Source organism: Macaca mulatta, chromosome 15 (assembly GCF_049350105.2).
Source record: "Macaca mulatta isolate MMU2019108-1 chromosome 15, T2T-MMU8v2.0, whole genome shotgun sequence".
NCBI classification, from domain to species: Eukaryota; Metazoa; Chordata; class Mammalia; order Primates; family Cercopithecidae; genus Macaca; species Macaca mulatta.
Window position 1 is genome coordinate 122,789,091 of NC_133420.1, and position 984,178 is coordinate 123,773,268.

The 984,178-nt window shown below is 46.0% G+C and overlaps 16 protein-coding genes, 1 long non-coding RNA gene, 1 other non-coding gene and 1 pseudogene across 56 annotated transcripts; 6 read left to right on the top strand and 13 right to left on the bottom strand.

Annotated features, from left to right (window-relative positions):
- The first annotated feature begins 31,217 nt into the window (after positions 1–31,217).
- Positions 31,218–39,742, top strand: LOC716322 (spermatogenesis-associated protein 31E1-like). The gene is given in 8 exon segments (XM_077966429.1): positions 31,218–31,455; positions 32,252–32,309; positions 32,849–32,909; positions 33,171–34,191; positions 35,314–38,149; positions 38,152–38,226; positions 38,439–38,620; positions 38,987–39,742. Coding segments are annotated over 8 exon segments (5,217 nt in total). The 5' UTR covers positions 31,218–31,227.
- Positions 39,743–79,297: 39,555 nt separating this feature from the next.
- On the bottom strand, positions 79,298–86,194 carry SPATA31E1 (SPATA31 subfamily E member 1). The gene is made up of 5 exons (XM_077966430.1): positions 85,967–86,194; positions 84,369–84,510; positions 84,195–84,255; positions 82,924–83,933; positions 79,298–82,209 (listed from the first exon to the last, which is right to left on the bottom strand). The coding sequence occupies exons 1-5, from the start codon at positions 86,192–86,194 to the stop codon at positions 79,334–79,336; spliced, it is 4,317 nt and encodes a 1,438-aa protein (XP_077822556.1). The 3' UTR covers positions 79,298–79,333.
- Positions 86,195–110,664: 24,470 nt separating this feature from the next.
- LOC100428605 (putative UPF0607 protein ENSP00000383144 pseudogene) lies at positions 110,665–112,041 on the top strand (annotated as a pseudogene).
- Positions 112,042–121,724: 9,683 nt separating this feature from the next.
- PRSS47 (Putative serine protease 47) lies at positions 121,725–135,340 on the bottom strand. The gene is made up of 6 exons (XM_015117254.3): positions 134,984–135,340; positions 134,682–134,708; positions 133,728–133,890; positions 131,968–132,245; positions 128,766–128,932; positions 121,725–122,227 (listed from the first exon to the last, which is right to left on the bottom strand). Exons 1-6 carry the CDS (start codon positions 135,195–135,197, stop codon positions 121,916–121,918), a joined length of 1,161 nt encoding a protein of 386 aa, XP_014972740.2. The 5' UTR covers positions 135,198–135,340; the 3' UTR covers positions 121,725–121,915.
- A 9,616-nt stretch (positions 135,341–144,956) lies between these two features.
- IARS1 (isoleucyl-tRNA synthetase 1) lies at positions 144,957–221,336 on the bottom strand. Of its 2 annotated transcripts, none has more exons than XM_015117255.3 (34): positions 221,231–221,336; positions 216,724–216,849; positions 215,563–215,719; positions 215,232–215,351; positions 213,983–214,065; positions 213,162–213,279; positions 208,125–208,272; positions 205,608–205,695; positions 205,272–205,332; positions 201,469–201,564; positions 197,838–197,960; positions 197,296–197,387; positions 196,199–196,297; positions 194,508–194,634; positions 191,843–191,916; positions 191,299–191,493; positions 189,301–189,387; positions 186,505–186,588; positions 185,212–185,356; positions 183,069–183,189; positions 179,668–179,759; positions 178,130–178,207; positions 177,043–177,164; positions 176,516–176,618; positions 176,184–176,267; positions 173,693–173,867; positions 171,601–171,713; positions 169,560–169,655; positions 168,484–168,660; positions 167,167–167,272; positions 156,412–156,537; positions 151,851–151,994; positions 151,060–151,212; positions 144,957–145,615 (listed from the first exon to the last, which is right to left on the bottom strand). In XM_015117255.3, exons 2-34 carry the CDS (start codon positions 216,840–216,842, stop codon positions 145,533–145,535), a joined length of 3,789 nt encoding a protein of 1,262 aa, XP_014972741.2. In that variant the 5' UTR covers positions 216,843–216,849; positions 221,231–221,336; the 3' UTR covers positions 144,957–145,532. The 2 variants fall into 2 exon arrangements, with proteins under 2 accessions (XP_014972741.2, XP_014972742.2); XM_015117256.3 differs by having other exon boundaries at positions 221,193–221,336.
- LOC114672939 (small nucleolar RNA SNORA84) lies at positions 220,114–220,246 on the bottom strand. Its single transcript, XR_003723462.1, has one exon. It is a non-coding gene; the product is annotated as a small nucleolar RNA SNORA84 (small nucleolar RNA).
- Positions 221,337–224,979: 3,643 nt separating the features above from the next.
- NOL8 (nucleolar protein 8) lies at positions 224,980–253,712 on the bottom strand. Of its 6 annotated transcripts, none has more exons than XM_015117260.3 (17): positions 253,668–253,712; positions 252,379–252,544; positions 251,792–251,854; positions 250,044–250,122; positions 247,651–247,786; positions 247,051–247,119; positions 242,708–244,582; positions 239,549–239,656; positions 238,950–239,072; positions 238,568–238,658; positions 234,963–235,101; positions 233,925–234,002; positions 229,101–229,372; positions 227,470–227,596; positions 226,466–226,536; positions 225,837–225,919; positions 224,980–225,462 (listed from the first exon to the last, which is right to left on the bottom strand). In XM_015117260.3, the coding sequence occupies exons 2-17, from the start codon at positions 252,515–252,517 to the stop codon at positions 225,412–225,414; spliced, it is 3,504 nt and encodes a 1,167-aa protein (XP_014972746.3). In that variant the 5' UTR covers positions 252,518–252,544; positions 253,668–253,712; the 3' UTR covers positions 224,980–225,411. The 6 variants fall into 6 exon arrangements, with proteins under 6 accessions (XP_014972746.3, XP_077822460.1, XP_014972749.3 ...); XM_077966334.1 differs by having other exon boundaries at positions 252,379–252,564; XM_015117263.3 differs by having other exon boundaries at positions 225,837–225,916; positions 253,540–253,712.
- A 572-nt stretch (positions 253,713–254,284) lies between these two features.
- Positions 254,285–527,045, top strand: CENPP (centromere protein P). Of its 2 annotated transcripts, NM_001194801.2 has the most exons (8): positions 254,285–254,469; positions 261,413–261,594; positions 268,914–269,002; positions 278,085–278,173; positions 307,986–308,082; positions 524,983–525,062; positions 526,176–526,267; positions 526,691–527,045. In NM_001194801.2, exons 1-8 carry the CDS (start codon positions 254,363–254,365, stop codon positions 526,819–526,821), a joined length of 867 nt encoding a protein of 288 aa, NP_001181730.2. In that variant the 5' UTR covers positions 254,285–254,362; the 3' UTR covers positions 526,822–527,045. The 2 variants fall into 2 exon arrangements, with proteins under 2 accessions (NP_001181730.2, XP_077821091.1); XM_077964965.1 differs by lacking the exons at positions 254,285–254,469; positions 261,413–261,594; positions 268,914–269,002; positions 278,085–278,173; positions 307,986–308,082 and adding an exon at positions 514,010–514,257 and having other exon boundaries at positions 526,691–527,025.
- OGN (osteoglycin) lies at positions 312,181–332,949 on the bottom strand. 3 transcript variants are annotated; one of them, XM_077965198.1, is made up of 7 exons: positions 332,755–332,949; positions 331,495–331,662; positions 329,341–329,434; positions 320,985–321,143; positions 318,123–318,325; positions 314,463–314,558; positions 312,181–314,058 (listed from the first exon to the last, which is right to left on the bottom strand). In XM_077965198.1, the coding sequence occupies exons 1-7, from the start codon at positions 332,932–332,934 to the stop codon at positions 313,888–313,890; spliced, it is 1,071 nt and encodes a 356-aa protein (XP_077821324.1). In that variant the 5' UTR covers positions 332,935–332,949; the 3' UTR covers positions 312,181–313,887.
- OMD (osteomodulin) lies at positions 341,940–351,934 on the bottom strand. The gene is made up of 3 exons (XM_001103677.5): positions 351,665–351,934; positions 344,047–345,009; positions 341,940–343,151 (listed from the first exon to the last, which is right to left on the bottom strand). The coding sequence occupies exons 2-3, from the start codon at positions 344,984–344,986 to the stop codon at positions 342,826–342,828; spliced, it is 1,266 nt and encodes a 421-aa protein (XP_001103677.1). The 5' UTR covers positions 344,987–345,009; positions 351,665–351,934; the 3' UTR covers positions 341,940–342,825.
- Positions 376,635–404,253, bottom strand: ASPN (asporin). Its single transcript, XM_015117270.3, has 8 exons — positions 403,987–404,253; positions 396,093–396,375; positions 392,124–392,236; positions 387,417–387,630; positions 385,978–386,088; positions 381,075–381,168; positions 380,217–380,355; positions 376,635–377,917 (listed from the first exon to the last, which is right to left on the bottom strand). Exons 2-8 carry the CDS (start codon positions 396,346–396,348, stop codon positions 377,720–377,722), a joined length of 1,125 nt encoding a protein of 374 aa, XP_014972756.1. The 5' UTR covers positions 396,349–396,375; positions 403,987–404,253; the 3' UTR covers positions 376,635–377,719.
- On the bottom strand, positions 416,970–458,580 carry ECM2 (extracellular matrix protein 2). 2 transcript variants are annotated; one of them, XM_015117266.3, is made up of 10 exons: positions 458,523–458,580; positions 444,593–444,911; positions 439,182–439,370; positions 436,127–436,636; positions 433,513–433,628; positions 431,359–431,494; positions 427,039–427,196; positions 424,031–424,170; positions 422,250–422,576; positions 416,970–418,136 (listed from the first exon to the last, which is right to left on the bottom strand). In XM_015117266.3, exons 2-10 carry the CDS (start codon positions 444,882–444,884, stop codon positions 417,968–417,970), a joined length of 2,037 nt encoding a protein of 678 aa, XP_014972752.3. In that variant the 5' UTR covers positions 444,885–444,911; positions 458,523–458,580; the 3' UTR covers positions 416,970–417,967. The 2 variants fall into 2 exon arrangements, with proteins under 2 accessions (XP_014972752.3, XP_014972750.3); XM_015117264.3 differs by having other exon boundaries at positions 436,127–436,702.
- SUSD3 (sushi domain containing 3) lies at positions 485,919–885,499 on the top strand. 8 transcript variants are annotated; one of them, XM_015117275.3, is made up of 7 exons: positions 859,578–859,707; positions 868,345–868,394; positions 869,374–869,487; positions 876,125–876,313; positions 878,190–878,337; positions 879,516–879,647; positions 884,906–885,499. In XM_015117275.3, the coding sequence occupies exons 3-7, from the start codon at positions 869,439–869,441 to the stop codon at positions 885,114–885,116; spliced, it is 729 nt and encodes a 242-aa protein (XP_014972761.1). In that variant the 5' UTR covers positions 859,578–859,707; positions 868,345–868,394; positions 869,374–869,438; the 3' UTR covers positions 885,117–885,499. The 8 variants fall into 8 exon arrangements, with proteins under 8 accessions (XP_077822471.1, XP_014972761.1, XP_077822474.1 ...); XM_077966345.1 differs by lacking the exons at positions 868,345–868,394; positions 869,374–869,487 and adding an exon at positions 485,919–485,922 and having other exon boundaries at positions 859,608–859,707; XM_077966348.1 differs by lacking the exon at positions 869,374–869,487.
- IPPK (inositol-pentakisphosphate 2-kinase) lies at positions 528,235–590,324 on the bottom strand. 2 transcript variants are annotated; one of them, XM_015117268.2, is made up of 13 exons: positions 590,101–590,324; positions 578,521–578,568; positions 576,025–576,120; positions 572,113–572,179; positions 568,914–569,035; positions 567,498–567,587; positions 561,904–561,962; positions 559,849–559,921; positions 557,151–557,430; positions 554,313–554,463; positions 553,534–553,636; positions 533,112–533,191; positions 528,235–529,734 (listed from the first exon to the last, which is right to left on the bottom strand). In XM_015117268.2, the coding sequence occupies exons 1-13, from the start codon at positions 590,179–590,181 to the stop codon at positions 529,509–529,511; spliced, it is 1,476 nt and encodes a 491-aa protein (XP_014972754.1). In that variant the 5' UTR covers positions 590,182–590,324; the 3' UTR covers positions 528,235–529,508. The 2 variants fall into 2 exon arrangements, with proteins under 2 accessions (XP_014972754.1, XP_077822469.1); XM_077966343.1 differs by having other exon boundaries at positions 528,235–530,413.
- BICD2 (BICD cargo adaptor 2) lies at positions 642,817–691,178 on the bottom strand. Of its 4 annotated transcripts, none has more exons than XM_015117247.3 (8): positions 690,755–691,178; positions 660,415–660,627; positions 654,115–654,267; positions 651,772–652,227; positions 650,011–651,054; positions 649,272–649,423; positions 646,734–646,944; positions 642,817–644,918 (listed from the first exon to the last, which is right to left on the bottom strand). In XM_015117247.3, the coding sequence occupies exons 1-8, from the start codon at positions 690,992–690,994 to the stop codon at positions 644,913–644,915; spliced, it is 2,475 nt and encodes an 824-aa protein (XP_014972733.1). In that variant the 5' UTR covers positions 690,995–691,178; the 3' UTR covers positions 642,817–644,912.
- On the top strand, positions 748,571–837,006 carry FGD3 (FYVE, RhoGEF and PH domain containing 3). Of its 14 annotated transcripts, none has more exons than XM_028835335.2 (18): positions 748,571–748,745; positions 778,517–778,684; positions 779,474–779,975; positions 803,577–803,666; positions 804,687–804,823; positions 806,407–806,563; positions 810,746–810,884; positions 811,627–811,685; positions 813,975–814,121; positions 815,855–815,947; positions 818,206–818,285; positions 819,915–819,945; positions 820,401–820,508; positions 822,389–822,451; positions 830,688–830,810; positions 833,598–833,738; positions 835,316–835,456; positions 836,110–837,006. In XM_028835335.2, exons 3-18 carry the CDS (start codon positions 779,523–779,525, stop codon positions 836,359–836,361), a joined length of 2,214 nt encoding a protein of 737 aa, XP_028691168.2. In that variant the 5' UTR covers positions 748,571–748,745; positions 778,517–778,684; positions 779,474–779,522; the 3' UTR covers positions 836,362–837,006. The 14 variants fall into 14 exon arrangements, with proteins under 14 accessions (XP_028691168.2, XP_014972757.3, XP_077822464.1 ...); XM_015117271.3 differs by lacking the exon at positions 748,571–748,745 and adding an exon at positions 748,900–749,240; XM_077966338.1 differs by lacking the exon at positions 748,571–748,745 and adding an exon at positions 748,900–749,240 and having other exon boundaries at positions 835,319–835,456.
- Positions 820,682–823,272, bottom strand: LOC144334761 (uncharacterized). Its single transcript, XR_013404954.1, has 2 exons — positions 823,149–823,272; positions 820,682–822,517 (listed from the first exon to the last, which is right to left on the bottom strand). It is a non-coding gene; the product is annotated as an uncharacterized LOC144334761 (long non-coding RNA).
- Positions 885,500–896,574: 11,075 nt separating the features above from the next.
- On the top strand, positions 896,575–914,982 carry CARD19 (caspase recruitment domain family member 19). Of its 4 annotated transcripts, NM_001260938.1 has the most exons (6): positions 896,596–896,672; positions 908,735–908,877; positions 911,784–911,937; positions 913,275–913,334; positions 913,605–913,676; positions 914,379–914,514. In NM_001260938.1, the coding sequence occupies exons 1-6, from the start codon at positions 896,666–896,668 to the stop codon at positions 914,492–914,494; spliced, it is 552 nt and encodes a 183-aa protein (NP_001247867.1). In that variant the 5' UTR covers positions 896,596–896,665; the 3' UTR covers positions 914,495–914,514. The 4 variants fall into 4 exon arrangements, with proteins under 4 accessions (XP_014972734.1, XP_077821673.1, XP_014972735.1 ...); XM_015117248.3 differs by having other exon boundaries at positions 896,575–896,672; positions 913,275–913,676; positions 914,379–914,982; XM_077965547.1 differs by lacking the exon at positions 913,605–913,676 and having other exon boundaries at positions 896,575–896,672; positions 914,379–914,982.
- An 8,738-nt stretch (positions 914,983–923,720) lies between these two features.
- Positions 923,721–948,126, bottom strand: NINJ1 (ninjurin 1). 2 transcript variants are annotated; one of them, NM_001194415.2, is given in 5 exon segments: positions 923,722–924,450; positions 927,190–927,353; positions 928,671–928,899; positions 936,465–936,571; positions 948,116–948,126. In NM_001194415.2, coding segments are annotated over 3 exon segments (459 nt in total). In that variant the 5' UTR covers positions 936,540–936,571; positions 948,116–948,126; the 3' UTR covers positions 923,722–924,450; positions 927,190–927,198.
- Between the last annotated feature and the right edge of the window lie 36,052 nt (positions 948,127–984,178).

The following is a 984,178-nucleotide window of genomic DNA, read 5'->3' on the forward strand; positions in this document are numbered from 1 at the left end:
AAGAATTTGGTTGTAAGACAAAGGAGAGAGATGGGAGACATGAGCATAGGAAGAGGGATGTTGAAAAAAGATGTTGTGTTTATTCTGTGGTTGTTTTGATGGGAGACATCTTCACGCTAGGGGGTTGAATATTTAAAACCCAGAATGAGCTATTATTAACAAGGTAGAAAGTTCCAAAAATGTTTCTGGGTGGAAGGTTTCACTGCTTTGTTCATTAATTTCATATACTTGTCTAACTCTATACTATTCTCTTTTGTTGTGAGCTGAACTGGTCTAGGAGACACAGATTTTGAAATGTGATGAAATTACTCAATAAAGTTGGTGTTAGATGAAGGTGTTAGAACACATTTTTGTCAGACTTTGACCATACAAATTGAAGATACTGTATCATCTGACTCACGGGCATCACTTGTTTTTGTCTGTATTTATTTGAACTGTGTATATATTCCAAATTTTTTTTTGATGTAGTTTCTGTATGATAATACGAATATTGTAATGGGATTCTCCTGGGTTTCTAATCCAAAGTTTTTTTTAGAAAAATTAATTTGGGCTTAGCAGATAAAATTAATTGTGGGCCGGGCACAGTGGCTCATGCCTGTAATCCTAGCACTTTGGGAGGCCAAGGCAGGTGGATCATGAGGTCAGGAGATCGAGACCATCCTGGCTAACATGGTATAACCCTGTCACTACTAAAAATATAAAAAATTTAGCCAGGCGTGGTGGTGGGTGCCTGTAGTCCCAGCTACTTGGGAGGCTGAGGCAGGAGAATGGCGTAAACCCAGGAGTGAGCCGAGATGGCACCACTGTACTCCAGCCTGGGCTATAGAGCGAGACTGCGTCTCCGAAAAAAAGAATCATGAATACTATATGACTCCATTTGTTAGACCTTTTTGAAATGATAAAGTTTTAGAAATAGAAGTTACTGATTAGGGGTTAGGAAAGCAGGGGGAGGTAGGAAGGAGGGGCAGGGGGCTATAAAAGGGCTTGGGAGGGACTCCCTGATGGTCCTGGAACCATTCAGTATTTTGACTGTGGTGGTGGATACAGGAACTCACACAGGTGATAGAATTATACAGACATTAATACACACACAGTGAAAGTAAAACTAGGAAAATCTGCCTAAGATAGGTAGGTAGATGGAATCACATAATTTTAAGGTCAAATTATCTTGTTGAAGGAGACAGTCTGGGTCCACTCCGTGGAGTTCACATCAAAGATGTCCACTGCATTTTCACTGCGCACCGACCACCGAAGATTTAAGAGCAGTTAACGGCCAGGATATGTAGAGTATGCATAGCATGAGCCACCAAAAAGGAATTTTTAAAGGAAGAGTTAAAATAAGTGAGATTTTTTCCTACCTTCACCAGTATCAGCTGTGGGAAATACTTTCGGAAGGGCTGTCCCACCACATAAAACATTACATTTCCGCTTTTCCAGCACTCTTTTTTTTTTTAAGACAGAATTTCCCTCTTGTTGCCCAGGCTGGAATGCAGTGGCATGATCTCGACTCACTGCAACCTCTGTTTCCCGGGTTCAAGCAATTCTCCCGCCTCAGCCTCCTGAGTAGCTGGGATTACAGGCACCTGTCACCACGCCTAGTTAATTTTTTGTATTTTTAGTAGAGATGGTTTCATCATGTTGGCCAGGCTGGTCTCAAACTCCTGACCTCAGGTGATCTGCCCGCCTAGGCCTCCCAAAGTACTGGGATTACAGGCGGAGCCACCGCACCTGGCCGGCTTTTCCAGCATTCTTAACGTGAGCCAGTCACATTTATTGCTTGATACAATGAATTCAAAAAGGAGATGAGTTATTTCAGAAGAACCTTTTAGTTACTAATGGCTTTTTAAAAGCCATTAAAAAAACTAAATGGCTTTTTATTGAGGTCAGTAATTTCAGATTTTTAAACCCACGATATTTATGTTTTTAAATTTCATCAATATAAATGGTTGAGTTTCTTTGAGACGGGGTCTTGATACACTGCCCAGACTGGTCTCAAACTCTCGGGCTCAAGCAATCCTCCCACCTCGGCCCTCTGAGTAACTGGGACTACAGGTGTGCGCCAGCACACCCAAGACTCAATATAAGATTGTATTTCCACTGGATTGATATTTTTCTTTTTTTTTTTTTTAAGGCTACACTATTTGAAGGATGTGTTTTAAATAGAACTCTTAATAAAGCATTGTATATAAGCAAACATTATTGTAACAAACTTTTAAAGTATTTGTTGAAACGGTAGTCTTGTTTTTTGTTATTTTAGGCTGGACCCTTGAATAGTGAAGGATCCCTCAGTATTTTACATTTGGAGACAATCAGACCGATATATTTCAATAATAAGACGGCAAGTAAGAAACAACTTCTTCCTAGTAGAACCAGTTCTAAGAAACCGTTTTTCTAACTGACCATCCAAGGTCACAGAGCCGGCACGTGGAGACGCAAGATTTCAACCCAGGAGTGTCTGGCCTTAATATCTGTCCTCTTTACCCAAAGTCCCCCATGCACTCAGGGCAAATGTGGTTCTCCTGCAGCTAGCAGAGTTGTATAGATAAAAGCATTTACCTGTGGCACACTGCAGTCATTTTTCAGTGGGACTTCTCTCGGCGTGGAAGGACAGAGGCTTCTGCAACCACCGCTCACCATTTACAACGCTCATTCCTCTCCCAGCAGCACCTGGGTCTAGCAGTGCCCCAGGCTACAGCGCACAGGGAGCCCGCCCGGGCCCGTGCCACGCCCCGCTCCAATTTCTCCCACTGACAGTTCAGACTCTAGTAGATCTGGAGTGGGAAAAAGCCACAATAAACTCATTTCTTTTCTCTTTTTTTTTTTTTTCTGGTTTTATTTATAGGATAGAATATCTAGCATTGGTGTCCTAGGGCTACTGTAACAAAAGGCCACAGACTGGGTGGTTTAAACAACAGAAACGCGTGGTCTCACAGCTCTGGAGGCCAGAAATCCGAGATCCAGGTGTCAGAGCAGAGCTGGTTCTCCCGAGGCTGTGAGGGAGGACCGGCTCAGGCCCTGCCAGCCTCTGTGGTTGCAGCCGTCTCTGGCCTGCCCTGGCTTGCAGAAGCGTCCCCCGATCTCTGCATTCTTCACACGGTGTTCTCTGTGTGTGTGCCCCCACATTTTCCCTTTTTATAAGGACACAATCATCGTGGGTTGGAGCCCACCCTAACGACCTCATCTTACCTCGATCACCTGCAACGACCCTGTTTCCAATTAAGGTCACATTCACAGGTGCTGGGAGTTAAGACTTTAACACCCTTTTGGGGGACAGAATGCAACCCTGTAATAAGCTGTCTTACTTTCGTTTTGGAGTCTAAGATGGTTTTGAGGTTTCTGGTTGACGGTTTTGTTTAGGTCTAGAAATTAAGACCTGAAACAGAGTGGGCCCCAGATTCGGGGATCCAGAGAAGAGTCCAGAATCAGGAGAGGGGCCAGGGGAGACTCAGCCTTCCCTCCAGCAGGGGGCGGTGTGGGGCGAGGAAGCTTCAGCCTTAATGCCCCTGCTCGCCTCCCTTTCCTGCATTGGGTCTCAGAAACGCTTTGCTGCCTTAAAAGAATGACAGCTGTTTTCATTTGTAAAAAGCCTTGCCCTTTATGCTTAATTACCCTGCAGCATAACTGAATGCTCTAATACACTTAAGCTACAAAAATCTGGTAGGAGAAAAAAGTTAGCCTAGAAATGTGAGGGCAAATCAAAGTGGAAGCCCCAAGGCAATTGCTTTCTGCTTCCAGTGGAATGAGGTCATTTTGTAGGTACAAGCAGCAATAGATTTATTTTTAAGTATTCCTTAGGTTGAACATTAAACCACCTATTAATGCTGTGTTTATGTTCTCGCTAAATTTTCCATAACAATTCACTTTAACTTTTAAAAACCACAACAGTCTAATTTTTGTGCAGTTCACAAACAACTGGAGATTAACAGATGGGAGGCATTTAACAATTTAAAGAACATTGCCGTTTTGTTTTAAAATTTATATAAATGAAGATGAGCTGGTATCACCAAAAGCAAATGGCCTGGAGAGTCCACAGCAGGCGGTGTGGCGTCAGCCTGATTCCCAAAGGGACAGGGACTCTGTCCAAGGGTCTGAGACCACCGTCCCTTCACTCGGGGGCCAGAGGACAACTCACAGGCCACATGATAACTGTTGTAATTTAGAAGAAAAAGAGAAATCTCTGAAACTCAGGCAGAAGCACCTGTTCCTTGCACTGAGCTGTCTTCTCCTTTTATGGTAGTGACTGAATTTAAGTGTAATACGTTGATTCATTTCTCTGTGAATGTGGAATAATTAATTAATTTTTTTTTTTTTTGAGATGGAGTCTCACTCTGTCACCCAGGCTGGAGTGCAGTAGCGTGATCTCGGCTCACTGCAATCTCTGCCTCCTGGGTTCAAGCGATTCTCCTGCCTCAGCCTCCCAAGTAGCTGGGATTACAAGCATGTGGCGTCACACCTGGCTAATTTTGTATTTTTAGTAGAGGCGGGGTTTCACCATGTTGGCCAGGCTGGTCTCAAATTCCTGACCTCAGGTGATCCACCTGCCTCTACCTCCCAATGTACTGGGATTACAGGCATGAGCCACCACACCTGGCCTGGAATATTAACATTTGCTATGTAAGCCTCCACGTGATGCAAATGTAGAACAAATGCTCACATGCAATGTATGTCCCGTAATCATTCTGTGAACACATGAATAGCACTGAGTATGCACAGGGCTTGGTTCCTTCCTGACCCTGGGTCTGGAATCCTTTAAGATAACCTTGAGTCAACAAGCCATTAGTAGAGGGTGGTATTCTACAACTGACTAGGCAGAAAAATAGGCTGATCTTCTTTTGAGTTATAAATAAAAACACTTTGAAATAGTAGAAATTCTTTTAAACGAGCCATAACTATATGAAAAAATAATGGGGAAGAACTTCTTTGGTGTCTGTGGCTGTTAAAGACAACATGATTTTTACTAAAAACTAAGATAATTTTTAAAAATCCGTTGAGGAATGAATATTCTTAGCCATTTACCAAGTTTGTAATCAGACGTCTTCCATAAGCTACTGTTGAAAAAGTCACCAGTGCAATTTTGTCTTTGTCAAAGTTGATTGCAGTAGCACGCTATTTGTTTATTCATATCTAGAGTCATAATGTTCTTTTTTTTCTTTTCTTTTTTTTTTTTTTTTGAGATGGAGTCTCGCTCTTGTCGCCCAGACAGGAGTGCAGTGGCGCAATCTCGGCTCACTGCTACGTCCGCCTCCCGGGTTCAAGCGATTCTCGTTACTCAGCCTCACAAGTAGCTGGGACTACAGGTGCCCGCGACCGCGACCGGCTAATATCTGTATGTTTTAGTAGAGACGGGGTTTCACCATGTTGGCCAGGCTGGTCTCGAACTCCCTACCTCAGGTGATCCACTCGCCTCGGCCTCCCAAAGTGCTGGGATTACAGGCGTGGGCCATTGCTCCCGGCCCATAATTTATAATAAAGTAGCAATTCCCAAAGTGCAACAGAAGCTCGTCTAATTTCAAACATGAAAATTACTGAAGTGTTTGTTTCAGCTGGTGCCTTCTGTTGTTTTCCTTTTCCATCTTCAAAGAAGACCTGGGACGGGAGCCAGCAGCCCTGCCTGTGCCCTGCCTCCACCCTGCCCTTCCTCATGCCCAAAGACGACAATGCCTTTGTTTCTCACCATCTATGTTATGCTGAGGTATTTCTATGCATATAATACCTCGTTCTGTTGCTTTTGAATTTTTTTCTACGAAAATTTCCTGGTTTTACCTTAATAATAAAAATAGTAACATGAACACCTCGAATCTGTTGTAAGCCTCAATTAGGATAAGGCGGTCCTAGGGAAATGGAAGCTTTATCTAGAGAAATGTGGGCATGGGGAATGTAGTCATTGTCTGGGGCAGTGGTTCTCAAAGTGAGATCCTTGCATCAGTAGCATCTACATCACCTGGGAATGGGTTAGACACAGAAACTAGGAACTCCGGGGGAAGGCTCAGGTGTCTGCGACTTCACAAGCTCCTTAGGGGATTCCGTGCAGGCTGCCGTTTGAGAACCACTGATCTAAGAAAATGGAGATTGGTTTTGGTGTAATAATGGAGATTGGTTTTGGTGTAGTATCAGCCTTGCTAGTAATTTAAGCCTTGTTTGGGGCAGTGGCTCTCCACTGTGAGCGATTTTGGCCAGTGAGGGTCACGGGCAAGGTCTGGAGACGAGTTTGGTTGCCACAGTTGGGCAGGTGGGCAGAGGCTCCCCAAACCGAGGAGTCAAATAATTCTCCAGCCCAAACTGTCAATAATGAGAGGGCTGAGAAATCCTGATCTAGAATAATGTGGGCCCAGGATAATTTAAGCCCCATCAGCTCCTATATAGGGGAAATGAGGCTGTAGTTAGGGTGACATAGGCCTCATCTAGTTTGACATAGGTTTTCTTTATAGTACTTTGTGCCTTACTCTGGGCACTGGGCCTTCCTTCGAAGCTTATCTAGGGAGACCCCTCTTTAGGGAAATTCACAAGGTGAGAGGTTCCTGTCTAGTCCCAGTGCCCTCGGTGAGGCCTCTGCTTCCGGAAGTCCGGCTGCTCCAACCTCTTTCTCGGTGGCTGGGGCGGCTGCTGGACATTCACGCCACCTTGTGGCCACCGGTGCCACAGCAGGTGCATTGCCTTCTTTGTGTCTCCTCATCATAATTGTTTATCAATAATGACTGATAAGAGTAACACCAACCCTTGTAGGATCCATGTGTTTCTTGGGAAGTGTTTTATAGAGAGTGGTTATTTATGAAAGGACGTCATCGGTAAAGTAACTTTGAGACTTTTATAAGTAAATGACCTACTCTTGCTCCCTTTTAAAAAATATTTACAAATACAATGATAATAAAACTCATTGCATGAAAGGGTTATGTCTGTTTCTAGGCAAGCACCTTATTGTGAAGGATTTAGTGAAAGGCAAAGATGATAACAAAAGTTTGAACATTGCTTATATAAATTCCTAATGTTTTATGGGACAATTTAAGTCAGAATAATAGTAACACCCAATCATTTTAAAGTACGTTTATTTCTTGCAAATATTTACTGAAAATAATTCATATGAAAGAGCTACCATTTTAGCTATTTTGGGATTCGTATGACATAAAACTGTGACATTATAATTTTTTTTTTTTTTTTGAGACAGAGTTTTACTCTGTTGCCCAGGCTGGAGTGCAATGACATGATCTCAGCTCACTGGAACTTCTGTCCCCTGGGTTCAAGTGATTCTTGTGCCTCAGCCTCCCGAGTAGCTGGGATTACAGGCACCCGCCACCGTGCCCAGATAATTTTTGTGTTTTTAGTGGAGACGGGGCTTCACCATGTTGGCCGGCCTGGTCTCGAACTCCTGACCTCAAGTAATCCGCCCGCCTCGGCCTCCCAAAGTGCTGGGATTACAAGAGTGGGCCACTGTGTCCAGCTGGCATTATAATTTTTAATAAACTTTATTGAGGTTGTATCTAAACTTTAAAATGCATCTATTTTAAATGTACACTCAGTTGAGTTTTGAGAAATACATACATCCTATGGAAGTGGGACTGTGTTGAAGACACGTGGCATTTCCATTGCCCGAAAGGGTCCTTCCCACCCCTCTGTGGTCATTCTCCCCCCACTGGCCCCAGATAATACTGATCCTGTCACCACAGATTACCTTGCCTGTTCCGGAATTTAACATGACTGGAGTCATCAGTATGTATTGTGTTGTGTCTGCCTCATTTTGCTTGGAATAATGTTTCTGAGTTTCATTCATCTTGCTATGTGGCAGTAGTTTCCTTTGACTACTGAGTACCATTCTGTTGTATGGAAACACCAAAATTTTGTTTTTATTTTTACCTACTGATGGACATTTGAGCTGTTTCCAGTTATTGGCTGTTATGAGTAAAGATGCTATGAACATCTGTGTTACAAGTATTTATAGAGACATATGTTTCCACTTCTCAAGGGTAATTACTGATGAATAGAATTTCAGGTCTTATATTTACTATATATTTGCTTAATTACATGAGAAACGTTCAAATGACTACCAATTTATATTTCTACCAGGAATGTGTGATAGTTTCCATTAAATATATGACATCCTTGCTTTCTCATACAGAAATGTATGCTTGTCAATATTTGGTGTTTTTCTGGTGGTTTATTTTGGTAATTTTTGCTATGTTAATGGGTATGTAGCAGTATCCCATTATGATTTTAATTTGCATTTCCAGAGAACTAATGATGCTGAGAATCTTTTCATATGCTTATTGGTCTTTTTTATCTTCTTTTGTAAAATATCTGTTCAAAAAGACGATTTTACCTAGTCTTTTACAACTAAAATTGTGTGGATAATTATAGATTTATATCACATGCAGTTGTAAGAAATATCCCTTCGAATAAACTTTCCACCCCTCTCTCTCTCTCTCTACCTCAGTAACTCTTGGATTTGCCACTTGAAGGGTATTTTCTAGATCTTCTAGGCCTACTTCATTCTTTTTCATGTTTTTTCCCTTTTGTCTCCTCTGTGTATTTTCAATTAGCCTGTCTTCAAGCTCACTAAATCTCTTTTTTTTTTTTTTGAGACAGAGTCTTGCTCTGTCGACCAGACTAGAGTACAGTGGCCCAATCTCGGCTCACTGCAACCTCCGCCTTCCAGGTTCAAGCAATTCTGGTGCCTCAGCCTCCCTAGTACCTGGGATTACAGGCGCCTGTCACCACACCTGGCTAATTTTTGCATTTCTAGGAGAGATGGGGTTTCACCATGTTGGCCAGGGAGGTCTTGAACTCCTGATCTCAGGTGATCTGCCTGCCTCAGCCCCCCAAAGTGCTGGGATTACATGCGTGAGGCACTGGGCCTGGCCCCAAGCTCACTAATTCTTTCTCCTTCATGATCAATTCTGCTATTAAGAGATTCAGATGCGTTCTTCAGTATGTCAGTTGCATCTTTCAACTCCAGAATTTCTGCTTGATTTCAAAAAATCATTTCAATCTCTTTGTTAAATGTGTTGATAGGATTCTGAATTGCTTCTCTGTGTTATCTTGAATTTCCTTGAGTTTCCTCAAAACAGCTATTTTGAATTCTCTGAAAGATCACGTATCTCCGTCTTTCTGGAATTGGCTCCTGGTGACGTATTTATCTGGTGAAGACATGTTTTCCTGGAGAGTCTTGATGCTTGTGGATGTTTGGTAGTATCTGCGCATTGAAGAGTTAGGAAGTGTCATCTTTGCCGTTGGGCTTGTTTGTATCCATCCTTTCTGAGAAAGCTTTCCAGGTATTCCAAGGGACTTGGGTGTTGTGGTCTAAGCCATATCTGTATTAGGGGGCACCCCAAGCCCAGTAACTGTGATTCTTGCAGACTCATAGAAGCACTGCCTTGATGGTCTTGGGTAAGAGCCAGAAGAATTCACTGGATTTACATTTTGCATTTTAAATTTATCACCATTTAATTTCATGTAATATGATGCCAATTCAAGTATATTGTAAAAACTTTGTAACAATATATTTCCATTTCCTCCTCCCATATTTTGTGCTACTGCCATTCTTAGGAAAACCCCGAACTGTGTCTCCTCTGCATTCACACCAACACAACAATCCTCACAGAAGAGTTCTGAGACCCCAAGTAGGTGGGGCTTTCTCCTCACCAGCAAGCGAGCAGTCACCTCTGCAGCGGGCACCAGCTGGACATCCTCCAGTTCAATTCCAACTCTATCTATCTGGAGATGGCATCAGATATGCCACAAACAGGGCCCAGCCTGCAAGGCTGCCACTTCCCCACCCCCAGACACCAGTTGTAAGTCCAGGCCTCTGGAATTTCTAATCAACTGGCTTCAAGCTGGGCTTCCCACAGCCCCTCTATGGGTTTGATTAATTTGCTGGAGTGGCTCACAGAACTCAGAGAAAGGCTTATGTTACCAGTTTATTATGAAGGACATTTTAAAGGACGCAGATGGGCAGCTAGATGAAGAGGTACACACGGGATGAGGTCTGGAAGGGTCCCAAGTGCGGGAGCTTCCGCCCATGTGGAGTCAGGGAGGGCCCCCCTCTCCGCACGTGAATGAGTTCTTCATTTTTAGTTACCCATCATGTGTTCAGCTCTCCAGAAGCTTCCAAACCCTGTCTTCTTGGGTCTTTATATGGGGACTTTGTTGGATAGGCCTGATTGAAGCACGGGCGACTGTGTGGAAATGTGATTGGACAAAATGGTCCTAAACCCAGTAAGGCCGGTGTGTTCAGATTCTTCTTGGCCTCTCTGCAGCCTTCCTTCCTCCAGGGCATGGGACAAAACCCTCTTTGGAATGAGGGTCTCATGACCCACAGTCAGAGTCCTGCCGTGGGCGGGGGAAGGAAGGGCAGGAGAAGGTGTGAGAGAGAGATTCTGTTTACTGTCACAAGTGCTATAAGAGTTATGAACCAGGAACTGTGGATGAAAACATGTATGTGTGCGTTTCAATGACATGTCACAGCCATACTTTATTCATTCAGTTGTTTCTACATATGTTCTAAACACCATCATACTTTGTTATTATTTTTGCTTAAACAGTAAATTATTTCATAAAAAAAATTATGAAAAGCAAGACAAAAATATTTTATTTTTATCTGTATATTTGCCTTTTCTGTCACTCTTTTTTTTTTTTTTTTTTTTTTTTTGAGACGGAGTCTTGCTCTGTCACCCAGGCTGGAGTGCAGTGGCCGGATCTCAGCTCACTGCAAGCTCCGCCTCCCGGGTTCACGCCATTCTCCTGCCTCAGCCTCCCGAGTAGCTGGGACTACAGGCGCCCGCCACCGCGCCCGGCTAGTTTTTTGTATTTTTAGTAGAGACGGGGTTTCACCGTGTTAGCCAGGATGGTCTCGATCTCCTGACCTCGTGATCCGCCCGCCTTGGCCTCCCAAAGTGCTGGGATTACAGGCTTGAGCCACCGCGCCCGGCCTTTTCTGTCACTCTTAATTCTTTGGTGTTTGGTAACGTGTTTTGTTTGTTTTATCTAGTGATGTACATTGATTTTTGAAGGGATAAGATAAGTTGCCTTGGGAAAAATTTCACTTTCTGGATTTGTTTAATGATTGTTATGTTCTTCTTCCTCTGTTGAATATTCTAGAGCTGGGAGAATATATCAGACATCTATTGTATATACAGTCGTCATGAAATAGTTATTTATATGCAAATGCCAGCTTTTCAAAAGCTGATGCCCATTTGTATAAATTTATGCTAGAATTTGCTAATACATTTGTTTCAGAAAGATTTGTGAAATCAGATAGTGATCTCATTAAATCTTAGTATCAGCATGGCACATATTAGATGCTAAATAAATGCTCCTGAGGTCAGTTTTACGATGAGAAGAAACGATGGCTTGGTAGGGCCCCATAAGGAATTTTGATTTCATTCCCCGTCCCTGACATTCCCACTGGTAGAATAGGTCCTTGGCTTTCACACCTATTTCCTTTTGGCATTCGAAATCAGAACCTCAGAAGCAAAATTAGGCTCCAGCTTTGGTTTAGAGTTTATCTTAGTAAACACAAAATATTGGTGTCAACATCTCCATAAAGGAACATGTTTTAATTGCTGTTAACATGAGAGAATAAGATGAATTCAGTTCATTCTTTGAACAAACTTTCCCCAGGCGTGTGCCTTGCTAGGATCTATCCCAGACAAGGAGGGCACAATTAGTGCCATTTCTCCTGGGCACTAATAGGCTAGGGAAAAGAAAGATACTTCCAAGCAAAAGACTCCAATATAGTGAGATGAGCTTGATTTTAGAGGTAGTACAAGGAACCCTGGCTTCACAAGGAAAATAAGGCTTAGCTCTGCCTGTGCCTGAGCAAGGAGGTCGCCAGAGAAGAGATGATTGGGTTGAGTTTTGAAGGTAGGGTAGGAGTTTGGTATAAAGGGAAGGTTATTCCAGGTAAAATGACCAGCATTTGTAAAAGCAAACAGCAGCTGCTTTCAACTGGGGATGATTTTTCTGGGGCACATTTGGTAAAGTCTAAAGGTGTTTTGGTTATCAAAACTGGGGGGTGGGTATGCTATTGGCACGTGGTGGGTAGAGGCCAGGTCTGCTGCTAACATCCTACAGCGCACAGTCCAGGCCCCTACAACACAGCTCTCCAGCCCCGAGCGTAAATAACGCAGAGACTGAGAGACCCTGATGGGAGGCATGAAGCACTGTGGCTTGTTCTGAAAACTGTGTTTTGTGTGGTTGAAGTGTGCGGTGGATTGGTGAGGAAGGAGAGTCCGAGGAAAACTGGAGGACCTGAGACCCAGCAAATGGACTGGGTGCTGCAGCTGCTGCTCCTCGGCTCGGATCTCACCCTGAAGGAGACAGGAGTCACCGCAGTGCTTTTGGAGAACCAACATCAGCAGCACTCACACATGGCAAGGTTGCCCTGACAGTAATGCCCAGATGGATGGCAGAGCAGGGAGGCAGCTGCGGTAATTCAGGGCAGAGATGGGGAGGGTTTTAAAGAAGAGCAGTGAGACTTGGTGACCCTCTGACTGCAAGAAAGATGAAGTCACGGATGGCTGCTGGGTTCCTAGCGTGACGGCTGGGTGACTGTCCCCACGCACTGAGGCCAGCAACACCGCACAGAGGAGCAGGCTTCTGGCGGAAGGTGCTGAGCTTTGGAAGGTGAAACACATCTTGAGAATGAATAACGTGTCTAAGGTCGCCCGTGTGTGGACGACAGGGCCAGGAGGAAAACTCAGGGCTCTGTTGTTCTCTCTCTCGCAGTAAGTGACCAGAAACTTCGTAACAAAAGATTCACTGGGAAAATCCAGAGGAAGTTAGAGCCCAGCATCCAAACGTAGCTTGCTTTCGGCTTCCTCATCCCCTTTTCGGAGTCTTGCCTGGGTGCTCCCAAAGTCTCGACAGCACTAGTGGGAATGCGGCCAAACAATAAGGCTATTTTTTCTATACCACCGTGTTTTATTCTTTGGCTACTCTAATCTGTATCATCAATTCTCTGATTTTTTTCCGTGCAAAGGAGAAATAGTTAATAAGTCGATGGACAATGAAGTTGGCATTAATCCTCTGCAAAACTGCAAATGTGAGCTCACATACTCATGAGGCTTGTGCGTGGACAGGCTGTGCTGCCTCTGCGGGGCCCTCCTGCTTCTGCTCAAGGGCCAAGGAACAGTGCACCCCAGGGAAGCCTTCACCTGGCCCGGGGCCCGGGGTTTCAAGTGTGTGGATGTAGGAGCGGTAAGACCGTTGAGGTCTCACTCAACTCCACTTCTTGCTCCCCGCTCTGTGCCACCTTCCAGTCTTCCACACTCCTTTGAGAACAACAGAACAGGAGAAGGTCTCAGGTGAGCTGTTTAGGAACCACCTTGCTTTACAATGGCTTTTATAAGGGATTTCAAGGTCTGTACGTCCAAATGTAGACACAGAAATTGATGGGAATTAACCAGAGAAAACATACAACTGATCAATCGCAAGGCAAAGTTGCCACGTAGACATACACAGGTCCTCTTGGTACCAAGCTATTTGTGAGCATGATGATAGCCAAGGCCGTGAGGGATACTATGTGTTTAAAGATGTGCCTTGATGAGAAGCATAAACCTGACTGATTCCTCGTGGGAGAAAAAGAAAAGTGAAATCTGAAAAACGTCTTTGTGTAAGTCATGTAGCGACCGCCTTGCAGTGACGACCCTGAGCTCACACAGGCTGCTGTCCCTGCCGGCTCTTCAATGGAAGGGGAAGGCAGTGTGGCAGGCCAGAGCTCAGTACTGGCTTCCAGAGGTGGAGGTCGATGTCTTTATGATGTTCTTGCCTCTGGCGGGGATAAAGTCTAGACCACCTGCAGGGAGAATAGATGTCCATTAAGGTAGCAATACTTGTGATCTGCAAGTCTCTCGACAGCTTACGATCGTGTTCTCTGCAAAATGTTTCCACGCTTATCGTTCATGTTCCAAATCCCTGTGTGGTGGTGCATTTTCTCTCGTGGAAATTCCATTCTCACAAATGGAAACCATTTGCCTATGGCTTCTACCCACCAGTGGCTTGACTACAGACAAGTGTATTACCCATGTTTTTATTTATTTCTGTGTTCTTGGTGCTGTCGTATCTGGGGCCTCTCTGGCTGGGGACAGACTGCTCCTCCCAGGGCCAGCCAATTCTTAGAGGTGATAAACATGCCTTTCACAAGCAAATTAACTGCTCCTATAGGCTCCTCCTTCAACTACCTTCTTTATGTGGATGTTATCCTGCAGGCCAATATTCCCTCACCTGGTCACCCCAGGGCCAGGCACCGGACTGCTTGGGGTGGTGGCTCCCATATCACATCCATCCCCCTGCTCCCTGTAGGACGATGTCACCCTAACCCCCCCTCCCGCCCTCTCAGCTCCTGCCACGTCCAGTTGGGCATCAGGTCTTTCTAGTTTTGCTCTTTTTAGGTCAAAACTACCAGTTTTTAACATTCTTAAATATGTTTCAAAGTTTTGTTTTCTCTCCCGAACCAGTTCAGCTGCCTCTTGCCCTGCTCAGCACATCTTTCACCTGAATGCTGCTCCTTCTGGAAAGCTGTCGCCTCCTCCCTATACCTAAGTGAGTATCTTCTTAGCACCAAATAGAGGACTTTGGGGACATGACTTCTTCCCATGTCTCCTTTTGAAACTCCTAGCGTGCTTCTATCCAGCAAAGATTTCCTGATAGCAACACAGTCCTCACTTTGCATAGTAGTCTGTGACCAGAAGATTGACCATGCAAGTCAAAACTATAAAGTGATCTTAATAATCAGTGGAAAAAATTATGAGTGTTCTGCAACCTTTGAATTTTTTTGTCCCAGCATTAACAAGTCTCTTACCATTGCATATTGTTTTCATACGAACACATGAAAACAAAACTCAGGAAAACGGATATTCATTTCGTATGTTGTAATTTAAAAGCATTAGACACATTGAGAATTAAAGTGTTTTATTTCTTTATAAAAAGGTATAATCCCAGCACTTTGGGAGGCCGAGGCGGGCAGATCACGAGGTCAGGAGGTCGAGACCATCCTGGCTAACACGGTGAAACCCTGTCTTTACTAAAAATACAAAAAAATTAGCCGGGCGAGGTGGCAGGCGCCTGTAGTCCCAGCTACTCGGGAGGCTGAGGCAGGAGAATGGCGTGAACCCGGGAGGCGGAGCTTGCAGTGAGCCAAGATCACGCCACTGCACTCCAGCCTGGGCAACAGAGTGAGACTCCGTCTCAAAAAAAAAAAAAAAAGTATCAAAAGCCAGGCTTGGTGGCCCCAGCCACCGCCTCCTGACCAGCAGTGTCAGCACCCCCAGAGGCAGCGCCACAGTGCCCTTTCCCTGAGGTCTGAACGGTACTTCCGGGGCTGTCACTCTTCCTTTCTTTCCTGCACTTTCATCTTTGTTGGCCAATCTGCTCTTCCAGTTGTTTATTTTTGTAACTTTCCGAGTGGGTTTATTACTGGGAACCTACGAAGCAAGACGACTACACGTGGTGTTTCCCCTACAGAAGCCAAACTGTGCTTGGGGAGGGGTTCTGAAGGGAGTGATGTGGTTGGTCACCGACCGCCATGTGCTCCTGGTGTTCATGTAGAGGTTGGCGGGCAGAGGCGCCAGCACCAATGTGTGCACTTTGAAGGCACGGTGATAACTGGAGTTTGAACTGTTACTAAACTAAACTGTGAGCATTCAGGGCAGTGAAATCTCTCCAAGAACCCCCTTCACGTCCAACCAACAGCCCCCGGGCTGCAAGCGGCCCAGGACAGCTTTGAATGTGGCCCAACACAAATTTGTAAACTTTCTTAAAACATTATGAGGTTTTTTTGTGGGTTTCTTTTTTTTGCCATTTTTTTTCCTTTAGCTCATCAGCTTTTGTTAGTGTTAATGTATTTTATGTGCAGTCCAAGACAGTTCTTCTTCCAGTGTGGCCCTGGAAAGCCAAAAGATTGGGCACTCCTGATAACGTGTTTTGCTGGCATCACTGGGTGCTGGGAGAATTGGGATCCTGCAGAGTGAGGACTGCCCAGGGGTGTGACATTTGCACAGTTACAGCTGAAAAGAGTTTCCTACAGTGGGGTTTACTGTCCACTGGGGACAGTGATGAGAAGAGTTCACCATGTAACTTTATTCTCAGGTGCAACTAAGTCCTGGACACATCCTGCTGTTCTGACACAGCTTCACTTCATGCTCTCACTGGGGCTACATGGACCTTGAACCCTGCCCCGTCAGTTTCTCCATTCCTCCTGACCTGTCGTGAGTCAAATCTGATGGCCTCATCCACAAAACCGATCCTTTTCTCTTTCCACTTGTCCTTCCTCATCTCAGTCCTCAGAGCCCGTGCTGCCCCTGCCTCTGCATTTCACCGATTAGTGAAAACTACCATTTCTGGATCTTTCCAGTTAGACATAAAGTTCTACAAGATCCAGAACTACCCTAGAATCTTCATTTATAGACTCTGCCTTTGCCATGTTTCCCACTTTGCAAATCTTAATACTATAGATGGTGCGAGCATCGGCCCAGCTATTCATTCAGGGAAGCCACTCAAGAAATGGATGACAAATTCTGTTGCAGCTTCTGCTGTGGGACTAGTCCCCGATTCCTTTCCCCATTGCTGTTGCTTTAGTGAAGGCAGTCATCTCTTTTTCAGGTCTCCGGTTCTGGCTTCCCTTTCAGCCACTGTCCACTATTCTGAAGCATTGCTTCTTTGACCTAAGTCTGATACGGCACATTCAGGCCTTACACGGATCGCTGTACAGACTCCCCATTAGCACAGCAGGGATCTTCAAGGAGGGTGTGAACAGCCCAGGGAATGCCCGGGATTATCTATTAAGGTGTGGAGAGGAAATTGTGGGAACTCTAATTACATTGATTGTCACCTAAACAATAAGCGTTTTTAAAAAATTACTAGTGTTATATTAGTACACGATAGTATATGTGTCTAATGCATGCACATGTACAAATGAGCTATGATGTCCAAAATATGTTTACTGCTTGAGTTATCCCCAAAGTATAAGGCAAAACTAGAACTAAAATAGGCATACCTTACAGCAACTTGTTTAAATTTGCAACAATAAACATAGTAAGAATCACATCCTAAATGTGTTTTCCATGTCCTGTTTCTGAACCCCGTGAGTGCTGAGAAATGCACAGTTATAGGCATCAGTGTCATTCAGGGACGTGGCTGGGGTCCCCCAGGAGGAGTGGCAGCACTTGGGCCCTGTTCAGAGGACTCTGTACCACCATGTGATGGTGGACAACTGCAGCCACCTCATCTCGGCATGAGGGACTTGACGGCGTGCATTTCCTTTTTTTTTTTTTTTTTTTTTTGAGACAGAGTCTTACTCTGTCACCCAGGCTGGAGTGCAGTGGTGTGATCTTAGCTCACTGCAATCTCTGCCTCCCGGGTTCAAGTGATTCTTGTGCCTCAGCTTCCTGAGTAGCTGGGACTACAGGCGTGCACCACCACACCTGGCTTTTTTTTTTTTTGTATTTTTTTTGTATTTTTAGTAGAGACAAGGTTTCACCATGTTGGCCAGGCTGGTCTCGAGCTCCTAACCTCAGGTGATCCATCCACCTCGGCCTTCCAAAGTGCTGGGATTACAGGCATGAGCTCATACCTGGCTGCGTTTCCTTTTTAATTGCAATGCATGTAGACCCATTTCTAAGCTCAGGGCTGTTCAACCCTGCAGCTTCCCCCTGCATGGTGTGGGATTCTCCTCCCTGGGGTGTGAGTCTATCTATGTGGCTAATAAACGGGTGTTCACCTCCTCCATGCAGTGTCAGGCATGTGTGTGCAGCCATCCCCCTAGGCCTAGGGCAGGAATCCTCCTGCCCCAATGGGGTAAAGGGGAGGCACCTGAAACACTCTTCCCTCAGCAGCCACAGAGAGCCTGATAAACTTCAGAGCACGTGCTCTCCCGAAAATCCTCCAGTGGCCATTCCTCTCACCCAGCAGAGACACCTCCCTCGCCCACATCCATAGGGCCGCACACAGCCTGGCCCTGTTACCTCCACTTCAACCCTCTGCGCTCACCTTCACTGACACTTGAGCCACAGTTCCTTCCTCCTGGGAAATAGCAGGCATTTATCCCTGCTGACCCCCCGACCTGACATGCCCTTTCCACACATAGCCACGTCACCATCTTCACTCCCTTCACAGCCATATCCCAACATCAGCCTTTCCACAGCTTTTGCCATCACTCTCTCCAGCCCCCAGCTGGCACTCCATGTCCCTCATCCCGCCTTTCTCCTGCTCCATTTTCCTCCATAGAACTCCCTGCTGATGTGCCATGTACTCTACCGATTCATTTTGCTTTTCCTCTGTCTGCCCAACTGGAGGGAATTTTCTGCTCAGCAAAAATGTTTGTGGCTCACAAACAGTGTGGCCGTGTTCTAGCCTCCCTGCCCCATCTGGACTGCGCATCTCCCCTTGCCCCTCCCGCGGCACAGCCGGGTCAGCTGTGGTTGCAGAAGGCTGTCCTTTGCATGTTGGCTCAGCCTACCCTGGGGCTGGGCCCAGGAAGCCCCAAGCCCAGAAGTCATTTTCACTGCCAGTGTGGACTTGCTGGATTAGCTCACCTACCAGAACCCTGCTGGATCATCTCCAAGAGCCAGTCTCAGGGACCCTGAGGCCGACTGTGGAGCAGCTGTCAACATGGTTTTGAAACGCTCAGCCATGTGAAGAGTGCTGGCAGCCGCTGCCTGCTGAGGCGCACGCGGCTACGGTATCTCACTTCTGTTACAGTAACATGGCTTTGCTTGAGGACGGGATGAAAGAATAAAGATGCAGCCTGGGCAACATAGTGAACCCCATCTCTACAAAAAGTAAAAAATTTAGCCAGGCATGCTGCACCTGTAGTCCCAGTGACTCGGGAGACTGAGGCGGGAGGATGGCTTGAGCTTGGGAGATCAAGGATGTTGTGAGCTGTGATCGCGCCACTGCACTCCAACCTGGGTGATAGAGCAAGACTCTGTGTCAAAAAAAAAAAGAAAGAATAAAGATTAATTCTTGTACTTAAAAAAATATTTTCTTGAGTGTTACTCAGATGTGTTTTTACTTCCTGCCCTTCCAATAAAAATACGAGTGATGGTTCTGCCTCTTTCAGCTTGGAGAAGACAACCATGCCCGTAAATACGGAACAGTTAGGTCTGAGCAGGTGTAAAGAAAATCTCCATTGTGTGGTGTTCTCAGCACAGTTAGTCTGGAATGAGTAAAGGTGTGTGAGGTAATTGCCATGCTTTGTGGCAATCAGACCTACAAAGGGGAAGGTCACAAATCACCCAGTAATACCACTTTGCACAAAGAAATTGGGAGTGTACATTTCTTTTTCTTCTTCTTTTTGCTTTGTTAGAAGTGGGTGTTCACTTTATCTCTGATGGCATGTGATTGTCATGAAGTCAGTCGTGATGATAGCTCTCAACTCCAAACTGCTGAGACCAGGGACTACCTCAGCCATCTATATCCTGCACACGGTGCCTAGCACTGGCTGGAGCTCAGCGAGTATTTGTTGAGTGAGTGAATCAATCCTATTTCGCCTTCTTGCCAGTTCTGGTCTGGGTGGTCGGTACTTTCCTTCCTGAGTATGGTGCAGACCCAGGTTTCTGGCGTCTGGGCTCATTGGCTGATGTGGGAGCAGCCTCTTCCTTTCTGTAGTGGGAATTACTATCCAGAGCCAGGTACAGGCCCCGGAGGAGGGTCCTATGGGGCCACAGGTCCAAGGCCCTCCAGTTCCCTTTGCCTGGCTGGGGTTTTGTGGAAGAGGAAAGCCAGTGTCCTGAAATGATTCCTTCCTCACTGCCATCAATACCGGAAATACTCCCAAGGGATTTAGAATCAGAAAAATCACATTTCTAAATTTTCTAAGATGAACATGTATAGCTTTTATACACAGAAAAACCATAGTAGAACACAAACACACATACAACCTCCCCTGAGTCTTGGGAAAGCTTGTCACTGGGGAGGTTAGCGGAAATTGCACACTTTTCTCTGCTAGCTGGTTAAAAGTCTTCAAAAACCCTGTCTGAATTTAATCTTAGGAAATGGAACTTCATAGATGGTTCAGGAATGTAAAGATTCACACATCACAAAATATTTCAATGTATTTGATGCCTGATAAACATGTAAATATCAGAGTGTTGTGTCTTTGCTTATGAGTTGTATATTTCTATTCGTTTTAATGGTTATCACGATTTTTTCAAAAGATCTTTAATGTAACAGTGATTATTTTGGGTTACTGTGTAAGAAAGCTATTTAGCCACTAGAGGGCAATGTGACACAGCACAAAGTAGGTCTTGGTTCAGCTGAAACCTTTACTTTTCAAAATGGGAACATACACCAGCCTGGCCAACATGGTGAAACCCAGTCTCTACTAAAATAAAAAAAAATAAAAAAAAAATAAAAAAAAAAAAAAAAAAAAAAAAATTAAAAATAATAAATAAATACAAAAATTTGCCGGGCATGGTGGCGGTCGCCTGTAATCCCAGCTACTCAGGAGGCTGAGGCAGGACAATCGCTTGAACCGGGGAGGCAGAGGTTGCAGTGAGCTGAGATCGTGCCACTGCACTCCAGCCTGGGCGACAGAGCGAGACTCTGTCTCGAAACAAAAAACAAAAACAGAAACAAAACACAACAAAATGAGAAATCAAAATGGAATTTTAAGGAAGCAGGCACTTTTATATATGTCCATGTTAAAGTTCTAGAGCTGTTGATAAATATAAAAACAATAATTCTAAGTTATTTCAGTAGGATTTATTCATTGTTTTATTAATGCTTAATATTTTCCAATTCACCTTTCATGTATATGTATTCTATATAAAATTTGTATAAAATGGAGAATGACATACTATCTAAAGTGTAAAAAACACATATACATGTATACATACACAGATATATAGATTTTGCTGTTGTAATTATAGAAGAAAACAATGACCTCAGTGCCATTAAAAAAGCACTGGATTTTTCCACATATGTTTTTCTCTTCCTTAGGGACACAGAGTTGCAATGAGATGACTTTTGAAGGTTCTGTCTTGTAATATTGTTCTGCTGTTGTGTAAATTCAAAAAGCCTTTGTAACAACAGACTATTAGAATTAATTTACCTGCATTTTTACTTTATTTTTGCTGAAGACCAGAGTTTTATTATTATTCAAATCAGACTTCCTGAGCATTTGGGGATCTAAGTGGTTTTTTTTGTTTTTTTGTTTTTTTTTTTTTTTGAGATGGAGTCTCACACTGTTACCTGGGCTGGAGTGCAATGGTGCCATCTTGGCTCACTGCAACCTCTGCCTCCTGGATTCAAGCAATTCTCCTGCTTCAGCCTCCTGAGTGTCTGGGATTACAGGTGCCTGCCACCACTCTCAGCTAATTTTTTGTATTTTTAGTAGAAACAGGATTTCACTATGTTGGCCAGGTTGGTCTCGATCTCCTGACCTTGTGATCTGCATCCCTCGGCCTCCCAAAGTGCTGGAATTACAGGTGTGAGCCACCGTGCCTGGCCTAAGTTTTTAAAGATAATTTGGTGGGAAGGGGCTAGGGAAGTGGGGAGTGCTGATTGATCAAGTTGGAGATGGAATCATAGGGGGTTGAAGTGAGGTTTCCTTGCCGTCTTCTGTTCCTGGGTGGGATCTCAGAACTGATTACCAGTCTAGGTGGTGTCAGCTGATTCATCTAGTGCAGGGTCTGCAAATTCCTTCCCGAGGTTAGCTAGGCCTATGCCCAGGAATGAACAAGGACAGCTTAAAGGTTAGAAGCAAGATGGAGTCGGTTAGGTCTGATCTTTCACTGTCATAATTTCCTCAGTTATAATTTTTGCAAAGACTGTTTCAATCCCTCCCTTAGGGTTTCATAGCACCTCATTTTTAAGGTGTGGGCTGTGAAGATGGGAAAAGGCCATTGATTGCTCTGGCTTCTTCCCACTGACAGGGACATAGTAGGCTAGGTGTTGACCCCAAGGTGAGAGGAGTGGAACTGCTTCGCAGCTATCTGAGCTGTTTAAGCGTACTCACACAGGCCAGGCTGAGGTTCCAAGGCTTTCATGACAAAGGCACTCATATTCTCATGTACAGTTTTAGTATGACATTTAAGCAAACAGTGTACAATAAGGTAAATAGTGAGTTCTAAAACAAAGAGTGCAATTACCAGCTTTAAAAGTAAAGATTTAAAAGCATTAGTTTGGGCACTTTTAGCCTCCCAAAATTTAGGATTCAGTCTAAATTGCAGGAAAAAAAAAAAAAACAACAACAGATGTACTGTAGTTTTTGAAACATAATTTTTCTCTCTTCAGTCCTTATTTTTATTAAATAAGGACCAATTTGTTTGTGAAATAAACTTTAGTTTTATTATACTTGGCATGATTATTTAAAAGCACAGCAAGAATAAGTATTTTTCACATAGGCCTTTTAAATTGGCTTTGATGTAACTCTGTATAAAGAGTCTCAGATAAGACTTTAAAGCCCATCCCAGCCATGGGTTTGTACCCTCAAATGCCTATGAGTTGGGTAAATTCCTCTCTTTTTGAGATACCAAGATAACTTAAGATTCCTGGGCCTGTTGGAAAGTGACATTCTTTACTTACCGTAGGTTAGGAACCCTGTACAGGGATTGTGTAGACAAAGTATGAGGCCAGTTTTCCCTAGGGGTTTTTATTGGCTCTATAAGTCAAGTTTGATTCCTTAAACAAAAGCATGCCATTCCAGTCAAAGCCTTTGTAAAATAACCATTTTCTCCAGTTGTGTCCTGTTGCAAAAGAAAACATTCTTAGTGCACTTATGCAAACAATTATGTTGCCATAAATTAAGAATACTTGCAAATAACTTCCAGATTCTGGAGAAATCAGGTAGAGAGAAACAAATATGCTCTAAAATTTTGTTCACAGGAGTATATTTTACTCAATTGTTAAAAGCTGTAAGTAGCTCAAAAGAAATGTTTTCTTGGCTCTGAAAAATGAAAAGAATCAGCCACGTTTTAAACAAAAAAAAAAAAAAAGAAAAAAAGCAAAGGAAAAGATTAGTTCAGTTTTCTATTAGCTCATTCCATTCAGTAAACTCCTGTTCTGCTTAATATTCATGAACATTTCAGCTTTCTATGAGAGTCCTAAACATTTTTTCCTTTATTCTAATGTTGCAATCTCCAAAGCTAGCAGAAACTTGCATTCAAGAACACCTGTCAAAGTTTTATAGCTGATTATAAAACCATCTTCTAAAGAGGATCAAAACAAGACAACAATTGTCTGTGGATGAGAAAACATTTTAGGGCAGCCACAGTCAAACACAATTGACAAGAAAATTTGTAACCTCTGTGGCACACAATAATTTAAAATAGCAGTTGTAATTATTACTGATAACGTATGCTAAGGCATATCAGAATTATAGGAATCTTACACAATTTTGAAACACATGCTAATAACATATTAATATGAATATAACCCAAAGAAAGTTAAATAGCATCTTATAATTGGCTGTATTTCCTGCATGATTTTAATATATTAAATAAGCAGACTATGTCTTTTTGGACTGTAGGGGACCTATTGTTTTTTTTGTTTTTTGTTTTTTTTTTTTTTTGAGACGGAGTCTCACTGTGTCGCCCAGGCTGGAGTGCAGTGGCCGGATCTCAGCTCACTGCAAGCTCTGCCTCCCAGGTTTTTACGCCATTCTCCTGCCTCAGCCTCCCGAGTAGCCGGGACTACAGGCGCCCGCCACCTCGCCCGGCTAGTTTTTTGTATTTTTTAGTAGAGACGGGGTTTCACCTTGTTAGCCAGGATGGTCTCGAACTCCTGACCTCGTGATCCGCCCGTCTCGGCCTCCCAAAGTGCTGGGATTACAGGCTTGAGCCACCGCGCCCGGCCGGGGACCTATTGTTTTTTAACTTTGAATTTGATCTTGGCAGCTTTGTCAAATATCAAGGGTTTAAAACACTGGATGTCACAAAATAGAATCCTAGGTCACCATAAGTCATTTATTTAGCCAAAATGATAACTCACAAAGTTTTAAAAAGGAAAAAACCCTTAGTTTGATAGAAAAGAGACTCAGCTTCTCAAACTACAAGACCCAGTGAAGACAGCATGAGGCCAGTTGAATCGGTCCCTTCTCTCTCCCCTCCCTTTTTTGGGGTTTACTTAAAGGCAAACAAAATTTTTTCATTGTCTCTCAATATTACATAAGAATCTTTTTCAAAAGAAAAAACAAAATTTCATGTTTGCATTAGTGCATCTTTAATGCTAAAGCTAGTTTTTAGTAAAATTTTAAAAATCTATCCAGTTTTAATTAGTTTGACCATAAGTTAATGTTTTTATAAACCTTTTTTTTGAGACAGAGTCTCACTCTGTGGCCCAGGCTGGAGTGCAGTGGTGCAATCTTGGCTCACTGCAAGCTCTACCTCCCAGGTTCATGCCATTCTCCTGCCTCAGCCTCCCGAGTAGCTGGGACTACAGGCACCTTCCACCACACCTGGCTAATTTTTTGTATATTTAGTAGAGACAGCATTTCACCATGTTATCCAGGATGGTCTCGATCTCCTGACCTCATGACCTGCCTGCCTCGGCCTCCCAAAGTGCTAGGATTAAAGGCATGAGCCACCGTGCCCGGCCTTTTATAACCCTTTACAATTTAGTTGTTGTTGTTGTTACAGAGCAGAACCATATTTTAAGAAAACTCTGTTGTGCTTTTATTCCAATGTTCAACTTATGGTAAAACTAACAAATACCCCTTTAACTTTAGCCAATATGTTTACACACAGAATCTCTTTTACAATTAATTTTTTATAAACCTTTCACAACTTGCTTAAACCTTTAGATTTTTCCAATCTCACTTAAAACAATACCTTAACCCTCTGAACTTGGGCAAGAAATCCATATTCCCATGCCTTCTTATAATCTTTTACCAAAAGTACATTCTCCTTTTCTTACACACCTTGCATGTAGAACTTCCTTCAGCAGCCTCAAATACCTATTACACTGTTAACTCTGTGCAACTTCTATTTTTGGTGAAAAACCTGGTTAGTAAGCCATTTTAATTATGTACCAGGTGTGGAGCTTACGACAGACCCAGGACAGAAGTGCAGGTAAAGTCTGACTTTTTCCAGCATAGCTACGAGGTGTGGCTAACTCCACATGTACCCAGCACTTACCTAGCAGTAAAGCAGGTAAGTGTATAGTTATGAGTCATAGTGGCATTTTTATGAAGCATTTAGGCAGCCTAATAATCTTTAAATTGTACAACATTTCTTGCATAAATTCCCTTTCATGAATCCTTTCATGACTTAGACCATTTATTACATGCTTGGACTTTCTGACTTGTTCTAAACATCTCTCTTTTTAAACAACCAGTCATTTCACTTTAGGATGAAAATTTACCATACAAGATCCTTTCTTATACAAAATATCTTTCCTTTATAACCTTCTTTGCATAGCTAGGGGGCTAATTTCACATGTCACCAGGCCTTATCTAGAATTTAATGACTCCAAGCTAGGTAAATTGAACAACTTTCAAAAGTTAAAGAAGTAGTTTATGATCTTAAAGCATTTAGCAAACCTAATATCAGACCCAATTTAGACTACATGTCTAAATTTTGAAGACATTTTTATTTTACCAATAATTTTTAAATCTGTCTTTATCACCAAAAGATTACTAAAGTTAGGTGAACTAAAGGGCATTAGTTTTAATTTATCTGGCAAAATATTTGATAAGTGCTTACTTTTCTTTAAACCAATTAATTATAGCTCTTTTATGTAAACATCACACACACAACATATATAAATACATAGACAAACAGGATCCACTAGTTGTAAGGTTTTTCATTTGCCAGTTCTTAAGTTTCCTAATGGGATTACTGGATTCAGGCTAGAGCCCTGTGAAAAACAGGGCTGGGAAAGCATGCAATTGCTAGGGCCTAATAAGCTGGCACAGCTGGAAGGCAAAACAGATCCCCCAAATTAAGGGTACCACTTTATACGGGATCCAGGATTCCCCCCAAAAGAGGGAAATACTACAGAAGAAGCTAGTGTAGTACTTCTACCCTGCATTCTTTTTTTTTTTTTTTTTTTTTTTTTTTTTTTTTTTTTTTTTTTGAGATGGAGTCTCACTCTGTTGCCCAGGCTGGAGTGCAGTGGCCAGATCTCATCTCACTGCAAGCTCCGCCTCCTGGGTTCATGCCATTCTCCTGCCTCAGCCTCCCGAGTAGCTGGGACTACAGGCGCCCGCCACTTCACCCGGCTAGTTTTTTGTATTTTTTAGTACAGACGGGGTTTCACTGTGTTAGCCAGGATGGTCTCAATCTCCTGACCTCGTGATCTGCCCGTCTCGGCCTCCCAAAGTGCTGGGATTACAGGCTTGAGCCACTGCGCCCGGCTCTACCCTGTATTCTATTGTAAGACAATCCAAAGCCAATCAGCCCATTTTGTAGTCAGCCCATCCCCCATGGAATTCTCATCTCTCAGTCAGTGTAGGGATGTTTTCATACCTTCTAGGTGGACAAGAGCACACTTCTCTGACCCAAGCATTCAAGGAGCCAAGTATCCCTCCTAATTGCCATTAGCAGTCCCTTATAGTATATTTCCTATATGGCTATTACAAACCATGGCTGAAAGCTCTCCCATAATGTGAAGCAATTTTTGATATACCCAAAAGTTAAAAAAAAAGTCAGTTAACATGATGTAAAATTGAACCGAGACTTAGATTTCGAGGGAGATCTATCAACTTTCAGTTCCTGGGGTTCCATGAGGAAAACGGAGGGTTTTCCCAGAATGGGGGTCTGTGGTGCCTCCTCTGTTTTTCCCTATGAATCCCAGGCTGTTAGAATTTATCTAGGTTCTCTCATGTGGGCTTCAAGAGTGGCAAGAAGAAAAAAATGGAGAAAAACAATTCAGAAGAAAAAAAACTTTTTCCAGAAAGACATGAATCAAGAAGAGGAAAATATAAAGGCTTTTTACATAGATATTGTTTGGATACTTTATTTATTTATTTATTTTTGTGATCTGGTCTATGTTTTCCAGGCTTGTCTCAAACTCCTGAACTCAAGCAATCCTCCTGCTTTGGCCTCCTGAAGTACTGGGATTATAGGCATGAAAACAGATATCCAGGGTTACGCCACCCAACCCTGGATGTCTATTTTTAACTAAGCAGCTTTTAACCATTGAACTCTTTTGTTTAAAAAAAAATCTTTAAAAATCTCTTATTACCAGACTCTAGTGAGGACAGCCAACATTTCTGGCTTTTGAATTCTATACCAGGTAACCTCTCACATGAAACTAATAAGTTTTAACTAAGGTTATACTTAACCATGAACTCACAAAGTGTTTCAAAGAGATGGTAAGCAGTTTTTTGTTTTTTTTTTAAACAAGATTTAGAATTTCCCCAGGGTAGTTCAGAGAAAGGAAAATTCAAGACAGGAAATCAGATGCTATCCATGGGCGGGGGGTGGGGGAGAATCCTCAAAAAATGGCAAAGTTACACAAATAACAAACCAGAAAGGAATCATTTCCAAAGCCAAGAACTGAACCAGGGGCAGCCACTGTCAAAAGACAAAAGCCTTGGTTACTGCATTAGAGCATTCAGCAGGTTCTGTTGCTCTTTCTAGAAGTAGCCTAGAGTAGCCAATTTCGAGCTTGCAAAGACTTTAAACTGCTCAAGATAATTTTTAGGGCTATGACATGAATCCCCAAATTCCTGTCTGTTGGATGGCAGAGACCAAGAGAAAGTATCCCCACATGGTCACAAGGTTAAGGTCTCAAGCACATAAAGCAAAAAGAGAGAAACATCATATGGCACTGGTCTCAGGGACCCCCAGCAAAGTTTATAAATTACCAGCTGCTAGGCTGGCTTAAAAAGCAGGCTTAAAGGGGTCCTAAGCCCACCTTCTCTCCTGTGATACCTCTCTCTCCATTAAAGAACAAAACAGAAAGACAAATTCTTAGCACAAAGTGCTCCAGATTTGCTACAGCCTAAGACTAGTCTCACAAATCCTTTTTTCTATTAATCAAACCTTTGCAGAGGAGACAAACAGTGATGTTTACCATTTGCATTCACCACCCCCCCAACAAACACACAGAGGGAGAAGGAGAGAGAGAGAGGAAGAGAAAGAGAGAGAGAGAGAGAGAAAGAGAGAGAGAGAATTGCTAAGAATTTCTTACCCTTTTTGTTTGCCAGCATACCAGGTTTCTGGATTCCCTTTCTCTGCAGCTTTCAGAAGAACAGAGCAGCTTTGATGACCCTGCTCACTGTATTACAGCTATGGGAGCCAAGCCCCATTACAAAATAAAATCATCCTTTTCTGTTTGATGGAACCATAGGCAAAAGCTTCTCAATTTTGCAAGATACTGCCCAACAGGCTGCATAGGGAATCAAATCAATATTTTCCATCCCAGCCAAAGCAAAATACGTATAACAAAAAGACACAAGTTACCTTGTTCAGCACCAATTTTGACCTGGCAAGGCTCAAACTTTCTCCTGTTGGCCCCTGTTATCTTTGATCCACTCCAGGTGGGGAGAGATGACTTTCAAATGGTAATTCAATGTGTAATCTCTGAGCAAGACAACAAACCTGACAAAAACAAGCAATGGGGAAAGGATTTCCTATTTAATACATGGTGTTGTGAGAACTGGCTAGTTATACACAGAAAATTGAAACTGGATCTTTTCCTTACACCCTATAAAAAAACTAACTCAAGATAAATTAAAGTCTTAAATGTAAAAGCCAAAACTATAAAAACGCTAGAAAAAAATCTAGGCAATACCATTCAGGTCATAGACATGGGAAAATATTTTATGTTGAAATCGTCAAAAGCAATTGTAACAAAAGCAAAAATTGACAAATGGGACCTAATTAAACTAAAGAGCTTCTGCACAGCAAAGGAAACTATCATCAGAGTGAACAGGCAACCTACAGAATGGGAGAAAAATTTTGCAATCTATCCATCTGACAAAGGTCCAATATCCATAATCTGTAAGGAACTTAAGGAAGTTTACAAGAAGAAAACAAACAACCCCATTAAAAAGTGGGCAAAGGACATGAACAAACACTTCTCAAAAGAAGACATAGATGTGGCCAACAAACATATGGAAAATAGCTCAACATCACTGATCGTTAGAAAAATGGGAATCAAAACCAGAATGAGATACCATCACATGCTAGTCAGAATGGCAATTATTAAAAAGTCAAGAAAAACTGATGCTGGTGAGGTTGGGGAGAAATAGAAACACTTTTACGCTGTTGGCAGGAATGTAAATTAGTTCAACCATTGTGGGAGACATTGTGGCGATTCCTCAAAGATTTAGAACAGAAAATGCCATTTGACCCAGCAATCCCATTACTGGGTATATACCCAAAGGAATATAAATCATTCTGTTATAAAGATAAATGCATGTATATATTCACTGCAGCACTGTTCACTGTAGCAAAGACATGGAACCAACCCAAATGCCCATCAATGATAGACTGGATAAAGAAAATGTGGTACATATACACCATGGAATGCTATACACCCATTAAAAAGAATGAGATCATCTCCTTTGCAGGGACATGGATGAAGCTGGAAGCCATTATCCTCAGCAAGCTAACACAGGAACAGAAAGCCAAACACCACATGTTCTCACTTATAAGTGAGAGCTGACCAAAGGAACACATGCACACAGGTAGGGGAACAACACACTCTGGGGCCACTCAGAAGCAGGAGAGAGCATCAGAAAAAATAGATAATGCATGCCGGGCTTAATACCTGGATGATGGGTGGATAGGTGCAGCAAACCACCATGGTACACACTTACCTGTGTAACAAATCTGCACATCCTGCACATGTATCCTGAAAGTTAAAATAAAATAATAAAAAAATTAAAAATACACGAAAGATCTGAATAGACATCTCTCAAAAAAAGACATATGAATGGCAAACAGGTATACAAAAAGGTGCTTAACATCACTGACATCAGAGAAAGGCAATCAAAACTACAATGAGATATTATCTCAACCCAGTTAAAATGGCTTTTATCCAAAAGACAGGCAGTAACAAATGCTGGCGAGGATGTGATGGGAACCCTCACACACTGTTGGTGGAAATGTGAGTCAGTACAACTTCTATGGAGAACTGCTTGGAGGTTCCTCAAAAAGTAAAACTAGAGCTACCACAGGATCCAGCAACCCCAATGCTGGGTACATACCCAGAAGAAAGCAAATCAGTATATTGAAGGGATACCTGCACTCCCATGTTCCTTCTAGCACTGTTCACAATAGCCAAGATTGGAAAGCAACCTAGTTAATGTCCATCAACAAACAAATGGATAAAGAAAAGGTGGTGCACATACGCGGTGGAGCACTCTTCAGCCATAAAAGACAGTGAGAGCCTATCATTTGCAATAGCATGGATGGAACTGGCGGTCATTAAGTGAAATTAGGTAAAGAAAAACAAACAACCATGACATGTTCTCTCTTATTTGTGGGAGCTAAAAAGTAAACAGTCAAACTCATGGAGATACAGAGTGGAAGGATGGTTACTGGAGGCTGGGAAGGCACAGGGCGAGAGAGGTGGGGATGGTTAATGGATAAAAAAGGTAATTAGAAAGAATGAATAAAACCGAGTATTTGTAGTATTTGACAGCAACAGAATGCCTAGAGTCAATAATAATTTAATTGTACATTAAAAAAATAAAGAGTATAATTGGATGGGTTGTAACACAAAGGAAAAAGGTTGGAGGTGATGGACACCCCATTTACCATGCTGTAATTATCATGCACTGCAGGCTTGTATGGATCTCACATACCCCATTAACATATACACCTACCGTGTGCCCACAAAAATAAATATTAAACTTTTAAAAAATTATGAAAATCATCATCATAATTCACAACGATCAATAAATATAAAAAATGTACATTCTATGTCTGAGTTGATGCAGGGCAAGAATGTATTAAGAGAGAAAGAACTGCAAACAAACAACATCCTGAGAGCAAGAAACCGGAGAAATAACAGAAACTCCAGGGAGAAGCCTAGATCTTAAAGAAGCGAGAAACTGAAGGACTGGCACAGAGATCTCCACAAAACCAGGTGACACTTGTGTTCCAGGAAACAGAATAGAAAAGGGACTCAGGGCTGTCTCTGACAGGTGAGCAGCTAGAGTGGGAGGGAGGGATCCGGGGGACCCAGGAGGGTGGAGGGACCCAGGGCTGGGAGCTGAGGGCGGGGCTGTGCTTCAGCCTCCTCCTCCCACTGCCCCTCCCCCTGCCCCCAGGAGCCCTTTGTGAGGAAGAGGCCCCAGCTCTGTGATGCAGGCCTGGGCCCCACTCCCTAGACCCAAAGGGGATGCCCAGCCCTCAGTTGCTTGAAGGCGACATTGCACTTCAGATGGAGAAAATGCTCTTTCCTCTGAAGAGCCCTAGTGCCACATGGCTGAGCCCCAGCTCCACTCCCTGGATGATGGATTTCATCCTCACCAGTGTGTGTGGCCTGGTGCTCCTCTACCTGTTACTCTCCTACCTCCACAGTGACCCGCCCTCACCCCCGCCCGGGAGGAAGAGGAGCAGCAGGGAGGTAAGGAGCCCTCAGCCCAGCCCCACAGAGAAAGAGTCTCTCTTCTTTTCCTCCCCTCATTTCCACTTTTCCCAAACAACGAGAGACGCTCCCACGATGGGAAATCTCGTCATCCCTCTAGGGCAGGGCAGGGCAGGCAGGGGTGAGAGTGGGCGGAGGATACCACCCCCAGCTCCCAGACCATCTGTGGGGTGCGCAGGGGGCGTCAGGGCAAAAACCAACACCAGACTCAGTGGCGACGACCGGGTCAGGAGAGGAGTGAGGTCTCTGTGGGAGGAGAGGCCCCAGCCCTGCCTCATCACCCCCTTCCTGGGCCAGGTGCCTGGGGGCCCAGCCTCCTCTGTGTGATCTGGGTGTGATCTGGGAGCTGTGCTGAGCCCCCGAGAGCCTCCCACAAGAGCCTGGATTCACCTGTGGCTGCACCCCGGCCACAGCTGCTGCTTCCTCCTTCACCACAACCCCATGGTCCCGGCCTCCTCTCCATTCTCTTCCCAAGCAGAATCCTACCGGCAGCTCAGAGGCGCCTGCAGACCTGAGCCTGGGTGTGCCTTCAGGGGAGGAGCAGGGACTGGGAACAGCCGGGGCGGAGCCACACAGAAAACCCCTCCTTGCATTTTCCTAAGAAGGAAAACGGAAAACATTTCATTCACGATAAACATGAGTAAAAAGCGCACACAGAGCTCCCTGAGCTAGAGGCAGGGCGCCGTGTCCTTCATGAGCACTGCATGTGTGCAGCTGGTCTGGGGAGAGGAGACTGAGAACTGGTCCCAGCCCCTCATCCTTTCTTGCCTCTCAGCCTCAAAGGGAGAGAAGGGGGAGGTCCAGGAGCAGAAAGAAGATCTCAGCTCTGAAAGGTGAGGCTCTGCTGCTCCCCGGGACTCCCCAGAGGTGACAGCATCGCCTGTGCCCGAGGAAGTCATTTGCAGAGGCCTGAGAGGGAAACTCCTGGGAGGGAAATCGGAACCTGGGGCCTCAGATTCCCTGTGGGAATGAAGCTGGGGGCCTGGGACCGGGATTGCCCATAAGGGGGCGGTGTGGGGAAGGGACCAAGGCCTGCGGGGATATGGGCGGAGGTCAGGGAGGCTCCAGGTCCATGTGGACAGCTGTGTACCTTGGCCATGGCTGACTCCTCTTTGAGACCACCCGTTTGCTCTCCCAACACGATGGTTGTGACACCCATGAAGGGGTGGACGTGGAAGCGCTTTTTGCAAATGACAAAATGCTGCACAGTGGACACCTTCCTGTCACCATCAGGGCCATGTGTCCTTGGACACAGATGTGTGGGCTTCAGGGTCTAGTTCCCTGTGGTGTCCCCTAAAGAGACATCCACTCAGCCTCCGTGAGGTTCCCAGGCACCGCCCTCTCCACCATAACCCTGTCTCCTGACTTCCAGCTTGCAGAAACCTCCTGAGGGAGCTGGAGGAGACTCGGGACCTGAACAACCTTCTGGAAAGGTGAGGAGCTTCCCCCTTCTCTCCATGTCCTCCTTCCTACCAGGGCCTCTGATGCAACCCTAGGGCCTGCTGGTGATCTGGGAGGGAGAGGTCCTGGGAAGAGGAGAGGGGAGGACTGAAGCCCTGGGGCAGGCTTAGGCAGAGCTTTGTGAAGTCAGCAGTGGGGGAGGTGGAGGAGCTGTAGGCCCCAGGTGCCCACCCCTCCTGGCTTCCTGGCCCCACCTGCCCCTGGCTGCAGCTTGTGCCTCTTGTCTCCTGCAGCCACCTGAGGAAGCTCGCTGGCGAGGGCGGCTCCCATCTGCCATTAGGTGGAGACCCCCCGGGTGACGTGTGCAAACCAGCGCCTGCTAAGGCCCACCAGCTGCGTGGGAAATGCATGCCAGATCTGTCTCCCACCAGCTTGTCCCCAGCAGCTCCCCCAGCTCCTCTGGCCTCCACCCAGTCACCAGGTCCGATGACCTTCTCAGAGCCTTTTGGACCACACTCAACCCTGAGTGCCTCCGGGCCTCCAGAGCCCTTGCTTCCCCTAAAACACCCTGCATCCCGGCCACATGTGGTTTTTCCTCTTTCAACACAGCCACATGGTCCCCTGACCTCTCTACCTCCACCCGACTCCAGCCTGGCTGGACTTCAGTGTGGCTCCACAACACGCCCCGTCCCCAAGAGCTCCCCTCTACACAGCCAGTTACTGCCTTCTCCAACCAGGGTGATCTCTGGCCTTGGGCGCTCCAGCGATCCCATCTGGGACCTCTATTGCTGGAGGGAGGCTGCCACCACCTGGGGCCTCTCCACCTGTTCACATGGCAAATCCCAGCCACAGCATCTTCCCGACCAGCCCCTAGAGGCTTCCTTCTGGGGAGACCCCACACCCAGGCACGTGGAGGTAGGTGTGTGCACATTCATCCACCCTGACGTGCAGAAGCTGCTGGAGACTCTCATCGCCAAGAGAGCACTGATGAAGATGTGGCAGGGGAAAGAAAGGGAACGGGCCGACCACCCGCAGATGACATCGCTGGGGAAGGAGTGGGACATCACGACTCTAAATCCCTTCTGGAACGTGTCAACCGAACCACAACAGCTGCCCCGTCCTCAGCAAGTCTCTGACGCCACAGCGGTGGGGGACCACTTGCAGCAGAAATGCAGCCAGCTTTTCTGGAACCTCCCATCTTTCAACAGCGAGTCCCTGGTAGCCACAGCCTGGGTTTCTAGCAAGCCTTCCTCACAGAATGCGCACTCCGTATCATTGGATGAAGCCTCCACTTCTCTTCCAGGTGAACCTGAGGTCGAGGTATCCTCACAGCTTTCCCAAACACCGTCTTCCTCACAGAATGCACACTCTGTATCACTGGATAAAGCCTCCACTTCTCTTCCAGGTGAACCTGAGGTCGAGGTATCCTCACAGCTTTCCCAGGCACTGTCTTCCTCACAGAATGCACACTCTGTATCACTGGATAAAGCCTCCACTTCTCTTCCAGGTGAACCTGAGGTTGAGGCATCCGCACAGCTTTCCCAGGCACCGCCTTCCTCACAGAATGCACACTCTGTATCATTGGATGAAGCCTCCACTTCTCTTCCAGGTGGACCTGAGGTCGAGGTATCCTCAGAGCTTTCCCAAACACCATCTTCCTCACAGAATGCACACTCTGTATCATTGGATGAAGCCTCCACTTCTCTTCCAGGTGAACCTGAGGTTGAGGCATCCTCAGAGCTATCCCAGGCACCGCCTTCCTCACAGAATGCACACTCTGTATCATTGGATGAAGCCTCCACTTCTCTTCCAGGTGAACCTGAGGTTGAGGCATCCTCAGAGCTTTCCCAGGCACCGCCTTCCTCACAGAATGCACACTCTGTATCACTGGATAAAGCCTCCACTTCTGTTCCAGGTGGACCTGAGGTTGAGGTATCCTCAGAGCTTTCCCAGGCACCACCTTCCTCACAGAATGCACACTCTGTATCATTGGATGAAGCCTCCACTTCTCTTCCAGGTGGACCTGAGGTCGAGGTATCCTCAGAGCTTTCCCAAACACCATCTTCCTCACAGAATGCACACTCTGTATCATTGGATAAAGCCTCCACTTCTGTTCCAGGTGGACCTGAGGTTGAGGTATCCTCAGAGCTTTCCCAGGCACCACCTTCCTCACAGAATGCACACTCTGTATCACTGGATAAAGCCTCCACTTCTGTTCCAGGTGGACCTGAGGTTGAGGTATCCTCAGAGCTTTCCCAGGCACCACCTTCCTCACAGAATGCACACTCTGTATCATTGGATGAAGCCTCCACTTCTCTTCCAGGTGGACCTGAGGTCGAGGTATCCTCAGAGCTTTCCCAAACACCATCTTCCTCACAGAATGCACACTCTGTATCATTGGATGAAGCCTCCACTTCTCTTCCAGGTGGACCTGAGGTTGAGGCATCCTCACAGCTTTCCCAGGCACCGCCCCAGCCCCACCACATGGCCCAGCCCCAACCTTTCACTCCAGCCTGGCCCCAGTCCCAGCCCCCGCCTTTGGCTGGGATCCAGACCCAGGCCCACCTCTCACCCCCTGTCCCAAGCCTACCGTGCTCTTCTCCACCCCAGATTAGGGACTGTGGGGCATCTCACCCGACAACCCAGGAGAGGACAGAGTCTGTCATCCCCGCTGGAAAGGAGAATCTTGAATGGACCTTGAAGAAGCGACCAAAGTGGAAGAGGGTTTTGCCCTCTCTCCTCCAAAAGTCTCCGACTGTCCTGAGCCAGCCCACTGCCCACCTTCCCCAGGAGAGGCCAGCCTCCTGGAGCCCCAAGTCAGCCCCCATCCTTCCCGGGGTTGCCACCAGCCCTGAGCTCCCAGAGCACCGGTGGCAAGGAAGGAGTGCCATCCACCAGGAGCAGTCCTGTGGCCCTCCCAGCGGATTCCGGGCATCTGGGGACCTGCCGCCGCCTGAGGGGGAATTCCCAGGGAGGCCCCAGAGTCGGGCAGCAGACACGCAGGAGGCCCTCTTGCCCTCCCAGGCTTCTGGATTTGCAGGGAAGGGCAGGAAGGATGTGCAGAAGGCCGGGTTCAGGAGCTCCGGAAGGTTCTCTGGGAAAGGGTGCTTACGGTCCAAACTAGGGCCAGACCCAAGCCGGGATCGAGGCTCAGGAAGGACCTCAGTGAAGTTTCTGGAGGAAGACAAGGAGGAGGCGGAAGGTGACATGTGGAGGCCCTGGAAGTACCAATCAGTAAATTCTGCACCCAAGGACCCAGACAAGAAGCATCTGGAAAACAAGCTGCAAACCCATCTGGCCAGGAAGGTGGGGGAGATCAAAGAGGGCTGGATCCCCGTGCCTGTGCGTCGCTCCTGGCTCATGGTCAAATGTGCTGTTCCCCAGTGTGACGCCCACAGGAAACCCGGGAAGCTGGCATCCTGGAGGGGTGGGAAAGCCCACGCGAACACCTCCCGCGAGCTTTCCTTCCTCCAGCCCTGCACCCAGCAGATGCTGGAAGTGCATCTTCTAAGGTTCCGTGTGAGACACAGGTGGGGTCCAGACCTCCAGTCCCTGGAGCCCATAAATGTCTGGTCAGGTGAGGCTCAGGACCCACCCTTCCCACAATCCACCTTTCCCCCCTGGGCCTCCTGGGAATCTCGGGACGAGTCTGCAGCCAACGTTCCCATTTTCCTGGGAAAACGTCCTCAGAACGGTCCAGGAGACAACAGAACAACAAGCAAGTCAGTCCTGATGGTGAGTGGCGCTCTCGCTTCCGCAGCACCTGAGCAGGAGGAAGCCCAGAGGCCCCTGAGAGGGTCCCAGTCAGCTGACACCCATGGGCGATCAGAGGCCTTTCCAAGTCGACATGAGGACAGGGGGTTTTCTCAGCCCCCCACATGCAGCCTTGTGGGCAGAACCTGGCAGAGCAGGACTGTCCTGGCATCCGGGAAACCCAAACCCAGACTAGAGGGGAGTATGGGTTCAGAAATGCCTGGGAACGAGGCAAGGTTTGAGAGTGAGAGCATGTCCCCAGGAGACGTGTGTAGTAGCAGAGCCCTGCAAGAGCTCAGCATAGGGTCCCAGTGGGCAAGGGCCGAAGATGCCCTGGAGGCACTGAAGGTGGGGGAGGAGAAGCCCCCCGCTTGGGACGTCACCGTGGGAGCCAGTGTGAGGACAAGTTCAGGAAGCATTCAGGTGGATCTGAGGAGCACGGGGGCTCTGGGGACCACTGATAACCCCTCAGGGTCTACAATCTGTGTTGCTCAGGATCCAGAGCAGCTGCGCCTGAAAGCGCAGGTGGTCAATGAGATTGCGCTCCTAGTTCAGGTGGATTCAGAGGAGCAGCCACCAGGCCGTGCCTCGGGCGTCCTCCTCCAGGATGGAGCCATAGATCTGTGCCTTCCAGGCTGCCACGTGGACATGCTGCCCGCCACAGACAGGCTGCCCGCTCAGACCCCTCTGTCCACCCCCCAGAGTGTGTCCAGTAAGAACACGACAGTTTCCCAGGGGCCATGGGCCCTCCTATGGAAGGGAGGGGACAGCTCAGGGCAGCGGGAGCCTGGGAGCCCGAAAGCAAAGGCCCCACAGAAGAGTCAGAAGACGCTGGGCTCTGCGGACAAGGGCGAGGCCCGCAGGAGACCCAGACCAGAGGAGCAGGGACACGGCTCCAAGGGACCAAGGACCTCTGAAGCCAGTGGGAGGAGCCACTCTGCTCACACCAGGGAAATAGGCGACAAACAAGAAAGGAAATACAACCAGCCTCAGCCGGAGAAACGAGAGACGCCACCTGAAAGCCACTTCCGGAGAAAGATTGGTCACCATCCACGGGGTCTACACCCCAGGAAAACAGGCGCAGGGTGGGAAGACGTCCTGGAGAAAGGCAAGCCTGGGGCAGATGCTGTCCAGAGCTGGGGGTCTGGCCCAGCAAGGCTGTTTATGGACTGCATGGTTGATGAAGCCTGGACCATCAGCAGAGTTGTGGGGCAAATCCTGGTGGACAAACTGGGGCTTCCGTGGGGACGTGGTCCCTCAGACGTCAGTCGCCACAAAGGTGACCTCCACGCCCAGGAGAATGTGCCTTCCTGCGGCCACAGGGGTCACTGCCACCAGGAACATAGCAGAGAGATGAGAGCTCCGGCCTGCAGCCCCAAAGCCACCCCCAGGGGCCACCACTGTCCTGTCAAAAACAGGAACATCAGGGACAGAGACAGCAGATGGGCCCCACCTCCCCGGGAGCCTGTGTCCCCAGCTGGCCCCCACCACCACAGGCCACGAGTGGCAAGCGCCTCGGGTGGCCCCATCCACGGCCACAGGAACTGAGGTCTACACAGGGGTCTTGCCTCCTGAACCAGAGAAGGCTTCTTGCACGTCTCCTGGGGGCGACGGGGTTCTACTCAAATAAAACTGACACCTACACGTTAAGCCTGTCCTGCCTGGGTGATCACAGCCATGTGTTCCCGACTTTGACAGAGAAGTTCCCAATACACTTGGTTTCCCTGCAGAGGTGGTGGCTTCTGTCTGTGCCATGCTAGGACACAGGAAAGGGCTCAGCGTCCGCTCCTTCTGAGTGCGGCTTCCAGAATGGCTGGGCCTGGAGGAGGCTGGCAGGGACGTGGAGGACCCCCTCTTCTCCCTGTCCAGGGAGAAACCGTGTCTGGTTTCCAAGCTGGATCACGACCCAGAGCCTTCAGGACGTGTAAGGACAGCAAACCCTATGGCGACCCCACCGGGTCTGGCTCACTGCATCCCCGTTCTCACTAAGGTAACTTCTGTACTGCTGTAGGGGCTGGGTCTGCAGGGGCCTCACAGCCTGAGGGGCTGGTAGGCTCCCCTGAGGCTGGAGGAGTGATGGATCCCAGCAGCCTCCCTGCCCCGTGGTAGCCTGGGAATGTGGGAGTGTCCTGTACTGGCCCTGGGTCAGAGGCGGGACAGCTCCTTCCCAGATGTCCTGGTGGGGAAGAGGTGACACCCTCCCCAGACCCTTCCCTGCCTGCTGAGTTCCGGGACGGACCTGGGCCCCGCCAGCACTTGGCTCAGCCTTGATAACACCACTGGGTTTGCGTCTGGTGTCCCCTGCCTCACTCTCCAGAGCAGTCTCCCGGCCACTAGTGTGGGGTGTCTGTTTCAGGAGGCACCCAGGGCTGCTGCCTGGCCCCCTGGCGGGACTCTGCGGTCAGGAACCACAGGAGGGGACCTAGGCCCAGGGCGGGAGGTGGGAGAAGAATCCGGGAAGACGAACATAAGTTTGCAAGTGCAGGATCCACAAGCTGCCCACAGCTGTAACCAGGGTCCTCACAGTCCGGTGATCATTACAAGTAAAAGTGGTCAGTGCCACTCCCAGGGCAGAGGGACCCAGAAGTCAAGGGCTGGCCTGGGTGACACAGCACATCTATGGCTCCAAGCCCAGGTGCTGGCAGGGGACACACTGGGCCTCAGAGGATCTGGTCACATGGTTCACAGGGAGAGTCCCCACAGGGCACGGTCCTGGGCTCCTCCGTCCTGGTGCTGGGTCCCTCCTGGCCATCCCCAGGGAAGGCAGGAGCAAAGGCAGGAGCTGGTTCCCCAGAGGGCTCTGCCCAGAGAGAGGTCTGCACCTGCAGGGGTAGTGGAGGCTGAGGACAAGGGGACAGGCCTGTACCCAGGCGTGGCGGCACCCATGCTGGAGACCTGTTTGGAAAAGGCCCTGGTGTCACTCTGGGCGCCCAGGCTACTGCTGGAGCCAAGTCCTGTCTGGGGTGGTGACCTGGGCAGCCCCAGTGTGGGCCCAAGATCTATGGGACCCCGGATCCTGGGACCTGCAGCAGAGGAGCCCCAGAGAGACCCCCATGTACACCCCACACTCAAAGATTCTCACATTCATAGAGATTTCAGAGATTCCCCATAGTGACCCCCAGAGACCCCAACAGAGAATCTGACTGCGATCCCCCCATGAAGACCCCCCAGAGGGACCTCCCCACAGAAACCCCTGACAGACTCACACAGAGGCCCTTCAAAACTACACGGAGACCCCCACGGAGACCCCCACGGTGACTCTAACAGAGACCTGCACAGAGAAATATATCAAGGTCACTTTGCCACCCCCTGAAATCCCAAGCACTGCACCTGGTGAAAACGAGCGGCATCTACCTCATTCCAGCAGCGCTTTCTCCTGGCCGCCCTCTGCCCTCTTCTAGAGAAGATTCCGAGAGAAACCGAACAACAGAACAGCCTCCTCTGTCAGAGGGCATCGGACTCAGAGCGACCCCCGACCCGCCGGCAGACCCTTCCCCAGATCACCCAGGCCCAACCCCCGTGCTGATATAAAGGTGCAAGCGCTCCTGACAGAGCGGTGGGAGTTTCTCTGACGCTGTGCCTCCCAGGCCGCCCTCAGCCCCTCAGGCCGGGCTCCCCTCACTGCCAAGGAATCCGCCCGCTTGTCTGGGTCGGTCTTGCTCACGGGGTCCTCCTGCGGGCCTTGTGCTGGAGCACATGGAACAGGAAGGATCTCGGCTTGGACACAGCTTCCTCCGAAACCCTTCGACTCCCTGCGAGGCCAGGCTGCCTGTGCTGGGTTCCCCGCCCTGGCCCTTTCCCCTGTGACAGCCTCTGCAGGCCTGGACATGTTTCTCCCAGAACCCTGAAAGCCTCTGGTGGGCCCGGTGAGGAGGGGGCGCGCCTGACCACACTCCCGCTACTGTCCTCTGTTATAAATTATTTCATAACATCTTAGTTAACGGGCACAGGGATCCATGCTTCCTTATCTGCCTCATATATAAGTTGCATCACTAAAATCATATTTTCATAAAGGGTCTTAACTCTTTTCAGTAGCTAATATAATGTGTCAAGGAAAATCTGTAAAAATAAAATGGCATTGATAGTTCTAATTTAGTGGTATAAATAAATTTCCAGATTCAAATTATTCCATCTAAGTTACTTATTTTATAGGTCAAATATGAATGTTCTAGTAAGTCTTTTAATTCTTCAAAGTAAACTTCTGACGTTTAGAGAATACAAACTAAAAAGCAATTTTGCTTTAAAACATTCTTTCTAATGTGCCACAAATTCATTTTAAAAAACTATTACCAAAGAGGATATTTTTTAAGTAATTTAAATATACAACTTGCAACAGACACACATACTGTAAATCCAGTCTTCTGCAAATGAGGAGCAGCTATATGTTTACCTTAACATCCAAAATGCTGAATCTATACAACGGGTTGCTTATTTACAACCACATGTAAAATAGGGTATTGATAAATAATTCTGCATGCGTATTTGTTCTGTTTGATCATTTTTAAAAATTATTGAAAAGAATTGAAAATCATCCAAAACATCATCTGTTTGAAAGGTGTTAGAAAAGAGAGTGTAGAAAAATAGGACTGCATTCTTATTGCCTAATGGTTTAACCTCAGTTATAAATACACACATATTACACATATCTATGTGTGTATATGTGTGCACATGGCTGTATCCCCATACATACATATGTGTGTGTTGTAACATCATTCAATTAATATCATCCATTCTATCTTTTGCTGGAATACACTGTTTTTATTATTCTACAGAGCAGGGCACATCACAATTAATCTCTAGACTTGAAGCCCGAGTAACTATTCTCTCTCCAGCAGTTTCTGCCAGTTCTTGGGTTTAGAAATTTCCTCCCTGCTCACCTCCACTGGCAGCATGTCTATCTCACCTAAGGCCCCCTGGTTCCACTCCTAATGCTCCGAAAATGTGATGAGCATAAAGAGAGTTTTCCTCTCAGGAAAACAATAATGGCTTGATCACTGATTCATAAAGAAAGGTTAATCTATTTCATTTGTCTATTAACCCGGAAAAGCATATTGAATATTTTTCTTTTTTAGAATAAGTACAGGTACACATTGGTCTTTTACTGAAAATTAAAAAAAATCATTAAAAAGTACATATAAATAAGAACAAAGTACTTTTATCTAGCCCTAGATCCCAATAATTTTTTAGAACTGTCTTTTCCTAAAAGGTTTATAGTAAAATCTTTTATATTTAAGTTTGCAAACCATTTCAAGTTAATTAGTGTATAAAGTGTGAGGTTTATACTGAGATTTTGAGCTTATAAATGTTTATTTGCTCCAGTAACATTTATTAAAATGACTATCCTTCCTCCTTCAATTGCTTTTGTACCATTGTCAAAATGAGTTGGGCATATTTGCTTGGATCAGTTTCTGAGTTCTTTATTCTGTTCAGCTGACTTATGTGTCCATCTCTCCACCAATATCATGTGCCTTTTCATATAAACTTAAAATAGGTTTATCTATATGCGTAAAAAATATGTGGCTGGGGTTTTGATATGAATGTCATTAAGTCTACCCATCCATCTGAAGACAGTTGACATCTTTGCTATCTTGAGTCTTCCAAACCATTAATAAGGTATGTGTGAATTTATTTAGTTCTTCTCTCAATTCTTTCATGTACATTTTGTAATTTTTGCCATCTTGATTCTGCATGTCTTGTCAGATTTATGCCTAAGTGTTTTCTTTAGAGCAATTGTAAAGGTATTTTCAGTTTCCACACACTCATTGTTAGTTCATAGAAATATGATGAATTTTGGAGGATGGATCATTTATCCTGTGAACTTGCTCAATATTATTATTTCTACAAGACTTTTTTAGTTTCTCTGAGACATTACGAAGACAATCGTGTCATCTGTAATAGAAGCCGCTTTCCTTCTTTTTTTTTTCAGTCAGTATGCCTTACTTGTTTGTTGCCCAATTGTGCTGACTAGAACTTTCGGTGCTCTGTCAAACAGCAGTGGTGAGAGCAGACGTCTCTGCCTTGTTTCCACCCTCAGGGGAAAACCATTCAGTCTTTCACCATTAAGTATGACATAGCTGTTTGTTTTTGATAAATATTCTTGATAAAGTTCAGGAAGTTTCCTTCTATTTCTATGTTTCTGGAAGTTTTTAATCATAAAACTGTGCTTTATTTTGGTAGATGTTTTTTCTGCATTAATTGAGATAGGTAGCATACATATTTTTGAATCATGTTTCTTTGTCCCAGTTGATATTCCTTGTGTTTTAATTGACACGTGTACATAATTTATATTTAAGATAACTGTAATATATATGTTAATGCCTAGATGTTCTACTTTATTTTCTGCTTGTTCATTCTCTTTTTCTTTCCTCTGCTGTCTTTCCTTACCTTCTGTGAGTTACTCAAATAGTTTTAGTATTACATAATGATTTCCTTATATAATTCTTTTAGTACATCTCTAAATAATTTTCTTACTATCTTTACCTTATTATCATTATTCATGTGTAACTGACCACAGTCAACTGGTATTGATGTTTTACCACTGTAAATGAAGTGTAGAAACCTTATTTCCATTTAGGTCCTTTTACCTGCCTTGTTTTTAAAAATAGAATTGCACTGAGTAACACATCTAATACACTGGATGCTGCAACAGGCGGTGTTATAATTTTTGTGCAAACATCAAATATGATTTTTAAAACTTCTGAGATGATGCATAACCTATGACATCCTTTTACATTTTTCCCATTCTCTTATTGTTTTCTTTCTGAAGTTCCAATCATTCTTCTGATATCATTTACCTTCTGTTTAGAGGACTTACTTTTCACCTTTTTACGAAAAGTTTTGGTAAAACACAAATTGTGTCAGTTTTCCTTCACATAAGGATGCCTTTATTTCTCCTTCCTTTTTGAATGTTATTTTTGCTGGACATAGAATTTGCATTTGACAGTTCTTTTCTTTCAGGACATAAATGTTGGGACACTTCCTTGTATCCTACACTGTTTCAGATGAGAACTCTATTGCCATTTGAATTTGTATTTTTATAAGTCCGTATTGTTTTTTGGCAGGTAGGCTTTCAAGAATTTTTCTTTGTCTTCTGTTTTCAGAAGTTTTTATATAACACGTTTTAATATGCATTCCTTTAGGTTTATCTTATTTAGTATTTACTCAGCTACTTGATTCTATAGGTTTCTGTCTTTGTCAAAATTAAGATGTTTTCAGATATCAGTTTACTGACTCTTTTTCCAGTCCCGCTATTTCTTTCTACTCTCTTTCTTGGTCTCTGATGATACATAGACTCAATATTGTGATGCTGCCTGACAGGTCGCCAGCGGTGTTCTCTGTTGTTTCGTTTCGTATCTATTTTTTCTCTTTTGTTCAGAATAGAATCAGTAAATCCTACTGATTTGTCCTCAAGTGTACTGATTCTATCTTCTGTCTTCTCCCCTTTACTATTAAGCTTACCCAGTGAAGTTTTATTTCAGTTGTCTTATTTTTTAATTCTTTAATTTCCATTTGGTTAATTCTTATAACTTCCATTTTTTTTTGGTGGAGATTTTCAAGATTTACATGTGTTTCAAAAGAATTCCTAATTGCCTGCTGGTACCACCTCACTCAGTCTCATTGCAGCTGTGTCAGTGTGGAGGTTTGGTTCACCCCCGGTTCTACTGACACCAGAAGTGAGGGGGCGGGAATTGGAGATGATGCCACCTTGTCAGTGTGGTTGATTTGGGTGGCAGCAGAGGCTCAGCTTCCTGATGGACTTCAGTGACACCCGGTTAGGAAGGCGACACTAGCCTGCCTCACCCTGCCTCAGTCTCATTGTTGCTGCATGAGTTTGAGGCTAAGCTTACCTCTGGCACCTCCAGACACCACCTTGGCAAGGGAATTGTAGAACTGTCTGCTTTTGCCAGACAGGAAATGGAAGAACAGCTTCTTTCTTGGTCTGTTGACACCACCTTGATAGAAATACCGGAATGCCACCTTCTTTTGCAATGTGGAAGAGAGAAGATTTACCTCCCTGCTTGGCCCCCCGGACACCATCAGGCAAGGGAATCAGAGCACTGCTGCCGCCTTCCACTCCGTGGCAGTGAAGTGGATCATCAGCCCCACACTGGACTCCACTGAACTCTGGTGTTTGGGGGGTTTCCATAGATGTTTGGCTATAGTCAGGTGGGTATTCCTTGCTAGGCCATTATTTTCCAGGTTCTTTGGCTGAGACAACTGGGTTTTTGTTAGGTTTGGTTTTGTTGTGTGTGGTTTCTGGTTGGAGGCTTCTGCAGCATTCTCCCCAGGGCAGATGAGAAGAATAGGAAACCGAAGGAATGTACCACTGTGTCATTCCCCAGGGAGTCTGTCTTGCTTAGTATACTTTTCCAACATTTCCCGTGCTCATTTGTTGTTTTCTGTGCAGGGTTTCAGTTAGAACACAAAGGATGTGATAGTAATGAGGCTTCTCCAGCTGGGCTGAAAACAGATGTGTTTTTGTCTTAAAATCATAAGAGCAAGTATTTTTTAAAATACTTGAATAGGTTGGTGAGAATTCTGGGGAGAATTAACACACCACTGGGAAAGAAACATTTCTCAACACTGCAAGAAAAAGTCATTCCACAGCAGTGACAACTCCAGCTCACATAATCTACAACTGACTTACTCATTTGTTCTCACCTAGTGTCAGAATTATCATTTGTCCCTGTGATAAAATTACCAACCAAAGTGGAGTGTTTCTATGCAGCTTGTTTGGTCTTAACCTTAGAGAATCCAATCAAAATACCATTTTCCAAAGTGTCTTTGATCAGTTTCTTTTTCCTCCTGGAACCCTCTGACTTCCTGGTGGATTTTTTTTTTTTTTTTAATTTGCAAAAAATAAGGTGAGGTTTTGTGGTGTAGCATTTGGTAGGTTTTGAGAAACCCATAGAGACAGGTGTCCACCATCCAGCGCTACACACAACAGCTGCATCACCCTCAAATTCTCTGTGTGATGCGTTTGTGATCCACTCTTCCCTTTCTCCTAATTGTGGGCAACCTCTGATCTGTTTTCTCGACCTATAATTTTGCCTTCTCCGGAATGGTGTACAAATGAAGTCATACAATATGTAGACATTTGGGGCTGACTTCTTTCACATAGCAAAATACATGTAAATTCATCTGTACTGCTGTGTAAGTGAATAGTCTGTTCCTTTTTATTACTGAATAGCAGTTGACGGTATTGACACAATAGTCTATCTGTTCACCTGTTGAAAATGTCTTGGTTAGGCCAGGCGCAGTGGCTCAGGCCTATAATCCCAGCACTTTGGAAGGCCAAGGCAGGTGGATCACGAGGTCAGGAGATCGAGACCAGCCTGGCCAACATAGTAAAACCCCATCTCTACTAAAAATACAAAAAATTAGCCAGGCGTGGTGGCGGGCGCCTATAATACCAGCTACTTGGGAGGCCGAGGCAGGATAATTGCTTGAACCCAGGAGGCCGAGGTTGCAGTAAGCCAAGATCCTGACATTGCACTCCAGCCCGGGTGACAGTGTGAGACTCCATCTCAAAAAAGAAAAAAAAAAAGAAAGATGTTTCCATTGTTTCCAGGATTTAGAGATTATAATTAGAGCAGCTAAAACATTTGCCTAGCCTATAGGCTCTTATGTGAACTTGTTTTCATTATACATTAATACATGTATAGGAATGGAATGGCTGAACCTCACACTAGACATCTGTTTTTCTTTATAAAAAGCTGCCAAATTATTTCCTAAAGTGACCGTGTCATTTTACATTCCCAACAATAATGAAAGAGAATTTGTGTTGCTGCACATCTTCAGGAATACTTGATATTTTAATTTTTTATTTCCGTTCTAAAGGCATGTAGTAGTATCCCATTATAGTTATGATTTGCATTTCCCTATTAATTTATAACAATAAACATGTTTTCATATGTTTATTTGCCATATGTCTGTCTTGAGATGTATGTGCTCAAGATTTTTGCTCATTTTAAATTGGATTGTTTGTTTTGTATTGTTGAGTTTTAAGAGTTCTTTATACATTCTGGATAAAAGCTTGTGTAAGATACGTGACTGATATGGTTTGGCTGTGTCTCCACTCAAATCTCATTTTGAAATGTAGTTCCTATGATCCCTATGTGTTGTGGGAGGGACCTGGCAGAAGGTAATAGAATCATGGAGGCAGGTTACCCCCATGCTACTGTTCTCATGATAGTGAGTGAGTTCTCATAAAATCTGATGGTTTTATATAGGGCTTTTCTTCCTTTGCTCAGCACTTCTCTCTCCTGCCACCATGTGAAGAACAACGTGTTTGCTCACCTTCTGTCATGATTGTAAATTTCCTGAGGCCCCCCCAAGCCATGTGGAACTGTGAGTCAATTAAACCTCTTTCCTTTATAAATTACCCAGTCTCATGTAGCTCTTTATAGTAGGGTGAGAACAGACTAATACAGTAACTTAATAATATTCTTCCCTGTTTGTTTTAGTTTTTTGCTCTTGTAATGGTTCTTTCATGGAATGAGCATTTTTAAATATGATAAAGTCTACTTTTTATTTTTTCTTTTATGGATCTTGTGTATGGTGTTTTATCTAAAAACTCATCAATGACCCCAAAGTCATACCTAATTTCCCCTGTTTAATGATAGTATTTTATTACTGTATACTTTACACTTTTATATGGTCTATTTCAGTCCACTTTTGTAAAAGGTGTAAAATATGCATTAAAGGTTCCTTTTTTCTTAAACATGGAGAGATCCCATTATTACATCCCTATTTATAGAATAGGTTATACTTTCTCCTTTTCCTCTGCACCTTTTTCAAAATGCAGTTGAATATATTTGTGTGAGTCTATTTCTGGGGTCTCCATTCATTCTGTTGGTCTATGTGTCCAGTGTTTTAACAATATTTTAACAAAACCACAATATTTTGAGAACTGTAGCACAATAGTAAGCCTTGTAATCAGTAGTTTATGTCTCTAACTTTGCTTTTTTCAGAAGTGCTTTGACTATTCTAGTTATTTTGTTTTCCATGTAAATTTTAGAATCTACTTGGTGATAGCTACAAAAAAAGAAAAGAAAAAAAAAGTACAGGAATTTTCATTGTTAATACAGGAACTCTACAGATAGAAATGGAAAAGACTGGCATCTTAACTATATGGAGACTCTGAATTCATAAATATTTCATTCCCCTCTTTTTACTTAAATTTTCTCTTATTTATTACATTTATATTTTGTAGTTTTCGGCATACAGATCCTGCACTTCGAAGTACTTAATTTTTGCTTCTATTTGAAATAGTAATTTAATTTTTTCAACTGTTAATTCCTGACACATCGGAAAATTATTGACATTCTTTATTCACCTTTGAAAATGAAACATTGTCAATTTCATGTATTTGTTATAGAAGCTTTTTGTAAATACTGTAGGATTGTGTATATTAACATTTGTTTTATCAGCAAATAGAGGCAGTTTTACTTCTTCCTTTGCAATATGTATGTTATTTGTTTCTTATTCCTGTCTTACTGCACTTTGCAAATCCTCTAATACAATACCGAATAGGACTTGTCCCAAGTCTTAAGGAAACAGTCATTCAGTCATCACCATTTAGTATACAGATTTAAACATATATCCTAAGTTCTTTTATTCCTAATTTTATGAAAGTTTTGGTCAGAAATAGATGTTGGATTTTATTGAGTGCTCTTTCTGCATCTCTCGAGATGGACATTGTAAAAATAGTCTTTCTATAGCAGATTACTTGGATTGGATTTTAATAGTGAATCAGTCTTATTTTTATTGGACATAATGAATCATCCTACATGGGTAGATGTTCAATTTGATGTCACAATATTTTGTTGATATTTTTTCATATATGTCCATGACTGATATTTGTCTATAGTTTTCTTTTCTCTCAATATCATTTTTTTGTTTTGGTGTTAGTGTAATGCTGGCCTTATAAAATGAATTAGGAGTCCTCTCATCTCATTTTCTCTAAAAGATTGTGTACAGTCAAAATTTTTTATTCTTCAAATATTTGATAGAAATCAGCAGTGAAACAACATGTGACTAGATTTTTTGGTAGATTTTATTTACAAATGCAATTTCTTAATTAATACAGGACTATTGTTACCTGTTTCTTCTTCAGTGAGGTTTGGTAGTATGTGTTGTGTCTCTAGAGGAATTTTTTTTTAATCTCATCTGTTAGATTTGTGTGTGTAAAATTGTTTGTAGCATTATTTATTTATGGCATAGTGTGTATTGATAGCTTGTCTTTCAGTTCTGCTGTTAGTAATCTGTACTCTCTCTCTTCCCTTTCCCTTTCTCTCTCTTTGGTTTTCAATTTCACTTATTTCTGCCCAAATTGTTATTAGCTCCTTTCTTTAGTTTCTTAGATTTAAGTTGTTCTTCTTTCTCTATGTTCCTAAAGAAGAATCTTAGGCTACTGCGGTGAGATTTTTATTCTTTTCTAATATCCACATTTAATACTCTGCATTTCCGTCTAGGCACTTTTATACAGCAACTCACAAATTTTCATAGGAATTATTTTAATTTTCCTTATGTTCAGAATACTTTTTAATTTCCTTTGAGACTTCCTCATTGTCCTGTCGGTTATTTACAAGTATGTCACTGTATTTCCAGAATTTGAGAATTTCCCAGAAATATTTGTTATTGATCTCTAGTTTATTATGCTCCAAGAATATCATGGTTCCTATTTTTAAAATTTATTATTGTTTACATAATGCCCTAAAATGTGGTTTGTCCTTTTGCTGGATATTTCATGTTTATTGACTATCATGTGTTCTGCTGTTCTGTAGAGTGTTCTGGGCATTTTTTTAGGTATCTTTTTTCTATCTTGTTACTCAAATAATCTTATTTGAGTATATATTTGAGAAATATATAAGAAATCTTATATATAATATAAGAAACATATAAGAAATCTTATATGTTTCTTATATATTTCTTATTGCTTTTCTGCCTACTTGTCCGATCATTTATCAAATGAGAAGTATTTAGTCTCTTATAACTGTATTTGTCTAATTCGCTTCCAGATTGATTAGTTTTTACCTGGTACGTTTTAAAGATCTTTTGTGAGGTACATTAGATTGTTATGTCTTCTTAGAGAATTGACCCCTTTATCATTTTGTGATGTCAGTTATTATAATCTCAAAAGGTCAGGTGTAATCTCATTGTGATTTCAAAACAACAACTTAAGATTGCAAATTAATATACTACCAATATGTAATTTTGGCTGTTTCTGTATTACTATCTGAAGGGAAGTGCAGTCAAGCAAGCCTCCAGATGTCTACAGAACATTAGAAAAAACTAATGGTAACTCACATATAGTAGTAGGCTACGTAGTTGGCTACTATGGAAATAGTTGTGTAGTACATTTGAGTTGAGCTATTATATATTTTCTTGTGATAATATCACTAATATGACTCATTATGAATGCACACTCACACATTTGAAGCTTATAATTTTTTGTTCAGCTCTACTGGTATTCTGAGCACTGTCATTAGTAAATCTTTTTGTTTGTTTTGACTTTGTTTTTAAACCAGAGTCAAACACTATTAAGATTCAATTTTGCATTCACAAAAGGATAAGAAGTTGTTCTGTGTCTCCAATTCAATTCCACAGCAATGTTTTTATGTTGGGATGAAAGAAGAAAAGTGGAAAAAGAAGAAGATGGCAAGGAATAGACATTTATTCATCTCTCCTTTCCTTAAAAGTAAACATTCTGGGATGATAAGCAAAATTCAAAATTGGAATTATGTAAAAGTTCCTCCAGACATTGAAGTGGTATCATTGTCTGGGGTAAATACTCAAGGCTCGTTGTCTCACGCTGTGGAAAATCAAGGGCACAGACACCCAAGAAGTGAGTTTAAGAGTGGAAGTTTAGCTGGGCGCGGTGGCTCAAGCCTGTAATCCCAGCACTTTGGGAGGCCGAGGCGGGCGGATCACAAGGTCAGGAGATCGAGACCACAGTGAAACCTCGTCTCTACTAAAAATACAAAAAATTAGCCGGGCGCGGTGGCGGGCGCCTGTAGTCCCAGCTACTCAGGAGGCTGAGGCAGGAGAATGGCGGGAACCCGGGAGGCGGAGCTTGCAGTGAGCCGAGATCGCGCCACTGCACTCCAGCCTGGGCGACAGAGCGAGACTCCGTCTCAAAAAAAAAAAAAAAAAAAAAAAAAAAAAAGAGTGGAAGTTTAATAGGTGAAAGGAAGAGACGGGAGAATAGCTCTCTCTCCTGCAAAGAGGGAGGGACCCCCTAGTAGGTCTTCTGATTTTGTGGTGAAATGGTTCTTCCAGTTTTTTGTGGTGAAATTCACAGGGTTTTATAGACTAGCTTGAAGAGGCAGTGTCTGATTTACATAGGGCACTAGAGATTTGTTGAACCAGGTGTGCCATTTAAATAGTACACGAAGAAGCTGGCTGCCCAACCCTATCTTTTATTATGCAAATGGTTCTCTACCTGGCTGGCACCATGTTACCTGCTTCTTTACTGCACGCGTGGTTGCAAAGAAAAGGGAAAAGGGAGCTGCCATGTAGAACATACCTAGCCCCCAGGTAGCCCTTTCCTATTGGCACAGCTGCCGGTATTCACTTGTGTAAGCATCCAGCTTGCTTATCTATGTCTGCAGCTGGATTTTACAGGCTGCAGAGAAGCCTGTAAAATCTCTTTGTTAGAGAAGAAATGACTTTGGGGCTACTTTTTATTAAAAGGGAAACCTTGCCGAGGACTCCTTTTCCCTCACTAACTGCCCAAATAATTTCTTTTTAGCTCCTGTGTCAATATCATTCTTTAGAAGAGGTTGAAGAAATGACAAGCATGGCAGCAATAATGACAAAATGTAAACCCTTCCATCAAGCATCCAACAGAACTTACGGAACCCACAGCTCCTGCCCTCTTCGGAAGGTGAACAGAAGTGGAAAGTAAACATCAAACACCAGTTGCCTAGATCCATCACAGCTAACATAATATTGAGATGATTATCAATATATGTATCATGGGAGAGGAAAATGAATTGGGTTTATAAAGAAATCGAAATTCCAGTACAACTCCAAAATGGAAACCAACTTTTTAGGACTAATTATGGCAGTAGAATTGATGCATTATGAAAAATATAGTGAGAGCATTAGGGGAATTTGTCAATTGTTTCTTAATAAAAAAGTATTAAGTTTAAAAATCATCATCAATATTTTAAAAGGATAAAAGAAAGAAAAAGAAATTCACCTTAATTTTAAAATCATAGTGACTAGGAATATTAAGTGTGGAAAACGTCTCCAGATGGTGTCTCTAGGAAGGAATTTAGAAATAGTTTGTCTGACTCTGTGATTCTTTGGATGAATAAACCAAACCCAAAAAGGGGCCTGCATACACATAGTAAAGGTTCTTTCAGAAGTCTTATAATTTTCTATGGCTTTATTATAAAACTGTATTTCATGAAGTATCCAACTCCATAAATCATAACATTTCCTCTCTAAATCCCCTTTTATTAACTAATGCCTTCAGGTGCATTATATTATAAAATTCACAGCTATAAAGGATAAATTTATGATTTTTCACACTGAAATCTATACTTGCCCACTTATATTCTTTACTTTCCCACATCCTCCTGTTTTCTTCTGTGCCATCCAAACTGTTCCAACCTCTGCCTGTTACCCTCTGCCTGCTAATTGTTTCCACATTTTCAGGTTATCTCTGTAGCAGTACCCCATTATCCTGGTACTAATTCCCCGTATTAGTCCGTTCTCACACTGCTATAAAGACATATCCAAGACTGGATAATTTATGAAGAAAAAAGGTATAACTGACTCACAGTTCTGCATGGCTAAGGAGACCTCAAGAAACTTAACAATTGTGGCAGAAGGCGAAGGGCAAGCAAGCAGCTTCTTCACAGGTGGCAGGAGAGAGAAAGAGTGGAAGCGGGGAAGTGTCACAATTTAAAAACCATCAGTTCTAGTGATAACTCACTCACTATCAGTCAGACTTCAGGAAGGGTATAACATTAGCAAGAAGTGACATGGGACACAGTCTGCAAGAGATGATGACCCATTCCCTGGGAACACTGCCTGACCAAGAAAACACCAGTGAGACACATCCACCACAGGCTTCAGGAGCAGGAGCCAACTCACCTTCAGGGCTAAGGCTAGATAAAGCACCCGTCAGCAGACAGCAGCAAGCTGAGGACCTGCACGAGGGGCCAGCATACAGCATACAGCATACAGCATACAGCAGGAGGTCTCCTCTCATCATCGAGGTCCTCAAGGGCAGGAGCCACTTATGTAAATCCAGATCCATCTTGGAAAGAAGCAGGAAAAACACAAAGAAATCTGAGCACTCCTAGAAGGTGCTTGCCCATCCAATGGGGGCTACCAAATCTGACAGAGAAAAGGAACTACCTTGTCTGGGGGTGATTCTATAATTTGGTGTACTTGGTAGATTAAACTCACTGATGACTCCACCTCCCTGAAGGCTGTTGATAACACTGAAAACACATCTGGTTGATTCTAGTTTGTTTCACCTAGTAACTTGGGATCTATACAGGGGCCTGGAGACTTCTGAAGCTGGAGAGGACCATGAGGGAGTCAGAGCAGAGGAGTGCTTTGATTCTACATGATGACTCTATGGCAGCATCTGCACAAATCTGGTTTCAGAGCTTCTCCTCTCACATGCAACCATCCTGTATTTCAGACAAACTTTGATTTTAAAAAGTTACATGGCCACCAAGACAGTGTTTTGTGCATTATTACATGGGCATATTTTGCATAGATACTATGATGATTGGTATGTCCCATAGCACTGAACACTCACAGTGCATCTGCAGGGTCATTTGAATTAAAACAATCAGAAAACAATGGTGGCTTAAAAATAGAACATCTATTGGCCCTAAAAGATCTAGAGCCTTTTAGGGAGTACAAGTAAACAATTCAGGATCTGATGTGCAGATGCAAACATTTCCCTGGACTTCATGCACCTTTATAAAAATGTGGTTTTGAAGCCACTTCATTGTGATTTGAATTTCATGGTCTATTACTTGGGAACACAGGCCAACTCCATCAGGCTCCTGGCCTGTGAATGAAAGTTAGGAATACACAAGAACTATGATTTTGTTTTTTAAAAAATGAAGAAAAAGTTTACTATTATCACAAGATTTGCATCAAATGTTTTTGTGACATTCTGACTTGTATCAGGAGTATATATGCTTCCAGATATTTTAAATTATTATTTGCTCTTTGCTCATATTTGTTGATAACAGATGAACACAGTCCATATTTTGGGGAAACATGCTCAATGGCTCAATATTAGAAAGGCTGAGAATTACAAGGTGAATAGAAAAAATCCAATCAGTTCCATTTGTCTGCATCCACCTTCTGTTGTGCAATAAATGATATAGTATTCTAAAATGTAACATTTGATAAAATTAAATTAAAAGCAATCTTATTTCCACTGTCTCCAATGGAGTCTTCCATCCATTTGGGCATTTTTGGCATTTTTGGGCATTAGAACCCATGATTTTCGGCATCTGACTTATGAACAGAGTAGCCCCTGTGTCTGGAAATGAGTGCTTCTGCAAGCATTTTTGGAAAAAAAAAAAAAATCTATATGCTTTTTCCTAGTCAATTTCTAGCAGCTTCTGGTAAGACCAAGCATCTCACCACGAAGCCTGCACTTACAGATCATGTGACTAAAGAGAATGTGGTACTGAGAGCTGGAAAACAGCATCATCTGAAATGCTGCTGAGCAAGCAGGATCAAGGATTACCAAGAGTAAAAATAGTTGTAAAAACAAAAGACTATCTTCACAAGCAAAATGTAGAATAAAAGCTCAGCATGGCTTACTCCAAAATAGTTTGTTGTGGTTTTACTTTTTTATTTTTATGTCTGTGTTTTTACTTTACTTTTTAAAAGATCTTTTTGTTTTAAAGATCTTTTTAATTGTACTTGGCATACAAAGTTTCTTAAGGAGATATTTGAAAAGAAAAAAATGAAGATCAATATTATATAGCATGTCCTTATTTAGAATGCATGGATTTCAATAATCTTACTTTTGTAAGATAAATATTAAGTATCTTTAATCTGAGGAAATACTGAGGATAATTTAAAATACTGATGAAAACACCCTGCATAACAATGAAACCCAATTTTCAAGAACTTTATATTTATATCTAACGGCATCGATTTTTTCAAGTAGCTTATATGTTTTACTTGTTAAAATATATGTTCAGGCATTTTCAGATGCTATATTTTGAGCAATTTATGTTCCTTTGTATAAAAACGTAAGACATATTACACCAAGGTGGATGTTTTCTTACACATGTTATCTGGAACCTAACTTCAGACTTCAAGGGGGGACTCTGGAGGAATCATAGATAGAGATTTCAAAAATAAACTCTGTGTTCATTTAACCCTATGTTGAGTGATGAAGGCAACCCATTATTATCTCTACAATCACCAGCTCTGTCATTAGGAAGCTCATAAAGAACAGTGAGGAGACCAGGAGTCGTAGTGTCCAGAGCCCCTCCGGCCCTGCCTCTCTGCTCTTGGTCCCTGGAAATGCCTGAACCTGCCCAGACTTCATCCCTATCGCTGCCCTCCACCTGTTTCTTTCTTCTATTTACAGTAGTTCCCACTATCTGCAGTTTTCTGTGGTTTCCCTTACCTAAGTACAGTATGAGATATTTAGAGAGAGACCACATTCACCTTACAGAGTACTATTACAGTTGCTCTGTTTTATTATTAGTTATTATTGTTAGTCTGCTACTGTGCCTAATTTATAAATTAAACTTTATCATAGGTATGTATGTATATGAGAAAACATAGTGTATACAGGACTTGGTACTATTCCATGTTTCAGGCATCTACTGTGGGTCTTGGAACTTACCTCCATAGTAAAGGGATGCCTAGTGTATTGCTATTGTTTTTCTTTTTCTTTTTCTTTCTTTCTTTCTTTCTTTCTTTCTTTCTTTCTTTCTTTTTTTTTTTTTTGAGATGGAGTCTCGCTCTGTTGCCCAGGCTGGAGTGCAGTTGTGTGATCTCGGCTCACTGCAAGCTCCACCTCCAGAGTTCACCCCATTCTCCTGCCTCAGCCTCCCGAGTAGCTGGGACTACAGGCGCCCACCACTGCGCCCAGCTAATTTTTTGTATTTTTTAGTAGAGATGGGGTTTCACCATGTTAGCCAGGATGGTCTCAATCTCCTGACCTTGTGATCCACCCGACTCAGCCTCCCAGAGTACTGGGATTACAGGCGTGAGCCACTGCGCCCAGTCTGCTATTGTTTTTCTAATAAATATTTTATTATGCTTCATAAATCATAGAAAAAAACATAAAAATGTAAATACATAAATAAAGTGCATAGGTAAAAATATAAAATAGAAAACATAAAATGTGGAACACATTCTACTTGATTAATATTTGATGTGTGTTAAATCAGCGACATACTTTAAAACCATAAAATACCTTAAATATTAAGTTATTTTGAGTTTGAGGGGGTTATAAAGTGGCTAAATTTCTATATGTATGTAATCTAAAATCATATACAGACTTTTGTCAGTTTTCTGTGACAAGTATAATGTGTGATCAGCTAAAATTCTTAGCAAAAGTTGTGATATCCAGAACAATTCTAATTCTTAATAAAAATTCTAGAACCTCAAAGACTTTCTGAATAAATAAGAAATTAAGGTGATAAGAGAGATCACCTTCTTAAAACAACCTACAAATACTATAGCGTAGACCAAAACATTTTAACCATATAATCATGCATTCTAATATTATTTTCAGCACTATATCACGCTCAGAATTTTCAAAAAGGCTGAAACTACTATATCTGAGGAGTCATCATCATTATTATAATCATCCACATTTTATACCCTCCATATTTTACTCCATAATAATCTAAACTGAAGAGAATTAATGTTAACCTTTGATTACAAAGCCAAAGGAAATGCCAATGGTTTCTAATAGGAAACACACACAGATAATCCTTCAGAAAAGATACTGATAAAGTATGCCATCTAAATCATTTTTTAGAAATGGGTATGGAGTCTGATAGTAATATCAAGGAATATTTAATGAAATGCACATTATATTTCATCAGAGCAGCAACACATATAAAAAATAAATGTCATCAACTGACTGCCATTCTCTTACAAAAGCTAATTTAAATTTAAATATGAAAAGAGTATTTATAGGTTAAAAATTTATTGGTCTGTGCAGCCTGATACAGAAGAAAAACTTTGAACTACCTTTTATAATTACTTCTTATCATATTCAGAGTTATTAATTTTTTAAATTAAATATAATGAGAATCAGATGATCTTATACTTTGGGATATGTTTTGTTCTTAGTATGTGTAAACTTCGCAGTGCCACAGTGCTGACTGCAGTAGAGCCTGAATCACAAGGGGATCCTCTCCCTGCAAATCAGGAACAGGCAAGTCCCTCGGGCTTGTTTAAACTAATGAAGTGCAGTGCTTACTTAATTTTCACAATCTTTTAACAACCACTGGAAAATGTGGATGTGAAGCTGATATTAGAGTAACTACCAGACCAAAATAGTTAATTTGATAATGTAACTATAGTGGAAATATGACTTCAATGACACTATATTTTTACTGGGATATTAGAAATGATTTGAGCAATGCCTTGAGCAGAAATCTCAGGCCACAGATTGCTTCTTTATGATAAAAGACCTTGTCAGTGGACAATATGGGCATGATCTCCATCCTAACTCAATCTGTCTCTTCCCTACTAATCTATTTCATCATTTACTCGGTATGTGCATTTGATTTTTAAGTAACACAGTAAAATTCAAGCTATGCTGAAACTCTTATCTTTGAAATAGTATATAAAGAAAGAAAAACAATTCCACCGTGATATCTCTGTTATTTACAACAATGTATTCACATGGGGCACAGTTAATTTAATTAATTAATTTATTTATTTTTATTTTATTTTTTGAGACAGAGTCTCATTGTGTTGCCCAGGCTGGAGTACAATGGCGGGATCTCAGCTCACTGCAACCTCTGCCTCCTGGGTTCAAACAATTCTTGTGTCTCAACCTCCTGAGTAGCTAGGATTACAAGCACATGCCACCATGTCTGACTTTTTAAAATTTTTTTCCTTTTGAGGCAGAGCCTCGGGGCACAGTTAATTTTAAATGATATTTCCTGAATTGGTCAATCTTTAACAGAAAAATGAATCTACCCCTTTAAGTAGTGATTTTTAAGTGTATTAACTTATTTAATCCACTGAACTATTATTTATGCAGTAGAAAAAGTAATTTACTCAATGACACTTGAGCAGCATGAAATGGTTAATACGTCTCCAAAAAGTAAGCCATCATCTTCCTTCTCACTCAGTGAAGGATGGACATCCTTATTTTCAGCAGTAGCCTTCTCCTGTTCTCCAGGTAAAGTCTTGGGACAGGTGTCATTTTCCCAGGGTCTGCCATGGCATCTTCACATCCGTAGATGCTACATGGTGGCTTCTTTAGTTCTCCCAAGTGGCAATGACACTGGCTCATCTAATGGTTGTTTTAGCAATTCATCATCAGCTCACATGACTAGCCACCCTTCCACAGCCTGTTCTAAAATGGAAAAGGGATGGTATAATTGAAAATCATCTATAGCCTCCAATAATAACTCCCTTCTGACTTAGATCTCCATTATGAGCATTTACTTGCAATCAATAGAAAAGGAAGATATAAAAAAATGATTTATAGTAAAAAAGAAGAAAGCTAGCAAACAATAATATGATGAACCCGCTTTCTTCAGTTCCATTAAAATGCTATATAATTAATTTTGAGCTATAGGAATGAAGATTAAGAATGAAAATAATTCTCTCTGAGAGAAAATCATGATAGATTAACAAGAAGACAATAGAAGACTTGCCGTGTCTTCAATTAAGACTGGAGGCCAGGCACGGTGGCTCATGCCTGTAATCCCAGGCATGGGAGGCTGAGGTGAGTGGATCATGAGGTCAGGGGTTCGAGACGAGACCAGCCCATCCAATATGGTAAAACCTCATTTCTACTAAAAATACAAAAATTAGCTGGGTGTGGTGGTGTGCACCTGCAGTCCCCGCCACTTGGGAGGCTGAAGCAGAAGAATCACTTGAACCTGGGAAGTGGAGATTGCAGTGAGCCGAGATCATGCCACTGTACTCCAGCCTGGGCAATAGAGCGAGACTCCGTCAAAAAAAAAAAAAAAAAAGGCAAACCCAGGTCCATGGCTGCTGGACAGCTTCGAGAGGATGCAGAAAGAGGAGTGAGGCAAGGCAGAGGTCACTGGAACTTCACAGTGACCTGCAGAGAAGAACATCACATTCAGGTTCACACACTGATTAAAGCATCTCTTTCTTCTCCTCTTTATTTCTCTCTCTTAATTAGTTAACAAGCTAGGAAAATGCTAGAACTTGTAAAATCAGTCTTGATCAGAGATGTGCTAGTAAATGTTTAACAACAGGCTCCTAAGGAAAATAAAACTCTTGATTTGCAACATTTGTCATTTTCTGTGGTGTAAATACTCCCATCATGGCCAATTAAAGCTATCAATTTGAAGTCACTGAACGTAAACTTGGAAAAAGATACACCACACCATCCCATTATACAGTAATTCTTCCATGCAAATACAAGATATGTAAACGACGGAAAGAGTACAGATGGAAGATGTCATAAAGTAAGTAGTAGGTGATGGGTTTTGAGAGTTCATTCCCTTTGTTTTTAATATGACTTACTTAATTGTAAGTTTGTACTTTAGCTTTTAACAATGGCTGTGTTTTAACAACTGGCTTGCAAAATGTATGAAAGGCTAATAATTGGCTCTGGCTAGTTACTAAAAATTGCTGCTAAAAATTGCAGCTAAAAATTGCAGCACATCACTACACAATGGAGAAATATTAGTGATATTTTTCCTTTAAGATCAGGAAGAGGACTTTAACAGGCATCATTGCTTCACTGAACACTGCGTTCAAAGTCCTATCCGTACATAGGAGAACATTTAAAAATAAAAGTACAATAATTGAATGAAAACAAAAGAGCAACAGTCATCATTTCCATGTGATGTGATTGTGTAGGTAGAAAATCCAAAAATAACTGACTAGCTATCAGTTCAACGTACAAAATCACTGTACTCCTAAACTCTATCCATACTTAGAAGTAAATTAAATACAATAGCCAACAGTAACAGAACATATGAAGTATCTAAGAATGAATCTTATAAAACTCTGCCAGATATTTATGAAGATTATTAAAATTGTCCTAAAAGACACAAAGAAGAAACTGGCTGGGTGCAGTGGCTTATGCCTGTAATCCCAGCATTTTGGGAGACTGAGGTGGAAGGATTGCTTGAGCCCAGGAGTTTGAAACCAGCCTGGGCAATATAGCTAGACCTTGTCTCTACTAAAAAAAATAATAATAATAAAAAAGAAACTACATAAATGCAGCCTACAAGAAATTTTTTCATAGGAAGGCTCAATATTTTGAAGGTATCAGTATTCCCTAATTTGATCTAAAGATTCACTGAAGGCCCAAGGAAAAGCCTACAAGGATTTTTTCTATAGAACGCGAAGAAGTGCCCTACATAGGTAGCTCAGAAGTCCTTAACATGGGGTACAAATATCATTTAGGAAGTCTGTAAACAAAAATTTAAAAACTACATCTTTATTTTCACTAACTTCTCCCTTTCTTCAATTATGACTGTAGACAAACCACACACGCGTCGGCAGTGCCTGTGCACTGTGCACCAATATAAGTCACGGACATTTTCAAAGCAATCACTGCCGTGGCTTGTGAACTAGTGTTCAGTGTGTCAGAGCCAAAGCAGAGTCACTAATGTAAAGAAATCTCCGACAGCTGGGAAGGCCATGAACAAAGGGTTCTCACCTTGTATTTCTGATAATGAAAAAGACTACAAAACCACAACTTTGCCCAAAGGTTATCGCAACCTTACACAAAAAACACTTCTGCTAGGACATCTGCCCAGCAACTGCCTGTTCAACCTCAGACTGGCGTGATCCTTGTTATGGGTATGTTATTGATATAAATGTTCCACACATTATACAAATTCATAAAAATCTATGTGATCAGTCACCATTTTGATTGCTATGTTAAATATTTTCTCAAGTAATATCTGTATGGATATATTATTAATGTCAACATCCTAAAGATTATGTAAAATGTATAAAAGTCTGATGGTCATCATGTGATGTTGTCAGTCATAATTTTTGCTATGTTAAAATGATGCATGTAATAGAAATAACTAAATTTTCTTGTTGATTGGGAACTTTCATCAGATTTTAACCACGGTTATTCTGTTTTTGTCATCCACAGATACTGTTTTGAATACTTTTCTAAAAACATTTGCAATCAGGTCTAGTTCCAAAATTGCTTTTTATGGAAATGACTAGCAAACACTCTAAAACACAGACTCATGATAACTTAAAGATTAATGAACTAAATAAAACTTTCTAGAACTCTACTAAAGAAACTACCAGGTTCATAAAACTGCTAATCCAGATCAAGCAAAACAAAAACATTAGTTGCAAAAAATTACATGATGAAGATAAAATTTTTATGACTTTTATTTAAAACATTGTCGGATTTTTACTTAAATGTTTTGTTTTCCATATTTAAGAAAATTCTTTCTTGTTAACTATCTGTAGTTCCCCACAATGTGATAAAGTATACTTTTGTGAAGATGGAAGCCTGTGCTTTTTCTTCCTACTGATTCCTCCCAAGTTCTAAAACTATTTTTGAAAAGTCTTACTTTTGTTTATGTAAGTTCAATAACAGTCTCCTTTGCCTTTATAAGCAGGGTGCAACTGGAAATACTGGTTACATTACCAAGTTTTTGACTGGGATGTCATATTTAAGAAAGTGAGCAGAATGTCTGGCCTCAAGAGTTCCCAGTCTTACGATGAGTGAATAAAAGTTGTCACTTCTTGGCAGGCCCAAGAACCTTAAAACTGTATGTAAAATCTAAAACGTACCTTGGTTTGGCTTCCTAGCATCAATCACATTAAATCTGTGATTCTTCCATGACCAATACAGAGAGAAAAAGTTATGTTTCTAAAGAAAATTTTAATACACCTGTCATTGATTGTAAGCCTGTGTGTGGTTTTCAAGTTCTTATTATCTTCCTGTTGACTACACTAGATCCTAAATTTTCCTAACTTCCTCCAATATTTGCCTGTAACTCTCCAACTCAAAGGCTACACTATTTCTAAAGCCCTATAAGCTGAAACCACATACATTTTAAGCAATGAGCTTCATGCCTGGTGTATAGACCACATAAAAAAGTTCACCAAACCACCCAATGTCATGGCTACAAACCAGGAGAAATTAATGTTTCCACACTGTAGACAGCTTTTCCCAAGATGTCAGAACAAAACTCCTTAATGAGACTTACCCCCTTTATTGCTGCCTTTTTCACTTAGTAGGATAATGGTGTAATTAAATTTCACAATCAATCACTTCCTGTTGGTTACTTCACAGAACCTAACCTAAAAAGATCCTTTAGTTTCCATTGGTTAAATAAAAGTGTCTGTGCTACTGCTAATACTACATGCTGTACCTGGATAATTCCTCTGGGAAAGTTGAAGTCACATACACAAAATAAGCAAACAAGCCACATGGTTACGACGGGTCTCACCTAATTACCTGTGGCAAATGATTTACTTAATTGGTTATCTCTAAGTGTAGGTTCATGGCTCAAAACCATTAGTAAACTAGAACTGTCATATTCCCATTAAGTTTACTTTGTATTTTCCCTTCTGAAACTTTATATGTTATTTGTTAAATTTTCATGGAAGTACAGCTCCTACAAAATAATGCTGGCCCAGAACTTTAAGATGATCACAAAAGACTACAGAGCAGACAAAATTGAGCTTAATAATGAACTCCAAGTAGACTTAGCCGAAGAGCCACTCTCTTCAAGGGTTTGACATTGACTCCTGCTCATCAATCACGCCCCCTACTGTGGCGCAAGATCAGCAACCGAAATGAGTCTGTCCTGGCATCAAGGAGCATCAAAATCAAACCACAGGATGATTGATAATGACGCTTTCAGAGAAATATCTTGATCAAAGAGGAAATATGAAAGTCATCAGATCACAGTGGAGTCATTAATGTAAAAAACACCGTGACAGACAGAGCAGGGAAGGCCATGAACAGAGGATTCTCATGTTTGTGTGCCTAATGATGAAAAAGACTTTACAGAAACCACAACCTTTCACAAAGGCCATCACAACCTATGCACACACACAAACACTTCTGCAAGGACATCTGCCCAGCAACTGCCTAACCTTGGACTGGCATCGCCCTTGTTACTAATCTTTGTAGCCAGTGGTAATTATTTGAAACAATTATGTAATCCTCCTTATTTTTTTCTTTAAAATCTTTTGTCTTCTTTTACCACCCTGACTACACACATAGTTTACTATGGCACATGTATTCCCACTGCAATGTTCTATCCCCAAATAAATATCTTTTAGAGAGACTCTGTTATTTAGGCTGACAGGCTGACAACCTCGAAATATTATTTCTGTTCCTCATTTACTTCAAAATAATAGTAGTTATGAAACATCCCTGTGTTTTGTTATTTAATGTACTAATAACTAAGGATGCCTATTATAATTTCTAATATATTGATATACGCATTTCAATATAATTGCTTTTCTTTGTAATCCTATGTACGTATTTTATGGATTTATAAGCATTACTCTGAGAAGGCACTCACAGGCTTCAGTAAACTCTGAAAGGGATGGGGGCACCAAGAAGGGTTAAGAAGCTCCCACAGCAGGCATGTGCACTGGAAGTATGGAGTTGTTAAGTTATGACCGGGGCATTAAGAGCATTTCAGGAAATTCCAGAAGACTGGGGTTATCTTGAGGCACAGCCAGTGCTAACTGGAGGGTGAACATGGCGACTTCTCATGGGCACCAGCATGCCGGGCAAGGCAAGCTGCATTCTTCTCCTTGTAGGGAAGGAGGTCCCAGGAGCAGAATCAATTTCTTCAAAGCCACACAGCTGGTTGAGGGCAACTGCGGATTAACTGCATGAACTATGTAACAGCAGCCTGCTCCCTTTCCCAGCCTCGCCCCGGCTCTGCTCCTGTAAGAGTCTCCCAGATAGCCATGGCCCATGGTCCCGCCTCTGTCCCCTCTGCTCATAATCACGTCGGTTCGGTGTCCTCCCTTAGGTTACTGAGGGCCGGATCGGGAACCAGGCCTCTCATCTTGGGACATCTGTCAACTTCCCTAAGCCTAAGTTTTCTCATCTGTGTAATGGGAAAAATAATACAACTAATAGAGTTGCTGTGAGAATTAAGTGTTTGCTTTTCTTATTGTTGTTACGGTAAAACAAATCATCACACATTAATTCCCTTCAAATGAGTCTATTAGGAGACTTCCCCGTAGTGAGATACAGAAGGGAGCATTCACAGTTCCAAATCATATTGTCATTCTTTCCTCCAAAGCTTTTGTGATGTAATCTTTCCCTTGGAGGAATTTTTAAAATGATAATTTTCTTTATAACCCTAAGTTAAAGGCTTTAGAATCAATAATTAGTTGTTCCAGTTGACTCTAACAGTCAACTTTGAGAATGCATGTGGCAAAAACGAGGTGGCCACCTCCTACACGGTCCTTGGACAGAGACGTCGTCTCTCGTGTGGACAGAGTTGTCCACACTCCACACACTCTCGGTGTTGCTAACTAATGACATCCATACAGGGGACACCCAAATGCCCTCTAAAAGCCACACTGACTGCTCCTTTCAATCTGAAAGGTCCATATTTTATACTAAGGTTCCTGGATCAAAAAGTCATAAGACCTAATTTAATTTTACTTTTTCTGGAATCATTATAAAATATTTCAAATTCACTACGTGAATATTATTCTTATCAATAATCTGACAAATAGTATTCTACTCCCCCAAAATAGATGAATCCTGAAGTACTTCAAATCTACAAGAATTATTCACGGATCATTTTAAACAAGGGAGATGGCAAAACAATTGTAAAAGATAACTATTTTTCGCTTTGGGAAAAAGCAAGCTGAGTATGAATAAGAAGCTTTTAAAAATTAGCATATGAAAATAGAGAACACTATAGTTAGCTAGGCTAAAGCTATGTTATTCATCTTCTTAATCACTACTCATATTCATTAAGAAATGATTGTATGGAATAATCTCAATTTTGGAATGCATCCAACCTTCAGAGGTTCAAAGGTATTCAAAGTCAGGTTTTCAGAGAAGCTAAAGACTCTAACGAGAAAGCAATGATCCATTATAATGCGTTTTACAGAAAAACAAATATATCACAATTGTTCATGACTTCTCCTTGATTCAGTTAAGATTGTTCGATGCATCCTTGCATGCGTTCTTCCATATACAATTCATGATTAAGAAATAGTCAAGCCTTGTCTCAGTATTTACACCTACTGTAATGCCATGTTAACCCATAGCCTACTGTTTGTCCTGCAAACAGAACAACATTAGACTGAAATAATAAAACAATTCTTCAGTTTTTGTTTTTAAAAATTATGTAAATATATATTTTTTCCCAGGTGAAATCTTAGAAATTTGGAACTTTCCACAGCTGGGAAAAATACAGTTGGCTTAGTCCTCCCAATCAAAGTGAGACAATCTCAGTGTTTTCCAGGCCCTTGATCTCCTTTTAGAACTATTTAATCTACCTTTCCTCTCAAACAAAAACATTTCCAAGCAGGATTTATTGATTAACTACAGCCCATCAGTAATAAGTTTGCTCTTAATTTCTTCAGCACTTTTCAAATCTGTCTATACACGATTCTATATAAATGGTATCTTTTCAGTAAGCATTATGTTCTGAACTGGATGAAAATTTTTTCAACACAGAAAATGCATGGTTTTCAGTCCTCAACACATCATAATGGAACCTATTCCCTGGAATGAAAACGAGTGTGTGTATAAACTGCCCTGCAGCTGGACTTCAACACTAGTTGCTTCTTCCAAGTGGACAGCCTCACGCCACATAATTTGCATTCCTTCACCACGCAGATTCCTGATCCCAGTCTTCACTGCTTTGGGGACCCCAATTCCGAACGTGGCCAAGTGTTCCGGGGCACTGACCAATCTCCAACCTTCAGATTCACTCCCAGGGGAGAGGAGGTGATGACCCCCTAAAACCCACATTACATTCAAGCTCATAAGCATGGTGAGCAGAACCCTCTGGAGACTCTTGCGTGGTTCTGGGCACCCTGGCCTCCCCATCCACCTCTGTCCTCACCGGTCTCTGAGACACACAGAGGCTCCAGTTCATGTCTGCAGCTACCCTACGTGGTTTACACTTAGATGAGCCTGAACAACCCCATCAAACCCGACTCTGTGACCGTCAAAGCCTAGCCCAATATGGTAAGAAGGGGAGGGTAGAGGTGGCCTCTAATTTCTTGTTTGTTCCAGTAAGTTATGGAACAAACTTACTTATTATTCCAGTAAGTTATGGAACAAACTTACTTATTATTACATTCTAATAATAGCACAAGGTTATATTTTTGCCAAAAGAAAGAAACTACACATTGTGCCTGGTTCTTGACTAATTTACTTCGCACATGTAGGTTTATGCCCAACCATTAGCAGAGACCAAACTGAAGTACTTTTGTTTTTACTTCTAGGCTTCCTTTCCTGCTGTGATAGATGTAAGGGAGGAGACCACCCTCATATCGTCTTATGCCCAATTTCTGCCTCCAAAGAAAGAAGAAGTAAAAACTAAAAGGCAGAAATGAATCCACAGGCAGACAGCCCAGCACCGCACCCTGGGCCTGGTAGTTAAAGATCGACCCCTGACCTAATTGGTTCTGTTATCTATAGATGACAGACATTGTATAGAAATGCACTGTGAAAATCCCTATCCTGTTTTGTTCCGATCTAATTACCGGTGCATGCAGCCCCTAGTCACGTACCCCCTGCTTGCTCAATCAATCACGACCCTCTCATGTGCACCCCCTTAGAGTTGTGAGCCCTTAAAAGGGACAAGAATTGCTCACTCGGGGAGCTTGGCTCTTGAGACAGGAGTCTTGCCGATGCCCCTGGCCGAATAAACCCCCTTCCTTCTTTAACTCAGTGTCTGAGGAGTTTTGTCTGCAGCTCGTCCTGCTACAGATGTACTTGTGACTTACTTCATAGGTTTGGATTATGGTAATTGCATTAACTGAGAGATGTTTCATGAATAGATTCAGATCCAGATGTTGCCTGTAAGGTTATTCCTCAGGCTGGTCCTAGTGGCCCATGCCTGTAATTCTAGCACCTTGGGAGGCCAAGGCAGGAGGATGACTTGAGCTCAGGAATTCAAACCAGCCTGGCAACATAGTGAGACCTTGTCTCTATTTTAACAAATTATTCCTCAGTGCTTAAGAATTCACTTTTAATCATAAATCAAATAGTAACACTATAAGAACAGTTTGTCATCAATTTTAAGGTTGCAATGTAGCAAAGTAATGCCCATCCATTGGAATTACTAGATTTCATTTTGTTTCACCCATTTCTTGTTTAGAAAAAGAAAGTGCAGCTCACTGCCAGTGCAGTATTCTTGGGGCAAACGGGAAGTGGGGTAAAGAAAATCATTGTTCTTATCATTAAATTACACCTCAACATTCCCTACACTGGAGTGGATTCATACTGGTAATGTTTCTTTTAAATCACATCATTTGTAAAATGCCTTTTTTTTTAAGTTTAAATTACAAAAATAGCATCTTCTAAATACTGAAATCCAAACAGCAGAGAAAATTTAGTTGGGCACATACTTGTTAATAAAAAGAGCCTTTTGTTTAACATCTAGTCTTGAAATCTGTGACGAATATACACAACTAGTTTTAAACAAAGATTTCTTCTTTATCAGTAACCTTGTGACTCGACTGAGGAAAGACATAAAAACTAAACTTTCAGGTTTTTCTTCCAATTATATGTCGGGAGCCTTAGCTCTTGCACTTAGCCCGGCAACTCGATCAAATGTATTGCTTTGTGGTCTTAAAATTGTGCAAAATCATGTGATTACAGAACCTTGAGAGAATCAAAACTCTGGGGAGAGAATTGTTCCTGTTTCCTTACTGATTGCCCTGCTTCGGTGCCTTAAGAGAAAAAGGATTTAGACCTGTTTGAAAGACAAATTTGTATAATCTCAATCATTAGTCACACATGGCCACTGAAAACATAGTCAGCAAACAGAACAGATTCCAAACGATGGGGGTGGTTCTAAAATCATAACCAGTGCCACTTTAATGAATCATTCTGCTCATCTTGTAGGATCAGCATGTTTTTATAAAGAACCAGTATTTGCCTTTATTTCTTCTGCTTTCACTACACTGCCTGGCACATGATAAACATTTGATAAAAGCCTCCTGAATTAACTTCACCACAAGTTGGATTGCCCTTTGTAACCTGAAATCTTGATATCTAAGTTATATTTCAATTCTGACATATACTGAGCTTAAAGCATTTAAACAGCCAAATTCATCACAGGAGGAGAACTATGCAGTTTTAATTTCCCAGGCTCAGACTGGGGTACAGATATGATAGTGGGAGGCAGGAAAACATAGATTAAGCAAAGCATTCTCTTTCTCCCTCACAGGAAAGGATCCATCAGGAAGCATTCATTTCATAAGACATTCCTGTTCCTGACCTTCAACAAGGTCATTAAATTCCACAATCCATCACAATCAGGGATATTTTTCAGAAAGAATTCACAAGTTGAAAAAACAGAACATTTCTGCACTGGAAGAAAGTAACATTTCTAGACTTATCAAGATTGTCCAGTTCTGTGCCAAGCAATACAGAGAAATAGGCAAAGCTGTGCTCCCTGGACACTGACACCCAAGAAACCCTTTCTCACATATTAAATTATGTGGAATATATGAATGAGATTTCAAGAGGTTCTGGCTAAAGGGAACTGGCTCCTGACGCTGCACTTGCTGGGCTCTCCGGGGCCCAAGCAGGCCTTCTGACCACTTCCAGGGGCATGGAATCCCTGCAGGTAAAGCAAGAGTCGTGGAACTTGAAAATGAATAAAAAAGCAGTGCCTGTGACCTTTTAAAAATTGACAATTCCCCACCCCCACTCCTGAAACTCTGATTTCCTATGTGCAATTTCCTGTGAGCCCCAACAAACCAGAGTATTTAGAATACTCTGACAAGGTATTCTGAATGACAAGGAAATGCACACTTCGGCCGGGAGCTGAGATCTCCAGCTCCATGGTGGGTGTCTCGCCTGGGCTTGGGGTCAGCTCAACGTGGGCCACTGGAGTGTGATCCAAACTGTACTTTCATCCTGGCAGTCCCAGGGTCTCAATTATATTCCGTGGTTGAGATCCCACTACTGGGAGAAAGGTGTGCAGTGTAAAGACACATTCAAGAATCCAAAGCCCCATTTACCTAGTGCTTGCGAAGACACACTGAGGCCACTTGGTGCTTGACTCGTATTGGTATTAGTCTTGCTCTAAATAGTCAGCTTTAAAAGTTTGTTGTTGTTGTTGTTGTTTGTTTGTTTGTTTGTTTGAGATGGAGTTTCGCTCTTGTTGCCCAGACTGGAGTACAATAGCATGATCTTGGCTCACTGCAACCTCCGCCTCCCGGGTTCAAGCAATTCTCCTGCTTCAGCCTCCTGAGTAGCTGGGATTACAGGCGTCCACCACCACATCTGGCTATTTTTTTAAAAAATATTTTTAGTAGAGATGGGGTTTTACCATGTTGGCCAGACTGGTCTCGAACTCCTCACCTCCAGTGATCCGCCCACCTCAGCCTCCCAAAGTGCTGGAATTACAGGCATGAGCCACCACACCTGGCCTAAAAGTTTTAACAATCCCTAACTTATTATCTGGAGAACTGCCTTGACTGCACATAAATCTGAAATATCAGCTTCAAGGAGCAAAATCTATTTTTCTAAACTCAAATTGCTACTGGCTTCTATAGAATTCTCAACTTCTATATTCAAATTGTTTAAAATGGTCACAAAGTAATCAAGTATGTATTATTTATATTTTTCTGCTCAGACATCTGTTAACATGAATTACCAAAATTTTGTAACTTCCAAAATTATATTAATTAGCTTGATTTAATAACTCCATATTATATATATCAAACCATCACAATGTACCCCATAAATGTATATAGTTATATGTCAATTAAAAATAATATTTAAAACTCACAGCTACATTCTATAAATGTTGCTTCTAGATATGTCACCTTCTTAGAGAAACATATATTTCCCTGAGTGAATAATTTATTTTGCAACTTTGGAAAAAATTTTTATCCTGCGAGTATCTCAGTTTTTTCCACTGAAAACTGAAAATGAAATTATTTAATTCCCTCTCTATTATATTATTGTAGAATAATTGAAAATTGCTACACAATTTTTTTAAAACCCTATGAAGGACATACAAGGACTTAATGGTCATTTGTCTTTACAGGAAATATTTCTTCTAAGTGCCCATGTGACTTAAAAAACTTACAAACACTTAAAAACATTAACAATTGCTATTAAATTTGATCCATAAATATAAGAATTGTTGGATTTTCAGGGCAAAACTTAAGTCATGAGAATTTCTTGTTCATTGTCGTGGTAAGAACATTTTGGTGATTTCTAACTCTCTTATCCTTTGGGGATTCCCACAACGCATATGTTGGTCTGCTTGCTGGTGTCTCCTAGTCTTCTTGGGCACTATCCACTTTTCATTACTCTTTTTTCCTTTCCGTTCCTCCAACTCAATAATTTCAGTTGTGGTTTGCTCAGGTTTACTTCTTCTTTCTTCTGCTTGCTCAAATCTGCTTTTGAATCCTTCTAGTATATTATCATTACAGGCAGGATACTTTTTAGGTATATTTTAGATATACTACAGGTAGTATACTTTTTAGATATAGGAAGAATTTTTTGGTTCCCCCTTATAATTTTATATCTTTATTAATAATATGCTTATTTTTTCCAGGCATAACTTGTTTTGTTGTTCATGTCTTCCTTAACTCTTCGAGCATCTTTAAGACAACTGTTTTAAAGTATTTGTATAGTGTGTGTGTGACATCTGGGCTTCCACAGGTTTTGTCCTGATTTATTTGGTATCATTCATGGGTTATAATTTCCTGTTTTGTTATATGCATTGCTTTTTGTTGTAGTTGTTGAAAACTGGACATTAAACCTTATAATGTAGGAACTCTGGAAATCAAAATTTCCCCCTTTTTCTGTGGCTTTATGGGCTTAAAACAATTGTTATATGATGTCTCTGCGCTGGGACTAAATCTGAGTTGAGAACTTAAGGTCTTCATCATTTCTTTTCTGGGCTTGTTTCTTTCCTTTAGCATGCATGGCAGCTTCCTCAATTTCCCACATATGCAGTTGTTTCTGGAAGTTCAAAAAAACAGGTGTAACTGCTTTAAATCTTCTAGGAGACATTTCAGGTGAATGCAGATTGGAACAGTGGTGACTAGCCTCCATGCCCACACCTCAGTGATCAGGGAAACATTCCACGATCTCAACACAGAGACCTGATATTTGCAGGGACAGGATTTTATTGCCCACCCTGGCTCCAGCAAGCTCCCTTGCCCCAAAATGTCAGTTATGACCCCCACAGCTGCCTGACATGGAACTGTGGTTGGTGATAGACAGCTGCCATTGTGCTGAAGGCTGAAATAGAGCAAACATTATCATAATTTAGCAGCCAATCTGTTCCCTGGGAGTTGCAAGTGTTCACATCAACTACAGAGTCCCGAAATATTCACTTCAGAGAGCCCCTTTCAGTATAATTGCTGTCCAGGAGGAAAGATGGATTCCTGGTGGGTGTGTCCTATTCTACCATTTTTCTTGACTTCACTCCCCTAAGGATCAATTTTAATAGAAAAGCACAATTATCCGTTTTTTTGTTTGTTTTTGGTTTTTTTTGAGACTCAGGTGACTCTCCTGCCTCAGCCACCAGAGTAGCTGAGACTACAAGTGTGCACCACCATATGTGGCTAGTTTTTAAATTATCTGTACAAATGGGGTCTCCTTATGTTGCCTAGGCTGGTCTGGAACTCCTGGACTCAAGTTGTCCTCCTGTCTCGGCCTCCCAAAGTCCTGAGATTACAGGCATGAGCCACAGGCCCCAGCCCATAATTAATCTTTGAAGCATATTGCTTTCTTTGTATTAGAGGACCTTATTTACTCCTCTTTTATTAAATTTAGATTTTCTATGTCTCTTTTTATTGGCATCCGGAAATAAATTTTTCTAACCTAGACAAAAATTTTCATTTTGATTAATCAGAAAATTACATTACACTAACATCCTAGTCAGTCAAGTATTTATGTGGTATTTTGGTCCTAGTTTGTGGGGTGACCGTAATCACTAGCTTTGCCATTACTGCCTTTAGAGTGTGAATTAACTATATATGTCTGAAGGTCTTTGGGGAGAGAACCTATGCTCTTGCCATTCTCATTTACTATTAGAGCAACAACTGTTTTCTGGGGACAGTCAGCTCAAATGGCTTCAAATTCTTAGTAACTCCACAGTAAAGAAAATAAGTGGATAAATATAGATTTCGGCGTGAAAATTCATAGATTTACCTTTTGTATTTTTTGCTTTTTTTGAAACAGGGTCTCACTCTGTCACCTAGGCTGGAGTGTAGCGATCACAAAGGCATCACACAGAGAAATTTAGGCTGATGCAGCTGCTCTGTGTAGTGCTGGGCGGTAGACACATGTCTCTATGGGTTTCTCAAAACCTACCACAAGCTACACCACACAAACTCACCTTTATTTTTTGCAAATTAAAAAAAAACATCAACCATAATATCAGAGTATTTCAGGAGGAAAAAGAAACTGATTAAAGACACTTTAGAAAATGTTGATTCGATACTCTAAGACAAAACAAACTTTATAGAAACACTCTACTTTAGTTGGTAATTTTGTTTATCACGGAGGCAAATGATATTTCTGACACTAGGCGAGAACAAATGAGTAAGTCAGTTGTAGATTATGTGAGCTGGAGTTGTCACTGCTGTGGAATGACTTTTTCTTGCAGTGTTGTGAAATGTTTCTTTCCCAGTGGTGTGTTAATTCTCCCCAGAATTCTCACCAACCTATTCAAGTATTTTTAAAAATACTTGCTCTTATGATTTTAAGACAAAAACACATCTGTTTTCAGCCCAGCTGGAGAAGCCTCATTACTATCACATCCTTTGTGTTCTAACTGAAACCCTGCACAGAAAACAACAAACGAGCATGGGAAATGTTGGAAAAGTATATTAAGCAAGACAGACTCCCTGGGGAATGACACAGTGGCACATTCCTTGGGTTTCCTATTCTTCTCATCTGCCCTGGGGAGAATGCTGCAGAAGCCTCCAACCAGAAACCACCAATAGGCACAGAAAAAAACCAAAACCAAACCCAACAAAATCCTAACTCTTTTAACCAAAGAACATGGAAAAGAATGGCCTGGCAAGAAATGCCCACCTGACACCAGCCACACACCAATGGAAAAACCCCCCAAACACCATAGGTTAGTGGAGTCCAGTGTGGAGCTGATGATCCACTTCACTGCCACGGAGTGGAGGGCAGCAGCAGCACTCTGACTCCCTTGCCTGATGGTGTCTGCGGGGCCAGGCGGGGAGGCAAATCTCTCTTCACCTGGTGAAAGAAGGTAGCATTCTGATATTTCTTTCAGGTGATATCAACAGACCAACTAAGAAGCTGTTCTTCCATTTCCTGTCTGACAAAAGCAGACTGTTCTACATTCCTTCGCCAAGGTGATGTCTGGTGGTGCCAGAGGCAAGTTTAGCCTCAAACTCCTCAAACTCATGCAGCAACAGTGACATTGACTGAGGCAGGGTGAGGTAGGCTAGTGTCACCCTCCCCACCCTGCTGTCACTGGAGACCAGCAGGAAGCTGAGCCTCTGCTGCCACTCAAATCAACCACACTGACAAAGTGTCGCATCTAGGCTAACTAGTACTCCAATTTCCCCCCACTTCCAGTGTCAGCAGGGCCCAGTGGTGAATTAAACCTCCATACTGAACCAGCTGAAATGAGACTGAGTGAGGTGGTACCGGCGGGCAATTATTAACAGGAATTCCTTTGAACCAAATGCAAATCTTGAAAATCTCAGCAAAACAAAAAGTAAGTTGTAAGAATGAACCAATTGGAAATTATAGAATTAAAAAATACAGCTGAAATAAAACTTTACTGGGTAAACTTAATAGTAAAGGGGAGAAGACAGAAGATAGAATCAGTACACTTGAGGACAAATCAGTAGGACTTACTGATTCTAATCTGAACAAAAGAAAAAAAATAGATACAAAACAAAACAACAGAGAACAGCCTCAGGGACCTGTCAGACAGCATCACAATACTGAGTATATATATCATCAGAGACCCAGATGGAAAGTAGAAAGAAGTAGTGGGACTGGAAAAACAGTCAATAAATTGATATCTGAAAACATCTTAATTTTGACAGAGACAGAAATTTACAGAATCAAGTAGCTGAGTAAATCCTAAATAAGATAAACCCAAATAAATTCATATTGAAACATATCATATAAAAACTTCTGAAAACAGAAGACAAAAATTTTTGAAAGCCTGCCCCCAATCTGAAACCGTGTAGGACACAAGGAAGTGTCCCAACCTTTTTTATGTCCTGAAAGAAAAGAACTGTTAACTGCAAATTCTATGTCCAGCAAAAATAGCATTCAAAAAGGGAGAAATAAAAGCATCGTTATGTGAAGGAAAACTGACACAATTTGTTTTTTACCAAAACTCCTCTTAAAAATGTGAAAAGTCCTATTAACAGAAACCAAATGATATCAGAAGAATGACTGGAACTTCAGAAAGAAAAGAATAAGAGAATGGCAAAATGTAAAAAGATATAACAGGTTACGCATCATCTCAGAAGTTTTCAAAATCATATTCAGTGTTTTCGCAAAAATTATAATGCTGCCTGTAGAAGCATGCTGTGTATTAGATGTGTTACTCAGTGCAATTCGATTTTTAAAAACAAGGTGGGTAAAGGGGCCTACATGAAAATAAGGTGTCTACACTTCATTTAAAGTGGTAAAACATCAATATCAGTTGACTTTGGTCAGTTACAAATGAATAATGATAATAAGGTAAAGACAGTAAGAAAATAATATAGAGATGTACTAGAAAACAATATAAAGAAATAATTATGTAATCCTAAAACTATTTCAGTAACTCACAGGAAGGTAAGAAAAAAGAGCAGAGGAAATAAAAAGAGAATGAACAAGCAGAAAATAAATTATAAAGTAGAACACCTAGGCCTTAACATATACATTACAGTTATCTTAAATATAAATTGTGAACACTTGTCAATTAAAGGACAAGGAATATCAACCTGGACAAACAAACATGATTCAAAAATATGTATGCTACTTACGTAATTGATGTAGAAAAAGCATTTGCCAAAGTATAGCACAGTTTTTTTTTGTTTGTTTGTTTGTTTTTTTTGTTTGTTTGTTTTTGAGATGGAGTCTCGCTGTGTCGCCCAGGCTGGAGTATAGTGGCCGGATCTCAGCTCACTGCAAGCTCCGCCTCCCGGGTTCACGCCATTCTCCTGCCTCAGCCTCCCGAGTAGCTGGGACTACAGGCGCCCGCCACCTCGCCCGGCTAGTTTTTTATATAGCACAGTTTTATGATAAAAACCTTCAGAAACCTACAAATAGAAGGAAACTTCCTGAACTTTATCAAGAGTATTTATCAAAAACCAACAGCTATGTCATACCTAATGGTGAAAGACTGAATGGTTTTCCCCTGAGGGTGGAAACAAGGCAGAGACGTCTGCTCTCACCACTGCTATTTGACAGAGCACCGAAAGTTCTAGTTAGCACAATTGGGCAACAAACAAGTAAGGCATTCTGACTGAAAAAAAAAAAAGAAAGAAGGAAAGCTGCCTCTATTGCAGATTACACAATTGTCTTTGTAATGTCTCAGAGAAACTAAAAAAGTCTTGTAGAAATAATAATAAGTTATTTAGCAAGTTCACAGGATAAATGATCCATCTTACAAAACTCATCATACTTCTATAAACTAACAACGAATGCATGGAAACTGAAAATACCTTTACAATTGCTCTAAAGAAAATACTTAGGCAGAAATCTGACAAGACATGCAGAATCAAGATGGCAAAAATTACAAAATGTTCATGAAAGAATTGAGAGGAGAACTAAATAAATTCACACATACCTTATTAATGGTTTGGAAGACTCAAGATAGCAAAGATGTCAATTATCTTTAAATTGATGTGTAGACTTAATGACATTCATATCAAAACCCCAGTTCGATTTTTTATGCATATAGATAAACTTATTTTAAGTTTATATGAAAAGGCACATGATATTGGTGGAGAGATGGACACATAGGTCGACAGAACAGAATACAGAACTCAGAAATGGACCCAAGCAAATATGCCCAACTCATTTTTCCAAACCCAAGAACTGGCAGAAACTGCTGGAGAGAGAATAGTTACTCAGGCTTCAAGACTAGAGATGAATTGTGATGTGCCTGCTCTGTAGAATGATAAAAACAGTGTATTCCAGCAAACAATAGAACGGATGTTACTAATTGAATGATGTTACAACACACACATATGTATGTATGCGGATACAGACATGTGCACACATATCACACATAGATATGTGTGATATGTGTGTATTTACAACTGAGGTTAAACCGTTAGGCAATAAGAATGCAGTCCTATTTTTCTACACTCTCTTTTCTAACATCTTTCAAACAGATGATGTTTTGGAAGATTTTCAATTCTTTTCAATAATTAAAAAACTTTTCCAAAAGAACAAATACGCATGCTGAATTATTGTAATACCCTATTTTACATGTGGTTGTAAATAAGCAACCCGTTGTATAGATTCAGCATTTTGGATGTTAAGGTAAACATATAGCTGCTCCTCATTTGCAGAAGACTGGATTTACAGTATGTGTGTCTGTTGCAAGTTGTATATTTAAACTACTTAAAAATATATCCTGTTTGGTAATAGTTTTTTAAAATGAATTTGTGACACATTAGAAACAATGTTTTAAGGCAAAATTGCTTTTTAGTTTGTATTCTCTAAACGTCAGAAGTTTACTTTGAAGAATTAAAAAACTTACTAGAGTATTCATATTTGACCTATAAAATAAGTAACTTAGATGGAATAATTTGAATTTGGAAATTTCTTTATACCACTAAATTTGAACTATCAATGCCATTTTATTTTTACAGATTTTCCTTGACACATTATATTAGCTACTGAAAAGAGTTAAGACCCTTTATGAAAATATTATTTTAGTGATGCAACTTATGTATGAGGCAGATAAGGAAGCATGGATCCCTGTGCCCGTTAACTAAGATGTTATGAAATAATTTATAACAGAGGACAGTAGCGGGAGTGTGGTCAGGCGCGCCCCCTCCTCACCGGGCCCACCAGAGGCTTTCAGGGTTCTGGGAGAAACATGTCCAGGCCTGCAGAGGCTGTCACAGGGGAAAGGGCCAGGGCGGGGAACCCAGCACAGGCAGCCTGGCCTCGCAGGGAGTCGAAGGGTTTCGGAGGAAGCTGTGTCCAAGCCGAGATCCTTCCTGTTCCATGTGCTCCAGCACAAGGCCCGCAGGAGGACCCCGTGAGCAAGACCGACCCAGACAAGCGGGCGGATTCCCTTGGCAGTGAGGGGAGCCCGGCCTGAGGGGCTGAGGGCGGCCTGGGAGGCACAGCGTCAGAGAAACTCCCACCGCTCTGTCAGGAGCGCTTGCACCTTTATATCAGCACGGGGGTTGGGCCTGGGTGATCTGGGGAAGGGTCTGCCGGCGGGTCGGGGGTCGCTCTGAGTCCGATGCCCTCTGACAGAGGAGGCTGTTCTGTTGTTGGGTTTCTCTCGGAATCTTCTCTAGAAGAGGGCAGAGGGCGGCCAGGAGAAGACGCTGCTGGAATGAGGTAGATGCCGCTCGTTTTCACCAAGTGCAGTGCTTGGGATTTGAGGGGGTGGCAAAGTGACCTTGATATATTTCTCTGTGCAGGTCTCTGTTAGAGTCACCGTGGGGGTCTCCGTGGGGGTCTCCGTGGAGGTTTTGAAGGGCCTCTGTGTGAATCTGTCAGGGGTTTCTGTGGGGAGGTCCCTCTGGGGGGTCTTCATGGGGGGATCGCAGTCAGATTCTCTGTTGGGGTCTCTGGGGGTCACTATGGGGAATCTCTGGAATCTCTATGAATGTGGGAATCTTTGAGTGTGGGGTGTACATGGGGGTCTCTCTGGGGCTCCTCTGCTGCAGGTCCCAGGATCCGGGGTCCCATAGATCTTGGGCCCACACTGGAGCTGCCCAGGTCACCACCCCAGACAGGACTTGGCTCCAGCAGTAGCCTGGGCGCCCAGAGTGACACCAGGGCCTTTTCCAAACAGGTCTCCAGCATGGGTGCCGCCACGCCTGGGTACAGGCCTGTCCCCTTGTCCTCAGCCTCCACTACCCCTGCAGGTGCAGACCTCTCCCTGGGCAGAGCCCTCTGGGGAACCAGCTCCTGCCTTTGCTCCTGCCTTCTCTGGGGATGGCCAGGAGGGACCCAGCACCAGGATGGAGGAGCCCAGGACCATGCCCTGTGGGGACTCTCCCTGTGAACCATGTGACCAGATCCTCTGAGGCCCAGTGTGTCCCCTGCCAGCACCTGGGCTTGGAGCTATAGATGTGCTGTGTCACCCAGGCCAGCCCTTGACTTCTGGGTCCCTCTGCCCTGGGAGTGGCACTGACCACTTTTACTTGTAATGATCACCGGACTGTGAGGACCCTGGTTACAGCTGTGGGCAGCTTGTGGATCCTGCACTTGCGAACTTATGTTCGTCTTCCCGGATTCTTCTCCCACCTCCCACCCTGGGCCTAGGTCCCCTCCTGTGGTTCCTGACCACAGAGTCCCGCCCGGGGGCCAGGCAGCAGCCCTGGGTGCCTCCTGAAACAGACACCCCACACTAGTGGCCGGGAGACTGCTCTGGAGAGTGAGGCAGGGGACACCAGACGCAAACCCAGTGGTGTTATCAAGGCTGAGCCAAGTGCTGGCGGGGCCCAGGTCCGTCCCGGAACTCAGCAGGCAGGGAAGGGTCTGGGGAGGGTGTCACCTCTTCCCCACCAGGACATCTGGGAAGGAGCTGTCCCGCCTCTGACCCAGGGCCAGTACAGGACACCCCACATTCCCAGGCTACCACGGGGCAGGGAGGCTGCTGGGATCCATCACTCCTCCAGCCTCAGGGGAGCCTACCAGCCCCTCAGGCCGTGAGGCCCCTGCAGACCCAGCCCCTACAGCAGTACAGAAGTTACCTTAGTGAGAACGGGGATGCAGTGAGCCAGACCCGGTGGGGTCGCCATAGGGTTTGCTGTCCTTACACGTCCTGAAGACTCTGGGTCGTGATCCACCTTGGAAACCAGACACGGTTTCTCCCTGGACAGGGAGAAGAGGGGGTCCTCCACGTCCCTGCCAGCCTCCTCCAGGTACAGCCATTCTGGAAGCCGCACTCAGAAGGAGCGGACGCTGAGCCCTTTCCTGTGCCCTAGCATGGCACAGACAGAAGCCACCACCTCTGCAGGGAAACCAAGTGTATTGGGAACTTCTCTGTCAAAGTCGGGAACACATGGCTGTGATCACCCAGGCAGGACAGGCTTAACGTGTAGGTGTCAGTTTTATTTGAGTAGAACCCCGTCGCCCCCAGGAGACGTGCAAGAAGCCTTCTCTGGTTCAGGAGGCAAGACCCCTGTGTAGACCTCAGTTCCAGCGGCCGCAGATGGGGCCACCCGAGGCGCTTGCCACTCGTGGCCTGTGGTGGTGGGAGCCAGCTGGGGACACAGGCTCCCGGGGAGGTGGGGCCCATCTGCTGTCTCTGTCCCTGATGTTCCTGTTTTTGACAGGACAGTGGTGGCCCCTGGGGGTGGCTTTGGGGCTGCAGGCCGGAGCTCTCATCTCTCTGCTATGTTCCTGGTGGCAGTGACCCCTGTGGCCGCAGGAAGGCACATTCTCCTGGGCGTGGAGGTCACCTTTGTGGCGACTGACGTCTGAGGGACCACGTCCCCACGGAAGCCCCAGTTTGTCCACCAGGATTTGCCCCACAACTCTGCTGATGGTCCAGGCTTCATCAACCATGCAGTCCATAAACAGCCTTGCTGGGCCAGACCCCCAGCTCTGGACAGCATCTGCCCCAGGCTTGCCTTTCTCCAGGACGTCTTCCCACCCTGCGCCTGTTTTCCTGGGGTGTAGACCCTGTGGATGGTGACCAATCTTTCTCCGGAAGTGGCTTTCTGGTGGCGTCTCTCGTTTCTCCGGCTGAGGCTGGTTGTATTTCCTTTCTTGTTTGTCTCCTATTTCCCTGGTGTGAGCAGAGTGGCTCCTCCCACTGGCTTCAGAGGTCCTTGGTCCCTTGGAGCCGTGTCCCTGCTTCCCTGGTCTGGGTCTCCTGCGGGCCTCGCCCTTGTCCGCAGAGCCCAGCGACTTCTGACTCTTCTGTGGGGCCTTTGCTTTCGGGCTCCCAGGCTCCCGCTGCCCTGGGCTGTCCCCTCCCTTCCTTAGGAGGGCCCATGGCCCCTGAGAAGCCGTTGTGTTCTTATTGGACACACTCTGGGAGGTGAACAGAGGGGCCTGAACGGGCAGCCTGTCTGTGGCGGGCAGCATGTCCACGTGGCGGCCTGGAAGGCACAGATCTATGGCGCCATCCTGGAGGAGGACGCCCGAGGCACGGCCTGGCGGCTGCTCCTCTGAATCCACCTGAACTAGGAGCGCAATCTCATTGACCACCTGCGCTTTCAGGCGCAGCTGCTCTGGATCCTGAGCAACACAGATTGTAGACCCTGAGGGGTTATCAGTGGTCCCCAGAGCCCCTGTGCTCCTCAGATCCACCTGAATGCTTCCTGAACTTGCCCTCACACTGGCTCCCACGGTGACGTCCCAAGCGGGGGGCTTCTCCTCCCCCACCTTCAGTGCCTCCAGGGCATCTTCGGCCCTTGCCCACTGGGACCCTATGCTGAGCTCTTGCAGGGCTCTGCTACTACACACGTCTCCTGGGGACATGCTCTCACTCTCAAACCTTGCCTCGTTCCCAGGCATTTCTGAACCCATACTCCCCTCTAGTCTGAGTTTGGGTTTCCCGGATGCCAGGACAGTCCTGCTCTGCCAGGTTCTGCCCACAAGGCTGCATGTGGGGGGCTGAGAAAACCCCCTGTCCTCATGTTGACTTGGAAAGGCCTCTGATCGCCCATGGGTGTCAGCTGACTGGGACCCTCTCAGGGGCCTCTGGGCTTCCTCCTGCTCAGGTGCTGCAGAAGCGAGAGCGCCACTCACCGTCAGGAGTGACTTGCTTGTTGTTCTGTTGTCTCCTGGACCGTTCTGAGGACGTTTTCCCAGGAAAATGGGAACGTTGGCTGCAGACTCGTCCCGAGATTCCCAGGAGGCCCAGGGGGGAAAGGTGGATTGTGGGAAGGGTGGGGCCTGAGCCTCACCTGACCAGACATTTATGGGCTCCAGGGACTGGAGGTCTGGACCCCACCTGTGTCTCACACGGAACCTTAGAAGATGCACTTCCAGCATCTGCTGGGTGCAGGGCTGGAGGAAGGAAAGCTCGCGGGAGGTGTTCGCGTGGGCTTTCCCACCCCTCCAGGATGCCAGCTTCCCGGGTTTCCTGTGGGCGTCAGACTGGGGAACAGCACATTTGACCATGAGCCAGGAGCGACGCACAGGCACGGGGATCCAGCCCTCTTTGATCTCCCCCACCTTCCTGGCCAGATGGGTTTGCAGCTTGTTTTCCAGATGCTCCTTGTCTGGGTCCCTGGGTGCAGAATTTACTGATTGGTACTTCCAGGGCCTCCACATGTCACCTTCCGCCTCCTCCTTGTCTTCCTCCAGAAACTTCACTGAGGTCCTTCCTGAGCCTCGATCCCGGCTTGGGTCTGGCCCTAGTTTGGACCGTAAGCACCCTTTCCCAGAGAACCTTCCGGAGCTCCTGAACCCGGCCTTCTGCACATCCTTCCTGCCCTTCCCTGCAAATCCAGAAGCCTGGGAGGGCAAGAGGGCCTCCTGCGTGTCTGCTGCCCGACTCTGGGGCCTCCCTGGGAATTCCCCCTCAGGCGGCGGCAGGTCCCCAGATGCCCGGAATCCGCTGGGAGGGCCACAGGACTGCTCCTGGTGGATGGCACTCCTTCCTTGCCACCGGTGCTCTGGGAGCTCAGGGCTGGTGGCAACCCCGGGAAGGATGGGGGCTGACTTGGGGCTCCAGGAGGCTGGCCTCTCCTGGGGAAGGTGGGCAGTGGGCTGGCTCAGGACAGCCGGAGACTTTTGGAGGAGAGAGGGCAAAACCCTCTTCCACTTTGGTCGCTTCTTCAAGGTCCATTCAAGATTCTCCTTTCCAGCGGGGATGACAGACTCTGTCCTCTCCTGGGTTGTCGGGTGAGATGCCCCACAGTCCCTAATCTGGGGTGGAGAAGAGCACGGTAGGCTTGGGACAGGGGGTGAGAGGTGGGCCTGGGTCTGGATCCCAGCCAAAGGCGGCGGCTGGGACTGTGGCCAGGCTGGAGTGAAAGGTTGGGGCTGGGCCATGTGGTGGGGCTGGGGCGGTGCCTGGGAAAGCTGTGAGGATGCCTCAACCTCAGGTTCACCTGGAACAGAAGTAGAGGCTTTATCCAATGATACAGAGTGTGCATTCTGTGAGGAAGGCGGTGCCTGGAAAAGCTGTGAGGATGCCTCAACCTCAGGTCCACCTGGAACAGAAGTAGAGGCTTTATCCAATGATACAGAGTGTGCATTCTGTGAGGAAGGCGGTGCCTGGGAAAGCTCTGAGGATGCCTCAACCTCAGGTTCACCTGGAAGAGAAGTGGAGGCTTTATCCAATGATACAGAGTGTGCATTCTGTGAGGAAGGCGGTGCCTGGGAAAGCTCTGAGGATACCTCAACCTCAGGTCCACCTGGAAGAGAAGTGGAGGCTTTATCCAGTGATACAGAGTGTGCATTCTGTGAGGAAGGCGGTGCCTGGGAAAGCTGTGCGGATGCCTCAACCTCAGGTTCACCTGGAAGAGAAGTGGAGGCTTTATCCAATGATACAGAGTGTGCATTCTGTGAGGAAGGCAGTGCCTGGGAAAGCTCTGAGGATACCTCGACCTCAGGTTCACCTGGAAGAGAAGTGGAGGCTTTATCCAATGATACAGAGTGTGCATTCTGTGAGGAAGACGGTGTTTGGGAAAGCTGTGAGGATACCTCGACCTCAGGTTCACCTGGAAGAGAAGTGGAGGCTTTATCCAATGATACAGAGTGTGCATTCTTTGAGGAAGGCGGTGCTTGGGAAAGCTCTGAGGATACCTCGACCTCAGGTTCACCTGGAAGAGAAGTGGAGGCTTCATCCAATGATACGGAGTGCGCATTCTGTGAGGAAGGCTTGCTAGAAACCCAGGCTGTGGCTACCAGGGACTCGCTGTTGAAAGATGGGAGGTTCCAGAAAAGCTGGCTGCATTTCTGCTGCAAGTGGTCCCCCACCGCTGTGGCGTCAGAGACTTGCTGAGGACGGGGCAGCTGTTGTGGTTCAGTTGACACGTTCCAGAAGGGATCTAAAGTCGTGATGTCCCACTCCTTCCCCAGTGATGTCATCTGCGGGTGGTCGGCCCGTTCCCTTTCTTTCCCCTGCCACATCTTCATCAGTGCTCTCTTGGCGATGAGAGTCTCCAGCAGCTTCTGCACGTCAGGGTGGATGAATGTGCACACACCTACCTCCACGTGCCTGGGTGTGGAGTCTCCCCAGAAGGAAGCCTCTAGGGGCTGGTCGGGAAGATGCTGTGGCTGGGATTTGCCATGTGAACAGGTGGAGAGGCCCCAGGTGGTGGCAGCCTCCCTCCAGCAATAGAGGTCCCAGATGGGATCGCTGGAGCGCCCAAGGCCAGAGATCACCCTGGTTGGAGAAGGCGGCCCCTGGCTGTGTAGAGGGGAGCTCTTGGGGACGGGGCGTGTTGTGGAGCCACACTGAAGTCCAGCCAGGCTGGAGTCGGGTGGAGGTAGAGAGGTCAGGGGACCATGCGGCTGTGTTGAAAGAGGAAAAACCACATGTGGCCGAGATGCAGGGTGTTTTAGGGGAAGCAAGGGCTCTGGAGGCCCGGAGGCACTCAGGGTTGAGTGTGGTCCAAAAGGCTCTGAGAAGGTCATCGGACCTGGTGACTGGGTGGAGGCCAGAGGAGCTGGGGGAGCTGCTGGGGACAAGCTGGTGGGAGACAGATCTGGCATGCATTTCCCACGCAGCTGGTGGGCCTTAGCAGGCGCTGGTTTGCACACGTCACCCGGGGGGTCTCCACCTAAGGGCAGATGGGAGCCGCCCTCGCCAGCGAGCTTCCTCAGGTGGCTGCAGGAGACAAGAGGCACAAGCTGCAGCCAGGGGCAGGTGGGGCCAGGAAGCCAGGAGCGGTGGGCACCTGGGGCCTACAGCTCCTCCACCTCCCCCACTGCTGACTTCACAAAGCTCTGCCTAAGCCTGCCCCAGGGCTTCAGTCCTCCCCTCTCCTCTTCCCAGGACCTCTCCCTCCCAGATCACCAGCAGGCTCTAGGGTTGCATCAGAGGCCCTGGTAGGAAGGAGGACATGGAGAGAAGGGGGAAGCTCCTCACCTTTCCAGAAGGTTGTTCAGGTCCCGAGTCTCCTCCAGCTCCCTCAGGAGGTTTCTGCAAGCTGGAAGTCAGGAGACAGGGTTATGGTGGAGAGGGCGGTGCCTGGGAACCTCACGGAGGCTGAGTGGATGTCTCTTTAGGGGACACCACAGGGAACTAGACCCTGAAGCCCACACATCTGTGTCCAAGGACACATGGCCCTGATGGTGACAGGAAGGTGTCCACTGTGCAGCATTTTGTCATTTGCAAAAAGCGCTTCCACGTCCACCCCTTCATGGGTGTCACAACCATCTTGTTGGGAGAGCAAACGGGTGGTCTCAAAGAGGAGTCAGCCATGGCCAAGGTACACAGCTGTCCACATGGACCTGGAGCCTCCCTGACCTCCGCCCATATCCCCGCAGGCCTTGGTCCCTTCCCCACACCGCCCCCTTATGGGCAATCCCGGTCCCAGGCCCCCGGCTTCATTCCCACAGGGAATCTGAGGCCCCAGGTTCCGATTTCCCTCCCAGGAGTTTCCCTCTCAGGCCTCTGCAAATGACTTCCTCGGGCACAGGCGATGCTGTCACCTCTGGGGAGTCCCGGGGAGCAGCAGAGCCTCACCTTTCAGAGCTGAGATCTTCTTTCTGCTCCTGGACCTCCCCCTTCTCTCCCTTTGAGGCTGAGAGGCAAGAAAGGATGAGGGGCTGGGACCAGTTCTCAGTCTCCTCTCTCCAGACCAGCTGCACACATGCAGTGCTCATGAAGGACACGGCGCCCTGCCTCTAGCTCAGGGAGCTCTGTGTGCGCTTTTCACTCATGTTTATCGTGAATGAAATGTTTTCCGTTTTCCTTCTTTTTTTTTTTTTTTTTTTTTTGAGACAGAGTCTTGCTCTGTCGCCCAGGCTGGGGTGCAGCGGCCGGATCTCAGCTCACTGCAAGCTCCGCCTCCCGGGTTTAGAGCATTCTCCTGCCTCAGCCTCCCGAGTAGCTGGGACTACAGGCGCCCGCCACCTCGCCCGGCTAGTTTTTTGTATTTTTTAGTAGAGACGGGGTTTCACCGTGTTAGCCAGGATGGTCTCGATCTCCTGACCTCGTGATCCGCCCGTCTCGGCCTCCCAAAGTGCTGGGATTACAGGCTTGAGCCACCGCGCCCGGCCTTCCGTTTTCCTTCTTAGGAAAATGCAAGGAGGGGTTTTCTGTGTGGCTCCGCCCCGGCTGTTCCCAGTCCCTGCTCCTCCCCTGAAGGCACACCCAGGCTCAGGTCTGCAGGCGCCTCTGAGCTGCCGGTAGGATTCTGCTTGGGAAGAGAATGGAGAGGAGGCCGGGACCACGGGGTTGTGGTGAAGGAGGAAGCAGCAGCTGTGGCCGGGGTGCAGCCACAGGCGAATCCAGGCTCTTGTGGGAGGCTCTCGGGGGCTCAGCACAGCTCCCAGATCACACCCAGATCACACAGAGGAGGCTGGGCCCCCAGGCACCCGGCCCAGGAAGGGGGTGATGAGGCAGGGCTGGGGCCTCTCCTCCCACAGAGACCTCACTCCTCTCCTGACCCGGTCGTCGCCACTGAGTCTGGTGTTGGTTTTTGCCCTGACGCCCCCTGCGCACCCCACAGATGGTCTGGGAGCTGGGGGTGGAATCCTCCGCCCACTCTCGCCCCTGCCTGCCCTGCCCTGCCCTAGAGGGATGACGAGATTTCCCATCGTGGGAGCGTCTCTCGTTGTTTGGGAAAAGTGGAAATGAGGGGAGGAAAAGAAGAGAGACTCTTTCTCTGTGGGGCTGGGCTGAGGGCTCCTTACCTCCCTGCTGCTCCTCTTCCTCCCGGGCGGGGGTGAGGGCGGGTCACTGTGGAGGTAGGAGAGTAACAGGTAGAGGAGCACCAGGCCACACACACTGGTGAGGATGAAATCCATCATCCAGGGAGTGGAGCTGGGGCTCAGCCATGTGGCACTAGGGCTCTTCAGAGGAAAGAGCATTTTCTCCATCTGAAGTGCAATGTCACCTTCAAGCAACTGAGGGCTGGGCATCCCCTTTGGGTCTAGGGAGTGGGGCCCAGGCCTGCATCACAGAGCTGGGGCCTCTTCCTCACAAAGGGCTCCTGGGGGCGGGGGAGGGGCAGTGGGAGGAGGAGGCTGAAGCACAGCCCCGCCCTCAGCTCCCAGCCCTGGGTCCCTCCACCCTCCTGGGTCCCCCGGATCCCTCCCTCCCACTCTAGCTGCTCACCTGTCAGAGACAGCCCTGGGTCCATTTTCCATTCTGTTCTGAAACACAGGTGTCACCTGGCTCTCCTTATACCTTGGAGATCCAGGCCTGAGCCCACCCATTTCATAGCCTTTGAAACTCTGAAATTCTCTTAGCAATCTAGGTGGTTTCCTAAGGATTATTTTAGAATCTCCTGTTTTCGTAATTTTCCCACACCCTATGTTTTCTACTTTCGTCACCCCAGAATAGAACTTTTAAATTCATAAAACTAAAAAATATAATAAAAACAAATAATTAAACCTCCAAATGACATTTTTATGTTAGGAACATAATTGTGAGTTACCAACTTATGGAGCTTGCTGTAACAAAACCTCAAACACTTCGTTATTTTCAAAGCAATAATTAAGCCTTTACTTATTCTCTTTAGATCTTTCATATGTTGTCCTGATCCATTTTTTCTTTCTCTGCCCCAAATACAGTCCTCACTCTCCTAAGTGTTGGAACATGTGTGCTCCACCATAAGCCAGGAGTGGTTTGGGGTGATCTGAGGTCCAGCTCCTTTGGGTGGAGAGCAGGGCTGGGCACTTCATGCCAGGCTGGAGTCCAGTGTTCAGCAGCCTGTTCTGATATCACTCATGTCCTCCGTACATACTCTTTTTTTTTTGAAACGGAGTCTCACTCTGTCGCTCAGGCTGGAATGCAGTGGCACAATCTCGTCTCACTGCAACCTCCCCCTCCTGGGTTCAAGCGATTCTCCTGCCTCAGCCTACCGAGTAGCTGGGACTGCAGGTGTGTGCCACCATGCCCAGCTAATTTTTGTATCTTTATTAGAGACTGGGTTTCACCATATTGGCCAGGCTGGTCCTGAACTCCTGACCTTGTGATCCGCCCGCCTCGGCCTCCCGTTAGTATTCTTTGCTCCACAGTGTGTCCTGTTTTTCACCTCCTGCCTGCTCCAGACCACTGGGGCCTCGTGTCTGGCCCGTACCTGATAGGTAGGGTACTTTGAGCCCTGGAGGAAATGTTCTCATTATACTATTAGACGTCTTTTGGGCATCTGAAACTCAGGATTAGAGATTGCACTTTTTAATCACTGTGTGATACATTTATTCAATACTTGAAAAGTGGCCTTGAAAATCATGTATATCTTTGTCATGCGTTCTATGTAGCCTCAATGGGAGTGAGACCATCTGAGTTTATTTGGGTCTGTTCTCATGAATATGCACCTTCAAGAGCACATCTGCTTTATCTACTGCTGCTTTTATCTGTCTACAGTCTCTTCCTCCTTTGTGAGATTGTCCCTGGGGAGACATGACAGTCCCTAATGTGTTAACTGGGTTAACTGGCAAGAGTGGAGACCCCAGTGACGCCTGCTAGGATCACTGGGAAGTATGGCGGTAAGTTCTGCTTCATTTGCAGGGAGCCTAAGCCTGAGAAGTGGGTCTCATCTTGACCTGCACAACTGGGCTTGGGCATGCAAGGAATTGCCCCACCACAGGCCACTGCCAGGTCAGTAGGTGCGCTCTTTGTGAGGAACAGGAACTGGAGATCAGAGACAACTGGTTCACATCAGCTCCACATTTAGGGAAAAGATTCGTGTTAGGTTCCATTCCTCCTCAAACCTGATGTTCGCCTTTCTGGATAAACGAGAGGACCGTGTGGGTGTGGGGGTTCCCGGTCTCTGGTGGGCTGTGTGCATGTCTCCATCCATGCGCCTCTGTTCCCTCCACAGACTTCACTCTGCAGGCTCAACTCTCAACTGCTGTTCATCCAACCACCCACCCACCTGCCTGCTGCAACGAGGGCGAGGCTTCCCAGTGCCAGGCCCTTGCTCCTACTGCTGCAGGGAAATGAACCTCATGGCCTTGCCTTGACAACCATCCCCCAACCACACACACACTTTCAGACACGGTGGTGCCCACAACAGACCCCTGGGGGCCTTTGTGGGACACCACACCTGCTTGGGAAGAACTGGGCCTCTCATCTCCCCTGGGCCGACCTGGGTGCCTTCTTTTGCCTTCCTGCCTTTGTCAGCCCGTGTTTTACTACAGCCGATTGCTGTTCCTCACGGTGCCTGTAGGACCCTCCTTCCTGCACACCACAACCCCTGGTCCTCAGGCATCTCCAGAGTCCTGGGAGTATTCCTGGGCTCTGGTGTGGACTGGAGTTGCAGCTTTGATCTCACCCCAGTTTTCCACTGCAGGGAAGCAGAGGAAAGGGGAAGAATTCCTTAGAAAATGAGAGTGAGGCCGGGCGCAGTGGCTCACGCCTGTAATCCCAGCACTTTGGGAGGCCGAGGCAGGCGGATCACAAGGTCAGGAGATCGAGACCATCCTGATTAACACGGTGAAACCCCGTCTCTACTAAAAATATAAAAAATTAGCCAGGTGTGGTGGCGGGCACCTATAGTCCCAGCTACTCAGGAGGCTGAGGCAGGAGAATGGCGTGAACCCGGGAGGCGGAGCTTGCAGTGAGCCGAGATCCCGCCACTGCACTCCAGCCTGGGCAACAGAGCAAGACTCTGACTCAAAAAAAAAAAAAAAAGAAAAGAAAAGAAAATGAGAGTGAATTTCTCTTTGGAAGAACAGCTTCCCCCCCCCCCCATAGTCTCTGATCATCCTTAAGTATTTAAAACAAACAAATATACCCACACAGGCACTTCCTATGGTGAAGCTTAACTTCCTGCAAATATCTCTCATGTTGCAAACATATGAAATGCATGCACCTCACCTGCACAACCTTATCATAGTCAATGTCTGTCTGTCTCAGTAGAGACCTTGAGGTACCTTTCCTAGTGTGTTTTGATTGTCAACCTTTGTGGACCCCTGTGCATTCATGCTTCCCTAACTTCTGCATGAGGAAAACAGATAGGGGAATGCGGGCTAGCAGGAGAGTGCTGCGAGTGTGTGTCTGGTGGGCAAGAAAGAATGATCATCCTGCTGACAGTCTTCCTTTGGACTTCATAGTTAATCTGGAAATGTGCTTGAAGAACAGTGGAAACACTTACTGAGTACGGATTGTTGATTCTATGAACTCTTTGGTACACCTAAATGCTTAGGCATCCAAATTTTATAGTTATTATGCAATTATACATGCACACACTTACAGATTATAGGAAGACAATTTTTTATATGATAAAAAAGATAATCTTGGTTATACCAACAGACAAATTGTTCTTATTGACTGGGCGTGGTGGCTCACCCCTGTAATCCTAGCATTTTTGGGAGGCTGAGGTGGGTGGATCACCTGAGGTCAGGAGTTTGATACCAGCCTGGCCAACATGGTGAAACCCCATCTCTACTAAAAATACAAAAATTAGCCAGGCATGGTGGTGGGTGCCTATAATCCCAGCTACTCGGGAGGCTGAGGCAGGAGATTCGCTTAAGCCTGAGAGGCGGAGGTTGCAGTGAGCTGAGATTGTGCCACTGCACTCCAGTCTGGCGGACAGAGTAAATTTATTTCCAATGTATACATATTTTCTTTTCTTTTTTTTTTGAGACGGAGTCTCGTTCTGTCGCCCAGGCTGGAGTGCAGTGGCCGGATCTCAGCTCACTGCAAGCTCCGCCTCCCGGGTTTATGCCATTCTCCTGCCTCAGCCTCCCGAGTAGCTGGGACTACAGGCGCCTGCCACCTCGCCCGGCTAGTTTTTTGTATTTTTTAGTAGAGACGGGGTTTCACCGGGTTAGCCAGGATGGTCTTGATCTCCTGACCTCGTGATCTGCCCGTCTCAGCCTCCCAAAGTGCTGGGATTACAGGCTTGAGCCACCATGCCCAGCCTGCATATTTTCTATCACAGAAGAATTTGCTGCATAGTTAACTCAGTTAGTAATCACCAAACTCAAACAAATACATCCTTAATTAGTTGAACGAAGATCTTTTAGTGGAGCTATAACTCAAACTCAAGGCTACTGTATTGCCAAATAGCAAGTGGTTTAGTGGAACTAAGAAACAGGAGCATAGCAAGGAAGCTGGTGGTTACAGTGGGAAGTTATTTATTCACTTTATACTTACTTATGCAGCACTTATGAAGAATCAAGTACAGTTCTAAGTACCTTTAAAATGTAAATCTTTGAATATTTAAATAAGAAAAGCTGAAGTATGGGATAAATAATGTATACCTGTAGGGTCTGAAGCACAAAGGGCATCACCAGCATGTCTGGAAAACAGAATTACTGTTAGGCGTGAGTCAAACTGTAGCTCTGCATTTTGATGAATCATTCTTACCGGCAAGTTCCTACTATATTACTTTTCACCAAAACACGTTGTGCACTTACCATTTCTGAAGAGGCCATGCATGTCAACTCTTCTTTGCAGTTTTGATCAAATTTTTCCTTCTGCCTCTTCCCCATAGTTCTATAACCTTTAAGCCATGTGTCTTAGTCCGTACAGACTGCTATAGCAAAGCACCATAAATGGTGTTATAGGACCAACAGGTGCATATGCCCACTACACAGTAACAGACCAATTACACCGAGACAGCAAGCGCTGTAGCAGAGAACGAGTTTAATGATCACAGGGATGGAGCAAGGAGATGAGTGGAGACCCTCAAACCCATCTTCCGGAGGAGTTCTGAGCTGGGGTTTTTAAGGAGATTGTGGAGGGTGAGGGATAGAAGATTGGGGTTGTTGACCGGTCCGGGAAAGGAGGGTGAAACCATCAGGGTGTACAAGCTGCGTTCTTTGGTGAGTCAGCTCCTGTGGGGTTCTTCAGACCCACTGGCATCAGTCGTTGCATTTGTATGCAGGACCCAGCAGACTCCCTCACCTGGAAAACAACATTTTATAATGTTCAAGTTGCTGCCTATAGAGCAGTTATGGGGACTGTAATCTCTGTGACGCTGAGGCAATCGGCATGAAACAACTATGAGGAAGGGGGACAGAGAGCAGCTGCCCTCGTGGTTTACGCTGAATGTGCTGCAAGCTTTGCTTATTTTCATTTCTCCCCCTCCCCTCCTCCCTAATTAATTTTATAAAGTTTATAGGGATGGATTCAACAGGGTGACTTATAAACAACAGAAATGTATTTCTCACTGTTGTGGAGACCGAGAGGTCCAGGATGGGGACACCAGCAGATTTGGTATCTGGTGGGGTCCTGCTTTCTAGTTCATACATGACTGACTTTTCACTGTGTCCTCGTGTTGAAGAAGAAATAACTGAGCTCCCTTGGGCTTCTTTCAGAAGGGCACTAATCCCATTCATGTGGGCTCCACCCTCACACCCTAATCACTTCCCAAAGGCCGCATTTTCTAATACCATCACCTTGGGGGTTAGGATTTCAATACAACAATTTAGGAGGAACACACACATTCAGCACCTTGATTCAAAGTTTAGTTCTCTAAAAATGTCTTTGCGGAGAATTTCAGAGAACCTAGAGTAAATTTCCACATGTGCATCATTCCATTTCCCCTTGTAACGTCTGTTAAACCACTTAGTGGCAAGGGCTTGGTGGCAGAATCATCTACTGTTATGTCTAACTCTTTGATGATACGGCAGACCTCTGGAGAACAGAAGCTATTTTGGATAAAACGCCTGTTCAAGTTCAAGCAGCATAGAGGTACCTTGAGTTTCTGTGAACCTAGGCCTTTTTTTTTTTTTTTTTTTCCAGGCAAGGCCCTATTAGGGTTGGAGACCTTTGAGAAACACCTCCAACACAGACCCCCCACCCCCAGCAATCCCTCCAAAGACCTACACGGAGACCCCAAAGAGATACCCGGAGACCCACACAGACAGCCAGAGACCCACAGAGACCTCCACAGACATCCCCATGGAGACCCACACAAACACCTCCGCAGAGACCCCACGGAAATTCACACGGAGACCTTCGGGAGAGACCCACACAGAGATGCCCAGAAACTCACACAGAGATTCACTAGTGACCACACACAGATCTCCACAGAGACCCCCCAGAGACCCACAGAGGGACCCCACCAGAGACCCCTACAGAGATTTCCCCACAGAAATCCGCACAGTGACTGTGAGAGAGGCGCTACAGAGACCCACACAGAGACTTAGAGAGACCCCCAGGGAGTTACACAGAGACCCCCCCACAGAGATCTCCCAGAGACCCATGCAGCTACCTCCACAGAGAACCCCACAGAGACCCTCAGAGACCTCCACAGAGGCTCACATTGAGAGACCTCTGCCTGAGACTCAAACCCAGAGAGAACCCAGAGACCTGGCACTGAGAGCTCCCCAAGGACTTCCTTACAGGAGACTTGGAGATGAGCATGAGGTCTTTCAATGCAGAGACCTCCCACAGAGAGTGCCTCTCTCTGCACCACACAGGCGTCTCCCAGAGCCCTCTTAGGAAGACATCATGCAGCCTCCCGGACCTTCCAGAAACCTCACAGACTCCCTCAGAGACCTCACAAGGAGTCCTCACACGAGAGACACACAGACACCTCCCCAGACACCTTGCACAGAGACACCAGGCAGTGACCTCCCACAGGGACCACACATGGCCACCAGGCACTCACACAGTGACCTCCCACAGGACCTCCTGAGCACAGACCCATAAACCTCTTCACAGAAGCCTGGCCCAGAGCTCTACAGACTTCCAGAGAGTTCCCCACAGAACTCACCTCAGAACACACAGAGGCCTCCCATGGGCCTCCCAGAGACCTGTCACTGAAGCCTCCCTCATTAACACCTGGGGCCTGAATCTCTTCTAATCAGCCACACCCACCAACCGTGGCTTCTGATCCCTACAAGTTCAGCAGTAGGAGGGTGAGGGGGATGGAGTAGAAGGGCAAGAAAAACACCTGTGTTGGGCACTGGGCTGCCAGGAACCCCTGATGGTAGGAGTTTATAGCAGCTGGACTTCATAGGAGCATTCTGTGCCACTGCCAGGGGTCTTGAGCCTACCCTTCCTTGTCAGGGGAAGCACTTCCTCTGGCTAGTTCCCATAGTTGCCCTATCAACCTCCTCATCATCAGGCAGTACCCTATCTGTAGCCATCCTCCTCCCCTTAGAACCTGGCTTTGAAGCTGGGCCCACTTTTGCTCTAACCTGGTGGGGGGTGAGCAGTTATTCCTGATGCAGCCTCTTCTCTGCTGCTGCTGCCACTCATCCAGCCCTATCTTCCAGGATGGCTCGAGGATGTTTCCCCAAAAGCCAGGGGAACAAGGGTAGGTTCTCAAAGTTGGTCCCTGGGTGCCCCTTGTGGAGGCAGGGGCAGAGGTACACAGAACACCAAGAACACGGAAAACCCAGGCACCCCTCCCTTGTCACTCCCCAAGTTGCTGCAAATGCTCCATGCACTCCCCTCCCGTCCAGGTCCTGCCTGGGTGGTCCAGGGCCTCCTGTTTTGTTAAGTCTTCCAGCTGCTATAAAGCAACCTAAATTCATGAAATTTTTCTTTCCCATTTTCAATTAACTTTGTTGCCTGCTTCTACCAGTTTATTTAAAAGAGCATTTGTGGTCCCAGGAAAACAGAACTCAGATATAAGTTTTTAAAATTTTATATAAATTTGGAAATGTAAAGACTTAAGCTTAACTCTTATTACTATTTATGTAATATTGGCACTTGCCTCTACAGATATTTGCCAATTTCTCTCTCTTTCCTCTTCACCAAAATTAGAAGATATGTTTAGAATTAGCTGTGAACATAGTTCAATGTGCTGTGGTAGAGAGTCCCTGCATGCCCCTCTCTGCCTGGACTGCCCCTGCCTTCTCTCTAGGACCATCTATACCTCCCTATTCTCCAGACAGCTAAAGTCCTCTGGGTCAACTCCAGCGCTGCAGACAGCATCCATTCTTAGAGGCTATGGACTATGCCATTCTGGTGGTTAGAAGTTTTGAACAATATCCATGCTGATCTGTCTTTGTTTAAAATTTTGATATTTTGAAGTTCATCATGGAGTTTTTGCCTAAATTTGTGTCCTTGGAAATACTGCATTAAAATATTATTTGTCTTGACTACCAATTTTTTTTACTCCCCTTAAATTATGCACATGACTCTTATTTGAGTCACTCTAGTCTTTGCCCATCCTCATCTGCCTTAGTGTTCAATTTTCACATGGTTGGAGCTATTCACTGTTTCATGGAAACCATTAAAATAGTGAGAATGGTGTCAGGTGCTGCTGGACACACAGACTGTGATGTTGTAAAATATGTATTTGGTCTTTGACCCTGTTTCTTGGCATACAACTCTTAAAATCCTTAGCATCTCCACCGTGATGTCTTTTTGTATGTTAATGAGTTGACTGGTGGCTGAAGGCCCCTAGATAACTTCAGGATGAGACAGGCCCTGGGAAGACTGGGGCTGGATTAGAGGGTTGAGACTCTCAGCCCCAACCTCCTGCGAGGGGAGAGGAGCTGAAGGTGAGGTGATCACCAACGTCCAGTGGTTTAATCATTCATGCCCACATCATGAAGCCTCCGTGAAAGCCCAAAAGGTCAGGACTGGGAGAGCTTCCAAACAGCTAAACCCTTGGAAGTTCCTGAAGGGTGGTGCACCCAGTGAGGGCATGGAATTTCCATGCCCCTTCCTATACTTCACCCTACATGTCTTTTCTCTGTATCCTTTGTAATATTATTTATAATGTTGCAGAAAATCAAGAGAGCAAGAGAGATCTCCGGGTAAAGCAGGAGAATCTTTATTGAGTGCACTCAGACCCAGCGGACTCAACATCCAAAGACTGGACCCCGAACAAAGACAGGTTTTTGCTTATACACCTACTCCTAAGTGGTGTGAACATGAATGTACAGAAGCAAGACAAAGGCAGTTAATCAAACTAAGACAGGTTCATAACTCAGGTCTACATATACTCCTTGCTATTCAGTCCAGATGGTCGTTATCTAGATTGGTTCAAAGGAGTTTTGCAAAGACTCATATTGCGATCCCCACCATAGCACCAGCTGGTTGCAAGCTAGACCTGCTCAGGCATGTCTGGTAACCTTTGCTATACTGCTTAGATGAAAAGGCAGGAACCTACAATCATTAACTATAGGAAAAACAGGAACTCATACAACTTACAGAGCAAGGAGCGAGGTAGAGTTACATAGCAGAGGGGATAGGATTTAAGGGGAGGTTTGCTTATACTCAAAGGAGAGATAGGAGAATTTAATCTCCTCCTATTCTTATGTTAAGGGAGTGCTGGGAGAGTCTTCAGAGCACAATCCTTTGAGCTCTGACCCTTAGATAACATTATTGAAACTTTGCCTGTTATGGCCTTTGAGATGAGCCAGCCTAATACAGGCAGCTTGTTTTTGCCCTTTTAATTTTTATTTCTCCTTTCTTTCGTTAATATCCCACCTCAGTAATAAACCAGTAAACATAAAAGTGCTTTAGAATTTATTGGGGACAGGCTTGCAGTTGCCCTAAAAAGAACTGGCTCCTGCAGAGGCTTGAAAACGCCAGGCTCAGGGCCAGGGGTTGGCCTCCCTTGCTGTTGAGCTGATCTGGGCAGAGTTTTCCCCGGGGTTGGGTTGGTGGAGTGTGGGTGGGGCCCTCATTTTGGGGCACCTGGGGACACTTCTTTGCTAGCCTGCCATATTACCCCATAGGAGCCTGTACATGCCTGGACTCTGGGTGACACAGGGGACATGGGGACAGGCATTGGCAACCACTCTTGCCCACTGGTGCCCACAGGCACGGGAAGCAGGCAGCACATGTCCATGCCCAGCTGCCAGGGTTGCATTTTCACCAAGGTCTATGTAGATGGAAACATTCTGCTCCCCTCCAAATTCATTCATCCATCTTTCACTCATTCATTCATTGATGACCAACAGATCTTCAGAGTGCCTACCATGCTCTGCACCCTATGCTAGGCACACTGCTGAAGCTGCTATTCTAGAACATTCTGATTCTCAGCTCCTTCTGTCTCACCTCCCCCCTGCCTCGCCCCCACCACCCATCACCCTCACTCCCTCCACCAGCTCACAGCACCCTCTTCAGCAGAGGCAGCCCCAGGAACATTTCTGAGAGATGGTGGAGAAAGCTACGGGGAGGTTCCTCCTCCTTCTCCTTCTGATCCCTTTCTCTCTCTCACCTTCTGTTTCTCCCACTCCCTCTCTGTTTCTCTTCTCTCTTCCTCTCTCGTTAACTGGGTCCACCTCCTCCTCCTCTCCCCATCCCTCTCCTTTCTTCTCTCTCTCCTCCTCCTTCCCCTTCTGATCCCTTCCTCTGGTTCTCCCTCTTTCCAGATCTCTGTCCCCCTCCTCTCTGTCTTTCTCCCCTCTCTGCTTCTTCTCCAGTCTTACACACACACACACATACACAGAGACACACACACACACCCCATAGCTGTCATCGCCTGAGATAACTGCAGCACAGACATGAACCTGATCTGAGGCTCAGCGTGTGAGGGGAATGAAGAGGCCCCTAAGATGCTTCTGAGCGTGTGGCCCACGTGCCCATCCCTTCTCATCTCCGTTTGCAGCACCACCCTTTCGGCACCCCCAGCAGCCTGGACCCTGGGGCTGGGAGGAAGGTGGGGCTGTGCTGGTGCAGGGGCTGGGCCCTGCTCAGGAGGCGGCATCAGGAGGAGGCTATGTCAGGAGAGTGGTCTATGTGAGCTTGGGCTGTGTCTAGCACAGCCATCACCAGGGTCTCTAGAGATGTGTGTGGGTGGATGGGATGACATGGCCAGCTGCGTCCTGGCAGGTGAGCCTCACCACCCATCCCCTGATGGCCCAGCTCAGCCACCGACAGCTGGAGTTTGGGAGGAAGGAGGCTCCACTTTGCTCTGACAGACATCATTGCAGGCCTGAGGTTGTTCTGATGAGGGCGGGACCCACATGCAGAGGGCACGGACCCTTCTCCTCACCTCCTGTGGTGAGCCAAGCCTCAGGCCAGTGTCCAGTCAGGGCCTCCTATGGGTTGCCTGAGTGCCAGGCTGGTCAAGGCAGCACCTGGAGGGATAGAGCCTGCCTAGCCCCATGGGGGCAGAGGGGCAGGAGCCTCCACCTGGGAACAAAGGCCCTGTGGGATCCGAGCTGCTGAGCCAGGCGGTCTCTGTTTCTGTTCCCATGGCCACCCCCACCCCCAGACCTAAGTATCGGATGCCAGGATGGACAGCAGCCAGTAAGCATGCCCGGTTCAGCCTCCCTGATGGATCTGTCCAGGCTCACATGAGACCATAAAAGGCAGTCCCAGCAAGCCTGGCTGCTACGTCCTTCTCTACCTTCTTGGGGGCTGCAGGCCCCTGCATTTCATTATCTTGGCATCAAAAAATAAGCGACAACAGCTCTGTCTACTTCTTTTGTGGGGGAGAAAAGTGCTCAGAAAACTGAGCCAACAGCACGGCTTTGCATTTGAGCGGCTCTGCCAACTTCCAATGATTGTTCGAGGAAGCCAGTGGAGGGGAAGTGGGTGCCCTATGTTGAAATGGGATGAGGCTGGGGCCTGGGATGGACTTGAGGGATGGGAGGTGGCAGAGCCAGTAAGGGGGTCGGAAAGCTCCCTCTGGTAGGCCCAGTGTGACCTGTGGAAAGGAAAGAGGCAAAGCAAAGCCGCCTTCGCCGATCTGACTGCCAAACCCGAGTGTTTTATGCTGTGCCCTGCAGGGCTGGCACCATTATCCAATAAAGTCTCCATTTAGGATAAAGCAGTTGACCTGTTTTGAGAAATCTGATACATGGCAAAGCTTTCTGAGATACCATCTGAGATTTAAGATTGGAAATCTCTGCATCAGCCTGTCATTTTGTAACAACGGTCGGTCGTCAGGAAATTTCCCGTAGACCTTCCTTCTGTGATATGTTGAGGTTTCAAACGGAATTGGGTGGCAGGTTGTGGTTGTAAAGATATGTAGCCAGATGGGCTGAGGTAGGAGGCACTCTCTCAAGCTCCTACATCCCCCGGTGAGGGCGAAGGGGAGCTTCCATTTCCCATAACAAAAGAAAAACTTCGGCCAAATTAAATTTATAGGAGTTTAATTGAGCAATGAATGATTTGCCTTATTTGAACATGGTTCGAATAGTTGGCTGCATTTAACTGACCAAAACTCGGTGATTGGCACAAGTGTAGGCTATGATCTGTTTACACCTCCGCTTGTTATAGTTCACAAAGTACAGAGAAACCTTTAGGCCAAACTTAAATATGTAAGGAGGCAGCTTCAGGCTAAACCTCATTTAACACCCACAACAAGCAAACCGATGGAACTCGAGGCCCCAAGGCAGATCTGGCTGGAAATCCAGCCACCTTCAGCAAAGGGTTAAACAAATGAATGGGTGACCGATGCCTGATCAGTTACCAAAGACAATCATGATATTTGGGGGACATCTTTGGTGAGGGTTTCTTGGGAGAGAACAGCCTGATGTCAGGCCCCTGGAGGAAGATAGCATCCTGCATGCCCCGAGGAGCTGAGCGTGCCTCAGTCGCGGGCCTGAGGCTGCTCCGCTCTCCCTGGGAACCTGGACTATGGTTAGGGGCACAGGTGACAGGAAAGGGCCTGACCGTACCCTGCTCTGGGGTCACACGAACCCTCCCCACACCCTCCTCAGTACTGAGACAAGGACACACATCCTCAGCCTCTGCACAGACCTGGCAGCCTCACCCGGCCTGCCCACCCTAGAACAGCGGACCCCCAGGCCTCCCATTTCTCCCTTGGCCGCCACCCTAGCCCTGGGTTTCCCTCCCTAGCTCCAGGTGCCTGCGAGGGCTGAAGGCTCAGGGTCCACTTCTCCCACTGGAGCGGCACCCAGGAAGAGTCTCTGTCCCCCAGCTTAGTTCTCTGCACCTCAGAGCTGGGAAGAGGTTTGCAGAACTGGTGGTTGTCTAGGAGCAGGAATGTGCTTCCTAGGCTGGGCACAGTGACTCACACCTGTAATCCCAGCACTTTGGGAGGCTAAGGTGGGTGGAGCACTTAAGCCCAAGAGTTGGAGACCAGAATGGGCAACATGGCAAAACCCCGTCTCTACTAAAAATACAAAACTTAGCCAGGTGTGGTACATGCCTGTAATCCAGCTACTCAGGAGGCTGAGGCAGGAGAATCACTTAAGCCCAGGAAGCAGAGGTGGCAGTGAGCTGAGATCGTGCCATTGCACTCCAGCCTGGGTGACACGGCCAGACTCCTCAAAAAAGGAGAATGTGCTGCCTCCATGGGAAAGGCTGGGCTCTCTTTAACCTCCCCCAAAAAGTTGTGTATGTGTAGAGAGTGTATGAAGTGTGATGGATGTGGTATGTGATGTGTGGTGTGTGGTGTGGGTGGTGTGTGTGTGGTATGAATGTGTACATGTGGTGTGTATGTGATGTGTGAGGTGCATGTGTGTTGCATGAGTGTCGTATGGTGGCGTGTGGTATGAGTGTGTTGTGTATGGCGTGTGCAGAGTATGTGTGGTAGAGTGTGTGTGGTGGGTGTTGTGTGTGGTGTGTGTGGTGGGTGTTGTGTGTGGTGTGTGTGCTCTGTGTGTGATAAGGTGTGTGTGTGGTGGGTGGTGTGTGTGGTGTGTGTGCTCTGTGTGTGCTAAGGTGTGTGTGTGGTGGGTGGTGTGTGTGGTATGTGATACGTGTGGTGTATGTATGTGGTATTTGTGGTGTGTGTGGTGTGGTGTGTGTTGTGTGTTTGTGGTATGTGTGGTGTGCATGTGGTGTGCCAGTGTGTGTGTGGGGTGTGTGTTGTGTTGTGCCAGTCTGTGTGGGGTGTGTTGTGTTGTGTGTGTGGTGTGTGGTTTGTGTGTTGTGTGTGTGTGTCATGTCGTGTGCCTGTGTTTTATGTGTATGTGTTGTGTGTGTGTGGTGTGGTTTGCCTGGTTTGGTGTGGTTGGTGTGGTTTGCATGTGGTGTGGTTTATATTGTGTGTGATGTGTGTGTCATGTGCCTGTGTGGTGTGTGTGTGTGGTGTATGTTGTGGTTGTGTATGTGTGGTGTGTGTAGTGTGTGTTGTGTGTATGTGTGTTGTGTGTGGTTTTGGTGTGTATTGTGTTTTGTGTGTATGGTGTGTGTGCGTGTGTGGTTTGTGTGAGATATGTGTTGTGTGTGGTTTGTGTGTTGTGTGTGTTGTGTGTTGTGTGTGGTGTGCATTGTGTGTGGTGTGTCTTGTGTGTGTGTGGTGTGTATTGTGTGTGTGTGGTGTGTGTGTGGTATGTACTGTGTGTGAGGTGTGTGTTGTATAGTGTGTGTGTGGTGTGTGTGTGGTGTGCCTATGTGGTGTGTGTGTGGTGTGTATTGTGTGTGTGTGGTGTGTGTGTGGTATGTACTGTGAGGTGTGTGTTGTATGTTGTGTGTGTGGTGTGCCTATGTGGTGTGTGTGTGGTGTGCATTGTGTGTGGTGTGTCTTGTGTGTGTGTGGTGTGTATTGTGTGTGTGTGGTGTGTGTGTGGTATGTACTGTGTGTGAGGTGTGTGTTGTATAGTGTGTGTGTGGTGTGTGTGTGGTGTGCCTATGTGGTGTGTGTGTGGTGTGTATTGTGTGTGTGTGGTGTGTGTGTGGTATGTACTGTGAGGTGTGTGTTGTATGTTGTGTGTGTGGTGTGCCTATGTGGTGTGTGTGTGGTGTGTATTGTGTGTGTGTGGTGTGTGTGTGGTGTGTGTGTGGTGTGTGTGCGGTGTGTGTGCGGTGTGTGTGTGCCTATGTGGTGTGTGTGTGGTGTGTATTGTGTGTGTGTGGTGTGTGTGTGGTTGGTATGTACTGTGTGTGAGGTGTGTGTTGTATGTTGTGTGTGTGGTGTGTGTGTGGCATAGGGTGTGTGTGTGGGGTGTGTGTTGTGTGTGTGATTTGTGGTGTATATGTGGTGTGGTGTGTGTTTGTGGTGTGTGTGTGCAGTGTGATGTGGTGTGTGCAGGTCGTGTGTATGTGTGTGTGTGTCTGAGAGAGAGAGGGAGACAGAAGGGAGGTTAGATTTTGAGGCTCAACGACTCATGTCACAAGCGGTAGCGTGTCCCTGGATGGACATGGCTCTGGGTGTGTGGTGATGGTGGGGTTTGCGTCCTCCTGACCCGCCGTGCTGTGATCCGGAAGTGCTGCGTCAGGGTCCTAGCCCTCTTTGGTGTGGGGCAGCCGGGCCTCAGCCCTCCATGGCATCTCCCCGGGGGGCATGCAGGCGCTGGGAGGCTGAGCTGGGAAGGAGGGCGCCTGGCCTCTGCCTCTTCCCCTTCTCCCGAGGTGAGCTGAGGTTAGGGCCCTGCCTGGCACCGCTCCTCTCCAGCAGCTCTGCCTGTGTGTCTTGCTGCAGAGTCTGGCCCCTGGCCCCGTGGAGGCTCATCTGCTCCATGCAGCCTCTGAGTAAGGCACTCCCTGTCCCTCAGCCATCTTCTCTCTTCTCCTCCAGATGCACCGGTCTGTAGAGTACTGTCTGCTTGACCCGCCCCACCATGGGCTAAGTTTTGAAGGGAAAGGAGGCCTGCAAATTTGCAGATGTGAGTCAAGCTACCCCCAAATCATCTGGTGCCTTGGGCCTTGGTTCCTAAAGAATGATGTCTACAAAAATAACACAGCACTGACTACTGTGGCTTCTGGCACTGGCAAGGCGGGAGGCAGGGGCTTCGTGAGCCTGGCTGGCTATAACTGGGCATGTGGACTTTTTATCTTGCCAGGTCACAGCCGTGGAGCTGGCCTAGTCCATAAGTGGACAGCTTCCTGTACCACGCAAGGTTTCACTTCTAGAGAGGCAGGGTCCTGGCAGAGGGCCTTGGGCCTGGCCTTGGGGAGGGAGAGCCCTCACAAGCAGTGCCATCCCTCAGGTGCCCAGTGGGGTCCGAGGAGGGTCCTAGCCATGTGCTGGTGGGCTTCAGAGGCCTTGGTGGGCAGGTGGGGCAAGGACCCAGTTGTAGACAAAGAGCGTTTTCAGTACCCTTCCTCCCGGCAGGGATAGGGGCCTGCCGAGAATCCAGGTGTGTTACTGGGAGGCCTGATGGGCAGGGCCAGGTCAGCTCCTCTAGGCTCCATTTTACACGCAGGCCGAGGGGGCACGTGGACCCTTGCTCTGGATTCGGGGGGTTCCTGCAGGCTCCACAGCCAAGCCCTCCGCATGGTCTCCAGTTGGCTTGATATACAGGCAGGAGGAGGCTTCCCTGGAAGGTAAGTCTTAGGTCTGAGAAATTCCACAGCAAGGGGCAATGCAAACAGTGAGGGAGATGGGCGGGAAACGGCTGCTCACAAGCGTGTCGGGACCATGTTCTACACAGAGACCCTGCTCAATCCAGAAAGCTCTGAGAGGACACGCCACTTAGGGGCTCTGGAGGTTGGCATGTGCCCTGGCGTTGTAGAGGGCACATTCTCAGAATGGATGTCTTACTCAGGGAGCTTTTCCGCTGACGGTGATCTCAGGTCATGGAGGTGAGCCACAGGCACTGACTGGCTGGCCCTGCTTGAAAGCAAAGCCAGAAGAGCTTCCCTGCCAACCTTCCTTCTCTCAGATCCCCCCAAGTCTGTGATGACTTTGGAAGCACTGAGTCCTGGGTTCTGGAAGCTTGTTGTGCCTGGGATAATTGCTCTATGGACCATAGCTTGGCTTGTTTTCTAAGCCCTGTGGGTTTTAGGCAAGTTTTTGACAAAAGATTTTTTTTTCTTTTTCTTTTCAGACGAAGTCTCGCTCTTGTCCCCCAGGCTGGAGTGCAATGGCACAACCTTGGCTCACTGCAACCTCTGCCTCCTGGGTTCGAGCAATTCTCCTGCCTCAGCCTCCCAAGTAGCTGGGATTACAGGCACACACCACCACGCCTGGCTAATTCTTGTGTTTTAGGTAGAGATGGGGTTTCACCATGTTGGCCAGGCTGGTCTCGAACTCCTGACTTCAGGTGATCTGCCTGCCTTGGCCTCCCAAAGTGCTGGGATTACAGGTGTGAGCCACTGTGCCTGGCCGACAAGGATTTATGCAAATTTGTATTTCTGCTAGCTTTAGATGAGAGCCTTGATAACAGTAGAGCGTCTTGTTAAGTTCTATCTGGAATGTGTGTCATTTCACTGGATTTAGACAAGGCTTTATACCTTTGAATGACAGGGTGGGTTACTGTCAGGTGTCTCCTAGAGCTTCTCACCCCAGCCTTCATTTTACTCTCCCAGGCGTTTATTTTGAGCCAAAGTGCAGCAGTATAAAAATGGATTTTGCTCTTTTGGTGGCTGGCTATGGCTATGAAGGAGCAGAACTGAATAAAAATAAATACTGGTTGGTGAAGAACAGGCATAAATTGCCAAAAATACTTCTATTTGAAATTCAAATTCTTGTTTAGAATCAGTATTTTGGATACAGGTCTTAGATTCTTTATCCTATTTAGGTTAAACACAGAATGTTAACGTTTGATTATACCATTAAGATATTGTCACAAGTGGTATCAAGGTAATATTTTTACCTTTGCATTGCTAAATTCTGAAATTTTTCTTAATCTTGAAACATATCTGGCTGAAAAACATCCAATTATTTTTCTCCCTCTGATTTTGCAGTTCTGTGAAAGGCCACAGATGGGATGGAAGTTACGTGTAGGTTATGACTCAAGAATGTATAAAGGATGAACAAAAACATTGGACTCTTCTGATTCTTTCTGCTAAGCCTGTGGCCTCTCGCACACTGTTTAAGTTGGGTCTTCCTGTTAATTGCCCAGTGGATTTTATTGCTGGAAAACCTGCTTTTCTTTCAGCTGGAGTGAAGACTGGGACATGTGTGGCTACATACAGATGGCCAGAGACCGGAATAACAACTGCAGAGTCGCCACACTGGCCACCCTTCCTATTGTGTGAGCTGATGGACGGTGAAGACGAAGGACTTGACTGGGGATGGCACATACATGGGAGGACTTCATCTGAAATCTACCAGCCCCTGCTGTAGGATGCACACTGGCATCACTGAAGATCCAAGGGTGATTTGAATTCTGTGACATTTTCATACTGGCATATGTTACCACTATTTTGATTACTGCTATAACCAGCTTTGCATTATTGATTCACTGAATGGCTTTAGATTGTTTTTGCTTTAAAAGGATGGATAAAATTTTACCTGTTTAAATAAAACTTAATTTCACTTGGAGTGGAGGGACTTCTTTCTGTTTTTGACGTTTTGACATTCGGTAGTGTAGTCAAGCATGTAACTGGGCTCTAAAGATGGAACTGCTGTGCTGGAGGTTCACTAGGAGGAAGAGTGGGTGGCCTTCTCACTCTTCTACGAACAGATACGCAGATCTCATGTCAGTTGCCCAGTGGCTATGTCTGACCCAATCTTTGATTGGACAGAAAACGGACAAATGACCTATGAGGACAAAGGAAACCTGTGGTCTTTGCAGTGGAGGCAGGACAGGGCACTAAGGCATTGTCAAGGCTGTTTGTCTTTGGGTCCTCAAGGGACACGGGATAAACTCCAGCGTTTGCGGCTGAGCTTCAAAGGTGGTGTGCTGGCTTTGGAAGGTGGAGGACCAGATGAGAGAACCAGAAATGAGGATCTATGGCTGCATTTAAACCAAGCTGCCCTATCCCTGAATAATTTCTTAATAAATAGGAACAACTTCCCAGATTGTACTAGCTTAAAAAGCACATAGTTTCATCATCCGTATGTTTTCAACAATCTCATGTTCCCCCTCAAGAAATATAAACAATAAGTGGAAGTGTTTAGTGAATAGACTCTATATCCCAGAGGAGGGTAACCAGGTACACAGCGGAGTCTCAGCTCACAAAGCCTCCAGCAGGCTCTGCTCAGGTCCATTTGGATTGGACCACGTGCCTTGCTGGGCTCTCCTGGGTGGTCCCTCCTGAGTACTTGCTAAAATTTCACACTTTTTGACCTAAAATGACAAGTGTGGCATCTGAAGTGAAATTCTTTGGATTTTGTAATGAAAATAGCCAGTGTGGTAGCAAGAAGACTTGGGAGACTCCAAAGCTAAATCTATTGTACTGATTGGGACCTAGGTTTGATATAGTTTGAATTTATGCAGCATCCGCTATGTGCAGGTCATCACCACAGTGGAAGAGACAGGCCCTGACCTCAAGGAGCTGCAACTATTAGAGAGAGGGAGGTCATCAGGGAGGGCCTCCAGGAGGAAGGGAATGCAGACATCAGCCAGAGCAGCAGTCAATATGAGAAGGTGAAGAAGTCAGCATCTTAGCAGAGACTAGCACGTCAGCAACCCTGAGTCAAGACCCTGTGGTGAGAGACCCTGAGGAAGTGACTGCATCCAGGGTTTGGGTGACGAAGCTTGCCCAGTGGAGAGTTTGGACACAGGGGAACCACTGAGGGGGCGGACGCAGTGAACAGACTGTTTCAGTTCTTTCTTTCTGTCAAACTACCCAGAAACCCAGTGGCTTGGAAGAAACATCTTTCACATCTGTCTGGACTCAGCTGCGTGGTTTTTACACAGAGGTCTCTATCAGTGCTGGAGACGTCGTAGGCTTGACTGCACTGGACATCAGTGAGGCTCACTCACATGGCTGGCCACAGATGCTGGTGTCAGCTGGATGTTCATCTTGAGCTGTTGACCAGAGCACCTGCTTGGGGCCCCTCCATGGCTTGGGCTTCCCATGCATCAACACTGGGAAATACATGTATATATGTATTCGAGGTCCATAAACTGAAAACACTGAATTTCGGCCAGGCGTGGTGGCTCATGCCTGTAATCCCAGCACTTTGGGAGGCCGAGGCGGGTGGATCACCTGAGGTCAGGAGTTCAAGACCAGCCTGACCAACATGTGTTTCTACTAAACACAAAAAATCAGCCAGGCATGTTGGTGCATGCCTGTAATCCCAGCTACTTGGGAGGCTGAGGCAGGAGAATCACTTGAACCCGGGAGGTGGAGGTTGAGGTTGCAGTGAGCCAAGAATGTACCTTTGCAATCAAGCCTGGGCAAGAAGAGCAAAACTCCATCTAAAAAAATAAAAATAAAAATGAAAAACCACTGAATTTCATCAATGTTAATGATCACCTCTATTGGTAAAAAAAAAAAAAAAAAATTAATCATAAAAAGTATTACCAGGAGATTTGGTTTCATTCCTTTTATATTACATTTTAAAAGTTTCATAATTCACATATTTAAATTTTTTTTTCATATTTACACTTTCAACAAGTATGTATTAAGCACATTTTATTAGGTCGTGCTGTGCTGGGTTTGGGGACATAAAAGTGAAGCGAATACTCACACTCCCTTCCCATGGAGCTCCTGTTCCCAAGTGAACAAGCAGAAGGCAGAGCAAAGCCTGGAACAAACCACGTGCAAGTGCCGCACTGGCGAGGCTCTAACGGGAGCCCAAGGGCAGTCGGGGCACACGCCAGGGATGTGCCGCCCTCTAGGAATCAGGGCAGGTCTGATCAAGGACCATCTGATCCCTTTTTTTTCTTTCTTTCTTTTTTCTTTTGTTTTCATTTTTCAACGTTTACTTTACAGTCAGGAGTACATGCGCAGGTTTGCTACAGGGGCATATTGTATGATGCTGAGGTTTGGAATATGAATGAATCTGTCACCCAGACAGTGAGCATAGTACTCAATAGACAGTTAGTTTTATTTCAACCCTTCCCCCCTCCCTCCTTCTCCCTCTTGTATTCCTCAATGTCTATTGTTCCAATTTTTATGTTCATGAATGCTCATTGTTTAGCTCCCACTTATTAGTGAGAACATGTCATTTTTATTTTCCGTTTCTGCATTAGTTTGCTTAAGATAATGGTTTCCAGCTGCATTCATGTTGCTGGAAAGGACATGATTTTGTTCTTTTTTATGGCTGCGTAGTGTTCCATGGTGTATGTGTACCACAGTTTCTTTATCCAGTCCACTGTTGATTGGCACCTGGGTTGATTCTATGTCTGCTATTGAGAATAGTGCTGTGATGAACATATGTGGGCATGCGTCTTTTTAGTAGAATGATTCATTTTCCATGGGTATATATCAGCAGTTGATGTTGGCTATTTATCTTATATCTTGTGAGCACAATAGTTGACAGGCAGAGACAGACAACAATCAAATAAACAAATGTAGAGTAATTAAGGCCACTGATTTTGAAATGGAAGAGTTCTGGGTTTCAATCATGGTTCAGCTTCTTAACAGCCATGCAACTTTGGGCAAGGCACTTAAACTTGTAGAACTCCCATTTCCTCACCTGCAAAAGGGAAATTTAAAATGTGAGTACTCTGAAGATTAAAGGGGATAACTCAGTGATGCTTAGTATACAATCCCCGGTCCCCAGCATAGAGCCACTACTATTCTTCTTAAAGGTGTTTTGTAACCTAAGAGTGCCCCTATATCATTGAAACACCCTGGTTGGGGTCTTACCTTGAGATAGATCACTGAAGATTTTAGATAGAATTGTCAGAAAACACAGGAAAGTAATATGTCATGTGACAGGCCCTTGAGACCTGGGGAGAGCTGGTCACCTGAGGTCTTAGGACAGAGCAGAGATGGACAAGTTAGGGACACAGGACCATAAACATGACCTGGAGCCATGCTAACACGCTGCCTCTGCTAAGCTCTCTGCTACGGTTTGATGTATGATTAAAAAACCCCTGTGCCTGAGGGTTTCTCAGCTAAACGAGTTCTCCTCATCATTGCATTCTGCCCTGTTTATCCTTGGTTATTGAAACCCATATATGCGTGATGTGCTGTAATAGGTCAACCATGAACACCTTATCCGGCTAAAATCCAATCTTGCCAGCCAGTGACCCATCTAGGAAGCTTGTGTTCTTCCCCACCTTCTTTTGCATTCTCTCAGAAGCACAAGCATGTCAAAAAGCACTTTCTTGACTATTAGCAAGAAAATAACTTTCTCGACTTCTAACGGACTGATCATCGACTGTGTTCTGCTGGCAAACTGGAGTTGAAGCACACATGAATGAACGTTTGCCTTAAAACGTCAGTCACTGAAAGACAGCCTTGGAGCCATGCTGATGACCTGTACCTGGCCCTGCTTGTGTCATTCATGAGGGTTTCCTTGTCCTGATAGAGAAACTGAAACCCCCATGCCAGCCCACATTTGCCCAAAGCAGCAACGGGGATACTCATCACACCATCATGTCCCATCTTATCTTTTTTCTTAGTTTAAAAATGATTCCATTTCTACAGGATCAGTACTTACTTACGAGGGGAGCAGGGCTAATGCCCTTGACTTAGTGGTACTGACTCCTCATTAGATGGGGAATGTGTCAGTATTTTCAGCAAACCTTGAATGTGATGAAACATTTGCTAAACTGTCTCCCAGTTTCAGAACAAGCTAACACACTCAGGGGCTCTATTTACAGCAATTGGGTGGAGTCAGGAGTGGGAACACGTCTTGCACTGTCACCTTGATTAACAATAGCTCTGACTTGTGGGAGGACGGTCAAGTCCTGTCTCCTGTAACATGGGGCAGTGATGGGTCAGGGTCATGGCTCCTGCATTTGGGTGAAGCCTTCTCATCACTTTTAGACAAACAAGTGCAGGACGACCGCAGGCCTCCCCACTTCCATCAGCATCCTCCCAACTCCCCCTGACGTCCCTCATGAAGCTCCCCACTGATTCAGAGATCTCGTCCTGAGGGGCTAAAAGAAACATTCATTAACCCATCTAGAAAGTCATGAATAATTCATGAATTACATTGAATTCATCCCTAGTATAACTATCTTCAGAAATTCAGACTTGGTAACCCATTAAAACATCAAAATAGTCAAAGATATTTATATCCACAATGAGTTCTTAATAAATGCCCAATACAGAACAATATAAATTAAACCAAAAAAGTACAAATTTTGTGCATTGACAGGGGATGTGGGGGGAATATAGCATGTTTGTGTGTGATCAAAACTTTTTATCAGCTTTAAATAGCCTATCATAACTATAAATTTTTAAATGTAAGCTCCAGAGTAACCAAAGAGAAAAAAATTATACCACCAGATATGTCAATGAAATAAAGGAATCAAAGCTTATCAGTACAGAAACTCACCAAACCATAAAGGAAACAATAAAAGAAGAAACAAAAGATCTACAAAACAACCAGAAAATAATTAACAAAATGACAGAAGTAACTTCAGATATAGAGTGGCCGAATGGTTTTTCATACATGTTTCCCTAGTCCAGACACCCAAGAGTATGTCCTTCTCTAGGGCATAAGAAAATCTAGAGTTATATTTAGGATATCATAATGTGTGGGGAAGAGTGGACCGAGCTGGCATGCTCACAATGACCAAATTATGTTGGTCACATTTTAAACCAATACAGTGCTCACGCCAATACAGTGCTCACGCCTGTAGTCCAGCACTTTGGGAGGCTAAGGCAGGTGGATCACGAGGTCAATTAACTTGATCCACAATTAACTTGTAAATAAATAAAGTACTTGCTTTCTAGACACATTCCAGGAAGACCAGAGAAACTGACTTTTATCTATATGGAATAATCCACTGGCAAATTTCTTTTAGGATAGACCAAAGCTGATCTAGAACATAATCTTTACATAGCTGGATCCTTCCCATCAGACGAGAAAGAACATCTGGGTTGAAAGGCTCCATTAGAAGAGCAATGTGGGATGGTGCTGTGCTGACAACTGGTAGTCCCTGCCCTACATCTTTGTAGAGGACTGGAGCCCAGAGTGGGCCATGGTCAACTTATATGTTGAAGTGAAGACCTCCTTCTAGTTGTGCATGTGCTTATTACAGATATGCCACGGTGCGAAGTACCCCAGGACTACAGGAATAAATAAGAATACGTGCTGTATCCATGATCATGAGGCACACAGGCCAGAGTGCCAGCTGTGGAATAGCACAGCTCGGGTCCAAAGCCTGGCTGGGCCATGACCACCTGAATGACCTGAGTAATGATCTCAGACAAATTTGTAAAAAGAAGTGGAGGCCCTGCCTGCCAGCGGGCTATGCGGTAAGAGGCAGCATCCAGTCAGGTCAGGGCACCGTGTCCTCTCCTTGGAAACCTGTGCAGCGAGGCTGGAGGTCCTCAAGGCCACGGCAGCCATGGAGAAGGCGGGCCTGGCTCCAGGCGGCGCAGAGGCACTGGACAGGTCCTCGGGGGGAGCCTGGCGGGATCTGGCTCGTCCTGCGCTCTGCTTCCAGGTTCTGGCCCTGTAAACCGACGTATAGGGCCAAGACAGGGCCATTATGTGTCAGCCAGTGCCTGGGTCAGGCGCCAGGCAGGAAGGACTCTGGCGGATCAGCCCCACAATGCCCACAGCCCTACAGGGTGGCCCATCCAGGGCCACACACCTGCCCCCAGGAGCAGGACGTCCCTGAGGCTAGAGAGTCCAGCTGGACCGGTGGAGGGGCCTCATCCTTTGCCCTTTGACTCCTCTTGTAGGCGCCCTCACTGGGCACCTGCACACTCCTCCACACCCTGGCTCTGTCACCAGTCCTATTGTGATGTCATAAGCTCCCAGGTGCCCAGTGCGCACCCAGCCACAGAGAAGTGGGTGACTTAGGAGTATCCTCTCCACTTCTGACCCCTAGTTTCGTCCGCGCACAACTTGCTCAAAATGGGCAACTCGCTAAGCATATTTTGTTCCTGGTTCCGCCGCAGGTCCCGGCGAGGCCGTCGGCAACGTGCTCGTCTAAACGTATTTTGTTCCTGGTTCCAGCGCAGGTTCTGGCCACACCATTGGCATCGTGCTCGTCTTGTCTGTGAGGCCTTCCCAGCTGGCTGGGCTCACCCTGCGGCTCCTGCACCTATGCCTGCCCCTGGAACCCTGGGCTGTTCCCGATTCCTCTTCTACCCTCAGCGACATCCTGGGCCTTCTTTTCCAGCCAAGTGGGACGGCGCCCCTACGAGGCTGTGTCTTCTCCCTCAGAACAGAGGCACCCCACGGAGGGTCCCGCCTCCTGTGGTCTGGAGCCCACCCTCAAGGAAGAAACCCGTGCTGTCTGCTCGCAACTCCATGATGTTCGGACACCCCAGCACCGTGAGGATCCCTCCTCTCAGATGCAAGTTTAACCTCCAACTGCCTTCATTAGATGAGCAGGTGATCCCAGCCAGGCTCCCGAAGACAGAAGAAGAGCCCGAAGAACCAATGGAAGTGGATCAGGTAGAGACCCAGGGGCAGGAGGATGAGAAAAGGGGCCCCCGTAGCAATGAGGAAGCAGCTTCCACCTCTAGGCCCCTGGAGACTCAGGGAAACCTCACTTCCTCCTGGTGCAGTCCCAGGCCCTTGGAGGGAAATGTCCATCTCAAGAGCTTGACAAAAAAGAACCAGAGTGACAAGGCCCAGGTGCATGCAGTGAGTTTCTACTCCAAGGGCCATGGAGTCTCCAGCTCACACAGCCCTGCTGGAGGCATCCTTCCCTTTGGGGAGCCTGACCCAGCTCCAACAGTGCTCCCTGCCCCAGTTCCAACAGTGCTCCCTGCCCGAGTTCCAGCAGTGCTCCCTGCCCGAGTTCCAGCAGTGCTCCCTGCCCCAGTTCCGGGCTGCTCCCTGTGGCCAAAGAAGGCGGCCTTGAAGGTGCTAGGTAAAGACCACCTGCCCAGCTCTCCAGCGTTGCTTATGCGGGGGAAGGACATGCAGCGCAAAGATCCTCCAGCTCTAGGATCAAGTAGCTCTTCTCCACTCAGAGCTGCCGGCCACGAGTCCCGCAAAAGAAAGCTGTCAAGGTCACCGCTGCCGCTGCCACCGACCCCTCCCCTGCAACTGAGGTGGGATAGAGACGAGCTGCCCCCACCCGCTAAGCTTCCCTGCCTGTCTCCTGAGGCACTGTTAGAGCTGGGTCAGGCTTCCCAAAGGGAAGGACGCCTCCAGCTGGGCAACATGGATAAGAACATGGGGGTGTTAAGTAGAACATCAAAATCCAGGAGACGAAAACAGCCGCTTGGGAGGAGAAAGAAGATACGGCAGCGCAGGCGCCGTGGCTCACGCCTGTAATCCAGCACTTTGGGAGGCCGAGGCGGTGGATCACGAGGTCAAGAGATCAAGACCTGAGGAGCATCTCTGCCTGGTCCCTGTACCATCTGGGAAGTAAGGAGCGCCTCTGCCTGGCCGCCTCACAGTCTGGGAAGTGAGGAGGGCCTCTGCCCGGCCACTGCTGGGTCTGGGAGGTGAGGAGCGGCTCTGCCCAGCGCCACCCCCCCACCCCACTGTATGGGAAGTGAGGAGCATCTCTGCTTGGCCGTCTGACAATCTGGGAGGTGAGGAGCACCTCTGCCTGGCCACCAACTCGTCTGGGAGGTGAGGAGCGCCTCTGCCCAGCGCCACCCCCCGACCCCACTGTATGGGAAGTGAGGAGGGTCTCTGCTTGGCCACCAACCCGTCTGGGAGGTGAGGAGCGGCTCTGCCTAGCACCACCCCCCCACCCCACTGTATGGGAAGTCAGGAGGGTCTCTGCTTGGCAACCTCACAATCTGGGAGGTGAGGAGCGCCTCTGCCCAGCGTCACCCCCCGACCCCACTGTATGGGAAGTCAGGAGGGTCTCTGCTTGGCGACCTCACAGTCTGGGAGGTGAGGAGCACCTCTGCCCAGCGCCACCCCCACCAACCCCACTGTATAGGAAGTGAGGAGCATCTCTGCCTGGCCACCAACCCGTCTGGGAGGTGAGGAGCGGCTCTGCCTGGCCACCAACCCGTCTGGGAGGTGAGGAGCGGCTCTGCCCACCCACACCACCGTCTGGGAAGTGGGGAGCCTCTCTGCCCCTGCTGCTGTGCAACCCTCCAAGTGTGAAGTGACATCCTTGTGTGTGATATTTCTGCCTTCCCCAAGTTTGCATTTTCGACATTAAAGTTTACATTTATTTATTTATTTATTTATTTATTTTTAGACGGAGTCTCACTCTGTCGCCGGGGCTGGAGTACAGTGGCGTGATCACGGCTCACTGCAAGCTCCGCCACCGGTGTTCAAGCGATTCTCTTGCCTTAGCCTCCTGAGTAGCTGGGATTGTGGGCACACACCACCATGCCAGGCTAATTTTTTTTTTTTTTTGTACTTTTAGTAGAGACGCAGTTTCACCATGTTGGTCAGGCTAGTCTCAAACTCCTGACCTTGTGATCTGCCCACCTCGGTCTCCCAAAGTGCTGGGATTACAGGCTTGAGCCACCACACCCAGCTCAAGTTTACTTTTTAATTAAAAAATAAAAAATAATAAAAAACGACAACAAGAAAACAGACAGATAGAGACGGTCCTGGACAACACAGTGAAACACCTTCTCCACTGAAAATGCAAAAATTAGCCGGGCGTGGCGGCGGGCGCCTGTAGTCCCAGTTACTTGGGAGGCTGAGGCAGAAGAATGGCTTGAACCTGGGAGGCGGAGGTTGCAGTGAGCCGAGATTGCACCACTGCACTCCAGCTTGGCGACAAAGCGAGATTCCGTCTCAAAAAAAAAATAGTAAGACATGGGAAACTGCAGTGCCACCCAGCCTGCCCCTGCTGTCTCCACACCTGCTGAGACTCCCTACCCTTGGCCACCTACACTTCACAGATCCCGGCTCCTCCTCCTACCTCTGACTTGACCCACGTGGCTGCTGGGTCCCTCACCCTGCCTGTCCCTCCACCTTTGCCCACACCAAGAATTGAGTAAAATTTGATAGCCATAATTCCTAACTCTCCCCCTGGCTCCTCCTGCTGACCTTACCCCCATTTGGGGGGTTCGGCCTTATGAGAAAGGAGGCTGCTCTCATTCAGCTACAGTTTCAGTGCCTCTGACCTCTCACCCCTGCCCAATACCTCCTAGCCCCGCATCTTTCTCCTTCCAGCCTCCCTTCAGAAGGTAGCCTCCTACACCCATATGTGTGCATTCCTCTCCTCCTCTTTCTTCCCCTACTCCTCTTCCAGCCCCTTCCACTGGGATCCCTGCTATCACCCATCAGCTGTTGAATTCCACAGCAGCCATTTCCACCATCACAGCAAGGGCATCTGACCACCTGACCTTGCAGCCCCCTTTAGGCCCTCAGCTCTTTGCTATGGACATGACTCCCGCTACTAACGCTGTGGCTTTCAGATCTTCACCAAGCTCCAGAGTGAGCAGTCTCTTAATTTCCCAAATTCAATGCACAGTAGAGGCACCCTGGAAAGACATCGGCCTCCGTCTGCCTGGCTACATTCATATTCTCCAGCCCCACCCCTCGGCCCACACTTGGGGCCCCCTGATGGGCAGCAATGAAAAGCCTGTGTCCCCAGTGCCCCTGTTTTTCCGAGCCTTCCCATCAGGGCTCCTCCAGGCACCTCCAGTTTAGGGAGCCGCACCTCTGCAACATCCTCCCCCAGAACAGATGGTAGGGACGGCACCACAACTCCTGCGACTGGACACAATTAGGGTTCTCATTCAGAAAGAGCACCTGAGGCCCACTGGTACACACAGGTGGTACGATGGGGAACAAATAAGAAGCAAGTCTCCCTCCACATATGGTCCCCATGAATGGACATTCCTCCTGGAGGAAGGGGCTCAGTCCCTTGAAGTTAAATTTAAGCTGCTCTCTCCTTATAGAAGCCAGAGGCCCAAAACCTCAAAGTGTGTGTATGTCTGTGTGTGTGCCTGTGTGTGTGTGTCTGTGTGTGTGTGTTGGAGGGTGTGGGACTGATGAGCCCAATCAGAACCACAGTGTATTTGAGACACTCCCCTGTGGGCAGAAGCAGCAGCCAGCTAGTCATAATCAGCTGTGCCCTCCCCGGCTTGACTGTTAATCTGGCTGACCCGAGTCCCCAGCCAGGTCTCTCTTCTTTGAACTGGCAGGATGCCCGCTGCTCTTTACAGGTGCCCGTCTTCCCCTTGCCCATTTACTTTGATGGGCCCTTCTCTCTCCTGATTGTGTGTATTAAAACCTTATTCTTGTTGCTCTGCCTCTGCTCATGTGTCTATATATTTTATAATATATATAATATAGTTTAATTTTTTATTAAATATTATATGTATTAATTATATGTAACCTGAAAACTAGATATAAAGAATGTAGGCATATAGATATCTGGCAACAATGAAACCGAAAGAAACTTGCAGATCAACAAATGTAGGGACCTCATAAAATTCAAATGACAATTTTAATGTAATGGAACAAAGGCAGAACAGTCACTCCCCTCCACAGTGAGAAAATGGAGCTCCCTGCCCACGTGCAGACTCTGCTGAGATCCGCCTGTTGGCGCCATGCTTTGCAGTAACTGGATGCTTCCACCACTTGTTCCTATGTAAGTTACACAGAGGCTTCCTTTGTACATCCTGTAATGAAATCTTTTGGCCTTCACTTGGTGAGGACACAATATTTCATATTAACTCCCTGTGCATTCTTTTTTTAAAAAGAATTTCTCTATAACAAAGAAAATGTCACACCCTGGCATAAAAAAAACGTTAAATAGATTAAAATGCAGGCCTTGAGAGGGTATGGAAGCTCTCTGTTAAGTCAATCATCTAAATGAACCAAAATATGTTGATCTTCATCGGTTATTCACATCTCCAGCAATATGACACTGTAGGCATCTGATCTCCTCCATTAACATTTTATTTACAAAATCAGGCTTCAGGCCAAAGCTGAGTGAGTGCTGCTGAGTGACTCAGCCCCTACAACCGGAAGCATAAACTTCAGCCCTGACCACAGCAGAGGAAAGGCTGGTGCTCCCCTCACCTTGAGGGCTCATTTGATGGAGAAGGGCTGGGCCTGGGCCCTACCCATCACAGTGCTGGTCCTAGTCCCTGCCCACACATGGTCTGATCTTCTGTGATCATGCAGTATAAAGGTACTAGAGCTCAAGGATTGCATCTAACTCCTGCACCCTGGATCCCTGCCAGATGTCTATATGCTGGCCCAGAAGGCTATGTGCCCTGGGGACTTAGAAAGTTCACATGATTCAGCTGGGCGCAGTGGCTCACGCCTGTAATCCCAGCACTTTGAGAGGCCGAAGTGGGCAGATCAACTGAGGTTGGGGGTTCGAGACCAGCCTGATCAATATGGTGAAATCCCGTCTCTACTAAAAATACAAAATTAGCCAAGCATGGTAGCGGATGCCTGTAATCCCAGCTAGCTACTCAGGAGGCTGAGGCAGGAGAACCACTTGAACCTCGGAGGCGGAGGTTGTGGTGAGCCGAGATCGTGTCATTGCACCCGAGCCTAAGCGAGACAAGAGCAAAACTCTGTCTCAAAACAAAACAAAACAAAACAAAACACCAGAAAGAAATTTCATATGATTCCTGTCTCTATGAGCTTCTCCTGATAAACACATCTCCAGTAACCTCAGGGCGGGCAGGGTGGGGGAGTACGGGGCGATCATATTTTCAGGGCATTCCTTATTGATGCAAGACACTGAGAACCACTACATAAAATATTTGAAAAAGTTTACTGCAATGATATTTGAAGAACCTATATAAAATAACTAAACAAACATAAAAACATAATTGAATTTTACTTGAATATGTTCACAGTATAAACTTTAAAGTATATAAAATGAAAATGATAAGAAGAACACGTGCAAACACTTGGAAATTAAAATGTACATTTTTAGGCTGGACACGGTGGCTCACGACTGTAATCCCAGCACTTTGGGAGGCCAAGGCAGGTGGATCACCAAGTCAGGAGTCTGAGAACAGCCTGGCCAACATGGAGAAACCACGTCTCGACTAAAAATACAAAAATTAGGCAGGCATGGTGCCACGCACCTGTAATCCCAGCTACTTGGGAGGCTGAGGTAGGAGAATCACTTAAACCTAGGAGGCGGAGCTTGCAGTGAGCCAAGATCGCGCCACTGCACTCCAGCCTGGGCAACAGAGCGAGACTCTGTCTCAACAACAACAACAAAAAATGAACATTTTTAAATTGATTAAAGAGGAAGTTCTGAGGAAAATTTAAAATGGCATAGAACTGAATTAATATAAAAATAAAATATATAAAATGTGATAAGATCCTGATAAAGCATTGCTAGTGGAAAATTAAATGGCATTGAATGCTTATATTTGAAAAAACAAAGGTCTAAAATCAATAATATACACTTTCACATAAAGAAACCTCTCTAGAAAGGGCGAAATAAAACAGAACCATGAAGAAGGAAGGAAATAATAAAACACTATAACCAAGAAGAATTTTTTCCAGAAACGTAAGGCTGGTTCAATACTCAAAAATTATCAGTGTAATCCACTATATTAACAATTTAAAGGAGAAAACAAAAATGGTCACATCAATTAAGGCGGAAAAAGCATTTGGCAAAATTCAACATGACTTATGTTAAAAATTTTTAGCAGACTAAGAATAGAAGCTCACAACCTCAACCTAATAAAGAACACCTACAAAAAACTAAAAGCTAACATCATGCTTAATGGTGAAAGAATTAATGCTTTTCTCCTAAGTTCCAAAATGAGGCCAGAAGGTCCTTTCTCATCTTCTTTTCAACTTAGGACTGTAGGTCCTAACCAGTGCAGTATGACAAGAAATGGAAATGAAGACATACAGGTTAGAAAAGAAGAAATATTACCATTAATATTGATGGATGACATGATTGCCTATATAGAAAATATCAAGGAATCTGCAAGAAAACTCTTAATAAATGATGATATATTACTTTATCAAAGTCTAAGGATACAAGAGCAATATACAAACATGAATCATATTTCCAAATACTAACAATGAACAACTTGAAACAAAAACTAAAAACAAGGTCATACACAACAGTTCCCCCAAATTGAAATATTTTGGATGTAAATTTTAGTGTGATAAAAGCAAGATAATTATAATGAAAGGAACCAAACAAGACCTAAATAAGTGGAGAGACATACTACTTTCATAGATTGGAAGACTCAGCATTGTAAAACATCAACTCCCAACATTTGTTTTTTTTCAATATAGAGAAGCTTATTCCAAAATGTGTATGGAAAGGTAAAGAAATTAGAATAGCTAAAACAATTTTGGGAAGACAGAATAAAGTTGGAGGATATTAAGACTTGCCATAAAGCTATAGTATAAGACAGTGTGGTACTGTGGAAGAACAGATATATCGTTCAATGAACAGGGTAAAAGAGTGCAGAAACTGACACACACAAAAACAAAAAACTGATATTTCACAAAAGTAGAAAAGCACTATAATGGAAAAAGGAATTGTATTTCTAACAAATACACAAGTTAACTAATATCAATAAAAAGTTTACTGCAATGATATTTGAAGAACCTATATAAAATAACTAAACAAATGAATCATAGATTTAAATGTACACTTTAGTACACTTTTAGTACCTTTTAGTTCCCTTTTTTGGGTTGAAAGCGAGACATGATACACTGGGCAAAAGGAACAGAGGTAAAGAGGTCATTTGTGTAAGGCTCTGTGTTTATCTAGCTGGTAGTTAGACTGTCTTTACTGTTTGGTGTTGCTGTAGGTGTCAGAGGCAAAATTTACTCTTGTATCCTTGTTAGTATCTCCCCTGTTGTCTTTGAGTTTCCCTAGAGACTCCTTATTAAATAAGTGCTGAGACAGTCAATTCCTTCCATTATAATTCCCTTATTATACAAAAGTCCTACTGACGTGGTGGTGAGGTGCTTATATGGGAGAAGAAATGTTCCATAGTCCTGTGATTAGGTCGCAGGCACAGTGCACAGTGAGCCTATGCTCCCAGGCTGTGACCTGCACACGTGCTTCTCAGTAGCCCGTGTCCCTGGTGGGACAGGAAGGCACAGGGAACTGGAGTTTAACACGTCTCTTTCCCGAAGTCAGTTAGGTTCGGATAAAACCCCAATACATTAGGCTCTGCTAAAAATAGTTTCTCTTAAGGATAGGCTTTAGGAAAGTAGAACTAATGTTCTGCTCTTATTTCAAAATGGTTACTTTTCCCATCGTCCTGTCAAAATCAGGAGGGGATTTTTCTCTGATCTACACCCTGAGAATCCGGTAAGGCTACTGAAGGTAAAACTCCTGAAAGTTGAGGCTCTCCTAAGACTGGATGTGGAGTTTTTAACTGTCAAGCTCATCCACGTTGAACCTTCAGCACTTTGACAATTACAGTTTTTAGGTTTTCCTACCCCAGGATTGGCTCCAATGGCCAGCTTTTACATCTCAGCTTCCCTTCAGATTAACTGGGATTCTCTGTATCTGCCTGTCTCCAGTTTTGAGGATCGTAGTTTGCCCTGTGACCTCAATTCTCTGACGGATCTAAGAAGAGTTGTTGATTTTCAGTTTATTCAGCTTTTTTTTTTCTTGGTTTGAGAGTGGGAGTGATGACTTCCAAGCTTCTTATACTCAAGTCGTTCATTGATCTTGGTTCATTTCATTTCCCTCCCATAGCTTGTCTGGGGATGACTTTGGCAACAAAAGTAGCAGCCCATGCCAGGGCACCATCTGGGAAAAGAGGGTGGCCCTGATCATGCCTCTAGGGCCCCTCCATGCCCCACTCCAGTCTCTCTCTTCGGGAGTGGATATCTGAGGCTCACTTTGTGGACAGGTCAGAGTAAGCCTCCCTCAGATGTCTGAGGCTTGGATAACAGGCGTCTTGGGTGCAGTCTGTGGGACTGGAAAGAACAGTGTTTGAGCTCTCTCAAGAGAGATCTGAGTTTCAATTTCTGTTTCACTACATACTACTCACGATATCTTTAAAAAGCCACTCAACCCTGGCCAGGCGCGGTGGCTCACGCCTGTATTCCCAGCACTTTGGGAGGTGGAGGTGGGCAGATCATGAGGTCAGGAGATTGAGACTATCCTGGCTAACATGGTGAAACCCTGTCTTTTCTAAAAATACAAAAAATTAGCCGGGCATGGTGGCAGGTGCCTGTAGTCCCAGCTACTTGGGAGGCTGAGGCAGGAGAATGGCGTGAACCCGGGAGGCGGAGCTTGCAGTGAGCGGAGATGGTGCCACTGAACTCCAACCTCAGCAACAGAGCGAGACTCCATCTCAAAAACAAAAAAAGCTACTCAACCCCTACAGGCTGCAGTTTATCTTTACAAAGAAACTAAACCAGGATAAGGATACTGAGCACTTACGTTGGTTTCAAGTAATAGGGAAACTGTGTGGGAACGGAGACTTGGTTGATCTGTCGTGTGGACTAGGTTATGTATCCCCCTCCTTCGGTTTAGAGGCCTGAAAGCATCCGGGAGGACAGGAAATCACCTAACCCCTGGAATGAGGTGTGTAACAGGCAGGCCCTCAGGACACAGCCAGCCTGCAGCTGCCACAAAGGAGGAGAATAGTGGCTCTGGGGCCAGTGGAGTGGCTAATACTCTAAACAGAACTGCCCAAGCTCCCCCAGCCTCGTGGAGAACATGCGTGGAGCACATGCTGTCTTGGTAACTCACTGACCTCTCAGAGTCCTGAGCAGCCCTGCTGTGAGACCCCATAACTGAGCTTACCACCAGGGGAGGCAGCACTTTCTCTTCCACTTCCAGAGACCGCTGAGCTCCAAGGCTGGACACTATTAGCGGACATATTACTAGGCATAGCAGTACCTCAGTGGTGGAACTCTGATCAGAGGCAGGACTGCTGGAAATGCCCCTACAGGAGTGGATACTTTGCAGACACTTTCTTCAGGCCTTACAATATTATTTTGGGATGAGAGTTCCTGCACGAGTAATAGAGGGTTTAAGCCGTGAGGTCCTGGTGTTGACGTGTGTGTGAGTCCATCTGTGCCCCTTGCCTGTGAGGGTACAGGAAATGTGGCCAATACCAAGACTGGGGACAATGTGCACTGGACCTTTTGGATGGTGCCTTGTCCACATGGACATGTGCTAAATGGGAGCTCTCCCGTTTTCTTGTGGCCTCTGAAGGCTGGGGGTAGGCTGTGCTGAGACTTCTAGGAGTCCTGCTGGCTGCACAGGGCTGTGTCCAGCAGGCTTGCAGGAAGGACGGCCTAGGACACTATTTTGAGGCTTATTGCTGGGGCACTAAACCCTGGGTCAGCTAAGTAAATAAGGTAATACCAGGCCCTACCACCTGGAGGAGTGCAGACTTTCTGGGGCAGGGTTCGCCAAGGGCCTTGGACAGGAAGGAGCAGGTTGATGCGGGACTGGGGGCTGGGGAGATGGGCAGTGGGTCAGGTGCCTGCAGACGTGGGGAAAGCAAGGCCTATGGGACAGGTGAGGAGGAGCAGGAATTGTTCCTAGGAGCAGAGCTCTGAGCACGGCTGACCTAGACCTCGGCTTTTGGCCTGGCATCGGGACCCTTTTCCATCGGCTTCTGTCAGTCGTTCCCAGACCCTCATGTTTTGAAAGCACTCTAGCTGCAGGCTGGAACCCTCTTCTCCTGGCTGGGATCCTGCTCCTCAGTCCTGCTCCATTACTTGGTGCACCAGCCACTTCCCTTTCCTGTCTCCACTGGGAGTCGAACCTCCCCCTCCACGCCCCAGGAGCACTGTTCCTCTGCTTCAGAGAAGCCCTTGCTCCCTGGCACTGTGGACACCAGGTGTGGTTTCAGCTCCTCTGAAGGCCTGGGTGCTTCCTGGGGCAGGAGCAGTGTGAATGCAGACTGACCCCTTCCCTCCCAGCTGGTGGCCTCAGCTCCCTCAGCATCCCTAGTGACCCCCACCCCAGCTTTCCTCCTAGGAGCCCACAGTTGAGATTCTCTCTGTGAGGTCGCAGGTTTCTGCCCTGGGAGTCAGACAATGAATCCTATGGAAAAGGCAAGCACTAAGGAGCAGGAGGGGCCTGGGATGGCGGTGCGGGGTGGAGGAGGAGCAGATGACTTTTATTGGGTTTGGTTTTGTGTTGCCAAGCTTGATTTGGGGAATGGCAGTTGACAGACAGAAAAGCCAGGATTAGGAACCATTTAGAGGGACAGTGGGCTGGGGAGAGGGAGGGTCCAGCATGGACACCCAGGCCTGAGCAGAGAGAAGGGGTCAAGGGGCTCTGTGGTCATCACAGGGTCTGCCATGGGGCCCTGAGAGTAAGTGGCAGCAGGAGCCAGGTGTGTGGCAGCACAAGGGCTGCGCAGGGCCCAGGCAGGCCAGCAGCCCTCAGAGGCTTGGGTGGAGAGCGGGTGTGAGGAGCCAACGCGGGGTCAGGAAGAGGGGTGAGCCTCATGACTTCGTCGATCCAGTTGGTGAAGTAGGTGACCCTGGTGAAGATGCTGGGGTAGGCAGGATGCCAGCAGTCCAGGCCCCAGCTGGCCAGCCCAACCAGGACCCAGGCACTGGGGAGGTAGCAGACTAGAGGCCCCCCGGAATCACCCTGCGGACAAAGAAAGAAGAGTCAGCTTTGGGGGCTGAGTGTGTCTGAGACACCGGGTGGCACAGTCGGATGCTCTGCCTCCGCTCTCTGAGTCAGGGTCCCGCTGCAGACCCACCAGATAGAAATCTCCAGGCATCAAGCTCCTGAGCCGACCCTCAAGACAATCACGGACCTGAATCTATTAGCACGTGAACCCACCCTCTGCCCTCTACACCCGGAACAACACACTGCTTGAGGCCTAGAGGGGACAGCTGGATGTACAGGGCCTGAGAGGAGCTGAGTCTGCTGGCAAAGTGCAGCCAGCTGAAAGCTCTGCGCAGAGCACAGCTCTTGTGAACCCTAAGCTGCAGCAGAGCATCCCCTCCGGGGGCCCCTTCCTTTTTTTGTTCATTTGGGCCTTTGGTTTTCTCTCAACTTTTTGGTAAAGTATCTTTAGAAAGTGCCCATGCCCAGGCCCCGTGGAGACAGTCCACATCACTAGGGAAGCAGGCAGCGGTCTCCAGAAAGTTGCTGGGAGTTACTGGAGTCCTGAAATGCTGTCAGGGTGAGATCATGCAGTTGAAAGCCCCCTATATCATGGGCCAAAAAGTGAGACCCAAAGAAAGGGTCTCATCCAGGCATGGTAGTTCACGCCTGTAATCCCAGCACGTTGGGAGGCCGAGACAGGCGGATCACGAGGTCAAGAGATCGAGACCATCCTGGCCAACATGGTGAAACCTTGTCTCTACTAAAAATACAAAAATTAGCTGGGCGTGGTGGCATGTGCCTGTACTCCCAGCTACTCGGGAGGCTGAGGCAGGAGAATTGCTTGAACCCAGGAGGCAGAGGTTCCAGTGAGCCAAGAACATGCCACTACACTCCAGTGTGGCAACAGAGCGAGACTCTGAAAGAAAGAAAGAGAAAGAAAGAAAGAAAGGAAAGAAGGAGGGAGGGAGAGAGGGAGGGAGGGAGGGAGAGAGAGAGAGAAAGAGAGAGAGAGAAAGAAAGAAAGAAAGAAAGAAAGAAAGAAAGAAAGAAAGAAAGAAAGAGAAAGAGAAAGAAAGAAAGAAGGAAGGAAGGAAGGAAGGAAAGAAGGAAGGGAAGGAAGGAAGGAAGGAAAGAAAGGAAGGAAGGAAGGAAAGAAAGAGAGAGAAAGAAAGAGAGAGAAAGAAAGAAAGAGAGAGAAAGAAAGAAGAAAGAAGAAGAAAGAAGAAAAGAAAAAGAAAAAAGGGGAAGGGGAAGGGGAAAGGGTCTCATCTTCAGGGTGGTGGGAGGCAGGGCCCACAGCCGGCTCTTCCACCCATTAGTCCAGTGTGCATCTGGGGCATCCAGTGCAGGCACTGCTCTTGGGAAACACGGGGAGAAGACAAACCCCCTCCCCATGGTGCTTAGATAAATAAGCCAACCGACCCTATGGAAGTGGGAGGACATTTCATATCCATGGATCACAAAAAGCTTTCCTGAGCTTACACTGAAAGTAGGAAACAGAACCCACTCTGTGAGGTCCAGAAGAGAGGGCCCAGTTGGTACAAACCAGGAGAGGACGGGGCAAGCCTTGCGGTAGGGAGCGAGCGGGCAGAAGGAGGTCCCAGAGCCACAGAGGGGCGGCTTGGAGAACTGCATGTTGGAGGGTGGGGGACACAGCAGCTGTTTAAACCATCAGTCTGGTGCCATGTAGAGAAAGAATAGTTGCTGAGCACCAGGTAGAGAGGAGGGACCAGGGAGGCAACTACAGGAGGGAAGAAATGGTCAGATTTGGGATGGCATTTTGAAGGAGGAGCCAAAGGACTTGTGGACTCTGGCCTTTTCTCACAACCAGGGAAAAGGTGTGGAGACAAAAGGAAGAAGGCTGAGAACTCGGCTCCGGGGTCTCTAGCACTGAGAGGCTGGGAGGCCCAGCCCACCTCAGGCCCTGTACATACAGCTGTCCCCTCTAGGCTTCAAGCACTGCGTTGTCCCAGGGGTAGAGGGCAGAGGGTGGGTCCACGTGTGATAGATTCAGATCCATAATTATCCACTCCGAGGGTAAGCTCAGGAGCTTGATGCCTGGAGATTTCTATCTGGTGGGTCTGCAGTGGGACCCTGACTCAGACAGCAGAGGCACAGAGCGTCCGACCGTGCCACCTGGTGTCTCAGACACACTCAGCCCCCGCCCCCGAAGCTAACTCCTCTTTCTTTGTGCTCAGGGTGATTCAGGGGGGCCTCCAGTCTGCTATCTCCCCAGAGGCAGCTGCTAGCAAAAAGTGGGAGTGGAGTGGCTGGCGCCTGGCAGCAGGAGCTGAGCGCAACACACGCTGATGCGTCAAGGGAGCAGTGACTCTGGCAAGGCAGAGGCTGCGGACAAAGTGGCTCTGGTGGCATGAGAGGGACAAGCCTGGATTGGGTGATTCAGTGCAGTCAGCCCTGGGAGAAGTCGTCAGGGAAGAAAGGTGGAGAAATGGGCAGTAGCTGGGGGAGATTTTTGCCATGGCTTGACGTGGGAGGCATGAGAGGGACAGCAGGGGACACAGGAGCAGGGGAAAGGCCCTAGCGACCCAGTGCTCAAGGATGGGCTGGCCCAGGGTGAGCCGTCAGGGCAAGGGGGAGAGACTGGGCAGATCGGGGTGGGCAGATGTGGGGCCAAGAGGAGCGAGCTTCTCATTGCTTCATCTTCTCCGTTTGATGAGAAGCAAGACAGCACACTGACAGGGAGGGGCCTGGGCTGGGGGAGTGGAGGCCAGGGGAGAGAGAGGCGGTGACATGGTGCCGTCACTAAAGAATGCTCCCGGCCGGGCGCGGTGGCTCAAGCCTGTAATCCCAGCACTTTGGGAGGCCGAGACGGGTGGATCACGAGGTCAGGAGATCGAGACCATCCTGGCTAATACGGTGAAACCCCGTCTCTACTAAAAAATACAAAAAACTAGCCGGGCGAGGTGGTGGCGCCTGTAGTCCCAGCTACTCGGGAGGCTGAGGCAGGAGAATGGCGGGAACCCGGGAGGCGGAGCTTGCAGTGAGCTGAGATCCGGCCACTGCACTCCAGCCAGGGTGACACAGCGAGACTCCGTCTCAAAAAAAAAAAAAAAAAAAAAAAAAGAATGCTCCCAAAGACATCCACATTCTCATCCCTGGAACCTGTGACTGTGTTATCTTACATGGCATAGGGGATTTTGCAGCTGGAGTGAAGACTCTTGAGATGGGAGATTATTCTGGAGTGTCTCAAAAGGCCCAACATCATCACAAAGTTCTTTATAAGGGAAGGCAGGAGGCAGGAGGGTCAGAGTCAGAGGAGGAGATATGACAACAGACACAGAGGTCACACTGACAGCTTTGAAGATGGAGAAAGAGACCACGAGCCCAGGAGTGTGGGCGGCCTCTAGAAGTTGGAAAAGGAAATTGAATCTCCTCTAGGGCCTCCAGAAGAAAACCCAACCCTGCTGACACCTTGATTTTAGACTTTTGACCTCTAGAACTGCAAGACAATAGACATCTGTGGTCTCAGCTGCCCAGTTGGTGGGGATTTGCTCCTGCAGCCCTGGCAAATTCATGCCCGGGGTCTTCTTGGGAGTGGAAAGTGCCTTCGCTGTCTCAGATCCGCCCTCAGTGCTTCCCTCCTCGGAGTACCCACCCAGCTTGTTTGAGGGCAAGAGGAGGCCTGGTCCTCCAGACAATGGTCCCTGGCTACTCCAGGCCTCAGCGATCCATGCAGGTGAACCACCTGCTTGCCAACATCACGCTTGATTCTGGGCCAGTCTGGGAGAGATGGGAAGGACTCCAACGGTCTCCTGGCCCTGACCCCTGGGAGCTCTGAGTAGGCAGAGGAAGTCCCAATATTAATGACTACTGTGGAGACAGAGGAAGCCACGTGTAACTTGGTGGGCCTGGTGGTGAATTCCACATTGAGTGAAAGGGTAGGTCTAAGATAGGCCCAGAAGAATGAGTGCAACTTAGATAGAGGAAAACAGGCAAGGCCAAGAACATGGAAGCCAACACTTATTAAGCACTTGCTTAATGCCAGGCATGGTGCTACATTTTCTACAGGAACCTTATGAAGTGGAGGCTGTTAGCAAGCCCACTGCACAGGTGAGAAAACTTGGCTAAGGTCACAGCACATGCAAGTGACAGAGTGAAGACTGCAACCAGCTCTGTCCTGCCCGCAGTCTGAGCACTGAGTCACCCTGCAGCTCTGTCTCTCCTCAAAGCTGTTTTTGCGTGCCGCATGCAGGGAAGAGAAGAGAGCCACGGGATGGAGGCGGGGACCACAGCAGACGACTCAGCAGGAGATGAATCCTGATGGAATCTCACAGACAGGCAGGTGTGGCTGAAAGGCTCAGGAGATGTCCACCTCAGCGGTGTTCTCAGCCTGGGCAAGGAACTAGAGGGCACTGTGGGATGTCCAGCAGGCAGGTAAAGTGTGCTGGCCCTGAGGCTCCAGGGACACGGCCTTCGCAAGAGAGGCTGCTGGAGAACAAGGCTGGAAGGGAGCTGGACTAAGGACTTGTTGGCTGAGCTCCACCAGGGCTGGGCATTGGGCAGGCTCCCTTCTCCCCCTGGGGTACAGATGACTCTGTGAGGAGAAGGGGCCAGGCCACAGCCAGAAAGGAGGAACAATAAAGTATGTGGATGTGGACAGGAAACCAAGAAGCCTGGAGCTGGCTCCCGCTGGGCAGGCAGATGGGCCGAGCTCCCTCCCACTACTCAGCTAGCCTGCCTGGCGATATTGAAAACAGTGCTGCCAATGAACCCTTCCCATGGGCCGGGGGATTCAGGGCTCAGACTAGGGGGCAGGAGAGACCTGGTGCTAGTTTTCAATCTATAGTTTTGCTAGCATTGTGGCCTTAGACCATTTCCAAGGGCTTGCCATAACACACTGCCACCACCTTGGTGGCTTAGAAGCAACAGAAATGTATTCTCTCACAGTTCTGGAGGCCACAAATCTGAAATCAGCTTCCAGAATGCCTGTGCTTCCAGGGACACACTACCTCCAAAGGCTCTAGGGGAGGAACCTCCTTTGGCTATTCTGACTTCTGGCAGCACACGCATTCCTTGGCTCGTGGTGGCATCCCTGCCCTCTCCATGTCTGTCCGCACATGGCCATCTTCTCCATGTGTATCTCTATGGTCTCTTCCCCTCTTTTAAGGACACCAGTCATTGAATTTAGGGCCCACCCTAAATCCAGGATGGGTTCATCTTGAGATTCTTAACTAATTACATCCATAAAGATCCTATTTCCAAATAAGGTCACACTCTGAGGTTCCAAGTGGATGCTATCCTTCCAACCACCTCATGGAGGAGGCCTTGGAATCCTGACACAGCTGATGAGGACCCAGGCTCAGGAGGTGAAGAGAATATCCCAGGTCACAGGGCAGGCACATGTGGTGAAGCGATGTCTCTCATTCCAGGGTCCCAGCGCTTTCCTGTCTGCCCCACAGTGGTGTCTATGCAAAAGCTCAGCCCACAGATGCCAGCTCAGGAGGCTACAACCTGTGGGAGAGGTTGTGGAGGCAGGGTTGGCCTTGGAGTCACAACACCTGGGCCCAGGTTGTGCTGCCTCACTTAGACTAACCACTTTTCCTCCCTGGGCCTCAATTCAATGAACTTATGTACAGAATATATAAAGAGCTCCTAGAAGAAAAAGACAGACAACCCAACAGAAAAATGAGAGGAGAAAAAGGACTTGAAGGGAAACTTCATAGAAGATATCTAATAATAATAAACATACAAAAAATTTTAAGCCAAAAACCACTACACACTCACCAAAATGGCCAAAATCAGAAAAGATGAAAAAGAATAAATGTTGGTGAAAAAAGAAGCTCTCATCCTCTGCTAGAGGGAAGGCTGTTTGCCATCCTCTGCCACAGCTGAACACACAGACACACCTTTTTATCTAGCAACTCTACTCATGGGCTTCTATGTAATAAAATATATTCCTCTGTGCCCCAAAGACAAATACAAACATGTACATAGCACAGCTACTCATAATACCTCCAACTTGGAAACTACTCACATACTTATCCAGTGTAGAATTCAGTTCACACAACAGCACGCTATAGAGCAATGAGAAGGAACACACCGTAACAACGTGTATAGTATGGACGAATCTCAGAAATACACTGTTAGGACACGAAAGACTGCTGACTGTAAATTCCACTTACAGGAAGTTCAGAATACAAGGTGTTAAAAGTGAAGATGTTTGTTACCCTTGGGTGTTAGTGATAAGGAGGCACTTGGGTGCTTCTAAGGTGCTGGTCACATGTGTCAGTGTAGGAAAGTTCATCAAACTATATACTTATTAATTATGTACTTTCGTGTGTATATATTATGCTTTAATGAAAAGTTTAAAATATATTTTAAAATGCTGTTTGAGGATCCTTCCAGCAGATGTCCCTGCTGCAATGGGCTGGGGAAGGGGCTAGTCTAGGGGAGACTTCTGAGGGATGGAGCCCAGGAGGACACGCAGAGGAGAGGAAACAGGAAGTCCACGGGACTCCACAAAGAGAGCGGAGGCAACACAGAGACCCGTCCCGAGGGAAACCGAGGCCAAGAGAATATGCAAAGGAAGAGTGGAAATGACCTTACTCACTTTGCAGATGGACTTTCCTGTCGAGAAGTCCCCCACACACAGCATCTCCTCATGCACAGCGTAGGTCTCGCCTTGGCCAGTTCTTTGCCCATATAAGGTATTACAGAGTGTGTTCTCAATGAGGCCCACCTTGCCCTCCTGGAGAGAGAAGGGTGGTGACAGTTGCACTGCAGAGATAAGGGGGAGGTCAGTGACATGCCCTGTAGGTTAACTAAGAAAGCTCAGGCTACTCAGAGCCCCTACTCTGCCTGACTGCTAAACACAATCCCCCAAACGTAGGTTTTCTCAGAACTGCTGAGCTTTAAACGCTGCTTCACTCTGCTACCCATCCTTGATAAGCTTCTCTTCTTTTTCTCAAACCTTTGCACATAGTCATCCTATTCCTTCTACCTCTCTCATAGCAATAGATCACACCTCTTATTCTACAAGAGGCAAATCCCACCAACACATGACTCATTTATTGGGACTTAGCAACTATTCACTGACCAACTTATCCTTTCATGAACTGTCCTATCCATTCTCCCTCCATCCATCACTAACCTTTCTTCTCCACCCATCATCCCATCCACTCATTCACCCATTCCTCCATCTACCTATCTTCCCACACATGCCCATTCATCCACTCACTTTTCACACATTTGCCCATCCATCCATCCTTTCATCCATCTCTCCATTGAGCCTTCCATCACTCATCCACCTATCCTGCTCTCCATCTATTGACACATCCATCCACTTCATCCTTCCCCCCTCACCAATCCTTCTATCTACACATCTATCCAAACATCTATCTACCAACTCAAATATCATCCATCCATCCACCCATCCATCCACTTATCCCTCCATCCATGCAGTAACCCATCCTTCTATCCATCTATTATCCATCCATTTATCCATCCCTCCATCCATCCATCCACCCTTTTACTAACCCAATCACTGATCTATTCACTCATCTATTCAGCTATCCTGGTGCTGTCTTTTACATGCTAATGATATAGATAATTTTTAGTAGAAAGTGACAGATTATATGAAATAATAAAGAAGTTTAAAAATATTTTAGATTAAGTGATATGAAGAAAATAAAACAGGAAGATGTGATAGAGGGGGTTGCCTATTTTAGCTCATATGATTAAGTAAAACCGAGAAAAAAAAGCTGAATAGTAAATGCAAAGAAGTGATTCATGCAAAGATTAGAACGACAAGCAAGCTAAGAAAAACAAAACAAAACAAAACAAAAAAAACAGCAGCTAAAGGCCCGAGATAGAAATAGCCTTGAGATATTCAAGGAGTACCCAGGAGGCCCAAGAGGATGGGGTGGGGTATGTGAAGGCTGCAGTAAAAGATGTGGTATGTAATGGCTGCAGTGAAAAATGAAGAATGGAAAGGGTGCATTGGAAGGTGAGATATGTCATTGACTGCAGCAGGAGATGGGGTATGTGAAGGGTGCAGTTGAGATGGGGGATATGAAGGGTGCAGTGGGAGGTGGGGGATGTGAAGGGTGCAGTGGGAGGTGGGGGATGTGAAGGGTGCAGTGGGAGATGGGGGATATGAAGGGCCCAGTGGGAAGTGGGGGATGTGAAGGGCTCAGTGGAGGTGGGGGATGTGAAGGGTGCAGTGGGAGATGGAGGATGTGAAGGGTGCAGTGGGAGGTGGGGGATGTGAAGGGTGCAGTGGGAGGTGGAGGATGTGAAGGGTGCTGGGATTGCAGGCGTGAGCCACCAGGCCTGGCCGGGTGTCTGGATTTCATTCTAGGCACAAATGAGAAGTTACTGTAGAGTATTGAACAGGGAAGTGACATGACTAATATTTAAAGTAACACTGACATCCACGTGGAGCCTAAAGTGGGGGCACAGAAGAATGGAAGCTGGGTGACCAGTTCTGAAGTTAGAGGCAAGAAATGCTGGTCTATCAGTGTCATGCAGCACAATGGTACCAGCCCAGGAGCGCCAGTTGGGATATTAAAACAAGTATATATTGCTTCTACCCTCAAGTCATAACCAGTTGTGTGTGTGAATGCTGGGAGCCAGCCAGCAGATGATCAGGGAAAGCCCCCTCCATCTAGTAGTCAAAGGTCATGGATGCTGGCAGAGCCCCACTCAGTGAAGACATATTCTATCAAAAATACATACAGCACCTCTGTTGAGAAATACTGACCCTACACATAATTAAACATATGTTCTTCCTTTTTCCCCTTAACATCATACCATAAGCATTTCCCTAAACGATAAACACTCCTTTCTTCAATAAACACTCTTGTGTATAAGTCTTTGCCTACATTTCTTTTCTACCCATCTAACAGTGAAAACACACACGACTCTCTCCTCCGTTATTCAGTCACGTCACAAGACTGTGAAGTAGATGAGTGGCCCAGGTTAGGATAAGAGCAAAGTGAGGTTCAGAGGTGGTCAACAGTTCTACGTCGCAGTCATTCTAAGGGGATCACGCAGCCTCCGAGTGCAGAGCCACCACGTGTTTTCTCTCCACTCTTCCCAAGCACCTTCCCAAGCAAGGGACGATCCAAGTGTGTGGTGGTGACCTAGAATGGGCCAGCCCCCAAGCATGTCTTTGGAGTTCAGTCGAGTCATCTCAGACCCATGACTGTTTAAAACCTTACAAGAGTGGCTCACGCCTGTAATCCCAGCACTTTGGGAGGCCAAGGCGGGCAGATAACCTGAGATCAGGAGTTCAAGATCAGCCTGACCAACATGCAGAAACCCCATCCCTACTAAAAAGACAACATTAGCCAGGCTTGGTGGTGTATGCCTGTACTGCCAGCTACTTGAGAGGCTGAGGCAGGAGAATCGCTTGAACCGGGGAGGAGGAGGTTGCAGTGAGCTGAGATCATGCCACTGTACTCCAGCCTAGGCGACAGAGCGAGACTCCATCTCAATAAATAAATAAATAAATAAATAAATAAAACCTTAAAATGAAGAACCACGAAGACTCAAAGAACCCAGATTCTGGATTCTCAAAAGTTTAAGATTCCCAGACTTTCAGAGCCTGGGACTCAAAGCTACGGGATCACACTTTCAGAACTAGAAGGGCCCCAGTGTGGTGGTCCTCACCTTACCGGTCATGGAAATGAGGCACAGAGGGCCAAGTCCAGTGGCTTCCTCTTTGCCTGGCTAAGCCATCCTTCCTTCTTCCCCTTCACCTCCCTCTCCCTCCCACCCCTCCTCCTCCCGCCTCTCCCACACCCCCTCACGGTCTTCGGTGAGCATTCCCCAGCCGGTTATCCAACAGGACACGTTACTGGGCAGCTGCATGTCCTGGGATGGGAGGCAGGCGGGGACAACGTAGGAAGTGAAGTTCACAGGCAGGTGCAGCTGCAACATGGCAATGTCACTCCCAAAGGGGTGGAGCTTCTCAAAGTCTGGATGGGTGATGATCTGGTGCACAGACATCTTCTGGGTGTGCTGGGTTTGATGATACAGTTGGGTGTTTCCCAACAGAACCTGATAGTTCTCCGGGGCCTGGGATTTGCTGGAGGAGGAAGGGCCCATTTTTACCATCCTCTGGGAGTGCGGGGCAGCACTCTCTTCTTACATCCACGTGTAACTGCCCACACACCCCTGGGTCCTTCTCCCCGGACAGGATTCCAGGTAGCTTTGTATCCCCCTTTCTGAGTCAGGAGCTTTTCTTTCTTTGAGGCTAATGGATATTCTACTCACAACCTCAGGACATGTGGCCTCCCCATTACACCCTTAAATCAGAGGAGCAGAGAATCCTAGTGCCAGAAAAGTCCTTGGCAGAGTCATCACATCGAGCCCTTTTATTTTACACAAGAGGAGCTCTGGCTTAATTCTGGCTCCAGCCTGACCCTTCCGAAGGCTACCTATGACCCGCTTCCTGGCCTGACCACCTTTCCTGCCCTCCCCAAGGGTGTGTTCCCCACTGTTGTGAACACTCACAAAGGATTTGTTCAATGTCCAGATGAGTGCATGAAACTGGTGCTCTCCTTGTTCCTGAACACAAGTGATGAAACTTCTGACCTTTGTGACTTTGTTCACATGGGTCAGCCACCAGGAAAGCCCTCGCCACACTCCCCATGCCAAAGCCTCCCCTTCTGGCAAGTGCCTGCAGCTCCTCGTCCTCCCTCAAGACTGCAGCATCTCTCTGGATGCCCCGGCCTCACGTCAGCTCTTCTCACTCATTGTGGGCTTTCTCTCCTGCATCCTGCTTGTTGGAGTTTGTGCCTTGCCTTCCCATAGAGACCCCTTCACTTGGGGTCTTGCCACACCCTGTGCCATAGAGGGTCTTGGGTGGTGTGACACACAGGAGATGCTCACAGCGCCCAGTTGGAACCTCAAAGCCACTAAGTGCCCAAGCTGACTCCATACCTGGACTGTGATGCCTTCCTCTCCCTCTGGGTCCCTCCATGACTGTTGAGAAGCTGGGCACAGAGTCAGGTTCAGGAGGGTCAGAGGAGTTGCACCCCTGACTGTCCACGTCATTCTCCAGGGTCAGGGGGTCCCATTCTTTCCACCCATGCATGCACTCTGGCACAGCTCCTTCCAGGCATACGGTTTTACAGAAAAAAAAGCATTGCCTGGCTGCTGGCTACACGCAGAGTCCCCAGTCCCTGCCTGGAGTCTGACTCACAAGAGCATGGTGGACACTGAAGAGAAACCTGCAGGCGGCCAGCACAGACACTGCCAATGCTCTCAGGCATGTCTCGGTTGAACAGACAGACATAGGGGCCAGGGAACTCCCTGCCAGAGTTGAGGATGAAGGATGAGGAGGATCTGGGCAGATGGAGGGACAGTGGGTGGAGAGTGGGGAGGACAGTCGTGGTGGAGAGGACTGCAGGTCAAAGGCAGGCACTGCGTCAGTTTGGTGGCAGCAGACTTGCCCAGAGCAAAGCCCAGAGGAGAAAGGCATAAACCCCCCAGCCCGCTAACCCTCGTCCCTTGCATCTTCCTCCCCATCAGCCCCTCTGCTGGGGCCCAGGGAAGGAGGACTCACTTGAGAAAGCAGTGGGCTGTCGACACCAGCCAGCGGGAGTCGATGAGGACAGCTCCACAGAGGTGCGAGCTCCGATACAGCAGGCTGGCCTGCCATGGCCACTGACCAGCTGCTGCGTCCCGGCCACCGTAGATCTTCCCCACCACCTTAGGCTTCCCACACACTGTGGAGACACCCCGGTCCACCTGTTAGAGACACTAGTGGTGCCCATGAATGCCACCCCAGTGAGGCCTCTGCTCTCTTCACAGATGGGAAAACCAAGGCCAAAGAATAGGTGACCTGGCCAAAATGACTGAGGGCTTCCCCAGCGTCTGCCTTCTATGGCCACTACCAGGACCAGATGACAGAGTACAACTGAGCAGGCTCTGTGGGAATGAGGGCCCAGGGGTCTGGCAGGCAGGGCAAGGCTGACCCAGGGTGGCCACAGCAGCTCATCCGGACCTGCCAAGGACTGGTGGACTGGAATCCAGCCCTGGGACTTTATTTTCCTCCATCAGAACACCTGTATGCCTACTTTACAGATCAAAGAACTGAAGGTCTCAGGGGTGTCCAAGTGGCTGTGCCCCCTGCATCTCACTCCAGTATCCCAGGGAGAGAGATTCTCAGGCAGGAGTCTGTTGTGCTGTGTGACTTGGGGAAACTTGCTCCCCCTCTCGGATTCCTGATCTTCTATTTTTAGAAGGTGAGGGGATGTGGCTGATGTGGACAACCTTGGTTCTGAGACTCACACCTGGGAGGGGAGCTGTGGGCCTAGACCCCTGAGACCCAGCGTCCTGATCCCTGGCCTACGCTTCCAGGCCTCAAGAAGGGGACATGAGACCCCAGGGCCCACCCTACTCCCAGAGTCCTGGTGCTGTCTCCCTCCACCCAGCCCCCGCACCAGGTCCTGGTGCCCCGTCCAGTTCTGTGGGCCCCACACTCAGTCCTGGGACCGAGACGGGCAGCCTGACCCACCTTGCTTGATGTCGTTTCTGGAGCCACCTGGTTGGGAGGGGAGGGGAGCCAGACAACGGATTCGGTTGACTTCGGGCCCTGGCACCAGGCCCAGAGCCCCGCCCTCCTCCCCACCGCCTCCGGCCTGCGGTTCCCCCATCTCTCCGTGACGCCCGCCTCTCCCGGACACTCCTCACCCCACCCGGTCTTGCCGAGCCCTCGACCCCTGCCCCCGTGGCCCAGTGGCCCCCTCAAATGCCCCCTCCCCCCTGCCCCCTGCCTCCGAGGCCGGCTCGGCCCCACGCCCTCTGCTTCACACGGACCTTGGGCTCTGACTGCGGGCTCCCGGCCCTGCTGCGCCCCCAAGCTCTCTTCGGCCGCCCCCGAGCTCTCCCTGGTCTCCCCCGGAGCGTGCGAGGGGCTGGGGGCGCGGGACGGTGGGGCAGGGGCGGCCTCTGGGCTCAGGAGCAGCAGCGGCAGCAGAGACCAGAGCAGGGGCCCCGGCTGGGCTCCGGTCCGCGTTGACCCCACACCCATCGCCTGACGCAAGGGCAGAAGGAAGGGGAGCTGGAGCCGACCCTGACCCCCGAAACAGGCGGTGACTCCCAGCCCTGGCTCCTGGGAAACAGGTCCTGACCTCGCCCTGACCCCAGCCCCAGACTGGCGCTGAACCCAGTCCCTAACCCCGTCCCAAGACAGCCCCTGACCCCGCCCTGACCCGCCCCGTGTCCGACCCCTGACACCCAGGAAGCAGTCTTTTGCCAGAGAATTCCTTAGGCAGCCGCAGGTCCCAGAACAAAGGAGAGGGTGAAAGCTGCCGGGAGCTTGTCCTTCTCTCCACTACGGAGACAACTCACAGTCTCCAAAACGCATCTCCTTTCTGGGAACTCTTTATCTCGGCACCTTGAAAGCTGTCATCTCGCCTAGTGTTCTGGGCTCCAGTTGCCTTTTCTAGATAGCTGAGGAAGAGGTGGAGAACTGGGGCCAAGACTTGTCAAGAGTTTCCAAGGGCAATTTGGGGAAAAGATGAGAGGAGGACGTGAACATCTGTCCCCAGCTGGTTCATTGACTTACCCCCGTAATCTTAGCACTTTGGGAAGCCAAGATGGGAGGTTCACCTTGAGGCCAGTAGTTCAAGACCAGCCTGGGCAACATAGCAAGACCTCCCCTGCAGTTGAAAATTATATATTTTCAACTCAGAAAAAAATAATAATAAAATAAAATAAAATAAAAACAGCTGTCCCTAGGTGGAAGAGGCTTGGGGTTTCTCTTAGGAATACCTGTTTCATGGAACTGCGGGGACGACACCAGTCCCCTGGTCTGAGTTGGCAGCACAGCTCCACTGCACAGCTGTGCGGGTTGAGAGTAGTTTCAATGTCCACCCTCCTGGAGCCATGCTGCTCAGAAGGAATATTGTCTGAGCCACATATGTAACCTTAAATTTTACAGTAACAACATTCAACTAGAAAGAAATAGGTGAAATTGATTTTAATATTTTTTATTTTACCCAATATGTCAAAAAATTATTGTTTCCACATATAATGCAGGTAAAAATCATCGAGATAGTTCACATTCTGTTTTCCATGGTAAGTCTCCAAAATGTGGTGTGTGTCGTGTTGTCTACTCACAGCACAGCTCAATTCGGCCTCGCCATGTTCAGGTGCACAATCATCGTGTGTGGCCCAGGGCTGCTGTCCTGGACAGCACAGGACAAGTGAACACAAACTCCCTCCTTGCTCTTCTCCTCCCACACCTGCTAGCCTGTGAGAGGAGAAAGCAGCCCTTCCTGGGTTCAGTGTGGTAGTTCATGGTGGCTGAGACGGGCCCGAATCCCAGGGCTGCTCTGAGGGAAGGAGCTCAGTCTGGACTCTGGCCTCCGCTCTTGAAGAAATGGAGATGTGGTCGGGCGTGGTGGCTCACGCCTGTAATCGTGTGGTGGCTCACGCCTGTAATCCCAGCACTTTGGGAGGCCGAATTGGGGGGATCACGAGGTCAGGAGATCAAGACTATCCTGGCTAACATGGTGAAACCCCGTCTCTACTAAAAATACAAAAAATTAGCCGGCCTGGTGGCGGGCACCTGTAGTCCCAGCTACCCAGGAGGTTGAGGCAGAAGAATGGCGTGAACCTGGGAGGTGGAGCTTGCAGTGAGCCCAGATCACGCCACTGCACTCCAGCGTGGGGGAGAGAGCAAGACTCAGTCTCAAAAAAATAAAAAATTAAAAAATTTAAAGAAAGACTGTTAGGGGAGCCAGAGATCATCTCTAGCCCCCCTTTTAGTTCTCAGTGGGCTCTTCATCTGGATCTAGAAACCAAATTGACACCAGGCAGATTGGGTTTTTTTATATATAACAAATCATTTTTATTTCTTTTAACCTATTATTTATTCATTTATTTTGAGACAGGGTCTCTGTTGCCTGGGCTGGCATGCAGTGGTTCGATCACAGCTCACTGCAGCTTTGATCTCCTGGGCTCAAGTGGTCCTCCCACCTCAACCTCCTGAATAGCTGGGACTACAAGCACATACCACGCCCATCTAATTATTTTTATTTTTTGTAGAGATGGGGTCTCACTGTGTTGCCCAGGTTGGTCTCAAACCCCTAAGCCTCAAGTAAGCCTCCTGTCTTGGCCTCCCACAATGTTGGGATTACAGACACGAGCCACTGCCCATCCTGAGAGCGGGTAGATTAACAAAAGAAAAGTATACAAATTTCATTAGTTTTACACGAACATGAGGATCTTTACAAGAGCGTGAAGTCTGAAGAAGTGGCCAAAGCAAGATGCTTTTACACTTTTTAGATAAAGAGCGATAAATTTAAGAAAAAACGACGGGACAAAGATAATCTGGCAACAGGCAGTAAGTTTCCCAGGGGAGTCACTAGGAGGTATGGGGGGTGTCAAACTAGTGAAAGACAAGGGTTATTCATTAAGTATATTTATTTAGGTCCATTGCGGCCTCCGGTTCCCAGTTTCTGGGGATAGGGCTCTTGATTCACCCTGGTATGGCGAGGGTGCCCCTTCCAGAGGAAACTTTATGGCTTGTTTCATGCAAGAAGAGACACGTCAGCTTGCCCTTTCTGAAACTACAGTTTCTCCAATATTATCAACTCAAAATAATCAATATACCAATCTGACATATTTGGGATGGCACATCCTTCACTCCTTCATTTCCTTGGCTTGGAACTTCACTAGACGTTTTTGAACATTAAAATCTGAGTTGGTAGCTGTGGAAAGAAGAGTTGAGTTAGTAGCTCTATCACAGGGATCTGAAAAGGGAGAGAAGAGCATCGATTAGGGGAGTAGACAAACAGAAGAGAACAATCTAAGCACAGTTTCCACACTGCAGCAAGCCAGCCTCCCCTTGCTGGGAGGAGGTTTGTCCAAGAAAATGTTTTAGCCTCACTTATTTCATGAAAAACGTTCGTCTTGTCTTTTAAGACATGTCGATTAGACTCTATATGTCCAGAACAATTTACATGAAGTCAGTATATTTTCTTTTCATTCTTTTTTATTATCATTTATTTATTTATTTATTTTTTTGAGACAGGGTCTTGCTCTGCCACCCAGGCTGGAATACAGTGGCATGCTCATGGCTCACTGCAGCCTTGACCTCCAGGGCTCAAATAATCTTCCCATCTCAGCCTCCCTAGTAACTGGAACTACAGGTGCATGCATGCCACCACACCTGGCTAATTTTTGTATTTTCTGTGGGGATGGGGTCTCACTATGTTACCCAGGCTAGCCTCAAAATCCCAGGCTTCACCAACACTCCTGCCTCAACCTCTCGAAGTGCTAGGATTACAAGGATTAGAAGCGTGAGCCACCACGCCTGGCTAGCCTCTCAATATTGAATAGAACTCTGCCCCATTGGTGATCAGGTGACCACCCAGGTCCTGGAGCCTGACCATTCCTGCCTCCTTGTATGAACAAGGGTAGTGGCTGGCCCCTCTGCTTCTGCAGCCCCCTTGCTGAGACGGCTGGTTGCTCTCAGAGCTAGCTAAGGTCACCAACTTGGTTTTGTGGGACATGCACAAGCCCTAAGTAGCCATGCGCTGCTCTGAGAGGGCTCACCCTGCCTTGGGCCAGACTCCATCACTGGCCAGGGCCACAGCAGTCTTGGTTTCCTCCAAGGTCATGGCTGGAGTGCCCATGGCACCCCTGGTGTCTCTCTCCTAGAGGGGCTTCATTTGATGCTGGGCTGGACACCTCTGGATTTCAGGCTTGGGGCGTTTGAGGGGGCTGTGTCCCATAGGAGGTCAGCATGAGGACACAGGACATGCTGTTGGCTGGCCAGAGCTATGAGGATGACACACACACCCTCCCCTCCAGAGGCCTCCAAGTCTCCAGCTTCCCTGTGGATGCTGGTTTCAGCTGGCTGAGGGGCTGTCTGGGGCTTCCAGGCACTTGCAGGGTAGGCTGCTGTCCTGGCTCCTTCCAGACCACGGAATTCCATTGCAATAACTCACCACCAAACAATGAGTGGTTTGTCCTGGGCTGGGGGCAGGCAGGCCAGACCCTGAGCCCCTAGGGCCCCCAGAGAAAGGCCTGTGGCCCCAGGCTCTTTGGAGACCCCCTGGTGCCACTGAGGGCCTCAGCCATGGGGACAGCCCAGCCAGGTGAGGGTTGGGCAGGACCAGGCTCCTGTTTTCCTGGGACTACCTTTATGGGCTGCTGGGCCAAGGAAAGCCAGCCCATGCTCTCTGGGGAGGGTTTCCAGGCTGGGGGAGGCCAGCAGAGGCCTGGGGGCTGAGACACTCGCTCCAGGCCAAGGGCCATCCTGGGGACTCTTCAGGTTTCCCTGAAAGGAAAGGAGGCTCGGTCAGCTTCTCCACCCAGCCCATCTGACCCTCGCAGGGATGGGCCCCATGGACCTGGATCCCTGGAGTCCTCGTGGTCCCTGCATAGCCCTCCTGAGTGACACTGAGGACACTGCTGTGGGCCCTGATCCCAGAGCGAAGGGTGTGTGCCATCCGGGGATGGGAGCTTTCGGGGCATCTCAGGCTGCTCCTGGGACAGCCCCATGGGGTTCAGGTGGCTCAGTCTCCCTGATTCACACCCTCGCCCTCACCTCTGCTTCAGCCCTGATTCAGAGCAGGTGGGAGAGGCCTTAACTGTCATCCAACCCACTTGCCACCTAACCTGGGGCCTCTCTCCACCGTGGGTAACATGCCCCCAGGGCACTGGGCTCCCCCTGTCCTCTGGAGCCCCCTCTGCCCTCTGTCCTTTCCAAGCCAGGCCTGGACCGTTCCCACACTCAGTGGAACCCTCACTTCTGCCCCTTGGCCCAGGGTCCCACCTCTGCCCTTTCCCTGAATCCTGTCTCTGAACACTGGTTCTTGCTACTCTGTGGCTCAGGGCATGTCCTGACCCCCTTGGAGGGGTGCTCAGGAGTGAGGGGTCCCTGTTGCTCTCTGGGGGGCTGCTGCAGCTCCTGGATGGTCTGAAGGCTCCTGTGCCCTTCAGGTGGCCCTCAAGGGTGTGGAGGAGGGGCTCAGTGGTGTCCGGCCTACATCGCCCATCTCCTCTTCGAGGCATATCCAGTAGCCTCTTGGTCAGCACCTGGCCGGAGGCCAAGCCTGCCTGGTTTTCAGAAGCTTCTTGGAGTACAGGAGGAGGAGGAGAGGAGGAGGAAGGCCTAGGAAGCAGAGCTTGGGGTACCCCAGGCACTCCCCACTGTTTTCTGCTCCAGATGGTGAAGCAGGAGGGCACCTCAGGCTGGAGCCCCCTGGGGGCGGGTTGCACTTTATTCTTTGAAGCTGTGCCAGGGAGGCCTGTGGGTGCCTCAGCACCACGTATCCTTCCGGGCCTAGGCCTGGGATAGCATGTTCTATAGAAACCCATCCAGGGACAGCCTCAGGAGGTGTTCTAGGCATGGGGGTGGGCATCAGGCTGGGAAGGGCCCTCTGGGAGGGGCCAGTGCCCAAACCCTGCTCCCTCCCTGGTGCTTTGCACTGAGCAGCTGCTGGATCACCTGCCCTTGGGGGTACAGTTGTGCACAGGAAGCCACAACTGGTGGGAAGCCTGGCCAGGGAAGCACCCACCACACTCCTTTTATCTGTGTTGTGTCGGTGGTGAGCCTGGTGTCTGGGAGGACCCGTGGTGCCCTGCCCAGCCCACCAAATGGGGCAGGGACAGAAGGCACTATGGCTTTAAGTTCCCATCACTGGGCCAGTGTAGCCATCACCTGGCCCAGCTGTGAGGCCCCATGGGCAGCTGTCCATCCACAGCGTCTGGCAGGTTTTTGCTGGTCAGCAGCTGAGCCAGTGCCAAGAAGGCCTCCTTCTCCTTGGGGAACATCAGCAGGACAACAGCGACCTGGCTCACACCCTGGCAGTAGCCCATCTCCTGCAAGAGTCAAAGTCACTGTGTCAGAACCTCACGTGGCAGGGCAGAGGTCACCTGGGAGGACAGACCTCACCTGAGAGATCTGAGGTCACCTGGGAGGCCTAAGGTCACCTGAGAGGCCCCCACCTCAGGCCTTGCAGGATTTGACACTAGGCACCCTTCTCCTGACAGAATAGACCCAAAGCACAGAAAATAAAGCCTGCTGCCTAGAGAAGAGACAAAAGAATGTTGTGTTTGTTTTGTGCTAATGCTGTTTAATTTTGTAGCAAACCGTGACAGTGCTGGTCTTAAACTCCTGGACTCAAGTGATCCTCCTGCCTTGGTCTCCCAAAGTGCTGGGATTACAGGCATGAGTCATTGTGTCCGGCCACCTGCTCATCTTTCGTTGAGATTTGGGCATCTGAAAAAACAGTCATCTCTCTTAGCCTTTATAGACTGGCTTTGTGAAAAGGAACAGCATCAACCCATTAGTTTAGCTGGAGATCTTGGGGACCTCTTGAATCTTTTCTAGGGATGTAACTTCTCTGGGTTTGTGTAATTTCCTGAAGAGGTTTGCCCCTGTTTCTTTTTAAGGAACTCATAATTTCTTGCTCCCCTTGGTATCTGTTTATGATACTAGCTCCTGCAGTGCTGTAACAAGGCTATACCTCTCACATTTGTTCTCAGCAGCCCCCAGTCATCCAAAGTACGACACTGTTCCTGTCAGTGCTCCGAGTCACATGAACAGAAATCCGTCCTGTGGTCAGCCCCAGTATAAGCCAGAACATGGGACATACATTCCACTCTACTCTTTCCCTCTTGAGAAAGAAGGTGCAAGTGGGAGATACTTCCAGATTGTGCCGCACTGTGCATGGTACTGGGAGAACCTATGGTATGCAAACGTAATGGACTTTCTCACCTGCTTCAAATCAGCTCTTCTTGCTTCTACGTTCACCTGGGGTATTGCAACTTTTTAACTCATTTCTGAAAAGTTCTCACAAAGGCAATTTGGTCCATATAGTGTTAAGTCAGTGTCTCTATGGGAGAATGAGGGTCTGGGGCTTATTTTTTTTAGTTTTTAAGTTTTTGAGACGGAATCTTGCTTTGTCGCCCAGGCTGGAGTGCAGTGGTGCAACCTCAGCTCACTGCAACCTCCGCTTCCTGGGTTCAAGCGATTCTCTTGCCTCAGCCTCCTGAGTAGCTGGGATTACAGGAATGTGACACCATGCTCGGCTAATTTTTGTATTTTTAGTAGAAATGGGGTTTCACCATGTTGGCCAGGCTAGTCTCAAACTCCTGACCTCGTGATCCGCCACCTCAGTCTCCCAAAGAGATGGGATTACAGGTGTGAGACACCACGCTCGGCAGGGCTATTAACATTTTGCCATCTTGCTGATGTCACTCACCGTTTTTTCATCACTTTACTTTCTGTTACTACAAGATGTTCCAGACTCATCTCGTACATTCCCAGCTCCAGCTCTAGAATCAGCGATTTTTCCCAGGGAAACCTAGTTCCCTTCACGGGAAAATTGCTTTAGGAACCACAGTCTCAGCGGGGTTGCTGCCACTTGGTAGAGCACGAGACCCAGTAACTCCCTAAGAGTACATGGGAGATAATTTTAAGACCTAATTCATGTCTGAAAATGTCTTTAACTTCATATTTGTTTGATAATTTGGTTGTGTAGAATATAGTTAGAAAACTTTCCCCGAAGAATTGGGGAGATTCTCTTCTTGCTGTGTTGCTGAGAAATCAAATCCTTACTAAATTGTTCTGTGCTCCCAGAGGTTGAAAAGAAAAATCCTTACTAATTGCTAATCTTTTCTATATCCCTTTTGCTTTTTTCTTTCTAGAAACGTAGTCTTCTCTTTATGTTCTGAAATTTCTGTTATGTGCCTTGGGAGTGAGTCTATTTTCATGCATTGTGCTAGACATTTGAAGGCATCTTTCACTCTGGCTGTAAGTTCTGCAAAATTTGTTTACATTAATTATAATTTTGTGACCTTATTTTTCTTCTTTCTGGAATTCCTACAATTTGGATACTGGAACTCCTGGACTCTAACTTATGTACAATATCTCTTTTCTCCCACCTTATATATTTAATCTATCTAGCATTTGGAAAATTTCAACACTATTTTCCAATGATTTTTTTTCATTTATATTGTCTTATATTAACAGGAACATGTTTTTTCTCCTCTTGAGATTTTCATGTTTTGTAGCATTGTTATTTTATAGATGTAGTATCTTGTAACTCTAAGGATACTAACACATTTGGCAGGGGGAATGTTCTTCTCACTGCATCGTTTGATTCCTCAAAGTTGCTTTGGTTTTCTCTTTTGGTTTTGGATTAGAGGCTTTCACTACATCTCTGGTAATTCTAGATGGGAGTCTCCTGAATAAGAGATTGGGGGCTAAACACTGACCTGAGTATGGGTGGGACTTCTCAACTTCAAAGTTCATTGTTCAGAGTGAGCCTTTTTCCCAGGCAATACTTGGTGTCAATCTTTTATATTCTTCTTTGGTATAGTGGACAGTATATATAAAGCCACTTAATCTTGTTTCCAGTACAGTACTGTGTGTAAAGGAATTAGGCCTTGCCCTTGGGATGTTATGCTACATAGGAATGCCTTTGTTTACCTGGGGATCCTGGGTCATACTGAATAGCCTTGACAATACGATTTATGGCTGGGGTGGGACAAATCTATATAGTCTTATAGTGGTGGGGTATAACACATCAAAAATACCAACGTGATTCAGGGTGGAGGTTTTGGGTCATGCACTATCAGCTGACCTAGAGACTGATTAACCACATGGACAATCAATCATGGATATGTAAAGCACCCTCAATAAACACTCTGGGTTCCAAGGCTTGGGTGAACTTCCCTAGCTGGCAATGCTCTGTGCATACTGTCACACATTGATGCCAGTAGAGTAATGCTTTCTGACTTCAGAGAGACAGGACAACAGCTGTCTTTGGTACTTCTCCTGGGCTCTGCCCTCTCCTCTTCCTTTGGCTGATTTTGATCTTTAACATTTCCCTGTCATTAACTGTAACCATGAATACAAAGCTTTCATTGAGTTCTGTGAGTCCTAGCAAATTATCTAACCTGAGGGTTGGTTTTAGGAATCCTCCAGGCTTAGAAGTACTCGCCTTCCATTCACTCTGACTTCTACCAACCAGTCCCTTTTTACCTTCCAGATGCCAACTGTGGCGGGGTGGGGTTGGGGGTGGGAATAAAGAGAGTTGCTTAGCAACATGGAAATGGGAGAAGCCATAAGGCTTCCCAGTGTTGATGTGATCTTCCCTATTTCTAGGCCTCTTCCACCTTTCATCCCAGGGGTAACTGGTGCTGTGAATTCTGAAATGTAAATAAGTTTATTAGTTTCTCCATTGATTTAGAATTGGGGTTTCCTGGGTCTACCAAGTTAGTTAACACCATCTATCTGCTTTCCAACTCCCCAAATTCTGGTTGTTTCCTCTATTTTCTCCAACTTGTGGGTTTTTGTGTGAATGCATCTGCTGTAGCAGCCATAGGGATGCACCATTCAGATCTCCCTTCAAAGTTATCTGATGTGAAGAGTGCAGTTGGTACTTTCAGATCCATCAGGGCATTTGTGCAAAGGCCACGCTCCCCTTGGTCTCCTCCCAGACACTGACTTGAGGAAGTCAGCGGAACAAAGCCAGGCTATTTCTACCCAATTCTGAACTCTACTAAAAGGAATCCTTGCCTGGGAACTCTCCATTGGCCTGACCGACTTTGTCTTAGAGTTGCACTGCAGTCTGAGTTTTTGCTAATCAATCTTTGTTTTCTCTTGTTACAGGTGTCAGACCCACACTGGAGTCTGAAGGCTCTCTCGACCTACGCCTGCTCCATCTCTGGTTTATCCTCCAGTTGTGTTTCCTCTAATAAATTCTTGCACATCTAACTTTGTCATGTCATCTGCTTCTTTGAGGACTCAAATGATCACCCAGAATTTTGGGAAGAAGTTTTATTAGATATCTAGTCCAGTCTTAACACAGAAACCACTGTGAAGTTTTTACGTTCTTCAAAGATGACACATTTCAAGTTTCATCTATCTGTGGGAGAATGAATTACTTTCAACACATTTATATCTGAGTTTGTTTATTGTTCTGATTTACTGAAACTTAAAATATTCCATCAAATTATCCAGGAAAATCCAGGTGGCAGAAATATATAATATGTCCATTTCATCAAGAGGTCTCAAATTTTAAGAGGCCAGAAAATGATATATATACTATGCCATTTAAATCACTTCTACCTTCTATACTGAAGAACTCAAGTATAGAAATAAACTGTGGTGCTGAGGTAACACTGTAACCTGCTCCCAACATGACTGCATAGGTGTCTAAGTTAAGTTAAGTGTGAAGATTACTGTGAGGTCTCAAGTTACTTAACTCATCAATCCCATTTGTATTTCAATCCAAGCAGCATATTTTACATGCACCTGAAGGAAACATCTTCAGTGTGTTCATGTGTGTGTCTATGTGCAATCAGGGAAAGGCTGACTGAACAACACTGAAAGGGCATGCTAGAAGTCTGCTGTTGTTGGTAATACAGAAACATACACAGTCTTCATATTCAAAGTCTTCACGGGGATGTCTTCTGTAATTTCTAGAATGGAAAGAAAAAGTTGAAAAAAAATCAGTATTTTACCTATTGGGGGTGAATATTTAACTGCTGTGTAGTAAGGAATTTGGCCTTAACCTAAGAGTTCTGCCCTTTGCCCCAGCTCCTGAGTGGAATCTCTAAATCCTTGGAATTTCTTAGTAGGAGTCTTTGTTTCTCATGGTGGGCACATTCACCAAACCTGACAGTTGTTGCTAATGAGGTGATTCAGTGTAGTGTTGGCCACGACAGAAAGACAAAGTATACGATTTAGGATGAGGACGCTGGGTCGCATGGTATTATCAGCTGAGAAAGACAGCAATCATGCCTAGAGAATGAAACCTCAAAAGAAACTGACACCAAGGCTCAAGTGAGCTTCCCTGGTTGGTACTACAGTCTCTGTGTTGTCAGATTAAGGGATGGGAGAAAGAAACATTATCCATGACTCCAGGGGTATCTCTCTCTTGCTCTCACTGGTTCTAATGTGTATCCTTTCCCTCCCCTAATTCAAACCATGAGTGTAATACCTTTCCGTGAGTCTGAGTCCTCCCAGCAGGTTACTGAACCTGAGAGTGGTTTAGGAAAATCCCTGGAACTTGCAGTTGGTGCCAGCAGTGATGGGGGTCTGATGTGGATCCTTTACTGAGTTCATAGAACCCTAACTCTGTGCAGGTGGAGTCAGATTTTGGACAGACTCCTGGAGCCTTCTGGAGGACTATGCCATCACTTCACAGTTTGGCTAACTCTGGGTACTACCAAGATGGTTATTTTTCTTCATAAACAGATACTTCCTATGTCTACAAGAAAAGCCCAGAAGCTGTGCCAACTCAGTATCCCAGATATGTGGTTTCAAAATATGATTCTCTATAATTTGAAGAACAGCTATTTTCTATGTCTGGAGAAATAAGAGTACATAATAAGCCTAGGACATGTTTGCTATGTGAGAAAGCAAGAATTTACCAAAGACAAAGGATCATGTTAAAGAATACATGATCCAATATGGCCAATAAGGAAAACTCTGAGCATCCAAAAATATAACCCAAATGCAATTGATTAAAACACAGTGAATATACCACTCAAAAAGAAAACAAAGAAAAGAGAAAATTTAAAGTTATCTGCCTACTGTGGAGCATTTTGCTTCTAGTCAGATCTGAATTTAAAGCAAACAGATGAGCTTTCTTTAAAAATAGCTCTTCTCCTACCTAGCAGGCAATCCCAGATGTGAGAACACTCTCAAAGCTACTTCCTTAATCGATAATCACAGGACCTGGAGATGATGTTTAGAGTTTAGTGGAGCAAGCAAGAAGACATTTAAGAGTTTCTAAAATGGTCAACATTTTGTGGCTCTTCTAATTTATCAAGTTACTGATACTTTATGAAAGACAATTCTGAGAGAAAAGGCATAATGAAAATGAAGCTACAGACACTAGATTGGAAAGATACTGAATTAGAAAAAGTTCCATCTTTGTGGTAATCTTAGGTAAATCACTAAACCTTTAAAAGCTCTCACCTACTAAACTTTTGCCTAGCTAACATCACAGAGTAAAGAGAATTTCACAGAAAGGCAGCAGAGAATACAGAAAGGTTATGTGAATTGCAGGTAGTATTATAAATACATAATTCACACAGACACGATTCTACCCCTGACCAGCTTCAATCATGCCACTGCATTTACTTGCAAGAACAAGTGAGAGACAAATGTCATCTTCAGCTCCACTGCACAACAGTACTTGGTGACCAATGGATCTGAGAGACAAGAAAAGAGTTATGAATTATCTCTGAAGTTTTATATAAGCTTATCAGAATAGAAAGCTACATTATTAGATGATCTACTACCATACCACAATGAAAGAGCGAAGTGTGTTCGAGGGAGAGTGAAAAAAGCCTTTGATAGAGTGAAAGACTCATGGACAGAATTAGCAAGACAGGAAAGGACAGAAGTGATAGAGTGAAAGACTCATGGACAGAATTAGCAAGACAGGAAAGGACAGAATCACCAGAGCAGGAAGGATCTTGGGTGGAAGGGAAGATTCTGAAGCATAAGAGAATACGGAGCTTTGGGGGCTCTAAGCGAAGGAACAAAATCGAGGCAGGAATGCTCATGAAGACAGCTCCGGCGGAAGAGTACAGCCTGCAGACTCGTGACTTTGATGGACGATGAGGCCCGAAACTAGATGAGAGGGAAAACGACCAAGGAGAGTCACTGAAAATAAACCCAGGGAGGGAAGGAGGAACCCAAGAAGAAACAGAGCTTTAGTATTTAACATTATGACAGAAAATTTACAAGTATGATATGCAACTAAATTAAAAAAAAAAATAGCTGCACAGGAAGAAAATGGGAGAATTCCACAGGCCAAAAATAATGACTCCCATGGGGTCTGGTGGCCTAATGCTTTGGGCACTAAAGAGCTAGGAAAGCAGGGAAAGAAACGCCTCCGGTGTATACACACTGGGAAGTCCAACAAATCTCTGCTGAAGAAACTGGAACTTCCAGCAAAAGGGTCGGTCTGAGTAAGTGCCTTCACCACAAGAGAAAAAGTGAAGAGAATGTAATCGGTTAATAATGGCCTTTCAAAGATACGCCCAGGTTCTAAATTCCCAAGAGCTGTGAATGTAACTTTATTTGGAAAAAGAGGAAACAGAAGAGAAGGAGGCAACGTGACCACAGAGTCAGAGACTGAAGTGATGTGGCCACAATTTAAGGGATGCCTGGAGCCACCAGAAGCTAGAAGAATAAGGAATTCTCCCACAGAGACTTCAGAGAGACTGTGGCCTTTCTGACAGCCTAATTTCAGTGTCTGGCCTCCAAGGCTGTGAGAAAACAAACCTGCTGACTTGAGCCACCCCGTTTGTGGAAATCTGTTACAGCAGCCACAGACACCATACAGAGAGAACCGCCTCACTTAGCTTTGTTTTGCAGTAGGGATATACAGATCCTGTCTCCATCAGAACTCCTGGCCTTTGTGTATGACTGGGAAAGTCATAGCTTTTTTTTTTTTTTGAGACGGAGTTTAACTCTTGTCATCCAGGCTGGAGTGCAGTGGCCAGGCTGGTCTTGAACTCCGCCCACCTCAGCCTCCCAAAGTGCTGGGATTACAGGAGTGAACCACCACGCCTACCCAGTCAGTCACAGCTTTCTTAACATTCTCCCTATGGTCCAAAATAATTTAGTTTAAAGTGGGTCTGGGTTGACAGTGTCTCCAAGGAACTAGACATATGCTTCTTAAAACTGGGCTTCAACAGAAACATAACAGAACAAGCAAAGCAGATGGGCAATGTAAATAGAAAGATGGAAACTCTAAGAAAGAACAGAATGGGCTGGGTGTGGTGGCTCACGCCTGTAATCCCAGCACTTTGGGAAGCCAGGAGTTCGAGACCAGCCTGGCCAACATGGTGAAACCCTGTGCCTACTAAAATTACAAAAATTAGCTGCGCATGGTGGCACATGCCAGTAATTCCAGCTACTCGGGAGGCTGAGGCAGGAGAATCACTTGAACCCAGGAGGTAGAGGTTACAATGAGCTGGGATCGTGCCACTGCACTGCAGCCTGGGTAACAAGAGTAAAACTCGTCTCAAAAAAAAAAAAAAAAAAAAAAAGAAAATGGTAGAAATCAGGAGGCAGGGGTGTGGTGGTTCATGCTTGTAATCCCAACACTTTGGGAGGCCAAGGTGGGAGGATCACTTGAAGCCGGAGTTCAAAAACGATCAGCCTGGACCTTATAGAGAGGCCTTATCCCTACAAAAAAATTTTAAAATTAGCTGGGCATGGTGGCACGTGCCTATAGCCCTAGCTAGGAAGGCTGAGGTGGGAGGATTGCTGGAGCCCAGGAGTTTGAGGCTGCAGTGAGCTGTGATTGAGCCACTGCACTCCAGCCTGCATGACAGAATAAGACCAAGTCTAAAAAAAAAAAAAATTCAAAACACTGTAACAGAAATAAAGACTGCCTTATACCAAAAAATGTACACCTAGGGAAATCACAGTTAAACTGCAGAAGGTAAAAGACAAAGGGAAAATCTTCCGGAAACAGAGAAAAGACGCACCTCACCTGCAGAAGAACAAGGGTAAGATAAAAAAGCCAAAATTATCCAGAATGTAGCATATAAGGACAAAAGGAGGGGAAATAGGAAAAGAGAATAAGAGGCAGGATAGAGTGAGCAAGTCCATCTAAAACATGTCTAAACAAGGTGTTAGAAGGAGAGAACACTAGAGAGAATGAATAAGAGGTAAGTTGGACAAGATGTCTGGCAATTTTCCACAAGTGCCAAAAGACACAAATACTGATGCAGAAAGCCCAATAAATCCCAGGCTATCAGGTGTCACAAATCAAAGGATGGGATGGTAAAAGTTTTGAGTTGAGATGTCAAGAATGGGTATAAACAGAAAAAAGCAGATCCCACAAAGGGAAGCTGTCGGGGGAAGTGATTGCAGTGGCAGCAATATTAAAGTGAAGACGTTTGATGTGTAGCAGGATTACAGAACGAAACTCAGAGGGTAGGCTAAGGATGTCAACAGAGAAGCTGACAGAGCAGCCACAGAAGCTGAAATCTCTGAAGTGAATAGTGCTAAGTGGGAGAACGGGAGGAGGAGAAAATACGCTACCTGATACCAGCAAGTGAAAGTCGCCATCCTTAATTTCTATTTTCTAGATAATAGAATGTGGAATATGTCAACTGATGACCTAGCTCTTCACAGTTATGTGTCTCAAGGAGAAAATGCAGGTAAGCATGTTTTATAAACTGTAGGTAAGCATGTTTTATAAACTCCCTTTATAATGGGAGGTATAATGTCAGCTGTAAGTTTCCTTCAGGCTATTTTACAACCCTGTGATAATTTTGACTTTTGGGAAAAAGAACAGTTTTAGGGTCAGCAAACACACTAATTTAACTAGAAGCATGTATTTTTAATAACATACACATGTAGTTTTTAGATTTAGCAAAAAGTAATTATCCTTTTAATTGCTATTAAAAAATTATATTATTGACTGGGCGCCATGGCTCACGCCTATAATCCCAGCACTTTGGGAGGCGGAGGCAAGCAGATCACCTGAGGTCAGGAGTTTGAGATCAGCCTGGCCAACATGGTGAAACTCCATCTCTACTAACAATACAAAAATGAGCCAGGCGTGGTGGCAGGTGCCTGTATTCCCAGCTACTCGGGAGGCTGAGGCAGGAGAATCCCTGTTGCTGGGTTGAAGCCCCGGGCCTGAACCCGGGAGGTGGAGGTTGTAGTAAGCCAAGATTGTGCCACTGCACTCCTGGGAGACAAAGTGAGACTCAGTCTCAAAAAAAATGGAAAGGAAAGAAAATTATATTATGGTAAATTTCTGGGGAAAGAATAACAAAACAGGATTACAATAGTACTATCTTACACGTATATGCTACAAATGGTTAATGGCATCAAAATCTACTTTCAACAAAAACAAAAAACTTACGGTCCATAATCTCCTTACCTTGCGTTTGGGTCTCATTCAGAAACAGCTTTAGCTTTCTGCTCCGAAGGCCAAACACCTTGGCTGCTTCATACAGAAGACCTTGGTGGGTGAGTCCATTCTGCCCAAGCGGGTTTTCAAGCAGGAGAGTGCCCACTGTCCCCATTAAACACTCTAAGGAAGAAAGAACAAACTGGATTAAATCTCGAGAGTTCACCCTCCATCTCCAATAGAGGTGGCCACTGCGGACAGCTCTAACAGGCAGTGCTGAGGCCAGCAGCGGGTCCAGGAGGATGAGTGTGACCGCTGGAGATGCGGTCCATGCAGACACAGCTCTGAATATTTCATAGAGGTGAAGGGGAAGGGGAAAAAGAAAAAGAAAAACAAAAAACTTAGATAAAAGCCCAGCAGCTTGTGGGGCAGATCCTCAGTACACAGTCAAGTGAGGAGCCCGAAGACTTCAGTACAAATGTGCACAACGAGGATCCTAAAATATCAGGAAAGTATACAAGTTTTCAGAACATTTTCTGCAGAAAAGAAAGTAAAATTAGAGATTAAAATGTTCTGGCACTCAAACAATTTAATTATCATTTTTACCTAACCAAGTTTTTCATTTCCTAACCATGCCAGATGGATGAGAGTCTCTATAACACACCAAAAGAAAAGCCTGTGGTTGCTCCCCAAAGCAGCGGGGGAGCCCACACTTTAAAGCAATACTTTGAAGCCGACTAGAAATATACACATATTTGAATATTAAAGACAACCTCAATGCCCAGCACCCCACAATCTGCCCGCTGTGGGGAGGCACATACCTTGTGGCTCTGCATTCAGGAGCTGTAGGTTGATATACTGACAAAGAAGAGTACTAGAACTGCTGATCAGAGAGGGAGCCGATCCCGCAGTCACACAAAGTGTTTTTCCACTAAGACTCAGTAGGTCGGTTTCGTTTTGTATTTCTAAAAATAACAACAACAATTCTTTCAGGGTTAATGAACAATTCAAAACTGAAGTCATTCAATTTTTCCTATTTAACTATCATGTATCTTTTTACAACAATGCTTTCCACTTAATTTCTGTTTATCAAAAGCCATTGCCTTTTCTATAAAACCAGCCATTAATGATATGCAATGGTAGGAAATCTTAATGTTGTAAAATAAACATCATAATATTCATAATCTGAAATACAGGGCAAATTGTTTTCTCTATTTTAGTATTTTCTCTGTATAATACAGCTCCTCTTAAAATTTCCTCCTATATCAGAATCTCAAGCTTCACCACGAAAAGCTTACATTAAAAAATGCTAGGCCGGGCGCGGTGGCTCAAGCCTGTAATCCCAGCACTTTGGGAGGCCGAGACGGGCGGATCACGAGGTCAGGAGATCGAGACCATCCTGGCTAACACGGTGAAACCCCGTCTCTACTAAAAAATACAAAAAACTAGCCGGGCGAGGTGGCGGGCGCCTGTAGTCCCAGCTACTCGGGAGGCTGAGGCAGGAGAATGGTCTAAACCCGGGAGGCGGAGCTTGCAGTGAGCTGAGATCCGGCCACTGCACTCCAGCCTGGGCGACAGAGCAAGACTCTGTCTCAAAAAAAAAAAAAAATGCTAATTACAGTCAGAAGATGTTATTTGACGCAGGAACAGATGTGGAAAAAAGCATGATACACAGAACATATGCAGCGTAATTTCATTTAGAGAACATTAAATGTTGCTTGGGAATGCATGCACAGGCAGATGACTGCTAATGGTTGTGATACAGGACAAGCCCACAGGGCAGCCTCCAAATATTGAGTGGAAATGGCAAGTATGAGACTAGGCTGGGGCACTGGCTCAGAGGAACCTGCTGCACCAGTGGCTAGATGCCCATTCTCAGCCTAGGCCCACATGGTCTCTTCTCTCAACCACAGGTGTGGCCTTATAGGAAGTCTTCCAGGACTGGCTGGCAGAGAAAGAAGACATTTTAGGGCTCGCTGCGTAGGGCTTACTGCACAATACGCTGTACCATCCAAAGTAGACAATTACAGTCTTACGGCCCTGTTCTGACTCTGGGTAGCCCTGAAGAATAGTGATGGGTGGAAATCCTACCAATGGGCACAACTTCATTCAGTGCAGCCGGCTGGTCATTTTGCTCGGAGAAACAGCTAGGAGTAGATCTACACTGATTCACGGACACTGGCCAATAGCTGGACTAAATGAGAACAGCCAGGGACTCAAAGAACAGAATTAGAAAACTGGTGACAAGGAAGTTAGGGCAAGAGGTATGTGGACAGATCTCTTCAAATGGGCAGACAGAATGAGAATTTTAAAATGGGTGGGGCTGGGCACAGTGGCTCACACCTGTAATCCCAGCACTCCGGGAGGCAGAAAGGGGAGGACTGCTTGAGGCCAGAAGATTGAGACCAGCCTGGGCAATACAGCAAGATCTCCTCTCTACAAAAAAGAAAAGAAGTAGCCAGGCATGGTGGCATGTATCTGTACTCCTAGCTACTTTGGAGGCTGAGGTGGGAGGATTGCTCGAGCCCAGAAGTTTGAGGTTACATTGAGCTATGACTGAGCCACTGTACTCCAGCCTGAGTGATAGAGTGAGACCCTGTCTCTAAAAAATAAAAAAAAAAATTCAGTGGACATGACCTACTCTGCCGCCAGCCACTTCTGCCCTTGCCCAATGGACGGATGAACAAAGGGGCCACCCAGGCATGGGCTCCGCAACATTACTTCCATCCCCTAAGGTTGATTTTCCTACAGTTGCTACTGTGTATCCCAACTACCAACAGTGGGGACCATTACCTGAGCTTTCAATATAGTGTTATTGCCAGGAAAGACGAGCCAGACTCTCGATGGCAGCTTGGTTATACTGCAGTTTCCATTATGGGAAAAGGCAGTGATTTGGTCTTACTGGAACACACTCCTTTTGGACATGGATTTGCCACTGTCACCCATAATGCTTCGGTCAAACCCACCATCCATGGACGCGGAGAATGTCTTATTCACCAACAGAGCACTCCACATAGCATTGCTTCTGACCAGAGAACTCATTTTTCAGCAAATGAAGTGTGGCATGACATGTTAATATATATTAGCCAATTCTTATTTTTCCACTCTCTTATTTCCTTACCATATAACACGAAATATTTTAACAGGTTAACCTTGTATCTCAGTAAAGTTAAAGAATAGCAAAAAGGGGAGGTATGGCTCAGCTAGAAGAGAAATCAACATCACCCAAAGAAGGATAAGGTAACTTTCTATCTTGTTTTGGGTAATGAAATTAGCATCTTTGAAGCAGTACAAGAGAGTTGAAAGTGTGATTTTTAAACTACTAGGGTCTTTATTTGGAAGTTAAATATGGTTTAAAGAGCCATGTATACATGTCAAGATCACAATGAGGTGAACTATGGTGGTTTCATCCTGTGTCAATGCAGCTAAGCTAAAACTATTTCCCAGGTTCTCTGTCTGACCTGGTTCTGGGTAATGGCTTGATCACAGAGAAATCTACACAGGATTTGGAAGGTAGAAGTTTAGTAACAGTCATTATGCTAAACAGGCTAACATGGGGCCCGTGCCCTTGGTTTTCTCAGGTTGCTGTGGATCTGTCGACTTGTTCAGTGCGACAGTGAGCAGCCCATGCTCCTGCCTCTGCTCTTCCAACTTCCAGGCCAGGAATGTGTGCAACTCTTTGGAAAAGTACACCAGCAGTTTCTTCTGCAAGACACCGGACTGTCAGTGTCAGATGCGGTCAGAGAGATGTGCACTCCAGCCTGTTTTTGCTTTTCTCTACTTCTCATCCTACAGTGACTTTAGGCAGAGATCCAGCTTTCCCCTGACTTACACACCACCTTGGTGGAACCCGGTTAGAGATTTTTCTCAGACCTCTAACTTGCTACCTTCTTGTAGACCTTTACTTGCTTTCTCCCACATTGCTTTTGCTTCTCCTATCCAACCTTTAATGGATACAATAGCAAACAGTTTTCCAGTGGTTCCAACAATTCATAATCCAGCAGTGAATGAGGGTTCCTATTATGCAATATCCCTGACAACATTTGAGTCTGTCAGATTCTTCTAGTTTTTGCCAATCTGGTGGCAGTTAATAGTACCTCACTGTGGTACTACCGTGAAAGTTCCTGATTACCATTAAGATGTACCCGTTGTTCCTTAGTCGGCCATTTGCATTTCTTCTTTTAAGTTATTTAAAAGTTTCTGAAAATGAGCATTCAGATTCATAAAATGAGTATTAGTTTTCTGAGGCTGCCACAGTAAAATCCCACAAACTGCAGGGGGCTAGGGAATAAAAATAAAAGAAATTTACTGTCTCAAAGTTCTGGAGGTCAGAAGTCTGAAATTAAAGTGTTGGCAGATGTGCTCCCTCTGAAACCTGTAGGTGAATCCGTTTTTGCCTCTTCCTAGCTTCTGGAGGCTCCTGGCAATCTTGGTTGTTTCTTGGCTTGCAGCTGTGTGTAACTCCAATCTCTGCCTTTGTCACCACATGGCATTCTCTCTGTGTGTCTCTATGTCTTCATATGGCCACCTTCTTGTAAGGACAACTGTCATACCGGATTAGGGGCCCACGCTACTCCAGTATGACCTCATCCTAACTAGTTACATCTACGATAATCCTATTTCCAAAGGTCACATTTAGACATACAAGGGGTTAGGACACATCTTTTTTTTTTTTTTTCCAGAGGTCACATTCAATACATAATAGTGGGAGAATGCATCTATAATTCTTTAAAAAATTTTCATGTTTGCTTTATTGAGAATCCAGATTTAGTGAGATCCAGGCATTGTGTTTAATAAAGTTAAAACTCACGGTTGGGTGTGGTAGCTCACACCTGGAATCCCAGCACTTTGGGAGGCCAAGGCAGGGGGATTGCTTAAGGCCCTGGGTTCAAGACCAGACTGGGCAATACAGTGACTTGGTCTCTCAAAAAAAAAATTAAATAAAATTAGCCAAGCGTGGTGGTGCATGCCTGTAGTCCCAGTTACTTGGAAGGTCAAGGCAGGAGAATTACTTGAGCCCAGGAGGTGGAGGCTGCAGTGAGCCATGACTGCATCACTGTACTCCAGCATGGGTGACAAAGTGAGACCCTGTCTCAAAAACAAAAACAACCTCACAAGGGAGGACTCTGAAGGCTGAAGTCCACCAGCTGGCTAACAGGTGACAGGGAAGGATTAGAACCATTAAGCCCAGGGTTTTCAGTCACATCATACAATGAGAAGGCATGAACAGACACTGCTGGCAGGCACTGCTGAAGAGCTGAGCCCTGACTCAAGAGAGTCAGGAAAAATGCAAAAGTTATATAGTACAACTGACAGCAAATTAAGACCTTCACCAATCCATCTCAAGTCAAAGGACACAGGCTCCTCTCACTTTCCACATACCTGTTTCATCATGGAAGACAGCCAGCTCTGTATTTTTCACACCAAAAATGCTAGTGACAACACTCTTCAGCTTTAAAAGGTCCAACCTATTATCACCTTTTGGATTTTCCAGGAGCAACACTCCACCTAAAAAGTCACAAAAACGACACCTCAATCAGACAAATAAAACTGAAAAGAAAATGTTAAATTTGGAGGAAAAGGGATACAAAGGGGTTCAAGCCCTAATTATTTTCCTTTTCCCCCAACTATACACTATATATATGTGTATATATTACTTATTATATATATAAGAGCATACCAAGGATGGAGATATATATATATGTACAGTGTATATATTGCATATATACTATATAGCATATATATATCTCCATCCTTGGCATGTGTTTTGGCAATCCTTGGTAGACATGGTCCAGGCATAGAACTCTACCAGGCAATCTGTTCTTGTCTTTTTCTAGATTAAAATCTTTGTATTCATGATTCTTATTTTTGATTCTCATTTTTCATTTTGTGCCATTTGTATATCCCCACAGGTCAGGATGGGCCCCGATGTTGATTTATTCCGCACCTTAGATTCATGTACAGATATTTACTTTATTAATATATTGGAACATTTTGAGTTAACTGTAGAGCCAAATGCACATAGTGAGATACCACGGGCCCTTTACCCAGTTTCCCCCAATAGTGACATTTTACAAAACTACAGTATATACCACAACCAGCATACTGACGTTGATGCAATCCACCGATCCTATTCAGACTGCCTCAGTTTTACTTTTACTCATTGGGGCCTGTGTACGTGTGGGTATGTTTAGTTCTATGCAATTTTATCACTCGTGTAAAATCTTGTACCCATCCCCATCATTAAGATAGAGAGTAGTTCTGCCACCATGAGAATCCTTGTGTTGCCTTTTAATATCCATACCCAACTCCCTTCCAGGCTCATTCCCTCCTTAACCCCTGGCAAACAACAGTCTCCATTTCCATAATTTTATCATTTAAAACATGTTATGTAAATGCAATTATACAGTATGGAACCTTTTGGGACTTTTTTCAGTTGGCATCAATTTCTTTTCTTTTTCTTTTTTTGAGATGGAGTTTAGCTCTATCACCCAGGCTAGGGTCCAGCAGTGCGATTTCGGCTCACTGCAACGTCTGCCCCCTGGATTCAACAGATTCTCGTGTCTCAACCTCCCAAGTAGCTGGGATTACAAGCACCCACCACCACACCTGGCTAATTTTTGTATTTTTTCAGTAGAGATGGGGTTTTAAGATGTTGGCCAGGCTGATCTCAAATTCCTGACCTCAGGTGATCTGACTGCCTCGGCCTCCCAAAGTGCTGGGATTACAGGCGTGAGCATCTGTGCCTGGCCTCAGCTGGCATCAATTTCTAAGGATTAAAATAAGTTGCTGTGCTAATTGATAGTTGTTCCTTCTTATTGCTATGTAATGTTCTATGATATGGATATACCACAGTTTGTTTAGCCATTTATCTGCTGAAGAATATCTGGGTTGTTTATAGTTTGGTGCTATTATGAATACAGGTACTATATACGTTGATGTGGCAATGAACATAGTTTTCAGTTCTCTGGGATAAACACCTAGGAGTGCAACTGCTGAGTCATTATAGAAAGCACATATTTAGTTTTCTGATAATGCCAAACTATTTTCCAGAGTGATCATACCATTCTATATTCCCACCAGCAATGTATGAGATGCAGCATTTGGTGCTGTCACTACTTTCAATTTTAGTCACTCTGATAGGTGTGTATTAAGACGTCAATGTAATTTCAACTTGAATTTTCCTAATGGCTAATGACGTTAAATATTGTCATGTACATTTCTGTCATTTGTATATTCCCTTTGGTAAATGTCTGTTCATATCTCCACCCCATTTTCTAACTGGATTTTTCTTTACTGTTGAGATTTAAAAGATCTTTACATATTCTAGAGACATCTTTTGTCAAATATGTTGTTTTATAAAGATTTTCTCCCAGTCCGTAGCTTGTCTTTCATCCTTTTATAGGATGTTCAAAGCAAAACCTAAATTTTCAGTTAGTTAAATGTATCACTTTTCCCTTTTACGGACAGTGCTTTTGTGTCAAGGCTTGAAAACTCTGTTTAATGTTTAAATGAAAAATCTTAAGACATTTCCAAAAGCACTAGTAGAACACTTTGGCCACCGAAGCAAGTAACCTTAATTTATTCCATCTGCTGGGAACATACTTTAGATTCAGCTATTGTTTCATAAAACTAGTGTGTTTTATATTACAGTACCTGGTACATGGCTACAGTTTTCAAAAGAAAGCTAAGAAATCTGCTTGTCTGTATGTTTATATATGCCTGTGCATGTAGGTATGTTACATATATGTGTTCTTTTTCTTTTTTTTGAGATGCAGTTTTGCTCATTGCCCAGGCTGGAGTGCAATGGCACGATCTCAGCTCACTGCAACCTCCACTTCCCGGGTTCAAGTGATTCTCCTGCTTCAGCCTCTCGAGTAGTTGGCATTACAGACATGTGCCACCATGCCCAGCTAATTTTGTATTTTTTTTTTTTTTTAGTAGACATGGAGTTTCTCCATGTTGGTCAGGCTGGTCTTGAACTTCTGACCTCAGGTGATCCGCCTGCATCAGCCTCCAAAAATGCTGGGATTACAGGCTTGAGCTACCGCACCCAGCCATGAGTTATTTTTCTACCTCCAGATGGTATGGTCAAAAATTAATTCATAAAAGATTTCTATTTAATAGATTTAAAGAAAAATAAGCATTTCACATAAATTAAGTATTCTCTCAGCAACACAGAAACCAACACAAATGCTTTTCAAGTTCATGTGACTTGGGTAAGAATACATAATGCAGATATACAACTTTTAAATCCTACCAGGATTTACTATCAAATAAGTTTATGTTACCTCCACTTGATATTTATAATTATAGAACTGAGTTCAATCTATGAACAAATGTGCAAGTGGGTGCCAGTATCCATTACTTTACGTTTACTGAGCACAGCGGTAAAACAAAAAAACCCCATCTATTAAACTTTTTAGGATTCTTGTTTTTGTGAAGACTGCCAAACATACACATGCTGTAAAAGTAGCTAACAGAGAAATAACTTGATGGTAGCTAGCTCTGTTTGTGTTATGTCTACTCAAAAATAGCTCCCCATTGGTAATTTACACCCTTAGGGTTTTGCTAATTTAAATGATGAATATTCATTGGATGTGTGTTTGTTAAGAGAAAAAGACTAATTTTTGCCCTAAAGTAGAATGACTTGTTTCACAGTAAGAGAAAGGAAGAATTTAATCCAAAACAGAACGGATATAAGAAAGTTGTAGTAGGTTTGTGGAAGAGAAATCTTGGAAAAGGAATTTTACGTGTGGTCAAGCTGGCTAAGATCTGAATGAATTTATTTATAAGTTATCAAAATAATAAGCCTTAACAATACCAGCACTTTGGGAGGCTGAGGTAGGAGGATTGCTTGAGGCCAGGAGTTCAAGACCAGCCTGGGGAGTCGTAGTGAGACACTGTCTTTACAGAAAAGAAAACAGAGAAACAGAGTCCCCTCTATTAAAACTGCTCAGGTCTTTTTATAACTGTGTAACTTTCTATATTTGCCTTTGAATACTTTTAATTATCACTCTGGTTAAATGAGTGACTATAGTTTCAGTGACCTGAAATCCTATTAATCAAGTGTTTTAAGCCTTTGACATTTTTTACTAGCTTCCCAAAATCAAACTCTAAACTTAATTCTTTCTGACCTCGAGCTAACTTTGGGAGCTTCCAGAGGCACCCCGAAATATCTCAAGAGAATTCTCTTTCATTATGAAGAGAAATAGTAAACAAGTCAGACTTATTTGACTATGTTAGATCTGCATAGGAAGCACTGTTAAATAAGAAATGATGTTTAACCTTCTTTGAGTTAATTTGTACAAATAATGTGTTCCAGAAATTGTGTGCAATTCCTAGAAATCTGATAGACCTGGTCTAATGTTATCAGTACAATTCTAGTTACCTTAAAATGCTATATACCACAGAAATAACTAAACTTCCTTGTCAATTGCAACATTATTATAATGAACTCTCATCGGATATTTAACCATGACCATTTAAAGTCTTGTCATCCAACGACAGCTAATTGTTTTACTCTGGTACTTTCCTGAAAGCTATTGTAAGCAACTGTGAATCTAAAGTGTTTCATCTCTGAGGAGATACAACGGAAAGCACTCTGACAAGTGCAGGTTTCTGGTGTTACGGTCACACCACTGGACTGGGTAACAATTTCTAGAACTCTAGTGCAGTAATTAACTAATTCATGGTGCTGTCACAATGGCAGTGACATTTTAACCTGAGTTTGGGAGGGCCACTCAAACCACAGCAGGATAGAAGAGACATTTTTACTATACTGAATCTTCTCATCCATAAACGTCTCTCCACTTATTTAGATTTTGTCTGATTTTTTCCATCACTATTTTGTGGTTTTCAGTATACAAGTCCTAACATGTTTTATTAGGTTTACATCTGAATATCTTTTTTTGTGGAGAGAAGGTCTCACTCTGTGGCCCAGGCTGGAATATAGTGGCACGATCATGGCTCACTGCAGCCTCTATCTCCTAGGCTCAAGTGATCCTCCCACCTCAGCCTCCTAAGTAGCTGGGACTAAAGGCGAACACCACCACACTTGCCTAGTTTATTTCTTGTAGAGATGGGGTCTCACTTTGTTGCCCAGGCTGGTCTCGAACTCCTGGACTAAAGTAATCCTCCAGCCTAAGCCTCCCAAAGTGCTGGGAATACACGTGTGAACCACCACGCCTGGCCTAGCATCTTTTTTTAAGTGACTGTAAATGATATCACACTTTTAATTTCATTGCCCACTTGCTCATTGCTAGTATAGATTGCTAGTATGAAATAAAATTCATTTTTGTATGTTTATCTTATATCCTGTGACTCAAAAGTTTTCTTTTTTTATAAGCGATATGATTTTTATTCAATTACTTTGGAAACCCAATTAATGCTTAAATCCAAAGGGTACAGAAAAAGGCCAAACATTTAAAAATAACAGATTTAATGATGATTTGTATGGGTTTTTTTCCTCATAATATGAATGCTTTCAGCAGGACAGTAAATTGCAAAACATATCAAATCATATTAAGGCAGAAGACCAAGCTGTGGCTGCATTTAAAGCTATTCCTAGGAAAATAACCTTGGAGTTGGGAGCTCTTCTTCCCAGATGTCTGGTCAACTGACTCAGGAATGGCCAGTCCTGGAGTCAGTAGATGGGAGAAAAGGCCCTGCCTCTCTTATCACTGCTCATGCTGCTGGCCCTCTGTGACGAGAACACTGTTCTTTTTTTTTTTTGAGACGGAATCGTGCTCTGTAGCCCAGGCTGGAGTGCAGTGGCCGGATCTCAGCTCACTGCAAGCTCCGCCTCCAGGGTTTAGGCCATTCTCCTGCCTCAGCCTCCGGAGTAGCTGGGACTACAGGCGCCCGCCACCTCGCCCGGCTAGTTTTTTGTATTTTTAGTAGAGACGGGGTTTCACGGTGTTAGCCAGGATGGTCTCGATCTCCTGACCTCGTGATCCGCCCGTCTCGGCCTCCCAAAGTGCTGGGATTACAGGCTTGAGCCACCGCGCCCGGCCGAGAACACTGTTCTTGTTTACATTACTCATTCACACCACTGACCATCCATCTGACTCCTTCTACAGGGTAACCTGAGACAGCCAGGATGTTGGCAGGGATGGACCAGCTCAATGCCATACATCACTGAAGTTGCACAGCAGTTCAGGGAACCATGTACTGTCTGAGACATCATCACAGGTCTAAATAAACACACAACCATCATGGGAGCAGCTGGCGTGGGAAGACCAATATGGTGATCCCAGGTCACATCTTAAAACCAGGCAATATGATGTTTTTTTTTTTTTTTTTTTTTTTTGAGATGGAGTTTCATTCTTGTTGCCCAGGCTAGAGTGCAGTGGCACGATCTCGGCTCACTGCAACCTCCGCCTCCCAGGTTCAAGTGATTCTCCTGCCTCAGCCTCCTGAGTAGCTGGGACTACAGATGACCACCACCATGCCTAATGTTTTGTATTTTTTTGACGGGGTTTCACCATGTTGGCCAGGCTGGTCTTGAACTCCTGACCTCAGGTGATCCACGTGCCTCAGATCCCAAAGTGTTGGGATTACAGGCGCGAGCCACCAAGCCTGGTCTATTTTTTTAGGTGTTTGTATGTACACTCCTTATGATTTTCTATAGAGGAAGCTTTATTCCTTTATCTGCATGACTTTTATTTCCTTTTCTTGCCATGGTCCACTGGCTAGAACTTCCAGTACAATGTCGAATATGAGTTGTGATTGCCTTGTTACTGATTTTAGGTAGAAAGAATTCACGCTTTCCCCATTAGGTAGAATGGTAGCTGTAGGATTTTTGCAAAATGCTCATTATCCAGTCTACAAAATTCTCTTCTCTTCCTATTTTTGTGAGGATTTTCATCATGAATGGGTGTTGAATTTGATCAAATGCTTTTTCTGAATCAACTGCTACAGTCATGTAATCTTTTAGTCTGATAATATGATAATTACATTGATTTTTTTTTTTTTTTTGAGATAGAGTCTCTGTCACTCAGGCTGGAGTACAGTGGTGCGATCTTGGCTCACTGCAACCTCTGCCTCCCGGGTTCAAGCGACTCTCCTGCCTCAGCCTCCTGAGTAGCTGGGATTACAGGCGTGTGCCATCATGCCTGGCTAATTTTTGTCTTTTTAGTAGAGACGGGGTTTCACCATGTTGGTCAGGCTGGTCTTGAACTCCTGACCTTGTGATCTGCCCGCCTCAGCCTCCCAAAGTGCTGGCATTACAGGCGTGAGTCACCGCACCCAGGCTACATTGATTTTTATTTTATTTTATTTTATTTTATTTTATTTTATTTTATTTTATTTTATTTTATTTTATTTTTTGAGACGGAGTCTCGCTCTGTTGCCCAGGCTGGAGTGCAGTGGCCGAATATCAGCTCACTGCAAGCTCCACCTCCTGGGTTTACGCCATTCTCCTGCCTCAGCCTCCCGAGTAGCTGGGACTATAGGCGCCTGCCACCTCGCCCGGCTATTTTTTTGTATTTTTTAGTAGAGACGGGGTTTCATCGTGTTAGCCAGGATGGTCTCGATCTCCTGACCTCGTGATCCGCCCGTCTCGGCCTCCCAAAGTGCTGGGATTACAGGCTTGAGCCACCGCGCCCGGCCTACATTGATTTTTAAATACTGAGCCAGCCTTGCATCCCTGGAATAAATCCTACTTGGTGATGGTGCATAATTCTTTGTATATATATATAGCTGAATTAATTTATATTCATGAGGAATATCTGTTTTCTATCTTTTTTTTTCTTTTTTGAGATGGAGTCTCAGTGTTGTTGGCCTGGGCTGGAGTGCAATGGCACGATCTCGGCTCACTGCAACCTCTGCCTCCTGGGTTCCAGCCATTCTCCTGCCTCAGCCTCCTGAGTAGGCTGAGATTACAGGCGCCCGCTACCAGGTTCAGCTAATTTTTGTGTTTTTAGTAGAGATGGTGTTTCACCATGTTGGCCAGGCTGGTCTCCAACTCCTGACCTCAGGTGATCCACCCGCCTCAGCCTCCCGAAGTGCTGGAATTACAGGCATAAGCCACCGTACCCGGTCTATCTTTTTTCTTAATATTGTCTCTATTTGGTTTTGGTAGCAGGTTAATAACCACATAAAATGAGTGAACTGTTCCTTCCTCTTCTATTTTCTGGAAGAGTCTGTATAGAACTGGTATTAATTCTGGTAAGAATTCTCCAGTGAAACTGGGCCTGGAGATTAGTTCAGAGATTTTAAATTACGAATTCAGTCTCCTTAACAGGGCCATTAAAATTATCTGTTTCATATTGTGTGAGTTGTAGTAGTTTGTGCTTTTTAAAACAAGGTTCACTTCAGGCCAGGAACAGTGGCTCATGCCTGTAATCCCAGAGCTTTGGGAGGCCAAGGAGGGCCAGATCACTTGGGGCCAGGAATTTGAGATCAGCCTGGCCAACAGGGTGAAACCCCACCTTTACCAAAAGCACAAAAATTTGTCGGGCATGGTGTGGCATACCTGTAATCCCAGCTACTCGGGAGGCTGAGGCGTGAGAATCACTTGAACCCAGGAAGTGGAGGTTGCAGTGAGCTGAGTTTGCATCACTGCACTCCAGCCTGGGTGACAGGTATCCAAGTTGTCAAACTTACATATGGAGATTATTCACAGTATTTGCATTATCTTCTTGATTCTGGTAATCTGTATTGATAATTCTTTTTATTCCTGATATGCAACTGTGTCTTCTTTTTTCTTTATTAGTCTGACTAGAGGTTTATTAATTTTGCTGAATTTTTTGGTAAGAACCAGATTTTTATATCATTAATGTTCTCTATCGTTTGTTTTCAATTGCACTGATTTCTTCTCTTATTTTTATGTTTTTCCTTCTTCTTACTTTGCATTTATTTTGCTTTTTTTCCTATCTAGTTTCTTGAGTTTAGACCTTAAGTTATGATTTAAAACCATCTTTCTTTCAGTTTTTAGTGCAACAGATTTCCGTCTCAGGACCACTTTAGCCACATTCCACATTTGATGTCGTATTTTCCTTTTCACTCAGTTCTATGTTTCTTTTCCTCTTGAGACTTTTTCCCTAATCATGGATAATTTAAAAGTATGTTGTTTATTTTTAAGAATGTGGAGATTTTCCTTTTATTATTCTATTACTAATTAATAGTTTGATTCTACTGTGGTCAGAGAACACACTGGTTTCAACTGTATTAATTGGTTGGGGTTTGTTTTATGGCCCAGGTTACAATGTATCTTAGCAAAGTTCTGTGAGAGCTCGAAAATAATTTATATTTTATAATTTATATTCTGCTATTTTTGGGTGAGGTGATTACTGAAAAACGTACGCTGAAGTCTCCAACTATAGTTACAGATTTGTCTATTTCTCCTTTAATGTCTGTATCTTTTTATTTCATATATTTTGTAGCTCTTTTGTTAGATGCATATAAATTTAGGATCACTGTTTTCTTTGTGTACTGACACTTCTACCATTATTTAATGCCCCTGGTAATTTTCTTTGCTCTGAAGTCTGTTTCATCTAATACAAACATGACCATTCCTGCTTCTTTTGATTAATGTTTGCATAGTATTTTTCTACCCTTTTACTTTCAACTCACCTGTATCATTATATTTGAAGTTTCTCATAGACAGCATATACTTGGCGAGTGTGTTTTTAACAACCTGCCAATCTTTTATTTGTTCTGTTTGTTTTTCTGAGACAGAGTCTCACTCTGTCACCCAGTCTGGAGTACAGGAGCGCGATCTTGGCTCACTGCAACCTCCGCCTCCTGGGTTCAAGCGATTCTCCTGTCTCAGCCTCCTGAGTAGCTGAGATTACAGGCGCCGCCACCACGCCCTTAACTGTTTCACACATACCTTAACTGACACTGCAGAGGAGGTGCTGGTGGTATGTGGCCTCAATGCTGCCACGCATTTGTAAATGGGAGGGATGCCTTGTTACTGCCCAGAAGGGATGGAAATCTAGGCTTTCCATGTGGCCTCCACTGATGCCGCCAGGCAGAGGGGCTCATTGCTGCCCCCCACTAGAATGAAAGTCCTAGCTCTCTACTTTGTCTTCTCTGATACCCCTGTGACAGGGGAGGGGTCTTCAGCTTGGCAAGGGTGAAGTCCAGGCTCCCCACTTGGCCTTTGCTGATGTGGGTGGTGGTAGGGCCATAGTTTTTTCTATGGTATCTGGCTAGAGTAGAGCAGTTACTGTTTCAAAATTTTCTGTCTTGCTAGGCTGCCCATCTCTTGATCCTTTGTCAAGGGAGCAGAATTTTTGTTGAGGCTTTTTTGGGTCTGTACTTGACACTTCCAGGTTGCCAGCTTCTTAAGTTCCAAGTTTGAGTATAAGAGGCAGAAAAGAAAACCCAGAACTTACTACTTTTAGGTCAGTTGCTTACAAGGTCCTCAGCTGGTCTGCTTTCTTCCTTACATCTGTGAGTCTTCTTCTGCTTGTTTTTATCTATACTGTCCAGGCTGTTTAGATGTATTTAGCAGGAGGAATAGGGAAAACTATATCTGCTTCATGCTTCCACAAGCGTAAGTCCAATCATTTACTTTAGTGGATTCATTTTTCTTTTTCTTTCTTTTTTCTTTGGTGAGACAAGTCTTGCTTTGTCACCCAGGCTGGAGTGCAATGGTGTGATCTCAGCTCACTGCAACCTCCACCTCCCAGGTTCAAGAAATTCTCATGCTTTAGCCTCTCGAGTAGCTGGGATTACAGGTACCTGCCACCATGTCTGGCTAATTTTTGTATTTTTAGTAGAGACGGGGTTTCACCATGTTGATCAGGTCTTGAACTCCTGAGTAATCCACTCGCCTCGGCCTTCCAAAGTGCTGGGATTACAGGTGAGAGCCACCGCGCCTGGCTGTTTTTTTTTTTTAAATTGAGGCAGGGTCTTATTATGTTGGCCAGGTTAGTGTTGAACTCTTGGCCTCAAGCAATCCTCTCACCTTGGCTTCCACAAGTGGTAGGATTACAGGCATGAGCCACTGCATCTCGCCTAGTGAATTCATTTTGATGACAATTAAGAAGAAAAAGTTACCTATTAAATATGATTAAATAATTCTTCCAATTCCCTTAAAAACATCCATAAGTTTTTTGGGTTGTTTTTTCACATCCATAAATATAACTAAAAAAAAGTCATACAAATTATGGAATTTACTCTTACCTTGTTCACTGCCATTTGCACAAATGTTAAGATTGACATATGCACAAGCAGGACCAGGAAGGGAAGATCCTCTGGTGAGTGTAATTTCCAGTTCAGATCCCTTCAACTAAGCACATGAGAACATATGACTGAGTAACTGTGACATCTGACTGCAATGTGCCACACCATCACGTGACACAGTGACTTCTCAGTAACAGCAAGAGCTGTATACAACTCATAACATATTCAATCTCATTACTCAAAGTATCAAAAGCTACAATTTATATCCCATTTTTCTTCTCTTTTTATCCTGGTCTCTTAAAAATATATGCTCACTAAACCAAGTCAAATAATTACACAATATGCAAAATAGAAAATGAAACTACTCTGCAACTCATCTCACTGAAAAAATAAACAGCCACCGTCAGCCCCTCCTTGTCTTGTCCTGCTTGTCTCATAGAATGAGACAGGAGAAAATGATTAAATAAGTGACTGAGATACACTTTAAATGATCAACTTTTTTTTTTTTTTTTTTGAGTCAGGGTCTTGCTCTGTCACCCAGGCTGGAGCGCAGTGATGCGATCTCGGCTCACTGCAACCCCCACCTCCTGTGTTCAAGTGATTCTTCTGCCTCAGCTTCCCGAGTAGCTGGGAATATAGGCATGCACCACCATGCCCAGCTAATTTTTGCATTTTTAGTAGAGATGGGGTTTCACCATCTTTCACCCAGGCTGGTCTCGCACTCTTGACCTCAAGCGATCTGCCCAACTTGGCCTCCCGAAGAACTGGGATTACAGGTGTGAGCCACTGTGCCCAGCCTAAATGATCTACTTCTAAGTTATAAGCCAGTATCTTCCCTACCTTTAATATCATACTTTCATAAGTATATCTAAAATTCCTAGATGTAACAACAGAAATGCTACTGTGATTTTTCTTTTTTGGTACTGTACTTTTATGGAGAACCCACTACCAGAAGAGTTAAATGTTTCTCAAGCCAATTGCTGTTTACTTTTAATGATAATTACCAGAATCCACACACTGCCTTTCCTAGTTTTAGAAAAAACAGGCTCACATAGCCATTTTATTTCCAGGCAAAGCTCATGCACCCTCCTGGCTACGTTCCTCAAGAGAACTGTTGTGAAAACAGTTCTGTCTTCCTTCCCTGCTCCATCTTTTCTGGGCTTCCACTCTCTGACTCTCCCCACTACTGTCCAGAGCAATACTTCACGACTGAGAGCTGTGCCAATCTCTACTGTGGGACAGAATATCAGCACATGAGCACATCAAGTCAAACCTAATCTGAAACTCTTTAGCAGTTCAATGGAGCTCAGGACTCACCTGTGTTTTTTCTTGAATAAGGACTTTATCTGATGGAGAAACTGGATAGGGTTTCAAGGGAGCCTTTATGGTGGCAAATATGAACTCTGTGTGGCTTTCAATAACATTATTCAGATATCTTCCTTCCGACTTCGCTTTATAGTACACTGTGATTTCATCAGTTGGAACCAGACTGCACTGAAAGCACACACAGAAAATCTTAAAAGGGAAGTACATTCTATTAATCAGAACTGAAGGAAGGTACTGTAGAACAAGGGCTACGGATCCCATGCTGAATCATCACAGAAGGGCCCTTCCCTGCCTGCTGGGTGATCTGTAAGACTAACTGCACTGCAGTATACGATTAGCTTTGTGTCCTTTTCACCACTCTTTGGGGACAGGGCATGTTTCTTTTCCTAGCACAATCAGTACCTCATGAATGTTGAAACCAAGAAATAATTTAGAACCCACTTACAAAGCTCTGAACTGATTCAGAGATCATAAGCACCCACTTACCTGCTGGAACAGCTTCCTCAGACCCTGAACTGTCTGGGAAAAAAGCTGTATGGTAGCTGTCACTGCCCTCTGCAGGGCAAGAAATTCATGATTCTCTCACTAGCAGGGGCTTTCCAGCCCCTCTGCTCTCCAGGATGAGCTCTGTGCATATTCCTCAGCTCTCTAGTAAGGAAAAACTACCCAACTCTGTCCAGATCCGGGAACCTCCCCTAAGCTAGAAGCCTGTCTATGCTGACTACACCTCTGCCCTTCTGCAAAGATACTATCACCTCTGATTACCTTCTGCCCCAGCCACAGGGGCTGTTTTGTAGAAGCCCAACGGAGATCAAAAAAATAAAAAATAAAAAAAGGATGGGAAAATGCACAGGCTGGCTGAAAGCTACAATTTGGGAGTGAACACATGGGGAGAGGAAGAGGAGTGCCTTTCCTGCAGAATGCCTTTCCAATCCAAATGACTATAGATTAGCGACTGTCATGCACTGATCACTATGGCTTGTACTACCTGCCTCTCCTATCTTCCCCCAACAACCAAAACAAACAAAAAGCTAAAACGGTAGCTTATTCTTAACTGACTGACTAACCTTTTTGCGAAGTTTCTGTATGCGATTGATGACTTCCCGAGCCATTCCTTCATCTACCATTGACTGGTCAGGAGTGACATCTAAGAGGACCAAAGCCTGTGGGGATGAACAGTGCACACCATGACAATCAAATAAGGAGAAACACTTCTTCCCAATTCAGCAAAATGTTATTTAAATCTTGAGAGTCTATAATGCAGCACTATTCTTTCACACAAATGAGCAAAAGCAATAAAATTAATCTAGTTTATCATTCAGGTACTTCTTCATAATCAGCTAGTCCTCCATTTCTGGAGAAAGGTGTGCAGGTTTTTGTTTCTTCTTTTTTTTGTAGGGCGCTGCTCACAGGAGATGCCCTGGGACCACCTCTTATCAGAGTCCCCTAACATGACTCTGCTTTTTGACCATCTAAGAAATGGTATCAACTCTTCTAATAAGTAAGATCAATAATCATGAAGCCCTTGGAGCAGCACAGCTTTTCAGGCCACAAAAAATGGATCAAACGCCTCAGAGCAGTCAACTCCAAGTGACTTTCTTATACCATGACCCCTGTGATCTTCAGGTTTGTCAGAATGACTCAAAACAAATTATACGATGGACCACGAAACTTTTTATGACTTAAACTGCCATATTTTTGCTAAGGTTAAAGTTTCTATCTCATCTATGCTGAAGGTTGCTGATTATGATGTAGCAATAATGACAGTACCACTTCTGTTACATAGCACATTGCAGAGTAAAATACACTCTACAAAAGACTTGTACATTAGGCCTCATCTCATTTACCTTTGAGCAAACAGAGAAGAAATGACTCGGCCAGGCGCAATGGCTCACGCCTGTAATCCCAGCACTTTGGGAGGCCAAGGCTGGTGAATCACGAGGTCAGGAAGTCGAGGCCATCCTGGCTAACATGGTGAAACCCTGTCTCTACTAAAAATAAAAAAAGTTAGCCGGGTGTGGTGGCGGATGCCTGTAGTCCCAGCTACTCGGGGGGCTGAGGCGGAAGAATAGCGTGAGCCTGGGAGGCGGAGGTTGTAGTGATCCGAGACCACGCCACTGCACTCCAGCGTGGGAAACAGAGTGAGACTCTGTTTAAAAAAAAAAAAAAAGGAAATGACTCACTTCACAAAGGCATCAGAGGTAATGAAATGGATGATAAACTCAAAACTCCAGTCAGTGCAGGGCCACTACAACATGTAAACCATGTCAAGAAACATCACATGATGACACTTTTGTAAGTGTGGACAACTTTTCAGGCCCCTAACATCTGCTGTAACAAGGAAGAACTGCCCACTGTCAGTGTTTAGAAACCCCCTTCTTGCCTTCCCCTGCCTTCTTTCCCAGCTATGATACCTCTGACTCCTTGCCACTGTCTTCCCATGTAGAGTTCTGTACACATCTAACTTAAGCGCCTGGGTAAAGGACTGAGGAGCTCGGCTTTCCTTTATGGAGGTGCTGCTCTACCTTCCCCTGCACATGGTATGCTAAGCACAGAGGGACCCCTGCAACATCCCCAAACCCACATGTGAGATCTTAACAACTATGCTGACTGGGGATGTGTGGTCATGACTGCAAAGCGATAGCCTCTTCTCCAACACAGCAAAAAATAATGACCCCGGAATCTAAAACAGCCTGTATATTCTCTTCAAGGAGTGTTCCCTGACCACTTTCCCTCTATACCAATTTCTGGATAGTAGCCCTCTGTGTACTTATTTCTACCAGATAACTTACCAGGTAGAATACTAAGAACTGGCTTAATTTCAGGTGTCCTTGACTGACTCGTCTTAAAGGGTTCATTTTTGTGTAAGCCCACACTTGGGACAATTACATGTAGAAATCACAAAATGCTTAGGTATTCATTAAACAAATGCATATGTTAAGGGTATAATAATATATTAGTTTAGCAAAGCCAATCTAAACCACGTAACTGGTTTATTTTTACCCTGACACAAGCTGTCAATGCAATCAGGAAAGGCATAGGCAAATACTTTCTCCTCTTAGGCTCTCATCTCTTGGTAAAGAAATGTTCTAGGAAACAGAAAAATACCTGAGCATCTGAGTGTGCTTCAAACTGCGCAGTCCCACCTGTGGCCTGATCAAAGGTGTACATGAGGCGGATGTCTTCATCATGCAATTCATGGCCTTCCACAACAATGGTCCCTATGGAGAAGCCGCTACACTGTTAATCAGCTTCCCCTCCTCTTCAAGCTGCCCCACTACCTATGTATTATGCCCCTTTTTGATGAAAATTTCACAACAGCAAAGCCACAGAGGCTTCAAGAGATCATTTCCCTCTGACTCATGTCATGGTTGTAGCCAAGATAGGACAAACTTTCTTTAGATTACACTATGTTACCTTGAAGACAGTTAAGTCATCACCAGTATCTACTGTTTTATATAAATTCTCAGGTCCAAAGACATGACAAAGCTAAGAGAAGGCACCAAGAGGCAACAAATGCTCACCATACACAGAGCAGCAGGACATAATGAAGAAAACACAGTCTTTACAGAGAAAGTGAACTCAGGTCCACTATTTGCTGGTTGCATGACATGGTGTTCTGGTACCTGCTGAGCAAGGTGTGGGGAGGCTAAAATGAGACGGGCAGTGTGCAGTACTGAACATCACGCCTGTCCAGGGAGGCCGTGCACAGTACTGAGCATCACGCCTGTCCAGGGAGGCAGAAATGTGCACAGCTGCTGATGACAACACCCCTGCCGATAGGGAGGCCCACTGTCGTCACTGATGACGACCTTCTTGGGCTCTGAGAACCAGGGTGTCATTTTTATGTTTACTTTGTCACTGTGTTCTGAAGATGATCCTGTTTTCCATCAGTGCAGAACAGTCCACTCAGAAACTAGGCTTTCAATTTCAAATAAGGTTTATCTCAGGAATTTTTGATGCTTTGGCTATCTGGCGAAACAATTTAGATTTGTGACTTGAAGGCTCGTAACATTGTTATTTTAATATTTTGAGTTGATTAGTAACTAGTAGTAACTTCAGTTTTAGCTGCTAATGTCTTATGTTTTATTAATCCTATCTAAATATTTGGGGAATCCTAGGGACAGTTCCCCCAATTTCCTTAGCCACTCATCTGATTTATGAATCCTCAAATCTCTCTTCTCAAGACATCTCCCAGCTTATGATCTTCAACTTCAGAGGAAGCCCTAAAAATAAATAGCTTGTGCCCTAGGATAGTTACAGGATGTCAGACAGCCACACTCAGACCATGTATGACTCTAATCATGGCAGAGCTGCAAATTTCTGGGCACCCTGAAATGCTCTGTATAGGGGTGGCAAGATGGGGCTGATTTCCCTTTCCTAATCCCATCATTTGGCTAGGTACCCCACACACTGTTTTTATATTACCCTACACTTTCCCTTTATAATAATTATCAAAACCATAATTATTTTCCCAAATCTTCAATGTCAGCAAGCATCATGAGAGTAAGGACAAAATCATCCTAGGCTCCAGGGATCCTCCCACTTCAGCCTCCAGAGTAACTGGGATGGCAGGCGCATACTACCACACCTGGCTAAGTGTGCCCAGCTGTTTTCTTTCTAAACAGTAAGAATTATTTATAATAAACATTTTTATCAACAGGAAAGTTTTATTTAAGAAAAGGATGGCCGGGCGCAGTGGCGCACACCTGTAATCCCAGCACTTTGGGGGGCCAAGGTGGGTGGATCACCTGGGGTCAGGAGTTAGAGACCAGCCTGGCCAACATGGCAAAACCCTGTTTCGACTAAAAATACAACAATTAGCCAGGCGTGATAGTGCACAAGCTGTCAACAGTATCAGGAAAGGCATAGGCAAATACTTTCTCCTCTTATGCTCTCATCTCTTGGTAATCCCAGCTACTTGGGAGGCTGAGGCAGGAGAATCACCTGAACATGGGAGGCAGAGGTTGCAGTGAGCTGAGATCGTGCCACTGCACTCCAGGCTAGATGACAGAGTGAGATTCTGTCAAGAGGAGAGAAGAGAGAAAAGAGAAGAAAGAGAAGAAAAGAGAAGAAAAGAAAAGAGAAAACAAAAGAGAAAAGGAAAGGATGTGAGTGATATTAAAAGTCAAACAGTAGCCTAAAAAGTATCCCTCAGCCTGAGGACATGAATGGTGCCCTTGCCTATGTAGACACCTACCAGTCTTCTGGAATTGCTCCAGTTCTTCATTGCTCAACTGCTTGATGGACGTCATCACTGCCTTAAAGGCTCCCTTCAGACGCTTCCCCAGGACCATGTGATCTGGTTCTGCCCTTAGTCGAATGCCATACTTGTTTTTATCTGTAGACAGTGTAACTTTTCGAACATTCAATTCCTACAGTTAGTGCACAAGAGGAAACAAAACTGAGAAATGGAAACATATGTTACACAAAAACATATGTCCAGAGTAGCATTATTCCTAAGAGCCAGAAAGTAAGAACACCTCAAGTGTCCATCAACTGTGAATGGATAAACAAAATGCGGCATACACATGCAATAGAATATTTGGCAATATGAAGGACCAAAGCACTCATACACATGCTACTACACAAATTAATGTGAAACATTATGCTAGGTGAAATATGCCAGACATAAATATTACAAATTGTATGATTCCACTTATATGAAATGTTCAGAGAAGGCAAATCCAGAGACAGCAAATAGGTCCATGGATGCCGGGAAATGGTCAGATATTGATGGGAAAATGGTGTGTGAATGCTAATGAATACTGGGTTTCTTTCTGGGATGGTGAAAATGTTCTACAACTGTGGTATGGTTGTACAGTTCTATAAATATGTTTAAAAAGCAGTGACTTGTATGGTAAGAAGAAAATGCTTGTTATGAAGATCTATCAAGACAGTTGAGCCTAACAGAAAAAGGACTCCAGAACCAGAAATATAAACTTCAGCCCTCAGAGGTAACCTCTGTGCAAGCAATTTCAGAGAACCACAAGGTTAACTCTCAACTAAGCGGAAGATCAGTTAAACAGAACGCTTCATGCTTCCGTCATGCTACTGAGGATTACTGAGGCGGCAGGGATGGTGATGGTGCAGCAGCAGATGGGAAAATGAGAACAATAGCTTGAAGCAATTAATACGGAATGGTTAGTTTTGCCATGATATTTGGCTACATTAATTAATCTCATTTTAAGTGAAGTAATTAATTTTTAAAATTTTCAGCTGGATGTGGTGGTGAAAACCTGTAATCCTAGCACTTCGGGAGGCTGAGGTGAGAGGATCACTTGAGCTCAGGAGTTAGAGACCAGCCCGGGCAACATGGCGAAACTCCATTTCTACAAAAGCCTGTACTATTATGCCTAATCGCAGCCATTTGGGAGGCTGAGGTGGGAGGATTACCCGAGCCCAGGAGATGGAGGCTGTAGTGAGCCAAGATCACATCACTGCACTCCAGCCTGGGCGACAGAGCGAGACTCTTGTCTCAAAAAAAAAAAAAAAAATTATATTTTATGCATATCCACAGATACTAATTTCAGAATTTACAATCTAACTTTTGGTTTCTAATATTCTCTGGAATTTTCAAGCAACTGAAAACCAAATATAGAAATTAACATTTTCTACAATAATGATTTTAAGTATTACCTGTGAAAAGAATAAACAATGAAATTTTAAAAAATACTTGTTTTGTATCATCACAAAGAAGATAAGGTAAAACATATTTGTTTTTAAAACATCATGGAATAAAGATGTTTTAAAATATCATGGAATAAAAATGTTTAGGAAAACAACTGACACTATAATCTAAACTTTGACCCCAAAACTCCACTTCTGGAATCTATCCAATATCCACACACTGATACATGCATATATATACACACATAGCTTTTGTTTGTAATCAGAAACCTAAACTTCAAACAACAGGAGAGTAATTAAATAAATCATGAAGTAGCCAGGAAGTGAGACTCCAGGGAGAGATGGGGCGGAGAGAGGCTCACTATGCTAGTGCTTCGACTTTTACATGCGAGGTCACTTGTCACTTGCATAATTTGGAGGAACAAAGTTTCTTCGGTAGTTATCAAAAAGTACTTCAGAAGGCCAGGCACAGTGGCTCATGCCTGTAATTCCAGCACTTTGGGAGGCCGAGGCGGGCAGATCACTTGAGGTCAGGAGTTTGAGACTAGCCTGGCCAACATGATAAAACCCCATTCTCTACTAAAAATACAAAAGTTAGCTGGGCGTGGTGGTGAGTGCCTGTAATCCCAGCTACTTGGGAGGCTGAGACAGGAGAATTGCTTGAACCCAGGAGGTGGAGGTTGTGGTAAGGCACCACTGCACTCCAGCCTGGGTGACAGAGTGAGAGACTCTGTCGAAAGAAAAGTAAAGTAAAGGAGAAGGAAAAGGAGGAGAAGGAAAGGACAGAACAGAGAAGAACAGAACAGAAGAGAACTTCAGGGAAGTGAATGAAGATGACAGATGATAGGTAAAGAAATTCATTGATCTTGAAATATTTTTAAAAGAATTATAACAAATTTATGTTGATTCCAAACACAGTGTAAAATATCATGGATTATTACATTTGTTATGAATATACTAATAAAAATAAATTATACGGTCATTATGTACTTTGAGGATTTTTCATCAAAATAATGTTCTAAGTCTTTCTGTACCAAAAACAGACAAATCATCTACCTTACCTCAATGATATACTTCTCCAAAGACTTGATATCTTTAAGAGCTTCTGGATCTTGATGGATAACCACGATTTCTTTCAAAGGATACTAGGAGGAAAAGGGAGGGGAAAGTTCACTCAGGAGCCAGTCCTCTAAACTGAAGAAAAATGGAATATTAAATGTTTATTTGAATCTCAAGCTCTAGACTAGTCAGGCTGGGCTAGTACTAAGTCATTCACACTCTCACTGCAGAAAAGGAAGAAGGCCATTGGTGGAAGCTCTCTATATTAAGAAAGCATTCCAAAGACTTAATTATTCAGGTCTGTGCCATGTAAAATAGAAGTAAAACTTCAAACCTTTATGGGAATGGTTTTTCGGTCCCTGATCACTCTTCCAAGTTCAATCACAGACTGCATCCGAGACATTGCACTCTCTGTTTTCCTGTCAATCAATTCTTCTCTGAGTGGTAGAGGTAGGAATATGAAAGAGATTAGATTTAAAAGGAGAAAATTGAAGGTACTAGGCATGCATAAAAGAGGAAGAGGGTCAGGCTAGAGAAGGGTGGCTAGGCCCTCCTGGTGAAGCACCGGGGGAAGGGCGGTGCAGTACCTGCCGCTCAGCACCCAGCACCTCCCCAAGGGGCCCCCATGGGCCATGCCCACACCCCACCTGCTGCAGCTCTACAAAGGGGTTCCACACCAAGCATCCCTGCTACCATGTACCAAAGTGGGCCCCATCCTGCAGCCTGAGGAGTTCATGTCAGCTGGGGTGGGAGGCAAGGCACAGATGGAGCTGAAGCAGGGAAATGCCTCCTCTCCCCAACATGTCTGAGCAAGTCTCCCCTCCTTGGCACAGGTGAGGCTTATTTCTATTTGATTCCTACCGAACACGGGGCAGCATGAGGTAGTGGATGCTGAGTGTGTCCTTGTCCTGAACAGAAACAGGGTCAATCAGCACCTTTAGATTCTGGTACATCAATTCAGTGAGAAAAGGTGTGTAGGGAGCCTGTATGAACACACAGGACATCATGTCAGTCATCAACAACTTATCTCATTTATACTCAGAAACAACTAAACATGTTAGAGAATGACACAGTAATATGCACCAAAAGGGGCATGAGGCTACAAAACATGCTCTGTGAATGAGAAATGGCCTCATATCCCTGAAGCATAGCTGCAGGACTATAGCTAGAAAAACCCAAAGCACCTCTAGAATTCTGAAGGATGTCTAAAACAGAAAGAGGAGCACCTAATGATGTATCAGCCAAGTCAATATGCACAGAGGACTGACTGTCCCAAACCTCAGAAACCTCATCTGTAAACTGGGGAAAATATCCCCTGCTTCACAGGATGAAGGTGATGAGATCAGGCATGGAGAGCACCAGGCACAGGACTTTGTACAAAGCAGATTTTCGTTCGGTTAAGGAATAAATAGGAGTCTTATAACATGGAGTAGCAGAAACAGGATAAAAAGAACTAAAGTTGGAGCCGTTTCACTTTTATATTATTTAACTAATATCTGACCTGATAGGAACATATATCAAACTACTACTTGCATGTCTTCCTCTCAATGCTAAGTTAAAGTATCGTTTGTGAGATATATATATATATTTACTCAGACAAGTATTAGCTGAAGAACCTCCCCGTTACTCACAATTATGGCAATCCACATTAAGATGAGCTATGTCTTACTTTGAACTGTAGATCCTCGTTCTAGAGCCAAGGGCCCTGACATATATTGTACTGCCAGAGATTGTAAGAAAGAATCTAGTATTTCTTAGTCCTTACTTAACACGTATAAAGCTAACAAGATTTCTGAAAAGGAACTAGAGCTATAAGGTGTTATAAAACTTACATTTCTATTTTTGGCAGAATAATACAGGATAGATATAAACAGAGGATACTGCAGCAAGTGGGTGCCGAAGGCAGCCCATAGGCCAAAGGGTACTAGAAAGAAGGCAATCATCTTACCATAAGTCTGCAAAGAGAAAGCAGGACACTAAACAAGGTTTCTAGGGCCATGACACAATCCTCCATCCCATTTTCACCCTAATGAATAAAAAGCAGACATAAACATTAAACTGCTAAAGTGTTTATCATTAAAAAAATAAGTTTATTAAAAAGAGGCAATCTTCAAAGAGCATGCAGCATACAGACAGGACAAGAGACAGAGAAAGGAGAAAGGGCCACGACCACAGGCCGTCTAGGGTCGGTGCCATCAGGGTGGCCCTGCAGGGCAGTGCAGGAGGCCTGGCCAGGATGTGCACCTGCTGTTCCACTGACTATCCCCACCTGAGGTGAGCTGATAGGAAAGCAAAGCCTAACTGCAGGACCCGAAAGCTGAAGGTAGAATGGATCTACCCACAACAGACAGAAACAATTGCTAACTGAAAACTTTAAAGTACCTTTAAATAAGATTCCTTATATTAAAAAAGTATACACTGTGTATTAAAAAAAAAAAATACCAATTCATTGTAGGAACAACAAAGATAATAAAAAAATTTCAACCATAACTAAGTGATCCAGAGACAACTACTGTAAGCATCTTAGCATATGTCCTTCGAGATACATCTGTGCAAAAATGAAATTACAGTTGTGTTACAGGCTTTTATTAATGCATTTTAAGACATGACTGGCCAGGCACAGTGGTTCACATCTGTAATACCAGTACTTTGAGAGGCTGAGGCCAGTGGATCACCTGAGGTCAGAAGTCTGAGACCAGCCTGGCCAACATGGTGAAATCCTGTCTCTGCTAAAAATACAAAAATTAGCCAGGCGTGGTGGCAGGAGCCTGTAGTCCCAGCTACTCACAAGGTTGAGGCAGGAGAATCGTTTGAACCCGGGAGGCGGAGGTTGCAGTAGGCCGAGATCATGCCACTGCACTCCAGCCTGGGTGACAAGAGTGAATCTCCATCTCAAAAAAAAAGAAAAAGAAAGAAAAAGAAAGACTTATCTAATGGGTAGTGGGAGCCTTCACTGGGCCTACAGTAAAGGGACCTCGCTCTCTCTACTATGCATCATTGTTATTTACGTACCTGGCTTAAGTCCTGAGACCAGGACCTATGCTCTGCTCATCCCAAACCCCCAACAGCTATAGGAGTTCTGTACAGAGCAAATAACTGACTCCCTTGTGGTAAAAGGAAGTACCCCTCTCAATATTAAAGTCGTATCTGCCAATATTTTTATAAAATATTTGCATGATTTTATTTTATTTTGAATTTTAAGAGGTCTGCTTGGTGTAGTCCTGTTTGTGCCCTGACATTCTCCCTCCAATATAACATGTACATAATTGCGTTGTGAAAATAATGCAAATGACTTTTAGAACTTATAGATCCCTATCCCTCAAACGACAAATACAGTTAAAATGCAACGTAAAAGGAAAAGAAAAACAAAGCTTCAAAAACTGAGAGCATTTGAAAATGTTCCTCTCCCTTCTGGCTATTCTCATATTTCTTCTACTTTCAAACTTCATACACTTTTTGCTTTTCCCAACAATAGTCTGCACTTACCTTCAATCTTCTGCGGTTCATTCTAACATACCAATTGGTCAGAATATCCACAAACTTGACCAGGCGAGGCACCACAGTATAAAGCCTATAAGCTAAAAGTAAGACAAGTCAATCAGGCAGCAAGTGGGTTACCAGGCATCTGCGGTGGGGAGAGGGCTGGATACAACAAAGAATGGGCAGCTCCTTCCATCCAAGGGCCTCTACTTACTAAGGAGAAAAGAACCAAAATGAAGCAATCACATAAAGACTGTTTGAGGATGTGCTACACGGCAGTCAGGGTGTTTAGGGGTGCACACAAAAAAACCACCATGTGAGTCACATGCGAATTCCCACTGGTCAGTGAGAAAAGGCAAAAATTCCAGTATGTGTGGATCAAAGTCCAAGGCTGTCCACTACACAACTGTAGGAAGTGCCATTTACACGGAGTTGTGCAATTTGACAGCATCAACAATGCCCAACTTCTTTCCATTGTATTACACTGTACTTCAACTAAAAGTCGAAAAGCACAAATCAGATGTTAAGAGGCACAGCATAGGCCAGTGATTCTCAAACAATAGCAATTTTGCCCTGCGGGAAACATTTGTCAATGTCTGGAGAAACAGTTTGCATGTCACAACTTGGAGGGTAGCATGGTGCTACTGGAATCTAATGGGTGGACCCCAGGGATACTCCTCAGTTACAATGCACAGCACAGCCCCACCACAGAGGATGATCTGGCCCAAACTGTCCACAGTGCGGCAGCTGAGAAACTCTGACACAGGCTATGAATAAAACAGAACTGGCCTTCTAAACATTAAAACAGTTGAGTAAAAACAGCAACAGAGGGAGTGAAGGTCTTGAGGCATTAGGAGGATCTGAAGGGTTCCCTGAGAAACTCAGAGATCAAGTAGGAAAGAAAGGGTGTCTAGCCAATTGTGTCTGAGGCATGGCTTATTTTAAGGATTCTCATTCACCTCCCCTTTAATTAACACTCTTTGTTGCATAAAAACAAACACCAAAAACAAAAAGAATAAGACCAACCCACTTAGAAACAAATACAACTTATAATAATGCAAAGAGTCCAGGGAGTGTTAACGAGGCTTCTGGTCTAGGCTAAGACATGAGAAGTTGCAACAGGCAGAGCTGCTCTCTGCTGCTTTTCACAAAGACCAGAAATCAGGTGCCAGTGGGCTGAGCTCCAGGCCAGAGTTGTTAGTTGGTCACACTTTCTTCCACAGGTGATTTAAGTAACTGAGTCCTGTCTAAATGATTTCTAGGGTTCACGGCACTTTTTATCTTCCAGGAAGCTCAGCATTCCTATGTTCTGGTTTCAACTCTGAGGGAGTAAATGAACCCAAATGAACCCCACATACAAAGAATAAACACACAACACACGGGGCATTCCTATGTTCTGGTTTCAACTCTGAGGGAGTAAATGAACCCAAATGAACCCCACATACAAAGAATAAACACACAACACACGGGGATAACAGCAGCAGCCACTACCCAGGCCACCACCACCCTGTGAGGCAAGTCCTCTCACACCCACAGTGCTGCTGAGGGAGTGGAGGACATGAAGCTGACAGGCTGGCAGAGCTGGGACTTAAACACGACCCACAAAACATGGCTGCCGACCTCTAGTTTCCAGGCAGACCAGGCTCCAGCCAGGATGCACACTCTCCAGACCCAGCTTCACAGGAGGTCATGGCAGCTGGTGCCCAAATATTGAAGGGGCTCGGGCAACAATCCCCACATTTCCCGCCCACTCGTATCACTCAGGAGGGAAAAGCAGACACAGGTGTGCACATGTCTGGGGAGAGTGTGCTGGGCTCCCAGCGCCCTCACCAGGGCAGCAATCAGCCTCACTCACTTCCATCTTCATCTATGTCTATTTGAGCAACAGCTGGACTGTCGTGATCCTTCCACATGTTTAACAAGGTGGATAAATCCTTTAGCAGTCCTTTTGTGCTAAGTGGGGCAGCACCGCCCACTCCAGGGAGCAGCATGTGACCGTATCTAGGTTAATGGTGAAACCCAGGTCTGTGGCGGCCACTGCTCCTGCCCAACAGCAGCAGGAACCACAGGGCCCTGTGAGGGTGGATTTGTCTTGCCCTCTTTGGCCCTCATTGTGACCCAGGGCCTCTGCCCACCCACTTTAACGGATTGTCTGAGGTGTCCCAGATTTCTCACCTGGACCTACGGTTGTGACTATCTCAAACCTTAAGGAAGGCAACGCAACGTACTTTTTGAATCTCTGTAAAATTACCCAACAAACTCACTGTTGTTAGTTAATAGAAATACAGCAAAATGTCCATTTCATTATTGCTCTTCTGACTTTTCTAATTTTTCTGGAAAAGAAGGGGACTATTTAGTAAAGAAAATAGACCTAAAAATAAGTTATAAATGCATTAATAACAAGTATTATTTATTGAGTACCTATTATCTGCCAGCTACTTTATGGAAATCGTCTCTACTCAAGCCTTACAAACACTACTGGGTATTCTGCAGATAAAGAAACTGAAGGTTAAGATAGAATGAGTAACAGTGGCATCTGATGGCACAATGGGGTGATTACAGTCAACAACAATTTCTTGTACATTTAAAAACAACTAGAAGGGTATAATTGGGATGTTTGCAACACAAAGATATGATAAATGCTTGAGGTGATGGATATCTCATTTACCCTGATGTGATTATTACACACTGTATGCCTATATAAAAATATCTCCTGTACTCCATAAATATATACATCTACTATCTATCCATTAAAAAAAAAAAAGGAAATTGATGGTCAGACTTTTGGCAACTCTGTGGATTGGGAACAAGTGGTAGAGCTGGGCTCTGAACCCATGGCTATCCAGCTCCAAAGCTCTTCTGTGGAGTGCTGAGACCGCCAGGACACCCCTAAACACAGAATTCCCCAGGGCTTTTTTTTTTTTTTTTTAAAAGATGGAGTTTCACTCTTGTTGCCCAGGCAGTGGTGCAATCTCGACTCACTGCAGCCTCCGCCTCCCACATGGTTCAAGCAATTCTCCTGCCTCAGCCTCCTGAGTAGCTGGGATTACAGGCACCTGCCTCCATGGCCAGCTTTTTTTTTTTTTTTAAATATATTTTTAGTAGACACGGGGTTTCGCCATGTTGGCCAGGCTGGTCTCAAGTTTCTGACCTCAGGTGACCTGCCTGCCTTGGCCTCCCAAAGTGCTGGGGATTACAGGTGTGAGCCACCACACCAGGCCAGAAGTCCGCAGGGTCTTGAAACAAAGGCATCACGACAATTAACAAGCCTTAACAAAACTATATGAGAGGTAAAAGGAAACAGTTAATTTTCTGTATCTCTCAATATTTCCACTATTAAATATCAAAAGGGCAGTTACAAAGAGAAGAGTCCTTATTCCTGGGAGGACAGACCAAGAGAGACTCACCTGCCATTTCAGTTTCAAAGAAGCCAATGAGAGACTGCATGAAGGACAGGATCCACCGGTCTGTAATGTTGGGGCTTTCTCTAACAGTGTTCTCATTGTAGAGAAATTCTATTTCTTCCTCCTAGGAATGAACAATTAATGAAATACTTGCACACTTGGGAAGAAAGTTACTATGAGGAAATAAACTTCTTAAATCACTTAAACAAAAATAAAAAAATCCCAGACCCTACTGGCAATGTGAATTTCTGATTTTCAGCAATATTTTCAAGATAAGCACCAACGTGGGACATTAACCCCTCAATTAATTAATCATGTTTTTGAGTAAACTGAAGACAGTTTAGGAAAACATTACTTCTCTGCACCAAAGAGTAATTATGAATTGAGAGATATTCTAAAATCTTGTCAGAAAGTGTAGGGTTATTACTTTAAACCTCAGGAAGGAAGGACAGTAAACCTGTCTAGCATTGAATGATTGTCCACAAACTGAAAATGAGTACTGGAAAACAATTTCCATGCTAAGGCTGTTCATTTTACCCAGAAAGTTCTATCCCACTCCTTTTGCTTTGCAAAATCCTCCTTGATCTTAAGTCCTTGCTCCACAAACAGAACTCACGTCCTGCTTTGTTCCTCTGGCAGCACCACAACCAGGCTGGCAGGGCAGTGATAATGTGACTCTTCCTCTGGGTTTAAGCCCCTGATCATGGAGTCTGTGTCTTGCTAGTATGTTCAGATGGGCCCTGGCTGTAGGGAGCTTTGACCCCGCCTGTATTCCTGAGTCCCACACCAGTGGAGGCCTGCAGAGTGCACCTGCCCAAGGACTGTGGGCCCTACTTGGCAGAGAACCACATGCAGGAAAGGTGGCAGGGCTGCAGAGAGGAGGAAAGCTGGGATCCTGGGGAAGATGATAATGCCCTTCTCAATTCCTGGGGAAAGGTTACTCTGAGAGCCTCAGGTGAACAAGATGTGTCCTCTTTAGCAGAACAACCAGAGACCAAGGAGAGGAGAAGGAAGTGACCTGCCTGCTGGAGTGGGATAACAAGAGTTCATTTTTCCAACCAGCTTTTTGAACTGCTCAAGCAGGAATAACATCTCACTTTCATTCAACGGTTATTTACTTACAAGCAATTTTACTTGTAAGGTGCTGGAGATCAGATGTGCAGTATCGGATCCCTGACCCCAAATCAGGTCTTGAAAGCCCACATAGGAACATGTGCAATGAAGGTGATGATGGCCCCTGACAGTGGTCAGTTGTGGGGCATGGAAGGTGGCTCTAGAGCAAGGGCTTCTGAGGTGAGAAAGTAATCCCGCATGTGGAGGTGACTGCCTTTGAAGTACACTTCCACATATCTCATGACTGTTATTTGTGACCCTAACAACCCACTGAAAACTCCATCAAGAACTGCTATCACTCTCAGATTAGCCCAAATGCCACCCCACTGAGGGGGCTTCTCTGACCAACCATCTCAAGTGGCCAGCCCTAGCTAGCCTGTGGCTCCGCCTTCACTGGGTGGTCTCTCTAAAAGTAGCTGACTCTTTACTATCTCTCCCAATTCCCACTCCACGGGTTCCACAAAGGGAGGGGCGTCTCACTCAACATGGTGTTTCTGGAATCGAGAACCGGCTGACTAGGCTTGGCGCAGTGGCTCATGCCTGTAATCCCAGCCTTTTTGGGAGGCCAAGAAGGGTGGATCACCTGAGATCTGGAGTTCGAGACCAGTCTGGCCAACATGATGAAACCAAGTCTCCACTAAAAATACAAAAAATTAGCCAGGCATGCTGGTGGGTGCCTGTAATCCCAGCTACTGGGGAGCCTGAGGCAGTGCCCGAACCCAGGAGGCAGAGGTTGCAGTGAGCCGAGATCGTGCTACTGCAATCCAGTCTGGGTGACAAGACTGAGACTCTGCCTTAAAAAACTGGTCGACTAAACAACTATATGACATAACTCTTTTGCAGGCTAGGGCCCAAGGTCTCGGCATAGCCCGGACCCTAGATCCCTTCCGCGCCTGCACGTATGACCTCCCCATGGCTGTAAGTTACCCCAGCATCAGGCAGCAGAGAACAGCAGCCCTGAAGTCTCTCAGTTTGGTGAAGGGAGCGCTATGGAGACTCGGCAGGTATACGTGCAGCCCTGTACAGCCCATACCTTCTGAAGCCTCAGAACGTTCTGGATTAAGAAGCGATAGGCATTGTACCATGGGAGCAGTACATCCTTAAGGACATCCCGCACACCCTCCTCTTTAAAGCGGAGGTTTTCTGCTCTCACCACAGGGGAGTTAATCAGATACAATCTGGAAGAGGGAGAAAAATTAGAAAAGGTACTTAGACAGTAAACCAATTATTACTACTTGACATATTGAGAGAGCAAGATGAAAATCAGTCCTATTTTCTACAAAAGGGGGAAACTATAAATACTCTTTGAGTGGTCAATTTAAAACTCACAAAACTCACTCTCACTTTCTGTAAGAGACCTACCAAATTATAAAAGGTATATATAATCTGACACCAAAATATGGCACTGTATAGCACACAAATGCATCTTATGCCACTCTCACTGCAGGACCAATGGGGTACACCAGCACTAAGAGGAAGGCTGGCCTGGTCCTTGTCAAAAGCCACTGATTCCCTCCCATGGACACGACCTGCACATCCGCTGCTTGCAGAGAGAGGGACTCACAAGGAGGTGCCTTCACACAGCACAGTCTTGACATCTAGTGGCCAGAGCTTAGGGATACTGCTAAACATCCTACAAAGAATTACCACCACAAAGAATTACCCAGCCCAAATGGCCAGCGGTGCCAAGGGTGAGTCTAAGAGACAGTGGAGAGTTGGGGGTGAGCTCCACTAATGGCTCCTGGGCAACACAGGTACTGTGTGAAAGTGCTGAGTCACAGGCCTGGGCATTGGTCTCATGCCTAGGACATAGGGATGCTGAACAAGATCTCTAGGTCCCTTTCAACTTGAACACTGTGTGATTTCATGATTATAGCTACCTCAAGCAGTGGCTCTAATTTCTCCAAAAGCTTTTTAATATTAGTTTTTTATTACCTCTAGCATAGATATATCTCATATGGCTCTATAAGCACAAAAGTAAAATAAATGATGAAAGAGAATTCTAACATCCACAAGACAGGGAACCTAGAAAGAAAGTAAGGCAGAGGCAATCAGCATCTAGCCTGGGGAGGACTTGGACAACTCAACAACACCCAACACAGGTTCTCTTCCTCAAATAGACCTATAGTTTAAAAATGCCTTTATTATTTAGAAAACTATTTTGGGGGTTTAAAATCAACAACCATACCAACACAACATCCAAATAACAGAGATATGTTGCTAAAAACCTAACTATAAACCAAATCTAAGAATAATGACCAACAGTATAGGAGATGCTTACATAAAAAAACAACAGATACACACAAGGCAAAGCACTGGTTTGTACCTGAGGGCATCAGCACCATACTTCTGGATGATGGAAACTGGATCTGGATAATTCTTTTTCCGTTTACTCATTTTTTGGCCATCACTTGTAAAACAAAAGGGAGATGCCAATTAAGTAAGTCAGTATCACATACGACCTTGATATAAGGATACAAATCATTTGCAAACAGGAATATACAAAAGGAAATGGGAAGGAGTAACTTAGACAGAAGTTAGTGCTACCAGGCCGGGCATGGTGGCTCACACCTGTAATTCCAGCACTTTGGGAGGCTGAGGTGGGCGGATCACCTGAGGTCAGGAGTTCGAGACCATTCTGGCCAAATGGTGAAACCCTGTCTCTACTAAAAATACAGAAATTAGCTGGGCATGGTGGCGCACATTTGTAATCCCCACTACTGGGGAGGCTGAGGCAGGAGAATTGCCTGAACCCAGGAGGCAGACTGCAGGGAGCCAAGATGGCGCCACTGCACTCTAGCCTGGGCAGCAGAGCAAGACTCTGTCTCCAAAAACAAACAAACAAACAAACAAACAAACAAACAGTGTTAAGGTACAATGGTAAGATATTTTGTTAATATTTGCAAACTTCTTTTTGAATATCATAGTAAGTCCATGAGGAAGCTTTGGGGCAGACTGAAGCAGAAAGATGTGTCAGAATATATTCCAGAGAAATGAAAACTTACATTATCATAAAAACCTATAAACAATTGTTCACAACAGCTTTATTCACAATTGCCAAACGTTAGAAGCAACCCAGATGTCCTTCAAGAGGTAGATGATCAAACAAAGCATGGCATATCCATAATACAGAATGCTATTTATCCATGGAAAGGAATGAACTATTGGTATGTGCAGACATCTGAAATCTCAATGGAATTATGTGAATTGAACAAAAGCCAGCCGGGTGCAGTGGCTCATGCCTGTAATCCCAGCACTTTGGGAGGCTGAGGCAGGTGGATCACCTGAGCTCAGGAGCTCGAGACCAGTCTGCCAACATGGTGAAACCCTGTCTCTACCAAAAATACAAAATATTAGCTGGGTGTGGTGATTCATGCCTGTGGTCCCAGCTACTTGGGAGGCCGAGATCGTGCCACTGCACTCCAGCCTGAGTGACAGAGTGAGACTCTGTCTCAAAAAAAAGAAAGAAAAGCCAATCCTCCCAAGTTAGTTACTGTATAATTCTATTTATATAACATTCTGGAAATGACAAAATTAGAGATGGAGAAAAAAACAGTGGTTGCCAGGGATTGGGGATGACAGTGGGAAGGTAGGAGGGGAAGGCAATGTAGGAAGTGAGCCTTTGATGTTGAATTCATTCAGTAACTTGACCATGCTGGTGGATACGAGACCCTACACATGTGATAGCTGTATACACATTAATGTGCATAAGCAAATAAGTATATGTAAAACTAGGGAAATCTGAATAAGACTGGTGGGCTATATCAATATCCTGGTTGTGATATATACCATAGTTTTGCAAAATATGTGACCACTAGTGGAAACTGGGCAAAGAATTTAAGGGATCTCTATTATTTTTCATGATTGCATGCAAATCTACAATGATCTCAATACAATTTTCCTTTTTTTTTTTTTTTGAGATGGAGCCTCACTCTATCACCCAGGCTAGAGTGCACTGGCGTGATCTTAGCTCACTCCAATCTCTGCCTCCCAGGTTCAAGCGATTCTTGTGCCTCAGCCTGCAGTAGCTGGGGATACAGGTGTGTGCCACTGCACCCACTAATTTTGTATTTTTAGTAGAGACGGGGGTTTTACCAAGTTGGCCAGGCTGGTCTCCAATTCCTGACCTCATGTGATCTGCCCACCGTGGCCTCCCAAAGTGCTGGGATTACAAGCGTGAGCCATAGCACCCAGCCCTCAAAACAATTTTCAATTAAAAAAAAAAAAAAAAGCAGCACACATACTACAGAGGCAGACTGCCTGGGTTCAAAATTTGCACTTATCACTCATTTGCTGTGTGTCCTTTGGCAAGGTGCTTTTTCCTGTCCCTCAGATTCCTCAAAGGTTACAATGGGATAATTATAGGACCCATCCAAATGGTTCTGGGGATGAGTTAAAATGTGAAAAATGAGTTAAAATGTGAAAATGCACACAGTGGGGCCTGGCAAAAATAAGGATGTACAAAAAAAATAAGGATGCACAAAATGTTAGGTGACATCCTCTTTCTCCTCACACAGCATAAAAAGCAGGATTTTTATGGGTAAATATTTCATTTTGAAATTTTTATTTATGTTTATCTTTATTCTTAATGACTAGAGGTAATAAAGTAAAGGAAAAATGAGACTTCCTTATAAAATTAAAAAGCAGGAAACAATGCCCACTGGGAGGAAGTTTCAGATGAGGGGAAGAATGGGATCTGGTGGCAGAGCACCTGGGTCAAGCCTAGTGTGGCTGTCACTAGCTTTGATCCTGGGCACCTGTGGTCTCTAGAACTCATAGCTTCCTCATGTGTTAAAAAAAAGGACAACAAAATCTACATGAAAGGACCGATGTACAGATTAAACAAGATCTATAAACAAAAGTACTTCATAAAATAAGTTTAGTAAATGCTATTTTATTACTAGTAATATCACTAGTAGCACTGTTACTAGTAATAGCTCAATCTGAAAGTCCTCCCCTTCCTCCTTCTCCATCAGGCTTAGCTCTCACACACTCCTTCTTGAGAAACAGTGGAGACAAATCTCCACCTATCACTACAACAAAGTTGACTGCTCGCACACACTCCTTCCTAAGAAACAGTGGAGACAGAGCTCCACCTGTCACTACAACAAAGTTGACTTACCTTGCCAGGACGAGCCCATTCACAATTACGTTCTTGAAAGGCGGTTGTCCAAAGAGGGCCGTGGACAGCACCAGCAGGGTATAAAACCTGAAAAAAAAACCCCAAATGGTTCAATAAAAATAGAAATGAAGTCCAAGCATAAGAAAGAAACTGTATTTATTCATTGAACTGAATTTCTATTTTTGATAAGTCTTACTTCTTGATAATCACTTAAAGCAATGATTCTTAACACTGGTTACTGAAAAAAAACGGAGACACAGGACCCACCAGAGACCAATCAAATTACTGTCTATGATTTGAAAAAAACATCCAAATAAAGGTCTGGAGTGATTTACTGACCATTTCTCTGTTACCAGGTCTCCCAGGAAGTCTGTGTGGAGAGCCACATGGCAGCACTGGGTGGCCTCTCAGGACCACCCAGAAGCACCTAGCTGAAAATGAGGGATGGGTGTTGAATTTGGCACAAGATCATATGGAAAAAACAATTTGATGACAAAAGATGCAAAATGCACTCTCATCCAAGTGATAAGGCAGACTAGAAAATGCTTTTATTCTGTAAAATGCTGTGTACCTCATTCATGTGCTAGCTAACTTGTTCCCCAAATGAACTCATATCCCTGACCACTTTCCCGGGGGTGATGCTCTTCTGCTTCTCTGACCTAGTCCTGCACCCTAAGAACATCAAGGGACATGAGCTGAGGAGACCAGACCCCATGGTTAACATAAACACCGAACCAGATATCCCTCCCAGTTCTAAAGGAGAGTTGGGAGGTTGGGAGGAGCCCTGGTGCCCAGGAGAGGCAGCCCAGGCCTCAGGGATGGAGAAGGAGGCAGGTAGCAAGGACACGGGACCCACATGAGGACTGTTACCAGCTAACAGACTTTGCTATTCCTCAAAGGAACAAGCTCACTGGTAAGGCATCTAGCCCTTTCTAAAAACAGAATTTGTTCTGGGTAGCTGTTCCTATAGATAAAAAGGACTGGGATCTGAAGACAGCACATTCCAGGACTCGAAGACTTGAACTCAATGATTACCCAAAGTCGTCAAAGAGAAAAAATGACACCAACAATTCCTTAAACATACCCCTGCAGAAACATTACTATGAATATATAATTAAAACCTGGGCTGGGCGCAATGGCTCATGCCTGTAATCCCAGCACTTTGGGAGGCTGAGACGGGTGGGTCACTTGAGGTCAGGAGTTCGAGACCAGCCTGGCCAACATGGTGAAACCTTGTCTCCACTAAAACTACAAAAATTAGCTGGGCGTGGTGGTCCATGCTTGTAGACCCAGCTACTTAGGGGAGGGTGATGCAGAAGAATTGCTTGAACCCAGGAGGTGGAGGTTGCAGTGAGCCGAGATCACACCACTGCACTCCAGCCTGGGCAGAGTGCAAGATTCCGTCTCAAAAAAAAAAAAAGTAAATAAAACCTGGCCCAGCAAAGCCCACCCATGGAAAGAAAGTAATTCACCTTTTTCCAATTAAGGAACTGCTTTACATAAGGCATTAGATAAAAATCAATGCCCAAATCCTCCCCCATATGTATATTTTAAAAAATCTGGATTTGTTTAGAATGTTGATTTATAAGGCTAGCCTCAATATCTGAGCACACTACCAACTATCCCTCAAATTTCTAGCACCCAATCTACTGTCTTTTATGCCAATACTCATTAAACATTTGAGTAAATGATCTGACGTAAGCTAAGAACACATATTGTTTTTTATCATTTAAACGTCCAGTATAACATATATATTCCAAAATGCCAGCGAGATAACTCAAATTGTAAAACTACAGCCCTATTGTAGTGGGAGATTCCTACTCAAAAGGCACTTTAATGTCCGTGCTTGGTGGCTGGGGGGAGAGGGCAGGAATGTAGCCTGTCTTACTTGCCACAATCTCTCCATCACCCAGTAGATAAATGGCAGCGACTTAGTAAAACACTCCCTAAATAAAATGAAATCAATAAAACATGTGATGAAAGAACAAGGGGGCATACCATCCTCTGGTTTGGTCGATGCCCTCGGCAATGAAGTCTGCAGGAAAAGCATCCTCAAACTCCCTCTTGTTTTCAAACGGGTAATGAACCTGAGCATAGGGCATGCTCCCACTCTCAAACCAACAGTCAAACACTTCAGAGACGCGGTGCAAGGATCCCTTTCCACAGCGTGAAGGAATGGTCAGGTGGTCAACGCTAACAAACAGAAAAGTAGCCATTTCTATTAACTGTAAGCATAACAGAACTTGCAGTTTAATTGCTAATTACACAAAACCCTGACAAGACATTATACACACTTGCAAACAGAAATATCAGCAATTCTCAAAGGCTTTCAGAGCGCGCCATGAATCCTCCATCTCAAAGGTTATGAACCATTCACCTCACATTTCACAAGACAAAGGCCACAATACTGCCATATGACATGAGTCATCACCAAAGTAATTCATCACGCTAGTCTTCCATGTGTGTCTCTGTAATCTGCTAGAGACCAGGTCTTAATAGGAGAACGATAAAACTGAAGTGAATCGAACATTTAGAAACTGACCTCTCTCTGTGGAGATCTGAGATCTTTGCTCCTGACAGTTCTTCAAGTTCTGCCACTGACCCAACGCATACTACCTGTCAAAAACAAAGTTCAACAGCAGGAGCTCCTCAGAGCCAAACAGAGCATACTGAGTTAATTGATGTAACATGCATGTTTAGTGTGAGAGACTGATGATTTTCCTTTTCCTTTTTTTTGAGACAGGGTCTCACTCCCATTGTCCAGGCTGGAGTGCAGTGGCACAATCACAGCTCACCGCAGCCTCAGCTTCCTGGGCTCAGGTGATCCTCTCACCTCAGCCTCCCAAGTAGCTGGGGCTACAGGCAGGCGCCACCTCGCCCAGCTAATTTTTTGTATTTTTAGTAGAGACAGCGTTTCGCCATGCTGCCCAGGCTGGTCTCAAACTCTTGGACTCAAGCTATCAGCTGGCCTCAGCCTCTCAGAGTGCTGGGATTACAGGCATGAGCCACCCAGCCTGAGACTGATGATTTTCTATAAAGGCACATTAACACACCACTCTGGGCTGAAGGATAGTATTCGCTAATGTGGCTTCTCTCTCATGAAAGGCACAGCTTAGTCTTAAGTCTCTGAAGAGACCAGGGTTGACACCGCTCCTTTGTTTCCACCCAACATCAGAGGGAGTCCCTACCTAGAGAGAATCTTAAACATTCATAGCCATACTCTCAATGGGTATTAGGGTTTATTATGTGCAAATCGTCAAAGTAACCGGCATAAGTGAAACATCTTAGATTATTTCTCTAAGGCATCTTAGTTTCCTCCTGGCACCTGAATCTGGCTCATTAATCTAGAATCTTCTCAAGAAAAAGCTAGAGCTAAATTATAGTTGTACAGTACTTAGTGGTAGGAATACATTCTGAGAAATGCATTGTTAGGGTGATTTCATTAGGCAAACATCACAGTACACTTATATAAACCTAGATGGGATGGCCTAAAACACATCTAGGCTATATGGTGGAGCCTATTACTTCTAGGCTACAAACCTGTATAGCATGTGGCTGTACTGAATTCTGCAGGCAACTGTAACACTATGGCAAGTGCTCTGGTTTTCATATGGTTTGTCCCCAGCCACTCTCATGTTGAAATTTAATCCCCAGTGTGGCAGTATTGACAGATGGGGCCCGATGGGAGGCGTCTGGGTCACAGGGTGCATCCCTCATGAACAGACTAATGCAGTGAGTTAGTTCTCACTCTATTAGCTCCTGTGAGAGCTGACTGTTAAAAAGAGCCTACCCCTACCCCACCACCCCTGTTTCTTCTCTTGCCATGTGATCTCTGCATACTCTGGCTCCTGTCCAGCCCTCCATCATAAGTGGATGCAGCCTGAGGTCCTCCCCAGATGCAGATGTCTAGTCTTGAACTTTCCAGTCATCCAGAATCATAAGCCAAATAAACTATTTTTCTTTATAAATTATCCAGCCTCAGGTATTCCTTTGTAGCAACACTAAACAGACTAAAACAGGAAGTATTTGAATTTCCAAACATTATGAAACACAGAAAAAGTACAGTAACCATATGGTATCATAATCTTGTGGGACCACTGTCATATATGTGGTCTGTCATTGACTGAATGACATTATGTGGCACATGACTATATTGTGCTTGGACCCAATCAAAGCAATCAGACAAAGCCACAGGATGGTAGGATTATGTCCAAGTAAAGAGCTGAGAGATGGGGCTAGCTGGGGCACTCAGAATGGAGGAATCATCTGATAAGGGCCACACCAGGAGGAGCTGCTGTGGGTTCTCACCCAGGGAGCTTCTGTTCCTAGTAAACACTGGTGACCTCTTTCTCTGCCCTTCCTGTTCAGTCCTGAAAAGTCTTCTGATTCAGCTACTTCACTGCTGCCTTTCACCTTGATTCACCAAGGTCCCCAGGGTGCTGCTGCTCGTCACTGCTACAATGCTGTCAGCTTTGGACAGAAGGACAAACACAGAGATCTACCTGTATAGTAAATCCTCACCTAATGTCACAGAGAGGTCCCAGTAGCTGGGACTAACTGGTGTGCACTAATTTAACAAACGTTTTTGTAGACTATGTTGCCTAGGCTGGTCTCAAGTATCTGGCCTCAAGCGATCCTCCTGCCTTGGCCTCCCTAAGTGCTGAGATTACATGTGGGAGCTATCATACCCGGCCTAAAGTCACAGTTATCAAGAACCTCTGCATGACATTAAGTGAGGACATAGTATATGCACACATCTATATATCCACACACATCCTCTTATTCATTTGATTTTAGAAGTTAGAGGTCTGTAATGCTTTGGTAAATTTCTTTTCAAATTTTCTTTTTTTATCATCTATGAAGTCAGTTTAACCATAAGCTAATAACACACCTTAATGCAGGGGGAAGAAAAGACAGAGAAACACAAGAAAAAAACATTTAAAGTGTAGATTTCCCTGAGAAAATTGTATCCTTCCATTTTTACAGAAGAAAGTTTTATAACTTGCAGTTAATTCAAGGAAAAAAAGTAAAAAAACCCTAAAAACAGATTATCTTATGTCATGATTATAGAAAGCAATAAAGAGGAAAAAAGAGAAATAAGAAGGGGGCAAAGAAAAAAAAAAACCCTATTCTTTTAAACCACATTCAGATTTCATGAACAAAATGCTTTAGCAAAAATCAAACAAGGAAATACTGCCCTGCCTCACCTCCTCAAAGTCATCGCTGACCCACAGTGGGATAGGTGTGCCCCAGTATCTGTTTCTGGAAACTGCCCAGTCACGTGCATCTTTCAGCCAATTTCCAAATCGTTTTTCTCGTACCAACTCTGGGACCCTGCAATAAACAGATCACACAACCAATCACGTAAGAACATCAGTAATTCAAACATGGAAAAAGCCAAAATGTAAATAATATTCACAGGAGCCTCTGTATAACGCTTTGTGGACCCAACACTCTGGAAACGTGGCACTCACTGCAAAGAGAACGTCTTCTAAATGGACAGCACAGCATACGCAACAGTTTGTGCTGCCATCAATGACCTACATCCAATAGATAACCCCACAGCACACAGGCCTCCCATGTCCTCTTCTTCAACTGGAGTACGGCTGCCACATACCTCTAACCAGTCACCCTAACTCTAGCCAGCCTCATCCCATACAACTCTAGTCTTCACATTGTCCTCACCATAGCAGTTTTACTGAACTCATTAAGCAAAGGCCAACAGGCCAGGGGACTGGTAGCTGCTCTAGCAGCCCTCTCTACAGTCTCCTCTGGTCATCCTTGGTCTTGAATTTCAGGCTCTGGCAATGAGGCAAGTTCCCTAGAATCCTTCTCACTTAACTGGCCTTGCCTGCCCTCTGCCACGAAGCCTTCCTCCCCTCTGCATCCATCCTCTTGCATCCCTCCCACTGCCAGTACTCTCCATTCCTTGAGGTTCAGCTTTGCAGAAATCCTTTTCAAGCACAAGGCTGAGTCAGGGTAGGCTACCAGACCTCCCCTTCTTCTCTTGGGCACTGCAGTTACTGCCCTGTACTTCAAAGATCAGTTTATATGCCTGCACCCCCTTGAGGCTATCTTACTAATATTCTATATCTAGTAACTTACACATTAGGGCAACTAATTAGCTTACTAGCTCTAAAAATAAAAAGCTGTCTTTTGAGAAATCAGGACCACTCTGCTAAGAAATATTAGAAAGCTACAGTTTATAACTATTTCCTTTGCTGCCCTGAGATTCTCCCTATTCTCCTAAACTCAAATACAGTTTTCTAGAGTCTAGTTGGGTCCTTCTGAGAAGTAAGAGTGGTGATTACTTTTAAAACTCATAGTGAAAATATTCATCTGAAATACAAAGGTTGAAGCCTTGCTTCATTTCATACCCAGAGGCTGAAATGATACCTCTTGGGCTATCACCTGCAGGACACATATCAGCTGTGGAAAGCAAAGGCTTCTGTGCTTGGAGCTTATCCATACAGTCAGGCACAGGGTACATCATCCACTGCAGGACTGACAAGAGTAAGTACAAATGGGTTTTGCAGGTATCTGAAAATAATGTTTACTCTGAAAATGACTATTATTGAAGGCTAGCAAACTCTGGCAGTACAGCCATATTTTTCCAAGGTCATTTCATTCCATAAATCAAATAAATGGTAGTTTATCATTTCCAATGAGTTTAAAAAGAAAAATACTCCCTTACATACTTTATCACAAGAAGGATGTTACTTCTGTTATGTAACATTATTTGAATTACTTTGTGTTCCTAAACACACAGAATAAAAGATAGCTATTATAATACACAATAAAAGATGGTTATTAAAATTATAACTTGGGGGAAGTGTAAACCACACTTAACTAACCACATGACAAAAGACACTGTGAAGAAACACATCTTACTGCTCACCAGTAGCACAGGTCATTGTTCTTTAGGAGCTGGTCCACCATGTTCTCCACTCGCACAAACCAGCTGGGCACTGCTTTGTAAATCAGAGGAGTGTCTGATCTGGGGAAGCAGAAACACAGACATAGCTGCTCAGGCTGACAATAGTAGGCACTAGGGTAAGACTGCCTTTTCATGTCTTATTCACAGCATCATCACTTACTTGGCCTTCTGCTAATATTCATTTTTGTTATAGATAAAATCATCTAAGACTTCAAAATTGGCCATCTCTTTCCACAATAGTAAGAAAGGCAAAAACTAATACAAGAACAAGACCAGAAAAAAAAAAGTTCTGCTAGTGACAATTATCTAAGAAACAATGTCAACTTCAACTTCAGCATAGAAGAGGCAATGTGGAAACCAAACATGATGCAACCGAACACTTCATTTTCACCCAGACTTTTATAACGTGGTCTTACAGTAAACATTAAAATCACATTAATTTTTTCAATAAATTGTTACAAAATTTTAGAGATGTTTCTCATCCTAAAAAAAATGTGGCCACAACACAAAACAGATTTGTACAGGTCTATTTTTCTCACACAGTTCCTTAGGACAGCAACAATTTTAGCCATTCATAAAACTCTCCTAGACCAGGCACTGTGGCTCATGCCTGCAATCTCAGCACTTTGGGAGGACAAGGTGGGAGGATCATTTGAGCCCAGTAGTTTGAGACCAGCCTGGACAACATGGGGAAACCTCATTTCTATAAGAAATGCAAAAAAGAGCTGGGTGTGATGGCACCACCTATATAGTTCCAGCTACTCCAGAAGCTCAGGTGGGAGGATTGCTTAAACTGGGGAGGCGGAGGGTGTAGTGAGCCATGACTGCGCCACAGCGTTCCAGCCTGGGTGACAGAGTGAGACCCTGTCTCAAAACAACAACAAAATACAAACAAAAAACCCAACTCTCCTAAAAATGAAATAAGAAGGTGGCTTCCCAAATCGACTCTAAAGGATAGAAATGAGATGAACACCACAATATGATGGAATGCGCACATATAGTAAGTGTAAGCACAGACTGGAAGCTCTAGCTACAACACAGTCTTTGTTTCTTCTGACCTCCAGCAAAAAGGGTAGCTGTGAGTGAAGGTGCTGGCAACCAGAAGTCGGCCTTGTTCCTTCAAAGTCCTGATGATACTTTTGTCAGCATCCTATTAAAAAAAAAATTAAAATTTAGCCATTAAAACATACTACAATACTTAGGAACAATAGATTACTAGAATCTGATACCTTGTTACGAATAAAAGACATAAATAACAAATATTATTATTTTTAGTAACTAACTTTAAGCAATTTTCAAGTACATTCCACAACATTTAAGGTCATAAAGTTTTCGATCTGAAATGATTACCCCAAGGTCACAAAGTTGCTTCATGAGGCATAAACTGGAGTTTTTCTGATCTCTCCCCGTGAAATTTCAGCATGCTTCCTCTAAAGATATGAGACCCTCTGAACATAACTGATAACATCTATCTTTACTGATTTTATGTGATGACAAAACTAAATAAAAACAACTTCCTAAAATTACAATACAATTATAAATGATGATAGAGACAAATCAGAAGTAACAGACACCCTTCTACGCCATATGGATTACAGACCTTCACATACTGTCCTGCGAAATCTGTCACCTCCGCTGTGAAAAAGCCTGAAGCATCCACAGGGCAAACGGGGAGTGAGTCTTTCCGAATAATGTTAAAGTCCATACAGATCCGATAGTCATCCTGAGAAAAGGCAAAAGGGAGGGAAGAATAAAACAGTTTATGTATGGGTGTGAGCATGAGGTAATAGATTCCCAAGGTAATTGTTCTATATTGTAACATATACATGTCATCAGCTTTGTCATGTAAACTGAAGGTAACTCAAGACCATTCGGAGAATCAGAGCCCCACAGTTGGACAGGGGTTAGATCATCCAGCCCAGTCTTCTCAAGTATTATTTCCCAGACCTCCATATGTAGCAGAGTATCCACTAAATAAGACAGACGACGTACTTCAATTTTTTTTTTTTTTTTTTTTTTTTTGAGACGGAGTCTCGCTCTGTCGCCCAGGCTAGAGTGCAGTGGCTAGATCTCAGCTCACTGCAAGCTCCGCTTCCCGGGTTTACGCCATTCTCCTGCCTCAGCCTCCCGAGTAGCTGGGAATACAGGCGCCTGCCACCTCGCCCGGCTAGTTTTTTGTATTTTTAGTAGAGACGGGGTTTCACCATGTTAGCCAGGATGGTCTCGATCTCCTGACCTTGTGATCCGCCCATCTCGGCCTCCCAAAGTGCTGGGATTACAGGCTTGAGCCACCGCGCCCGGCCGTACTTCAATTTTTTAAGTAAAGGAATTCAGAAAGCAAAGGAATAAAGAATGGCTACTCCATAGGCAGAGCAGCCACACAGGAATGTTTTAAAACTAAACCAAATTTGATTTATAACAGCAGCACGCACATCTGAAAAACCTAAATACACACAAATATAAGGCATTGTCCGTTAGTATTACATGGCGCTTGATGTACATTTGGATTTGCACCCTCTCAAGGAAGACCCCAAAGGATGGCAACACTGATCCTTTGAAAAGTATTTACTTTTCAAATAAGCAAACTGTGTCTCAATTGGCATTGCTTATACCATGATGCTTCAGGAATATATTTTGAAGACTGTTTACAATAATTAGAGCAAATACTTAGCAAAGCGCTATGTGAGACAGTATTCTGAGCACTTTACACACGCTCACTTAAACCTCACAATGCTCTTAGACAAAGTGGCATGAAAAACAAACCAACAAAACACTTCACAATGATCCTGCAAAGAAGGCAGACAGATGTTCTATGTTTTCACCAGGTGCTCCCCTCGCACAAACTAGCAATCATTCCTATTTTACAGAAAGTCAAGGTACCAAGAGATAACTCAGCTGTGAAGCAGCAATGCTAGGATTCAAAACCAAACAGCTTGGCTCCAGAGTCTATAGTCTTCATCACTGTGCTATGATGCCTAAATACAAAATTAAAGAGACTGCCTTATGTTGGTGAAACCACACTCTGGGTTGACACCAAGACAAGCTGGAAAGCTGACACGCTTCCATCTGGATCTGTGTTCACCTCTCCCTGTGCTGAGGCTGACTGGTGTTGTGTCATGTGGGTGGACAGGGAAAGCCCCTAGTGTAGCAATTTGAACCACTGAGTGTGGAGCAAGTAACTTTACCCAGTGCATTAAGCTAAAAGCAGCATTCCTGAATGCATCCAGAACTAGTGATGTTCAACATGATGACGCACAAGTGCAAAGACTCTGCAGAGATCAAACACTACCTTGCCTGGTGAAGACAAGCGCAACGGAAGGCCTCTCAGAAAATGTTTACCAAGGCTGGGTGCGGTGGCTCACGCCTGTCATCTCAGCACTTTGGGAGGCCAAGGCGTCAGATCACCTGAGGTCAGAAGTTCGAGACCAGCCTGGCCAACATGGCGAAACCCTGTCTCTACTAAATATACAAAAAATTAGCCAGGCATGGTGGCAAGTGCCTAAAATCCCAGCTACTTGGGAGGTTGAGGCAGGAGAATCGCTTGAACCTGGGAGGCAGAGGTTGCTGTGAGCCGAGATCACACTGTTGCACTCCAGCCTGGGCAACAGATGGAGACCCCTCTCAAAAAAAAAAAAAAAAAAAAAAGTTTTCCAAATGGCGTTAAAGGCTATAGTTTAAAGAATGAATCATCTATAACATTAACATGCACGGCATTCAAAATAGATATATGAGATATAACTCTAGAGTTAATGACAAACACCCATATTTAACAAAGAATACACACAAGTATAAGGCATGGTCTGTTAGGAGATCTGTCAGGAGGCTGAAGCAGGAGAATCACTTGAATTCAGGAGACAGAAGTTGCAGTGAGCTGAGATCCTGCTACTGCACTCCAGCCTGGGTGACAGAGCAAGACTCTATCTCAAAAAAAAAAAAAAATCCCTAAACTACAATTCAAAACCAAGAAGTTACCTTTTTATTATCTACTAACAGTGGGGTAACCATACCAGTTAATTGACCCTAAAATGATTATGAACAATATTTGACTAGTTCCTAAAACTCTTAAGTAGTATTATCAAGAATGCTTCCTTCCATCAAAATGGACCAGGTATTAGGTGATTATTAAGGAATTGCTGACTTTATTGGATATAAATAACAATGGCACAGTGGCTATACTGAAAATAAAAGTCCTTATCAGTCAGAGATGCAGCTAGAATTACTTATACATGAAAGACATGAGGTTGAGGATTTGCTTCTAAATCCTCCAGCCAAAATAAAAATGTGTGGTACTGTACAGAGGAACAAAACAAGAGAGATTACCTAAACGTTGAGACTTAATGCAGCTGGATGATGTGAAAAAAAGAATCTATTATAATATTTTCTACTGTGTATGTTTCAAGATTTCCATAATAAAAACTCAAGTGATGGTTACACTAAAAGCCCAGACTTTACTACTATACAACATATCGATGTAAAAAAATTGCACTTGTACCCTCTACTTCTATAAAAATAATAAAATCCTAGAAATTAAGCATGAAAGCAAAATGGTAAATGAGGGCAGACTACTGTCACTGCCTTTTAGAACAAAGTCACATTTCCAATCCCTCTCACTGTCAAAACGATCAAGACTAGAGGAATGTGTATGCAGGTGCTACACCATGCTACGGAGGAGGCAAAGGAAGTCCAGAAAGGCCGGGTAACTCACCCAGGAACTGCCCGTTAGTGGCAGCACGATGATTTAAGGTGAGAGGTGGTTTACTGTAAAGCATGTGCCTTTATGTTATTCTGTTTCTATTCACACACAAATTACATGAAAAGGAATGTGTTTTCAGAAAAATTGTTCTGGTCAAAATATAAAATTAACTGTAGAGTACTATTTCGAGGGGAGAGGTCAGATTCCCCCTTCTGAACATTTAATTGAGAACACAGCAGAAGTGATGGGAATGGTCTGTATCTTGGTGGCTGAGACAACTGCATGTCTCTAGATGCCTGTGAAAACTCACAGAACTGCACACCAAAAAGAGTTTACTGGATTTGGCCCACTCTTTCCAGAAATCAGCTCGGGATGAAAGGGAATTGCAGATACAAATTTTACAAGCCATCTTGCAGGCAGTGAGCCAGCAAAGAGGCCTACCTGGTGACCCAACGTGATGAGACACAGGACACCGTATCTATGAAAAGTGGCTACCGACATACTTCTCAAATACATTTGCCAGACTTATGCTACTCACAGCACCAAAGTAAGGAGCTTGGTGGACAACCCCTGTGCCTTCTTCTTCCTTCACGTAGTTGTCAACCAGCACAGTGAAAGCGCCATTCTCTTTACACTGGAAAGAAAGGACAGTTGGCTTCAGGGATGAAATATTAATGTGTTACAATGTTAACTTTGTAACAGTTTTTCCTAAGAACCTGAAAACACTTTTAACAGGTAAAATTATTTTCAGAAATAGAAAAGAATAATTCAGGCTGGGAAGAAACATGCTAACTCAACACATTTTTTCCCATAAATAAAAAGTTACCACTTACAAATGAAATAATTATCTGGAGACTGGCATATAAAAATTTCTAATTTCCTTGGTTACAAACTGATGTTTTTCATCAGTTCTCTCTCTCCCAACTTTTTGCTCCCAGTATGTAGTTTAGGATACAGTCTCAGAAAGCATGGTCCCTAAATTGTTCACTTCCTGGTACATTTTCAATCACTGCATATGTTTCGCTTCTCTTTTTCCGTTCGACTCAGCTCAAGTTATTCAGTCATAAAGGCAAATCTTGAAAGGAACAGGTGGGAGCCACGAGTAGTAAGTTCTACTTACAGGTACTCCATCACCTTAATACTCAGGGGAAAAATATTCCATTTCATTTTCTTTGCAACAGCAATATCATCACGTTAATACATATAATGCTAACAGACCTACTCTTCCTACTTTTCTCTCTTTACATTTCTTTCCACAAACCCTTGTTTCTACCAAACTGGCCCTCTGATGTCCTTCCTTTTTGCATTGGTAAAAAGTACTTTCACGAATGATTTTCACATTTAACTCCTATAATCCTGTGAACAAGCTATTAGTATTTCCATGTCTTAAAAATATTCTGGCTGTATTTGCATTTCACAGATGAGCAAACTCAGAACAAAGATTAAATTTAGTCTTATCCACATCACATAACTAACAGTGATGAAGCCAGGACCTGGAACAGGTCTTCTGGCTGCAAATACAATGTTATTTTCAATTACATCACAGTACTTGGTTTCTTTGGAACTTAAAACTAAACTTGAAAAATAACCATAAAATTTTAATTGCTGTAACTCAAATCACCTTGAAACATTTTAGAAGTTATGGTATGACAGGTGCTAAAACTTCAATAGTTTAAACAGAAAGACAGAATACATGGGTCCTTAGAATTACATGTATACTTAGTTACATGTTCTATACTTAGAAGCAGTATAGACAAAATCACTGCATCTTGTCTCAGGGTCTACTTTGGGCCTACCCAGGCCGTGGTTGGGCTGCTTCCACCCAGGTCAGTAGATACCAACCACCAGGAGCCGCAGTGCTGCTCCATAGGCAGTGTCCGCTGACACAGCTTCCCTTGATACTTCAGAACAAGTATATTTCAGTGAACATCAGATGATTCTGTCCTGGGTCAAACGATTTATAGTACCTGTCTAAAGTCACCGAAGGTTTCAGGTAGTTAGGTAAAGTTTATTTAGTGAGTAGGTGTTATTCAACTTATATGTACCAAGTGCATATTCCAGACAGACCTCTACTTAACCTAAAGTTCCTGTCTAGTGTGTCCACGTGTATTTTCTCAGGGGGTTGATTTTTTGAGTTCTCAACAGGTTTTGTGATTCAGAAAGGTAAAGAGTCACTGATCCAGTGGAAGAGATTTTAGATAATAAAAAAAAAACACAACATAAACCAAAGTATGTTAAGCTATATGATAGGAGAATGGAATGAAGTAATGACATTTTCCAAGGGAGAAACCAAAGATGCATTTCAGAAAACTTTCAGATGACATCTGAGTTCAGACTGGAAGGGTGAGTTAACTCAGCAGATAGCAACATAAAGAAAAGATGAAGACTTCTAAAATGGTAGGAAAACTTAATGAAAAAAAAAAAAAGGCAGGGAAGCAGGAAAGGGAAGAGCCAGTTTGACTGAATAAAGGATACGTCTAAAGTAATGTGGAAGGATGAAGTCAGGAAGCAGGTCTGCCGCACACTGACTGGGGAGGGCACGTCCCGAATGCTGGGAAGTAACTAATGCTTGTAGGGAGGAATGGGATGAGGGCAGAGCATATGTAAATCCACTGGGCAGCAACATGGGAGGAGGAAGAAGGCTATTATGTAGGCAATGAGAAATGTGGGAAAACACTCAAGAGGCACAAAAGTGAAGAGGCAGGTAACAGACACACTGTGGATAGGGCCCAAACCACAGAGGTCTCCTGAATCAATCAGACTTGTCCCACACGGAACATAAACAACAGAGGGTTCAGCGAACATTTTTTTCTGGGATGGGATGTAAGTGATATGTCTAGTTGATTATTATTTCCACATAACCATAAGGCCAGGTCTGCTCATTATCTCATTTCAAGACCTTTAAATAAGGATAGAAGAATTCCTCCTTGACATTATTCTTTTTTTTTTTGAGACGGAGTCTCGCTCTGTCGCCCAGGCTGGAGTGCAGTGGCCGGATCTCAGCTCACTGCAAGCTCCGCCAACCGGGTTCACGCCATTCTCCTGCCTCAGCCTCCCGAGTAGCTGGGACTACAGGCGCCCGCCACCTCGCCCGGCTAGTTTTTTTGTAGTTTTAGTAGAGACGGGGTTTCACTGTGTTCACCAGGATGGTCTCGATCTCCTGACCTCGTGATCCACCCGTCTCGGCCTCCCAAAGTGCTGGGATTACAGGCTTGAGCCACCGCGCCCGGCCGACATTATTCTTTTGGTGAGAGTGTGGGAGTGGTGACAACAGGGTTTGCAACTGTAGCTGTGGATTCTTCATTGTCAGAAAATAAAACCACATAAAACAACTTTATGACTCTGAAGAAACTAAGGTGCTAAATGTATGAGCTCTGTCGTGGTGCCTAGATTTAAAACACCTGCCTCATTAACCTCCTTGAAATAAAATTGTGTTTATCTTTACACACAGTGTTACTGTGATTTACTATCTTAACTTTGTCAAAACAAACAAACACCTCAATAAATACCCTGGGTGGTATGTAGACTACATGCAATAAAAATATACACCTAAAAATCCAATCAAATGTAAAGTGATTCCTCATACAACTTGAGAAAAATGTTCAAATAAAAAATCCCAGCTTGGCCGGGTGTGGTGGCTCATGCCTGTAAACCCAGCACTTTGAGAGGCCAATGCGGGTGGATCACGAGGTCAGGAGTTCAAGACCAGCCTGGCCAAGATGGTGAAACCCCGTCTCTACTAAAAAGTACAAAAATTACAGCACGCCTGTAATCCCAGGTGCTTGGGAGGCTGAGGCAGGAGAATCCCTTGAACCAGGGGGACAGAGGTTGCAGTGAGACAAGATCGTGCCGTTGCACTCCAGCCTGGACGACAGAGCAAGACTGTCTCAAAAACAACAACAAAAAATCCCAGTCAGGCATAGTAGCTCACGCTTGTAATCCCAGGAGTTCAAGACCAGCCTGGGTAACATAGCGAGATTCTGTCTCTACAAAAAATTAAAAACTTAGCCAGGTGTGGTGGTGTGTGCCAGTAGTCCCAGCTACTTGAGATGGGCAGGGGAATCACTTGAGCCCAAGAGGTCAAGGTTGCAGTAAGCCGTAATCGTGCCACTGCACTCCAGCCTGGGGGACAGAGGGACAGAGGAGACCCTGTTTAAAAAAAAAAAAAAATCCTCTAAAACAAAAAAGCAACACAAACAATTTAATTTTGTTGGCACTAAAGCAGACTTTCTGGATTCAAGTACACTCATAGAAGCAATGTCAATTCCACTTATCACAACACTCCAGCTATCAAATAATCAGATTGTGGAAGGCCCCCACAGTAGCGGTCCCTAAGCTTACCTTCATGAAATAGTCAAACAGGGGCCTGTACTTCTTGCCTTTAAGATAGGAACCAGGAAATCTAGAAAAGGAGAAGGGTAAACTCACAATTAGATTAAAATCAAATATGACGCTACAGCCACATCAAGCTACCACTCCCCTCTGGTTTACTGGCTTCTTAGCCCTAGCCATTAATGCTGTAATGTGTGACTGCAAAGTATTAGTATTAGTACTTCAAACTAAATGTGAATAATGCAAGCTTTTGGATAATAAAGCTTCTCTCTTTTTAAAACTAAAGACACACACACAGACACATGCACACACACACACACACAGAGCAACTATTTGAATATTCACCTTTCAAGGATCTCATAGTCACTCTCCAATTTATAAAGGGCTGACAATCTGGCTTCCATTAAAATGAATAATTTTCCTCTGGCAACATCTATGAGAAAAAGGAAAAATGTGGACTTGGGTTATATTCTGAATTTGGCTGATTCTAAAGTATACATCAAGCATACTGTTTTCCTACGAAGCTCCTGTACCATGTGCCTCTGGTGTGCCCAGTACTCACAGAGAAATACTGCAAAGAACACTAGGGTATACTGCTTCCCAAACATGAAAATGACAAAAACATCAAATGCACGTAGGCAGTCGGCAGTTATTATTTATTGCTCAGATATCCATTTTAAGTAAATCGTTATTTTTTCCTTCATAGGGTAAACATGTCAATGTTTAAAAATAACACTGACAAAGTAGCTCACAAAGTGCATGCCACATATTATCATCCCCTCTCAGACATTCTCATTTGGGTATCTATTGATCCAGATATTTTTCTATGTATATACTAACAAACATACATGTAAATATGTAAGTTCTTTTTATTTTTTTAATTGAGGTAATATTCTATCTGGTTTTGCAGCTTTTCACTTAAACTGTCAACATCCTGCCATGTATTAGCAGATACAGACTTTTCTCATTCTTTTGAAGAGCTCTATAGGATTCCATTTTATAGAGGTATGAGTTATTTCTAACAAGTTGACAGACACTTAAATTGTTTTCAAATTTTCACTACTATGAATACTGGGATAATGAACGTCCTTGATGTATCTGTGTACTCTTATTGTAAGTGTTTCTGGAGGATATCGGGGGCATCCTAGGAAAAGAAAAGCTGGAGCCAATGTATGAACAATTAAAACTTTGATACTGAAAATCTAGGCCAATTTAAACCCTCACTCATAAGTTATATTACATATCTGAGATTTACTATAGCCTATGTCATATATTTAGTTCACTATAAGTCTCTATGGGTCATTGCAAAAGCCTTTGCAATTTATTGAAAAACTACTACGAATAAGGCTGCCACGCCCTAGCTCTGACCTCACAGGAACTTCATTGTAAGTGGAGCCCACATTTTCTGATAAAACTCAAAGTCTGTCAAGCACAAGAGTTATACACAGGTAGATGGGTGATATGTCTTGAGATCTCAGTCAGATGGCTGCTGAGATTGTCAAGCTCACTGTAGAATGGCCAGTGACCCACCAGTGACACAAAGAAATTGTGCAGATGGGACTGTCCTTGCTCCAGAGAAGCAGCTGCAGACACCTGAGCCAGGTCTCTTTGTGGCCAATAGCTCTTTCCAGCAGGTCAACTCTTAGTCCTATTTGCTCCCAGGAAAGAACAAATAAAAAACTCCCTCTGTACCTTTTTTCTGATACCTAATCTTTTCCCATTCCTTTCTCAGTATTTTTCCCTTGTCAGCACAAGCTATTGTTCAATTAAGTTGACTGTTTTAATACAACTATTTAAAAAAATCATGGTAACCATTCTTACAGAGCATTAAATACATCTACCATGTTATGTAATCATTACTATTATCAATACCCCAAACCTTTTCATTTTCCTATACTGAAACTCTGTACTCATTAATAACAGTAACTCCCCCTTCCCTACCAGCCTCTGTCAACCACCATTCTACTAGTCTTCGCTCTCTGAATTTCACTTCTCGATACCTCATCATGCAGTATCTGTCTTTTGGTGACTGGCTCATTTTAATTAGCATAATATCCTCCAGGTTCATTCAAGGATTAGCCTGTATCAGAATTCCCTTCCTTTTTTAGGCTGAATAATATTCCATCATATGTAAATACCCTATTTGGTTTATTCATTTATCCAATGAGAGACACTTGGGTTGCTTCTATCTTTTGACTATCGAGAATAATGCTACTTTGAACATGGGTGTCCAAGTAACTGTTCAAGACTCCTTTCAATTCTTTGGGGAAAACACCCAGAAGTGAAATTGCTGGGCCACAGTGTTAATTCCATTCAGCTTTCTGAAGAAATGTTACTGTTTTCCACAGCAGCTGCACCATACCCTTTTTCCTGACAACGAGTTTTTCTTTTTCTTTTACCGCCACAAAACTATCCAAACCTGAAGGTATATTTGTTCACAAAGTACCAAACTTCTTTTTAAATCTTGGAAAGGCCCTTGTTGAGACTGGTAACTCTCTACCAGGGGACATTTGAAAGGCAGAAAGTTCTCAAGTTCTGGTACCAATTACTAGTAACGACGTGATGCCACATCGCTGAATCTTAGATTCTTCATCTGTCACAGGGGCATGGTGTGGAAAAACATACTATAAACGGGAAATTATAAGAAAATTTTATGTTCTACTTTTTACATCTCTGTATTATTTTGATTGTTGTGTTAGTTCTCAATTAGAAGTGAAAACAAATGTTTGAGGTTATTTTTCTAACTAAGTCAGCTTCTTTTCAAATAATTCTATTCTTCATGCAAAAAGAAAGCTTTCACATTTTCCAAAATATAAAATTATCTTATCCATACTAATCATAAGTAACCAGTCTCCCACTTACCTTTAATCTTCACATATTGCATTTCTGGATTGACACAGACAGCAAGGTTACTAGGTAGAGTCCAGGGAGTGGTTGTCCAAGCAACTAAAGATACAGTTTCATCTTCTTCCAAAGGGAACGTTACAAATACTGAAGGATCTTGAACATCCTAAAATAAATTGAGGTAAAGTATTGTTTTACAAATCCACAATAACAGACACCTAAGAAAAAGGAACTGATCCTAAAGAGGAATAAAATAAACACATGATTCTTGTGCCTCAGCCTCTCGAGTAGCTGGGATTACAGGTGCGTGTCACCACATGTGGTTAATTTTTCTATTTTTAGTAGAGATGGGGTTACCCCATATTGGTCAGGCTGATCTCAAACTCCTGACCTCAGGTGATTCTCCCACCTCAGCCTCCCAAAGTGCTGGGATTACAGGTCTGAGTCACCGGGCCTGGCCTCTGGTAACTTTTTAAAGTAATGTCTAAGGAGGAACATATGATGGAGGTTTCAGTATTATGATTATTTTATAAGTTCATGAAGAGTTAGATCAAAAAGATAACTGTTCTGGAATATGGTTATCTTTATGCCCAAAATACCAAAAAGATCCTACTAAAGCAACACATACATGAAATTGTAATAAACCCATATAAATTCAGCTTATTAAATAAGAACAAGATTGTCTCCAACTTTGTGGCAATGTTTCAATACAAAAATATCAAGGATTTAAAAATAAATAGCTCTAAAGTAGAAAAAAAAAATCAATCCCCAACAAAAACAAACTGCAATTTAAACAAAGTGACACGAGAGCTGTTAGTCACACGTAAAACATCAGACAAACCTGAAATAAGGGACACTACTATTGGCCTGTACGTCCTCAAATATGTCAGTATTATGAAGCATAAAGAGACTAAAGAGTTGTTTAAGATTAAAGAAGGCTGGAGATAAACCACTGCATGAAGCACAGGATGCAGGTCTTTTTTTTTTCTTTCTTTCTTTTTAACTACAAAGGACACTGCTAGGATAAGCAGAACCCAATAAGACCTACCCATGAGGTAATATAGTATCAGTGTTAATTTTCTAACTCCAGTTATTTCAAACAATGTTATTGGTTTTAGGAAATATGTAGTTTTTAGAGGGAATGGACCATAATTCCCGCAACTTACTCTCAAAGGGTACTATGCCCCACTCCCATAAAAACAGAGAAGAATAAAGCAAATGTGGTAAAAGGTTAACATTTAGGGAATCTAGCTGAAGGATATAAAGAACTCTACTTTTCTGTGAGTTTGAAACTACGTCAAAATTAATTTTTTTTCTTTTCTTTTTTTTTTTAGACGGAGTGTCACTCTGTCACCCAGGTTGGAGTGCAGTGACGTGATCTCAGCTCACTGCAACCCCCGCCTCCTGGGTTCAAGCATTCTCCTGCCTCAGCTTCCTGAATAGCTGGGACCACAGGTGCGCACCACCACGCCGAGCTAATTTTTGTAAAAAATTAAAATGTTTTAGGCAGGGCACGGTGGCTCATGCCTATAATCCTGGCACTTTGGGAGGCCAAGACAGGAGGATTGCACGAGCTCTGGAGTTTGAGACCAGCTGGGGCAATATAGTACGACCCTGTCTCTACAAAAATAAAAAAAAAATTATCTGAGCGTGGTGATGCACATCTGTGGTCCCAGCTACTCAGGAGGGTGAGGCTGGAGGATCATTTGAACCCAGGAGGTCAAGGCTGCAGTGAGCTGTGTTTGCACCACTGCATTCCAGCCTGGGTGACAGACTGAAATCCTATCTCTAAAAACAAAGTTTTAAGCCAAAACACATATATATACACACACACACACGTATATATACATATACATACACATATATATATTTTTTGAGACAGAGTCTAACTGTCACCCAGGCTGGCGGGAAGTAGCACACTTTTGGCTCACTGTAGCCTCAACTTCCTGGGCTCACATCATTCTTACTTCAGCCTCTGGAGTAGTTGGAACTAAAGGTTCATGCCACCACTCACAGCTAATTTTTGTAATTTTAGTAAAGATGGGGTTTTGCCACGTTGCCCAGGCCGTTCTTGAACTCCTGGACTCGAGCAATCCACCCAACTCGGCCTCCAAAAGTGCGGGGATTTCAGGTGTGAGCCACTGTACTTGGCCAAGTCAAAAAAATTTTAAAAACCATTGGTTAACAACCAATACACAGACCACTTAGAACAGAGGTCAGCAATGGCCGGGCGCGGTAGCTCACACCTGTAATCCCAGCACTTTGGGAGGCTGAGGTGGGTGGATCATGAGGTCAGGAGATCGAGACCATCCTGGCTAACACAGCGAAACCCCGTCTCTACTAAAAATACAAAAAATTAGCCAGGCGTGATGGTGGGCACCTGTAGTCCCAGCTACTTGGGAGGCTGAGGCAGGAGAATGGCATGAACCCGGGAGGCAGAGCTTACAGTGAGCCGACACCGCGCCACTGCACTCCAGCCTGGGCGACAGAGCGAAACTCCGTCTCAAAAAAAAAAAGAAAAAAAAGAATAGAGGTCAGCAAACTATGTCCCTCGGGCCAAATCTGGCTCATCACTTGTTTTCATGCAGTGGGTAAGCAAAGAATGGTGACAAAATTGAGAACATTTTGCCTGAAAAGCCTAAAATATTTAATTTGCAGAAGAAAGTTTCCCAACCCTAGTATTAGAACTAAACATAAGTATGCTCTGTGACTCAGCTGGGCACAGTGACTCATGCCTATAATACCAGCACTTTGGGAGGCCGAGGCAGGTGGATCAACTGAGGTAAGGAGTTCAAGATCAGCCTGGCCAAGATGGAGAAACCGTGTCTCAACTAAAATTACAAAACTTAGCTGCGCGTGCTGGCAGGCACCTATAATCCCAGCTACTCGGGAGGTTGAGGCAGGAGAATTGCTCGAATCTAGGAGGAGGTTACAGTGAGCTGAGATCACACCACCGTACTTCAGCCTGGGCATCAGAGTAAGACTCCATCTCAAAAAAAATAAAAATCAAAACAAACAATACTCTGACTCAATAATTCCACTACTTGTTATATAACCAACGGAAAAGTGTACAAAACCTAAAAAGACAACAGTCACCATGTGTTTAAGTCTTGGTAGATCCTGATTGAAAAAAAAACAAAAAATAAAATATAACCCCTTGGGAAATGATTAAACCATTAGAAATATGAACTGATGATGTTCAGGAATTAAATAATTCAATAATATTAAATTAAAAATATTAAAGGTAGCTGGGTGCAGTGGCTGACACTTACAATCCCAGCACTTTGGGAGGCCAAGGCAGGTGGACTGCTTGAGCCCAAGAATTCAAGACCAGCCCATGCAACATGGTGAAACCGTCTCTACAGAAACACATAAATTAGCTAGGTATGGTGTATGTTCCTGTAGTCCCAGCTACTCAGGGGGCTGAAATGGGAAATCACTCGAGCCCGGGAGGTCAAGGCTCCGGTTGGCCGAGATCACGCCACTGCACTCCAGCCTGGGTGACAAAGTGAGACTCTATCTCAAGAACAACAACAACAACAACAAAAAGGGAATTGCTAATGACTTTTTAAGGTGTGACAATGAAAGCTAATATGGTAATGTTTAAAGAAGATAAAGATTATTTATGAAAGATCTATATTGGATTATTTCTTGATGAAATAATATATCTGGAATTTGTTTCAAAATTGGGAGGAAAGTGGGAAAGAATATGTGTATGAATGAGGCAAAATTAGCCAGTCATTGGTTGCTGGGGGCCTTAATGGGCCTACAGAAATTAATTATACCATTCTGTCTACTTTTACATGTCCCTGAAACTGCCCACATTCAAGTGTTTTTAAAAAGCAACCAAATAGACTGGGCGCAGTCTCTCACGCCTGTAATCCCAACACTTTGAGGCCAAGGTGGGTGGATCACAAGGTCAGAGTTCAAGACCAGCCTGGCCAAGATGGTGAAACCCTGTCTCTACTAAAAATGCGTGGTGGTGGGCACCTGTACTCCCAGCTACTCCGGAGGCTGAGGCAGAGAACTGCTTGAATCCGGTAGGCGGAGGTTGCAGTGAGCCGAGATCACGCCACTGCACTGTAGCCTGGGTGACAGAGCAAGACTCCGTCTCAAAAAAAAAAACTAAATATATATTAAGATTTGACAAAGGTAAGCCTTGGAAACCTTGTGTTTACTGCATTATTCTCTACCCTGTTAAGTGCTTAAAATATTTTACTAAAAAAATACAAACATGAGCACAATCAGAGAGGTAGTAAGGAGATAACAGAAATCATCATACCTGCCTTACAAGGATTTACAAAGATCAAACAGGATATGTGAAAGCATTCTATAAATAAAAAGTGCTTTGAAAGGCAAATTTTACTAATGTAATTTTCAAACCTAGGCCATGAAACAAGAATTCCAAACAAGTCAACATCCTTTAAAAACAGTGGGTCAGATAAACTTTCAAAATGGAAAACAACTCAGTATACACACATGAGAAGAGAAAGTTCACATTTCAGAAGACTCACTAGTATTTAATATCTGTCTAGATACGGTATAACAGTACACCCTGTAAACATCAAACACGTCTCAACACCTCAATCATACCAATAACAACAACTGATTCTATTTCATCAGAAGAAAGATAAATACCATTTGGCATCTCAAATTAATTTTTTTCCAAATACCGTTAACAAATAAATGGTATCATGAGGTTCCAGATAAGGCATAAAATTACCCAGCCTTTAAGAAATGATGACTACAGGGAAGTATGTCAAAGCTGGACTTGTTAACCCAACAGAGAGGAACAAAAATACGGTTAAAACAAGCAAAACCTATCACATTAAGACACATCATAAATCCAATGTGGAAAAAAAATCCCTCATCTTAACAGAGCCTTAGTATACTAACTGGCAATGTTTTCAGCACTCAGTAAGAACTGGCCAAAGTGACTGATGTTGTGGGCAACATTCCACATTGGGTGTACTTGGGAATACCTACTGTGATCATAACTATTCAACTTCCACCTACAGAACTCAATGCTGAATAATGTCTCTACATTTCACATACCTTGTAATTCTGGTGTGACTCGAAGTTGGACAGTGGAGTGTTACATGCCGTAGAGAAGGGCATGACTTTCACACCTCTATAAACAAGGCCTTTATCGTAGAGTTGTTTGAAGACCCACCTGGTAAGAGACGGAGTTTCACAATTACATAACCAAAATTCTATTTCTGAAAAAGCAATCACTTACACCATTTTCTGTTTGGAGTTTCTGTCTGCCAAATAAGTGAAAAAACAATGTCTTCCATTGGGAGACTGGCTGGTAAATTATAACAGATCAATATAGTAAGACATCAGGTAGACATTAAAATGCTAGTATCTACTGATATCAAACGATGTTTAAGACATAATGTTAACTAAGAGAAGCAACTGGCAGGCTGGGCGCAGGGGCTCACGTCTGTAATCCCAGCACTTCGAGAGGCCAAGGTGGATCACCTAGGTCAGAAGTTCGAGACCAGCCTGGCCAACAACGTGAAACCCCATCTCTACTAAAAATACAAAAATTAGCCAAGCATGGTGGTGGGTGCCTGTAATCCCAGCTACTGAGGAGGCTGAAGCAGCAGAATCGCTTGAACCTGAGAGGCAGAGGTCACAGTGAGCCAAGACTGCGCCACTGCCCTCCAGCCTGGGTAACTGAGTGAGACTCAGTCTCAAAAAAATAACAAGAAAAGTCCTACATTCAATAACAAACCTGTTCCCAAAGATTTTCAGAGAAATAATGATGGACTCAAAAATAAACTGATTCATGCTAGTGCACTTCTCCAATAATCAATACAACAGAATATTTATAGAATATTTATGATATTTACAATTTTAAATAAACCTACCAGACAGATTCCATGAATTGTGGATACAGAGTTTTGTAGTCATTGTCAAAGTCAATCCATCGGCCAAGTCTGCTAACAGTAGACTTTAAACATTAATATTAGAATAGCATTAGACAATGATATTTATAATTTTACATCAACGTTTGTTTACTTCTATTGTCACCACATATAAAAATTTTGGGAAAATAGAATAATCAATGGTACAAGTAAATCTATATTGCCAACAACATACTATGTAAGGTTAAGAACCAGTTTTCTTGGCATTCATTCTACATGCACAAAATGTTATTTACAAGTATAAATATTCATTTATAAAAGTCTACCAAAACCAACACTTGGCAAATATCACAGGTATAATTATTACTGGCAAAAACCATCCACGGATGTTAAAATTAATAAGTGAATGTATGACAAGAAAAAGAATATTTGGAAAGAACCTCCCCACAATATACTTATTAATTACAAAGGAAAAACTACAACTTTACAAAGCAGAAAGCTGACTGCACCTTAACCAAGTGAACAAAGTTATCACCATCAATGAGACATAACAACAACACATGCCACCTGATACGATCCACTGAGAAGGGCACAGCATCACTTCTGTGGCATTGTCACCAAAAATGCGTAACCTAAATCAGGAAACCTCAGACACTGAGGGACATTCTAGAAAATAGCTGCTCTGCAATCTTCAAAAGTGAGAAGGCCATGAAAGACAAAAGACTAAATAAATGTTCCACACTCAAGAAGACTAAAAAGACATGACAACTGAAGGCAGTATGTGATTGGTCAGAAATAAAAATTAATGGGGCAACTGCTTTTGAAAATTCTATTAATAGTATGGTTACTGAAGATGTTAGCAGCTGGGAAAGATGGATGAAGGATATAGGGGAACTCATCATACTACTTTTTCAATTGTTTAGTAAGTCAAATTATTTCAAAATGAAAAGTTAAAAAATTGAAAAAAGTATTTGAGAAAAAAAGAAAAGGCCTATATATCTACATTATACTTATCAGATTTTTCCCTATTGGTGATCATTCAAGAAAGTTAGATCAATTTAGGCACACAGAAGTCAGAAAAGAGATGGTTCAGTCTAAGCTAACAGTTTAAGTAACAGGGTTGAAGGTGGAAGCTAATACTTTTTCTACAAAAAATAAATTAATAAAAAAAGCACAAGGGACCACAAACCATTTCAATGCCCATTTAATAACTACATTTTCTGTTCATTCTACTGAAAATAACCCAACATACCCTCCACTCAGCAGAATATCTCATCACAATTGCTCGGCACTGATTGTTATACTCTGTAATCCCCATTTTGGCCACATCCTCTGGTCCTCTGATTCCCAGTGTCTTATCAATTTCATACTCCTGAAAATTTGTGATAAGATTGTTACCACTCTGCCCAATGAAAACAACTGCAACTATGCAACTCTAGAAAACAAAACAAATCAAACTACAAATACTATAGAAATGAAGTAGAAGGTCTGACAGTCAACAGTCATCATACTTGAACATATTACATGAAATCTAATGCTTATTAAAAAATCAGAAAATTATAAAGCTGGATACTCAAACATACCACAGGTAAGCCATGACAATCCCATCCAAATCTTCTGTCAACATGAAACCCACTCTGGTGAGCATATCTTGTAACTATATCTTTAATTGTACCCGCAAGTATATGTCCATAGTGAGGCAGTCCAGTCGCAAAAGGAGGACCATCATAGAAGGTAAATCTAAGAGGTAATAAAAATATATTAAGTCATTTAAAAACAATCAAAATTTAAAGCATTTTTCTATAGATAGCTGTTGTCATAGTGGAGTCTTTAGGAAGGAGAAAAGCAGCAAGGTCAGGATATTGACAGACATAATTGATTTGATATTTACTGGTGGTCCTGCCTTCAGAAAGGCTATAATTGTGGTAAAGCTGCAGAGACCTCCATTTGATTATTCATTTTTCATTTATTAGTTTCATGACATAAGGCAAGTTATTTATCCTGATCTTGAGTTATCTCATCAGTAAAATAGGGGAATAAACCCCTCTCTCATAAAGTTTTTGACCAGAGGAGATATACAATGAAAACAGTGATTAAAGGACTAGTCTCTTTCAGGTGAATGAGGACTACTATAGTAGCCTTCTATGGGGTACTTAGGTATAAGTGCCTATATGAGGGTGGTGATGAAGATAAAGGTGGAAAGAGGGTGACACAGAGGGTGACATAAATTCTACTCAGATGACCTTTTAAAGAAACCAAATTTACCCTAATAACTGAGAACTCATTCATTCAATGTATATCTACTACTGAGTACCCATTATACAGACAGCTGGGGGACTCTGGGAATAGAAAGATTAATGAAGAGTATCTGCTTTAGGCCACGCATGGTGGTTACACTTGTAATTCCAGTACTTTGATAGGCCGAAGCAGGTGGATCACTTGACGTCAGGAGTCTGAGACCAGCCTGGGCAACATGGTGAAATCCCATTTCTACTAAAAATACAAAAATTAGCCAGCGTGGTGGCAGGCGCCTGTAATCCCAGCTGAGGCAGGAGAATCACTTGCATCCGGGAGGTGGATGTAGCAGTGAGCAGACACTGCGCCACTGCACTCCAGCCTGGGTGACAGAACAAGACTCAATCTCAAAAACAAAACAAAAAAAAGAGAGTATCTGCTTTAATGGAATTCAGTATAAAAAATGACTATTATTAAGGACTTTCTCTTAACCTAAAAAATTCACATACTTTGGTTTATGTTTTGATTGCTTTAAGCATTCCTGAAAACAATTAAATTCAGTCCAAAACTCCAAGATTTTCTCTTCTTCCGCAGGAAAATTTATGTTTTCTGGAACTTGTTGAACCATTTTGTTGCTGCAAAAGAAATCAAATTTATTAGTGTCAAAAGAGAAATCTAGGAATAACAGAGTACCATATTACTAATGTGGGTGTATATTGATGTACAATTTACATACTGTAATGTACGAAGTGTACAATTCAGTCGCTTTTTAGCACATTTACAAGGTAGTATAACTAGTAATATCTAATTTCAAAACGTTTTCAACCTCCCCTCCCCACCAAAACACCCCAAAACCATTAGTAGTCACTCCCCACTCTTTCTTCTCCATAGCCAGTGGCAACGATTTATCTTCCTTCTGCCCCTGTAGATTTACCTATTCTGGACATTTCATATAAATGTGAAAATTTGTAAGAATCATCTATATGTGGCCTATTGCATCTGGTTTCCGTAATATGTATTCGTACTTCATTACTTTTGATAGCTGAACAGTATTCCATTTCATGAATATGCCACAGTTTGTTTATCCATTCATCATTTCCTGAATACCTGTATTGTTTCCACTTTTTGATAATTGTGAATAACGCTGCTATGAACATTCATGTATAAAATTTTGTGTGGATCCATGTTTTCATTTCTCTTGTGTTTGTAGCTAGAAGAAGAATTTCTGGGTCACATGATAATTCTGTATTTAACTTTTTGAGATAATGCCAAAATGTTTTCCAAAGTGACTGTACTATTTTACATTCCCTCAGCAGTGAATGAGGATTCTAATTTCTTCAGATCCTACCCAGCACATCTTATTGTCCATCTTTGGATTACAGTCATTCTAGGAGACGTTAAGTAGTTCTCCTGGTTTTGATTTGCATTTCCTTAGGGACTAATGATGCTGAGTGTCTTTCCATGTGCTTATGGGCCATTTGTGTATCCACTTTGGACACATACTTATTTATCCTCTGCCAATTTTCTAACTGGGCTCTTTTTGTGGTTGGGTTTTAAGGGTTATTTATATACTCTGGATATAAATCCTTTATCAGATATATGATTTATAAAAAGTTGTCTCCTGCTCTGTGGGCCATCTTTTTATTTTCTTGATGGCATTTTCTGAAGCACAAAGATTTTTAATTTTAACGATGCCCAATTCGTCTATTTTTAGTTTTGCTGCTTGAGCTTTTGGTGTCATCTAATAAACCATTACCTAAACAAGGTTACAGATTTTTTGCTTACATTTAGGCCACAAATCATTTTGAGTTATCTTTGTATATGGTGTGAGGGAGGGGTACACAGTATTATTTAATATTCAGTAATGGTAGACAATGTTTCCAAAAGTAAGCAAGAAAATCTCGGCAATTCTATCTGATGGTGCAAAAAACTCATTGATAATCTGAAGAAAAATATCTCAAAGTAACTAAGAATTTTCTTACCTACACTCACATGACAGAAATCAGTTCTCTTGAAGTAACTTCATATTCTCTTTGAGGAAAACTGGTAAAACTTTAAAAATCTTAAAGCTAAAAAGATGAGAATCTCACATTCGAATATAGATTCCAGTTTTTTATTTTACCCTTTTTTATTGCTTACTCATGATTTTTATGAAGGATGAGTCCTATACCTTTCTGGTTTAGTCCCGTGAGAAAAATCTTAAAGTGTCTTTTAAAATGTTTTGCTAATAACCTCATGCAGAGACACTTGATCAATCTGCGACTTAAGTATCTAGTGAGCCACCCTTGAGACTTTTCCTTCTCAAAGTCTATTTACATTTACTTAACAATTCTAACAAGGTGGGTGACAAGCTTTCCAAGTCAATATCAGATTAGAGTGGGATAGAATTGCTAATAAGAGAACAAACAGAGAAGATAAAAAATCTTAAGTACTCAAGAACTGCAACAGTCCAGGGTAATAAACTCTACAGGAAAAGACACACTACTACATACCTCAAACAGTTTTGAAAGCATCAAAACATCATAGTCTAAGCAAGTTATTGATTCAAGTTATCACACACAAAAAAAACTCTGTGAAAGTAGTATCTTGGCCGGGCGCGGTGGCTCAAGCCTGTAATCCCAGCACTTTGGGAGGCCGAGACGGGCGGATCACGAGATCAAGAGATCGAGACCATCCTGGCTAACATGGTGAAACCCCGTCTTTACTAAAAAAATACAAAAAACTAGGCAGGCGACTGTAGTCCCAGCTACTCCGGAGGCTGAGGCAGCCTAAACCCGGGAGGCAGAGCTTGCAGTGAGCTGAGATCCGGCCACTGCACTCCAGCCCAGGCGACAGAGCGAGTCTCCGTCTCAAAAAAAAAAAAAAAAAAAGAAAGTAGTATCTTTCATTTTCTTTTACCCTCATTAATTTTTCAGATGTGTGAGTGCCTCTAAGTTTAAGAAAAAACGGGACAGGAACAGTTGGGCTGTTTAACTAACTGAAATAGCTATTTCCGATCACAGTACACCATTAAAAGGTATTAAATGGAAGTTGTAAGGCATTTTAGATCTTCAACTCTTACTATAACCTCTAGCCTTTCAAGGACCAAAGTAAGTGTTTGTGCATTTACTGATTTATTTAGGTTCACTGGGTACCTTATCAGAGGCCAACTCAGACTTATGGGATTGTTATCTGAAGACTAACAGACTTTGAGATACCAACACATTCTAATCTCTTCAAGGCTGGTCCTACTATGGCCCACATCTATGGGAGCTTATTAGAGATGCAGACTTACCAGCCTCACCTCACACCTAGGAGTCAGAACCTGCATTTTAACAAGATCCTGAGGGGATGAGCATTCACATCACAGTCTGAACAACACCACTCTTGCACTGTTCTGACAATTATTCAGGAATATCTATCTGATTTTTTGTTTTTGAGAAAATAAGATTTAAGCTTTCTGAGAAAAGGACCATTACTTCTTTTTTTTTTTGAGACAGTGTCTCACTCTGTCACCCAGGCTGGAGTGCAGTGGCACAAACACGGCTCACTGCAGCCTTGACCTCCCTGAGTTCAGGTGATCCTCCCAGCTTAGCCTCCCAAGTAGCTAGGACTACAGTTATGCATCACCATCACCACACTCAGCTTTTTTTTTTTTTTCTTTTTTGGAGAGGGATGGTTTGTAGAGACAGGGTTTTGCCATGTTGCCCCAGCTGGTCTTCAACTCCTGGGCTGGGATCCTCTTGTGCCGGCCTCCCAAAGGGCTGGCATTACAGGCGTGAGCCACTAGGCCTGGCCAGCTCACTCAGCTTTTACTGTGTTTTTTAGGGAGTCTCTACTTTCCTCAAAGATTAAGAATCACTGCACTATTATGCCAAGCATAAAGACTCAGTATAACAGTATTGTCTATTCAGGAAGAACCATGTACCAGTGACCGGGCTATGGCGGCTGCTGAGGAGAAGCAGCCTCCATGCATAAATCACAGGATTGCTATGGCCCATCGAATCCACTGGAGAGCTGTATATGCACAACAGCATCCAGCAACCACAGGGCAGGGGACAGGGCATGTTAACCTTGCACAACAACCTTCTTGTGCAGAGGGACGCCATCCTCTTTGCTTCCCTCTTATTATAATCCAGGCCCTTCACTCTTTCCCTCTCCACAACTCCTTCAGGTCATCTTAACCTCAACTTCCTGTTCAGCAATTTCGAGACCACCTTCCTTGATATTCACTACATATTATTCACATTAATTCATATTATTTTGCCTCAATATATTTTGGAAACACACACTAAAACCATGATAATTCTTTCCACAATTGCTTCCCTTTTTAACTCTACCGTATTAGCGTTTCCAGTACTCTTCCCATTACCTAGGCATAACATTTTTGAGTTACCCCGACACTGCTCAGAAGATACACACATCCAAGTAATCATCAAGTCATGTGGATCCTACCTATAAGTCTATTTCTGTTGCCCCTTTTCATTCTCCTCTAAATCAATTTCTGCTTCCCCTTTTATTCTCAGGTCTTCATAATCTATTAAGTCAAATGTAACCTGAAGGTGGGACCGTCTCAAACGTTTCTTCAATTTAGTTATATCCTATTAACATAGACTCCACAGGTACACTCACGCAAATGTACAAAATATGTATACAATGACATTCACCGAATAATTGTTTCTGCAGGCAAATAACTGAAAACAATTTAAATAGGGTGACTGAAGTAAATTACGGTACATCAAACTCAGCCATTAAAGGTAATAAATTAGGACATATAAAAAAAGTACTGCCTATACATAAAGTCACAGCTATACCAATTTATACTATGTATATCATTCTCAAAAGATTTTACTCATTTCAAACACCACTCATTCAAAAAGGCGACCATAAATTCCTAAGGCTGGAAACGAACGAATGGCAAGCCCCGAAGAAACACGTTCTTTTAAAAATTAAATCTTGTGCTACTGTTTCGGGGCTGTAACGCGTGCGTGACCCTCACCTTTGAGGGCCGGATCCTGCAGGGAAGAAAAAGCGTACCTGAGGGGCCCCCCGTGCCTGGACGGCCCCGGAGGCCAGCAAGCCTGGAAGAAATTCTCCCAGCGTCCAAGCTGCGACCCGGCGCGTGGAGGTGATGCAACGCGCTGAAAATGCGGGATCCAGGGAAGGCGGCCAGCTTCGCACCGGCCAATCAGTGCGCGCTGCCTGACACCTGCCAACAAGCCAGGCGCCGATTGGTCACGGCGGACATGATTACGCCCACTCGTCCGTTTGGTGCGACGGTGGTGCTTGCTGGCTTTGCGGCTCCGCCTGGAAAACGAACCGGCGCTGAGTGCGGAGCTGTGCGTGCGGGTGGTGTCCGTTCCGGTAGTGTAGACCGAGGTCGCCCTCGGGTTGTGGACAAGTCTGTGTAGGTGAAGGCCCACTGGGAAGGGGCGCCGAGGTCGGGGCTTCATCTTGTTTGCGTTTGTATTTATCTGACTGGACACTTCGTACCTAAAATTCATATCGACAAACAGCAATTTCCGGAGAGATGGCTTTAATAATTATACTTTTGGGCCCTGAGCCGCTGACCCCAAAGCTGCTTCTCCTATCATAAATGGCTACGTGAAACGATAATAACAAAAGGGAAGGAAGGGCCTGACAACCAGGTTTAAAAGTTTTCTTGTATTTTACTTAAAATGTTTCCGGTAATGAAAACATTGCAGAAACAATTTTTTTAAGAAGCGGTCTCATTCTGTCGCCCAGGCGGAGTTTAGTGGCACGGTCATGGCTCACTGCAGCCTCGACCTCCCCGGGTCAGATGATCCTCGCATCTCATCCCTGGCCAAGTAGCTGGGACTACAGGCTAGCGCCACCACGCCCGGCTAATTTTTGTATTTTCTTTAGCAACGGGGTCTTGCTGTGTTGCCTAGGCTGCTCTCAAACTTGTGGGCTCAAGCGATCTGCCTGCCTCAGCCTCCCTAAGTGTTGGGATTACAGGCATGAGCCACTGCACCCGGCCTGCATACTTATTTTCATTGCTATGAGTCTGCTTGATACCTTACTGATCTGCTGGTTAAAATCTGGAGCCTTGCAAAGGGCAGTAGGCCTCGGGCTTTGGCCCCAGAGCCTCTAAAGGAAATTCTGGATCTTGCCAATCAATATAGTAGTTCAATTACTGCTTATTGTATCCATTAGAGGGATATGAAAAATTGATCTGGCCTAGAATAGGTAGAATGCAGTATCTTATTAAGTTTAGGAACATTTTGATAGTCTGTTTAGCATATATTCTACTTTACTTACCATCTTGGCCCTGTGTGAAGGATTAAAGTGGTTTCATGTCCTCCATCACGGGTAACTCAATGTTCCATGACTATACTCACATAACGTACATAATTTAGTAGCTGCAAATCTTGTTAATTAACTGAAAGTATTTGGAATGTGTTTGAAGTTTTCACATTCCTGCCACCTTGTTTGGTTCAATTTTGTCACCTATCCAGAGAGCCCAGATTAGAGCCAGACAGAGGGCTCTTGGACAAATGTGAGGTAGGCCAAGTCTAATTATTTAAAAATTTGATTGAGAAACATTTATATTAATAGTACTATTGTGTTGGAAATAATGCTCAAAATCCTAAGGAAATTGAACATTCGAAAAGGATTTTCAGCGAAGCAATTTACTTCTGTGCAGGGGGGTGCTTATTCTTGGCCAGTCACCATGAGAGCACACCAGAACAAAGGGGCACGAGAGCCTTTCCCCCTGACGGAAACCCTGCCCCTGTACCTTTTCTCCATTGGCTGGAGTTGGGCCTCACAATCTAAACTAACCCTGCTTGGTTAAACATTTTAACTTTCTTTAGATAAGGTGGGCACGTAAGAGAACGGAAAGGGGGAAGGGGTGTGTAGTGAGCTAGAGAGCTGGTCTCTCCAGATAAGGAAAGCAATGTGAGCTGGTACTGATAACACCTGGCACTGTGGCCTGTCTGGGCATGTAACAAAGGCAGAAAGGAAGGAAAAAGGGAGGAGGGAGGTACTATGAATTAAAGAATAAAGGATTGATCAGGCTATTTGAAGAGAAACCTCATCATGTCCCACAGTTGGAAGGTATGGGAAGACTAAATCTAGAAAAAGTTAAGCAAATGAAAAAATTCCAGCCAAAAAGTTAACTGTAGTCAAAATATATTACTTGGACTGAAGAGGAGAATAATTTTTTCACGTCTTCAGAATATGTAGTGTCTGGTAGTGAAAAATCAAGAAATCAGAGCATAAGCATGTTAGGTAGAAACATGGAGATAAATACTAGAGAAATTAAATTGCTGAAGGTGATTTTATCTGGGGAGCAGGAACTGGGGGTGGGAAAGGCTAGTTGATGTTACTTGTCTGCTTGTGAAGCATGTGCTGGATTTAAATTATGGCCACACATTCTGACACTCCTCCCACTGAGAAGTGAGGATCTGTGTCCCCTCCCTTTCAGTCTGGTTGGGTGTGTGTGTCAGTTTAAACCTATAGAATCAGTGAGGTGACTCTGAGCCAGTTTTTGAGCCAAGCCTTAAGAGACTGGCAGCATCTGCTTCCTGCCTCTGAGAATACTTGCTCCTAGAGCTTTGTTGCCATGCTGTAAGGAAGCCCATGAACAGGGACTGAGTGGGCCATATTAGAAGCAGATCCTGTAGCCCTGGCTGAACCACCCCAATGAAAGCACACAGAGCACAGATCAGCAGTCCTAATGAGTTTTGACCAAATTGCAGTATTTGTGAGTAAATGACTGTTACTGAGATGATTTCCTATGCAGCAGTAGAAAATAAGGTATAAACTGTGATCTACATCAAGAGAAGGTAGAACGTGTGAATTATTTATCCTGCTGTGTAGTTGTCCCCACTATCCTTGAAGTCTGAAGTTTTGGAAACCTAGGAATCCAGAATGACTCTTCAAGTTATTTAGTTCCTTGGACCCTTATTTAAAACACATACTGAGCATAAGCACTGGGGACATAATGGTTAACACACCAGATGAAATCCCAACAGTTAAAGAGTTTATATTCAGCATAGGTAAATCAATAAATACTAATTTTAGGTACACACATCATGGCTCAATGATAGGCCCTCGGAACTGTCTATGTAATACTATTTTTTTTTTTTCTTTAAATGGAGTCTCACACTGTCACCCAGGCTGGTGTGTAGTGGCGTGATCTCGGCACTGCAACCTCTGCCTCCTGGGTTCAAGTGATCTCCTATGTCAGCCTCCTGAGTAGCTGGCATTACAGGTGTGAGCCACCACACCCAGCTAATTTTTGTATTTTTAGTAGAGACGAGGTTTCGCCATGTTGTCCAGGCTGGTCTTGAACTCCTGACCTCAGGTGATCTGCCCACCTCGGCCTCCCAAAGTACTAAGATTAGAGGTTTGAGCCACTGTGCTGGGCCTATAGAATACTATTTCACACAGAGCCCACTTTGATAGGAGGCATGTCTTGAAATCTAGGCAGGTTGGTTTATTTAATGTAATATTAAATCTGTTTCCCTATTTGGGCTCAGGGTCCTGACTCCTAATTGTGACTACCTATCTTTCAGACACTTGGTATTTTTCATAAGCTTTTGGCTAATTAGAATTTTGGGATTGGTCTGCATCTAGATATTGTTCCCTAATTCCTAGAGGCCAATGACAAGATAACTCTGTATTTGGATTCCTCTCCTGGTCCTCACAGAACTCTTATATGATATTGGTCTGCAATGTCCTATATTTCAGTTAGCTATTCACCAAAACGCAAGTATAAAACTCAACATTGACTTGTAATTCATCAGCTTAAACAAAAATGACAAAACGGAAGGTGTATTTGACATAATCAGAAATAAACATTTCAAATAGCCTATAATTCACACAAAGCTTAGGCTAGAAAATACAAGTACTTTGACCCATTTATTAAAAAAGGCTTCATGTAAACCTTGCATGAGAAGATGTCCATTAGTTACTCAGGATAGAGGGCAGAGATTATATACAAAAAGTATTTTCGAGGACTATCTTGTGCTTCCTTTTTTAAGAAGTGGAATTTAATTTTCTGAAGTAACTAGGAAGAAATGCAGAGGAGTTCCATAGAAAAAGATGGCAACCAGAATGATATTCCATCAGCCAGATTTTTAAAATTCCTTCACTCTGAAATTTCTTCTTTGTCAGCTAAAACTATTTTCTGAGTCAGTTTCCTTAGGTAAGCCTTGTTCACATTCAGTATCAAAACCAACTGACATTTATTATTTTGGTTTCATTTTCCTTTTTGCATCTTTATGTTTCTTCCGACAATCCTAGGGGGAAAAAAGGCTTTGTTAATAATAAACAAATTGTTTTTAAGATGTTCAGTAGATAGCAGTAAAACTTAGGTTATTCTCACTGTCAGGGCTGTGGAAACCTATTTTGAAAGTGCTGTTTTGAAATCAACAGGGCATATTGGCATTTTTGGCATTAAGTGTTTATAATGGGAACTACAATTCAGTCTTGAAAAATCTGATGCTTTCCTGTTACTTAATAGACTTGGCTGGACTCTGGGACCAGTCACTCAATTGAGCCAGTCTGCGGTCTCCTCACCTATACCATTCATGAGTTCCCTTTCAGCACTGTAATTCTAGATAGACAACAACATGTCTATTTTAGGAAATAACATGGAGAAACACTCACTTACCATACGCAGGTTGTTTGTTCTGGCCTCCCAAGAGTTCCTGCTAATATTATTTCCTACTCCTCTCCAGAATAAGTCAGAACCTACTAGGGGAAAAACAAGAAAGATGAGGCAGCAAACTACTACTAAAATGGGTAATATTCTAAGTGTTGGCATTATCAAGGTCTCCAATTCTAGTTAAGATCATTCTTTTCCCTCAGTTTCTACTTATTTTTAAAAATTAGTATTCTTTCTTTCCAAATGAAAAATATAGTATTGCTTTTACTGTTTATATATATCATTTACTATTATGAAACTTTGTTTATGCTAGGCTTTAAGAAATGAGTTCACCAACACCCTGAGTTTTCACATGGACTTTTATGGTACTAAAAACTTAGGGGTTTTGTATGCCTAACATCTAAGGAAGCCCCTGGAACAAAACAAGCCTTTGCTGATGAGAATGAGTGGGCAAAGAAAGTGGTGAGTGGGGAGTTCTCAGTCCTTGACAGCTTTACAAGTTAACATTCATCAGTGTGAACAAACGGGGTTAAACCACATGACACTACCAATGGTCAAAATTCCTGGATGTGAATTATTGTAGCTGTACTATTACCTGTTCCATGTACGTGATTTGATGAAAAAAATGGACTGACCTTGAAGTCTTTCATCATTCTTAGAGAAAAAGAAAAATCTAGTGGTCTCTTTCTCAAGTAATGGTGCTTCTCTGAAAAGAAAGAGGACAAAGGGAGAGAGAGAGAGAAAAACAGATAGGTATTGGTTGGTTTAATTTCAATATTTAAGAATATATTCAAAACATAAACACACTATTTCTTAAGTATATCTTTTATTTTTTTTTCTTTTCCCTCTAGAATCCAGGGGAGCAGTACTCTTAAATATATCTGCTTTGTATTTTGCACATTTTGCCCTGAGTTAAAATAACCCTCCCTCTAACGTTCTTCTATCTGAAGCTTTGATAATGAAGACTTGTTTAAGTAGAACCTCTATCCTTCCTGTGTTGGTTGCTGATACTCTCACTCCCGTCACTGCTACCCCAGTTGCCAGTGCCTCCTATGGGTAGGCATCCAGTCAACTGCAGCATCCTGTTTCCAGACCAGTGACTTCACTGTCAGGCTACCTTCCCTTTTCTGTGCACATCCTATCTTCCCCTTAGTGCTATCCAAATCTCATGGAAAAGGAAACACACTCTCCATTACAAAAAGGCTAGAGAACACTCTGACACTGAGATGGCCAGGCACAGTGGCTCATGCCTGTAATCCTAGCACTTTGGGAGGCTGAGGCGGGTGGATTACTTGAGGTCAGGAGTTCAGATCCAGCCTGGCCAACATAGTGAAACCTCGTCTCTACTAAAAATACAAAAATTAGCCGGGTGTGGTGGCGTGTGCCTGTAATCCCAGCTACTTCGGAGGCTGAGACAGGAGAATCGCTTGAATCTAGGAGGTGGAGGTTGCAGTGAGCTGAGATCATGCCATTGCACTCCAACCTGGGTAACAGAGCGAGACTCCATTTCAAAAAAAAAAAAAAAGCGGAGATAAGACAATTTAGTTGTCATGTGAGCAGAAGCTAAAATATTTCTAAACATGTCTAATTCAGATTTTACAAATTATGAACTATGCCTGCAAAGAAGCAAATTGCTTACCCAGGACTGGACTTTCTGTGATCTGTTTCTTCAGTAACATCTTCCTCTTCTGAACTGCTGTCTTGGAAACGAGGGTCTTCCTGCCAGACAATCTTTCCAGGTTTCACTGTTTCGACTCTGTAGGTCTCTATATCATTATGACAACAAAAGATGGTGGGATTGTAACTCCACAGCCAAGTATTTCTGAACACATTCATTTGATTACTTTTACCATGTAGACATATCTAAAGTTCCAATATGTTAATCATTAATTTAAAATCGTATCAAAAAATAGGTAGTATCATCTTCTTAGATTTTTCAAATATTTTCAGAAGCTACTATGATAATTTTGGCATCGCTAGAATGATCTGATAAGGACAGCAGTAATATAAAAAAGTATAAAAACTAAAGGTTTACAAATGAGCTATATAATTTTTTAAAATGACACCTAAAATAACCATGGCATCTGTGCTAGCATGAGAAACCTAAAATATAACATGATACAGGGAAATCAGGTTTCCCTCTTGTCTATAAATGAGAAAAGGAATATGTCTTTACATTTTCAGTACCCAAAACTTTTTGCTAGAACTGCTGAAAAAACTACTGCTATAAGATCAAGACAATCACCTCGCAAGTCTTCAAAATTTCCCAGGTACTTAAAAAACATCTTTCAAGTTGCTGGTGTCTTTAGGACTCATTTCAAGGTCAATTTCTCACATTTTGCTCTCAAAGTTAGAAAAATTATAGTTACTATTTATATCATGCCAACTCTACTCAACAGTTTAGACAAGAAAATGAAGTCTTATTTGCAATAATTTTTGAACAACTACTAGATTGTCATACTTCCTTTTAAAGTACCACAGAGTTGGTACTATCTACTAGTGAACCGAGATCGCACCACTGCACTCCAGCCTGGGTGACAGAGACTCCGTCTCAAAAAAAAAAAAAAAATTGTTATCTACCAAACACATGTATGGTATTTTAACTGCTGATCTTTAAAGTAGAATCATTGTAGTTAGGTATGTGTGTATTCTGTATACGTATTGCTTGCTGTTACGGTGAACTGCCAGAAAGCTTGAACCCTGGGTGAGGAATAGCTCAGGTGTTTTTTAACCTGTGGCCCATGTTGGCCTTTAGAGGTAAACCTCTAGAAATGAAATGCAAAACTGTATGTACTAGTGTTTATTCTTCTCTCTAGGTTCTGGCAAATCTTCAGGGATAAACTGTGCAATAACTGGCATATTGATGATATGCCATATTTGTATAAAACCAAGGTTACTTTTATATGTAACACTAGTTTTCCATAAGTCATAGCATCTTCAGCTTCATTTAAGATACAAAGTTATTTAAATATATGAATTACCATACTTCTTCCTGACTTTTTACTTAACAGAAAAGATGCTGTACCTTATTCTCTGGCTTCCCTTCATATGGAAGCTAGTAGAAGTTTGCTTCCTTAAATGCAAAAATAGTTTCTATCACAGCTTCAGGAACATCGTGTTTATGCTCCTGTGACACTAAATCTCAAATTGTCTAGGTAGAAGAAAGAATCCTTTCTTAAGCTGACATTAAATCGGTTACACTTAATGCAGATTCAATCAATTAAGTTCAAACTGACTAAAATCAAAAAGTATGGGAAAAAAGAAAAGTACCTTCCTTTATGTCTTTAATGTCCGAATCAAAAAAGGAGAATGTGAACCCGCTGGGCTGCTCAGCGCCACTGGTCAGAGCTGCAAGGCCCTGGATTTCCTCAGGTTTCTCTTTAGCACAGTCCTCATTCCAGGGTGTGTCCTCTTCCTTTTCACTGGTATATTTTGTAGTTTGGAATATTTCTTTCAGATCCATAGCAATATTATAATACATTTCTTTAGACACCTCAGGTAGCTTCTCAGCTTCCTCCCTTTTCTTTTTTCGTTTTGCTTTACTGAAATGACATATATAGACATGTGCATCACAAAGAAACAAGTTTTGGGAAATTTCCAGAAATCAGGAAAAGAAAAAATCCTGGACAACTTTAATTCTGCCCTTTCAACAACCAGGATATAAAACAATACTAATAGACAAATAAAATAAATAAAACTCTACATATAAAACTCTACTAATAGAAGTAAAATCTTGACCAATAAGCTTTTTTTATACAAATCTCAAACAGCTGCATGAATCATATTCTATCATCCTCTGAACTACATTCAGAAATTATGCCTAAACTATACAGCTAGGTGTAAGGAAGGACATCACTTAGCTTTACTAGGCCTCAGTTTCCTCATAGGCAAAATGAAAACTGTAGGCCACATGACTCCTAAGATACTGGGAATTTTACCAATATCTGGTAAAACTGTAAATCAGTTATAGAAATGAATTATAAGTATGTATAGTTTCTTTTGAAATGAAATTTTTGTTACCATGAATCTATCTGCTCTATATTTAAGAATGAATATGCTTTTCTCTTTGATCTTGGACAAAAAGTTACATGGCAGTTTCCAATACTGAATTTTGAACTAAGAAAATATTAAAATTCTTTTTCCTTTAAGACCAGGCCAAAATTTGTAATGTATTACCTAAAATAATAAGTGAACAGGATATCCAAATAACCCTTCTTAGTGGTAGAGACCATCTCAAAGAGAGAAACTTTTAATATTTCAGTAAATACACCAATCTGGTTAGGTTTTAAGACAGATATACTTCTTATGACACCAAGCTCTATAAAAAATGGTAGGCAGTTCCAAGTGATTTTCATTTAACCACCACATGGTGGCTTTAAAATTTGTCCAAAAACTCTTTGTTACTTCTTCCTTCAAGAGGTGGAAGTTAATTCCCTCATCCCTTGAGTGTGAGCTGGACTTAGTGACTCTTTTAATGGACAGAGTAAGGCAAATGTCATGATACATAACTTCTGAGACTAAGATCACAGCAAAAGCCAGAAGGACCTTGAAAAAACTGTTAGTAGAAACCATATGGCCGGGCACGGTGGCTCAAGCTTGTAATCCCAGCACTTTGGGAGGCCGAGACGGGCGGATCACGAGGTCAGGAGATCGAGACCATCCTGGCTAACACGGTGAAACCCCGTCTCTACTAAAAAATACAAAAAACTAGCCGGGCGAGGTGGCGGGCGCCTGTAGTCCCAGCTACTCAGGAGGCTGAGGCAGGAGAATGGCATAAACCCGGGAGGCGGAGCTTGCAGTGAGCTGAGATCCGGCCACTGCACTCCAGCCTGGGCAACAGCGAGACTCCGTCTCAAAAACAAAACAAAACAAAACAAACAAACAAAAAGAAACCATATGGTCTTTGAGGAGGTTGCAGATAAGGGCTTAAGAGAAAAATAAGGTAAATCCTGTTGGAAACTGGAGAAGAGGGAATGCTTGTAATACAGTGGTAGAAAGTTTAGTAACACTGTCAACTGCATTGTGTGTACTGTGGAAAATGGAAAATGTACCTAATTAGCTGGGTGATCTAGCTAAGGAGATGTCCAGGAAGTGTTACAGGTATATTCTGGTTTCATCCTACTGATTACAGTAAAATAGGAGAGAATGAAACTAAAGGGAGGAATATTTTTTTAAAGGGAACTAGGAATTCATGGTTTTGAAGACTCCTAATCTCCAGAAGGCAAATGACATGAAATTTAAGAAAGGGCTTCTAAGCAAAGATCGACTCTATGACAGCCTTAGAAAAACATGGTCTAAAGAAGGGGTTGACAAACTATGGTCCATGGGCCAAGTCCAGGCTACTGCCTACTTATGTCTGAACTGCAAGTTAAGAAATTTTTCTTTTTTATCATTTGAAATGACGGGGAAAAACAAACATCATTTCATGACATGGAAAAATTATATGAAATGAAAATTTCAGTGTCCATTAATAGTTTTATCAGCACACAGCCTTGCTCATTTCTTTACATATTGTCTGTGGCTGCTTTTCTTTTACAAAGGTAGAGGGGAGTCTTCACAGCAGAGACGATCTGGCCTGCAAAGCCTTATCTACTATCTTGCCTGTCACAGAAAAATTTATAGACCTCGGTCTAAAAATAAAACAAAATTCTTTGTTAAGACCCTAAAAAGAGATAAGAAGCTTCCAACTGTTACCCAGGAACAGTGGTGCACACCTGTAGTTCCGGCTACGTGGGAGGCTGAGGTGGGAGGATCACTTGAGCCCCGGTGTTCAAGGCTACAGTGAGCTATGATTATGCCACTGCACTACAGCCAGGTGACAGAGCAAGACCCTGTCTCTAAGATTTTACAAAAAAGAAAATAAACTTTAATTGTTCAAACAATAGGGTTTCTATGGAGGTTAGAGGCATTATCTCTCAGCAGTTTCAGTAGAAGCCCAAGGTTAAAAAAACAACAAAAAAGGCTTATCTCAAAATGATATGTGTGACTTTCATCTAACAGTGAATTCCAAGAAGATTCAGATAAACTATGAAGATTTTAAGAGAATTATATTATCAGAACTACCACTAGACTGGACTGGTAGGTACAGGAACATTTCAAAATGAATAGGCTTTTGGACTCCCAAATTTCCTTTTTTTTTTTTTTTTTGAGACGGAGTCTCGCTCTGTCGCCCAGGCTGGAGTGCAGTGGCGCGATCTCGGCTCACTGCAAGCTCCGCCTCCCGGGTTCATGCCATTCTCCTGCCTCAGCCTCCTAAGTAGCTGGGACTACAGGCGCCCGCCACCGTGCCCGGCTAATTTTTTGTATTTTTAGTAGAGACGGGGTTTCACCGTGGTCTCGATCTCCTGACCTTGTGATCCGCCCGCCTCGGCCTCCCAAAGTGCTGGGATTACAGGCGTGAGCCACCGCGCCCGGCCTGGACTCCCAAATTTCTATAAGCAAAAAGCAGGTTGAGAAAACTACTCAGCTGTAAACCTGTGCCAGCACTTATGAAAAGAGAAGGATGATCCAGAAAACGGAGTCAGGAAGAATTATTCCTAGGCCCTCAGTCCTAATCAAAGACCTTCCAACATTTGTCTCTCTAGATTTCAGAGTTACTATGGATATGTGACTCCTTTGTGCCTGTTTTCCTTCATTGAACAGTACCTATAGTGGCTATCCAATGCCTGTTCCACCACTCTATATTGGAGGAAGGGTAGATAACTTGCTTTTTTAGTTCGTAGGTCGTCTTATCAAACAGAACTGCACTCAAGGTACTGTACTTAAGGAGTAACAGAGAAGCTTCATCTGTACCTAGATCTGATTTGAATGATGATATCCTGGATTTTGAGCTGATGTAAAGGGATGAGGCTTCTTAGGAGTATAGGGAAGGGGTAAACATAGCCATATTTGTTCCATTGTCTGAAATACGGATTATCTGAAATAATACACAAATATCCTACATTGGAGGGAATATTAATATGACTTTTATTTTAGTCTAAAATGTGATTCTTTTTAAAAGAATCCTTTAATTTTGGAACAATTTTAGGTTTACAGAAAGTTACAAAAATAGTAGAGTTCTTAAATAGCCTTCACTTTGGTTTCCCTAATGTAATTTTGTATGTATGTAACTATGTAACTGTATGTAACTGGAATATAATTGTCAAAATTAAAAGATTAACACTGGTAGATTACCACTAACTAAACTCAGACATCGTTTTGATTTCACCAATTTCTCCACAAATTGTCTTTTTTGTTTCAAGATTCAGTTCAGGATACCACATTGCCTTTTGTGATTTTCGTGGCTACTAGCAGTTGGAAAATGAAGGATTTAAACCAAGCTGTTACTGGTTGCTCTATATATTCCCCATATTTCTCCAACTGACTGCACATCTATAGGAAACAGAAGCTCCTACCACACTAGATGGTTGAAAGGTTGCCCCCCAAAAGCTATGTCCATGTCCTAATTCCTGAAACCTGTGAATGTTAACATTATTTAGATAAGGAGTCTGCAGAGATATTAAGGTAAGGGTCCTGACATAAACCATCCAGGATTATCCAAGTGGGCCCTGAATGCTATCACAAGTGTCCTTATAAGAGGCACAAAGAGGAGAGACAGACAGAAAAGAAGAGGCCATGTGAAGATAGAAGCAAAAATGAGAGTAATGTGGTCTCAAAGCCAAGGAACACCAAAGGATTGGTGGCAGTCACTAGAAACTAGGAGAGGCATAAAACGGCTTTGTTTCCCTGAACCTCTAGAAGGAACATAGCCCGTTCAGTATCTTAATTTGGGACTTCTAGGTTCCAGAACTGTAAAGAAATAAATTTTGTGATTTTAAGTAACTAAGTTTATGGTAGTTACAGAATTCACAAGAAACTAATACAAATAAAAGGCATACTAGAGTAGGAGTACATATCATTTATCCTCTGTCAAAAGGTAAGAACAACTCCACCACATCAATAATTTCTCTCTAACTCTACCTGCACTACCCCTACCCCACCAATCTTAATACAGTGGGACCAATGAGTAGGATATTGGTTCCTATCTACATTTTTAATTGTCTGAAATGAGATTAATTTACCTGATCTATTGCTAAAAGAAGTAGCTCTATTTACCTTTCTTTTGGTTTATCATCTCTTTTTCTTTCGTAAGTGGCATGGTCTTGCTTCGTTGGATCATAATGTATGATGTCCCTACATAAAAAAAGGAGGGCAGGTTGGAAGAGAGAAAACAGAACACTAATACAAAAAGTAAATAGCAAATTATAATTCAGCACTAGGAAGATTCTAATTTTGCAGCAATAAGAAGCCATATGACATCAAAGAAGATAACGAGGATCTTACTAAAAATAATATATACTTCTTTTTTTTTTTTTTTTTGGAGATGGAGACTCGCTGTGTTGCCCAGGCTGGAGTGCAATGCCATGATCTTGGCTCACTGCAACCTCTGCCTTCCGGCTAATTTTTATATTTTTAGTAGAGACGGGGTTTCAGCATGTTGGCCAGGCTGGTCTCCAACTCTTGATCTCAGGTGATCCGCCTGCCTCAGCTTCCCAAAGTGCTAGGATTATAGGTGTGAGAAACCGCACCTGGCTGAAAAAATATTTTAAACTACCTACTTTTGAGATTTCCTGGATTTTTTTTAGCTTTTAAAATGATTTTAAATATACTAAAATACATACAGGTAAAATGATATACTATCTGGGATTTGCATAAAACATTTCATTGTGTAAAGCAGGGACTGGATAAAGGTATAGAAGAAAACACTGGTCACATGTTGGTGACTGTAAAAGCTAGGTAATGGTGTACAGGGCTTTCATTACGTTAGTCTCTCTAAATTGCATGCCTGAAAATTTCCATAACAGTTACATTTATATAAATAGTTTTACAGTTACTATTTAAACTGTTTTCCAATTGTTTCACTAATGAAAGCGATGCTGCTATGACATCTAAGGGTATAAATACAGAAATAATTTAAGATTAGTTCCTTGAAGTGAATCATTGGGTCAAAGGTAAGTATATTTGTAAGGCTCTGATACATATTGCCAGCTGCCTTCCCAGGCCATTAAAAGAGACCTAGTTTTTAAATTGAGTTCAAGAAGACATTTATGGCAAAGGATGATGTGGTAGAATGGGATGGAACATAAAACATACTTAAATTTCTTAGCAGCTACTGATCCTTTGTTTGTAGAATTGCTTAAGTTGATTTGCAAAACACTTTGTACAACATTCAGGGCTTTCTTCTTTTCTTCCGCAAGCTCTTCTTCCTCAGCCATTTTCTTTTCATTTACCTCTTTGAGGGAAAGGGATAATTAATAATCTCTTGGAAAAAACAGCCTGAGAAGTCTCAATCATCAAATATTTACCAAGTACCTAAACATGTACAAAATCCATTAAGACAGGAAGAAGAAAAGTTTAACCTCATTTCACTAACCTCCATATCCCAAGACCCTCAGCCATAGCAAACTCAGAAAGTCTGCATGACCAGATAATGAAAAGTCCTACTTCTGTTCCTAATTATGAAACAATCTGAATTTAATGGCTTTCAGTAGCAAGTCTAAAACTTTTAAGGTAAAGATTGGCAAATGTAATAGAGCAAGATACTAATAACTACAGTGATTCTAGACTCTTTGATTTTTTTAGCATTCTAAACATAATCTAAATTATGTAAATCTAAAAATGATAAAGACAGTGAAAAATGGTAATGGTATATCTGACAATATTAGTGGATAGTTGTTTCAGTCTTTGATTCGATAACAAGTATTATGGGAAAACAACCATATGCCCTACACATACCAAGGCATCATGGAATTTTACAAGCTACTATCCTCAACTACTACAAACAGACAAAATATCAGAGAATAAAGTTAAACAGCTAGTTTGGATTATAGAAATACAAAAGTAGTTAAGCCTGTATGACTTTCAACTTACTGCAGGATATAAATAACCAACTAACAGAAACTAGAATAAAATGCTGATTTAAGTACTCTACAGGGATGCCCCCAAAGTTTCTAAGAGTTCAAAGGAAGTTGAGGTAGTGTTTAACTGAATCAAAAAATGCTTTATAAGCTAGGTAGAGTTATGAGGTAAGAAAGATAAAGTTGAATCCCTAGAGGTAGTAGGAAAGCATGCTAGGTGTTGGAAACAAAATGAACACATATATTGAAATAATAAAGTACAAAAAGTTTACACTGCGTTAGGTTGAAACATGGAACTGCTAATTTCAACAACTTTTAACTATCAAAAACATCAATTTAAATTTTAATCTAATAACCATTAGGGAAGTAGAATATAATGCTGAAAAAGGCTCAAGGTGATATAGGCTGGCTGTGTTGCTTACTTGAGACATAATATTGTGCCTCAAAATTTGGGAAGTGATCAGGTGCAGTGGCTCCATGCCTATAATCTCAGCACTTTGGGAAGCTCAGGCAGGAGGATCACTTGATGCCAGGAGTTTTGAGAACAGCCTGGGCAACACAGCGAGACCCTGTCTCTGGAAAAAAAAAAAAATTAGCTGGACATGGTGCCACGTGCCTGTAGTCCTAGCTACTAGAGAGACTGAGTTTGAGGTTACAGTAAGCTATGACTGTGCCACTGCACTCCAGCCTGAGGAACACAGTGAGATCCTGTCTCCAGAAAAGTAAAAAATGTTGAGAAGGAAAGAAAAAAACAAACAACGGAGGTTCTAAGAATGGACACGCCATCAACACAGAAAGGTTGAGAAGAGCTGGTTTGGACTTGCTGAGTTTTAACACAAACTCAGGGAAGCCTGTGGAAAATATCCAACAGGCATTGATGACCAGTTGTTAGCTCAGCAGAACAGCAAGGAAGAAAGAAGACCCAAATTTGAAAAACAGTCACGTGCAAGTGAAGGCTAAAGTTGTAGGGACTTACGGAACCCTGGGAAGAACCCATTATTGGAGGCAACAGAAAAATTAGGAATCAAGAGTTAAGAAAACCAGGAAGTTATGCAATTGGAAGCAAAGTGAACATCTCAAGAAGGGATGATCAACAGTGACATATGCTATAGGTTAGCTGAAGAGGATGTCATTGGAGACAATGCCACTGCACTTGGAGAACAAATTGTTTATGGCTTTGATGGAACACATACCCAAAGAGTTGTAAGAAAACAGACAAAATTGGCAGAAGAAAATAACCTCTCTGTACCTTCTAAATGAAGGTTATTCTCCAGGTTCTGTTCATTCTTGTGTTTTCTTTTTTTTTTTTTTTTTTTTTTTGAGTCAGAGTCTGGCTCTGTCGCCCAGGCCGGAGTGCAGTGGCCGGATCTCAGCTCACTGCAAGCTCCGCCTCCCAGGTTCACGCCATTCTCCTGCCTCAGCCTCCCGAGTAGCTGGGACTACAAGCGCCCGCCACCTCGCCTGGCTAGTTTTTTGTATTTTTTTTTAGTAGAGACGGGGTTTCACTGTGTTAGCCAGGATGGTCTCGATCTCCTGACCTCGTGATCCACCCATCTCGGCCTCCCAAAGTGCTGGGATTACAGGCTTGAGCCACCGCGCCCGGCCTATTCTTGTGTTTTCAACATGGAGTTTTGAGTGAGAAAGTCAGGTAGAATACAATGCTGGAAAGAGCTCAAGGTGATGGAGGCTGGCTGTGCTGCTTCTTGCAGAATAGACAGACACTGTGCTTTCAAAAGTTGGAAAAGGGCCAGGTACAGTGGCTCATGCCTATAATCTCAGCACTGAAACAGAATTTGGGAGGACCCTAGAGAATTCATTTTAAACCTCTCTGAACCTTGGTTTCCTGAAACAGTCCAATACTGTTAATAATCACCTCAAAGAATTGAGAAGATCAAATCACAGATTGTTTTCAATAAAAAGCCAACTGCTACTGAATTAGATGTGATTTACTTTTTCACTTCAAATTTAGAACTGAAAGAGAGATGGAGTAGAAACTTGAAAACTGGCATGGTTAGAGGAATGGCTTTTTTGGGACCACAAGACCTAACTGTGAGTAGAAAAAGGAAGAAGCTAGAAGGGGAAGAATGAAAATGCCAGTGATGAAAGGGGTAATAGGAAGTAGGAATGGTGAGGATTAAAATGCAGATTAGATTAATTCAGGAAGGATAAAAAAAAAGAAGTGCAGAGAAGTTCTGAGATTAGGAGAGGGAATTAGGGAGCTCATTCAAGCCAGCTATGTAGGAGGTAAGGTGTTTTTAAAAGGGTAAGAGGAGAAGATCCTGTAGAAAAAGTTTGGAAGTACTGCTGTGAAAAATGCTATAGTAAGTGAAAGAAGTAGAATTAGGATGCTTCTGATAGCATCATTACTCTTAGATACATTCAAATAGGGATAAATTCAAGTAGAATGGCATTCAATGATACACAGCTTTAAAACACAATCTGCACCAGGTATGCACATTGGAGGACGATGAACACTCTTCCTTTTAGAAAGCCAGGAGTGACTTAACCATCTTCCATGGCTTCACCCAGAACCTGCTGATCAACTGACACAGGCTGCCAGGTAGGAAACTCAACTTCTTCTCATACCAAGGATGGGATAGAGGAAAATGGGACCTTTGGTGGATGCTATTTATTCCTTTCCTTTCTGGCAGCTCGAAGTAATTAAATTTTCCTAAATTACTATGTAAAAACTTAGTATTAACTATACACTTGATTATAAACTCCTCAATCCAATGTCTTGAGATGGAGAGTTTCTTCATGTGTTAAATAAAGGAGGTACACTAGGTGATTTCTCAGTGTCCCCAGATATGACATCAGGACTCTGGACAATGAAGCATTTACCTTCCTGTTCCTCTTCACTGTCACTTTCTAGAAATCGAGAGTCCATGCGGAATCTGTCATCAGTGCCAAAGTGCGACTGTAAATCCATGAGCTACACAGACAGAAAACATACATAATTGATAGCCACATTCCCAAGAAATTGCTTCTGACGAAGACTGTCAATGTACACCTCCCCACACACTGAAATTCACTACATTAAGATGTTTGCCTACCTCCTTCTACCTATGAACCAATCAGAGAGGATCACAGAAGACTCACTCCCCAAATAAACACCCCGATGCTATAATGTAGGTTAAGGTTTGCCTGCATTTACTCAGATTTAAGGGCTATGTCAAAAAATAAGGACATGTCGCAAGTTTAATTATTTTCAGTCTTCACTAACCTTCTGTCCCGCTCTGCCCTCAAACTGAGGTTTAATTTTGAACCTATTACTGTCATCTTCAGAATCAGATTCCTCATCATCACTGCTATCAAACAGCTTCCCAGATGTTTTACCCACAGACTCCTGTGAAGAAACACAAACGTTTATTAATAGCAGAGGCAAACAAGTAGCATTTCCTTCATAAGGTAATCTTCTCCCTCACATTGAAAGCCAATAACCCAGACTCATCTACCAAGAATGAGTAAATGGTGGGTCAGGTGGAAATTCCTGATTCAGTGAAATCTAACTGGCCTCTGGGATCACTAATCCAGAGGCTCCCCAGTGAAGCCTGGATTTGGGGAGGTAGTTATTACATGCAAGAACAGTTTCTGTAGTGTTTCACTAATATTGATGTCATGCTGCAGATGCTGTGGAGAATACAGGTTCATATATAAAAATCTCCAAAACCCCTGTAGTCTCAATGTGTGGTGACCTGGCAAGCCCTGGGTCTCATTGGGGCTCTCAGGAGGGTTTTATGTTGAGATTGGCAGTTGTTTATGATGTGGATCTGCAGAAGTAGATGAATGTCCACAGGGACATCCTGAACTTCTTTCTTTTACCCTTTCCTCTCCTGGATGGCTCTGCTCCTGAGTCGATGTCTCCTCTGTTTCACATTCACTGTCAGAACCGAAGATGATGTGCGTTGGCTTATCCTCTGGATGACCATCCTAGGGAGGCCATCAAAAGCATTGCATCTTAAAAAGATTGATGACGAAGACTCCAAAAGCAATTGCAGCAAAATCCAAAATCAACAAGTGGGATCTAATTAAACTAAAGAGTTTCTGCACAGCAAAAGAAACTATCAACAAAGTAAACAGACAATGTACAGAATGGGAGAAAATATTTGCAAACTATGCATCTGACAAAGGTCTGATACCCAGAATCTATAAGGAACTTAAATCAATAAGCAAAAAAAACAAACAACCCTAGTAAAAAAATGGGCAAAGGACACAGCAGACACTTCTCAAAAGACATAACACGGCCAACAAGCATACAAAAAAAATGCTCAACATCACTGATCATTAGAGGAATGCAAATCAAAACCACAATGAGATACCATCTTACACCAGTCAGAATGGCTATTACTACAAAGTCAAAATATAACAGATGCTGGCAAGGTTGCAGAGAAAGGGAAATACTTATATACTGCTGGTGGGAATGTGAATTCATTCACCCACAGTGGAAAGCAGTTTGGCGATTTCTCAAAGAACTAAAAACTATGATTTGACCTAGCAACCCCATTAGTGAATATTTGCCTAAAGGAATATAAATCATTCTACCATAAAGACACATGCATACATATGTTTGTTGGAGTACTATTCATATTCATTGGAGTACTATCGGAGTACTATTCAGCAAAGACACGGAATCAACCTAGATGCCCATCAATGGTGGACTGGATAAAGAAAATGTGGTACACAGGCCCCACGGAATACTATGAAGTCATAAAAAAAGAATGCAATCATGTCCCTTGCAGCCACATTGATGGTGCTGGAGGTTATTATCCTAAACAAATTAAGACAGGAACAGAAAACCAAATACTGCATGTTCTCACTTATAAGTGGGAGTTAAACGTTGAGTACACATAGGGGAGCAGTAGGCCAGGTACAGTGGTTGACACCTGATATCCCGGCACTTTGGAAGGCCAAGGCAGGCTGATTGCTTGAGCTTAGGAGTTCGAGGCCAGCCTAGGTGACATGTTGAAACCCCATGTCTACAAAAATACAAAAATTAGCTGGGCATGGTGGCACGTAACTGTAGTCCCAGCTACTCAGCAGGCTGAGGTGGGAAAACTGCTTGAGCCTGGGAGGTGGAGGTTGCAGTGAGCTGAGATCATACCACTGCACTCCAGGGTGACAGAGTGAGACCCTGTTTAAAAAAAAAGGGGGGGGACAATCAAAACTGGAGTCTACTTGAGGGTGGAGGGTGGGAGGACAGTGAGGATTGAAAAGTTACCTATTGGGCCAGGCACAGTGGCTCACACCTGTAATCCCAACACTCTGGGAGGCCAAGGCAGGCGGATCACCTGAGGTCAGGAATTTGAGACCAGCCTGACCAACATGGTGAAACCCCATCTCTACCACAAATATAAAAATTAGCTGGGTGTAGTGGCAGGTGCCTGTAATTCCAGCTTCTCAGGAGGCTGAGGCAGGAGAATTGCTTGAACCTGGGAGGCGGAGATTGCAGTGAGCCGAGATCACACCATTGCACTCCAGCCTGGGCAACAAGAGCGAAACTCCATCTCAAAAAAAAAAAAAAAGAAAAGAAAAGAAAAGAAAAACCACCTATTGGGTACTATGCTGATTATCTGTGTATCTGGGTAACAAAATAATCTGCACACCAAACTTCCAAGACATGCAGCTTACCCATGTAACAAACCTGCATCTATACCCCCAGAACCTAAAATAAATATTGGAAGAAAAAAAAAAGCATTGCGGCTTAAAACAACCCAATCTCAAACTGAGTATGTCTAAACCTATCACTCCCTTCCCCTGCCAAGTCTACTTCCTGCCCTTTTTCCTTATCTAGTGAATGCCATCACCACCTGTTTATTTGCCCAAGACTGAAACTTACAATTCCTCTTTCTATCCCTATCCAGTTATCACCAAGTCCTAGCAATTAAACTTCTTGGTATCAATTCAATCAATCTATTCCATTGCTGTTCTCATGGTTTTGACTTTCCACCTCCCCAAAGGCTCTCCTTGGTTCCAGATGGACCCATTCGATTTGTTTTCATCATAGTCTGAAGGATCTCTTCCCAAACAGAGGTTGACAAACTTTTTCTGTAAAAGGCCAGACTAAATATTTTAGGCTTTGCAGGCCACATATGGTCTTTGTTCTGTATTTAAAAACTATTTTTAGCTTGAAGGCTGTACATAAATAGGTCATGGGCTGCACGGCCTTTGAGGTGTAGTCTGTCAACTACTGTTCCAAAATACACAATTAAAATTCTTCTCTCCTTCGCTTAATCTTCTCTCCTTTGCTTAAAATTCTTCACTCCCTTTTCATTTTATGAACAAAATCAAACCACTAGCCTCATTTCTTGCCACCTCATGCTGCATAAGTTTTAGTTACACCAACTGAAAACATTCACCCTTGTATAAATGTTCCTTTTTCCTAGAATGAATGCCTTTCTGCTCCCTTCCCACCCTTTCGTCTGGGCCTGACCAATTCCCACAGATCTTTTCCTACTACTCAGCTCAGACTATAGAAGCTCCCAACTGACTTGGTGTGTCTCCTGTGTGCTGCCAGGGCACATGGGCACAATCTCCTCCTGGCCCTGTGTAACTGAACTGTGACTGTCAGCATGCCACGCCATGAGCCAAAAACTGTATGAAAGGCAAGATCATCATCTTCATACTATAAATCTGGTACTTACTATCAAGGTGTACTTAACAATTGTTAGAAGAATGAACAAAAGCCCGTTACAGTAAATCTTGAAGACTTGGCAAGGTATAAATCACTTGACAAGTGACTTATATGTAAATTCAGACACATTTGAATACATTACTTAACTATATCAGGTATAGCTTCTAAATGAAAGAAAATTATAAAGAAAATTTCAGATAAACCAGATGAACAAGTTAACTCAAGAACCAAAACATGAAACTGGTGAACACCAGGACAATCAGCTCTATGGAGGCACACCTCACTTCATGGGAAGGAAAAGCTGGCCTTTGTGAGTTCTTGTTAAATCCATACATTTAAAATACACTCACCAACTTTGCCAGAGCATTATGCACCAGCTTCTTCTGCACTTCTTTTGCTTTTTGCCTCGCTTCCAAGGCTGCCAAACGCTTCTCATTGTCTTCAGCATGCTTACCTTTAGCACTCAGATCTGACGAATTACTAATAGAAAGTGAGAAATCAGTTTTGATTTCCCAAGTGTCCTTGGATGAGACCTTTGGTGATTTCTTGAGAGATGTGAGGCTGCTTGAATCAGACCTCTCTTCCTCTGAAGCTTCTGTCTTTGTGGTACTATGGCAGCTGTCTTTGTCAAAGCCTATGTTGTGAGTCTTTGCACTAAGACTTAAGGACTTCTTACCTTCTAATGGCCCAGAAATAGGATTCATACTTCTGTTTTCAGAAATTCTAGGGGATACTGCCTTGCGATCCTGGCTCTCAAAAGTGGTCTGTCTTTTTTGAGGCTGAATATAGTTTGGGCCATTCACCTTCTTTGCACGTTGGCATGGAGTCAGTTCACCTGATGAGCCATTAACATATGGGGACCCATCTTCCATGGATATGATACTGGGATCCTCATGTTTCATGGAATTCTGATCTTTATTAATATTGTTAGAGGCAACATTGTCTTTCAAGGATTTTTTCATCGACTCCTTTTCATATAGACAGCCTACTCCCTTGAAAGCCTGGAATTTTGGCTTTAAATTGTTTTCCTTTGGTTTCTGTTTGCCACAGGTGTTCTCTCCTTCTAACAGGGAAGCCACAATCTCCTCAGGATGAATACACTGTTGGCCTCTGCGGAGGCAAGTGGGAGCCTTGGGGCTTTTGGAGCCTCTGTCAAACTTGCACTGGGTGGTGGTTTCTGGTCCATCACTCTCAGTATCTCCATTTGGAACCTTCAGATCACTGCCAGCCAATTGTTCCAAATCAGCTAAAGTGAGATTCACACGAAGGCAGTTTTTCATCATGGCATTATACTCCTCATCTCCTTCAGAGTCAGCTAATTCTGATGCAGAATCAGCATCTTCACTGCTATCGGAGTTAGAGGGAGATTTACGATTAAGAGACTTTAATCCATGACCAAGGGCTGACTCTACATTGCTTTTTCTTTTTTGTAGTTTAATACAGTGATCAGAAAGCTCACAGTTTTCTCTATTTTTCAAAGAAGTTTTCTTTGTAGATTTTTCCATTTGTGAAAATTTTGTACTGTTTTTGACCTTAGCAACATTTTTTTTCATTGCAATGATTTCATCTGTATCTCCTGAGTCATACTCAGTATCATTTCTCATAATATCATCATCACTATCATGGCAAGAGACATTATTTTTGATACCTAAACCTATTAAAGAATGCAGTTTGTGAATGCCTGATTTGAAATCATCCCTTACAACTTCAAAAGGTTCATTTTCAGATTCATTTATTGAGGGTTGTGTAGTTCTCTGCAGGTTTTCCTCTTTTGCAATCATCATTCTCAATTCATCTTCAGAATCAATATCATCATCAGAAATGCTATTTCTCTTCTTGGCAGTTTCCAAGCCAGAAGTCTTAAAAGGTAGATTTTTAAGTTTCTGAGTATCAGAAACAGGTACAGGAGATGATTTAGAAGGAGTAATGGAATCACAAGTTCTTTTCTCTGCAGCCTGTTGCTGTGTTAAGGGTGGTCTCTCTATTACCCTCCTGGGCCTTGTACTCATGGCCAGAGACCCAATGGAACTCTCATCCTTCTGCACTTTTATCACCTTCTTGGGAGGGCCATGAAAGTCAGAGAACTCTCCTCGCTGTTTCTTACTCATAGGGTCATTCCCTCCTTCTAATTCCCAAGTCAGGCTGGATATAGGAATGGTGTTTGTGAAATCCTCCCCTATCTTCTTTAGGTTGTGGCAGTATTTTGAGGGATCATATTTTATGACGTTACGCAAGTCAAGAAACAAAACTAAAGCACTTGGTTTTAGGAAAACTTATCAATCTTTGACACAAAAATTACTGCTTAATCTCAAATAAGTCATTTACCCCCCCTTTCAGTTTCCTGTAAAAGAAAATGAGGGCTTAATTAGGTTACCTTTCAGGGTCTAAGAAATTGAGCTTTCTATGACATTTTCTGAGTTAAAGTCTAGTATCACCACTATTAATTGGCAGAAATTACTCGGACTGTAGATAGCTATTATAGCAAACCTATTCAGATTATATTATAGGTACACAGGTCTCAGGACTATTTTCTGTAAATCACAGAAATCCATCCATCGAGCTGATACAGTAAAGCAAAGTTCTGGGTTCAGGAGAACCTGGAGGACATGGCCCCGTGTGTGTCCTTTACTCTCAAACTCTTTTGGCTATTTCTGTCTTCTCAGTTCTTACTCATCCTAACTGATTCTCCTAGCACAATAACGTCCACTTCACATGAACTCACTCTCTGCAATCATTTTTAGGTCTTTATTAGAAAGCTGGGCTGGGCACGGTGGCTCACGCCTGTAATCCCAGCACTTTGGGAGGCGGCAGTGGGCAGATTACATAAGCCCAGGAGTTCGAGACCAGCCTGGGCAACATGGTGAGACCCCGTCTTAAAAATAAAAATTAAAAATTAAAAAAAAATCTAATAAATCTTTACCAGGACTATGTTGACATTATCCAGGAAAGATTCTAGTTAACATCGATGTGTTGTAATGATGGCTGTCATTTGCAGATTCCCTAAAGCATGTGAATAGATAAGTATTAAGGTGCTTTAAGCTATCACTCTTTTTTGTTTTGAGACAGGGTCTCACTGCTGCCCAGGCTGGAGTGCCATGGCATGATCGTGGCTCAATACAGCTTCAACCTTCCAGGCTCAAGTGATCCTCCCAACTCAGCCTCTCCAGTAGCAGGGACCACAGGCATGTGCCACTGGGCCCAGCCTGAATTTTCTTTTATTAATATTTTTTGTAGAGTTAGAGTCTCACTATGTTGCCTATACTGGTCTCAAACACCTGGGCTCAAGTGATCCTCCAGTGGCCTCCCAAAGTGCTGGGATTACAGGTGGGAGCCACTGCACCGCACCTTAAGCAATTACTCTTGAAGGTCCCTTTGTCCAGTAACTACTTATACATGTCAGTTATATGTGAGGTGTGGCAAAAAGTGTCTATTGTCTCTACTCTCCTTCAATATTTTCCTCTTTGCCATCAGCAGCTGCCATTGGTGGAAAGCTGGAAAGTGGAAAAGAAGAAATCAGTACTTTCTTAACTTTGAGCCACCTGTAGGGAGGGCAGAAGTCATAGCTACGTCCAGTGCAACTAGGGCCTGGATTCCGGTAGTGGCTTCAGTGGCACAGTAGCTGTGAGCTCTGAGGACACACGTTTTTGCTTCTCTAGTCCCAAGGGGGTAGTGGTTTATTGCAGTTGTCAATCAGTGGGCAATCTGACCTTTGGCTTTTGCTCCTCCAGCACTTGTTTAACTAACTGCATATACTATATTCCCTCTGTTTGAAACACCTGCTACTGTTTCCCTTACTGACTGACACCAAGGTTAAAAGCCAAAGAATACATCAAGACGGCTGGGTGCGGTGGCTCACGCCTGTAATCCCAGCACTTTGGGAGGCCAAGGTGGGCAGATCATGAGGTCAGGAGATCAAGACCATCCTGGCCAACATGGTGAAACCCCATCTCTACTAAAAATACAAAAAATTAGCCAGGCATGGTGGCACACACCTGTAGTCCTAGCTACTTGGGAGGCTGAGGCAGGGGAATTACTTGAACCTGGGAGGCAGAGGATGCAGTGAGCCAAGATCGTGCCACTGCACTCCAGCCTGGAGGACAGAGCAAGACTCTGTCTCAAAAAAAAAAAAAGAAAAAAAGAGAAAAAAAAGAATATATCAAGACACACTGCTCAGAATTCCATGATACCGGTCTTCAAGGTCTTAGACAATGTGACCTCATTGAATAGGCATTAGAATTTGCTCACACTCTGCTCCAAACAATTTCTCAACCCACCATCCTCCTGCTTGTCCACGTATTTTTATCTACTATTCCTACTCCCTGGACTACTTCCCATCACTTCTGTTAATTCACAACCTACCTGAATTCTAAAGCCTTCTTTAATGATGGTCTCCGGGTCTCTCACGCCTCTTTAGCTCCTTCAGCAATGGCTTTGAATCCATGTGTGACAATATGAACACATTAATAAACCAACCTGCCTCTTTGGCACTCATCATTTGAATTACTTAATTGTATAAAACCTCAATCCATTTTCTCATGCTCTAATTGTTTCATACATGTAGGTGAGTACCAAGAAACTGGGAACATGCAAACAAACACCTAAAGATTCATTGATAGAGACAGTGAAATGCTAAAGGTATTTTACAAGTATCCATCACTGTGGTAAATAATTACTTTGACAGGTCAAAGGATATTTTACGTTTATGTTGATTTTTAAGGTGAAGAACAGGTAAGACTCTTCCAAATTTGCTCACAACCCAATTCTAAAAGAAAAAGAAAAAGAATTTATTTACTATATGTGACACAAATGGAAAAGATTTAATAACAATATTAGGTAAATACAACAAAAAAATCAGTGGGCTATGATTACTGTTGGGTTTACTTTTCTGACAATGAGTTACCAAAGAGAAAAATTGTGAGAGGAAAGGAAAAAAAAAAAGGGAGATTTGGAGCAGCTATCAATCCCAAAGTAAACCATGTAGGATGGTTTACAAAAAACACAGGCTGCTAATTTAAACAGGCAAACTTGGGACCTGCCTGTATTCTTGGCTACCTATGTCCCTTGAAAGTCCACCTCTGCTTGAGTTTTGATTTTTCTCTGTAAAATGACAGAGAACTATGCTTAACTAAGAGTTGTAAATGCACCTTGAAAAATCATAAAGTCCTATCTATGTTAATTGCCTCAAGAAAGGGGAAAAGAGGAACTGGTTTTAGACATGACACCCACGATCACATGATCTCAGGCATCGGTTCCCAAGACCATGTGATTGGCTCAGGCTACAGAGGAGACTCACCTTATGCCCTGGCACTTCTGTCCCTGGCACAGCTTTCATATGGAAATCCACTCCTCCTATCTTTTCTAACAAGTTGGTGTTATCTGTTGTTGATTTTTCTTTCTTAGCTTTTGCTTCCTCTCTCTCTTGGGCCAATCTGAATCAAAAAGAAAATACAAATAAAAGAGTCAAAACAATCAGCCACGTAAAATGGCTATTTCACTTTAGGTGAGCCTAAATGAGCACTATAAAGTAAACAGCTTTGTAGTACTAAAAACCAAAATAAAACAAAAATGCTTTGTTAGTAGCATAATAGTTTACCTACTTATCTGAATATACAATGTTTTTATTGTAGAATGCTGGAAGACAGAACCGTGAAGAACACAAAACATATTCCGTATCCCTCATCCTATTGTTAATATTTTATCTACTTAACTTCATCTTTGTTCTATATGTAAATATACACATTTTATAATGTAATCCAAATATCATAAGCACAGTTGGGTACACTTCATTTACCAACTTATACATTCTTTGAAAACATCACTATGATTGCTGCACAACATGCCTTTCCATCGATCTACTGTAGTTTATTGACCAGTCCCTTACCACCAGCAACTGAGCAATACAGGGTTGGACAGCAGTGAGAAACTGTGCTGTCAGGGCTGTCCCACCACAGCACGAGAGTTCTTTTCCTAGCCCACCCTCTACAGTCAGTCTCCTGAATCCCTGACATGCATGCTCACACCTGTGCTCTGCTCCAGTGGATGTCCCAGTTCCCCTTTATGGAAGACCAAGACTATGGATCGCAAGTTCTCTCAATTTCCCCCTTTCAATTTATACGTTTGACATTTTATGTTGTTTCTCTCCATTCACTCTTCCCCATGACGAAGGTGCTCTTTTGGAGCCCAATTTGTTAGGTCTTGATTATCTGTATCCTCCTAATGAAGAGAATGCCACCTCTTCCGATTCAAATCACCGCCGCCGTCTTCAAGCCTGGACAACTGCACAGAGCAGTCCTCACTGGCCTCTTTGCCTCTGTCTCCTTTATGTCCCAGAAAAACCATCAGACCCATGCTTCTCAGGCATATTCACGCAGATACTCCAAGCAGCAGCACTGTGTGTTCAACCTGCTCAGCATGGGGCCCCAGTGCCTGCACACAGTAGGCTGGCAACTGCTGCTGGAATGAAAGGTATATAACCACCCTGTTCACAGTCTGAGGCTTCAGCTGAAGAACAAAATCAAATTCTCACCTTTTCCATAAGACCAGTCCCCAAAACATGCCTCAAAGTAGCTGCTTGCCACTTGTTTTAGAATATATCTGTTCTTGTTACATTTCATTGGTCTGGAACAATCTTATCAACTCTCCTGGTCATTCTATCTTTTTCTTTTTTCTTTTTTGGAGACAAGAGTTTCACTCTTGTTGCCCAGGCTGGAGTGCAATGGCACAATGTAGGCTCAGTGCAACCTCTGCCTCCCAGGTTCAAGTGATTCTCCTGCCTCAGCCTCCCAAGTAGCTGGGATTACAGGTGCCCATGACCACACCTGGCTAATTTTTGTATTTTTAGTAGAGACGGGGTTTCACCATATTACCCACGCTGGTCTTGAACTCCTGACCTCAGGTGATCCACCTGCCTTGGCCTCCCAAAGTGCTGAGATTACAGGCGTAAGCCACTGTGCCCGGCCTCTATCTGCATATTCTTAAATTGTTTCCTATTTTGAAAACTCCCCAACTAACAATACCTTTTCTTCCTGAAAATACCTTTAGGATTTTAAAAGCTCTAACGGCTTTTATAATACATTGTCTTGTTCTTAAATCACTTGCATAATCACTCTTATGCCTGTCATACAGTGATCTCCTATTTTCTTTATATTTTTGTATGACACCAGCGTTAATAGCGTCAAAATCAACATAAGCAATTCAGAAGTCTACTAAAATTTAAATGCAGACAATGCTAAGATTCTGCAACTCCATTTTCTGATATAAACCTAGTGAAACACCTGCATATACATAGGATACGTGCTCTAGGATCATCTACAACCATGAAAAAGTAGAAACAGTCATCAGTGGGAAGGGACCACTACACTGTGGTATAACCATTTTCTGAAATAGTACTAACAATTGTTATAAAGGGAGAAGATCTACATTGCTACAAAAGGGTTAACAAAGAGCAAATAAGTACATATATACTTTTATAGCTTATTACATACATACGTAAATGCACGAAATTATCCTTTTTGTTGGTGTCTGGCGTGAAGGGATTCAGAGTTCAAAGGGATTTCAGCTCTACTTATAATGTTTGAATTTGTTAAGAATATAATACCATATTACTTGATAATTTGAAATAATATATAAAACCACTTACAATATTAAAAAAAAATAGGGTTTAAATCCATGTGAAGCAAAACTTACCTGTGCAAAAAGCTTTCTTTTGCTAGTTGAATTTGTAATGTTCCACCTTTCCATTTTGTTTTATTTAAAACAGACATACCTATAAAGTAAAGAATTATTACTCAAGTACATGGCAATGAAAAATATTTCAGCTTGTGCTTTTTCTAATTATTTAGTATCAAGAAAAGTAGGCTTGTTTATCACAGAGATCCACGGGAAGTGGAAGAAAAGAAATGAGACCTGGAGAGAGGGAGCCTAGGCTCTTGTCTCATGTTGACAACTTACCAAAAGAGTCTTTACACTCCCTATCTCACAGTGTTACTAGATTGGAATGAGGCAAAACGTGTAAAAAGTAAAGCAAAATTCATTTGCAATTTGTTTATAAACAAATGTCAGGAACCTCTGAATAACTGACATTTAATGTATATTTTATTGTTATTTCCTATAACTATAAAACAATCATCTTTTCAGGTGAATCAGAGGACACTCTGGAATCCTATAGCACCTTAATTTTATTTACCACCTCATACTAATTATCACTGTAGAACTTGTAGATGAATTAACTGGGAGTAACTGAACTGTTTGAATTACTATGCCCTAGTAATTGATTTCTCTGAGTATCTGCTATCAGCTTCCTTAATAATACCATTAACAGAATTTTGTAGGTGGTAGATACTATACTAAATACAAATGTATCATTTATTTTTGAGACCGAGTGTCCCTCTGTCGCCCAGGCTGGAGTGCAGTGGCACGATCTTGGCTCACTGCAACCTCTGCCTCCCCAGTGATTGTCCTGCCTCAGCCTCCCAAGTAGCTGGGATTACAGGTGCCTGCCACCAAACTTAGCTAATTTTTGTATTTTTAGTAAAGATGGGGTTTCACCATGTTGGCCAGGCTGGTCTCAAACTCCTGACCTCAAATGATCCACCTGCCTTAGCCTCCTAAAGTGTTGCAAATGTATCATTTAATTTAATTATCACAGAAATATTATGAGGCAAGCACTATCTTCTGTCATTCATCACATAAGCAAACTGGGGCTGAGAAGTTTAAATAACTGCCACAGGTCACAAAGCCTAGTTATGTATTCTTAACCACAACTTCACATTTGTCACATATATTCCTCACTGAAAAATAGAATAAAGCAATCTTTTTGCAAATGAAATTACGAAAGACTGATTGCCCTCTTCCTCTATTAGCATGTTCCCTTTACTTACTTTCTGTGTCTTTTTTCACTTTTTGGCCTCCAAATAACTAGAATATGCTACTGTGTCAGTGGCAGTATGGATTATCTCCCGTTCTTCATTGAAGGCCACTGTTTTCCCTTGACTTTACTAAACTTACCAACAAGAGATTTCACAATTTCAAGGATATGGTCTTACAAGGGTGTATTGTAAAGCTCCCTCCTTAAGAGTGTTTAGTGACAAGGATTAGCTCCAAAAGAAATGATCAGACTGAAGGGGAATGTGGCATGATATTCAGTGGGATATATGTAACAGGCAGTTTCTATGAAAGTTTGATTCCTTGTCCAAAATATTTGAGAATAGCAGTTTTAAGTAAACTTACTAGCAAGTGCTACCATGTCCGCTGATGCCAAATGCAATGGACCTAAACCTGCTGAGTCAAACGATACTGGAATTCTCTTGATCAACTGCTGTCCCTCTAGATAACGTAAAAACGGCTGTGGAGGTTTAGGCTTAGAACCAAAGGTATTCCAAGTTACAGAGTGATACAAACTGGCAAATAGTATAGAAAATTTATGATGATCTTACATTTTTTCAGGTCTGCTTCTGCTACACTGATGTTGATATATGCAAAGACTTTCTGTGGGTTTCCTAAAAAAAAAAAAAACCAAAAACCAAAACACAATTTATTTAAATTTTTATCCAGAGAGCAATGTAAAAATGGTTGTTTCTAAATTAAAAAAAAAAGTTAGTTCTTGAAAACTTATTCTTTCAAGCATAAACCTGGTTTTTTATTTATTGGCCATAAAAATAAGCATGATTATCAAAATATTCCAAAAAATAAGAAGAAAATGTACAGTAGTCAGTTAAGGAAACATTTTGATTGTATGCTAGTGATAGTCTACTTAATGGGACACTTAATCAATGTTAGAAAATTCTAGCTCTCAAAACTGGAAGTTAATATGTTTCTGAAATCAGATGTTTAGAATTTAGAATTTTTTCTTATTTCAGAAATGAATTCTGGTCAAGTTCCACATCACACATTGTATCTCCAAAACATCACTGAAAACTTTTGGTGTTCAGAGCTAACATTTATCTTGGGGTCGTTTTATTTTCTAGTACTTAACCTGAGTTATGTCTGCCTATAACTACCCAGTGAAGGACCATAAATTTACCTTGGTCATCTTTCCGTGTGATGATCTCCACATCCGAAACTTCTCCAAATCTGCTGAACTGATTTTGTAGGTCTGCCTCAGAAATGTTCTGGCTAAGGCCACCCACATAAAGGCGCTTCGTCTCTCTGTTCACTTTCATGAAGGCTGGTCATATACTTGGTGTGTTCTAGTGGGAAAAGTAATTTTCTGTATACAGAGAAGAGTCCTTTCCCTTAGTTCTTCTAAAATCTAACAAAACAACTACTTCCTCTGAACCGTCTGTATCAAATCCGTCTCCTGGATCTGTATTTCACTTCCGATTGTATTGCTTCCAAATTTTAGTCTTGGAGGTTTTGCCGAAGCCCTACATCCACATTTTTCATGAATGTACTTTGGAACAGCAACCCTATACCTATATAGATACAGGTCCAGAGGTTTTTTTCCTCCAAATGGCCATAATATTACTCTATCCCTCTTAATGTTACGTATTCACGTTTTTAGATGTTTTTCCTTGATTCATTCATACATTCATTTACTGTCTGTAACAAAGGCTGATAGAAACAGGATGTAGCAGGTAATGCACTAAAAGATAAAAAGAGCTAGTCTATCTCTTCCTAATAGTCTTCGCCCCCAACCTACTCACTCCAGCCTTCTTTCTCCGGGAAGACCCAAAGAAGTGAATACAGAGGCTAGGAGCTCCTGGAGCTCCTCATAGTCACAAAAGAATTAAACAAATGGCACAATATTATGTCACAATAAAAGTGCTGCAAAGTGGGGTTCAGTCACAAAGATCAAGTGATATAGCGAATACAGACTTGTGTTTTTGCTACGTGCCTGCATTGTACAAAGTAGTTTGCACGTTTCCCACTTTTCAGAAGAACAGAAGAGGTTAAGTCACTTTCCCAATGCCATACCGAAAATTAGTGAATCCAGGATTATAATGCAGGTCTAACTTCAGAACTTGGAATTCTTAACACTATACTATGAAGGTTGCTGGATCACAGGAGACTCAGGAAAACTTTTCCAGAGGTACTAGGGCCCATCATATCTCTCATTTCGTTTAGCACCCGGCAGGCGCTCAGCTCTCGCCCTGCCCTTCCCCAACAGCTGAGACTCTTTCCAAACCAGACTCCCAACCAGCGTCCCCACATGGCACATATTCTGGGCAGAGCTCCGGCCTACCTCTTCCTGACAGTCTCCGCCCCCAGCCTACCCACCGCAGCCTTCTTTCTCCGAGAATTCCCAGAGAAGTGAAGAGAGAGGCTAGGAAACGGCCCTGTGACTTCTCATGCTTGAAACCCACTCCTCACCACGTCGTTCACCTAACGCCAGCGCCGCTGCAGCCCCTAACTTCTGGTCACATGTCCCAACGGACCATCCTCTCTTCCTTCCTACTCGATTTCCAACCCAGCCTCCTAAGGTTCCGTTACCACAATTCAGTTCCCAAGAGCTTTTAATTTCCTTTCCCGTCCTCCCACCTTCCCTGACGCCTCCGTCACCTCCCCCTCAACGACCGCAAAAAAGCCCAAACCAAAATCCCCTAGTTTCTATTGAACACTATCGCTGTGTGTACCAATTCCTGGACTAGGTCGGCCTAAGTGAGGAAGTAGGGGGAAAAAAAATAAAGAGGCACTCCCCTCCACGTGATCCCAGCCCTGCCTCTTCAGTGACGCACGCGGCCGGGCGGCTCCAAGGCTGCCGGCTGGGGTGAGCAGCGGAGCACTTGGGCTTGGAGTAGCAAAGAACACGCTCTCCCGAGAAAGTATAGGCACTGATTAGACAGCCAGGGAAACGTGTGTAGGGAAGTCGAGGACCCAGGCTCTGGGGCGAGCGTGTAGTTGGACGGACAGGGCCGCAGGGGTCACGCGGGGCTCTCCCGCCTCCCCTCCGCGTGAGCTCCGGGATGGTCCGCGCCGGGAGCGCGCGCGAGGCTTGAAGCGCCGGTGAAGCGCTCAGGTCGGAGTGACAGCGGCGCTGCCTGTCAGGCTCGGGTGAGCAACGCGCCATGGACGCAGAGCTGGCAGAGGAGCGCGTCTTGCAAGCTGAGATCGCGGCGGTGCGGCGAGCGTGTGAGAACCCACCGGCGCCCTGGGAAGAGAAGTCCAGAGTCCAGTACGTGACCCCCCAAGTTCCCCAGGCTCCGCTGACCGGCGTTCCCGGGCCAGGCGGGTGAATCTCGGCCTCCTACTCCCAGCCCCAAAATGTGGGCATGAACTGGTGTTGATCCTTTCATGACAATGGCCTAGAGTTGGGAGCAGCGCGTACGGCGCCCTGCTGTAAACGCCTTGCAGATTATTAGCTCGTTTAATCGCAGTCGTCTGTGTGGATGACTGACAAGGAGAAAGTCTTGACTATGTCCCTAGCTAGATAGTTCCGCCTCCAGTAAGCAGAGGTATCTCTAGTGGGGATTTAGTAACTCCGTTTGATTTCATGGCATTTGTTTTTAATGGGTCAGCTAACCATGGCAAGTGATACTGACTTTTTGTTTACGATGACATAAAAATTCCTTTGAAAAATAACTTCGGTAAAAAAGTAAGTTGATATCAAGAAGAGTGGTTAATATAGCCTGTAGGAGAATTTGACATTCCTCTAAGGTAGGTGCTACTGTTGGCCCTGTTTCATAGTTGAAGATACTGAGGCTCAGAGGGGTTAGGTAGCTCGTCCAAGGTTCCAGAGAAAGGAATTGTCAGAGATGGATTAGGAACCCAAAAATTTAACCCCAAAGTCTGGGCACTTCTGCTTTGTTGAAGGAGAGGGAGAGAAAAGCTCTGCAGCCGTAATTATGTATCATCATCTCAAACATGGAAGCCTCGCGAAAACAAACTATCTTCAATTTTTGAGTCAAGACTAATTTGACACAGGTGCAGAGAGAGTGAGATTTATTTATTTATTTATTTATTTATTTTTCCTGAGCTAACTGGAGAAGAATTGGTAGAAAATGGGAAGGAGATCTACAGAAAATGTCTGCGTGCGGTCGTGAAAGTAGAGGAAGCTGTGACTGGTAAAAGGGAGAGGAAACAGGTGTGCCCCTCCTCGAGTGAGAGTCATTGTATTAAAGACCGTTGCTACTTGAGGTGTGCTCCGCAGATGGGATGCTTTAGCATCACCTGGCGGTTTGTTAGAGCGACAGCCTGACCAACTGAATCAGAATCTGCATTTAAAAAAAGATCCCCTGCCCTAACAGATGATTTGTGTGCACACTTTGAAGTTTAAAAACTGGGGAAAAGTGTTTTCTTTACTAGCCACAAGATTTCATTAGTCCACATGGTAAAGTAGTGTCAACTGAAAAATCATGAGATCTGCAAATTTTGAGAGACTGTTTCTTTTTTTTTTTTTTTTTTTTTTTTTGTTGAGACAGAGTCTCGCTTTGTCGCCCAGACTGGAGTGCAGTGGCCGGATCTCAGCTCACTGCAAGCTCCGCCTCCCGGGTTCACGCCATTCTCCTGCCTCAGCCTCCCGAGTAGCTGGGACTACAGACGCCTGCCACCTCGCCCGGCTAGGTTTTTGTATTTTTTAGTAGAGACGGGGTTTCACCGTGTTAGCCAGGATGGTCTCGATCTCCTGACCTTGTGATCCGCCCGTCTCGGCCTCCCAAAGTGCTGGGATTACAGGCTTGAGCCACCGCGCCCGGCCCTAGACTGTTTCTTAAAAAGGGTTGCAGCCTGCAAAGTGGCCATCCTGACAGGCTGGGAAGCATAGTCTCAGGCAAAGCAGAAAGGCCCGCACTTTGGAAGAGGAGGGGTTGGGGCAGGGATTTATGATGGATGAGTGGGCTATGTATACACATTACAACAGGTTATAGGAGGGGCTATGAATATTCACAAAGGGAGATGTGCTCACGTGTACTGAATAAACATGCATATTACATACATTCCATGTTCATTTTGGGGAACTGACTTAACATTTAAATGCATTACAATTAGGCCCTGTATGTCAAAAGTTGAAGGAGGGAAGCAAAGGTACTTAAGTACACAGGCTTTGTAAACCTGTTAGAACAAGTCCATGGTTGGTGATCTTATCAAAAGAAAAATTTTTGAAATCATTCTCTTGTCCTATCAAAGCCTGTGGAACAGGGGAATCAGTTAGCATCTGGTGGTGGATGAACTGCAATTATTTCAATATTGCTTATCTGGAGGCCAGTGCTTGTTTAGCCACTAGAGAAAAAAAAAACATTGTGGCAGTTAGAACATAGTTCATTTTTTTCGGAGACAGAATTTCGCTCTTTTTGCCCAGGCTGGAGTGCAATGGCGCGATCTTGGCTCACCGCAACCTCCACCTCCCGGTTTCAAGCGATTCTCCTGCCTCAGCCTCCCGAGTAGCTGGGATTACAGGCATGCGCCACCACCCCGGCTAATTTTGTGTTTTTAGTAGACGTGGGGTTTCTCCATGTTGGTCAGGCTGGTCTTGAACTCCCGACCTCAGGTGATCCACCTGCCTCAGCCTCCCAAAGTGATAGTTCATTCTTTTAAGTGTAGGGGGTATGTGACTTAATCCTTGCCTGGCATGGCCTTAGGTCTTGTTTATAATTTGGTATCTTATTGCCACAGAGTCTGTTCTGCAACTCTTACGATCTCTGTTTTAACATTAATGCTGGTCAGTTGTGTCTGTATCCCAAATAGGAAGGGCTATAATGAGGTGTGTCTGACCTCCCGTCCTGTCATGGTTAAGAGCTGAGTTTTTAAGGTTTCTTTGGGGTCCCCTTGACCAAGAGGGAGTCGGTTTGGGTGATTGTGGGGGTGGGGTAGGATTTTATTTTTAGTTCTTAGTAAATTATTTATATAATCTGGAACTTCTCAGTGGTTAAATTGGAAAGTCAAGACGAGTCCATATTGTGGGAGACATTAAATGTCAGTTCAGTGTGTTTGGACTTAACCGTGAGGTTTCTTTTCACTATAGTGGAGGAGGAGGATTGGGACCTGTGTACCAAGCTATTTTTTTAAGTGATTGTAAGTGGTTGGATGGATTGGAGGTAGGAAAATTGTAGCTAAATTATTCAGCTATATCCATGTGTCCACACTGTGGCGCCAAATTGCCTGCTTTCAAATCCTGTCTCTGCTATTGGCCGAGTGATCTTGGTTAAGTGAGCTCCCACTTTATGTGCTTCAGTTTCCTCCGTGGTAAAATTATACCCAAGTTTTTGGGTTGCTGTGAGGACTAATTGAGTTAATATATGTAGTTCATTTAGAAGAGTACTTGCCTCATAATAGTAACTAACACTTAGTAGACCATTGACCTTTAAACTTGTGTATAGATTCATTTTAAAGGAAAACAAATTCTTGCAAGCTCCTAATTCTGACAAATTTTTATGCTGTGAAGACCGACTTACCAATAATAAAACCACAAAGTGAATAAAATTCAGACAAATCCAAAATAGCTCAAACTAACATCGTTAGTTGAAATACACAAATATTTTGCTCAAACTAAATAGCTGCTATGAATAAGAATATGCAGATTTTCTTTTTGTGGCAAAATATACGTAAGATTTACTGTTTTAACCATTGTTAAGTGTTCAGCTCAATGGCATTAAACACTTGCACATTGTTGTACTGCCATCACCACTGTTCATCTTCAGAACTTTTTCATCTCCCCAAACTGAAACACCATACCTATGAAACACAAACTCCCTACTGGCCACTCTGACAACTGCAGGTTCTTTTTTGAGTTCTGCATATCCAGCCTTTAATGATGACTTGGTTCTCTTACCATTTTGCTCTATTGGAAATACCTTGAAATTTTCATTCATAGCTTGCTGTGACATTTGGTGTTCACTTGTCAGAAGCTCATTTATATTTATGGCTTTTTTTTTTTTTTTTTTTTTTGGAGACGGAATTTCGGAGTGTGGTGGTGTGATCTCAGCTCACTGCAACCTCCGCCTCCCAAGTTCAAGCGAGTCTCCTGCCTCAGCCTCCTGAGTAGCTGGGATTACAGGCACCCACCACCACGCCCAGCTAATTTTTTGTATTTTTAATAGAGTCAGAGTTTTAGCCATGTTGGGCAGGCTAGTCTTGAACTCCTGACCTCAGGTGATCTGCCCACCTTAGCATCCCAAAGTTCTGGGATTACAGGCGTGAACCACCATGCCCGGCCGCTCATCATTTATATAGGAAATTTATCTCTGTTCTTTTTTCTTTTTCTTTTTTGTTTTGTTTTTTGAGACAGGGTCTCACTCTGTTGCCCAGGCTGAAGTGCAGCGGCATGATTATGACTCACTGCAACCTCCACCTCCCATGCTCAAGCAACCATCCTGCCTTAGTGACCCTCTACCAGCCAAGTAGTTGGGACTGAAGGCCACTACGCCCAGATAATTTGTTGTTTATGTGTGTGTGTGTGTGTGTGTGTGTGTATTTTTTGGTAGACATGGGGTTTTGCCATGTTTTCCAGACTGGTCTCGAACTCCTGGGCTGCCTCAGCCTCCCAAAGTGCTGGGATTACAGGAGTGAGTCGCTGCACCCACTCTGTTCTTTTTTCCTTGACTTCTATATTTAATGTAATTTGTGGGGGCATCAGTCTACGATGGCAAATGCAAAAGAGGCTGTGGTAGTTTCATGATACGGGATATACTTACATTAACATTTTAAATTAGCATTAAAACAAAATTTGAAACAATTTTTACAGATTGGGTTCTCAGTGTGAAGACTATAGCATTAGATTATTCTGTGTAGAGATGGTGTAAGGTCATAAGAGCATTGGCTAATGTAGTAGAATTAGAAATACAAAAGGAAGAATAGTTATGTGAGGAGCAGAAAGGATGGCAGTAAGTCCAGATGTCAGGCAAGTGAAGGAGCCAAGGATAACTTCCAAGGTCTGGAGCCTGACATACCAAGAGAAAGGTTTTATTATTAACAAATGTAGGGTAATTTAGAGGAAAAGCAGATTCCAAGAGAAACCATTTGGTGAGATATCAAGCTAGATCTACCTTGCAGGAAGAAGAGATATATGGTTAGAGGTATATTTTAAGAGTTACTGGCATAGAGGAGCTAAGGCTAATCAGTTAGTGTTCCTGCAGAATGGAAGAATACATATTTAGGACAGCAGAAGTAAGAGTGTTTGGGTTTTCCTCTAATGTTGGAGACAAGAAGCCGACCCAAGATCTAATGAGAATTGGGATAATTATGCCCAAGAATCTAAGGAAGGGATGTTTTAAGCTGGCAAGAAAAGTCAATAGTGTAGAATGTAGCAGAGTGTTTAAAGGAAATAATGGATGACAAAAAATAAAATACCATCTAACACAATTATTAGCTAAAATTTCTTCTTTTTAAAAAGTTTTTTAAATTTTTTTTTTTTTTTTTTTTTTCCCCTGGAGACAGAGTCTTACTCTGTTGCCTAGGCTGGAGTGCAGTGGCGTGATCTTGGCTCACTGCAACCTCTGCCTCCCAGACTCAAGCAATTCTCCTGCCTCAGCCTCCTGGGTAGCTGGGATTACAGGCACCTGCCACCACGCCAGGCTAATTTTTTGCATTTTTTTTTTTTTTTTTTTTTTTTGAGACGGAGTCTCACTCTGTCACCCAGGCTGGAGTGCAGTGGCCGGATCTCAGCTCACTGCAAGCTCCGCCTCCCGGGTTTACGCCATTCTCCTGCCTCAGCTTCCCGAGTAGCTGGGACTACAGGCGCCTGCCACCTCGCCCGGCTAAGGTTTTGTATTTTTAGTAGAGATGGGGTTTCACTGTGTTAGCCAGGATGGTCTCGATCTCCTGACCTCGTGATCTGCCCGTCTCGGCCTCCCAAAGTGCTGGGATTACAGGCTTGAGTCACCGCGCCCGGCCTAATTTTTTGCATTTTTAGTAGACAAGAGATTTCACCATGTTGGCCAGGATGGTCTCAAATTCCTGACCTCAAGTGACCCACCTGCCTTGGCCTCCCAAAGTGCTGGGATTACAGGCGTGAGCCACTGTACCAGGCTAACTAAAATTTCATTCTTGTTCTCAAGGAAAATATATTTGTATGTTCTCAATGAAGAATGTCTAGCTATAGTGATGTTTAAAGAGATTTGCTATTTCTTTTCCCTAAAAAACTCTTTCTTACTATAAAATGTTCTGTGATGTTTACTTTTAGAAATTAAAGTTAGCTAATTGATTTTATTTTTTAATTTCTTTCTTTTTTTTTTTTTTTTTGAGATGGAGTCTCGCTCTGTCACCCAGGCTGGAGTGCAGTGGCGCAATCTCTGCTCACTGCAAGCTCCGCCTCCCGGGTTCATGCCGTTCTCCTGCCTCAGCCTCCCGAGTAGCTGGGACTACAGGCACCCGCCACCACACCTGGCTAATTTTTTGTATTTTTAGTAGAGACAGGGTTTCACCATGTTAACCAGGATGGTCTCGATCTCCTGACCTCATGATCCACCTGCCTCAGCCTCCCAAAGTGCTGAGATTACAGGTGTGAGCCACTGTGCCCAGCCTATTTTTTTAATTTCAAGACATCTTTTAAAATAATTTGAGAGGTAGGAATTTAGGCTGGAATTTCATGGGTCAGAACTCACATTGTAATTTTGCAAAGTACTCCTGTTATAATTTATTTTAAAAGTATTTCTAATAGGTGGAAATTTGGAAGTATAATTTGGTTACATATGTTTTTTGTTGAAATTAAAGATTGTGGGCCGGGCATGGTGGCTCACGCCTATAATCCAACATGCTGGGAGGCTGCGGCTTGAAGCCAGGAGTTTAAGACCAGCCTGGGTAATAAAGCAAAACCCTGTCTCTACAAAAAGGAAAAAGAAATTAACTAGGCACAGTGGCACACCTGTGGTCCCAGCTACTCAGGAGGATCCTTGGAGCCTGGGAGTTCAAGGCTACAGTGCACTATGATTACACCCCTGCACTCTAGCCCAGGTGACAGCGAGAGACCCCATCTCTTTAAAAAAAAAAAAAAAAAAAAGGCAGTGTTAGTAACCACACTGGTTTTGAGAAAATTCTTTTTTTCTTTTTTTCTTTTTAATGGGGGAAGGGGACTTAATAGGAAGAGAGTAAGAGGGACAAAATGGGAATGCTTTGAGGAAAATGGGGGTATTAGATGAAATACATGTTAGTAATTGGAGTGATTGTTTTTGTTATTTGCCTTTTAGAAAATCTTTTCAAGCCATACACCAATTCACTTCGGAAGGATGGAAGTCTTCAAAAGATCTGAAGAATCAGCTTGGACATTTAGAATCAGAACTTTCATTTCTAAGTACGCTTACTGGCATCAATATAAGAAATTACTCCAGGCAGACAGAAGACCTAACAAGCACTGAGATGGCAGAAAAGAGTAAGCATTTTTTAAAAATCTAGACATAGTATTGAAGCTTTCCTTATTATGCATAAGAAATTGGTTGTCATACTGGATTGAGAAAATGTGGCACATATACACCATGGAATACTATGCAGCCATTAAAAAGAATGAGTTCATGTTCTTTGTAGGGACATGGATGAAGCTGGAAACCATCATTCTCAGCAAACTATCGCAAGGACAAAAAACCAAACACCGCATGTTCTCACTCATAGGTGGGAATTGAACAATGAGATCACTTGGACACAGGAAGGGGAACATCACACACTGGGGCTTGTCATGGGGTGGGAGAAGTGGGGGATAGTATTAGGAGATATACCTAATGTAAATGATGAGTTAATGGGTGCAGCACACCAACATGGCACACGTATACATATGTAACAAACCTGCAGGTTGTGCACATGTACCCTAGACCTTAAAGTATAATAATTTAAAAAAAATTTGGTTGTCATAATATTGAATTAAAATTCTACAAGGTAAGTATTTGAAAGTATGGTTGTGGTAAACATGTTTACTCACATATCTTTTGAACATCACGGTGTTCAAAAAGCTGCCTGGGCCGGGCCCCGTGGCCGTGCCTGTAATCCCAGCTTTTGGGAGGCTGAGGCGTGTGGATCACCTAAGGTCAGGAGTTTGAGACCAGCCTGGCCAGCATGGTGAAACTCTGTCTCTACTAAAGATGCAAAAATTAGCCGGATGTGGTGGTGGGCACCTGTAATCTAAGCCACTTGGGAGGCTGAGCCAGGAGAATCACTTGACCCTGGGAGGTGGAAGTTGAAGTGAGCCGAGATTGTGCTGTTGCACTCCACCCTGGGGGACAGAGCAAGACTCCATTTAAAACAAATAAAAATAAATAAGCTGCCTGAGGTAAATATTAAAGAACAGACAGAGTTTCTTTTTCTCTTTTTTTTTTTTTTTTTGAGACGGAGTCTTGCTCTGTCACCCAGGCTGGAGTGCAGTGGCCGGATCTCAGCTCACTGCAAGCTCCGCCTCCCGGGTTTACGCCGTTCTCCTGCCTCAGCCTCCCGAGTAGCTGGGACTACAGGCGCCCGCCACCTCGCCCGGCTAGTTTTTTTTGTATTTTTTAGTAGAGACGGGGTTTCACCGTGTTAGCCGGGATCGTCTCTCGATCTCCTGGCCTCGTGATCCGCCCGTCTCGGCCTCCCAAAGTGCTGGGATTACAGGCTTGAGCCACCGCGCCCGGCCTCTTTTTCTCTTTTACCTTCTCTCCTTCCTGATGGAGAAGAACAGACACAGTTTCTATCATTAAGTACCTTAATAGTCAAGTAAATACTAATAAGTGAATAAACAACAGCACCATTAATTTATACATCTTAGGAGTTGTTCAGCACTGACATGAAAGCTGCCAAGATAAATGTTTTAGCAGCTGGACCTTTTGCCGGAAGGAAAGTTTCGGGTCCCAGTGACTAGATTTTATTGCCAAAGATCTGTGATGCACTAAGAGATAAAGGGAAGCTACTGCAGCTGTGCAACTGGATGTCAAGAACTTTGGTTGTCAAGAATAACATTCCCAAAAGCAGAAATCATTTTTCGTGTGTTTCCTGACTTTTCCACTGAAAATAACCCTCGTGACAGGGGAGAGGGTCTTGGGCAGCCACTGCGGGGTGACTGAATTACATATAGAAATAGAGTGATGGGATTTGGAGACTTAAATTACTTGAAAGGAAGAGATGGAATGCAGAGAGAATAGAGAATGAGGATAGGCCGGGTATAAGACTTTTACTAGCTGAAAAGCTGCAGCACGAAGAGTAGGCGTAGAGTCATGACAAAGCTAATGTGGTTTGAATGGGAGATTTCAGACAGGGACATCACAAGAGTTGAAATGCTTTTTTTTCTGTCTGTGAGTAATATGTGCTTATTTTAGCAAACTTGGAAAAACACAAAAATTATAAAGAAGAAATACCATTTTAAAGCCAGAAATCTAAGTAGTTGTAGGAATTTCTTGAAATTAATTGTGAAGTAATTTAGCAAGAGTAATGGCATGGGAAGAGAAATAACTTGTTTTTTATTTTTTTGTTGTTCTTTTTTTCTTTGTTTTTTTTTTTTTTGTTTGTTTTGTTTTTTTTGAGATGGAGTTTTGCATTGTCACCCAGACTGGAGTGCAGTGGTGTAATCTCAGTTCCCTGCAGCCTCCACCTCTCAGATTCAAGTGATTCCCCTGCCTCAGCCTTCAGAGTAGCTGGGATTGTAGGTGCGTGCCATCATGCCCGGCTAATTTTTATATTTTTGGTAGAAATGGGGTTTCACCATGTTGGCCAGGCTGGTCTCGAACTCCTGACCTCAGGTGGTCTGCCCGCCTTGGCCTCCCAAAGTGCTGAGATTACAGGCATGAGCCACTGAGCCCAGTCTACGAAAAATATTTTGAACAGGAAAATAGTAATACAAACTGACAGTAATAGGCATATGTAGTATAATCTGCATGTGAAAGGATTCTATCAGAATAAGCCTTGTGACGATGTAGTCTCGGTGTCACTGGTTTTCCGATATTTCTGTTTCTCTTTTTCACAAGCATTGCATAATTTCATAAAGAAGTTAAACAGCTGTTAGGCTTCACAGGTTAAAAATGCTTGAAAGCCTTGTCATCAAAGACTGTATTTTCTTATGTCACATTTTATGTTTGTTATGACACGTAAAAAAGTTGCCAGGCAAAAGTGAATAGTTGTTCCTAACAGAAGTGATACAATATTATTTAAAATGGTTTTTCTAATACTACTGTATTTTGAGGCTTTTTAATCTATTAAACTGAGAACAAAACAGTTTGATTTAGTGGATGTGTTTGGTGACGTATGATGCCATCAAATCTTTAATTAATCAGATAATTACTGTGTCTGGCCCAGGCACTTGGCCAAATGCTATTTGAAGTCATTATCATTTTCCATAGCTATTAATTGGGCAGACACAGTTTCTGTGGTGTGTTAATGAATGTAGCTGAAGCTAGGTAATCAAATGATCTTGATTTCCTTCAAAATAATCATGTGTAAAGAATGTAGACTTTATTGCAGCTATGCTTTTATTTCTCCAAACATTTTTAGAACTCTTCTTTTGGAATTTCCTTTAGTGCCTATGATGATTCTTTTAAATTCTCCATTTTGATTCTGTAAGAGTCAGTTTACAAACTAAGTAATGGAATTTGGAGTCCAAAATTAAGTGTTACCGCAAAGTAATGAGAGTAGTTTTTTTGTTGTTGTTTTTTGGGTTTTTTGTTTGTTTGTTTTTGAGACAGAGTCTTGCCCTGTTGCCCAGGCTGGAGTGCAGTGGTGCAATCTCAGCTCACTGCAGCCTCCACCTCGTGGGTTCAAGCAGTTCTCCTGCCTTCGCCTCCCACGTAGCGGGGACTACAGGCGCACTCTGCCATGCCTGGCTAATTTTTGCATTTTTAGTAGAGACAGGGTTTCACCACATTGGCCAGGATGATCTTGATCTCCTGACCTCGTGATCCACCTGCCTTGGCCTCCCAAAGTGCTGGGATTACAGGTGTGACCCACTGTGCCCGGCCGAGAGTAGTTTTTTAATTTATAGTTTTTATTCTTGTCTTTTAATGAGCTTTAAATGTATGTTGTTAAAAACATGTGGATGGGCTTGATACATGGATTGATGGTTTTGAAGGACTGATCCTCTTCTGTGGTCCTTAAACTTTGTTAAAAATACACCCTTACTCATTATTTAAAAATAAAAATCAGGCCAGGTGCAGTGGCTCACGCCTGTAATCCCAGCACTTTGGGAGGCCGAGGTGGGCGGGTCACTTGAGGTCAGGAGTTTAAGACCAGCCTGGCTAACATGGTAAAACCCTGTCTCTACTAAAAATACAAAAATTAGCTAGGCGTGGTGGTGCGTTCCTGTAGTCCCAGCTGCTCGAGTAGCTGAGGCAGGAGAATGGCTTGAAGCTGGGAGGTGGAGGTTGCAGTGAGCTGAGATTGCACCACTGCGCTTCAGCCTTGATGACAGTGAGACCCTGTCTCAAAAAAACAAAAACAAAAACAAAAAACTAAAAAACCGGTGTGGTGGCTCACGCCTGTAGTCCCAGCACTTTGGGAAGCCAAAACGGGTGAATCACTTGAGGTCAGGAGTTCGAGACCAGCCTCGCCAACATGGTGAAGTCTGTCTCTACTAAAAACACAAAAATTAGCGGGCCATGGTGGGGCATGTCTGTATTCCAAGCTGCTCGGGAGGCAGAGGTTGCAGTGATCGGAGATACTGCCACCACACTCCAGCTTGGGCGACAGAACGAGACTCCATCTCAAAAGTAAAAAATAAAATAAAAATCAGTGTGTTCAAGTAAAAAAGCATCAAACTGAAAATTTATCATACTACATATATTTATATGCAATTTATGTATGCATAGTGTTCCATAAAGAAAAAATAAAACCTGTACATAAAAAAAAAAAAAGCCTGGAGACTGGAGAGATTAGTAAGTCTCTCTGGGTCTGATTTCTTATGTGCAAAATAAAGTGGTTGCCGTAGATTACTTCCAGGATTCCATCTGCATTTTTTCTTTACCACATTTTTGGCATATTTATTTTTATGGACAAAGCCCAAGGTCATCTAGATTTTCTCCTATATTATCTTCTAGGAGTTTTAGTTTTGTATTTTATATTTAGAACTGTAATAAATTTTGAGTTAATTTTTGTGAAAGGTATAAAGTCAGTGTCTAGATTTTTTTTTTTTTTCGCATGTGGATGTTCAGTTGTTCCAGCACCTTTTATTGAAAAGACTATCCTTTCTCCATTGAACTGCCTTTGTTCCTTTGTCAAAGATCAGTTGACTATATCTGTGTGAGTCTATTTCTAGACTTTCTCTTCTGTTCTGTTGACCTATTTGTCTACTCTTTCACTAATACCATACTTTCTTGATTACTGTAGCTTTATAGTAAGTCTCTAAATCAGGTCGTTTAAGTTCTTAAACTTTTAGTAAGTCTCTAAATCAGGTCGTTTAAGTTCTTAAACTTTCTTTTGGCCGGGCGCGGTGGCTCACACCTGTAATCCCAGCACTTTGGGAGGCCGAGACGGGCGGATCACGAGGTCAGGAGATCGAGACCATCCTGGCTAACATGGTGAAACTCCATCTCTACTAAAAATACAAAAAAATTAGCCGAGCGAGGTGGGGGGCGCCTGTAGTCCCAGCTACTCGGGAGGCTGAGGCAGAAGAATGGCATGAACCCGGGAGGCGGAGCTTTCAGTGAGCCGAGATCGCACCACTGCACTCCAGCCTGGGCGACAGAGCAAGATCCGTCTCAAAACAAAAAACAAAAAACGAAAACTCTTGAAAATTATTCTGGCTCTTCTGAGTTTTTGCCATTCCATGTAAACTTGATAATCATTTTGTTGATATCCAGAAAGTAACTTGCTGGAATTTTGATTGGATTGTATTGAATGTACAGATCAAAGTTGGGAAGAACTGACATCTTAACCGCAGTGAGTCTTCCATAGCCATTTATTTAAACAATTCCACATCTAATCCATGATTAAGCATTGCATCTAGCTGTTATGTCTCTTTAGTCTTAATCTGGTCAATCTTCTCTGTCTCTTACGACATTGACATATTTGAAGACCACTTGTATTATAGATTGTTCTTCAATCTCTTTTTTTCCTGATAGTTTCCTCTTAATGACATTCCTGTGCAATTTTGGCAGGAAAACTATGAAAGTGATGTTTTGCTCTTACCAGTACATCTAATTAGGAGGCAAATTATGTCCGTTTGTACCATTCTGTCTTTTTTTCCTAACTGCTTATTGAACAAACCTTTAACCAGTCTTCCTATTTTGAGCCCCAGGTTCACCTCCTATAAAGGTACTTGGTGCTGCTGATTCATAGTAACCCATCTGGTATTCTGCTGTGTAAATGGACTTGCTTCTGGGTTTTCCTCATTTGCTGGCTTAGGTTTCAGTTTTCCTGGCTTTACCAGGTCACTTTCACTTGTCCATGTGCTATCTAGTTCATCCATCTGATTTCCAGCTTCTCAAATCCAGTTGTTCTTATTTTCCCTGTTCCCTTTATCCTTGTAGAATCATGCCCTTCTAAAAGTAACGTTATTAGCAAAACTAGATGACTACATGAAGTCAGGATCATGCTTACTTACCTCTTGGGGGTAGGGTATAGCCTGGGAAAGGACATTAAGGAACCTTACAGGTTCTATAAAATTCTTGTGGCATGATCTGAGTGGTAGTTACCTGGACAACCACATGTGTAAAAAGAAATATTGAGCTGTATACTTAAGAATGGGGCATTTTATGGAGGCCGGGTGCAGTGGCTCAAGCCTGTAAACCCAGCACTTTGGGAGGCCGAGACGGGCGGATCACGAGGTCAGGAGATTGAGAACATCCTGGCTAACACGGTGAAACCCTGTCTCTACTAAAAAATACAAAAAACTAGCTGGGCGAGGTGGCGGGCGCCTGTAGTCCCAGCTACTCGGGAGGCTGAGGCAGGAGAATGGCGTAAACCCGGGAGGCGGAGCTTGCAGTGAGCTGATATCTGGCCACTGCACTCCAGCCTGGGTGACAGAGTGAGACTATGTCTCAAAAAAAAAAAAAAAAAGGATAGGGCATTTTATGCATTCAAATGTATGCATGTTATATCTCGAAAATGTCGTTTATCACTGTCATTGCAGTTTTGAGAAATAGCAGAGGTAAACGCATGGATTCAATTTACTGCCTTTAAAAACTAGGTAGTGTTAGAAAAATAAAAACCATTGAACAGTTAACATGATTCAAATTTGTCTAGGGTTATACTAGTACATTTCTACTTCTTACCATAACTTTTGGTATAGTTGAAAACTTGGCCAGGTGCGGTGACTCATGCCTATAATCCCAGCACTTTGGGAGGCCGAGGTGGGTGGATCACCTGAGGTCAGAAGTTTGAGACCAGCCTGACCAGTATGGTGAAACCCTGTCTCTACTAAAAAATACAAAAAATTAACTGGATGTGGTGGCGCACACCTGTAATCCCAGCTAATCAGGAGGCTGAGGCAGGAGAATTGCTTGAACCTGGGAGGTGGAGGTTACAGCGAGCCAAGATTGCGCCATTGCACTCCAGCCCAGGCAACAAGAGCGAAACTCAGTCTGGAAAAAAAAAAGAAAACTAGAAACACAAGTTATCATTAATTTTATTTTGCAAAGATAATCAATTTGGTTTACATTCTTCCAGAGTTTTTCAATGTAATTGCTAATGCAGACTTTCACACTTATACCTACATGTATTGTAGATATTCACACAAAATTAAATAATAGGCATTTGAAGAGAATGGTTATTTGCAAACAAAATATTTGTTTTTCTGGTTTACAGGTATAAGAAAAGTTCTACAGAGACACAGATTATCAGGAAATTGCCACATGGTTACATTTCAACTTGAATTTCAGATTCTGGAAATTCAGGTAAATTAAGAAGCATGTTGTGATAACAGAGGTACTTCTGCTATGACAAACAATTCCCACACCCCAGCCTTCAACAGTGGTGGATCTGAAGAGGAGTTCATGAGCCAGGGCCCCCATTCATAGCACATTTGTGCAAAGTGGTACATTTTCAAAATTTCAGGTGTTAATAGCCCAGCAACTGCATACGGTAGTGTTGCTGTGAAAGCCATAGGTGATTTATTGAAGGACAGGTGGCAAGATGCTCCTGGGCTCCCAGTGCAATTCCATGAGATTGTGGGAATAGTCCTGGGTGTCATCAGTAGTTAGGTGATATGCCAGCCACCTAATATCTATTAGTTACCTGTTGCTGCTTCATCAATCTCCATAATATTCAGCATTTTAAAACAACCCAAAATAGGCCAAACATGGTGGCTCACACCTGTAGTCTCAGCATTTTGGGAGGCCAAGGCAGGAGGATTGCTTGAGCCCAGGAGTTTGAGACCAGCGTGGGCAATGTAGTGAGACCCTGTCCCTACAAAAAAATTAAAAATTAGCCAGGCGTGGTGGTGTGCACCTGAGCTCCCAGCTACTCCAGAGGCTGAGGTGGAAGGATTCCTTGAGCCTAAGAGATCGAGGCTACAGTGAGCTGTGATTGTGCCACTGTACTCGAGCCTGGGTAACAGAGTGAGACTCTGTCACACATACAAAAAAACAACCAAAAATACAATCATCCCTCAGTATCTGTGAGGGATTGGTTCCAGGACTCCCTGTAGTACCAAAATCCATGGATGCTCAAGTCCCTTATATAAGATGGTGTAGTATTTGTCTATAATGTACACACATCCTCCTTTATACTTTAAATCATCTCTAGATTACTTCTAATACCCAATACAATGTAAATGCTGTGAAATGGTTACTGTAGTATATTGTTTAGGGAATAATTATGAGAAAAACAACTTGCACGTGTTCAGTACAGATGCAACCATCTGCATCTGTAGATTTTTTTTTCAAATATTTTTGGTCTGCAGTTGGTCAGTCTATGAATGTAGAACCATAGATAGGGAGGGCTGACTATGTGTATTAATTATCTCACCTATTTTCTGTGGGTCAGGAATTTTGGAGCCACTCAGTTGGGTGTCTTTGCTCAGGGCCTCTCATGAGGTTGTGGTCATCTGGGACCACAGCCATCTGAATGCTCCTTGGGGCTGGATGATCTTGCACATTGTACTGAACTGCTGAGACACAACAGAGGGAGGAAGATTCATTTGGCTAAGACCTTCACATAATATCAGGAAGCAGGAAAGCAAAAGCAGACAGAATGATAATAAGTAAACCCACTGGCCAGGGTGCAGCAGAACACGGCTCAACCACCTTCAAAGGCTGACTCCAAGAGAAGTTGAAAGCCGGAGAAAGCAGTTGAAAGAGGAGAAAGCAGTTTCAACCAGTTGGTTTTGCCAGTTGGGCCAACGGAATGTGTGCAAAGAGGAGGAACAGAACAGGGAAGGGCAGTGAGGCTGCGTTGACCTCAGCTCATCAGATAACTAAAGTGGTGTAGAGTATTTATTGTAACTGAGTCCTGTGGACAAGCTGCATGCTTATATTCAGGGTCATGTGCCAGTATTCCTTATCCTTTTCATCAGTGTCCTTAGCCACGAAAATTGTCCCAAGTTTCCCATTTAGTATGAGACAGGAGTTGGTTATGGAGTCAGGACCTTTCCTCCTTCTGTGTCAGATAGCCACTCCCTAACTAGTCCCAAGGATTTGGTACAGTTACCTGGGTTTGGAAGTTTTGCTTCTCTTTGCAATCCAAGTCTCCATTTGCTATTACTGGCTCTGGCAGGCTGAGGATGGGCTAGGGGTTGTCTAGACCCCCTCATTTGATGGCAAAGCTCCTAGCTTGTACTCATCTTAGAGTATCACTCTTACACTGCCAAAGTGACCAAGAAAAGGTGCCGTGTAGCATTGCCAAGGCCAGTTGAGCGGGATACAAAACACATTTCAGCATGTTCAGTGTGTCAAGGGCATGGGTGGACATGCCCCTAAATGGCTCTAGGGGACTGACATTGTTCCCACATGGGCCCTAGGCCTTGGGGATGTACAAGGTCACCAAGGAGATATCACATGACCACAAAGATCATTTGCTGAAGACTAAAGCAGAGAATGGATCCAAATGGATTGGTATCATTTAGGCTGGACAACCTGTGCCACCACCCCAGGCTTTTCCTTTAGGCGGCTGCTGGACTCCTGGATGTTGTCCCTTTATAAAAGGTTTCATAGTCTGACTGACTATATTTTCTTTCTTTGTGGCTGATGTGAACTTGACCTGAGAGTGGTAATCTACTGAATGCTCTTCTGTATGCTGGCATCCATTAATGGGCCAAGCCTGCAACCCATGGCAGGTTGGTGGAATCATAATCCCGTGGTCCACTTCCATCTCCAAAAACATCTGCACTCTAGTATATATGTCCAGGAAACTGCTCAGGGGAATCCTAGCAGCCTTGGGGTCTTGCAGGCTTTTTCTACTGTAAGAGTTCATCTTTTTCACAGTTGCTTCATAGGTTATGTGGAGAGAAGCTCCGTTGTGGGCAGAATTAGTCTTGTCCTTGAGAGGCTTGTCCACAAATCTAAGTGAGAAGGGAAAGATTATCCTCTGACATTGAGGTGGATGAGCTTCTTAGTGGAGTTGTACCTTCCAGGATGGGTTGTACCCTAAGATTGATTGGTATGCTTCTTAGTGGGGCTATGGCCTGAGACATAACGTAGACTATAGTATCCAACATAGACTGCAATATCTTCACTTTATTTAAGTTGCATGCTTCAGTCACCTTAAACCTCTGATGGAAAGTATCAGATAGTAATTTGATGCCTTCCTGAGTCAGATAAGGATGAGGTCACGGTGTAGAAGACATTTTTGATAATGTGATATGCTCCTGAAGAATGACTGCTGCCTGACCAGAGTCATTCCCGGCATGAACTACCGCGTGGTTTGGCCTTGCTGGGCTTGGGTAACCACCCCAGGACAGCACAGACAGGGCAGAAGCCAGGCAGTGGATGTCCTGCCACTTAGGTCCTGCAACCCCTGCTGCTGTGGCCACACTCTGCCTCCTACCAGACAGTGTTGGCACTGACCCAGACCTCAACAGTATTTTACACTAATATTCTCATCCTCGTGCCACGAAAGCATGATTGAAAATTTTGTGACCGTTTGGTAATGGCCTAAGCTTACACTGTTAGCTCACATCTGAATGAATTAGAATCAGTTGAGCTGTGCCTCACAGAAAACTTAAAAATAAAGGTACTAGAAGTATATTTCTCTATTACTTAAGTAAACTTGTATGTTTTCAAGGGCTAATAGGGTGGTTTTATGATAATCAGGTTCTACCATCAGCCACACGTGGCTTCAAGTCATGGTGCAATGATCATATTAGCATTTCGGGTATCAGGAAGAGGATGGGCAAAGAAAGGCTCACCTGTTCTTTTAAAGGACACTTTCTGGAAAGTGTACACTCATCATTTTCACTTATGTTCTATTGGCCAACAAATTCATATAAAGGATGCTGGAAATTTAATCTTCATTATGCTTGGCCATATGGCCAATGAAAAACTGGGACAAGAAAAAAGTATAAATAGAGGAGACCACTAGCAGTTTCTGTCCTATATGCTTTAGGGGATGCAGGGGGAAAAAAAAAATCTAAGGAGAGGGACTGTTGATATATTCTTTGAAAGACGTAGAACCTAGTAATTGCTGAGTCTCTAAAGAGAGATGAGTTGTCATTGTTCACGTTTAAAAGTGTGTAGGTGTTTTGGGACTGATTGGTTTTACTAACAAAGTGCTACAGAAAGAGTTTGTTCTCCCTGGCTGTGTTAAGAACTCTCACTTTCTCTCTGAGCCTTTTAGATTTTGTGATTCTTCTTGAAGACCAGACTGGTAAACAAGGTGTTGGAAGAAATTACAGACAGCTCTGTAATCATCAGGGTTTTTGGAGTCAGTTGTGTGAGAGGCACCAAGAGTTCTTACTTGGGGAGGGAAAAACAATTGCTTACAATTCTGACATAATAACCTGATGAAAAGTTTTTGAAATTTTTATTATTTAATGGTAAATTCTAGCGTATTCTATACCAACTTGTGTATGTATGCCTTTAGGAACATATCTAGTAGAATTGCTGAGTCAAAGGAAACTTATAAATTCTGATTGATAGTGGCAAATTGCCTTCTAAATAGTTTTACCATTTTACATACTGAGCACAGTTCTACATTTTTGCTGTGAAGACTGATAAAAAAAAAATGACAGCAACCTTGTGTGTTCTAAAACATTTTTTAAAAATAAAATTTCCACTAGAGGGAGAGGTTTAGCTATCTGAAAATTAAAAAGTAATCTAAATAGTAAAACCCTCAATTTACAGAATATTGTTGTAATAAAGTTATATTAATATAATATTTGAACTAAACATGACCTCAAATCATGTTAATAGAATGTTAGAACACAACGATGACTTATAGTTTGTCTGGGTCAACCCTATTATTTTATAAGTAAATGGATCCAGAGAGTTTGAATGATTACTCATGTTGGTGCAGCTATTGTTGTCCAAGGTGGTTGGGACATAGAGCTCTGTTGGCCAGATTTACTTTCTGGTGTTCTTAGTACTACATTTGTGAAGAGTTGTAAGGCCATCAGAATTAACATTTATCAGCCTTTCATAATCCAAGCAATATAGTCAATTAGATGGGTAGGAGTTTGTGGGGAAAGTGGCAGGTTAAGTATGTTTCCATAACTTCTGTCCCAATGAAATGAACAAAATTATTCAAAAAATAAGCAATTTTTTTAAATGGAAGAGAATACAATTCCATTATCACAGGCTCCAAAGGAAATCTGTTTGATATTAATGACATTTGATTCTAGACACTGAAATCCGATACAGGGTGCTTCATCAGGGGTTTATAAGTTTTACAAAGTTAGGCTGGCCACAGTGGCTCACGCCTATAATCCCAGCGCTGAGGGAAGCCAAGGTAGGAGGATAGCTTGAGCCCAGGAATTAGAAGCCAGCCTGGGCAACATAGTGAGACCTTGCTCTAAAAAAAAAAAAAAAAATTTTAATTAAAAAAAATTAGGCTTGGTGGCTCACATATATAGTCCTAGCCACTTGGGAGGCTGAGACAGGAGGATTGCTTGAGTCCACTAATTCAAGGTTACAATGAGCTGTGATTGAACCACTGCATTCCAGCCTGGGCAATAGACCAAAACTCTGTCTTAAAAAAAAAAGGACCAACTTAATGGCACCCTTTTCCTAAAGATCTCTACCCATGATCCTTCAGTTGTAGAGGAGAATGAGAACTGCAGGCTTAAATGGACCATAGTAGAAAGGAATGTGCTGCTGAGACTCATGTAGGGGCTTTGAGGTCAGATTGTTTATAAGGTCTCTTCCCTTATTTACCAACTGGGGAGAATTGACCTAGTTAGCAGTACCACAAGCAGGGGAGAGATGGAAAAACAATATTTTGAAGTCAGCTTTTGAGTTGTTGAACAGGATTCTATAACGCAAACAAAAAAAAAATTTTTTGCCTATCCTAATGGATGAAAAGCTGAAATCTAACATGTATCTATACATACCTGACCAAGAGACCAGATGTGCCCCTGAGACTTTTTCTTTCCTTTTCCTTTCTTTCGTCTCTTTTTTTTTTCTGGTAACAGTTTTATTGAGATATAATTCACATACCATATAACTTACCAGTTTAAAGTGTATAGTTCAGTATTTTTTTTAAGATATAATTTATTTGGAATACAAGCTTTGTTTCACAAGTTTATTATTATTATTATTGTTACTCTTTTCGAGACTGAGTCTTGCTCTGTTGCGCAGGCTTGCTGCAACCTCCGCCTCCCAGGTTCAAGCGATTCTCCTGCCTCAGCCTCCCGAGTAGCTGGGATTATAGACGCCCACCACCACGCCCAGCTAATTTTTTGTATTTTTAGTAGAGATGGGGTTTCCCCATGTTGGCCAGGATGGTCTCGAACTCCTGACCGCCTCGGCCTCCCAAAGTGCTGGTATTACAGGTGTGAGTCACTGCTCCCAGCCAAGAAACCCTATATTCTTTACCTGTCACCCTTCAATTCCCCCTTCTTTCACCCAACCACAAAGAACCAGTTTTCTCTCTCTGGATTTGCTTATTTTGGACATTTCATAGAAATAGAGTTATATAATATGTGGTCTATGTTGTCTGGCTTCTTTTACTTAGCATAATGTTTTCAAGGCCCATCCACGCTTTGGCATTTATCATTGTGGAGATGGGGTCTCACTGTGTTGCCCAGGCTGGTTGTGAACTTCTGGGCTTAGGTAATCCTGCCTCAGCCTCCCAAAGTGTTGGGATTAGAGACATGAGCCACTATGTTCAGCCCTATGTACAAGTTTTTAAGTGGACTTAAGTTTCTGTTTTGTGGGGATGTATAACCAGGAGTGGAATTGCCAGGTCAAATGGAACTACTAATGGTGACGAATGATGTTGAGCATCTTTTCATGTGCTTATTGGCCATTCATGTATCATCTTTGGAGACACGTCTATTCAGATCTTTGGCCCAGTTTTAAATTGGGTTATCTTTTTTAAAATTGAGCTGTAAGAGTGCTTCTGGAATTTATGTGTTGATTAGAAATGGTGGTAGGATGCCCACAGAGAGCTTACTTCAACTGCACCTTCTCTTGGTAATTTCTACCCTTCCCTCAAGCAGATGAAAAACTAAGCAATGACTATAAGCCATCAGTATCTCTTTCTCCAACAGCTCAGCATATTATGGGGCAGTCAGATAGTACCTAGAGATGTAGGAAAGAGAGTCAAGGAGTTTCCACTCACTGTAGTCTTAGGAAATAGCAAAAATGCTGGATTTACTGCTGTTCGTAACAAATAGGAGCCACAGAGTTCAGAGCACAAAGATGGAACGGGGCCGGGTGTGGTGGCTCATGCCTGTTATCCCGGCACTTTGGGAGGCCAAGGCGGGTGGATCATGAGGTCAGGAGATCGAGACCATCCTGGCTCACACGGTGAAACCCCGTCTCTACTAAAAATACAAAAAATTAGCCGGGCGTGGTGGCGGGTGCCCATATTCCCAGCTACTCGGGAGGCTGAGGCAGGAGAATGGCGTGAACACGGGAGGCAGAGCTTGCAGTGAGCCGAGACTGAGCCACCGCACTCCAGCCTGGGCGACAGAGCGAGACTCCGTCTCAAAAAAAAAAAAAAAAAAAAAAAAAAGGTGGAATGGAGTTCTTTCATCATCATATCGGGCAATGTGATTTAAAATCAGAGCAAAAATGCTAACATTAAAAGAAAGGAAGTTAAAGAAATGCAGACAAATTCAATTAAGAATAATTAATCCAGGAAATAAAACAGCATGCTATATAAAAGCTGTTCTGACTCTCAAAGTATAAAGAAAATTGAGTGAGAGAAAAAGAAAAGAATAAAATGATTATAGTACTGAAAGCTACATTATCAGTATAAGGGAATTGAATATGGAGGATATGCTTGAGAAAACTCATCTGTGAAAGCAATTGAAAGGAAGATAATAAATCTAGAAGACAGACAATGGAGAGCCAATATATGATTTTTCCAAAAACAAGAATAGCAAAAAAAGTAAAGAGAAATTATGGGCAAATACATAATAGAAGAAATTTTACTAAAGTAAAAGGGAAAACCTGAATCTGCAGATCAAAATAGTTTAACAATCCCCATCATTGAGTATACAGTTGTTTTTGTTTTCTGTGATAAGTAGTACTGTTATGAATATATTTATTCATAGATCTTTGTCTTCATTTCTCATTACAGTGCTTACGGATAGATTCTCAGAAGTTAAATTACTGGGACAGAGATTAGGAATATCTTTAAGATATGCATTGTCACAGTGATTTCTAAAAGGGTTATGCTAGGTTTCAGTATATTTACTAGGATTAACATTTTTAGTCTTTGCTAATTTTATAGGTAGAAATGGCATCTTGTCGGCCGGGTGCAGTGGCTCACGCCTGTAATCCCAGCACTTTGGGAGGCAGAGATGGGGGGATCACGAAGTCAAGAGATTGAGACCATCCTGGCCGACGTGGTGAAACCCCGTCTCTACTAAAAATACAAAAATTAGCTGGGCATGGTGGCAGGCACCTGTAGTCCCAGCTACTGGGGAGGCTGAGGCAGAAGAATCGCTTAAATCCGGGAGGCAGAGGTTGCAGTGAGCCGAGATCGCACCACTGCGCTCCAGCCTGGCAACAGAGCGAGACTCCGTCTCCAAAAAAAAAAAGGGCATCTTATCTTATTGTTTTAATTTACAGTTATTACTGGCGAGATTGAACTTACTTTCTTTTTTTTTTTTGTGGAGATGGAGTCTCGCTCTGTCACCAGGCTGGAGTGCAGTGGTGCGATCTCGGCTCACTGCAACCTCTGCCTCCTGGATTCAAGCGATTTTTCTGTCTCAGCCTCCCAAGTAGCTGGGATTACAGGCGCCTGCCATCACGCCCAACTAATTTTTTGTGTTTTTAGTAGAGACGGGCTTTCATCATTTTGGCCAGACTGATCTCAAATGCCTGACCTCAGGTGATTCACCCACCTCGGCCTCCCAAAGTGCTAATAGGCATGAGCGACCATGCCTGCTTGAGATCGAACATTTTCGTACATGTAAATTGTTTTTCACTTCTGAATTTTTAGTTCATATCCTTTTCCTTTTCCATATCCCTTTGTCACGTTTATGGTAAATACTTAGTTTATTGCTTCTCTTTTATTATAAAGTCATTTTTTTACTTTGCTATTTTGTGTTTTTATTTAATCATATTTGCTAATTTTTTCTAATTTTGCTTAGAAAGTCTTTCTTCACTTAATAAATTAAGTTTGTATTTTCTCCTCACATTTTATTGTTTCAGTGTTTAATTTACATAAGTAATTCATTTGGAGTTCATTTTGGTTTTTGTTATAGAATAAGGATCTGACTTCATTCTTTTAATAACCAATATTTTTGGTTTCATTTCTTGATTACTCTTTCCTTTTATTTGGTGGCATTTCATTTTGCATATTTCAAAAGTATTTTTGTCTTTTTGGAGTTTACCATGCTTTGATACATAAATTTTATCTTTATTTTAGAATAAGGAGAGATTATCTTCTGCTGTTACTGACCTCAACATAATAATGGAGCCCACAGAATGCTCAGAATTAAGTGAATTTGTGTCTAGGTAAGCTATTTAACAAACTTATTTAGAGAAAGAAAGTAAATTTACACTTTACAGTTTTAAGTTTACCTTCTCCTTTTCTTAGTAAGTAAATAAGTCTTCTCTGAAAGTATAACACCACTATTGTGGCTTATATTTAAGCCCGTATTCTCTATATCTATCATTCTTTCATTTAGTTTATATTTATTGCACATTCACTATCTGCTGGGTATTAAAATGTGAGCAAAAAAAAGATACAATCCCCAGTCCTCATGGGATTGACAGTCTAGTGGAGAAGTCAGGTATTAAATAATGGCAGAAGTAAATATAAAATTATGGCTGCATTAAATGCTATAGAGGAGAGTTACATAATGCTGTTGAAGTATATATCAGGAATTTTTGTTTTTTATTATTTCTATATTTTGTTTTTAAATTAGTGATGGGGTCTCACTATGTTGCCCAGGTTGGTCTCAAACTCCTACGCTCAAGCAGTCCTCCTGCCTTAGCCTCCCAAAGTGTTTATCAGGAATTTGACCAGCAGAAAGAACATGATATCATTTCCTGAAGCTTGAGCTGACATCTGAAGAATGAGTAGGTGTGAATTAACAAAGAGGGCATAACTTTGCTGGGCACTGTGCCAGCAGGGAGCATGGCATCTGTGAGCAATTGACGCAGGACCACAGTGGCAGGTGGAGGCAAGAGCCTAGGAGAGTGGTGTAAGATGAGGCTAGGAAATTAGGTGAGGTCCATACTACCAGGAATTTGGTATAAAAAGTTTTATTACAACCCCAGGACCAAGTGAAACTATTGAAAAGTTTTGAGCAGGGCCTGAGGAAAGCAAAAGTATGGCATCATAGAAAGAATTATTCTGGATGCTATAGGGAAATGGAATGAAGGGGTGCAATCATTGATACAAACCAGTCAATGACTAATCTTTTAAAACAGTTCAGGCAAGAGAAGTTTGTAGTTTGGACTGAAATGATGGTACTTAGCTAGATGGATTTGGGGGATAATTAGGGAGTAAAAATCAGTGGGCGTGGGATTGCTTGAGTAAAAGGGATTAGAGGTCATTCACAGGAGATGACTCTTTGATTATGGTGGTTCTGTCTGCTGTTAAGGGAAGGTTGGAAGAGTACCATTGTCAGGTGAGATTATGACTTTATTTTGGACATATGGGACTTGAGTGCCTTTGAAAACACTGAAATAAAAATGAGAAAGAGGCAGCACAGAAGAGGTGGGGGTGGGAGATATAGAACACTGGAATTATCTTCTATTGGGTAGGAATTAAAGCCTTGAGCAGGAATGAGATTGCTTATGAAGGAATACAGAGTGAAACTAGAAAAGGCCCTAGAACTGAGCCTTGAGGAATTCTAAAATATACTGACTGAATAGAAGGGAAGGATCCTGCAAAGGAATTAGAAAAGGAACTATTTGAGAAGTAGGGAGAATACCAAGAAAAGTGTTGTATCATGGCAGAGATCACATATTTCCTTTTGTTCAGACCATGGTTTGGAAGTAGCATCTGCTATTTGGAAATACAAAAGGAAGAATAGTGAGATATCTCTCTTCCTGTAATAATGAGCATATTATCGTTACTTAATAAATACTTAATCTCAGCTTCTTGGGCAATGTTTTAGACTGGGTTCCCATTTTGTGGAGAGTGACTGGTATTTTAGAAAGGGTGCTGAACATAGGTCAGAAGACCTGGATTTTAGTCCAGATTCAATTACATTGTGTAAGTTACTTCTCTTGGAGTTTCTTTCTTCTTTATCTCTGCTGTTATGCAATTTAAATGTTATATGCCTAGTTATGAATTTAGTTTTTCATTATAGATCTGTAGTTTTTTGAACAGGATTGGTATCTTTAGGTTTTGAAAAATATTTAGTCATTATTTTATTGACTCTTGCTTCTACCTTGATCTTCCCTTATCACAGTCTACCTTCACTTTAAATAGTAAACATTTCACATATACTATAAGAACAGCAGTATACTTTCCATTTATTTTCCTTCAACTATTGTATTATTATTGTCATACAATTGTCATACACTTTTACATGTTTCAAATGTCTCAGGGCATTGTTACTATTTTTGCCTTAGACTGTCAATTATTTTTTAAAGCAATTAAAAATAAGACAAAACTTGTTTTGTGTTTTTGAGATAGAGTCTTACTCTGTCATCCAGGCTGGAGTGGAATGGCATGATCTCGGCTCACTGCAACCTCCGCCTCCCAAGTTCAAGCAATTCTCCTGCCTCAGCCTCCTGAGTAGCTGGGATTACAGGCATCCAGCCACCATGCCCAGCTAATTTTCTTTCTTTCTTTTTTTTTTGTTTTTCTTTTTTTGCATTTTTGGTAGAGACAGGGTTTCACCACGTTGACCAGGCTGGTCTTGACCTCCTGACCTCAAATGATCCACCCACCATGGCCTCCCAAAGTGCCAGGATTACAGGTGTGAGCCACCATGCCTGGCTGATAAAACATGTTTTTGTATATTTATCTTCATTTTTTCATTTCCAACATTCTTCATTTCTTTATATTGATTCAGATTTCTAACTGCTATGCTCCTTCTTCCTTGAGAACTTCTTTAACTTTTTTTTTTTTGAGACAGAATTTCACTCTTTTTGCCCAGGCTGGAGTGCAATGGCACAATCTCAGCTCACTGCAACCTCTGCCTCCCGGGTTCAAGTGAATTTCCTGCCTCACCCTCCCAAGTAGCTGGAACTACAGGTGTGTACCACCACACCCGGCTGATTTTGTGTTTTTAGTAGAAACGAGGTTGATCAGGCTGGTCTCAAACTCCTGACCTCAGGTGATCCACCGAACTCAGCCTTCCAAACTGCTGGGATTGCAGGCGTGAGCCACCACACCCGACCCTTTAACATTTCTTACTGTGCTGGTCTGTTGGCCGTAATGTCTATCAGCTTTTGTTTCTCTGGAAAGGTCTTAATTTTGCCTTCATTTTTTTGAAAGATATTTTTGCTGGCCATAGAATTCTGAGTAGATAGGCTTTTAAAAAGTATATGTATTTAAACATACTCTTTCATAATCTGGATTGCATAGGTTGTGACAAAAAGTCTGCGATGATTGTTGTCTTTATTTTTCTGTATTAGTGTGTCTTGTGTGTGTACTTGGGACAGCCTTAAATCTTTCTCTTAATTTTGCGTTTTTGTAGTTTGTGCTATGTTTAGGGTATATTTGTGTGAAAATTATCAACCATGTCTTTTAAAGTATTTATTTTGCCCTGTGTCATTCTAATGACACATAAGTTAGACTGTTTGACATATTGTCCCAGCATTTGGATGCTCAGCTCTATTTCTCTCATGCCTTTTTTTCTTTGTGTTTCAGTTTGGATAAGTTCTATTAGCCTATCTGCAACTTAGCAGAGTCTTTCCTCTGTTGAAGTACTGTTTGCCAGGGGGCCCTTTTAAGGAGATCTTTATCTTGCTTTTAATGCTTTTTATTTCTTGTGTTTTCATATTTCCTTGTTGGATGTAACAGAGTTTGTTTATTCATTTACCCATTGAAGGATATCTGGGTTATTTTCAGTTTTTGGTGAATATAGCATATTATAGTTATATATACATTTTTTTTTTTTTTAGATGGAGTCTCGCCCTGTCACCAGGCTGGAGTGCTGTGGTGTGATATCAGCTCACTGCAACCTCCGACTCCCTGGTTCAAGCGATTCTCCTGCCTCAGCCTCCCAAGTAGCTGGGATTACAGGCATGCACCACCACCCCTAGCTAATTTTTGTGTTTTTAGTAGAGACAAGGTTTCACCATGTTGGCCAGGATTGTCTCAATCTCCTGACCTCGTGATCTGCCCACCTCGGTCTCCCAAAGTGCTGAGATTACAGGCGTGAGCCACCATGCCTGGCCTATATATACATTTATGTAGCATATTATAGTGTATAATATAGCATATTATCTTTATATATGTGTATATATATACACACACACATGCATTCATGCCGCTACATTCATATGCTATAAATATGTATATTATGTACACAAACACACATGTATATGCTGCTGTGAACATTCACTAGAGGTTTTTGTGTGAATATAAGTTTTCTTTACTCTAGGGTACATAACCAGAAGTGGAATTGCTGAGTCATATAAGAGTATGTTTAAATTTATAATAAACTGCCAAACCATTTTCCAGAATAACCATATTGTTTTGTATTCCCACCAGTAATATGTGAGAATGACTGTTAATATTTTTGTGAATTAATTTCTGATGGTCACCTAATTTTAGATTTAATAGTCCCAGGAATTTATTGTTAGAATAAAATCTTGGAATTTTTATCCTAAATTTATCTTTATGTTCGCTTTATACTTGAGAAGGAGACATTTGGAGTTATTTTTGTTTCCTGACTACTTTAGTTGAAATTGAAATGGGTTACTGCCAACATTTTATGAAAGAAATCCATGACATCTGTTTTACATTTAGTGAAGTTTGGACTTTGCTTAGGAAAAATAGATAAATTACAGTCATTCTTACAGCTGTGAGAGCCAACACCCACACCCACACACAAAATTTCTTTCTATATGGAAAACTCTTATGTGCTGTAGTACAGTATCCTTTATGAAGAAGCAAATGGAAGAATGAAGGAATTGTGAGTCTTTTAAAGTTCACTGTAAAAGAACAGTCTTTTCCTCTGTGTGTGTGTTTAAACTTGAGTCATCATAGCTTTTAAGATTATTTTCATGGCTTACTCCCTCATCACATGATTAAGAGTTTATTTTTTGCTCACTTGTTTGATGGAGAACGAAATATCATGTCACTGTGGCCTTTAAGCACAAATGAACTAATTTCTCCTCTTTATAGGCCCATACTCTTTGGAAAACAATTTTTTTCAGATGTTAAAATAATTTTTAAAATAGTTATTAGACTGACTTTTAACACATAATCTCCAGTATTCCCTATAAAGTACACGCTTATGCAGCTTTGTGTTAATTCAACTATTATTTTATGTTCTTTGTTTTCAGTGAATCTACTTGGTTATTTTGGTCCTGTACTGCCCTTTCTTGCCTTCCTTTAGATTATTTAATTTGTTTTCCTATTTTTTTTATTTGGCAAAATACTTGCAAAATCTACCAACTCAGCCATGTTAAAGAGTACACTTCAATAATAGTAAATACATTCATTATGTTGTACAGCCATCACCACTGTCCATCAACATAACTCTTTCCTCTTTTAAAACAGAAACTTTGGCCGGGCGCGGTGGCTCACACCTATAATACCAGCATTTTGGGAGGCTGATGCAGGCAGATCACAAGGTCAGGAGTTCAAATCCAGCATGGTGAAATCCTGTCTCTACTAAAAATATGAAAGTTAGCCGGGCATGGTGGCACATGCCTGTAGTCCCAGCTACTCAGGAGACTGAGGCAGGAGACTTGCTTGAACCTGGGAGGCAGAGGTTGTGGTGAGCCGAGATAGCACCACTGCACTCCAGCCTGGGTGACAGAGTGAGACTCTGTCTCAAAAAAACAAACAAACAAAAAAAACAGAAACTTTGTACACATAAACAATAACTCCCACTTCCTCCCTCTCCTCATCCTCTTCATCCTCTAGCAACCACCATACTACTTTCTGTCTGTGTGATTTTGATTAAGTACTTCATATAAGTGGAATCATATAGTATTTGCCTTTTTTCTTTAGATAGAGTCTCGCTCTGTTGCCCAGACTGGAGTGGAATGGCGTGATCTTGGCTCACTGTAACCTCCACCTCACCAGCGATTCTCCTGCCTCAGCCTCCCAAGTAGCTGAGATTACAGGCACCCGCCACTACGCCCAGCTAATTTTTGTATTTTTAGTAGAGATGGGGTTTTGCCATGTTGGCCAGGCTGGTCTTGAACTCCTGACATCAGGTGATCTAGCCATCTCGGCCTCCCAAAGTGCTGGGATTACAGGCACGAGCCACCATGCCTGGCCAGTATTTGCCTTTTTTGACTGGCTTGTTTCGCTGAGCGTAATGTCAAGGTTCATCCACGTGGCATAAGTCAGAATTTTTTTCTTTTTCTTTTCCTTGTTTTTTTTTTTTTTAAAGCACTACGTAAGCTTTATTTGCGCCATCTATATAAGATAGTCCTGGCCATGAGTGGTGGCTCATACCTGCAATCCCAGCACGTTGGGAGGCCAAGGTGGGCAGATCACCTGAAGTCATGAGTTGGAGACAAGCCTGGCCAACATCTGTACTAAAAATACAAAAATTAGCTGGGTGTGGTGGCAGGCGCCTGTATTCCCAGCCACTCGGGAGGCTGAGGCACGAAAATCGCTTGAACTGGGGAGGCGGAGGTTGCAATGAACCAAGATTGTGCCACTGCACTCCTCTGGGTGACAGAGCAAGACACCATCTGAAAAAACAAAAAACCAAAAAAACCTAAGATACTTCTATGAATCTGTCCCATTGAGAGAAGACAGGACCTTTTCTCTCAAACCTGTTGCTTAAAGCCTGTGTGTGTGTGTTTGTGTGTACGTATATGTATATGGGAGTTTATTAAATATTCACTCATGTGATCACGAGGTCCCACAATAGTCTTGTCTGCAGGCTGAGGAGCAAGGCGAGCCAGCCTGAGTTCCAAAACTGAAAAACTTGGAGTCCAGTATTCAAGGGCAGGAAGCATCCACCACGGGAGAAAAATATAGGCTGGGAGGCTAGGCCAGTCTCACCTTTTCACATGTTTCTGCCTGCTTTATATTCACTGGCAGCTGATTAGATGGTGCCCATCCAGATTAAGGGTGAGTCTGCCTTCTCCAGCCCACTGTCTGAAATGTTAATCTCCTTTGGCAACACCCTCACAGACGCATCTAGGATTAATACTGTGTATCCTTCAATCTAGTTGACACTTAGTATTAACCATGACAAGTCCACCCCTTGTCAACTTGAACCTATACACATCTCCTAAGATCATACATAATCTTCAAATAAAGGTAATAATAATCATAATTACGCCTAACATAATAAAACTATCCTTCATAAAACCAGAAACTCACCAATCCCCAACCCAAATACTATTACATAAAGTTAACAATACTTAAATGCTGATATGAAGTCAATAAATTGTATGTCACATGATAAAGGAAAAAGGAAATAAAATGAAGATACTTTCTTAGTACAAGTGTATACATGCACAAACATGTTTTTAACGAAAGGAGAAGGAAGTACTCATGACAATTACAATCCCCGGTTCTGTAGCTGGTCACGTGGTCGTAGCTGGTATTGATGACTACCTTCTTGGATTGGGCTGCTGTAGTTTCCCGTTAACCTTAATCACTGAGCATGGTAATACTAAGAGAAGCCCTGATGGATCTCCGGTATTCCATGCATACTCTTCCTTACCTCTGTTGTGAAGTAGCAGAATGATTTCATTTCGATATTCTGGGTCAGTCACTCAGCCAACACTGTAACTCCTTTCTTAGCCTGTTGTCTTAAATGTAGGAGGAGCCCAAAGTGTCCAGGTGGCAATCTTAACTTCTAGTTTAGTGGGATCTTTGTTGTGTCTCCTGGTGGCAGCGTTTCTCCCTCTGGAACTGAGACCTCTAGGCCAGCAGAATGTAGTGTCAAAGGAACAGGAAGCAAAAATTTTGCCAGTAGATCACTAGGGGTGATGGTGAGTGGTGCCACTTCAACTTCCACCCCTTCATTCCTGGACCCATGAATCTTGGCTGTGGAAGAAACAGTACCACATATTGGATGCTGATCCAGAGCATACACGGCCTTCTGGAGAACTTTGCCACAGCCTTGCAAAGTATTGCCACATAGTTGGCATTGTAATTTTGACTTCAAAAGGCCATTCTACTGTTCTGTCAATCAAGCTGCTTCAGGATGATGGGGAACATGGTTAGACAAGTGAATTCCATGAGCATGCGCCCACTGCTACACTTCTTTAGCTGTAAAGTGAGTGCCTTCATCAGAGCCAATGCTGTGTGGCATACCATGACAGTGGATAAGGCATTCCGTGAGTCCACGGATGGTAGTCTTGGCAGAAGCATTGCCTGCAGTATAGCAAACCCATATCCGGAGTAAGTGTCTATTCCAGTGAGAACAAACCTCTGCCCTTTCCATGATGGAATAGGCCCGATATAATCAACCTGCCATCAGGTAGCTAGCTGATCACCCCAAAGAATGGTGCCATATTGGGGGGGCTCAGTGTTGGTCTGTGCTGCTGGCAAATTGGCCTTGTCAGCCTTGGTGAGTGGAAGTCCTTGTTGCTGAGCCATGCATAACCTTCATCCCTGCCACCATGGCCACTTTACTTTGTTCATGGGCCCACTGATCAATGATAGGGGCGGCTGGGGAAAGAGGCTGAGTAGTGGGTTATCCTATCCACTTGATTATCCATCCTATCCACTTAAAAATGCTAAAGGAAGGGGTCTCACTGTATTGCCCAGGCTGGTCTTGAACTCCTGCACTCTTGCTGTCCTCCTGCCTTGTCCTCCCAAAGTGCTGAGATTACAAGCATGAGCCACCACACATGTCCTTGCAAATCCATTTTATGCCACTTTAACTGAAAAAAAGTTGGAAAGACCTGTGTTTCTTTACAGCTCTGTCCCCTATCAGGGGAACCCACCCCCAATATTTCAACGTAGGTTCTTTCTATTTTCCGTAAGTGTTGGCCGTCTGAGAAATAGAAGAAAGAGTACAAAGAGAGGAATTTTACAGCTGGGCCACCAGGTGTGACATCACATATCGGTAGGACCGTGATGCCCGCCTGAATCTCAGACCAGCAAATTTTTATTAAGGGTTTCAAAAGGGGAGGGGGTGTAAGAACAGGGAGTAAGTACAAAGATCACATGCTTCAAAGGACAAAAAGCAGAACTAATAAGGGTCCAACAAAGATCACAAGGCAAAGGGCAAAAGCAGAACTACTGATGAGGGTTTATGTTCAGCGGTGCACATATTGTCTTGATAAATATTTTAAACAACAGAAAACAGGATTCGAGAGCAGAGAACCAGTCTGACCACAAATTTACCAGAGTGGAGTTTTTCCCTACCCTAGTAAGCCTGAGGGCACTGCAGGAGACCAGGGTGTATCTCAGTCCTTAGCTCAACCTCATAAGACAGACATTCCCAGAGTGGCTGTTTATAGACCTCCCCCAAGGAATGCATTCCTTTCCCAGGGTCTTAATATTAATATTCCTTGCTAGGAAAAGAAGTTAGCAATATCTCTCCTACTTGCACGTCTGTTTATGGGCTCTCTGCAAGAAGAAATATATGGCTCTTTTTATCTGACCCCGCAGGTAGTCAGACCTTATGGTTATCTTCCCTTGTTCCCTAAAAATTGCTGTTATTCTGTTCTTTTTCAGGGTGTACTGATTTCATATCATTCAAACACACATGTTTTACAATCAATGTGTACAGTTAACACAATTGTCACAGTGGTCCTGAGGTGTCGCACATCCTCAGCTTACAAAGATAACAGGATTAAGAAATTAAAGACAGGCATGAGAAATTATAAAAGTATAATTTGGGAACTGATAAATGTCCATATTAAAATGAAAGCTTCACAATTTATGTTCCCCTGCCACGGCTCCAGTCAGTCCCTCCATTCGGGGTCCCTGACTTCCTACAACAATCCCCAGCCTTTTGAATTATTGATGTTACGAACTTATATATTTATATGTTGTGCACCCCAAAATGTAAACTAATAATTCTTTAAAATGCATTGTTTTTTTAAATTACGTAGAAAATAATGTGGAGTCACAAATGAAAATGACATTAATACTAGCTTTTAGTCTAATTTTAATAAAATGTATTAGTCTGTAAAATCATGTAGGAAACAAAAAGTAGAGTAACTATTGTTGCAAAAATACTAGCTTTTATAATTTTATATGCATTTACCTTTATTGAGTCTTTTTTTGTTCTTTTTTAAAGCTTTTTTCTTCTTTTACCTTTTTCCATATGTTCTAAGAGTCTATTTCTTAATAAGTCTTCAGATTACTGTCTAGTGTCCTTTCTTTCACTCTACAGAATTCTCTTGACTATTTGTTACAGAGAAAGTTAAATGATAACCAACTCCTTCAGTTTTTGTTTACCTGAGAATGTCTTAATTTCTCCTGTACTTTTTTATTTTTTATTTTTCTTTTCTCCAGCCACATCCCTTTGATCATCTCCCTCATTATTAATATTATTATTATTATTATTATTATTATTATTTTGATACGAAATTTCACTCTTGTTGCCCAGGCTGGAGTTCAGTGGTGCAATCTCATCTCACCGCGACCTCTGCCTCCCGGGTTCAAGTGATTCTCCTACCTCAGCCTCCCAAGTAGCTGGGATTACAGGCATGTGTCACCACGCCCAGCTAATTTTGTATTTTTAGTGGAGAGGGGGATTCTCCATGTTGGTCAGGCTGATCTCGAACTCCTGACCTCAGGTGATCCTGCCTTGGCCTCCCAAAGTGTTGCGATTATAGGCATGAGCCATCACGCCCAGCCTTCTTTTCTATTTATTTGTATCCCTTGTGTTTTGTTGTTGTTGTTGTTGTTGTTGAAAAGGACTCATTTGAACCTAATAATGTGGTAACCCCCAAAGTCAGATTCTCCCTCTTTCCCAGGCTTTTTTGTTATTGTTATTATTTTTATTTGTTTATTTATTCATATTTCGTAGGCCACCTCTGTGCCAGGGATTAACCTGAGGTATAAACTTAAGGTCCTCTCAGTTTGTTTCTGGGCCTGAAGCTTTCCATGGGTATGTGCAGTCTCTTACAGAATCTCCCCTCAGATGCAGTTATTTGTCAATGTCCTGGTCTTGATTGTTTGGCTCTTAGAAAGGGAAAATGAAGAAAATGAAGGTGGGGAAAAAAAGGGCTCTGGCCTTTTAATTCCCCTGGAAATCACTTCAACTGTAGGAAGCAGGGTTTTCAAAAGTGTGGGGATGTGTAACTACAATGGCTGCCTGACTCTTTGTCTACACTTCCATAATGAGAAGCAGCAGTGACCAAAACACAGATCCCTTATGGCTGGAGGACAGGGTCCTTTTTTTTTTTTTTTTGGCTGGCTCTGCCTTCCATAAGCTGTGTGTAAGCTGCTCTGGTTATACTCACATGACTGCCTGCCAGGGGGGTAGGGGTGAAGAAATGGGTAGCTGCTGCTACACTAAGAGCTGAAATTTACTAAAATTAATCACAATTTACCATCCAAGCCCTTCTCCAAGCCTTTCCCTGGATGTTGCCAGCCTTCATTAGACTAAGAGTTTCTAAATGGTTGTATCAGACAGATTCTGCCAGTGAAATTGTTATGTAAGCGGAGAGATGGAATTTTGGTACTTCCTATTCTGTCATCTTCTCAAAACCCTCTCCTTTAAATATATTTTAATATTCTCTTTTAATTTATTTCATTCACGTTTTGGCTATATTTGTGTTACTCTTTATTGGTTGCTGTTGGGATTGCAACATACATAACCTAACTTTTAACAGTCTATTTAGATTTGATACTTTACCACTGCAATTATAGTCTTGTAGTCCTATAACCACATGGTTCACTTCCCCTCCCTGCTTCATATGGTAGTTTTCATGTGAATTATATTCACATGTATGTGCTGAAAAACTCCATTAGTCCAATCTGGGCAACAAAGGAAGACCCTATCTCTACAAAAACAACAACAGCAGAAATAGCTTATTGTGGTGGAGTTCACTTGTAGTCCCGGCTGCTTGGTAGGCTGAGGTAGGAGAGTTACTTGAGCCCAGGAGTTTGACAGTGCAGTGAGCCATGATTATGCTATTGCGTTTTAGCCTGGGAGACTGAGTGAGACCCTATCTCAAAAATAGTAATAATAATAACCCCGTTAGATAACATTATGTTTTACTTCAACCATCATATGTACTTTAAGTAACTTAAGAAAAGGCTAATAGTTTGTCATATTTATCCAGATTTTTTTGAGACGGAGTCTCGCTGTCACCCAGGCTGGAGTGCAGTGGCGCGATCTCAGCTCACTGCAAGCTCTGCCTCCCAGGTTCACGCCATTCTCCTGCCTCAGCCTCCAGAGTAGCTGGGACTACAGGCGCCCACCACCACACCCGGCTAATTTTTTTTGTAATTTTTAGTAGAGATGGGGTTTCACCGTGTTAGCCAGGATGGTCTCAATCTCCTGACCTTGTGATCTGCCCGCCTCGGCCTCCCGAAGTGCTGGGATTACAGGCGTGAGCCACCATGCCCAGCCATGTTTATCAAGATTTTTAATGTTTCTGTTGCTGTTCTTGATATGGAGCCTTTTTAGGACACGTTGCATATATCGTGGCTCATTTCCCATAAATACTTAAGTGTGCATTTTTATTATTTTATTTTACTTTATTTATTTAGTTTTTGAGATGGATTCTCACTCTGTTGCCCAGGCTGGAGTGCAGTGGGAAGATCTTGGCTCACTGCAACCTCTGCCTCCCAGGCTCAAGTGATTCTGCAGCCTCAGCCTCCCTAGTAGCTGGGACTACAGGCGCATACCACCACGTCTGGCTAATTTTTGTATTGTTAGTAGAGACGGGGTTTCACCATATTAGCCAGGCTGGTCTCGAACCCCTGACCTCAAGTGATCTGCACAACTCAGCCTCCTAAAGTGTTGGGACTACAGGCATGAGCCACCGTACCTGGCCTTATTTTATTTTGTTATGCTATGTTATGTTATGTTATGTTACGTTACGTTACGTTACGTTACGTTACGTTACGTTACGTTACGTTATGTTGGAGATGGAGTCTTGCTCTGTCGCCCAGGCTGGAGTACAGTGGCACAGTCTCAGCTCACTGCAACCTCCGCTCCCTGGGTTCAATTCTCCTGCCTCAGCCTCCTGAGTAACTGGGATTACAGGCATGCACCGCCACGACCGGCTAATTTTTTTGTATTTTTAGTAGAGATGGGGTTTCACCATGCTGGCCAGGCTGGTCTCAATCTCCTGACCTCAAGTGATCCACCCACCTTGGTCTCCCAAAGTGCTGGGATTACAGGCATGAGCCACCGCACCCAGCTCAAGTGTGCAGTTTTAAGTTTAGAGATATTCCCTTATATAATTACAGTGCAGTGATCAACTTCATAAATTGACATTGATATGATACTTTTATCTAATATGCTTTCCATAATCCAGTTTTCTTAGTTGATCTCATAATATCTTATATTGCATCTTCTTTCTCCTTGAATTATATGATGTAGTCTAAAGTCAAGTATTGCATTTAGTTGTCATGTCTCTTTAGTCTCCTTTAATCTGGAGTTATTGCCTAGCCTTTCTTTGCCATGTTTCACTTTGTCATCTTTTTAAAAAGCTCTTCCTACAACCAGCCTGAGCAACAGAGCAAGGCTCCATCTCTTCAAAAAGTTAAAAAAAAAAAAAAAATTAGCCTGGCATAGTGGTGCATGCCTATAGTTCTAGCTATCTGAGGGTCTGAGGCAAGAGGATCATTTGAGGCTGCAGTGAGCTATGATCATGCTACTGCATTCCAGCCTGGGCCACAGGGCAAGACTTGTCTCTAAAAACAAAAGTTCTTTCCACGTTTTTGTTTGTTTCTTTTTCTTTCTACTTTTTTCCCCCAATAAAATGTTTCTTATTTTGCCTTTGATCTTCTGTTGTGGTCAGTTGAGGCTCTGCCTTCTTAGGCAAATTCTGTATAGATGATATTTTGTCCTTCTCAGCATAGCTGTCCCTCATAGGTGATACTAAGTTTTTCACTCAATGAAACTGTTATATTTCTCCACTGTATGATAACTAATTTTTTCTCCCTTGGCTCTAATATGCAATCTGTGGGGACACACTTGATGACCACGCAGTTACTACTCTTTATTAATATTCCTTCCTCAATTTAGCATCTACTGATGATTCTTGCCTTATCTACTCGCTACTGTGATGTTTGCAAAATGATGATTTTTCAACTCTAGCGCTTACTTCCTCCACATTTCTCAGTAGGCATTTGGCATTATGCTTAAGAAATAGATCACCATTCTCTATGTATGTGTATATATCCATATTTATAATATGTATGGATTCATTCTTTTTTTTTCCCAACGATTTATAATTTCTTCTCTTCTTATTTATTTTGGTGCTCAAACTATCCCGGATTTGATCAGAGGGAATCTCTTTAAGCTGGCTCCTGAATCCATGTGTTAATTCCTTATTATATTTTTGAGCACTTCCTCATATTCTGTCAATAAAAGATTTTTCCAGGCTCACAATATACCTGTCCTGCCCTAGGTGTAGATTCAGCAATTTTTCTGAGGAACCAGAGTTTCTTTTAGTGGGAAATGGTATTAGAGACTAAGATCTGATACTAGGTCTGTTCATTGCTATTGGAGTGTCTTTGCTTCTTGGTTCTTTCAACAAACAGTACTAGAAAATATGTTTTTATACATATATATACACACACACACAAACCTGTATATAAGAAATCATGATTCATAAAATATTCATGTGCACTAATAGTCATGTGCCGCATAACTACTTTTTGATCAGTGACTGCATATACCAAGGTAGTTTCATGATTACATTACTGTATTTTACTGTACTTTTCCTATATTTAGATATGTTAAATGCACAAATATTTAACATTGTTTTACAACTGCCTACAGCATTTAGTACTGTAATGCTGTATAGGTTTATAGCCTAGGAGTAATTGGCCGTACTATATAGCCTAGGTTTGCAGTAGGCTGTACCATTTAGGTTTGTGTAAGTACACTGTATGATGTTCCTATAGTAAAGAAATCATCTGACAATGCATTTATCAGAATGTATCCCTGTCGTTAAGCTACACATGATTTACAAAATCGTGACTGTACACCAAGGCGTCCAGTTGTACTCCAGCTTATCCCCAGTTTATAGTATGTATGTGTTTATATACATACTATCATTTCACATTTCTACATCCTTTCTTCCATATTGAGAAACTTGGCTCCTAGAAATATCAACAAAGTTATTCATTTGCTCAATCCTATTGGTTTTTTGTTTGTTTTTGAGATGAGGTGTCACTCTGTCGCCCAGGCTGGAGTGCAGTGGTGCAAACTTGGCTCACTGCAACCTCCGCTTCTCAGGCTCAAGTCATCCTCCTACCTCAGCCTCCTGAATAGCTGGAACTACAGGCACGCACCACCACGCCCAGCTAATTTTTTGTATTTTTGGTAGAGATGGGTTTTGGCCATGTTGTCCAGGCTGGTCTTGAACTCTTGGGCTTAGGCGATCCATCTACTTTGGCCTCCCAAAGTGCTGGGATTATAGGCATGAGCCACTGTACTCAGCCAATCCTATTGTTTTTTGTAGTGAAGGCCTGCTTTTTTTTTTTTTTTCCCCCAATTAAAAAATTTTTTTTCTTAGAGATAGGGGTCTCACTATGTGGCCCAGGCTGGTCTCACACTCCTGGGCTCAAGCAGTCATCCTGCCTTGGCCTCGCAAAGTGCTGGGATTACAAATGTGAGCCATTGTGCCCGGCCCAATGTTCTGCTTTTAATGGATTTTTTAGCTTTTTCTATGATTTTGGCCTTAAAAGTCTTTATTTCATTTTTGGTTTTGAAAGATATCATTCGGGGTATAGAATCCTTGGTTGATTGTTTTGGTTCTTTGAGTTTTTTCTCCTGAGTACTTTAGAGGTATTTGTCCATTGTCTTGTGGCTTAACAGTACATTTGCTGTGCTTCTTCTTTATGTTCCCCTGTATGATGGAACTGGTTGTTGTGTTGGATACACAACTCTATTCATTTGGTCAAAATCATAAAATTAAGAAAAAGAGTGAATTTTACTGTATGTAAACTTTTAAATAAATAATGTATGTTAAAAGCATATTATACACTTTGCATTGTATTAGTCTCTAAGAATACAATGATGAACAAGATAATTTTCAATTTTATGAAGCTTACAACCTAGTGTATGTGCAAAACCAATGATACATGGTAATTGATGGTAGAGTAAGTGCTATGGGAATATAAATGCATACAATGTCTACTCTAGGGGAGAGGGAGGGGTGGTATTAGCCCCAGGTCACCTAGGAGAGTGCCTTGTACATGGTTGGTGTTCAAACAGTTCTTGAGTGAATCATCTAACAAACCACTTGAAAATGTAAGACCTGAAGTTAAGCAGAGATTAGACAGACAAGTCACTAGTATTCTTTCATTTATCCAGCAGTTATGTGTTGCCTATTCTGCAGCCAAGCACCATCGTTGTGCTTAATATGTAGCAGTGAACAAAAGAAAAATCCGTCTTCATAAATTCAAGAGGTTTATTTTCTAGTAGGGGAAACAGGCAATAAACAAAACAGATAAGTAAAATAAATAATATATTAGATATCGATAAGTGGTGGGGAGAAAATAAACTAGGATAGGAGATTGCGATGCACAGGAGGAGGAAAGGTACCATTTTTAAATAGCTTGATTGGGGAAGGCCTCATTGAGAATGCGACATAGGAGTACATGGAGGAGGTTGCCTGGCCTGATCATGTCAGTTGGTTATCAACCCTAGGTACTCTCTAAAAATGTATCAAAAATGTAGCAAATTATGCCTTGCATTATAACTACTCCTTTTTATTTTATTTTATTTTATTTTTTCTTTTTTTTTTTTTTGAGACAGAGTCTCATGCTCTCACGCTAGAGTGCAGGGGCACAATCTTGGCTCACTGCAACCTCCACGTCCTGGGTTCAAGCGATTCTACTGCCTCAGCCTCCTGAGCAGCTGGGATTGCAGGCATCCGCCACCATGCCCTGCTAATTTTTGTATTCTTAGTAGAGATGGGGTTTCACCACGTTGGCCAGATTGAGACTACGTTGGTCTCAAACCCGTGACCTTAGGTGATCCACCCCGTCTCGGCCTCACAAAGTGCTGGGATTATAGGTGTGAGCCACTGTGCCCAGCCTATAACTATTCTTATCCTCGTATAAATTATAAATTTGTGATAATGAGGACAGTGTATCTTTATGTATTTCATTTCTTTTTTTTTTTTTCCTTAAACTAATGACTAACAGCATTGAATTAGAAAAAGTGTTTAATCTCTGTGGAGTTATCTGCAAAATGAAAGAACTGGATAGAATTATTTCCAGGGTTCACCGGGCGCGGTGGCTCACACCTGTAATCCCAGCACTTTGGGAGGCCGAGGTGGGCGGATCACAAGGTCAGGAGATTGAGACCATCCTGGCTAACAAGGTGAAACCCCGTCTCTACTAAAAATACAAAAAAAATTAGCCAGGAGTGGTGGTGGGCGCCTGTAGTCCCAGCTACTCGGGAGGCTGAGGCAGGAGAGTGGTGTGAACCCGGGAGGCGGAGCTGGCAGTGAGCCGAGACAGTGCCACTGCACTCCAGCCTGGGCGACAGAACGAGACTCTGTCTCCAAAAAAAAAAAAAAAAAGAATTTCCAGGGGTCTGTCCCATTCTAAAACCTTATAAATTTATGAATTAAAGAATAAAATATATCTGAGAAATGATGGAATTTACTGGAATTGGAATGATGGAACTGTAGAAGAACATCCATAACTTAGATCTCTTCTTTATAACATGGGATGATTGCCAGCACTTGGGGAATCCTTCTCAGTGAAACCAGATAGACAAAAAACAATGCTGCTTTGGGCCACCCACTAGACATGAAATTACTTCATTTTACAGATTGTGTATTGTTTGGTATTACTTGTGGCACAGATTCCTAAACTCCTTTAGTGAGTATATATGCCCACCACTATTTACAGATCACTCAACTGATCTTGTTAGAGTCCTCAGTAATGAATTTTATGTGCCAGATGCTTTCTTCAGTATTTGTGGTCTTTTTCTTTTTCTTTTTTTTTTTTTTTTTTTGAGACGGAGTCTCGCTGTGTCTCCCAGGCTGGAGTGCAGTGGCGTGATCTCGGCTCACTGCAAGCTCCGCCTCCCGGGTTCACGCCATTCTCCTGCCTCAGCCTCCCAAGTAGCTGAGACTACAGGCGCCCGCCACCACGCCCGGCTAGTTTTTTTTTTTTGTATTTTTAGTAGAGACGGGGTTTCACCATGTTAGCCAGGATAGTCTCGATCTCCTGACCTCGTGATCCACCCGCCTCGGCCTCCCAAAGTGCTGGGATTACAGGCTTGAGCCACCGCGCCCGGCCGGTCTTTTTCTTTTTAAAAAGGCATTATTTTTAAAATAAAGCACAGAAAAGTATAAAAAGTTATACCTGGAAGGGATTTGGGAAGAAATTATTCCTCTGATTAATCATTGTAGACAAATAGGAGTGAATGATTATTATACACACATGCTCATTTTTTCAAACATCTGAGACTGTTTTGAGGACGTTGTTTGAGAGGATCACGATTCAGTTAGTTCAGTACTGACTTCCCCAAGAGCTCTCATGGAATTCTGGCAGGTTGAACATCTATAATCTGAAATCCAGACTGCTCTAAAATCTGACATTTTTTGATTGCTGACATGATTACCTTAAGTGGAAAATTCCACACCTGACTTGTGACAGGTTGCAGTCAAAACGCAGGTGTACAACACAGTTCATTCAACATCCTCAAGGGAAAAAGACCCTCCCAGCTCCCTTCAGCTGTGGTAGCAGCATGCATTCATAACAAAACAAGAAATCATGTCAGATTCTAAAATCAAAGCTAGATTAATAAGACAAAAACTGTTGTTAATGAGGCAGATAACTGTGGAGGAAACATTTATTTTGTTTTTATGTATTCATTTATTTTTTGACACAGAGTCTCACTCTGTCTCTCAGGCTGGAGTGCAGTGGCACCATCTAGGCTCACGGCAACCTCCACCTCTGGGGTTCAAGCAATTCTCCTGTCTCAGCCTCCCGAGTAGCTGGACTTATAGACACACGCCACCACACCCAGCTAATTTTTGTATTTTTATTAGAGACATGGTTTCGCCATGTTGGGTAGGCTGGTCTAGAACTTCTGTCCTCAAGTGATCTGCCCGCCTCAGCCTCCCAGAGTGCTGGGATTACAGGCATGAGCCACCGTGCCCAGCCTTTGGAGGAAACATTTAAAAATGGTTCTACAGGAGCCATCCAGCAGAATGCCTCCTCATCCCTAGAGAACCCATTTCTTGGTCCCACAACTGCTTCTTATGTTTCTTCTCACCTAAAAAAATAAAATACGGTATACAGTAACATTTTATTTTATTTTATTTATTTTTTGAGACGCAGTTTCAGTCTTGTTGCTCAGGCTGGAGTGCAATGTTGCGATCTTGGCTCACTGCAACCTCTGCCTCCCAGGTTCAAGCGATTCTCCTGCCTCAGCCTTCCGAGTATCATGCCCAGCTAATTTTTGTATTTTTAGTAGAGATGGGGTTTTACCACATTGGCCAGTCTGTTCTCAAATTCCTGACATCAGGTGATTCACTCACCTCGGCCTCCCAAAGCACTGGGATTACAGGCGTGAGCTACCGCACCTGGCATACAGTAACATTTTAATCAAAACACAGCATCATAGGTGGAGACTGGAAGCCTACCATTGTTAGTTGTTGCCGTTTGTTTTCTTTGTTGTTTTTTTTTTGGAGACAGAGTCTCACTCTGTCGCCAGGCTCGGGTGCAGTGGCGTGATCTCAGCTCACTGCAAGCTTCGCCTCCCGGGTTCATGCCATTCTCCTGCCTCAAGCTCCGCCTCCCGGGTTCATGCCATTCTCCTGCCTCAGCCTCACGAGTAGCTGGGACTACAGAGGCCCGCCACTACGCCCAGCTAATTTTTTGTATTTTAGTAGAGACGGGGTTTCACCGTGTTAGCCAGGATGGTCTCAATCTCCTGACCTCATGATCCACCCGCCACGGTCTCCCAAGTAGTGGGATTACAGGCTTGAGCCACTGCGCCTGGCCAGTTGTTGCTGTTTTTTAGAAGCTGGTAACTGGTAATTTGGTGATACTGCACTGCATACATTATTTTTTCACTATTTAATGACATGTCATTTTTTTACTGTTCTTATGTGTGAATAAGTTAAGAAAATTATTGCTTATTGGTATCATAAATTCAGTATCAGGAATGATGATGATGCTAAGTAACCACAGATCATCCACATGGGTGGCTGAGATAGTGACACCTTTGTTTTCTCATGGATCATTGTACACAAACTTTGTTTCACACACAAAATTATTATTTATTTATTTATTTATTTATTTAAATATTCTGAATTCATTTTTTTTTTAAATTTATTTATTATTATTATACTTTAAGTTGTAGGGTACATGTGCATAACGTGCAGGTTTGTTACATATGTATACTTGTGCCATGTTGGTGTGCTGCACCCATCAACTCATCATTTACATCAGGTATAACTCCCAATGCAATCCCTCCCCCCTCCCCCCTCCCCATGATAGGCCCCTGTGTGTGATGTTCCCCTTCCTGAGTCCAAGTGATCTAATTGTTCAGTTCCCACCTATGAGTGAGAACATGCGGTCACACACAAAATTATTTAAAATATTGTGTAAAATTACCTCTAAGACCTGGACACTGTCCCCAAGAGATCTCATTATATACATGCAAATATTCCAAAATCTGAAAAAAAATCAAAATCTGAAACGCTTCTGGTACCAGTCATTTTTGGATAAGGGATACTCAGCCTGTATTCCAGCTTCCAATAATTTTATCAAAATTAGCTTCAAAGCAGCTTCATGGGGCCATTTATTCAACGATCAAGAGCTGCATCAAATTAACCACCTCCATAAAAACATAACTATAGCTGCTGTGAAGACCAATTTCATGAGGTCTCGCTGGGAAGCAGTCCCAATGAGTTCATCATCTGTTACAGAACCTTTTGAGTGATCAGATATGGAGAAACTAAATCTCACCTCTGTATATTGTATATCTATATATTGTGGATAGTTTTTTTGGCTACTAACAGGAATCAGCAGCTTACATTTGACATATATCTACGTTCATATGCACTGCATGGTTAATATTTAAAAGTTAAAAATAAATGGCCCAGGTGCAGTGGCTCATGCCTGTACTCCTAATGGTTTGGGAGGCTAAGATGGGAGGATCGCTTGAGCCCAGGAGTTTATGACCAGTGTTGGGAACATAGTGAGACCCTGTCTCTACAAAAAAAGAAATTGAAAAAAATTTGCCAGGTCTGCCTGCCTGTAGTTGTAGCTGCTCAGGAGGCTGACATGGGAGGGTCACTTGAGCTCAGGAACTCCAGGTTACAGTGAGTTATGATCATGCCACTGCACTCCAGGCTAGGTGACAGAGCAACACACTCTCTCTAAAAATAAATGGAGCCTATTTTAATAGCTTTTATTATTATTAACAAATAATATAGTGAAGCTAACAGATTAAGAGACAATTGCCATTAAAAATGTAGTTACAGTTCACAAGAGGGAGAGGCACACCACACCACAGGGGCCACATGAGGAGCACTGGGGTCAGTCAAGAGACAAATAGGAGAGGGGAATCTATGGGCAAGAGCTTTTATTGTGGTTTCTGTGGGAAGGAATGGTTGAGGCAGCGTAAGCTGGTTTAAGCTTGGCTTGTTTGAATAATTTCAGTGGGCTCTGGGTCAGAGCCTAGTTAACTCTCTTGTACATGGCCCTGGGGTGATTACAGCAGGTGGATACTGGAGAGAACTGGTAAAGAGAGAACCTGGTAAAGGAGGTGTTTGGAGGTGTGGATTCTGGGTTGGTTGTTTTGCATTTGAAAAGCTCACTCAAGGGCAAATTGTTGATTATCTCTAGAGATTGGCTAGGATTGCACTGAATTGCTAGATTGCTTTAGACAATATGGTCATTTTAACAGTATTCTTCAAAGCAGTGAGCCTGGGATGTGCATGAGATGACTCATTTGTTATTGGTGTATAGAAACACTACTGATTTTTGTACATTGATTTTGTCCTGCAACTTAACTGAATTCATTGATCAAATCTAAGATTTTTTTGGTAGAGTCTAGGTTTTTCTAGATATAAGATCATATAAGCAAAAAGAGACAATTTCACCTTCCTCTTTTCCAATTGGCATGCCTTTTATTTCTTTCCTTTGCCTTATTGCTCTGGCTAGGACTAGGCATATGTTGAATAGGAGTGGTAGAAGTCTTATTCTAGTTTCTAGAGGAAAGGCTTTCAACTTTCCCCTGTTCCTTATGATGTTAGCTTGGGTTTTTTGTATGTAGCCTGTATTATTTTGAGGTATATGCCCTCCGTGCTTAATTTGTTAAGTGTTTGAATCCTGGGAGGGTGTTGAATTTTATCAAATGCTTTTTCTGCATCAATTGAGATTATATTTTTTCCTTATATCTTGTAGATGTGATATATTACATTTATTGATTTGTATATGTTGAATCATCCTTGCATCCTTGGTATAAATTACATCTGATCGTGATATATTTCTGATGTGCTGTTTGGTTTGGTTTGCTAATTACTTTGTTGAAGATTTTGCATCCGTGTTCATCAGGAATATGGGACTGTAGTTTTCTTATGGTTGTGTGTCCTTAACTGGTTTTAGTATCAGGGTAATGCTGGCCTCTTGCAGTGAGTTAGGGAGAATTCTCTCCTCTTTGATGATGTAAGAATAGTTTCAGAAGGATTAATATTAGTTCTTCTATGTATATGTGATAGAATTCGGCTGTTACTCCTTCTGGTCCTGGTCTTTTCTATGTTAGGAGACTTTTTATTGTTTTTTTGTTTGTTTGTTTTTGTTTTTTGAGATGGAGTCTCACTCTGTCTCCCAGGCTGGAGTGCAGTAGTGGCACGATCTCGGCTCCCTGCAACCTCCGCTTTCCAGGTTCAAGGAATTCTCCTGCCTCAGCCTCCTGAGTAGCTGTGATTACAGGCACTTACCATCATGCCCAGCTATTTTTTTTTTTTTTTTTTTTTAATTTTTAGTAGAGATGGGTTTTACCATGTTGGCCGGGCTGGTCTCAAACTCCTGACCTCAGGTGATCGTCCTGCCTCGGCCTCCCAAAGTGCTAGGATTACAGGTGTGAGCCATGATGCCCAGCTATTTTGTATTCGTTTTCTTTATTTTTTGTTTTATTCTTCCATTACTGCCTTCTTCTGTGTTTAATTGATTTTTGTAGTGTACTATTTGATTCTCTTCTCCTTTCCTTATCGATGTATTCTTTAGTTATTTTCTTTTCTTTTTCTTTTTCTTTTTTTTTTTTTTTTGAGACAGAATTTCACTCTTGTTGTCCAGGCTGGAGTGCAATGGCATGATCTTGGCTCACTGCAACCTCTGCCCCCTGGGTTCAAGCAGTTCTCCTGCCTCAGCCTCCCGAGCAGCTGGGATTACAGGCATGCGCCACCACACCCAGCTAATTTTTGTATTTTTAGTAGAGACGGGGTTTCTCCATGTTGGTCAAGCTGGTCTTGAACTCCCAACCTCAGGTGATCCGCCCATCTCAGCCTCCCAATCTTTAGTTATTTTCTTAGTGGATACCTTGAGAATTACAGGTAATATCTTATAACAACCTAGTTTAAATGAATACTAAACTAGATTGGTATTAATAATACCTTTTAAAACTCTGCTTTTTATATCTCTGTTTCTCCCCCTTATATTGTGATTGTCACAGATTCCATCTTTATACATTGTTTGACCATTAACATAGATTTGTAATTTTTGTTTTATGCATTTGTCTTTAAATCATATGGGAAAAAGAGGGCTTATTAATCAAAATACAATGATACTTTCTTTATTATTTACCTATGTAACCATTGTTCATTATTTCTGTGTATGGTTTTCAATTACTGTCCAGTGTTTTTTCCTTTCAGCCTAAAGAATTCCCATGAGCATTTTTTTGTAGGTCAAGTCTACAAGTAACAGACCTCAGCTTTCTTTAATCAGGGAATGTCTTAATTTTTATTGCCTTTGTAAGAGATACTTTTGCTGGATATCAGTCTCAGGATTCTCTTTGGAGTTCAACAGATTTACCATAATGTTTCTTGATGTGGATCTCTTTGAGGTTATCCAGTTTGCAGTTTATGCACTTCTTGGATGTGTATATTAACTTTTTCATCCAGAGGGATTTGACTGTTATTTCTCAAGATATAATTTCAGCTCCCATTTTTTTTCAGCTTTCCTTCTTTGACTTTCATTATGTATATGTTAGTACTTTTCTGGGTGTCCCACAAGTCTCTTAGGCTCTGTTTATTTTTCTTCATTCTTTTTTCTTTCTCTTTCTTAGACTGGATAATTTCACTTGACCTACATTCATTTTTACTGATTCTTTTTTTTTTTTTTTTTTTTTTGAGAGACGGAGTCTTGCTCTGTTGCCCAGGCTGGAGTGCAGTGGTGTGATCTTGGCTCACTGCAACCTCTGCCTCCTGGGTTCAAGGGATTCTTGTGCCTCAGCCTCCCGAGTAGCTGGGATTACAGGCACATGCCACCACGCCCAGCTAATTTTTGTATTTTTTTAATAGAGACTGGGTTTCACCATATTGGCTAGGCTGGTCTCAAATTCCTGACCTTGTGATCTGCCCACCTCGGTCTCCCAAAGTGCTGGGATTACAGGCATGAGCCACCACGCCCAGCCATTTTTACTGATTCTTATGCCCACTCAAATCTGCTGTTGAGCCCCTTTAGTGAATTTTTCATTTCATTTGTTGTACTTTTCAGTTCTAAAATTTCTATTTCTTTTAAAAAAATTTCTCTCTTTATGGACATTTCCTGTTTGTTGCATACTTTGTTCTCTTGATTTTTCTTGAGTTCTCTAAACATATTTAAGGCAGTTGATTTAAAGTCATAGCCTAGTAATTCCACTAGTCATTCTCAGGATAAGTTTCTGTTAATTTCTTTTTTTTTTTTCTGTGACTGGGCCATATTTTCTTTTTTCTTTGCATGCTTAGGTTTTGTTATTGTCATTAAATACTGTACATTTTGAATATTATGATGGGCAAAAAGGAAAAAAGAAAAAAGGATATCGTCTCCAGGTCTATGCATTTTGTTTCTGTATGGGGACACTACTTCAGTGCTGAGCCAGGTCTTTCACAACCCTGCCTTAGTCCTGTCCTTAGCCTAGTGATTAGCCAGAGATTGAAGTTATGCTCCCCTCAGTTCTCTTCTAAGCATGCATTCTGCCCTGAGCATTCAGTGGCTTTCTAGTTCCCTGGTATACTTGAGCGCTTTTTCCAAGACTTTATCCCCCAAAGATTCTCATTCCCTACCTTTTCTTCTCTTGGCTTTCCGCATATCTGTTGTTTGTCTCAACTGTTCTTTTGCCCTACATAGCAGCGACTTGTTACTTTGCCTTTTAGTATTTTTGAAAAATATCCCCTGTGTAGCTATGTCTTCATGTTGTCTGGGGTAATACTCAAGGTTCATTGTCCCACAGCCACCAAAAACCGGGATGTGAACATACCAGGGTGAGGTTAAGAGTGGACATTTAATAGGTGAAAGAAGGAGAAGAACTGTCTGCACAGAGAGGGGTCCTGGAGAAAATGGGTTGCTATCGGGAGAACTCACTCCTGATGTTTAACGTGGGTTCTTTTCTATTTCCTAAGTGTCTCGGCTGGGTTGAGAAATAAAGGGAAAGAGCACAAGAGAGAGAAATTTAAAGCTGGGTGTCCGGGGAGACATCACATGTTGGCAGGAGCCGTGATGTTCCCCGAGCCATAAAACCAGCAAGTTTTTATTAGTGATTTTCAAAAGGCGAGGGAGTGCACAAATAGGGTGTGAGTCACAGAGATCACATACTTCACGAGGTAATAAAATATCACAAAGCAAATGGAGGCAGGGCGAGATCACAGGACCACCAGATGAGGTAAAATTAAAATTGCTAATGAAGTTTCAGGCACGCATTGTCATAGATAACATCTTACAAGGAAACAGGGTTTGAGAGCAGGTAACCTGTCTGACCATAATTTATTAGGTGGGAATTTACTCATCCTAGTAAGTCTGGGAGCACTATAGGAGACCGGGGCTTATTTCATCCCTTCGCCTTCGACTGTAAAAGACAACGCCTTAAAAAGAGGTTGTCTGTAAGCCTACCTTCAGGGCACATTCTCTTTCTCAGGGATGTTCCTTGCTGAGAAAAATAATTCAGTGATATTTCTCCTATTTGCTTATGAAAGAGGAGGAATATAGCTCTGTTCCGTCCGGCTCACCAGCGGCCAGTTCAAAGTTACCTCTCTTGTTCCCTGAACATCGCTGTTATCCTCTTCTTTTTTTTAAGATGCCCAGATTTCATATTCAAACACACATGCTCTACAATTTGTGCAGTTGACACAATCACAGGGTCCTGAGGCGACATTCATCCTCCTCAGCTTACAAAGATGACGAGATTAAGAGATTAAAGTAAAGACAGTTATAGGAAATCACAAGGATATTCATTGAGGAAGTGATAAGTGTCCGTGAAATCTTCACAATTTATGTTCAGAGATTACAGTAATGACAGGTGTAAGAAATTATAAAAGTATTAATTTGGGGAACTAATAAATGTCCATGAAATCTTCACAATTTATGTCATTCTGCTACAGCTTCAGTCGGTCCCTCCGTTCGGGGTCCCTGACTTCCTGCAACAGGTTGCCACTTCCGCAGTCAAATGCAGGTTTTACAGATGAGCTTGAGGAGGCAGTGTCTGATTTACATAGGGCATGAAAAATTGGTGGGACCAGGTGTGCCACTTGCATAGGATGTGAAGAAGCTGGCCGCCCCACCCTAATCTTTTATTATGCAGATGGATTCTCTACCGGGCCAGCTCCATGTTGCCTGCTTTTTTACTGTACACGTGGTGACAAAGAAAAGGGAAGATGGAGATCGGGCACAGTGGCTCACGCCTGTAATCCCAACACTTTGGGAGGCCAAAGTGGGCAGATCGCCTGAGGTTGGGAGTTCAAGACCTGCCTGGCCAATATGGTGAAACCCTGTCTCTACTAAAAATACACAGAAAAATTAGCCAGGCATCATGGTGCACGCCTGTAATCCCAGCTGCTTGGGAGGCTGAGGCAGGAGAATCACTTGAACTAAGGAAGCAGAGGTTTTGGTGAGCGGAGATCGCACCACTGCACTCCAGCCTGAGCGACAGAGTGAGACTTTGTCTCAAAAAAAAAAAAAAAAAAAGGGCAAGATGGAGCCTGTATGTTTAACATACCTGGCTTCCAGGGCTAGTAATTCCGCTAGTCATTCAACAGGATAAGTTTCCAGGGCTACCTGGAAGCCAGGTATGTTACAGTAAAAAAGCAGGCAACATGGAGCTGGCCCGGTAGAGAATCCATCTGCATAATGAAAGATTAGGATGGGGCGGCCAGCTTCTTCACATCCTATGCAAGTGGCACACCTGGTCTGACCAATTTTTCATGTCCTATGTAAATCAGACACTGCCTCCTTTTCTATTGCACAGCCTTTACTTGTGCAGGCTTCCAGCTTGCTTATCTATGTTTGCAGCTCTATTTTTCAGGCTGCTCTTTGTTAGAAAAGAAATGATTTGGGGGCTGCTTTTTATTAAAAGGGAAGCCTTGCTTGAGGGCTCCTTAACCCTCACTATCTACCTAAATAATTTCTTTCTAGCTCCTGTATCAATTGCAACAAAGTTCTGACTTAGCTGAAATGCACTCAGACCCTTGAATCAAAACAGTTCCTTGGGAATGAGGTCTCTTTTACTTGGGAGCCAAGTCAAGACAAACAATTCCTTGGGAATGGGATCCCTTTGACTGTTGTCAGGATTAGGTTCTCAGGCTAGTAAAGTAGCATGCTATCTTTAAGACTGCTACTGTGGCCAGGTAGGGAGTGTGGCAAGGGTATTTTAAAATACTACAAAGTGCTCTTACCCTTTTTCAGTTGCCCTTTTCCTGATTGTTTTCTTAGTTGTAAGCTTTTTACTCCCTTCCCACATTCCAGTAAAAGTGGTTCTGACAGCTATGCAATAGTTTTCAGTGTTTCTGAGACAGGATGACCCCTAGCACTTCCTATTTTGCCATTTTTTTGTTGTTGTTGTTCTTATTGATGCATTTCTAAGTCAAAAGCACACCCCAGCCCACTTTAGTCTGTAGTTCAATATCCTGTTGTGGTCTGCCCCACTCATGTACTATCCCAAGGCCAATGTGAATTCTGGAAATTATTCTACACTATAATTCAGTTCTCAGTATTTTTTTCTATGTAGATTCTGGTTCATTCTATGTATGGGTTATTTAGGACTTCATAAACAGATGTAAAAGATTCTTGTCTGAAGGCTGCTCTTCTCTGATTCTCCCTTATCTCTTCTTGGGATGACTTACGTGCAGGGTGTGGAAAGTTAACACAGCACCCCACTGTGTGTGCAGCTGCCATGTTGGTCGAGAACAGAAATGACATCCTTTCTTTGCTTATGTTTGCTTGGTGTTAGGTGGGCGTTGCTGACAAAGCTTCCTCTCTCAGTCTTTCTGGTAGCAGTACCCGTTTGGGAGATGAGGACTCTGCTTTGCCTGCTTTTCTTATTGTTGGCAGTGATAGTCGACAGGCTTCACACCTCAGCCTCTGTGGCTAAAGTGCCTGATTAGGAGTGAAAGGGGCACAGCTCCTCTTTGGCATTAGGGTTCCCTTCTGCCAGGCCTGTTTCTTTTCATCTTGCACGATCTCCATTGGCTAGAGGGAATGGTCTTTCCCGAGGCTTTTGGGGTTGTTGTTATTGTTAATGTACCCTTTGGTAATTCCGGGTTGCAGTTTGCTCCTGTGTACAGACTGGGATATACAGAAGGCAAAAATAAATCCTAAGGAATTCATTTCCAGGTCCTCCCTTGATTCCTGAAGACTCTACCTGACCTGCTTTCTTCTTTCCACATTTCAGAGTTTCTGATGTTTGCTTTATGTGCTGTGTCCATGGTTTTAAATTATAGGTAATGGAAGCATTGGGGTAGAATATGCTTACTCTATCATGACTGGTACAGGAACTCAGCTCCCGCAATCATTTATCAAATGAATGATTAAATGATACGTGGTGCTTGCCTTCAAGTTACTTGTGGTGTATGTGGCTTACATTATTAATAGAGATGTACTATTAAGAGAATTAAGACTCATTCCTGTGAGAGTTCTCATAGGCAAAGGAATGAGATTATTTCTAGCTGTTAGGGAATAGGATATGTGGTGTGGTGGTGTGGTGATTGTTCTGACAAGGGTTCTCTGTCACCAGCTGGACGTCCTGCAGCTCAGTTCGGTTCTCACACTAACAGACCCTCCAGGTTACAGGCAGAGGTCTTCAAGAGTGTCTCCACTTCACACTCCAGCTGCAAGTGTCAGGGTCCACCTGCAGTCAGGACCAACTGGCCATAAATTCTGGAGTTCCCACAAATCTCTCAGGTTTAATAACCTACTAGAACCACTCACAGAACTTAATGAAAACACTATACTTATAATTAGCATTTTATTATGAAGGATACAACCCAGACACAGCCAAATGGAAGTAATGCATAGATGAAGGTCTGGGGGTTGGGGAGACAGAGATTCCTTGTGGAATCCAGGCACATTATCCTCCCAGCATGTCAGTGTATTCACCAACCAGGAAGCTCTGCCATGCTCCTGGTTAGCCCTCAAATGATGTGTTTGGTGATGTGTTCGATGTGTTTTCCTGGTGAAGCGCCTCCAGTCTGCAATGTGTAGGAACCACTATGAGACAGCTCATTAGCATAACAAAGACACATCTATCACTCAGGAAGTTCCAAAGGTTTTAAAGCACTATGCCAGAAACTGGCACTTACATACTGTCTATTCTTCATTATTCTTTATTATACTATAGTCATCAAATAAAATTTCAGAGAATGTGGCATTTGAGTGATTTGAATAATAGGTAGACTTAAACATTTGAAAATGGGGAAAGGGGTGTTCTAGGCTGAGAAAGTAGCATTAGCAGTCACACCAGAGGAACACACACACACAAGTGCAGGAATTGATATGTAGAACTACATCAAGTAGTTTTTGGTTTTAGTGTAGGATACATGAAAAGGAAAAATAAGAAATAAAGCTAGATTGGGTCTATCATTTAATGATATTTATTAATCAGAGAATCATTTATTCCTACAGAGCAGAAGACAGAAAAGATCTGTTCATGTTTTTTCGAAGCCTGCATTTTTTTGTGGAGTGGTTTGAATATCGTAAGCGCACGTTTAAACATTTCAAGGTAAAGTCTGAACTTTTTGAATTTAAACATATATGGAAAACAAAGCTGATATTAGTTGGGGATTCATCCATACATCCTTTTCTTAAAAGCTTTCAAACAGTAGAAAATATTCTCATTGACTTTTGGAATTTGCGATTATTTGGCATAACTGGAGGAGGATTACTTCTGTACAAATTGGCACACAGTTTATATTGTGGAATGTCTTGAAAGAAGTGTGGTTATATTCAAATTTATTTAAAATGCACATTTTGAAAAACCATTCTTTCAAGAGTACTTGAAGGAAAACAACAAATGTTAATAAAGAATGTCATCACAGCAGGCTTATCATGTAGTGGTATACTGCTAACTTCCTGAGCCAGACTCTGTGTTTTCAGCGTCTCAATTGTACATTTCGAGTTTAAATACCAAAGCCTGATTCTTGTGAAGTAATGCTTCCTAAAGCCTGATATGGGTACCTTAAAGTACTTCTTTTTATTCCTTTTCTTTGTTTTCGGGCATAACTGAAATTAAGTTTGGTTGCATTGTAATACCTCGGGTTCTACTCATTTGGATAGCATCAAATTATTGACAGCATTAATCCACACAGAAACCAGTTCCGAAAGTCAACTTAAATAATATTTCAAGGTTCAGATTCCCTCAAAAGCCTAACCAGGTCATGACTATTGTTTTTAGGACTTGTACTAACTCTCCTTTATTTGGGATTCTATTGTTTTTTATTATTATTTATTCTGTTTGGTTGAGCTGATAAAATCTGTCAGGCCTAGGATTTTTTTCCACAAAGAAACATGGGCAGTTCTGTACTACAGTACCTTGAGGTGTTCTCATGATTTTGTTATATTTTATCATATGTAGTCTTGTGCCAGAAAAATTAAATATTTCTGCTTCGCAAGTGGTACAATACAGTAATGACGAGGGAGTGTGCTGGCTGTTACGGTAATAAATGAATCACCTAATGTTGCTGTTTCCTTATGCATTTGAATGGGTGATGGAAAATGGGAGCACTAGTCTCCATTTCCAAAGCTGGTTTGACTCTATGTGCTTTCCAGGCAGGTATGGAGGTATAATTGGTGTATTTTTCCTATAGAGGGTAGAGACCTTCTAGGAGCTGGTCTTTGCTAGTTTTAACATTACTAGGGTGGAAAAAACCAATCACATTGTTCTGTAACCATCACCAATATCCACAATGTTTTGTAACCATCACCACTATCCTTCTCCAGAAGTTTTTCATCATCCCAAACTGAAACATACCCATTAAACATTAGCTCCTCATTCCTGCCTTCTCTTAGCGCTTGCTACCACTGTTCTGTTTTTTGTTTCTATGAATTTTAGTATTCTAGGTACCTCATATATGTGGATTGACCTTTCACTTAGCATAATGTCCTCAAAGTTTCTCTCTGTCATAGCAAGTGTCAGATTTCTTTTTTTTTTTTTTTTTTTGAGACAGGGTCTCACTATGTCACCCAGGCTGTAGTCCGGTGTTGCAATCACAGCTCATGGCAGTTTCGACTGTCCCTGGCTCAGGTGATCCTCCCACCTCAGCCTCCCAGGTAGCTGGGACTCCAGGCGCCTGCCACCATGTCAGCTAATTTATGTATTTTTTGTAGAGATGCAGTTTCGCCATGTTGCCCAGGCTGGTCTCGAACTACTGGGCTCAAGCAATTCACCTATCTTGGCCTCCCAAGCCCAGTGCCCTCCCCCTGCCTTTTTTTTTTTTTTTTATTAAGGCTGGATCATATTCCATTAAATGTATATACATTTTGTTTATCCATTCATTTGCTGATGGGCACTGGTTGTTTTTACTTTTTGGCTATTGTGAATAATCCAGCCGTGAACATTAGTGTACTAATATCTGTTTGCGCCCCTTTCAATTCTTTTAAGTGTAATTATATACTTGGAAATAGAATTGCTGGATCATAAGGTAATTCTATGTTTAATTATTTGAAGAACCGCATACTCTTTTCCACAGTGCTTGTACCATTTTACACCAGCAAAGCACAAGTACTTCAGTTTCTCTACAACTACTTTAATAACTGTTATTTTCTGCTTTTTTTTTTTTTTTTTTTTGGCTATAGCCAACCTAATGGGTAGGAAGTGATAGCTCATTGTGGTTTTGATTTACATCTTCCTAATGGTTAGTGATGTTAAACATATTTTTATGTGCTGGTTGGCCGTATGTATATCTTTGAGGAAATGTCTCTGCAAGTCCTTGGCCCATTTTTGAATTGGGTTGTTTTCTGTTGTTGAATTGTAGAGTTATTTATATATTCTAGATATTAATTGCTTCTTAAATATATGATTTCAGAATACTTTCTCTGGGTTGTCTTTTGACTCTTGATAGTGCCCTTTGATGAAGAGAAATTTTTAATTTTTAAAATTTATTTTTAATTGACTAATAGTAATTTTACATATTCATAGGGTACATAGTGATGTTTCAATATGTATAATGTAGAGTGATCAGATCAGGGTAATTAGCATTTCCATCAGTTTAAACATTTACCCTTTCTTTGTGTTGGGAACCATCAGTATCTTCTAGCTATTTGAAACTATACCTTATTGTTAACTGTAGTCATCTTACAATGGTATAGAACTTATTCCTCCTACCTAACTGTAATTTTGTATCCTTTAACAAATCTCCCCCAAAAGTTTTCAATTTCGATGGAGACCATTTTATCTATTCTTTCTTTTTTACCTGTGTTTTTGGTGACAAATCCAAGTAATTTCATGCCAAATTCAATCTCATAAAGGTTTTCCTCTATATTTTCCTCTAAGAATTTTATAATTTAGCCCTTAAGTTTAGGTCTTTTAGTTCGTTTTTTAATATTACATAAGGTAGGTGTCCAACATCATTCTTTTGTATATGGATATCCAGTTTTCCCAGCACCATTGTTGAAGAGACTGGCGTTCTCCACTGAATGGTCTTTGTACTTATGTTGAAAAGTATCTGACCCTATTTGGAAGGGTTTATTTCTGGGCTATTTAATTTATTCTATTGGTCTGTATGTCTGTACTTATGCTAGTACCACACTGTTTTCTTTTTTTTTTTTTAGACAGAGTCTTGCTCTGTTGCCCAGGCTGGAGTGCAGTGGTGCGATCTCAGCTCGCTACAACCTCTGCCTCCTGGTCAAGTGATTCTCCTGCCTCAGCCTCCCAGTAGCTGGGATTACAGGCACCCGCCACCACACCTGGCTAATTTTTTGGAATTTTTAGTAGAGACGGAGCTTAACCATGTTGGCCAGGCTGGTCTCGAACTCCTGACCTCAAGTGATTGGCCCACTTCAGCCTCACAAAGTGCTGGGATTACAGGTGTGAGCCACTGCGCTCAGCCACACACTGTTTTCATTACTGTATCTCTGTTGTAAATGTTGAAGTTAGGAAATATGAGTCTTCTATCTTTATTCTTCCTTTCAAGATGGGAGTCTCTTGAGGTTCCATATGAATTTTAAGGTGAATTCTTTTTTATTTGTGTGAAAGCATCATTGAGATTTTGATGGCAACTGTGTTCAGTCTGCATATCATATCAGATGGTATTGTTGTATTAACAACATTAAATCTTCCCATCCATAAACACAAGATACCTTTCCATTTATGTATGTCTTTAGTTTTTTTCAGCAATGTAAGAAGTAAATTATTTTAAAATTTAAAGCCTCTTTAATTATTAGTGTCAAGAATGAAACATTATGAATATAATGGAGACAGCATATTTTTACTTTCTGTAATGATTTCCTCTGATATCTTCTGGATCTTGGTGGTATAATTTGTATTGTTTATTTTGTTTTATTTGTGATTTAAGGTTGTGTATATGAAGGTGTAAGGTATGCATGTTCATATCCTCTTATCTAGAAATCCCCAAATTATTTCTTTAATTCTAGAATTCATACCTTTTACCAATGCTCTTTCTCACTTATCATCATCTTATCTAAAACTACTGACTTTTGAATTTTTTCTTAATCTGAGAGTTATTTTATGGTGTTTTGTTCCATAAGTTTTATCATAAAAATAATATAAGAATACATTATTTTTCTGAAAACTAGAAAGATGACATTCAATATTATGACAGTTTAAAGATTCAATTTTTCCAAATAAAACAGAACCCTTCTATTTAGATGGATTTTATTTTGCAATATTTATTGTATATTCAATTCAAATGTGCTCACTATCGGGCTAGGCAATTGAAAGTATAAAGTATGAAGCTGCATTTTGCACTCTCAGTGAGGTTTAAGTCACAGGGAAATGAGGCATGCACACAAAATAATGAGAAAGTAGTATAATAGTTATGATCATTAGTTATCAAAATAAGTGAACAAGCTAATAATCATTGTTAGAATAATAATTGTAGTCTTAGATCTCAGATGCTTTAATGAAAAATGTTATCTTCAGGTGAACTGACAAATGGGGAGATAATAGAAAAACATCTGACATTCTAGGTAGGGGAAAAAAACAGAAGCAAATGCTTAAAAATAGGAATAAGTATGTATTCTGGGAATAGCACACAGAGACAACTTGATTTCAATACTTACTTTATGATGGAAATAATGTTTGTACTTTTATTTACACAGTCCAGACTCATATTTCTAAAACACTGATAATTTTGCGTTTAACTTCAGTGCAATGTGTAGACTAATACTTTTAGTGGGGAACAAGCGAGAGGAATGTTATTTTAGAAACTTTACTCTGGCAGCACTGAGTCATCATAAGCTATTACTCTCCGATAGAATACTTGACTCTTGCAGTTAGTCATATCAGTTTATCTGACCTAGGTTTATCATGAGTAATCAGTTTATCATGAGTAATCAGAAAGTTACTCAGAAGCTTTATTGTGAATATTCACTTTGTTACAGTGAACGTGGATGTGTATGGGTGGGAAGGTAGTGTGCACTAGCACCACAGAATGTTCTGTTTTCATCTTATGTTTGAACTAATTTATTGATGAGATTCTCATTTCTATAGTATAAAAGGAAAATATTTTGCAGTTATCTCATATTTGAAAGACTTTGCCATAGAGAACTTTATGGTTACCCTCTCGGAAATGGATGAACTTTTCGTTATTTCTTATAAGCATATTGGTTTTGGCCTGCTTGACTTTAAAACTTTTTTTTGGTAGACTTAGAATGTTAATATTTAGATAGAGAAAATATTTTACTGAAGACATTAACTGTGTGACCAGAAAGTAAAATAACTTGAACATTTCTGTATTAGCTTTTTATCAGAGAATAACGTTTATTTTATTTGGAAAGTTTTCCTAAATATGAGACTATCCCCTATTTCTCAGACTAAGTGAAAATTTAATGAAATAGCTGCCTTGATAGGAGGAAAACAGAGTTCTTACTTTATAAGGAATAATGTATGAATCATAAAAGAAGAATGAGTGATCATGGGAAACATTTAGCTTTTCAAAGTTTCTGGAACACGTACCTTAAATGCTTTTGGGATCCAGTAAAGGCCAGGAAAGGCAAAGAGTTGAAAGTTTCTTGGATTTATCCTCTTACTTACATCATTAGTAATAGGAATAATGCATCTCAAATTTGGGCATTTATATAAAAACATGATTTTTAAATGGTAGTCTAGTATAAACTAGGATTTTGTAATGCTGTTTAAATATTTTCATATTACTTTGTTTTGAACATAGACATTCAGTCTTACTTTTTACTTATATGTAAGAGTTTTAACATCCTTGCTTAAAATATCAAATTCCTTCTAAATGGGATACAAAGTTAATATTAAACCAATACTTAAGTTCCTTTACACATTGTTGAGACAGACTATAAGTGTATGTGTACTTTAGTTTATATGTTGTACTGATAGAGGTTAAAAGTATGACCCTATTGGTAATCTTTTTAAGCAAATGAAACTGTTTGGATGCTTTCCCAGGACAACTGGATTGCCCTCCAGGCGTATCTCTTCAATGCGGTCCCGGATGTAACTGGTGTCATTAGCCTTGCAGAATGTGTCATCTGTAATTGAAGCTATGTTGTTAAACTGAAAAAAAAAGAGGAAAAAATTATTCAGAAATCTGAAATCAACCTTTCATATGCTATATAATGGGTAAAGGAAACCTAAGTCAGAGGTGTGAGTGCCCCCTCACTTCAAATCCTTGTGTCAGATTAATTAGGAAATACTCAAATGTACACCTGGAGACAAATACAATCAAGAGCAGACTTCACACCTACTGTGCGGGTCTACTTGTTATGCTCTGGATGGAATCTGGACTTCTGGGAAGAAATTTCATGAGCCTAGTCTTTTTGATAGGCAGGCATTCAGCTATCACACTACTACAGTGATCTAACCAAACTTTGTATGTGAATAAGTGAGGTTCCCAATGAGTCACAGGATTTTGACTAATGGGTAATTAGAGTCAGATATTGTGAAAGGAACCATCATACCTGAAGGTGAATTACACGTAGACTTTCTGGTAAATTAAGAGGCACGGATTCCAGGGCATTATGGTCCAAGTAGAGGAAAGTGAGGTTATTCAGTTTCTATAAGGAAAATTTCATGTGAGTGTTATTGAGGTTCTGTACATTCTTTCACAGGATTCAAGCAATATGTATGTGCATATGAGTATGTGATTATATATACAGACTTGCATATTGATATAAATACATCAGTTGTATCAATTGTTCATATGGTAGTTTCTTGTTTGGGTTTTTTTCTGGCTTCACGTGTAGTGTATTTTGATCCTTTATGATGGCCAGTGGAGCTCTGCCACATACCCCACCTTTCTGTCCATTCATCTGATCTCTGAATATCCAGCTCTAATGCCAACTTTTGGTACTCTTTGGGTTTGTCTTGATAGGAGCTAATGAGGTGAGTCCCTACGTGGGATTGAATTTTGACCCTGGTGCTGCCGTACCCTCTCCTGTACCTCTGGAGTTTCCCATCTCAGTTCCACCAATTTCTAGCTAAGTGGTTACTCCTTAGAAATGTGTGTGCTTGTATTTTTTTAGTAGAGACGGGGTTTCACCTTGTTAGCCAGGATGGTCTCGATCTCCTGACCTCGTGATCTGCCTGCCTCAGCCTCCCAAAGTGCTGGGATCACAGGCATGAGCCACTGCGCCCAGCCTAAAAAAGTTTTTTAAATTAGCCAGACGTGGTGGCAGGCACCTGTAGTCCCAGCTCCTAGGGAGGCTGAGGCAGGAGAATGGTGTGAACCCGGGAGGTGGAGCTTGCAGTGAGCCCAGATCGCACCACTGCACTCCAGCCTGGGCGACAGAGTGAGACCCTGTCTCAAAAACAAACAAAAAAAGAAATGTGTGTGCTTAGCCGGGTGTGGTGGTCCATGCCCGTAATCCCAATTTTTGGGAGGCCAATGCGGGCGGATCACTTGAAGTCAGGAGTTCGAGACCAACCTGGCCAACATGGCGAAACCCCATTTCTACTAAAAATACAAAAATTAAGCAGGTGTGGTAGTGCATGCCTGTAATCCCAGCTACTAGGGGGCCTAAGCGAGGCAGGAGAATTGCTTGAACCCAAGGGGTGGAGGTTACAGTGAGCCGAGATTGTGCCCCTGCACTCCAGCCTGGGCCACAGAACGAGACTCCATCTCAAGAAAGAAAAAAAGAGTGTGTGCTTAGCAAGCTGTTTCCCAAAGCAGTTTAGTAAACAGCTTGATGCAGGTTTTTTCCCCTAAGGGCTTAATATTGGATTATTCTTCACGATCAGTAACCTATTATTGTGTATAATTGTAATTTCCCCTGACATTACTCTTTTACCTTATCTTCAATATGCATCCTGTGCTAGATTTTGCTAATTCTTTTCTGTGTTGCTATTTTAATACTTTCTTAAGCATCCTACCCTTCCACCATATGGGCATCAAGCTCTGGTCTTCCCAGTCAGTCTCATTTACATGAGTTAGAATAACCTAATTCTACTAGTGACTGTAGCAGCCTAGGACATTAAACAAAACTACAGGGCAGCTGAGTTTATTATTTTCTTTTCTTTTTTTTTTAGAGATGGAGTCTCGCTGTATTGCCCAGGCTGTAGTGCAGTGGCATGATCTCGGCTCACTGCAACCTCCGCCTCCCAGGTTCAAGCAATTCTCCTGCCTTAGCCTCCCAAGAAGCTAGGACTACAGGTGCCCACCACCACACCCGGCTAATTTTTTGTATTTTAGTAGAGACAGAGTTTCACCATGTTGCTCAGGCTGGTCTCGAACTCCTGAGCTCAGGCAGTCCGCCCGGCTTAGCCACCCAAAGTGCTAGGATTACAGGCATGAGCCACTGTGCCTGGCCAAGTATATTATTTTCATACCAACTTGTCATAAATCCCGTCTGTAATTCCTGTGTAAACCCCAGAATATTCAAATGTTCTTTTTGTGAAATGTTGATCAACTCCTTTTCTTTTTTTTTTTTTTTTTTTGAGACTGAGTCTTGCTTTGTGGCCCAGGCTGGAGTGCAGTGGTGCAATCTCAGCAGCTCACTGCAACCTCTGCCTCCCAGGTTCAAGCAATTCTCGTGCCTCAGCCTCCCAAGTAGCTGGGATTACAGGTGCCCACCACCATGCCTAGGTAATTTTTGTATTTTTAGTGGAGACAGAGTTTCACCATGTTGGCCAGGCTGGTCCTGAACTCCTGACCTCAAGTGATCCGCCTGCCTCAGCCTCCTAAAGTGCTGGGATTACAGGCGTGAGTCATTGAACCTGGCCTGATCAGCTTTTATAGGTTTTTAACATGTCTGTTATTCAAAGAGTGACCAACTCAAATTAATATTTTCAAATTACAACTTTAAAACAAAAAAAGGCCAGGCACGATGGCTCATGCCTGTAATCCTAGCACTTTGGGAGGCCGAGGTGGGCAGATCACCTGAGGTCAGGAGTTTGAGACCAGCCTGGCCCAACTCCCATCTCTACTAAAAGTACAAAAATTAGCCGGGCGTGGTGGTGCCTGCCTGTAGTCCCAGCTACTTGGGAGACTGAAGCAGGAGAATTGCTCAAACCTGGGAGGCGGAGGTTGCAGTAAGCCAAGATCGCACCACTGCACTCCAGCCTGGGCGACAGAGCAAGACTCCATCTCAAAAAAAAAAAAAAAAGGTGTTTCTGCTTTTAAAAAGTACCCTAAGAGTCCCTTAACTTCTGAGTTCCTTATAAGAAACATCAGATGAACTCTGATGTAACTTTAAAATGTCCCTTAAAGTTGATAAAAGATACCTTAATTGTAATGAAAAATGAAAAAATGGACTATTTCTACACTTTCTAACAGATTGTACATTTTTGACAGAATTTACTTGTGTGTGATTATCATATACTTTATGATAATGAATATTTGATAGTTTTAGGTCCTTTCTGAGGTTACCTTTAGAAACAAGAAACCTTGCCTTTTGAATGAGGTTATGTCTGTTACCAGGAGTGGCATGATCATCATTTTATCTGGGGAATGATTACATCAGAGCTATGGAAATCCTGGGCTAAAGTGATTACTTCTGTAGACCATGCATTTTGAGACAAATTGTCTACCTAAACCAAAATAGATTACCTTACCTTTTTCCTACATAATATTTCCTTGAATTGTTAAATTAAGAAAGGTATTTAATTCTTACTACATAAAAAATTTTGTATTACATGGTATCATGAAATGCAAAGGAAAATCTCCCTATGGAATTTCATAGTCTAGTATTTTTAAATATTAAAAGTTAAATTCAGTATTTACTTTTGGATCTTTATGTTTTTCTGGTATTTATAATTTGCTGACATTGTGAGGAAAAGGAAACACAGGAGTGTCCCATTTTGAGCTTTTGTAGACTGTAAGTGCCATGAGGGGGCCAACCATGTCTGTCTAAATAAATATTTGCTGTGTGAACAAGTGAAAAAATGAGAAACAAAATAGTCCCATGAAATAAAATAAAGGTTATATATTTTAGCTGAGATATGGGTATAAGCTGAGCTGAATGAGCCTAATAGGATGGTTATTTATTATGTAAATAATGTCTTCATTTATTAAATCAAAATAGTTTTTAAGTGTAATCAAAATACAATTCTAGACCAAAGTTTCTCTTTTATCTATCATATTGTCACTCATACTATGCTTAGTTTTACTATAAGATACTTACTTTGAATGCATTTGCTTTGATTCCCCTACTCTTGATTTTGTTGTATTTTGCATTAAATAAAGTGAGTTTGGGAGGAAGAACTGGAAGTTTTAGTAGTTGATTTTCAGCAAGTGAAAGTTCTTCTAACAGAGAAAGTTTTGAAAAAGTACCGTCTTCTATATCTTCTATCAAATTTCCCGTAAAATCGAGTCTTCTTAAGTTAGCTAGAGGGAAAAATATACAAAAAACAACTAAATAACTAAAATTCTTATTGTATGGACTGAAGAAAAGCATTTGTTTAACAGATCACTGAAGCATCTTTCATTTTTAGTGCCTGGTAGATCACTGAACACCTCTTTGTGCCTGAAATTGATGCACTTTCTGACTGGAGTCCTAGAATCTCAGGTTTGAAAGTGATCTTAAAGTTAATCGAGTCTTTTCATCTTTCTCTGTTCAAATTCCTCGGTATGGTCAGGCATTTTGAAAGAAATTCTTATTTCAAATCATGGAAAGTAAGTATTACATTTGATTGGAATCATGTAATATTTTTTGATTTTTTTGCTGGCATGTTGCATTGTGATTCTGAGTATGTTATCTTAATCTTAATCTCTCTATGCCTTATCGCTTAACAACAACAAAGACAAAGATGTTCCCTGATTTGTTAAAGTGACACAGATTGAGAGAGAAATTCAGTGTGTGTGTGTGTGTGTGTGTGTGTGTACTTGCGTGTGCATCACTTATATCTGGGATAATTAGGAAATACAATTGTTTCTTATTCACAGGAATCGTGTTCTATACAATTACCACAAGTGCTGAATGTGTAAATACTGAACCATTATTCCTAGGAGAAATACAGGGTTATGTTCCTGTGAGCCTCTGGTCACACATTTCCATCAACTAATTAGTACATAACTTTTTGTGTTTTTGCTTAAGGACCCTTGGCTTAATATATATTGTTGAATCATTAATATTGCAGTGTAACTCAATATGCCTGAACAAACCTTATCTAACATATTTTCCCTGTAGGCATGTTACAGCCTTTTTGTGCTTGGGGATGTTAGACGTCACTTCAGCACCATGTGTTGGGTCATGTTAAACAGCAAAATCAGGCCAGGTGCGGTGGCTTATGCCTGTAATCCCAGCACTTTGGCAGGCCAAGGTGGGCGGATCACTTGAGGTCAGGAGTTCGAGGCCAGCCTGGCAAACATAGCACAACCTCATCTCTATTAAAAGTACAATAAAAAAATTAGCCAGGTGTGGTGGCATATGCCTGTAGTCTCAGCTACTCGGGAGGCTGAGGGATAAGAATCCCTTGAACCCAGGAGGCAGAGGCTGCAGTGAGTCGAGATCACACCCCTGCACTCCAGCCTGGGCGACAGAGCGAGACCCTGTCTCAAACAAAAACACCTCCCAAAAAAACAAAACTCAATAAACAGCAAAATCATAAACACAAAGCACAAAAATGTGAAAAACATGTCATTAAATAGACTGTGAACGGTCTATTTATTTACAGTATGAAAACCGGAACATTTATTTACAGTATGAAAACCGGAACAGAAGACAGTGTTACCTTGTTCAGCCTCAGATGGGAATGTGCATGTCAAGTAATTCAAATTTTTTGCCACTCTGAGCGTGTCTGAGAATGACCATGAAAGCACCATGTGTATTAATTTTGGGATTATAAATAAATTTTAGCAAGTGGGTATTCACAAATACAGAATCCACAAATAACAAGGATCAACTATACTTCAGTCCACATTCGGGAGCTATCAGCGGCAGCATGACTCTGGTTACGGTTAATCTCATAAATGTATAGTGGGGCCAGTATGCATTTCTTGGTGTGATTTTTTTCAGAACTCTTGACGACGATATTAGGAGTCTAGAAAACTGACCAGAAATTAGTGATCTAGGACTGGGATTTGGTGCTGCAGAAATGGAGCATTCTGGTGTGCTTATGGCAACACTCTAATTGAGTTAAGGTTTGCTAGAAGTTCAAGATTGATAATGACCTGGTAAGGAATTAAATTCCACTGTTCTCAACACTATTTCCATATTAGAATCATCCAAGGAGTTTGTTTTTAATGATGTTGCCTGGGCCCTACCCCAGATCTGAATTACAACCCCTGGGAAGTAGGACCTAGTATCAGTATTTAAAAAATACTTCCCTGCCGGGCGCAGTGGCTCATGCCTGTAATCCCAGCACTTTGGGAGGCCTAGGCGGGTGGATCACAAAGTCAGGAGTTCGAGACCAGCCTGGCCAACATGGTGAAACCCCATGTCTACTAAAAATACAAATATTAGCCAGGTGTGGTGGCACGCACCTCAGCTACTCGAGAGACTGAGACAGGAGAACCACTTAAACCTGGGAGACAGAGGTTGCAGTGAGCCAAGATCACGCCACTGCACTCCAGCCTGGGTGACAGAGCAAGACTCCATCTCGGGGTGGGGCAAGAAAAAAAAAAAAAACACTTCCCAAGATATTTTTAATATGCAGCCAGGTTTAAGAACCATTAAAGTAAGAAAAAGCGGTTTCTGTGTTTTTTTAGTGCAGGTAGAAAATAAAACATTGTGGTTGGAAAAGCATCCCAGTTATATTGGTGTTGCTCAGTGTCAGAGCAAGGGATCTTGAAGTATTGGAGTTGAGAAGATATAGTTGCCCATGTGTTAGATGGGCTGTCGTCATAGACAGTGAGGTCGCCAGTAAACAAAGATCACAGGGTCTAAGTGGAAAGATGATTCACCAACAAATGAACGGACTTTTGTGAAACATGTTTGATATTTATATACTCCAGGTGACAAACCTACGTGTGATAGGCAGCAACTATATAGAAACTTGTATTTATATGAGTTAAATACTAATAATCATATTTCAGTTTAACTTACGTATGTCTGCAAAATCTTTGGCAGTCAGCTTTTTAATTTTGTTGAATCGTGCGTAAAGATAGGCTGATTCCTTTGGCAAGGGTGGTACAGTATCAATGTCAACTTCTTCACAGTATACAGAGCCACTTAAACAAACACACAGCAGACACGTGGGCATTTCTAAATTGGGAAATAAAATCATAAAAATATGAACAATAGTTTGAAAATATTTCGCCTCTAGTAGTAAAATTATTGCTATTATGAATGCTATTACTAATTTGAAGAGATGTTTTACAGAATCATGAGAAAGATAGTCATGGTAACTCGTTACCTATGTTGTCTTGATAATTCACCAGAATAGTGTTTGAGAATCTCTTTTTATTTTGTTTTACTGGTAATTGCTTAATTGTTGAATTGATTGACAGTTACATTTCCTTCTTTGAAAACCAAAAAAATTTACAAAGCGGGAGTTGAGGTAAACATGAGCTTGATTTATTAAGTTTGATGTGTGAGAAACATATTTCAGACTGGTGACAGTAGCTAGATTTTAGTAACCACTAGTTAAATAAGGAAACCATTAACTTGAAAATTAGAGTAATCGTAGGCACTGTTTGGATCCCTTAGCACCCCAAGTCATTTATTACTTTACTTGTCATGCCTCTTGGAACATTTCTTAGTCTTTGTTTTTTATACCTTTTTCTGTTTTTGAAAAGTGTAGAGCTTTTTTTTTTTCTTTAGTTTTATTTTTCAGGGCATTTATTCTGCAGAATGCCTTTCAGTTGACAGAGGTTTCTCATTTTTGGCAGGAGTACCATGGATCCTCAGTGCTGTGTGTCCAAAAGCACATGATATCTGTTTATCCCATTCCTGATAATATCTTTGGTCACTTGTTTCAAGTAGTGTGTGCCGTGTTGCCCACTGAGTAAAGTTAATATTTTTTCACTTCATAACTAATAAGTAATTCTGGAGAAGTACTTTGAGAATCTAAATGTCTAGTGTGACATTGTACTTTCATATGCTAGTTTTAGCATCCATTGATGATTCTTACCTGAATCATTTGTGAGTAACCAAATAGTGATTGTCTAATTCCATCATTCCTTCTATATTTGTTAGTTGGCACTCTCTTCTTATTTTTTTATATCAATATGAACTTGTTTTATATATTTTGATATATTTTATTATTTATTTACTTACATATTTTTGAGACAGAGTCTTGCCCTGTTGCTCAGGCTGGAGTGTAGTGGTGTGATCTTGGCTCACTGCAACCTCCACCTCCCCAGTTCAAGCGATTCTTCTGCCTCAGCTCCTGAGTAGCTGGGATTACTGGCGTATGCCACCGCACATGGCTATTTTTTTTATTTTTTTGAATTTTTAATATAGACAAGTTTTCACCATGTTGGCCAGGCTGGTCTCAAACATTACCTCTAGTGATCTGCCTGCCTCTGTCTCCCGAAGTGCTAGGATTACAGACGTGAGCCACCACACCTGACCTGTTTTGATATATTTTAAATATATTAAATAAACATGCCAAATTTTATTTTTTGAATTTTTTTATTTTTTTCTGAGACGAAGTCTTGCTCCATCACCCAGGCTGGAGTACAGTGGCGTGATCTTGGCTCACTGCAGTCTCCGCCTCCTGGGTTCAAGCAGGAGCCTCCCAAGTATCTGGGATTACAGGCATGTGCCATCATGCCCAGCTAATTTTTTTGTATTTTTAGTAGAGACTGGGTTTCACCATGTTGGCCAGGCTAGTTTAGAACTCCTGACCTCAGGTGATCTACCTGCCTCAGCCTCCCAAAGTGCTAGGATTATAGGTGTGAGCCACCACGCCCAGCCTATTTTTTGAAATTTTAATTGATATTTTCATATCAACATGCATTGTGTCCCATGAGTCATAATCCATGTTTATTTTAATAATCAAATCGTCACAGATTAGGCAGTGAGTGCCCTTTCAAGCTTTTTTTCCTGCTACAGCTTTTTGTGGTTAGTTGACTTACAATTGATTGCATGTATTTAAATTGTACAAAATATACGATTTTTACATATGTATACCCCCATGAAACCTTCACTACAAGTGAATTAATTAACATAACTGTCACTCCAAAAAGTTTTCTCCTGCCCTTTGGTAATCTCTCCCTCCCACTCTTATCCTCGAACAATGACTGACCTGCTTTTGGTCAGTATACATTAGTTTGCATTTAAGAGAATTTTATAGTAAAAGAATCATGTAGTATCTACTCGCTTTTCTGGCTTCTTTCACTCTGCATTATTATTTTGAGTTTCAATCTGTATCAGTAGTTCATTCTTCTTTATTACTCAGTAGTATGCAATTGTCTCAGTATATACAATTTACATGGTCATTTCCTATGGACATTGGGTTGTTTCCAGGTTTTCACTATTTCAAAGAAATTTATGTGTAAGTTTGTGTGGACTTATGCTTTCATTTCTCTTGGGTAAGTACCTAAGGAGTGGAATGACTGGGTCTTATTATAAATGTATGTTTTATCTTTTGAAGAAAGTGTCAAATTATTTTCCAAAGGCCTGTGCCATTTTACATTCCTACCAGCAGCATATGAGAGTTCCAGCTGCTCCACATCCTTGCCAAAATTTGGTATGGTCTGGCTTTTTAATTTTAGCAATTGAAATGTAGGGCATGTTATAGTATCTCATTGTGTTTTAATTTGCATTCTCTGATAACTAATGGTGTTAACATCTTTTCATGTCCTTGTTTGGCATCCATATATTTTCTTTGATGACTTATCTTTTTTTTTTTTTTTTCCTCTTACTAGTTTTCCTTTTGGAAATGAAACATTTTAAATTTCAATGAAGAACAGTTGGTTCCTTTATAATTCATGGTTTCTGTGTTGTATTTAGGAAATGTTTGCCGACCACCAAGATTTGACACTTTATTTTATTCTAGAAGTTGTATAGCTTAAGATCTTTACCTTTAGGTATGCGGTATACTTTGGGCTAATTTTTATATATGGTGCCAGGAAGGGTTAAGATTCTTTTTTGAAACATTTTCCTATAGTTGTCTGGTTCTTTCAGCACCATTTTTGAAAAAGATTATTCTTTCCCCATTGAATTGTGTTGTCACATTGTCAAGAACTAGTTGGTTACTTCATGCTAGCCTGTTTCTGGATTCTATTTTGTTCTGTTGATCCACTTCAACATTTTTATGCCAATACTGCAGTGTCTTGATTCCTGTACCTTTATAATAGTCTTGTTAGTATAAATCCTGCAACTTTCTTCTTCTTCAATGTGGTTTAGACTATTCTAGGTCCTTTATATTTTTAGATATATTTTAGAATCAGTTTGTTAATTAAACAAACAAAAAAACCTATTAGGATTTTGATTGGGATTGTGTTGAATTTCTAAATTTGGGGAAAACTGACATCTTAATGATATTGAGTCTTCCAGACCTTGAACATAATACATTTCTCCTCATATGTAGGTCTTCCTTAATTTCTCTTAGCATTATCTAGATTTCAGTGTACAGATCTTACATACTTTTTTTTTTTTTTTTTTTTTTTTTGAGACAAGATCTCACGCAGTCACCCAGGGTGGAGTGCAGTTGCATGATCATGGTTCACTGCAAACCTTGACCTCCTGGGCTCAAGTGATCCTCCTGCCTCAGCCTCTCAAGTAACTGGGACTACAGGTTTGTGCCACCACACCTGGCTTTTTCTTGGTTAAAATTTTTGTAGAGACATGGTGTCACTATGTTGCCCAAGCTGGTCTCAAACTCCTGAGGTCAAGCAGTCCTCTCGCCTTCGCCTTCCAATAAACATCTTTTATATCTATTTCTTTCATATGTTTTGATGGATTTAAAAACATTTTGTCGGGAGGCTGGGTGCAGTGTCTCAGGTGTGTAATCTCGGCACTTTTGGAGGCCAAGGCGGGCGGATCATTTGAGTCTAGAAGTTTGAGACCAACCTGGGCAACATGGTGAAACCTCATCTCTACAAAAAATACAAAAATGAGCCAGGTGTGGTGGCACGTGCCTGTAGTCCCAGCTACTTGGGAGGCTGAGGCAGGAGGATTGCTGGAGCCTGGGAGGTCAAGACTGCAGTGAGCCATGATCATGCCACTGTACTTCAGCCTGGGTAACAGAGCAAGACCCTGTCTCAAAAAAAAAAAAAAAAAAAAAATTCCCTCATTATTCTTTGAGAACTTCCTTATTTTCTAAAATAGCAAGATGTCCCAAACTAACCTTGCATTTTTCCTGCCCAACCCTGAAATCAGCTATCTCTTCAGAAAGCATTGGGGTTTTTTTTTGGTTTGTTCATTTGTTTTTGAGACAGAGTTTTGCTCTATCACCCGGGCTGGAGTGCAATGGCGCAGTCTCGTCTCACTGCAACTCTGCCTGTTGAGTTCAAGTGATGCTCCTACCTCAGCCTCCCAAGTAGCTGAGATTACAGACATGTACCACCATGCCCAGAATAATTTTTTGTTGTTGTTGTATTTTTAGTAGAAACGGGGTTCCACCATGTTGGCCAGGCTTGTCTCAAACTCCTGACTTCAGGTGATCCACCTGCCTCGGCCTCCCAAAGTGCTGATATTACAGGCATGAGCTATCACACCCGGCCACCATTGGTGTCTTTTAGTGGAGAATGGTATTAGAAACCAAGATGTAGGTGCTGAGTGTGCTCATTGCCATTGAGATCAATGTTGCTTCTAGGCTCTTTCAGCAGAGACAGCTAGGAAATAAATGTGTGTGTTTATTTGTCTCTTTCTCCATAGATAATACACATACATGCAACATATATGGATAGAAACATATACAATATACATGCATATGTATAACATATACTAATATGTATACATATACACACAGAGATAAACAGATAAACATTTCTATATTTCTGTATCTCTTTATATATACAAACCCCGAGTTAATACTAGTATCTTCTATTCCAAACTGACTCCACAGCGTTCTTTCTAGCCTTCTGCCTTTCCATATTTGTAATGTTTCCCTGACAGTGAGGAACCTGGCTCTCATTATTTACAATATATTTACTTAGTTCTGGCACACTCATTAAGTAGTTCCAATATTGCTAAGTCGTAACACTGTGCATAGCAAACCTACTCACTGGAGCTTCGTATTTGTTTGTAGTTCTTTTTTGTCCTTAGCCTGAAGGTATATAGGCAAAATGCTGTGTTTAACAGTTACTTAGAGTTTTTTCCTCCTTTGGTGTGTTATTAATTTGAAATATAATTAAGTTTATGTTTGTATGTTTGTATTCCAATTTGGGTTCTTTTTACCTTATTCTTGTTGATTTCATTTATATATGTATTTGGTTTTTTGACTGTACGAAACAGCATTGTTCTAAAAATTAAATCTACATTAAAAAGTGTATACGCAGAGAACTGCCATCCCCTCTCCCCCAATTTCTTTTTAGCCTGTATTTATTTTCACAGAAATAAGCAGATACATATATGTTTTCTTATATCCTTTTCTTTCTTACATGAAAGACGACATATTATAGATATTCTTTTACACTTTGTTTTTTTTTTCACATAGTGTATCCTGGAAATCACTCCATGTTAATTCTTAGAGATCTTCCTCATTCATTTTTACAACTGCATAGTATTCTCTTCTGTTGGATTTACCCTTGTTTATTCAACTACTCTTCAGTATTTGGGCAGTTAAATTATTTCTGATATTTTGCAGTTGCATGCAATGCTTTAGTGATTTTGCATTTGTATTTTATTTTGGAGTATATCATCAAGATAAATTTCTCAAAGTTGGCCAGGTGCAGTGGCTCACGCCTGTAATACCAGCACTTTGGGAGGCCAAGGCAGGAGGATCACTTGAGGTCAGGAGTTCAAGATCAGCCTGACCAACATGATGAAACCTGTCTCTACTAAAAATATAAAAATTAACCTGGCATGCACATGCCTGTAATCTCAGCTACTTGGGAGGCTGAGGCAGGAGAATCGCTTGAGCCCAAATGGCAGAGGTTGCAGTGAGCCGAGATCATAATGCTGTACACTAGCCTGAGAGTGAGACTCTGTCTCAAAAAATAAACAGTCAAAGTTGGTTCTTTTTTTTTTTTTTTTTTTTTTGAGACGGAGTCTGGCTCTGTCGCCCAGGCTGGAGTGCAGTGGCCGGATCTCAGCTCACTGCAAGCTCCGCCTCCCAGGTTTACGCCATTCTCCCGCCTCAGCCTCCCGAGTAGCTGGGACTACAGGCGCCCGCCACCTCGCCCGGCTAGCTTTTTTTGTATTTTTTAGTAGAGACGGGGTTTCACCGTGTTAGCCAGGATGGTCTCGATCTCCTGACCTCGTGATCCGCCCGTCTCGGCCTCCCAAAGTGCTAAGATTACAGGCTTGAGTCACCGCGCCCGGCCTCAAAGTTGGTTCTTATGTCAAAAAGTAAATGCATTTTTTATTTTGTTGGATATTGCCAAGTTCCTGTCCAAAAGCAATGTGCTGATTTGCCTTCCTGCTGTCGTGTATGAGTGTCTTACCCCAGAGCCTTGCTCATGGAATATATTAATGTGTTGTCATACGTCAGTTTTTTCAATCAGGTAGGTTAAAAATGGTATCTCAATGTAATTTTAATTTGTATGTCTCTGTGTGAGATTGAACATTTATTTGGGTCAAATCGTTTAAATTATCTTGTGAATTGTCATTTTTCCAGTGGATTTTTGGTTAATCTCTTTTCTTTGATTTTTAAGAGTGCTTTATAAAATTAGAGATACTAGCCCTTTATTTTTAGTTATATTATCTGTTAGCTCTTTAGTTATACTATTTATCTGTAGTATATGTTGCAAATATTTTTCACAGTTTTTAGTTGCCTTTGACTTTGTCACAGGTATTTGTAGGGTCAAATTTATTGTTCTTTTCTATTGTTGTCTCTGGATTTTGAGGCGCCCTGCACCCAGATTATTTTCTAGTACTTGTATGGTTTCATTTTATACATTCAGATTGCTAATCTATTTGGAATTTATTTTTGTGTAAGGTATGGATCTAAATGTACCCCTCTTCAAATGGCTTTTTCTCCCAGCACCATTTTTTTAAAATACCATTTTTGCTTCAGTGATTTGGGTTGGTACCTTTAGTATGTACTCAATTTTCAAGTGTATTTTTGTCTGTTTCTGGACTTTCTATTCTATTTCATTGATCTTTTTGTCTATTCATATACCAGTATCACACTTTTTAAAGTATAGAGTTTTATAATATATTTTAATGTGTAATACATCTGATTCCTACATATACTTGTCATTGTTCACTGTTTCCCTTGCTATTTGTTATATGTTATTCCATATGAATTCTAGAATCCGTTTTTCCAGCTTCATAAAAAAATTTATTGGTAATTTTAGTTGGATTGTTTAACATATATAAATTTAGAAAGAACTGACATCTTTTTGATTTTGAGTCATTCTATCCAAGAAGAAGGGCTGTCTTTTGTTTTTTGTTTGTTTTGTTTTGTTTTTTTTGTTTTTTTGAGACGGAGTCTCGCTCTGTCGCCCAGGCTGGAGTATAGTGGTGCGACCTTAGCTCACCGCAACCTCCGCCTCCCGGGTTCAAGCAATTCTCTGCCTCAACTTCCCGAGTAGCTGGGATTACAGGCACCCGCCACCACGCCTGGCTAATTTTTTGTATTTTTAGTAGAGACAGTGTTTCACCATCTTGACCAGACTGGTCTTGAACTCCTGACCTCGTGATCCACCCACCTCAGCCTCCCAAAGTACTGGGATTACAGGCGAGAGCCACCACGCCCAGCCTGGGATGTCTTTAAATTTATTCAAATCTATTTTTACTATCATACTTCTCGTTTTTTAAGCTTTATTTTCTGTTATGGTTCATTTTCATTTTATTGTAGCAATATAGAAATTAATATGTGGTTTTTGTCATGTTTTCATGTGAAATAACGTTCCGTGATAGAGTAAGAGTAAACCAATACACAGGAATTATTAAGTAGGACTTGTAATTTGTTATTTCATGACAAGTTTTCTATTGTTGTAATTGAAATGTATGTGATAATTATTGATGTATATGTATGTTTCTGTTCTGTGAGTTTCTTAAAGGCAGTAATTATATTTACCGTATACTGAGGCTGTACATTGTATTTGGCAAATAATCCTTGTTTAAGTATTTCTTGAATAGATTTTATATGGACAGAAACCACACTTTGTGGAGGCTAAGCTTTGGTTGTTCTCAAAAGTTCTCATTCCACATTTGTCACTTATAATGTGGGATGGCAAATGGTGTGCACTCCCAGTACACCTGTTTGACTTTATCATTGGAAACAAAATTCCACTGTTTGTATTTACTGTATCTTGAGTCAGTTTTTGATTACCACAAGGAATAAAGTCCATTATAGCTATTTATAAAGGATCCATTTGAAAAATATTTAGATGATACTTACCATCATTTTCTTTCCTGGGAGGTAATGGTGTTATTGCCTCATCTTTTTGTAATTGAAGACTTTTCTCATTGGGTATTATCACAGTTTCTTTTTCCTATTGGAAAAATAAAAGTTTGTTACCTAGCTTGATTAAGTCTGTGTTACTGTAAAACCGAGGGATCACAGGCACCTTCTCGTAGTTACAATTAGTGGCATTTCTTTTGTGCTCCATTAGGCTTTCATACATATTTCCATTTTATCATTTATTAAATTACAGTGTAAATATTTTTTAGCTTGTTTTTATTCTAGACTATGAGCTCCTTGAGTAAAAGAACTGGGTGTTTTTATTTTTGTATCTCCAGTAGCTATACTCAGTGCTTAATAAATATTGAACTTATTGAAATTCCAAATGAAAGCTGGCTGAGAATTCCCTGAATTGGAATGAAAGATTTTCTGAAGTGAAACTATTCCTCAAGGGTCTTGTCTGAACTGAGTTTCTCATTCAGATTCTACCATTTTGAGCAAGACTAGAGCTCTAGCCATGTCACAAGTATAAACTACTGATTAAGGTCTTTAGGTCTCTTCTTGGGGTGACCCTTTAATTACCTATATCCCTCCATTAAGCCCTGGCTCTTGGAGCCCTTTTATTCCAGCTTACCTTATCTACCCTTAACACCTAATGGTGTAGGCCTTTAATTCTGGGGAAATTGGAGTAGATACAATTTAAATCCTCTCTTTCCTATTGTTGGAGAGTACGTTTTCTGCCATTGGATTACAGTGTATTATGTGGTGTCCTATTCTTTCTGTCCTTTGTAAGCATGTTCCATTTTAGTCTTGGTCTTGACTCCTGACTCTGCCCTTCACCTTCATTCTCCCATTTGTGAGGTGGTTGAACTTCTTCCCTCTACTCTGTGTTTGCACATCAAGTCCTGTTGGATTCTACTCCACTCCACAAATATCTTAAATCCTGCATTTATAGTAAGATAAAGAAACTTCTAAAGCCCTGTAAAGAGAAGAATCAGAGAGAAAAATCATCTCTAAACTCTTTGGGGATCAGGGAATCTTCAAAGTGTTTTTAATAGATTCAAATCATCCAAGTGAGCCAGTAGCCTATGTTATGATGGGCTTTTTTTTTCTTTAACTTGAAGCTATAATTAGTAATACCTATCCTTTGTGTCTTAGTGATGGGCAAAAATAATGCTATCATATTAAAAGCATTAACTGAAAGAAAGAAACTGTGGTGTTAACATTTGCTCATCGTGTACCCCTGCAAAAAAAGAAAAGAGAAAGTAGCAGTTGTAACTGGTCAATGTTACAGTCTTTATCATCCAATTTATAGTGGAGAAGAACTTCTGAAACAATCCGTATTGTTATATATTTGGCTGAATTTCTCATTTTCCAGTGTATATGTGTATGTGTCATACATAGTGGGCAACAGATACTAATGTGCTGTATTAACTTTTTCCTTATCCAGCATTCATTTCTGTGTGTCAAGAAAACCACAAGTAATTACTTTGTCCATAAAGGTGGAGAATGAATGATGTGGTATAACGTCACCCCTGCAGTGTTAACTCAATGACAGTTACAGTTACTTGGTACAAATTGATAGAGGGTCTAAACTGTTAAAACTGATTTAAAAAGAAAGTCCTATATCGAGTAGGTTTTCAGTTTTTGGTACTGTATGTAGATGGCATATATAAATTATTGTGGAATGCTATTGATATCAAAATAACCAGTACTCTTTTATTTATTTTCTTAAAATTGTTTTCTATAATAATAACCTTAAGCTGATAATTCATCTTTATTTCTCCATATACACATTTCTGCTAATTTATTTTTGAAGGCAACACAATGTTGCAAATATAGGGCATTGTGTAATATTACTTAATATATAAATTACAACTGGTCAGAGACCATCTTAAAGTCTAGTTTTCTTTAAGTTTTATTTTTTGGTTACTATAGATAATGTTTGGTTACCATAGGTACCATTTATTAATTTGAAAAGCATACATACTCTAAAAATATAATCTTAGGGACAATTATTATGAATTCATTTGAATCATTTAAAGTGATTTTCCCTTCCCCTTACCTTGTCAGACACATTCAGGAAAAACAAAAACATGCATTTAAATGGGCAGTATTTTAGAAGCTAAATTTAGAGTAGAAATAAAGTACCTTAATATTTTTTCCATCCAGGTATTTATCCTCATAATCTTGGCTAAATATGGATTCTTCAAAATTATCTGTTCCATAATCATAGATAATGCGTGAGTCCTGCTGAGTTGGTGGTGCTGGCTTTATCAGAGGCACAAACAGTAACAGGAGAAGTGTAGACTGCAGAGTCTTCATTTTAGCAAAAATCAAGGTGACTGGAAGTTAATAAACTAGTGGCCTGCTGACTGTGGGACAAAACTCTCTTTTTCCCTGGAAATAAAAATTCAGACCATCGAAGCAATATTTAAAAGCTTAGAGGATGTTTTGGCAGGGTGTGCGCAGTAAGGGCCAGAGAACAGTATTTAACCCTTAGTGATCTTTAATTAGATGCCAGCAGTTTTTACATATCAGTGAGCATTCTGAAAAATAGTTTTGGAAAATAGTTTTATTTCTTCTCTATCAGAAATTCAAGAAAGATTGATAATTTTAAGTTTCTTAATTAAGTGCCTTCAACAGACATACTAATATTTAATTGAAATATTCTTAGGATACCTGTAGTATAAATAGTTAAAATGAAGTCCCAAGATCCTGTCTCATGTGAGTTAAAAATATCATATTTCAACTTAGCTACTTTATAAGAACTCTTGATTTGTATTGGTATGAACAGAAACAAGTTCCAAGAAAAGTTTTAAAACTTAAATTTAACATTATGAAAAGTAGTCATTAACACCTTTAGGTGGTACAGAATATAGGAAAAGCCATACATTTTAAATTTTCTTGGTTTTGTAATTTTAATAGGTGATCACAATTTTTAGTTAATAGTATTGTATTTTTAATTTAAACTATGAAAACTGAAAGAATAGTATTGCAGGCTGGAGGAAATACCGAACTTTAATCAAAGAACTTTGAGGAATGTAATAGAAAAGATTCCTTTAGGCTCATCAACGGATTTTCTCTGGTGGGTGCACATTTCAGACTTTTTCTTAAGTAACTTCAAACAGAATCACTCAGAGTTGCTGATGCTGCATTATAGATGCCAGTTTGTCAAAAATCCAGAGGTTGAAAATGAAGAATAAAATGGATTTGTGACTTTTGCAGCACTCTATTCTTGCCTGCGTGGATGTTAAAGTTATGCGATGATATACATAAGTACTTGTTAAAAATTAATTGTTTGAGGTAACTGAAACTTAAACCAGAGATGGCCTTTACATTTTTAAGCCTATTAGTTGAGTCACACTTTAACAAACAATATTTAAAATAATATATGAAAAGTAAGCCTACCGTTGTAGCTGTTTTGAAGTTTTTTGTGGTTTTCCTCAATAGATGTTCATGTCTGTGCATTAGCCCCAAGTGGGAGGGTGAATGAGAAAAGCTATGGCTTGATTTCAAACTGCTGAGTAAAATTTCAGGGCCCAGCAGCTTTAAGAACAGTTTCCATGTGATAGAGATCTTTGCCAGCATTCTTTCTCTAGGGTGAAATGCAGTGTGTTGTACTAGAGAACTGTGCTTAAGATATTTGTTGTAACTGCTACACTCAGTCCGCTTCAACTAATTGACTCTAAACTTGTGTCATTTTATTATTGTGTAATAAACATTTGTGTTTTGGTGAATATTAGTTTATGAAAATGATATAAAGTCTTCCTTTTCATTTTGGTGATTTCCCAGGAGATTTAACATCTGCTTTTTGAATGAAATAGAACACCAAATGAAAACATAGTCCATGTTGTTAATCTTATGAGAATTAAAAATACTGCCCTAATACCGTAATTAATGTATAGCCAAGAAATTTCCAGTGTAAAAATTAGTTTTAAGACAAATTATTTTATAGTTTTGTCATATGGGGTTTTTCTCCCCTTTATTTTAGTTACATATAAGAAAAACTGATCCATAAAAATTAGCTTTTTAAAAGTAAATTCAATTTATAGTTTTTGAGGTTGATAGTAAAAGATACTTTTGTTTGCTGAATGAAAGAAACTTTATAAAATTACTTTAATATTGAAATTGGGTTTTAAAAGTTAAAGTGGCATTGTAGATACCATACAAGCAACTCTGAAGATGTTTTTAAAGAGTCACTTTTAAAAAGTTCCTCCTTGGTGCTTTTAACAATCAAATTAACATTTTCTTCTTTAATCTAAAAATTTAACAAATATGGATATATATTTTATTAAAATAGAAAATGAAAGAATACCAATTTGTTTTCTAGTCAAAATTGTTTTAGAACCTTTCAAATCAAAGCTTAAATAAACTAAGACTTGAATACTGACGTTTTTATTTGAATGTGAATTATCTTAAGTTTAGTTGTGATATTGTCTGGCTTGAGTTGATATAAATTGTTGGTTTTATGACTTCAAGGATACAATAAAACTTTTTAAAGACTGTGAAATATATAATAATGAAACAACAGACATTGATTTGTTTTGTATTGTGTGGCAGGTTAACAAGATATTGACAAGTAAGCTGGATAGATACCATGTGTCCAAATTTAGAGAATCTTAGAGAGTCATAGTTTCATTAATGGTACACTTTGATACCTTGTACTACAGAAAATTATTTTGTGAGGAACAACTTTCCTTGAAAAGTTATGACCAGTGAATACAATGTTATTAGCATTCACTCATTTAATAAAAGTTTATTGAACGCCAGTTCTGTGCCAGGACTTCAGACACGTGAACTCAGATAAGCAAACTTCAGTTTCTTCCCTCAAGGAACATTTATAGCCTCTAAGTCAGCAGGAAAAGCAGCAAACAAGCAGCTAGAATACATGGTAGGGCTTGCTACACAGAAATATGCAGAGTTCTGTGATAACCTGGCAGAAGCCACAAACTGACTGGGGGTCAAGGAGACTGCACCCAAACTGACTTCTATAGAGAGGATAGGAGAGGAGGGTATGCACAGGTGATGAGGTATTGTAGGCAAGGGGAGCATCACGTGCTCCCCTTGGGGAGGGGATGGGGGTAGATCATTTAGAAAATTTGTAACTTGTTTTGCATACTGCTGGAGCTTGGAGGGAGAGAGAGAAGTAGTCAGGGGAATGGACCATATTAAGAGATGCGACTAGACAGGGGGAATAGAGGTTGGATTAAAGAAAGTATTTTATATCCTGCTAAAGTATTTGGGCTTTAGTCTGCAGTCAGTGAGAGACCATGTAGAGATTTTTAAGCCAGTGATGACTTAAATATGATCCTGTTTGCATTTTAGAAACATTCCTCTGATGTTGCATTGCTGAAGAATACCACTGTTCATCTATTGTAGTGGTTATTTATTACTGTGTGAAAAATATCACAATGGAATGGCTTAGTTAAAATAACACATTTATTATCTCACAGTTTCTGTGGGTCAGGAATTTGGCGTGTCTTTGCTTGATTGTCTGCTTCAGGATCTGCATTTGAAGTGCATCTGGTGCTGCAGCCTCACTTCAGGGGTTGAGTAGGGAAGGATACAATTCGAAGCCCATGTAGCTGTTGGCAGCATTCAGTTCCTTGCAGAATGTGAGACTGTGGACTTAAGTTTCTTGCTAGCTGTTGACTGATGGCCTCCCTCAGTTCCTTGCCATGTGACTTCCTCCACAGGGCAGCTCACAACATTGCAGCCTGCGTCTTAGCTAGAGAAGGAAATAGTCTAGCAAGATGGGCATTACCCGCACTTCTGATACCAACAGCAAGTTCAGGGGATTCCCAGAACCACTCTTTTTACATTTGATAATTCCCTAGAAGAACTCTCAGAACTCACTGAAGACCATTATACTCGTGGTTATGGTTTATATAGAGAAAGGATACACCCTAAAATCAGCCAAAGGGAGAGATGCATAGGGGCAGTGTCTAGAAGCCTCCAGATTTGAGACTTCTGTTGTTCTCTGGATGCATTGCCTTACTCGTGTTGATATGTGACAGTGTACATGGGGTATTGCCAACCAGACAAGCTTATTCTCAGTGTTCAGAGTTTTTATTGGGGCTTTATTAATAGGCTTGATTGATTGATTGATTGAATCCAGCCTCCTGGTCCACTGACACTGCATAACCCAAATCCCTTATCCTACATCACATGGTTGGTCTTCCTGGCATAGCCACCTCAACCTTAAGACTATCAGGTGTGGCTGATGTCACCCTAAACAAAAACACTCCTACCAGAAATGACATAGATCACCTCTCAGAAGCCAAGGCAAAGCCCAGACCTCTCTTTAGGTAAAGCCAAAATCTTTACTACACAGTACTCAATATAAAATGCTTGAAACTGAGGTGATTTTCTATTCCAGAGAGAAATGAATGCTGATAGAAAGCTATTTAGCTTTTACTGCACAGGAGTAAAAGATGAAAGCTGCCTCATGCTCAAGAGCAGGCATTGTATCCAAAGATGAAAGAATCTTCTTTGTGGAATTCTTTTTATGAAGGCAAGGTCTTGCTCTGTCACCCAAGCTGGAGTGTAGTGGCACGATCATGACTCTCTGCAGCCTCAACTTCGCGGGCCCAAATGCACCACCATGCCCGGCTAAAAAAAAAAAAAAAAAATTGTAGAGACGGGGGGGGTCTCCTTATGTTACCCAGGCTGGTCTTGAACTTTTGGCCTAAAGTGATCCACCTTGACCTCTGCAGAGTTATTTTAGGTGACCCTATTGTATTATCTTTGGTGCCTTATAGGGGATTTATTTTATTTGGTTTGTTGGCAACCAAAAAATGTGTTGAATGGAGTTTTGGAAACAAGAGTTTCCAGGGAAAAAGTATTTTTGGGGAGTGGTTTAATTCTGATAGAGACCGTATAACCTCCGAGTGGATTAGCTTTCAATCAATGCTACAAACTGGAAGATTCTTTTCCCTACCTTCATCTTCATTCTCTAACTTTGTAGGAAATAGTTTGGTTTAAAAGTCAGGACACCTGAGTTTCAGTGTTTGTTTGTTTGTTTGTTTTTGTTTGTTTGTTTGTTTTCGAGACGGAGTCTTGCTCTGTCGCCAGACTGGAGTCCAGTGGCGCAATCTCAGCTCACTGTAACCTCCACCTCCCAGGTTCAAGCAGTTCTCCTGCCTCAGGCTCCCGAGTACCTGAGACTACAGGTGTGTGCCATCACACCCAGCTAATTTTTGTATTTTCAGTAGAGACAAGGTTTCACCATGTTAGCCAGGATGGTCTCGATCTCTTGACCTCGTGATCTGCCCGCCTCGGCCTCCCAAAGTGCTGGGATTACAGGCATGAGCCACTGCACCCAGCTGAGTTCTAGTTTTGATTCTTCGTGAACCTTCCCCTGATCTTGGGCAAGTTCTTTAACGTTTTAGGCCACAGTTTTTTTATCTATTGAACTTTTATCTATTGAATCTGGTTACTATAGAGTTCCTCAGCCTCTGCACTATTGACATTTTGAACCTGATAATTCTCTGTTGTGGGGGCTGTCCTGTGTGCATTGTAGGATGTTTAGCAGTACCTCTGCCCTCTACCCACTAGATGCTAATAGTTGCACCCCACCTCCACCCCCACTTTGTGGTGACCAAAAATGTCTCCAGACATTGCCAGCTGTCCACTAATGGGTGGGGATTGGGGAAGCAAAATCATTGCTATTGAGAACTGCTGAGTTATTAGATACACGTAGACCCTTTTAAATACAGCATTCTGGATTTTGTGGAAAGTCTGTGGTTTGGATCTCCATCTTAAATCTCATACTTATGCTTGAAGCCTAATTGTTTGTTCAAACAAGAAATATGAGAACCCATGTATTTTACTTCCCAGACTAAAGGGTCAAATTTATATGGAGAGGAATTATGACTCAATGTAAGGAAGAACTCATGTTAAAATTATATCTTATTTGTTAATTTAGTTTTTCTCAGTAGTACATAAATCTCTGTATAGTGAATTCATAACCTAAACATGTAAAGTGATGCAAGATGTGTCCATGATGTTACGATATTTACAACTAGGCAGATTTATAACTTGGCATAGTTATATCTATTTAGGATATTGGAACATATAAGAAACTTCAGATGTTTAGCAGTTATGATTTAATTTTGTTTCCAGCTGCTCTTATGCTTTATTTCCAAGATGTAGAAGAAATGGATTTAGAATCAGGAAACCAGGGTTTTAGGTCTAGCCATCCTTGGGGACATATGAATTCTTAAAACAGAAAAATTATATAGAACAGACAAGGTTTATTTCTTCTATTTTCTTTTTTACCTCATGGAGCTGGTTAAGTGTACATCTGTATTTTAGTTTAGTGCTCCCAAGCTTGAGAAATCGAGTGAAAATGTGTAATGTTTCAGATAATACTTAAACATTGACTGAACATTCTCAACCAGTATTATCGTGAACAAATTTATGAAGTATCCTTCTTAAAATTTCCTTTCTAAAAGTTAAATATATGTTCATTTTGCATTTATATTTGTTAATTAAACTTGGGTTTATAGTGCAACTTGGGCTTATTTGTTAATAGTTACAGTTTAGCCTATTAGCTAACATAACTAAATACTTGGTAGTATAATGAGAAAAATAATAAATGAATGTTCACATTTTTATTTCCTGCTGTAAATATCAAATTAACTGGTTTAGTCTGTACCTCTGATAGGTAACTGTGCAGTCTTGATGTACTATTTGAAGAAAATACTTTATTCATTGTCTCCCAGGGAAAGCATTGAGGTTTTTCTTTGTTTTGTTTTGTTTTTTGTTTGTTTTGAGACGGAGTCTCGCTCAGTCACCCAAGCTGGAGCTCAGTGGTGCGATCTCGGCTTACTGCAACCTCTGCCTCCTGGGTTCAAGCAATTCTCCTGTCTCAGCCTCCCAAGTAGCTGGGCCTACAAGTGCGTACCACCGCGCCCGGCTGATGTTTTATATTTTTAGTAGAGACAGGGTTTCACCATGTTAGCCAGGATGGTCTCAATCTCCTGACCTCGTGTTTCACCCACCTCAGCCTCCCAAAGTGCTGGGATTACAGGCATGAGCCACCATGCCCAGCCTCATTGTTTTGTTTTTAATAAAAAGACTTAGGCAGGTTTGAGTTAAGGCATTTTCAAGTACCAAAAAGTGATTGTTAATCTGTCTCCTCATTGGGCCCTGAGCTAGTGGACGTGGGATGCGTTTATTTATATGCACTTTTAGAGGGAGGAGCCAGAGCAGAGTTAAACTGTTCTTGCTAATAAACAGGAGGAGTTTGACCACACTCTGGGGCAGGGAAGCCAGCAACCCAGTGCCTTGTGAGGGGGTGGAGGGAACCCTGCCATCCTCACCCTGGTGGGCCGTCCCGATGGTGCTTTGAAAAGCTGCAGTATCCAATAGTGATTGTGAAGTTGTGAGATACATGATTTAAGCACCCTAATGAAACCCTTCATAGTCTCTCTTGTCCACTAATCTTTTGTATGAGTAAAATGTTGGAAGGAACCCAAAGAGATGCTTACTCTGTTTTGTGTGCCAGGAAAAACAGTGTGAGCACCCAGGAGTGTGCAGCATCTGAATCTGGGGGCTGCTGGCCAGATGTGCTACAGTGAGCCTTACTGTTTACTTGATACCTGCAACTCATGTGCACTTTGTGTGTTTTATTGTATCTATTATTTATAAGGACCATATGGAAACCATCTTTTTTTTTTAAACAAAGAAAGATACAAACTAAATAATTCACTCAAAGTCACCTAGCTTAAAAGTGTCCTGTTATGCTTTATACCCACATAGCTCTTGTATGAGATTCCTTTTTTCTTTCTTTCTTTCTTTCTTTTTTTTGAGACAGTCTTGCTCTGTTTCCCAGGCTGGAGTGCAGTGGTGCGATCTTGGCTCACGGCAAGCTCCGCCTCCCGGGTTCACGCCTTTCTCCTGCCTCAGCCTCCCCAGTGGCTGGGACTATAGGCGCCGCCACCACACCCGGCTAATTTTTTGTATTTTTAATAGAGACGGGGTTTCACCGTGTTAGCCAGGATGGTCTCAATCTCCTGACCTCGTGATCTGCCCGCCTCGGCCTCCCAGCGTGCTGGGATTACAGGCGTGAGCCACCGCGCCCGGCCAGATTCCTTGTTTTGAATTGCTAAATTTGTTTTTGTTTTTTGAAGCAGGATCTCACCCTGACACCCAGGCTGGTGTGCAGTGGCGTGGTCTCATTTCACTGCAACGTCCACTTGCTAGGCTCAGATGATCGTCCCACCTCATTCTCCCAAGTAGTTGGGACTACAGGCATGGGCCACCGTGCCTGGCTAATTGTTCTATTTTTAGTAGACGCAGAGTTTCACCATGTTGCCCAGGCTGGTCTAGAACTCCTGGGCTCAAACGATCAGCCCACCTCAGCCTCCCAAAGTGCTGGTATTACAGGTGTAAGCCACCATGCCAGGCCAGAACTGCTAAATTTGAATTGCAATTTTATTATTTGCTAAGGCTGTTATTTGAGAATTGAAATGTATTTTCTTTTATTCATTTAGAAGGAGATACAAATTGAAACTCCAGAGCTCTGAAAAAGGAAGGGTTTTCAATCTTTTAAACTGTGCAAGAAGTGAAACAAGTAATTACCAATTACCCCCGTCAGGAGCTTGTTCTCTCCACTTTTGCCAGTCAATTCCTGCCACACATTAACTTTTTCCTGGGAGCCTTCAACTAGTTCTCCAGGTCCTCACCAGATGTGAAAGTTATGGTGTCTGTGCTTATACAGTTTTTCATAGTTATTGCCACTTTAGCATTTTATTTCTTCCTTATGTTAGAGTGAGTTGTTTGATCTTCTCTTTATTAAATTCTTCAAATAACTGTTTTATTGAGATAAGTCACATTCAATACAATTCATCCTTTTAAAGTACATAATTTAATTTATTTTTATTTTTATTTATTTATTTATTTTTTAAGAGACGGGGTCTCACTCTATTGCCAGACTGGAGTGCAGAGGCGCAATCATGGCTCACTGCAACCTTGGTCTCCGGGGCTCAAGCAATCTTTCTGCTTCAGCCTTTCGAATAGCTAAGACTGCAAGCATGCACCACCATGCCTGGCTAATTTTTAATTTTTTTGTAGACAGGTTTTCACTGTGTTGCCTAGGCTGGTCTTGAACTTCTGGCCTCAAGCAATTCTCCCACCTCGGTCTCCCAGAGCACTGAGATTGCAGATATGAGCCACTGCACCTAGCCTAAAGTATACAACTTAATAGTGCCTAGTGTTTTTGGATTTGTACAACCATCACCACAGTCAATTTTGGAATATTTTCATTACTCCAGAAAAGAAACCATATACCCATTAGCAGTTCTCACTTTCCCCCATTCCTATGCTCCCCAGCTCTAGGCAACCAATAGTCTTTGTCTCCATGGATTTCCCAGTTCTGGACATTTCATATAGATGGAATCATACAATTTGTGTCTTTTTACGACTGACTTCTTTCACTGAGCGTAATGTTTTCAAGGTTTATCCATGTTGTAGCATATGTCAGTGCTTCATTACTTTTTATTGCTGAATAATATTCCACTATATGGATATATCACATTTTGTGTATCCATTAATGGACATTTGGGTGGTTTATCCATTAATGGACATCTGGCCTCCCAGGGTGTTGGGATTACAGGCGTGAGCCACCGCGCCCAGCCATATATAACTAACTTTTTAAAGAACTTCCATACTGCTCTCCAAAGCAGCTGCAGCATTTACATCCAAAGGTGTATGAAGGCTCCAGTTTTTCCACTTCTTGCCAACACTTGTTATTTGTCTGCCTTTTGATTTCAGCTATCCTAGTGAGCACGTAGTGGTATCTCATCTATTTGAGTTTCCCTAATGGCTTTAAATTACTCTAGGTTAGAAATTGTCTTATCTTTATTTTCTAAAACACTCATAGTATTTTCCACATGTTAACTCATAATGTTTGAATTTATACCCTGTATTTAAAAATTGCAAGAAAAGGGAGGTAGGCCTTAAGATTTTTTTTTAAACTCTGTTGAAAGTGTGCTTTGCCCATATCGTGGCATCATAGTTGCACGTCGTACTTTGTTTATTGATCCCTTATTGCCAAGCCCTATATAAGAAAGGACTTGGTGAATGTTGATTAGATGAATGAATGGAGTCTTGTTCATATTCATCCTGGATTCTTGAGTTTGTCCCTGGGAACAGATGGGTGTTCTGGTTCTGATAATGCTAATAATCTCCTCAAAGATATAAACAGCATTAAAGACTTCACTTTAAACGGGTGTTCCCAGAAAAAAAAAAAAGACTTGAAAGCTTGAAAACTACTTCTGAAATATAGTTTGACTTGTCTGTCTGTTGCATATTGTCAGAATTGTTATCATTTGTATAGGCAGCCCTACATTGTTATCTGTCCCTTATCTGAGAAATTCTGTGAAACGTTAGCATGGTATATCAAGAGAGTTCATCACAGCAGTTAGATAATCACCATTGTAAGGCACACTTCAAATACTTAAAAATAATACATTAATGAAAAAGTGATTTTTAAGGTTTTAAAGGTGTTAAAACCTGTCATTCAAATTATAAAGGAACTGTATTCAATTTTAGCTTTACTGTAGATATTGGCTGATAAGCATCAAGTGTTTAATATTATCATTAGAACTTTATTTTGCCAACATTTAATCTTGTGAACAAAGCAGTTATTTCTTTGCAAATCATTTTGTAACAAAGAAGCCTTTCTATGGTTGTATTTATTACAAAAACATTTATCCCAGTTAAAATGCAACACAATAACATTGTTTTGGATAGTTGCTAAAATTTGCTAAAATACCAATTGCGGTGAGATAGTTTGTGTCTTTTAGTTGTCCAAATGCAGCTTTATAATTTTGTTGTTTTGGTACTTTGAGGCAAAAAGATTAGTTAATTTTGTGAATCTGTATGCCTTGGGTCCTTAGTAACTGAATGGCCTCTTACAAATCAAAAATATTATTCTATGCACTGTGTGGTGAGATAGCGGGATGGATGCCGTAATGATGAGATCCCAAACACCAGTGTGAAAGCTTTTCCGGAGAAGAGGTCAAAGAAAATGGTCTATTCCTTAAATGAATGCTTATTACATTAATATGCCCTCCTGTCATTCAAATATTGTCCTCAGAGTGATCAAAAAGGTCATGACCTCTGGGTCTTTACTGCTAATGCTACTTCCTTCCTCATTTTTAGAAAAATTACTGTTAATAGAAATGATACACTCGCTTTTTTTAACATGATATTTCTGTATTTTAAAAAAGTGTAAGAAACCATTAACATTTATGATTCTCACTTGTCATTCTAATTTATATTTTTAAAGATTTACATTATTTTGAGTAAGTTCTATCCTATGAAATGATGCAGATGTCACCAACTTAAATTCAATTCTGATCTTATACATAATTCTAAATATATTACTTTGAGTAATACATGTTTACTTAGATTTACTATATTAAGTATAGATTCTGTGAAGTCATAAGTGTATACCTACATGATTTCTTGCTATTCTTGATTTGCATAATAATGAGGGTCAAAGTGCCCTTCTGCTCCTTCTTGTTCTGGGCTCTCATGAGCGTTGTCAGGATCATCGTGATCTTCACTTTCATCATCATCATCTTGAAATCTCCTGAAAACTTGTGTCTTTAGTTGTATTGTTTGACCATTAGTGCTTCTTTGTTCACCATAATAAATAGTATGTATATGAGGGAAGCAGAAGAAGATGTATGAGCTTATTGGTTCCTTTAGTTTATTTTGGTCCACACGAATGTATGTTAAATGGTGGTGATGCAATGGGTCAATAGAAGGACACATCACTGTAAGATTCATCTCTGAAAGAAATAAATTAAAAATTAATCTTGCTTTATAAGGTATAATCCATCGTTATGACCATAATTCTGTGTTAGATTTTATGTTGCATGGGATATAATTAATTAAAATACTTATAAATTGAATTAGATTTCTTTTTTACATTAATCAAATAATAAAATGAAGAAAATTAAATTATAAATGAGTTTTGTATTACCAAAATATATATGGCTTCATTGGCTTTTCTGATTAATAAAGTCCTAGTAGAACAATCTCAAAAAAATTATCTACAATCTCACTACTTAGGATACTCATATTTCTTCATATACTCTATTATTTATCTCTATATATATTTTATGTATATATATATACACACACACACACACACACACACACATATATATATATATATATATTTTTTTTTTGAGACAGTTTTGCTCTGTTATCCAGGCCAGAAAGCAGTTGCATGATCTCAGCTCATAGCAACCTCCGGGTTCAAGCAACTCTCATGCCTTGGCCTCCCAAGTAGCTGGGAGTACAGGCGCACGTCACCATGCCTGGCTAATTTTTTTTGTTTTTAGTAGAGATGGGACTTCACCGTATTGACCAGGCTCGCCTCGAACTCCTGGCCTCAAGTGATTCACCCTACCCGCCTCAGCCTCCCAAAGTGCTCTGATTTCAGGCATGAGCCACTGTGCCCAGCCTATTTCTCAATATTTAAGGCAATACAATTTAATAGAAAGGACTATAAACTGAATAGCACACATTTCTCTGGGGCAAATTTCTGCCATTCCCTCAAGCAACTTCAAAACAACCATTTTCCACAATGTCTAAAGCATAGCTTATTAAATATTTTTTTCCTTAAAAGATGAGAATTCCATTCTTTCTCTCTTTAAAACACAATAAAAGTCTACATACTTTCTATATCATTATTTTGTAGGTATAGGTGTTCCAAATTTCTTGGAATATAGAATGCTTGCTTCAATTTGTTGTGTCCAACACTGAGTTCTACAAGGTTGGGAAGATTAAAAATATTATATGGGATGTCTTGTAGTTTGTTGTGTGACAGTCTTAAAGCATGAAGTTTTGGAAGTTTGTCGAAGTATTTTTCGGGTATAGAAGAAATGGAATTATTTTCTAAAGACAGATACATAAGTGAAGAAGGCAAACCAGGAGGCATGGATTCTAATCTGTTATTGCAGAGGTTGAGCTGCATTAGTTTTTCCATTTTGGCAAAGATTTTGTCTTTTAGCAGAGAATCATGAAGATGATTATAACAGAGATCAAGCATGGTCAAGTTTACTAGCCCATCCATGGCATTTGTCTGCAGTTTGGAGATTTCATTGTAACCAAGAAGGAGTCTTTCCAGAGATTTAGGAAGAGGAAATGGAAATTCTTCTAAATTGTTATGCTCTAGATGAAGTTGTAGTAGATTTGGAAGCTTAGCAAACACACCATAATCAATCTTTTGAGATTTAATTTTGTTGTAGCTGAGGTTAATTTCTTTAAGATAAGTTGCATTGATGAATGAATTTGCAGTCACGGCCTCAATTTCATTGAACTGAAGGTAGAGTTGCTGAATGTGCCTCGGAATATTTGGGATAGCCTTGAGTTTGCGATTATCACAGTACATTGATGATGGAAAGTTAGTTGGACAGAAGCATTCACTGACACAGCCTAAAGTATACTGATGAAAAGGAACTCCGTAGTCTACATTTTGACGAAATGGGAATCCTGTTTGATAATCATCATCTGGCTCTTGGTCATAGTCTTCATCCCACTGATAAGTTTCATATTGGCAATGTACTTTGACTCCAAGAAAGAAGAAAATAACAAATATTGGACTTAAAAAACCCATCTTCTTCTTCTTCTTCTTTTTTTCTATTGCAAGGAGAAAAGGAAACATTGTGGAGAAAGTGAGTAAACTCAATACGCTTTGTATAAATTGACAGTTATGTGAAATGTATTATACCTATGTCTGTATATAAAAGAATATCCAGAAAGAATGGGCAGTGCTCAAACCAAAATTTTTTTCTTTCTTTTTTTGTGACAGTGTCTCCTCTGTCGCCCAGGCTGGGGTACAGTGGCATGATCTCGGCTCACTGCAACTTCTGCCTCCCAGGTTCAAGCGATTCTCGTGCCTCAGCCTCCCGAGTAGCTGGGACTACAGGAGCACGCCACCATGCCCGGCTTATTTTTGTATTTTTTAGTAGAGACAAGGTTTCGTTATGTTGCCCAGGCTGGTCTCAAACTCCTGACCTCAAGGGATACTCCAGCCTCAGCCTCCCAAAGTGCTGGGATTACAGGTGTGAGTCACCACGCCCAGCCTCAAACCAAAATTAATGTTTAAGTACCAATGAGGTGAGATTTTTTTTTCTTTGTTTTCTCTTTTTTTTTTTTTTTATTTTTTTTTTTGAGGTGGAGTCTTGCCTCATCACCCAGGTTGGAGTGCAGTGGCGCAGTCTTGGCTCACTTCAACCTCTGCCTCCCCGGTTCAAGTGATTCTCCTGCCTCAGCCTCCCGAGTAGCTGGAACTACAGGCACGTGCCACTACACTCAGCTAATTTTTGTATTGTTAGTAGAGACGGGGTTTCTCCATCTTGACCAGGCTGATCTCTAACTCCTGACCTCAGTTGATCCACCCACTTTGACCTCTCAAAATGCTGGGATTACAGGCGTGAGCCACCATGCCTGGCCGAGATTTTTTTTTTTTTTAAGTCACATATTACACTGAACTCGAGTCAAAAGTCTGGTATACTAGACTTTCTACCAAGTAACCATCTTTTAAGAGTCCCAGTTTATCTTGCTTACTAGAGTATAGATCTATGATGATAGCATGACATCATTCAACTACAGTCTGATCCCTCCACTATAAATGCTGGGTGTTCTTTGGAATTACCTGATCCTTTAATGATGGTCACTGCCTGGGGGAGGAGAGACCTTTATTTTAGTTAGAGAGCTTTTGCCTGGGAGATTCTACAACTTTTATTTGTTTTCTGCCCTTCAGAAGAACATGAAATGCTCCCTTTTATGTGATAATTTCAGATATTTAGAAATAGTATTCATGTTTCCTTTTAATATTTTCTGTCCAAAACTAATTGCACCATCAAATTTTCCTCATGAAACAGTTTCCGGAATCCAATTATTTAGTCTCTGACTCTGCTTGAATAACTACTTTAAATCCTAAAGACGTACAATGTTTACGTTCTACAAAATTCAAGTGTCTTTACATTTTTCTTCCTAGCTTCCTTTTTTCCATTAATAGATTTAAGTTAAGTTTTGGATATACAAATATTATTAAAAACACACTGTCCCTGTCTCCCGGGAGTTTAAAGTCTGGTGGAGAATCAGATACATGTGCAGCAGAATGCAGGAGGAGGATGTTGTGTGGAGCAGGATTGCAAGGGGGCACACTTCACAATGAACACTCGGTGCTGAAACTTGAAGTTCTAGGGAAGGGTCAGTTGTGTCCCAGATGAGAAGCCTGAAACCTACATTTCATTTCTGTCACTTAACATATCTGCCTCTTGCCTCATCAATAAAAGAAGAATTGCAATTATAGCTGAATTATACCTTGGCTGCTTATCTGCTTATCTTGTATGTTGCCTTGTGTCTTTTTTTTTTTTTTTTTCCTTGAGATGGAGTCTTGCTCTGTTGCCCAGGCTGGAGTGCAGTGGTGTGATCTTGGCTCACTGCAGCCACCACCTCCTGGGTTTAAGCAATTCTCCTGCCTCAGCCTCCCCAGTAGCTGGGATTACAAGCACGCTCCACCACACCTGGCTAATTTTTGTATTTTTAGTAGGGACGGGGTTTCACCATGTTGACCAGGCTGGTTTCGAACTCCTGACCTCATGATCCACCCACCTTGGCCTCCCAAAGTGCTGAGCCACTGCACCCAGCCTCCTTGTGTCATATCTTGCCTGCTTATCCCACCTGGTTGTTGTTAGCATTGTATGAGCTATGCATGTACGAGTACTTTGCATGTTGAAAACTGCTGTCCAGATGAAATGAATGTATCGTTTAGGGAAAATGTTTAAAAAAATCCTACCTCTTTTATTCTGAGACCTTTCTACTTTTCCTATCCAGGATTTCATGAGAGAATGAGTTTCCTAAAAAATTGTTGCATATAATGAAATGACTTATCTCCTGTTCATCTAGAATGGTTCTATTTTTCATCATTGGTATAATTGAGAGAATAATTACTTAAGTTATTTTCTTTGACAGAACCTCATTTGAGAAAGGTTAAGAAACATCTCAGTTTCTTGTTCTTTTCTTGTCAGAAATTATAAATGTATAAATGTAACTACTATGTGTATTTGGGATTTGAAGTAGTTATTCAGGTGAAGTCAGAGACCCTTGAGCTCTTTTCCTGCAGTGATACTCTCCTTCATTCTTCCTCACCGTTTGCTCCCATGCGCCCGCATCCTGGGTTTTGTCATTGCTCTTACTGGAACCCTTCATACTCTCCATTTTGAGTATTCCACACTCAGACCACTATCTCTATGTAGTAACTCCAGCTGCAATAATTCTTCAATTTCAGTGGAACCTCAGCTATTGATTCTACTATTTTTCACTGTCCCTCATCCATCCTTGCCAACATTGTCGGTTCCTTCTTACCAACTTAGACCCCATAGTTCATCACTATCGTTGCTCTTTTGCACATGCCCTAAACTTTCTGGCTCCTTCAATCTGCCAGACTCCAACTCTGGTTACTCCAATTCTCCACCTACTCACAGCCTGACTGTCACAGCTGATTGTAACTAAAGAAAAGCAGGAGCATGGTGACTGGTCTCACTCTCAATTCAAGACCACTAACCTCAAGTGCTGTCCTGCTGCATTTCCTTAGACCATCCTCTTTCCCTCTCTTCTATGCTACTGTTTTGTAACTTTCCTCTCTCAAGTCTCTAATAACTCATTCCCCATTATTATTTTTGGGTGATGACCTTACTTCTTTTTTTTAAGTCGAGAAAATAGGATCAAGATATCATTTATTTCTATTTTCTTATATTTATCCCTACCAAAAAAAAATGCCAAAATAGCAATGGTTTTTTTTTTTTTTTAACAGTATGTGCTTTTGAAACTCATGACGTTTCTTTGTGCAACTCTATTACATCCACTTTTCTTTCTGTTCTGTGAGATTTGTGGAAGATGTGGCATTTGACCTAGACTTTGAAGGAGTGTTGAGGTTCTCATAGAGGGAGGTGAGGAGGAAGGTCTCTAGATAGAAGAGATAAGCAAAAACATAGAAGCAACAGATGGTGATGTGTTTGGGGTATGTGGTTAGTTAACTCTTGAAGGAGCAAAATAAGACTATTAAATCCAGATCTGAAGGGATTAGCCTAACTTTTTTTTCTGATACAGAGTCTCGCTCTGTCACCCAGGCTGGAGCGCAGTGGTGCACTCTTTGCTCACCCTCCATCTCCTGGGCCCAAGTGACTCTCTTGCTTCAGCCTCCGAGTAGCTGGGATTACAGATGCGTGCCACCACATCTGGCTATTTTTTTTTTTTTTTTATAGAGACACGGTTTTGCCATGTTGCTCAGGCTGGTCATGAACTTCTGGGCCCAACCAGTCTGCCCCCCACTCAGCCTTTACTTGAACATTTTGCCTAATCAACAGTTTAATGTAACTTTTTTACCAAAGTGCTGGGATTACAGGCATGAGCCACCACACTTGGCCTTGGAGGGCCTAAATTCTGACCTAAGGAATTTGCACTCTGGGAATGAATGCTTAATTTAATGAATTAACATATTTAGGCTGTGATTTCACACTACAGTCAGTGTTCACGGGTGAAAAAGTAGAGAATCTTGGAAGGAGATAGAATTAAGGAGTTACGGTCTTATACCAAAGGGCAGTGTTCAGAGCAGGCTCTCCTTGCTGGGCTGGAAGCTCCCAGTGGGTCTGCTTGGAAATGCTTATTCACCTACTACTTTACCATATGTGAACATGCTTAGTGAAGCACTTTACAAATATTAGTAGTTAGTTTGATTGGGTTATATCAGTTTATAGTTATCTTGAATTATTTCTAGCGGTGAGGCACTATGCTAAGTTGGTGGAGAATACAGAAATGAAGAAGACATGAAACCATAGTCCCTTCTGTAAAGAGCAAACAGCTTAGTGGAAGAGAGAGAGACAACAAAGTGAACCCTAATCTAAGGCAGAGGGTAATATTGTTTATAGCAGAGACAGGCAATGCTGTGGGGCCAGCGGCTTACCTCAGCTACAGAGGGACGGGAAAGTCTTTTGTAGACATCATTTGACTAAGACTTTGGGAGATTAATAGGAATGGATATAGAATATTCGATACATTTTATACTCATTGATGATATTTTACATATAATTTTATAATATTTTCTTGTACTCATTATAGTACAACATATTAACTTTTTATTTTTGGAGACAGAGCCTCGCTCTGTCACCCAGGCTGGGGCGCGATGGCACGATCTCCACTTACTGCAACCTCCGCCTCCCAGCCTTAAGTGATTCTTGTGCCTCAGCCTCCTGAGTAGCTGGGATTACAGGTGTGCATCACCACAACTGGCTACACTGTTTTGTATTTTTAGTTAAGACAGGATTTTGCCATGTTGGCCAGCCTGGTCTCGAACTCCTGACCTCAGGTGGTCCGCCCACCTCTGCCTCCCAAAGTGCTGAGATTACAGGTGTGAGCCACTGCGTCTGGCTGAAAACTCAGCTTGATTTTTATCCTTTTGTTGAGAACATTAGCTCATCATCAGTTAGCAACCTTACATTTGAGAATTAGAGTCTGTTGTTGAACAACTATGAAAATTTTTGGGGAAAAAAGAAGAAGGCCTTGAATCAAGACATCATGATTGGGGCGTCTTTGAAAATAAAGAGATTCTTAATGTTGTCTGCTTTCGGTCTTTGTGAGCACCTAAGAAGAAAGTCTTTCCTTGAGGAACAATTTGTCTTCTAAACCTGAACTTATCTTAAACATCCTTGTCCTCCTCCCTCCACGTTTCTAACCATGTAGTACAATCTTGTCCCACTCCCTTTGATTAAGTGCAGTTTTCTGGTCTGAAATCCATCCTGTTTTCATCTATATGCTCATTATTTTCTATGCCTCTTACTCTTTCCCCATGATGATTTCCCATGTTACAACAATCGCTTATTTTATCCAAATTTTTCATTCCCCAACTAATCTCTTCTCAGTCATTTGCTAAACATATTTTTGTTACTTCTGCTTTTCACATTCTACGATCTATGCCTTGTTCTCTATAGGATAACTCACAGCAGTATTGTATACTTCATTGTCGATCATCTCATTTCCTGATATCTTTTAACAGAATCTAGTACAATGCAGTGTTATAAGTGCTCAAAGATTTGTTGGATGAATGATTAGGTTAATAAGCTATAGGTTAAGTCTTGCAAATGCTTCCCTCCACTAATGTTGGTTATTCCTAGACATTTATTTCACCATGGTAATTTCTTCAAATGAACATATTCATGAGAGCTTGACCGTTCCTTTTTCTATTGAATATTTCTTCATCACAATATACTGTATTCCTCACTTTCCTAGTACATTGTGTAGTAGGAAAATAACAAATGTGAAAAAGAATGGAACAAAGTAAAATATATATATTACCAGTTTTCAATGTGAATTTTTCATATTATAGCAATAAAAGCATCTGTGTCATAACGTTTCTCTTACTTGGAGAAAAGCACTTATGTGTTCATCAAGAAAAGTTTTAATTGAAATTACTAATGAGGTATAATTTACTTGTTCAGGAAAACTTTAAAGTAAAAGCCTCATAACATTTTATTATGTTAAAGACATAATTGTTTTTATTTGTATGCCATAGAAATTAGCATATAAGAAAGCAAATATTATATAATTTAGATTTTTCCAAAAAAGTTCTAAATTTTAATTTTGTAAAATTCTTTTGCTATTAAAAGTACGATTACCTCAGTTATTTTTAGCCATAATACATTTAAATCTTAATTAACTAAAACCCAAAGTAACTAGATCCTTCAGTAGACTAGACAGAGGATCTGTATCTTCCCTTTGAGAAAGAAGTAAATGAAAAGACAAACATTCTATATCAGGGATTTAGTCAGTAGAGAAATTTGGAGGAAATCTTGAGTGAAATTTGTACAAATGCCCATCAACCCCCCAACCGGAATCACTAGCATTGCTCAGCTGTATGCCTCAAAGGCATTAGCTGGTTCTTTGTTACTTATAATTCATAGAGAAAAAGAGACCTAAGGAAGAGGAAGAGATTGATTCCTTTAACATGAGAATCTCTCCTTTCATTCAAAGTAAAAAAAAAAAAAACCTAAACAAAGATTTTTTGTTGGGTAAATCTTAAATGAGAAAGTTAAACTCATTATACTACTTTACTTGTACATTTTGCCTAATCAAAAGCTTAATGTAACTTTTTTACCAAATTTTGCTTCCAAAAAATGTGCTTTTATAATAGATGCAGTCTATTTTAATATTAAGCAAATCCAATATACTTTTTAAATTTTAACAGTAGGAATACATTCTTAAAAAATTGAAAATTATTTTATTATCATACCTGTTCAATTTGCTTTAGTTTTCAGGGGTTGATGAATTTGTAAATCCTTTAAATGAATCAGAAATTCCTAAATTCTTTAACTGAGTCTCTTAAAAATCCACAGTAACTCTGTGTCCAGACAGGGCTGTCTCTTGAATTACTGTAGCAATTTAAGCAAATACAATCTTCTTGGAAAACACTTGGGTTGAATTAAAATTATGTATTTCTTTTCATGACATGAAACTTTGTGGACTGAAATTAAGATGCTTGTGTTCTTGGTCAGATTTATGTGGCTGGCTTCTTTCTTTTCCCCTTAATTTTGGTTTGAGGTGTGGCAAGAATTTCCTCTAATGTGAAAGGCAAACAAAACTAAATGAAACAGCATGTACTGATTACTGTTTTTATTTTCATTTTCATGCCAAAGAATTCTTCAAATTAAGGCCCACTGTGACAGGGAACTCCAGTGTCTCAGCAACTTAAGGTGGAACTCAAAATTTCTTTTTTTATTTTTTGAGGTGGAGTCTCACTTTGCCGCCCAGGCCAGAGTACAGTGGTGCAACCTTGGCTCACCGCAACCTCCACCTCCTGGGTTCAAGCGATTCTCCTGCCTCAGCCTCCCAAGTAGCTGGGATTACAGGCATGAGCCACCACGCCCGGCTAATTTTTTGTATTTTTAGTAGAGATGGGGTTTCACCATGTTGACCAGGCTGGTCTTGAACTCCTGACCTCAGGTGATCCTCCCGCCTCCGCCTTCCAAAGTGCTGGGATTACAAACGTGAGCCACCACGCCTGTCCTGGAACTCAAAATTTCTTGAGTCGCTTGGTTGTTCAACACCTAGGTTCACATCAGTACTTTGTTAAAACAAGGAATCAGGATTAGAAACATATAACATTTTGCATTCGGTTTATTTTTAAAAGGCACTGGATTGTTGTTGCTTACACAGATTAAGTATATAACTTTTCTATACAAAGGCTTACATCCTCATTTTTATCAGCTATCTCATTTCTCCTCTTGTTTGCAGATGTACCCACTAGAATGCCTTCTAATATCCTTTGAGATAAAATTAGTCAGTTGGTTGCACTCCAAAGGTATATCTCCAATTTGCCTGTTTTTAGTATTGCACAAAATAATTTTGTAGTATTGAATGAAATAGAATGAAAAGCTTATGTTGCTCAATAGCTATTGCCTTCATTTTGTAGATTTGGAAAATTTCTTCATTTCATAGAGCTGTCTCTCCTGATTAGTAAGAGTTAACTGTTTTTAATGTTTAATTTTTACACTGTTTTCGTATTCTAAACAGAGAGTTGACTTGTGTCTTTTGGCAGTGGACTCAGAGTTCATTTTGGGGGGAATTCTTAAGCTTTTACAAACTAATAAGATAAAGTGAATCCTGGAGTTCGTTTTGTTTCCTCAAAAAAGTGTTTTCCATTAGCTTTTTACAAAGAACTCACAAGATTTATTTTGTTAAACTTTGCATTTAAGAAAAGTATACAGTGTTTCAAGTGATGCTTTGGCAGTTTTAAAAATCTAGTCTATTATTGGAGACATTGGTATGAAAAACGTGGCAGACCACATTTGAGCCAAGATTCCATCTTGTTACTGATCTTTTCCATATGTTTTCTGTTAGTGTCTTTGTTCTTAAAACTCAAGCTTTCACTAAGGAAAAGAGAACAAATCTGTGTACTTTTTTCAAAAACGGTTTTATGTGCCTTCACGGTCCTTTTGGAAGATTAACTTAAAATCAACAGCCTAATGTTTATATAACTTCTCATTAACTCTGTGATTTGGATTTACAATATTGATTGTTATTCATGTTTTTAACAAATGTGAGAAAAAATTATCAGTAGGTAATTAGAGCACACAGAATAAAAAATGTCTAGAAAATTTAAACTGATTGGCAATGTCTATCTAGGAGGTTTAAGGTGGCAAGGGATGGGAATGCAGGGAGGTGGTGGTTAGAGTCAGGCCTTAAAGGAAAAAATAGGCGATATGAGTTTGTAATAGTTCACTGTTTTAGTTAAGTGGTTATAATTGTAGCAGTTGGGGAGAAAATGAGTTGAATTGTTGAAAAGTGTAAATTATGTGCTATGATTATACTTTGATTGAAATAGATTCAGTATCTCAAAGCTGAGTGACATAGGACTGGCTAGGAAAGGCCCTCCTGAGACTTGCTTAATTAACAATATAAGCATTACAATTTTCTGTGCATTTGTTCCACTTTATTTATTAGGCACCTACTTTGTGCAAATTTTAGGCGCTTGGGACTCAGCAGTGAAATTCTCTGTTGTTACAGAGAAGGAAAACAGAAAATAAATGTAAATAATCATAAAATGCAGCATATAAACAAGGTAGAGTGCGATGGAAGAGAATAATGCAAGGTAAAGGGATAAAAATGAGGCATTGGGGTACGGGTCAACAGTTCAGGCATCGCTGTATGTGGGGACTGGAATGGAACAATTAAGTTATGGTATGGCAGATGGTGAGAGCCGAGTGTCTCACTGTTGGAGTGGGAGTTACAAATAAATAAGCGAGGTGAGGTGGTGACAGTGATCCATGTGGTAATAGATTAGAGTTGAAGACATCAGTATGAACTCATATTTAGCTTAATGCAGCTGGTTAAAAGGGAAATGTAGTTATGTTATATATACATAGTACACACATAGACCTCCTTGCTCTGTTGGCTGAGAGAGCCTACAAGCAGGAACGTTTTAAGCAGCAGCAAACACAGTCAAAGCCCAGATCTTGGTTTCTAACATCATTTTCCAGTAAAAGGAACCAGGGCTGCTCCTTGGAGAAATGGCTGATTCCAGGAGGACTGGAGCAAGGAAAGTAGGAGATGGGCCTGGAGCATTGCACAGTACCAGAAAAAGGACACTCAGCAAAGAAAGAGATCTGGGGAGTCTCTGTTCTACTCAGTTTTGCTGTGAACCTAAAACTGCTCTAAAAAATAACATCTGTTAATCTTTGTTGTTGTTGTTGAGACAGAGTCTCACTTTGTCGCCCAGGCTGGAGTGCAGTGGCACTGTCTTGGCTCACTGCAGCCTCCACCTCCTGGGTTCAAGCGATTCTCCTGCCTCAGCCTCCCGAGTAACTGGGATTACAGGCATGTGCCACCATGTCCGGCTAATTTTGTATTTTCAGTAGAATCGGGGTTTTTCCATGTTGGTCAGGCAGATCTCGAACTCCCTACCTCAGGCAGTCTGCCCACTTCAGCCTCCTAAAGTGCTGGGATTGCAGGCATGAGCCACCATGCCCTGCCTATTAATATTTTTAAAAGGGTAGGCAGACACTATTTTAGGTAGTTTAGATATTTAGAACTGAATATGGTGACGGGGCAAGCCAAGTTGGTATCAGAGTGGTGACAGGCCAGCTTGGCTGATGCCTAGTGATCTAGGAGGAGGGAGTCGGTGGTACTCTCACAGGTAGCCAGTGTCAGGGTCAAGGCAGACATATGCCTGGAAGTAACCACCTCTCAGCATTCTAAATGGAATCAAGTTTGTAAGGCAGATAATAACACTTAGCTGATGAACTACTTCTATCGGAAAGGCCACTTGGGCAGCCCTATAGAAACAATCCAAACATTAATTGCAGTCAGTCTCTTGGTCTGTCTGCTCCCAGGGGACTATGAGGAGCCCCTGAATTCATGACCCATACTCACAAGGTTTCTTGGCCATCATCATTCACATTTTCTGTAAATGGTGCCCCCATCCCAACCCTGACCACTCTCTTGTGTAAGCCAGAAGTTTGGGAGTCCTTTAAATTAGTGCCTTCTCAAGTGTAGTAGGAGGTCCATCAGCATCAGAATTACCAGATCTGCTTATTAAAAATTCAGGTTCCAGCATCTTTATATACTCTAGATCTACAAAATCAGAACCTCTGAGCATGGGCTCAGAAACTTCCATTTTAAACAGGTGTCCCAGGTCCCACCAAACCTTGAGAACCACTAATGTAAATACTTCTCCCTGACTTTCAAATTGAATCTGTTGGTGAATCTTTTGTGTTCTACACCCAAATATCTGTTTGGTCTGACTTTGTCTCATACCACGACTGCCATCATCTCAAACCTGGGTGCTCTGGGTAGGGTCTTGACTATGTTCACAGATATCCTTCTCCAAGCAGTTTTTTAGCTGTCTGCATAAAAATCAGACTGCACACTGTCTCTGCTTAAACTTCCTTGTTTCTACTTGTTACTTGGTTCTACTTACTACTTCCAGTGATGCTTTATTTTTAAAAAGTAAATTCCAAACACTGATCTTCAAGATTGGGGATGATCTGACCTTGGCCTACCACTTGCCCATTCTTGGAATGTTCAGTTTGCATTACTGCTGGTTTCTGCACTGTTCCCACACTGGCTTCTTTTTGAGACTCACATTGCCATGTTTCTGTCTCACTATGACCTTTGAAAGAGCATCTCTGTCTGTTGAGGATACTAGGCCTCTGTACCTCTTATTCTCATTGTTAGCTAACTCTTATCTTTAGGACATCAGCTTATCCCAGCTGCAATTAATGATGAATGTAATTATTTGTCTGCTTTCTCCTTTCTGACAAGATTCTTTTATGAGCTGCCATGTCCTCAAACTGTCTGTCAATAGTGGTTGCTCAATAAATATTGTTTGAATGAATGAATGAATGAATGCACAGTACCTTCCAATGCGTATCTTCTCCTGCATTTTCTGAAGATGTTTTTAATTTCCTGCCTGTTGGAGGAAAGGTGCCTCCAGACAATGGCCTCTATCACTTCAGGGGAACAATCTTACTGTCACCTCCCAGACCTTACCTGGTGAACTCATCAGCAGGCCTCATAGGCCCTGTATGTGGAACCAACTTTTATTAACACAAAAGCATGAATACAGAAACACTGAAAACAGAAGACAATCAGTGAATACTTGGCTAAAGTCTACAGAACACAACGAAGGGAAAGAACAAACGACTGTTATGCTTAACTCAGCATTTGAATCACCTGAATATAATCTTGTCATTTTCAGGCCAAGTGAGGTGGCTCACGCCTGTAATCCCAGCACCTTGGGAGGCTGAGGAGGGCGGATTACCTGAGGTCAGGAGTTTCAGACTAGTCTGGCCAACATGGTGAAACCTTGTCTGTACTAAAAATACAAAAATTAGCCAGGTATGGTGGTAGGCGCCTGTAATCCCAGCTACTCGGGAGGTTGAGGCAGGGGAATTCCTTGAACCCAGGAGACGGAGGTTGCAGTGAGCCAAGATCACACCGTTGCACTCCAGCCTGGGTGACAGGAACGAAACTCCATCTCAAAATCATCATCATCATCATCATCTTGTCATTTTCTTGTGAATTTCTTCCAGAGGTATCTTGTACATATAGAAGCAAATACATATATTTAGAAATCATTATTTCTCAAGAAGCATTCCTGCATGAAATTCGAGATGTTTCTACTCTTTTCCTAATGTAAACATTGGTGCAGCTAATATACTTTTATAAGGGACTGCACATGTGTGCTAGTGTGTCTGAGGGGTGCATCTTCAGGCACAGATATGATTATTCTCCTCAGAGGCCCTTCCAAGTGGCACTCCCAGCTGTTAAATCCTCTGCATACCATTTATCAGGTTTTAATCCTTCAGTGATCCGGTGGGTTAAAATGGTATCTCATAGTTGAGTTCTTATTTCTCTTACTATGGATCTAGTTGAATATCTCTTATATTTTACAGCCCTGTATGCTGCTTTTTCTGGAACTGCTTGTATCTTTTACTTTTGTTTCTACTGTATTGTAGTCTTTCACTTAATGACTTTTAGGAGTTCTTTATGCATAAGGGAAACTATGTGCTATGACTTATAACTATTATTTTTCAATTTGTAATTTGCTTTTGATGGTTTTGCCATGAAGACTTTTTGTTACGTCACTGGGTTTATCCATCTCTTCTCTGTTTTTTTTTTTTTTGTTTTTTTTTTTAAAGATGAAGTCATTTAAGTGATTCTCCTGCCTCAGTCGCCCAAGTAGCTGGGATTACAGGTGCACACCAGCGCCTGGCCAGTTTCTTTCTTTTCTTTTTTTTTTTTTTTGAGACGGAGTCTTGCTCAGTCACCCAGGCTGGAGTGCGGTGGCGCGATCTCAGCTCACCTCCCGGGTTCTCGCCATTCTCCTGCCTCAGCCTCCCGAGTAGCTGGGACTACAGGCGCCCGCCACTGCGCCCGGCTAGTTTTTTGTATTTTTAGTAGAGACGGGGTTTCACCATGTTAGACAGGATGGTCTCGATCTCCCGACCTCGTGATCCGCCCGTCTCGGCCTCCCAAAGTGCTGGGATTACAGGCTTGAGCCACCGCACCCGGCCTATTTTCAAATTTTTTTTTAAAAATTTGCATTTGAAAATCTGGTATGTTTAGTGTTTACAGTACTTGTTAAGTATGAGATGCAATCCCACTGAATATTTTGCTGACATTAATTGAATAGTCCACCTTTCCCCTATCAAATTTGAAATGCCACTGTTTCCATACACTAGATTTCTTTAACTATTGAAGGCATTTCTTGACATTATATTATTTCCCTTTGACATGCTTGTCGATTGATGCATTGTTGGCATTTGATGTGGATAAGGGTACGTTTGTTTAGATCTCATTAATACTTAATACTTGGTATTCTCTAAACTTTTTCCAATTTGATAAGTATTCAATGGCAATACATTGTGATTTTAACTTCCATTGGCCTGCCTACTAAAGAGAGTGAACATCTTTTCAAATGTTTTTCAGACATTTGGATTTTCTCTTCTGATGTGTGCCTGTTGATGTTTTTTACTCATTTTTCTTTTCTTTTCTTTTTTCCGATACAGAGTCTTGCTCTGTCACCCAGGCTAGGGTGCAGTGGCACGATGTTGGCTCACTGCAGCCTCGGCCTCCCAGGTTCAAGCAATTCTTCTGTCTCAGCCTCCCGAGTAGCTGGGATTACATGTGCCCACCACCACGCCCAGCTAATTTTTGTATTTTTAGTAGAGATAGGGTTTCACCATGTTGGCCAGGCTGGTCTTAAAACTCCTGACGTCGTGATCTGCCCACCTCAGCCTCCTAAAGTGCTGGGATTACGGGTATTACCACTGCGCCCGGCCTTTACTCATTTTTCTGTTACGTAATTTTTTTTTTTTTTTTTTTTTTTTTGAGACGGAGTCTCGCTCTGTGGCCCAGCCCAGGCTAGAGTGCAGTGGCGCGATCTCGGCTCACTGCAAGCTCCGCCTCCCGGGTTCACGCCATTCTCCTGCCTCAGCCTCCCGAGTAGCTGGGACTACAGGCGCCCACAACCGCGCCCGGCTAATTTTTTGTATTTTTAGTAGAGACGGGGTTTCACCGTGGTCTCGATCTCCTGACCTTGTGATCCGCCCGCCTCGGCCTCCCAAAGTGCTGGGATTACAGGCGTGAGCCACCGCGCCCGGCCTACGTAATTTTTTAAAATTGATTTTTACAGATTCATTATATCTCATAGATACTAACCTCTTGCTGGTTATACCTATGACTCTGTGTTACAGGTTTTCAGTTGATTCTCTTGAATTTTTTAGGCACATGTGGTTCATATGAAAATGGTAATTTTGGCCGGGCTCAGTGGCTCACGCCTGTAATCCCAGCACTTTGGGAAGCTGAGGCAGGTGGATCACCTGAGGTCAGGAGTTCGAGACCAGCCTGGCCAACATGGCAAAACCTGGTCTCTACTAAAAAGATAAAAATTAGCTGGGCATGGTGATGGGCGCCTGTAATCCCAGCCGCTCGGGAGGCTGAGGCAGGAGAATCGCTTGAACCTGGGAGGCAGAGGTTGCAGTGAAACTCCATCTCAAAAAAAAAAAGAAAAAAGAATATGGTAATTTGACCTTCTCTTTAATTGCTTTTGAGAGACTAGCTGTTTGTTTGAAAGACATTTTGTAAATCTTTAGTATCTAGACAGCTGGACTATTTATTGTTTGGTCTTTCAGTTAGCTCCTATAAACCACATGAGATGAAAGTACATTTCAAATCAATAAGCCACATGACAACAAAACTAGAAGATATCATAGAATCCTCGCCAAATAAGGAGGGTTGGGTATAAAAGCCAGCACACAACCAATCACAGGCTGCAGAAAAAGCAAGAGAGCACTCATAGGCACGGGGAGTAGCCAGTACTCCACCCTCACAGAAGCAAAGTCCCAAAATTATATACACAATTAAAAAATGATTTTCTACATAATTAATTCAAAGTTTCTTCTACAATGACTAGTACTGAGTACTTTGTACTTTTAGAAATCACATTTTCAGGACTAGGAAAGGGTGGAAAGATGCATTTTACTTGGTGAAATCATTGGGAAATACTTTTGTTGTTGAGGAGGTGCAGATAGAAGTAGACCCTTTAATTTGGGGAATACATAATCCATCGTATTAGATAATTGGAGGAAAGGGCAGGAAAAAGATACAAAAAACTTTTGGACTTAAATCTTTCATGGTATTGATTTATTTTTTCTTCGATTAAATAAAAAAGATACCCTGAGATACCACAAAGCAAAAAGGCATTTGGGGAGTGCCTTAGTTCATCTTTTGCTACTATAACAGAATACCACACACTGAATAATTTATAATGAACAGGAATTTATTTCCTCACAGTTCTGGAGATTGCGAAGTCCAAGATCAAGGCACCAGCATTTGGCAAGGGACTTCTTGCTGGGTTAAAGAGAGCAAGAGGGGGTGGTTCCACTCCTGTAATAACAGCATCAGATAACCTAAATACTTCTTAAAGTTCCCACCTCTTAATACTGTTATGATGGCAGTTAGGTTTCAACATGATTTTTGGAGGAGACAAACATTAAAACCATAACAAGGAAGGAGGAGTAAATTCCTCCCGCAATCACTTTTCTGTTTGACTAGTACTTGGTACACACAGTGAGTCTCCCTAATTACATTTGGTTTTTTTGTAAGGCAGCCTGATACCTTTTTTTCTTCTCTAATGTGGGTAAAAGGTACATTAAGCAGAAAGATTACCTTCTGTAAGTTAATAAGGGATTATATAGTTTGAGATACATTTATAAAACATTATTATAAAACATCTGGAATGTTTTATAAATGATTGCTATGAAAATTTAATTACAAAAATGTACCCTAGGCTGGGTGTGGTAGCTCACGGCCTGTAATCCCAGCACTTTGGGAGGCCGAAGCAGGCGGATCACTTGAGGTCAGAAGTTCAAGACCAGTGTGGTCAACATGGCAAAACCCCAACTCTACTAAAACTACAAAAATTAGCTGGGCTCAGTGGTGCATGCCTGTAATCCCAGCTACTTGGGAGGCTAAGGCAGGAGAATCACTTGAACCCGGGAAGCAGAGGTTGCAGTGAGCCAAGATTGTACCATCACACTCCAGCCTGGGTGACAGAGCAAGACTTCATCTTAAAAAAAAAAAACAAGTATACATTTTTTTAAACATCAACTGTTTAAAATACACATATCTTACACTTTGTGCTCACCTTCCTTTAAATATCATTCCCAAAGCACAGTAATTCTAGCTTTGCAAAGATTGAAGTCAGTGTACAAAAATCAATGTTATTTCTATATACTAGAATGAATAATTGGAGACCGGGCATGGTGGTTCACCCCTGTAATCCCAACACTTTGGGAGGCCGACGTCGGTGGATCACACGGTCAGGAGTTCAAGACCAGCCTGGCCAATGTGGTGAAACCCCATCTCTACGAAAAATACAAAAATTAGCTGGGTGTGGTGGCGCATACCTGTAGTCCCAGCTACTTGGGAGGCTGAGGCAGAAGAATCGCTTGAACCCAGTAGACCAAGGTTGTAGTGAGCCAAGATTGTGCCCCTGCACTTCAGCCTGGGCGACTGGGCGAGACTCCGTCTCAAAAAACAGAAAAAGAATGAATAATTGGAGATGGAAATATTTAGTTAACATCTAATAAGATTTGTGTAAGAATTGCATGCTGAAAATTGCAAACATTGAGGAAGATCTAAATAAAGTATTGGCAAAAGGATAGACACTTGAGCAGTGGAATAAAGTTCAGATATAGGCTTACAAATTTCTGATTAATTTATTTTTGCCAAAGGTAAGTCAGCGGAGAAAGAATCATGTTTTTAACAAATATTGGGATAAAATCTCATTCAGAAAAGTAAAACTTAAAAAAAAAGGAATTGTTAAATTTGGAGGAAAACATCCAGAGATGCAAGACGGTTCAAACCTTAATATTTTAAAGTTTTCTGAGCCTGGTGCGGTGGCTCACACCTGTAATCCCAGCACTTTGGGAGCCTGAAGCGGGCAGATCACTTGAGGTCAGGAGTTCAAGAAGTTCAAGACCAGCCGGGTGACATGGTGAAACCCCATCTCTATTAAAAATACAAAATTAGTGTAGCATGGTGGTGTACGCCTGTAATCCCAGCTACTCAGGAGGCTGAGGCAGGAGAATTGCTTGAACCTGGGAGGTGGAGATTGCAGTGAGCCAAGATCACGCCCCTGCACTCCAACCTGGACAGCAGAGCGAGATTCCCGTCTCAAAAATAAAATACAAAGTATACTGTACACTGTGTACAACCTTATATGTGTTTTGGCAATGCTTGGTAGACATAGTCCAGGGATGAAACTCTCATCAGGCAATCTACAGTCATCTTTTTCAAGATTCAGATGTTTGTCTTTATAACCCTTATTTTTCATTTTGTTTTATTTATAAATCCCCAAGGTTGAGAGTGATTAAAAATACTGTCTGACCATTTTATAAAACCATTCTCAAGTGGGCCCTGGTGTTGATTTCTCCTATTACCTTAGATTCTACTGCAATCATTTACTTTTTAATTAAAAATGTTATTTTGATTTCATTATTGAGTCACATGCAGTTATGAGAAATAATACAGAAAGATCCCATGTACCTTTTACCCAGTTTCCCCTAATGATAACATCTTGCAAAACTGTGGTACAGTATTACAATCAGGATGTTGAAGTTGAGATAGTAGAATTATAGAACATTTTTATCCCTGCAAGAGTTTAACATGTTGCCCTTTTATAGGTACATAAATCTCTTGCTCTTCCCCCTTCACCTTTAGCCCCTGGCAACCACTAATCTTTTCTCAAATTTTACAGTTTTGTTATTTCAGGAATGTTATAGAAATGGAATCATACAATATATAACCTTTTGGAAATGTGTCACTAAACGTAATTCTCTGAGGATTCATTTGAGGTGCTGCATGTATCACTGGTTTATTCCTTTTTATTACTGAGTGATATTCCATGAAATAGATGTACCACTGTTGGTTTAACTGTCCACTGAAAAAACATCTAGGCTGCCTCCAGTTTGGGCTAATACTAATAAACTTGTTCTAAACATTCATGTACAGGTTTTTGTGTCAACATGAGTCTTCATTTCTCTTGGGTACATGCCCCGAGTATAATTGCTGGGTCATACGGTAAGTGCATGTTTAGTTTTTAAAAACATGCCAAACTATTTTCCAAAACAGCTGTACCATTTTACATTCCCACGAACAGCGTATGAGTGATTCAGTTTCTCGACATCCTCACTAGCATTTGATGTTTTAACACATTTTTATTTTAGCCATTCTAATAGGTATGTAGTGATATATTACTGTGGTTTTAATTTGCATTTCCCAAGTAGCTAATGATGTTCAGAATCTTTTCATGTGCTTATTTGCTATCTGTGTATTCTCTTTAGTGAAATGTCTGTTCGTGTCCTTTGCCCATTTTCCCATTGAATTGTTCATTTGCTATTGCGTTTCATGAGTTCTAGATACTAGAACTAGGAGTACCTTTGTAGGATATGTAGTTTACAAAGATTTTCTCCATTCTGTTGCATGCCCTTTCATCTTCTTAGCATCTTTCAGAGAGCAAAAGTTTTAAATTTTGGTGAAGTCCAGTTTATTGATTCTTTTTTTCTTTTATGGATCATGCTTTTGTTGTCATATCTAAGAACTCTTTACAAAATCCTAGCTCTCAAAGATTTTCATCTATGTTATTTTCTAAAAGTATAGCTTGACATTTTACTTTTATGATTCATTTTGAGTTAATGTTTATATAGGGTTTGAGAGGTTTTTTTATGGATATTCAATTGCTCTGGTACCATTTTTTTAAAAGACTGTCTTTCCTTCAGTAATTGCTTTGGTGCCTATGTCAAAAATAAATTGTCTGCACTCAATGCTATATCTGGCTTTTCTTTTTCAGTTCTCTTTATTTATATGTCTGTCTTCCTGACAACACAACCTAGTCTTGATTACTATAGTTGTATCATAAGTCTTGAAATCAAGTAGAATGATTTTTCTCACTGTATTCTTTTTTCAGAATTATTTTGGCTGTTCTAGTTCCTTTGCCTTTCTTTATAAATTTTAGAATGATCTTGTCTGTGTCTATAAGAAATCTGGCCACGTGTGGTGGCTCACACTTGTAATCCCAGCACTTTGGGAGGCTAAGGCAGGCGGATCACTTGAGGACAGGAGTTCAAGACCAGCCTGGCCAACATGGTGAAACCCCATCTCTACTAAAAATACAAAAAAATTAGCCGGGCATGGTGGCAGGTGCCTGTAATCCCAGCTACTCAGGAGGCTGAGACAGGAGAATCACTCAAACCCAGGGGGCAGAGTTTGCAGTGAGCAGAGCTCATGCCTTTGCAATCCTGCCTGGGCAAGAAGAGCGAAACTCCGTCTCAAAAATAAATAAAGTAAATCTTGCTGGGATTTTGGTAGGAATTACATTAAAACTGTATATCAATTTGCCCTTTTCTTTTCTTTTCTTTTCTTTTCTTTTTTTTTTTTTTGAGGCAGAGTCTCGCTATGTTACCCAGGCTGGAGTGCAGTGGCACGATCTGAGCTCACTGCAAGCTCCGCCTTCCGGGTTCACGCCATTCTCCTGCCTCAGCCTCCTGAGTAGCTGGGACTACAGGTGCCCGCCACCATTCCTGGCTAATTTTTTGTATTTTTGGTAGAGGCAGGGTTTCACTGTGTTAGCCAGGATGGTCTCAATCTCCTGACCTAGTGATCTGCCCACCTCGGCCTCCCAAAGTGCTGGGATTACAAGCATAAGCCTCCACACCCAGCCCCCAGTTTGCCTTTTTTAATTGGGTTTTTGTCTTATTATACGTTGTAAGGGTTCTTTTATATTCTGGATATAAGTCCTTTATCAAATATATAGCTTGTAATATTTGTCTTCTAGTGTATGATTAGTCTTTTTCTTTCTTTTTGTCTTTTTTCTTTTCTTTTCTTTTCTTTTTTTTGACAGAGGCTTGCTTTGTTGCCCAGGCTGGAATGCAGTAGTAGGTTCTTGGTTCACTGAAACTTCCGCCTCCTGGGCTCAAGTAATCTTCCCACCTCAGCCTCCCGAGTAGCTGAGACCACAGGCATATGCCATCACACCCAGCTAATTTTTGTATTTTTTGTAGAGAGGGTTTTGCCATGTTGCTCAAGCTGATCTTGAATTCCTGGGCTTAAGCGATCCACTCTCCTCCCAAAGTGTTGGGATTACAGGCATGAGCCCTTGTGCCCAGGCTTTTCATCTTCTTAATAGCCTTTTGACACATAAATATTAATTTTATAAAGTCTAATTTATAAATTATCTTTTGGAGACACTGTCTTACTGTTGCCCAGGCTGGTGTGCAGTGGCGCAATCACAACTTACTGCAACTTTAACCTCCCAGGCTCAAGTGATCCTCCCACCTCAACCTCCAGTGATTCTCCCTCCTCAGCATCTCGAGTAGCTGAGACCACAGACATGTGCCTCCACACCTGGCTAATTTTTTTTATTGTTTGTAGAGATGAGGTCTCCCTATGTTGCCCAGTCTGGTCTTGAACTCCTAGGCTCAAGCAATCCTCCCACCTCAGCTTCCCATAGTGCTGGGATTACAGACGTCAGCCACTGCACTGGGACCAGTTTATGAATTTTTATCTTTTATTATTCATGCTTTTGGTGTCAAGTCTAAGAACTCTTTGCCTAAGGTCTTAAATATTTTTTCCTGTTTCTTCCAGAAGTTTTATAAGTTTTATCTCTTATGTTTACGTCTATGATCTACTTTGATTTAATTTTTGTGTGTGGTGTGAGGTTAGGATCTAAGTTCACTTTTTTGCATATGAATATCCAATTGTCTCTGCACCATTTGTTAAAAAGACAATTGTTAAAAGTTGTCTTTTAACTTTTTTAATTTTAACTTTTTAATTGTCTTTAAAAAGACAATTGTAAAAAGACATGTTAAAAAGTTCTGTTCTATTGATCTGTGTGTCTGCCTTATACCAGTCTCACGCTCTCCTAATTAGGGTAGTTTTACAGTAAGTTTTGCCATTGGGGAGTATACATCCTCTAATTTTGTTGTTCTTTTTCCAAATTGTTTTCACTGTTGTAAGTCCTTTGCATTTTCATATAATTTTTGAGATTGGTGTGTCTACATCTACCATCATAAGATTTCATGATGATTGAGTGCTTAGTGTTTAAACATTGCATTTAAACTGCTTCATTTTTGACTGGGTGTGGTGGTTCTTGCCTGGAATCCTAGCACCGTGAGAGGCCAAGGCAGGTGGATCACTTGAGGTCAGGAGTTTGAGGCCAGCCTGGCCAACATGGTGAAACCCCGTCGCTACTAAAAATATAAAAGTTAACTGGGCATGGTGGCATGTGCCTGTAATCTCAGCTTCTTGGGAGGCTGAGGTGGGAGAATCTCCTGAACCCGGGAGGCAGAGGTTGCAAAGCCGAGGTTGCATTACTGCATTGCAGCCTGGGTGACAGCGAGACTCCATCTCAGTCAACCAACCAATCAATCAATCAGTCAATCAATAATCTGCTTCATTTGTTATTGTTACATGGTATGACCTTAGTAAATGCGTGGTGCTGTTCTTTTGTTCTTATTAAGGTTTTCCAGTACGGTGAAGTGACTTAGATTCTTTCGTATATGAAGCACAATTCTGTTTGTCCTAGTTTTCAAATATTTCATCTTTTTGTTTTCCTAAGTATTTTTATTAGTCAGATTCTGTGTTATTTTTTCTTCTAGTTAGATGTTATTGTCTAAATTTTTAAAATATAATTAGCAGTGGTTTAAGACTATTTTAAAGTAGACCTGGCTTTGATGTCTTTATTTTCAGACTTCTATAACTTATTAGAATAAGACTGCCCTCCCATGGTGAAAATTAGGTAATTTTTTTCAGTAAATTTAATGGGCTTATTTTTGGAAAAAATCGTTTAAAATGCGTACATTTTTAAAATATGTGGGAAATAAGCAATAAGCTATTCTGTGTTTCCAAATAAACAAATTGTAGAAACCGCCCCCGCCCCCGGCCCACACTAGCTATGAAGTCACAGTGGCTGACTGTGGGAGGCCCTGGCCACAGCTTTTCATGAGTTGGTGGTCTTAAGTCACCTGTCTCTCTGGAGAATCAGTTTTATAATCTTAAAATGAAGAGGTTTCAATGAGGCTGCTCCACATCTAAACTTGTGTGGCTCCTTTGGCTTTCTATGCCACCTTCTGTTTGTCTTCCTCATATTTTATGGGATATCACTTTGTATCTAGTCCTCTTTCTCAATCCCATGTTAAAATCCTTGGAATGCCCTTGTGTCTTATTGGTCTGATCCCCTCTATATTTTCTGTAGAATTATGTAATATTGCCACAAGTACCATTTGGGTGAAAGGAACTCTTTGGTCTTCAAAGTATTGAAATGATTGTAAGTATGGATAAGCATGGTGAATATAGAGAATCTGTTACTTACGTTTATTCAGATTAATAGTTGCAGTGGCCTCCCCTTATCCACAGTTTTGCTTTCCCCCATTTTAGTTACCCGTGGTCAACCATGGTCCAAAAATATTAAATGGAAAATTCCAGAAATAAATAATTCATAAATTTCAAATTGCATGCTCTTTTGAGTAGCCCGATGAAGTCCCGTGTTGTCCAGCTCTGTCTAGCCCAGGACATAAATCATCCCTTTGTGGAACATATCCACACTATATATACTCCCTTCCCGTTAGTCACTTAGGGTTATTAGATCACCTGTCATGGTATCCTAGTGCTTATGTTGTAGTAACCCTTATGTCAAAGAGAATCTGTAACAAGGGTGTCCAATCTTCTGGCTTCCCTGGACCACGTTGGAAGAATAAGAATTGTCATGGGCCACACATAAAACACACTAACACTAGCGATAGCTGATGAGTTTAAATAAATAAATAAATAAATCTTGGAAAAACTCATCATGTTTTAAGAAAGTTTATGAATTTGCGTTGGGCCACATTCAAAGCCATCCTGGGCTGCAGTGGGCCATGGCTATGGGTTGGACAAGCTTGATCTATAAAGTGCTTCCCTTAAGTAAAAAGGTAAATGTTCTCAACTTAATAAGGAAAGAAAAAGAATGGTGTGGTGAGAGTGCTAAGATCTGTAGTAAGACCACATCTCCTATCTGTAAAATTGTGAAGAAGGAAAAAGAAACTAGTTTATTTTCTTGTTGCACCTCAGACTGAAAGTTATGATCACAATTCATGCATAAGTATTTAGTTAAGAGGGAAAAGGCATTAAATCTGTGAGTGGAAGACGTGAGCAGAAATGTGTTTTGGTTGACAACAATCAGGTTTTGTACTTGCTGTGGTTTCAGGCATCTACAGGGGATGTCTTAAAACATATCCCCCATGGTAAAACCAAGACTGTTGTTCAGTAAGTCCTCACTTATCATCAGTGGGTTCTTCGAAACTGAGACTTTAAGTGAAATGACATATAATGAAACCGATTTTACCATAGGCTAATTGTTACCAAACAAGTGTCAAGTTCCTGTGGCATATTTCTGGTTATAAAATTGTCACCGAACTTCCCAATAAAGACGCAAAACATATCTAATATTAAACATTGAAATAAATGTGAGCTATATGTATGTTTAAGAAAAGGTTAATAGCCGGGCACGGTGGCTCAAGCCTGTAATCCCAGCACTTTGGGAGGCCGAGGCGGGTGGATCACGAGGTCAGGAGATCGAGACCATCCTGGCTAACATGGTGAAACCCCGTCTCTACTAAAAATACAAAAAACTAGCCGGGCGTGGTGGCGGGCGCCTGTAGTCCCAGCTACTCGGAGGCTGAGGCGGGAGAATGGCGTGAACCCGGGAGGCGGAGCTTGCAGTGAGCCGAGATCGCGCCACTGCACTCCAGCCTGGGCGACACAGCGAGACTCCGTCTCAAGAAAAAAAAAAAAAAAAAAAAAGAAAAGGTTAATAAAAAACAAGTGCATGAATTTTCATCTTTTATTAGTCATACTTTTGGATGTTAGTTACATGACATGTAACTACAGTGTTAAAATTAATCAAGCTACATATTTATCATCTATGTACTTTTCTATACATATATTAAACATCAATAGAAAATTTATAAGAAGTCAACAATATGGATTCAACTACTAATTTATAGGAAATGCAGCGGACAGAGGAATACGTTAAAGTACACCACAAGTACGCAATCAGGAAAATCTAGACTGTGGGAAATGCCTGGTGAAGCAAACAACTTGGTTTCTCCATCAGATTAAATGTAAGGAAGAAAAAAAGGGATGAAGGGGAAATGTATAGGTTGAAAAAGACTTAAAAGGTATATTGACCAGGTGCAGTTGCTCACACCTGTAATCCCCACACTTTGAGAGGCCGAGGCAGGTGGATCACTTGAGCCCAGAAGTTCAAGACCAGCCTGAGCAACATAACAAGACTCTACCTCTACAAAAAATACAAAAATTAGCCTGGCGTGGTAGCGCGTGCCTGTAGTCCCAGCTGCTCAGGAGGCTGAGGCACGAGAATCACTTGAACCGTGGAGGTGGAGGTTGCAGTGAGCTGAGATCGCACCACTGCACTCCAGCCTGGGTGCCAGAGTGAGACTCTTAGGAAACAAAGCAAAACAAAACAAAGACTTAAAACATATATCAGCTTATGACATCTGTGTGCCCTTGTTTGGATACTGACTCAAACAGACAAAGAAGTTTAAAAATTGTGGAATAGTTGGCAAGTTGAACATTTGGTGAGTTTGATGATATAAGGAAATAGTGTCAATTATTTTTTGGTATGGTAATTGTATTGTAGTTAATGTTTTAAAAAGTAGAGGGAGGTATTCTTTCTAAGGCCAAAATAACCCCTACACCAAAATTTGACAAGAGCATCACAAGAAAATAAAATTGTAGGCCAGTAAACCACAAATAGTAAATAAAACATTGTAAGTTAAAATTTAGATATATATAAAAATGAGGCTGGGCACAGTGGCTCACACCTATAATCCTAGCACTTTGGGAGGCCAAGGTGGGCAAATCTCCGGAGGTCAGGCGTTCGAGACCAGCCAGACCAACATGGAGAAAACCCATCTCTACTAAAAATTAAAAAATTCGCCAAGCGTGGTGGCGCATGCCTGTAATCCCAGCCACTTGGGAGGCTGAGGCAGGAGAATCACTTGAACCTGGGAAGCAGAGGTTGCAGTGAGCCGAGATTGTGCCATTGCACTCCAGCCTGGACAACAAGAATTAAAATCTGTCTCAAAAAAAAAGAAAAAAAGAGATACTCCATTATGATCAAGTGGGATTTGTACCAGGAACTCCAAATTGGTTTGAAAAAGCCCATTGTGATTCATAATATTAACAGAATAAAAGAAAATTATATGAACATCTTAGTAAATAAAAAACATTTGATATGGCTGGGCGCAGTGGCTCACACCTGTAATCCCAGCACTTTGGGAGGCCAAGGTGGGCAGATCATGAGGTCAGGAGATCGAGACCATCCTGGCTAAAACAGTGAAACCCCATCTCTACTAAAAATACAAAAAAAAAAAAAAAAGTAGGCATGGTGGCGGCGCCTGTAGTCCCAGCTACTCGGGAGGCTGAGGCAGGAGAATGGCGTGAACCCGGGAGGTGGAGCTTGCGGTGAACCAAGATTGCGCCACTGCACTCCACCAGCCTGAGTGACAGTGCGAGACTCTGTCTCAAAAAAAAAAAAAAAAAAATTGATACAATTAAACACACCATTATCATGATGAAAATGTTTAGGAAGGTGACTTAATTTGATAGAGGGTATCTACAAAAATACCACTAACATAACATGAGGAAATACTCAACTCTTCTCACCAAAAATTGAGAACAAGATAAGAATGTCTACTTTCATCACTCCTATTCAGGTTTATACTGGAGCTCCTAGCAGTGAGATACAGAAAAGAAGAAATAAAAGGTACAAAAGTAGGGAAAAAAGGAATAAAAACTAACTTTAATTACAGTAGACATAATTTTATTTATGAAATCCCAAAAGAATATACAAGCAAACTATTAGAATTAATAAGTGAATTTAGCAAGACTACTGATTATAATTTCAATATAAAAATATCAATTTTTACCATATACTACCAATACATAATTGGAAAATAAAACTTTAAAAGATCATTTATAATAGCATCTGAGCTGTCACCAACCTGGGGTAACTAAAAAAAATGGTGTAAGACTTTTATCAGAACACTACAAAAAGAAGAATATAGCAGATAAAAACACATTGTGTTCCTAAGGTGTGAATAAAATTTTTTTCTTTTCCTTCACTAATAAGCATTATTCAGTGATTTCATTTAGAAAAATATATTGAACCAAGGCAGCATGTTAGCCTTGGGGAGGGGGAGAGAAGATGCAAAGATGACTAACACACAGTCCTTGCAACCAAGATTTCTAAAATCCTCTGGAGAATATGAAAGAACAGACCAAGCTGGGCAACAGAGTGGGGCTCTGTCTCTTAAAGAGAGAGAGAGAAAGAGGGAGGGAGAGAAAGAAAGAGAAAAAAAGGAATGAAGAGATGGAGAGAAAAAGGGAGGGCTGGAAGAATAGTCAACTATGTATTCATCTAAGCTCAGTAAATCAGCACTTTACAGAAGATAAAGTAAACAGAGTAGCTACCTGTGGGGACATCTGGCCTTCTAAATGTTTCAAAACAAAGGAATGAGTTTCTTGTATGACTCAGCTTCGAGCTTAACTTTTCCTCTTTAACATAGTGTAGCAAACCCCAAACTTTTTGGCACCAGGGACCAGTTTTGTGGAATACAGTTTTTCCACAGATGGGCATGAGGAAGGAGGGAATGGTTTCAGGGTGATTCAGTTGCATTACATTTATTGTGCACTTTGTTTCTATTATTACATTGTAATATATAATGAAATAATTATACAGATCACCATAGTGCAGAATCAATAGGAACCCTAAGCTTGTTTTCCTGCAACTAGATGGTCCCACCTGGGGGTGATGGAAGATAGTGACAGGTCATCGGACAGTAGATTCTCATAAGGAGCGTACAACCTAGATCCCTCACATGTACAGTTCATAATAGGGTTTGCGCTCCTATGAGAATCTAATGCCACTGCTGATTTGACAGTAGGTGGAGCTCAGGCAGTAACACAAGCAATGGGAAGTGGCTGTAGATACAGATGAAGCTTCACTCACTTGCCCACTGCTCACCTCCTGCTGTGTATTCCAGTTCGTACCAGTTATGGTCCATGACCCTAGGGTTGTAGACCCCAGGCATAGTGAATTTGGGGTCTGGAGATTTTATTTTACTTTCACATATTCCAATAAGAATGTGATTGTGATACAGTGACTGAGGATAAAAAGGAAGGAATGGATGCAAGAAGCATGAGAAGGTAGGGCAGGATCTGGCACCCGACTGTCCGTAGAGATGCAGGAAGATTAGAAATCAGCTGAGCAACTCCTAGAAGTTTAGAACCTGCACAGCTAGGAGGAAAAACAGAGTTAATAGGGACCTTATGAGTTTGAAGGAAATTGTTTATGATGTTCATTTTGATTGAGTTTTATGCCACCAGATGTTTAAGTTTGCTTGTGAAAATTTGCTACTTGTGAATGAGGTAAGTGTTTGAGATGTGGATTTTGAAGGACTCACCCTAAAGGTAATGATTACAATGGATGAAATTGTTAGGGAATAGAGAGAAGATACCAAGTGAAGGATATTGGGGAACACTGCCACTAAAGGACAAACGGAAAAGCATAATGTGTGTTAGCAAAGTTGTAATCGCCCAAGGGTTTCTTCCAGCCAGCTGCACAAATGAAGACCACAGCATTGTAGTAAAGAAAGAGTTTAATAGACACAAGGCTGGCCACACCACGCGGGAGATGGAGTTAGTACGCAAATCATCTTGTGGGTTAGGGGTTTTTCTTTTTTTCTTTCTTTCTTTTTCTTTCTTTTTTTTTTTTTTTGAGACAGAGTCTTGGTCTGTCACCCAGGAGGCTGGTGTGTAGTGGCACAATCTCTGCTCATTGCAACCTCCGCCTCCCAGGTTCAAGCAATTCTCCTGCCTCAGCCTCCCAAGTAGCTGGGATTACAGGTGCCCACCACTATACCCAGCTAATTTTTTGTATTTTTGGTAGAGACGAGGTTTCACCATTTTGGCCAGGCTGGTTTCGAACTCCTGAGGGTTAGGGGATTTTCAAAGGCAGTTTTGGGGAAGTGGTCAGGGAGGCAAGGCTTGCTGCAGGTTGGTTGGGGCAGAGATGAAATCCTATGATTTCATCTGGATTGGAAGGTTCAGGTGAAGCCATAGTTGTCAGCCATGCAAAAACACCTGGAAAGGTATCTCAAAAAGCCAGTCCACAATAGTTATATTATTTGCAGGCACAGCTGACAATCTATGTCTACACCTTAGCAGAATCAGTCTCCTCTCTTCCCCAAGTTCATGGCCTTTCATTAGCTTTGCAAAAGAAGATGAGTTTTGGGCAAGGTCTGTTATCATTTAAACTAGAGCCTAAATGTCTTCCAAAGTTAGCTCAGCCCAATAGCACAGTAATAATTTAAGGAAAGGGAAGATGGAGGCTGGGTTAGCTCAGATCTTTTTTACTGTCATAATTTTCTCATTGATATATTTGCAAAGGCGATTTCAAAGTGAACAGAGATTTTCAAGAAAAATAGTGTGTCATCATAGTTAAAAGCAAGGAACTAGACTGCTGTATTCAAATCCCAGATCTGCCACAAGTGATTTAATTTCCTTAGCTCCTATACCTAAAAAAACAGATATAAGTAAAGGTACCTCATAGGGTTGTTATAAGGATTAAAAGTAAGGCATTTATAAGAATGTCTGAAAATGTTATTTAAACATCAGTGGTATGTTTTGGATCTGTCCCCACCCAAATCTCATGTCAAATTTTAATCTCCAGTGTTGGAGGTGGGGCCTGGTGGTAGGTGATTGGATCATCGGGGTGGATTTTCCCCTTGGAGCAGTTCTGGTGATAGTAAGTGAGTTGTCATGAGATCTGGTCGTTTAAAAGTGTGTGGCACCTCCCCTTTCTCCAGCCATGTGGAATGCTGCTCCCCCTTCTCCTTCCACCATCATTGGAAGCTTCCTGAGGCCTCCCCGGAAGCAGACTCCACCATGCTTCCTATACAGCCTGCAGAACCATAAGCTAGTTAAACATTGTTTCTTTATAAATTACCCAGTGTCGGGTATTTCTTTATAGCAGTTCGAGAATGGACTAATAAAATCAGCTATTATTGTTTAATGTTATTTGTATAAGATAATTTTGGTAAAATAGATTCAGGAGAATTGTTAGGTCAGCTGCAACAGATTAAGGTTCATGTGAGTAGAAAGGTAATACTGAGGTAAGGCAATTCTTTCAAAAAGTAATGGAATTGTGAATGAAAGAGAAATAGTATGGCAGCTTAAGGGAGAACAAAATTGAAATTTTTTTTAAAAAGCTTTTGGAATGCTGAGTGTGGTAGCTCATGCCTATAATCCCATCCACTCTGGAGTCTGAGGCAGGAAGATTGCTTAAGCCTAAGAGTTTGAGACCAGCCTGGACAATTTGTGGAGAGACCTCATCTCAGGAAAAAAAAAAAAAAAAATGTTTTAGTGACTTCTAAATACCTCATGATAAAGAAAATCACTTCAGTAATTTAGTCCGTCATAAACCCAGTAAATAGTAAGTCACTTGTTTTCAGTCTTTAATGGATTTTTCCAGTGGCTAATATTTTGTATTCACCATAAAATATGTTTGTGGCAGTAAATGTTAATGCAGTTTTGGTTGTCTATGATTTTTATTAGTGATTTGTTTTTTGCAAACTTAAAACCAAAAATGGCTAACAGCTGTAAGATGGAAAATACAAACATAAACCTCAGTAAATTAATTGCAGGGATTTCAAGAATCATTTCCAGTATTTTAAAATTTTGGTTTTGTCGTTTCTTTTTATAAAAAGATTAACTTAGCTACTTCAAATTCCACTATTCAGATCGTAGATAAATCTGTTTTTTATTCTAACCTTAGTGTTTACCTTATGATTTTAATGATTAATTTCAAGATGTTGGGTTTTTTCAATGTCAATAAACATTTTTTACTTTTACATATGTTCTTATAAGTGCCATGATATCACAATTTTTTGTTACATTGTAGAAAAGTTTATTTTGTTTATAAACAATTGAAACTTCAGAATATTTTAATTTTTGTGTGATTATTATAGTATTGTTTTCTTTTATCTTTAAGGACTTCATGATCTTTTATTTTTCTTTGTAAATGTTTATGGTTTACAAAGCATTGCATATATATTTTTATCATTTATTCCTCATAGCAACCTTGTTCAGTGTTGTCACCCCTACCCTTTATAGGTGAGGAAGCAGGCTCAAAGAGGTGGTGACTTGCCCAAGACTATAAATGGAACTGGATTTCCAAGTCAAAGTTCTGCAACCCTGGGCACTACTGGTTGTATCGCTACTGGTAGTTAACCTTTATTATTAAAATCATACTATCATCATCCCTCTACTCATACCATGATCTTCCCTCGTTTTTTGCTCAAAAAAGTAGCAGTTTTGTTCTAGGTTTCCAGATATGTCATTTTAGAAGTTGACTAACTTTCCTGTAAAGCTGTTGTTTGCAACCTGCTGAGATTTTGCCCTACCTTCCACCATTCCCCTCAGTGACATTTGTCAATATGTGGAGAAATTGATTGTCAGAACTGTAGAGGAGAGGTAGAGGGGAGGATGGGCGCAGTGGCTCACGCCTGTAATCCTAATACTTTAGGAGGCTAAGACTTGGAGGATTACTTGTAGCCAGGAGTTCAATATTAGCCTGGGCAACAAAGTGAGACCCTGTCTCCACAAAAACTTAGCTGAGCACAGTGGTATGCACTTGTAGTCCCAGCTACTTGGAAGCCTGAAGCAGGAGGATTGCTTGAACCTAGGAGTTTGTGGCTACAGTAAGCTATGATCACACTGCTGCACTGCAGCCTGGGCAACAGAGCAAGACTCTGTCTCTTAACAAAATAAAAAACAAAAACCTGTGGGGGACAGGGGATGCAGGTGTTACTGCCATCTAGTGTGTAGAGACCAGGGTGCTACTAAAAGATGTACAGGGCAGCCCCTGCCACAAAGAATGACCAAAATGAGTGACCACAAAATGAATGACCACAAAGAATGACCGAAATGTCAAGGGAACCAAAATTGAGTAACTCCACTCTGAAGAGTATATTTACCCGTTCTTAATCTCGAAATCCAAACCCTCCATCTCTTGTATATCTGTAATGTTATTCTTTCCCCCTCGCCCCCAAATTATTTAAAATCTTGTTTTTGAGGTAGTTTAATATAAAGGTGATTATCTTTCATAGCATGGGAATTACACGGTGTATTTTAGTATTGTTATTAAGAATTTACATTAGGCCAGACTCAGTGGCTCACACCTGTAATCCCAGCACTTTGGGAGGCAGAGGCGGGCAGATCACGAGGTCAGGAGTTTGAGACTAGCCTGGCCAGCGTGGTGAAACCCCGTCTCTACTAAAGATACAAAAAATTAGCTGGGCATAGTGGCACGTGCCTGTAATCCCAGCTACTTGGGGGACTGGGGCAGGAGAATCGCTTGAACCTGGGAGGCGGAGGTTGCAGTGAGCCGAGATCAGGCCGCTCCACTCCATCCAGCCTGGGCTACATACAGGGCGGATTCCATCTCAAAACAAAACAAAAAATAATAATAATTTATATTAATACTGCTCTAAAAATGTTATATATAGATTAGAGTTTTCTGAAGAATAGTTTATGTTGCTGGGTGAGTGAAGAAAAATAAGATCAAAGCACAAATATTTTATTTCAAACCAATATTTTTAATGAAAATTTCCCTGTTTTCTGATTTTACTTATGTTGAATGCCAATAAGAAATACATAAAGAACTCTGAGCATTTATATAGAGCTTTCAGTTTCTGTCTGTTTAATTTGATGTTCTGCTTATTCAATTATACTATATGTGTTTCTCAGAGTTACCCAGTCCATACATATTTGAAGAGACAATTTGGTGTAGAATTGTTAGTGTCCAGGCTCTTCCAAGCAAGATCTTCCAAAGGGATATCTCAAAAATATTCCTTAGAGTTGAAGTGGCAATGTTATATAGCCTAACAATTTTCATACTATTAAAAGCTTATAATAGCTGATCATTAAAATGCAGGTTACAGATTTTATATAAACACTACACATTTTACAGAGATTTTTAAATCAGGTTATAATAATTAAAAAAAAAAAAAAAGCGTTTGCTATAGCCCCAAATCAGCTCTTATGAGTAACATCTATCAAGTTGGTAATGAACATTTACTGAAGGCTTTATTTTAAGAAATTAGTTTTAAACATAAAGATGGACTCTAAGATATGATAAGGTAATTTCAATAAGATTATATCAAATCATACTTCAAGATGATTAAAAATATTACAGTACTACCCAAGTTATTAAAGAATAAGAATAGTATAATGTACTCTTCACATTACTGTCTTTGTTAATTGTTTTTCTAACAGCAAATGAAAGAGCTCAAATTTTGCTAAGTCAAGCATTCCATTTACAGTACAGTTCTTTTTAAAATATGCTTGATAACAAAGTGTTAAATACTGAATGTCTTACTTCTTTGTTATAAAGAAAAGAATGGGCAAGCATGAGATTTATGTAAGATCATTTGTACGCAAAAAGAAACTGCAGTAGATGCTTGTTTCTCTTAACCCTTATGTATCAATAGTTTGGCAAAATTCTGTTGAAATTTCTTGTCATAAAATGTCAGTGGACTTACCACTTGAGAATAGATATTTGCTTGTATATATAATACTACCATTATTAATAGAGTTCAAGTATTCCAAATGTAAGGATTTTTGAATCTTATATTAAATGGACATTACCAATTACTAATTATTACATTCCAAAGTTCCCAAGCTGAACACTCATTCTGCTCAAAACACAACGAAATGTTGCAGGTTGCATTTCCCAGTATTTCACTGGGTTGTTGAATAAACTTATTGCACTGTATAAAGATTTCTTCATCTTTGGCACTGTTGGACAGAAGTCATTTACTCCCACTCTTGCAATCGAATTAGAATGAAGGAAGATTATCTGTTGTAGTAGGAAAAAAGAAAGGATTAAAAATACCCAGTAAATGTAAATGGAAGATACTCTGTAGTCGCCATTTGTTTATGGGTTTATTCCTCTGTTTATTTTACATCGGCTTGAATGTATTTCCAGGTAAAGTAGATGTACTCACTTATGCATGTTAAATACCTATTATAACAACTCAAACTCATATGTTGTACACAAAAGTGTTGGGGAAGGACTCCTGCCAAGGCCTAGAGCATGCCCAGCTAATTTTTTCATTTTTAGTAGAGATGAGGTTTCATGATGTTGGCCAGACTGGTCTTGAACTTCTGACCTCAAGTGATCCGCCTTCCTTGGCCTCCCAAAATGCTGGGATTACAGGCATGAACCACTGTGCCTGGCTCTGCCTGGTCACATGGGTCACTGTCTCTGTCTCACTCCAGATAGATCAATAGATAGTAGATAGATAGATAGATACATACATACATACATACATGCATGCATACATACATAATGTTTACTTATATATAATACATATATACATATTTTTAAATATACATATATATGTGTATATATATGGTTACTTCAGTGCCATATTTACAATAATGAATTTAAAACATTAGAAATGATCAGAAGAATGAAATTTAATGCTGCAAGAATTAGGCTCACAATATGATTGTGAAGAATTATTAGCTGGCATTTTCTGTGACCAAAGGAGAATTTTTGTAAGTTGTTTTATAGAAAGATCTATCAACATCTTAAATGCATAATTGTAATATAGCATCAGCAGTTGAAATCAATCTTATGTACACCAGTGGACAAGTCACAATTTTATAGGCCGTGTACATGTCTTTTTAAGTTAAATTCTTACTCAAAAAGTGTCGTAAATAGAGGAACTTTCCTTCATTCCCTTTAACAGCCCTTCTAATTCCTTCTTTGGCCTTTTTTGGTAACAGTGAGATTTCTGGGAAATAAAAGCAATCTACTTCACTGACAGCATTTTGGTATGCTGAAGAGCAGAAGCCTTTTGCTGGCCAAAGTGGGATATCTTCCCTGGCTGTTGTTACCTGTAGATTCTGCCTTGATGTCTTAGTAAGACTGATACAAGCCCAATCATGAAAATTCTAGGCATTGCTAAAACATTTAAGTTTGGTGTTCAGTCCCCCAGCTGCTCAATATCAGTGCAAGGTATAGTTTACCATAGTACTGATCTCACTGGGAATGAAAACCTGCTGGACATCAGTGTGTTTACTTTGTGGGCATTCACTGAAGTGTATGCTTATGACTTGTGTTCTTCTGTTTGTGTTATCATTCTATTCATTTAATTAATGCTAGCAAGAGTATAGGTAGATTTAAGAGAGACCAGAAGCTGGAAGCAGAGTTGTGGAGCAAATGAAGCAGAAATGACATCAGGGATGGGGCAGCTTAAGAGAGGATAGACTCAAGTTGTAGTCACCAGCTAAACAGACATCCAAATGCAGCATTTGGAAAAGTCAAAGCAAAAGTTGTCACCTTGAAATTGGCACCTGCCTATATTGCATTCATTTTGATGGTTTGTATCTCAAAGGAGTACAGTGAACGAAACTTGTTTAAAGATACATTGGAAAGAAATAGAGAAGAGGCAAAGTGGCTTGATGCCCAGTTTTGTTCTCAAGCTCCTTTGAAGGTGAAAACTTTTGTTCTTGGGAAGATTTAAATCTTTATTAGATTCTCCGAGAAATCTGTGACCCCTCCCAGCCAGTTAAGAGTTGTCAAATTGGAAGGAAAAGATTTCTAATAATGAATAACAACAAACGACAAAATAGGAACTCATGATGCTCCAGATGGTGACTTTAAATTGGTTATATACTGTATTCTGGTTGGAATGCTTTTTAAAAACATATACATGTCTATCCTGGCACCAGACTGAAAGCGAAAATACTGGGAGCCTAATCCTCGTGCTGTGCCTTGAGAAATGTTTCCAGATCAAAAGAACATGTGACCCTACTCCCTGTCCTCCTGACTAGTCCTGCCTCTGCAGAGCCACCCCTGCCCTAAAATCTGAAATTAACTGTGCCGGCGGTTTTGCCACAATGTCCTGAGCAGTTTCAACAGGAGAAACCAAAAGACGGAAATGGATCCTGAGCTTTCTTGTGACGCCGACGTAGAAACCATTCTCCTAAAGCTCTCCTACTTCTTAAAACACCTCATGCAACCTGGAGAGTCATTATGTTTGAATCACCCTTGCTGCTTACTTGGTCTTTGCTTGAGGTATGCTAAAGTGTGTTATAAAAACTAAAGAAAATACTGATACCTACTGAACACAAGTAGAATGTTTTACCTGGAGGTATTTCAACTCTGGTAATCCTGAAGGGATTTTTTTTAGTTTATTGTTTTCCAAATGTATTTCTCTCACACGTGGTATGTTAGCAAGACTCCCATTTTCGATATCTGTGATTTTGTTGTTTCCTAGGCCCAGCCTAAAAATGATATAAAATGCATCAAGTCTTACATAGATAGTTAGGTGTGATAGAGTTAGCTGAAAACACCACAAACTAGTTAGAATATAAGCCTGTCCTATTTATATATATGTTCAGACAAAGATATTTCACGACTTTATTTAATAACGTATTTTCAGTATGTAACAACCATCTCCCAGTTTTGTTAGAAAATTCTTTAACCTAAATTTAACAAAAGGGAAATTTGAAAAGTCATTTTCTTCTTTTCACTTGATTTGCCGCTATCAGCAGAGTTGGTAATAATGTTGGTTCTTTTTTTTTTTTTTTTTTTTTTTTTTTTGAGACGGAGTCTCGCTCTGTTGCCCGGGCTGGAGTACAGTGGCACGATCTCGGCCCACTGCAAGCTCTGCCTCCTGGGTTCAAACGATTCCCCTGCCTCAGCCTCCCGAGTAGCTGGGATTACAGGCACCCTCCACCATGCCTGGCTAATTTTTGTTTTACCATGTTGGCCAGGCTGGTCTCGAACTCTTGACCTTGTGATCCACCCGCCTTAGCCTCCTGAAGTGCTGGGATTACAGGCGTGAGCCACCTCACCCAGCCAATGGTGGTTCTTTCTAGTTTTCCCTTCACACTCTCCAGTTCCAGCTGCAGTGGGCTAAACAGACAGTGATCTCTACCAGGGTCCCTGTGCACATTCTCCAGGAGGTATCATTCTAAGTTAAAATTTTGGGAATTTTTACCTTTGTAGTTCTTTGTATCGTTTAAAATCCTCAAGTTCCACTGTTGAAATTTTATTGTAATCTAAATGAAGCTCCAATAAAGTTGGTGGTAAGCCTAATAAGAAGAGAAAGATATATGTTAAGTATCACCAAGCCCCATTGTCTATTTGTTTACTTTTCAAGTTGCAGATTATGGATTTAGGCAACTTTTTAGGTACTTGCTCTTTTTTTTTTTTTTTGAGACTGAGTTTCACTCTTGTTGCCCAGGATGGATTGCAGTGCTGCAATATCGGCTTACTGCAACCTCCATCTCCCGGGTTCAAGCAGTTCTTCTGCCTCAGCCTCCTGAGTAGCTGGGATTACAGGTACGCACCACCATAACTGGCTAATTTTTTGTATTTCTTAGTAGAGATGGGGTTTCACCATGTTGGCCAGGCTGGTTTCGAACCCCTGACCTCAGGTGATCCACCCGCCTCGGCCTCCCAAAGTGCTGGGATTACAGGCTTGAGCCACCACACCCGGCCTGATACTTAGTATTTATTAACTTCTTATTATGGTAAAATTGTAACCATTCATAAAAATAGAAACTAGTATTATGAACCACCATGCTTAGCTTCAACAGTTATCTCCATTTTTCCTATCTTGTTTCATCTCCTCTATTAATTATTTATTGACTTGTTTATCTGTTTTTATTTTGCCACATTTCTTTTGCTGGAGTATTTAAAGTCAAATCTTATACATAATGTCATTTCATCTATAAAATCTTCAACTGGATGTCTGTAACTGATAAGGTCATCTTGTTTTTTTTTTTTTTCTTTGACATAACCACCCTGTTAATATCACATCTAACAAAATTAATAAATTTTTTACTGTCATTTAATATAGTAAAGTTTCCCCAGTTGTCTCAAATATGTCATTTTACAGTTGATTTGTTCAAGTTAGGATTAAATGAAGTTTACAGAATACATTTGTTTCTTATCGCTCTTGAAATCTCTCTTAATGTACAACATACTCCCTCCTTTTTTCTCCCTCTTCTGTTGATTTATTTCTATATTATTAATTTGTTTGAGACACTCCTTTTGTGGATTTGGCTGACAGCTTCCATGTAATATCATTTATCAGAATCCTTTAACTTCTTCCTGTGCCCTGGTAGTCAGATCCAGAGATGCATTCAGATAGAAGTAAATCAGCCTTTCACCTGAAGGTCTTAGCATTCATGCACAATTTTTGCCTAGATCCATTCTCTCATTAGGAATTGGAAAATGGTGACTTCCTGATGTCATTCTTTATGGATTAGTTGGAACTCTTCTCTAAAGAATTTTCTTTCATTAATTATTTGGTTACTTTGTAAGATTATTTTTACAGAAAAGGCAGCAAAACTTGATTGTTTCAAGTAATGAATTCATGCAATGCCCGGAGGTGACCAGTTAAGGTTTTTTGTATGTTTTTTGTTTGTTTGTTTTTTTAAACACGATTATAAACATGGATTTTTACTCTGTTTGATATGTTCAGGTCATTGCAGTATTTATTCTTCCTTTTCTTTTCTTTTTTCTTTTTCTTCTTCTTTTTTTTTTTGTGTGGCAGGGTCTCACTCCGTCACCCAGGCTGGAGTGTAGTAGCACAGTCTTGGCTCACTGCAACCTCTGCCTCCCAGGTTCAACTGATTCTCTTGCCTCAGCCTCCCAAGTAGCTGGGACTACAAGCGTGCACCACCATACCCAGCTAATTTTTGCATTTTTAGTAGAGATGGGGTTTCATCATGTTGGCCAGACTGGTCTTGAACTCCTGATCTCAAGTGATCTGCCTGCCTTGGCCTCCCAAAATGCTGAGATTACAGGCATGAACCACTGTGCCTGGCTCTGTTCTTTCAATTAGCAGTAGTTTTCTGTAAACTAAGTGTATCTGTAGTACCCCCACACATGGCAGGTGCCCAGTGAATAAAATTACTCCTTCTCTTCTCACGGGGGCATATCCTGACCCCCACTCTCCCCAGATGAACTAAAGCTGGAATAAAAGGGACTGACCAGAAGGTTCCGTCAAACCTGATTTTGTTAGCCCTATATACAAAGTATTATTTGTTAACCCAAGTATCTGGTTAGCTAGCTGGAAAATGCTTTCCTTCTTTCAACTCTTGATGAAATATTTCCTTTCTATATTAGCAATAAAGACTGATGAAGATAATTGAAACATCCTTATGAATAGCAATAATAGTCTTCATGACTGAATTTATTTTGATAACAGAATCTACTTTGAATTTTAAAATAAACTAGGGAACAGAAAAATAATTCTTCTAAACTGAGAAGGTTCTAATTTCTTGAATTGTGATTAATTGAGCTTAATTGTATTTATGGAATGATTATATGGACCCTCCAGTATGTAAATAAAAGTTCTGTCCTCAAAGACATTATATTCTAATTGAGCAGATCCATCATACATACAAAAATCACTGGAAAAATAGCTGATGCAATGTGCCAGCCTGTTCTAGAATAGGTTGTACAAAGTCAGAAGGGAGAAATCTCTGGGAGAGGACTTGTAGAAGTTGAGGGAACTGTTGTGTCCCTTAGGAAATGAGGAAGGTGGGTAACCAGAGAGAAGAGTGAAGTGTAGCCTCTAGGGTAATCAAGCAGAGGTGTGAATTTGGCAGAAACTCAGTAACTGCTGACAAATGTTAGCACACTTTTGTACTGGAATTTCTATTCCCACCCTGTCTTCGTACAGGTCTCCTTCTTCCCCACACAGTATCATTATACAGTAGAACTTCCTGAACGAATAGGAAAGAAGACATTTTCTTCCTGTCCACATGATAACTTGTTGGGTCTGGTGAGGACCCTCAGGATATCTACATCCTTTCATCTTGCCACAGAGGGTAATATTGACTGGATTATGCCACGCAGGCAGTCAGCTTTCACAGGTTAGTGAATTCTGAATGTCAAAGGGATTTGAAGGAATAGTTATTTAAGTTGAGAGATTTGATTCCAATTTAAATTTCTAAAGATTCCTTTTGGCTTTGAAAGAATCTTGAAAACTTCATGAGAAGTTAAACCTTTACTTTTCAGATACACTTTGAAATATAAAGAGAATTTTATAGTGTAGGAAAGTCTTCTGGTGTGAACATAAAGAATGGCCAGGCCGGGCATGGTGGCTCAAGCCTCTAATCCCAGCACTTTGGGAGGCCAAGGTGGCAGATTACAAGGTCAGGAGATTGAGACCATCCTGGCCAACATGGTGAAACCACGTCTCTACTAAAAATACAGAAATATGGCCGGGCGCGGTGGCTCAAGCCTGTAATCCCAGCACTTTGGGAGGCCGAGACGGGCGGATCACGAGGTCAGGAGATCGAGACCATCCTGGCTAACACGGTGAAACCCCGTCTCTACTAAAAAAATACAAAAAACTAGCCGGGCGAGGTGGTGGGCGCCTGTAGTCCCAGCTACTTGGGAGGCTGAGGCAGGAGAATGGCGTAAACCCGGGAGGCGGAGCTTGCAGTAAGCTGAGATCTGGCCACTGCACTCCAGCCTGGGTGACAGAGCGAGACTCCGTCTCAAAAAAAAAAAAAAAAAAAAGAATGGTCATGCCAGGAGATGCGGCCTGGAACAGCAGCTCCCTCCTCCAGCCCTGTAGGCTGCCCTCCTCACGTCCCTCTCCCTTCTTCTTTTCCTTGTCTTCACTCTCCTTTACTGGATGTCAGCTTCCAGCATATGAAAGGGATTTTATATGTTTAACTTATTGGATAGCATTTGCATTTTTTGTTGTTTTTCTAAAATGGGAAGGTAAATGTAACATTTTTGGTTTCTTGTAGAAAAACATCCACCTCCTTTAAAGCTAGACTAAGATGGTTTTTTGGATTTGTATAGTTCTGAATTAAACTGTTGTGTTCCTGGATAGAAAAATTATCTTTCCTCTTTTACTTTAGATGATCTTTAGGTGACCTCTTTTACTTAAGATGATCTTTAGGTCTCGATTAATAATAACAGCTTTACTATGTCTTTTAAATTCTCTGTGTATGTTTGTTTTATTGATCTTCTGGGTCAGCTGAGTAGATTAGAGGGGGTCGTGATGAAGTTGCTGCTTTAACTCATGGATACTGAAAGAGAGTTGTTGGAAAGTAAAAATATGTTGTTAATCATAGGGGTTATTTTTGACCCAGTTAGTCATCAAAGCAAAGAGAGTGTGTGCCCTTGTTGGGAATAAGGAAAGCAAGACTTTGAGCAAGAGTTCCAAGAAAGGCAATCCTATGCAGCTAATCATCAGACAGGGAGCTTGGAAGTAATGGGTTAGAACACTGGCCATCTGGCAGACTTAAGGAGCATTCTACTTGAGGTGCTAGCCTTGGGTCACACAAAGCCATGATAAAGAGCACAGTGCTCATCTTGGTAATGATTATGTCACAGGTGGTCACTTCCTATCTGCTAGATGTTGTCCCCAAACCTTTCTGTGTATTGGTCCATTAATCTTCACGGTATACCTGGGAAGAAGCTGGATGCCATTCCTGCCAGAGCCAGGGGCTGCCCAGTCTGGCCTCATAGGCTTCACCTCAAACTGCGGCTAAATGCCTGGGGACAGGGGCTCTTGCCCCATCTATCTTTCTCTGCTTTCTTCCGTATAGATTTCCCACCTCTAACAGGTACTTCACAGAATGACAGGTATAAATGAGTAAATGTCAGGAAAGAGAAGGAAAATTAAACATTCATTGCTTCTTAGTGTTTATTCTTAGTGGAGTAAAAAAAAATTATGGCTTAATTCTGTCAGGAAAAAAAAGCACTACATATGGCATTTTATGTGTGTGTAGACTACATTGACCAGATTTACTGGTGCAAGGATTTCTAGTTGCAGTGTATACTGTACAGTTTCCAATATTAGATTTAATCGTTACTGAAAGGTGACAACTTTAAAATACCATATCTTAGATAAAGTAAATACAAACCTTTAGGAACTGAGGTCAGTTTTGCTTCTGCAATTCTGATATGGAACACCGTCACCCCTTCAAATGCCCCTGGCTCTATCCCATTATTATCAAGAGGATTTGCACTCATTTCTGTCGGAGGAGAATGACATGACTTAGCACACATAGGTTGTACATAAAGGAAACTCGCAGTGCAGAGAGACACATCCCAAGAATGAATATCCCAAGAAGCGTGACCTTCATCTAGGCTCATTCTCACTCAGTATATCTGCTTCTGTCTATCTACTGTCCTTTCTGTCAGCAACAGAAAAATACTGCTTTGTATTATGTAAACTGGAATATATGAGAAGTTCACTATTATTCACTTTGAATTACCAAATCAGTGACATTTTCACTCTCCTCCAACCATGAGCACAATTAAGGTTTTTTAATTATAATAGTGCATCAAAAAAGATCATCCTTCATATAATCCAAAATGCTTACATTTTTCTGTGTACATTTTTGTGTCTTAAACTTTTTAAAATTGTAAGTCAATTATAAATTATTGTTTTGTTAGCAGAAATATAACTTTGAAGAAATGCCAGTAAGTGAGGCCAGGCACTTGGTTGAATTAAATGAATAAATGAATTAGTATTATTGGTTATGAATTTTGAATGGATATTATAGGGAGATGGCATGGTTATATGATGGGTGTTAGAAATAAAATCAGGTAGAGTTGTAAATATAAAACAAAAAATTCCTCACATCGATAATCTTAAAGCAGATAACCAAATGTTAGGTGCACATTCTAAATAATATCCGAACTAATTTTGTATATTATATTTGAGTAGCTTATGCAATACATTAAAAATACTACCTTTAAATTAAATAAGAATAATTTATATTTTATTAATTAGGGTCTGGTCAGAAACAGAAACCACGCTAAGTCTTTCAAAGGAGGTTCTTTTTTTTTTAAATGGAGTTTCACTCTGTCACCCAGGCTAGAGTGCAGTGGCACAATCTCGGCTCACTGCAACCTCCGCCTCCTGGGTTCAAGCAATTCTCCTGCCTCAGCCTCCCAAGTAGCTGAGATTACAGGCACCCATCACCATGCCTGGCTAATTTTTGTATTTTTAGTAGAGACGGGGTTTTACCATGTTGGCCACGCTAGTCTCAAACTCCTGACCTCAGGTGATCCGCCCGCCTTGGCCTCCCAAAGTGCTGGGATTACAGGCGTGAGCCACCAAGCCTGGCCTCAAAGGAGGTTCTTGAGGGAAAGAGAGACAGTATTACAAAGGTCATATTTTCTTTAAGTGCTAAAAATTTTGTTGGACATTTTAATTGATTTATAAATGGCTTATCTAGGCAAAGATTATTATATTTAAACATTAATTTTGGAAATTATTCTTAATAGTGGCGATAAAGTGTTCTACATCTGTTTGTTATAATTTCAAGATGTCCCATTCATTTGAAAAACTTACCTAAAACATGTAAAGCATTCATTCCTTTGAATGTGTCCTTTTGTATTTTCTTAACTTTATTTTCATGAATTCTGAGTTCTGCTAATGATTTGGGAAGATTAAGTGGTATTTCACTTAGTTGATTGTGGGACAAATATAGCCTTCGCAACTTCTTTGTGGTTAGAAAGGCTTTTGGGTGAATCTTTGTTAGCTTGTTGTTGTTCAGGATCAGACCCTTGATCAAGCATAGAAAGTTACACAATATTAGGAAGTGGATTTAATTTACCAGTATTCTACAGTGATTAGCCAATCATGGAAATCAGTATAATTTATATCATTGGTGTACTAGATCACCCATGTAAAAAATTTCCCAGCCCAATCTAAGCTTTAAAAAAATTTTTACTAATGAGTTAGAAAAGTGCAGAGCTTTAATAATTAATGTTGTGCCATTGGTTTAGATAGAAGTGCATCTTTTAAACCTTTGAATAGATAATACATTCATATGGTTAAGGCTTCAGCCTCTACTCAGCCTCCTATTTCCCTTCAGGGAAGTGACCAACGATACTATCTTTATCTTATCTTAAAATCTGTTTACTCTACAAAACTATGTTTAGTGCACACCAAATATACTTTTGCATGATTTTGTCTACTTTGAAAACCTCACTTCTTTCATATTTACTAATGTTTACCATTTCTCCCAGAACAGAGACCTGAAAGGAAAAAACTCCTACAAAGTACCCTCAGCATTCTGGCATATTTTACATATTGGGGAGATAGTAATGGATCCTGAGAAATGACTCAATCTCTGATCAGTTTTTTGGATATTTCTCAGGGCAATAAGACAGCATCCTCCAGAGGGGGTCTAGTAACTCCAGAGAGTAAAAAGAGCTCGTACCAGTGTGAGTGTGCTCTCTGCTACCAAGTCCTTTGCAACATGTCCAAGGGTGCGTGGCTGCTTGGGTGACCAACCATCTCAGTCTGCCCAGATCATGAGGTTATGGGATGTGGGAATTTCAGAACCAAAACTGGGAATGTCCTAGGCAAACTGGGACATGTTGGTAACACTGATAACGATTTGCATTGCAAAATGAACATAGCTCAGTTCTTTACTCATTGCCAGATTATTCAGAGAGAATTTTCTATGTTTACCAAGAATGATGACAGGTCACTGAGCGTCTTCAGGACCTTTCTGTCCCTCTTTACCAATCCAGGTCATCTGATTTTCTCAAGGAGCAGCTCTAGATTCATTCATTTTATGATTTTGTTCTCAAATTCATTTCACAAAAATCTTCCTTTGTTTCCAGACTGGAAAAATATGCCTCACTGGTATTACTCACGTTGTTGTTGTTTTTCCATGGCAGAAATACACATTTTGGTTGCTCAGTAAACTCCTTTTATCTGCACGTTTCCTCATCTCACTCTTGGCCCTTTGTGCTTTCCTTTTCTCACCCTCCGGAAATTCCAGATAGATCACTATTGCTAAAAGTTTCACCAAGAAAGGATAAGCCTAGGAGAAGAGGTGAAACTACATTTTGTTACCAACTGGTAAAATATCCTCGTTTCTGAGTGTGTGATGCCAACTGAAAGTATCTTCTCTTTTCCTTTGGTTACACTGAAAAATGAGGCGAGGGGAATTTAACAACTTGGTGGATCATCGAGATGGTTTGTGAATCCTCTCTTGACTCCATGAGGTAAATTTAGCTGGAATTATTACTCTCCTTTTAGTGAAGAGGAAATGCATAAAGTGAAGAAAGGTGACTTGCCTATGCCATCCAACAAGTGAGGGTTAGAGAGGCCCCACCACAAAGTGAACCTGTGCGTCAGTGAGATCCAAGTCTAGTGCATTGGGCTTTTGTTAGTTTGTTTTTCCTGATTAAAACATGCAGTTGTTGGAACTGTGTAAAAGGAAGGAAAAGTAATACACAACTGTGTAAGAGGTTTTGCGCAGGACTAGTAAGAGCCGCGCCACACGGCTGACTGCCCTGCATGGTGAGCTGGCTAAGTGATCCAGTTAAACTGCACTCCCAGTGCCGACTTGGTGGTCACAGAGCCTCCAATTCATCATTAACAAACAGTGTAAGGACAGAAGATGAGAAGAACCTAGCCATTCAGTAGTAGGACAGTGATTCATGCCACATGTGTCTGATAATGGCTGGAAGTGAGCTGGGAGGGCTGTGAGTGTGTTCAGTGATTTTGCTCTGACTGTATCATTCTTTGTGTAAGAACCCGAGTGCCAAATAAGCAGCTAAAACATAACACAGAGAATTTGTAGAATGTCTAAAATATAGTTTGAGTCTCTTAAAAGACATATATAAGGTGATACTATAATTATATAAATGTTTTGTAATTATATGGTATACCCACAATTCAAATATAAAGCATTTTATTCTTTTTTTAATACTTTTATATATTTTTTAAAGTGCTTTAAAAAGTGATTTACGGCCAGGCGCGGTGGCTCAAGCCTGTAATCCCAGCACTTTGGGAGGCCGAGACGGGCGGATCACGAGGTCAGGAGATCGAGACCATCCTGGCTAACACGGTGAAACCCCATCTCTACTAAAAAATACAAAAAACTAGCCGGGCGAAGTGGCAGGTGCCTGTGGTCCCAGCTACTCGGGAGGCTGAGGCAGGAGAATGGCGTAAAACCTGGGAGGCAGAGCTTGCAGTGAGCTGAGATCCGGCCACTGCACTCCAGCCTGGGCGACAGAGCCAGACTCAGTCTCAAAAAAAAAAAAAAAAAAAAGTGATTTACATTAGTACACCCGGTCAGTCGGGTCAGTCTGCTAATAGTAGCTTGGCAGTAATACTACTTAACAGCTGGGGGCTTCCCCACCATTGCTCTGTACCTGACATGCATTTCTCAGAGAAAATCAAGTAGGTCTAAGAAAGATCCTGATACCTTTTAGTTTCTCATTTCCTGGTGAATAACAAGAATACATATGGGCTAAGTCCCTGGAATGCTCCTAAAATGTAATAAAATAATGATATGACAGATTTAAAACTTTCATAGCCCCAGTATTAAATATGCCATTAGTTATTATTCTTGTGGTTATCTAAGCTGCAAAGGGGTTGAAGAAGTGGTAAACACATCCACAGGCTGTATTTCCAACTTCTGATGGTAGAATAATGGCCTTGCCATTCTCCCAAAGATTCTGTGGCCTAAAGTTAGTGGGTGGACTGGGTGAATCCTCAGCAGAATCCATTGTGTCATTTCTGAATGTCTTAGTGTTTTAGTGAGACCTAACTTATAAATATACACTCTTCTAGTTGCTCTTTTATATTGATATGGAGCCTTACCAGATCTGAGCTGCCTGCACACTTTGAAAGTGAAAACAGCAGACAAGGTGCTGGCTACCTGACAGTGCAGTGTGAGAGCTGGATTTTGCAGGGAGGCTCAATGCGAGGATTGAGCATCCCTCAGTCTGCCTTAAGTATGATCAGCATACATGCCTCGATCCCAGGGTGACATGGAGGGAGGGATGGGCCAGAGGGTCCACTGCACTGACCCAGGGTGACAGGGAGGTTTGGTGACCCCTCATCTCTCAGCCACAGGAACAGAGCCAGGCCTACATGGTAGCAAGGGGCTAGTATGGTTATGGTATTTTCTACCCTGTTCTCTTAGTTTTAGCTTACCTAGAGATGACAGACTTTAAATTTGCTTTCTCCAGCACAGCCTGAGAGTGTGGGGAAATGGCCTGGAATAGCCAGGCCTGGCTTACGGCCTCAGATGATACAGAACCAGAGCTCTTCCTCTAACACCACGCCGGAGTCAGCAGGCAGGAGCTGTGCTGAGGGGAGGTGGTGATACTTCCACAGCTGTGGCGGGGGAAATGAGGCGCTCCTCCAAACCCAATTTCAGACTAAGTCAGAAATTTTACTTGCTAAAATCTAGAAACTTCAAAATGGTTTTTTGGTTTGTTTTTGTTTTCAAGACAGGGTCTTACCGTGTCACCCAGGCTGGAGTGCAGTGGCATAGTCACAGCTCACTGCAACCTCTACCTCCCAGTTAAGACTACATGCACCACCACCATGCCAACTAATTTTATATTTTTTAAAGAGGTGGAGTCTTGTTATGTTGCCCAGGCTGATCTCGAACTCTTGGGCTCGAGTGATCCACCTGCCTCAGCCTCCCAAAGTGCTGGGATTATAGGCATGAGCCAGCCCAAAATGTTAAATGTGGAAGTAGTAATCTTTTAAATCCTAGAATATTAAAATGATACTAATATAGTAAAGAAAAAATTCTTTTCCTCTTTAAAGATCCAATAAAGAAGCCATACGTGTATATATTAATCAATCAGATATATTCTATGTGCCGCTGTTAGAGATTTGTGGTGTCTTCACACGTTTGGGTAGAGATTTCTTACACTGTTTGCTAATGATTGTTGTAAGTAATTGTTTTCTTGTTCATTTTAATGTATAGTGACTGTTACTACCTGAATAGATTGTAAGCTTATTTGAGGACCATTAAGGTCAGCCCACTGCCTTTTACATGGCTATTACTTAATAAACATCCATTGAATTAGACTATTAATTGAATGAAATCTGTAATTTTTAATTGACTAGAACCCTGTTGAATGCAGGGATTTTTGTCATTCTTTACGTACAGAAAAGTAATACTTGTTTATACTAACATAGTATAATTAATCATTACAGCAAAGATTATATAATTAATCATTATAGCAAAGAGTTTTCACTTAAATCTTTGAAAGTATGAGGATATATTCTTACATAAAGCGAAGTGAGTCCTTTAAAATCATTTTCTTTGATTTCCTTAATTTTATTGTTTTGAAGATCAACCATTCGAGTATCAAATGGAATGTTGGTTGGGACTGAGGTCAAACCTTAGAAAGAAACAAACATATTATATAGTAGAGAATCATGCTGAAGATGAGATTACTAATATGATAGAAACACATTTTTTCAAACCCATGATTATCATCAAGTTACACATGACTTAACCGTCATAACAGATGACCAAAAAAACATTGTTTTGGGGGAAGACCTCAGGACCTTTTTGAGTAACTTACTAATTTTTACAAGGTGTCTAGATTGGTATAGCTGTCACCACTCATCCCCTCTAAGGTGGAATAAAAGGTGATAAATTGGAGCTGCCCTGGTGGCTGTGAGAAAGAAGGTGATCAACCACTGAGGTGCAGCTTCTGTTGATGTACCTTTGGCTGAGGAATATTAGCTTTCTTTGCAAATTTCCAGGCTGTTATAGTGCTAAATTGGAGCATATGGGTCTTGATAATTTTTCCTTCTTTCTTTTTTTTTTTTTTTTTTTTTGAAATGGAGTCTCGCTCTGTTGCCCAGGTTGGAGTGCAGTGGTGTGATCTTGGCTCACTGCAACCTCCACCTCCCAGGTTTGAGCAGTCCTCCTGTCTCAGTCTTCTGAGTAGCTGGGATTACAGGCGTGTGCCACCACGCCTGGCTAATTTTTGTATTTTTAGTATAGACGAGGTTTCACTATGTTGGTCAGGCTGGTCTCAGACTCCTGACCTCACGATCCGCCCGACTGGGCCTCCCAAAGTGCTGGGATTACAGTTGTGAGCCCGTGCGCCCGGCCGGGTCTTGATCATTTTAAGAAGCCTTAGAAAGTTGTGTTTAGAAAATAGAAAAATTAGATTTTTTTCATGTATATTACCAAAAACTTTGCCACCCATTTCCTTTAATTAATTCCTCTAATTAGTTGCAAATTCTTTGATTTCCACATGCTGATTCATACATAATTCTTTTTTTTTTTTTTTTCTTGAGACAATCTTGCTCTGTCGCCCTGGCTGGAGTGCAGTGGCACCATCTCAACTCACTGCAACCTCCGCCCCCTGGGTTCTAGTAATTCTCCTGTCTTAGCCTCCCGAGTAGCTAGGATGTGTACCACCATGCCTGGCTAATTGTTGTATTTTTAGTAGACACAGCGTTTTGTCATGTTGGCCAGGCTAGTCTCGAACTCCTGGACTCAAGTTATCCTCCTGCCTTGGCCTAGATGTCAGTACACTTTTGATAGAACCGTCCTCACTCCTGAAGTATAGTCATACATTTAATAGCCAAAAATTGAAGAACTGAAAATCTAGTATTTGAATATCAACATTCTATCCTACAGCTCTGTATACTTTTCCTTTCCATACTTTAAAATTGGCCAGGCGTGGTGGCTTACACCTGTAATCCCAGCATTTTGGGAGGCCAAGATGGGTGGATCACTTGAGGTCAGGAGTTGTAAGACCAGCCTGACCAACATGGTGAAACCCCGTCTCTACTAAAAATACAAAAATTAGCTGGGCCTTGTTACACATGCCTGTAGTCCCAGCTACTCGGGAGGCTGAGGCAGGAGAATCGCCTAAACCCAGGAGGCAGAGGTTGCAGTGAGCCAAGATAGTGCCATTGCACTCCAACCTGGGTGACAGAGTGAGACTCTATCTCAAAAATAATAATAATAATAAAACAGGCCGGACGCCGTGGCTCACGCCTGTAATCCCAGCACTTTCAGAGGCCGAGGCAGGCGAATCACGAGGTCAGGAGATCGAGACCATCATGGCTAACACGATGAAACCCCATCTCTACTAAAAAATACAAAAAAATTAGCCGGGCGTGGTGGCAGGCATCTATAGTCCCAGCTACTCAGGAGGCTGAGGCAGGAGAATGGCGTGAACCTGGGAGGCGGAGCTTGCAGTGAGCCGAGATCGCACCACTGCACTCCAGCCTGGGCGACAGAGCAAGACTCTGTCTCAAAAAACAAAAGTAGTAATAATAATAATAATAATAAAATAAAATTGACACTCAAGAAATTTAACTCTATATGGGAAGAAAAGGGGGTTAACTTGATAAATTAGCAAGGTAGAGGGGCAGTTCTGTTTGTTAGAATAGATTTATTTTGCCATTTTTATGAACACAGGAAATTATTTTGGTTTTAGAAAATGAAGTGGAAGTTTTATAGGAAACTGGAGGTTCTGCAGAAAGGATCCTCCTAGTAACACAGATTTTGACAAACCTACTCCTGCCCTGCCCCTGTTGAAACTGAAGTTCTGAAAAGAGTTTCAACTCCTGAGGGAGGAAGAGTGATAAGGGCCCAGACCCTTTTTATGGTCATGTTTTGGGGGAGGTAGGGTGGTTGCGGCAGCATGCTGATGGCATGTCTGACTGTCACAGATATCCTTAGGTGGATTTTGTTTACTAGAGTTTTTTCAAAGCTAAATGTTCGGGAGACTGTGTGATGGGAACACCAGATTCCTGCCATGAGGTAGGTTGGGCTTCTCAGGTCTTTGGTGACAAGTACTGGAGCAGTTTCATGCAATGTCTCATCCAAGGTCTAAATGTTGGAAGCATATGACTGCTCTGCCGTGGCACATATGGAGGCTAGCACGTGGGGGTGGTCTGCACTAAAGATAAATGTGTCCTTATTCGCCATCTTACCCAGAACCAACCCAATTTACATCTAGTGGAGTCATAGCAGATACACATATTTTTATCTGGAATTTTGACTTACAAAGTGCTTTAACATGCACCCATTCTGCAGACTGATAGCAGGTAATGTTTTTTCTTGTCTGAGATGCAGTTTAGTACAATAGTACGTTCTCGTATTCCCTGACTAACCTCTTCTCGCACCCACCATCTGTCTCAGCTTCTGCATTTCTTGTTCCTGCTGCTTTTTCCACAGTCATTCTGCATGAACAGGTTTTCTCAAACAGTACTTGAATCTTAATCTCTTTCTCATGAGAATTCCATAGGTAAAGCGTAAGACCCATTTCTTTCCTAGCCTATTTCATTAGACTTTACTAGTAAGTCTAGCTCATATTAGTCTCCCCTTTTCCTGAATGCTTTTTGTTCGCCTCTCATTTTGTCATATAATGACAAACTTCATTAAGGTCTCTAGAGTAGATTATTATAAGCTTTAACTCTTGCCATGAATGCTATGGCAGTAGGAAGCAAGTCTAATGCTTTTCAAGACATCTGCTCATATAGACTCATGCAGTGACCCTGTTGGGCCATCAGCCCTTGAGTGGGAGTTGTGTGCCAAACCTTGACCTCCATAGTGGGGTCAGTCTCAGCTGTCCCCTCTTGGAAATAACTGAGGGCAACAACTCTTGATATGCATTGCCATCATGTCCCCTCCCTGAACAGGGCATGGGTGTGCTCTTGAGTGCTCCTTCGTTAGAAGTATTAAAGAAAATACTCAGCAAAGAATTATAAATTTTAAAAAGACTTTATCCACTTTTTTCTTAGGCAGTTTTAAACCCACATTGTTAAAAAGCAAATAAAGCATTATCTTTAAAAGGTCTAGATTAGAGATTTCACAAGCTTTCTGTAACTCGTTTCATTGTTCTAGACACGCAGCTTATTTTGTTATCATGGGGTTTTACTCAAAAGTACAGTCTCAACCTGCTAACACCCTGAGATAGAGCTGCATGTGATGTCCATTCTCTCTGAAGGGAATTAAAATTAAATGCCTTGATTTAACTGGGGAAGAGAAGAAAATGTTCTATGTACAACATTCCCTTAGTTTTCCTCTGATTTTCTTAATTTTAAAAATAAGTTTGGATGTACTTTGAGGTTTGCTGTACTTTCCACCTGAAAACTTAAATGAAAAAAATCTTGTACAATCAGTGAGATTATTTTTGAAATTTCTGTGAAGACTTTTTCCATCCTTCAAGTTGTCAGAATAGCATTACTATTCTTCAAAACAAAATTGGCTTATATTCTTACCTAAATCTGAGCAATGTACAACTCGTGAATAGCACTGACATCCAAATGGACACATTGGAAACAGATCAAATGGGAAAAAAGGGATTCTTGGCTCTCTTGTTGGAAAAAGAGAGTTGTCCTCCTCCTCCTCATCATCATCATCATCTGTGTCTTCCATATCCTTCAGCATCATATTCTTCAATGCCATGTGTGAAGGGCTAAAGAAGGGTTTGGCAGAGCACAAACCCAGGAATAATAGGAGCACATACTCCTTCATGGTGTCTTAGTGTAGATCGGTCTAGGACTAAACAGAAATTGGATATTAAGTTTAAATGGATATAATTCCTGCATATATACATTACTCAGTTCCGTCAAGAGTGCAATGAAATTACATTTTTATCAATTGCTTAGCTAATGTGAGAGTAAATTTATAAAGATTTTTGGAAGACATTTCAGCAATGTGCATTGGGAACTCTAAAAATATCTCTGTTTTTCAGATAGTAATTTTACTTTTTGGAATGTAGTCTCAGGAAACATTTCTAAAGTGCACAAAGATGTTCATCACAGTATAATAGCAGAAATATTTGAGACAATTATAATGGTTACAAGGGAATAGTAAAATAAAAGAGTATATTCCATGAAATATTTTGGAACCCACAAAATGCTTGCAAAGACACTTTAAAATATGGGATATTATCTTTTGTGAAATGAAAAAAAGCAAATATAAAAAATCCGTAAACTGTATACTTACAAACACTCAGAAACAACCAAAAACAAACCTGGCAGGAATATACCTGATTGATGATAAACTCTGGTTACTAGAACCATAGATGACTTGTGTTTTCCTTTTTCCTTTAACTTTCATAATGAGCAATGAGTATTACCTTTATAATGAAAAAGCTAATAAACATGTTAGAAACAGATTATCTTACCTAACTCTGTATTCCCAAAATCTTTCTGTTGCCTTAATGTATTCAGTGTCCCTGAAGGAGGAGTGTCTTCATTGTCTCCTTAGACAACATCTGGAATTTTTCCTTAACTGATTTCTCTCCACCTTTCCCAACCTCACTCTCATAGTTGGTCACTTTTTCCACAAGTGGTATATTTTTCCTTCTAATCTGTTCCATTGTCTAATGTTTGATCCAAACTGTCTGATGTCCAGACTGTTCTTTCTTACTCGTCTTTCCACTGAGTTCTGTCTGTTTGTTTGTTTTGGTTTTGGGGGACCAGGTTGCTTTCAGCTGTGTTTTTTAAATGCACACAAAACAGAACTATACAAACAAGAACCTTCAGAGCATAGATTTATTGCCATATTTACATATCACAATTTTTAAATTGTCATCTGTGAAATGTGTATATTCTTCAAAATTTTCAAAAATTAAAAACATGGAATTATTCGAAATAGATGCATCCTAGAGATGCTCGCTGGTGAAACTGAGTCGTGGCAAGAGGGCATCCACTCACCACCACAGCAGAGGGCTCCGCAGACCCTAACAGTCAACCAGGCTACAGTCACCTAAATAGTCCACCAGGCCTGCCATTGCCCGCCATTGCCCAAGTGCCAGAGAGCAGCTGAGCTGCAAAAGACTTACATAATCAGCTGGGATTGGCGCAGCCTCAGGAAGACCTACCCCTCCAAATCCCAACTGGTTACAATTTCCCAGAACCAAAAAATCAACTTCAACATCCCTCCACGGGCCTGCTTTTTCCTGGATTTAAAAATCAAGAATGAATTCATTAACTTAATTAATATCTTCATTTATATGTGGTATGTCTTTTTTAATCACCAGACAAGGGCTAGAATGTCCTACTGTCATTAGTTATTAACCTGATGATTATTTAATTCCTCATATGCTCCAAAAATCTAAATGGTGGCATGAACATTTGCCCACTGGGTAGCTGGATGGCACTGGTCAGGTATGTGTGATATTCCTATGATAATCCACACTAATGCTAGGAAAGAGATTACAGAACAGATCTGAGAATGGCAAGAGTTTTTTATATTTTAATAATCCTATCCTGATTCCCATTTCAAAACTGGCCCTAGCCTCCCAACTGTACACTACTTTGTGGAGGTGTCAATTCAGATGTTATTCTAGACTCATCCCTCATAGGAAATGAGGTGTAAAGAGCTTAAGTGACTCGCCCAAAGTCACCTACCAAATATAAATGGAGCCAGAGCTAGGGCTCATGTGTCCCAGCTCCCTGTTCTGTGCTGCCTTCTGCTCCAGCTCATGTTGGGGGGACTCAGTTGTTTTATCCAGAAATCTCGTGGCTTCCTGGGCATACTCTGTCATTTCTTGTTATCTAACCAGTATACAAATTCCTGTCCTGTATACATCTGTACATAAAGAAGCACCTGTGTAGCTTGGACTGGAAGGTAGAGAATAGAATGATTGTGAGGTCAGATTTGTGCAGTACAGGGTGATAGATTGTGCCGGCAACACAAGGTCCAGTGGCTTCTGTTGGAGAGCCCCAGGTGGAAATCATCAACTGTGGCTGACCACTGTTCTGTAGCGTGTGTGGGGTGTCCCTGCTGGCAGGCAGGTTGATGTTTCATATTCCAGTCATCCTGGGAATCCTGTATGGGGTCCTGGTAAAGGTTACTGGGGGCTTCCTTTTCAATATCACTTTGTCCCTGGCACATTGTCTCTGTTCCTTGGCTGGCTATCTGACTTTGACTCATTATGTGTTTTGACTTAGGGCTGTTGTGTGGCTCCTGACTCCTTAAGGTTTAGTGCCCAGCTTTGCCTCAGCCTTCAAAATACTCATTCCCTAGAAAAGTCAGCTCTTGGCCGGGCGCGGTGGCTCAAGCCTGTAATCCCAGCACTTTGGGAGGCCGAGACGGGCGGATCACGCGGTCAGGAGATCGAGACCATCCTGGCTAACACGGTGAAACCCCGTCTCTACTAAAAAAATACAAAAACTAGCCGGGCGAGGTGGCGGGCGCCTGTAGTCCCAGCTACTCTGGAGGCTGAGGCAGGAGAATGGCGTGAACCCGGGAGGCGGAGCTTGCAGTGAGCTGAGATCCGGCCACTGCACTCCAGCCCGGGCGACAGAGCGAGACTCTGTCTCAAAAAAAAAAAAAAAAAAGAAAAGAAAAGTCAGCTCTTGGTCCTTAGCTAAATCAAAGTTGGCCCCTGATTCCAGTTTATTCTGTAACATTCTTGCATTACAGCTCTGTCTTCTAGGTGCACAGCTACCCTTGACCTTGTCTGACCTTGGCAACAAGAAGCTATAGAATTATAATGTCATTTGAGGTCCTGTTTCTGGCTTTCTTTGAGGTTGCTGGAGTTATTCAGTGGGCATTTACCAAGCACGCACTGTACCCCAGGCAGTGTCACTTGTCAGAATTCTGAATCTCTTAAAGTAGAGCACACCTTCCTCCCCATCCTCTTCTCTCCCTCACTTCCCTACTCAAAAATAAAAAACCCACAACTCCTGATCAACTACTGTCAGGTAAATATGAGATCGTAAAGTTAACACTTGAATGTCAGGTGCATTAATAGAAAAACTAAAAAATAAAATGCGTAGATTAGTAAATAGACAATGTAAACCTTATATACTGTGACTTATGGGGTAGGAATAGGGGTGTGGGGCTTTAATACTAGATGTGTGGTACCCAGAGCTTTGAAAGTAAAATTCTTCACCATGTCTGTCTACGCATAACCCTCAGTTTACTGTTTGAGACCAGTAGAACTAAAGACATTTATAAAAACATATATTCATATGAAAAAAAGATTGAAATAGAATATACAAACCTGGCAAGAGGGATAATGGGATTATAAGCAAAGCATTTTTTTCTTCCCATGCATAGTTTTTTAATTATGTTGCTTTTAAAATATTTTAAATGTCAGTCCGCCAGCAGAATTTTCTTTGCTTTATTACTACATATACTGCTGTCTTTTCCTACCACTTTTGGTAGGAGTTGGTATAATCAAAGGTTTCCCGTACACACTATTCTCACCTATCTCTAGCCAAAAGTCAAACAATAGCACCTACTTGGGAAATTGTTTTGGGGTTCACAATTTCTTGAGGCTTAATCATATTTGTTCTGGTCAATGGGAAATGAAGATTTTGATAAGGTTATTTTTTAAGTTGGTTGATCTGTTTTGTTTGTTTTTTGGGTTGTTTGTTTGAGATGAAGTCACTCTGTCGCCCAGGCTGGAGTACAGTTGCACCATCTTGGCTCACTGCAACCTCCACATCCCAGGTTCAAGTGATCCTCCCACCTCAGCCTTCCAAGTAGCTGGGATAACAGGCATGTGCCATCATGCCTGGCTAATTTTTTGTATTTTTGTAGAGACGGGGTTTCACCATGTTGGCCAGGCAGGTCTTGAACTCCTGACCTTAAGTGATCCACCCATCTTGGCCTCCCAAAGTGTGCCACTGTGTGAGCCACTGTACCCAGCGTGATTGTTTTAGTTTAAGCATTTTTCCATAGAATCTTTGAACTATATGGACTTTATGTTCCCAGTCTGGACCGGAAAAACCTATTTAACAGATAATATAACCAAAATGCAGAAACCAAAAACTATGGAACTTAAAAAAAAAAAAGTAAAACACCAGGAATGTGTTAGAGATCCAAAGTGGGGTGCCAAGAACACGTCGTGGTGTTCCTTGTGGCCTGGCAGTGGGAGCAAGGACTGGCCTCGGCTCCTTTGCACACCACATAATGGTTTCCCAGATGCCTTCAGCCTCGTGCCGCTGTCAAAAGAGGCTTCCACAGTACTGAGTTGAGGTTCAGGATGAGGAACGGGATCACGTGTGAGGAGCAGAACTGACAGTTGAGAGGAGAAGGAGAAGGTACACAGGGCAGGGAAGGCAGGGAGTGGAACAGTAGTGGGCCTGCTTTTTTCCACATCCCCGCCTCAGGGCTGCTGACCAGCCCCCCAGTGGCATCAGGAGAAGCATTGTCTCTCCTCTTTTCTGAGACTGATAAGTTACTGCCCTTAATCAAAACTGAGGTAAAATGAAAACATGAAATGGAGACTTCTGTCTGCAAGTTTTAGGCAGTAGCATTATCTGTAGTTGTTAGGAAGCATTCCAGTTGCCGAGCAGTGGAGGCAGCCATTTTTATATAGCAGTTGGGCCCTTTCCTGGAGAGTAAGAGATGGAGACCTTTGAAACAGGAGTTCTTCCTGGTGGTGAAGGTTCCAGAACATTCTGGAACAGGGAGCATATCCATGCTGCTTGAATAACCCCAGGGAGAGGATACTGCCTCAAGGCAGCATCTTCCACAGTTGCCCATCCATGGCTGTTAGGAAAGATTATTTTATATGGAAACTCAAAAATGCCTTCTGGAAAATTCATTTCTCTCTGCTAGTTCTGTCTTCTGTTAGCCTTATACAATTAATCTAATCTTTTGCATTCTTGTATCCTGGTTGCTTGCAAAGAAAAAAGGCCAATCTTGATTCCATGAGGAATTTGTTATTTACACTCTTTACCTGAGTCTCTTGCTGGGTCTCTTCCACCACTTTGTTAGTAAGTACAAGTTAAGGATAGGTCCTAAACCTCCCCCAGTTCAGTGTGCAACTGTTTACCAATAGGAAAATAATGGAATGTCTAGGAGGGAAACCTAGATAGCAGTATTTTTTCTTATTATTCAGAAAGAATGTAGAGAATATTATATGTCATTTAAAATGATATGACTTTTGCTTGTTTTGAGTTTATGAATGAGGTATAACCTCTGTTTTATTAGTTTTGGCAGTATTCAGATTATTCTATTTTTAAAACCTTTAAAAATATTAAATCTTCTCAGGAATACTCAATATTTCCCTGATTTAGACCAGTTTTGCCAGTGTTTTCCACTCATGGAAAGCTTTGGATTTTGGTTTCAAGTCTCTCTTAATCAGAATACTATTTGGAGTGTTCTTCCAGTGCTACTGCTGTTACTAATAAATCACAGCAGCCTAGAGCCAAGAGAGGCCTTTGAGACCTTCCCCCCACGGCCGTCTTTTACTGAGAAAAAGCTGAGGCAATGAGTGTCCAGAACTGGCTGGAGGTGGTGGAGCTGAGGGCTGGCCTCCTCACTGCTTGTTGGTTGTGCTTTCCACTAGACTGCATGTCCTCCTAAATGGATTTTAATCTCATAGTTACTTCCAGACAGTAAACAGACTTTCCTCTGGAAAAGCCTAGTTAAGGAGGTTTGGCCAAGGTCTTAAAAGAGTTCATAACATATGGACTGGAAATATAGCTTAAGAAGCACATAAGCTTTCTTTTTTCCATTTAACTGGTCTACAAACTTAGAATGGAAAGTTTGTCTAAGTGAAATGGTATTTCCTCTCAGACACTATTATTAGGTAAATAAGTCACTGTGCTTTTAAATCCCATGTTTAAAGGCCCGCTTGGCAACCTTTCCCTTGATTTAAACATGCCTATCAGTTCACAGGTACCAGTAGCAGATTTCAGTATATAAATGTGATGTAACATACTCCATATATTTCACAGAAGGAATCCAAACCAAATTCAGATATAATCAAGGCACAGCCTTGTAAGCTAACAAATGAGTTAGAAGTCCAAGCATGCATTTGGAAACTTACTCACAGTACCATTTGTTCGTGGATACTGACAAAGGTAGCACTTTCCTTAAAAAGCAGTTAATTTTACCTTAGAAGTATAACTAGCATTCTGACGAAGCATTCTGGCTGTTTTTCCTTTTATACTAATTTTTCCCTTCACTAATTTTTCCATATGTCTAGCAACCAAGCTACTGTCTTAAAAAACGAAATCTCCTCCCTCTCCATTTTTATGATGTTTCCCACAGTGCTTCAAGACTTGTACTTGTAAAGTTAATCGTTTTTGTCTCAAACCTCAGATCAGTTATCAGAATATTTGTTTTTAATTGAGTAGTTAGTTGTAACAGAAGACTATATATCCTCTGTTCTTTCCACTACTACACTATACTCCTTAATGCCAAAAAACAAACTAAAAACATCAGGATCCTTTTATGTGTGTGGGCTTGTGCTTGATTTTTCTTTCTTTATTTCTTTCTTTTAACAACTTGATTCTTGGATTTAAACAACTTTATTTTTAGGGAAATATAACCCCCTCAGGTTCTTTATGACTCAGTCCCTACACCATGTGGCCACTGTTTCTTGGGTGCCACACCTCTGAATAGATTAACATGAAAGAATGCTGTGCACTATTTAGGTTACTAGGGAGTAGAATATTGAATACATTGCTTAAATTTTTTAATCTAAAATTTAATCAGAAATTTACTTTGAGAGTGGACAAAGGAAATCTTTGAAAGTATTAAATTCTGACTGTATATATGCTGTGAAAATTTCCTAATCTTTCATATTGAATATAGTGCTAGCTGAACTATTGCTAATAAGTATTCTTTCTTGGAATTGTATAGATTTCCATTTAAACTTTTCAGTGCCATTTCATTATAATAAGGAAGACATTTATCAAGGAAAAATATGAATATTCAAATGTATAAGTAAAAATGACATTTCAGTAATTCACACATTTTAAATACACATTCGACAATATTTTAAATATTGAAAAATATATTTACTGTTTCATTTAATATAGCTGTGATATCCCCAAACTTCATGATCATTATTGTAGCAATGTTATTTTCCTAGATAAACACACAAGATGTTTATTTAAATGACTTTTAAAATCAATCATGTTAACATTTATGATAAAGCATAATGACAGGTTTTCACTTAGCTGGAAAAAAAAGTCACATAATTATATTTAAAATAAATTATAGATAAGACATAAAACTAGAATAATTTTAGGTACAAATTTAGGTTTATATTTAAATGCTGATTTTTAAGAAATTATAGAGATAAGCTTTGGACTTTATCATATGATTTATAAGCATTTATTAATAACATTAATGTCTCCTTAGTACTGACTATAAAGTATACATTGGTACATGTAAGATAGACATGAAACATACCTGTCAGAAGAGAGTAGTCCTCCTAAAAGTAGAAGTTATCCACCATGTACTACTTATCTATAATGTAAATGTTCTCAGACACTGTGTAAGAAGAAAAGATGAGGAGGTATTACATATAAAAGAAAAAAAACACCCTTCAACACAGTCCTGGTGTGGCTGCACCCTGGATGATACTGGAATAAACTGCTCCCACAGATTAGTCCATGTTAGTACTGAGGAGCAAGATTAAAACTTGTTACTGCTCATGTGTTTTCCATCACTGTTTGTATCGTAGCCAAGACTTCTAGCTAAACTCTAGATGTCTACTGGAAGATTCTGAAGGAAAAAAAAAAGTTTAATAATGCATGGCAACTGGCCATTGAAAGTGCAGTCGGAGTCATTCAAGAAATACCTAGTTTTAAAAATACAAGATTCTTAAGTGAATGAATATTTGTAAATTACAATTTCAAAAGTTACTCAACCTGTATAGACTAATAAAATATTTATCAATCTGAATAAAGGATACCAACATTACTGAAGTATATACCCAAACTTCAGATGTACCTGAGAAAGAACAATGCCTTTTTTTTCTTCTAATGACTGTAGCTATTGCATTATGCGTACTTCTCCAGACTTTTTTTTTAAGCTTTTGGCACTGCTATAGGCATGTCAGGGAAACTGTGTACAAGGCTCCATGAACTGCTCCCTGGACTCAACATATGTGATATAACACAGCCACACATGCATGTCCAAGTAACACCCTCTTAGGATGCATACAACCTTCCCTTTTCAAGAAAGTATTAGCTGTGGCCTCACTGACATTTAGGGAGACTTAGAGCAGGGAAGATGCTATTCCCTGAAAAGAAATCATTATTTGTACTCCTTTTTCCACTCATCCCCAAGAGACTGCCCAATTCTATATCAACTAAGACCTTCAAAAGACGACAGTTTTCTTTTTTTTTTTTTTGAGATGGAGTCTCACTCTGTCGCCCAGGCTTGAGTACAGTGGCACAATCTTGGCTCACTGCAAGCTCTGCCTCCCGGGTTTACGCCATTCTCCTGCCTCAGCCTCCCGAGTAGCTGGGACTGCAGGCGCCCGCCACCACACCCGGCTAATTTTTTTTTTTGTTTTTTTAGTAGAGATGGTGTTTCATTGTGTTAGCTAGGATGGTCTCGATCTTCTGACCTCGTGATCTGCCCACCTCGGCCTTCCAAAGTGCTGGGATTACAGACGTGAGCCACCGCGGCCGGACTGAGAGAGGGCAGTTTTCTAACCTTAGTGGCAAGGACTCACTGTTGCAAGTGACCCCGATGGATCTTCCCAACTGTTGTATAGATTTGGAGGCCAGTGAAGAGCTTTTCCAGTGGGTTAGAAGACTTGTTCTCTCCTGTCATCAAGAATCTGACCATCGTTTGTTCCCTCTCTCCAGAGAAATGGCACACATTGTGTTAAACAAGGCAGCTACAGTCCTAAAGAATACATTTGCCTCAGATGTGCACAGCAGCTAGCTATGTGTTCATCCTTCCCTCACTTAAATAAAGTACTCCTCCTTGGACCTCCAAGCTGACAGTTCCAGGCAGCTCGCTAGTCCCGTTAGTGGACCTCAGTGTAGCTCAGGCCCCGTCCTAGCCCTGCAGCACCTAGGGAATGACGCCCTCCTGTTTGGTTTAGAATGCTCATATTCTCATTTATTCAAGTATGTTTTAGTTGCAGATGTATCTGTTAACTGGATGAATTGGGAACATCATGAAAATATGAACTGGATTTTTAAAATCTTTGTATCCAGAGCATCTAGTGTTTGCCTAAATTCCTTCAGAACACAGTCATAAACAGGAAGCCCTTGGGTCAAATTCAGTTTGTCCTGCACAGTGTTTTGTTTTTGAACTGTTTATTGAAGTGTATGTTACCAAAAAAAAAAAAAAATGGTACAACTCAATTAATTTTTACAAAATGACCCCAATCAAGAAATCCTAGCCTCATACTCCATTCTCATACATCCAGAATCCCTCCTCATACTCCTCAAGTCACAGCCTGAGTTCAGCACCATAGGTTATTTCTTGAATTTTATATAAATGGAATCATACTGTGCATTCTCTTTTGCATCTGGCTTTTTTCATTCAGTGACATGCTTTTGAGATCCATTCATGTCATTGTGATACACGGCAGTTCATTCTCATCACTGTGTAGTATTCTCATATATGAGTAAGCCACAAGTTGTTTATATATTCAACTAGATTAAGTACCTTTTGGAGAGCTACTATGAACGTTCCTCAGTCTGTCATTTGGGGGTCATATGCCTATGTATTTTTGTTAGGTGAAATTGCTGTATTTAAAAATAAGATTTCAACTTCTCTTTAAAAATTAGGCTTTGCCAGTCCGTGATTTCTGGTTTTGCATGGCAACTGTTGTCTCTGGGACATGTGTTTTTCACTTCTATACTCACAGGATGTTGTCCATGTCACCCACCCAAGCCACTCCTCAGTCGAGTTGCCTGTGTGGCCTTTCTGGGTGCAGTTTTGCCACCCATGTCTAGAGAGATAGGAGGCAGTTCCTGTAAGGTTGTTTCTAAATATATGTTACAGCTACTTTTCCTTGATATTTTGCTTCGATCTTTGGGCAGAGGGCCCAGGGAAAGAAATAGGCCCTGGAATAAGATGCTGGGTTTAGGGTAGTATATTCGGCTTATTACTCTGTTCTGCAGATAATGTAGACGTGCAGGCCTCAGGCACCACCCTCCACCATCTTGGGGCTGTGGCTTGGAAAGCTTTGCCTCACACTTGCCAGAGATGGTGCAGCAGGCACGAGCATGCCTGAGCTTATCCCCACCCTTTTCCAGGTTATCATTCCAAACGAAGCAGTGTACCTCTTCTTCCCTCAAGTATTGTGAGGAGAAAACCTTCCATTTTTGTTTCCTAAAGGGGTCCTATGGCGGGGACCTAGTTCTTTTCTCCATGTTTGTTTGTTGTTGTTTTTATTGTTCTATTTTTGCCTCATTGAGCCTTGGTCTAAATAATGAAGAACTAGTTGCATTATAACAGCATGTTTAGGAATCACAAGTAATCTACATTATGTTACAAACACAAAGATAAATTACAAAACTGAAAAAGTAATATTCTCAGTACTGACAGTTTATGAATAAAAATATTGATTGCCATAAAAGAAACTTTAATGGAAATTTATTTTCCTTTGGTCTTATATATGCTAACCATTGTGAAAATAAAAATAAATTGCCTAATCTAAGCTGTCATATGATTTCTCACACCCTTTCCAGAACTTCTCCTGGTCTAGACATGGACAGCAGTGGTCAAAGTCCAAACACAAATAAGAACAGGGGAGGACCTTGAAACTGTCTCATGCAAATAAAAGATTGATTGATTGACAGAGTCTCACTCTGTCACCCAGGCTGGAGTGCAGTGGTACAATCATAGCTCAAACTCCTGGGCTCAAGCAGTTGTCCCACCTCGGCCTCCAAAGTGCTGAGATTCCAGGTGGGAACCACCTGCACACAGCCCAAATGAAAAGGTTTGATAGGCGAGGCAGGAGCTATAGGAGCAGCATGTGTCAGGAGTATATTGAGGGGCATACACACACCTGCCAAAAATTAGGCAGTTTGAATTTTCTGATGTCCTTTTGCCAGTCTCTGGTGTCCTTCACGTTCTAAATGAATTGGAATAGATTGTACAATGTTATCTTATAGTAGTAGCTACAAGAAAGGCCGTCCACCCATCCATTCATTCAACAAATAGTGTAAGTGCTATGGAGAGAAGCAGGATGGGGGTGGGACTGTCAGGGGTACCCTCCCTGTCAGGTGACAGTCACAAGACCTGAGGACTGTGAGGGAGTTAGCCATGCCATACAAACACCCACTTTAAGAATGTTCTAGGCCACTGAATCCTAGGATGTAAATATGCATAACATAGGGATTTTTGTATAGTAGATGCTTTAAAAAGCTTCTGTGAAGGGATAAATGATTAAGATTTCATGGGTTTTGATGTTCAAGTGTCCCTCATGGTGGACTAGGCACTTTGGTTTCTAATGAATTTACTTTGTACTGTAGGTTGTGACCCAGGGGCAGTATTCAGCCTGCAGATTGTTTGGAGTATATAGTATTTTTAAAAACCAGGAAATTTGATATCAAAGTCCAAGTTTACAATGTATTTTGAAAAATATGAGCTGCAAACCCTGACCCTGATGTCCTGTGTAGCAGCAATTTGCTGAGCACGTAGGCCCTCCATGGTTCTCTGCTGCCCTGACCTCCTCTTACCCTCTCCTCACAGCTCTTCTGTTGCAGGGACTGGCTTCTGCTGTGTCATGTGGCTGAGCTCACTCTGTCATCCTACTTAAAGTTTCTAGTTCTGAAAAATGAATTATAATAAATTGTCACTGAATGTTCATTCAGTTGAGTTTATGAAAAATGAAGGACTTATATAATTCTGTTTATTATATTTTGCATGTATCAGGTTTTTTTTTTCGACACAGAGTCTCGTTCTGTCGCCCAGGCTGGAGTGCAGTGGCACAATCTCAGCTCACTGCAACCTCTGTCTCCTGAGTTTAAGCAATTCTGCCTCAGCCTCCTGAGTAACTGGGATTACAGGTGCAGCCCACCACACCTGGCTAATTTTTGTGTTTTTCGTAGAGATGGGGTTTTGCCATGTTGGCCAGGCTGGTCTCGAGTTCCTGACCTCAGGTGATCCGCCCGCCTCGGCCTCCCAAAGTGCTGGGATTACAGGCGTGAGCCACCGCACCCAGCTGTGTCAAATATTTTTAACGAATGTCTGAAGTCAGTTTGCTTTGAGGAATCTGTACAAGTAATGGTTTTGTTTTAAATAAATTTCTTACCTCTTTCCAGTGAGCAGACCTGGGAGCAGTGAGCACATCTGGTTTCCAGATCTGTGTTTCTAAATACTGTTTCCCACTAAGGGCACCAGGACTCCTTGGAAAAATGGCCCATAAAAGGTCTGGACCAGAGAAATAAAGGTGTCTGAAAAAGTTTCTTGTACCAAGAAGTGTGAAAGTTTGCAGAGTTTACCAAGGACTCCGAAAAGGAACATAGAAGCCACCATGAAGGGGCAGCTTGAGCATCTCAAAAAAATAAAAAACAGTGGATTATAACACATACGATACTAAATCCTTTTTATAATAACAGAGAAAAGAAGGTTAAAAGGATCAGAGTTTTTCCTTACAGATGAATGTCAGTTAATGAATGCAGAAGGAATAACAGAAAATCACCACAGTGAAACCTCCAATATAATAATTGATTTAAGGAAAGATAATCAAGGGAAGCTAAAACAATTAAGTCAGCCTCGGCAACACAGTGAGATCCTGTCTCTACAAAAAATAAAATAGACCAGACATGGTGGCACACACCTATAGTCCCAGCTACTGGGAAGGCTGAGGTGGGCGAATCACTTGAGGCTGGGAGGTCAAGGCTTCAGTGATCACACCACTGCACTCCAGCCTGGGTGACAAAGCCAGACCCTGTCTCAAAAAATAAGTAAATATATAACACCATTAGGTCAGAGTTTGCTCGATAGCAAGAATCTGTACTTTGAGTACCCATACAACCATTGTATTTTTCACTTTCGGGGTACAGCATTCAGTAAATTACTTGAGCTGGTCAGCGCTTTATTATAAAATCGGCTTCACGTTAGATTATTTTGCCAACTGAAGAATAATATAGTATTCTGAGCCCATGTACATAGCTTAGGCTGAGCTATGACATTAGATGAAGGTGAGGTGTATTAAATACATTTTGACCTATGATATTTTCAACTTATGGTGGGTTTATCAGGATGTAACCCATCATAAGTCAGAGAGCATCTGTATTATTCATTGGTGAATATAGATGAAGGATATGTAGGTGCTCATTGCGAACTTAAACTTTTCTGTGTCCTTGAAAATATTACCAAATAAAGGGGGAATAAACGCTAAATAATTGGAGCAGATAAAGCAGTTTGCCTTAAATTAACTTTAACTCTTTGATTTATCCTTCACTCTAGTGAAATATTTACCACCAAATTTATTTTAAGTTAATTAAGATGTTGCCCTAGACAGGGATTCTTAACTTGGGTATATGAATACCTAGAGAATTTGTGGAAAGACTTTATGAGTCTTTTGATACATGTCAAGTGTTTTTATATATGGATTTTTCTGCATGGAGGATCCATTATAGCTTTCACCATATTTTCAAAGGGGTCCATCCTTCAAATAGTTAAGAACTGCTGCCCTAGTATAGATTTACAGTTTATAATGTTTTTTTTATTCTGAGTATCACAATACTAGTTAAATTCACTTTCCAAATGATTCACATATAAATTTTATATTTGTGAATGTAATTCCCAGTTTAGGCAAAACAAATGAACCTTCAGCAGATTCCAACTTATAAAAAGATTTGCTTATATCGGTTGATAGTTTAATGTAAGTTTATTTGACCACAGAGATTCTGTTACTTAGAAACACACCAGGACATTTTAATAACATGATGTATTCCTTTTCTTTTCCAAACTAATACGTATTTAGTGTAATCACATGTTATTTTTAATACAGTCCTGCTTTCCCTTGCGTGGATTCACATTCTTCACATTTTATACAAAGGAAAAAATACGCTAGACTAAGTTTTAATTTTATCCACTTTCATATAGAAAAGGGAACATAACTTCACAGAAGAAATGGTCATGCCTTTATGATTTAGTTGTATCACCACTAAAGTTTACTTACTGAGTTTAGAACATTTATTCCTTTGCAAATAACAGTATGTGACAGACTGAACTCCAGCAGGGCTTACATTCTCAAATGCTCCTGTTCACCTTGTAGTAAAAGACATGTCATAAGCTGAAGCCTTAAGACATGTAGAATCAAACATGGACTAATTCAGGATTACACAGTTTGCAGGAGATTTTCCTCTTAAAACCTTTTACAAATGCCTTTGATTCTGTTGGACTAGTTTCAATTGAGCTGATGGTCATAGGGCCAGAAATGAATACGAAAGGATCAAACTTGCTAGGGAAGCCTCTGCCCGAAGCTTGCCACGTGGGCTACAGATGGAAAGGCCTGGGTTTGCCAGTGCAGACTGTCTTGCTGTACCGTTGGAGACTCATTCAGGGGTTATTTCTAAGGGAAGAATTCATCTATAGGACAGGCTCATTGATCAGATACTTCTCTAGTTTGGCTGACTGTTTTAAATACAATTTTCCCCCTTTTTAGATATTATAAGTAATCACAGTGAATCACACAAATCAAACTTAATGTTCTTTCCTATGGTCAGGATCTTTTTTTTTTTTAATCTTATGATGAGATGTCATTTACAATCTCTGAGTTCCAGTTTCCTCACCCTCTTGGCCCCCTCAGCCTGGAGATCCTGCTCAGATGTTTGTGTATACCGTGGTTCACTCTGTTCCGTGTCCTGGATGTGATCATACAGTAACACAGTAGAAAGGCAGTCAAACTCAGGTTTTGCTGTTAATTTCCCACCTACTCCTCAGGAGAGCCATGCTGTTGCCAAGGTTGCAGGGTCCCCGCTGGACCCCCACTGGCCCACAGAGTCCAAGGGGTTTACTTCTGGCGCTCTGCAGAGCATGTGTGCAGAGCCCACATGTCTTAGTATACTAGACCCACTCCTTTTTCCACTGTATTTCCACCAATCTAAGAAATCAGTTATTTTAAATAATTAATATTCACCATACTCAGAGGCCTGGAAGCCTTGAGCAAGTTAAGTAACTTCCTGCTCACCAGTTTCCTGTAGTCTATCCCTGGAAACATTGACACTCACCTTTTTTTATGTCTGCCCTATGCCCAGCACCTCCACAGGATATCAACTTGTTTAGTCTTCCCATCAGCCCTGGGAGGCAGATGTTGTTTCCTGATTTTGTGCACAAAGAAACTAGAACTCTAAGTAACTTGGCCAGGTCCGTGGCTAGTACTGATTCTAGTTCAGAGCCAAGATACTCATTATTGTTTTTTTAACTACAAGAGAGGAATCTCCATGTTTCACAGACTTGGGGGGCTTAAGGCCCGTAATGGTCATTTGGTGTTAAGTTAGAGCTGGGCAGAAACTTCTTTTCATGGGTACTTTTAATATTTTTGAATTTTAAGTCCATCAAGGTTCTGAATTTACATTCAAACATGGATAGATAAATAGTTCAGTCATCTGTCAGTCTGTAAATGTTTTTGCCATGAGGACATTTTCTATCCTTTTTCTAAAGAAGGGAAAGAGGTGGAATCAATATCATAAAGGGTTTTACTCCACCCTTTGAAGTTTCACTTCAACAGCAGAATTTGAGTATTTCATTCTTTTAAGTCAGCATCTTAGGAACATAGTAATTTATGGTATGTTTAAATGATGGCTTTGGAAGGCATAGTCAGTGTTGCTATTATGCAGAGCAATCAGATTGATTACTAAGTATTACCAGTTGTCAAAGCATAACTTAATTGTTTAAAAAATATACTTAGCTTTCTGAGGTCCTTGTCAGAAATATTAATAACATAAATGATTCCCTTTTAATTTTGTGACCCTATATAAATCTTTTTCTGCTCAGTTTCTAAGTTTTTCTGTGAAAATCCTTAAATTTTGCAGGTTCCTTTCTTTTTTATTTAGGAGTAATGTCAACTTTGGATAATATCAACTCTTTGGGTAATATAACTCGTAAGCCGAACCAGTTTTGACTGGGAGATGAAGGAGATGGAACTCTTTATTCAAGAGCCATTTTAGCACCTACTTTGCACAAAATTCAGGGGGTTAAGAAATGAGTCGTCTCTGTTCTGTTAAGTTTTACAGTCTTTTTGGGGAAACAAGCTATACCCCTCAACCCAGCTACTGTACAACACCCGCATACACAGAGAAGTAATCAATACCTAACTAATAATTCCAGATAACCATTATGTAGGACCTAACTAATAACACTAAAGAGGTAATCACTGCAGATCTACCTAATAATACCAGGTTTGTCCTGGGCAGCGGCACAGCTGCTGAATGGCGGGGGTTTTGTGGGGCTGGGGGTCCTGAGGAACTAGGCTTTTAGGTGCAACTCATCCTGTGCTTGGAACCTGGCTCTGAAAGGTGAAAGGCTCAAGTCAGATGGAGACTGCAGTGAACTTGGCTTCTGTGTCCCTCCCTTGAAGCTGAGGGTCGGCGCCCGTCAGAGTTTGGCTCAACTGCCCCTGTCTTGTCAGGCCCCTTCAGGTGTACGTCCTTGCCTGTGCATTCAGCTTTGACCCCATACTTTCCCGTCTTTCCTGTCCTCTCCTTGTCTTGCCTGACCCCCATGGTGACACCCCAAGTTCAGCATTCTCTCACAGATGGCCCCTTTCTCTCAACTTCTCAGCAGCTTTATGAGAATCAGCAGTTTCTTCTTTGGTCCCTTCTTTTCCGTCTGTCCCTTATCTGGCAAGATCACTATTCACTGAATTCCTTTTGGTGTCTCTAGTATCTGTGCAGTGAAGGCCGTCACTCTCTTTCTAGATATTTGCAGTGGGTAGTTCTTTTTCCTTTCTTATTTCTTTCATGGAACACTTCATGCTTCAGCATTTTTCAGTGGTACGCTGCATTTCTCATCGCCTTGAATCTGGTCTAATTCCTGACCTGAGGAGCCCTCGTCTTGCCTCTCCTTTCCTGCCATAATGAGGCTAGACTCCTGACCAGTGAGCCCAGACGTGAGCCCCTCCATTTCCTTGCCTCACTGATTCACATTCCTGTTTCAAAGTCCATTGATCTTTCTCCCCTGAACCACGTGTATGTGTTGTATGGTTTAGTGTTAATTATATCCTGTATTATATCACAGTCATCTTTTGTTACTCCCCACCTAAATTAGTCAAATTAGAGAAACCATTTTTGCCTAAACCACTATGCTTAACACAAATATGCTACCAAAAATTTGGGGTTTTATCCTTTAGCTATATACCTGTAATTTGTGGCTTAAATTTTCATATACTTATGCCGAGTCTAAAATAATCTTAAAACAAACATTGTCATAATTTGTTAACATTTCCAAGTCAATTTAAAGATTTATAATAAGTATTATTAGCCGTTACGGGAATAATTATGTGTGAATGGGAATAATCGTCTTGATGACCCCTGGAGGTGTCCATGACAACTAGAGGACACCGTGCATATTTCAACTGTACAACATTGTAGATAGTTTTTTTCTGTTTTAATGAAAGCAATCATCGTAAGGAGTAATTAACTTTGACTTAATGAGAATGGCTTCTGAGGAGATGTACGTGGAGCCATTTGATGATGCCATTTGAAGGAGAGGTGGTTTTGAGTATCTTCCTCCCCTCGTTAGCAACACCTGCCATACCACATGCCCTGTACCCTCCGGTTGAGCATCAGCCACTCAGGTTCGGACCTTTTATTAGGCAGCCTGCCACTCTTGGGTGCCCTAGACTTTCCATCCAAACTCTAAGGGAGAGACGGCTTGGTTCAGCAGGAGGAACACCAGCCTCAGAGTCAGAAGATGCAGGGGAAGTCCAGACTTAGCCACATATTCCCTGTTGTTCTCATGTGCCACCTGCCCTCGCTGAGCCCCAGCGTCATCACCTGACCTGCAAGGAGGTTGGTGAGCTTGCAGCACGGTGCTCGTTCCTACAGAAGCTTGTCCACTAGCCATTTAAGGTGGTCAGGGGCCCAGCAGTCTGCTCAGGGCTGATGTCACCCCGCTGCACTGGTGCTCAGAAGGAAAACCTGGCAGCCTCTTCCTAAGGCCGAGCCTCTTCAGCCTGGATGCTCCGGGAATGCAGGCGGAGCTGGAGAAAGGGAAGAGAAGGCTGCATGTTCTTCATGGATTTTAAAACCTAGTGTGTTATTTAGATAGTACCTAGTTTGTTGATTGTAAGAAGAAAAGGGAGATGGGAGTCAACACTTTCTGATGAGAGCAAAGCTGCTTTGTTTGAAGAGAGAGGTCTGTTCACTTCCTTATCAGTGACACGAAACCCCAATGAACCTTGTCTGAAAACTACTGATCTGTTCCACACATGTTATTTTATAATTGAATCAAATGAACCCCAAAGAAGTAAAATGACTGAATAATTATTGGAGAACAAGATGGGCTCCCAAGTCTCTTGGTTCCTGGTATGGTTATTTCCTTATACCAGGTTCTGTATGTCTTTCACTAAATCATTTCTTTAGTGCTGCTTATAATATTTTTATTGATAATAAGCCAAATCTCAAAGTTATACTGTTCCTTGTATATATACACAAAGACAAGACACACCATTTATATTTTTAGATCATGGCTAGACCAGGACTTCTTTAGTGTATATGTGTGTTAGTAATTATAGTGTAATTTTTGAAGCCAAACAGAACATCTGTTTTTTAGTACATTATATTGTGAAGAGTGTTTGCTATAAGGACATTTATCACTTTTTTATGGAATTAAAACTTCCCATCCAGAACATCATGAAATTTCAGGGCTGAACAAGTTCCATGCTAGCCATGTTTTAAAAATTATAAAATCAGTTGAAATAAGTACAACTTCCACTTAAGAAAAAAAGCTTCAGTCGGTCATTCCGATTTTCATTTTTCTTTGGGATTCTGCTGCCAGAGCAGAGGTGAGAAGAGACATGCACAGCAAGCCCACAGTGTGCCTGCAGGGTCTGGCACGGCTCTGGATCTGCTGTTACTCCAGGCCATTGAGGGTGGCTGTAGTCTCCTGGCAGCCATCAGGCACCAGTGTGCTCATTGCATTGTCACCCATTTTTCTGACTGCACAGCACTTGCCTGCTTACTTACTTGTCTGCTTGATTTCCTGCTTATTGCCTCTACCAGAGAGGAAAGGCCCCATCTGCTCTGTTTGTCTCTAGACAAACATCTGAACAGCATCTGAAACACAACTGAATAAAATCAGACTAAGAAATGAATGAATGAGTGGTTCAGTATCTGTCTCTGCGTCATCCCAGGATGCTAGTTCTGCTGACTCACCTTATTCAGTTTGAGCCCCCTTTAATACTAATTTTGTTTACAGCTTAGATTGCCTTAAACCATTTATGTCAATGCGTTTATATTCATACATCAAGAAGTATTGCACAAATGCAATACTTGTTAAATGGATGTGTAACCTTATCTTCTTGTTTTTACCTGTCTCTTAAATTGAACTTGGCCAATTTAAAATTAGTAATGCTCCTTCATTCCTAAACTGATTACAAAGCTCAACTTTTGTTCCATAAAATCCTGTTTTTCTTCCTAACAACCTGCTATAAGTCTTTGACCCTTCAGTCTAACAGTTATCTTCATATTATTATTGTTGTTCATGTTATAATCACTGAATCCTGCCTATTAAGAAAGGGCTTAGAAAGTAGGCTTAGAAGTAACATGGAATAAGTCTGGCCGGGTGCAGTGACTCACACCTGTAATCCCAGCACTTTGGGAGGCCAAGGTGGGCTTATCACAAGGTCAAGAGATCGAGACTATCCTGGCCAACATAGTAAAACCCTGTCTCTACTAAAAATACAAAAATTAGCTGGGCGTGGTGGCATACGCCTGTAGTCCCAGCTACTTGGGAGGCTGAAGCAGGAGAATCGCTTGAACCCAGGAGGCAGAGGTTGCAGTGAGCCAAGATTGCACCACTGCACTCCAGCCTGGTGACAGAGCAAGACTCCATCTAAAAAAAAAAAAAAAGAAAAAGAAGTAACATTATGGAATAAGTCAAACTTTTCACACTCATGAAATTGAAAGTCACCCATGAAATTGTCAATTGTGGTTGGCTATGCTGGTTCCTTTCCGTTTTATATGAGATAATAACTGCATTCATACTTTCCAAAATGCTTTACATTCTTTTCTGGTTCTTATAATAGCTTTGTAAAGTGGGGATGGAAGGTTCCTAGAGTGGTGAAAGAACTATTAAATGATTAAATAACTAAAGCTTAAAAAATTAGAGAAACCTATGCAATGAGGCCAACACTGGCACTTAAGTTCCTAGCCAAGACATAAAACCAAGAGTAACAAAAGAAGTCAACATAGTTTCTATATATGTCTTATAAATTACTTTAGCAATACAAAGATAAAAGATCATTATGTTAAAAAATTTTAATATATGGTTTTGGTAGGGCCAATACATAGTAAAGACATAGCTTTATGTTCAATTGAACGGAATAAAATGATATATTTCAGTAAATTAAGGCAAAGGAGATAGATGCTATGACCAGTGGTGCAAAATTTTTCAAAAATTTATACATTAGATTTACCTTTACAAGGTTATAGTCAAGAATAATTAACTTGTATTTTAAGCAGACTCTACTGCTTTTCAAAAAATGTTTTAATCTCGAGTGAAGAATGGTGAAAGTAATCTTAATATACTGTTTAACTTTAAACTTTTAGAATTATAGAAAAGTTTCAAAAATGTATAGAATTCATGCACACCCTTCTGCCAGCTTTCCTTAATGTTAACAATGTACATAACCATAATATGATTTTCAAAACCAGGAAATTAACATTATAGTAGTGTTTTCATTTTACACATGTAATTAATGGAAGAAATGAAAGCTACCTCAATACTTAGTTATATTTATACCAGTAATTATAGCCCAGGGCCTTATAAGAAATTAACAAATTATTGTTTTAACAGAATAATAAACAACACTTATTCATAAATTCTGCCTGCTTTTTTCCTTGTCATTATGCTTCTTAATCTTGAACCAAAAGATAAATAACTTTTAAAGGGACTTACAGAGTTCTCAGCTAACACCAGTACTCAAGTTGATTATAAAGGTTGTGTTTATTTTGTTCCAGACTCTTCTGGTCTAGCTCAGTATGCATGATATCCTATTCTAGTGAGATGACCTCTTTCTAAAGGTGGGAAACTGAGAGATTTTACCTTTACTATTAATAAAACTCCTAGAGACTATGCCTTTTAGGTATATTTTGGTTGTTCATCTGTGTATTAGTGAATCAGATTGACTAGTATATAATGATACTGAGAATAACCGGAGGATTATGTCTCTTGTTAATGACAAATGCAGCTACTACAAATACATGAGTAAAGTTTATAAACAGCAAAGGAAAACTTGGAATTACTTGATGTTTTGTGGTTTAAGAACAATACTTGAATATGATCTTATGCATGAAAATGTGTAAGATGGTATTTCTCTAATTTTAATGTAATTGTTTTCGAGATGAAGATGTTCCAGATTTGAGTCGTCATCCTCTTCAGCATTGCAAATTTCTTCTGGAAGAATGTTCCTAAGGAAAAATAGACATGCAAGTCACACATGGTCCAAGTAATAATCTGCCTTCATTTAGGAGTTAAGTTTAACATTTGTTAAAAAATTATTTTGTTCTTAAAATAAAGTTGAATCCTTATATTATAGACCAGAATAAATTCCAACTACGTCAAAGATCCAAATGTGAAAGATGAAGCCATAGAAGCACTCGAACAGACCGTGGTCACACCCTCTGACTCGGGAGATTCTTCCTATATGTGATTTGAAAACCAGAAGCACTGAATGAAAAGATTTAAAATTTACTACAGGGTTTAAAAAGAAAGTGCAAAGTTAAACAACATGACAAAGAAGGAGAGAGTAACTTATATCACAGATACAAAGGCTTCCTAAGAATCTAGGAGGAAAATGGAAAATGCTCAACTTCATTCATAAGAAAAATGTAAATTGAAACTTTACTGGCATACCACTTTTTATTTATGAGGTTTGCAAAAAAAAAAATCCAAAAACTCATTAACATATTCTAATAGTGAGCCTGGACCAATCAGATACCACTGAAGGGAATGCAAAATGGTGCACCCCCTCTGGAGAGGAATTTGGTGATATCTAGCAAAATTACATATGCACTTTACCCTTTGCACTCTGCATTCCCTCTCCTAGGATTTTATCCCAAAGTTAAACTGGAAGAAAACAAAATGACATTTATACAAACTTATCTTTTGTGGCATTATTTTTAGCAGTAAGAGTGGAAACAAATGTCTATCAATAATGAACTGATTGAATAAAATATAGTATATCTGCATAATATTCAGTTGTAAAAAGGAATGAAGAAATTCTCTACATACTGATGTGGAGTGATATACTGATACTTTTAAAAAGCAAAGGGTAGGCTGGGCGTGGTGGCTCACACCTGTCATCCCAGCACTTTGGGAGGCCGAGGCGGGTGGATCACCTGAGGTCAGGAGTTCAAGACCAGCCAGACCAACATGAAGAAACCCCATCTCTACTGAAAATACAAAATTAGCCGGGCATGGTGGTGTATGCCTGTAATCCCAGCTATTTGGGAGGCTGAGGTAAGAGAACTGCTTGAACCTGGGAGGTGGAGGTTGCGGTGAGCCAAGATCATGCCATTGCACTCCAGCCTGGGCAGCAAGAGTGAAACTCTGTCTCAAAAAAAAAGAAAAAAGAAAAACAAATGGTAGAAAAAATACACATACCCCATAAGGTTTGTTTGTTTGTTTGTTTTTTATGTCATTTTCTTATATTTCTTTTTTATTATTATTATACTTTAAGTTCTAGACCGCTCCAAATCTTATGTTGAAATGTGATCCCCAGTGTTGGAGGTGGTGCTTAATGGGAGGTGTTTGGGTCATGGGGGCAGATCACTCATAAATAGATAAATATCCTCTCTAGGATCAGGGGAGTGAGTGAGTTCTTGTTCTATTAATTCCCATAAGAGCCTAGAACCTCCCCATTCTTTTTTGCCTCCTCTCTTGCCATGTAATCTCTACACACTCCATCTCCCCTTCCACCATGAGTGGAAGCAGCCTGAAGGCCCTCACCAGATGCAGATGCCAGTGCCGTGCTGCTTGCACTGCCTGAAGAACCATGAGCGAAATAAACCTTTTCTCTTTACAAATTACCCAGCCTTGGGCATTACTTTATAGCATCAGAACTGGACTAAGACCTATATAGAGAGAAAACTGCCCTTTTGTGTAATAATTTGTATAATAATTATGGATGGGGATGGGGAAATATGTATATGTATGTAGGCTTCTGTTTGCAAAAATAAATACTGGAAGGATAAACTAGAAATTTAAAAATTTAACCCATAGGAAGGATCATACAGTGTACGACAGACAATCACAGAAGGACGACTTCTCTTAATTCAACTTCTTACACAGTTTTGACTTTGGAATTATAAATATTTAACACAGTTAAAAGTAATATTCAAAAAGAAAAAAGCAATTTCTAAAAACCAAAAACTAAATAACATGTCTGAATATTAACTTGTTGGCATATCACAGGGGAAACCGCTGTATTTCAGCTGTACATGTTTAGTGGAACTTATTCTAAAGACAAATAGAGCTACCAAAAAATAATAAACTTAAAGCTTTTATTATTAGCAGTAATAATGATGTCATTTTGAAACAATTGTTTACATATTGTAAGATCATCCAAGTTAATGTTGGGAACCTAGATTTTCAGTGTAAAAGAAACAAGTTTTAATAAAAGGAATTAATATTAAATGACGTTAAATTTGATTTGGGAATGTCAATCTGAACTTATTTTCTTTTCAAAATACGGAATTTCGTGGCAGTCCACTGAAAGGCCTCAATACAATAGCAACACAATTGAAAGGGCCACGGCTGGTTCCTACTTGGGGCTTCTCAATACTATTCCCCAAAGAAAGGGGCCAGGCCCTTTGGAGGAAGGTCTGTAGTAGGGAATGCAGAAAGTAAGCCCGAGGCCCACGTGTGCCCAAAAGCAAGTGAGCAGACACAAGAGCCAGTTTGAATAACGACCATTGTCCAGATACAGGACGGTTTAAGAATAATGACTGCAACTGATTGAAGCATAACTGCTTACATGAAAGCGTAAGTGTATATTGATTCACCAGAAAAAGAGAGAACCCTAAAACAAAATAAAGCAAAAACATTTAGGCTCCAATTTCTTACTCCCACTTGTGGCTTAAAGGAAAGAACTAAGCTTTTTTCTTGCCTTTCAGAGTGACAAAGCAGCCCTAGTTGATGAGCAAAAAATTTTTTACAGCAGAATTCCAGCTAATAAGCATGAGAAGCATGGAAAAAATAGAAATTCATCATTTTGTTACCCCTAATGAAGTAAGAATCAGACAACATTCATCTATGAGTGAAACCATTGGTTCAGTGATGGAAGAGTAAGTTTGTCGTAGGAGATACCAGGCTGTGACCACCTCAGCCCACTGATCAATTTTAGAATCACAAAAAGTGGGATAAACATTAAACGCTTTCTGATGCAGTGCAGTATGAAGCATATGGCACAACCTGTGAAGTATTTTTGCAAAAAAATTTTGAAACTGAATTTTACAAAGCCTTCCCAAGCCCCATCTCTTCTTCCAGTACCTTTAAAAACTCGAACTTTTCTGTGTTTTTGTTTTGTTTTCTTTTTGTAGGCATTTAGTTTATTTGGACTTTTAGAGAAGGGGAAAGACTAAGAGGCATAATTCTCAGGGACGGAACAACAAGGTTATTGTCTCCCTCACTGCCAATTATAAAGACCCTACTGACAAAATATTCTGGATTACTTCTCAAGACACTCATGCCATCTAGGCAGGAGTGATGATTCAGTATATAAGCTGAATACACGCAGAAAAATGTGTTCCCAAAAGTAGGGAAAGTGAGTCTCAATAAATGTTTTCAGAAATTTGACTTCAGAAAAATCTAGATAGAAGCAGTTTTAATTTTAGCACATATTTAAGTACTATGCTCTACAGATTTATTTATTTACATATGGAGGTGGGAGTAGTAACATAATCTAGTGCTTTGAAGACTTATCTGAAACTGTCTCTAAAGTTCTAAGTGTTATATAATAATAATCTGTTAATTTTTCTTTTTTTTTTTTTTTTTTTGAGATGGAGTCTCACTCTGTTACCCAGGCCGGAGTGCAGTGACATGATCCTGGCTCACTGCAACCTCTGCCTCCCAGGTTCAAACATTCCCCCACCTCAGCCTTCCGACTAGCTGGCATTACAGACATGCACCACCAAGCCCTGTTAATTTTTGTATTTTTAGTAGAAACGAGGTTTCACCATGTTGGCCAGGCTGGCCTCGAACTCTTGACCTCAGGTGACCCGCCCACTTTGGCCTCCCAAAGTGCTGGAATTATAGGCATGAACCACTGCACCTGGCTGAAAGATGTTTTAGCTATGGAAATTTATAAACATGTGCAAAAGTAGGAAAAACCTCTAATGAATCCTCACATACCTGTCATCCACCTTCAGTAATTACTAACATTTGCCAATCTTGTTTAATCCAACCCCTTAGCACCATTTTTTTTTTCCTTAACATAAATCCCAGAGATCATGTCATGGTTATTTTATCATATATTTTGCCAACCAAAATTTAAACAGACACTTGAAAAAGCCAAAATTTACCGTATCTTGTTGTTGTTCAGCCTCAGAAAATGTAGTGCTTTCATTTCTTGTATCCCAGGTGGTACAGACTTTAAGTCATTGTGATCCAGAAATAATTCTCTCAGGGAATGATATGCCCCATAGAAGGAGACACGGTCCATGCCATCATCAGCAAGTTTGTTAAATGACAGGTACAAGTATTCCAGGCCTGGTTCCATGTGACCAAACACATAGCCAGGGATCCGTTCAATCTGGTTCCCGAGGAGCACGAGGTGCAGCAAGGACTTGGGTAGATAGGACGGGACGTGATAGAGCTTATTGTATGAGAGATCAATGGATTCTAGATTTCTGCAACAAAGAAAAAAGTAAACAGGGTAGGGACATCAGGATGGTGATCATCAGCTCTAAATTTTGATAAGGCCAGTCTTGATGCTGGTCCATTTTCCTATAAGCACCCAGTTTGTAGTGAAGATTCCAAATAGGAACTTTTCCAGGTATAGCCAGCCCTAGTCTCTTGCACCAAGGTGCATGTCCTTACCAGTGTGCCATACTGCCTCCCAGCTATGTGAATCCTTGCGAGGGAGCATCAGAGACTAGGAGGGAAAAACTCATATCCCTGGAGGCAATACTGAGGCCCAAAGACTAAAATATCTGTAAGGTTGATGTGTTGAATCCAAAATGAAATTCCATGAATCCCAGCATACATCGAAATGCCTATCTGTAAAGTTGTCTCTGGTTCCAGCGAGGAAGTTTGGTTTGTTTGGCTTGTTTTGGTTCCCCCTTCCCCTACGTTTTCATTCCACATTTGATTTGATGACCTGGCACACCTGAGACTTGAGGTGAGCCTGAGGGATCTAGAAAATGCTGTTAATCATCTAGAAGATCTGGGAAACGTGGTGAACTCACTGGCTTGTTTCAGGAACCCCACCTGAGTCTCTTAAGGCTTCTGCCTCACACCCTCTTTTCACCTGATAAAGACTCCTCTGCCCACAGTGGACTCAGTGCCACATGCTGCTGAGCCCAGTTGGCCTCTCCATCCTGTTTCTGAATGACCCACGTCCCCGACTGTGTTACTTGGGCACATAGTTCCAGGACACGCAATCCCAGATCCCAGTTGTCTGCTGGATTTGCTGCAGGGCTTGCTTCTGACTCCCTCCCCCTTCACTGAGAGCTACAGCCAGAGGTTGCTGATTCTTGTCCAGGAAGTTGGAGTCTACTTTTGGCCTCCACTGTTAGGCCAAGCATTCTTCAGTCTATTTTGTAAGAGTTGAGGTGAAGAAATAGTTTGGAGAAAAGAAGGCTGTGTAGTGTAGGAGAACAGGCCTGGGCTCTGAAGCCTGGTGCTTGCACTTAATGATGATGAGGAGAAGGAGTCTGGCAGATTTCTTTCTCACTGTGTGCAGGGGATTATCTCATTCAAACCTGCTGACAACCTGTGAGGTAGACAGAGCTAGAGTAGCATTTGACCAGTAGTGGGCAGACCTCAAAGTCAGACAGCTGGGGCTCAGTTTTTGCTAGCTCAGCACTTGGCATATGATAGGGTGTCCAGTATGCAGTATGGTGACAACAGCAGTAGTAACTGTAATAATCCTAACACCAGTCATGCAATGCACAGGTTGGAAATTGCATGAAGGAGCCCACTTTGGAGATAGGGTAAGGGTTCACTAAGAAACGATTCTGTCTCCGAGCCCTTCAGTATCGTCACCTCCCTCACTTATCCCATTCCCAGGTTTCCTACTCTGTTTAATAATGACAAGTGGAAGAAATAGTTCAATAAAATTTAAATTGTAGCATGTACTTACTCTTGATTTATCCAGGCTAAAGGAGCAATCCTATTTTCTTCAATTTTGTTATAACGTAGTACAATGACATTGATCTTTCTGGTATGATTGAAACAAATTTCAGTTATTTCTTCAATTTGGTTATTTTCTAGGTATAATTCCTATAATTAAGAGAAAAGACTATTATTTTTCTTTTGTGTTAGTTGATATGTTCAGTTTCATGAAGACTAAAATAGTAACATAGACTGTTGTCATTAGTATTATCTAAAGAGTCTTTCACTGCTCTTTCAAGTAAGCTTGTGTTTTTAAGTTGTCTTTTTTTTTTTTTTTTTTTTTTTTTTTTTTTGAGATGGGGTCTCACTTTGTCACACAGGATGGAGTGCAGGGGCACAAACACGGCTCACTGCAGCCTTGACCTCCCAGGCTCAAGTGATCCTACCACTTCAGTCCCACAAGTGACTGAGACTACAGGTATGCACCACCAAGCCTGGCTAATTTTTATATTTTTTGTAGAGACAGGATCTCACCATGTTGTTCAAGCTGGTCTCGAACTAAGCTCAGGTGATCTACCCGCCTTGGCCTCCCAAAGTGCTGGATTTACAGGAAAGTTGTCAAATTTTATAACTAATTAGTGAAATAAAACACACTGTCTGTCATGGTTATGGAATCAAATGAATTTTATTTAAAATGTATTATCCATATTATGTTGCAAGAAATGGCATACCATAATAATTATACAAGACTCGCTACTTTATAATACTTATTCACATAAATTATCTCATTTGGGCTTTAAAAACTGAAAAGTAGACAAAAATTATTGTCTCTACTTACCAGTGGAGTTAAGTTGGGCCTGGAGAGACAGGGAGGCTCACCTGCGGTTACGTGACTAATGCTGAGAGGGGCTTGTCCTAGCCGAGCCTCCAGTCCCAGACTGCCTGTTTCCTACTACTTCATGTGGTCTATAATATTTTAGTCTTATATTTTTAGATTTGCTTTTGTTATAATTAATTTAAAGTTAATTAAGAGTCTTAATTTACAACCAAGGAGAAGTTTGCTAGAACTGTTAGTAAGTTTTTAATAGCTAGCTGCCTTCAAGTTAAGTTTAGTTGGCATTAGAGGGAGTTTTTCATTAAAGGATCTGCATTATAAAAATTCTCCTTGTTCTCTTGTTAGAATTCAGAAGTAGAACTGGCTTATATCTTTAGTGTCACCTTCTATTCCACCTGTGAGAATTTCCCTCTTTGTTAATTTTGGCATTTGTTAGAAATTGGTAAAGCAATTTTCAACTTTTTGCTTTTACCTGCATATGTATTTAGGAGGTGAGCTAGATCAGTCAGAGACTAGTTAAATAAATCCTGGCACACTTGTCCATATGTTGAAACATCTGCAGCTGTAGGAAAGAATAACATGCGGCAGCCTTGAGGCTGCATGGTTAAGTGAGGCAGGTGTACAGCAGTGGCTTTAGAAGGATTTATAGTATGTGCCATGCATTTGTGCACTTGTATGCCCAGTGCTTTGCAGACTGGTAGGAATGGGTCTCTTTGGAGAGAGAGAAGCCAGGCTCAGAGTGGGGCACATTGCTCTTTTGTATTATCCTCATTGTGTATGTATGTTTTTTAACATGTGTATGCATTATCTATTTAAATTTTAATTTTTTAATTATTAATTTCTGGCCCTGCCCCACAAAGAATCTGACGTAGCATGTCTGGGATAGGTCCAAGAGTCTGTATTTCTTAAGAACCCAGGAGACTCTGATAGAAAGCCAGGCACTGATAAATGTCAGTGTTACATAACTCTGTCACTTAATCTGGAAATAGGAAGAAGAGGAAGGGTGGTAGCCATGACAGCCACATAAGATCACCATAGATGATCCTCTTTTCTGGCTTGTTGGGGCTGAAGCCGGGGGATGCTGCATCCTGACTTCTGGCTGGATGATCATGTGGTGTAGGAGAAACGGAGCTTAGTAAGAAAACCTGTGTTCCCACAGGGTCTGCCAGTATGTATAGACTCTCTGGACCTCAGTGTTCTTTTTGGCGGGCGGGGTGGGGTGTGGTTTGTAGAGAGAGAGTCTCTCTGTGTTGCCCAGGCTGGAGTGCAGTGGTACGATCCTAGCTTACTGCAGCCTCAAACTCCTGGGCTCAAGTGATCCTCCACCTCAGCCTCCTGAGCAGCTACGACTACAGGTGTGCACCACCATGCCTGGCTAGTTTTTTAAAAAATATACTTTTTAGAGACAGGACCTCAGTATGTTGCCCAGACTACTCTCAAACTCCTGGCCTCAAGCCATCTTCCTGCCTCCCAGAGTGCTGGTATTACTGGTGTGAGCCACTGCACAGTCCACCTCAGTGTTTTTAATGCAGGAAATGAGGGGTGTTGACATTCATCAGCCAAAGACCCTCTGGAGCACACCGTGCAGTAAGGAGACCACACATCTGGGGACCTGTGGGGCATCTCTAGAGGATAATAAAGCAAGGCTGGAGTTTGGGGCCTGGAGTTAGTCACAGGACAGTTTTGGTAGGAATTGGGTCAAAACTTGTAAGCTACAGAGTTGCTGGAACAGTCAGAGGCCTTCTTTGTACAACACTTGTATCCATGCAAGTTACTGTCAGGTCAGAGTGTCTGTGATTTTGCCTGGAATTTGTCAGTGGACACTCTGTTATGGTTAATACCTGTATGAGCTTCTGTGATAAGCGTCACATTTCTGGATTGGGACAGTATACACTGTCTCGAGAGGCAGAGTACCTCATAGAAGTTGTGGTTTCATTTAAATTCTCAATTCCTTTCTCCCATTTCCCCCAAGAGCTGTCAGAAGTACCATTTTTCACTTTATCAGGTGTCTCTACTAGTAATTATAATTTCGATTCAGAATTTTGTATTGCTTGAAGAAAAAACAATGCTTAAATTATAGGAAATTCTGCATACAGCATGAAACTAGAGTTTAATTTATATCACAATAGTCTTAAAATATATTTTGTTGTATACCATATTTAAAATATACATTTAAAGCATCAAAAGAAATATATTGTTACCTCAATAGAAGCAGGAAGACCCTGTGGTATAATTCTAAATTTATTTTTTCCCAGACGCAAGTAGGCTAGGCTCTTCAAAGGTTTGAAAGCTAAAGGATTGACATTGACTTCACTGAGATTATTTCCTTCCAGTTCTAAGGTGACCAGTTGATATAAGTCTATAAAAAATAAAAGTATTAGAATATTAGGATAATTGAAAAACCATGCAGATTTTTGTAGGCTTTTGAAATGTCATGTGAAATGGCCAGTTTATTTGCAGGGCAAATACAGTTTTTTTTAAAACCTTTGTATCCTCCTATAAAGTCTTTTCTTAAGTACTTTGTACATCCCAGATGCTCAATTCAACCAGCACTAAATGCATGGTCCAGTAGTGAGGCAGACCCGAAAAAAAATCATTGAAATGCTAGGTGCTAACAATATGTGTAAGGAACAGAAGCAAGAGAGAAGAGAGGGAGGAAGATAGGAAAGAGAGGCAGAGGAGTTTCCATAGAAGTTGTGGTGGCTGAACAGGGATTTGGAATTCAGATAGGAAAGGAAGAGAAAGTTGTGGACAGTCATTGGAAACATTGCAAAGACACAGATGTATGAAATGGCAGCATAATAGGCAATGGGGTGGGTGGAAGTTTAATGCAATGAGGGATTTTTTTTTCCAGGACACAAAAAAGAACACTTTCCCTGGCTCACCCTCAGTCTCTGAACAAGGGAGTCAGAAGTAAACCAGAGCAGTGAATTCCCATCATAGTTACTCACTTGTTGGCACAGAGTGCAGCCAAATGGAAGCTTTGAAAGAATGATGATCAAAAATTCTCCACGCATTCAGACTGAACTAGCAAGAAAGGCCTTTATACAAACAAGTTTTTTTTCTACTTTGTTTCTACTAGTCTCAGGAGTGGTATGATCCAGGTCAAATGGAAGCTCCATGCTGCAAAATGGACAGCTCAGCAATGACAATACCCAGAGGCATCTGAATCAGAGGTTCAGGGTGTGGCCAAAATTCCCAGATTAGGGGATGTTTTCTATTCAACCCCCTTCATGGGCATTGCACCGAATGCCATGTGGGACTCAGTTCTGTTCTTAGGCAACAGCAAAGACAGTTGCATCAAGAATAGAAATAATAAATGCTGGAAGATTATAAGAAGAAAAAGCAGTGTAGATGTGAGTGGTATGAAAGTGCCAGTCTCCTACAGACAGAAAGATTTAGATAGAAGTAGGAGGAACTTCCAGGCTGTAACAGCCAGCTGAGCACATGTAGCTGAAAGACCATGTGGGTTTGTTCAGGGGGAGAGGAGACTAGCCCTGGTGTGGCTGTGCACAGTGGAGTGAAGGTTGGTGTTCAGACACAAGTATGCTGGGAGGGCCTTTTTTTAGTTTATTTTATTTTAATTTATTTAGAGACAGAGTATCGCTCTGTCGCCCAAGCTGGAGTGCAATAGCATGGTCTTGGCTCACTGCAACCTCCACCTCCCAGGTTCAAGCGATTCTTCTGCCTCAGTCTCCCAAGTAGCTGATTGCAGGCACCCACCACCACACCCAGCTAATTCTGGGAGGGCCTTTGCACCCTGGACAACAACGTCTGGCTCTCATTCTCAAGACAGCAAGAGGTTAACCTGGTGGTGGTCCTTAGGATTAATGGAAGTGCTGAGCAACAGGAAGTAGCCAGGCCAGCCAGTAAATTGTGATAAGTGGTTATATTTCCTCATATTCGCTTTCATTTCCAAAACTAAAGGTACTGAGAATCTGACGTCTTTCTCTAGTAAATAGGTGAAGTTTTGAAACGCAGTGGAAGTTTTTCTTTGAAAAATAGGTAACAGAAATGAACTAATGGCCATTACATGACTGAGAGAAAAAGAGAGAAACAGTACAAATTCAGGACACTGTGTTTTCTTTTGCAGTTATTCTCTGGTATATATAGGAAATAGGAGGTAACAGGAAATAGGATGGTGCTAGAGAGTGTTTCTTGTAGGTGAGACTTGAGGTAGATGTTGAAAGGATTCATGGACAGGAAACAGGAAGTCTTCCATGGTGGGTGGTACCATGACAGGTTGTGGACATGGCAGGTGCCTCGATGTTCCTGGCAGGCAGCATCACATGGTCATCCACTAGAGCAACCTCCAGGGCTCCTACTTTGGTTGTTTCAGTCATTAGTGACAACAAAAATGCTTTTAAAGCATGCCTGGTTTTCCTCTGCTGTCCCTCCCTCCACCTTTCACACCTCTCTCAATTTTAAGTCCTTCCCTTTCTCCATAACACATGTGCACATCTCAGGTGGACTCTGCTCCTCCTGCAGGTAAATTCCCTGCCCTTCAGCAAGGTGTGTGCAGCCCCTGGTGTTACTCATTGCCTGCCCTTCACCTTCACTGTGCCTGCTTGCAGGTCCCACAGTATCGCAAATTGTCTCATTTATTTGCACCTTTGTGCTGTTTTCTCTCCCTGGCGTGCCCTCCTTCCCCCTCTCTGGAGCTATAATCTGAAAGGTCATGAGTGAGGAGCCGCCCCAAGAGAGATGACAGAAGAGCAGTGGGCCACCTGCTTCCACACAGAAGCAGGGTGGCCTCATAGCATTCCTGGCAGCCAGCCTGACCATCCACAGCATCAGGACTCCCAGCCAGGGGGAGCCCAGCACCCAAGGGACCGGTACAGCAGTAGCTCTTAGAACTCAGCCCACCCAGGGAGTGCAGCAGGGGTATCTGGGCCGGAGGACAGAAAGCATTGCCGGCATGGAGCCGAGGCTCCTCGGTGCTCAGACTGTGGAGAAAGGCGGGCTAAGAAAGGCAGGCAGACAGCCCACTCACCCTGACTTCCTGTCAACACTCTGGGAATCTAGAAGCATTTGTGAGTGAGGGAGAAGAGTACTCTTTAAGGCAGTTCCAGGGGTGTGTGAAAGCACCTTCACAATCAGGAGTGCATGTTTTATAACACCTCATTCTGATAACCCAACTAAAAATGTGACTGACTTGTAGTTCATATACAGCCTGTTAGTACAGTTGTTCTAGATTGCTGGCACCCTTTGGTCTTCAGCAGTTAGAAATTGAATTTTCTAATGTCTTTCCCATTTGGCACTCTCCATCAAAATTTGTGTTTATTAATGTTTTTCTGTGTGTCCTGAAATCCATCTGGAAATTGAGTATTTCCATAACTAATCCTCAGATTTGGCAATTCTCATTATTATTGCTCTTTTCTCAGTACCAGAAGTGTTTTGTTCCTGTGAAGTTTTTTGGGACCTACAGGAAACAATTGGATTGTTTCATTCCTTTAAAGGCTTTGTTTAATAAATAACTTAATGAATAAAAACATAATATGTTTCAAAGCAAGTAAACAGACAGTGTTGAGCACTAACCTCAAGAGCTATGCTAGACTATTAGGAAGATAAAAAGAAAAGGTAGGCAGTCCTTGTCTCAAAAAAGTACACAGTACAATCAAAGGCATTAGCTAGAATTCATGAAAAGTAAAATGTGATAAAGCCTCTTTTATACAGAGTCACATATGATGTCTTCAGCTATCTAGCACAGTCCAGAAACAGGCAGAAGAGGAGCCAGTGCCAGCAATGTCAAGTGCACAGAATGTAGGGCACCCTCACTAAAGGCTGTCGGAAAGCTAGGCCACAGGGGGAGCCGTGCATCCACATGCCGTGGGGTGTGGAGTTAGCAGGACTTCAGTGCCATACGAGTACAGAAGTTCCAGCCCAAGCCCTCTCAGGACAAAACTGCCAAAGCCAAAGTTAACACCATGAAGAGCATGTGCTTTCTTTGTAGGACAGCATCTCAGCCTCATATGCAGTGCCCGTTTATTCATATTTCATGCATAATTCCCATGTGCTTAGTTTTGTCTTTAGGTTCCAACCCATGATAAATGAAAATAGCAAGTTGTATGGAGGCAGCAAGAGTTGTGGGTGGGGTGTATTGACCATCAGAGTGATAAAGGAGATCCAGTCAACAAGCCATGGCACTAGTTAGTCACTTCGAAGAACCGACAAAATTGTCGATCCAGAATGCAAAACGCATGGCGTTGTGGGGAATATGTAGTATAATTCTTCAGATATTTTGGATTTGTAGTAAATTTATTGTCTTGTGAATAATAAGAACCTGGAATCATTGAGAAACAATGTTATTCATGGGTAAGGTACAAAGATAACAGGTACTTTAAAATTCATTTTACGTTTTGCCAATTAATAGTTAAAAGAAGTTTTAACAACTCAAATGGTTAAGTGACCTAAAAATATTTACTATTTATTCATTTGGCAATACTGTAAATAAAATTTCTATACCACTATATAAGAAAGATTATAAGGAAGCATATCATTGAAAAACAAATATTAAATACCTGATAAACTTTCTTTATCAATAGCCTGAAGATTGTTCTCATTGATTTTAAGTTCTTCTAATGTAGATGGCAATTCTGAAGGAATCTGTATCAAATTATTTCCATCCATATTCAAACGCGTTAACTTCTTCAGAAGCTTAAAAAGCAAATCTCAAAGTTACTTTTTTATCTAGTCACAGCTGTGCAGTCACATTTCACATAAGGGTCGTTTTGAAGCACTGACTGAAAGTCTCACAAACTATCTTTCCTTAGGCTTAGACAGTAATATCCAGGCCACACAGCAAACCCCATATTCCCCCTGCCAGGTTGATATTGATGCTGGTAGTAGCATTGATTCTCAGGGATTTTCAACAGACTACATTTGATTATTTTGTAGCTTACTCACCATGTTTATATTGCAGCTTTTTAGAAAGTGAGAGAAAGCTGCCATAACTACTGGATTGGTCGTTCTTGCTAGATCTTAGGTTTCCACTTTTTCAGCAATACACAGAAATTTCATGAAATCATGCAGTAATCTGAAGCTGTCATGGATGCTAACAATTAAGATAGCAATCAATCCTTTTAACATACTTGTAAACCTCAGTTTTTTATCTACTCCAGAAAGGTCATAAAATGACACTAATTACTGTGGAAATTTTTCAAAACTAAGGACTACAGATGTTACAAGCTATTCCTATATGGCATCCAGTTGACTGTCTGGAAAAGTATCTTTTCACATTTGTAGTTGTGTGTTCATTGATCAAACCTACCCTCTACCACCAAAAGTGGGGAACTGTGGTTAGGTAGATTTTAGTAAAGTCCCATGGAATGATTCACCTCTCCAGTGATCATATTTAAATTTCAACAGTTTCGGAATGGGACAGAGAATTCCAAAGCAAGAAAAGGAGGTAATCTCCTACAATGTTTTTCTCTTGGTCAAATATAGGGAAAGGACCCCCTAATGCTAGCCATTTTCTAGGAGAAGGATGGATAGCACGAAGTAGATCTAGGATGTGAATGTGGAACCCTCTTATCTGCCAGCCTAGACTCCAGATAAGAAACAGGAACTGAGAATATAAGAGGCCAGTGATTTGTCTGAAGAGTGGGTGGAAGACCCAGAAGACTGCCCAAGGGAGTAACAGTTTCACCTAGTAAAATATAATGTGCTTTATTTATGGCTTTTCAAACACACACATTTATGAGTTTTTTGTTTTTTGTTTTTTGTTTTTTTAACAAACATAAACCCCTTCTCTCTTAACTCTTAAATTCCTTGAATTCTGTCTTCTTTCCTCCTTTTTGTTTTTTGAGACAGAGTCTGCCTCTGTCGCCCAGGCTGGAGTGCAATGGCGCAATCTCGGCTCACTGCAACCTCTGCCTCTCGAATTCAAGCAATTCTCCTGCCTCAGACTCCCGAGTAGCTGGGACTACAGGCGCATGCCACCACACTCGGCTAAATTTTGTATTTTTAGTAGAGACGGGGTTTCACCATGTTGGCCAGGCTGGTCTCAAACTCCTGACCTCGTGATCCACCCATCTCAGCCTCCCAAAGTGCTGGGATTACAGGTATGAGCCACTGCGCCCGGCCCGTTTATATATATATATAAAATTAGTTCAATCTGTATCTTTCAAAGGTTTATTCTATGCTGTTTCCTGTTCTCTCTCTTTCCCTCTTCTTTTCCAAGCTATCCCTAGTTTTTATCTGAGCCTATCTGTTTTTCCAGAACCCCCTTCTGCCAAAGTATCCTCCATCAGGTTTTGTTCATTGCACGAAGCAAAACAAACAAAAAAAGGAAGGCGTGTCTTGCTGGCCTGAAAAATGTCAATAGAGTTTCCAGATAGGCTCAATTTATTTCCAGAAAATACTTCATATGGTAAGAGACCAGATTTTAGCATGTTTTCAGTTACTTGGGGAGAAACTACTCCATAAATTAAAATCATTAGTTTTGTCACTAATGCTATTGTTGGTGCCCTTATGGCAAAGCTAAAAGTATGTAAAATAATAAACTATATTCAAGAGAAAACTTGAATGCAGTTTAGGAACATCAGAGAGGAAACTTTCTTAGAAGAAAACTACCAATTAGAAGCATTTTCCTTTTCCTCCCTTCCCCATCTCCAACCAGTGCAAGTCATAGTGAAGCCATTCGTCCAAATAGACAAATCAGAGCATGTATTTACCTTGAATGCTTTTGGACCTATGCCTGGAGAAGTGATATTATTTTTGCTCAGATCAAGCCTTTCCAAATTTGGTAATCCATTAAATGCTTCATCTGGGATGGAGGCGATGGAATTGCCTAGGACATACAGCGGTTATGTTTTAGGCATGTGTGCATATACATACATGTACACACATGTATGGGCGTGTGTGCATAGATTTCAAGAGAGAGCTTTGTCTGGAGGAGAAAGCAATACTCAGAACAAGGACAGAATATATATTATATAACCAAAGTATGTTCAGAAAAGTAACAGGCTGGAAATAGATAGTTTAACATAGTTGACATTTTCTCTCTAAGGATTCATCAGACTGTAAGTATATCATGGTTTAGATGAAGGTGCTTAACACAGCCAGAATGTGGTCTGCTGGAGAGTACTGGTAACATTGTGCATTTACAACAAAGGTGTGGAAGGTTATACAGAAACTGATTTTTAGTCTTCATATTCTCCCATAGCCATTTTCTTGGACTAGAAGCATGCCTCTGTTTTTGTCCATGAATGCTCATGCAAATCACTCACCTCCTCTGAGCCTGTCTCCATCTCTGCATACGAAGCTGGGGGAGATCATCTCCAAGACTCTCTGACATCTAATGTTATGCCTCTATGGCTTCAATCTGCAAAGGTTCCTATATGCCCTAATTTTATGGGTTTTTGTTTTAACATTTAGTTAAGTTCAGTAGTCGATTTTTAAACCCAGAAAGTGAGCGTACCAATAGTACATACCATAAAAGTCACGTGGTGACCTTCTTATAAAACCGTAACAGTGTAGCTCAGTGTGGGTCATTTATCTTTTCCAAGACTTCAGACTTTCACAGATTGGGTTTTCTTAGGGCAGAGCATACCTGGTGCACAGGCCACAGGAGGAAGGGGCGTTGCTGAGCATGAGAGGAATTCCTTAGGTGATCATATAAAAGTAGGATGAAATCCTTTGTCAGAAAGGCCACGGAAGCTTCTATTATGTTTGACACTGGCAGTGTGCTGTCACAAATGGCCATCCCTGCACAAATGTGTTGACCTTTTCAGCTCCCCTCACCCCAGCATCTCCAGAGCCACCCCTGGCATAGGGGCCTCATTACCCAGACGAAGGCTCCTGCTGTTCCCAGCACCCACAGTGTCCCCACCAGCCAGCCTGTCACACCTGGTCCTGCTGTTCTACTCAGAGCCCTCCCTGGTGGTCCGATGGAAACATGGGCAAAAGGTCTAGATGACCACATTCCCACTAGAATGTCAAAAACGAGGGGAAAAAAGCAACTGACAGTACCAAGTGCTGGCAGGCTGCAGAGAGGCAGGAGCTCCCCAGCATGCAGGTGGGAAAGGAGCAGCCACCTTAGAGAACTGTCGGGCAGTTTCTTATAAACTTAAACATGTATTTACCATATCAGCAGTCCCACTCCTGGGCATTGCCCTAGAGAAATGAAGACTTAGGTCCACACAAACATTTGTACATGGATGTTTATAGCAACGTTATACATAATCACCCCAAACTGGAAACAACTCAGATGATGTATACCTGGTAGGAAACCATGGCCCATCCACATGATGGAACACTACTTGGCAGAAGAGAGGAATGAACTACTGATACACAAAACAAAATGCGTGGCTCTCAAAAACATTAGAAACCAGACTGAAAGGGCTATGTATTGTATGATTCCATTTATGTAACACTCTGGAAAAGGCAAAACTGTAGAGACAGAAAACAGATCAGTGTTCTTTGGTGGCCAGTGACTGCTGGAGGGGGAAACAAGGAATTCTGGGGAGTGACAGAATGTCCTATATCTTACTTTTGGTGGTGGCTACATGACAATGTGCATTTGTCAAAACTCAGAACTTATGTACTAAAAATAAGTTTTACTACATACAAATTATACCTCATGAAAGCTGATTTTTAAGAAACATCAGTAGGAAATCATCATTTGATTTGGAGGAGTTTGCTTTATACCTGACTGCTATTCTGCAGTAAATAGCTATCTTTTCTGCAAAGTTTATATATTTGAAGATTATGAAATTAGTCTATTCAGGATCAATTTTTAGGATGAAATTAAAATATAATCTTCATAGAGCAATGAGAATCGTTCATTTTTTTTTTTAAGAGACAGGGTCTCACTCTGTTGCCTAGACTGGTTTCAAACTACTGGGCTAAAGCCATTCCCCCACCTCAACCTCCTTAGTAGCTGGGACTACAGGTGTATACAACTGCACTTGCCTAAGAGTCATTTACTTTTTTTTTTTTTTTTTTTTTTGAGATGGAGTCTTGCTCAGTTGCCCAGGCTAGAGTACAGTGGCTCAATCTCAGCTCACTGCAACCTCCGCCTCCTGGATTCAAACGATTCTCCTGCCTCAGCCTTCTGAGGAGCTGGGATTACATGCATGCCCTACCACACCCGGCTAATTTTTGTATTTTTGGTAGAGATGGGGTTTCGCCATATTGTCCAGGCTGGTCTCGAACCCCTGACCTCAGGTAATCTGGCCACCTCAGCCTCTCAAAGTGCTGAGATTACAGGCATGAGCCACCATGCCCAGCTGCTAAGAGTCATTTACTTCTAAAGCACAAAATAAAGCAGAAGTGAACATCTCTTACCAGTGAGCTCCAGACTTGTTATCTGTGGTGCTGTGAGTGGTGGTATCTGGGTGAGCATGGCGTTGATGCAGCTGATGGTCCTGTAGGACAGAGAGCACCCACTTGGCAGGCGCAGTGTGCCTCTCGGAGGAGCAGGAAGTGGGGATCGAGAGGGCATTCGGAACGTATCTCCTCTTACCGGGTCCTCCTCGTCTTCCTCCTCCTCCTCATCCTCCTCACCCTCCTCCTCCTCATCCTCCTCCTCCTCCTCCTCCCTTCCTTGGCGTTGCTGCTGGTGTGCCAGCCTCCTCTCCTCTCCAGGCCTCTGCTTTCTGTCTCCTCCTCTGCTGTCCCCCTCACTGTAAAGTTGCCTCTGATTTCTAGATTCAGGGGTCTCTGTCTTTTGCTCTGTATCTTCTTTCATTGCTTCATCCTCCTCAGATTGAAGTGCTTCTTTTCTTACTATTTGGTCCATTCCCACCTGAGGAGGTGGCAGTTGCTTATGAAGTAAATTGGTAGGTTCTCTTTGTTCTGAAGAATCACCAGAAAATTCATTTCTATCATTTAATGCTATACCACTGAGTAGAGAATAGGAGACTAATGACCACGCAAGGATGAGGTAGCAGAGATAAGTTGATGATATTAATAAAAGAAAAAATCATAACAAAAATGAGATTAGTAAATATTATTCCCTCCAAGTATTTGAGTGCAATTTAAAGATGAAATGCACCTTGAAATTTTTGCTTAAAAAGTTTTAATAGTCACTTTATTTCTATTTTGTAAGCTCTCTTACATTTTTTTCACCTGTGGACCTTAATACTAATTTTTATATTAAATAACTTAATGCTTATTTTTGCTAACATATCATGCTACCTGGTGACTAAGGAGGGAATAATATTGCCACATGAGGCAAAATGGTAAGCAATCCTGTTGTGAGATTGTGTTATAATCAGATGTGATACCTTTATAATAGATACTGTTCTGTTCACTAGGGCTATTGCTAATGTGAGAATTTGTAGACTGTTTACCAGACATTAAAAAAGTGAAACAGGTGTATATTTTAATTGCTTATAGCAGTGAAACCAACTTTTGTTATAGATTTGTCACTATTTTTGTCCCTGGCATCCTAGTGTCATCCTCTGAAATTCAGAGTTATAGAGAGAAAGTTGTCCTCCTCTCTCCCAGATTCTATACTTAAATCGTCTTTACTACCTGAGACCTACAAATGACGTTCTGGACTTAAGTGATGTTGCTTTAACTTAGACATATGCACAGGAGTGCTGTTTATCCTTCCATGACGGTGAGAATAGAATAAATGATAGTAGACAGTGAATCTACATTTATATTCAGCTGTTAAATCTTTGGCAGAAAGTGGGGAAGACAAGACAAAGACTAGATTCAAATTCACTCTCTGAGTAAACAGTTCTAGGAAGAACTGATTTCACAGTGCATAAATTTTTTTTTTTTCCCCTGAGACAGAGTCTTGCTCTGTCGCCCAGGCTGGAATGCAGTGGCATGATCTCGGCTCACTTCACCCTCTGCCTCCCGGGTTCAAGCGATTCTCCTGCCTCAACCTCCCAAGTAGCTGGGATTACAGGCACCCCGCCACTATGCCAGGCTAATTTTTGTATTTTTAGTAGAGATGGGGTTTCGCCGTGTTGACTAGGCTGGTCTCAAACACGTGACCCATTGTGATCCTCCTGCCTCAGCCTCCCCAAGTGCTGGGATTACAGGTGTGAACTACCGTACCCAGCCAGGGTGCATACATTTCCTTTCATCAAGATTTATAAATTTACTTAATCATCTGCCTACTCTTATTTAATACTATATATAAACTACTCCCGAAAAGAACTCAGGAAATATAATTATTTGGAGAAATTACTTGAGATATCAATTCAGTATGTATTATAAAGTCTGTGAGTTTTTTCACATCTCTAGCAAAACATGCAGAAGGAGAATAGGAAAAAGTTAGTAAAAGGAAACTAAAGCTATCATATTGAAACATTTAAAATCCTTCCTGTATATCCAAGTTTATTTTTCCAAAATAACTACATTTCAAGAATACTCCAAGTCTTTTGAAAAAATGTCTGAGAATTTGTGACTCTTACTTTGTAAACCTTGTGTTTATTTCACTCCAAGGAATACGTTTCATTGAACACTTTTTTCCTAACTCTCTTTAAACGTTAGTGAAATATTTGGTAGTATAAAGCAAAACACAATTTCTAAAACGTCAAAAGTTTTTCCTGGCAGGAGACTTTTGTAGACACCTACCCTGTGATCATCTGTGTGCATGGGAGCAATCTACCTCGGTTATAGACAAGAGAAGATGGCCCTATCCATTCCCAGCCAAGTATTTAACAAGTATTTATTTGCTTATTTTCATAAGGTGTTGGTTAGGCTTTTCTCAGAGGAGACTGGGCCTCCCGGGAAGGGTCCTTCATTCAGTCAGGTATGAGCCTCATTGGAGAAGGGGTCCATGAGCAGCCAACAAAACCCATGCTGTGATCTCCTGCACACAGAAGGGCCACGTGAGAAAATCATGCTTCAGGCTACACTTCTGCATTTTCCTGGGATTATCCAAGCAGCGATGTGGGTTCCTGTGCTGCCTTTGAGTGGCTGGGTATAGCCAGAGGGCTGGGGCTTTATTCTCTTTAGATGCAAATCACTCTTCCTTTGTTTACCCTGGCTTCACGGTGATAAAGCCATGTTGGGGTGGATTAAGTGGGATAATGCACACATAGACCAAAGCAGAGCCCTTAACTCAGTAAGAATTCAGGGTCTGTTAGTTGTAGAAATTCTCTTACCGTACCTCTAAAGCTGAGAGTCAAATGTGGAATGTAATCTCATCCAAGTTTACTGAATCTGATAGAGCTAGAACTATAAAGCCACAGTCTATTATTTATATCCCCTACCATGCATTTTCCCAGATATTTTCTATGTTAATCAACATTCTGCCAATATTTTAAGTACTCAGATGACTAACGTATCATAATTTTAATCTAAAATTAGTAACAAAAACAAATGGAAGTTAAAGATCAATCACACACTGATATTTTGCTTAGCTAAATCTCTATACCAGTAGCAGAGCAGACAGGGCAGCATTCCCCTTCAGGTATAACTGTCTGGGGGCACCTCTGGGGATGGCACATGGTTTCATCACAAAGCACTCTTCCATCTGAGCAGAGGCAGGTAGTGCAGGGCTCAGGGGACCACACAGCTTTGTTGTACATGGTTATGCCCTTTACCAAACAGTGTCCCTTCTTTCCTAGAAGAAAACAAAAGCACAAATTTAAATTTCTTATGTGGTTACCAGCAACTGTGAATGGAAGTAAACACAATGTGAAGTCAGACTGCTCTGACCACACAAGAGTAGAATTCTACGTGCATTCATGTGTAGGGTAAAAATGTCATGTAGACAAGAAATGCTGAAATGCTTTTCACAGGCTCTCCTCTCAGCCCCTTCACTTAGGCTCTAAGAGTGAACTCCCTCATGGTAACTTGGGGCTGAACTGCGCTTCCATTTTGTATCCATCAGGGTAGATTAAATTATATAACAGCAACAAACAATCCCCAAATCTCAGTTATTTTTCTTTTTTTTTTTTTTTTTTTTTTTTTTGAGACGGAGTCTCGCTCTGTCGCCCAGGCTGGAGTGCAGTGGCGCAATCTCGGCTCACTGCAAGCTCCGCCTCCCGGGTTCACACCATTGTCCGGCCTCAGCCTCCCGAGTAGCTGGGACTACAGGCGCCCGCCACTGCGCCCGGCTAATTTTTTTCTATTTTTAGTAGAGACGGGGTTTCACCATGGTCTCGATCTCCTGACCTTGTGATCCGCCCGCCTCGGCCTTCCAAAGTGCTGGGATTACAGGCGTGAGCCACCGCGCCCGGCCAGTTATTTTTCATTTATACTTTGTGTCTAATGTGGGGACACAGGGGCTCAGCTCATCATATTCACTCAGGATTCATCTATAAGTAGGCTGTCCCGATCACTGCGATAGTGGGAATGTGAGGTTACAAATCACACTTGAACTCTAAAAGTGTCTAATTACACTGACCAATGCAAATTGTACGGCCACACCAAACTTCCAAAGCCACCAGCCAATCCAGTTCCATCATGTGATTGGAGAGCTGAGCTAGCACTAATGACAAGCTCACAGCCCACCCTTGATGTGCACATGGGAATAGGTGAAACCAGACAGCATGCTTCTATGGTGCTTCTCAGTGAGACACTGAGCTATCTTTTTTATGGTTTATTATGCTATTGAAATATTCACATACTATAATATTCACCCTTTTAAAGTGTATAATACTGTCTGGGCGCGGTGGCTCATGCCTGTAATCCCACCACTTTGGGAGGCTGAGGCGGGTGGATCACTTGAGACCAAGAGTTTGAGACCAGCCTGGGCAACATGGTGAAACCCCATCTCTAAAAGCTGAGGCATGAGAATCACTTGAACCCAGGAGGTGAAGGTTGCAGTGAGCCAAGATCGTTCCACTGCACTCCAGCCTGGGCGACAGAGCAAGACTCTGTCTCTAAATAAATAAATAAACAAATAAAGTGCATGATGCAGTGCATATATTCATTTTCCGACATACAAGATTGCAGATATGTGGATAAGTGTATCAGCTAAGCAGACCGTTAGAAAGCTGAGGAGAATATTAGGGGGGATGTTTTTCTTCCAATCCAGGTGTCATTCCAGATAACTTTCCTCCATCTGAGCCACTATCCCCAAGTTCCACCCCCAAATGAGCCTCTCAACGTTAGTCCCCTTCTTTCCCCGACCACTAACTCAGCCCAATTCAGGCCCTACCCATCTCTCATTTGGATACTTGCAATAGGCTAATCCCACCTACCCAGTTGCTCCTCTGAACAAAAATACACATATGAGTTTCTTCCGGGTTATCAAAAGCACGCTATCAAAATGTCCATGGCCATTTTTTTTTTGCAGAAATGGAAAAGCGGATCCTTAAATTCATTTGGAACTATAGGGGATCCCAAATAACCAAAGCAATCTTGAGAAAAAAGAACAAAGTTGGAGATCTCACACTTCCAGATTTCAAAACGCTCACTACAAAGACACAATAATCAGCTTTTGTCAGTGTGATACTAGTATAAGGATAGACATATAGGCCAGTGGAACATTGAAAGTCGGACATACATCTGTGAACAACTGATTTTCAAGAAAGGTGTCAAGACCATTCAGTGGAGGAAAGAACAATCTTCAACAACTGGTGCTGGGACACCACCAGCAAAAGAATGAAGCTGAATCCCTGCCTTTCACCAAATACAAACATTAGCTTAAAATGGATCAAAGACCTAATATATCTTATATTTAGACCTTTGCTCTAAATATAAGAGGTAAGACTACAACACTCTTAGAAAAATCCATAGGGGTAAATCTTTATAACCTCATATTTGGCAGTGGATTCTTAGATATGACACCTAAAGAAAAAGATAAATTAGACTTTATCAAAATTTAAAATTTGGTGCATCAAAGGACATTGTTAAGAAAGGGAAAAGACAGTATACACAATGGGAGAAAATATGTGAAATCATATATCTGATAAGGTCCTGATATCCAGAATATTCATAAAGAACTCTTATAACTGAATTACAGAAAGGCAATGCAATTAAAAAATGGGCAAAACTTGCCCAATACAGTGGCTCTCGCCTGTAATTCCAGCATTTTGGGAGGCCAAGGAGGGAAGATTTCTTGAGGCCAGGAATTTGACACCAGCCTGGACAACATAATGGGATGCTGTCTCTACAGAAAAAGTTAAAAAGTTAGCCAGGTGCGGTGGTGCATTCTTGTAGTCCCAGCTACTTGGGAAGCTGAGGCAGAGGATCACTGAAGCCCAGGAGTTCAAGACTGCAGTGAGCTATGATTGTACCACTGTATTCCAGCCTGGGCAGCAGAGCAAGACCCCATCTCTTAAGAAAGAAATAGGCATAGGAGTTGAATATGCAGATAGACAACATGCACATAAAAAGATGCTTAACATCATTAGTTGTTAGGGAAATGCAAATCAAAACCACAATGAGATACCACTTCATAAAAGAACAGCTATAATTAAAAATAAATAGTTGTTGGCAGGAATGTAGAGAAAGTGGAATCCTCTTCCATTGCTGGTGGATATATAACAGTGTAGCCACTTTGGAAAACATTTGGCAGTTCATCAATAAATTAAATATAGAATTACCAAATGGCCCAACAGTCTCCTCCTAAGTATATACCCAAAAGAATTGAAAATAGGTGTTGAAATAAAACTTACATTAATGCTCATAGCTGTGCTATTCATGATAGCCAAAAGGTAGAAACAGCCCAGATGTTCATCAACTGATAAGCAATATGGATAAACAAATATGGTATAGCCATACAATGGAATTTTTTTTTTTTTTTTTTTTTTTTTGAGACGGAGTCTCATGCTGTTGCCCAGGCTGGAGTGCAGTGGCGCGATCTCGGCTCACTGCAAGCTCCGCCTCCCGGGTTCCCGCCATTCTCCTGCCTCAGCCTCCTGAGTAGCTGGGACTACAGGCGCCCGCCACCGCGCCCGGCTAATTTTTTGTATTTTTTTAGTAGAGACGGGGTTTCACTGTGGTCTCGATCTCCTGACCTTGTGATCCGCCCGCCTCGGCCTCCCAAAGTGCTGGGATTACAGGCTTGAGCCACCGATACAATGGAATATTATTCAGCCATAAAAAGGAATGAAGTTCTGATACAGGCTAACTATAGATGAACTTTAAAAAACATTATACTAAGTAAAGAAGTTAGATACACAAGGCTACATATTATGTGATTCCATTTACATGAAATTTCCAGAATAGGCAAATTCATAGACACAGAATAGATTAGTGGTTGCCAAGGGCTGGGAGTGGGGAGAAATGAGGAGTTTAGGTACAGAGTTTCCTTTTGGTGGGATGAAAATGTTCAGAAACAAGATAGTAGTGATGGTTGCACAATATTGTGACTGTACTAAATGCTATTGAATTGTACACTTTAAAATGGATGAAATGGTAAATTTTGTGTTATGTGTGGTGATACAATCAAAAAGTACTGTAAAATCACTGGAAAATATTTTTGGACAATTTGGAAATGCTTAGTATATATCTTCTGTACTTTTATGCATATATGCTTACATATACAAACATTTTTTTTACACAAGTTTGAGATCACGTTATGAATACTTCTTTTTTGGCTTTTTCGTTTTCCATTATTATAGCTTAGCTATCTTTCCACTTAACTAAAAATATTGACCTCATCATTCTTTAGCAGTTATGAGTACATTATTATTACAATTTTTTTAAGTTGATTTCTCTTCCTTTCTTTTCCCAATCATGTTGTAAGTGTGGCTTAAATTGCCTATTTTCAGGATAATTGTATATTATTTCTGTTAAATTCATGGAAATAACTAATGAAGAAGCATTTAGCTGTATTGAGACAATATATGAAATACTGGCCACAGAACATCATATGGTGATATTTTCTGTTATTCTTTTGAAAGTTTTATTTAATGGTAACATGCCTATAATACTTTTTTCTTCCAAATTTGGAAAAATGTAAACCATTTAATACTAGTTTTTATAAATGCCTAATTGAAATCTTTAGCAGAATTTTTAGTCACTTAAATCTTTTAAATGTCAGTGGCTTAACCTATATAAAATGAATTCAGTGGCTTTAATTCTATTTGTGGTTGAAAATTTTTGGTTGAAAATATGTAATAGCCATATGTTCACAGAATCATCTGAATAATTTATTTCTGTATTCTAGATGATCTATTGTTATAAATGGAAAAGCAGTTTATAAATGTTTATGTATGTTATCTATGTTAGGATTACAACTATTTAAAATATATGCATAGTAAACATACTGGAAAGAAATAAACCAAAATGATAACTATGATTTTGTAAATATAGTGGTGGGATAAGTAACTTTTGTCTAATAATTTTGTATTATAAATATGTTCCTTAAGCTGCTTTTGGTTTTTTGGGGGTGTTTTGTTTTGTTTTGTTTTTAATCTTGAGACAGAGTCTTGCTCTGTCGCCCAGGCTGGAGTGCAGTGGCATTATGTCTGCTCACTGCAACCTCCGCCTCCCAGGTTCAAGTGATTCTCCTGCCCCAGCCTCCCAAGTAGCTGGGATTACAGGCACACGCCACCACACCCAGCTAATTTTTTGTATTTTTAGTAGAGACGGGGTTTCACCATGTTGGCCAGGCTGGTCTCAAACTCCTGACCTCGTGATCTGCCCACCTCAGCCTCCCAAAGTGCTGGGATTACAGGTGTGAGCCACCGCACCTGGCCCCATTTTTAAAAATTATTTTAAAATGTATGTTTGTAGATTAAACCAAAAAGTAATATAATAACCTGGATTTTTCTTTAGAAGATTATCTTCATGGAGATGTTCTCCCTCTCTCCCTCTCTCCTTCTCTTTCCCCATACCATCTCTCACCCTCCTCCCTCCTTCTGTCTCTCTCTTATATTGTTCTCTTACCTGGTAACACATTATAACTTGATTCTACTCCAGGAAAACTTGAAAAAGATTCAAACTTTTCCTCCATGCCGTAATCAAAGTTAACAACAGGAAATCTTGCTACTGGTGTAAAAATTGTTGTTTGCGGAGTTCCAAGCTGTCTATTTGATCTGTGCTTGTGTGAGGTTGAACTTTTCCTCAGCCTTCTGTGATAGATCTTCCTCCTTTGCTTCCTAGGAATTTCTTCATTTTGTCCAAAGTCAGTTTGAAAAATGATAAGCAGAAAAAAACAAAACAAAACTGCAATCTTCATGTTTGATTTTTTTTCACCAGCTAATTTCTAGAATGAAACAATATTTCAAAGTTAGTGGTGACTAAATTTTTACCTCTGAAAATTGGCTTATATATTTGCTTGTATGCCTCAGTAGGCAAGTCTTTGAGAAATTACACTTACGATATATGGGCTATATGCTACAGTATTATTGCCAAATCATAATTTGGAATTCTTCTATCAGAATCAAAAAACTTTTTTTTTTTTTTTTCCATAGAGACGGGGTTTTGCTCCATCACCCAGGCTGGAGTGCGGTGGTTCAGTCATGACTCACTGCAGCCTTGAACTCCTGGGCTCAAGCAGTCTTCCTGCATTGGCTTCCCAAAGTGCTGAGATTACAGCATGAGTCACCATGCCTGGCCAGAACCTTTTTGTATCTTACCTTTATCTTTAGACCAGGAATTAGAAACCTTTTTCTATAAAGGGCCGGATAGTATATATTTGAGGCATCATAGGCTACACCTTCTTTGTCATAACTATTCAGCTCTGTCATTGTAGCATGAAAGCAGCCATAGTCATATGTTGGGGACCAGCCTCAACACCACCCATAGGGTACCCAAAGCCCAGTGGTGACAAAGGAAGAGAAGAGACAGGTTAAGATTTCATAAAGGTGGGAGCCAGGAGGCCAGTTGCAAAATGGGGGCTGCAAAAGGCCCAGAGTTCTGATCTCCACACTATTTGTTGAGTACAATCACTTAGATCTAAGAAGCAGATGTTTAGGGCGAAACAGTGAAAGGGAGGCAGCGTGTCATAGGCGTAATCTATAGCAATAGCAGTTTAAATGAATCTCCTTTGTGCTTAAATAGCATATCTTTAACTTATTGGGGAGTAGCTAATGGGAGCGGGCTTAACTAGGAGCCTGTATGTCTGTCCACATTTCAATGTTTCAAAGGAGTGTCTTTCTCCTGTAGCACAGTGTTTATAGATAAGAGAGCAGGTTGCACTCAGAGCATGGGGACATAATGGCAATAGGAAGGCTTTCCTCCTCAGAGTTCTCTTGTGGCTTTCCACAACTTACTGTCCCATATTTTTATGGCCCGTTTATGCAGGCACCCCATAAGCCTTTTTCCCAACAACAGTATGTAAACAAATGAGCGCGGATGTGTTCCAGGGAAACTCTCATTACCAGTAACGGTGGTGGATCAGACATGGCCCCCGCTCTGGGCTCTGATGTTCTGCAGGTTTTCAAAGATTACTTGGGAGATTTCTCTCCGCCTGTTTGCTAAGACGTTCTATGACTGATGTAATCCACAACCCATTTTCCCAGCCGCTCTGTTTTGTGCTTTTATTCTCTAGCTTTAGAATTGTCTGGGGGGAAGGGCATGATGATACCATATAAAAATAACGGTCAGCAGCATCAGTTATAAGGAGGTAAGAGTCAGGAAGAGTAACTCTTTAATTAGCTGGTCTCAGGGTTAGTACAGGGCCTTGCACATAGTAAAGCTGAAAAACATTTAAGAAATGAATATTTAGGCACTCTTGGTACAGTAGTAGCATTATGGTCAGACAGACTGGCACAATTCCTGTGAGTCTGGTGGCCAGGGACAGGAGAAACCTTCACCAAGGTGTTGCAGCAGCTGTCATCAAAGGATTCACTCAGCCAGTCTCTCTTGGCCTAAAGTTAGTCCTACAAAGGAAGGTTGGCAGTTTTGACTGCCTCTCAGAATTTTACAGCTACGAAACACACACATACACACACACACCCCTACACCGCTTGCAGCTTTCCTCCTGCTCTCTCCTCAGGTCCACTCGCTGTCAGTGTTCCCCAAGATGAAGAGCCTTCTTTACACAGCCCAGTATGGAGGAGAAACTAAAACCCCAGGTATCATAAGAACCCAGATCACAACAGATTTGCCGCTCTTATCTTTTTAATGAGCATTTAAAGTATTTGGTGATTCTAGAAGGTTAAAGTAACTAACTTGCTCAGTGATGAAATTTATTTCAATTCTCACAGGCATGCCTTGGTCTCCTTCACCAACCAGAACAAAACTGTGATGGGAAGGAATGGTAAAACATTCAAGGTGATGTTACATACAGAGATTAATACACTAAACTGCAAAGGAGAGGCACTGAAGGATTAAGAGATAAGAAGTGGCCATAGACTGCTAACCCAGTCGTCTTGTTGGAACCTTAGAAAATACCTGAGAGGCCAGGCACTGTGGCTTCTGCCTATAATCCCAGCCCTATAGGAGGCCGAAACCAAGGTGGGAGGATTGCTTGAGGCCAGGAGTTTAAGACCAGAGTAAGGAACATAGCAAGACCTTGTCTCAACTAAAACATAAAAACTTAGCTGGGCATGGTGGTGCATGCCTGTAGTCCTAGCTACTCAGGAGGCTGAGGCAAGAGGCTCAGGAGGCTCACTTGAGCCCAGAAGTTCAAGGTTGCAGTGAGCAGCGATTACAGCACTGTACTCCAGCCTGGGTAACAGCAGAGACAGACTCTGTCTCAAAAGAAAAAAAAAAACAAAAAAACAAAAACTGAGAGACCCTACAAGCATTTGACTCAATCTTTCTGTCTGACCACTTGACCAAAGAAAGTACAGTCATGTACCACATAATGACTTTTTTGTCAGTGACAGATTGCATATACCATAATGGTCCCAAAAGATTATAATGGAGCTGAAAAATTCTTATTGCCTAGAGATGTCACAGCATCATAACATAACACATTACTCATGTGTTTGTGGTGATGCTGGTATAAACAAACCTACTGCACTGCCAGTCATATAAAAATACAGCACAGGCTGGGCACGGTGGCTCAAGCCTGTAATCCCAGCACTTTGGGAGGCCAAGGTGGGTGGATCACTTGAGGTCAGGAGTTCGAGACCAGCCCAGCCAACATGGTGAAACCCTGTCTCTACTAAAAATACAAAATTGGCTGAGTGTGGTGGTGCACGCCTGTAATCCCAGCAACTCGGGAGGCTGAGACAGGAGAATCACTTAAACCCAGGAGGCGGAGGTTGCACTGAGTAGCTAGGACTACAGGCATGCACCACCATGCCCAGAGTGCAGAGAGACTCCGTCTCAAAAAAAAAAAAAAGAAAAAAGTACAGCACATACAATTATGTACAGTACATAATACTTTAATATATGACTATATTACTGGTTTATGTATTTACTATTTTTCAGTTTTAGAGTACACTCCTTCTACCTATTAAAAAAAAAAACGTTAACTGTGCAACAGCCTGAGGTGGTTCCTTCAGGAGGTATTTCAGAAGAAGGCATTATCATGAGTGTTGTTACCCATGAAGACCTTCCAGTGGGACAAGATGTGGAGGTGGAAGACAGTGATATTGATGATCTAGACCTGATGCAGGCCTAGGCTAATGCATGTTTGCCTGTTTTTAACAAAAACAGTTAGCAAAAAAGTTAAAATAGAAAAATAGAAAAAAAGCTTATAGAATTATGCTACAAGGAAAATATTTTTGTACAACTGTACAATGTATTTGTGTTTTAAGCCAAGTGTTATTAAGAAGGAATTTTTTTAAATTCTTGAAACAAATTAAGATGAAAACAGCACACCAAAACCTATGGGATATATCAAAAGCACTACTAAGAGGGAAATTTACAGCAATAAACACCTACATCAACAAGTAGAAAAACTTTATATAAACAACCTAATAATGCATCTTAAAGAACTAGAAAAGGAAGAGCAAACCAAACCCAAAATTAGTTACAAAAAAGAAATATTAAAGATCAGAACAGAAACCAAAAAAACTGTAGAAAAGATAAACGAAAAGTTTTCTGAAACGATTTAAAAAATCAAGCCTTTAGACAAAGAAAAAAAAGAGAGGAATGCTATTACAAAAGAGTCAGTTTTTAAAAAAATAAAAAGTATATAAAGTTAAATTACAATAAGCTAAGGCTAATTTATTGAAGAAATAAAAAAACTTTCTTATAAATTTAGTAGAGTCTTAGTGTACAGTGTTTATAAAATCTACAGTAGTGTATAGTAATGTCCTAGGCCTTCACACTCACTGACTCACCGGAGTGACCTCCAGTCCTCCAAGCTCCATTCATGGTAAGTACTCTATATAGTGTACCCTTTTTAAATTCTTTTAGACCATATTCTAACCATACTTTTCCTATATTTAGATATGTTTATTTTTTATTTATTTAGAGACAGGGTCTGGCTCTGCCACCCAGGCTGGAGTGCAGTGGTGCCATCTCAGCTCACTACAACCTCCGCTTCCTGGGCTCAAGCCAGTCTCACACCTCGGCCTCCCAAGTAGCTGGGACTGCAGGCACATGCTACCATGCCCAGCTGATTTTTATATTTTTTTTTGTAAAGACGGGATCTCACTATGTTGCCCAGGCAGGTCTCAAACTCCTGAGCTCAAGTGATTCACCCACCTCAGCCTCACAAAATGCTAGGATTACAGGCATGAGCCCCCACACCTGGCTTTAGATATGTTTAGATACACAAATTCCATTCTGTTCCAGTTGCCTACAGTTTTCAGTACAGTCACAGGCTGTACAGGTTTGTAGCCTAGGAGCAATAGGCTCTATCATATAGCCTAGGTGTATAGTAGGTTGTCCCATCTAGGTTCGTGTAAGTACACTTTATGATGTACAACAACGAAATCATCTAACATCACATTTCTCAGAATGCATCCCTGTCGCTAAGTGACATATGACTGTAATTTGTTGATATGCAGATTCTTAGAAGTCCACTTCACAACCTAAGACAAGCTGTGGAAATTCCAAGCATATCTAAATTGAAAACCATGAGCATGAGCTCAGGGTAATGCATGCCTTCCTCAAGCCACAGTGTCTACCACCCAAATGTTTAGGAAATGCAGGGTCATCCGTGCTAAGTCTTGGCAAATATTGTGATTGTTTCTTAGTAGAAACCTATAATGGTATTAGCAAACATATGGCTGCCATCCTGGGTCCTCGGCCTAGGTACAAATGTCACTAACTGACCCATTTTTGACATTCTGCATACAGTATATCACCTGAAGGCCATGAAAATGAGCATGGTTTTGTGGAGATCACCTTCCCTGTATTGCCATAATAACATTCCTACTAGTTTGACAACTAGTAACCAGAGTGGCTCCATGAAGTAGAATGATACTCTAGGAAGCGACCATGATGTAATTTCACAGACTTTTGGAGAGTCTGTGAAGCTACATCATGGTCGCTTCCTAGAGAATCGTTCAGCCATTACACCAGTATTATGACAAAACTTATCAAATCTGACTCCCAGTCAACATGGAGTAATAGGGACCACGTATACCTTCGCACCTGAAACAACTTAAAAGTAGAACAATATATATGAAGCATTTTCCAAATATTAAACAAAGAGCAGTCCAGGTCAGTGATCCCTGAGAGGGGATGCAAATCAAATGCCCGGAGAGACCTGTAACTGACCTGCTTCCTCCCTCAAGGGAGTTGCAGGGAGGGGAACACAGGCAGAGTCCAGCAGTCTGCCCGAGTTGTTTTTAAAAGATAGAGTTGGAAATCTGAGGACACCAAAGAGACTAGTGTTCCTAGGGCAGAGTACAGAGAGGTGAGAGCTAACCCAGAGAAACCCTTCCAGAGATGTGAAGTCTTCCACTGAATACTGGATAACACATATATGTAAGTAAACTTATTAATACTTGAGACTGGGAAAAGAACTAACCTAAAGGACAAAGCGGGGGGTGGGGGGGGAGGAGTAAAAAAAAATGGTCTCTGGAGCTTAAAAAGACCAGGAAGAGTTTGTGTTCCACCAGTCAGAGTGGAAAACCTTACAATTCACAGGGCATCTGGTAGAGTACTCAGAAGAGCATTAGCTCAGTAGAGGAAAATAATTAGCCCTAGGCTAAAGGCTGCTGTAATCTCATTTAATAAAGCTTAAAAGCAAGCCTTTCTGAAAGAACTAAACTGTGTACAGGAACTTGACAGTGTCTCAGAGAACCCAACAAATGTTTTAGGATCCAATGTAAATTTACCAGGTACACAAAGAATCAGGGAAAGTTGACCTCTAATGGGAAAAATCAGTTTATTGAAACCAATTCAGAAATGACAGTGCTGATATACTAATTAGGTCTTTAAAAATCACTATACCTATATTCTATATGTTCAAGAAGGTAGAGGAAAGATTAACCATGTAATGTAGAAACATAGAAGATATTTTTTAAAAACCCAAATCAAACTTTTAAAGATGAAAACTACAATGTGAGAGAGAAAAAAATACATGACAAGGGATGAATAGCAGATTAGACATTACCAAAAATAATTGGTGAACTTGTTTTCAAAAACTGCAAAAAGAAATAGACAAATCTACAATTATCCTCCAAAATTTCAACACTTTTATCCCAAATATTAGTTTCAAAAATAGTAGACAGATTACAAATTAAATTCAGATGCCTCTACATATCTATTAAATGTCTAAAACCCAAAACACTGGCAACACCCAGTGCTGGTGAGTGTGTGGAGCAACTGTAAGTCTCATTCAGTGCTGGTGGGAATGCAAAATGCTACAGCCACTTTGGAAGACACTTTGGCAGTTTCTTATAAAACTAACCACTCTTTCCATACAACCCAGCAATCGTGCCCCTTGGTATTTACCCAAATAAGATGAAAATCTATGTCCACACAAAAACCTGCACACAGATATGTATAGCAGCTTTTTTCATAATTGCCAAAACTTAGAAACAAGCAACATGTTCTTCAATAGGTGAATGGATAAACAAACTATGGTATATTCAGACAATGGAACATTATTCAACACCAAAAAGAAATGAGCCATGATGCCATGAAAAAACGTGGAGGAACCTTAAATGCATATAATATATAACTAAATGAAATAAGCCAACCTGAGATGGCATATGTATGATTTCAACTCTATGACATTCTAGAAAGGGCAAAACTATGCAAACTATAAAAGAATAGTGGATTTGGGGTGGGGAGGGATGAATAGGTGGAACACAGAGGATTCTTAGGGCAGTGAAACTCTTCTAATACAGTATAGTCAGCCCTTTATATCACAGGTTTTGCATCTGGATTCAACCAACCATGAGTGAAAAATGTAGTTTGGCCTATGTAGCATTTGTGCTGAACATATGCAGACTTTTTTTTTCTTGTCATTGTCCCCTAAATGATACAGCGTAACAACTACTTACATAGCCTTTACAGTGTATTAGGTGTAAGTAATCTAGAGATTATTTAAAGTATACAGGAGGATATGTGTGTATTATATGCAAATACTATACCATTTTACTTAAGGAACTTGAGCAGCCTCAGATTTTGGTATCCTTGAGGGCTCCTGGAACCAGTCCCCCAAGGATACCAATGGACAACAGTACTATAAAGGTGGGTACATGTCATTAAAAATTAGTCAAAACCCAAGACAGAGTAACAAGAGTGAACCCTAACGTAAACTATGGACCTGTGGGTGGTAATGATATGTCAGCATAGATTTATCCAGGGTGTGAGATTTCGATAGTGGGGGAAAAGCACATATGAGAACTCTGTACTTTCCACTCAGTTTGCTCTGAATCTAAAAAGGCTCTGAAAAAAGTCTGTTAAAAAAAATTAGTAGTCATTTTATGCCAAGAAAAAGTAATTAATATTTTTTAATTAGTAGATAGAATATCAGTCCGGATTTTAAAGACTTTAATACTATCAACCTATTTGTCCAAATTGTCCTAATAATTTGCCTTGTTTGTCCTAATGATTGTAGGTATGTACAAATTTAGAGTCGTTATATCTTTCTGGTGCATTTGTCAGTAGGTAAATACTTTCAGTGTCTCTGGGAGTGCTTTTGCTGTAAGATCTACTTTGTCTAATATTAATGTAGCTGCATTTTTTTTTCTTTTTTGGCTTTTTAGATTCAGGAGGGTTGTATGCAGGTTTGTTACCTGAGTATGTTATGTGATACTGAAATTTGAGATATGAATGATCCCATCACTCAGGCACTGAGCATAGCACACAACAGTTTTTCAATCCTTGTTCCTCTCCCTGCCTTCCTCCCGTGTCTATTGTTGCCATCTTTATGTCCATGAGTACCTAATGGACTTAGTTCCTAGTTATAAGGGAGAACATGTGGTCTTTGGTTTTCTGCTCCTGCATGTAGTTGCTTTCTTTTGGTTAATGTCTGCAAAATATATGTTTTGCTTTCAGCCTTTCTATGTTTTTGTATTTTCAGTAAGTTCCTATTAGTGGCATTTTAATTCAGTTTAACAATTTTTGTCTTGAACTGGAACATTTAGGCTGTTTATATTTAATGTAAAATTTAATATGTTTGAGTTGAAATATACTTTATATTTGCTTTTTATTTGTCCTACATATTCTATGTTCCTTTTTCTGTTTTCTTTCTTTTTAATTGGTTGCTTGGTTTTTATGATTTCATTAGTAATTATACACTTTTTTTTTTTTTTTTTTGAGACGGAGTCTTACTTTTTCACCCAGGCCAGATTGCAGTGGCACTATCTCGGCTCACTGCAAGCTCTGCCTCCCGGGTTCATGCCATTCTCCTGCCTCAGCCTCCCGAGTAGCTGGGACTACAGGCGCCTGCCGCCACGCCTGGCTAATTTTTTGTATTTTTAGTAGAGACGGGGTTTCACCGTGTTAGCCAGGATGGTCTCGATCTCCTGACCTCGTGATCCACCTGCCTCAGCCTCCCGAAGTGCTGGGATTACAGGCGTGAGCCACCATGCCTGGCCAGTTATACACTTTTTATCATTCTCTTCTTTGTAGAGATTACCACATACATCCTTGACTTACCAAAGTCCTAATATAAATTAGTACCTTTACCTCTTCCTGGACAATACAAGAACCAGGATGAACTTCAACTCCATTTATGCCATCCCAGTATGTATTCTATTTCAGTTCTGTGTTTTAATTATATATGTATTTTTAAACCCTCAAAATATTATTATTATTTTGTCAAAGTTCATTTAGATAAGATTTTTCATCCTCATCACTATTAACATTTTGCACCAGAGGCCAGGCACGGTGGCTCACGCCTGTAATCCCAGGACTTTGGGAGGCCGAGGTGGGCGGATCACAAGGTCAAGAGATCGAGACCATCCGGCTAACATGTGAAACCCTGTCTCTACTAAAAATACAAAAAATTAACTGGGTGTGGTGGCGGGTGCGTGTAGTCCCAGCTACTCAGGTGGCTGAGGTAGGAGAATTGCTTGAACCCGAGAGGCGGAGGTTGCAGCAAGCTGAGATCGTGCCACTGCACTCCAGCCTGGGTGACAGAGCCAGACTCAGTCTCAAAAAAAAAAAAAAGAAAAAAAAAAGAAAAAAAAATTTGCGCCAGATAATTCTTTTTTTGTGGGGAGCTGCCCTGTATATTATAAGCTATTGCTCAGCAATCCGTGGCCTCTGCCCACTAATTACCATTAGTACCTTCCTCCTAGTTGTGACAACCAAAAATATTTCCAGGCATTACCAAATGTAACCTGCGCCTCAGTTGAGAATCACGTGTTTAGATTTACCTAAACATTTATCATTTGATTTTCCTTCGTTCCTTCCTAATCTCCATTCTTCTATTAGGATTATTTTTTTATTGACTGAAGAACACCTTCTAATAATTCGTTTTGTGCACATGTGTTGATCAGTTCTTTTTGTTTACCTGAAAGGATGTATTTGTTAGATACACATTCTGGGTTGACAAGTGTTTTCTTTCAGCATTTTGAAGATACAGTTGATTTTTACCCCCCACACTTTCATTTGCTTCCTAGCTTCCAGTATTTTATTGTTGCCTTCTTCCCACCTACTTTTCTTTTTCTTTTTTTATTTAATTTAATTTAATTTTTATTTATTTTATTTTATTTTTATTTTTTTGAGATGAGGTCTCACTAAACAGGCTGACCTTGAACTCCTTAGGCTAAAGCGATCCACCTGGCTCAGTCTTTCGAGTGGCTGGGACTACGGGCGTGAATTACCACACCCGGCTTGAAGATGCAATTTCTGTGTCTTCTTTTTCCCATTGTTTCTTTTGAGAAATCATCTCTCCATCTAATTTTTTCACCTTTAAAAGTAATTTTTTTTTTACTCTCGCTGTTTTTAAGATATTCTCATTGTCTTTGGTTTTCAGCTGTTTCACTCTGTGTACAAAGATAGAATTTTCTTGCTTTTAGCCTATTTGGCACTTCTTGAATTTGTGGCCTGATGTTGTTCATCACATTTGGAAACTTCTCAGCCCTTAACTGTATAAATAGTACATTCTCTTTTCCCTTTTTTCATTCTTTCTATAACTACAGGTACTTTGTTATTAGCTTCCTCATTGTCTTTAATGTCACTTTCCCCCCATTTGTATTTTTTGTTCTTCTATCACTTCAATGATTCATCCTGGTTATTCTCTGATCTTCCAGTTCGTTGATACTCTCTTCATGTGTGATTTATCTGCTATTAAACCTATCCATTGACTTCCTTGTTCTTTTATTGTATTTTCTAGTTTTCAAGTTTTCAGTATGTTCTTTTTATTTCCAATTCTTCGTTAAAAATTTTAATCTCATCTTTTATTTTTTTAAACATATTAAAAACATTTGTTTTAAAGTCTGTGTCTGAAGACTAGGTTTTCCGGATCCTCTATGTGTCTATTTCGGTTGTCTCTTATTTCTTTAGGTTTTTAGCCATGTTTTGTCTCTTCATATACCTGATGACCTTTGATGGAGTGCCGAATATTGTATATGAAAATATTTGAGGATTTGCATCTGTTTCAGGCATAAGGTTAAGTATATTATGAATCGAATATTGAGTGATTTGAAGCTGGGCTTCACCATATCCAATTAATAATTATGCTTTGGGCTGGGTGCAGTGGCTCACGCCTGTAATCCCAGCACTTTGGGAGGCCAAGGCGGGCAGATCACAAGGTCAGGAGTTCGAGACCAGCCTAGCCAATATGGTGAAACCCCGTCTCTATTAAAAATACAAAAAAAAATTAGCTGGGCATAGTGGCATGTGCCTGTAGTCCCAGATACTCAGGAGGCTGAGGCAGGAGAATCACTTGAACCTGGGAGGTAGAGGTTGCAGTGAGCCGAGATCACACCACTGCACTCCAGCCTGGGTGATAGAGCGAGACTCCGTCTCTCTCTCTCTCTATATATATATATATATATGCTTTGGGTCCACTTAACTTTTCCTACCATCCCCCACTGCTTGTTTACCTCCATTTTGTTTGTTTCTCTCTGTCCTCCTGAGGCTATTTTAAAGGTCTACTAATCTTCTCAACCACCTCTTCTGGAATCCAGATGCTTCTAGAAGAAAAACTGTTCTAAACCTCTCTGGGTTTCAGTCCTATCCCAAATATTGACCCTGTTGTTTTTCTCACCCTTTCTGGTTATTCTCAGCAGGTCTAATGATCTGACTTGCCTTGTCTGCCATTATCAGAAGGAGAAGCTCCCTCAGATTCCTTTTATTTCTTGCAGAAATATATCCTCTTTTTCTCAGAGAATGTTGTAAGTTGTAAAATTTTGTGCTCTTATTAAAGATCGGAAAATATCGTTGTTTAATTGGAAACAGAATCATGGTTTCAAAATCATTCTAATCATTTTTCTTTAATACCTTGTAGATATTTGTCCATTATTTTCTTATATTTAGTGTTGCTGAGGAGAAACTTGACTTGAATCTGATTCTCATCCCTTTGTAAGAAATTTTTTTTTCTTTCTATAGAAATTTTTTTCAAATTTTCAACATATCTTTGATATTTGGAAGTTTTACCTTGCTAAAAGAATGGAATGTACCTTGGTATAGGTTGTTATTGTTGTTAAATGTATCCTTCTTGGGATCTTTTAAACCAAAAACTTCTTTCTTTCCTATACAAGCTGTCTTCAACTCTGTTTTCTCTCATGACTGTTCAAGGGTACATTTTCCCTCTTAAAATTCATTCCCATCTTCTCTTTGTCTGTGAAGGACTCCTCAGAGTGTCTGTCCCACCAGGGGCTGCCCATTTTACTTCCTAGTGTAGCTGTATATTCGTGTATTTATTTGTTTGTAATATATCTTGTATTATTTCAAGGGATTTGGTGAGAGGGGAAGAGGGCACAAGGTCAGCTCAGTCTCCTCTCTTGAATCTCAGTAGTTCTTTTTATAACTTCATCTGCCAGAATCATCTTCCTCTAGTCAGGTTTCACTTAGTTAGTTCATAGTCTGACTTTTGCCACATCACCTTTGTTCAACAAATGGCAGTCTCTAAAGTATCTTCATGTCAGCATATAACCTTTCTTCAGTATATATATACATTAATTGCTGCAGTCATTTGAAAACCATTACTATAGGTCATTGAAATGACCTGTATTTCATAGGTCATTTGAACAACTTTTTGCAATCTACTTTAGTTTTAGAAAAATTAACGTGCAGCATGTAAAGAAGGACCAAATCCATTAGCTGATTGGCACCTGAAATCATAAAAGTCAATTCAGAGAGCAAAGTAGTATGTTGGAAGGGAATAACAACAGCAGCAGGGGAAAGCAATATGAAAACCTGAACTGAGAGACAAAGTGAAACTAGAATTTGCTGAGTGGCTGGGCCTGTGGGCTCCGATGGATATCATAAGTGCTCTGCAATGCATGAAATGTATACATTTAAATTTTCTTGCTTTAACAATCATATGTGCAGACCCTCCCTCCTGTTGTGAGGAGTCAGGGCCTAGACCTCAGGGCTCCAGAGTTAAACTCTCATGAGGGTCTCAGGCATCCTGTTGTCCTGAAGCCTCCTGAAAGCACTCACTTATGGGGCATTGCCTGATTGAGTGCTTAGGAGTGAATGTGCCAGCTGCAGCCAGACTGAGCACACCCCTCTCTCCCAGTATCCTCATTCTGGAAACTACCTCTCTTTCTTTTTCCCCCCCAAACTGACTCACTTTTACTTACCCAGAAATCTAAGTAGATACATACAGAAATAAATTTACAGAGCTATTTTAATTTTTACAAAATCAGTATCTAAACAGTCTCACTACAGTGTTTAAATACATTTTAGGAAATGGTCTCTCAATACTAATTTTACTATTAATGGTTAGGCCTTCGTTATTTTCATTGATATGATATACAGAATTTTACTTTGCACTTAATATTTGCTTTCATAAACAACTTCGTAATTGAGTGTATGCCTCCTAGAGGTAAATTTTCTGGGATTCCAATCATAGTATCATTTTTATCAAGTAATTTTTTTCCTTCTAGCACTTACTGTGTTTATCCCAACATTAAATATTATTTATAAACCTTGATTAACTTATTTTTCTTCATTTAAAATTTTTCACCAATTGTCTTAAGTAAACTTTAAAAATATTAATTTAGAATTTTAAAATTCTACATGAAGTCATGAGATGTCTGTTATCTCTTTTCACTTCAACAGGTTTAAAATGAAAAATATTTTGAATTATTTATGTTCTTTTAGGACTTAAAAATTAAGAATAATATTTTCAAACCAATTTATACTTCTATTGAACACAGAATTCCACCTAAACATATAAAAATAATTTAATACTAAGTCTACAAGGTCTGAAATACTTGGGAAGTACATCGTGAAAAAAACAAACAATAATGCATACTTTGAACTTTAAAAATCTATTAGTAACGAGCTAATTTACTCAAGAGTTTAAACATAGTTGCGAAATAAAATACCCAAATATTAAAACCATTCCACATGCTAAGTAGAAACTTAAAATTTAAAACTTTTTTACCTGGAAATCTAAACTAAGTAGGCTTTGCTTGGTGTCATTTAAGTCTCCAGCTGAAAATGAAACAAAATCAGAGCTTTCTTTAAAAACAAAGAAAGGACAGAAGGGAATGTTGAAAAGTGTTTGCTGAACTTCTTAGTAAAATCTAAAATAACTGCCTCCCTTGGGGATAAATGCCTTTCAGTTTTTGTGCAGAAAATCAGCCAAGAAAGTAACCAGGGAAAATGGTTACCAAGGGAAATATTTTTTTTAATCATAAGAAAAGTAGAAAACAGCAGTGGGTGTGGGGAAAGAGCATTTTGTTTGTAGGCTGAAAAGGCAGAGTTGGAAGCATAAAAATGAGCTTGATTAAGAAATCTGTGGTTTTCATAGACTATTTGCATTAAAAAGTTGAAGGCTTATACTAGCCAGCATGATGTCACTTGAGCTTTATCAGATTATAGGGATGATATTCTCGTCAGCTAAAGGCTGTATATATCTGGAATCTATTTTAATGTGGATTAATAATATTTAACTCATCTGCCCGCCCACCTCGATCTCACCCACAATATTAACAAAACAACAACATGGTTACGTATTAATTTCAGTGGAAATTATGTAACTTCTAACCATTAAATAATAGAAAGAAAATGTGAAAGGGAGCTGTGTGGCTCCTAATTACCTGTTACTCTGGCAAATTAGTTGTGTACTTTGGCCTCAGTTTCTTTATCTGCAAATGAGAAGTTAGAGACAGATCAGGATTCCAAGTGCAACCTTACTGTTTATGAGGGACCTTGAGTAAGTTACTTAATGTTTCTGACCAAAGTTTACTCTTCTGTAAAACTAGGATGATACCTTTCAAATTTTTCTGAAAATAAAAGGAATAACATATATGTGAAGGGCCTAACTCAGTGCCTGTCCTAGACTAGGTAATTTTGGAACTATTTTTTAATTTTTCTTTTTTTTTTTTTTGAGACGGAGTTTTTGCTCTGTTGCCCGGGCTGGAGTGCAATAGCGTGGTCTCGGGTCACTGCAACCTCCGCCTCCCAGGTTCAAGGGATTCTCCTGCCTCAGCCTCCCGAGTAGCTGGGATTAAAGGCACCCACCACCATTCCAGATTAATTTTTGTATTTTTTTAGTAGAGATGGGGTTTTACCATGTTGGCCAGGCTGGTCTCGAACTCTTGACCTCATGTGATCCACCCACCTCAACCTCCCAAAGTGCTGGGATTATAGGCATGAGCCACCGCACCCGGCCTTAAATTCTTATATCCGTATTTCAGGGGTCTAAATCATTTGGCAAAGAGGAGCTAAATATTTGTTTAAATGACGTGGTTAGACTGAATCAGGATTTTGTAAAATGACCTAGATAGACTGAATCAAGATAAGGGATTAAATACATAAGCCACTCAACTTCCTAAAAATAAGGAAAATGATACTGATTTTTTAAAATGTAAAACTGACTGAGCGTAGTGGCTCACACCTGTAATCCCAGAACTTTGGGAGGCTGAGACGTGTGGCTTACCTGAGGTTAGGAGTTTGAGACCAGCCTGGCCAACATGTGAAACCTGGTCTCTACCAGCAGTACAAAAATTAGCCGAGCATGGTGGCACACACCTGTAGTCCCAGCTTCTCAGGAGGCTGAGGTAGGAGCATCACTTGAACCCAGGAGGCGGAGGTTGCAGTGAGCCAAGATTGCGCCATTGCGCTCCAGCCTGGGCGACAGAGCGAGACTACATCTCAAAAAAAAGAAAAGAAAAAGAATGAGTCCACAAATGAGCAAATACCATTAAACAGGCAGTTCATAGAAGAGGAAATGTCAGTGGTCAATAAAACAGAAGAAGAAAATTTCTCAACTTCAGTAACAGTCAAGAAAAGTAAATTAAAACAGGAAAGTTATTTTTTCACTATCATAGTGAGATGTTGCTGACAAAACTTCGGGGGTAGAAAAATTACCCAAATAATGTCAATGCTCAATCAAGCTTGAAGACCACTGCTAATCAAAAATCATGGCCTGATTTGAAATACATACATTGTTTTTTGGGGGAAAAAAAAGTTGATGATATGCTGTGTTGGCCACTGTGTAGGGAAAACAGAAACTCTCCTCTTCCTTGAGGACAACTGAACAGTAGCTATACTGTCTGTCCTAGCATTTCACCTCTAGGAACCCATTGTAGAAACAGCTCTTTCGGTACAAAAGTGTGCCTTCAAGGAAGTCCTCTGAAGTACTGTTAAGCATGGATTAAAAAAAAAAGTTAGCCCAGTTGTGTATTGCTAGAGAACAATGTGGGCTTACCATAAAGCTATTTGGAGAAACAGAAGTAATTCCATTAATACCACCATGCATAGTTGTCCACGCTATACCAGGAATAAAGAGATTTTCAAAACTGTACACGTATTATGATCTTACCTTCTTTTGAGGTGTGTAATTTAGCATTTTACTAGAGAACAAATTGGAAGGAATAAACAACAAAATATTAACAGTAATTATAGGGAGACTTTTACTATGTACTTCTATATTTGTATCCTGTTGTGAGCTTTGTATAATCAGATCAGAAAAGAATAACTTTTAAAAAGAATACAATCAAAAAAGAAGTAACTCTTAAAGTAACAGCACTGAGGAATACCAGTAATTACCATGATGAGATTGACAAAGTTGCAGAAAACTAAATTTTATAATTTTTGAGGTTCCTGCTCTAAAATTTTGTGGTTTAATGGACTGTTACATGAGTCCTTTTGCAGAAACTATTTTAACCACACTAGTACATGGAAAATGCTGGTATTATGGTTTCTCCTACCCCCTTTATTATTACAGGCATGATTATGTCCCAAAACTTGGTTCTGACAACACTCTGCAGGAATGTGGTGTTGGTCACCAAACAACATGAGCAGAGTGAGCATTACCCGTGCCACAGGGCCATCTGCCTATGAAGATTTAGACTCTAGGACATTTATTTCAGGTGATACTTGTTTTAAGTAAAGTCACCTTTTCAGTGTTTTCCCTGATGGTCTAGATTACCAATAAGGATGCAACTGTCTACCATATGACAACTTTGTAGATATTAATACCCAAATAAAGGTAACTTCTGGAAGTTTTAAGTAGGGCCATACTCAGAAATTAGTTTTACCTTGTTCAGCCCGAATAAGGAGGCCTAAAGCTGTGCCTACAACCCCTGCCCATGCACCGAATAATAGGTACAATGTTCTGGTATCTTTATGGTTAGTTGAGAAGCGTCAATGGTTGGCGAACATAAGTGGAGTAGGGGGAGGTAAAATGGCTGAGTAAAGCATTAGACTGTAAATCTAAGGACAGGCTAAACCTCTTTTTACCAGCCCAGAGGTGACTTTCATGTTGAATTGCAAATTCAAAGCAGCAGCTTAAATCCTGCCAGGCTTCTCCTGCCTTCCCCACCTCCCCCCACCACCCCCACACGGCGGGAGAAGTAGATTGAAGCCAGTTGATTAGGATATTTAGCTGTTAACTAAATTTTTATGGGTTTGAGTCCCATTTATCTAGTAAGGGCTTAGCTTAATTAAAGTGATTGATTTGCGTTCAGTTGATGCAGAGTAGAGTTTTGCAGTCCTTGGGTTTGTAGAAATTAACTATAGCCTACTTACTAAGGGCTTTGAAGGCTCTTGGTCTTGTTGAACCTAAATTTCTAGAAGATAAGCAGGGTTAGTGGGGAGATTGGTAGGAGGAAGATGGAGAGGATGGTAAGTGCAGGGAGGAGTAGTATGGACTTCGTTCTAGGACTGACCTTCTCTTTCTTGGCCCATAGTTCAAATGCCTTTTAAACTATAGTCAAGTGTGACAGTTGCTTCATTTACTGTAGCTGAACTTACTTTCCCAGTGGAATATTACATTTCAGTGGAGTAATGATATATAAGTATCCCACAACTCATTCAACCATGCCCCTATTGATGGACATTTGGGTTGTTTCCCCTTTCCCCCTCAAATAGAGTGGGCTTTTTCCATCTGGGTGCACATTTCCAGGTTGCTTTCCAAAAAGGTTGTAGTAGATAATGTATACTCTCACCAGAAATAGATAAAATGCCCATTTCCCTGCCACTTTATTTTTTAAATAGTTTTCACATTTTTGAATGGTTAATACATATAAGTGGCATAAATTTTTACAGTGCACAGTTAAAATTTCAGTTTTCTATATTCAATACTGATAGACTGATACCAACCTTCCAACTGAAGTAATTAAGAAATGAGATCAGCCAGGCGCGGTGCCTCATGCCTATAATCCCTGCACTCTGGGAGGCCAAGGCTGGCGGATCATAAGGTCAGGAGATTGAGACCATCCTGGTTAACATGGTGAAACCCTGTCTCTACTACAAATACAAAAAATTAGCCAGGCAAGGTGGCATGCGCCAGTAGTCCCAGCTACTCGGGAGGCTGAGGCAGGAGAATCCCTTGAATCCGTGGGGCAAAAGTTGCAGTGAGCCGAGATCATGCCACTGCACTTCAGCCTGGGCGACAGAGCAACTCTGTCTCAAAAAAAAAAAAGAAATGAGATCACATCTTAAAATCATCAATGAAGGCTAGGGACAGTGGCTCATGCCTGTAATCCCAACACTCTAGGAGGCCGAGGTGGGTGGATCACAAGGTCAGGAGTTCAAGACCAGCCTGGCCAACATAGTGAAACGCTGTCGCTACTAAAAATACAAAAATTAGCCGGGTATGGTGGCACGCGCCTATAGTCCCAGCTACTTGGGAGGCTGAGGCACGAGAATCGCTTGAACCTGGGAGGCGGAGGTTGTGGGGAGCTGAGATCGTGCCACTGCACTCTAGTCTGGGCAACAGAGCAAGACTCAGTCTCAAAAAAAAAAAAAAACCATCAGTGAAGTGAAACTATAATGAGGAATCACTGGGCCTAGATCAGGAGATAACTGTGAGCAGCCTTTTGCCTTGTGAGTGTTTGCTAAAAATATCAATAAAGTAAAAAACAAATATGAGGGAGAAAAGATTGAGAAAGCCAAAAGTTGGGGATTTTTTGTTTTTAAAAAAATTTATCGGCTGGGGGCGGTGGCTCATGCCTGTAATCCCAGCACTTTGGGAGGCCGAGGTGGGCGGATCACAAGGTCAGGAGTTCGAGACCAGCCTCGCCAACATGGCGAAACCCCATCTCTACTAAAAATACAAAATTAGCCTGGTGTGGTGGCCGGTGCCTGTAGTCCCAGCTACTCAGAAGGCTGAGGCAGGACAATCACTTGAACCCAGGAGATGGAGGTTGCAGTGAACCAAGATTGCACCACTGCACTCCAGCCTGGGTGACAGAGCGAGACTCCATCTCAAAATAAAATAAAAATTAGCATCTTAAATACTTACCATTTATTCCTCCTGTCTAACTAAAACATTGTGCCCTTTGACTAATAGCTCCCCATTTCCCCCAGTCACTAGCCTCTGGCAACCACTATTCTACTCTGCCTCTGAGTTCCATTTTTTGTTGTTGTTTTGTTTTTTTTGAGATGGAGTGGTGCCATCTCGGCTCACTGCAACCTCCATCCTCCACCGCTACCCCCGCCCCCCCCACCCCCCACCCCCGGTTCAGGCAATTCTCCTGCCTCAGCCTCCTGAGTAGCTGGAATCACAGGCGCCTACCACTGTGCCCAGCTAATTTGAGTTAGATTTTTTAAGATTCCATATATAAGTGCGATCATGCAGTATTTGCCTTTCTGTGCCTGGCTTGTTTCACTTAGCTTAATGTCCTCCAGGTTCATCCATGTTGTCACAAATAACAGAATTTGCTGCCTTTCATATATACATTTTCTTTATTCATTCGCTGATGGACACTTAGGTTGATTCCATATCCTGGCTCTGGTGAATAATGCTGCAGTAAACATGGGAGTTCAGTTGTCTCTTTAACATACTGATTTTATTTCCTTTTTTTTTTTTTTTTTTTTTTGAGACGGTCACCTAGGCTAGAGTACAGTGGCACAATCTTGGCTCATTGCAACCTCCACCTCCCTGGTTCAGGTGATTCTCCTGCCTCAGCCTCATGACTAGCTGGGATTACAAGCTTCCACCACCACACCTAGCTAATTTTTGTATTTTTAATAGAGATGGGGTTTCACCAAAATTTTAATCTGTGTTCAACAGAAGTATAAATTGGTTTGAAAATACTATTCTTAATTTTTAAGTCCTAAAATAACATAAATAATTCAAAATATTTTTCATTTTAAACCTGTTGAATGAAGTGAAAAGAGATAATAGACATCTCATGACTCCTGACCTCGTGATCCACACACCTCAGCCTCCCAAAGTGCTGGGATTACAGGCATGAGCCACTGCACCCAGCCTGTGATTTTATTCCCTTTGAGATTAGTGGGATTGTTAGATCATCTGGTAGTTCTACTTTTTAAATTTTTGAGGAACCTCCATACAGTTTTATATAATGGCTCTTCTCTTAAAGGGAGATGTATTCTCAAGTCCTTTGCCTATTTTTTTGATTGGGTTATTTGTTTTCTTGCTATTTAGTTGAGTTCCTTATATATTTTGGATATTATCTCCTTATTAGATATATGGTTGGCAAATATTTTCTCCCATTTTGTAGGTTTTCCCTTAACTCTGTTGATTATTTCCTTTGCTGTGTAGATATTTCTTAATTTGATATAATCCCATATGTCTATTTTTGCTTTTGTTGCCTGTGCTTTTGGGATTATGTTCAAAAAATCATTGCCTAAACCAATACCATAGAGCATTTCCCCTGTGTTTTCTTTTCTTTTTTTTTTTTTTTTTTTTGAGATGGAGTCCTGCTCTGTCGCCAGGCTATAGTGCAGTGGCATGATCTTGGCTCACTGCAGTCTCTGCCTCCCAGGTTCAAGTAATTCCCCTGCCTCAGCCTCCCCAGTAGCTGGGACTATAGGCATGCACCACCTCACCCAGCTAATTTTATGTATTTTAGTAGAGACAGGGTTTCACCACGTTGGCCAGGATGGTTTCGATCTCCTGACCTCGTGATCCACCCGCCTCAGCCTCCCAAAGTGCTGGGATTACAGGCGTGAGCCACCGTGCCTGGCTCCCTATGTTTTCTTCTAGTAGTTTCATCATTTATAGTTCTTACATTTAATTCATTAATCTATTTTGAGTTGATTTTTGTTTATGGTGTGAGATAAGGATCAACTTCATTCTTTTACATGTGGATATCCAGTTTTCTCAGCACCATTTATTGAAGAAACTTCTTTCCCCATTGTGTCTGTTGGCACTTTTGTCAAAAACCAGTTCACTGTAAATGCATGGATTTATTTCTTGGCTCTTATTCTGTTCCATTGGTCTCTGTCGGTTTTTATGCCAATACTATGCTGTTTGGACTACTATAGCTTTGTAGTATATTTTGATGTCAGGTGGTATAATGCCTCCAACTTTGTTTTCTTTGATCAAGATGGCATTGGTGCCAGCATGGTGGCTCACACCTGTAATCCAAGCACTTTGGGAGGCCAAGGCAGGTGGATCACTTGAGGTCAGGAGTTCAAGACTAGCCTGGCCAACATGGTGAAATCCCATCTCTATCAAAAAATACAAAAATTAGCTGGGCATGGTGGTACACACCTGTAGTCTCAGCTACTCAGGAGGCTGAGGCAGAAGAATCACTTGCATCTGGGAGGTGGAGGTTGCAGTGAGCCGAGATCTCACCACTGCACTTCAGCCTGGGTGACAGAGTAAAACCCTGTCTCAAAAAAAAAAAAAAAAAAAAAAAAGGGGGATTGCATTGGCTACTCAGGGTCTTTTGTGATTCCTTTTGAATTTTATGATTGTTTTTCTGTTTCTGTTAAGAATGACATTGAAAAACATGTTGAAATTTCGATAGGAATTACATAAAATCTGTAGAACACTTTGGGTAGTATAGTCATTCTAACAATATTAACGCTTCTAATCCATGAACAAGAGGTATCTTTTCATTTACTTATGTCTTAAGTTTATTTCATCAGCGATTTATAGGTTTCAGTGTAGAGATCTTTCTCCTCCTTGGCTATGTTTATTCTTAAGTATTTTGTTATTATGTAGCTATCGTAAATTTTCTTGATTTCTTTTTCATGTAGTTTAGTTAGTATATAGAAAAGCTACTGATTTTTGTATGTTGATTTTGTATTTTGCAAACTTTATTGAATTCGTTTATCAGTTCTAACAGTTTTTTGGTGGAGTCTTTAGAATTTTCTCTATATAAGATATCATCTGCAAACGGATTCCATTTTGGATATTTTTTATTTCTTTCTCTTATCTAATTGCTGTGGCTAGGACTTCTAGTTTTATGTTGAATAGAAGTTGCATGAGTCAGCACCATTGTCTCATTCCTGATCTTAGAGGAAAAGCTTTCAGCTTTTCATTGTTAAGTATGACATACTTACTGTGCACTTGTCATAAATGACCTGTATTGGGCTTGGCGTGGTGGCTCACGCATATAATCCCAGCACTTTGGGAGGCTGAGTCAGGTGCATCACTTGAGGTCAAGAGTTCGAGGCCAGCCTGGTTAACTTGACAAAACCCCGTCTCTACTAAAAATACAAAAATTAGCCAGGCGTGCTGGCACATGCCTGTAAACCCAGCTGTTTGGGAGGTTGAGGCATGAGAATCGCTTAAACCTTGGAGGCAGAGGTTGCAGTGAGCCACAGTTGCACCACTGCACTCCAGCCTGGGTGACAGAGCAAGACTCCGTCTCAAAAAAATAAATAAATGGCCTTTATTTATGTTGAGGTACATTCTTTATATAGCTAATTTGTTGAGGATTTTTTTTTTAATATCATGAAAGGTGTTGAATTTTGTCAAATATTCTGCATTCCAAAGTTGTTTTTTAAAAAACAAAACTAGTAGAAGCTGTAGCAAGACTGATGTATGAAAAAAAGGGAGAAAGCGTGGTTCACCAATGTGAGGACTAGACAAACTGCTACCACCACAATTTTTTTTTTTTTTTTTTTTTTTTTTGAGATGGAGTTTCACCGTTGTTGCCCAGGCTGGAGTGCAGTGGCGCAATCTCGGCTCACTGCAACCTCTGCCTCCTGGGTTCAAGCAATTCTCCTGCCTCAGCCTCTGGACTAGCTGGGAGTACAGGCACATGCCACCACGCCCAGCTATTTTTTTTTTTTTTTTTGTATTTTTAGTAGAGATGTGGTTTCACCATGTTGGTCAGGCTAGTCTCAAACTCCTGACCTCAGGTGATCCACCTGCCTCAGCCTCCCAGAGTACTGGGATTACCAGTGTGAGCCACCACATCCAGCTTACAAATTCTTAAAGCATTTAAAGGAAAGTAAGAACATATTATGAACAATTTTATGCCAGTACATTGATATATTTAGATTACATGAATAATTTCCTGAAAAAACACAACTTAACAAAATTGTCACAAGAAGAATCAGAAAATCCAAATTGTCTATAACTATTGAGGACATTGAGTCCATAATTGCAAACCTTCCCACAAGAAATAATACCACAGGTCTCTATATTCTTCACAAATGAATTCTACCGGTTTTTTAAGACCAGCATAACTATATTACAAACTGACAGGGACATTACAAGAAAGGAAAATTTCACAGGTCAGTCTCACTAATGAATAGAGATTTTAAAATACATATAAGCAGACCAAATCCAACAATATATAAATAATATATTATGACTATGCTGGGTTTATTCAAGAACTAGCGGCTTAATTTAAGTGTAAAAGTCCAAACACTTTGTGATCATCTTAACAGATGCCAAAAAAAAAAAAGTTTGATGAAATTCAACAGCCATTGGTGTTTTGAAAAGAATAAAGAAAGCAAATGTTTACCATACTAGGAATATAAGGAACATCTTTAGTCTGACAGATCATCTACAAAAAAACAACATACTTCAACTGCTAGCTATGTCCCCAAGAGAAGTGAAAACATACATAAGTCCGCGTGAAAACTTGAGCATTAATTGTTCATAGCTACACTATTCACAACAGCTAAAATTTAGAAACAACCTAATGTTTATCAACTGATGAATGCATGCACAAAATGCTGCATATCCATACAAGGGAATATTATTTGGTAATAAAAAGGAATGTCATACTGACACATGCTGAATGTGTCACCACGTAGATGAACCTCAAAAACATTACATGCAGTAAAAGAAGCCAGTCACAGAAGACCACATATTGATTTCATTTGTATGAAATGTCCAAAATAGACAAATCCATTGAGAAAGTACATTAGTGGTTGCCTGAAATGAAGGGGGTAAGAAGATAGGGAATGACTGTTAATGGGTACAGGGTTTCTTTATGGAGTGACTAAAATGTTCTAAAAATAGTGGTGATGGCCCTAACTAGGAATATACTAAAAACCACAGAATTGTATATTTTAAAGTATGCATTTTATGGTGTGTAAATTATATCTCGAGAAAGCTGTTATTTTTTTAAATGGTGAAATATTGACAGTTTTCCCTTTCTGAGAACAAAACAGTGATGCCCACTGAAGGCCCTGGCCAGTGTGGTAAAGCAAGAAAAAGAAGAGAAACAGTTTTTCCTTCATTTTCTTATGGGAAAAGAGAAGTAAAGGAAGAAAAAAAACTGTTACTATTCCCAGATTATGTGGATGTGTATGTAAAAATTCAGATTAATTACTAAAATTATCTTTAGAGTTTTCCAGACACACAATTAATATATAAAAATAAATAGTGTTTATTTTTAAATAACACTTTAAATAATCTTAGCTACTCGGGAGGCTAAGGCAGGAGTCACTTGAACCCGGAGGCGGAGGTTGCAGTGAGCTGAGATTGCACCACTGCACTCCAGCCTGGGTGACAGAGCGAGACTCTGTCTCAAAAAAAAAAAAAAAAAAGAAAAAAGTGTCATTGGATGATGCTGGGTGCTGAAGTCTTGGTAAGAGGGAATAATCTAATGAAATCGTTCAGTAAAAATAAACAGCCTCCCAGAGGTCCAGAGTGCTGCTGCATGTGTGTCACTAGGAAGGTTCATGGTCCTCTCTGTGTAATCCACCATGCTGATGGTTCTGCTTTGTGGGGTCTTCCACTGCTTTGGCATCATGAAAGCTCTCTTGCTGGTACTTTCTCTGCTCAATGGAGCTCTGCTTCAAAGAAGATCAGACGGTAAATTAATGTGAAAATTGATGCCCATCAAATTCATTAGGATTAAGACAAAATCATTATTTCAGCTCAGCAAAGGGAAGAGAAGGACACCTGAAATGTGAGAGTCCCAATTAGGGGCCTGTCCACCCCATACTTGCCAGGATATTAAACATTTTATTACTGCATGTGATCACTGATGTTGGGCAAAACAACAAAAATGCAGTACATCAACTATCAGATTGGAAATATATTTTAATAAAAACAAGTTATACTGACTAGAAATTAAAAAATAATTGTGTCTTTATATAGTGAGATAATGAAGTTAAAGAAAAGATGTGTAAATATCGAGTAATTAAGAATAAAAGTAACAAAAAATAAGCAAGATATCCTCAGAGAAAATTATAAAATTTTGAGAGAAATTAAAGCTTAAATATGGGAATTGGGAGATACCATACTCAGTGAGTGGAACATTCAGTGTTGCAGAGATAACATTTGTCCTTACACTGATCTTAGAGTTGGTGAAATTCAAATCAAACTCCTAGCAGTTCACGTGTGTGTGTGTGTGTGCGCTAGAACTTGACAAATTCTAAACTCTATAGGGAAATGTAAAGGCCAAAGAAAAGCCAAGACATTCCTGAAGAAGGACAAGGTTATAAGACTTTCTATCCCAAATATCAACACTGAATATAAACAAGCTACAGTAATTAAGGCAATTTGGTAGTGATGGAAGGATAAACAACCGACAGTGGCACAGAAAGAGAGCAAAATACTCATTCACGTGTAGCTACTCGATTTTCTCACGTGAATGGTTTCAGGAAACTGCGGAGGGAGACAGAGAAGAGACCAAACAGACCACTCATAGGAAAACAGGCTATGGACTTGTTCTGTTGTGCTCTAGAGACTAGAACTAGAATCAATGGACAGAAACTACAAGCAGGCTGATTTGGGCTTAATTAGAAAAAGAACAAACTTTCTCATAACCAAATCTGTCCAGCTGAGCTACTTAATGAGGTGCCAGGGCCACAGGACAAGAATGAGTTGAGTAAAAACTAGATGAAGCCGACCCAGTGGCTCATGCCTGTAATTCCAGCACTTTGGGAGGCTGAGGCGGGTGGCTCACTTGATGTTAGGAGTTCGAGACCAGCCTGGCCAGCATGGTGAAACCCCGACTCTACTAAAAATATGAAAAGTAGCTGGGCATTGTGGCGCATGCCTGTAGTCTCAGCCACTCAGGAGGTTGAGGCAGGAGAATCGCTTCAACCCAGGAGGCGGAGGTTACAGTGAGCCAAGATCACGCCACTGCACTCTGGCCTGAGCGAGAGAGCATGACTCCATCTCAAAAAAAAAAAAAAAAAAAAAAAAACTAGGCCGGGCGCAGTGGCTCAAGCCTGTAATCCCAGCACTGTGGGAGGCCGAGACGGGTGGATCACAAGGTCAAGAGATCGAGACCATCCTGGCTAACACGGTGAAACCCAGTCTCTACTAAAAAAAATACAAAAAAACTAGCCGGGCGATGTGGCGGGCGCCTTAGTCCCAGTTACTGGGGAGGCTGAGGCAGGAGAATGGCATAAACCCAGGAGGCGGAGCTTGCAGTGAGCTGAGATCTGGCCACTGCACTCCAGCCTGGGTGACAGAGCGAGACTCCGTCTCAAAAAAAAAAAAAAAAAAAAAAAAAAACTAGATGACATTCTATTGAGAATTTTGCCGAAGGAATTTCCCAGACACTGGACTAGATATCATTTTATCAATAGGGTCTGTGCTGCTTTGATTCTGCCTCCCTAAGATAGTGTTCTTAGGCAGTGGAGAACATAGATGTACGTTCTGTCTCTGAGCACTTCTCTTACTCCCTGAGCAAAGTTTGTTCAGGAGCCAGGCTTAGTAATAATGGCCAATGTGGACAAAGTACAGTACAGTTACAGGCTGGATTCTGGGTCTGGTTCTTCCATCCATAGTTCTTCCAAGCCACTAGCGTCTGGAGCCTTTCCTTGAAGTCGCAGGTGACTAAAACAGACGCTGAATCTCTGTACTCAGCATGATATCAGAGACAGGACACATTGATGGATTCCCCTGCATTCAGTCTAGAAGTGGAAACAAACTCATTTGAACAAACGTGGGCCGGGCGTGGTGGCTCACGCCTGTAATCCCAGCACTTTGGAAGGCTGAGGCGGGCGGTGGGCGGATCATGAGGTCAGGAGATCGAGACCATCCTGGCAAAGATGGTGAAACCCCGTCTCTACTAAAAATACAAAAAATTAGCCAGGCGTGGTGGCGTGCACCTGTAGTCCCAGCTACTCAGGAGGCTGAGGCAGGAGAGTCACTTGAACCCGAGAGGCGGAGCTTGTAGTGAGCCGAGATCGCGCCACTGCATGCCAGCCTGGGTGACAGGGCGAGACTCTGTCTCAAAAAAATAATAAAATAATAAAAAAAGTGGTATCACTGGAGGATGCTGGGTGCTGAAGTCTTGGTAAGAGGGTATAATCTAATGAAATCATTCAGTTTCTTTTGTTTTTGAGAATTAGACTGTAAGATATGACATTTGATATAACAAGTTTTCTTGAGACCTGTTATTTTTTTGTTTAGACTTTGTTTGATTTCCTGTCCTGCTGCAGTAATACTCAGTCCGGGAGGCTGGAAGTATTTCTAGATAGCTGTGCATGTGGAGGGATGTAGGGGTTGAGGCAAGAGTACAAATGAAGGTTCATATATGATATTCCAAATGTGTAAAAGTTACACCTCAAGCCAACAAGCAGTTAAATAAATTATGTTTTATTCTCTTATCTTGAAAAGTATCCTTCATAACAACCTGGAAGGCCAGGTTCCAATTTAGAATCCTGAACTCCTCAGGATTCACTTACACCAAAACATGGTGGCTCAGGAAGGAGCCAGTACACAGCCCACCACACTTTTCTACCCTATGTCATGACATGTTTGTGCCTCCAGGCCCTTTCCCCAGCTCTGTATGAGCAGCTACCCTCTGGCCCTGGGGTTGCCTGCACACGCAGTGTTGTCTGTCTTCAGGGTGACAGAGCCAGGGAAGAGGAATGCATAAGCCCTGGAAACAAAGTTATTTGGGCAGAGAATTCCAGGCTGCCAGATACTCAGAGCATTTCCTGGGGAGGTGACTGTGGCACATAGACGTCTTGCTTAGTGGCCAAGCGGAGCCCATGTCACAAACCCCTCTTGTCCAAGTTTAAGTGTGATGCTGGGATTGGAAGCCAGGAATTATCATGAGTGGAAGCCATAGTTTCAGGCAAAAAAATCTGGGCGAGAAATATATAGTACTGTTATATAGTAAGGTGTTAGGTATAGAGGTCTTATTGTGATACAGCATACTTCCCCAAAATGATGTCCTATGCTTTTTGTTTTGATTTTTGAGACACGGTCTTGCTCTGTCACCCAAGCTGGACTGTAGTGGCACAACCACGGCTTACTGTAGCCTCAACCTCTCAGGCTGAAACAATCCTCTCACCTTAGCCTGCCAAATACCTGGGACTACGGGCACATACCACCACACCTGGCTTATTTTATTTTTTTTTATTTTATTGTTTTATTTTTCCATAAGTTATTGGGGTACAGATGGTATTTGGTTACATGAGTAAGTTCTTTAGTGGTGATTTGTGAGATTTTGGTGTACCATCACCTGAGCAGTATTCACTGCACCCTATTTGTAGTCTTTTATCCCTCATCCCCTCCCACTCTTCCCCACAACTCTCCAAAGTCCATTGTATCATTCTTATGCCCTTGCATCCTCATAACTTAGCTCCCACATATCAGTAAGAACATACGATGTTTGGTTTTCCATTCCTAAGTAACTTCACTTAGAATAATAGTCTCCAGTCTCATCCAGGTCACTGCAAATGCTGTTAATTCATTCCTTTTTATGGCTCCATAGTATTATATATATATGGAATATATATATATTTGATATGGTGTGTGTGTGTGTAAGTATATATATGATATGGTATACACACACACACCACAGTTTCTTTATCCACTCGTTGATTGATGGGCATTTGGGTTGGTTCCATGATTTTGCAGTTGTGAGTTGTGCTGCTATAAACATGCATGTCTAAGTATCTTTTTTGAATAGTGACTTCCTTTCCTCTAGGTAGATACCCAGTAGTGGGACTGCTGGATCAAATGGTGGTTCTACTTTTAGTTCTTTAAGGAATCTCCACACCGTTTTCATAGTGGCTGCACTAGGTTCCATTCCCACCAGCACTGTTCACCACATCCATGCCAACATCAACTGTTTTTTGATTTTTTGATTATGGCCATTATTGTAGGAGTAAGGTGGTATCACATTGTGGTTTTGATTTACATTTCTCTGATTATTAGTGATGTTGAGCGTTTTTTCATATGTTTACTGACCATTTGTATATCTTCTTTTGAAAATTGTCTATTCATGTCCTTGGCCCACTTTTTGATAGGATTGTTTGTTTTTTTTCTTCCTGATTTGTTTGAGTTCGTTGTAGATTCTGGATATTAGTGCTTTGTCAGATGTATAGATTGTGGGGATTTTCTCCCACTCGGTAGGTTGTCTGTTTACTCTGTTGAGTGTTCCTCTTGCCATGCAAAAGCTCTTTAGTTTAATTAGGTCCCAGCTATTTATCTTTGTTTTTATTGCATTTCCTTTTGGGTTCTTGGTCATGAAATCCTTGCCTCGGCCAATGTCTACTTATTTATTTTATTTTTTTCTTCTTTTTTTCTTTTTCTTTTTATTATTTTTTCTTTTTTTTTAAGCCAATGTCTACAAGGGTTTTTCCAATGTTATCTTCTAGAATTTTTATAGTTTCAGGTCTTAGGTTTAAGTCTTTAATCCATCTTGAGTTGATTTTTGTATAAGATAAGAGACGAGGATCCAGTTTTATTCTCCTGCATGTGGCTCACCAATTATCTCAGCACCATTTGTTGAAAAGGGTGTCCTTTCCCCGCTTCATGTTTTTGCTTTGTCGAAGATCAGTTGGCTGTAAGTATTTGGGTTTATTTCTGGGTTGTCTTTTCTGTTCCATTGGTCTATATGCCTATTTTTATACTGGTACTATGTTGTTTTGGTGACTGTGGCCTTATATTATAGTTTGAAATTAGGTAATGTGATGCCTCCAGATTTGTTCTTTTTGCTTAGTCTTACTTTGGTTGTGTGGGCTCTTTTTTGGTTCCATGTGAATTTTAGAATTGTTTTTTCTAATTCTGTGAAGAAGGATGGTGGTATTTTGAGGGGAATTGCATTGGATTTGTAGATTGCTTTTGGCAGTATGGTCATTTTCACAATATTGATTCTACCATCCATGAGCATGGGATGTGTTTCCATTTGTTTGTGTCATCTGTGATTTCTTTCAGCAGCATTTTGTAGTTTTCCTTGTAGAGGTCTTTCGACTCCTTGGTTGGGTATATTCCTAAATATTTTATTTTATTTTATTGCAGTTATTGTAAAAGGGGTTGAGTTCTTGATTTAATTCTCCACCTGGTCCCTGTTAGTCTATAGAAGAGCTACTGATTTGTATACATTAATCTTGTATCTGGAAACTTTGCTGAATTCTTTGATCAGTTCTAGGAGCTTTCTGGAGGAGTCCTTAGGGTTTTCAAGGTAAACGATCATATCATCAGCAAACAGTGACAGTTTGACTTCCTCTTTACCAATTTGGACGCCCTTTATTTCTTTCTCTTGTCTGATTGCTCTGGCTAGGACTTCCAGTACTATGTTGAAGAGGAGTGGTGAGAGTGGGCCTCCTTGTCTCGTTCCAATTCTCAGAGAGAGTGCTTTCAACTTTTCCCCATTCAGTATTATGTTGGCTGTGGGTTTGTCATATGGTTTTTATTACATTTAGGTATGTCCCTTGTATGCCGATTTTGCTGAGAGTTTTAATCATAAAGGGATGCTGGATTTTGTCGAATGTTTTTTCTGCATCTGTTGAAATTATGTGATTTTTGTTTTTAATTCTTTCTTTCTCTTTCCTTCTTTCCTTCCTTCTTTCCTTCCTTCTTTCCTTCTTTCCTTCCTTCTTTACTTCCTTCTTTCCTTCCTTCCTTTCTTTCCTTCCTTCCTTCCTTTCTTCCTTCTTCCTTCCTCCTCTCCTCTCCTCTCCTCTCCTCTCCTCTCCTCTCCTCTCCTCTCCTCTCCTCTCCTCTCCTCTCCTCTCCTCTCCTCTCCTCTCCTCTTTCTTGTCTTGAGACAGAGTTTCACTCTTGTTGCCCAGGCTGGAGTGCAGTGGAGCAATCTTGGCTCACTGCAACTTCTGCCTCCCAGGTTCGTGATTCTCCTGCCTCAGCTTCCCAAGTGGCTGGGATTACAGGCATGTGCCACCACTCCCAGCTAAGTTTTTGTATTTAGTGGAGATGGGGTTTCAGCATTTTGATCAGTCTGGTCTTGAATTTCTGACCTCAGGTGATCCACCCGCCTCACCCTCCCAAAGTGCTGGGACTACAGGCGTTAGCCACTGCGCCCTGCTGTTGTTTTTAATTCTGCTTATGTGGTGTATTATGTTTATTGACTTGCATATGTTAAACCATCCCTGCATCCCTGGTATGAAACCTACTTGATCATGGTGGATTATCTTTTTGATATGTTGTGGGATTCTATTAGCTAGTATTTTGTGCTTTTGTTTTGTTTTCTTTTCCAAGATGGAGTCTTGATCTGTCACCCAGGCCGGAGTGCAGTGGCACGATCTTGGCTTCCTGCAACCTCCACCTCCCGGCTTCAAGTAGTTCTCCTGCCTCAGCCTCCCAAACTGCTGAGATTATAGGCACCTGCCACTGCACCCAGCTAATTTTTGTTTTTTTAGTAGAAATGGGGTTTCACCATGTTGGCCAGGCTGGTCTCTAACTCCTGACCTCGTGATCCACCCGCCTCAGCCTCCCAAAGTACTGAGATTACAGGCGTGAGCCACTGCGCCCAGCCTTCAGTTACCTAGTATTTTGTTATTGATTTTAGTATCAATGTCCATCAAGGATATTGGTCTGTATTGTTTGTTGTTGTTGTTGTGTCCTTTCCTGGTTTTAATATTAAGGTGATGCTGGCTTCATAGAATGAGTTAGGGAAGGTTCCTTCTTTATCTTTTGGTATAGTGTGAAAAGGATTGGTACCAATTTTTCTTTGAATGTCTGGTAGAATTCTGCTGTGAATCCATCTGGTTTTGGACTTTTTTTGGTTGGCAATTTTTTTTTTTTAATGGAGTTTCACTCTTGTTGCCCAGGCTGGAGTACAATGGTGCGATCTCGGCTCACTGCAACCTCCGCCTCCCAGGTGCAAGCAATTCTCCTACCTCAGCCTCCCGAGTAGCTGGGATTACAGATGCGTACCACCACACCTGGCTATTTTTAGTAGAAACGGGATTTCACCATGTTAGCTAGGCTGGTCTTGAACTCCTGACCTCAGGTGATCTACCCGTCTCAGCCTCCCAAAGTGCTGGGATTACAGGCATGAACCACTGCACCCGGCCAGTAATTTTTTAATTACCATTTCAGTCTTGCTGCTTGTTACTGGTCTGTTCAGGTTATCTAATTCTTCCTGATTTTAGCTAGGAAGATTGTATTTTTCCAGGAACTTATTCATCTCTTCTAGGTTTTCCGTTGTATGTGTGTATAGGTATTCATAGTAGCCTTGAATGATCTTTTGTATTTGAGTGGAGTCAGTTGTAATGTCTCCTGTTGTATTTTTTAGTGAAGTTATTTGGATTTTCTCTCCTCTTTTCTTGGTTAATCTTGCTAATGGTCTATCAATTTTATTTATCTTTTCAAAGAACTAGCTTTTTGTTTCATTTATCATTTTTAATTTTTTTTGTTTATGTTTCAGTTTCATTTAATTCTGCTCTGATCTTGGTTATTTCCTTTCTTCTGCCGGGTTTGTGTTTGGTTTGTTCTTATTTCTCTAGTTCCTTGAGTTGTGACCTTAGATTGTCTGTGCTCTTTCAGACTTTTTGATGTAGGTGTTTAGGGCTGTGAACTTTCCTCTTAGCACGACCTTTGCTATATCCCAGAGGTTTTGATAGGTTGTGTCATTATTGTCATTTGGTTAGAAGAATTTTTAAATTTCCATCTTGATTTCATTTTTGACCCAGTGCTCATTCAGGAGCAGGTTAATTTCCATGTATTTACATGGTTTTGAAGTTTCCTTTTGGAATTGATTTCCAATTTTATTCCACTGTGGTCTAAGAGAGTGTTGGATATAATTTCAATTTTTAAAAATTTATTGAGGCTCATTTTATGACCTATCATATGGTCTGTCTTGGAGAAAGTTCCATGTGCTCTTGAATAGAATGTGTGTTCTGCAGTTGATGGATGAAATGTTCTGTATATATATCTGTTAATCCATTTGTTCCAAGGTATTAGAACAAGTACTGAAATTCCCCACTATTATTGTGTTGCTGTCTATCTCATTTCTTAGGTCTATTACTAATTGTTTTATAAATTTGGGAGCACCAATGTTGTTAGGTACGTATATATTTAGAATTACGGTATTTTCCTGTTGGACAAGGCCTTTTACCATTATATAATGTCCCTCCTTGTCTCTTTTAACCGCTGTTGCTTTAAAGTTTGTTTTGTCTGATATAAGAATAGCTACCCTTGCTCGCTTTTGGTGTCTATTTGCATGAAATGCCTTTTTCTACCCCTTTATTTTAAGTGTATATGAGTCCTTATGTGTTAAGTGAGTCTCCTGAAGGCAACAGATAGTTGGTTAGTGAGTTCTTATCTACTCTGCTGTTCTGTATCTTTTAAGTGGAGCACTTAGTCCATTTACCATTGCATCCATCCTGCTCTTTGTTGCCTGTGTACTTTGTGGGTTTTTTGTTTTTTGCTTTTTAGCTTGTATTTTTGTTTTATAGGTCCTGTGTGATTTATGCTTTAAAGAGATTCCATTGTCATGTATTTCCAGGACTTGTTTCAAGATTTAGAGTTCCTTTTAGCAGGTCTTGTAGTGGTGGCTTAGTAATGGCGAATTCTCTCAGCATTTGTTTGTCTGAAAACAACTATCTTTCCCTCACATGTAACGCTGAGTTTCGCGGAATACAAAATTCTTGGCTGATAATTGTTTTGTTTGAGGAGTAGGGCCCCAATCCCTTCTAGCTTTTAGGGTTTCTGCTGAGAAATCTGCTATTAATGTGATAAGTTTTCCTTTATAGGTTACCCGGTGCTTCTGTCTCACAGCTCTTAAGATTCTTTCCTTCATCTTAACTTTGGATAACCTGATGACAATGTGCCTTAGGCAAAGATCTTTTTGCAATTTCCCAGGTTTTCTTTGTGCTTCTTGTATTTGGATATCTGGCCCTCTAGCTAGGCTGGGGAAGTGTTCCTCAATTATTCCCCCAAATATGTTTTTCAAGCTTTTAGAATTCTCTTCCTCCTCAGGAACACCAGTTATTCTTAGGTTTGGTCGTTTAGCATAATCCCAGACTTCTTGGAGGCTTTGTTCTTATATTCTTATTCTTTTTCCTTTGTCTTTGTTGGACTGGGTTTATTCAAAGACCTTGTCTTTGAGCTCTGAATTTCTTTCTTCTACTTCTTCAGTTCCATTGCTGAGACTTTCCAGAGCATTTCGCATTTTTATTGTTGTTGTTGTTGTTGTTGTTTTGGAGACAGAGTCTCGCTCTGTCGCCAGTCTGGAGTGCAGTGGTGCAATCTCGTCTCACTGCAACCTCCGCCTTCCGGGTTCAAGTAATTCTGCTGCCTCAGCCTCCCGAGTAGCTGGGACTACAGGCATGTACCACCACACCCGACTAATTTTTGTATTTTTGTGTTTTTTTTGTTTTTTTTTTTTGTTTTTTTTTTTTTTTTGAGATGGAGTCTCGCTCTGTGGCCCAGGCTGGAGTGCAGTGGCCGGATCTCAGCTCACTGCAAGCTCTGCCTCCCGGGTTCACGCCATTCTCCTGCCTCAGCCTCCCAAGTAGCTGGGACTACAGGCGCTCACCACCTCGCCTGGCTAATTTTTTGTATTTTTTGGTAGAGATGGGGTTTCACCGTGTTAGCCAGGATAGTCTCGATCTCCCGACCTCGTGATCCGCCCGTCTCGGCCTCCCAAAGTGCTGGGATAATTTTTGTATTTTTTTTAGTAGAGACGGGGTTTCAACATGTTGGCCAGGATGGTCTCGATCTCCTGCCCTCATGATCCACCCACCTCGGCCTCCCAAAGTGCTGGGATTACAGGTGTGAGCCACCGTGCCTGGCCTGCATTTCGCATTTCTAAAAGTGTGTCCAAAGTTTCCTAAATTTTGTATTGTTTTTTCTTTAAGCTATCTATTTCATTGAATATTTTTCCCTTCACTTCTTGTATCATTTTTTTGGATTTCCTTGCTTTGGGCTTCGCCGTTCTCTGGTCCCTCCCTGATTAGCTTAATAACTAACCTCCTGAATTCTTTTTCAGGTAAATCAGGGATTTCTTCTTGGTTTGGATCCATTGCTGGTGAACTAGTGTGATTTTTGGGGAGTGCTGAAGAACCTTGTTTTGTCGTATTACCGGGGTTGGTTTTCTGGCTCCTTCTCATTTGGGTAGGTTCTATCAGAGGGAAGGTCTAGGGCTGAAGGCTGTTGTTCAGATTCTTTTGTCCCACGGGGTGTTCCTTTGATGTAGTACTCTCCTCCTTTGCCTATGGATGTGGCTTCCTGTGAGCCGAACTTCAGTGATTATTGTCTTTCTTCTGGGTCTAGCCAACCAGCGAATCTACCCGACTCCAGGCTGGTACGGGGGATTGTCTGTATAGAGTCTTGTGATATGAACCGCATATGGGTCTCTCATTCTGGTGGAGGTGGCAGAGGGTGCAGTGGGCTCCATGAGGGTCCTTTGGTGGTTTAGTGCTCTAGTTTTGTGCTGGTTGGCCTCCTGCCAAGAGGTGGTGCTTCCTGGAAAGCATCAGCTGTAGTAGTGTGGAAAGGGACCAGTGTCCTAGAACTCCCAAGATGGTAGGCCCTTTGTCTTCAGCTACCAGGGTGGATAGGAAAGGACCATCAGGTGGCGACAGGGCTTGGTGTGTTTGAGCTCTCCTTGGGTGGGTCTTGCTGCGGCTGCTGTGGGGAATGGGGTTAGACTCCCAGGTCACTGGAGTCGTGTACCTAAGAGGATTATGGCTGCCTCTGCTGAGTCATGGAGGTTGTCAGGGAAGTGGGGGAAAGCCAGCAGTCACAGGCCTCACCCAGTTCCCACGCAAACTGAAGGGCAGTTCCCCCACCGCCCAACAGCCCCAAGTCTGTTTCCAAGCAGAGGGCAAGAGGGGCTTGAAAACTTGCCCGAGGCTATCCGCCTCCCAGCTGCCAAAGAAAAGGGCTCTTCCCCTGCCTCTGAAGTCTGCACACCGGCTTCACACCCTCCTCCCCAGTTCTGGCCAGAAGGCTTCTTGCCCATTCAAATTGTTACAAAGTTCGGCTGGAGAATTCCTTCTCCCTGTGGAGTTTTACCCCCTGCTCCTCTGGCCACCCTCCCGATGGATCCCTGTGGTGTCAGGCAGGAATGGGCTGCTTGGGGACCCAACGAGCTCCCAGGGCTTTTCTGCTGCTTCCTCTACCCCTGTATTTCACTCGGCTCTCTAACTTGACTCAGCTCTAAGTTAAGTCGGAAACTTCTCCTGCAAACAGACCTTGAGCTTCTCCAGTGGGGTGTGTGTTTAGGAGAGGAGGGCCTCCCTTTCCCACTTCTGCATTTGGGGCACTCACAGTAGTTAGGGTGTCTCCCGAGTCCTGCAGGAGCAGTCCGTTTCCCTCAGAGGGTCTGTGGGTCCTCTTGGGATTGCCAATTTGTTCTTGCAGTCGATCTGGAGCTAAAATTCACAATGCAAGCCTACGGATGTTGGTCTCTCTGGAGCTATAATTTAGTCCTGCCTCCTGTCTGCCATGATCCCCTCCATCTCCTACATTTTTTTTTTAATTCTTTTTTTTCATAGAGATGGGGATCTCACTATGTTGCCAGGGCTGGTCTCGAACTCCTGGGCTCAAGTGATCCTCCTGCCTTAGCCTCCCAAAGTTTTGGGATTACAGGCATGAGCCACCGTGCCTGCTGTCCTATGTTTTTAAATGTATTTTGCTGATGAAATAAGGGAAGCTCTACCATAAATGTAACATAAGGAAACCAATCTGGGCCTGGCACAATGGCTTATGCCTGTAATCCCAGCGCTTCGGAAGGCTAAAGCATACGATCGCTTGAGCAACAAAGCAAGACCCCATCTCTGCAAAACATTTAGAAATTAGCTGGGCAAGGTGGCACGTATCTATAGTCACTGCTACTTGGGAGGCTGAGGTGGGAGGATCAGTCACTTGAGCCCAATAGTTCAAGGCTGCAGTGAGCTATGATTATACCATTGCACTCCAGCCTGAGTGACACAGCAAGACCCTGTCTCTAAAAGAAATGAAACAAAATGCAAGAAAATAGAAGAAAAAAAAAATCTGTCATAGTCTAGTTTGGCAGAAACAAAAAACAAACTAGATAAACATGTGAGTGGCCAGTAGGTTCTCATATCATGACTGAAGAAAGCATCACCATGAACTTGTCCATTACAGCAAAAGATCATATATCAACATTAAAGGATGAGAAACTTAGTCATGAATCCCTTGGTGTTGCATCATGAAGTTTGCCATCTAGTCTTGGGTATGAACCCATAACTACCCAGTTTCCTTCCTTTTGGACATGACCCAAAGCTGATTGCAAAGTCTTAATTAGACTAAACTATCTAGCATTACATTAGAGCCCAAGTGTTCAGTGGTAGACAGCAACTGTGTGCCCGTGGGGTCACTGTGGAGCCTGTCTTGAATCAGGAGCATGGCAGTTTGTATAATCTTAATCTGTTCTTAGCCTACTTAAGCATCCATCAGCCAAAAATAATCTTCCTACATCCTGTTTGGCTGTCCTCAAACTGCTTTTATTCCTTCATCCCATTCTCTACTCCATTTATTTACAAAGTAATCTACAGGAAATGCCTCCATGTATTCACCTTCCATTTATTCCTTATTCTACCACAATTCTGCTTCCGCATTTATGGCTCTCAGAAAACTGCAGTCTCAAAAGTCGCAGTGGCTCCAGACCTATCTATGCAGCCTTCCTTTTCCTTGTCTTTTTTTTTCTTTTTAAGTTGGTTACCCAATTCTTGGAAGTCAATCTGCTCTTCTACTTTTCTGACTTTTTTTCTCAGTACCTCATACTGGTTCCCCTCCACCACGACCTTCGTCCATGTCTTAAATGTTGATGCTCCCCAGGTTTCCTCTTGGCCCTCTTCTCTTCCCATTCTTGCTGTCCCCCATGATCTGCTTCATTCATTAAATAAGCATAAGTGAGCCCCTCCATTAATCACATTGCTTTAATATATGCTAATGGGTTACATACCAGTTTTAAGTTCTAAGCTCTTTCCTGAGCTTCATACACAGCTTAAATTGCCAGCTTCCATTTGGTCACCTTGGCTTTGATTTCTTCCAGGCACTACCTCAGCACATCTACAAGAACAAGCCATACTGTCATCCCTGTTCCTCCCCCAACCCCTCAAACTTGTTATTCCTTTAATATCCCTTATTGTAGATAATTCATGGAACAGCAGAAATGCAAGATTTACCTAACAATTGGTTTTAGGTCTGGGTTTTAACATTTAGCTTTTTATACGTTTGGGCTTAGATGGATATAGTGAGTTTATATTATGTCCCTACAGCAGGAAATTGTTTTTGCTTATCTAAACCAACCTGTTTTAACACTTGTAATATTCTGGCAAGAGTTCAGGAAGAGTTTAAATTACAGGAGAAACTTTGTACAAAGAAAACCACATTTGGTATTTATAGTTTGTTTTTCTTAAAGACTACATTAAGTCATTTTTTACCATAACGGTGTACATTCAAAGCTAAAATTGTTATTTATGTTATTCAGCATTGGAGTAGTTTTGTAGAGTTTCAAAGTAACCTAAGAGTAGACATTTTGGGTATGCTTATTGGCAGAATCGGATTCTTACCTGTTCCTACATACGGTATACCTGCCAGATGATAGGGAGAGCCAGATGGGAGAGAAACAAAGAAGTCAGCATGAATGAGCACCTACTGGCTGCCAGATGCCTAGTTCTTTGCTAGGCACTGTACACATGTAGTCTCAAGAAATTCTTCAACCCAATGATGTGTGCTATTATCCTCCAGTTTACAGAGGAGGAAAACTGAAGTGTCACAGAAGCTAAATGACTTTTCAGGCTAACTGAAAAGTCACTGGTCAGCGCTTCTTGCCCCCACAACAGACATTGAAAGACACGTATTCAGAAGCCTTTGAGATGGAAAGTAGATGGCTTGAGTGCCTGAATTTGGTGACAGATCACTGTGAAAGAGTCAGAACTGGAGCTCAGATCTCAGCTAGGCCACTTGCCTCACAGTGAGTATTGCATAAAGTCACATTTCCCTTCTTCTGGAACTCAGTTTTCTTTCTTTCTTTCTTTCTTTCTTTCTTTCTTTTTTTTTTTAAGACCGAGTTTTGCTCTTGTTTCCCAGGCTGGAGTGCAGTGGCATGATCTCGGCTCACTGCAACCGCCACCTCCCAGGTTCAAGCAATTCTCCTGCCTCAGCCTCCTGAGTAGCTGGGATTACAGGCGCCCACCACCACGCCCAGCTAATTTTTTGTATTTTTAGTAGAGACGGGGTTTCACCATGTTGGCCAGGCTGGTCTTGACCTCCTGACCTCAGGTGATCCACTCGCCTCAGCCTCCCAAAGTGCTGGGATTGCAGGCATGAGCCACCGTGCCCTGCCCCAGTTTTCTTATCTTTAAAGTGAGACCATTAGAGATGTCATAGGTTATTTCTCTTTCACATTGTAGGGTGTGGTGGTCTGGGTTTGGGAAGCAGGCAGCCACAGCCACAGCCTCCAGAACTGTTCTTTTCCCTACAATTTTCCTTCTGCAAACCCTGAAACCCATGCTTAGCGTGAGGTTTATGAGAAAATTACACATATGGTAGTTTTAACATTTGCTGGGAATGGGGATTCTTTTCCACTGATACACTGTCTGAAGGAGATGGCTGTAAACCAGAGTGACCACAATATTTACAAAAGTATTTAATGAAAAAGATGACTTTGGCAACTGATGTAACCCATCATTTATGGGGGGGATAAAGAGAAGTTCACTTGAGGTTTAATAAATCAAAACATAGTGTTTGTCCACAGCCTCATTTTTTCCCCATTACTGGAAGATGATATCATCATTTTCATTTCCATTAGAATCTTTTAGCGTCCAGGGGGATGAAAAATTAATATTAGCTGGTTTTATTGTGCCATTTTTATTTTTAAAGACAATTTTAGTTTTAATTTTACCAGATATGTGAATGGGGCTTTCAAACTGTACCCGAGGATTCATGGCATTTTTATAAGAATTGTAGTGTGGAAATGACTGACTTTTCTTTTATGTGTACAAGGATTATTCTTTTAAAGCCTCAAGCCTCCAGTTTTTGGTAGCCTGCTCTTTTCCTCAATCCCTGACTTAAATATCAAGCCTTTGAAGAAGCGTTCTCCAGCTTCACGCTGCTCCCATAGCACCCTACTTACGCTGCTACACCAGGACTGATTTCTCTCTGCTTTATGTTATGAATGGCAGTTACCATCTGTTTTCCCCAAACAGTACATAAATTCTTTGAGGACTTACACGTATGTGTATCAGTATATCATTTTTATTGAGTGCATCTTGAGTGTAATAGTAAAGCATGGCTCTTACAGTCTATTAGAGTCAGTAGTCTATACGAAGGGATCAAATTAGTGCCTCTGTGTGAAACAGTGTGATCATTTCTGTGACTGCAGAAATGTGAAGTTATTTTGGAAATCTACAGGAGAGTACACATCTAGAGTTGTTAAAGAATTAGAAAATCATTTAGCAGCATTCAACAGATGATCTTCCTTCAAGCACTCAAATTATTTTGGTTTTTACCAAAAGAATTGGTGAGAGTGAGAGAAACTCCCACTCTCTTGTGTCTCCCTTCTTAATCTCTTTGACTGGTTCCTCCTCCTCCCTCCCCTCCTCCTCCCCCCTCCTCCTCCTCCCTCCCCCTCCTCCTCCCCCCTCCTTCTCCTCCCTCCCCCTCCTCCTCCCCCCTCCTTCTCCTCCCTCCCCCTCCTCCTCCCCCCTCCTTCTCCTCCCTCCCCCTCCTCCTCCCCCCTCCTCCTCCCTCCCCCTCCCTCCCCTTCCTCCTCCCTCCTTCTCCTCCTACCCCCTCCTCCTCCTCCCTCCTCCTCCTCCCTCCTCCTCCTCCCTCCTCCTCCTCCCTCCTCCCCCCTCTCCACCCCTCATCCTCTTCCTCCTCACAAGTGGGGTGGTGTGAACACAATTGTGAGGCTAGAGGGTTGAGTGCAGGAAAGAAGTGGCCAGATCACAACAGGCTTTGGAAATGACAGTAAAGGTTTGGGACCCAAAGGCTACAGGGGAGGAACATAACCAGGTCTGCATGGTGAGGGGGGAATTATTTATTTGTGTATTTATTTACTTAGCCAGTTACATAGCAACAGGTCTGCATTTTGGAAAAATCACAGATTGTAATGTGGTGTATGAAGTGAATGGAGGGATCAAGTCTAGAGGGCACCATTTAAAAGTTACTGCATTTGCCTGGGCACAGTGGCTAACTCCTGTAATCCCAGCACTTTGGGAGGCCAAGGCAGGCAGATCACTTGAAGCTAGGAGTTGAAGACCAGCCTGGCCAACATGAAGATACCCTGTCTCTACTAAAAACTACAAAAATTTAGCCAGGTGTGATGGCGCACACCTGTAAACCCAGCTGCTCGGGAGGCTGAGGCACAAGAATCACTTGAGCCTGGGAGGCAGAGGCTGCGGTGAGCCAAGATTACAGCACTGCACTCTATCCTGGGCAACAGAACAAGACTCTGTCTCAAAAATATAAAATAAAATAAAATAAATACAGGTTACTGCAGAAAGTTGTTTCCTTACCAAGGTAGGGGGAATTCAAGATATCATTAGGAGGTAAAATCAACAGGACTTAAGATTTAGTTGGATGTAGGGAAAAGGAAGGAAGAGTAAGCAAATATATGAAGCCCAGGTTTTTGGCATGAGCAAGTGCATGGTAGGACAGCTATTTCCTGAGGTAAACACAGGTTTATGGAGAAAGATAATATAATCCATTCTGTGGATCAAAAGAGAAACCTGAACTAGAGATAAAAGATCCCTCAGAATGTGTGAATGGTACTGAAGCCACAAAACTGGATGAGATCATAGACCGTGATATATAACCAGGCCATCTGGCAAGGTTTACAGAAATTACAGGAACTAAAAGAAGATAATTTTAAAACTCTCCAAAATAAGCAGTTTCACACATTGTTGATAGAAATGTGAATTGATAGACTCTTTATGTAGGTCATTTTATCAGCCTTTACTAAATGTTAAGCCATTCTACTTCTAGGAATCTGCCCTACAAAAATGTTTGTACAAATGTACAAAAATCTCTTATTCATTTGTAGTATATAAAATAGTAAAAAAAAAATAATAATACAATTAACCCAAATGATTATCAATAGAAGATTAGTTAAATCACAATATATCAGAGGATTCTGGGGAGATGGCAGACTAGGAAGCACCAGGAATCTATCTCCCTACCTCAACAACAATTGCATTGGCAGAATCCATCTGATGTAACTATTTTTGAACTCTGGAGTCTATTCAAGGCTTGCAACTTCTACAGTAGGGGTGTCCAGTGTTTTGGCTTCCCTGGGTCACACTGGAAGAAGAACTGTCTTGGGCCACACATAAAATACGCTAACACTATGATAGCTGATGAGCTAAAAAAAAAATCTCATAATGTTTTAAGAAAGTTTACAAATTTTGTGTTGGGCCGCATTCAAAGTCATCCTGGACTGTGTGCAGCCCACAGGCCATGGGTTAGACAAACTCGTTCTACAGGAAGACTAGGTCAGTAAATTGTGGTTAATTCTGGTCAATTTCAGTTCTTAGCAAAGTAGTAGCCACCCAGCCCCAGGGCAGGCAGCTGTGCATCGGTTCCTGGAGTAACCTGCAGACAATTTTTTGGGGCCAGCACTACTATCCTCCAAATATCAGAGATTTGTGCTCTGATTGCTGTTTCTGATCACAGAGATACAGACAAAGAGGTAGGTGACTACTGTTGCAACTTCCAGAGGATTTAAAGGGCTAGCACCCCCTCCCCACTCTCATTTTTTTCTCTTTCCCCTTTTGGAAACCACACATTAAAGACTAGGAGGATTCAAAAGCAACTGCATATACAGGGACAATTAAAAAGTGACCACATATGCTCAGGGAAAGGTATTGGGCAGGATACACCTGAGAAAACCTTAAGTTTACACCTCAGGCTGCTCCCTGGCACAGAGACAACCTACAACAATCAGTAAAACAAAAATAATAAAAACAGCAAACCATAGGGAAGGAAAAGGGTCTGATTCTTAGTGTTACCATATTCTTAGATTCAAATGTCCAGTTTTCAACAATAAAATTATAAGACATACAAAGAAACCGTCGGGCGTAGTGGCTCATGCCTCTAATCCCAGCACTTTGGGAGTCTGAGGCAGGTAGATCACGAGGTCAGGAGTTCAAGACCATCCTGCTCAACATGGTGAAACCCCGGTCTTTACTAAAAATACAAAAATTAGCCAGGTGTGGTGGCGCACGCCTGTAATCCCAGATACTCGGGAGGCTGAGGCAGGGAATTTGCTTGAACCCAGGAGTCAGAGGTTGCAGTGAGCCGAGGTGGCGCCACTGCACTCCAGCCTAGGCGACAGAGCGAGACTCCATCTCAAAAAAAAAAAGACATACAAAGAAACGTAAAAGTATAGCCTTTCAAAGGAAAAAAATAAATAGAAACTGTCCATGAAGAAAACCTGATGGCAGATGATCTACTAAAGACTTGTAAAAACTGTCTAAAGATGCTCAAAGAACTGAAGTAAGATCTGGAGAAAGTCAAGATAATGATGCATGAACTAAATGGAAATGGCAACGCAGAGATACTAAGTCTAAAACCAGATAGAAATTTTGGAGCTGAGAACTACAATAACTGAAATGAAAAATTCACTAAAGGGATTCAAAGGCCAATTTGAGCAGATAGAAGAAATAATCAGCAAATTTGGAGATAGGGCAATGGAAATTATCAATTCTTAAGAATAGAAATAAGAAAGACTGCAGAAGAATGAACAGAGCATAAGAGACTTGTGGTACACCCTGAAGAGGATCAATTTATGCGCTGTGCAAGTCTCAGAAGAAGACAAGAAAGAGAAAGGAACAGAAAGAACATCTGAAGAATTGATGGCTGAAAACTTCCCAAATTTGTTGAACAACATGAATATAAACATCCGAGTTCAACAGACTCCAATAAGAATTCAAAGATACACCCGTGCAAAACAGAAACTTGAAAGTAGCACACATAAGACATCCTTAAGATTGTCAGTGGATTTCTCAGATACTTTGGAGGGCAGAAGGCACTGGGCAGACATTTTCAAAGTGCTAAAAGCAAACAAAAGAATACAGTATCCAGTAAAACTCTCTTTCAAAAGTGAAGGAGAAATTAAGACATTCTCAGATGAACAAAAGCTGAGGGAGTTTGTTACCACTACATCTGTCCTGCAAGAAATTTTTTTTTTTTTTGAGTCTCGCTCTGTCGCCCAGGTTGGAGTACAGTGGTGCGATCTCGGCTCACTGCAAGCTCTGCCTCCCGGGTTCACGCCATTCTCCTGCCTCAGCCTCCCGAGTAGCTGGGACTACAGGCGCCCACCACCATGCCCAGCTAATTTTTTGGGTTTTTTGTTTGTTTGTTTGTTTTTTGAGGCGGAGTCTCGCTCTGTCGCCCAGGCTGGAGTGCAGTGGCGTGATCTCGGCTCACTGCAAGCTCCGCCTCCCGGGTTCACGCCATTCTCCTGCCTCAGCCTCCCGAGTAGCTGGGACTACAGGCGCCGCCACCACGCCCGGCTAATTTTTTTGTATTTTTAGTGGAGAACGGGGTTTCACCGTGTTAGCCAGGATGATCTCGATCTCCTGACCTCGTGATCCGCCCGTCTCGGCCTCCCAAAGTGCTGGGATTACAGGCTTGAGCCACCGCGCCCGGCCAATTTTTTGTATTTTTAATAGAGACAGGGTTTCACCATGTTAGCCTGGATGGTCTCAATCTGCTGACCTCGTGATCCACCCGCCTCAGCCTCCCAAAGTGCTGGAATTACAGGCGTGAGCCACTACGCCCGGCCTGCAAGAAATATTTAAGGGAGTCCTACAGGGTGAAATGAAAGGACCATAGACAGCAACTCAAGACAACATGAAGAAATAAAGATCTCAATAAGGCAAATATATGAGCAATTATAAAAGCTTATAGTGTTGTAACAACTGTTTATGATTCCACTTTTCGTTTTCAACATGATTATAAGAGACTAATACTTTTGTATTTTTAAAATTGACAATTGTACATTATTTATGGGGTATGCAGTTATGTGAGATATATATGTATAATGGTTAGTGATTAGATTAATTAGCATATCCATCATCTGAAACATTTATCATTTCTTTGTGTTATAACATTCAATATCCTTCTAGCTACTTGAAAATAAATATATTAACTATAATCATCTTACAGTAGTATAAAACACTAGAACTTATTACACTTTAAAAATATTAGTCTAAAAGCTAATATTATTATAATTTTGGTTTGTAACCTCAGACACTGCTTTCTATATAATTTAAGAGACTAATGTATTTCAAAGAATTCGTAGCTTGTGTTTTGGGACTCAGTATGCATAAAGATGTAATTTTGTGACAGAGCTGTTAAAGTAACAGAGTTTAGCTGTGTTATTTAAGTTAAAGTGGTATAAATTCCATTTAGACTGTTACAACTTTGGGATCTTAAATGTAATTTCCAAGGTAACCACAAAGCAAATAACTACAGAACATGTACAAAAGGAAACAAGAAAGGAGCTTAAATACCTCACTAGAAAAAGCCAACCAAACACAAAGGAAAAGGTAACACAGGAAATGGACAAAATGGCTATAAGGAATATATAAAACAAACTGCAAAATGACAAAAACAAATCCTTCCCTTATCAGTAATTACTTTAAATGTAACTAGATTAAACTCTCCAATCAAAAGACAAGATTCGCAGAATGTATTTTTTAAATGATATAACTATAGGCTGTCTATAAGAGGAAATAGTTAAATTATGTTTACAGATTATGTGATCTATATGTAAAAAATTAAGGATTCTACCCCAAAAAATCTGTGAAAACAAATAAATTCAGCAAAGTAGCAGAATACAAAGTGAACACACTAAAATTGGTTAGAAAAACAAAAACAAAAATGGGTTGCATTTCTATACACTAACAATGAACAATCTGGAAAGGAAATTACAAAAACAATTTATGATATTGTTACAATATCATAAAAAAGAATGAAATACCTAGGAATTAACCAAGAAGGTGAAAGATTTGTACAATGAAAACTTCAAAACATTGCTGAAAGAAAATAAAGACGACATAAATCAGTGGAAACACATCCCAAATTCATGGATTGGAAGACTCTGTGTTAAGATGTCAGTACTACTCAAAGCGATCTACAGATTCAATGAAATCTCTATCAAAATCCCAGTGATGTTTTTCACAGAAATAGAAAAACTCATTCTAAAATTCACATGGAATCTCAAGGGACCCTGAATAGCCAAAACAATCTTCAAAAAGAACAAAGCTGGAGGACTCACAGTTCTTGATTTCAAAACTTACTACAAAGCTACAATAATCAAAACAATATAGGACTGATGTAAAGACAGACATTGGCTAATGGAATAGAATACAGAGCCCAAAATGAACCATCCCATACTTAGTCAAATTAATTTTGACTAATGTGCCAAGACCATTCAATGGGGAAATGACATTCATTTAACACATGGTGTCAGGAAATCTGGATATCTACATGCAAAAGTATGAAGTTGGAACCTTACCTAACACCATATATAAAAATTAACTCAAAATGGATCAAAGAGCTACATGTAAAAGTGTAATAGTCTTAGAAGCAGGAAAAGCTTCACTGCATTGGATTTGGCAAGTGATTTCTTAGATATGACAGCAAAGGTATAGTCAGCATAAGGAAAAGAAATAGATTGGACTTAGTGAAAATGTAAAAGTTTTGTGTAATCCCAGCTACTCGGGGGGCTGAGGCAGGAGAATCGCTTGAACCTGGGAGGTGGAGGTTGTAGTGAGCTGAGATTGCGCCACTGCTCTCCAGCCTGGGTGACAGAGTGAGACTCCGTTTCCAAAAAATAAAAAATAAAAGAATGTCTCCTATCCAAAAAACAAAATAACAAGCACTGGCAAGAAAGAAAAATTAGAACCCTTGCGCACTGTTATAGTAGGAATATAAAACGGTACAGCTGCTGTAGAAAACGGAAGAGCAGTTCCTAAGAAAATTAAAAATAGAATTACCCTATGATCCAGTGATTTCACTTGAGGTATATACCAGAATAATTAAAGCAGGGTCTTCAGATATTTCTACCCCTGTGTTCACAGCAGCATTATTCACCATAGCTATAACATTGGAAGCAATCCAAGTGTTCATCAAAGGATGAATAGATAAACAAATGCGGTCTGTCCATATAATGAAATATTATTCAGCTTAAAAAGGAAGGAAATTCTGATATGTGCTACAAAATGGATGAAGTTTGTGGACATTATGCTAAGTGATATAGCCAGTCACAAAAAGACAAATACTGTATGATTTTACTTACATGAGGTACTTAGAGTAGTCTAAATTAGAGATTTAGGGTGGTTGCTAAAGGCAAAGGGAGGAAGGAATGGGGAGTCAGTGTTTAATAGGTGTCAAGTTTAAATTTTACAAGAGGAAAAGAGTTATGGAAATGGATGGTGGTGATGGTTGCACAACATTATGAATATATTTAATACCACTAAACTGTACACTTAAAAGTGGTTAAGATAAATTTTATGTTATCTGTATTTTACAACAATAATTTTTAAAAATCATAATGCATGCCTGTTTGTTGATGTGGGATATTTATTACGGGATGTGTATATCTATTGATATCTTATCTATTTAAATCTTAAATAATCTTAATGCATTACATGTCTATACATAATGGCTTAAATATGAGGCTGTGTCTCAGCCTCTCCCAAAGTGGGATTATTACAGGCATGAGCCACCATGCCAGGCCAGATTATATCTTGGAAACAGTAAATAAGTGGTAGGTATGGCAGGTAAAGACAGACAACTCAGTAGGAAAATGGGTAAGCAATTTGATCAGACCGCTGCACCAAAAAAACTCACAAAATTCAAATGACGAGTAAACTAATGTAAGTGTTAAATCCATTAATAAAAGAAAAGCAATTTTAAATCATTATGATATTCCATAGCATACCTACCAGAATGGTGGGTATTAAAAAGAATATTTAAAAGACTAATTGCCAATTATTAGGATATGGAGCAATAGATATTCTCATATACTGCTGATGGAACTGTAAACTGACACAAATACTTTGATATTATCTGTAAAATTTGAAGATTCACATATCCCTAGGTATGTATATATATATATGTATATCCAAAGAAACATGTGCACATGTATATCAAGACATATGCACAGGGGCTCGGTGCAGTGGCTCACACCTGTAATCCCAGCACTTTGGGAGGTTGAGACAGGCAGATCACTTGAGGCCAGGAGTTCAAGACCAGCCTGGCCAACATGGCAAAACCCTGTCTCTACTAAAAATACAAAATATTAGCTGGGCATGGTGGCGGGCACCTGTAGTCCTTGCTACTCTGAAGGCTGTGATGTATTCTTATTATGAAATACCATTTAGAATTGAGAAGAACAACAGCATAGAGCTACATACAACATCATAAATGAACCTCCCAAACAAAATACTGAGCAATACAAGTCAAAATGTATGTTTTATGATTCTATATACATAAAGTTTAGAAATAGGCAAAAAAATAAACTTCCTTGTTTAGGGTTGCACACTTAAGTAGGGAAAAATACCTAAGGGAAAAAAAAAAGCAAGGAAGGTATTTGTATAAAAATCAAGATAGCTGGGCATAGTGTTATGCCCCTATAGTCCCAGCTACTCAGAAGCTAAGTAGGAAGATTGAGCCCAGGAGTTCAAGTCTAGCCCAGGCAACATGGTGAGACCCCATCTTTTAAAAATAAATACATAAATAAATATCAAGATACTTACTACTTTAGCAGAAAGTGAGAGGTATATGATGGGGAAAAGGAATGCCAGGGGACTTCTGGGGTGTTGGCAAGATTCTGTTAAGCCATATTACATTTTATGTTTTTTTCCTGCATTCTATAAGACATACATTATATTTTATGTATTAAAAAAATCTGTGTCAAGAAACCAAATAAGATCCAAACAAAAAATATAAATTTTAATCATTATGAGATTACAGTTTAATCATTATGAGATTACAATCACACCTAAATACAATTTAATGGAACTTCAGTTACCAAAGATGAGACGAACATCTTTGAAGCATCCAAAAGGAATGAATTGGCTATATTGGCAAACTCTGATCCTTCAACAGCAGCAATGGAAACCAGGAAGCAATAGACTGGTAGCTTCAGTACTCTCACAGAAAATAATATCAGACTTCCTATACCCAACAAATACTCTCTTTCAGAATGAAAGTGAAATAAAGAGAATATTAGATAAATAGAAACTGAGAGAATTTACCTCAATAGACACACATTTTAGAATGAAAGGATCATCAAGTAGAAGGAAAATGATCCAGGAAGGAAGGTTTGAGATGCAAGAAGGAATAAAAAGCAAAGAATATGGTAAATATGTCAAACAGTGACTGTATAACATAATCATAATGATGCCATATGAGAGGCTTTTTAAGCTAGAATTCAAAAATACATAGTAATACAAGGTTGCTTGAAATGAAAATATCTGAATTATTGTGTTCAAGAGGAGGACTGAGACATGGATTTGTTTAGACTTTAATGAGTACAGATGATAAAATGTCTAAGGTAACCACTTAACAAAAATAAGGTTTGTGACTTTTCAACTAACACGGGGAAAATACGTGATGTTTTTCTGTTTTGTTTTGTTTTTGAGACAGGATCTCTGTCACCCAGGCTGGAGTGCAGTGGCATGATCTCAGCTCATTGAAGCCTCAACCTCCTGAGCTCAAGTAATCCTCCCACCTCAGCCTCACAAGTAGCTGGGACTACAGGCACATGCCACAATGCCTGGCTAATTTTTTTTTTTTTTTTTTTTTTTTGTAGAATCAGAGTTTTGCCATGTTGCCCAGGCTGGTCTCGAACTTCTGAGCTCAGGTGACCTGCTTGCCTTGGCCTGCCAGAGTGCTGGGATTACAGGTGTGAACCACCACACCTGGCCCAAAGACATATTTTTAAAAAGGTAATAAAGAAAGCAAAAAGGAAAAAATAATTTTAAAATAATTTAAAAAGTCAATTGTTGTGGGACTTCCAGATAGAACAGAATGAAGAGGTCAGTGACCTCTTCCCAAGATAAAAATTGTAAAACTGAAAAATTCATTAAAATAATTGCTTAGGGCCCTGGAGATTGATGAAAGGTAAAGAAAAAAATAACGTGGAGCGCAATTCTGCCCTTTCTTTTATTATCTGTGTTCAATAACGGTGTCCTAGATAGTCTTTCTGGGGAAAAAAAAGACACCCATCCCTATTCCACATTCCTCATTGTCACTAAGTAATGGAATAGAAATGACTGTTGTAGTTGTTAAGACTCTTTTTGGTGGCAAGTAATAGAAACAACACTTCAAATAAGCCCTAGTACACAAGGGGATGTACTGGAAGGGCACTGAAGAATATCCTGCTCTCAAAGGGCAGGAAGAGTACAGCGACTCCCTAGGGCCTGGGAAAAGGAATGGGGATACCCTTGTGGCCCACCCAGTCTTCAGGTTCTCTATCTTGCTTTCTTTTTCTGAGGTCTTGTGTTCCCTTAGCCCCACCACTTTCTGTAAGTCTACCTCACTCTCCTCTCCCAAAAGGTGTTGTCTTCTGCAGAACAGCTTTCACTGTGTTTGACAGGCACATGGCAAAATGACACGTCTATGTGTCTTCAGTTTAAGCAACTTCCAAGACTGGTGGTCAGATTCTCAATGTGAAGTTTCTCCAAGACAGTCTGATTGGGTCATCTTGGGTCATGTGTCCATCCTTGGTCTCATCAATTATTATCTGTGGGGTCAAGGTCAAATTGTACAAGCATGGCTGGGTGGTGTTGATATACACTAGTATAGAGTTAAACATATTCAGCAGAAGAATATTCATGTAGACTACCCTATAAAAAGCCTTTGTAACAAAGAGAAAAGTTAGTGTTTAGTATAACTTTATTCAGTCAAGATGCATTTATCTTTACTTCCTGAATAGAACATCCTTTGTATTGTTGGACTGCTTTACTGTGTAACCTAGTGCAAGCTTTGTACCTGTTAATCTGTCAGTATTTATTGGTTTGATTATTTTCTCTTTGTTTCATTCACTTATAGCATATTGGTAAATGCTTACAGGGATCTTGTAGTTTTCAGCTGTATCTCACAAGTGTCATTCTTAAATTAATATATGAGGTTCAAAGACTATGGGTGCCTTATTCATTCTTAGCATTTTTTTCTAAATATATGCTTAAATTACAGAGAAGTGGGGGGGTTTTTTTCTTCTTTTTTGGAGGGTAGATTAAAACTATCAGTTATACTTAGGCAAAGTCCTCAGTGGATAAGAGTTGTTTCACATTCAAATTTTTCAAGCAGGCTTTAGTGAAACAAACAATATTTTCACTATGAAATCACCAGCATGCTAGCTGGAAGAGCTGTGCCATCATCTGTTTATGATGGTATGCCATTTGGTATCTATAATTCACAGCAGTAAAGGTAAAATTTAAATGTTTGCATACTGAAAATTGCTTCTTTATGTCTTTGGAGAAGAGTATTAGCAACAGTTGGGTATGTGGTAATAACTAAGCTTTCTGTCTATGAGTTGATGGCTCTCCTTAGTTCAGGTTCTTGAACCATTACTAAGCCCCATGTAAGCATTATGCTATCAAATATAACCAAAGGCCAAATGAAAACACCAGGATTAGTTCCACTTCCTCAGAATGTGTCAGGGACCTGGCCACACCTCACCCCAACCATCCCCCAGTCCCAGCCTGGCCCATTTCATGAGGTACCATTCAAATAACTCCCGTCTGCAGCAATACAAATACTTCCCAAACAAGCCCCTGGCGGCAGCGACTCCCAGCATTCATTGGCTTTTCCATTTACTCTTGCTTCCCAAAATCAGATGAGGGTGTTGCCTAAGTATGTGTTTCACATAGCGTTTTGTTTATTTTATTGTTTGTGTCTATGTTTGCTTTTTTTTTTTTTTTTTTTTTTTTTTTTTTTTTTTTTTTTTTGAGACAGGGTCTTACTCTATCACCCTGGCTAGAGTGTAGTGGCACCATCATGGCTCACTGCAGCCTTGACTTCCCAGGCTCAAACAGTCCTCCCCCTTAGCCTTCAGAGTAGCTAGGACACAGGTACGCGCCACTATGCCTGGCTAATTTTGACATTTTTGAAAGAGACAGGGTCTCTCTATTTTGCCCAGGCAGGTCTCAAACTCCTGGGCTCAAGCCACCCTTCCACCTCAGCCTCCTAAAGTGCTGGGATATGCCTGGCTGTAAGTTCGTTTTAACCAATTAGTGGTATTGTTCATTCAGCAGGCTCTTATGTGTGAGGAACTGCAGTAGTTGCTTCTGTCTTGGGCCAAGTGTCTTCCCTAAAGCTCTAGAGTCTTTAACTTAAAACATCTATATAACATTTTCCCTATTTTTCCTTTCTTGTTTACATTTATTTCTCAATTGTTCTTCCATAATTCCCAGTTTCACGAATTTCTTTTAAATTTTCTTTAGCTTTTTCATTTGTAGGCCATGTACATTCGTACATTCATGAATTCAGCAAATGTTTATCAAGCGCCTACTATGTGCCGAGGTATTATGCTAGCAGTAACAAATTGCATGTTATATAGTTGTTTCAGTGCTTCAGTATTTGGTTGAAGCAACAAATATATACACCTAACTGTAACCACAAGTGATTGCTATACTCTACAGATTATATGGGGACACAGTAGAGGAAGCAGGGAGATTTCCTGAAGAGATGGCATTTGAGTAGAATGACAAGAATGTTTACAGGTGATGCCTGAAGGAAGACTGCTCACTAGGACTGGGCTGTAATATTAGAAGCAAAGGCTAGAAAGTAAGTTTGGAGAAATGTTACAGAGGACCTTGAGTACCACATTTTAGAAATATAGTCTTCATTCTAGGCTCTTAAAAAACCACTTTATATTTTTGAGGGGGGATAGTGACATGAAATCACTCATGTTTAAGGAGAATAATTTTGGAGATTTGTAAATGATAGAGAATCAAAAGTCTGGCTCCATTTTTGATAGTTGGCTATCCATTCACCAGTTGATGAGAATTTGAGTAGTTAGAACTTGTCTATACCAAATAAAGCTGCTGTGAACATTCATGTGCAAGTCTTTGTATGGACTTGGTTTCATTTCTCATGGTTAGATTTCTAGGAGTGGAATTACTGGTTGTATGGCAAGCTTATGTTTACAGTTTAAGAAACTGCCAAACCAAAGAAAATGGGCAAGTAGGGCACTCAAAGAATCAGTATCTCCTCTGAAACCACCATAAACTGCCAAAAATTGACAAAATAAACTTTCGGAACTCTGGAATCTAAAATTGACAGAATAAACTTTCAGAATTTTCAGAACACTTGCAACCACTGGGCAAGTGCTTGGTGAAGAAAAGGCATATGAATTCCAGTGAAAGTATTAATATTATGGTGTTCTCACTGGGCTATCATCTATCCTTCCCTAGCACAGCAGGAGTGGCTGTGACAATAGCAGCTCATGTTCTTGGTATAGCTTGCTTGGTACCAAGGGATGAGGGATGAATATAGACCTTCTTTAAAAACTGTGGTGGTTCATTCTGACCTGTCTGCTGGTTCCTGAAGGGACTAGTGCAGAGGCTGACCTTTGTCCCACCACCCCCTCATGAGTTGGAGTAGCTTTCTGGGAAGTGGTAGCATCTGTAGAAAAAAATTTTTTTTTTTGGAGACAGAGTTTCGCTTTTGTCGCCCAGGCTGGAGTGCAGTGGTGCGATCTCGGCTCACTGCAACCTCCGCCTCCCGGGTTCAGGCGATTCTCCTGCCTCAGCCTCCCAAGTAGCTGGGACTACAGGCATACACCACCATGCTCAGCTAATTTTGTACTTCTAATAGAAACGGGGTTTCACCATGTTGGCCAGGCTGTTCTCAAACTCCTGGCCTAAGGTGATCCGCCTGCCTTGACCTCCCAAAGTGCTGGGATTACAGGCATAAGCCACCATACCCAGCCTCATGCACTACCCATGCCTGTCTGGGGCAAGGGATGGTGGACTAGAGCAAGCAGCAGAAAATCCAAAAACCTTGGAAGGAGGAGGCTGGGGGAAGTTTGTTGGGGGACATGGGCTTGGAAGGACCATGCATATACCAGGGAAAAAAGAGTACAACATACCTGCCCAGTATTGGGTGCATACTCAGAAAAGACCTAAGAGGAGGCTAGCTTTGCGCCTCTGCTGGAGCAAGTAGCGGGTGAGGGCTAAGGCAGAGTTATAAGCAGACTGCTATAGCTTTGAGGGAGTGCCCCTCTCAGAGCCAAACTGGAAAGACCGGGAGAATCAAAATTTTTTAAATTTTCTTTTGGTCTCCAGACATCTAAGAAAATCTCCCTCAGGTCACTGGCTTACCAATGAGATATTGTAACAAAGACTTCACTGACCACACACAAGCAGGAATACAGTCTGTGCAAATGATTTGGAGAAGTTGTTAAGCAGACAACTGCAGCCCTCAGCAATCAACAGCAGCAAACCCTGAGGACAGGGGAGCATTTGGTTCCCAGAGTCACTGCATTCTAGTATTCAAAATACCTGGTGTTCAACAACAAGAAAAATACAGGGCATAGAAAGAAACATGAAAGAATGTCCCATTTGGCCTGGGGAAAGAGGGGTGGGGCAGAGGAATGACAGAAATCATCTCTGAGGAAACCCAGCATTGGACTTACTAGACAAACACTTTTAATCAACAACTGTCCTAAATATGCTCAGAGGAAAAAAAAAAGTAACAGGAAAACAAAGTATGAACAAAATGAGATATAATGAGACAGAAATTATAAAAAGGGGGCCCAGGTGGAGGCAGTGGCTTACGCCTGTAATCCCAGCACTTTGGGAGGCCGAGGCAGGCAAATCACCTGAGATCAGGAGTTCAAGACCAGCCTGACCAACATGGAGAAACCCTGTCTCTACTAAAAATACAAAATTAGCCAGGCGTTGTGGCGTTTGCCTGTAATCCCAGCTACTTGGGAGGCTGAGACAGGAGAGTCGCTTGAACCTGGGAGGCGGAGGTTGTGGTGAGCCGAGGTCATGCCATTGCGCTCCAGCCTGAGCAACAAGAGCAAAACTCCGTCTCAAAAAAAAAAAAAAGGTGGGGGGGAGATGGGGGACCAATCAAACTGTAGTATTTGCACACAATGGAATATTATTCAGGCATAAAAAGGAGTGAAATACTGATGAACCTTGAAAATTGTATGCTAAATAAGCCAGACACAAAAGGTCACATATTATATGATTCCATTTATATGAAGTATCCACAATAGATAAATCCATAGAAATAGAGAAATTAGATTGGCGGGTGGTGGTTGTTGGGGCCAAGGGAGGCAGGTATTGGGATTAACTGCTTAGTGGGAACCGCTTATTTTGAAGTGATCAGAATGTTTTGGAAACAGAGGTGGTGGCTGCACAACACTGAGAATGTAGTAAATGTCACCTAATTGATCACTTTAAAATAGTTACTTTTGAGCCAGGCACGGTGGCTCACGCCTATAATCCCAGCACTTTGGGAGGCCAAGGTGGGTGGATTGCTTGAGGTCAGGAGTTCAAGACCAGACTGGCCAACATGGCGAAACCCGTCTCTACCAAAAATATAAAAATTAGCTGGGCATGTTGGAGCAAGGCATGGTGGTAGGTGCCTGTGATCCCAGCTACTTGAGAGGCTGAGGGAGGAGAATCGCTTGAACCCGGGAGGCAGAGGTTGCAGTGAGCCAAGATTGTGCCACTGCACTCCAGCCTGGGTGACAGAGCAAGAAGACTCTTTCTCAAAAAATAAAATAGGCCCGGCATTGTGCCTCACGCCTGTAATCCCAGCACTTTGGGAGGCCGAGGCGGGCAGATCACCTGAGGTCGGGAGTTCAAGACCAGCCTGACCAACATGGAGAAACTCTGTCTTTACTAAAAATACAAAATTGGTCGGGTGCGGTGGCTCACACCGGTAATCCCAGCACTTTGGGAGGTCGAGGTGGGCTGATCACGAGGTCAGGAGTTTGAGACCAGCCCGGCCAACATGTCGAAACCCCGTCTCTACTAAAAATACAAAAAATTAGCTGGGTGTGGTGGCACATGCCTATAATCCCAGCTACTAGGGAGACTGAGACAGGAGAATCACTTGAACCTGGGAGGCGGAGGTTGCGGTGAGCCAAGATCGTGCCATTGCACTCCAGCCTAAGCAACAAGAGTGAAACGCCGTCTCAAAAAACTAAAATAATAAAATAAAGTAGTTACTTTTATGTCATGTGAATTTCACCAAAGTATAAAAATAAAAATGTAAAGAGAGAAAGAGCAACTGTGAGCTTTAAAAGGCTTTTCTCTGTTGTAACGTCTCCCTTCCCATCCCATCACCTAACCCCCAGGATATGGGCTCAGGGAAAAGTGTTTTTGAAGACAGAATAGATCTGTATAATGCTTAGTTGAAATCTTCTGTAAACCCGTAAGAGAATCACATCACACCCATTAAAATAGCTGTAATCAACAAAACAGACAATAGCAAGTGCAGGTGAGAATGTAAAGAAGGTGGAACCTTGGCCAAGTGCTTTCCTGGAAGAAGCTCCAATATTGGGCCCCCCCCAGGGTTAGGGATGTAGGAAGATGAGAGATAAAGGCATTCTCCTTGCCAAAGTTAGTAAATCCCTAGTGTGAGACCCCCATGAGAGGTGAATGTATGTGGGGTTATGAATAAATAAAATAGCTGCATTACTACGAAATTTAAGGGGACAAATATAGCTCTGCTTTATATGCAAATGTATCATTTCAGAATTTATAAAGGACATTAAAAAATTGAAAGGCACCAGGGGCAATGGCCCACACCTTTAATCCCAACACTTTGGGAGGATGAGGTGGGCGGATTACCTGAGCCCAGGAGTTCAAGACGAGCCGGAGCAATATGGTAAAACCCTGTCTCTACCAAAAATACAAAAAAAACAAAATTAGCGGGGCGTGGTGCACAGTCCCCGTGCACCACTACTAGGGAAGCTGAGGTGGGAGAATTGCTTGAATCCCGGAGGCAGAGGTTGCAGTGAGCTCAGATTATGCCACTGCACTCCAGCCTGGGCAACAGTGAGACCCTGTCTCAAAAAAAAAAAAAATTTTTTTTTTTAAAAAAGGAAACTACCAAATAGTTTTATAAAATGACTGTACCATTTTATAATGCACCAAAAAAATGTGTGTAAGTAAGACCTGCAGGGGAAAAAAAATCCAAACCATGCTTATTGGAAGATACGCCCTTGTCTGTCGATCGTAACCCAAGAAAAGTCATACTAATGTGTCTGAAATTGGTAGGTTCTTGGTCTCACTGACTTCAAGAATGAAGCTGCGGACCCTTGCGGTGAGTGTTACAGTTCTTAAAGATCGTAGTCTAGAGTTTGTTCCTTCAGATGTTCAGATGTGTCCGCAGTTTCTTCCTTCTGGTGGGTTCCTGGTCTCACTGGCCTCAGGAGTGTTAGGAGTGAAGCTGCAGACCCTCGCAGTGAGTGTTACAGCTCATAAGGGCGGCATGGACCCAGCAAGCGAGCAGCAGTAAGATTTATTGTAAAGTGCAAAAGAACAAAGGTTCCACACTGTGGAAGGAGACCTGGGCGAGTTGCCCGTGGGTGGCTTAGGCAGCCTGCTTTTTTATTCTCTTATCTGGCCCCCACCCACATCCTGCTGATTGGTCCATTTTACAGAGATCTGATTGGTGCATTTACAAACCTTGAACTAGGTACAGAGTGCTGATTGGTGCTTTTACAATCCCTTAGCTAGACATAAAATTTATTCAAGTCCCCACCAGACTGAGGAGCCCAGCTGGCTTCATCTAGTGGATCCTGCACTGGTGGAGCTCCCTGGAAGTCTGGTGCCATGCACCAGCACTTCTCAGCCTCTGGGCGGTTGATGGGACTGGGTGCCTGGGCGCAGTGGCCAGCGCTGGTCGGGGAGGCTCAGGCCATGCAGGCGCCCACCGCGGGGCGGGGTCCAGGGGCGTGTTTCGGCCATGGCTGGCTGCAGGTCCCCAGCCCTGCCCTGCAGGGAGGTAGCTGAGGCCCCGCAAGAACTGGAGGGCAGTGCCAGCGGGCTGGCACTGCTGGGGCACCTGGTGCACTCTGTGCAGCTGCTGGCCTAGGTGCTAAGCCCCTCATTGCCCCGGGCCGGCGGTGCCGGCTGGCCGCTCCGTGTGCAGGGCCCACCGAGCCGGCACCCGCTGGAACTCACGCTGGCTCACGAGCGCCACGCAGCCCCAGTTCCCGCCTGCGCCTCTACCTCCACACCTCCCCACAAGCACAGGGAGGCAGCTCCGGCCTCGGCCTGCCCAGAGAGGGGCTCCTGCAGTGCCGTGGCGGGCTGAAGGGCTCCTCAAACGCCACCAGACAGGCCTAGGAGGCGCCTAAAGTGAGGGCTGCTAGCACGTTGTCACCTCTCACTGAGTTCTCAGAAGGGCATTCCCACATTCTTGAAATTACATGGACATTCTCATACATGTTGGCTGTATCAACAGTACGTGAAGTTCCACCTTCTTTACATTTTTATCTGCACTCTATGTTGTCTGTTTTGTTGATTACAGCTATTTTAATGGTGTGAAGTGATTCTCTTATGCATTTATGGAAGATTTCAACTAAGCATTATACAGACCTGTTTTCTTATTTACAGCTATTTTATTTTGAGCTTTTAATGATAGTTCAAATTGTTGAATGCCTTTTTAACTACTTTATCTTACAAAGTCGTAATTTAAATTGAAGATAATCATATGTTCACATTTCCTGACTCTATCAGTTTTTATTCATCTTTTAATTATGATGTTTCTATTATGTTTAAAATACTGTATTCATCTGAAAAACTCAAACTACACAGTATCATCCCTGCTCCCCCACGCCCACCTCCCAAAAAGAGGCCTCATTATTTCTTCTCCCCACTTTATAATAACATCATTATCACATTCACATACAAAGGATGTGGAACAGAAAATACCCAAAGAGCTTTGCAAATGCTCCTGGAGGGCACTGGCAGGCACTGGTAGAGCCAGTTCTCTAATGGTGTGTCAGTGGTGAGGCACAGTTCAACAAAGGGCTTTAACAGGCTTTAATTATATTAACACAACAAATTGTTAACTACTTGTTCTAAGGTTTTTTTCAAACTTTATTTTCTTCTCAATGCATTCTCTTACTTTATGACACTATAAAACATATCTGGTTAGCATTCAGCACTTACGACACTTGTAAATAAAGAATCCTCTTTCTGGTCGGGCACAGTGGCTCACGTCTGTAATCCCAGCACTTTGGGCGGCTGAGGTGGGCGAATCACAAGGTCAGTAGTTGAAGACCAGCCTGGCCAACAGGGTGAAACCCCGTCTCTACTGAAAATAACAAAAATTAGCTGGGCGTGGTGGTGGGTGGCTATAATCCCAGCTACTAGGGAGGCTGAGGCAGGAGAATTGCTTGAACCTGGGAGGCAGAGGTTGCAGTGAGATGAGATTGCACCACTGCACTCTAGCCCAGGCAACAGTGCGAGACTCCATCTCAAAAAGAGAAGAAAAAAAAAAGAAAAGAATCCTCTTTCTGTTACAAATGTGTGAATAAACGCTATGCTTAAATATATTTGATTTTAAAAACAGTGTAGAATTCGTATTTGTCTGAGGCCGAAGTATGACTTTTAGGAAATTGGAATCTGTCCTTTGGCTATTTTGTCTTTAAGAAGCTGACAGCTTGACTCTCTTGGCCCACACTCTCTGTTTCCATTTCCTCCTGCGGGCCAGTGCTGCATAATCAAAGTTAGACAGTTGTTATGCAAACCTCCTGGTCTCAGGGGCCCTTATCCTTGTCCAGCCCTTAAACACGTCTCTGTTTCCAAATAAATACAAGAACTGTACAATCCCTTTCCATGTCTTTGGTCAGCCTTGGCTTCTGGAAATTAGTGTGTTTCTTCAACTGTTATTTAAACGTGCAAGTTAGCTGAATTCTTAATAGAAGGAGATTTTGAAAGATAAATAGACAGCTCACAAACATCAAAACAAATGTGTATAACTAATATCTGCATGGAACAGAGATTTCTAATCTGCAGCTTTTGGCCTGTTTATTCAAACGTGATGCAACTAATTCTAGTGGAACAAAATCTTGTGGACCATAGTTTCAGGATAGAGAAGTATTAAGCAATTGAAGTTTTGAATAAATGAGCCAAAAGGGAGTCAACATTAAAGTGTTTATACTTTCAGATAAGTTTAAACTTTTCCACTCATTTAAATACCAAGAGAATGGGAATGCACTGAAAACATTATTCAGAGCACACCAAAAAACAATAAAAAAGTGTGCATAAAATAAGACCTGCAGGGGAAAAAAAAAGAATCCAAACCATACTTATAGGAAGATATGCCTTTGTCTGTCAACCCTAACTCAAGAAAAGACACACTGACTTGCCAGAACGGCATTCCAGATACCACAGTATTAACAAAGGCTTGCAGATTGCCCATCTTAATCCAGGAAAATCACAGGAAATAAAATAGATGATATGTTCTTTGTAACAAATCCTGGAGAATCTGTCCGCAATGTTTCATTTATGGTCACTGTTCTTTAGGATAAGATAAATATGACAGAGCTAGAAGAGATCCAGAAAGAGGAAGTAAAGTCACCAAGACGGCTACAGAGCTTCCAGATGAGAAAAAGAAAAAGCATTCTGCAAAGTGGAAGGGTAACAGCAGAAGGCATCTTGGCACTCATCACAATTTTAAAATTAAATTAAATTTATTTCATTATTTGTTATCTGTCTTTTCCACCAAATTTTATGCTTCATGAGGTCAGGAATACTGTCTTTTTTTTTTTTTTTTTTTTTTTTTGAGATGGAGTCTTGCATTGTCCCAGGCTGGAGTGCAGTGGCGCCATCTTGGCTCACTGCAAGCTCCGCCTCCCGGGTTCACGCCATTCTCCTGCCTCAGCCTCCTGAGTAGCTAGGACTACAGGCACCCAGCACCTCGCCCAGCTAATTTTTTGTATTTTTAGTAGAGGCGGGGTTTCACTGTGTTAGCCAGGATGGTCTCGATCTGACCTTATGATCCGCCTGCCTCGGCCTCCCAAAGTGCTGGGATTATAGGTGTGAGCCACGGCGCCTGGCCTACTGTCTTATTTTTTAACTTTTCATTGAAATATAGACATACAGAAAAGGGCATATATAGACACATATACATATATAAATGTATATCAAAATGTATATACAGTTTGATAGTTTTTCACAAAATGAACTTGTATGACCACCACTCTCATCAGGAAGCAGAGCATGAACAGCCCCAGAGCATGAAGCCCCTTCACTCCTTTCCATTCATTCTCCTGCCCAGGGTGAGCACTGCTGGCTTCAGACAGCAGGGATCCACTAGCCTGCTCTAGGACCTGATGTGGATGAAATCCAGCCGTGCCTAGTGTTCTGTGCTGGCCTTCCTTCGCTCCCTGTTGTTTTTGGTGAGGTATCCACATGGTAATTTTTGATCATTCATCTCATTGCTGTATAGTATTCCATTGTGTGGATATACCACAAAGTCTTTGTCCATCATACTGTTCCTGGGTATTTCTCAGTTCTGGCACTATGAACAGTAGTGCTATGAGCATTGGAAACACGTGTGCAGATTTCTGTTGGGTGGAATTGCTGAATCATGTCATATACATAAGCTCAGCTTTGGTACCTATTTCTGAACAGTTTTCCAAAGCAGCTGTAACAGTTCACACTCTCACCAGCAGTGTACGAGGGTTCCATTTGCTCACACCTGTTTCAACACTGGTTTTGTTAGTCGTTTTTAGCCAGTTGGGTGTGTGTGTCGTGGTATACCATTGTGGTTTTAGTTTGTACTCCCCTGATGATGCACAGTTATTTTGTTCATCAGTATATACCCAGCGTTTAACATCATGTCTGTGCTTTTTATTAAGGCTCTTTCTGTACAAGTGAGAGAGGATGGGACAGAAACCCAACTTAAGTTGGCTTAAACGAAAAGGAACGTTAGTGGCTCCTGTAGCTAGTAGAGAGGCTGGAGTAGCTCAGACAACCAGAGCTGCTGACCCCGGGGCTGGAGGCTTCTCTCCCACTGTGTGAGCCTCCCAGCAGCCCTGGCATCATCTGCCCCAAGCATCCACCTCTCAATCCCAGGTGGCAGGAGGCCCCCGGGGAGCCACACTCTGTGTGTAAGATGCTGAGAGTGCTGTGAAGAGGTGAGCCGGCTCCTGGGCAAAGGTGAGAAGGATTTGTCACCAGCAGAAGGGAGATGAGAAGGCTCACTGGACAAAGAAAAACAGGCTTCTGACAGACCACCATGGTATCACACCCAGGAGATATACTCCATAATATCATTTTGAATGAATGAATGAGTCAGCCCAAGCTTATGTTGCGCAGGCCATCGACAGGGTGAACCAGAAATATTTTTACTGAAATTACTCTAGGAAAGCAAAGCCCTTTTAGGACAGCAAAGGATTTTCTTTCCTTCTGCCCTCATTTCCCCTAATTCAAGAGCTATTCTATGTTGAAATATGAATAGCTGTAAGATGTTTTGCCAATTCATGGATGATCTGTACAGAAATGAATAAATGAAAGAGTGGTGTTTGCTACTCTCCTGTTATCTGTTTTGAGTTTTAAGTCAAGCCCATAATAAGCTGGTTCCTTCCTCCTGCCTGGGCCAACAATGAAAGCGAACAGTGATTAGAGTTTGGCAGAGCTGGTTTATGTGGTCTGTGGCCAGACTACAAGGCGAGTGTTATTTTGAGACCCAAATAAAAACTATAAATGTTTTTCTTTAAATTCTTTCGGTAAAAAATGGGAGCCACTTATTAAAATAAGCAAGCATAATACTTAAATTGGTAGCAGTAGATAAAGGGAACCTGGGAGAGAAGCCAAGAATATAGGTACACTTTGCTTCCTTTCTTACGAATCTCAAAGGTAATATGATAGATGGGAATCCTGGAACAGAAGGACATTAAGGCAAAACTGAGGAAATCTGAATGAAATTTGGACTTTAGTCATAGTAGTGATGCAGCAATCTTGGTTCATTAATTATAACAAACATCCCACACTAATGGAAGATGCTAATAACAAAGGAATAACAGGGGAAACTGGGTGTGGGATATGTAAGGACTCTGTATTGTCTTTGCAATTTTCCTGTCAATGTAAAACTGTTTTAAAAAGTAGTTAAAGAAAAAACAAGTGAGGGCCTCGGAGGAGCCTGTGCAGGGAGGCTCCTGGAGCTTCAGCTTTATTAGTTTCGGGGTCAGCCCACCTCTGGTCTCCCTCCATTCTAATCAGCGGGATCACGGGGAACCTAAACTTTTCTTGAGAAAGGCACCTTGAGCAGGTGACCCCACGAGCAGGTGGCTGGCTGCTGCTTCCACTTCTGGCTCTGGGCCACCGGTACAGCATGGCGTGTCTGAGTCTTGTTTTTCTTATTTTAAAAAATGGGCATAATTTTATATCTCCGCCTCATAAAGGTGTTCCGTGATTCAATATTTAAAAGATCTTTCCACACTAGAACTACTATGCAAATGGAATAAATTATCATTGTCCTTTGGACTACTTTGCTGAGACTTTTCATCGCCCTCAAGTTTTAAATCTCTGCCTAGTATTCATTTTATTTTATTTTTCCTTAACCATCAGCTCTTGATGTTAATACAAAATTTCAACTTAAAATTTCATTTGTGGCCAGGCACAGTAGCTAACACCTGTAATCCCAGCACTTTGGGAGGCCAGGGGTGGAGGGATCACTTGAGGCCAGGAGTTTGAGACCATCCTGGACAACATAGTAAGACCCCATGTCTACAAACATTTTTATAAACTTTTAAAAATTAAAAAAAGTTTTCATTTTTGTAAGTTATTTGTGCCCTATTTTTCTATGTCCTGGATGTGAGAGGTTGCTTTTTTTTTTTTTTTTTTTTTTTTGAGACGGAGTTTTGCTCTTGTTGCCCAGGCTAGAGTGCAGTGACATGATCTCGGCTCACTGCAACCTCCACCTCTCAGGTTCAAGCGATTCTCCTGCCTCAGCCTCCCAAGTAGCTGGGATTACAGACGCAAGCCACCAAGCCCAGCTAATTTTTTGTATTTTTAGTAGAGACGGGGTTTCACTATGTTGGCCTGACTGGTCTTGAACTCCTGCCCTCAGGCAATCCACCCACCGTGGCCTCCCAAAGTGCTGGGATTACAGGCATGAGCCACCGCGCCCAGCCACGTTGCTGTTTTTCTAAGGACATGTGTTGACTTCATGGATTGTTTATTGATTTTTTGGCGATAAGGTCTCACTCTCTCATCCAGGCTAGAGTGCACTGGCACAAACATGGCTCACTGTAGCCTCAACCACCTGGGCTCAACCAATCCTCCCACCTCAGCCTCCCATGTAGCTGAGACCACAAGCATGCACCACCACACCCAGCTAATTTTTTGATTTTTTATAGAGATGGGGATCTTACTTTGTTGCCCAAACTGGTCCTGAACTCCTGGCCTCAAGCAGTCCTCCTGCCTCACACTCCCAAGGTGCTGAGATTACAGGCATGAACTCCCAAGTCTGGTCGGTGTGTGTGTGTTTGTTTTTGATGGAGTCTCACTCTGTCGCCCAGGCTGGAGTGCAGTGGCACCATCTCAGCTCACTGCAGCCTCCGTCTCCTGGGTTCAAGCGATTCTCCTGCCTCAGCCTCCCTAGTAGCTGGGATGACAGGCATGCACCACCATGCCTGGGTGATTTATTTTCAGTAGAGACAGGGTTTCACCATGTTGGCCAGGCTGGTCTCGAACTCCTGATCTCAGGCAATCTGCCCACCTCGGCCTCCCAAAGTGCTAGGATTACAGGTGTGAGCCACCACGTCCAGCCCATTTCCTCCCATTTTAAAAAAACTGAAAGCATTTAACGTAAGACTCTGAAGTACAAGTTTGAACATACATCATTGGCTTTATTTATAAAATATAGTGTAAATATTATTTAAACTTTAAATTCTATACCCAAACTGTTCATCAAGTATGAGGGAAAATTAAACACATTGTTAAACATGAAAGTCCTCAAAAAATGGCAGATTGAAACATACAGCATTTTTCAGGCACCCTGCCAAAACCTTTCTAAAATGACAGTAAAAAGGTGTTCTGTTCGTTTGTTTGTTTGTTTTGAGACAGAGTCTTGCTCTGTTGCCCAGGCTGGAATGCAGTGGTGTGATCCTACCTCACTGTAATCCAGAATTCCTGGGTTCAAGTGATCCTCTTGCTTAAGCCTTCCAAGTAGCTAGGGCTACAGGCACACACCACACCTAATTTTTACAATTTTTTGTAGAAATGGGGTCTCACTATGTCGCCCAGACTAGTTAGTTTTTAAAAGACATAAATGCACAGATAAATAGGGCCAAGCCAAGCCCTGGAGTTCAAGGCCAGCCTAAGCAACATAGTAAGACCCTGTGTCAAAAAAGAAAGAAAAAAAAAATAGGTGGGAAGAAGGCAGCAATACAATATTGGAAGCTAGAAAGTGTGGTATTTGATTAAAACGAGAGAAAGCCTTGAGGAAGGCTGATGTGTTTTATAGAATTCCAATTTGCTCAGAAATGGGAGGCATCAAGTACATTGGAAAGTAGGGACAGGATTGAGAAGAATTAGTCGGAAGTCCATACGGGAGGCAGAAAGGCTCTCCCGCACCCCAGCTTCCATCCCCACCATGACAGCAGCGATCTATTAATAAAAAAACGATGGTAAGAGCCAGAGAGGTTCTGGACTCTGGGCTCCACTGTGGCTTTTTTAAAATAATCTTCCTCTATAATACTTCCTCTAAGTATTTTTAATAAAAAAATTAGGCATAGGAAGTTTCTTTTACTAGATCAGGGCTCTTCACGGTTGAGACTTGGCCGTATTCATGTCTGGCACTAGATTGGGAATAAGTGAGCAAACTTTTTAGGGGCAATTATGTTTCCCAACAAAAATGTTTTTTCTGCTACCATCGAAGTCAGTTGCCAGCACTGAATTATGCTGCTACAAATTGATTGTGATAAAACTTGACCTGTATACTACAACTATATGTGAGCTTAGAGATGTTATCTCGTAGAATGTTTATGAACTCAGGTTTTGGAATCTGTTTCCCTTAGGTTTTAATCAGTTTACTAGCTGTGTAATCTTCAGCAAGTTATCTTAATTATTCTGAGCCTTAGTTTCATTAAAATTATACTGAAGATTTCATACGACCACTGTGAGGATTGAATGAGCTAGTGCAAGTCGACTGCACAGGGCCTGCAAGAATGAAGGGCTCCAAACTGGGATGGGGACAGGAGTGGGAGTGATTTGTCATGTGAAAAAGAACGTGAAGACCTCAAGAGTGCCTTCCCATCTCAGAATCTCCTTTATTCCATGAAAAAGTTTAAATGGGATCATAATTTTAAATTACAATTAGTTTCAATGTTTTTAGACAGCATTACTTTGAGATTTATGAAATAATGAGAGTTTAAACCTTAATTATAAAATATTCTGTGTATATCTGGAATATTACTTTCATTATCTGTTATAATTACATATGAATAATTACATAAAGAGAAAATTGTGGAATTATCTCTAAGGAGTTTCTAGCATTTACTGTTATATTTATATGTGTGTATATTTAGCTTCTTTATTATCACTTCTGACTATTTTAAAATAAACCAACTTGGCTCACATTTTTACATTAGTGGTCTAGGAGAGAAGTGAATTCCTTTTCAAAGCATAAAATTACTACATGATTAACTTTCACTGATAATCTTAAAAACAGAACTACTTCTAGGACTTACATTCCAATCTGAAGCGTTCTCTGTTTTCTCTAGTAATCTTAATGGGAAGTTGGTTTTTTATGGGTAAATTTGCCTTTAGAGTGATTGCAGGGTGCATGTTTCTAAGGTGTATAAATACCAACTTGCTTGAGTAATTTTCCCCTTTCCATTCTAAAGTGGGAAAGTATAGAAGAATCATATTTGTAACTTTTATTCATGTTTAGGATTCCCACATCCCTTTGTTCCTTCTTTTAGTTCCGTTTTCTAGACAAAGTGTTTATGGCCAAACGTCCACATCGTCATCTCTCCCAGCACCAATTCGGATTTCCCAGAAAGTGCTAAGGTTTGTTTTCAAACTGGTTTTAGGTGGCACTCTTTGGGTGTGTGGATTTTGTGAGTCACAGGGCTCCTCTCTGTCTGGGCTGGCCAACGGCAGGGGCCAGCTCTCACCCCCCACAGCCATGGGTCCCTCTGAGGAGTGAAGGAGGGGAGAAGGTGGGCATGTGAGGGCGAGTTGGCCTCATCCCCACAAGCCCAGCACAGTAGTCCCTGCTCCTCTGAGCTTTCTGTAATCACTGTAGGAAAGCGGCAGTGATTTCCAGTGAGAAGACCCTCCACAGAGTGTCCGGAATAGTGGGAATCTAGAGGATGTGTCAGGAGGGAGAAATTACATGGGAAAATAACTTGTCTTGGGTTTTCGTGGGGGCGTGATGTGACATGACATGGGCAGAGGCAGCGCTGGGTCCCACCCTGCACTGTGTGCAGAAGGGTCCAGTGGGAACAGGTCGGGAGGCATCCCACTGGCCGGTCCACATGGCCAGCTCAGAACACACTGTTTCCTGTCTCCTGAGACAGAAATTGGTATGAGAAGCAAAGATTACAAAGATTACAGATAAATGAAACTTAAATATTCAATTATAAAACAAGTAACAAAGTTTTGTTTTTTTTTTTTTTTTTGAGGAATTTTTCTAGCTTAACAGAATTAAAATGAACTATGATAAAACACAGCAAAAACTACAAGGAGGCCAGGCGCAATGGCTCACACCTGTAATCCCAGCACTTTGGTAGGCCGAGGCAGGTGGATCACTTGAGCTCAGGAGTTCGAGATCAACCTGGTCAACATAGTGAAACCCCATCTCTACTAAAACTTAGCGGGGCATGGTGGTAGGCACCTGTAATCCCAGCTACTAGGGAGGCTGAGGCAGGAGAATCGTTTGAACCCGGGAGGTGGAGGCTGCAGTGAGCTGAGATCGCACCACTGCCCTCCAGCCTGGGAGTGGAGTGAATTCCACACCCAGAGCAAGACTCTGTGTCCAAAAAAAAAAAAAAAAAAAAAAAACAAGGAAACAGAAATACGGTTGAGAATAAAGGGATTTCTGTTGGAATTTCATCCCTAGAGCTTTGAAAACCATTTTACTATTCAGAAGCACAGAAATGGCACCAAACCAGGCCCTGAAAGGAGTCCAGGAAAAGAAAAAGAAAAAAGTCCATCTTAGGCTTAGGGGCTAAGGTCACACGGGACAAACATCCCCCTCCAACGCCAGCCCCTGGCTAGACTATCACTGCACCATACAGGAGGGACTGTGTGGCCAGTGGTTGGTTTTCTGTTTTTGTTTTTTGTTTTTTGTTTTTTGTTTTTGTTTTGAGATGGAGTATCCCTCTGTCACCCAGGCTGGAATGCAGCAGCGTGATCTCGGCTCACTGCAACCTCTGCCTTCCAGGTTCAAGTGATTCTCCTACCTCAGCCTCCTGAGTAGCTGGGACTATAGGCTCCTGCCACCACACCTGGCTAATTTTTGTATTTTTGGTAGAGATGGGGTTTCACCACGTTGGCCAGGCTGGTCTTGAACTCCTGACCTCAGGTGATCCACCTGCCTCGGCCTCCCAAAGTTCTGGGATTACAGGTGTGAGCCACCGCGGCCGGCCCAGTGGTTGTTTTTTAATCTGCTTTCCTCGTTTCTCAGGATCACTTCCCAAGAGAAAGCACTATTAAAAGTCTGGTGTAGCTCCCACTAGATGTTTCTCCATTTACAAGACATGGTCAGATTACTTTCCCCCTAGGCTGTGGCCTCCTACCACCTCTTTTGGTTTATCTGTGTCTCCTGAACATCCAAACTGCCTGGAGCTCCACGGGCTTCCTTGGGGGACCAGTGGGACCCACCTCCCCTGGTCTTTCTGGGTCTGTGTCTTCTGCAAAGGGTCGAGTCGTCTGCTCTGCAGCCGTGTAGTCTGCTCAGTCACTAAGTTCAGCACAAAAGCAGCCACAGACTATATATACCTAAGTGAGGGTGGCTGTGTGCCCATCAAACTTTATTACAGACACTGAAATTTGAAGTTTGCATTTCATGTAATTGTCACATGTCATGAAACGTTTGGAGTTCTTCATGTTTAGCCTGAGGTTCCATATAAGAACAGAAGGGCGTGGGATCTGGCTTGTGGCCTGTCCTTTGCTGTCTCCTACCCTGGCTCTCTTCCTTTCCATACAGGCCCATTATTCATGCTTGCATTTGCTCTGTTTATTAAAATTCCCCAGCTCTTCGTTTTAAAAATGTCATTGGGATGTATTTCCAATAGAGTGGCTCTCTCAACTCTGAGTTTCTCTGGTTCTTCCCAAGTCTGCACAAACAAGAAAAGTTGGGTGAAGGGAGGATGGAGGCTCCCAGCTTGTCTGTTCTGCAAAGGTCTGGAGATGAGGTAAATGCTGAGGGCTGGGCCGCCCCACTGGGGCTGGGGCACATGGAGAATGTTTGGCACAAGCCCTTGCGAGGGTTCTGGGGCATCAGTCACGGCCAGAAAGACAGCACAAGTCATGCCCGTACTGGGCCGGGTGGGCCATCCCTTCCGGTGGGGCTTGTGTTTTTGCTCCTGTGGCAAAGTGCTGCAATGACATTCCAACTCTCCCAGGTTTATGCCCCACCATGGGTTTGGAATAGAGAGGCTTTTCTGGTTGTTTGTTTTACTAAGCAACATTTAGGACACATTTTTTAACTCCCTGTGGACAAGCAATCCTTCTAACAGAGCTCCTCAGCTGTTCCCAGTTATTTTTGTAGATGGTTTCATGGACGGTGCAGGTCCCTTGAGGGGTCCTTCCTGGACACCCATGTTCATCCACTGAGGGCATCTGATCTCTGACTTCTGTCCCCACATAGGGTCAGACAAGTAGGTCTGACGCCTCCTAAGCCAGCAAGCTGCTGTGCTCCCTTGTTTTTTTACCAACCAGACCACTCTTGGGGGCAGACGTGTGTGTCGCTAGGTCTGTGTTTGCGTGTCCGAGCCTCAGGACCACGTCCAGGAAAGTTAGGCTAATATGGTTTACAGGAGGTAATTCAGCAGCACAGCCACTGCATTCCGTTCTGCTTGTGTCACTACATGGACCTATTTACTTCAAAAACACAAACAGAGTCTAGAAAAACTGGTTAAAAATCCACACAATTAGACTTGGAGATAGAGTCTTTCCATCCTGTATGTAATCAAAAGATTTAAAAGTCAGGCACCTTTTGTCAGGCCTTGTAGACTGGGGATTTCTGTTAACATTTCAGTTGGACGCTGTGTCCGTGAGGGACTCTCTTCTGCTAGTTGTGCCAATCAGGAAATTTCCAAAGGGGGCTTCTGGTGCTGCCGGCGATTAGTTGTTACTTCAAATGATTGTGATGATACAAAGCACTCGAATAGCCAGTCCTGTCCATGTTAGAGCTCTTGAGAATCTGAAACCCCATCTCACCTCCCCCACGGAGGTACCAGCCCTCATTTAAACGCTACGCTGTGACCAAAAGGACAAAGGTGCCTGACCGGGTATTAGGCCCGGGAAAGTCTCAGTGTCAGATAAATGACTACGTTGTGTCAGCTCCATGTCATGCTCCATGTGTCCACAGAGGAGCGGGCTGGGAGGGGACAGCAGGCGCTCTTGCGAGACTGTAAATCGGCTGATCAAACAAGGCCATGCACTGAGGGTGAAGGGACACAGTCTCTCCCCAACAGCAAAGTGACAGATGTCAAAGGAGCTGGACTGAGGTGTCTGGGAGAGCTCGTGCGCGTGTGTTTTGAATATGGGTGTGCACAGACGGGTGGAAGTGGCTGCAGTGGCTCATGCACCTGCACACACCAGTGCGTCCTTCCTAGCTCTTTCCAATGACAGGCCCTAGAAGCAATGAAGCTCGGGAGCAACGAGCCCAGGTCCTGGTTTGTAAATACTGTCAGCTCCTTTGATTCCAGAGCTGGGCAGGGAAGTACAAAATGAGCTCAGAACAGCGGATGATGCCAGAGAGCAGGAAGACCTCAAAGAATGGTGGGGCTGTGTTAGAACCAGGAGTAGTTTACAGGAGCTCATACTGGCCAGACCTGGGGGCTTGAGCATCACAACCAGTAGTGATCTTAAACAGGTTACAGCCTGTGGAATAAACAAGTGACTGTGAGTGGATACTGATACAAATGAATAAGGGAAAAGGAGAAGCTCTTTCTGCTGGTAGAAAATCAACAGATACGGGATGAATCATGGAAACGGAAAGCCACCTTTTGGGACCCTCACTGTCGTTGGTGTTGCCATGAGCCATCGTAGGGTCTCAGACTCGGGGGTGGACAGTGGTCTCAGGACATCCCATGGAGCACAGTGGTGGGGCCACGTCCGAGACGCACAGGCAGCATTTCCATGGGGCTCCAAACCTGGCATCATCTCAGCATGGACATGTAGCGTTAGGCCCAGATACAGCTAGATTCAGCCATCGGTGGTGGCAGCAGCTACACCCAGGCTGTCAAGACCGGCCATGCTGGGGCCTGAGGGGACAAGGGAGGAGAGACGCAGTTGGGACAGCTGGGGACATCTGAAGGGGCATGTTCTGGTTTGGAGAGGTATGTTTTGGTCACGGAGGAGATGTGCTCAGTTGGGGAAGAACCGTGTGTGTGTCCAGGGGCGAGGGGCACCATGTCTCAGCATGGCGCAACACAGAGGAAGGTGACAGGCGGTGTGAACAGGCGGCAGCTTCTCATTCTCCTCGTGTACTGTTTCTGTAAATTCAAAATTACACTCAATGTTAAACTTTTTTTTTGCAGACAGAGTCTTGCTGTGTCACCAGGCTGGAGTGCAGTGGTGCAATCTCGGCTCACTGCAACCTCTGCCTCCTGGGTTCAAGCGATTCTCCTGCCTTAGCCTCCTGGGTAGATGGGATTACAGACTCCCGCCACCACGCCCAGCAAATTTTTGTCTTTTTAGTAGAGATGGGGTTTCACCATGTTGGCCAGGATGGTCTCGATCTCCTGACCTCGTGATCTGCTCGCCTTGGCCTCCCAAGGTGCTGGGATTACAGGCATGAGCCACCACACCCGGCCTCAAATTAAACTTTAAAAACACAACTGAGGCTCAGAGAGTTTAAAAGGGATTTCTCAAAGTCATATAGCCAATCAGCAGCTAAGTGGGCTGAGGTAGGACCAAGGCCCCTTGTCCTGGGCAGAGCAGCTGCACTGGCCCCAGGGCCCCGGCAGTACCTGTTCACTTGGTAATGGTTTTGATTGTCTAACACAAGTGAGATCATACACATGGTAACATGTGGAGAACCTAGACCAGTGTCTGGCACAGAGGTACCTTTGTATTTGTCAGTTTTCTTTCTGAAATGAGGGTAGATCATTGTTCTTCCCAGTGCTCCTGCTGTAGGCATTTCTAAACCTTTCTGAAGTTTGTCACACTTCTCTCAGAAGTCTTGTGCATGGAGAGCAGCACTCAGCTCTGATCACCCCCGACATACCTCTCCTACCTTACCCCACAAAAAGTACCTCATCTGCACCCCTGCCCCGGAGGTCAGAAACTCTCCACGCCCCACATCCAGCAAGCCCTGATGCCACACCCCCAGAGCACATCCGTCACTCCAGTGTCACTCAGCCATGGTCCCCCTGCTTTCTCCCACATCTCACCCACCTGCCCAGTCCACTCTCCACGCAGCAATCAGTGTGATCCTTTCCAAACGACATCAGGTGGGGGTCTGGGGACCAGCCTGTGTGTCCTGGCCCTGCCCTGCTCCCAACTTCATCCTTGCCCTTCTCCCCAGCACCAGCAGGCGGTAACGGGACTGATGTGCATTCTGAAGGAATCACTCACTGCTCCCAGTTTTGGAGCTCTTATTAATGAACATTTGCATGCAGTTTTTTTGTATGGACATACGTTTTCCTTTCTCTTGGGTAAATATGTAGGAGTAGAATTGCTGGATCACATAGTAGGTGTATGTTTAATATATGTTTAATGGGTTTAATGTGGCAAGAAGCTGCCAAATTTATCCAGTTCCTAGCAGCAGTGTATGTTAGTTCCAGTTGTTCTACATCTTCACCAGAACTTAGTATTGCTCTCTTTTTTATTTTAGCCATTCTGATGGGTATGTTGTGGCATCACCTTGTGGTTTTAATTTGCAATTCCCTAATGACTAATGATGTATCTTCTGCACATTTAACCAAATAAGAGATGTGCAAAACATACGTCACTAGTTTGGCTTAAATCCTTTGCCCATTATTTAAAATTGGGTTGTTAATCTTCTTTTTACTGAGTTGTGTCCTTCATATATTCTGGATACAAGTTTTTGCCAATATTTTCACTCAGTCTGAGGTTGGCCTTTTTCTTTTTCTTCTTTACAATGGCTTTTAAGAGTAGTAGTTTCTAATTATGATGAAGCCAGTCTGTCAATTACCTAATTTATTTTTCTCTTATGGTCACTGCTTTTTTATTTAGTTAGTTTTATTTATTTATTTTTTGAGATGGAGTTTTGCTCTTGTTGCCCAGGCTGGAGTGCAATGGCGCAATATCAGCTCACTGCAACCTCTGCCTCCCAGGTTCAAGCAATTCTCCTGCCTCAGCCTTTGGAGTAGGTGGGATTACAGGCGTGTGACACCATGCCCAGCTCATTTTTTTACTATTAGTAGAGACGGGTTTTACCATGTTGGCCAGGCTGGTCTCAAACTCCTGACCTCAGGTGATCTACCCACCTCAGCCTCCCAAAGTGCTGGGATTACAAGCATGAGCCACCATGCCTGGCCTGCTTTTTTATTTAAGAAATCTTTGGCTAACCCATAATTACACAGATTTACTCCTATGTTTTCTCTCAGAAGTTTTACAGTTTTAGCCCTTAGATGTCCCTTTTTTGAGACCAGAGTCTCAGTCACCCAGGCTGGAGGGCAGTGATGCAATCCTGGCTCACTGCAACCTCCACCTCCCAGTTCAAGCAATTCTCGTGCCTCAGCCCCTCAAGTAGCTGGAATTACAGGCACATGCAACAGGCACATGGCTAATTTTATATTTTTAGTAGAGAAGGGGTTACACCATGAGACCATGTTGGCAAGGCTGGTCTCGAACTCCTGGCCTCAAGTGATCCACCTGCCTTGGCCGCCCAAAGTGCCATAATTACCGGTGTGAACCACTGCGCCCAGCCCCTTACATTTCTATGTATGATTCATTAGAGTAAATTTTTGTGTATGGTATACAGTAAGCACTGAAGTTCATTTTTTTTTTTTAACATGTGGATATCCAGTTGGCCCAGTGCCAGTTACTGAACCACCTAAGGTAAATTTTGCCAGCATCTTATGCCACGGTGTGACCTCACTGATGTCATCTCTCTATAAACCAGAGTATCTTTCAAAACAGAAAATGTTACTAACATGCAAATGAAACCAAGATGATTGAATGGGGGAAGGAAGAGTCTTTTCAACAATTGGTTCTCAGATAACTGGATATTCATGGATAAAAGAATGAAGCTGGACCCCTACCTCACACCATATATAAAAATTAACTCAAAATGGATCAAAGACCTAACTTTAAGAGCTAAAAATGTAAAACTCTTAGAATTAGACATAAATACAAATCTCTGTGACTGTGAATTAGGTTATGGTTTCTTAGCTATGACACCAAAAGCACAAGCAGTAAGCAAAAAGAAAAAACTTAAATTGGACTTCATCAAAATGAAAAACTTTGTACTTCAAGTGACACCATTAAAGAAATAACAAGACAGCTCACAGAATGAGAGAATATTTTTTAACACATATAGTGACTTGTTCCAGAATATATAAAGAGCTATTACAATTCAGTAACTAAAAGATAACCCAATTTAAAAATAGGCAAAGGGGCCAGGTGTAGTGGCTCACACCTATAATCTCAGCGCTATGTAGGCCGAGGCAGGCAGATCGCTTGAGCCCAGGAGTTCAAGACCAGCCTGGGCAACACGGCAAAACCCCGTCTCTACAAAAAAATACAAAAATTAGCCAGGTGTGGTGGCATGTGGCTATAGTCCCAGCAACTTGGGATGCTGAGGTGGGAGAATTGCTTGAGCCTGGGAGGTAGAGACTGCAGTGAACCAAGACTGCACCACCACACTCCAGCCTGGGAGAGAGAGTAAGACTCTGTTTAAAAAAAATAAATAAAAATTGGCAAAACATCTGAATAAACATTTCTCCAAAGAAGGTATACAAATGGCCAGTAAGCACATAAGAGAAAAGCAAATCAAAATCACAATGAGATACCAACTCACGGCCAAAGTGTTGATGGGGCTATGGAGAAATCAGAACTCTCATACACTGCTGATGGCATTATAAAAACAGTGCAGCCACTGTGGGAAACAGTTTGGCAACTCCTCAATGGTTGGAGAGTTATTATATGACCCAGAAATCCCACTCCTAGATATATAACCAAGGGAAATGAAAATACGTATGTGCAAAACTTATACACAAATGTTATGAACAGTAATGCTATGAGCATTATTTCAAAAAGCCAAAAAGGGCAAGGCACAGTGGCTCACGCCTGTAATCCCAACACTTTGGGAGGCCAAGGCGGGCAGATCATGAGGTCAGGAGATCGAGACCATCCTGGCCAACATGGTGAAATGCCATTTCTACTAAAAATACAAAAATTAGCCAGGTGTGGTGGCATGCACCTGTAGTCCCAGCTACTCGGGAGACTGAGGCAGGAGAATCACTTGAACCCAGGAGTGCCTGTAGTCCCAGCTACCCAGGAAGCTGAGGCAGGACAATTGCTTGAATCCAGGAGGCAAAGGCTGCAGTGAGCCAAGATCGCACCACTGCACTCCAGCCTGGGCGACAGAGCAAGACTCGTTCTCAAAATAATGATAATAATAATAATATTTAAAAAAAAAAATCAAATACCAAAAAGTAAAAACCACCCAAAAGTCTGTTAGTTGATCATTGGATAAACAAAATGTGGCACATAAAAGACCATATATAATTCCATTTGTATGAAATGTCTTGAATAGAGAAGTTTTATAGTTTTAGCCCTTACATTTCTATGATTCATTAGAATAAATTTTTGTATTTGGTGTGCAGTAAGCATTGAAGTTCATTTTTTTATCATGTGGATATCCAGTTGGCCCAGTGCCAGTTACTGAGGAGTCTAGGGTGAGTTTTGCCAGCATTTTATGCCACGGTGTAACCTCACTGATGTCATCTCTCAATAGACCAGAGTATCTTTCAAAACAGAAAATGTTACTAAAATACAAATGAAAGCAAGACATAAAGTAGCCTGGGTGGTTGCTTACGGCTGTACTGGGAGGGTGGGTGAAGGGGACTAGGGGCAATAGCTAAAGGGTCCATTAGGGGGTGATGAAATGTTGTGGAATTAGAAAGTGGTGATGGTTGCACCACCTTGTGAGTATACTAGTACCCACTGAATTACACACTTTAAAGGAATTATGTCTCATATAATTTATATGAATTTATCTCAGTTCTTTAAAAGTCACTGAATCGGCCAGACATAATTTTTGGGAAAATATTAAAGTCAAGATGAGTTAACGTATCTGTGGACACTCCAGGGTAGACTTAAACTCAGGATTCAAGTTTTCCCATTTGTTTAAGTGGGAGACATAGCATTCCTCTTTGGTATTGCACTGAAATATAATACAAGGTTGGTTTTCTGTAAAGCTCTGCTAAAAATTGTATTCCCTTTGGACTAGCATCCGGCAGCTATTGCAACAGCACAGCGGGTCTCAGGTGTAAAACTGGGGCTGGATATCAAATTGCCAACATTCTCACAGCCGCCATCTTTCTATCATAACATCAGGAGAGCTCTCAAATGCAGACTCCCCACATACGGCAACCAGCTGAACAAACACCACTTGAATCGCTGCCTCAGCATTTCCAGCTTAAGACCAGCTTTCCCATGGAAGGCTGGGGGCTCCAGAGGGGAAGCGCCAGTGCCTGCCAACCAGTTAGTGTGCACGACGAGGTCCCCTCCCAACAGCCACCCCTACATCACCACCTTCCTGACAATATCCACGGAAGCACAGGCGTCCTGCTCATTTCCCGTATAAGCCAGAACTCTCAGGGCTGTGCAGGTCCCTCAGATGCACTCGGAAGAGCCACAGGTCCAAGACTGTCCCACGGGGGCTCAGCCAGGTGCCTTCCTTCTCTGGGCCTCGGTTTTAAACGTGACACATCTAAGGAGCTTTCCAGATAAGGCTTATGATTTTCCAATTCACTGTTTTTGTGTAACTATTTGTCATGGAAAGCATTCAAAAATATATGGTACATACCTCTTCCTCATCAGCGCATGTTTGCCTTAACTCTTTCTTGCCAATTTGGTCATCTTCTATCCACGTCAAATACAGTCGTTTATAAAACTCGACTGCTGATGAGATGTGCTGACTTTAGGCCTAATGACCTCAAGCCCACGCTGTCTTGAGTTGTATATAACTAGTGTAGCCCTGTTCACAGCTTTTCCATCCTCTCTCCCCACCTGTACACGTCTGCCAATGAGACCCATCCTTTCTATTTCAAGTTATCAGTGACCGTGACCTTGGCTAAACGAATGGGGCATTAACTTCCACAAAAGAACCTTTGCACACAGTCCCACAAAAGCCCTCCAGAAACATGCACTGTGTGCCTGACCTCTTCCTAATGTCAGAGTTTCTACCTGACTTTCTTTTACAAACTAAAGGGAGTAAGGTACACTTTAATTTTTTAGTGAAAGCATCTCATTTAAACCCCTTTTTGCTCACAAGGAGAGGTGAGGAGAGGCCCAGGGAGGCAGAGAGCTGCTCCATCTGCTCCCTTGTGCTTGGAGGCTGAGCCTTGGGCCCCACGTTGGAGCTGGCCCAGGCCCCAGCCGTTCCAACGCGTCCCAAGTGCTGCCGCTGAGCCAGCCTGGAAGCTGAGCTGCCACGTTCACAGGCTCTCCCTTACGGTCCTCAAGCAGTTGTGATTAATTTGGAAGAGGCTGCGGTTTAAAAATCAACCAACACTTTCCACTTAAATCACTTAGGTATACATTTTCTTATGGAAACTGTTGTGCTGAAGTTAGTAATTGTAAGCTTCCGCCAGGCCCCTCTCAGCCTGTGGTGGGTGCAGATGGTGCTGCGACGCGCCTTCGCTGTGTTAGGCCCACACGCGCAGGGTGAGGGCCTCCCACACTGGCGAGAGCTCAGCGATGCAGGGGCTGCTGCTTTTAAAAACTCGGTCACGCCGTTGTCCCCACGCAACCCCATTCAGCAGAGCCGATCTGGTTCAATCCGGCAAGTCTCTGGAGCAGCAGGAAGGCGCTGTCACTGCAGTTCCAGCCTGCTCCCTTGCCTTGTGTCCTCGGACTAGCTGTCAGGCCGGATGCTTCTCAGGGGAAACCTCCCCTCACTATCCTTCCCTAAGGCCTGGGGAGGCCACAGTGCTTTTTAATCATGGCAGGGCTTGCATGGGACTTAAGCAGCACCCCCAGGCTGCCCTTTCTACATCAGTCGCTGTGAGAGGACAGAAAGGAAAGCATGTCTGGCAGACTGGCCCTAGGACCTCGACCTCTCACGCGGAGCCTGCCGTGAAAGTCTCCTGTCACCCCGACCCTGCAAGCTGTTCTCACAAGAGCAGACAAAAAGACAAGTTTTTTCGTGTGTGTGTTTTTGTTTCTGAGATGCAGTTTCGCTCGTCGCCCAGGCTGGATGGAGTGCAGTGGCGTGATCTCGGCTCCCAGCAGCCTCTGCCTCCTGGGTTCAAGGGATTCTCCTGCCTCAGCCTCCCAAGTAGCTGGGATTACAGGCGCCCACCACCACGCCCAGCTAATTTTTTTTTATCTTTAGTAGAGACTGGCTTTCACCATGTTGGCCAGGCTGGTCTTGAACTCCTGACCTCAGGTGGTCCGCCCTCCTTGGCCTCCCAAAGTGCCGGGATTACAGGTGTGAGCCGCCCACCGCACCCAGCCAAAAACACACGTTTTGTTTGTTTGAGACGGAGTTTCGCTCTGTCGCCCAGGCTGGAGGGCAGTGGTACAGTCTTGGCTCACTGCAACCTCCACCTCACAGGTTCAAGCGATTCTCTTGCCTCAGCCTCCTGAGTAGCTGGGACTACTGGCGCATGCCACCAGGCCCGGCTAATTTTTGTATTTTTACTAGAGACAGGGTTTCACTATGTTGGCCAGGATGGTCTCAATCTCTTGACCTCGTGATCCGCCCACCTCAGCCTCCTAAAGTGCTGGGATTACAGGCGTGAGCCACCGCACCCAGCCCAAAAAGACAAGTTTTTAAGAACTGAGAGAATACGGCCACCATTACTTTTATCAGTTTTGAATATGTATCATCTGTTCAGGTTCCAGTAAGCAAACTGTTGTGGTTTGATCTAAATTCGCGGGTCGGTTCTGGTAGAGCTAGAGGCTACCGGGTCCTGCTGTAAGTAACAGAAACAAGCAGACGTGTCCAGAATTTTCACAGCCCATGGGGGAAACCAGACTCTCCCAGAACTGCAAGCCTAGAAATCTGAGAGATTCCACTCGATCTCCCTGCTTTCAGGAGGAGGCTTTTGACAATAAAATGCCATCTCATCATGAAGCTTTCACTAAGGCAGGGCCTTTCCCTTACTGCAGTGGGAGCTGCGCCACCACTGGGCACAGTGAGGGTACCAGAGTGGGCTCCTGCCCATGCCCAGGACGGTGTGTGGGCTGGGCGCCACTGGGGTGAGTCCTGAGGATGGACAGGCGAGGGGCGTCCAGGCCCGGCCACAGCCCTCACGGAGCCTCAGCTCAAAGGGCTTTTCAGGTCAGATGCTAAAACCCTGCAAAAAACAGCTGCTTTCCAGCAAGGAGCCTGGCGCCTCCACTTGGGAATCCTCTGACCAGTCCTCCCCAGACCATCCAGGTTGTGACGGACAAGGGTAGAGCAAGGAGCCATCCCAGGTGGAAGGGGTGTGGGGAAACCTGTGAGATGAGAATGCAGCTGTAGGGTGGTTGTGTACCATGTTCATGCTGGGGAAGCAGCAGTCATGGGAGCCTGGAGGTTGTGGAGAGACCTACAGTGGGGCAGACGTGTGACAGCAAGGGCAGGAGGGGCAGTTGGCGCCCGTGGGTGCTGTGTGAACGCTTGGACCCAGATTTTCACTGGACACCTGGAACGGCGCCCCGTGCCCCTCCCACGACCCCCTTCTCCTCACCAGTGGATCTGTCTGTAACCGTTTCTTCTCCCCATGCAGGAAAAGTACCCAGATGCCGTGTACCTCTCGGAGGGGCCCTCCTCCTGCTCCATGGGGATCCGCAGTGCCAGCCGGCCAGGGTGAGTCTGTGCAGGCCACAGGGCCTCCCATTTCCTGTTAAAACAAGGATTCTAAGCAGGAGACCACCTAAGTAGGACTCTAAGTAGTAAACCACCTAACCAAGAACTAAAGGTCCTCGGTTGGAGGAATCAGTGGTCCCAGCAGGTATGCCCAGCGTGGGGGTGCAGGCAGCTGGAGCTCTGGAGGATGTGCTGGGCCGCAGGGGGAAAATGCCAGTCCTGGGGCCCGCCCCAGGACTTACGGGATCAAGGAAGGGAGGCTTGGAGAAAGTGGAGATGCTTGTGGATCTGCTGTTACTTAGAAATCGAAGGGAAGAAGCCAGGGGTGAGTGGAAAACCCCAAAGCAGTGAGAAGAAACAAGACAGGCTCAGGGCCCTGACAGCACAGCCCATCCCTCCACCAGCCCCGGCGCCACCCTGGCCTGTGCTGTGTTCTCCATCCTCTTCCCTTGGCTGTGCATGTGTGGACATGTGTCCATCTGGGTGTGCTTTTATGACCTGTGTGTGAAGGCCTCAACTCAACTGGTTTCCAAGCTTTAAAATCGTGTGGTCCTTAGGCAGGCTTCTGGGACTTGCCTTTGTCACCCTCACCTCCTCCAGGGTCATGAGCAGCTGCAGTGCAGTTTGGCTGCTCATCCTCCCAGAGGGGATCATGCACGGGCTCTTGCTGCGCTCTTCAGCTCTGGAGCATGTGGCGTCTTTGTTCTGGCTCACACCTCCTGGCACACACTACACAAGCTTCTCCTGGGCTCAACTGCCTAGAAATGAAATTCCGGGGTGCATGTTCAGCTTTCTGTCAGTGCCAGATTATTTCCAAAGTGGCTTGTCCATGTCTGCTCCCACCAGTAATTTTGAAGTTTCTGTTGCTCCGTGTTCTGTACTTTGCTGGTCTACTGATGTTTGCCAATGCAGTGCGGACAGAGCAGCACCGTCCTGTGGTCCTGGTTCCATCTGCCTGTGCTACTGACCATGCCTCTTCTTCGCTGTGGGCCACGGTTGCTAGGAGCAGGGGAGCCCAGCATGGGGAAATGGACACCAGGAACAACTCATGGTTGCTCATCTTTTTGCCAGATTTCAAAAAGCACAGAATGACATGTTTTATCGCTTTTTCAGGTTTGAATTAGTCATTGTTTGGAGGATACAAATAGATGAAGACGGGAAGGTTTTTCCAAAGCTGGATCTTCTCACCAAAGTCCCACAGCGAGGTAGGTCCCTGGGTGTGGCTGCTCTAGGTGACTTCTCAACATGCCCAGCAAAGCCACCTGCCTATTTCCTCTGGGTTTCAAAGGGCAAGAATCAAAAATTGGAAATCTCATTAATGTACTTTGTCTATCAATTTTTAAATATTTTTACCAATAATCACTCAAAAAGAACATGAGAAGGGATTGCTGAACGTGAGAAGGATTGCTGCCCCAAAGCCCTCCCGGGCTGAATGCACAGGGAATGTGCCTTGAGCCATCGGGTGAGGCCTCCACGCACGCCATCTCCTTGCCCGCCACTAGCACGTCCCATCCCATGCAGCCCGTCAGGAGGAGGGCAGGGTCTTGGTGAGGTCCATGCCAGCAGAAAACAAAAACCAAAAGCTGCCACCTTGAAGTTTCTTACCCGGTTTAACGTTTTCTTTCTAGCCCTGGAGCTGGACAAGAACAGAGCCATAGAAGCCGCTCCTCTCAGCTTCCGAACCCTGCTCGGAGTGCTTGGAATCGAAGCTGCTCTGGAAAGCTTGATAAAATCGCTTTGTGCAGAGGAGAACAACTAGTTCTAAAACAGTGAACGGGAGGGTTAAGATGCTGCGCGGAGGAGCATGCAATTTTATTGAATATAAACATTTGCTATTTTCCACTTAGAACCACAACCTGAAGACATGCTGTCTATGCAGTTATGGCACATTATATGGAAATTCTGATGACATGAAAAATAAATACAGCTAGTTAAGTATAAAATGCCAAATAAAAGTGACATGTACAATGTGGTTTATAAAAATAAGCTTAACATCTGAGAGAATGTACCAAGTGGTCATGTGTCCTCAGATGTGTGGGGAGGACCCATCCCCCCACCCACCGTGGCCTCACACCGAGTCCACCTTGGACATGGCGGCCACATTGCTCAGCTGGGAGAAGCCACCCTTATCCTGGTTCCTGCCTCCTGGGGGCTCTGGAGATGGATGCCTGTGGCACCTCATTTTTAAACTGTCCTTAGCAGCCCAGGGGAGCCACGCCCACGCTCCCTACCTCCCCCAGGTCCGCACAGTGGCACTGAGAGGCAGTCTCGGCAAATCCTCACACTGTTCTTGGTCTTCCACAAGAAAGTGGAGCTGTCAGCTTAGTAACAAGAATGGCCTAAGACAGCAAAGACAGCACTGTTCCTGGGCCAGGGCGTGAGGAATGAGGTCCTTTATGAGAGACCCCCCTGCAGAGCCTAAGTGCTACACTGATCGTCCCGGATGTGCCATAAGAACCGTGACCTCATCATCAGTCGCCCATTTAGCATTGTTTGTTAGTATCTGTGAACACGTGTTGTCTCAAACCAATCAGGGCTGCCATGACTACACAGCAACAGCAGTTTCCAGAACGTGCCAGAAACGCATCCACAGCAGTGGCACCCACTGCTCAGGGGCTCCTCACAGCCCGGGCTGGTGGGAGCCAAGACCAGACAGAGTGGGGGTCCACCTGTTTTCTCTTCTCCCTCAAATACAGGCTGTTTTCACTGTGTCTAGTCCAGCCCTGTCTGGGCCCTGTGCTAGGCAATAACTCTTGCAGCCCTGAAGGACCTCGGGAGCCCAGCCCACCTTCCCATGGACTGGGGTTCCCTCTCATGTGCACTTGAACCCAGGACCCAGCATCCTCCACACACCGTGACACTGGGCAAAATCATCCCAAACGAGGCTGCCCCAGCCCCAGCCCAGCAACAGTGAACTCCCTTGGGTCAAGACAGTACTCACAGCCACTCCCTCCACACTTCCCAGAGCCTGTGGCCCGTCTGTGAGCTCCATGCACTTCACTTAGGTGAGTCTCCAAAGCCCCCATCCCGGCACACAGGACCCGTGTGTATGAGACGGTGTCATTTGAAGTGAGAAGCAAACAGTAAAAGTGTCCAGTTGTGTAAGTATCTTTTTGCACCTCTGAGTGTAGAATTAGAATATGACAGAATTGAACAATAAATTCTAGAAGAGTTGCCTTGATTCAAACAAGTATAATTCTCAAGTTATCACAAAATTTCCCACAAAAATTTACAATCAGCAAAATAGTTTCCTTATTTCTCATGTATAATTTTCATATAATTCCATGGTTTCGCTAATATTATATGTTACAATAAGCCTCCATTAGTCCCTCAAAACGATGATATAAATAAGTCTGTACAACCTAGCATAGAATAAAAAACTGAAACCAAGATTCCCAACGTTTTTCATAGCAGCCGGGCACACTTTGGTGACCCCAACGAGAACCCTCTCGGCAGCAGCCAGGAGCTGTTCACCTTCCGGAAGCAGGGCCTGTGGCAGCCTGACAGGGAGAGGCCACGGGGCCCAAAAACTCAATGCGTCTCAAGGCAAACCCGAGGGAGGAACTTGGTCCGGGAGGAAGAGAGAACTCGTTCCTCAACCAGCCCAGACACTGGAGTGTCAGGAAAGCACTGAGCTGTTGGGGCACACATCCCAGCCCGGCCCCAGCAGCCCAGCCAGTCACAGCTCCACCTCCAACTTCTACAGCAGCAATTTTTAGTGGGAAAGAACAACTCATATCCCCCTCATGTGAAAGATTAAATTGTAAAGCAAAAAAAAAAAAGGTCAATGCTCGCATGAGTGGTGTCCATCCTGACCTGAGTCTTGCGCTCCCTGCTGCCCCGTGTGGAACCACGGGCTTCAGCACCTCCACAGGGACCCTGAGTCTACACTGCTCAGAACCGGCATCTGCACGACCACGAGGTCACGCTCTGCAGCAGGGAACCACCTAAAAACCTGTGTTGATATGTGGCTTGCACTGAAAAGTGACCATGTAACTCAGCTGGGGAAAGTTCCAGTAGTATCCATGTTTTCTTAAAAGTTCAAACTGTAAAATGTATGTGACAATTCAAGTTTTCTATGTTAGGAGTCTGGTGGTAGCAGATCCAAACCTTGGGTCTTAGAATAAGGCTTTTAGCATTAGAGAATCAGACATGAGCCCTGGTTGGGAAGGAAGATCTATCCAGAAGGTCTTCCCAGGGCTTAACGGACACTTCCATATTAAGAGTGTGAGCAGCTTCCTGGGACACAGCATGTCCTACATTCCTTGTCCAGGAAGATGTTCCCAGTGCTCTTCAATTCCATGTATCCAAGAGGCAATCCCACCTCAACAGGGGTTAAAAGCAAAAACATTCACAACCAAAGCTCACCCAACACAACAGAAAATAGCTCTATCATTCAACCTTCACATTCTGTGTTCAAGTTTCAAAGACACTGCAGGGAAAGGGTTAGACCTTGTGGAGAACTAACGTGCAATCTTCGCTTTCCTTGAACCGAGTCGACATCACGGCATTGTCTTTGGCACATACAGTCTTTGAATAATAGTTGACGATCTTGCCGTCCAGTTTATACTGATGCGGAATGCTCTCGTAGGGCTTGAGGTCAAGGTCCAGCACAGACACAGAGAAGGCAAACCTGGACCTCGATGAAGGAACGACAGGCCTTTGATCAGAGCTGCAAGTAAAAAATACCATTTCAGGATACACAAGCCTCCCATTCATTTCTCTCCCCTCCCGTTCTCTCTCCCTTCCTTCCTTCTTTCAACTAGTATGGGTTTTTTTAATATTTTTCTTTGACTTCTGCAAAGTTAGATAAATCAATCTCTTTTAAAAGAGAAGTGAATGGCCTCACACCCCAGCTCACAAAAAGCACTCGTTCTGTGCATCTGTGCGTGTGGACAGCTGTCTGCGCTGGCTGTGTGCACCAGCACGCAAAGCTTCCTCAGGCCAGTGCACCCCACCATACCAGGCGAGAGAGGGTTAAAGGACTGAAAGATGGAAAAGTAATTATGTGGATCATGTGAGCAGTGTTCCCCCAGCCCAGTGGTATAAACGAACGCTGAAAAGTCCCTTTATCATGAGCCAAGTATTACAAAACCCAAGAAAAAGTAAAAAGTAGATCTGGCCATTCCAGCGCCAAATGGATGAAATGTCGACAAGCCGCCTCCTGTGCTTCTCCTGTCTGCTGAGAAACGCGGGCTCCTTTGGTTCACGTCTGAAGAGATCTGGTTTCTCATTTTATTCTCAAATTTTATCTTCAGTCCTTTGTATTTTGCTTCTCAGGGCTTAGTTTTGTGGTTTTAATAAACATCAGAAGTCATGTGCTTATAACAAGATGTGAATAATTATTTGCCCTGAAAAACACGTTTAGGATCACTCCGAGTGCTGAATTCTGCTGTGTGTCCCGCTTTTCATCTCAGGGCACACAGCACTCAAGTCACTGGCTAAATAAGTGACCTAAGCTCAGTTCAGTCCAAGAGAAGTATCCTGGGTTCTGGTGTCCCAATGTTTACTACTCTTCGAGATTTAGAAGATTTAGAAATCAACAAACCAAACCCCAACTTCAAAGGCTCCTGCCGAGGAGAGGAAATACTGATGAGCACGTCCCTGCTGTGAGTGACGCTGCTCACCACGGCCTCGGTGCTCACTGCCACCTGCCCCGGAATCCTGTTTGTAGGAAAAACGAATCCCTGACTCAGCTGCTGGGGTCAGTAACTATTCTCGCCTGAAGAGTAAACAGCAAATAACTCGTTTACAGATGAAGGTCGTGAGCCTCTTCCAGAAGCTGGAAGGCGCCTGCAGCTCCCCCCAAGGGGCCACATTTTATTGTGAGAACCACAGAAGCCCAAGGCGCCCCTCGGTTCTGAGGCCTGAGACCCAAGCTTGGTGCACCTGGGCTGGAACAGTCACATCCCCAGCCCATGACTAGGGCTACATATTTTAAAGGACACCTCAATTAATTTCTCAGAAGCAGCACCTGACACGACCATGGGTGTAAAGACAGGAAGGATGTTCCAGGCAGCTCCCGGGGAGGGTCTGACTACCTGGGTCAACTACAAGCTAGCTCCATGGGAGCCAACGGCAGTGACCAGCGGGCACCAGCTCCTGACACAGAAATGCTCTTCTTCCTGTCAGCACCCCGGAGTTCAAGACTGGGCAAGAGGCTCCAGGGACACACATGTCGCTTTGTGCCACAAGTGTGCCCTCCAGCAGCCTTGGAGAATGAGGCTCAGGTGGCCTTCTGGCTGCAGGGGGTGCTGCCCTTGCCTGGAAGGCCATTCTCCAGGACACCGACCCGCTGGGGGTTGCCGGGAATCGGGGTGGAGAAGCCAAGGCCGCGCACTGTGTTTCAAATGGGAGGTCGAGAGGAGCAGCAGGGTTTAGGCACGGGAAGCCGTGGCGGCTCTCTCCACAGTTCCAAATTCCCAAAGGGGCAAAGCTCTGCAGCGACAGGAAGGCAGATCCAACTTGAGACATTTTCCTTTATGACAGGGCAGAAACAGTAGCACAGAGCTAGAGAAGCCTTTATTTTAGGGGGTGTAAGAAGTTGAAATGTGGTCAGTCTATCTGTGAGCTGTAAATTAAAGTCTAGGGATCTAAATTTAGTCTCAGGTCTACCAGGCATCTCAAGATGCCAAGACGACTCATGAGAAATCCCAGCCTTGGCTTGTCCCTAGGCCTCTAGAGCACCACAGTCACTGGGACTTCACAGGTGCGGCCACTGTGCATACCTTCCTGGAAGCAGGCCCAGCCCCACATGCCATGTTCTCATGTTCTCGGAGGAGAAGCCTCTCTGAGATCCTCTCCTTTTGTTAAGAAAGGCCTGGCTAGAGTGCTTTGTGCCGGATGATTCCCGTTCCTTCACCCCAGGTCTAAGCCGTGTGGCTCAGCACTTCAGGACACACGCTCTCCTCCCAGTGTCGTTTCTGCTGAGCAGTTGGTCGTGAGGACCCGGGCCCTCACCTTTCCCCGGGTGCTGCGTTTCCATTTTGACATCACTGACCAGGCATTAAGAGATTCCCAGGTGCTAGGCGAGGTGAGTAACACCTTTCACAGCCCACCTGAGCACCCCGCATCCCAGCACATCTCTGTTGCCCGGCTGCATCCTTGGTCCGGGGGCTGCTGAACAGTGGTATCCTTGTGGGTTTTCTCTCTTCGACCACCACCAGCTTAATCCAGCTAAGGAATTCCTCATAACTTAGCCCTGTAGGTATTTCCTTAGGGGATAACAGGAGTTTTCAACTAAATAGAACCACCTTTTTTCTACTTCAGTTATGCCCTATCATGTTCCTCAGTATTTCATATTGGAAAGTAAACAATTCTGTGCCTGCCAGGGAACAGGAATCCTGGGAACTGTTTAGTTCAAAAGCACCGGGAAAATGAGTGGCTGGCAGCCAGCAACCAAGGTCATCTTGACCCAGGAACACATGTTAGAAGAATGTGGAACATTCCGCAAATACAGGGTGCAGGGTTTGGCACCCCTGAAGATCAGTGATGGAGATGCTGTCTAACGACGATGAGATTATCAGTTTCATCCTGAGTTCCCAGAAACAGTGAGAGGGGACTGAACAAAAACCAGTGGCATTAGGGAGAAGGCTGCGCACAGGCCGGTTATTCAGAGGAGGAAGCAGAAGAAAATGTGCGCCTCACAGGCTTTCAAATGACTATGGTAGTAAAAAGGCAGGTGCACCACGCTGGCACCGTGGGAAACCAAGGAACAAGGGCCACAGGCACCCACGCATCTCAGGGACTGGCTTTCTTTGAGGGAATGGAATGGGCAGCTCACTGTCCACGTTGTTTCTGAGCTCTTGGAGTATTTTCTTAGAAAACAGTAACTTTCAATGTAATAACAACCTTTTTAAGTTACTCTCCATAAATCTGTCTTTCGACCGAATTACAAGCTTCTAGAGGGCGAGAGCTGTAAGCCCCATGACGTCACGTAGGCCAAGGAGTCCCTAAGTATGGGGAAACCAGCTGTCCTATTAACAATTAACCAGCTGTCCATAAAACCCCGCGAGACCCAGGCTGCATGCCCTGCAGTGGGCGCCTCACCTGGCATCCTGCAGACAGGGGGAGAGCGCAATCATGATGGAGCAGTCCTTGGCAGTCATGGCGACGCGGTACTGCTGCACCTGCAGGGGCAGGAAAGATCAGCTCCAGGTCACACAGGAAGCCTCTGCCCCCCACACAACCCTCCTTCCCAGTAGCCAAGTGCGGGAACTGCTTTCTGCCTCAGAACCTGAGGGTGGGATTAGGAGCGTGGGCCACAGCGAGCAGGGGCGTCAGGAGGTCGCCCTGTGAGGGCACCTGGGCCAGCCCTCAGCCCCACGGGGCTGCTCGGAGGCCAGCACCGCCCCCTGACCTCTCACAGCAAGCGGTGTGGGACCCCAACTCCGGACCCTGAAACGGATGATCCGTCTTCAGCAAGGTCCCCACAGTCGGCCTTTGGAAGGAAAGGCAGTGAGCCACCTGAGCCCCGCATGTTGGCCACACTCAGAATGTCGAGCGAGCATCACTCGACACCCGTGGGAAGGGTGCACAGGGTGTTCGGCAAGGCGTCACTTAGCACGACATTCCCTCCGGAACGTCACAGTCACCAGAGACAACTGCAGACGGCCACCCTTCCACAGGCTGTGTGTGTGTTAACTCACTCCACCCTCACAGCAGCCCGACAGGGCAGCTCGGCCGGCGTCGCGCTTTACAGACAAGCAACAGACACAGACATCACTTGTCCGTCGTCATTGGCAGGGCAGGGACTCAAACCCGGTACGCTGGCTCTGACATCTGCACTCTTCAACACATGCTCCAAGCTATGTGGGTCTGTCCATACTGACCAGGGACAGCTCAACACACACCACACTGTCAGAGCTGACACACGTAAAGCCGTACACATGCTCACATGTGTGACGCAGGCAGGGAGGGAGGTGAAGGACGCTCACAGCTGTCCCTCTACAGAGCGGAATGTGAGGCACTCTCTCCCCTTCCTTCTTTGGACTTTCACATCTGGTTTGGATTGTTTTAGATTGCATAGCTCTCACTTTCACAAAAATAAACAGCTGTTAAAAAAAAAAAAGTAACTGGGCCTCACATGTCACTGGCCTCAATATTTCTACTGATGACAGACCATCATCTCCTGTCTCCCTTTTAACCGCTCCCCTCAACTGCATATAACCCGGAGGATATGGCCTTTGAAAACATCCAAGCTGCAGCTTCCAAAGGGCAGGACTGGGCGAGAGGGAGTGGGAAGAACCTCAAAGCACGGATTGAGCTCAGGCCCGCACACTGTTGTTGGGGCCTGAGAAAACCTTTCACAGCAGATGGAAATGAGCAGCTCCTATCCTTACACTCTACTCAGTTAGCTACGAAATCAGCTATCTCCCAGAGTACAGAAACACCCCAGTCCAAAAGAATTACTAAATATAAGAAAGAAGTGTAAAACATGTACTACATCCTTAGTGTACTGCAAAAGCCTTTCTAAGAGGCAAAACCCAGAAGCCATTAAGGTCTCTCAACATTTGAAAATGTAAAATTGCCAGGCGCAGTGGCTCAAGCCTGTAATCCCAGCATTTTGAGAGGCCGAGGCAGGTGAAACACCTGAGGTCGGGAGTTTGAGACCAGTCTGACCAACATGGAGAAACCCTGTCTCTACTAAAAATATAAAACTAGCCAGATGTGGTGGCGCAGGCCTGTAATCCCAGCTACTTGGGAGGCTGATGCAGGAGAATTGCTTGAACCCGGGAGGCGGAGGTTGCGGTGAGCCAAGATCGCACCACCGCACTCCAGCCTGGGCAACAAGAGCGAAACTCTGTCTCAAAAATAAAAATAAATAAAAATAAAATAAAATTAAAAAGCCTTAGCAGGGCCAAGTGTAGTGGTTCACACCTATAATCCCAGCACTTTGGGAGACGGAGGAGGGAGGATCACTGGAGCCCAGGAGTTTGAGACCCTATCTCAATAATAAGTCAATGAATGAATAAAAAGTTTTTATATAACACAGTCATAATTCAAAGGCAAAAGATAAATGAAAGACTGGGAGAAAATATTTGCAACATGTAACAGAGTATCAATGTCAGGAATATGTAAAGTGTAAGAAATCAATATGAAAAAACTACCCCCAAAAGTGGACCACATAAATTGACAAAAGGAATATATATATATGTGTGTGTGTATGTGTATATATATGTGTGTGTGCATATATATATGTATATATATGTGTGTGTGTGTAAATATATATATATATGAAAAGATGTTCAATCTTACTAAAATCAAGGAAATGCAAATTATAACAATGAAGTATTTTCCAGGCATCAGATGGGGAGAATTACACACACAACACACACACACAGTCGGCCCTTGGTGTCTGAGAATTCCAGATGCAGAATCTGCAGATATGGAGGACTTAACTGGGGTACTTGAGCATCCTCAGATTTTGGTGTGTGTGTGTCATAAAATGAAGAGGTTAGACTTCCACTTCATGTAATGCGAGAATAGGTAGTTGAGGCCAATAAATTGCAGAGGCCAACTAAAAAAGCTAGACAAAATATCTGCTTGAAGGGAGAGCTAACAAGTCAGGGAAGAACTGCTAGAATAGGGAAGGACAAAGGTATCTGGATCTGCTTTTCCAAGAGAGGGTAGTGATAATTCCACAGTTGACTGAGAGGAACTTTTAACCAAACTTCAGGGCTATGGGGACAGTAACCGTCATGACCCCCTTCTTTGGATTAGTACTCAAAATACTGCCCTTTTAAGAGTAGAAGTGAGGCCAGGTACAGTGGCTCATGCCTGTAATCCCAATACTTTGGGAGCCCGAGGCAGGCAGATGACTTGAGCTTAGGGGTTTCAGACCAGCCTGGGCAACATAGCAAAACCCTGTTTCTACAAAAATTAGCCAGGTGTAGTGGTGCACGCCTGTAGTCCCAGCTACTCAGGGAGGCTGAGGTGGGAGGATCACTTGAGCCCAGGAGGTGAAGACTGCAGGGAGGTGATGATTGCTGTGAGCTGAGATCGCACAACTGCACTCCAGCCCGGAAGACAGAGGAGACCCAGTCTCAAAAAAAAAAAGAGTAGAAGTGAGCCAAAGTCAACAGGCCCTACCAGGAATTACAGTTTTACTTCAAAGAGACCAAACCATCAAAAATGAATTAAAATGACTCCAGCTGCTAGTGTTTCCCAGGCCTCTGATAGAAACAAACCTAAAATTCTCTCGAGGCCTATGATCCTAGGCCTCAAGTTACTTCTAAAATAATTGTTCAAATACAATTTCTAGCACACAAGCAAAACTATGCAGACACAAGGAGACAGGATGACATGAATGGAAACCAGCAAAAACAAAACCACGATGGGGGAGAAGGTCTGTGGGAAGCTACATACTCCACTTGATTTTGCTGAGAACCTACAACTGCTCTAAAAAACAAGTCTATTAAAAGAAAAAGGTGCCATTGAAAAAAGAAAAACCCACAATAGTAGAAAGAAACACACATGCATGGATTCCAACTATTGGAGGTGCCAGGCACACATGCTGTATCATGCTGTATCAAAGACAAAACTGAGAACTTCAGGGAGAACTGGAAATGATAAAAATGAATCATTCAGAGATTCTAGAACGAAAAAGATGCAGAAATAGACATTAAGAATTCAACAGATTAAACAGCAGAGGAGAAAAAACTGAAGACATGCAGGTGGATGGGGATAATTTCAATCAATGTAACAATGATTGACAGAAGACCAACTAGCATTTCTCCTAATTGTGGTTCCCCTTGTGGTGGTATAGCTAGGGTTACAAGGAGGGAACAGTTATCCTTGCTGTAGCTCTAGGTGAAGAACTGGCAAAACCAACGTTTGGCATACGCTGAGGGGCAGCTAACTACTATGGTCCAAAGAGTTTGAAGTCTCTTCCACTGTTTCTTCCAAAACACCTGCAATTACCACATTATTCACTCTTTTTAAAATGCAAATGTTATTTAGGAAGCATAACACTACCACATTAACTAGTTTTCTAAACCGAGTTGAGTTTTCTAAACCTGAAGATATGGGTTGGACAAAAAGAGGTAATAATTTGGGGTCAAGGAACAAGGCAGAGGTAAGAAAATGGGAAAGCTAAAGATACCAGATAAACTGGAAGACAGACCACAAGAACATACCCAGAATGAAGCATGGAAAGGATACAACCGAGAAAAGATAAAGCAAAGGCTACAAGACATAGAAAAGTAAGAGAATGTGTCCAACATACTTGTAATTAGAATCCAAAAGAAAAGAGGAAAAAGGCCACCCACAGTTGCTCACGCCTGTCCCAGCACTTTGGAAGGTCACGGCAGGAGGCCTTGAGTTTGAGAACAGCCTGGGCAACATAGCAAGACTTCATCTCTTAAAAAATAAAGGCCGGGCGCGGTGGCTCAAGCCTGTAATCCCAGCACTTTGGGAGGCCGAGACGGGCGGATCACGAGGTCAGGAGTTCGAGACCATCCTGGCTAACACGGTGAAACCCCGTCTCTACTAAAAAAATACAAAAAACTAGCCGGGCGAGGTGGCGGGCGCCTGTAGGAGGCAGGAGAATGGCGTAAAAACCCGGGAGGCAGAGCTTGCAGTGAGCTGAGATCCGGCCACTGCACTCCAGCCTGGGCAACACAGCGAGACTCCGTCTCAAAAAAAAAAATAAATAAATAAAATAAAATAAAATAAAATAAAATAACATTTTAAAAAGCTGGGCATGCTGGCATGCTTCTGTAGCTAGTCAGGAGGCTAAGGCAGGAGGATCCCGAGCCCAGGAGTTTGAGGCTATGATGAACTATGATCATGCCATTGCACTCCGGCCTGGGTGACAGAGTTAGACCCCATCTCTCACAAAAATTAAAATAAAGATAAATAAAACAGGAAATGGGCAAAAACAAGACAAAATTAAGGCTAATATTTTCCTAAAATGAAAAAAAGACATCAAGCCACAGATTCTAGAAAGCCTCCAAAAATATCATTTATACATACCATGAAACAAAAATTAAGAACTCATCACCAGCCGACCTACACTAAAGGAAATATTAAAGAGTGCTCTCCAGACAAGAACAAAATGATCCCATATATATATATACACACACACACACACACACACACACACACACACACACTCAGAGATACAGGCCAGAATGAAGGGCAACGTGGGAAATAAATACATGGGTAAATGAATAATGCCTGTAATAAAAAAAATTAAGAATGTCTCCTTAAGTTTAAAATAATAAAATACACAACAACAATAACAATGGAAGTCAGGAGCAGCAGTAAAATGTACTCTAAGAACCCTGCATTGTCCAAGAAGAGGGTAAAAGTACTAAATAATATTAGACTTTAATAAGCCAACTGCTTGCTGGCAATAACTAAAATAACCACTAGAAAAAAAGTAAAGGCCTCTACAACTTCCAAGCAGAGCGGGGACACGGAATGATAAATAAAAAATAAGCCAAAGTCCCAGCTACTCGAGAGGCGGAAGCAAGAGAATGGCGTGAACCCGGGAGGCGGAGCTTGCAGTGAGCCAAGATGGCGCCACTGTACTCCAGCCTGGGCGACAGAGCGAGACTCCGCCTCAATAAATAAACAAATAAGCCAAAAGACTGTCCGAGAAGAGAAACAGAAACCTAAAATAGGTAAGAAAAATTTTTTTAAATTTAAGCTTTAGTGTAAGTCTAATAAAATAACAAAGACAGAATGTCAGAATGAATAAAAAACCAAACCCAATTATATGACACATTTTAAATACAAAAACAGAAGGTTAAAAATGAAAGGATGGAAAAAGATACATAGTGCAAATATGAAACCAAAGAACCTAGAGAAGTTCCATTACAATCAGTCAAAGGAAACAAAAAGTATAACCAGAGATAAAGGACACTTGAAACTGATTAAATGATTACATGGACATATTGTGTGATGGTAAAAAGAAAAAATAAAAATAAAAATTTAAAGGAAATGGTAAATGACACCAAAATGAACATTTTAATTCACCAGGAAGATGTAACAGTTCTAACTCTGAGGCAGCTAATAGCATAGCCTCAAGATAAGTAAGAATAGGCAAATTCAAAATTATCATGGAAAGTTTCTGGCCATACTTCTTACGGAACAAGCAGACAATATAATCATTACGATTACAGATCTGAACAAAACAATTAATTTAGCCTAATAGGCAGATTAAAATGCCATACCCAACGTTTGATAAGACACTACCTTTTCTTTTTTTTTTCTTTTTGAGATGGAGTTTCACTCTTGTTGCCTAGGCTAGAGTGCAATGGCGTGATCGCAGCTCACTGCAACCTCCGCCTCCCAGGTTCAAGGGATTCTCCTACCTCAGCCTCCCGAGTGGCTAGGATTACAGGCACCCACCACCATGTCTGGCTAATTTTTGTATTTTTAGTAGAGACAGCATGTCACCTTGTTGACCAGGCTGGTCTCGAACTCCTGACCTCAGGTGATTCACCCACCTCAGCCTCCCAAAGTGCTGGGATTACAGGCGTGAGCTACCATGCCCAGCCAAGAAGACACTACCTTTTCAAGCACACATAGAAACATTATTTTTAAAAATTAATAAAGCCACAAAAAATTTCAAAGGATCAAATGGCAATCTCAACAAATGCCACAGGATCCCTTAGACTCTATTCTCACTCCAATGTAATTTTGCTAGTAATCAATACAAAAAAGATAACAAGAACTCTCACATGCTTACTAATTAATTCCCTTCTAAATATTTCCATGAGTCACAGAAGAAATGTTCATTGTTATCAGAGTATATTTTAATTGAATATTGAAAGTACAGCTTGTGAAATGTGGCCAAAGCCATTTTTAGAGGAATATATAGCTTTAAATACACATTTTAGAACAAAGAAGGTGTTGAAACTTGGATAAGCATCCATATCAGGAAGAAGTTACAAAAGGAAAAAATTAGCCTAATAGAAAAAAGGAAATGATCAAGAATTAATCAAACAGAAAACAATCATACAGTACAAATGGATCAAAAGTTGATTCTTAGGAAACTAAACTCTTGGTGGGAATGATTAAGAGTGTCTTAGCCCCTTCAGGCTGCTATCACAAAATGCCCAAAACTGGAAGCTTATAAACAACAGAAACTTACTTCTCACAGTTCTAGAGGCTGGGATGTCCAAGACCAAGGCACTAGCAGATCTGCTATCTGGGGAGAGCCGACTTATCGACAGCCCTCTTTCCACTGTCACCTCACATGGTGAAAGGGGCTGGCTTGCGCTCTGGGGTTTCTTGTATAAAGGCCTGAATTCAAATCATGAGGGCTCCACCCTCATGACCTAATCACCTCCCAGAGGCCCCACCTCCTAACACCATCACCTTCAGAGTTAGGATTTCAACATATAAATTTGGCGGCAGGGCAGGAGGGTAAAACATTCAGACAGTAGCAGAGAGGGAGAGAAATCAAGTATCAGACATCTGCAATAAAAGAGCATACTTCAGATCCTATAAAACATGACAAGATAATAAAATAATATTGCCCAACAAATCATATGCCAAAATTCTGAAAACAGAAAACAGAAAAAATTTATAGAAAAATGCAACTTACTAAAATTTGAAACTTTCCTTCAAAGACAACTAGGGGGCCTAGCTGGTTTCACATCTGATTCTACAAAGCATTTAAGTCAGAAATAATACCATTCCTTTGTTTTTTGTTTTTTGTTTTTTTGAGACAGGGTCTTGTTCTGTTGCCCAGGCTGGAGCACAGTTGTACCATCACAGCTTACCTATAGCCTTGACCTGCAGGGCTCAAGTGATCCTTCCATCTCAGCCTCTCAAGTAGGTGAGACTACAGGTATGCATCGCCATACTTGGCTGATTTTTTATTATTTTTAGTATAGACGAGGTCTCACTATGTTGCCCAGGCTATTCTTGAACTCCTGAGCTCAAGTGGTCCTCCCACCTTGGCCTCCTTTCAAAGTGTTGGGATTACAGGCGTGAGCCACTGAACCCGGCCATTGTTAATCCACCTCTTCCAGGGAACAGAGAAAGAATAAACAGACGATCTTTTAAGTGTTTTATGGGCAGGCCTAGGCCTCGACACAAGGCTGAACACAGACAGTGCGAAAAGAGAAAGCACAGTTCTTATCACTCATAAACATCTGCAAAAATCCCTAAACAAAATATTAGCAAACCCAATAGCATCATACAGAGAAAGAACACATCACAACAAATTGTGCAATTCACCACATTAACAGAAAATATTTTGATCATATGATCATCTCAATAGAAATAGAAAAGGCATTGATAAAGTTCAACATCTGCTCCTGATTTTTAAAAATCCTCTTAATAAATCAGGAAAAGAAGGGAACAAACGTTTTTAATCTGATGTCAGCCACTTAAGGAAAAACAAAAAAAACCTACAATAAACAATTTACTTGATGGTAAAATGCTTTTGAGATTTGGAACAAGACTAAAATTCATACTCTCACAAATTAACTATATAAAGTGAAGTAAAATAAAGAAGTGAAAGGTATAAATATTGGGAAGGGAAAACATCAAATTCACAGACTATGATTACATATAAAGAAAATCCAAAAGAAACTATAATCGTTAGGATTAATATAAGTGAGCAAAGTTGATGTATCCAAGGTCAAAACAGAAAAACCAGTTTCATTACTGCATAATCAAACAAACACTTTTAAAGTAAGATCTTTTTAAAGATGCCATTTACATCTAAAACCATCAAATAACGTGAAATTAATATAAGATCTCTCTGAAGAGAACCATAAAACATTTTTATCAGAATAATGTATATATAAAAGTTTAAATGTCCATGTTGGAAGACTCAGTATTCTATAGATTTCAACACTCGTCATTATTTTAATGCTACACCATGAAAATCTCAATGGCTTTTTTTTTTTAGTTTTTAATTTTTGTGGGACAGCAGTTTGTTTGTGCTTTTCCTGCAGAACTGAGTGAGGTGATTCTCAAATTCATGTAGATATGCAAAAGGTTGAGAACAGCCAAGATATGCTTGAAGAAGACAGAAGGATTTGTCAGATATCAAGGCTTGTTATGACTTGATAGTGTTCATAATTGCATGATGCCAGGAAAATTCCATTTGAAAAGGAAATAAAACCCCACCTCCTGCCATTTCAAAAATCAGTTTCAGACAGTCACCCAACAAAATGTGAAAGATAAAACAACAAACTTTTTTTTTTTTTTTTTTTTTTTTTTTTGAGACGGAGTCTTGCTCTGTCGCCCAGGCTGGAGTGCAGTGGCCTGATCTCAGCTCACTGCAAGCTCCGCCTCCCGGGTTCACGCCATTCTCCTGCCTCAGCCTCCCGAGTAGCTGGGACCACAGGCGCCCGCCAGCTCGCCCGGCTAGTTTTTTGTATTTTTTAGTAGAGACGGGGTTTCACTGTGTTAGCCAGGATGGTCTCGATCTCCTGACCTTGTGATCCACCCGTCTCGGCCTCCCAAAGTGCTGGGATTACAGGCTTGAGCCACCGCGCCCGGCCCAAAACAAACTTTCTAAAGATACAGTAGGAAAATATCTTTAGGACTTTAAGGCAGAGAAAGACTTCTTAAATGGGAAAAAGACTGGTAAATTAGGCTACCTTAACATTATGAAGCGTTCTTATAAGGACTCCATTAACAGTCAAAAGACAGGCTACATAGTGGGAAAAGATACCTACTGGACACAAAATTGACAAAGGGCTTCTATCCAGAACATACAAAGAATGCCTTCAAATCAGTAAGAAAAAGACAACTCTATCAAAAAACGAGCAAGAGACTTAAAGTGTGACTTAAATAGATCACAAAAGGAAAAATCCAATAAACATATTAGAAGGTACTTAATCTCATCACAAGATACCACTACACACACACCAGAGTGGCTGAAATTCAGAAGACCCAAAACTAAGTGTAAGAGATGGTGCGGAGCACAGGTGACTCCTAACCTGTTGCAGGGAACATAATCAGGTAAAACTGTTTTACAGTAGCTACTAAAACTAAGTATACTCACCCCTGTGGCCCAGAAATCCCACTCCTAGGGATATATCCAAGAGAAATGCGTGCACATGTACACAAAATCTGTGCAAGAATATTCTTAACAGCCAAAAACTAGGAACAACCCAAATGTTCATAAAACAGCAGAACAGGTAAATTGTAGTACACTAAGTCCTCACTTAATGTCATCACTAGGTTCTTGGCAAACTGTGACTTGAAGCCAAACAATGTATAACAAAACTAGGCCAGGCACAGTGGCTCACACCTGTAATCCCAGCACTTCGGGACGCAAAGGCGGGAGGACTACTTGAGCCCAGGAGATGGAGACCAGCCTAAGCAACATAATAAGACTGCATCTCTACAAAACATTTAAGAAATTAGCCAGGCGTGCCGGGCACAGTGGCTCACACCTATAATCCCAGCACTTTGGGAGGCTGAGGCGGGTGGATCACAAGGTCAGGAGTTCCAGACCAGCCTGGCCAACATGGTGAAACCCCATCTCTACTAAAAAATACAAAAATTAGCAGGTGCTTGTAATCCCAGCTACTCAGGAGGCTGAGTATTGCTTGAACCCGGGAGGCGGAGGTTGCAGTGAGCTGAGATCGCACCACTGCGCTCCAGCCTGGGTGACAGAGCAAGACTCCAGCTCAAAAGAAAAAAAAGAAGGAAATTAGACAGGCGTGGTGACACATGTCTGTGCTTCCCAGCGACCTGTGAGGCTGAGGTGGGGGCATCACCTACCTGAGCCCAGGAGGTCAAGGCTGCAGTGAGCCATGATCGTGCCAGTGCACGCTAGCCTGGACGATGGAATGAAACTCTGTCTCAAAAAAAAAACAAAAAAACAAAACCATTTTTTTCTCATTATAATAAAACAACATTGAACAAAATGATGTTATTTGAGGACCTGCGGTATAGGTCACTTCACTCAAAGTCACAGTTTCCAAGAACCCGTCAATGATGTTGAGAAAGGACTTACTATATATCCATTCATGGATCGCTCTAAAGTAAATAGAAATGTGGCAGTGGGTGCACTAGCAAAGGTGAATCTCATAAATGTTATACAGAGCTAAAAACAAACAAACAGAAGACACGAGCATATACAGCATGATCTCGTATGTCAAGTTCAAAAACAGGACTGACTAAACTACAGGGATACAAGTCAGTACAATAGTTAACCCTGGGAGGAAGGAGAAAGGCCTGGTTGGATGGGACAACAGGAATTCTGATCGCTGCCAGTGTTCCATGTCCAAATATAAGTCGTGGTTCCATAACAATTTTTACTTTGTGACAAGTCAGTGGGTTGTATATTTTTTTCTGTATTTGCTGTTACTTCACAATGATTAATGAAGCAAAAGTTTAGAAAACTAAAATAAAAAATTTAAGTATTCGTAATATCTAGTGTTTGCAAGGGCATGGGGAAACTGTCTTCAATTGTTGCAAGAAGGAATATAATTAGTAAAATCTTTTGGGGAGGACAATGTGACAGGATCTATCAAAAATAAACCCTGCAACTTTAAATCTAAAAATCTGTCTTACAGAAATGCTACGTTAAGTGCACAAAGGTAGATGCACAAACATGTGAATGTCAACATTAATACCAACAAATTAATATCAACACCTAAGTAACTAACAATCGTGTGAACACACTAAAGAGACAGGATTATGGAGGACATCCAACAGCCCTTCTACAAAACAACCAGATCCCTGAAACCGCTCCTTTTAACGTATTGTTGGGCTTACATAAGGTAAGGAAAATCCCTAACTGAACTCCCTCTCTTCTCACCACCCACCCACAAAGAGCTGCAACTAGAGTTTTGAGCATGAAGCAACTGGGAAGGCTGAGCTGTCCTATAGGACACTGATTCTAGCAATGAACAACAGGGTAGAGGATCTATCTAAACCAGAGACTCTTCTCCTTTGCCAAGGATCCCTATCCTCTCTGGAAGAAGGCATCCCCTATTTGGGTCTCCAGGATTCCTGTAGATTAAGATCAAACAAATCAACAAGGCAAACAAAATCAAGCATGGCAACATGGATGAGTCAAACAAAATAAGAGATTTTTCTTTTTTTACCACCAAGGTTTTATTGTATCTGACATCAGAATATAAAATAACTTCATAAATTGCTTAAAGAAATAAAAGATAGAACTTTGAAATAGACAAGCCACAAGGAACTAGCAAAAAATATGAAAGAGATGTGAAAACAAACCAAATGGAACTTTCAGAAATTAAAGATAGAACTACTGAAATGGGGCCGGGTGCAGTGGCTCACGCCTGTAATCCCAGCACTTTGGGAGGCCGAGGAGGATGGATCACAAGGTCAGGAGATCGAGACCATCCTAGCTAACACAATGAAACCCCATCTCTACTAAAAATACAAAAAAGTAGCCAGGCGTGGTGGCAGGCGCCTGTAGTCCCAGCTACTTGGGAGGCTGAGGCAGGAGAATGGCATGAACCCGGGAGGCGGTGCTTGCAGTGAGTCAAGATTGCGCCTCTGCACTCCAGCCTGGGCGACAGAGCGAGACTCCATCTCAAAAAGAAAAAGAAAAAGAAAAGAACGACTGAAATGGAAAACTCAATAAACAAGTGAAATGGCAGATTAGACACAGCTGAAGAAAGAATCAATGAACTGAAGATAGAGCCAAAAAAAGAAAAGCACCTGGAATGTAGCACAAGGAGACACAGAGATTAAAAATATGAAAGAGCAGTTAAGATGTGTGGAAGATAAAATAAGGTTTGACATACGTCAAATTAGAGTCCCAGAAGAAGTGAATATAATGGAGAAGAGAAAATATTTGAGAAAATTACTGAGAATTTTTGAGAACTAATAAAAGACATAAATCCACAAATAGAGAAAGCATAACATACACCAAACAGGAAAAATAAAAAGCACAGCACATCCAAATTACATTGCACTGAAATGTCAAAAGGACAAGAAAGAAGGACAGAAGACCTTAAAAGCAGCCAGAGAGGACAGACAGATTACCTACTGAGCAAGTACACACTAACAAAAGACATCTTAACAGCAAAAACCAGATGTTGTATGAAACGTTTAAATGCTATAAAGAAAAAAAAAAAACCCAGAAATCAACCCCTTCTGTGCACCCAGAAAAAAATTAGTTTCAAAATTGTGGCAAAATATAAATATATTCAGATACAGAGGAATTTACCAAAAACCCTTCACTAATACAGCTTCTAAAGAATATTCTTCAACAAGAGGAAGAAAAGTATAAATATCTGTAGGCCAATAAATTAGACAACTTAGATCAACTGAACACTTCCCTAAAAAGACACAAACTACCAAAACTGACTTAAAAGCAGACAATATGATTAGACCTATAACAAAGAAAATGAATTAAAAATCAAAAAACTATCCACAAAGAAAAGCCCAGACTCGGATGGCTTCACTAGTGAATTCTGTCAAATATTTAAAGAAGAATTAACACCAATCCTTCTCAACTTCTTCCAAAAAATAGAAGAGGCTGGAACACACCAACTCATTCTATGAGGCCAGTGTTACACCCTGATCCCAAAATCAAAGATACTACAAGAAAATGAAACTACACACTAAGAATATGGATGTAAGAATCCTCAATAAAATAATCAAAAACTGAATCCAGCGACATATAAGAAGGACAAGACACCATGGACCAAGTGGGATTTAGCCCAGAAATGCAAAGTTGGTTTTAACATCCAAAAATAAATTTATGTGATACACCACATTAACAGAATAAAGGACAAAAACCACATGATAATCTCAAATGATACAGAAAAGGCATCTAACAGAATCCAACATGCTTTCAGAATAAAAACACTCAGCAAATCAGGAAGAGAAGGGAACTGCTTCAAACTGATAAAGGAATTGACAAAAACAGCTAACATCACACATGATGATGAAAGACTGACTGAACACTGTCCGCATAAGACCAAGAACAAATCAGGGATGTCTACTCCTACTATTTTCATTCAACATTGCTCTAGTCAGGAAATTACACAAGAAAAATAAATCAAAGGCATCCAAATTGGAAAGGAAGAAGCAAAACTCTCTCTATTCACACATGATCTTAAATAGAATCCTTAAAACATCCATTAAAAAACTATTAGAACATACAAACTCGGCAACGATGCAGGCTACAAGATCAATATACAAAATCAAATTGTATTTCTACACCTGATTACACCTGTAATACGCAATCTGAAAATGGAATTCAGAAAACAATTCCATTTACAACAGCATTAAAAAGAAAATATTTTAGAAATAAGTTTAACAAAGAAGCATAAAACCTTAGTTTGACACTCTGAAAACTAAATAATAATGTCAAAAGAAAACCAAGATCTAAATAAATGGAAAAGCATCCCATGTTCATAGATCAAAAGACTTACTGCCCAAGGTGACTCAAAGATTCCCCAAGTCCCTATGAGAATCCCAGCTGGCTTCTTTGTAGAAGAAGCTGATTCTAAAATTCATATGGAATTACAAGAGGCTCCAAATAGTCAAAACAATCTTGAAAACAAAGATCAAAGTTAGAGAACTCACACTTCCCCATTTCAAAACCTACTAAAAAGCAGTAGTACTCAAGACAGGGTACTGGCATTAAGTGCAGACATATAGATCAATGAAACACAACTGAGCATCCAGAAATAAACCCAGACATCTATGGTCAACTGATTTTCAAAAAGGATGTTAAGACCACTCAACGGGGAAAGAATAGTCTCCTCAACAAATGGTGCTGACCAGGTGTGGTGGCTCACAACTGTAATCCCAGTACTCTGGGAGGCTGAGGCAGGCAGATCACCTGAGGCCAGGAGTTCAAGACAAGCCTGGCCAACATGGCAAAACCCTGTCTCTAGTAAAAATACAAAAAATTAGCCGGGCATGGTGGCGCATGCCTGTAGTCCCAGCTACTGAGGAGGCTGAGGCAGGAGAATCACTTGAACCTGAGAGGCAGAGGTTGTTGCAATGAGTCGAGGTCGTGCCACTGCACTCCAGCCTGGGTGACAGAGAGAGACTCTGTCTCAAAAAAAACAAAGGTGAGACAACTGTATATCTACATGGAAAAGGCTGATGTTGGAGCTGGGCATTATGGTGCACACCTGTAGTCCCAGCTACAGGGGCAGTTGAGGCAGGAGGACTACTTGAGCCCAGGAGTTTGAAGCTGCAGTGAGCTACGAACACACCACTGCACTTCAGCCTGTGTGACAGACCAAGATTCTGTCTGAAAAAAAGAAGAGTGATGTTGGACCTCTACCTGAAATCACGTACAAAATTAATTCAGAATGGATCAAACACCTAACTATAAGAGCTAAAACTATAAAACTGTTAAAAGGGAACATGGGAAATCTTCATGCCCTTAGATTTATTTAGCAATGAATTCCTAGATATGGCACCAAAAGTATGAACAACCTAAGAAAAACTAAACTGTACTTCAACAAAATTAAAAATGTTTGTATATCTAAGATATTACCAAGAAAGTAAAAAGACAACAGAATAGAGAAAATATTTGCCAATCATGTATCTGATAAGGGTCTAGTAGCCAGAATACACAAAGAATTCTCAACAAGATAAATGACACTATCAAAAAGTGGGCAAAGGGGGCTGGGCACGGTGGCTGACACCTGTAATCCCAGCACTTTGGAAGGCCAAGGTGGGTGGATCGCTTGAGCTCAGGAGTTCAAGACCAGCCTGGGCAACATGGTGAAACCTTGTCTCTAACAAAATACAAAAAATTAGCCAGGTGTGCACTGTAAGTGTGCACTTATAGTTAGCCCCAGCTACTCAGGAGGCTGAGATCGCACTACTGCACTTCAGCCTGGGTGACAGAGAGAGACCCTATCTCAAAAAAAAAAAAAAAAAAAGGTGGGCAAAGGATCTGAATAGACATTTCTCTGAAAAAGATCTATAAGTGGGCAACAAGCACATGAAAAGATGCTCTTAGTCTTCAGGGAAATGCAAATCAAAACTACAAGATACCACTGCCCACCCTCGAGAACAGCTAAAATCAAAAGGACAGGTAATAACAAGCGTTATTGAGTGTTGCTGAAGATGTGAAAAAAATAAACACACCTTTATACACTGCTGGTGGGAAGATCGAACCATACAGCAATTTTGGAAAAGTCTGCCCAGGTCCTCAAAAATTTAGACATAAAAGTGCCACTGGACCTAGCAATTCCACTCCTAGGCATATTACCTCAGAAAAGTGAAAACGCACGTCCATGCAAAAAAACCTGTACCCAAATATTGATAGCAGCATTGAGGATAACAGCCAAAAAGCAAAAACAGCCCAAATGTCCATCAATGGATGAATGGATATGTCCACCCCATGGACTATTACTGAGCCATGGAAAGGAATGAAGTACTGATCATGCTACAACATGGATGAACCTTGAAGACATCAGGCTAAGTGAAAGAAGCCAGCCACAACAATCACACATTCAGTGACTCTGTTTATAGGCAATATTTGGAAGAGACAAGTCTACAGAAAGCAGACAGGTGGTTGTTTAGGGCTGGGGATCATGGGGAGACAATAGGATGATGGCTAAAGGATACAGGGTTTTTACTGAAGTGATACAAATCTAAAATCCACTGTGCTGATGGTTGCACTTATCTTTCAATACAGTGAAACCACTGCACTGAACACTTTAAGTGGGTAAACTGTATAGTATATAAATTACATCTCAATAAAGTCACAGAAAAAAAGGAAAATGGAGAAAGATCTAAGCTCCAAGAATGTTAGGCAGTGATAGGGAAAACCACATGGATAAATCTAAAAAAAACCTGTGTAAAATAATACCCTAAATTATGACTTAAAAAAAAAAAAACCAAGACAAACAGAATACAAAACAATACCGCACATAAGTTTGGAGAGATAACTGGAATTAAGTGTCCCAAGTCCTTATATTGTGTGGGGACTCGGAGTATGAAATAACTGATTAGACTTTAAATATGCAGGATCAAACAGGACAAGACACCAAAAAAGGGAAACAGGACTAACTTCCAAATACATAGAGCAAAAAATGGAATAAAAAACTAATAAGCAAAAGTACACAGAGGTCAGAAAACTATGGGCTGGGGGCCAAATGCAGCCCACCACCTCCTGTTTTTGTTTTCCTGGAACTCAGCCCCACTCATGTTTTCTCCATGGATCCTTGTGAGCTACAGTGGCAAGGCCGGGTACCTGCAACAGGGACCAGACATTACAAATGTCTGCTGAACCCTGCTACCAGATACTACACAACAGACAAAAGCAAGAGTTACTGGGGGCTTCGGTCTCCTGAGCACTGAAATGAAGACAATATTCCCTCTTTTCCTCAGAGGTACATGGTTCAATTTTTTTTTTTTTTTTTTTGAGATGGACTGTCGCTCTGTCGCCCAGGCTGGAGTGCAGTGGCGCAATCTTGGCTCACTGCAGCCTCCGCCTCCCAGGTTCAAGCAATTCTTCTGCCTCAGCCTCCTGAGTAGCTGGAACTACAGGCGTGCACCACCATGCCTGGCTAATTTTTGTATTTTTAGTAGAGACAGAGTTTTGCCATGTTGACCAGGCTGGTCTCAACTGATCCACCTGCCTCAGCCTCCCACAGTGTTGGGATTACAGGCGTAAGCTGCCGCGCCCAGCCTACAGGGTTCAATTCGATAAACAATATCAGTGCAAGAACTTCTGTGTAGGAAGGAATGTCCTCAGCCTACTCCCCAGCTTCAGCTTCACAATTACCCTCTTCAGGTTCAATTACCAGAAGCTAACTTCCTACAAGAGAAAAAGCAGGCCCTTCTATGACAGCACGGAGAGTCCTCAAGCCACGTTTCTCCCACAAGTAACATCTTGCAAAACTACAATATCACAGCAAGGTGAGTGATGCTGATACAATCCACAATCTTATTCAGATATCTCGGGTTTTACATATATGCAAGTGTGTACGTGCGAGAGTGTGTATGTGATCACACGTAGGTTCATGCAACCACCACCACAGTCAAGATACAGAACAGTTTGGTCACCATAAGGATCCCCTGGTTTGACCTTTTATAACCACATCTACCTCCCTTGCTCCTCCTTGCCAACCCCTGGCAACCACTCATCTTTGTCATTCAAGGATGTTATACACACAGAATCATTTAGTGTGACCTCTGGGCATTGGTTTTTGTCACCAACAAAGTCCCCTGGAGATCCACCTGGGCTGTTTAGCAAGAGTCCGTTCCTTTTTGGTGCTGAGCAGAGTTCTGTGGTATGAATGCACGGTCTGTCTGACCCGCTGGAGGTCACCGTGGAAAGACACAGGGGCAGCTTCCAGTTTTTAGCTGTTACAAAGAGAGCTGCTGTGAACATTTCCGTACAGGTTTTTTGGTGAGTGTCAGTCTTCATTTCTCTGGGATAAATGCCCAGGAGCGCAAGTACAGGGTGGTTGCATGTTTAGTGCGTAGGAACCTCCCAAACTGTTTTCCAGAGTGACTGTGTCCTTTCCATCCCCATCAACAACAGATGAGAGATCCAGTTTCTCTGCACCTGTTGGTGGTGTTTCAATGCCTTCATTTTAGCCATTCTGTTAGTTAAGTGACGGTTGCTTTAGCTGCTTATAAGACTACATTTACATACAAGGTTAGAAGATTAAAGTAAAATTAAAAAGTAAGCCATACTTATTTTGTGGAAAACTGAAAAATACAGAAATACATAAAAAAGGAAATAAAGTCCTGTTTCTTTTCTTGGGAAAAACCCGCCATGCTGCTGTTTATTATACCTAAATCAACGCACCCAAGTGGCAGGCAGCACGAGGCAGGTGCCCTGCTTTCTTCTCACCTGGAACCCTCCTCACCAGGGTGACAATTCTGCCCTGGGCCTCTGCTAACATCCCTGTGGCCCTTCGCGTCAGAGGCTCACCTGAGGCTCTACCAGGCATCCTCAGGCCTCCTCAGGCCTCCTCAAAACATTGACACTAAAGAAAGTGTCCCCACTAAAGAAAGTGGCCCCACTAAAGAAAGCACCGAGGACTCTTTCCCAAGTGTGAGCCACGGACACGTCAACGGGACAGGGGAAGCGGGTCCCAGGGCTCCAGGCAGCAGCACACGCACACGCAGGGGGGAGCACCAGCTCGCTCCAGAACAGGTTTCCTCACTGCTTATTGTCCTGTGAAGGCTTTGGCAGCCTAGTACAGCCTATGGGCCTCTCTCAGAATAACTTTTTTTTGAGATGGAGTCTCGCTCTGTCACCCAGGCTAGAATGCAGTGGTGCAATCTCGGTTCACTATAACCTCTGCCTCCCAGGTTCAAGTGATTCTCCTGCCTCAGCCTCCCAAGTAGTTGGGACTACAGGCGCCCGCCACCACGCCCGCTTAATTTTTTTGTATTTTTAGTAGAGACAGGGTTTGCCTGTGTCAGCCAGGATGGTCTCGATCTCCTGACCTCTTGATCTACCCACCTCGGCCTCCCAAAGTGCTGGGATTACAGGCGTGAGCCACCACGCCCAGCCCAGGATAACATTTTTAAACGTGTAATATAAAATACAGGTGGCAAAAATGTAAAATGCCAATTTTTTTTTTTTTTTTTTGAGACAGGGGCTTGCTCTGTCCCCCAGGCTGGAGCACAGCAGTACGGTCACAGTTCCCTGCAGCCTTGACTGCATCCTCCTGCCTCGGCCTCCCAAGTAGCTGGGACTCTAAGCACATGCCGCTATGTCCGGCTAATTTTTGTATTTTTCTTTTGCAGAGATGGGCGTCTCACTATGTTAACCAGGCTGGCTTCCAACTTCTGGTTTTAAGTAATTCTCCCACCTCAGCTTCCCAAAGTGCTGAGCCAAAATATTTTTAAAAACAAATGTATTCCATACTAATATGCAACATTTCATGCAGTGATGAATAAACCACATCTCGAAGCGTCTGCAGCTACAGTGTGAGACGGAAAGTCTGTTTTTTTATTCTCTTAGTGGCAAAGTCCTGGGTCCTGATGAACCCACAGGCTCATTGCCACCTTCGTAATGGAAAGAAATGCTAAATTCCAGGTACAGCTTAGTGAAAATGAAGATGCCATTTTTTTCCTATCCAAGCTCATGGAGCTCTGAATTTCACAGACCCAGGAAGTGCAGGGCCAGTCCTCTTCCCTAAGAGACCCCTGCAGGCTGTCCCTTGGCCTCGGTTCTAAGGGAAAGAAGCTGCCCGCATCCAGCCGGGGCAGGGCAGAGACACAGGTGGGGTCCCAGGGCCCTGGCGAGGGCCTTGCAGCAAGGGATGGTTGGCAGAGAACCTGTTACGGGCTGCTGAGAAGGCACGCAGATGGACTGCAGATTGGCCGCCCCTGGGGCCTGATCCCACCAGGAACGGGCCAGGGCAGAATTCAACCAAGGGAAATTCCCCTTAAAACCTAAATGTACCACCACCTGCCCCGGTTCCTCTGGGAGAAACTTCAGCCACTTTGTTTACATCCCAGGTTTTCTGCTTTAAACCTCAGGGGTAGGTAATGGGAAAAAAAAAAATTAGTGCTAAGAATCTAAGCATCACACAACAAGTTTTTGGATGGGTCTGCCAACCTTCGTTAACGCAAAGGCCACTGTCCCGTCATCCTCGGTGGAAAGGTCAAGCAGCTTCTGGTAAAATGCTTCATCATAAGGCCCATCTATTTGTAAGGTTTTTCTGAAGAAGAAAGCACAATAAAAACAGGATGACAACGCCGCACAGAGGTTGTTTCTTAAACTGCTAACACAGTCTACAAAGCCCAGCACCACTAAACATCACACATTTTGTTTTGAAAAACACCTAACAGATCTATCTCCCTCATGTTAAACATCAAGGTTTTAAACAGAACTTAGCAAGACCAGAACCAGGGAGCCTTGAAGCTGAGCCTTCTCCTGTTCATGACAAGTAGCATCCTGAGTCAGAGACACAAGTGAATTCCAGCGAGGAAGGAAGAGGATCCTGGCCCCGACTGGACACCGCGGGTGTGGACCCCAGTGACTGGCACCGAAAGCCCAGGACAGAGGCTCGGCTGACACAGAAGGGCCTGCAGGATGCTGCTCAGCCGTGGAGCAACACTGCCCTCTGCAGGCTCGTCTCCAACCTGGGGTTTCGAATTAGCAGGCTCACAGATGAGCTTTCTTCTCCAGAAAGCGGTAAGTGACCCTGTTCCTCCTTCACAAGGCACTACATTCCAGAGCCAGGCCTCGGCGCCGTGGAGCAGAGGATTGGGGCGGGGAGTGGCCGGTGTGCTTCGTCCTCCTGGGAAGCTGTGCCCTGGGAGGCACGTTCTTACCCTGCCCACCCCCACAGTCTCCTCTCAGGGCTGCCCAAGACGGGGACCACCCGACCTCACCTCTCCTCAGGAAACTCTTCTAGGTATCGCTCAACCCGGTTGTACAGAGGGTAGAGGCCTTCGATGTCCAGCAGGTCCAACATCTGCACCTGGAGGGTTTTGTACAGAAGACAGCCCTTCGGTAACCCCGAGCGCTCTGGGGTGTTTTTTCCTACCGAGAACATCAGGGGAAAACGAGAGCACGTTGATTATCAAAGAACGTGGAGGGAGACACAGGCCGGCGCAGACCGCAGGGCTCATCCTGGGCTCCGCCATACGGGCATCGCCACAGGCAAGGACTGGACCCTGGACTGGCGCTAAGGACAGATGAGATGACGCTCCCGCCTCACAGAGCTGCTGGAGCTGGAGCGAGCCTGGACCACACTGGATGCACCAGGCCAAGCACAAAGCAGAGAGCAAGAAACGCATACGTCCTGCCTCGTGCCTCTCCTCTCCCAACACAACTCTCAGAATGTCTTTTAGATTCTACCACAGCAGCCCTGGAAGTCACTTTATGATCTAAGTTTAGATATAATCCTCATTTTAAGTCAGGACACAAAATTTCTTTCTTCTTTTTTTTTTTTTTTTTTTTTTGAGACAGAGTCTTACTCTCTGTGGCCCAGCCTGGAGTGCAGTGGCGCGATCTTGACCCACTGCAACTGCAAGGCAGGGAATTTCTAAAGACCTGCTGACATCCTAAATCTGCAAGACCACTACCCGAGGACAACCCCAGGACACCGTCTGCAGAGTCCAGAGCCACGAGCCCACAGTGAGAGGCAGGGAAGACCTGGGCTGGCAACAGGCGCAAGCTCAGAACCAGCCACAGAGAGCCACAGACGGGTCAAAGCCACTGACAAGGACCTGTTATATCGTAGGACAGAGGCAGAAACAAAACTCCACTTGCCACTCACAGTTGTCTGGCACCTGTGCTGTACCGGCTGCCAAGTGAGCTTGGGAGGTACCAAGTCCCAGATCATCTCCTCCCACTGAAGGGAGCAACCATCTCCCACAAAGAACCAAACTATAGGCAAAGACACAGTAAGAAAGGTGTCCGTGCAGGGGGAAAACTGTAGGACCCGACACGAAAATGCCAACGTGCAGGAGAACGGGAGTAAAAGCTCACATGCCCAACTAGAGGGGATTTGTTAAAATTACAGCAGATCCATACATGGTCACTAAAAGTTGAATAAAATGCATGTGATCACCAGGCGCTGTGGCTTACGCCTGTAATCCCAGCTCTCTGGGAGGCCAAGGCCGGCAGATTGCTCAAGTCCAGGAGTTCAAGACCAGCCTGGGCAATATGGAGAAACCCCATCTCTACAAAAAAAAAAAACAAAAAAACAAAAATTAGCTAGACGTGGTCGTGCGTGTTTATACTCCCAGCTACTCAGAAGGCTGAGGCAGGAGGATCACTTGAGCCCAGGAGGTGGAGGTTGCAGTGAGCCAAGTTCACACCACGCACTCCAGCCTGGGCAACAGAACCTTGTCTTTAAAAGAATAATAATAAAAAAAGAACATACATATGTGGTGATACAGATACAGATTTATGCTAATTAAGTAAAGAAAGTCAGGTTACAAAATGACATGTAGAGTATGATCTTATTGTTTTAAACTGCACATCCCAGCAGTTGGGGCCCAGCTCCACTCCCTTCTGTCTGTGTCCATGTCCAAAAAGGTCTGCAGGAGCCCTGGGGTGCTGTGGCGCCTCCTGTTGGTGCCCCCAGACCACCTCAGCAACTGGTGCCATCTGTCGTTCCAGACACAGTCTGCTTCCTTAAAAGCAGTTATGTGCCCAGATTATAGGCATAATTTTAACAAAATTTTCTGAAATGATCAGGAATCACTTTCATAACAAGAAAAAAAAAAACCCCACAAAGTTCATTTGTAATAAGAAAACATGGTGGCTCATGCCTGTAATCCCAGCACTTTGGGAGTCCAAGGCAGGCAGATTGCTTGAGGTCAGGAGTTCGAGACCAGCCTGGCCAATAAGGCGAAACTGTCTTTACTAAAAATACAAACATTAGGTGTGACAGTGCACACCTGTACTCGGGAGGCTGAGGCAGGAGAATTGCCTGAACCTAGGAGGCGGAGGTTGCAGTGAGCCGAGATCACACAACTGCACTCTGGCCTGGGTAAATACAGTAAGATCCTGTCTTGAAAAAACAAAAGAAAAAATTGGCACAGATAGCAGAAAAGAAGGCAGGGCTTAGGGTGTGGGTGGGTTTCTGGTTGCACACAAGCAGGACTGCTGTCTTCAAACTATCTCAGGCTCCCAGAGACCATGGGGTCTCCAAGGGCTGCCAAGAATCATAGGCAGCATCAGCTCATGAGACGTCAGGACACGCAGCAGCAGCCAGGGCCCGGCTCCTATCTGCAAGGAAGGTGTCCTGCATTTCAAAGTCCCCACGGGTCTATGTCTTTACCCCAGACTTGTGAAGACACCCCATTGTGGTAGGACCCAGCCCTGAAGGATTTCTGTGCCTCAATTCTCTCCATTTAAGGAACAAGCCAAGGAAAACCTGTCCCCAGGGTTGCAATGAGGCTCCAACAGGATAGAAAACATGGTTGAAAACATTCAACAAACCAGAGAGGACCACAACATATGGATGATATTCTAGAGGGAAATCCTACAGCCCAAATGTGTCCTGCTATTTACAGATACAGATAAAAGGCAAGAAAGGGAATCTGCATCTGGGGGTGAGAGGCGGCGAAGCTCCGTACTGGGAGCCCTGGTGTAACCAGGTGGCATCCCCCAGATCCCCCAGGAGGCTCTGCTGACCGCCTGGCCACCCATGGAGACTGCAGAGTCCCAAGGCCCCTGTGGCCCCCACCGCCTACCTGGGGAAGGCTGGGCCCTACCTTGGCAGCGAAGGCTCCTGCTGAAAGGGCTGGCTTCACAGACTCGCGGGCCTTGGGGCCCGAGCCCCAGTCTTAGGGTGCCTGCCCGGCCCTTGTCCGAGCCGCTCAGCAGCACCCGTGTGATCACGTGCACCAGCTCCCTGATCACAGCCCTTGTGCAGTGGGGCCCACTGGCCAGGCCGTTAGAAGGGAAGAAGAACGGCTTCAGGTGGTGTGCAAGCTCACTCCAGTCAGCCACAGGGCTCCGGGCATCTTTGCAGCCATAAATCAGCTCACCATTCTTCAGGCAGGGAAAAGAGAGAGGGAAACGTCAAACCACCAAGCTTGTAGGAAAAGAACTCAGTCCCCACCACCAGCAGGCCAGGCAGCGGGTGAAAGCCAAGGGCCCTGATGCTGTCGACCCAGTCTGGGGCCACTGCATACTCCGGCTCCTCCAGGGAAATCCACCCTCACGGGCTGTGCTATCAACCAAGCACCAAACGTCAAGACATGAAAAGGAAGGAAAGTTTCAAAAACTAAAGAGCAATGCCCTGGCCTGACCACCGCCCCCCAGACAATGATCCACAGTACCTTCAGAAGCCGAGAGCAAATGCTCACCACAAGTGACAAACTCCCAAAGCCACCAGCCCAGTTACTCAAGAACCTGAGGGCCTTGGCTCTGGCCCTGAGCAGACAAACATGAGGACAGCCGTCAGCACCAGCACCTCAAACAAGTGTGTCCTGGGGTTCAGGCCACACCCAGGGTGACCCCAGTGCTGGTTGGTACAGCTGAGCCAGATGGTGGGAGAAGCTGCTGGCATTTGCTGGCTTAAATGAAGCCCAGCAAAGAAACTCCTTACATCATCATCAACATTCAGGTTCACACGTTCCCAGGGTACAGGCAGTGACATCTGCTGCCGTGCCTGGGGGAGTCAACACATGACTCATGGGGGTCTGGGTGGTGCCCAGGAGAAAGGCCCCTGACAGCGGCCAACCCCAGGAAAGTACCAACTCTTTAAACCTGATTGATTGATTGATTGATTTATGTATTTTTAAAACCATTTTTTAATGTTTTTGAGACAAGGTCTCACCCTGTTGCCCAGGCTAGAGTGCAATGGAGCAATCAAAGCTCACTACAGCCTTCAACTCCCAGGCTCAAGTAATCCTCCCACCTCAGACTCCTAAGTAGCTGGGAACACAGGTGCAAACCACCACGCCCAGCTAATTTTTTGATTTTTTTGTAGAGACAGGGTTTTGCTATGTTACCCAGGCTGGTCTTGAACTTCTGGCCTCAGCAATCCGTCTACTTCAGTCTCCCAAAATGCTGGGATTACAGGTGTGAGCCACCACACCTGGCCCACACCTGGAACTTCAGAGCTTTCAGGGTTTTCTGCCTTGCTGGCTTTTAATACTGAACCGGACGAGATCGACGGGAGAGCTGATGAAACGCACAGTAGGTAACATGCCTTGGCGGCGTGACGTGTTATCTTAAATCATTCTGCATCCCTTCTCTTAATCCATCCCCTTTTCAACTCTTTTGAAACAATCCTAATCCTCGGGACTTTTCCATGCTGATTTTAACAGAAGCAGCAGACAGCCAGAGTTCCAGAGACCTTAGGTGCAGGTCAGATGGGGCCAGAAAAGGGTCCACCTGGGATAACATGCCAGCCTTATGATAGGCTTCAAACAAATCCCTGATGAAACAGAATGTATCTTCAGGGTTTAAATATTGAGTTTATAAAAATAAATTATATAAACATGAAATAAAAGCTACTGTGAAATATGCCATCCTTTCCTGGATTTGGGAAGGTGCAGGCAGACGGGGAATGAAGCCGATTCACTTGCCCAGCAGCCAGCACCATGGGTTTCCAACCAAGACCTGGGGAGGCAGGTCAAGAGCAGGCCCCACCTGCCCAGCGCTGAGAGGCAGCCAGCCAGGCAGCAGGACACCACCACATGCAGCAGCAAGGAGAGGGGCCAGGGCTTCCGCTTCGCCAGTCGCCTCATCCAGACCACGGCACATAGGAAGCTGACAGGCCCACGCTCAATAGCCCTGCCTCCTCTGAAGGATCCACCTGCGATGGCTGTCAGCTCCTGCAGGGAGTCCAGGACTCTGTCCCCAGGTGTCACTTATGTGTGATCATGAGGCTACAACTGGGACTGAGGTGATGACAACGGGGACCCCAGAGGATGCATGTCCAACATGGGCCCGGCACTCTGACTGCCACCCAGGCCTGCCCTGCCCTACATCTCATGCCCTCCCTCCCCAACAGCCTCTCCTCTGCAGATGCCCCAATCCTGCCTGGCCCCACCCCCACCTCCTCTCCCTTGGACACCACTGCCAGCAGCAGGCCAGATGATGCCAGCCCAGATAGTGCTAGAGTCATCCTCACCCACGGTTCACCCATTTGCTCATCAGGGGAGACCAAGGCCCACCCCGCAATTGTTGGGGCTTTGGTCAAGCACCGCAGGGCCATGGACAACCCAGGGTCACTCAGATGCTGTGCTTGTGGAATCGTGCTCAGAAAAAGGTCAGGGAAAGACAGGTCTGGAACTGGAAGGTCCCAGGTGATGGGTGAACCAGTCGGGGTATGAGGACCCCAAAGGGGATGTCCAGCACACACGACGTGCAGCCCAGCCCAACACCCTCATCTGTGAGGTCACTTGAACCTTCGCCGGCCCCACCCTGAAACCACCGTAGAATCAAAGCAGCTCTTACCTTAAATATCTTCAAGTTGTTCTGTGCCTCCTGCAGCAAACTCTTCAAGGCAAAGTGCATTCTCTGTTTGTTTCTAAAAGGGAAAAGTGTTAACATGCTTTAAAAGCAGCTGGAACTGACCTGTCCCTGCACACACACCTGCTCGTGGCTCAGAGGACAAGCCAGGTATTTTCCTAGGGGCCGCTGGGAAACCTAGGGTCCAGCTGGGTCCAAACAGTGACATTCTCCCCTCACTACAGCCCCACCATGGGCTCCCTCCCCGGACGGTTGCAGACACAGCTCCACAGCCTGACACGCGCTCACTAGAGATGTGGGGGTTGGCCCTGACCCCAGGCCTTCGGGAGATGTGAGGGACCCAACTGAGGCACGGGAGTGGGAACCCCACCAGCCGCACCACAGCCCAACCCGAGAGGGGTTATGGGCTGCTCTGCCTCCCTTGTTCCTCCTGCCGCAACTTCCAAAGGCTCAGGGGTGGCAGGAGACCTGTGACGGGCCATGAAGGGAGTGCCGGGAGCCAGGGAGAGGCTAGAGCCCCAGGGAGCCCTCGCCCTGCAAGCGAGGAGCTGCAAGGCTGGCCTCCTCCCCCACCCCCACAGAGGAACCTCTGGAGGCCAAGCTGCCCATGCAAGCACGCGAGCCTGACCCTGCCAGTGGGGACAGCCCACGAGCACGCATTCAGAAAGGCTGCCAGTATCCACGCACTCTCTAGCTGACTCCTAAAAGCCTGCATTCTACAACATTCCAGGGAGGGTTCCCTACTTATGTTCTGACACATGAATAAATTCTCAACAATGAATCTTTATTACTGAATGCTTCACAATTCACAGCCTTTAGGTGCACAGGGAAATCCACATGGGACCCACGCGTGAGCGCACCGCCAGCCTCGCTGAAGCCTTGGAGCGAGCGGTGTTGGTGCCGCCTTCTGAACGAGCATTCCCAGTGTCTGTGAACTTTTTAACTTCCAAAGACAACTCTGTGTCCAATCTTTGTTCCAGGAAGTTTGCAAGGGCATCTAACCGAAAGCACTGACATGGCGGCCAGGCGTGCACACAGAGGCAGTGCTGAGCGCCGACAAGGGCAGGGGCACAGAATGAATGGCTGGAGGGCAGCGGGGGAGGAAAGGGGAAGGAAACTCACGCAGCGGAGTAAGAAAACTCGGACTCACCAGAACAGCTCTGCAGTAATGGGGGTCCCAGGGAGGGAAAGGAGATTGGAAAGAGGAGCTGTGTGCTGATCAAAAAGGACAGCAAAGGCTCACAAATCTACATCGCCCTGTGGCCAGGGACTCTCTCCTGGGGGTGTGACGGGGGGGGGGGGGCCTGAATCGGGGCAGGGCACTGCCATGAGTCCCAGGTCCCACCTCCCTCCACCTGCTCCCACCCTCAGCCCTGCCTGCTCCCTCTGCTGCCCCTTCTACCCCAGGGCCTGCTCGCCAGGCCCCCAGGCCCCGCTGCGGACTGACCTTCCCCAGCTCCCAGCCACTACCGCCTTCCTGACCACACAGGCTCTGGCAGGACCGGACTCTGAGCTGACCCAGGAAAGTAGTGTGCAGGATGCACAGCAAAGCTCTGAAGGCTGGGGAGCGTGGAGGCAGCGCCAAGGTGGGCAGCAGAGCCCAGGCACCTGGTCGGAGGCTGCAAGCAGGCCCTGCCGGGGCAGAAATGGCCACCACAGCAGCAGACTTTTTAATATCCACAGAGGAGGCAGAGATCCAAGGTACAAACAACCAAACTATGAAGGCCCAGACTGAGGCCTGGAGGTCAAGGCTGAGCACCAGTTGATTTCTGACACAAGTAGAAGACAAATCTGGTCACAATTCGGATGAGGGAACAACCAAAAGTGAGCAAGCACCTCAAACAGTGAGCACAGAGACAAGGCGCGGAGCACAAAGCCACAAGCGTCTACAGCGCTGATGGCAAAAGAGAGCCCTGAAGACAGAACACGGCCCTCCCCTGCTTCCTACCTCATGAAACACCCCCCACCAGGCACTGGCCCCCGCCCCACTCATCTCCAGGGAACGTGACACAAGGGGGCAAAGGAGAAGCGTTCTCTTACCCTGAGTAGAGATCAAGGGGACAGTATCTGCTGATCTGCCTCCATTTCCCAGTGGCTACCTGTGAAAACACCAAGAGGAGGGCATGAGGTGACTGGCGCTGGTGACTGCACTGTGCCAGCCGAACACAGAACAGCATCAGTGATGAAGACAATGAAGACGAGCTGCAGCCTTGCCCCGGAAAAGGTGCCACCACCTCTGCAGGTGCACATCGCTAAGTGGGGGAGGGAGCCACTTGACTTCCATTCAAAGAAACCTTGGCCCCATCTGTGAGATGTGAGGTGGCGTGGCCCCCAGGCCAGCCCTTCACAGGAGCAGGGAAGACAGCGGCAAACACCTTCAAATTACATGGCTAAATTTTGGTAATGAGAGTAACAAACCTTCAGAAGTTACAATATCCAGTAACAGGGAAGGTGTCCTTAACAAGAAATTTCATGTTGCCAGTGGGAAGATAAGTTGGCATAACATTTTGAAAGGCAACTTGCTGGTATCCACCAAACTTTAAAATGTTTATGTTCCCTGACTCAGCAAATCTACAAGGAACCTAGAAGAACTAGCACAGGGCAAAGGTACAGAGACAAGAATGTTCCACTGCAGCCTTCCTGCCAACAGCAAACCCTGAAACCAAGAGAGACACTCATCAGTAGGAAAATGACTAAATAAATCACAGCCCATCCACTAGTGGGGCCAGCACACAGCAAGCAATTTATTGAATGAAGAAATGCACAAATGATATGCAGCCACTACCAGAAAGAGGTAGAGTTAAAAGTCACAAAAATTTATTCAAAGGAAAAAAGCAACTGGCAGAACAATGGATACAGTGTAACGTCAATTTTGTTTTTTTTTAAAAAAAAAAAAAGCTTATGTGCAAATATCCATGCATATATCCAAATATGCACTGAAAAAGCCCTAAAGAATATATCACAATCCTCAAGGATTAAATGAAAAAAGCAATTAGAAAAAGTACATATGGCATGATCCCATTTTTGCTTTGCAAGAGTGTGTGTGTGCACGTACAGGCATGTAAACATTAGAACATGTGGACAGACATCACTTCATTTCCACCTGAATTACATGCATATTTTTGTGGGCACAGAAAGAAGTCTGGAAAGATATGCAAATATATCTGACAATATGAGTTGCCTGGGAAGGCAGGTTATCCAATTCATGCCATGTCATATGTTACCAGTTATATGAGCAGGTAGTGCTTTATAGTAAAAAGTATTTCTTAAACATCTGTCACATATGTTGAAAGTGAATGGTGATCATGAAAATCGCATCCTAAGGGATATGGCTCACAGACTGTCTTTCCCCTAAGAGCTCAGATAGTAATCACACCACAAAGAAAAGAACGGGTGATGTTGGTGAAATAGTGGAGCAATGACCTCCAGAAATTCTCTCCTCTGTAAAGGCAATCAGAAAACCGGTTAAAAAAAAAAATGTCAGAATCAAAAATTTTTGAACTCTGGAAATTGACCATAGACTTGCAACAATCCAGGACACATTTATTCAAGAAAAACAGCTAAATCTAAGCAAGATCAGTGAGCTTGTTGGCACTTTAAATGCCATATTCCCATCCCCGTATCTCTAGCTCCAAGGGAACCTTGAAAACCAACAGCCGCAATCACAGTGAAAACCAGCTGCCCAACAGCCACAGAGGGCGCAGATGAGGGCAGGACATCTCCAAAGCCTCGTTCTCTGACAATCACTATTTGACCTGTCTCTGGATTCCCGGAAAGATCACGCTTGCAAGGCTGTCTTCACTGACCTGGCTCAGAACTCACCCGTGCAGGAGGCCTTTTAACTGCCGGCATGTGTCGAAAACGTTTAGAGGCAACTGTTTAACTTCATGGTTTCCTTGGAAGGTGAATAAAAGGGCAAACAATAGGCTAACCAAAGCCAAAAAGAAAAAGCTGAGTAACGAGATGTACACAGAAACTCTGAAAGCTCCAACATACACCTAGGAATCTAGAAAGTCATGCAAAGACCCAGAAAAGAACGGAGAAGGCCCTAAGCTCTCACTTGAGCTGATCTGAGGCTCCGAGGAAGTGAAGGGCAAAGGCAAAGTTATCAAACACCCTAGTGAGTACTGAGTGGGCCCAAGACACAAACAGAGCCCCGCAGCAAAGACTAGGAGACTTCCTCATTCTGGAATGCCTGCCAGTAAGAAAACATCTGTGGACCCACTCACTGCCCACTAAGCTAACTGAGCAGACTTTACTGGCCACATATGACGACGAACACAGACTTCACAAACTTAGCGCGGAGAAGTCCCTAAACAAACAGTAACAACTACAAGCAGCAGCAATAAAAAATCCTGGAGAGGGAGTAGAATCTAATTCCAGAGGGGCCACATTATATTATTTCAAATGCCCACTTTCAACCTATCATCACAAAAGACGCAAAGAAACAAGAAAGTACTGCCCATATACAAGAAAAAAGACAATCACGAGGCTGCCCCTGAGGAAGCCCAGACACTGGACTTACTAGACAAAGACTTCAATCAACTATTTTAAATACGCTTAGAGCTAAAGGAAACTAGGGACAAAGAACTAAAAGCAACAAGGAGAACAATGTCTTAACAAATAGAGAATATCAATAGAGAGGTAGAAATTATAAAAAGGAACCAAAAAGAAATTCTGGCCGGGCATGGTGGCTCACGCCTATAATCCCAGCATTTTGGGAGGCCAAGGTAGACACACTGCCCAAGCTGAGGCATTCGAGACCAGCCTGGGCAACATGGTGAAACCCTGTCCTACAAAAAATTCAAAAACTAGTTGGATACGGTGGGGTGTGCCTGTAGTCCCAGCTCGGTGGGGGCTGAGGCAGGAAGATGGCCTGAGTTCAGGGGTCAGGCTGCAGTGAGTCATGTTCATGCCACTGCAGTCCACTCTGGGTGACAGAGCAAGACCCTGTCTAAAAAGAAAAAAAAGAAAGAAAGAAATTCTTTAGTTGAAAAGTACAGTAACTAAAATGAAAAAGTAACTAGAGGGGCTCAAGAACAGACTTGAGTAGGCAGAAGAGAAAATGGTTGAATTTTAGGATAGAGACCAAGAGATCTACAGCTAGACACACCAGAATCAAACTGTCACAGGACAAAGACAAAGAGAGAATCTTAAAAAGCAGAAAGGGAGAAGTGGCTCATCCATACAAAGCACCTTCCCTAAGATTAACAGCTGATTCCTCATTAGAAACCATGCAGGCCAGGAGGAGGCAGGATCATGACATATCCTCGGTGCTAAAAGAAAGACTGCCATCCAAGAATTCTAGATCTCCCAAGACTATCCTTTGAAAATGAAGAAGAAATTAAGACATTGCCCAAATAAACTGTAACTAAAAGAATTTATTGCTAGCAAACCTATCTTACAAGAATTACTAAAGGGGGTCCTTTCGGCTGAAATAAAGGATACTAGATAGTAACTAAAATCCACAGGAAGAAACAAAGAGCATCAGTAAAGGTAACTACCTAGGCAAATATAAAAGAGGATATAAACACATTTTGTAATTCTTGTTTCTCTATATAATTTAAGAGACAACTGCATAAGGTTGATACAAATCTGTATCAACCAGAACATGATGTAGAAACATCTAATTTGTATCCCAGTAACAGCACAAAGGTTGGGGGAGGGAGCAAGGCTTTAGAGGAGCAAAGCTTTTGCCTATGATTGAAATGGAGTTGGTATGAACCTGAACTAGACTGTTGAGGTTATTATGTTAAATTAATACTCAGAGCAATGAGATAGAAAATCAACAAGAATGAAGGCTTGAACAACACTATGAACCAACCAGACCTAACACACCTATAGAAAACTCCACCCAGCAACAGCAGGCTACACACTCTGCCCAAGCAAACATGGAACAGTCTTGAGGAAGAACCTTACGTTAAACCACCAAACAAGTCTCAATACATTTTAAGAGTGAAATCGTGCAAACAATATTCTCCAAACACAGTGAAATGAAACTAGAAATCAGTAACAAAAGGAAATTTGACTCACAAATATGTAAAAAGTAAACACTCCTAATTATCAATGGGTCAAAGAAGAAAGCAAAAGAGAAATCAGAGAATGAATTAAGATAAAATGAAAACACAACATACCAAAATTTATGGGATGAAGAGAAAGCAGTTAAAGATTTATTAAAAGAATGATCTTAAATGAATAACCTAACTTTCTACAACAAAAAGCTAGAGGCCAGGCACAGTGACTCACGCCTGTAATCCCAGCGCTCTGGGAGGCCAAGGCGGGCGGATCACAAGGTCAGGAGATCAAGACCATCCTGGCTAACACGGTGAAACCCCATCTCTACTAAAAATACAAAAAGTTAGCCGGGCGTGGTGGCGGGCGCCTGTAGTCCCAGATACTCACTGCACTCCAGCCTGGGCGACACAGTGAGACTCCATCTCAAAAATAAATAAATAAATAAATAAATAAATAAATAAATAAATAAATAAAGCTAGAAAAAAAATAACACACTAAGCCCAATCCAAGCACAGGGAAGGAAACAGTGAAGATTAAAGTGAAGACAAATGAAATAGAAAATGGGGGAGAGGGAGCAGAAAAATGAACAAAACCAAAAGTTGTTTCTTTGAAAAGATCAACAAATACGACACAATCCTTTGGCTAGACCAAGGAAAGACAGAAACCAAATTACTAAATTCAGATATGAAGAAGGGGACACTACTACTGACCTGTATGCCAACAAATTAGATGGAAATGGACAAATTCCTAGTAACACACAATTACCAAAAAACCCACTCAAGAAATAGAGAATCTCAACAGATTGGTAACAAGAGACTGAATCAGTAATCAAAAATCTTCTAACAAAGAAAATCCCAGGACAAAATGCCTTCATTAGTGAATTCTACCAAACATTTCAAGAAGAATCAATACCAATACTGAAACTCTTTCAAAAAACTGGAGAGTGAAAAAAAAATAATTCCTAACTCATTCCATGAAGCCAGTTATTACCCTAGTACCAAAGTCAGAGAAGGTATCACTAGAAAACTACACACCAACATCCCTTATCATTCAAAAACCCTCAGCAAAACCTAGCAAACTCAATTCAGCAGCATATAAAAGTATCATACACCATGAGCAACTGGGATTTGTACCAGAAATGCAAGGTTAGTCCAACATGCAAAAACCAATGTAATATGCCAGATTAATATAGAAAGAGGAAGATATCTTGCTTTGAAGTGATAAAAATGTCAGCAACTAGATAGAAGTGATGATTGCACGACCTTGTGAAGAGACTAAAACCACTGAATTACATATTTTAAAAAGAGTGAATCTGGCGAACACAGGCCGGGTGCAGTGGCTCACACCAGCACTTTGGTGGACTGCTTGAGCCCAGGAGGTGGAGGCTGCAGTGAGTATGATTCCATCACTGCACTCCAGCCTGACAGGGTGACAGAGACCCTGTCTCCAAATTTAAAAAATAAAAAAGGTGAACATGAATCACTTTGTGAAATGAAATGTCAACTAAAAATATCCGCATTTTCTTTTACTCTTCTGAAAACTGTGTGTGCCCATGCCTCAGCAGCAGACCCCCGGCATGCAGCTAGAGTAGCCCACGGCTGGGCGTTAGCTCTCCTCACCTTGAGGTGCTGGTGCATGCAGTAACGACAGACCTTATGCTTCATCTCATGCGTGACATCACTCGAGAAAGGAATAAACCCACATTTTGGCTGTAAAATAAATAAGGAGAAAAAACATTTAGGAAGAAATCACGTACCTCTAAATAGACATATCACTGACTACAAGATAATGAGTGCAGCAAGATAATTACGCATAAATGGCCCCAGAAGCTGTTTTCATTTGCACCTCCCAGTGGGAACAACACTTCCTGCATCAGATCACACAAACATCTCTGCTAGAGGACCCACAGCCGGAACGCTCACTGGGGAGGGTCAGCGGCGCCCTACACTAGCGCAACACAAGCACAACACACAGTAGCTTTGTGCTTTTATTCAAGAATGTCACTGCAAGACTCTAAAAGAGATGGACCCAGGACTCCCAGCTCCAAGAAGCAGAACCATTGTTCCCGCTGACACTAGCACATGGCCCGAAAGGGGCCCATCTGATAGTTGCTAGGCTCCCAGAAGGTCAAGGAAGCCCCATGCCCTCTAAAAGCTGCAGCCTCTGAGCATACACAACACACAGGCCTGCGCTGAGCCTTGGGCACTGGAGATGGTGGCTGGGGAAGCAGAACATCCACCCACAAGTGAGGAGGATCAGGAGGCATGAGCTCAGGCCAGGAGTGTGACCCAGAAATCACGGCCTTTGAGTTGGAGGAGGCACGTGTGAGGCAGCTTCCTGAGGGACTCTGACAGCCACCCCTGACGTGGGCAGCAGAGAGCTGAAGCAAGGGGGCCCCTGGCCCAAGCAGCCCCCACTACCTGGCACCACAGAATTTCAGGACTCCTGGCCATGACACACCAGTGCCTCTGAGGGTCACACTGGCCTTTGTGCCTCCAGGAAAATCCGTCCTGAGCAGGACACGGGGAGCTTCCCAGTCTAGAGGGCAACCTGCGGATGGGGCTCCTGCAGCACAGCAAACAGCAGCCAAGCACCAAGCAGGCATGGCCAGCAGGGTGGGGCACAGAGGAAGGCCCCAGGGGACCATGGCAAGCCATGCCCTCTGAGCAAAACGGGGTGGGGGGACCCAACACGCTTCCCTCTGGTGACCCACAACCAGGGCTTGTTGTAGCCCAGGCATACAGGGTGGGTGACCCTCGACCAGGGCTTGTTTTAGCCCCAGCATGCAGGGTGGGTGAGGTCTCCTGTCATGAACTACCAGGAATGAGCCTGAACCTGGGGTCTGGGAGCCCTGGCAGGAACCAGAATGCAGGCGGGGGCTGTGGAAGGAGAGAAGCAAGTGGAGTTTCCAGGAGCCGAGAGTGCCTACCACTCACTTCAGTGGGAACTGGAACCCAAGGCACAGGACTCTCAGACTCACTGCCCAGGACTGACCTTTCCCCCTTACCCACACCATCTGCCCCTCGACAGGTCACCTTAATCTCTACACACAGAATGGGCCGGTGCTCTGCAAAGCGGTAGGTTTGAAGTCTGGTTAAATTGGGAAGGCACATAGCGTAACCACTGAGAGTGTCCAGGTCCTTGTCACAGCGAGACTCTGGAAAACAGAGCAAGGGTCATACAGAGCAAAGTCAGTGAGAGAGATGAGATGATCCCTGCCCAAAACACGCCCCACCTTGTCCCTGGTTCCAGGGGGCATCTCTGTGCCTGATGAAAACCTCATGTTTCCCTGGAGATTGTGGAACACCAAGAGTAACAACATGGTTAAGGCCAGGCACGGTGGCTCACACCTGTTATCCCAGCACTTTGGGAGGCCGAGGCAGGTGGATCACGAGGTCAGGAGTTCAAGACTAGCCTGGCCAACATAGCGAAACCCCGTCTCTACTAAAAATACAAAAATTAGCCAGGCATGGTGGCATGTGCCTATGGTAGCAGCTACTTGGGAGGCTGAAGCAGAATTGCTTGAACCCTGGAGACGGAGGTTGTGGTGAGCCGAGATCGTGCTACTGCACTCCAGCCTGGGCAACAGAGCGAGACTATCTCAAAAAAAAAAAAAAAAAAGAAAGAAAGAAAAAAAAAAGGTGGGCACGGTGGCTCACACCTGTAATCCCAACACCCAACACTTTGGGAGGCCAAGGTGGGCAGATCATGAGGTCAAGAGATAGAGACCATCCTGGCCAACATAGTGAAACCCCGTCTCTACTAAAAATACAAAAAATTAACTGGGCGTGGTGGCAGGCGCCTGTAGTCCCAGGTACTCGGGAGGCTGAGGCAGGAGAATCGCTTGAACCAGAGAGGCAGAGGGGGTTGCAGTGAGCCCAGATCGCGCACCACTGCACTCCAGCCTGGCGATGGAGTTAAGACTCCATCTCAAAAAAAAAAAAAAGAAAAAATAACGTGGTTTATGTAGGGGGTAGTTTCAGGCCTTGTGGTATCGGTTCAAGCTATGGAGGGGCTGGAGACGGCAGTCAGCCACACGGATGGTCAGCCATGTCGATGTGCCTGAGCCCCAATGAAAACTCTGGACACCAGCCTGGTGGGCACACTCCACGAGTGTGTCACATATAGTCGATGGGAGAGTGAATACTGCCCACACCACCCCTGGGGAGAGGACCCAGAAGCTCATGCCAGGTCTCTCCCGGACCCCACCCCTGCACCTCTCCCCTTGTCTGGTTCCATCTTTATCCTTTTCCTGTAATAAACCATAACCATGAGTAAAACAGTGAGTTCTGTTGGTCCTTCTAGCATATTATCAATCCTGAGGGTGGTCTTGGGGATGGTCCCTTAATTCCACAACACCCTTAGCCCAGGAACTTGAAGAGGACGGGGCTGCAGGCTCTACCTTCTTTCACATCTAGGCCCTTCCCAGTCCCCAGTGCTCCAATATTTCCCCAGCACCAAATCTGCTGGAAGCCGTGGTATGTACAGAACCAAACAAGCCTGGGCTCCAGGGACAGGCTTTCCTCCTTTAACATAATGAGCCTTACTCCAAGTCTGGTTCTTATCACTGGCGTGATAAACCTCCCATGGTTGTTATGAAATGGCAGGCTGAGCAGCAGAGCACCCTGGAGCCGGGCTCAGACCGCATTCACTGAGAGGAAGAACTGGAGCCTAGCCACTGTCCTGTGGCCTTCCCGCCTCCTCAGCCTTTCCTGCAGTGTGCAGCCCATTCCTCCCTGCTCCAGCCAGAGACTGCAGACCCACAGAATGGTTTGCTTCCATTTTCCAAATCAAATCAGGAAAAAATTTTATACTGGCCAATTCCACACCCTCATTGCCTGGCTGTGCTCTGGGCAGAGGCATTTCCACCCTCAACTCATGAAATTTATCTCTTTGATCACTGATTGAAAAAAAAACCTTTGACCTGGTTCCTGTCCGTAAGGCCATCAGCAAGTGCAGAAAAGGGAGTGGGTGGGGATGGAGGAGAAAGGGAGAGGCTAAGGGATGGGAGGGGATTGGGGAAGGACAGCATGAGGATGGGGAAGGTGATGCCACAGAAGGCCCCTAGATTCCCTGTTCCTCAGAAGGACATGGACCTAGCCTAGACTCCGGTTGGGGGCAGCTTCCAGGGCTGCAGACCCTCCTGGGCCAGGCCCTCCCTCCTGAAGCTCAGGTCACCTCAGTTTCCTTTTGCCTCTCCCAGGCCTCTGGGAACCTTTCCCTTTCTTAAGTCTGCCCCAGACCCTCCACCTCCAGCTCTTCCCTCATGCTTTTTTCTGTGGTATTAATTGGTTCTTTCTTGTTTGTTTGTTTGAGACGGAGTCTCGCTCTGTCACCTGGGGTTGGAGTACAGTGGCGTGATCTCAGCTAACTGAAATCTCTGCCTCCCAGGTTCCAGTGATTCTCCTGCCTCAACCTCCCGAGTAGCTGGGATTACAGGCGCCCGCCACTACGCCCAGCTAAGTTTTGCATATATATATATATACACACACACACACACACACACACACACACACAAACATATATACACACATATATACACATATATACACATATATACATACATACATATATATGTATTTTTTTTTTTTAGTAGAGAAAGTGTTTCACCATGTTAGTCAGGCTGGTCTCGAACTCCTGACCTCAGGTGATGTGCCCGCCTCAGTCTCCCAAAGTGCTGGGATTATAGGCGAGAGCCACCGCACCTGCCTTTACTGGTTCTTCATCACATATTCTGTGCAGTGCTCTGGTTTCCTGATAGAGAAAATTGTAACCATGAGCTCCCAGGATTTCTGTCCCTGATAATGAAGTTTCTGGCAAAAGAATTACTGAAAATTGGCTGGGCGTGGTGGCTCACACCTGTAATCCCAGCACTTTGGGAGGCCAAGGTGGGCGGATCATGAGATCAGGAGATCGAGACCATCCTGGTTAACACAGTAAAACCCTGTCTCTACTAAAAATACAAAAAATTAGCTGGGCATGGTGGCAGGCGCCTGTAGTCCCAGCTACTCAGGAGGCTGAGGCAGGAGAATGGTGTGAACATGGGAGGTGGAGCTTGCAGTGAGCCAAGATCGCACCACTGCACTCCAGCCTGGGCGACAGAGCAAGACTCCAGCTCAAAAAAAAAAAAAAAAAGAAAAGAATTACTGAAAACTGCATATACCTAACATGGACAATCATTTCAAATGGAATATTTTAAATTACAAACAATATTTGTAAGTTAAACACCCTTACCTGGTCTTTCAGATTGTATCTTTAAACAAAGCTGTTTCACAAACTCTAAAGGTAGCTGAACGACTTCCTGTAAGAAAACACACAAAATTCTCAGGGTGAATTGCACAATGACATGAACACAATGCCACAGAAATGCAGGCCTAAAAATAGTTGAGCTGTAGGTTTTTATGTTATGTGTAATTTGTAATATTTTTTAAAGTTTACTGCTTAAAAAAATCAGTGTGCAGGTTTTGGGAATAAAAGCTGCTCTATGATTTTCAAGACATGTCCAGGTTAAACAGAGACACGAACATTTCACTGCAATCGGTGGTCAGCTCTCAGAATGGCGGGCCCCACGGTGGTGACCAGCCTCAAGGTCAGTGTCTCTCGCCACCAAGCACCCCTTCCGAGCCCCTTTCTAGTCTTCACAGCATTTATGGACCCACAGCAGTTCTTAGACCACATGGAAGACCCTTACTGACCACTCAGACGACCTGAGGACCTCACGCTTCCACCTGAGGAGCAGCTCAGCATCTGAAGAATCACTTATCTCAGGAAGGTGGCCTGTGCCTCCTCAGCCCTGGAGGATGCGGCATAACCAGCATTGTCCTCCACATGGCTCTTCTATGCAGTTTCCCAGATGAAAGGTTTTTATTTAAGCCACATTGCTTACCATCTCCCCATCCTCTCGTGTTTCTAGAGTGGCAGAATTGCGACTTCTGAAAAAGTCCCAAAGGGACACAGGAGATCTACTAGGCTAAGAATGGTGGGATCCTGCCCACAGAGACCATGCCTTCCCCACCCTGCGCCATCACACCCATGCCCCTCCACCACCACCCTATCCACTCCCAGTCAGCTGCGCCAGTTTCACTTGCGATTTGTCATTTACCTAAACATGTTATAAACCAACAAAATGTGACTTATTATAAACTTAGTACAGAATTAGGTAAGGTGACACAATGGACAAGAGTGGGGAATGTAAACATTCGAAAATTTGTAAATTGAGGATGAGCACGTTGGCTCACGCCTGTAATCCCAGCACTTTGGGAGGTCAAGGCAGGTGGATCACAAGGTCAGGAGTTCGAGACCAGCCTGACCAACATGGTGAAACCACATCTCTCTCAAAAATACAAAATTAGCCGGGTGTGGTGGCGCACGCCTATAGTCCCAGCTACTCAGGAGGCTGAGGCAGGAGAATTGCTTGAACCCGGGAGGCGGAGGTTGCAGTGAGCTGAGATCACGCCACTCCAGCCCGGGCGACAGAGCGAGACTGTGTCTCAAAAACAGAAACAAAAACAAAAACAAAAAAAAATTCGTAAACTGGATCATCTCCAGGAAGTCCAAGTTCTGGCTCCACTTCAAAGAAAGCAAAAGCACAAAAGGCGTGGATGCCGACTCTGGATGCCGACTCTGGATGCCTCGCATGTGAGAACCATCGCCCAGAACCACACGAGGCCCTCACTCTGCCTTGGCCCCCACCCCACAGCACATACTACTGGGAGACACAGCAGCCACGCAGGTCTCAGGTCCACATACAGGGCAATGACCCTCCACACCACTGTCTGCCCACGCACGGCCTGAACTCACAGTCACCCAGGTGAAAAGCAGACCTGGGTTTATTTCCAACAGCTGTAAATCATTGATTTTATAATAAGCATATCTGTGTTTAAAGTCAAAATAAAATGCTGGCCTGGTACAGTGGCTCACACCTATAATCCCAGCACTTTGGGAGGACAAGGCAGGCTGATCACTTGAGCCCAAGAGTTCGAGACCAGCCTGCCCAACATGGTGAAACCCAGTTCCCACAAAAAAAAAAAAAAAAAAAAAAAAAAAACCTAAAATTAGCTGGGTGTGGTGGTGCACACCAGTAGTCCCAGCTACTCGGGCGGGGGTCTGAGACAGGAGAATCACTTGAGTCTGGGAGGTCGAGGCTGCAGTGAGCCATGATCGCACCACTGCACTCCAGCCTGGGTGACAGAGCAAGATAGAAGACAAACAAATACTGACAGTAAGCATCCTCTTACAAGTCCAACTACATTGGCAAGTGTGGACCACACCACCATCCAACCATGTGAGGACGCACCAACCAGCTCCTGCACAAGGCATTCACCTAAGAGGACCAGAGGGAAAGCCCACAGAAGTCCCCTCCTGGACTGTCCCCTGGAATTCCCACAGAACTCCTGTAACCTGGGTGCTGAGATGTGGGAGGACCTCCAGGCGTCACCCTCTAAATGGCAAAGGGACAACTGCTCAGAAGGACAAGGAGCCGCCAGCCTGGCTGTCCCTTCACTCCTCATGTCCCCTGCCTGAAAACTGGGCCACAGCACAGAACTAACTGTCAGCATGTGAGGTTCCAACAGAGCTGAGGCTGGCGCCAGAGAGCGTCCAACGTCACCAGGATTTGGCCCACAGCAGCAGCAAGCTGGAACTTCCGAGCCTTCAGGTTCCTCCAGTATGTAAGTAGCAACAGTGGAGGAACAAGACAAGCAGCTTCTGCCCCTTCCCCGTTTCCTAAACTCTCCAGCTCCCAGACCCAGCACTGGAGATAGGCTCAGACCAGCATCACACCCACCGGGCAGGGCCAGGAGCCAGGGTGTGGCTGTACCTGTCTCTGTCATCACAGGGCTGGTTGTATCTTGCCTCACAGCCAGCAGGAGGGAAACGCTGCGCTTTGCCCAACTCGCCCATACCTCTATTCTTCCCTCACGTGGCCCTGTGTGGCCCTGCAGACGCAGCCACCCTGAGGGGGACATCGTCAGCCTGAAATGGGCTCTGCCCACTTTCCCACTGCGCCAGAGCCCAGCGGCGTCCTACTAGGACACATTCACCTGCAGCGCAAACAAGCTCTGCTTCACTTTGTCGGTATCTTAAGGCGGAGGAAATGCACTCACAGGCGGCCTTGTGGGTTGAGCCCTGTTTGCTGTGGGTTCATTTACTGTGACCCTTCCCACTGAGGACAAACCCAAAGCCAGACTGCTGATTGCTGGAAATGCTCCCCGTCCTGTCCCCTCCCTCAGAGCAGTCCCCAACGCTCACCCCACCAGGTAGCCAAGGGACCTCGAGTCTAATCCCGTGCCCCTGGCCAACAAGGGCCATCACCACATGAGTCCTCCGGTCACAGAGGCTTCTGGTGGATCTCACCTCTAAGAATGTTCCTTCCTCAAGGAGAAAACTGGTCACAGCACAGAACCGTCCAAGGGATATGCCCAGGGGAAAAAACTGCATGAATCTTCCTAACAGGGGACCTCCAAATGCTCCCAACACCACAACAGTGCAGTGAACAGGCTGGAGAAAAGTCACGCGCCCACAGCGGCTGGAGAAGGGTGGGGCCCAGGGGCCTGTCCAGGCCTCAAAATCACAGATCTGCTCAGAGCACAGCCCCAGGCAAGAGGTGAGCCAGGGCTGGCAACCCTGGTCCCATTCCCACAGATCCCAGCCCAGGTGGCAACACCCAGAGGCTCCCACAGCTTTTCTTTAAACCCCAGCTGTTAACATTCATTGAGCAGCTAAGGCCCTTCCTGGGTGTGATGAGCCGCACCCAGGACGGCCCCAGCAGGCCCTGCCACCCTCCCATGTTGGGTGTCCTGTGTTCAAAGGTGCCCAGGGGCAGAGAGCAAAGCCATTCCTTGAGGCTTAGTGGCACTGGATGCTGCTCAAGAGCCCTCACCCTGCAGGAGCCTCCAGGGGGGCCAGCAGAGACGGGTCCTGGGCAGCAGGGGCTCATGTGGGCCCTCTGAACCCCAGGCTTCTCAGCTAGGAAAGAGAAACTGCAGTAGCCGCTCCGCTGCCACCCAGCACAGCAAATGAGAAACACTTGGAGACTAGCTGGATGCGGGTTATCATTAACCACAAAGTTCCAGAAGATCACCGGGAAGTTGGCAGTATTGACGCAAAACATACCCAAGAATTCAGACATGAATAAAAAGCACTTACCCCACAATGAACATAGTTCTCCCCCAAAAACTCCTTCATGACATTTTTGCCAAAGTCCACTATGTTCTGCAGGTGTTGAAATATCTCTTCTGAGGTCTGTAAGAGACAACCACAAGAAAGCCTTCATGATGGGACCTCCCGATGGAGCCTTGCTTGAGGGGAGAGGCAAAAACCACCACAGACTGCCACAAGCAGCGGGGACGTCCCAGCCACAGACAGAACCCGAGTGACGGCCCTCAGACCCAGGGGAAGGTCTCCAGTGCCCCGCCTCACCAGCGTCCCTCCCCAGCCATGCCACCCTCCCCAGCCCAGACTTGGGAAGGTAGCAGTCTGAGGACCGCACTGCTGCCGCCTCCCGTCTGCCCTTCTCCCAAAGCGGCCCCTAAACGTGCCTTCCAAGGAATGTGACTTTGAAAACCTCTGACATCTCACATCTCAATCTCTAAAGAGATTTTACTCTTTAGCCTCTAAATGTAGAATATTCTTTCCCCAGTCAGAGGTTCTTAAAGAATCAGTAAGGTGATGAAACTGGTTGAGATAGAAATCATCCCCATGTCCCTCAACCTGTCTCAAAGGTGAGAAGCCCAGAGGGCCCCTGGTAGGCTGCTCCTGGAAGACATCCACAAAGGCTGGCCTGGCAGTCTTGCTGCTCCCTGCGGGGCACCTGCCTTTGTGGGTGCTCATCCAGGGCAGGCCCGGAGGTGCCCAGTGCCTGGCTCATGCTTGAGAAGGTCCCAGGACTGTGCAGTTGCCCTGTGCCCCCGTAGCCTCTGGAGAACCTGCTGCCCACACGGTCACAGCACGTGCAGGTGTCCCGTGGCTGTGCAACAAAACCAGTCCGAACTAAGCCTGACAGAAAACTCCAGAACACACCCAGTAGCCCGGTACAGCTGCGGTCACAGCTTCTGACAAAAAAAAACCCTGGCCAGGCACAGTGGCTCACACCTGTAATCCCAGCACTTTGGGAGGTCGAGCCAGGCGGATCATCTGAGGTCAGGAGTTCAAGACTAGCCTGGTCAACATGGTGAAATCCTGTTTCTACTAAAAATACAAAAATTAGCCAGGCGTGGTGGCAGGCACCTGTAATCCTAGCTACTCAGGAGACTGAGGCAGGAGAATCACTTGAACCCTGGAGGCAGAGGTTGCGGTGAGCCGAGACCGTACCACTGCACTCCAGCCTGGGCGGCAGGGCGAGACTCTGTCTCAAAAAAGAAAAAGACCCCCTGGTCAACAGAAAAGTGACCACTCAAGTCTCCACTGATCACACAGTGTGTCACATTGTCATTTACAGAGGAAATGTAGCCAACTGCTGGCAGACACTGCCCCGCTCACATCTGTGGATACAGATCTGACAGGGTCCACAGAGGCCAGGCCTTGGGGGAGTCAAGGTCGGTCAGGGTGGTTTGGGCTCTGCAGCCACTGAATTCGGCAAAGAAGGAGACAGAGAAGGCTGGAGGCAGCCACAGGGACTCTGTTTCCATGGGATGCATTCCACAAACCAAAACCACCTTGGCCTGTTTCTCTTCAGCAGCTGAGGCAGAAACCGGAAGACAGTGGGGCCTTCCTATCCTCCCCTGTCTGCCCACCCCGACCCCACACCCACTGTGGCCCCACCAACAGCAGCTTTCTCCCATGGCTCTCTCCCCTCTTTCTATTGTGCCCACGCGGCAGCTGTCACCTCCACCCACCACAACCCCCCGGCCTCCCTTTCTGTGACCTCTACCTCAGATGCTCCAACCTGCCATCTCCCAGGAGCCCTCAAGGGGCAGTGACTCATCACCCCCTTACCCTCGCCCAAGCCAGCCTCCGCCTGCCCCACAGTGGAACAGCCACCGTCCAGGAGCTCACCCCCAGCTCAGCTGCACGTGTCCCCTCACAGGACCCACACACATCAGATGGGGAGCAGAGAAGGGCCATTAATGCAGGAAGCCTCCGCGACTCAGTATGCACCCCAGGACCGACAGAGATTTGCACAGAAAGTTGCAACTCAGTGGTCAAAAACGAAAGGGCAATGCTTTTTTACGGGTGGTCCATGGCATTTTGCTTGGATGACTCACAGAAAAGAAACCTAACAACTCCCTTCCACCGCAATGTTTAACACAGACAGTCTACCACAGCACTGGAGACTCTATTTTCATAGATACAATTCTACAGATGGGAAAACTGAGGCAGCAGGTGCTAAGGAATTCGGCAAGGCAAAGGTTGCCCGGTCCTGGGGTCCTCGCCACAAGCAGGGCCCTCTGAGCAGGACCTACGTGCCAGGCTAGGGCAGCTCCTGGCTGAGGGCCACATGGACTACCACAGTGACACACAGGTCAACATGCTGGGCCCAGTCAGTTTTACATCAGGAATGATGGACACACCACTTCCTGCACTGAATGCTTGTATCATCTTTGAATCCTACAATTAGCATCAATATTTCTACATCGGAAAAAAGAAATCAGAGTTTTCTTAAATAATTGATGTAATGTCTGGGTGAAAACCCACCCTCCTTACCTTCTTCCTATTTGGAGGAAACTTCAGAAACCGCAGCACGACACAGCGCTGTTAGAAAATAACACACATCTGATGAGTATTTGCTCAAAGCCAAGGCACAAGGTGTCGGTCAGTTTGGGGGTCCCATCCTCAGGGGACAAAGCCCACAGTGAGGCTCCACGGCAAGGAGGCTGGGAAGCCCCCAGGGCAGAGAGGCCAGGGCTGGGACCCAGCGAGGGCACACTGGGCAGCGGGACAACCAGGAACCTCCAGCCTCTGACCCACCAGCCCCTCCCAGGACTTGATCTTAAGGAAAGAAATAAAATGGAAATAACCTAAATGCCCAACAGTGAGATGGTTTAAACACAGTGGCACACATTTCAAACCATGTAATACCAGTCAATGACTGATAAGAAAGATCAGTATTTACAGACACAGACGTGTGGTCATCACATACTGCTAAATGAAAAAAGCTACCGAACAGGGCTTATGGAATGAGCCAATTTTCATAAAAAGAGAAACACACGTGCACACACACACATATGGGTGTAATTCTATTTATATAAAGCTCAAAAAACAGGTAACACTGACCCCTTGTGCCCACCCCTTGGGTGTGCATGAATAGTTGCCGAGGAAGGTTCTAGAAGGGACTGGTCAGAGGATTACCGGTCCGCTTACTTTGTGATAATTAAGCTATACCCATGATCTGAGTACTTTTCTGTAGATTTGTTACACTTCAAGTTTTTAAAATAAAAATGTTTAAATAAAATAAGTATGATGTGTCTACATCAAAAGGTCTGAAAGGACATTCGGCGTAAGTTTAACAACATCTCCAAGTAGCAATGATTATGATAACTTCTTTTTAATTTATCTTTATTTTGAATATTTCAATTTGTTAAATGTTCAAAAAATACATTCTAAGAACATATATCATATGTACGAAGGAGAACGCGCCTGGGAGGGGCTCTAGCTGCAGTGCAAGGGTGGGGGGTCCAACGCCCTGGGTAGCGCCCCTGCTGAGGCCACAGGGCAAAGCCTAAGCAGGAGGGAGGAAGCAGGCTGCACTGAAGACGGCTTAGAAAGGGCCATTTTCTAGATCAAAAGATGCCTAAGGAGCAACAAAGGCCCTATGGAGACCAAGCCAGACTCCCCCGCCCGCTCCCCACAGCCCTATTTAGACAATGTACGTTGTTGCTCTTAAATCCCAGGCACCCGGCCCCCTGGGCTCCTCCGACTGAGCTCCAGTTCCCAGCCAGTGCCATGCTCCTGGCTCGCTATGCTGCAGATAGCTGTCCCCTCCTTGAGCCCCAAGCTGAGACCTGGGGAAGCCAAGATCAAGGCATGCATGCTACCGCTGTCCCCTCCCAAGCTGAAGGCAGGCATCAACAATCAATCATGGGAATCGACTGGCTAAGGATCATTTTAATGGAACTATAATTCCACCACAATTTAAGGAAAGGCAGAAGTTGATCGACAGAAGTCCCAACTCTCGACAGCTCTCCAGAAGCTCGCTCCCTTAAAAGTGTGTTTGCTCCTCACCTACACATGATGGTGCTATTTCAGTGTGCCTGACCCGCCCTCCAACAATTAGGCACCAAACACAGTATAGCTCTCCACCGATGGCAGGCATTCAGCGATGCCCTGCTAGTGATGTGTAAGTGTGATTGAGGGTCATGCTTGAAAATCAACACAATTGGCCGGGCGCGGTAGCTCATGCCTGTAATCCCAGCACTTTCGGAGGCCGAGACGGGCGGATCACAAGGTCAGCAGATCGAGACCATCCTGGTTAACACGGTGAAACCCCGTCTCTACTAAAAAATACAAAAAACTAGCCGGGCGAGGTGGCAGGCGCCTGTAGTCCCAGCTACTCGGGAGGCTGAGCCAGGAGAATGGCGTAAACCCGGGAGGCGGAGCTTGCAGTGAGCTGAGATCCGGCCACTGCACTCCAGCCTGGGCGACAGAGCTAGACTCCGTCTCAAAAAAAAAAAAAAGAAAAAAAGAAAATCAACACAATAAGAAAATATATTACATTAAATCCCTGATTAGTGTAAACTGACCCAGGCTGCCATGGTGCAAGCTCTCACCCTGTCCCTCACACAGGGCAAACCCCGCCACCCACAGGGACCAAGCTTACTCACCTGCCAGACTGCATGCACAGAGCTCTGTGGCACCTACAGGAAAGCAAGGCCTCTCTCGGTTTTTCACAGAAATAACTCATAAGCTGCACAATGGACTTTTGTAGCAAAGCAGTCCTGAGCAGTCCTGGGCAGGGTGACGCCAGGCCGAGACACACGAGCTTTCTCTTCGCAGAAATTCCCCACTGTAGCCTCAGAGGAAGGAGCTCAGTGGGCCCATGAAGAGAAATGCCAACTACAAGAACATAGGACCCCCTCCCCTGGCAGCATTCACCTGCTAATACGGACTCAGCTTTCCAAAGTTCCCTGCCATTCTGTTGCCAGGAAAGGCGGGAACAACTGGTCTTTTCTGTCTATTTATAAATGGAAATTATAAATTTCCTATGATTATTACATACAAAACTACTCACATAAAGTATAATTCAGAAAGCCATTATCTGGCTTATGAAGAAAAATTTTTTAAAAATAAGTTGAACAGGGCACTATACGAAGAAAAACCATACACAGGTCCCAGGAGAAAAAGATGTCGGCCTAAATGATTGCAGGTCTTAGGCCTCAGTCCTTGTGGATAATAAAGTAGCACCACTCTTCCCGCTAGCACTTATTAATTATTATTGCAATAGCCAGCAGGTGCTAGTACCAGTGCTTCAGGGCCCACGATACACTCCTAAAGTCCATCATCTCCAGCCGTCTCTCCCTCTAAGGTGGGCAACTGAGTCCTGGTTTACAGAATGAGGGAAGATCACGTGGGGTGAAGCCAAGTTTAGAGGAGGGCCTGGACCCTGGGAGGTTCTCAGCGTCTTTCCGGTGGCCAGGCTCCTCGCTGCTACTGAGTCACCAGCAGGGGCTGGGGGCATTGGGTAGTGTGCTGCCCCAAGAGAGGGCATGGACACAAGCCTTCCAAGCCTGGGCAGAGAAGCCCAAAGCGGCCCTCCCACTCAGCCCTCCCAGCCCCTTCCTCACATTTCCTCCATCACCACATCCACACACAGTGGCTTGACCTCCCTGCTGTCACTCACGGGAAATCTCCTGCTATCCCTTCCCATTACGGAGCCCAAGAGCCACAGCCAACCAAGGAAACCTGAATACAATGATTCGTCCATTTCAAGGGAAACTGCTTTCTCCACCCACCCATTTATGATCCAAAAACTATCACGAGAAATCTACCCACCCACACACCCCCAGGGGAACCACAGCATCAGCCAGTTTTCATTAATACCAAAACTCAGACACATTCAGCTCACCTATCCTCTACAGCCCATGCCAACTGCCCCATGTGAGGCGCCTGATCAGGCTGCGCTGGCTGAGGTGGGTGGTCCCCAAGATGTGCCAGGCTGAGGGCTTCAGTAATGCATAGGCCATAGGGCCCTACTCCCCTCATGCAGGCAGCTGGCAGGAAACAGGTGAACACACACCGTAGCAGCTCTCATTAGCAGAAAGACATAATGAGTCCAAGGGGCACCCATGGCTGGGGAAGGGGGGTGAACACAGCCACCTGGGGGACTTCCCATGAAGGAGGGGGCAAGAACCAACACCCCAGCAGGCTCTGAGCTCCTGCCAGCTCACCACATCTTTACCAGCTACGGAGATAATGACACTATTCCTCTTTCAAAAAGTATCCGAAACCAGATATTTGAAGCTTACCTTCTTCTTAACGTCTAGAATAAAATGTTGAAAGTGAAGAAAAAGGGCCAGGCACGGTGGCTCATGCCTGGAATCCCAGTACTTTGGGAGGCCCAGGCAGGCGGATCACCTGAGGTCGGGAGTTCGAGACCAGCCTGACCGACATGGAGAAACCCTGTCTCTACTAAAAATACAAAATTAGCCAGGCGTGGTGACGCACGCCTGTAATCCCAGCTACTCGGGAGGCTGAAGCAGAATCGCTTGAACCCAGCAGGCGGAGGTTGCGGTGAGCCAAGATTGCGCCATTGCACTCCAGCCTGGGCAACAAGAGCCAAACTCCCTCTCAAAAAACAAAAAAAAAGTGAAGCAAAAGGGTTAAGATTGCAAGGGAAGAACTTGACACTTCTGCAGTCTGAGGGCTGGGGTGTTTCTTAACAAGAGCAATGCTAGACCAAGGCCCAAGCTGCACCTTCATTCTTGGTAACAGGGAAGCTACTGCCTTGGAAAATTCGATGAAAATCAAGGATTTTAACAAGTCAAAAACACCAAGCAATAGGAAGAACAAGAGGAATGATGCATTTATACACACACACTAAATAACCCCAAGATTTAAAAAGTTAAGGGACACAACTCGTCACTTACAAAAGTGGCAAAAAGCATTTCGATAAAAATCCCTTCCTGGGCTGCAGCGGGAGGGCAGGCGGCACGGCCGTGTGGAAAGCGATTTGCAACATGTGCCAAGGAGCCTGATTCACCCAAGAGCCCAGCCTGAGCAGCAGAAGCCCAAAGACGTGTGTACGAAGACTTTCGGCAAAACCCACCCACGAGGACGGCCAACACAACACTGGGAACCCCTGAGCATCCTACAAGACGTGCATGAGGAGTTTCTACATATTTGTGCTATAAAATTAAGTGAAAAAAATCCCAAAACAGAAACAGATACGTAGTATTCTTAACTACCTAATAAAAGCAAAATACAGTCATGGATCACATAACGACACTTGGGTCAGCGATGGACTGCATGAAACAATGGTGTGTCCCATAGGATTATAATACCACAGTTTCTACGTTTAGATTCCCATTGTATCCCACTTCCCATTAGACACTTCCCATTGTGTCCCAACGGCCTGCAGCACTCAGTCCAGAACCATGCTGCATGGGTCTGAGGACTAGGACTGAGGACTAGGAGCCACAGGCTGCCCCATACAGCCTGGGCATGAGGCAGGCTCTACCATCTAGGTGTGTTCATATGACATCATCACCTAACAATGCAGCTCTCAGAGTGCATCCCTGGTGCGAAGCGATGCTTGACAATAAGTAGAAGAAGACTAGAAGAAAGTGCGCCAAAGTGTTAACAAAAGTTGTTCTCTTCATAGAGAAATACTGGGTGTTTTCCACTTCCTTCCTTCTGATAGTCTATGTTTTCAGAGAGAAGCAACAATTGGTGTTAAATAAAAATAGAAGGCCACAAAAACCCTAATACATGAAAAGGGACACCTGCCAATGGGAAGCCTGAGGGGGCACCTCATGGGTGGAATTAAAGCTACTAACTAGAAGAGCCTCTCAGGACAGATGAGGAGAGACTTTCCTGTCACCCACGGAGGACTCACTCTGGAGGGGTATCACCCACAAAACCAGCTGTTCCAGAGATCGGTCAAAGGACAAGGACCAAGGTCAAGTCTTCCATCAGGCTGAGGAGATAAACTGAAGCTGAGATCAGATGACTTTTGTGGGAAGGGAAGATAGAAAAAGAGAACAGCAGCAGGGGTCACCCCCCAGGATGCTGCCCCAGCCTTCTAGAAGCGACGCTCAGCTCCAGCTTCTCCTGAACTGTGAAGATGACTCCCAGGCAGGGGCCATGGGGGATCCCAAATGTCCAGTCTCAAGAGGCTGCCCTCCCTGTAGACCCTCCTCACCTCACCCCCGCAGCTCCAGCTCCAGCTCTGTCCCAGCCAGAGGAAGGCTGCCCAGGGTCTGTCAGTCACTGGGGGCAGGAGGTGCCGAAGTCCACCTCTGCAACCCAGAAAGGGACGTCCAGTACGCGTAGGACCATGGAGGGAACAAGAAGCAGGGCTTACGGTACTGGGCTCCAACAGGAGGTGCTCCCAAGGGTGAGCTTGGCTTCACTGGGAATGCGTGGCCTCAGACAGAAATCCAAAGCCCATTTGACGTGGGATGAAGATGTGACATTGCCAAGATACCTGTGGAGGATGGGAGCCCAGTACTCTGCAGGCAAGAGCAAGGAGGCCAGACTGGAGACAGCCGGTGGGCAGGGAGCAGTAGGTGCTGGCCCCTTGTCCAACCCGTATGGGGCACATCCTTCTCAAGCCTCAGCAACTCCATCCTGACCTCATGGTGTCCTCTGCAGGACTGAAGCAGGTGCAGGTGTGGGCCACGGGGGAGGCCACCCACGCACACAACACTCAGAACATGGGGAGGCCTGTGGGGATGGGCACATCTGGTGTGTGGGGCTGACCCTACAGGCACAGAAAGCCTGGCCACCTGTAAAAGGAAGCAGAGCTGCCTAGAGGCCCATAGTGAGGGCCACAGGGAAGTGTGAGCAAGCCCTGGCCCTCAGATCTCCCAACTGCTTGGCAACAAGGCAGGAGTGGCCGGGCCCTAGGCACAGCCTCGCTCTCTGCAGACAGAGCAATGATGCTTTTCTCACCCTCCTGGATAGCAGTTCTCAGAAGACAGAGGAAGTCACTGGGGAGCTTCACTCTGACTGAATTCTGACCAAGAAGGAGGCTCAGTAAGGCAGAAGGAAAGTGGCTGTGTCACCTCAGAAGGTGTAAAAGTAGGAGGTGAGCCAAGGCCAAACCGACAAACCCCTGTGCACGAGAGGCACCGTCACAGGCTGACAGTCACCAAAAAGCAGACCTCACCACGCAACTGCAGATACAAAGACGGGAATAAACAAAGAGCGAGCCATAAGCACAGCTCTCCAATGAGCTCAGCTGAGACGAGAAGGAACCTCACTAGGAAAGAAGCCACATCAGCTGCGTCAGCCCAGAACGCCATTAAAAATCCCAAATGCAGAATACATCACTGGTTTAAACAAAATGCTGGCAGTAACAGAAAGCTAAGACTATTTCAACTAGGTCCAGCTAAAAATTGTAAAAGGGAGCGGCCAAGGGCTTGGCATATGTTATATGGTCAGAAAAAAACAGAGAACATAAATGTATGTGCTTCCAGCATCCACAGTAGGAAGTATGGCCCAGTTAACAGCCCTGCAGGACTGCACAATGGCTTTCCACTTAACCTGTTCTAAGTGATTCTGTAATGGATATCTTTGTGTACAAGATCTTTATTTACATTTCTAATTATCTCTTAGAACGGACTACTAGAACAGAAATTAGTAAATCAAAGAGTATTAACTTTTTAAAAATTAATCTTTTTCCTGAGTATCATACCTATCCATTGCAGGAAATCTAGAAAACACTTAAAAAACAAAAGAAAAGTAAAAGCAATTCAGGATACTACCAGTCACAGCCACTTAGAACATTTTCATGTATTTTCTTCCAATCATTTTGTAATTATAACCACATTATGTATCTTCTTTTGTAACCTGCTTTTTCCACATAACATTGTAAACAGGTCTTCATATGAATGACTTAATCCATCCACTACAAAATAATCATCTAAATTATTAAAATTTTGATATACAAAATAATGCTGTATGGCAAAAAAGTATATATACACACACACACACACATATATATGTATATGTGTATATATATGATCTATGGACCAGAAATCTTAAAACACAAGATGAGAAGAGAAACAGTAAGAGGGCACCTGACTGCTTCAACTTTTCACCTTCAATGCCCGGACAAATATCCCAGGCACCAAACAGGTACCAAAGGGACACCAAAACTCCCCAGGCACCAAAACAATTTGCAGAAATGATCTGAAGCTCTCAGACTCTCAGAAAGGTCACGAAACTGGAACAACTGGAAGTGAGCAGCTTTGTCCACACGTGATCAATGTTCTTTGCTGGTAAGCCAACTAAATGGCAAAGTCTTTCATGTCACCTCTGTCAGTAAGAAGGAAAACATCATGATGGCTTAGTGTCACGACAGGAGTGGGCCCCCTTCTGCCCCTGCTCCCCAAGGCTGAGGTGGTCCGGAAGGGGCTCAGTGCCCTAGACAAGTGCACGATCCAGATCTAAAGACACCTAGGAGATGGAATGACAAACCAAACCTAAAGTGACCTTCACAGGACAGGACACTGAGCCAAAACCAACAAGCTGAAGGTGAAGGAGGCAGGTGCAGGCGTAACACGGGAGAGAAATCCTGTGGCAGTGCATAAAGGGGCAGTCTGTGGACTTCACTAACCTGAGATGTGGTCACTAGCCCAAGTACTGCACCTTCAGGCTGCAACAAGGAAACTGCCCAGATGAGAAGTTCCCCCAACCAAGGAGCCCCCACAGGGTCAGTGTCTGAGGTTCCAAACACCCACCAGGGAACATGCCAGGCTGCTGAGAGCCTCTCAAGCATGCCACAGGGTCCACACCACACAAGGCAGAGAACACCGTCGTTACCTGCGCCTGGGAAAGTTCAGGTGCACAACCATCCCAGAGGCAGTATGCAAACTGACAGGCAAAATGAGAATCGTCCTGGGCCGTCTCTGAGTGGAAAGGCCTTGGGGAAGCTAACCACCTTCTGTCAGGAACACCTTTAAATGCCTCTCTATGGCTGGCCTGCTGTTTACCTTCCTGCCCACCCTGAGCACACCCTCCTATAGCCCACACCTCGCTCCTCCATCCCCAGGCCTCATTTCCTACAAGTGCTGCACTGTACGGAAGCCTCTCTCTCATCCCATGTTTGCATACTGCAGGAAGAACGTCACTGTGCTCCTTCTAGTGCGGACAGCCAATGACCATGCAGATCTCCTTACCTAGACCCTCGGCTCCTGCAGGACCGGCTCAGGCTGGCTGAAGGTGAATCATGTTCTCACGGTGGAGGGGATGGGGGTCAGCACAGGACTCATTAGGGACATTTCAATTCTGAGAGGAGCTGATGCCCTCTCAGAGAAAGCAACCCTCTCCTTTCCTGGAAAAACTGGGCAAAGGCCTCCCTCTCTCTCGGACTGAATGAGGTGGATCTAAGGAGTTGAGCAGAGTAGCACGGTCCACCTGCTCCCACACCCAGCTGCAGGGAGGCCGGGCGCATGCTCAGCATCCACAGGACCACAGACTCCTCCTGTTCTCCCTCACCCATCTTCTATCCCACTGACACATACCCGCTGCTCAAACTCAACAGTTCCTAAAAAGCTGCCTTCCAGGAATTGTTCTCTCCTCCTTGGTCCACAGCCTGAGCAAATACACCACAGGGCAGAGCTGGTGGGCTCAGCTTGGTTCAGGTTACCATATCAGGCACAGGCTCCATCTGACCTTAACTTGATGGGAAACATTTTCTCATGAGGTTACCTGCAGTGATAATCTTCAATTTCAAATGATGAGCTAAAAACAACAACCAAACAGGAATGAGTACAGTAAAGCAAATTTAGATTTAAAACAAAGAATGAGGCTGGGTACAGTGGCTCACGCCTGTAATCCCAGCACTTTGGGAGGCTGAGGCAGGCGGGTCATTTGAGGTCCGGAGTTTGAAACCAGTCTGGCTAACATGGTGAAACCCCATCTCTACTAAAAATACAAAAAAAAGCAGCCAGGCATGGTGGCAGGTGCCTGTAATTCCAGCTACTTGGGAGGCTGAGGCAGATGAATTGCTTGAACCGAGGAGGCAGAGGTTGCAGTGAACCAAGATTGCACCACCGCACTCTCTCTGCCTGGGAGACAGAGGAAGACTCCATCTCAAAAAAAAGAACGAATAGTATAGGTCTAGAATAGCCTCGTGGCTGTAGGTAAATTTGAAAAGGTGAAAGAAAAAATAAACAATCAACCTGGTGCGGTGGCTCATGCCTGTAATCCCAGCACTTTGGGAGGCCGAGGTGGGTGGATCACTGGAAGTCAGGAGTTTGAGACCAGCCTGGCCAACATGGTGAAACCTCATCTTTACTAAAAATACAAAAATTAGCTGGACATGGTGGCGCAAGCCTGTGATCCCAGCTACTCAGGAGGCTGAGGCAGGAAAATTGCTTGAACCCAGGAGGCAGAGGTTGCAGTGAGCCGAGATCGCGCCATTGCACTCCAGCCTGGGCAACAGAATGAGACTCCATTTCTAAATAGATAAATAAATAAAAATAAACAAGCATTACAATCAGAGCTGTGCAACAGGGTAGGGCCAGGCTGCCCTGGAGATGCCTGCTCAGGAAAGGGGGTGGACTCAGGGAAGAGGGTGTACACGCACTTGTCGGGAACATGCAGAGGGATCCCAGTGCCAGAGGCAACTGTGTCAAAGCCTCTGCTCTTTCAACATGGGTGTCCTTTTGCTCCAAGCCTGAAACTTGCTGCTTCATCTGCCACTACTTTTGAAACTTAATATATCAGCCCTCACTAAAGAAAGCCTTAGGTTTACCTAAAATGCAGAGATACATCTAATCTTACCAAGGAATTGGAAGATTAGTATTTGTTTTGGGAAAGGATTCAGGGGATCGGCACAGTAATCCAACATCAGGACTCAAGCGGAAATATCCCTCACTTTCCCCAACAGCTGACTACACAAGAGAACGACAGCTTCAGGTTAGCCTGGTCCATTATTAATTCACCTAAAGATCTTGAGCAAAGCTTATAGTCTCTGCTCTTTAGTTCCCTGTGCTAAAGAGCAACAAAATCCAAAGGCACAACCTGGGGACTACCTGGGTGTTTGCAGCTTACACTACAGCTGACCAATGCATCCAGCATAGGAACAACAGAAGCAAGGCAGGACTCCACTGCCTACAGCATCCCTGACAAGCTGTTGGACTGGGGTAGTGCCGTCAGCCTCTCTTATTTTCACTTTATCTATCTGTCCAAGGGGATGATAATTATCACTTGCTAAGCATAACTTGATGGGTTCCTGCATAACTGATCTTTCCAACAATCCCACAAAGTGAATTCTATTAGTAGTTCCACTTCACAAATGTCAACACTGAGCCTCCACCAGGCAGTGGTAGAACTGAGATTCCTGTGCCTTTAACACCCATGCTCTAACTCCTCCCTACAGGACACCTATCCTCGCCTCCCTCACACCCCTCCCCCCTTCCAGCCGGCCACATTCCTGCGTGCTTGTACCAGACAGCAAAAGGTCAAAGAGATCTGGGCCCTCACACAGACCCACATCCTTCACTCTTGGATTCACCTTTGCGAGATCTTACTGCAGTTTCTAAAACTCACCCTCATTGAATTCAGGTGAAACCCTTCAAATTCTAAAAGGTTGAGAAGGGACCTGTGGGTAACATCCCCTTACTATTAACAGCACAGCAATTCCGTAGTCTCACGAGGCCGAACTCTTTTGGTGCTGAGAGTAACAGCACTGTGGGCACTCTGCTTCTTCCTCCAGTGCTGGCGGGGCCCTCTGTCCCAGCTAAGCCTCCGCCCCACTGCGGCCTGGCAGTCCGGCGGGCATCCAGGCGGGAGGCGGCACCGCGTGAGGCTGAGAGCGGCACCGACGGGGCGTGGAGGGGGCCGTGGAACTGACTCTGACGGGGAACGGGAATACTGAGGGAACGAGAGACCGGCCAGGAGAGGGATCTGGGGGAATAGGAGACTGACCCAGTAGAGAGGAGATATTGGGTGATGAGGAACCTACGGGGTAGGGGGGAATTCCGGAGACCGGCCGGGGAGGAGGAAGGTACCAGGAGGACGTCGAACCGACCATGCTGGGGAAACGGATACTGGGGGCGGGATGATACCGGCCGTCGGAGTGAGGTACCGGACCTGCGCCGCACGTCCGCCGCTCACCTGCGCGTGGGCCACCACCAGGCTCTTATTGCCTTCTCCGTGGTACCCCCATTCATTCTCGTCCATCTTCCCCTCTTCCATGCCCAGGCGCAGCCCTGGCGCCTCGCGGGCTGGGACGCGGGGACGCGAGCTGGGGGCCGCCCGCCTCGCTGGGCACCAGCCACTGCCGTCGGGGGAGGAGCGCCTGTCAGCTGCCGCCCCCGCTCGACCCTGCGGCGGCTACTAGCAAGCTGCGGCCGCCGGAAGCCACGCCCCCGGCGCCTGCCATGACGGAGTCGGGCAACTTCCGGGTTCGTGACCACTTTCCTTACATTGATCGCGACGGTGGATGGGCCGGCGGCCATTTTAGGTACTGGCAGAGTGACTCATTTCCGGAACGCGGTCTTGGGAACCGGAAGAGAAGCTTCCGGCCTCGGCGCCGGATGTGTAGCTGGCGGGAGAAGCCGGCGGCTTTTCGGCGCCCGGTAGTGACCGGCTCTGCCCGGGTGGCCTGGTTGTCTGGGTCTCGGGACCGCTTAGTCGCGGGACCCCAGCAAAGCTCTTGGGGTCTCTGAGTCTCAGCTTTTTCTTCTGTAGAATAGGGTGTTAACTCATCGTACATGTCACGGGGATACCCAACGCAGTCATTTCGATGGTCCTGCGAGGTAGACAACATTGTCCAACATTCCACGCGAGGAAACGTGGCTTGGCGACACGACTGGACTCCCCAGCCCCGCTTTTGCCCGAAGACTTCGAGGGACGCAGTTGGAGCGCGAGGCTCCTGCTTGGCGGTGAGGCAGAGGACCGACGACCGTCCTGCTCCTAAATTCACTGATGCGGCGGCAAGAATGGCACCGCTTCATAAAGCTACCGCGTTTCCCAAACTCTTAGTCTCAGGACCATTTTATACTCATAAACATGAAGCCCCCAAGCTTTTGCTTATGGGGGTTACAGCTATCAATGTTACCACATTGTAAGTTAAAATGCTTTAAAGTTTGTTGTTTGTTTCGTTTAAAAGTAAACAGCCGGGCGCGGTAGCTCACGCCTGTAATCCCAGCACTTTGGGAGGCCGAGGCGGGCGGATCACTTGAGGTCAGGAGTTCGAGACCAGCCTAGCCAACATGGTGAAACCCTGCCTCTACTAAAAATACAAAAATTAGCCGGGTGTGTTGGCGCACGCCTGTAATCCCAGCTACTCAGGAGGCTGAGGCAAGAGAATCACTTGAACCCAGGAAGCGGAGGTTGCGGTAAGCCAACGTGGCACCACTGCACTCCAGCCTGGGCAACAGAGTGAGACTCCGTCTCAAAAAAAAAAATAAAATAAACATTACATTCCCCGCCCACCACCAAAATAAAGGAGTGGTACTGTTTTACACTTTTGTGAATCTTTTTAAAATCTGATCTAATAGGTTGTCACATGTGCTTCAGCATTCGGTCTGCTGCAATATATTGCATTGGTTGACATATACATTGTAAAGAACATCTACAGTTATGTAGTTCAAAAAGAGAGGACCTGCAGACCCAACTTTGAGAACGGCTGGGCACCTTGCCAGGCCTTGGGAATTGTAGTGAAATCAGGCCAGTGACTCAGGAAAATGAGCTGAAGGCTTTGAGCATCTCTTTCCCCCATTTTAGGCCTCAAAAGGGAGGCTGGGGCCGGGCATGGTGACTCACGCCTGTAATCCCAGCATTCTGGGAGGCTGAGGTGGGTGGATCGCTTGAGCTTAGGAATTCCAAACCAGCCTGGGCCACATGGTGAAACCCCATCTCTACAAAAAATTAGCTGGGTGTGGTATGTGTGCCTGTAGCCCCAGCTACTTGCAGGGCTGAGGCGGGAGGATCGCTTGCGCCGGGGAGGTTGAGGCTGCAGTGAGCCCTGATGAAGCCACTGCACTTTAGCCTGGGTGACAAAGTGAGATCCTGTCTCAAAAAAAAAAAAAGTGGGGGAGGCCAGGCGCGGTGGCTCACGCCTGTAATCCCAGCACTTTGGGAGGCCAAGGCGGGTGGATCACAAGGTCAGGAGTTTGAAACCAGCCTGGCCAATATGATGAAACCCCATCTCTACTAAAAATACAAAAATTAGCTGGGTGTGGTGGCACACGCCTGTAGTCCCACCTATTCGGGAGGCTGAGGCAGAAGAATCGCTTGAACCCGGGAGGTGGAGGTTGCAGTGAGCCCAGATTGTGCCACTGCACTCCAGCCAGGGCAACAGAGTGAGACTCCGTCTCAAAAAGAAAAAAGGAGGGGGTTGGCGGGGGGAAGCTGGGTGGGAGATTGCTCAGGACCCTCCACAGGGATGGTTGAGAAATGGTGGCAGAAACAGCCTCTCCTTGAGGTAAGTAATCCCTGAGAGAGAGGACCTTAGGACTCACAAAATTCAGTCCTTCCCACACCCCTACAAGGCCACGGGAGCTTAAACATGACTGCAATTGAGTTTCTCAGCAGCCTGCAAAAGGAGAGTTGGGGTGAGATTAAATAATATATTAAGCATTAAATTATTTCCTTGAAACCTCTAAGGTGCTGGAAATGTTCTGTATCTTGATTCCCCCCGCCCCATGGAGGTGTATTATATCCCTGATACTTTAAAATTGACATTATATGGTGATTAAAAAGCAGATTCATGCTGGGGACGGTGGCTCACGGCTGTAATCGCAACACTTCGGGAGGCCTAGGTGAGGGGATCACTTTGAGTTCAGGAGTCCAAGACCAGCCTGGCCAACATGGTGAAACCCATCTCTACAAAAAATAACACAAATTTATCGGGGCATGGTGTTACACACCTGTAGTTGCAGTTACTCAGGAGACTGAGGTTGGAGGATCGTTTGAGCCCAGAAAGTGGAGGTTGCAGTGAGCTGAGAGCACATCACTGCACTCCAGCCTGGTTGACAGAGCCAGACCCTTCTCAAAAAGAGGTTTTTTTAAATTCAAATTTGGTTTTATCATTCTTTTTAAATTCACAGGTAATAGCACCTGGGCAGACCATGCCATTTCCCCTCCTCAACTCGGGTGCTTTGAAAGAAATGTGGGGGGCCGGGTGTGATGGCTCCCACCTGTAATCCCAGCACTTTGGGAGACCAAGGTGGCTGGATCACCTGAGGCCAGGAGTTCAAGACCTGGCCAACATGGTGAAACCCTGTCTCTACTAAAAATACAAAAATTAGTTGGGTGTGGTGGCATGTGCCTGTAATCCCAGCTACTCGGGAGGCTGAAGCAGGAGAATTGCATCAATCTGGGAGGTGGGGCTGCAGTGAGCTGAGATCCTGCCACTGCACTCCAGCCTGGGTGACTGCAAGACTCCGTCTCAAAAAAAAAAAAAGAAAAAAAAAAAAAACACAATATGGGGATGAACAGTGGGAATGCAGAGGAGAGGGTTCCCATCTCAGGAGGCTGGAAGAAAAGGCTGGAAAAGAATCATGAGAAACAAATGTCTGTGGTTTAAGCCACACAGCCTATGGTATTTTGTCATGGCAGTCTGAGCCAAGAGAGGGAGCAATTTAATTAGATGTGTTATGCTCTTCCATCTAAGTCCGATATAGACTGCCAGCACTGTTAGTGCTTTCTCCTTTTGTGTTAAAAAGGAAAGATAGAGGAAGGGAGGGAAGAAGAAAGGATGGAGAAGAGAACAGAAAAGTAAAATGAAAATGTCTTCCAACCATATTGAAAAGCTATCCAGGGCCGGGCACAGTGGCTCACGCCTGTAATCCCAGCACTTTGGGAGACCGAGGCACGCAGATCACAAGGTCAGGAGATCGAGACCAGCATGGCCAATATGGTGAAACCCCGTCTCTACTAAAAATACAAAAATCAGCCAGGCGTGGTGGCAGGTGTCTGTAGTCCCAGCTACTCGGGAGGCTGAGGCAGAAGAATAGCTTCAACCCAGGAGGCGGGGGTTACAGTGAGCCGAGATCGCACCACTGCACTCCAGCATGGGCAATAGAGTGAGTCTCCGTCTCAAAAGAAAAAAAAAGAAAAAAGAAAAGCATTGATAATTGTGGAGTACCAAGTAATGAGTTCTTACTCTACTATTGCTATTTTTATGTGTGTTCAGGATTTTCCTAAGAAAGTATGTGAGACCACGTGTTGCCACGATCTGGCATGGCATGATAAGAAGGGCACTTCACCTCTGTGGCGTTTCCCCCCAACCCATAAGCCCTTTCTAATCATTAGAGAACATTAAACAAACCCAAATTGAGGGACAGTTCACACAGTTCTTACTGAGGGGATGAGAGATCAACCAGGAGAAGGAAGGATCTGGGGGAATGGGAGACTGACCCAGACTAACCAGGACTTCAGAACTGCCATGATCATGGAAGAGAAGGATAAACTGAGGAAGTGTCACAGATCAGGGAACCCTAAGGAGACACGACAACTCAATATGGGGTCTTGGATTGGATCCTGGAACAGAAATGGACATTGATGGGAAAACACATAAAATCCAAATAGAACCTAAAGTTTAGTTAATAGTAGCATACTAATGTAAGTTGTTTTGTTTGGGCCTATGTGCCAGTTATGTGTGTTCACTTTGGGGGAGGCTGGTGAAGAGCCCATAGGAACTCAGTACTATCTTTACAACATTTCTGTAAATCTAAAGTAATCCCAAAATAAAAAGTTCATTTACAGAAAAAGAAGACACTCGTTGTTCAGCTCCTTTCATAATTAATTGAAATTCAAATTATGAAGTGTCGGCCAGGCACAGTGGCTCACGCCTGTAATCCCAACACTTTGGGAGGCCCAGGTGAGTGGATCACTTGAAGTCAGGAGTTCGAGACCAGCCTGGCCAACATGGCGAAACTCCAACTCTACTAAAAATACAAAAACTAACCAGGCATGGTGGCAGTCGCCTGTAATCCCAGCTACTAGGGAGGCTGAGGCAGGAGAATTGCTTGAACCCAGGAGGTGGAGGTTGCAGTGAGCCAAGATCGCACTACTGCACTCCAGCCTGGGTGATAGCAAGACTCCGTCTCAAAAACAAAAACAAACAAATAATGAAGTGTCTCATACATCAGTGTGGTGAAACAGTCTTAGGCAGTGTTTGCCATGGGTGATGGGGAGGGGACGGACAGCACACATATGCACTGCTGGTGAGGGTGGGGACGCATTGCAATGTTAAAGTTCAGTTTTGCCATATTATTAAAAGTAATGACGCTAATCTCACTTGACTCATCTCCACAGCTAGAAATTTAATCCTATGGAACTCTCCCTTAAATACTCAGAGATATGTACAGGATGTTCATACAGACAGGAGTGATGACAGGACTTGGTTTTTAGCTCAGGACACTTCAGGATGACCTCCTCAACCCGTGTTCTAACAGTTCCCAGATGACTCTCAGAATCACTGAATGGTGACATACTCAGAAAAACCATACAGCCAGTAAAAATATACGTTAGGCCTGTCTTGTACTGACCTGAAAGATGTTCAAGGCCTACAGTTAAGTAAAACAAATGTGTGAGAGTGTATATAAATGAAACAAAAAAGGAAAAGAGATTATTAGTCCCTCTGGAAAGAGGGAAGTGGGAAGAACTGGGGGAGGAAATTCACTTTCCTCTTTTTTTTTTTTTTGAGTCGGAGTCTCACACTGTTGCCTGGGCTGAAGTGCAGTGGCTCAATCTCAGCTCACTGCAACCTCCACCTCCCAGGTTCACGCCATTCTCCTGCCTCAGCCTCCCAAGTAGCTGGGATTACAGGCATGTGCCGCTACGCCTGGCTAATTTTTTGTATTTTTAGTAGAGACGGGGTTTCACTATGTTGGCCAGGCTGGTCTCAAACTCCTGACTTCGTGATCCGCCCACCTCAGCCTCCCAAAGTGTTGGGATTACAGGCGTGAGCCACTGCACTGGGCCAACTTTCCTCTTACATTTATATATTGTTGACTCTTTCCCAGAGAATATATTCATGTACCACTTCTCTAAAATTTCACAAAATGAATAAATCCTCACACATTTCTTAAATAAGGTAGATCTGGGTCTATGTTTTGATATGCAAGATGGCCATGATACATTGTGAAACACAGGAACAAATGTTTGTGTTTGAATAGAAAAGAAAACAAGGAATATGTGTCTTATTGTTAACTGAGATTTCCTTGGCGATGTGCACTGATGATGCTACATGATTCTGTAACATTTGAATTTTGCATAAAAGATGTGACTTACCTCTCTAATTAGAAACAAGAACGGAGCCCGGATGCAGCACTCAGGATGCCCAGCCAGATGGAACTGGGACATATTTCCTGAGGGCGGACTCATATATTTGGGTCACCTGAACCTGCCATGGGATAAGACCCTGCTGTCCTGAGGCAACCCCACCAATTCTGAGAGGTCCTCCCAGTATGGTGAGTCAGGGGCCTTAGCACATGGCTCCTCCCCACGCAGGAATACAAAGATGGGCATGCCTGTTACCTGGATTAGCAGTCACTTTCCTGGGGTCTTGTCAGAGTGTCAGCTCCCCATTCTCTGCCTTAGTACATTTTTGTGCTGCTGTGACAGAATACCACAGATTGGCTAATTTATAATGTCCAGAAACTAATTGCTCACAATTCTGGAGGCCGGGAAATCCAGTATCAAGATGTCAGCATCTGGCAAGGGCCTTGCTGTGTCATCGCATGGAAGGCATCCCATGGCTGAAGGGTAAAGAGAGAGTTAGGAAAAGACAGAACTTGCGCTTTGATTTTTTTATATCTTTTTTTTTTTTTTTTTTTTTTTGGTAGTACAGAGGTCTTTTATTTTTGTGGTACCTATTATGCCATAAATTCAGAGGGAATGGGTACCAGCAGCTCAGGCTCCTTCCCACTGGCTCTCGCAAAGTGTGCTTCTCTGGGTGGAGCAGGCTGGCGCTTCAGTTGAACCCAAGTACCTTTCTCTTTGACTTCCTCCTTCTTCTGATCATTTTCCTTCACTGTCTCGGCTATCTTGGCTCTTAGAGAGCTTAATGTGCTCAATACGCACATTAATTCTCTTGGCAAGAATCTTGCCCTTGTTTACAACAATGCGAACAGCATGCTGAGTAACACTGTAGACTGCTCCAGTTTTGCCACGGTAACATTTGTGAGCATTCCTTTTTGAACAGTACCTATTCTTTTGATGTCTACAATATCACCTTTCATATAGATGTGCATGTATGTGGGCAAAGGAATAACTCCCTGTTTTCTAAAAGGCTTAGATAACATATACTGGGTCCCTCTTCTCTTCCCTTTGTGCTCACCATTTTGGCAAATTACTGGAAGATGGTGCTTCCAGCCAAAAGGCCGAACTTGTCCATTTGTAATGGCATTAATCCCACCCATGAGGACACAGCCCTTATGACCTAATTACTTTTTTTTTTTTTTGAAATGGAGTCTTGCTCTATCGCCCAGGCTGGAATGCAGAGGCACAATCTCGGCTCACTGCAACCTCTGCCCTGCGGGTTCAAGTGATTCTCCTGCCTCAGCCTTCTGAGTAGCTGGGACTATAGGCACGTGCCACCACGCCCGGCTAATTTTTGTATTTTTAATAGAAATGGGGTTTCACCATGTTGGCCAGGCTGGTCTCAAACTTCTGGGCTCCAGTGATCCACCCACCTCAGCCTCCCAAAGTGCTGGGATTACAGGCATGAACCACCGCACCCAGCCCCTAATTACCTTTTAAACATCCCACCTCTTAATACTGTTACGATGGCAGATAAATTTCAACACAAGTTTTAGAGGGGACAATCACAGCACCTGCCCTGCGTCTACCTCTCTCTTACACTCCAGGAAAATGCTCTCCAGGGTGACAGTCCAATGTTAGAGTTCAGTTTGGCCGTATTATTAAAATTAATGCAGCTCATCTCAGTTGACTCATCATTTCAACAGCTAGAAATTTAATCCAGTGAAACTCAGTGCTGCAGCATAATTGGGGATGCTCCAACTCCACCCCAATGAGGGCATCCCATAGCATTAGCATCATCTTCGACTTAGACAAGACAGAAAAAAAATACAGTCCATCAGAGAAAAGACTGACATCTTTGTCTATATTTAAAATTAAACCTCAGACAGGCCCAGTGGCTCATGCCCATAATCCCAGCACTTTGTGAGGCTGAGTTAAGAGGATCACTTTAGGCCAGGAGTTCAAGACCAGCCTGGGCAACACAGCGAGACCCTATCGCTACAAAAAAAAAAAATTTTTTTTTAATTAACTAGGCATGATGGCACACCCATAGTCACAACTACTGAGGAGGCTAAGGCAGAAGGGTCACTGGAGCCCAGAAGTTCAAGGATACAGTAATCTGTGATTGCACTACTGCATTCCATCCTGGGCAACAGAGTGAGACCCTGTCACAGAAAAAAAGGTAAAATCTCAAGGTAGCAGAACAGTCAAATTCACAGAGACAGGAAGTAGAATGATGGCTGCCAGAGGCTGGGGGAGGGAGGAATGGGGAGCCAGCTTTTAATGGATTCAGAGTTTCGGTTTTGCAAGATGAGGAAAGTTCTAGAGATTAATGGTGGTGATGGTTGCACAATATTATGAATGTACTTAATGCCACCAAACTGTATACTTAAAAGTGGTTAAGGCCAGGCACGGTGGCTCACGCTTATAATCCCAGCACTTTGGGAGGCCAAGGCATGCAGATCACCTGAGGCCAGGAGTTCGAGACCAGCCTGGCCACCATGGCGAAACCCCGTCTCTACTAAAAATACAAAAATTATCTGGGCGTGGTGGCAGGCGCCTGTAATCCCAGCTACTCGGGAGGCTGAGGCAGGAGAATTGCTTGAACCTGGGAGATGGAGGCCACAGTGAGCCGAGATCGTACCGCTGCACTCCAGCCTGGGCAACAAGAGCGAAACTCCATCTCAAAAAAAAAAAGAGAAAAAAGTGGTTAAAATGGTAAATTTTATGTTATGAATATTTTATTGCAATAAAAAATTAACATCTGTGCACAACAGAATCTACATAACCACAATCTACATAACTGTCAAAAAAAGATAGCAAGTAGATACCTAAATTATCCATCAAAGATAGAGTATGCAGTCATTGCAAAGAATAGAGTGATCTTCAAGATACAGCAAGTGAAAAAGAAAGCTAGGACACTATGAATATTGTTACCATTTGTATGAAAATATACAATATACACACATATTTTGACAGGCATGCATAGAATATCTCTGGAAAGATACATAAAAAAAAATTGGTAACAGTTACATATCAGGAGTAGAATGGGTGGTGGCAAAAAAAAAAAACACAGCTCACTGTACTCTATAACCTTTTTTCCTTTTTGAATTTTATACACACATGTGTACATATTTTACCTATTAAAAATAAATATAAGAGGACTCCTGGTTTCCAGTCCAGTCTCAAAAAATAGCAAGTGACAGAGAAGCGTGAGGAGGGAGTGTTAATGAGGTAGGGCACTATGGCAAGACAAAGGCTGGCAGCATCTGTTCTGGGCAGGACTTTGAAGGTCAGAGACGGACACCATGCTTGTGGGGACAGAGCAGTCCTGCAGGCTGGGTGGGGTGTTAGGCCTGGAGATAGCCCTTGGGCCTTGTGACATATTTCCCTGGTGCGGCTAAGGTGGAGGAGAGAAGGGCCCCAGACATGCCCTACTGTGCCCAGCAGGACACCCTTCCCCTCATGTTTCCTGGGCAGAGCCTCTGTAGGCAACTCTGTAGCTGAGAGAAGGATCGAGAAACATCATAGCAAGCCTGGAGTTCATCAGGCTTGAAACTGGCCACAGAGCACCACCGATGAGGCTGGAGTGGGAGCCACTGAAGCAATGAGGATGTGCTCCCACCGCAGGTTTCAGAGAGTAACAGGCAGAGGCTTCGTAGAACACAGACCGCAGACCTTGGGTGCGGACGGGGGACTGTAGGAAGGGTTAGTACAGAGTGAAGCTCTGAAGGGTTGGAAGAGAGGAGGCCAAGAGAGGCCACACGGAGGCACCAGGGAGCTTGCATGGGCACCCCACTAAAGAAGCAGGCACAGGCCAGCCACCTGCTGGGGTGGAGGAGGGAGGAGCCCTTGGGAACCTTCCAGAGGACTGATGGGAACAGTGATGGCAGGTCTCAGGCAGACAGAAACGTCTTGAGTCACAGGGTTATGCAAGTGCTGTAGGCAGCAGTGATAAAGAGCTGGATTATGGCGTAGGCAGGCTTGGCCAGCAGGACTCATGACCCTCTCTGTGCCCAAGAGAGAGACTGTACAAGAATGTGTCACCATCCATGCATACGAAGCCAATGCCTGCACCCCAAGGCCTCCGGCACCCTGGTGTGGTTTCCAGGCACTGGGTGGGTTGCAGGGGGACCTGCCGGGAAAGGCTGGGAGACACCCAGGGGTGGAGAATGGGGCAAGGGCCAGCCCACACCAGGTGCCAAAAACTACGGGATGCTTCCGGGGCGGGGACCATGGGGGCCCACGAGCAAGCAGGCTGTGGGGAACTAAAACTGACCAGACCTCCCTTGGGGCCCCACTTGGCTCCAGGAAGATGCTCCTACTTGCAGGACCAAGGAGAAGCAGAGTCCCCCAGGGATGGAAGTTAGAGGAGGTGACAGGCAGGGCTGGGCAGACGGAAGGAAGGGGGTGCCTGGCTTAGGGCGGTTCCCTGGGGAGGCCTCTGCCCAGGGCATCCTCCGTGAAGATGTTTGGGACCCAGCCCCTTGCTGAGCCTTACTTCTCTTCCCTCTTGCAAGTTCCCACTCCAGGGGAAGTATGTCTTTCCCCAGCCCAGCGGACAACCCCAGTGAGTTCTGTCCTTGGCCTCTTGCAAGGGGACCCACCTCAAGTTAGCACTGTACAGATCCAGCCACGCTGCTTACAATCAGCCCCAACACACAGAAATGACTCTCAGCCCTCAGGAATGTCAACCTGCTTCACCACATCTGCAGCCAGTGAATAATTGTATTATCAAAATAATTAGAAAACAGCTAAAACTAGCAGGCTACAGAGTCCCTGGATTTGCTGGTCAAAGGCTTGGTTCTATAGCTCTCTGATGAGAAAAAAATGTTCCAAATATAAACACTTGACAATAACCACTGCTGGAGAGGCCATGAGATAACAAACATCCTTCTCGTACACTGTAGAGTGTAGTCTTACCTAGTGCAATCCTTCCAGGGACAGTTTGGCAATATCTATTAAAATAAAAAGTGTGCAAACACCCTTTCAGCGAAATTTATCCTAGATACGCCTTCGTATCAAGATAAATGCAGCTCTTTCCTCTACGCCAGGGTTTCTCAATCTCCACACTACTGACATTTGGATCAAGGAATTCTGAGTTGCGGAAGGCATTGTTCTTGGCATTGTAGGATGCTGTGATGGTGAATTTCATGTATTAACCTGACTGGGTGTGTCTCTGAGGGTGTTTCTGGATGAGATTAACATTTGAATTGGCAGCCTGGATGTTTTAGTCCATTTGGGCTGCTATAATAAAATACTAGACTGAGTGGTTTATCAACTACAGAAATGTGTTTTCCTAGTCCTGGAGGCTGGGGAGTCCAAGATCAAGGAGCTGGTGGATTTGGCATGCAGAGAGGGCCCCTTCCTCATAGAGAGCACCTTCTTGCTGTGTCCCCACATGGTGGAAGGGGCAGGTGGTGGAGCGGAAAGGGGGCTCTCCGAGGCCTCCTTTATTAGGGCACCGATCCCATTCCCAAGACTCCTCCCCATGACCCAATCGTCTCCCGAATACCCCCGTCTCCTAATACCATCACCTTGGGGTTGCTTCAACATTGAATTTTGGGGGGACACAGACATTCAGACCACAGCACTGAGTGAAGCCGACAGTCCTCTGCAAGGCAGACAGGCCTCATCTCTCAGGTCAAAGGCCTGAATGGAACATAAATGGTGCTCCTCCCCTAAGTAAGAGGAAACTCCTCCTCCCTGAGGCCTTCAAACTGGGACATCAGCTTTTTCCTGTCTTTGGACTCAAACTGAAACATCTCCTCCTCCTGGGTCTCGAGCCTGCCAGCCTCTGGCCTGGAACACACATCAGTGTCCCTGGGTCTCGTCTGCAGATCTTGGGACTCACCAGCCTCCACAGTTGCTTGAGCCAAGTCCTTACAAGAGATCTCGTTCGGCCGGGCGCGGTGGCTCAAGCCTGTAATCCCAGCACTTTGGGAGGCCGAGGCGGGCGGATCACAAGGTCAGGAGATCGAGAACATCCTGGCTAACACGGTGAAACCCCGTCTCTACTAAAAATACAAAAAGCTAGCCGGGCGAGGTGGCGGGCGCCTGTAGTCCCAGCTACTGGGGAGGCTGAGGCAGGAGAATGGCGTGAACCCGGGAGGCGGAGCTTGCAGTGAGCTGAGATCCGGCCACTGCACTCCAGCCTGGGCGACAGAGCGAGACTCCGTCTCAAAAAAAAAAAAAAAAAATCTCTTTCTCTGCATATATCCGTAGAACCGGTTCTGTTTCTCTGGACAACCCCAGCTCACACAGATGGTGAGCAGCACTCCTGGGATTCACTCACTAGATGCCAACAGCCACCCCCAGCCCCCAGTTGTAACAACCAGAAGTGTCTCCAAAATGTCCTAGATGGACTTGGGGGAAAATTTCCTGGGTGAGAACTAACACTGTACACATGTTCCCAGGAGGGACAGTAAACTCCCTTGTCCAGGGCCTGCGTAGGGAGGTCCTGCATCTTACCCTGAGTGAGGAAGATTGGGAGCTCCAATGGGCGTGGGGGCCAGATGGACAGAAGGCAGACGAGAAGTGACACAGAGAAAAGGCCGGGCCAGGCACAGTGGCTCATGCCTGTAATCCCAGCACTTTGGGAGGCTGAGGGGGGCAGATCATGACGTCAGGAGATCAAGACCATCCTGGCTAATCCAGTGGAACCCCATCTCTACTAAAAATACAAAAAAGTGGTGGGCGCCTGTAGTCCCAGCTACTCGGGAGGCTGAGGCAGGAGAATGGCGTGAACCCGGGAGGCAGAGCTTGCAGTGAGCTGAGATCGCCCCGCAGCACTCCAGTCTGGGCGACTGAACGGGAGTCCATCTCAAAAAAAAAAAAAAAAAAGAGAAAGAAAAAGAAAAGGCCAGCCACAGCACAGCATGACTAGGACACTTGTGACACCCAGAGTTGTGGGGCTAAAGCCATATCCACTGAACCTACAGAGAGCTATGCCAAGGCAGCTGTAAAACGGCACCCACTGTAGAACTTCCTATGAGCAAAACTGGAAACCAGCTGTGTGGCTGTCAGCAGGGACTGACCGGTCACCCTGCAGTGCGAGCGTGTGTCGGAGGGACACTCTGCAGCCATTCATAGAAAACAGGGCGACCCTCCACGGCAGTGAGCAAAACCTCCAGGTGCAAGACAACAAGTAAAGTGTGGTGCCTTCCGGGCCAGGAGTGGTGGTTCACGCCTGTAATCCCCACACTTTGGGAGGCCGAAGTGGGTGGATGACTTGAGGTCAGGAGTTTGAGATCAGCCTGGCCAACATGGTGAAATCACATCTCTACTAAAAATACAAAATGTAGCTGGGTGTGGTGGTGCTCGCCTGTAATCCCAGTTACTCGGGAGGCTGAGGCAGGAAAATCACTTGAACTCAGGAGGCAGAGGTTGCAGTGAGCTGAGATCGCACCACTGCACTCCAGCCTGGGTGACAGAGTGAGACTCTGTCTCAAAAAACAAACAAATAAATAAATAAATAAATGTTGGTGCCTTCTGGTTGCATTTTTAGGAAAGGATGTGTAGAAAAAATATTGCGAAGTTAACATAAGAAACTGTCGACACAAGCTTTTTTCAGAGAGGAGATGGACAATGTATTGTAACATATTTAACCATTCTCTTGCATTCCTTTTTCACTTTTTGAGATTAAGGATGTGATCTTAGCAATGGCATTATGCACTATTTCTTTCTTATGCTTTTCTGTGCTAAAATCCAACAAACAAAACTTATAGTCCCAGCTTTTTTTAAATTAATTTTTTTTTTGAGACAGAATCTTGATCTGTCACCCAGGCTGGAGTGCAGTGGCATGATCTCAGCTCACTGCAACCTCTGCCTCCTGGGTTCAAATGATTCTGCTGCCTTAGCCTCCTGAGTAGCTGGGATTACAGGCGCCCAGCACCTCACCCAGCTACTTTTTTTTTTTTTTTAATTTTTAGTAGAGATGGGGTTTTACCATGTTAGCCAGGCTGTTCTCAAACTCGTGGCCTCAAGTGACCCACCCACCTTGGCCTCCTAAAGTGCTGGGTTTACAGACATGAGCCACCATGCCTGGCCTACCAAGCTGACTTTATACAGTGATGCAAAGGATAAGGCCCAGGAGACACACTTGGAGAACAAACCTGGAGACATGCACAGCCTGATTTCAAAACTCACCACAAAACTTCAGTAATTAAGATAGTATCGTTTTGGGGCCGGGCGGGGCCAGGTGTGGTGACCTATGCCTGTAATTCCAGTGCTTTGAGAGTCAGAGGCAGGAGGGTCACTTGAGCTCAGGAGTTCAAGACCAGCCTGAGCAACACAGTGAGACCCTATCTCAAAATAAAAAAGTTAGTCAGGCTGTGGTCCCAGCTACTCAGGAGGCTGAGGTGTGAGGATCACTTGAGCCCAAGAGTTAGAGACTGCAGTGAGCTATGATCATGCCACTGCACTCCAGTCTGGGTGACAGAGCAAGACCTTGCCTCAAAAAAAAAAAAAAAAAAAAAAATTCTTTTCAACAAAACATACCATTAAGAAAAGAGGCCGGTCGCTGTGGCTCACGCCTGTAATCCCAGCACTTTGGGAGGCCGAGGCCGGCGGATCACGAGGTTAGGAGATAGAGATTAGCCTGGCCAATATGGTGAAACCCTATCTCTACTAAAAATACAAAAATTAGCCGGGCATGGTGGCGGGCGCCTGTAGTCCCAGCTACTCAGGAGGCTGAGGCAGGAGAATAGCTTGAACCCGGGAGGTGGAGGTTACAGTGAGCCGAGATGGTGCCATTGCACTCCAGCCTGGGCAACAGAGTGAGACTCCGTCTCAAAAAAAAAAAAAAAGAAAAAGAAATGAAGGCCAGGTGCGGTGGCTCACGCCTGTAAACCCAGCACTTTGGGAGGCCGAGGCAGGCGGATCATGAGGTCAGGAGTTCAAGACAAGCCTGGAGTGAGCCGAGATCACGCCACTGCACCCCAGCCTGGACGACGGAGCAAGACTCTGTCTCAAAAAAAAAGAAAAAAAAAGAAAAAGAAAAGAAAAGACAAGCTACAGACTGGGAGAAAGTACCCTATGTATCTCTCGCACAACAGGAACTCAAATCCAGAGAAAAACAAACTCTTACAATAATAAGACAAGTAACACACCCACAGATTTTCTCACTGAAGGCAAAAGGCCTGCCACCTCACAACTATAAATTACAAATGTCAGATAACAATTAAAATGTGCTGCACCTTCAGTTGGTAGAGAAATGCAAATCAAAACCACAAGAGACTACTACACACCCACCAGAGGAGCCAAAATTAAGAAGACCAATGGCCGGGCCCGGTGGCTCATGCCTATAATCCCAGCACTGTGGGAGGCCAAGGTGGGCGGATCACCTGAGGTCAGGCGTTTGAGACCAGGCTGGCCAACATGACAAAACCCCTTCTCTACTAAAAATACAAAAATTATCAGGGCATGGTGGCGTATGCCTGTAATCCCAGCTACTTGGGAGGCTGAAGCAGGAGAACTGCTTGAATCCAGGAAGTTGCAGTGACCCAAGATGGTGCCATTGCACTCCATCCTGGTGACAGAGCAAGACTCCATTTCAAAAAAAAAAAGACCAGTGACGCCAAAGGCTGGAGAAGATACAAAGCCACCAGAGGCCTCACACAGTGGTGGTGCGAGTGGACGCTGCGCAGCCACGGGTAGAGAATCACTGGGAAGTTTCAGACAAAGCTCAAGGTACACTTAACCCACAACTCTGCAGTTTACTTCCACTCCTAGGTATTTACCCAAGGGAAATGAAACCTACGTCCCAACAAATATCTATAACTGAATGTTCACAACGTTTTTTTTTTTTGTTTTTTTGTTTTTTTGTTTTTTTTTGAGACGGAGTCTCGCTCTGTCGCCCAGGCTGGAGTGCAGTGGCGCGATCTCGGCTCACTGCAAGCTCCGCCTCCCGGGTTCACGCCATTCTCCTGCCTCAGCCTCCCGAGTAGCTGGGACTACAGGCGCCCACAACCGCGCCCGGCTAATTTTTTGTATTTTTAGTAGAGACGGGGTTTCACCGTGGTCTCGATCTCCTGACCTTGTGATCCGCCCGCCTCGGCCTCCCAAAGTGCTGGGATTACAGGCACGTTTTTATTTTTGATAGTCCCCAACCGGAAACTATCTAAATGTGCATCAGTGGATGAGTGGATAAGGTATGCAAAACACTGCTCTGCAGTCGTGAGGCAGAGACTACTGGTGCGTACAACACCCATGAATCTCAGAAACATGGTGAGCAAAAGAAACAGCAAAAGTCAAACCCAACAGAAGGCAGATCAGTGGTTGCCTGGGACCGGGGGTAGGGACTGACCTCAAAGGGCACCGGTGGGCTTTGTGGAGTTATGGACATGTTTTCAATCTTTATTGAGGTGCTGGTTACACTTATCAAAAGAGATCAAACTGAACTTACATGGGTGCATTTTCTCCTACGTATATCTTAATAAAGTTAACTTAAAAAAAAATCCAGGTCAGCTGGGTGTGGTGGCTCATGCCTGTATAATCCTAGCACTTTGAGAGGCCAAGGCAGGAGGATCACCTGAGGCCAGGAGTTTGAGACCGGCCTAGGCAATATAGCAAGACTCCATCTCTAAAAAAAAATTTTTTTTTTGAGACAGGGTCTCACTCTCTTGCCCAGGCTGGAGTGCATTGCCGTGATCTTGGCTTACTGCAGCCTCAGCCTCCTAGGCTCAAGTGATCCTCCCACCTCAGCCTCCCTAGTAGCTGGGACTACAGGCATGTGCCAGCACACTCAGCTAATTCTTGTACTTTTTTGTAGAGATGGGGTTTTACTGTGTTGCCTAGGCTGGTCTCGAACTCCTGGACTCAAGCAATCCGCCGTCCTTGGCCTCCCAAAATGCTGGGATTACAGGCGTGAGCCACTGCACCCAGGCACATTTTTTTTTTTTTAATTAGCCAGGTGCAGTGGCATAAGCCTATAGTCCCAGCTTCTCGGGAGGCTGAGGTGGGAGGATCAGTTGGGCCCAGGAGGTCAAGGCTGCAGTAAACTATGATGGCACCAATGCACTCCAGCCTGAGCAACAGAGCAAGACTGCATCAAGCAAATAAACAAAACAAAACAAAACAAAACCATGTTGGTAAGTACTTAAAAATCTGAAAAGACCAGTGTTCGTTGGGGATGATGTGGAGCAAAGGGGACTCCCCCTCTGGTGGCAGTGGGAAGCAGTACAGCCACTGTGAGAGGACATATCCTCCATAAAGGGGACCTGCCCACTCCTACTCCTGGAGCACCTGCTGCACATGGATGCCCAGGGCCAGAGCACGGTGATTGTGGCAGCCCTGTTTATGACAGCAAAGCCTGGAAATGACCCAGACAATCATTAACAGGGACACACTCAAACAAAGAAATACTATACAGCTGTAAACATGGACAACAGCATCAGATGCCCACATGAAACAAACTCACCAATATAATGCTGAATTTAAAAATCAAATTGCAACAGAGTACAGGAGACTGATAACATTCATACAAAGTTCAGGCTGGGCGCGGTGGCTCACGCCTGTAATCCCAGCACTTTGGGAGGCTGAGGCGGGCAGATGGCAAGGTCAAGAGATCGAGACCATCCTGGCTAACACGATGAAACCCCGTCTCTACTAAAAATACAAAAAAAATTAGCCAGGCGTGGTGGCGGGCGCCTGTGGTCCCAGCTACTGGGGAGGCTGAGGCAGGAGAATGGTGTGAACCCAGGAGGTGGAGGTTGCAGTCAGCCGAGATCGCGCCACTGCACTCCAGCCTGGGCAACAGAGCGAGACTCCGTCTCAAAATAAATAAATAAATAAAAGAAGTTCAAAACCTGTAAAACTAAACAAAATTGTTTGGGGACTACACATTGGTAGTAGTCAACCCAAATTGAGGAAAGGGGCGTGCACAATGCACACAGGAGAAGCTGGGAGGGGGTGGGGGGGTAGGTCTACTCCTTCTTAAGTTGGATGGCGGGTGTTTGCTTCACTATGCCATAGCCCTTATCTGTTACTGTGTATTTATGTTATTAACAAAGGGGGAAGTAGAGGTCTGAGATGACCCCCCCTTTTTTTGAGAGAGAGTCTCACTCTGTCACCCAGGCTGGAGTGCAGTGGCGTGATCTCGGCTCACTGCAACCTCCAACTCCCAGGATCAAGAGATTCTCCTGCCCCACCCTCCTGAATAGCTGGGATTACAGGTGTCCACCACCACACCTGGCTAATTTTTGTATTTTTAGTAGAGACAAGGTTTCACCATATTGGCCAGGCTGGTCTCAAACTCCTGACCTCAGGTGATCCAGCCGCCTTGGCCTCCCTGAGTGCTGGGATTATAGACATGAGCCACTGTGCCTGGCCTTCAGATGACCCCTTAAACCCATGATGCTGGCAGTGTGCTGAGCCATGGCACACACAGGAAGCAGCAGAAGCTCAGAGCAGCTCTCTGCACCCCAAGGATGCTTCTCAGGGGTCTGGTTTGCGTCTGGACCTCAGTTGTCTCTTATTACCTTCAGGATGTCTTGAAATGAGCTCCGACATCCCATTGCAAAATTCATTTTAATTCACTTCATTTCAGCTCCGTTGTAGGAGGATGCCCTGAAAGCAAACAGCCAATGCCCTCCCAACAAATGCACACATGGTGCACCCCTGAAAGAAGTGGAAAGTGGGAGTCCAGTGTTCATATGAGCTGCAAGTCCCAGCTACCAGATGAAATAACCAGGGGCGACCCAAACAGCCACCACAGAAACTCCCACTGAAGTGCCACGGGACCCGGAAATCACACGGTCATTTGTGCTCAGGCTATGGATCTGCAGCCTGGGCCTCAGGAGGGCTCCTGAGTGGGAAACTGGGGATGGACACGCCTGGTGGAGGAGGGAGGGAAGTTAGGGTGCACGGCTTGTCCTTTCACAGTGCTGGGGTTAAGTCAGTAGAAATGCATTTCTGGACCTCAGCTTATTATGCGTCAATAAAAGTTTAATTTATTGTTGGCCGGGCATGGTGGCTCACGCCTGTAATCCCAGCACTTTGGGAGGCAAAGGCGGGCGGATCATGAGGTCAGGAGATGGAGACCATCCTGGCTAACATGCTGAAAACCCGTCTCTACTAAAAATAAAAAAAAATTAGCCAGGCGTGGTGGCAGGCGCCTGTAGTCCCAGCTGCTCGGGAGGCTGAGGCAGGAGAATGGCGTGAACCCAGGAGGCAGAGCTTGCAGTGAGCGGAGATTGCGCCACTGCACTCCAGCCTGGGCGACAGAGCGAGACTCCGTCTCAAAAAAAAAAAGTTTAATTTATTGTCTAGTAATATTTTTTTTTTTTACAAGCCAAACTGGGCCTTGGGAAACTGCCCACTTGGACAGGGCACCAGCCAGTTTCCCTCACGAGCAATTGCCTTTGGACAAGGCTGAGTCAGGGATCCAGGCATACTCTTCCCCCTCTCCAGGCCAGGAGATCAGAGGGTCCTCTGGTGCAGACACAGCCCCTCATGGCTCACCCGGCCCCTGCAAATGCACCTGCTGTCCTGGCATGGATGCTGCGGGAGTCTAGCAGCCATGCTGACAAGGCAGCTCAGAGCCCAGGGACCCAATAGGCACGGGAGGTGGTCTGTGGTAAAAATGGTGGTCTTTGGAGTTGGGCAGTGGTCTGTGGTGAGGGTGAGATGGTCTCTGGTGAAGGTGATGATCGGTGGTGAGGGTGTTGGTCTGTGGTGAGGGCGTTGGCCTGTGGTGAGGGTAGTGGTCTCTGGTGAGGGTGGTGGTCTGTGGTGTGGGTAGTAGACTTCTGGGAATGGGTGGTGGTCTCTGATGAGGGTGGTAGTCTCTGGTGAGGGTGGTGGTCTGTGGTGGGGGTGGTGGTCTGTGGTGGGGGTGGTGGTCTCTGGTGAGGGTGGCGGTCCCTGGTGGGGGTGGCGGTCCCTGGTGGGGGTGGCGGTCCGTGGTGGGGGTGGCGGTCCGTGGTGGGGGTGGCGGTCTCTGGTGGGGGTGGCGGTCTGTGGTGGGGGTGGTGGTCTGTGGTGGGGGTGTTGGTCTGTGGTGAGGGTGGTGGTCTGTGGTGGGGGTGGTGGTCTGTGGTGGGGGTGGTGGTCTGTGAGATGGTGTTGGTCTGTGGTGAGGGTGTTGGTCTGTGGTGGGGGTGTTGGTCTGTGGTGAGGGTGGTGGTCTGTGGTCAGGGTGGTGGTCTCTGGTGAGGGTGGTGGTCTGCGGTGGGGGTGTTGATCTGTGGTGGGGGTGTTGGTCTGTGGTGAGGATGTTGGTCTGTGGAGAGGGTGGTGGTCTGTGGTACAGTGGTAGTCTTTGGGGTATGGGTGTTGGTCTGTGGTGGGGGTGTTGGTCTGTGAGAGGGTGGTGGTCTGGTCTGTGGTGAGGGTGGTGGTCTGTGGTGGGGGTGTTGGTCTGTGGTGGGGGTGTTGGTCTGTGGTGGGGGTGTTGGTCTGTGAGAGGGTGTTGGTCTGTGGTGAGGGTGTTGGTCTGTGGTGGGGGTGTTGGTCTGTGGTGAGGGTGTTGGTCTGTGGAGAGGGTAGTGGTCTGTGGTACAGTGGTAGTCTTTGGGGTATGGGTGGGGGTCTGTGGTGGGGGTGTTGGTCTGTGAGAGGGTGGTGGTCTGGTCTGTGGTGAGGGTGGTGGTCTGTGGTGGGGGTGTTGGTCTGTGGTGGGGGTGTTGATCTGTGGTGGGGGTGTTGGTCTGTGGTGAGGGTGGTGGTCTGTGGTGGGGGTGGTGGTCTGTGGTGGGGGTGTTGGTCTGTGAGAGGGTGTTGGTCTGTGGTGAGGGTGTTGGTCTGTGGTGGGGGTGTTGGTCTGTGCTCAGGGTGGTGGGCTGTGGTCAGGGTGGTGGTCTCTGGTGAGGGTGGTGATCTGTGGTGGGGGTGTTGATCTGTGGTGGGGGTGTTGGTCTGTGGTGAGGATGTTGGTCTGTGGAGAGGGTGGTGGTCTGTGGTACAGTGGTAGTCTTTGGGGTATGGGTGTTGGTCTGTGGTGGGGGTGTTGGTCTGTGAGAGGGTGGTGGTCTGTGGTGAGGGTGTTGGTCTGTGGTGGGTGTGTTGGTCTGTGGTGGGGGTGTTGGTCTGTGGTGAGGGTGGTGGGCTGTGGTCAGGGTGGTGGTCTCTGGTGAGGGTGGTGGTCTGTGGTGGGGGTGTTGATCTGTGGTGGGGGTGTTGGTCTGTGGTGAGGGTGTTGGTCTGTGGTGGGGGTGTTGGTCTGTGGTGAGGGTGTTGGTCTGTGGAGAGGGTGGTGGTCTGTGGTACAGTGGTAGTCTTTGGGGTATGGGTGGTGGTCTGTGGTGGGGGTGTTGATCTGTGGTGGGGGTGTTGGTCTGTGGTGAGGATGTTGGTCTGTGGTGAGGGTGTTGGTCTGTGGTGGGGGTGTTGGTCTGTGGTGGGGGTGTTGGTCTGTGGTCAGGGTGGTGGTCTGTGGTCAGGGTGGTGGTCTCTGGTGAGGGTGGTGGTCTGTGGTGGGGGTGTTGATCTGTGGTGGGGGTGTTGGTCTGTGGTGAGGATGTTGGTCTGTGGAGAGGGTAGTGGTCTGTGGTACAGTGGTAGTCTTTGGGGTATGGGTGTTGGTCTGTGGTGGGGGTGTTGGTCTGTGAGAGGGTGGTGGTCTGGTCTGTGGTGAGGGTGGTGGTCTGTGGTGGGGGTGTTGGTCTGTGGTGGGGGTGTTGGTCTGTGGTGAGGGTGGTGGTCTGTGGTGGGGGTGGTGGTCTGTTGTGGGGGTGTTGGTCTGTGAGAGGGTGTTGGTCTGTGGTGAGGGTGTTGGTCTGTGGTGGGGGTGTTGGTCTGTGGTCAGGGTGGTGGTCTGTGGTCAGGGTGGTGGTCTCTGGTGAGGGTGGTGGTCTGCGGTGGGGGTGTTGATCTGTGGTGGGGGTGTTGGTCTGTGGTGAGGATGTTGGTCTGTGGAGAGGGTAGTGGTCTGTGGTACAGTGGTAGTCTTTGGGGTATGGGTGTTGGTCTGTGGTGGGGGTGTTGGTCTGTGAGAGGGTGGTGGTCTGGTCTGTGGTGAGGGTGGTGGTCTGTGGTGGGGGTGTTGGTCTGTGGTGGGGGTGTTGGTCTGTGGTGAGGGTGGTGGTCTGTGGTGGGGGTGTTGGTCTGTGAGAGGGTGGTGGTCTGGTCTGTGGTGAGGGTGGTGGTCTGTGGTGGGGGTGTTGGTCTGTGGTGGGGGTGTTGGTCTGTGGTGAGGGTGGTGGTCTGTGGTGGGGGTGGTGGTCTGTTGTGGGGGTGTTGGTCTGTGGTGGGGGTGTTGATCTGTGGTGGGGGTGTTGGTCTGTGGTGGGGGTGTTGGTCTGTGGTGAGGGTGGTGGTCTGTGGTGGGGGTGGTGGTCTGTTGTGGGGGTGTTGGTCTGTGGTGGGGGTGTTGATCTGTGGTGGGGGTGTTGGTCTGTGGTGAGGATGTTGGTCTGTGGAGAGGATGGTGGTCTGTGGTACAGTGGTAGTCTTTGGGGTATGGGTGTTGGTCTGTGGTGGGGGTGTTGGTCTGTGAGAGGGTGTTGGTCTGTGGTGAGGGTGGTGGGCTGTGGTCAGGGTGGTGGTCTCTGGTGAGGGTGGTGGTCTGTGGTGGGGGTGTTGATCTGTGGTGGGGGTGTTGGTCTGTGGTGAGAATGTTGGTCTGTGGTGAGGGTGTTGGTCTGTGGTGGGGGTGTTGGTCTGTGGTGGGGGTGTTGGTCTGTGGTCAGGGTGGTGGTCTGTGGTCAGGGTGGTGGTCTGTGGTCAGGGTGGTGGTCTGTGGTGGGGGTGTTGATCTGTGGTGGGCGTGTTGGTCTGTGGTGAGGATGTTGGTCTGTGGAGAGGGTGGTGGTCTGTGGTACAGTGGTAGTCTTTGGGGTATGGGTGTTGGTCTGTGGTGGGGGTGTTGGTCTGTGAGAGGGTGGTGGTCTGGTCTGTGGTGAGGGTGGTGGTCTGTGGTGGGGGTGTTGGTCTGTGGTGGGGGTGTTGGTCTGTGAGAGGGTGTTGGTCTGTGGTGAGGGTGTTGGTCTGTGGTGGGGGTGTTGGTCTGTGGTGAGGGTGGTGGTCTGTGGTACAGTGGTAGTCTTTGGGGTATGGGTGGTGGTCTGTGGTGGGGGTGTTGGTCTGTGAGAGGGTGGTGGTCTGGTCTGTGGTGAGGGTGTTGGTCTGTGGTGGGGGTGTTGGTCTGTGGTGGGGGTGTTGGTCTGTGGTGAGGGTGGTGGTCTGTGGTGGGGGTGGTGGTCTGTGGTGGGGGTGTTGGTCTGTGAGAGGGTGTTGGTCTGTGGTGAGGGTGTTGGTCTGTGGTGGGGGTGTTGGTCTGTGGTGAGGGTGGTGGTCTCTGGTGAGGGTGTTGGTCTGTGGTGGGGGTGTTGATCTGTGGTGGGGGTGTTGGTCTGTGGTGAGGATGTTGGTCTGTGGAGAGGGTGGTGGTCTGTGGTACAGTGGTAGTCTTTGGGGTATGGGTGTTGGTCTGTGGTGGGGGTGTTGGTCTGTGAGAGGGTGGTGGTCTGTGGTGAGGGTGTTGGTCTGTGGTGGGTGTGTTGGTCTGTGGTGGGGGTGTTGGTCTGTGGTGAGGGTGGTGGGCTGTGGTCAGGGTGGTGGTCTCTGGTGAGGGTGGTGGTCTGTGGTGGGGGTGTTGATCTGTGGTGGGGGTGTTGGTCTGTGGTGAGGATGTTGGTCTGTGGTGAGGGTGTTGGTCTGTGGTGGGGGTGTTGGTCTGTGGTGAGGGTGTTGGTCTGTGGAGAGGGTGGTGGTCTGTGGTACAGTGGTAGTCTTTGGGGTATGGGTGGTGGTCTGTGGTGGGGGTGTTGGTCTGTGGTGAGGATGTTGGTCTGTGGTGGGGGTGTTGGTCTGTGGTGAGGATGTTGGTCTGTGGTGGGGGTGTTGGTCTGTGGTGGGGGTGTTGGTCTGTGGTGGGGGTGTTGATCTGTGGTGGGGGTGGTGGTCTGTGGTGAGGGTGGTGGTCTGTGGTGAGGGTAGTGGTCTCTGGTGAGGGTGGTGGTCTGTGGTGTGGGTGGTAGTCTTCTGGGAATGGGTGGTAGTCTGTGGCGAGAGTAGTAGTCTTTGGGGTATGGGTGATGGTCTATGGTGAGGGTGGTAGTCTGTGGTGTGGGTGATGGTCTGTGGTGAGGATGTTGGTCTGTGGTGAGGGTGGTGGTCTGTGGCATGGGTGGTAGTCTGGGAATGGGTGGTAGTCTGTGGTGAGGGTGGTAGTCTTTGGGGTATGGATGATGGATGGTCTGTGGTATGGGTGGTGGTCTGTGGTGTGGTGGTGGTCTTTGGGGTATGGCTGATGGTCTATGGTGAGAATGATGGTCTGTGGTGAGGGTGGTGGTCTGTGGTGAGGGTGGTGGTCTGTGGTGGGGGTGTTGGTCTGTGGTGAGGGTGTTGGTCTGTGGTGGGGGTGTTGGTCTGTGGTGGGGGTGTTGATCTGTGGTGGTGGGTGGTCTGTGGTGAGGGTGGTGGTCTGTGGTGAGGATGTTGGTCTGTGGTGGGGGTGTTGGTTTGTGGTGGGGGTGTTGATCTGTGGTGAGGATGTTGGTCTGTGGTGGGGGTGTTGGTCTGTGGTGGGGGTGTTGATCTGTGGTGGGGGAGTGGTCTGTGGTGAGGGTGGTGGTCTGTGGTGAGGGTAGTGGTCTCTGGTGAGGGTGGTTGTCTGTGGTGTGGGTGGTAGTCTTTGGGGTATGGGTGATGGATGGTCTGTGGTATGGGTGGTGGTCTGTGGTGTGGTGGTGGTCTTTGGGGTAGGGGTGATGGTCTATGGTGAGGGTGTGGTCTGCCCAGTGCCTCTTTTCCCTACATCTGACAACACCCAGGCCTTTCCATCTGGAAATATGCCCCTTGCCCACTCTGAGCTCAGATCTCCTGGTAACACCGATTTCATCCCTGCGTGGGGCCAGGAGCATGTGACCTGGGCCAGGGCAACCAGAGAATCCTCTTTTACAGCTGCCAGTTTAAGGATGGACATGTGCCTTCAGTCAGGCTGACCAGCATTTCCACTGCCTCTCAATTCTGGGCCTTTCACGTGAATTACCTAGAAACTGAGAAAAAACGTGGCCTCAAGCAGCAGTGGGCTTTTCCATGAGGAGGACTCTTCCAAGTTGTGCTGGGACGTTGTGATTCTTTATTTTTAAATTCGTTGTAGAGACGGAGTCTCACTATGTTGCCCAGGCTGGTCTTGAACTCCTGGTCTCCAAGTATGTTCCCCTTCCTTGGCTCCCAAAGTGCTGGGATTGCAGGCGTGAGCCACCGCACCCAGCTGACTGTGATTCTTGAACTGATGCCTGTGATACACTGGGACATAGTCCACACGCCCGTCAGCAGCAGGATTAGGGCACCTGGAGAAAACTGCAGTGGGAGTGTGAGCTCTTCCAGGGGGGCTGCAGAACAGCCTCAAGGAAAGCAGAGCCCTCCTACTGCAGCTTGTCTGTCTCAAAGTGGACAGGAGGTGAGCCCTTCTGCCCTTGGCCTGCGAGCCCAGGTGGCAGAGGATCCTATCATCTGTAGGCTTGCAGAGGGAACACAGTACTTACATCCCTGGCATCTCTACCCTCTGAACCCACTGCAGAGTAGTCACAGAATCTGAGTGGAATGATCCCACCCCAGCTGCTGGGGGACCGTCATTAGCCTCAGCCAAATCAGGCTCCTCCCTCCTCCCACCATGGATTGTTCTGCACATGGCATTCCTTTTCCTGGTAGACAGGAGACCCAAGAAGGTTCATGAGTAAGGCCCAATTTTTGTTTTCTGGGCGTAGAGAAAGGGGTATCTGTCTTCCGGGATGGTGTGACGTGGCAGTGGGAGGCCTGGAGCTCGTCTGCAACTCACCCACCCTCAGGGATGAAGCTACGAGTGGAGGAGGGCGGAGAGCTGCGGCACAACAGGGCCAGAGCCCTGAACAAGCTGCACCTGGAGCCCGACTGTCTTCTGAATGTCCAGACACACGCACCCATGCATTTCGCCATCATTTAAGCTGGTTGTCAGTTACCTGCAACCAAGAGCATCCTCATGGACAGAGTTGGAAAAGTTGATGTCTCAACCTTAAGGTGAAGTTAGTGATATCTGAGGCAGGGTGGGAGGAACCAGTATGGCTGTTAGAATTGGAGCAAGAGGGAAGCCCGATGCCCCAGTCTCCTCCTAGAGCATCTCCTTGTTGAGGAAAACAACAATCACCTTGATTGTGAGAAGCATGACAATGCCACTTGGGAGCAAGATGCTGACTAGCGGCACCTCCATTCACACTGTTTCAGAAGCCAAGAGAGAGGCTATAAACCAAGGGCTGGGGTTAGAGTCTGAGTATCAGGGTCCATTGCTGGGAGGTGCAGGAGGTTCTCAGGCCTGGTCCTACAAGCAAGCTTCTTGGCTTTGGTTATCAGTTCTCAGAATTCAACAAATTCAGATAGTTTACATGCCTTACTTCTGAGGTTCACACATGTTGTATCATAAAAAACCAAATGGTATTTCATCACACTGACATACCACATTGTTTCTATGCATCCATCTGTGGATGGATCACTGGGTTTTCCATTTTTTGGCTATTATGAATAATGATGGTTATTTTATGGCTATTATAAACATCCATGTACAAGCCTTTTTAAAAATTTTTTCCAATTTTAATTTTATGGGTACATAGTAGGTGCATATATTTATGGGGTACATAAGATAATTTGATACACAAATGCAATGTGTAATAATCACATCAGGGTAAATAGGGTATCCATCACCTCAACCATTTATCATTTCTTTGTGTTACAAACATTCCAATTATACTTAGGTTTTTTGTGTGTTGTGTGTGTGTGTGTGTATGTGTTGTTTTGTTTTTTGTTTGTTTTGTTTTTTGAGACTGAGTCTCACTCTTGTCGCCCAGGCTAGATTGCAATGGCACGATCTCGGCTCACTGCAACCTCCGCCTCCTGGCTTCAAGCAATTCTCCTGCCTCAGCCTCCCGAGTAGCTGGGATTACAGGATCCGCCACCGTGTCCGGCTACTTTTTTTGTATTTTTGGTAGAGACGGGGTTTCACTATGTTGACCAGGCTGGTCTCGAACTCCTGACCTCAGGTGATTTGCCCGCCTCAGCCTCCCAAAGTGCTGGGATTACAGGCATGAGCCACTGCACCCAGCTCTATGCTTATTTTAAAATGTATAATAAACTATTGTTGACTGTAGTCACCCTGTTTTGCCATCAAATACGGTCTTTTCCTTCTTTCTTTCTTTTTTTTTTTTTACCCATTAATTATCCCCACACTCCAACCCCCACAACCCTTCCCTGACTCTGGTAACCATCCTTCTATTCTCTATCTCCTAGAGTTCCAGTTCAATTGTTTTGATTTTTAGATCCCACAAATAAGTGAGAACATGCAATATTTGTCTTTCTGTGTCTGTCTTATTTCACTTAACCAGTTCCATCCATGTTGTTGCAAATGACAGGATCTCATTCTTTTCTATAGCTGAATAGCATTCTATTGTGTATAAGAACCACGTTTTCTTTTTCCCTTTTTTTTTTTTTTTTTTTGAGATGGAGTTTCACTCTGTTGCCCCAGCTGGAGTGCAGTGGTATGATCTCAGCTCACTGCAACCTCCGCCTCCCAGGTTCAAGAAATTCTGCCTCAGTCTCCCCAGTTGCTGGGACTACAGGTGCACACCACCACGCCCGGCTAAGTTTTTGTATTTTAAGTAGACAGGTTTTCACTATGTTAGCTAGGATGGTCTCGATCTCCTGACCTTGTAATCTGCCTGCCTCAGCCTCCCAAAGTGCTGGGATTACAGGAGTGAGCCACCGTCCCCAGCCAGTTTTAGATCTTATAATACATTTAATTTAATTCCATTGTGTTATGAGAGCACATTTTGTATGATCTCTGTTCTTTTAAATGTGGGAGGGTGACCTCAAAATGTGGTCTATCTTGATGAATGTTTGATATAGCTTGAGATGAATGTGTATTTTGCTATTGTTAGATGAAGTATTCTATAAATGTTAAATTAGATCCAGTTGACTGTTGGTGCTATTCAGTCCAACTGTATCCATGATTGTAATTTTATGTGTCAACTTGACTGGGTCACAGTGCCCAGATATGTGATCAAACATTACTCTGGATGTTTCTGTGAGGGTGTTTTGGATGAGATTAATGGTTTCTGTTTTGTTTTGCTTTTTGAGACAGAGTCTTGTTCTGTTGCCCAGGCTGGAGTGCAGCGGTGCAATCTCAGTTCCCTGCAACCTCTGCCTCCCAGGTTCAATCGAATCTCCTGCCTCAGCCTCCCGAGTAGCTGGGACAACAGGCACATACCACCACGAATGGGTAACGTTTGTATTTTCAGTAGAGATGGGGTTTTACCATGTTGACCAAGCTGGTCTCGAACTCCTGACCTCAGGTGATCTGCCCGTTTTGGCCTCCCAAAGTGCTGAGATTACAGGTGTGAGCCAGCACGCCCAGCAGATTAATGTTTACATCGGTGGACTTTGAATAAAGATTGCCCTCCAGGGAGTGGGTGGGCCTCATCCAATCAGTTGAAGGCATGAGCAGAACAAAAAGACTAACTTCCCCAGAATACGAGTGAATTCTCTAGCAGTCTGCCTTCAGACTTGAACTGTAACATTGCATCATCCACTGGTCTCCAGCCTGCTGACCCACTGTGCAGATTTTGGATTTTGGACTTGCCAGACTCTCTCTCTCTCCCTCCTTCCCTCTCTCATATATATATATGTCTCATATATGTGTATGTGTGTATATATGTAATATGTACACACACATACATACGTTTGTATACACACACACACACACACTATTGAGTCTGAGTCTGTTTCTCTGGAGAACCACCATTAATACGATGTCCTTACTGACTTTGGCCTGCTAGATCTGTCAATTGCTTTCAATTACAATTAGAGGAGTGGCGAAGTCTCCAACCGTAATAGCTGATTCATCTATTTTTCCTTGCAGTTTTGCCAGTTTTCGCCTCACATTGTTTGGTGCTGTTGATAAACACACACGTGTTAAGGATTGCTATGTTTTCCTGGAGAATTGACCCCTTTATCGTTAATATAATGTGCCTCTTTATTCCTGATAATTTTCCTTACTCTGAAGTCTACTGTATCTGAAGTTAATATAGCTACTCCTGCTTTCTCTTGACTAGTGTTAGCATGGTATATTTTTCTCCATCCCTTTATTCTTTTTCCCTTTCACTTTACTGTGTGTGGTAAAATATACATAACAGAAAATTCCCTTTTATTTTTTGAGACAGAGTCTCGCTCTGTTGCCAGGCTGGAGTGCAGTGGTGCAATCTCGGCTCACTGCAACCTCTGCCTCCCAGGTTCAAGTGATTCTCCTGCCTCAGCCTCCCGAGTAGCTGGGACTACAGGCGCATGCCACCATGCCCACCTAATTTCTGTATCTTTAGTAGAGACGGAGTTTTACCATGTTGGCCAGGACGGTCTCAATCTCTTGACCTCGTGATCCGCCTTCCCTGGCCTCCTAAAGTGCTGGGGTTACAGGCATGAGCCACCATGCCCGGCCTAGAAAATTACCATTTTAACCATTTTACATGTACAATTCAGTGGCCTTAAGCACATGCACAATGTTGTGTAACCATCACCACCATCCATTTTCACAACTTCATCATCCCTAACAGAAACCCTGTACCCATCAAACTCCCCATTTCCTCCCTCTCCCCAGGGCCCTAGTAACCTCCATTATACTTTCTTTTTCTAAGAATGTCCCTATTCTATTTTCACATATAAGTGGAATCATACAATATCATTTTGTGTCTGGCTTGTTTCACTTAGCCAGTGTTTTCAAGGTTGATCCATGTTGTAGCTTGTATCAGAATTTCATTCCTTTTTATGATTGAATAATATTTGGTTGTATGTATACCCACGTTTTAAAAATGTATTCATCTGTTGATGGACATGTGGACATTCATCTCTCTATGAACATTAGTATACAGGTATCTGTTTGAGTCCTTGCTTTCAATGTTTTTGTGTATTTAGCTAGAAGTGGATTTGCTGGGTCATAGAGTAAATCTATTTATAACTTTTTAAGGAATTGCCAAACTGTTTCCAAAGTGGCTGTACCATTTTATATTCCCACCAGCAATATTCAAGGATTTCAATTTCTCCACATTTTTGCTCCCTGCTGACACTTATTTTCTGTTTTTATTTATTTATTTATTTATTTATTTATTTATTTATTTATTTTTTGAGACGGAGTCTCGCTCTGTCGCCCAGGCTGGAGTGCAGTGGCGCGATCTCGGCTCACTGCAAGCTCCGCCTCCCGGGTTCACGCCATTCTCCTGCCTCAGCCTCCCGAGTAGCTGGGACTACAGGCGCCCACAACCGCGCCCGGCTAATTTTTTGTATTTTTAGTAGAGACGGGGTTTCACTGTGGTCTCGATCTCCTGACCTTGTGATCCGCCCGCCTCGGCCTCCCAAAGTGCTGGGATTACAGGCGTGAGCCACCGCGCCCGGCCTCTGTTTTTATTTTTAAATAATAGCCATCTGCCAGCCTGGGCAACATGGTGAAATCTCATCTCTACTAAAATACAAAAAATTGGCTGGAGTGGCAGTGTGCACCTGTAAGTCCCAGCTACTCGGGAGGCTGAGGTAGGAGAACTGCTTGAACCCGGCAGGCAGAGGTTGCAGTGAGCCAAGATCACGCCACTGCATTCCAGCCTGGGCGACACAGTGAGAATCCGTCTCCATTAAAACAAAAAACAAAACAAAAAACAAAACAAAAAAAAACCCATCCTAATGCGTGTGACACACATCCTTTTACTTTTAATCGATTTGTGTCTATAAAAAAATCCACTTTAAATATAAAGACAAAAACAGATTAAAAGTAAAGGAATGCACTTCACATGCACTAGGATGGCTATCATTAAAATAAAATTCATGGGTAGGGCAAGTACTATGTAATAAAACATCCCCTATTTCTCACTCCCATCCCTTAAAACATTGCTGACATTCATGTTACTTATCCATAAGCTATAATCACCAAATACATTTTTACTATTATTATTTTGAGCAAACTTAGAGATCCATTAAGAGTAAAAATTATTTTATCTTATCTTCATTTTTTCTTTCTTTTTTTTTTTTTTTTTTTTTTTTGAGATGAAGTCTCACTCTATTGCCCAGGCTGGAGTGTACTGGTGCGATCTCAGCTCACTACAAGCTCCGCCTGCCGGGTTCACGCCATTCTCCCGCCTCAGCCTCCCAAGTAGCTGGGACTACAGGTGCCCGCCACCACACCCAGCTAATTTTTTGTATTTTTAGTAGAGATGGGGTTTCACCATTCACAGGATGATCTCGATCTCCTGACCTTGTGATCCGCCTGCCTCGGCCTCCCAAAGTGCTGGGATTACAGGTGTGAGCCACCGCGCCCTGGCCCATTTTTTTTTTTTTTTTCTTGAGACGGAGTCTCAGTCTCGTGCGATCTCAGCTCATCGCAATCTCTGCCTCCCGGTTCACACCATTCTCCTGCCTCAGCCTCCTAAGTAGCTGGGAGTACAGGTGCCTGCCACTACGCTGGCTAATTTTTGCATTTTTAGTAGAGATGGGGTTTCAACGTGTTAGTCAGGATGGTCTCAATCTCCTGACCTCATGATCTGCCTGCCTCAGCCTCCCAAAGTGCTGGGATTACAGGTGTGAGCCACCGCACCTGGCCCATTTTTTCCTTTTCTAACGCTATTGTTTCCTTACGTAGATCCAAGTTTTAGACCTGTATCATTTTCCTTCTCAATGAAGAACTTTAAACATTCTTTGCAAGGCAGGTCTACTGGTGATAAATTCCGTAAGTTTTTGTTTATGTGAGAAAGTATTTATCCTCCACTTTTGAAGGATAGTTTCACTGGATACAAAAGTCTAAGTTTGTAATTTTGTTTGTCTTCCTTGGAAAACTTTGTATCACTCTAATCTCTTCTTGTTTGCAAGGCTTTTGAAGAGAAGTCTGAGGTAATTCTTACCTCTGTTCCTCTGTAGGTAAGGTGTTTTTTCCCTCTGGCTTCTTTCAATATTTCCTCCTTGTCTTTTGTTTTCTGGTATGTCTGGGTGTAGATTGTTTGGCACATATCCTGCTTGGTATTCTTGTGAGCTTTCTAGATCTGTGGTTAGGAATCTGTCATTAATTTTTTTAAATTCTCAATTATTACTTCAAATACTTTCTCTGTTCCCTTTTCTCTTTCTTCTCCTTCTGGTATTCCAATTACATGTATGCTACACATTTTGTAATTGTACCAAAGTTCTTGGATATTGTATTCCATTTGTTCATTCATTTTTCTCTTTGCTTTTCCATTTTGGAAATTTCTGTTGACATGTGTTGAAGCTCACTGATTCTTTTCTTGACAATGTCGAGTCTATTAATAAGCCCATCAAAAGCTTTCTTTACTTCTGTTATAGTGGTTTTTACGTCTACTATCCCCTTTTGATTCTTTGAGTTTCTATTCCTTTGCTTACATTACCCATCTGTTCTTGCACATTGTTCACTTTTGCCATTAGAACCCTTACCATGTTATTCATACTTATTTTAAATTCCCAGTCTAATAATTCCACAATCTCTGCCATACCTGAGTCTAGTTCTGCTGCTTGCTTTGTCTCTTGAGACTGTGTTTTCTACCTTTTAGCATGCCTTGTAATTTTTTGTTGAAAGCCAGACATAATATATTGGGTAAAATAAACTGAGGAAAATGCGCCTCTAGTGTGAGGTTTTATGTTTATTTGGCTAGAAGTTAGGCTGTGTTTACTGTTTGGCATAGCTATAGGTGTCCAAGGCTAAATTTTCTCTCTCTCTCTTTTTTGTCTCCCCTGTTGTCTTTAGATTTCCCTGGAGACTTCTCAATAGCGTCTGAGCCTTGCAGTTCTTTCCACTGTAATCCCTAATCCTTTGGGGGTTTGTTTGTTTTTGTTTTTTGTTTTGTTTTGTTTTGTTTTTGAGATGGAGTCTCACTCTGTCACCCAGGCTAGAGTGCAGTCGTGTGATCTTGGCTCACTGCAACCTCCGTCTCCCAGGTTCAAGCAATTCTCCTGCCTCAGCCTCCCAAGTAGCTAGGACTACAGGCACATGCCACCATGTCCAGCTACTTGTTGTATTTTTAGTAGAGATGGGCTTTTGCCATGTTGGCCAGGTTGGTCTCAAATGCCTGACCTTGTGAACCACCAACCTCGGCCTCCCAAGTGCTGGGATTACAGGTGCGAGCCACTAAGCCCGGCCATCCCTTGTTATTATTAAACAGGAGCCCAACTGATGTGGTGGTAAAGTATCAGGGAATGATAAATGATCTATAATGCCATGGTTATGTCAGTCTTTTGGTGGGTCTGGGCTCCCTGGGATGTTGCAGTCATAGGTGCTTTTGGCTTTTTTCCTTCCTTAGATGGGACAGGAGGGCTACATAGAGCTGATGTTAGGAATTTCCATCTTTCCAAGGTAGTGAGGCTCTGTTGAAACAGTTTCCCTTAAGGGCAGGTCTTTGTTAAAGAGAAGAGAGAGCTCTGGGCATATTGCAACATAGCTACTTTCCTCTTGCCTGCCAGTAGCAGGACACTTTTCTTTGATCTAAGTCTAAGAACTTGAGGGGCTGCTGGTGGTAAAGTTTACAAAGCACCGATTAATGCAAGTATCCTTGTTTTACCTCCTATCTAGGGAGAAGGCAACCAGCCTTTCACCATTGAGTATAATGTTAGGTGTGGGTTTTTCATAAATGCCCTTTGTCAGTCACACTGATGAAATTCCCTTCCATTCTTGGTTTTCTGAGGTTTTTTAATTATAAAAGAGTTAGATTTTGTCAAATACTTTTTTTATATCAACTGAAATAATCATGTGGTTTTCTTTTTCTTCATTCTGTTAATGCGGTGTATTACATGGATTTTCTTATGTTGAACTACGCTTGCATTCCTGTAATAAATCTTACTTTGTCATATTGTATAATACTTTTAATATTCTGTTATATTGAGTTTGCCATTATTTTATTGAGAATTGTTTTACATTTACAGTCATACGGAAATATTGTGGGGTTTTTTTTGTGCTGTCTTTAGGTAGCTTTGGTATACATGTAATAATTGCTCCACAAAATGAGTTAAAAAGTCTTCCTTTTTAGAGAAGAAAGACGTTTTTAAAAAGGAGAATTGGTGTTCATTATTATTATTTTTTTTATTTTTTAATTTTTTTAAAGACAGAATTTTGCTCTTGTTGCTCAGCTTGGAGTGCAATGGCATGATCTCAGCTCACTGCAACCTCCGCCTCTTGGATTCAAGCGAATTCTCCTGCCTCAGCCTCCCAGTAGCTGGGATTACAGGCATGTGCCACCACGCCTGGCTAATTTTTTTGTATTTTTAGTAGAGACAGGGTTTCTCCATGTTGGTCAGGCTGGTCTCAAACTCTCAACCTCAGGTGATCCACCTGCCTCGGTCTCCCAAAGTGCTGGGATTACAGGTGCCTGGCCAGTGTTCATTATTCTTTAAGTGTTTTGTAGACTTCAATAAGAAAGTCCTATAGTTTGGATTTTTTTTTTTTTTTTTAGGGAGGTTTTAAATTACTGATTTAATCTCTTTACATATTATAGGTTTGTTCATTTTTTATATTTCATCTTGAGTCAGTTTTGATAATTTGTGTGTTTCTAGGAAGTTGTCTATTTCATGTAGATTATCTAATTTGTTGGTGTTCATAGTTTTTTCTCTTACATTTCATTTCTGTAAGGTTGATAGTAATGTCTCCACTTCTATTGCTGATTCTAGTTATTCACATTTCTTTTTTTCTTTGTCAGTAAAGCTAAAGGTTTGTAGATTTGTTATTTTTATTTATTTATTTTTTCTGGAGACAAGAGTCTCACTCTGTCACCCAAGCTGGAGTGCAGTGGTGTGATCTCAGGTCAACCTCCACCTCCCAGGTTCAAGCGATTCTTGTGCCTCAGCCTCCCAGGTAGCTGGGATTACAGGCACCCGCCACCACACCCGAGTAATTTTTTGTATTTTTAGTAGAGACAGGGTTTCACCATGTTGGCCAGGCTGGTCTCAAATTCCTGACCTCAGGTGATCTACCTGCCTTGACCTCTCAAAGTGCTGGGATTACAGGTATGAGCCACCACACCAGCCTTATTCATTGACTTTTTAATTGTAGTCATTCTGACTGGTGTGAGACGGTATTTCATTGTGGTTTTGATTTGCCTTTCTCTAATGATTAGTGATGTTGAGCACTTTTTCATATACTTGTTGGCAAAGTGTATGTCTTCTTTTGAGAAGTGACTGTTCATGTCCTTTGCCCATTTTTTTTTTTTTTTTTTTTTTTGAGACGGAGTCTCGCTCTGTCGCCCAGGCTGGAGTGCAGTGGCGCGATCTCGGCTCACTGCAAGCTCCGCCTCCCAGGTTCACGCCATTCTCCTGCCTCAGCCTCCCGAGTAGCTGGGACTACAGGCGCCCACAACCACGCCCGGCTAATTTTTTGTATTTTTAGTAGAGACGGGGTTTCACCATGGTCTCGATCTCCTGACCTTGTGATCCGCCCGCCTCGGCCTCCCAAAGTGCTGGGATTACAGGCGTGAGCCACCGCGCCCGGCCCTTTGCCCATTTTTTAATGGGGTTATTTGTTTGTTGCTTGTTGATCTGTTTAAGTTCCTTATAGATTCTGGATATTAGATCTTTGTCAGATGCATAGTTTCTGGGTATTTTCACTCATTCTCTAGGCTGTCTGCTTATACTATTGATTGTTTCTTTTGCTATGCAGAGGTTCTTTAATTTAATTAGGTCCCACTTGTCAATTTTTGTTTTTATTGCAACTGCTTTTGGAGTCTGTGTCAGGAAATCTTTGCCAAAGCCAATGTCCAGAATAGGATTTCCTAGATTTTCTTCTAGAGTTTTTATAGTTTTAGGTTCTTATATTTAAGTCTTTAATTCATGGAGTTTTCTTAATACAGTGAAAGGAAGGGGCCTAGTTTCAATCTTCTACATATGGCTAGCCAGTTATCCTAGCACCATTTACTGAATAGGGAGTCCTTTCCCTATTGCTTGTTATTGTCAGTTTTTCAAAGATCAGATGGTTGTAGGCGTGTGGCTTTATTTCTGAGTTCTCTAACCTGTTCCACTGGTTTATGTGGTCTGTTTTTGTACCAGTACCATGTTGTTTTGGTTACTGTAGCCTTGTAGCATAGTTTGAAATAGGTAGTGTGAAGCCTTGGGCTTTGTTCTTTTTGCTTAGGATTGCTTTGGCTATTCAAGCTCGTTTGGTTCCATATGAATTTTAGAATCGTTTTTTCTTTTTTTTTTTTTTTTTTTTTTTTGAGACGGAGTCTCGCTCTGCCGCCCAGGCTGGAGTGCAGTGACTGGATCTTAGCTCACTGCAAGCTCCGCCTCCCGGGTTCACGCCATTCTCCTGCCTCAGCCTCCCGAGTAGCTGGGACTACAGGCGCCTGCCACCTCGCCTGGCTAGTTTTTTGTATTTTTCAGTAGAGACGGGGTTTCACCGTGTTAGCCAGGATGGTCTCGATCTCCTGACCTCGCGATCCACCCGTCTCGGCCTCCCAAAGTGCTGGGATTACAGGCTTGAGCCACCGCGCCCGGCCGAATCGTTTTTTCTAATTCTGTGACAAATGGTGTTGGTAGTTTGATAAGAATAGCATTGAATCTATAAATTGCTTTGGGAAGTATGGCCATTTTAACAATACTGACTCTTCCTATACATGAGCATGGAACGTTTTTCCATTTGTTTGTGTCATCTCTGATTTCTTTTAGCAGTGTTTTATAATTCTTATTGTAGAGATCTCTTACCTCCCTGGTTAGCTGTATTCCTAGGTTGTTTTGTTTTTGTTTTTGTTTTTGAGACAAAGAGTCCTGGTCTGCCGCCCAGTCTAGAGTGCACTGGCACCATCTTGGCTCACTGCAACCTCCACCTCCCAGGTTCCAGCAATTCTCCTGCCTCAGCCTCCCAAGTAGCTGGGATTACAGTGTGGCCCGTGGTAATGGCACTGTTGTCATTTCCAATTGTGTTTCTTTGGATCTTCTCTTTTTTCTTTATTACTCTAGCTAGAGGTCTATGAGTCTCATTTATTCTTTCAAAGAACCAACTTTTGGTTTCATTGATCTTTTATATGGATTTTCGCATGTCAACTTTGTTCACTTCAGCTCTGATTTTGGTTATTTCTTTTCTTGTACTGGCTTTAGGGATGGTTTGCTCTTGTTTTTCTAGTTCCTCTAAGTGTGATGTTAGGTTGTTAATTTGAAATCTTTCTGACGTTTTGATGTGAGTGCTTACAGCTATAAACTGTCCTCTTACCACTGCTTTAGCTGTGTCCCAGATATTCTGGTATGTTGCATCCTTGTTTTCAATAGTTTCAAAGAGTTTCTTGATTTCTGCCTTAATTTCATCCTTTACCCAAAGTAATTCAGGAGCCAGTGGTTTAATTTCCATGTAATGGTATGGTATTGAGAGATCTTCTTGTTGTTAATTTCTATTTATTGCACTGTGGTTGAGAGTGTGGTTGTTAGGATTTTTTTTTTTAACTTGTGACTAGAATTGCTTTATGACTGAGTGTGCAGTCAATCTTAGAGCATGTGCCATGTGTACATAAGAACAGAAAAATGTATATTCTGTTGTTGGGTGGAGCATTCTGTAGATGTCTGTTAGGTCCATTTGGTGAAGTGTTGAGTTTAGGTCCCAAATATCTTTATTAGTTTTCTGTCTCAATGTGTCCAACACTGTCAGTAGGGTGTTGAAGTCTCCCACTATTATTATGTGGTTATTTAAGTCTCTTTGTAGGTCTCTAATAACTTGTTTTATGAATCTGGGTGCTCCAGTTTGGGATGCATATATATATAGGATAGTTGAATTGAACTCTTTTATCATTATGGAATGTCCTTCCTTGTCCTTTATGAGCATTGTTGGTTTACATTTTGTCTGAAGTAAGAATAGTAACTCTTGTTCTTTTTGGTTTTTCTCTTTTCTTGATAGATCTCTCTCCATTGCTTTACTTTGAGTTTATGGGTGTCATGCATATAAGATGGGTCTCTCTCTTTTTAAATTCTTTCACTATGTTGCCTAGGCTGGTCTTCAACTCCTGGGCTCAAGTGATCACCCTGCTTTGTCCTCCTAAAGTGCTGGGATTAGAGATGTGAGCCACCACTCCTGCCAAGAGATGGGTCTCTTGAAGACAGCATACAGTTGGGTCTTGCTTCTTTATCCAATTTGCCACTCTGTGCCTTTTAAGTGGGACGTTTTCCTCATCTACATTCAAGGTTAATATTGATATGTGAGGATTTGATCCAGTCATGTTGTTAGCTGGTTGTTACATAGACTTGATTGTACAGTTGCTTTATAGTGTCAGTGGGCCATGTGTTTTTATGGTGGCAGGCAACGGTCTTTCGTTTTGTATTCCATGTTTAGCACTCCCTTAAGGACCTCTTGTAAGGCAGTCTGGTAATAATGAATTTCCTTAGTGTTTGCTTGTGTAAAAAGGATTTTATTTATCCTCTGCTTATGACGCTTAATTTAACTGGATATGACATCCTTGGTTGGAATTTTGTTTCTTTAAGGATGCTGAATATATTTCCCCAATCTCTTCTTGTTTGTAAGGTTTCTGCTGAAAAGTCTGTTAGCCTGATGGGGTTCCCCTTGTATGTGACCTGCCCCTTCTCTCTAGCTGCCTTTAACATTTCTCCTTTTGTGTTGACCTCAGAGAATCTACTGAGTATGTGTCTTGGGGATCGTTGTCTGATATAGTATCTTTCTAGGATGCTCCAAATTTCCTTAATTTCCATGCCAATCTCTACTGAGGTTGAGGAAATTTTGGGGCCAATATCCTCAAATATGTTTTCCAAGTTGCTTGCTCTCTCTTTCTGGGATGCCAATCGTATAGGTTTGGTCTCTTTACATAATCCCATATTCCTCAGAGGCTTTGTTCATTAAAAATTTTTCTTCATTTTTGTCTGAGTTGATTTGAAGAACTGATCTGTGAGCTCTGAGATTCTTTCCTCAAGTTGGTCTATTCTGCTGTTAATACTTCTGATTGTATTATGAACTTATAGCAAGTTTTTCAGCTCTAGATCAGTTTGATTCTTTATAAAATGGCTATTTCATCTTTCAGCTCTTGTATGATTTTATTGGATTCCTTAAGATTCCTTGGATTGCCTTTCAACTTCCTCCTGAATCTGAATGATCTTTGTTGCCATCCAGATTCTGAATTCTATGTCATTTCAGCTATTTCAGTGTGATTAAGGACCACTGCTGGGGATCTAATATGGTTGTTTGGAGTTAAGAAGACATTCTGGCTGTTAGAGTTGCCATAGTTCTTCCACCGGTTCTTTCTCATCTGCGTAGGGTGATGTTTACTTAATGTTTGAAGTTGCTGTCCTCTGAATGGGACTTTTTGCTTTTATATTCTTTGATGCTCTTGAGAATTTAACTATGGTATAAGTTAGGTTTAGTCAATTGGCTTTGTTTCTGGATGATTTCATGGGGCCAAGGCTCAGATCTGCACTCCCAGGCTGAGTGCTCTACACCTGAGGGTGCTGGGACCAGACCTGCAGCCTTTTCCTCTGGCCCCACTAGGTTCAGCATCTGCTGCATTGGTGGGGCTGAGGTTTTCCCAGTCTCCTGGCAAAAACATCCTTATGGAGGGGGGCTGGTAAAAGTGATTTCATGGGGCAATGACAGGGTGATAGGCGTCCCCATGTGTACACACTAGAGGCAGGGCAGTGGTGCGTCTCACACACATGCATCAGTGGCAGGTCCCACCTGTGGCATGCAAATTTCTTTTCAGGATTTTCCATGTACAGCTGACCCTTGAACAATGCAGACGTTAGGGATGCCAACCCCTGCCCCTGCAATCAAGTTAAACATCCACATACAAGTTTTGACTCCCTGAAATCTTAACTAGAAGCCTTAATGATAATATAAACAGTTGATTAACACATATTTTCTGTTATATGTGTCATATGCTATATTCTTACAATAAAGTAATCTAGAGAAAAGAAAATGTTATTAAGGTTATAAGGAAGAGAAAATGCATTTATAGTAATGTATAATATTTATCAATACCATAAGTTTACAATGTCTGTTTACAAGATGAAGCATTATGGTGGGCAACTGCAATTGCAAACCTCAATCTATAGTACACATTAAGCAATTCAACTTTTTCTTGTAACGTCATGACTTTTCTGCTTCTTGGGGGAATTTTCAGCATAACTGGTGGCATTTCATATGGATCTCAAGTTGTTATTCAAGGTTTATGGTATTGGACCAAACATGATGAAAAGTATGTGAAGACTGTGAAAGACCACTTTTTTCTCTGATACGTTACTGGAGAGATGAACTGCTCACATAGAGGTGATTAGCATCAGATGGCATTTTAAGCAGACAATCAAAGCACATAAGTTCACTGCAATAGAAAGAGGAGGTCGCTATGAAATTATTACAGTAGTACAGTATGCACTACAGTTAATCTTATGCCATTATGATTTACTATTGCATCTTTATGCTTATTTATATTTCTCTTGACTGTGAATGACACTATGTACAGTCTTTGTCTGCATACATTTTGGTAAAGTTTATGTTTGTGTATATTTTATGGTAGTCAATTATAAAACAAACTAATATCAGCATATATTTTAGGCATTCATGACCTATCTTTCATTTACGTTTTTCAATATTTCTTTTTTTTTTTTTTGAGACGGAGTCTTGCTCTGTCGCCCAGGCTGGAGTGCAGTGGCCAGATCTCAGCTCACTGCAAGCTCCGCCTCCCGGGTTTACGCCATTCTCCTGCCTCAGCCTCCCGAGTAGCTGGGACTACAGGCACCCGCCACCTCGCCCAGCTAGTTTTTTGTATTTTTTAGTAGAGACGGGGTTTCACCGGGTTAGCCAGGATGGTCTCGATCTCCTGACCTCGTGATCCGCCCGTCTCGGCCTCCCAAAGTGCTGGGATTACAGGCTTGAGCCACCACGCCTGGCCAAGTTTTTCAGTATTTCTAAACTACATAGTCTGCCTGTGAGATTTTGCAAGTTGTCACAAATCACCAAAAAAATTTTCCAATATATTTATTGAAAAAAATCCATGTATTGTGGCCAGGCTCAGTGGCTCATGTCTGTAATCCCAGCACTTTGGGAGGCTGAGGCAGGTAGATTGCTTAAGCTCAGGAGTTCAAGACTAGCCTGGGCAACACGGTGAAACCCCATCTCTTCAAAAAAATACAAAAATTAGCTGGGCCTGGTGGTGTGGGCCTGGAGAGACTCAGGAGGCTGAGGCAGGAGGATGGCTTGAGCCAAGGAGGTAGAGGTTGCAGTGAGCCGAGATTGCGCCACTGTACTATAGCCTAGGCAAAAGAGCCAACCCTGTCTCAAAAAAAAAAAAAAAAAAAAAAAAGAAAAAGAAAGAAAGAAAGAAAGAAAGAAAGAAAGAAAGAAAGAAAGAAAGAAAGAAAAGGAAAAAAGAAAGCCAGGCACGGTGACTCAGGCCTGTAATCCCAGCACTTTGGGAGTCTGAGGCAGGCAGATCACTTGAGGCCAGGAGTTAGAGGCAAGCTTGGGCAACGTGGTGAAACCCTGCGTCTACAAAAAATACAAAAATTAGCCAGGCACGGTGGCATACACCTGTGGTCCCAACTACTCAGGAGGCTAAGGTGTGAGAATCACTTGAGCCTGGGAGGCAGAGGTTGCAGTGAGCTGTGATTATGCCACTGCACTACAGCCTGCGTCAGAGTGAGACCCTGTCTCAAAATAAAATTTTTAAAAAGTCACTGTACCATTCCCCAGGTCATTCAGATTTTCCATATTATTTTCTAAGAGTTGTATAGTTCTGCATTTTACATTTACGTCTGGAATCCATGTTGAGTAATTTTTTGTGAAGAATATGAAGTCTTTGCCTAAAATCAGTTTTTGCATGTGGAAGACCAGTTGTTCCAGCACCATTTGTTAAAAAGATTGTCTTTTCTCTGCTATACTTTCTTTGTTCCTTTCTCAAACATCAGTTGACTATAGTTGTGTGGGTCTATTTCCAGGCTCTCCATTCTGTTTGTCTATGCTTTTGCCAATACCACACTGACCATACTGTCTTGATTACTGTAGTTTTATAATCTTTAAGACATAGTAGTATCAGGCCTTTAGCTTTGTTCCTCTCCTTCAATATTGAGCTGGCTATTCTCTCCATATGAACTTTAGATTTAGTGCGTCAATATCCACAAAATAACTTGTTCTAATTTTGACTGGGATTATATTGATTCTATAAATCAAGTTAAAGACCGACATTTCGACAATATTGGGTATTCCTACCGATGAATATAAAGTATCATTATTTTTTCTGATTTCTTTAATCAGTTTTCTAGTTTTCCTCACATAGATCTAATATATTTTGTTAGATTTATACCTAATTATTTCATTTGGGGGGATAGTAATGTAAACGGTGTTATGTATTTAATTTCAAATTCCACTTGTCCATTGCTGGTATATAAGAAAGCAACTGATTTTTGCATATTAACCTTGTATCCTACCGTCGGCCTATAATTGCCTATATTGGTTCCAGGAGGTTTTTGTTGTTGTTGATTCTTTCAGATCTTCTATATAAACAATTATGTCATCTGCATATAACAGTTTTATTTTTTCCTTCCCAATCTGGATACCATTTATTTATTTATTGTTTATTTATTTGTTGAGACAGGGTCACCCAGGCTGAAGCGCAATAGTGGGACTACAGGTCCGTGCCACCATGCCCAGATAATTTTTGTACCTTTTGTAAAGACAGGGTTTCACTACGTTGCCCAGGCTGGTCTAGAACTCCTGGGTTCAAGTGATCTGCCCAAACTACTGTGATTACAGGCATGAGCCACTGTCCCCAGCCCCTCTCCCCCTTTTTTGAGTCTTATTGCATTAGCTAGGACTTCCAGTACAATACTGAAAAGAACTGGTGAGAGGGGACATCCTTGCCTTTGTTCCTGGTCTTAGTGGGAAAACTTGAGGTCTCTCACCATTAATTACGACGTTAGTTGTATTTTGCTGATGTACTTTTTATGAAATTGAAGAAAGTTCCCCTCTAGAGTTTTCCTTTTTTTTTTTTTTTTTGAGACGGAGTCTCACTCTGTCGCCCAGGCTGGAGTGCAGTGGCACGATTTCAGCTCACTGCAAGCTCCACCTTTCAGGTTCACGCCATTCTCCGGCCTCAGCCTCCCAAGTAGCTGGGATTACAGGCGCCCGCCACCCCGCCCGGCTAAGTTTTTGTATTTTTAGTAGAGACGGGGTTTCACCGTGTTAGCCAGGATGGTCTCGATCTCCTGACTTCGTGATCTGCCCACCTCAGCCTCCCAAAGTGCTGGGATTACAGGTGTGAGCCACCGCACCCAGCGAGAGTTTTTCTTTTTAATCATAAATGGGGTTGGATTTTGCCAAATGCTTTTTCTGAGTTTATTGATAGGATAGGATGATTTTTCTTCTTTACCCTGTTTATGTGATGGATTACATGGATTGATTGTCCAATTTTGACACAGCTTTGCACACCTGAGATAAATTCTCCTTGGTCACAGAGCATAATTCTTTTTATACATTTTTGGATTTGATTTGCTAATATTTTGTTGAGGACTTTTGCATCTTTCTTCATTAGAAATACTGGTTTGTCATTTTCTTTTCTGTTAATGTCTTTGTCTGGTTTTGATAACAGGGCAATGCTGGCTTCATAGAAAGTGTTAGGAAGTTTCCCCTCTGCTTCTATCTTCTGGAACAGATTGTAAAGGATTGGTATAATTGTTTCCTTAAATGTGTGGCAGAGGCCAGGCGCAGTGGCTCACGCCTGTAATCCCAACACTTTGGGAGGCCGAGATGGGCAGATCAGTTGAGGTCAAGAGTTTGAGACCAGCCTGGCCCAACATGGTGAAACCCTATCTCTACTAAAAATATAAAAATTAGCTGGGCGTGGTGATGTGCACCTGTAATCCCACGTACTCGGGCAGCTGAGGCGGGAGAATCACTTGAACCCAGGAGGCGGAGGTTGTAGTGAGCCGAGATCACACCACTGCACTCCAGCCTGGGCATAGAGCAAAACTCCATCTCAAAAAAAAAAAAAAAAGGCCGGGCGCAGTGGCTCAAGCCTGTAATCCCAGCACTTTGGGAGGCCGAGACGGGTGGATCATGAGGTCAGGAGATCGAGACCATCCTGGCTAACACGGTGAAACCCCATCTCTACTAAAAATACAAGAAAATTAGCCGGGCGAGGTGGCGGGCGCCTGTAGTCCCAGCTACTCGGGAGGCTGAGGCAGGAGAATGGCGTGAACCCGGGGGAGCGGAGCTTGCAGTGAGCCGAGATCGCGCCACTGCACTCCAGCCTGGGGCACAGAGCAAGACTCCGCGTCAAAAAAAAAAAAAAAAAAAAAAAAAAAAAGTGTGGTAGAATTCACTAGTAAACCCATGTGGGCCTTGCACTTACGTTCTGAAAGTTTTTGATTACTGATTTGTTTTTAATAGATATAAGCCCATTGTCTATTTCTTCTTGTGTTCTGGCAGATTGAGTCTTTCAAAAAATGGGTCTGTTTCATGGAGGTTATTGAATTTGTGGACACAGACTTGTTTATAGCATTCCTTTATTAGTCTTTTGATGTCCATATGATCTGCAGGGATGTCCCCTTGTTCATTTCTGACATTTGTAGTTTGTCTTTTTTCTCAAATAGCTTGAATAGAAGTTTTCCATTAAAAAAAATCTTTTCAAAGAACCAACTTTGGGTCTTATTAATTTTGATTTCCTGTTTCCAATTTCATTGATTTCTGCTCTACTTTTCCTTTTCTTCTGCTTACCACAGATCTAAAATTGTTCTTTTCCTACCTTCTTAAAGTAGGTGTGTATTCATTTTACATCTTTTTTCTTTTCTAATATGTGCAACTCAATAGAATACATTTCCCTCAATGCACTGCTTTAGCCGTATTCTAAACTTGTAAGTTGTACTTTCATCTTCGTTTAGTTCAAAGTCTTTTAAACTTTATCTTGAGATTTCTTCTGTGATCATGTACTACTCAGAGTTATGCTGTTTCACCTCCAAGTATTGGGGGACTTTCCAGCTATCTTTCTGTTGATTTCTAGTTTAATTCGCCTGTGATTCTGGGAGCAGACATTTCATGATTTATTTCCTTTTCAATTTATGAAGGTGTGTCTTATGGCCCAGATATGGTATATCTTGGTGAATGTCCCATGTGAGCTTGACAAGAAAGTGTATTCTGCTTCTGTTGGATAGAGCAGTCTGTCAAGTCAATTATATAAAGTTGATTGATGGTGTTGAGCTCAACGATGTCCTTACTGATTTTTTTGCTTGCCGGATTTGTTCATTTCAGATAGAGCAGTGCTGAAGATTCCAACTATAAGTTAATTTGTCTGTTTTTCTTTGCAGTTCTAAGAGTTTTTACCTTATGTATTTCGGTACTGTACAGTTAGGTGCATCCATATGAAGGACTGTTGCCTACTTGGAGAACTGATCCTGTTCTCAGTATGTAATGCCCCTCTTTATTGCTGATAACTTTCCTTGCTCTAAGTCTGCTCTGTCTAAAATAATATAGCTACTCCCACTTTCTTTGATTAGCGTTAGTATGGTATACCCTTCCCCATCCCTTAACTTTTAATTGACACGTTTTAAAGTAGGTTTCTTGTAGACAACTGCTGTGGTTTGAATGTGGTCTGTTCCTGACAAAACTCGTGTTGAAATCTGATCCTCAACGTGACAGTGTTGGGATGTGGGGACTAGTGGGAGGTAGGTATTTGGGTCACAGGAGTAGATCCATCATAAACAGATTAATGTCCTTCTCTGGAGGTGTGTTCTTGCTTGTGTGGGAATAGATTAGCTTCCTTGAGAGTGGGTTGCTGAAGTGTGGCTTCCTTAGTTCTCTCTCTTGCTTCTCCTCTTGATGTGTGATCTCTTTGTACATGCCAACTCTCTGCCATGAGCTGAAGCAGCCTAAGGCCCCCAACAGATGTGGCTGCCCAATCTTGAACCTTCCACATCATAATCATGGGTCAAATACCTAAATACCAGAATACCGAGGCCCAGCCTCAGGCATTCATTGTTAAAACAACACAAAATGGACTAAGACAACAACATATACTCTTGATTTTTCATCCACTTTGACTTTTTTTTTTTTTTTTTTTTTTTGCGAAGGAGTCTCACTCTGTTGCCCAGGCTGGAGTGCAGTGGTGCAATCTCAGCTCACTGCAACCTCCACCTCCCAGGTTCAAGTGATTCTCTTGCCTCACCCTCCTGAATAGCTGGGATTACAGGAACACACCACCACACCTGGCTAATTTTTGTATTTTTAGTAGAGACAGGTTTCACCATGTTGCCAGGCTGGTCATGAACTCCTGACTTCAAGTGACCCACTCGCCTTGGCCTCCCAAAGTGCTGGGATTATAGGCATGAGCCACTGCCCACGGCCAACAATCTTTTTACTATCCTTTTTCTTTCTGTAAGGTCATTATTAATGTCCCCACTCTCATTCTTGATTTTAGCATTTACACCATTGATGTTTAAAGTGATAATTGATAAGGTTGGATTAATTTCTACCATTTGTCACTGTCTTCTATTGTTGCCTTTATTCTTTGTTTCCACTTTTATTTTCCACTTTTTCTTTTTTGCCTTTTGTGGTTTTAATTGGGCATTTCATATGTGTCTTAGTCCATTACAGCATAAAAACAAAATAGACTGGCTTACAAACATCAGAAGTTTCTTTCTCCCCTCCCTCCCTCCCTCCCTCCCTCTCTCTCCCTCCCTCCCTCTCTCTCCCTCTCTTTCTTTCTTTCTGAGATGGAGTCTCACTCTGTCGCCCAGGCTGGAGTGCAGTGGCACGATCACAGCTCACTGCAAGTTCCGCCTCCCAGGCTCACGCCATTCTCCTGCCTCAGCCTCTCGAGTAGCTGGGACTACAGGCGCCCACCACCATACCCGGCTAACTTTTATATTTTTAGTAGAGACGGGATTTCACCGTGTTAGCCAGGATGGTCTCGATCTCCTAACCTCGTGATCCGCCCACCTCGGCCTCCCACAGTGCTGGGATTACAGGCATAAGCCAATGTGCCCGGCCCAGAAGTTTATTTCTAGCATTTCTGGAGGATGGGAAATCCAAAATCAAGGTGCCAGCAGACCTAGCTCACTCCTTGGGGCAGAGAAAGTCATCTTTTCACTGTAACTTCAGATGGTGGAAGGGAAGAACACACTCTGTAGGTTTTGTTTTGTTTCTGTTGTTGCTGTCGTTTTTAGATAAAGGCACTTTTCTCATCAGGACAGCTCTGACCTCATGACCTAATCACCACCTAAAGGCTCCACTTTGTAATCCCAGCACTTTTGGGGTTAGAATTTCAACGTATGAATTTTGAGGGAACACATTTAGACTCCTAGCATTCCACTCATGCTCCCCTCAAATTCATGTCTGTCACAAGCAAAATACATTAATTCCATCCTAACAGCCCCCAAACTCTTAAAACATTCCAGCACCAACTCCAAAGTCTCCAGTTCAGAGTTTCATCTAAATCAGATATAGGTGAGACTGAAAGTATGATTCATTCTGAGGCACAATGTTCTCTAGCTGTGAAACAAACATGTTCTGTGCTTCCAAAATACAACGGTGGGATGGGCATAGGGTAGACATTTCCATTTTAAAAGGGAGAAATAGGAAAGAAGAAAACAGTGACTGGTCCCAAGTAAGTCTGAAACCCAACAGAGGAAACAACATGTAATCTTACGGCTTGAGAATAATCATTGGCTCAATGTTCTGCCCTCCAGGCCCACTAAGATGACAGTGCCACCTTCAGGACACAATGTGGTAGCAGTCCTGCCCCTGAGGCAGCCATGTGCTTGTGCCTTGCTCCTACCTCCACAGTAGCTCTGTGCCTGGGTCACGCATCTGAGGCGCCCCTGGAAACTCCCACTGGTGGCTCTACTGGTCTCTGGACTCATGGGCCTAGTGGGGGCCCTCTATAGTGACCCTTCCCCTGCAGTGATTCTCTGCCTCGGCCCCATAGCTCTCTTGGGGCATCCTTTTAATTCTGGGGGAAGATAGCCATGCCCCCACATCTTTGCACTCAGGGCCCATGATGGGATGGGTAGCTCTGATGATCTCAGAAATGTCTTTGGGGTCATTCTTCCATTGCCTTGGAAATTAGGTCCTTGCTTCTGTTTATAGATGGCAGACCAATCTTTCTCTTAACACCTGGCTTTCACTGAGATGGTCAATCCATACTAATCACCTCATCAAAGAGTTACTTGGCCAGACCCTTTCCTCTGGAACAAGGTTTTTCATTTTTTCCAATATGGATATGCTGAGTTTTCCAAATTTTTGAGTTCTGCTTCCCTTCTGATCAGCAATTCTAAATTATCTTTCTTCTCTCATTTTACTATAAACAATTAAAAGGAACCAGGCTGCCTCTTCAACAGTTTGCTCAGAAATAGCTCCAGCTAAAGATCTAAGCTTGCAGTGAGCCGAGATCGTGCCACTGCACTCCAGCCTGGGTGGCAGAGCGAGGCTCCATCTAAAAACAAAAACAGAAAACAAAAAAAATAGCTCCAGCTAAAGATCTAATCACTCACAGGGCTACCTGCCGCAAAACACTAGAACACAAACACAATTCAGCCAAGTTCTTTGCCACTTCATAACAAAGATGGCCCTTCTTACAGTCTCCAGTGATAGGTTCTTCACTCCACAGAGTCCTCTGTATCTGAGTCTTCTCAACTTTGGGTACAGTGGTTTGGCCTGTGAGCTCACTTCTCTGATGGATCTTTAACAAGTTATTTTTCCTGTTTAGCTTTTCCCTTGTTAGGATGGAGTAATGAATTCTAAACACCTTACATACCAGGCCAGAAACTGAAATTCCTGTTGGAAGATTTTTGATTACTGAGTCAGTCTTTTGTTATATGCCTATTATTTATTTCCTTTAGAGTCAGTTTTGGGAGTCTGTGTGATTCTAGTGATTTGGCATTTCATCGTGTGCCTATGTTTTTTAGCATTGTTATGTTTTCTCATAATCCTTTTTCTTTCTGTAAGGTCATTATTAATGTCCCCACTGTCATTCTTGATTTAGTAATTTGATCATCTGTTTTTCTTCAACAGTCTAGATAAAGGTTTGCCACTGGCTGTTTATCTTTTTAAGGAAACAACTTTTGGGTTGGTTTTCTCTCCAGGTTTTCTATTTCATTTATATCCACACTCCAATCTTTACTAGTTCCTCCCCTCTACTTGCTTTGGGTTTAGATGATCCCATATAGTTGCTATGTAATTGTTCATTATATTCTTGTACTCCTTAATATTTCTGTAAAATCAGTAATGTCACAATTTCATTTTTTATTTTAGTAACTTTTTTTCTTGTTCTACCTAAAGGTCTGTCAGTTTTGTTTATAACAACTTGTGGTTTTGTTGATTTTTGCCATTTGCCCCCATTCCCTATTTCATTTATTGGTGGTGTAATCTTTACTATTTCCTTCTTACTGCCTGCTTTGGGCTGTTTCTCTTTTTCTAGTTTTTTAAGGTTGGGAGGTTAGGTTATTGATTTCAGATCTCTCTACCTTTTGTATGGTATCTTCTTTTTTTTTTTTTTTTTTTGAGACAGAGTCTCACTCTGTCGCCCAGGCTGGAGTGCAGTGGCCGGATCTCAGCTCACTGCAAGCTCCGCCTCCCGGGTTCACGCCATTCTCCTGCCTCAGCCTCCCGAGTAGCTGGGACTACAGGCGCCCGCCACCACGCCCGGCTAGTTTTTTGTATTTTTTTAGTAGAGACGGGGTTTCACCGTGTTACCCAGGATGGTCTCGATCTCCCGACCTCGTGATCCACCCGTCTCGGCCTCCCAAAGTGCTGGGATTACAGGCTTGAGCCACCGCGCCCGGCCTGTATGGTATCTTCTTTGACTCACTGTTTATTAGGAAGTATGTTGTTTTATTTCCACATATTTATGACTTTTCCAAATTTCATTGTTATTTCTAACTTTATTCCACTGTCACTGGAGAATATAACTAGTATAATTCCAATCTTCTTACATTTGAGACTTGTCCCTTAAAATGGGTTCTAGACTGGAGAACGTTACATATGCATTTAATATGTATTCTGTTTGGAGTGTTCTATAGATGTCTGCTAGGTCTAGCTGTCTTATAGTCCTGTTCAAGTATTCTATTTCTTCTCTGATCTTGTCTTGTTTTTCTAGCCATTATTAAAAGTGGGGTATTGAAACTCCCACCCACTATTGTTGAGCTATTTCTCCCTTTAATTTGGCCAACTTTTGCTTTATATATTTTGGGGTTCCTGTTTGGTGCATGTATGTTTATGGTTGTTGTATCTTCCTGGTGAATTGACTCTTATCATTACATGATGTCCTCCTTTGCCTTGCATAATAATTTTTGCCTTAAAGTCAGTTTGGTCCAACATTAGCATAGCGGCCACCTGTACTCTTCTTTGGTTACTGTTGTATGGGGTATCTTTTTCCATCCTCTTACTCTTCTTTGTGTCTTTGAATCTAAAATGAGACACCTCTAAACGCACAGTTGGATCATGGTGTGCTAAATCAATGCAGTTTTTTGTTAAGAAAATCTATCAAAGCTCCATGTGTCTATTGTATGCTTCCATTTACAAGTACAGAAATAGGTAAAAGTGACCTGCGTTGTCAGAGTCAAGGAGTTAGCCCTGGGAGGAGTGGGTGCAGAAAACATCAGGACTTCTGGGGGATATCCTCACTTGCCTTTCCTCTGAGTGCTGGCTACACAGTGTGACACTATTCAGTTTGCAAAAATCCAGTCAGCCAGTGGACACTTTTATTTGCACTTTAATGTATGTGTGCTACACTTCACAAAAACTTTGAAGAAGCAAACCTGATGTGGGATGTCTGTTCTCCTGGGAGGCTTTGTGGGAAGAAGGCAGCCCAGTGACTCACCAGGACTAGCAGACACCCTATTAATTTGTGCTGCTGAAGGATAAATACTTCCTAAAAAGCATATGAGGATAGGGGTATACTAGTTACACAGCTGTGTTCGCTGTGTGCAAATTCGTTCTGTATATTAGGATGTGCACACTTTCCTGGATGCAAATTACACTCTGTTAGTAATTTGACTTAAAATTATCTTCCCCACAGGACAAAGACCTAGATCCATGGCCTGTGTCCAAAGCACTGGTGATGATGATGACAGTAAGAACCATATTAGCACCAATCATCAATTGAGTACCTGCTGCATGCTGGTACCAAGGGCTTGATGAAGCTTCACAACCACCTATACAAGAGGCACTATTTTGTCCCCACCTAACAGATAGGGAAGCTGACGCTCAGAGAGCTAAGGCAGCCAGTTACCAAATGGTGGTGATTCAATCATCAGTCCAGCTCTCAAGTCCATGCTGTTGTTGCCAGCTCTAGTAATCTGCCGGGAAGTAGGGGTGAAAACACTGCAGGGAGATGGAAGATGCAGAGGAAATGGAGACCACCCTCTCCCAGAGGCAAGGCTGAGCAGAAGGCCTTTCAGCATGGACTGTCCCCCTCTGCAAACTCCTGAGACCCCACCCACACGAGAGGCTGCTGCTCCATCCTTGAAACTGAAGACTGTGTTCAAGGACCCAGAAGATGAGGATAGGGGGAGGGCAGACTCAGTGTCTGGATGCCTGTGCCAATCAAATACACCACCAGGCAGAAGCGAGCTAGGCCACACTGGGCCATGCACAAGTGTGGGAGTGGAAGGCACAGACACTGTCCCTGGAAAGGAGCCTGCCCCACAGGGCCCTGATACCTTAGACCTCCCTTCTCCTTGAGGGTCTTCTAGATCAGTCGAGGGCTTTCTTTTCAACCTTTTCCAGGAGTTGGACAACTGCCTCTTTTACTCCATCAGAAAGAATGGTTTAAACAGAAAACAAGTCCCAACAGCTGCTACTAAAGCAGAAGAGTATCATCAAGGGCTGGAGGTTCTGCAGTGACAGTGAAGCGAGGAAGGGTGGTATGGCAGTGAGACTTCAGTCAGATGGCGGGGTCCTGGGGAAGTGGCATGGCAGCGAGACTCTAGCCTGCGATGGCTTTCCAGAGGGAAGCCACACATGAGTGAAGCCACATAGGCCTGAGTGAGGCAGTCGGATGAGGAGGTGGCAGGAGTGTGCCCTGGTATTTACTGTCCCCTTTTCATACCCAAAAGCAATCACATGAACATGCCCACTGTATGTGTGTATATATTCCTACAGACAAATGTGATTCCTGGGTTCAGAGAGTGAGAGTTTAGACAGCAAAGGATTCTACGTCATCTGAATCCCTGCCTCCTCATCAGGATGGCGCAGGCTACTCCTTGTTTCAGTCTATGTATACACGATGTGTTCTCACCACCACGCTGCTGTGGCTTCAAACCTGATGCTGCACCTCAGAAGACCCTTGAGGAGGACAGAGGCATAAGGCGTCAGGGCGCTGGGGGCAGGCCTCTGTCCAGGGGGCACTGTCTGTGATCTCCACTCCCACAAATGTCGCATGGCCCAGTGTGGCCTGGCTCACTTCTGCCTGGTGGTGTATTTGATTGGCACAGGCACCCAGACACCAACTCTACCCTTTCTCTACCCTCATCTTCTGGGTCCTTGAACACATTCCTGCTTCAGGGATGGAGTGACAGCCTCCCCACATATACGTGACCCCTCCCCCCTCTCCTGAAGGTGGACCCCAGGCTGCTTCCAGCTCCCACTACCAGGGTTACTTGCGAGGCTGGCTTTATTGCTGTTGTTGTCTGAGGCAGTGGAATTACTGTGCCTTGCTTAAACCACAGTCATCTGGAGCACGGAGTCAGAACAACCACAGAGAACAAACATGTGCTTTGTCTTTTTATTATTCTTTATTGGTCCTACCAATGTGACTCTTTACCCAGGCCCACTGTTCCTATGCGCACTGGCTTTGTAGGCATTCACATCACGTGTCTGTGTCCTGAAAATCTCAATTAATTTCTCCTTCCTATTCCTTTTCCATGCTCTGCCTCATTTTCTCAGAAATTGAAGGCATTTAATTATTACTATTTTTTTGTTTGGGTCTGTGTAAAGGTTCCTTGGCAGGAGAACATGCATATGACTTTAAAATAAAGACCAACATTCTGACACTAAGGTAATGCACAGAAAAAATACAGTACTCAGACATCGTTGCAAATAAATACCCCATACAGATGAAGTTATCTCAAATGTAACAATATTTCTTATGAATCAACACTGTAACGGAAGGTAAAAATAGGAGTCCCTACAACTAGGAATAAGAAATGCTTATTCCAGGAAACAGAATTCTTTTATTTTTGTCATTTATATTATTATAATTTTTCCTTTTTTGGAGAAGGAAGGACAGTTTTTCTTCCTCCAAGAGTACCAATTTGACCACTCCCACGAACCTCACTCAGCAAACAAAACAGGATGTAGACCTGGTTTACTAAGGAGTTTTAATGAGTTCTGTTTCCTGAAATTAACAGTGATTAGTTACACCAAGCAAGAGAAGATATAATGTCTCGCTTTCACATTTGCAAAGAATACTATGGCTAACCCTCGTCCCCTACTGCGCATGCCAACAGAGCGTCGGCCCTCCTGACACCCTCAGCTCTTCACAAACGTGGCGTTCATACAGCTTGCTCAGCTTGTCCCAGAAGGTCCATTTGGTTCCCAAAGCACACTCAAGGTTTTGTGTTTGCTTTCATTTTCTAAGCCCCTGAATTTGCAAGTAAAGAATCACTGACTAACAGAATTTTGCACAATGACTGTTTTCTTTCCCTCAATGAAGATGCCCAGGTCCGGGTGTGAGGAGCGCCTGCCTCACCTGCTGTCCACGCTGGCCTTCGGCATGCCCACTAGCTCTTCCCTGCTCGCTTTCAAGAATGATCTACACTGGGACACCTCCCTTAACTGATGAAGGCACTACTGGCAATGATTACTAACAAAAAGGTGTTGAAAGAGAACACCCTAAAAATCGACGACTGTAGAATTTTCTAAGTGTACCACAATTTGGCACAACAACCAGAGTAACAAAACAATTCCAATTTGGAATTTTATTGGTACAGTTGTATAAAATTCTGTTAATCAGTCATGCTTCACAATGTCCTAAAACCCAGAAAATTCTGGAATTTGTAGGTAATACTACTCATTCAATAATTTATCTTTTTTTTTTCAAGTGCCTATTACTGTTTTAACCAGAGCAAAGGTCAAGTTTTCTTCTTGTTACATTGAACTATTCCTAAGAATAATAATAATACAATATGAAAAACCCCAGAATCTGAATACCCTGGATTTCTTAATGAACATGGCATTTAAAATCTGTAATTTCAAACATGAACCACAATGCCGTATGATCTAAAGGCTGCTGAACCACAGCGTGGATACACGTAGCCGGGCTCCTTGCTGGGTCAAAGCACTCATCTCCGAGTCTAAAGCTACACGCTACGGAGCACACAGCTCTGCCTCGTGCTGACACCAGACAAACACAGTGGGAGCTGAGGCGGACAGCTACAGGACCACGAGCATAGACCACGGCACCTGAGACCGTCTCTATGCGAGGAATTAAGGAAGCAAATATAATATCAAAATATCAAAAGTGCACAGGTTGATCGGATAAAAAAAGAACATGTGTAACAAGGAGCCCCGTGGTGGGCGTTTCCAGCGGGCTCCTGGCGAGCCTGGCAGCCAGGGAAGAAGGGTCTTCGGCCCACACAGAGGCCTTTCCACGCAGCAGCTCGCAGCATGCTCAACATTAAAGCTTTTTTTCCTCCCATTAAAAACTTGGGGAATGCTATTTTGAAAAGAATTGCAGTGGTATATCCAAAAAGTTTCTAAGTGGGCTTTTAGGTTGCCCTTCCTTCCTCCTTGTGGGCCACGAGAGGGAAGGGGAGGGGGCTGCAGTGTGACAGGGCTGGGTGGCCAAGTCCTCCTGGCAGCTACTCTACAGCTGAAAACGGGAGAAAAGAGAGCGTTAGAAAGCGGTCATCAGTCGCTTCCTGTTTATCTGACAACTGAAGCTCTCCACGTGCTGGGAGGGTGCGAGCACGTTAGTTGGCAGAAGAGAAGACCTGCATGTGTTAGGGGGAGCCCAGTGGCTTGAGTGTCTGCAAAGCCCCTTAGGAGTATGGAGAGAAGCTGTGTGCCAGGCTTGCAAGGAGAGGGCAAAGCACGTGCAGGGTGAGCATGCCAGCAGTCATCCCACTGCGAGTCTTGCTGGGGCAGGGGGATCTGGGCCCAGGATGAACACGCAGGGAACATAACATGGGCCTGTCCTGGAGTCTGGAGAGGACCGAGACATACTCGGCACCAAAGGGAAGAGCACGCAGGGTAGACAGCTGTGGGAGGGGGCAACACGGTCTCTCACCAGGTAACTCGAATGCCTCTTCCGCATGAGAGACAAGGCAAGCAGCCTGCAGGGGAGAAGACTGCAGCCTCAAGTCCAGCTGGTTCCACGGGGTGATCGGGAGAAAAATACTGAGAAAAGTTCTGCTCAGAATGTGGGAAGGCAGGCGGCCTGATGCCAAAGCTCTGGTGTGGATGGAGCCTCTGGAAATGGGAGAGCCCTACAGCTACCTTTCCTCTTTCTCTGTTGCCATTCCCCAAATTGCACTAAATAAAGAGACCTAAACATCTCCTACCTGTGAATCCTGACAATTGGCCCTGGCCCCATGCAAAGCTTTCCCAGCACCAGGCTAGGCTCTGGCTACAACTGTGGGTGTCCAACCCAGCCAAGCCCCTGGTGGCTCAGACTTCAGGCTAGGGTTTTCAAAGCCCCATGTCTTTGGGACTGAACCCCCTAAGGACAGCCAGATAATTGGCTGCTGAGGTCACCCCAAGTACAAAAGGACAGGCTCTGCACTGAGGACCAAGGTCTGGCCAGGCACTTGGACAGCTTTTCTCATGAAAAATGAAAACCTGGGGCCTTGGGCCCTGCCCATTTGTCACCTCACAGGCCACTAGACAAGCATCCTGATCTCAGAAATGTAAAACCGAGCTCTGGATTCCTGGGTTATGGTCAGCTGTGTCTCTGCCATGTGTGTCTGGCCAGCAGAATACAGGGGCTCAGGGCTGCTCTTCTCTGGGCTTGGGGAAGAAATTCTGCACTTCTGTACTGAATATGATTTGCAGTGAGATAGTGCATAAACTACAACATAATCCTTTCCATGAAACTATGCCAAGTGCAGAGCCGTCCTCTGAAGCAGTACCTATACGGCAAGCTGGAACCTCCTAAAACTGCTTTCTAGCGCTGACGTTAGACACATGCGAGGAACATGCAAGTTTCAACTCAGGTTCTGCCCCATTTGGGTGCTGAGGGAGCAGGACCAGGACTCCTTCCCTTGGGTTTCCCCAAGGGTGCCCAGGGCTTAGAAGATGCTTTCATCACACATCTGCTGCAAGAATGTGCAGCTCTATCCCCACCTCTGACCCCCACCTACGAGAGCAGCTGAGGACTGGGTGCTCCTGAGGGGGCTTTGAGGAGTGAGAAGCGACACAAAGCTCTCACAAGTGTCCTGCTGATGCACACGCCCCATGGCGCCTCGGCTAGAATCCTACCCTCTGTGCATTAGTCACGTTAAGATTGACCTAGCGCCGCTGTCCCGCTGCTGCTGGGTTAGTTGAGGTGAAGCAGATGTTAGCTGCAGCGTGCGGCGCCCCACAGCCCCTAATCACAGTAAATGCTGTGCTTCTCGCTGCAGAACACCTGGTTGGCCAGCCCGGTGCCCTCGGCCCTGTCGCTGGCACAGGCGCAGGCGTGACTTACGCTCGGGGTGGCTGGCTTGGCCTTCGGGGCAGCTTTGGTGCGGCCACGCCGCGTCTGCTCATGGTCCAGCTCGAGCAGCTCCAGCCGCTGGGTCAGTGCCAGCTTCTGCTGGATGGCCATGCGCAGCAGCGAGTTCAGCGTCTTCTTCTCGTCCTCGGCGGCCGCCAGCTGCCGCTGCATCTCATCCAGTTGTGTGATGTACTCGTCACACCTGTGGGTACCAAAAACATGACTGAGGAGTGGGCAGAGCCGAGCAGAGGAGAGCAGGGCAGGGCCTGTGCAGCCCTTTGAGAGGCCTGCACCAGAGCCATCCTTCGGTGTGGCCTCTGGACTGGAGGGTGGGGGTGGGGGAGAATTATTCTGGCTTATTTTAGCACAGGCTTTGCTCGGACAAATCCCTGATAAGGGTGAGAGGGAGGCTTGGGCCCAGGCAGGGCAGCCCTATGAGGCTGGCTTGAGTTTTGTGGTTTTGTAGGGGAGGGGCTGCTGTGCTCATTCAGCAGCATGTAGTGCTTACAGAGAGGCTATGCCCCTCAGTGACTGGGCTGCTTCTAGGAGGTGCGCTCCCCACTTAAAAGGCCTCGAGGTGGCCTGGGGCATCAAGACATGGAGATGCCATGGCTTCTAGGGTGTGGACGTAAACCTAAGCAGGACTGGGCTTGTTCCCAAGGTCGATGCTTCGTCAGTCTGTGCTGAGCACTGACCGGAGCCAAGGAACCATGTGTGTGGATGCCATCGATAGCTTCATCCCAAAACCCGGTGCGGAGCTGTGGGAGGGTGTGATGTGTCCCTGGATGCCCTTCCTCCACATGTCCCATATGGGTGGGGCTTGGTAGAGACACAGGGCGGGTTAAACCCCGGGGCTCCCAGGGTGGTAAGGCTGTGCAGGCACTGAGCGCAGCCCCACCCTGCCCACACGCACCCCACCCTGCCTGTCCCCACCTGCCAGGAACTGGCCCTTGGATAGCACCCTCTCCAAGGGCTCTGCTGCCCACCCTTTTGAGGACACACACTGAGCTGTGATCCTTGCAGGTTCAAAATCTTGGCTCCATCTGAAAAGTTAACTTTTAAAATAAAACAAATTTTAAAAGGTAGGGTTTACATGCCAGATGCTGAGAAACTGTGGAATTTTTTCCCAAGCCCCAGAAAGACAAGACGCTTCCAGAGAAACCTTGGGCCTCTTCCTAGTCCATACCCCGCCCTGGCAGGGCCTGCAGGGATACCGAGAAACTGGGAGTGCCTGGCACCAGGCTTGAGAGAAGCAGGCCCTATGTGCAGTTCCCACCCTGTCCAGCTCAGATCCTCAGCTTGCTCACCCACAAAAAGGAAACATCTAGGTTATCTGCTGCGCCCATGGTGGGCCTGGCTGTCCCCCATGCAGGGCTGGCCCCATGGTGCTATCCCAATATGACCCAGCAGGTGGCACTACCCATCTCTGGAAGATGAAAGACAGATGGGGGCACCTGTCAGGGAGCACCTGGGAAGATGCTGGAACCAGGACCTGCCCCACAGAGGCCCATGAACACCTAGGGAGCCTCGATTCCCAGCCTTGGGGTCTGACTCCCAGCCAGGGAGGGGTGTGCACCCACCAGGGGCAGCCCACCCAGAGCCCACTACTAAGAGACCCACCACAGAGGAGGAAGGAAAGCTAGTCTCCTCCAAGCCCCAAGGCCCTCTCCTCACCTTCCCCAGATTGGCAAAGTGGAGGATGGGAGGTGAGTACCCAGTGGTCACAATGACGCAGAGGTACAGGGCTATGCACAGAGGTGGGACCCGAACTGTGGACCCCAGCAGTGACCTGCTCCAGCCAGGAGGGTAATCCTCCTTCTGATTCTACAAACATAAATGCATACTTGTGCCATATGGCCAAGTTCTTGGGGGCGAATACCTCATGAGAGAAAAGGCCAGGACTCCTCTGTCACCTGTTGGCCCCAAGTAAGTCCCTGGAAATGTTGGATCCAAGGGGTGGGAGCCCAAGCACCCCCTGAAGCTCCGCAACTCTGGCCCATCCACTCCAGGATCTGCTCTCCTCAGCCCCTCTGCCCTCAGTCTCCATATATGCAAAGCAGAGGCAAGCCTGGGCCTGCTGTGCTTTCAATCACAGCAAAATCGAATCAGCGCCACAGAACCAGGCTCCTGGGGGCTGGGCTAGGTGTGAAAGGAACAGAAAAAGGATCACACACGCTCTGCCATCCCCGGCCACATGTGGTCACCTGCCAGGCATGCGCTACGCTCCAGCACCTGCTTGCGTGACCTCGAAGGAAACTGAGGTGACCTCGGAGGAAACCAACCCCATGTGGCCCCCATATCGCCTCACCCTTTCTTGTCACCAACTTGAGCACCAGTATGCCAGAGATGTGCCAGGGGCCATGCTTCCCCAACCTTGTACCATGTTGGCCCCAATGGAGCTGGGCACAGCCACTGACTAGGCAGGGCTGCAGGCCTCAGTATAAGGCAGTGAGAGGCTAAGGGTTTCAGAGCAAGTGCTGAGGACAGCTGGCCTCAGGGAAGGGGAGGGCCCGACAGCAGCACGGTTACCTGGTGGCAAACATGGCACGCAGCGAGGAGAAGGTGGCTGCGTCCTCCTTGAGGGCCTTGAGCTCATTGCGCAGCTTCATCATGGTCTCGGTAACCATGGCCTTCTCATTCTCATACTTGCTCTTCAGGTTGGCAAGGGCCACCTCGGCTGTCTGGGGTACAGATGTGTAGGGTAGAAAAGTGAGAGGCGTGAAGTCATCCTAGAGGTGCTCTGGGAGTAGGACGGGGAGTCCTGGTCTGAAGTGGTGGCGGTGCCTGGGAAGAGAGCTCCTGGGAGGCCCCTCCCTCTGACAAACCCTGGGGATGGACTCCAGCAGCTACGCCATGGGGAGTCCCACCTGCTGATTCTGACTGGCAGAGGAGGGACTGCCCCCAAACCTGCCTACGGGACCCCCACAAAGCCCCACAATCACTCTCCACAGCTCAGACTACGGCTCTCACACGTTTTCCCGCCAGCATCAGGAAGCACTATGAGGCAGTCACAGTGAGTGAATGGCAGCGGCATTTCTCACTGGCTGAGCGGCTCTGCTGAGGGGCCCTCACGCCCACCTGCCTGCTCCACCCTCCCAGCTGGGGGCCCTGAGCAGGGGAGGGCAGGCGGCCAAGCTACTGTGGGCTGGCTTTGCCTGGTGGTGACGCAGGCCTGGGGGGCCCCGTGGCAGGGGTAGGAAGGAGGCCAAAGGGAAACACCCTGAGGCCAGCAGTGGGTGACAAGTGGCCCTGCCGCCTGGCGTCTCACCTGCTTGTTGGCCTTGAGCACAGTGCGCAGCGTGGTGATCTGCTCCCGCTTGGTGCTGAGCAGCGACTTCAGCTTGAGGATCTCCTCCATGAGCGCCTCCTTGTCCTTGTCCACAGCAGGGCCCAGCTCCTGAGAAGCAATGCGCTGGCGTGACAGCTCCGTGGTGCGGTCCACGGCTGCCTGCAGGTGCTTGATCTGGTCGCGGATGATAGCAATCAGGTTGTAGATGTTCATGGGCTCCCGGCGTGGGTCACTCAGGGGTGACGGCAGTGAGGAGCCAGGTGAGGGGCTACTGTCCCCGCTCCCGCCATCGGCTCGGCCGGCCTCAGGAGCCAGCAGCCCCTTGGGTAGGAGGATGGGTGAGCGGCGGCCGCGCCCCTCAGGGCTGGTGCGGCCCCCGGGGCTGGTGCGGCCGGCTCCGCCCTGGCCCTCGCGGTAGTAGTCCAGCATGACACGGTTGGGCGTCTCATTGTTGCACATGCACACATGGTGGTAGAGATTGGCCAGCTCCTCACTGAAGGTCACCAGCTCATCCTGGGCCACACTCAGGCTGCCCTGCGTCTCACCAGCGACGTCGCTCACCTTCTTCAGCTCCTTCTCCAGCCGGGCCAGTAGCTCGCGGTCCTGGCGGCTGGCCTTCTCCAGCAGGGAGACCTTTTCCATGAGCGCCTGGCCCTCAGCCTCGTAGCGGCCCTTCTCCTCGGCATGCTGGGCCTCACGAGCCTCGTGCGTGCTGCGCAGCACCTTGAGCTGCTCACGGAGCTCACCAGCCTCAGCCACGGCCACGTGGTACTTGCAGGCCAAGATCTCGGGCCCGTTGATGTCCACCTCGTAGTAGTCGCCGTCCTCATGGCTGTCACGGTCCTTCTCATTGTCCAGGGCCGTCTGCCGCTCCTTGCCGGCCTGCAGGCGCCGCAGGGCACTCAGATTCTCTGTGAGGCGGGTCACCTTCTCCTGCTGTTCTGACAGGGATCCCCGCGTGTGCTCCAGCTGCTTCTGTGTGTCCTGCAGCGTCACCAGCAGGCCCGCCTTTTCCCGCTCCATCTGCAAAGGCACAGGCAGCAGGACACCACGTCAGTTGCTATGGACTCCGAGAGCTTGGAGGACCCCCAGGATGGCCCAGTGACATCCCACCCCACGTCAGGGCAGGCTGTGAGCCCCAGGTTCCTTGGTCATGCTGTCAGTGAGGTGGACAGAGACCCACAGGGTGTGGAAAGGATGGAACTCATGCTGGGCCCTCAGAACACTGCCCGTCACCAGTAATGGTGGTCACCCTCAACGCAGGCTCTTTCCCCACTCATGCTACAAGGGATCTGGGCTCAGAAAGTGGAGCTCTAGGCTGGCTGGGTGTGTAGTCGGGAATATTAGTGCCCTAGCCCTCTGCTTCAGAGGACGGGACTCTGTTGCCTTGGATCAACAGGGTCCACGTCCCAGGAGATGAGCCCATGTATGACCCTGGTGGGCCCCTCTGACACCTGGCCTGCGTGCAGGGACCACATGTGGGGCCAGTGTCTCATCACTTCACCCTGACACCATGTAGGTAACAGGGGAGCAATGTGGGTGCTGTAGTGCCAGGAAACCACTTCTCTGGGACTCTTCTATGTGTGCTCCTGGAGTTCCATTTATGGTAAGGAAGCAGGAGATAAAATCAATGTAAGGAAAAGGGAACGTTAACATCAGCAGAGTCAGGCAGGCACTGCTCAGTGAGCCCTGCAGGGCTGGAGTGGGCACAGTGTGCCGAAGGCCCCGCTGCCTGCTCACCTGCATAAGCTGCTGCTTCAGCTTCTGGATCTCGGAGAGGTTGAGCTCACTGAGTAGGTCGGAGACGAGACTAGGGGAGGGCGGTGCAAGGCCCTCCTTCTTGGGCGTGGAGGTCTTGTTGTCCAGTGGCAGCTTGGCCAGGCCGCCATGCTCAAAGCCATTGACCAGGGCCTCGGCATCGTTGTTGGGCTCAGCAGCATCGTCACTGAACTTGAGGCCATCCAGTGAGACGTGCAGGTGGCTGGTGTAGAAGGAATCATTGATGCTCATGTAGTGTGACAGCTCCTTGCGCAGGCTGTTCTTCTGCTCGCGCTCCGTCTTCAGCGTCTCCAGTGCCTCCTCCAGCTGCCGCTCTGAGATCTCCTTGAGGCGGATGGCATCCTCCAGCTGGCTGTTGAGGTACTCGGTCTCCTCCTCCAGACGCTTGATCTCATGCTTGAGGCCCTCAAACTCCACCTGGGAAAAGAAGTCAACGCTCTTGTGTCAAGGCAACATGGAAGCTCCTTTTAGGCCCCATAAATGAAGAAAACACATCAGCACACCAACTCCAGCCACCCATGAAGCACAAGGTGAAACGCCAGGTGAAGTGCCATCCTGGGAAGGGAGGGAGCCCGTCCAGGCCAAGACTACTTCCCCTGCTCAGAGATGTGGATGCTAACAAGGTTCCAGGGCATGAGATGTGAATGCAACGAAAGCCTCAGCCCAACCCACCCACCTTGGGATCAGCAGACATTGGGAAGGCAACACAAATGTCTGAGGTGGCCCCAAGCCAGGACTGTACATGTGGAGATGCACCAAGAACACACATCCACCCATAGAAGGCTGCCAACCTTGTATTAAGTCATTCACAAATATTACCAAGTGCATGCTGATTTAAAATTTTATAAAGTTATTTAATTAACATTAACAGTTAACTAAATATCTTAAGATACATAAAAATGCATTTCAATGTGCGCTGTGATCATGACTTCTAATCATATTTCAAAATGAAGGAACAGAAACTCCCAAGGCAGAACATCTCAGCTACTACACCTCCACACGCACATGACACCCAGACCTGGAGGAGCTCGAAGGTAGGTGGGAAAAGCAACATCAAAGTCTTGTCTCCATGAAAATCGTATTTGCAGGTGGACAAGGCAAAAGTAGATAGAAAATGATGCCTGATGTGGAGGTTCAGAATTTGTGGGCAATTTCTAAAACGATTTCTTATTTTTCTGTAATATTTGGGCAAAAAAATCAGAAACAAACCAGTAACAGGAAGTGCTGAGCACGTCTCTGCGGTCTTGGGTCGGAAGGGACACCTACTACCACATCCAAGGTGTGCTCACAGGTGGTGGGTGGAGCCCTCGGTCTCAGCACACAAATGGGGAGGTGAGGAATCCCAGACAGGGAGAGACTCAGACTCCACTGAGCGCCAACCCGAGGACAGGGTCGCCTCAAGCCTCAGTGTCGCTTCTCCTAAGGCCACTGTGCGCTGGGCTCTGCCAACAGCAGCACCAACGACCAAATGGTACTTACAATGTAGACAGTGGCTAAGACTGTTCATGTGCACGAGCTGTCACAGAGGGACCAGGCTAGGAGCTCTGCACAAACACATGAGCTTCCTCCTCCGGGCACAAATACCACATTCCCTGATGGTGAGACTCAGGATTTCGGTGGTAGAGGATTTGAGGAAAGCAAGGAAGGACATCCATGGCATTCTGGGGGAAGTTTTGGGGTTTCCTGAGAGAAAAGACTCCCATTCCCCACCATGCAGGATTGTGGCTCTTGGAGACAGAAGAGCAAGTTCAGGCCTTGAGTGGCAGCAGAACAGCAGAGCACGTGATAATTTAGTCACATCACAGAAAGAAGGGACCCTCCTCATTCATCTCTGTCACAGGCAGAGACCCTGCTCATCCCTGTCAGAGAGGGGTCCCTCTGAGACCTCATAAGAGACAGAGGGGTGTCTGTTCATCCCCATCAGAGAGAGGACCTTCCTCGTCCCTGTCACAGGCAGAGACACGGGAATACTGCAGGCCTCATGGTCAGCACGTGATGGGGGAAAGAGTCTCAAAGTCCAGTCTGGGGTTTTCCGGTGTAACCTCTTCATCACCTCTCAGATTTTTGTTTTCATTTTTGTTGGCTGGGACACCTCAGCCTGGCCAATGTTAGCAAACACTGCAGCCAGAGTTTCATCTTTTGGAGGGTCTGGGTCCCACCAAGTGTACCCTCTGCCTCCCCAGTGGGAAAGCTGGCCCTGGGCCTCAGGTGTGCGGAATGAGACAGGAACCCTTCTCAACAGGGAGAGGCCTCGAGGCCCAGTTAACCCGCGTGCCACCTCCACCCCACAGGCCCAAGACTCGCCTGGTTCTGTCTGAGCACAGACACTTGCTTCTGCAGGCTGATGTTCTCCTCCTCCAGCTCTGAGTAGTCCTGCAGCAGGCGAGCTTCCCGGAATTTGTACTCCTTGATGTCATCCCGCAGGCGGCCACGCTGGATCTCCACATTCTGGTTGATCTGTTGAGGGAGAGGGAAAGGCAGGTGTGAGCAGCCTCCACAGGGCACGAGAGGGGCTCAGAACAGGCAGGCACGCCATGGCTAGCCACACAGCCAGAACTCAAGAGCCCAGGCTTGCAGGTGCTAGTATGACTGCCTGGAAAGGAGAAGGAGCCCAGAGCAGTGTGCCAGAGTGCACGGCGGACTACAAAGTTTCCAGAGTAAATCCCCTCAGCCCTTCTCAGCTGGGAACCCCTGACAAGTGACTACCTGCTCCAACCCTTGGCTTCTTCATCTTTACATTAAAATGGGGTTAAAAGTAGTTCCTGCCTTCTATTATTGGGCATGTACACAGTAGTGTGCAGGTGGGCATATAAATGGTATAGTGCTGTGGCAAACAGCCTGCACGTGCTGAAACTGTTAAACACAGAGTGTCGACCCCAGAGAAATGCACACATGCCCACAGAGAAACTGGTCCACAAATGTTCACAGCAGCAGCGTTCATTTTGCCAAAAGGTGGAAGCAGCCCAAGTGTTCATCGACTGACGAATGAATAAACAAAATGTGGTCTCTCCACAATGGAATGTTGTTCAGCCACAATAAGGAATGACGTATTGACACATGCTACAACATGAATGACCCGTGAACACAGTCTGCTGAGTGAAAGAACGCCTGTCACGAGAGGCCATGCATTGTATGATTCTATTTCCATGAAATGTCCAGAATAGGCAAATTCATAGAGACAGAAAGTAAGTTAGTGGCTGCCAGGAGCTGGGGAGGGGGATGGGGAGTGACTGAAACAGGTTTTCTTTTTGGAGCAATGAACTGTTCTAAGATTGTGGAATGGTGCACATATATGTGACTCTAATAAAATATACTGAATTGTACACCTTATGTGGGTGAACTATATGAGACATAAATTATCTCAATAAAGCTGTTAAAATTTAGTTTGGGTTGTAAGTTGCCCATAAAGAGCCAAGAGATGTCATGGGAGAGGCTTGTGCAGGGTTGGGGCGTACAGGATGCAATCAAGGCAGAATTCCAACTTGCTGCCATAAGCCAGGGACCTGGGCCCCTCAGCCGCTGCCCTAGCAACATTCAGGGATGTTTCTTCTTTGTGATGGGAGCTGGCCTGTATATTACATGTTTAGCATATCCCTGACCTCTGCCCACCAGACACAGCCATCTCCTCTCCAGACATTGCCAATGTCCCCCAGGGACAAAATCATCCCCTTGACAAACTCTCTATCTCCTCCCTGTACTCTGCTGACCCAGCTGCCTCCCTGTGTATCTGCAAAGGCCTGGCTCCCCAGACCACCACCACCCCTGCTCCAAAGCCCTCCTGGACTCTCAGCCAGAAGCCCTGTCCCTCTTGTGGGCCCCACAGCTTCGTCCACCTCTTGCACTGTTCTCTTGGCTCATGCTATGGTTTCTCCTGGTCACATGTGTGTGCTCATCTGAATGGAACATGCTTTATAGACAAGATTCCAAGATCCCACGCAAGTACACACAAAACAGTCATACTGGGTTAGCAAAATGAAATAGGACATCCCTCCCCAAAACAAAGGAAAAAAGGAATGCAACAGAGAGGGGAAGAGAGTCAGCGATATACAGCAAGTACTACTGACAAATGCTTATTATTCACAAAGATTACACTTAAAATCCACAGCAAATGGACACAGACATAGTCCTCTCATTGTAAGTGATCCAAGTAAGTGACAGAAAGCTGACACCAAAAGAAACAGAGATACCATACAGGGAGGAAGAGAAGGCCTGGCAAAGCCTCGTACCAGAGGAGAAAGTGAGCAAGCTGCATGCTGGGATGAAGGGAGAGAAAGCTGCACCAGCACAGCCACCACCAGGGCCAGGCCCCACAGTGGCTACACGAGGAGTGGATGGGGAGTGGGCAGGCTCTCCAGACTCTCTCCTGTTAGTGAGACTGCAGCGAGTGCAGTGCTCCCCACGAGTGTGCCTAGGGGAGCTACACAAGCCAAGTCACACCCAGGCTCTCCACACCCCAGCTGGGGACTTGGGCACCTCTATGCCAGAAAAGTTTCTCCAATTCCTGCTTTTTCCTTGCTAACCAGCAAGCAAGCAGTCTGCAACAGGTGTGCAAACATGTGCCACCTGATTCAACGCAGTCACCCAGCTGGCTCCTCAGGTGGAGTGGAAGCTGAGGGGAAGGTCTAAGTCCCACCAACTCTCCCAGGCCTGCCAGTCAAGATCAACAAACCTAGAAGGTGCTCCAGGCAGTGGGAAGAGAGGGCCAAGAAGCTTCCATGTGCCTGGGCAGAGAGACAGTGCCATGCCCAACTAAAGACTGAAGCAGAGAGCCTGGCTGGATGCCTCATAGCATTAGGGTCCCCCAGAGGCACACACGAGATTTCTGTTCCCTTGGCAGTGCCCATGTGAGTCCTCAGGGTCCTTCACCACCTGGCCCAGGCAAGGTGTACTAGGAGTTCTGCCTTGCACCATTGCCAAACCCAGAACACAGAGGCACACCCATGTCAAATGCTGGCCTGGCCATACCATGCCGTGGGTGACAATGGCACCATCTCTGCTGATGCTGTAGGACACAAACACTGTGCTTTCATGCCCACACCACTGGGCGTAGGCAGCCAGGCTCATCTGGCCTGCCACGTAGCACCTCCATCCAGCACACGCCCAATTGCCAAGGGCTCAAACAGGCTGACTGGTCGCCATGGGGTTTAGTTTTCCCTCAAGTAAGCACCTTCTCCCAGTGAGCCTGTCTGATGTCAGCCCAAAGGAGTACAGGGGACAAACTCTGCTGTGTGTGGCCGAGCAGCCCAGATGAAGGAGGTGGGAGCACAGGCCTGTAGCTGACCACCAGGGTCCCATCTCAGCTCCCCTTCTATGGGATCCCCACACCTCAGACGGCTCATCAGCAAGCAGGGTGTGACAACTGCCTGCTTCAAGGAGCCACTCCGCAGGGGGTCGGCTGCCGTCTCTCCTGTCCCCACCAGACCTCAACCCCAGGACACTCTCATCTCTGCCTTGACGGCCTAGGCCAGCCCCTTCACCCTACTCCTTCTTGGGGCAAATATGAAGAAAGATCTTGGTGTGTGTGTGAGACCTGGCTCTGACCCCAGGCCTCCTGTGGCTCTCTGGGCCTCTGATTCCCCATCTGGGAAATGGAGCCACATCCCCACTAAGGCCCCATCCAGGTCAGTCCTCAGAAGCTCCCCCACCTGCCAGGGGCCGGGGCAGGAAAGATGCTCTCACGAGCAGCAGAGAAGCTGGAGGACCTGCCCACATGTGGGGCCCACACATACACAGCGATTAGAGTCAAGATCTGAAAAGCACCTCTCCTCTACCAGCCAGGACACCTTAGGCACATGGTGGAACCTTGCAAACCTCTGTTTCTTCACATCTGACAAGATACCAGTAGGGTCACCAGAAGGACCAGGTCTGAGGCAATCAGAACTGTCCAACACATGCCAAGTATGTTTGTTACTGTAAAGCTTCACAGGTCCTCATGGTGTGTTGGGGTGTGGAGGTGGACAGACAACCAGTTGACACAAGGGAGGAAAAAGGGGAAGGGCTGTTGAGGGTAGCAGGGTGGTGGGTCAAAGGATACAATGAAGGTTGTTTTATCGTCAAATGTACCCTTTCTGACCCATGAGATGTGAGCCTTGGGCAGTGATTGGGCAAAGCCATGTTGGGGGGTAGGGGAGCATGGAGGAGCTTGGCACAGTGGCTCAGAACAGCAGGCAGCAGAAGACAAGAGTTGTGCACGGCTGGGACTGGTGGTGGTGAGACAAGGTCAGTCCTAGAGATGCTCCACCCCAACCAGGTACCCAAGGCGAGGACCTGGGATGGTTCCTACAGCTCTGCAGCAAGCCAGGGCAGGGACACGGGCATGGGGGACACAGCATGCCCAGGCACCCAGGCAGGGACCCTCAGGAGAGAGAGGGAAGGCTGAGGGGTGTGCAGGGAGTGTCAGGATTTCCTCCTGAAGCACAAACAGAACCACATAAATCCTCTCTTCCCCACAAGACCTGCAGCATCTTTAACTTGCTGTGCTCATTTCCAGTCTCACCTGAAGCCAGCAGGGCCACCCAGCCCTCTTTGGCCTCTGCCACCAGAGATAGGTCTCTTGGAAGAGACAAGCAGTGGAATGTGCTGGGCTAGGGAGAAAGCACCTGCACACGCTTTTCAGGAATAGAGGGGCCAGACAGATGGCAGCTGGGGCAGCCAAGGATACATCTCTCCAGCCACACAGCCCCTCCTCCCACTGACCAGAGGGCTCCTTGTGGGAGGAAATGAGATCATGTACTGCCGCTTCAGAATCTGAGACTCGCCACCCTGACTCCAAGCCAAGCTCCTCCCTGGACCCCTAGGGCCTCAGCGATCTCTGACCTCTCATTCCTACCGCTGCTGGCACCGAGGGCAGTATCCTTCAGTACTGGCATGCTAAGCCAACCGCAGCAGCCCTAATCACTGCACACCCTCAGGCCTATGCCCTGCTGACCTCCAGTAAGATTATCTGCTGCAGAGGGTGGGGCTCCTGTGGCAGGAACAAGGGTCCACAAGTGCTCCGACAATGTGGGGCGAAGGAGCTGTGGGGCATCCTCTACAAGGGGCTTCAGAGACTGTCGGTTTACAGACGGGGAAACTGAGGCCAGGACTAACGATAAGGCCTAGGCCAGGCCCCAAGTCTCAGTGAAAGGCAAAGTCAGTATCAGCCCATTCCCAACCGACTGGTGCTCCACTCCTCCAGCCATTCCCAATGAGAACTTGGGGCCGACCCTCAAAGGCCACGGCCAGGAGGACTACAGCTCACTTGCCAACTTCCAGCTCCACTTGCAGAACCCAGGGACCATCCCACCTCCATCTTGGTGATGGGGCCTCATCCTTCCTCAGAGGGCATTGGCCCCTCTTGCCCCCATGACAGGCATCTCAGCCCCACTTTTGTCCCCACAGCCCACTCCCCGTGTAACCACCAAACCCAAGCTGGACCCTGCCTCCTTCAGGGCCCCACCCAGGCCTGCGGGACTCGCCCGACACTCCTCCTGCCCTTGGCTCAGCCCCACAGTGAACATGCCCCTGCCCCAGGGACAGGCACGGGGTACGGCTCTCCCCTGATATCTGCCACATGCCTTCTAGGAGAATGAGGCTTTCCTCATGCTGTGTCCTCAGGTTCACAGACACCGAGGCCCCAGCAGGGCTCAATTAAAATACGTGCCAGTCAGTGAGGAAAGACACTCAGGGGCTCACTCAACCTTCCCTGAGCCTCCTGTTCAAGCCAGCGAGACTCTCCTCCCACCTGCCCCAGTGGAAGACTCTCCTCCTCCTGGTGGCTCACACTGCACAGGCTCCACGCCCCACAGCAAACCTCCCAAATCCTGCTTTAGCCATATCGTTCCCCTGGGCTCCCCAATCCTCCCCGACTCCAGGGCCTAAGTGTCAGGGCCATGAGCAGCTGGTCCTGTGGCCTTTGTGCCTGTCAGGGCCCAAGAGCCAAGCTGGTTCCTCTGACTTCATGTTCACAAGCTCATGGACGGACACCACAGTTTCATTTCTAGATGCAGAGCCTGTGCCATGTACCCATGGCTGTCCATGGGTACCCAGGACTCCAACAGGCTCTAGTGCCAGGGACCACTCACCCAGACCCTCCCTGCAGGCACTCTGCTGTGCACAAGGCAGGGGTGTGGCAGCTGGGGCCACTGGCGGTGGTCTCCACCCCTAATTCTCAGACACGCACATCCTACCTCGAGTCTCCATGGAATATTTGGGGTTTGTGTTCTTATTACAGTTGGGCATAATGCAGGCCCTGAATGACACAAAACATTCCCAGGGCAGGGGGGAGTCCAATGACAAGGAGTGCCCCATGGGCATCAGCCCTTAGCCTCCACGAGTGGCTAACCGCACCCCTCCCTGACTGACCACCTCTCTGCTCTGGACTTGCTCATGGGACTTGCTTCACTAGTGAGATGGAAGCAAGCCAGATGCAGCGGAACTCGTGGGTCCATCTCTCTCCCTTCTGCCACATGGGCAGTGGAGGATGAGACAAGGAAAGCAAGACAGCCCAGCCAGCTGCAGCATCCCCAGAAGCCAGCCCAGCCCAGCCACCCACCAGGCACACCTGCTATGTGACCCTGGTGGCACTACTGCAGCCACAGAGTAGGCCCCTCCTCACCCCCTCACCTCCTTCAGCTCCTGGGCCACGGAGGCCAGGCGTTCATTCTCCGACTGCGTGTTGGTGAGGACATTGCGCAACTGCTTCAGCTCCGTCTGCAGCTCTAGCACCTTCCGCACGTAGTACTGCTCCTTGGAGGCCGACTCCTGGATCAGGCTCTCCTCCCGGCTCTCTCCGTCAGCAGCCACCTTCTTGTGATTCGTGTGTGCTTGTCCAAAGGCCTGCATCAGGAGACAAAACACTTGTCAGGTGGGCCTCCCAGGGGCACTGAAGGATAGAGACTCAGCTCACAGGCGACATTCATGCTGCAGAACAACAGCAACAACGATGGGGACTGTGGGCCTGAAGGGAGGGCCCCCGCCCTGGGAGGTGCATCTGTGACGTGCCTATGGTTTGCACACATGCAAACGCAACAAGCTGCACCCAAGATTCATTTGCTTCACCAAAATAAGAGAAAGCCTGGTCTCTGAGGAACAGTGTCTGCACTGGCAAGACAAGTACTGGAGTCAGGGAGCCGCAGCGGGCACGTGTGACAGCAGCTGGGGCCCGCGGAGGGAGCTCCCACACAGCTCCTACCTCCTCCCACTCCAGATGGCACGCCAGCCACCACATATGAAGGGCAGAGGGAGTCTGTCCATCCTGCTGCCTGATGCTGGCTCATCCTTCACGCCTGGGAGAGACCTGGGCTGAGCAGTCAGAGCCCCAGTCCCAAGGACGGCAGTGATGGTAAGAATTAGACAGAGGCCAGCACAGTGTGCCACCCACTCTGCCTAGTTCCTGGCTCAGAGGCCAACATACCAGCATGTTCCAGAGGGGTGAGGAACAAGGGGGGCGGGGGCTGCATGTGGCAAAGAAGTGTAGGGCCCTGGGGCTCAGGGAGGAGACCTGATGGGTGAGATCGACCAGAAAGGCGTGCTCGCCTAGCCCAGGGTGACCACCTGCCCACGCACCCGAGAGACGACAGCTGTGTCATGTCCATGCCCAAAAACCCAGGCCAGCCGGCCTCCCATCGTGTATACCCCAGGCGAGTGGCCCAGCCTCCACGCAGGTGCCATCGCCCTCCTTCCCTCCCACTGCCCACTACCCCCACATAGCTGGCATGGCAGGACAGGGCTTCCATGGGTAGAGGGCAGAGGGCCCGCAGTGTGTCACCCCCAGCAGCCCCTGTCTCACTGGCCACTCCACCACAGAGTTCTTGAGGGAGACCTTATCTTTTTACGGTAATCCTGGCTCATGGCAGAAAACAAGATCAAGAGAGATGCGACTGAAAGTGGATGACTTTGTTTCCCTAAGAGAGAAAAAGGAGCATTTTTCACTCATTTACTATTCAATATTAAATCTAAGAATTCAGTTCAAGAAAATAGGGAAAATGTACAAAACCATGAAGAAGGATGTTACTAAGCAGGACAGTTTCTAATTTCAAGAAATCAAAGCAAAGAGTAACTCATTTCCTCCCACCAGGAGACTGGCAAAAGAAACCAGGGTCTAGTCTGAGTCCAGAGTCTCATGGGACCAATAGGGGAATCAAGGGGAAGACAGACTGATCTCACAGCACTGTGAGGATCACAGGATCCTGCCTGGAAGAGCACACATGTGCTGTGGCAGGTGTGGTGACATGTGCTATAAGGTATGTGTTGTGTGTGTGTGTCTCGTGGTGTTGTGGGGGACACCCCTAAACAAGGCTAACAGGACAACACAGCCCAGCAGGAAGACTGGTGCTGGCACTGGGACTCCACCTGGGGACTCGGGACTGTCATGGACACTCCTGCTGTGGATGTACAGACATCCATGGCACCCACACTTCTGCGGAGGCTGGGTCTTGCTCACCTGCCCCACCCATCAACACAACACCACTCTGTGGAAGATGTCCGTTCTTCCACAAGGCAGTCGGGTCAGCGCCGTGATTTCTGCTCTGTTCTTATCCTAGTCCCAAGGAAGGACCGAATCATGATGTCTACACAGCACCTGATCCACCCTGCCCAGCCCCAGGCCACAAGAATGGAAACCAGACATGGAACTGGCCCCAACTGTGGGCTCCCCACCCAAGTGGCAGCCAGGCCCCAAGTCCCTCACTGAGTGAGGGGCCCACAGGCTGCAGGCGGCATGGGCAGCACCAGACCATCTGGGCCTTCTGACAAGCAGGCGGGACCCAACTGAAGGGTCCAGCACACATGGCTGCTCAGAACACGCCCACAAGCCTGGAGCTGGGGATGCACACATCACCTCAGAAGCTTTCTCCAGGCATGACAGCTAAATGCCATGACACGACATTCAAGTCCGGGCCTCCTGGCCTGAGCCCTGGATCTTTTCCTTTGCTTAAGCTCCCAGCCCGGGGCCCACGAACACTCCTAGGCAGCTTTTCAAACACACTGAGATAGAGACTTCCGCCTACAGCCAAGACAAGATTGTTGCAGAAATTAGGACTACCTTCTCTGTGAAAACTTAAAAAAAAAAAAAAAAACAGACAATGACAGAATATAAATAAATAATAAGCAGTGGTTTTCACGTCACGGGCACTAGATAGTGAGGGACAGATCAGGGGAGTTCCAGGAGCCCCCTCCACCAAGAGAACTTCCCAGCCATGGAAAAATGGGAGACTGAGTCAAGGCGTGGCAGACCCTGTCAAGGAGGGACTGGAAGATGGCAGCAGGGCAGCCAAGCTAGGCAGACCTGCACACAGAGGGCCAGAATCTCCACTGAGGACCAGGCAGCACAGAGCTGAGGAAGTCACTGAAGGACCACCGAGAGGGGCAGAGAAAGCAATCCCCACCATTTACACCAGCCAAAAACAGCACCTGCTCCCACCAGCCACAGGAGAGCCCTCCTGATGCACAGGCAGCAGGGGAGCACTCCCAGGGCCTGACAAAATTCGTCTGGATTAAATCTGCTCTGATACCACAGAGTAAAGCTTAAAGACAAAATCTGAAAGGACCGATCTGATTCCAAGTCACTTAACTACATCCCAGAACAAAGCTCAAGAACACATGAAGGAATACAAAAACATCCATCTCCCAACAGGTGAGGTCCACTGTCCGGCATTCCATCACTAACCACTGAGTAGGCAAAGGTGTACGAATGAGGAAGACAGAAAAAGATCCAGATAGAACTTCTAGAGACGAAAAGTACAGCGGATGGGATTCACAGCAGATAAAACAACGCAGAAGAAAAGATTAGTCAACTTGAAAAACCACAGCAAACTATCCAACATGAAACACAGAGAAAAAAGGCTAAAAGACAAAAGCAAAACTCGAACAGAGCATTGGTGAAGTATGACACAATTTCAGGAAGTCTTACATAAGGACTAATTGGAGTCCCCAAAGGAGAAAAACAGGAAAATAAAAAAAAAAATTGAAGAAATCAGAGCTGAAAATTTTCCAAATTTCATGAAAATTATAAACCCACAGACATCAGCAGCTTGTCAACCCAAGCACAAGAAATATGAAGAAAACTACACCAAGGCATAACATAAAATTGTTTAAAACCAATTTTACAATAAAAATATTAAAATCAGCCAGAAGAAAAAGGATACATGACTCAAGAGGAGCAAAGTTAAATGACAGCTGATTTCTCTAACAAGCCAGGAGACAGTGGAACAACATCTTTTAAACGGCAAAACAAAAAAACTTAACTAGAATGATATACTCACTGAAAACTGTTCACAAATAGAGGTGAAATACTTCAGACGTACAAAAGCTGAAAGAATTTATCAACAGCAGATCTGCATTGGTATTTAAAGATATGTTAAATAAAATCCTTCAGGCAGAAGAAAAATAATACCATATGGAATCTATATCTACATGGAAGAAATGGTAATTAAATAGGCAAACATAAAATACTTATTTTTATTATTTAAATCTCTTTAAAAGATAATTAACTTGAAATTCAATACAATCCCTACCAAAATTCCAAAAGCCTTTTTAGCAGAAACGGAAAAGCTGATTTTCAAATTCATATGGAATTGCAAAGGGCCTAGAGGAGCTAAAACAACATTCAAAGAGAGTAACAAAGTGAGAAAACTCACAATTTCAAAACTTAATACAAAGCTACAGTGATCAAAACAATGTGGTACTGGTGTAAAGATATAGAGACCAACGGGATAGAATAGAGTCCAGAAATAAACCCTTATATATATGGTCAATTGATTTTTGGCAAGGGTACAAAAATAATTTGATGTTAAAGAATAGTTTTTCGGCCAGGCGTGGTGGCTCACGCTTGTAATCCCAGCACTTTGGGAGGCCGAGGCAGGCGGATCACTAGGTCAGGAGTTTGAGACCAGCCTGGCCAACACAGCGAGACCCCGTCTCTACTAAAAATAAAAAAAATTAGCTGGGCGTGGTAGCGGGTGCCTGTAATCCCAGCTTCTTGGGAAGCTGAGGCAGGAGAATGGTTTGAACTCGGGAGGCAGTGGTTGCAGTGAGCTGAGATCACCCCACTGTACACCAAGCTGCGCGCCAGAGGGAAAAAAAAAAAAAAAGGTTTTCAACAAATGATGCTGGGGGCAAGTAGCTATATATATGCAAAATAATGAAGCTGAACCCCTACCTCACATTATACACAAAAATTAACTCAAAATGAATCAAATACCTAAATATAAGAACTAAAACTATAAAACTTTCAGAAGATAATGTAGGGATTAATCTTCATGACCTGGGATTTGGCCATGAATTCTTAGATATGACACCAAAAACGTTAACTAACAACAGCAAAAAATTAAGTCACTTGAACTTCATCAGAATTAAAAACCTCATACATCAAAGGACATAATCAAGTGAAAAGACAACCTACACCATAAAAGAAATGTTTTCAGATTACCTATCTGATAAGGATATGATATCCAGATCATATAAAAAATCTCTTACAACTCAATAAAAAGATAAACAACTGGCTGGGCGCGGTGGCTCACGCCTATAATCCCTGCACTTTGCGAGGCTGAGACAGGTAGATCACCTGAGGTCAGGAGTTCAAGACCAGTCTGGCCAACATGATAAAACCCCATCTCTACTAAAAATACAAAAAAATCCGCTGGGTGTGATAATCCTGTAATCCCAGCTACTCAGGAGGCTGAGGCAGGACATCCACTATGGAGGTTGCATTGAGCCAAGATCATGCCACTGCACTCCAGCCTGGGCAATAACAGCGAAACTCTGTCTCAAAAAAAAAAAAAAAAAAAAGACACACAACCTAATTAAAAAATGAATAGGCCAGGCACAGTGGCTCATGCCTGTAATCCCAGCACTTTGGGAGGCTGGGGCGGGCAGATCATGAGGTCAGGAGATCGAGACCACAAAATTGAGGCACAACAGAGTTCAATGCTTGCCAAGGGTGCACAGTATGGGATGGTGCAGGGCTGGAGACAGAAGGCTGGCAGAATACGCCTCAGGATGGAAAACAGGGCAGTAAGGATCCTGTCCAACAGATGAGCCCAGTGCCCCACCCTACCCCTACTCCTAGGAGATAGAGAAGGCAGGCCAGGTACCAGGGGCACCTGTGAGCACGAGCCCATCTGTGCCCACCACCCCCATCTCAGGGAAGCACAGCCAACATTCCCTGCTAGCACCTCTGAAATAAGCTGCAGCGGCAGGGCTATGTGACTGTGGTGGGCGCCAATCACAATGTGCCTCAATTTCCTCATGTGAAACCTGCGTTAATAATGTCACCAATCTGAGCTTAGTGCTGTGGAGGAGATTTAGTCAGTTAACGTAATTCACTTACCAGAGTCTATGTGGCCTCCTACTCCACCCATCCCCTGATGATAGGAGCTTTAAAATACAGGTTCAGGGAGTTACTCTTTGTTCTCCTCTCTAGGGCTCCCACTGCCTTTCGGATGCCCAAGAAGGAGCCAGCTCCTCCAGAGTCAGCATATCTCTGACTCAGGATGTGGCTGAGGCTATTGTCACTGGACCAGTGTTAACATGCTGAGATCCCGACAACCCCAGTGTGGGGGCAGCGCATGGGAGGCTGGGTGGCTTTAGAATGAGCCCATAGCAGATACTTAGGCCCCCATCAACCCCCCAGCAGAGGCTGAGATCCAGAAACAGAAGCTGGACGATGAAGGAAGAGTAAAAGATTACGACCAACAACGGGTTACGGTTACCCCTGTGGTTTTCATTCTTTCCTGACGCCAGTACCAGCAAAGCTCCCTGTTATCACCTGGGCACTCCCACCACCTTAGAACAACTCTTCAAGCGTTACTTTCTGTGAAAGTAAAACTAAGTCTATGCTGGAATGGCTGAGACCCTGGCCTGTGCCTAGTGCAGAGGAGGAAATAGTGGCAGGTGATCAGAGCCTGGGAGGACGGGGAAGTGCGCCAGGTGGAAGGAAGAGCAAAGCAAGAGGTAAGACAAGGTGAGGCCAGAAGGAGAACTAGGTCCTCATACCAGGGCCTCTGAACCTCTGGACAAGAATCTCTTTCCCTCCCTCCTCAGCCACGTAGGCCTCCAGCTTTGCCGAGGTACCCCACTGTGCAAGAGGCACTGCCCTGCCTGCCCACTTCCCAGCGGCACAGCAGGAGAGCCAATGGGTATGTGCACACCTGAAGCCAGGCTGCCTGGGCCCACGTCCTGGCTCTGCCACTGGTCAGCTATGACTTGGTGAGCTCCTCCCTCACTGTGCCTGTCTGTCAAAGGGGCTACGGGGTCAAGTTCCCATAGTTGGGCGTGTGTAAGCCCACCCTGATGCCAAGGCAGCATGGGCATCGGGTCAGGGTCATTCACAATCACCCCATTTATGAGAAGTGGCAGGGCTTGAAGAGCAGCCCCAGGCCAGTGCCTGCCCCCTCCCACCTGCCACAAGGTTGGTCCCTGATGGTCCCCACAAGGCCAGGTGCTGGCTCCAAAGTGGCCTCACTGTCCTTTTTCACGTGCAAGATGTCCTTACTCTGTAGTCAGCCAGTGGGGCTGCCTGGCTCTGTGGCAACTACCTAATCACAGTTCCCTCAGCTACAAAGGAAGGTCACCCCACTCCCTCCCCACTCTCAAGAGAGAATGTGTATATCTCCACAATAAGAGCTGGCCATCAGCCCTAGCTAGTAGAGGTTGACCCTTCAGTCTCCGGACAAACCTGTACAGGGCGTGGAAACAGGTCTGCGCAGGAAACTGAACCAACCCCACTTGCCGACCTTCCACTGGGGTCTGGCTCCCTGGAGAAGGCCTACACCACCAGGGCAAGGAACCAGGCCTCTAGGCAGGGCTGTCCCAGGGAATTCTCTTTCATCCTAAACCAGTTTGGCCATCTGATACAACAGGAACAACACTTGCCAAGCCAGGAGAGCCAGCCTCAGCATTCCAATGAGGCAGGACTTGTTCCAGGATGCAGTTTCCACAACAAAACTGGGAGCCTCAATTCCTTAATCTGCGAGGCTGATCCAGCACCACCCACTGACAGCCAGCTGGTCCCACACTTGTCCCTGAAGGTCCACGATGCCTGCATGAGGGTGGGCCCAGCCTCCTGGGAACGGCTGGGCCTGGGCATCCCAGGAATCCCACTAGTCCTAGCCTGGCTGCCTCCGCTGGGCCCTCCCACCACCTGCTAAGGTAGAGACACTGTTGGGCTCCTTGTCAGGGCTGGTCCAAGCAGGGGAAAGGCCTGATCCTCATCCACTCGACGGGCTGTGAATACCCTCTGCTCAGCACCCATCTTCCTACCCAGGCTTGTTGAAAAATCCCAGGGACTGGCTTCACCATCCCCTCAATGTTTACTAACAGCACTTATTAGTGCTTACTGCATGCCTGGTCTCTGGTAGGTACTGGGACAACAGACTATCAGGCCTCCCAAGACCCAAGTCTGAGGGCCTGTAGCCCAGATAGTCAATTGAGACCACAAATCCTCCCACCCTGGGGAACCACAGGATGATAAAACTCACTCGATTACGGATTGTCAGTATCCCAGGCTCTCTATTCCCCCCAACCACAGTGAGGAGCCCCTGAAGTGCTGGTCAACTCTTTACAGTTTTGAAGCAGTATTCCTATCAGAAGTTCGCACTTGGCGGGCAGGGAGGCATAGCCTTTGGAGGAAGACCCGACCCCCGACCACGGTTTTACTCCTTGTGAGAGGGAAGAGGCAAAGAAATCTGCAAAGCCAGGAAACAGCAGTTCAAGTCCAGCACCCACCTCCTTCACAATCATGCAGTCAGTAAATACTATCAAATGATGAACTTGCCCCCCAAAAACTGCCACAACAAGCCACAGGGCTTCAACACCTGATGGGGTCAAAGGGAAATCAGGTGTTTCCGAGGCCTTAAAAGGAGCTGGGGTGGTCTGCAGGACATGAGAAGACCTGGAGGCCTCAGACGCTTGTGTCTATACACCTTGCTCCACTCCGGGCAGCTCTGCATGTGCTGTTCAGAGTCCTGTCCCGCATAGCCAGGACTCCACAGGAGTCCAAGTGGCATCAAGCCTTATTACAGTCATGAGGGTGCTCAGGCCTATCAAGCTGACATAAATACAAGCTCAACAATATTATTATGAGATAAAGAATTTAGGCCAGGCGCACTGGCTCACGCCTGTAATCCAGCACTTTGGGAGGCTGAGGTCTGATCACGAGGTCAGGAGATCGAGACCATCCTGGCTAACACGGTGAAACTCCGTCTCTAATAAAAAAATACAAAAAAATTAGCTGGGTGTGGTGGCGGGTGCCTGTAGTCCCAGCTACTTGGGAGGCTGAGGCAGGAGAATGGCCTGAACCCGGGAGGCGGAGCTTGAAGTGAGCTGAGATCATGCCACTGCACTCCAGCCTGGGCGACAGAGTGAGATTCCGCCTCCAAAAAAAAAAAAAAAAAAAAAAGAATTTATAGCATTATGACATTAAACTCTCTCATAGATTAATCAAACCTATCGTGACCCAAACAGCCTAGTATAAAATACATCAAAATGTCAACCACGCAGAGGGAGAGATCCAGGCTCTGCAATAGCCAGCAAATCAGAACTGGCACAGACACCAGGACTCAGGGCATAAGGAAATGATACCACAAGAGGATACAGAATGACATCAGAGCAATCTAAAAAAGGAAGAAATTCCATTTATGTGTAGGTGCACCACAGGAGAACAAATAGAAGACGGTATTTCATGTAAGTTTTCTGTAAATCTGAAACTGTTCTAAAAAATATATGCTGTAAAAAGTTAGCATACACTCAAACGTGAAAATTGAAAAATGATCTCTTAAATACATCTGTATTAGAGAGGGTATACAGAACAAACCAACAGGAAACCAAATAAACAAAAAATAGAAACAAATCATATGAAAACTTCAGAATCACGGCCAAAGCAGTACTGTGCGGGGGGTTGCGGGGGATTGCACTAAAAATAAATAATGATAAAAAGAAACAGTCTCTCTAGACTGGGATTGCAGAAACTGAATAAAGTAACAAGCAGAAGTCTCACAAAGGGGAAGTGATACAACAAAAACCCAGAAACAAAAGAAAAAGCAAAGCAACCATGTTCATGTATTTTTTTAACCCGCTAGTGACTGTATTCAGGTTGGTAAGTCTGTGCAAAGTACATACCCCTAAATCAGGGAACTGAACACTTACCAACCTGTCCAGTCCCCACAGGCAACGTGAGGACTGAGCTACCACATCGCTGGTTCCACCCCACAGCCATTGGCAAGATGGGCATCGGCACCAGCAGGCCTGCCTCATGGGAGAACTGACACAGGGAGTGCGTGCCCAGGAGGGAGTCTGGGTGCTGTGTAGCACAGCAGGTCTTGAGCTCTGACCTCGGCCTAAAGTGTCCCTGTCCACATCCGTATTCACTCAAACAAATAATGAGAAAGGAAAACAGAAAGACATGCCTTATCAGTTCTTGATGTATCTGTTGAACATTCCCGTTGAGTTTGCTGAGTTTGTAATGTCCTCTCTAAGGCAGAAGAAAAGACATTACAAACTCAACAGGAATGTTCAACAGGTATGTCATGAACTTACCTGCTAGTTTCAACAGATCTTCCCTTCCAATGGGCAGGGACTCATGGACCAACTCCATGCCCAACACGGATGCAAAAAACTGACAAAATCTTAGCAAACAGAAGTAACAATTTACCTTAAGAGTTACTGTGATCAGAAGACCTTGCCCAAGAACATAAAACCAGGGTAAACCAATTCAATTTTAAAAATCTATATTCAGCATCTGCTATGAAACAAGATAGGACAACAAGTAAGTAAACCATATAGACAGACTGAAGGCAAGCTACCAATATTTCTGCCACAAACTCATATTTTAAAAGGAATTAAAAATGTCATCTATGCTAATATGCTTTACCATAATTTAGCCTGAACTCTTCTCAACTGAAGCACTTGAAAAATGGATGTGGTAATTTTTTTTTTCTTTCTAAATGTCATAAAAAGAGCATCAATAGAGTAAATCTACCTGGATAGATTTAAAACAAAAGCAAACATAGCAAATAATGGAATGCATTAATAAATAATGGAGAAGCATTGGTAAATGAAGATGCATTTGAGTTACCCACCCTCCCCTTAAAAGGAGAAGGCAGGACTACACTCTTCACCACACTCAAAAAACATCGGAAGAGGGAAAAAAAGCATACCGCTAAATTCCTATTTTTTTGCAAGTGATGATTTTGTCTAGAAAATGCACTAAGAAACATCCTCAAAAAAGTCAGAGATCTCAAATACACCAAGATACCCACAAAACCCTCCCAAATTAAACTGTTGAGTTATGTACGCAAAAGAAGAGCAATTACATTTATAATCTTGACCTAAAAAATTAACCCCCAGATATTAACTTAACTAGAAACATGAGATTTATCCAAAGAAAATTATAAAAATACTAATGAGAAAGACAGAGGGTAAGTTGGAAGGTAAGATTCCTCGAGTTGTCATGTAGATTCATGTGATATGGATACCACAGCTACAGACCTGGAAGAAAGCTGCCTCAAATCTTCTGGGGATTACTTCAGAATAATAGTGAAATTTACCTCAAAGATTTAGCAAGCAAAAAGACTCTCCTGCTTACCTCCATTAAAAAATGTTAAAAAGACATAATTCACGTCATAATATCCACCCTTTTAAAGTGGTTTTCAGTGGTTTTTAGTACATTCACAGAGTTGAGTGAACATCACCATTAATTCCACAATTCTATCACCCTCCAAAGAAACCCTGTCCCCATTAGCATTACTCTTCAGCTCTCCCCACTGCCATCCTGAAAACCAATCTATCTTCCATCTCTATGAATGTGTCTATTCTGGACATTTCAGTCTTTTGTGACTGGCCTCTTCACTTAGCACAATGTTTTCAAGGTTCGCCCATGTTGTAGTATGTATGAGAATTCCCTTCCCTTTCATGGTCAAATAATATTCCACTGTATGAACAGATCACATTTGTTTATCCATTCATCATTTGATGGACACTTGGGTTGTTTCCACTTTTAGGCTATTATGAGTGGAACCGCTAGGTCATGTGGTATCTCTAACTTTTTTTGAGGAACTGCCAAATTTTCCACAAGGGCTATCCCATTTTATGTTCCCACTAGCAACACAGGAGGATTCCAATTTTGCCACATCCTCTCCAGGACTTCTTACTGTCTATTTTTTGGTCACAACCATCCCAGTGGGTATGAGAGCTCTTCCTATTTTCTTTCTTTGGAAGACAGGGTCTCGCTCTGTCACCCAGACTGGAGTGTAGTGGTGAGATCATAGCTCTCTTCAGCCTTGACCTCCTGGGCCCAAGCAATCCTTCTGCCTCAGCCTCCTGAGTGGCTGGAACCACAGGCACGTGCCACCATGCCAGCTTTTTTTTTCGAGATGGGGTCTCACTATGTTGCCCATGCTAGTCTTGAACTCCCGGGTTCAAGTGAACCTCCTACTTTGGCCTCCAAAAGTGTTGGGATTATAGGCACAAGACACCGTGCTCAGCCTCTTTCCATTTTATTAAAAAAAGTATTAGTAACAACAATAGCCACCACTCTGTAAGTCTCCTTAAGTATATTATTTCACTTAATGCCTATCTCAAAGTTCTCAGGAGAATCTGTGTTCCCATTTTATGGAGGTAGAAACTAAGGCTCCAAGAGGCCAAGGTTGTGACAAGGCAGAGACACAGATGGAAGACAGCCATCTCTGCCTGCTCCATGCTGGGTCTTTCTGCTGCATCACTGGGTCAGAACTACTGCCTGATGGCAAAGGGCTTCATATCCTGAATATATAAAGATCTCCTACACATACATAAGAAAAAGGCAGACACCCAATAAGAACACTGGAAGAAGGTCTTGAAGAGGCTCTTTACAAAAGAGGCTCTCCAAACGGCCAGTAAACACATGAAAACGTACATGGGGAATGCAACTTACCACCAGAAAGAGCTACTGTGACATGCTGATCAGAATGGCTAGTATGTAAATTAATAACACATCAAGTGCCTGCGGTGAGGATGGAGAGGACAGGGGCTTGCCACACACTCCTGTGCTCCTCTAGAAGAAAGCCTGCCCTGTGTCACCCTAGCCAGTCCATCCAGCAGAAACAGGCATCGGCCACCCCATGAGTGTTCTGACAGCTGAAAACAACCCTAAGGCCGCTCCACCTGACAGTGGGTGAGGAAGGTGTGGTATGTCCACACAAACGAATCCCATGTAGCAATGAGTGCCAATAACCTACAAATACAAGCAGCAATGAGGATCAGTCTCACAATACTGAGGGAACACACAAAAAAGTACAGTGCAGCTCCCTCTATCAGATGTCCAAACCAGGGGAGATATCATCTCTGCTGTCAAAAGCCAGAATGATCACACCTTGACAGGGCTCAGACAGCAGTTCTGGGAAGCTGTAACATGCAACTTCTTGATCTGCTGGTAGCTACATGGGTGCACTTACTTTGATAATTTGTCAAAGTATACAATTATGATTTTTATAGTTTCCATATTTACCTTACGCTCCAGTAAATGTTTATTTTTATTAAAAATTAGTGAAATATGAAAACTATCAAAAGCATTATGAATAGGGTTTAAAAATAAATTATATCTTGATTTAAAAAAAGGAGAAACAAAATGATCTCTGAAATACAATAATGAAATAGAATCAACCTATTAAAAAAAATCCTGAAGCAACCCAGCAATAAGCACACAGTATCTGAAACGCTATCCGAATGCACAGCACTCGCGAGATGAGCTCAGGGCCTTAGCTACTATTACTACTGGGCATTAAAAAGAAAAGATGCCGGGCGCGGTGGCTCACGCCTGTAATCCCAGCACTCTGGGAGGCCAAGGCGGGCAGATCACAAGGTCAGGAGATCGAGACCATCCTGGCTAACACAGTGAAACCCCGTCTCTACAAAAAAAATACAAAAAATTAGCCGGGCATGGTGGCGGGTGCCTGCAGTCCCAGCTACTCAGGAGGCTGAGGCAGGACAATAGCATGAACCCAGGAGGCGGAGCTTGCAGTGAGCCGAGATTGCGCCACTGCACTCCAGCGTGGGCGACAGAGCAAGACTCCATATCAAAAGCAAAAAAAGAAAAAGAAAAGCTGCAGAATATCAAATGTACCCAAGGGATGATGTATTTGCCAACATACACACGTGCACTTAAAATCTATACATTTTACTATATGTAATTCTAGTTTAAAAGATTAATAAAACCCCAAACCAAACATATCACAGGGAGTTAAATTACTTGTTATTCATGAAATAGAGAGTAACAGAAACAAGACGAAAGATCAAATTTTCATAAATGAACTTCAGCAAAAACCTGATACAAGAACAAAGGATCAGGTCAGGAAATGGTGGCAGGAAATGGACTTCAGATTTACACAGGGCCAGATGCTTCAGATCACCGCACAAACAGATGTACAGCCTTGCTAGCAATTTGGGAAAACAACTTACAGCTATAAACATCAGCAGAAACAGAGTCACAGGGCACACTGGGATGGGGGATGGAGGGCTCCAGGGCCAGGAGGGAGGTATAGTTGGGAGATGGATGTGAGATGAGCTAGAACCTCTGCCTACTGTTCAGCCCAGTAATGACCCAGATCCAAGACAGGGTAGAGGCAGTGTGGCGACGGGAGAAGGGGATCCACCTAACTAAGGGTGGGGACAGGGGAGGGGGGGGTCCCCTGTCCTGAGGCATCTTCACTGGCCCTGCTCTGTCCAGATGTCTTCCCAGCCTTGGGCTGCCATCAGCACCTCTCCAGCTCTGATGTGGGCCCAGAGGGAGGAAGACAGAGGACAACACAGTTGTTAACAGACAAGAGGACTCTGGTGCCCAGGGGAGGAGGGCAATAACCCCAAGGCACCACTGCACTTCACAGTTTGTACCAACATAAGCTCATTAGCTTCTCTCACAGGAGGTATTAGCTCCTCTCACAAGTGAGAAACTGAACTCTGAGAACACACATCTCCATAAACGGTTCCCCAAGAGGGTCTGAAGAGAAAGCAAGAAAGAGGAGGCTGATAATCCAGAAGTGGCTGGGCCTGGGCCTGGGCCTGGACCCCGGCCCACAGTGCTCAACTGTCTGATCAATTCCCCAACCCTGCTTGCTCCTCAGAATCACCTGGAGAACTGGAAACTCCCATTCCTAGGTGCATGAACATCTGGGACTCAGTCCTTCCTGGTCTTGGCCTGGAACCCAGAAAGCTTGGGCTCACTGTGGGGACTGCCTGACACTTGAGATCTGGCTGAAGCCAGTCATAGTGGTCCCTGGGCCCCACCTCCCACAATTTATGGAGATCATTTCCTTCCGGACACACGGTCCCTCCCTCCCTAGAAGCAGGTTACCTGAGGTAGCAAAGCATGAGTAAAAGGACTAGCCTTCCTGCTGGGATGTGTTGACATGTGAACACAGAGGGGAGAGGGGCTTGCTGCAGGTACCACCCAAGAAAGATGGAAGCACTGGCCAGGTGTGATGGCTCACGCCTGTAATCCCAGCACTTTGGGAGGCCAAGGTGGGCAGATCACTTGAGGTCAGGAGTTTAAGACCAGCCTGGCCAACATGGCAAAACCCTGTCTCTACTAAATAATACAAAAATTAGCTGGGTGTGGTGGCGGGCGCCTGTGATTCCAACCATTCGGGAGGCTGAGGCAGGGAGAATGGTGTGAACCCGGGAGGCAGAGGTTGCAGTGAGCCAAGATCACGCCACTGCACTCCAGCCTGGGTGATAAAGTGAGACACCGCATGGTCTCCAAAGAAATAGGGAAGCACATGCCACATGTCCACACCAAGTATGGTGCATTCACAACGCCCAGCGCCCAACAATAGGTGGAAGGCAGTAACTCTGGTGCGATGACACAGTGGATGATGCTCAGCAGCCGGAAAACTCACTCCTCATGCAAGTAACCGTCGTGATGGCTCTTAGAGAAGCCAGACCCAAAGGGCCATACACCAACTACGAAGAAAGCTAATCACTGTAGAAGGCAGGCAGTGCACTGCTGGGTGGACAGGAAGGGTCTGAGCACTTCAGGGTAACCTGCACCATGGGGCAGCCACACATGAGCACGCAACTGCACAACCGCATGTGGTCTTACAGGCAAATCATACCTCAATTTAAAACTGAGAGCTGCACAAAACAATCATCTAGTCAGCAGCCAGAGCTGCTCTGGAAATGTCTGCCTGTTGAGGTCAAAGGCCACCCTAAAAAATGCAGCCTGGACTAAAATGGGGCTCAGCCCTGCCTCACAGTGAACCACACCAACGTGGAAGGTGGGTGGCGGGGGTCTCCCAGCAGCTTCTGGAGAAAGGCCACCAGTTTGGTGGTGCTGCCAAGCTCCCACACAGAGAGACCTTCTGGATGACTTCCCTGGTGGGTCCCCAGTAGGCCAAATCTCAGAGCCAGTATGTCGCTGGGGGCCAAGAGAGTGAATGGACTTGTCCACCACCTGCCCCACCACCAACAGCAGCCTCAGGCCTGACCCCTCCTAGGTGCTGACCCCTGGCATCTTGGCCTAGTGCGGGAGGCTGGGCAGCTCTGTGGAGAAGCCCTTTGCCCAGGCCCCTGGCTACGCTGGGAAGTGGGTCTGCATGCCTGTATGCTTTCTTCCAAAGTCCCCGCCAGGCTCCTGGGTGAGGTCCTGACCTCCAACTCTTTCATAGCCACACATGAAACAGCTCCAGGGGCATGGCTCAGGACAGTGGGGTCAGCAGGGAGTCAGCAGGGAGGGCCAGACCCACTGGGCAAGATGGGAAAGTCCAGCAGCTGTCCCAGGACAGCAGAATTCCCCCCAGCCCAACACTACCCTCGCTTCAGCCAGCACCCCCATCACTTTAGCTCGCAGATGCTGAGAAACAGGTCAGGCAGGAGGCCGGGCCGACCATCCAGATACACACACAGTGTGGGTGCGGCAAGGCTTCTCACACGGGAAGGGTTCAGGCCTGTCCTTGTGGACAGGTGGACACCCACGTCTACCACACATCTGCACCTCCTTAGCGAGTGCAGGAGCGGAGTGAGGAGCCCATGCCCAGCAAGTGGCAAGGCTCAGGAAGCATCTGTGGCATGAATGAAGGACAGACAGGGGGACCTACGGACACAGCTGGGAGGTGACAGGCCCCACACCAGAAGTGGGTAGACAGCACGGCAGGTCCAGGGAATAGCCAGATGCTAGCGTGCTGAGAGTGCAGAGAGGCGCTGGATGTGGCTCAGTGAGGCAAGGACTGCAGGGAATTCCAGGGGTACAGGGTGGGCAGGCCTTGGAGGTTCTTCTGGGGCATCTCCTCTTTGACCCTCTCTCTCCAGCCAGTGGAGGGGACACACCCTAGGGACTCAGCGGCAGGAATGGCTCCCAGGCTCACCCCTGCCCTGGGTCTTCCCTTTGCTCATGCACACTCCAGAGAGGGTCAGGGAGGCACCCCAAGTTCTCCACTTGAGGGGCTGTACCCCCTCCAGGGCTGAATCATACACGACATGCAGAGCAGGGAGGATTCAGACTCCCGGGTGTAAACTGCAATGACAGGATGGTGCTCCCACATGCATCTTTCCCCTGCGATCATTCTGGAAGTGTAAACACTCCTGTGACTGATTTCACAGGTCTGAGTGTGGCCCCTGAGCTTTAGAATTTTTGAAAGTCCCCCAGTGACCCTGGGGTGCAAGCAAACTAGCCAGCTCCACATGCTTCTACTGGAACCCAAGTCAGCTAAGAAGCCAGAACTAGACCTGTTGACTACCTGGGTCCCTCACAGACCCAACGACCCACCCAATGGGATCCCATGGGTGTTATGTGGGAGACCCCACCTCACCACCCCTCAGCCAGCTCTTCCCACCCACCCCCAGCTGGGTGGGGATGCTCCAGGAACGCCCACCACCATCACCAAACCAACTTCCTCCTCTCTTTACTCAAAAGGTACTTCCCTAAGCAGACACGGGCAACAAAGGATGTGGGGTCCAGGGCCCCCAGGAGCGGACAGAGGTGAGTGTGAATCATGTGTCTTCACACAAGCCCTGCAAAGTAAAAACCTTTATCGCTCCCTTTCACGGGTGAACAAACTGAGAGGATCAACAAGGTGAGATGATTCATCTGAGTGGCACCATAAGGTTTCTTACTCCAAAATCCATTTTTCTTCTTTGCAGCAGGATGGTTCCCAGAGGAAGTGGTACACGGAGGGGGAAGGGGGTAACAGGAGTGGGGGCAGGAGGTAGAGGTGGTCCCTGAGGAACTCAGACAGCCTCACCTGGCAGGTAGACAGGGAGGAGGAAGGAGGCCCAGGAACACTCAAGCAGGAGCCTGGGAAAGATGCAGGAGTCCCTACAAGAGAGGGTGGTGCCTCTTGGGGACTGGGGTCCAGGTCAGGAAGAGAAAGTGGGGCCTCCAGGCCAGGAGACAGCACCCACCCACCTCTGCCAGCCTATATCCATCAGGCTGGGCACCGCAGGACCAGCCCAGGCCCAAGCCCCTCTGCAGACCCATCTGTCCCTCACACCACAGAAGGCTGAGGGGTGCTGGCCCACCCTTCCCACTGTGTGGCTTTGGAACTGCATTTCCCCAAGAAGTACTTACACTTGTGGATGTGGGGATCGCTAGGACTGAGGGCTGAGAGGCACCCACACAGGGAACACTGTAGGGCTGTGGCGCTTGTCACCAGCCTCTGCCTACCCACGGCCCCTCCTCTGTAAGGCCCACATCAATCGGAAGCAGCCATCCCATCGCCAACCGCGAACCCCAGCTGCCCTGGGCAATGTCCAAATGCTAAGCTGCTTTTAGAAAACTGGGAATTCATCCCTGGGCAGGAGGGATTTAGCCAGAATTGGGTGCCATTTAGAGAAGATTACACCCTAATTGCCCCAGTGTCAGCAGACAGGCTTCTGGCCAGCTGCGCCCAGGGCTGGCAAAGGTCCCCACAGACCCTGGCTCCCCCGCCCAAGGACACAGAAGCCAGTCCTGGGGCCTGGGGACCAGCCCTCATCTTCCATGGCAGCTGGCTGCCCTGACACAAATCTCCATTCAACAGCTTGTAGTCAGGGCAGGAGGGGACAGCTTGGGGGCCCTGCCAGGCAGCTGTCCAGACCACATCTGTTACAAGTGAGGGGCGGATGGCACAGTGGGCACAGCAGCCTGGGCCAGGCTGGGTTGAAAACCACAGGAGAGCATGGCTGTAGCCCGGGTTTTCTCCTCACTTCATCTCTAACCCTCATCACACTTCTTCACCTTATTAGTACTGTTTTAGAAAGAGACGCCAGCAAGGTTCACAATCAGCAAGTGGCAGGAGACTCTTAGGCCTTGCAATCTCCTTGCAATCCCCAGAGTTCTTCCCACCACAGGACGAACTATGAGGGTGCAGCCTGAGGAGAGGGAACTCTTGTTCAGTGCTGGCAGAAACAGAAAATGGTATTCACATTTGGAAGAGTCTAGCAGTTTCTCATAAAGCTAAATACAGTCTTATCATAAAATCCAGCGATCAGACTCTTCAGGTATTTACCCAAATGGTTTGAAAACTTAGGTCTACATTAGAACTTGTATGTGAATGTTTAAAGCAGCTTTATTCATATTTGCCAAAAAGCAGAAGCAACTAAGATGTCTTTCCATAGGTGAACAGATACACTGTGGTTCACCCAGATAATATTATTATGACTTAAGAAGAAAAAAAGAGCAGTCAAGCCACTAAAAAAATGGATAAATCTTAAGTGCATAATGCTAAGTGAAAGAAGCCAGTCTGAAAAGGGCCACATACAGTATAATTCCAATTATGTGACATTCTGGAAAAGGCAAAACCATATGATGTGTTAAGAAGATCAGTGGTTGCCAGAGGTTGATGGGGGTGGATTTAAACAGGTGAAGCATAGGGTTGTTGTTGTTTTTTAAGGCAGTAAAACTGTTCTGTATGATCCTGTAATGGTAGATAAACGCCACTGTATTTATAAAAACAAACAGTGAACCTTAATATATTAGTACGTGAACTGTTTTACAAAATCATTTGGGAGATCAAGGGATCCTGGACTGGAATGTAGAATGTAACAAAATAATCTAATTGTATTACAAATGTATCAAACAACCTCACTGAAGGGGATGGGAGAATAAAGCACTAACTTAAGCAACTCTTTTTTTTCTTAATTTGTTTTTTTGAAACAGTCTCGCTCTGTCAACCAGCCTGGAGTGCAGTGGCGAGATCTCAGCTCACTGCAACCTCTGCCTCTTGGGTTCAAGCAATTCTCCTGCCTCAGCCTCCCAAGTAGGTGGGACTACAGGCACACACCACCAAGCCTGGCTAATTTTTGTTTTTTTTTTAGTAGACAGGGTTTCACCATGTTGGCCACGTGGTTGGTTTTTTTTGTTTTGTTTTGTTTTTTTGAGACAAGTCTCCGTCTTCCAGGTTGGAGTGCATGGTGCAATCTCGGCTCACTGCAACCTCGGCTTCCTGGGTTCAAGCGATTCTCCTGCCTCAGCCTCCCCCAGGTAACTGGGACTGCGGACGCCCAATTTTTGCATTTTTAGTAGAGACAGGTTTTCGCCATGTTGACCAGGCTGGTCTTGAACCTCTGATCTCAGGCAATTGGTCCTCCTTGGCCTCCCAAAGTGCTGGGATTACAGGTGTGAGCCACTGAGCCCAGCCCTAACTTAAGTAACTTTGGAAATAAGTAGAGTCTATAAGACTAAAGGCAAAAGAAGTATATAAAAGCACTGTAGTTGATAAAATTGTTTTCCATGGGGACCCAGGTTAACAGTTCTGTTACCGCTGTACATGTGAACTGGAATGAAACAATTAAGTTACTGGATGGTGGATGGTGGGAGCCAGGTGTCTCACTGTTGGGAGTGGGAGGTTACAGATAAGCAAGGGAAGATGGTAAGAACGATCCATGTGGTAATGGATTAGAGTTCATTACATCAGCATGAACTCATGGTTAACTAAATATACATATAGGTATATTTACTGACATGTGTATATACATGGTGTTAGTATACACTAACTGCATTTTTTTTCTTTTGAGATGGAGTTTTGCTCCTGTTGCCCAGGCTGGAGTGTAATGATGTGATCTTGGCTCACTGCAACCTCCGTCTCCTGGGTTGAAGTGATTCTCCTGCCTCAGCCTTCCGGGTAGCTGGGATTAAAGGGGCCCACCACCACACCCAGCTAATTTTTGTATTTTTAGTAGAGACGAGGTTTCACCATGTTGGTCAGGCTGGTCTCGAACTCCTGACCTCAGGTGATCTGCCCACCTTGGCCTCCCAAAGTGCTGGGATTACAGGCATGAATCACTGCGCCTGGCCACTAACTGCATTTTCAAAACAATTTCCTTGTTCTGTAGCTGACAGGCCTTAAATCAAAGACACCCTAATAGCAATGAGCACACCTAGCAACCAGATCTTGGTTTCTAACATCTTTCTCAACTAAAGAAACCAGGGCTTCTTGGGGTAAATAGCTGATTCTAGGACTGAGGCAGGAAACAGATAAGTCTGCAACATCTTGTAGTGCCAGAAAGAAAGGAAGCACTTAAAAAAAAAAAAAAAAAAAGAAGCACCACGATGTGGTATATTAAAGGGGGTCTAAGACATCTGAAAGAGCTCTCAAGAGCCAAAGCTGGAGCAACTTGAGCAACAAAATGAGGTAATGCTGGATTATAACCCAAATAACAAAATAAACTTTTATGGGCTGGGCACAGTGGCTCATGCCTGCAATCCCAGCACTTTGGAAGGCCAAGATAGGAGAAGTACATGAGCCAAGGAGTTGAAGATGAGTCTGGGCAACATAGTGAGATCCTGTACCTACTAAAAAAATTAAAAAATCAGCTAGGGGTGGTGGCATATGCCTATAGTCTTGGCTGTTGGGGAGACTGAGGTGGAAAGATCATTTGAGCCCAGGAGGACAAAAGCTGCAGTGAGTCACGATCACACCACTGCACTCCAGCCTGGGCGACAGAGTGAGACTCTGTCTCACAAAAAATAAATAAAATAAACTTTCATGAGTCTACATTGATAAAATAAACAAGAGTGGGAGGGAGGGAAAAGTCTCCCACGCAAAAAAAATTGCAAATAATTTATGTAGATATCACCCTGCCCTCAAAGAGGTGGAGCAAACTCCCTACTCAAATGTGGGCTATGCACAGTAATTTCCTTCCCAAGAATACAGCAGGGACAGGAAGAGAAAGAATAACTTTACAGTGGCGGTCAAGTGATCAAGGTCAACAGCAGCAGTGACAGGTCATGTTGACAATACACACTCTTGATATGTGATGAGAAGGGCATTTACTTCTGTGATCTTCTTCCCCCAAACCGATAATCCCAATCCAACCATGAGAAAAAACATCAGACAAATTCCGAGGGAAAAACACTCTACTAAACACCTGACCAATCTTCCTGAAAACTGTCAAGGTCATCAAAAACAGGGAAGGTCTGAGAAACTATCAGTCAACTGGAGCCTAAGGAGACACGACAACTACATGTAATGTGATATCCGAGACAATACTTGTGACAGAAAAAGGACATCAGGTAAAAACTAAGGCAATCTGAATAAAGTATTCATAATAATGCCGTGATATTGGTTCATCCATTGTAACAAATACACCACACTAATGTACAATGTTATAATAATAAGGGGGCAGTTGGGTGTGGGGTATACAGGAACTCTGTACTATTTTTGAAATTTTTCTGTAATCCCAGCACTTTGGGAGGCCGAGACGGGTGGATCACGAGGTCAGGAGATCGAGACCATCCTGGCTAACACGGTGAAACCCCGTCTCTACTAAAAAATACAAAAAACTAGCCGGGTGAGTTGGCAGGCGCCTGTAGTCCCAGCTACTCGGGAGGCTGAGGCAGGAGAATGGCGTAAACCCGGGAGGCGGAGCTTGCAGTGAGCTGAGATCCGGCCACTGCACTCCAGCCCGGGCGACAGAGCGAGACTCCGTCTCAAAAACAAACAAAAACAAAAACAAAAACAAAGAAATTTTTCTATAAAACTAAAAATTTTCTAAGTAGTTCATTTTTAAAAAATAATGATTAAAAGGCAGCACAGTTTTTATTTTATTTTTTGAGACAGAGTCTCGCTCTGTTGCCCAGGCTGGAGTACAGTGGTACGATCTCGGCTCACCTCAGGCTCCACCTTCTGGGTTCACGCCATTCTCCTGACTCAGTCTCCCGAGTAGCTGGGACTACAGGCACCCGCCACCACGCCCAGCAAATTGTTTTGTATTTTTAGTAGAGATGGGGTTTCACCGTTTTAGCCAGGATGGTCTCGATCTCCCGACCTCATGATCCGCCCACCTCAGCCTCCCAAAGTGCTGGGATTACAGGCGTGAGCCACCGCGTCCAGCCGGCAGCACACTTTTATACATGTTCAATGGCTTAAAGACACATACGTCTGTAAATAAAAGAGAAAGACAAGGGTAAAGTGTATGGCAGGGACAGATAAAGTGGGAATCTCCGCCTACCGGCACCCTCCACAGCATGAGAATAGAATAGCGGGGGCTGACGCCAGCACAGTATGAAAGGGGGCAGGACAGGCCACACATGGCGCTGTCTTTAAAGTGACAAGGCCTGTAATCCTAGCAGCTTGCTGGGCAGAGGTGGACTGACTGCCTGAACTCAGGAGTTCGAGACCAGCCTGGGCAACATGGTAAAACCCCATCTCTACTAAAATACAAAAAATTAGCTGAGTGTGGCAGCGTGCGCCTATAATCCCAACTATTTGGGAGGCTGAGGTAGGAGAATTGCTTGAACTCAGGAGGCAGAGATCGCACTGAGCCAAGATCACGCCACTGCACTCCAGCCCAGGCAACAGAGCAAGGCTGTCTCCAGACAAACAAAAAAAATGACAAGGCCTTCAACCAAATGCAACCTGCAGATCCTGCCTGGCTTCTGAAGCAAACAAAGCAACTGTAAAATGAAATTTATGAGCCAAACTGGGGAAGTCCAAACACTGACTGGACAACAGATGACACTAAAGAATTTTTGTTAGTTTCTTAGGTGTGAAAATTCAACAATGGTTAAGTTTTATAAGAAAAGATTCTAATTAGCCGGGTGAGGTGGCGGGCGCCTGTAGTCCCAGCTACTCGGGAGGCTGAGGCAGGAGAATGATGTGAACCCGGGAGGCGGAGCTTGCAGTGAGCCGAGATCCAGCCACTGCACTCCAGCCACTGCACTCCAGCCTGGACGACAGAGCGAGACTCCCTCTCGAAAAAAAAAAAAAGAAAGAAAATATTCTATTTTCTTAGCAAAACAACGGATATACTTACAGAAACAGCCACACAAGATGAACTGCAGTAAAGAAATAAGACTGGCCACAACTGCAAACTGCAGGTGCAGGGCAGGAGCACACGTGGACTCTCCGTATTATTCTCTCCACCTTTGGTTATGTCTAAAACGTCCAACAAAGAAGGTGGCTTTAAAAAATGAGTAAAGGCCAGGTGCGGTGGCTCACGCCTGTAATCCCAGCACTTTGGGAGGCCAAAGTGAAAGGATCATCTGAGGTCAGGAGTTTGAGACCAGCCTGACCAACGTGGTGAAACCTCGTCTCTACTAAAAACACAAAAATTAGCCAGGCACGGTAGCGGATGCCTGTAATTCCAGCTACTTGGGAGGCTAAGGCAGGAGAATTGCTTGAACCCGGGAGGCAGAGTTTGCAGTGAGCCGAGATCACGCCACTGCACTCCATGCTGGGCAACAGAGCTAGACTCTGTCTCTAATAATAATAATAATAATAATAATAAATAAATAAATAACGAGTAAACGGCCAGGTGCGGTGGCTCACGCCTGTAATCCCAGCACTTTGGGAGGCTGGGGCAGGCAGATCACCTGAGGTCAGGAGTTTGAGACCAGCCTGGCTAACATGGAGAAACCCCGTCTCTACTAAAAATACAAAAATTAGCCAGGTGTAGTGGCACACGCCTGTAATCCCAGCTACTCAGGAGGCTGAGGCATGAGAATCGCTTGAACCCGGGAAGCGGAGGTTACAGTGAGCCGAGATTGAGCTACTGTACTCCAGCCTGGGCAACAGAGCAAGACTCCGTCTCAAAAAAAAAGCAAACCATAGATGAGGTGTGGTAGCTCACATCTCTAATCCCAACAAGGAGGCCAAGGCAGGAGAACTGCTCGAGCCCAGGAGTTCAAACCAGCCTGGGCAACATAGTGACACCCTGTCTCTACCAAAAAATAAAAATAATAATAATAATAATAATAATAATAATAATAAATTTAAAAGCCAACTATAAAAAGCAAACCATGACAATTTTTTCATATAATAACACAACAGCATGAGCTAGAAGTGCCACAGAAGCTCTGGATCCACAGAAACCTTCCTGTCTTTATTCATTTGAATTAAACCTGCTTTTCTCTCAGAGTAGCAACAAACTATCTTTAATAAAAAACAACTATTACAGACACACAAAGTCTTTCCCCTGTTTGATGGTGTCTTGTACACATCACACACTCACAAGGGAAGAAGAGCTGGCAGGGAGAAACGCTCAGTGCTCCCTACATTTGTCCTGCACCATCTACACAGGTCCTATTGACACTGTTCTCTCCACTTTCTGCTGTTCTTAAAGCAAACGCATGATTTTTAAAACACAGTAGCTTCTACAAAAGAAGCTGGGCCCCCAGTGGCTTCCTCCTAACCCTAACCCTAACCCTAACCCTGGCCTGCGATGCCCTGAGGGTGGCAAGGGGTGCCTGCTTGCCACTCAGTCCCCATCTCTCCATCCACCTCCCACAGCAGAGCAGAGCCCAGCTTGGGACAGCAGGGTTTGAGCCCAAGGTGGCAGCTAGGCAGCCACATTGGGCCCTCTCCTGCTCCGGAGTTCAGCTTCAGGGGCCACACTCTGAACACTGGACAACACAGGGTCTAGGGCCAATGCTTTACCTGTCAAAGCCTGCATAGTCCTGGCCAGCCCTGGCTACCAGCCACCACCACCTCAAACAGCTGGTATACTGTCTGAGAAGAAACCAAATCTTTCTTACCCCCGATGTGTGTGACAGTTTCATCTGGTCCACGTGCATGGGGAAGCAGGTCTGACTGACTGGGGGATGCCCAAAACTGACAAAGAAACTGATCTCCTCCCTCAAAGGAAGGGACTGTGGTCCCTAAGTGACAGGGGAGACCTAGCAGGAATCCTATATGAACCTAGGCAGGATGTTCAGACACAAGGGCAAAGGGACACCCCTCCCCGACCTTCGGGGCTCACAGACCACTGGGCCAAGGTAAGCAGCATCATTATTAACCCATTATGGCCCAGGCAGCGGCTCATCTAGGGCCGCAAGCTCCTGGGAGACCAGGCAGGGCCCAGACTCCCACTGTGGAGTCAGTATGGAGTCCACAGGGACAGACATCATATAGTCGGTCCTACTCAGGTGGTGCCAGGCACCCCCAGGGGCCCAGAGGCTCCCAGTACTAGGCCTGGCTTTCCTCCGGATCCACCTGCTAAGCCACAAAGCATGCTCGCTTGGCGTCCCCAAAGACGAGCTGCTCCATCACAGCTGTGCCTGCCTTGTATCCCGTGGAGGGTGCCAGGTCCACGCCTCCACATGCTGGCAGGGCTGGCCTGAAGCACACCATCCGCATGCCTAGGGCTGGGCAGACTCCCTGGCCAGGTCCCAGGATGACTGAGATATACAAGTGCCCAGTCGCCAGGCCCTGCAGGAAGAAATAGCAACAGGGCTCGATGTGGGAGTTTCAGACATTTTTAAAAGTGTAAGGGTCCCTAAATATTCCTTCATGATCCCCTGCCCCACATTCTAAAAGTGGGAAAGAGAGGCCCGGGGGGCAGAGAGTTGCCCAACAATTAAGTGACAACAGTGTGGCCACAGGGTCATCATCTTTGGATGCCTATAGCTGCCTCGCTCCAACTGTCAGACCCATCTGTGCTTCAAGGATTCACAGGGCCCCAGCTCCCACCCACGCCAGGCTTCTTCATACCAACTGCCACCACCCAGCCCCCTGAAAGGCCCTTGGGTCTCCCAGAGCCTCCCTGCTCCCAACAGCCTTCTGTTCAGAAACGGACACAAGGATGTTCTCAGGGGTTATCAGAGGAATGGGAGAATCCCACACTTGCTTTAACCAAGACCAGGACTTTTCCTGTTCTGGAAGCAAACAATCAAGGAGGCTGGGCCTCACCCCCGGTGACTCTGCAGAGGAACCTCCTGGAGGATCCTCTGCCAATCCCCCTGTTGCCCCCACTTCCTGCAGCTGCCCAGGTGCTGGGAACAGGGCTCGGCAAGTGCAGAAGGCAGCAGGCAGGGGAACTTTAGAGGCACCCAAAAAGCTTGAAGGGCAGGTGGGACTTCTAAGACGAAGGGTGAATGTGGGCACAGGAGAGGTAGGGCAGTCCCAAGCCAGCCTGTAGGGGCATGAGACAATGCTTAGGGCAGCCCCACGGAGATGGCAATGGAAGCCACTTGAGACTGAGCAGGGACAAGGACGAGAACGGGGAGAAGCTGCAGGTGCAGCAGCAAGGAGACAGAGACCTGAGTGAGGCATGAGATTCAGTCCGCAGAAGACCTACAAAGCACTTGCTGCGTGTTGGGTGCTGTGCCCAGTCCAACACCCAATTCCACCCACATGCACCTCTCAGACAAGGACAATGATGCTCCAGAGCTTGGCACTATGGCACCGAGCTGGTACACCAAGGCAGTGAGGGTGTCCAGACCTCCTCTCCGAGCCTGAGCTCAGGTGGAGTCAAGACTGTTCCCAGACCTCCCCCATTATCCTCCCCTGACCATGAGGACCACATGGGCACCTAGCCTCAGTCCACCTAGCTACGGTCCCTGCTTGTGCCCTGGAAGCAGGAGCTGCCACCTCAGCACACCTGTCCTCTTTTTTTTTTTTTTTTGGAGACGGAGTCTTGCGCTGTCGCCCAGGCTGGAGCGCAGTGGCCGGATCTCAGCTCACTGCAAGCTCCACCTCCCGGGTTTACGCCATTCTCCTGCCTCAGCTTCCTGAGTAGCTGGGACTACAGGCGTCCACCACCTCGCCCGGCTAGTTTTTTGTACTTTTTAGTAGAGATGGGGTTTCACCGTGTTAGCCAGGATGGTCTCAATCTCCTGACCTCGTGATCCACCCGTCTCGGCCTCCCAAAGTGCTGGGATTACAGGCTTGAGCCACCGCGCCCGGTCCACCTGTCCTCTTAAAGCTGCAGCTGAGAACACAGGGCAAAGTGTCCCACGGCCATGCAGGACCAGGAACACCAGGTTGCTGACCAAAGCCCATCTAATTATCTTCCCCACCATTCCAGGGAGAGGAAGGGAAAGGGTGCAGTGGGAACTGGGACAGATATGGCTCTTATTGAGTTAGACTCCAGAAATCACTAGCAGAATGATTAGGCAAAATCAACCAGGGAGCACCCTCCTCACTCATGGCCTCAGCCAGCACCGTGCTATGATGTCGGCAGGACACAGACACATCCCCCATTGCATGAGAAAGGCAACAGGACTGGCACTGTCTCCCATTCACCACCACAAGACCCTCCTCAGCTCTGATGAGAAACCCACACACTGAGACCAGCAGGCCAGCATCCTTCCCTCAACGATCCTGTTAGCTACAAATGCAGGGCAGGAGCACAAGCAACTCCATTTGGAGCACAATCTGTTAGTAACTAAATGCACTTTAGTTCAAGAAATAAAGTTTTTTAAAGAATTAAGGTGGTACACCTCTCTACAGGAGAAGAAAAAAACCCACAATTATTGTCTCCTTAAATCTTGTGGTTTTTTTTTAAATAAAGAGTTAATATTTTCAACTATGATATTGGCCATAATTAAATAGGTTAGCTAGAGCCTGTGTTGGCACAGGTGTGAGGAATAGGCATGCTGTTGATGGGGGGGTGAACTGGTACAAACTTTTTGGCAACATTTACTGAAACTGAAATGCTGATGTACATTCCTCTAGACTCTGCTAAAGACTTTGGGCAGAAACATTCTTATCCCACCTTACAAAGGAGAACTAGGCTCTGAACAGAGCAGTAATTTGTCCAAGGCCATGTGACCAGTACATGGGGAAGCCAGGTGGTGACAGAAAACAATAGGCAAGCAGATGCCTAAAGAGCACCCACAGAAACAGATACACTCTCTTCCCGATCCTGCTAGGGACTCACCCTCCAGATACATGCCACGAAAATGCCAAGATTCTTCACTGTGCCGAAACATTTGTGTCAGAATAGCAAAGAGCTGACAAACGAAGGGCATCAAAGTGGGGACAAGTTAGGTCAGCAACAATTCCTTCTCACAGAGGACACTGCCAAACCCAAGCTGTGGACAGAGACAGGGACCGTAGAGGCTGCCCAGGAGCGGCTCGCGATGCACTTGGTAGGAGGAAGAGGGCTGCTTCTCTGTGTGCAGAGGGGAAAGCGCTCGAACAGACAGTGCAGCCTGCTGGAGAGGGTGAGCCCCGCTACAGGAGACCAGAATCCGGCTGAGGCCACTCCCACTCCATATTCTCAGAGCCCCCGGCCTCCCTGTCACACGCCTCACCCTAAGATGAGGACTTTTGCAAGAGCCGCCGCATCTCACCCCTCTTGTAGCTCCAGCACCACTGCAGCATGGATTGCAGAAGGCGCCGATACCTGTTGACAGACAACAGACTGGAGTCCTGAGGGTCACGGGGAAGGACCCAGTTCCTGCTGGCCCAGGGTCAGCCACTGACTGGTACTAACTGAGCACCTGCTCTGCCCACACATTGACTTCAACACCTGCTTGGATTCAATCTGTCCTCTCCACAGAGGGGGGTCATACTGGTCTCCTCAGACAAGGGGGAGGCAAGGAAGGCTGCAAATGGTTTAGGCACCTGTCTGGGCTGACTCGGAGCAGAGGTGCCAGCTGATAAGCCTGGAAACCAAGAGCCAAGGGCTCACCAGGTCACAGTCAAGTGGGGGAAGGGAGCACACCACCAGGCTATACTCCTGACCCCACACCGGTCCTTTCCAAATACATGACACTCACAACAATCCTTTCTGGGTACGCAGTACTGCACTCCCATTTTGCAGAGGGGGGAAGCTAAGGCTCAGGGAGCGCCTCTACCCAAAGCCACATCACTAGCAAGGAGCAGAGCCTGGATCCAAACCCTGGTGTCTCCTCCCAGAAAGCAACTCCTGCCAACAACGCTATGGAGTCAGGGAAGGGGAGAAGAGAAGCTGGGGAAGGACTGCCCAGGTCTCCCGCTGCCCTGCCGCCTGAAGACCCTCGACCAGCCTGGCGGTCTAACCTCCCCTCCCCACAGTGGGAATGACACAGACCACTGAGGTCTCCGTCCAAGAGGAACACAGCCAGCCACAGCGAGGGGAAGGGCCTGAGATGGGGGGCTGGACAGGAAGTGGGCCAGGGAAGTCATGCTAGCTGGTGGGAGCGCAATCCCCGCAATGAGGACAGAGCGCTGGGCCTGGGGCAAGGGTACTGGGGAACCCATGCCAAGGGCAACCTCCACGTGCAACCCCGAGCCCCTACTCACTTAGGCCGCTGTCCACGACCTTTCCCCACCTCAGAGGCACTCATGAAACAAGCAGAAACGCTCCGAAAGTAGCTGCGCCCAGAGAGAGGAAGTGATTTGTCTGAAGGTGACAGAGCCGCAGCCACTCAGACCCAGGCCCATCATCGGCCTCTCCCAGCGGGTCACCAGCATCCGTGGCCTCAGCTCTCGGCTCAGCCACTGCCCTCCCAACCCCACCCCAAGCTCAGACACACCCGGAACAGCGACCACCGCAGAGCATCAGCCCTTACGAAGCCCCGCCCCGCCCGGGCCGCCCAGGTCCCCACAGAAGCAGGCGGGCAGCTGCAGGAGGCGACAGGGCGCCCGGACCCCTGCATTAGCGCCGTCTGCAACGGAAGCTGCACCGGCTCGCTAGCCAAGGCCGGGCCCACTCCCACATACTGCCCGGGTCCCCGACTCTGGGCCCGTGCCCCCTCCGCCCACCCCTGCCGGCCCCCGCTTGGCAAGCTGACCTTGGCCGCCCTGGTGCCAGGGACGACGCCCACAGGCCCCGGCGCCGGGCGGGGGTCGCGGGGCAGGGCGGCTCGGCTCACCTCCTTGAGCTGTTCCATCTCGCCGCGGATAGCCTCATAGTCCACCTCGAGTTCCTCGAACTGCAGCTTGAGCTGGTGCTTCTCCTCGAGCACCGCCAGCCCGTACTCGGCCGCCTGGATCTTCTCACGCGTGGTCTCGGCCAGCTCGTGGGACAGCCGCTTCACCTCGGCGCGCAACCACTCGGGCTGCGCCTCCATCACCAGCCGCGCGTACTCCTCCTCCTCCGACGGCGCCGACATGGTGGCCGAGGGCCGAGCCGGCTCCCACCGAGACTCTCGCAGGCCGGGCCCTCCTCAGCCGCCACCGCCGCCGCTGCTGCCGCCGCCCTGCCCCGACGGCCGCCCGCCCGCCCGCGCCGCCGCACGGCTCCTCCCCTCCGGCGCGCGGGGCCCGCTGGGGGCTGGAGTCCAGCCCGCGCTCCGACTACAAGATCCATCGTGCCCGGCGCCCGCCCGGCCCCCGCCTATGATTGGCCCATGACCTGTGAGGGGCGGGCCCTCGGGCGCAGCCACTGACGCCGATGTCGCCCAGGGGACTGTGGGGACAGTAGTCCCGCTCGCGCACCGACTACAAGGCCCGTCCAGCCCCGCGCCCACCCGTCCCCGGCCATGATTGGCCCGCGCCGTCAGCGTCAGAGCCGGATGCACCGGCGCCTTGCAGTCCCCTGGACGGCGGTCGAGTGGGCGCGGCCCCGCGGCCTTCCCAGCACTCAGAGCCGGGGACACTGCTCAGCCGCCGCGCCTCGCGCTCCCCTGTGCCTCTGGCAGCCGGCGGCCACGCGGGGTGGCAAGACGGCTGCCGGGAGCGCCCCAGGGGAGGCGGGTGCGGGCGGCGGGACTGGGCTCCCGACCCTGGGGCGTACAATGCGGACAGAGCCCAGGCGGCCGCGAGCGAGAAGCGCATCCGAGAGCGCGGGTGAACGGCTGCTGCTGGAAACCTGGGGACGGTGTGACGCATGCTCTGTGCAGACGTCTGGGGGCGGGAGGAGGACGGGCCAGCAGGGGGCGCCCAGGGGCCAGCGGGAACCTCAGCGCTGCCCCTCAGTCCTTCAAGGTCTATTTCTTGGAAATAAAGACATTTCCATTAATACAGGGTCATAAACGTGGTAAATACAATTGTTGTCTCCGCATCTATTTTTAGGCCTGACTTAAGTTGTTTGAAAGCCAGTCGTACCCTTCGCCTTGGCGTAGGTAACACTTCTCCTCCGTATGTGGTGATGTGTGAGATAGCCCGTTTATTCCTTATCTCATTGACCTATAGCGCAACACACCCCACAGCTGCTGACCGCCATAGCACCTAATGGCCAGTATCGGGGTACTGCAAATGAGTTCACCCTTCCCTCGTGTTTTCTTTAACCAGTTCACAGCCCCCAAGGGAAATCCTAAAGGATGATTCCCAAGGACCCTAGCACAGGCATAGTCCCTTCCTTCCCACCGTCTCTCACTGCCCCTCCCCACCTGCTTGTCCGCCTCCCTTAGGCGTCCCTAACCTCTCCGGGACCTAACAATAATAAATTTCCTCTGTTTTGTGCCTTTTCATTTAACTTCCTCATTGTAGCTCACCAGGCCCCCACACCCATTCGGTTCTCCTAGAGAGTGGCTATCTTGGCTTATGGTCACTCTCAAGACCAAATTAGAAGCCATAACAGCAGAAATCACAGCACACAGGGTCCTGACACTATCTAATGCACAGTCCACACTCTAATGGCACGAGGACCCAACACCATACCGGAGAGTTTCAGTATTATTTTTCTGGGCCAGGATCCAGTTGCATTCAGTCGTCAGGTTTCCTGAGTCTCCTTTGATTGACCTTTCTGCGGCGTGCAGTGCACACCGGTATATGCTCATGGGGAGATGAGGTGATGCGTTTCTGGCAGGACTCTCACTGAGGTGTTGCTGAGTTTTCAGAGCACCAGCTGGGAGACGCATAATGTCGATTTGCATCTCTCTGATCGATGCTGGGATTTTCTTTGGTAATTAGTGTCATGAGTGAAGACTTTGCAACCATAGATATAGCCTATCACTCCTCAAACCTTGACCCACTAATTTTGGCATTCAAGACTACTTCTTGCCTGAAATAATTATTACCATACTGGCTGTTTTGTTGTTGTTGTTGTTGTTGTTGTTGTTGTTTTGAGAGAGAGTCTGGCTCTGTCCCCAGGCTGGAGTGCATTGGCGCAATATCGGCTCACTGCAACCTCTGCCTCCCGGATTCAAGTGATTCTCCTGCCTCAACCTCCCAAGTAGCTGGAACTACAGGTGCATGCCACTATGCCCAGCTAATTTTTGTAATTTTTTTTTTTTTTAGTAGAGACAGGGTTTCACCATGTTGGCCAGGATGGTCTGGATCTCTTGACCTCGTAATCTGCCTGCCTGGGCCTCACAAAGTGTTGGAATGACAGGCGTGAGCCACCATGCCCGGCCATACTGGCTGCTTTTCTGTTTCCATCAGTCCTTCTCCATTTATGAGTTGCCTTTGTACTGAGGCAGCTATACCTTCTCATTTATTCCCTTCTCTCTCATTCATTAGCAGTGTGGATCCATGAATTCTTGTTTTACTCCGTGGGTTACAATCCATTACTTTCCTTACTTGCTTTGATGCTCAAATGGTAGCAGATTTGGCCTGTGGGAGCTCTCCAAGCTGGCTCCATGTCTTCAAAACATCGTAATTTGTTATTATTGTTATTACTTCCTTGATATCTGATGCCAGTTGTTCCAAGATCATCTTGTGCTCTCCATGTCCCAGACCTGAAATCAATTATTTCCTCAAGGAGCCCTGATTCTTTTTAGTGTTTTGTTTGTCTGAGGAGAATGTGTCATAGTTTGACTTGTGAAATTAACTAATCAGTTGTAGTAGGAATAGGATGACCAAGCGGCCTGGCTTGCCTCGGACTGTCTTGGGCTGGGCAAATTGTTAATGAGTGGGACAGCTCCTAGTGTAAAGAAGGAACAAGCCTTGTTTGAGTGTGTACTTAACAAGGGAGGGACTGATGCCCCACAGTGACTTGCCCAAGGTCACACAGCCTCAGGGCAACACCTGCACCTGATCCAGCCTGATCTGACTCCAACCGCCCCAGCCCCACCCACACCTTCCCATGGGGCAGGTCTGAGGAGGGATGGAGAAGGACCGTGGGGGTCCCACGCAGAGAGTGACCATGGCGCTTTGAACTTGGAGACAGGTAGTGGTGGTGGAAGGGAGGCCAGGGAAGGCTTCAGGAACATTCTGTTACAGGTAGGGGCTCTCCTAGGTGCTGGGGGCAGAGGGTCTGTCACTACCCTTGTGGGCTTCCTTCTGGCCGGAGGGAGAGCTCTGGGTGGGAGTTGCAGTGTGTGACGGGGTGGAGTGGATCAGGACAGCCTTCCCTGAGAAGACACCTGAGGGAGGCGCAGAGGATGCACAGGAATTGGCCAGCCCAAGGCTGCAGGAATAGGGGGCTGGCAAGCATAAGAGAAGCAGGGTGGTCCCGGCAGCAGATAACGCGCCACCTCTTACTGAGCTCTGCCTGTGTCCCCAACATTACCAGGTATGTGACATACATCTTCTCATTCAATCTTCACAATACCCTGAGGGGTAGAAATGATGCCACCTTCTTTTCCTCAAGTCTATCTGTCTCTGGCCAGACTCTTCTCCAAAGTTACACCATCAAGCTGTCACTCTGAAGTCAAGCCGCTTCTCTCCAACATCCAGCCATAGTCCCCGACATCCAGCCATAGTCCCCGACATCCAGCCATAGTCCCTGACATCCAGCCATTCTCTCCAACATCCAGCCATAGTCCCCAACATCCAGCCATAGTCCCCGACATCCAGCCATAGTCCCCGACATCCAACCATAGTCCCTGACATCCAGCCATTCTCTCCGACATCCAGCCATAGTCCCCAACATCCAGCCATAGTCCCCGACATCCAGCCATAGTCCCCGACATCCAGCCATAGTCCCTGACATCCAGCCATTCTCTCCAACATCCAGCCATAGTCCCCGACATCCAGCCATAGTCCCTGACATCCAGCCATAGTCCCCGACATCCAGCCATAGTCCCTGACATCCAGCCATTCTCTCCAACATCCAGCCATAGTCCCCAACATCCAGCCATAGTCCCCAACATCCAGCCATAGTCCCCGACATCCAGCCATAGTCCCTGACATCCAGCCATTCTCTCCAACATCCAGCCATAGTCCCCGACATCCAGCCATAGTCCCCGACATCCAGCCATAGTCCCTGACATCCAGCCATAGTCCCCGACATCCAGCCATAGTCCCTGACATCCAGCCATTCTCTCCAACATCCAGCCATAGTCCCCAACATCCAGCCATAGTCCCCAACATCCAGCCATAGTCCCCGACATCCAGCCATAGTCCCTGACATCCAGCCATTCTCTCCAACATCCAGCCATAGTCCCCGACATCCAGCCATAGTCCCTGACATCCAGCCATTCTCTCCAACATCCAGCCATAGTCCCCGACATCCAGCCATAGTCCCCGACATCCAGCCATAGTCCCCAACATCCAGCCATGGTCCCTGACATCCAGCCATAGTCCCTGACATCCAGCCATAGTCCCTGACATCCAGCCATTCTCTCCAACATCCAGCCATAGTCCCCAACATCCAGCCATAGTCCCCGACATCCAGCCATTCTCTCCAACATCCAGCCATAGTCCCCGACATCCAGCCATAGTCCCCGACATCCAGCCATAGTCCCCGACATCCAGCTGCTTCTCCTCTCTGCTGGCTGAGCCTGGGGGTCCTTATAGGCACAGGATGGGGCAGGGCGGAGCCATGGGTGGTTTAGGAAAGGGCAACATTTAAGTGGGAAACAGATACAAGTTCTCATTTTGTGCTGCGGTTTCAGGCCTTTCAGCTTAATAGTAAGGCTTCACCAGGGACCCGCCCTTTTCTGCCTGGAATTTCTCTGACCCCCCCCACCCCCTCCCTGTCCCTATCACCTGGACCATTACCGTCACCCCCTCACTGCCTCCTTGGCTCCTCCTTCCCCTAGGCTTCTCTCACAGCAGGGCAGCCAAGAGTTTCCTTAGACCCAAGTCAGGTTCCATTCCCACTCTGCTCGAAACCCTCGCAGAGTCAAAGCCAAATCATCACAGCTACCTCCAAGGCCCTGCACACTCAAGTGTGGCTCTTCCCCTACCTCTTCCTTCCCCTCTCCTCTTGTGTAGCTCTTGTAAACCAAAAAGTGTCTGAGACAAGTCTTCATCAACTCAGAAAGTGTATTTTGCCAAGGTTAAGGATGCATCCATGACACAGCCTCAGGAGGTCCTGATGACATGTGCCCAGGGTGGTCGAGGTACAGCTTACTTTTATACATTTTTGGGAGACATAATGTCAGAGACATTTGAGCCAGAGCCAACTCCATCTTGAATAGGGGCTGAGTAAAATAAGGCTGAGACCTGCTGGGCAGCATTCCCAGGAGACTAGGCATTCTAAGTCACAGGATGAGACAGGAGGTCAGCACAAGATACAGGTCACAAAGACCTTGCTGATAAAACAGGTTGCAGTAAAGAAGCCAGACAATGCCGGGCATGGTGGCTCACACCTTTAATCCCAGCACTTTGGGAGGCCAAGGCGGGCAGATCACCTGAGGTCAGGAGTTTGAGACCAACCTGGCCAACATGGTGAAACCCCGTCTCTACTAAAAAAATACAAAAATTAGCCGGGAGTGGTGGTGGACATCTGTAATCCCAGTTACTCAGGAGGCTGAGACAGGAGAACTGCTTGAACCCGAGAGGCAGAGTTTGCAGTGAACCAAGATCACGCCACTGCACTCCAGCCTGGGTGACAGAACGAGACTCTGTCTCAAAAAAAAAGAAGCCAGACAAAACCCATCAAAACCAAGATGGCAATAAAAGTGACCTCTAGTCATCCTCACTGCTCATTATGTGCTAGTTATAATGCATTAGCATGCTAAAAGGCACTCCCACCAGCGCCATGACAGTTTACAAATGCCATGGCAACGTCAGGAAGTTACCCTATATGGTCTAACAAGGGGATGAACCCTCAGTTCTGCAGAGTGCCCACCACTTCCTCAGAAAACTCATGAATAATCCACCCCTTCTTTAGCATATAATCAAGAAATGACTGTAAGTATCCTTAGTCAAGCAGTCCATACCGCTGCTCTGCCTGTGGAGTAGCCACTCTTTATTCCTTTACTTTCCTAATAAACTTGCTTTCGCTTTACTCTATGGACTCACCCAGAATTATTTTTTGCACAAGGTCCAGGAACCCTCTCTTGGGGTCTGGGTCAGAACCCCTTTCCAGTAACAGTGATACATCAATCAATATATGTAAGATTTGCATTGGTTCCATCTAGAAGGGTGGGACAACTTGAAGCATGCAAGGGGTGGGGGGCCTTCCAGGTCATAGGCAGATTTAAACATATTCTGACTGCAATTGGTTGAAGAGTTATTTATGATCAGTAGAAAGGAATATCTGGTTTGTGATCAGGGGTTGTAAAGGCTGAGGTTTTATCATGCATATGAAACCTTTAAATAGCAGGCTTTAGAGATAATAGACTGTAAATGTTTCTTATCAGACTTAAGGTTTGTGTTGATGTAAACCCTGGACATGTCCAACCCCCACTTCCTGTCATGGCCTGAACAGGTTAGTCTTTCAGGTTAAATTTTAGAATGCCCTGGCTGAGGAGGAAGTTCATTCAGATGGTTGGGCGGGTCTTCAAATTTTATTTTTGGTAACACCCTCATGGCTGTAGGCTGTAGACTCCCTTCCCCGGTTCTATTTCCCTCCCTCTGTTGCATACTGTATGGTGTGCATATTCACCTTTGTACACTTTTGTCCCCCTAGAAGGTCAGCTCTAGGAGGGCAGGAGCTTTGACGAGGCCTAGTGAGTCTTTGGGCCCATATCAGGGACACCAGCCACGGTCCCTTAGGGGTCAGGGCTCAGCGGATACAGACCAGGCTGGGCTCACCATGCACCACTTCCTGGACACAAGCGCCCTCCACCAGGAAGGCGGGACACACAAGATAACAGAGGCGACCTCGACTTCGGCAGAGGTGGGAGGGAGAGAGGCTTGAAGGGTGTCAGGGAACAGCCCGGTGGCTCCCTCTAGGAGAAATGGACCGCTTAGCTGGGGCCTGGCAACAAAACGGGAAGTGATGTTCACCCAAGCAAGCTGCTCGGCTTTTGTAAATAAACAAAGGCTCCCCAGGGGCCCAGGCAAAGGCTGGCAGTGCCCTCACACACAGACATGCCCAGACTCAAACCTAACTTGGTGTGTGGTCACTCTGGCAGCTCAGCCTCCCCTTCCTCACTGTTCCCTGGAGAGCTCTGCCTACCCACGTAAGCCCCTTCCTCTGTCTCCTCTCTGCTCCTCACTGGCTGAGGAACAAAACCATCTCCCCAACAGGTGATGGCCTGCCAGGTGTATGTGGCTTGGGCCACCCTCATGGTGGGTCACATAGCAGCCTCCACACTTTCATGCTGTATGATGTCAAAGGATCTTTGGCACAGGTCGGGCATGATGGCTCACGCCTGTAATCCCAGCACTTTGAGACGCCGGGGTGGGTGAATCACCTGAGGTCAGGGGTTCAAGGGCAGCCTGGCCAACATGGTGAAGCCCTGTCTCTACTAAAATACAAAAATGAGCTGGGCATGGTGGTGGACACCTGTATCCCAGCTACTCTGGGACTATTCCCAGCTAGGCTGAGGCAGGAGAATCACTTGAACCTGGGAGGTGGAGATTTCAGTGAGCTGAGATAGCACCACTGCACTCCAGCCTGGGCGACAGAGCAAGACTCTGTCTCAAAGAAAAAAAAGAAAGATCTTTGGCCCAAATGTCATGCATTCGATAAACTCCTCCTCTGTGCTAGGAGTTTCGACACAGTAATGATGATGTGGCAGGCCAGGTCTCACTAACAGTAGAACAGGCAGGCCTCCAGAACCACTGCTTCAGCCCTGACTGAATGGTTAGATATTAAAGGCTGAAAGGGCCAGTGCTCCTACAAAATAGCTGGAATGTAACAGAAGCCCTCCAAGAGTCTTGCCCGGGCCTCTCCTGGGCCTTCAAACATGTCAAGACAATGAAGGAATTCTTACATTCCTCCTACCAGGACCCGTTTAGGATTAAGCAAGTTTTATTGGGGGTCTAAAGAAACTCCCCAGACCTCCATACCTTAGCTGGAGACAAGATAAAGGTAATGAGCCCCGGTGCCAGCACCTATCTAGATCAAGTAGATGAGGCTCTGGAGAAAGGTCTCCAGGACCCACACATTTTTGTTGTTGTTGTTGTCGTTGTTTGAGACAAAGTCTCACTCTGTCACTCAGGCTGGAGTGCAGTGGTGTGATCTTGGCTTACTGCAACTTCCGCCTCCCGAGTTCAAGCAATTCTTCTGTCTCAGCCTCCAGAGTAGCTAGGACTACAGGTGCACGCCACCACGTCTAGCTAATTTTTGTATTTTCAGTAGAGATGGGGTTTCACCACATTGGTCAGGCTGATCTCGAACTCCTGACCTCAGGTGATCCACCCACCTCGGCCTCCCAAAGTGCTGGGATTATAGGCGTGAGCCACTGTGCCCGGCCGACCCACACCTTAGTTGTAGATTACAAGGAATCCATCACTTGGGTCTTTAGACAAATGCACACTAGAAAGTAGACATATAGCTTAGAAGGTATATAAGCACTGGAAAAGCTTTGTAACTTTGAGTTGGTCTGGTGAATTGCCCCTACCCTTCTCCCTGTACCTGTTTACAGAAATAAACTCTCTTATTTCCCAGGTCATCTGCATCTCGTTACTGGACCATGAGTACAAGCAGCCCGACCCTCAGTTCAGTCCAGGAACAATGATGGTGGTGAAGGCCCCATATGTGCTGAGCATTTACCCTGCTCCAAGCCCTATGTCTAGCAATTGCAAATAATCACTATCTTTCTTAAGCCTCACAAACAAGTTACAAGGCAGGTACCACTGTTTTCAGTTTATAGACCAGGAAACTGAAGCACAATAAGGTAGATGACTTGTCCAAGATATCATAGGGTATAACTGGAGAAGCCCAGGATCTGAACCCTGGTCCATGTGACTCCAGATCCCAGCTCCCTGCCCGCCAGCCTTCCCTGGGTGCAGCAGGACACAGCCCAGCCCTCAAGGATTCATGTTGCAGATGGAACAGACGTCAGTGGCTGACTCTGCTGCACTCTGGAGCCTGGGAGGGGCAACACTCCACCTGGAGAACTCGGAAGGTGGCACAGAATGGGGGACAGTGGGTTGCATCTCGAAGGAGCAGGTTTCTGCCAGTCATGGAAAATACGCTCCAGAGAGAAGTCCCCAGGGACACAAAGATGTGGAATCATGGATGAGTGTGGCCTGGGGATAAATTCAGGGAAGAGGAGCAAGACGGAGTGTGTGTGTGCTGGGATTACAGGCGTGAGCCACCGCAACCGACCCGCTTTGACTATTTTGAATGCTGTTGTGAAAATGGCTATATAAGTAACTGCTTGAGGCTCTACTTTCTTTTTTTTTTTTTTTTGAGACGGAGTCTCGCTCTGTCGCCCAGGCTGGAGTGCAGTGGCCGGATCTCAGCTCACTGCAAGCTCCGCCTCCCGGGTTCACGCCATTCTCCTGCCTCAGTCTCCCGAGTAGCTGGGACTACAGGCGCCCGCCACCTCGCCCGGCTAGTTTTTTGTATTTTTTAGTAGAGATGGGGTTTCACCGTGTTAGCCAGGATGGTCTCGATCTCCTGACCTCGTGATCCGCCTGTCTCGGCCTCCCAAAGTGCTGGGATTACAGGCTTGAGCCACCGCGCCCGGCCCGAGGCTCTACTTTCAATTCTTTTGAGGATGTACCTAGAAGTGGAATTGCTGGGTCATATAGTAATTTTGTTTGGCTTTTTGCAGAATCGCCATGTTTTTTATAGCCGCTGCACCATTTTACATTGCCAGCAACAAGGTACAAGGCCTTCAATTTCTCCAAATTCTCATCAGTACTTGTGACTTCCATTTAAAAATAACTGTCCCAGGCTGGGCGTGGTGGTTCACACCTATAATCCCAGCACTTTGGGAGGCTGAGGCGGGTGGATCACGAGGTCAGGAGATGGAGACCATCCTGGCTAACATGGTAAAACCCTAGCTCTACTAAAAATACAAAAAAATTAGCTGGGCGTGGTGGCGGGTGCCTGTAGTCCCAGCTACTCGGGAGGCTGAGGCAGAATGGCGTGAACCTGGGAGTCGGAGCTTGCAGTGAGCCGAGATCGTGCCACTGCACCCCAGCCTGGGCTATAGAGCGAGACTCTGTCTCAAAAACAAAACGAAACAAAACAAAAAAACTGTCCCAGTGGGTGAGAGGTGGTATCTCATGGTTTTGATTTGTATAGTTTGGAATCATTACATTTCCCTAATGATCAATCGATATTGAACATCTTTTCAGGTGCTTATTTGCCATTTGTGTTTCTTCTTTGAAGAAAATGTGTGGGAAACTGGATGAAGGGTACTTTTCATAACCTCTATCTTTACTGGGGTTTTCTATTTGTTGATTCATTGCCATAATCCATTCTTTTGCTTATTTAAATAGGGGTTTCTTTAGCTTTTTGAACTTCTTTGCAACAGCTGCTTTGCTTTGAAGCCTCTGTTTGCTGAATCCAATATCTGAGGACTGTCAGACACAATTTCTATTGAATTCTCTTTTTTCTGAGGATGGGTCTTTGTATGTCTTATAATGTTTTGTTGAATACTTGATATTTGAGATAATGTATTGAAGCAACTCTGGATTCCCCCTCTTGTGCACTATTGTTTTTGTTTTGTTTGTTTGTGAACTCTGTCTTCTCAGCAATGTGTGGCTGCTTTCTTCTTATTTTTATGTTTAAGCCTGCTTCCTAGGTTCTGCAACTGTGACTTCATACATTAGCATTCAGTTGGAGGTTAGTCAGACTATGCTCATAGCCAATGAGGCTTCCACACTGTGCTGATGGATCTGCAATTTGGCAGAGGAGCACCTTTTAACCACAGGCCACATTCAAGTCTACTCTAGCTATTAGATTCCACTAGGATCTCTTGCGTCTTCTCCGCATATATAGTCACATTCAGTTGGCCAGAGATGCATGTGTGGCTTCAGCTCAATCCAATCTTTGTCACACATGTGCTCATCCTCCTCTCAATGTGGCATATGTGAGAGTTTATCAAGGCCTCTATTGCTGTCTCACCACCTGGAACTCCCTAGTAAAACCTTATCTATCCTTTTGGTTCATTTCTTGTTCAAAAAAGATCTGAGTTTAGGCCAGGCACAGCGGATCATGCCTGTAATCCCAGCACTTTGGGATGCTTAGGTGGGCAGGTTATTTAAAGTCAGGAGATCGAGACCAGCCTGGCCAATATGGCGAAACCCTGTCTCTACGAAAACCACAAAAATTAGCCGAGTGTGGTGGTGCATGCCTGTAATCCAAGCTACTGGAGAGGCTGAGGCAGAATTGCTTGAACCCAGGAGGTAGAGGTTGCAGTGAGTGGAGATGGCCCAATTGCATTCCAGCCTGGGCAACAGAGTGAGACTGTTTCTCAAATAAACAAACAAACCAACAAACAAAAAAGGTCTGACTTCAGGTTAGCAGAGCTGCTGGACATCCCTGATCACTTGTCAGTGAGATCCAATTTAGCTGACAATATTTAAATCAAGTGACATCCCTCTGGTAGTGTAATCAAAGGTAATAGTTTCTTTATCTGCCCCTACATTCATCAAATTAAACAGTGTTGGGAAGTTATGACAGTTTCCCCAGGTAGGAACATCACAGACTTTTGCTATTTGCACCCACATTTAAGCAAACCTTCCTTCCTTCCTTCCTTCCTTCCTTCCTTCCTTCCTTCCTTCCTTCCTTCCTTCCTTCCTTCTTGTATAGTTTGGAATCATTACACCGGGAAAAATGGAAGAAAGATACACACCCTAACACCCACAGGTCTTCCTCTCTAGGCAGTAGCATGACTTTCTACTTTCTTTATCAGCTAAATCTGGCTGCCTGTAATAGATTTCAAAAAAAGGGCATGAAGCTTGCCCTCTCTCTTCATTCCTTTGAAAAGTGATTTTGCAGCTCCTCCCAGTAAGAACTGGAGTCTGTTTCTTCATGCCTTGATTCTGGACTGCCCTCTTGAATTATTTTCACCAACAGGATGTGGCAAAAGTGATGTTGTGTTAGTTTTCAGCCTGGGCCTCAGGAGATTTTAAACCCTCTTACTCTCTTACAGAAACTGTCTCAGCTATTATGAACACAAGCCTGGGCTAGTCTGTCAGATGATGAGAAGCACTTGGTGCATCACCCACAACACCCCAGCAGATTGACAGCCATTTGAGTGAGGTTATCCTGGACCATCCAGCTGACGCAGGTGCATGACTAAAAACACTCTTGTCATTCTAATGCACTAGTTTTGGGGTGATTGGTTATGCAGCTGTAGCTAACTAATACACTGACCCTGGTTTTGCTCATTGGGAGGCTCTCCTCTGTCCATTGATCTCTAGGTCGCGTCTAAGCTGGACAGTGAGTAGGATGACTCAGGGACTGCCCTTCTCTACTAGTCTGCTCTTGGCGTTGGGTCCCATGTCATCATCACAGGATTGCCTAATAGCAGGATTTGGCAAACTAGAGCTCATGGGTAACATCCAGGCTGCCGCCTGTTTTTGTAAATAAAGTTTTATCAAAATATGGGTGGATCACGTGAGGTCAGGAGTTTGAGACCAGCCTGGCCAACATGGTGAAACCCTGTCTCTACTAAAAACACAAAAATTAGTCAGGTGTGGTGGTGTGTGCCTGTAGCCCCCACTACCTGGGAAGCTGAGACAGGAGAATCACTTGAACCCAGGAGGCAGAGGTTGCAGTGAGCCAAGATCCCGCCACCACACTCCAGCCTGGGCAGCAGAGTGAGACTCTGGCTCAAAACAAAAAAAGAAAAGAAAAAAAGAAATATCGTTGCTGTGGTCTGAATGTTTGTCTTCCCCCAAATTCATATGTTGAAACTTAATCCCTCACAGGATAGTATTAAGAGGTGGGGCCTTTAGGTCATGAGGACTCTCTCCTCATGAGTGTGATTAGTGCCCTTATAAAGGAGGTTTGAGGAAGCTCTTTTGCCCTTCTGCCAAGCGAGGATGCACAGAAAGTGCCATCCACGAATAACAGGCCCTCACCAGACACCGAATCTGCTGGTGCCTTGATCTTGGACTTTCCAGCCTCCTGAACCGTGAGCAATAAATGTCTGTGGTTTATAAATTACTTTATCTAAGGCATTCCGTTACAGCAGTCCGAGTGGACTGAGACAACAATCATGCTTATTGTTTCTTTTGTCTATGGCTGCTGTCCTCCTGGCAGAGTTGAGTAGTTGTGACAGAAAACACATAGCCTGCAAAACTTAAAATATTTACTATCTTGCCCTTTATAGAAAAAGTTTGCTGACTCTTGCCCTACAGGATAATGATCACAAGGATTTCTCTCAAAATACAAGTTTCTTTCAAACCTGTAAATCATATAAACTATCTGAATTTATTGAAGAGCTAATAACCTAAATCAAAAAGCTTACTGAGGCCGGGCTCAGTGGCTCATGCCTGTAATCCCAGCACTTTGGGAGGCCGAGGTGGGCAGATCACAAGGTCAGGAGTTCGAGACCAGCCTGGCCAATATGGTGAAACCCCATCTCTACTAAAACTACAAATATTAGGCTGGGCGCAGTGGCTCATGCCTATAATCCCAACACTTTGGGAGGCCGAGGCAAGTGGATCACGAGGTCAGGAGTTCGAGACCAGCCTGGCCAACATGGCAAAACCCCATCTCTACTAAAAATACAAAAATTAGCCAGGCACGGTGGTGTGTACCTGTAATCCTAGCTACTCTGAAGGCTGAGGCAGGAGAATCACTCAAACCCAGGAGGCAGAGGTTGCAGTGAGCTGAGATCGTACCACTGCACTCCAGCCTGGGCGATAGGGCAAGAGTCCATCTCAAAAAAAAAAAAAAAAAAGAAAGAAAGAAAAGCTTACTGAGTCTTAGGTTATGAAGCTAGGAACCTAAGAATCTCCTCTATCCCAGCAATCAGATATTCTGACTTTAGCTGTTGCTTTAATAGCCTTGGTTTAGTATATCTCTGAAACAGTGGCCTTGCAAAGGAGGCACCAACTAGTTAGTATTGCTCTCAAACTGCATCTTCATGCTCCTCACAATCAAGGTTACTGTCCTCTTTCTCAACAAGTAGGTACTTTAGGAGACTGGAGGATGAGGCTTCCTTCTTGTCCCAATTTTAAACTGCAGTAGTAGTTTCTACCACACTGCCTTAGATATCACTATCACCTTGAGGTGGAGACATCAACTTTTTCAACTATGCCAATTAGGGTGCTTCTAGCTCAGTGCTAAATGACTCTCCCAGTGGCAGCAGTTGTGGAATATTTCAACATCAGGGCTGCCTGAGCTGATAAATAATAGTTGGAGTAAACAATAGACTAACCATCAAGGTTAAAAGGAAAATTTGAGGAATGAGGTGTCCATGGGACCTTGAAAGGCACCAACATATTCCTGAAAATCTGGGAGGCCATGTGCATGCCCAGGGCTGTATGCAGCAGTGTGCATGCTCAGGAAAGACATGAGAAGGTCTCACCTCTGACTGAACATGAGGATATGCACAAGCAGGAAGTGAAGGCTAAGGCGGAGCTTAAACCATCTGGCTGAGTGGCGAAGGCATTCCCCAATGCACATATAGAGCCTCCTGGCAAAGACTTGGAGACTTACTGGTTCCAGGCATTTACAGAAACATGTGTCAAATCATTACTTGACCACTGTGATGGTTAGTTTTGTGTGTCAACTTGGCTAGGCTATAGTACCTCAATGTAACTTCAATCAATATAGTACTTCAATCAAACACTAATCCAGGTGTTGCTGTGATGGTACTTTGTAGATATGGTTAATACCTACAACCAGTTGACATTAAGGAGATTATTCTGCATACTGTGGATGAGTGTCATCTAAAGTGTCATCTAATCAATTGAAAGGTCTTAAAAGCAAAATTTGTTTCCCTGAAGAAGAAATTCTGCTATAAGACCACAGCATTAACTCTTGCCCAAGATTTTCCAGGCTGCCCTACAAAATTCAGCATAAGTCAGCAGCAAAAGCCAGTTCTATGAAGTAAATATCTTTATCTTTTTATCTATCTGTCTGTCTATCTGTCTACCATCTACTTATTTACCTATCTTATCTGTCCTACTGGTTCTGTTTCTCTGGAGAATTCTGACTGATATAGACTTTGGCACCAAGAGTGTATCTAGAGGTATCTAGAGGAACAGAATATTAAGGAGGATGAGCTTTCTTTCTTTCTTCCTTTTCTTTCTTTCTTTTTTTTTTTTAGATAGAATTTCACTCTGTCACCCAAGCTCCCGAGTAGCTGGGACTATAGGTGCATGCTAACATGCCTGGCTAATTTTTGTATTTTTATTAGAGACAGGGGTTTCCTCATGTTGGCCAGGCTGGTCTCGAACTCCTGACATCAAGTGATCCACCTGCCTCAGCCTCCCAAAGTGTTGGGATTACAGGCATGAGCCACTGTACCCCATCTTAAGGATGAGCTTTCTTCATTAACTCTAGGGTATCTAGAATTGGTTCTCAATTTGATTATATTTGAAGACACTGATGACTCTATTTCTGGCAGTAAAGACAACACTGATAATCCATTGTGTGATCTGGCAATACATATATAACAAATATCACCCTTTGATACTCCTAATCAAATATTTACAGGCGGTAAGGTTCTGGGTGATCACGTATTTGATATCTTGGAACATTTTAATCAAACTAACTGCTGTGATTTGATGTGTCCCCTATTGTTCATGATTGGAAACTCGATCCCCAATCTGGCAGTGGTAGGAGGTGGGGTCTAATGAGAGGTGATTAGGCCATGAGGCCAGAGTGAATGAATTAATGCTATTATCCCAGGGGAGGATTTGTTATAAAAGAGGGAGTTCAGCTGCCATTTATTCTCTCTCTTCCTCTTCTGCTTTCTGCCATGAGAAGATGATGCAGCAAGAAGGTCCTTGTCAGATGCCAGCCACTAGATCTGGAAATTCCCAGCTCCGGAAACATGAGCCAATACATTTCTGTTATTATAAATTACTCAGTCTCGGGTATTACATAACAGGAGCACAAAATGGACAAAAACACTGGCAAATATAATGACATTGGTTGGTTGCTAATTGCATGGGAAAAGTGGGGAAAGAGGAAAAGGACCCTAGGGATCTGAATTCCCAACTCAAGCTCTGTATAAATGACCTGAAAGCTTCAATGTCTGCTCTGGCAAAAACCCTTATCTTCGGTAGCCACAGAGATGAGATTGCTAAGAGTCAAACCCAGAGTCTCATCCTACAATCAGGTGAGTTACAAAGCAAATTGATTTTCCAATCCTCCATGGTGTCTGATGCTAAAGCATTCATTGGGAATGAATGGGATCCTGAAAATTGAGATGGTGCTATGGTTTGGATGTTTGTCCCTTCCAAATCTCATGATAAAATTTGATCAAAATGTTGGACGTGGGGCCTAATGGGAGGTGTTTGGGTCATGGGGGTGAATGCCTCATGAACAGAGTAATGCCCTCCCTTGTGGGTGAGTGAGTTCTCTATTAGTTCCTGCAAGAGCTGGTTGTTAAAAAGAGACTGAAACCTCTTTCTCTTTTCTTTTCTCTTCTTTTGCCATGTGGTCTCTGCACTCACGGGCTTCCCTTTGCCTTCTGCCATGAGTGGAAGCAGCCTCAGCAGCTGAGACCTATCGGGAGATGATGCCAAATCTTGAACTTTCCAACCATCAGAACGATGAGCCAAATAAACCTTTTTTCTTTAGAAACTACCTAGCTTCAGGTATCCCTTTATAGCAACACTAAATGTTCTAAGACAGATGGAGACATATGGGGAGATCTGGATGAAGCTGGGGACATTAAATTTCTAAATTTGGAGGTGTTTTCTTTGCCAGTAGAAGCTGTTCCACCTACATCTGAGGAGAGTAATTCTGCTTTGTTTGAGGAAACTGTAATGGCTCCCTGAGAAAATTGCCTTACAAAACATTGCTAATTTTCCTCAGGACCCACGCATCCACCTATCACCACCTGTCTTTGCATCTACACCTATAACTAGAATCACTCTAAGCAGGCCTTGAAAGATGAGGCACGGCCGGGCGCGGTGGCTCAAGCCTGTAATCCCAGCACTTTGGGAGGCCGAGACGGGCGGATCACGAGGTCGGGAGATCGAGACCATCCTGGTTAACACGGTGAAACCCCGTCTCTACTAAAAAATACAAAAAACTAGCCGGGCGAGGTGGCGGGCGCCTGTAGTCCCAGCTACTCGGGAGGCTGAGGCAGGAGAATGGCGTGAACCCAGGAGGCGGAGCTTGCAGTGAGCTGAGATCCGGCCACTGCACTCCAGCCTGGGTGACAGCGCGAGACTCCGTCTCAAAAAAAAAAAAAAAAAAAAAGAAAGATGAGGCACAAAGTATGACCCCCAAGGATATGCGTTACACTTCAAATGAAATACATGATTTTTCCAGTTTATACAGACAGAAATATGGAGAATATGTCTTGCCACAAAACAGAGATTCTAGACTCAGTGTTGTGGCTCAGATGGATGGAAAGAACTCTAATGTTTGGCTGGTTAATTGGCTGAAACATGAACCAAAAGGTGACCTGCACTAAATGAAGTTGAAGTGTCAGAACTGCCTTGGTATATTCTAGTAGAAGGTATCCAGAGGCTCAGGGAGACTGGAGTGGTAGAGTGGATTTGTTATGTAAGACTGGCTTCTCCACCCCTGGTGGGTTCAGAGAACATACCTTTAACCATGATTGTGAGAAATAAATTTGTGAGGGAGTCCCAGCATCTTTGAAAACCTACGTGGTTGCTTTTATCTGTAGGTAAAAATTACAGTGAGAACTGCTGCCACTGAGTTGGGAAACCTAAATCCACTTAGGTAATTGGATCCCAGGATGGCAGGAGCCAAGGGGAGGCACTTAATTGCCAAAAAGGCAAGGTGGGTGGGGTTGCTATAATGAACAGCAGAATCAAAGCAGCAATCAGAATATTCTGACTCGCTCAGACCTATGATGTTGACTAGCTGATGATGGTGTTGCTAGAAGTGAAACAGACAGGAAGCCTACTACATTCTTATTTGATCTGCGTAAGCAGAAGAGTTCTAGGTCAGGTAAACGGAAGTCTAACTTGAATTACCAGAGCAGAGAGTCATGGTCCCTCAAGTAATGCCCAGACTTGAGCCAGTTTACAGACGCTGAACCCTTTGAATGAAGGAGAATCCAGGTCACCTTGAAGAAGGAGTCGGCTACGTTGTCAAAAATGTAAAACGGTTTATCTTTCTTCCAGCCTTCCCTAAAGGGACCCATCGTCTTTCATCAGGGTGACTGCACTATGGGAAGGGAAATAATCAGACTTTTTGGGGATTGCTGGGCACCAGCTCTGAAGTGACATGAATTCCAGGAGAACTAAAATGTCACTGTCATCCATTAGCCCGAGCAGAGTCTTGTGGAGGTTAGGTGATCAATGGAGTATTAGCTCAGGTCCTTCTCCTAGTGGGTCCAGTGGGCCACTGAACTCATCCTGTGGTTATTTCTCCAGTTCTAGAATGCATAACATTGGAATAGACATGCACAGCAACTGGCAGAATTCCTGTATTGATTCCCTGACCTGTGGAGTGAGGGCCACTATGGTGGGACAGGCCACTAGAATTATCTCTAACTAGGAAAATAGTAAGCCAAAAGTAGTACTGTATCCCTGGAGGGATTGCAGAGATTAATGCCACCACCAAGGACTTGAAAGATGCAGGGATGGTGATTCTGCTATCATCCCCCATTCAAATCACTTCTTTGGCCAGTGTAGAAGACAGATGGGGCTTGAAGAATGACAGTGGATTATCTTAAGTTTAACTGGTTGTCAACTCTAATTGCAGCTGTTGTTCTGATGTGTTGTTGTTGCTTGAGCAAATTAACACAACCCCCGGTACTTGGTAGGCAGCTATTGATCCTTCCAATTTTTTTTTCCCCTCAATAGCTGCTCACAAAGACCACCAGAAGCAGTTTGTTTCCAGTTGGCAAGGCCAGAAATACACCTTCACTATGCTACCTCAGGGCATCTCATCTCTCCAGCTCTATGTCCCTCTCTGCTTCTGGTGACGCCTGCCTAGGTCTAAGGGGTCTTGTGCAGAAAGTCTCTAATGGTCATCACTGGGACAGCTTTTCCCTACTCTGCTGTCCATCATGTGGCCCTGTCTTCCACCCTAAGGGATCTTGGTACATTGTGGGCAGGGCTCTGCTGACAGTAATGCTTTGATAACCAAATGGTACTTATGACTTAGGACAATTGCTATTGTTACAGAAACAGCAGGGGTTCAGTCTAGGTCCTGTTACTCACCACACAGGAAGCCAACCACTGAGACAACAAGTAGTGCCAAGGAAAAAGGCTTTAATTGGGTGCTGCAGCTGAGTAGATGGGTGCTCAGTCTCAAGTCCATCTTCCTGACTGACTAAAACCAGGAATTTATATAGCAGGCAAGAAATGTGACAATGTGTAAGAAAACAGAAACTTGGGAAGGGCCAGGAAGTGATCATGGCGAATGAGGCCTCCATCATCTGGTGTCCCTCACACTCCCAGGCTGGAGTACAGTGGCACGACCCCGGCTCACTGCGACCTCTACCTCCCAGGCTCAAGCAGTTCTCCTGCCTCAGCTCCTGAGTAGCTGGGACTATGCGTGCACGCAACCACACCTGGCTAATTTTTTTTTTTTCGTATTTTTAGTAGAGACAGGGTTTCACCATGTTGGTTAGGCTGGTTTTGAACTCCTAACCTCAAGTGATCCTCCTGCCTCAGCCTCTTAAAGTGTTGGGATTACAGGCGTGAGCCATAGTGCCCGGCCTATGACCATTTAACAAGCACAAACTATAACAGCAAGCCTCGGATGGAAAGCCAGGGGGCTTTCTAATTTACTTTTATGTAATTCCATGGTGATTAGAGAATACATTTTGTATGAATTAAATTATTTTAAATTTATTAAGACTTGTTTTATGGCTCAGGATACGGTCTATCTTGGTAAATGTTCCATGGTCACTTAAAAATAATGCATTCTGGCCTGGTGCGGTGGCTCATGTCTGTAATCCCAGCACTTTGGGAGGCTGAGGCTGGCAGATCATTTGAGGTCAGGAGTTCAAGACCGGCCTGGCCAACATGATGAAACCCTGTATCTACTAAAAAGTACAAAAAATTAGCTGGGTGTGGTGGTGCACACTTGTAGTCCCAGTTACTTGGGAGGCTGAGGCAGGAGAATCGCTTGAACCCAGGAAGCAGAGGTTGCAGTAAGCTGAGATCACTCTATTGCACTCCAGTCCAGCCTAGGCAACAAGAGCATAATTCTGTCTCAAGAAAAGAAAAGAAGGCCGGGCGCGGTGGCTCAAGCCTGTAATCCCAGCACTTTGGGAGGCCGAGGCGGGCGGATCACAAGGTCAGGAGATCGAGACCACAGTGAAACCCCGTCTCTACTAAAAATACAAAAAAATTAGCCGGGCGCGGTGGCGGGCGCCTGTAGTCCCAGCTACTCAGGAGGCTGAGGCAGGAGAATGGCGGGAACCCGGGAGGCGGAGCTTGCAGTGAGCCGAGATCGCGCCACTGCACTCCAGCCTGGGCAACAGCGTGAGACTCCGTCTCAAAAAAAAAAAAAAAGAAAAGAAAAGAAAAGAAAAAAAAAGGGGCCGGGCACAGTGGCTTATGCCTGTAATCCCCGCACTTTGGAAGGCCAAGGTGGGCAGATCATGAGGTCAGGAGATAGAGACCATCCTGGCTAACACTGTGAAACCCCGTCTCTACTAAAAATACAAAAAATAAGCTGGATGTGGTGGCGAGTGCCTGTAGTCCCAGCTACTCGGGAGGCTGAAGCAGGAGAATGGTGTGAACCCAGGAGGCGGAGCTTGCAGTGAGCCAAGATTGTGCCACTGCACTCCAGCCTGGGTGACAGTGCGAGACTCCATCTCAAAGAAAAAAAAAAAAGCATTCCTACTGTTGTCGGGTGGAGTAGTTCATTAATGTTAATTAGATCAAGTTGATTGATAATATTATTCAAGTCTTCTATGTCCTTGCTGATTTTTTTCTATCTATTCATTCTTTTAATTGTTGAGAGAGGGATGTTGGAATCTCTGATTATTATTGTGGATTTTTCTATTTCTCCTTGCAGATTTCAATCTGACATCATTTTCTTCTGCCTGACGGACTTTTTAAAAAAATTTCTGGCGCCCGCCACCATGCCCGGCTAATTTTTTGTATTTTTAGTGGAGACGGGGTTTCACCGTGTTACCTTGTTAGCCAGGATGGTCTTGATCTCCTGACCTTGTGATCCGCCTGCCTCAGCCTCTCAAAGTGCTGGGATTACAGGCGTCAGCCACCACGCCTGGCCTCCTCTGGCTGCTCTTAAGATTTTTCTCTTTATCACAGGTTTTAAGCAGCAATTTGATTATGACGTGTTTGGTGCTGTTTTCTTCTATTTTATGTTGCACGTGAAGTTGATCGAGCTTCTTGGGATCTCTGGGTTTAAAGCGGCGTTTCTCAACCTCAGTCCTATGGGGCCTGGGGGAGGCTGTCCTGTGCACTCTAGGAAGTTTAATAGCATTCCTGGTCTCTACCTATGAAAGGCAGGTGGTATTCCCCAGTTGTGACAACCAAAAATGACTCTGGACATTGCCAAATGTTCTCATGGGGAAAATAATCCTCCGTTGGGAACCACTGGTTTAGAGTTTTTTAGATCAGGTTTGGGAAATTTGGGGCTATTTCTTCAATAATGTTCCCTTTCTCTATTCTCTCTTGCAGGAACTCCAACTCCACGTGTATTAGTATGACTGAATTTGTCCAATGACTCACTGATGCTCCATTAATTTTCTTAAGTCTTTTTAGTGTTTCGTTTTAGACAGTTTCTATTACTATTTCTTCAAATTCACCAGTCTTTTCTTCTGCATTGTCTAATCTTCTGTTAATCCTATCCAGTGTATTTTTCAACTCAGATATTGTGTTTTCACCTCAAACAGTTTGATGTGGGTCTCTTTAAAATTTCCTACACTCCTGCTAACGTGTTTGATTTTTGTGGAACATATGGAAAACAGTTATGATCATTATTTCAATGTCTTTATCTGCTAGTTCCAATATCTGTGTCATTTCTGGGTCTATTTATATTAATAGATATTTCTTCTCATTATGAGTCTTAGTTTCCTATTCCTTTGCATGCCAAACATTGTGGATTTTACCTTGCTAGTGCTGGCTCCTTTTGAATTCCTATGAATATTAGTGAATAGTATTCAAGGATGCAGTTAAGTTACTTGGAAACAGCTTGATCTTCCCAACTGTTATGCTCTTCAGCTATGTCATGTGAGATTAGAGAAGCCTTTATTCAGGGACTAATGTCACCATTTCCAAGTACCCTATCTGATGCCCATGAAGTAAGAGGTTTTCTTCTCCGGCTGGTGGGAGCAGCAGGAACTATTCCTGTCCTATGGATCTCTGAGGTTTGTTCTCTCTGCTTCTTTTTTTTTTTTTTGAGACAGAGTCTCACTCTCTCAGCCAGGCTGGAGTGCAGTGGTGTGACTCGGCTCACTGCAACCTGTATCTCCCAAACTCAAGACCTCTTCCCACCTCAGCTTCCCGAGTAGCTGGGATTACCGGTGCCCGCCGCCACACCTGGCTACTTTTTTTTGTATTTTTAGCAGAGACTGGGTTTTGCCATGTTGGCCAGGTTGGTCTTGAACTCCGACCTCAGGTGATCTGCCCACTTTGGCATCCCAAAGTGCTGGAATTACTGGCGTAGGCCACCGCGCGCAGCCTCTCTGCTTCTTTCTGGTGGCTCTTTCCCCAGCCTCAGGTGATCTCCCTCGCACTAAGTACACTGCTTAGCACCCAGCTGAGGCCTCAAAAGGGACCCTCCGGAATCGTTCAGAGCTTTCTCTTCATCTGCACAGCTTTCTTCTCTTAGGTACCCTGCCCTGGGAACTCTCTCTCCTTAGCCTGCCCAGGCTCCCAACTCCCTGTTCTCAATGCCAGCAGACCACCAGCTCCCCCTAGAGTCTCTTCCTGGACATGCACCCTGGATGCTGTCTCCAGGCCATGAGCTCTCCTCTCCCAGGACACTGTTCACCACCCTCCAAGGACCAGTGTCAGAAAAGAACTGTTTCATCTGTTTTTGTTTATTTTTTACAGGCTGGAAGGCAAATCTGGTCCCTGTTATTCCATATTGAAAGCTTAAACCATTCTTTAAATGCTTAATTTTCATGTTAACTTTAATTTTTATATCTTTTTAAAAAAAGTGTTTTCTGTTTCTATTTTAAAAGTGTCTATAGAGGGCTGGGCATGGTGGCTCACACCTGTAATCCTAGCACTTTGGGAGGCCGAGGTGGGCAGATCACCTGAGGTCAGGTGTTCGAGACTGGCCTGGCTAACATGGTGAAACCCCATCTCTACCAAAAATACAAAAATTAGCTGGGTGTGGTGGCGCATGCCTGTTATCCCAGCTACTTGGAAGGCTGAGGCAGGAGAATCACTTGAACCCTGGAGGCGGAGGTTGCAGTGAGATGAGACTGTGCCACTGAGCTCCAGCCTGGGTGACAGTGAGACTCTGTGTGTGTGTGTATATATATATATACATACACGTGTGTGTGTGTGTGTGTATCTATATATTTTTTAAAGTCTGTGGAGATCTAACTCTGAGCACAGTTTAAAAATTATTTACAGTTTAAAAAACCTGGCAGATTTAACCTTTTTGTTTAAGTGCATAAAAACAGCAAGAAGGGGTTATCTAATTAGGATTTGATGTACCTTAGTATAGGAAATAAATTGTGAGTATTCATAGGTTGTACAGTTATCTTTCTACAGATTAATATGTCCCATTTTCAACACCTAATGTTTATAAAAGAATTCCAGGCCAGGCATGGTGGCTCACGCCTGTAATCCCAGAATTTTGTGAGGCCAAGACAGGCAGATCACGAGGTCAAGAGATCAAGACCATCCTGGCCAACATGGTGAAACCCCGTCTCTACTAAAAATACAAAAATTAGCCAGTGTGGTGTCACATGCCTGTAATCCCAGCTACTGGGGAGGCTGAGGCAGCAGAATCGATTGAACTCAGGAGGTGGAGGTTGCAGTAAGCCGAAATCGTGCCACTGCACTCCAGCCTGGAGACAGAGCGAGACTCTGTCTCAAGAAAAAAAAAAAAAAAAGAATTACAAATACTTTCTGTAAGAGTGTGCACCTGCTTCCTGAGATGCACACTTTTAAATGATTTCTAATTTTTAATATTTCCATAAACATGTTTCATGTAATGCATATATGGCTGACCTCACAGAAGTAGCTGACACATTACAGATGGCTCTGAAGTGGATCATGGTGGGGGAAAAGTAAGACTTCAGGCTGTATTATTTTAAAACTCCATACAGTATGCTCGCTTTTAAGCTAAAATAAAATGTAATGTTTTTGTGTGGGTTTTAATATGTGTAGCTGAAATATGATCTATTTTTGAAGACCACAGACATTTACAAAGAAAAACTAAAAGAAGCAGTCTTTGTACCATTTTAGGATGGTAGGTAGTGCGCTCTCTCTCTCTCTCTCTTCCAATGACAAGATTTTAAAATCATTTTTAGATTTTGTGAGTTAACTTTCCTGTCTAGATTTTGGGAAGTAGAAAGAAAGTGAAGCTTCTAGCTGGAAAGGAGCTGTCAAGTGGGCCACTTGCTGAGTACTGAAAACAATGGAAAGGTACCATGTAGGCTAACACAAAATTCATTGCAGACACTGAATATATTAATAGGAAATTTTAGCAGAACTTATGAGAAAGACAGTGTCTAAGTTGAGAGCTTGCCTAGTCTTTTCAGCACCACTGAATGGCCTTAATTTTTTTTTTTTTTTTTTTTTTTTTTTTTTTTGAGACAGTCTCGCTCTGTCACCCAGGCTGGAGTGCAGTGGCCGGATCTCAGCTCACTGCAAGCTCCGCCTCCCAGGTTCACGCCATTCTCCTGCCTCAGCCTCCCAAGTAGCTGGGACTACAGGTGCCCGCCACCTCGCCTGGCTAGTTTTTTGTATTTTTTAGTAGAGATGGGGTTTCACCGTGTTAGCCAGGATGGTCTCGAGCTCCTGACCTCGTGATCTGCCCTCCTTAGCCTCCCAAAGTGCTGGGATTACAGGCTTGAGCCACCGCGCCCGGCTGGCCTTAATGTTTTAAGTAGAGACGGGAGGATCCCTCACCTTCACTACCTGTCATTCCATCTCCCAAAATTCAGATGTAAGACAACTTTAGGAGTTTACGTTTTTCCTATGAAGTAATGAAGTATACTGTTAGGAGTTAAAGTCATCTTTGAATTTAGGTTTCATACTGGACTTTGCTTTCTTCCCTTCTCAGTCCCAGCCAGTGGAACTTAGTCTTCTGGGGTCAACCCAAACCTAGGTCAGATGGTGTAAACATGTGTCATCAGTTGAGGCTGCTATAGCAAAATACCACATGCTGTGCTTAAACAAAAGAAATTTACTCCCTTGCAGTTCTGGAGGATGGAAGTTCAAGATCAAGGTGCCAGCAAGGTCGGGTTCTGGTGAGGGCTCTCTGCTTGGCTTGTAGTGGCAGCTTTCTCACTGTGTCCTCACAATGGGTTGAGAGAGAGCTCGGGCACCTGCATGCTAGCTCTCAGGTGTGTCGCTCTTCTTATAAGGACACTAATCCCATCGTTAAAAAAAAAATCTTTATTGATTTAGTGAGACAGAGTCTCGCTCTGTCTCCCAGGCTGGAGCGCAGTGGCGTGATCTCAGCTCACCGCAATCTAGGCCTCCTGGGTTCAAGCAATTCTCGTGCCTCAGCCTCCCAAGTAGCTGGAATTACAGGTGTGCACCACCACACTTAGCTAATTTTTTGTTGTTGTTATTGTTTGTTTTTTGTTTTCTGAGGTAGAGTCTTGCTCTGTCGCCCAGGCTGGAGTGCAGTGGCGCGATCTCAGCTCACTGCAAGCTCCGCCTCCCGGGTTCACGCCATTCTCCTGCCTCAGCCTCCTGAGTAGCTGGGACTACAGGCGCCCACCACCAATGCCCAGCTAAATTTTTTGTATTTTTAGTAGAGACGGGGTTTCACTGTGTTAGCCAGGATGGTCTCGATCTCCTGACCTCATGATCCGCCCGCCTTGGCCTCCCAAAGTGCTGGGATTACAGGCTTGAGCCACCGCGCCCGGCCTGTATTTTTAGTAAAGATGGGACTTTGCCATGTTGGCCAGGCTGGTCTCAAACTCCTGGCCTCAAGTGATCCACCCACCTCTGTCTCCCAAAGTGCTGAGATTACAGGTGTGAGCCTCCATGTCATCATTAAGGCCGTACTGTCATGATCTCAGTGGTTGATGGGTTGATGGAATTAAGGTGAAAATATGGAAGAAAATAGGAATATTTGAATGGACTTTATGTGAAGTGGTTGCACCTCCTTTACCTGAATGTGTTTACAGGATGGATATTATGTCTGACTGGGGAACATGTCTGTATCTAGTATTGTGAAGCAGATGGCACGGACGTTTGCCCTTCGGCCAATATTAATTGGACACACTAAAGGGGAACCCATGGGCCCGAGCCCAAACAGGCTGTTAATTTGAAAAAGTATGAAACACTTGGTGAGCAAAGAGATTTTCACTTTAATGACCTGTTGGAGGCTGGAATTCTGGTACTATGTTCTCTGTGCAACAGCATTGTGCATGAGTGCCACCCAGTGGTGACCACTGGGATTTTGGACCAGGAAATCCCCAGACCTGGTAGGTAGTAGCTTGCGATTGAGCATTAATTGAAACTGCCCCTAAGACTGAAGGACATACTCTAGTCTTAAAGCCTGAAATACACATGTTGTCTTGCGGGATGGCAGAGATACAGTTCAATAAAGAAGGCAGTGCTTAGCAGAGTTCCATAATACAACTGAAATGGTTTCTACAGGAGCATGATACTGAGGGAATGCAAGGAGGGCTTTTCCCCTGGGGCTGGTTTCGGAACCAGCTGAGGACCTACCAGGTCTGTGGCGTCACAGAGGGTGCCCTGTGAACACTTCTCAATGGACAACAAAGAGCTATTTGGTTTGTGGTTGGCAGTTTCAAGGTGGGTGGACAACATCCAGATCTGAAGGTCACTACATTGTGAGCAATAATGGGAAAACTCACGTTGAAAAAGGCAAGAACAAATCAGCCCAGTGAGATGAACTGCATGCTGCATTTCTTGCTGTGACGAAAGAATGGAACAATCATAAGAGCCTGTGTTTTGGTTTTTACTGACTCGTGGGCCATGGCCAATGGCCTGGCCACGGGACCAGGCAGAGGGTGATGGCAAACTGGGCTGTGAAAGGGATGCCCACGTGGAGCACAGCACTGCAGGAATTTGAGGGGCACATTAAAGTAGGTCATGTCAATGCCCACCTGAAGAACCCCTCCCAGGATGTGTGGTCAGATCCGGTAGGTGGATATCCTGATGAACAAACTTGAGGTGGCCACCTGGGTTCAACAAAGGAGTGGGCGACAGTGCAGGGATGGGCTGCTCAGAAACATGTCCCTCCTGCACCCTCAGAGACACAAATGCCAACAAGAACTGTCTTGACGACAAGAAGATGGAGACCGCAGGTGTCTAAGGGGCGGATTCCCCAGCAGGAGAAGACCCCACATGCAGCTGGCAGGTGGACTGTACGGGACCCCTGCTGGTAGCCCTGGAGGGAGTTTAAAAATGGGTTCTGGCAGGAATAGACACGTACTCCGGACTGAGCTTTACCTACCCAGTGGCAGATGCAAATGCTTAAGATACTGTAAAAGTACTGAGCAGAAGACACTGTATCAATGTGTGTCACTAAGTTACATACCTTCGGACCAAGGAACACACTTTACAACCCACACAGGGCAAGGAGACTTCCCATCAAATGGGTATATCATGCTGCACATTATCCTCAGAGCAGTTTGTGAGAGAATTGAAACGGGCAATGGAAACATTTGTTATCTTACATGGGGAGAGACAAAAGCATGAAGGCTTACACACCTCCATGCATGTGTGCTCACACTTAACATGTGGGGGTCAAGGAGGGTTCCCACTAGATAGATCCCTCCACTCTCGGAGTGATCTGGGGAAGATGGCCAGGAAGGATGCTGTTATCACTATGCAGTTCTTCCTAACAGCACCTCAACTTTCTTGTTTCCCACCTGATGAAAAGAGCCTGAAATCAGGCCCGTCAGCCACCAGTGTTGGAAGCATCTGCTACTGGGGAGGTAAAGCTCACACCACCATGCCCAGATATTTTTTTTATTTTTAGTAGAGACAGGGTTTCACCATGATGGCCAGACTGGTCTCGAACTCCTGACCTTGTGATCTGCTGGCCTTGGCCTCCCAAAGTGCTGGGATTACAGGCATGAGCCACTGCACCCGGCTGGAAGCAAGAATGATTCTTAAGTGAGAAACAGTTGCTGTATCTTTCAACATTTGTGTCAGAAATCCTGAAGGTCTGATGGGATGGCTATGCCTCCACTGCATCTGGCAAATCAGAGGTGGTGACTGAGTGCAGCTGTGTCTCCTGGTGGTCAGGGCAGCCTCCCAGTTTGTCTCTATACAGCCCTACCGTACATGACTGAAATGGCCCTGGGGGAGGCACTTGCTGGAGTAGGATTGCTGCTGGTCATCTGGACCTACACAGTGGATGAATCTAACATCCCTTCGTCCTTTCTAAAGGTGTAAAAGTTTGGGTGAAAATCAATGACAAATGGAGAGAAGGAGAAATAGTAGCTGAAGACAAAAGAATGAATAAATGGGTTATGCAATGAGAGAAACCCAACAATACATTGGTGCCTTGAAGTAAGCTCAGAGCAAGGGAATGATATTGTCTCTTAGCACAGTTATACCAGATGCCTGAAAGGGTAAACTTGTATGTTTGTCAAAACCATCCCCGCTTTCGGAATCTGATGAAGTTGAATGGCAGCCTGCAAACCTAGTGACATCACTGTCAGCGACACTGTGGTCACACGATGATGAGCAAGTGGAACTCTAGCATCTTTCAACTGTGACTTTTCAAGGTACATCTATGACAAAGGATATCATCTGGGAAGGGGTTTTTGGGAACTACTCCCTATTGGGGCATCACACTGCTTGGTGTATGATTGCTGGTTGACTGACTCCTGTGTAACTATAAACCCTGGTGATCAGAGACTTACAAAGGTCCCCCCGGTTATCTTGAACGTCATAGAATGGTGGCCTGCCCAACATGTCACAGTGTGCTCTGCACAGACACAAATCACCCTGTTCTGTGAACAGAAAGCTCCTACACAAACCAGGAAAAACCACTGGGATTCTGATAGAACTAAAGAGTAGGCATCACCTGGTGGGTCCAAATTCCCCAGGAGAGCATCCTCTCCATGCACAAGGAAGACAATGGAAACCTCTATGACATATTCAGACTAAATGACAATGAGGTGTGACCACCACTTATACAATGCAAGTATGGGAAAACCCAATACTTTTGGGTAATGAAACATGTATCCTAACTGCACTCAGCCACGAGGACACAGTGGCAACAGCATGCATGGTGGCTGAACACTGGCCCACCAGACAGAAAAGGGCCTTAGGCTTAGGCTTAGGCTTCATGGGATGAGCTGAATTTGCCTTTTTTTTTTTTTTTTTTTTGAGAGAGAGTCTCACTCTTGTTGCCCAGGCTGGAGTGCAATGGCGTGGCCTTGGCTCTCTGTAACCTCTGCCTCCCAGGTTCAAGCGATTCTCCTGCCTCAGCCTCCCCAATAGCTGGGATTACAGGCACCCGCCACCACGCCCAGCTAATTTTTGTATTTAGGAGAGATGAGGTTTCACCATATTGGCCAGGCTGGTCTCAAAATCCTGACCTCAAATGATCTGCCTGCCTCGGCCTCCCAAAGTGCTGGGATTACAGGTGTGAGCCACCGCGCCCAGCCTGAATTTGCTTTTGATGAGGAGCAGCACTCGGGGGGAAAGATTTATTGGAAAAAAAAAAAGCAGATTAGAGGCAGCAATGGGTAGGAGTCAGCCTGGGGAGATGATGAGGCTTTGGTGAAGTGGGTTGGGTAATGTTGGGTAAAGCAGGCACCCAGTGTTGGGAAAGGGCTTCTCCCTACATCCAGCAGGGTTCCTTGACTATCCGTTACAGATGGAGGCCAAAGTGGCCATGGGGCAGTGGCCCTCTGCCCTGATTGCTGAGGCTCAAGGGGCCCACCTGTGGGAATCGTATGGGTCTCCAAACCTATGGAAGCTCTCTGAGAGCTCTTGCAACTTGGACCAATGCACTCTGCTCTGGATAACCCACATCCTGTAGTATAATCAGCAGGAAAAGGAACTAGTCTGAATACCACCCACATCTCTGTAGGAGAGAGGATGTGAGTCCCGCTGTATAACGGAAGCCAGTCTTGCAGTACAAGCCTGTGAACTAAGACAAGGTGACTGGCTTTGAAACCCAGGAATTACCAAGTCATGGCCAATTGTTTTTTTTTTTTTTTTGAGACGGAGTCTTGCTCTGTCTCCCAGGCTGGAGTGCAGTGGCACGATCTCTGCTCACTGCAACCTCCACCTCCCAGGTCCAAGAGATTCTTCTGCAAGCCTCCTGAGTAGCTGGGACCACAGGCGTGTGCCACCATGCCCGGCTAATTTTTGTGTTTTTAGTACAGATGGGGTTTTACCATATTGGCCAGGCTGGTTTTGAACTCCTGACCTGATGATCCGCCCACCTTGGCCTCCCAAAGTGCTGGGATTACAGGCATGAGCCACTGCACCTGGCCTGTCATGGCCAATTGTAATGATGCCTGGTCATAATAATATGTGGCATTTGAACATGGGCAGATTCTGTTGGAAAGGCCTAGCAAATAGCACTGAAATTATGACTGATTTGGCCGGGCGCGGTGGCTCAAGCCTGTAATCCCAGCACTTTGGGAGGCCGAGGCGGGCGGATCACAAGGTCAGGAGATCGAGACCACAGTGAAACCCCGTCTCTACTAAAAATACAAAAAAAAATTAGCCGGGCGCGGTGGCGGGCGCCTGTAGTCCCAGCTACTCAGGAGGCTGAGGCAGGAGAATGGCGTGAACCCAGGAGGCGGAGCTTGCAGTGAGCCGAGATCGCGCCACTGCACTCCAGCCTGGGCGACAGCGTGAGACTCCGTCTCAAAAAAAAAAAAAAAAAAAAAAAAAAAAAAAAAAGAAATTATGACTGATTTATTCTGTGGTGAAGCTAAATTGTGCCATGACCATACTGCAGTGTGATACAGCACTGGCATCGTTGGTAACATTCAACTATCCTACATATATAAGTCATATGATAATCTGATGTTGATGACCAAAGATATTGGGAGATTGAGTTAAAGCCTCCTGAGGACGTAATATCACTGGAAAATCACTGGCTTTTGGAAGAACTGGATTTAGTTAACCACCAGCTAATTTCTGTGCTAAAGAGTCTATAGGAGGCTATCATAAGGTACAAATAGCAGTAGAGCAAGGGGGAACTGAATAATCAAATTAGTACAGAAATTTGAAAATGTATGTAATGGCTTTATAGGACGGATTACTTACTTCTTTCAATCTAGCCCTACCCCATCCTGGCTCAACTACATTTCAGGCACATTCACACTGATACTATTGCTGTCTGCTACACAAATTCTGTACTAAATGTAGATGCTTAAACAAATATAACTGTCTTGCAGTAAGAGAGTCAGCCTAAGTATCACGGAGGTGGCCTGTGCAGACTCAGGGGGCTGATTCAGTAGGCTTGGTGGGGCTCAAACTTGCACATTCAGGCTGGGTGCAGTGGCTCATGCCTGTAGCCCCAGCACTTTGGGAGGCCAAGGTGGGCAGATCACCTGAGGCCAGGAGTTCAAGACCAATCTGGCCAACATGGCGAAACCCTGCCTCTGCTAAAAATACAAAAAATTAGCTGGGCATAGTGGTGGCACACGCCTGTAATCCCAGCTACTCAGGGGGCTGAGGCAGGAGAATTGCTTGAACCCGGGAGGTGGAGGCTGCAGTGAGCCGAGATTACACCACTGCACTCCAGCATGAGCAGCAAGAGGGAAACTGTCTCAAAACAAAAACAAAAACAAACAAACAAAAAAAACTTTCACCTTCCAAAGAAAGGAATGGCCTGGACTGGCTTCTGATTTTGTATCTTGCAACTTTGCTGAATTCATGTAGTAGTTCTAAGTTTCTTTGTGGAATCTTTAGGATTTCTGTGTATAAGATCATGTCATCTATGAAAAGACATAATTTTACTTCTTTCTTTCCAGTTTAGATGTCTTTTATTTCCCTTTCTTGCCTAGTTGCTCTGGGCAGAACTTCCACTATTGTGTGAAAGAGAAATGACAAAAGGGCATCCTTGTTTTCTCATCTTAGCATAAAAGCTTTTAGTCTTTTGTCATTCTGTAGAATGTTTGCTGTGGGTTTAACAGATTGTTTTTTATCAGTTGAAGGAGTTCCCCTCTATTCCTAATTTATTGAGTGTTTTTGTTTTGTTTTGACAGTATCTCCTCTGTCACCCAGGCTGGAGTGCAGTGGCCTCCTGGGTTCAGGCAATTCTCCTGCCTCAGCCTCCCGAGTAATTGGGACTACAGGTGTGTGCCACCACGTCTGGCTAATTTTTTTCTTTTTTTTTTTTTTTTTTAGTAGAGATGACGTTTCACCATGTTGGCCAGGATGGTCTTGACTTCCTGACCTCATGATCTTCCCACCTCGACCTCCCAAAGTGCTGGCGTTATAGGCGTGAGCCAGTGCACCCGGCCTATTGAGTGTTTTTATTATGAAAAGGTGTTGAGTTTTGTTACATGCTTTTCCTGCATCTATGGAGACGATTGTGTGGGTTTTCTCCTTCATTCTTGGTTTTCATGTGTGCATCTACTCTCGCATTCCTGGAATAAATCCCACCCAGTCATGGTGCTTACTCTTTTAAATACGCTGCTGAATTTAGTTTGTTAGCTTTTTTGAGGATTTTTGAATCTATATTCATAAGGGATATTGATCTGTAGTTTTCTTGTGGTGTTTTTTTCTGGCTTTAGCATCAGGGTAATACTGGCCTCACAGAATGACAGAATGACTTAGGAAGTGTTCCCCTCTTTTCTGTTTTTTTGAAGAGTTTAAGGATTGGCTTTGACAGTTAGCCTAGGCTTTCTTGCTGCAATTCTTTTTTCAATGTTTGGTAGAATTCACCAGTGAAGCTATTTGGTATGAAGTTATTTATTGCTGCACTTTTCTTTGTTGGGAGGTTTTTTTGTTTTTGTGTTTGTTTGTTTGTTTTTGAGACAGAGTCTTGTTTTGTTGCCCAGGCTGGAGTGCAGTGGCACCATCTCGGCTCACTGCAGCCTCTACTTCCGGGATTCAAGCGATTCTCCTGCCTCAGCCTCCCGTGTAGCTGGGATCACAGGTGCACACCACCACGCCTGGCTAATTTTTGTATTTTTAGTAGAGATGGGGTTTTGCCACGTTGGCCAGGCTGGGCTCAAACTCCTGCCCTCAAGTGATCTGCCCACCTCAGCTTCCCAAAAAGCTGGGATTACAGGCATGACTCACCGTGCCTAGCTGTTGGGAGGTTTCTGATTATTGATCCAATCTCTGATATAGTTTGGATGTCCCCTCCAAATCTCACGTTGAGATGTAATCCCCAGTGTTGGAAGTGAGGCCTAATAGGAGGTGTTTGGGTCACGGGGGTGGACCCCACATGTCTTGGTGCTGCCCTCACCGTAATGAGTGAGTTCTTGTGAGATCTGGTTGTTTAATGTGTGGCACCTCCACCCTCTCTCCCTCTTGTTCTTGCTTTCTTCATGCAAAGGGCCTGCTCCTGCTTTGCCTTCTGCCATGAGTCAAAGCTCCCTGAGACCTCCCAGAAGCCAAGCAGATGCTGGCACCATGCTTGTACAGCCTGCAGAACAGCGAGCCAATTTCACCTCTTTTCTTCATAAACTACCCAGTCTCAGGTATTTCCTTTTTCTTTTCTTTTCTTTTTTTTTTTTTTGAGATGGAGTCTCACGCTGTTGCCCAGGCTGGAGTGCAGTGGCGCGATCTCGGCTCACTGCAAGCTCCGCCTCCCGGGTTCCCGCCATTCTCCTGCCTCAGCCTCCTGAGTAGCTGGGACTACAGGCGCCCGCCACCGCGCCCGGCTAATTTTTTTTTGTATTTTTAGTAGAGACGGGGTTTCACTGTGGTCTCGATCTCCTGACCTTGTGATCCGCCCGCCTCGGCCTCCCAAAGTGCTGGGATTACAGGCTTGAGCCACCGCGCCCGGCCCCTTTTTCTTTTCTTTTCTTTTTTCTTTTTTTTTTTTTTTTTCTGAGACAGGGTCTCGCTCTATTGCCAGACTGGAGTGTAGTGGCACAATCTTAGCTCACTGCAACATCCCTGTCCTGTGTTCAAGTGGTCCTTCTGCCCCAGCCTCCTGACTGGCTGGGATTACAGGCACGTGCCACCATGCCCAGCTAATTTTTAGTAGAGATGGGGTCTCACCATGTTGGCTAGGCTGGTCTCGAACTCCTGGCTTCAATTGATCCACCCGCCTCAGCCTCCCAAAGTGCTGGGATTACAGGTGTGAGCCACCACGCCTGGCCAGGTGTTTTTTTTTATAGCAATGCAAGAATGGATTGATACAATCTCCCTACTAGTTGTAGGTCTGTTCGGATTTCCTATTTCTTCTTGAGTTGGTTTTTGTAGTTGGTGTCTTTCTAGACATTTATCCACTTCACCTAAGTTATCAACTTTATTGGTGTAAAATTGTTCATAGTACTATCTTATAATCTCTTATAATCCTTTTCATTTCTGTCAAATCAATAGTGATATCCTCACTTTCATTTCTGATTTTAGTAATTTGAGGCTTCTTTTGTTTTCTTTATCCATTTAGCTAACATTTCATTCCTTTTGTTGATCTTTTAAAGAACCAACTTTTGATATTGTTGATTTTCTCGATTGTTTTTCTATTCTCTATTTTATTTGTTTTCACTCTAATCTTTATTATTTCTTATCTTCTGCTAGCTTTGGATTTGGTCTCCTTGTTTTTCTAGTTCCTTAAGGTATACAGTTCGCTTTTAAATTTTGAGGTCCTCCTTCTTTGTTAATGTCTGCATTCACAGCTGTCCATTTCCCTCTTAGCACTGCTTTCACTGCATACCATAAGTCTTGATATGTGTGGCTTTTGTTTTCATTTGTCTCAAGGTATTTTCTGACTTCCCTTATGATTTCTTCTTTGACCCACTGGTTGTTTAAGAGTATATTGTTGGCCGGGTGCGGTGGTTCACACCTGTAATCCCAGCACCTTGGGAAGCCGAAGCGGGCAGATCACAAGGTCAGGAGATTGAGACCATCCTGGCTAACACGGTGAAATCCCGCCTCTACTAAAAACACAAAAACAAAATTAGCCGGGCATGGTGGTGGGTGCCTGTAGTCCCAGCTACTCAGGAGGCTGAGGTGGGAGAATGGCATGAACCCGGGAGGCAAAGCTTGCAGTAGGCCCAGATCGTGCCACTGCACTCCAGCCCAGGCAACAGAGCGAGACTCTGTCTCAAAAAACAAACAAAAAAAGAATATATCATTTAGGCCGGGCATGGTGGCTCACATCCGTAATCCCAGCACTTTGAGAGGCCAAGGCAGGTGGATCACAAGGTCACGGGTTCGAGACCAGCCTGAACAACATGGTGAAACCCTGTCTCTACTAAAAATACAAAATTAGCCGGGTGTGGTGGCACACGCCTGTAATCCCAGCTTCTCAGGGGGTTGAGGCAGGAGAATTGCTTGAACTTGGGAGGCAGAGGTTGCAGTGAGCTGAGATCATGCCATTGTACTCTAGCCTGGGCAACAAGAGTGAAACTCCATCTAAAAAAAAAAAAAAAAAGAAAGAGTATATTGTTCAAATTTTCACATAGTTCTGAAAATTTCAGTTTCCTTATGTTACTGATTTTTAGTTTCATTCCATTTCAAACAGAAAAATATACTTTGATTTCAAACTTTTTTTTTTTTTTTTTTTTTTTCTTTTTTTAGACAGAGTTGCTCTATCCCTCAGGCTGGAGGAGTGCAGTGGTGCGATCTTGGCTCACTGCAACCTCTGCCTCCCAGGTTCAAACAATTCTCCTGCCTCAGACTCCCAAGTAGCTGGGACTACAGCCATATGCCACCACGCCTGGCTAATTTTTTTGTATTTGTAGTAGAGACAGGGTTTCACCGTATTGGTCAGGCTAGTCTCGAACTCCTGACCTCAAATGATCCGCCCAGCTCAGTCTCCCAAAGTGCTGGTATTACAGGCATGAGTTACCACGCCCGGCCCAAACTTTTAAAATATATTAAGATTTGTTTTGTGCTCCTTGGCTGATATTAGTCTGTATCCTTTAGCTCTAATAAAACAGTAACCAGGTGTATAACAGCTTTTCTGGATTATCCAAGTCATTCTAGTGAATCATTAAACCTTAGTGTGCTCATGGGGAAACTCCAGATACAAAGACCTAGAAAGAAAACTGTTAAATAGAAGTGGTGAGAGTGGGCATCCTTATCTTGTTCCAGCTCTGTACACTAGTACAACCACGATGGAAAACAGTGTGAAGATTCCTTAAAGAACTAAAAGTAGAACTACCATTTGATCCAGCAATCCCACTACTGGGTATCTACCCAGAGGAAAGGAAGTCATTATATACATAAGGTACTTGCGCATAGATGTTTATAGCAGCACAGTTCACAACTGCAAAAATGTGGAACCAACCCAAATGCCCATCAATCAATGAGTGGATAAAGAAACTGTGGTGTATATATATGATGGAATATTACTCAGCCATAAAAAGGAATGCATTAAAGGCATTCACAGCAACCTGGATGGGATTGGAGACTATTAGCCTAAGTGAAGTAACTCAGGAATGGAATACCAAACATCGTATGTTGTCACTCATAAGTAGGAGCTAAGCTATGAGGGTGCAAAGGCATAAGAATGACACAGTGGACTTTGGGGACTAAGGGAGAAAGAGTGGGAAGAGGTTGAGGGATAAAAGACTACAAACTGGGTTCAGTGTGCACTGCTCAGGTGATGGGTGCACCAAAATCTCACAAATCACCACTAAAGAACTTACTCGTGTAACCAAACACCACCTATTCCCCAAAACCTATGGAAATAAAAAATTTCTTTAAAAAGAAAGAAAATTGGGCCAGGCGCAGTGGCTCATGCCTGTAATCCCAGCACTTTGGGAGGCTGAGGCCGGTGGATCACGAGGTCAGGAGATGGAGACCATCCTGGCTAACACGGTGAAACCCCATCTCTACTAAAAATACAAAAAATTAGCCAGGCATGGTGGCGGGTGCCTGTAGTCCCAGCTACGCGGGAGGCTGAGGCAGGAGAATGGTGTGAACCCGGGAGGCGGAGCTTGCAGTGAGCTGAGATCGCTCCACTGCCCTCCAGCCTGGGCGACGGAGTGAGACTCCATTTCAAAGAAAGAAAGAAAGAAAACTGTCAAACAGAAAACATGAACAAATACTTGAACAAATGGAAAAACTACCAAGTTCTCTGATGGGAAGACTCAAAATAATGAAAATTCCAAATCTCCCGGAGTTATTTCCTAGATTAAAATCAATCCTAACAAAAATGCCATTAGGAATTTTTTAAACTAGCTAAGGTAACTAACTATATGATTTATATTGGGGGTTTGACGAAGGAAAGTAAGATACTCAGGACATTTTTGAAAGGGAACAGCAGGTGGGAACCTAAGATATCAAAGCCTACTGCAATGCTTAGTACTTTAAACAACGTGAAACTCATATGCAAATAGACACCCGACTGGAACAGAATAGAAAGTCCAAAAATTCCCAAGTACATACAGAATTTAAAATATGACAAAGATGGTACTTCAAATATATATGTTGCTGGGAAAATTGAATATCTGTTTTGCAAAAAAAGAAAGAGAGAGAGAGAGAAGGAAGGAAGAAGGAAAGAGAAAGTAAAAAGCAAAGAAAGAAATAAAGAGAGAAAGAAAGAAACAGGCCAGGCGTGGTGGCTCATGGGTGGATCACCTGAGGTCAGGAGTTCGAGAACAGCCTGGTCAACATGGCGAAATCCCGTCTTTACTGAAAATACAAAAATTAGCTGGGTGTGGTGACAGGTGCCTATAATCCCAGCTACTCAGGAGGCTGAGGCTGAGGCAGGAGAATCGTTTGAACCTGGGAGGCAGAGGTTGCAGTGAGCTGAGATCACTCCAACCTGGGGGATAGAGCAAGACTCTGTCTCCAAAATAAAATAAAATAAAATAAAAAGAAAATAAGCAAATCTGTGCTTCATGCTATATACAGAGCACCACAGATTCAAATGTAAAACTCCCACAAAAATTAGTGGAACATGACTTGACGTAAGACTTTTCTAACTATGACAAAAACCCCAGAAACTCTAAAAAGAAAAACTTGATGCATTTGGCTACATTGGAATGAAAAACCTCTACTTAGTAAAAATCTCATCGGCAAAGTCAAAAGACAAATGACCAACTGGGAAAATGTGCAACTCATTTTACAATCAAGGGGCGATATGCTTAATATATAGAGTTCTATATCAATCAAGACTAATACCCAACAGGAAACTGAGCAAAGGATATAATGTTCTCAAAGCTTGAGTGGCTTGGTTCTGATTGCACTCTTGCCATTTGCCATAATTTGCTTCAGGCAGCCACTGGTTCAAAGAGGATGAGAGGTTTATGAGACAAATTGGAACCTGTTATATGGCTAGGAGTCAATCCTGGGTGTCTTACAGCTCCAAGGAGAGCTACTTGGCTGAGCACAGACGGTGTCTACCAAACTGCAGTGGATCCTCAGTCCTGTGAGTGAGATGTGGTATGGTAATCAGCACTATCACAGCAATAGCCAATTAACGCACCTGTGAAATAACAGATTACAAGCATATTAATGGCAGGATTTTTTTTTTTTTTTTGGTAAAAACAATTATGTGGAAAAACTAAATGTCCCCCAAGAAGTGGTCATAAATTATGACCGGTCCATACAATGGATTTCTACACAAGGAAAGAGAATAAAGAAGCTCTGTGTTTACTGATAGGGAAAGTTCTCCAAATTAGTTGCCAAGTGAAAAAGGAAAACCACAGAGTAGAGTGTATGGTGTACTGCTGCTTGTGTTTTAAAAGAAGGAAAGGGGAGACAAATGAATTTATACTGACTTATGTATTCCCTGAAAAAAGGTCTCTGGAAAAATAAAGTGATAACTCTGCTTCTTGATGGAGGGATAGGAACTGGGCAAATGGACAGGGGTGGAGATTAAAACTAGAGTTATTAGAGTTATTTAGAAGTAAAGTTTAAGAAAAGTAATCTAATAGTTGATAAGCTTACTTTTCTTTCTTTCCCCCCAACACCTTGAGACGGAGTCTCCCTCGGTCGCCCAGGCCGGAGTGCAATGGCACGATCTCGGCTCACTGCAACCTCCGCCTCTTAGGTTCAAGCAATTCTCCCGCCTCAGCCTCCCAAGTAGCTGGGATTGCAGGCATTTGCCACTGTGCCCAGCTGATTTTTGGTTTTTGGTTTTTTTTTTTTTTTGAGATGGAGTCTTGTTCTGTCCCCCAGGCTGGAGTGCAGTGGCACAATCTCGGCTCACTGCAACTTCTACCTCCCGGGTTCAAGCAGTTCTCCTGCCTCAGCCTCCTGAGTAGCTGGGATTACAGGCACACACCACCATGCCCAGCTAATTTTTTGTTGTTGTTGTATTTTCAGTAGAGATGGGTTTTCACCATGTTGGCCAGGCTGGTCTTGAACTCCTGACCTTGTGATCCGCCCACCTTGGCCTCCCAAAGTGCTGGGATTACAGGCGTGAGCCACCGTGCCAGGCCTGATTTTTGTATTTTTAGTAGAGATGGGGTTTCACCATTTTGGCCAGGCTGGTCTCGAACTCCTGACCTCAGGTGATCCACCCACCTCGGCTTCCTGAAGTGCTGGGATTACAGGCGTGAACCACCGGGCCCAGCCAACTTACTTTTCAGTAAGAGAAAAAAATGAAAAGGCCAGGAAGAACATTTTTCATTAAGAGTATACTTTTGGCCAGTCGCGGTGGCTCACGCCTGTAATCCCAGCACTTTGGGAGACCGAGGCAGGAGGATCATAATGTCAGGCGTTTGAGACCAGCCTGGCCAACATGGTGAAACCCCGTCTCTACTGAAAATACAAAAAAATTAGCCAGGCGTGGTGGTGCAAGCCTGTAATCCCAGCTACCCGGGAGGCTGAAGCAGGAGAATTGCTTGAACCTGGGAGGCAGAGATTGCAGTGAGCTGAGATCACACCAGTATACTCCAGCTTGGGCAACAGAGCGAGATTTACATCTCAAAAAAAAAAAAAAAAAAAAAAAAGAAACAACATCAGAACCCTGTGGGACAGCTGGTACTCACTGTGCATCATGGTCCTGGAGCTGCCACCTCTATTCTCACACCCTGCTGTTCCCCAGGTCCCTGCTCTGGCCCCAGATTCATTCTCAGGAAGCGCTCTCGCTACCACTTCCTGCTCCTGTTGCTACAACAGACATTGCTAATTGATCCCTGCGCAGGCTGCAGAGAAAGCTGCAGAGTCCTTCATGCAGCCATCAGGGCAGCCAGTGCTGGTCAAGCTCGTCTTCAAAATGATCCCCACCTGCAATCTGGCTCATGACGGTGTCCACCTGAACTTCCTGTCTTTGCACATTCTGTTCCGACGTCTGAAATGCTTGTCCCAGCCTCCCTCTAGCTGATTGGTATTCATCCTCATCCTTTAAGACTCAAGAGCCTCCCTCTAGGAAGCCTTTGCTGCCCCATCCAGATCCAGTGCTTGCTCAACTGTAGTGCTCACACTCACTTCCCCTGAGACCTTCTTCCCACTGTTTTACAGTGGTTAGGCCACATTATCACCTGCTCTGTTAGACCGAGGTGCTGGGGGGCTGGGACCCCTTCCTTCTCCCCGTTCCTTAGTCAGGGTGGCTTCATGGGCCTGTGACCTGTGCAGTCCCAGGGCCTCAGGCTTAGGAAGGCCCTGCACTTGGCTTAATGCTCTGCTGTCACCATCTCATGATTCTTAATACTTTTATCTTTGAGCCTGGGCTTTAGAGGTCAAGTCCAATGGGGTGTTGGTCATGCACTGGTCACCAACTGCCTTCCTGCCTCCCTAGGACAATTTCTTGGTGGCTCCATCCTCTTCTTCTTGGTGCCAGGTCCTGCCCATCCTCCCCTTCTAGCCTGGAAACCCTGCCTACGTCTGCCCGGGGCAGCAACAGGGTCCTGTTGAGCCAAGAAGGTTGGGTGCAGGTGCCAGAGGGTCGAGTCAGGTATGTACGCTCTGCGACATCTGGGGACAGGGACAGGCAACACTGCAGCTATCTAGACTCTGAGTTTTGGGGGTTGCCTGTGTGCCAGGGGTTGGGGTGATGGCTGTGGGAAGGGGAAAGGCCACCTTGACTTCCTCAGAGCCCACCGGGCTGCCAGGGGGGTGCCCAGCAGCCGTGGAACCCGAGTCAGAGGGCGGCTGGGTGACCTGGCCATGAGGATAGACTCCCTTCAAGTTCCCCATGCCCAGGAGCTGGGGTGCCCTCTTCTCTTTCCAACCTTCTAGAATTCAGCTTGCATTTGTCTCTTCTGTCTGGCTTCAGGCATTCTACATGCAGAAGGTGCTACAAAATACAAATTGTAGAACTTTGGTGATTCTGCATGCGAGTTAAGTGCCTTATGTTTGCATCTAAAACCAGCACTGTGCAACGTAAAGATTCACAGGAAAAACCGTGCTAATTATTTAGAATTCTAAGTTTTCTTTATTTCAGATGAAGTTAAATAGCAAACATAAACACTGTGAAAAGTCAAGAGAGAGACCATAGCAGGAGAAGAAGGCTTTATATGGCACTCTTCTACTTTTTAAACATTGGGCGTGGCTGGAGTTTTCATTTTTCACTGGGGTCCACAAATCTTATAATCGGCTCTCCCGCTGCCCTCAGTGCCAGGTGGAGAGCAGATTCTGGAGACTGTTGAATGAACTTGGACACACGTATTACTTTAGCCAAGCCCACTCTGCCCGTGGCCCGGAAATGGACACCTCAGGGGCCTGTGTGCGACGCCGCTGTCCTGGCCCCAGGCTGCCGCTGCACTGTGCAGAGAAGGGTGGAGGCTTTCAGGGACGCCTCTCTGGGAACTCAACTGTGACAGTATTTGAAATGAGCAAAGACATCCGAGATGCAGGGAGGCAGCCTTCCCTGGGGATTGACCTGGAAGAGGGTGAGATTCTAGGAGGATGGCATCACCTCCATGGCAACCCTTGCCAAAAGTCAGAAATCCAGGCCTGCAGGCTGTGGGTGCTGATGCCCTGTAGCTCTGTTCTGCCCAAGCTCTGCAGAAAGGTCTATTTCTAGCCAGAATTTTTTTTTTTTTTTTTTTTTAAACAACAGATCAGTTCCTATTACAGGTAGAAGGCTTCAGGATTAAAAAAAAAAAAAAAGTCTGTAGGATGTAATACTGTTCCTTAATGGGAATCATTTGTTCACATAAATGATTATTTACTGATATTTCGTTCTGTCTCTCAACACGGAGTCATATTTACTTTAGGGTTTTTTTGTTTGGTTTGGTTTTGGTTTTTTTGAGTCAGGGTCTTACTCTGTCACCCAGGCTGGAGGGCAGTGGTGCTATCATAGTTCACTGCAGCCTCGAACTCCTGGGTTCAAACAATCCTCCCACCTCAGCCTCCTAAAGCGCTGAGAATACAGGTGTGAGCCCCCAAGCCTGACTGACTAGGTTTTCTTTTAAGCATTAAGTGGTTACAAAGCTGCAGTTCCTACAATTCACTCTTGAGCCCAAATCCCACCCTCTCCATGCCCCGTCTTTCCCCAGAGAAAACCAGTGTTATGAATTTGCCTTCTCTGCAGTCCACGCTGCCTTCCTTCTCCAGCATGTGTTCCCAATGTGTTCATTTCCAAATTCACAGGAATGCATTCGCACCGTAGTTAATGTTTTGAACTTGCTTCACTCCCCAATGTTATGTTAGTTAATTCATCCCTACTGAGATGTGTAGATTTACTTTATTCATTTTTACTGTGTTATATTGTATTCCATTTTACTAATACACCATGAAGTATTAATTTCTCCTCTAGATTACGGACGTCTGACCTTTCACGATTAAAGACACTGTTTCCGTGAATATTCTTGTGCTGGTGGCCTTGTGAGAGAGTGCTGGCTGTTCCCGCTATCTTCCTGCTCTTTACAAGAGATACTAACACCACAAACATTTCCCAAAAATTAAAAATAGCAAGAAGCTATTGAAAATATCTTTCTGCCAACAAGTTTGTGAACAGAGAGGAAATAGATAATAGGCCTCCAATCTCTCCTGCCTCTCCCGTTGTTGCATCTCTCTGGTCTCTTGTTTTCTTTTCTTTTTCTTTTTCTTTTTCTTTTTGAGAGACAGGATCTTTCTCTGTTGCCCAGGAGGAGTGCAGTGGTGCAGTCTCGGCTCACCACAACCTCCGCCTCCCGGGTTCAAGCGATTCTCCTACCTCAGCCTCCTGAATAGCTGGGACTACAGGTGTGCGCCACCACGCCCAGCTAATTTTTGTATTTTTAGTAGAGACAAGGTTTCACCATGTTGGCCAGGCTGGTCTCAAACTCCTGACCTCAAGTGATCCACCTGCCTCGGCCTCCCAAAGTGTTGAGATTACAGGCGTGAGCCACCATGCCCAGCCTCTTGTTTTCTTTTAAATATTTTAGATTCCCACAGTATCCAGCGAAACTCCAAAGCAAAATTTCATGTGAAAACAGAAAAAGCTCCCAGGATCTTAAGGAAATTATTTGCAGTGATGCCTTTCAGGGGGAAGCTGCTCTTGGCTTCTCAGCGTCCACGTCATCCTGAGAAAGGACCGTTGGTGGCATTACCAGGTTCCAAAGAGAAATACCTAAAGGCCAGGTCATGTCTGTGCCTGTGCCATGCCTTAGCACTGTGCAGGAAAGTCAACTTTTCATTTCAGAAGCCACCTTTCATCTTCAGGAATAGAAACAGCAGAGCTATTTCCTACTACAGAAAAGCTTGGTGTTTTTACAACTGAGGAGCAGAACAGAATCACCAAGGGAGCTGGTGGCCTAGGAAACTTCAGTGGCTGCTAGACCCTGCGCCCTTCTTGGCATCTTGCTCACCTCCTCCTTCCTGTCTGTCCCTCTCATCCTCATGGTTTTGTGTTCAGCATCACTACATACCCCTAGTCTGCTGATGAATGGCCAGTGGACAGAGGCCTTGGAGGAATGAACTTGACCTTCCCGTGCAGTTTGGAGAGGCACCTAGGGGAGAGGCCAGAGAATCGCAACTGGAGGGGAAGTTACGCTGCCCTCAGGATCCTAGTGGGAGGGTCCTGCTCTGTGGCCGCCCTTGCGAAGAACCATTCCTGTGAGAAGCTGGTCTAAGGACACAGAGCCTAGGTCCTGGCCCGAGCCCGGCCACCTCTTGTGTTCATTTGTTCTTTCATTCTACAAACTGTGGGCTCCCGTGCTGTGCCTGGGACCATCCGGCCCTCAGAATGCATCAGTGAGGAAGCTGGCTTTGTGCTCAGGGCATTCTCGCTCTCCTGGAATGGAGCGATGGTCACCCTAGTCTTGGGAGGACCCACTGCTGGCTGGACCTTCCTTATGGCAGCCCTGTGAGAGCAAGATTCTGTTACAATGCCCATTCTGCAGATGCAAAGCTGGTGGCCCAGAGTGAAGAGGCCTAAGGCCACGTGGTGGTCAGAGGCAGGACTCTGAGGGTGTGCAGCTTGTGCCTTCTGCTTCCCTGAGTGGTCCAATATGCGAAGCTGAACCCCAACCCCATCTCTGGTGCAGGAGGGTGTGAAGTTTCTTAAAGCCTAGAGCTGCCAACCCTGTGAGCACCATCCATTTACTCAGCAAATGCTCTGTGGCCCTCAAGCCACATTACAGGGGAGAAGCATGGCTGAGTGGAAAGCACGTGAGTTAGACATCTCATCCAGCCTTCATCATTTAAGAGCAGGTGAATTTTTTTGTTTGTTTGTTTTTTGATAGGGTCTTGCTCTGTCGCCCAGGCTGGAGTGCAGTGGCTCAATCATGGCTCACTGCAACCTCTGCCTCCCAGGTCAAGCGATCCTCCTGCCTCAGCCCCCTGAGTAACTGGGACTACAGGCATGCACCACCATGCTCAGCTAATTTTTGTATTTTTAAACATTTTCTGTAGAGACGGGGTTTTGCCATATTGCATAGGCTGGTCTTGAACTCCTGGACCCAAGTGATCCGCCCACCTCGGCCTCCCAAAGTGCTGGGCTTACAGGCGTGGGCCACAGCGCCAGGCTGAATTATTCAAGCCTTAGTTTTTTCCTCTGTAAAGTGGGGGATCTAAGGATTTTATGAGGCTCCACAGAAATGACACGTGTAACCTGCCTGGTGTGTATATGCCACAGGAAACATCAGCACTATGATTGCAATATTTTTGTCTCCTCCAAAACTCATTACATTTCATGTTGAAATTTAATCCCCAATATGACAGTATTGAGAGGTGGGGCCTTTAAGAGATGAATGGGTTAATCCATTAATGGGTTATTGTGGGAATGGGACTGGTGGTTTTATAAGAAGAGGAAGACAACCATGAGTAAGTACATCAGCATGCTTTGTGCCCTCACCATGTGATGGCCTGGGCCACCTTGGGACTCCACAGAGAGTCCCCATCAGCAAGAAAACCCTCACCAGACTTGGCCCCTTTTCCTTGGATTTATCAGCCTCTATAATTGTAAGAAATATATATTTTTAATATATTACCCAATTTCAGGTTTTCTGTTATAAGCAACAACAACAAAAACAGACTAAATCAGCACCTTCCCTTTTCTGAAGGTTCAGGTTGCCCTGTCAGTCACTGACTGAGGTCTGAGGAAGGGGAAGTCTGATGGTCAGGGTGAGCTGGTAGCAGCCAGTGCTCTCTGCAGCTGGCGGGTGGGGGGTGGGGTCACTGACCGATACAGGGTATCTGTGCAGGGCTCCAATTTAAACAATCCCAACCTCAAGTCCTGAAGACCTCTTGGTTTGTATTTTCCCATCCAGAGAAGAGGTCACCATCCAATGGTGTATAATAAATCTAGAGATGTGTAACACATTACCCCCAAACTTAGTGGCTTGAAACAACAATAAACATTTATCATCCACCCCAGTTTCTAGGGCGAAAAGTTCAGATGCAACTTAGTAGGATGGCTGCAGCTCAGGGTCTTTCATGAGACTGCAGTCAGATGATGGCTGGGGCTGTGGACTCATCTGAAGGCTTGACTGTGGCTGATGATACACTTCCAAGGTGACTCACTCACGGCCACTTGGTGCTGGCTGTTGGCCCAGTTTTTCCCCACATGGGCCTCTCCATGGGGCCCCTTGAGCATCCTTACAAAATGGTGACTGGTTCATCTCAGAGTGAGTGACCCAGAAAACAGGCAGCTAGGCAGAAGGTATTCTTTTTATGACCAAACCCAATAGTTGTATCATATCACACCTACCACATTTGCTTGGTTACAAGTGAATCACTAAGCCCAGCACACATGCAGGGGGAGGTGAACCAGGCTCCACTTTTTGGAGAGAAGAATGTCAAAGAATCTGTGGATATATTTTAAAGCCACTGCACATGGTTTCTCTTTGTTCCTCATTTCCAAGCCAGTTTCTTTTTTTTTTTTTTTTTTGAGACAGAGTCTCGCTCTGTCACCCAGGCTGGAGTACAGTGGCCGGATCTCAGCTCACTGCAAGCTCCGCCTCCCGGGTTTACGCCATTCTCCTGCCTCAGCCTCCCGAGTAGCTGGGACTACAGGCGCCCGCCACCTCACCTGGCTAGTTTTTTTGTATTTTTAGTAGAGACGGGGTTTCACCGTGTTAGCCCGGATGGTCTTGATCTCCTGACCTCGTGATCCGCCCGTCTCGGCCTCCCAGAGTGCTGGGATTACAGGCTTGAGCCACCGCGCCCGGCCTCCAGTTTCTTCCCCACAGCCCCCAACTCCACCACAGCTCCAGTGCTGGAATTCCCTCTGAGCAGGAACTTGCCGAAGGGTTTGAATGTCTATCAGCTGTTTTCTTTCTATCAATGTTTCCAACTTGCTAATAAGGTAGCATGTGTTTAGACTATTGAACACTTCCTAAAACCATTTCCTCTTGGGGTTTCTAAAATGTAGGGCAATCTAAATCAGAGAGATTAACGGGAGAAATCGTTGTTTCACCTGTGTAAAGTAATCCAGGGTTCTGCCAGGCAGGGCCTCGGAGGTCACCTCCCTTGTTTCTAGCCTGCATATTCATTCATTGTCTTCTTCTGTCTTTTAACTCATCTCACCAGGTTAGTCTGAAACACCTCAACCACAAATGTTGAAGGGGGTTTTGACTCTAAAGGGTCTTCAAGGTTAGATTTGATTTAAGGAGTAAAACTCCCTAACCAGAAGTTGTCTGCAGAGCTTCTGTGCCTCAGGCACAGGGACGCACAGGCTGCAGTCTCTGTCCTGGGCACCATGGCATAGGGTGGACTCAGCAGTGTCACTGGAGTTTCCTGTAGTTTCCTGTTTAGGGGTGGCTGTGGACTCTCCAGGCGAGGCCCAGAACAGTGGTTCAGGGTGTATTTGCTGAACCTGTGCTTCCCCCTGGGATGGGGCTCCTCCGCCTGATAAAAGACTATCTGTGATGAAATCTAAGAAGGCCAAGGACTTGTTGTTTATTAAGCACCTTCTGTGTACTAGGTGCTTAGTGAGGGGTCACACATGGAATTCTCAACAATGATAGGGACAGGTTGGGAGGAATATGGTCCTCACTTCAAGGGGGACAGCACAGAAGCGCGGCGAGGTGGGGGCTGTGTGGTCGGGCGGGTCCCACCACAGACTGGCCCACACATGCTGTCCACCAGGCAAGAGGGCAGGGCCCTGCTGTGTGGGGTTGCTCACTAGCCAGGGCACAGGGGCCTTCCGTGTGCTGGCTTGTCTGAGCCTCCCAGCAGCCCGAGAGGGGGGGCCACACAGAGAAGACCCCATAGCCCAGAAAGGGACTCACCCGCCTCGGTCACACAGCCAGGGGCAGAGTGGGTTTGGGAACTCCAACTGCCTGGCTCCAGTGCTCCTGGAGAGCCTGGGGGGCCCCGACTCGCTCTTGGAGCTGGCTTTTTCCCCTTCACCTGACCCAGAGTCAGAAACTGGAGAATTTTATTTCCGGCACCTCTGTGGGGCCTGAGTGTTAGGGAGGAAGAGCTGAGCTGCTTTTGTGAAGTCGTGTCCCCTCCCTCCTCTGGACTCACAGTTGCATTTCTGGCCTGGAGGACTCGGGCTTGGTGTGAAGAAATTGCCCACACCCCAGTGTGTCTGGCCGATCTCACTGGTCCCAAGTGGTTTCTCCCTGAGTGCTCACAGCAACTCCCAGAGGCAGGGGAGGGGTGCATCTGTTTTACAGATGGGAAGCTGAGGCTTTTGTGAGGCCACCAAGTTTTTGCTGCAGGGTGGGGGCTCAGACTTAGTGGCGAGCCTTTATAGGGGCTCTCTTGGGTAGAGCTAGATACTGCTAAGTAAAGCAAGTGCGGCCCACATTCACTGTCACATAAGTCCCCAGTAACACACAGATTTAGCAAAGGTCTCAGGACACCTTCCTGAGGGTCTAGACTTTGCCTCAGAATCCTCTTAATACTAAATTCCAGCCACAAGCTCTTTGCAACATCCTCTCTTCCTTGACCTCTTGGCCTCCCTGAGATCTGTGGATCTGTGGCTATGCCCTCGCCCACATGGCTCTCATCCTCCTCCTTTCCCTGGCCTCCTGAAGTTCTGCCCATCTTCAGTCCATCCACCTCCTCCCTCTCTCCCTCCCTCCATCCTCCTCCAGCAGGGTAAATCTCAGAAGAAGAGAAGAACTTTTCCCCCTGCACTCAGCCCCTTTCCTGCCCCCCACCACTATCTGGATGAATTTCAACCTCCTTGGTTGGGCTCCGCCTTGCCTTGTGTTCCAGTGGGGAACCTCGTGAGGTCCCCCAGCTCTCGCCCTGGGCAATCCCTGCAGCCTTTGCTCTCTTCTCTGTGACCTGTGTTGACCTCTCCTGACATCTGCTGGTTACTCCCTCATCCCTTGAGTCTCCCTTTTGGCCCAGCCCCCAGTCTGGCAGCCAGACAGTCTTTGAAACCTGTAGTTATCAGGACCCTGCTGCTTAAAACCTACAGGGGCTTCCCACAGCTCTCAGAATAGAACCCAGGCCTCTTCCTGATCTGATGAAGACCCCAGGGCTGGTCTCAGCACCCTTCTTTGGTCTCATCTCCCACCAGGCTGGCTCCTGCCTCAGGGCCTTAGCACCTGCTCTTCCCTCCGTCCTTCCCTCCTTCCTGTATCTTTTTTTTTTTTTTTTTTTTTGAGACAGAGTCTCGCTCTGTTGCCCAGGCTGGAGTGCAGTGTGTGATCTCAGCTCAATGCAACCTCTGCCTCCCAGGTTCAAGTGATCCTCTTGCCTCAGCCTCAGCCTCCCAAGTAGCTGGGATTACAGTCACTGCCACTGCCCCTGGCTGATTTTTGAATTTTTAGTAGATACAGGGTTTTACTGTCTTAGCCAGGATGGTCTTGATCTCCTGACCTCATGATGCGCCTGCCTCGGCCTCCCAAAGTTCTCCCAAAGGGGTGAGCGACCATGACCAGTCAAATAGCTTTTGTCTTAAAGGCTGAACTGAATTCTTTGTTGCTAGAACTTACAGAAAAGTTGTCAAACTAGTGCCAAGGATTCCCTGTGGGTATTTCTCACCCAGCTTCCCCCAGCGTGAACCCTTACAGAAAAGAGTACAATGATCAAAAGGAGGATATTTACATTAGTACAAAGTTATTAACTAACTCCTGACCTTTCTTGAATTTCACCAAATTGTCCACTAAGTGTTCTTTTTCTGTCTAGGCTCCCACCCTGCGTTGTGTCATTATTTCTCCTGGGTCATCCCCAGTTTGTAACGGTGCCTTGGCCTTTCCTTGTCAATGGTGATTTGGATTAAAGAGTCCTGAGCAGCTATCTTTGCAGAGTGCCCCTCAGTTTGTGCTTGCCCTGTGTCTTCTCATGACTGAAGTAAGCTTTGTATCTTTGGCGGGAATACCACGGAAATGATATGCCCTTCTTGGTGCATCCTACTGAGAGGCCCAGAATGTCCGTGCGTCTGATACTAGCCATGTGAACCTTGACCACTGGGTTAAGTTGATGAAATTTCTCCACTGTACACTTTGACAAAATTTCTCCACTTTATAGTTACCATCTTTCTTTTTGTAGTTCAGTATCTTGAGGGAGACTGTGCACATTCCATTCCCCCAAAAATTTCACCCACTAATTTTTGCCTCTACTGTGGCATTGTGTCTGCAGCCTTTATTCCTGGTGTTTGCCTGTCAGCAATGTTTCTATCTTCATTTCTTCATTGGAATTCTGTGAAGAAGCATCATCTCTTCTCCATTTGTTTATTGACTTTTTTTCCATTACTAACATCGGCATGATGGATATTCTATTCTGTGGGTGAAAAATCTAATATCATCCTTTATTTTGTTGCTCAAATTATTCCATCCTTGGCAATTAGGAGCTTCTTTAGGTTGGGTCCTGTTTGGACAAATTCCTTCCTTCCTTCCTTCCTTCCTTCCTTCCTTCCTTCCTTCCTTCCTTCCTTCCTTCCTTTTCTCCTCCCTCCCTCCCTTCCTTCTTTCCTCCTTCCTTCCTTCCTCCCTCCCTTGCTTCCTCCCTCCCTTCCTTCCTCCCTCCCCTCCTTTCCTTCTTTCTCTTAGTACCTCTTCACTTTCTGGTATACAAGATGCTCCAGGCTCATCTTCTATGTTCTCTGCCCCAGCCCTGGAGTCAGTCACTTCCCCTGAGAACTCTGATTTCTATTACTGGAAATTGGTGCTTAGGGACCAAGCTCTGGGCACAAGGGGTGCTCATTGTTATAGGGTGTCATTGTTTGGTCGCTCTGATGAACAGAGCCCATTTAAATGTTGTCAGTTGTCTGAGCTGTCCTGTCTGCAGGGTCCTGTGTGGTCCCAGTGCAGCAGTGATATGTCTATTTAGTGTCTTGCTAATGGAAGCTGCTGGGTTGCAGATGAAGGAAGCCCCATCCAAGCCCCAACCAGGCTGGTTGGTTGAAGGAAGCCCACTAAACAAGGGTGGCAGTGGCACCCCCTCAGTGAGGGTGGCAGAGGGACCTGGGCCTGACCCACCACACAGTGTGGGAAACCTGGAGGCTTTTCTGGGCCCCAATTCCCTCTTGGGTGGAACTTGAGCTTGTGCTAGATGAATGTGGAGGGCAGGACCCTTGAGGTCTTCCAGGCCTGAGACATAGCACATAGTCAGATTCAGTGGTCCAGTGCACTATCACCACCATCACCCTCCACTGGGCCCTTGGCCAGGTCTGGGGTCTCCCTAAGGTGCAGGGGCAATGGCAGCAGCCCCTCAAAGAGCTACTGTAGGGCTGACACCAGTATGCACGCCAGACTCTTGGGAGAGGGTTGGAGCATGGAGTTCACACAGCACAGGAAACTGTGGTGGGGACCTTCACTCTGGCCAGTACCTGAAGGTGAACATCAGAGCATCTCCTAGGACAAGAAGGGGTGAGGTCCAGGTGTGCCCAGGGTCAAAGAAGGGGTGATTGTGGAGATCCACTCTGGGTTAGGGCAGTGTTGGGCTGCAGAGGTGGAGCAGACAGCTGGACGATGTTGGGATTGGCTGTATTAAAGAAAAAATATTCCCGTTGCTTGTTAAAACCCTATAAGGCCAACTTTATTCAGGCCCATTGAGATAGGTACAGGGTCTTGTAGTGGAAGAGAGATATTTGGCTCAGCTCCAAACACAGCATGGACCACTGGAGATTGAGAGCCAAGGGCAGGGTGGGGTTGCTGGATGGAGAATGACAAAGGGAAAACAGCAGGGGGAAGGGCGATTCTGGCTTAAGTCACCTAACAGGATTGTTGCTGAAAGCCAGCCACAGTGACCAGATAGCTCCCAGGGTGTGGCAGGGGATGGGGCGTCTGGCCAGTTAGTGAGGGTGACCAGAAGACTGAGGGTGGAGTATTCTGGCAAAACTGGACTTAGTAGGATCCTTGCTAAAATTGGACAATGTAGGCCAGGCTCACTGGCTCACGCCTGTAATTCTAGCACTTTGGGAGACTGAGGTGGGCAGATCAGCTGAGGTCAGGAGTTTGAGACCAGCCTGGCCAACATGGTGAAACCCCCTATCTACTAAAAATACAAAAATTAGCCGGCCATGGTGGCAGGTGCCTGTAATCCCAGCTACTTGGGAGGCTGAGGCAGGAGAATTGCTTGAACCCTGGAGGTGGAGGTTGCAGTGAGCCGAGATTGCACCACTGCACTCCAGTCTGGGCTACAGAGGGAAACTCCATCTCAAAAAAATTGGTCAATGCAGAGACAAACAGAAATCCCCAAATCAGGACTTGGTTGAAAGACAGTTCAGTGGAGCCTGAGTAGAGTCTGGTTAAGGAGAGAACCTTGTCAGCTGCCCTCATGACTTGGGGCCTGGAGTCTTTTCCACAAAGTCCGACGTCAAAGCTAAGAGGACACGAGGCCGGTGACTTGACTGGGCTTCTGGGTCCCCTGATGCCAAGTGGAAAAAGTGTCTGAAGTTGAGGTTTTGTAACATACTGTTTACCAAGGCTGAGTTGGCACGGGTCTTAAACACCATATTCCCAGAACATTGACAGGCCGATGCTGCCCTTACCATCATTCTGCCATGGGCCTGTACACAGACCAGCAGCTGTGAGCAGGGAGCCTGCCTCAGCCGGGTGGAAACACTGTGTTTCCCTGTGTTTAGGTCCCGTGGGTTTGCACAGCTGGTAATGATAGGATTGGGGATCTGGGATGCATCATCCCGGAGTGCTGGAGCCTTGGGCGGAGCTGGAAAGTGGAGCTGCAGGGACAGAGTAGGGAGGCAGTGAGGCCCCAACAGGGAGGGCCCTGGTTGCAAGGAGACATCATTTCATCATTTTGCAAGTGAGGTCCCCCAGAGGGAGTTTCTGGAGCGATGCAGGTGTCAGTAAAGCATCTTTCCCACATTTTGGATGTCTGGCAAGTCTACCCTCCCTGGTGTCCCTTACCCGGCTGTGGCGGCCACCAGCACTGTCCTGCCAGCATCCTCAGGTCTGACTACTGTGTTCCAGGAGCCATCACCACTGAAAATTAAAACTGCCATCCCCTCCAGATGCAGTCCAGAAGGCAGGGGGCAACCTGGGCTAGGTAGCAGGGTGCTCCTTGAGGCCACCTGGGGAAGAGCATTCTCCTTCAGGGACCCTGGTGTCCCCAGGGGCTGACGGGGCTACACCGATTCAGCTCCAGAGCCTATCAGGGCTAGCACTGAGGTCAGAGAGCCCAGGAGCCCAGAAAAGAGAATCTTGGAGCTCCCATGTCCAGGGACACTCACTGCCCACCCTCACCCAGAACCGCTGTTCCCGAAGGATTTTACGCATTGCTGATGGAGACGAGCCAAGTGGATCAAGCAGTCTCCATGACGGGAATAGAGGGGCTGCTGTGGGGCGCCCTTGATGGCCAGCTGTGGGGCCTTGGCTGGGCCATGCCCTCCTCTGAGTCTCAGTTTCCTCACCTGTGGAACAGAGTTAATGATGGACCACCCAGGAGCAAATGATAGCCTTGTGTGAGGGCCTGGCATGTACAAAGTATTTAGAACTAGGTATTCATCATATATTCCACATACAGATGGACATGCAGTTATTTTGTAAAGAGTTCTTATTTAATTCCAATTTGTTGTGTAACACTTTACTCCTTCCCTTTGACCAGTTGCTACAGAAAGCAAATTCTGTTTTGCGGTAGGCTTTCACCTCCGGCCGCTGCACAGTGCGTTGTATGTCCCGGTAGGTTCTTCAGCATCTCGGAGGGAGGCTGCCATTTCTGGGCTGCTGGGCCCTAGCAGGTCTGACACAGCCAGTGCCCTGTGGCCGCATGCCCAGATGCTGAAACTTGTTCCTGGCTCAGCAGTTTGGAAAGAGTTGGTGCCACTACCTGTTCCTTCTCCTCCAGAATCAGACGGGAGGGTGGGGGCTAGCAGGAGCGGGTGTGAGACTGTCCACTGGGGTGACAGGAAGCTGCAATTGATACTTCCGCTGTGAAATGTCACAAGCTTGTGGCTGAAAGCTACAAAGAAAGGGGAACGTGTCCAGCCCCCTGAGATGAGGCACTGGCACCTTTGTGCTCCTAGGCAGCAAAGGAGGACTTTCTTATTGGTGCAGGCAGCCACTTGGATATTTAAAAACCTGATAAATAAAGCTTGGAATTGAAGTGTTTCTGCATTTTTCTGGGGGAAATCCACATTGCTCAAACCTCAAGTGAAGGCACCTTTTCTTTGCTGAGACTTTTTAATTTTATTTTATTTTTGAGATGGAGTCTCACTCTGTTGCGCAGTCTGGAGTGCAATGGCGTGATCTCAGCTCACTCCAACCTCTGTCTCCCAGGTTCAAGTGATTCTCCTGCCTCAGCCTCCCCAGTAGCTGGGATTACAGGTGTGAGTCACCACACCTGGCTAGTTCTTGTATTTTTAGTAGAGACGAGGTTTCACCATGTTGGCCAGGCTCGTCTCGAACTCCTGACCTCAAGTGATTCGCCTGCCTCGGCCTCCCAAAGTGCTGGGATTGTAGTCGTAAACCACCATGCCTGGCCTTGCTAAGGCTTTTGAACACAAAAGTTGCCATGGGCTCAGGCTATTTAGGGCTGAGTTCCACGGTACCATGTGGCCGACACTTTCCGTGGCAGGCCAGGGACCACCTTCTGGGGCAGGACTTGGGGCTGACCTGGACATGTTGCAGCTCTCACTCTCCTTAGTGTTTTAGAAGTCATGAAACAGCCATTCTCTGAGAGGTGTGTGAGAGTTTTGGGTGAAAAAACCCAGATTTTGATAATTAAATGAAACTGCCTAGGGAAAGTACCTGGAACATAATGGATACTTCGAAAACAAAGGAAATCCCTTGTTTTTTATTATTATGTTTTATTTTTTCCTGTTTTTTGTTTATTACATATTTTTCTTTCTCTCTCTCTCTCTCTCTGTTTTTTTTTTTTTTTTTTTTTTTTTTTTTTTTTTTTTGAGACAGAGTCTCACTGTATTGCCCAGGCTGGAGTGCAGTGGCGCAATCTCGACTCACTGAAGCTCCGCCTCCCTCCTGGGTTCACACCATTCTCCTGCCTCAGCCTCCCAAGTAGCTGGGACTACAGGCACCCGCCACCCCACCCGGCTAATTTTTTGTATTTTTATTAGAGATGGGGTTTCACTGTGTTAGCCAGGATGGTCTTGATCTCCTGATTGTGTGATCTGCCCACCTCGGCCTCCCAAAGTGCTGGGATTACAGGCGTGAGCCACTGTGCCCGGCCTATTATACATTTCTCATCACAACAAAAGAAAACAAGAAGAATATCTGCACAGAGTCCCACAACACACTCTGTCCTCTCCACGCGTGCAGAAATAGTTTTGACCAGGTGGTAATTGCAGCTTTCATGATTCTGTTTTTATTCTTTGCAGTGTTTTCCTATGTTGCCACATAACACTCCTGATTATTTTAACAGCCACATGACATTTTGTGCATCAGCTCTTCAGGAGCAAAAGACCATTTAGTGAGACGAAGGCATTTTTCCTAGACCACAAGTCTATGTTTTTATTTGTGGGATTCTTCCCGGCACAGCGAAGGCCAGATCAGGACAGCTAGAGTGAGGAACCCGGAGTTGTCTCCACAGGAAGGGATGAGAAGCACAGGATTCCCCTGGTCCTGAGAGCCATCCCCGGGCATGGCCTGTTGGTCCAGACACTGCGTGGGAAGTCACCTACCATGCAGGCACATAGTGACCAACTGGCAGCCCTGTGAGGCTGACCCTGTGGGACTGGGGTACAGGCTGCTGCCACACCGCTGGTTCTTGCCCAACGCAAGTCCCAAGAACAAACCAGAAACGCGGACCCACAGGAGGTCCTCAGCTTGACAGAACTGAGCTCCCCTTGTAAGAACAAGGGGTCTAGGCCGGGTGTGGTGACTCATACCTGTAATCCCAGCTACTCTGGAGGCTGAGGCAGGAGAATCATTTGAACCCGGGAGGTAGAGATGGCAGTGAGCCGAGATGGTGCCACTGCACTGCAGCCTGGGCAACAGAGTGAGACACCATCCCAAGAATAAAAAAAGAAAAAAAGAACAAGGGGTCTGGAGGGTCTTGGGTCCACATGCTCTGGGTGGTGTGTGGCGTCCTGGGTTTACAGGAATTTCTCCATCCCTCTGTAAGATGGGCGTGTGGGAGTGTAAAAATGAGCCATTGTTCACGGTGCCTTGAGCGCATCTGGGCAGAGTGGGGTCTGTGGGTCAGGGCTCGGTGAGAGAGAGGCGTCCGTCGGAGAAGGGAAAAAGTGCTCGATTGCTGGTTTCTACCCATGTCTACTTCCTATCAGGGACTGCAAGGGCAGAGAGTAGAGAAGCACCAGCAAAGAACTGGCTGGGACCCAAGAAGGACTGGGTTGGAAGAATCCCATGGCCATAGGAGAACACTTATTAAAAGCAAAAAGGTTGCGATATGTTTCAGGGTGAGAAAAACACACCTAAAACAACAGGCATGGTAGAGTCTGATTAAAAAATAAAAAGCACATGTAAATACCGGAGTAGTAGAATGGTACCAGCTGGCATGAATAGAGCAATAAGGGGGAGTTGGGCCATGGGTGTATTTGTGTCCCACGGAATTCTCTGGCAATGCCGAAGGAGGCTCAGCTAGAAGATGTAGAAGATGTCCACTTTACAGTTGAGGGTAAGATGTCCCTCGCTTGAGGCGTGGGCCGAAGCTTAGACCTCGGTTTTGGCACTTAGGGACATCCTTTTCCTTCAAAATATTTTCTCTTCATTGCTTTTTCTCTTTCTTCCTTTCTTCCTTTCTTCCTTTCTTCCTTTCTTCCTTCCTTTCTTTCTTTCTTTCTTTCTTTCTTTCTTGCAGAGTCTCTCTGTCACCCAGGTTGGATGGAGTGCAGTGGTGCAACCTCGGCTCATTGCAACCTCCGCCTCCTAGGTTCAAGCGATTTGAACATCATACACATACTGCTGAGACCAGCTCAGCTGGGGAGACCCTAACTCAGCAGCGCTAGAGGAATTAAAGACACACACACAGAAATATAGAGTGTGGAGTGGGAAATCAGGAGTCTCACAGCCTTCAGAGCTGAAAGTCTCAAATAGAGATTTACCCACATATTTATTGACAGCAAGCCAGTGATAAGCATTGTTTCTATAGATTACAGATTAATTAAAAGTATTCTTTATGGGAAATAAAGGGATGGATAGTTATCAGCAGCAGGAGCATGTCCTTAAGGCACAGATCGCTCATGCTATTGTTTGTAGTTTAAGAATGCCTTTAAGCGGTCTTCTGCCCTGGGGCCAGGTGTTCCCTGCCCTCATTCCGGCAAACCCACAACCTTCAGCATGGACGTCATGGCCATCATGAACATGTCACAGTGCTGCAGAGATTTCTGAAGCACTGTGGGCTGGGGGCCAGTTTATGGCTAGATTTTGGGGCCTATTCCCAACACATACCACAACACAACACACACCACATAAACCATACATGCACCATGCATATCACACACTACACATTGCACACACACCCCCATACCACACACACATCATACACAACACACAACATACCACATACACAACACAGCGCATCCATACCACACCACACAAAAACCACAAAACATACCATACACACATCACATCCCACACACAACACACACACACAACACAACACAGATACACTACAAAGCGCATCACACACACCATACATCAGATACATCATGCACAGCCTACCACACATACACATACCACATATACATGCCACACGCTGCACACACACCGCACACACAAGCATGCACAGCGCACACACACGTCACACACACGCACAGGCACGCACAGGCTCTGCACCAAGACCTCTCTAAGCAAGAGCCTATTTCCCACTCTACCCTCTCTAAGCCTGGAGGAAAGTGCTCACGCCTAAAAAGGCGTTTCCTTGTGGTGAAGGAGCAAAGAAAGTTCCTGCTGCCCCAGGACACTCTAGAAAAGTCTGGCAGAGGTAATGGCTCCCGGTAGAGGTGTCAGGAAAAATAAACAGCATTTCCCCCTTGGCCTGAGGGACCCGCTCGGCCCGCAGCCCCCAGCCCTCGTTGCCATGGAGAGCGGCCTGCGCACCCGGGCCGGCGCCCCCAGCCCTCCCGCGGACTCTCCGCGGGCGGCTTTGTCAGGGCTCAGCGCGTCCCTGCAGCTGCGAGGGGAGGTGGAGACGCGGCGGCTGCCTGTGGGTGCCGCGGCCCTTCGGGGCGGGCCGGGGAGGCGGGACCGCTCCTCGGAACCCCAGAGACTTAGTGCTGGGCTGATTGGGGCGGGAAGCGCAGCGCGGCCCTCCGGGTCCCCAGGGAGACCCCAGCCTCCTGCCGCCCACTGTGAGCGACGGCTCCGGGGCTCCTCTGGAAGCGGCTCCTGCAAGCCCCGAGTTCGCCTGTGCGGAGCTGGGGGAGCCTCCGACTTCCCTGTTTGCTTTGTAAATGGTTTCCGTCCCTAGAGGAAGGCGGTGAGTAGGTTCATTGGAAAAGGTGGAGATTTTCGTTGGTTTCAGGTGGCTTTGAGATCCTGTGTGGGGTAATTTTTCTGGGTGTCCGGGGCTGAGCAGGGCTTCTCCAGGGGGCGGGCTGGCGGGAGCCCTCTGAAGGAGGAGGAGGTGACTGCCTGGTGTGTAGTTTGAAAAGGGGTTTTAATCGGCTTTCTGCCCCCTCCTGAGCACAGCCCAGGGGAGACTGAGCTGAAGAAGACCACCTGGGCAGTCCTCGCGGTGGGTGCTGGGGCCCCTGGCTCTGGAACAGGATTCTCTAGGATACCTGCTGAATGAGAAGTGCTAGGCTGGACTGTGATGAGACCTGTTTTATTTCTGGATTTCTTCACCCCTGCCCATTCTTCCCATTTCTTTTCAAATGGATGGGAAAAGAAAATAGTCTGCTTGAAAAAAAGAACACATGTCATTGCCTGGGCGATTGCCATGGCAACGGAGACCCCATGTCAGATGCTGGGATTGTCTTTTCTTTTTGTTACCTTACTCTTACCACTCGGCATTTCCCCTAAGTGTCACCTCTTGTAAGGGAGAAAACAAAACCAGGGTGAAAGCGGGTGCTTTGGCGCTGCTAGGCAAAAGTTTGAGGTTCATTAAGACCTCCGGTTCTTCGGATAGACATGGGTGGAAAGAGGCCGCAAGGCCGGCCGTGCCCCTTTTCGTGGTTGGTGTCTCTGGTCCTTGCGGATCCAGGTTGTCCCGGCTCTTTGACTGCATGTTTCCTGTGCTCTGTGTCTGTGAATCAGGACAGTTAGAATGTTGTCATTTTCTGGGATGGCTGGGAAATACAGGTATCACTGCCTAAAATCAGTTTGAGGTGTAAATGATGAGTGTGTGTGTGTTGCATCTATGTATGTGTGTGCACAGGATTTAATGTTGTGAACTATTAGGATGACAGCAAACCCCAGCCCCAGTGAGGTGGACCCTCTCTTTCATATTGTGCAGAAAAGTTACACATTTCTCAGCAGCAGGGAAACCTGGCTGCTTTCTGGCCGCTGCCCATGGCTCTTCTTCCCAGGCCCTTGTGTTGGGGCAGCGGGTGGTCAGCTGAAGGCCAGCTGGCTTTGGACACAACGCCTTCTCTGTGTTGTGCCCAGGGTCCCAGCTCATTCACTGAGAGTCAGCGGCTCACACCATCTGTTCTGGGGTTGGGCTGTGTCCCAAGTGCCCCTCCTCATCCTCAGACCTCAGGACTCACTGGGCAGAGGTTGGGCTGGGGCTGGAGGCCTCAGTTTCCTTATCTGCAAAATGAGGGTTATGACAGCTCATCCCTTGGGCCTTTAGTTGGGCTCCTGGGGGACTGTAGGCTTCTCCAAGCCCATCATGGTACTGGCTTTTCTCTGGACACCCCAGAGAGGGGGTCACACATGATCTGGGGGAGATCAGAGCAGGACACATCCTCCTGTCACCATGGAGCACATGTGCTGAGGGACTGGTGCCTGGAAAGGGAAGCAATGTGGAAGGAAATCTGGCCCCATCCTGTGGACCAGTGCCTCAGTTTCTCCATTTGTAAGTGGGGTCATGTGTCACCCCCTGGTGGCTTGCTCTTGGGTGAAAGAGCCGAAGACTGCATTTTCACTGTGTGTGACCTGTATGGAAGCCTTTCATCCGCGACAGTGTCTGACAAGCACCTGCCGGTCTGCAGTGGGGCGTCCGTCCACTCTGGCTATGGGGGAGATGTGGGCCCATTTCCCCATCATCCCTGCGTGTCCAAGCTCATGAGTACCAGTGCTGACTCAGTCCTGCAGCATCAGTTCAGCCTTGGGGTGTCCTCATTCTCCAGGACATCCCAAGGAGGGATATCCAGCATCTCTCCTTGAGGGTCCCACCCTCAGGGACAGGATGGGTTTGGGTGGTAGCCATGGCTCTGCAGTCTCAGGTTGCCCAGGGCCACCAGGCAGCAGCTCTTGGCCCTGAGTGTATCTGTGTGGGCCAAGAAGGGGCGAGGTGCTTGTGTGTGCAGAAATGTGCCAGTAAGGACAGGGGAGACTCAGGCTTCCTCCACAGCACCCTTGTCAGGGTGTGCCTGTGGGGGTGGGGCTCCCTCCTCCCACCACAACCCTCTGAGGAGCTCTCCCTGTCCTGTTGGCCAAGGAGCTCTGTGCCCACCGGCAGGGGCTCAACTAACCAACCAACTAACCAAGCAACGAATTCATCAACTCCCTTTCTTTTCTGTTTTCTCCCTTTCCTCCTACTCCCTTCTTTTCCTCCCTTCCTTCCCCCCTCTCTTCTTTCCTTCCTCTTTTTTCCCCTTTTCTCCTCCCTTCATCTGTTCACCTGTTATTCCAGAAATGATCTGGTTCAGCATAGAGTGCAAAGGATAAAAAGAAGCAGATGGGGCCGGGCACGTTGGCTCACACCTGTAATCCCAGCACTTTGGGAGGCCGAGGCAGGTGGATCACGAGGTCAGGAGATTGAGACCATCCTGGCTAACACGGTGAAACCCCGCCTGTACTAAAAATACGAAAAATTAGTCGGGTGTGGTGGCGGGCGCCTGTAGTCCCAGCTGAGGCAGGAGAATGGCGTGAACCCAGGAGACAGAGGTTGCAGTGAGCTGAGATCGTGCCACTGCACTCCAGCCTGAGTGACAGAGCGAGATTCCATCTCAAAAAAAAAAAAAAAAAAAAAAAAAAGAAGAAGCAAATGAGTGAAAAGTAAGAGCAGGAAGAGCAGGTTGGATTTGCCAGGCAGAACTTGTCATGGGGATGATGAAGTCTGAGGACACTGAGCAGGCTCCGGCCCCATGCGGCTTGGCAGTCCCTGCTCACAGAGGCCTGGACTTGGACCAACACTCCTGGGCCCCTGACTGAGGGTGGGGAAAGAAGGGGTCACACATGATTCAGGAGGGGTTCATTCAAGGCTGGCAAATGTAGCCCGAGTCCCTTCTGACCCCTGGTAGGGCCCTCATGAACTGGAGGCTGTGGTAGTCTGTGGCCAGAGTGCCTGGTGACATTTGCTCTAAAGAATTAAATCCAGATGCTGATGAGTCCACCCAGGAGGGATCTGTGGATGACAGCCGCTAAGTGACCTGGGGACGGCTGCCTTTTCTGCCTAGGCAGATGGAAGTGGAGCCAGGATCCTTGTTTTGCCACATCCCCTGCATGCTGACGAGGAGACGGGCAGCAGATGTGGCCCCATCCAGTGCTGGAGATTTGCTTCTCCCTGAGATCTGGCTGCCCCTGGCCTGCCTGGGCCCTGAGGAGAATGAGGAGAGGCAAGGGTGCCTAGGAGAAAGGTCACAGAGGTGGAGGGAGCCCTGCAGGCTGAGGATTGTGGGCAGGGGCTACTGAGACACCAGGTTGCTCTGGGGGTCCCGCTCTAGGGCTAGTGTGTTCATGAGGGAATTCCAACAGGCCTTTTAGGAATGTGGGGCTTTTAGAAGGAAAATGGTGGCTGTTTGTGGTGGCTCCCACCTGTACTCCCAGCACTTTGGGAGGCCGAGGTGGGAGGATCAGGAGGTCAGGAAATCGAGACCATCCTGGCTAACATGGTGAAACCCTGTCTCTACTACAAATACAAAAAATTAGCTGGGTGTTATGGCAGGCACCTGTAGTCCCAGCTACTCAGGAGGCTGAGGCAGGAGAATGGAGTGAACTCGGGAGGCGGAGCTTGTAGTGAGCCGAGATTGTGCCACTGTGCTCCAGCCTGGGTGACAGAGCGAGACTCTGTCTCAAAAAAAAAAAAAAAAAAAAGAAAGAAGAAGGAAAATGGTGTATAGCATACTAATATGTGCTTGTTGAATGAATATATGAAGAAGGCCTTGTATTTTTCTGGTTACTGATATCCAGTAATTCTAAGTATTCCTAGCTTGTCTTCTCTGGGTAAATTATTTTGCTTTTCAGAATATGCCAGCTAGACACAACCCGTAAGGTAGAATTTTTCACTGAAATATGTCTTACATGGAACTTGTAACTTCCTAAAATAAAGTTATGTAGCCGAACAGGATGGCTCACGCCTGTAATCCCAGCACTTTGAGAGGCCGAGGTGGGTGGATGACTTGAGCCCGCAGTTCGAGACCAGCTGGACAACATGGTGAAACCCTTCTCTGCAAAAAAATACAAAAATAAGCCAGGTGTGGTGGCACACGCATGTAGTACCAGCTACTCGGGAGACTGAGGTGGCAGGATTGCTTGAACCCAGAGGTTGAGGCTGTAGTGAGCCATGATTGTGCCACTGTGCTCTAGCCTGGGTGACAGAGTGAGACCCTGTCTCAAAAAAAATTGATTAATTAATTAAAGTTGTGTAGAGTTGGCGAGACGTGGGGTCGTCTCCCGAGCCTGTCTGAGCATGCTCATGTTCTTGGTCCTTGAAACGCTGGTGCCCGCAGGATTCATGTAGCTGCGGAGGTGGTAAACTGAAGGAATAAAACTGCTGGCCTTTGCCCATGCAAAGTAGGTGCAAAGTAGGCTTGGGGGGATCCCAGTCAGAAGACCCTGACTTTACAGCCGCAGAGAGGATGCCCCGGCCCCCAGTTCCAGGGCAGGCAAAATCTGAGGGGCTAAGATCTTCAGTGGCAAAAGGGGCATCTGGTTCTTTGACCCTCTCCCTGATCCTGCTTTTAATCAAGTTCCAAAAAATTTTGTCTGCAAAACAAACTGTGCTGCATAAGAAATAATTCGTTGCCCTAATTCGTCCATTAGACTTCACACTTGACTCCCCACGGGCTTCTTAATATCCCTGGTTTCCAGCTCATGGGAGTCGATGCAGGGGGTGACCAGAGCACATCTCTGTTTATTTTCAAGTATGCAAAGGATATATGCACATATCACTGTTGAAAATTTAAAAAAAAAAATTTTTTTTGAGACGGAGTCTCGCTCTGTCACCCAGGCTGGAGTGCAGTGACATGATCTCAGCTCACTACAAGCTCCGCCTCCCGGGTTCCCACCATTCTCCTGCCTCAGCCTCCTGAATAGCTGGGACTACAGGCGCCCACCACCACGCCCAGCAAATTTTTTGTATTTTTTAGTAGAGACGGGGTTTCATCTTGTTAGCCAGGATGGTCTCGATCTCCTGACCTCGTGATCCTCCCACCTCGGCCTCCCAAAGTGCTAGGATTACAAGCGTGAGCCACGGCGCCCGGCCCAAAAATCAAAATGTTTTGAAGCCGAAGTGCCCCCCACCCCATCCTGTACCCTCCAATCCTAAGGCCCTCCTTAACATGAAGGTTGAGCAAGTGTGGCTCAGATCTCTCCTTCCTTCCCCCTCTTCCTCCTTCTCTTCCTTCCTCTCTCCCTCCCTTCTTTCTCCCTTTCCTTGTTTCTCTCCTTCCTTCCTTTTCTCTTTCCTTCCCTTTTTTTCTCCTTTAGAATAGTGCTGCTGTGATCACCCTCAGGTGCCTCCAATTCTAACCTTTCTGGGTACTTTCTCCCCCCAGGTCTCCCAGCTCAGCATCTGCCCTTAAAGGAAACCTAAATGAACATGTGCTGTTGCATTCTGAATAGCCTCTGGTTGATCAGGAGCTTAGACTAAGGACTGAATAGTAAAGGGTGGATCCAAGTGATTGTGAGAATACCACTTGGCAGAATGTGATGTCTGGATTGGACATGGAGTGCATAGGAAGGGACCCCGCACTTCCCTGGGTATATGAGTGTTTCTGGTTGACGCTGTGCAGCTGCCCCATAACAATGTTGGAATTATCCTTTATTCAGGGCCTGATTGAGTGGGGGTGTGGCCACCCCTTTATTGCCTTATTTTTTTAATGTATATCATTCTCTATTTACACATTGATAATTTTTTCCGACAGGGTAAAAAAAAAATGCACCAGACGCAGCACTTTCGTGTAAGTATAGACACATCAGGGCTCTTTGTCAAGGATAAGAAACAATCGCTCCCACTTCAGGCTCTAATGTTGTCATAGCCAACTGCCAGAACCGCTCTGTAATTACGTCTCCTGAGTGGAAAACTCTCAAAATGCCTCTTGGTCTAAGAGTTTGAAGCTGGGATTGCCTCTCCACTTTGGCTAAGATGACTAAAGCATCACATATTTTTAGAGCAACTTTTAAGAAGTGAGGTATGGTGAGTGATGACTAGCGAGCTCCTCACTGCTCACACTGTAGCATTTTACACGCATTTTCCCAGGGAGCCCCCAGGAACCTGGCATCCAGGGATATTTTCCTCGTGTTGGGGTGAAGGGGCTCACACAATGTCACCTGCACACGGGCCTCACAGTTCCAGATCTGGGCTTGTCCACCCTCCCAGCTGCCTGCTCAGGAGGAAGGCAGGTAAAGTTAAGGGCAGTGCCAAGGTTTAGGAAATATTGTCTGTCTTTGGACCACATGTAATTTCAGTTTAAAGTAACCTAGAAAATGTTTTGCAAAAAATGTGTTTTCAGAAAGCAGAATTACACTCAGTATCCCTTCTTTTTTTGGTTTGTCAACCACATCTTTCCTTAGAGAGATTTAGGACAGCTAAGTAGAAATTAAATTTTCCATATGTAAACAGGCATGGAGACAGCTGGCTTTCATTGGGCAATAGTTCCCAGCTGGGAATCTCCAATGAGCAATGAGCGATTTCCATTCTTGTATTTTTAAACAGGTTGGCTTTCCTCCCAATTGCAAATATAAATGTTCCTGGTAGAAATTTGTATGTTACTGAGAAGCATCAAGAAGCAAAGGAAAATTCCCAGAAGCTCACCACCCAGAGACGGTCACCCTGAGGGTTTCACACAGCCTCTGTCTGGGGAGCCTTCGTTTCCTTCGGTCTTGTCTATTGTTAGGTCACATGTTCAGTAGGATTTGTCTTGGAGCCTGAACGCTGACAAAGGTGCACCACCCCCCAACCCCATCCAAAGCCACATGGGAATGACTCCTCTGGTCCCACCCACTTCCGGCCCTGGCTAGTGTGTTATTTTTGTGGCTTTCCCCTGTCTTGTCAAAAGAATGAGAGTAACTCAACGTGGATACTTTGTCCAAACCTTGGGTCTCAAGGGTTCTGGGAAGGATCTAAGACCTGTGGTTCTCGGTTCCCAAAAGCAGGCAGGTGATTGGAGAAGCAGCTGGGCTCTGAGTCCTGTGCCCATGTGGCCCAAGTGACTGGCTGTGACCCTAATAAGTGAGCAGAAGGGCAGGGGCCGGGGTCACCTTGCACAGGAGGAGTGGCAGCCGTAAGTGTCTCTGCAGGCTAGAGCCGCTCCTTCCTCAGGGGCCATCTCCCGAGCCTGCCGAGTATTCTTGTGTCCTAGGAGCCGCTCAGCAAATGGTTGTTGACTGACTGAGTGACAGCACTTTGGCCTCTCTGAACCTCAGTGTCCTGGTTATTGAATGGGACTCTTACTTCCAAGCTCTTTACTCCCCTGAGCCCCTGGTCCCCTGGTTCCCCTTTGTCCTGCACCTCAGGCTGTGTCCTAGAGACCAGCCGCCTCAGCTGCATCTCGTTAGGCTCTGAGTGTCGTGGCCTTAACAGTTCCTCCACCTCTCTGAACCACAGCTTTGTCTTCTGGAAAAGGAGAAATGAGAGGATGCTTGGAGCATCGTTGCCTGCATTCATGGAACTCATGGTCTGCCTGGAGAGTGATGGTGATATGGTGTCTGTGTGTCCAAGAGCCAGGTGCACCCAGAGGGAAACTCTAAAGCTGGTGTGGCCAGGGGCGGCCAAGAAGCAGAGAGAACAGGGTCCGTGACGGTGGGGAGAGGTGCTCCCAACCATTGCCGAGTCCGGGAATGAGGCTGGGAGGCTGCAAGGACTGGGTTCCAGCCGGGCCAACTCTGACATGACGCTGAGGATTCCAGTGTTACTGTGAGTCACTTGTCAGCTCACTGCTTCTCTTAAGAGCCAAGGGATGGCCAGGCGCAGTGGCTCACGCTTGTAATCCCAGCACTTTGGGAGGCTGAGGTGAGGTGTAATCACCTGAGGTCGGGAGTTCGAGACCAGCCTGACCAACATGGAGAAACCCCATCTCTACTAAAAAAAAAAAAAAAAAAAAAACCAACAAAATTAGCCAGGTATGGTGGCGCATGCCTGTAATCCCAGCTACCCAGGAGGCTGAGGCAACCTGGGGAACAAGAACAAAACTCCCTGTCAAAAAGAAAAAAAAGAAAAAAAGAGCCAAGGGATGCCACTAGCTGGTTGTTTAATTAAACTTTTTATTTTGAAATGACTGTATAGACACATAACAGATAATGCAGAGACACTATGGGTCTTTACCCAGGAGTTCCCAGTGGTGACAGCTTGCAAAACAATATAGCTCGGACATTGACACTGGTACAGTCAAGACACAGAGCAGCACCAGCACAGGGAGCCTCCTGCAGCCCTTTGATGTCCACACCTGCTCCCTGCCTGCCCCGGACAGCAGCCAATCTGTTCTGTTTCTACAATTTTGTCATTTTGAGAATGTTTTATAAATGGAATCATATAGCATGTAACCTTTTGAAATTATCCTTTTTCCACCAGCATAATCCCTTGGGATTTGTCTAAGGGAATTCATCCAGGGGAATCATCACACATCTCGGCTGCTGTGTGTGTCAGTAGTGTTTCCTTGTTATTGCTGAGTGCTGTTGTGTGGCATGGATGTACCATAGTTCATGTGTAAATGGCAACACAGTTTTCATCTCCGTGTCTGCATGTTCATTGCCAGTATATACAAATTCAAGTGATTTTTGCGACTTGATTTTGTATCCCTGACCTTGCTAAATTCACATACTAGTTCTGGGAGGTTTTTTTTTTTTTCTGTTTCTTGGCATTTTCTTTGTAGACAATCATGTCATCTGCAAACGTGGACAATTTTATTTCTTCCTTTCTGCTCAGCGTGCATTTTCTTTTCTGTTCTTGTTTTATTGCGCTGTCTAGAACCTTCTCCACTATGTTGAATAAGAGTGGTGAGAGCAGGCGTCTTTGCCTTCTTCTCACTTTGGGGGACTATTATGGGCCTGACTATGTCCCTGCAAAATACATGTTGAAGCCCTAATCCCCAGGACCTCCGAATGTAACTGTGTTGGAGACAGGGCCTTTAGAGAGGTAATGAAGTTAAAATGAGGTGCTGAGAGTGGGTGCTGATCTGTCATGACTGGTGTCCAATAGAAAGAGCTGAGGACTCACAGAGGGACAACCACGTGAGGACACAGGGAGATGATGGCTGCTTGTAAGCCAGGGAGAGAGGCCTCAGGAGAAACCGACCCTGCCAACACCTTGATCTCAGAGTTCCAGCCTCCAGGAACATGAGAAAGTAAATTTTCGACCTTTCGGCCACCTAGCCAGTGGGACTTTGTTATAGCAACCCACGGTAAACTAAGACACTGCCCTCCAGAGCGCCACAGGGCACCTCTGTTCTGACTTCAGAAACTAGTTCCGCCTGACTTTGAACTTCATCTAACAGTCTTTTGTGTCTGGCTTCGAGATCCATCCATATAATTGCTTTTTTTTTTTTTTTTTTTTTTGAGGCAGAGTCTTACTGTGTCTCCCAGGCTGGAGTGCAGTGGTGCAATCACAGCTCACTGCAACCTTGACCTCCGGGGCTCAAGCAATCTCCTGCCACAGCCTCTGAGTAGTTGGGACTACAGGCACATGCCACCACCCCCAGCTCTACATCACTGTTATGTCAATGGCTTACTCCTTTTTATTGCTGAATCCTGTTCTATCTGTATTATGGCTGCACCATACTTTGCTTATAACACATTCTCCGGTTGTCAGACACTTGGGTCGTTTCCAGCTTCGAGTTATGAATACAGCTGCTCTGCACATTTGGGTACAGGTCTTTGTGTGAACAGATGTTTTCTTTTCTCTTGGGTAGGTACCTAGAAGTGCAATTGCTGGGTCATAGGGAAGGTGTATATTTAACTGTGAGAAAATGCCAAACAGTTTTCCAAAGTGGTTGTGCAGTTTTCTGCTCCCACCAGCATGAGAGTTTCGCACTGAGGGTTACGTTTGCGCCACATCCTTGCCAGCACATGGCATTGTCAGTCTTTTTCACTGTAGCCATTCTGCTGGGACTGGAATCATCCCTCAGTGCGGTTTCTAGTTTCCCTGGTGGCCGCAGTGTTGCCCACCAGCTCGTGTACTTACTGTCTATTTAGGTAACTTAAGTCAAATGCTTGTTCCAGTTTTTTGTTTCTCATTTTAAAAATGGAATCGTTTGTCCTTTTTTTAATTATTGACTTGTAGGAATCTTTATGTATTCTGAACACAAATCTTTTATCAGATATATGTATTGCAAATGTTTTCTCCAAATCTGTGATTTGCCTTTGAAATTTTCTTTTCTTTTTTTTTTTTTGAGACAGAGTCTCGCTCTGTTGCCCAGGCTGGATGCAGTAGCATGATCTCTGCTCACTGCAGCCTCCACTTACCAGGTTCAAGTGATTCTCCTGCCTCAGCCTTCAGAGTAGCTGGGATTACAGGTGTGTACCACTATGCCCGGCTAATTGTTGTATTTTTGTGGAGATGAAGTTTCACCATGTGGGCCAGGCTGGTCTTGAACTCCTGACCTCAGGTGATCTGCCCACCTCAGCCTCCCAAAGTGGTGGGATTACAGGCATGAGCCACAGCACCCCGCTGCCTTTGAATTTTTTTTTAATTTTTAATTTTTTTTTTTTTTTTTTTTTTTTGAGATAGGGTCTCATTCTGTCACCCAGGCTGGAGTGCAGTGGCATGATTTCAGCTCACTGCAACCTCCACCTCCCAGGTTCGAGTGATTCTCCTGCCTCAGCCTCCCAAGTAGCTGGGATTACAGGTGCGTACCACCACGCCCAGCTAATTTTTGTATTTTTGGTAGAGACAGGGTTTCTCTATGTTGGCCAGGCTGGTCTCCAACTCCTGACCTCAGGTGGCCTTCCAAAATGTTGGAATTACAGGCGTGAGCCACCATGCCTGGCCTTAAAGACTTAATTTTTTTAATGGCAGTTTTACATTCACAGTAAAATTGAGAGGAAGGTACAGAGATTTCCTATATATTCCCTGACCCCACACATTCATAGACACTCCCTTTATCAGCATCCTCCCCAGAGGAGACGTTTGTTGTAACTGATGAACCTGCCTTGACATATCATTGTCACTCAGAGTCCATATGTGGCCGGCCTTTTCATGTTCCTAATGGTGCCTTTCCATAAGCAGAAGTTTTCTATGTTGATGAAACATATTTTCGTGTTGAAGAAGTTGTTTACCAAGTCTTTTGTGTGTGTGGCTTAGTGCCTTTTGTACCCCAAGAAATCATTACCAATGTCAAATTCATGAATATTTTCAGCTATGTGTTTTTAGAAGCTTTATAGTTTTAGCATTCACAAGGAAGGTTTTGGTTCATTTCTAGTTATTTTCTGTGTATAGTGTGAGTAAGCAGTCAAGGTTCATTTTTTGGTAGGACTATCTAAATGTTCCATCACTGTTTGTTGAAAGGACTTATCTTTCCCTATTGATGTGTGCTGGCACCGTCATTGAAAATCAGTTGAACAAATGAATGAAAATCTATTAGTTCATTGATTTCCATTGATTTATCCTTATGTTGATACCACATTGTCTTGCTTTTGAAATTTATTTTATTATTTATTTATTTTTGAGACGGAGTCTCACTCTGTCGCCCAGGCTGGAGTGCAGTGGTGCGATCTTGGCTCACTGCAGCCTCCACCTCCCGGGTTCAAGAAATTCTCCTGGGCCGGGCACGGTGGCTCAAGCCTGTAATCCCAGCACTTTGGGAGGCCGAGATGGGTGGATCATGAGGTCAGGAGATCGAGACCATCCTGGCTAACACGGTGAAACCCCGTCTCTACTAAAAAATACAAAAAAAACTAGCCGGGTGAGGTGGCGGGCGCCTGTAGTCCCAGCTACTCGGGAGGCTGAGGCAGGAGAATGGCGTGGACCCGAGAGGCGGAGCTTGCAGTGAGCTGAGATCCAGCCACTGCACTCCAGCCTGGGAGACAGAGCGAGACTCCGTCTCAAAAAAAAAAAAAAGAAATTCTCCTGCCTCAGCCTCTCGAGTAGCTGGGACTACAGGTGCCCACCGCCATGTCTGGCTAATTTTTTTGTATTTTTAGTAGAAACGGGGTTTCACCGTGTTGCCCAGGCTGGTCACGAACTGCTGAGCTCAGGCAATCCACCCACCTTGGCCTTCCAAAGTGCTGGGATTACAGGTGGGAGCCACTGCGCCTGGCCGAAATTTATTTTATTATAATAATTATTTTATTAATGAAAATAATTACTATAATAATATTATTTTAGTTAACAAAATATAATTACTATAGTAAGTCTTGAAATAGGGTAATTGGTTGAACTAGTTCTCTGTTGTTGGACCTTCAGCACATCTCTGACATTGGGCAAGGCTCGGTGGCTCATGCCTGTAAATCCCAGCACTTTGCAGGGCTGAGGTAGGTGGATAGCTTGAGCCCGAGAGTTCAAGGTCAGCCTGGGAAACATAGACAGAGTCCGTCTCTGCAAATGATAAAAACTTAGCCAGGCATAGTGGCACACCTGTGGTCCCAGATACTCAGGAGGCTGAGATGGGAGGATCCCTTGAGCACAGGAGGTCGAGGCTACAGTGAGTCATGGTAGGTCCAGTGCATTTCAGCCTGGGCAACAGAGGGAAACTCTGTCTCAAAACAAAAACAAAAACAAAAACAAAAACAAACAAACAAAAAAACAGCCCTAATAAGACTGTACAAAATGTCCTTGCTCATTTGTGTGGGTGTTTTGGAAGGTTGACGGCTGAAGCGAGTGTCCCTTATGTCTGCATGTCCTATGTCCTTGTGTCCCCATGCCCCCAAGTCCCCATCACAAGTCCAAGACCACACGTCCCCACGTCCCCTGTACCCCATGTCCTCATTTCTCTAAGTCCATGTGGCTCCACATTCCTCATGTCTGCATTTTCTCATTCCTCACGTCCCCATAACCTCCACATCTCGATATTCTTCATGTCCCCATGTCCCTCACGTCCCTGAGTCCCTGTGTTCCCGTGTCTCCATATTCCCATGTCTCCATGTCCTCATGCCCCATATCTCCATATTCTTCATGTCTCCATGTCCCATATCCCCATTTTCCCATGTCATGTCCCCGTGTCCTCATGTCCTCATGTCCCTATGTCTTCAGGTTCCCATGTCCACTTGTCCTCACGTCCCCATGTCTCCATGACCTCCACTCCCCATGCTCTCGTGTCCCCAAATGCCCATATCCTCATGTCCTCTATGTCCTGTCATGTCGCCATGTCTGCATGTCTCCATATCCCTCGTGTCCTCAAGTCCCCCATCCCCACGTCCTCATTCCCCCATGAAGACTCCTCCTATCCCCATGTCCTCATGTCTCCCATAAACCAGCCCAGAGCAGGGTTTGCCTTATGCTGTGTGCTTGGTAAACATGAGCTGCCTTCCTCCTTAAACCTTCCATTTAAAGGCCGCAGAATCAACATGTGTAAGATGGCTTCCCTGAAAAAATGCACCCCAAGTGTCACTACTAGACGTCAGGTGGACACTTTCCCCCACAGCAAATAAACTGGTGGCAACCCTGGGAAGGAATGGGGTGTAACAGTCAGGGCCAGCTGGCTGCTGTAACAGTCCCAGGCTTAGTCATAGTCCAGTGCTTGCAATGGGAGAGTTGTGGGGCCTCTGTTCCATGCAGTCAGATGGGGAGCACTTGCCCACCAGGAGAGGGGCCCAGGGAGAGCACTCACCCACCAGGGGAGAGCCCCTAGGCCAGGTGAGAGAAATTAGGCCAGGGGATGCTAAACAGGGTAGAGCCCCTGGGCCTCCCTCCTGGTGAGTGGGTGTTCCCCCTTGACCTCTCTCCTAGTGGGTTATCCTCCCAGGCCTCTCTCCTGGTGGGTGGACCCTCTCCCCAGATCTCTCTCCTGGTGGGTGGACCCTCCACCCAGGCCTCTCTCCTGGTGAGTGGATGCTCCCCCTGGGCCTCCCTCCTGGTGAGTGGGTGCTCCTCCAGGACTCTCTCCTGGTGAGTGGGTGCTCCCCCTGGGGCTCCCTCCTGGTGAGTGGGTGCTCCTCCAGGACTCTCTCCTGGTGAGTGGGTGCTCCCCCTGGGGCTCCCTCCTGGTGAGTGGGTGCTCCTCCAGGACTCTCTCCTGGTGAGTGGGTGCTCCCCCTGGGGCTCCCTCCTGGTGAGTGGGTGCTCCTCCAGGACTCTCTCCTGGTGAGTGGGTGCTCCCCTGGGCCTCCCTCCTGGTGAGTGGGTGCTCCTCCAGGACTCTCTCCTGGTGAGTGGATGCTCCCCCGGGGCTCTCTCCTGGTGAGTGGGTGCTCCTCCAGGATTCTCTCCTATTGGATGCTCCCCCTGGGACTCTCTCCTGGTGAGTGGGTGCTCCTCCAGGCCTCTCTCCTAGTGGGTGCTCCCCCGGGACTCTCTTCTGGTGGGCGGGCACTCCCCCTGGTTGAGAGTTCCCTGCCCGTAGGCTCTCTCCATCCTGGCCTCTGTGGTCCCACACAGGTCCCTCTGGGTCCTGGACTTCAGAGCTCCTCTACCTGGCCATTGCCAGCTTTCCTGGAAGACAGGGCTGGGGGTCCCTGGGACAAAGCAGGAGTCCCGGGGAAACCCCCTTTCTCATCAGAGGCACCCACCCCTCATGAAGTGAGCCGCCTGGGGGAGGATGAGCAGTACCCCTGAGGGACAGGCTGAGGGACACTGGAGGCACAGGGCCTTCTCTGCAGAGCTTCTGACTCCATAAAGTTATTCAGGGGCTTTGAGATTGAATGGCCCCCATGGATTATCACTGTGGCCCCCAGGAGCCCTCCATGGGTTGGGTAGTGTGGCCAGGAAAGCCTCTTCAAGGAGAGGGCATTGAGGCAGAGAGCTGAGGGGCCTGAGTGACCCAGGGGACAGTGGTCCAGGCTGAGGGAGTAGCAAATAGGAAGGCCCTGAGGCAGGTGCCTGCAGGAGCCCTCCAGGGTAGAGGACTCATTTGAGCCATTGGAACATGAGTGAAATAATTGGTTAAAGAAATTGGAATATGTGTTACTATTTCCTGGTGGCCACTTCTCCCCACCAGGCTGATCCCACCATCCCCCAACTTCAGGTCACCCCTTGCCCTTTTTCCTGATGAAAATACTACATCACTGTAAAACAACAGTAAACACTTAACTCTAGTTTTGATGGGTCAGGAATTGGGGTGTGGCTTGGCTATGGCTTGGGGATCTCTCATGAAGCTGCAGATGGTGGCTGGGGCTGCAGTGTCATCTGAAGGCCTGACTGAAACTGAGGATCATTTCCAAGGTGACTCATTCACTCATCGCAAGTTGTTGCTGGCTGCTGGCTGGGGACCTCAGTTCCTCTCCACATGGGCCTCTCTGCAGGGCTGCTTGAGCATCCTCACAACATGGCAGCCGGCTCCCCCAGAGTGAGTGATTCAGGAAGGAAAGGCAAAAGCTGCAGTGTTATGTATGGCCTGGCCTTGGAAGTCACCTTCATCATTTCTGTAATGTCCTATTGTATAGTAGTGTTCATAGGTCAGCTCTATTCACAGTGGGAGAGGCAGATGACCAGCAGTTGATGATGACTGGGCCATTGTGGGGCTGGCTGCCACAAACATGTTTCTTTTTGAATGATGTCACTCCCAGGTGGAGGCACCTCTTCCTCCCACTCACCCCCACCAGGGACGACAGGACACTTGGCCTCAGTTCTACTTTCAAGCCACAAACCCCTCCCCATCCTCTTTTTGTCCTTCACCTACCACAACTCCTCACTTTTCAGGTCATCACAGCCAGCCTGCTGCTGTGCTGCCAGAATTTATCTTGACCTTCTTAGGACGACAGTTGTGTATTCCTGGTGGACCTGGGTTTGTATCCCTGGCACTAATGGGACCCCACTGCTGGCCTTCTGGTACAGGGGACGTCTGTAAAGGAGAAGGCTGAACCAGGTGGTGGTGGCAGGCACTGCTGTCCTTCCTGGCCTGGGCTGGCAGCATCTGGATGGTCCAGGGCTGTCTCCTCAAGGGGCAGGAGTCAAGACTCCAGGGCCCAGGCATTGACGGCACAGCCACGGTGATTCAGATGTTGGTGGCTGGGATCCCTTGAGTACCTGCCATGGGCAAAGCCCTCATTTCTTACAAAAACTCCACCACGTGCATCCCACATTTTCTCCATTTCGTGGAGGAAGAATGGAGCTTCAAGAAGTTCATCAATGGCTGGGCGTGGTGGTTCATGCCTGTAATCCCAGCACTTTAGGAGGCCGAGGCAGACAGATCACCTGAGGTCAGGAATTGAGACCAGCCTGGCTAACAGTCTCTATTAAAAATACAAAAAATTAGTTGGGCATTGTGGTGGGTGCCTATAATCCCAGCTACTCGGAAGGATGAGGCAGGAGAATCTTTGAAACCGGAAGGTGGAGGTTGAAGTGAGCTGAGATTGCGCCACTGCACTCCAATAGAGTGAGGCTCTGTCTCAAAAAAATAAAATAAAATAAAATAAAATAAAACATAAAAAAGAAGAAGTTCAGCTATGTGACTGAGGCCACAGCACCCATGCATCTGAGCTCAGGTGACACTGTCCACCCCATCCTTGTCACAGCTGGGTGTAGCTCTGCATCCTTACATAGGCAGGGAACTAGGGGACAAACTCCACATCACCTTGGCCTTTAGCTTTTGGGAGAGGGGGGCACACCACTGTGTCCCGAGCCTCAGTTTCCCTGTTGTCAGACGGGGATAACCATACAGCCCCTCATAGGGGCATGAAGGGGCCTCATGAGCAACCACCCACAGGGCACATGTGGCAGCGCCTGGCACAGGGAAACTGAGGCTCAGAGAAATTGCTTTCATTTATTTATTTATTATTTTTTTTATTTTATTTTTATTTTTAAAGTTTTGAGACGGAGTCTTGCTCTGTCACCCGGGCTGGAGTGCAGTGGCCGGATCTCAGCTCACTGCAAGCTCCGCCTCCCGGGTTTACGCCATTCTCCTGCCTCAGCCTCCCGAGTAGCTGGGACCAGAGGCACCCGCCACCTCGCCCGGCTAGTTTTTTGTATTTTTTAGTAGAGACGGGGTTTCACCGTGTTAGCCAGGATGGTCTCGATCTCCTGACCTCGTGATCCGCCCGTCTCAGCCTCCCAAAGTGCTGGGATTACAGGCTGGAGCCACCGCGCCCGGCCGCTTTTATTTATTTATTTATTATTTTATTTTTATTTTTATTGAGATGGAGTCTCTTTCTGTCCCCCAGGCTGGAGTGCAGTGGCACAATCTCAGTTCACTGCAACCTCCACCTCTGGGGTTTGAGCGGTCCTCCTGCCTCAGCCTCCCTAGTAGCTGGGATTACAAGCATGCGCCACAACGCCCAGCTGATTTTTGTATTTTTAGTAGAGATGGGGTTTCACCAAGTTGGCCGGACTGGTCTCAAACCCCTGACCTCAAGTGATCCTCCCTCCTCGGCCTCCCAAAGTGCTGGGATTTCAGGCATGAGCCACATGCCCAGCTGAGAAATTGCTTTAAAAAAAAAAAATGAATTTAAGGCTGGATTAACAAGCTTTATTAAAATTGAGTCAGACTTTGCACTCTAAGTCTTTCAGGACCTGGTGTTATTATTTATTGATTCTTTCCCTAAAACAATGAGGGTGTCCTCCTGGTGGGGCTGCTTAGCAGGGCAGGTGCTGGGCCTGCTGGAGCAGCACTCGCGGGTCAGGTCTCCCAGGAAACATCTTGAAATATCTGTTTGCTGGAGGTCTCTTCACTTTCTAACTTGTGACCATTTCATTGTTCCCAACCAAGAGGGTCTGAGGAAGCCTCTGATGGTGTTTCTGGGCTCACTCAGGGCTTGTCTGGTCTAGGGCCGGCCCCCTCACTCCCTGCTGGGCCCCTCCTCCCTGAAGATCTACACAGCAGATCTACTCACAATAGTCCACCCAGCAGAAGCAGGAGGGTGGTGGTTGTGGGTCCTCTGTGCGCAGCCCTGTTAACCTTTAAACCAGCACGGCTGCCGCGGCTGTGAGCCGAGCGCCTGGTCAGTGGAGAGCTGTGGATTGCATGCTTGTTTGCTGTTGCCCCCGCCACCCTGCAAGTTGCACCTTCTAGAACCAGCAAGCCAAGCTCCTCTCACCCCAGCAGAATGATGCGGAAATGCAAATACACCATCATGTTGTGACCCATATTGCGAAAATTAGAAAGAAGGAAGTTGTGTTTCGCTATTGCACGAAGTTCAGCCCGGAGGAGAAACTCGCTCGCCTTCGGAAGACAGGTGAGTGGGGCTGGCCCTGAGGTCTTGGCGGAGCCCTGAGATCTGACTGGTTTTGTGGAACTTTGGGGTGGTGGGAGCATTCAGGGCAGGAGCCATTTGAGGGAGACGGATGTTTTCAAGGCAGGAAGTGGCTGTGGTGGCACGGAATGGTGTCTTGTTTTTGTTCTGTCGTCTTTCTCTGGGTTCCTGGAGCGTGCTGTGTAAAAATTCAGAGTTATTATGGGCCTCAAATGGCAAGTGTGAAAAGCCTTTGTAAACTGCCTGGGACAGTGCTGGGACAGTGTTGCCTATCATCTGGGGGTGGCTCCGGCTCTCACAAGATGAACGGTGCCTGCCTGTGTCCCCATCAAAGTCTGGCAGGGGCCCAAGTCCAAGGCTGACCAGATACAGGAGCCTTTTTCCATCAGCTGGCGGTGCACCAGCCAGGGCATCGAGACCACGGCCAGACCCTCTCATGTCACCCAGGCCTTGGGGGCCGGGGGCCGGGGGCAGTGTGAGCCTTCCTCTGCCTGAGCAGAGGAGGGTGGTCCCAGACCTGTCCTGGGGCTAGGCTTTCCCACACAGTGTGGCTCCAGAAGCTTCCCCTGCACTCTGCAGTTTAGATATTAGCAGATGTGGGCCTGTGTAGTACGGGGCTATGAGGAAGGAGTGCCGCGCCCACCGAAGCCTCCTCGCACCCCGTGCAGTGCCTGGCAGTGTGGGACAGTGGCGGGGCCACCTCAAGAGGTGCGTGGACTGATGGCAGGGTCCCAGCGACAGTGGCGGCACAACCCGACGCCACCGTGATTGTGCCCACTGTGCAGAGGGGGCCCAAGGGGCAGGGGCATGTTCGGGTTGCACAGCATGGCCACACTCATCTGTAAAGTGGGGACTGAGTTGTGCCGGGCTCACTGTAGTTCGGGACTGGACGCGCTCAGCAGGTGCCGCTGCCATTCAGATCAGTGCTTGCCAATGCCCAGGGCGGATGCTGGTCAGCCATTCTTGCAGGGAGAAAACCGAGGCACAGAGCTGACTTGCCCTGGCCCCCCCAGCCTGCAAAATGTCTGACTGAGCCCCAGTACAAATCTTCACAACTTGCTCCGTGGCCCCAGAGCCGGGTGGGGCTAGCCAGCTGCGTGTGAAACGGAGGAAGTGGTTTGTCCCCAGCTGGGCTATTACAGGAGGCCGGAGGAGGCCCCGGCTCCACTCCTCAGGGGGCTGAGGTCCGCGTCTACACAGAAACCAGCACTACCCCATGTGCAAGACCCCTCGGAGCTACACCAGGCTGAGTGCGCCACACACAGAGGCCTGTAGCCGTGTTGTGCAGAGGTTAGAGCTGAAGTGACCTTTTCCTGAGAAGCCTCACTGCTGTACAAGGACGGGCCTGACCTTCCTGGCTGCACAGGTCTGCGCCCCTTGAGGACTCCCAGGTTAGTCCTTGGACTGAAAGAGTGACCCAAGAGTCACTGCTGCATGTGCTGGGAGCTCCCAATGCATCCTCCCCACCTGCCCCGATGGGTCTATCCGGAGCCCTGTTTACAGATAGGGAAACTGAGGCCTCTCAGTAAGGGCAGTGCTGGGCAGGTGTGAAACCTAGACAAGGATGAGACTGGGCTTGTGGAACAAGGAGGCTCGGAGGCAAGCATGTGCTGAAAACAATGAACGAGGACAAGAGGAAGAGCAGCGCCGGGCACTGTGGTGCCTGCCTGGCCCTGGGCAGGACGACCATCAGCTGTGGGGACTGAGCCAGTCAGGAAGGAAGCAGGACACGAGGACCTTCATTCGTCCCTTACATTTCTCCCTGTGTGCTGCCTTCTCTTTTCTGCAGATATTGTGGGTCCTGGTAGGTGACAAGGGGCCCATTGTCTGAGGAGGGAGACAGGGACATGACACTGTCATGGTTGGATCTGGCTGGCTGCAAGGACAGTGCAGGGCAGGCCCTGTGTGAAATGGGGGCCGCCACGTCTGGGCCTGGGGACAAGCTGCCTGATGCCTGGTGACACGAACTTGCACCTGCGGTGCCTCTGTCCCCACACGTAAGATGAACACATGAGCTTCCCCACTCCCTCCTTCTGAGCTTGCCGCCTGCCGGTGAGTGTCCCTGGTCTCAGGAAAGTAGCCCACAGGCAAATGGTTGCTGCATTTCCCCAAAAGCAAGTATTGAACTCCTAACAATAATCCCAGCCCTCCAGGATGGGGCGCCCCACTCTGTGCCACAAGGTGTGCTGTCCCCCAGCCCTACCTCCCAGGTGGGGGCACCGCAGACTCAGGCCTGGAGGCTGCACCCGTGGGTCCTGCCCGGGGCCCACCCCACCTGGGGGTCTGTGTGAGGCCTCTGCCCAGGGTGCCAGTCTTCTGAGGAGCAACGGTGGCTGTGCATGTGGACCAAGGAAGGAAGGCAAGAGTATGTGAACAGGGGCTGAGCTCCACAGCCTCAGAAAGGGACACTAACGATCCCACCTCCCCCTGGACGCCCCCAGCTGGGCAGGGAGGTTGAAAAGGAGGCTGGCCTGGTGCAGGGCCTTGCCCTTCGCACCTTGTCATTTTGGTGTGAATTCAAAAAACTTTTCATGAAAATCTTCTGAAATCCATACCTTTAAAAAAAGTTTTCTTTTTTAAAATGGCAGTAAAATACGCGTAACCTAAAGCATAGCACTTTGATCTTCTTTTTTTTTTTGAGATGGAGTCTCACTGTCTCCCAGGCTGGAGTGCAGTGGTACGATCTCGGCTCAGTGCAGCCTCCACCTCCCGGGTTCAAGCGATTCTCCTGCCTCAGCTTCCCAAGTAGCTGGGATTACAGGTGGCTGCCACCAAGCTAATTTTTTGTATTTTTAGTAGAGACGGGGTTTTACCATATTGGTCAGGCTGGTCTCGAACTTCTGACCTCAGGTGATCCACCGGCCTTGGCTTCTCAAAGTTTTGGGATTACAGGCGTCAGCCACCACACCTGGCCTCCTTCATTGTTTTTAAGTGATCAGTACAGTGCCCTCAGCACATTCATGTTGCTGTGCAACCATCACTGCCGTCCATCTCCAGAGTGTCTTCACCTTCCCAGTCTGAAACTCTGTCCCTGTTAAACCCTCTCCATTCCCTCCCCTGGCCCTGGCAGCCGCCATTCTGGTTTCTGTCTCTGAATTTGACTCCTCAAGGACCTCACGTAGGTGGAATCACACAGGATTTGTCCCTTTGTGACTGGCTTATTTCACTTAGCATAATGTCCTCAGGGTTCACCCCTGTTGTGTCATGGGTCAGAATTTCCTCCTGATTTATTAATTTATTTATGAGACGGAGTCTCTGTCGCCAGGCTGGAGTGCAGTGGCGCGATCTCGGCTCACTGCTACCTCTGCCTCCCGCGTTCAAGCTATTTTCCTGCCTCAGCCTCCCAAGTAGCTGGGACTATAGGCGCCCGCCATCATGCCCGGCTAATTTTTGTATTTTTAGTAGAGACAGGGTTTCACCATGTTGACCAGGCTGGTCTCGATCTCTTGACCTTGTGATCTGCCCGCCTCGGCCTCCCAAGGTGCTGGGATTACAGGCGGGAGCCACTGCGCTCCGCTCGGCCTCCTTCTGTTTAAGGCCGAACATGATTCTGTTCTGTGGAGAGGCCACCTTTTCTTTATCCAGATATCTATGAATGGACACTTGAGCGGCTTTCACCCTTTGTCTATTGTAGGGAATGCTGCTGTGTATGTGGGTGTACAAGTACCTGTTTAAGACCCTGCTTTCAAAACTTTTGGGAGAAACATTCTTGACTTGATGGACTCACATTGGAAACTGGTGTTGGAGTAAATGTGGCTGCCCTAAGAAAAGCTGCCACACCCTTGGGAGAGGTAGACACCCCCTGCCCACCAGCCCCCAGTCCCAGGCTGTCCAGCCTGTCCTCCCACTCCACAGTCACAGCGTCGTGCCAGAGCTATGGTTCATGAAGAGTCACACAGTCTTAAACGGTAGAGGTAACGTGTAAAGGTGGTAGTGTGAGCCGTATTTGTGAGTGTCTGCTCATGGCATGCCTGCAAACGGGCAGGTGCTGCATTGATCCGCCTCCTCTTCTCCCTGCTCAGCTTGCCCTCGCCTCCCGCCCTCTCCGAGGTCCCTCTGACCCCCACCCCAATTCAGGAGCATGTGGCACCTCACTGAGTTCTCAGCAGAGATAATGGAGACGCCCCCTCTATCCACGCCCACAGCAGACAGGGCATTTCCCAGGCTGAGACCCCAAGGTAATTACTCTGTGCTTCCAGGCACCTCTGGGTCACAAAGTGGCTTTAATTTATTTGTTTATTTATTTTGACACGGAATCTTGCTCTGTGGCCCAGGCTGAAGTGCAGTGGTGCGATCTCCTCACTGCAACCTCCGCCTCATGGGTACAAGCAATTCTCGTGTCTCAGCCTCCAGAGTAGCTTACAGGTGCAAGCCATCACGCCCAGCTAATTTTTATATTTTTAGTAGAGATGAGGTTTCACCATATTGGTCAATCTGGTCTCGAACTCCTGACCTCAGGTGGAGGTCTCCCAAAGTGCCTCGGCCTCCCAAAGTGCTGGGATTGCGGGTGTGAGCCACTGCACCCAGCCTGGTGGCTTTAATTGATTGCCATCAGCCATTACACCTGGGCATGGCCAGGGTGCCCTGGGCCTTGCTCACTGTGGGTGGCCTCAGTGGGTTTGGGACCTCAAGGCACTGAAGTTAAGCCAGGGAGAAGCCATATGGGGACCAGCAGACATGGGCAGTACACATGGTTTATTGTATCACCTGGAGGCACTTACAGTATTGCCTGGATTCTCTATTGCAAGGTAACGCTCAAGGGAGATCTTGTCATCATCCCTCATGATTCTGGGCCACCTGGGTGCAGCAGGCAGCTCTCGCCCACAGGGCTGGGACCCATTGCAAAGGCTTCCCCCAAAGGCTTCAGGCCTGGCTGCCACTTGCTGTTGGCAGGGATGCCTCCGCATGCCTCTCTACGTGGCCCGGGCTCCCTCACAGCGAGGCGCTGGTTTCCAAGGACAAGAGCCTGGAGCTGTCTTCCCTCCTGACCTGGTCTCCCGTATGCTGCCCTCTCTAGTTACAGCGAGTCTCTTAGGGCCTCTGTATTTAGGGGAGGGATGTCAGAGTCCGCTTTTATATTGAAGGGGCGTCAAAGAATATATGGCAGTTTAAAAACCACCACTAACACGTTTGTTGCTCCCCCCACATAACATGCCGTTGTTATGGAGCCTTCTGTGTGCCGGGGGCCACTGGGCCACTCCAGCGACAGGACAGGGGAGGTCCCTGCCTGCTAGGTGCCAGGCAGCCCAGTGGACAGGTGCCGTGGTGGGTTTCTTTCAGAGGGGAGGGGACTCCCTCACGGCCCCCAGGAAGGGACATCTGGTGGCAGGTAGAGCTGGGTGGTAGGCAGACTGGTGGCCCATCTGTGGGACCAGCCCTGCCCATCTGGGGGGGCCGCCGCACTGTGGAGGGACATGGGGCGGGGCCAGAGCACTTCACCCCCTGCTCACTGGCTGCTGTGATGGAGACACATGAACAGTTCTAGGATGCCCTGGATTCTGGGGCATTCTTAATTTTTTCAGGTTTGTGGATTTCCTCGTGCTAGGTGGTGGCAGCCCCGAGTGTCTGGGACCTGTTTCCTGGCTGAGTCCACAGTGGGCATGGCTCACCTGGGTCAGCAGCTCCAGCCTTGCTCACCTCAGGCGGCTCAGGGCTTCCTAAAAGGAGAGCTGAGGTGGTGGGGTACAGAGAACTGACCTCGGCTCCCTCAATGCCCCTGTGGAAACGTAGGCATAGCCCTGGGTGGATCAGAGTGACCCAAACACACAGGCTTCCAGCACCTGTGTGCCAGGGCCAGCCTGTCTGAGCCTCGGCTTCCTCATATGAAGGACTGAAATGTCCCCTGCAAATGTGAGAAAGGGCTCAGCACTGACCCTGTGCATGGGTGTGCATGGGTGTACTTGTATTATATGTGTGTATGCATTGTCAACCTAAAATAATCAAGAGAATCACAATATAGTCTAAAGAGAGTTTATTCAAGCACAAGGTTGAGGACTGCAGCCAGGGAGACACTTCCAAGTTGCTTCAGGGAATGTCTGGAGAACAAAAGAGAGGCTCAAGTGTTTAAAGAAAGGATGAATCAGGAGAGGGGGTGGTGACCATTGTTCATCAGGAACTCTCATTGGTTCACAGAAATAACACTGGTTAGTGATTGGCCAGTCACTGTTGAACTACAGGGAATGTGGCATTTTAGGGTTACTTGGCATCTGTTAGTCTAGAGCCTGCATAGCAAGTGGTTTCAGGAGGGACCCATTTTGCTCGATGGGGAGTGACACGTGACTGTGTTGCATTCCGGCGCCTCTCGACGCCTGATTATATAAAGGGGCTGGCATTCCTCAGATAAAGGTCTTTTTATTTTTCAGCATACATGTGCACACATGTGTATGTATGTACACATGTGCGCTTGTATATGCATGTGTGCACCTTGCTTTGAAGGCCAGGCAGTGGCCACACCAGCCCAGGAGGGTTGCTGCTGGTAAAGCCTTTGGCCGCAGAGGGGCTCTGCCCAGCTACACTTCCCAAAGTGGCTCCTCCCTCTCCTGCCCCTCTATCCAGCTTTGTTTGTCTGTTCTCATTACCTCTTTTATTTTAAAACAACACATACTCTGTAAAAAGTCCCTGCAACTGGGCCGGGTACAGTGGTTCATGCCTGTAATCCCAGCACTTTGGGAGGCCGAGACGGGTGGATCACGAGGTCAGGAGATCGAGACTATCCTGGCTAACACAGTGAAACCCTGTCTCTACTAAAAATACAAAAAAAAAAAAAAAAAAAAAAAAATTAGCCAGGCATGGTAGCAGGTGCCTGTAGTCCCAGCTACTCGGGAGGTTGAGGCAGGAGAATGGCATGAACCCGGGAGGCGGAGCTTGCAGTGAGCCGAGATCGCACCACTGCACTCCAGCCTGAGCGACAGAACAAGACTCTGTCTCAAAAAAAAAAAAAAAAGTCCCTGCAACAGAATAGAAGGAAGTGAAGTGACAATTAGGGGCTCCTCAACCCAGGTTGCCCCCACCAAGGGCACCCTAAAAGTCTCACTTTTTAATTTGATTTCCTTTGTAAAGACCCTGTCTCCAAACATGTCTTCATTTTGAGTTACTGGGGGCTAGGACTTCAGTGTGTGAATTGGGGGGACCGACAGGATCCATAACACAGGTGTTGGCAATGCAGAGTTGCAAACGCAAAGCTGGAGGTGAGTGTCCTTCATTTGTTTTGGTTCTTCTGCTCTTGGACAAAAGCCCTTCCAAGACGGGAGTGATTTAAGGGCCTCCGATAAGCACAGTGCACCTCTCTCCTCTGGACAGGATGTCTGGGGGCCGGGCTGCTTGAGCCTCCCAGGCTGCAACCACACACCTCCTCACCTCTCCTCAAGATCCATCCTCCCTTCTGTGGTAAGGAAAATGATGCTCAGGAATGTCTGAAGTTCACCAAGTTTGTACAGTTCAAAGGCGATAAGGGTGGGATTTTTCTTTTCCTTTTTTTTCTTTTTTTTGAGACAGAGTCTGGCTCTGTCCCCCAGGCTGGAGTGCAGTGGCGAGATCTCTGTTCATTGCAACCTCCACCTCCCGGGTTCAAGTGATTCTCCTGCCTCAGCCTTTTCTAGTAGCTGGGATTACAGGAGCCCCCGACCATACCTGGCTAGGGTGACATTTTCTTGATCAGCCCTGTGAGGTATACTTGGCATACCATTGATGCATATGTTTAAAGTGTACAGTTGGATAAACTTTGACATGGGGTATGCTTGTGAAATTATCACCACAATCAAGGTAATGAGTATGTGTGCAACATCCCTCAAAGCTCTTGTGCTCTTTTGTGAGCACCCTCCACCCCACCAGCCCCCTCACCCCCCAGTCACCTCCAGTCCCCTCCCCATTCACCCCCCTTCCCCACGCCAATCCCATAGCCCCTCCCCTTCCTTCCAGGCACCCAATGATCTGCTTCCTAGCACCATAGGCTACTTTGCACTTCCTAGAATTCCGTAGTAATGAGAAAACACTGTAGGTCTTCTTTGGCTCCTTTTGTTCAGCATAATTATTTCTAGATTCATCTGCATTCTACTCTCTTTTTAAAACTGGTCTGAAAGATCTGGCTGGACGTGGTGGCTCATGCCTGTAATCCCAGCGCTTTGGGAGGCTGAGGTGGGAGGATCACTAGAGGTCAGGAGTTCGACACCAGCCTGGCCAACATGGTGAAAACCTATCTCTACTAAAAAAAAAAAATACAAAAATTAGCCAAGCGTGGTGGTGGGTGCCTGTAATCCCAGCTACTCAGGAGGCTGAGGTGGGAGAATCACTTGAACCCAGCCCAGGAGGCGGAGGTTGCAGTGAACATAGATTGTGCCACTGAATTCTAGCCTGGGCGACAGAGTGAGACTCCATCTCAAAAAAAAAAAAAAAAAAAAATGGTCTGAAAGATCATTAGATGTAGGTTTAGAATTAGCATCATTATTTTCCTGAAATGTTTGTAGAATTCACCAGTGAAGATCTCTGCGCCTGAAGTTCTCTATGTGGGAAAAGTTTTAACTACAAGGATTTTTTGTGCTTACTTTATACTGAGCTTCTTAGATGTGTAGATTTATAGCTTCCATCAAATCTAGAAAACTTGTCATTATTTCCTCAAATATTTTTTCTGTCCACCCCTTTTTGAGACTCCAATTACACATGTATTACACTACTTGAAGTTTTCCCACATTTCGCTGTTGCTCAGTTTTCTCTGTGTGTGTGTGTTTCATTTTGAGTAGTTTCTGTTCTTGTCTCTTCAAATTCACTAGTTTTTCTTCTACAATGTTGAATTGGTTGTTAATTCCTTCCAGTGTGTTTTTGGTCTCACACTTTGTAGTTTTCATCTCTGGAAGTTTAATGTGGGCCTTCTTACATTCTCCATGTCTCTACTGGATTTTGGAACATAGTAGGACACAGACATGATAGCAGTTTTGAATGTCCCTTTTTGCTGATTCTAACATCTGTGTTAGTTATGTGTTTATATTGAATTTTTTCTCTTCATTATGTATAGTCCCTTTTATGCCTGGTAATTTTTTTTCCTTTTTTTTCTTTGTTTTCTTTTTGAAACAGAGTCTTGCTCTGTCGCCCAGGCTAGAGTACAGTTGCACAATCTCAGCTCACCGCAACATCCGCCTCCTGGGTTCAAGCAATTCTCCTGCCTCAGCCTCCTGAGCAGCTGGGATTATAGGCACGCACTACCATGCCTGGCTGATTTTTGTATTTTTAGTAGAGATGGGGTTTCTCCATGTTGGCCAGGCTGGTCTCAAACTCCCGACCTCAAGTGATCCATCTGCCTTGGCCTCCCAAAGTTCTGGGATTACAGGTGTGAGCCACTGTGCCCGGTCTATGCCTGGTGATTTTTGATTAGATGCCAGACTATGGGAATTTTACCTTGCCGTGCACTACATATTTTTGTAGTTCTATATTTTTTAGCTTTGTTCAGGGATGCAGTTGTGTAAACATGGGGACTTCCTGTTAAGGTTTGTTAATATTTGCTAGGTGGGACCAGAGCAGTGATCACTGCAGGGCTAATTATCCATCGTTCCTGAAGCAAGACCCTCTGAGTATTCAATGCAATGCCCCGTGAACTGTGGGGTTTTTCGGGCTGGCTGGTGGGCACAGGCGTGTTCCTGCCCTGTGAAAGCTCCCTGTGGTCCTTGCAGGCAGTTCTTACTCTGGCCTCATGTGCTCTCCCCGCTATACACATGCCGAACGGTCCTTGAGGGGTCCCTCTGAGATCTCCAGGTTCTCTGTCTGTGTGCAGTTCTCTCCTCTTCGGGGCGCCATGCTGTGGACTCTGGCCACCTTAGTCTTCCGGGCCTCCCAGTTTTGTCTTTTCAACTCAGAGAGTCCACTGGGCCCCATAGGGCTCCCCTTCCCTGATCCATGGTCCAGAAATGGTCTCTGGGCAGTGAGCTGGGACAATAGGAGGGCTCACCTCATTCATTCCCGTCTCTCAGGGACCACGGTGTTTTATTGCTTTGTGTAGAGCCTTGTAAACCTCTTTCGTAGGTTTTGTCCATGTTTGCTGTTGTTGTTCCAGGTGAGAGTAAATCTGGTTTCTATTACTCCATCCCGACCAGAACCCTAATTCCCCTGAGATGGGGTTGAACCAGGCTCTGTCTTGCCAGACAGCTACCTTTGAACACACTGAGGCTGAGCGCAGCTCACATTCCATCCGGTGTATTTTTATTGCTGTGCCACGTTTGACCTCTGGAAACCTGAGTTTATCTCTTGTGCTATGAGAAGAATGCGGCAAAACATGTATTTTCTGTTCAGAAATCTTAATATTGCCCCCCATTGAATTCGTTAGGAATGCGGCAGTAGCCAATCATAAATGCCCACCTGGGTGATTCTGGAGTCATTTAAAGAAACATCCACTCAAAAGTGGTTTTGCCCCAAGAGAGCGAGCACTCAGGAGCCTGTGCGGGGTGGAGGTGCTCCACCGTGGAGCTGGTTGGCATCCACAGCCACTGGGACGCTGCCAGAGCCCAGGCCTGCGTCACACCCTGCCCAGAGGCACACCTGCCTGCTCAAGGCAGCCAGGGCTGGCTCACGGTGTGCTTGTCACTGTGTGAAGCCTGTTTCTTCACTGCCTCGTCTTTATTCTGCTTTGTAAGTGAGGCAGGAGCATGAAAAGCTGCTGGCAGAGGAATATCTAAGTGTGAGTGTGAGTGCGTGTGTGTGAGTGAGTGTGAACCAGCCCATCGGTGTGAGTGTTTGAGGGAGCCTCTCTGTGTGTGCCTGGGGGAGGGTGTGAGGTGTGGGCTGGGGAGGGGCCTGGCGATGCCCACCGGCTCGCCTCACACTGGACAGTGCCTGCACCTCAAGGTGACCCTTCCCCTGGGCCGCAGGATGCTACATGGCCAGGGACAAGCTCAGCCCTGACCCCAGAGTTTCCAGCCGAGCAAGACACTGCCCACCCCACAGTGAATGGCTGCTGGTGCAGGCCCCACCCTTTGGAGGTGTTGTGTGCCAGCCTGGGGGCTGAGGATATGGCTGTGCAGACTGCCATGCCCCAGTCCTGGGATCCACTCTGCTGGTCGGTGGCATAGAGCTTCCCTCCTCCACACCCCCCTAGAGCCGGGCCTCTGGCTGCTCCAAATGCCAGTTGGAGAAGGTGGTTTTCTTTCTCTTCTAATGTCTTTTCAGTACCTCCTAAATGGCTCTACTTTGAACCTGCTGGGCAAGGAAAAGATTTTCAAGGAAACCATCTACCGTGTGCGAGCCCCTGCCGGCCAATCCCAGACCCCAGCGCGGAGCCAGGCACCTGTGCCTGCCAACCCTCAGCACCCTCCTCGGAGAGGCTGGTGGCATCAGGTATGGGGATAAGTGACCGCCGCTTGCAGCCCCTAGGCTCCTCGGCAGCTGCGTCTTGGGTTCAAGAGGATGATTTTGAGGGATGACAGTTTCCCTCTAGGCCCATCTCACCTTTGCTTCTCCTCAGAGGCGCCCGGTGAATTCTCTGTGCACTTAGAATTGACACTTGAATTTGGTCCATGAGAGGTGTGGTGGGCCAGTGGGAGGTGGCTCCAGTGCACAGGAGGGAGGAGGAGTTTTGGGGCAAAGACCTTGGTCCACATCCTCTGGTGAGACCCACCTCCTGCCCCAGCCCTCCCCTGAGGGAGATAGTGGACCCCTGGGGGCTGTTTTCTGACCTGTCCAGCAGGCAGTGGTGGGGAGGAGGAGGAGGAGGAGGACACTGGCCTCACATCCTGGGAGTATCAGAGGATTGAAAAGCACCACGGATGCGCTATAAACAGAAGCCACTGTGTTCCTGTTGGTTATGGTCACTACCTTGAGCATCTATTTGAATTTATTGAACAGCAGATAGCTTCACACCACAGGGTTACTTTTTTTTTTATGCAGAAGAAACTTAATTTTAAAAGAAAATGTTTTCCACTTTCTGTTCTCTAAAAGCCTGTCTGTACAAGACCCAACTGAAGCTGACCAGGGTATTCACACTTCACACACAGCCCCCAGCCCACCTGCTCGAGGCTTTGGGTGGGGGGTAGAGGGTACTGCCTGGGGGCTGCATTTGGGGTTTGCACCTGAGGGGGCTGGTCCATGCCTGGCTAGCACTGACTCTGTCTTGTTTCTCCCCTACAGGAAACCCCTGGCCAGCCTCCACCTGAGCCCAGTGACCTCAGCTTTAAGGATGGAGTCAGGCAGGGGGTCCTCAACCCCTCCAGGACCCATTGCTGCCCTAGGGGTGCCAGATACTGGACCTGGCAGTTCCTCCCTGGGGAAGCTCCAAGCGCTCCCCGTTGGGCCCAGGGCCCACTGTGGGGATCCTGGCAGCCCAGCTGCAGCAGGGGACGGCTCTCTAGACACAGGCCCCACGGGAGACCAGAGTGGTAGCTTAAAGATCCCCAACCGGGACAGCGGGATCGACAGTCCATCCTCCAGTGTGGCTGGAGAGAACTTCCCCTGCGAGGAGGGCTTGGAGGCTGGCCCAAGCCCCACTGTGCTGGGGGCACACCCAGAGATGACCCTGGACAGCCAGGTCCCGAAGGTCACCCCCCAGGAGGAGGCCGACAGCGACGTGGGTGAGGAACCTGACCCTGAGAACACCCCCCAGAAGGCTGACGAGGACGCCAGCCTGGCCCAGGTAGGCTTCCCCTTCTCTGTCCCCGCTGCAGGCTGCAGGCCTTTCCTTGGGAGGGTTTTGAGATTTTTAGTGGGCGTCACCCCACACCTTGTTTCCAGGAATGTGTCACATAGGCTCGTGCCGTGTGCAAGGGGAGGTCCTGGGATGCAGTGTGCCCGAGAAAATCCTGTGGGAAGAATCCATGCAGGTCAGGCCAAGCCTACCTGACCTTGAGCAGTGACCTCAGTCCTGAGCCTCAGTTTCCACAACTGCGCAGTGGGCACCTCCCGACCCTGGGAAGGTATGATGGTCAGTCCTGCCGGTGGTGCTGCCAAAGCTGCCCTTTGCGCAGTGCTCACTGCCGACTTTATAAAACTCCTGGGAGGAGACAGTGTGAGTGGGGAAACTGTTTTCCTCAATGGGAAACTGAGGCACAGAGCGCATGGTACCTGGCCAGGGTCATCCATGGGGTGTGGCACAGGCTGGGTGCTCTGTGCTCTTCAGGACACGGTGGGGCAGGACCCGTGAGGCCCGCAGTGCAGTGTGGAGACCAGAGCACACAGTTCCCACAACACGATGGGGCTGCATTGAGGGAGTTTGTTTGCGTTCTCATTAGCATTTATGGGGCTCTTGGCTCGGTGCTGGGGTCTTGGGGAGATGGAGAGGCGGCGGATGGCCTCAGGCTAAGAGAAACTGTGGGTATGGGGCACAGCATGGGTAAGCTGCCAAGTGACCAGGTCATGGGAGCGTTTTGCGGGTCAGGCTTGCTGGCGCCTGCATGGGGATGTTGGTGGCTGACACGGGTACCATCAGGAGGCAGGCTGGGCAGGTGAAGGGAAGCCCGGTGCCTGGACCACTGGGAGCCGGCTTCACGGAGACGAGGCCAGGGCTGTGTTCAATGGAGGCTTTATTATCACTCAGGTGTAGGAAGGATCAGGAGACCACTGCCATTGACAAGATGGTTTGTCATCCTCAGTTTCCAAGAGAAAGGGGCACATCACACCACACCGTGGGGCCACAGGGAAGCCCAGGGTCAGTCAGGAGGCAGAGGGTTCAAGGGGAAACTGTGGGCCTGAGACCGTAATATGGTTTCCGCAGGAAGGAACGGGCAAGGCAGGGTAAGCGGGCTGAGGATTGCTTGGTGTGAATGATTTCACTGGGTTCTGGGGCACAGGGGCTGTCCCTGGCTGTCTGGTACCCACCCTGGGGTGAGGAGGGCAGGGGCATATGGCCTGGAGTGTGAGGGCCCCATAGAAGTGGGATGGGTGTGGGCTCTGTGGGGGTTGGTGGGCATTGGAAAGGCGAGTTTGCAGGGCAAGCCTGGGCCTTTACTCTCTCTAGAATTGGCTACCCTGGGAGGGGCAGTCCCTCTAGGGTCAGAAAGGTCCAGATGTCAGCACATCAGAACCCAGACAACAGAAGGCCTGGTGAGTCCTGGCCACGCCACCCACAGCTCCAGGGGTGTCCCAAGCAGGCTGTCCAGTCTCCTGAGTGCCGGGGACAGTGCAGACCCCAGGCCCAGCCCCTCAGGTTCTGGGGTGTGCACAGGGCCAGGCTTGTGCGGGGAAGGCCCAGGTCCTGGTGTCTGCAATAGGAAGTTTCCAGCGCTTGCTCCGGTGCTTCTGTCGCTGATGGGAACGAGTTTGTCTCCTCCCTTGTGGGATGCCTTGACAGAGGGCAGTCTGTCACACTCCGGCTGGTCCTCAGGGCAAAGCACCACACAGGATCTTTGGGACCCGGAGTCTCCTCTACCCCACCCTGAGGAAGAACAGGGGTCTGATGTTGTGGGTGATGTAGGGGAACACACGCCAAGCCAGTGAGCCAGGCTCTGTGCTGTGAAGAATTAGCCAGAAGCAACCTAGAACGTGATACAGGAAAGGCATTGGGGAAAGGTTAAGGATGTTTCAGCAGCACACTTCTTGTTCCTGAAATCACCCAGCTCTCGAGGAACGTGGGGTTGCCTGGGTCAGGCATGAACCTGCCACTCACCTGGAGACAGCAGGAGCGCTGGGTCTGGAGCCACACAGCAGGGCAGGCAGGGCTGGGCTGGCATCCCTAAACCAACAGGGGGGTTTGGCCCCTTCCAACTCTCTCAGTAACACTGTTTCAGGAGGACTCTCCACCCAGCCCACCCTGGCCTTCATGTTTTTTGTTTGTTTGTTTGTTTGTTTTTGAGACAGAGTTTTGCTCTGTTGCCCAGGCTGGAGTGCAGTGGCATGATCTTGGCTCACTGCAACCTCTGCCTCCTGGGTTCAACCAATTATCTGCCTCAGCTTCCCGAGTAGCTGGGATTACAGGCGCCCACCACCATGCCTGGCTAATTTTTTGTATTTTTAGTAGAGACAGGGTTTCACCATCTTGGCCAGGTTAATCTTGAACTCCTGACCTCGTGATCCATCCGTCTTGGCCTCCCAAAGTGCTTGGATTACAGGCTTGAGCCACTGGGCCCAGCCTGCCTTTATGTTTTTAAAAGGAGTTTCTTTCAAGGTTAGGTAAAATAAGGGAGGCTCAATTAGACTTAAATGTTTAACATCTTGCATTCCTGTCCTTGGTACATGGTGGGGTGAGGCCTCATGAGTGTTGGGGACACCGCTAGCTTGTCTGTCCTTTCAGCATTGTTCATGGGGAAACTGGAGAGTGGGGGCTTTTTTTTCACAAATACGGAAATCGAGGCACAGAGGGGTTGAGTTATGAGTATGGGATCAAGATGTTCCAGGCTAAGCCCTCATCTCTCCCTGGTTTCCCCTTAGGCCTGTCCCTGTGAAGCCATCCCCTGGGCAACCCACTTTGCTCACCAGAACCTGGGAGGTCTCCATGCCCTGCTGCAGTGTTCCCCCACCCCCGCCCCTCCCGCTCTGAGGCTGGATCCCTCAGTCCCTCAGGAACTGTGCTCTCCTCTCTATTCCCATAGCCCCATCCCACCTGGCAACCCCCTGGCAGCATCCCCTCACCTCCACGCAGCTATCAGAAAACTCCCCTCTTCTTCCCATCGCCTGGGCACTGAGGCCTGATTTGAAGGCCCCAGGCTGGTGCACACGCCGCCCCAGGCTGGTACAGATGCCTCCCCAGCCTCATCCCACCACCAGCCGCAGAAAGGGCCTCTTTCTTTGCTAGGGACTCAGATCTGCGCCACCTGTCCAGGGGTCTGCAGGAAATCTGCCCGTGGGATTCTGGATCGCCCTGCCCGTGGGTGTCACCCTGGCTAGTTGCCTTGTGCAATTTCCCCACTAACCTGCAGCTGCTGAAAGGGATTCACATGGCCTCTGCCCCGAGGTGTGGGTCACAAGGACTCAGGACCCAGTCTGTAAATGAACACGAGTAAGCCAACCCCAGATTGTCGAATAAGGTGAAAAACGCAAATCCAAGACGAAAGCATTTTTTCACAGATAGGTTTGAGCAGGGTTCATTATTGGAGGTCTGGCCCCGGGTGTAGGGGAATGTGGCTCCATCTGGAGACCAGCGGCTGCCTCAGGATGCAAACTTCTTGCGCCTTCTCTGTAGAAGGCATTTGACAGACCAAGCGCGAGGAGGCCACTCAGCGACCAAGGGAAAGGGGCAGGAGCACCCAGAGGCCAGGCTGCAGAGGGGCCGCAGCCAGCAGTCAGCGGGGCCCCTGGCTGCGCCCCTGGGATACTCCTTTTTCTTTTTCTTTCCTTTCCCCTTTCCCCATGCTTTAGCTTAAGCAGCCTGGTGTGCTAAAATTATAACACAGGAGGCTGTAGGGAAGGCTGAAGCTCAGTGATAGATTGTCATTTAACCCTGTAAACTAAAAATAAAATCCTATGCCCCCCACCAACTGAACAAACCCCCTCATGGCCAAGGGGACCCCAGAAAAACCTTAAAAACTTCAGTTCCCAGCTGTGATGGGATGGGAGGTCAGACACACCTGGTTCAACTTCCTTCCTTTTGTAGTTTACACACAACTGAGCAGCATTAATCTTAAAACAGAGATCAGAAGACTGACAGAATAGACTCCGTGGCAATAAGATACCAAATTGTAAATAGGACCTGGCAAGTGTACACACCATACACTTAAAGAATAAACTATATTCTGGCCGGGTGCAGTGGCTCACGCCTGTAATCCCAGCACTTTGGGAGGCCGAGGCGGGTGGATCACCTGAGGTTGGGAGTTTGACACAGCCTGACCTACATGGAGAAAACCCGTCTCTACTAAAAATACAAAATTAGCCGGGTATGGTGGTGCATGCCCGTAATCTCAGCTACTTGGGAGGCTGAGGCAGGAGAATACCTTGAACACAGGAGGCAGAGGTTGCGGTGAGCCAATATCGCGCCATTCATGCCAGCCTGGGCAACAAGAACGAAACTCCGTCTCAAAAAAAAAAAAGAAAAAAAGAATAAACTATATTCTGATAGCCACAAGGTATTTTCTTTTTCTTTAGCAGCTAAACAGGCAATAAGCAATATTAAAACAACTGTAGCTCCACCAGATGCTGACTGACCCCCCCACCGCCCACCCCCCACCCCACCCCCATTCCAGCAGTCATAACTGCAGCCTTGATTGGACAAAAGACTGATTCAGTAACTTTCTTTCAATAAGATCACTGACTATGTATGGACTAGCTCTGGCCAGTTTGCAGAGGCTGCCCACTTGCGTGCATTTGTGTCCTGAAAAGACCTTTTAGCATATAGAGCCTGACTGTAATACATTTAAATGTTAAGGCTCCACCCCAAGGTGAACATGAGTTGCATGTTACACGTACCTTCCCCTCCCTTCCCCTCCCCTTCCCTCCCCTCCTCTCCCCTTCCCTCCCCTCCTCTCCCCTCCCCTCCTCTCCCCTCCCCTGCCCTCCCCTTTCCTTCCCTTGAGACAGAATCTCACCCTTCCTTTCCTTGAGATGGAATCTCATTATATTGCCCAAGCTCATCTCAAACTCCTGGCCTCAAGTGATCCTCCTGCCTTGGCTTCCCAAAATGTCAGGATTACAGCTGCAGGCCACCATGCCCAGCACCAGCTGATTTTTTTGTGTTCATTTTGTATCCTGTAACCTTACTGAATTGGTCCATTAGTCCTACCAGTTTTTAATGGAATCTTCAGGATTTTCTACTATAAAATCATGTCATCTGTGAACAGAACTAATTGTACTTCTTCCTTTGTAATTTGGATGACTTTTCTTCCTTTTCCTTTCCTAATTGCTCTGGCCAGGACTTCCCATACTATATTGAATAGAAGTGGTGAGAGTGGGCATCTTTGTCTTATTTCTAATCTTAGAGGAAAAGCTTTTAGTTTTTCACCATTGAATATGATGTTAGCTGTGGGCTTCTCATACATGGGCTTCATTATATTGAGGTAGTTGCATTCTGTTCCTGGTTTGTTGAGTGTTTTTATCATGAGAGCATGTCGAATCCTTTCAAATGCTTTTTCTGCATCAGTTGAGATGACCATGTGGCTTTTGTCCTTCATTCTCTTAATGTGGTGTATTACATTCATTGATTTTTGTTATGTTGAACCAGAGTTGCATTCCAGGAATAAACTTGGTCATGGTAATTAATCCTTTCAATGTACTGTTGAATTTCATTTCTTAGTATTTTGTTGAGGACTTTTGCATCAATATTCATCAGGGATATTGGCCCGTAGTTTTATTTTCCTGTATTGTCTTTGTATGGCTTTGGTATCAGGATAATGCTGGCCTTACTGAATGAGCTTGGAAGTATGCCTTCCTCTTCAATTTTTTTGGAAGAATTTCAGGAGGATTGGTTTTATTTCTTTTGAAATGTTTATAGAATCCATCAGTGAAGCCATCTGGTCCTGGACGTTTGTTTGGAGGTTCTTTATTACTAATCCAATCTGCATACTCATGATTGCTCTTTCAGATTTTCTATTTCTTCATGATTCAGTCTTCCTAGGTTGTGTGTTTCTAGGAATTTACCCATTACTGTTCACAGTATTCTCTTACAGTCTTTTTATTTCTGTGGCATCTCTTGTAATGTCCCCTCTTTCATTTTAGTTTAGTCTTCTCTCTCTTTTATTTTAAGGCAGTCTATTTAAAAATCACAACATTTAGAAAAAAATCTATACATTTAGACAGTAGAATAGATTTTTTTTTTTTTTTTTTTTTTTTTTTTTTGAGATGGAGTCTCACTCACTCTGCTGCCGAGGGTAGAGTATAGTGGTGCGATCTCAGCTAACTGCAACCTCCACCTCCTGGGTTCAAGCAATTCTCCTGCCCCAGCCTCCTGAGTAGCTGAGATTACAGGTGTGTGCCACCACACCCAGCTAATTTTTGTATTTTTAGTAGAGATGAAGTTTCACCATTTCGGCCAGGGTTATCTCAAATTCCTGGCCTCAGGCGATCCACCTGCCTCAGCCTCCCAAGTGCTGGGATTACAGGTGTGAGCCACCATTCCCAGCCTTCTTTTTCTTAGTTAACCTAGCTAAATGTTTGTCAATTTTTTTGCTCTTTTCAAAAAACCAACTTTTCATGTTGTTGGTTTTCCTATTGTCTTTCTATTCTCTATTGCAGATACCTGTATGTATATAGATATCTCTTTATGTCTGATCTTTATTACTTCCTTCCTCCTGCTATCTTCAGTTTCAGTTTACTCTTCTTTTTTGAGTTTCTTGATGTGTAGAGTTAGGTTGTTGATTCAAGGTTTTTCTTTTTCAAAAAATGTACATATTTATAACTAAAATTTCCTCTTAGCACTGCTTTTACTGCATTCCATAGGTATGTTATTATTTCATTTTTTTTCTTTTATCCATTGGTTGTTTACGAATGTGTTGTTTAGACCAGGTGCAGTGGCTCACTCCTGTAATTCCAGCACTTTGGGAGGCTGAGGCGGGTGGAGGGCCTGAGGTCAGGAGTTTGAGACCAGCCTGGCCAACATGGTGAAACCCTGTCTCTACTAAAAATACAAAAATTAGCCAGGCGTGGTAGTGGGCACCTGTAATCTCAGTTACCCGAGAGTCGGAGGCAGGAGAATTGCTTGAACTGGGGAAGTGGATGTTGTAGTGAGCCTAGATCCCACCACCATACCTGGGTGCCAGAGTAAGACTCCATCTCAAAAGAAAAAAAAGAAAAAAAATGTGTTGTTTAATTTGCACATGTCTGTGGATTTTCATTGTGTTATTGAATTCTAGTTTCCTTCCATTGTGATTGAAAAAGATAGTTTGGGCCAGGCGCGGTGGCTCACACCTGTAATCCCAGCACTTTGGGAGGCTGAGGCGGGCAGATCACGAGGTCAGGAGATCGGGACCATCCTGGCTTACATGGTGAAACCCCGTCTCTACTAAAAATACAAAAAATTAGCCAGGCATGGTGGCGCACACTTGTAGTCCCAGCTACTTGGGAGGCTGAGGCAGGAGAATGGCATGAACCTGGGAGGCGGAGCTTGCAGTGGGCTGAGATTGTGCCACTGCACTCCAGCCTGGGTGACAGAGCAAAACTCCATCTCAAAAAAAAAAAAAAAAAGGAAAGAAAGAAAAAGATAGTTTGTGTAATTTTAGTCTTTGTGTGTTTGTTGAAACTTGTTTTATGTCTACTGTGATCCATCCTGGATAATGTTTCAGGTACACTTGAGAAGAACGTATATCGTGCTGTTTTGGGGCACCGTGTTCTGTAATTGTTTGGGTCAACTGGCTGTAGAGTTGTTCAAGTTCTCTATTTCCTTATTGATCTTCTGTCTGTTTATTCTATTGGTTTATTGAAAGTGGGATATTAAAGTCTCCTAATATTATTTTGCTGCTATTTCTTCCTTCACTTCTACCAAAGTTTCCTTCATATATTTAGGAGCTCTGAGGTTTGGTGCATGAATATTTATCACTGTTACATCTTTTTGGTGACTTGACCTTTTTAACACTATATAATGTCCTTCTTTGCTTCTTGTAACAGTTATTTTTTTTTTCCACTTGGCAGCAGTGATTCTTTTTTTTAAAGTGTCAGATACTTGCTGTACATATGCCTGAGTTACATAGTGATGTTTTGATACATATAATACATAGTTATTAGATCATGGCAATTAACATAGCCATCATTTCAAACATTTATCATTTCTTTGTGTTGGGAACATTCAATACCCTCCTTCTAGCTATTGAAACTATATACTCTACGATTGTTAACTATCATCCTCCTACAGTGTCATAGAACACTGGAAATTACTCCTTTTATCTATCTGCGATTTTATATCCTTTAACAAATCTCTCCCTATCCCTCTCTTTCTCCTACCCTTCCTAGTCTCTAGTATGCTCTACTGTACTTTTTACTTCTGGGAGATCAACTTTTTTTTAGCTTCCACGTATGAGTGAGAATACGTGGTGTTTAACTTTCTGTTCCTGGCTTATTTTGCTTGACTAAATGTCCTCTAATTCCATTCATGTTGCCACAAATGACAGGATTTCATATTTTTATGACTCAGTAGTATGACATTGTCTATATATACCACATTTTCCTTATCCACTCGTCTGTTGTTGGGCACCCGGGTTGATTCCATATCTTGACTGCTGTGAATAGTGCTGAAATAAATAAACATGGAGGTGCAGCTGTCCCTTCAATATACTGAGTTCCCTTCCTTCGGATAAATGTCCAATAGTGCGATTGCTGGATCATATGGTAGTTCTATGGTTTTTCTTTTAAAAAATTTTAGTTTTTTAATGTATTCATTCTTTTTTTCCTTTTCTTTTCTTTTTATTTTTTTTTTGAGACAGAGTCTTGCTCTGTCACCCAGGCTAGAGCGCAGTGGCAAGATCACTGTTCATGCAGTTAGCTCCTGTTCTGCTTGATATTCACGAACATTTCAGCTCTCCATAAGAGTCCTGAAAGTTTTTCCTCTATTCTAATATCATAATCTCCAAAGTTATCAGAAACCTGCATTTAGGAGCACCTGTTAGAGTCCTATAGCTGACTATAAAAACCACCTTTTGGCCAGGCACGGTGACTCATGCCTGTAATCCTAGCACTTTGGGAGGGTAAGGCAAATGGTTCACCTGAGGTCAGGGGTTCAAGACCAGCCTGGCCGACATGGCCAAATCCTGTCTCTACTAAAAATACAAAAATTAGCTGGGCATGGTGGTGCTTGCCTAGAATCCCTGCTACTTGGGAGACTGAGGCAGGAGAATTGCTTGAACCTGGGAGGCAGGTTGCAGTGAGCCAAGATCGTGCCACTGCACTCCAACCTGGGCAACAGAGTGAGACTGTCTTTAAAAAAAAAACAAAAAACAAACTCACCTTTTAAAGAGGATTAAAACAAGCCAACAATTGTCTGTGGATGACAAAAAATCTTATGGTGCCACAATCAAAGACACAATCAAAAAAGACGTTTGTTATCTCTGTGGCACACTAATTTTTTTTTTTTTTTTTTTTTGAGATGGAGTCTTGCTCTGTCGCCCAGGCTGGAGCACAGTGACCAGATCTCGGCTCACTGCAAGCTCCGCCTCCCGGGTTCCCGCCATTCTCCTGCCTCAGCCTCCCGAGTAGCTGGGACTACAGGCGCCCGCCACCTCGCCCGGCTAGTTTTTTTTTGTATTTTTTAGTAGAGACGGGGTTTCACCGTGTTAGCCAGGATGGTCTCGATCTCCTGACCTCGTGATCCACCCGTCTCGGCCTCCCAAAGTGCTGGGATTACAGGCTTGAGCCACCGCGCCCGGCCAAGCACACTAATTTTAACATAACAATTATTATTAGTGATAACATACTAAATTATATCATAATTATAGAAGTTTTGCGTAATTTTGGAACATGTACCAATAACACATTTATAAGGAGCAGAATAATGCTGTAATAAAACTCTGTTGTGCTTTTATTCCAATGTTCAATTTATGGAAAAACTGAATACTCCTTTAACTCTAGCCAATATGGTCACATACAGAATTTCTTTTACAAGATTAATTTTAACAAACCTTCCACAACTTGCTTTAACCTTTATCTTTATCATATATAATTTAAAACCATCCTTTAACCCTCTAAACTAGGCAAAAATATCCATATTTCCATGCCTTCTTATAATCTTTTACCAAAATCACATTCTGCTTTTCCCACACACCTTACATGTAAACTGTTTTTCCAGTAGTGTCAAGTACACATTACACTGTTAACTCTTAGCAACTTTTACATTTGGTGAAAACCCTGGTAAGTAAGCAATTCTAATTATGCACTAGGTTTGGAGCCTAGGACACCCAACAGAAATGCAGATAAGGTTTGACTCTTTCCAGCATGGATATGGGGATACGGTTAACTCTGTATGTCCCCAGGCCTTACCTAGCTGTAAAGCAGGCAAGTTGTACAGTTAAGGGTCATGATCACAGTTTATAAAGTGTTTTACAATTTGCACTGACCATCTACAGCATGCTTGGACTTTCTGACTTGACCTAAACATCTCTCTTTTAAACAACCAGTTATTTTACTTTGGGACAAGAATTTACCATACAAAATCCTTTTCATACAAAATCACTTTTCTTTATAAACTTCCTTACCAACAATACCTTTACCTTTATAACCTTTGAATTAGACAAAGTAATTTCTTTCCGTTAGGAAGTTATGGTTTGTACTACATGTTGCTGTATCAGTCCTGTGAAGCAGGGAGCAGACAAAGAGGTTATCTACATACTGTAGAAGGTATCCCCCTTTGAGAGATGCCTTGGTTAGATTTTTGCTAGGGTTTGTCCAAATAAGTGTGGGCTATTTCTAAATCCCTGAGGATGGACTGTCCAGGTTAAGGTTATTGGTTAAAGATTTAGGTAGCTTTCCCGGGAGAAATAGAGCTATTAGAGAGAAAGATGAATTCAGAGGTCAGGTAAATATTAAGCAAGCACCCATCTAAGAAAGTATATATTTGCCCCAAAGAGGTGTAGGGTATTTAGACACTAGCAGGGACTGGTGTGAAAGTGGTAATTGGTCTCTTAAATAATATAAAGGGGTGTGAATCTTTTTTTTTTTTTTTTTTGGAAGGAGGGAGTGCTATTTGCCCACATTACCTGACTGCATTTGGAGAAGAATTGCTCAGAAGAGATTAGCACAGAGTAGGCAGCTCTTGAACCCAAAAGGGAAATTTATAATTTTATTTGCTGCCTCCAGAGTCACCCTTGGCTTTGCCCTGTTAGTGCCAATGTCTGATTTGAAAGCCAGCTGGAGCAGAGAGCTCTCTAGCTCAAGGCCATCAGGGGCTGGGATTCTGTCCTGGGACCCCTTCAGCCTTTGAAGCAGTCCCATTTCCAGTGGCCAAGCTTTTGGCAGAGGGGGCAAACCATGTGAAGTTTCCTCCCGTTTGTCCCACTGGGACAGTTTGCCTTCCAGTGGCCTGGCTTCCCACTCCAATGGCAGTTACCTGGAGGAGTGTCCTTAGGGCAACCTGGAGGAGGCTGGTGGGCTTGCAGGGCAGCCAGTAGTTAAGCCTGCCTCTGGTCCCTGCATTTTTCCTTTTCCTTAGCCCTGTCCTCCTTATTCTACTCCCAGTTATAAAAGACTGAGGAGGTGACTTTGAGGATTTCCTGCATAGGGACACTGGGTTCTGAGGCTGACTTTTGTAATTTAGTCCCAGTCAATTTTGAGGAAAAACAGTATTACAAAGAAAACCTAGTTTTTCTATTTTTGTTTGTTTTTTGACAGAGTTTTGCTCTTATTGCCCAGGCTGGAGTGCAGTGGCACAATCTCAGGTCACTGTAATCCACCTCCCGAGTTCAAGTGATTCTCCTGCCTCAGCCTCCCAAGTATCTGGGATTATGGGTGCCTGCCACCATGCCTGGCTAATTTTTTATATTTGGTAGAAACAGGGTTTCACCATGTTGGTCAGGCTGGTCTCAAACTCCTCACCTCAGGTGATCTACCCACCTCGGCCTCCCAAAGTGCTGGGATTACAAGCATGAGCCACGGTGCCGGGACCATTTTTCTGTCTTAAGGTTTGGGGGATCAAACTTTTCCCACTTTTTGGGAATGCATCTGAGGGGTGTGTCCTGTGGTGTGGAGATATGATTACCCATCTGTGAAGACAGAACAGAGGAGAAAACAGGTAAAAGGTGTCCCTTCTTACTTTCCTATTATCCTGAATAGGGCATCCCCCATTCATCCTTAGGGTTCCAGAATGAACTGGTCTTACTGTGTACCCTAAACCTTGGTCCCATTTCATCACAATTACCCACTTGAGAACAGAGGAGATACCAGAGTGAACAGCGGGGCCCCTGCTCATCTTGGGGTTCTGCAATGTCTTACCTTGTACCCCTAACCTTGCCTTCGTCTCTGTTTTAGTGATAATCTATTAGCCTTTATCTCTGTCCTATGGGTCTCTTGTGCCTGTGGCTTTCAGCTGGCCTATATCCTTATCTCCATGACCTTATAGTGACTCTTGCTTGGAGCATTCTGGCAACAAAGTGATGATCTCTTTTCTCAGGTCCCATTTCTCATGTTCTTCAAGTAGATGAGAAGCCTGTTTTTCAGCTAACTGCCACAAGGGGGCTGACTCCCCTCCCTGCGAATATGACCTTGAAGGTCTTGATGCATGTTGAGAAGGATGTGGAAGTGATTAGAGAAATGGAGGCTACAGGAGGAAGTGGGAGGAGGGGAGAGGAATACTCATGGAAAACCTTCATATGCTCACAAAAATAGCAGCCCTTCCATTTGAGAGGGCGATGTTTATTTTCCCTCCTGACATAAACGAAGAACCTCTGGAGGACTTGGTGCTTGGGGTAAGAACTTGCAATGGCAAAGGAAGAATGTTCCCTCCTCCCAAAAAGTGCTAACTCAAAAAAGCAAGTAGGCAGGGTCCTTAAAGGGCCACAGAGTGAGGCCCTGTGCCTGCAGACAAATTGCTTCAAAAGCCACTGGAAAACTTGGCCCTGGGGCATAACAGGAATGAAAAGCATATGGTAAGTCATAAGGAGCTGGCAGAGCCAGGGTTCCAATTAGTGTCTGTCCCGACCATGTGCCAGTAGTCAGGGGAAGGGTTAGAGGTCATCCGAGCTGGTAGGGTAAAACCAAGTATAAATCTCAGGGCATATCCCCAAGGGAGCCTGTGTCTTTGCTGCCACACAAATGCAGCAAGAGCCACGGGTGCATGAATAACAGGGAGTGTGTGTTTAAGAAGTCAAGTGACATGCAAAGTGAAAACAAAGTGGCAGACTTGCCCCCAAGGCAGACAGTCCAGTGAGTGCACAAGCCATTTCAGAACACACACAGAGAAAACAGGAGAATAGGCAGTATGGGTTTTTGGAAAAGAACCAATTTTAGTTGAAAAAGCAGAGGAGGCCAGGTGCAGTGGCTCATGCCTGTAATCCCAGCACTTTGGGAGGCCAGGGCGGGTGGATCATGAGGTCAGGAGATTGAGACCATCCTGGCTAACACAGTAAAACACCGTCTCTACTAAAAATACAAAAAATTAGCCAAGCGTGGTGATGGGTGCCTGTAGTCCCAGCTACTCGGGAGGCTGAGGCAGAAGAATGGTGTGAACCCAGGAGGCGGAGCTTGCAGTGAGTCGAGATAGTGCCACTGTAGTCCAGCCTGGACGACAGAGCAAGACTCTGTCTCAAAAAAAAAAAAAAAAAGGCCGGGCGCGGTGGCTCAAGCCTGTAATCCCAGCACTTTGGGAGGCCGAGACGGGCGGATCACGAGGTCAGGAGTTCGAGACCATCCTGGCTAACACGGTGAAACCCCGTCTCTACTAAAAAATACAAAAAACTAGCCGGGCGAGGTGGTGGGCGCCTGTAGTCCCGGCTACTCGGGAGGCTGAGGCAGGAGAATGGCGTAAAAACCCGGGAGGCGGAGCTTGCAGTGAGCTGAGATCCGGCCACTGCACTCCACCCTGGGCGACATAGCGAGACTCCATCTCAAAAAAAAAAAAAAAAAAAAAGAAAAAGCAGAGGAAACAACAGACATTGCATGGTGTTAGGCTTTAGCCCTGACACTCTCGTGAGCCTCCTGTCTAGGAGGGCCATGGGTGCCTCAGTTCTACTCAGTTCAGACTCCAAGGTCCCTTCTCTCTGACTTGAGAGATTCAAGTGCTCCATTTAACCTTTGACTTAGGGCGATTCTGCACTGGCATGCTTCCAGGGGGTTACATCCCTTCTCCCCTGATTCTTTTGTGTGGTGGGCTGTCTGCATGCCCAGTGGCCCGCCAGCACTTGGGAGGGGCCGTATGCATAGTGTGTTTACTGGAGTTGTGAGCATGCTCACTTGAGGCGTTCTCCCTGTACCAGTCAAGAGTTCCTAGAAGGTCATATACCAATTACACTCCACCATTTCGCCCCTTAGTGCGCATGCATGAGCCCATTTATCCAACTCCTGAGATCTTATCAGGAAGCTGATTACCTGTTTCAAGTTTTTCTATCTATCTGGAGACTGCCTTTCCCTGGTGCTGGCTGCTACCAATTATTATTTTAGAGAGGCTGTTTAGCAACCACCTGACCAATGCAGGATTTTTTGCTCCTTAGTTCAGCTAAAATCCGGGTTCTTGTCTCATTACCAGGAAAACTTAAGCATGAGGACACATTGAAGGGTGAGCAGGGCAGATTTATTAGGCAAAAAGAAAGCTCTCAGCAAAGAAAGAGGGGGTCCTACCAACAGGCTACCACCTCACAGATTGAATACCAGGCCACCACACAGTAGTTGAAGAGGCCAGGCTCCTCCCCTGCATGAGGCATGAATTCCTGGTAGCTCCACCCCACTTCCCCAGTGCCTGTGGGCCTCCAGTCCATTGCGGGCATGCCCAGGCAAGACCCTGCGCAGGTTCCCTTACCTACACAAAATCATCTGGCATAGGCCAGGCGCGGTGGCTCACACCTTAATCCCAGCACTTTGGGAGGCTGAGGCGGGTGGATCACGAGGTCAGGAGATGGAGACCATCCTGGCTAATATGGTGAAACTCCATCTCTAATAAAAACACAAAAAAATTTAGCCAGACGTGGTGGTGGGCACCTGTAGCCCCAGCTACTCGGGAGGCTGAGGCAGGAGAATGGCGTGAACCCGGGAAGCGGAGCTTGCAGTGAGCCGAGATCGCACCACTGTAGTCCAGCCTGGGCAACAGAGCAAGACTCTGCCTCAAAAAAAAAAAAAAAAAAAAAAATCTGGCATAAATGCTTGCAGGGCAGATTGGAGATTCTCCAGGGACCCTTTCTTTTTTTTTTTTTTTTTTTTTTTTGAGACAGAGTCTCGCTCTGTCGCCCAGGCTGGAGTGCAGTGGCGCAATCTCGGCTCACTGCAAGCTCCGCCTCCCGGGTTCACGCCATTCTCCTGCCTCAGCCTCCTGAGTAGCTGGGACTACAGGCGCCCGCCACCGCGCCCAGCTAATTTTTTGTATTATTTAGTAGAAACGGGGTTTCACCGTGGTCTCGATCTCCTGACCTTGTGATCCGCCCGCCTCGGCCTCCCAAAGTGCTGGGATTACAGGCGTGAGCCACCGCGCCCGGCCCAGGGACCCTTTCTTACCTGCCTCCTGCATCTATCAAGACCATCGCTGATGATGGTCACCCGATATTCCTGGTGTGGCGGGGAGCCTGCTGCCCTGCTCATGTCTGCCTGGCTACCTACCTTACGCTAATCTGCCATGTTGACTTCTGATTAATCATAGTTCCAGGAATGCCTCTAAGATTTCTATCTTATTACTGTTCCTTGTATAAGAGCAAGTATTTATTGTAAATCTTACCCTTAGGTCATGACAACTTTGATGTTATCATAAACACATATTTACCATAAATCCTGCTGTTACGCTATGATAAATACACCATTCTTGACTTTCCCCAAGGGGTTGATTTCAGTGTCCTACACATTCCTTCTGAAGCACTGTATACCCTTTCCCTATGGCATATAAGTCCTGGGTTTGGGGGTTGATAGTGTGAGGATCCACCTGTTTTGTGGCCACTTAAGACACATCTCCTGTCTGTAACGTCTCCAATAAATCACCCTCTGCTGAGAAACTACATTAGTCTGCCTTGTTCTTTGGTTTCTCAACTCCTTCAGCATTTGGGGGTCTCTGCATGCACAGCCCTTTCATGAAACATTATCTGCTTCAATTTCTTTCATCAGTGTTTTTTTGTTTTGTTTTGTTTTGTTTTTGAGATGGAGTCTTGCTCCGTCGCCCAGGCTGGAGTGCAATGGCTCAGTCTAGGCTCACTGCAACCTCTGCCTCCCAGATTCAAGCAATTCTCCTGCCTCAGCCTCCCAAGTAGCTGGGACTACAAGTGCGTGCCACCACACCCAGATAATTTTTGTATTTTTAGTAGAGACAGGGTTTCACCATGTTGGCCAGGCTGGTCTCAAACCCCTGACCTCTTTTTTTTTTCTTTTTGAGACTGAGTCTCTGTCACCCAGGCTGGAGTGCAGTGGTGCAGTCTCAGCTCACTGCAAGCTCTGCCTCCCGGGTTCACGCCATTCTCCTGCCTCAGCCTCCCGAGTAGCTGGGACTACAGGTGCCCACCACCACGCCCAGCTAATTTTTTTGTATTTTTATAGTACAAACGGGGTTTCACCATGTTAGCCAGGATGGTCTCGATCTCCTGACCTCGTGATCTGCCCGCCTCAGCCTCCCAAAGTGCTGAGATTAAAGGTGTGAGCCACTGCATGCAGCCAAGCCCTGACCTCTTGATCCGCCCACCTTGGCCTCCCAAAGTGCTGAAGTTACAGGCGTGAGCCACCGCACCCGGCTCATCAGTGTTTTTTTAGTTTTCTTTTGTAAACCAAAAAGTATCTGAGACTGGTTTCAATCAATTTAGAAGTTTATTTTGCCAAGGTTGAGGTTATGCTTGGAAGAAATAAACATGGAATCATAGAAAAACAGTCTGTGGCCTGTGCCTTTCTCCAAAGAGGACTTTGAAGGCTTCAGTATTTAAAGGGGAAAAGTGGACTGGAGGGGAGAAAGGGAGGGTATGTTAATCCACATGTTGCAAGAGACAAGAAGCTGGTAGGGGAATAGTCAATTATGTATTCATCTGGTGCTCAGTAAATCGGCACTTTACATAAGGTGGGGTAAACATAGGGCAGCCACCTGTGGAGATATTTAACCTTTCATCTATAGCTGTCTGCTTAGGAACAAAAGGAAAGGCAGTTTCTTGCATGACTCAGCTTTCAGCTTAATTTTTTTCTTTTGGTATCATGAATTGGGGTCCTGAGTTTTTGTTTTCCTTTTGCACCTTGTAGAGGTTTTTTTTTTTTTTTTATCTCCTTCATTACATTTATTCTTAGGTATTTATTTTTCAGTTATTGTATATGAGATTGCCCTCTTGATTTCTTTTTCAGCTGGTTTGTTGTTTGTGTGTAGAAACACTACTGTTGTTCATATATTGATTTTGTGCCTTGCAACTTTATGAAATTTATCAGTTCTAAGAATTTTGTGATAGAGTATAGGTTTTCCTATATATATAAGATCACATCAGCTAGGTGTAGTGGCTCACACCTGTAATCCCAGAACTTTGGGAGGCTGAGATGGAAGGATTGCTTGAGTCAAGGAATTCAAGACCAGCTTGAGCAACATAGTGAGACCTTGTCTATACAAAAAAATAAAAAAGTTAGCTAGGCATGGTGGTGCAGGCAACAAAGTGAGGCCCTGTATGAAAAAAACAAAAAAGATAGTATCATCTGCAAACAGGGACAATTTGATTTCCTCTATTCTCATTTGGATGCCTTTTATTTCTTTCTCTTGCCTAACTGTTCTGGCTAAAACTTCCAGTAGTATGTTGAATAATAGTGGGGAAAGTGGGCATCTTTGTCTTTTTCCAATTATTAGAGGAGAAGCTTTCAGCTTTTCTCATTCAGTAAGATGTTAGCTGTGGGTTTCTCACATATGGGCTCTATTATTTTGAGGTATATTTCTTCTATACCTAGTTTGTTGAGGACTTTTATAATAAAGGGATGCTGAATTTTATCAAATGCTGTCTCAGCATATATTAAAATGATCATATGGTTTTTGTTCTTAGTTCTGTGAATGTGATGTATCACATTTATTGATTTGTGCATATTGAACCATCCTTGCATCCTGGGATAAATCCCACTTGATTCTAGTTTATCTTTTTCATGTGCTGTTGGATTTGGTTTGCAGGTATTTTGAGGATTTTTTCATCTATTTTCATCAGGGATATTGGCCTATAGTTTTCTTTTTAGTTGTGTCTTTTCCTGGTTTTCATATCAAGGTTTTGATGACCTTATAAAATGAGTTAGGAAGAATTTCCTCTGCTTCAATTTTTTGGAATAGTTTGATAATTGGTATCAATTGTTCTTTATAGGTTCAGTAGAATTCACTGGTGAACCCATTGGGTCCTGGACTTTTTTTGTTTGGAGATTTGTTTGTTTTTGAGACAGAGTCTCACCCTGTCACCCAGGCTGAAGTGCAGTGGTGCAATCTTGGCTCACCACAACCTCTGCCTCCCTAGCTCAAACTATTCTCCTGCATCAGCCTCCCGAGGAGCTGGGACTGCAGGCATCCACCACCACACCCAGCTAATTTATATGTTTTTTGTAGAGATGGGGTTTCACCATGTTGCCCAGGCTGGTCTCAAACTCCTAGACTCAAGCAGTATGCCAGCCTTGGCCTCCCACAGTGCTGAGATTACAGGTGTAAGCCATTGTAAGGGCCACCTGGCCCTTAAATTTCATTCTTAATTTCTTCCTTCATCCATTGGTCATTCAGGAGCATGTTATTTAATTTCCGTATATTGATATAGCTTTGACTGTTTCTCTTGTTATTGATGTCTGGTTTTATTCCATTGTGGTAAGATAAGATACCTAATATAATTTTGATTTAAAAAAAAATTTGAGGCTTGTTTTGTGTCCTAATATTTTGTCAGTCCTGGAGAATGTTCCATGTGTTCATGAGAAAAATGTGTATTCTGCAGTTGTTGGGTGAAATGTTCTGTAAGTGTCTGTTAGGTCCATTTGTTCTATGGTGTAGTTTAAATCTGATGTATCTTTGATTTGCTGTCTAGATGATCTATCTAATACCACGAATGAGGTGTTAAAGTCTCCAACCATTATTGTGTTGGAGATCTATCTTTCCTTTTATATCTAATAATATTTACTTTCTATATCTAGGTGCTCTGGTATTCAGTGCATATATATTTATAATTATATTCTCCTCCTGAATTAATCCCTTTATTATGTAATGCCTTTCTTTGTTTATTTTTATAGTTTTTGACTTGAAGTCTTCTTCATCTGATATAAGTATAGCTACTCCTGCTTGTTTTGGGTTTCTGTTTACATGGACTATGTCTTTTCACCCTTGACTTTCAGTTTATGTGTGTCTTTACAGGTAAGGGGAGTTTCTTGTAGACAGCATATAGTTGGGTCTTGGTTTTTTGATCCATTCAGCTAGTTTATCTTTTAAATGGAGGAATTTAATCTATTTACATTCAAGATTATTATTGATTGGTGAGAACTTAACTCCTGTCATTTTATTGATTGCATTCTGGTTGTTTTGTATATCTTTTGTTACTTACCTCCTCTCATTATTTATTTTTGTAGCTGGATGGTTTTCTGCAGTGATAAGGTTTGATTCATTTCTTTCCTTCTTTGTGTATCAGCTTTATCAGTGAGTTTTATAGTTTTACATGTTCTCACGATGGTGTTTATTGTCTTTTCACTTCCAGATATAAGACTGTCTTGAGCATTTCTTTTTTTTTTTTTTTTTTTTTTTTTTTTTTGAGACGGAGTCTCGCTCTGTCCCCCTGGCTAGAGTGCAGTGGTGCGATCTCGGCTCACTGCAAGCTCCGCCTCCCGGGTTCACGCCATTCTCCTGCCTCAGCCTCCTGAGTAGCTGGGACTACAGGCACCCGCCACTGTGCCCGGCTAATTTTTTGTATTTTTAGTAGAGACGGGGTTTCACCATGGTCTTGATCTCCTGACCTTGTGATCTGCCTGCCTCGGCCTCCCAAAGTGCTGGGATTACAGGCGTGAGCCACCACGCCCGGCCGAGCATTTCTTATAAGACTGGTCTAGTGGTGATGAATTCCCTTAGTTTTTGCTTGTCGGTTAAAGATTTTATTCCTCCTTCCTTTCTGAAGAATAGCTGGGAGGATTGCTTGAGCTCCTCCTGGGTTGGAATGGCAGACTGTTCTTTTAGCTGAAAGTGTGGCAGTGAGGGTTGGTTTCCCTGCTGTGCAGGAACAGAGTCACAGCTGATCCTGGGCCCAAGCTCTATGCAGCTGGGGCTGTGGCATTCAACCACTCATGTGGTCTTTGTGGAATGGAGATGGAGCCCCAATGCTGGAGAGGTACAGTAGCTACTGCCTGGAGCACTCTGGAGGTGGCTCTGGTCTCAGGATGGTGCCATGCCACAGCAGCCTGGTTCACAGTGGGTGCTTGGGGGGGTGGGGCATGTACACTTTGTGATCCTAATCTGGGCGATGTAGCTGTGCGAATTCTCACAGCTCTCCAAACTGGGCTTGGGGCTTGCAAGGAATGTGGGATTCTCTCGTGTTGTACTTTTTCCCTGCAAAGGAATGTCCCTCCTGACTCTGGATAGATGCTATCTGGTTGGAGGGAGATGGGACCACTAGAGGCTGGGTGCCTCCACACTGCTCTCCCAGTCATCACAGGTTCATCTCTACTCCACCACTCACTCCAGCGCCAGCCAAAGCTTAGTTTTTTGTGCCTTCGTCTTTTCCTGGGATGAGGGGAATGCCAGGTGTTTCTACTCAGCCATCTTACTGCTGTCACTCTCCTTCTTTTTTTTTGGTACAAGGTCTCACTATGTTGCCCAGGATAGCCTCGAACTCCTGGGCTTAAGTGACCCACCTCAACCTCCTGAGTAGGTGGGACTATAGGTGTACACCATTGCATCCAGCCTTGTAACAATTTTTGCTGTAAAGTCTATTTTATCTAAGTATGGCCACTCCTGCTCTCTTTTGGTTACCATTTGCACAAAATATCTTTTTCCATCCTGTCACTTTAAGCCTATATGTGTCCTTATATCTAAAGAGAGTCTCTTGTCAACAGTATATAGTTGGGGGCTGTTATTTTTTATTTTTTTTTTTTTTGAGACGGAGTCTTGCTCTGTCGCCCAGGCTGGAGTGCAGTGGCGCGATCTCGGCTCACTGCAAGCTCCGCCTCCCGGGTTCACGCCATTCTCCTGCCTCAGCCTCCCGAGTAGCTGGGACTACAGGCGCCCGCCACCACGCCCGGCTAATTTTTTGTATTTTTAGTAGAGACGGGGTTTCACCGTGGTCTCGATCTCCTGACCTTGTGATCCGCCCGCCTCGGCCTCCCAAAGTGCTGGGATTACAGGCGTGAGCCACTGCGCCCGGCTGGGGGCTGTTATTTTTAATCCATTCAGCCACTATGTCTTTTTTTTTCTTTTTTTTTGAGATGGAGTCTTGCTCTGTTGCCCAGACTGGAGTGCAGTGGCACAATCTCAGTTCACTGTAACCTCTGCCTCTTGGGTTCCAGTGATTCTCCTGCCTCAGCCCCCTGAATAGCTGGGATTACAGGTGTGTGCCACCATGCCCGGCTACTTTTTGTATTTTTAGTAGAGACGGGGTTTTACCATGTTGGTCAGGCTGTCCTCAAACTCCTGACCTCATGATCCCCCCACCTTGGCCTCCCAAAGTGCTGGGATTACAGGCGTGAACCACCATGCCCAGCCGCCAATATGTCTTTTGATTGGGAAGTTTAATCCATTTACATTTAAAGTAGTTACTGATAGGAAAGGACCATTTGGTTGTTTTCTGTATGTCTTATAGGTTTTTTGTGTCCCTCCTTTACTCTCTTACTGCCTTTCTTTGTGTTTCATTGATTTTTTTGTAGTGATACAGTTTTATTTCCTTCTCATTTCCTTTTTTATCTGTAGATAATTTTATTTGTGGTTACCATTGCAATTACTTAAAACATTTTAAAGTCATAGCATTCTATTTTAAACTAATAACAACTTCAATCACATGCAAAAACTCTTTTACAGTTTCACTTCCCTCTCCCTACTGTTATTGATATCATGAGTTCATCTTTATTTATTCGTATAGACTTAAATGTTTAAATGTTTTTGTAATTTAAATTCTATGCACCAAAAGGACAATAGTACAAATTATCGTATTTATCCATGTGTTCACCTTTACTAAGAACCTTATATTATCATGTGGTTTCATGTTGCTTTTTACCATCCTTTTGTTTCAACATAAAGGACCCCTTAATCTTTTTTATTTTAGAGCAGATTTAATGGTAAAGAACTCCCTCAGCTTTTGTTTAACTGGAAAAGTATTTATTTCTCCATTTTTTTTTTTTTTTTTTTTTTTGAGACGGAGTCTTGCTCTGTCACCCAGGCTGGAGTGCAGTGGCCAGATCTCAGCTCACTACAAGCTCCGCCTCCCGGGTTTATGCCATTCTCCTGCCTCAGCCTCCTGAGTAGCTGGGACTACAGGCGCCCGCTACCTCACCCGGCTAGTTTTTTGTATTTTTTAGTAGAGACGGGGTTTCACCGTGTTAGTCAGGATGGTCTTGATCTCCTGACCTCGTGATCCGCCCGTCTCGGCCTCCCAAAGTGCTGGGATTACAGGCTTGAGCCACCGCGCCCGGCCTGTTTCTCCATTTTTGAAGGACAGTTTTGTCAAATACAATATTCTTAGTTGACAGTTGTTTTTTTTTCCTTTGAGCACGTTGAATGTATCCTCCCTCTACCTTCTGGTTTGCAAAGTTACCACTGACAAATCCTCTGATAATCTTATGGAAGACCCTTATGTGAGACAAATTACTTTTCTCTCACTGCTTTCAAGATTTTCTTTGTATATTTGACTTTAGACAGTTATATAGTGTCTTGATATGGTTCTCTGTTGATTTACTCCAGTTGGAGGTCTTTGAGATTCATGAATTTTTAAGTCCATTGCTTTCCTCAAATTGGGGAAATTTTCAGCCATTATTTCTGTAAATAAACTCTTTGCCCCTTTCTCTCTCTTCTCCTTTGGAACTTACATGTGCATATATTGATCTACTTGATAGTGGCCCATACATCCCTTAGGCTCTCCTTGCTCTTCTTCTTCTTTTTTTTTTTTTTTCTTATCTGACTCTCTGATTTCAAATGACCTCTCTTCAAGTTTGCTGACTTTTTCTTCTGCCTGATCAAGTCTGCTGTCAAACCCCTCTTAAAAATTTATCGGTTCAGTTAAAGTGTATTTCAGCTCCAGAATGTCTGGTTTGTCCTTTTTAATAGTTTCTGTCTCTTTGTTGATATTCTCACTTTGTTCATGCATCATTTCCTGATTTTGTTTTTTAGTCATCTATCTGTTCTCTTTTATCTCATTGAGCATCTTTATGACAACTGTTTAGATGTTTTTTTTCTCAAGCAGCTCATAGATCTGTGTTTCCTTAGGATCAGTTTTGGAGTTTTTTATTTTGTTCCTTTGATTGGGCTACATTTTTCTGTTTCTTTGTAGCTAATTTTATTTTGCTCTCCAATATATTTTGAGGTGGTTGCTGCAACTGCTCTGTAGTCAAAGGCCCAGGAGGGTGGAGTTATCTTTGGGCTAGAGAGGCTTTTGGGGGACTGCCAGAAACTACTGTGCTTTTCCCAAAATCTTCCATGCGAATATCATCTATGAGAACTGAGCACCACATTGCCATCACAGTGGCCCCCTCCTGTCCCCGCTCCTGCCCCTGTGGCCTCCTGCCGCCCCCATGGTCCCTGGTTCTCCTGCACACAGTGGCAGCCTGTTAGGTGCCGATTCCCCAAGACTCATCTTCCCCAGGTGAGCTGCATCTCTTCTCTCCACAGCACTCTGGCCCGCAGAAGCTTCTCCACATTGCCCAGGAGCTCCTGCACACCGAGGAGACCTATGTGAGGCGGCTGCACCTGCTGGACCAGGTAGCCCACATGGCTTGGGGGCCCACCTTAGTCCACTCCCAGAGTTTCAGTTGGCAGTTTCAGTATCTCTTAGCATTGGCTGGGCATTACAGGTGCAGTATGAATGACTTAAATACTAAAACTCAGACAAATTTAAGTCTGGTCTACAAACTTTTTTTTTTTTCTTTTGAGACAGAGTCTCATTCTGTCGCCCAGGCTGGAGTTCAGTGGTGAGATCTTGGCTCACTGCAACCTCCGCCTCTTGGGTTCAAGTGATTCTCCTGTCTCAGCCTCCCGAGTAGCTGGGACTACAGGTACATGCCACTATGCCTGGCTAATTTTTGTATTTATAGTAGAGATGGGGTTTCACCACATTGGTCAGGCTGGTCTTGAACTCCTGACCTCAGGTGATCCACCAGCCTCGGCCTCCCAAAGTGCTGGATTACAGGTGTGAACCAGCACGCCCATCCTAGAAACTTATTTTTTGTTTTCAGTGCTTATGGCTCTGAGGAAAAGGCTTTGCCAAGTCACCTGTGGGACATTTCATTCTGGCAGCTGCATGATCTGAGCATGTACATGGCTTCTGGATGTTTTTCTGCATAAATAGTCGGGACAGGGGTTGCCACTCATCCCTATCCACATGACAATGTGGGGTTTATGAGCTCAGGAAATAAAGCACCTGTGGAAGCCGGGGTTTTGACAGACGGTGCTGCTGCTGTTTTTATCTGAGGAGATAGAAAAGGAAGTCTGAACCTTCCATTTCGCGTGAGAGGTGGCTGAGGAAAGATGTCCTTCCCTGTCCTCAGGGGACTGTCCCTGCCGCACCCACATTCCTAAGTCATAAGTGAGCTTGCATTAAGACCATGAGAGTGTCTGAACCAGTTCGATGAAAAGGGAGGACAATAATTCTGAAGTTCATTAAGAAAACACAAGGTGGCAGCAGCGGCCCCTCCCGAGCGCCCTCACCTGTGGCCGAAGCGGGACGCAGCTGTGCTCAGCGGAAGAGGCTCACTGGCCACACGTGGGCTTCTCTATGCTCAGGTTTTCTGCACCAGGCTGACGGATGCGGGGATCCCTCCAGAAGTCATCACGGGCATATTCTCTAACATCTCTTCCATCCACCGCTTCCACGGGCAGTTCCTGCTGCCGGAGCTGAAGACGCGGATCACGGAGGAGTGGTGAGTACCGTCTGCGGATGCCCGTGGGGCCCCTCAAGTGGTCTCTAGACCTGGGTTCATGTGCCTGAGAGCCAGGCAAGCGCTGGGGGACTGTCCCATGGTGGCTGGGCGCCTCCCTTCTCTGCACGGTCTGGGTCCGGTCCAGACTCCACCCCTTCCTGGTTGGTGACCTTGACCGGCCACTTACGGTCTCCAAGGCTTAGTTCCTGAGAAAGCAGATGATGCGGAATGAAGGGCTTTTAACGCCCCCCTCGGGGCTCTGAAACTAAAATGAGGTTTGACATCTGGAAACACCACACAGTGGATAATGCTAGTTGGTTTTCTTTTCCCTCCTAGCTTATACTCCACCTTTGTTTTAAAAATGCTATTTTTCCCCCTCAACAGTGGACATCAGATCCTCCTCCTGCTGTCCCTGGGGCCTGTCCCTCCGTCCCACTAATGCTTCTGTTCATTAGCAGAGGGACAGCTCAGTGCAAGTCACAATTCATGAAACTTCCCAGGCGTGGCCCCCAGGCTCATCAGTTCGCCACGTTGCGTGTTACCTTTCCCCTCATTCTGGGTGCCAGCTGCTGTTTGACTTAGGGTCTCTGCTGCCTGCCCCGTTCGCAGGCCCGGCTTCCCTCTGCATCAGGAGCCAGGCCCTTCTGTGTCCCGCAAGCCTGTTCTCCAAGCTGCAGCCCAGGAGACCACAGAGGCTTGGCTGGAATGGGAAGCCAGGGGGAGCCTTTTCACCTGTTGCTCAGGGAGGCACTATGTCAATTCATAAATCTGTACAAGGACATGGTCCAGCTGCCGAGCAGGTTACATTGTGTCCCCAAGGCAGTCAGGACTGGATGCGGCCTTCTGGCTGACAAAATCCATGCTTGCTAGAGACAGGTTTTCTCCTGCAAGGCCCTGGAGACTGCTAACTCATGAGCGCACCTGTGACCTCCTCTGCTCCTTTTATAACAGCACAGGGGTCCGGTGACTTAGCCACCCTGCCCTTTGGATCTTTAAATTAAATGTATGAGTGCAGTTCAGTCACGCCTCAGTGATGGCTTTGTGCTGGTGGCTTTTTTCTTTCTTTTTGAAACAGTCCTAAGGACAAAGACGATTAGTGTATGTTTCTGTTTCTTGAAAATTATTTGCAAATCCCTGTCCAAAGCAGCTTTTTTCATTATCAGTACTACAAAGAGTTGCTTTCCCCAGGACTTTGCCAGCATTGAATAGAACCATTGTTTCTAATCTTTGCCCATTTAAAAGGAGCATAATGGTATTTTGTTGGTTCTCTTTGATAGCTGTGGGTCATCATTCAGGTGATTCTGCTACTACTGCTATCTCCTGTGTCTGGGGCACTGGTTCTAAGCTTGCAGCTTGCGCTTTCAACTGTTTTACAGGCACCTTTCATTTAATTGCCCTGTTAACTATTTTCTACTCTACATGACATAGGGGAGGAAACTAAAGCTCAGAGAGGGTGACCAATTTGCTCACCATCACACAGAGCTGGCCGCCACCCCACACTCCCCTGGTGGAGTTCATGTCCACTAACCTCGGAGCCCCCATTGCACCCAGCTATTTCTCTGATGATTCACTTCTCCGCGAAGGGACACAAACCCACGGCTCGGGGACATCCTGCAGAAGCTGGCCCCATTCCTAAAGATGTACGGCGAGTACGTTAAGAACTTTGACCGAGCCGTGGGGCTGGTGAGCACGTGGACCCAGCGCTCCCCACTGTTTAAGGACGTCATCCACAGCATCCAGGTAAGGCGGGCAGCGGGAGTGTGGACATGGATGTTCTCAAGACGCACAGAGCCCGGTGTTTTATTTAAAAAAAAAAAAATATATATATATATATATATATATAAACTCCAAAAAGTAATATATGACATTACTGAAATTTTGGAACATAGAGAAAATTAGGAAAATTATGAGATGTGTCCAGATGCTCTGTTGTTGCTTTGAGCATTACAATAACTCCCAGAGACGAATCAGCATTCCCATTGGAAAATTGTGGCTCAAGAGGCTGTGCAAGCTGCAGCATCACAAGCTATTATCTGATGGAACCTGAATTCAAAGGACAGTCTGATTCCACAGTGTCCCTCGATATCTAGTGCAGGCATTTTTGTTTATATGTTACATTGCTTTTTTCTTTTTCGCTTTCTGCTAACAGCCTCCTCATAGCCCTGGCTGCTCTTATCTCCTGTAGGGTTGGTCTCTTTCTTCTTGATTCACAAGGCTTTTATATGCTAAGAACATCAACTGCTTTCTCTCATGCATGTCACAGATTATTTTCCCCCATCTTTTATTTTTTATTTTATTCTTTTATTGAGACAGCGTCTCACTCTGTCGCCCAGGCTGGAGTGCAGTGGCACGATCTCGGCTCACTACAAGCTCTGCCTCCTGGGTTCGCACCATTCTTCTGCCTCAGCCTCCGGAGTAGCTGGGACTACAGGCGCCCGCCACCATGCCCGGCTAATTTTTTTGTATTTTTAGTAGAGATGGGGTTTCACCGTGTTAGCCAGGATGTCTCGATCTCCTGCCCTCGTGATCCACCCGCCTCGGCCTCCCAAAGTGCTGGGATTACAGGTGTGAGCCACCACGCCCGGCCCAGAATTTTTTATTTTTAAGTACTTCCTCTCACCACTTCTTAAAATGTAAAGCTTATTTTTAAATGCATTTCCCACTACCCAAGACTGTATAACCCCATCTCTACTAAAAATACAAAAATTAGCTGGGCGTGGCAAGCCTATAGTCCCAGCTACTCTGAAGGCTGATTCAGGACAGTGGGTTGAACCGAGAGGCAGAGGTTGCAGTGAGCTGAGATTGTGCCACTGCAGTCCAGCCTGGACAACAGAGAGAGACTGTCCCCCAGACCCCCCACCGTTAAAAAAAAAAAGAAAGAAAAAAAACCACACAAAATTCGGATTAATTTGGTTTTCTTCCCGGGTTGCCAATCAAGCTGGCAACTCCCATCTAGGCTTCAGAATGAATTAAGGGAAGGGCATACTCTATGTAGACACTGAGACAGTGAAATTAGTCACATGGCCACGTGGCGTAATGATACGTGTGTGCTGTCGAGCTTGAATGAGCCCTTCCAGGGTGCAGCGAACAGTCACTCTCCTGGCACAGGCTGTGGTCCTCTGTCCATCCCTGGCAGACCCCGTTCTTGGGTCCAGCAAACCCTTAGGAGGCTAGACACTTTCTGGATTGGGATGCAGACACGTCTGCAGCAGCTACTGCAGCACTGCCATGTCCTGGATGATGTCTGCCTGGGGACACTTGAGGCAGACATGGTCCCGGTTGCAGGCCAGCCACTGGTCTGCACATCCCCTCACTGTAGGCAGGTTGGGCACAGGGCCAGGCAGGCTGTGGAGAGGGCTCTCCGCCGGGACTCAGTACTGTCCAGCCATTCTCTGAAGGTGACTTTGCCACCCCGGGGATCCCAGGCCATATCTGCAGACATTGGTGGTGCGCCCAGCATCTGGTGGGTCCAGGGATGCTGCAAAACACGTTGCAGTGGACAGGATGGCTCACTGCAGAGAATTCTCTGACCTGAGTGTCCATAGTGCCCAGGGTGAGAAGCCCTGGCATGGACAAAACAGGATCGCGTGACAGTCAAGTTTCCCGTGGCCTTTTGCAGGTTTCCTTCCTTTATTCCGAAGCATATTTTAAACTTTAAACTTTTATTTTGAAATAACTTTAAACCTTTACAGGAAAGTTGCAAAAATGCCAAATTGTTATGCACTATTAACATTTTGTTAATAGTCTTACTTTATTATTCTCTCTAAACTCCTACAAATGATGATGACTTTTGAGCGTTTCGAGACTAAGTTGCAGACACCGTAACCCTTTGTCACTAAATGTGAACAAGGATATTCTCTTGCGTACTCCCAGCTCAGTGATCAAAATCGGGGATTTTACACAGACGTCCTGGTGCTGTCTACTCCGCAGCCCACACTCAGATGTCACCGATTGTCCCAATAACGTTCTTGTTTTCTGGTCCATAACCCAGCCCAGGGCTGCACATTGCTCTCATGATTGTGTTTGGCTTCCTGGGTCTGGAGCAGGCCTAGGTCCTTGTCTTTTTGAGGGGTGCAGGCTAGCTACTTGTAGACTGCCTGCTTGGGCTTTTCTGCTGTTTGTCCAGTTTGACTGAGGCTGTGCCTTTTCCCAGAGTGAGGCTGTGTTCTTCTCCCTGCGTTCTGCCTGGTGGCTCAGTCTCTGCGTCCTGGGGATATTGACTTGATTAAGGGCGTGTCTGCCAGGACTCCTCAGGTGAAGCTGGGTTTTTCCCCCAATTAATACGTTTCTTGGCCAGGCGCAGAAGCTCACGCCTGTAATCCCAGCACTTTCGGAGGCCGAGGTGGGTGGATCACCTGAGGTCAGAAGTTCGAGACCAGCCTGGGCAACATAGTGAGACCCCCCCCCCCCATCTCTACTAAAAATACAAGAATTAGCTGGGTGTGGTGGCACACACATGCCTGTAATCCCAGCTACTCGGGAGGCTGAGATAGGATAACTGCTTGAGCCAGGGAGGCAGAGGCTGTAGTGAGCCAAGATCACTCCACTACATTCCAGCCTGGACGATAGAGCAAGACTCCATTAAAAAAAAAAAAAAAGGTTTCAGCCAGGTGTGATGGCTCACACCTATAATCCCAACACTTTGGGAGGCCGAGATAGGCAGATCACGAGGTCAGGAGTTCGAGACCAGCCTGACTGACATGGTGAAACCCTGTCTCTACTAAAAAATACAAAAATTAGCCAGGTGTGATGGTGGGTGCCTGTAATCCCAGTTACTCAGGAGGCTGAGGCAGGAGAATCGCTTGAACCTGGGAGGCGGAGGTTGCAGTGAGCTGAGATGGCGCCATTGCACTTCAGCCTGGAAAATAGCGAGAGTCCGTCAAAAGAAAGAAAGAGAGAGAGAGAGAGAGGGAGGGAGGAAGGAAGGAAGGAAGGAAGGGAGGAAGGAAGAATAAAAACAAGTTTCTTGTAGGGAGATACTTGGAGATTATGTCAATATGTTGCTGGAAACAGTCGCTTTTATGAAGATTTGGGTTTATCTCACCCTGTTGTATCCCAGGCATTTTTGAGCTCATCTGAGCTGGAAGCCATTCTGTTCTGGGCCCTGAGCCGGGTGAGGGTGGTTGAGACCCTCAAGTTGCTGGCAGGTGGGTGGGGAAGCTGGTGGACAGGATGACAGCGGCAGTAGGCCCTCACAGGCTGCCCAATGGGCATCGTCAGGGGGAGGCAGAGGCAAAGTGGCCCGGGCAGGAGGACCCGAGTGGGGACCACAGAGGTGACAGGGTGGCAGCATTCAGCACACGTGTCTGGGGTTCGGGTACCAGACGGAGACATGGCAGCAAGGAGGTGCTGCAGGGTGGGAGGCAGGCACGGGGAGCCAGTGAGCAGTGCTGGGCACGGGTGGGGTGCAAGGGTCTCAGCACCCGACTGGAACACTGGTGCGTTTATGTCGAGCGCGATCTGCAGGAGGACTCCCCAGCGGCTTCTAGGCATGAGGACGGGCCCTGGCCCGATTCCCAGTGGGGAGAGTTGGGCGAAGCTCTGCCTGATTTCTCAGCAGAGGGGTCAAGGGAGCCCTGCATAGGCCCACGGGTGGGTGGGGAGTAGGGAGAACCCACTCTTGAGAGGAGACAGTCCCGTCCAGGCATTTATTTTCTCCACCGAGGATGCATGTAAGAGAGCCAGCTCTGGGCCAAGGGCCATAGCCTGGGGTTCCAGTCCTTGCTCCATTGGTCAGTCTCTCCGAGCCTCAGTTTCCCCCATTGTAAAGTGTGGTCTGTGCCAGCCATGTCTTGAAGGGCAGTCAGTTCCGGGCAGCCAGTTCCAGGCAGCCTCCTGGGGCTGTGGTGGCCAGAAGCTGTGGCGGGGCCGGCGTCCACACACGTGTCCTTGGGGTGCCCCATGCTCCCTCTGTCCCCACAGAAGCAGGAGGTGTGTGGAAACCTGACGCTGCAGCACCACATGCTGGAGCCCGTGCAGAGGGTCCCCCGGTACGAGCTGCTGCTCAAGGACTATCTGAAGAGGCTCCCGGAGGACGCCCCAGACCGGAAGGACGCGGAGAGTAAGCTGGGGCCAAGGGTTCCCAGGAGGGCACAGGGGCACCTGCCAAGAACTGTGGGAGTGGGGAGAGAGGGGGAGAGAGAGTCGTGGGGTCGTGGGGGTAGGGGAGAGAGAAACAGAGAGACCAGAGGGAAAGAGACAGAGACAGGGGAGGGAGAGAGATGGAGACAGAGAGAGAGATGAGACATTGGGGAAAGAGAGGGAGAGGGAGGGAGAAACAGAGGGGAGGAGAGAGAGACACACAGACAGAGGAAGGAGAGAGAGAGAAAGAGAGAGAAAAAGTGAGACCCCTAACAGCCCAGGAAGGGACTTAGTGTCTTTGAGGGCAGAGAAAAATCTCCCCTGCTTGAAGTATGCGGGTAAACATTGGTCTAGGGAAGGTGCTACTAAATGCTGGCCCCGTTCAGAGCTTAGGCCCCAGAAATGGGCCTTATGGGGCTGGTGGGGGCTGCTCCTGGTCCAGTCACTGCCTGGTGTGGCTGGCAGGTAGCCCGGGCAGGCGTCTGCAGGATTGTGGGAGCCCCCTGCCTGGTATTGGCCCCAGCAGAAGGGATGTGTCTGCAGGGTCAGAGGCAGGGTCACCCCCTTCCTCTGGGCCAGTCCTCTAGAGTAGCCCAGGCACCATAGGAAAGGCCGACAGCAGAGACAGATCCTCTCTCTGGAGGCAGCTGCCCTGGAGCCCCTCAGGCAAGCAAAAATGGAGCCACCGTGGCCCCAGGCTGAACCCAGTCTTCCTCCTGCAGGATCCTTGGAGCTTATCTCCACAGCCGCCAACCACTCTAATGCTGCCATTCGGAAAGTGGTGAGTGTGGGGCTCCGGCGGGGACCAGCAGGGTGGTGAGCAACAGTGAGGGCCGGGGGCCCTTGTGGGCCAGCCCTTCGCCCCCATCCTTCGGGGGGCTCCACGAGTGACTCCTTTACTCCTCTACTCCCGTCCCCAGGGGGGTGAGCTGGACAGCCCCGCCCCTTGCTATGATAGATCTGTGTCCGTGGTGAGTTATTTAACGCTCTATGCCTTAGTTTCCCCATCTATAAAATGGGAGCCCTGACAGCCTGTCTCATTGGGCATCTGTGGAGACTAAAAGAATCACTCTGGCCGGGCGCGGTGGCTCACACCTGTAATCCCAGCACTTTGGGAGGCTGAGGCGGGCGGATCACGAGGTCAGGAGATCGAGACCATCCTGGCTAACATGGTGAAACCCCGTCTCTCCTAAAAATACAAAAAATCGGGCATGGTGGCGGGCACCTGTAGTCCCAGCTGCTCGGGTGGTTGAGGCAAGAGAATGGCATGAACCCGGGAGGCGGAGCTTGCAGTGAGCCGAGATCCCACCACTGCACTCCAGCCTGGGCGACAGAGCCAGACTCCATCTCAAAAAAAAAAAAAGAAAGAAAGAAAGAAAGAAAAAAAAAAAAGAAAGAAAGAAAGAAAAAAAAAAAAAAGAATAAACAAAAACCAGGGAAAAAAAAAAAAAGGAATTTCCTTTGTTTTCTAAGTATCCATTATGTTCCAGGTACTTCCCCTAGGCAGTTTCATTTAATTATCCAAATCCGGGTCTTTTCTCCCAAAACTCACACACCTCTCAGAGAATGGCTGTTTCATGACCCCTAAAACGCTAAAGACAGTGAGAGCTGCAACATATCCAGGGTCAGCCCCAAGTCCTGCCCCACAAAGCGGTCTCCGGCCTGCCCCAGACAGTGTCGGCCACGTGGGTACCGTGGAACTCAGCCCTAGATGGCCTGAGCCCATGGCAACTTTTGTGTTCAAAAGCCTCAGCAAGGCCAGGCAGGGTGGCTCACGGCTGTACTCCCAGCACTTTGGGAGGCCGAGGCGGGCAAATCACTTGAGGTCAGGAGTTCGAGACCAGCCTGGCCAACATGGTGAAACCCATCTCTACTAAAAATACAAAAATTAGGCGTGGTGGCGCGCACCTGTAAGCCACTGGGTGTGGGGGAGCACTCCACATAGAATGCTCAGAACAGGACCTGGTGCAGGAAGTGTCAGTGCTCAGTGTTACTGTCATTCATTCACTCACTAAAGGTGCATTAGTCCCTTCATGGACTGGCTCTGTGCTCACCCAGCCCCCTAGGACATGACAGGTGCACACCCAGCCCTCCTACTGCACACCAGGTGCTTGCCCAGCCCTCCCAGTACATGCCAGGTGCATACAGTTCTCCACTATTAGACACCAGCTGCACACGCAGCCCCCCAGTACGTACCAGGTTCACACCCAGCCCCCGGTACACACCAGCTGCACACCCAGCCCCCAGTAATGGGCAGGTGCACAGCCAGCTCCCCTGTGTATATACCAGGTACCTGCCCATTCCCCCAGTTCTCAAAAGACCCTCACCCCTACCCTGGTCTGCTCCTCTAAGCTCTCTGCTGCTGGCTCCTCTAGTGCCTCCCACACCCTGTGCCCACTTGCACCTACCTGCATTGGTGCCGGAGACAGAAGGGTCAGCCAAACCCACCTGCCTCCAGGGTATACAGGCTGAGATCACTCAGGTCCAAGGACGGGGCTTCTGAGGCACGGCAGGTCCAGACTCGGACACGTGACTGTTGTCGAGGTTGCTGCAGGCTCAGCTCTGCCTTCCGCTGCACTGGCATCCGGCTCAAAGCTGGGCCATGAGCTTTGACCTCGTCCCATCGCACTTCTGGGTGCTGGTTACCCACGTGACCACCCCAGCAGTCACCATGGCCAGGGAAAGGTGACATATGGATTGTCCGAGTCTGGGTCTCAGACACTCAACTGACCTCTCTGTGCCTCAGTTTCCTTGTCTGTAAAATGACGATAACAATGGCACTCTCCTCACTAGGTGAGTTAAAACGTGTATCATATGTAGAACAGCACCTGGCTCACAGCATGGTTAGCTCTGTTGCTGTTTATCATTGTTACTATGTTCTGCATGGCGAACTCCTTGTCATCCTTCAATACTCAACTCAAACATCACTCTGATTTCCCTCCCACCCCTGTCAGTAGCTCATTGTCCTCTCTGGATTCTGAGCCACAGTTGCAGGGAAGGGCTCCGCGTATCTCTAGGTTACCAGCCACTTTCACAGACCTTTGGTGCCTGAGCCCCATGTCTCTTGCAGGAGAAAATGCACAAGCTCTTGGAGGTGTACGAGCAGCTGGGTGGGGAAGAGGACATTGTCAACCCGGCCAATGAGCTGATCAAGGAGGGCCAAATCCAGAAGCTGTCAGCCAAGAACGGCACCGCCCAGGACCGCCACCTCTTCCTGGTGAGCCTGGCTCCTGCCAGCCCAGCCGCAGAGCCTCCCTTGCCATTTGTCTCAAGCCCAGGGCAGTGCCAGCAGGGCTCTGGCTGCCCAAGGACATGGCTCTTCTGTGGCCTCTCCTACTGGGACTCTGGCTCCCTCTCAGACCCTCAGCATCCCTTCCCTAGCCACAGGGAGCCTCGCTTCTCCACATCCAGACACCAGACTTTTGCCAGCGGCTTCTCCCCATTTGCTGCAAATATCTCATTTTTTAATCCCTCACAGCCAATACCTCTTTCCTCCCCAGAATTGAGCAGACTCCAGCTTGTAGCAACCAGGAGAGCACAGAGAACTGTAGCAGCAAATCATGTTTTCAACTATTCCTAAGCCAAACCCTGGCCGGGAGGGAGGGGAAGGCGGGATGGAAGTGTAATTCGAGACCCACCCCGGGTGCCGTGGCGCAGTAGAAACAGATATGGTTCTTCTTTCCTCCTCTATTTTCCTCTAGCTTCTAATTCTCTTTAAATAAACAATTATTTCTTTGAAAGTTTTTTTTAAGTTTTTAAAAATTATGTTAACTAAAACTCATTTTTGCTTTACAATTCTGAGTTTTGACTAATACAGTTGTGACCACAATCAAGTTACAGAACAGTTTTTTGGTTTTTGTTTTTTTTTTTTTTAAGACACAGTCTCGCTCTGTCTCCCAGGCTGGAGTGCAGTGGCTCAATCTCGGCTCACTGTAACCTCCACCTCCCGGGTTTAAGCAGTCGTCCTGCCTCAGCCTCCCGAGTAGCTGGGATTACAGGCACGTGCCACCACACCCGGCTAATTTTTGTATTTTTAGTAGACACAGGGTTCACCATGTTGGCCAGGCTGCTCTCGAACTCCTGACCTCAGGTGATCCACCCACCCAAAGTGCTGGGATTACAGGTGTGAGCCACTGCGCCTGGCCAAGTTACAGAACAGTTTGATCACTGCCCTCCTCCCACCAAAATTCCCTTGTCCCACCCCTTTGTGGGCAAATGCTCCCCTGCCCTGGCAACCATGGATCTCTTCTTTGTTGCTAGAATTTTGCCTTTCCTGAATGTCACATCAATGCCATGAGATGAGTCTGGCTCCTTTAGCTCCCCATGTGGGTTTGAGAGATTCATCCGTTTTGGTGAATGTATCAGTAGCTCATTCAAAAGTTTTGGTTTGGCTGGATGTGGTGGCTCACGCCTGTAATCCCAGCACTTTGGGAGGCTGAGGTGGGCGGATCACCTGAGGTCAGGAGTTCGAGACCAGCCTGGCCAACATAGTGAAACCCCATCTCTACTAAAAATATAAAAATTAGCCAGGCGTGGTAGCACCTGCCTGTAATTCCAGCTACTCGGAAGGCTGAGGCAGGAAAAGCTCTTAAATACGGGAGGTGGAGGTTGCAGTGAGCCAAGATTGTGCCATTGCACTTCAGCCTGGGCAACAAGAGCAAGACTCCGTCTCAAAAAAAAAAAAAAAAAGTTTTGTTTTTTTGATTATACAATTAGCTCATATTCATGGTTTAAAAATTTAAAAATAGAAATGAACAAAAATAAAGCTAGTCACTAGAGTCTCCTCACTCAAAGATGTAACCGTAGTTAAAATTACTGCACATATCTTTTAAAAATATTTTTCACTTTATAACGTTAAAAAAAATGAAAAGATCTCATGAAGCTCACTGGGGCTCTTGGGGGTGGCCTGCGGGCAGCTCCCGTTCCTCACCTGTGCCATCCCTCTTGCAGTTCAACAGCATGATCCTTTACTGCGTGCCCAAGCTACGGCTCATGGGCCAGAAGTTCAGCGTCCGGGAGAAGATGGACATCTCAGGCCTCCAGGTGGGTGAGCTCCTCCATCTCAAACCTGTCCCCCTGGAAGGGGCACTGAGCAGGGCTGGGAACACCGGGCTCTGGCTGCTGAGACACTCACCTCTGTGCAGCCTGGCACCCCTGCCTGCTTTTCCAAGCCACAGACCCCATCTGTGACCAAGGCATCGTCTCAGTCCTGGTGCCCCAGGCCGGAAGGGCAGGATTCCATCCCTCTCTGCTTCGCCCACCTGCCACGTTGCTGCCAACTCCCCTTTCTGCAGAGCCTTGGAGGATGCAGGGGGCAGTAGGGATGGCACCAGGACCTGGACCGAATCCTGTCACCTCTAAGACTGGGACTCGGGGCCCTATTTACAAACAAAAACATGAAGCCCAGGGTTGCAGGGAGAAATCCTGGCTGGGGCAAGGGCCTGCTTCCCTTCCCTGGTTCCTGGGTCCCGAGCTCTTTCCTGTCCTCCTGCACCGGAGCTGGGGGAGGGTTCCAGGCAGATCTGTAGCATGGTCCAGAATGACTTTTTTTTTTTTTGAGACGGAGTCTCGCTCTGTCGCCTAGGCTGGAGTGCAATGGCGTGATCTTGGCTCACTGCAATCTCCACCTCCTGGGTTCAAGGGATTCTCCTGCCTCACCCTCCCGAGCAGCTCCAATTACAGGTGCACGCCACCATGCCCAACTAATTTTTGTATTTTTAGTAGAGACGGGATTTCGCCATGTTTGCCAGGCTGGTCTCGAACTCCTGACCTTGTGATCCACCCACCTCAACCTCCCAAAGTGCTGGGATTACAGGCGTGAGCCACCGCGCCCAGCCTAGTTAGTCATTATTTTTAATGGTAGTTCTTAACCTGGAGTACAATGGCGTGATCTCGGCTCACTGCAATCTCCACCTCCTGGGTTCAAGGGATTCTCCTGCCTCACCCTCCCGAGTAGTTGTGATTATAGGTGCATGCCACCATGCCCAGCCAATTTTTGTATTTTTAGTAGAGACAGGGTTTCACCATGTTGGTCAGGCTGTTCTCAAACTCTTGACCTCATGATCCACCCGCCTCAGCCTCCCAAAGTGCTGGGATTACAGGCGTCAGCCACCATGCCCAGCCATGACTGATTTTTTATAGAGAAACACTAGAAAAGTGGTTTCTTCTAACTACTGTAAAAAGCCAGGCATGTAGTTTTAGTGGCTCACGCCTACAATCCTAGCACTTTGGGAGGCTGAGGCAGGAGGATCACTTGAACCCAGTTCAGGACCAGCCTTGGCAATGTAGTAAAACTGTGTCTCTATAAAAAATAAAAAATTAGCCAGGCATGGTGGTGCACATCTCTATTTCCAGCTACTTGGGAGGCTGAGGTGGGAGGATTGCTTGAGCCCAGGAGGTCAAGGCTGCATGATTGTGCCACTCACTGCACTCCAGCTTGGCTGACAGGGCAAGACCCTGTCTCAAAAATAACTTAAAAAAAATAATAAAACAACCTTAAAAAAAGGTATTTTCTCTAGTTAGTCTTTTATTTCTTAACCCGAATTCAGAGAATTTCAAGGTAAGAAGGGATTTTTGGTGGCATTAAGCAAATGACTACATATTTTGATTTAGCAAATGTTTTTGGAGCACCCATTCATTCAAAGCCCTCTCAACTCCCACTGCAATGAGACACGGAATAGGTGTGAGCTACCGCGCCCAGCCGTGGTCTCTGTGGTCTCATCCTGATGGAAGAGGATGGAATTTGAGGCTGTGGTTCTGTGAAGAAGTGACCCCATTTTCATTAGTTCTGGGCACGCATTGTCCTATTTACATCTCATCTCAGGGCGCACCTGCTCAGGGGCGCAGACTCTACAGGGTGGCTAAGGCCATCCTTGCTCTTCTCATCAGGTCCCTTTCCATCCTAAGGGGACGTGGCTGCTGTAGGGGGGCAGTGCCAGTGGTGCCTGTGGGGAATGGCTTGGCTTCGAGGAGGATGGATGGGGGCGACATGGGGAGGAAACCTGACAGGCTGGGTGTCGGGGGATGGATTTGGTCAGCAGAGTTCCAAGCACAGAAGATGAGCGGTCGCAGCTGTGTCTGAGCAGGGTAGGAGGCCCGCTGTTCCCGATGGACCAGCTCATGCAGCAGCCACGGTGACCTGGGCCTCTGCGCCCCTCTCCCTGAGAACTGTGGGGCTGCAGGCTCACCTCTGCTACCTCCTCGGGGAAACACTTCTAAGTCAGAAAATGTGAGGCTGGAGTTAAGGACCCGCTAAAATGACCAGCTGGGGTTTGCTTTGTTCTTTGTTCTTGCCCCTTCAGGTGCAGGATATCGTCAAGCCGAACACAGCACATACATTTATCATAACGGGAAGGAAAAGGTCCCTGGAGCTGCAGACGCGGTACGGAACGGGCTGTTTCTAGTGAATGTCTTTGACCTCATGTCTTCTTTTTCTAAACTGGATAACCTGCAATATATTTTTATTTATGTATGGCTTAAAATTTAACAGTACTCTTACCCAAACACCAGGGTGCCGTCTAGGTCCTGCTGCTTGCTGCACAGAAAGCCAATCACTGAGATGATTATTGCCAAGGAAGAAGCTTTAATTGGCCAAGGAGATAGGAACTCCGTCTCAAATCCATCTCCCTGACCAGCTAAAACTAGGGACACATACAGCAGGGAAGAAATGTAACAATGTGTAAGAAAACAGGAACTGGGGGGGCAAGGAAGCAATCATGATGGATAAAGGGTCTGGGCATCTCATTGTCTGGATGTGGTGACCTGGTGAGTTTCAGTCCCTTGATGGTTTTTTTGAGAGGCCTTAAGGTTACTGAGGAAGGAACTCAGATAAAACAAATGTTAACTTTCAAGCTTGAAGACTGGAAGGGTCAATTTGTATGTTTATCGGAAAAACTATCGATAGGATGATCAGGGCCCTTTCAGCACCAAGGGAAGTTGATGAAAATTAAGCCTCTGCCCACCTCCTGTTCAGCAGGCCCAGCACATTCTTAGTCCTCTCTTGAGTATTCTTCTAGGATTTTCTTTTCTTTCTTTTTTTTTTGAGACAGAGTTTCGCTCTTGTTGCCCAGGCTGGAGTGCAGTGGCGCAATCTCAGTTCACGGCAACCTCTGCCTCCCAGGTTTAAGTGATTCTCCTGCCTCAGCCTCCTGGGTAGCTGGGATTACAGGCGCCCGTCACCACACCTGGCTAATTTCTTGTTTGAGTGAAACCCCAGCGGGGTTTCACCATGTTGGCCAGGCTGGTCTCGCACTCTTGACCTCAAGTGATCCACCCACCGACTTGGGCTCCCAAAGTGCTGGGATTACAGGTGTTAGCCACTGCGCCTGGCCCCTTCTAGGATTTTCTATGCACATGCACCTGTATCTACGTTTTAAATCACAGATGGCTGTTTATACCTGTCCTGCATCTTGCTTTTTCACTTAATTTGTCAAGAATCATCCCATATCTGCACACCATTCCTAAAGCAACATAATTTTCCATTAATGATCATTAGCTAGTTCCCACTGACGAGGACCTGGGCTCCTTCTGAACCTGGCCATCACAAATGGTGCTGCAAGCAGTGTCCTTGTTTTTAGGTGTTTCTGCATATGTGTAGTTGTAGCCATCAGATAGATTGCTGACGTAGAATTGCTGGTCACAGGGTAGTGCATCTGTTTGAAATTTTGGTGGCTGTTGTCACACTACCCTTTAAGGTGATGTCAGGCTGTGCTCTGACTAGCCATATATGGGAGTTCTGTTCTCCCACAGCCCACCAACAGTGGGATCTTCGTAATGACCCATTATGGTCCAAGGAGGCATTGAATTACAGCCACTGCAGAGGGCTCCACGTGGCTCACCTGGCCCCACCAGGCCACAAGTGTTTTGAGGCCCTTGGGGACAATCTTCCCATCCTTGAGCTGCGTTGACAAGCCAGTGCGTGGCTCGGGTGTGCTGCAGGGCTGAGAGAGGGCTGGTCATTTAGAGTCAGTATCCAAGACTGGATTAATACAAGACTGTTTTGGTTTTATAGGACAGAGGAAGAGAAGAAAGAATGGATTCAGGTGAAGCTTCTAAACTTGTAAAGTAACCAAACGACCAAGTGATTGAGCAGTAAGGCCATTTATGTTGGGACAGAGGGTGGGGGCCCTGGCCTCCGGGACTGCTGGCCCTGTGCTGCACCCTGCAGGGATGCAGTGACCACACTGTGCCTTCATAAGCACCTTCAGATGTCACAGGCCTTTCAACCCATTCTATTGTTTGAGAGCCCCCAAATAAACATGAACAGGCCTGGTGGAGTCACAGGCCAGGTTCCCCGCTCAGGGTGGATCTCCTCAATCTGGACAGCTCGAAGGGGAGACCACATCATTGGTAGCAGGGAAAAGAGATGGCCAGTGGCCTGGGCATTGTTCCGGGAACGCCAGGGCCCGTCCTCGGGACAGAGGCAGGCGTATCCTTCCTGCGGGTAGCGTCCTCCCACACCCCTTGATGGTCCCCCCTGTTGTGTTGCTGTGTCCAGATCATCCAGGCCACCATTGAGAAGCACAAGCAGAACAGTGAGACCTTCAAGGCTTTCGGTGGCGCCTTCAGCCAGGATGAGGACCCCAGCCTCTCTCCAGACGTGCCTGTGAGTCAGTGGCCCGGGGTGCAGAGGGGCCTCCAGGGGACAGGCTGCCTGCGGAGAGCAGAAGGCGCCGGCGTCTGGGTGGACAGCCTAACCTCCAGGCTTTCCTCCTGCTGTACCAGGGACCAGGACAGCGGGCGCTCCCTTGCGTTAAAAGAAAAACTTCAGACAAATTAAATGTAACAATTTAATTGAGCAAACAACTATTCGTGGATGGGACAGCACCTGCCCCCTACAACCCTTGAGACCAGAATAGGTCCAGAGAGCCTCCTCTGCGGCTGTGTGGTCGGAGAGGATGTATGGACAGAAAAGGGAAAGTGAAGCCCAGAAGCAGCTGGGTTGGTTACAGCTCCGCGTTTGCCGTGTTTGACATGGTTTGAAGCGTCGGCCACCTTTCCATGGCAGCTTTAGACTGAACTTAATTTCACCCCTACCCACCCTCCACTAAGTGCCCGCTGCAGCCTGCTGGGCCCCAGGCCCGTGGTCAGTGCCCAGGTGGGCGGGAAAGCAGGATGTGGCCGTGGAGGAAGTGCTCCCGCGTGACCTGTTTGGTTGTCTGGTGCCTTCTGCACAGCATCCTATGCACCAAGGAATGTTACATCATCCCCGTGGAAACTGAGTCTCAGAGAAGCTCGGTGACATGGGTTGTGGACCCGGCGTCACAGGGCTGTGGTGCACTGCCCACATACCACTCTGGCCCAGGATGGCCCATGACTGCAGACACCTTTCTGTGACTGTATTTTCCCCCCAGTGCCCCCATGCCCTGGGAGATGGTGGCTCAGAGCCCCTTGGGGGAAGCAGTAGGAGCATCTCACTCCCCATCCTCATGTGGAGCTGCCCCAAGGGCCCAGGGGGATTTCATGTGGAGACTTAGGCTGGGAAAGAGGCAGGGCTACAGGGTCCTTGCCCAGAAGCCTGGCCAGGGAGTCAGGGCTGCAGCCCCAGGACCAAGCATCGGCCATTTCTCCCCGCAGGGCTTCCCTGGAGTCAGGGAGAGAGGATTGGGTGAGGAGGCTGATGTCTGCCCACTGCAAGGAAGGCCCTGGAGCCACTGGCCCTGGACAAGGCATAGGGGTTGGAACTGTAGCAAGGACACATCCGGGGAGGCACCCAGGAGAGACGCTGCCCTGAGCCCTATGCCAGGCCCTCTGCTCCAGCCTTCACGGGGGTACCGGGCATGACTCAGAGTTAGGGTGCCCCAACTCTCGCCGCCTGACCCAGACCCCGCAGGCCCGAATCCCAACTCCAGGCTGGCTCTGCCCTCTGTACCACCTCCATGGGTCTGCCTGGCACAGCCCACCTCCCCCATATCCACTTCATATTTGTATCAAGTCCACTAGGTTTTTTCTGCTTTCTGCATTCACTTTGTAAGAACTTTGCATCATCCAGAAAGGAAGAGTCCTGGGACTGCCTTGAGTGGAGGTGACCTGGGAATGTGAGACACTGAGCCTGGCTGTCCTTAAAGCTGGCCAAGCCCTTTCTATCCAGAGGCTGAGCCCAGAGCCTCACTCTGCTGAGAAAGTGGGGGCTGCAGAGACTCTCCACAAAGAGCCCTGGAGGATGAGAGAGAACCCAAAGGGACCCTCCTCACTTGGTGACTTGGTGTGAATTAGAGCCCCTGATCAGGGTGGGCCAAAGGGAGGCGTCACCCACCAGCCACCCACCACACTGGCAGATGCTCCTAGGAGAGGCCTCCAGCTCAGGCCAGGCCCAGGGAGGAAGCAGCTTCCCCAAAGGCACAGCAAATCCTAGGCCTGGGAATTCCTGCTCCTGAGCCTGCCCTCAATGCACGGGGGTGCTGGGGGCTTCAGGAACTGTCCCGGCTGCACAGGGGCTGCGTGGCCCTGGAATCTCCTCTCACTCGGCCTCTGTGTCCCTTCCAGATCACGAGCACCAGCCCTCTGGAGTCTGTGGTGACCACCGAAGGCAGTTCAGGTGCAGCAGGGGTAAGTGCCATATGCTCAGCGGTCAGCAGGGGTGAGAGGCGGAGCAGGGGGTCAGACCAGGATGACCTGTAGGGAAGATGGAGAGGGAGGGTCAGACCGGGGCCTCCTGGAGGCTGAGGACTGAGGGGCCAGCCTGTCCTGCTCACTGTGCCTGGGGGCCTGGGTGTGTGGAGGTAAAGCCATGTCTGAGTCCAGGCTCTGATGACTTGTGTGGTCACTGCAGAGGACTCTGTGAGGCAGGCACACGGAGGCCTGTCAATGTGGGGATGTCCATTACCTAGTTGGAGGTGGTCACACAGCTGGGCACACATGTGAGAATCCTCTGAGCTCCAGGTGAACATTTCTGCTCTTAACATGTGTGAATCGTCCCATAAAGCGTGTATTGACAGTGCAAGGTCCTCAGGAGGCTCAGTAACACAGAGGACTGCTTAGTCCTTCACCCCAAGCTGCGGCCAGGGAGGCCTGAGCCTCCCTGCCTCTCCCCGTCTGTGTTCTCTTGTGCCTTATGGCAGCCAGCCCACAAGGGTGCTGCTCCGGCCAGGCAGGCTGTGTCCACGCACCCGCCTGCCAGGGGATGTGCTGTAGGAACTGGGATGAGGCCTGCCTCCTCCATTTAATCCGGGAAGTTAAAGAGGATGAGGGCCAAGAGCATCTGTACCTGGAGCCATCATCATTGGCGCCCAGGCCTGGCACTCACCAATGCTGACAGCAACATCACCCTGGAGCACCCCATGTGGCTGCTGCACCCAGATGCGGGAGGGCGATTCTCCAGGCGCTGCGCCTCCCCCTATGCTGTGCAGGCTCAGAAATGACGTGGCCCCAGATGGCTGCCCTAGCCCCACCCCAGACAGGGGTCTGTCCAAGTGGGCTGGCCGCTGGCTGCCGCCTCCCATGACCTGACCTTTACCAGGCCCCACCCATCGTGATCTGGGCTGGCCCGGCGTTGGGAAACCATGAAGAAACTCAGGAGGCCTCGGGAAGGATGTAGTGCTTCAGAGGCACAATGGAGTGCGCAGGCGTGGGGGGACTTCCAAATACATCCCAACAGGCAAGAGGAGAGACCCCCAGATTCACAAAGCACAGCCACCTGGCCTCTGCAGAGCAGACAGGCACCCTGCAGGGACAGCTTATTAACACTAAAATGAGGAAGTCTGACAGCCTGCGGGAATTGGTCCCCTGGCCTCCTAGGAGAAAATCTCCTCTCACTTGTCTGTCCTTCTGTCTGGCCTCACCCTGCTTCCTGGCCACCCTCCCTGGAGATGCCCTGGGCTCCCCTTGCCCTGCCAGGCCCCAGGGATTTGACATCTGCTGTTTGCTCTGTCCAAGTCTATGAAGCCCCGTAGCCTGCCCCAGGGGTCCCTGATAAAAATGTCTCAGTGACAGGAATCTGCCCATCAGCAACTTGTTTTTTTTTGAGACGGCGTCTCATTCTGTTGCCCAGGCTGGAGTGCAGTGGCGTGATCTCAGCTCACTTCAAGCTCTGCCTCCCGGCTTTACACACCATTCTCCTGCCTCAGCCTCCTGTAGTAGCTGGGACTACAGGCGCCTGCCACCACGCCCGGCTAATTTTTTGTATATATATATATTTTTTTTCAGTAGAGATGGGGTTTCACCGTGTTAGCCAGGCTGGTCTCGATCTCCTGACCTCGTAATCTGCCCTCCTTGGCCTCCCAAAGTGCTGGGATTACAGGTGTGAGCCACTGCACCCAGCCTTTTTTTTTTTTTTTTGAGACGAAGTGTCGCTGTGTCACCCAGGCTGGAGTGCAGTGGCACAATCTCGGCTCACTGCAACCTCCACTTCCCAGGTCCAAGCAATCCTCCTGCCTCAGCTCCCGAGTAGCTGGGACTACAGGCGCCGCCACCACACCCAGCTAATTTTTTATATTTTTAGTAGAGACGGGGTTTCACCATGTTGGCCAGGATGGTCTCAATCTCTTGACCTCATGATCTGCCCACCTCAGCTGGGATTACAGGCGAGAGCCACCATGCCCGGCCTATGACGGGAATCCGCCCATCAGCAACTTTTCGTATCGCCAGCAGTAAGTGAGAGGCTGGCTGTGCCCCAGACTCACAGAGCTCTTCAGTCCCTTTTCTGGAGCAGTAAGGAAAGTTATGAAAAGCAATGTGTCCTCATGGTGTGAGTGCAGCCACAGAAGCGTGAGCTGCCCACAGTGGACACACAATCTCAGGGTCACAGTGGGGACGTGACAGCCCACACCCGTGTGTATGAGGCACTGCCTGATCAGCCCCACTGCCTGGCATCCCACAGCCAGGGCAGGCATCCCTGACGGTTTCCATGGTGACGTCCTGGCACAGAGCACTGCCTCCCACACATACAGCTCACGTAAGGAGTGAGCTAGGCTGGCTTCCGCTCGATGACCCTCCATGTCTAGCCCCAGGCCCTGGGCCAGGCTTATGGAGGCATCCGTGGTCACAGTCCCGCCGCAGAGGCATCAAGACTCAGTGAGAGCCACCTGTCCTTTGTGAGTGCGTCTGTCCTGTGTGTGAGCCCACAGGCCCTGGAGAGGCACCTTCAGTGTCTTGGGGAGGCAAGGAAGCAGAAGTGGGTGGAGGCCACGTGCTGAGGGAGGCCCTGGGTGGGCAGGACCTGGGTGGGCTGTAGAAACAGCAGGAGCCTGGGCCTGGCTGAGGGGATCCACACAGGGTGTCTGAGTGTGGTCCTGGGGAGTCGAACCCCGGTTTGGTGCCTGGACAGGAGAATGTTCTAGCTGGAAGAACCTGCAAGGCCATGGTTTAAAATGTTTTCACTTGTGGGAAGACACAGCTTGGAGATGGCCTTGGAGCAGGGCTTTGAGGCGCTGCTGGCCACACAGGCAATGCCCCTATTGGTCCCCTGCTTCCATCACAGGCGAGAAGGCAACTGGGGCTTGGGGCCTCAGTCAGTGTCCGGGCATCTGCTGGACCAGGCTGTGGCCAGCAGACCCGCTGTGCCTCCATGGGTGCGCCCAGCTGGGTGGACAGTGCCGCCTGCCCCACTCCCTGTACTTCCCCTGGCTCAGGGCCCAGCTGCCTCAGGTTCTGCAGCAGCCCAGGGAGCCAGGTGCTCAGGGCCACAATTCCAGTTCCAGTCTCTTGTCTCTGTCCCTTACCCACACCAAGCCAGGGCTGGGCCCACGACAGACCACCGAACAACAGACCTCGGCTCCAGCCCAGGGCCCCACGGCGTCCCTACCCCCAGTGGATGTGGCCTGACCTGGCCGTGTGTTCCTCACTGGTGGCTTCCTGTGAGCAAAAACAGCAGAGTTGAGACTGTGGTGGGAGCTGGGACAGCTCAGTGTCGGCGTCGAGCTGCACAGGGTGAATGTGGTGTGATGGAGGTGAGCTCAGTGTGCATTTTACAAAGCACTCAAAAGCAAGTTCATCCTCTTATCCACAACAGTGATTTTTGCTACAGTATACCAAACTTAAACTTACTTCCTGAGCCCGATTTCTTCAGTGGTATAGTCCCTGTAAGCCCCTTTCCTAAGAGAAGCTACGCCCAAGCCAGGAAGTTTTGCAAGGGGCCTTGCAGAATTCAAAGGCTTCCCTGATGGGCAAGCATCGAGTTGCTCTTAACAGAAACACAAAATGTCAGAATCCAGAAGGTCTCTTAGGGTCTCAGACCCACCGTGGGTGACACATGAACCCCTCCAAGGTGCCAGCGAGGCATCAGAGGGCACCCTCGACAGGGCAGTGCCAGGGCCTCTTCTCAGGCACTGCTCCTTCTCAGGCACTGCCCCTCCTGGGACAAGGCCGCACCCTGTGTCTACCCTCGGGGCTCCAGGGCAAGGCTGTCACGAGGGGCATGGCCTCAGGCCTCAGCCCAGCCACCCTCCTGTCGGAACAGCCCCAGGCAGTACCTGTGCCCCACAGCCCATGTCCCCTGCTGGGTCATTTCTAGTATCTGATGAAACTGACTTGTTTTCATCAGGGCCACTTACTGGGCTCCAATTCTATGTAACTCAGCTGTGCCCCCCATTCCTGGATGTGCAGCTCAATTTGCTCAAGAAAAATTGCTGGAGGGGGCAGCCCTGTTGACCCTTGGTGGAGACCACTTTCTGGGTTAACGCTGGTGTGTTTTGGGCGCTTTGGGGGTGAAGTCACTCGGTCAGATACTGAGGAAGCCACAGTTCTCCATCTTCCTGGAGAGACTTGGGCCCAGCTTTTCTGATATCCTGACATCCACAACGAAAACCTGAGCTCCCTTCTTTGGGTCAACCTGCGTGGTAACTTCATCCACAAAGGGGCATGTGCACGGCCGAGAGACCATCCCTGGCTACTCAGGTGGGCCTCTTGCCCCTCAGCCACTGGGTCATGCCTACAGATTCTGCCACACCTTGATGACGGGAGCTGGAGGGTTGGCCTCGGTGGGCTGTGGGCCTCAGCTCCATGGGAGCTGGTGCAGGGCCAGGACCCACCCCGAGTGCTCAGCTCAGCTCCATAGCTGAGAAGAATTGCCAGATAAAGGAAGCCAGTGGGACTCCCGGCACTGCCCCAGCCCTGAGCCACACTCGCTGCTTCCAGAATTGTCATCTGTCCCTTCACTGGGACCTGGTCCCCGCTGGTCTTCAGAGGCCAAGCTCTTGCTGTGCACCCAGCCCCGCAGGTACCTGTCCTCCTACATGGCTGTTCTTCGCTCCTCCAGCCCCTGCTGCCCCCTGCCCCATGGGCATGCCGTGTGCTATTCTCAGCTGCTATGCAGTGCTGCCCCTGGGTGCCGTGGCAGGGGTCCCCCTTCTGGGGTCCTCACGAGCAGGCAGTTCTGGGCTGAGGTGCACATCGGGGCCGCCCTTCCACCAATCCCAGCCTCTCTGGGTGCTCACCTGGAGAACAGGTTTTCACTACCAGGTCAGTGATGCCCATTCCCCGCCTAGTGTGCTTGGAGCCCCCACTGGGGTCTTGAGCATAAGAAAAACTGCAGAAGGAGCTGAGGCCGCCTCACCTGTGTCTTTGGCACAAGGCCCATTCATCAGAGGTGCTGGGGGCTGCAGCACAGTGAGTGAGCGTCCCTGTCACCCTCAAAGGAGCCAGCCCTGCCCTTGGGTTCCTGTGCCAAACCGGCCGGGTGCTTGGGGGACCTGCAGGTGGGCCAGTGAAGGGGGACCACAGACCAGGCCACACAGCTGGAAGTGCCCGGCCAGAATGTGCCCGGAGGCACTGGTGTCCATGTGTTTTGGCTGCCAGAACAAAATACTACCTGAGGCTGAAGTCTGAGATCAAGGTGTGGGCAGGGCTGGTTTCTCCTGAGGCCTCTCCTTGGCTTGGAGATGTCAGTTTCCTCCCTGTGTCCACACACGGTCTTCTCTCTCTGTCTCTGTGTCCTCATCTCTTCTTACAAAGACACCGGTAAGATTGAATCAGTGCCCAACCGAAGACCTCATTTTAACTTAATGTCTCTTTAAACACCCTGTCTCCAAATATAGTCACATTTTCAGAGATACTGGGAATTAAAATTTCAACATATGAATCCGGGGGGACACAGTTCAGCCCATCCCAGCCTCCAGTGCTTATGCCCAATCTGAGCCACCCCTTTCTTGCTGCTTCACCCTCAACCAGTTCAGTTCATCTTTTTCTTTCTTTCTTTTTTTTTTTTTTTTATTTTTTGAGTTGGGATGTCATGTCCTCCAGGCTGGAGTGTGGTGGTGTGATCACAACTCACTGTAGCCTCAACCTCCCGGGCTCAAGTGATCCTCCCACCTAAGCCCCCCACATATCTGGGACTGCAGGCACATGCCACCACGGCGCTAATTTTTTGAATTTTTGTTGAGACACAGGGTCTCACTATGTTGCCCAGATTGGTCTCGAACTTCTGGCCTCAAGCAACCCTCCCGCCTCCCAAAGTGCTGGAATTACGTGCGCAAGCCACCGCGCCTGGCCCTTTCTCCTTGAACCTGAAGAGTTTCTGTTAAATTTTTTTTAAGTGTATGTTGTTCAGCGTTTTCCTATGGCAGTTTTGGACCCACGCAAGTGGGGATAACTGCAGTGAGCGTCCCTCCCCAGCTCCAGACACCTCAGTCTGGTGCTGTTCTTACGGCCCCTCGGCCCCCAGCCCCGCCACACACACACACACACACACACACACACACACACACACACACACACACACACACACTTCTGTTTACTGTAATTTTTTTTTTTTTTTTTTTTTTTTGAGACGGAGTCTCACTCTGTCGCCCAGGCTGGAGTGCAGTGGCTGGATCTCAGCTCACTGCAAGTTCTGCCCCCCGGGTTCACACTATTCTCCCGCCTCAGCCTCCCGAGTAGCTGGGACTACAGGCGCCCGCCACCGCGCCCGGCTAGTTTTTTGTATTTTTTAGTAGAGACGGGGTTTCACCGTGTTAGCCAGGATGGTCTCGATCTCCTGACCTCGTGATCCGCCCGTCTCGGCCTCCCAAAGTGCTGGGATTACAGGCGTGAGCCACCGCGCCCGGCCTTCTGTTTACTGTAATATTTTAAAGTCTATTCCAGACCTGTTTTTATTCTGTGCAGCTATACTAATGGTTAGCTTATTTTAGGTAATTTTCTTTTAAACAGAAAAAAAAAAAAAGAAAAGAAAGAAAAACACCACCTGCGGGCTTCAGTTTCCCTGACTGGAGAGGCTGAGATAAACATTTCTAGGGGCAGCTCCAGCTCTGACATCCTGGGGAACGGGAGACATAGCTTTGCCTTTTCCTAAAGTCTTCTTAAGGGTGTTTTCTGCGCCCATAACAAAGTATCTCAAGGGAGGCGCCTCCTCCCCAGAGAGGAAATGCTGGGTGTGGACCAAGCTTCAAAAGCCCAGGAAGTTATTTCATCAAATGATGAGGCCTTTCCAGGGCTGCAGGCTATAACATGAAAGGGTAATTAGCTTCACCGGGGCCTGTTGTGGGGTGGGGGGAGCGGGGAGGGATAGCATTAGGAGATATACCTAATGTAAATGATGAGTTAATGGGTGCAGCACACCAACATGGCACATGTATACATATGTAACAAACCTGCACCTGCACATTGTGCACGTGTACCCTAGAACTTAAAAAATATATTAAAAAAAATTCACAAGTTGAAAAAAAAAAAAAAAGGGTAATTAGCCACTTGCCAAAGTGGCGGTTTTATGTACTGTGATGAGGCTTAGGGCCCAGGGACCAGTCACTCATCCCATTTTACAGGTGAGGAAACTGAGGCTTAGAAAGGAGAGGTGAGTCATCCAGGGTCTCATGGCTGACAGGAGGCAGGAGCCTGGGGTCTCTCCACCTTGCACGGTTCATAATCAGACAGGGAAACCAAGGCTGGGCTGGGCAGCCCCAGGATACACCTGCTGCAGCCTCCACACCACCTTCCTCTATAGGCAGTTCAGGCAACAGGAGACAGAGGGAGGTACAGCTCTTCATGGCTTCCTCACATGTCCTCCCAGATGTTTTTTTGAGTCTCGCTCTGTTGCCCAGGCTGGAGAGCAATGGTGCGATCTTGACTCACTGCATCACTGCAACCTCCGCCTCCTGGGTTGAAGCGATTCTCCTGCCTCAGCCTCCCGAGTAGCTGGGATTACAGGCACCCACTACCACTGCCACTACCACACCCTGCTATATTTTTGTATTTTTTTTTAGTAGAGACGGGGTTTCACCATGTTGGCCAGGCTGGTCTCAAACTCCTGACCTCAAGTGATCTGCCCGCCTCAGCCTCCCAAAGTGCTGGGATTACAGGTGTGAGCCACTGCCTCCAGCCTCCCCCTAAAATGTTGCCATGCTTGTCTGCACACTCAGGCATGTGGGTGTACACCTATATTCATCCATGTGGCGTGCCTGGAGGGTGTGGCCCCCCGGTGCCCAGTATAGAGCAGGCATGTGGCCACATGGCTCGGGTTGCGGGCAGGGGTGCCTCTGTCCCCAAGGCTGCAGGCCGTGGCTGTGCTGCCCACTGCCCACCCTAGTAAGCGCTGTGTTCCTCCAGCTGTGGCTCCTTTCAATAGTTTATCAGATGCACCAGATAAAGTCATTGGCCAGGTTGTTCCAAACATGAAGATCTTGACCCACTTACAATCTTTACTCGGTGCAATGGGCACAGGCAGCCGCTTGGGGGGTGAGGGAGGGAAGAGGGACGGGGCCGACTTGGCTCTTCACTTCATTCCCTTCTGCATGTTCCACTTTTTGCCTTGAGCCTGTGTGGCTTTTACAGTCACGAGAGCTGCCACTCCACTGCCGTGTGGGGTAGGGTGCACACATGACTCGGAAGCTGATGGCATCTATTTGCCTCCTTGTAGCTCGAGCCCAGAAAACTATCCTCTAAGACCAGACGTGACAAGGAGAAGCAGAGCTGTAAGAGCTGTGGCGAGACCTTCAACTCCATCACGAAGAGGAGGCATCACTGCAAGCTATGTGGGGCGGTGAGTCCCAGGAGAGGGGGACAGGGACAGGAGGCCACGCTGCTCCGACAGAGCAGCTGAGTCCTCACCAGCAGCACACCAGCCCTGCACAGAAGAGCTTCCTGATCCTGGCTCATGGATATAGATGCCCTTGAGTGCAAAACTGTCCTGTCCAAAGTAGAATCTGATCACTTTTCTCTGGTCAGCTCTGGTGTTCAACAAACACTCCTTGTGGTTGGAAAAGTGCTGGATTGGGAACCACAGAACCCCTAGCTGGGTGACCTTGAGAACAAGGAGATGATAGTCCTCATTCCTTGCAGGGTGTATTGGAGATGGGTGAAGGGTGTGGCTGTGCTAGGAGCTTTGCCCCAGTGCTCCAGTGGTGCTGAAGGCCTGGTGGGCCCATGTGATGAGGCAGTGCCTCCAACTGGCACCCCAGCTGCACACCATCTCCATTCCCCTCACTCCAAAGCCCTTTCTCCTGAGAGTGGAGAAAATTCAATGCTTAATGTTGAATGTAAAAGTATCGCTGAGGAAGGAACTGATGATTTAAGTATCTTTAGGTTAAGAGGTTAAAGTTGAATCTATGTCAGCAACTGGATCTCAACACAGAATTCTTTGGTGTTTTTCCAAAGGGCGCCAGCAACTTGTGCCTGAAGCAGTTGGTGTTACTTGTCATACCTTTGCCACATGGCGGGAGGCAGCAGGGGGAGGGGAATAAGTGGATGAGTCCTTGGAAGGATGGATGATGGATGGATAGGTGGGAAGAAGGATGGATGAATGGATGAGTGGATGGAGAGGTGGGTGAATGGATAGGTAGATGGATGGATGGATGGATGGATGGATGGATGGATGGATGGATGGATGGGGAGATGGATGGAGGGATGGATGGATAGGTGGGTAGTTAGATAAATGGCATATGGAAGTGTCAATGGGAGTGGATATATAGGAAGTATAAATGGATGACTAGAGAATTGATGGATGGATGGATGAATATACAAATAGTTGGATGGCATACAGAAGTATGGATGGATGGATGAAGGATAGATGGTAGAGGATGGATAGATGAATGGTTGGATGGATGGATGAATGGATGAGTGGATAATGAATGGGTGGGTGGAGGGATGGATGGGTGGATGAAGGGATGATGGATGGATGGATGATGGATGGATGAATGGATGGTAGAGGATGGATGGGCAGGTAAGTGTGAAATGTGATCTGTACCTCTTAAAGAACTCTCAGTTTGGGGCCCAGTTTATACTCCAGAATTGGGGGATTTAACTTAAACCTGGTTTCCCCATCAGACCTGAGGGGAATCTGTTGCTTTAAGAGCCATCCTCAGAATATGTGGCCAGGCCCCTGCTCAGCTCTAGGCCTCAGGCTTTGTGACCACTCAGGATCAGAAGCTGCAGCCTCTGTTAATCTTCTTTGGAGTGGGCGTCCTCATGGCCAACCTGGACTTCCCCGCACAGCAGAGGTGGCTCGGTGCCCTCACTGACGTCACTGCATCTCCATGTCAGCCTGCTGGGGCTTAGCTTTCATTGCCTTGGTTTGCCCAGTATTCCTGCTTCCTCACACAAGAAGTGATAGAGAAAAGATAAATTCCAAAAATAAATAAAATCCTCGTAAAAGTAGGACTCCAGAACAGGGTGCCTTCCATCTACTTAAAAAGCGCAATCTCCCCGCTGCTGTGGCTCCTGAGACCTTCGATATGAGCTCAGTGTTTGAGTGCCGTGGTCCCTTAGCAGCCGGTGCCCGCAGGTTTAGGTTCAAACTAGAATTTCCCAAGGTTTGAACAAGGATCTCCAAGTCCTCTGCAATATTCGGTACACGGGGCAGGATGGAACAGGAGAAGCAGATGCAGAAGTGGGTGTGGGTGGCCCTGAGGCAGCAGGAGCCTCTGTGTGCTGGGAAAAGGATCCAGCAGAGGGAGGGAGACCGAGGCAGAGAGAGACAGGACCACCGACGGGACGCAGCTGGAGGGGCCAGAGGAGGGGGGACAAGGGGGCCTGCCAGGAGTGTCCAGGGTAGGAAAAGCTCGAAAAGTCACTGAGGAGCACTCCTTGGCTACATCCCCATGCTCCACCCATGCATCTGAGTCACATGCCACTGTACACACAGACCACGACGACTTCATCCATCCATCTGCCAGTGGACACGGGCTGCTTCCAGCTTTTGGCTATTGTGAATAACGCTGCTATGGACATGAATGTACAAACGTCCCTTCAGATCCTCCTTTCAGTTCTTTTGGGTACATGCCCCGAGTGGAACTGTTGCCTCGTATGGTAACTCTGTGTTTAACTCTGTGGGAAGCAGAGGAGCCACCCTACTGCTTCCCACAGAGGCTGCGCCAGCTTGCTTCCCACCAATAGTGCAAGGATTCCGATCTCTCCACATCGTGCCAACACTATTTTCTTTTCGTTGCTGTTGTCACTGTTGGTCTGGAAGATAGCCGTGCTGAGGGGCGAGAGGTGGTTTCTGGTTGTGAATTTGATTTGCATTTCCCTGATGGCCAGTGATGGGGTGTCTTCCCGTGTGCTTGGCGGCTCTTCCCACTCTTCCTCCCATGCACACAGACTCCTGGACTCTGGACCCTCCAGGACAGGAGGGTGGATACCAGATGCCCAGCAGGGTCAGCCTTGCTCTCTGCCCTCAGACAGGATTCCCCCCTGCACGTCAAGGAGAAGCCCTTACGCCTCCCCACACTGTGTTAAGTCTCCTCCCGCCCACTCCACCTCTCCTCTGGCCTCTTCCTGGATAATCCTCTGCCCCAGGGTGCTGGGGTCACAGGTGCCCTCTGTTTGGCAGGTCATCTGTGGGAAGTGCTCCGAGTTCAAGGCCGAGAACAGCCGGCAGAGCCGCGTCTGCAGAGAGTGCTTCCTGACACAGCCAGTGGCCCCCGAGAGCCCCAGCCCCGAGGCTCCGGCCGAGCCCAAGCAGAGCACAGAGGTGGGTGCTCCCAGCTCCTGCTGCCCTCCTGGCAGTGTGGCAGAGCCTCCAGACACCTGCTTCTGTGCCCAGCAGCTCCAGCTGCCTCTGCTTTCGGGCGTCCTGGGGCCAGGACAGATGTGGGTGTGTCTCAGTGGGGCCCCCAGGCTGGGAACACACTCGGAAGATCCCGTGTGTGCACACTGGCTTCTCAGGACCAGCCACGGCCAAGGCTTGGGAACCATTTGCATCTAGGAGTTAGATGGGAACAAGTGTCACTCCTGGTCACCTGGTTGGAGGGCATGGATTGAAGCTGCCCTCAAGTCCAGGCCTTGAGGCCCATCTGAGGGGAGACACTGCCCTTTTCTCGGCCTGCCTCACCTCCAGCTGTCAGAGGGTGAGCAGGGCCCTGGAGGCAGGCACCCCCTCCTCCTCCTCCCGCTCCCCTTCTCCTCCTCCTCTTCCCCCTCCTTCCTCTCCCTCTGCGTCCCTGTCTTTCTCCTTCTCCTCTCCCTCCTCCTCCTGCTCCCTCTCCTCCTCCCCATCTTCTTCTCCCCCACACTCCTCTCCTTCTCTTCCTCTGTTCCTCCTCCACTCCTCTTTCTGAGAGTGGCTGCTGCTTTCCCTGCATTCTTTCCTCAAGAACACAGTCTATTCTGGGGCGTTGCAGGAAAGCTGAAAAAGAAAACGTGAGCTTCCAGAAAAGCGCATCGCCCTTTCTCTGCACTCGACACAGCCTGCGGTTCGCAGTGCCGGCTGCACGCTGTGGTCTCCTGGGAAGCTTCTAGTGTTGATTTCCCTCGTGGAGGCTCAGTGAGGTGATCGGGGGGTCAGTGTGTTTTCAGGGTCCCAGCTGCTCTGACTTACAGCTGTGGTTGGAGCCCTGACCTAGGTCCTCGGTCTCAGAAGTCAAGGATGTAAGTCTATTAGGACTGAGCGTTGAATGGTCTTGATGGTGAAGAAGGACCTTGCTCTGCCCACTGAGCTCCCTCATGCCTGCAATTTAAATACCGAGGTGTGTTCTGAGAGCACCAGGTCCTTGGGGCACGGGCCTCCAGGGTCCTGTAAGGTGGACTCTGGCCTTGAAGGGGGGCCCAGGTCTGAGGGGTCCAACTCTGGCAGGGGGTGTCTAAGCCATGTCCAAATGGTGGACAGTAGCTCCAACAGTGACACGACAGAGGGAGGGCCTGTGTATGGCACGTGTGGTGTGTGTGTGTGCTATGTGTGCATGCACACGCATGTATACGGTGTGTGTAGAACTGACACGCGTGAAGTCCCTGTCCCGTGACCCACCCTCAGGTACTTGCTGTTGGGTTTTCCTGTGATTTTGATGTGTCCTGACCCAGCATATGGACACCCTCCCCTTAGAGAGCCCTGCCTGCAAACCCCGCCTGATACCACACACGCCTATGTCCTGCAGGCTTCTAGTGACCCTTGGAAGCCGGGTGAGGCTGGTCCCCGTCTCTGTGCAGGCCTTGGCCAGGTCTCCACAGCCAGCTCCTCCCAAGCAGTGGCCCTGGCCCTGCCCCAGCCTCCTCAGAACAGGGCGTGACCGCTGCAGGCGAGACTGCCCCTAACCTGTGTCTTTGTATCCCCAGAAGACATCCGCTGCAGACCCCCAGCCCAGCCTGCTCTGCGGCCCCCTGCAGCTGTCAGACAGCGGTGAGACCTGGAGCGAGGTGTGGGCCGCCATCCCCACGTCGGATCCCCAGGTGCTGCACCTGCAGGGAGGCAGCCAGGTACGTGTCCCCACGCCCCCAGGCCCTTGGGCCAGCAGCCCAGAGCCTCAGGCCTGAGGCTCCCACAGCAGGCCTGTGCCACCAGCTGGGGCCCACCTGCTTGAGCAGTGTCACCTGGGGCCTCAGTTTCCCCAGCAGCGCAGGATTCCCTCTGCTCCCCAGTCACAGGAGACAGAACCTACTGGCACCTGGGTGGACCCCAGAGCCAGCCAGGGTGCAAGGAGGGGTGGGCCAAGGGGGCACAAAGGGTGGCCAGGAGCCACAGAACCTGTCAGGTGAGACTCAGGAACCCACACAGCCCTGGCCTGGCCCCTTGGAGCCCCAGTTGCTGCTCTGTCACAGGGACTGGCCTGTCCTGCCTCGCCTCCCCAGGGGCCAGAGAGCCCAAAGGAGGCCATGGAGTCTGGGGGTCTGGTGAGAGGGGCAAGGCATCCCCTCCCCTATATCCTCCCTCGGGGAGAACCAGTGGGTCCCCCCAACTGTCCTCCTGTTGACAAAGGCAGTGCAGGCACAGCCACCAGGCCCCTCGGGCTCAGCACCTGCCTTGTGTTACAAGGGTCTGGGAGTGGCTTCCTGGGAGAGGCCCCTGTCACTGAGGTGAGCCCGAGGCCGGGAAGCTGAGGCACCGCTGACCATCTGCTCCTCTGCTGCAGGACGGCCGGCTGCCCCGCACCATCCCTCTCCCCGGCTGCAAACTGAGTGTGCCGGACCCTGAGGAGAGGCTGGACTCCGGGCATGTGTGGAAGCTGCAGTGGGCCAAGCAATCCTGGTACCTGAGCGCCCCCTCCGCAGAGCTGCAGCAGCGATGGCTGGAGACCCTGAACACTGCTGCCCGTGGGGACACGGCCCAGGACAGCCCGGGGACCCTGCAGCCTCAGGTCCCTATGGGCACAGCTGCTCCGTGAGCTGAGTCTCCCGCTGCCCTGCACTCCACCACATCGGGCCTGTGGTCTCCTGGGAGGTGGCGTCAGAGGCCAGATGAAGAGCGCCCTGGACTGCTGAGGGTGGGCCAACAGCCCAGAGCTCAGGATACTTGGCTTTGGAGGGAAGGAAACTGAGGCCCAGAGAGGGGCAGCCACTGGCCAAGGGTCACCCAGCAAGTCTTGGCTAAGAGCCTGGCCTCCAGCCCCAGCAGTGTGGCCCAGAGCAGGGGCCGACTGCCACAGTAACCATCATCCATACGGGTCGTGTGGTGATGCTGGCCCAGAAGGCAGAAGGAGGCAGCATGGGCACTGCCAGGGACAGCCACATCCGGCCGGTCTGCAGTGTGGTCCACCCCCGCCTCTGCCCAGCCTGTCTACACCGTGTGAGCTGAATCATGACTCGCTTCCCACCTCCCTTCTCTGTCCTCTCCTGAAGTCCTGCCTCCAGCCCCCAGGAGGTGGACCTGCCACGTCCTAGCTGGACTCACGGTTCCTAAATAACTGCACTCGGAAGCTCTGCTGGGACTTACCCCAGCCACTGAGTGGCAGACGCATGAGATTTGTGGCTGTTCCTGATGCTGGTGGCACACAGTGCTTATCTGCATAAATAAACACTGGCCACCGGCAGTGGCGCAGCCTCAGTGCTCTCTCCTGAGCCCCTCAGCGGGGTCCCCCCACAAGGTGGGCTGACTGATAAAAGGTTGAGGGATAAGGGTGATGGAACCGCACACCGCCTGGAGAGCAGTTCTGCATCTGTTGTCCTGCCCGGGGTGGGCAGATGGCAGGTGAAGATGGCCAGGCTCAGAGATGGGGAGGGTGGGGTGCAGGGCACTCAAGATGGTGCCAGTGGGGACCTTGCAGAGGCCACTGGGGTGCAGGTGCTCTTTGCACCAGAGCCCCAAAGGCCTCTGGGAGAGCGTGGGGGAATTTAGGGACCAGTGATGGGGGATGCTCACTGGTCAGGACCCCCACTCCTCTAATATCCATATAGCACCATGTGGAGACACCTAGGAAGACATGCAGGGCACCTACGGGGGCTGAGAGGGCAGGGGGAGGAGCCAGAAATGGGAGACTGATCCCAGGTGGGGGGCAGGTGAGCTGGGAACACGGGTTGGGGGGACAGCTGAGATGGGGGCACAGGTGAGTGGGGGCACAGGTGAGTGGGGGACAGCTGAGATGGGGGCACAGGTGAGTGGGGGCACAGGTGAGTGGGGGACAGCTGAGATGGGGGCACAGGTGAGTGGGGGACGGCTGAGATGGGGGCACAGGTGAGTGGGGGACAGCTGAGATGGGGGCACAGGTGAGGGCGAGGGTGAGCTCCCACGAGCTCTAGCTGGGCCGTGCTTGGATGCTGCAGCCACTGCACATGGAGCCCCTGCTGGCTACCCGGGCCTCTGCCACTGCTTCCCACACTGTGCTGGATGTTCTCGTCCCACTTCACACAGAGGAAACTGAGGCTCAGGCATGCTAAACAACGTGCATGCTTCCACACTGGACAGTGCCCGCCGGGGGAGATGGGATCAGACCCTCCTAGCGGCACAGAGGTGCCCCGACCGGCTCCAGCTGCTGCTCAAGGAAGCAGCAAAGCCCCTCACCCCGCTAGGGACAGGGGTGGAGGAGGCCTCAAGGGGACCCCAGCTGCTGGCCCTGCCTTCTGCCCTGCAGATCTGAGCTCTGACCCACATTCATCCCCTATGGAGCAGTGGCGGAGCCGCTCCCTCACACACATCTACTGAGCATCCGCGGCAGCCCTCATGAGGCCCTTCTTTGAAGGGTCAGGACTCCGTCCTCTGCCTGCTCCAGTAGTTCCATTTCTGCCATCTCACCACAGCCCCAGGAAATCCCCACTTGACAGCTGAGGAAACTGAGTCAGAGAGGGGACACCCCCAGAGCCCCACAGCTCTGGCACTGAGCAGGCACCTGGAATTGGCCTGCCGGGCATGGTGATTCCAGCAGGGCGGGAGTCTGCTGGGGCCGAAGACTGTGCTGTGGGGGTCGCCATGGTGAGTCCCCTAGCCTCGAGCCCTCTGTCTTGCACCCACCAGCCTGGCTAGTCCACTGGGAGGCAGGGACAAGGTGCGTCACCGCAGGTCTGGGGCAGGGCGTGCCCCCGGACTCTGCCACCTGCTGCGAGGCCAGTCCTGATGGGAGCTTGTTTGCTGTCATACTGGTGGCTGTAGGCTGTTGTTCCCACTTTTTCCAAAAGAGGAAGCTGAGGCTCAGACAGGGGCAGTGAGAGGCCTCCGGTATGCAGAGCCTACGTGCTGCGCCCTTACAGATCCGGCCTTCCTAGGGTCTGTCCTCAGAGACCCCTCCTGTGGGACACCCCACCAAAGATGCTGCTGGGGAGCTGGCTGCCACGGGGGCCTCCACACCGGGGCGTCGGTGCTGCCCGGGCCTGGCCCCTCGCCACACACTGCCCCACCCCCCGTTCCGGCCCTCCCACCCCACAGTCCAGGGCTTGGGCACACTCCACTGCCCATTAATGGAGTGGCGGAGCCTGGACGCACGCTGGCTTTTGGCCTCTTTACCATCTTCCCTGCCCTTTCTCCCCAAGGCCACCGCCTCCAGAGGCATAGGAGACCACTCCCTGGGTCAGGGGAAGGGATGCCTGTGGCTGAGTGGGAGGTAGCTCCTGGTGTCTCGGGCCTGAAGAACGTGGAACGGGGCAGCACAGAGTCTGGGGAGTCCATCGCCACAGGAGTCAGGGAGGGACTGGGCTGGGGGCCCTTCTGAGGCTCCCCCGCACGCTAGCCTGCAGCATGGGGGCTCCTGGTACCAGCCCAAGGGCTAAGGTTGGAGCACAGTGGACACCAGAGCTGAAAGGCTTTCACAGGTGCAAGCGGTGGTGGGCGGTGAGAGCAAACCAGGACAGAGGGGAAGGAGTGTGCTTCTGCCATGGGCAGGTTCCCCACCCGGCACACCCCACCTTACTAGGCCCAGAGCAGGGTGCTGGCTGCAGCCTGGCAGTCCTGGGGAAGATGAATGAGCTTCCAGGAGGGCCTGCTGCAACCCCAGTGCTCCCCAGCTGCCTGAGAGGAGAATGATGACTGAGAAGGCGTTTTCGCAGCAGTGAAACTGAGACCCAGAGAGGGAAGTGCACGTTCCCAAGGTCACGCAGTGAGTTAGGGGCTATCTAGGATTCCCTCATTCTTTTTTTTTTTTTTTTTTTCTTCAGATGGAGTCTCGCTCTGTCACCCAGGCTTGGAGTGCAGTGGTGCGATCTCAGCTCACTGCACCCTCCGCCTCAGCCTCCCCAGTAATTGGGATTACAGGTGCACACCACCACACTTAGCTGATTTTTGTATTCTTAGTAGGGATGGGGTTTCACCATGTTGGCCAGGCTGGTCTGGAATTCCTGACCTCAGGGGATCTACCCGCCTCGGCCTCCCAAATTGCTGGGATTACAGGCATGAGCCACTGCATCCGGCCCCTAATTTACTTTTCTTCCATTTGCTCATGCACCAGGTACTGCTAGCAGACTCTTTGGGGGCTCAGTCTGGGCCACCACACAGAGGAGGCGGGCCTCCTGAGTGCCCTGTCCCATAGGGAAGTGCACTGAGCATCATTTGGACTTCTGGGATAGGGGACCAAACACCACCTGTAGCCCCAGGCACAGTTACACTTTCAGCCCCATCACCAGGCTGCAGCTACCTGGCCGTCAGAACTACCAGCCTCCTTTCCTCCTGGGGCCTTGGCACATGCTGTTCCCTGGGCCTGGGGGCTCCTCCTGCAGGGCTTCGTGGGCCACCTCCTCAACACTCACTGTGCTCAGACGCCGCCTCCGCAGACAGCCCTCCAGCCTCTCCACTTGTTTGTTTAGCCATTTGCTCTCTGGTTTAACCTCTCTTTTCCCACGTAGATTAGAAGCTCCGAGAGGGCAGAAAGCAGCCCCTCTAGCAGTGCCTGGCCCACAGCAGGTGCTCAGTGAATACCTGTCCATAGCCTTGGAAAGGCTCAGTAACTCCTGCCTTGCCATAGGGGCCCTGAGCACTTTGGGTCTGGGATCCTCATTTTATAGATGGGAAAGTAGAGCCTGTCTGAGGTCATAAAGCCCAGTGCTCGTCTGCCTCACTCACCGTCCTGGGTCTCGGGGACATCAGAGTCAGCTCCTTCTCAGATGGTTGGTCCTGTTGTAAACACGGGCACACTAAGACCCAAACAAGCGTCCATGTCCCCAGGACATGGGCAGAGGGAGACTGGGATGCAGGTCAGTCCAATTCCCGCTGTGCCTGCCTCCCACCATCCCACGGAGGCAGCAGGATCTGCAGCAGGACAGCACCTCTGAAAAGCCACTGGCCCCCACAAGCCCCAGCCTAAGAGGGCGGCTTACCCCAGAGGCCAGAGCCCAGGCCTTTGGGTAGTCCCAGCCCTGCCCTCCCTGCAGCCATGGAGGCCTCCAGAACTCTGTCTTATCACCAGCTGCCCCAGGAACATCTCCCACTTTCCAGAATCCAAGCCCCTCTGAGCAGCCAGTTCTGGCACTGAGCATGCAGGAAGAACGGTGGGCTCACCTTCCCTTGGGGCTGCATGCTGTGTTTCTGCCCACAAACTCCCTCTGGATGATCCCTCCAGGGCCATCCAGGGGGAGCTTTGGGCCCAGTGGTTCCTGGGGGCGGCTGCATCATGACCCCACAGCCCATTCCTTCAGGCACCCACCCCAAGACACCCTACTTTCTGGGCCCCAGTAGGCAGGGCCAGTGGTGGTTGGCCCTGAAGCTGAAATACTATGTCCATGCAGGCAGCGCCTGGCACTGGGCAGGTATGGTCCAGGCCCCTCCACCTTCCCCTCAGGACCTCCCTCTCGCCCCAGGTTGAAGCAGTTATGGTTCCTGAGGGGCACCTGTTGGTCTCTGCAGCAGCTGGCTGCAACAAGAGGCCAGGCTGCTCCCTGCCCACAACATCATTCACATCGTTACTCTGGATGGAGGATTGCTCCCCATATACTGGGGAGAAAACTGAGGTTGAGGAAAGGGACCCGCTGGAGCCACAGGCTCCGTCTACCTCCAGGGCTCCTCCTGCAGTTCCAGGGGTGTTACATAAAGCTGAAGGTCTGGGTGGGCCAAAAAGGGAGGCAGGGCAGGCCATCGGGGAGCAACCAGGCAGGCACCCCACATTCTGCACATTCTATCCTGGAAAGCAGCCGCCTGGGCCGCCCGGCCTCAGGGCCTACCCCGCTGTCCTCACACTGCCTTGGTGGATTTATGGGCTCAGTGCCCTGCGCCTAGGTGGGAAGCTCTGACAGAGGCTCCTGCAAGCCTCCGGAAGGCTGCAGCTTAGCCAGGATGACAACGGTGTGGTCGGACAGCAGCCACATGCCATCTCCCAGCTGTCGGGCTCCATGGCCCCTGAATCCCTTGTGCGCTAAGGCCCCTTCCAGCTGGGCCACAGGAGGTGCAGGCCTTAGTGTTGCCTTGGACATGAGTGTTCCCGGGGTCCCTGACGGCAGCAGCCTGCCCACTTCCACGCTTCTGTCCTTGCTCCCTTGGGCTTCCTCCCACCCTGTTGAGGGATGCCCAGCACTGGCCCCAGGCTGGACTCAGCCCTTCCTGTCTAGCCAGGGCGGGGCAAACACAAGGCTGTGCCCTGGAGGCTTGGGGACAGCAATGGGTATCATCACCTAAGAGAGAAAGAGCTGGAGGCTGGGTGTGTGTCAGCTGAGCCCCGAATTTCTGGGAAGTGAAGGTGTTTCAGGAAGACTCCACTTCGGGGGCCTGTGACTCGACCCGAGCCAATCAGCATCCCCATTCCCTTGGCCACAGTGATTGGTTTGCAAGGTCACATGGCCCAAGATGGCCTCCCCACCCCCCCACCCCCCATGGCAGGAGGGAGCCTGGCTGCTGAGCTTGGACGGCCATCTTGGAACCGGAAGAGCCTCCCAGTGAGACCCAAACAGAGGTGGGAGGAAGTCAGATCTCTGGTTTCATCTGGAGTAGTTAGTCATGAGTCAATAAATGTCACGTGGAGTCAGATTTTCTGCTAACTACTGTCCTTCTCCACCCAGCAGCCACTGTTTTGCATGGATCAGCCTCTGCTCTCCAAAATGTCCTGCCTGGGCCATATTTCCCCCACCCAGCATCCAGGCTCATAGCATCTCTTCCTCTTTTCTGCCGGGGCCAGGCCTGGCCCCCTCGGAAAGCTTAGTTAGTCTTCAGTGCCCCAGTGCTGCCCACTGTAAATTCTACACACAACTTCCTCATGAATCTCTGTCTCAGAAAGGAAGCTTGGCTTTCCCTTCACCTTATCAAAACTCACGTAAATTATCCACCCCTGGCTAGGCGCGGTGGCTCACACTGTAATCCCAGCACTTTGGGAGGCCAAGGCAGGCAGATCACCTGAGGTCAGGAGTTTGAGACCAGCTTGGCCAACGTGGTGAAATCCCATCTCTACTAAAAATACAAAAACATCATCCAGGCATGGTGGTGGATGCCTGTAATCCCAGCTACTCAGGAGACTGAGGCAGGAGAATTGCTTGAGGCGGAGGTTGCAGTGAGCCGTGATTGCACCACTGCACTCCAGTCTGGGCAATAAAGCAAGACTCCATCTCAAAAAAAAAAAGATCCACCCCTTCCAACAACATCTGTTCCGAAGAGACATTGAAAAACTGCAGACACCTGAACAGCCCATTCCCATTTAAGAAAAATCATGGCTGGCGCGATGGCTCATGCCAGTAAAGCATTTTGGGAGGCCGAGGCAGGCGGATCACGAGGTCAAGAGATCGAGACCATCCTGGCCAACATGGTGAAACCTTATCTCTCTCTTTTTTTTTTTTTTTTTTTTTTTTGAGACGGAGTCTCGCTCTGTCGCCCGGGCTGGAGTGCAGTGGCCGGATCTCAGCTCACTGCAAGATCCGCCTCCCGGGTTCACGCCATTCTCCTGCCTCAGCCTCCCGAGTAGCTGGGACTACAGGCGCCCGCCACCTCGCCCGGCTAGTTTTTTGTATTTTTTAGTAGAGACGGGGTTTCACCGTGTTAGCCAGGATGGTCTCGATCTCCTGACCTCGTGATCCGCCCGTCTCGGCCTCCCAAAGTGCTGGGATTACAGGCTTGAGCCACCGCGCCCGGCCGTGAAACCTTATCTCTACTAAAAATATGAAAATCAACTGGGCATGGTGGTGCGTGCCTATAGTCCCACCTACTCGGGAGGCTGAGGCAGGAGAATCGCTTGAACCTGGGAGGCAGAGGTTGCAGTGAGCCGAGATCGCGCCACTGCACTGCAGCCTGGTGACAAAGCGAGACTCCATCTCAAAAAAAAAAAAAAAAAGAAAAGGAAAATAAAAATTATATTGGGGTATAGTCTCAAAGCACTCCTCTTCCCGCAGTAATGAAGTGAATATTTTGCTCTGTGAGACAAGAGTATTCTCTCCTCTGCCCTCAACAAAACCTCAGAGGAAAGGGCTACTGCCCTCACCTGCACGGAGAGAAGTACTCTGCGGCTCAGCATGGGGAGGCCATGCCTGAGGCGTGTTCTCCCATAGCAGGCCCTGCTATGTAGATTTCAATGTAAGGAGTTTATTTGGGAGGTGATCTAGGAAACCGAGTAGGGGAGTGGAGATTGAGGCAGAGAAAGGCTGAAAGTCAATACAAGGTACAGTGTGTTGAATAATGTCACCTCCAAATTCCATGTCCATCCAGAACCTCAGCACGTGGCCTGATTTGGAACTGGGATGTAATTTGTTAAGTTAAGATGAGGTCACTGTTTGTGACTTAAGTGAGGCATTTAGGTCAGGTTCGGTTTAGTCAGTGGGGGACCTCAGACCAAAATGGCAAAAGGATTGAGTTTCTAATTCACAAAGCCCAGGAAGCAGAGGGCAGCATGCTTCACAAGGCCCATGGGAAAGGGAGGGGACGTCTGGGACACGTGCTCAGCAGCAGGTAAGGAGAAAGAGAGGGGGATCTGGGGGCCAAAGCCTTTACTGGGGTCCAGGGTGTTATCTACGTGGGTTTCCCAAGTCAGGGGCTCATTGGTTGATTTAAAGGAAGCATGAGGGTAAGCACCGGAACTTGGCTACATTGTCAAGTTCACCAGACTTAAAGCAGAAGTAAGGTGATCCTGCTGTTCAGAGTATGAGACCTTATATCCAAAATGCAAAAACAGGAACCGCGTGGAGACTGTGTCCAAATATATAGCTCAGGTGTGACAAGCCAGCGACAGGACAAGATGGATGTTGAGGCAGCATTAATATGAATGAGAGTTGTAACAGCCACATTAGATTAGGATAGCGCCTAAATCCAATGATTTTTGCCCCTGTAAGAAAAGAAAAGGGCCAGGTGCGGTGGCTCACACCTGTAATCCCAGCACTTTGGAAGGCCAAGGTGGGTGGATCATGAGGTCAGGAGATCGAGACCAGCCTGCCCAACATGGTGAAACCCCGTCTCTACTAAAAATACAAGAAGTATCCGATGTGGTGGCGCACGGCTGTAGTCCCAGCTACTGGGGAGGCTGAGGCAGGAGAATCACTTGAATCCAGGAAGTGGAGGTTGCAGTGAGCCAAGATCACGCCACTACACTCTAGCCTGGGCGACAGAGCAAGACTCCGTCTCGAAAAAAAAGAGGAGAGATACACACAGGGAAGAAGGCCATGGGAGAGCAGAGGCAGAGATTGGAGTGATGCCTCTACAAGCCAAAGAATATCAAGGATTTCTGGGAGTCACCAGAAACTAGGAAGAGGCAAGGAAGGATCCTCCTCCCCTAGAGCTTTCAAAGGGGTCTTGGCCCTGCCAACACCTAGATTTTAGACTCCTGGCCTCCAGAACTGTGAGAGAATTAATTTGTATGGTAGCCCTAGAAAACTAATACAGATTTTGCACCAGGAAGTGAGGTGCTGTTGTGACAAATTTTTGAAAATGCAAAAGTAGCTTTGGAGTTGAGTAATGGGTAGAAGCTGGAAGAGTTTTGAGGTGCTTGATAGAAAAAGCCCAGATGGCCTTCAAGTGCTTGTTGGTAGAAAAGTGGACATTTATTTAAGGTACTCCTCATGAGGATTAGAAATCAAAGAAAAAATATAGAGAAATCTATCGTCTTTTTTTTTTTTTTTTGAGAAAAGAGTCTCACTCTTGTTGCCCAGGCTGGAGTGCAAATGGTATGATCTCGGCTCACTGCAGCCTCTGCCTCCCAGGTTCAAGCGATTCTCCTGCGTCAGCCTCCCAAGTAGCTGGGATTACAGGCGCCCACCACCACGCCTGGCTAATTCTTTGTATTTTCAGTAGAGACAGAGTTTCACCATGTTGGCCAGGCTGGTCTCGAACTACTGACCTCAGGTGATCCACCTGGCTTGGCCTCCCAAAGTGATGGGATTACAGGCATGAGTCATCACACCTGATCAAAATCTATCATCTTAAATAATATATATGTCATGAAGAACAGGCCAGGTGCAGTGGCTCACACCTGTAATCTCAGCACTTTGGGGGACCGAGGCAGGCAGATCAAGAGGTCAGGAGTTCAAGACTAGCCTGACCAATATGGTGAAACCCCGTCTCTACTAAAAATATGAAAATTAGTTGGGTGTGGTGGCATGCGCCTGTAGTCCCAGTTACTGGGGAGGCTGAGGCAGGAGAATCACTTAAACCCAGGAGGCAGAGGTTGCAGTGAGCTGAGATCGCACCACTGCACTCTAGCCTGGGCAACAGAGCGAACTTCATCTCAAAAAAAAAAAAAAAAAAAAAGAACAGAATGTTCATAGAAATATGAACATCACAGGTGCTTCTGGTGAGGCCTTAGAAGAGAGTAAGGAACATGCTATTGGAAAGAGGAGGAAAAGTGATCTGTGTTATAGAGTGGTAGAGATGTTGGCTGAACTACATTCTAGTGTTGGGTAGAAAGTAGGAGATTTCCAAACGGTGTGGAAGGTGTGGCCTGGTTTGTTTTTGCTGCTTGTAGCAATTTATCTCTTTTAAGAGAAAATAGATAAATCGAGGAAGGAACTGTTAAGCAAAAAGGAACTGTACTTGGTAATCTGGGAAGCCCTTAGCCTGTCCAGATTGCTAAAATTAGCAGATTCACTATTGAGAAAGTGTGGAAAGAAAGTGTGAAGATAACACCAAGGGTGTTGCTGGACATTTTGTTAAAGACATTATGAATGTGACTCGTGGATCCAATCAGCCATCTCAGTGGAACTGAGGAATAGAGATGAGGTTATCCAGGAATGATCTGTGGATAGAGCCTCTTGTCTGATGGCATGGGTCCCTGTAAACTACACAGGAGACCAACAAGATTTCTGAGAATGTTGCACCAGCAGAAACACTGCCAGCCTGAATTGAAAGGCGGGGGGTCAGGTGCGGTGGCTCACGCCTGTAATCTCAGCACTTTGGGAGGCTGACGCAGGCAGATCATGAGGTCAGGAGATCAAGACCATCCTGGCTAACATGGTGAAAACCCCGTCTCTACTAAAAAAAAATACAAAAATTTAGCCAGGCCTGATGGTGGGCGCCTATAGTCCCAGCTACTTGGGAGGCTGAGGCAGGAGAATGGCGTGAACCCAGGAGGCGGAGCTTGCAGTGAGCCGAGATCACACCAGTGCACTCCAGCCTGGGCGACAGAGTGGGACTCCGTCTTTAAAAAAAAAAAAAAGAGGCCGGGCGCGGTGGCTCACGCCTGTAATCCCAGCACTTTGGGAGGCCGAGACGGGTGGATCACGAGGTCAGGAGATCGAGACCATCCTGGCTAACACGGTGAAACCCCGTCTCTACTAAAAAATACAAAAAGCTAGCCGGGTGAGTTGGCGGGCGCCTGTAGTCCCAGCTACTCGGGAGGCTGAGGCAGGAGAATGGCGTGAACCCGGGAGGCGGAGCTTGCAGTGAGCTGAGATCGCGCCACTGCACTCCAGCCTGGGCGACAGAGCCAGACTCCGTCTCAAAAAAAAAAAAAAAAGAAAAGAAAAAAGAAAAGAAAAAAGAAAGGCATGGAGATGGGATGAAATGAAGGAAGAATGCCTTGGAGGACAGCAGGCATGGATGCAGAGACAGGCTAGGGGTGGGCCTGCGGGGGGCAGGTGGCAGGAGGGTGGCTGCTGCTGCTGCCAAGGCCCCAGAGTGCAGGGCCAACAACACAGTCCCAGAGGACAGAACACTGAGCCACTGAGGATTATTTTCAGATCGTGAAACCTAATGGAACTTGCCTGCTGGGTCTCAGACTTACTCAGGACCAAGAGACCCTTTTGTTTCTTCCCTTTCTCCCTTTTTATTTATTTATTTGTTGTTGTTGTTGTTGTTTGTTTGTTTTTTGAGATGGAGTCTTGCTCTGTCGCCCAGGCTGGAGTGCAGTGGCGCGATCTTGGCTCACTGCAAACTCCACCTCCCGGGTTCCTGCCATTCTCCTGCCTCAGCCTCCCGAGTAGCTGGGACTACAGGCGCCGCCACCACGCCCAGCTAATTTTTTGTATTTTTAGTAGAGATGGAGTTTCACTGTGTTAGCCAGGATGGTCTCGATCTCCTGACCTCGTGATCCACCCGCCTCGGCCTCCCAAAGTGCTGGGATTACAGGTGTGAACCACCGCGCCCGGCTCCTTTTCTCCCTTTTGGAATGTGCTCAGACTTTGGAGGATATTGGGATGAGGTGAATGCATTTTGAACAAGGGACCACAGCGACCTTTAGGGGTTCCCACTGTAGTGAGTTGAATAGTGTACCCACAAATTTATGTCTGCCTGGAACATCAGAATGTGATTTTATTTGGAAATAAGATCTTTGCAGGTATAGTTAGATATAGAAGTCATACTGAATTAGGATGGGCCATAAATCCGATAATTAGTGTCCCGATAAGAAGAGAAGACACAGAGATGTGGTGGTGGAGGTAGGGATTGAAGTGGTGCAGCTACAAGCCAAGGAGTACCAAGAATGCCTTTGTTTTGAGACCCCGATTTGTGGTACTTTGTTGCAGGGACCCTGGAACACTAACACACAGGGTGGGTAGCTAAGCAACTAGGTCTGGAGGCAACTGGAACTTAGTCTGCAGGGGAGTCTGGTAGCTACTACTCCATCCCTCCAGTTAATAGCCCCAGAACACATCTGCTGATGAACAAAGTTGGGTTTGCAGACTTGCGGCAATGAGCGGAGCACATGCGTTGGGAAAGCTTAGGGCGTTGCAGTGGGATGCTGTTAGGGAGGATGTGGAGTAGGATTTGGGCTGTGTTAGGTGGTTTTGAGGGGGGTTCAGAAGCCAGTCTGCATTGGATGCTATTAGGAGCAATGCTATGCTTGGGTATCTTAATACATTCCATCAGAAAGCAGAGGAATGAAATGAGGCTCAAACTGCAATTGGTATGAAACAGCAGCCACTTGTATCACCCAGGATGTTGGTATTGTCTTTCCAGTGACTTTTTCCTTTTTTTTTTTTTTTTTTTTTTTGAGACGAAGTCTCGCTCTGTCACCCATGTGGAGTGCAATGGCACAATCTCAGCTCACTGCAACCTCTGCCTCCCGGGTTCAAACAATTCTGCTGCCTCAGCCTTTCAAGTAGCTGGGATTACAGGTACCTACCACCATGCCCAGCTAATTTTTGTATTTTTTAGTAGAGACAGGGTTTTGCCATGTTAGCCAGGCTGGTCTTGGCTGAACTCCTGGGCTCAAGGTTATCCACCTGCATCAGCCTCCCAAAGTGGTGGGATTACAGGCGTGAGCCACCACACTTGGCCTGTGACTTTGACTTTGTTTTTTCTGTGCCAAGACAAGATGTTGAAGTGATCTTGTCTGATACTGATGCCCTGGGAGACTGTTTATGTTCAACAGGAGCGGTGAATGCCAATTCAGTTCTGGCTTCTCACAGGGTAGACAGTCACCCCGGTACCATCCAGCTGGGCATTTACCCTCCAATACCTCGGAGACACTTGGAGACACTGGTTGAGGGCTTCTCTAGGGACCATTCATCATTCTCCCACGTTTCCGGCCTGCCCTGCCTGAGCAGAGGGACTTTGGACCTGTTTGAAGATGATTCTGGTTTTGTTATTATTCAGGTATGGTGAGGCCAGCAGACCAGTAGACAACTACCATTGAGAAGATAGCTTGCTATCACAGATCCAAAGTGGAAGAGGCCTCCAGCCTCGCAGGGCCACACAGGGAAGCCCCAGGGTTGGTCAGCAGGCAGAGGGAATGGAGGGACGGTGGGCCGGAGCCTTTACTGTGGTTTTGCAGGAAGGTGTGGGCAAGGCAGGGTAAGCCGGCTGAGTACTGGCAGGTGCGAATCATTTCCGTGGGCTCTGGGGCACGGAGGCTCTTGCTGATTGTCTGGCACCTGCCTCGGGGTGAGGAGTGTAGGGGGATGGTGGCCCGGAGTGTGGGAGCCCCGGATAGGCGGTGTAGCATGTGGGCTCTGGGTTGGTTTGCATTTGAAAGGCGTGATCACAGCCAAGTCCTTTACTCTCTCTAGGGACGGGCTATCCCTGGGAGGGGCCGTCACTCCAGGGTCAGCAAGTCCCCAAGATGTCAAAGCATCAGAATACAGAAAATAAAAAGTATGATTAATACAGGCCCCCAGAGGGAGTCTCCAGCAGCTGGAAGTTGGGCTGAGGGCCCCCCGAGTGGGCATGGCTGAGGCGACATGGCAGGCACAGATGGCATCTGCTACAGGTGACCACCCCAAAGTCAGCTGGCTCGGGACCAGGGTTTGAGCTCAGGATGGCCTGAAGCCAAATTCCATATTATGAACTAGAGCTCAATTTGGTGAGCGGAGAGAAAAGAACAACAGGTGTTTTCCAGTGTCATCACCCGCATTACCTATTCGGAGTGTCTCATTTGCATGTTCCTCAGACCCTCACCGGTGCCTGCTCTGTGCCCGGCCCCACGCTGGGCTCTGGGGCCACAGAGATGAGTCAGGCATGGTTCCTGCCCTTGAGGTATGATTTGTCTGCAGGGGATTTGAGGAGGGAGCAAACCTGTGGTCCAGCCCCACCCAGCCTGGATGGCTAGGGAATCCTTGCTGGAGAACGTGGTGCCCGAGCTGAGCGCTGAAGCACTAGCAGGGCCACAGAGCTGAGCAGAGCGGGCAGGAAAGTCACTGCAGCTGGAACACTGTGGGGACAGGGCTGGCGCAGGAAATTCACTGCAGCTGGAACACTGCAGGGACAGGCTGGGGGAGGGGGTCTCCTGCTTCACTGGGGAGTGAGGACTTTGCTCCTGGGCCCTGTGGATTTGGGAGACCTCCAGGGCCAGCAGCATGGAGCACAGAGACAGGCAGAGCCCGTCAGTGTTAATGAGTGTATGGAATAAAATTGGGAAGCAGCCAGGTGCGGTGGCTCATGCCTGTAATCCCAGCACTTTGGGAGGCTGAGGTGGGCGGATCATAAGGTCAAGAGATCCAGACCATCCTCGCCAGCATGGTCTCTACTAAAAATACGAAAATTAGCTGGGCATGGTGGCACACACCTGTAGTCCCAGCTACTCGGGAGGCTGAGGCAGGAGAATTGCTTGAACCCAAGAGGCAGTGGTTGCAGTGAACCGAGATCATGCCACTGTACTCCAGCCTGGCGACAGAGCAAGACTCCGTCTCAAAAAAAAAAAAAAAAAAAATCGGGAAGCAAGGGGAAGGACTTTTGACTCCACGGAAGAGCCGGGCAGGGGCCTGTTCACAGAACCATTTCTTGAAGTCTGACTTCCAGAGGCAGTGGCCGTTTGCACTACAGGTGGTCTGTAGCGCAGGACCAGTACGCTCTTACCCCCTGAAGGCTGCAGTGACACGATCCCCACCAAGGATCGCCATGTTCCGTTGAGCAGGTCATCCGCTACACAGAGGCACTGAGGAATGTGTACATACATTGAGATGCAGCCCATGTACCACCCTCAGGGATGTGGCCTTCTCCAAATGTGTACAAAGTCACCAAATGGGCTAGCTTTGGCCCTCTCCTTGCCCTCTGCAATGCTCTCTGAGGAGCTGAGAATGAGGTGGTTTCCGGGAGGGCTCAGGATCATAGGGGTTGAAGGAGACAAGAAAGAAAAGAGCACAGGGGGCTGGGAGTGGTGGCTCACTCCTGTAATCCCAGCACTTTGGGAAGCTGAGGCAGGCGGATCACTTGAGATCAGGAATTTGATACCAGCCTGGCCGACATGATGAAAGCCCGTCTCTACTAAAATACAAAAATTAGCTGGGTGTGGTGGTTCTTGCCTGTAATCCCAGCTACCGGGAAGGCTGAGCCAGGAGAATCGCTTGAACCTGGGAGGCAGAGGTTGCAGTGAACTGTGATCATGCCACTGCACTCCAGCCTGGGTAACAGAGTAAGATTCTGTCTCAAAAAAATAAAAAAGAAAAGAGCGCAGGGAGACCCTGGATGGCGCTGTGAGCTTGGACCCACCTGGGCTAAGCCAGGCCTCAGGGAAAAAACAAACTGCCATCATCGGATTTATATGCGCTCATGACTGGCTACGAAATATGGTCTTGTCTCTGGTAATGGGGTGCACCTGCCTGCCCCCACAGACAGCGTCCTTATAGCTCAGAAGTACAGACCAATGAAACGAACATTCCTCTAAAGAGTTTAGCAAATATGGATAGGCACTAAGAACAAGCACCCCACCTGTATCTCCACCCAGTAATAACACCACACACTTAGCACCCTCCAGCCATCCATGTGTTTGGATCTGTCTGTATATGTGTGTGTCTGTGTTTTATCAAAAAATAATGGGGGCCAGGCGCTGTGGCTCACACCTGTAATCCCAGCACTTTGGGAGGCCCAGGCAGGCAGATCACAAGGTCAGGAGATCAAAACCATCCTGGCTAACATGATGAAACTCCGTCTCTACTAAAAACACAAAAAGTTAGCTGGGCATGGTGGTGGGCGCCTGCAGTCCCAGCTACTCGGGAGGCTGAGGCAGGAGAATGGCGTGAACCCGGGAGGCGGAGCTTGCAGTGAGCCAAGATGGCACCACTGCACTCCAGCCTGGGCAACAGAGCGAGACTCTGTCTCAAAAAAAATAATAACAAAAGGCAAAAAAAGAAAATAAAAGTCATGGGATCATGTGTACATTTCGGGTCTGAGCCTGATCTTGGCGTTCTAATGAGGAGCGGCTTCTGGAGCTCAGGTGCACAGCAGATACTCAAGAAGTGGCTGACAACAACCTGGCCTGGTGCTTCTATCCAGAGCACAGGGCTTGGCCCTCTGGCGGCCCTTCAATTTGCTGACACTCCCATTCAAAGTGAGGTCTTTGTTTCTACTCCTTGACTCTGAGCTCTATGCTTGGTGAAAATGATGTAACAGCAGTGTTGTTTCTGGGCCGAGGCCTTGAGAAGCTGGCAGCTTCCACTTCCTGTCCTCTGGAATGCTTGCTCCTGGAAAGCCAGCCAGCATGCTGTGAGAAAGCTCAAGCCGCCCTGGGAGAGTAGTCAACAGCCGGCACCAACGCGTCAGCCTGCGATCAGCCGGCCTGGGAATGGAGCTCTGCTCCAGCTGAACCTCCCCAGGGATCAGAGACCAGATGCTGGGTCCTGCCTAAATTGCAGGTTCGTGAGCAAAGGAAAGGATTATTGCCATTCTAAGAAGTATCTGTGGTTATCCAGTGACAGGTACAGAGATACTGGAACCCTCGCCCAGCCAAGTGCCTCTGCCTGGCCACAGTGTTGAGGGTGATCCATCCTGGGATGAGATGTTAGGATCCCGGGAGACAGCCTTGCCCTGCCTCTAGGACTGTGAGCTGCAAGGTCTTTGCTCAGAACCTGGAAGCTGCAGCATCCGTGGTGGGGTGGATGAGGCCAATAGACAGAGGAACGCATGCTGAGCGATGGGGAGACAGATGGAGTCCTACAGACACCTTTCCCCCATCACCCATAACCTGCCTCCTTATTCACTCATGGGTTTAACTTGGGTTTTTGTCCCCTGCAACTAAAGTAGCCACTTAGCAAATACGTGACTCACAGGCTTAAGCCTCCGTTTCCCGTCTGTAAAATGGGGATGGTGAAGCCCTCATCAATGGTAACTGAGTGATTATTAGAAAACTGGAGCTGCCAATGCAGGCAGAGGGAGAGGCGAGTGTAGACGGGGAGCCGCCAGCAGCCCTTCCTGCTCTTCACTTTCCTCCAGAGATGGCAGCAAAGCTCCATCTATCATGGGCTCCACCCTTGGCCCTGGGACAGGAGTCCTGGCATGCCCATTTTTTGTTGGGAGTGGGAGGAAACTAAGGCAAGGAGAGCCCAAGTCACATGCCCAGGTCCCACAGGCTGACCCCAGACAGGCTCCAAAGCCTGGTTTGTAGGGAGACTCTCCCCTCGCCGCAGGCCTCAGTCTCCCCATCTGTAACACAGGAGACTTCCAAGGAGCTTCCTAAGGCTGAGTTCCTCTGATGTCTCTGTATGGATGAGCCTCAGCCATCCTTACAGGCCACTGAGAGGCCACCCGGGGGCCATATCCAGATGGAACCCTTGCCCCCGCTGGGGGGCCGCAGGATTGCCTCCTCCAAAGATATAAGCCAGGCGGTAGACCAGGGAACCTGAGCGACCCCAGCAGACACTCTGAGCTTCAGCGGCATGGCTGCCAGACACACTGCACCCGCCCCGGGCTGTCAGGACCCTCCGATTCAGCCCTTTTTAAGAGGAGGTGGTGGCTGGGCGCGGTGGCTCAAGCCTGTAATCCCAGCACTTTGGGAGGCCGAGACGGGCGGATCACGAGGTCGGGAGATCGAGACCATCCTGGTTAACACGGTGAAACCCCGTCTCTACTAAAAAATACAAAAAACTAGCCGGGCGAGGCGACGGGCGCCTGTAGTCCCAGCTACTCGGGAGGCTGAGGCAGGAGAATGGCGTGAACCCGGAAGGCGGAGCTTGCAGTGAGCTGAGATCCGGCCACTGCACTCCAGCCTGGGTGACAGAGCGAGACTCCGTCTCAAAAAAAAAAAAAAAAAAAAAAGAGGAGGTGGGGAAACTGGAGCCCAGGGGGTACGGGCTTACCTGAGGCCACCAGAGGGCTGGTAAAGAGGCAGGACTAAAACACACTGAGCCTGGCAGCTGGTGAGGGCTGAGCAGCCACTGCTCTGTCGGGGGCAGGGTGGGAGCTGGCAGGAAGCCTGTGGGGAGGGGGGAGGCGAGGCTCTCACGCTTCTCCAGTGACCAGGCACTTGGGGGCCCATGCTGCTCGCTGTGCAGGTGCCGGGCATCAAAGAAGCTTAACTGGCTCTTGAGCATTAAGCCTCGGGCTGCCCTTGACCCACCTGTGCACCCCCTGACCTGCCAGCTTAGCTGGGAACAGCTCCAGGCCAATGGAAGCACAACCCCCCACCTGAAATCCTATGCTTGGTGGTAAGTCCTCAGAGCATGGTAATGCCGTGTAATCCTAGCAGCCGAGGACCCCGGTCAGTCCACATCTTTCCTGACAAGTGAACATCAGAATGGTCGTGGGAAATTTTGCAATAGTTTACATTTACAAAGCATTTAAAATCCTTGTTTCTTATCAGAGAATAGATACATGCTCATTGTGGGAAGTTCAGAAAGCACAAAAGGAGTTGAGGGGTGGGAAAAAGATGAGCCGCTATCTGCCAGCCCAGCAGTGGCCGGGCAAAGGCCCTGGCTTGTAGGATGAGGATCGGGGGAGCAGCCCCTGGCCAGAGTTTGTCCCTCCTAGGCCCAGCTGTATCCCAGCTTCTGAACTGGCCTGGCACGCAGTATGTGCTTGGTAGTACCTGTTCCATGAACCTGTCATTCCTTCTGCCCTCCGGGCGCCTTGCTTTGTGTCTCTGAGTCACCATTTCTGAACCTGAGGGCGGCGGCTCAATGTCATGTCACCCGGGCTGACTGATCTATTTGTGCAGGCTGCGGCCAGGTAGGACAGTCTGATGGTCAGAGCTCAGGCCCCAGCAGCGGAGTAACCCTGGGGAGGGGCCTTTGTCGATGTGCACAGTGGGGACAGGGCTCTTGCCTTGCTTTAGGAGGATAAGTGGTATGTGTTGAGGGCTCCAGATGGCCTAGCAGAAAACATTTTTGGGAAAATTGTTTTCTCTGCAAACATCTGGCCTATTAGAACTGCAACCTCAGGTTACTTTTTTTTCTTTCTTTCTTGTTTTGCTTTTAGTTTTTAAAAGGTAATACAGTTTTTAAAAAGAGAGGATACCCATGAGGCCACCAGTGCTTCCCTGACTCTTATCATTTTGCAAAAGAACTTTCTGGACGTGGTCTATTGTGAGAGGTTTTCAGGACAAAAATCTCATTTTCTATTGAGTAAAAACTAAAATCAAGAATAAAGCAAAAAAGTGGCTCACACCTGTAATCCCAGCACTTTGAGAGGCCAAGGAGGGTGCGTCACCTGAGGTCAGGAGTTCAAGACCAGCCTGACCAACATGGTGAAACCCTGTTTCTACTAAAATACAAAAATTAACTGGGCGTGGTGGTGCATGCCTGTAATCCCAGCTACTCGGGAGGTTGAGGCAGGAGAATTGCATGAACCCAGGAGTAGAGGTTGCAGTGAGCCGAGCTCATGCCACTGCAATCCAGCCTGGGTGACAGAGCAAGACTTTGCCAAAAAAAGAAAAGCAAAACAAAATGTTTTAGATTTCCACAATTATTATCTAATTTTAGAAAAACTCGTCAAGCCAAGAACTCTGTCACCACCAGACTCCTGCATGGGCCCACTCCCAGGCCACCATGGCCCATGGGTGCTGAGTCAGGCAAACCAAGGGTTGAGGAAGACTTCCTGGGGGTGGCAACACCTCAGCTAAGGTCTGAGGAAAGAGGAAACCCCCAAGCCAGACCTTCACCTTCCCCTGGAAACCTCTGGCAGCGCATGAGACCCCCATGTTACAGAGTGGAACACTGAGCCCCAGGGCTGGCAGGCCTCCCCCGCCTCCCAGGTTCCATCCAACAAGCATCCACTGACAGTGCACTGTGTGCTCCCAGTTGCAAATAGAGCTGGGAAGAGGCTGCGACTTTGGTCAGTTCCTCAGGCTGTGACTGACTCTGCTTCCTTCTCCCAACCTGCCTTGTCAGCAGTCCATCCGTTCCTCCTAGCCTCCTCCCCTGCCTCTTTAGCAGGGGAGCCCATATTTTTTTGTTTTGTTTTGTTTTGTTTTGTTTTTTGAGACACAGTCTCCCTCTGTCACCCAGGCTGGAGTGCAGTGGTGCAATCTCAGATCACTGCAACCTCTGCCTCCTAGGTTCAAGCAATTTTCGTGCCTTGGCCTCCCGAGTAGCTGGGATTACTGGTGTATCTGACCTCAAGTGATCCTCTTGGCCACAATCGGCCACATGTCCATAGCTCTACACCTGGCCACATGTCCTCTTCATTTCAGAGACGTGACACAGGCTGACCAGGCCTTAAGGACAGGTGGCACGAAATGGCTCTGACAGGGAGTGCCATCAGGGAGGGCTCCATGGAGGAGGAGGGTGAGGAAGGCAAAGAGACACACTCAGGCAGGCGAAGCCCAAGTACTGCTCCCAGTTTGTGCCTAGACTTGGAGAGTCTGAGAAACCAGGCAACTAGGAGAGCTGGGTGGGTGGGCCAAGCTCAAATGCTGACGGGGCCTTGGCAGTCCAGTTCAGAGGCCACCACTCCATCCTGAGCACATCACGGTCTCTCACTTGCCTTGAGAGGGTGGCAGGACCACGTCCACCCCTCAGATGAGAACACGAAGACTCAGTGCAAGGGTGCCCACCCCTGCCCCAGGGATCAGGGAAGCCTCTCAGAGAGCCATGGTTCCCACCATGGAAGGGGGCACCCCAGGCGGTTGTCCTTGGTGGGCCCATGCCGTTCCTTCCACGTGCCTCAGTTTCGCCCATGTGTGTGGCTGGAATTGCTGGGCTTTGTAAGAGCAAACCATTCCAAGGGCCTGGGAAAAGGTGGACAAGATGGCCCTGATCAGGGTTCAAATAGGTGACAGGCCCACCTCCAGAACCAGGCTCAGATCCCTCCCACAGCTCCTGAAGATGGCCTTTTGGCAGCAAATGGGTGTTCTGAGCCACAGCAAGGCATACTGTTTCCAGTGGAAAGGACATGACAGAGGTCCTTAGGCCACCTCCAGGTCCCCTAACAGTACAAATGGAGGCCCAGCGCCACAAGCCTAAACGTCCACAACCCAACTAAGCGACAGACTGCTCAGAAAAACATGCTCTGTCCTCCTTGATCCCATCTGTCAGGGGCTGAACTGTGTCCCCCAAAATCTATGTTTAAGTCCTAATCCTCAGTACCTCCAAATATGACCTTATTTGGAGACAAGGTCTTTACAGACTCTTTTTTAAAGTAACTGGGACTACAGGCACGCACCACCACACCCAGCTAATTTTTGTATTTTTAGTAGGGACAGGGTTTCACTATGTTGACCAGGCTGGTCACGAACTCCTGACCTTACGATCCACCTGCCTCCGCCTCCCAATGTGCCGGGATTACAGGTGTGAGCCACTGTGCCCTGCCGGTCTTTACAGACTCTTTATAGGGTCTTAAGTTAAGATGAGGACATTACGATGGGCACTAATCTAATATGACTGGTGTCCTTAGAAGAGAGATGTGAACACAGAGAGACACAGGGAAAGCACCGTGTGTAGACAGGAGTTAAGTTTCCACCAGCCAAGGAACTGCCAGAAGCTGGAAGATGCAAGGAAGGCTGTTCTCCTGGAGTTTCTGGAGGGATTGTAGGCCTGCCGACACCCTGATCTCAGACTTCTGGCCTCCTGAACCATAAGACAATAAATTTCTGTTGTTCTCAGGCACCCAGTCTGTGGTACTATGTTACACAGCTCTAGGAAACACACTTCCTAAATGGCCAGGTGTTTAGCATTTGAGGAGTCCTGAAGGCCTGGGCCACAGCGTGGTGGCTTAAGGAGCTGCAGGCAGCCTAGTGTTTTCCATCGCCACCTAGCTCCACCCAGCAATTGCAGGGCTGCCCCAGACCTCCCTCCCAGCCCTGTCCATGCACCTACAGGCAGTGGCCCTCCGCCCAGTGGTGCATGGTGGGCAAAACCAGAGAAAGGACCACACAGGCCTGAGAGATGGGTTAGGGGCCACTTGGCAAGACATTCTGGGGTCCCAGAGCGTGGTCTGCAGTGGGCACCGCTGATGGTCCTGGCGCTTCCCAACACGGCGGAAGAACACACATGCTGGGTTTTGAATAAAGGAGCTTGAAGTAAGCCATCGTGTGTGACCCACAAGGGCAAGGAGGAAGAAGATATCAGGGGTGACGCCAACCCTGATGGTGAAAGGGGGAGGGCCCCTCACGTTTCACACTGGACCTCAGCTTTGGAGGGCTCGGAAAGCAGAGGTGGGGAGGGGCTGCCCTGCTGGAACCCCGCTTCATGGTCCACCTGAACATCCACACTCTTCATGGTCACCTGCCAGGCACTCTGGAGATAGCCTGGCCCACCTGGGCCACCTTCTGCACTCCTGCAGGCATGCCTCAGCCAGCTGCTCTGGCTTCTGCTGCCACACATTGCCAAACCAGGGCCTTTGCTCCTGCTGTTCCCTCTGCCAGGATTGCCTTTGCCAGCTCCACAGGGATAGGCACGGCTCAGGTGGCCTCCCACAAGCAGCCCAAGATCCAGGATGTCTGAGGCCTGACATCACACCCCACCCTTTGGTGGTGGTTTGGGAAGGGGGCTAAGCCTGAGTTGGGTGGGGTCAGGGAGAGAGAAAGAGCCCGGATCACAGCTCTGGGCCCGCTGCAGGTGGAGCTGAGTGGGAAGGGGAAGCCAGGAGAAAGGAGGCCTCCAGGTGCGTGTGGGCCCTGCAGCCAGACCCCAGGGCTGTGAATCCTGTTTCTCCCAGCTGGGGGCCCCTCAGTGAGAACCGAAGACAACAAGGGCACCCAGACCGCAGGGTGCCTCAGCAGGCCTGGCACAGTGAGAGACAGGGAAAGAAGGCTGGGTCCACACAGGACTCTGGGGGGGAGTGGGGTGTGCGAGGGGCGGGCCGGGGAGGGGTTTTGCTCTTTGCCCTTTGGTACCGGCCGAATCCGGCACCCTGAGAAGGCAAAATCCTGCTCAAAAAATAAAAACATAGAAGCGCATGGAAAAACCACACTAGGAATGGAGGTGAGAACAGGGCGGGATGGGGGAAGGGTGTTAGGCAGAGGTAGCCGCGCGTGCAACGCCCCGGAGGAGCAACACTTTCCGCTCGGCCGGCTGGCTGGGCCCGCTGGGTATTCGGGCTCCCCAGGGGACCCCGCCTCCGCCCGGACCTCGGTCCCAGCCCAAATGTGGGCGTGGTCTGTACGTTGCATGGCACCGCCCCTGGGCGGGCGCGGGAGGCGGGGCTTGTTGCGTCCCGCCCCTCACCCAGGTCCAGGTCCCGCCCCCACAAGCCCGGCTCACTGCCCTGGCAGACCCCGCCAAGCGCCTCGGAGCGCGCAGGATGCGCGGGGCGGCCGCCACCCTCCGTGGCAAGGCGAGGCCCCGGGGGCGGGCCGGGGTCACCACGCCTGCCCCAGGGAACCGCACAGGTGAGGGCTGAGGCCGAGTGGCCGCGTGCGAGGCTCTGCGCCCATTTCACAGACGGGAAAGCCGAGGGGAGGGGGTCGCGGGGCCGCACAACCGTGGGTGGGGGCCACAGCCGCGATCTGCCCCGAGTATGAACCTCCTCGACCCTCCGCCAGCCCAACAGGCGCCCTAGCGGAGCCGAAGCCTGGCAGCGAGCAGCAGCCCGCGCGCCCCTTCCCGAGTCGCCGCCGCGCCTTGGTCCCGGGCGCCTGCGGACACCGCGGCCGGCCAAGCCTCTCCACGCCGCAGGCTGCGGACCCCTCCGCGCCCCTCCGCGTCCCTCCGGGGGAAGTCGAAACCGGCCTCACCTGGCGGGCGGGCGGCGCGGAGGTGGGAGCGGGGAGCCCTCTCTGCGCCTGAGGGAGGTGTCATCTTCACGATTCCTTGGTGACCACCGCAGCTCCACTTTACAGATGGAGAAACTGAGCCTGCGAGAGGGGAGTGGCTGTCCGAGGCTATCCTATGGCCAGGCTTGGGATCGCCTCGGCTGTCGCCGAGGCTCAGAGGCCTCCGGAAGGAAGAGAGGCTGCTTTTTATTTTACTTTTAAGTGTTTGAATTCAAGAATGTGCTTAAAGAGCTTTCTGCTCCCGTGCCCAAGGCTCCGGGGTTCGAATGCTGGCCTTGCTCCTTGAATGATTATAAAGTCTAACCCTTGTAGAAATAGAACCAAACCGGAACTCGGGGTCTCTGATACCCCAAAAGCTTTTTTCCGTGGCCACTACCCACGAGCGTTAGGCCTGAGGGTCCTGGCTGTCTCGGGCGTTGCGGGGCTAAGGCTCAGCGCAGGAGGAAGCTGAAGCCCAGAGTGGGGTGGGCTGGACCAGGTCACGCCGTCAGCCCGCAGCCCCAGGGAACTGGCAGGAAGGTGGCAGGAGGCTGGCTTCCTCTCACAGATGGGGAAACTGCGGCTCAGGGAGCAAATTCACCGAGCAGAGCTCCGCAACTCGGCAACGTGGGCGCTGAGACTCGTTCCTGGCGCTGGTGGATTTGGTTTGTTTAGTTTGACTCTCTGGCAGCCTAATGTCCAGAGTCCCTAATTTGGTGTTGGGGTGATGAGCACTTTTGCTCCTGTGTTTGAGCAAGGCCTGCCCAGGGCCTGGTACTGCCTTAGGAGCCCCTTCTACTGGCACAACAGCCTGGAGGAGTGGGTGCCAATGCCCTTTGGATAGCCTTGAGTTGCCCAAGGTCAGCCCAAGGCCAGGGAGTATCTGGAAGCTCTGGCATATTTGCATACAAAAGGTTGTTTGCCTTGGAATTTGTGCTGGGAATGGAGCTTAGTCTGGCACCCTGTGCTCTTGTTCATCCTCCCTGGCCCTGGCTCTGCCTCTGACCACCATGACCACTTCCCAGGCACTGGCCCCCTTGTTGGAGTTTTGGGTTAGAATCCCCCTGTGACCTGGGGTGAGTCGCTGCACCTCTGTGCCTCAGTTTCCCCATGTTCCCCAGTTTCCCCACTGTATACCTGCCCCCAAGCTTGTGGACAGGCCCAGTGGAGCCCCGGGAGGATACTTGTTCTGGTGTAGGGCTGATGCCATCATCTGGACTCCATCACTCTCCTGCCATGAGATCTCAGTTTCTTGATCTGTGAAATGTGCTGTGAAGTGAGAGGCTAGGGGGTTGGGAGTCTTTGGAGAGGATTTGACACTAAAACACCACTGGCCAGGAGTGGTGGCTCATGCCTCTAATCCCACACTTTGGGAGGCTGAGGCGGGCGGATTGCTTGAGTCCAGGAGCTCGAAACCAACCTGGGTAACATAGCAAGACTTCATTCTACAAAAAATGCAAAAAAAAAAAAAATGAGCCGAGCATGGTGGCATGTGCCTGTAGTCCCAGTTATTCTGGAGGCTGAAAGGTGGAAGGATTGCTTTAGCTCAGAGTTCGAGGCTACAGTGAGCTGTGATCATCTCACTGCACTCCACCCTGGGCAACCAGAGTGAGATTCTGTCTCAAAACAAAACAAAAACCAAAAACACAGCATGGGCATGTGTGTTTTTCCCACCATCTTTAAAATGGGACCATTACCACCGGCTTTCCTAGAGTAGCTATGAAGAGCACAGTAGCGCAGACACACTTGTCTTCCTGGGAGGCAGGAAGTGGTCTTCCCTCATCTCCCATGAGCGCCCTGGGAGAAGGGCAGCGTGCGGGGGAGACTAGCTCAGAGTAGGAGTTTATCATATTTATTGTATGACTGGCCCCTGGCCCTGCTCCCAGGTCAGCCCCAGCACTCCCTGATCTGGGAGATTGTCCAGGAAAGCAGGGTTCCAGTGGCTGTAGGTAACCCCCTGGCATCCCTGGAAGGGCCTTGGAGGAAGGGCCTGGAGAGGGGGGGTAGCAGGAGGCGTGCTCTGCCGGTACCTTCTTGGCTTCACCCCTGAACTCCTGCCCCAGAACTGGACTGTGTCCATTTTACAGAGGAGAAATTGAGACCCCGTCAATGCCTGTGTAAGTCAAAGCGAGGCGGACATGCCCCGTGATGCCTGTTTACGGCCTCCTGCCACCCATCGGCATTGACAGAGCAGCTGGTAGAAGACACAGGTTCCCGGAGCCTCGGTTTTCCACCAGGGATGTGGGGGTCACGTTCCTCATTTGGAGTTAGCCCAGCTGTGTTCTGGAGGATTGTGAGCTTTCCACGTCCTAAGGCCACCCTGCTGCTCAGCCTGGAGATGGAAGGCTGCAGTGGCTCTGAAGCCTGTGCCCACCCTCCATGTGCAGATGGGCTCAGAGAGGGCAGTTGACTTACCTGAAGACACACAACCAGGGCTGTGGGCCACCCACATGTAGTGTTGGGGCCAGGCCCTGTCCCCACTGCCAGGGTCTTGGGGGTCCTATTCTCAAAGCACCTCTGTGTGCACAAGTCACCCCCTTTAAACTCTGAGAAATTCCTCTGAAGGTTCCTGTTTCACATTTGGGGGAACTGAGACCCAGATTGAGGTCACACAGGGACTCACTGGCAGGTGGGGATCGAGTCTAGGTGAGACTGGGTCCACAGCCTGCCTCTATCACTCGGGTGCCCTCTCTCCCACAGCCTCAGCCAGCATAAAGGTGAACATAGTTACTTGGCCGCATAGCAGGCGAGGTCAGGGTATAGGGGCTGTGTGGAGAATCCCAGGAGGGAGGATGGAAGGGCTGACCTGGGGTCCAAGGTTCTAGATAAAAGATTAACAAGTACGGATTGTTCTCAGACGCCTGACTGGTCTCATGGGCTGGGAGGATGAGGACCCACCCGGTCAGGCCTGCCCGCCTCCGTACATAAGGCCAGAGAGGGAGGAAGCGCAGCTGCGGTAGGTGGCCGGGCAGAGGCGCAGGTGCGGCGTGTGGGCTGAGGGCCGCTCAGGCATCCCACAGGTGTGCCCCTGAGGTACCCATTGGCCCTCTCCACCTGCCCCTGAGTCGTGGGAGGGCCAGGCAGGGCCTCATGTGTTTGATTTTGTACCTTGTTTGCATCAAATCAGGTTTCTGTTGTTTTTCCCTCTAAGATTTACATGCAAAGGGATCTAAAGGGTGCCAGGTAAGAAATGCCCCAGTGCTGGGCCGGCAGATCAAGGGCAGCCACAAGCAAGGGCTGGGGAACGGCAGGCAGGTAGGGTGGGGCTGGAGGGCAGGACAGATCCAGGGAGGCAAGGCCTCTGCCTCCAGCTTTGTGGAGGAGACATCCTCAAAGACAGCTGGGGTGTGGGGTCCCCTGCAGGGATCAGGCACAGGAGGGCCATCTGCGGGCAGCTGAGAGTTCATGAGTATTTGAAGCAGGGGAGGGGACAGGTGGGATCTGCCTCTCAGGCACCGGGCATGGGGAGGGGCTCAGGAGGTCGGCGAGGGGTGGCCCTGTGTCCCCTGGGAGTCCTGGAGTCTCTGTGAGCAGGACCTGGCTGTGTGGCGGTTAGAGCCAAGGGTGATCCACCAGCTCCATCCTCATGCCTTGGTGATTTCTTGGAATGCCCCTGGGAGTTGGGTGCAGGTAGACTTCATAGACCATAGCTCCTGGCACTGTGCTGCCTGCCTGTCCCATCCTGGCTATGAGTTTGCTGTGAATCCTATGGAATCCTGGCTGTGAGTTCGCTGTGAATCCTATGGAAAGGGCTACCCCATGGGGACAGGAGTGCAGGCTCCTACCCTTGGCACTGCCATTGTGCAGCCAGGGGCCTTGGGCAGGTTTATGGGCCTCAGTTTCCTCATCTGGAAAATGGAGCCAGCCCAGAGACAGTGTTTCCTGACCTCCCAGGCTCAGGAAAGGAGTGCAGGAGACCCCACTGGGGCCTGGAGGGTTGAAGGTCCCCTGTATACTGCAGACTTTGGGGATCAGGGACTAAGGGCTAAAGTTTTCCTGGGTTTCATGGACCTTGGGGATTGAGGCCCAGGGCCCCAGTAGGGCTCATGTCCTGGGCTGCTCAAGCCCTGACCTAGGGAGTGATCCTGTGCACCAGATCCTGTTCCAAGGTCTCCATAGGGCAGTCCTGCTCCTCTCAGACCCCAGGAGGGCAAGTCACCAGTTTTGCAGACGGAGAAGTTGAGACTGAGCCAGGCGAGAAATCCAGGTCCAGGACCTGCTGCTGGGAAGGGTCTTGTCAGGATCAGACCCTGGGAACCTATTGATTAGCCTTCCAGGAAACCTGCCCACCCAACTGGGGGCTAAGACCAGGGCATTCCCTGTCAGTGCAGCAGCAGAGGCCACAGGAACATGACTTTGCCTCCCCGTGCCCTCTTGGCTGAGGGCTTAAAGGAGGTTGGACCTCTCGGCTGCTCTGAGGAGGCAGATCAGGGCTGTGAGCGTTCAGTGAGGACTCACCCTGCCCTCCCTCCTACCAGTAACTTTCCCAGACCCTCTGCTTGACTTGTGAAGGAAAGCCATTCCAGCAGGGCACTTACATTAGGACCTGGCATGAGACCCTCCTGGTCAGCTGGCTAGAAATGGAGGGTCTGACCCCAGGACTGCATTTAAGGCCCCCCAGCCCCACCAGGCACCATCCTTCTCTGCTCATGTGCAGTTAGGGGGCTGGCATCAGTTGTACTGGGCTTGTACTCCAAATCGTTTTATACTTCTGTTTGAGTTTTTAATTTGACAGCACATCCCGGACTTCTTGTAGGTCAGTCTTACCGCGCTGGCTGGTCCCCTTTCTTTGGTTGTGGGTGGTGACTTCACCTTTTTTTTTATCTTTTTTGAGACAGAGTCTCACTCTGTCAACCAGGCTAGAGTGCAGTGGTGTGATCTTGGCTCACTGCAGCCTCTGCCTCCCGGTTCAAGCAATTCTCCTGCCTCAGCCTCCCAAATAGCTGGGACTACAGGTGCACACTGCCACACCCCGCTAATTTTTATTTTTTTAGTAGAGATGGGGTTTCACCATGTTGGCCAGGATGGTTTTGATCTCCTGATCTTGTGATCCGCCCACCTTGGCCTCCCAAAGTGCTGGGATTACAGGTGGGAGCCACAGCACCCAGCCGACTTCACCCTTCATCCCCCATGTCTGTGAGGCTCAATGATGCAGGCAGGACAGGCTCTGGGGATGCTGGGAAGGGGCCATGCTTGCCCCCTTGTTGATGCCTTTCACTGTGACATGTAATCCACTACCTGCAGTTGCCGTCTGAGGACAAAAGCCCTCACTATAGCAGAACCTGGCGGCTGAGAACACAGGATGTGGCTTTTGACAGATGAAGTGTGAACCAAGACAAGACCTTGGTTGACCTCAGACATGCCTAGGCGAGAGCCGACTGGTCAACCTCAGACATGGCTAGTCATGAACTCCCCACCCGGCTCAGCACAACATGTGGGCGGGCAGGGGCAGGGGCTGCTCCTCCTCCTTTTTTATTTTTTATTTTTTGAGATGGAGTCTCACTCTGTCGCCCAGGCTGGAGTGCAGTGGCACGATCTCGGCTCACTGCAAGCTCCGCCTCCCGGGTTCACACCATTCTCCTGCCTCAGCCTCCCGAGTAGCTGGGACTACAGGTGCCCGCCACCATGCCCGGCTAATTTTTTGTATTTTTAGTAGAGACGGGGTTTCACTGTGTTAGCCAGGATGGTCTCAATCTCCTGACCTTGTGATCCGCCCGCCTCAGCCTCCCAAAGTGCTGGGATTACAGGCGTGAGCCTCCGCGCCCATCCGAGGAGCTGCTCCTTGTAAGACACACTTAGAGGAAGTCAGTTGTAGAGGTGGCCTTGCTGGGATGATCATCATTTCATCCAGTCCTTGCCCCACCCTGCCTGCTGTGGTATTTGTAGGTGGAGAAGTGACCAGGCTCTTCTGGAAAAGCCGGGCTGACCCTCAAACCCAGGTCTTCTGGCTCCAGAGCTGGGCCTGGCTGCCTCGGGTGCATGGGAGGCCCTGGTAGTCACGTCTGTCTTGTTTGAGAGAAAGCTGTGTTCCTGCAGTGACACACAGTCTCAATAGAATAAGTCTCGAGGATCAGCCCAGTGCCCAGACGGTTCAGCAGTGGTTAGTGTCTGGGTCCTGGATGGGGAGTGGTATGGCTGCCCCTTCCCTGGGACCCCAGTGGGTGGGAAGGGGATGTGCCCAGGCGATTAGTTACATGTCAGCAGTGGGGATGCTCAAGGTCTTCCCCGAGCATTTTTCTTTTGAACGTGCGGCAGAGTTGAAATAATTTTTTGCCTGGACATGCACCAGCTCGATTCTACCCTTCGCATTTCACTGTGCCTGCTTTCTCACATCTGTCTCCATACCTTGGTCCACCCTTCCAGGCATCTCATTATTCTAATGAAGTTATCGTTTTATTTTTAAAGAATGAATTCACGTTCATCCATTCATCTTCTCACTGGGCAGACACAGCCAGGCACTTGTTGTGGGTGCTGGGTACACTCACCCTCGCCAACCTCCCCTCCCATCTGCCAATGGCTACTCCCAAACCTATGGCTGGTGGGGCCTCCTCTCTGCAAGGGCCACAGTGGACTGGGAAGCCACAGAAGAATGCAGAAGTCGCAGCTCTAAATTAAGGACTGGGAAGTGTTGGCCGCCTGGCTGCCCTGGAGAAGGGGCCACGTGGCCAGCCCGTGGCTGCCCTGCTGTGTCTGCCAGGGCTCCAGAATCCCATAGCCACCTCCTTGGCCAGAAGAACAGTGCATATCCAGATCCCAAGATCCTGAAAAAGCAAAGTGGTTTCTGGCCCTTGGGGAGTGCTGATCACGACTCTTGTCTGTGAGGTCAGGCTGCCAGTCCTCCATTCATTTGTTCTTGCATTCATTCATTTATTCATTCCTACACTGATATCTGCAGATACGGAGCGTGGTAGTTGATGAAGAGCCCAACCCTGGAGACAGAATTCAAGTCCTAGCTGTGCCACTGGGAGCTAGGTGACCCAAGGCCAGCGAGAGTCAGTCCAGGGTTATAGGAAATAGCCCAGGCCAGAGGTTAGAGCTGTACCTGGCACAGGTAATGCTCAGTGTCAGCTGTCATTGACCCAGCATCCCTGGGCGGTTCTGCCTCCTGCTGACTCCAGTCCTGCCCACTGTCCCCTCCATCCCCTGGAAGGGCAGGGCAGCTCCTCAGGCCCTCCCCACTCTGTGTACCACCCCTAGAAATTGTGCACCCCTCCCCTGCAGCCTCCCTAATCTGAAGGGCTGGTCTTTTTAACTCTGACAGAGATAAGAAGCAAAAAAAGAGTATCTTCAGTTGCTTTTTTGTTTCTTTTTGAGATGGAGTCTTGCTCTGTCGCCCAGGCTGGAATGCAGTGGCATGATCTTGGCTCACTGCAATCTCCACCTCCCAGGTTCAAGGGATTCTTCTGTCTCAGCCTCTGAAGTAGCTGGGACTACAGGCTCACACCACCATGCCCAGCTAATTTTTGTATTTTTAGTAGAGACAGGTTTTCACCATATTGGTCAGGCGGGTCTCAAACTCCTGACCTCATGATCTGCCTGCCTCGGCCTCCCGAAGTGCTGGGATTACAGGTGTGAGCCACTGTGCCCAGCTAAGTAGCTTCAGTTTTAAATGTGCATTTCTTTAATTGACATATTTTCCCCATGATTCTTTAAACAACTTTACCGGGCTATAATTCACATACCATACCATACAATTTACCTATTTAAATCATAGAACTGAGTAGTTTTTGTACATTCATAGATACGTGCTACCATCACTCCAGTCAATTTTTTTTTTTTTTTTTTTTGAGACAGAGTCACTCTGTTGCCTTGGCTGGAGTGCAGTGGCACAATCTTGGCTCACTGCGACCTCCACCTCCTGGGTTCAAGTGATTCTCCTGCCTCAGCCTCCCAAGTAGCTGGGATTACAGGTGCCCACCACCACACCTGGCTAATTTTCATATTTTGAGTAGAGATAGAGTTTCACCCTATTGGCCAGGCTGGTCTCAAAACTCCTAACCTCAAGTAATCCACCTACCTCGGCCTCCCAAAGTCCTGGATTACAAGCGTGAGCCACTGCGCCCAGCCAGCCCTTGGTATTGCCTGTCTTTTTGACAGACTTCTTTGTGGTTTTGATTTGTATTTCCCTGAAGGTTAATAATTTTGAGAATCTTCTTGTGCTTATTGGCTGCTAACTTATCTTTTTCAGAGAAATGTCTGTTCAGATCCTTTGGCCATTTTAAAATTTTGTCGTCTTATTATAATTGAGTTGTAATAATTCTTTATATGTTCTAGACACATGCCTCTTATCAGATACATGATTTGCAAGTATTTTCTCCCTGTTGGTAAGTTATCTTTTCACTTTATTGAATGTGTCCTTTAAAGCACAAACATTTTTCATTTTGATGAAGTCCTGTTTGAATGTGTCCTTTAAAGCACAAACATTTTTCATTTTGATGAAGTCCTGTTTTTCTTTTTCTTTTGGTGTTTGTCTTTGGCGTTAGACCTAAGAAACCATTGCCAAAGTTCACAAAGATTTTCCCCTCTGTTTTCTTCTAAGAGTTTCATAGTTTTAGCTCTTACTTTTAGGTCTTTGATTCATTTTAATTTTAGTGTATGGTATGAGCTAGGGGTCCAGCTTCAGTTGTCCCAGCATCAATTTGTTGAAAAACTATTCCTTTCCCATTTAATTATCTTGGTACCCTTGTTGAAAAGCATTTGACTGTACATGTAAGGGTTTATTTCTGCATTCTCAGTTCTATTCTGTTGGCCTTTATGTCTGTCCTTATGATAGTACCACACTGTTTTGATTACTCTAGCTTTGTAATAAGTTTTGAATTTGGTAAGTGTGAACCCTCCAACTTTGTTCTTTTTCAAGAGTGTTTCGGCTATTCTAGGTCTTTTGCATTTCCATATGAGCTTTAGGATCAGCTTGTTGATTTCTAGAAAGAAAGCAGCTGGATTCTGATAAAGATTTTGTTGAATCTGTATATCAGTTTGAGGAATACAGTAGATTCAACGAATACAGTAGATTCAATGAATGCAGTAGATTCAGTGAATATAGTAGATACAATGCATATAGTAGATACAATGTATCCAAGGGGGATACATTCCAAGACCCCTCAGTGCATGCCTGAAACTTCAGATACTATATACGTTGTTTTTTTTTCCTAAACACATGTACCTATGATGTTTAATTTATAAATTAAACACAGTGAAAGATTAATGATAGCTCGTAATAAGTTATACCAATTATAACAATATATTGTAATGAGAGTAATGTGAATGTGGTCTCTCTCTCTCTCTCTCTAAATATCTTAATAGACGGTACTCACCCTTCTTGTGATGATGTGAGATGATAAAATGCCTACATGATGAGATGAAGTGAGATGAAATACATAGGCCTTGTGATGGAATGGGAAATTCCAGAAATAATTTGTAAGTTTTACACTGTGAGCCACTCTGGGTATTTTGACGAAATCTCACCCATCCTGCTCCACCCCGCCTGGGATTGCTGTGAGTCACTTAGTAGCCCTCTGGGTTATCAGATCCCCTGATACTGCAGTGTTTGTGTTCAAGCAACTCTCATTTTACTTAATAATGGCCCCAAAGCACAACTGTTGTGAGGTAACTATTTTCTGATTGTGGAACCACCACCGGTAACTGAAACCATGGAATGTGAAAACAAGGATAAGGAGGGACTACCATAATATGTTGCCATCATAACAATATTAAGTCTCCTGATCCATGAGCATGGGATGTTTTCCCATTTATTTAGGTCTTTAATTTCTTTCAACAACGTTTTGTAGTTTTCAGAGTTATGTTTTGCACTTCTGTTATTAAATTTGTAACATTCTTTTTGATGCTATTGTATAAAATGTTTTTCTTAATTTTCAATTTGCTCCCTGCTACTGTACAGAAATACATTTGACTTGTGTATGTTGACCTGGTATTCTACAACCTTGCTGAACTCATTTCTATTTATAATAGCTTTTAGTGGATTTCTGAGGCTTTTCTACATATATACAAAATCATGTCATCTAATGGAGATTGTTTTACTTCTTCCTTTTTTTTTTGTTTTTGTTTTTGTTTTTGTTTTTTTGAGATGGAGTCTCACTTTGTTGCCCAGGCTGGAGTGCAGTGGTACAATTTTGGCTCACTGCAACCTCTGCTTCCTGGGATCAGGCGATTCTCCTGCTTCAGCCTCCCAAGTAGCTGGGATTACAGACATGTGCCACCCACACCCGGTTAATTTTTGTATTTTAGTAAAGATGGGGTTTCACCATGTTGGCCAGGCTAGTCTTGAACTCCTGACCTCAATTGATCCACTGCCTCGGCCTCCCAAAGTGCTGGGATTCTCAGGTATGAGCCACCGTGCCTGGCAGAGCCATTTGTCTTTCTTTTCTAACTTCCCCATTTTGTTGTGATTTTTGTCATTGGCTTATTAATATCTAAGTGCTGTTTATGCAGAGAAGATACAAATCTCCTATTACATATATGTTACAAATGTAAGAATCTCAGACACTGCATCTAGTGGTGGCTCCCTCCCTGCTATCAGTGGGCATTTGGGCAAGTGAGTCCACCTCTTTGAGCCTTATCTGTAATCATGCAGATAAGGAATGCGGGGTGCTCTTGAACAAAATATTCCATCCATACATGCATTGTTATTGTTAGTAGCTGTGCGAATGCTGAGGATCTATGCATAGACAGGGAGCCATCAGAATGACCCTGCCTAGGCCAGAGGCTGGCCTTCCCCAGATACTGAAGGGGCAGAAAGGATGGGGACAGCCCGGGGATGAAGAGCCAGGTGGCTGCGGTTGACCCTGGCAGAACCACAAACTGGCTATGTGACCTCAGTGTCCCTGAGCCATGGTTTCTGGGGCTGCAGAATGGGGGAGGCAGCTCTTCCAAGGACAGCGTGGCTCCTGCCCTCATGTGTACCAGGCACAGCCACCTTCCAGATGCCTTCCAGACACCTCATTTCCTCCACATTCCAGTCCAAGGTGGGCACAACAGCTGCGCTGACGTTGACGCCGGGGCAGGCTCCCTTGCCTGGGCCCCCAAATGCGTGTGGTGGAGGTGGCCTAGGAGCCCCACAGGCTGGACCCTGTGTGTTCGTTTATGTACTGTCGCCCGACAGCTGCTGAAGCACTCAGCACAGAGTACAGCCTGGGCATTATTCTTCCTTCTATTATTATTGTTGCTGCTGATATTCCTACTTTTGTTATTGTCACCTTGGGGCCCCAAGTGGGCCAGGTAGAATCCCAAGCGCTAAATAGGGCACTGGGCTGAGACGTGTTGCTGAAGCTTTGTATCAGATTTGAGCCAGTCCACTTAACAAATCCACAAAAAAACAGTGGCCTAACTCCAGTTGGAGTTTATTTCTGTCTCTTCTTAGGATCCGAGAGGTTGCTCCGCCCCTTCACACGTCCACCATCTTTGCTCCCTGTATTAGTCAGGGTTCTCTAGAGGGACAGGACTAATAGGATAGATGTATATATAAAGGGGAGTTTATTAAGGAGTACTGACTCAAACGATAACAAGGTGAAGTCCCACAATAAGCTGCCTGCAAGCTGAGGAACAAGGAAGCCAGTCCGAGTCCCAGAACCTCAAAAGTAGAGAAGACAGTGCAGCCTTCAGTCTGTGGCTAAAGGCCCGAGAACCCTTGGGCAAGCCACTGGTGTAAGTCCAAGAATCCAAAAGCTGAAGAACTTAGAGTCTGATGTTCAAGGGCAGGAAGCATCCAACATGGGAGAAAGATGGAGGCCAGAAGATTGAGCCAGTCTAGTCCTTCCACGTTCCTCTGCCTGCTTTTAGTCTAGCCTCACTGGCAGCTGATTAGATGGTGCCTACCAGATTAAGGGTGGGTCTACTTCTCCCAGTCCACTGACTCAAATGTTAATCTCCTTTGGCAACACCCTCACAGACACACCCAGGGACGATACTTGCATCCTTCCGTTCAACCAAGTTGACACTCAGTATTAACCATCACACTCCCCAGTGCAGAATTGGCACAGCATCTATGCTCACACCTCATTGGCCAGGTTCAGTCACGTGACAGCTCCCTGGAGGGCAGGTTGGGAAATGTAGTTTTCAGTGGTGATCACATTTCCAGCTGCAACTCTGGAATGGGGAGAAGGGTTACTAGAGGCATCCACAGCCAGGAGTGGGAACTAGAGTGGAAGCTGCCCAGGATGAGGTGAGATGGGGCAGATGCTACCCCCTGGGCTTGGCCATCAGGTGGGGCTCCCGACACAGTGTGCTGGGTCCCAGTTCCATCCCTACCACCTTCCCGCTGAGTGACCTTGGGCATGCCACTGAGCTTTGCTGTGCCTCAGTTTCCCCATCTGTAAGTTAGGGGTAGACCACCCTCCTCATAGAGCTATAATGCAGTACGGCACCCATTAGGCCCCCAGTGTTGTTTGTGTTAGATCAGTCCCTCCCCCATCCCTCCCAGAAAAGTACACAAACCATAAGCCCTTCCCACACCTCTTCCTCCCTTACTAGCAAGTGTCCTCAGGGCAGAAGCAGTATAGCCTGACCTTCCCAAAGTGGTGGGGCATGTCTGCCTCAACCCCTGCTGAGGGCCACCCCTGCCTCCACACTCTCACCCTCAGCATCTCAGCTTGTTAAGGCCCTGGGGTCCTCAGTGACACAGAGGCCAGGGGCAGGGGGACCACTGGGTGCTGCTGGGGAGTAGGTCAATGTGACCTGGCCAGCTACAGCCAAATGCCGTCCTTTACTGTCACTGCCATGGCACAGAGCCTCTGGTAACCTCCACTTTTGCCAGATCCCAGACCAGATTTCCGGACCTGGCCTGAAGCCCAGCTCTGCTGATGCCCGTTAATAGCCGTGGCACACATGGCTGGGGCAAGGGGTGGCGTGACCTCTCTGAGCCTCAGTTTCCCCCTAGATGGGCTTGTGAATTCAGATGTGGGGTAAGAAATGGAGTGGTAGGTCTTGCAGATGAAGACCTTGCCTGGGCGCACAGCCAGCCCACGTGACTGTTCCTGGGCGGACGTGAATAAATCTGGGGGATGGTATGCAGCCTACCTCAGATGTCTTTGGTAAACATTTTAAAATTAGAGTCCACAGAGTTTGCTGGCGAATTGGTTGTGGATTGAGAAAGTAGGTTTCAAGGTTTAGGGCCCAAGCAACTGAAGGGTGGAGGGACTGCTGATTTAAATTAAAGTTATAATAGGAGAAGCCACATGGTGAGCAGGTTTGGGGAGCTCAGAAGTTTGGCTAGGTCTCATCTCAGGCTCGGTGGGCAGTGGGACTTCCATGCCTGGTACCCAGGGCACGGTCCTGGCTGGAGACACAGCACACAGAGGACAGAGGAAGGTCATAGCAGGTCAGTGTGGAATATTGGAGTCCCTCAGACTGCATGCCCCAGTTTTTGTCTCCGCCATCACCCCCATCTCTGGGTGTCAGTCTCTGCCTGTGCAGAGGGAGACAGACACAGAGATGCTTAGGTGGCCCTTCACTGCTGTCCCGGTCAGTCTCTGCCTCTGCAAATGCCATGAATCAGCACGGCCTGCTGTCCCTTTTTTTTTTTTTTTTTTTTTAAATTTGAAATGGAGTCTCACTCTGTTGTCCAGGCTGGAATGCAGTGGCGCAATCTCAGCTCATCGCAAGCTCCAGCTTCCTGGGTTCATGCCATTCTCCTGTCTCAGCCTCCTGAGTAGCTGGGACTACAGGCGCCCGCCACCATGCCCAGCTAATTATTTTTTTATTTTTAGTAGAGACTGCGTTTCACTGTGTTAGCCAGGATGGTCTCAATCTCCTGACCTTGTGATCTGCCCACCTCAGCCTCCCAAAGTGCTGGGATTACAGGCGTGAGCCACCGCACCCAGCCTGTCCCTGCTCTTTACCTGTGATGGACCAGCGGTCCACTGTCAATGCCCAAAAATCAGGACATACCAGATAAGCAGGAGGAAGAGCCTCTTGCATCTGGACACCAGGAGACCTGCTCGAGGATGTCTTTAGCAGTTTCATTGAACGTCCTTGACACCCAGAGGCAACTCAGATGTGGGGAACAGGGACACACACTGAGGCCCATCTGCACAATGGAACACTTCACTGCTGTGAAAAGTAACCAGCTGCTGATACACGCATAGCACAACAACTCACAGGCATTGTGTGTGTGTATGAATGTGTGTGAAGTTAGCCCAGAGCCTCCTTGTCTGGTTCTAAGTATTCCCTCAGCATAAGAGCTGTGTGACTGCAGAAAGTGTCATGAGACCCTCTGCCCGGTTTGCTCATCTGTCGATGGGGATAATGATGGTTCTCCTTGGGTAGGCTGCTGTGCCGATAGATGATGGCACATGTAAGGCAGGTGCAACGGCGTCTAGCCACAGTAATCTTCTCAGTCCCAGCTGTTGTCGTCATTAGAATTTTATAAAAATTCTTGATTGCTGCTGCATCCAGAGCATCTCTGTGTCCTTATTTAAGAACATCACTGGCCAGGCATGGTGGCTCACGTCTCTAATCCCAGCACTTTGGGAGGCCACGGCGGGCGGATCACAAGGTTAGGAGGTTGAGACCAGCTTGGCCAATGTGGTGAAACCCTGTCTCTACTAAAAATACAGAAAATTAGCCAGGCGTGGTCGCACACTCCTGTAATCCCAGCTACTCGGGAGGGTGAGGCAAGAGAATCGCTTGAACCCGAGAGGCAGAGGTTGTTGTGAGCTGAGATCGCGCCATTGCACATTCCAGCCTGGGCGACAGGGTGAGACTCCGTCTAAAAAAAAAAAACAAACAAAATAAGAACATCACTGTAAGTGCTCCCTGGTATTTTACTGTCTGGATGGACCTGGGTGAGGGAATCATTCCCTTCTGCGGGAGACGTGGGTTGTTTCAGCCTTTCTCTATTACATGTGGTTCTGAGGTGGGCTTCCCCGTAATCTTGGCAGCAGATCTTTTTTTTTTTTTTTGAGATGGAGTCTTGCTCTGTCGCCAGGCTGGAGTGCAGGAGTGCAGTGGTGTGATCTTGGCTCACTGCAACTTCCGACTCCCTGGTTCAAGCATTTCTCCCACCTCAGCCTCCCAAGTAGCTGGGATTACAGGCATGCACCACCACACCCAGCTAATTTTTGTATTTTTAGTAGAGATGGGGTTTCACCATGTTGGCCAGGCTGGTCTCAATCTCCTGACCTCGTGATCCGCCTACCCTGGCCTCCCAAAGTGCTGGGATTACAAATGTGAGCCACCATGCCCGGCCAGTAGATTCTTATTTCCTGTGGCTGAGGGTGCATATGCAACATAGGGTGCTTAACGAATTTACCAAACGCTCTGCAGAAAGGTTGGATCTGTACCCCAGCCGGGTACAGGGCTTCCCAGGCCCTGCCAGCTTGCACATTGTTTTCTTTTTGCCTTCACCTCACTGATGCAGGAAAAATGAGCTCTCCCTTGAATCAGCATTTACTCAGTTGCCTGTGGGTCTGCATTTTTCTTGACTGTGGGCCATTGGTGTCCTTGCGAATTGCTTGTTCACACATTAGAACTTGTTTTTTTTTTTAAAACGGAAAATTCAGTTTTCATTGATGTGTAAGACCTCTTTATAAATTAAGACTGTCGAACCAACCTTTGTCCTGTGCTTTCCAAATATCCTTTCCCGAATTTTTCACCTGAGTTGGTTGTTTTCCATTATTAGGGAGCCTCAGAAGCTTTTGCTTTCTGCTTTGTATGCAGTCAAATCTGTTGCTCTCTCTCTCTGTCCCTCTTGTTTTTTTCGTTCTGATTTCTGCCTTTGGAACTGTGTTTAGGTCATAATCAAAGGCCATGCCTCAGTGTCTCAGGGAAGGTATATTTGCTTTTATTGCCTTCTAACATGTGTTTCTTTTTTTTAACGCTCCAATCCTCAACGTCTAGAGTGTACTTCCTGGAGGGATCCAGCTCTGCACTGTCCCTGGGTCTGGATGACCCCATGTGACCTCTAGAGCATCCAATGGCCTTTGGAGCCGCACCCCACCCCTGTGCTCCCCAATGCTGTGCCAGCTCCTCCCTCCAGGGTCCTGCCCAGCCCCGCCCTGCGTGCCCACCCCCCATGCCTCACACCTGCCTCTCTCCCCAGGCACCTGCGCTCAGCTGCGGCTACCCCCGCAAGCCACCTTCCAAGTCCTTCGTGGCGATGGTGCTTCCGTGGGGACCGTGCTCATGTTCCACTGCCCCTCCAACCACCAGATGGTGGGGTCTGGGCTCCTCACCTGCACCTGGAAGGGGAGCATCGCTGAGTGGTCTTCAGGGTCTCCAGTGTGCAAACGTAAGGACCCCTCTCTCAGCTTGGTAGCTCTGGGGGTGGGGGATGGCCCCAAATCCTGTCATGGGGATGGTGCGGGTGGGGATGGCATGGGTGGGGATGGCACGGGTGGGGATGGCGCGGGTGGGGATGGCGCGGGTGGGGATGGTGTGGGTGGGGATGGCATGGGTGTCTACTCACAAGGGCTAGGCCAGTGTGTAGGATCCCGTTCCCAACACTGACAGCCTGCTTACGTATCAGCAGCCAGCTGGTGGCCCTCAACCCTCCCAGTGCCATGTTGGCAGCGTGGACCCGAAGCCTAGCAGTGGGCCCCCAATCCTGGCTCTGCTACTGACTTAGCCCCTCACTGCCAGGAGGCTGCGCAAGCTCTCTGAGCCAGCACATTTTCATCTGTTAAGCAGGAAACTATGTTCATTCATTCATTCATTCATTCATGTACACGTGGACATGGCAAACTTTAATAGGCTATTTCATGTATCAGGAATGCTAAGTACTGGCAACACGGAAGGTCACGATGTGCCTGGCCCTGGAGCTCCCAGTCTGTGGGAGGAGATGGTTTTCTGGTTGTATTTGTTGTAAAGGTGTTGGAGGGTCCACAAGGTAGTCCCTTTTCAGTGCCCAGAATGACACTTCCAGAATGAAGCCATGTGTATTATGTTCATGTGTTTTGTGCATGAAAAGGGCTCAGAGTCAAACTATAGTTTAGCAGCGTCTGGGTTTTTATGCTGCAAGACTTCTCAGACTCTTTCAAATGTTCACATGCTAGGTGATTCTCTGAGAATGCGAGTGTTAGGATTAGATTTTGAGAGGCAGAAAACCCAAAATGCTAGGATTAACTATGATGGAGCTCAACCTTCAGGGTGGGCAGGCAGGCCTGTGTGGGCTCCACGGCAGTGGGAGCCAGGCCCATTCCCTGGCATGGCTCTGCTGGGCATGCCCTCAGCCTCATGATTCAAGGTGGCAGCAGCTGTGTTCCAGGCAGCTGTTATGGGGTAAGGGGCCCTGGGGCCAAAGGGCAGGCCCCAGTATCTCAGGGAAGGTTCTTAGAAGTTGTCCCACATCACTTCTTATCCTCCACTGGCCAGAACATGGTCCTGTGACCACTGGGAAATGTAGTCTCCATTCTGGGTGGCCAGCATCCACTACGGAGCATGGGAAATGGGGACCAGGGGACAGGGCCGTGGCCCCTACTAGGGGAGTACATGATGTTGCTCAAATTAGGATTCTGGGGCCTTTTTTAGCCAGAACATCCAGTAGAATCTGATGGAACTAGTGTTTGGAGCCTAGCTGAGGTCACACAGCAGATACATAGTATTTTGGGCCTTCCTGGAAAGTGACCTGAGAAGGAATGTAGGCCCCCTGAAGAATGTTGCCACCTTGGGGCATTGTGAGAACCCAGACCATGGACTGGGCAAGGCCTCCTCAGCACTGTCTGTTGTCACCTCCTCTCTGTGGCCTGCCCTTCCTTCATTCCTCAGGCAGGACTCCATTGGGTAGGAGCCACGGAGGCCATCACTCTGAACTCCCTGCCAGAGCTTCTCTAACTGGCCGCTCTGCAAACTCCTACACACCCTACAAAACCCTGCTCCAATACCCTCTTCAATTAGCCACTCTGCATACTCCTACACACCCTGCTCAAATACCTGCTTCTTGGGGAGAGTCTTCTCTGATAGCCCCACCTCCAAATATAGTTTGCACAGATCCTTGCCTCAGCCCCCAGCACCTCACTGCCCCCTTACCATGCAACAGGGCTCACTGAGGGCTGCCCGGGCCCTGTACACACCCAGGCCCTGCCCCTACCACCCCTGAGATCCCCAACCCCTGGGCCAGGCAGATCTGGGCAAACCTCGCCCAGGAGCTGTGGTTGTCTCCCACACAGTGGTGCCACCACACGAGACCTTTGGCTTCAGGGTGGCCGTGATTGCCTCCATCGTGAGCTGCGCCATCATCCTGCTTATGTCCATGGCCTTCCTCACCTGCTGCCTCCTCAAGTGCATGAAGAAGAGTGAGCGGCGGCGCTCCGACAGGTATGGTGGCCTCATGGTCTCAGGGTCCTCCCGGGAGGCGCCTCTTGGCACCATGGGAGGAGAAAAGGGCAGAGTGTTTCATGGGAACCCCGGCACTGCCCTCAGGGCACGCACCCGTTCCTACCACTGCTCTGAGCCTGCGTCTCACCAAGTGCTGCTCCTGGCCCATGCAGCAGCCACGGGCAGCATCACAGCCGGGGAGCATGTGGGCCTCCGAGGCCCTGCTCTTAGGCCAGGCCATGGGTTCATGGGGGATTGTTTTTTTTTTTGGTTTTTTTTTTTTTTTTGAGATGGAGTGTTGCTCTATCGCCCAGGCTGGAGGACAGTAGCGTGATCTCAGCTCGCTACAACCTCCACCTCCTGGGTTCAAGCAATTCTCCTGCCTCAGCCTTCCTAGAAGCTGGGGTTACAGGTATGCACCACCACACTTGGCTAATTTTTTGTATTTTTCGTGGAGATGGGGTTTTACCATGTTGGCCAGGCTGGTCTCGAACTCCTGACCAGGTGATCCACCTGGTGATCTGCCTCCCAAAGTGCTGGGATTACAGGCGTGAGCCACCGCGGCCAGGCTGGGATTGTTTTATTCTTAAACCTGCACACATATGCAGTATGCACTCTGCTGTGTTAACGGCCTGCAGGGCTGTCACACACGCCCCCTAAACCTTGAGGGGGAGTCACTGTCACTGCAGGTGGAGGGCTGGTTAGCTGTAGCCCACCAGTGAAGTCCAGCTCCCTGTCAGGTTTTTTCCCCGTGGTAATTTATTATTATTTTTTGTTTTTATTTTTTATTGTAGTAAAATATCAATACATCAGACTTACCTTTTTAACGTCTACAGTTCAGTGGCGTTAAGTATGTTCCCGACGTCGTGCAGCCATTAGCACTGTCTAGCCCTAGAACTTCCCACCACCTGTATTTGTGAGTAAAGTTTTATTGGAACACAGCCATGTTCATCGTCTACTGGTGTGTGGCTGCTTTTGGGCTGCAGCGGCAGAGCTTAGCTGTGGGAGAAATCATGTGTCTCACCGCACCTAAAACATCCACTGCCCAGCTCTTTGAGAGGTTTGCCAGCCTGCGCTGGTCCTGCAGACGGTGCCGTGGGCCTACATGGAGCCCGTTTTCACCGCTGTCGGGGACACACGTGCATGCTTAGAGTCCTTCCTCCCAAACTCTCCTCCAGGTCAGCCCAGCTGTGGTCCCAACTGAGAGATGAGGACTTGGAGACAGTGCAGGCCGCATACCTTGGCCTCAAGCACTTCAACAAACCCGTGAGCAGGTCCAGCCAGGCGCACGACAACCACAGCTTCACCACGTGAGCCCGGGTCTGGGTGGGGGGCATGCTGGGGGACAAGGGGTCCAGCTGGGTCAGGCCCCGGGCTGCCTGCTGCTCCCACATGCTGAGAGCCTGAGAACACCTGGCCCACCCAGAACCTTAACTCCCATCTCTAAAACAAGAGGCTGGGGGTCCTTGCAGCCCTCTGTCCTGACTAACGTTCTAGGACTCAGAACTGCCCCCCAGATTCTTTTCATCTGGAGGGTCCATCCTCCCGGGAAGCTGAAGCTTCTACACACCTGTGTTCCCTCCACCCACACCCAGCGGGGCTCTGCACTGAGCTTCAGGCACTTGCTCTCCCTCCCGTGCTCTCTCCCTCTCCTTTCTCTCTCTCTTAATACACACATACTTTTTTTTTGCCCTGAACCAATACAAGGACATTCTTTTTCTGAGTCCAGAAATCTAATACTGATTGGCCAGGCGTGGTGGCTCACACCTGTAATCCCAGCAGTATGGGAGGCTGAGGTGGGAGGATCACCTGAGGTCAGGAGTTCGAGACCGCCAGGCCAAATCCCATCTCTACTAAAAACACAAACATTAGCTGGGTGGTGGCGTGTGGCTTTAATCCTGGCTACTCAGGAGGCCGAGACAGGAGAATCACTTGAACCCAGGAGGCGGAGGCTGCAGTGAGCCAAGTTTGCGCCACTGCACTCTAGCCTGGGCAACAGAGCAAGACTCCGTCCCAAAAAAAATAAAAACCAACAGAAATCTAATATTGATTGCACGTGGCCTGTCGAGTGGAGAACGTCTCAGTGTGGTGAGCAGCATTGAGCGTGCCTACCCTTTGGTCCATAATCACACGCAGCGCTCAGCTGCCAGGTCTCTGGGCTCCTTAAATGGGTACGGGCCTTCAGATTTTCATGGTGTAGTCCTCTGAGGGCTCCAGGCCAGTGGGCCCATGCAGAGGTCCTGTCTGGATCTGTCTGGGGTTTCTGTGTGACCAGGGCCAGCTGTGCACTTCTGGTACAGGGCTGTGTGTGCAGATCACAGACATGGGCCAGGCCGCCCCAAGACGCCATATGGAATGGGGTCTCTTGGCTGAGGCGAAGCCCCCCAGATCCCTCCACTGTCAGAGCCTGAGGAAGGGGCTCTGCAAGCGTCCCTCCACTGTCTCAGCTTCCTCCGACTCATGGTCTCAGCGTGCAAGGGTGATCCTGCCAGATCTGCTCTTGCCTTGGGCATTACAGAATGGTGATTTTGTTCATTCTGTTGCACTTCTGACATTCCTTCTATCAAGGATGAGGATGAGCTGTTTTTTTCTTCCCTTTTTTTCTTTCGATTTTGTTTTGTTGTTTTAGCATCACATGAACTCATGAATATTCTTTTCTGAAACTTTTATTTTGGGAAAAGTTCACAAATACACAAAAGTAGAATATCGTCACGGATCTCCTGTCCCTGCCTCCCATTCTCACGGTTACCAGCTCAGCCAGGCCACCTCATTCATGCCCCTTCCCCTGCATTATTTTCAAGCACACTTTTTGTGGGCTCCAGTTGTTCTTGGCAGTGGGAGCTGTGCCAAGCCATGGCCTGTGTCCTTCTGATCCATCCCCATCAGTGTGTGAGTGCTTCCTGCCTTGCACAGGATGTCCCAGGCCCATCTCGTGCTTTCTGTGCCCAGCTCCGTGGTTCGCCACTGCTCCAGGAGCTCTGTTTCTCTGGGTGGAGAACAGCGCTTAGACGCCGGGCTCCGGGAAGCCATCGAGACGACATCATTGAGCTTGTGTTCCCTTCCTTCAGGCCCTCCCGCTGGAGCCTTTCAAGCCTGCAGTGCACTTGGTCCCAGCCCTCATGGCCTCACTGTATGACTGTAACAGCTCCATGCCTCGGTGTCCTCATGTGTAAAGTGAGGATTGCAGTAGCGCCCACCCTTTCAAGTTGTTGAGGTTACCTGAGTCCAGGTGTGTGCCTCTCTCGCCAGGCCCAGGGGCGAGCTCAGTGAATACTGGCTGTTAGTGTCGTTGCCACTCTTACGACCTTATGCAGACAGGGAAACTGAGGCACAGGAGGTGGTGATCTGTGCGGCCCTGGGTTGCACACCCCATGCTGGGTCTAGCCAACACCTGCAGGGAAGGAATTCACCTTTCTGTCTCCTTTCCTGGTGCTTCAGGTGTGTATTACATCAACACGGAGGTAGCAGAAACGCTGCTATCGAGACTTCTGCACTTAGCAACACGCTCCCGGCCACCACGGTGGTCTGAGGCCTCCAGGCTATCATTCCTTACAGCAGCCCATTATTCCAAAGCTTCCAGCATCTGCTAGACCGTCCCCTGCTGAGTGGCCAGGCGTGGTCAGTGTCTTTTTGCTTAGTGCTGCTTTTCTTTTCAAGACCACAACTCTTGGAGGTGATCCTAGGACTCGATTGTTTAGGCCCAACAGTCTGAATATTTTATGACCACATTATTTCCCTGGGAGCTCTGGTACGAGTGAGTGTGGCCATGTTTTTCTGGTAACTGCATCATCACTGAGTGCTGACCATTTGTTTATCATTTGTTTCTTACAGTAGCTACAAGTTGTGTGGGTGGTTTCCGTCAGCATTTCTTTGATAAATGTCGAGGAAGAATGTTTTCTCCAGCCTTGGCTCACCAGTGCCATTGCTGGCATTAGTCATTTTCTCATTTTCTCTGCTGAATTACCTCCTAATGTTTTGTTCCATGTGTTGTGGGAGGGCACCTGACCCATCGATTGGTTATAAATTTATTAGGCCTCTTTCCTTTTTTTTTTTTTTTTTTTTTTGAGATGGAGTCTCGCTCTGTTGCCCAGGCTGGAGTCTCGCTCTGTCGCCCAGGCTGGAGTGCAGTGGTGCGATCTCGGCTCACTGCAAGTTCCACCTCCCGGATTCACACCATTCTTCTGCTCAGCCTCCTGAGTAGCTGGGACCAAAGGCGCCCGCCACCACGCCCGGCTAATATTTTGTATTTTTAGTATAGACAGGGTTTCACCGTGTTAGCCAGGATGGTCTCCATCTCCTGACCTCATGGTCTGCCCACCTCAGCCTCCCAAAGTGCTGGGATTACAGGCGTGAGCCACCATGCCCAGCTCCTCTTTTTTTTTTAAGACAGTCTCACTATGTCGCCCAGGCTGGAGTGCAGTAGTGCTATCTCGGCTCACTATAACCTCCGCTTCCTGGGTTCAAGCAATTCTCCTGCCTCAGCCTCCTGAGTAGCTGGGACTACAGGCGCATGCCAGCATATCCGACTAATTTTTGTATTTTTAGTAGAGATGGAGTTTCACCATGTTGGCCAGGATGGTCTCAAACTCCTGGTCTCAAGCAATCCACCCGTCTCAGCCTCCCAAAGTGTAATCCCAAAGTGCTGGGATTACAGGTGTGAGCCACCATGCCTGGCCCCCTTTCCTTTTTATTTTAGTTTTGTTGGGGCCATGGTGGCTAATGCCTTTCATTTTGGGTAGTGAGATATCCAAAGCCAGTTTCAGAGCTCCTCCATTGCCCCACCTGTGATCCCACTCCCCATTACTGAGACCACATCATCCTGTGTCATAACTGGGAAAAGTGGAATGGGGGAAGGAATAATTGCCTCTCAAGGCAACATGGTGTCCGGGATGATGGCAGCCACAGCTGCTGCTGCTGCTGCAGGGGCTTTGCTGGCCAGAGGGGCTCCCAGGGGAGCCATTTGGGGCCACACGTCTGCCTGGTCCCAGCGCCACAGACACCATCTCTTCCACTGCAGGAACTTGAGCAGTATGTGGTCGGACGTGCCCGTCCCGTCCAAGAGTGACCACAGATCTGTGTACAGAGCTGTGTTCACCTCCCAGGGGAGTGAGACAACCAGGGCGGGAGGGAGGCACCCTGACAGGGCTGTGAGAGGCTGGAGGAGGCCAGCTTGGGGGACTCTGATAGTCAGCTCAAGAGGCAGGAAGTGGTGGTGAGGCTGAGGGGGGTTGGGAGGGGGACACTTCGGGCAGAGCCCTTTCCCAGAGCTCTCACACACATAGGGACCTCGAGCACTCAGCCCAGCTTCGTGGGGACTCAGAGAAGCCAGGTCCTGCCCAAGACTTCGCAGCCAATGGAGGCAGAGTTCCCTGAGTCCCCAGCCCTGGGCCCCGGGCTGCCAGGCAGGATCCTCGGGATCTGCCTGTTCTGGGACTGCCCACCCCTCAGGCAGGGCCCAGGCTACCTCCATAGATGGTAAATTTCCTTGAGCAAGGTGAGGTTTGCCTCTTGACCTTGTTTTTATTTCATAAGTACTTCTCAGAAGTTGCAATGTGACAGGCACTGTTCTGAACTCTTTCAAATATTAACTCTTTTCACCTAGGGGTGGGTACTACTTTTATCCCATTTTCCAGGTGAAGAACCGTCAGATTAAGAAACTTGTATAGACTCCCACACAACCAGTAAAAGAGGCTGGGTGAAGTCAGTCTGGCTCCTGGCTCCCCGAAGCTCCCTTTTGTCTCCACCAGTTATTGATTCTTTAACTTACTCATTGCATAAGCAGATCATTTCTTATTTCCTACTACTTACTAGAGTTTTTCTGAGAATATTTGTGGGTGGGAGCTGTGGTCCAGGAAGGCTTCCTGGAAGAGGTGATGCCGGAAGTGAAAGGACTAAGAGGGCCTGCTTTGGGAGGGGAGAGAGACAGCCTCTGAGAGGAGGAAAGGGCAAACGGCTGGAGGTGGGAGCCGCCAGGCAGCCCACATGGAGCAGAGGCCAGTGTGCGTGGAAGCTGGAGATGGGGCAGGGCCAAGGTCTGGTCAGCCTGGGGAATGGCTTGGTTTTTGTCTAGGGGGTGAGAGAGCCACGAGAGGACTGAGGGTGGAGCAGGTGGGTGATCCAGCTCCTGGCCACCAAAGAGGCAGGCCTGGCAGGAGGGAACATGTCTTCCCCTTGACCTCCTTCTCCCCAGCATCCCTCCTCTGCCCGGGACGTCCCAGGCCCTGGCCAGGCAGCTGGGTTTCTGGTGGTTTCTGCACACTCTGAATGAGTCCCAGGAAGTCCCTTCCCACACCTTAGAGGGGCGAGTGTCTGACTCCTGGGCCACACCCTGGTTATGTGGATGAAGGACCCACTTGCCAACAGGGCCCAGCAGGGAGATGGAATGGCCTCTGTGCACCTTAGGGTGCAGGGCAGCTCCTGGCAGGAGGAAGCGAGCTCCCCAGTACTCAGGTCGACAGTTGCCCCAGGCCCACTGAAGGCCCAGGGCCTGGGTACCTGGGAAGGTATGGAGTTGGGGGTTAAACCCTATCTACACTCTTTTGCCAACTCATGCCTCCTCTCTCCACAGAGACCATGTTGAGAGCACCAGCAAGCTGGCCAGTGTGACCCGCAGCGTGGACAAGGACCCTGGGATCCCCAGAGCTCTGAGCCTCAGTGGCTCCTCCAGCTCGCCCCAAGCCCAGGTGATGGTGCATATGGCGAACCCCAGACAGCCCCTGCCTGCCTCTGGGCTGGCCACAGGAATGCCACAAAAGCCTGCAGCGTATGCCCTAGGGTGACGGTGCAGTGAGGCTGGCGCCCATGCTCCACAATGGGAGGCCAGACTCACCCCACCAGCCAGTCAGCTGCAACTCCACGTGAACTCCACATGCGTCCAGCTCGAGACTAATGAGTGGAATCAGCTTCCAGGTGTAGGGACCCCTTGGGGGGCCGAGCTGACATCCAAGGCTGAGGACCCCAGCGGGAGTGTTCTGTTCCGACATATCCTGGCTGTAACGAGTTTTATAGTTATGGACTACTTGAAACTACTACTGAGGGTAATTTACCAGCTGTGGCCTCCCACTAACTAGTATTCTTTTAAAGAGACTGGGAAATGTTTTAAGCAAATCTAGTTTTGTATAATAACATAAGAAAATAGCAATAAACTTCTTTTCAGCAACTACAGATGGCTACCTCAACATCTTCCTCCACAGGAAGGAAGCTTCCAAGGAAGGACCCATGGACGGTTCTGCATCTGTTGTCTGTAAAAGTGCAGATGAGGGGTATGAAGTAAAACTACATCATTATATCTAATACTGAAAAATATAAAGGTTGGTTGATGTTAGAGTCTGCAGAGGAGACTTCCCTTTTTTTGTTTGTTTTCAGGACTAGTTTCTGTTCAGCTCTGAAGAAAAAAATCTGGTATTGATTAGTGAGGAAGGAGCATACTGTGGCGTGACTGACGTGTCTTAGTCACGGCCAGGTCTCCTTGGCCAAAACAGGTCCATTCAGTCAGTCAGTGGGGCTTAAGATTTTATTTCACAGCCATAGCACCCCCATGTGGCAGCCTCGTGGCCTGGGCTTCCTCACAACATGGCAGCCAGTGTTCAAGGTGGAGTTGCAATGTGAGCACCAGGTGGAGGTCATTTTGCCTTTCAGGTCCCGGCCTCAGAAGTCATGCTGTGTCTGTTCACTGGGAGTCGAGTGGGCCTTCTAATCAAGGGGTGGAGAGTTGGACTCCCCTGCTAGGTGGGAAGAGTGCTGACTGGTGAGAAGACAATTGGCAGACACACTTTACAACCATCACAGTCACCTTTTTTTTTTTTTTTTTTTTCTGAGACAAGGTCTTACTCTCGCCCAGGCTGGAGTGCAGTGGCGCGATCTTGGCTCGCTGCAACCTCCGCCTCCGGGGTTCAAGCATCACAGTCACCTTTAACCCAATCACTTGTCAAAGCAATTTTATAAAAGGTGATTAATTTTGGTCGGGCACGGTGGCTCACACCTGTAATCCCAGCACTTTGTGAGGCCGAGGCGGGCGGATCACCTGAGGTAAGGAGTGTGAAACCAGCCTGACCAATGTGATGAAACCACGTCTCTACTAAAAGTACAAAGATTAGCTGGGCATGGAGGCGTGCTCCTGTAATCCCAGCTCCTTGGGAGGCTGAAACAGGAGAATTGCTTGAACCTGGGAGGCGGAGGTTGCAGTGAGCTGAGATGGTGCCATTGCACTCCAGCCTGGGCAACAAGAGTGAAACTCCGTCTCAAAAAAAAAAAAGACTAATTTCTTCCTCTCCCAGCTTCACTCCCAGAGGGGTTATTTGTATTGCAGGCCTGTGTGTACATAGCCATGCCTACTGCAGGCGTGGTTTTAGCCATTTCTGCCTGCTGCTGCACCTGTTGTTTGCTTCTACTTAAAATGAACTCAGAGCTCATTCTGTAGCTCTCCGCCCTACCCTCTCTCTCACCTCTGTGCCCCCCATTTGTCCCGGGCCAGTTAAAACTACACCTTCAGCCTCCCATAATTCGGGGTGTGACCTGTCTCTGGCCATTGAGAAAAGCCACTGGGTTTGCCCTTTGATCTCTCCTGCTTCCTGCCTGAAGCCCAGCAGCCACGTTGGGGCCATGAGGAAGAGGAGCCAAAGGTCGGGAGGAAGAAGCCCTTACTCTGCATGGCTCCTTGCAGACTGAAGCTACACTTGTCATGTCCCTTCGAACCAGATACTTTCCTGATTCGCGCTGCACAAAGTTGTCCATCTGACAGGTGTCCCATGATTTATGTGACACATCCCCAGCCAAGGGATGCTTGGGTGGTTTCACGTTTCTGGCCTTCACATTTCTAGACACCTTGATACTGGGATGCCGTTTCCTTTGGGTGGACTCCTGGAGCGGGATCGTGAGGCCAGAGACTGTGCCTGGCGGTTTCCTGTCAAGTGCTGGAGCGTCTCAGGGCCTCTGTGGGCACAAAGGGACACTGAGGCAGGGAAGCACAGATCCAGCCCTCGCCAGCCCAGTGCAGCTTTCCTCTGCTGGGGCTCCTGACAGGCTCAGGAGAGCTGTCCTTGACTTTTTTGTTTGTTTTTTGTGTTTTGTTTGTTTGTTTGTTTGTTTGTTTTGAGATGGAGTCTCGCTCTGTCGCCCAGGCTGGAGTGCAGTGGCACGATCTCAGCTCACAGCAAGCTCTGCCTCCCAGGTTCACGTCATTCTCCTGCCTCAGCCTCCCAAGTAGCTGGGACTACAGGCGCCCGCCGCCCCGCCTGGCTGATTTTTTTTGTATTTTTAGTAGAGACGGGGTTTCACCGTGTTAGCCAGAATGGTCTCGATCTCCTGACCTTGTGATCCGCCGGCCTGGGCCTCCCAAAGTGCTGGGATTACAGGCGTGAGCCACCACGCCCTGCCTCTGCTTGGCTTTTATGGGAGTGGGAAGTGGTGCCTCTTGGCTGCAGGCCTCTGGGGACCGGTAGGCTAAGCAGCAGGTCAGGGTCAGGGTTGGTGGTGGCGGTGGCCCACAGGCCCAGGCTGCCACCGCTGATCTGGATACGGTCAGGGTCAGGGCTGGCGGTGGCCCACAGGCCCAGGCTGCCACCGCTGATCTGGATACGGTCAGGGTCAGGGCTGGCGGTGGCCCACAGGCCCAGGCTGCCACCGCTGATCTGGATACGGTCAGGGTCAGGGCTGACGGTGGCCCATAGGCCCAGGCTGCCACCACTGATCTGGATACCAGGGATATTGAATCACTTCTAGCTCCTTAAAGGACTTAAGCAGCACCAAGGTTTGGCGCTGTTGACAAAAGGCTCCGGGCTCTCCTGTTCTAAGTTCTAGTCCCCATTCAGCCCTTTCTACCACTAACCCCCATTGTGAGGTGGGACCAGGTAGGTGGAGGCTGTAGATCACCACCATGCAGGACAGGACAGGCCAGGTGGCTGGAGCTAAGGGGAGCCCAGAGGCCTCCCTTGAAATTTGAGGGGCCTGCAAAGGGAGATGGGTGTTTTGCGCCCAGGTGGCTGACCCTGGGCTATTGGAGCAGAGAACAGGAGAACTGGGGTGAAGGGCTCCAGCTCCCAGTAGCTGACAGTTACAGAAATGGGTGTCCAGATGGCCATGGAGGGGCTGCACTGGGCAGGGGGGCCAGAGGGGAGGAAATGACATGGGGCGTGGCAGCACAGAGCCATTGCCCAGGGGAGCTGTGGGGCATGAGCCCCTCACAGTGCAGCATGCTGGATCCCCCCACGTCTGCGCCATGGCCTAGGGGTCTCAGCTGGACCGAGAGATGGTACAGCCGGGGAGCAGAGAGCCGAGTACTCCTGCACGATTGGTCTGACAATGCATGTAAGAGGATTTGGCTCTCTGGGCCTCTAGGATTTTTCTGGGGAGATTTGGGGCCAGCTCTCCCTTCACCTTGCTCCCAAGGCAAGGAGCTGGCCCCAAATCTCCCCAAAAAACCCTAGAGGCCCAATTCCCACTAGTACTGGGAACAAAGAAAAGGGACCACCAACTGCTCTGATTTTCCTGGACACCCCGCTCACTCCCACTGAAGGCCTTAGCACACGCTGTTCCCACTGCCTGGAACGCTTGGCCCTTGCTGGCCACATGGCACATTCCCACACTCACCTCAGCTCAAAAATCAGTAACTTTTGTTATTATTGTGTCCATCAGGACTAGTGAGGTTATGCGACTGAAACGAACAATCCCCTGAATCTCGGGGGTCAGACAACCAAGTTTATTTCCCACTTGCACTCTGTGTCCCGGCTGGATTGGCAGGGGTGGGCTCCACTCCATACAGTCACCAGGGACCCCGGCTGGTGGAGGAGCCCCCATTCCAGTGTGGGAGTCCACAGTCTCATGGCAGGGGAAGAGGATACAATCCACAGACTCACGGCCTCTGTGCTAGGCCTAGGACGGAAGAGGATACAAGGGTAAGTGGTACTTGCACCAGCAATTAAATGCTCTGGCCTGGAGGGAACACACATCGCTTCTGTTCATAATGTGTGGATCAGACTAAGCCACACCACAAAGTCACCGGGGGTCCCTCTCCAGGGGTGGTAAAGGAGTGAGGAAACAGCCGCGAGCAACATCCAGGCTACGATGGTATCCTTCTTGTCGTCTCCAGACCACTGGGGTCTCAGCTGTCTTTCAAATTCGGTGTTGGCGAGACCCATGTTTTTCAGTCGGGATGAAAGCTAAGTTATCAAAGAAACGTGACTCAGCCTTAAATGCAGGAATGGTGCCATTCTGATAACCAGAAGGGGCTGAAAAGTTAGAGAATTAGCTTAAGGTGTCAAAAGGAGACATCTTTACTCAGTAGAACGTAAGTGACTGGGGAAAAAAATCATGTCTCCTGAACCAATTCTCAACAACTTGGTTACCTATGTGTTTCATTTTTCTATTGCTATACAGTGGATCAATCCAAAACTCAGTGGCTTAAAGCAGCAGCCGCTGCCGCCATGTTATCCTGCGTGCTCCTGGTTCTGAGGGCTTGCTGGGCGCAGCTAGGTGGTTCTGGCTGGTGCCTCTCACATGTGGTTGCAGTCAGATAGTGGCCGGGGCAGAATCTCCCAGATGCGTGTTCACTCACTGGATTTCAAGAGTGAGCAGCCCGAGAGAGAGCAAGTGGGAGCTGCTGGCTCTGTGAGGCCTGAGCCTAGCACGATGTTCTATTGGTCAGGCAGTCCCAGAGCTCAGATTTGGATGACCCCAGACATCTCAAACTCAGCATGGACAGAGCAGAACTCAGTTTTCCTCCCTCCTTCCCTACCCCCAGGCCAGAGCCCTTCCCTTTCTCTCAGGCCCCACAGCCAATCCTCCGGCAAGTCCTTTGGTGCATCCTCAAACTTCATCCAGAATCCCCCCCTCCTCCTCACCTCAGAGCTGTGGGAGGGAGAAGCACCTTTGTCCTGTTCAGGCCTCTCACCTGGACCATGAAAGTGGCCTCCTCATGGTCTCCCTGCCTCCAGTCAAGCCCCCGACCAGTCAACTTACACACAGCTACCAGAAGGTTTGTTTTGTAAATTATGGCAAAATACACGAAAAGTGTAACTTTTCTTTTGAGACAGTCTGCTCTGTCACTAAGGCTGGAGTACAGTGGCGTGATCATAGCTCACTGCCACCTCTACCTCCATGGCTCAAGGGATCCCACCTCAGCCTCCCAAGTAGCTAGGACTACAGACACGTGCCACCATGCCCAGCTAACTGTTTTACTTTTTTTTTTTTTTTTGTACAGACAGGGTCTCACTATGTTGCCCAGGCTGGTCTTGAACTCCTGGCCTCAAGTGATCCTCCTGCTTTGGCCTTGCACAGTGCTGAGGTTACAGGTGTGATTACCATTTTAATCGTTTTAGGTAAACAGGTCAGTGGCATTAAGTGCATTCGCGTTGCTGTGCATCTGTCACCACCATCGATCTCTAGAACTTTTTCATCTTCCCAGACGGAAACTCTGTCCCCATGGAACACTAATTCCCCATTCCCTCCTCCCCCAGGTGCCTGGCAGCCACCATCCAGTCTTCTGTTTCTATGAGTTTGATTACTTTAGATACCTTGCATACGTGGAGTCCCGCAGTATGTGTCTTTTTGTAACTAGACTATTTCACTTTGCATGGTGTCCTCAAGGTTCACCTTTGCTGTAGAATGGGTCAGAATTTCCTTCCTTTTTAAGGCTGAATAAGGCCACATTTTGTGTATCCTTTCACCTGTTTTTTTTTGTTTTTTTTTGTTTTTTTTTTGAGATGCAGTCTCACTCCATCACCCAGGCTTGAGTGCAGTGGCATGATCTTGGCTCATTGCAACCTCCGCCTCCCGGGTTCAAGTGATCCTCCTGCCTCAGCCTCCTGAGTCGCTGGGACTACAGGCGCCTGCCACCATGCCCAGCTAGTTTTTGTATTTTTACTAGAGATGGAGTTTCACCATGTTGGCCAGGGTGGTCTCAAACTCCTGACCTCAAGTGATCCACTCACCTCGGCCTCCTACAGTGCTGGGATTACAGATGTGAGCCACCGCCCAGCCTACCCATTCATCTCTTGATGGACACTTGGGTTGTATCCACCTCTTGGCTACTGTGAATCAGTGTGCAGATATCTCTTTTGAGACCCTGCTTTTAGTTATTTTGTGTATACAGAGGATTGTTAAAATATGTAAATCAGAGCAAATCACCATGCCCTTCCCCCAGCTTACAGCCCCCAAACCATGGGCTCCTAGCTGCCTGGCCTGTGTGACCCGGCCTAATATGCCCAGTCACTCCCTGTTATTGTTCCCCTTGCTCCACTCCAGCCACAACATCACATTGGCTGTCTCTCGGGCACAGCAGGTTCACTTCTGCCTTGAGGCTCCTGCGTGCCCTGTTTCATCTGGAACACTTCCCCAGCTATCATCTGGCTTCCTCAGTGCAGCTAGGCCTCTGCTCAGATGAATAGTACATTAGTTATTTATTGCCTTGGAACTGATTACCCCAAAACATGGGAGTTCAAACACAACAATCGCCATTTATTCTCTTTCACTTGGTGGGTCAAGAATTTGGGCTTTGCAGGGTGGTTCTGACTCAGGGTTTCTTATGCCACTGCAGTCAGATGTCAGCCAGGGTTGAGGTCTCATCTGAAGTCTCTACTGGGGCTTAGGATCCACTTCCAAGATGATTCCCTCTCTCACAGTGAGTCACTGCTGGTTGTTGGCTGGGGGCCTAGTTCCTCTCCACACAGGGCTCTCTGCAAGGCAGGTTGAGCATCCTTACAATATGGTGGCTGATTAGCCCCAGAACAAGCTATCTGAAGATGCAAGGCTGAAACCATGATGCCTCTGTGACCCAGCCTCAGAAGTCACACCGTCACCCCTGCCACACTTCACTGGCCACACAGACCAGCCTGATTGACTGGGAGGAGTCTACACAAGGGCATGACCTGGAATGTGAGGATTGCTGGGGCCACCTTGGAGGCTGGCAACCTCACAGGCATCCTCTGCCTCTTTCTTGGCCTGACCCACCTCCCTAGCTCTTACTAGATCAACATGCAGATGTGTGTTTGTGTCCTCTGGTAACAGGGAAGCTCCATCAGGGGGATGGAACTTCCTGTCTTCCCTGTGATCCAGCTCTGGGTTGGGCATATGTTTAGGAGATATTGTTGAATGAATTAATCAGTGGCTGAATGGATAAATGATGGCCTCTGGCCATGTGAGAATGTGGGAGGAGAATGTCTTTGCTCCTCAGTATTCAGGCCCTTCATCACCCACCATCACCTCTTGGCCTGGTTACAGTTGGCTTCAGCCATGAAGGTCTCCCACAGCCCATGGGGGCCTCGTGCCTCCTGCCCTGGCCTAGAAACACCGTCTTCAGCGTCAGCCTCTCAGGGAGGCCACCCTGTCATCTTTATAGCATCTGTCCTTGCCCTCCTATCCTTAACCCTAATTGTCAACAGAGCTATCTGTGTGCATTCATTAAGTGCCTCCTGCATGCCAGCCTTTGTGGAGTGAACACTACAGCACAGATAATGGTCAGTGGGGAAACCATCATAGGGCAAGGCTAGTGCTCTGAAGAACTGAGACTGGGGGTGGGGTGTGGTGGCGAGTGATGTGGTCCAGAAGGGCCAGACTCCAAGCGGGGGCGAGGATGCTAGGCAGGGAGCTGGGAAGAACATTCTGGGTGGTCACAGCACACATGAAGATTTGTAAATGGCAGAGGTGGCTGCTGGAGGAACAGGAAGGCTATGAGCCCGGGGTGGGAGAAGAGGACGGTCAGACTCAGTGTTATGGCCTGTGGCCGCCATGTGAGTACTGGGCTGTGGGGACAAGGATGGGGCACGTCTCACATCTCACAAGAGACGTGAGAAGGCAGCTGCCACCTTCCAAGCAAGAGATAACAGGGATGGTGGTCACCGAGGTGGGAGCAGGGCTGGGCTTGGAAGGCAGAGCCCACAGGTGCAGGGTGCAGGTGAGCAGAGGCCTGAGTGAGGAAAGGCTGGCCATAGGAAAACCAGGGGGAAGTGCCCCCACCCAACCCAATGCAAAGAACCCCTGTGGAAATTAGCTTTGCCTGCATAATTTTAAAATTCTGCCTGCTTTCTAACGAGATCCAGCATGTGAATGGCAAGAACATCTGAAAGAAGCAAATAGTAAGGTGGAGGCCGTTCAGAGGAGCGGGTGTGTGTGTGTGTCAGCGCCCTGGCTTCTGTGACATTCACAAAGATTCTCTGCTTGACCAAACTTTAGTCAGTCTCCTGAACTTTCGCCTTGGCCCATCTGTGAACTTCCTTGTAAAATCCAGTTTCAACAAAGAATCCTCCTAGTGAGTTTAGCAAGAACTCCCCACCCTGGATACCTGGTCACCCTTGATACCCCATCACGGTCCTCACCCGCACCATCCTCTGGGTGAGATCTTATCAGCCCAGGCTGTCTTTGCAAGAATTCTGTCAGCCGGAATCCCCTTCACCCCGATGTTTCCTCTTCCTAATTTTCCATCCTCAAAGCCGCCTCCTGTCCCAAGTGTCCTTGCTGTATTCGGAGTTGAGCCCAGTTCTCTGCTGATGTCTGTCTTCCCCTATCACAAGAGTCCTGAATAAAAATCTGTTTTTACATCTGTAACCACAGTCCAGCTCTGGTTTTTCTTTGACAGTGTCCAAGGGCAGGACTTCCTGTCACACCTCAGTTCACTCCTCCTAAGGGGCCCCCCCGACTTTCTCAGGAACTCACTTTCCATTTGGGGTCCAGGCAGCCATAGCTGGCAAGAGCTAGCCAGGAGGGAGGATGCGTGTGCTATGCCTGGGGGAGGGGGAATGCCCAGGACCTACCCTTTGACCATGGGGGTGTCCATGCCTGCTTGCAGTCCCCGTGGTGGGCATCTGGGCTGTAGACCCCTGGCTGCACTAGCAGCTGTCCTGCTTTCTGCCGTGACCTTCCATCCCATAGGCTTGGAGGGCACATCCCAGAGGGCACAGGGCTTTTGAGTCCCTGCATGCAGGATTGGGTTCCTTGAAGTAAATCCTCTTCAAACCCTCAGGTGGCCGAGGAGCAGCGACCTGTACTTGGGAGGCCACACCTGGCTGCCAGACTTTGGGCAAGGGGCTTCATGCTCGAAGCCTCAGTTTCCCTGTCCATCACATGGTCGGGGCAGTGCTGGGGGTGCAGGAGTGGTTGTGAAGGTGGGATGCTAGCTTTCCCAAAAGGGGCTGGGGTCAGGGCTCCCTGAAGGTGGGCAGTGCATGGAGCCACTGTGGTCCCCACTGTGTCTCCCTTCCACTCTGTCCCCACCCTTATGGCTCTGACATCACTCAGGGGCAGGAGTGTGTGCAAAATAAACCCAGAGAGCTAAGTCCTAGACGCCATAACGGTGTGATGGATGCAGAAGAATTGGCGTCAGGCCACATCCCATGGGGCAAAAGAGGCCCTCTGGGGAAGCCCCCTCTGGGTCCTCCAGGGGAGCACCTGGAGCCCAGAGCCAGCCTGGACTTACTCAGGCACACAAGCAGATGAGAGGCCTGGAGGGACCCACAGGCTGGGCCACTACCCTCCTGCCCTGGGACTGGCCCTGTCCACAGGCCTGGGGCAGGCTGGGTCTGATGGCAGCCTGGCCTCCTGGGGAGTCTGGGCAGGGGCTCACCTTCAGTGTTTGGGGACAGGGGTGGCTGCTGTGTATGGCCATAACTGGGCCCCAAGAGTTCTGAGGTTTCCAGGTGACAACTGCACCCATTCTCCTGATGCCCCATATGCTGGCCCTGATGGGAGGTCATGGCACAGGGGAGAACTGAGGCACAGAGACAGACGGCGCATGAACTGCAGGGACCACAGTGCTGTCCGAGAAGGGGATACTGTGTTGGGCCCCGATTCTGGGTCAGGCTCCAGCATCTCATATTAGAGCTGCTATGAGGGAACGGCCCACACAGGCAAAGAAGGAAATGGGAGGGGTAGCTGCTGCTGCTGGCTGGGAAGGCGCTGCTTTGCTTCCCTTCACGGGTCTCCATCTCCTGGCTGGGGCCCAGTGCATTCACATCATATGGGGCTGGCGTCTTTTTGTGGTGGGCACCGGAGCTGGAAAGGCCAGAAAGCGGGAGGGAAGGTGGAGAGTTTGCCCGAGATCACTCATTTTACAGTCCAGGAAACTGAAGCTCAGGCAGGTTAAGTGACCTCCCTAGTTACGGTCACACTGCCAAGCTAGTGTCTTTTGAAGGTGGGGGACTGGGGTCCCCCAAGAAGGCGTGGCCACCCCCCTCCTCCCACCCCGAGGTCACACCGTTGAGTCCTTCTCCCCTGGATTTGGGAGAGCATCACTGGGCACTGTCTCCTTTGGCGGGTCCCTGCGGCGTACTGGACGCCAACCGGTCTTCTGCCCCAGGCCTGGCCCTATACTCCCCAGGGCCTGAATTTCTGTATGCCCCTGGATCAGTCACCTCCCCTCTCAGTCTGTTTCCTCAGCCAAAGGGTGGGGCGCGAGGCCGAGGGAGGGGCGGTGGACTGGGCCGGGTGCCGCCGGGCCACCTGGATCCCGACTCCGCCACCCAGCGCGGCAGCGCCCGGAAGGGCGGGCCCAAGATACACGGGGCCCCGGGCAGGAGCGGGCGCGGCCACGAAGGCGCGCGGCCGCCGTAGCTCTGGCAGCGGTGAGGGTGGGACTCGGACGCGGGCATGGCTCCAGTGATAGGCGGGGCTTAAGGCCGCTGCGACGGCGTTGTAGGCCCAGCAAGGGGAGGGACTCTGGGCCCCTCGCGGCGCCCTAACGGACGCTGGGAGGGGCGGGCGGGCGGTCCGGTGGCGCCCGCCCACGCCCGCAATGGCTGGGTATAGCAGGAAGGGGCGGGGCTCAGGGCCCCTGGACGCGCGGAGGCCGACGCCGCAGGGGAGCGGGACTCGAGCGAGGGGCTGGCCCAGGGCTCCTGGAGGCGCGGAAGCCGTGCCGGAGGAGGCAGGGCCCGAGTGAGGGGCGGGGCCCAGTGGGTCCTTGAAGCTTGGAAACCTTCGTCGGAGAGGGCGGGGTTCGGGTGCAGGGCGGGGCTCAGGACTCCTGGAGGCGCGGAAGCCGATCCGGAGGGGGCGGGGCTCGAGTGAGGGGCAAGGCTCAAGGATCTTCGTAGCGGCCTATCCCAGGACGGCAAGGGGGCGGGATTCGAGTGAGGGGCGGAGTTTAGAGCCCTGGCGGCGCCGTAGTGGGCGCGGAAGGGGCGGGGCCTAGCGGGAAGGGGGCAGGGCTCGCCGAGGGGCGGGGTTTAGAGCCCCCGAGTCTACACCGCCGAAGTCGGGGGACGGGCCTAGCCAAAAGGGGCGGGCGAGGACGGCCCGCGGGCGGCGGTCACTGGAAAGGCTGTACTGGGCGGCTGACCGAGGGGCTGACGCGCGGAGGGGTAGACAGCTGGGGACTGCGGGCGGCGCTGTGTCCGTCGCCATGACAGGTGGGCACGGGGCTGGCTGGGCGGCAGGGATGCGGGCGCCCTGGATGGGTGGCCCGGCCGGAGGGTCCGGCTGTCTTGCGAGTTGCCTGCAGGCCGCGCCTGGGCTGCGGGGGCCGAGTGACCTTGGCCCGTCAGCTGCCGGTGGTGCGCGGGTGCACCCCTGCGAGGTGGTGGGTGTCCCGGGCTTCTGCCCGGCGGGGCCGTGCCAGCCGAGGCGGGGTGGGGCACGATGGGTGGTGGCCAGGTGCGGGGCCTGAAAAGGGCGGGGGCGACAAGACAGCTCCAGGGTGGGGCTGCACAGCCAGGGTCTGGGCTCGGCCACTGCCAGTCTGTGTGTTGGGAGGTGTCCCGTGGTGGGGAATTTGGTATGAAAGAGTAGGAGGTGGTAGAAATGACAACAGAGAGAATTCACAGCGGTCCTGCTATGATTCTGGTCACGGAAACAACGCTCCATCCTTGCAACCACCCCAACGACCTCGCAGCACAGGCGGTGCGTTCCTCGGCTGCATGTGGTTTCTGTGGGACTCTTGGAGCCTCCCAGACTCTTTTGGGGGTCCACGACGGTCTTGCCCCTGTTTAGGCCTAAGGGAATCGGGGACAACGACTGGACCCTCCAGTGTTGTTGTGCTCCACACTAGTGGCCCCAGCCCAGCCTTCCTCCCCAGGGCCTCTCTGGGGACCTGCCCACCATCCTCCTGATCCCAAACAGGGTGACCCTGCTCTGTGGACCTTCCCCTGTTGGAGAAGCCCCATGAGGGTGATGGGCTGGTAAAGGACCCCATGGCAGCCCGGTCAGGGAGTATGGGGGTTCCCAGAAGCTGTACTTCATTCTCACTGTTCTGCTTCATGGAGCAGAATTGGCTCAGGGGCTCAGGTTGGCCCCAGAAGTCCCTAGTCCTCTCTCAGTGCTCTCACTTGAGTCTCAGCCTAGGTCCTGCACACAAATAGGATCTCATGGGCTGGAAACTGACGACTTCCAGGACACCAGGTCAGAAGAGACTTCCAGCCTAGGCCACAAGAGACCCCCCAGCTGCCACCTGCTCCCCTTTGTCCTCCCTTCTAACCCTTCTTATTTGTGGCTCTCATATCTGAGCACTTACTGTGCATTGGACCCTATGTTGGGTGATTCCTGTCTGAAAATGATCAGATGGGGACCGGGCGCCGTTGCTCACGCCTGTAATCCCAGCATTTTGGGAGGCCCAGGCGGGCGGATCACAAAGTCAGGAGATCGAGACCATCCTGGCTAACATGGTGAAACCCCGTCTCTGCTAAAAATACAAAAAATTAGCCGGGCGTGGTAGCGGGCACCTGTAGTCCCAGCTACTGGGAAGGCTGAGGCAGGAGAATTTCTTGAACCCAGGAGGCGGAGCTTGCAGTGAGCCGAGATGGCGCCACTGCACTCCGGCCTGGACAACAGAGCAAGACTCCGTCTCAAAAGAAAAAAGGAAGAAAATGATCAGATGGGGACACGTGGAGTATCTTGTCTGTGTACAGATGGGAAAACAAAGTCAAATTGTGCCCTGCCCACTCTGGAATTCCTTAACTCCCTTCGTGAGTTCATCAGAATGCGTGGGACACAACTCAGAGCTATGCTGGTCTCCAGGGAGCCCTGTCCCAGGGACTAGGTATTGGCAGAGCCTGAGGCCTTGCTGTCCATTGAGAAGCCTTCCTGCACAAAGGGACCCTGTCCCTTGCTCTCTGTCAGGGAAGCTTCCTTGCATAAGGGGACGCTGGAGCTGGGAGATCACGTCAGGCAGGGGTCCCTGAAGGCTCTGATTGTAGGCCTCACCTTTTCCAGTGTGTGCTTCCTACCTGCTGGGTCTACTCACTGGGCCTGGAGACATTCCCTCACAAGCCTTAGTCTTTGGCATGGAGAGCCAAGGCCCTTGGAGCACAGCTCTGGGAGGGTCATATGAACAACCCTGCAAGGCTGCAGACCCATAGTCCCAGGCTCACCACCTCCCTGCACCAACTGGGGTCCTGCCTCCCGCCAGCCCTCGCTGCAAGCAGCGCATGTGAGCCAGTGCCTGCAGAACACTGAGGAGGTGTCTGTGTGGGGCAGGTGCTTGACAAGTTACCCCCCGGGCTGTGCCGGCGAGTGAGCAGTTTTAGTTGGGCTGAGCACTGAGACAAGGGGGCTTCTGGAAGAAATACGGGAGGGGGCCAGGCGCGGTGGCTCAAGCCTGTAATCAATCCCAGCACTTTGGGAGGCCGAGGCAGGTGGATCACGAGGTCAGGAGATCAAGACCATCCTGGCTAACACAGTGAAACCCCGTCTCTACTAAAAATACAAAAAATTAGCTGGGCGTGGTGGCGGACGCCTGTAGTCCCAGCTAGTGGGGAGGCTGAGGCAGGAGAATGGCGTGAACCCGAGAGGCGGAGCTTGCAGTGAGCCGAGATCGCACTACTGCACTCCGGCCTGGGCGACAGAGCGAGACTCCGTCTAAAAAAAAAAAAAAAAAAATTCGGGAGTGGAGGTTGATGCCCAAGTGTCTGGACTCCAATTGGTTGGGGATGACAGGAGCTTCGGAAGCCCTCTTGCACGTAGGATAGCAAGGTGAACATGAATTAACCAGGTGGAAACCGAGGAACAGGTATTCTCAGCCTGGGGCAAGGTTCCCAGACAGGATGGTGCTGTTGGGGACTGCCACGCAGGAAGTCTCATGGGCCTGGAGGGCTGGGTGAGAGTGGGTGGGGCCAGCTCCCATGGGGCCTCGAATGCCAGGCTGAGGGCATCAGTCTGAGCTGATAAGAAGGTTCATGTTGGGGTAATAGAGTGGGGGTCTATAGTGCTGGTGCCAGCTTGGCAAGAAGAAAAGGGATGTAGGGCATGGTGAAGGCTTGCCGGGTCTGTGCCAGAGCAAGCCATCTTCCTTTGTCCTATAAAAACAGTTCAGGGACTTGTTTATCGGGAGCTGGCACTGAGATGGTTTCGTTTCTCGTGCCTTTTCTGGCTTCCAAGTGCTGTGTGTTTGTGTGCACAACTCGCAACCACAGGAAGCACAGAGCCCCCAAGCCGCGGAGCCTGGCTTCAGCCCCCAGATCTTGCGGCCTGTGCCAGCTGACTCTCGGCTCACGGTGACTCATGGCTGTGCAGCAGCGGAGGCTCCGCCTGGTTAGCGGCTTGCAGGGCAGGAGGAGGCCGCTACAGGATGCTGGCCACCGTCCACCTACCGTGCTTGCCCTTGGGCCTTGGACCATTCATTGCAGAACTCTTTTTTTTTTTTTTTTTTTTTTTTTTGAGACAGAGTCTCACTCTGTCACCCAGGCTGGAGTGCAGTGGCGCTATCTTGACTCACTGCAACCTGTGCCTCCCGGGTTCAAGGAATTCTCCTACCTCAGCCTCCTGAGTAGCTGGGACTACAGGCGTGTGCCACCACAACCAGCTAATTTCTTTTGTATTTTTAGTAGAGATGGGGTTTCACCGTGTTGGCCAGGCTGGTCTTGAACTCCTGACCTCATGATCCACCTGCCTCAGCCTCCCAAAGTGCTGGGATTATAGGCGTGAGCCACCGTGTCCAGCCTGCAGAACTCTTTAGTGAGCACCTAACTACTGGATTCTTAGCCAAGTGGGCAGTGCTGGGGAGGACAGCCTTGGGCCTGCTCTTGGTCTCTTGGTCTGGCAGGGAGTAGACTGCTGTCACTGATTACAGTGAAGTCGCATGTTAATTAGAGAGGCAGAATGTCTGGATGTCAAGAGGTGGTCCTCAACACGGCTGTGCCTGGGCCTGAATCTTGATCTGTCACTTCGTATCTGGTTGCAGTCTTGGGCAGGTACCTTATCGTCTCACTGTGCCTTAGTTTCCCTATCTGAAAACGGGGCTGGTGGTTGTCCCTATGTTGCAGGGCTGTTGGAAGGATGAAGGTTGTAGGTAGACGCAGGGCTCACAGAGTGCCAGACGTGTGGGATTGCTCTGTGAATCTTGGCTAATTCATCTTAGTTCTTTTAACTAGAGGACTATAGGCGCTGGACCCAGACCGCCCAGCTGGGCCTGTCCATGTGGCCTTGGCAGGTCACTTGACGGCCTTGCGCTCAGCTTCCTCACCATGGTGGGGCTGCTGGCGGACTCAGTGCAGGTGAGGGCTGAGTCAGCCCCCAGCCATCTGCCTCCCTGCGCGGCCCATGGCAAGTGGCTTCAGCCAGATGATAGGGTGGCTGATGGCCTCAATGTGGGCATCACCAGGGACCCTGTGAACCAGGATGGCCCCCCTGTTGTTCTCTGGAGGGCAGGTATCTGTGGGGTTAAGGATGTGTTTGCGGGGTTGCTTGGTGAATGCCAGCCCATACCCCTACACTGTGAGCCCCTGGAGGATGTGGATGGATCTGCCCATCGCCGTGGTCCCCAGCCCGGCGCAGGGCGAGCATGCTGAGATGGGCTGTTCTCACCTGGGCCTGGGTCTGTAGGGTCTGCACAGGGCCCCACAGAGCATGGTTGCTTTTGGGGCGGGTCCACATTCTGGGGGGCAGAAAGGCCAGCCAGGAGGAAGTGGCAACTGGAAAGAGGCATGAGAAAGTAAAACAGTCTGTTGAGTCTGTGCCTCAAGGAGGAAACCCAAGAGGGGGCCCCGCTATGTCCAACACGATGACACTGTTTTTGTTTTGGTTTTTTCTTTGAGACAGTCTCACTGTTGCCCAGGCTGGAGTGCAGTGGCGCACTCTCGGCTCACTGCAACCTCTGCCTCCCAGGTTAAGCGATTCACCTGCCTCAGCCTCACTAAGTGCTGGGATGACAGGCGTGAGCCACCACACTCAGCCTTCGTTTCTTTTTAGCACTGAATAATATTCATTGTATGGATAAACCAGAGTTTATTTATCCATTTACATTTTTTTGTGAGAAAATATACAGAAACAAAATTTACCTTCTTACCCATCTTTCAGTGTACACTTCAGTGATACTAAATACACTCACAATGTTGTGCAGTTGTCACCACTGTCCATTTCCAGAGCTTCTTTATCATCCCAAACAGAAATTTGGTACCCGTTAAACAATAACTGCCCTTTCTCCTTCTGCTCACACCTCCTGGTAATCTCTATTCTATTTTCTGTCTGTATGAATTTGACTCCTCTAAGTACTTCATATAATTGGAATCATATAATATTTGTCCTTTTGTGCCATGTTTATTGCACTTAACATAATGTTTTCAAGGTTCATCCATGTTGTGACATCCATGTATCATAATTTCCTTCCTTTTTAGGGCTGAGTAATATTCTGTTGTACATAGGTATATACCACATTTTGATAATTCATTCATCTTCTGGTGAACATTTGCACTATTTCCATCTTTATTTTGAATAGTGCTGCTATGAAAACCAGTGTGCAAGTATCCATTTGAGTTCCTGCATTTATTTATTTATTTATTTATTTAAGACAGAGTCTCACTTTGTTGCCCAACACTGGAGTGCAGTGTTGGTGATCTTGGCTTAGTGCAACCTCTGCCTCCTGGGTTCAAGTGATTCTCATGCCTCAACCCCCTGAATAGCTGGCACTACAGGCGAGTGCCACCATGCCTGGCTAGCTTTTTGTATTTAGTAGAGACGGGGCTTCGCCATGTTGGCCAGGCTGGTCTTGAGCTCCTGACCTCAGGTGATCTGCCCAGCTTGGCCTCCCAAAGTGCTGGGATGACAGGCATGAGCCACCACCCCCGACTGAGTTCCTGCTTTTTGTTGTCTAAGGTATATACCTAGAAGAATTTCTGGATCACATGGTAATTCTTTTTTTTTTTTTTTTGAGACAGAGTCTCACCGTTGCCCAGGCTGGAGTACAGTGGTGCAATCTCAGTTCACTGCAACCTCTGCCGCCCAGGTTGAAGCGATTCTCCTGCCTCAGCCTCCCAAGTGGCTGGGATTACAGGCGCCTGCCATCCCACCTGGCTAATTTTTGTATTTTTAGTAGAGACCGGGTTTCACCATGTTAGCCAGGATGGTCTCGCTCTCCTGACCTCGTGATCTGCCTGCCTCAGCCTCCCAAAGTGCTGGGATTATAGGTGTGAGCCACCGTGCCCAGCCATCATACGATAATTCTATGTTTAGATTTTTGAGGAACTGCCATACTGTTTTTTTCCACAGTGGCTGCACTATTTTACATTTTCAGCAGTAATGCCCATAAGTTTGAATTTCTCCATATCCTCACCAACATTTGTTATATTAATGTATAGCTATCCTAATGAGTATGAAGCGATATCTCATTATGATTTTTATTTGAATTTCCTTAATGAGTAATCATGACCATTTTTTCTTTTTCTTTTTCTTGAGACTGAGTCTTGCTCCGTTTCCCAGACTGGAGTGCAGTGGCGTAATCTCGGCTCACTGCGACTTCCATCTCCTGGGTTCAAGTGATTCTCTTGCCTCAGCCTCCCAAGTAGTTGGGATTACAGGCACACACCACCATGCCCGGCTAATTATTGTGTTTTTAGTAGAGACAGAGTTTCTCCATGTTGACCAGGTCAGTCTCAAACTCCTGACCTTAGGTGATTTCAGGTGATCTGCCCGCCTCAGCCTCCCAAAGTGCTGGGATTACAGGCGGGAGCCACCGTGCCTGGCCTGATAAGCATTTTTTTGTGTGTTTGATGGCTAGTTGTATATTTTCTTTAGAGAAGTGTCTATTCAAGTTCTTGGCTTAGTTTTGAATTGGGTTCTTTGTGTCTTTTGCTGTTCAGTTGTAGGAGTTCTTTATAGAGTATGGATACTAATCCCTTATGAGATACATGCTTTGCAAATATTTCTCCCATTTATGTGAACTATTTTTTCACTCTTTTTTTCCACTCTTTTAATTAAAAATAGGGTTTAATTCTAGACTCTCTTATTCTATGCCAGTGACCCATATATCTGTCTTTATGATAGTACCACATTGTTTTCATTATTGTATCTTTTTACAGTAAGTTTGGAAAGCAGGAAATATGAGTCCTCCAACCCTGTTTTTTGTTTGTTTGTTTTTTAAGTTTTTTTTTCTTGTTGGCTATACAGGTATTTTGTTTTGAAATTCTATATGAATTTTAGGATGGGTTTTTCTGTTTCTGCAAAAAACACTTGAGATTTTGATAGGGATTGCATTGAATCTGTAGATTGCTTTGGGTAGTGCTTGCAGCAATGTTTTGTGGCTTTCAGTGTACAAGATTTTTGCCTTCTTGATTAAATTTCTTCCTAAGTATTTTATTCTTTTCAATGCTATTATAAATTGAGTCGTTTTCTTAATTTTTGGATTGTTCATTGTTAGTATGTAGAGATGAAATATTTTTGTGTGTTGATTTTATATCTTGCAACCTTGCTGCATGCTTTTAATTAGCTCTAACTTCAAAGAAAAAGATTTTAGGATTTTCTATATATAAAATCATGTCATCTGTGAACAGAGAAAATTTTACTTTTTCCTTTACAATTTGAATGCCTTTTATTCCCTTTTCCTTTTCTTGCCTAATTGCTCTGGTTGGAACTTCCAGTACTATGTTGAATATAAGTGGTAAGAGCAGACATCTTTATCTTGTTCCTGATCTTAAAGAAAAAGCTTTCAGTCTTTCACCATTAAGGTATGATGTTAGCTGTGGGCTTTTCATATAAAAATGTCCGTCAATATATGAGGTGGGATGATTCCAGGAATCCCCTCAAAATCATCTGAGGATGTTCAAATCCCTTATATAAAGTGCTATAATATTTGCACCTACACACATCCTTCCATATATTTTAAATTATCTCTAGGTTACTTGTAATACCTAACACAATGTAAATGCTATGTAAATCGTTGTACTGTATTTTTAAAACTTGTATTTTTTGGCTGTAGTCTTATTTTGTATTGCTTTTCCCCAAATATTTTATATCTGCTGTTGATTTAATCCCTGGATATGGAACCTGCAGAGACAGAGTGCCAACTCTATGGCCTTTATCATGCTGATGAAGTTTCCTTCTGTCTTAGTCCATTTTGTGCTGCTATAACAGAACACTTGAAACTAGGGAATTTATAATGAGCAGAAATGTATAGGCTCATGCTTCCAGAGGTTTGGAAGTCCAAGATCAGGGAGCCAGCATCTGATGAGGGTCTTCTTGCTGTGTTATTCCATGGTGGAAGGCAGAAGGGCTAGAGAGAATGAGAGGGATTAAGAGGAAGAAAACAAACCCGAAACTTCAAGCCCTTTTGTAATTGGCATTAATCCATTCATGATGGTAGAGCCCTCATGACCTGTACACCTCCCATTAGGTTCTATCTCTCAGTGCTGTTACTTTGGGGATTAAGTTTCCAATACATGCTTGTTGACACATTCAAACCATACCATCTTCTAGACCTAATTAATTAAATATTTATATCAAGAAAGGATGTTGACATTTATCAAATGCTTTTTCTAAAACAACTGAAATGGCCATGTATTTTTTCCTTCATTCTATTAATGTGGTATATTTCATTGATTGATTTTTGATTTTTACATGTCGAACCATCCTTGTATTCCAGGAACAAATCAATGTATACTTCTTTTAACATGCTGCTGAATTTGATTTGCTGGATTTTGTTGATTTTTTCCATCAATATTCCTAAGGAGTATTGGTCTGTAGTCTTTTCCATTTTCTTTTTTTTCATAGAGACAAGGTCTTGCTGTATTGCCCAAGTGTGGTCTTGAATTCCTGGCATCAAGTGACTCTCCTGCCTCTCTCTCCCAAAGTGGTTTTCTTTTCTTGAAGTGACTTTGTCTGATTTTGGTATCAGGGTAAAGCTGACCTCACAGAATTAGTTATGAAGTGTTCCCTCCTCTTCAGTTTTTTTTGTAAGTTTGAGAAGGATTGGTATTAGTTCTTTACATTTATGGTAGAATTAACCAGCAAAGCTATCTGGTCCTGAGCTTTTCTTTCTTGAGATATTTTTCATTATTGATTTAATCTTACTAGTTATTGGTTAGATTTTCTATTTCTTCATGGTTTAGTTTTGGTGGATTGTGTTTTTAGGAATGTTTTCATTTCATTTAGGTTATCTAATTTGTTGGTATACAAATGTTCATAGTATTCTCTTACATTCCTTTTTATTTCTGTAAAGTTCATGGTAATGTCCTCACTTTTATTCCTGATACTAGTAATTTGAGTCTTCTCTTATTTTTCTTTGTCAGTCTAGCTAGTTTTGTCATTTTTATTGATATCATCAAAGAATCGACTTTGGTTTTCTTGATTTTTCTCCACTGTTTTTCGATTCTCTATTTCATTTGTCTTCACTCTAATCTTGATTATTTCCCTCCTTCTGTGAGCTTTGGGTTTAGTTTGCTCTTCAAGCTCTCTGGTCTTTAGTTTTTCCTTTTCTCACTCCTTAAAGTGTGATGTTAGGTTACTGATTTAAGATTTTTTTTAGATATATGCATTTGCAACTATAATTTTCCCTCTTAGCACTGCTTTTGCTGCATCCCTTAGGTTTTGGCATAGTGTAGGGGGGTGTGTGTGTGTGTGTGTGGGTGTGTGTGTGTAGGTGTGTGTTTCCGCTTTTCTCATGTTACTTCCTAATTTCCCTCATGATTTCTCTTTTGACCCATTGGTTTTCTTGTTTGTTTGTTTGTTTGTCTGAGACAGAGTCTCGCTCTGTCACCCAGGCTGGAGTGCAGTGGCACGAATTCAGCTCACTACAACCTCCACCTCCCAGGTTCAAGGAATTCTTGTGCCTCAGCCTCCCAGGTAGCTGGGATTACAAGCGTGCACCACCATGCCTGGCTAAGTTTTGTATTTTTAGTAGAGATAGGGTTTTGCCATGTTGGCCAGGCTGGTCCCAAACTCCTGGCCTCAAGTGATCTGCCTGCCTCAGCTTCCCAAAGTGCTGGGATAACAGGTGTGAGCCACCATGACTGGCACCCCATTGGCTATTTAATTTTCACATATTTGTGAATTTTTTAGTTTTCTATTATTGATTTCTAGCTTCATTGTGGGTGGTCAGAAAATATATTTTATATGATTTCAACCTTTTCAAATATATTAAAACTGGTTTTTGTGGCCACAAACTTGTTTTGCGGCCTATCTTGGGGAATGTTTCATGTGCACGTGAGAAAAATATCTATATTGTTGGATGGAGTGTTCTGTTTATGTCTACCAGGTATAATTGGCTTATGGTGTTGTTGAAGTCCTCTATTTCCTCATTTATCTTCTGTCTGGTGGTTCTGTCTCTCACTGAAAGTGGTGTTTTGAAGTCTCCAAATATTATTATAGAGGTATCTATTTCTCCCTTCAACTCTGCCAGTGTTTGCTTCATACATTTTGAAGCTCTGATATTTGGTGCATATATGTTTATAACTGTTGCATATTCTTGATGAATTTATCCTTTTATTAATACATAATATACTTTTTAATCTCTTGTAATAGTTTTTGACTTATAGTCTATTTTGCCTGATGTTAGTATAGTTACCTCATCTCTCTTTTGGTTACTATTTGTATGGGAATTTTTTTAGGTCCTTTCATTTTCAACTTCTTTGTGTCTTTAGATCTGAAGTGAGTCTTTTGTAGACAGCACTTAGTTGTCTCATATTTTAAAAATCCATTCTGCCAATCTATGCCTTTTGATAGGAAAATTTGGCTGGGCGCGGTAGCTCATGCCTATAATCCCAGCACTTGGGGAGGCCAAGGCAGGCAGATCACCTGAGGTCAGGAGTTTGACACCAGCCTGGCCAACATGGTAAAACCCTGTCTCTACTAAAAAAATACAAAAACCACCACGCCCGGCTAGTTTTTTGTATTTTTAGTAGAGACGGGGTTTCACCATGTTAGCCAGGATAGTCTCGATCTCCTGACCTCGTGATCCACCCGCCTCGGCCTCCCAAAGTGCTGGGAGACACAGCGAGACTCCGTCTCAAAAAAAAAAAAAAAAAAAAAATACAAAAACCAGATGGGCATGGTGGCGTACACCTGTAATCCCAGGGAGAATTGCTTGAACCCAGGAGGCAGAGGTTGCAGTGAGCCGAGATTGGGCCTCAGCACTCCAGCCTGGGCAACAGAGCAAGACTCTATCTCAAAAAAAAAAAAAAAAGGAAAGTTTAACCTATTTACATTTGAATTAATTGCTGATAAGGAATGTGTTACTACTGCCATTTTGCTATGTGTTTCCTGTATGTCTTGTAGCTTTTTTGACCCTCATTTATTCTATTACTGCCTTCTTTTGTGTTTTGTTCACTTTTTATAGCAACACATTTAGATTCCCTTCTCATTTTCCTCTGTGTTATGTTCTATAAATATTTCCTTTGTGAACATGGGGAAACAGGACAAGCTGCCACAAGTATGTAAGGTGATGCACATGTTCAGTCCCTGTGGGGATCCTGTGTGCCATCCTCTCCATGCCCTCCTGTCGTCACTCCACTGCTCAGCCTTAAAGATCTGTCATTCTAAGAAACATTCTTAATGGAAAAGTGGTACAATGATATTTTAATGGTGATTCTGGAAAAAAAAAAAAAAAGGCAAATGAAAAGCATTTCTAGCCCTCTGGGAGAACTCACTGGTTTACTGTTGGTAGAAGCTTCTTAAGGCCTTTCAGACACACTGTGTCCCATTGTGATCCCAGCACGGGCCACCCTGAGCCCTGTGTCCCTGTATCTGTGCCAGTGTGAAGATCTGCAGAGCCCACGTCTGAGCATTCTTGATCTCGAACTCCTGAGCTCAAGTGATCTGCCCATCTTGGCCTCCCAAAATGTTGGTGTTACAAGGGTGAGCCATCGCACCTGGTCTGAGCCACCATGCCTGGCCCTGGGCATTCTGAGCCACCTGTGCCACCCTAGGCCCCAGCTATTTCCTGATGGCCCTGCATGTGGCCCATGAAAAGTAGATTCTTAGCCCCTCTGAGTTTGATTTCTGTGGCGAGCTCTGTGAAAGTGGGTTTCCAGCACAACCCTTCACTTCCATCTTCTGGTGGGGCAGGTTGGCAGCAGGCAGGTTGGCAGGCCAGGGGCAGCTCTCAGCTGTGCAGTGCACACCACACGGGCTGGGATGGCTGTGATTCTGCGGGTGCACCCTCTTGGTGGGCACCCACTTTGGGGGTGATGCCCTCCTGTGGTGTCAGTACAAGGCTGTCGTCTCTGGTCCCCTTGGGCTGTGCTGGCTCATGCCCCTGTGCTGTCTGTTTTAGATCAGACGTATTGTGACCGCCTGGTGCAGGACACGCCTTTCCTGACAGGCCACGGGCGCTTGAGTGAGCAGCAGGTGGACAGGATCATCCTCCAGCTGAACCGCTACTACCCACAGATCCTTACCAACAAGGAGGCGGAAAAGGTGCTGAGGAGGTGAGGGGGGTGCCCGAGACACTGCTCAGTTTCCCTTCCCTTCTGGGCTGGGAGAAGCTGGTGACCAGCCCTGGGTCATTCTCTCACGGGAATGACACACTAGGTATGTCAGGATTCAGAGGTGACATATCTGGACCTGGCTCCTAAGGCTGCCTGAGCTACAAACTGACCCTTTGGGGCCCTTTGGACCAAACAAGCCCAGAACGTCAGCTCTCTGTGCCTCAGTTTCTTCCTATGTCATTGGGTATGCTGTCCCCGAGTTGCTGGGAGATTATAGGAGATAACGTGACAATACATGAAGCACATGACAGTATAAGACTTGGAGGGAGGCAAGAAAGAGGGCGAGAGGGAGGGGTGAGGAGGGCAGAGGCAGAGGGAGAGCTGAAGTGGGATGGGGAACAGATAGTCCTGGCCCACCCTAGTGCCACAGTGCTTTGCATTCTGCATCTTCTGAAGGTTCAAAGTGGGCAAACAATTGCTTCCTTTTCTCTAATTTCTATGTTACTGTACGCGGCTGGAAAGCCCAGCATGTCACAGGTAGGCAACCGAGCTTCTAGGAAGGCAGATGCTGACCCACCCCATGGCCGTGCCACCGTCTGCCCCTCTCAGCAGTGCTGAGCGGGCTGGTCCCCTCGGAACCCCAGCTTCCCCATGTGTGGAGCAGACGCTGAGAGCCCTGCCTGGCAGGTGTGGTGTGGACTGACTGAGCTGAGCCGGGTAAACGCCTGCCCGAGAGCCCTTATCACCAGATGGCCCTGCAGCCCTGTGGGCACCGCGCCCATCACCCCATCTCACAGAGGTGATCCCAAGGCCCAAGAGGCAGCCGCTTGCCCGGGGCCGCTCATCTCAGGAGTGCCAGGCCATGTCCTGAGTTCATCCTATTGTTTGGGAAAGTGCCCAGGGCCGGTGGCTGTTGCTCTGTCACATGGCCCTGGCCTCTCAGAGCTGCAGAGCTGGAAACAGCAGGGTGGCTCTGCTGGAGATGGCATTTAAGATGCAATTCCTGGGCTCTGTCTTGGGAAGTCTGTCCTGCCCCATCACCCCAGTGCCAGGTGGCCCTGAGGGGACATTGGATGAGAGAGTTAGCCACACCCTGCCGACCCTGCCCACATCTGTGGCTCTGGCGCCCGCACTGAGCCACCTGTTCCTTAACAGCTATCACCAAGACCAGAGGGATGGGCAGTGAGTGCCAGAGACCCCTAGGCCTTCGGGGTACAGGTCCTGCCAGCCTCCTTCCCCTCTGGGTGACCCCAATTGAGTCCCTTCTCTTGGAGCTGTCATTTCCTCACGTGGCAGGGGGTCATGATGCAGGGCTATCCTTAGGGTTGGGGCATCTCCTGGCACAATGAGGTTGGCCCACAACAGAACACAAGTCAACACGGGCCCTGCTACTGGCTCAGGTGCTTCTTCCATTGTGAAGGTGATACAGTAATTTTAAAAGTTAGGAGCTCAAATCCATCTCTTATTATTGTAATTGAAGTCTAATGCATGTTCACTTTTAGAAAGTTTAGAAAGTTTCGGATGTTTATACAAGAAAAACCACATATTCCTTCCTCACAGACACCATAGCTTCTGCCACCCATCTGGCTGTCATTTCCACACTGCCATGGTTTTACTCGTTTCCTGTGGCCATGTAGAATGGTATGCTGCCACCAGGTGGCAGCACTGGGCCACAGACTCCGGGTCCTGGCGGTCAAGGCCCAGTGGCCTGTCCACTGACCTTGAGAACCACACATTTCTCTGTCAGACACATCAAAAGAGCCAATACTTTTGTCACTCTTTTCTTTTTTTTTGAGATGGAGTCTGTCACCCAGGCTGGAGTGCAGTGGCGTGATCTCGGCTCAGTGCAACCTCTGCCTCCCAGTTTCCAGTGATCCTCTGGCCTCAGCCTCCCAAGTAGCTGGGATTAAACATGCACCACCATGCCTGGCTAATTTTGTGTACTCTTAGTAGAGATGGGGTTTCGCCATGTTGGCCAGGCTGGTGTCAAACTCCTGACCTCGAGCTCCTGATCTGCCTGCCTCAGCCTCCCAAAGTGCTGGGATTACAGGCATGAGCCATCGCGCTCAGCTTCAACTTATTTTTTAAAAACTTGAATCACATTCCTGTAGACTGCAAAATAACAGAAGTTAGCACTTATACCTCACTTCATTAATTCCCTGTCATAGCCTACCATGAGGGTTCATTATCCCCTTTTTACAAATGAAGAAACCAAGTCTCAGAGGGGTGGAGTAGCTGGCTGAGGTCACACAGGAAGCCACACTATGTCCTAACACTTGGAATGATGTCACCAGCCCTGTGCTTTCTTCTTTTTTTTTTTTTCTTTTTTTTTTTGAGACAGAGTCTTGCTCTGTTGCCCAGGCTGGAGTGCAGTGGCGCGATGTCAGCTCACTGCAAGCTCCGCCTCCCAGGTTCACACCATTCTCCTGCCTCAGCCTCCCGAGTAGCCGGGACTACAGGCGCCCGCCACCACACCTGGCTAATTTTTTTGTATTTTCTAGTAGAGACGGGGTTTCACCGTGTTAGCCAGGATGGTCTCGATCTCCTGACCTCGTGATCCGCCTGCCTTGGCCTCCCAAAGTGCTGGGATTACAGGCGTGAGCCACTGTGCCCGGCCAGCCCTGTGATTTCTTTGTGACCGCTCCCGGCCTGTTTCCCAACCTCCCACCCCACAGGGAGTATGAGGAGTAGCAGTGATGCCTGTGACAGAGGCAATGCCAGGCACTATGTGGTGTGGGTAAGGGGCAGGGTGTCACAGGAGCTGCCATCCAGCAGGTGTCCTGACACTCAATGGGGAAGCTGAGGCTGGGGGCCTGACCTTGGTGCCCTGCCCTGACCCACAGCCAGCCCCCCTGGCCTGATCTTCCCTGGCCTGATCTTCCCTTATACCCTCAGTTCCGGAACCCCAAGGCGTCCTTGCGTGTGCGGCTCTGTGACCTCCTGAGCCACCTGCAGCGGAGCGGCGAGCGGGACTGCCAGGAGTTCTACCGAGCCCTGTATATCCATGCCCAGCCCCTGCACAGCTGCCTGCCCAGCCGCCACGCTCTGCGTAAGTTCCACGTCCCCAACCATGTATGCTTGGTGCCGGCCCAGGGAGGGCACCCCAGCCTGCTGCTGATGCCATGGATGTTCTCCGTGACCTCCCAAGTCTGCTGCAGCCCAGGCCTGGCATCCCCTCTCGCCTCAGCCCTTCCCCAGAGGCCACCCTCAGCCCCGAGGGGAGAGTGTGGCAGGCACAGGCAGTGCAGATGTTGGTCTCTGTCTCCCACTTTCTCCATCTCTCTCTGTCATGGCAGTTTTCACACAGAAGGGGGCATCTTGTGCGTCCTCTCTTGCCCTTCCTTTTCTAGCCTCGTTCCAGGGGGATCCTTTCCTGTCTGTGTGGACAGCAGCCTTGTTCCCACAGCTGCATAGCGCTCCTAGGCGGTCCCCGCTGGAATTACCCAACCCCATGATGAACCCTTTCATTGCCGTGATCTGCACACGTGTGGGGGTTTCCACAGGGCGTGGTCAGGCCCGGATGGCTGGTCCGAAGCACATGCATTTCAGCTCTGAGGCTCCTGTCCTCAGGCAGTGTGCGCTCAGGCCCCGGGAGTCATGTGGATGCCAGTAGCCTGGGCCCACAGAGCTGCCGGGACGTTCAGGGCGCCTCGAGGTGAAGACGGCAACTCTGATCTGTCGCCTCTGTGGTCAGGGCCCTAGGAGGAGGGGCTACCGCCCCGTGGCCCTCAAGCAACAGGACAGAGACCAGAGGGACTGGGTGGCTCACCCCAGGCTACTGGGCTGGGGGTCTCTGAGCCCCCGGAGGCCTCCCCAGGCCTCACAGGACACAGTGCAGATGGTGGGCAGGGAGAGCTCGAGGGGAGGCCCAGCCCTGCAGGAGGGACTGGCTCTCCCTCCCGAGCCACGAGTATGCCACAGGGGGCTTTCAAAACCAGGCAGGGCCAAGCCTCGGCCCCACTGGAGGTGGAGCACCTTCTGTGGCTCCCGCGTGCCTTTAGGCCCGTCCAGCAGGTCTCAGGCTGGATAACCTCCGGGGGAGGCCTGGGCAGAAAGCTTCTGGCCCAGCTGCACCCAGTGAGGCAGCCACCAGGCCGGCAGCAGCCACGCTGTCCACAGCAATGTTCATGCCGCGTTTGGTGCCTGTGGCCACCAGGGTACAATGACCTTCCCTATGCCTGTGGCACTTGAAGTCACAGCAGCTGGACCACCGGAGAAGACCCAGACTGTGCATAGTTCCCTGAGGAGGGTTGGTCTCGGGTACCACGGCCTGGTCTGGCCTGGCGGCCCCAGGAGGCGGCAGTGGCCTTGGGCTTCCTATGGGGTGACGACCTTGCTCTCCGGCCCTGCCCATTGACTAACCATGCTCTGTGGTTTTGTTTCTAGAGAACTCAGATTGCACACAGCTAGACTCGGGCAGCCAGAGCGGCGAGCTGAGTGACAGGGGTAACACCTCCCTGCTGCCCTCCCTCTCTCTCCCTCTTTCCCTCTCTCTTTACCCTCCCCAGGGCTCCATCTCCGCCTCAGGGGCTTCTCCACCCCAAGTGTGGCTCCATTCCTGGCCTTCTGTTGGTGACAGACCCCCTAAGGTGCTCGCTTGGGGGCTCTTCAGGCAGCACCTCAGCCTGGCACCCCCTCCCCTGCGCAGCCCCCGAGCCTCAGGACCCCACCCCTCTGAGGCCCAGGGGAGCCCTGTTCACGCTGGTGTCTCCCCAGGACCCATGAGCTTCCTGGCTGGTCTGGGCCTTGCTGTGGGACTGGCCCTGCTCCTGTACTGCTATCCACCAGGTGGGTGCAGGTGGACCCTCACAGGGCTGGGCCTGCTTCCCCTCTGCCACCAAGCCAGGGCCCCAGACCCTGCCCAATTTGGGACCCCTTGGCCTCTCCACACCTCAGTGTCCACACTTGAGCAGTGGGATGGTGTCACCTTGCAGGGCTCATGAGAAATGGGATGTGAGGAGGCTCCCAGCGTCCACTGGCTCCTGCCGCCCTTGGGAACCAGAAAATGATGACCCCTAGCGGGAGGAGGGGTGCAGCCGGGACTCTGGGTGTTACAAAGCCCTGCCACACCTGTGGCCTTGAGCCATGTGGGGCCCTTGAGCAGGTCACGTGCCCCAGGGCCTTGGGTCTCTCCACCAGCCACAGGCCTGATGCATAGGAGCCTCCCAGGGCCCGTCTACTGGCGCCCAGCCTGGCCTGCCCCGTCTCCCTTTTCTGTGATGCCTGAGTTTGTCGTGCTGGGAGGCCTACTGGGCGCGAGGACACAGGCACACATGGCAGGACTCAAGGCCCCTGGGTCACTTGGGTGGGAGCTGGGGGCTCTGGAATCTGCCCTAATTCTTGTCTTTTCAACTCAAGCCAAGACCATGACTGGGAGGGAGCACCCTGCCCCAGTGCCCGCTCCCCCCCACCCCCGTGGGAGGGAGGGAAACACAGAATTCACCTCTGGGACTGGCTCGTGAGCTTTTTGCCTCCCCTTTTGTCTTCTAGACCCCAAGGGCCTGCCAGGGACCCGGCGCGTCCTCGGCTTCTCGCCTGTCATCATCGACAGACATGTCAGCCGCTACCTGCTGGCCTTCCTGGCAGATGACCTAGGGGGGCTCTGACAGACCCCGGACCCAGGGCCTCACCCGCCACTCAACCAAAGAGTCCTCCAGCCGACCCGCCAAGGGGACTGCTGCTTCTTTTTCTAAATGCTTATTTTTCATTATTTATAATTTGTGTAAAAAACACACCTTCGGCCGGGCGCGGTGGTTCACACCTGTAATCCCAGCACTTTGGGAGGCCAAGGCGGGCGGATCACGAGGTCAGGAGACCGAGACCATCCTGGCTAACACGGTGAAACCCCGTCTGTACTGAAAATACAAAAAAACTAGCCGGGCGTGGTGGCGGCGCCTGTAGTCCCAGCTACTCGGGAGGCTGAGGCAGGAGAATGGCGTGAACCCGGGAGGCGGAGCTTGCAGTGAGCCGAGATCGCGCCACTGCACTCCAGCCTGGGCAACAGAGTGAGACTCCGTCTCAAAAAAAAAACAAAAACAAAAAAACACCTTCATCTTACCAGGTGCTGACCATATTAAATGTTCAAGTTCCCTCAGCCTGCCTTGCTCCTCAGTCTCAGGAGGGCTTCAGAGATGACGGCAGCTATGGCTGCTTCAGCTGGGACTGGCCCTGGTGTTCCCGGCATCTCCACATCCAGCTGCTGGCACAGACCCCCAGACAGGACACCCCCAACATGGGCTCACCTGCCTCGGATAAGCCCCCGGGCACTGCCTCCCCACCTCAGATGTCCCCCACACTGCCCCCTCCTCCCACCTTGTGTGCCTCTCTCTGTCACACACACACACTCTCTCTCTCTCTCTCTCTCTCTCTCTCTCTCTCTCTCTCTCTCTCTGGCTGCTGAGCCTGGGCCGGAGACCTGCTTCCCTCCCCTTGTCAGCTCCTCCCCCAAGCCTTTTAGTGGGGAAACGAGAATATTTGTCAACCCGCAGAATCATCATGAGTTTGCATTTTCCAGGGGGTTTCTGGAGGCACCCAGGCTTTGCCCCAGAAGGTGCTGGGGGCCCCTAACCCTGGGGTGATGCCACTGGCAGGGCGAGGCTATGAGTGCGGCTCCTGGAGGGACCATGCTCAGTCAGTCGCAGGGTCGCTGCGCATGTTACAGTGGGAACCAGGCTGACCGCGGAATGTGGAGCTCCAGGACATGATGTCCCGTTACTGGGCAGCGCTGCTGCTTGGTCATCACAGTGCCTGCCCCTTCAGGGATCTGAGGGCCAGGGACAAGGAAAGCCAGAGCCTCAGAGCCCTCCCACCTGCCAGGCTGCCACGCGCCCACTGAGTGGGGTGGCGGGGGGACAGCCCTAGCTGCCCTCTCCCTCCTCCACCCTGAGCCGCGGGGCCAGGGCCTGTGCTCCAGTCTCAGCCCGTTTGCCCACCTGTGAAATGGGATCCCTCCCTCGGGACTCCTCCTTGAGCATGGGTTCTGTCACAGCCCCCCTGCCTCAGAAATCCTTTTAGGAATTGACCACCTTGCTCCAGGTGCCCCCTCATGCCTGGGTAAAGGAGACACATACTTAGTGAAGGTGACAGGTGTGACTTGTCCCTGGAGAGCTAAGGAGGGGTCTCCAGGGACATTAACATTCTATTACGGGCCGGGCGCGGTGGCTCAAGCCTGTAATCCCAGCACTTTGGGAGGCCGAGACGGGCGGATCACGAGGTCAGGAGATCGAGACCATCCTGGCTAACACGGTGAAACCCCCTCTCTACTAAAAAATACAAAAAACTAGCCGGGCGAGGTGGCGAGCGCCTGTAGTCCCAGCTACTCGGGAGGCTGAGGCAGGAGAATGGCGTAAACCCGGGAGGCGGAGCTTGTAGTGAGCTGAGATCCGGCCATTGCACTCCAGCCTGGGCGACAGAGCGAGACTCCGTCTCAAAACAAAACAAAACAAAACAAAAAAACATTCTATTACGGCGTCAGCTGAAGGCAGGAAACCTCCGAGGCAGGCAGGGCACAGGCCGGTGTGTGGCCTGGGCAAGTCCTAGGTGGCCCGGCCGGAGGCCGTGGAGGACACACACACCTTCTCAGGGCTGCCTGACACCACCTGAGGCCCTGACTCCCCAGGCCCCGTGGGCAGGTGTCATTCCTCAGCGAGGGGCTGCCTGGCCCCAGGACTGCTGCCTTCCCTGTCCATCTGTGTGCACTCACCGCCCTGCCCCGAGGCCCACATCAGCCAGGTCCTGAGCCCCACTGTCCTTGGACTGCCCTCCCAGCGCCCAGCTACCCCCAGCTCCATCCCTGACCAACTGGACTCAAGCCTGGGTCTGAGTCTGTGACGTCCCTGACCACCAACCAGGCCCACTCTTGCATCTGCTGCCTCCCACCTGGTGGCTGCCCCACCCTTTGAGGCTGGAGCCTGGAGGAGGGAGAATGATAGGCACCCGTGCCTGGGCCTCAGCCACCCATCAGGCCCAGCCCTGCCAACCACCGGGCCAACCAGTTCCTGTGACCAGCAGTGAACTAGGTCCCCAGGGAGGGGAAGGCACCCTTGGGCAGTGAGGCCCTCCTGGCTGTCCTGAGTCCCTGCTTCCACACTACATCCACAGATGGCCGTGTCCTGTGCTTCCACACCTGTGCTGCGGGTGTTCAGGCAAAAACCATGCTGCTCCCTCAGCTTGGGACTCCTTACCAGCCCTGCCCATCAACTCATCCTTCAGGAATGCCACCTCCTCCAGGAAGCCCTCATGATACCCTAGTAAGAAGAGCAGTTTCCTCCAAGCTACCCCACCTGGACATGGGATATTGTTCTCACATTCAGAACTGTGCAGGAGCTGGTAGGAGATGCTGGGGTCGAGGGAACTCCCATTACCAAAGCTTTGGTGTGAGGGAGGGGTTGTGGGAGAGCTAGAGGCGAAATGCAGGTTGTGAGAGTGAGTGAAGGAAAGGGGGGGTATGAGGAAAGGGGTGTGAGGGATGGGCTGTGGATGAGGGAGGGAGATGAAGGAAGGGGAATGAGGGGGTGTGTGAGGTAGGTGAGGAAGGAGATAAGGGAGGGGGTGAGGGAGGGGGTGAAGGAGGGGTGGGGGGGTAAAGGAGGGGTGAAGGAGGGAGGTGAAGGGGTGAGGGATAGGTGAGGGAAGGAGTTAGGGGAGGGAGGGGTGAGAGAGGGAGCGAGGAAGAGGGTGAGGGAAGGATGAGAGAGGGTTAGGGAGAGGTAAGGGAGGGAGGGGCTGAGGGAGGAGGTAAGGGAGGTGATGAGGGAGGGGTGAGGGGGGATAAGGGGGTGAAAAGAGAAGGATAAGGAAGGGGTGAGGGAGGGGTGAGGTATGGGTGAGGGAAGGGTGAGAGAGGGGTGAGGTATGGGTGAGGGAAGGGTGAGAGAGGGGTGAGGGTGAGGGAAGGATGAGAGAGGGTTAGGGAGAGGTAAGGGAGAGAAGGGGTGAGGGAGGAGGTAAGGGAGGTGATGAGGGAGGGGTGAGGGGTGATAAAGGGGTGAAAAGAGAGGGATAAGGAAGGGGTGAGGTATGGGTGAGGGAAGGATGAGAGAGGGGTGAGGGTGAGGGAAGGATGAGAGAGGGGTGAAGGAGGGAAGTGGAAGTGGGTGAGGGAGAGGTGAGGGAAGGATTTGAGGGAGGAGGGAGAGAGTGAGGGAGGGGTGAGGGAGGGGTGAGGTATGGGTGAGGGAAGGGTGAGAGAGGGGTGAGGGTGAGGGAAGGATGAGAGAGGGGTGAAGGAGGGAAGTGGAAGTGGGTGAGGGAGAGGTGAGGGAAGGATTTGAGGGAGGAGGGAGAGAGTGAGGGAGGGGTGAGGGAGGGGTGAGGTATGGGTGAGGGAAGGGTGAGAGAGGGGTGAGGGTGAGGGAAGGATGAGAGAGGGGTGAAGGAGGGAGGTGGAAGTGGGTGAGGGAGAGGTGAGGGAAGGATTTGAGGGAGGAGGGAGAGAGTGAGGGAGGGGTGAGGGTGGGGGTAAGGAAGGGGTGAGGGAAGGGTGTTGGGGGGCGCCTAGGATGGAACCTAGGAGTATATTTGTCACAGGTCAGCACTTGAGCTCAGAGCCCGGAAGTATAGCTGGGTCTTGCACAATCCGCGGTACCCGTCTGGGAGAAATGGCCCTGCTGACTACACACACAGACTGGGTTTTAGGGGTGCTGACGCGGCTTTCTTGTGCTGTTGCCTCCAGTTCTGCCGGCTCAGTGCCTTGTGACCGGGGCCAGCGGCTCCTCCGCAGAGGGCTCACAGGGGTCCTGCCCACTCAGTGCCTCTCACACCTCTGCACCAACCCGGGCCTCAGCAGCCACAGGGTTCTGGCCTTCCTTGGGTGAGCCCTGGACACCCCCCTCACACAGACAGGTTCAGAATCTGGGAAGGGGTCCAGCCTCTTGTGCGCCCTACTGTCCCCTGCACCTGAGGGGCACTCGGGAGATGGAGTACGAGAGGCATGCTGTTGTCACCACGGCCTGCTGGGGTCATGTCACAGCTCAGAGCCTTGGTTCCCCCAGCTGTAGGGTTAGCATGAGCATGGCAGGTGAGGAACACCCACCGTCCCGCAGCCTGACTGGGCAAGTGCTGGATGGGTTGCGGTGGGACCCCAAATGGTGATCAGATCTGGGGAGGGGACCTAGCACTGCCTTGCAGAGGGGCGAGGGAGCGGGGGTGGGTCTCCACAGACTAGGCTGCAGCCACAAGTGTGGAGGGAGTGGGCTACGCTGGCCTAAAACTGGCCTACAGACAGCTGGTGGGAGAGCCCAGCTGTCCGCTGGCTGGAAGGACGAGGACGTGCTGGGCTGGGGGCCAAAGAGGCTGCAGCTGGTGGGGCAGCTTCCTGAGGTCACAGCAGGGCAGCAGCACCTGGAGTTAGTGTTTCCTCTAAAGTAAAGTATTTGAGAGAAAGAGAAGAAAAATATGAAAGCATTCAGACCCCTAATTTTTTTTTTTTTTTTTTCTTTTTTGAGACGGAGTCTTGCTCTGTCGCCCAGGCTGGAATACAGTGGCGCGGTCTCGGCTCACTGCAAGTTCCACCTCCCAGGTTCAGGCCATTCTCCTGCCTCAGCCTCCCAAGTAGCTGGGACTACAGGCGCCTGCCACCATACCCAGCAAAATTTTTTTTTTGTTTTTTGGTATTTTTAGTAGAGATGGGGTTTCACCATGTTAGCCAGGATGGTCTCGATCTCCTGATCTAGTGATCCACCCATCTCTGCCTCCCAAAGTGCTGGGATTACAGGCATGAGCCACTGTGCCTGTTTTTTTTTTTTTTTTTTTGGAGTCTCGCCCTGTTGCCCAGGCTGGAGTGCAGTGGCACGATCTTGGCTCACTGCAACCTTTGTCTCCCAGGTTCAAAAGATTCTCCTGCCTCAGCTTCCTCAGTAGCTGGGATTACAGGTGCCCACTACCACACCTGGCTTATTTTTGTATTTTTAATAGAGACGGGGTTTCACTATGTTGGCCGGGCTGGTCTCGAACTCCCGACCTTGTGATCCGCCCACCTTGGCCTCCCAAAGTGCTGGGATTACAGGCGTGAGCCACCGTGCCTTTTTTTTTTTTTTTTTTTGATACAGAAATCTCGCACTCTGTCTCCCAGGCTGTAGTGTAGTGGTGCGATCTCAGCTTGCTGCAACCTGCGCCTCCTGGGTTCAAGAAATTCTTGTGCCTCAGCCTCCTGAGTAGCTGGGACTACGGGCATGTGCCACTACACCCAGCTAATTTTTTTGTATTTTTAGTAGAAACAGGGTTTTGCCATGTTGTCCAGGCTGGTCATGAACTCCTGAGCTCAGGTGATCCACCTGTCTGGGCATCCCAAAGTGCTGGGATTATAGGCATGAGCCACCGTGCCGGGCCCAGTCCTCTGATTGTTAAGAATAATGCAGTACAAAAAAAAAAAAAAAAAAAAAGAATAATGCAGTGAAGAACCAGGCACTCCACTCTGATTGAACACAGGTGGAAGTGGAGGTCCCTAGGAAATGGAGGGGAGGGCTGGACATAGGGTGTGACGTGGGTTCTGTCACAATGGCCAGCTCCTCAGTACACACGGATCAGGTGCTCCTCCCTGCCTGGCCCTACCAGGCCTGGGCCCAGCACCTTGCATGGAGGCCCAGTTGCCTCCCCACTCATCTGGCATGAGCTGCCCTCATCCTTCCTCCGCACATGTGGAATGAATGGGCCAGGTCCTTCAACGGTGAACCAGACAGGAAGCACTGCCCTGGGAGAGGGAACCTGTAGATCCAACAAGACTTAGAAGACACTTCCAGTGCTTTTAGGTGGGCAGGAATAAGCAGTGTCAAGGACATGCACAGGGCACCTCAGCCATGAAGAGACCCGAGCGAGGGATCCCTGTAAGGGAGTGAGCGGCCGAGGCTGGGCTTCAGGCTGGCACAGTGGTACCTCTTCACCTTGCAACAAGCCACTGAGATCTATGCCTGCCTACGTATCTATCGTCTATCCATCATCTATCAAACTATCCAATGTCATCTATTCTCATCTATCATCCATCTATCAATCTTTTCATCTTTTCCATCAAATTAATACAACAGCTTCTAGCAATCATCTCTTTCTAATCATCTATCTAATCTATCTATCCATCATCTATCTATTATCTATCTATCTAATCTATCTGACCATCCATCCATCATCCATCCATCATCCATCCATGTATCTACCATCTATCTATCTAATAATCTCTCTGTTATAGGAAAGAGGTTAGGAGACCCTCCCATCGCACTCTGCCCCGTTGGTCATCTCCAGCTGTATGTGACTGCCCCACCTGCTCCCACACGTCACTGCTTCCCCAGCAACAGCCCAGCTCACAGCACTTGTGCACAGGCTTCCTTGTCCTCAAACCTTCTTCCCAGACGTCCACATGGCCCCTCGCCATCATCCCAGGTCACCTACTGACCTCCCTGCCCATCCCTCCTGAGCTCCCTGTGTGTCCCTCCTTGTCCCCCCCACCACCCAACTTGGTGGGTACATCTTGTTGACTTTCCAGGTCCCCCATGACAGCAGAGCTGAATCCATGGGCAGGACAGGCTGGAGTGGATACATCAGGTCCTAGGATCCCATAGGGGCTATCAAACCCTCCCAGAAGCTAGCTTGGCTCTCAGCAGCTCCTGGGCCTGTTTTTTGTCTGTCCCTTGGCTGCTGTGACAGGTGCACAGGGCCTAGCACAGACAGGCAGGTGAGTGGGTTCTGCCCCAGACATTTACTGAGCACCTCCTATATGCTGGACAGTGCTGAGGACACAAGCTGCAGGTAGGTGGTGGCATCTGGTAGGAGAGCCAGGTCAGACCAAGGATCCTTAAGTAGGAGAAGCACAGACAGGGATGCGGGTGCCAAGCCCTGCCCCCGGCTCCTGCAGAGCCCCTTGGCCCTTAGGAGACCCAGCAGGTAGAACACTCATTCTTGGAGTGCCCGCCCTGGACTTGGGCTGGACTCAGACACCAGCTCCAGGGGGAGAGTCCACCTGGCTGCACTGTCTCTGGCAACATGGACAGTGACTCTAGCCCAAGGCACCAAAGCATAAACTGCAATGGGGCCAAGACAGTGATCAGGGAGGGGCGGCATCAGACTGATCAGGAAGGCCTCCGGAGCAACCTTAGAGCTAAGCCCTGGCCAGCCGATGGGGGCCTGGAAGGATGCTCTTCAAGGGGCAGCAGCGCAGGCTGAGGACTGAGATGGGAACCCCAGAAATCAGGGTCAGAGCTGGTGGAGTGGTTGGTGAATGAGCCTGGGAGTTGGTGGGCGGGGAGGTTGGGGGCAGCCAGCATGGGTGTCTGAGTAGGTGAGGCCACCTTGGCATGGGGACTGCAGGGGGTCAGGGTGCACATATCCAACTGGGGATGGCCCAGGGCCCAGCACAGCCATCTGGGTTCGTCCCTCCCCCTTGGTCCTGGTGAACTTCCTTTCCTGGCCAAAGGAGGAGCTAAGACATGTGTTGGCCAACATCCGGCTGCTTGTGTGTGAGGCCAGGCACACAGGGGGCCTTCTCTCCTGCCGGACCGCCAGCCAGCCCACACCACAGGCCACGGCCAAAGCAGGGATCGAGTGCTAGGCGGCATGCATCTCAGTCAGCCCTGGCCACGCAACCTGTGGCCAACGCCACATCGCCTCCTCTCAGGACACATTTCGCACCCACCATATACCTTCACAGCTTCCTTTTCCACTCAGCACGTCTCAGAGCCCATTCCCGTATCAACTGCTTTTCACACCCTCTATGGGACAAACACAAAAGCGGAGAAAGCAGTGCCACAAGCTCAGCTTCTCGGCATCCACAGTCCACCTACTCAGTAGTTGCTGCTGTTTTCCCCGGGAGTGCTTTCAAGCAGAGCCCAGGTTAGACCCCTTCACTCAGGAGTGCTTCTGCTTTCCGTCACCTCAGCAATGGGGCTGTGCAGACCCGATGTCAGCCCAGACACAGGACTGCAGGGTGGGGGCCGCTCATCCATCCGAGGAACCGGGAGCTGGAGTCACCCCAAGTCATGGGGCCCAGCCCAGATGGGGACAGAAGAAAAGCGATGAGGAAGGAAGTGGGGGCCTTGGCAGTGCTGGAGGCCTCGCCCCTCCCCTGTGCCCCTGGAAGGCTGCTTGGAGGAGGAAAGGGCAGAGGCTGGCAGGAGATGCTCAGGTACCACAGCGGGGACACAGAGGCAGTGTGGGATGGAGAATGGGGCATGCTGGCCCTACTCCCACCTCAGGCCATCAGATGCTCCGCGTCCCGGGAGATGAGGGGCTGGGGCTGGGAGGGCCAGTGGGGAGAACAGAATGGGTAGTGGGGGGTTGGGGAAGGACAGGGGACCAAGGAGAAGAGAGTGAAGCGCCAGACACTGGTGGCCCGGGAGCCAGATTTCCACTGGGTGAGGGGTCCTGTGGGGCAGGTGGGCCCTGAGAATGCAGGGCCTGGTCCCGGCATGGCTCCCAGCTCCCCTCTGCCCAGAGAACGTCCCCGCTGACCACAGGCATCACTGGACACCACTGTGGGGAAGCAGCAACTTCAAACTGGGCAGAGAGACGCAGGGGCAGAACCTCAAGGCCTGTCAGCAGGCGGCCAGGAAACAGTGCTGGAAACGTGTGAGGGGCAACACGCCGCTGCTCCACACCTGACCCTGCCTGGGTCAGAAGTCACCAGGGGCTGCTGATGCCAGTGACCTCAGACTTCCACCTCTGTGCCTCCAAACCTCACCCCAGGAGATGTCAGGAGCCAAAGAGCTCCCCAAGCCAAGATTCTGGAGAAGGCGGCCCTGGCCAGAACCGTGTGCTCCTGACGCCCCTGCAGCATCTGCAGCATAGCTGGAGAGGGGACAGGGAGGTCAAGGCCGGTCCAGCCCTGGGAACAGGGAGATGGCACATGGAGCCTGACAAAGAGCATGGGCTTTATTGGTCATTCATGATTAGAAAAGTGGGCGCTGGGACCCCCGTGGAGGGGGCTGGGCTCTGCCTGGTCACTGCTGGTGCAGGGTATATACAGGGTCTATGGCCCTCACAGGCTTGGCTGGCTCCCTCTTGATGGCCACCAAGCCCAGGCACTTGAGACCAGAGCCAGTGACCATTAGTAGGGCCAAAGGCAGTTCTGGCTGTGCAGGGTCCCTGGGTTGGGAAGTGGATAGAGGCTGGGGTCACCATGGCAACCCGGACAGGGCCCACGCGAGGTGGGGACGCTGGTGCTTCGCGAGAGGGAGAGACACCTCCTCGTCCTTCTGGAATGTCCTAAGACAGAGGCTGGCCCTGGTCCCTCTTCCAGCCCATCCACGGACCTGCTGTGTGTCCTTGGGTGGGTCGAGACCCTTCTCTGGGCACAGGTCTCTGTGGCTATCCAGTTCTGACCCTCTGGGCTATTGTGGCCAGCCCCATGTGCCAGGAGGGAGCTGCCTCCTGGGAACAGCCGCCGAGAGACAAGAGTGGCCTCCTGCATGGCACTTGGTCGCAGTCAGAGCCAGGGCTGATCCGGGGACATGGTGCAGATGAGGCCGGCCTGGGCTCTGGCAGTCTGGGGAGTGCCACATGCAGGGAGGTGGACACCTCACAGGTACGGCGGCTCCTGGGGTCGGGCGGCTGAGCTGCAGGGCAGGCAGCATCCAGGGTCCTGAAAAGGAGAGAGAGGAGAGGCTCCGAGCCTGGAAGGAGAGAGAGGAGAGGCTCCGAGCCTGGAAGGAGACAGAGGAGAGGCTCCGAGCCTGGAAGGAGACAGAGGAGAGGCTCCGAGCCTGGAAGGAGGGAGGTAAGAGGGTCTGAGCCTAGGAAGGAGGGAGAGGAGAGGGTCTGAGCCTGGCAGGAGGGAGAGGAGAGGGTCTGGCCCTGGAAGGAGACAGAGGAGAGGGTCTGGGCCTGGAAGGAGGGATAGGAGCCTGGGAAGGAGGGAGAAGAGAGGGTCTGGGCCTGGAAGGAGGGAGAAGAGAAGCTCTGAGCCAGGCTGTGACCAGCCCCAAGTGTCAGTGCCATTTGGACACCCGAACTCAGGAAGGAGAAGAGACTGATTCTGACATGAGAGGTGTCAAAGTACTCCATGCCTCAGTTTCCCCTCTGAAAATGGAATGAATATAGCATGGCCGGGGTACTGCCAGGACTTAAAGGCCTGGCCCACCATGGGGGGCTGGGGCTGGGCAGCTATGACCATAGCCACCCACGAAGCCTGAGACCTCTCTGGCTGCTCCAGACAGGACACACAGCAGCTTTGGCCTCCGAGCCTCTGAGGACAGCCCTAAGGTCCACTGCTGGGTCCCCACCTGGCCCACAGGCCCAGCACCCTCTTCCCGGCAGGCAGATAACTGATGTTTGGGAGAGTTAGGGAGTGCATTCAGCACACACAGCAGGTGGTTAATAAATGGCCTGGCCACATGCCCCAAGCCAGGGAACAGCTGACATCTAGGTGTTCTGGAAGGGGACAAATACAAACTGGAGGCAGCATCTGAACAGTGACTCGGACCCCACTGGGGCCGCTCAGATCCAGGCCCTTTCAGAAAGGTGACTTCAGGCTCCACGGCCGGGACACTGGGGCTGGTGTGACCCCACTGGGGGAATGGCCATGGGTGTGGTAGAAGAGCATCGGTCACCACGAGCTGCAGCCACTCCTAGCTGGCCCCTGTGTGGGGAGGGGCGAGGCCGGGTGGATGCGGGGCGTTCCCAACCCAGCTGCTGGCCCCAGCACCCCACCTCTTCCTCCACTACGCCCTCTTGGGGAATTTTTTTTTTTTTTTTCCCCGAGACAGAGTTTTGCATTGTCGCCTGGGCTGGAGTGCAATGGCGCGATCTTGGCTCACCGCAACCTCCACCTCCCAGGGTCGAGCGATTCTCCTGCCTCATCCTCCAGAGTAGCTGGGATTACAGGCAGGCACCATCACACCCGGCTAATTTTGTATTTTTAGTAGAGATGGGTTTTCTCCATGTTGGTCAGGCTGGTCTCAAGCTCCCGACCTCAAGTGATCTGCTCGCCTCAGTCTCCCAAAGTGCTGGGATTCCAGGTGTGAGCCACCGCGCCCGGCCTGGGGAAATTTTTATATATCCTTGACACACAGGTGCTCTGTCCCAAGCACACTGCTCCTGTCTACTCTGCCGTGGGCCACCACTGGTGGAGAGATGGCCACCTGCCAGGAGTGCCCACCCCTCCCTTGGCAACTCACCTCCACCTCTGCTACAAACCGGAGGGGTGACCCCAAGGCCCGAGGTTGCAGGGACTGTGGTGTGTGGCCCTGGCCTGGCTGCATGGACTGTAGTGTGTGCACCATGTGGCCCTGACCATGGCTGCATCCTAGGCCTTCCTGTGGATCCTGCTCCTAGGCTGTGTCACTGGGCAGACGCTCACCCCCTCTGAGCAAGGACACAGGGAGAGGGTGTGTGTGGTGTGGGAAGTCTTCCTACACTGGGTACCTCGTCCTGTGGGGACAGCCTCGTCCTGTGGGGACAGCCTCGTCCTGTGGGGACAGCCTCCGTCTGCATCCCGCACACAACCAGGCTCCAGCCTAGGGCAGGCAGCTAACAGACTCTGTGAGGTCCGGCACGGGGCAGACTTGAAGAGTCACAGGGGCTCATGTGACAAGATCCTGAATCCCACCGTCCTGGTTAGACTGGCACAGTGGGGTCAGGCAGGCGGTCATACCAGGGCCCCTTTTTCTCAGATGAGGGCTGGGAGGAAGCTTCACTTGCTAAGTGGAGCTGATAAGGGGTGCAGAGCCCCTGACTTATCAAGAGAAGCCAGAAATCTCTGGGTTTTGGGTGTTTTTTGGAAAGAATCTCACTGTCGCTCAGGCTGGAGTGCAGGAGTACAATCTTAGCTCACTGCAACCTCTGCCTTCTGGGTTCAAGCGATTCCCCTGCCTCAGCCTCCTGAGTAGCTGGGACTACAGGGATGTGCCACCACACCCGGCTACTTTTTGTATTTTTAGTAGAGACGGGGTTTCACCCTGTTGGCAAGGCTGGTCTCGAACTCCTGACCTCAAGTGATCTGCCTGCCTCAGCCTCCCAAAGTGCTGGGATTATAGGTGTAAGCCACAGCACCTGACCCAGAAATCTTTTTTTTTTTTTTCAGACAGATGTTCTGAATACATAGAAAACGTATGTTTAAGTGAGTTCTCCAGGATGTTCAAATGGTGGCTCTTACACACATTACATCTAAACATTGTGACCACAGGACCCCAGGTGGCCAGCACCAGTGGCAAGGCTGGCCTCAAGACAGTGGCCAGGCATTGGCCTTGTAGGTGTGGACAAGGATGCCCATAGTGTAGGAAGGTGTCCAAGGCTGGCCAGCCAGGGACTCGCCACACTGCGAGAGCCTCCGACAGTGAGCAACCCCAGGACTGCAGGCCTCGCGCCCCATCTCCCGGCTCACCTGGGTGCCCTATTGCTGGGGCGCCATGTCCATCAAGGGCTTCTGGACCCCGAAGGCCGTGATGAAGATGTTGACCACCACGATGATGAACACCAGGCCTGTGGCCAGGTTGTTGAGGAAGTCCAGCTTGGCGTGCTTGGCCGGGTTGTTAAGGTCGTACTTGACTGTGGGCGAGAGAGGAGTGGATGGTGCCAAGGGCAGCCCAGATGCAGCACCCCAGCCTGGGACAGTGGAAGGGGACCCACCCCAGTGGTCAAGCTGTCCTGGGACATTACAGGGCCCTCAATCACATTTACGATGAGTTTTGTCGCCCGGAGAAAAATACACGTTTTGCTGAAACACTGACAACAGCACCCCTGGCTTGGGCAGCCCCTCAGTCTACGACCCCACCTTCTGTAGCCCCCGCACTTTCCTTATAGGAATTGAAGCTATGGATGTCAACCAAAGGCCAGGTTTGGGCAAATGCACTGAGCCCTTTGCGGGCCTTAATCTAGTGATTCCTGCCACAAACTGTAGTTCTATTATGATGCCTGTTTTATAGGTGAGGCCTGGGAGGTTCAGCCACTTGCCCAAGGTCATGCAGTCACGAGGAGGACCCTGGGCCCAGGAGGTGAGGACTGGCATGGCTGAGGCTATCTCATGGCATGAGTCAACAAGAACCCAGTGAAACACCTGCCCTAATGCCCACAGGCCAGGCCCTGACCCCACTCTGTGCTCTTTCAAAATGCAGGGTGGGGCCAGGCACGGTGGTTCATACCTGTAATCCCAGCACTTTGGGAGGCTGAGACAGAAGGATCACATGAGCCCAGGAGTTTGAGACCAGCCTGGGCAGCATAGCAAGACCCCGTGTCTAACAAAAACAAAAAAATTTAGCCGGCATGGTGGCACATAGCTGTGGTCCAGGCTACCTGGGAGGCTGAGGCAGAAGGCTCACTTGAGCCTGGGAGGTTGAGACTGCAGTGAGCCATGATCAAGACAGAGAAAGACCCGGTTTCAAAAACAAAGCAAGGCCAAGCGAGGTGACTCACGCCTGTAATCCCAGTATTTTGGGAGACTGAGGCTGTTGGATCACTTGAGCTCAAAAATTCGACCAGGCAACATGGCGTAACCTCATCTCTACAAAAAATACAAAAATTAGCCGGGCATGGTGGTGAGCGCCTGTAATCCCAGTTACTTTGGGGGCTGAGGTGGGAGGATCACTTGAGCCCAGGAGATGGAGTTTGCAGCGAGCCGAGACTGTGCTGCTGCATTCCAGCCTGGGTGACTGTTTCAAAACACAAAACAAAACGAAACAAAAACCAAAGTGGAGGGCGTAGGGGGTGGGGTACCACTTCCTGGACTGCATGTCTGGGTGATGAGGGCCAGGGACTCGGCAGCTCCTTGAGAGCCAAGTGTGCAAGGTGGTGGGCACCTGTCCCGGGGGTGCGAGCAGATGCCAGCAAGGCGAGCAGGTGGCCCGGCTGCCCCACCGGGGGACCTACCGAGGAAGATGAGCAGCACCCCCACGCCAATCTGCAGCGCGAGGGAGATGGAGATGAGGACCACCAGGGGCACGTAGAAGGCGAAGCTGGGGCCCTGTTCCACGACGGCCTTCAGCTGGGACGCGTTGGCCATCAGCAGCGCGATGTCCAGCATGCTCTCGGCTGCGCTCTTCTTGTTGGCATAATGGTTCACATTGATGGGCCCGTGCCTCCAGCCCCAGCGGGCCGGCTGCGGGGAGGGGGATGGTCAGCAAGGAGGGTGGGGGAGGGGCAAGGGCTGCGCCTGAGTTGGGCTCTGGGGGTCGCTGGGCCCTGCAGGTGAGGGCTACCCTTGCCCCCACCCCGGTAAGTGCTCAGTCAGAAGTGCTTATTACCCTAAGGAGAGGCTGCGAGAATGTGCTCGGTCTTTATAAAACCTCCTCTAGGAATACAGTCCTGGAGAGAACAGAAATGACATAGCAACCCTAGTACATGCACTCTGGTTTTCCACTGGAAAGCGCTGCCCGATCCTTGCCCTCCTGCCATAGGCGCGGCTGCTTCTCCCTGCCTGCCCCTACCCGTCTGTGCCCTTGGCCTCCTCTCCCCCCGCCTCAGAGTCTGAGCTCCTGATGCCAGGAAAGGAAGTGACGTGTGGGTGGACAGATCTGTGCACACTGGCCCAGGCAAGAAACGAGTCTTCCTGGGCCGGACCTAAGGGCTGAGATCGCCCCTGCCACCTCCCAACCTCCCAGACTTGGGGCCCGACAGGCCACTCAGCCTCCAGGCCTCAGCACAGGCCTTGCAGAACTATCTGGCCATTAGCAGCAAGCCCTCACTGAGGTGGGCCACCCAGAGCCGGGCCCCCACACAGCAGAGGCTCAACAGATGCCTTGGCATAGCACATACAGTGGAGCTTAGCTTCCACATTACTTCTCAGAGTAATCAAGTGGAAATGCGAGTTCTGATGGAATCCTCTCTGCCTTAGGGGCCCATCTGGGAGGGGCCCCGTACAGTTCTCTTGGAGCCCCCAGTGACTTTCCCTGTTGCCAGATACTCTCAAGCTCCAAGGCCCCACACAGAGGCCACTGCTTCCAGGAAGCCTCCCAGGACTTCACCTGGCAGGACATGGCCCTCTCTCCTGCCACAGGAAGGTCCTGTCTAGCGCTGGCCCTTCGTTCCAAGGCAGGCCGAAGTATCCAACTTCCTCTTTCTCTGGAGCAAGAGTCTGCCCCTCTCAAGCTGCCCTGGTGGGGCCCTCTTCAGTCACTCAGGACAAACCTGCCAGCCCCTTGGCCCAGCCCTTTGTCCGCAGGCGCCCCTGAGCTGCCAGGCCCTGGACCACAGCCTCCCAGGACTGGTCACCTGCTTGGAGGCAGCTGTGAGAACCCACTGCGCAGCCGACCTCCTGGGGCCTGCTCTGGGAGATACTGTTTCCAGACTCATGAAAGATGCAGGCCGGGAGGCCGGGGTGCCGCAGGGCCACAGGGAGGGGCGGACACGGGCATCCATCCAGGCCTTGACTTTCTGCAGGCTGGAAGCATGCACAATGAAAAATACATGAGGCAGCCAACACAGAGCCAGCAGAGGCCAGGGGCCTTGCTTTCGTGCTGTGCGTTTTCAGTTTCATCTAAAATTATGTGCCCAGGAGGAAGAGACAGTGGGCGTCAGGGGACACCGGGGGGCTCTGCTGCTTACACCTGGGCCTGGGCATTCCAACAACCTGCCTTCAGCATCAGCCGCTCTCTAAGTAGCAAGTTTACGTGGACACGGGTGTGCACACGGACAGCCGCCTTTACCTGGGCCGACCAGCAGCCCTGTCCCTGGGGCCCTGGTGTGCTCTCGGGTCACTCCATGCATATCCCGAAGCCACTATGGGGTCTGTACTTTGCCTCTCCCACCCTGGGCCTGACGCTGCACTCCCTGGGATTTCCCCAGGCCCCAGCACAGGCAGGGCACACGCCGACTGGGAGGCTGCTCTCCTCTCCCATTCTACAGACCAGCAGATTGCAGCTCGGAGGAGGTTTGCCCAGAGCCACCTCCCAGGACTGTGTGTCCCTGTCCCACCATTATCCACTTAGGGGCTTCCTTCCAGGCTGCCCAGGGTCTGGGTGAGGACGGCCCAGACGTAAAGGCCTGTGCCTGGCACTGAGTTGGTCTCCAGCTCTGCTCTTGCGAAGCCGTCCAGAGGGTCACACCCCATCACACGTGTGCTCTGTGAGGTGCAGTGTCGAGGGGGCTGCTGGCCACAGTGGGCATGTGCTCCTGTTTCACAAACCTGAAGTGCCAAAGTGCCTTCTTTCAAGGCCACCCTAATGCTCATCCAGGTCTCCATCCCAGGACTTGTGCTGGGAGAAGGCGGCCAAGTATAGACCTTGTGAGGATTTCCACCTTCCAAGGGCATCTACACAAATATGTGCATGTTCCTAGTCACACAGGCACAGAAACACACATCACCCAGAAAGACACACATAGACACGTGAGACACACAGGTGCACACAATACAGCACACACAAATACACATGCACATATATACACAAACTACACACACACATACATAAACAGACACACATGCCCAGGCTAACTGTGTTGGCCTCTGGGCAGGAGGAAGAATTCCCTTTTTTCTGAGCTCTGCAGAGCCGTTTAAATATTTCATAGCCATGCTGTCACGAGGAACACTCAGAGCCATTAAAAAGGGCCGTCCGCACAGAACCCCCAGCTCCCGAAGCCTCAGCTCTCAGCACCCCCAGCCACGGGGAGCCTGTGCCCCTGCTGTCCTCATGCCCACTTAAGGTGGGTAAACTGAGGCCCAGCAAAGGTGGTTCCTTACCCAAAGCCACACAGCAAGTGAGGGCTTGGTTAGGATTTGAACCCAGGCACCGGGTCTCAGAAGCTCTGGTAGCTGACGCCATTGTCCCCTTAGGGGCTGAGCTCTCAGGGGCTCCCTGCTTCAGGCTCCAGCTGTGTCACTTCAGGACAACTAGCCCCACTTTGTGCCTCAGTCTCCCATGTGTACCACGAGGCTGTGGAGCAGATGCCCCGGGATGGCCTCCAAGCCCTGAGTGGCCAGCAAATGCCCTGACCACACACCCCTGCTGGTGAAGGGCACTTCCAGCCCATCCGGCCATCTGCTTCCTGTCCAACCTGCAGCTAAGGAAGCTTCTGCATGCAGGTCAAGCCCTGGCTCACCACAGCCCAGCCCATGGCCCTGACACAAGCTCCCCCTGCGTTGGCCTCAGTCTCCCACTCAGTGTATCTAGGGTTGCACCTGGGAAGCTCCCACTCACCAAGGGAGAGGCTGTGTTCCTCTCCATTCTACAGACCAGCAGACTGCAGCTCGGAGGAGGTTTGCCCAGAGCCACCTCCCAGGACTGTGTGTCCCAAAGCATAGGGCTGCCCCAGGATACAGCGTAGCTGGCAACCACCGCGGGCAGCAGGCCACATTGGGAGCGTCATGTGGAGGGGAGGGCGGCAGGGCCAGTCTGCTTCCCTGTCCCTAACCTCGGTGCTCTGGGCCTTGGAGCCCTGGAGCTGACCACCGCACAGGGAGGTCCCAGGGAGGACGACCCCACTCTCCCCCAGTCCTGGGCACTTGCCTCTATGTTGGGATGGGCCTTAGGGTGGCCGGGGGACCCAGCTACCACACGTGAGGGAGCCCTGTGGTCCTGACCGGCCAGCAGGAGCTGCCAGGAGCTGAGCCCTGCCGAGACCTGTGCCCATAGCTTGGACAGGGCAGGGAATAAACACCCTGGTTAATATATTCCCAGGGCCAGCGGGACTTTCCCAGAACCTCAGCAGCACCCGGGGCCTGGGGCCAGGCCAGATATTTCTCCTCTGAAAGTTAGGAAGGAGGCTTGGTGAGGAGGTCAGCTCTGGGCAGGGGCGTGGCTGGCTCTTCGTGCAACCTTCTGTGGACAGTCAGCCTCCCCACTGCAGGCTGCACATGTTGGGGCTGGGCCGCACGGTGGGTCCCAGGGCCACTGCAGTGAGCATCCTCCGCTCAGGCAGGAGGGGTTGGCACAGAAGTGGGATATGAACTAGGCTTGCTGCATCCACGGGCCTGGCTCTGGCCGTAGCATAATGGGTGCTCCGGCTCACCCAGGGCTTGGATGGGCATAGACAGGGTCAGGGGCTGTGGGTCCACAAATGTGGTGATGCATATCATCCACCCCTTCCAAGGGCCTGTGAGAAGCAGGGCTGGAAGCTGCCACAGCACCTCCTTTACCTCCCCAGTCCTGCCTCAACACTGACCACTCTATGCCTCAGTTTCCTCATCTGTAAAATGGGTAGACAAGGATGTGCAGGCGACTGAATGGGATGGCCTCAGAGGCCCCGTAGCTGGTGGAGCACATGGCAGTAGGTGGCAGGGCTGTTCTTCCTTGATGCCTGGCTCTCACTGTTTTGAAAGACTCTGCCTCCCCAACCAACTCCACTGACTCAAAAGCAGCTGAACAGGCTCACATAACAGTCACACGGCAAAGAAAGGACAGCCTGGGGCACAGGCTCTCCTGTGCTGAGCAGGACCCAGTGGATGAGGTGCCTGCCCGGGGTGCCTGGGGGTTCCTAGTCTAGACCTTGGCTGCTCGCAGCCTGTCCTACTCACTGGCCCTAACCTCGGACTCAGCAGGCATTGGCAGACGGTGGGGGGACCTGAGAATCAGGCAACCCCTCTTCTCCCCTACCATATGCTAGGACCTGCCTGGGGCCTCCGACATCCCTTGTCTGACCCACCAGTAGGGGCATGAGCTGCTGTGCCCATTCCCCAGATGCCACACAGACAGGCGGGGACTGGCACTGGAGCCCTGCACCATCTCCTACTGGCCAGCCCAGGAAGCAGGCCCCGAGAGGGTCTCCCAGCTCCACGTCTGTGTTCCTGGCAGGAAATCCCCAGCAAGAGAGCAGGAAGTGCTGGGAGGCGGGGTCCCCACCGCAGCTGGGCCAAGCAGACCCACTTCCTGTGGACTCAGCACTGACCAGGAGTGGCCCTGAGACCATAGGGTTGCCTTTCAGAACTTGGCCCAGACCCTGCCAGCCTCAGGATCTGCCAGGAAAGCAGAAATGCGAAAAAGAGCAAACCTCCCCCTGGGCAGCTGAGGCCATGCACGGCCCAGACGGCAGGTGTACCGGGCACAGCTACCTGCGTCCGAAGACCATGCCTCTCGGCCCAGATGTGGCCCCAGGAACCTTCAACATGCGGGCCGTGAGGGTCAGGAAGGTGTGGCTGGCACCAGATGGCCGTGTCCCAACCCCATCCCCACCACCTCCCTGCCTTGAGACGCCCTCGGGATAACAGATTCAGGCCATTTTCACATTGAAATTGTTGTTTACTGTTCCTTCTGCTGACAGCCACAGCGAGCTGACTCAATCCCTGGACACTGATGGGGGCCCTCACATGAAGGGCCACAGGGGCACAGGACACATGGGGCGGGGGAGACCTGAGAGCTTCCCACGGCCGTGGCCCAACAGAGCCCACCCAGGCCGGAGTTCCACGTGCGGCTCCTCCCTGAGCCTCGGCCACCCTGGGAGGTGAGCAGTTGTGCCCCATTTTACAGAAAAGGAAACTGAGACTCTCCTTGGGACCCACGCTGGGCAAAGCACTGCCCTCTCCAAACCACTGCCAGGGCTCACCACCGGGAGAGGGTCTCCATGGCAGGCAGAAGTAAGGATGAGGGCGCTGAGTGCTGGCCTGGCTCTAAGCACTTCATGTACATCAGCCACTGAGTCCTCACTACCCTCTGCGGCAGGTACTGCAATCACGCCCATTTCACAGATGAGAAACTGAGGCACAGAGTGCTGACATGATGTGCCCAAGAAACGGAGAAGCAAGGTCTTGAGGGTGGGAAGAGGAACAGGTGTGTTGGGTGGTCCTGGGCCTCCAGGCTCGGTGAGTAGAGTGGCCCTCGAAGTTTTTACCCTTCAAGGGGAAATGTGCTCATCCTCACACTGGCTCATAGCCCTTCCACAGCTCCCTGGACACCAGACCGTGATCAGGCCTGCAAGGCCCCTCTCATCAGCCTGGCTTCCCATCCCCCCACCTCCTACCCAGCCCTCATGTGCTTTGTGGTCCAGCCTCCGAGCCTTTGCTCCTGCTGTTCCCTCTGCCTAGATGCCCTTCCACACATCTCAGAGAGCCAGATCTGCCCACCCATCTTCCCCACCCTCCAGGGCTCAGCGCCAATGTCCCCACCTCCACAGAAAGCCTTCCCTGACCACCATGCCCCGCCCCCCACAACGGGCCGCCAGCCCCTAGGGCACCCCATGCTTTGCCTTGGCCTCTCCTGCCCTGTCTGGGTTGGGCTGCTTTCCAACCGCGGCGTGATGGGGCGGGGCTGTGTTTCCCTCCCTCTGGTGCCCAGAGCCAAGACAGTGATCCGGGAACAAATCCAACCCAATCTCCTCTGGGCCTGAGATGTACCCATCTCAGGAGGCACAGCCCATCCTGCCGCCCGCAGAGGTGAGCAGAGACTGCTCTGAGTGGAGGGCACTGCCCAGGCAAGGTCAAGGGTGGGGGAGCAGTAGTATCCCTCCCTTTCCAAGGCGCTTCCAAGCCACTGTCCTGTTTACTACCTGACTTGCTTTCCCCACTTCCCTGAAGGCAGGTGGGAGCCTGTGTTCTGTCTTTATAAGACCATGTCTAAAAGGCCCAGCGAGGTGCGGCAACTTCCCAGGGACACACAGCCAGAGAAGCCCCCTGCCTATTGCTCCAAAGTGCTCACACATTGGGGTAGGGGCAGGTCCCTGGGGTCCTGCACACCGGTCAAGTCCTGCAGTGCGACAGCTCCTCTCAGCCCTCAGTTTCCTCATCTCTAACCTAGCGACAAGTGTCCATGCAGCCCCAGGGCCATCCTATCCCGGGGCTCATGGGGCCCCACCTCCCTGAACATGGCCTGTCCCCACAGCACGGCCTAGGACTGTCCACCAGCAAGCGGGCAGAGCATCTTTGCCCCCGTCTGGTCCACGCCACGGAGAGGCCTGGAAAAACCCACAGGCTGCTGTTCCCTGCCCCCATCCCTGGGGGGTTGGAAAAGGAAAGAATGTCCAAAGTAAACAAGTCATCAGAGGGCCATGCCAGGACCTTGCAACAAACACAAGGTGCTCAGTAAGTTCTGAGTCCTGGGATGAAGAATTCTGAAGCAAGACCGTTGCCAGGGCCTGCCCCTGCCCACAGTCCTACTAGGCCGGACAGGGCAAGCTCTGGAGGGCCTGTGGGGACATACACTGAAGGTTGTGTGACGTTTCTATTTCTCAAGGCAGGTAAGTGGAATAGGGACCACAGCGGGCTCCAAGTTCCCCCATCAAGGCACGCATCAGATTGTGTAGTCAGCGTGGGGTGACGTAAGTGTCTGCATGTCGCTGGTCTGGAGCCCGGAGGCTGTGACTCCTCTCCGCCCACCCCCGGGCAAAGTGCGCTGAGGAGCCGGCGCGGCGAGGCTGAAGTTAGAGGGGGCCGCGCGGGAGTCGGGGGAGGTCGGGAAAGCCGGGCGCCGGCAGTCCTTAGCCCGAGGAGCTGCGCCCAGGCCCGCTCCGCCGCGCAGCCAAACGCGGGCGCTGCTCAGTAGGGCTGGGGACGCCAGCCAGCCCTGCGCCCCCACGCCCCCACATCCCGCCCACTTGCCGGGGGTGGCTGGAACTCCCGTGGGCATCGTTCTGACCCTGATGGGGCAGGAGGGACTTGGCCTGGAGCGGGACGTCCCCCACCACTCTGCAGTGCGAACGCGGCGCGCACTCGGCCGGGCGCCCACAGGTGCCCGGGGAGCCGCGGCACCCGGAAAGGACAGGGCCGGGCAAGATCACGCAGCAGTGGGAGGAAGGTCTTACCGAGGCGTCCGGGGAGCCGGGTGTGCCCGGCGGCAGGCCGCCGTTGAGCTCGTACTCCTCGGTCCTCGAGTCCATGGTGCGGCCGCCCAGGCCGCCAGGATCCGGGCCTGAGCGCGCCCGAGCCTCAACCTGACTCCAGCTGCGTGCCCGCCCCCGGCCCGCCCCCGGCCCGCCCCCGGCCCGCCCCGCAGCCAGCGGCTGCCCCAGACTCCGCCTCCACTCAGGGCGGAACCGGGTCTAGAGGCCGTCCGCTGAGAGCGAGCGGTTCGGGGCGACTCCAACCTCTCCAGCCTGAGACGCTCCCGCGGGACCCCCCAAGGGAGGGGGCGCGACGCCGATGGCCCCAGAGGACCCTGCGCTGCATCTTGCTTTGAACCTCCGTCGCGGACACTTTTAATACACAAAATGAGGCCAAGAACAGACCTTTCCCTGGCCACCAGGCAAACTGCATGAAAGCGAGCGGGCGTTGCCGCTGGCGCCCACGTTGGGTTTTTCCCAGGCGGGGTTCGCTCTGAGAACCGCAGATCGCTCCAGCACAGCGCCTACTGCGCCCCTAGTAACAGCGTCAGAGTCCAGGTTTCCCCTGACTGCGGGTCACGCTGGCATGCAGCTTCCCACTCCCTGACCTTAGGCTTTCTTGCTGGGAAATGGGGGTTATGAGGGCACAGACTCCTGAAGGGGCGGGGGGAGGCACAAAGGGGATGAAGGTGCGCTGGCTCTCAGCCTCTCCTGCATGATGGAGCCGTCTCTGTGTCAGAGGACTAGAGGGAGCCTGACTTGCCCTAGGGTGGCACTCTGTGCCCAGGCCAGTCACCAGGGGCTGGGCAAAGTGTGTTGGACCTTCCAGCCCTTGGTTCAATCGGCCCTTTTTTCCCCAGGACGTGCTGGTAAAGCCTCTTCCAGGCTGGAAAGCCAGGTGAGATGCAGAGGACATTATTTCCCCTGGTGGCACTGGGCTGCAGGAGCTTGGGGTGAAGGCTGGGGTGCTGTGTCCTATCGGGGGAAGCTGCCCCCGATAATTCAACGTTATTTCACGTACGTTCTTTTCTATTTTCCTAAGTGTCAGCCAGTCTGAGAAATAAAGGGAAAGAGTACAAAAGAGAGAAATTTTAAAGCTGGGTGCTGGGGGAGGCATCACATGTTGGCAGGTTCCATGATGCCCCCCAAGCTGCAAAATCAGCAAGTTTTTATTAGTGATTTTCAAAAGGGGAGGGAGTGTACGAATAGAGTGTAGGTCCCAGAGATCACAAATATCACAAGGCAAATGGAGGCAGGGCGAGATCACAGGACGGGGCAAAATTAAAATTGCTAATGAAGTTTAGGGCACGCATTGTCATTGATAACATCTTTTCAGGAGACAGGGTTTGACAGCAGACAACTGGTCTGACCAAAATTTACTAGGCGGGAATTTCCTGGTCCTAATAGGCCTGGGAGTACTATGGAAGACCGGGGCTTATTTCATCCCTTATCTGCAACGGTAAAAGACAGACATTCCCAGAGTGGCCATTTTAGAGACCTACCCCTAGGAACACATTCTCTTTCTCAGGGCTGTTCCTTGCTTAGAAAAAGAATTCAGCGATATTTCTCCTATTTGCTTTTGAAAGAAGAGAAATATGGCTCTGTTCCTCCCGGCTCTCAGGCAGCCAGACCTAATGGTTATCTCCCTTACCTCTCTGCATCAGCTTCCCTTTTGGTGCTATTAGCATTAAAGGAGGAGACCACCCCTCATATTGTCTTATGCCCAATTTCTGCCTCCAAAGAAAGAAAAAATAAAAACTAAAAGGCAGAAATGAAATCCACAGGCAGACAGCCCGGCACCACCCTGGGCCTGGTAGTTAAAGATTGACCCCAGACCTAATAGGTTATGTTATCTATAGATTACAGACATTGTATAGAAATGCACTGTGAAAATCCCTATCCTGTTGTGTTCCCATCTAATTACTGGTGCATGTAACCCCTAGTCACATACCCACTGTTGGCTCAATCAATCACGACCCTCTCATGTGCACCCCCTTAGAGTTATGAGCCCTTAAAAGGGGCAGGAATTGCTCACTCGGGGAGCTGGGCTCTTGAAACAGGAGTCTTGCCGATGCCCCCGGCCAAATAAACCCCTTCCTTCTTTAACTCAGTGTCTGAGGAGTTTTGTCTGCGGCTCGTCCTGCTACAGCATAAGGCTGGGGTTTGGTCAAGGCCATGTGAGCATGATCCCTTCTCCCTGCCTGTAAAGAAACAAGAGCAGAGAGAGGTTAGGTAGCAGTGTGCGAGATCACCATGCAAATCCTCAGGGCAACCTGGAGCCCAGCCCAGTCTGGAGTTTCTTCCTGTAAGTGGAAGCCTGCTCCTGTGGCACCGATGGGGTCCGACAATGAACAAGAGGCACACAGACAGCTGCGTCAGTTCTTATTTTACTGTCAGCCCTGGAAAGTGGGCATCCCCCCCAACCTGACAGGGGAGGAAACTGAGGCACAGTTGGGGAGAGCCCAGGAGGGAGCCCTCAGCACCGGAGCCCCTCCTCAGAACTCCTGAGGAGGCTGTGCTGTCCTCTAGGCCACAGCTTGCCTGCACTGTCCCCTGCCTCATTGGACGCTCCCTAAGGTGAGGTCTGCTTGGCCCTCAGGCTGCACAGGTGGCCACCCAGCCAGCGTTGGAACCCTGTGCCTGCCTCGCCTGTGTAGGGCTCCCATTCTCCCCCTGACCCATGCCTCACCCTTGCTGGGGGAGGGGGTGAGTTTTGTAAGTGGGGAAAATGCAAGTCACCATGAGCAACTTTTCAGGAAAAAAAGGATCTTCCACTCCACCCTGTCCAGGCCTTGCTCCTGACTTGGGCACATCTGTGCCACCTGTGGCAGGAGGTGGGCTGGGGGCATCACAGTGCCCAGAACCCTGGCCAGATGCCAAGCAGGTCTCCACCTGTTGTATGATTGAAGTGGTTGCTTGGCCTTTGTTTCTCCATCTGTTCATTTCTCAGCACTGTGCCCACCTGGGGTTGACAGCATGTGAGGGCCACCCTGGGAGGCCAGGGGAGTTCATCCTGACCACAGCATAGTCAGCATGCGGCAGCATGGCCACCCTATTTCCAGAAGGGCAGAGGAAGGAAGGCCAGCTCAGACCCCAGGCTCCGTTCGACCAGGCCACCAGCGGGACAGGAGGTAGGAGTGTATGGGCATGGGCAGGGCAGCAGGATTGCGCTTGTCTGGCTCCTCCCAATGGGGTCATCCCATGAAGGAGGAGCTGTTGTTGGCCCACTTCACAGCAGAGAAACTGAGGCTCAGGCTGTCACTGCCCCAGCTCTGCCTCAGAGGGGATCTGCAGGACGGTCTGGCATCATGACCCACAATGGGGATAGTTGCTGTTGTTCATGCATAATCAGGATACTGTTGGCACACCTGAGTGTTCACCAGCAGCTGGAAATCCAGCACCATCCACACAAAAAAGTATCTTGTGGCTCAAAACTGTAATCCCAGCACTTTGGGAGGCCGAGACGGGTGGATCACAAGGTCAGGAGATCGAGACCATCCTGGCTAACCTGGTGAAACCCCATCTTTACTAAAAAATACAAAAAATTAGTTGGGTGCAGTGGCGGGCACCTGTAGTCCCAGCTACTCGGGAGGCTGAGGCAGGAGAATGGTGTAAACCTGGGAGGCGGAGCTTGCAGTGAGCTGAGATCACGCCACTGCACTCCAGCCTGGGCGACAGAGCGAGACTCCCTCTCAAAAAAAAAAAAAAAAAAAAGGTGTCTCACAGGATGGGACAAATTGCTATTCTGGGGAGAGTACCGGCCCATGAGGGCTCAATTCCTGGAGGGGCAGGAGGTGGGGGACCACAGAGAAAATACGGCACAGCCAGAAAGGGCCCTGGGAACGAGCCCTGAGACCTTGGAAGGCCAAGGGCGGGTGGAGAGGCCCTGAGTTGGGAGGGGTTGGCGGGAGGGGTTGGTGGGAGGGGTTGATGGGCGGAGACCCCATCCTGAGAGTATTCCTTCCTTCGGGCCACGCGGCAGCTCCTCAGTGTGCTTCACCATTCCCGCTGTTTTTTGTTTGTTTATTTGTTTGTTTTTGTTGTTGTTTGTTTTTTTAGATGGAATCTCGCTCTGTCGCCAGGCTGGAGTGCAGTGGTGCGATCTTGGCTCACTGCAACATTCACCTTGCAGGTTCAAGTCATCCTCCTGCCTCAGTCTCCTGAGTAGCTGGGACTACGGGTGTGGCAACACCACACCTGGCTAATTTTTGTGTTTTTAGTAGAGACAGAGTTTCACCATGTTGGCCAGGCTGATCTCAAACTCCTGACCTCAGGTGATCTGCCCACCTCGGCCTCCTAAGTTGCTGGGATTACAGGCGTGAGCCACAGTGCCTGGCCCCATTCCCACCTTCTAAGAGGAAGCTGGGAGGGTCGCAGCGCCAGTGACATTGGGAAATCAGCCTCAGGGTTTGTAAACCTGCTCTGTGCTGGCCATCCGACCCTCTCCCAGCCTCAGTTTCCTCAGCTCCTGGGGCTGCTGGGAGGACGTGTGGGTGTCAGGGCTCAGGCAGGCTGCAGCGCTGAAGTTCCCGGAGTTCCCGGAGTTCCCGTGTCTGCTCCGTCATCCTCATTTGCGTATGTAGTGTCTGTTTTCCCCACTGTGCTCAATGCTGTTTACCCAACTGTTCTCTGCTGGATCCAACCCAGGACAAGTCTTAAAGGCACAGTGTCCCCCGTGTCCCCTCCATCTACCTTTTTTTTTTTTTTTTTTTTTTTGAGATGGAGTCTCGCTCTATTGCTCAGGCTGGAGTGCAGTGGCGTGATCTCAGCTCACTGCAACCTCTGCCTGCCAGGTTCAATGATTCTCTGGCCTCAGCCTCCCAAGTAGCTGGGACTACAGGCACGTGCCACCACACCCAGCTAATTTTTTGTATTTTTAGCAGAGACGGGGTTTCACCATGTTGGCCAGGATGATCTCCGTCTCCTGACCTCGTGATCTGCCCACCTCAGGCTTCCAAAGTCCTCGGATTACAGGCGTGAACCACTGCGCCCGGCCCATCCACCTACTTTCAAGTTCTCCTGGAGACCATGAGTGCATGGCCTGTCCAAGACCAGTTTCTAGATGCTGACCCTGAGCTGAGGGACACGCCCCCATGAGAGACACAGAGGAGGGCTGTGGCTGGGAGGAACGGGCTGGCAGGTGCTCCGGCAGAGCAGGCCCATGTGTGGGTGGGTGTGCTCACACAAACACTGTATATGCACGAGGGCCCCAGGCCTCTGCGGAGCAGCCCACAGGGTATTTCGGGATGCCTGTCTGGTGCCCAGGGAGGCGTGGTGCATCCCTCTCCCCCGTCAAAGACTGGTGGATTCTTCTGGGGCTGGTGTTGTGTTGAGTTCAGATCTGCCCCTTCTGGCTTGGGGTGCGCTTCATCGTATGTAAAGTGGGTATATGGCAAGATGGTGTGTGAGGACCATGGAGGCGTCACCTCAGCCCACTCCTCACAGTGCCACCTCAAGCAGGGGACTCCATCCCGCTGACCAAGAACGAGACCCCAGTGGGGCAGAGGACAGGCACACCGGAGGCCTGGGCCTCTCACTCACCCACTGTCCTAGGAGCTGGGACTGAGCACGGTCTGAGCGCCCCCCCACCGCCTGCTGTGGGGAGTACAGTTGTGTCTCTTGGACCTGGATAACATGTGGTGAAAGCACCAAGCTGTTGAAAGGTCAGTGGGTCAGACGGACCATGTTTTTACCCACAGAAAGCCTTCAGAAGCAGCCAGCCCCGGCTGCCTCCACTTCGGAGAGGCTTGCAGGCCGGGATGCCATTTCCACATCAGCAAGGGAGAAAGCGAGTTTGGCAAGGTGGCGTGGCATGCCCGAGGCGACCCAGTTCTGCATGCCCGCCTGCCCGCCTGCACATGCTCTTGCTAACGTGAGCGGGATGAGGACGGGACCGGCATTTGGCCCAGGGCAGTGGCAACTCCCTGGAAGCCTGTGGTGTTGCCAGCACCAGGCGTGGCCCATCCACTCCCCACCCACCTGAGGGAGCCGTTACCTGGCATCAGGGTGGGCCCAGAGTCTGCGTTGCTATCAGGCGGTCCCCAGGGACCACAGCTCCCACCAGGTCAGCGGACAGAGCAGGGAGGTAAGGGAGGCGGAAGGGTGGCATAGCCACCCCATTTCCAGAAGGACAGAGGAAGGAAGCCCAGGCCTGCGAGGACTGGATGTGGCCATGCCATCATCCCCACACTAAAGACGGGATGGCAGAGACTCGGAGAGCCAAGGGACTCACCAAGGTCACCAGGCAGGGTCCAGTGGGAGGGGAGGCACAGCCAGGTCAAGGATGATAAGGGGCTAGGTGACAGGAGATGAGCACCACGCAGGTATGACAGCCTCTCATGCTGTCCACCACAGAGGAGCAATGTGTTCAGGCTGCACAGCGAGGCACAGCTGGCCCTAGAAGGCCACATAACAGCAGAAACAAAGTGGATGTCCACCACAAGGGAGTAGCTAAGTGGATAATGGCCATCTGCATTCGGGAGTGGGATGCTTCGTCTACAGAGCAAGCGAGGCCAGGCCAGGAGATGTGGAGGGGTCCAGCCGCACTGCGGGCAGAGAACAGGCAGGAGCTGGAGGCTGGCCCCGCTTCCTCTGCTGCGCCCTGACACACTGCTCTGTTCCTGCCTGTTTGTGCTTCCGTCTCTCCCACTGGGGCTCCCAGGGGCCAGGCTGGGGCTGATGCCACTTTGCATTTATGGACATCTGTGCCCAGCAAAGCTCTTGTCCCCAGCTGCCACAGCAAAGTGGCAGGGAGAGTAGTCATCCCCCACTATGTGCTCTCTTCTTCCCCCTCAGTCCCAGGCTGCTGACTTTCAGCTGCACCAGTGGCTTCTCAGAATCAGAGCTTCGTTTCCGTCTCCCCTGCAGCTAGAGATACCCTTATGGCTACATCTGGAAATGAAAGTGCGTGTGCAACATCGGGGAAGGGATCCTAAACAGAAGGCGTGTGCCATTCTTTATTACTTCCTCTATCCTGCTGGCTGGAAAGTGGATGTAATGGCTGGAGTTCCAATAGCCATGTTGGACCATGAGGAGACCTTGGCTGTGGGAGCCTCAAATAGTGGAGTCGAAGACAGAAACAACCTGCATCCACAAAGCCTGCAGCACAGGCCTCCCTGGGCTGCCCACTTCCAGACTTCTTAAGTGTAAGTAAGGACAAAAACAAAACAAAACAGGCCGGGCGCGGTGGCTCAAGCCTGTAATCCCAGCACTTTGGGAGGCCGAGGCAGGTGGATCACGAGGTCAGGAGATCGAGACCATCCTGGCTAATATGGTGAAACCCCGTCTCTACTAAAAATACAAAAAAAAAAAAAAAAAAAAAAATTAGCCGGACGTGGTGGCGGGCGCCTGTAGTCCCAGCTACTCGGAGGCTGAGGCGGGAGAATGGCGTAAACCCGGGAGGCGGAGCTTGCAGTGAGCCGAGATCGCGCCACTGCACTCCAGCCTGGGTGACACAGCGAGACTCCGTCTCAAAACAAACAAACAAACAAACAAAAACAAAACAAAACAAAACAAAAAAACAAACAACTATCCTGTTCAGCGGCTGCTGTAATTTGGTTTTTTTCTGATAGAGCTGATGTCAATCCTACTTTGCAAAAGTGAATTACATTATGTCACTGACCAGCTTAAATCTCCCTGAAGGCTCCCCATGACCATCCTTACTCCTGGCCCCTGCATACTGAGCCCCCACATTGCCTGACCCCCTGCCCTCCCCTCGCCCGCTCCACACTGGCCATCCCCTTCTTTTGTTCTGTCGACTTTTCTCTACCTCAGGGTGTTTGTCCTCCCCATTTCCTCCACCTGAATATCCTGCGCCAGATCGCCACGTGACTGGCTCCTTCCCGTCGTCACCTGAGTGCGGAACACCTGTCTACACCTGGGTCAGTGCCGGTGCTTGTGTGAGTGTTGTCTGCCCTTCTCCCCAAAAGGCTAGCATCTCAGTGGCAGTGGACCCAGAGGGAGGGAAATCCACTTCAAAGCCCCCAGGTGCCGCCGACAGGCTGCCCACCACCCAGGTGGTTGCCCGGGGCATGGCCTGGCCACGTTCTCTTTGTCCAGCCTCCAGGCACACTTCCCAGGCGTCCCTCTGTCCAGCCTGCTCGGCCCAGCCCATTCCCAGCAAACCACTAATGACAGGGGCCGCCCAGGCTTCTTATTCTTGGTCCTGACATCGACCGCTGACTCAGGCCACAAAGCCACGGGGCCAGAGAGCATGGGAGCAAGGATGGGCCTCTGGCGGGGCAGGTGATCTGTGGTTTGGCGAACAGACATCCACCGGCGAATCAGATTCAGCGTGGGTACCTCCCCCTTCCTCTCCCAAGAGCCCAGGCCAAGCTCCGAGCTCCGAGCTCAGCCTCATCCGCTGGCCTTGGCCCATCCAGGGAGCCAGCTGGGCTGAAAGCCCAACCCTGGGGCTACAATTAGGTAACATCTCTTTAGTCAACTGGGTCTCAAAGCTCAGTGCCTGGCCCAGGGCTCAGTGCACAGCCATTAACGGGCCAATGTGAGCTCGCATCAGATGGTGGTGGGGCTAGTGCACCCAGCCAGCAGGCCCCGTCTGTCCTGCCTCCTCTGCCGGGGACCAAAGTCCCCCTTCTCCAAGTCTGGGGCACCTCCTCCAATAAACCCCCAGATTCCCCTGAGGGCATCCTCTCTGCACACACATGCCCCCTCACTAGGTCCACTGGGGCCCACAGTCTTCCCCTTCCCACCCTCAGCCCCCTCCACGGACACCCCATGCCCCAGGAGGTTCAGAGGGCTGAACAGTAGCTGTTTCCGTCTGTTAGCACCCAACAGCCTCCCACACATTTTCCCACCCGTTCCAGGCTGTTGGGGTGTCCAGAGCTATGAGTTATGGCTGTTTTCCTAAAAAATTTGAGGGCCGGGCATGGTGGCTCACACCTGCAATCCCAGCACTTTGGGAGGCTGAGGTAGGTGAATCACTTGAGGTCAGGAGTTGGAGACCAGCCTGGCCAACATGGCGAAACCCTGTCTCTATTAAAAACAAAAATTAGCTGGGCATACTGGTGGGTGCCTGTAATCCCAGCTACTTGGGAGGCTGAGGCAGGATAACCCCTTGAACCCGGGAGGCAGAGGTTGCAGTGAGCTGAGATTGCACCACTGCACTCCAGCCTGGTGACAGAGCGAGGCTCCGTCTCAAAAAAATATAAAATAAATAAATAAATTGAAAGAGTGATGATACCACCACCACTGAGAGGCTGAGTATGGAAATGTTACCAAAACACCAGGGTTCTGTCTAGGTCCAGCTTCTCACCGCGCACAAAGCTAGTCACTGAGACAAGTACTGCCAAGGAAGAAGCTTTAATCAGGTGCTGTAACTGAGGAGATGGGAGCTCAGTCTCAAATCCATCTCCCTGACTGACTACAACTAGGGGTCTACAGAGCAGGGAAAAAACGTAACAATGTGTAAGAAAACAGGAACTGGAGAAGGGCAAGAAAGGGTCATGGTGAATCCGGGTCAGGCATCTCATTGTCTGGTTGTGGTGATTTATTAAAAAAAAAAAAGAAAAAAAAAAAAAAAGGAAGGTGGGGGCAGTGGCTCACACCTGTAATCCCAGTACTTTGGGAGGCTGAGGCAGGTGGATCACTTGAAGTCAGGAGTTCAAGACCGGCCTGGACAACATGGCAAAACCCTGTCTGTACAAAAAAAATTAAAATGGGGCTGGGCATGGTGGCTCATGCCTGTAATCCCAGCACTTTGGGAGGCCGAGGTGGGCAGATCACCTGAGGTCAGGAGTTTGAGACCAGCCTGACCAACATGGAGAAACCCCATCTGTACTAAAAATACAAAATTAGCCAGGTGTGGTGGCAGGCGCCTGTAGTCCCAGCTACTTGGGAGGTCGAGGCAGTAAAATCACTTGAACCTGGGAGGCAGAGGTTGCAGTGGGCCAAGAACTCACCATCACACTCCAGCCTGGGCAACAAAGGGAGAGTCCATCTCAAGAAAAAAAAAAAAAAAAAATATATATATATATATATAGAAGAGAAAAGAAAGCCCGTCTGTGAGACTATTGGGTGGGTCTCAATAGCAGTCGCTGCTGAGCACACTGTAGCCCAGGTGTGGTGTGCATGATCTCATTATGGGGTTGTGTCCTTTCTACAGATGGGGAAACTGGGGCTCTGAGAGCTGAGATTCAAACCCAGATTGCCTGAGTCCACACTGCACCCTCTGCCTCGTTTGGCTGGGTGCCAGGAGCTACCTTGCAGCCAAGGCAAAGCCCTTTCCTGTCCTGCCTAGGGAATTTCAGCCCACCTCAGGCCCAAGGCTGCCCCTAGCTTCCTTGATGGAGACCTCTGTGAATGTCACAAGAGTCCGCTGTGGGGCCGGGGCTTCAGGCTCAGGCTGTGGAAGCCTCCGGTCCCCACTCCCTGCCTGTGCTGCGGCAGGGACGGCACAGAGGTCAACCTGCAACTTCTGAGCACGAGCTCACAGCAGTAGAACACCATCACTCCCGGCCTAGAGGGGCTCATCTGGTCCTGTTTCTGGTTGGGCCCGCGGTTTTCAAACTTGGACGTGCATCAGAACCCCAGGAGAGCAGAGCTCACTGCGCCGAGTCCCAAGGGGCTGATGCTGCTGGCCCAGGAACCCTACTCCAAGCCAATGGGCACGGCTGTCCCTGGAAGTCCTGAGGCGGGGATGTGGGCCAGGCTGAGGACTGATGCAGGGGCACGGGTAGGGGAGGGCCTGCTTCTGAGCGACTGCCCCCTGTAAGCCTGGGGCGCAGTGCCTCCCACAAACCCTCACACTGTCACTCAGCATGAGGCAGGTGTTCCCCCGCTGTGGAAAAGTCAGGAGTCATCAGTGTGGCATGCTGGAAACAAACATACTGTAAACATGCCACTTTTAGTTATTTTCCTTGCATAAACCCGTGAAGGGACGAGGCCTAAAGAGGACTCTGTCCCAAGCCCGAGAGAGCCAGGCCCACATGTTTTCATGCTAGTTGGGATCATTGTGGTCAGGATGGGGATGTCCTCACTGGGTCAAGTAGAGGGTTGGTGAGCACATTCAGGCCAGCAGGAAAGCGAGTGTCGCCTTCATTTTGGTCAAGGATATGTCATCAGGGGCTAGGTATGGTAGCTCACACCTGTAATCCCACCACTTTGGGAGGCCGAGGCAGGTGGATCACTTGAGGTCAGGAGTTTGAGACCAGCCTGGCCAACATGACAACACCCTATCTCTACTAAAAATACAAAAATTAGCTGGTGTGGTGGTGCATGCCTGTAATCCCAGCTACTCGGGAGGCTGAGGCAGGAGGATTGCCTAAACTAGGGGTTGGAGGTTGCAATGTGTGGAGATTTCACCACTACACTCCAGCCTGGGTGACAGAGTGAGACCCTGTCTCAAAAAAGAAAAAAAAAAAAAGATATGTCATCTGAGACAATAACCTTGAAAAGCAGGGGTCCCAGATGACCTTATTTGCAGAGAATGTAACTGCAGATGGCAAGCAGTGGGCTTAACTTTCACTGAGCCCTTCGTTCTCTGTCCTCTGCCCTCTGCCCCAGCCACTGCTGGCCTCATCTGAAGGCCATCTGTGCCTCACGGTCTGAAAACGCTGGTTTCCACAGCTGCTTCTCCTTCCAAATTTCCCTGGAATCTTGCTTTGGCGGCGAACCTCTGGTTCAATTCCTTCCTTTTAACCGAAGTCTATAGGAAAAATTTGGAAGTTGAAATATGCTAGTCCAAGAAAGTGGACGTGAAGTTCTGGGGACGGTGGGCTGCCAGGGAAATGGCACTGTGCAGGGAACGGCCCCTGGGACCCCCTGGTTCCTGTCAAGGGCAGGTAGGGGCCGGGCACAGTGGCTCATGCCTATAATCCCAGCACTTTGGGAGGTCAAGGAGGGCGGATCACCTAAGGTCAGGAGTTCAAGACCAGCCTGGCCAACATGGTAAAACCCTGTCTCTACTAAAAATACAAAAATTAACTGGGCGTGGTGGCAGGTGCCTATAATCCCAGGTACTCGGGGGACTGAGATGGGAGAATAGCTTGAACCCAGGAGGCAGAGGTTGCAGTGAGCTGAGATCGCACCACTGTACTCCAGCCTGGGTGACAGAGCAAGACTCTGTCCACACACACACACACACACACACACACGCAGATCAGGCAGGATGTGAGGTGTGTCCTCATGGCCAGGCATGGGGTGGGTGGGGCCGGATGACCACAGGGACTCTCCTATGGCCACTGCTGCTCAGGAAGTGGATCACAAGGAGCAGAGTCGCCAGACCCTTCAGTTCCCAGCTCCACATTTAAGGCAGGTCTGGCCATGAGCCAGGCCTCTGCATGTGACCCGGGCCTCACTGTGGCGTGGCTGCCTGTCCCGCCTGTGGATGTTGCTTGTGCTGTGCAGAAGCCACACAGCCTCCAGGGCGGCTCCCCGGAATGCCACATTTCCTGTCTCTGGCTCTGATGGCGTCTAGGCTGGCAGGGGTCCCAGCCCCAACAGGCCTGTTGCTGGGCAGAGCTCAGGGCCACGTGCAGTTGGGTCTGGCTGAGAGCATCTCATGGGTTGGTGAGAACCCTTCCAGCACAAAGGGGCATTTATCAGGCGGGGATGGCATGTCTCGGTCTGAACACAGGAAACACAGAAATAGCCTTTCACAGAGCGCCAGCAGGGCTGGGCTCGCCTGCTGTGGAGGGTGTCGGCTTTCCAGCTACTTCTCCAAGCTGTGCGACCCATCCATGTTCCCCAGCGAGTTGTTCTGTCCCTGACAGGGCGCTCTCTGAGAACGGTCCTGCTGCAACTGGAGGGAGAGAGGCAGGGAGGGAAAAGGGGAAGACTTGGGGGAGAAGGAGGAAGGGAGACAGATGGGGACAGACAGGGAGGGATGGAAAAAATGAGAGAGAGAGAGAGGGAGGGAGATGGAAACGTAGGTTGTCTCCACTGGAACAGTCTGCCTCCATGGTTCTCCATGATGGGAATGGAATTCATGTCTCACCTGACAGCAAGGGTCTCCACAGTATGACTTCACCTTCTTTCTCTTAGTAAGGCAAGAGCAGACAGGCAAACACTCCAGAAGTGACGGATGTGTCCCTGAAAATACCTGTCTTTCCCAGCTTGTACATCTTTGCTTGTGTTATTTCTTCTGCCTGTAATGACTCTCAAAATACCCAGACTGAAAAAGAATTAAGCCCCGCTTGACACCTATAAATAATTTCTCTCATTGTACTATGCTAAAAGAAACAATGATAGTAAAGTTTTAGAGAGGTAAGAAGCAGTCCTGTTGCTAGTACAGAGATTGAAGATTCAAAGCTTTCACTAATTAGGATGTGTTTGTCTCTCACATGAAAAAAGCCTGGAGATAGGCAATCTAAGGTCAGCATGGTACCCCCATATATATATATATATATATATTTTTTTTTTTTTTTTTTGAGATGGGGTTTCGCTCAGGCTGGAGTGTAATGGCGCAATCTCCACTTACTACAACCTCTGCCTCCCGGGTTCATGTGATTCTCCTGCCTCAGCCTCTCAAGTAGTTGGGATTACAGGCGCCTGCTGCCCCACCCAGCTAAATTTTTTTGTATTTTTAGTAGAGACAGGTTTTCATCATGTTGGCCAGGATGGTCTCGACCTCCTGACCTCAGGTGATCCACCCACCTCGGCCTCCCATGGTGCTGGGGTTACAGGCCTGAGCCACCGTGCCTGGCCTGTTTCTTTTGTTTTCATTTTTTGAGACTGAGTCTTGCTCTGTCTCCCAGGCTGGAGTGCAGTGAGGCAGTCTCAGCTCACTGCAACCTCTGCCTCCTGGGTTCAAGAGATTCTCTTGCTTCAGCCTCCTGAGTAGCTGGGATTACAGGTGCCCACTACCATGCCTGGCTAATTTTTGTAGTTTTAGTAGACAGGGAGTTTCACCCTGTTGGCGAGGCTGGTCTCGAACTCCTGACCTCAAGTGATTTGCCCTCCTGGGCCACCCAAAGTGCTGGGATTACAGGCGTGAGCCACCATGCCTGGCCCCCATAATGTTACTGGGGATCTTTCTTTTCTGTTTTGCAAAGTATATAACTTCCATCCTCAAAGTAGCCTCATAGTACACGAAGGCTGCCGGATAGCCAACCATCACAGTGGAGGTGAGGGGTGTGGACACTTGCTGATTGATGACCAAAATATCCCAGGTATATACCCTTTCACACTTTTCCTATGCTTTTTAAAATAAAGACACTCTTTACCAATCAGAATCACTGTACATATTATTTTGCCACTCAGTTATATCTACGACTACATCTTTTTATGTCATAAAAATTCTTCTGCAACATGTGACTGCTTGCAGTTCTATTTTGTGGTCATATCATGATTTATTCAACCCAATGGACATTTATCTTTTCCTTTATTTATTTATTTATTTATTTACTTACTTACTTACTGAGACAGAGTTTCACTCTTGTCACCCAAGCTGGAGTGCAATGGCACGATCGCAGCTCACTGCAACCTCCACCTCCTGGGTTCAAGCGATTCTCCTGCCTCAGCCTCCCAAGTAGCTGGGATACAGGCATGTGCCACCACACCCGGCTAATTTTGTATTTCTAGTAGAGATGGGGTTTCACCATGCTGGCCTCGAACTCCTGACTTCAGGTGATCCACCTGCCTCAGCCTCCCAAAGTGCTGGGATTACAGGTGTGAGCCACTGTGCCTGGCATCCTTCTTTTATTCTTCTGAAAACAACGCTATAATGACCATCCTCTCTGGTATGTAAATCTCTGCACACATACTTGAATGATTTAAGAATTAATTGCCAGCCTCAAGATGGCCCCCAATGATCCTTGCTTCCATATTCATAACCAGTGTAGTCTCCCTTCCCGGTAAATCAGGTAGAGTGCATGTGGCCAATAAATTCCAGCAGAGGTAGATGGTGTGTGACATCTGAGGCTGGGTCATAAAGCACATTGTGGCTTCAGACTTTTCCTTCTGGACTGCTCATTTTGGGGGAAGCCAGTCACCATGTCATGAGGACAAAGCAGCCCTGAGGAGAACCAATCCCTTGTGGAGAGGAGCTCGGCCCCCAGTCAGCAGCTGATACCAACTTGCCATGTGTGAGTGAGTCACCTTGAAAGTGGATCTGCTGTCCCAGCCAAGCATTCAGATGAGACCACAGCTCTGGCCAGCACCTGACTGCAGTCTCATGAGAGACCCAGAGAAAGAACCATCCTGTTGAGTGTCTCTTGATTTCTTGGCCCATAGAAATTGCTAGTGATAGTAAATGATTCTTGTTTTTTAAACCACTAAGTTTTAGGTTAACTTATTACACAGCAGGAGTGATAACTTAAATGGTAACTATTTTGGCGAAAGAGGCCAGGCTCTGCTACAATATCAAATAAACCACATCTTGATGGCTAATACGATAAGGTTTATTTCACCCTCACTTACGTCTGATGTGGGTAGGAGGGCTCTCCTGCTTGGCACTCAAGTCCCAGGAATGGAGGGTATTTTCACCTAGAAGCAGGACACTTCTTCTCACATTCAGGTGGTGAGAAATCCATGTTATCACACCCAGCAGCATGGGGCCAAGAAACAGTTTAGTTGTATGCCCCAGAATATAACTAGATAATTTTTTAGTATTGCCTCTGCCACAGTGAATCAAGAGAAATAAAAATGACTACTATGTATTTGAAAAGTGAAAATTCCCAGAAGTACAGAAATGCATATTGAAACTGATTCACAGTGTTTCACTTCCTATGGCATAAACAAAACTCCCTTTTTGAAATCTGAGAATACCCAAACTTCCACAATTGCTACAGGATAAACACTTCCACACACAGCTGATAGGAATAAGAATGGGCTTGACTTTTCCAGATAACAAAATTGCAAGATTTATCAACAGCCTTTAAAATATTTATATTCCTTGACCCAAATAATTTTGCTTCTGGGAATGCATTCTAGGGAGATATTTTTTAATAAGATAAAAGCTTTATGCATAATTCACCATAGCATTATATGAAATAAGGAAAAATTGCAGGCAACTTAGATGTATGCCAGAGTAAAGATAAATTATGGCACCTCCATGCGATAGAATATGTGCAAGCATTACAGGAAGTACAGTGGAGCCCGTCAAAGCTGACGCTACAGCCTTACTTGGAAAAGACTGCAGAGCTGAATAATCAGCAATGATGTAAATGCAGACACATAGGAAATAAACATTGAAATGTTACCAGTGGTGTCCTCTAGGTGATGGGATGAGGTTTGCCTCCTCTGCGTCCTTGCTGTCCTTTCCCAGTTCCCCCAGGGGGCGCATGGCACATTTGTAGCTCTGCTGGTCTTTCTCTGTCCATCTGTTTATTTGTTAGATAACAAAAATGCCCTTCTTCAGAGGGTTTGCCTCTGGTGCAGTGCCGTGTGTACTTCCTACATTATTGTCATTATTATTATTTTGAGATGGAGTCTTCCTCTGTCGCCCAGGCTGGAGTGCAGTGGTGCGATCTCTGGTCACTGCAACCTCCACCTCCTGGGCTCAAGCGATTCTCCTGCCTCAGCCTCCCGGGTAGCTGAGACTACAGGCACCCGCCACCACACCCAGCTAATTTTGTGGAGACAGAGTTTCACCATGTTGGTGAGGCTGGTCTTGAAATCCTGACCTCAGGTGCTCCACCTGCCTCAGCCTCCCAAAGTGCTGGGATTACAGGCATGAGCCACCGTGCCTGGCACAGAGGTTCCTTTTGATTCAGTGTCCTGGATCGCAAATGCAGGCAGGTGAGGCAGTAATGGTGGGGCCTCACGGTTGTGCCATGATGGGTCAGGAACATGGGGTCTGAGTATGGAAAACACTGAAGTGCATAGAGTTCTTGGAAAACTTCACAGACGAGGACAAAAACGAGAGAGTGTGGAGAGAGAGAAAGAAGGGAATAGGGAGAGGGAGGGAGGAAAAGGGGTGATGGGGGCCGAGCCTATCCCATTTTTCCCCCACCCCGGCACACCTGCATGGTCTGGTTGTCCCCTGAGGCCACTGCCCACCTTCTTGCTGACTTTGCTCGGGCTACAGTGACCATGAGCTCCCTCTAGCAAGTGGAGCTGTCCACGACCAGTCTGCCCGTCTGCAGTGATTGGCTTGGGCCCTTGCGACACAAAGGCTTGCTTCTGGCGGCCTTGCAACAGGTATCCTTGGCCAGGATTGGCCCCTTTCCTCTCTCCCCGTGGCCGTTGGACATAGGTGTGCAGCTCTCCAATTAGGGTGGCAGTTCTGGCTTTGGTACAGGACACATCATCACCAAAGGCCAGTAACCACAATCGTCACCCATCCCTGCACTCAGAGTTTGAGGTGGGGGCCACCCCTGGGGTGAGGTACCGGCTCGCAGAGGCCTTGCAGGTGGCAATGCTAGCTCCAGCGGCTTCTAACAGCTGCCCTCACTCCCTGGGACTCACTGCTGTCCTCGGGGTGTGGTGAAAGGCAGGAGCAACTGCTGTCACTAGGATCTGCCCACAGGGTCTGCCCTTAACCCTGGTGTCCACAAGACTGTAGGACAGAGGAGTCAGAAGCTCTTTTCTCTGTTAAAAATTCTAACCATATTAGAAAATAGCAGCATTTACTTCCCTCCTTTTTTCCGCCTTGTTTCTGTGAATTGCGTTAAACATAAATGGCCATTAAAGTGGACTCCGATTATCATTTTTCTTCCTTCTCTCCATACTGGGCTCATGTGCTGGCCCAGCTGAGGATGAGGGAGGCACCCATTCTTCCCAAGATGGGTTTCAGAAGCAACATGAGGCCTCTGTTCGTGGAGATATGGAGGTAGGTGAAATGCTTGTGCTTCACCTCCAGGTCAGGTGAGAGTGAATATTTTAAAGGCAGCATCACAACTTATAACCAAATGTGCGTCCTCCCCTCTGGTGTCCAGTCTGAACTTGGGAGATGGTGGCCAGAAAATTCATCCTTGGGCACACTGCCAGCGTTGGTCTATAAGCTACCCATGTCTGTCCACCAGGAATGGGATGGGGCTTCATGTAACAGAAATAAAATTTCCTCCCACCCATCACTACAGCAGACCTGGGCAGCGACCATCTTGCTCAGAGGCTTGATGTTGTGTGGGCCTCATCTCTGTGATGCTGTTGGCCTTCTCCTCAGGGTTGCTGCCTACTGGTCACAATAGGGCTGCTTGAGGTCCAGACAGCATGTTTGTGTGCAGTCTCGGAAGAAACAGGGAGGAGACCACAAGCCACATGGGCCCCCTTTTCTCTTGAAAGCAAAAGCCCTAAATTTCCCCAGTAGACTGCACCTTAGGTTTCAGGACCACCCTTATTTTCGAGGAAGGCTGGGAAATATGGAACTGAATTGGCCGCGTCTTGACCTGTCACCTGGACTGAATATGTTGTCCCCTGAGGCAGAGAATAGATATATCCAGCAATCCAGTATCCATTCTTTCATTTTTTTTTTTTTTTTTCTTGGAGACGGAGTTTTGCTCTTGTTGCCCAGGCTGGAGTGCAATAGCATGATCTCGGCTCACTGCAACCTCTGCATCCCAGGTTCAAGCAATTCTCCTGCCTCAGCCTCCTGAGTAGCTGGGATTACAGGCGCCCACCACCATGCCTGGCTAATTTTTGTATTTTTAATAGAGACTGGGTTTCACCATGTTGGCCAGGCTGGTCTCGAACTCCTGACTGCAGGTAGGAGTGTTACCTGCAGTCCTACCCAGAGTGCTGTGATTACAGGCATGAGCCACCTCACCTGGCCACAAAATGTTTTTGAGGCTCATCCATGTTGTTACCTGGATCAGCGGTTCTAAAGTCCTTCTCCCTGCTAACCAGCACTCCTCTGTTGGGATGCACCCAGCGTGTTTATCCATGTACCTGGGGAATAGACGTTTGGGCTGTTCAGCTTTAGTTGTCACAAATAAATCTATTCCTTAAGACACTGGTGTGTAAGTACTTGTTTGAGTAAAGGTTTTTATTTCTCCTGAGTAAACAGAATGAAATTTCTGGATTATATAGTAAAAGTATGTTTAGTTTTATAAGAAACTGACAGACCATTCTCCGAAGTGACTGTGTGTTCCATTTGCTCCGTGTCCTAACACTTGATATTTTCCGGCTTTTGAGATTTTAGCCATTATAATGTGCTTGAAGTAGTAACTCATTGAAGTTTTAATTATCCCTTCCCTGGTGAGTAATGGTATTGCATACAAATTCATGTTCATTAACTCTTCATATATTTTCTTTTGTGAAGTGTCTGTTCAGGTGTTTGGCTCATTTTACAATTCAGGTCCATCTAAAACGTTTTTTGTTTTAATTAGCTGGGCATGGTGATGCATGTCTGTAGTCCCAGGTACTCTGGAGGCTGAGCTGGGAGGATCCCTTGAGCCCAGGAGGTCAAGGCTGCATACAGTGAGCTGTGATCGTACCATTGCACTCTAGCCTGGGCAACAGAGCAAGACTGTGTCTCTAAAAAATAATAATAAATTTCAGGTTATTCATTTTTTTTTAGCATTGGCTTTTAAAAGGAGTTCTTTATATATTATGGATACTCGTTCTTTTTTTTTTTTTGAGACAGAGTGTTCCTCTGTTGTCCAGGCTGGAGTGCGGTGACTCGATCTCGGCTCTCTGCAACTTCTGTCTCCCGGGTTCAAGTGATTCTCCTGCCTCAGCCTCCCAAGTAGCTGGGACTACAGATGTGCTCTACTATGCCCAGTTAATTTTTGTATTTTTAGTAGAGACGCATTTCACCATATTGGTCAGACTGGTCTCAAACTCCTGACCTCAGGTGATCCACCTGCCTCAGCCTCCCAAAGTGCTGGGATTGCAGGCGTGAGCCACCACGCCTGGCCTGGATACATATTCTTTTTCAGGTATAGTTATAAATATTTTTTCCGGTTCTATATCTTGTCTATTATTTTCTTAGTAGTGTCTTTTGATAAGCAGAAGGTTTAAATTTTGAAGTCCAGCTCACCAAGTTTTACGGTTATTTCTTTTGGCATCCTGTCCAAGAGGTCTGTTTCTTCCTCTAGGGTCACTGCATCTGTTCAGTACCTCTGAGCTCCGAGTCACCCTTCAGTTCCGGCTCCGGGATAACATTTCTCCCTCCCAGTGAGTGCAGTGCCAGCCTTTCGCTATAGAGGGCGCTGGGGGGCACTGCACGAGGAAGGGCTCTTTTGCCGACTCCGGACTCCCACAGCTGCAGGGTGGGTCCATGGTGTGGGGTGATGGTGCCTGGTGCTGGCCATGTACTCCAAATGCGTGTCCCCTTTTGACCCTGGCTGGTGACTACATTTCCACGCCCTCTTGATCTGGAATTCCACATGCTCCAGGCCTGCCTGCACCCAGACTTGCTGCACGCCTGGCCAGCAGGGCCTCAGTTCCACAGTGCCTGCACCCCACCAGCAGCGGCTGCAGACTAGCCTGGCCCAGGCAAACCCACGGACCTAGCAGCAGACAATAGCACATCTAGTGGGCCTCAAATACACCTTCTCTGTGGAGGCCTCCTTCCACATGGGCCTTCCTGGTGCCTCCCTCGGCCCTCGAGCACCTGAGTTTTCTTGTATCTTCTCAGTGTGTTTCCTATCCCTGATGACACAGCCACAGAGATACTCCTCTGTGTCTTCCTCTGGAAGCTTTAGGTCTATGGTCAATGTGACATGAATTTTCTTTTGCCATTTTAACTGCTTTTTTTATTTTTGAGACAGAGTCTGTCTCTGTCGCCCAGGCTGGAGCGCAATGGCGTGATCTCAGCTTACTGCAACCTCTGCCTCTCAGGTTAAAGCAATTCTTCTGCCTCAGCCTCCCAAGTAGCTGGGACAACAGGCACATACCACCATGAATGGGTAATGTTTGTATTTTTAGTAGAGATGGGGTTTCGCCATGTTGGCCAGGCTGGCCTTGAACTCCTGACCTCAGGTGATCCACCCGCCTCGGCCTCCCAAAGTGCTGGGATTACAGGCATGAGCCACCGCGCCTGGCCTTAACCATGTTAAGTGTATAGTTCAATAGTGTAAGTATATCCAGATTTATGAAACAGATCTCTAGAGCTTTTTCATGATCCCAAACTGAAACTCTGTCCCCATTCAACACTGACTCCCTATTCCTCCCTCCCCCAGGCCCTAGCAGCCACCATCTGACTTTCTGTTTCTATGAATGCAGCTCCGCTGGGTATCGCATATACATGGAATCATGCAGTATGTGTCCTTTCATGATCCAGTTATTTCACTTAGCACAGTGGCTAAATGATGAACCTCAAGGTTCATCCGTGTGTAGCACGTGCCAGAATGTCCTTCCTTGTTGAGACTGAATAACATTCCATCATATGGAGACACCACATTTTGTTTATCTGCTCATCTGTTGCTGGACGCTTGTGTTGCTTCTGTATCCTGGCTCTGTGGATAATGCTGCTGTGAACCTGGGTGTGCAGATAGAAGAAAATGTGTCAGTGAATGTGGCAGGTAGCAACAAGGAGATGACTTCCCAGTGCCTGCTCAGTGCTAACGCAGGGCAGTGAGGCTCAGGGCGGTGATGGGGGAAGGGTGCCAATGGAGCCGTCCAAAGCCTGCACATGGTGTTTAGGATTTAGAAGACAAGCAAACAAGTGCAGCGCGGCCTGAGACTGTGCTTTTTCTGCGCTGGTCATGCTGGGATGGACCCAAGAGGCATTAGTACTGTGCTATCCGCCTCCCTGCCTCCCCTCCACACTGTCTCTCACACGCCTCTCCCCTGTTAGTTGACCGTAAACCTATTTTCACAAGTGTTCAGTGTGAGAAGGGCTCTTGACTAAGTTAAGGCTCAGGCGCTGGGCTTGGAAGTGGCCGAGTGCCCAACCCCGTGTGTGGGACCACTGCCTGCGCACGGGGGCAGCCCAGCATGGGGCCTCCGCAGAACGTCACTGCAGCCTTTGTTCACTGGCGTCTGTGGAGCCTTTTCCATTCTGGGCTGCCATCCCTTTGGCACCCAGAGGACTTTCCTGCCACCCAAACAGCAGATGGTCAGGAAATGAAGACTCACACTAACATCAACCAGAGGAAAATCTCATTCAATTGGCAGAATCTGCAGTGAGCGAAGCACGCGGCTGGACACATGTCATCTTCTTAGGGCAATGCCCTCTGCCAGTGGGACAGTAAGTGCTAGAAACCGTGGGCACTCTGGCCTTCAAAAGCCGATGACCCGCAACCAACCGCTGGGCAGGTCGGGGCCAGGGCTGGCGGGACTTTGTGTCCTCCTCTGGGTCCGCTTCTCTCCCAGGCTCCCAGGAATCGCTGGGCTTCAGGACTGGGTTCCCTTCTCCCTGCTGCAGACATGGGGTTACTGGGGGAGGCTCAGCTGGAGCACCTGCCATGAGTCAGGCCCTGAGCCAGGGGATCTATATGCTTTGTCACTCGGGGCTAAGTGTCACTATGAGTGACACCAACTGCAAAGTACCAGTTGCTTAAACAAGACAGACATTTCTTTATTACACAAATGATGTCTGGAGGTATGCTGTACAAGGCTGGGGTGGCAGCTCCACATTCTCCGGCACCTGTTTCCTCCTAGCTTCCTACCCTGCCATTCTCTACTTACAGATTCCACCTCATGACCTAAGATAGCTGCTTGAGTTCCAGTCATCAAACTTGCATCCCAGCCAGCAGGAAGGAGGAAGGGAGGAAGAAAGGTGTGCTCTGACCCTCCAAGACACTTCTCAGAGCTTTCTGGACACATTCACTCACGTGTCGTGGCCAGAACTTCACCACGTGGCCACACCTAGCTACAAGGGAAGCAGGGAGATGTAATTTCTACTCCAGGCAACCATGTTCTCAAGTAAAGTTCAGGGTTTCTGTGCCTGAGGAAGAAAAAGGGAATGAATAGCGGAGGACACTTAGCCATCTCAGCTACACACTCCTAATTTCTATAAGTTCTAGTAATATTTAAAAGTTTAAACCTTATGTATATGTTTTTGTTACAGACTAACCACACAGTATGAAATTCAAAATGGTGAACGGTTAACCTTTCCTTCCTTCTCCTATCCCCAAGGTGCCCAGTGCTACCAAAGGCCATCTATGCCAGCAGTCCTCAAAGAGGATCCCAGGACCACAGTGCCAGCATCCTTGGAAACGTGTTGGAAATGCAGATTCTCAGGCCCCGGCCTCCTCCACCCCACCGATTTAGAAGGTCTGAGGGTGAGGCCAGGAGTCTGTATTTTAGCAAGCCCAGTGGAGGGGCTCTGCTGCCTGCTGAAGTCTGAGCACCCCCGGGCTGAGCAAAATCAGGCTGATACATCTAGCTGTGGGTCTCCCTGGCCCCCATCCGCACCACTCTCACACTGCTCTGCCCAAGCATTTCAGGGAACAACGTTCAGCACCGTTCGTTTTCCCTTTCCTATTTGTTTATTTATTTTTATTTTATTTTATTTATTTTTTTATTTTTATTTTTATTTTTTTTTGAGACGGAGTCTTGCTGTGTCACCCAGGCTGGAGTGCAATGGCCAGATCTCGGCTCACTGCAAGCTCCGCCTCCCGGGTTCACGCCATTCTCCTGCCTCAGCCTCCTGAGTAGCTGGGACTACAGGCACCCGCCACCTCGCCCGGCTAGTTTTTTTTTTGTATTTTTTATTAGAGACGGGGTTTCACCGTGTTAGCCAGGATGGTCTCGATCTCCTGACCTCGTGATCCGCCCGTCTCGGCCTCCCAAAGTGCTGGGATTACAGGCTTGAGCCACCGCGCCCGGCCTTATTTTATTTTTTGAGATGGAGTTTCACTTTGTTGCACAGGCTGTAGTGCAGTGGCAGGATCTTGGCTCACTGCAATCTCCACCTGCTGGGTTCAAGGGATTCTCCTGCCTCAGGCTCCTGAGTAGCTGGGACTAATTTTTGTATTTTTAGTAGAAACAGGGTTTCCCCATGTTGGCCAGGCTGGTCTCAAACTCCTGGCCTCAAGTGATCCGCCTGCTTCGGCCTCCCAAAGTACTGGGATTACAAGCGTGAGCCACTGCAACTGGCCCCTACTTCCTTTTTAAACAGCTTTAGTAAGATATAATTCACATACCATACAATGCACCTGTTTAAAGTGTGCAATTCAGTGCTTTCTAGTATATTTACAGACTTGTACATCTATCAACGCAATTTTAGAGCATTTTCATCATTCCTATTTATTTATTTATTCATTTATTTATTTATTTATTTTGAGACAGAGTCTTGCTCTGTCGCCCAGGCTGGAGTGCAGTGGCATGATCTTGGCTCACGGCAGCCTTCGCCTCCTGGGTTCAAGCGATTCTTCGCCTCAGCCTCCCGAGTAGCTGGGACTACAGGCGCACACCACCATGCCTGGCTAAGTTTTGTATTTGTAGTAGAGACGGGATTTCACCATGTTGGCCAGGCTGGTCTCGAACTGCTGACCTCAGGTAATCTGCCCTCCTCGGCCTCCCAAAATGCTGGGATTACAGGTGTGAGCCACCGCGCCTGGCCCCTTTTTATTTTAAATTTTGAATACTGATGTTTAACTATTTACATTTTTAAAAGGCCTCCCAGCCATGCCTGTCCCCACCGCCCCACCCAGGTAGCCATGGTTATTTATGTATTTAGGTCTTCTGTTTCCTTCCAGAATGTCTTTTTGTAGATGCGTGAAGCAAACGCAAACTTAGGCTGTCTATCCACACAGATGGACGAGGGTAGGGGCCCTCCTCTCAGCCCTGCACTTTGTTTCTTTCTGTAACTCTTCTGTTTGGTAACAGAACCACTAGGCAGGCCCCTGGAGGGTCCGGGGGCACCTTGAGCAACAGGTTCTGCTTGTAGCAGGATCAGGACCACGAAGCTTCCAGTCCCTACAGTCAGACATCAGCATAGGGCTGTGGGATCCAGGAAAGTGACATTCCTTCTCCCATACTCCCCCCACAGACCCCCAACTCTAAACTCCAGAACCTGGCTCGTGGCTCCTGAGGGTCCTGCCTGGACTTCCTTATGGCTATTTTATTTTATTTGAGATAGGGTCTCACTCTGTGACCCAGGCTAGAGTACAGTGGCGCCATCTTGGCTCACTGCAACCTCCACCTCCCGGGTTCAAGCGATTCTTCTGCCTCAGCCTCCCAAGTAGCTGGGATTACAGGCGTGCACCACTACACCTGGCTAATTTTTGTATTTTTAGTAGAGATAGGTTTCACCATGTTTCCTAGGCTGGTCTCGAACTCTTGACCTCAAGTGATCCACCCGTCTCAGCCTCCCAAAGTGCTGGGATTACAGGTGTGAGCCACCGCGCCCGGCCTTCCCCTAGGGCTCTTGTTTGTTGTCTGTTTCCCAAGACTGTGAGCTCGCCAGGACATGGTCTCTGTTTCTCTTTACTGCCTTGAGCCTGGGCTCAGCAGGGGGTCTGTGTGAAGTACATCCTCACAAATGTTTGTTGAATGAATGAATGAATGAATGAGTCAGTCAGTCAGTCCCTGTTCCAGAGTTTAGTAACCCTAGAACTTTGAGCACTCACTTCATTTCCCTGAGTCTTGGTTTTCTCTGTTGAATGGGGATGAGAATCTTGACCTCGCAGGGTCAAGCATGAAATGAGGAACGGCTGTGGTCTAGTGCTGGACCTGGGCAGGGGAAATGTTTTCCTTTCCTTCCCTTCCTGGGAAAATGACAGTAGCCGTGAGCACAGATGCTGGTCTGTCAAGTTTATCATTTCTAACTCCCATGTTCTCAGAGCCCCTCATTAAGCCAGTCGGCCTTGATAACCAGCCTGTGTGGACAGGGAGGGCAGCAGGCGCCTCCCAGGACTGAGACGACAGGGTTGGAGATGCCTACAGCCGCCAGCAGGGGCCGCAGTGCACCTGGGCTCTGAGAGCAGGCCTGGTGTGGGAGGGGTAAGGAGGTGACCAGGGGCCCAGAAGGGAGGGGCAGGGACTCGGCCAGAGTGTGGCAGATCTAGCCGAAAGATTGATGGCACAAGCAGCCAAAGAAAAGCAATAGATTATCTGGATTTCATCAAAATTAAAAACTTGTGAAAAGACAACCCACAGAATGGGAAAAAAATATTTGCAAGGATCTTATATCTGATAGGTGACCAGTATCCAGAATATAAAGAACTCTCTCTCTCTTTTTTTTTTTTGAGACGGAGTTTCCTTCTTGTTGCCCAGGCTGGAGTGCAATGGCACGATCTCAGCTCACTGCAACCTCCGTCTCCTGGGTTCAAGCGATTCTCCCGCCTCAGCCTCCTGAGTAGCTGGGACTACAGGCGCCCGCCACCATGCCTGTCCAATTTTTTTCGTATTTTTAGTGGAGACGGGGTTTCACCATGTTGGCCAGGCTGGTCTCGAACTCCTGACTTCAGGTGATCCACCCGCCTCAGCCTCCCAAAGTGCTGGGATTACAGACGTGAGCCACCGTGCCTGGCCCATAAAGAACTCTTAAAACTTAACAACAGAAAGACAAACAGCCCAACTCACAACTGGGCAAATAATCTGAATAGACATTTCTCCAAAAAGAGATACAAATGGAGAATGAATACGGGGAAGCTGCTTGGCATCGTCAGCCACCTGAGAAAAGCATACCAAAGCCACAGCATGATTCTGCCCACACCCTCCAGCATGCCGGCGTTAAAACCAACAGGCAGGCCGGGCACAGTGGCTCATGCCTGTAATTCCAGCACTTTGGGAGGCCAAGGCGGGCGGATCACAAGGTCAGGAGTTCAAGACCACTCTGGCCAATATGGTGAAATCCCGTCTCACTAAAAATACAAAAATTAGCCGGGTGTGGTGGCAGGGGCCTGTAGTCCCAGCTACTCAGGAGGCTGAGGCGGGAGAATCGCTTGAACCCAGGAGGCGGAGGTTGCAGTGAACCAAGATTGCCACACTGCACCGCAGCCTGGGCAACAGAGCGAGACTCGGTCTAAAACAAAACAAAGCAAAACAAAAAAACAACAGGCATAGGGCAGGTGATACCCTCCAGTATGCTGGCTTTAAAACCAAAACCAACAGGCAGAAGGCAAGCGTTGGCGAGGACCTGCAGAAGCTGGAACCTCACACATTGCTGGTGGGAATATAAAACGGTGCTGCCACAGCAGAAAATCGTTTTGGAGGTTTCTCAAAAGGTTAAACATAGAATGATCTTTTGATGACTGGGCATGGTGGCTCACACCTATAATCTCAGCACTTTGGGAGGCCGAGGTGGGTGGATCACCTGAGGTCAAGAGTTTGAGACCAGCAGGCCGCGCGCGGTGGCTCAAGCCTGTAATCCCAGCACTTTGGGAGGCCGAGACGGGCGGATCACGAGGTCAGGAGATCGAAACCATCCTGGCTAACACGGTGAAAACCCGTCTCTATTAAGAAATACAAAAAACTAGCCGGGCGAGGTGGCGGGCGCCTGTAGTCCCAGCTACTCGGGAGGCTGAGGCCGGAGAATGGCGTGAACCCGGGAGGCGGAGCTTGCAGTGAGCTGAGATCCGGCCACTGAACTCCAGCCTGGGCGACAGAGCGAGACTCCGTCTCAAAAAAAAAAAAAAAAAAAAAATACAAAAAACTAGCCGGGTGAGGTGGCGGGCGCCTGTAGTCCCAGCTACTCGGGAGGCTGAGGCAGGAGAATGGCATAGACCCGGGAGGCGGAGCTTGCAGTGAGCTGAGATGCGGCCACTGCACTCCAGCCTGGGCGACAGAGCGAGACTCCGTCTCAAAAAAAAAAAAAAAGAGTTTGAGACCAGCCTAGGAAACATGGTGAAACCTGTCTATACTGAAAACACAAAAAATTAGCTGGGTGTGGTGGTGGTGCACGCCTGTAATCCCAGCTACCCAGGAGGCTGAGGCAGGAGAATCGCTTGAACCCGGGAGGTGGAGGTTGCACTGAGCCGAGATCACGCCACTGCACTCCAGCCTGGGTGACAGAGTAAGACTCCATCTCAAAAAAAAAAAAAAAGAATTACTTTTTGACCCAGTAATTCCACTTAGGTTTGTACAAAAACACAGTAGATGAGTGTTTATTGCAGCACTGTTCACAATCACCAAGAAGTGGAGACAACTCAAATGTCTACCAGCTGGTGAATGGATGAACAAAATGTGATTTATCCATTCAGTGGAATATTATTCAGCTACAAGAAGCAATGAAGTACTGATGCAGGCTAAACACAGATGAGCCTTGGAAGCAGCTCAGATGAGAGAAGCCAGACACTGAAGGCCACATACTGTATGATTCCACTTACATGAGACGTGCCGAATTGGCAAGTCTATAGACAGGCAGTAGATTAGTGGTTGCCAGGGGCTGGGGAGGGGGTGATGGGGAGTGACTGCTAATGAATACAGGGTTTTTAGAGGTGATGAAAATCTTCTGGACTTAGTGGTGATGGTTGCACAACTTCGTAAGTATACTAGATCACACTGAATTATATACTTTAAAAGGATGAAACTTATGCTATGTGAATTTTGTCTCAGTAAACTGTGTTGTTCAGCTTGAGAATTTTGTAGCGGATGGTTGGGCATTTCCCTGCAACGCTGGCCTCTTGGCAACCTCCAGGATGTTGTTATGCATTTCTGCCCAATTTCCAGACCTTTCGACCTTTCTAATTCATGTTCTCATTCATTCACCCCATCATTCTTTCTCTGGGCTGGAAAGTAATGGACCATCTGGTGGTCAGCAGCGTGTCCAGGGACGCACAGCTGAGGGGCTGGGCCGTGCAGGCGGGGGCAGGACGATTCACTGTTCCAGGGCAGTGACATGCGAGATGTGAATGCAGTGAGCCACCATTGGGCAGACACCTGTCAGAGATTTGGGAGGGGCTTCCTGCATCCACTGGAGGTTGGACCTGACCATCCAGACTTTTTTTTTTTTTTTTTTTTTTTTGAGACGGAGTCTCACTCTGTCCCCCTTGCTGGAGTGCAGTGGCCGGATCTCAGCTCACTGCAAGCTCCGCCTCCCGGGTTTACGCCATTCTCCTGCCTCAGCCTCCCGAATAGCTGGGACTACAGGTGCCCGCCACCTCGCCCGGCTAGTTTTTTGTATTTTTTTTAGTAGAGACGGGGTTTCACCATGTTAGCCAGGATGGTCTCGATCTCCTGACCTCGTGATCCGCCCACCTCGGCCTCCCAGAGTGCTGGGATTACAGGCTTGAGCCACCGCGCCCGGCCCATCCAGACTTTTTGTGTCATGTACAACTTATGCACATTTTCAAAACAATTCCAAAGTTACAAACATTATCTCTGGGTAAATTAACGTATTCAACAGAATGGCAAATTAATATTGTGTTACAAGTGGCCCTCCTGCAAAACTACCCAAAGCTATGTCCCTTTCAGTGAGCTGCTGGCAGTGAGCTGCTGAGCCGAGATGGCGCCACTGCACTCCAGCCTGGGTGACAGAGCGAGACTCCTTGTCAACAAATAAAAAATAAATTTAAAAAAATAAATAAAATTGGAGGATGATTCAGGCAGGGTTGCAAGCACAGAGGAAGGTCACCAGAGAGCCCTGCAGGAACCTCTCCTCTGTGCAGAGGTGACTTTTCAGTTGGGATCTGACTGAGGAGGCAGAACCACAATTGAGTACTGAGGACAAGGGTGTCGGGAGCAGGGAGGGAGATAGATCCAGAGTCCACGGCTGGGCTCCTGGGGACCTCGTTGTCCTGCTCTGCCATCCAGCTTCTCCCTGGACACTCTGGTGATAGGGCAGTGGGGACAGGGAAATGGACCCAGTGAGTTGGGGAATGGCCAGGGCTGGGACAAGCCTTTTGCACTGCAGAGCCTCACGTTCCCCTCGGTTAGCCGCGATGGTCAGACGAATTTCTGCCGCCGGGCATCGCCGGACACTGACTCTTCTCTACATCCCCAGGAGGAGGTGCCGGTGTTGTTCCAGCTTTCCGGTTATGGAGATGGCAGAGTCCAGGTTTGAGCCCAGTGGTGGGCAGAGAGCCTGGCCTGTCTTGGCTGTGGGAAGGTGCCATGTCCACACCATGCCACACATGAGCTGAGAGCAGGCTCGTGTTGTGGCTGAGGCTCTCCTATTCCCACGGCCAGATACTCGGAGGCTGGGAGGCCTTGTCCTGACAGCCATGCCATCATTCAGGTGTCCCCACACTCAGGACTCATGTTGGAGCTCTGGGCCCTTATAATGGGGCAGGAAGTTGCCAGCCCCTGTGTGGGCAGTTGGCAGAAAAGCGGTAAGAATGACCCCTGACCCGGCCAGGTGCGGTGACTCACTCCTATAATCCCAGCACTTTGGGAAGCTGAGGCGGGTTGATCACCTCAGGTCAGGAGTTCAAGACCAGCCTGACCAACATGGTGAAACCCTGTCTCTACTAAAAATACAGAAAATTAGCCAGGCATGGTGGTGGTCGTCTGTAATCCCAGCTACTCGGGAGGCTGGGGCAGGAGGATCACTTGAACCCAGGAGGAGAGGTTGCAGTGAGCCGAGATAGCACCACTGCACTCCAGCCTGGGCGACGAGAGTGAGATGCTGTCTGAAAAAAAAAGGCCCCTGACCCATGGGAAGACTGCGGAGCCTCCCTTGTAACAAGAGACATAGAAATTACTGCTCTTCTAATCTCAAAGTCAATTAGCGCTCTCGGTGGGAGAGGCCGCGGAACGGAGGCTCCCCTGCCTCAGCGGCAGGGGGTGCGAATTGGTACAATCTCTCTTGAGTGCAATCTGACAAAAGCTATCAAAATTACAAATGCATACACTTTTCCACCCGATAACTTCACTTCTAGGAATTCATCCTACAGAGGGGCATGACACGAGCAAGTCACAAGCTCATTGCAGCCTTATTCGCAAAAGCAGAATGGCCTGGTTACATAAACCACGATCCCTGTCGGATCAGGGGGAATGCCACACAGCTGTCAAAAAGAACAAGCACCGCTCGTGTAGACCATCTAGAAGATCTCTGAAGCATAGTGTTAGGCTGACAAGGAAGCACTGAGGGGCAGCTTCTGCAGGCTCTTCTGGTGTGAACAAATGAGGAAATTTAAGCACCTGCACTCTTGTTTGTGTGTAAACTTCAGAAATGAGGGTTGGGGTTGTCTGTCAGTGGATGTGTGCTGGGGAATCAGGGGTGTGAGAGAGGCTTTATCTTTTATACCTGTTTATACTTTTTTTTTTTTTTTGAGACAGAGTCTCACTCTGTCTCTCAGGCTGGAGTGCAGTGGCATAGTTTGGGCTCACTGCAGCCTCTGCCTCCCAGGTTCAAGTGATTCTCCTCTCTCAGCCTCCTGAGTAGCTGAGATTACAGACATGTGACTCCTCTTCTGGCTATGTTTTTAAATTTTTAGCAGGGATGGGTTTCTCCACGTTGGTCAGGCTGCTTTCAAACTTCTGGCCTCAAAGTGATCCACCTGCCTCGGCCTCCCAAAGTGCTGGGATTATAGGTGTGAGCCACAGTGCCTGGCCATACCTTTTCATGACAATAATAATTAAATATTTAATGACAATAATAGTTAAAAGATTTCTCACAGCCTCTCTTGGGTCTTGGGAAAGTTTTTTTTTTGTTTTGCTTTTCTTGTTTTGTTTTGTTTTTTGATACTGAGTTTCGCTCTATTCCCCAGGCTGCAGTACAGTGGCACGATCTCAACCTCTCAACCTCTGCCTCCAGGGTTCAAGAAATTCTCATGTCTCAGCCACCCAAGTAGCTGGGACTACAGGCGTCTGACACCACGCCTGGCTAATTTTTGTATTTTTAGTAGAGATGGGGGTTTCACCATGTTGGCCAGGCTGGTCTTGAACTCCTGACCTCAGGTGATCTGCCTACCTTGGCCTCCCAAAGTGCTGCAATTACAGACATGAGCCACTGCACTTGGCCTTGGGAAAGTTTTATAGCAGATGTCCAACACAATGCATTACTTTTGTTATCCTTATAAAAAAAAAAAAAAAGGCCAGGCACGGTGGCTCACGCCTGTAATCCCAGCACTTTGGGAGGCCGAGGCGGGCGGATCATGAGGTCAGGAGATCGAGACCATCCTGGCTAACACGGGGAAACCCTGTCTCTACTAAAAATACAAAAAATCAGCCGGGCGTGGTGGCGGGCACCTGTAGTCCCAGCTACTCGGGTACTCGGGAGGCTGAGGCAGGAAAATGGCGTGAACTCAGGAGGCGGAGCTTGCAGTGAGCCAAGATCACGCCACTGCACTCTAGCCTGGGCAACAGAGCAAGATTCCGTCTCAAAAAAAAAAAAAAAAAAAAAAAACTTTAATATTTATTTGTTGTTTGTAATTGCTAAAGTCACATGGTACAGCTGTAGCTGTCCATCTGAAAATACCAGAAAAGCACCAAGAAAAAAAGAAATAACCGCAGATAATATTTGGTATAGTTCCTTGCAGTACTTTCTCTGAGGTCATTTCTTTATTTGATCTTTTTTTTTTTTTTTTTTTTGAGATGGAGTTTTACATTTGTTGCCCAGGCTGGAGTGCAGTGGCACAATCTCTGCTCACCGCAGCCTCCACCTCCCAGGTTCGAGCGATTCTCCTGCCTTAGCATCCCGAGTAGCTGGGACTACAGTTGCATGCCACCACACCTGGCTAATTTTTTGTATTTTTAGTAGAGACAGGGTTTCACTGTGTTAGTCTGGATGGTCTTGATCTCCTGACCTCATGATCTACCCACCTTGGCCTCCCAAAGTGCTGGAATTACAGGTGTGAGCCAACATGTCTGGCCTATTTGATCTTTTAATAATTGTTCATTGAGTTTCTATGATACACCCAACTCTTGTAGTGCCAGGAACCCAGTGCTGAGTGTATCAGTGAACATTTGCTGCAGTAACAAACAATCTCAAAATCTCAGGCACTTAGGATAACAAATATTGACCTTTCATTCAGTTTATGTGAGGGTTTTGTGACAGCTACACTCTGCTCCCTGTACCTTCCCATCCCACAGCCAGAGTAGGCAAGGAGTAGTCACCCTCTGGAGGAATACAGGGGCCAAGAGAAACTGAAATCTTATCTGAAGCTGCTGCCAGTGCTGATGCACAGCCTTCGGCACTTGGGACTCTAGGCAAACAGAGTCTCCTTGCTGCTCTTTCAGTGGGTGAGCTGAGGAGCATTTGCCCCAGGCAGGAACAGCTGCGGACACATGACCAGGAGGAATATATAATCTCCCTACAGTGGAGGGGATAAATGAATGGCAACAGCATTACGACGACCTACCTCAGGGAGCAACAATTAATAAATGTAGCACCTCTTCCAAATAAAAAAGTGAAATTGTTTTACAAGCATTTCCCCACGCCTTTCACAATTTCCTTACAACCGTCCTCAGCCAGCGATTCCATCTGTTATGGAATAGGACATGTCCTGTTCTCAGCCCCAGGCCCTCTGGCCAGAACCTGTGACTGCTTCCAATCTTTTGGAATTTGTGTTTTTTTAAATGGAGTCTCACTCTGTCACCGAGGCTGAAGTGCAATGGCACGATCTTGGCTCACTGCCACCTCCACCTCCCAGGTTCCAGCGATTCTCCTGCCTCAGTCTCCTGAGGAGCTGGGACTACAGGTGCGCGCCACCACTCCCAGCTAATTTTTGTGTTTTTAGTAGAGACAGGGTTTCACCATGTTGGCCAGGATGGTCTCGATCTCTTGACCTCGTGATTCACCCACCTTAGTCTCCCAAAGTGCTGGGATTACAGGCATGAGCCACCGCGCCCAGCCTAGAACTCTTGACCTCAAGTGATCTGCCCACCTCAGCCTCCCAAAGTGAGCCACTGCGCCCGGCCTCTTTCGGCCTTTTGAATTACTCTTAGATAAACAACTTTATCCTTCAATCTCTGCTTTCCTTGGGGTAAATTCCTAGAAGTAGATCAAAGAGTAGGAAAATGTGAGAGACTTTTGCCAAATTGCTTTCCTGCAGGATTCTGCTGACTGGCCTGCCCACAGCAACACGGAGGGCACCCGTCTTGCCAGTCTTCTGCCAACTCTGGACCTTATTGGAACAAGAACAGCTAAACTCACGTGTGAAGACATCTGTTTGCCTTCATTGCCTCACAATTGTTCCCAATGAGACCACACTGTTGTCTTCTGGGTTTGTGACATTCTGTGACTCCTCCTTTCTTTTGGGAGCTTGGTCTTTACTGTGCCGATCCACATGAGTTTCGTGCATATTAAAAATGCCCTCTTGGCTGGGCGCGGTGGCTCAAGCCTGTAATCCCAACACTTTGGGAGGCCGAGACGGGTGGATCACGAGGTCAGGAGATCGAGACCATCCTGGCTAACACAGTGAAACCCCGTCTCTACTAAAAAATACAAAAAAACTAGCCGGGCAAGGTGGCGGGCGCCTGTAGTCCCAGCTACTCGGGAGGCTGAAGCAGGAGAATGGCCTGAACCCGGGAGGCGGAGCTTGCAGTGAGCTGAGATCCGGCCACTGCACTCCAACAAGGGGGACAGAGTGAGACTCCATCTCAAAAAAAAAAAAAAAAAGCCCTCTTACGTTTCATGTCGCGTTCTCAAATCGATGGCTGCCTTCTAATCTCATTTAATATTTTTTAAATAGGTCAGATGTACCTTTTGCTTTTAAAATCTCTCCAACCTACCCCCATTGCTCTTGTGTTCAGAGACACTCCCCACATCTGGCCGATGCTCACAGATAACTAACTCCCTCTGGGCTGGCCGCCCAGGAGCCTAGAGACCTGGCTCTTTGGTGACCTGCTTGCTGGGGGCCCTTGGGCAGTTCTCTTTTCCTCTCTGGGCCTTGGTTTCTCCACTTGTCAAAAGAGTAGAATGTCCAGCCCAGGCATTTGAGGAGCGCCCTGGGAGAGGCCGAGGGCTCCTTGCGCCTGTCACCTCTGCAGCCAGAACGCCCACTGGCTTTCTCTCTCTGAGCCCTGGACGGGTCTGACCTCTGGCCTGGCCTGATGTCCACTCCTCAGCTTCAGCTCCAAGACCCCCTTTCCCCCATCCTCCGAACCCACATCATCAGAGACCAAAGCCTGTTCAAGCCCCACAAAGCACAAGCGAAGCCTAAGCCACCCCATGTTCCGTAGCCTTGCGGGCTGCAGGGCTCTGCCCCAGCCTGGCCTGTGATGACCCTGTGGGAAAACACCCAGGGGCCCAGGCAGCTGGGGAGTAACCTGCTGCTGCCCTGCAGACATCACTCTTTTCCAGGTCTTTATTTAAAACAAAGAAGCCTTCTGGTCTCACCAAACCAATTATCTTGTGAAACAGCAATTCTTTTCTAAGATCAATATGTATTTGTTCATCAAAAGGGTCACTGCTGTGGTTTATTGATCAGTGACTTCCTTGAGCAGTTCACATAAAGCCTTTTAGAGAAACATAGGTTCCCGTTCCAAAGGCCACAAGAGAATGTGACTCCCTTGCAGGCATGTGCTGAGCACGGAGCCTGGGAGGACAGGGCTGGCATTTGATGGGCACCTCCCATCTGGGGGTCATCTGGGGGTCCTCCCACGACCCCCTCCACAGCTTTTAGTGAGCTGTTTAACAGACCAGCAAACCGAGGCCAAGAGAGTAAGAGGCATGCCTGGGAACCCCTGGGAATTAGTGGAGACCTTCAAGGTGAGCCAAACCAGCCTCCCCAAGATCAAGGTCATGGGAAGGTGGGACAGGTGACCTTCCCCCTTCTTCTGGGATCAACCCCTATTCCAGCACCCTGCCCTCTGACCCCAGGTGCATGTGACCCAGTCTGCCAAATCAGAACACTGCAGCCCTCTTCTTGGTGATTGGTTTAGGGATGAGCAAATCCTTAAGTCAGCCAATAAGATTCCACTGCAAGGCTTTTCCTTGACTGCAGAGACCAGGCCAAGAAGGCCATGTGGGAGCTGCTATGGTCATGGGTATCCCTCCAGGGGGAGTTGGACCAGGCATGACACCTTCATGAAAGGAAGTGGAGGCCGGGTGTGGTGTTTCACGCCTGTAATCCCAGCACTTTGGGAGGCCAAGGCAGGTGGATCACCTGAGGTCAGGAGTTCAAGACCATCCTGGCCAACATGATGAAACCTCGTCTCTAGTAAAAATACAAAAAATTAGCTGGTCATGGTGCCGGGTGCCTGTAATCTCAGCTACTTGGGAGGCTGAGGCAGGAGAATCACTTGAACCCAGGAGGCAGAGGTTGTGGTGAGCCGAGATCGCACCACTGCACTCCAGCCTGGGCAACAGAGTGAGACTCCGCCTCAAAAAAAAAAAAAAAAAAAAAAGGAAGTGGAGCTGAAAGAGGGAAAGGAAGCACTTGTGTGCCTGGATCAAGCCATCCCTGAAACTATTACTGCTTACCAGAGTTTCCACTCTAGGAGTCAATGAATTTCCTTTTGGGCTTAAGCCAGTTTGAGCTAGCATTTTGTCACTTGCAAGCAAAAATGCTGAGATGTGCACTAGAGGGAGGACACATACTAGAATCAGCAGTGTCTCCACATTTGAGCTCAGAGTTTTTGAGTGAAGAGAGGCTGGCCTGCAGCTGTGTGCAGGTCACTCATTAGGGGAACAGCCCAAAGGACGGCCAGGGACACACAGAGGCAGACGCAGTGATACCTGAAGGCAGTCAATGCAAGCAGCAGGGAGAGAAAGCAAAAAGTAAATGTGGCAAAATCTCACAGTTTTTCTTGTGGGTTTGAAACTGTTCAAAATAAAAGTTGAGCCAGGCAAGGTGGCACACATCTGTAGTCCCAGCTACTTGGGAGGCTGAGGCAGGAGGATCACTTGGGCTTAGGAATTCGAGGCTGTAGTGTGCTATGATGGCGCCTACGAAGAGTCACTGCACTCCAGCCTGGGTGACACAGTGACCCCCCTCTTTATTTGAGATGGTGTCTCACTCTGTCGCCAGGCTATAGTGCAGTGGCATGATCTTGGCTCTCTGCAACCTCCGACTCCCTGGTTCAAGCAATTCTCCTGCCTCAGCCTCCGGAGTAGCTGGGATTACAGGTGCGCAACACCATGCCCAGCTAATTTTTGTATTTTTAGTAGAGATGGGGTTTCACCATGTTGGCCAGGATGGTCTCGATCTTCTGACCTCGTGATCCACCTGCCTCGGCCTCCAAAGTGCTGGGATTACAGGTGTGAGCCACTGTGCCTGGCTGACCCCCTCTTAAAATTAAAAAAAGAATGAAAAATTTAGTAAGCAAAAACAACTCCGCTACCAATCTCATTCTAGCTGACAATGGGGAATGTCAGGAGGTGTGGTGTCAGGAGCCCTGCTCCACCCTGCTGGGCACCTTTGATTCTTGGAGCTCGGCCTCCTGAGCAGTGAGGCCTGGCTCAGGACCACCTGCCTCAGTTTGCACACACTCCCCAGGTACCAGCACATTACCTTGGGCGGGTGACTTTGACTTAGTGTCTCAGAGCCTGGCTTATCTGTAAACCTAACTCTGTGGGAGATTCTTCGCAGTGCACTTTCACACTTTCTCATTTTTGCCAACTCAAGAGGTAGAACCTGGCATCATGAGGACTCTTATTGTGGTTTCAATTGGCAATTTTCTCTTCATGAGCAAAGTTGCGCATTTTCATATCGAGAAGCTGTTCGTATTATTTTTCTGAGCAGAATCACAGTTCCTACTTTATAGGGTCACTGTGGGATCTTAAATCAGCACATGTACATCGGGTGTGGACCAAGCTGGTCTAGAGGCTGACAGTTATTACTATGGAGTGTTGGAGGGGCATGTCCCGTGACTGGGTGACTGCCCTGGGTCTGCCCTAGACATTCGGGCTGGGTGGCACAAAAGTTACCTGTGTGTCTGATCTGTGTGAACTCTCTGTGGTCCACACCCCACGTGGGATCTATAATCTGCCAGCACTGGGTAGGAGGTGGGAGGGAGTCATGGTGGGAGGGGGCATGCCCCACCCAGGCCTCAGCAGAATGAGCTCACAGCAAGAAGGCTTGGATCTAGGACCCGCCCCTGCCTAGGCCCCAGCACCCATGCTGTGGTCCCCTCTAGGCCACTGCCCTGTGGCTGGGACTGGTGATCCTGTCAGAGACCCCCTGCAGGCGTTGCCTGAGGCCAATGTACTGGCTCCAGGAAAGGCTGCAGTCCTGCCCACCCACCCTACTCATCAAATGCCTGGGGCCTTGCTCCTCAGACTACTGAAAATGAGATGTGAAGATAACGCAACCCTGCACACACAACTGAAAGAATAGGATGAGCCCTATAGCAACATGAGGGAGAGACAAAAGGCAAGTCACTCATACTGAAATAGTCTGTCCTTGAGCCTATAGAGCAAGCTCCTGGGAAAGAACCCTGCCTCGGAGACCCCATGCATTTGTGACTTTCCTTGACACAAACAGTGGATGGCTGCCCCCAGCAAAGCATGGGACAGCCTGTCCCCATGGCCAAACCTCTCAGTGCACTTTCATGCTTCCTCATTTATGCTAGACCAATAGGTAGAACCTGGCGTCATGAGGGCTCTCGCTGTGATTCCAATCGACAATTTTCTTTTCATGAGCAAAGTTGCACTTTTTCCTATCTAGCAGCCATTTTTATTGTGTTTTTTTGTTTGTTTGTTTTGTTTTGTTTGAGACAGAGTCTCGTTCTGTCGCCCAGGCTGGAGTGCTGTGGCGTGATTTTGGCTCACTGCACTTCTGCCTCCTAGGTTCAAACAGTTCTCTTACCTCAGCCTCCGGAGTAGCTGGGATTACAGGCGCACGCTGCTATGCCTGGCGCTCTCTCTCTCTCTCTTTTTTTTTTTGTATTTTAGTAGAGATGGGGTTTCACTGTGTTGCCCAGGCTGTTCTCTGAGCTCAGGCAACCCACCCGCCTCGGCCTCCCAAAGTGCTGGGATTACAGGTGTGAGCCACCACATCTGGCCCATTTGTATTGTTTTCCTGTTAATTCTCTACTTACATTTGTCCCTTTATTTTCTGGGTTGTCAGTCTTCTGCATTCTATTTAGTGCCACATTTTCTGGGTTTTTGTTGGTGATTTTGCTGTTTCAAATGGCTGCAGGCACCGTGCTGAAGAGCTGCCCTGTTTTTTCTTTGTTTTTTGTTTTTGTTTTTGTTTTTGTTTGAGACGGAGTCTCGCTCTGTTGCCCAGGCTGGAGTGCAGTGGCACAATCTCGGCTCACTGCAAGCTCCGCCTCCCGGGTTCACACCATTCTCCTGCCTCAGCCTCCCAAGCAGCTGGGACTACAGGCGCCCGCCACCATGCCCGGCTAATTTTTTGTATTTTTAGTAGAGACGGGGTTTCACCGGGTTAGCCAGGATGGTCTCGATCTCCCCACCTCGTGATCCACCCACCTCGGCCTCCCGAAGTGCTGGGATTACAGGCGTGAGCCACTGCGCCTGGCCTGCCCTGTGTTCTGAAGCATAGAGAAGCTGTGATGTGCCTAGGGGAGAAAATGTGTATTAGAGAAGCCTCCATCACATGTGAGTTATGGTGCTATCAGTGCTGTCAGTTATGGTGCTGTTGACTGAGGTTCCCTGTTAGTCAATCAACTGCCCGTCCACAAAGAGGAGAGGAAACGTGCCGGTCTGTACATGGAGCTGATCGGAAAGTGTGTTGTGTTTTGCTGGGAGACAATGGTTTGGGATTTGCTAATTCAGTGTTGGAAGAGACTACAAAGCATCACTTCCCCGGATCCAAGAATTGACTGTATAAGCTGTAGATCCAGCTCCTGGATTGTGTGGCATTCTTAGAAAGCCCTCCCGTTTGGATCCTCTAAGAAATGACATTGTCTCATCATCTTCTTCTTCATCTCCTAATCCTGGGTTCCGTGCCCCTCGTCTGGGCAGCTTCCCGGCTGTCCCGGGTGGATGATGCCTCCCACGTGGTCTGTCACATGCTACAGTCGTTTTCCAAGGCAAGCACTAGGCCATGTGCACAGTAGGCCATTTGATAACGGCCTCATGTCCACCCAGGCACACCTTCAGTCTGAGTGAGCCAGGCACTTCCAGGGACAGGCACAAGCAACATGGACTGAGTCTGCTGGAAAAAAACAGAAATCAGGCAGGCAAGTTCATCAATAAGTGGAAAAAACCCTCTTCTATATTCACATGGAGAATGATGCGGCCCCTTTGGGGGTTCTCAAGGGGATGTGATCGGCTCCAATTGCCAGGCTGCCTGGGGCCCCACTGGGTGCAAATTGGAAATTCTGGGCAGGAGAGACCCCTGCCAGTCCCAGGCCTGAGTCAGCTCCCCCAGCTGGGAGGACAACCTGGCCTTGGCCACGGTCAGAACCTGCCTGGACAGCAAGTGTAGACTCTGGTCTGAGGACCCCGCCAAGCCCATTGGGTGGGGGCCGAAACTGGTGGCTGCCCAGCTCCTTCTTTCTGCTCTGTCCACACAGACCCCCGCTGGCTCTGTGGTCTTGACACACCTGTTGCTGTGTTCCCTGAACTCCCGAACCTCCGTGTCCCCCTGTGGAAACGGAGGTGAGGACCTGTGCCCAGGCAGATTGGAACGGGTGGCCATTTCTCTCTCTGTGGGCAGGCATTGCCGGCAAGGCGAGGACATGGAAGCTGGGGGTCCAAGCCAAGGCCTGAGTTTGCCCAGAGTCAAGTGGACAGCAGTAGCCAGTTTCCCCAAGCTGCCCCAGCACACCTGATGGCCATCTCTGCAGCCTGCAAAAGCCAACACATCTGCCTCCTTTTGGGGCTGCTAAGACCTTCCCCAGGACTCTCTCACAACTAGGGATGAGGCACCTCCATTGTCCCTTTGACTAATGAGGAAACTGACATTCAGATAAATTAACCAGCCAGTTGAAGGTCATGGCCAGAGGGCGTCGCCAAGGCTTAAATCAGAGCCAGGAGCCTCCAGACCCAAGCTTTGAGCTGCGTTCAACACTCTCTGCTGAGCCCCCTCCTTCATCTCATGGTCTCGTTGGGGGTCTGTCAGCACCCCCTGTCTAAAGACACAGGCGGAACTGCCTCTTGTCTGACGTACAGACGTATGTACAAGAGCAGAAGCATTCACTGGCAGTGCTTTGGTGTATTTCCTTCCAGCGTTTCTTCCTGTGTGTTTTCACTTCACAGTATCTCTAATCATTACACAACTCCATGAAGAGAATTTAAATGGCTCAGCTTTTTTTTTTTTTTAGACAGAGTCTTGCTCTGTTGCCCAGGCTGGAGCTGGAGTGCAGTGGCACGATCTCAGCTCACTGCAACTTCTGCCTCCCGGGTTCAAGCGCTTCTCCTGCCTCAGGTTTTCGAGTAGCTGGGATTACAGGTGCCCACCACCATGCCTGGCTAACTTTTGTATTTTTAGTAGAGACGGTGTTTCACCATGTTGGCCAGGCTGGTCTTGAACTCCTGGCCTCAAGTGATCTGCCTGCCTTGGCCTCCCAAAGTGCTGGGATTACAAGTGTGAGCCACCGTGCCTGGCTTGACCATATTTGATTATGTAGGAATAGCACTGTTTCCTTAACTATATTATTCATAATGTTTTATTACAAATAATCCTTCAGTGAACATCTTTATACAAGACTATCTGCATTGCTGGTCACTTTGTTAGTGTAAATTCTCCAAAAGAGAATTACTAACTTAAAGGGTCAGAACAATTTTTAGACTCTTGCTCCAGTCACAAATTGCTTTCAGAAAGCCTGTACCAGTCTACACAGGTGACTCGATTTAAAGGCAGCAGGGGCCGGGTATGGTGGCTCATGCCTGTAATCCCAGCACTTTGGGAGGCCAAGGCGGGTGGATCATGAGGTCAAGAGATCGAGACCATCCTGGCCAACATAGTGAAACCCCGTCTCTACTAAAAATACAAAAATTAGCTGGGCGTGGTGGTGCGCAACTATAGTCCCAGCTACTCAGGAGGCTGAGGCAGGAGAATCCCTTTAACCTGGGAGGCAGAGCTTGCAGTGAGCCGAGATTGCGCCGTTGCACTCCAACCTGGTGACAGAGCAAGACTCTGTCTCGAAAAACAAAAACAAAACAAAAAAGACAGCAGGTATAAGACAGTGGCCGTAGGCTGAGCTGGGGCTGGCAGGAATGGTCAGGGCCAAGGGGAAGGCCAAATTCAGGGCCTTGGCAGGCAGTGGTTATGCTGGAGGGCAGTGAGCACACAGGGTTGGGCCTGGGGTGAACGTAGAATTAAAGGAGGGTCATGACTCAACTTTCTGTTTGTAAGAGAGGAGTCCCAAGAGAGAAGCCTCGAGGGAACCTAGGACTTGCCACAGAGGCCTGGGGACAAGCTGGATGGCAGCTGCAGGATGGAGTCATGGGCAAGTCCTCCTGGGCTCACCTCCAGGCTGCACGACCTGCTGGGTGTGGAGCTGTCATGATGGGTCCCCTCTCCATGCTGCATTTTCATCTCCGAATGCTGCCACATCCAGGGGGTCCTGAGGGTGAAACGAGAGCATTTTTGCAAAGCATTAGCTCAGCACCTAGCATACACTGAGTGCCCAGTAACGGTGGCCATTATTATCATTATTTCAGCTGTAAGACTTAACTGGGGTTTCACCACTTACTGGGCTCAACAATTCACCTCCAGCTTCTCACGAGTCCTAGTTCCTGTTCCTTGTGCAGTTTGGCAGTGGTCTGATCAGAGGAGGCTGGGAGGCAATGATGCTCTCCATGCCTGGGGGCTGGCCCCCCTTCAGCAGGAGTCCTGGTCAGCATCTCAAATACCTGCAATCCCAGGACGTTTGAGGGGCTAAAGCAAAACAGAAAATAGGACCTTTTATCTGGTGTAAGCCTAATCAAGTAAAATTAAATAATAACCCTGTAGTTAGAAGAAAAATGTTCAATCACGTTCATTTATTTGATCTGCACTCCAGCGTGGACAGCTGCACGCAGATAGAAGTGTACTTGCCACAGGGGCTGTGGGGGGGATCATGTTGAGGTAGTGACATTGTGCACAACTTAAAACACTTTTTTTTTTTCTTGAGGCAGAGTTTCGCTCCTGTTGCCCAGGCTGGAGTGCAGTGGTGCGATCTCAGCTCAATGCAACCTCCGCCTCCCAGGTTCAAGCGATTCTCCTGCCTCAGCCTCCTGAGTAGCTGGGATTATAGGCACCTGCCATCAGAGCCAGCTAATTTTTTATATTTTTAGTAGAGATGGGGTTTCATAATGTTGGCCAGGCTGGTCTCGAACTGCTGACCTCAGGCAATCTGCCCACCTCGGCCTCCCAAAGTGCTGGGATTACAGGTGTGAGTCACCGCACCCGGCCTAAAACACTTTTATTTGGACTTTTTCTGTTTCAAAATTTTTTGTTTTAGATAGTCTTACTCTGTCTGCCAGGCTTGAGTGCAGTGGTGTGATCTCAGCTCACTGCAACCTCCGCCTCCCGGGTTCAAGTGATTCTCCTGCCTCAGCCTCTGGAGAAGCTCGGATTACAGAGGTGCACCACCATGCTTGGCTAATTTTTTTTGTATTTTAAACAGAGACAGGGTTTCACCATGTTGGCCAGGCTGGTTTCAAACCCCTGACCTCAGGTGATACGCCCACCTCGGCCTCCCAAAGTGCTGGGATTACAAGCATGAGCCACTGCACCTGGCCTTCTAAATTTTTCTATAATGAATTTGCGCTCTTAAAAAAATCAATCCAGGCTGGGTGCGGTGGCTCATGCCTGTAATCCAAGCATGGGAGGCTGAGGTGGGTGGATCATCTACCTGAGGTCAGGAGTTCAAGACCAGCCTGAGCAACATGATTAAACCCCATCTCTATTAAAAATATAAAAACTTAGCCTGACGTGGTGGCGGGCGGCTGTGATTCCAGCTACTTGGGAGACTGGGGCAGAAGAATCCCTTGAACCTAGGAGGCAGAGGTTGCAGTGGGCCAAAATCGTGTCATTGCACTCCAGTCTGGGCAACAAAATGAGACTCTGTCTCAAAAAAAAAAAAAAAAAAAGAAAAGAAGAAAAAAAAAATCAGTCCGTATATCCACGCAATGGAATATTACTTGGACCTAAAAAAAGAATCGCGGCTGGGGGCGGTGGCTCACGCCTGTAATCCCAGGACTTTGGGAGGCTAAGGTGGGTAGATCACCTGAGGTCAGGAGTTAGAAACCAGCCTGGTCAACATGGCAAAATCCCATCTCTACTAAAAAAAATACAAAAATTAGCTGGGTGTGGTGGCAGGCGCCTGTAGTCCCAGCTACTCGGGAGGCTGAGGCAGGAGAATTGCTTGAATTCCAAGCGTGGGAGGCTGAGGTGGGTGGATCATCTACCTGAGGTTAGGCGTTCAAGACCAGCCTGACCAACATGATTAAACCCCATCTCTACTAAAAATATAAAAAATTAACCTGACGTAGTGGCAGTGAAGCGAGGTTGCAGTGAAGCGAGGCGGCACCACTACACTCCAGCCTGGGTGACAGAGGGAGACTCCACCTGAAAAAAAAAAAAAAAGAATTGCACCACTGCACTCCAGCCTGGCAACAGAGCGAGACTCCATCTCAAAAAAAAAAAAAAAAAAAAAAGAATCCAAAGAAATGAAATTCTGATACATGACAGAATATGAATGAACCTTGAAAACATGATGCTCAGTGAAATAATACACAAAAGGTCACACATTGTATGATTCCGTTTATGTGAAATGTCCAGAATAGGCAAATCCATAGAGACAGAAAGTGGACCAGTGGGTGCTAGGGGCTGAGGCGAGGAGGGAATGGGGAGCGTCTGCTAGTGGGGACAGGGATTCTTTCTGACGTGCTGAAAACGTTCTGGAATTAGATAGAGGTGATGGTTGCACAACGCTGAATGTACTAAAAACCTCCTAATCGCACACTTTATGAGAGTGAGCTTTACGGTACATGAATTATATCTAAATAAAGCTGTTATTTAAAAATCAAAGTGTTTTGATATTTGGGAGTAAAGGAAATGTTACATAATTTTTTAAATTATTAAAAACAGAGAAATAAGGACTGTGTTCTAGAACATTGCACCTCCTCCCTCTGCCCTCCAGACCCCCATCTCTGACTCTGGCGGCCAGATGTCCCTAGCAGCAGCAGGGAAGCAGGCCAAGCCAAGTTCACCATCCCCTCCCACAGCACACCCGCTCCAGAGCTCCCTCTGACCTTCGCCAATGGCCCCACATTCTCCCCCACCTCTCTAGGCCCCGATGTCACTCTCCCCTGTGGGCCCATGGGGAACATGTGGTAGCCTAGGCTTGGGGTCAATCAAGGAGATTTGGCCAGATCACCCCTGGGAAGGTCATACCCTGAAGAAAGCAAAATCCTGGCACTTCCCTGGCTTGCCCTTCACATGAAACGCTCTGCTCTGGATGTAAGCCGAAAGCGAGCGTTACCCTGGCTGCTTCTGGTCCCCAGTGAATCCAACCTTGGGTATTTCCTTGAAATGTCAGCCTCAACTTCCTGCAACCATGGCCTCGTTTCCAATTCTTGCCAGCTGTGCCCGATGATTTGTTGTGGCCACTGGGAATACGTCACGCCGGAGGATGCTGCTGGTTTTCCACTACAAACGGGCTGGCGTCAATTCAGCAATCATGGTATGTCAGTTTTTGGCCAGCTGTGCCCCTTAGCTTTTCTCAGGCTCTGTCCTCTGTCTCTGAGGGACTGGTGCCACCCAGTCCTGCACCATCAGACAGGCCATGGGTGTGTCCTCGTGCCTCAGGTGGCCACTGCCCTGGGGCTGTGGACTGCATTGTTTATTTCCTCCTGGGGGCATGGAGCCCCTCCCTCCATGGACCTTTCAGTCAACCCTGAACTCCCTGAGGCCCTGCTGGACCCTGCACTTCCAAGAGCAGAGGAACAGGATTCTTTATTTTATTTTTTATTTTTTCCTTTTTTTCCTTCTTTCCTTCCCTCCCTTCCTTCTCTCTCTCTCTCCTTCCTTCTTTCTTTCTTCTTGACAGAGCACAATCTCAGCTTACTGCAACCTCCGCCTTCCGGGTTCAAGTGACTCTCCTGCCTCAGCCTTCTGAGTAGCTGGAATTACAGGCATGAGCCACCACGCCCAGGTAATTTTTGTATTTTTAGTAGAGATGAGGTTTCACCATGTAGGCCAGGCTGGTCTTGAACTCCTTACTTCAAGTGATCCACCTGTCTCAGCCTCCCAAAATGCTGGGATTACAGGCATGAACCACTTCACGCGGCCACAGGGTTCTTTAAATAGTGGGTACTCTGCAGCCCCTCCACCCCGCTGTGGAGCCTCCCCCGGGGGGCCAGAGCAGCAAGGCCCCCATCATCTGCCCTTTGAGCCACACGAGCTGGCTTAGCTGGCCTGACCCACAAAAACGGAATAAAAGCCTGGGTGAGCAGGACCTGGGGTCTTTTCCAGGGGCAACAGGTACCTGCCTGCCCCTCAGGGCCACCTGGGAGCCGGGTGTCAGTGTCCAAGTCGGGGAAGCTGTGGGACTCCAGGAGCTGAACTTTCATTCGTCGCCTGAGAGAAACAAGCAACCCCAAGGGGCCCATGGCACGAGGCTGCTCTCGGTGAGCACGGTAAAACAAGATCTGTGGCCACCCTCGGTGAGCACGGCAAAACAAGATTTGTGGCCAGAGAGTGCAGTGGATGGTCTGCTCTGTTGCTCTTTCCACGCAGGTGTGCCCCCCGACGCAGGCAGCTTTTATTGAGTGCCATTGTGTGCCAGACCCTCGCAGCACGTGGAGTCTCCGCAGGACCACCTGGAAGCTTTCAAACACCTGAGGCCAGGCCCGCCCCATCCCACACAGCAGAATCTCCAGGTGGTGGGGTGCACCTCAGGCCTTGGAGATGCTGCAGGGTAGCTGTGTGCAAGACTCACTGGGCTAGAGGGCGTGAGACAGGGTCATGCAGGTCTGACAGTGACTCCTACCAGCAGCTGAGATGGCCCAGCGGGGCCCACAATACAGATAGAAAAACCAAGGCCAGAGGAGCTGCGGGGGAGGTCAGGGTGACTCTGCCTTCCTCCCACAACCGTGCACTCTCTTTTCTTCTGTATTTGCAGTTTTACTTTTCTTTTTTCTTTTCTTTCTTTTTTTTTTTTTTTTTTTGCGACGGAGTTTTGCTCTTGTCGCCCAGGCTGGAGTACAATGGCGTGATCTTGGCTCACTGCAACCTCTGCCTCCCAGATTCAAGCGATTCTCCTGCCTCAGCCTCCCGAGTAGCTGGGATTACAGGCGCATGCCACTGTGCGTGGCCTTTTTTGTTTTTGTTTTTTTGTTTGTTTTTGTTGTTATTGTGAGACACAGTCTCACTCTGCTGCCCTGGCTGGAGTGCAGTGGCACAATCTTGGCTCACTGCAACCTCTGCCTCCCAAGTTCAAGCGATTCTTGTGCCTCAGCCTCCTGAGTAACCAGGATTACAGGCACACACCACCACGCCCAGCTAATTTTTTTGTATTTTTAGTAGAGACAAGGTTTCACCATGTTGGCCAGGCTCGTCTGGATATCCTGACCTCAGGCGATCCGCCCGCTTCGGCCTCCCAAAGTGCTGGGAATACAAGTGTGAGCCACCGCACCTGGCCTCCTTTTAGCTGTATAATCTGCCTTACCAGAACAGAGCATTACCCCAAATCTCACCTCTCCCTAGAATCGCAAATAAAGTCCTACATAGTGAAGTGTTGACTTGGGAAACTGGGGATCGTTTTCTGATTTGTGTGTCATACTTCAGAAGATTTCTAATGGAACCCTGTTGTTGGAAGGAAACAAGTTCTTCAACCATTCATCCGTCACAGCTGAGTCAGAAGCGTTGCGTCATCCCGTACCCGCCGACCTGCCTACCTCAGGCCCTACCCACCGGGAGCTTCCATCCTGCTGGTTGTCCTGAGGCTCTATGACCCACAGCACGAAGATACTGCAGCCTCGTCATGCCCTTTCCATTCTCTGACATCATCTTCCAGGAGTAGGAGCCCAAGCTTCCACAGCCCACCTGCTCCCACCTACTGCCACCTTCCTGCCACCACACACTGTCAGGCCTTTGTCCTGTCCCCATACCCTTCCTCAGGTCACAGGTCTTCCTGCATTCCCCCAAGCCACTTGCCTGGCCTCCCTGGGCTCTGCTCTTCCAGCACTGTCCTCCCCATCTGATGCTCCTACCAGGGTATCCTCCCCATGGTGT

Coding starts and splice junctions, on each gene's coding strand:
- SPATA31E1 (XM_077966430.1), bottom strand. CDS start 86,194: ATGCCCAGCCCTCAGTTGCTTGAAGGTGACATTGCACTTCAGATGGAG. Junction 83,934..84,194: donor CTGAACAACCTTCTGGAAAG/GTGAGGAGCTTC, acceptor TGTCTCCTGCAG/CCACCTGAGGAAGCTCGCTG. Junction 82,210..82,923: donor AGCCTCCACTTCTCTTCCAG/GTGAACCTGAGG, acceptor CTTCTGTTCCAG/GTGAACCTGAGGTTGAGGCA.
- PRSS47 (XM_015117254.3), bottom strand. CDS start 135,197: ATGGGTGTGGGGTCAACGCGGACCGGAGCCCAGCCGGGGCCCCTGCTC. Junction 133,891..134,681: donor CAGAAACGACATCAAGCAAG/GTGGGTCAGGCT, acceptor GTGTCTCCACAG/TGTGTGGGAAGCCTAAGGTG. Junction 122,228..128,765: donor CAGGAAAGTCCATCTGCAAA/GTGAGTAAGGTC, acceptor CTTTGTCCGCAG/GGTGATTCCGGGGGGCCTCT.
- IARS1 (XM_015117255.3), bottom strand. CDS start 216,842: ATGGTTCAACAAGTTCCAGAAAACATAAATTTTCCTGCGGAAGAAGAG. Junction 191,917..194,507: donor TCAGCGATGACTTTGAGGAG/GTGAGGCAGGGC, acceptor TGTTTTTGACAG/GTAGTATGCGTTGGGTCAGT. Junction 167,273..168,483: donor TTATTCAAGAAAAAACACAG/GTGAGTCCTGAG, acceptor TCATGTGCTTAG/TTGAAGGGATCTGAACTGGA.
- NOL8 (XM_015117260.3), bottom strand. CDS start 252,517: ATGAAAGTGAACAGAGAGACGAAGCGCCTTTATGTGGGTGGCCTTAGC. Junction 250,123..251,791: donor AGAAGCAGACCTGAAAAAAT/GTAAGATCATCA, acceptor TTTACTTTATAG/GTATGTCTGTTTTAAATAAA. Junction 235,102..238,567: donor CAGTGAAGAGGAACAGGAAG/GTAAATGCTTCA, acceptor TTTCCCTCAAAG/AGGTAAATGAAAAGAAAATG.
- CENPP (NM_001194801.2), top strand. CDS start 254,363: ATGGACGCAGAGCTGGCAGAGGAGCGCGTCTTGCAAGCTGAGATCGCG. Junction 269,003..278,084: donor TTCAGATTCTGGAAATTCAG/GTAAATTAAGAA, acceptor TCTTTATTTTAG/AATAAGGAGAGATTATCTTC. Junction 526,268..526,690: donor CACCAAAGTCCCACAGCGAG/GTAGGTCCCTGG, acceptor TTTTCTTTCTAG/CCCTGGAGCTGGACAAGAAC.
- OGN (XM_077965198.1), bottom strand. CDS start 332,934: ATGCTGGCAAAGATCTCTATCACATGGAAACTGTTCTTAAAGCTGCTG. Junction 329,435..331,494: donor TGGATGGAAAAAATATTAAG/GTACTTTATTTC, acceptor TTTTTCCAATAG/GAAAAAGAAACTGTGATAAT. Junction 321,144..329,340: donor TCCCAGGAAAGAAAATGATG/GTAAGTATCATC, acceptor TTCCCAATTTAG/AAATGCCCACGTGTCTGCTG.
- OMD (XM_001103677.5), bottom strand. CDS start 344,986: ATGGGTTTTTTAAGTCCAATATTTGTTATTTTCTTCTTTCTTGGAGTC. Junction 343,152..344,046: donor ACAAAATAATGATATAGAAA/GTATGTAGACTT, acceptor TATTTCTTTCAG/AGATGAATCTTACAGTGATG.
- ASPN (XM_015117270.3), bottom strand. CDS start 396,348: ATGAAGGAGTATGTGCTCCTATTATTCCTGGGTTTGTGCTCTGCCAAA. Junction 387,631..392,123: donor AAGGACTCACTTCGCTTTAT/GTAAGAATATAT, acceptor TGCTTGATCAAG/GGTCTGATCCTGAACAACAA. Junction 380,356..381,074: donor CGATACAAAGAACTACAAAG/GTAAAAATTCCC, acceptor TATCATTTTTAG/GCTGGGCCTAGGAAACAACA.
- ECM2 (XM_015117264.3), bottom strand. CDS start 444,884: ATGAAGATTGCAGTTTTGTTTTGTTTTTTTCTGCTTATCATTTTTCAA. Junction 436,703..439,181: donor CCCTGTCTGCTCTGCTACTG/GTATAGAGATTT, acceptor CGTGGTCATTAG/TCTCCTATTCTCTACTCAGT. Junction 422,577..424,030: donor TTAGCCTGGATAAATCAAGA/GTAAGTACATGC, acceptor TCTTTGTTGCAG/AAATCTAGAATCCATTGATC.
- IPPK (XM_015117268.2), bottom strand. CDS start 590,181: ATGGAAGAGGGGAAGATGGACGAGAATGAATGGGGGTACCACGGAGAA. Junction 576,121..578,520: donor TTCCTCCAAATAGGAAGAAG/GTAAGGAGGGTG, acceptor TGTCTCTTACAG/ACCTCAGAAGAGATATTTCA. Junction 569,036..572,112: donor GATACAATCTGAAAGACCAG/GTAAGGGTGTTT, acceptor TCTGTTTTCCAG/AGTCTCGCTGTGACAAGGAC.
- BICD2 (XM_077965205.1), bottom strand. CDS start 690,994: ATGTCGGCGCCGTCGGAGGAGGAGGAGTACGCGCGGCTGGTGATGGAG. Junction 660,628..690,673: donor CTGGCACCAGGGCGGCCAAG/GTCAGCTTGCCA, acceptor CTCCTGATGCAG/GCCTTTGGACAAGCACACAC. Junction 651,055..651,771: donor TGAAGCAGCAGCTTATGCAG/GTGAGCAGGCAG, acceptor GTGCCTTTGCAG/ATGGAGCGGGAAAAGGCGGG.
- FGD3 (XM_028835335.2), top strand. CDS start 779,523: ATGGAGTCAGGCAGGGGGTCCTCAACCCCTCCAGGACCCATTGCTGCC. Junction 779,976..803,576: donor AGGACGCCAGCCTGGCCCAG/GTAGGCTTCCCC, acceptor TTCTCTCCACAG/CACTCTGGCCCGCAGAAGCT. Junction 833,739..835,315: donor AGCCCAAGCAGAGCACAGAG/GTGGGTGCTCCC, acceptor TTGTATCCCCAG/AAGACATCCGCTGCAGACCC.
- SUSD3 (XM_077966345.1), top strand. CDS start 859,620: ATGCGCGGGGCGGCCGCCACCCTCCGTGGCAAGGCGAGGCCCCGGGGG. Junction 859,708..876,124: donor TGCCCCAGGGAACCGCACAG/GTGAGGGCTGAG, acceptor CTCTCTCCCCAG/GCACCTGCGCTCAGCTGCGG. Junction 878,338..879,515: donor GAGCGGCGGCGCTCCGACAG/GTATGGTGGCCT, acceptor ACTCTCCTCCAG/GTCAGCCCAGCTGTGGTCCC.
- CARD19 (XM_015117248.3), top strand. Junction 908,878..911,783: donor CCAACAAGGAGGCGGAAAAG/GTGCTGAGGAGG, acceptor TTATACCCTCAG/TTCCGGAACCCCAAGGCGTC. Junction 913,677..914,378: donor CCTGTACTGCTATCCACCAG/GTGGGTGCAGGT, acceptor TTTGTCTTCTAG/ACCCCAAGGGCCTGCCAGGG.
- NINJ1 (XM_015117252.3), bottom strand. CDS start 936,539: ATGGACTCGAGGACCGAGGAGTACGAGCTCAACGGCGGCCTGCCGCCG. Junction 928,900..936,464: donor CCGGCTCCCCGGACGCCTCG/GTAAGACCTTCC, acceptor CCCTCCCCGCAG/CCGGCCCGCTGGGGCTGGAG. Junction 927,354..928,670: donor GGTGCTGCTCATCTTCCTCG/GTAGGTCCCCCG, acceptor TCTCGCCCACAG/TCAAGTACGACCTTAACAAC.